The sequence below is a fragment of the Malaya genurostris genome, chromosome 1, assembly GCF_030247185.1.
Source record: "Malaya genurostris strain Urasoe2022 chromosome 1, Malgen_1.1, whole genome shotgun sequence".
In the NCBI taxonomy this organism is placed as follows: domain Eukaryota; kingdom Metazoa; phylum Arthropoda; class Insecta; order Diptera; family Culicidae; genus Malaya; species Malaya genurostris.
In genome coordinates, this window is record NC_080570.1 from 33,990,291 (window position 1) to 35,143,723 (window position 1,153,433).

At 37.4% G+C, this 1,153,433-nt stretch overlaps 22 protein-coding genes and 3 long non-coding RNA genes across 40 annotated transcripts; 17 read left to right on the plus strand and 8 right to left on the minus strand.

Moving 5' to 3' along the window:
- The first annotated feature begins 11,562 nt into the window (after positions 1-11,562).
- On the plus strand, positions 11,563-527,547 carry LOC131436376 (leucine-rich repeat-containing protein 24). 2 transcript variants are annotated; one of them, XM_058605075.1, is made up of 6 exons: positions 11,563-11,998; positions 12,069-13,507; positions 300,130-300,275; positions 400,580-400,718; positions 510,750-512,477; positions 520,104-527,547. In XM_058605075.1, the coding sequence occupies exons 5-6, from the start codon at positions 510,962-510,964 to the stop codon at positions 521,195-521,197; spliced, it is 2,610 nt and encodes an 869-aa protein (XP_058461058.1). In that variant the 5' UTR covers positions 11,563-11,998; positions 12,069-13,507; positions 300,130-300,275; positions 400,580-400,718; positions 510,750-510,961; the 3' UTR covers positions 521,198-527,547. The 2 variants fall into 2 exon arrangements, with proteins under 2 accessions (XP_058461058.1, XP_058461067.1); XM_058605084.1 differs by lacking the exon at positions 300,130-300,275 and having other exon boundaries at positions 11,563-13,507.
- Positions 527,548-527,654: 107 nt separating this feature from the next.
- Positions 527,655-528,262, minus strand: LOC131436388 (uncharacterized). The gene is made up of 3 exons (XR_009230618.1): positions 528,032-528,262; positions 527,852-527,959; positions 527,655-527,736 (listed from the first exon to the last, which is right to left on the minus strand). It is a non-coding gene; the product is annotated as an uncharacterized LOC131436388 (long non-coding RNA).
- A 48,834-nt stretch (positions 528,263-577,096) lies between these two features.
- LOC131433906 (uncharacterized) lies at positions 577,097-578,561 on the plus strand. Its single transcript, XM_058600547.1, has 2 exons — positions 577,097-578,325; positions 578,379-578,561. Exon 1 carries the CDS (start codon positions 577,197-577,199, stop codon positions 578,280-578,282), a length of 1,086 nt encoding a protein of 361 aa, XP_058456530.1. The 5' UTR covers positions 577,097-577,196; the 3' UTR covers positions 578,283-578,325; positions 578,379-578,561.
- Positions 578,562-657,687: 79,126 nt separating this feature from the next.
- LOC131436394 (zinc finger protein 624-like) lies at positions 657,688-659,972 on the minus strand. Its single transcript, XM_058605101.1, has 3 exons — positions 658,335-659,972; positions 658,207-658,268; positions 657,688-658,141 (listed from the first exon to the last, which is right to left on the minus strand). The coding sequence occupies exons 1-3, from the start codon at positions 659,837-659,839 to the stop codon at positions 658,050-658,052; spliced, it is 1,659 nt and encodes a 552-aa protein (XP_058461084.1). The 5' UTR covers positions 659,840-659,972; the 3' UTR covers positions 657,688-658,049.
- A 1,938-nt stretch (positions 659,973-661,910) lies between these two features.
- On the plus strand, positions 661,911-664,473 carry LOC131436401 (eukaryotic translation initiation factor 3 subunit D). Its single transcript, XM_058605114.1, has 4 exons — positions 661,911-662,127; positions 662,214-662,333; positions 662,414-662,561; positions 662,628-664,473. The coding sequence occupies exons 1-4, from the start codon at positions 662,049-662,051 to the stop codon at positions 664,255-664,257; spliced, it is 1,977 nt and encodes a 658-aa protein (XP_058461097.1). The 5' UTR covers positions 661,911-662,048; the 3' UTR covers positions 664,258-664,473.
- A 7,034-nt stretch (positions 664,474-671,507) lies between these two features.
- On the minus strand, positions 671,508-674,735 carry LOC131436411 (isoleucine--tRNA ligase, mitochondrial). Its single transcript, XM_058605126.1, has 4 exons — positions 674,466-674,735; positions 672,374-674,413; positions 672,073-672,310; positions 671,508-672,013 (listed from the first exon to the last, which is right to left on the minus strand). Exons 1-4 carry the CDS (start codon positions 674,643-674,645, stop codon positions 671,577-671,579), a joined length of 2,895 nt encoding a protein of 964 aa, XP_058461109.1. The 5' UTR covers positions 674,646-674,735; the 3' UTR covers positions 671,508-671,576.
- Positions 674,736-677,835: 3,100 nt separating this feature from the next.
- Positions 677,836-693,673, plus strand: LOC131436419 (hamartin). 2 transcript variants are annotated; one of them, XM_058605147.1, is made up of 7 exons: positions 677,836-678,101; positions 678,151-678,647; positions 682,199-683,524; positions 690,911-692,551; positions 692,621-692,778; positions 692,847-692,958; positions 693,021-693,673. In XM_058605147.1, exons 2-7 carry the CDS (start codon positions 678,554-678,556, stop codon positions 693,329-693,331), a joined length of 3,642 nt encoding a protein of 1,213 aa, XP_058461130.1. In that variant the 5' UTR covers positions 677,836-678,101; positions 678,151-678,553; the 3' UTR covers positions 693,332-693,673. The 2 variants fall into 2 exon arrangements, with proteins under 2 accessions (XP_058461130.1, XP_058461121.1); XM_058605138.1 differs by having other exon boundaries at positions 677,836-678,647.
- Positions 693,674-737,298: 43,625 nt separating this feature from the next.
- On the plus strand, positions 737,299-757,133 carry LOC131436433 (anosmin-1). Of its 3 annotated transcripts, none has more exons than XM_058605157.1 (7): positions 737,299-738,173; positions 748,647-748,817; positions 748,950-749,514; positions 749,580-749,794; positions 749,857-750,047; positions 756,391-756,589; positions 756,660-757,133. In XM_058605157.1, the coding sequence occupies exons 2-7, from the start codon at positions 748,647-748,649 to the stop codon at positions 756,957-756,959; spliced, it is 1,641 nt and encodes a 546-aa protein (XP_058461140.1). In that variant the 5' UTR covers positions 737,299-738,173; the 3' UTR covers positions 756,960-757,133. The 3 variants fall into 3 exon arrangements, with proteins under 3 accessions (XP_058461140.1, XP_058461155.1, XP_058461146.1); XM_058605172.1 differs by having other exon boundaries at positions 756,663-757,133; XM_058605163.1 differs by having other exon boundaries at positions 737,299-737,560.
- A 46-nt stretch (positions 757,134-757,179) lies between these two features.
- LOC131436453 (WD40 repeat-containing protein SMU1) lies at positions 757,180-759,050 on the minus strand. The gene is made up of 2 exons (XM_058605183.1): positions 758,846-759,050; positions 757,180-758,794 (listed from the first exon to the last, which is right to left on the minus strand). The coding sequence occupies exons 1-2, from the start codon at positions 758,869-758,871 to the stop codon at positions 757,291-757,293; spliced, it is 1,530 nt and encodes a 509-aa protein (XP_058461166.1). The 5' UTR covers positions 758,872-759,050; the 3' UTR covers positions 757,180-757,290.
- An 11,837-nt stretch (positions 759,051-770,887) lies between these two features.
- LOC131436463 (ribonuclease P protein subunit p20) lies at positions 770,888-771,727 on the plus strand. Its single transcript, XM_058605193.1, has 3 exons — positions 770,888-771,297; positions 771,362-771,530; positions 771,589-771,727. The coding sequence occupies exons 1-3, from the start codon at positions 771,049-771,051 to the stop codon at positions 771,705-771,707; spliced, it is 537 nt and encodes a 178-aa protein (XP_058461176.1). The 5' UTR covers positions 770,888-771,048; the 3' UTR covers positions 771,708-771,727.
- A 162-nt stretch (positions 771,728-771,889) lies between these two features.
- LOC131436472 (transmembrane protein 203) lies at positions 771,890-772,628 on the plus strand. Its single transcript, XM_058605204.1, has one exon. It carries the CDS (start codon positions 771,891-771,893, stop codon positions 772,344-772,346), a length of 456 nt encoding a protein of 151 aa, XP_058461187.1. The 5' UTR covers position 771,890; the 3' UTR covers positions 772,347-772,628.
- A 13,341-nt stretch (positions 772,629-785,969) lies between these two features.
- Positions 785,970-787,112, plus strand: LOC131433976 (uncharacterized). The gene is made up of 3 exons (XR_009230307.1): positions 785,970-786,147; positions 786,210-786,507; positions 786,566-787,112. It is a non-coding gene; the product is annotated as an uncharacterized LOC131433976 (long non-coding RNA).
- A 13,461-nt stretch (positions 787,113-800,573) lies between these two features.
- Positions 800,574-837,723, plus strand: LOC131436485 (transmembrane protein 235). The gene is made up of 6 exons (XM_058605214.1): positions 800,574-801,270; positions 824,860-824,989; positions 836,239-836,389; positions 836,448-836,646; positions 836,704-836,869; positions 836,935-837,723. Exons 1-6 carry the CDS (start codon positions 801,145-801,147, stop codon positions 837,039-837,041), a joined length of 879 nt encoding a protein of 292 aa, XP_058461197.1. The 5' UTR covers positions 800,574-801,144; the 3' UTR covers positions 837,042-837,723.
- A 2,708-nt stretch (positions 837,724-840,431) lies between these two features.
- LOC131436493 (carbonic anhydrase 13-like) lies at positions 840,432-849,222 on the minus strand. 2 transcript variants are annotated; one of them, XM_058605234.1, is made up of 3 exons: positions 848,878-849,222; positions 848,730-848,814; positions 840,432-841,545 (listed from the first exon to the last, which is right to left on the minus strand). In XM_058605234.1, exons 2-3 carry the CDS (start codon positions 848,794-848,796, stop codon positions 840,620-840,622), a joined length of 993 nt encoding a protein of 330 aa, XP_058461217.1. In that variant the 5' UTR covers positions 848,797-848,814; positions 848,878-849,222; the 3' UTR covers positions 840,432-840,619. The 2 variants fall into 2 exon arrangements, with proteins under 2 accessions (XP_058461217.1, XP_058461209.1); XM_058605226.1 differs by having other exon boundaries at positions 848,730-849,222.
- Positions 849,223-853,343: 4,121 nt separating this feature from the next.
- LOC131434027 (carbonic anhydrase 2-like) lies at positions 853,344-854,484 on the minus strand. Its single transcript, XM_058600671.1, has 3 exons — positions 854,391-854,484; positions 854,128-854,322; positions 853,344-854,070 (listed from the first exon to the last, which is right to left on the minus strand). The coding sequence occupies exons 1-3, from the start codon at positions 854,452-854,454 to the stop codon at positions 853,463-853,465; spliced, it is 867 nt and encodes a 288-aa protein (XP_058456654.1). The 5' UTR covers positions 854,455-854,484; the 3' UTR covers positions 853,344-853,462.
- Positions 854,485-861,882: 7,398 nt separating this feature from the next.
- Positions 861,883-871,805, minus strand: LOC131434074 (carbonic anhydrase 7-like). 2 transcript variants are annotated; one of them, XM_058600746.1, is made up of 3 exons: positions 871,467-871,805; positions 866,765-866,845; positions 861,883-863,225 (listed from the first exon to the last, which is right to left on the minus strand). In XM_058600746.1, the coding sequence occupies exons 2-3, from the start codon at positions 866,841-866,843 to the stop codon at positions 862,174-862,176; spliced, it is 1,131 nt and encodes a 376-aa protein (XP_058456729.1). In that variant the 5' UTR covers positions 866,844-866,845; positions 871,467-871,805; the 3' UTR covers positions 861,883-862,173. The 2 variants fall into 2 exon arrangements, with proteins under 2 accessions (XP_058456729.1, XP_058456788.1); XM_058600805.1 differs by lacking the exon at positions 871,467-871,805 and adding an exon at positions 866,928-867,004.
- Positions 871,806-886,248: 14,443 nt separating this feature from the next.
- On the plus strand, positions 886,249-896,282 carry LOC131436504 (ADP,ATP carrier protein 2). Its single transcript, XM_058605249.1, has 5 exons — positions 886,249-886,410; positions 894,803-895,254; positions 895,323-895,450; positions 895,509-895,615; positions 895,692-896,282. The coding sequence occupies exons 2-5, from the start codon at positions 894,830-894,832 to the stop codon at positions 895,932-895,934; spliced, it is 903 nt and encodes a 300-aa protein (XP_058461232.1). The 5' UTR covers positions 886,249-886,410; positions 894,803-894,829; the 3' UTR covers positions 895,935-896,282.
- LOC131436513 (vesicle transport protein GOT1B) lies at positions 895,858-901,264 on the minus strand. The gene is made up of 5 exons (XM_058605259.1): positions 900,899-901,264; positions 900,747-900,838; positions 900,432-900,692; positions 900,326-900,364; positions 895,858-896,455 (listed from the first exon to the last, which is right to left on the minus strand). The coding sequence occupies exons 1-5, from the start codon at positions 900,921-900,923 to the stop codon at positions 896,444-896,446; spliced, it is 429 nt and encodes a 142-aa protein (XP_058461242.1). The 5' UTR covers positions 900,924-901,264; the 3' UTR covers positions 895,858-896,443.
- A 3,233-nt stretch (positions 901,265-904,497) lies between these two features.
- Positions 904,498-905,742, plus strand: LOC131436519 (zinc finger protein 830). The gene is made up of 2 exons (XM_058605272.1): positions 904,498-904,727; positions 904,808-905,742. Exons 1-2 carry the CDS (start codon positions 904,519-904,521, stop codon positions 905,688-905,690), a joined length of 1,092 nt encoding a protein of 363 aa, XP_058461255.1. The 5' UTR covers positions 904,498-904,518; the 3' UTR covers positions 905,691-905,742.
- Positions 905,743-924,631: 18,889 nt separating this feature from the next.
- Positions 924,632-925,711, plus strand: LOC131436586 (uncharacterized). The gene is made up of 3 exons (XR_009230649.1): positions 924,632-924,806; positions 925,412-925,487; positions 925,550-925,711. It is a non-coding gene; the product is annotated as an uncharacterized LOC131436586 (long non-coding RNA).
- Positions 925,712-927,243: 1,532 nt separating this feature from the next.
- On the plus strand, positions 927,244-932,651 carry LOC131425627 (ATP-binding cassette sub-family C member 4-like). Its single transcript, XM_058587670.1, has 6 exons — positions 927,244-927,273; positions 927,424-928,008; positions 928,064-928,289; positions 928,342-930,239; positions 930,302-931,401; positions 931,463-932,651. Exons 1-6 carry the CDS (start codon positions 927,244-927,246, stop codon positions 931,740-931,742), a joined length of 4,119 nt encoding a protein of 1,372 aa, XP_058443653.1. The 3' UTR covers positions 931,743-932,651.
- A 4,690-nt stretch (positions 932,652-937,341) lies between these two features.
- Positions 937,342-949,358, plus strand: LOC131436541 (probable multidrug resistance-associated protein lethal(2)03659). Of its 7 annotated transcripts, none has more exons than XM_058605349.1 (6): positions 937,342-937,519; positions 944,791-945,360; positions 945,504-945,729; positions 945,796-947,690; positions 947,754-948,853; positions 948,907-949,358. In XM_058605349.1, exons 2-6 carry the CDS (start codon positions 944,839-944,841, stop codon positions 949,175-949,177), a joined length of 4,014 nt encoding a protein of 1,337 aa, XP_058461332.1. In that variant the 5' UTR covers positions 937,342-937,519; positions 944,791-944,838; the 3' UTR covers positions 949,178-949,358. The 7 variants fall into 7 exon arrangements, with proteins under 7 accessions (XP_058461332.1, XP_058461313.1, XP_058461296.1 ...); XM_058605330.1 differs by lacking the exon at positions 937,342-937,519 and adding an exon at positions 943,429-943,554; XM_058605313.1 differs by lacking the exon at positions 937,342-937,519 and adding an exon at positions 943,452-943,603.
- Positions 949,359-969,917: 20,559 nt separating this feature from the next.
- On the plus strand, positions 969,918-1,007,864 carry LOC131436530 (probable multidrug resistance-associated protein lethal(2)03659). 2 transcript variants are annotated; one of them, XM_058605283.1, is made up of 13 exons: positions 969,918-970,372; positions 977,969-978,429; positions 978,498-978,705; positions 983,900-984,122; positions 992,173-992,868; positions 992,928-993,403; positions 993,702-993,932; positions 998,494-998,975; positions 999,441-999,798; positions 999,879-1,000,029; positions 1,000,159-1,000,389; positions 1,006,585-1,007,302; positions 1,007,361-1,007,864. In XM_058605283.1, exons 2-13 carry the CDS (start codon positions 978,098-978,100, stop codon positions 1,007,632-1,007,634), a joined length of 4,380 nt encoding a protein of 1,459 aa, XP_058461266.1. In that variant the 5' UTR covers positions 969,918-970,372; positions 977,969-978,097; the 3' UTR covers positions 1,007,635-1,007,864. The 2 variants fall into 2 exon arrangements, with proteins under 2 accessions (XP_058461266.1, XP_058461274.1); XM_058605291.1 differs by lacking the exon at positions 969,918-970,372 and adding an exon at positions 970,413-971,004.
- A 4,326-nt stretch (positions 1,007,865-1,012,190) lies between these two features.
- LOC131436573 (probable multidrug resistance-associated protein lethal(2)03659) lies at positions 1,012,191-1,029,382 on the plus strand. 3 transcript variants are annotated; one of them, XM_058605367.1, is made up of 10 exons: positions 1,012,191-1,012,935; positions 1,019,332-1,019,569; positions 1,020,135-1,021,735; positions 1,021,792-1,022,089; positions 1,022,145-1,022,295; positions 1,022,362-1,022,592; positions 1,027,071-1,027,363; positions 1,027,485-1,027,754; positions 1,027,881-1,028,053; positions 1,028,112-1,029,382. In XM_058605367.1, the coding sequence occupies exons 2-10, from the start codon at positions 1,019,435-1,019,437 to the stop codon at positions 1,028,350-1,028,352; spliced, it is 3,393 nt and encodes a 1,130-aa protein (XP_058461350.1). In that variant the 5' UTR covers positions 1,012,191-1,012,935; positions 1,019,332-1,019,434; the 3' UTR covers positions 1,028,353-1,029,382. The 3 variants fall into 3 exon arrangements, with proteins under 3 accessions (XP_058461350.1, XP_058461370.1, XP_058461360.1); XM_058605387.1 differs by lacking the exons at positions 1,027,881-1,028,053; positions 1,028,112-1,029,382 and having other exon boundaries at positions 1,012,191-1,012,552; positions 1,012,630-1,012,935; positions 1,027,429-1,027,672; XM_058605377.1 differs by lacking the exon at positions 1,012,191-1,012,935 and having other exon boundaries at positions 1,019,010-1,019,569.
- A 113,885-nt stretch (positions 1,029,383-1,143,267) lies between these two features.
- Positions 1,143,268-1,149,206, plus strand: LOC131425632 (uncharacterized). Its single transcript, XM_058587682.1, has 2 exons — positions 1,143,268-1,143,341; positions 1,143,402-1,149,206. The coding sequence occupies exon 2, from the start codon at positions 1,143,507-1,143,509 to the stop codon at positions 1,149,204-1,149,206; it is 5,700 nt and encodes a 1,899-aa protein (XP_058443665.1). The 5' UTR covers positions 1,143,268-1,143,341; positions 1,143,402-1,143,506.
- The last annotated feature ends 4,227 nt before the right edge of the window (positions 1,149,207-1,153,433 follow it).

Below are 1,153,433 nucleotides of genomic sequence, written 5' to 3' on the forward strand. Positions count from 1 at the left end.
GATGGTTCGTACCGAGAGGCATTATTTAAAATCGTTGTTACGGCTTACTTTGGTAAACGAACGTAACGACATATGGTGCGTTCTGGTAGTTTTGCGACGTACTTTCACGACGTGAAGTCCGTTTTGGAAAATCTGCGCACAAATTTTTTGTTCCATACAAATGTGACCAAGTTGCAACCGGTCAACCCGGTTTACTAAGCGTATGCCTCTCATGCTGCGGCCTTCCAGCATGTTACCCATGTACGAACTGGCACATATCCCGCACGGATAGGCATTGCGCCTACGTTCGTAACTTATCACCTATCCCGCGTACTACGCTCACGTCAATTGCATTCGACAGAGCGGGGACGGCACTACCATATGTGAAACAGCTGGGTTTTGGAAAAAAAATGCGGGTGTTGACTGAACTAAATCGGTTGTTGGAATAACTAAAAAAGTGTTGGGCTTAGCTAAGAAAAAAAAATCGGATAGGTTGTTGGAAAAGCTAACTGAAAATATGTAGGTTGTTGGAAATGCTAACTACGGTTTGGAGGGACAGGTACGAACAGAGAGGCGAATAGCTATATGAGCGCTGGTGAAGTGGTGCACTACCGTGGCCCACTGCCAGATAGGTGGGAGCTCGGGTAAAATATTATCTCCCGGGCAACAATGAGATACCACCGTTGCTTCCGGCACTTGTCGGAGGCGTAGGAGGGAGAGTCTGTCAGGTTTCGTATCGTATTCCGAACGAATCCGGTTCAGACAAGGTTATAGTGATATAGTGCGAATTCAATATTGATCAAAGAAGTATTTATCAAGTGTGTGTGTTTAGATAGAGGAGCGTATTTAGAGTTAAACCATTAACGACTAAATTTTGTGTGGTGTTTATACGATGGCACCTACAACAAGAGCAGACCGCAATAAGCTGCAGCGGTCACTGACGGACATTGCGTCGTCATTGGTAGTAAGACAGGGCGATAAAGCTATCTGCAACATCGATCCCGCGTCAGGATGTCCATACGTCCAGAGTAGATTTGCCCCTGGCAACTTCATCCGTCACTTTCGTACCGTACATACGGAACGTGCATGTGCAAACAATCTCCTTACAATTGCCTATCCAATGGAGAAGAAGGAAAGAGTAATTCCTAAGCGTTTGATAGCTATTGACCGGCAGTTACTAATTGCGTCAGCAGTTAAGCTGACGACCTTCCATCATCTTCCTATTTCCTGCTTCGAGTGGGAAGGCTTCAAAGACTTACTGAAACCGATTACAACGACTCTTGGGTGCACTTTGAACCGTGTCACAATGAAATGTCATCTCTCGAAGACTGCCTGTCGTCTAAAAGAAATGTTGATAGATGAGATGAAAGGCAAGCTCGTCTGCTTGAAAATAGATTCTGCTGCCCGACACAATCGCCATATCTTAGGCATCAATGTACAGTATGCCCTAGACGAGCAGGTGGTCATTCGTACCCTTGGTATGATCGAAATCAAAGAAAGTCAAACAGCGGTGTTCTTGAAATCAAAAGTTATGGATACTTTGGCCGACTATGGGCTATCTCTTGAGAACATATTTTCCGTGACATGCGACAATGGGGCTAATATGGTGGCAACGGTTAGAAAATTAAACAATGATACGTACGTAATGCCTACAGAGCAGCAGGCTGATGGTACGAACATAGATGAGCTGGATGAGTCGGATGTGATAGAGGATGATAAACAGTGTGAACGAAACGTTACTGCTGAACTGGCCAATGAACTGTCCGAAAGGATTACTCTTGTGAGATGTGCCGTGCATACCTTACAGCTTGCAATACTGGATGTTGTTGATAAATCCGATGAGTCTATCCGAGCCATCACTGCTGTTGCTAGAAAATGTAAGCTGGTGAAGTACCGGTCAGAGTTTGAAAGCTACGATGCTTCATACCCACCCGTCTGGAGTAGGACACGATGGGGTGGTATATTCAAAATGATGGAATCGTTCGTACACCAAAAAAGGTTTTTTAACCAGTTGGCCGATAATTTTCCCGAACTAGACCTTTCCAATCAATGGTCGTTCATTGAGCATTACTATGATACGTTTAAGCCGTTGTACATCTGCACAAAGCAAATGCAAGAGAAGCACGTGTCGTTATCTGACTTCTATATGGCATGGCTGATGGCAACGAGTGAGGTACAGAAAGTTCGCGAAAACTCTTTCAGTCCCCATTTACTTCGGTCGTTGAACAATAGATTGAACATTTTGCGCCAATTGAAGGCGGTTCAGATGGCATTATACCTGGATCCAAGGTTCAACTATCGAGGTTCTAAAATATTCACGGCTGAGGAAAAAGATAAAATTCAGCAATACATAGTCGATACATGGGAACGTATCTGCCAACTGGGTAAAACACCGGCTAGTACAAGTAGAGAATCGTCAGAGTCTACCGATGATTTTGATCAGTATCTTACGCAAATGTTTGGTGAATCCGTGAATCTTGGTTGCGAGACCGGGTTTCTTCAACAAGTTAAGTCTTTGGACCTAGAGCCACGCCAAAAACATAACTACAACGTGTGGGACCATTGGTTGCGCCGTAAGACTACGCACCCAGAGATATATGCAGTAGCAATGGTTGTACTATCCACACCATCGAACCAAGTCTCTGTTGAACGGTCTTTCAGTGCCCTTGCCTTGGTTCTCTCTAATCAACGCACTGGCCTTGGGAAAGATACGTTGGAAAACATTTTACTTATTAAATTAAACAAAGACTTATTCTCCAGGGCGCTGGGAACTGCGTATGATTGGAAGGGCCCAATCGACCCGGTTGACGATGATTCTCAGGAATGAATATGATACCGTTGATGCTCAACTGAATGTCGAATGAGACAAATATTGTCGTCTATCACTGGCTCATCGCCGGGTGATAGGGGGATAACTTTTGTTTACATTTTCATGAAATCAATTTCCAATGATACTGAAAGGGTTCGGCAGTCATGATACTTGTTATGATTCAATTAGCGACAATCGTCGTTGGGTGGACGATGATATATGTGTTGTCTCAATGTAAGCTCGAGTCACCATTGTGATAACGAATTTTTTCAGCACTGGATATTACAACATTTTGTGGATATTTTTACAAAGTGGGCCAAAATAAAATCAATCCTAAAGTGGGCCAAAATACCTCTGTTACCCTACACGGGAAATGAAAACTACCTATTATTTGACTTCTTTTTACTTAATTTTGAGTTCTTTGGAATCTTTTCTTTCATTTGCTCCTTCCATTGCTGTCAAAATACAAAGAGTAACTGAGAGTATGAGTCGAAACGACTCAACTGTGAGTACACTATAACTTAACATTGAGTAGATATAACTAATCTTTAAGTATTTTTTGCACGTAACTTACGGAAACTACCTAGAGCCACTTTATCTAAAACTAGATTACTGAACGGAACCCCAAAATTTGGTGGAATGTACTAAAAATTAGGTTGTTTTGCATTCCCGTGTAGAAAAAATAGAACGGCACCATATGCCAGTTTTGAATTTGACAGAACTCTAAGACAAGACCTGACATCTGGGGGGGCTGCTTTTGTTCCAAAATGGACCAGTTTCTGATTGGTTGATTTTGATGTTGCCACCTGCACATTGTGAAAAGAAAAAACTTTTGCAGGGTGTACGCGAGCAATGATGCCAAGTATAAAGAAAATCAGAAAACAAATGTATTAAAATGTATAATTTTTGCTCACCAATGAAAATGAAAATTTTCGGAAAATGTTTCACTTTTTTTCAATCTCATTGGTAATAAATGTTTATAGTGGCAAGACTGTGTAATTAAAATAGGCATCAAGCCGTTTTTCTTTTTAGTGAATTAAAGTGTAACCAAAAAAGATTTGTTAAATTAGTGTAAACTCGAAAGTGTGTTTAGTTTTACGAGAAGAATGAACTGTTGTGTTCCACACTGTGGTCGCATTAAGCATTTCTATCCAAACCTGACTCTTTCCGGTTTCCAAAAGATCCGGTAATACGCCAACAATGGATTCGATTTCTCAACATGAGATATTTCGTGTTTTGTCATCAAAGATCAATTAATTGTTTTTAAGCATTAATATATAATAAAGAAATGCATTCACCAAAACATGTTTTATGTTTATTTCTAATCAAAAACCTAAAGTCTAAAAATTTAAATGTAATATTTTTTTCCTAGCATAGTTATTAAAAAAAATCTGTAAATATGGCTACACTGTAAGCCCTATAAAAGTACCATTGCTCACATCACGACCACTTCGTCGAAATTTTAGTAAAATCTCACGTGAACTGACCAAACGCAATGAAAAAGCGTATGTATTATTACACCAAGAAATAGATTAAAAGTTGAACACTTTGTAAAGTTTTTAAGACAAGCTTAAGTTAATTCTGCAATTCGCTTGAAAACTTTAATGAAAAAAATAAGAGTTGACTTGGCTGGAATATGATCTCATTAAGGTCTTCAGTCGATTTTTGTGGAATTTGAAGTTTGAATGCTAGATTTATGAAGTAGCGCTGAAAACTGTATCTAATAAAATGAAAAATATTATCTGTTGGCTGATTAACTATACTGCTACCATCATCTAGACTACTCTATCATCGAGTTCCTCCAGTTCAAAGATCAGTCTATAAACAAAACATCAACTAGCGAACGATCATCCACAGTGAATCATCATCCTCCACTTCGAAGCATGCAACGACGCCGTAAAATGATAACAACGACACTTCAAAACACAAATATACAGTTTAGTCTAACTTCCAGCACTCGGGCTAGATTGCACTGCAGCGTTATGTCTCATGCGGTCCAGCCCAATGTCATTCGGCATCGGAATGAACCCGACCATATTCGGGTTCATCCAAATGGAACGACGAACAACAAGCGCCCTGTCTGCATCGGAGAAAATCGACTGCAGCAACAAGTTTTAGCTTTCGGTAGTTCATCTGTTCATCCAACTCGTCACAGGGCAAAAGTTCGGTAGTGAAAAACTTTCAATTCATTTTCAACTTGATATTTTATGCAGCAAAACAGAACCCACTGCGCTATAAATTCATCCCGAACTCGTAACGAACGAAGAATAACGTTTGAGTGTGAGTTACTGACATTGCAGAGAGCTCACTCTCTCGAAACCCGTAATCGTAACAAAACACCGGTTGGGCTCTCACGGATAAATCATTCAACCACGAACTGTGCTGCACTTTTGCGGCACATGTGACAAATGAGTAACTGAGTATAAGTAAGTTGCCCGAATGCTACGGCAATTTGCAACGTGATATCTGATTCCGATCGAGGTCGTCCTTCTCGTTGGCAGTGAACTAATCATCGTAACTTTGTGTTTTTGTTACAGCTTAACTAGTACACTCGTTACTCGGAGAAATATGCAAATGTTGATTTCTAAATGGTTCTAAAAGGAGTTATCAATGTTTTAATAACAACGTTTGTTGTAGTTTATATAATCGATTAGTGGCATAATTTTAATTAGATTTAGTTTACTTTCTCTTTTGATCATTACTGCAATTTCTTGAAAGTTTTCAATATAAATCGAAAGCTTGTGGTTTTATTTTGAAAGTTTTGCGAAGAGCAAGGCGTGAAATATAAAATCAATCCGGTTAATGGTGAAAGAAAAAGTAAACAAAGAGAAACTGTCATTTGTAGTTAGGCCCTTTTGTCGTGGAACTATCGATATGTCGTTTTTTTTTATTGAAAATACTCGTGGAGTGTTTTTCTCGATTGGGGCACTTTTCGTGCAGTCGAGCATTATGATCAAACTCTTGAAAAAAAAAAACACTGTAGTTCAGTTTGAACATAAAAAAAGAAAATCTTTTTGATTAAACAATAAAATTTTCATGCTTGATTGTATTGATTGTCAAGTTCATGATTTACCAAAATTGGTGATTTACTTATATTTTCAGTTTAACGCATGAAAGTGTAAATAAATATACAAACCTGTTTTAATCCACCTAGTGGTGTGATGATGCCTTTCTCATATCAAAAACACACTATCATATATGATACTGTGGTATTCTTCAAACTAGAATTCTTCGATTTTCGAAATATTAACCAGAATAGGTTTAGTTGATCGTTTACTGATAATGACTACCAATTGGAGTAATTTTTTTGCCGATTTAAATTTTTTTTTCACGTTTTCTGTTTTACCCGCGTGAAGGTATAAAATGTTTAACACTCTTTACTCTATAATTCCGGAACCAGATTTCGGATCCGGATGAAATTCTGGAATTCCGTACAAGACCACATGACCTGAACCTAAGTTTGTGAAAATTAGTCAAACCACTGAGAAAAGTAAGTGAGATCCATTTTTAAAAAATATGACAACTATTACCTGTACCTTCGGAATCGGAAACTGGGAAACAGGATAGCCGAAATTAGTTTTTTTGACCGTCTTCTGATAATGACTATCGAATGAGTAGTTTTGGGCTTGCTTTGGAATTTATTTTTCGATTTTTGCTTCGCCCCTCTAGGTGATGGTATAAAAATTTGTACAAACTTTACCCTATAATTCCGGAACCGGAAGTTGGATCCAAATGACATTCAGAAGTTTTGTGTGGGACAATAAGACTATTCATTTGAATCAAAGTTAGTTGAAATCGGTCACGCCATCTCTGAGAAAAGCGAGTAAGTAAATTTAAATTGGAATTTCTACACTAATCACCTTCTAATTCCGGAACCGGAAGTCGGATACAAATGAAATTCGGAAATTTTGTGAAGTACCATGAGACCATTCATTTGAATTTGTAAAAATCGTTCACACCATCTCAGAGAAAAAATAGTACACATATTTTGATTCTTTTGCACATTTTACCCCATAACTCCGAAACCGGATGTCAGATCCAAACAAAATTGAGGAATTTTGTATAGGACCATAACAGCTTTCATTTGAATGTAAGTTTGTATAAATCGGCTTAGCCATCTTTGCGAAAAGTTGGTGCATTTACTTTTACAAATTTTTGCACATTTTACCCGGATTCACAATACCGGATCCGAAAGTCTGACCCGAATAATATTCAGGAATTATGTATTTTTTTCAATAATGTATATCCCATAAACGGTGGGTTTCACCGTTTTGGTATCTTCTGCAATGTTTTAGGTAAGGACTATGTAAAAATATTTAGTTCCATTTGAAAATTTCTTTTGTTATTTTCATTTTAGAAATAACACTTAAAATTTAAATATCTATGAACATGTAATTTTGATTTGGTCATTTTTGGGTCACAAATGACAGGTGCATTATAGAAACTTTAATTAAACAGAAAGAAGACCTTGATTTGTACGTGTGCTACGTGTGTGTCAATGTTGCGAATGCGTCACAAACCATTCTGGTAGCATAAATTGAGTTTGATGAGAAGCTTAAAATAATAACGTATCAACTATTATTAAACTACAAGAAATCACAAAGCACTCACCAGCGATAAATCGACAAATCACAGCAATCATTTTCCGAGAAGCGATATCACCATGGTACCCAATGTTTACATCAAAACTAGAAGTTAATCGAAATGAACGCTGGATTGCATTTAGTCACTTCTGCTTAAAAATACACTGTGCCGAGTCAGTGTTGCTCGGTTGTTCAAAACTATTATCGTTGTTATTTCAAAAGTTCATACTCTCAAATTCGATTGTTTCGAAATCAAGAAAACTTTCAACTGTAAATTTTTACACTTATTTTCAATTTTTTTCTGGTTGAAATTTTAAAGGGTTACACCTCTGTAGAAAAAAAGAGAAGGACTTTTTTGGGGAATTATTTTGGGATCCAAAAAATGGACTAATCCGAATTTTGTATAAAGCACTTTTTTTTATGCATATTTAAGTACAAAAAACGATCAGTTTGAAGAGTTGACAAACAAAATGGCGGCTTGGCGGCATTTCCGCGAAAGTGCTGCATTTTGACGGCCGGAAATTCAGCTCCCGCAATTTTCGATCTAGAACAAAAAACAAAATAATTTCTAATTTCATATTACAGTGTGCATAGAGGTACGTAGGGTTGCATAGAGGTTAATTGATTTTCTGTAAAATGGTAGCCCTTTGAAAATAAAACCGCATTTCTTGCATCACAAAATTGTTCATAAATATATTCACAATTTTCAAAAACCCCTACGTACCTCTGTTAAGATAACTATCGAGAATATTCTGTAAAATTTTTGAATCGATTGGTCAGACAGATTTATTTGACTTCTGTTTCCGGTCAGCTCAAAAAACGTGATACTGAACACAAAAGGCGCTCGGAGTATAATAGTCGGAGTCTCGCGGTAAAACTCAAAATAAGGACGTCTAGAAATTTTTCCCGGTTTTCATCTTTTGGAATATTAGTTTCAAGATCATACATGACCTTTTGCAATGAAAAAAAAATCCGATTTTTTGAAAATTCTACAGTGGTGTAACCCCTTAAAATCAAAGTTGGACGTTTTCATTGGTACAATAATATTTTTTTGCGTGTCAATTTCTCAAAAGTAGGGCTACAGTAAAAATGCCAAACTTATGATGTAAATTGTTTCTTCTGATCATAAAGAATGCATATGCAAAATTGGAGCAAAATAACCTTCGATTTCGTACACAAATTTCGCAGGATTCGGTAATTTTTTACTGAAATTTCAACAGCTGAACGTTCGGTAATCAGTAATTCGGTAATTCAACTGATTACTGACCGTTTGGTAATAAAAATTTTGTTGAACTGTCAAATAACTACCGTACAGTTCTGTAAATCAAATGGAAACATCTAACGATTGGTTTGAAGATTATTTTGTTTTAGTTTTTTGATAAAATTCTGAATTTGAATGAATTTTCGAATTTAAAACAAAACAACACAAATTTTCTACTTACGATTGTGTTTGCCGGATTTGAATAGTTTGAAAAGAAACGCTAAGGTTTTATTACCACGAAAAAAGCAAAAAAAAAACAAATTAAAAAAAGATTAGGAAAAAATACGACCTAATGTCCCGGTTGATCGGAATTATGAGCACCTTCCAGAATACCGCACAAACCGTCGGGCCCATCGATGGTTATCCTCGAACGATATGTGTTGGAAGCAAGTGGACATACACGCTTAAAAATAGTTACTCAAAAATGAGTAAGATCTCACTCATCTACAGAAAAAAATGGAACAACTCTAATTTAGAGTAACTCCGAGGTTACTCAAATTTGAGTTCTTCCACTGGAAACGATATTTGGGTAAAATCTACTCATTTACTGAGTAATACTTTGTTTGTACATGTACCAAAAATAGAGTAACTATCACTCAAATTTTGAGTGAAATTTTATTTCACATATACCAAATATGCCAAAAAATTGCTCCTTTTCTGAGTGTATTGTATTAAAATATTGAGTAATTGAACTCAATACTATATCAAGTGGTGGTCGCTTGAAATAGTGTGTCAATCGCAAATTAACATACATGTCAGTTATGCTCAGGCACCAATCATACACTTATTCCTCATAAATGACATTTGAACATATTCGGTTCCATTCTAAAGCACAACACGGAGTTTATCATTCCGGTTTTTTCAGACACAACACCGTTTGTGTTGAGCGACTCACCCTCGAAATACGCGATCTCACTAACAAAATATACAACCTGTTGCTACAAATGGTTATTACAACTTTTAGACTGATCTTGCGAATAGTAACAAAAAAACGAGTTATTGCGTTAAACTCAAATTTAGAGTAAGAGTTACTCATTATTATTTATGGTAACTACTCAATTTTTGACGTTTCCATGTATCATTTGAAAATGAGTAACTAGTACTCAAATTCTGAGTAACTTTTTCTATGCGTGTAGTGATATAAAGTTACTTTCTGCCTATAAGTAAAACAAATAGCTTTGAGGAATTCTAATGTTTTGAAAACATGAGCACCGGTAGCTCCATCCATTCGACGAACTCCTCAAGATTTTTTTTTCGTTTGGTTAATAAAAATACACGTATTGAAAGATTTAATAGCTGTTTGACAGCTAGGTTTCACGACAATCAGTATTTACAGATCAGATTTAGTACTGTAATACACACTTAATTTCCATTACCGAACTCAGCAATATTTTTCCGACCTTTACACTGCTGAACGTCCCGCAATCAGCTCAGTTTATTCGAGCTGTCATTTTTATCCATACTGATCAGTAATTCGTGATGAGGATTCGGTAAATATTATACTGTTTGGCCAGCACGGGAAGATGCTTAAACAACCGATTTGCTCAGTAATTTCTACAGTTCAGTACAATTTGACATAAATTTTGAATTTAATTCAGATTAACGTTTGAAATTTCAGAAACCCAAAAACCAAATAATTGAACTTCGAATGCATTTTACTATTTAATTGAAAATATATGTTATTTTTATATGAATTAAGTTTGTAAACATCACCCAGTTGTAGCTAGCGTTCCGATTCCAAATATTGTATTTATTATGAACAAACGAATCATTTAATCTGCAGTGCTTGAGGAGCATCGCCTGTCGATGATGCAAGAGCCGGATATTTAGAGCCTGTGCTTATTTTCTAGCATATTTTCATAGAACGAAGAATGGCGCCTGCGGGAAAAGCACCATAATTATAAACACTTTAATCATCATTGTGCTCAACTTATACCTACAATCCATAATTAATTCGAAGATAATCGCATAACTAGACTAACTCTAGACATTGAATTTTGTTGAAAAATGACTCCATTTTACTCAGATTGATCAAATTCAACTAAAATCAATATGGTGTGCTGACAATTGGATTCGTTAATATGTACCGAACGATCCGTTAAAAACTGATAAACTGCTGATCGTTCAGTACTATTTCTTTCAAATCTACCGAATTATTTCAAAGTGTAAACTGTTAGGTAGAAAATTACCCAGTTTTCGATCTAAGCATTTTAGCCGGCCGACTTTCGGTAAAAAGCTCAGTGGAACAGGTCAACTTACGTAAGTATAGCGGATAAATCGATAATTACGATTAAAGTGATGAATTTTTCCGTAAAAACATTACCGAACTGAAAATTCGAAAATAAGTGTGTAGGAAGAAAATTTTACCATACGGACAGTATGATTTTTACCGCACTCAGTGAATCTTCAGATTTACTGTGTGAATTGCAATATTATTGACAGAATTCTGTACTGAAAACATGCCGAAAGCTGATTTACGGTCAGAAATTCATGTACCGAAACATCGGTTATTTCTAATGATTACCGTAAGTTTTCGTAAAAGAAATTACTAAATGTGTGTATGGAATTGCCTCAGTGTTTTCAAGTGATCACTGCATTGTAATTAACTGGAATAAAATAGGCCACTTATGCGATCAGTTCAACATGTCTCTCATCTCTCCATTGAAGTGCAACCCGCAGCACCGAGCGAGCGAGTGTGGAGTGATCGAAAAATCCATCATCGGACCGAATGCGAACTGATGCAGAGCAACAACAAAACGCGGTGCTGGCTGACTTTTGTTGACATTCGGTCACCCACAAGTTGCGCGCATGTATCAGCCAACAAACAGGAGAACACAGCTCACGAGATAGAGCGAAAGAGAGAGAGAGAGAGGGAACAGAGTAACGGCGTTACGTGAGTACTCCGCATTACGTGTGCACCATCGCTGGAACGAAATTCCAGTTTCATTCGGGACGTCGGGTGATTCAGACTCGAATACGATAGGACGGCGAAGTACGGTGACGGAAGTTTAGTTTACATTCGTTTCTCTTTCTTCTGGTTCGATTCAGTCACGCAACATTACATTCACATCAGTGAAGTGAAGTGCAGTGCATTTCCGTAGATTGTGTACAATTGGCTTGAGAATAGCGAGAAATAAAAAAAAACAGTGTCTGATCATGCGGGACTCTTCGGGTGTTGTTGTTTTTTCGACACACGCCGAACCGGCCTAAATTTGCGCAAAATTTTGTGCTGGAATTACCGTTTTTTTGCCGTTCTCTCGCGCACTCATACGCTTCTCCACTAGCGAACGAACGAGTGCAAGCTAAGCAAAGTGTGTAGTGATCGATGGTGGTGTTGGTGGTATCGAGCCAGTCACAAGAAGATATGTAAGCAGCAAACCGAGCCTGGAATGAGAATATAGGCATGAAATAAAAGTTGTTTTTTTTTCTACAAAAGTACACTTCTGGCTGGATGGAAAGAAGCGGTGGCAATCAGATCGCACACAGAAGGAAAAGTTTGGATACTGTTTTGCGCTCCGTGATGCAAACATAAATATTAAAGTTTTATATTCAGAGAGAGAGAGAGAAAGAAAGGGGAGGAATATTCCATCAAACCCGGAACAAAGTAGGCTTGGGATGTTCTATCGGTAAACAAGTGCTGCTGATGAGTGATGTGACCGCGCGAGCCTCAAACCGAAGGTGTTCTGAATAAGCGAAAAATTTTCCCACAGTGTGTTGTGTTGGCTGACAGATTGAGGTTAACTAGTGAAGGTAGGCGGAGAATCGCCTCGCGATATTTGAAGCTGCTCTCCAGAAGATCGATTCCGACCGACCGACCGACCGTGTTGTGCCCCGCCGTTGTGGTGTGTGTTCGGAACGAAATTACCAGTCGTCGTGTCGTGTGTTTCGGGACCGGTTTTCTTAGCGATCGTGTAAAACCTCGTAATGTGATACGTTTTAGCAGTGCACGCCGAAGAAAATATAGTAAACAGAAAACGGGAATCCAACGGGTTAAAAGTCGATAATCATCATCATCGACGTTGTCATCGTCATCAGTGGTGGTGTTTTTTTTTGTTTTGCTTCTCTTTTTCAAACAACATTCTAACGTACGGAACGGCGGCGGTGCTGACCCGAAAAGCTGACCTAGCCGGTTGGCACTAGCGCTAAGGCCAGCAGCAACAGCAGCAGCAAGCTATGCGCCAGTAAAAGCGCATTACCTACATCGAAAGCAAAAAAAAAAATAAAGCAAAATTACACGGTTGACTTACCTTATCGTGGCCTGGGCCGTCGTATTTGGCGTGTTGCGGAACGAACTTCTGGGCATTTTTTTTCTAGCCGAACGACGTTCAGTTAGAAGGAGTTAGTTTCCGTGCATTTCACCGGCATGAAATTACACGGTTCCGAGTTGGTGCGGTTATTACGATACTGAAGTGAAGGCACGCGCTAGGATTGCCGCTAGGGGCCGGGAATAAGTGTGTGCACGCGTGTGTTTTGAGTGTTGTGGGGGTGGTGTTTCTAAAAGCGCGATCCACGAAGAAGTTTAGAAAAATAATCCGAATCGAATGAAAATCCATCGCTGATGAAATAATCAAGTGAGTGTGCTTGCTCAGCAATCAAGTGAACGGTGAAGAATTGATGTGCGCGAAGAAAGTTTTGAAGCAGCTAATTGAATGAGCGTGAAAAGCTAATAGAAACAAGTTGGCTGATTGGCAGCATTCCGGAATCGGTAAATCAAATAGCACACAATCCAAGAACAACGAACGCTGTGTTGTGACGGAGTAAACAAACACAGGCTGTCGGGTGCTTCTCGGTAAACAAGACAGTATTCTTGAGGCACGGATCAGCGTAAGCAGTGGGTCTCCGGTAGATTTTACCATCGGCAACGGAATCAATCAGGTCGGTAACCTTTCCCTTGATTAGCCTGCGGGGGAGACACAGTGGTGATAAATTGTCGTTCTCATCTGTTAAGAGATAATTAATTTTTTTTTTTTCTACGCAGAATTCGATTGATGAGTTTGGCTCTGAGTCGCAATTGGGCAAGGTGACGAGTACCAATCACGTGACTCAGAGAATATTGATAGTATGACCTGATTGGAAAGATAAGAAATGTGTTACTTCAATTGGATTCTACAAAAAGCGTTTTTCATAGAAATATCAGGGAAGGATTGGTGACTGTTAGGTTGAAAATTGTAGAAATTGAACTTGAAAAGAAAAAAATTATTTGTTTATTTGTTAGAACAGGGAAAAGCCTTCTTTAGATGAATTGACTAGCTTTTGCAACATTAAACCGAACGCTAAGTAACCCCAGTCCAATTAAATTGCATTGAATTTCGTATCTGGGAAGGCTAACAGGGTTCCTCCAAGGTAATCGTCGAAGGACAAACCGAACAAATTTATGCTGCACTAATTCGGTTCGTTGCACCCCGTTATAAAGAGGTGACTATTGCTATGGAGCGGAATAAGGCAAAAAATAATGCTTTCAAACGTTGGATATCATGGAACGATTTTGTCATACGGAAGAAGAAGCTAAGTTGCTTGAATGCCTTAGAAACAATGTACGCATTATGATAATTGCAGGTAAATTTTCTGTCGAGTAAAACAAATTTTCAAAAACAGCTTGAAATCATCAGCGTACGAGAGCTTTGAGCAATTCAATGAGATATTTATGTCGTTAATGTAGATCAGGAACAGAAGATGTCCAAGATAATTTCCTTGTGGTACCCCAGATGTAATGACGAAAGATTCAGAAGTAGTGGTACCAATTTTCGATTTTTCGTATCCAACAAGATATGATTTTATCCAGTTAATAAGGAATCCATCAAAACTGAGACGCTTCAATTTCGCTAAAGCAACGATATGATTAATTTTATCAAATGCAGCAGATAAATCGGTCAAATAGCATCAATTTGATATCCTTTTTCTATTTCTCGGATGATCAGAGACAAATAACAAACAAAACTCGTGTTGATCAGCAGATATAATGTGAGATGTGGTACCATATAAAGCTCAACAATGAGCTCAGAAAGCTCAGAGACTGCACCTCATGACGCAATACCACGATAGTTTGAAATAATATGTTTATTATCCTTTTTATGCAAAGCCAATGGGGAAGCGATTTTGGCTGCACAGAAAGGCCGTCAGGGTCAGGGTTCGAGGAGCATTTGAGACACTCACAAACTTTGACGATTTCATCAATCGAAGCAGCAGCTGGATAGCCAACTACATTGGTGGCAGCATCCTCGATGGAGTTCCTGTCAAAATAATCGTTACTAGCACTACTGAAGTATTCACGAAAAGGGCTACAAATATCATCGTTCGAATTGGCTTCAGTAACACTATTAGCCATGGAATTTGGCAACCCACATTCCTTCCTAGTATGAATTGTTTCGAAAAAGAAAAAAGGTTTTTGGCATAACTATTGTACTGGAAATAACAGAGAAACAAACTGAAAGAAAACTGATGTCTGTTTTACAAGAAAAAGAAGCTGAGACTAGTTCGAAAGCAATGAAAATAATTGTTTCATTTATTTCTTACAACCAAATACACTGAAAAATCATTATTTTAGAGGCGTACTTTCAACTTCAGCTGGTGAACATACTAATCTGCAAGCTTTTTTTTCGCAATGAACCGAGTATCGATAAATTAGTAAGACCAATCCAAGGAGGTTACGATGCTGTTTTCCTCTTTGAAGGTGCGACAAAGGCGGTTTTGATGCTTTGTGTGATTGCTCTTTTGAATTACCCACACCGTTATCAGGAAGATGATATTCAAAATATTATCTCTGCTGATTTCATGATGAGCATGAACTTAGCGAGGCACCTCTCGCCGATGATAACATAAACAGGTGAATAATTTGTTGCTAATTTGCTGCTAATTAGTTACGGTAATTTTCAATTTGTTGCCCATTTTTTTTTTTGCGAGTACTTCGCTAAGTTCATATGAAGTTAGCGAAGTACTCAAAAACATTTAAAGAAAATTGAGCAACAAATTCAAAGTTACCGTAACTAATTAGCAACAAATTATTTACTAGGCTTCGATTTGTTTTGAAGCATATTTGGAAGGGAGGCTTCGCTAACTTCATATGAACTTAGCGAAGTACTCAAAAAATTTTTAAAAAAATTGAGCAACAAATTCAAAGTTACCGTAACTAATTAGCAACAAATTATTCACCTATTTGCGTTATCATCGGTGAGGGGTGCCTCGCTAAGTTCATGCTCATCCTGGTTTTGGAGATGGATCTTAGAACTGAGATCTGGATCAGTATTCTAGATTTCCGAAGCAGAATTTTGAAACTGAATTCGGGGAATGAATTCTGAACTTGATTTTGGATCCGAATTCTGGCCGTAGATTCTCGAATTGAATTCTGGACCGTGTTTCTGGAGATGGATTCTGGAATTGAGATCTGGATCTGAATTCTAGATATCCGAGCCGGAATCTTGATACTGAATTTTGGAAATGAATTCTGAACCTGAATCCTAGACCTGGATTCTGAAACTGAGCTCTGGACCTATATTTTGGAATTGGATTCTAGACCTGCATTCGGAAACTGAATTGGAGCTGAGTTTTAGATTTTAGCTCTGCTACTGAATTTTGAAACTAAACTTTGGAACTGGATTCTAAATCTGAGCTCTTGATCTGGAGCCAAGTTCAAGGGTTTATTTCTGTGCCTGAATTTGTTAACAGAATTTCAAATCTGGGTTCTGAATCCGGATACTGAAACTGAATTTTGTACCTGGATTCCGGAACTGAGATACTTTGATGCTGGATTCTGGATAGGAATGCTGAACCTGAATGCTGGCTCAGGAATCTGATTTTTGATTCTGGTTTTAGATTCTGGAACCAAATTTTGTATCTTGACTTAAATTCTGGGTCTGATTTCTGTGCCTGGATTCTGAAACTGAATTCGGGAAATAAATTCTGAACCTGAATCCTAGACCTGGATTTTGAAACTGAACTCTGGATCTATATTTTGTAATATAGGACCTGGATTCTGGAACTGAAATGGTAGCTGAATTTTGAACTTGAGCTCTGCAAACTTGAACCAAACTTTGGAACTGGATTCTAAATCTGCTATCTTAACCTGGAACTGAGTTCAGGAATTTAATTCTGTGTCTGAATTTGATAACATATTTTCAAATCTAGATCTTGGATCGGGATTCTGCATCCGGGTATTGAAACTTTATTTTGTACTTGTGTTCCAGAACTGAGGTGTGGATCTGTGTTCTAGATTTTCGAGCCGGGATTTTTATACTGGATTCTGGATAGGAATGCTGAACCTGAATGCTGGTTCAGGAATCTGATTTTTGATTCTGGTTTTAGATTCTGGAACTAAATTATGTATCTTGACTTGAATTCGGAGCTTGATTTCTGTGCCTGAATGCTGAAACTGAAATCGGGAAATGAATTCTGAACTTGAATACTAAAACTTGATTTTGGATCTGAATTCTGGCCCCAGATTCCCGAATTGGATTCTGGAGATGGATTCTGGAACTGAGATCTGGATCTGAATTCTAGATTTCCGAGCAGGAATCTTGATACTGAATTTTGGAAATGAATTCTGAAGCTGAATCCTAGACCTGGATTCTGAAACTGAGCTCTGGACCTATATTTTGGAATTGGATTCTAGACCTGGATTCAGGAGATGGATTCTGGAACTGAAAATAGAGCTGAATTTTAAACTTGAGCTTTGCAACTGAAATTTTAAATTTTTTTTTGAATAATTATTTGGGATCGATTTTGAGGTTCTTCAAAGAACCGAATTGAAATTCTGTCATGTAGAAAATTATTCAAGAGCATTTCTATTGAATGCGATGGTCCTGATACTGAACATTGATTACAATAATTGTCACAGCACTTGACAACACAAGTAAGCCATAATCGCTACGGAAATGATTTGAACACGTTTTTCTTTGAACCAGAATAACCAGTTGAGGAGGATAACAATACTAACACATGGATCAATAAGTCCCGAGACTAAAGCAGAGATGGCGCTCGTAGTAAACCAGTAACCACGTCTTTCTAGAGTACTAACCTTTGCTTGAAACGGGTAAAAATTTTAAGTCGATCCGACCAGAAACAGCTGAGTTATCGAGGTTGGAGTAAAGTCGTTTTGTAGTTTGTTTAAAAAAGGGAAAACCGAGTTTCGTGTTTTGATAAAACATTGTTTTTTAATGGGTAAAAACACCGTGCAAGCGAAACAATGGATTGAAAAATGTTATCCGGACTCTTGTCCATCAAAAGCAACGATTTGTCGGTGGTTCGCCGGGTTTAAACGTGGTCGTACCGACACAAATGACGCGGAACGCTCGGGTAGACCTGTGGAAGCCGTTACACCGGAAAATGTGAGTGAAGTGACAAAAATTATAATGAAAGATCGTAAAAAGAAGTGACACAGATAGCATATGGAAGTGTATTTACTATCCTTCATGAAAAATTGAGCATGAAAAGAGTTTTTTCCAAGTGGGTGCCGCGATTGCTTTCGATGGAACAAAATGCACCCTGCCACAAGTCGATGAAAACAATGGCGAAATTGAACGAATTGGGCTTTGATCTGCTTCCCCACCCCCCATACTCGCCAGATTTAGCACCCAGTGACTACTGGCTCTTTGCTGATCTTAAAAAAATGTTCCAGGGAAAAAGATTTGGCTCAAATGAGGAGGTCATCGCTGAAACTGAAGCTTATTTTGAAGCGAAAGATAATTTTTTTATAAACATGGTATTGAAAAATTGGAAAAACGTTGGAACCATTGTATCACCCTAAAAGGTGATTATGTTGATGAATAAAAAAAAATTTTGCAAAAAAAATGTTGTTTCCATTGTTAGTCTCGGGACTTATTGATCCATGTGTTAAGTAGTGTATCGAAAATAAGCTATCCACATACATTTGTGTTGTACGCATGTATTTGTGATGGTTTTTTTTATGCTCAGATCACAGCATGCTGTGCGTTTGGCTGTCAGCTTTCGTTTGTTTACTTGTTTGTGCGGTTGAAATTCTGCGATTTTAAAATGTCGCGTATTGAAAAGGAAGTGAAAATTATGGTTCTGGACACATGGCTAAGTGAGAAGGGTATTACTATGCGAAAATTGACGAAGCGGCTTGGAATTCATCATGCCTGTGTTGAAACCATCATTAATAAGTTTGGGGAACACTATTCTTTGGATGAGCTACCAGGAAGAGGTAGAAAATCCGATTCTTTCAACCCTTAACTGGACCAGAAAGTGGTATCTCTAATCACGAAGAACAAATCAATGTCAATACGTGATTTGGCCAAAAAAGCAGGAACGAGTGTCGGAATGATCCAGCGTATCAAGAGGCGAAATCACCTGAAGACCCAAGAAGAAGCAGAAAATCTCGAAACAAAGTGTAGAACAGAAGAAGCGAGCAGCAACAAGGGCCCAGAAATTGTATTCACGTCTTTTGCAGTGTCCGGCTGCATGCGTTTTGATGGACGGTGAGACTTATGTAAAGGAGGACTCCAAAACCCTTCCAGGTCCACAATACTTTACTGTCGTCGTTGGGGAGGATGTGAGCGATGCGTACAGGTCGATTCAAGTGGAGAAATTCGGTCGAAAGGTACTGGTATGGCAAGCAATATGTTCTTGTGGTTTGAAGTCCACCATGTTTACACTACCGGAACTATAAATGCAGGAATCTATCGATCTGATTGTCTCCAGAAGAGATTGCTGCCTTGATATAAGAAGCATAGTACACCTCCACTGTTTTGGTCGGATTTAGCTTCGGCTCACTATGCCAAAACCACTCTCAATTGGATTGCGGAAAAGGGTACAAATTTCGTGGAGAAAAATATAAATCCACCAAATTGCCCTCAGCTTCGACCCTTCGAACGGTACTGGGCAATCGTGAAGAGGGTCTTCAAGAAGACTGGTAGGGCAGCTGGGAATATACAGGAGTTCAAAAAAATTGCGCTCAAGCGTCCAAAAAAAGCGATGCAACACTTGTCCGGAACTTGATGAAGTGCGTTCGATCAAAAGTTCGAAAATTCGTGAAGGAATAACTTAAATTTCATCCGGTTTCCATTATGCTCAAGTTTAACCTCGTAAATGATGAATTTTTAGTTATCATTCCTGCATAAGAAGAAATGATTGAACTTTAATGACGGTCGTTCGGTTTCCATTCGTCCAGTTGAGCAGTTGAATTGATATGACTCTCATTAACTCCGAAAGTTTGAGGAAGTTTATTCTTGTGCTATTTATGATTAACTAGAACTGCTGAAAATACATAAGACGCTAAAACGTTTTCACGCCAGAAAACGGGTCTATCAATGTGAGTAGTTGTAAATGTTGTTTGCGATATACGGAATCCGACCAAAATCTTTAACTTTTTTGCACAGGAAATTTTGAAACGGCATTCCTTTATCAGAGCAAAACACTTTCGTGTCAAATTCATCAGACTAATATTTACCACCATAAGCACACAAAATCTACCTTCATCGGATTTCAATTCTCACTCCACAAACCGAAACGAAAGCCGACGTCGTCCTGAGTGACAATCAGATTCCGATTTGTGGCAGTCGATGAAGATGTTGTGACTGTTCTTACTACTACTGGACTCGGCCCCAGAGCGATAACCGGCTCCTTCGTACACGTGCCCCGTGTCAGTCTGCGTTCCAACCGAGAGTTCTGTTATTATTGTTTCTGATAGAAGGATGAAGGGTGCAGGCATCTCAGCTCCAAACACTAACACATCCAAACCGATTGATTGACGACTCGGTGCTCGGTGGGCAGGCAGACCGGCTGTGGATGATGTGAAACGTTTCCCCTCTTACTTTTCTCCCGTTTTGCTTCTGGTTTACCGGATCGATGCCGGGGTCAGAACATGGCAGAAGGGAAGATCTTAGTAGTAGATTAGTCCACAGGAAAACAAGTCAGTCTACGGTCTTCGGCAGAAGTCGACTTCGGTTTCGGATTTACACACTGCTGTGGTTAGCAAATATCAGCTTAAATTACAGCAACTTTTGCCTGTTTGTTCAACAGCAATTAAAGGAAACAAAGTCTCGGTGTCTCTCAGCGTTGAAGATAACTACTACTCAACAACACGTCGAGTGTACTTTCCGCACGTAGGTTCCGTAAAAGGGAACACAAACTCGGTGTGAGCGTGTTTGCTTTGTCATATGCCATCTATCGACGACGGAAAGTGACAGAATGGGGAAGCTCTTGCAGCTCGGGATGACGTCAAACTGTGTGTGTGTTGACCTATGTGAGTAGGATTTGTTATTCGATCTAGCTTCCACCCATCAGAAGCTAGCCTCGACATTGACTCCTGTTGGAGCTTTATGGTTGAATAATTGTGAGTTGTATGTTTTTTTTTTGTTTGTGTGCAAAGCCGCACCTTTGCGAAGGCTCGTATCGGATTTTCCTACTTGCGGTACGAAATTCTACTCCTGAGGCGGAATTCCATCCCGAATAGGTGCAATACCTGAATGCAGGCGGTTGATTTCTGACCGAGTGAGTTTTGCAATGAATGCACATAGCACAAATCACAATCGTTTCCCGTGTTTTAGCGATTTTTTTTTCTTGTTTGGGAATGTGAATGCGGTTGACCACGGAGTTTGGCTTTTGTGTTCGCGCAAAGATCGGACTCGGACCGCAAAGGTTATTCTCGCAGGTTGCAGACTACCGCAATGCAGTTCACGTCACGAACCTCTACCGAGTCGTCGTCGTCCGCATTTTCGAACACGCAGGATGAAACAATCAGTGAAATAATCGAATTTTTGGTTCTGTTTTTTCTCCGATCGACATCACGTCGAACACTCACCAGAGTTGTTCTTGTCTGGTCTGGTTTGTTCCAAACCGTAGTAGCTTCAAAATGAAACCGATTGTTTTGCTTGCTAATTGGCAGTGAACTTGGTTTTCTCTGAGTGTAGCAGCTTGGGATGATTCTGCATAGCAATGAGAGTTTGCGGTGAAATTCAATTCCGATGACATTGAATTTGAAGTTTCGTTAAACTCCTACGATACCTGAATTGTTTTGACCGTTGAGAGGTTATTCTGCTTGGGATGAATGTGGCTTTATTTTAGGGATCTCAGTGCAGATTTCAATCAAAACTCATCATTATTTCAATCACAAGTCATTCGTAGATCATTTTAACGGAAATGGACATTTTTCAAACAATCTTCCATCAGTTAATATACTGCCTATCCACCCCCACTTTCGATTTACGTCTATGAAGAGATGTGAAAGCAACACAATTGGCTTTGCTTCATTTTATTCTTCCTGCTTTACTATCTTCTTCGTGCTTCCCATATCAAGATGTAATTTATTTTTGTTCCAGTCGATCGCATTCGGTACGGTCGATCGTGTCACTCTCTACTTCGCTCGCCCAGTCTGAATATAGGTTAAAAATTATGACCCTAGCTGGGTGACTCTTCCATTCAATTCTCGGTGAAATTTGGCATCTAGCTTGGGTTGGTTTTATACTAGAAAACTGAGCTGATTTTGAAAAGACGAACGGTCACTTCAATTACTAAAATTTAGTCGTTTTTCAAACAGCTACTTATTCAGAAAGCTATTCTGTTCAGTGATAAAAGTTTTACTACGATTTATTAACGTTTGATAAATACGCCATAAATTTTCTGATTTCGGTAGTAACATGTGATTAGGGCATATCGCACGATAGGCCCTTGCGAATGTTACAAAATATAATGCTCCTTGCTCGGCTCTACAACTTTCATTTACACAATAATCGATATAATCGCGTAGATAGAAGCCCAATCTACGAAACTGTGCGCAATATGCTTGAATTTCATGTGCAAAACTTGAGTAATGAGCATTATCTTTCGTAACTTTCAAAAGGGCATATTGCACGATATGCCCTAATCACATGATAGTACCGATTTGGCAAGCAACTTGCAGCTGCGGACACAAACTCAAATGTTCTTTACAAATAAACCAGTGAAACCTTACATGGTATAGTGTTTCAAAAACAGTAACAGATCGGCTGAAAAGTTCGTATCGTTTCTATGAGAGGGCGCCACTAGAATTAAATCCATACCATTTTCAGTTAGTACCAACCTTCAAAAGATACGTGTATAAATTTGACAGCTGTCTGATTATTAGTTTGTGAGATATTGCATTTTGAGTGAAGCTACTTTTGTTATTGTAAAAAAAATGGAAAAAAAAGGTATTTCGTGTGTTTATGAAACACTACTTTTTGATTAAAAAAAGTGCCGCCGATACCACAAAATGGCTTGATGAGTGTTATCCAGACTCTGCACCGGGCGAAGCAACAATTCGTAAGTGGTTTGCAAAATTTCGTACTGGTCATATGAGCACCGAAGACGATGAACGCAGTGGACGTCCAAAAGAGGCTGTTACCGATGAAAACGTGAAAAAAATCCACAAAATGATTTTCAATGACCGTAAAGTGAAGTTGATCGAGATAGCTGACACCCTAAAGATATCAAAGGAACGTGTTGGACATATTATTCACGAATATTTGGATATGAGAAAGCTTTGTGCAAAATGGGTGCCGCGTGAGCTCACAATCGATCAAAAACAACAACGAATTGATGATTCTGAGCAGTGTTTGGAGCTGTTATATCGAATTAGAACCGATTTTTTTCGTCGATATATAACAATGGACGAAACATGGCTCCATCACTTCACTCCGGAGTCCAATCGACAGTCAGCTGAGTGGACTGCACGCGATGAACCGAACCCAAAGCGTGGAAAGACTCAACAATCGGCCGGTAAGGTTATGGCGTTTGTATTTTGGGATTCGCATGGTATAATTTTCATCGACTACCTTGAAAAGGGAAAAACCATCAGCAGTGACTATTAAAGCGTTATAAGAGCGTTTGAAGGACGAAATTAAAAAAAAAAAACGGCCTCATTTGAAGAAGAAAAAAGTTTTGTTTCATCAAGTCAATGCACCGTGTCACAAGTCGATGAAAACCATGCTGAAATTGAACGAATTGGGCTTCGAATTGCTCCCTCATCCACCGTATTCTCCAGATTTGGCCCCCAGTGACTTTTTCCTGTTCTCAGACCTCAAGAGAATGCTCGCTGGTAAAAAATTTAGAAGCAATGAAGAGGTAATCGCTGAAACTGAGGCCTATTTTGAGGCAAAGGACAAATCGTACTACAAAAATGGTATCGAAAAGTTGGAAGATCGCTATAATCGCTGTATCGTCTCTGATGGCAATTATGTTGAATAATAAAAACGAATTTTGGCAAAAAATGTGTGTTTCTATTAAACGATATGAACTTTTCAGCCGAACTGTTATTCTACCATTCATCGAAGCATAAACATGGGCTAAGCGAAGCTCCTACCGCCGATGATAACGCAAATAGGTGAATGATTGGTTGCTGATCAGTTGCTCATTGGTTACAATAATTTAGAATTCGTTCTTAACTTTTTTAATAATGTGTTGAGTGCTTCGCTAAGTTATTTACATGAAGTTAACGAAGCACCCCTCCTAAGTAATTTTGACAGCAAATCGAAACCCAGTTTGAAATTTGTTGCTAATTAGTTATTAATTAGTTACGGTAATTTTGAACTTGTGGCTCAATTTTGTTTTATTTTTTTGAGTACTTCGCTAAGTTATCTATATGAAATTAACGAAGCACCCCTCCTAAGTAAGCTTGAAAGCAAATCGAAACCCAGTTTGAAATTTGTTGCTAGTTGGTTACTAATTAGTTACGGTAATCTTGAACTTGTTGCTCAATTTTGTTCGAGTACTTTGCTAAGTTATTTACATGAAGTTAACGAAGCACCCCTCCTAAGTAAGTTTGAAATCGAAATCCAGTGGATAATTTGTTGCTTATTAGTTACTAATTAGTTACGGTAATTTTGAATTTTTTTTACTCATTTAGTGAAGTACCAAATTTAGAAGCACTCAATAAAAAAAATTGAATAACAAATTCAAAATCACTGTAACTAATCTATATATTTCTCTTCTATCCCGCCTTTCAAGGAAGCTGCTCTGTAATGCTGTAATATTGTGTCATCAACTAGTTATATAGTTAGTGGTTTAGCTTTAACTGTTAGTTTTAATTGTTAGTTTTAAACGCAAATGTATCTGTTGGATCATTGTAATCTGTTGATACAAAAGATGAGGAGGTTTTATGCCTGCTGGAGAGAGAAATTGCTATATTTCATCTCCATCGGGCTTTTCCCTGCTCCCCAAAATAAACAAATAAACAAACAAATATATATATATATATATATATATATATATATATATATATATATATATATATATATATATATATATATATATATATATATATATATAAAAATGGATGTAAGTTTGTATGTTTGTAACGCGATAACATCGGAACTACTGAACGGATTGCCACCAAACTTGGCACAGGTACTTCTTGTATTTCAGAGATGGTTTAGGGAGTATATTTATATGGGAGAGAGCGTAGCAAGTGTCATAATCAAGGAGGGGTCATGAAAAAATTCATATAACTTGACAAGAATCAATACGTTTTGAAGACCGTAGAACCATTTTGCATACCTTAGATATGACTATATGGGGGTGGATGTAGCAAGTGCCTTTAAAAAGGGGGGTGTAATGTTTAAAACGGCATAATTCCGAAACTACTGAACGGATTGCCACCAAACTTGGCTCAGATACTTCTTGTTCTTCTGAGATGGTCATAAGCGTATTTCTATGGGGGGAGGGAGCGTAGTAAGTGTTCTTAACAAGGAGAGCTCATGAAAAAATTTGTCTAATTTGACGAGAATCGATACTTTTTTAAGACCATAGAAACATTTTGCATATATTAGATATGATTATATGGGGGGTGGATGTAGCCAGTGCCTTTAAAAAGGGGGGTGTAATTTTTGCAATGGCATAACTCCGGAATTGCTGAACGGATTGCTATCAAACTTGGCACATGTACTTATTGCTCTTCAGATATGGTTATAAGAATATTTACATGGGGAAAGGGAGCGTAGCAAGTGTCCTTAACAAAGGTGATCATTAAAAATATTATCTAATTTGACGAGAATCTGTACTTTTTGAAGACACTTTTTGCACAACTTAGAAAAGATTATAAGGATATTCTGTTAGGAGAGGGTGTAGTAAGTGCCTCTAAAAAATGAGTGCAATGTTTGTAACGGCATAACTCCGAAACTATTGCACGAATTGCTATAAAATTTGGTACAGTTTTTTCTTGCTCTTCAGAAATAGTCATAAAGGTATTTTCATAGGTGAAGAATCGTAGCAAGTATCATTAACAAGAGGGGCCAAGAAAAAAAATTCATAAAATTTGACAAGAATCGATAATTTTTGAAGATCATGCAAACATTTCCCATACCTTAGAAATGATAGATATGGGGAGTGAATGTAGCAAGTGCGTTAAAAGAGGGGGGTGTAACGGCATAACTCCGACACTACTGAACGGATTGCTATCACACTTGGCATAGCTGCTTTTTGGTCTTCAGAGATAGTTGTAAGGGTATTTTTATGGGGGAGAGAGCGTAGCAACTATCCTTAACAGGGGTCATGGAAAAATTTATTTAATTTGACGACAATCGATACTTTTTGGAGACCATAGATACTTTTTGTGCAACTTAGGGTATTCGGGTAAGCTGGATGTAGTACGTCTCCTAAAAAGAAGATATAATGTTTGTAACGGCACAACTCCGGAACTACTGAACGGATTGCTATCAAATTTGGCACAGATACTTCTTGCTCTTTAGAAATTATCATTAGGACATTTTCAGGGGGGAAAGTGTGTAGGAAGTGTCGTTAACATGGGGGGAGAGGGTCAATATCGAAATTTGAAGAGAATCGACATTTAGACTAGAAGGAGGGGTTTTTGAAAATAGATTTTAATCTCCCATTTTTTATAAAACAAGTGAGTGGCAAGAATTACAAGGTCGTCTTTTTCTTTTAATAGTTTCAAAAGATCTGGTTTCATTTTGCCGGGGAATTCAAAGAACTAAGGGAAAATATTCTTTATCTGTCTATGAATGCGAGTGTATTTAAGTTTCAGCATAACTACGAAACAACTGAACGAATCCCCACCAAGTTTGGCACGTGTACCAAAGGTGGGAATCGATATTTTTTTGAAAAGCGCAGATACACTACTCAGGGTAATCATGGAGGAGATCTGTAGTAAGTTCACTGACAAAAAGGAAGTTAAATCAAAATAGATTATAAGGTTATTTTGAGGGTGAGCGAGAGTAGCGAGTGCCCCGAACATGGAAGGTGTAAGGGAAAATTAATCGGGTTTTACGAAAAATTGGTTCTTCTTTACGAGTGCAGTATATTTCTAGCCTCTGAGAGAGGTTCACAAAAATATTCACAAGAGGAATCTCCGATGAACGACCAAAATGGTTAAAACCTTGGTAAAATAAATTATATAAAAACGTCATTCTATAGTACGAATGTTAAACAACCTTTCGTTATAAAATAATCATTATCAGATGGAAAATTTTGAACAATTCTTGATGTCATAAATTTTTTTATAAAGAGTAGGGAGTAGCAAGTGATTATATCCATGGAAGCCAAAGGTATTGTAGATCGATTGTGACGAGGAAGTACGGAAGTACGTTACAAGCACATATAGATATGAAACTCGGAGGTTAATAAGAAGGTATTAATAGAGAGAAAGGTGTTTTAAATGTTCCTAACAAATGGGTTCAAATAAAAAACTGACCCAATTTGTCGAGAATACCATGAAAATTATGATTATTGTGAGATCTGAGATGGAACACTGATCATTCGCAATCTGAACATGAACGGAATATTGTTCAATCGGGTTTCCGTCTAAGTTATGTTTCACTACAATCAGTGTATTTCACTAAGCAGGACAACTTCGAGATTTTTTTTCGGCCTTCCCTTCACAAATCATTTCCGAGCAACGCCGGGTAATTCAGCTAGTTAGCAATAAATTATTCACCTGTTTGCATTATCATCGGCAAGAGGTTCGGAGCTAACTTCATGTTCATCATCGAAGCACAGAAAGACCCTATGAATCTGCTTGGCTGATTTGGCTTGCTGCCACTGAAGTCGCTTTACATTTTTGTTGTATCCGAAAACATGCAGTAATTTTCAATAGGACCAAAAGACCTTCCATTTCACCCTAAGATTGGGAATAACGGTTTTGAGTTCAGTTTAGAGTTTGTTTTACGGTTCTTGTTTCGCCGGTTTAAATGACGGTGTACAATATTTAAGACATTTTACTCTATAACTCCGAAGCCAAAAGTCGGATGCACTGAGTCCAATGGTATATGACACTTTTGACATTTTTGCTAGTCGGTTTTTCAAGTGATTGCATAACCTTTTAAATATGAGAAAGACAAAACCATGTTCTACTGCACTTTTTTATTTTATCGAAACAATTCTGATTCCAGTCGTTCTGTTTTATTCGATCTAACTTTTTCGTAAAAATATTGAGTTATCATTCTCACGAAATAGGACTCTCGGGTAGATTTTTGTTATCTAACCGAATCAATTTGAATTCATGTAAGAAAATATCTTAATTAAAAAAGCACGGATGCGTCATGTCAGAGACATAACTGAAGGACGCGAATACGAATAAAGGCGAGATGCTTCCTTCCAAATAATTGTTCGTATTAGTTGATTATGTGAACTATGCAACTTTTACTGCTTCGCTTCCAGAACTGTAACGGTGTATGTATAAATCTATACTTAACTATGACTTATTGATGACAAACATATTCTACCACAAAAATAACGATGAGGAAAACTTCTTTGGCAATATTTTATTGATTCTAAAAATGACCATTTTGTGACATTTATTCGATGTTAAATTAAATGAATGGTGGTAAAAAGTACTCAATAGCTGTAACTTTTTGTCACCATTCATTTATCAACACCAGAACGTGAATTGTGGACATTCGGGAACTGAAAATGAATTATAAAACTAAATTTGGAGCCTGGATCTGGCTATCAAATCAATAATTCAGTTCGTAAACTTTCTTCTAAAGTTCTGGAACTGAACGCATTTTCAGAGTCCAGGCTCTGAATTTAATTCTAGAACTTAAATCTGAACTTGAGTGTCGAACATGAGCATGAACTTAGCGAGGCACCTCTCGCCGATGATAACGCAAATATGTAAATAATTTGTTGCTCAATTTTTTGTTAATTTTTTTTGAATACTTCGTTAAGTTCATATGAAGTTAGCGAAGCCACCTTTTCAAATATGCTTCAAAACATATCGAAACCCAGTGAATAATTTATTGCTAAGACCGAGGACCGAGTGTCATATGTCATTCGACTCAGTTCATCAAGTACGCAAAATATCTGTGAGTGTATGTAACGTCGTTATGCACTCACTTTTCTCAGAGATTGCTGAAACGATTTTCACAAACTTAGATTCCAATGAAAGGTCTTGTGGTTCCTTGGCTTGGCTGGGAAACAGTATCAATTCCGTTCAGTGCACCGATCAAATATTCGGTGAAAGCGAATTTTTTGGAGCGATTCTCTAAGCGGGAATCGCGAAGTCGCTGAATTGGAGTGCTACAAAAATGCTCCAATTTAACACACATGAAATCATGAACATGAACTTAGCGAGGCACCTCTCACCGATGATAACGCAAATAGGTGAATAATTTGTTGCTTATTTGTTGCTAATTAGTTACGGTAATTGTCAATTTGTTGCTCTTTTTTTTTTTATTTTTGCGAGTACTTCGCTAAGTTCATATGAAGTTAGCGAAGCCTTCCTTCCAAATATGCTTCAAAACAAATCGACGCCTAGTGAATAGTTTGTTGCTAATTAGTTACAGTAATTTTGAATTTGTTGCTCAATTGTTTTAAATTTTTTTTGAGTACTTCGCTAAGTTCATGTGAAGTTAGCAAAGCCCCCTTCCAATATGCCTCAAAACAAATCGTAGCCCAGTGAATAATTTGTTGCTAATTAGTCACGATAATTTCGAATTTGTTGCTCAATTTATTTTTCATTTTTTGAGTACTTCGCTAAGTTCATAAAAGGTTAGCGAAGCCCCCTTCAAATATGATCGAAGCCCAGTGAATAATTTGTTGCTAATCAGTTACGAATTTGTTGCTCAATTATTTTATTTATTTTTTTGAGTGATTCGCTAAGTTCATAAGAAGTTAGCGAAGCCACACTTTCAAATATGCTTCAAAACAGATCAAGCCCAGGGAATAATTTGTTATTAATTTGTTGCTAATTAGTTACAGTATTTTTGAATTTGTTGATCAATTAGTTTTTTTAGTTTCTGAGTACTTCGCTAAGTTCATATGAAGTTAGCGAAGTCCCTCTTTCAAATATGCTTCAAAACAGATCGAAGCTCAGTGAATAATTTGTTGCTTATTAGTTATGGTAATTTTTAATTTGTTGCTCAAATTTTGTTTTTATTTTCTTGAGTACGTCGCTAGCTTCATATCAACTAGCGAAGTTCTCAAACAAATAAAAACTAAATTGAGCAATAAATTCGAAATTATCGTAACTAATTGGCAACAAATTAGCAACAAATTATTCACTGGGCTTCGATCTGTTTTAAAGCATATTTGAAAGTGTGGCTTCGCTAACTTCATATGAACTTAGCGAAGTACTCGAAAAAATAAAAAAATAATTGAGCAAGAAATTCGGAATTATTGAAACTAATAAGCAACAAATTATTTACTGGGTTTCGATCTGTTTTGTAGCATATTTGAAAGGGGGCCTGTTTTGTAGCATATTGAACTTCATATGAACTTAGCGAAGTACTCAAAAAAATTAAAAATAAATTGTGTAACAAATTCAAAATTATCGTAACTAATTAGCAACAAATAAGCAACAAATTATTCACCTATTTTCGTTATCATCGGCGAGAGGTGCCTCGCTATGTTCATGCTCATAAGGTGCTGTCGTCGCTATACGAGGTCTGTTCAAAAAGTTCCCGGATTTTTTTAATTGCGCGCGTCTGGAGAGTCCGGTGGTCAAAATTTTTTTTTTATTGTGTTGGTACATATGTCCCTAATGTATGGTGAAATTTTCAGCTGTATTCATTGTTTACATTCTGTCTTGTAGCGGCTGGTGTAGACGTGTTTTTTTTAGCTCGGCGATTTTTGTCTTGGTGACGTTGGGTGCTTCCACGTGGACGATTGTGCTTTTGTTTCGACATCATAACCGTACACCCATGTTTCATCACCAGTTATGACCCTTTCAAGTAAATTTGGATCGTCGTTGACGTCGTTTAACAGCTCCTGAGCGATGGTAATGCGTTTGTTTTTTTGATCAAAATTCAGCAGTTTTGGAACGAATTTTGCTGCCACTCGTTTCATGCCCAAAACATTTGAAAAAATATGATGGCATGATCCAACTGATATGCCAACTTCATCAGCAACTTCTCTAATAGTGATTCGGCGATCATCCATAATCATTTTTTCCACTTTTCCCACATTTTCATCGATTATTGACGTGCTGAGTCGACCGGAGCGTTCGTCGTCTTCAACGTCTTCGCGGCCATCTTGGAAACGCTTATACCACTCGTAAACACTTGTTTTTTTCATAGCAGACTCATCGTAGGCTCTCTGTAACATTTCGCACACTTGGTTACACTTTATTTCATTTTCCACGCAAAATTTAATACAAATTCTTCAATTCTTCCATTGTTTAAACTAACAAAAATCGCCGAGCTAAAAAAAACACGTCTACACCAGCCGCTACAAGACAGAATGTAAACAATGAATACAGCTGAAAATTTCACCATACATTAGGGACATATGTACCAACACAATAAAAAAAAATTTTTTTGACCACCGGACTCTCCAGACGCGCGCAATTAAAAAATTCCGGGAACTTTTTGAACAGACCTCGTAGTTGTATTGAGAAACGGTTTTTTCGCAGCGAAATCATGGTTTGATTTTGCATCGTACTGGAAGTGGAATTTCCAGCCATCACGAGTCATTATTATACATTAGCTGGATAATAATGTTTTTAATAGAACTTACAATTTGGTATAAAAATAAAAACAGAACACAGTGCACATGTACGGAGCTCTATTTTTACTATAAATACACTGTGCGAGTCAACTAATCAGCGTAAAATTTTCCAGTAATTATGTAATTTTGCAATTTCGTAATCGAGATAATCACTACATGGAAATCCATTCCGAAAAGTCACAGCACAAATTTTAGACGGTCTCCGAAATGAAGATGCTCCGAGCGTTCGCGTTGTTTCATTCCACCTAATTGCATTTGTCAACCTTCATTTTCCTCCGGTACTCAGCGCCGATCCGGATTCGTCCTAATTAACAAAAAAAAAAGCAAATTGAAAAATGTACTTTCATCCCGTCAATGTTAATCAGACCGCGCCTAACCTGACGATCGATTTTGGGCTCTAATGGACTGTCGGAACCTAGCAAATAATGCAAACAATGCAACACTGGAAAACCCTGGAAACCCTTTTTTCTTTCTCCACTCCCTCTCCTTCGAGAAAGATTCCTTTCTGCGCTGCCAACAAACCAGTTGGTTATTGTATGGAATGTGAGCTACGATGGGCTTGATTTAAAAAAAAAGTGCCAAACCAAATTACAGTAGGATTATAATATTCACGATAGAAAATAAAAACTAGGAATAGAATAGCAGCATTTCCTCCGACTCGACTAGTTCATCCCCCTTCGGTCGGAAGAAGCGAGTGAAAGAGATAGAGAGGGGGAAAAAATCTTTCTGTAAGATCGCTTGAATTAGCTCTGCGATAAGCACACTAATTCGTCCTTTCAGGGTTTTATTCTCCTATCTCCTTGATAACAAAAAGTAAGCATGAAAGAAAGAAAGTAGGAAAGAAAGCAAGAGTTCCGGTGGCGCGTTTTTTTTTTCTTACTCAGCGTGTCTCCGTTGCTCTTTGCATGGTTCCGTTTATCGGTGCGGTAGGATCTTGGCTGATTGCAGTCTGTGTGTGTGTAATTTATGTGTACACTTTTGCTCTTTGGTTGTTGCGGTGATTATCGCTGTTACATACTTGCAGGGGCAACAACAAGAAAAAACGCTTGCTCGGTTCGGCATCTTTTTTTTTTGTTTGTTGCAAGTGAGATTTAAGGTGGTAGAGATTTGATTTTTAAATAGTAAATAAATTTTACGTACAACTAGAAGCAGTAGAAAAAAATTGTGCCGCAAAAAACGTCACATTTTTTCACCGTTCGCGGATTCTGTCGAACACCGTTGCTAACCTCTAGAGAGAGAAAGAGAGAGAGAAAACAAAAACGTTGATTACGATCGGCTGAATTACAGTTCCTCGGGACAGTACAAAAACAAAACCAGACGCCTGAGGGAGGATACTTTACTGCTCGTACCAAGGATCCACTCCACGCTCTTTTGTTTGTTGCGCCTCATTTTCTATTGACCAAATGAAGAAAAAAAAAAAGAAATGTATTTATGTTTATGACTTTTCCCAGGGCTTTCCCACACTCACACACATAAAAATAAAGCATCCCGGTCGGAAGTCCGTTTTTCGTTGCCACCACCGGAACACCAACCGGGGCCAGTGAAAAGAAATGGAAATGACGCAATTTTTGCCTTTCCTCCGGTCGGTCGATTTCTAGGTTGCAGGGATGCAGTTGTTGGACTGCAAAAAAACCCTTCCTTCCTTTCCCAAAAAAAAAAACGAAAGAAAGTACCGCAATAAAACACACATGTTTTCCGAAAAAAAAAGACAACAATCCGTGTCAATAAGATGCGAGTTTTGACATCCCATTGGATGGATGCTGTATGAATCCAAATTATTCTCTACCGACCTACCAACCAACGTCAGATGGCGCCACCCTTTTTCAGGCAAACATCTGCTGGCTATCTGTTCGACAGCGGAATCTTTGCCAACTTCAGCAGGTGTGATGCGCTGACATACGGGTCTATTTGACCTAAGAGTTGTGGTCCCGCCCCCTCCCGGTGGTTCCAGCCGTCGAGCCAGAAGTGAAATAAATTGCACAAAAAAAAGTGATTACATGCTGCCTGCACCGAGTTGAGGAGTTGGCAAATGAATCGTGTTTTTTTTCTGTTCTTCTTCTACCGATGTAGTTTTGATCGGAGCCTTGCAACATTTCCGGTTGGTAGCCGAAGCGCCAGCTGCCGTTATCCCTTAATGGGCTCCTGGCTTGATTTACGACCGGGACCCGAGTGAGGTTCAAGGTCAGGATGCAGCATTGAGAGTGTATAGAGAGTAGTTTTCCGTCACAGAAAACTGACGGACGTTGGATGCGGAAATGGAAGGCGTCTGTCATTTTTTTACTTCACCTTTTATGCATGTTTTTTTTTCTGGCTGTAACGCACTAGCATGGCTTGTGGGTATCATCAAATCAAGATAAATAGTCGAAATAAAAATAAATTCCTTCGATTCAGCTTTGATTGCCTTTAGGCTTCAAGTAGGAATCCATTTGGTTCAGTTTGCAGGTGAGCTTTACAGAAAATATTGGGAATTTAAACACAGATGAATTCGTTTTATCTAGACAACTATTGGTCGACCAATTTTAACACATGGGTGACAATCCAGTCAAAGCCATCTCCAAAGAATGGTTCTAATGATGCTGCGTGGATCGTTCTTGAAAAATTCTATTGCTGCTCTAGAAGCACTTCAAAGCACTTAACTAAAAAACATGTAAAGGCTATAGCAGGATAAGCATGTAAAATCTGCCCCCAAAGGGAATTCATATTGTTATATCACATTTGAAAGGACATAGACTGGGAACAATTTTCTTAAAGTTTCAACTCTTTAACTGCCATATTGACGGAGCTAGGGTGGTTCTATTGATTTTTATTTTATTTGATTTTTAATGAAATCGCTTATCCGAGAAATTTGAAAAATATCAGGTATATTCAAGACATTATGGGTAATTAATTTACAGGTTTACAATTTTTTTCAAAATTTTTGAAGATGTATTTCTTCCATTGAAAAATACTTGAAAATTTTGAAACATATTTTATCCCTCTTCCAATTTTTGCACCACCCCAGATTTTTTAGTGATAAATAACAAATTTTTGGACATGTTAAAGTGGTATGTTTTCATATGTTTAAAAAATGTGGACGACCACAATATTTGATTTTTTCTAAAAAAAAATAAATAACAGTCGACCATGCGTCCCCATCAAGTTCTGTTAGAAGGAAACGCATGGTGCTTTGTTCTAGTAGTTTATGCAACTTAAGCGCAGGACTTAGGAATCAAAGTAACGAAAAGGAGGAAATGAGTTTCAACCTTTGCATAACACATACACGATCATACTTCGGGTACAACCTAGAATGCTACAAAGTAAGAACTTACTGGTATGTGGTGCATATATGAATGGTAGTAATATATGAAGGGAGCGGGTCATATTGCCGAAAACCATTTCGCCGAAAGTCGGCCGCCGACCCGCCGTCGGAAGCGGCGGCCTCTTGCATACAAACCTGTAACCGCCTCGTTTGCCCGGTCTACTCAAAGCTAGGTTTCTTTGTTTTAGTTAGGTCCGAACGAGCGATAGCGAGGTCGGACAGCACATGAACTAAAACGATGTGGCGTAGCCGCATTAGTATTTTTTCATTTTCACTCAATAAACGGAAAATACCACCTACATTTGCCTGGTAGATACACCTATGCAATTGCTTTGATGCTTACTAGCTAATAGTCAACAAGTTTTCTACTTTCTGAGGTTCATGAATCAATCTTTATTCAAGAGTACAACAATCAATCATTGTTCAAGAAGTACAATGGTAAGTTAACAAAACGGGCGTTAACGCTATCATCTTTCGTTTGTCTATAATTTAAATCAATTTTAATTACGATTTCAAGACGATTTCAGGATTCGGCGAAATGACCCTTTCGGCGAAATGTCATTCGGCGAAATAACCCTTTCGGCGAAATGACTTTAGGCGAAATGACTTTAGGCGAAATGACTTTCGGCCAAACGGCTTTCGGCGAAATGGCATTCGGCGAAGTGACCCATTCGGCGAAATGTCATTCGGCGAAATAACCCTTTCGGCGAAATGGCTTTCGACGAAATGGCTATCGGCGAAATGACCCTGATCCATATATGAACATCGCGAGTATAACACATATGAAATTCGGTCACGGTAGTCAAGAACTAGAGCGGGTGATAGTTTTCCACATGTTGCTGATGTATGTAATAAAAGAATAATGAAAGAAAGAATGAAAATATCATCACAGTGTCAAAACCCGATCAACAGAGCATAACAGGATTCTATCAAAATTAAATGTGATCTTAATATTTATATATTATTATGTTATAAATATGATTCCAAATCAGAAGCAAACATTCAGATTTTATTAAGATTATAGCAAGTCCAGATATTATATTAAGGGCCGTTATATTTCAGGTAAAACTATACTAGAAAATTGAAAAAAAAAAGAGTTCAAACACTTTTGTCGATCATGTTTTTGACTTTCAACCCGAAAAATGGTATGCTTCAATAAAGAGCAGTAACAAACATTTTTCCAATTTCACATACCTGAAGATGCTTTGAAAACAAAAATTTGATTTTGAAATGAGCAACAAATTCAAAATTACCGTAACTAATTAACAACAAATTAGCAACAAATTATTCACTGGGCTTTGATTTGTTTTGAAGCATATTTGTTGTTTAATTTTTTAAAAAATTTTTTGAGTACTTCGCTAACTTCATATGAACTTAGCGAAGTACTCAAAAAAATTTAAAAAGGGTGACTCACTAAGTTTATGCTCATAACGGGTTATATACCTTTCTCTTGGTCGAAAACACTAAAATTTTGTGTTGCATAATATCAAAGAATATACTCTCTAAAATGTAATTGGGTAATTTGATCTCTAGTTGTATCCAATTTCCTTAACAAAGTGCGAATAATAGGGTATAATCGGGTGCGTTTCTAGAATATTTGTGTGATGGTTTTGTGATACTTTCGACAACTCTAGAAAAACTGTAAAGAAAACGCAACTCTCTTCAATTGCAGGAAATCTTTTTCTTCGAACAAAAATGGCTTCCGAACGAGGGATGCATCCGAGGTGGTAACCTTAAATACATTCAATTGAAATAAATTATTTGCATGCACAGAAGAATCATACACATTCCGGTCGCGAAACTCCCGAGCAGACAGAGAAGATCATTAATTCAATCACTTGTCTTGTACCATAACAAAAAGATTAAACTCATGCGCCCACTTGGTGGGCTCCCGGTTCTATCATCCTGGCTATGACAATTCCGCTTCATCCGTTTCGATTCACCCGCAGAAAAAGACCCGGCCGAACTATCGTGACAGTCGACAACCGCCGCGGCGCACTCGACAGAGCAGAGCAGAGCTAGTTGTTTTTTTTTTTGCAGTAGCAGCAGCATCAGCATCGCAACTCGAAATCGAAAACAAAACGCAAAGAAATATAGCACCGAGGACACATCCTGTCTTCTGACTGGTGTCCGCTGGCAATGCCAAAGACGATGATCATGTTGATGATGGCCGGTCCACGATGAGAAACAAGCAAAAGAAGCCTTTCGCTAAAAGCCGCGAACCAATTTAGACAGTTAAGTGTTGACAGCGGTGGTGGAGTGGAGGAGGCAAGACGGCACCCGGGACGGTGAGGGGAACGCATAGCATAGCTATGTAAGTACAAAAATAACCAGTTTCCAGGTCTTCGAGTTTTTCCTCTAAAGGGCCGGGAACAGGCCGCGAACATAAACAAACCGTGCAAGTTTCAAGAAGATAGGAAGGACGGACGGACGGAACGCCGCCGGTGCTGGTGTCGGTATTGAAGTGGTGTAAGTGCAGTGTGTGTGTGATATATTCGATGCAGCAGTGCGTTGTTGGATTGGTGGGATGTCAATTCAGAGAGACCGTAATGAAAGGAGATCTTTTATAGAGGCATGAATGATGATCCCTTGATGGAGGAGGCGGAGGAGGAGGAGGAAGAGGAGAGAAAATAAAGCGGGGAAGAATTGCTGCACGGTTCGGTCTGACAATGGCAAATCTAGATGACGAGTTTTTTTTTGTTGAAACTGAGCTGCTTCAGTGTGGCTGCTAGAAAGCAGAGAAACAGTAGAACACATACGTTTTAAAATGAGAAAAAAATTCTTCAAAAATCCGATGTCGTGCAAAATTTTAAAATAAGTAAGTGAAAACGTAAATATGACAATAAGACATCTGAACAGACTCAATACGGATCGGATGCTTCAGGAATGCTTGAGAATTTTTACGTTTTTCATTCATCACTGCATTAGCAGTTCGAATTGAACTTACCACTGCCACCAAGCAGTTCCACTTGAACCGCAAATTCTCAGGTTTCAAAATTCGCCGTTCGGATCGATTCTGCCATCGCCGAGAAAATCAAGCATAGAAAACAGAGTCGAATGGTATAAATCAATAGGAGTTTTTCCAGAGAAAGGCAAAATCGCATAAAGTAAGTTTCAGTCACGAGGGAAACAGCTCGAACCAAATTAAAATCGAACAAAATAAATACGTTGTAATTGATAAAATTGTGCAAAAAAAAAAATAATAATCCGTGCTTTTTTTTAGAAACCGAACAAAAAACTTCGGAAATTTGAAATTATTTTTTTTTTGCACAGGTTTCATAAAATAACACGGAATTTTTTTCAACACAATCTTTATTCACTGTTATGTGAAGCTACCTATATGTACCCTGAAGTATACACCGCATAAAAAAATGCATTGAAAAAAACCGCCGAACCTTGAGAATTCGCATTAAAAAAAAACAAAGTTTGGGGGAAAAAATCAAATTCATAAATAACAATTTTTTAGTATTTTTTGTGTTTGACGTCAAATGTTTAAAACGGGAACGGGTCGTCTCGCCGAATTCCATTTCGCCAAATGGGTCATTTCACCGAAAATCGTTTCGCCGAAGAGGTCATTTCGTCGAAAGGATTATTTCGCTAAAAGGGTAATTTCGGCGAAATAACCCTTTCGGCGAAATGGCTTTCAGCGAAATGGCTTTCGACGAAATGACCCTAATCCGTTTAAAACATACATGAAACGTCGAGATCCGGTGTTATCACAAAAAAAGTCCCAGAGAGTCGACTTTCAATTTTTGTTCGTGATAACACCAGTTTTTAAACGATTGGTACATTTCTGAAACATTCGGCAACAAACAAAATTTTCGATCTTGGAAACCTCAAACTAGTAGAATAAAACCATAAAAATTGAAAAATTTCGACATCGAAAATATTCAGGAAAGGAAAACTTTAGAACAATTGAAAAAGAACATAATAGGACAATTGAAACATTAGGGAGCTCGAGTAATAGAACAGGAAAATGAAACAAAACAAAAAAAAAGGAAAACACTGATAAGCAATATTGTAAACAAATAACAATTAGAAATACAAAACTGGCAGTGAATAAAATACTCAGGGAATCTTTAATTTGAACAAACAACGAATAAGAAAATGTAATTATAAATAATAAAGAAAATTGAAAATTGGCTAAAAATAAAGGAAACTCCAACCAATGGTTAAAGGGAATCAAACTACTGACAATATCTTTAGAAAAATCGAGACATTGAAATCTGTTAATATTAAATCAGAAAATTTACAACAATAACATAAACATTGAAAAATTTCAAGATAAAATAATTTCAAGAGAGCTCGAATAATAGAATAGGAAAATACGAATAAGCAATATTAAAAGGAAATAACAATTTGAAAAAAGGAAGAGAATAAAAAAATAAGATAACTTCAATTTGAAAGAATAACAAATAAGAAAATTTAATTATAAATAATAAAGAAAATTGGATAAAAATAAAGAAAACTCCAGCCAACGGTTAAAAGATAGCAAACTACTGACAATAACCTTCGAAAAATCGAAACATTGGAATCTGTTAATATTAAATCAGAAAATTTGGAAATCAGAATCAGACCGAGAAACACAGGTGAATAAAATAGTTGTAAAATCCGAATCGGATATATCACGAAAGTGTTACATAGTAGAACAAAAACATGAGAATATCTGAAAAATTGCTGAATCAATAACTTCCACGATAGGAAAAATTTGAGCCAAAAAAAAAGAACACTAGTACAATGGAAAAATGAGTGAGCTCGAATAAAAACAAAGAAAACAAAAAGCAAATACTAATAAAGAATATTGTGAATAATAGAAAATACTAATAAGGAATATTGTGTTAAATAGTAGAACAGCAACGTGAGAATAATTAAAAAATTGCAGAATCAAAAACTATCAAGATAGGAAAAAAATTAAAACAAAAAAAACAAAGAATAATAATAGCACATTGGCACGATCAGGGTGCTCGAATAATGGATAAGAAAATAAAGCAAAAAAGGAAAGAAAATAGTAATAAGGAATATTGTAAAATAATAATTAGAAATACAAAACAAAATTTACAGAGAGTAAAATAATCAGAATATCTTTAATTTGAACGAACAACCAATTTGAATATGTAATTATAAATAATAACGAAAATTGAAAATTGAGTAAAAATAAAGAAAACTCAAAAGGTGGCAAAGTACTGACAATATCTTTAAAAAATCGAGCCATTGAAATCTGTTAATAATAAATCAGAAAATTTACAACAAAAACATAAAAGTTGAAAAATTTCAAGATAAAATAATTTCATGATAGGAAAACTTTAAAACAATTGCAAAAGAACATAATAGCAGAATGGAAAGATCAGAGAGCTCGAATAATGGAATAGGAAAATACTAATAAACAATATTGTAAACAAATAAGAATTAGAAATATAAAAATTGCAGAGAATAAAATACTCAGGGAATCTTTAATTTGAACGAAGAACGAATAAGAAAATGTAATTACAAATAATAAAGAAAATTGAAAATTGGGTAAAAATAAAGGAAACTCCAGCCAATGGTTAAAAGGAATCAAACTACTGACAATATCTTAAAAAAATTGAGACATTGAAATCTGTTAATATTAAATCAGAAAATTTACAACAAAAATATAAAAATTGAAATATTTCAAGATAAAATATTTTCAAGAGAGCTCGAATAATAGAATAGGAAAATACGAATAAGCAATATTAAAAGGAAATAACAATTTGAAAAAAAGGAAGAGAACAAAAAAAATTAGAATAGCTTTAATTTGAAAGAACAACAAATAAGAAAATTTAATTATAAATAATACAGAAAATTGAAAATTGGATAAGAATAAAGAGAACTCCTCCAGCCAACGGTTAAAAGATAGCAAACTACTGACAATATCCTTCAAAAGATCGAAACATTGGAATCTGTTAATATTAAATCGGGAAAATTTGGAAATCAGAATCAGACCGAGAAACACAGATTAATAAAATAATTGTAAAATTCGAATTGGATATATCATGGAAGAGTTGAGTAATAGAACAAAAACATCGAAATTGAAACATTTCAAAATAGTGAAACTTGAAAACGAAAGAACATAATAGCAGAATGGAAAGATCAGAAAGCTCGAATAATAAAACGGGAAAATAAAGTAAAACATAAAAGGAAAACATTAATTAGCAATATTGTGAAAAAATAACAATTAGAAATACAAAAATGGTATAGAATAAAGTAGTTAGGATATCTTGAATTGAAAAGAACAACAGATATGAATAAAACAAAATTAAAAATTGAATAAATTTTAAAAAAAACTCCACCCAATGGTGAAAAGAAAACAAACTTACTGTCATTTTCCTCGTGAAATGCGAACATTGAAATCTATTGATACAACATATGTATAAATAGAAAAATACAGAACAGAAAAGTTGAAATTCGGAACGTCTGAAAATCAACAATTATACTTAAGTAAAAGTGCATTGAATAGTGAAAAAAAGGAAAACAAATCGGAAAATCATGAACAAAACAAGCCTTTAGTGAAAAACCTAATGGTTAAAAGTTGAAATAAATTCATAAACAATAGATTGAGCAAAACAAGTTAAAAGTTTAGAAGCACATCAAATAGTTTACTGAACCATTGGAGAAATGTAAAATTATAGGATCGAAAACATACTGGACTCATTTAAGGGTTAGTTTATATTTCTGCTGAAGACAAATAACCGTTTTCAATTTTCCTCACGTTTCGTCTTCGACTCATCAGTGCATAGCAGTTCATGGTGTTCTGTTAGGTCACCTAGCAGTTCAGCATTATCCGCTAAGCAGAATGTAATGTTAATGACACTGACGAGTCACAGACGAAACGTAGAAAAAAATAAAACAAACAATAAAATAAACCCTAAATGAATTTGTAAATGTTTAGATTTTATAGTTTTACAATTTTCCAATTGTTGCTAATTATTCTACCCGATGAATTTTTAAAAATTGTTGTTTTTTTTCATGATTTTTATATATTTTCAAAAGTCTAAATTTTGATTTTCAAACATTCCAATTGTCAACTTTTCTGTTCGGTTTTTTTTTTAAATTATTTCCATTTAATGGGAAATAAAACAACAACAAATAATTTGATGAAAATTGTGAAAATTAATGCTATAGGTGATAGACTACTGAAAAAAACGGTAAAACTAAGGATAACATAGAAAATAGATAATCAGAATAGTTGAAAAATTAGTTAGTATATCAGAAAAATTGAAAAATTAAGAGAAGTCGTTGACAGTAAAAAAGTTACATAACAGCGAAACCCAACAATTAAAAAAAATGTTTAGCCAAAATCAAATGGAAAAAATGAAATATTACGAAATGGAAAGTGCAAAAACTAATTACGAAAATTCTTGAACATCTAATTTAGAAGAGGATAAGAATTTCAGTAAAATGATGAACAAAGAAATTGGTCAAACATCCTCACTTCAAATAACGGTATCAACTCTACAATTCGAAAAACCGGAACTCGGATCCGAATAAAATTCCACAATAACCTGTAGGATCGTCCAACTATTTGCCTTTCTGTATAGAAAGGTATCAGAATTGCTCTAAACCCCGACATTTGATTGGAGCCTCGGGAATCCCCAGGAGTTATTTACAATTCGACTCAGCTCGACGAGATCGGGAAATGTCTGTGTGTGAATGTTTTTTCCGCTTTCCTCCGCTCACTTTTCTTGAAGATGGCTGAACCGATTTCAAGTCTTTGGCTCGTTTAAAGGCTATTATTGAAATATGAATCAAGTTCTAACAGCAATCAGTGATCATTTTTGGTTCCGTAGATATAATGGTATAAATGACGTAACCGACCATTTTTTTTCCCTCCGCTCAATTTTCTCGAAGATGGCTAACCGATCCTAATAAACTTAGGCTCTTTTAAAAGCTACTTTTGGGTTGCAAATCAAGTGCTAGGAACAATTTGCTGTCATTTTTAGTTTCGAGAAATATAACGACATAACTGACGTAACCGACAAAACGCGTTTATATTTTCTCGCTCAAATTCCTCGGAGATGGCTGAGCCGATTTTAACAAGCTTAGGATCGATTGAAAGCTACTCTTGAGTTGTGAATCAAATTCGGAGATCAATTGGCGATCACTTCCGGTTTCAGAGATAAAATGATATAAATTACGTAACCGACAAAACGTATTTTTTTCTCCCCGCTGAATTCTCTCGAGATAGCTAAATCGATTTTTACGAGCTTAGGCCCGCTTCATAGCCAATTTTGAGATGTGAATCAAGTTCGAATTTGAAATGGCTGTTGCATCCGGTTCCTGCAATATAATGATATAAGTGGCGTAACCGACAAAACGCATTTATTTTCTCCGAGATGGCTTAACCGATTCTAACAAACTTAGGCTCGTTTGAAAACTGCTACCTGGGTGCTGGAAAGGTACTATCAAGTTCGAAGGTCTATTGGCTGTCGCTTTCGGTTTAAGAGGTGTAATGGTATAAGTGACGTAACCGACAAAACGCAATTTGTCCCTTGGTTCGATTTTCCCGAAGACAGCTGAACCGTTTTTCACCAGCTTTAGCTACTATTGGGTTGGAAATCAAGTTCGAAGATCGATTAGCTGTCAGTTACGGTTCCGGGGGCATAATCGTTTAAGTGACATAACCGACAAAAAGCGTGGTTTTGCCTTTCTCTATATAAAGGTAATAGATTATATAATAGTAATAGCGAGATTGCTTGAAACCCCGACTTTTGATCAAAGCTCCGGAAATCTCCAAAAGTTATTTACAACTCAGTTCAACGAGATCGGAAAATGTCTGTGTCTAAATGTTTGTACCACTTCTAGTAAATTTTTCTCTCGGTTCACTTTTCTTGGAGATGGCTGAACCGAGTTCAAGTCTTAGGCTCGTTTAAAAGCTGTTATTGAAATGTGAGTCAAGTTCTAAAAGCAATCACTGGTCATTTTCAGATCCGTAGATATAATGGTAAAAATGACGTAACCGACAAATCATACGTTTTTCTCTCCGCTCAAACGATTCTAATAAACTTAGGTTATTTTGAAAGCTACTTTTGAGTTGTAAATCAAGTTCTAAGGGCAATTTGTTGTCACTTTTAGTTTCGATAAATATAAAGGCATAAGTGACGTAACCGATAAAACGCATTTATTTTTTATCGTTCAATTTCCTCAGAGATGGCTGAGCCGATCTTAGCAAGCTTAGTCTCGATTAAAGGCTACTTTTCCGGTTCCAGAGATATAATGGCATAAGTGACGTAACCGACAAAACGTAATTTGGCTAAATCGATTTTCACAAGCGTAGGCTCACTTGAAAGCTAATCTCGAGATCTAAATCAAGTTCGAAGTTGAAATGGCTGTCACTTCCGGTTCCAGAGATATGATGGCATAAGTGACGCAAATCGCATTTATTTTTTCCGCTCATTTTTCTCCGAGTTGGCTAAACCGACTATAACAAACTAAAGCTCGTTTGAAAGCTGCTATTGGAAGCTTGAAAACTATTCTCAAGTTTTGAATCAAGTTCCAAAGTTTTCGCTTTCGGTTTGACAGGTGTAATGCTATAAGTGACTTAACCGACAAATCGAAATTTGTCCCGTGGTTCAATTTCTCCGAAATGGTTCAACCGAGTTCAACAATCCTGGGTTCGTTTGGAGGCTTCTATTGCATCATTGATCAAGTGCGAAGATCAAATAGCAGAAACTTTCGGTGCCGAAGGCATAATGGTATAAATGACGTAACCGAAACCGTATAAATGACGTAACCAAACCGTTTTTGTCTATCCACAGATTTTTTTTCCAGAAAGTAACCAATGCTCAAGTTCAAAAGAGTTAGTAGTGATTCTTTTGGTTTCGAGAATGTTGTAGCCCGCTTATTTTTTAACTAACCAAATCTATTCAAAACTCTTTTGTTCCAGCCCAAATTTGCGGCAGAAATAGACCTAATGAAAAAATTATGATTTAATGAGACTATTTGCATGTTTTGTTTTATTTGGAGTTGGTTTGGCCATCTTTGAGAATGTTGACCGAAGTTAGTTTTTTTTTCATAAATATTTAACTATCAGTTTCTGTATTTCTGGGAACTGGTAAAACGATTGGTTTTGAATCTAGTTTCGACGATTTTTCTGTGTTTTGCACTGTAACATTTTGTATATGAAATCGCACAACAGCGAATGAACCCAGAAAGCCTTTCACCAACTTAGATATGTTTGTGAAATTGAAGTCAGTTCTATTTTAAAGTTTTTCAACACTTCATTTGGTGCTGTCGGAAGCGGAAATCGCCAATAATATAAAAAAAGAACTCTGAAAGGGTGGTCATTAAATTGAAACTTCAGTTGTCTTTATACGTTCCACCGATGAGAGCACCACACTTGGCTAAATTGTCCGCATTTTTAAAACCTGAAATGGAGTCATCTGGCATAGAATCAAAGTTCCAATTTCGATTTTATCTATGTAGATTGCCAAGTATCCGCCTAAAAAAGGCTTGCCGTACATGCTAACTATGCTTTGAAAAGGCGATTCTCTATTTAGCACGAAGCATCGATTTACCGAATGGTATTGATGGTTCGCTTACAGACGATAGTGTTTAGTTTTTCTCCCTGATGGAATTTCCGTTACAGCATTTTTTTTACGACGGGCGAATCGAACATGCGGGGAGTTCTGTAGCACTACCTTGTCGAATGGACGCCCAATTACCCAGAGCATGGAAACAAGATACGTGTCTCAAGTTCAGCTTGAAATATTTTCCAAAACATTGCCATCGACTCCCGGGGTACTGCCGCTCCCAGCACAACAACAAAAAAAAGACTAAACACGTTACGAACGACGGTTGCTAATTAAGGAGTAGTCACGCGCGGACGCACAAAGAACCGTATCACCAGTTCCGTCAAAGCCACGGCCAAGTATGGAGATTTCGCCCAAGATGAAGCACGGTTCTAAGCTGAAGTCGAAACCATAAAGCCGTTCCGGAAATTATGTTCTCATAAATTAATATTTTTTTCTCGGCCATGATTTCATCTTCGTTTGCATATGTTTTAGAAGCACTGGCGGCCATGGCATATGCCTACTCAAAACGGCACTTGCTGCGAAAAAGCTTGGACCCTGATCGTGGTCGGAGCGGTCACAGAACGGAATCCGATAAATAAACCAACAAAAGCAAACCCCGCGGGATCTTACCTAAGTGGAATACCACAACCACCACCACCACCACCAAATCCATGTTGAAAATATGTGTTCCATCGTTTGTGTTCAACATGATTGGGAGGCTTTTCCCCTGCCCCAACCGCAACAAAACAAAAAAAGGAGAGACAAACTAAGGAAAAGAAACAACGATGGAAGAGAGTAAGCGCGGGAAACACGATCATTAACTTGTTTGGTGCGCTGATGCTGCTGCTGCTGGCCTGGTTGTGGTCCCTCGCTGGACCAATCTGACAAGCAGCCGCCAAACTGTGTGGAGTGGAGTGGAGCGAAGTCTTCCCGCGTCGTCTCGCCAAAATTCCCAACTGATTTGGTTTACCACGGTTTGCTTCGATGGCTTCACTCTTATTCAAGCTCGGACTCTTCCTTCGCGTGTCCGCCCGTGTTTTTGCCGAGGAATTCCATTTCGGGATAGAGAGCAGCTTTAATTCTACTTTATGGACCATTCGTCCGTAGTTCGCGTTCAGCCAAAGCCAGAACGAGCAACCGCCAACCATAACTGGGCAGTGAGTTTATGGTTTTTTTTTCTACGGAATCACGCTAGGCATCCGATAATCGATTTGTGTGCCAAACTGAAGAGCTAAACCGTTCCCGTCGTGGCTGCCGCCGTCAGTCGGTGCGATTAGCAAAAAGGTACCCACAGGTAATTCCTACGAAATTCGAGTTCCTTTTAAACCGGGACCAGTGCACGGACGACGGTTTCGAGCACAGAAAAAAACCGCGCGGTTTTTGTGGTGCCTCTCGTCGGATTACGCACTTTGTCGTCCAAAAGTCTCTAAGACTGACGATAATTTACGTGAATTTTTTAGTCGACCAAGCATGGGAGTAGTTGACCAGCAGAACAGGGGAAGTTGCCGTCGATTTTACGGTACTCGAACGGAATTGTTGCCGGTTTTGATTTATTAATGATTCCATTTTAAACATACAATATTGAGTTAATGCTTCCGAATCGAGTTAAATGTGGCAAATCCATCAAAAAATGACCGAGATACAAGCGCTTCAAATTAGTTCCGAAAAAAATCCATCGTCGATAATTCTAGATTAGCCTGCTAGTTAACCCGGAGAACCCAAATCAATAGCTAATTGGTATTCAATATACTCAAGCGAACAAGATGTGCAGCAGACGGAAAACGGCATTCACATACCGGGAAAACAGCACCACACACATACGGCAACAGCAACTATCCAGTGAGCGAATGGATGTAACTGTCAGTTTTGCCATCTAACTCGCTAGTCAAACTACCGGTACCTCGATCACAGCCAGGCACTGACTGAGAAAAACGAATGTGTGGGACATATATTCATAAATTCCGTTTTTTGATTGGTAGTTCGTACGGTCGAGAGGATGACATCATTATGGCAAGCTGTAATTGGCTCGTGAAAACATAGGTCAATTTAAAGCGATTTTTCAACGGTATACTATTGAAGTACTTAAAGGACGTTGATTGACATGTTTAAATCCAACAACAAATCACTCAGTTTTAAGCGTTGACAATTATGACAGAAAAAGGTTACGCGGCTACTTTTGCATTTTTTTTAATTAGCACTCGGCCCCGTATAGTGAAGAATAATTGCATTTTCGAAGTAATGTAATTCTTTTAAGCGGTACGCAACCCCCCCACATTGGAAAAGACTTTATGTGCTGCTTTCACTTCTTTCTAAAAACCTTAAATATAATTAAGAATTATTCATGTACATGTAATAATTGTAGATATAGCAAACAAATAAACAATTCATGGAAATATAAAAAATGGTGTTATAATTAAATATCCAAGTATCTCAAGAACAGCTACTTTTAGAAGAAAGGATATCATGAACAAATATATTGACTTTAACCTGTAGAATGATATTCTACTATTTAAATGATTATCTTTCAACGAGAACTTGAAATTTCGAATATATCTGTAAATTGTTTTAGCTGTAACTTTTTCGTTTTTCGAAAGGCACGGATGGGATAGCCATCAATCCGTAGCTTTCAAATAAAAATTATCAAAAAAAAAATCGAAACCCTGAATTTTTTTTATTTAATTTTTTTTGTTCATTTTGAAATTATTGAGAAAAAATATCAATTTTTTTTCAGTGTATATTTTTTTTTTGAGTGCCCTATTGATTCCCTACAACTTCTTCTTGGACGCCATTTTTGTACGATGAACGGTTTCCAAATTACAACGAGAAGAGCTAACTGTTTTAGCTGTAACTTCTTAATTTTTCTAAAGGCACGGATGGGATAACCATCAATCAGTAGGTTTTAATAGCAGCTTTAGAATAAAAATTATCAAGAAAAAACTTAAAACCCGTGTTTTTTTTATTTAACATTTTCGGATTACTTTGTAATTATTGAGAAAAAAAAATCAAAAATTTTTTTCAGTGCATATTTTTTTTAGAGTGCCCAATCGATTCCATACAACTTCTTCCTGAACGCCATTTTTGTACAATTAATGGTTTCCGAGTTACAACGATTTGAAAAAGGCAATTTTTGTGAAATGCAAAAAACATACGCCCTTTTTAAATATCAGTCGTGAGACGGGCTGACCTCTCCATCGGTTCAAAACTTATGGTTTGCCATACTGAAGCCATGTGCAAAGTTTCATCCAAATCGGTGAAGGTCGAGTCTGATGATCTGCTAAGCATTTCTGGAATTGCTCTACTTACTCGCGATATAAGGGCACGCATGAAAGATATTAAAAAGGCGGGTGAGTAATGTCACAGACATAACTGGAGGTAGTGGATGCGAATAATAATGACCGTTCGAATTAGTTGATTGTGCGAATTTCGCAATTTTTACTTCTTCGCTTCCAGAATTGTAACGGTGTATTTATACTAGAGATTGACTTATTGATGCTGATTATTTCATTTCGGATTTGCATATTTCAGTGAAAGAAACTAGCAAAATACTGTACAGGATAGATTTTCGGCATTCAGAAAGGCAAAATTGTGGAATTCTATACGAAATTAAACACTGTTCGGAGCATTTCCCTCGAACGCAAAGCAGTCAAATGCTGGCTTTATTCGCACTCGTTTGGAGCAAATTTTGCACTGCGAAAAGTGCAGAAAACTAATCAAATTCTAGAATTCCAGATTTGCACGACACTGATTGTTTTTTTTTTCATTTTTCAAAGAAGCAATCTTCATAGTTATTCAGATAGCATTTGTAGCTATTAGAAGGGCTAATTTTGCATAATGTTCCCCATCGTTGTCCACTTTTCGTTGTATTTTTCTCCAATGCAAACGACTAGCAGTAGGATGACGTAATCGATCATCTTTGAAGGGAAATTGACTTTGCGAACGTCCCGCAATAGATTCAATACTGAACTGAATTCTTGATACAGGAACTGGATCTGAGATCTGGATCTGAACCAACCGGAACGATGCACTTTCTTTAATTCTTGCACAGTCAACTGCGATCTGCAACTACTAACATATCAAGTGTTACTTTTTTATACCTACGTCATAAGTTTTCTTCGATACCGGTTTATACCAAACATTTCAGTTAACTTTAATTTTGAATTATTCTGGATTATGTCACACAACTAAAAATGTTATCATAAATTGATGATCATATTTCCGATGGCTTGTTGCCAACATTATGTTGATACGTTAGATACAACAGGAGATATTCATGATCAAAAACTCATCACTCTCTCAGAGGGTAAATTTTGAAAAGGTGTCTCATAGTAAAGTGAGTCGTATTCACGACTAAATAGGTCTACAGAACCATGATTACCTTCTAAGATTTATCTAATCGCATCACAAAATAGTTGAAACGGTAGAATTGTTCCATTGATCGAAAAAGGCTTTTAGGTCCAATACTTTTGTGAAAACCGATTTTTTTTTACTTTAAACATTAATTGTTTTGTTTGCTAGTATCTTATCCAAGCCGAATATATATATATATATATATATATATATATATATATATATATATATATATATATATATATATATATATATATATATATTTTTATATATATATATATATATATATATATATATATATATATATATATATATATATATATATATATATATATATATATATATATATATATATATATATATATATATATATATATATCACAAAACTGATTCGCAATTGAGCGACCTTGTCAATATCAATCGCCTGCTCGCCTGTTCGTGACGATTCATTTAACTTTCGCATTTCCTCAACCGAATCCCTAAGCGTGACGTGACTCACGATTGGCAGTCTCCTTTGAAATGAAATCCCATTTTTACAATTGCCAATGAATAAAATTAATACCAAATCGACGTTTGGTCGTTCGGTCGTATTTCTAATGGCTTCGGTACATGCGATAGGTGCTATCGGGGAAAGAATTCATTCCGACAAACATATTCCATGTTTCCCCTGGCAGGCAGTGTAAACCGCAGTGAAACGCTTATCGGGTTTCACAATTTTACTCGAATCGTCAAACAGCAAAATGCGATAAACCGATTGGGCACTGATACTTGCATAAACGCTTTATGTAAGCGATAGCAAACACCTCTGCCAGCGGTTAGTTAGTTATGATGACCGATGCGAAAACATCATTTCCATCATCAGAATGTGGATTTAATTCCGAGCATGAAACATGAGACCCAGTCTAAAGCTAAACAATAATTACCGTTTTCGCAATGTATTTATGCCATTCCCCTCCCTATGTGACATCGGTCGGTCGGTTGGCCCGAACTGTGTATGAATAACTGAACGCAAAACTCAATGCTACCAGCAGCGTAAAGTGAAGCCCCATCGGATGAATCAGCAGTTTCCGAGAAGTACCCATGAATAAAACTTATTTATGGCAACATGAAAGTGCTGCTCACTCATAAAAATAAAACCACACTCACGCGGCATCGCATCGCACCGCACCTCACAGCTCCTGTCATGTCATGGCATGTAGAAAAAAAAACGGCCTACTGTGACCGGACCGGTTGACGACGTACGGCGTCACGCAGAACTAGAAAGAAAAACCTTAGATTCTACGACCTCCGCCATCCTGCAGGCAATTCGTCGTCCCGCCGTCATCATGACTTTTCCACGATAAGCCTTCGACATAACCCGGGCAAAGAGAGAAAGAGCAAGGATTTCGTCACGGTCACGTAGTCACGATAGTTCACTGGCCCTCACCTCCTTCGTACCCCCATCCAACCGCACCATCGTCGACTTCAGACTAAAGTAAAATCTATCGGAACGGACCGACGGACGACGACGACGACGGATTGCGATTTATTGCCTTTTGAATAAGCGCTCTGTGATTTACATAGACTTGGTTGGATCTTGTTTGGTTCACATAATCTGCTTTTCCCGGTTCACGTTTCTGTCGAAGATTGAGCTATGCTTTGCTGTTCTGTTCGTGTTGCTTCCCACCCACATGTGCCCGGGTACTACCAAAAGTATTATTAAAGTTCTTAAGTAGCCACATTTCATCCGGTCTGACCAAGCAAACTCTCACGAAAACTTTTCTCCAGTTTTCAATCTTCTCTTTTGATAGTTTTCAATCTGTGTTTTTCTCTTCTTTCCAAGTTACTCTCTTTTATAGTTTTTCAATCACTATTACTGCCTATTATTAATTTACCATTTTCTTATGCTCATAATAGCTACTCTTTCTTATCTTTCATTACGTTTCGTCTTGTTTTTCATATACTTTTTCCTCTAGTTTTCGATTCGATTATTTTATTTTATTTTGAATGTGTTTTTCAAATTTTCAATCTGCATACTTATTTTACTCGCTCTATTTCATTTTTTTTTTCATTATTCCAATCTTCGTTATTGTTAGTTTTCAATCTTATTTCCAAGTTACTCTGTTTTATAGTTTTTCAATCACCATTATTACTTATTATTAATTTGCCATGTTCTTATGCTCATAATATCTATTTTTTTATCCATCTTTACGTTTCCTCTTGTTTTTCACATATTTTTAGCCTCCAGTTTTCGATTCGATTATTTTATGTAATTTTCAATGTGCTTACTTATTTTACTCGCCCTACTTTACTTTTTCCAGTATTCCAACCTTCCCTTTTGATAGTTTACAATCTGTTTGTGTTTCACTTATTTTCAAGTTACTCTGTTTTATAGTTTTTCAATCACTATTATTACCTATTATTATTTGCCATTTTCTTATGCTCATAATATCTATTTTTCTCATCTTTCTTTACGGTTCCTTATGTTTTTCATATACTTTTTCCTCTAGTTTTCCATTCGATTATTTTATTCAATTTTCAATGTGCTTTTCAAATTTTCAATCTGCTTACTTATTTTACTCGCCCTACTTTACTCTTTTCAGTATCCCAATCTTCCCTTTCGATAGTTTTCAATCTATTTGTGTTTCTCTTTTTTCCAAGTTACTCTGTTTTATAGTTTTTCAATCACTATTATAACCGATTATTAATTTGCCATATTCTTATGCTCAAAATTGCTATATTTTCTTATATTTCTTTACGTTCCGTCTTGTTTTTCAAATATTTTTAGCATCTAGTTTTCCATTCGATTATTTATTTTATTTTCAATGTGCTTCTCAAATTTTCAATCTGCTTACTTATTTTACTCGTTTTACTTTACTGTTTTCAGTATTCAAATCTTCCCTTTTGATAGTTTTCAATTTGTTTTTTTTTTCTCTTGTCTCCTAATTACTCTGTTTTTTATTAGTTTTCAAATCACTATTTTTATTTGTTAATAATTTGCCATTTTCTTATGCTCAAATTTGCTATTTTTTCTTATCTTTCTTAACGTTTCGTCTTGTTTTTCATATACTTTTTCCTCTAGTTTTCGATTCGATTATTTTATTTTATTTTATTTTCAATATGCTTTTCAAATGTTCAATCTGCTTACTTATTTTACTCGCTCTACTTTACTTTTTCCAGTATTCCTATCTTCTCTTTTGTTAGTTTTCAATCTACTCTTGTCTTTTGTTTTCAATTTACTCGAACCACTTGTTTGAAAATTACTACTTTATAGTTTACCTTTTCCTTTTGTTTTCAATATGCTATTTACTTTTGTTTTCCATTCACTTTTTTGTCTAGTTTTCAATTCGCTTTTTTCCGGTTTTCGGTTTGCTCTTTTCTCCCGTTTTCAGTTCACGAGTTCTGAATTAATTCTTTTATATAACTTATTTCTAGTTTTCAAACGACTCGTTTCTCTTTAGTTTTCGATCTTTTTTCCAATCGAGTTTCGAATTTGCAATTCATTCTTTCCGCCGTGTCGCGTGAACTAACCCAGTTTTGATAAATCTTTTTTTTTTAGGGTTTGGATGGTCAAGCAATTGGAGCCCTAAATCATACGATAAAAACAATTTTTGCGCTTTGTCTGAAGCCTAATTGTCAGCCAATGCGCAGCTATGTTTGTCATTCAATAAAACAAAATGACTTCGACGTTTTTGCGTACAAACTTTACGTGGCCGATTAAGCCATGTTTTTATTCAAATTTCGATTTTATTCATCCAACATCACCATTTTTCTCCTCAGTCTCAAAAACACGCTTCAGTCTCAGCTGTTGATCAATTCGTTCGTTGCAAATCTCTTTCCAGCATGCAATTTGTTTTAAATCTGAGAACAGAAAATATTTTCTGGGGACTAAGCCTGACAAATATGGTGGATGCGGTAGCAATTCGAATTTCAATTCACGAAAAATTTTTGCTGAAACGATAAGTCGTTTTATGTTCAGCTGTGGATAAAGGAGTATGAAATTTCTTAGAACCGAACCGGACCCTTACACGATTGAAATTAAATAGCCTCTACCCGTACTCGATCCGAACCAGAGAATAATTTTTCTACCACACCTAACTCGTACCCGATGAGAAAAAAAAATCTTTACCCGTACCCGTCCCGAACACGACAATTTTTAAACCCCTTACCCGTTTGAAAATGAGAAAATCGTCAACCATACCCAGTGTTGGACAAAAGTCTAAATTACGAAAATCGCGAGTGAATTTCAGACAAAAGAAAGAATCATCAATCAGAAAACTCACCGAAGAAAAGTTCACCGCTGATTTTTTTCAACCGCGATTCTCACTGAAACCGATTGTACCATTTTTCTTTTAAATTGATGCCTGTTTCACTTCTAGAATTTTAGACCACTATTTTCATGGCTAGTTGTTCAGTAGAAAGTAGATTTAATCGGCTTTCCTAAATCTCGTCTTCGACTCATCAGTAACAGTAACAGTTCATATTGAACTTCTAAAGTCACCTAACGGTTGAGCAGCCCCCACGTTGACGTGAGGTTTTGTCTCCCGACTGTTGACTCTCAGCTCTCGATGTTGGACTTTTGTTTCTTGATCTCCTGGCTTTTGATTATTGTCTCCTGATTCTGAAAATTGGATTCTGGACTATTGACTACTTATTCTGGACTACGGATTCTATTATCTCCATTCCAGATCTTTACTTTTGACTCTTGAGTCCTGAGCCGTTCTCTTGATCATTGAGTGTTGAGTTTTAGCTCTTCCTTCTTGTATTTTTTTGGCTCATGACGGATGACTCCTGACTTAATTCGCTGATCTACAAAAACTAAACCTTTCTGAAAACGTTCAGTATAATCAATAAAAGTAGCAAGTGTTGTAATTAATAATAGTTGTGATGATATTAAAAACTTTAATAAAAAATAAACACAAAGCATGTTATGCAGCTGATTAAAAAAAAAACCAAATTGAATATCATATACAGAAGTAACAGGAGCGCAGGCGATCATAGGTGTCATTTCAACGCAGTTCCTATTGTGCTTTAGAGACATGCAAAATATTGCGCTCCTGTTACTTCTTTAAATCAAATACCGGCTCTCGAATCTCGTCATTTCATTTTGTCCCCAGACTTTGTACTCTGGACACTGAACTTTTGACTCCTGACTGTCGACGCTGGACCGTCGAATGCTGACTCTTGATTCTTGCTTTTTGACTCCGTATTGTGGGCTCTAAATTCTTGACTCCGGATCGTCTGATTCAATACTTCTTATTTGTAACCCTTAAATTCATACTCTCTGATGTTTCCTTTTGACTCGTAATATCAAACTTATGATACTTTACTCTTGGCTCTTGTGAAAAGTTCACTAGCGAACATTCTCCTGGATGATATTTTGAAAAACAAATTTCTTTTTCGCACATTGAACATATCTGATATAATTCTCTCCCAGAAACCTGGGAAATGAATTTTCATAACCGTTATATCTCAACCCTTAGCAAATTACATGATGAATAAATTCGCCGATCAACAAAAACTAAACCTTTCTGAAAATGTTTACAAAGCATGTTATGCAGCTGATTAAAAATTTTTACCCAATCTAGCTTGAATATCATCCACAAAAGTGACAGGAGCGCAGGCTATCATACGTGTCGTTTAAACGCTGCGCCTGCTGTGTGTTAGAGACATGCAAAATTTTGCGCTTCTGTTACATTTATAAATCAAATTCATGCTAAATAGCGGGTTGGGTAGGGTTTTATCTAAATAGTGCAGATTAATCAACCTGCTGGAATTATCATTGTTGAACGGTATATTTCACCTAAATTTTGAAATTAGGTAAAATTGTGTCTTAAAAATTCATGAAACGTGGAGATCTGGTGTTATCTAAAAAAAACAAAAAAACAAATTTTAAAAAAATCGATGACAGATGACTGAAACATTATTTTTTCGAGATACCACCAGTTCTCGACGATTCATGCATTTCCGAGATAAGAGGCACAACTTCGAAAAGTTGCATAAAACAAAATCGCAATACTTTGAAAATTCGCGTTAAAAAAATCGCATAAAAAATTACTTGAGTGTATTTAGTCATTGATCAAGCTTGACAATTAAATCGCTGCCCCTTTTGATTCCGTAGGCATGCTGGTATAAGTGACATAAACGACAAAATGCACCCTTCTTTTCAACAACACCGTTGAGATGGCTCAACGGAACTAGACTCATATAGAAGCTACTATGGTTCATTGATCACGAAAGGTTATGGTGAACATTTCCGGCTCGAAAGGAAAAATCTTATAAATGACGTAATCGACAAAGAAGACTTTATTTTGAAGGCACAAAATTTTCTCAGAAATGCCTGAATGCCGATTTTGAAACAAATCTTCGACGCTTCTAATACTAGGGTTATTTGATAGGTTCGGAAGGCTCATGTGTACGACAGTCGGTTCCGGAGATATAGCCGTATAAATTTGTTTTATATTTACGCTAAGTTTTCTCAGAAAATGACAAGTGAATAGGTTCAAATGTATTATTTGTTCATTCAGTATTATTACCAAATATGTGGTGTAAGCGTTTTTCTTTTCTATTTCTCTCTAAGAATAGCTACGCAACTACGTGGAAAACCGACTTTTAAACCGAGGGCCGGAGCGCCCAGTTTCATATACCCAGTCGATACAGTTTTCATAAACTTGAAATGTGGTTCCATACAAAGTTCCTGAATCTTATTCGATCCCGACATCCGGTTCCAGAGCTAGAGGGTGATATGTGCAAAATAAAATGAAACCGGTATTCATTTTTCTTTAAGATGGTTGAACCGATTTGCACAAACTTAGATTCAAATTATAGGTCTCAAGATTGCATACAAAGTTCCCGACTGCCGGCTTCGGAAATACAGGGTGATCAGTTTGAAAATTTTGATTTCAAACGTGTTTTTCCATAAATGACAATGTAAAGAGGTGAAATTTCCTTGAAATCTGTTCAAACAAATTCTCTGGTTTGTAGATCTTGTTAGCGGATAACCAAATAATTTCACTTCAGTTGTACCGATCCCGAGTTTCCGGAGTTCCGGAAGTATCGGAACTAGTGTTGAAAATTCTAAAAAGGAACTAACTAAAGTTTCTCTGAGATGTTTAGATCGATTTTCACAAACTTAGCTTCAAATGAAAGGAATCACTGTACTTTGAATATATAATAAATTCCGACAATTTGAATAAGTCCAAATACAACATCCGGTTCCGGTATTATAAGTTGATACACGATAAAAAATGGGCACACCGTCATTCAAAGTGCAAAATCAAAATACATAGATGATAATGTCTTCGAAGTAAAAAGTGTGTACAGTGCATAACGAATTGTCATCGCCGTTTCAGTGACAGTTGTTCTTGTTTTCGTATTATTCACGCTCGAAAATGTTTGTTCATGTGCCCAATTCTCGCCATTTGCGGGAAGATGTACTTTTCTGTTACAATTCGAAAAAAATGCAGCTGAAGCGCATCGAATGCTCTCAGAAATTTACGGTGATGCTGCTCTGAGTAAAAGAACGTGTCGGGAGTGGTTTCAACGTTTTAAAAATGGTGATTTCGATAACGAAGACAAACATGGTGGTGGAAGGGAAAAAACCTTCAAAGAAGAACAACTAGAAGCATTTCTTGATGAAGATTCGTGCCAAACCCAAGAAGAGTTTGGCGAATCGTTGCGAGTGAGTCAGCAAGCCATTTCAAAACGTCTCAAGGCCCAGGGCATGATTCAGAAAGAAGGAAACTGGGTGCCGTACGAGTTGAAACCGAGGGACATCGAGCGCCGTCTATTTGTATGTGAGCAACTGCTTCAAAGACAAAATCGTATGGGGTTTTTACATCGAATCGTAACCGGTGATGAAATGTGGGTTCGATACGATAATCCTGAACGCAGAAAATCATAGGGAAAGCCCGGGCATGCTACTTCGTCGAAGGCAAAACCGAATATTCACGGCGCCAGGGTTATGATTTGTATTTGGTGAGATCAGCTCGGTGTGATTTACTTCGCGCTTCTAAAACCGGGTGAAACCATCACAGGAGATTGCTACCGAATGCAACTGATGCGCCTTAGTCGCGCGCTAAAAGAAAAACGGCCACAATATCAAGAGCGACATGACAAAGTCATCCTACCACACGAGAATGCTGGGCTTCACGTGGCAAAAGTGGTCAAAAAGTACCTGGAAAAGCTGAAATGGGAAGTCTTGCCCCACCCGCCGTATTCCCCAGATGTCGCCCCTTCTAACTTCCAACTATTTCGTTCGATGGCACACGACCTGGCAGATCAACATTTTCCATCCTTCGAAGAGTTGGAAAAATGGATTGCTTCATGGATAGCGTCAAAAGAGGACTCCTTTTTTCGAGCCGGGATCCGAAACTTGCCGGAAAGATGGGAGAAAGTTGTCGTTAGCGACGGACAATACTTTAAATAATTCATCAGTAAGCACTTATTCGCAATAAAGCTTTAAATTTTGGAGAAAAAAAAAACGGCGGAAGCAAAGTTGTACACCTGATAAAAACTGATCCAAATTCGTCTTGGTAGTCTTTGTTGGCCAATTGAACCAACTTTGACTGTAATCGGTTTCCAGTTTCCGGTTTTCGGGTGTACCGGAATCAGTGGTCTAACATTTCCAAACGATTTTGAAAGATGGCTGAACCGATTTTCATAAACTTATATTCAAACAAAAGGTGTTGTGGTCCCATATAAAACTACTGAATTTTATTTAGATCCGACTTACGGTTCCGAAATTACAAGAGGATATGTGCAAATCTATGTGAAAATGTGCACTCAATTTTTTCGGAAATTTCTTAAGCGAAGTTTACTAACTAAGATGCAATTAAAAGGTCTTGAAAATCTTAAAAATGTCTCCGAGAAGTTGTTCCAGATCAAACTTTCTGTTCCGGTATTACAGCGCGATAAGTGAAAAATTTTCAATTGCATGGGGATTTTTACAAAAGTGATGACGAAACGAAGTGCAAATTTATATCAAATTTACTGGTAAATTCATCCAGTTGGCAGATCTTGTTTGTTAGTGGATAAATAAAAGTACTTTGGGACTACTAGTCGCCGGTTTCCGCTTCCAAACGCATCGGTAATAGTGAAAAAAAAACTCCAAAAACGTTACTCACTTCGATTTCTCAGTAACGGTTAAACCGATTTTCACAAATCATGACTCAAATAAAAGCTCTCAATGTCTTAAAAAATACTGTGCAATTCCATCCATACAGATCCGACTTTCGGTTCCGAAATTGTGAAGCAATGAGTATCAAATGCTGGTACGGAAGAAGGAAACACCACCGCCTAGCACACAGCGTGCTTTGTTCAATTTTGCATAGAGTGAAGGGTTGTCACATTTAAATCTATATTAACTTGACATAACTGTTTACAAACTGAAAAGGTGATGGTAGTTTATACCAACGAAAGTTTTTGATTATATTAAAGTTTGAAAAATTTTTTGAGTTAAATCTAAATTTTTCTTTTATTACCACTATCAATTAGCTTTCTAGAGTTCAGCTCCGCTCCATTTCTCCAGTTCTATTTTCTAATAGGTGAACCATTCCCGACCGGTTAATTATGGATCGTCTATCGCAGTGCCAAGATCAAACGTTCCAAGTGGGGGACGATTTCCCCGAGTTCCGTTGAAGATTTATGCAATTAAGAAAAGGATTACTGTGTTCAGGGGAGGCGGCGAGTACATGGAAATTCCATTTAGGAAAATGTCTGCGTGATTAGGTCACTGATTTGCCCACGCCAACGCAGTTTCAAAAGCAATGACGACTGCGACGGTTACGACGTCTCTACCCTCCCCCCACCCTCCCAGGAAACTTGTTCCGGAAAATGAATGCACCATAATTAATCACTGAAGGGAACTGCTGCAACTACTTCACACTCGGCAAGCAGTCTACTGAAACCAGTCGCCAGGTTAAGCTTCTGCTCTCTGCACGTAATCAAGCTCTTCTTACACTCGGTCGGTCGGTCGGTCGATGCATGTGTCAACTCAAGTCAAGTGACGTTCCGCTTTTCAACGGTAATTATACCGAAGCGAACCGCGAGTCTCGAAGATGACGAAGGTGTTGATTATGGCACCTAGCAGAGAATCGCTGCGCCTAATTGCTGTGATTAGTAAGTTGAAATGTAGTAGCGTCTTTGAAACTTCAAGAGCACTTTCCGAGTAGTCATTCCTTAGGCGTCCGACGCACCGAAGTCGAACACACATCATGGACTGGAACAAACTTCTTCGGCCTATGCTCGGTGTTTTTTTTATTCATGGCCGTAAGAATGCCGCAAATTGATCCTTTCACAATCGTTTTGGGGTTTATATGTAAATAAAATCAGCTTCTGAAGTGCTCTGCCAATCGGCCGCATATCAAGATCCGACCTCGAACTCCCTCCCAACCCCCAAAACAACGAAACGCACTAAACCAAAGTGATAACAGTTTTTTCCGTCAGTAGTCGGAATATCGTTCTTTATCATCTTCCATTTCCTCCTCGAACGACACAAGGAAGTAGGTCTTTCTTATTTTTATTTCCCCGTTTTTCCGATAACAAAAACAAAATCAAACGTCACCCCGCAGCCCCGCTCCTGGGAAGCGAACCGTGGGCGGATCAGGAATTTATGAACCGACGAGGGTCATTTGGATCGATAGCCCTTTTAGAGCAATAAGGGACGGGATTCTCGGTTCGGTAATCGAGGAAATTTCAGCTTTTATGTTCCAATAACAAAAGGTTATCGCCATCAATCCGAGGGGTCCTACAATTTCTGTTTACGGTTGTTTTTTTTTTGTTCAAATGCAGTCGAAAATCGTATGAGGAAGCGTATTTCAAATTTAGCAGTAAGGGTTCAAATTATTTCAATCGAAAAAGAACTTGTTTCTGCTACCATAATTCATCATTTAATTGATTGATTTTTCGGTCCCGAAAAGAACAGAAAAATTGAATCATGCTCAAAGCATTATCTTCGAATGCGAATTCCTTTTTCTTTTGAATGCGAATCCGTTGATTTAATTGATTTTTGATTCGTAACGATTCCCACACTTCAATAAATAGATCGATCTACTGGCCCTGAAAAGGACAGATTTATTAAATACTACGTTTCTCTGTTCCCTCGAATGCAACGGTTCAGTCAGTCAAATAGTTCTGATCCATCTTATGCAATAAAAAGAGGCGATTGAACTACGCCAATGGTTTAACTTTCATATGCATCCAGTGGAAGAGTGAGATTGATATGGGTCTCACCTACCGAATTAAAAAAATCCATCCAATTGTTACAAAACCACCCAAAGCTTCATAGTGACCAATTGAGTTCGTCTCGATATAATGCTTCACTGCTCTTAAAAGGCTGCTTTCAAAAAACTGCTCTTAAAAAGCTGCTTTAAAAAAAAACTGCTCTGAAAAAAATGCTCCCAGAAAAATTTCTCTAAAAACCGCTTTCACAAAACTGCTCTTGAATTCCTCTCAAAAATCTGCTCTCAAAAAATTCCTCTCAAATAACTGCTCTTGAAAAAAAACCCTCTCAAAAAACTGCTCTCAAATTCCTCTCACCTTTAAAAAAAACCTGCTCTCAAATTCCTCTCAAAAAACTTAATTCATTGAAATGTTGAAATTAATAAAAAGAAGGCTTGATTGCATGAGCAAAATGATCATGAATTTCATGAACAATAGCTCATCTCCCATGAAAATTTTCATGATATCAATCATTTTTGTCATGAAGTTTTATGAGAAGACATGTTTCATGATTTCGTGATTTTCTAATCATGACACGGAAGAGGCAATGGATTTTTCTCCGTTTATGAACTTTCCGATGAATTAACAACCATTTCACAATAGAACGGTTATTGCGTGCAGTTTTTGGGAAGTGGTTTTTTGAGAGCAGTTTTTTTTGGATGCAGCTCTTAAACAGCTTTTAAGAGCAGTTCTTCAAAAGGAATTTTTTGAGAGCAGTTTTTTAAGAGGAAGAGGAGCAGTTTTTTTCAAGTAGGTTTTTGAGAGTAGTTTTTTAGGCCGAATTTTTTTAGAGCAGTTTTTATACGAGTAAATATTTGAGAGCAGTTTTTTTTAGACGTATTTGAGAGCAGTTTTGTAAGAGTGGTTTTTAGAGGCATTTTTCGAGAACATTTTTTTTTCAGAGCAGTGTTTTGAGAGGAAGTTTTCGAGCAGTTTTTTGAGAGCAATTTTTAAGAGCAGTTTTTTGAGAGCAGTTTCTTATGAGCAGTTATTTAAGAGAAATTTTTTGAGAGTAGGTTTTTGTGAGCAGTTTTTTGAAAGGAATTTGAGAGCTATTTTTTTAGAGGAATTTTAGAGAGCATTTTTTTAGAAGGAATTTTTTGGGAGCAGTTTTTAAAGTAGTTTTCTAAGAGCAGTTTTTGGAGAGAAATTTTTTGAGAGCAGATTTTTAAAGAACAGTTTTTAAGATCAGTTTGGTGAGAGCGGTTTGTAGGGGTAGTTTTAGAGAGCATTTTTTCAGAAGAGTTTTTTGTCAGGAATATTTTGAGTAGTTTTTTTTAGAGCAGTTGTTTAAGAGCAGTTTTCTGAGAGGAATTTTTTGAGAGCAGTCTTTTGAGAGGAGTTTGAGAGCAATTTTTCAAGACCGGTTTGAGAGAGCGGTTTTTCAGAGAAATTTTAGAGTGCAGTTTTTTTGGAGAAAGTTTTTGGAAAACAATTTTTTAAAGTAGTTTTTTAAGAGCAGTTTTTTCAGAGACAATTTTTGAGAACAGATTTTCTAAGAACAGTTTTTGAGAGGAATTTGAAAGCAGTTTTTGAGAGGAATTCGAGAGCAGTTTTTTTAGTAGGTTTTTGAGAGCAGTTTTTAGGAGCAGTTTTTCGAGAAAAGTTATTTGAGAGAACAGTTTTTTAGGAGGAATTTTTTGGAAAACAGTTTTTAAAGTAGTTTTCTGAGAGCAGTTTTTTTCAAAGAAATTTTTTGAAAGCAGGTTTCTAAGAACAGTTTTTGAGAGGAATTTGAGCAGTTTTGTGAGAGTGGGTTTTAAGAGGAAGTTTAGAAAACAGTTTTTTCAGAGCAGTTTTTGGAGATGACTTTTTTTAGCAGTTTTTCAAGAGTAGTTTTTTATTTAGGCAGTTCAAAAGTTTTTTGAGAAGAATTTTTCGAGAGCATAGTTTTTTTAGAGGAATTTGAGAGCAATTTTTTAAAAGTAGTTTTGTGAGAGCATTTTTTCAGAGGAATTTGAGGGAGCAGTTTTTAAAGTAGTTTTTAAGGGCAGCGTTTTGTAGAGGTAGGTTTTGAGAGCATTTTTTTCAGAACAGTTTTTTGTCAGGAATTTTTTGAGCAGTTTTTTTTAGAGCAGTTGTTTTACGAGCAGTTTTCTGAGTCTTTTGAGGGGAATTTGAGAGCAATTTTTGAAGTGCAGTTTTGTGAGAGTGGTTTTTCAGAGGATTTTAGAGAGCAGTTTTTTTGGAAGACTGTTTTTGGAAAGTAGTTTTTTGAGAGCAGTTTCTTTCAGAGAAATTTTTTGAGAGCAGATTTTATAAGAACAGTTTTTGAGAGGAATTTAAGAGCAGTTTTGTGAGAGTGGGTTTTAAGAGGAAGTTTAGAAAACAGTTTTTTCAGAGCAGTTTTTGTAGCTGAATTTTTTGAGCAGTTTTTCAAGAGTAGTTTTTTATTTAGGCAGTTAAAAAGTTTTTTGAGATGAATTTTTTGAGAGCATATTTTTAAGAGCTGTTTTTTGAGAGCAGATTTGTGATCGGATTTTTTTTAAAGTAGTTTTTTTTGTAAGCAGGTTTTTGAGAGCAGTTTTTTAAGAGCAGTTTTTAAGAGTAGTGTTTTAAGAGCAGTTTTTGAGAGGAATTTTAGAAAAGTTTTTTGGAAGTAGATTTTTTTTAGAGGAATTTGAGGGCAATTTTTTATAAGCATTTTTAAGAGAGCGGTTTTTCAGAGAAATTTTAGAGAGCAGTTTTTTAGGAGAAAGTTTTTGAGAGCATTTTCTTACGAGCAGTTTTTTGAGAGTAATTTTTTGAGCAATTTTTTGAAAGTAGTTTTTGGAGAGCAGTTTTCTAAGAGCAGTTTTTTGAGAGGACTTTTTTGAGAGGAACTTGAGAGCAATTTTTCTAAAAGCAGTATTGTGAAAGCATTTTTTCAGAGGAGTTTAACAGAGCAGTTTTTTGGGAGCAGTTTTTAAAGTAGTTTTTTGGGGGAAGTTTTTTGAGCGCAGTTTTTTGAGAGAAATTTGTTGAGAGCAGATTTTTAAACAACAGTTTTTTAAGAGCAGTTTTGTGAGAGTGAGTTTTAAGAGGAATTTTTGAGCGCCGTTTTTTCGAGAGTAACTTTTTGAGAGCAGATTTACATAGAACAGTTTTTTAAGAGCAGTTTTGTGAGAGCGATATTTTAGAGATATTTTTTGAGAACATTTTTATCAGAGCAGTTTTTTGAAAAGATTTTTTCGAGAGCATATTTTCAAGAGTAGTTTTTTGAGAGCGGTTTTTCAGAGGAGTTTGAGAGAGCAGTTTTTTGGGAGGAGGTTTTTGGGAGCAGTTTTTAAAGTAGTTTTTAAGTGATGTTTTTTGAGCGCAGTTTTTTGAGCGAAATTTGTTGAGAGCAGATTTTTAAAGAACAGTTTTTAAGAGCAGTTTTGTGAGAATGAGTTTCAAGAGGAATTTTTGAGCGCAGTTTTTTGAGAGAAATTTGTTGAGAGTAGATTTTTAAAGAACCGTTTTTAAGAGCAGTTTTGTGAGAGCGGTATTTTAGAGGAATTTTTTGAGAACATTTTTTTCAAAGCAGTTCTTTGAGAGGAATTTTTTGAGCAGTTTTTTGAGAGTAGTTTTTTAAGCAGTTTTAAAGATTTTTGAGACGATTTTTTTGAGACCATTTTTTTAAGAGCAGTTTTGTGAGAGCGGTTTTTCAAAGGAATTTTTCGGGAGCTTTTTTTCAGAGCAGTTTCTTGAGAGTAGTTTTTTAAGCAGTTAAAAAGTTTTTGAAAAGATTTTTGCGAGAGCATATTTTTAAGAGTAGTATTTTAGACGAATTTCAGAGCAGTTATTTGAGAGTAGTTTTTTTTAAAGCAGTTTTTCAAGAGCAGCTGTTTGGGAGCAGTTTTTTAAGAGCAGTTTTGTGAGAGCGATTTTTCAGAGGAGTTTGAGAGAGCAGTTTTTTGGGAGCAGTTTTTAAAGTAGTTTCTAAGGGCATTTTTTTGAGCGCAGATTTTTGAGAGCAGATTTTTAAATTCTCAAACAGTTTTTTAAGAGCAGTTTTGTGAGAGTGAGTTTTAAGAGGAAGCACCGTTTTTTCGAGAGAAACTTTTTGAGAGCAGATTTTTGAAAAAACAGTTTTTCAAAAGCAGTTTGTGAGAGCGGTATTTTAGAGGTTTTTTTTTTGAGAGTATTTTGGAAAAGTTGAGAGCGTTTTGTAATCTGATTTTTTTTAAAGTAGTTTTTTGTAAGTAGGTTTTCGAGAACAGTTTTTTGGGAGGAGTTTTTTGGGCGCAGTTTTTAGAGTAGTTTTTAAGGGCAGTCTTTTGAGCGCAGTTTTTTGAGAGAAATTCGTTGAGAGCAGATTTTTAAAGAACAGTTTTTCAAGAGCAGTTTTGTAAGAGCGGTATTTTAGAGGAATTGTTTGAGAACATATTTTTCAGAGCAGTTTTTTGAGAGGAATTTTTTGAGATTATTTTTTTAAACAGTTAAAAAAGTTGTTTGAGAAGAGCAGAGCAGTTTTTAAGGAAAAGTTGAGAGCGTTTTGTGATCGGTTTTTGTTAAAGTAGTTTTTTGTAAATAGGTTTTTGAGAGCAGTTTTTTGAGAGCTGATTTGGAAAAGCAGTTTTGTGAGAGCGGTTTTTTAGAGGAATTATTCGAAGGCACTTTTTTTCGGAGTAGTTATTTCAGGGGAATTTTTTGAACAGTTTTTTTGAGAGTAGTTTTTTAAGAGCAGTTTAAAAGTATTTTGAGAAGATTTTTTTGAGAGCAGATTTTTAAGAGCAGTTTTGTGAGTAGTTTTTTGAGATGAATTTTAAAAACAGTTTTTTCGAAGTAGGTTTTTGAGAGCAGTTTTTTAATATCAGTTTTTTGAGAGTAATTTCCAAGAGCAGTTTTGTGAAAGCGATGTTTTAGAGGAATTTTTGAAAGCATTTTTTCAGAGCAGTTTTTTTTAGAGGAATGGTTTTGGGCAGTTTTTTAGAGTAGTTTTTCGAAAGCAGTTTTTCAAGAGCAGTTTTCCTGCGGCAGTAACGGAATATTACATCCATAACTATGTAAATTCAAATTTTGTGCTTGTTTCGCTATGATATTCAGTTCGATAAGCTGTAAACAATTGATATTTACATGCATTTATAAGTAGACACAGACATTTCCTTTAAGTGCATGTATTGAGGCGTAAATTAACATGATTTTTTCGATCCACTCGAAACAGGTTGTCAAGATTGCAAAATGTGTGTGTGTGTGTGTGTGTGTGTGTGTGTGTGTGTGTGTGTGTGTGTGTGTGTGTGTGTGTGTGTGTGTGTGTGTACCAAAAATATGCACTTGATTTTCTCGAAGATGGCTGAACCGATTTTTCACAAACTTAGTTTCAAATGAAAGGTCTTACTTTTGCAAAATATCTTTAGGCAAGGTTGAAAAATAGTCTGCGGACTTCAAGTTTTCTATTGAGAATGATGTACGGAGTTGGTTTAGTGAGCAAAAAAAAAGACCGCGTCGATTGCAAAAGTCTGTAAATTTAGACAAATGTCGGCGAAAAACGTGACTTTTAAAAGTCTGTAACTAAAACATGTCTACTGCTTATTTCAGAAATCTGCAATTTAACAGACAAATCGGCAGACCTGATATCTTATTATTATTAATATTGGTTTATTTATACCCGCCTGGTTTTAACCAGCCTGACATCTTTGCGTGGAACGTTGTCGAATTTTCAGATCCAATGTGAATGTGAGTTTCTCCCTTTGCAAAAACAGCTGACCTGGCTAAGGTTTATGTTCATAACAATGCATTGAAAACATATCAATTTTCTTCAAATTTTGTTAGCTTGTCTGATCACGAATGAGCAGCAAAAACAAAACACAAACCGACCGGAGCAGCTGCATGCGGTAACCGAATATCAAGGTAAACCGGGATAGGAAAAAAAGGGATCCGACGCACACTTTCCCGCGTCCACTGTCCTTTCTATTTTTCACGTTCTCGTTCACCGTTTTCGATACTGAATAGAGACCCGAAAACCTGATGCTTGTAATTGAGTGCTGTCAGCTTGCCGCTGCTTGGCACACCACATCGATGCTGCAGATTAATAGACACCGTGAGGAAATGGAAAATTTATGAACCGGCAAGCGGAGCCCAATCGCGAGCGGGAGTGCGGTGAACATCTGTCACAGTAACGTACAAAAAAATTCCACAGGCTGCTGACTGCACAGCCCATCGAAATGTGGAACAGAGCCAGCCATGTCTCATTGAAAGGTACGTGTCCCATACTCGAAATCAGTGCCGAGTGAGAGAGAGAGAGAGAGAGAGAGAGAGAGAGAGAGAGAGAGAGAGAGAGAGAGAGAGAGAGAGAGAGAGGAAAAAACGGATCGGGCTTCCGACCGATTTTCCTGTCAAGATTTGTTTGATAGTCTCGTATCACACAGACGGTCCGAAATGAATACGGATGGCGAACATTTCGTAAGCTAAATAAGCCACGTCAGGCTGGCATGGCTTTCGCATGGGCACTCCGGAGGATATATAATAAAAAATTAAACAAATCACCCAATTGGATGAAAGCGATAGCTGACAGGAAAATCGATAGCAAATATAACTCGTCGTTTCGCTTCACCGAGTGTCCCAATTTGTTGAGGTATTTTTTTTGTCTGTGTTGTTTCTCTTCCTCGTGATGGTTGTAGCACCCACATTTGTCCTTCGTTTAGTGCCATCGTGATATTCGTAGGCGGTTCCTGTTGGTTTGCCGATTGACAGCGTGAGTGCTTCAACAGGTATTTGCCCCGATGGGACTTCAGAGACCATGCTCACACCCCGACCGTCCCACAGTGAATCAACATTCGATGGAAATGGGTTGGAAAAACGGATAATAAATGAGTTCTGCCACCAGAGAGAATCGGTGCGCCGGCGGAGGAGGCTATTCAAAACACCCGAAATAAAGAAAACTGTCATTTAACGGTATTATGTTGGTACACGAAAACTCGCTTGCTTGGATCGATTGAGAGCAACGTTCTGTCGGCTGTAGACCATTTATTTGGCTTCAGGATATACTTATATATTTCGACTATGCAAACAAGTTGATTCCAGAACTGAAATAGAAAAGCTTTTTTGATAGGTTATGAAAATGTTTGTGTTTATTTTGGAAATCTTGGCATTCGACAGAATCCTTAATTTAACGAACATCCGATGCAAAGGCAGAGTTTCAACCCTTCCTTGATTTCGATTGTTTAAAACCCTCCCCCCGCTTCCCACAACTTTGAAAACAGGTAAACTTTCGTGTGAACTGTTGTGAACCATACTCTCTCGAGGAACCTGTGCGTGACAGGATGACGCACTCTCGCCGGCAAAAAACAGTGTCAACAGCAGTGTATTCCCGTTTGCCTATCCCCACCCCGGTACGGGGTGTCCTTTGTTAGTTGGATGTTTGTGTACACTGCAAGGATGCATCCACCTAGAACCCGTCAATTTCTTCGGCTACGTTAAACAAATGATCCGTTTCCTACTGCTTCTAGGCTGCACAACTCAACTCAACTCGACTCGACTGCACTGTAACCTTTTTGTAATGCCGGGAGGAGTCCTGCCGGATTGCGCTTTCCGATGCTGCCCCTTGCTTGGACCGTACAACCGCAGGCCATGTCACCGAGTAACCGTCAAGTGTGCGGTACGCTGTCCGTACTACCTTCACTGTGACAGACCTCAAGTGGGCGACTTTATTGGATTTCATATTTCCTGGCTGGGGAAAAGGAACGAACCGCCCTCAGCAGGCGGCTGCTCGTTTGTTCCGTTGTTGGAAATAATAGCGTGGGCACGGCGGGAGGCACTCATTAAATTTGCAGCAGAATATTCTGGCAGTGCCGGGTTATTGAGTGTGTAAGTTCCAATGACATTAAAGTGGATACAGCCACTGCCAGAATGCGGGTCGCTGGAATGCGCTGAACGGGTTGAAGAGATCGTAGATCGTTTAGTCAACCGGGAAGCAAGTGCTTGAAGCTAATTCGATACAAGCGGAAAGAAGGTTGGTTGGTTGGTTCATCCTTGCGAGCCCCTGATTACACGTTTAAACTGTCTTTCCCCATTACATCGTAATGATTTATGTTTAATGGATGGATACTCCCAAACTTCGTTCTCATAACCATGGTGGAGCGCTCTTCAAATAATTAGAATTTATACTCTTGAAACAATAGTTAATAATACTTCCATTCTCTTTTCTCATTTCAGGTAATTGTAACTTTCGTTCGGATACCGAAGCCTGGAGGTTTGAAGATACATTCAAATTATGTCTACTTAGAAGTGAGTATTCTAGAAAAATAGGAAAATACGGAATAGGAAATAGAATAATTGAGAAATTAAAAGCCGCACAAACAATATTAAATCAATAATCTCTAAAACAACAAATACGGGGTTTGACAATTAAATAATGAAACTGATTCCGTAAAAAAACCGTTTGGGTAACTAACCAGATTCAATCGAACCTTAGACTGGAAATGAAAAGCTACCTGAATTCGTTTTACGCAACAAAATTACCTTGAATATGAGACCCATCAACTCTAGTGCCATGAATAACAACATTCAAGCGGGTGTTTCGTTGTCGAAGCGATATTTTTTTCGAGGGAGAATATTATGCTCATTTTTTATGCTCCTTCTACTCGGCGACTGTCGCGGAAGCAGGGTAACAAGTGATTGAACTATTGATTTATTTTCAAATCAACCAGGAACAAAAATCCCAAAAACGGACGCTTACCACTCTGAAAAATCAATATCAATCTATGCCTGCATAGATTCTATTTTGCATTATAAACGACTTGATGGTACAGCGAGCCTAACATAATATCGTCATTGTCAGGCTTCGACCATGGTACAACAAATTGTCACATGTACGCTGTTTAAATTGTGACAATTTGCGTGCAAGCACAGCTGTTCAATGAACGATACCCTCAGATGAATTGGCATGCTGTCATTGATTGTGATGGAAACTATAAAACCAATTATGAACAATGTCCTATCAACAAAAATTTTAAATTTTTACCTAATAAAATTCAATTTTAAATCATTTAATGTACCTAAGATTTGGAAAAACCGTTCGGTTGCCACTACTTGCTTTTCTAAAACACCAATTTTTTCTAATGTATCTGTTAGTCATTAGACAATAGGTGCATCCGTTATGTCATCCCATTTTTGAAATGCAGCATGTTTACGACTTCAATGCGTTGATGAGCAAATAAAATAAATAATAGCTGTAAAAACGGACGAGATATCGATCTATTTTTTTTCTTAACAGGATTCTAAATATTCGTGGAGTAATCAGAAAAATAATTAGAAAGTACGAGTTCTACATAATAAACTCTCCGCTAGTTTTAAGCCAGTTTTATTTTCAATAGCTCAACTAATTTATCTTCTTTGAGAAATCTTTCTACGATTGATCTGATTCTAGCAGATCATGGTAACATTCGTAATGAATTGATTTTGATTCAGATCATTTACCAATAACATTCAGGGTTTTAAATTAAGCAATGATTAGTTCAATTAGTTATATATTCTACCACCATAGAACTAATCGGCTAGGATACAGATCTCATATCGAAAACAATGTGAACCATGAAATTGATTTGGGAAAATATCGATACAGCCATACATTATTCAAATCAGTGGCGTCTCGTGGGAATATCTACGGGTTGTGCACTGATTATATCAGAAGTAACAATTCGTAGTTAGTGAAAACTAAAGATAGAGGAATTGATATTCGCATGTTTTTTTTTCAATACAATTAAATTAAATCCGCGAGCAAATATGTCAATAATGTCTTCAATTCGAAATCGCTTCGACGTTGCAACTGAGACAACCAGGAACAGCAATTTGAAGACTGATTTATTTTAGAAATCTGTGTCATTTTTAAAATAAGTGCTTCTTGTTAAAAAAAAACTCAGTTTCATCTGTGAACCTTGCATCTCTGGAGACAGCAATTAGTTTTCAACTGACATAAGCATAACCTACTGAAACCTCTCCTGAAAGTGTGCATACAAGTTCTGACTAAGCAAAATGTTCCCAAAGTTAGTTCCCAAAATTTGAACTAAGTTTACTCTACATCAACAACCAATAAACTCAACATTTTTGTGATCCTACTATGGAACAGTTGAGGACCTTCAAATGAAAATTAAACATAGATCAATTCATATTCTAAATCGTACTTAGATATCATACCGGTTCTCAGAAATCAGTTTCAGCTCTCAAAGAAGGAACTCAAACACTCCCTGAAAAACGGTGGATAAGATTAAAATCGTCAACTCTTCCAATTTTGTGAGTCCCATTGACATCTCACAGAAATATGAGCATAACACGAGTGTTGTTTCAAGATGACATTACTGAGACAAATTATGCTGAAACGAGGGCAACCAGTAGCAAACTTAACAATATGAAGGCTCCTAGGAATGTTTAATAATTTTAGTAAAAAAAATTCCCTATGTTACCTTGCGACTTAGCCAACAATTTTGTAAGTGTGTTGAATACTTAACAGTTCGGCTGAAAAGTTCGTATCGTTTAATAGAAACACACATTTTTTTGCCAAAACTCGTATTTATTATTCAACATAATTGCCATCAGAGGCGATACAGCGATTATAGCGATCTTCCAACTTTTCGATACCATTTTTGTAGTACGATTTGTCCTTTGCCACAAAATAGGCCTCAGTTTCAGCGATTACCTCGTCATTGCTTCTAATTTTTTACCAGCGAGCATTCTCTTGAGGTCTGAGAACAGGAAAAAGTCACTGGGGGCCAAATCTGGAGAATACGGTGGATGAGGGAGCAATTCGAAGCCCAATTCGTTCAATTTCAGCATGGTTTTCATCGACTTGTGACACGGTGCATTGTCTTGATGAAACAAAACTTTTTTCTTCTTCAAATGAGGCCGTTTTTTGAAATTTCGTACTTCAAACGCTCTAATAACGCTATATAATAATCACTGCTGATGGTTTTTCCCTTTTCAAGGTAGTCGATGAAAATTATACCATGCGAATCCCAAAATACAGACGCCATAACCTTACCGGCCGATTGTTGAGTCTTTCCACGCTTTAGGTTCGGTTCATCGCGTGCAGTCCACTCAGCTGACTGTCGATTGGACTCCGGAGTGAAGTGATGGAGCCATGTTTCGTCCATTGTTATATATCGACGAAAATATCGGTTTTATTTCGATATAACAGCTCCAAACACTGCTCAGAATCATCGATTCATTGTTGTTTTTGATCGATTGTGAGCTCACGCGGCACCCAGTTTGCACAAAGCTTTCTCATATCCAAATATTCGTGAATAATATGTCCAACACGTTCCTTTGATATCTTTAGGGTGTCAGCTATCTCGATCAACTTCACTTTACGGTCATTGAAAATCATTTTGTGGATTTTTTTCACGTTTTCATCGGTAACAGCCTCTTTTGGACGTCCACTGCGTTCATCGTCTTCGGTGCTCATATGACCAGTACGAAATTTTGCAAACCACTTACGAATTGTTGCTTCGCCCGGTGCAGAGTCTGGATAACACTCATCAAGCCATTTTTTGGTATCGGCGGCACTTTTTTCATCAAAAAGTAGTGTTTCATCAACACACGAAATTCCTTTTTTTCCATTTTTCACAATAACAAAAGTAGCTTCACTCAAAATGCAATATCTCACAAACTAATAATCAGACAGCTGTCAATTTTATACACGTATCTTTTGAAGGTTGGTAGTAACTGAAAATGGTATGGATTTAATTCTAGTGGCGCCCTCTCATAGAAACGATACGAACTTTTCAGCCGATCTGTTATTCCAAAATTTAATAAAAATCTAACAGAAGCATCACAATTATCCTTATTTTTTCAAAATGAGCTTCCATTGTGCTGTTATTGTAGCAACTCAAAAAAATTAAGGGTGTGTAATGTCAGAGACATAACTGGATGTCGTGAGTACGAATAAAACTGACACGATTCTTTATGCTGACACGATCTTTATGCTTTATGCTGACACGATCTTTATGCTTTCGAATTAGAATTTATGCTTTCGAATTAGAATTGATAGTTGATCGATTGTGTGAATTGTAAAACTTTCCCCCTTTTCACTATTAGAATTTTAAACGATTTTTGACGTCGATTATCTCATTTCGGATTTGCATATTTCATTGAAAAAAAACTATCAAGATACTGTACAGGATACATTTCTGCCTTTTCGAAGGATCAAATTGTGGAATTCACCACGATATTTAGCACAGTTCGGAACATTTTCCTCGAACGATTTTCGCACAGCGAAAAATGCAGAAGCAAATTAAATTATTTTGGATTTTCACTAAACTGATGATTTTTACCTTCGATTTACATAGAAGTAATCTTAATAGTTCTTTAGGTAACATTTAGAGCCATTAGAACGGCTGATTTTATATAATGTTAACTTTTCGTTTCTCGTTTTCTTTCGCTCCAATGCAAACGACCAGCAGCTCTGTTGTCTGATGCAATCGTTCTTGCTTGAATTGAAACTAGCTTTGCGTACAAACCGACACAGCCACTCGCAGTGCCAAATGATGCGAAACTGGTTTAATGCGTCTTTTCGCCTTGACGACCGGAAAGCAAATGAGAACTACGACCTGAGCTTTTGAGGTGTTTAACCACGCAGAAGGTGCGCTCGCCGATGCCGCTGTTTGAATGCGTCTTCTCTCCCTTCCATGCAACGCACGAGAAGAATTGATCGATTTTCGGCCACGGTTCCTCTTTTATAACGTTCAGTTGAAGATATGTGCTTGACTACCTTAAAACCGTCGTCCTTGTGCGAAAAATCCAAGCGAAAGCAAAGAGTTTTCCGCATTGTTTTTTTTTTAATTTTCAGAAAACTTAATTTTTTAGTTGTTTATGGTTATCTCACACTGCTCAAAATATTATCCTAAATTCCTGATCATATTTTTGATGCAATAGTGAAAGAATTGTGTTGCTGCTATTAATCCATATGGCTAATTTTGAAAAGGCGCCCCATAGTAAAATAAGTCGTATTCACGACAAAAAACTGTCCGACTTTTTACCGGTTTTCCCGATTTTCCCGGTCACTCGGAAACTCTAGTCTCTAGTGTCGTTTGCATTTTTCATTATCATTATCGACTGGCAATAGCAGAAAATAGCAAAGCTTTTCTTTTCCCGACGTCTGTATGACGGTGGAACTCAATCAATTGGAGGATGAGTGGTTCTAAGAAGTGATTGATTTTCAGTTCTATTATCTCTACTGAAGCTGTACGGAGCGGTACGCTTTCGAAACTCCGGTTTGAATGTATGAGAGGAAAGAAATTCGTTGAATAGATTTTTATTGGATTTTCCTGTCGGCTTAATCAATTGTTGAACAAAAACCTTGTACTCGAAAAAAAAATGTTTGTTTGGCAAGCAATTTGTGGCTTCGCGAAAGGAAATTTGATTGTACTTCCCTAAACGATTTATAATCGTTTGAAATTCTATTCAAGATGCGGACCAACGACAAGCCTATGTAGAACAGAGCTTCAAGCTGAAAACAAAAACAAAGCCATAATTCGCCTACCTAAATTTCACAATAAGAATCCAGCAATGGCCGGCGACGAATGGGCCGCTGTCAACGAAACAAATGGAATCGGTTAACCACCGACCGAAATAGAAACTACTTTGTCAAGCTCATTACTGCGAAATTTCAACCATTTCAACCCCACCCGCATCCGGGAGCCAGGGACCGAACCGAACCGAACCGAACCGGAACCACTGAAATCGGGTCATATTTTCCAGTTGTATTTGTTGTACGATATTTCCACCGCCGCCGGTTTCAAGTTGTGTCGGCGGCCCATTATCGAATGTAAACCGCAAAACTTCCAACGTGTTTCGGTAGTTGTGAAAATTAGAGATTAATTTTGAAATGACCCCGCTGGGAGCCGTTTTCGTCAGGACATCGGAGGCGCCACAATACAACGACCGGTCATTGAAGCATTCGCAGTGAGTTTCCGACTAATGGACGGAGGAGAAGGAGAAGGAGGCGCTCGGCTGCTAGGCAGGAAGTCAGTCAATTTTGTCATTGTGCCGATGGACCATCTCTACTCATAGCAGTCCTCAATCGAATCCCCGGTTCTGTTCCGATTGCGTGCCTAGGTGCAATAGGCAGGCAGGCAGACAGGCTCGGTACGATACGAAAAAACGAGAGTCATTGGAATAAAACTTTCATAAAAATAATTGAATTATTGACAAATGTGCGTACGCGCCGCTAGTTTCCCGCTCGTCAAAAAACAACGGTTTAGTTGATGGCTGCTACTGGCGCCACGAAAAAAATAGCTCCTATAATGTCAAAAGTTATTAATTTTTATGACTGACATGGTGCGATGGGACATTGTTGATTCGATTATCGCAGTGCTACGTTATTCAGGCGGAGTCTCGGGAAACGCGGACGGATGCGGAGGCAGGGGGGCCGTTTGCCGAATTTACGGCTTGCGTCACTCCCGGAGTCTACCCGGTCTGTCAGTCGGTCAGAACCGATGGAATACCGATGTGGGTTGCTATTCATAATTGATGCATTGATTTTTTTTCTATCGCTCTCTCTCTCTCTCTCTCCCTCTTCCTCTCTCGGTTGGTAGATCATTTCCGGCAGCAGATTTCCATTGGCGATTGTGGCATTCGGATTCATGGAGTGAACTTGGAAAAGTTGATTTTTTTGTTTCCGCCATGGGAACTGCGGTTCGGTGTAGGATTAAAGTTTGTTTGGTTTTCTGTCGGTTCCAATTTATAGAAGCGATTGAGTGGAAGCCTCTGCGATCGATCGATAGGCTTGTAAATCTAATTTGTTTTTGATCTTTCTATTTGTTTGTTCAATTAGAGTGGAATTGTTTTCGGAAGAAAGGTAATTCAACAAGCTGGAATGTCACGCCGTTCTTCTGATCATGGAATGAATCCTCTAATTTTTTAGTTATGGCAAACTCTGTTAATAAAAGAATCTGTAGATTGAAAAAATCAAGTTTTTCTCATCTTAGATAAAGTTTATTGAAGCGTGAACTTCGCATACTATTAAACCATTTTTTAGCGTTATTCTTGAAAAAAAACAGTTTAAACACATGCACATATAAAACCGCGTGTTATATCAGTTATCATATAATTGTTATCATTTATCATATAATTGAAATTGGTTATAAATAGCATAAATATGTTTCTAATCAGATGTGCTTTTTCCAACTCTGTTTGTTCATTTATGCATTAGTCCGATAGACTTGGTTTAATAAATAAATAAATCATTTCGTCACAAATTTCTATCGTTTCATCTTTTTCTCGCGATTATTCTTCTATGTTTGCATTTTCTCACGCATTCAAGTATTTCGTTGTCGTCTTATTTTTTTCTTGTTGTTCCATTCTGCTTTATCTCGTCTTCATCTACCGTATTGTTGCTGTACTTGCATGCGTTTTTACTATTTCTCGTTTCTGGTTTCTTTGTTTATTTTTGTAATTACTTTCTTCCTACTTCACTTGTGATTTTTTTTACTTTTCTACTCTCTTTCGTCTTTATTTTCTTTCGGTATTGCTTCTTCTGTTAATGTCTTTCGTGTTCAATTTTTTGTATCTTCCTTTTATTTCGTCTTAACATTTGATTGTCTTTCTTCTCTTTACCCTTTACTTTCTTTCCTTTCATTTTCATTCGTACCAGCAGTTGTTTTTTTTTTACTCTACTCTTTTGTCTTCACTTTCTTTCGTCATCACTTTTTTTCGTTCTCATTCTCATTCGTTTTTACTTTTTTTCGTGTGTACTTCTTTACCACTTAACTTTCGTTCATCTTGCCTTTCTTCAACGGAACTATTTTTCTTTTTTACTAGTGTACTTATAACGTTTTTTTTTTTTGGTTTTTACGTCCGTTTGTCTTCACTTTCTTACGTGTTTCCTTTTTTCCGATATTTACAATCATCGATCTTTACTTTCTTTCATCTTCGTTTAATTCGTCTTTATTTCCACTAGTCCTTGTATTTTTTGTCAATGCATTCTTTCGTCTTCGCTGTATTTTTTTATTGTCTTTATTCGTCTTTACCTTCTTCAGTCTTTATTTTTTTGTTTCATCTTTACTTTCCTTTTAGTTTTTTGTCTTTCTCTATAGAAAGGTATTAGAATTGCTGGAAAAACCGAGTTTCGAACGGAGCCTCGAAAACCCATAGTGTTATATACCATTCGACTCAATTCGTCGAGATCGGAAAATGTCTGTGTGTGTGTATGTGTGTGCACTTTTAGAAGATATTTGAACGCGCTCAATTTTCTCAGAGATGGCTGAACCGATTTGAACAAAATTTAGCTCGTTTGAAAGCTACTGTCGGGCCATTGATCAAGTTCGAAGATCAAATGGTTGTGACTTTTGGTTCCAAATATATGATGGTATAAGTGACGTAACCGACAAAACACGTTGATTTTGCCGCTCTTATATATATAAGGGTGCCAAAATTTTGGGATCACCTCTATTTTCGTTAAATTCTAGTGCTCAAAAGTTTAAGCACCTCGAAAAAAGCCTTCATGCAAAATTTGACGTAAATCGGACATGCTTAAGGGGTGCTGCCCGGTGGTAAAGGTTTGACAATTTTCGATCTTGAAAAAGCACCATAGGGGGGAGTACATGAAATGTCCAAAATCGAAATTTTTTTTTGATGCCGAAACCCTTAAAACTATATGAAACATCGAAATTTAGTGTCAACTCAAAAAAAAAATTTTTTTTTGAAAAAATCAACTTTCTGGGACTTAATATTTTTTCCAAGTCCCAAAAAGTCGACTTTTTCAAAAAATTTTTTTTTCGAGATGACACTAAATCTCGACGTTTCATGCAATTCTGAGTCTTTTGATATCATAAATTGTTTTCCGATTTCGAAAATTTCATGTACTCCCCCCTATGGTGATTTTTCAAGATATATGAAAATTCCACTAAGTGGATTAAGAAGGGTTTTGCCTTTCTCTATAGAAAGGTATTAGAATTGCTGGAAAAACCGACTTTCGAACGGAGCCTCGGAGACCCATAGTGTTATATACCATTCGACTCAGTTCGTCGAGATCGGAAAATGTCTGTGTGTGTGTGTGTGTGTGTGTGTGTGTGTATGTGTGTGTGTGTGTATGTGTGTGTGTGTGTATGTGTGTGCACTTTTCGAAGATATTTGAACGCGCTCAATTTTCTCAGAGATGGCTCAACCGAATTTAACAAACTTGGGCTCGTTTGAAAGCTACTATCGGGGCATTGATCAAGTTCGAAGATAAAATGGCTGTGACTTTTGGTTCCGGAGATATGATTGTATAAGTGACGTAACCGACAAAAAGCGTTGTATTTGAACGCGCTCAATTTTCTCAGAGATGGCTGAACCGATTTGAACAAACTTGGACTCGTTTGAAAGCTACTGGCGGGCCATTGATCAAGTTCGAAGATCAAATGGCTGTGACTTTTGGTTCCGGAGATATGATTGTATAAGTGACGTAACCGACAAAAAGCGTTGTATTTGAACGCGCTCAATTTTCTCAGAGATGGCTGATCCGATTTTAACAAACTTGGACTCGTTTGAAAGCTACTGGCGGGCCATTGATCAAGTTCGAAGATCAAATGGCTGTGACTTTTGGTTCCGGAGATATGATTGTATAAGTGACGTAACCGACAAAAATCGTGCTATTTGAACGCGCTCAATTTTCTCAGAGATGGCTGAACCGATTTTAACAAACTTGGGCTCGTTTGAAAGCTACTGTCGGACCATTGATCAAGTTCGAAGATCAAATGGCTGTGACTTTTGGTTCCGGAGATATGATTGTATAAGTGACGTAACCGACAAAAAGCGTTGTATTTGAACGCGCTCAATTTTCTCAGAGATGGCTGATCCGATTTTAACAAACTTGGACTCGTTTGAAAGCTACTGGCGGGCCATTGATCAAGTTCGAAGATCAAATGGCTGTGACTTTTGGTTCCAGAAATATGATTGTATAAGTGACGTAACCGACAAAACACGTTGATTTTTACCGCTCTTGTATATATAAGGGTGCCAAAATTTTGGGATCAACTCTATTTTCGTAAAGTTCTAGTGCTCAAAAGTTCAAGCACCTCGAAAAAAGCCTTCATGCAAAATTTGACCTAAATTGGACATGCTTAAGGGGTGCTGCCCGGTGGTAAAGGTTTGACAATTATCGATCTTGAAAAAGCACCATAGGGGGGAGTACATGAAATTTCCAAAATAAAAAATTTTTTTTGATGCCAAAACTCTTAAAACTGCATAAAACATCGAAATTTAGTGTTATCCCGAAAAAATTTTTTTTTGAAAAAATCAACTTTCTGGGACTTAGAAAAATTTTCATATTTTTTCTAAGTCCCAAAAAGTCGACTTTTTCAAAAAAAATTTTTTTCGAGATGACACTAAATCTCGACGTTTCATGCAATTCTAAGCCTTTTGGCATCAAAAATTTTTTTTCGATTTCGAAAATTTCATGTACTCCCCCCTATGGTGATTTTTCAAGATATATGAAAATTCCACTAAGTGGACTAAGAAGGGTTTTGCCTTTCTCTATAGAAAGGTATTAGAATTGCTGGAAAAACCGACTTTCGAACGGAGCCTCGGAGACCCATAGTGTTATATACCATTCGACTCAGCTCGACGAGATCGGAAAATGTCTGTGTGTGTGTGTGTGTGTGTGTGTGTATGTGTGTGTGTGTGTGTGTATGTGTGTGTGTGTGTATGTGTGTGCACTTTTCGAAGATATTTGAACGCGCTCAATTTTCTCAGAGATGGCTCAACCGATTTTAACAAACTTGGGCTCGTTTGAAAGCTACTATCGGGGCATTGATCAAGTTCGAAGATAAAATGGCTGTGACTTTTGGTTCCGGAGATATGATTGTATAAGTGACGTAACCGACAAAAAGCGTTGTATTTGAACGCGCTCAATTTTCTCAGAGATGGCTGATCCGATTTTAACAAACTTGGACTCGTTTGAAAGCTACTGGCGGGCCATTGATCAAGTTCGAAGATCAAATGGCGGTGACTTTTGGTTTCGGAGATATGATTGTATAAGTGACGTAACTGACAAAAATCGTGCTATTTGAACGCGCTCAATTTTCTCAGAGATGGCTGAACCGATTTTAACAAACTTGGGCTCGTTTGAAAGCTACTGTCGGACCATTGATCAAGTTCGAAGATCAAATGGCTGTGACTTTTGGTTCCGGAGATATGATTGTATAAGTGACGTAACCGACAAAAAGCGTTGTATTTGAACGCGCTCAATTTTCTCAGAGATGGCTGATCCGATTTTAACAAACTTGGACTCGTTTGAAAGCTACTGGCGGGCCATTGATCAAGTTCGAAGATCAAATGGCGGTGACTTTTGGTTTCGGAGATATGATTGTATAAGTGACGTAACTGACAAAAATCGTGCTATTTGAACGCGCTCAATTTTCTCAGAGATGGCTGAACCGATTTTAACAAACTTGGGCTCGTTTGAAAGCTACTGTCGGACCATTGATCAAGTTCGAAGATCAAATGGCTGTGACTTTTGGTTCCGGAGATATGATTGTATAAGTGACGTAACCGACAAAAAGCGTTGTATTTGAACGCGCTCAATTTTCTCAGAGATGGCTGATCCGATTTTAACAAACTTGGACTCGTTTGAAAGCTACTGGCGGGCCATTGATCAAGTTCGAAGATCAAATGGCTGTGACTTTTGGTTCCGGAGATATGATTGTATAAGTGACGTAACCGACAAAAAGCGTTGTATTTGAACGCGCTCAATTTTCTCAGAGATGGCTGATCCGATTTTAACAAACTTGGACTCGTTTGAAAGCTACTGGCGGGCCATTGATCAAGTTCGAAGATCAAATGGCGGTGACTTTTGGTTTCGGAGATATGATTGTATAAGTGACGTAACTGACAAAAATCGTGCTATTTGAACGCGCTCAATTTTCTCAGAGATGGCTGAACCGATTTTAACAAACTTGGGCTCGTTTGAAAGCTACTGTCGGACCATTGATCAAGTTCGAAGATCAAATGGCTGTGACTTTTGGTTCCGGAGATATGATTGTATAAGTGACGTAACCGACAAAAAGCGTTGTATTTGAACGCGCTCAATTTTCTCAGAGATGGCTGATCCGATTTTAACAAACTTGGACTCGTTTGAAAGCTACTGGCGGGCCATTGATCAAGTTCGAAGATCAAATGGCTGTGACTTTTGGTTCCAGAAATATGATTGTATAAGTGACGTAACCGACAAAACACGTTGATTTTTACCGCTCTTGTATATATAAGGGTGCCAAAATTTTGGGATCAACTCTATTTTCGTAAAGTTTTAGTGCTCAAAAGTTCAAGCACCTCGAAAAAAGCCTTCATGCAAAATTTGACCTAAATTGGACATGCTTAAGGGGTGCTGCCCGGTGGTAAAGGTTTGACAATTATCGATCTTGAAAAAGCACCATAGGGGGGAGTACATGAAATTTCCAAAATAAAAAATTTTTTTTGATGCCAAAACTCTTAAAACTGCATAAAACATCGAAATTTAGTGTTATCCCGAAAAAATTTTTTTTTGAAAAAATCAACTTTCTGGGACTTAGAAAAATTTTCATATTTTTTCTAAGTCCCAAAAAGTCGACTTTTTCAAAAAAAATTTTTTTCGAGATGACACTAAATCTCGACGTTTCATGCAATTCTAAGCCTTTTGGCATCAAAAATTTTTTTTCGATTTCGAAAATTTCATGTACTCCCCCCTATGGTGATTTTTCAAGATATATGAAAATTTCACTAAGTGGACTAAGAAGGCTTTTTGCCTTTCTCTATAGAAAGGTATTAAAATTGCTGGAAAAACCGACTTTCGAACGGAGCCTCGGAGACCCATAGTGTTATATACCATTCGACTCAGTTCGTCGAGATCGGAAAATGTCTGTGTGTGTGTGTGTATGTGTGTGCACTTTTCGAAGATATTTGAACGCGCTCAATTTTCTCAGAGATGGCTGAACCGATTTGAACAAACTTGGGCTCGTTTGAAAGCTACTGTCGGGCCATTGATCAAGTTCGAAGATCAAATGGCTGTGATTTTTGGTTCCGGAGATATGATTCTATAAGTGTTGTAACCGACAAAAAGCGTTGTATTTGAACGCGCTCAATTTTCTCAGAGATGGCTGAACCGATTTGAACAAACTTGGGCTCGTTTGAAAGCTACTGTCGGGCCATTGATCAAGTTCGAAGATCAAATGGCTGTGATTTTTGGTTCCGGAGATATGATTCTATAAGTGACGTAACCGACAAAAAGCGTTGTATTTGAACGCGCTCAATTTTCTCAGAGATGGCTGATCCGATTTTTACAAACTTGGGCTCGTTTGAAAGCTACTGTCGTGCCATTGATCAAGTTCGAAGATCAAATGGTTGTGACTTTTGGTTCCAGAAATATGATTGTATAAGTGACGTAACCGACAAAACACGTTGATTTTTACCGCTCTTGTATATATAAGGGTGCCAAAATTTTGGGATCAACTCTATTTTCGTAAAGTTCTAGTGCTCAAAAGTTCAAGCACCTCGAAAAAAGCCTTCATGCAAAATTTGACCTAAATTGGACATGCTTAAGGGGTGCTGCCCGGTGGTAAAGGTTTGACAATTATCGATCTTGAAAAAGCACCATAGGGGGGAGTACATGAAATTTCCAAAATAAAAATTTTTTTTTGATGCCAAAACTCTTAAAACTGCATAAAACATCGAAATTAGGACTGAGGAAAGTAAAACAAAAAATATCACAGACGACAGAAAGTCAAGAAAAATGAAGTGAGAACGAACAAGAAAAATGTAGAGCGAAAAGAATGTAACGATGAGTGACTGTGAGTACGAAAGAAATTAAAGATGAAAACACAGGCACAGGCGAAAATTCGTTGAATTATAAATTTATAAATAAACAGAAAAGAAAGCAAAGACAAAAGACAGTAAAGGCTAGAAGAAGAAAAGACAAAGGAAAGTACAGACAATAGACAGCTGAACAAAAAAAAAAGAATGTAAAGAACGTAATGACTGATGACGGTGAAAATGAACGAATGCATAAACAAAAAGTGAGGACTAGTGAAAAAACAAGATGAATTGAACAGGGGCGAAAGAAAGTAAAACGAAAAAATTCAAACACTAAAACATCAGGAACAAAGAAAGTAAAGACAATAAGAACTGAGGACAAATGAAAGTAAAGATTATAAACTGTAGTGTGAAAAAAATAACGACGAGTGACTGTAAATACGAAAAAATATATGGACAAAGTACAGAGCAAAAATGGCACAGACGGAAAACGGCGAATACGAACGATTATTAAATAAGAAAACTCTTCTTAATCCACCTAGTGGTGTGATAATGCATTTCTCTTCTTTAATAACTGTCTCATGAAAATATGTTTCATACTTTTATTAAATAATTTTGGATACTAATTTTGACACCAATTGATTCAGATTGATTCGAGTAGTTCACAAAAGCATGCTTCAGTGTTTATGTCACACAGTCAGCATCATTTTTCCAAACTAGTGCTTGACATTTGCGTTGCCTATTTGTATGAGAACAGTGATGCTAATCTAAAATAAAAAAAGCCTTCTTAGTCCACTTAGTGAAATTTTCATATATCTTGAAAAATCACCATAGGGGGGAGTACATGAAATTTTCGAAATCGAAAAAAAATTTTTGATGCCAAAAGGCTTAGAATTGCATGAAACGTCGAGATTTAGTGTCATCTCGAAAAAAAATTTTTTTGAAAAAGTCGACTTTTTGGGACTTAGAAAAAATATGTCCCAGAAAGTTGATTTTTTCAAAAAAAAATTTTTTCGGGATAACACTAAATTTCGATGTTTTATGCAGTTTTAAGAGTTTTGGCATCAAAAAAAATTTTTTATTTTGGAAATTTCATGTACTCCCCCCTATGGTGCTTTTTCAAGATCGATAATTGTCAAACCTTTACCACCGGGCAGCACCCCTTAAGCATGTCCAATTTAGGTCAAATTTTGCATGAAGGCTTTTTTCGAGGTGCTTGAACTTTTGAGCACTAGAACTTTACGAAAATAGAGTTGATCCCAAAATTTTGGCACCCTTATATATACAAGAGCGGTAAAAATCAACGTGTTTTGTCGGTTACGTCACTTATACAATCATATTTCTGGAACCAAAAGTCACAGCCATTTGATCTTCGAACTTGATCAATGGCCCGCCAGTAGCTTTCAAACGAGTCCAAGTTTGTTAAAATCGGATCAGCCATCTCTGAGAAAATTGAGCGCGTTCAAATACAACGCTTTTTGTCGGTTACGTCACTTATACAATCATATCTCCGGAACCAAAAGTCACAGCCATTTGATCTTCGAACTTGATCAATGGTCCGACAGTAGCTTTCAAACGAGCCCAAGTTTGTTAAAATCGGTTCAGCCATCTCTGAGAAAATTGAGCGCGTTCAAATAGCACGATTTTTGTCGGTTACGTCACTTATACAATCATATCTCCGGAACCAAAAGTCACAGCCATTTGATCTTCGAACTTGATCAATGGCCCGCCAGTAGCTTTCAAACGAGTCCAAGTTTGTTAAAATCGGATCAGCCATCTCTGAGAAAATTGAGCGCGTTCAAATACAACGCTTTTTGTCGGTTACGTCACTTATACAATCATATCTCCGGAACCAAAAGTCACAGCCATTTGATCTTCGAACTTGATCAATGGCCCGCCAGTAGCTTTCAAACGAGTCCAAGTTTGTTCAAATCGGTTCAGCCATCTCTGAGAAAATTGAGCGCGTTCAAATACAACGCTTTTTGTCGGTTACGTCACTTATACAATCATATCTCCGGAACCAAAAGTCACAGCCATTTTATCTTCGAACTTGATCAATGCCCCGATAGTAGCTTTCAAACGAGCCCAAGTTTGTTAAAATCGGTTGAGCCATCTCTGAGAAAATTGAGCGCGTTCAAATATCTTCGAAAAGTGCACACACATACACACACACACACATACACACACACACACATACACACACACACACACACACACACATACACACACACACACACACACACACACAGACATTTTCCGATCTCGTCGAGCTGAGTCGAATGGTATATAACACTATGGGTCTCCGAGGCTCCGTTCGAAAGTCGGTTTTTCCAGCAATTCTAATACCTTTCTATAGAGAAAGGCAAAACCCTTCTTAGTCCACTTAGTGGAATTTTCATATATCTTGAAAAATCACCATAGGGGGGAGTACATGAAATTTTCGAAATCGAAAAAAAATTTTTGATGCCAAAAGGCTTAGAATTGCATGAAACGTCGAGATTTAGTGTCATCTCGAAAAAAAATTTTTTTGAAAAAGTCGACTTTTTGGGACTTAGAAAAAATATGAAAATTTTTCTAAGTCCCAGAAAGTTGATTTTTTCAAAAAAAAATTTTTTCGGGATAACACTAAATTTCGGGTTTTTTAGATTAGCATCACTGATTACAAATAGGCAACGCAAATGTCAAGCACTAGTTTGGAAAAATGATGCTGACTGTGTGACATAAACACTGAAGCATGCTTTTGTGAACTACTCGAATCAATCTGAATCAATTGGTGTCAAAATTAGTTTCCGAAATTATTTAATAAAAGTATGAAATATATTTTCATGAGACAGTTATTAAAGAAGAGAAATGCATTATCACACCACTAGGTGGATTAAGAAGAGTTTTCTTATTTAATAATCGTTCGTATTCGCCGTTTTCCGTCTGTGCCATTTTTGCTCTGTACTTTGTCCATATATTTTTTCGTATTTACAGTCACTCGTCGTTATTTTTTTCACACTACAGTTTATAATCTTTACTTTCATTTGTCCTCAGTTCTTATTGTCTTTACTTTCTTTGTTCCTGATGTTTTAGTGTTTGAATTTTTTCGTTTTACTTTCTTTCGCCCCTGTTCAATTCATCTTGTTTTTTCACTAGTCCTCACTTTTTGTTTATGCATTCGTTCATTTTCACCGTCATCAGTCATTACGTTCTTTACATTCTTTTTTTTTTGTTCAGCTGTCTATTGTCTGTACTTTCCTTTGTCTTTTCTTCTTCTAGCCTTTACTGTCTTTTGTCTTTGCTTTCTTTTCTGTTTATTTATAAATTTATAATTCAACGAATTTTCGCCTGTGCCTGTGTTTTCATCTTTAATTTCTTTCGTACTCACAGTCACTCATCGTTACATTCTTTTCGCTCTACATTTTTCTTGTTCGTTCTCACTTCATTTTTCTTGACTTTCTGTCGTCTGTGATATTTTTTGTTTTACTTTCCTCAGTCCTAATTTTCATTTTTAATCTTCAATTTTTTTCGTTTTAACTCTCAATAATTTTTCTTTCTATCGTGGTCTCTTTTAGCCGTCTCCATTTCCTTTCGTGTTTACATTGTTTTGTCTTTACTTTGATCGTTTTTATTTTCCCTTGTCTTTAATCTTATTCATCCTATCTTTCGACCGTGTTTACTTTCATTCATAATCACATTTTGTACAAATTCTATCTTCTTCAGCTTTAAGTCTCTTTCATATCAAACTTCTTTTATCTTGACGATTTCCGTAATTACCATGAATTTTCGTGTTCACTTTTTACTTTTATTATTAATGTCATTTATGTATACCCGGCTCTAATCTTTTCGGTCGTTCGCCGGATGCCTCTCGGAACTACAATCAGTTATCGTTACTTTCTTTCCTTTCTTCATTATTCATATTCGTCTATACCATCATTTGTCCTCACTTTCTGTTGCCTCAATTTTCATTCGTCTTTACCATAATTTTCTTTCGTTAGTATTTACTTTCTTTCATTATCTCTTCCTTTCCGTGCCTATTCTTTATTTTCTTCTGTTTTCACTTTCCTTTGACTTTGTTCTTATTTTTTTATATCTTCTTTTCTGTCTTTTTATTTACTTTCGGTCGTCATCACTATCACTAACACAAAACGTTTCTCTGGAACTCTGGAACGGAGTTTCTATTCTCGATTCTGGATGTAAATTTTTTGAGCAACTTTCTTGACTAGATTTTTAAACTGAGTTTAGTTCATTGATTGATGTTCGGAATTTGAATCCGGAGCTCTGACATGAGAATTTCGGTACAAAATTAGGGATATTAATTCTAAATCTGAAGTCTGGAACTAATTGCTAGATATGAACTCTGAGCCTATGTTCTGACTTCCGAGTTCCTAAGGAAGTCTAAGGAAGAATTTTATTCCTAAATACAGTTTCATAATTTAATTCCTGAATCTGAAGAATTCAAGTTAAGAATTCAGACCTGCGAAACCTGGATTCTGGAACTAGACTTTGTTACATTACCCACCCTCCATATACACTGGAATCTGGTCATCGAACAACACTTTAGAATAATGAATCTGAACCTGGATTGTGGACTGAGATTCTTTATCCGAATATGGATGAACTTGAAGCAGAATTCTGTACTTGAATTCGGAATATGGATCTGGATTCTAGACCTGGACCGAGATTGCTCTGGACCAGAATTCTGTTTCCGAACTTTTGACAAAGTTTCTGAAACTAAATTTTGAACCGAGACTGTAGACGTGCGTCTTGGCCAGTATTTTGTCCTTGGACTGTGTATTTCTGCATCTTAATACTGAATCTCGACATGGATTTTGAACCAGAATTCTGACAGGAAAATTCTTAACCTGAAACAAAAATCAGCACTTGGATTCTGAGCATGGATTGGGATTCTAAACCTGAACCTAGTTTCTTAACTTGAACTACTGACGTAGATTTTGAGTCTAAATTCTGAACCTAAATTTTAAACAAGATTTTGTACTCTAATATTTTGATATGCACCAGAATCGTGAACCTGTAATTTGATCCCGATTTTGTACTCTGAACCTGAACCTGGAATCAGGAACAGAACTCTGAGCTTGGATTCTAGGTCCAAATTTTGTAGCATGATTAAGGACTTTAATACTGGATCTGAGTTCTGTACCTGCATTCTGGATGAAGATTCTGACCTTGGATCTGAACGTTGCCTACAAGGTACTCTCCTGAATCCTTTGCCGTCGTCTATCACCAATAGCTAAGGGATTCGTAGGGCCGTACCAAGCATATCACATATTAGGTTCACATATTCGCGATAAGACAAGTACTCCAGAAGTGTCGTCCATCACCCCATCCGCGCACATCCCACCAATCGATCGAGAACAGCTATGGCAGTATCTGGGACGCTCTCGAGTCCCTTCGAATCTCGAAGAGGGCTACGGCAAGGCGATGAACTCTTGTATCTTGTTCAATATTGCATTGGAAGGTGTGATTCGAAGAGCAAGGATCGACACGAGTAGCACGATCTTCCCAAAAGTCCGTACAACGTTTTGGCTTCGCTGACGATATTAATATTGTGACACGTAACCTTGAGAAGATGGCGAAAACCTACATCGGACTGAAAGCTGAAGCTAGGCGTATCGGACTGGCCATAAATGCATCAAAAACAAAATACATGAGAGGAAGAGGCTCTAGAGAAGAAACACTACGCCTCCCGGCACGAATATTGATAGACGGTGACGATATCGAGGTGGTTGACGAGTTCGTGTACTTGCACCGATAATGACACCAGCAGAGAAATTCAGAGACGTATTTTGGCAGGAAATCGTGCGTACTTTGGACTCAGAAAAACCTTCGGATCGAGAAAAGTGCGCCACCGCACGAAATTGACCATCTACAAAACGCTCATTAGACCGGTTGTTCTCTATGGCCACGAGACCTGGACTATGTTGGCAGAGGACCAACGCGCCCTTAGTGTTTTCGAAAGAAAGGTGCTGAGGACCATCTATGGCAGAGTGCAGATGGAAGACCTGCTAGGAGAACCACCCATCGTACGGATATCTAAAATCGAACGTCTACGATGGGCTGGGCATGTCATAAGGATGTCGGACGACAGCCCAGTGAAAATGGTTCTTGAAACTAATCCGACTGGGACAAGGAGAAAAGGAGCGTAGCGAGAAAGGTGGATCGATCAAGTCGATGGTGATCTCAGAAGCATCCGTGCCTTGAGTGGCTAGCGACGAGCAGCCATGGACCGAGTTATGTGGAGACGTATGCTTGATACAGCAAAGGACACCCCAGGACTATAGCTGTTAGGTAAAGTAAAGTTAGGTCTTGGTTTCAGAAGCTGGACCTGGATGGAGTAACTTAATCTAGCATCTGAATATGAATGTGAGATCTGAGTGCAGAATCTGAATTCTGAACCTTAAATCGGGACTTCAATTATGGGCCAGAATTCTTAGTCTTCTTAGGACCTCAACTCTTGACCTAAGGATATCAATACTTAACTTGGACCCAGATTCTGGACCAAAATTTTTGATAGAGTTTTTACCTGAACCTGGATTCTGGAAAATAATTCTCTACCTGTACTTGGACTTCGGTTCTTGGCCAGAATACTGATCCTGGATTTGGATGCAGGACAGGAACTCCTGACAGAGTTTTGGAACCAGAAACTAAACCTTAACTCTTCACCTGAATGCTGGACCTAGTTTCAGAGCATGGACCTGGATTCCTGAGCGGAGATCGGAATCCGAATTCTGTGCCTGAATTTTTGACCTGGGCTCTAGACTTGAGCTTCTGACAGGAATTAGTAGATTTCCGTTACCTGAATTCTGAACATGGACCTGGACTTGTTTTGGACATGAATTCTTATGAATCTGAATCTGAATTTCTGAAGAAATTTTGAATCTGATCCGGGAAGCAGGATTCTGGACCTTAGTTCTGCATTTGAACAAGATTTCGGATTCGAATTCCGGAAATTTAACAGAGTTCCAAGACACAGCCCTGAATCATGAAAAGGGACTGGGATTCCAATTCTGAATTCTGAACCTGGAACTGAATTTTCTTTCCGTAATTTGGATGAATTGAAGTTGGTAAAAAGACATTTCAACGCTTTTCACTCATTCTTATTTGACCGATTTTTGTTCGCAACACCACTTAAGCATTCATCTTCTCACTTTCGTTGTATTACTCACAAATCTCACAAGAATTCAATGATTTACTAATCACATCGTTCTTACAACTAATAGATTGGCTTGATTCTAGATTGTATTTCGCAATGATATATTGAAAAGTTTTCCACATCTACTCAGGGCCTGTCTCAGAAATAGAGATGGGCAATTCGCTCCTGAGCTGTTCCAGTGAATCGAATCATTGAAGTGAGCTGACTGCTCACAGCTCTTTTCAAAAGAACCGCAGCTCACCAGCTCACTCATTTGCTACCCAGTTCACTGCACTATGACGAAGGGAACACGCTACGAGCTGATCGGATCTTCGGCTCTTTAAGAGATTCAATTTAGTCGACATCAATTAAAGATAAGTTAATTCGCATTGCATTCATTGCATCATTGCAAATCAATGATTCAATTTCGATCATGCATATGAAAGAAAACCGGTGCATAAGAAAAACGGCGCACAAAATGAACCTTAAGTTTAAACTAAAAGAGCTGATGAGCTGATACATCGAATCGATTCACTTTGGTGAGCTGATCGGTTCGGAGCTGTTCACCAAAATGAGCTGTTTTGCACACCTCTACTAAGAAAGGGCTCTAGGGACCACTTTGGGAACCACTGTACTTGAGGCTCTCATTAGCGCAGTTCGTGATTGTGAACAGAGATGCCAGATCTGCAGATTTGTCTGTAAATTTGCAGATTTCGTACATAGTGCTGCAGACATTTTTTTGCTGTGCAGACCTTTGAAAATCGTGTTTTTCGCAGACTTTCGTCAAAATTTAAAGACTTTTGAAATTGTCGTGACCTTTTTTTTGTTTGGTTCGCCAAATCAGTTTAGCGTATCCAATTTTATAGAGAAAATGGCTGCCAGCAAGACATACTTGATTTTTTTTTCGGATATACAGACTTTTCCAACCCTGTCTGAAGATATTTGAAATTTTTACCTGACATCTCTGATTGTGAACCAGTTAATAGAACGCAACCAGTTGGCAAGACTAAAAACTGAAACTTCACAGTCTGATTACCGCCGAACCTCCGTCAGACTGGCATTGTGTGCCACAGTTTCGTGAATGGCGTCACGGAAAATGAAGAAATAAAGTGCCAAAATCGCCGATTTCTGCCAGCCGTTGTCGTTGTCGTCGTCGTCGTCGTTTTCCCCGGGATCGATCGAATCAATCTGATTTCGCCGAAGCAGCAACCGGTAGCGGCGGGTGGAAAAACCCATCATTTCCTTGGCTCTTTCTGGCTCGAGACTTTCAATACCCGCTGAGCTCATTGAATTGTAAAATCACTTCCCTATTGTTCGAAATGATGGCAGTCGAGAACGGATAAGCGGCTCTGCTGATCCAATGATGGAGGCCGCTAAGCAATTTGGATCAGGGTTTAAATTTTCAGGATTTTTTTTTACGAAGCGCTTCTGACACTTGTAGCTTGTAGCCGATTTCGATGCTGAAGAGGAAACAAGCATCATTTCTGTTCAGCACTAATGAGATTGATTTTAATCAGTAATCTTATTCATCGTTGATTCTTTTTTGTCTTAAAAGAGCAACTAGCAATACTAGTTCGAACTACGGCATGAATCGATTAGATCCGAACGAACTGCGCTCAGTTCGTTAGTCGAAACGTTGGACGTCGAAACGTAGTAGGCTTTGGTTAGGCGTTAAAAAGCCTTCCCCTGGAAGATAGACAAAAACAATCAAAACAAACAATACACCGACTGGTAACGAATGCCAATAATTGCTAAATTGCTATATTTTATTAAATATCATCACTTCCTCCTACCCCCTACCATCCCTCGGCCATGACTTTCTACCGTCGGCTTCGCTCGCTAACTCAATCATCGATCGATCGCTCACTTGCTATTCCACTCTCGAACGAGGCGCCATACTGCGAGTGTGGAGAATAATTGATATTCCGAATCGATAGGAGCAGCAAAGCGAAAAAATAACACTTTGCTGGTGAGAAAAAAACTAAGAAGAAAATAAGAGTCTACGCAGCAAACAAACAAATCTCGCCGCGGCGTTAAAAGCACTATCCGAAAGTCGTACACTTGTTTTCTCCGAAACATTACGATTCAGTATTCAAACGCGGGCCTGCAATTTGCTGTCGGCCGAACAGAGCCAGCAAAGTACCACGTGCCAAAATGAATGAAATGAGAGAGAGACTTGAAAAAAAAAGAAAACAAAATGCAATCAACTTGCTAATTGCATTGCACAGTACTTTGCTCTCTGGTGCTGGAAGGAAAAAAAACTCATTCCCCTTTCCCCTTTGCCAATACGTCATTTTTGACAACTTGTACAACTGTACTGAACCCCGTACAGAAATTTATATCAAATGTCGATACGGTGATGAGTGAAATATGATTTTGTATTGTTTTCTCGGGAAAATAAATGCCACCGTTTGCGCATTGCAAAAACAGTTCAAATTAGTGTGTGTCTTGCTTGCAAAATGGTCAAAGCCGTTCGGTCCGTTCGATGAATTGTGAATTCAAAACATCCATCAATGTTTTCAACTTTCAACGTTCGTTCGTTCTCTTTTTTTTTTGTTCTGCCACGTATCAGTCGAATCAGAACTTCGCACGGATGCTTCTGTTGTATGATGTGCACACACAACACACACACAGAGATACGTTGATTTATTACCTCATCTGACCAGCGAAACAAGATGCTATACCGAGCGGGTGAGTTACTGCCCTGCCGACGTGATTGCGATGAGTGCCGGCACAGGAATGCAAATTTCGGGGATTTTTTCATCTGTCAATTCACGAATTGATTTTTTAAATTGTACGGAATATGTTGAATAATTCATCGCATTTTCAAATAATTTTTGCTAAAAAAATTGCTTCTGTTCACGGGTTAGTCTAATTTTGTGCTAAGCGCAGGCGCGTATACAAGGGGGGATTTTAGGGGTTCAAGTTTAGTCACTAAACTTTAGTTCCTATCTAGAATAATTTGACCGGACACGTGGTTAAAACGGACAGCTTTAACACTCCAAATACCAAGGCCGAAAAAAAGTTGGAACGGTAACTTTGAGCTGTCATAGCTCAGCTGTTTTTCAACGGATCTCAATAAATTTTACACCCTCGAATTTTGTACATTTCGTAGATTATTTTAAGTATATCATTACTGACAATCGGTTACGAAAAATCAATGAAAATGTGATTTTTCCCGTTCCAGGTTTTTTTTCAGGCGCAAAAAATGCCCTATCTGCTATCTAGTTTTGTTTCCTTTGGCATCAACGTCGCGACTGAATATTGAGAGCTCCAACTTTATCGAGTCATAACTTTGTTGTTAGTCAACCGATATTCGAAATTTGTTCACCATTGGAATGGTACTAGTTTCAGAAATAAAATGCACTAAAACATACGTAAAATAGTTTTTTTTTATTTAAAAGATATTTTTTATTCAGGCCTATATGCGTACAAGCTTTACGTGGCCGATTGAGCCGATATTTTAAATAGTTTTTTTTTGAGTTGGATCTCGTTGTCACCCTTTTTCTAGGGGGAGAGGAGCTTCCATTTCCCTCCTGCGAGGATTGAGGGGAACTTCGTTCGTGGTTCGTCTCGTCATCCATTGCCACATCGATGGTATTGTTGTTGGTTTCATTGCTAGTTGCTGGAGATGAGCCTTGTTGTACATTGTTTGCAGTTGCTGGTTGGTTAGATGGTAAGCTGTTAATTGCAGCTGGTGTACTTTGTTCTATAGGGGGTACGTTGGATGGTTTCGTTGAAGTGGATGCTTCACTGTTGTTGGTGACTGTCACAGGTGTACTGGGGTTGTTTGGGATTTGTGTGAAGGAAGCACCGTTGTCCTTTGGTGTAGTTGTCTCCTTGTCCAGTTTATCACATGGCTTACCGTAGTGAACAGCTTTTTGACAATACTGACATGTGGCCATCTGATTGTCATAGGTAACAAGTGATTTGCACGGAATTCTTGTATCTTGACCGAAAATCACATAAGAAGGTATAGGCTTCTTCAAGTGTATGCGTAATACACGTACGCCATTTAGAATACCGGGGAAAAAATTCTTCCACTTTTCTTTTTCGATAGAGAGAATCTCTCCGTATTGGGACATAGTTTTGCGAATATAATAATCGGTGACGCTCGAGTGAAGATCATGCACACGCACTTCTATAGCACTATCTTCCATATATACTGGAATGTTGTACCTAATGTTCTCGTGTTCCACATAGTGCACATTGTTATTGTCTTTTGCGAATTGAATTGCATCCAACTCTTTATAAAACTGGATGTAAACAACATTATTTGTCTTATTGCATTGAAGTAAATGCACACCTTTCATGTCCAGCTGCATTTGCTCCTTAAGCAAACCTTCAAGTTCTCGTATCGAAGGTCGAATTATGCACTGCCTAAAGTCAACAACAATTGTATTCTTTCGTGTCGGCGGTAGCTTTTGTTCGTTTGGTTCACTCATTTTCGAGGTCTATTGTTCACTACACAATACTGTACTTGGTTTCTTCTGTTTCCAACGTAAGCGGTTTTGTTTTATCGACTGAGTTGTCTACCTAAAGTTATAGAGAAAACTGTAAACATAAGACCACAAAAAAGATGGGATTTTTTACAATGGTCATAAATATCTCTGAATTCAAAGCGATGACCTATATGTTTTTACACATCATTAGATTGCTAATAAAACCAGTTACAAATAGGGCTAAACTAGCAGTTTTTTTTATATTCAAAAACATCTAAAAATAAATGACAAACACTAAAAAATTTCAAATTCTAGTTATTTTTACAAAATGCTTAAACATTAATGCGGTACACTTTTTATACACTTTATTATTGTTATTAATACTAACGATTATTTATAACAAATTAAACTCAATGTTCTTAAGGAGAATCTGAAAAACAAACGGCATGAATACAGAAATTTTCAAAACTTTTTCCTCTCTCAAATGAAAAGGTTATGCAATCACTGTGAAAACCGACTTTTGAACCGAGACCCGAGAGGGCCGAGTGTCATATTCCATTCGACTCAGTTCCTCGAGTACACAAAACGTCTGTATGTGTGTGTGTGTAGGTATGTATGTATGTAACATTTTTTGTACTCACTTTCTCAGAGATGGCTGAACCGATTTTCAAAAACTTAGATTCAAATGGAAGGTCTTGTAACCCCGTATAAAGTTCCTGAATTTTATTCGAATCCGACTTCCGGTTCCGGAATTACAGGATGATATGTGCAAAAAAATGAAATTAAGTGCACTAACTTTTCTCAGAGATAGCTGAACCGATTCTCACAAACTTAGATTCAAATGAAAGGTATGAAAAGTCTCGTGGTCCTATATTGAATTCCTGAATTTCAGCCGATACCAATTTCGGACAACCGGTTGCGGAATTACAGGGTGAAGATTATTAATGTATTTATACCGTCACTAAAAGCGCTAAGTAAAACACGTTAACTAATTTCTAAACTTACCTCAAAACTAGTCCGATCGATAGTCATTGTCAGTAGACGGCCAAACAAATTGATGTCGGCTTTTCTGATTGCTCAATTTTCATGATGGATAGTAAATACACTTCCATATGATATCTGTGTCATCTCAGCAATCTCACGGAGCTTCACTTTACGATCTTTCATTATAATTTTGGTCACTTCACTCACATTTTCCGGTGTAACGGTTTCCACAGGTCTACCCGAGCGTTCCGCGTCATTTGTGTCGGTACGACCACGTTTAAACTCGGCGAACCACCGACAAATCGTTGCTTTTGATGGACAAGAGTCCGGATAACATTTTTCAATCCATTGTTTGCTTGCACGGTGTTTTTACCCATTAAAAAACAATGTTTTATCAAAACACGAAAATCGGGGTTTTTCCATTTTTTAAACAAACTACAAAACGACTTTACTCCAACCTCGATAACTCAGCTGTTTCTGGTCGGATCGACTTAAAATTTTGACCTGTTTCAAGCAAAGGTTAGTGCTCTAGAAAAACGGGGTTGCTGGTTTACTACGAGCGCCATCTCTGCTTTAGTCTCGGGACTTATTGATCCATGTGTTAATTGTTTGCACTCGAGGGAAATACAACGAAAAATGGACAACGTTGGGGAACATTATGCAACATCAGCCCATCTAGTGGCTCTAAATGTTATCAGAAGAACTATAACGATACCTTCTATGCAAATTGCAGATGAAAATCATCAGTTTAGTCACTAAACTTTAGTTCATATCTAGAATAATTTGATTATCTTCGTGCACTTTTCGCATCGCGAAATTCGCTCCATGCGAGTGCGAATAAAACCAGCATTTGACTGCTCCCAACAGTGCTTAATATCGTAGAGAATTCCATCGTAGAGATTCGAACAAAAGTCAAAAGCAGTCTATTTTTATAGACGTTTACCCTTTTATTTGAGTCTAAGTTGAAAATCGATTCAGTTGTTTTTGAGAAAAAAAGAGAACCCCTGTTGTGAGTTTTCGACTACTGTTTCCGTTAAATTGAAATAGTTTAAACCCAAATTTAGACAATTTTTTACGTTTTTTGAATTATCGCTCTATATGACAGGTTGAAATTTTATACACACTACCCTGTGTTTCTGGAACCGAAAGATAAGATAAAATTCTACATTAACTTATGGAAACATAATACTTTTAATTTAAATCCGTGCTGGCGAAGATCGGTCGGCCCGTTTCGAAGAAATCGGAGTGATTTTCGGTTTGGGGCACACGAGCACTTTTCTGGTACTTCCGCAGCTAGGAACGATGATCCAGTATACCTCAATTCAACGTATTTGTTCATCAAACATCCAGACCTGTCCCGTTGAAGAGTTATTCGGTTACTATAAGGTATCGGATTCGATCTTTTTAGTGTCACGTATGAAACTTTCATAGTTATCAGTCTGTAAGTCCGGAACCGGAAGTCGTATCCGGATGAAATTCGGTTGGATTATGTAGAGTTGTAAGCCCGTTCATTTGAACCTAAGCTTGTGAAAATTAGAGATAAACGGTATCTGAGAAAAATCGTACTTTTTTTTCAAATTTGTTGCACTTTCTACTCCGTAACTCTAGAACCAGAAGTCGAATCCGGAGTAAATTCAATAGCAGGCTATGGGGATATATGAATCCAGGTTGAAGCGAATCAGTTGAGCGCTGTTTGCGAAAATCGAGTGCAAATTTTCTTCATTTTGTGCACCTTTTACCTCGTTACACCCGAATCGGAAGTTCGATACGGTAAAATTCAATGGGTAGTTTTGGCACCAGAGACCTGTCATTTGGATCTAAGTTTGTGAAAGTCGATGAACTTAGTCGACTGGTAGTATGAAAATCGGCCCCTCGGGTCTCGGTTCAAAAGTTGGTTTTCGTAGTGATTTCATAGCTTTTCTACATGAGAAAGGCAAAAATATCAAGCAATTCAATATTGCTTTTTATGCCGTAAATATCATAAAATCATTGGAGACGTACTTGAGTATTCATTACATCAGATTATTAACACTGTCTTTAACTAGGGATCTATCAACCGGAATATCTACGATGCGTAGGAGATGCGCATGATTTTGTCCAAGTTGGCTAATTCGGATCTTAGCAAGTTGTACTTTATTTCGATGAAATTACTCAAAGAAAATCCTTTTTAAAATATTTGTTTTGTTTGCAATTTATATCATTATAAAATCAGTACTAAACACTAAAATTTTCTTGTATATTTTTTGTAAACAAGTAACTCAAAAAATTCCGGTTAAAATTTCAATATTGGAATTTCACTGTGGTTGTTTCGTTTGTCACTTGAGGCTTGACTACTAGCGCAAGAACAAATAGAATCATTCTGTAGCAATCTTATCTTCGGCATTTTCAATTTTAAATTAGTGGCATTTATGCTAACATTTCATCAGCTAAAGTAAAGTAACCATTCATCGATGAACAGTTTTAAGTATTAGTGAAGAGGCACTTGTAGTCAAAATTTTTTTTTATCCTGGCAGTTCGTATTTTTGTAACATAGAGAGGAATTAATACAGTTAAAAGTTGTCTTTAATTTGTGAGTTATCTAGTAGTTCGCATCTGGTATTTGCAACATTTGATTTGATAAACTCTTTAAAGGTAAATACTAATAACTCTGTCTAAGTTCAAGATCATTTTTCCCCGTATAAAATTTCTGACGGGCGAGGGATGCATCCGATGCGATAAACCTATACAAAAGGTTCCACTTTCCCCTAAAACACTGTTAAATTTGATCTGGATCCAATTTCCGGTCCCGAAATTCCAAGTGAAATCCTCCAATAGAAGCTCTTACAGTCCAATAAGTTGTTGAATTTTATATGGATTCGACTTCTGGCTCCGGAATTGCAGAGTGAACTGTGTAGAAAAATTTCAAACCATTGTTTAGATTGACGATTCTTCTCTATTTTTGACTCAAAACTGTTTTAAACTCAATCAGGTAGATTAAAACAGGTTTTCACCCTATCGTATTGTATTTTTTATGATAGGCCAAAAAGATTTTTTTTTCGGAAAACCTTCGTCCGTATTTCAAATCGCACTTCACACTACATTTTGATCAAAAGATTATGATTCCAAAAACATGTTGCACTAAAAGTTATTGTTTCCGATTTTGTATTCATTTTAGCTTTTCCTCCCTTTTTACATGAATTGATATATTCGATAAATTTTCGAACTCTGTAAATAGAATAATTAACTCTCACAAAAAATTATGTAAAGCTTCCGTTCCATTTGGAAATCAGATGCCACAATTTAGTAACCGACAGATTATCCATTGTTGCTAAGAACGGCTTTAACCCACTCAGACAAACCAAAGCGCATCTACCACGCAACGGTAAATAAATCCTTAGTCGGTTGAACACACTGCATTCGAATTAGGTTTTTTAGTTTTTAACAGAAATGTATGACATTTCGAGAGATTTCTGCTTGAAACTTTCTTTTTTTTTTAAACAACCTCTTCCGGTACCAGAAAAACTTATGGCAACACTGTTCGCAACATGAAACGGTGCGAGTGCGGCAAAACACTGTACTGCCCGCAGTCGGGTAATTTCTTTCTTCCAAGAGAAAAATAATAACAAAACCATTTCTTCATATGTGAGTTTTGTGACCAATGATAGCGTCATTTGTTGGTCCAATAGGTTTTGTTTTTCGTCGTTCCACGGAAAAAAACAATGCCATCGTTATAAATCATCAAGGGTTCATATTTATGTTCTGTATTTCTGCATTCAACGATGAACAACCTTCCAGAAGGGAAGAGAGAGAGAGCGAGTAACTTAATTTCACGAAAAAAATGCTATTACGTGACCCAGTATAAGGTAGTATATGTGGGTCAATTACTTCCAGTGTCTTATGGAATCATTCAAAATTTCATATGGAAAAACATTTTCCTGAAGTATCGTTGTATGCTCGGAGTACGTTCTTAATTTTTCTCATAGAACATTCCTTATTTTTCTCAGAGTGATTTTAAATTAAAACAAGAAATACCGTATTGAAGTGATTTCAAAATCGTTTCGAAATTTGTTCGGAATGGTTTTTAAAATTGTCTTTAATTTGTTCTAAAAAAAATTTAAAAATTGCGTTGACCTTCTCTCTAAATGGGATTGAAATAATTCCGAAATTTCTAGTGCCAATATTATCCATTTTGAGAAATTGAACCTTTAATTTGTCGCTAAATTGTCTCTAACCTCTAACTTTACTCTTTACTCTTTACTTTACTCTTGTTTCAAAATTGTTACAAAGACGGTCAAAAGATGTTTCATATGATGATAATATACAAGTAGTAGATTTTCCAAGATTGGAACTCTACAGCTAACGAAATATTGGTACTACGCTTTCGATGATCACTTTGATGATCCTTTATAAAACGAATTTCAAGCAGTGAGCCATGACAAGAATAATTCACGAAAATAGTCGAAAATCTGATTTGCAAGCCATGTGCAGTCGCAACAAACGCAGTGAATCATTCGTAACCAAAGTCAGAGCATTAACGGCAGCTTACAAAACGTTTTCGAGATACCATTATGAAATTTGTTTATTTTTTTGGCTTGATTTGGTTACATGCCACTATTCCAAAACCGTGCACAAGTTCGAGAACTTCGACCAATTCGACAATCAACGGGAAGTGTCGCAATCATTATCGTTTTATCTTTTACAGAATCCATTCAATTGTGGAGCGGCTCAATGCAGTGTCTGGCCTAGGCTGAAAAATTCTAGAGTAAGATCGGTTATTTCAATTTAATGGAATAGTTGAAAAGATAAAATGAGAAATGGGAAATGATGTGATACCTAAACACAAAAATCACTACTTTCTTCAAAAATGTTGAAATCAATTACATCGCAATCCATTGATTGTAGGGTTAGACCTCATTAAAATACTGTAGTCGCCGCTCTCCACTAATGAGATGAGCATGCGAACTTTTATGCCGTCCGATAGTTGCCTCTTTCAAAACCATTTCCCGTTTTATGTTGAAGTCAACTGAGAAAATTACGTACGCCATAAAACTTTTTCTTTTTTTCCCAAAACCAATGAAAACGCATAAAGTCAATCATCTAAAACACAGAAAAGCCAATCCGCATCAAGTTTATGAGTACCCCGTAGTGGAAAGTATACTTTTAAATCCCCTCACCCCTCTCCTCGTACCCCCCGTCGCTCCACTTATACGCTATAGTTTTCACTCGATTCTTTCGATCGCCACGGATTTGGCCGTCGTCCTCGTCGTCATCATCTTTGACGCTGCCCGGGTGCAAAACTGCTTTCGCATACACACTCGACCGACCAACAGAGAGGGCCCATATCCGGTCCCGGGGAGAGAGTCCTGCCGTTCGGCACCACCCTAAGAATGATGAGTCACGAAATGTTCATTACGAAAAGTGCTTTCTGCCATTCAACACGTCATTCGAAACTTTGTGCCTGCTGAATGATGGCTCAATGCGCGGGTGTGGGTGTGTGTGTGTGCGTGTATGTTAATATGTAAAAGTCAGATGAAAAAGTTCTCCATTCCGCTGCGATCTGATTTTGCATCATGGATCTTGTTCCAAACTTTTTGGAACATTTTACAGTAAGGCGGTGCCGTTGTGTGTGTCGACCACATATGGACCCCGTAAAGAAAGAATGACGACACACCATCATCAGTTCCGAATGTGGTATCGTCTCGTCTTCGTCTCTTTGGCCCCTCAAGTCGTTGCTGCTGCGGGCTTTTGGTTGGCAAGCAAATTGAGCTATCCAACACGAAAGGAGCAACTTTTCCGATTACAGCCCCGGGTGCTTGATTACACGTGTGGAAATTTGCCCCCGCACGCAGCAAACGTTCCAAGTTGGCAGAAGAGAATACATGCGTGAGTGAATGGAGCGGATGTTAGCAAAAAAAGAGAACTGCAGAAGTTGCCGAGTGCAGCATGCTGTGCTATGCCACAGAAATGGAAAAGTTTCCATTTATAGGACCATTACTGCCACTATCCAAACTGCTTTGCAACTTCCCAGTGGAAGCTGATGCTTCCATTTAAATTGCGGTCGGTACTGATGAGAATCTCCCGGATGACCAATTACTGCACCTCCGGCGGATAGGATTATCGGTTTAACGGATATGGGATCCAGCAGGACTTGACTGACCTACTCAAACATCATACCCAACCGGGTTCCGATACATGAGCTCAGATTATATCGAAATATGTGTCAGAAAATAGCTTCACTGCAGATTGGTACTGTGTCAATCCCGTAGATTTGTGCTAAACTTGAAATCCCTTAACCCGGTTTTCATTCCTAACAAATGCTAATTTTGAATTATTTTGGATTCCAACAAATGACATTTTTCTATCTTATTAAATACACTTCAGCTATCCCACGGTATGCCGATCTACTGGACCTATTCGAAGGGAAAATCAGAAAGACTACTCTTTACTCTACTCTTTACTCTTTACTCTTTACTTCTTACTCTTTACTCTTTACTCTTTATTCTTTATTCTTTACTCTTTATTCTTTACTCTTTACTCTTTACTCTTTACTCTTTACTCTTTACTCTTTACTCTTTACTCTTTACTCTTTACTCTTTACTCTTTACTCTTTACTCTTTACTCTTTACTCTTTACTCTTTACTCTTTACTCTTTACTCTTTACTCTTTACTCTTTACTCTTTACTCTTTACTCTTTACTCTTTACTCTTTACTCTTTACTCTTTACTCTTTACTCTTTACTCTTTACTCTTTACTCTTTACTCTTTACTCTTTACTCTTTACTCTTTACTCTTTACTCTTTACTCTTTACTCTTTACTCTTTACTCTTTACTCTTTACTCTTTACTCTTTACTCTTTACTCTTTACTCTTTACTCTTTACTCTTTACTCTTTACTCTTTACTCTTTACTCTTTACTCTTTACTCTTTACTCTTTACTCTTTACTCTTTACTTTTTACTCTTTACTTTTTACTCTTTACTCTTTACTCTTTACTCTTTACTCTTTACTCTTTACTCTTTACTCTTTACTCTTTACTCTTTACTCTTTACTCTTTACTCTTTACTCTTTACTCTTTACTCTTTACTCTTTACTCTTTACTCTTTACTCTTTACTCTTTACTCTTTACTCTTTACTCTTTACTCTTTATTCTTTACTCTTTACTCTTTCTCGTTATTCGTTACGCTTTACTCTTTACTCTTTACTTCTTACTCTTGACTCTACTCTCTACTCTTTACTCTTTACTCTTTACTCTTTACTCTTTACTCTTTACTCTTTACTCTTTACTCTTTACTCTTTACTCTTTACTCTTTACTCTTTACTCTTTACTCTTTACTCTTTACTCTTTACTCTTTACTCTTTACTCTTTACTCTTTACTCTTTACTCTTTACTCTTTACTCTTTACTCTTTACTCTTTACTCTTTACTCTTTACTCTTTATTCTTTACTCTACTTTTTACTCTTCACTCTTTACTCTTTACTCCCTACTCTTTACTCTTTACTCCTTAATCTTTACTCTTTACTCTTTACCCTTTACCCTTTACCCTTTACTCTTTACTCTTTACTCTTTACTCTTTACTCTTTACTCTTTACTCTTTACTCTTTACTCTTTACTCTTTACTCTTCACTCTTTACTCTTTACTCTTTACTCTTTACTCTTTACTCTTTACTCTTTACTTTTTACTCTTTACTTTTTACTCTTTACTTTTTACTCATTACTCTTTACTCTTTCGTTTTTACTCTTTACTCTTTACTCCTTACTCTTTACTTTTTACTCATTACTCTTCACTCTTTCGTCTTTACTCTTTACTCCTTACTCTTTACTCTTCAATCCTTTTTCTTTACTTTTTACTCTTTACTCTACTCTTTACTCTTTACTCTTTACTCTTTACTCTTTGGACTCCATTTTTGTACAAGTTACTATTTTCTGTATATCAATGATTTTAAGATAGTGAAGGCAAAAATGGATTTGGTTTTAGGTTTAGAGTTAGTTTTTGATTCACTTTTCTCTCTGGCGTGCAAATTCCACTTTTTTTCAAGTATTGGTTTATTATTTCCACTTGTTTGCAATTTACTATCTTCCTTTGTATTTTATTTTTTCTCTACTCTTCAATATGCTCTATTGCTGGCTCTCGATTTACTCTTTTTCCACTTTTCTGATTTTAGTTCTCTTTTTCCCTAGTATTGCATTTATTTTTTTATTTATTTTCAATCTTCGTCTTTTATAGTTTCTAATCTGCTCGTTTCTCTAGTTTTAAGTCTTCCTTTTTATAGTCTTCAGTAGATTGAAGTAGTAGAATTTGCTATTTCCTCTTGCTTCTAATTTACTATTTTCTATTGGTTTTAATTTACTTTTCTCTAATTTTCAATTCGCTTTCTGGCCTTCAATTTGCTCTTTTCACTATTCCTACTCTAACTTTTTCTCATGCTTTTATTTGATTATTTAATCTAATCTTCTTGTTTCCATTATACTCTTTTCTCTAGTTTTTCAATTTTCTCTTTTTATAGTTTTTAATCTACTTTTTTTTTGGTTAAAATTTACTTTGTTCTCTAGTTTTCGAATCATTCATCTGTCTGCTGTGCAACTTACTATTTGATTATTTATTTAAGTTTTCTTTTTTCTGTAGTTTTAGATTAGTCCTTTTCCTGGTTTTACTCCTTTTCCAGTTTTCATCTACCTTACGCTCGAGTATACATTTTGTTCTTTTATATATTTTCGATCTACTTGTTACTCCTGTCTTTAATCTTCTCTTTTTATATATTTCCATGCTCTCTTTTCTTTTGTTTACAACTCTAGTTTACGACTAACTTTTCTCCCTGGTGTGCAAATTTCCATTTTTTTTCAAATATTAGTTGGCCATTTGCTTTTATTTCCAATATATTATTTACTCTTGTTTTCCGTTAAGTGTTTACTCTAATTTTTAATCTGCTCTTTTCTCGATTTACTCTTTCCACTTTCCAGTTTTTAATTTTCTTTTTATCTAGTTTTCAATTTATTCTAATTTCTTGTCTACTCGTATCTATAGCTTACGTTTAGTTTCAATTTACTCATTTCTTCAGTTTTCAATCTTTTCTTTTGATAGATCTGCTTTTTCCTCTTGTTTCCAAGTTATTCTGTTTTCTAGTTGTTGAATCACTTTTACTAACTATTATTACTTTGCCATTTCCTCTTGCTTCTAATTTACTATTTTGTCTTTTATTCCATTCACTTTTTTCCCTAGTATTCGATTCTTTTTTTTCTGGCCTTCGATTTGCTCTTTTCACTTTTTTAGAGTTTTCAAATAATAGTTTTATTTAGTTTTCAATGTGCTCTTACAAATTTTTAACCTACTCTTTTCTCTAGTTTCCAATCTTCTCTTTTTATAACATTCAATCTACTCTTTTCTTTGTTTCCAAAATACTATGTTCTCTAGTTTTTCTCAAGTTATTAATTAGCCATTCCCTCTTGCTTCTAATTCATTGTATACTCCAGATTTCCATTTTCTTTTTCTAGCTTAACTCTTTTTATCTAGTTTTCAGCTTTCTTTTGCACGAATTATTATTATTTTATTTATTTTCGATCTACTCGTTCCTTTAGTTTTCCAAGTTTCTCATTTTATAGTTTCCAATCTACTGTTATCTTTTGTTCCCAATTTACTCTGTTCTGCAATTTGATAAGTTTCCTAGCATAATAATTTGCTTTCCTCTTGTTTCCGATATGCTATTTTTTCTGTTTTTCATTTTCGTTTTCTTTTAGTTTTCAATTCGCTTTTTTCTGGCTTTCAATTTAGTTTTTTCTCTGCTTTTTAGTTCACTACTCGAGATTTCAATTTATTTATTTTCCAGCTTCTTCTTTTTTTAGTTTTTCATATCTACTCGTTTTCTATTTTTTAAGTTTTTTCCCGTTTTTAATGTACTATTTTCTTTTGTTTCCAATTCTCTGTTCTCTTGCTGAGAATCACTTCTCCGGTGTGCAACAATTTATCATTTTCTCAAGTTAATGATTTGCCATTACCTCTTGTTTGCTATTTACCATTTCTTTTGTGTTCATTGACTTTTTTCTTTAGTTTTTAACAAGCTTTTTTCGGGTTTTCGGTTTAATCTTTTCTTTAATTTTGAGTTCACTTTTTCTTGAGTTTTCAGTTTATTCTTCTTTTTCAAGCTATTCTTTTCTCCAGAGTTCAATCTTCTTTTCAATCTGAATTTTTCTCTTGTTTCCATATTTCTCTGTTTGCTAGTTTTTCAATCACTATTATTACCTATTATTAATTTGCCATTTTCTTATGCTCATAATAGATATTTTTCTTACTATTCTTCATGTTTCGTCTTGTTTTCCATTTACTTATTGCTCTAGTTTTCGATTCGACTTGCTCTTTTCACTACTTTTAGCTCTCTGTTTTTAAGTGTTCAATTGAGTGTTTTGTTTAATTTTCAATGTGCTTTTCAAATTTTCCATCTTACTTATTTTAATCTCTCTACTTTACTTTTACAGTATTCCAATCTTCTCTTTTTATAGTTTACAGTCTACTCTTATCTTTCGTTCCCAATTTATTATGCTCTTTAGTTTTCGAATCACTTGTTTCTCTGGTTTGAAATTTACTAGTTTCTAAAACTTATTAGTTTGCCATTTCCTAGTGTTTCTAATATGCTATTTATTCTTATTTGCCATTTTATTTTTCTTCTAGTTTTCAATTCGCTTTTTTCTGACTTTCGATTTTCTCTTTTCTCTACTTTTGAGTTCTCTTCTCGAGTTTTCAATTTATTTTTTTATTCATTTTCTAGTTTCTTCTTTTTCTATCGACTCGTTCCTCTTTCTCAATTTTATAATCTATAATTTTCTCAAGGTAATAATTTGCCTCTTGTTTGCAATTTACCATTTTCTTGTTTTCCATTTACTTTATTCCTTTAGGTTTTTAACAAGCTCTTTTTCTGGCTTTCGATTTAATCTTTTCTCTAGGTTTCTAGTTCACTTTTAACTCGAATTTTCAGTTTATTCATATTCATTTTCTCTATAGTTTTCAGTCTTCTCTTTTCTCCAGTTTTCAATCTTCTCTTTTAATAGTTTCTAGTCTACACTTTTCTTCTGTTTTCAAGCTACTCTGTTTCCTAGTTATTATATAACTTGTTTCTCTGATGTGCAATCTGCTCTGAACTTCTTCATTTGTTTGTTATTTATTTTTAATTTCCTGTTGTTTCCAATTTACTGTTTACTATTGTTTTCCATTTACTTTCTCGTCTTTTTCTCTTTTTCTGGTTCTTAGCTCACGAGTTTTGAATTGATTCTTTAATTTTACTTTTTGTTAGTTTTCAATCGACTCATGTCTCTAGTTTTCGATTTTCTTTTCCCTCTTATTCCGAATTTGCAATGTATTCTTTCTAGTGCTAAACTCGGTAGTTCAGTTTGAACCGCTAAGCAGACGTAAAGTTTCTGCCACTTACAGGAATGACCGAACCTGCATAGACCATAAATAGTCCAAAAACCGTTTTCGTTCGGCACGTCAGAAAAGACATTGCACTCCGCTGCAAAACAAAAAGTGTTCTGTAAGTAGCAGAAATTTTACGTCTGCTTAGCGGCACTAGTTTAGTTTAGCACTAGGCAGTTCAATTCGAACTGCTCTGCACTGATGAGTCAAATACGAAACGTAAAAAATAATAAAAATGATATTTCTTCGCGTTTCGCCTTCGGCTCGTCAGTGCTTAAAGCAGTTCAAATCGAACTGCCATCTCGTGCCTAGCAGTTCAACTTAAACCGCTAAGCAGACGCAAAGTTTGCACTACTTATGCAACCCTCAAACAATATTGCACAAGTGCTATATTATTTCAGACGTCTCAGGCGTAAGCGAGTGACGGCTTTTTACTGGCCGTCGCAGAATGTGAACATTTAGGGGTTTTGTTGGTTTGTGCAAAAAGCACATATTTTAAAATAAAAAAATTGCAATTTTACTTGACGTAGAGAAACTTCCATTTTCATTCAGCATTGAGAATTGAGGAGCACTTTGTTCGTAGCTCGTTTTATAGTTTTTTTTCATCAAATTTACATGTAATCAGCTGATTTTCGTAGGTTACCAGCAATTTTCAAGGATGTTTCCGTCCTAATCAGAAATCACTTAATACGGAATTGCCTTATATAATCGCATACGTAACTGCGTACTGAGACATTTTTTTTCGAACGTAATGATCACGGACGCACTTTGCAGCGCTTGAAATCAATACAAATTGATATTGTGGTCGCGAAAGTCAAGTTTCAAGCTTTTTGTAGATCTTATTTGCTCATTTTGAATGCCCAATTGTTCACCGCACTGTACTGACTTTGTTTCTATCGTCTCTACCGTTGCGAACACCAACTGATTCATCATCTTACGTCTTTTGTTTGTTACGGAAATCTGGGTTTTTAGTTCGCAGCTGCAAATATCTTGCCAGGTCATTAGAACGTTTCGTCGCCCTCGTGGATGTCTCTTTCGTATTTCGAAAAAACCTCATCGTACTGCTTTCGGGAAGGTAATTTGCACTCGGCTACCAAGTACCGCTGTTTGAATTTATATGTGTCATTTATTCATTAGGTAGATATGTGTTTCTGTGGCTCAGTTGATTAACTGGAGTGCATTGCGATCTAATGTTTCTCGGTTCAAGTCGCGCTGTTGCTATCCATCTTTTGTGTTTTTATCTTATTCGTTTTCAAGCCATGTAATTTTCAAATCACACAGTTAAGCCATGTCAAATCACAAGAATTTTCCGAACTGTTTTGTAATGGTTTTCAGTAGGTTTTTGTGAATTATACAGCTTCAATGCAAGATTTATGATCTAACAAGTGTTTACTAAAACTAAATATAATACTTGGGATAAACTTACAAAAATATAAAATAATATGTGTTCGTTTTCATGGTATTTGTTAAAAACATTGGCAGTTAAAAACATATTTTCTACGCTCACTACGGTTCTGCTAGAGTGTATACTTTATGTTTCGTCTTCGACTAGTAAGTGCATAACAGTTTATTTCGAAGTATCAAAAATGCCTTTGTCAAAGCCATTCTGTCCATCGGCACTGATCTATCTCGTAGAACTTAAATCAAAACGTCACTACATTTGACCGGTCCTCATTAAATCCGAGCTCGTCTGATAAGCAAAATCTTAAACTTGCCACGTTTAGCGAATCAAAGCCGGCAAACGTGTCAGAATTGTCTTGCAATCCCACGCACTCGAAGTTGCTCCTGGTGACGCTCCCAGCCAGTCAGTCGTACTCTATCATCATCGAACTGAGCCTGATTGGAAAAGTTTAGTTCTGCTTGAGCAAATCCACCCGACCCGTTCACCGGAAAACTTTCCTTCCACTCTGTTCAAGAACAGGAAAATGGCGCGGCGGTGGCTCAATTCGATGTCAGAAGGTAATTATTGCTATGCGACATTTATTTATCAATACCGTCGCTAAACGTCAAAACTCGCTACCGTCGTTGTCGAAGAAAAGAATCACGGCGTGTTCGTCGTTGTCGTCGTCTTCTTCGTTCGAAGCCGCGAATATCAGCGTAACAAACGATGCCATGCGGTAATTTGAGATAATTTAACCGACGTTCCAGGGTGTGTGTGTGTGTGTCGCGACATCTCCGCCAATATCCCGGCTGTCGTCGCCAACATCGTCATCATCATAATCATCATCATCAACATCACGGTTGTCAAAGTGTTTGTTGTTGCTTGGGTTGTAATCGTCGCTGCCGTCGTCGTCGTCGTCGATATCATTCGAGGCGCATAATGGCTGCCATTCGTTGGCCGTGTTCATTGATGACATGCAGTCACTATTCGCGCTACTGTGGAATGATTAAACGACATTAACTTCGGGGGAATGGGTGGACCGGGGATTTCCAGGGGTGACGGCAAGATTGGCGGCGTATGAAACTGAAAACCCACCCGAAGGTTTGGTGTTTCATTCCGCTTTCATGTCGAACGACGCAGAGGCCGCCATTGTTGCGCCCCCCGTCCGCCATTTGCATTGTGCGGGCTGCTGCTGTCAAGTCGGCTATTAAAATATGATATTGGCCGAGGAGGCCCTTGCTGGAATGTGATACGAATAAGCAGAACAACAACAAGAAACGAACCGGTGGTCGGAGAGGGTGAAGAACGACGAGGGTGTTTAATTAGTCGCATTGGTGTCGGTGCACGGCCACTTCATCAGCCGTTGTCTGTTAATAATTGTTTATTAGTAGCGAAATTTAATTCTTCAGTTTGCGCCTTTTAACTGTTTCAACGGTGTGCCTTCGTTCCTCATGAAAATTTATATGCTGAAATTAATCGGATTTTTAACGCCGAACGCTTCGAACAAGCGTCGGTTTTCGGAATGGTCAATTGCTGAATAGCAATGATGTTGTTAATGTTAATGTTGATTAAAGGGAAAATTACCCACAATCTTCTGCTGCATCGTCAGGTCATTCACTGCAACCTTTGACCAATGAACTTGACCGGGACGATGTGGACGCAGTATTTCCGCTGCATTCGAATACAGTGTGAAGTACTACAAACAACCAAATTCCTGCTTGGAAAAGCATCCCCGAACATTCAACTTTTACTGGTAATGTTTCCCAACCAGACACGCTTCCCTCGAACCAAATATATGTCCTATCATTTTGCAGTATCAAAGCTCCAAATGTCTTAGAATTGTATGAAACGTCGATATTTAGTGTCATCTCAAAAAATAAAATCTCTAAAAAAAATCGACTCGGACTGACGGCTCAATACAGTGTCTGAACAAGGCTTCATTCGTTCAGACGTTCATTCCATGTATTAAAATCATTTGTAAGAACGAGATCAGTTATCTCTGGTCAACTACATGGAATGAAAAGTCCCGGGTCTATCACAAGTAAAGACGTGAATAGTTTCGAATCGTGTGTATTTTTGTTGAGAACAAAAAGCAAAGCCTTGGTATTACATTCCTGTAGTGGAATTCGACCTTCTGTTTCAATAGACTTCGCAGCCGATTCAGAGTGTACAGAGAACCAGTGCATGGCTAGTGCTACGATTCTACTGACACTACGGATCCTTCCAGGTCGGGGCTCAAACATACGACAACTGGTTTGTAAGACCAGTACCCGGGCCAGCCAGAACAAGCAGCCTCTAATTGGTCTAATACAAAATTTTATGACAATCTCACCCCTATAATAACCGCTGATCCAACTATGGGAAAAGACGAGTCTTGTGTCCTGATAAAACAGCAACGGTGAAATTGGATGGTTTGCGGTCCAGCGGATTGGTCCACCATCCCCCGTACTCTCCAGACCTGGCCCCCAGCGACTATTATCTATTTCCAAACCTGAAAAGGTTTCGCCAGGAAAAGAAAAGGTTCCGTCGAACGCTTAGCTCATTGCAGAAACAGAAGCATATTATGGAAGCCTTGACAAATCGATTTAGAAAACCATTTTAATTGTGGAGCGGCTCAATACAGTGCACAGTGGGAAAAAAATCTATGAAAACCCGCAAAAAAATCTGAAACTCATGAACTAATTGAGATAGGTCAACAAACTAAAGCGTTTCTTATGTAACAATGTCCAAGGAATTCACTGGAATGGTTTACAATGGCCGCACGAATCGCAATCCTCCTCGTTTTACCCCAAATGTACAGAAGTTTTGGGTTTTCCCAGAACATTCGTTCTGTAACATGAAAAGAAGTCAAGTGCGGTATTCTGGAATAGCCTACTTTCATGTAAAAAAGTTTGAAGAATCGATTAGAAGAACCCACACTGGCCGCACGAAACGTTTTGGTAGCTATTATACCCCAATTCCTCCATTTCATGAGATTCTTACTGTGAATCGTCCTTAACTCTTGGTGAAACTTTTTGCAAGTTCACTAAATCTAGCTTACCGTATGTAAAAAAGTCTGTAAAATCGAATGCCAGAACTTATACTAGCCACACGAAACGTTTTTTTATCCCATTTCCTCCATTTCATGGTATTTTATTATAAATCGGTCTTAAATCATGGTAAAACTTATTGGAAATTTACTAAATCTAGCTTATCTTATGTAAAAACCTATTTTAATCCACCTAGTGGTGTAATGATGCCTTTCTCATATTACTCATTACACCATAAATATAACCGTGAAATTCGCAAAAACAACTGTTTATTGAGTAGAAATATGATAATTTGTTCGGATCTAATCTCGCAAACTCTATAAATCCTGTTTAACCTGTAGTTCAGGAACCGAAAGTTGTATCCACAATTATTATTATTATTATTATTATTATTATTATTGACATCACTACACAACGTGTACGAAATAGAATAAAGCACGCCTTTTTCGTTTTGTGTTTTCTTCTTCTTTCGGTGTTGTACATATTGTCACTCTATATGGCGATTTGAAAATTTTGACACTCATCGCCCTGTAACTGCGGAACGGAAGTCGGATCCGGATGAAATTTCACAGTAGGTTTAAAGACAGTATGAACTTTAATTCAAATCAAGATTTGTGAAAATCGGTTCAAGCATCGCTGTGAAATCGAAGTGAATTTAGGTTTAGGAGTTTTTATTCTCCACTTTCGGTGCTCTCGGAACAGGAAAAGACGGAACCAGTAGTGCCGAATTATGTTTGAATGCCCACAAACTAACAAGCTCTGCAAACTAGAAGAATTCATCAGACAGTTTTATGGGATTTGTACCTGTTTTTAACCATCGTTCGTGGAAAAATACTAATAAAATTGGTAATTTTCCACTTATCACGCTTTAGTTGCGGAACCGGAAGTCGGATCCAGATAAAATCTTCCACAAATTTTTAGGATATTATAAGACCTTTCTTTTGAATCTTAGTTTGCGAAAATCGGTTGAGTTATTCCAGAGATAATTGAGTTTAAACTTTTTCTCAAATTTTCACATATTACCATATAACTCCGGAATCGAAAGTCACATTCAAATAAAATTCAATAGCAAGCTATGGGACTATAATACCTTTTATTTAAATCTTAGTTTGTAAAAATCGGTTCAGCCATCTCTGAAAAAAGTGAGTGCATATTTTTTTCACTTTTTTGGTACATATCATCCTATATCTCCGGAACCGGAAGTTGGATCGGAATGAAATTCAATAGCAGGTTATGGGACTATAAGACCTTTCGTTTGAATCTTTGTTTGTGAAAATCGGTTTAGCCATCTTTGAGAAAAGTGAGTGCATATTTTTGTTACATACACACACACACACACACACAGACATTTGCTCAGTTCGTCGAGCTGAGTCGAATGGTATATGACATTCGGCCCTCCGGGCCTCGGATAAAAAGTCGATTTTCACAGTGATTGCATAGCCTTTCTATATGAGAAAGGCAAAAAGTCTGTAGAATCGAACGCCAGAACTTATACTGACCGCACGAAACGTTTTGATGACTATTTTACCCCATTTCCTCCATTTTATGGTATTTTATTGTACATCGGTCATAAATCATGGTAAAACTGATTGGAAGTATACAAAATCTAGCTTATCTTATGTAAAAAAGTTGGTATAATTGAATACCAGAACTTATACTGACCACACGAAACGTGTTGATGACTATTTTACCCCATTTCCTTCATTTTATGGTATTTTATTGTAAATCGGTCTTAAATCATGCTAAAACTTATTGGAAATTTACTAAATCTAGCTTATTTTATGTAAAAAAGTCTGTAGAAGCGAATGCCAAAACTTATATTGGCCGCACGAAACGTTTTGGTGGCTATTTTACCCCAATCCCTTCAATATGTGAAATTCTCATCTAAATCATCCTTAACTCTTAAGCGAACCACGTTGAAAGCATACGAAAACTATATTATTTTAAGTAAAAAGATCTGTAGAATCGAATGCAATTATTGGCATTTGATTCTACAGACTTTTTTACATAAAATAAGCTAGATTTAGCCAACTTGCAAGAAGTTTTACCAAGATTTAAGGACGATTTACAATAAAATACCATAAAATGAAGGAAATGGGGTAAAATAGCCATCAAAACGTTTCGTGTGGCCAGTATAAGTTTTGGCATTCGATTCTACAGACTTTTTTACATAAAATCAAGCTATTTCAGTTGACCGCACTCGATTTCTTTTCAAGTTACAGAACGAATACTACAGAAAACCCTAAAACTGCTGGGTAATTGGGGTAAAACAAGCAGGATGGCGATTCATGCGGCCATTAAAAACCATTCCATTGAATTTCTAGGATTTTTTTTACCTAAGAAACACTTTTGTTTGTTGCCCTTTTCCATGGTTCCCGATTTCTTTCCGGGTTTCCTGGGATTTTGTCGTGAATACGACTTACCTTACTATGGAGCGCCTTTTCAAAATTAGCCATATGGAAGAATGGGCAGAACTTAATCGTGAATATCTCGACTTGTATTAATGGCAGCAACATAATTCTTTCACTATTTCATCAAAAGTATGATCAGGAATGTAGGATAATATTTTGAACAGTGTGAAATAACCACAAACAACTCAAGAATTAAGTTTTCTGAAAATTTTAAAACAACGCGGAAAACTCTTTACTTTTGCTTGGGGGTTTCGCGCAAGGACGACGATTTTGAGGTAGTCAGGCACATATCTTCAACTGAACGTTATAAAAGGGGAACCGTGGTCGAAAATGGATCATTTCTTCTGCATGGTTAAAAACCTCAAACGCTCAGGTCGTAGTTCTCATTTGCTTTCCGGTCGTTTGCAAGGCGAGAAGATGCATTAAACCAGTTTCGAGTCATTTGGCACTGCGAGTGGCTGTGTCGGTTTGTACGCAAAGCTAGTTTCAATTCAAGCAAGAACGATCGCATCAGTTGCTGGTCGTTTGCATTGGAGAGAAAGAAAACAAGAAACGAAAAGTGGGCACCATTATATAAAAGCAGCCGTTCTAATGGCTCTAAATGTTATCTAAAGAACTATTAAAATTATTTCTTTGCAAATCGATGGTAAAAATCATCAGTTTAGAGAAAATCCAAAATAATTTGATTTGTTTCGTGCACTTTTCGCTGTGCGAAAATCGTTCGAGGAAAATGTTCCGAACTGTGCTGAATATCGTAGAGAATTCCACAATTTGATCCTTCTAAAAGGCAGAAATGTATCCTGTACAGCATCTTGATAGTTTTTTTTCAATGAAATACGCAAATTCGAAATGAGATAATCGACGTCAAAAATCGTTTAGAATTTTAGTAGTGAAAAGGAGGAAAGTTTCGCAATTCACACTGTGCAGTGTCTGACCAAGGCTGAAAGGTTTTTAAAGACATTAGTAAAAACGAAATCAGTTATTTCTGTTCGATGGAATAGCCTCAAAAACATAAAAAGGGGAAATGAAAGGTACTTTGAGTGTTGACCTCATCAAAATGCTCTCGACTGGTGAGAAGCTCACGGCAGGTACGAGGTGTTCGATTCGAGATGACGGGCTTCAATTTCCATTTGCTTCCAATTATAAACTTACACAGAACGAATCCGTAGAATCCGTGTTAAACGGGTGAAAATTTTTTTTATGGCGAAACTTTCTTACCGAACGTGCCGTAAATTTGCGAAACTTTAAAATCGTTCCATTCAATCCCGGCACAGGAAAACTACGTTTTATTTTCATTCCTGACCTACCTCCAATTTGTGTGTTTTTTTTTTTGCTCCTCGATTTTTCCCACCTCCGATTACTGAAAAGCCTATGCCGGATATGTTACTCCTCTCTTTCTCAGTTTCTCCAGCCAACGACGACAAAGTTTCGACAAAATACCTATGAACTTACGTTGGGCCTGGAACAATTCATAATTCTCCGCTGCTGTAGGAGGTCGCTACGCCTCCGCTCTATTCCAGCAACAATGTGTGTGTGTGTGTGCTAGTGTAAACAATCTGAAAACTGAATTGGGAGAGACCACTATTGGCAGACGGCCCAAAGAAGGAACGAAGAAACCCTGCAGTTCTCTTCTCCCGACGACAAAAGTGAAAACTTTTCCCCCGAACTTCTTGAATATGCGATGTGTCGATGCATGCTACCTTTGTCCTTCTGTTCTTGCTGGTGCTTTCACCAATTTGTTCCCTCGGGTGCTGTGCTACAGAAATGCTAGAGTTTTTTTTAGTTTCGTTTCTGCCACCATCAGCTTTTCTGGCCCCGATGAACTCGGTGTGCTTGCCAAAGTTTCCACCCTGGTCGGGTGGAAATAAGTGCCAACCTGCTGCCTGGCGAAAAAGTTTGATACCGGTATCAGGGGAAATTTTGTGTCGTGTCAAAGAGTTACGGTAGAAGCTATAAAACTGTGTGTATTCAGGGTGAAACGGAACCTGTGGAGTTTAAGGTTGTTGCGCGGCAGCTGGCTGCCGGGTGTCCCATGGTCGACTATCCACACTCCCCGGTTCCAATAGTTTCGGAATGCTTCAAGATGGTGGTAGTACAGGTTCCCAAGATGCTAGTGTCCTGTGTCTCAGCAGGACAGTATGCTAGTGAATATTAAAAGTGATGATTCTCTAACGGTGGTTGTACTTTCCGGAGAGCTTTACAGTAATTAGCAGTTAGTCCGTTACCGGAGCAACCATCAAAATAAATTATTGCCTCAAAACCTAATTAGTCTAATCCTTCCTTCGGCCGACGGAGGAAACTTGATTGCTGCTTCCGAACGAACGAACATCCGCGAGCTTCCGAAGGAAACTCAAACTGCCAAGTTCAACAAATGCCGGCAGCGTCAAGTCAGTCAATCCTGGCTCCACTCGTCGTCAGTGTTAAAATCAAATTTTCACTATCACCGGAGGTTTCCTCCAAACGCCCCGTCAAATATTAGCACTGAGAAGGAAAGCTCGCTCAGGCGACGGTTGTTGTTCTTCGCTTTTCCACTCCGGACAAGTTTTCCACTGTTGATGACCTGTCCGTTTCTCACACACACACAAGATTGATGCAGTTGCTGTTGACTTTCGGCGGTTGCCGGGCAAAACTCGGGCTCGTTTTGTCGGAAGGTGCTCCTGTATGTATGCTACCTACACACGAGACGGTGCTCTGATTGGTTTCATTTTGAGGAGCTGCAGCGGGATATTGCGAAGGTGAACTTGACAGAATGGCTGTCAATTATGATGAACTTTTGATAAGCCAATAGAGTGGCGCCGGAGATAATTTCTCGCTTGGCAGGTGATTGCCTGAGATTGAACATATTGAAGTGGTGGAAAGTTGAAGAACAGTTTGTCGGATAATTGGGAAGCTATTTAGAACAGGACAGGTATTATAATGATACCAGCCAGAGAAGAGATATCCAAACTGTGTGAAACATTTTAAATTTAAATTTATTTAAATTTGTCTTCGATTAAAATAAAATTATCGCACAGACTATTACTATACAACTACTATCATTAACCTAACATAAATATTTTAATTTTAAATGCTTTTTTGTTCAGTGTAAAATCAAATAAATGATAAACACTATTGAAGCGATGACCACAAACATCCATAGGATTGTTTTGACCGTACTGTGTGCGATGGACTGATCGTCGAAGGAAGTCTGTTCTCCGCAATGATCTTCCAGGAATATTTAAATGCAATCTCTCCAAAAGCGCTGGGCAGTCGATGTTATTTGAAAGCAAGTCGAAGACAAACAGTCGCTGAAGGAAAATTCGTCTGTTTTGTAGTGTAGGTAGATTAATCAGAGCGCAACGTGTGGACGTTGTGGTAGGGTGCCCAGATTATTACTCCGTATTCCAAAATACTGCGTACTAAAGCGACGTAAACTGTCTTTAGGCAATACACATCATCAAAGTCTCTGGTGTTGCGTTTGATAAGTCTCAAAACTGCGTAAGCCTTTGCCGTAACTAGAGATAACTGTTCGGTGAAACGAAGCTTACGATCAAGGACGATGCCCAAATCTTTGACAGCAGAAACGTGTTGAACTGGAACAGCCATCATAGAGTATTCAAATACGATCGGAGATTGCGATCGTGAGAAAGTAATTGCACTGCATTTTTTTATGTTTATACTCATACCGTTTCTGTCACACCAGTCAATAACTTTGTCAACGTCCATTTGTAAGGCACAGCACTCCACAAAGCTAGTAATGATGCGATACACTTTGATATCGTCTGAATACATTACTTTAGGCGACGATAATTCTCTACATAGGTCATTCACGAACAATACGAAGAGTAGTGGACCTAGATGGCTTCCTTGGGGAACACCTGATATAATGTTGAAAGGATCAGAAAGAATAGATCCTACACGAACTGAGGCTATGCGATTTGTGAGATACGAAAAAATCCAATCGGTCAGCCAGTCGGGGAAACCATCACGCCTTAATTTGTCTATTGCGAGCAGATGGGATACACAATCGAAAGCTTTAGAGAAATCAACGTAATCAACTTGTTGTCGTTTTTCGAGTTTGTCAATCAGTATAGAAACGTAGCTCATCATATTAGTCGTTGTTGATCGTTTTCTGACCAAGCCATGCTGATCAGTGTTGATAATGTGCTTTACTGCGGGATAGAGATACTCCAACAGCATACGTTCGAAAACTTTTGGTAAGCAACTCAGAATGGAAATGCCTCTGTAGTTATCGACGTCATGAACGTTACCAGTTTTATGAATCTGAATGATTAAAGCTTCTTTCCACTTCGCCGGAAAATACCTCTCAGCTAAGAAACGATTGAAAAGCAGTGAAGCCGGCAAAGCTAAGGCAGAAGAGCATTCTTTTATAAATGAAGGTGGCAATCCATCCGATCCTGGTCCTTTTGATCCATTGATACGTTGCAGATCAATATGCACTTCACTTGCCGTGAACACAATCGCTGGTAAGTTCAGATTATACATCGGTAACAGATCGGCTGAAAAGTTCGTATCGTTTCTACGAGAGGGCGCCACTAGAATTAAATCCATACCATTTTCAGTTAGTACCAAACTTCAAGAGATACGTGTATAAATTTGACAGCTGTCTGATTATTAGTTTGTGAGATATTGCATTTTGAGTGAAGCTACTATTGTTATTGTGAAAAAATGGAAAAAAAAGGAATTTCGTGTGTTGATGAAACACTACTTTTTGATGAAAAAAAGTGCCGCCGATACCAAAAAATGGCTTGATGAGTGTTATCCAGACTCTGCACCGGGCGAAGCAACAATTCGTAAGTGGTTTGCAAAATTTCGTACTAGTCATATGAGCACCGAAGACGATGAACGCAGTGGACGTCCAAAAGAGGCTGTTACCGATGAAAACGTGAAAAAAATCCTCAAAATGATTTTCCATGACCGTTAAGTGAAGTTGATCGAGATAACTGACACATTAAAGATATCAAAGGAACGTGTTAGACATATTATTCACGAATTTTGTGCAAAATGGGAGCTCACAATCGATCAAAAACAACAACGAATTGATGATTCTGAGCAGTGTTTGGAGCTGTTATATCGAAATAAAACCGATTTTTTTCGTCGATATATAACAATGGACGAAACATGGCTCCATCACTTCACTCCGGAGTCCAATCGACAGTCAGCTGAGTGGACTGCACGCGATGAACCGAACCCAAAGCGTGGAAAGACTCAACAATCGGCAGGTAAGGTTATGGCGTCTGTATTTTGGGATTCGCATGGTATAATTTTCATCGACTACCTTGAAAAGGGAAAAACCATCAACAGTGACTATTATATAGCGTTATTAGAGCGTTTGAAGGACGAAATTTCAAAAAAACGGCCTCATTTGAAGAAGAAAAATGTTTTGTTTCATCAAGACAATGCACCGTGTCACAAGTCGATGAAAACCATGCTGAAATTGAACGAATTGGGCTTCGAATTGCTCCCTCATCCACCGTATTCTCCAGATTTGGCCCCCAGTGACTTTTTCCTGTTCTCAGACCACAAGAGAATGCTCGCTGGTAGAAAATTTAGAAGCAATGAAGAGGTAATCGCTGAAACTGAGGCCTATTTTGGGGCAAAGGACAAATCGTACTACAAAAATGGTATCGAAAAGTTGGAAGATCGCTATAATCGCTGTATCGCCTCTGATGGCAATTATGTTGAATAATAAAAACGAATTCTGGCAAAAAAATGTGTGTTTCTATTAAACGATACGAACTTTTCAGCCGAACTGTTAGGATTTATCACAAAAAGAAATTAAGATCGACTTTTTCTTCAAAAAAAAATTTTTTTTCTCGAGACGTTTTGTCCATTTCGTAGTCATTAGGTATTGAAAAAACTCGATTTTAGGAATTTCAAAATGTCGATTCAATTTTTTTTCGAGGTAACACTTGAATATGACGTATATCTCTATAATCTTTGCCTTAGTTTTCCGGTTATTTTTAATGCGAATTTTCAAATTTTTCTTTTTTAGCATTTGTCTATGTGATACGTATCTCTCGCATATGAAAAAGGGGTCAGAATTACTTCGCCGAAATTTGAAAAATTGGTTTGAATTGACGTATGTTTTTCAATTAGCCAATCACAGCGGGTCAAATTGATGTCATCCTCTTGATTTTTCGTGCACGGCCGACGGTTTCGATCGTTGGGCTACACCTACAATTCTTTATAGTAGCTTCTTCTTCGTTTGCCATAAGGGATATGCGTCAGACTTAAAAAAATACTGCATCATTCTGCGTAGTATGAAATTTGGCACAATGAAAAATCTTTAAATATATCCCTTTTTAACATTTCAGTCTTCAGCAGAGACGATAGATCTGCAGATTTGTCTGTAAATCTGCAGATTTCGTATATAGTGATGCATACATTGTTTGTTGCAGAATTGTTTTGCAAACTTTTGAAAATCAAGTTTTTCGCAGACTTGAAATTGCCGCGACTGTTTTTTTTTTGTTTTGCTCGCCAAGTCAGTTTAGCGTATCATACTTTAATAAGGGAATTGCTGCCAGCAAGACATACTTGCTGATTGCAGACATTTTTTTTTCGGATTTACTGATTTTTGCAACCCTGTCTGAAGATATTTGAAATTTTTACTTGGCATCTCGGGTCTCTGGTTCTTCTGGTGGTTGCCTGTAAAGGAAACACGTAGCTTGTGTAGTGAGTGGATGACAGAACTGTGTTTTATTCATTCGTTCGCTTGATAGTTTCGTTTGGGTGTGTGTGTGTATTTTCCCGTTTGCTACACACCGAGTTCGCTTGAGTATATTGAATACCGATCAGCTGTCGGTTCTACGGGCTAGCCACTAGCAGGCCAATTCATAACTATCGGCGATAGTTTTTCCGTAAACACCAATCTGTTGTGGACTTCACGTTCGACCATTATTCAACAGCAATCTCTATTTACTAACGAGAGCGAAAGCTTGGAAAAAAATTTTGCTGTCAATATTATTATAAATACTTCTTGAACGCACTTGACGATGATATATTAGTAGCTAAAGGTTCTAATTTCCTAAAATTAGCTTTAGAATTGATTATAAAAATGCATTTTTAATGTCATCATGATCGGTCGTGTCTCGCACACAACCCTGTATTTCTTTAATTGATTTATGATCCACAGAACGGAATATTCCCAAGAAGGTTTGTTGACTTTTTTTGTGACTATTATTTTATGAAAATAATGGAAACGACTGGCATCTTTTATCATTGAACCTTACATGAACGATCTCGACGAACGACTGAAGCATGATGGTGGCCATTCACAGCCTGCTTGGAATATGCGTTTTCTAATAATCACTCGCCTGACTCCCAAAACAAAATAATTAAACAAAACTTGAACGCGTCTAGCATAATGAGATTACAGCTCAGCTCATATCCAGAAGCTTGATTTAATGTTAAGAAGCGAGAAAAAAAATCAATACCGACACGTGCTCGCCCCGGCCTCCGAAGGTGGTGTCTGATTGAGCGCACTTCAGAGGAATTCCCGTGGGCTCCTCCTCCCAACCCGTGCCTCCCTCGCAGAAGATTCTCAGCAGACAAATTTCCCTTACTGCCATATTGTGACAGTCGGAAAAATTTGTACGTTTCTTGGAATAACAATAAATCAACTGCCACCCCCCACCCCTTTCCGTATGCTGGGTTTGTCTCGGTTTGTCCCTCGCGGACTCCGTCGGGCCACCCAAAAAAAATGAAAGCCAATCCCCTGCGTGCGTCCGTACGCAGTTGCCATCAAATTCATTACCGTTTATGTGTCTATTTTTCCTGGAGGTTCGTCCTTGGAAGGTCGGCCGAATCGGGAGATAAGAAAAATACCACTAAATTGGCGTCGCCAGACCAAACCAGCCAGACCACAAAGCGGCTCCGAAAGTCGACCGGAATATTTTAATAATAAATTCAAATTTAGATTACTCAGGTAGCTCTGCTTTGCCACCTTCGGAAGGAAGATGGGCTCATTATTCTTGGGTGTGCCCCCCCACCAAAATGAGGTTTTAATTAAATTTCGACACTCTACGGTTCACACTCTCTAGACCTCTCTAGATGGTGTGAGAGCTGTGAACATCCACAAGCAAGCAGTCTACTTTTCTTAGGCTCAAATTTCACACCTGGGTAGTCGAGGAAAAATTAGGGCAAATATTTATTAGTTTACTTTCGACCCTCGCCAACTTTCCCCTCTCCCCTACGGCCAGCTGCCAAAGAGTAGAGTAGATCCCTGTTTTTTGCTGCTGCGTCCTTTGAACGTTGTTGCCTCATTTTGTTTATCACAAGAATCGACACCGGCGGGCGCTGCCTTTGCTTTTGCCTTTGCCTTCCAGAGTGGCAGTGGCGCTCGTTTCTACCCACATCTGAGAAACCCCAACAGAAACCGGGTGGGAACCGAACTGACCGAGCATTTTAGAGCAGTCCTTTCGTACTCACTTCCACACTTCCAGTACGCACCTTTTTCCTTTTGCGATGAAACCGTGTTGGTGATGTGCCACGGTAGGTTAGGATATCTTTCTGGCGAAAATGGTTTGGTCAAGAGGACATCTGCCCACTTCGGGACCCATCGGAAGCGTGAACACTGTCAGGTTCGCAGTGCACCGGACTGCCGGCTGCCAAAATACGATAGCGCAAAAAGGATCCTGGAATGTTACTCCGAACATACCGGGAAGCTTGGTTGGTTGCTTTGATGTCCTCGAATGGGTGTATTTCAAGATTTTCCGATGTGGTTTAGTCATTTTGCATTTGTTATGGGATGGGTAATTTTCTCACTCACAGCAACGGCAGTAACGTTGTCATGTTTTGTCGGTTCCTGTTACGGTGCAGCTTACATGGAATGTCATGATCTTGAATGAAACGAATTTTGCACCCCAGAAGATCAAAATGGGCGGTGACTTGTTGCGCGAGGTTGGTTCCAAACAGAACAGCAATCGCCATGATGGGGAATCGATCTCTAGAATTTTCAGACGCAAAATGAAATGAACATCGCCAAAAATCGATTCAAGTTTTAATCGATACTACTTGCGTGACATACGATTTTCAGAGTGCAATCTGCCAGAATTACACTATTATAAAAATTACAAAAAGTTATAAAATTCGATAGAAATTTTAAAAATTATGAAACTATTATACAAATTATGCGAATTTTAGAAATTACGATACTTAAAATCGTACACATTATAAAAATTCATAAAATTATGAGAATGTTTGAAATTGAAAATCAATAAAACTCGGAAAGTATGAAAACTTGGAACATTAATTTTAAAAATTCAAGGTATTCCCAGAGCTACTAGAACTATAGAATTGTAAAACTTATTCAAATTTTAGCAATACAAAATAATTAAAAAATATGGAAATTATACTAGTTAATAATATAAAAGAAAAAACAAAAATTCTGCAAAAAAATTTTGAGTTAAAATAATTATCAAAATTTTAAACTTTGGGAAATTATACAAACTATGAAAAATAAAAAATAAATTGCTAAATCCAGGAAATTTGTAAAAATTATTAATATCCAAAATCAGCGGAATTTAATAAATCAACAAAAAAAATCATGAAAATTTGAAAACTGATATTAAAAGTTATAAATATTTAAAAAATTATTTTAAAAATTTGAGAAATCCCAAGACCTAGTCAACCTATGGAATTAAGAAACTTATTCAAATTTCGAAAATTTTAAAACAGAAATTTTAAATTAAAAAAATATAAAAATCGTTAAATCATAAGAAAATTTAAAAAAAATTAAATGTTCATAACTAGGAACGGGTATAGCGTGAAGGGTAAGTCGGTTGGAACCTCTATAATCTAAACAAAAATGTTCAAATTATGAAAATTTTGAAAAAAAATCGAAAGCTAGAAAAATTGTTAACCTTGTGAGAATCACAGCAATTATTGAAGCTTTGAAAAATTTAAGAATTATTATATATATAAAAATTATAAAAGATTATAAAAATTGTAAAAAAAAAATCAATCTATTAATCAGAAAAAATAGTTAAGAAATATGGTAATTATACAAGCTGTAAAATATCACAAAAAGTGTAAAAAAAAATCAAAAAATAATGAAAATCCTGCAAAATAATTAAGGTTTTGAAAAATTTCAAAACTATCGAAATTTTTGAAATTAAAAAATTATGGAAATTATAAAAATTAAAAAAAAAATTCAAATATGATAAAGTTTAGGAAGTTGTGTAAAAAAATCAAAATTTGGAAACATGAAAACGAAAGTATAAATATAAAAATTGTAAAATATTATATGAAAACATATGAATGTAATGCATTACAAAAATTAAAAAATAATTGTCAAATGAAAATTGTAAAAATCATAAAACTAATAGCAATTATGGGAATTTTGAAAATCACGATTCTAAAAATTACTAAACATTAGTAATTTTGTAAAAGCTTTAAACTTATGCATTGGAAAAATTTTCAAAATTGATGAAAATTTTACAAGATGTAGAAATTAAAAAACTTATAATGGTCAAGAAAATTCAAAAATTGTCAAGCTTAACAAGTAAATAATTTGAAAATCACAAATAATTAAAGAAATTATAAAACTGATTTGAATTTGGATAAAGTCTAGAAGTTTCAAAGTTCTTAACTATGTGATTTTGAAACTCTTAAATATGAAAAATACAAAAACATATGGATAATTATAAGAAATATTAAAATTATAAAAATTGCTTGACTTAAAAATAGTTTAAATAACAATAATTTACAGTTCACAAAAAAAGTTGTTTAAAAATTATTCACAAGACTGAAGAAGCCAAATTTATGTCAAATTCTCAAAAAAAAAGCCTAAATAAATGAAACAGCGAAAACCAATCCAGAAAATAAATGAGCTAGCAAAAATAACACATTCAGTTGAAATAACTGTCATGAAAAATAATTTAAAACTGAACGTGACATGCAAATGGTAAGAAAGGCCAGACAAATTGCAAAAAAAAGAAAAACAATTAAGTAAAAATTAAGTTGCAAAAGAGATGAACTAATGAAAACAAAAACGAGCAAAATAAGCAAGAACTACAAAAATACTGAAATAAGGAGAAAAAAATTTCAAGAAAAAGAAAAGGATTGAAAAAATAGGAAGTCTTCCCAATTAATTCAAAATTTTCATTATACAACTTTCTTGTCCCACGTTCTTTTCGCAATGAATTTTTGTTATTTTGTCCGTTTTCATAATATTTCCGCTACTCACAATTTTCGAAATTTTTGCAAATTGTTTTTCTTCTATGTTTCATATTCTTTTATACTCTACCGGCAAAATATAAAACTTTTCATATTTTCTCCTTTCGTAAAATTTTTATTTATTGATTTAATTTTTTTCTCTTTTTATCTAATGTTGCAATTTAATAATTTTTATTTCTCGTAACTATTTTTGATTTCTAGGGTATTATGTTTCTAATTGTTTTTTAATGTATATCTTCTATATTTTTTAGATGTTTTCAAAATTTGTATTCTAATTTTTTTTATTATTTGCATAGTTTTGGCGATAATTTATATAATGTTAATCAGTTTTGTTATCTGTATGAATTTTATTTTCAATATTTATAACATTTATTAATTGTGAAAATTATCAAACTTGTAAGAAATCAAATAAAAATGTTGAAATTGCTTAGAAGAGCAATTAAAATATTAATTGAGTACTTGAAGGAAAGCTAACAATAGGTAATTATATTAGGAATAAAATATTATAAATTTTAAAAAAAATATAAAGAAGCTGTTATATAAATTATTAAAATTATAAAAAAAATTATAACGTTAAAAAAATTAATTACTATGACATGAAAAATAACAAAAATTATAAATATGACAAAAATTTTAAAAAAATCGTAAAATTTATGGAAAGCTAAAAATAAAAATATGAATAACAAAAAATTCGAACATGAAAATCACAAAAGTTGAGAATAATGAACAATTTCAAAAATTATTAAAATCATGAAAGCAATAGAAATGGTGCAAACTGTGGAAGCTATTCAAATCATGGGAATTATTGAGAATTGATAAAAATTACATAGATATAAAAAATTGTAAAAGTTATAAAAATTGGAAATATTAAACCGTAGGAATTTTGAAAATGTTAAACAATTAAAAAATAGCTAAAATTTCGAAATCGTTAGAAACATCGTTCTCTGGAAACTATTTGTCGAAGAAATACTTATATTTTAAAGACTTTCCATATCGTTGAAAACGGTAGTCGCCATTTTGAATTCTGAAACGACCTCAACATTATTTTGCTGCATTTACTCATTTACTGTATTTGTATAGTAAAATTTTCAAAATTTTTTAAAAATTTGTTAAATTATAAAGTCTTTGAAGTCATTATTGAAGGTTTACAAAAAATGTTGAAATTTCAAAAATTATTGAAATTTTGTTATGCAATTTTCAAAACCATAAACATTGTAGAAGTTGTAGAACTAAAAAATACAAAAATTCCGGTATTCTGTAAAGAAATAGGAATTATGAAGATTATAAAAATTAGAAAATGTTAAAAAATAACGGAAATTATAAAAAAATGAAAATTGTAAAAGTGATAAAAGGCATACAAATTGTGAAAATAAAAAATAATCGTGAATTGTGCAAATTGTAAACTCTATAAAAAACTTTAAATCTACAAAAATTATAAAAATTACAGAAGAATAAAAAATAAACAGAAAATTTTTAAATTATGAAAATTACAATAATAATGAATATTGAAAATTTATAAAAATAATGAAAATTAAAATTTTGGAAACTTTTGATCACTAAAATTCCAAAAACTGTGAAAATTACAAAAGTTTACGAAATTATGGAGATAATGAAGATAATAGAAGTTGTGAAAACTAAGCAAATTATGAGAATTACAAAATAAACAAAACTCAATCAAGTTATCAATATGAAATTTTTTTCAATCAATTGAAAAATGACCGACAATCGAGAAAAACATCGTTTTCCTGAAATTTTTCGTCAAATTAGTTTAAAAACATCGATAGTTTTATAGTAGTCGCCATCTTAAATTCTGAAAAGTCCTCAAACATTGTTTTCCTGCATTTACTCATCAAATCCGTCCTGAAAATATCGATGTGATTAGGTTTGACCATATTAAAAACATAGAACTTTTTTTATGAAGAAAATAAAAAAAACATTTTTGATTCGATTTACTAACCACCGCTGTATTTCGTAGTCTGAATAAGCTTTGCTAACTGAAATTCAAAATTTTATGCGAAATGGCTTCTAGGCCATCACTTTTTGTTTGGAAAATATGTATATTTTTTTAAATCACGTTTCTGATCTACGTTTCGAAGGTGTATTTCTTCATCTTCAGGGCAACTATCAATTTACATGCGTAAATTAGTTCGAATTTGATTGAAGTTTCGAAAATTTCTGGATGTACTTTTGCTTCTAATCATTTTGCTGAGAATTCTCTGCTATTTTGTGCTGTTTATTTTTTTATTTGGTTCCAAATATATGCAAGTCTTTTGTTATAACCAAGTATGTTTTCTGTTTAGGAGTATTTCTTTTTTTTTGCCCTTTAAACGGTTCGATTGAGAAATCTGATTTTGCTAGCTATTTAAATCCTTATTCCCAAGCCTCGTTTCTCGCGAAAGCAACTGAAGAAAATTGAAATGAAAATCAACCGTTCCCCGATGACTGGCAGCGCGAATAAAAATGTTTTCCTTTGTCCAGTAGAATTATCTGTTGATTGTTTTGTCGGAATTCGATTTTTCCAAAAAAATGTGTCAATAAAATTAGTACAATTCTATTATTTTCGGCAACGTGAGAGCGGGGAAAATTTTTCTTTCTAAGCCGTCCAAACTGTAATTGAGTCAGTTTCAAATCATCCAAATAATTAGATTCGGCACCAAATCAATCCGACATTTCCGGCCGGTGACGAGATGCTCTGCTTGGTTCAGTGCGTCTGACAGTGGAAGGAAAGAACAACAAAACGAAAACAGAAATTCAATTTGTCATTCACAGCACGTTTCCGAGGGAAAAAGGGAGGGAAGAGGAGCATCACGACCAAGGGTCAAGGTCATCCTTGGACAGTTCGGAAGTGACCTCCTCGAGAATCGTGGATGAAGTTTCAACTTTTATATCACAAAAAACCGCAAACTGAAATCTTTTTCGTCGGCCAGCAACGATGAAAATTTGTGCCACACTTGGCGTCTCAACCAACGCTAAAGTTTTTCCGTTCTTTCTACAGCACAATTAATAATTTTCTAGTCATTCAGTAGAATGAGAAAGAGAGAAAAAACGTGAGCAAAAGTCTGATCAGACCACGAGAAAGTAATAACGGGAAGAAAATAACCAAAATGTAATAACCGTGTTTGCTGTTGTCGTGTCTCACCGTTTGACGTCAGTGTCCCGTCGCCGCGTACCACACGATGTACGAATGTTGGGTGGCGAGATTTTTTTTTATTCATGTGTATGAGTGCTGTCGCTAAATTTTTATCCGTCGGATTACGTCCAAAACATCTTTTCGCAAAAACAACTGTTCATTGTATAGAAATAGGAATATTTGTTCGAACTTAACTCTAACAAACTCTACAAATCCTGTTTACCCCGTAGTTCCGGAACCGGAACTAGTATCCACAACAAATTTGGGTATTCCGTATGAAAACGGTAGGACTTTTCCTTTGAACCTATATAAGTTTATGAAAATCGTTTGTGGCCATCTTGAAGAAAAGTTAGTGAGACCCTGATCACTATTCCCAATTCGTCCGAAACCGGATTCAGATGACCGGAATAGCCGAAGTTGGTTCGTTTGCCAGCAACAAATATGACCTCTAAATTGGAGCAGTTTTGAACCTAGTTAAACCTAGACTTACTATCTCATGCTCTATTTCGAATGAACCAATTGAACGAAATTTATCAAACGAAAGCCAACCTGCATTTCTGTTACTTCTGCATATGTGAGTCAAGCTAAACAGCATGAATCAGTAGCGTGAAACATGTAGTAGGATTATTATTATTATTATTTTTACTATTATTATTATTTTTGAAAAATTATAAATCGACCGTACAGATATTTTGCAATAATTATGGTTTTGGCTGTAGCGGTCTGTAAAACAAGAACGGCTCCCTTGAAAAACACCATAACCAGTGGTCGAAACGTCGGGCAGTATATAACAGCCGTTCTTGTTTAACAGACCGCTAAAGTCGAAACCATAGTTGCTGCAAAATTAATCATATTACTATTATTATTGTTATTATTGACATCACTATACCACCGGTACGGTATTACTGCACTACCGGCTGTGAAATTGCATATTTTTTCAAATAAACTTCAATTCATTGACAATCTTTTAGTTTTTGTATACATCATTTATTTTACCCCGGCTTCACATTCTTTTATTCTTTCGGTCGCACTTATCATAAAATAGCTAAAATTTTCATCAACCGCAGCACCGTCTTTGACCACTATCACACACTAGTAGCAGGCATCCGTAACCGTTTCGTTTTGTTTTATAGAATGTACGAAATAGAACAAAGCACGCATCGTTCGTTTTGTGTTTTTTTTTTCTTACACCGTAGCACCACGTACCGGTGCACAGTGGGAAAAAATCTATGAAAACCCGCAAAGAATTCTGTAACTCATGAACTAATTGAGATAGGTCAACAAACTAAAGCGTTTCTTATGCAACAATGTCCAAGGAGTCAATGGAATGGTTTACAATGGCCGCACGAATCGCAATCCTCCTCGTTTTACCCCAAATGTACAGCAGTTTTGGGGTTTCCCAGAACATTCGCTCTGTAACTTGAAAAGAAGTCGAGTGCGGTATTCTGGAATAGCCTACTTTCAGGTAAAAAAAAGTCTGGAGAAAAACCCACACTGGCCGCACGAAACGTTTTGGTGGCTATTTTATCCCAATTCCTCCATTTCTTGAGCTCCTTACTGTAAATCGTACTTAAATCTTGGTAAAAATTCTTGCAAGTTTACTAAATCCAGCTTATCTTATGTAAAAAAGTCTGGAGAATCGAATGGAAGAACCTACACTGGCCGCACGGAACGTTTTAATGCCTATTTTACCCCATTTCCTCCATTTTATGGTATTTTATTGTAAATCGGTCTTAAATCATGGTAAAACTTATTGGAAGTTTACTAAATCTAACTTATGTTATGTAAAAAAGTGTAAAATCGAATGCCAGAGCTTATACTGGCCGCACGAAATGTTTTGATGACTATTTTACCCCATTTCCTCCATTTTATGGTATTTTATTGTAAAACGTCCTTAAATCTTGGTAAAACTTCTTGCAAATTTACTAAATCTAGCTTATCTTATGTATAAAAGTCTGTAGAACCGAATGTCAGAACTTATACTGGCCGCACGAAACGTTTTGATGATTATTTTACCCCATTTCCTTCATTTTATGGTATTCTATTGTAAATCGCCTCTAAATCTTGGTAAAACTTCTTGCAAGTTGGCTAAATCTAGCATATCTTTTGTAAAAAAGTCTGTAGAATCGAGTGCCAGAACTTATACTGCCAAAACTTATACTTTCCTCCATTTTATGGTATTTTATTGTAAAACGTCCTTAAATCTTGGTAAAACTTCTTGCAAGTTTACTAAATCTAGCTTATCTAATGTAAAAAAGTCTGTAGAATCGAATGCCAGAATTCATACTGGCCGCACGAAACGTTTTGGTGGCTATTTTACCCTAATTCCTTCAATATGTGAAATTCTCATCTAAATCATCCTTAAATCTTAAGCGAACAACGTTGAAAGCATACGAAAACTATATTATTCTACGTAAAAAGGTCTGTAAAATCGAATGACATTCTTGGCATTTGATTCTACAGACTTTTTTTACATAAGATAAGCTAGATTTAGTAAACTTCCAATAAGTTTTACCATGATTTAAGACCGATGTTACAAAACAAATACTACAGAAAAACCTAAAACTGCTGGGCATTTGGGGTAAAACGAGCAGGATGGCGATTCGTGCTGCCAATAAAAACTATTCCATTGAAATCTTGGATTTATTTTACATAAGGAACATTCTTGTTTTTTGCCTTTTTCTATAGTTCCCGATTTCTTTTCGTGTTTCCTGTTTTTTTTCCACTGTGCGGTGGTTGTTACATATTGTCATTCTATATGGCGATTTGGAAGCTCTGACACTCATCGCTCTGTAACTACGGAACCGGAGGTCGGATCCGGATGAAATTTCACAGTAGCTTTAACGATAATATGAACTAATATGGGATTTGTACCTCTGTTTTTGACCATTGTTCGTGAAAAAATACTAATGAAATTGGCAATCTTCCACTTATCACGTTTTAGTTCTGTAACCGGAAGTGGGATCCGGATAAAATGTGTTACAAATTTTTAGGAAACTATAAGACCTTTCATTTGAATCTTAGATTGTGAAAATCGGTTGAGCCATTTCAGAGAAAATTGAGTGCACACTTTTGCTCTAATTTTTACATATTACCATGTAACTCCGGAACCGGGAGACGAATTCAAGTAAATTTCAATAGCAGGCTATGGAACCATAAGATCTTTCATTTGAATCTTATGTCGTTTTCGTTTTTAAATTGCACTACACAGGTGTAGCGAAAGCTGCACTGAAACCGTTCGTTTTTACCAATTGCACTACACCAGTGCTACACTTTTTCTGCACCGATACCACTAGTGTAGCACTCATCAAAAGTTTGGTGTAGCTCTGTGCAATGGAATCGTTTATTGTAGTCAATGGTTACTGTTTATGTTTTCATCATTTTTGTTCGTTTATTCATGCCATGGTGTAGCACTCCACCGGTGTAGTGCAGTTTAAAAACGAAAACGACATTAGTTTGTGAAAATCGGTTCAGCCATCTCTGAGAAAAGTGAGTGCATATTTTTGTTACATACACACACAGACATTTGCTCAGTTCATCGAACTGAATCGAATGGTATAAAGCTTGCTTCATTTAGAATTGGAACAAACTTTTGCTCATATTGTGGCGCTCCTGGTGGACGGATTTGGAAGCTCTTGGCGCCCACGTGTCGGGAATTTTGTCAGCTTCACGTATGATTTTTGACATTCCGAAAATCGACTGTACTTTGTAAACAATCAACATGGAAGCCGAAAGAAGGAAAAAAAATGTGCACAGTTATTTGGAAAATCCATTGTGGTCTGCATCTAGGCTAGCTAAACAGCTGAAATTGCCCAGAAATACCGTATGGCGCATTATCAAACGGTATAAGAAAAAATTGACGACGATTCGGAAGCCTCAAGCCGATCGTCGGAGTCGAACTGACGACCGGTAATTGCGTGGTAAGATTTTGAAGACGATTAAGAGGAATCCTAATCTGTCGGACCGTGATTTGGCCAGAAAATTCGGTGCTGCCCATAGTACCGTGAGGAGAACTCGACTCCGGGAAGGAATCAAGTCGTATCGAGCTAGCAAACAGCCAAATCGGACCATGAAACAGAATAGTGTGGTCAAAATTCGTGCTCGGAAACTATATGACCAGGTGCTGACCAAGTTCAACGGGTGTCTTCTGATGGACGATGAAACCTGTGTCAAGGCTGGCTTCGGTCAAATCCCAGGTCAAAAATTTTACTTGGCAACGGCTCGGGGGGATGTTCCAGCCAAATTTAAATTTGTTTTTGCCGACAAATTTGCAAGAAAATTTATGATTTGGCCGGGCATTTGCAGCTGCGGCAAAAAAACGAAAGTTTTCGTTACAAATAAGACAATGACATCGGAACTATACCAAAAAGAGTGTCTCCAAAAACGAATTTTGCCGTTCATTCGATCCCACGACCATCCTGTAATGTTTTGGCCAGATTTGGCAAGCTGTCATTACAGCAAAGCCGTTTAAGAATGGTATGCAGAGAAAGTGGTCCAGTTTGTTCCGAAAAACCTTAACCCACTCAACTGCCCCCAGTTCCGCCCTATTGAGAAATACTGGGCAATCATGAAGAGGAGACTCAAGGCAAAGGGAAACGTTGTCAAAGACATCAATCAGATGACGACCTGGTGGAATAAGATAGCTAAAACGATGGACGAAGAAGGTGTGCGCCGCCTAATGAGCCGTGTTACAGGAAAAATTCGAGAATTCCTTCAAAACCGTGACGAATAATTTTATCCGTATTTTTTCTTAAAAGTATGAAGAAAACGCTACATTTGTATAAAAAAGATCTTGAATACAATAATAAATAACTGAAATACAGGCAATTGTCTTTGTTCCAATTCTATTTGAAGCAAGCTTTATGGCATTCGGCCCTCCGGGGCTCGGTTATAAAAGTGGCGGTTTTCATAGTGATTGCATAGCCTTTTTATATGAGAAAGGCAAAAAGGGGTTTATCACGCCACCTATACAGTTTTTCATCGTGGTCGCGTACATCCGAACGAATATCACTCACCATGCGTCTGCATCACCCCGAAGGTGGACAGCGGCCAAAGCGGCAGTCACACGGCAAGTGGTAATTTTGAAAGCTGTCATTTAACTGCTCGCACCCGAATTGTCGGGTGGGCGCGCACCATAGTAACCGTAGTTCCTGTCGCAGCATGCGGGAAACTGTCCTTGCACGGTCTGTCCGGGGTTCAATTAATCGTCCGTGACAGATGGCGTTTCAATCGTTCGCTTCCGGCGTCCAGTTTCGGTTCGATCCGAAGCAGGATCGATACTGTGATGTATTGATTGTGGGACCTACGTTCGGAAAGGGACGGCGACGACGAGGGCGAGTTACCAACACAAAAAAAAACCGACACAAAAGGTCGTGTGACTGAAAACCGATTTCGTTCGACTGTTGACGAATGTCGGTCCGACGCCGGTTCGTCGACAATTGGCAAATTGCTCATAGTTGTGCTTGACAAATAACCATTCGAATCGTAATCGCAAATTTAAATATTGGGGTGCGGGTTTTGAAGGGTATTCGAATAAAAGAAACCTTGAAGCAGTTGTTTTAGATGAAGTTTTCTGTTTTCCTAGCTTTTATCGTAATCACAAAAGACGGATTGTCAATGGAAACATTTAACATAAAAATATTTTCTGTCTCTTTTCATTGCAGGTTTGTACCGAACATTATCCAGGACCCGGACAAAAAAAAACCCAAGAACCATTGACGGCAGGAGCATTATTGTCATGTCTTGTGTCCTCCAGCACAAAGCCGGTATCAAAATTTAATCACAAAAGACGGAGCTAAATTATCAAACCTTTTTAAACATTGATACACGTTCTTTTTCTCTTTTGCCTCTTCTTCGGGTTTCAGAAGTGTAGTCAATTTCCTGGTGGAAAAAACGCAAACAGTAGTAGGCAGTGGAAGAATCCCGTTTTTTTCAACGTTTGTTTGTTTGTTTGAAAACAGATGAAGGGAAGGTAAAACGCGGAAACCTCTAGCCAATGGTTTTTGGCCGAAGCCCTTGGCTGTTTAGTTCCGCTTTTGTTACTGTCGAAAATTACCACAGATGACGGGAACTAATTTGCGGGATGTCAATCCACCAAGCGCCTTTTCATCGATAGACCCTGGGAAAGTCATTCCCAGTTTGCCAGGTGGTAAATTAAATACAGCCCCTCGTCGTGACGAGACAATCGCAGTATCTCCTGAAATCACTCGTTAATAGTGTTTGTTTTCAAAATCAATAGTTTTTCAGTGAATAAATGCATCATCGAACCCGATATTATCCCGTCCGTTGCATTCAAAACGATCACTGGAAGCAAGTAATGCAACGGGGGGCAACTCAATCGGTTCTAGTTCCTAGTTCAAATATAAACACTCAATCCCCCCTCTCAGGAGGACCCCAGTTGTGGTTGTTGAGCTAGGTTAGGTGCGCTAAACAGCCAGCCGTTCGTCAGTTGTGGCACGCTTGTTTGCAAAATAATATTGAACTTCACCAAACATGTTCCGCGTTTGACTGACTGCATCACAGTAGGCCACTGCACTGATACGATGATCCCGTTTCATGGATGATAAAGCGGAAATCGATCCACCGATGCACGGTTATTGGAAAAGCTGTTTTCGTTTACCGCCCCCTTCCGAATAACTCCACGAATTTCGTTTGATCTCAAAAACTCCTGGAATTTTAACTCGAGTCAGCGAATCTCACTCGCCTCTAATGAGTTTCTGCAATAACCGTACACCGAACGCCGTATTGACGCGCGTTTTGTGACATGAATGCGAATTACTTTTTTTTTGTATTTGTGCTATGAAATTTGACCACTAACAAAATACTTAAATTATCCTTAGGGTCATTTGCCTCTTCGGGCTAGAAAAACTTTCCGACCCTATATGCGGGGACGGGAATCGAACCCAGGCGGGTTGCGTGAAAGACATCGACTTACCCATCACTCTATACCATTTACGAAACATTTCACTCGATATTATCGTGAGATGGGAAGCGTGAAGTTAAGTTGAAGAAGCTAGAAAGCGTTGCATACGATAATGTTCTTAAGTTAAGGGTTACAAATCATATTAGTTATTTTGTCGAAATTATGAACGTTAAAAACCGTTATAAGGGTAAGATTCTTGCGGTAATGTGTTACTTTTAAGGAAGTTATTGGTGTTACGAAGTGTCAATATTTTGTAAGTTATAGATGCTACGAAGCGTTTCATACGTTATTTTTTTGTAAGTTACAGGCATTACGAAACGTTATATGCGTTACTTGGTAGTAAGTTTTGAACGTTGTTTTTTTTTTGTAAGTTATAGGCGTTACGAAGCGTTACATGCATTAATTTTTTTGTAAGTTATAGGCGTTACGGAGCGTTTTTTTTATTCAATAATATAATATATTTTTAGGCACACTGCTTAAGCTCTGAGATGTTACGGAGCATTATATGCTTTACTTTCTTGTAAGTTATAGGCGTTATATGCGTTACTTTTTTGTGAGTCATAGGCGTTATGAAGCGGTACATGCGTTAATTTTTAGTTATTTATAAATGTTACTTGCGTTACTTTTTCTGTAAGTTGTTGACTACGAAGCGTTACATGCGTTACTTTTTTGTAAGTTATAGGCGTTACATTTTTGTAAGCTATAGGCGTTACGAAGTGTTACATGCGTTATGTTTTTGTGAGTCATAGGCGTTACGGAGCGTTTTTTTTTATTCAATAATATAATATATTCTTAGGCACACTGCTTAAGCTCTAAGATGTTACGGAGCATTTTATGCTTTACTTTGTTGTAAGTTATAGCCGTTACATGCGTTACTTTTCTGTGAGTCATAGGCGTTATGAAGTGGTACATGCGTTACTTTTAAGTTATTTATAAATGTTACTTGCGTTACTTTTTTTGTAAGTTGTTGACTACGAAGCGTTACATGCGTTACTTGTTTGTAAGTTATAGGCGTTACATTTTTGTAAGCTATAGGCGTTTCGAAGCGTTACATGCGTTATGGTTTTGAGAGTCATAGGCGTTACGGAGCATTTTTTTTATTCAATAATATATATTTTTAGGCACATTGCTTAAGCTCTAAGATGTTACGGAGCATTATACAGGGTGGCAAGTGACCGGGAAAATCGGGAAAACCGGGAAAAAGTCGGGAATTTGGTTTCACCGGGCAAAACCAGGAGAAAGTCGGGAATTTTAGTGCAAATTCGGGAAATTATGATGCTGAAAATCGTTACTAAGACTCGGACTAGTCAATGTCCGAGTCTTAGTAACGATTTTCAGCATCATAATTTTTCTAATACAACCAATGGAAAGTTGAAGGCAATTTTGTGTTAGAACTAGAAGTTCAGTACAAGTTTTGAAACATCTTACTGTCCCACACAGGTTCAATGGTGCACAATCCATTGAAAATGGGGCCTACACCTCATGTCTCAACGGTTTTTGTATGCAATTTTAAATCAAAAAGAGCTTTCTTAGTTGTCATCAATAACAACACAATGAATACTCATACTGAAAAATAAGGATAATTTGGATGCTTCTGCTGGATTTCTATTAAATTTCGACAAATATTAGAAAAGGTTCCAAGTTTCTCTTTGTTTATATTCTCTTTCAATTATTACGGCTTATTCCTGTGTTCTCCAACATTTTTTTAACAGCAGATCGAAAGTTGATAGTTTCAGTCGTTATTCTCTGCGAAGTGTAAGATAGAAGGATTGCCGATAGGACCGTAATAATCGAAAGAAAGAGGAACTGTCAACTGCAGTTAGGACCTTTTTACTGTTTGTCTTCAAATTTCAGAATAAGTATGCATAATGGTAAAAGTAGCATCAGGTAACATGCTTAATATTTTTTTAAGAATTCTTAGGAGCCGTGTTTTTGGTTGTCAGCTAATGATTCCCCTAATTTCACCAAAATTAGTCTGAGTAATGTCAAATTGTGAGAATACTTTATCCACCGTTTGCAAGGAGTATTTGAATTCCTTCTTTGACAGCTGAAATTAGTTTTTCAGAGTTCATAAGAGCCTGTTCAGTGAATCTATGTTAATTTTTTTTCGAAGATTATCAGCTATGATGAGGATATTGATGTGGACGAAGGAGCAGTCGAAGATTGTCGATGATAGGAGAATCATCATTATATCATCTCAGTCACTAGAGAAATAGATTATTGTTTTTCCAAAGTGACAAGCGTACATTTTAAGAATTCTAGAAGGATTTTGTTCTCTAGCCAAAACCCAACTCTGAAAGAATATCGTATATGTTGTTAGCAATGGCGTCTCGTCCTCATGTGCACCTCGTGCACTGCACAACTGGTCGAATAGGCTCTGTGAGAACTTCTATGCACACATTCAGGTGAGGCTTCAGTGGCTTATGCTTATGGCAGTTGAAAACAAATTGCTGTCTCTGTTGCAACGTCGAAACGGTTCTGATATCATACCATAGGGGCAGTGCACAACCCGTAAATTTGGTCACGAGACACCACTGGTTGTTAGAAGGAATCGGGTTTGCGGGAGGAGTGTTGTTCTTTAGTTCATTCATTTTTAATTTTGAACTTAATACTTTTTCCAGACTATACCAGGCTAAAAAAGTATTGGAATACACTAGAGATGGTCAGTCCGCGAACGGTCCAAAAACCTAGTTCTCCTCGAAGATTGAGTGAACTGAAGTTCTTTATTGAAGAATGATAGCTCTCTATTCTTCTCAATGGAAATGAAAGTAATCGAGTTCTTTGAGTATGTATACAAATAAGTTGCGTCTTTCGGAACGTTTGCTGGTTTGAACAATGATCGTTGAACACATGCAAAAAGCACTCACTATTATTGAATCTTTTTACTACAAAATATAAAAAAACGGGAAATTTTAGTCTCGCGCACCGGGAAAACCGGGAGAAACCCGGGAAATTTAAATCGCTAATTCACTTACCACCCTGATTATATGCTTTACTTTGTTGTAAGTTATAGGCGTTATATGCGTTACTTTTTTGTGAGTCATAGGCGTTATGAAGCGGTACATGCGTTACTTTTTAGTTATTTATTTATGTCACTTGCGTTACTTTTTTTGTAAGTTGTTGACAACTAAGCGTTACATGCGTTACTTTTTTGTAAGTTATACGCGTTACATTTTTGTAAGCTATAGGCGTTACGAAGCGTTACATGCGTTATGTTTTTGTGAGTCCTAGGCTTTACGGAGCATTTTTTTTATTCAATAATATAATATATTTTTAGGCACACTGCTTAAGCTCTAAGATGTTACGGAGCATTATATGCTTTACTTTTTCGTAAGTTATAGGCGTTAAATGCGTTACTTTTTTGTGCGTCATAGGCGTTATGAAGCGGTACATGCGTTATTGTTGCCAAAAAAAATTATTTCCATTTGGATAAGATGATGCCACTCTGCTTACACACACACACACTATCAAGCTTTGAGGGCATTTCGTAAAGTGAGCTGGAAAAGCGCCTACTTCGATTGCCGGCAACCGAACACAAGCAGCTGGCATCAGGACTATTTCCAATTTCGTTGAGTACACACAGACCCGAACGAAGTATACAATACAGGGCGTCGGCGTCATTCGGAGCAGCGATGTCACAATCGATCTTCGAGCCGTTACCTGGAGTGTTATGACATTGATGGATGGTCACGAAGAACCCCCCCCCTTTTTGGCTCACAGGTGAAAGTAAAATTTTAAATTTGTATCAAATGAAAAATGGCTTCGCTTTGAACAACATGCCGGCAAAATAGCAGATAGTAATCGATCTTCCTTCTCCGTCGTCAATTTCTACAAATCAATCTTAACGTGCTTCCGGAACGTGTTGTGATTGAAACAGATGGGGGAAGGATGTCAACCGGATGGACTAATCTCGTTTGTAAATGTATTAAATGGATTATTTCAATCTCGCAATTCAAACACTGATTCCATGTGGGATGCCTCGCAAATGGCATTAGCGACCAAATATAGCTATATTAGCTTGAATTTGTTTGGTAATCATATTTAATTAGGTGTTCACCAGATCAACAGTGTGCTAATCCCATCATTTCGCCATTTTAAATATTTCATTGAATGCAATATTCTCTAATCGACATATTTCTCGATGCAAATAGTAGAATGCTGTAAGTATGGACTCAATATTGGTACAATCCCGTAATAGAACCGAAGCAAATACGACAACAACGGAAAACAAACAAAACAAAAAAACGTACGGATTTAATTCAATTTTAATCGCAATCAGTCAACCGCAAACCCGATAAATTCGGCCAACTGTTCGATTGGTGGATTTCCACAGTTCATATTGACGAAAACATGGCATTGGCACATGCCATGGAGAACCGACCGGACACAGACAAGCAAACATTGTTAACGGTATCCAATTTGTTTCCGACTCAAAGCCACGATCCAACGATTTAAAACAAATTAAAGCTTATTAATTGACAATCAATTTTAAATTTGGCCTCGGCAAAGCCAAAGCGAGGACCAACAACAACAACAACAACAACAACAACGGATACAACACAAACAAAAGCAGGATCGCAACGGAATCGGCGGGAATCTATGCTCGGGAAATTGGACCGATTGGAGACCGATGTGTTGGACGGGTGGGACTTACTGTTAATCAATCAGCTCTCTCCGCACAGGACAAATGCGTCCAACGGGATTTTTGTTTGGACAGGACTTTCCCGAAAGCATCCTGCGATGGGATGGGATGGGATGGAAGGGGACTTTGATCCCGTAAGCAGTTGATTTAAAAATTGCAAAAACAACCGCATCGTCATCAGCATCATCGGTTGACGAAATGGAAAAAAAAGAAAATAAATAAATCCCACAAAAACCGAACAAAGCCGCACAGGAAGCGGACCGATGAAGATCTGCTCAGCGTCAAACAAGACAGCTGGGTTCTGACAGTCGTCAAACAGTCGTCGAGGGGAAGGGGGAATGGTAAATGTTTAATAGGATGGATTGTAGCCGGACTCATCAATAATTGGTTTTTGCTGGTGATTTGTTATGAGTGGAATCGGGGAGAGCTCCAGGTGTTGGGTTTTTAGATAAAACATTATGTAACTGATGGTGTAGAATTAAATTTTCCGAAATCCGGGTCCTGATCGAATCCCATCAATCGTTTTAAGAAAAATGGTCCAACTGTTTTCTAATAACTTGAAAGCAAAGAAAAATCGGTATAGTAAATTTGACTGCGGAACTTGGCTTTCTAACCGAACAATACTTCAGTCTTAATATTTGCTCTGTTTCATCAAGCGGCTGAGTCTTTGAAAGCCAACCTCGCATTTCGGATTCAATTCTGCCACCGAAACTAACTTTAGGTAAACCGGACAACAACAATAAATTTAGATAGAAGTGAAGAGAAAACTGTTTTTTAATCCACCTAGTGATGAAATGATGCCTTAGAGGATTTTTTTTCAAACTTGAATAAAATTAAAAACCTTCTTCGGGTACAAACTACCAAAACCTTTACAATTTGTAAACAGTTATGTCAAGTTAATATAGATTTAAATGTGACAACCCTTCACGCTATACAAAATTGATCCAAGCACGCTGTTTGCTAGGCGGTGGCGTTTTCTTTTGCCGTACCAGCATTTGATACTCATTGCCCTATAATTGCGGAACCTTAAGTCGGATCTAGATGAAATTTCACAGTATCTTTGAAAACACTGAGAGCTTTAATTTGAATCATGATTTCTGAAAAACCGGTTTAACCGTTGCTGAGAAATCGAAGTGAGTTCCGTTTTTGAAATTTTTCTCCACTGTTACCGGTTCATTCGACAACCTTGGACTAGTCATTTCGTTCGGGACGTCAGCTTTGATATTACACTTAGGTGTTTTGCAAACCGAACCGTCAGGTCGGAGGTAGCAGTGCAACATAAACTGCTACGCACTGATGAGTCTAAGACGAAACGTAAAATCAAGGGAGTGCGAAAGTAGATTCGAAAATCAACTAACTAATAAGATCCGCCAACTAGATTAATTTACCAGTAAGTTTTATAAAAATTTGTTTCTCGTTTCGCCAACACTGTTGAAAAACTACTAACAAAATTGAAAATTTTTTACCTGTCGTGCTGGATCAACTTTTCGGCGACTTTTCAAATAATTTTCAGACCTTTCTTTGCATCTTAGTTTGTAAAGAAATTTACCAGAAAATTGCGTGCGCATTTTCTCATATATTTGTACCTACTGCCTTGTACTTCCGGAACCAGAAGTCGGATCCAAATGAAATTCAAGAACATTGTATGGGACCATAAGACCTTTCATTTGAATCTGAGTTTGTGTAATCAGTTCAGCCATCTCTGAGAAAGTTGAGTGACATTATTTGTCACATACACACAGACATTTTGTGATCTCGACGAACTGAGTCGAATGATGTATGAAACTCGGCCCTCCGGGTCTCGGTTGAACAGTCAGTTTTCACAGTTATTTCCTCTATGTGAGAAATCCCCTCCCCGCATAAAAATGCTCTTAGGTTTATCTGAAGTGTAAGTAATATCTGTACTTTGCTAGAAGTATCGTTTTTGGACAATTCTACCAACTTCACATTAAACTTCTCTTTTTAGAGACACTCATTATATCCAACCGCACAAATACTCTTAAGGGCTGAGGCCAGTAGGTCGCGTAAAAAATGACTCTCGATGTGGCCGGCAAAATGACTCTCGATGTGGCCGGGTTGCCAAGAAAGTTTTGATATTTTCGGTTACAAGTTTGACTACATCACCCAAAATCCAAGAAAGCTACCGCTTGTTTGGCAGCCTTTTTGAGACGTTCACAAAAATAACTTTCCCTTCACTTTTCTCGCGATAACATATATGTTTTTATGCACTAATCGCAACTAAATTAAATTAACTAGACATTGTCGGGATGGATTTTTGATCCATGCTTTTGAAGGCCAGATATTCAATGAACAAGTTGAAAGTTGCCATTTTCAGCTATGCAATTCTTCCTTCAGAAGGCTTTCCCGACCGCTAAAGTCAATGAATCATTCTGAAATTTTCACAGAATAATCTAAACTGATTTCTAAGAGAAGCCCTAAAACACACTGGCCTCAGCCCTTAAGTCATTTGGCAAGCAATAGTTTGTGATACCCAATAAACCACGTGGCTCGAAATGACATGGATCAAGTATGCATGTGAAATCTCCACACAAAACTACTTGTTGCGCGTCAAACGACTTTTTCAATGATCTAGTATTCTTTTCTTTGACGGTCAAGCACTTATGTAGGAGTCTAATTAAGATTATTTTCCATGGTTTTGTTCGACAACTTGACTTGTTTTAGGAATCAACAAAAAAAAACTTAATTGACTGCTACAGTGAAAAAAATCGATTTTAGAAATTTTAAGAAGATTTGCAGGAAAAAAAACATTACAAATGATTATGTTCCCTATCTACAGGCAAAAAACAAAACCCGAGTTTCGTTGAACTCTGAGTTAATTATGACTTTCGTTGGTTTAGTTTTCGATAAAATTACACTGAAAAATAAATCAGTTTGGAGAGTTAGGGAACAGAATCACCAAACCAATTTCACCCAAATCAAAAAAAAAATGTTTTGTTTTTGCAAACTGACGTTAAATTTTTAAAAAGCGATTTATTTTCAGTGCAGACGACGGATTAGGATTTTTTTTAATGTTTTTTATTCAAAATCGTGATTAATTTTATGAAAACGATTTGGAAGAACAAAGAGTTTACTTTGCTTCACAATGTCCCAATATATTTCTATTTGGCGAACGATCTTTTAAGGGTTTCAACAAGAATTTTTAAATCAATCGGAAAGCAACAGAGCTTTTCTTCAGCTTTGCTAGTGATTACTCTGATTTCATCATAATTTGTCGCACTAATGTCATCTTGAGACAGCACTTGTGTTTTGTTCATATTTGTGTGATATATTGATTTCAACAGGGCTCACAAAATTGAAAAAGTTATCGACTTAGACTTTTTTTAATAACTATTTATTGGAATATGAGTTAAAATTAAATTATTAAAATTTAAATTGGGTGTTCAGCCACAAGTGGTGACTTTCTAGCCCTATTATATACCGGATTTGGTTATTACCATGAGGACATCATTTGCCTCCGTAATTCTGAGATTTTTGTGTATGGAAAATCCTAAACCTACTTGTATTATATAATGGGGAAAAGGAACTTATATACTAACTTACTAACTAATACAGAGAGCGAATCGATTCAATTGAAGATTTTCATCGATTTTTGTCGGAATTTGCTTATAATATTATGTGACATTACATCTAATGGTTCTATATTTGTGAGTCTGTGTAACTCATTTGTACTAAACCAGGGAGGACGCTTCAAAATCATTTTCAGAATTTTATTCTGAATCCTTTGAAGCGTTTTCTTCCTGGTGGAACAACAACTTGATCAAATTGGTACTGCATAAAGCATGGCTGGTCTGAAAATTTGTTTATAAATTAACAATTTGTTTTTAAGACAAAGCTTAGAATTTCTGTTTATAAGAGGATATAAACATTTAATATATTTATTACACTTTGCCTGGATTCCTTCAATGTGATCCTTGAAAGTGAGTTTTTTGTCATACATTAAACCTAAGTATTTAGCTTGATCAGACCATGTAAATTCCAAGCCATTCAATTTGAGAATGTGATTATTGTTTGGTTTAAGAAAAGAAGCTATTGGCTTGTGAGCAATGTAGGTAGATCATTTTATTTTCAGTTATATCGCCTAAATCAACTTCATTTATAGATGCGAATGGCATTGAAGGAATATTTGTAGGTAGGTTGCCATTCGAAGAAGTTGATATGGCCGATCTACCTATTAATAAATTGTTTTCGTTAGAAAATGAACTGCAAGGCGGTCCTGTGTTTTGATTATTTACATTAGAAGAATTAAGTGGTAGATTTCTACCTGTTATACTAGCATAACTGACACTAGAAGAAGATGATGACGAGGTCGATCTACCTGTCAATAAATTGTTTTCGTTAGAAGAGGAATTGGCAGGCGTACCTGTTTTTTGTTTTAAATTCGAAGAAATCAGTGCCTTAGAAGAATTAGGCGTGGTATTTGTAACGGTTTTTTTAATTTTCAGGTATGTTCTGTAAATTTAAGGTCGTTGATTTGACTTGTTGTCTAAGCGAACGAGCGTTTAAATTTTTTTCCCTGACAGGACATTTCAAATAATTGGATTTATGATTTCCATCGCAATTTGAACATGAGAATTTATCAGTGGTTTCATTCATTGGACAAACGTCTTTCGAATGCGATTTACCGCAATTCAAACACCGTATATCCATACGACAATATTTGGTTCCATGGCCGAAGCCTTGGCAACGACGACATTGCGTTAAGTTTGCAATACGATTATGCCGTTTATAATGTTCCCAATGAATTTTAATGTGGGAAATGAAACGTACTTTTTCTAAAGTTTTCAAATTGTTTACATCACTTCGATTGAAGTGTATTAGGTAAAGTTCATGGGAAATTCCAGAGCGTGGTTTAGAAGTACCATTGGCTCTTTTTTCATAAGTATTACTTGAAAAGGGGCAAAACCAAGCACTTCTTTTAGTTCATTTTTAATTTCATCAGTACTTTGATCATTTGATAAGCCTTTCAAGACAGCCTTGAAGGGTCTGTCTGATTTTATATCATATGGATAAAATTTATATAGTTTCTCGGCTCGACATTCTCCTCTTCGTCCGATTTGAAATGAGACTTTTACTTCCGGGAGAAAAGTAGAAAGCTCAGTCGGAAATCATCACCGTCACTGTTGGCATAGATTCATGTTTCTTCCCAGAACGACAAGCGTCCATTTTGGGAATTTTTGAAGAATTTTCTTCTATGTCACTACAATCAGATTCAGGAAGAATCTCGTAAATATTGTTAGACGGCATAGGATCAACGGAAGGGAAATCCGTCCGTTGTCTTTTATTTTTACATTCAGATTCTATAAGATCGTGAATGTTATTAGAAAAATGTTGAATAACGGATTGTGATTTATTCCGTATTGAATTATTTTTAGCCTTAGGCTTGTTGCCTTTCCGGTTGGACGCAGGCATTTTTGAAATGAATGGAATTTTGAATTTTGAATAATAGTTCTTTAAATAGCTAGCCTTAAAAAAGGCTGATTAATTTCTTAGTCACTCTAATATCACTCTTTGTATAGCCTTGAGAAAGGCTGACTAATTGTTAGTTTTTAAAAAGACTGTTAGTGATTCAGGTAGCCTAGAAAAAGACTGAAGCCTTGAATCAATGAAACTCTAGGTAGCCTGAAAAAATTTCCAGGAGCCAAGAGCTATACGCGTGCGGTGCGAACGACTGTTCAACACCGACTGATAACCAGTATCCTGTTTCTACTATTCGCATTGCTGCAAACAACACGAGATGATACATCAATACTGAACAAATGAAACAAAAATAAAACACTGGGCTTAAATTTTTCAACTTGAATCACACGATTGATTTGTAAATTTTTACAGATTTCAGATAAAACTGATAACATAAATCGGATAACACCAACAATGATATGCAGATGGCGCATCGATCGGTTGATGTCGTTTAATTTTGGGTGGTAAATTCACAGTATCCGTCGCTTGAACGTTTTTTAATTTCCCGAATCAGCAATATTAAATGAATAACACTTCTAACACTTTTCACTAATCAACACACACACTTGCCACAGCTGCACTATCACTCAAAATAACTTGTTCGATCAATTACTTTACCATAAGTTGATTGATACCAGGATTGATAGTTGACAATCCCAGCAAACCAACGCCGTGACCTTTGAATCTCTTTAGATCGATGTTCATTGTCGGATAATCATTCTGCTTTTTTGACAATGGAGGATGTAGGTTTCATGAACAATAACCAACCGACATCGAAAATCCAACCGAATCAACATCAGCACAACCAAACATGCTCCCGAAGTGCGCTCGCGTTCGTCTTTTAAGTTCTGAATGTATTCGCGTCGCTAGAACAGCAGTATCGCACAATTTTCGAACTATTTTTTTTCGGCGCTATTGCTTCTTAGAGCCGCAGCAAATAGAAGTCTTTTTTCATCAAAACGCCATAAGTACCGGACGAAACCGGATCGGAAATTTCCCGGTAAATTCCAACACTTCTGATAAATTCCTTTCACGTTCAACAAAATCAATGTTCTGCATGTGTGTTGGAAAAATTCCGATCCAACCCCAGTGCCATTCTCGCTTCCGATGAGTTCCGGGAATCGCCGGAATGTACATAAAGTAAGCATTTCCAGACGACGCAATACAAACAGATTCGTTCTTCCACCGAAAAAACCGCCCATTTATCATAGACCGTAGAGCAACGAGTTTTTTTGTTGTCTTTCGATTCTTCTTCCTTCCATTCCCCCGATCAGCCCTGCATTGATAACCCCCGATGTGGTGGGCCGAGTTCAATAAACCGATAATGCATACGAACCGACCGTAGAACCGTAGAGCCACAGAACACCGAACAATCCGAACACAAACCGCCTGCAAACAAAGCTCGGGAAGGTTCGATATTTGAGCAGCGATAATGCAAGGCATTCATGCATACTCCTCCTCCTCCTCCTCCTATCTAGCATATACTGCACTTAGATGCGCAGCTCGTCGGACAAACACAGTCCATTTCTAGCACGTAAAACGAAAAACCATACCAATGGCCAAAGTGCGCGTCGAGCTAGGTAAGCCGAAGACCGGTTCTAAAGCTTGAACCTAATCAACAAAGATAAATTATACCGTGCACCGGGACTGGCCGGCATTGTTGGACACTTCCTTTCGGCGACCCCTCCCCTCACCTCTCTTGGTAAACCGGTCGGAAGGACGGACGGTACAAGACAAATTTATGGACTGCATTTTTACCTTTCGAACCTCACCTCGAAATGCAGCTGCTGCTGGATTCGAGTTCGCCGGAACACAGATACTGACCCAGTTTTGCTGCGACTGGCCGCTTCCTTTGTTGGAAGAGTGAAGTGTGTGTGTGTGGGTGTGTGTAGTGAACTGCTCCTAGTGTTCTCTTATCAACACTCTCATGAACAACAACAACACCGATCGGGACTTGTTTGCTTAACTCGGAAGGACTCTGGCTACTCGCATGTACGCAGGAAAAATTACATCCCAACATGATTCTGGTGCCGGTTGTTGTGTTTGCTCTAATCTTGAAATGTGATTCCTTCTACGAGGATAATCCTCCTCTCGCGGTGATTGTTACTCATAGAGTGAACAATAAAAACTCCTCCCCGTGGATGGAAAGAATATTGAAAAACCGAATGCACAAAGTTTTGTGAAATGTTCGAAAATTAAATCCTTCATTAGGAGTTTCCCGAAGTCGATACCCCGGGTTGAAAACTGCAAGCGGGGGGGGGGAAGAGAGGAGGGCACTTGAATAGCTGCTCACGGTTCGTTTGATTTCAACGGATCAATGGTTTGATTCTCGAAGGGACGATTCCGTTTCGTTCGTTCGTTCGTACGCGATTTCTTCCCTGTCCCCGTCCCTTTTGGATTCGAACATACATAAGAGGATTTGGGTGCCCACAATGAAAGCTGAGAAAGTCAACATCTGCATATGCTGGCATCGAGCCCTAACCGAGGCTTTAAATTTTCCGTATTTCTGTCGGAAATTTCATCTATAATTTACCGTTCGAAAATGAATTGACTGGCATTCGATTTCGTCTTCGACTCATCAGTGCGCTAGTAGTTTATATTGAACTGCTTACGAGACTTAGCACCGCTGATGTTAAAGTTGAAGCTATTTGCAAAACACTTTTTGCTATTGAACCGATTCCATCTTCGGTATAAAACTAAACGAGGACGTTTCGTAGAGCAAAAAATCTGTTTTAATCCATCCAGTGGTGTGATTATGCTTTTCTCATATTACTCATATTTCGATTCTTCAAAAAAAAAACTGTTCATCGATCACATCAGTTCTCCGAACATTTTGCTAACGTTGCCGACAGTTGATTTGGTCACATTCCACAGTTTCGCCCACCATGCGTCTGAAGAGTAGATCGGATTTTAGCGAAGCGCGAGCAAAATTTTGAGGCAGAGCCAATATCTACATCAAACAGTAGGTGAACAACTTCAAAATAAGAAAATTGAAAAAAAAAGTACATCGAGTTGAAGGTGACTCATTTCCAATCGTAACACCCTTGTACACGAATAAATACTCAAGTGTTCCGCAGTATATGAAAAAAAAATCGCTTACAAACTCAGATCAAATTCAGTATTAGTTCCATGCGAACATTCCCATCACTATCAATCTAAAAGTGCAGTAAAATTTCCAAATGGAACACTGGGTAGCTTGCAGATATTTCACAATTCCCACAAGGAACTTTTAGTAGTTTTAAGTTTGTTGAAGAACAGCAGCAGTTTGGAAGAAAGAAAGTGAAAGCGGAGTGAAAGAACAGAACAAGTCCTATCATGAAAATTTTAGTATGTACACGTTCCCGGAGACACTTAAAAACTTGCACGTACAGAACAAGTTTCATGAAAAATTTGAATTTGAAATTTGAAGCTCGTGAAAATTTTGGCAACTTGAAAAAACAATACAAGTTTTAAATGGCATTCTTAGCAACAGTTTTAAATGGCATTCTTAACAACTTAGTTTCAAATGGCATTCTTAGCAACTTTCTAGTACAGAACAAGTTTCACGTAAACTTTAGTAATTTGAAGCTCCTCGTGGCATTTTTTGGCAACTTGAAAGTATAGAACAAATTTCACAAAAACTTTAATAACTTCAAGCTCCTCGTGGCATTTTTTGGCAACTTGGAAGTATAGAACAAGTTTTCCAAATACTGTAGCAACTGTAGGCTTCTCGTGGCATTTTTAGCAACTTGAAAGTGTAGAACAAATTTCAAGGAAACTTTAGTAACTTGAAGCTCCCGGTGGTTTTTTTTTTTGACAAATTGAAAGTATAGAACAAGTTCTACAAAAACTTTAGCAACTTGAATCCTCATGGCATTTTTTGGCTACTTGCAAGTATAGAACAAGTTTCACGGAAACTGTATCAACTTGAAGCTTCTCGTGCCGTTTTTTGGCAACTTGAAAGTATAGAACAAGTTTCACAAATACTGTAGCAACTTTAAGCTCTTCTTGGCATTTTTTGGAAACTTGAAAGTATAGTACAAGTTTCACAGAAACTTTAGTAGCTTGAAGCTCCTCGTGGCATTATTTGGCAACTTGAAAGTATAGAACAAGTTTCATAAAAACTGTAGTAACTTGAAGCTCATTGTGACATTTTTAGCAACTTGAAAGTATAGAACAAGTTTCACAAAAACTTTAGCAACTTGAAGCTTCTCGTGGCATTTTTGGCAACTTGAAAGAATGATACATGTTTTAAATGACATTCTTAGCAACTTGAAAGTGTAGAACAAATTTCACAAAAACTTTAGTAACTTGAAGCTTCTCGTGGCATTTTTGGTAACTTGAAAGTATAGAATAAGTTTCATAAAAACTTTAGTAACTTGAAGCTCCTCGTGACATTTTTTGGCAACTTGGAAGTATAGAACAAGTTTCCCAAATACTGTAGCAATTGTAGGTTTCTCCTGGCATTTTTAGCAACTTGAAATTATGGAACAAATTTCACGGAAACTTGAAGCTCCCGGTGGTATTTTTGACATATTCAAAGTATAGAACAAGTTTTACAAAAACTTTAGCAACTTGAATCCTCATGGCATTTTTTGGCTACTTGCAAGTATAGAACAAGTTTCACGGAAACTGTATCAACTTGAAGCTTCTCGTGCCATTTTTTGGCAACTTGAAAGTATAGAACAGCTTTCACAAAAACTTTAGTAGCTTGAAGCTCCTCGTGACATTTTTTGGCAATTTGAAGGTGTAGAACAAGTTTTACAAAAACTTTAGTAACTTGAAGCTCATTGTGACATTTTTAGCAACTTGAAAATACAATACAAGTTTTAAATGCCATTCTTAGGCACTTGAAAGTAAAGAACAAGTTCCACAAAAACTTTAGTAATTTGTGGCATTTTTGGGAACTTGAAAGAATGATACAAGTTTTAAATGACATTCTTAGCAACTTGCAAGTATAGAACAAATTTCACATAAAATTTCGTAACTTCAAGCTCCTTGTGACATTTTTGGCAACTTGGAAGTGTAGAACAAATTTTACATAAACTTTAATAGCTTAAAGTTCCTCGTGGCATTTTTGGTAACTTTAAAGTATAGAATAAGTTTCATAAAAACTTTAGTAACTTCAAGCTCCTTGTGACATTTTTGGCAACTTGGAAGTATAGAACAACTTTCACAAAAACTTTAGTAACTTGAAGCTTCCTCGTGGCATTTTTGGTAACTTGAAAGTATAGAATAAGTTTCATAAAAACTTTAGTAACTTGAAGCTCCTCGTGACATTTTTTGGCAACTTGAAGGTATAGAACAAGTTTTACAAAAACTTTAGTAACTTGAAGCTCATTGTAACATTTTTAGCAACTTGAAAGTATAGAACAAGTTTCACAAAAACTTTAGCAACTTGAAGCTTCTCGTGGCATTTTTGGCAACTTGAAAGAATGATACATGTTTTAAATGACATTCTTAGCAACTTGAAAGTGTAGAACAAATTTCACATAAACTTTAGTAACTTGAAGCTCCTTGTGGCATTTTTGGTAACTTGAAAGTATAGAATAAATTTCATAAAAACTTTAGTAACTTGAAGCTTCTCGTGACATTTTTTGGCAATTTGAAGGTATAGAACAAGTTTTACAAAAGCTTTAGTAACTTGAAGCTCATTGTGTCATTTTTAGCAACTTGAAAGTGTAGAACAAATTTCACAAAAAAAGTAGCAATTTTCTTAACATTTTTTGGCAATTTGAAGGTATAGAACAAGTTTTACAAAAGCTTTAGTAACTTGAAGCTTCTCGTGGCATTTTTGGCAACTTGAAAGAATGATACAAGTTTTCAATGACATTCTTAGCAACTTGAAAGTATAGAACAAGTTTCACCAAAAATTTAGTAATTTGATGCTCATCGTGGCATTTTCGGCAACTTCAAATTACATAACAAATTTCACGTAAACTTTAGTAACTTGAAGCTCCTCGTGATTTTTTTTGGCAACTTGAAAGTGCGATACAATTTTCAAATGACATTCTTAGCAACTTGAAAGTACAGAACAAGTTTAACGTAAACCTTAGAAATTTGAAGCTCCTCGTGAAAAAATTTTACACCTGAAGGTACGATACGAGTTTCAAATGACACTTTTATCAACTTTATAGTACAGAAGAATTTTCACGTAAACTTTATAAACTTGAAACTCCCCGTGAAAATTTTGGCAACTTGAAAGTACGATACAAGTTTTAAATGTCATTCTCAGCAACTTGAAAGTACAGAACAATTTTCACGAAAACTTTAGTAACTTGAAGCTCTTCGTGGTATTTTTGGTAACTTGAAAGTATAGAATAAGCTTCACGTAAACTTTAGTAACTTGAAGACCCTCGTGCAGTTTTTGACAACTTGAAAGTACAAAACAATTTTCCTGAAAACTTTAGTAACTTGAAGCTCCTCGTGGCATTTTTGGCAACTTGAAAGTGTAGAACAAGTTTCACAGTTGGTGAATTTTTTTCAGATTTGAATGAAACTTTCTGGACATGTACACTTAGTCTTAAAATGTCATATTGCATGCTTTGTTTTTCCAAAATTGATCTAGACTCTCTTTTGAGAGGGGCTAAACTTGTGTAATCATTTTTATTCAAATAGTTGGCGAAAAATGACAAAACCTGCAAAAAAGTAGCGTAATACTGATTTTCACAAAAACAGTCAAATTTTCCTCAAAAAATACTGAAAAACTTTCATGTCGAGTCCTACACTGAAAAAAAAAATTACTTTGCAGATTTAAAATCAATTCACAAAAATAAAATTTTACCGTGTTTTTTTATTTTTATTTTTAACTTAACTGAAATTTTTGTTTTTAACTAAACTGAAAGTCATTACGTCCGAAATTTCAATGAATCTCCATTCGCGATGAGAATTCACAGAAAAATATTTGCCCGATATCTGCAAAAAGTATTTGTAATGGACAAAAAAAGTTTCAGTTGGAAACACTTTTTTCCTAAAACTGCCCGCCCTACAATACATGGACTTTCGGAAGGGAACATTATAACCTACCTTAGAACAAAGTTTAATAGATACGAAAATGGTGTTTTGTTTTTTTTTTTGTTTGAGTGTAGGATTCGAATAGACGAATTTCGCGCAAAATTTATTCTTTCACAAAACAGCCACTTTTCTCACTTTATTTTTGCAAAATTGATCTATCCTATCTTTTGAAAAAAAAATTAGATGTTATTATTTTCAATTTTTCGCAATTTATTAGAGTAGAAAAACGACAAATTCTACAAAAAATGGTTGTGCTGGTGATGTTCTCAAAATAAGTGTAATTTTCGAATGAAAATACTGAAAAAAATACTAATCAAATTTTGCACTGAAAAAACCGATCTTAAAAATTTGAAGTCAAGTTTCACAAAAAAAACTTTACTGAAATGAAATTTTGTCCCATTTTGTACATTGTAAGATGGGCGTTTTTAAGAGAAAAAAGTTTTCCTAACAAAAACTTTCTCTGATACTTGCAAATTGCAAATATCGAGCAACTAGCAACAGGGTATTCAGTGGAATTTTCTTAAAATTTGAGACTTATTAGAATCTTGGGTGATAATGACTTTCAGTTTAGTTTAGCTTAGTTTATCAGTTTAAACAAGAAGTAGTTTTTGTTTGAAACCCGTTTTTTTCTTCGAATGTGCCGATCTTGCTAAGAATGAACGGTTGGTAATGAAGGTAATCACTAATCTCGGGACAAAATTTTATCAAAATCAAAAATGGGTTTCTTTGTAAGTCGATTTTAAGAAAAAAGTGTTTTAACTAAAACAATACTCGCATGCAAAAAAACAATACATTTTCCATAAACATGTCATTTTTTTAAATAAAATTTTTGTTCACGATATAACGCCACCGAACCCAGCGTGCATTTCTTCACACAGCCAACATAAGAAACAGCAGCGCACAAGCAATATAGAAAATGATGAAAAGATTATGAAATTTACTGGAGCCTTTTCAAATTTTTGTTATTCTGACTGAAGTTTCATAATTTTGAGTTGCCTTTTAAGATTATTTGTGAAATTTTGCTTTAAACACTATTTTCCATTTCTAAAATCATTCCCGTGAAACAAAACAGTAGCCGTTTAGACATGTCAAAAACCAATTACGGCTCGTCAAAGCAAAGTTTCAAAATTCTCAGAATATTTAGTTGTGATAAATTTAATTGCGAAAACTTAAGTGTAGATGTACTAATGTCCACAAACTTCCAATGAGTTACTCGTGAGACCCGAATCATTTAACAAATCGTTAGAAACTCATCATTTTGCAGCCATCTTGTTTCGTTTTTTTTTGCAGACTGGAAAATTACGTAACACAAACATGACTGTCGCGTGCATCACGAGGGAAGCACATTGAAACTGCACATTAATTTTGCATGCGAGTAAGAGTGTGATGAGATCGAACCCTTCAGTTCATCGCAATATGTTCCACACACTGCGAGCGAGCGGGTCTGCTTTCGGTGGCATTTACTCTCGTGAAACCAGTATCTCTCTAATCTAGGGTTCTCATTTAGCAACGCTTTGGACGCTCGATCACAGCAGGCTTTGTTGTTCGAGAAGCTACACTCACTTACACGAAATTGAATATTCGTTGCACTCTTTTCAGTGGAGGACACTTTTGTTTGCTAGTTTGCACTATTGTTGCGGTCGCTAATCTACACACAAAGAAGGCAGTGCTACCAATTTTTGCGGAACGCTGTAAAATTGTGCGGCTAGTTTCTGAACTTTCTTTTAATTGCTTTGTTCTTAGGTGCTATACGGAAAAAAATTAGATGATATTGAATTATTTCGGTTGTTCGTTGTTTCAGTGTAAAGTGTTCTATAGGTGTTGTCATTTGTTCGTGTTTTTTTTTCTAGCTGCTCCATTTCAACTGACTAATGACGGAACATCACGTTTAGAGTGGTTTGCCGGTGAAAAAAAAAATAATTATGAGCAATGCTTCTGTCAGCCGTCTACCGGTGGATTGACTCGCATTACACCGACGTTGATATTTTGCACTCTAAATATGATTTGTTTCTCACTGATAACAACACTGTTTCATGTACGCGTATGTGTGACTTATGGCAGTGATATATGATTTTTTTTCTCGGTGTTTTGTTGTCAGCCGTAAAGCAAGATACAATTTTGAAATTGACGGAAGCAAGCGGGGCAATTTCAAAGGGCTCAGTGAACGCAGCCCTTAGCAAATCCGCTTGAAGAATACACGAATACCGAAAGTAAATCGTCACAAGTAAGAGATTAAAACATTGCTTCTAATAGGATCTCGGCACGCAATTCTGAGATATCACATGTGTAAAACTACTTGTACTTGCGTCACAGGGAGGATTGTCTTGTCGCCATGTTCAAAGGAAAACCCGTCAGCACTGAAACACGTGCTCGGTGAATGTGAAATTTCCACGAAACCAAGCAACTATTGCGGCTCCATTACGGGTTTCCTGCACGGAAATAAACCGGCGAAAGGACTCCGAGTAGAGCAGCAGCACCACAATTTCATTCTCGTAAAAGTGAATCACTGGGTAATTATGAGCAGTTTCGAAACGCCAACCGATTATCGACATTTTACCTGGCTTTCAAAATCGCAGTTGGCGCGACACAAAAAAAAATCATGAAAAACTGAAAGCTTAGCAACCTCCTTTTTTCCTCCCTAGGCAGGACATCAATTTGGACTTCGGACTCGTGTCATAAATAGCCTACTTCAGAGCAACAACAACAACAAAAAAAAAACAATCCTGGCAGGCAAAAGTAATAACCGCTCAAATTCGTGGCTCTAAGGTAATAACCGTTCCCACCCTCGCGCAGCTCCCTCCTACAAGTGCCGGATAAGTGATCCATCAGAATCAAGGTCGAGCCTGTGGGAACGCGAACGCAAGCACGAGCAATGGAAATGGAACGAAAGTCAGGTCCATCGGAATTAAAACCACCACCACCACCACCGCTAGCAAGGGGTCGTTCGAAATCGCGAAACAACATCATTTGCATAATGTTTACGCCGTTTCCCAAAAGTCTTACGATTACGTAATGCAATCAAAAGGGGCGAAGATGGCGAAGGGTGACGGCGAAAGGGAACTGTTCTTGTCTTTGGCAAATCGAATTTGCGTCCGTGTCCGTGGAAGGAGGTTTCGAGGAGCGTCAAATTGTTCGTTTATCGTTCGTACGGATCTCTTGGCTCGTGTCAACTTCCATTACGGCGCAAATACCCGGGAACCCTCACGCACAAACACACTCACATATGCACATGTTTGCTTCGATACATTGAAATGAAAAAAAAAATAAAACATTTTATTTGATGAAAACACAGTTTTCGGGCCCAATTTGACAGCACAGGCATATCGTTTAATAGAAAACCGGAAGGACATGGTTTGGGAGTGGGTTTCCGAGAAAGAAATTGGCAAAAGGGGGCTGGGGACGGATCTGTCTATTCGAATCTCGTCCCGCGCTCGGTTTGCCAAACGGCGGCTGAAGGGACTGCCAAAATTCCCACTCAGGCCGGGCAAAAACAAGATTAGACGGGAAGTTTGTGTGAGCAAAAACATCATTGAATTTGACAGTGTCAGGATTGTTTACATCCGGGGCTTTTTTTTCTTCCTTTTCCATTGTTCATTCACGGCGACTAGGGCGTCGCACTCGTCGGAAGTTGAATTACTGTTATAGTTGAGCCTAAAATTGGTATTATTTTTTTGTTTGGTGAAACTAGGGAGAAAAGAGAAGGGGGGCCGCCTATTTCGATCAATTCTGTTCTTTGATTGCCATCGTTCCATCCCCGAAGGCAGGCGGACTAATGGACGTCAAAATTTTGATGTTTCATCAACTGTTTGTTGATTGCTTTGTGGTGCCAATTAGTGATGCTAATTATCCGGCTTATCATCTCCGGTTCACTGACGTTGGTCTTCGGTGGACGAACGGAAAGTTGGTACTCGGAAAAATGGATCTGTGCTAAATGTCATGTCGAGAGCGGCAGTACTTTTTCGTTTGTGTTCAAGATATTCGATTGAAAATTGTGGTTTAGGAATTCTTACGTTAGGTATGAAGTGGAATACAAAATAATTTGATCATAACTAAATACAGATCTTCCAGAATAATTCCCTATGATCTGCTGATTACATTACCTAACAAACCAACAAAGAAAAATTAAGATTTTTCCAAATCGCCTATTTCCGTGCAAAGCAAAACAAGCAGCAGAAAGCATGACTGATTAGCAGTAAATTAACCTGAACACAAAAAGTAATATCGTAAACAGAACTTAATGATAGAACAAAAAAAAAAGAATCCGATAGCACTAATTAGCTCTCTTTTGTAGATCAAAGAAAATGGGGAAATCAGTTGAAATGAATAAAATTACATTTTCCCTACGAGCGTCCATTCGATTGAAGCTTTTTATTTTGCTTGAATTACTTCATCATATAAAAAAAATACTTACCCGTTCACACACACACACACACACACACACATGCACTCGAACGCATAATAAAACAAGCTGAAGAAAATAAAAAAAACGACTGGAAATACGGTTTTCATGAAAAGCTCGCACGGAGCGTATTGAAATAGAATATATTAATTCTTCACAGAGAACGGACGGCTAAATTTGATTAAAGTTGAGAATCATTACGCCAATTGTTTTATCTTTTCAAGTAGCAATCGTTTCCGAATAACTATCGTATTGAAGTCAATCTATCGAACAGAAACAGCAGATCTCACTCTAACTGATGGTTCTCGTCTTTTAGATTCAGAAAAGTTAGCTCACACGTGTTTGTAACGAACGTAGAATTCAATATTTAATTTTATACCAGTTCATGTTACTGTTTGTGAAACATATCCAAAAACCTGAATAGATTTATGTTTCGAATCGCTTTTTTTTTCATTCGAGAAGTTTCCATTTAACAAGCTTTGAAACATATCGACCTTCGCATAATGTTCGATAAGTTGCATAGTTGTTACAGAAAACGTACTCAAAAGCAACAAACTTGTTGCACATCGTACAAAACAAACATTTTACAGGTAAATAATTGTTTGGATGCAGTTTTTGCCATGACTGAGTGGAAACATATATTGGAGAAGCCAAATGAATGAAAAACTTACAGAAAAGATGATTTTTTGAAAAAAAAGATAGGCTCAAAGAAAGGACTCGAACAATTTCGCCACCCTAAGCCTTGTGATAGACACAGCTCTGAAACACGGCTAGAGGCATGATAAAGTGTACATAGAACATGCTCTACATCCTGGCCGTCTCCCGGCTGGTACCATACATCCAAACATCTTCTCTGTTCATCAAACACTAGTCTTCTCGCTCTATATCCATTTTCCGCTCAAGCACTGAGTAGAATAGTGCATTTATAATCGCTTGTCACCTTCTCTTCTGGGGCCAGTCGCTGGCTGGATATCGTCAGCGACAGATCCTATTAACCATGTTCGATGTACGTTCTATCATGCCTAGCCGTGTTTTAGAGCTGTGTCTTTCACAAGGTTCAAGGTGGCGAAATGGTAGCGCGTATGCACGGAAAGCATAAGAACGCAGGTTCGAGTCCTGTCTCTGAGCGTAGCTTTTTTAAAAAAAATCATCTTTTCTGTAAGTTTTTCATTCAGTTGGCTTCTCCAATATATGTTTCCACTCAGTCATTGCAAAAACTGAACTTAGTTATGGCGACTTTGCGTTAAGCCAACTAAAAAATAATAAATTGTTTGGATTGTTTGAACAGTAAGTAAAATCATGACGAGTACTGTGAAAATGCGTACAAAAAATTTCGAAAAACGCTTGATTAGATGAACAATCAACTGGATTCTTCACTTGGATCTGTATTCTAAAATTAGATTCTGAACCAAAATTTTGAACATGAACTCTAGATCTAACTTCTGGACCTAGAATCTGGATTTGAATTCCGAAATTGTATTCTGGACATTGGTTCTGAACCAGGACTCTGATCGTGAACCCTGAAACTGGATTTGAGTTCTAAAGTTCAATAGTGGCCCTGAAATCTTAGTCTGGATCTGTGTTCTGTACTTGAATTCGGAGCCTAGACCTAGAATCTGAACCTAAATCAAGGACCGGGAAACTGGACAAGTATTCTGGACCTGGAATCTAAAACTAAAGACTGAACTTGGATTCTAATCTTGAACTTTGAATCTAAATTCCGAACCTGAATTCTGTACCTGGTTTCGGGAAATGGATTCTAAACTTAGATTCTGAACTTGAACTTGGCTTCTTGAACTGGTTTCTGAACCTGGAATCTGAACCTAGGTTCCGATCCCGAGTTTTGAACTAGATTTAACCTCTGAAATCCGGACCTGCATTCTGGATTTGAATTCTAGAGTTGGTTTCTAAACCAGGATTTCATGTCCAGATTCTGAACCTGGATTCTGCACTTGAATTCTAACCCTGAATTTTGAACATCGACTACTGAATCTGGATTCTTGATTTGGTCCAGGATTCTCAATCTAAATTCTGGACTTGAAGTCTGAATTAGGAGTGTGACATGAAATCTTGACCTGGATTCTGGACTCAGGACCTGAATTCTGAACGTGGATTCTGAATCAATGACCTGGAAACTGTACCTGAATTCTGTACCTGCTTTCTGGAGCTAAATTCTGAACTTGAACTTGGCTTCTTGAACTGGTTTCTGAACCTGGAATCTGAACCTAGGTTCTGATCCCGAGTGTTGAACTAGATTGTACCTCTGAAATCTGGACCTGCATTCTGGATTTGAATTCTAGAGCTGGTTTCTAAACCAGGATTTCATGTCCAGGTTCTGAACCAGGTTTCTGCACTTGAATTCTAACCCCGTGTTCTGAACATCGACTACTGAATCTGGATTCTTGATCTGGTCCATGATTCTCAATTTGAATTGTGAACTTGAAGTCTGGACATGGTTCCTGGATCTGCACTCTAGACCTGAATTCTGAACTTAAACTTGAATTTTGAACTTGAATTCTTGACCTGGATTTTGAATCTGGATTCTGAACTTGAACATTAGACCAATAATCTCGAACTAAATTCTGCACTTGAATTTTGGATCTGAATCTGGATTCTGGACTTGGATTTTGTGCTTGGATTCATACTTGGATTCTGGGTCCAAAACGAAATTTTGAACTTGAATTCATGACCTGCATTTCTAACCCGGATATCTGGGCCTGAATTTTAAGCGTAGACCTAGATTCTGGACTTAAACCTGAATCCTGAAACAGTCTTTAAATCGGAATGTTTTACCAGGATTCTGGACGAGGATTTTGGACCTAAATTCTGAGCCCAGAATCTGAATTTGGTCCTGATTTCTGAGTTAAATTCTAGATCTGAAATCCGGACCTTAATATGAAATTTGAATTCTGGAGTTACATTCTGGACTTGGATGCTGAGTCTAAACCAGGGGTTCCCAAAGTGGTCGATATAGACCCCTTGGGGAATTCCGAACCTGGATCTTGTATCTGTTTTCATCAGCTGGATTCCAAACCTAGCTTCTGGATTTTAACCTGGCTAAAGAAACTGTTTTCTAGACCGGAATGATGTACCTGGATTCTGCACGTGGATTCTGGATCTGTATTCGGAGCCTGGAATCTGGTCCTAAAGTCTGGACTAGCTTCCGGATCTGGAATTCGGATCCGAATTCTGGATTTGAACTCTGGAGCTGGATTCTGAACCAGGATTTTCAGTCTAGATTCCGGACTTAAATTTACACTCTGGATTCAGAACATTGATTCTGAATCTGGTCCAAGATTCTGAACTTTCTGAACAGAGCCTGGAATCAGAATCCTAATTTTGGACCTGAACTCTTAACCAGGATTCTGGAGCTGTATTCCAAACTTAAATTGTGGAACTGTGTTTAGATCGTAATGCTGTACCTGGATTCAGAATCTGGATTCTGAACCAAGATTCTGAGTCTGAAATCTGAATTCTAAGTTAAATATTGGAATCCGGACTTGAATATTGGATTTGAACTCTGGAGCTGGATTCTGAACCAGGATTTCAAGCATAGATTCTAAACCTGGATTCTGGACTTGAATTTTAACTCTGGATTCAGAACATCTATTCTGAATCCGGATTCAGAATCTGGGTTCTGGATCTGGTCCAGGATTCTGAACCTGAATTCTACTCTCGAAGTCTGGACCTGGATCGTAGATCTGTATTCTAAATCTGAGTTCTGGGTCAAAATAGGAATTTCAAACTTGCTAGACCTGGATTCGAGATCAGGATTCTGGAGCTGGATTCTGAACCTATATTTCGAATTTGAACCTGGATTCTGAAACTGTTTAAATCGGAATGCTGTACCTGGACTCCTGGAGCCTGAAATCTAAACCCGGAATCTGATTTGTTTCCTGGAACTGGATTCTGAACCAGGATCCCATGTTTAGATTCTAAACCAGAATTATGAACATCGATTCTGACTCTGAGTACTGAATCTGGATTCTGGATCTGGTCCAAGATTCTGAACTCGATGTCAGGAGTTGGATTCTAGATCTGCTCTCTAGACTTGAATGCTGAACTTGATTTATGGATCGAAATCGGAATTTTGAACTTGGATTCTTGTTCTGAGCTCTGAATCTGGATTCTGAATTTGGATTCTGAAACTTAATTTTTGACTAGGATGCTGGACCTGGATTCGAGACCAAGATTCTGGAGCTGGATTCTAAATCTAACCTCTGGACTTGAACCTGGATTCTAGAATTTTTTTCTGGATCAGCACCTGGATTCTGCATGGAGATTCTGAACCTGAATTTTGAACCTGAATGTTAAGCCTAAAATCTGAATGTGGTGCTGAATTCGGAGTTAAATCTGAAATCAGAACCCCATTTTTGAATTTGAGTTCTGGAGCTGGATTCTGAACCAGGATTTCAAGTGTAGATTCCGGATCTGAATTCTGAACTTGAACTCAGAACTGGAATTTTGAACTTGTTTTCTTGATCTGAATTGACCTGATTGATTCAGAATTCTTAATCAGGGTGCTGAACCTGGATTCAAGACCGGAGTTCTGGAGTTGGATTAGATTTTGGACTTGAACCTGTATTCTGGAACTGTTTCTAGATCGGAATGCTCTGCCTGGATTCTGCACGTAGATTCTGAACATGTATTCTGAACCGAGATTCTAAGTCTGGAATCTGAATCTGGCGCTGAATGCTGAGTTAAATTCTTAAGCTAATTTTTGAATTCTGGATCTGGATCCTGAATTCAGAATTCTGGTCTTGGATTTTGGGTCAGAACCAGAATTTTGAATATGAATTCTTGACCAACGTTCTGAACCTGGATACCGAATGTGGATTCTGATCCTGAATTCTTGAACAGGACTCTGGAGCTGGATTCCAAGCCTATGTTCTGGACATTAGCCTGGCACAAAAAACCGTTTCCTAGACCGGTACCCCGTACCTGGGTTCTGCACGTGGATTATGAACCTGGGTTCGAAACCTGAAGTCTGAACCCGAAATGTGGTCCTGGGATCTGAATTTCTGGAACTGGATTCTGAAATTGAATTTTATCATTGGATTTTGAACATCGATTCTGAACCTGCATACTGAACCAGGGTTCAGGATATAATTCTTGATCAGGATAATGGACATGAGTTCTGGACTCTGGACTTGAATCTGGTCCAGAATTTTGAGCTTGAACTCTGGATCTAGGTCGCAATTTTGAACTTAAATTCTTGACCTGAATTTTATACCTAAATTCGAGAGCTGGATTCAGAACCGAGATACTGGGTTTGGATCTCGATTCAGGCCTTGAATTCTGAACTGATATTCTCGATCTGGAATCTTAAACTGGATTCAAACCGCGAATCCTGGACTAGATTCAGGATCTGAAATCCAGACCTTGATTCTAGAATTGATTGGCAAACATTTTTTCGCTTTGAAGAGTTATAATTTTTTTTTTTGATACTGCATTCAGATACAGCACTATGAAAAGTTACTTCAAACAATACTGCATTGTGAGTTTTTGAAGAATGTCGAGTTGAGCAAAGGTGCTTCCGAAATTGACATTACTCTAACGTGGTTCGATATTCATTATGCAGTAAATGTTATTAAAGTTTTGTGGAAAACAGCAAATGCATGACGGTGTCGACCGAGAGTGTGCCTGAACAAAAAAAGTTGTATGTTTTGAACTAGATATGCTATACGCATTATTTGAAAAGGTAATTTGTAGATTTCTAGATCAATATTGGATCTCATGCTGTGAAGCTTTTAGCTGTGTTTTTTACAACGATTTTTCATTATTTCCTACCAACGTGTCTTACATTTGAGTGGGACATCTGTGCTCTGTGATTCGGCATGGATATTGAATCAACAAATTCCCCTCGCTGGTAGTTGGGATGAAATTAATTTCCATCAAATGAAGCCACATTTCCCTCCGAAAGTAAGCACACAACACCGAGTCCAATGTGCTCGTATTTCTGCATTAATATTAACGTAATGAAATGATGTTTCTGCGTATTTTACTTGTCGATTATCAGTCCAATAACGGCAAACTTAGGCTGAAAATAGGCTGTAGTCAGTTTTCCGTTTACATTTACTTGGATCGTAATCACTTCCTTTTTTTCTATCATTCTTTCTTGGAACGCTGCCTTAGAGCCATTGCTGTATCAAATTGTTATCTAGGGCGAATGATTTGATAAGCAAACCCGTGAGCCGCAGCGAATTCGTGTTCGCAGATTTCTAAGAAATGATATTCTTGCTGCTCCTTATCTACTTTTTATTTATTCTTCAAACTTGACGAAGGCAGCACTTTCCACTTCAGTTTGCATGTACAAATAACAATAATTGTACTGCTCGCACGTTCGGAACAGATTCTGACAGTCAACAGTCGGAGCCCGGCAGAAGAATTGCGGGCAGCTGTCAAAAAGCAGCAGCTGACAGATATGGGCTGACATTATTTTGACATGTTTTTCACCTGATTTTTACCGCATAAATTTCATCGAATCAGTCTGCGAATGAAGCTATGTTACAAGTGTAGACGAAGACAAGGCTGTTTGGTAGCCGGTAGAAACACGTTTATTAAAATAGTCCAAAGACTATGGACAATCAATTCTCAGTTGATGCCGATAAAATTTGGACACCCCAAAATACGTATATTCTGGAAATACTTCATCATCCGACACTACAAGCTTTCAAATCGAAGTTGGTATCAAAAGAAGAGAAAGTGGGAGTAGCAATTGTGTGCGGTTGCAATGAAAATCTGGTTATGTGAGTAAAAAAACTTTTTGAATAGCTTGGTTTTCCTGCAAGCACTGGCCATAACGTTCTTTAATCTTTCGATGCTCGTTTGACAACGGCCAGTAAGGCTGGGAGCGGAACAAAAACGATTCTTAGAAACCATCAGAGAAGGACATAGAGGTGAAATAAATCTTGCAGAAGAGACCGGATTTTTCGGAACGTGCTGTGGCTAGAAAAATGAAAATGTCTCCAACTTTCATACATACTTCCAACCACCGGTATGGTCTGAAGTATCATCTGTGTATCAAGGCGATCATCTGTGATAAACAGAATCTGACGGCTGAAATCCGGGCTTGCAAGTTGTATCAGGAATATTTGCAAAGTTCTTTAAAAAGCTTCCCGGAATGTCTTCTCATACTGTCATGAAACAGAACGGCGCAGAGGACCACTTAAGGAAGAAGAAAAAAGGCCAATCTTCCCGGAAATAAATTTGGTTTGGCAAGCAATATGTTGCTGTGGTAGAGCAAACCAAAGGTTCATCACTACCGGAACGATAAACAAGGATATATACCGCGAAGAATGCTTAAATAAGCGATTGTTACCATTCCTATTCAGCCGTGGCACTCCCTCGCTATTCCGGCTTGATTTAGCATCTTGCCACTACGCCAATGATGTTTTGGAATGGTATAAAGCGAATGGAGTCCATGTAAGTCCGTAAGAGGTGAATCCTCCTAACTTTCTGGAGTGGCGACCCATCGAGTGGTATTGAGCTCTCATGAAGAGAGAACTCTCTCAATATAACCAGCAAAGAAGCCAAAGAACCATTTGTTTATATCAAGTTTCAATTTCAATGCACCCCATTCATTCTGGAAATCTACTATCTGGACGAAACTAATCTTATAATTCTCAGAGTCGATTTTGTTGAAAAAAAATGCTAATTCAAGATGACACAAGATCTCGACGTATCAAATAATTCTGTGGCATTCGGCATCAGAAAAAAATTGTTTACATTTAAGAAATCTCAAGTTTCAAGTCCCAGAAAGTTGATTTTTTCAGATTTTTTTTTTGTCGAGATGACACTAAATCTCGACATTTCATTCTACGACTTTTGGTATCGAAAAAAAAATTCGATTTTGGAAATTTTATGTACTGATTTTTCAAGATCGAAAATTTTCAAACTTTGACCACCGTTCGGCTCCCCATTTGCTCAAATTTTGCAAAGAAATTTTTTTTAGATGCTTAAACATTTGAGCACTACCGCTTAACGACATTAGAATCAGAAATTAAAATATTGGCTCATGTTAGTCAATTTTTTATAGTCATGGTTCATAGTTCTAGTGTAATAGTAATCAATAATGATTTTTGAATTAAGATATATTTCGAGTGTGAAATGTTCAAAAAACCCCTCACGAATCAATAAAAAAAACGTGTTGCAATCCCACTGCGCTCAATCACTGAAAATATTCCTGTGTGCTTTGTGCGACGATACGCGGTTAAAATTTTTCGCCCTTTTTTTCGACTAAAGTTCACCTTCATTTTGAAAAGCATTTTTTTCTCGGTGTAGTATTCGCATTTACAGTATTTTCGTTTGACACGTTGACTGATTTTATGATGTTATCACTAGTACAACACTTTTTCTTAGGATTTGACATTTTTCGACTTAAAAAAAAATGCTAAAAATTCGTTTTGATACATCTAGCGGTTCGATAATACTCTTCTCTGGCCAGTCTCAGTAAAACCCCCGGCCATTAGTATTCTGAGCTTATCAAACAAATCAATAATACACTGAGGTCTTTTTTCACGCGGTTTTTTATGCAGTTTTACTTACGCGGGTTTTTTATGTGGATTTCCGAAGTTGCGCGGATTTTTTACGAGAATTTCCCCGATTTCTTGTTTTGTCTTAGAAATGCATGAAATGTCGATATCTGGCGTTAAGTCGACTTGCTGACACTTGGAAAATTTTCGATTTTGAGTCTTGCATTTCTAAGACATTTGACATTTAAAAAAACTGGATTTCTGAAATGTCAAATTTTGTTTAAGACCCAAAGCCGTTTTTATTTTCAAATCAAAATTTTGTTGAGATTACACCAAATTTATGCATTTCTAAGACATTCGGTATAAAAACAAAATTTCGCGGTTTTTTTCGCGGATTTCTGAGATAACGTGGTGTTTTTATGCGGATCTCCGAAGTTGCGCGGATTTCTGAACCTACGCGATTTGTTTTGCGTTGTACGTATCTCTCGTGTAAAAAAAACGCTGAGTAGCTTTCAATCGCATGTAAGACTTTCGAAATCGACTTAAGAATCTTAGCGAAATTTTGGCGCTTTGAAAAACACCGTGATTTGTCGGTTACGTCACTTATGAGACTACATCTCCCTAGTCGGAGATGTTCGCCGTAATCCTTCCAAATTTGATACATTGCAGCTTTTAAATATGTCTAAGTTGAATGAAATTCGTTAAGTCATCTTCAAGAAAATTAGGCTGATGGAAAAAGTACGGATAGTCGGTTACGTCACTTATACCATCATATTACTAGAGTCAGAAGTGACAACCATGTTATAGATCAGCTTGGACTCCATAGTGACTTTCAAACGGTCTTAATTTTGTTAAAATCGGTTTAGCCATTTCCAAACGGATTGAGCGGAAAAGATAAAAATAATTCTTGATCCAATTAGTGGTGTGTTAATGCCTTTCTCTTGTCATTGGCTTAGTCTCATTGAAACATGTTTTTGCCCTTATATTAGGATAATTTCTGACACGAATTTGAATTTAGTTTTGATTCAAATTCATTCAAATTGATTCGGGTAGTTCACAAAACCACATGGTTCGGCGCTTACGTCACTTATTCGGCAACATTCCTTAAAACAGATGCATCCAAAGCAAATTCTTGGCATTACATTCCTTTTGTGGAATGTGGCCTTTCTGTTTCAACAGACTTCACAGTCGATCTGATTTGATCTGATTTAAGTGTCGAAAGAATCTAAAATTATTTTAAATGGTTTCATGAGTTTTGTCGTTTAAGTCACTTATGCCATCATAACACCGGAACCGTAAGTGACAGCCATCTGAACTTCATACCTGTTTAATGAACCAATAGTAGCTTCCTAACATGTTTCCTGAGCTTTTGTTAAGGCCATCGTCCAAGCACCGTGCGCGCGAGTGGCTTTTGGAAATTTTCGATGGAAATTTGAAACTATTTGCCAAAACCTGAAACATACAGACCTTGGAAAAACTTTTATCTATCTGCAGGGAAAACATGACTAAAAAATTCGGAGGATTTTCCGAGTGTTTTCAAAAATAGCTCTAAAAATGAGTGTTTTTTGTGATCTTTCACAATTATTGCACACATTCAAACCGAAGCGGATTTTCTTCAGTTTATTGCAAAATTGATTTCATTCTGTGGAAAACCTAGAAAACTTTACAAAATTAACATTTTCTGTTTATAAATTGAATAACCATCGTTGTAAAATGATATGTATTTTATTTAGTAGTTCCAAATCGTCAAAATATAACGAAATCAGTATATGAAATTCGTTGATTTTCCAGGAAAAGCATAAAAAGCTTTTCCAAACATGTGTCTGAATGTAATTCTTGCAGCCAGGAAAAGGTTTATTCGAAATAATAATTTTTTTCATCGCATTATTCTTCCAAATAATTGTGAAAGATTACAAAAACACTCATTTTCCAGAGCTATTTTCGATAACACTTGGAAAATCCTAAGAATTTTTCAGCCAGTTTTGCCCTACAGATAGATAAACGTCTTCCAAAGGTCTGTATGTGTTTGGTTCTGGCAAATTTTTCAAATTTTCCATCGAAAATTTGGACGATGGATAAAATAAAACCGGGGAAAAAAAGAGCAAAAAATTTAGCGTTTTGTCGTTTACGTCACTTATACCATTATATATTGATAGCTATTTAAGGCCATCGTCCAAGTAAAGACTGTCCCCGAAAATATGGACGCACTTTGATTTCACTGTAAATAATTCACAAGTGTTAGACATTCAAATTTTATTCGATATCCTGATAATATTAGACTACAACAACAGAATATTATTCTCAACATTTGCTACTTAGCCATTGTGGATTAGCTGGCGCACCTTCTTGCGAACGTTTCTCATTAAATTCCGTACAGACTTCTTGGCGACAAGTTTTGACACTTTTTTCCAATCTTTTTCGAACTGTTGAATGATTTCGGCTGCCGAGACATGCTTCCTAAGATGTGTCTTCGTTAATGCCCAAAATTCCTCAATTGGTCGAAGTTGTGGGCAATATGGTGGATTCATGTATTTTGGGACGAAAGTGACACTTTTGGTAGTATACCATTCTACCGTTGATTTCGAGTAGTGGCAAGAAGCAAGATCTGGCCAAAATACAACAAGATCCTTGTGGCTTCGAATCATGGGTAGAAGTCGTTTTTGTAAACATTCCTTGATGTATATTTCGCTGTTCATTGAAGCAGTGGTGATGAAGGGTTTCGAAATCTTACCGCAGCTACAAATTGCTTGCCAGACCATAGCTTTCTTACCAAATTTTTCGACTTCAATCGATGTTTCGGACTGGTTGCCCATCTTGCACCGTATAATATTGTGGTCCCGGCAAGGATTTGTAATCGAGTTTCACGTAGATTTCGTCGTCCATGATTATGCAGTTCAAATTTCCAGCAAGAATCGTATTGTACAGCTTTCGAACCCTCGGCCTGATCGATGCTTCTTGTTTCGGACTACGTTTTGAATGTTTCTGCTTTTTATAGGTTCGAAGATTCAAACGTTCTTTAGCACGAAGAACATTTGACTTCGAAGTCCCCCTTTTTTTAGTCACATCCCGAACCGAAACCTCCTTCTTTTGCTCGAACGCCTTCAGTATTCGTTTATCCAACTGAGGGTTAGCAGGTCCTTTTTTTGGCCCGTTTTCGGTTTATCCTCAAAGGTTTTTTATCTTCACCGAACTTTCTGATTGCATTTTGCACGGCTTTTTCACTTACTCCTTCCAGTTTTTGCTATCTTTCTCAGTGACAGTCCGCGTTCTGTGCACCATTTGTACACAATTTTTCGACGTTGTTCTGCTGAAAGTCCAGGGCATTTCGAAACAAACTAATGAAAACGAATAAACAACTGCACAAGTGGTTAGAGAAGAGTGTAAACAGCAGGAGGCCGCCACGAAAATTTAGAGATCCTGAACCATTGCGAAATGGCAACGGTTTTTGGTTGCGTCCATACTTTCTGGGACAGTCTTTACCATGCGCGCGGGTTGTTTTGGAAATTTTCGATAGAAAAACCAAAAACATACAGACCTTTGAAAAGCTTTTATCTATCTGCAGGGCAAAAATGGTTGAAAAATTCGGAGTATTTTCCGAGTCTTATCAAAAATAGCACTGAAAAAATTAGCTTTTATTGTGATCTTTCACAATTATCTGGAAAAATAATGCGATGACATAATTTTTTTTTTTTTTCAAATAAACCTTATGATGGCTACAAAGGTTACATTCGGACACATTTTTGGAAAACCTTTTCACGCTTTTCATAGCAAATCCATGAATTTCTAAAATTTCGGTTATAATAAATTCGTTGATTTTCCATGAAAAGCGTGAAAAGGGTTTCCAAAAATGTGTCCGAATGTAATCTTTGTAGCCATCATAAGGTTTTTTTTTCGAAAAAACAATTTCATACCATCGAATTATTTTTCTAGATAATTGTGAAAGATCACAAAAAAAGCTCATTTTTTCAGTGCTATTTTTGATAAGACTCGGAAAATACTCCGAATTTTTCAACCACTTTTGTCCTGCAAATAGATAAAAGCTTTTCGAAGGAACCACTCGCGCGCATGGTAGTTGGACGATGGCCTTACTTCGAACTTGAACGATGACCCAACAGTAGCTTCCAGTCGAGCCTTAGTTAGTTGAAATCGGTTAAGCCATTTCTGAGAAAATTAAGAGGTACCAAATAAGTTAATTTTGCCGTTTACGTCACTTATACCGTTATATATCCGCAACAAAAAAAGATAGCCTTGAGATCGTTGAACTTGAGCAATGGCCTAGAAGTAGCTTTCAAACAAGCGTAAGCTTGTTGAATTTTGGTCAGTCGTTTCCGATAAAACTTACCGGTAAAAAAGTGCCTTTTGTCGGTTACGTCACTTATACCACAAAATCTGTATTTACGAATTATTTATCCAGAATAAGAAATGATAGCCCTTTGATCTTCAAACTAGACCAATTCATATAGCAAAATATGATCTTCTCGGACGAAACTGTTGTAGATTTAATGCGATGACATAATTTTTTTTTTTTTTCAAATAAACCTTATGATGGCTACAAAGGTTACATTCGGACACATTTTTGGAAAACCTTTTCACGCTTTTCATAGCAAATCCATGAATTTCTAAAATTTCGGTTATAATAAATTCGTTGATTTTCCATGAAAAGCGTGAAAAGGGTTTCCAAAAATGTGTCCGAATGTAATCTTTGTAGCCATCATAAGGTTTTTTTTTCGAAAAAACAATTTCATACCATCGAATTATTTTTCTAGATAATTGTGAAAGATCACAAAAAAAGCTCATTTTTTCAGTGCTATTTTTGATAAGACTCGGAAAATACTCCGAATTTTTCAACCACTTTTGTCCTGCAAATAGATAAAAGCTTTTCGAAGGAACCACTCGCGCGCATGGTAGTTGGACGATGGCCTTACTTCGAACTTGAACGATGACCCAACAGTAGCTTCCAGTCGAGCCTTAGTTAGTTGAAATCGGTTAAGCCATTTCTGAGAAAATTAAGAGGTACCAAATAAGTTAATTTTGCCGTTTACGTCACTTATACCGTTATATATCCGCAACAAAAAAAGATAGCCTTGAGATCGTTGAACTTGAGCAATGGCCTAGAAGTAGCTTTCAAACAAGCGTAAGCTTGTTGAATTTTGGTCAGTCGTTTCCGATAAAACTTACCGGTAAAAAAGTGCCTTTTGTCGGTTACGTCACTTATACCACAAAATCTGTATTTACGAATTATTTATCCAGAATAAGAAATGATAGCCCTTTGATCTTCAAACTAGACCAATTCATATAGCAAAATATGATCTTCTCGGACGAAACTGTTGTAGATTTAATAGTCGCTACTGACAACCAAGCAACACTAAAAAAATAAAGTCACACATTACTCACGTTGTTAGCAAATGTGACATTAGTTTCGAAAATTGCCCATTAAAACTCATAAAATTCCAGTCTCTGTCCGGAGCATGTTGTCGTTGAAATAAAATCTCACAATTAAACACGCAGTTAAACCGTTGAATTGGAAACCGACAGATAAAGAAATAACTTCCCCCTGCCTCTGCCGCCACCCAGTCTTCGACACTTCGCTAGTCCCGGCCTCTTCGTCTTCTGTTTTGTTCACTCAAACAGCTCAATGGCGGACGACTGCGACACCGAAGCCAACATCACAACACATATCAAAACCGCAACCCGGTTCGGTTCGATATTGAATTCCGGCTGTCGCACTACTGTCGCGCTCCGCATTACCCCGCACAGCCCCTCGTGATCGTGTCGAACCACACGCCATGCATCATGTTGACAATCGTCTGTCGGTATTTTTAGAATAAATACATACGGTACATGTTTTCAGTTTCAATTTCAACCACCATCGAACGCAAGCAAGAAGGCAATGAAAACCCCGGACCCTCGAGGCACAAGCCTACCGGAGTTGGTAAATGGGTCCATTTTCCCCGGGCCGTGCTCCGATAAGATTACGCAGCATAGCGCCCGCGTCTTTCATCGCCCAGTAATTGAAGTCAAGCAATTAGTGGGAAGTTTTTCAGCAGGCAAGCGTTGCTTGTAAAGTGTAGACATTCGGAATTAACATTCCTGTTTGGGTGCGTGACACGCCGGAATCCGGTTCAATGGACTTGTTTGAATACTCATGTGACATACGAGGCAGAGACGGGAACTACGGGAAAATGGTCCTCCCAGTTTTCCCAGCTTCGTCGAGCTTCGTCGTCATCGAGGCAAACATTCCGAATATGGAGATTACTTCTTACTGGGAGCAAGCTCATTTACAAACAAAAACATTCCCCTTCTGTCACGTGTTAATGATCTGTCGGATCGAACAGTAGAAGTAGAAAATAGAGTGCAATCTGGCACATGCAATCAACGGGTGACACTGCATTGTGTGTTCCGGTTCAGTGAAGATGAAGAAGCAGCTGACGATTGTTGGGGGCGTAGCCAGCCGGGAGTTGATTCTTTTTCACGCTCAATTTTGACACTGCTATCGAGTTAGACACTACTAACCATCGATTGTATAACATTCAGTAGCAAAAGATTTCCATTTAAGAAAACATTAAGCACTAGAACTTGTTTAGCATGATTGAAATCCAAAACTAAAATCGGTTCTTTTGAGGATCAAAAAATCGATCTCCAAGAAAAAAATATGATATTCTCTCCCCATAAAGTGCTATCGTCATTATTATTTCAATTAACACCGTGTGCCAAACTTGTTCAGTTTGGTATACAATTTAATCATGAATCGACTTGCTTGGTTAAGAGATTTTTTTGGTCGTTTTCGCTTGATGCTAAACCTAATCCAGTTTCCATACCATTTGCTGGCAAACCGTTTGTTTGAAGCCAGTTTCGAACCTAGCTTCAACGTTTTTTATCCCTGGTTTTCATAGCCCCAACTAGTGGTGTAATGATGCTTGTCGCATATTACTTATATTTTCAAAAATATCTCTAGAAGATTCTGTCAAGATTTTTTTTTCAATCTTGAATAAAATAAGCTTTCATTGGGTAAGAACCAACATGACTTTTTCAATTTTTTTTGAATTTAAAATGTATTTTTATTCAGGCCTATTCGCGTACAAGCTTTACGTGGCCGAATTAGCCGATTTTTTAAATAATACATTTTTTGAAGTGGATCTCGTTGTCACTCTTTTGCTAGTAGGAGAGGAACTTCCATTTCCCTCCTGCGAGGGTTGAGGGGCACTTTGTTCGTGACTCATCCGTCATCCATTGCCGCATCGGTGGTTTTGTTGTTGATTTCCGTCTTCTTTTCGTTTTCCTTGATGTTCGCAGTCTTGAGCTCGTTGCTAGTTGCTGTAGATGCGCCTTGTTGTACATTGATTGCAGTTGCTGGTTGGTTTGACGGTGAAACAGAAGTACTGCGCTCACTAGTTTCCATTGTTGAACGGTTGACCTTGTCTTTGGTTGAAGATGTCCTTTTCGCAGTTTCGGTGCAAGGTTTACCGTAGTGTGCAGGTTGTTCACAAAACTGGCATCTAACCAGCTGATTTTCATAGGTAATCAGCGTTTTACACGGTTGTGTCCCACCTTGACCACAAATGATGTAAGATGGAATTGCCTTACGTAGATGCATACGTACCACTCGCACGCCATTCCGGATACCGGGGAAAAAATTCCGTCATACTTCCCTTTCGATGGAAAGTATTTCACCGTACCGCGACATATTCTCCCGAACGTACTGATCGGTGACCTGCGGGGGGAGGTCATGCACGCGTACTTCTATGGCATTGTCCATCATGTGCACAGGGATTTTGTATGTAATGTTATCACACTCAACACTGTGCACCTCGTTGTTAACCGAAGCGAATGCAATTGCATTGCTTTCACGTTTAAACATAATGTGCACACAGTTAGACGCTTTGTTGAATTGAATCTCACTTACTTTATTAGCGTCTAGATGCATTCGTTCTTTAAGTAAGATTTCAATTTCATTTGCTGCTGGTCTAACTTTGCAACGCTTGAAATCTATACAAATTGAATTTGGTCTTGTAGGCCAAGATTCCGGCTTTGTTAGATCGTATTTGACCATTCCGTACACTCTATTGTTCACTGCACTGTATTGTCTTTGTTTCTGTTGTTTCGACCGTAAATGATTTGCGACCGTAAATGATTTTCGACTGCGTCGTGTGAGATGCGAGCACGAACTGAGACTTTTTCAATTTGTAAACAGTTACGTCAAGTTAATAAGAATTTTTCTTTATTTTCCATCGTCACACTAAATGATTAAACACATTTTACCCCGTAGATCTGGAACCGGAAGTCGGACCCGGATGAAATTAAACAGCAACCTATGAGACCTTTTATTTGAGCCTAAGTTTATGGAAATCGATCAAATCATCTCTGAGCAAATTGAGTGAGTCTCGTTTTAGAGTTTTTGACCACTATTTCCGGTACTTCCGGAACCGGAAGTTTTGAGCCAAATTTATAAGAATTTTACCCTCTTTTGCATCGTCGCTCTGAATGACGGTGTACAATTTTAAACACACTTTACCCTATGAAAGTATGATGGAATTCAATAGTAATCTATGGAATTCAAAGTTTTTGTATTTTATGAGTGACGCTATTTGACTTACACACATACATGCACACTTAGCCTTCCGCGCCAATTTTCAATAGTCAATTGTTCAAGTGATTGTATAAACTTTCTGTATGAGAAAGGCAATAAGTGTACTTTCATAGAAAAGCATCGTTATCATGATTTTGTGATAATATTAAAAAATAGGTTCAAATTGAAGAAAAGATTTACTAATTTACATATATTTCACCTGAAAAATGTCGATTTAAATATGGCAACCCTGCACGCTATACGAAATTGAACAAAGCACGCTGCGAACGGAGCAAAGCTGCACGTACCGACGCGTACCAGTTTTGCAGCGTCATTTTGAATGACGGTTTGAATGTTTTGACAACCATCGCCCTATAGTTTCGGAACCGGAAGTCGGATCAGGATGAATTTGCACAAAATATTTGAAGACAATAATAGCTTTAATTTGAATAATAATTCGTGAAAATCGGCTTCACCTTTGGTGAGAAATCGAAGTGAGTTCCGTTGTTGGAGATTTTCTTCACTAATATCGGTGCTTTCGGAAGCGGAAACCGGGGACTAGTAGTTCCAAAGTAGTTTTATATAACAGTTCGGCTGAAAAGTTCGTATCGTTTAATAGAAACACACATTTTTTTTGCCAAAATTCGTTTTTATTATTCAACATAATTGCCATCAGAGGCGATACAGCGATTATAGCGATCTTCCAACTTTTCGATACCATTTTTGTAGTTCGATTTGTCCTTTGCCTCAAAATAGGCCTCAGTTTCAGCGATTACCTCTTCATTGCTTCTAAATTTTTTACCAGCGAGCATTCTCTTGAGGTTTGAGAACAGGGAAAAGTCACTGGGGGCCAAATCTGGAGAATACGGTGGATGAGGGAGCAATTCGAAGCCCAATTCGTTCAATTTCAGCATAGTTTTCATCGACTTGTGACACGGTGCATTGTCTTGATGAAACAAAACTTTTTTCTTCTTCAAATGAGGCCGTTTTTTGAAATTTCGTCTTTCAATCGCTCTAATAACGCTATATAATAGTCACTGTTGATGGTTTTTCCCTTTTCAAGGTAGTCGATGAAAATTATACCATGCGAATCCCAAAATTCAGACGCCATAACCTTACCGGCCGATTGTTGAGTCTTTCCACGCTTTGGGTTCGGTTCATCGCGTGCAGTCCACTCAGCTGACTGTCGATTGGACTCCGGAGTGAAGTGATGGAGCCATGTTTCGTCCATTGTTATATATCGACGAAAAAAATCGGTTTTATTTCGATATAACAGCTCCAAACACTGCTCAGAATCATCAATTCGTTGTTGTTTTTGATCGATTGTGAGCTCACGCGGCACCCATTTTGCACAAAGCTTTCTCATATTCAAATATTCGTGAATAATATGTCCAACACGTTCCTTTGATATCTTTAGGGTGTTAGCTATCTCGATCAACTTCACTTTACGGTCATTGAAAATCATTTTGTAGATTTTTTTTCACGTTTTCATTGGTAACAGCCTCTTTTGGACTGCGTTCATCGTCTTCGGTGCTCATATGACCAGTACGAAATTTTGCAAACCACTTACGAATTGTTGCTTCGGCCGGTGCAGAGTCTGGATAACACTCATCAAGCCATTTTTTGGTATCGGCGGCACTTTTTTTTCATCAAAAAGTAGTGTTTCATCAACACACGAAATTCCTTTTTTTTCCATTTTTTTCACAATAAGAAAAGTAGCTTCACTCAAAATGCAATATCTCACAAACTAATAATCAGACAGCTGTCAAATTTATACACGTATCATTTGAAGGTTGGTACTAACTGAAAATGGTATGGATTTAATTCTAGTGGCACCCTCCCAAAGAAACGATACGAACTTTTCAACCGATCTGTTATTCACCAACTTACAAGATCTGCCAACTAGATGAATTTAACTGTAAGTTTTATAGGAATATGCACCTCGTTTCACCATCGCTTGTGAAAAAATACTAATAAAATTGAAAACTTTTGCTAATCGCACCTTAATTCTGGAACCGGAAGTCGGATCTGGAACTGTTTTTCAGAGACTTTTTGGAAAATTTCAAGACCTTTTATTTGCTCCTTAGTTTGTGAAAATCGGTTAAGAAATTTCATTTTTTAATGAATTTGCCTATATTTCCTAGTAACTCTGGAACCGGAAGTCGGATCCAAATGAAACTCAGGAAAATTGTATGAGAGTCATAAGACCTTTCATTCGAGTTTGATATAATTTAACAACTAACCGATTCGGAAACATTCAACTTAAATATGTACGGTAACGTCGTGTCAGTATTTCAATAGCATACTATTGAAAAAAAAATGGTTTGAATCGACCTATGTTTTCACGAACCAATCACAGTGGACCAGAATGATGTCATCCTCTTGATTTTTCGTGCACGGCTGACGGTTCTGATCATTGCTCTTACATCTAGAATTTCATAGAGTCGTCGCCATGCTTTAAAAAATACCGCATCATTACGCGTAGTATGAAATTTGGCACAAAGAGGAATCAATAAATATATACCGTTATACCATTTCAGTCTTCAGTCGCCGCTGGTTGCCTGTAAAGGAAACACGTAGCTTGTGTAGTGAGTGGATGACAGAACTGAGTTATATCCATTCGCTCGCTTGGTGGTTGCATTGGGTGTGTGTCTGCTACACAACGAGTTCGCTTGAGTATGTATTTGATTTCCTTCTTTGACAGCTGAAATTAGTTTTTCACAGTTCGTAAGAGCCTGTTCAGTGAATCTATGTTTAATTTTTTTCGAAGATTATCAGCTATGATGAGAATATTGATATCGACGAAGGAGCAATCGAAGATTGTCGATGATAGGAGAATCAAATTTATATCGTCTCAGTCACTAGAGGCATAGATTGTTATTTTCATAAAGTGACAAGCGTACATTTTAAGAATTCAAGAAGGATTTTGTTCTCTCGCCAAAACCCAACTCTGAAAGAATATCGTATATGTGGTTAGCAGTGGCACAACTGGTCGAATAGGCTCTGTGAGAACTGAGAACATTCAGGAGAGGCGTCAGTGGCTTATGCTTATGGCAGTTGAAAACAAATTGCTGTCTCAGTTGCAACGTCGAAACGATCATGCCGTATAAGCAGTGCACAAGCCGTAAATTTTGTCACGAGACGCCACTGGTTGTTAGAAGGAATCGGGTTTGCGGGAGGAGTATTGTTCTTTAGATAATTCATTTTTAATTTTTAACTTTATACTTTTTCCAGACTATACCAGGCTAAAAAAGTATTGGAATACACTAGAGATGGTCAGTCCGCGAATGGTCCAAAAGAACTAGTTCTCCTCGTAGATTGAGGGAACTGTAGTTCTTTATTGAAGAATAATAGCTCTATATTCTTCTCAATGGAAATGGAAATAATCGAGTTTTTTGAGTATGTATACAAATAAGTTGCGTCTTTCGGAACGTTTGCTGGTTTGAAGAACGATTGTTGAACACATGCAAAAAGCACTTACTATTATTGAATCTGTTAACTACAAAATATAATTTGTTGCTCTCATATTATTTTCGAAGAAACATACAAAATTTCAGACTGATCATTTTCATCACCATTGGCCAGATATGTTTCTTGTTTTAATCCTATTGTTACATCGAAGTTACTGGCGAAATAAAAGACAAAATAAAAATGGAATACATTGGGCTGGATGGTACTGTTAGTTCAGAAGATGAACGTTGGGACAAACTGTGGATGAGATTTTTAATCGTAGTTCCAAGGAGATACCCGAAAAATACTTATTTCTCAACTCTCGATGTTTTTTTGGACATGGGGTTTCAACTTAAAGCTTGAATGAGAGAAATATTTTAAAAAACCTGAACATTGGCCCTGTTAAAAAAAACCGGGAATTTTTAGTCCCGCGCACCGGGAAAAAACCGGGAAATTGAAATCGCTAATTCACTTGCCACCCTGATTGTTTCGCTTGCACGGTGTTTTTACCCATTAAAAAACAATGTTTTATCAAAACACGAAACTCGGTTTTTTCCATTTTTTTAACAAACTACAAAACGACTTTACTCCAAACTCGATAACTTAGCTGTTTCTGGTCGGATCGACTTAAAATTTTGACTCGTTTCAAGCACAGGTTAGTACTCTAGAAAGACGTGGTTACTGGTTTACTACGAGTGTCATCTCTGCTTTAATCTCGGGACTTATTGATCCATGTGTTAGTAGAAAATTTTATCATAAATTGCTGACCATTCGACAATGAGGAGAAAAAATGATGTTGCTGTGTGCTTAAATACAACAAGAGATATTCGCGATTGAGTTCTACCCATTCCTGTACAGGGTAAATTTTGCAAAGGCGCCCCATAGTATAATAAGTCGGGATTTAATTTAAAATAGTTACAATGATTTGAAGTTTGTAAGAAATGTCGGGAAAAAATGCACTGTAAGTGGAAGACTTTCGTAATGTATCTCATAAATCAACTCAGTGCTTTGTATTGAAGCAGTTTTTTTCCCCAGTGACTGTACTCCATTCCAAACATCTATGTAAAAGTTCCATAAACTGCATACCTCATCGCTCTCCGGGTGACACCTCTCATTCAAACCCACTTCCCCCCCCTCCCTCCCCAAATGCTTCTCGAAGGTAGTTGAGTAAACATTGAACGGGCCACGGACTGACGTACTTCAGGCTGGCCCATCTAAATGGCAAACAGCGACAACGACGATGACGGGTGATTCTTATCTTGATTATGCACATAGCTGATAACGCCAACGACAACGACGGAGGACGAGGACAACCGACGAAACGACCAGGTTTCGCGCGCTGTGGCACTCCCGCCGCCATCTGTTCGCTGCTGCTCCGTTCGAAGGAAATGAATCCAATATTCCCATTTCCTACCCAATATGTTTGCATTCATTATCACTTCAAAAGTGCCTGACATGGCCTGACACTCTCTCTGTCTCCCTCTCCCTCTCTTTCTCTGCTGGAGTGGCTGACGGCATCGTATATAAAATAAACAACCAGCACCCCGTCACCGTTTCCTTCCCCGATCGTTGAAAAGGCGCGAAAAGCGCCAGGTTGAAATTTATTCAACCTTTGGCCACGGCGAAGCGCATAGGCAGAGAAAATGCGGGGTGGAATTTTCTGCTACCACCCGACGTGAACGCCTGTGAATGTTTGCTCTTGTGTTTGGAACACAACACCCCGGAAAGTACTGCTAATCAGAAACCCTTTCGAAGTCACCGGTCAACCTCTCGTTGTTCTTCGAGTCGTTAGATTATTTATTGCTGTCAGTCAAACACATTTACGAGAATCCTAATTGCAATCAGCTCCAACTGTTGTCAGTGTTGGGTTCTAGTCAAGTCTAACATTAATCGCAGAGCTGCGAGACGACGAATCCCATTTCAGTTTGGAATTCCGCCGGGACAGCGGATTGACATGCATTCTGACGATATTCCATCATTCGTTTTTTCGATCGAGATCGTCCGTCCGACTGACTTTGAAGGAGCAAACCAAGCAGAACTTAATCTCATTTTAGGCACAGTGAATGCCGAGGGTTCGACGATCTTCCTCTTCTTAAAACGCCAGCAACGAACGTAAGACCGTTTTCCGACGAATTTGCGTGGTTCATGACCAGAGTCACCACCGAACAGCTCGAGTTAGTAGGATTACCGGAATTGGCATTTGTCATTCATCCGATGACGACGACGACGACGACAACGACTTTTCTCGTCTCTGTCCCGGTTTTTTCTCTCTCTCCCTCTCGGTCTCTACTATGTTGTTAATCCCAGCAGTAACTCACTGTAGTGTGAAGTGCAGCAGCGTCTGCGTCTCATCCCATTTCCGATTCCTTCATGCGATTTGCAACAAATCCTGAAGTGGGTTTTTCAACTCCGTGTTATTCAAACATGTTCTTTCCTCGGTTCAACCCACTCTCGCTGTGTCACCAGCGTCGGGTTTCGTCTTTGTCAACATTCTCGTTGTGCTGGCATCAGTTTAACAATGTGACGACAGAGCTGGAAACTACTTTTCGATGGGAATATATATCAAGCAGAGAGTGCATGCACCGTTCAGGAGTGTAGCAAGGAACTGCTAGGTTTCCGATTGGAGTCAAGTAGATCGTAGAGATTTGATTGGTATTATTATTATTATGTATAATTTATAACGAAGCAATCAAAATTCTTTACCACCAATGATAGTTAATTCCGCAAATGAAAAAAACAATAATTTATCAAGCAAGCAATCTGTAAGTGTAGTGAATCTTTTGGACAATATTTCAAATTTTCTGTTCACTACTTGGAATTTATTGCAATAATAAATATTTTCACCTAGCCGAAAGTGTTTGCGTCGCTATTTCCCAAGAAAGAGAGCAATAATTGTCTCCGATTGACGTTTCGGCTCTGACTCATCAGTGCATAGCAGTTGAAATTGAACCTCTTGGGTATAGCCAACCTAGTGAATCAATTCGGAGCACTGGCGCTAACAAAGAATGTCTGCGAAAGCAGTTGCTATCATTTATCAGAAGCGACGGTCTGTTTTGGTCTGATTTAGCCTCTTGTCACTATGCGAAATCTGTCCTAGAATGGAATGAGATACAAGCGTTCAACAACGTTCTAAATTTTAATGTTTTAAAAGTCTCGGATCGCATTATCGTCAATGTGTTGGTTGATTAGCACGTTTTAAAAGAAAAATATCGCGTAAAATATTCCGAATGCTTTTTTTTCAGTCAATTTTTGAATACCTATAAAATCGTTTTCCAACCACTTCTTTTTTTGACATCGTTTTTATACAAATAACAGTTTTCAAGTTGCAAAAATTTCAAGCAATAAATATATCGCAAAAAAAAAACATTCCGAATGCATTCATTCATAGTTATATTGTTTCGATCAATTGGTCTCAACATCCGATCAAAACAAATGGTTTGCCATACTAAAAATGTGGGCAAAGTGTTTCGTCCAAGTCAAAGAAAGTCGATCCCTATTTTGCCATCCTTTTTGCTGCTGATTTCTGGAATTGCTCCTAATTTAGCACTAATAATGACGAAGCCTACTTTGAGTATAATTAATGCCTAGGGTTTTTTTTTTCTTCGACGAAAATATCCAACATAGTAAGCTTCGATTTCCAGCTCCTGTCGTTAGTCTACTGAACCATTATCTACAGTCATCGAGTATTTTTTGTTCTACTCATATCTTATCAACATGCCACAACCGAACAACGGATGTGCTCGGAATCGAAAAGTTCGGAAACTCAATATTAAAACACATTCATAACAAGCACCAATCGATCAATTCATCAATTTCTGTTATCAGCTCGGAGCTCCAAAAGCGTACCAAAAGACCATCGAAACTTCTCTACGGGTTTTCGATTAGGTTCCAGGACTCTTGAAAAACTAATCAACCATCAATCATTAAATTATTCTACAAGTTGTAACACAATAGCCATCTGTGAAAATTTCTCTAGTTTTACATGGCTTCTGGCTTACAGTCAGAAGGATGATCTTCTGCTCCGCCCTGTGGGGGGACCCAATGTACATACCGGTCATTTTCCGCCGACTCACCTCCCGCTTCTGTGGACTGCCGTTCGGTTGATTTCTTGATTCGATTGTTTTGTATGGCACCAGTTCGACCGGTCGACAACGTCGGAAAGCAGCAGAGAGAATCTTATCCGGAAAGCTAGCAAATAGTTGGATGATCCTCAAAACACTCGCCCCCTCCCCTCTCAACCCTCCCACAACCCAGTAGATTAAATTCTCATTCCTTCATTATATTTGCACGTGCCTCATTACTGCCTATCATTCGGGCGCCGATTCTTGATTTTGCCTGTCAGCACAAACCGACGACCGACGGCGACGACGACGGGACGACGGAGAGCAGGAAGGACTCCGGTGAAACGAGTGAAATAAATCCCGGCGACGACGGGTAGCAAAATAGAATTCCACCAGCCCGAGCCTGGCGGCAAACAGTAAATTAAGAGGACGACGATGGCAAACGGCACGGCACTCGTTCCGGCCTTCCGGAGTACCGGATAAAATTTATCGCTTCGACAAAGGTACAAATGTACGGAAAGGAGGTCAACTTCTGTGTGTTTGTGTGTGTGTGTGTGTGGAATAAAAACCATCAACTTTCGGACCAGATTTTCACCAGCCAGTGTTTGGGTGCTGCTCTCAATCACCATCACTGACAGAGACCGATGCGCCGGAGGATGTCTATCTGGGTCAAATAATTACTCATTTAGGGGTTAACCTTATTTTGTGCTAGGGCACATAACCAATTTCACTATCTTTACGTTTCGTCTTAGACTCGTCAGTGCAGAGCAGTTCAAATTGAACTGCTTACTGCGAACTTAAACAGTTCAATTTGAACCGCTAAGCAGACGTAAAGTTATTGCTATTTGCAACACACTTGTAATAAGCACCGAAGTGCTAAGTCTTTCCTGACGTGCCGAACGAAAACAAGTTTCGACTAATACTGGCCGATTCAGATGGTCATTTAGGGGTTAACCTTATTTTGTGCTAGGGCACATAACCAATTTCACTATCTTTACGTTTCGTCTTAGACTCGTCAGTGCAGAGCAGTTCAAATTGAACTGCTTACTGCGAACTTAAACAGTTCAATTTGAACCGCTAAGCAGACGTAAAGTTATTGCTATTTGCAACACACTTGTAATAAGCACCGAAGTGCTAAGTCTTTCCTGACGTGCCGAACGAAAACAAGTTTCGACTAATACTGGCCGATTCAGATGGTCATTTAGGGGTTAACCTTATTTTGTGCTAGGGCACATAACCAATTTCACTATCTTTACGTTTCGTCTTAGACTCGTCAGTGCAGAGCAGTTCAAATTGAACTGCTTACTGCGAACTTAAACAGTTCAATTTGAACCGCTAAGCAGACGTAAAGTTATTGCTATTTGCAACACACTTGTAATAAGCACCGAAGTGCTAAGTCTTTCCTGACGTGCCGAACGAAAACAAGTTTCGACTAATACTGGCCGATTCAGAATTAATATAATCGAAATAAGGTTAACCCCTAAATGACCATCTGAATCGGCCAGTATTAGTCGAAACTTGTTTTCGTTCGGCACGTCAGGAAAGACTTAGCACTTCGGTGCTTATTACAAGTGTGTTGCAAATAGCAATAACTTTACGTCTGCTTAGCGGTTCAAATTGAACTGTTTAAGTTCGCAGTAAGCAGTTCAATTTGAACTGCTCTGCACTGACGAGTCTAAGACGAAACGTAAAGATAGTGAAATAATTACTGTTGCCACCAGGTTTTTGGCTGGATTTGTTGGTGTTGTCGTTATTTTGGTGGTTGCTATTAGAGGACTTTCCGTTCCGGTTTCCCCCCCTCCCCCCCCCCCCCCCCCCCCCAGGGGATACTGCGATGGGCCTGTGGTCGATGGAGTGGCTCAGATATTTAGATGATATCACCCAAAGGCAAGTAGGGGGGGGACAACATTGGAGAAGGCTCTTTGCGTTGAAGTTGAAGTAACATCAGTTCGAAGCTGAATTTGAATCATTTTGTTTAATAAATCGAATATCATTCAGGAATGACTAAGATAGATTTGAATTTATTCGTAAAACAGATACCAACGTGAGAATGATTACTCAGGAAGGTGAATTAAAATGGAACTGTTATCATTTGCCTTTTTAGTCGCGGTACAATTTTTACAGTTCCTTCCGACTGTAATGATTTGAGTAGGCAAAAATAATTTTCGTAATTTTTAAACAGACGAAAATTAGCCTCAGCCCCGATCGCAGGACTTACCGTAGTTAGTATCTTTTTTGGCAACATTGACACGAAGCCAGCTGATGAGCGTAGGTGACAAATGTTTCCTATGGAATTGTTGTAGCCCAATGAAAAGTCACATTAGAAGGTAGTGTATTCTTCAAGCGCATGACATACGCGTCTTTTTTTTTATGGAAAGAATCTCTTTGTACTGCAACATGGTTCTTCGAATGAACTCGTCGATAGTAGGTGATTGAAGATCATGTACACGTACGTTTATGACTTGATCCGTCAAGTACAGCTGAACTTAATGTTTTCACGCTCCGCGCAATGCATGTTGCTGTTGTCTGTAGTAAAATTCACTTGTTTAAAACTTCTTATAGAACTGAATGTAGATAATGCTATTTCGTTTCGTTCGTTGGGTTCACTCCTTTCAAAATCGTCCTCTTGATTGTATTGAGTGCGGTATTGAAGTAAACTGAAGGACCACTTGATTGGTTCCATTCATTGTAAGTATGGAACTTTTATTAGCTGTGCAATTGACAGATTGTCAAATTCATCCAAAACTTCACTCCATCAAAAGTTAAAGATTAAGTTCATATGAAGTTAACGAAGTACCCCTGCTAAATCAGCTTGAAAACAAATCGAATCCCAGTGGATAATTTGTTTGCTAATGAGTTGCTAGTTAGTTACGGTAGTTTTGTTCAGCCACAAGTAGTGACTTTTCAGCCCTGTTATATATATATGATTTGGTTATTACCATGAGGACATCATTTGCTTACGCAATTCTGAGATTTTTGTTTAGGGAAAATTCTAAACCTACTTGTATTGTGTAATGGGGAAAAGGAACTTATATACTAACTTACTAACTAATACAGAGAGCGAATCGATTCAATTGAAGATTGCATCGATTTTTGACATTACATCTAATGGTTCTATATTTGTGAGTCTATGTAACTCATTTGTACTAAACCAGGGAGGACGCTTCAAAATCATTCTCAGAATTTTATTCTGAATCCTTTGAAGCGTTTTCTTCCTGGTGGAACAACAACTTGACTAAATTGGTACTGCATAAAGCATGGCTGGTCTGAAAATTTGATTATAAATTAACAATTTGTTTTTTAGACAAAGCTTAGAATTTCTGTTTATAAGAGGATATAAACATTTAATATATTTATTACACTTTGCCTGGATTCCTTCAATGTGATCCTTGAAAGTGAGTTTTTTGTCATACGTTAAACCTAAGTATTTAGCTTGATCAGACCATGTCAATTCCAAGCCATTCAATTTGAGAATGTGATTATTGTTTGGTTTAAGAAAAGAAGCTCTTGGCTTATGAGGAAAGATAATTAATTGCGTTTTTGCAGCATTTGGTTTAATTTTCCATTTTGACAGATAATCACTGAGAATATTTAAACTTCTTTGTAGGCGACTGCAGATCACTCTTAGATTTCTACCTGTGGCTAACAGACTTGTGTCGTCACAGAATAACGATTTCTGACAACCAACGGGTAGATTTGGAAGATCAGAAGTGAAAATATTATACAAGATTGGAGCTACGCTCGAACCCTGCGGAACACCGGCTCGCACGGGTAGCAATTCAGATTTACAATTCTGATAGCTAACCTGAAGAGTACGATCAGTTAAATAATTTTGAATCATTTTGATCAAATAAATAGGAAACTGGAAATCAGACATTTTTGCTATTATACCTTTGTGTCAAACACTGTCGAATGCTTTTTCTATGTCTAGAAGAGCAACTCCAGTGGATATCCCAGAAGATTTATTTGCTTTTATCATGTTCGTTACTCTTACAAGTTGATGAGTAGTTGAATGTTCATGACGAAATCCAAACTACTCTGGTAAAAAAAATTGAATTCTCATTTATATGAGACATCATTCTCAACAAGATAATTTTTTCAAAAAGTTACTTGCTGATAGAAGAAAGTAAACTAATTGGTCGATAACTTGATGTTTCTGCTGGGTTTTCATCAGGTTTGAGGATAGGAATTACTTTAGCGTTTTTCCATCTTTTTGGGAAGTAAGCAAAAACAAAAAAAAAAACACTTGTTGAAAATTTTAACCAAGAGTCAGAAGGAAACATCGGGAAGATTTTTAATAAGAATATTGAAAATTCCATCATTACCAGGAGCCTTCATGTTTTTAGGTTTCCTAATAATTGACTTAATTTCATCAAAATTCGTCTCAATAATGTCATCTTGTGATAACACTTGGGTTGAAATATTCTCATATTTCAGTGAGACTTCATTTTCAATAGGACTCACAACGTTCAAATTAAAATTGTGGACACTCTCGAACTGCTGAGCAAGTTTTAGAGCTTTGTAAGAAGTATTTGATTTCCTTCCTTGAGAGCAGGAATTGGTTTCTGAGGTTTTTTAAGAACCTTAGAAAGTTTCCAGAAAGGTTTAGAATATGGTTTAATTTGTTCAACTTCATTACCGAAATTTTCATTTCGGAAAAGAGTAAATCTATGTTTAATTCTTTTTGTAAATCCTTAACTATGTTTTTCATAGCAGGATCACGAGAACGTTGATATTGTCGTCGACGAACATTCTTCAACCGAATGAGCAGTTGAAGATTGTCATCGATGATAGGAGAGTTTAATTTAGTTTGAGCTTCGGGAACTGAAAGATTTCTAGCTTCGATAATGTAATGATTCAAATTGTCAATTGCTGTGTCGATGTCCGCAGAATTTTCTAAAATAGTTTCATGATCCACATGATTTTCAATGTGAGATCTGTAATCCAACCAATTAGCTCTATGATAGTTGAATATAGAATTAATTGGATTAATTATAGCTTCGTTGGAAAGTCTGAATGTTACAGGAAGATGATCTGAGTCAAAGTCAGCATGTGTAATCGGTTCACTACAAATGTGACTTTGATCCGTTAGAACCAGATCAATTGAAGACGTGTTTTTGACGGAAGAGAAACAAGTAGGATTACTGGGATGAAGAACTGTGAAGTAACCAGCTGAGAGTTGATTATGTGATATTTTACCATTACTGTTATTTTGCCTACAATTCCACTGGACATGCTTAGCATTTAAGTCCCCTATTACGAAAAATTTCGATCGATATCTTGTAAGGTTTTGCAAATCGCCTTTAAAAAAAATTAATTGTTCGCTGGTGCATTGGAATGGCAAATATGCTCCAGCGATGAAATAAATTCCATGAATGGTTTCAACTTCGATTCCCAAGCTTTCAATAACTTTAGTATTGAAAGAAGGTAAAATTCGATGTTTAATTTGCCTTTGGACAAAAATGGCAACTCCACCACCCATTCCAGTAAACCTGTCAAATCGATGAACCACATAATGTGGATTACTTTTCAATTTGACATTTGGTTTAAGAAAAGTTTCTGTCACAATGGCAATATGGATTTTGTGAACTTTGAGAAAATCATAAAATTCATCTTCACTCGATTTCAAAGATCGAGCGTTCCAATTTAAAATATTGAAATAATTATTTAACATCACTGTTAAATTTTAAATTCATTATAATATTATTTGCAAATTTCCATCCGCTTTGAAATGCTTCAAAAAGTGATGAAGTCGAATTCATTCGGATGAACATTTGAAAAAGTTTATCTTGTAGGTAGATCATTTTATTTTCAGTTATATCGCCTAAATCAACTTCATTTAAAGAAGCGAATGGCATTGAAGGAATATTTGTAGGTAGACTGCCATTAGAAGAAGATGATTTGGCCGATCTACCTATTAATAAATTGTTTTCGTTAGAAGATGAACTGCAAGGCGGTCCTGTGTTTTGATTATTTACATTAGAAGAATTAAGTGGTAGATTTCTACCTGTTATACTAGCATAAATGACATTAGAAGAAGATGATGACGAGGTCGATCTACCTGTCAATAAATTGTTTTCGTTAGAAGACGAATTGGCAGGCGTACCTGTTTTTTGTTTTGAATTCGAAGAAATAAGTGCTTTAGAAGAATTAGGCGTGGCATTTGTAACGGTTTTTTGATTTTCAGGTATGTTCTGTAAATTTAAGGTCGTTGATTTGACTTGTTGTCTAAGCGAACGAGCGTTTAAAATTTTTTCCCTGACAGGACATTTCAAATAATTGGATTTATGATTTCCATCGCAATTTGAACATGAAAATTTAGCAGTGGTTTCATTCATTGGACAAACGTCTTTCGAATGCGATTTACCGCATTTCAAACACCGTATATCCATATGACAATTTTTGGTTCCATGGCCGAAGCCTTGGCAAAGACAACATTGCGTTAAGTTTGCAATACGATTATGCCGTTTATGATGTTCCCAATGAATTTTAATGTGGGAAATGAAACGTATTTTTCCTAAAGTTTTCAAATTGTTTACGTCATTTCGATTGAAGTGTATTAGGTAAAGTTCATGGGAAATTCCAGAGCGTGGTTTAGAAGTACCATTCGCTCATTTTTTCATAAGTATTACTTGGGAAGGGGCAAAATCAAGCAATTCTTCTAGATCATTTTTAATTTCATCGGTACTTTGATCATTTGATAAGCCTTTCAAGACAGCCTTGAAGGGTCTGTCTGATTTTATATCATATGAATAAAATTTATGAAGTTTCACGGACAAATATCGAATAAGAAGTTCGTAATCTTCCAATCCATCAACCAAGACTCGACATTCTCCTCTTCGTCCGATTTGAAATGAGACTTTTACTTCCGGGAGAAAAGTAGAAAGATCAGTACGAAATGCTTTGAAGTCGGAAATCATCACCGTCACTGGTGGCATAGATTGCTGTTTCTTCACAGAACGACAAGCGTCCATTTTGGGAATTTTTGAAGAATTTTCTTCTATGTCGCTACAATCGGATTCAGGAAGAATCTCGTAAATATTGTTTGACGGCATAGAATCAACGGAAAGGAAATCCGTCCGTTGTCTTTTATTTTTATATTCAGATTCTATAAGATCGTGAATGTTATTAGAAAAATGTTGAATAACGGATTGTGATTTATTCCGTATTGAATTATTTTTAGCCTTAGGCTTGTTGCCTTTCTGGTTGGACGCAGGCATTTTTGAAATGAATGGAATTTTGAACTTTGAATAATAGTTCTTTAAATAGCTAGCCTTAAAAAAGGCTGATTAATTTCTTAGTCACTCTAATATCACTCTTTGTATAGCCTTGAGAAAGGCTGACTAATTGTTAGTCTTTAAAAAGACTGTTAGTGATTCAGGTAGCCTTGAAAAAGACTGAAGCCTTGAATCAATGAAACTCTAGGTAGCCAGAAAAAAATTCCAGGAGCCAAGAGCTATACGCGTGCGGTGCGAACGACTGTTCAACACCGACTGATTCATATAAACCTAACGAAGTACAACAAAAAAAAAGAGCAACGAATTCAAAATTACCGTAACTAATTAGCAACTAATAAGCAACAAATGTCATGTTCACCTGAATTGTGGATTTGGATTAAGAACCTGATTTGTTGAAAAACGTTTGTAATACAAATCAATGAATTTGTAATTGTAGCTTACGTTCGTAGTTTTGAGGGAGGAATTATTACACCATCCGACAGCACAACAACCTATCAAAAGATGATATAATTGGAACAATAACACAGAAAAACTTCTACTTCCCAGTATGCATGGAAAAACGTAGAGGCTTCTTCGAGCTTCCGTAGCCAGTGAGCTAACAACTGCCTTCTCCAACTGACTAGCCGGTGCTGGTCAGGATCAATGCAGTATTTACAATATGAAACAGTTTTGCAACTTTTTGTTGTCGATCAATAGCGGACTAGCAGCAGCACATCCTTTGCTTATGATTGTTATCGCCCCCCAGTCGGAACCTAGCTCTAGCTCGACCTATCGGCAACTGCTTGTAATAGTTGGAAACTACAAAATACCTCCGGAATAGAATTTTTATTTGCAGCATAGCAATCATATATTTAGAAATATGCCATGAAGACGGGTTCGCATACCGCATTCAAGACTTTGTCGTACACAAAAAGGGTGACCATCCGTTGACTGTACTTTTTTCAATGTGATCCGGAGCAATGGTTGGCTACCCTGATCGATGATGCAAATATGCTTTCCCCTTCGGGAGAGCATGCATCCTAGCATCCAACTAACTCGTTGACCGACTCCTCCGAAGACTGTTGCCGGGACGACGACGACGATGACGACACGAGGAAGTCGTTTGGTGCGCTGATGCCGGCATACGGGGCCTGCCAGGGATGTAAGCCCGGCGGACGGATACACGGACTGCATCGTTTTATCGCGTCCGGGACCCTGCCTCCCTTGCCGGGTTCTTCCACGAGTAGATTATGCAGTTGCACGTGACGCGTACGGTAAATCCCCCCCCCCCCCCCCTTCTATCTCTGGCAAGGTTTGATTTTCAATTTTGAATCAACATTTGCTCGGCAGAGACTGCATCTTCTTGGCCGGCCAGATGCACCGGAAAGTCGGAAAACGGAGTCACAGCACAGCACAGTCAGTCAGTCAGTCAGGTTGGTTCCTACGCGCGCCACTCCACCAGCGAGCGGGTATATCGATGTCAGTTCGTGAAGGAATAGGGAAGGGAAGGAATTTGAGGAACGAGGGGCGCACTGATGGTGTTGCCGTTGTATAACAAACATCGCTTATGCGGTGTTCGAGAGTGCCACTAAACGAGAACGGGCCAATAATGGTCATCAGCAGGATAAATTTTCCTCCGAGCACCGGAAACTAACAACCGATGTGCGATGTTAGGTGGAACTTGGGCAGTGCTCAGTGTGCGATCTAATGAAGCACTTGTTTAGTGTAACGGCAAACCGGAACGGGGAGGAGAGGCGGCCCAATGGGACCTGTAAAGGGATTGTATGTATGTTTAAAGTTGTCAAGAAATTCCTGTTTCTGTTCCGAGGCTGAAGCGGCAGCAGCAGCAGCAGTAACCGAGCAATGGTTTTGAAATTTTACATTCCGCTAAATGCTAGAATTTTGCTGAGACGGTCGGCGGTGCTCCGTGTGATGGTTTTACCAACACCAGCAGAATTTTTGGACGGATGAGGATTGAGAATTTTCTACTGAATGCTTCCCCCTTGGGGCAGTGCAGTGAAGTGCAGTGAAAACGGTATCCCTTTCCGAGAATGAAGGGCATGCAAAAGATACTCTCTCACTGCTACTAGTCGGTAGTCGTAGATGTCTTGTTATTTATTCACCAGTCAGTCCGATCACTGGTGAATTTGACGTGACGAGCTCTCCGAGCTTCTTCTGCTTGCTGGTTGCTACTGCGGTCCAACATTTTCGGTCAGCCTCGAATAGATTTTCCGCCCCTCTAGAACGAACTGGACACAGTTTTGCGTCTGGGAGGGGGGAATCGAGCCCAAGTTACAACTTAGAACGCTTCAATGTTTGCTAGTGCTAGGATGAATTAATTTCCTGTCAGAAGACTTAATCAAATATAACTTTTCACTTCGTAGATGTTTGCTTTGTGTTGGAAATTATGCAAACCGTCGGAAAATGGATTGGAAAAGGGATTCTTGATAATTAAAACTTCCTCTTCTTCTTCTACTACCGGAAGCCGTTTTTGGAGTTACGACACTAGTTTTGTCTGTGACTGACAGCCTGCTAACAATGACAGATCTGTGATCGGTTTTCGACCATCAAAAACAAAAACAAAAAACTTTACAAGCAAGTTACACATTTTCTTTGCTTAACAAGCCTAAAAAATACCAAGCCTAAAAAAGTTACGCGAAGCACCAAGCCTCAAAAAAAGTTGGAACAGTAACTTGGAGCTACCAATTTTACACCCTCGAATTTTGTGAGGTGTGTAGATTATTTTAAGCAGTGTTGGTGATTGCCGAAAATTTGACAGAAGCTGCTATATTGCTATCTATATTGTATACAACATTTTCAATCCGGTAGAAGATGCTACAAGAACTCGAGTCTCTCAATGCATGAACCGCGAGAGAATTTTTCTACATTCCTTCGCTCCACTTCATACTCTGAGTATTTCTCGGCCCTTAAAAAAAATACAGTCTGATAATGATCGTTGCTGTGTGGAATTTCCCAAGAGAGAATCGCAAGTTGACAATTATCGCAGAAAATCGAGTCGATGATTCAACTTGATGATTCTCACACTAGGTTGCAATATTTCAAAACCCTTGTGAGGAGCATTCACATACATTTTCATAGACACAACTTATACAAAGGTTATATGCACATAGTTAGAATAAGCGGCAATAGTAAAATGATTCTATCGCAATTATCAACTGCCTGTATAGAATCGGATCGCGAAACGAGAATAAGCGACCGTTTGTTGCTTCAGAGAAGATCCCCACAGCAGCGTGCTTCGATTCTCAGAAATGTCATCGAGAGAAATTCGCTCTCGCACTGGTGTCGATTCTATGTTAAATGAGCCATGCCGGGTTTTTGTTGTTAACAGTTCGGCTGAAAAGTTCGTATCGTTTAATAGAAACACACATTTTTTTGCCAAAATTCGTTTTTATTATTCAACATAATTGCCATCAGAGGCGATACAGCGATTATAGCGGTCTTCCAACTTTTCGATACCATTTTTGTAGTACGATTTGTCCTTTTCCTCAAAATAGGCCTCAGTTTCAGCGATTACCTCTTCATTGCTTCTAAATTTTCTACCAGCGAGCATTCTCTTGAGATCTGAGAACAGGAAAAAGTCACTGGGGGCTAAATCTGGAGAATACGGTGGATGAGGGAGCAATTCGAAGCCCAATTCGTTCAATTTCAGCATGGTTTTCATCGACTTGTGACACGGTGCATTGTCTTGATGAAACAAAACTTTTTTCTTCTTCAAATGAGGCCGTTTTTTTGAAATTTCGTCTTTCAATCGCTCTAATAACGCTATATAATAGTCAGTGTTGATGGTTTTTCCCTTTTCAAGGTAGTCGATGAAAATTATACCATGCGAATCCCAAAATACAGACGCCATAACCTTACCGGCCGATTGTTGAGTCTTTCCACGCTTTGGGTTAGGTTCATCGCGTGCAGTCCACTCAGCTGACTGTCGATTGGACTCCGGAGTGAAGTGATGGAGCCATGTTTCGTCCATTGTTATATATCGACGAAAAAAATCGGTTTTATTTCGATATAACAGCTCTAAACACTGCTCAGAATCATCAATTCGTTGTTGTTTTTGATCGATTGTGAGCTCACGCGGCACCCATTTTGCACAAAGCTTTCTCATATCCAAATATTCGTGAACAATTTGTCCAACACGTTCCTTTGATATCTTTAAGGTGTCAGCTATCTCGATCAACTTCACTTTACGGTCATTGAAAATCATTTTGTTGGTTTTTTTAACGTTTTCATCGGTAACAGTCTCTTTTGTACGTCCACTGCGTTCATCGTCTTCGGTGCTCATATGACCAGTACGAAATTTTGCAAACCACTTACGAATTGTTGCTTCGGCCGGTGCAGAGTCTGGATAACACTCATCAAGCCATTTTTTGGTATCGGCGGCACTTTTTTTCATCAAAAAGTAGTGTTTCATCAACACACGAAATTCCTTTTTTCCCTTTTTTTACACAATAACAAAAGTAGCTTCACTCAAAATGCAATATCTCACAAACTAATAATCAGACAGCTGTCAAATTTATACGCGTATCTTTTGAAGGTTGGTACTAACTGAAAATGGTATGGATTTAATTCTAGTGGCGCCCTCTCATAGAAACGATACGAACTTTTCAGCCGATCTGTTATACTGAAGGCGTTCGAGCAAAAGAAGGAGGTTTCAGTTTGGGATGTCGCCAAAAAAGGGGGCACTTCGAAGTCAAATGTTCTTCGTGCTAAAGAACGTTTGAATCTTCGAACCTATAAGAAGCAGAAACAACCAAAACGTAGTCCGAAACAAGAAGCATCGATCAGGCCGAGGGTTCGAAAGCTGTACAATACGATTCTTGTTGGAAATTTGAACTGCATAATCATGGACGACGAAACCTACGTGAAACTCGATTACAAATCCTCGTCGGGACCACAATTTTATACGGTGCGAGAAGAGCAAGAGTTAAACCAGTCCGAGAGGTCGATTGAAGTCGAAAATTTGGTAAGAAAGCTATGGTCTGGTAAGCAATTTGTAGCTGCGGTAAGATTTCGAAACCCTTCATCACGACTGCTTCAATGAACAGCAAAATATAGATCAAGGAATGTTTACAAAAACGCCTTCTACCCATGATTCGAAGCCACAAGGATCCTGTTGTATTCTGGCCAGATCTTGCTTCTTGCCACTACTCGAAATCAACGGTAGAATGGTATACTGTCAATTCCGTAATGTCACTTTCGTCCCAAAAGACATGAATCCACCAAATTGCCCACAACTTCGACCAATTGAGGAATTTTGGGCATTAACGAAGGTACATCTTAGGAAACATGTCTCGGCAGCCAAAACCATTCAACAGTTCGAAAAAGATCGGAAAAAAGTGTCAAAGCCTGTCGCCAAGAAGTCTGTACGGAAATTAATGAGGAACGTTCGCAAAAAGGTGCGCCAGCTAGTCTATAATGGCTGAGTAGCAAATTATTAATATTACTTGTGAATTATTTACAGCGAAATCAAAGTGCGTCCATACTTTCTGGGACAGTGTTTACAGCTGTAACGATCCGGAAATTGTCGTTAAACCCATCGCTACACCTGTCTGTTCTAGGAACAATTTAGTGAGAATCATTTTCGTCCGAAAAAATCCTTACCAGCAAGAAAATTCTCGCCTTGACCGGTCTACTCACGAAGCCACTCACTGCTTGCTAGGATCAAAAGCAACAAACCTAAGGACTGATAGAAGAACCCAGCTTTGGAATATGCTTGAAGAAGTGTTATATTTCAGTGTTTTTTTTTCACAGGTTAAAATACACCAAACGGCAAACCATCATTCCCCAGGTCACTCTCTTGTTGAATTGTAAATTCTTTTTTGAAAATGCATCGCGTTGGACTTGATTCCATTCCGGTCAGAGACTACCATTCCAAACCCGAACAGCATCTGTGTCTATGGCCTTGTAGGTGTGTGTGTGTGTGTGTGTTGCAGCAGCGAAACGAAAGTTCCGGAAGCGAATTTTCTCCCGTTAGTCCGTTTATTTATGGTGCCGAATGTGAAAAATTATATTTTTATCTGCAAAATTATTGAATCTCGTTCCTCCGGACCAGCACATTTGCATTCAGCTTACAGCACGCGGAACTCCAGTGTTCCGGTTCCGCCTGGCCGTCCGGAGCGAAGAAAACGAATTGTTTAATTTTATTGAAAGCACGTTGGTAGTCACGTTTTTTTTTATACTTTCGCTCCCACCGAGAGCATCGATTTGGGGACGACTTCCGGAGGGAACACCGTACATCCCCCCGATTACATCGCGTTTTTCGTTCGCCCGGATCTGCCGGATATAAACACATGGTTTTATGACGACGTTCTACACAGCGAAACCACTAACGGCTGCCCGAACCACACCCGTTAGCGCTAATCCTGACAATATGTTGCGAACCCGGGATCGACCGGATCATGACCGTCGAAAGTGTTGTCGCGGCACTCGGTCCTGTGCCGAGTTGCGAATGTGCTCTCTAATGCTACTCCTCAGGATCATCACCCCCACCCCCACACAGGTTGGCTGGCCGCCGGAAGATGATGATGATGATGGTGGGCGATGGTTTCGGCACGATGTTTTATGTGCCTTCCAGTGCCTCCTGACGGCCGGCGGGCGCGGCGGTTACTGGGTAGGTATCCACGACCAAAACGGCAAACGTATCAACCGAACCATATTGTAGAGCGTGTATAAGGCGGAAGATCCGGTTCGTGAGAGGATTTACATATGGGGACACCCCACAGCAATAGTCGGATCATAAAACAACAAAACGACTCCGGCAAGGCACGGCAAGAAGCAGGAGCAGGAGAACAAGGCGGTACCGAAAGGAACGACCTTTCGCGGCTGTTATAAAAAATAGAATAGAAACATCGTTTCGCGCGCTGTTTCGATGGCCAACAGCTGCCTGATGAAGCCGCGGGACGGTGCGGTGCGGTGCGGTGATGGGCATACCAGGAATGCACCATAATTCTAATTGTGACACTGGAAAAAGTGTTGCAAATGGTGCAAATAAACAAAGGAACATTTGCTGGCACGGAATTGAGCCATCAGCCAGGATGACTACTGGTTCGGGGCTTGGTTGGACACAAAAAAAAACCGGGAGGGGAGGTCAATAACGCGTGGTTTTCGCGGATCGTAACTCTTTCTCGCCAGTGGTAAGGATGTGTAATTTAGTGACAATGTTTCATTTGCTTGATGTAATCGAATAAATTTCTACGCACGCTACACGAGCCAACGAGTTGTTCGGAACGCTGCAATGACTCCGGGTTCTATGTTTAATAGTGATGTCAAATGGTACCACATTCGGTCTGGTCGCCGAGAATTCAAGGCATTTGACATATTAGTTTCTGTTTTGGAAACACGGTTACCAAAGATATACGGATTTTTCAGTATTCTACTGATTTTCAAGTACATTGGTAAAATTTACTGAATTTCATACGGATTTTTCTAAAAATACCGATTTCATACAGATTTTTAAGGAAGTCTGTTTTTCCATGCTATGATGATAGAGAAACGTGATTAATCGATTGGACAATCGGACCGATTCCGGCCGACAAATTTCACGGGGTAATTCATTGAAAACATACGCAAGTTGAACTCAGTAGAACGAATTAACTTTTGAACTTCCATAATGCACCCAAAGTTTGTAGTACATGTCATAATTTTGAACGATAATAACTAAGTCATTTGTCGAGGGATTGATATAATTTAACAACCAATCGACACGGAAACATTTAAACATGAATGGCAAAGTCGTTTCAGTACTTAAATAGCGTACTATTGAAAAGTTGGTTTGAATTGACCTATGTTTTCATGTGCCAATCACAGCATGCCATAATGATGTCATCCTTTAATAAATTTAGTCGCTGGCTGCCTGCGTACGAATCACGTAGCTTGTCTAGTGAGTGGATTACCAAACAGAGTTACATCCATTCGCTCACTGAATAGTCACTTTTACGCGGTGTATGGATGCCATTTCACGTCAGCTGCATAGCGTATTCGCGTGAGTATATTGAATACCGATCAGCTGTTGACTATTCAGTCACTAGCATGCCAATTTAGAACTATCGGCGTAAGATTTTTCGTACCTAATTTAAAGCGCTTGCATCTCGGTGATTTGTTGATGGATTTGCCACATTTAACTTGATTTAACTTGATTACTTGAATATTGTAACTTAAAAATTAATTGATTCCTGGTTCCTGCGTATACGGGAAATTCAAATTGCGAGCGAAACGGTGGCTTGCAAATGGAATCAGTTCAAATATCTGTTATAAAGATAATCATAGATACTTCCTTTTCATCAATATATGCAATTGATAATGTATTAGTAACTGAAAGTTCTAACTTCCTGATATTAGCTTTAGTTCGATATCGTTTAGTAGAAAAATCATGTCTAATTTGATATATATCTAGAAAATCAACCAGTAGAAAAATGCAAAATTATAAAAAGGTCTAGGCGTAATTTTAGACTCAAAACTTACTCTCGTGGAGCATTATAATACAATTGTCAATAAAGCAACTAGTATGGTAGGCTTCATTAAACGTTTCAGTCATTATTTTCAGGACACACAATTTTGAAATACTGCAGTATAGTATGGACCATGTACTTCCGTATACGAAGAACGCATCGAATCTGTCCAAAAACAATTTTTACTGTATGCGTTTCGTAAACTAAGCTGGACTACATTCCCTCTTCCAATAATAAGGGGCGTTGTATGCTCATAAGCTTACAAACTCGAAGATTGCCGCAAAGCTACAATGCTTTATTTTCTCAACGATATTGTTTCTCAACAAGTACTGAATCATTGCTTTCACAACTAATATTTCACGGTAAGTTTAAGAGGTAAAAGGTTTTTACCCCCTAATTTATGCTAGGTGCACATAACCAATTTCATTTGATTTTACGTTTCGTCTTAGACTCATCAGTGCGTAGCAGTTTATGTTGAACTGCTACCTCCGACCTGACGGTTCAACATAAACCGCTAGGCAGACGGCTCAACATAAACCGCTAAGCAGAGGTTTCGTTCGGGACGTCAGTTTTGATATTACACTTAGTTGTAATATCAAAAAAGTGTTTTGCAAGTAGCATTAACTTTACGTCTGCCTAGCGGTTTATGTTGAACCGTCAGGTCGGAGGTAGCAGTTCAACATAAACTGCTACGCACTGATGAGTCTAAGACGAAACGTAAAATAAAATTAAATAATATTTTACGCTCCTAGCCGCCATCTTAGGAGTCGTCAAATATTCTCGGAAAAAATGTAAGACAAATTATGCTGAAAAAAATCCCGGTAATGAAATGATGCCCTTTAACAACGAAAACTGCCAAAAAATCGATCAAATTATATCAAGAAGATAAAAGAGAAATTGAGACAAAAATCGTAGAAATAATGAATAGTAGATAAGAAACCTTTGTTACTTCTTGTACTGTAGTCTACATTTGTTTGACGAATAAATAAATAAATAAATTTGGAAAAACGCCTTAACTGGGCGGAGAAGTTCGAAAAAATAATCTTACATAATGTTCCACAACTATTTGCCTATTTGCCAAACTAAATTCTGTTAATGGGAGAGTTTGAAAAATGCATTTTAATGTCATCATGATCGGTTGTGTAGCGTACACAAAACTGTAATTTTTTCGTATTAAATCATAAATAAACTTACATAAATTGCGCAATAATTGTTACAAAAAAGATATAATCGATGTAAAATAAGTTCTACGGATTTATACAGATTTTTTCTCCTCCGCCAACACCCCGACACTAGATGGAATACTGAAATTTAGTGCGCACAATCTGGCATCGCTGTTTGGAAAGCGTTCTCCGACAGGCGTAGAACATCTTCACCATCTCCAGTATCATTACACTACGAAACGTTGGTGGTGAAGCTGATTTCTTTCGGCATTTTCATCCACTGTTTGCTCAAATCTTAGCTCATTAACAACTAAGTGTCGTAGTAATTCAGTCTAACACCTCACAGCCTCACATAGTGGCAGCAAGCTAAAATCACCAAATAAAAAAAAACAACATATTTCCTCCATTCCAAACAACCATGTGACGAAGGACAGAAGGCGTTTCTGTTAGCATAGTTCATACTGGTAGATTCGTCCATCGGTGATGAACAGCTGACTTATCTTGCCGCACCAACAGATAGCCTGGCAAACCAAAAATTTTTTGGTAAATTTATTCACTTTATTACTACTACATTACCACAATAGTTTGAAAGAATTAGTAAAATCGCCCGAAAAAAATTAATAATGTTTTTTTCTGTTCAATGAAAAAAAAAAGCTGAAAACATGAAATTTTTCATAAAATTTTTTATAAAGTCATGCCATTCTTTAACAAATAAACAAATTTGAATGAAATGTTCATAGATCGTAGATACTACAATGAACTTGTACTTATTGTATAAAAGTTACAAATTTTTTTCCATTTTTTTCTATTCAAAATTTGAAAATAATTTATTTAATAATTTATGTTCTAGACCTTCTACCATTCAAAAAAAAATATATCATAACACAACAGAATCTAAATCCGTTGAGAAAATTGACGCAACTTCGGCAGTCATATTTTTCATCACAAGTTTCGAATCACAAATTGCTGGCCCACGAATTTCTCGACGGATTTAGATTCTACGCTATTCTATTGCATTTTGATTTTTTTCGATTTTTAGAATGTCCAGAACATTGAAAAAAATCAGTTATTCTCAAAAACTGAATATTCAAAAATGAAAATCATTATCTACGATCTGTGGAAGCTCCATTTAAATAAATTTTGTTCATTTATGAAAGAATGGCATGACTTAACAAAAAATTAGAAGAAAAATTTCATTTCACTATCAGGAATCAGAAATCAGAACTAATTGGCTCAAGTGGCACGTTCTCCTAGTTATTTGGAGATTTGTGCCTTGCTGTAGCTTCCCATCAACTTCCTGATGGGAAGGGAAAGGGTAAAACGAACATGGAAGGAAATTGGGAAGTGGGTGCGGTGGGAAAACAGCACAAAACATAAAGAAATAAATCGTACCGCATCCCCGAAAGGATGCTGAACTATCTGCAGGTGCCAAAATGCACGGTTGATAAAACCTCCAACCCCCGAGAGGATTTAGAGATTTTACAAAAGCGACACCATTCTGCATTCCCCGAAGAATGCAGAACGATTTCTTCCCGAATATGCACTTGAATTAATTTAACACTTTAGAACAAAAATACCTTATTTTCATTCAAATTTTAAAAAATATCTCCTCCGCCTTTTTTTTTATAAACATGCTCGAAAATATTTTGTGTCAAATACAAGAAACGTATTTTTTTCGTTTGCTTCAATGTTAGATATAGAAGTTTAAAAATAACCTGTTTTTGAACTAGTTTTGCTCATAACTTCGGTTCAGAAAATGCTACCTGAATACGCCAGTCATTAAAAAATTGGTTTTAACAAACTCTAAAAGATGTTCAAAGATACCTATAAGAAAAGAGAAAAATATAAATGCTATAGCCAAAAATCTGATTTTGTGAGGAACACCCTAAGTTGCTCTTTAAAAATAGCTGTAACACTAAAACCTTTGGAGATACCACAATGGTGTCCTCAGCAAAGCTGCTCGATATAAGTTTATCTACAATTTTGCCGAAGAATGCAGTCGACAGTGCTTCTGTGTTGCTCTAATAAAAAGTGTTTTTTCAGTGATTTTAGAAAGTTCTAGTGAAATAAGTATTTTAATTATTGATTTTCAGTGATGGTGAAGTCGTGCTGAATAAAGGTTTGGTTGAGGGTCCGACTGGCGTGGTTGGAAGGATATATTTTACCACACAGGAATGACTGCCGCCATACAAGGGAGTATTTTTTCTGATGATATATTTCTAAAGGGCTGCGGGATGTATCCCTAAAGGGCTGTCATGCCAGATCTTTCTCAAACAGCGCTGCCAGTAATATCAATTTGTCTTTGTGCTATTTCCAGTAGTTTTTTTGTGGAATTATTTTTTATTTGTAGCTAATATTTTCCACTTGTTATAGCTTAGATTATAACGACATTTATTCTGCCGTGTGTTGTCCAATCATGCATATTCCGGACAGCAAGCACGTAGTCGTGATGGACGCAAACGTGTTGATACTCGAAGGGGAATCGAATTTACTGACTTAGGCAAGCAAGAAGATAATTTTTCGGTAAAAGATACAAAGTCTACCGAAACAGTTAGAAAATTTAAAAATCAAAAATTCATAAAAAAATTCACAAAACAATTTCTACAGATTGAATCTTTCATATGAGTTGTAATTCAAATTGCGTTGAATATTTTAATCCTCCCTTTCATTCCTGAAACATTGGCCGATTCTTCAAATTCATCACAGGTAAAAAGTAGGAAGATGCATTTCTTTCTGGACAGGCCAGTTTTCAGGCTCTGTCCTAGGGATTCATAACCTAACATAAAGCACGTGAATTAGGTTCGAACAATAGGTAATATTTAGCGTTTGAAATATTCGTTTGAGAAAGCAGACTCGACGTGGTTCAGGATCGCGTTTGGAATGGGCGCTCGTCTAAATGTGCGATGTCTACATGTTACACTTATTTCTAAAAAAATCGCGAAAGGTAGATGCATAAACGAGTGACTGCATACTCGACAGCCGTCTGTCCGGAGTTTTGTCAATTTCGAAGATTGACTGTTTCGTGCATTATATTGCCAGCACAAAGTAACACTTAAAATGATAACACTTTAAAACATTCTTGGTAGCCGGCTACCCAGAGCAATAAACACATGATAACATTATTAAAACATTTACTAATAAAGTATCCTCTCCTGTGATGCATGTGGGAATGCAGTGGATTCCTCGGTTCCTAGTAGCAACATGCATCGAACTAACAATCCTTCCCCTCCCAAGTAGATCTGCATTCGGACGTGGCCGGCGTCGGTATTGATCAGCATGCATGCATCAATATAGTTTGCACAGTGTGAAACAATGTGTTATTCCCAAACATGTTGCTTCAAAAAATCATTTTGCAATCTCAATTGGTCCAGATCAATAACGGAGTAGCAACACACGGGCGGTCTCTAATGCTAATGCTAATGCTAATGCTAATTTTGCCGAAGAATGCAGTCCTCTATCTCAATACATCCGGAAAATAAGTTTTGGATTACCTTAATAATAAGAGCCACCCTAATACCATGTACATCGACATATGGCTTATCTTCACTGATCATTTGTTTTGAAGACATCATAGCTCTAATGTATAAGGTTAAGCCACAAATGGTTTTGTCCCCCCTAAATTGTGGATCCGGACCATTGTGCAATGCAATTTAACTCGGAAATTTTAAAATTTCCTATATTTTACCTATTTTTTTTTTGGATTCTACGGCAAACCTAAAACAAGCAAACCTAAATTTTAGTAGTTATCAATTGCGTTTGGGTTGTGCATAAAAATTGTTTAGATCGTTTGTCCAGTACAAAAATATAACTATTTTTAGAGTTTTAGGTTATTTACTAACATTTTTAAAATTTTCAGTGAAATCCAAGTTTCAATTTTTTTTTGTAAATTTTGTTCATAATAAATTTCTTATTTAAATATTAAAAACAATTATGTCATAAATTTTAAAAGTTTTGATTTGATTTTGTTTGGCAAAATTTTCCCAATAATAGAAATTCTCTGTATTTGTACCAAATTTTTTGAGATTCTGTGAACGGATATATAATTTTGATCATCAATACATTGTTTCTGGTAATGATTCCAATGTTTTGAATCAAAACAATGTACATGTCATCGCTTATTTTTTTGAGTTATACACAAACATGCGAAAAAAAAATGTAAAATTCATATGTATTTATAAATTCATAGATTTTTTGAGTTTTTTTTTTGATAGTGTAAGAATGGTAGTAGGGCGAAAATTGTAGCTGGTATCACTAGCAATCGAATGATGTGTAAAAATATATATGTCATCGCTTTGAATTTCGAGATATTTACGATCATTATAAAAAGTCTCACCTTTTCTTAGGTCATCTATCTACAGTTTTCATTATAACTTTGGGTAGACAACCCTATTTTTCGTTTTGCACTTTATTTCTGGAAGTAGTACCTCTCCAATGGTGAACAAATTTTGATGATCGGTTGGCTAACAACAAAGTTATGACTCGGTAAAGTTGAAGTTCTCAATATCCGATTCGCGATGTAGGTGCCGCATGAATGCAGATAGGGCACATTTTGAGCTTGAAAAAAAAACTTGAAACGAGAAAAATTAGATTTTCATTAGTTTTTCCTAAACGATCGTCAATAATAATATACTTAAAATCAAGGATGGCTTTTATCGTATCAAAGAACGTTCACTGACAACTCTTCAACGATTGAATCAGTGCCATCAAAGAGAGTTGGAAATCATCGTAACAGATCGGCTGAAAAGTTCGTATCGTTTCTATGAGAGGGCACCACTAGAATTAAATTCGTACCATTTTCAGTTAGTACCAACCTTCAAAAGATACGTGTATAAATTTGACAGCTGTCTGATTATTAGTTTGTGAGATATTGCATTTTGAGTGAAGCTACTTTTGTTATTGTAAAAAAAATGGAAAAAAGGAATTTCGTGTGTTGATGAAACAGTACTTTTTGATGAAAAAAAGTGCCGCCGATTCCAAAAAATGGCTTGATGAGTGTTATCCAGACTCTGCACCGGGCGAAGCAACAATTCGTAAGTGGTTTGCAAAATTTCGTACTGGTCATATGAGCACCGAAGACAATGAACGCAGTAAACGTCCAAAAGAGGCTGTTACCGATGAAAACGTGAAAAAAATCCACAAAATGATTTTCAATGACCGTAAAGTGAAGTTGATCGAGATAGCTGACACCCTAAAGATACCAAAGGAACGTGTTGGACATATTATTCACGAATATTTTGATATGAGAAAGCTTTGTGCAAAATGGGTCCCGCGTGAGCTCACAATCGATCAAAAACAACAACGAATTGATGATTCTGAGCAGTGTTTGGAGCTGTTATATCGAAATAAAACCGATTTTTTTCGTCGATATATAACAATGGACGAAACATGGTTCCATCACTTCACTCCGGAGTCCAATCGACAGTCAGCTGAGTGGACTGCACGCGATGAACCGAACCCAAAGCGTGGAAAGACTCAACAATCGGCCGGTAAGGTTATGGCGTCTGTATTTTGGGATTCGCATGGTATAATTTTCATCGACTACCTTGAAAAGGGAAAAACCATCAACAGTGACTATTATATAGCGTTATTAGAGCGTTTGAAGGACGAAATTTCAAAAAAACGGCCCCATTTGAAGAAGAAAAATGTTTTGTTTCATCAAGACAATGCACCGTGTTACAAGTCGATGAAAACCATGCTGAAATTGAACGAATTGGGCTTCGAATTGCTCCCTCATCCACCGTATTCTCCAGATTTAGCCCCCAGTGACTTTTTCCTGTTCTCAGACCTCAAGAGAATGCTCGCTGGTAGAAAATTTAGAAGCAATGAAGAGGTAATCGCTGAAACTGAGGCCTTTTTTGAGGAAAAGGACAAATCGTACTACAAAAATGGTATCTAAAAGTTGGAAGATCGCTATAGTCGCTGTATCGCCTCTGATGGCAATTATGTTGAATAATAAAAACGAATTTTGGCAAAAAAATGTGTGTTTCTATAAAACGATACGAACTTTTCAGCCGAACTGTTAGTATGCAACCATCGTGGAATTGCTGCTTTGTGCGCTATATCGAAGCTGTTTGAAATTATAGTTCTGGATTTTATAACAAATAGTTGCTCTAACTACATATCTGGGACCCAGCATGGGTTCACGCCAAAGCGTTCAACTTTCCCAAAATTAGTAACTTACACTTTCTTCATCGTACGTTCTATACAATCACGACTAAAAGTAGATTCTATCTAGACTGATTTCTCCGCTGCTCGAAGCTAAGTAGACTGGGATTTACCGGGTCTGAATTTACTTCACTCATATCTTACTGGTCGTGAAACGATAGTAAAAATAGGTGACTGTACAACCTCACCATTTGCTGTTAGCTCTGGATTTCCTCGAGGAAGTCACCTTGGACCGTTTATAATTTTATTGTATCTCAACGATCTAAATTTTTCGATCAAGCGTGTTTGCCGCCGATTTGAAAATGTCTTATATAATCAAATCTGCAGCTGACTCAGAGTTCCTACATGAACAGTTGGATAATTTAACCAATTGGTGCCATCTCTGTCGGTCGCAAAAAGTTGGTATTCAAGTTCGACTACAATATTTCACAAACTGTTCTCGGACGCGCATCATCGGCTAAGGACCTGGGTGTTCTTCTGGATTCTAAGGTACATTTTAAGTAACACATAATGTTTACTATCTCCGAAGCCTCTAAGCCATTAGGATTTATTTTCCACGTTACTAAATTTTATTACATTTTTTTCTTGGAATTCTCTATGTTCGAAATAGTTATGGATATAACGAGCCTATTGCTAGCATGTGCCGCAAATTTAACAAATGTTTAAATTCTATCGACTTTCACTGATCACGTAATGTTATCAAGAAATCGTACCTCATGTTATTGTTTCATTAGATTTAGTTACTATAGAAGTACTAGATTTAAGAAAATGTATCATTTGGATGATTGTAATCTGTTGATGCAAAAGATGAGGATGTTTTTTGCCTGCTGGAGAGCCAGGTTGACAGAAACTAACTCCAGTGGACTTTACCCTGCTCCAAATAAAAGAATAAAAGATGAGGAGGAAGAGAAAGTAAAATTCGACAAAAGGAGTGTTTCAGAAAACAAAAGCCTCAAAGGAGGCGATAAATAATTGAAACTGAAATTAAAAAAAGTAAATCAGATCATACTGATGAAGGTGGTCTACCTTAAATTTTTTTTATACCGAAAAGAAAAAGCTTCTATACTTTATGTTTCGTCTTCGACTCGTCTGTACATCGACAAGGACATCGAGACTAAGGACTTCGAAAAAGATGGAGAATAAAAACTCATTAACAGACTTGTTTATTGTGTTTATATAACAAATTCATGCTGATTTTTAAATTATATTTGAGTGGATTTCCAAGTTCTGCGGAAAGTATCTCCTGCATAAAAATAGCGCGTTTTAGTTTTCGACTTTGCGCGTTTTGATTTTGAAATCTTTCATAACAACCCTGTATTACTCAAAATAACTGTTTCGAGTTTACTATTAGTTGTTTGAAACACATTGAAACTAGACTTTTTTGTGAGCAACATTCATCGATTATGAATCTGAATCTGCAATGAAAAGGAAGCTGACTTTTATTCAGTCGTTTAAAATCCGTATTGTTTCTTTGTGCTGCCGATTGAATAAATGTACAAAGCTTGGCGAAACATTGATAAATGTCACATTTGCAGTTTATTATTGTTCTGTTTTTATTTCAACGGTGAATGCCGAGAGACTGGGTTTAGCATTTAACTGTTCTATTTTCCCGCCCGCCTCCCCCCCATATCATTACGACACACAGTCTTTAACACAGTTTTCTCAAACAGTGCAAGGCAAAGATGGCAGCTATTTGTAAATAGGATCAAAAAGAAGATGTTGCTTTTCACCAGGAACGGAGAGAAAAAAAAACCGACCTCATTAACGCATTTCACGACAGTTGACTTTTTTCTTTCTCTTCGAAATGGAATTCATTCGGAAGCTGGCTGACGGCAGCCCCGTGAAGAATGATACCATTGCAAAATAGACATTCGCACTCAGTAGGTCACCAACGGGGCCAGCCAAGGATAGCCGGAACACACTGTAAACTTGTTCATTCACTTCCTAATTGGATGCTGAACAAAGGCTCTTCAACACTCATGAATGGACTCGACGATGGTGTGAAGTTTTTTTCTTTCGCCTGCTGCTTAACGATATAAAAACAACGACGGCAGAGAAAGGATTCTTTCTCAAATCGTTTCATTCAAGCAGTGGTGTGCACTATTTGAACGCATAATTGTGAAGCCGAGCTGCTGAAACGTCGTTGTCTAAACGACTCGGTACTTTCGAATGTCATAGTTTATGTTCGATTTAATTAGATTCGTTGAATTTGCTGACATACTAAATAATTTTCTTTTTTTTCGTCTTTCTTTGCAGGTTAGTATGTCCTCGTTTTCTATGACCGCAAAAATACCGGGAATTCGAGAAGAAGCACTGCTGATTCCATGTTAATGATTCGGAGCAGTTGTCTGCGTCGGTATGTGACAATGGATGAAACATGGAAACATGGATCAAAACGATCGTCATCTGAGTGGACAATTGGCTGGACTTTCTCGAGAAAGGAAACGCCATTAACAGTGAATATTATTCGACCAAGTGCACTCAATTTTTGCGCAACGACAATTGATTAACTGACGCCACAACCGTAAGAAACCGCTCCGATCTGTTTCCGTCAACCTTCCCGAGCGTTTCGTCTTCGCAGGTTTGGCTGGCAATTCATCAGAACGTGGCAAACCATTGCACATACAAACAACCGTACATAACACATCCATACATGCATAATTAGTCAGACTCAGTCAGCAGTTTGTCGGCGGTGATTTCACTTCGACCTGACGAAAGTTGTGACGAGGGGCAAAGCAGGCAGCAAACAACAAAAAAGATGGAACGCCTGGCGTCAGGCCAAACGCAGCACACATACCGCTGACTCGTTATTTACGAGTGTTTAACGTGTTTTCGCGTTGCATCGACTGACGACCGTAGGCCGTCCCGTCGGTTTCGTTTTTTTTCTGGAGCGGTCCGTCCGCTCCGTCCGTCCGTTCGTTTCACTTCCTGGGGCTCGACGAAATCCTTTAAGGCTCTCGTGCTGCCTCCGACGGTGATGATTATGCATTCACCGAGCGTACTCACCGTGAAACAATAATAAAATGTAATGAGCTTGCTTTTAGCCGACCCGAACCGACTCCGGCCACAGGTTTCTCGAATTTCCAAAGATCAGAGGTGGGACCGCGGGAAGGTCGGTCGGTCGGTCGGCTTTTGCTTTCGTAAATACATTCATGTATGCAGTTTCAGTTGTACGGTGAGTGAAAGGTGGTGCGACCGATTGTGGTCCGTAAATTTTCCAGCGCTTTGGATGTTGGTCCACCAAATACCTGCCGACCGTAGGTTCGTTCTTCGGGGCCGTGATATTTACTTGGAAACAAATCTACGGGGCTAAGCGTAACGCCGCTTCCACACGGTCCCTTTCCAGAGGGCCTCACTGAACTATTTTGTGTTGTTGTTTTATGTTCTTTTCCATGGTACCGGTTGCAAAAAGCACTCATTAAAATTCAACCAATGTAAACAGGATAAGTTCGTATACCGTGACTCTTTGGAAGGAATGTGTTTTGCCATTTTTTTTTTGATGTTTTTGTGCTACCAACCAAGCCGAACGAAATGTAGGTTAACTATTCCGCCGGTGCTGGCAGTCTCTGCAGTGCACCTTAAGGTTGCTTCATATTTAGGTCTTGGCAAAGAAAACCTCTTACAGAAAAAAGGGCCACTACTTTTCTATTACGGGTTATTATCTTCATAAGAGCGAGAATTTTCTCGAGGCTCTTCAGCGGACGTCTGCCTTCCGTTTAGCACCATCACAATCAGGCAATTAGGTTCGGTCCGTGCTGAATCTGGAAGTTGAGTTCACTAGGGAATTTAGTTTTGACCGAGTTCTCCGATATCAAATCATCTTCACTCCGAGGTAAAATCCAATCAAATAATTTCAATTCAGTTCATGTGAATTCAATCGATACCGACGTTAATTGAATAGAAATGTGCTCTTTAAATACTGCGTCATTACACATGCACCGTCAATAAGGCGGGACTAACAAGAGTTAACAGATTGCCCGGACGTTTTTAATGGCACAATGGCATTCTAATAAAATATATGAAATAGTTCTTAAAAATTCACTTTTCTCAAACTGTTAGAAACAATGAAGAAAACTCAACACGCTTACTTGCCTTTTCTTGAACGCGCGACGACGGTTTTGAGGAGTCACGTCAGCACATATCTTTCCTTTCAGGTGGCGCTCTCATTCGCTTTTCGGACGTCGCACAGTGGTTCGAATCAATTAAAACGTGGACATAAATCAGTAGCTGCCAAACCGTTCTTTGAATGCATACAGTTGCTTTTAAGAAATTTTTTACAACCACGCTGAAACCATAAATGGTTAAGAAACGGAGGCCGTCACGCATCTGCTATTTCTGTAACTCACTTTTGCAGTGAGCGTAGAGATGGGCAATTCGCTCATGAGTTATTCCAGTGAATCGAATCTTTAAGGTGAGCTGATAGCTCACAGCTCTTTTTAAAAGAACCGCAGCTCACCAATTCACCGCACTGGTAAGCAGGGATGCCAGGTTCACAGATTAATCTGTGTTTCACAGATTAATCTGTGTTTCACAGATTAATCTGTGTTTCACAGATTAATCTGTGTTTCACAGATTTTCATCCTTTTGCACGGATTTCAAACATGGCACAGATTTTCACAGATTTCTGAAAATGGTCAAAGATTTACACAGATTCTGAAATCGATCACAGATTTTTGGAATTGATCACAGTTTAGCAGCAAAAATTACAGAGCGGTAGGAAATATGGAGACCTTTTTTTGCTTACCAAAATGATTCCGATCAGTTATTATGGAAACGGGGAAATGTGCACAGGAGATTTTGAGGAGCTATATTTGGAGTAATTTTTCGAGTGGTTTTGCGAGCAGTTTTTTCGAGTCGTTTCAAGCGGTTCTTTCGACCATTTTTTCGAGCAGTTTTTCGAAAAGATTTTTTCGAGCAGTTTATCTCAACCTATTTTTCGAGTGGATTTTCGAGAAATGTTCCAAGCAGTTTTTTTGCTGTTTTTCTAGTAGTTTTTCGAGAAGTGACATCCATTATTTTTTTCGAGGAGTTTTTTTGAACTGTTCTTCTACCACCTCTTTAAGTTGTGGTTTTGAAATGGGTTTCGAATTGTTTTTTTGAGCAAGTTATTTTGAGATTTTTTTTCGAATCGTCTCTTGAGCATTTTAAGGAGTTTCTTCAGCAGTTTTCAAGCCGGATTTTAAGGAGATATTTCGATAAGTTTCTCGAGCATTCTTTTTCAAGCAGCTTTCGAGTAGTTTTGCCATAAATTTAATAAGCAGTTTTTTGTGTTTTCGAGCAATTTTTTTCGATCATGTTTTCCCAAAAGTGATTTGGAGCTGTTTTTCCGTGCTCTTATTCGAGCAGTTGTTTGAAACGTTTTTTTTTTCGAGCTGCTTTTACCGTATTTTTTTCGAGTTGATTTTGACCTGTTTATCAAGTAGTATTTGGAGTAGTTTTTCGAAAGATTTTGCGAGCAGCTGTTTCCGAGTCATTCCTCGAACAGTTTTTCGAGATTGTCCAAGCAGCTTTCAGAGAAATTTCTTCCTGAATTTTTTTCGAGAAGTTTTTTAAGCTGTTTTTTTTGTAGTTTCTCGAACAGTTTTTCAAGCAATTTCTTGAGCAGAATCATAAGAAGATATTTCGAGCTTTTTTTTTAACAGTTTAAGAGCAATCTTGTGAAAAATTTTGCTGAGAAGTTTTTTCGTGTTTTGGAGCAGTATTTTGAGTTGTTTTTTTCGTGCATTTATTCGAACACTTTTTTCGAGTTGCTTTTTCAGTTTCTTTTTACGAGCTGATTTCGACCTGTTTATCAAGCAGTATTTGAAGTATTTTTACTCAAATAGTTTTTCGAGACTGTCCAAGCAGCTTTTAGATCATTTTCTTCCAGATTTTGTTTCGAGGAACTTTTGATGCAGTTTTTTGAGTAGTTTCTCGAACAGATTCCTGAACTGTTTTTTTCGACCAGTTCTTCGAGTTGTATTTTTGAACTAGGCTTCGATTAGTTTTTTTAACAGTTTCTTGAACAAGTTATTTTGAGCAGTTTTTCGGGCAATTTTTTCGAGTCGTGTCTTGAACCGTTTTCAAGCAATTTTTTGAGCAGTTTTGAAGATGAATTTTAAGGAGATATTTCAAGACGTTTTTCGAGAATTTGTTTGACAATTTTTCAAATAATTTATTGAGCAAGTGTTTTCGAGCAGTTTTTTCGCGTTGTTTGAGTAGTTTATTTGAACTATTTATTAGAGCTGCTTTTCCAGTATTTCTTTCGATTCGTTTATCAGTTCTTATTCAGCATATTTTGCGAGCTGTTTATTTTAACCGTTTTTTCGAGCTGCTTTCTTAGTGGTTTTTTTATTTCGAGTGATTTCGACCTGTTACTGCTTGATAACAGTATTTGGAGTAGTTTTTTGAGAGGTTTTGCGAGCAGTTTTTTTTTTGAGTCGTTCCTCGAACTGTTTTCGAGCTTGTCGATTTTTTTTGCGGACTAGAGTTCCTTCCTGGACTTTTTTTCGAGCAGTTTTTAATCTGTTTTTCGAAGACTTCTTCTAGTATTTTCGAGTAGATTTTCAAGTAGGACTTTTTTCGAGCAGTTTTTAATCTGTTTTTCGAAGACTTCTTCGAGTACTATTTTCGAGCAGATTTTCAAGTAGTTTTCTGAGTTTTTCGAGAAGATACTTATTGCATTTTTTCATAGTAGTTCTTTTAACTGTTTTTAGAAGAGTTCCTCGAATTATATTCTCGAATAGATTTTCTACCAGTTTTCTAAGTATATTTTTCGAGCAGTTTGTTGAGCTTTTTTTGAACAGTTTTCCGAGAAGATGTTGTTGAATGTTTTTTCTAGTAGGTTTTAAGTTGTTTCTCGAGCAGAATTTTTGATCAGGTTCAGGTAGATATTCAAGGAATTTTTTGAGCAGTTTTTGTGCTGTTTTTCAATAAGCTATAAGAGTCGTTTCTGGAACAGTCTTTCGAACAGTTTTTCGAGTTTTCGGAGTTTTTCGAGACTCTCCAAACAGCTTTTAGTAAAGTTTGTTCCAGAATTTTTTTCGAGCAGTTTTCGAGCGCTTCAAGCAGTTTCTCGAACCGTTTTCTGAGTTGTTTTTTCAATCAGTTTTTCAAGTAGCTTTTCAAGAATTGGATTTCATTATTCTTTTTTATCTATATTTACTGTCTTCGATTGGAGTTTTTTCCAGCCGTTCTTCAAGGTATTTTTTGAACTGGGTTTCGAGTAGTTTTTCTAGCAAGTTTTATGGGCAAGTTATTTTGAGATGTTTGGAGTAGTTTTTCGAGAAGTTTGGCGAACAGTTCTTTCGTGTCGTTCCTCGAACAGTTTTCTGAGCTGTTTTTCAAGCAGTTTTTCCAAGTAGCTTCTCGAGAAGTGGTTTTCAGTATTTTTTCGATGAGTTTTTTAACCGTTTTCGACCAGTTCTTCAAGTAGTATTTTTGAACTGGTTTTCAAGTAGTGTTTTCAGCAGTTTCTTGAGCAAATTATTTTGAGAAGCTTCTAAGTTGTTTCTCGACCAGTTCTTCGAGTAGAATTTTCGATCAGATATTCGAGTAGATATTCAAGCAATTTTCTGAACAGTTTTTGAGCTGTTTTTCAATAAGCTATAAGAATCGTTTCTGGATCAGCTTTTCGAGTTTTCGGAGTTTTTCGAGACTGTCCAAACAGCTTTTAGTAAAGTTTTTTCCAGAATTTTGTTCGAGCAGTTTTCGAGCGCTTTAAGCAGTTTCTCGAACATTTTTCTGAGTTGCATCAGAAAAATCAAGCAGTTTTTCAAGTAGCTTTCCAAGAATTGGCTTTCATTATTCTTTTTTATCTATATTTACTGTCTTCGATTGGAGTTTTTTTCAGCCGTTCTTCAAGGTACTTTTTGAACTGGATTTCGAGTAGTTTTTCTAGCAAGTTTTTTGGGAAAGTTATTTGGAGAAGTTTTTCGAGCAATTTGGAGTAGTATTTCGAGAGGTTTTGCGAACAGTGCTTTCGTGTCGTTCCTCGAACAGTTCTTCGAGCTCGTCGAATTTTTCGAGACTGTCCGAGCAGGTTTTAGAGAAGTTTCTTCCAAAATTTTTATCGAGCAGTTTTCGACAAACTTTTTAAACAATTTTTGAGTAATTTTCTCGAACAGTTTTTCAAGTAGCTTTTCGGGAAGTGGTTCTCAGTATTTTTTCGATGAGTTTTTTAACCGTTTTCTACCAGTTCTTCAACTAGTATTTTTGAGCTGGTTTTCGAGTAATGTTTTGAGCAGTTTTCCTAGCAGTCTCTTGAGCAAATTATTTTGAGAAGCTTTTTAGTTGTTTCTCGACCAGTTCTTTGAGTAGAATTTTCGATATTCGATATTCGAGTAGTTATTCAAGCAATTTTCTGAACAGTTTTTGAGCTGTTTTTCAATAAGCTTTGCATTTTTTTCAATCTGATTTTCGACCGAGTAATATTTTCGACTTGTTCCATTCTGTTTATCATTACGGTTCGGTACAGTTTTCACCATAAACGCCTTAAAGTATGCACGAAAGTGGAAGACATTTTTATTTTTCTAAATTGCCAGAACTGCCAACACTGGTCTCGTTTGGGCTGGCAAAACTCGTCACTGTAATAGATCTCGCTGGTAACTCATGGTCAAATATTCCTACAAAAAAAAAGTCCACCGTCGAATGCTCACAAAAAATACCCTCCATTATCGGGCAAAACACAGCTTAAATGGATTAACTCTATTCATGAAAAAACAAAAAAAGAAAAAAAACTTCCCACTACGTTATGTGCTAATTTACCGACCTGAAAGGGGATCGAAAACCGTTTACCAATTTCCGGATATATATTTTTATCTCCCTGAAACATCTTCTATAGCCTACCTCCCCCCACCCCACCCCCCCTCAACACTTTGGTGGCGTATAATTATAATTCTTTTATTATCCATAAAACTCGGAACCTCCACGTGGAGCTTCCTGTAGCAATATGGCGCACGATAATTCACCCTCCAGTGTGATTAATCAAATTGCTATCAATTACCAGCGACCATAGCTAATTATCATGGCGTATCTTAGTTGACGGTATCGCCACACGCCCACCGAAAACGCCACCATGTTTGTCTTTTATATGTCCAAGATTGCGAAACGGTAAGGTGGTGACATTGCGTAGAACAGAGGCCAATGAGAATTGAATGTTGTCTTGAAGGTTTGTCCGTATTCACCCCAAAACCTTTATATCATGGGATCCCAACCAAGTGTTGGAGTGTAGGCGTGTGAGTGTGTGTGTGTCACAACAACGCAATTGTTTGACTCTGAACTGAGCAGTCTAAATATTCAACTAATTCAAGCGTCAGCGGCTCCACCTCCTTTCCAAGTAACAATAATAACAATGCTAATTAATTATCATCGCCGCCGATGCGTGAACGCGTGCGGCAACATTTAGGACGTTTTGTTACGAACGCATCACAGCAGGCGTTCATTTTCCGCCTCAGAAACTCACGTGACTGACAGACAGACGTGGGGCAGGGGGTGTGTGGGAAGGTTGGTAAGCGAAGTGTCTTCAAACTTCAAACTGTCCAAAATCCGTGTGCCACTCGGAAAAGCATTCATTCGGCCGGATCCCGGATCCAAGTCAGTCAAGTCCCCGTAATCTGTTTGCTGTTCGTCAGCCAGCCACAAAACGCCGGAAGATTAATTCACTGCGTGAGATTAATTCACTGCGTGAGTGTTTTGTGTACAAATAAACAGAACCCTCCGCCGGTCGTCGGCCGGAATGGTTGACGGAAAATCTGTGCAGGAACAACACAGTTCACCTCCGCAAGCAAACCGTGCGTGAGTTGATTTATGGAAACTCGAGCTAAGCTTCGCCGGTGGTGACCAGGAGCGACGGTTGCCCGGTGCCGTCCGAGTTCGGGTTGGATACGTGGATGTTTTTACAGGACTCCTCCTCCGGGTTCCGTTCGGTTGGTTGGCCTGGAAAATTTACTCTCGCAATTAGTTTTCGAAAACCCGTGGGTTCCCGGGATCATCACCCAACGCAGGGAAGAGGTTTTAGGTTGGAAATTTGGAGTTTTGGAGTGTGCAAGTTGCGCCTGATTGCTATTGTTGTTTTTCCCGTTAGTAGCAAAATGAGAGGGAGTAAATAGAATTTCATTCAATTAAGAAATCGATAAAATGCTTTCCGCTATTTATTTTTCATAACAAATCAAACGAAACTAACATTAAATTGTGTCAAAAGCTAGGAGAAAATTCTGCGGTGAATCCGTAATTTGCAGATAACGCAATTTGAAATGTTTGTCCGCAGTATGAGTTCACTAAGTTTGCGGTCGAATCACGGTTGGTGAAAACACTAACGCGTATCTTTCATTCGTTATTGTTTGAACTGTATCTCACCGTCCCACCGGTTAGTTTCGTCCTCTTTTTTTTTGCATCATTCACCGGTAGTACTCGTGATTTACCGTAAAACCGCTGTTTTTTTTTGACCGCTTGCGCAAGAAATTGCCCGAAAGCGATCTGTGGAAACGTAATATATTTCCTGAAAAAAAAAAAAATTGTGGAATCTGCTGGAAGCTGACTATCGCACTTTTCGCTACACATTTTAAACACCAGGAACATCGTTATTTGAAAGTGTTGGAACCAAATCTGAAAAATATCACGTATTTTCATTGAGAAAGAATGCAATCCTTGGCCCCATTTTCCTTTTTTTTTTTAATATCACATTCGTAAATGATCGCATGCAAAACAATCGAAGTGAGGCGAAGCATTTTCGTCTCTTACTTCAACAAAAGAGAGTATCAATGTCAACGTCACTCCTTCCCCTACGACAAGTCGAAATCAAACTAACGTCTACGGGAAAATTCAGTCGAATTTCAGTTCTCATCATTACTTAAATACAATGAAAACGTGTAAAGTCCGACTATAAAGAGTGTCTAAAATATGATAAATCTAAATTATTACATCTGCACTTTGGAAACCAAAACCACTATGGATACAACAATATACGGTTTTCTCTGATATGCGAAAATGGTTAAAACAGGATAAACGAAAGAAAGAACACAATTTTTAAACTACTGTTCTGTTCTATGAATTCTATAAATTCTATAAATTCTATAAATTCTATAAATTCTATAAATTCTATAAATTCTATAAATTCTATAAATTCTATAAATTCTATAAATTCTATAAATTCTATAAATTCTATAAATTCTATAAATTCTATAAATTCTATAAATTCTATAAATTCTATAAATTCTATAAATTCTATAAATTCTATAAATTCTATAAATTCTATAAATTCTATAAATTCTATAAATTCTATAAATTCTATAAATTCTATAAATTCTATAAATTCTACAAATTCTATAAATTCTATGAATTCTATAAATTCTATAAATTCTATAAATTCTATAAATTCTATAAATTCTGTAAATTCTGTAAATTCTATAAATTCTATAAATTCTATAAATTCTATAAATTCTATAAATTCTATAAATTCTATAAATTCTATAAATTCTATAAATTCTAAAAATTCTATAAATTCTATAAATTCTATAAATTCTATAAATTCTATAAATTCTATAAATTCTATAAATTCTATAAATTCTATAAATTCTATAAATTCTATAAATTCTTTAAATTCTATAAATTCTATAAATTCTATAAATTCTATAAATTCTATAAATTCTATAAATTCTATAAATTCTATAAATTCTATAAATTCTATAAATTCTATAAATTCTATAAATTCTATAAATTCTATAAATTCTATAAATTCTATAAATTCTATAAATTCTATAAATTCTATAAATTCTATAAACTCTATAAATTCTATAAATTCTATAAATTCTATAAATTCTATAAATTCTATAAATTCTATAAATTCTATAAATTCTATAAATTCTATAAATTCTATAAATTCTATAAATTCTATAAATTCTATAAATTCTATAAATTCTATAAATTCTATAAATTCTATAAATTCTATAAATTCTATAAATTCTATAAATTCTATAAATTCTATAAATTCTATAAATTCTATAAATTCTATAAATTCTATAAATTCTATAAATTCTATAAATTCTATGAATTCTATAAATTCTATAAATTCTATAAATTCTATAAATTCTATAAATTCTATAAATTCTATAAATTCTATAAATTCTATAAATTCTATAAATTCTATAAATTCTATAAATTCTATAAATTCTATAAATTCTATAAATTCTATAAATTCTATAAATTCTATAAATTCTATAAATTCTATAAATTCTATAAATTCTATAAATTCTATAAATTCTATAAATTCTATAAATTCTATAAATTCTATAAATTCTATAAATTCTATAAATTCTATAAATTCTATAAATTCTATAAATTCTATAAATTCTATAAATTCTATAAATTCTATAAATTCTATAAATTCTATAAATTCTATAAATTCTATAAATTCTATAAATTCTATAAATTCTATAAATTCTATAAATTCTATAAATTCTATAAATTCTATAAATTCTATAAATTCTATAAATTCTATAAATTCTATAAATTAATAGATTCTATAAATTCTATAAATTCTATAAATTCTATAAATTCTATAAATTCTATAAATTCTATAAATTCTATAAATTCTATAAATTCTATAAATTCTATAAATTCTATAAATTCTATAAATTCTATAAATTCTATAAATTCTATAAATTCTATAAATTCTATATATTCTATAAATTCTATAAATTCTATAAATTCTATAAATTCTATAAATTCTATAAATTCTATAAATTCTATAAATTCTATAAATTCTATAAATTCTTTAAATTCTATAAATTCTATAAATTCTATAAATTCTATAAATTCTATAAATTCTATAAATTCTATAAATTCTATAAATTCTATAAATTCTATAAATTCTATAAATTCTATAAATTCTATAAATTCTATAAATTCTATAAATTCTATAAATTCTATAAATTCTATAAATTCTATAAATTCTATAAATTCTATAAATTCTATAAATTCTATAAATTCTATAAATTCTATAAATTCTATAAATTCTATAAATTCTATAAATTCTATAAATTCTATAAATTCTATAAATTCTATAAATTCTATAAATTCTACAAATTCTATAAATTCTATGAATTCTATAAATTCTATAAATTCTATAAATTCTATAAATTCTATAAATTCTATAAATTCTATAAATTCTATAAATTCTATAAATTCTATAAATTCTATAAATTCTATAAATTCTATAAATTCTATAAATTCTATAAATTCTATAAATTCTATAAATTCTATAAATTCTATAAATTCTATAAATTCTATAAATTCTATAAATTCTATAAATTCTATAAATTCTATAAATTCTATAAATTCTATAAATTCTATAAATTCTATAAATTCTATAAATTCTATAAATTCTATAAATTCTATAAATTCTATAAATTCTATAAATTCTATAAATTCTATAAATTCTATAAATTCTATAAATTCTATAAATTCTATAAATTCTATAAATTCTATAAATTCTATAAATTCTATAAATTCTATAAATTCTATAAATTCTATAAATTCTATAAATTCTATAAATTCTATAAATTCTATAAATTCTATAAATTCTATAAATTCTATAAATTCTATAAATTCTATAAATTCTATAAATTCTATAAATTCTATAAATTCTATAAATTCTATAAATTCTATAAATTCTATAAATTCTATAAATTCTATAAATTCTATAAATTCTATAAATTCTATAAATTCTATAAATTCTATAAATTCTATAAATTCTATAAATTCTATAAATTCTATAAATTCTATAAATTCTATAAATTCTATAAATTCTATAAATTCTATAAATTCTATAAATTCTATAAATTCTATAAATTCTATAAATTCTATAAATTCTATAAATTCTATAAATTCTATAAATTCTATAAATTCTATAAATTCTATAAATTCTATAAATTCTATAAATTCTTTAAATTCTATAAATTCTATAAATTCTATAAATTCTATAAATTCTATAAATTCTATAAATTCTATAAATTCTATAAATTCTATAAATTCTATAAATTCTATAAATTCTATAAATTCTATAAATTCTATAAATTCTATAAATTCTATAAATTCTATAAATTCTATAAATTCTATAAATTCTATAAATTCTATAAATTCTATAAATTCTATAAATTCTATAAATTCTATAAATTCTATAAATTCTATAAATTCTATAAATTCTATAAACTCTATAAATTCTATAAATTCTATAAATTCTATAAATTCTATAAATTCTATAAATTCTATAAATTTTATAAATTCTATAAATTCTATAAATTCTATAAATTCTATAAATTCTATAAATTCTATAAATTCTATAAATTCTATAAATTCTATAAATTCTATAAATTCTATAAATTCTATAAATTCTATAAATTGTATAAATTGTATAAATTGTATAAATTGTATAAATTGTATAAATTGTATAAATTGTATAAATTGTATAAATTCTATAAATTCTATAAATTCTATAAATTCTATAATTCTTAAATTCTCTAAATTCTCTAAATTCTCTAAATTCTCTAAATTCTCTAAATTCTCTAAATTCTCTAAATTCTCTAAATTCTCTAAATTCTCTAAATTCTCTAAATTCTCTAAATTCTCTAAATTCTCTAAATTCTCTAAATTCTCTAAATTCTCTAAATTCTCTAAATTCTCTAAATTCTCTAAATTCTCTAAATTCTCTAAATTCTCTAAATTCTCTAAATTCTCTAAATTCTCTAAATTCTCTAAATTCTCTAAATTCTCTAAATTCTCTAAATTCTCTAAATTCTCTAAATTCTCTAAATTCTCTAAATTCTCTAAATTCTCTAAATTCTCTAAATTCTCTAAATTCTCTAAATTCTCTAAATTCTCTAAATTCTCTAAATTCTCTAAATTCTCTAATTCTCTAAATTCTCTAAATTCTCTAAATTCTCTAAATTCTCTAAATTCTCTAAATTCTCTAAATTCTCTAAATCTCTAAATTCTCTAAATTCTCTAAATTCTCTAAATTCTCTAAATTCTCTAAATTCCTTAAATCCTCTAAATTCTATAAATTCTATAAATTCTATAAATTCTATAAATTCTATAAATTCTATAAATTCTATAAATTCTATAAATTCTATAAATTCTATAAATTCTATAAATTCTATAAATTCTATAAATTCTATAAATTCTATAAATTCTATAAATTCTATAAATTCTATAAATTCTATAAATTCTATAAATTCTATAAATTCTATAAATTCTATAAATTCTATAAATTCTATAAATTCTATAAATTCTATAAATTCTATAAATTCTATAAATTCTATAAATTCTATAAATTCTATAAATTCTATAAATTCTATAAATTCTATAAATTCTATAAATTCTATAAATTCTATAAATTCTATAAATTCAATAAATTCAATAAATTCAATAAATTCAATAAATTCTATAAATTCTATAAATTCTATAAATTCTATAAATTCTATAAATTCTATAAATTCTATAAATTCTATAAATTCTATAAATTCTATAAATTCTATAAATTCTATAAATTCTATAAATTCTATAAATTCTATAAATTCTATAAATTCTATAAATTCTATAAATTCTATAAATTCAATAAATTCTATAAATTCTATAAATTCAATAAATTCTATAAATTCTATAAATTCTATAAATTCTATAAATTCTATAAATTCTATAAATTCTATAAATTCTATAAATTCTATAAATTCTATAAATTCTATAAATTCTATAAATTCTATAAATTCTATAAATTCTATAAATTCTATAAATTCTATAAATTCTATAAATTCTATAAATTCTATAAATTCCATAAATTCTAAAAATTCTATAAATTCTATAAATTCTATAAATTCTATAAATTCTATAAATTCTATAAATTCTATAAATTCTATAAATTCTATAAATTCTATAAATTCTATAAATTCTATAAATTCTATAAATTCTATAAATTCTATAAATTCTATAAATTCTATAAATTCTATAAATTCTATAAATTCTATAAATTCTATAAATTCTATAAATTCTATAAATTCTATAAATTCTATAAATTCTATAAATTCTATAAATTCTATAAATTCTATAAATTCTATAAATTCTATAAATTCTATAAATTCTCTAAATTCTCTAAATTCTCTAAATTCTCTAAATTCTCTAAATTCTCTAAATTCTCTAAATTCTCTAAATTCTATAAATTCTATAAATTCTATAAATTCTATAAATTCTATAAATTCTATAAATTCTATAAATTCTATAAATTCTATAAATTCTATAAATTCTATAAATTCTATAAATTCTATAAATTCTATAAATTCTATAAATTCTATAAATTCTATAAATTCTATAAATTCTATAAATTCTATAAATTCTATAAATTCTATAAATTCTATAAATTCTATAAATTCTATAAATTCTATAAATTCTATAAATTCTATAAATTCTATAAATTCTATAAATTCTATAAATTCTATAAATTCTATAAATTCTATAAATTCTATAAATTCTATAAATTCTATAAATTCTATAAATTCTATAAATTCTATAAATTCTATAAATTCTATAAATTCTATAAATTCTATAAATTCTATAAATTCTATAAATTCTATAAATTCTATAAATTCTATAAATTCTATAAATTCTATAAATTCTATAAATTCTATAAATTCTATAAATTCTATAAATTCTATAAATTCTATAAATTCTATAAATTCTATAAATTCTATAAATTCTATAAATTCTATAAATTCTATAAATTCTATAAATTCTATAAATTCTATAAATTCTATAAATTCTATAAATTCTATAAATTCTATAAATTCTATAAATTCTATAAATTCTATAAATTCTATAAATTCTATAAATTCTATAAATTCTATAAATTCTATAAATTCTATAAATTCTATAAATTCTATAAATTCTATAAATTCTATAAATTCTATAAATTCTATAAATTCTATAAATTCTATAAATTCTATAAATTCTATAAATTCTATAAATTCTATAAATTCTATAAATTCTATAAAATCTATAAATTCTATAAGTTCTATGAATTCTATAAATTCAATCAATTCTATAAGTTCTATAAATTCTATAAATTCTGCAAATTCTGTAAATTCCTGTTTCCTTTAAACTTGGCTTAAAATCGTTTCTAAATTCAAAAGGTTATGCTAGAGAAAAGTGTTTGAATAATGCCTGAGTAATATTTATGAAAACATGAGTTATATGAGAAGGGGGCATCATTACATCGCTAGGTGGATTAAAATAGATTTTTTGTCACTAAAACAGATATCAGTTCTTCTCGCTTCAAACGAGCTCTGTAAACTAAATTTGAGACGAAATCTGTGAACTAAATTGAGACTTCAAAACTTCAAAATTGAGACATGGAATAGAGTGGTGGTGAACATCAGATTACGGCACTAGCGAATGTATGTCTCCCCCATCTTGTCAAAATTTTGAGCAGAAATATTCACGTCGTTAGCCAAGTTGAATATCTGATGCTTTGCCAATTTCCGATGTTTCTGCAAAAAATTTACTATTTTCTTAGTTTTCAAAATCAAATTCTTCAACCATTTAGAGCTGTAGTGGAACATACAAAAATGGTCACCAAAGATTTATTTTTTGTTGGATATTTTAAAAACTCTCAGCGAATAAATAAACTCATATTAGCTATGTTTTTGTAAAGTTGGTTTATTCAACCTTCTCTCCTAAAGTAAATGCTCGCACCTTGGACTCAAGACTATCCTTCAAGCTCTGTGCAACACTTTCACCATCAGTTTTAATCACTTCCATCCACTCTTTCTCCAAAACCTGCTCGTTTTCGAAGATCTTTCGTAGTTGCAGAAGCTTTCCAGAATTTTCCTACTGGGCGACTAGTTCTGGCGAGTTTAGCGGATTTGTCTCGATCGGTACAAAAACAACATCGTTTGGCTTCGTACCATCATCGGCTTTGCGCAATGGCACGATGCCAGATTCCGCCAAAACAACTAAGAGTGTTACCTTCGTGGGACCGGCGGAAGAACAATTTGGCCGTTGATGGTTCCGTTAGTAATGTACGCCTGGTGGAATTTACCGTAGCCACAAATCGCCTGCCACATCAAGTGTTTTTTGGCAAATTATTCTACCTTAATCTACTGCGAAAACGATATTTGCCCATTTAATGGGTCTTCCCAGTTTTGTCAGAAATTAGTTTTATAATTCACATAAATAAATACTTTATTGTACACCAGACCAAAAAATTTTCAGTACTTTTCATCCGATTTCAAGGTTCCGTCTAATAACCTTATGTTAAGAAAGGCAACAACTCTGATATTGCAAACTACCGCAGAATAGCCTCACTATGTGCTGTCTTAAAGTTATTCGAAATAATCGTTCTCGACTTCATAACTCATAAGTGCAACGACTACATATCAGAAAATCGACATAAATTAATTTGATAGAATAAACTATCAAATTACAATAGCGGCAGTACTCGGCAGGCTTGGTTTAGATGGCATTTTACTGGTTGTGAAATTAGCTCTGGAGTACCTCAAGGAAGTCATTTAGGGCCGTTTATATTTTTACTCTATCTCAATGATCTGAGCTTCCTAGTGAAATGTGTTCTCTGAATGTTCTGTCATGGAAAATTATCCTGCGGGCGCTCATTAATTAGACAATTTAGCTACAATGTTTTGGAAAATGTTTTTAAATGCCAATCATTCGTGAAGGACTAAGGTGTTATTTTTGATGACAAAATTGATTTCCAAAATCACTTCGACTACGTAATTTCGAAGGCGTCCAAGCTCTTAGACTTTATATTTCGGATTACCTTACTATGATTTTCATCTTTTTCGAATTGCAATAAAACGATGTAGTAATGTTTTAAGTTGATAATCTGTTGGTATAAAAGATGAGGAGGTTTTATGCCTGTTGAAGAAAGAGATTAGATACTTTCAGCTCCAATAGGCTTTTCCCTGCTCGTAATAAATTAAAAAATAAATAAATTAGCTAAAGTGCCTCCAAGTAGCTTCGATTTGGCCTATGAAATCTACTCAATAGTACACAGCTTGAAAAAAAATTGCGATTTTTCATCTTATAAATGGCGCGTCGTATTTCACACAAATTTATATTCAAGAACATGTAAAATTGCGTAATACGAAAATTACTTGGCTTGAAATCGAATAAAGTAAAAAAAGCAAAAGATCAATGGCAACAGCGCGACTTGAACCGAGAAACATAAGATCCGAGATATCTCTCAATATTATGCACTTGGATAATGGATACTTTTCAGCTTCGGTGCACACCAAAACCGTCACTGTCCCCAGTCCGTTTAGCCGCGGTGTGCCTCGCGTTTGGGAGCTTCGGTTTGTTTGCTTCGGGGCAAAGTGCGTTCATGCGTTTGGTTTGCTGCCGCACCAACCCGCAACGCAACAAATAAAAACCCCTAACCTATGCCATTCGTGAAAATGAGCATCCTTCTGTCCGGGTTTTTTTCCCCTTCCGTACAGGTCGGTTAGCAGCATCCTTTCGACTTCTCACACGTAAAAGTTCATATAAATTTTGCTAATGAGAACCGACAGATTACCGCGGGGTTCGGACTGACCTTAAAAGCTTGTGGACTGTATGAAACTCTCACCGAGCATGCTGTGATTCAAAAGCTTAACAAAATCTTAAATGTTTCACCTCGCCAAACAACATAACCCGGGAGTGTAGAGTGGAGTTTAATTCCCGTTTGGTTGGTTGGTTGGTTGGTTGGTGTGAAGGACGTTTGCAACTCAAACAAAGTGTGTGTGTGTGTGTCAGGTAGGCATCCGACAATGGAAACTTTAAACTGAGACGAAATTTCTGACGAAAAAGGTGGACGAATCGTTTCTCGAAACTGATCTTCAGAGATTTAAACTTCAATTTTTTCTCTATCATGCAATATACTGATTCAATCACGATTATCATGCAGACTAACTACTAGGTGTCATCACTTAATCTATCGCAAGCTTGTGCTAATGCATTGGTAATAGTTCGTTTGACCACATTCAATAATTTCACCCACTTGAGACATGCGAGTAGTTCGAATTTTTGCAAGGCGCGAGCAAAGTTTATGACACTGCTATTAAACATGTCTGTTTAGATGAGAGGTGCACAGTTTTCTTCAAACCTGAATTTCTTTATTAGCTTCTAATATGAAGTCAACAAATTTTCTTAAGAATTCCGTTCTAAGGATTAAGTTAATTTGTCTTTATTTTTAAATAATTTTTCAATTAAGATATTCAAAAAACTCAACGATTTGGCTAAATGACATTCGAAAGTTTTGGGCAGGATTTTCTCCTGCACACAAATTCCATCCCGGTGGTAACTCTGCTGAACTGAAGGCTTGCTAGTGCTCCCAGATGCTCATCGAACCTGGTGGTTGTGGTGGTGGTGGTGGTGGAAAAACTGCGAATATACCAAAACTTTTCAGCTTAACTTTCCGTTCCGGGACTTACCGCTGTCTTTACAACCTAATGCCGGCACCGGGAGGAAAAAGTTCTTCGTACCTCTTCCTGTCTGTCCGCGCAGATTCCACAGGGAAACACAGTGGACAGTGAGTAAGAAAAATAGTTGGATGACATTTCTGTTCTGTTCTGTTCGGTGCAACCCCCAGTTCTGTCTGTGGTGGATCGAACATTAGATTGATCGAAGTAAATAAATTTCCTTTTTTTTTTCGTTTGAAACGCCAACAGTGCGATGTGTTTTCTAAAGATACAGTATCTATTTTGGTACAGTGAAAAAAAAACAAAACAATTCCAGGTTTCGGAACTGCACCCGCAGCCAAGTTTCTTTTTTCTTTTTTGCACTGAGCAAAAAAAGCAGTTGTCTTCGCTGGTAACTGAATCGAGCCAACTTTAGAACTAAAACCACAAAACAGCTGGTATTCTTCTACAGTAGTATGTTTCTTTTTTTTCACCGATGCCTAGCTAGTTAGCAAATAAAACTCTTAGTTGGCTCAATGATGTCTCGAGAGAGAGAGAAAGAGATAGAGAAAGACAGAAAGCGACGTTGGAGCGAAGGTAATAAAGTTGTAAAGTTTTTCAATTTTGAAATATGCACTGTGTAGCAAAGTATAATAATGCCCCCTGTCTGTTGGAAGATGAACTAGTTCTGTTGTTTCCAACCGCTGCTTGGGATGGGGAGGGGGAGGGGGGAAGCAATTCTGCGCAAAAGTTCTGGGTATTCGTGGGAAGCTGGTAGCTCGAGGCATCCGTTTTCCGAATCAACAAATTGGCTAGTGCAGCGGAGCTCGTTGCGCTAATTATTACCTTTTTCAAACCACAATATTTTCAACAACTTTTCTGTTCAGGATTTCAGAAGCCAAGTCGTAGTCGTTTTGCCATTGTTCCGCAGGATTTTGTTTTTGGTAACCCAGTTCCGAAGGAACTTGGAACCACCGGTTGATTGAAGCGAGCGACTTAAGTTGAGAGACGAGTGATTTCAAATGTACTAAAATCAAATTAGTGTGTTATTTTTATGTGTCATAAAAAAGCAGGCTGAAATTTCGTAATGTATTTGTAATATCCGTCGTACAAATGGTTGACCAATGGCTCATGAAACTGAAAATTGAAGATACAGGTGGCTTTCCGAAATACAGTTAACTCTTCTGATACAATCTATGGGCTGACCGCATCAATTTTTCTGTGAACTTGTTTTATAGAAGCGATACACTTTATTTCAAAAAGACATTCAAACAATAATCCTATTAACATCAGCATTCTACGTTACTAGAACTCTTTAACAGGGAAACAGTGAACTTTGAACTTTGAACTTTGAACTTTGAATTTAGACCTTAGAGCTTAGAGTTTAGAACTTAGAACTTAGAACTTAGAACATAGAACATAGAACTTAGAACTTAGAACTTAGAACTTAGAACTTAGAACTTAGAACTTAGAACTTAGAACTTAGAACTTAGAACTTAGAACTTAGAACTTAGAACTTAGAACTTAGAACTTAGAACTTAGAACTTAGAACTTAGAACTTAGAACTTAGAACTTAGAACTTAGAACTTAGAACTTAGAACTTAGAACTTAGAACTTAGAACTTAGAACTTAGAACTTAGAACTTAGAACTTAGAACTTAGAACTTAGAACTTAGAACTTAGAACTTAGAACTTAGAACTTAGAACTTAGAACTTAGAACTTAGAACTTAGAACTTAGAACTTAGAACTTAGAACTTAGAACTTAGAACTTAGAACTTAGAACTTAGAACTTAGAACTTAGAACTTAGAACTTAGAACTTAGAACTTAGAACTTAGAACTTAGAACTTAGAACTTAGAATTTAGAACTTGGAACTTAGAACTTAGAACTTAGAACTTAGAACTTAGAACTTGGAACTTGGAACTTGGAACTTGGAACTTGGAACTTGGAACTTGGAACTTGGAACTTAGAACTTTGAACTTTGAACATAGAGCATAGAGCATGGAACATGGAACAGGGAAATTAGAATATAGAAAAGAGAAGATGGAAATTACAATACAATTGTTCCAATGACGCCCCTTTTATACCGCGATGTTTCCTTAGTCTCAAGAAACGATTCAGTTCAGCAATGACCTTATCATTCGATATAAACTTCCAGGTTCTAAGTTTCAGGGTGATCTGTGCGAAATATTGCACAAAATAAGAAAAGGATAATTGGGAAAAAAAAGTAGCAAGCAAGCGGTTTGTAACGAAAAAATTTAATAAGAAAAACTATTGCTGGAAAACAGTCATGTTACGGAAAAATAAATACGGACTAAAGAAAAAGATAACAACGAAAGAGAAAATAAAGATGAAGGTAATGATGATAAAAATATAAATATGTAGTTACATCATTTAGGATAAACGTTATAGAAAGTAAAGTAACGAAGAAAAGAGAAATGAGGATAACAATAAATAAGAAATAAACTTAAACCTTAAAAAGGAGAAATTTGCAAAACACAGAAAGTAAATTGAGATCTGATATGAGCAAAGGTAATAAGGAAAAAAAGTAACAAGTGTAAAGTCTGAATCAAAAAAGAGCTAACGAAGTGTGCCTTACTAGAAGTATAGTTAAACAAAATAAAAAGATTAATGTAATAAGTAAAAAATTAATACGGAAAAAGGTGATTGTATAAAAAGGTCGTTGAAATGAATTTAACAGAAAAAACGTTATTGGGTAAAATGCTACAAACGGAAGTAACATACTTGAAAGGTTGCAAATAGAAATGTAATTTAGAAAATGGTAATAATAAGTTAAAAAATAATTGAGTTAAAAAGTTACAAAAAAGAGAGAATAATTAGTAAAATGGTAAACAGGATGAGGTTTTTTTGGTAACAATAAAATAAGTAACTATTGGAAAATGAACTATAAAAGTAACATTTCTTAACAATGTTATGATGAAAATGGAGAAAAAGTATTTCACAAAAAAAAATGAAAAGGAACGAAAACGTTGGAGGAGAAATACTTGAAGAATCTCAGTTCCATTGTTCTCAAATGGCACGTTTCCCTTGACGATAATAATTAATAAATAGATAATTAGGATAGAGAATAGAAAAGCAGAAGGGTAACAGATAAAAAAGCATCACGGAAATAGGCCATAATGTGAAACATGACACTGTAAAAGGCAATAAGAAAAAAAAACACTTCATAAGGAAAGTGGTTACAGGATCAGAAGTATTAGGGTAGAAATTTATTTGAAAAAAAAAGAAATTTTATTGAAAAGCGTATAAAAGCAATCAGCAAAACAATTATTTAAAAACAGTCACAATAGTGCAATAGTACGAACAAAATACTAAAGAAAAAGTTAAGACAAGAAGTAATAAGGAAAATTGTATAGGAAAAGAGAGAAATTTGAAATACGACAGAATGAACGAGAGAAATGAGAAAAGAAAAAAGTGGAAGAATTTGTATCATTCAGGTAAATGTAATCATAGAAACGATTTAAATTTGATAGATGAGAATGTATTGTGCCTGTTGGAGAAGAAACATGAAAAATATCAGCTCTAGTGGTTTTCTTTCCTTTCTTCTAAAAAAAAAGGTTTGATAGACGATTGGATGAAGGAAATTAGAAGTGACGACGAAAAGCAAATTAGGAAAATAAAGAATCATGTGAAACATGACAGTGCAAATGGAAAAAAATTGTAAAAATTAGTAAGGCAAAAGGAAAAAAATCGTAAGAAAAAAAGTAACGACGATATTAAAAGTTAGGTAAAAGTTTATTTGAAAAATAGGAAAGATTCAATAGCTTATAAAAGCAATCAGGAAACAGTAACTGGAAAAAAGAGTAGCGATGAAGGTTTAGAGAAATCTTTATACGGAAAAACGTGTAATAATTAAGGTAAATTTACAACAAGATAAGAACGTGAAAAGTTGTACGATAAAAAATAAAATAAATAAATAATAGGAAAACTTGACAAACGACAGTTCATTGAAAAAAAACAAAAGAAAGTAGATATCGGGCAAAAAGGTTTTCGAAATGACATACCAGATGGGAAATTTTTGAGGATAAAGATTAATCAAAAATGTTGTAAGTAAACAGAAAAATAATTGATAAAGGAAAAATAATTTATGATAAGAAAAGTGTTATAGAAAAACAGTATTAGGACAAAAGTTGTAGAAAGTAAAGTAACGATAATAATGAGAGCAATAACAATTTGAACAATAAAATGTAAAAAAGAGATAAATGCGAAATTTACGAAGAAAAACAGGCAATTAATTGAAAACGATTTGGACAAAGGTAATAAGGAAAACGGTAACAAGTATAAAAGTTTGCTCTCGGAATTAAAAATAGCGAACGAAGTGTGCCTTATTAGAAGCATAGTGGAACAAAATAAAAGGGTAAAAGTATTAAAATAAAAAATAATACAGAAAAGGGTGATTTAAAAAAAAGGTTATTCGAATGAATTTAAAAGAAAAAATGTTATATGGAAAAATGCTACAGATGGAAGTAACATACTTGATACGTTGCAAGTAGAAATTGTAATGATAAGAGAAAAAGTAATGGAAGTGACAAAAAAGACAGGATATTAAGTACAAAAATGAAATGGTAAACAGGATGAGGTTTAAGATAACAAGAAAATAAGTAATTATGAGAAAATGAACTATAAAAGTAACATTTAGTAACAATGTTATGATGAAAATGAAAAAAAAGTATTTCATAAAAAACGAGAAGCTGTAATGTGCAAAAATTAAAAAAGGGTAAAAATGAAATAGATGAACAGATAATTAGACTAAATTTGATTAGAAAAAGGTATTAAAAAGGGTAATATTGGTAGGAAAAAACATTGGAAAGTAGCAGGAAATAGATGATAATAAGGAAAACGGTGAAATAGAAAAGAAAATGAAGAGAATAGGTAACGGGGCAAGAGATTATAATGAAACGGGTAATTTGAAGGTTTTTGAAAAAAGTAGTGTCGGAAAAAGTCTTATTTTAATCTAATAATCAAGAAAGAATAGAAAAGACAATTGGAACGATTGTAGTAATAAAGGGAAAATTTACTATGAAGAAAAAATGATTTAAATAAGGAAAAAAGCATTAGATAAGAAAAGAAAGCAAAAAAACGGAGTAGATAAATAGATAATTAGACAAATGTGATTAGAAAAGAGTATTGAAAAAAGACAAAAGTGGTAAACAGGAAAAAGGTAAATCACCATTGTTTTTCGTCGTCTTAGTTAAAAGTATAGCTTAAGGTGATACAGAAAAAATAACTATCGAAAGATGATGGGCAAAGAAAGAGGCAACAGATAAACATAAACTGACAGGAAAAAATATGGGAAAGTAACAGAAAACAGGTGGTATTAAAGAAATTGGTAAAAAGAAAGTAATGGAAAAAGGCAAGAGATTACAAGGAAACGGGCAATAGAAAGAACATTTTTGAAAAAGTAGCAGCGAAAAAGTATTATTTCAACTCATAATAAGGATAATTGGAACGATTGTAATAGGAAAAAAGTTGTATGGAGATATACAACAGAAGAAAGTAACATATTGAAAAGGTAACAAGTAAAAATGTAATGTAATACTGAGTGAAAAGATATTTGAATAAAAAAGTGGCAAAGAAGAGAGGATTTCAAATGCAAAAGTAAAATGAAGAACAAAATGACGTTAAAGATAACAGGGAAATAAGTAATAAAAATAAAATGAACTACGAAGAAAAAACAGTTATTAACAAGATAATTGGAAAACTAAGAAAAGAAGCATTAGATAAAAATAAGAAAGCAAAAATTTAGCGGGTAAAACAATTATGAAGCTGTAAGCTTGGTCGCTAAGGTTGCTATTAAATTTTACCCGGATCGGACTTCCGGTTCGGGAGTAACTGATGCAAATATGCAATAAAAATGAAGAAAAAGTGCACTCGATTTTCTCAGAGACCGCTCAATCGATTTTCTTCAACAAAGATTCAAATTAAAGGTCTTATAGTTCCATAGGTTGCTATTGAATTTCATATGGATCCGACTTCTGGTTCGGAAGTTACGGGGTAAAATGTGCAAAATGAACTAAAAACGTTTCCCCGATTTTTTAAAAGACCGCTTATCCAATTTTCACAATCTTAGGTTCAAATGGTCATACAATCCCATATAATCCTACCTAATCCTATTCATCCGGATATGTATTCCGGTTCAGGAATTACAAACTGATAGGTACAAAAATTTCATTTTCAGGAGCGTGTTTTCTTACATGACACGGAAAAATTCCATCCAATACATTCAAATAGCCGTATATTTCTTGAATCGGACAGATTTGGTTAGTTGATGGACAAATACATTGATTTTGGGTATACCGCATCTTCGTTGCAGATTCCGGAAGTATAAAAAAAGTTTTTTTTAAAGCGGATGAATCGATTTTTACAAACTCAGATTCAAATTAAAGGTTGTAGTTCCATACCAAATTCTTGAATATTATTTGGATCCGATATCCGGTTCCGAAGATATGGGGCGAAATGTGCAAAAAAATTGTTGAAAGAAGTGCACCAACTTTTCCCAGAGATTGCTGAACCGATTTTCACTAGCCTAAATATCCTATATAACACATGGATCAATAAGTCCTGAGACTAAAGCAGAGATGGCGCTCGTACCATTGTATCACCCTAAAAGGTGATTATGTTGATGAATAAAAAAAAGTTTTGCAGAAAAATGTTGTTTCCATTGTTAGTCTCGGGACTTATTGATCCATGTGTTAAAATTCCTCCGGTTCTGAAGCTATAGGGTAAATGTGCAAAAAATGTACATAAGCGTACTAATTTTTCTCAAAAAGCCATCCGAGAAAAATTTAAAAAAACATGATTTTTAAAAACTAAAATTCAAATGAATCGTCTTATGATACGAAACTTCTGAATTTCATCCGGATCCGACCTGCAGTTTCGGAATTATAGGGTAAAGTGTGTTAAAAATTTTATACCATCACTTAAAGGGTCGAAACAAAAAACGTAATAAAAATTCTTAATCGACATCAAAACTGGTTCAATCGGTAGTCATTATTAGTAGATGGCCAAACAAAGCGGTTATTCCTTCAAGAATCGAAGAAAATTATTTTGAAGAATACCACAGTATTATATAAGGAGTGTATCGAAAATAAGCTATCCACAAATTTTTCTTTCAAATTATGATAAAAATCGATATTTTATTCAAACTAAAAATAAATCCATCAGTGTACGAGGTTAAACTTGAGCATAATGAAAACCGGATGAAATTTAAGTTATTCCTTCACGAATTTTCGAACTTTTGATCGAACGCTCTCCATCCGGACAAGTGTTGCATCGCATTTTTTGGACGCTTAAGCCCAAACTCCTGCATGTTCCCAGCTGCCTTACCAGTCTACGTGAAGACCATCTTGACGATTGCCCAGTAACGTTCGAAGGGTCGAAGCTGAGGACAATTAGGTGGATTGATATTTTTCTCAACATAATTTACACCCTTTTCTGCAAGCCAATTGAGAGTGGTTTTGGCATAGTGAACCGACGCAAAATCCGGCCAAAACAGTGGTGGTGTGCTATGCTTCTAATATAATGGCAGCAATCTCTTCTGGAGACTCTCAGATCGATAGATTTCTGCCTTTTGTAGTTCCAGTAGTGTAAAAAATGGTTGACTTCAAACCACAGGAACAAATTGCTTGCCATACCAGTACCCTTCAACCAACGACGACAGTAAAGTATTGTGGACCTGGAAGGGTTTTTGAGTCCTCCTTTACATAAGTCTCATCGTCCATTAAAACGCATGCAGCCGGACACTGCAAAAGACGCGAATACAATTTCCGGGCCCTTGTTGCTGCTCGCTTCTTCTGTTCTACACTTTGTTTCGAGATTTTCTGCTTCTGTTAGGTCTTCAGGTGATTTGGCCTCTTGATACGCTGGAACATTCCGACAATCGTTCCTGCTATTTTGGCCAAATCACGTATTGACATTGTTTTCTGCCTCCGTCTGGTAGCTCATCCAAAGAATAGTGTTCCTCAAACTTATTAATGATGGTTTTAACACAGGCATGATGAATTCCAAACCGCTTTGCCAATTGTAATACCCTTCTCACTTAGCCATGTGTTCAGAACCTAAATTTTCACTTCTTTTTCAATACGCGACATTTTGAAAACGCAGTATTTCAACCGCACAAACAAGTAAACAAACGTAAGCTGACAGCCAAACGCACAGCATGCTGTGATCTAAGCATAGAAAAACCATCACAAATACCTGCGTACAACATAAATGTTTGTGGATAGCTTATTTTCGATACACTCCTTATGATAGAATGATTGATATGAGAAAAGCACCAATACACCACTAGGTGGATAAAAACAGGGTTTTTTTTCTTATATTTTGTTCAGAAACAAATGCTTCCACTTTAAATGGCCCTAACCGTTTTACGAAAAAAACACCAACAGTACCAAAATTGGAGTAGGAGAAATGATAGTGAAGGAAAACTTGGCAGGAAAAAAAAGCTAAGGATAGAAATAAGAAAAATGATACAAGAAAAAAAAATAAAAAAGAGAAAATGGTATACGAAAGAGGCAACAGTTGGAAAAAAATAGAGGGAACGAAAAAAATAAAAAAAATAGAGGGAAGGGAAAAATAATGAGGAAAAAAATTAGAGGAAAGGATAATAAGGGCAATGGTAAAAGAAATGAGAAAAAAATATGTAGAATGTTAAACAAAGAAAAAGGTTTAATAAAATAAGTTACTAGATAAAAAGTCAAAAGAACAAAATACAAATGAAGAAAGGTAATGAACTTTAAATGCTATATTGACAAACCCGGTCCAAACTAAGAAATTATTTAAACCAGCACAAACGAAAACAAGCGGATCGGCTGACAGAATAAAACAAAAAAAAAAGAAAATCAAAACAAAAGACGACGTCCGCTCGCTTGGCTTCACTGTTTGGAACGGATGCTGCTGACTTTTTATGACGACGCACTGACGACTTCGATTCCAGTTTCCGTACTTTAAAGGGTACGTACTTTTCCCGTTCTCTCGAAGGAAGGAACACGTCGCAAACCAAATGGGAATGGGTGTTAGAAACTGATGAACGAATGAGTTGAAAAGGGCGGGTGAGGAAAAGCATGCACATGGAAGGAAGAAACGGGGCAATAGAGAAGATTTATAGTCCCTAATGTGTTCCATATGGGCGAAGTCCGCGGGCGGTAGCAAGCAGAAATTTCCCTCCGCCAAGTCCATAAATTGCTCGTCTGGTTGATGGAAATGTGCTTTCGATTTGGATTTTGGTCTCGCCCCCCGTAATTTTTTTTTTTGTTTTGTTTGAATTCTGCGCTTCAGTGAAATGAAATATGAGCGGTTTGTTTGCCCGTGGGTTGAAAGAAAAAAAAACGTTCCCCCCCATGAGTCGGGTTCGTACGGTTCGTAGCTGTGATTAGTGTCAAAATGTTTCATATATTTGATTCTGGTTGTTGGATTTTCCCGGGAAACCAATCCGGCTGCTGCTGCTTCAGCCTGGACATAATCTCATAAATTTAGTAGCAACAATCGTGTTGTTGCAATGTTTGGGGCCAGTTCGAGCGGGTGGGGGAATGAATGAAATTGAAATTGAAACCAAAAAAAAAAACGAAAAATGATTCCGCGAAACCGATGGTGGGATGCAGGACCACCCCCTTCGGGTCCGATGGAACGTCAATCACACACACACACACACACTGCGGAATTGAACCACTTCATAAATCTCACCAACCACGCGGCATGACGTCTCTCAGCAAAGTGCCCCGGCAAGTCAATTGACGAATGCCAGAACGACTCAACCGCAGCAGCAGCAGCAGCAGCAGCCGAAAAGTCGGACCTAGTTTTATCCAAACAAGACAGCGCCTAACACGGCCAGGTTTATTTAGCTTCCAAATGGAGCGTTGTTTGCTTTCCATTTCTATTTCTCAAAGTCAGTATTTGTTGTTTGGAAGAGGAGAACTGGGGAAAAAAAACGAAACGAAACGAAATGATTTTTTTTTTCGTTTCAATCATCGTCGTCGATAAAGATGACGGTTTAATATCTGCCCCCCACCACCTCCCGGAATGGGGCTGACGATGGGATATAGCGGGAAAACCATTTTCCCATAACTGGAGGGTGACGAAGGAAATTATTCCCCGATACAAACAATATATCAGTTTATTATAAAGTGTTCCGATAACGAGCGGCGGACGAATAAGGAAAATAAATTGTTCCGTTTGTTACTTTTTTGATGAAGTTTCGTTTCGTCTTTTTCATCCTTGAGACGGCAGTACAGGGCTATCTACTTTCCGTAACAACACTCAATTGTTTTCATTCCTTTCACAGTGAAGAAATCCAATTTATCTCACTTGGAAATGATGTATATTTAATACTGACTGGGTGGACCTGGCGGACGAGTTTTCCCACGGTACACTTTTGGTACGGGAGTTTCGAATTGGACTTGTTTTTCCTACTTTATCGGCTTTGGTGACTGTGGGTTTTTGTTTTGTTTTGGACAATCATATCTAAATCTCCCAGTGGCGCTCGGTTGATTTACGAATCTGATCTAAGCTATAATTTTGAAGCAATATTTATGACGAATCTTGATAACCGTTTCACTATTCCTCTGGTAGTCGGTAGCTATAAATCTTCTGGTACCAAAAAAAAAACAGAAATAGTAGCAAACTAGATTTCGAAGGGTTATGACCAATTATTTTGTTTTTCGTTACTCAAGACTTTTGATTTTCGTTCAGACGGCGATACAACAAACGAATAAAGAAATCATCGAACGACCGAAAACTCACCGAAATGATGTTTTTTGAAAGAAAAAATGTACGGAGATAAGACTCGAACCTACTTTCGTTGCGTTTCCCAGTTTCACCACCCTGGGAAACCGCGTTGTCGTCGGTGAATGTCTCTTGTATCTTGCCCTTTGAAAAAAAAAGATTTGTCAAATACTCCAAAACAGGCTACCGTTTCTGCAATGAGCTCAACATTCGACGAAAATTAATCTGGAGAAACCTTTTCAGGTTTGAAATAGGCAATAGTCGCTGAGGGTCAGGTCTGGAGAGTACGGAGGATGGGATCCATACTGCAAATCATTCAATTTCACCGTTGCTGTTTTATCAATACACGAAATTCGTCTTTTTCCATAGCTTGATGGAAACTAGAACTCGTCTGACCCGATCAGCTGTTATTCAAGCACTAGTCATGAAATTAGAGGCTTGTTCTCAACAAAAATATGCACGGTTCGAAACTGTCTACGTCTTTTCTGTGAGAGGCCGGGGACTTTTCATTCCACGTAGTAAAATTATTTAAAACTTCCAGAATTCCGACCTAAAATCCTGTTCCAGAACATAGGCGAAGAGATAAAGTCTACAACTCACAGGACCCGAATACTGTTTCAGAGTACAGGTTCAGAATTTTGATACAAAATCCAGGTTCAAAATACAAGAATTCAAGTACAGAATCCAGGTTCAGAATTCAGTACCTGAATTCAAATGCCCAATTAAAGATCATTTTTCAGATTTATTATTCAGGCCTAGAATCCAGGTCAGGTGGGAGAATTTAGATGCACAATCCAGTCTCAAATTTCAGCCTCAGAAATAAGATGCTGAATTCAGATTCACACGTCATGTCCGGACCTCGGGTTATGAAACTCGATCTGGAATGTAGATACAGAATCCAGGTTCGGATTTCAGGCCCAGAATTCCGGTTTAAAACTCCTGTGCAGAATCCGGCTCTGGACTAAATCCAGGTTCAACATTCAAGACCAGAATCCAGGTCTAGCATCTGGTTTGCAGAATCCAGATACAGAATTAAGGACAAAAATCAAGACCAGCATCCTACTCCAGAATTCAGATCTTGAACCAAACTATGAGTCCGCGATCAGGATTCTGTTTCAGGACTCAAGAATTCATGACCAGAACTCTGATCTAGAATCCAGCTACATAATTCAGGTCTTGAATCGCATTTTGAAACCTGTTTCAGATCTAGATCCAAGTGCTGAATCCAAGTCCCGAATAATTCACATACAGAATCCAAGTACAAACATGAGAATCCAAGTCCAGATTCAGATCCAGAGTCCAAGTTCAAAGTTTAGAACTTGGTTCTAGATTCCAGATAAGAAATGCAGATCCAGGTTCAGAATTCAAATCTTGAATTCAGTGGCAAAATCTAGTTCCAGACTTCAGATGCAGAATCCGATTCCGGGATCAGAATTCAAGACCAAAATACGGGACTTGAATCCAGCTTCAAAATTCTGGTTCTGAATGCTGGTTTAAAATACCGATCTAGTATTCAGGTCCAGAATCCAGGCTTAAAATCCAAGTCCATAATCTGATCCTAGAATTCTCGGTCCAGAACTCAGTTTCAGAATTCAGGACCAGAATCTAGGGTTAAAAATACAAATCCTAAACTCAAATTCAAAAATGAAGTTTCAGACTTGCTCCTGTATTTTGGTCCAGAATCCAGGTTTCGAATCGAAGTCTTAATCCAGGCTCTGAATTCAGGTCCAGCATCCAGATTTATGAATCAGGTCCAGAGTTCAATTGCAGAATCCAGAATCTGAATTCTGGTCCAAATACTATGTATGGATGGATGTAGAATCTAGCCTTTAAATTTAGGAACAGAATTCAGTACCAGAATCTGGGTCTCGAATTGAAGACTCAATCCAGGCTCTGGATTCCGGTCTAGAATCCAGATCTTAGAATCCTGGCTTAGAATTCAATTGCACAATTCAATCTTTGAAATCAGAACCCAGGTTCAGAATTCTGATGCAGAGTCTTAGTCCCGAATCTACGTCCAGATACAGATTCAGAATCCAAGTCCAGAATGATTCAGATCCTGAATTCCAGGACCAGATTTTCGTCCAGAATTCAAGTCCGAAGTAGAATTCAGATCTGAAATCCACGTCCAGAGTTCAGAAAGTGGTTCTTAAACTCAGTTTCTAAGTCCAAGTTCCATTTACAGACCCAGAAAGCAGAACCCTAATCCATTCATGGATCTTAGCAAGAGTCTGGACTCACTATATTACTAGGCCAGTTGCTGATCTTGATCCAGATGCATGTCTTGGCTTTGATTGACTTTTAAGCATTACTAGAAATTGATGCCATTTCATGTCCGAGAAACCATCTCAAACGTATGATAGCTACCCTCGGTGACCGGCCCCGACCTCCATCGGTCACCGGGAAGTATAAAGTAGCGATGGCAAAGCTTCTGGTATTTCTCTGACTCGGGTTTGCCGAGGTTGACGGTTCAATGCATAGGGCGCGGGTCTTACAAACTAGTGGTCGTATGTTCGAGTCCCGATCTGGAAGAATTCATAGTGCCAGTAGGCAGAGATGGCATTTCACCAGAGAGATACACGCTAGAGTCAGATTTTTGCCACACCGAGGATGAAAAAAACGAAGCGCCGCACAAAGCGGAAAGCGCACTTCTTCTCAGTGTCGAATAGACAGCATTTGAGTGTGTGCTTGTGGTTAAAGCAGCTGGCGCGAGTGAAACACATTCTCTTCGCATGAATCGCTCACACGCGCTCTCGTCTAAATACACCCAAGTGACCACTGGCGCGTGATGTTGAGCGAACACTTCTGTGAACTTCAATTAATAGAGAGTAGATCTGGCCTTGCTATGAAAAATTTGCAAGGAAAACCGAAAATTTTACGATAAATTGTTTTATTTTGCTGATTTTGCGTGTCCACGCTTCATCTACGCAAACCATACAGCAGAGTGCTCACCGGCGTGTACACCTCTGTGAAAGTATCTGCATACACCTCAGAGAATTTATTAGCTAATGCTCTAGCACTTTGGTGCGATTCAGTGGAAGAGGTAAAAGGAAATAAACAAAAGCACTCATGATGCGTGTACACTTTACACAACAGTGGTGTATAAATGTGAAAGAGAAGAGCTCTCGTTGAAGTTGTCAGTGCGAGGGGAGAAATTTTGCTTGCTCTTCGTCACACAGAGGAGATAGACATCTCTGCCAGTAGGATCGTAGTACTAGCTATGCAATGATCCTGTATGCTATAAATCGGCCGCGAAGTCTGTTAAAACAGAAAAACCAAATTCCACCAAAGGAATGCAGTGCCAAGACTGTGACTTGGGTACAGAAAAAGATATATTTTTCGGGTTCGGGTCGAGTACGGGTGCCAATTATTTTCATTTTCAACGGGTACGGGTCGGGTTTTATTTGGCTGTCGGGTACGGGTCGAGTTCGAGGTTGGGAAGAAAATCTTATCTCGAATTCGAGTCGGGTACGGGTAAAAATGTACATTGCTACTATGTCTGTTTCGCGTTTTAGAGTGACTAAAACAAGATCAGAGTGGCGAAATGGTAGCGCGTATGCACGGAATGCATAAGAACGCAGGTTCGAGTCCTGTCTCTGAGCGTATCTTTTTCCAAAAATTCATCTTTTCTGTTAGTTTTTCTTTCACTTGGCTTCTCCAATATATATTTCCGCTCAGTCATTGCAAAAACTGAAAAATTTCTAATTTTCGGTCGGATACGGGCCGGGTTTGAAAAAATGCTTACTCGACCATTTCTAGTATAAAGAATAGGCAAAAAAGTGAATGTTTATGCTTGACCTACTTAACGGAAGGATGACGACTCATCAGCCTTTTCCAAAGGTGTTGCGAAGTTTTGATGTGATCCGTTTTCGATGCAACTTTTATTTTTTGCACCGTTTATGGAATATTTTCGCAAATATTTCGAATCGCCATTTTGAAATGAAAATTACACTTGATGTAAACTCAAGCGTGCTGTATTTTATTGGGTAATGACAGAATATTACATCTATTGTCATGCAAAATTAAATTTTGTGTCTGTTTTGATGTCAAATTCAGCTAAATGAGCTGTAAAACTATGACATGATTAATATTTACATGCTTTCGTTTGTAACACATGGATCAATAAGTCCCGAGACTAAAGCAGAGATGGCGCTCGTAGTAAACCAGTAACCACGTTATTCTAGAGTACTAACCTTTGCTTGAAACGGGTCAAAATTTTAAGTCGATCCGACTAGAAACAGCTGAGTTATCGAGGTTGGAGTAAAGTCGTTTTGTTTTGTTTAAAAAATGGAAAAAACCGAGATTCGTGTTTTGATAAATCAATTGTTTTTTTAATGGGTAAAAACACCGTGCAAGCGAAACAATGGATTGAAAAATGTTATCCGGACTCTTGTCCATCAAAAGCAACGATTTGTCGGTGGTTCGCCGAGTTTAAACGTGGTCGTACCGACACAAATGACGCGTAACGCTCGGGTAGACCTGTGGAAGCCGTTACACCGGAAAATGTGAGTGAAGTAACAAAAATTATAATGAAAGATCATAAAGTGAAGCTCCGTGAGATTGCTGAGATGACACAGATATCATATGGAAGTGTATTTACTATCCTTCATGAAAAATTGAGCATGAAAAAGGTTTTTTTCCAAGTGGGTGCCGCGATTGCTGCAATGCACCCTGCCACAAGTCAATAAAAACAATGACGAAATTGAACGAATTGGGCTTTGATCTGCTTCCCCACCCCTATACTCGCCAGATTTAGCCCCCAGTGACTACTGGCTCTTTGCTGATCTTAAAACAATGCTCCAGGGAGAAAGATTTGGCTCAAATGAGGAGGTCATCGCTGAAACTGAAGCTTATTTTGAAGCGAAAGATCAATTTTTTATGAACATGGTATTGAAAAATTGGAAAAACGTTGGAACCATTGTATCACCCTAAAAGGTGATTATGTTGATGAATAAAAAAAAAATTTGCAAAAGAAAATGTTGTTTCCATTGTTAGTCTCGGGACTTATTGATCCATGTGTTAAATTTATGTGAATTGAGATGTTCCCTTAAGGTGCATCAATCAAGACGTAAATTTACACGTTTTCTTCGCACTGTGTACACACTTCGAAAAAGCCCTGTGATTTTACATCTTTTTGGATGCACATGAATGGAGCGTCCCTGAACAATTCAATATTGTGACTCAAATTCCATGACATGAAATTCATTGAAATGAAAAAAAAATAAAAATAGCGACCGCCGTAACTTGAACCGACAATCATTATGTCACAAAGTATGTCTGTTAACCGACTAAGTCACAGAAGCACACCTCTGCTTGGCTGGTAAAAGGTGAAAATCAGTAAAATTCATGCTAATCTAATATTAAGTTATCACATATGAAATTTTACGCCATTTGACAAATTAGGTCTCTATAAATTACACCGTATGAGGGATTAAGTCACCTGTAAAAGTCAAATTTTGTTGTGACTTTTTCTTAAATTCGAAGGAAAACTCAATATTTGGTTCCGTAAGGAGCAGGAACAAGTAACATCCTACAGTAATGTATTTGATTTAGGTTTTGTACATCAATTTGTCTCCTAAATTATCACTGTCATAATAAAAGGATGAATTAAGTCTGTATATTTTATTTATATCTATCGAGCATAACAGTTCAGGGAAAGGAGCGGTTTCGAGGAAGTTGATACCCAGCCGACACCCTAATTATTACACACCCAGCCATAAGCCGTTCGTTCATTCGGCTGCCAGTTCCACCCACAACCATATACCGGCAACAATTTTCCCTCTCACGAAGCTTGTGAGCGAGTTACTGCCGGTTGGATCTCGCATAATTTTCAGCCGAATGTGAAACCCATCAACCAGAAGGACGAGGGGCGCACCGGCATATGCCAGAACCGGTCGGTATATCAAGACAGGGCCGAGCCCGTCTTTTACGGTCATATACAGTGTAACCCCATAAAATTGTTTGACATGCCGCGTCTCGTAACATACTGACATACGCACAAAATTGCCCTCTGTCGGAGTAGAATTTCAGTTAGTCAGTTATTCATTCGGACCCCTTTGAACTTTGCGTTTTATGACTGGAATCCGATTACCGCATTCTCTTCTCTGACAGGAACGGTTTCGGAAATCCCATGCAAATTTCCCACATAAATCAATCATTTAGCCGAGAACGTGAATTTTTCGATTATTTTTATTTATTTTTTGTTTGTTCTATGAAGCAAGAAAATTGCAGATCGGATGTCAAACGGATCAACGGAAATTTTTCTTCACGACTTCACTAGACGTAATCAAAGACAGCCATGCTTCCGTGACATTACCGAAAATCTTTTTTTTCAAGTCAAGACGCGCTCCGCCGATTGGATTCCGTGAAGCATCCGTACACTATCTGCAGCAACATAAATAGGTCATAAACTATATTCCATGGAATTTAAGTCTGTGGTGCGGAACAATGACGACGACGACGACGACGACGAAGAGGAGGGGATCTTCTCTTCGCGAGACATCTTCGTGGAACGAACGGGAAACAGAGAGAAACAGAGATATTCTCGATTCCCCGACTCCAGACTACGAGGGTGTAGCGATTCGGAATTCAATTTCAATAACTTTCATCTTTTTTTTCTTGCCTACCCCTGGCCTGCTGATTGCACCCTGCTGATGCGGATGTTGGATGGGGGGGTGGGGGGAAATGGTGTAGCTCAGGACAGTACACCGCTAGGTTCTTCAAAGAAGTCAGTTCAGTTCAATTTGCGAACTGACACACAATAGGCTAGTCTACTACGACGGGCACCGCTCTTTGATACACACTTCAAAAATGTTACATCTTTATAGATGCACATAAAAGGAGCGTCGCGATTCACTTACATTCACAATACAAAGCATTTAAAGATAAGTCATATCATTAACTTCACAGTTGTTTTAGCTGAAACTCACATCGATACAGACGCAAAATTTATGTTTACATGTTAGTAGATGTAATTTTGTGTCATCACCGAAGAAATTACGCCATACTTGAATTTACGTCAAGCGTAAATTTCATTTTTTCTAAGAGTGTATGTTTTGATCGAAGAGGCAAATGCAAGGAACGAACAATAGACAATGTGGCTGGAAGGAACGGGGGTTTGGGCGGAACGAACGGCGGAAGTTGATTAAAAGTTATAAATTGATTCTATTCAGGAATTTTTTTTTACTTATGCATCATCCTTCACGTTGGTAGCCAATGAAATGTCATTCGAAGTAGTACGAAGTTTACAGTGCATAGAGCGGAGCTATTTTGATCGAACATCAAAGAACGAGCTTCGAATATGCGTTTCGACTCTACAGTGTTTAGTAGTTAAACTGTTTTAGTAGCTTAGTAAGCTTGCTAGTTTATCATTCAATCGGAAGTCGGTAATTTCGCCGGAAGCTAAGGTCGCTTTAACGAGTCGAAAATTGAAAGTTTTTCGCTGTAGTGTCGGCTCACGTGAAAGTGCCCCCAAATCATGTACCGTGTGTTCAAATTGGCATAGCTTCATAGTGGGCCTTTGAAGGATTTTCACACCTGGATTCCATTGCCACCATGTTTTTCAATTATTTCCATGATAGCGTTAACGTTAACTCCAATTGTACACGCAACCGGAAAACTACCCAATTTTTAGTGCTTTTCCCCTAACTTCCGGGTTTCGTTGAATTTCAATTTTTTTTCAAAATTTCAAATTTCAAACCAATTTTTAGGTAAAGTGGCTTTAAGCAGTTTTCATGAGACAATTGCAAAACTGTTCTAGAAGGTTAGTTTAACTTTTCTTAATTTCAATGTAACACGACTCAACTTCAGCTTGAATGCAGCAAAAAAGTGCTTATTAAATGAAACTTCCGTTGTTGAGAAGCTCTACTTTTTATGTTTTGACTACAATGGAATAATTCAATACAACTTAAGCTGAACTGAATCAATCAAAAAGTTTTAAAATAACAGGTACATCTTATTTTCTTCTGGAGAAAATGACACAATGTCGTCACAAAAGAATGTATTCAACTAATATTGATCATTTAGTCGTGCTAGGCATTCCGTGTCAAATCATTAAAAAAATTAAAGAATGAATAAAAATTCGTAAGAAAGATGTTTTCATAAAAAAACATTCGTAACATGGTCACCAGCGGGCAAAATATCGCTTGCAGTTACTTTAGAAACTCCTCGAAGGAATCTGTTTTAAAACCAACTAAAAAAAAACAAACAATCTGCTCGATTGACGACTGTCAAGCGATTAAACGCCAACGAGAAAAATATGGCTGGTAGCAATTTACAAAACTGCTCCCAAAACAGTTCGAAAAACGCACTCGAGAAGCTCAAAATATACTTGAAAAAAAAAACTGTTCGAACAAACTGCTTGAAAAATTACCTGAAAATTTGCTCGAAATCAAAACTGCTTGAGATGCTCTCTAAGGAACTACCCGAACAAAACTGTTTTCAAAACTTCTCGAATATTTGCTCGAGCGGACTACTGAAAAAAATTGCTAGAAAACTGACCGAGCAAGAAACTTCAAAACTTTCTGTTCCGCTGTTCGATAAACTGTTCGAGAAACTGCCCGAAAAACTGCGCGAAAAACCTACTGGAAAATCTGTGCCTGGGAGACTGCATTAAAACAACACGATAAACTGCCGAAGGAGACTGCATTAAAACAACTTAAAAATGCACTCAAGAATCTACTTGAAATGTACTCGAAAAAACTACTCGAAAAACTGCTTGGAAAATTACTCGAAAACTGACTCGAAAGAACTATTGAAAACACTTCTAGTGAACTGACCGAAAAACTGTTCGATAAAATGATTTAAAAACTTTCTGATTAGCAACTCGATCGACTGGCCAAAAATAACTGCTCGAAAAACCTGTTTGAAAATTTACCCAGGAAACTGCTTCAAACACAGCCCCATAAATTGCCTGACAATCCACTCAAACTGCTTCATAAACTGTATGAAAGCTGTACGATAATCTGTTAGATAAACTGCTTTAAGAACTGCCCGATCATAAAACCGATCTGCTCGATTGACTGCTGCCAGACTGGCTGTCAAACGGCAGACAGCGGGCAAAATATGGCTGACATTAATTTGAAAAATTGATCCAAAACAGCAATGAAAACACCCTCGAAAAACTTTTCGAAATGCACTCGAAAAAACAGCTCGAACAAACTACTTGAAAAATTACTCGAAAATTTGCTCGAAAGAACTGATTAAAAGCTATTAGAAAACTGACCGAAAAACTGTCCGATAAAGTGATTTAAAAACTCTGATTAGCTGCCTGATTAACTGTTCGAAAAATTGCCCAAAATAGCTACTCGGAAAACCTGTTTGAAAATCTAACCAGAAGTTTGCATTAAATACTGCCCGATGATTCTCTCCAGAAACTACTCCAAAAACAACCTAATAAACTAACTTAAAGGCTGTATGATAAACTGCAACTCGATTGTACTCGATCAAACTGCTTGAACAATTACCTGAAAATTTGCTCGAAAAAAAAACCCTCTCGAAATGTACTCTAAAAAACTACCCTACAAAACTGCTCGATCAAACAGCTTTAAAACTACTCGAAAATTTGCTCGGAAGAACTGTTTAAAAAAAGTTAGTTAACTGACTGAAAAGAGGCTTAAAAACTTTTTGATAAGCTACCCGATTAACTGTTCGAAAAATTACCCAAAATTAACTGCTCGAGAAACCTGTTTGAAAATCTACCTGCTTTATAAACAATCCGATAAATTGATGATCCACTAGCGAAACTACTTTCTAAACGGCCTTTTAAACTAACTTATAAGCCGCCCGATAGCTGTTAAATAGACTGTTTCAAAAACTGCTCCATTGACTGCAGCCAGAAGGCTGTCAAGTGCAGCCAACGGATAAAATATCGTTGGCAGTAATTTGAAAAACTGCTCCCAAACGAATCAGCACAAAAAGCGCACTCGAAAGACTGTTCAAGATGAACTCGAAATAACTACTCGAACAACTTGCTTAAAAAATTACTTGAAAATTCGATCGAAAAAAAATTTCTTGAATTGTACTCTAAAAAATTACCCGAAAAAACTACTCGAACGAACTGCTTGCAAAACTACTCGAAAGAACTGCTGGAAAAATTGCTGGAAAACTGATCGAAAAAAACCTTGAAAACTCTCTGACCCGTTGCTCGATAAACTGTTCGAAAAACTGCCCGAAAAACTACGCGCGAAAAACCAGTTGGAAAATTGGCACAGGAGACTGCATTAAGACAGCCCTGCCAAATAAACTAACATAGAAACCGTCCGATAAGTTGTTAGATGAACTGCTGCTAGACTGGCTGTCAAACGGCTGCCACAGGGGTAAAGGATGGCTGGCAGTCATTTGAAAAACTACTCCCAAAAACAGCACAAAATAATGCACTCGAAAAACTTTTCGAAATGTGCTCGAAAAATCTGCTGGAAAAAATTGCTCGAACAAACTGCTTCAAAAATTACTCGAAAATTTGCTCGAATGAACTACTTGAAAGTTACTAGAAAACTGACCGAAAAACTGATAAACTGTTCGAAAAATTGCCCAAAAATAACTGCTCGAAAAACCTGTTGGAAAATCTACCTAGGAAATGCTTTGAAAACAGTCCGATAAACTGCTCAATAAACCAGGCTAGAAACTACTGCCAAAACTGCTTAATAAACTACATTAAAAGCTGTTAGATAAATTGCCCAATAATCTACTCAATCGGCTGCTGCCAGACAGCTGGCAGACGGCTGTCAAACAGTCAAACGACAGCCAACGGGCAAAATATGGCAGGCAGTAATTTGAAAAACTGCTCCCAAAAACAAAACGGCACAAAAACCGCGCTCGAAAAACTTTTCTAATTGTACTTCAAAAAACTACTCGAACAAACTACTTGAAAAATTCCTCGAAAATTTACTTATAGGACCGTGAAACTACCTGCTTTAAAAACTTTCTGATGAACTGCCGAAAAACTGCTCGAAAATCCTGTTGAAAAATCTGCCCAGCAGACTACATTAAAACAACCGGATGAACTGCCTGATAATCCATTCTAAAATACTATCTTTTAACTGTCCGATAAACTGAAAGATAAACTACTTCAAGAGCTGTCCAAGAGAAAATCAAAAAATCTGCTTGATTAACTGCTGCCAGACGTCTGTCAAACGGCAGCCAACGGATAAAACATGGCTGGTAGTAATTTGAATTTTTTCCGATTATTATTAGTGTAACTGCTTTAACAATTACACGGTAAAAAATCCGATAATCTGCTCGATATGAACTGCTGACAGACGGCTGTCAACGGGAAAAATTGGGCTGGCAGTCATTTGAAAATCTGCTCCCAAAAAACAGCAACTCGAACAAACTGCTTGAAAAATTACTCGAAAATCGGCTCGAAAGAACTATTGAAAACACGTCTAATGAACTGACGGAATAACTGTCCGATAAAGTGATTTAAAAACTTTCTGATAAGCAGCTCGATTAACTGCTCAAAAATAACTGTTCGAAAAACTTGTTTGAAAAGTTACCCAGGAAACTACTTCCAGCACAGCCCTATAAACTGCCTGACAAATCACTCAAAAAATTGCTTTCAAAACTGCTTCATAAATCGATGCTCGATTGACTGCTGCCAGACTGGCTGTCAAACGGTTGCCAACGAGCAAAATGTGACCGGCAGTCATTTAATAAACTGCTCCCAACAAACAGCACAAAAAACGTGCTCGAAAAACTTTTCGAAATGTACTCGAAAAGATTGACAAACTACTCGAACAAATTACTCGAAAATTTGCTCAAAAGAACTACTTAAAAACTACTAGAAAACAGACCGAAAAACTGTCCGATAAAGTGATTTAAAAACTCTGATAAGCTGCCTGATTAACTGTTCGAACAATTTCCCAAATATAACTGCTCGAAAAACCTGTTAGAAAATCTACTTTAAAAACTGTCCGATAAACCACGCGAGAAACTGGCTGGCAGTTATTTGAAAAATTGTTCCCAAAATACAGCAATAAAAAGCAACCTCGAAAAACTTCGAAATTTACTCGAAAATCTTCTCGAAAATAACTGCTCGTACTGCTTGAAAAATTACTCGAAAATTTGATCGAAAGAACTATTGGAAACACTTCTAGGAAACTGACCGAGAAACTGTCCGATAAAGTTCTTTGAAAACATTCTGATAAGCTGCACGATTGACTGCTCGAAAATTCTGCCTAGGAGACTGCTTTAAAAACAGCCCGATAATCTGCTCGATAAATCATGCGAGAAACTGCTTTCAGAACTGCTTAATAAATTACATCAAAACTGCTTTAATAACTACCCGGTAATCTGCTAGATTGACTGCTGCCAGACAGCTGGCAGACGGCTGTCAAACAGTCCAACGACTGCCAACGGGCAAAATATGGCTGGCAGTAATTTGAAAAACTGCTCCACAAAAACAGCAATAAAAAATACACTCGAAAAACTTTTCGAACTGTACTCGAAAAAAATGCCCGAAAAAAACTGCTCGAACAAACTGCTTGAAAAATTATTCGAAAATTTGTTCGAAAAAACTTCTTGAAAACTGACCGCAGAACTAACTGCCTGATGAAGTTATTTGGAAACTTTCTTATAAGCTGCCCGATAAACTGTTCGAAAAAGTGCCCAAAACTAACTGCTCGATAAACCTGTTTGAAAATTTGCCTAGGAGACTGCTTTAAAAACAGTCAGATAAACTACTCGATTGACTGCTGTCAGACAGCTGTCAAACAACAGCCAACGAGAAAAATATGGCTGGTAGTAATTTGAAAAACTGCTCCGCAAAAACAGCACTGAATATACACTCGAAAATCTCTTCGAAATGTACTCGAAAAAACTGCCCGAAAAAAACTGCTCGAACAAACTGCTTGAAAATTTGTTCGAAAAAACTTCTTGGAAACTGACCGCAGAACTAACTGCCTGATAAAGTTCTTTGAAAACTTTCTTATAAGCTACCCGATAAACTGTTCGAAAAAGTGCCCAAAAACAACTGCTCGAAAAACCTGTTTGAAAATTTGCCTAGGAGACTGCTTTAAAAACAGTCAGATAAACTACTCGATTGACTGCTGCCAGACAGCTGTCAAACAACAGCCAACGGGAAAAATATGGCTGGCAGTAATTTGAAAAACTGCTCTCAAAAAGCAGCACAAAAAACGAGCTCGAAAAACTCTTCGAAATGGACTCAGACAAAAATGTGAAGATCTGCTGAAAATTTGCTGGAAAGAACTGCTAGAAAACTGACCAAAAAAACTGCCCGATAAAAAACTTTGAAGACTTTCTGGCAAGCAATTAGCAAATTAACTGTTGAAAAAACTACCAAAAAAAAACAGCTCGAAAATTTTTTTTTAATTTTTTTTTTGAAACCGTGTTTTCAAAGCAGCCCGATAATCCACGCGTGAAACTTCTTCCAAAACTGCTTAATAAACCACAATAAAAGCTGTCCGATAATTTGTTAGATAAACTGCTTTAATAACAGCCCGATAATCTGGTCGATTGACTGCTGCCAGACTGGCTGTCACACGGCAGCCAGCGGGTAAATTATAACTGGCAGTAATTTGTAAAACTCGAAACTAAACGAAACGAAACTAAACCAAAATCAGCACAAAAACGCGTTTGCAAAAGTGTTCGAAATAAACTCGAAAAAGCTGCATGAAAAACTACTCGAAAAATTGTTCGAAAGGCCTACTAAAATAAACTACTAACCGAAAGACTGCCAGATAAAGTGATTTAAAATTTTTTGATGAGCTACCCAATAAACTGTTCGGAAAAATGACCGAGAAAATTGCTACTAAACTACTTTGAAGACGGCCCGATAATCTGCTCGATTGACTGCTGCCAACGGAAAAAATGTGACTGGCATTTATTTAAAAAAGTGCTCACAAAAACAACACGAAAAACACACTTGAAAAACTTTTAGAAATGTACTCGAAAAAACTGCCACAAAAAAAATGCTCGAACAAACTGCTTGAAAAAGTACTCGAAAATATGCTTGGAAGAACTATTAAAAACACTAGCTGGCAGTCATTTAAACACAATTCCACAAAACAGCACAAAAAACGCGCTCGAAAAACTTTTTGAAAAAACTCGAATAAACTGCTAGAAAAATTACTCGGAAATTTGCTCGACAGAACATTTGAAAAAACTCCTAAGAAAATTGACCGAAAAACTGTCCGATAAAGTGATTTTGTAACTTTCTGATAAGCTGCTCGAATAACTGTTCGAAAAACTGCAAAAAAACTGCTCGAAAAACTTGTTTAAACAAACGATCAACTGCCCGATAATCTACTGTCAAAATTACCTCATAAACTAATTTAGAAGATGTAACAGATTGTCCTACATGAACTGTTTTAAAAGCTGCTTTTAGATTGACTGCTGCCAGACGGCTATAAAACGGCTGTCAACGAACAAGACATGGCTGGCTAACCTGTTCCCAAAACAGCTCCAGAAACGCGCTCGGAAAACTACTGGAAATATACTCGAAAAAACTGTTCGGAAAAAATGCTCGAATGGACAGCTCGAACAAAACTACTCAAAAGCTACTAGAAAACTGATCGAGAAACTGGCCGATAAAGTGATTTAAAAACTCTGATAAACAGCCCGAAACTGTTCGAAAAATTGCCCAAAAATAACTGCTCGAAAAACCTGTTGGAAAATCTGCTGCCAGACTGGCTGTCACACGGCAGCCAGCGGGCAAAATATGACTGGCAGTAATTTGTAAAACTGTTCCTGAAAAACAGCACAAAAACGCGTTTGCAAAAGTGCTCGAAATGGACTCGAAAAAACTGCTTGGAAAACTGCCAGATAAAGTGATTTAAATTTTTTTGATGAGCTGCCCAATGAACTGTTCGGAAAAAAGACCGAAAAAATTGCTGTTGGAAAATCTGCCTAAGAAACTGCATTAAAAGCTGTCCGATAAGCTGTTAGATAACTACTTTAAAAACTCGATTGACTGCTGCCAGACTGGCTGTCAACGGGGAAAATGGGGCTGGCAATAATTTGAAAAAGTGCTCCCAAAAAACAACCAAAACCGCACACGAGAAACTTTTCGAAATGTACTCTAAAAACTGCAACAAAAAATCTGCTCAAACAAACTGCTTGAAAAAGTACTTGAAAATATGCTTGGCAGAACTATTTAAAAAACACATCTAGGAAACTGATCGTAAAACTACCCGCTTTATAAACTTTCTTCCCGATACAAATCCGATAATCTGCTCAATTGACTGCTGCCAGACGGCTACCAATAAGCAAAATGTGGCTGGAAGTCATTCGAAAAACTGTTCCACAAAAAACAGTACAGAAAACGCGCTAGAAAAAAAATGTACTCGAAATGTACTCGAAAAAATTGCTCGAACAAACTGATTGAAAAACCACTCGAAAATTTGCTCGAAAGAATTATTTAAATTTTTTTTTTTTTGGAAACTGTCCGTAAACTGCCAGCTTTAAAAACTTTTTGATGAACTGCCCGAAAAACCTGTTGGAAAATCTGCCCAGTAGACTCCATTAAACAGTCCGATAAACTGCTCTGTAATCCGAAAACTGTCTAATAAACTATCTTGATAACTGTCCGATAAACTGCTTTAAGAACTGACCGATAAAAAAATCTGATAATCTGCTCGATTGACTGTTGCCAGAAAATATATGACTTTGACTGGCTGTCAAACGGCTGCCAACAGGAAAAATATGGCTGGTAGCAATTTGACAAACTACTCCCAAAACAGCTAAAAATAAGTGCACGAAATGTACTCGAAAAAACTACCCGAAAAAATTGCTCGAACAAACTTTTTAAAAAATCATTCAACAATTTTCTTTAGGGAACTACTAAAAAGCTACTAGAAAACTAACCGAAAAACTGTCTGATGAACTACCGAAACACTGCTCGAAAAATCTTTAATCAGCTTTACACACAGTCCAATAAACTGCCCGATAATTCTCTCGCGAAACTACTTTCAAAACTGTCTCATAAACTACATTAAAAGTAGTCTGATAATCTGTTAGATAAACTACTTTAAGAACTGCCCGATAATTTGCTGGATTGATTGCTGCCAGAAGGCTGTGAAACGGCAGCCAACGGGCAAAATAGAGATCTGTGTCCTGAACCTGGATGTGGTTTGCGGACATGGATTCTGGATTTGAATTTTTATTTTGAATACTGGTGCAAGGTTTAGGAACTGGATTCTTAATCGAGATTCTGAACATCAATACCGTCGTACAAGGCATGAAGTAGGCCAGCACTCGTCATGCTGGAAAATGACTTTTCCCTCCAGTGCTCGGCTCAAACGCATCAATTGCGTTCGGTATCAATTCCTTAAAATTTAAATTCCTCATTGAAAGTTATTTTTGGAGACAACCCAATGGCAAAAGTAAATTTAAAGTTATTTTCGAATACCACTCAAAGGCAGATTCACGACGAGTCGAAGACGAAATGTAAAAATATTAAATCCGATTATGTGCCCTAATGCTAACCCTGAAAATGATACTTTCAAACAGTTAGTTATAATTCGACTTGAGTTCGTAATATTTCATCGGCTCAGTGTCGCTCAAAATCTAATCTCAGAGGTCCCAAAGAAAACTGGTGAGTCTTAACATCTCTAGCGTTTATGAACGGCATTCCACTTTGGCACTTTGGTACAATACAACCATTTTGAACTCAACACCTGGCGATAACTGGTCATATGGTTCAAATGACGGTTGACCTTTCTTCTTCCTACACCATCAATTATATCAGTCTAAATATTATATATACGATATACGAGATGTGTCCTAAGCTCCAGTTGCATGCGCCTACATGCATTTCACGTGGAAGAGTCATGTCAGTTTTTTTGTTCAGATTCGCAAAGATCGGGTTCCTCATTTGGAAATATAATTCTGAAAACAAAGCTTACTAATGCGGGAATCGAACTGTAAAAAACGTACGATCAAGAATATCTTGAACAGTGAAGCACGTTCCTATTTTTATTTAGCAAATACTACACGTCATCCCAGTGAAAATAAAAACGCTCATATTTTGTCCATAATTTCAACCCACTTTTCATCCCAACCAACGAAAAGCAATATTCCACGTCCGACAATAAACGAGTCAAGCTGCAGCAAAGCGCACTCATTTTCTAGTAATTGCCGCACTTCCACTCCCCGCTTGCCCTTCACCATCGTCTCAATGTGGGTATGAAACTTCACGAAGAAAGACCCGAGAATAGCCGTAAAAGCGTACGCGCAGCGATAAATTTCGTTATCATAAGTATAACGATCATTATCTCTTGTTATCGCTCCATTCGCTCTCGCAAACGGAAGCGTCGAGCGTCGAAGAAACAACCAACCGGGCAACGTGATTTATGATCTGTACCTCCTTGCTCCTTGCCTCGCAGACCGGGGTTTTCCGTGGCAGATGGCAGAATCGAAATGGTCGTCTTTCAATGGATTTATGAGCGACTGTCTCGACACTGAACGGATTCCATAACTGCAAACCACAACGGTGCTGCTGAGGTTAATAGTGCTTTGAACAATCAAATTTTCTCAATAGTTTTATTTCCTATTCCAATGCATCAAGCATCGACCGGTTCACTGCGCCCCACCGGACTGTATGATTGTGAAGTCCCGATAGAGAGAAGAAATTAATGGGCACTCAATTTATATTCTTCCATTGGGTCAAAGTAAATAACGCTCTCGACTTGACTTGGAGAATGTAAAAAAAATATACTTTATTAGGGCAGTTTACCGGGCAGTCGTTCTTTGCATTTTCCCATTGATCGGATTTCATTCTTCTAGCAGCAATTTCAATCAATCTATGCGCTCTCCTACTTTCTCCGGTGAAGTACCGTGAGCTCCGCTACCGACACAATAAACAAAGACCGACCAAGGCATTGGGTCCATCGTCGGGAAAGGTGGCCGGATGTTTCTGCCTGGGGCTCTGATAATCCTTCTTCCTCGTTACAACCGGGCATCGTTTATCGGTCGAACCGCAACCCACGGCTTATTACCGTGGCTTACATAAATATTACTTGGTCAGTCGGTCGGTCGGTTGGTTGGTTGGTCGAGCGGGTAATCTAGGCAGGTGGTCCCGGACCGTAAAAAAAAAGACGGAGGTATTCAACCAACCGACAGCGGAAAGAAGTGCCGAGAGATCGAACCAACCGGAGGCGATTGATTAGTGCTATTCCGAAAGAGCGGGGGAGGTTGGTGGGATATGAAATTGATCAATAAATAATTACTGAGGAAGAATTTCGTAGTATTTTTAGGGGCAGATACAGCGTGGCAACCGGAAATCCTAGTTGTTTTACCAGTTTATTCGGTAGCTGTTTTGCGAGACTGAAATTTGGAAAAATCTTCAAAAAGGAAGCTCTTTAATCTGTGAAACACATCTCTGCTTTCTTCTATACAGGGGTGCAAATTAGAGATTCAAAAAAGTATACTTCATAACATACATAAAATGGTCAGAAAGGCCAAAGTGTGGAACTCTCTACGATATTGAACACTGTTCGCAAATTTTTTCTCGAATGCGATGCAACCAAATGCTAGTTTTATTTGTGCTCGTTTGGTGCTAATTTCGCACAGCGAAAAGTACACACAGCTCGTTAAATTATTCTAGATTTGCCATAATCTGATGATTTTTACCGTTGATTAACGGAGAAGTAATCTTAATAGTACTTTAGATAACATTTAAAGTCACTAGAACGGCAGATTTAGTGTAGTGTTCCCCCTCGTTGTCCACTTTTCGTTTTCTTTTTCTTTCTCCAACGCAAACGACCAGCAGTAGGATGACGCAATCGCTTTTGTTTGTAGCGAAACTTACACTGCATATTGGAGAAAATACACAAACAGGAAAAAATAATATTAAGAAATCAAATCTAGGGTAATGTCGTCATACTTTCGCGTAGTAAGATTTTTAAAATGAACCTGAGCATAGTAAAGAAAGACGTAGCCCTACGTCAAAAATAATGAAATATTTCATTTTCAATTAAGTGACCATGAAACTTTAATCAGTCGTGAGCAGTGTCTTGTTAGGTCCCCTATCAATAAAAGACGCCGTACTGGCTAACGGCTTTCCCTAACGGACACGATGGCTTCGCACAGCGAGTCTAGAAATAGATGCAAAATTGTTATTAATGCTTCAGTCTCACATAAAACACGCTAGAGTAAGAGTCGTGTATGTCTGATTGAAGTGCGTGTTCAGATATGCTGCGTAAATGGACGACTGCCGTAATTTTATTTGCACAAAAGAAAAACTTTGACCCAAATATGATGTAAAGTGGCTGAATATCGAAAATCCGAGCCCAAATTGGGCTATAATTTATCCGATGCGAGCCAACAGGAAATTTGAGTTAACAAAGTCCATGTTTTCGGTTCGTGTTTTGGATGTTCATGTATGTTCATTAGGGTTAGTTGAGATTAGAATTACATGAAGATTTTATGTTATTTCGAAAAAAAAAATTTTTCTGATTAAAACATGTAGATATTTTTGATATCGACATTTTTTAATGTCTTGGAATTACATGAGTTTTTTTTCGATATAGCACCAGATCTTCATGTTTCTAAAACATTTGGCATTTCGATTTCAGAGTCTCAGAGTCGAGATTTTTTTCCGAGGTAGCACAAAATCTTGACGTTTCATGTGATTCTAAGACATTTGATACTAAACCAAATTTCGATTTAGAAAATGTCTGAATTGATTATTCTTATTTTTTCATTTTTAATTTTTCATTTTTCATTTTTCATTTTTCATTTTTCATTTTTCATTTTTCATTTTTCATTTTTCATTTTTCATTTTTCATTTTTCATTTTTCATTTTTCATTTTTCATTTTTCATTTTTCATTTTTCATTTTTCATTTTTCATTTTTCATTTTTCATTCTTCATTCTTCATTCTTCATTCTTCATTCTTCATTCTTCATTCTTCATTCTTCATTCTTCATTCTTCATTCTTCATTCTTCATTCTTCATTCTTCATTCTTCATTCTTCATTCTTCATTCTTCATTCTTCATTCTTCATTCTTCATTCTTCATTCTTCATTCTTCATTCTTCATTCTTCATTCTTCATTCTTCATTCTTCATTCTTCATTCTTCATTCTTCATTCTTCATTCTTCATTCTTCATTCTTCATTCTTCATTCTTCATTCTTCATTCTTCATTCTTCATTCTTCATTCTTCATTCTTCATTCTTCATTCTTCATTCTTCATTCTTCATTCTTCATTCTTCATTCTTCATTCTTCATTCTTCATTCTTCATTCTTCATTCTTCATTCTTCATTCTTCATTCTTCATTCTTCATTCTTCATTCTTCATTCTTCATTCTTCATTCTTCATTCTTCATTCTTCATTCTTCATTCTTCATTCTTCATTCTTCATTCTTCATTCTTCATTCTTCATTCTTCATTCTTCATTCTTCATTCTTCATTCTTCATTCTTCATTCTTCATTCTTCATTCTTCATTCTTCATTCTTCATTCTTCATTCTTCATTCTTCATTCTTCATTCTTCATTCTTCATTCATTTCCATTTTTCGTTTTTCTTTTTTCATTTTTCATTTTTCATTTTTCATTTTTCATTTTTCATTTTTCATTTTTCATTTTTCATTTTTCATTTTTCATTTTTCATTTTTCATTTTTCATTTTTCATTTTTAATTGAAATATTGAAATATGTATATACATCGATTTAATTAGATAGGACAGCACAGATTAAACTTGGAGTAGATAATGCTAGAGATACAACCGCGAGATTGACGTAGGACTGCATTCGAGATTTGTATAGATATTAATTGATTTGATACCGTTTGACCGTTTATGATATTGTAGTGCTTTCAAAAGATTGCATTTGTAATTGTGTATTTTTCCTGGAACTATTTTGAGATTTTCATAATCGAAAAAAAAATTGTTAATGCCAAAAGTTTTAGTGTCATCTAAAAGAAAATTTTTTAAATCGACTTTCTGTAACTGTATCTGCAAATTTTTCTAGTCACAGAGTCGAATATTAGAAAAAATATATTTTCGAAAAATCTAGACATTTTGAAATTCGAAAAAATATTTTTTTATCGCAAATTTGTTGAAGCCAAATGTCTTAGAATTTAAAAAACGTCAAAATTTTGTACTACTTCGAAACAATGTTTTTTTTAATCTCGATACTGGGAAAAATTTGAGATTTCCGATATCGAGTTTTTTTTAAGTCTCATAATTGCATGAAACTTTTTTGAGATACCACCAAATCTCCACGTTTCGTACAATTCTAAGATATTTGGCATCAAACAAAAATCGATACCGGGAATCTCAAAATTTTTCTGGTCCAAGAGTCGAATATTCTCAAAATAAAAAACATCGAAAAAATTTATGATTTTGAAAATCGAATAAATATTTTTTGATGCTTCTCTCTGGTACCTAGAAAAATTTTTTAGATTTCCGATATTATTACGAATTACAAAAAACGTGAAGGTTTTGTGTGATCTCGAAAAAAATTTTTTATCTAGATTCTGTGAAAGAATCGAAGAATCAAAGAATCAAAGAATCAAAGAATCAAAGAATCAAAGAATCAAAGAATCAAAGAATCAAAGAATCAAAGAATCAAAGAATCAAAGAATCAAAGAATCAAAGAATCAAAGAATCAAAGAATCAAAGAATCAAAGAATCAAAGAATCAAAGAATCAAAGAATCAAAGAATCAAAGAATCAAAGAATCAAAGAATCAAAGAATCAAAGAATCAAAGAATCAAAGAATCAAAGAATCAAAGAATCAAAGAATCAAAGAATCAAAGAATCAAAGAATCAAAGAATCAAAGAATCAAAGAATCAAAGAATCAAAGAATCAAAGAATCAAAGAATCAAAGAATCAAAGAATCAAAGAATCAAAGAATCAAAGAATCAAAGAATCAAAGAATCAAAGAATCAAAGAATCAAAGAATCAAAGAATCAAAGAATCAAAGAATCAAAGAATCAAAGAATCAAAGAATCAAAGAATCAAAGAATCAAAGAATCAAAGAATCAAAGAATCAAAGAATCAAAGAATCAAAGAATCAAAGAATCAAAGAATCAAAGAATCAAAGAATCAAAGAATCCAAGAATTTAAGAATCAAAGAATCAAAGAATCAAAAAATCAAAGAATCAATAAAATCAAAGATTCAAAGAATCAAAGAATCAAAGAATCAAAGAGTCCCAGAATTTTAATACAAGTCCAAGGGTCGCTAAATTAGAGAGTGCATCTCTTTACTTCAATCCGTCTGATTTCTCAAATGTATCGGATTTTAGACCATCTGTCTTTACGTTTTGTCATTTCTGAAACTCTTGTTGGTAATGAGACAGTGTCTTGTAGGCTATATTGAAATGTGTTTTGCCTACAATCAAGGCAGTCGTCACTATCTTTGAAGATAGTCAATCTGATTGCATTTCCGATCATGTCGTAGATTGCGCTTGCAGTGTCGAATCTCAAACTTTAGGTTCCCGATGTCGAGTCCCAGTTCTGAAAAAACCACACCAGAGGTTCATTTCAATTTTGTAATAAACCTGTTCCAGTCTCTAGACCCTAATCTCAAATCTTAAGCTCCAAATCCTTGATGTCATGCACCCCAAATCCTCGGTCCACGAAACCGTCGCCGGCATTCAGTCAGTCCCGCGTCCGAACCGTCAATGCCGCAGAACAAAATTGGTAACCCAAATTCAATTAGGCAAGTCAGCCTAAATTTAAACCCCTTTCGGTAACAATCAACCTAAACCATCCAGCCGGAATTTCCAAGCAATCACCGCTGATCCGTGACGGTTTCAACCGGTCGGAGAACCTCGGACAGAAAAACCCCGATGTTTAATTCAATAGTTTTTCGCTTTCCCGGGTAGAATCTCGCACCACACACCCCCAATGCGAAACCGTTTGGCACAGATTCGATTTCGATTCGCTTCAAATCCGTGCCATCCTCCTTTCTTTCGTCCTTTCATTTTCTCATTTCCTCACCGTGTGTGTGTGTGTGTGTGGAGTGGTTCCCATGTTTCCAGGACGAGAAATCCTTGCCACACAGCACCGCACCGGTGGCCAGCGGTAAAAAGCACAATAAGCGGTTATTCTTCTGTCATAAAAGATTCGGTTCGATTTCTTTCTCAGCTCGCAAAGGTTTTACTTGCCGCCATTGACGTAAGGACACCGGCACCGGTTGAAGGATGCTTCACCCGGTCCGTGTTCTCGAGGACTCTCATTTGGTGGCCGGTTTGGGATCGCCAAAACCCGTGGAAGCGATACGATGAAAAGTGCGCGGTCAACCGGATGCAAGATTTATGACTGTGGTTTGCCAAACGGAGCAGCAATCCCAGCAATCTGGGTGGGCGGCTGATGAAAGAGGGAAAACCTGTTTGTACGTGCAGAAGGGCGGAAAACCGCAATCCCTTTTATCTGTTTGCTGTTATTTTTTTCCGGGAGTTTTTTTTTATTTTTGTTTCAGTTGCCATTCGTGACGAGGACTCGTACTTCGTGGAGACCTGGTGAAGGATGTCTCTCGTGGACGTGAGAACGGTCACATATGTTTGCGAAGGTACGACAGGCGGATCTCGGAGCACTGTCCACTTCCGGGGTTCAGTTTTGCTTGAGTGCGTTGGTTTGCCACTGGAAACCAATTTTCGGACTACTCCTCGGAGTAGGGATCGAACGGAACGGAGGGAGAAAAAAAACTATCCACAAACGGAAACCGACGATGATCATGATGATGATGATGATGATGCAGAGTGCTCCGGATTGGTCATATAAAATAGCGATGATCCTAAAATCAAGAGACCCGACCCGATTCCGAGGTTCCGTTATTTTTACGAACGCGTAACGTTCGTTCTTTTGTTGGTTTTGTTTCGCCACTTGAATGATTATAGTTTTATGACATATTTCCATTTATATTGGGTAATATTTACGTTACACGTTTTATTTTGTCGTCCTGGCCTAGCCGAACTCGCTCGGTGCTCGGTTTTCAGGAGGAATTTGTATCCGATAAAAATATTTATGATTAATGAAGAGGATTTTTTGTTCGCCCGTTCCGTTACTAGTCCTTCACCTTCACCTGGGGAATGTTGAGGCAGGCAGGCAGGCAGGCAGACGGAATCCTGTTGGTGAGTGGTTTAATACCGGCAGGCATAGTCTTCTTTGAAAGGGATTCGGCGTTGAAACAAATTCAATATAATGAAAAATTTATTACCATCAGAATGAATCACCGTTTTATGGCTATTTATGGAGAAAATTTTTGCTACAGCATCGAGTTTTCCGATTTTTCCAAATCAGCGCTTTGCGGCTGTTTATTTTTTTGGGTTTCTGATTTATAGCTAGTTTTCTGGATATCATAAAACTTTCATAGGTTCAATTTAGCTCCGGTACAGACTGAAAGTATTATGAGGTTGTTATTTGAGATGTTTCAAGTAGATGATTTAGTTCAATGTTTCAAAACATATACGAAGAATAAATTGTTTCAAGTATCATCATCAACTGATTTAGCTACTTTTGTCAATGATTTTCGAAATTTAGCCATAGTTATAGCTTGTTGTTTATACTGTTTGTTTCCCTGTGTTTCGAGCCCAAAACCGCTCGATAGGCCACAACATGGACTCCATTCGCTTTATACCATTACAAAGCATATTTGATGCAGTGACAGGAAGCCAATTCATGCCAAAATATCGAGAGAGCGTCATGGCTGCGTAGGAATGGTGACAAATGCTTCTTCAGGCATTTTTCACGCGTATATTTCCTTGTTTACCACTCCGGCAGTGATGAAACATTAGCTTATTCGACCACAGTTGCATATTGCCTTCCAAACCAAATATTTTTTCGAAAAACTTCGCCTTTCTCTTCACCCTGAAATGCTCCTCTACACCGTTCCGTTGTATGGCAGTATAAAAAGACTATTGACTAATATTTGCTTCACCTTCCTGTCCTTCTGGTAGTTCCTGAGATTCGGTTTTCCAGCCTTCGTAGCCACTGTCAAACGTATATCGAAAGATTTAGGAACGTTATGGCCAGTCCATGCAGGAAAACCAAACTTTCAGGCGCGATTTCTTATTAACAAACTCGGAGATTTTCATAGCGATCACACACAATTGCTTTTCGCACGACGCCATCTTTGATCTAGAAGCCTGTAGTATCACCAAAAATTGAATTTTCACAATCAACAGGCATACGTGCATCATTCTAATCGAATGCACGGTGTTACAAGTTGATCTTTATTTCTGCCGCACCCACCATATTCGCCAGACTCAGTCCCTTGTGATTATTTTCTGCCCTACGATTAAAAAAACTATAAGGAACAGCCCCTTCCAAACTGATGACATGAAACAAAGCACCATCAGACATTTTAAACAGATCATGATCGATGCTCGGTATGAAATAGTTCGTTTCAACAGATTGCTTGAGTCAATTTTTATTCCAGTGATTTATCTACATTAAATATGCATTGGAAAACTACTGTAACACGGTATCAGAATCGTTCAGCTGAAGCGTAAACAACAGCAACATTTTTGTGCTACGAAAATTTCGAATGTCGAATCGAGGAAAGCTAGTTTGCGTGGAGTTTTTCTAAATTATTTCAATTTCGAAGAAAACAGCCACCGAGAGTCATCATATTTTGGTGAAAAGGGGCCAATGAGCATGGTCTAACGAGAGCAAACGTTCAAAAGTGATCATCTTGACAAAGACGAAGAACGAGTCGGAGCACCACCAAAGTTCGAAGATGAAGAATTGAAGGATTGACGTATCTGTCGTAAAGATTTCTTAACAAAACGATCCGACGTAAGAATTTTTTACGCAGCAATTGACAATTATAAAAAATTGAAAAACCAACTTGTAAATATTTCTTACGTAAAATGTCTGGCACTAAATTTTCTGACGTGAAACTTCTGACGTAAATGTTTCGGACAAAGAAAATTTGGACGTGAAAGTTTCGAACGTAAAATTTTCTATAGTAATAAAAAATTCAAATCTGATTCCTTAACTCATTGACTCTTGGATTCTTTGAATGTCTGTCCTACAAATTTCTGATGCGATACTTGAAACGTAAAAATTTCGAACGAAGAAATTTTCTATCGTAAAATTATCGCAAAAATTTTCTAAAAAATGTTTTTTTTAAACCTTGATACCGTAACTCTTTGACTCTTGGATTCTTCGATTGCCTGACCAAAACATTTCTGACGTCAAAATTTCGGACTCGTGCGCAAAAATTTTCTATCGTAAACAAACATTTTTTTTAAGTCTGATGGCTCAACTCATCGACTCTTGTTTGTGAAAATAGCTGACCTAAACGTTTCTAACGTGAAACTTGTAACGTAATAATTTCGAACGTAAAAGTCTCCGACCGTAAAATAAAACAAAGAATTTTTTTTTCTGGACTCTTTGAATGTCTGACCAAAATATTTCTGACCTCAGAATTTCGGACTGGGGCGCAAAAATTTGCTGTCGTAAAATAAAACAAAAAATGTTTTTTTAATCTGATTCCTTAACTCATTGACTCTTGGATTTTTTGAATAACTGACCGAAAAATTTCTAACGTGAAACTTGTAACGTAAAAATTTCGAATGCGAGTGTCGGACGCAAAAATTTTTTATCGTGAAACAAAACAAAAAATGTTGGGTTCATTGAATGTCTGACCTATAAATTTCTGAGTTAAACTTGTAACGTAAAAATTTCAAACGAAGAAAATTTGGACATAAAAGTCTCGGACGCAAAAATTTTCTATCGTTAAATGAAATTAAAAATAAAAAACTTTTTTTGATCCGATTTCTTAACCCATTGTCTCTTGGATTCTTTGAATGTCTGACCTAAAAATTTTCTGACGTAGGAATTATGAACGAAAAAAATTTTGAAGTAAAAGCTTCGGACGCGTAAATTTTCTATCGTAAAATAAAACAAAACATGTTTTTTTGATCTGATTTCTTATCTCGTCGACTCTTGGATTCTTTGAATAGCTGACCTAAATATTTCTAACGTGAAACTTGTAACGTAAAAATTTCGGACGAAGAAAATTTGGACATAAAAATTTTCTATCGTAAAACAAAACAAAAAATGTTTTGACATTTCCCCTATATACAATTCGACTCAATTCGTCGAGTTTTACCAACACTGAAAAGGGCGAAAAACCTAAAAAAAGTTTTCTAAATTGACCTTAAATATTCTCCAATTGATAGTATTTAACAGTAGACGGCCAAACAAACCGATTTTGGTTATTTTTTTAAGAATTGAAAATATATATGATAGTATGATTGATATGAGAAAGGCATCGTTACACCACTAGGTGGATTAAAACAGGTTTTTTTAATCTTTTTTCTTAACTCGTTGACTCTTGGGTTCTTTGAATATCTGACCTAAAAATTTCTGGTGCAAAAATTTCGGACGAAGGAATGTTTGACGTAAAAATCTCGGACGCAAAAATTGTCTATCTTAAATTGAAATAAAAAAAATCTTTGATCTGATTTCATAACTCTTTGACTGTTGGGTTCGTTGATTGTCTGACCAAATATTTCTGACGTGAAACTTCTGATGGCAAAATTTCGGACTCGGGAGCAAAAATATAAAATAACTGACCTAAAAATTTCTAACGTGAAACTTCTAACGTAAAAATTTCCGACGAATCAAATTTGGACGTGAAAGTCTCGGACGCAAAGTTTTTCTATCGTGTAATAAAACAAAATATGTTTTTTTAATCTGATTCTTTAACTCATTGACTCTTGCGTTCTTTGAATGTCTGACCTAAACATTTCTGACGTGAAACTTCTGACGTCAAAATTTCGAGCTCGGGCGCAAAAATTTTCTATCGTAAATTAAAACATTTTTTTAATCTGATGTCTAAACTTATTGTGTCTTGGATTCTTTGAATAGCTGACCTAACAATTTCTAACGTGAATCTTGTAACGTAAAAATTTCGAACGAAGAAAATTCGGACGTGAAAGTCTCGGACGTGAAAATTTTCTAACGTACAATAAAACAAAAAATGTTTTTTTTAAATCTGTTTTCTTAACTCATTGACTCTTGGATTCTTTGAATGTCAGACCTAAAAATTTCTGACGTGAAACTTGTAACGTAAAAAATTCGGACGAATAAAATCTTGACGTAAAAGTCTCTGACGCAAAAATTTTCTATCGTAAAATGAAACAAAAATTTTTTTTTTGATATCTGATTCCTTAATTCATTGACTCTTCTAATCTTTGAATGTCTGACTAAAACATTTATGACGTGAAACTTATGACTTCAAAATTTCGGACTCGAGCGCAAAAATTTGCTATCGAAAAAAAAATAATTTTTTTTAGTCTGCTGTCTTAACCCATTGACTCTTGGATTTTTTAAATGTCTGACCTAAAACTTTCTGACGAGGAACTTGTAACTCGGACTCGGGAGTAAAAATATGAAATAACTGACCTAAAAATTTCTAACGTGAAACTTCTAACGTAAAAATTTCGGACGAATCAAATTTGGACGTGAAAGTCTCGGACGCAAAGTTTTTCTATCGTTTAATAAAACAAAATGTGTTTTTTTTAATCTGATTCTTTAACTCATTGACCTAAACATTTCTGACGTGATACTTCTGACGTCAAAATTTCGAACTCGAGCGCAAAAATTTTCTATCGTAAATAAAAACATTTCTTTTAATTTGATGTCTAAACTTATTGTGTCTTGGATTCTTTGAATAGCTGACCTAACAATTTCTAACGTGAATCTTGTAACGTAAAAATTTCGGACTCGAGCGCAAAAATTTGCTATTGTAAAAAAAACAATTTTTTTTAGTATGTTGTCTTAACCCATTGACTCTTGGATTTTTTGAATGTCTGACCTAAAACTTTCTGACGTGAAACTTGTAACGTAAAAATTTCTGACGAACAAAAATTGAGCCTTTTTTATCCTAAAAAAATTTCTATCCCAAAATAGAACAAAAAACTGTTTTTTTAATCTGATTCCTTAACTCATTGACTCTTGGATTCTTTGAATGTCAGACCTAACAATTTCTGACGTGAAACTTGTAACGTAAAAATTTCGGACCAATAAAATCTTGATGTAAAAGTTTCTGACGCAAAAATGTTCTATCGTAAAATGAAACTAAAATATTATTTTTTTCAAATCTGATTCCTCACCTCATTGACTCTTATATTCTTTGAATGTCTGATCTAAAATGTTGTGATGTAAAAATTTTGGACGAAGCAAATTTGGACGTAAAAGTCTAGGACGCAACAATTTTCTATCGTAAAATAAAACAAATATTTTTTTTATCTGAGGTCTCAACCTATATTGACTCTTGGATTATTTGAATGCCTGACCCAAAAATTTCTGACGTGAAACCTTTGACTTAAAAATTTCGAACAAAGAAAATTTTGACGTAAAAGTCTTGGACGTAAAAGTCTTTTGTATCGTAAAAAAATCGCACAAAATTTTTTTTTGAAAATCTGATTTTTAACTAATTGACTCTTGCATTATTTGAATCTTTGATTTTTTTTACTCTTGGATTCTTTAAACACTTTTACTCTCACGCCCTATGGATTGTTTGATGCGTGGAGTATAGAATTCTTGGACACCAGGACTTCTTGATTGTTCCTTTATCTGATTCTTCGATTTTTGGGTTTTAGCACATTAGATTATTGGACTCCCAGATTATTATAATCAACACTTTCAAACACTTCAACTACTCTTATATTCTTCTACTTCTGCTGACCTTCTGCTTGAACTTTTGAACACTTTGACTCTCGAACTCGTTGACCACCGAAAATGGATGGAGATTCCATGAGTCTAAAAATTCAAGATTTCAAGAGCTTAGCACTGCGGTTTCTGAACTCTAAAGCACTTGAATATTTGGAATATTCGTCTTTTAGACTCTTGGTTTATCTGACTCTTGAATTTTTGGACTCTTGGGATCTTGAACTCATTGATTCTTGATCTTCTTCAATCGTAGGTTATTGGTGACTTGGACACCTGGAATCGTGGGTTCTTGAATTTCTGTTGAATTCTTCTACTGGACTGAACTGGCCGCTTGGATCATTAGACTTTTGGACTCTTTGATCTAAGACTTCAGGATCCTTGAACACTATAACTTTTGGGCTCTTAAGCTCTTGGGTTCTTGGACGCCTTGATTCATCTGCTCTTAGGTCCTTAAACTCATAGAAACGTGTACTCTTGGAATCAACAGCTCCTCGATCCATGCACTTTTAGGTTCTTGATTTCCTTGTTTTATGAGCTTTTAAATTTTTGGACTCTTCGATTCACAGCTTTGTGAACTTGTAGATTATGATACATTTTGGTTCGAGAACTTAAGAATTTATTGGATGTCTAGATTCTTGATTCTTGGATATTTTAGATATTGTGTAATCTTAGATTCCTCGAGATTCCTAACTTTCCGTCTTTGGAAGCGGAAAATTATTCAAATATTCCTCGGAACTCGGCTCTGATTTGGACGAACCGACTTCGAAGCGACACTGGATTTTCCAAATACCTCAATTAACTTAACAACAACGCTAGCTTTTCGAAAGTGCTCAAGCTGGGCTCTATCTTTCCCTCTGGAGCCCGGAGGGAACGACTAATTCGTTTAGTACCCGCAACATATTTATCCGACCGGCAGCAAAAGATAAAAGCCTCCGCAGCACGTGCCCATGAAAACTAATGAGCAAAGCATCTCCTCACTTGAGGAAAAAGAAAAAAAATTGAAGCCCCTGCTGCACACGCTGAGTGGAAACTCGGAGTGAAATCATCCCTCCTCCCCCCACCCCCCACAACCATCGTCTTCACTTCACTTAGTTGGAGCCACTTAATTTTCAGACACTTCCTTCCTCATTTCCCAGTGGCAACTACGTGAGTTTTTTTTCCATTCACCACCCCCCACCGCCACCAGCACCACCCACCCGAAATTCAACTCAGCGATGTTGCGATTTAAGATATTATTTTGCTAGTTATTTTTTGTCACGAAACACTTCGCTGGCTGACTCCAACGGCTTCCAAAGAGTGGGAACTGTATTTTTTTTCTCATCCTCAAAACACGTTCTCCACGTCCAAACCGGCAAAATTAGCCCCGGCGCAAAGTATTTGTGACGGTTTGATTGTTATCTTAAGTAAACCCAGCTGGAGTCCTAGAACTCGAAAGTAAGATAGAAAAAGTCCCTCTGAATATAGTGATTGCCATTGCTGTAATTACCATTTTTTTTTTCGGCGGTGTAGAAAAGTGACCTAAAGTCGGCACTTGAACTCGCCGGCTTCTAGGTGGATTGGTTTTTCCTTTCTAGGCGGTTTTTTTTTTATTCTTTCATCCGTTTTGATCGCATGGCTGCAACTGGACCGCGTCCGGAACCCGCTGCCGGTCTCGATGGAATCTAAATTAACAAAACTTTGAACCTTTTAATTTTTTTTTCTTCGCCGTGATTTCTGGCCGACAGAAATCTTCCCGGCGCTTGTTCCGGAAAGTCACGCAAAGCTGACTCCTGCCTGTAGTGGCTAGCAGCTAGCAGTTAGTGACAGAGCGAAACCACGGTCCCGCGACCAAGTCAAGTCACACACCTACGTGAGATCGGAAATCGGTCCCGCAGGCTGAATGATGGTGGTGAATTCGTGAAATATTGCAACCCGGCGTCGTGATCGTGGTGTGGAACAGATGTTTGTGAAGTTTTTTTTTTATTTTTGGCTTTCTTTTCCAGTTATTAGGATCTCAACTGGGGTGAAGATGGATTTCAGTGCTCGTTAGCCCGGAACAGGCAGGCGGTCCGGAAACGTGGCTATTCAAAATTGAGCTATTTTGCTGGTGAATTCAAAGTCGAATCGGCTAGACAGGATTTCTCGGACTGGAGCTAGCTTGAAATGCCACTTGGTTTCGGTTAGATGAAGAAGTTGAATAGTTTTTCCATTTGACTGGGTCCAATTTTCATTGGTTAAAATATGTCTGAGAGTTTTTACGGCGGTTAGTTCGTGATCTTCGATGAAACTTTGACTTGAAATTGACTTGAATTTTAAGATTTTGGAACGAAAAGCAAGTATTCTATTTTTGTCAACTATATATTCTTATGCAATATAATATTATATATTCCAAACTTGCTCAAACTATCGCTTAAAACTAGCATCGACTGACAGTTTTAATCAGTTCCATCGTTCAAACTCACGCACACTCAGACTCCTAGAATCCAGAAGTTCACGTGACAGAAATTCAAAAGTTCAAGTGCTCAAAAATCCGATAGATTCTGGTCCAAGAATCTGAATGTTGAACAGTCTGAATTTAATAATCAAGGTTTCTCGTAGTCAAGGGTTCGAGAGTTTAAGGAACCAAGAGTCCAAGAGTTCAGCAGTGAAAGAGACTAAGAATCCGAGAGATCAAGTGTTTAACAGTTCAAGAATTTAGATGAAAAGTTTAAGATTAAAAGTTTTTAAGATTTCAAGAGCTCAAGAATTCAATAATTCAGAAATAGAAGAATTCAAGATTTCGGGAGTTCAAGAGTTCAAAAGACCAAGAGCTTGAGACTTCAAGAGTTCAATCATTTAAAAGCCCAGAAGTTTAAAAATTCAAGAGTTCAAAAGCCAATGACTTCAAGAGACACTTGGGTTCAAAAATTCAAAAGTTCAGGAGATCAAGAGCTCAAGAATTCAAGAGTTTGAGGGACCAAGAGTGCAAGAGTTCAATAATTCAAGAGCTCAACAGCTCATCAGTTCAAAAGTTTATAAGACAAGACAAGAGTCCAAGGCTTCAAGGGTTCAGGAGTTCAAGCGTTTCAGAGTTCGAGAATTCATGAGTTCAGAAGTTCGAGAGTTGAAGAATTCAAGAGTTCCAAAATTTAAAAATTTTTGAGTTCAACAGTTCAAGAGTTGAAAAAGTCAAAAGTTTAAGAATTCAAGAAAATAAAAAGCTCAAGAGTTAATAAGACCAAGAGTCCAAGGCTTCAAGAGATCAGGAGTTGAAGAGTTTTAGAGTTCAAGAATTCAAGAGGTCAGTAAGCCAAATGTTCAAAAGTTTAAGAATTCAAAAATTCAAGACTTCGAGAGTTCAAGAGTTCGAAAGCTATGGAGTTCAGGAGCTTGAGAATTCAAAAATCTAAGAGACCACGAGCTCAAGAGCTCAAAAATTCAATTGTTCAAGAATTCAAGAGTTCAAAAGCCAATGACTTCAAGAGACACTTGGGTTCAAAAATTCAAAAGTTCAGGAGATCAAGAGCTCAAGAATTCAAGAGTTTGAGGGACCAAGAGTGCAAGAGTTCAATAATTCAAGAGCTCAACAGCTCATCAGTTCAAAAGTTTATAAGACAAGACAAGAGTCCAAGGCTTCAAGGGTTCAGGAGTTCAAGCGTTTCGGAGTTCGAGAATTCAAGAGTTGAGAAGTTCAAGAGTTGAAGAATTCAATAGTTCAAGAATTTAAAAATTTTTGAGTTCAACAGTTCAAGAGTTGAAAAAATCAAAAGTTTAAGAATTCAAGAAAATAAAAAGCTCAAGAGTTAATAAGACCAAGAGTCCAAGGCTTTAAGAGATCAGGAGTTGAAGAGTTTTAGAGTTCAAGAATTCAAGTGTTCAGGAAGTCAAAAGATCAAAAGAGTTTAAGAATTCAATAGTTCAAAATCAAAATGACGAAATCAAAAGTTAAAATGTTCAAGAGTTTTAAAGTCCAACACAAATCAAGAACTTAAGAGCTCAAGAGTTCATAAGACCAAGAGTCCAAGGCTTCAAGAGTTCAAAAGATTCATAGTTAAAGAAGCTCAAGTGTTTGAGAAAGCAAGATTTAACAGTTCAATAGTTCGAGAGTTCAACAGTTCAAGAGTTGAAGAATTCAATAGTTCAAAAGTTCAAAACTTCAAGAAAGTTCAAAGGATCAAGAGTTCAAGAGTTTATAAGACCAAATGCTCAAGGATTCAAGAGTTCAAGAATTCAAAACCTTAGGAGTTCAAGAATTCAAGAGTTTAAGAGACCAAGTGTCCAAGAGCTCAAAAGATCAAGAATTCAAGAGTTCAAGAGTTCAACAGCACAAGAGTTCAAGAGTTTATAAGACCAAAAGTTCAAGACTTCAAGGGTTCAGGAGTTCAAGAGACTCAGAGTTAAAGAAGCTCAAGAGCTCAAGAGTTTGAGAAACCAAAATTTAAGAAGAATTCAAGACTTCAAAAGTTCAAAACTTTTGAACTAATTCTCGAATTTACGAGACCAAGAGTCCAAGAGCTCAAAGGATCAAGAGTTCAAGAGTCCAATAATTCAAGAATTCAAGAGTTCAAGAGCACAATAGTTCAAGAGTTTATAAGACCAAATGTTCAAGGCTTCAAAAGTTCAAGAATTCAAAAGCTCAGGAGTTCAAGAATTCAAGAGTTTAAGAGACCAAGTGTTCAAGAGCTCGAAATCAAGAATTCAAGAGTTCAAAAGTTCAAGATTTTAACAGAACAAGAGTTCAAGAGTTTATAAGACCAAAAGTTTAGGGCTGCAAGGGTTCAGGAGTTCATGAGTTTAAGAGCACAAGAGTTCAAAACCAAGAGTCCAAGAGCTCAAAAGATCAAGAATTCAAGAGTTCAAGAGTTCAAAAGTTCAAGATTTCAACAGAACAAGAGTTCAAGAGTTTATAAGACCAAAAGTTTAGGGCTGCAAGGGTTCAGGAGTTCATGGGTTTAAGAGCACAAGGGTTCAAGACCAAGAGCCCAAGAGCTCAAAAGATCAAGCATTCAATTCAATAGTTCAAAAGTTCAGGAATTCAAGAGTTTAAGAATTCAAAAGTTTAGAAGCTCAGGAGTTTAAGAATTCAAGAGTCCAAGAATTCGAGAGCTCAAGAGTTCATAAGCTCAAGAGCTCGAGAATTTTAAGACCAAGGGTCCAATGCTTCAAGAGATCAGGAGTTCAAGAGTTTTAGAGTTCAAGAATTCGAAAGTTCAGGAGCTCAAGAGTTTATGAAACCAATATTTTAAGAGTTGAAGAGCTCAATAGTTCAAGAATTGAAGAACTCCAGAGTTCAAAAGTTTAAGAGTTCAATAGTGCAAGACTTCAACAATTCAAAATTTAGGAATTCAAGAGTTTAAGAGACTCTGAGTTTAAGAATTCAAGAGTTTAAGAGTTGAAGTATTCAAGAGCTCAAGAGTTCAAAGATTCGTTAGACCAAGAGTCCATGGCTTGAAGAGTTCAAGAGTTTCAGAGTTTAAAAATTCAAGAGTTCAGCAGTTCGAGAGCACAATAGTTCAAGAGTTGAAGAATTCAAGAGATTAAAAGCTCAAGAGTTGAAGAGTCCTAGAGACCAAGAGTTTAAGAGACCAAGAGTTCAAGACTTCAATAGTTAAAAAATTCAAGAGTTTAAGAGTTCAAGTATTCAAGAGTTCAAGAGCTCAAAAGTTCAAGAATTTGTAAGACCAAGAGTTTAAGACCAAGAGTTTAAGAATTCAAACGTTCAGGAGTTCAGGAGCTTAAGAATTCAAGAGCTTAAGCATTTAAGAATTCAAGAGCTCAACAGCTCAAGAGTTCGAGAATTTTTAAGACCAATGCTTCAAGACATCAAGAGCTCGAGACTTCAAGAGCTCAAGAATTCGAAAGTTCAGGAGTTTAAGAATTCAAGAGTTTACGAGACCAAGAGTCCAAGAGCTCAAACGATCAAGAATTCAAGAGTCCAATAATTCAAGAATTCAAGAGTTTATAAAACCAAAAGTTCAAGGGTTCAGGAGTTCAAGAGTTTAAGAGATCAAGAGTTTAAGACTTCAAGAGTTTAGGAATTCAGGAGTTTTAGAATTCAAGAGTTCATGGAATAAAAGCTCAAGAGTTCGAGAAATTGTAAGACCAAGAGTCCAATGTTTCGAAAGATCAGAAGTTCAAGAGTTTCAGATGTCAATGTTTCAAAAGATCAGGAGTTCGAGAGTTTAAGAAGTTTAACAGTTGAAGAGCTCAATAGTTCAAGAATTGAAGAACTCCAGAGTTCAAAAGTTTAAGAGTTCAATAGTGCAAGATTTCAACAATTCAAAATTTAGGAATTCAAGAGTTTAAGAGACTCTGAGTTTAAGAATTCAAGAGTTTAAGAGTTGAAGTATTCAAGAGCTCAAGAGTTCAAAGATTCGTAAGACCAAGAGTCCATGGCTTGAAGAGTTCAAGAGTTTCAGAGTTTAAAAATTCAAGAGTTCAGCAGTTCGAGAGCACAATAGTTCAAGAGTTGAAGAATTCAAGAGATTAAAAGTTCAAGAGTTGAAGAGTCCTAGAGACCAAGAGTTTAAGAGACCAAGAGTTCAAGACTTCAAGAGTTTAAGAATTCAAACGTTCAGGAGTTCAGGAGCTTAAGAATTCAAGAGTTCAAGAGCTCAACAGCTCAAGAGTTCGAGAATTTTTAAGACTAATAGTCCAATGCTTCAAGAGATCAAGAGCTCGAGACTTCAAGAGCTCAAGAATTCGAAGGTTCAGGGTTTAAGAAATCAAGAGTTTACGAGACCAAGAGTCCAAGAGCTCAAACGATCAAGAATTCAAGAGTCCAAGAATTCAAGAGTTTATAAAATCAAAAGTTCAAGGGTTCAGGAGTTCAAGAGTTTAAGAGATCAAGAGTTTCAGACTTCAAGAGTTTAAGAATTCAGAAGTTTTAGAATTCAAGAGTTCATGGAATAAAAGCTCAAGAGTTCGAGAAATTGTAAGACCAAGAGTCCAATGCTTCAAAAGATCAGAAGTTCAAGAGTTTCAGATGTCAATGTTTCAAAAGATCAGGAGTTCGAGAGTTTAAGAAGTTTAACAGTTGAAGAGCTCAATAGTTCAAGAGTTGAAGAATTCGAGAGCTCCAACGTTCAATAGTTTAGGAGTTTAAGAATTCAAGAGTTCAAAAGTTTATGAATTCAATAGTGCAAGACTTCAAGAGTTGAAGAGACCAAGAGTTCAAGAATTCAATAGTTAAAAAATTCAAGAGTTCAAGTATTCAAGAGTTCAAGAGCTCAAGAGCTCAAGAGTTCAAGAATTTGTAAGACCAGGAGTCTATGACTTCAAGAGTTCAAATATTCAAGAGTTCAGAACTTCAAGAGCACAATAGTTCAAGAGTTGAAGAATTCAAAAGTTCAAAAGCTTAAGAGTTGAAGAGTCCTAGAGACGAATATTCCAAGAATTTAAGAGTTCAAGAGTCCCTTGAGTTACACTAGTCCTAGAGTACAGAGAGTCTAATGTCGTTTACGCTTGTGCAAACTGAAACTGGACCTGGGTAGTTTCATCAAACAAACACTTTTCACGAAGCTGAGTTGGGTTTGCACTTAGCAACGGGGGTGTGAGTAAACCCGATTTCAGAACCAGGTTCGAAACGGATTCGATTTTCAGTTCAATGACGTTGAAAATAGGTTCGAAAACGGTTGGACCGCAGTTCGGGTGAAAATTGGGCAAGGTTTGGTTAATATCAATTAGAAAAGGTGGAATAACTCCGTAAAAGAGTAATTCCATATTTACTCAAATATAGAATCTTAACTTTCAAATTGAGGCTAACAATTACTCATCATTTTTTGGTAATAACAAATCAATTTTTGACGATACACGGTTGAAATAAAGTACCCATTTATGAGTTCCAAAATACCCCCTTTTCGACTTCAATCCGTCGGTACTTTTGGACTGTAAAACTGGTAACTGACAACAAATAAATGGGTCATATAAAACCCATATGTGATTGAAAAACACTTGAATGATTTTAGAAAGCGTGCACACAAACGTCCAGTTCGAGTTAATGTTGATTTAATTTAGGTTTCGATTGATTGATTGCTTGTTTCAGTAGTTTCTCTGATATTGTCAAGCCAAATGTCCTAGACATAATGCACCTCGTGGAATGTCCTCAAAGTGGTACATAAATTGTGTAAACTTTGCGTTTGGATTGAACTCCTAGATGGCAATGGCTGCTCAATTTAAACTGCTTGAATTATTGACGAACTGAGGGCGAAACGGGAAGAAAATGTTGTTGTAAAACATTTTATCACATTTTGCGCCGATGTGGACTGATTAAGGCGGATGGTTATCTAATGTCGTTGAAGGCATGAAAATCATGTTTCTTTTCTAAATCTGTTGAAAAATGGGCAAATTTTAACCCAGTTTTGATACGTTCCCTCTATAAAACTGAATAATCCACCCAATTTATGGCACATATTTGCTTTACCCATGATCGAAGAGAGGATATTGAGACATGTGAAGCCAACATGTCAAAATAAACGCGACGCGTTAACAGTGCGTCGCATAGCAACGCTTCGCCTCAGAAGCCTTGTTCAAAGTCCCAGTGAATTCAGTCGGGTCACACCGGCCCGATCGCAACGCAGCGATCGAGCCGTCATCAGACAATTCTGTTTCCATGTTTTGTTATCTTCTTCACTCGTCCATTGTAACCGTAATCGAACTCACTGAAAGTTGATGAAATCGTTTAGAATTATTTCGAAAGTCTTCATTGCTATTGGAATAGAACCTTCATTATTGTATTATTTCCAGCTCCCTGCAGCGTTTAGTTCACGTTACATAGAAAACTGGTCGCAATGCGGAACGACCAACAAAAAAATGGTACAACCCATAATGCAGTAAGAACCGAAATAATGACTGCAAATATCAGTTTTCCCATCCGAAATAAACACGAGGATTTTTGCCGCCCCTAATGATGACAGTTTTCTGCCGTGCACCGTCATTTACCATAGGTTCTTCAATGAAGCTTAACTCGGTTAGAGTCTCCTTCGGGAATGCTCAAGCACATGCCCCTTAGGAATCAAGGTAGCCCAGAACTCTGCACTATTCAGAGTTCCGCAACAAAAAAAAAAAGTTTATTCAATTCCTACACGGCACGCAAACAACCTGACTATTTTTTTTTCAGCACGTTACAGAGCTTGCCTATACGCGAATTCGGCTAGCAACCTCTTGCACTGGAAATGAATTTCCACCATTTGGTTCTGTGCCGTTCGAGTGAATGTACTGTGTGCGTGTGTCATTTACCGGCAGAGATGCCAGATTTGCTGATTATTTTGAAAATCTGCAGATGTTCATATTTTTAAAATTGACTCGGTCGTTTTCTTTTGTGTTTTGATCGCTAATTTTGTAGGCATTTAAAAATTTGCCCCGGCAACACTGTTTGCCGGAGGAACCGTATTCTGCTGTGAGTATGATGGCGGGCGATGCAGATTCGAAGCCTGATGCTGTCAGTTACCGTACGATGTTTGAAGAACCAATTAAATTTGAATGATGCGATGGGACACGGGAGCAAAGTTTACTTGTGAAGATCAGCGTGTGTGTGTTTTTTTTCGACTTTGGTGAAAGGAATTCTTCCGTTCTCATGGTTTTGTACGGAATCGTAACTTTGCATGCATTGTGAAGAATTCTGCCGAACAATGATACCGGAATGTCGAGATTGAATACTTTCCTGAAGGAAGTTTCTTTTTTGTAATTGTAAATTGATGGGGATAGGGTTGCCATCTCGAATAGGCGTGGGCCTGCAGTCTCGGGTCTGGAAGATGCTGCCAGGTAATGGGACTTACAAACCATAAACAAAAATAACTTGTGAAATTTCGCGTCAAAGACACGAGAGAAAATTACAGGTTGCATTTTTCCTATTTTTCGTTCATTTTACCCTGCCGATCCGGAGTCGGAGGTCGTTACTAAATAAAATTCAATAGTAGGCTATGAGAATGTGAAATCTTTCATTTGAGTCTTAGTATGCGAATGGAACTCTCTGACGTTTTATATGGAGCAAGTCATCCGAAAATCGACTCTGCGAATTTGGAAAAAATAAAAGATATTCACCTTTCAATGCACATTTGGTCCCATTATTCCGAAACCGACAATCGGATCCGGATAAAATTTCATGTCTGGCTATGGAACTTTGGGATCTTTCATTTGAACTTTACTTATTTAAAATTAATTCAGCGGTTTTTGATAACGAGAAATTCATGTACGTTTTTTAAAATTGTTATACAATCGGAAATTGAGGGCGAAACCGGAAATTGAGAGCAGACAAAATATTATATCCGGCTTTGGGATTATAGGAAATTTTTATCTATAGCTACAGATTTTGAAATCTGTTTGCACGATGCAGGGGAAAATCGAGTTTACTTATTTTGATTTTGTTGCACATTTTACCCGCTTTACTCCGAAATCGGAAGTCAGATCCGCATAAAATTTCACCACAGTTTATTTCATTTGAATTTTATTATACTAAAATTGTCCTAGCGTTTTCCGTGAAATCAAGTACACTTTTTCCTTATTTTACACATTTTACCTTGTTACTCCGGAACGGAAGGTATAATTCGAATAAAATTTCTCAGTTGGCTATGTGATTACATTTCAATCCAAGTTTGTTACAATTGATTCAGCGGTGTCCGATAAAATTAAGTGCAGTTTTTATGTTTCTTTTGCACACTTTTTCCACTTTTTTTATACATTTCACTTTGCTTCTCTGGAACCGAATATCAGATCCGGACATAATTCACAAGCAGGCTATGGTACTCTGAGACGTTTTATATGAAGCCTAGGCTTGTGATGATCGGTTCACCGGTTTTGGAGAAAATTAGGTGCTCTTTTTGAATTCACATTTTTCCCAATTATTCCGGAACCGTTGGATACGGGTAAAATTTCTGAACCGGAACTATGAGACCTTTCATTTGAACTTAAATTTATGAAACATGGCGAGAAGCTGGTGTGCACTATTTTAAAATTTTATGGCACATTTTACACCGTTACTTCGGAACCGGAAACCGAGTCTTTAACACATTTATTAGCTGGCTATGGGAAGATAAAAAATATTATTTGTAACTGCGTATGTTGAAATCTGTTTCAGTGTTGCATGAGAAAATCGAGTCCTTTTATATTAATTTTTTTCTTTTGCAAACTCAGATCTGCATACAATTTCACAGCAGGTTTTGTGATGATAATACCATTCATTTGAATTTTAGTTTGCGAAAATTGTTCCATCGGTTTCCGAGAGAATCGAGTGCACAATTTCCCTTATTGCCTTTCTTTAAAGATAGTTATAGTTACTTCCGGTTCCAGTGGTATAAGTTATTTTTATTATTATTTTTATTATTATCATTTTCATTGTTGTTTTTGTATTATTATGAGTATTATTGTTATTGTAATTATTATTATTTCTTTATTCTTGATAAATTATCAGCTTGAGATATTAACAGGTTTCTCCGATATAGTCAAAAAAGCAATGCAATGGGGCAAAAGGAAACGTAACGTAACATCGACAAAGATAGAAACAATTAGAATAGATTAGATTGGATAGTGTAAGTAGACCAAACATATCTACATTGATTAGGGAACTTCAAAGTAATAATCGAAAGTACCGCTTCAGACATAAAAAAAACTATATAGGAAAGCAGGGCCAAGACCGAAGCGGATACAATGCGAAATTTTGCAAAGTTTCATCGACGAGGACATTTAAGACACAGAAGCAGCTGGTAGGATGACAAAATACCAATACGATACAGACGCACGACTCAATGATAGACTGGTTACAAGGTGAAGCACACACTTCCTACCCAAGTTACAAATTCTCTGGCGAACTTGCAATAGAAGATATTCGTATCTTTCGTTGCAAATTGATAGCCGTAAAGCAATCTGTCGCTTGGGTTACATGCTGGAGGATTTCCTCCTTCGTTACTAGTGTTCATTTGGGCACCATAGCCCTAGTTCGTCCGGTATGGAAAGGGCGGATCGTTGTAACCACCCCCCTCGGCCAGAGTAGCCCATAAAGAAAAAACAAATAACTTGACATAACTGTTTACAAATTTCAAAATTGAAAAAAAAATTCACGGAGTCTTCTAGTGATATTTGTTGGAAATATAAGTAATATGAGAAAGGCATCATTATACCACTAGGTGGATGAAAAAAGGTTTTTCCTTATTTTTCGCACATTACCTTATTACTCCGGAACGGGAGATCGAATCCGGGACCATAAAAACTTAATCTTTTAATTTAAGTTTGAAGAAATTGGATTAGCCAGTACATCATCGATTGAATGGAAAATTGGCAAATCAGGCCACTCAAACAAAACAATGCGCATCTCACGCATCATTGACAATCCTGTGATTCCGGTCGCTATTAATTTACACACATTCCAACAAAGCGCAAATAACATGGTATAATCCGTACTGAAGTTTGTCCATGGTATCACATATAAAATATTTATTTCTCTTCAATTGTAGGATTTTTGCCGCAAATAAAATTTGCTTCCGGACGAGAGACTTTCAATAATGTAAAGATATCCGACGACGTGTTCCCACGATAAAAAAAAAGTATAAGAAGGTTATCAGCTCATGACTTATAAGTGGCCTTTTTTGTGTGCAATTACCGGGGACGAAAACCTTGACGAACCGTTACAAATAGCTTTGCCGGTGAAAAGCTGGCAAAAAATAGAACAAACAACCACAACGTTTATTTTCGGTGACATTGATGGGTGTGGGTGCCGCTAGCAGACGACGATTCCTGGAAAGGTCGGCCTGCACCTGTCAAGGTCGAGTATTTACCGATATGTATTAAAATCTCATCAACAACCGCCATTCTGGTCGCAGTATGCCATGCCAGAACGGTAAAACTTCACTCGACACACACACACCCATACCAAACACAGACTGACAGACTGTGTTTGTGTTTCGTATGAGCATAACCCATTAAAAGCACCATTATTTCGTGTGCAGCTCGCAAAAAGATCGAGACCATGTCAACGTCTGGGATTCGTCCCTCAGCAGACATAAAATGGCATTTTATCACCAAGACCAAAGTGACTGAGGGGACGCTACTCGAGATGAGCTGTTCCCAACAATCATTGAACTGTAAAGTGGGAAAAACCCACACACACATTGCACAGCCAACCAGCCCGCCCGCCATCATGGTGTCGGTCGATGAAGTATCTATTTTCACTTTGATATGATTTTCCTTGGTACATGAATCTCGGTTCTCTGTCACCTCCTTCTGCTCCTGTTCCTTCAACCTGCCTGAGGTTGATATTTTTACGACAACCTTCCGGTTCTCAACCAGAAGTATCAACTTCAACTGAGCGCGCGCGTGTGTGTGTTTGTGTAATGTGATTGAAATATGGTGCCCTTTCTTTTTTGTTTTGGTTTTGGTTGCTGCTTGTCCTCGTTGGGGTCAGACTTGTTCGAAGTGTAGTTCTTTTAAGGGCTATAAAAGTTGATCCTGATGGGAGTTCAATTGTACCGGCGTGTCTGCACAGATGGTTGAACCATGTGTGTGTGGGATCGATCGTAAAACAGGAACGACATCGGTGTTCCAAGTGGGTCATAAATTTGACAGAAAATTCGAATGAAAATATCACAATATCAAAAGCAGATAAAAAAAACGAATGACATTCCAGACCTTAAATCTCAAATCGAATTATACTCCAAATTATCCAACGAAGCGAACGGAATCGTACGACGATTTGCTCGATTCTAATTTATCCAATTATTCCTTTCGTTCGATTCAATCATACGCAACACGAAACACACACACCCGGACCCGGACCCGGAATATCGGTCGCATTTCGTTCGAAGCTCCATTAGTAGATCGGATAAATCTCTCTTCGGTTTTTTTTGTTCTTCTACGTGTGTCGTAATTTCATTTAATTCCATTTATCCCATTTTCTTCTTTTTTTTCTATGACATTTTCAGTCCTGATAAATCCTAATGTGTACCTCCTTTCGTTCGATTGAAATAAGTCTGGTAGCAAAAAAAAAACAGGAAAAGACATTCAAACGATTGCGTCTACTTAGCCGCCTGGGAGCAGCACTCCCCACATGCATCCCAACTCGGACCCGAACTCGGTGACACTCTCCGGTCAGTTGTTCGCCGGCCGCTGGTAGGCTGGTGGTTCGCAAATGAACCGAAACACCCGTCCTGTCGTCCCCTGGGGATGAACAGAGAACAATAGCAAAGAAACAACGGTCGACAGAATCGATTAAATGAGAGTTGGGTGTGGGGTTTTTTTTTCTCCAGAAAGGTGGAACGGACATCAGACATCCGAGTTAGCAATTAGTGTTACTGCATATGGAATGGAAGGAAAATTGTTTGTTTTTTTTTTTGTTCTGGTGGTACGATTTTATCCACATGCAGCGTTGACGGACGATAGCGAATGTTGCTTGCTAAATAAGAAAAAAAAACCGCTCGATAAATAGTATAATTGCCGTAAATAATCATTACACGTTAGAAAATAGGTACTCAGTTTGAGTACTATTTAACTCATTTTCGAATGATATATGAAACGTTTGGTTATGAGTAACTTCAACTCTCAATTTAAGTATTTTTTTAGTTCGAATAAAAAAAATTGAGTAACTCTATTTCTGTACTTTCCTACTTCTTCTGAGCAGGATCTTACGAATTTTTGAGTATATTTTTCTAAGCGTGTAAAGAAGGAGACGGACATAGCGTGATAGGTACGACCATCACCTTTCACGCAGTCTACCTGGGTTAGATTCCCAACCACGCACATACGGTCAGAAAGTTTTTCTGACCCGAGAGGCGAATGACCTTGAAGTTAAAACCTCAATATTCGAAACAAAAAAAAAAGAATCTTCGTAGTACACTCATAAATTTTGTTGCTGAATCACGGTGAAAAATTGCCAAAATTTACACCGCCAAATAGACGGTAATTGTGTCGACAAAATATTCATTTTTCAGAAAAATCCTAAATTTGGTAACCAGAGCTGCCAGATAAAAGTTTCAAATATCTTCAGACCGGGTTGCAGAAGTCTGTAAATTCGAAAAAATATTCTTCAGTCCAAAAAATATCTTAAGGCTGAAAATTCGACAAAATATTTATTTCTTTTTTGATTTACACCCAAACCTCCGCTTACGAAAACTTTCTTCGCGTTGCCTTTTTCTACGTAACTCTTTTTACGAAAAAAATTCGAGGGGTTTGCACTAAAATGAAAATCATTTCCGACTCATTTCTATTCCATGGAAATTACTACAATATAGTTATTTTCGGAACAGGTTTGAGGTGGTTCTGAATTCCAAAATGGCAACTTTCGGTTCATTGATATCTCTTGAAACCCTCTTACAATATTTCTCAAAATATATCCAATAATACATATACAAAAGGAAAACTTGTTTTACGTTGAAAATTCCAAATAACCTAAACTTTTTTTACGTCATAATTTGATTCACGAACCCCCGATTATCACGTAAATGGAGGTTTGGGTGTATTATTTTTGCCTGTAGATTTTGACGAAAAACTCGCTTTTTAAAAGTCTGTGATTTTTAAAAGTCTGTCAACAAAAAATATCTGAGCACTTAATAAGAAATCTGCAAATTTACAGACAAATCTGCAGACCTGCCATCTCTGTTGACCTTCGTAAAAAAGACACTATTGCAAAAAGTATAAATATGTGTTGGGACAATATTCGTATTCTGTATTTTTTAAACAGGATTTGACGAATAGTTGCAGGAAAATAACATTCAAACTTGATTCAGATTCCAAGATGGCGACTTCATCGGTTCATCGGTAAATCTTGAACACTCTTACAAAATTAGTATTTTTGGAACGGATCTTCTCATCACAGGGCAGGAATTTTGGGCCTCTCTAATATATGTTGGTCCGGCGTACATATTTCTCGATTCAATCAAAGTGAAGTCCTATTTTTGTTTGTTTTTTTTTTCAAAATTTTTTTTTTGAAATTAAACCAGATGTGGACGTTTCAAGCGAGATATTTCGCATAAAAAATTTTTTTTTCTTCATGCGGTCTTTTTCAAGAAGTGTCAAAGAACCGAATGTCGCCATCTTGGATTTCAAGATGAAAAGAAAATGTACTTCATTTTAATTACAACCAAAAATATGAGCACCTGGTCAAAACATACCGAGATGACCAAAGTACCTAAGTTACCTTATTGGTTGTAAAAAAAACCCTTAATGCAGGAATTTAATAAAAAAAAGTTGAACCGGAAGTCGTCATCTTGGGTTATAAAACGAGCTAAAACTTCGTGTTTTTTTTTGTTGGCATCCAATCATCAAATCCGTTCCGGAAATATTCATTTTTTTAAAGATTTTTCATGAAATGTCAATGAACCGGAATTTCAAAACGAGCTCAAACTTCGTTTTTTATAGCATTCACTCATCAAATCCGTTTCGGAAATACTCACTTTTTAAAATTTTTCAAGAAATGTCAATAAACCGGAAGTCGCCATCTTGGATTTCAAAACGAACAACTTCGTTTTTTGGCATTCACTCATCAAATTCTTTCCGGAAGTACTCATTTTTTAATGATTTCTAGGTAATATCAATACACCGGAAGTTGCCATCTTGGATTTCAAAACTAGCTCAAACTTCATTTTTTTTGGCATTCACTCATCAAATCCGTTTTAGTACTTATGTTTTAAGATTTTTAAGCAATATCAATAAACCCGAAGTCGCCATGTTGGATTCTTCAAAAACCTCGAACATCATTTTATGCCATTCATTTTGTAAGATTTTTCTAAAGTTGTCAAAGATCCGGAAGTCGACATCTTGGATTCTTGAACATCCTCGAGCATTGTTTTACGACATCTACTCATCCAATCCGTTTCGGAAATACACATTTTTTAAAGATTTTTAAGTAATATCAATGAACCGGAAGTCGCCATCTTGGATTTCAAAACGAACTCAAACTTCTTTTGTTTTTTGGCATTCACTCATCAAATCCGTTTCAGAAAAATTCATTTTGTAAAAATTTTCAAGAATTTTCAATGAACCGGAAGTCGCCATCTTGGATTCTTGAACAACCTCGAACATTGTTTTACGACATCAACCCATCAAATCCACTCCGGAAGTACTCATTTTTAAAGATTTTAGTAATATCAATAAAGTCGGAAGTCAAACATCGGTTTTCTGGCATTCCCGCATCAAATCCGTTCCGCAAATATTCATTTTTTAAGATTTTTCAAAAAATTCAATGAACCGGAAGTCGCCATCTTGGATTTAAAAACGAACTCAAACTTCGGTTTGTTGGCATTCCCGCATCAAATCCGTTCCGAAAATATTCATTTTCTAAGATTTTTCAAAAAATTTCAATGAACCGAAAGTCGCCATCTTGGATTTCAAATTTAACTCAAACTTGGTGTGTTGAAATCCACTCATCAAATCCGTTCCGGAAATCTCACTTGGTAACGATTTATTAACTTTTAGTTTGACGTAATTGACGCCAACCATTTGGTAAGATTATTAAGTACTATCAATAAACCGGAAGTCGTCATCTTGGATTTCAAAACGAGCTCAAACATTCATTTTTTTTTTTGACTTTCACTAATCATATCCGTTCCGGAAATACTCATTTTTTAGGATTTTTCAAGTAATGTCAATAAACCGGAATTCGCCATTTTTGATTTTTAGGCGAACTCAAACATTGTTTTACGATGTCTACTCATCAAATCCGTTCTTAAAATACTCATACTTTAGTGGTTTTCGAAGAATATTAAAAAACAGGAGGTCGCCATCTAGGATTTTAGAACGACCATAAAGATTGGTCAGATTCAGATTTTGGTTAAATTTAATTACGTTATTTGAAATAAAATATTCAATTACCCATAAGCTTTTATCACTACGTAACTTTGAATATCATATCTAAATACCTTGAAAACTACTCTGGGAATGTTTATTTTCAACAATTTTCTTGACGAATTTCATGTAATATAATACTCGGAGTTGGCAACACTTTCTCAAATTACGAAAGTGCTCTGTCACAAAGTGCCACTTTGGCTACTTTGTTTTTCCCAAAATTGATCTAGACTGTGTTTTGAAAAGGGCGAATTGTTTTTGTTATATATTTTTCAAATGGTTATTATAGTGATACAAAATACGTTATGCTAGTGATTTTCACAAAATTAGTCAAACAAAAGTACTGAAAAATTTGCTAAACGAGTTCTACACTGAAAAAAAATTGATTTCAATAATTTTAAATCCAAAATTCCAAAATTTTGAATTTTGATGAAGTTTTGTCCCAAAATAGGTGATTATGTTCCCTACCAACCAACTAATTTTTACATTGCACGATGGACTACTATTCAGCGTGCAGAGTATTATTCGTATGATTTGTGTGAATGCGATTACGGTACTTCATATCATCTGATATGTAACTGTGCCGCATTGACGCAACTACGTATCCGGGTTTTTGGTTCTCCATACTAGGTTGAGTCTGTGTATGCGGAGCTAAAATTAAAGGATATTCTATCGTTTCTCACCCAATGTGGTAAGGAGCTATTAATAAAGATGAAAGTTTTTCTAAGGTCTGTGTATTTTAGGTTTTGACAAATTTTCCAAATTTTCCATCAAAAATTTCATGAAACCACCCACGCATGGTACTTGGACGATGGCCTTAAGTGATGTTTCGATTTCGGATCACTACAAAGCAACTGTTGCTGGGCTTTACAATTTATTTTCGCAACATCTCAAAACTGTATTGTATTATTTAAAATCTCAAAAATGTATTTGTATTGTTTACAAAGACATTAATTGTTTCCTTTTTTTCCTTTTTTCCAGGTTAGTTGCAGCAGGACGCTTTCTGGATTTTTGTGATATGAATTTTTAACCCTTATTCATAAAGGTTTGAATAAATTTCAATCATCTATTGCATCATCTGTCTTCTATTGCATTCTTGTCATTCAGTACCACAAAGTCTTCGAAGAAAAAACTTTGCTAAGTTCAGGTTCCGACCAAAAAAATTTATAACTAAACAGATAAATTCTCAAATCATTTTTGATTCGGCAACAAAAGTCGAAACCCTGTTTCCTTTCGCGTACGTCAGTAAAGACATTGCACTTCGGTGCAAAAACTTTACGTCTGTTCAGTGGTTTTTGTTAGATTGCTAAGTTAGGTGACGCAAACAGTACAACATAAACTGTCTTGCACGGACGAGTCGAAGACGAAACTTGATTTTTCAAATGCTGAATAGCAATGATCGGATGCTAGTTTCACCGGTTTTTAAATAGTGATCGTTTTCACCTGTTTACAATCATATGGAGCAATATTTTGCACATGAAACATGTTGAATAATTTTAAAAAGCATCCTTGAATTTAATTTGATCTTGGTTAGGAGAAATTGAAAAATTCTTCATACAAGAACGCAAGAATGCAAGAACACAAGAATACAAGAATACAAGAATACAAGAATACAAGAATACAAGAATACAAGAATACAAGAATACAAGAATACAAGAATACAAGAATACAAGAATACAAGAATACAAGAATACAAGAATACAAGAATACAAGAATACAAGAATACAAGAATACAAGAATACAAGAATACAAGAATACAAGAATACAAGAATACAAGAATACAAGAATACAAGAATACAAGAATACAAGAATACAAGAATACAAGAATACAAGAATACAAGAATACAAGAATACAAGAATACAAGAATACAAGAATACAAGAATACAAGAATACAAGAATACAAGAATACAAGAATACAAGAATACAAGAATACAAGAATACAAGAATACAAGAATACAAGAATACAAGAATACAAGAATACAAGAATACAAGAATACAAGAATACAAGAATACAAGAATACAAGAATACAAGAATACAAGAATACAAGAATACAAGAATACAAGAATACAAGAATACAAGAATACAAGAATACAAGAATACAAGAATACAAGAATACAAGAATACAAGAATACAAGAATACAAGAATACAAGAATACAAGAATACAAGAATACAAGAATACAAGAATACAAGAATACAAGAATACAAGAATACAAGAATACAAGAATACAAGAATACAAGAATACAAGAATACAAGAATACAAGAATACAAGAATACAAGAATACAAGAATACAAGAATACAAGAATACAAGAATACAAGAATACAAGAATACAAGAATACAAGAATACAAGAATACAAGAATACAAGAATACAAGAATACAAGAATACAAGAATACAAGAATACAAGAATACAAGAATACAAGAATACAAGAATACAAGAATACAAGAATACAAGAATACAAGAATACAAGAATACAAGAATACAAGAATACAAGAATACAAGAATACAAGAATACAAGAATACAAGAATACAAGAATACAAGAATACAAGAATACAAGAATACAAGAATACAAGAATACAAGAATACAAGAATACAAGAATACAAGAATACAAGAATACAAGAATACAAGAATACAAGAATACAAGAATACAAGAATACAAGAATACAAGAATACAAGAATACAAGAATACAAGAATACAAGAATACAAGAATACAAGAATACAAGAATACAAGAATACAAGAATACAAGAATACAAGAATACAAGAATACAAGAATACAAGAATACAAGAATACAAGAATACAAGAATACAAGAATACAAGAATACAAGAATACAAGAATACAAGAATACAAGAATACAAGAATACAAGAATACAAGAATACAAGAATACAAGAATACAAGAATACAAGAATACAAGAATACAAGAATACAAGAATACAAGAATACAAGAATACAAGAATACAAGAATACAAGAATACAAGAATACAAGAATACAAGAATACAAGAATACAAGAATACAAGAATACAAGAATACAAGAATACAAGAATACAAGAATACAAGAATACAAGAATACAAGAATACAAGAATACAAGAATACAAGAATACAAGAATACAAGAATACAAGAATACAAGAATACAAGAATACAAGAATACAAGAATGCAAGAATGCAAGAATACAAGAATACAAGAATACAAGAATACAAGAATACAAGAATGCAAGAATACAAGAATACAAGAATACAAGAATACAAGAATACAAGAATACAAGAATACAAGAATACAAGAATACAAGAATACAAGAATACAAGAATACAAGAATACAAGAATACTAGAATACAAGAATACAAGAATACAAGAATACAAGAATACAAGAATACAAGAATACAAGAATACAAGAATACTAGAATACAAGAATACAAGAATACAAGAATACAAGAATACAAGAATACAAGAATACAAGAATACAAGAATACAAGAATACAAGAATACAAGAATACAAGAATACAAGAATACAAGAATACAAGAATACAAGAATACAAGAATACAAGAATACAAGAATACAAGAATACAAGAATACAAGAATACAAGAATACAAGAATACAAGAATACAAGAATACAAGAATACAAGAATACAAGAATACAAGAATACAAGAATACAAGAATACAAGAATACAAGAATACAAGAATACAAGAATACAAGAATACAAGAATACAAGAATACAAGAATACAAGAATACAAGAATACAAGAATACAAGAATACAAGAATACAAGAATACAAGAATACAAGAATACAAGAATACAATCTTAAATCGGTATTTTAAATATGGCGATTCGTCAACTAATTCGAATTGCTTTTTTTTATTTGTTAATTCGTCTGACGAGACTTTTAGTATTGCTAGTAATAACTTCCAAGTAGTAACTTCCAAACAAAGTCTTAAAATTACTCAATTCGGGCTGTAGTTTCCAATCGATGATGTTCTATGGGTCGAATGGCATTATGAACTTATGGTGAGGCATGAGATAGGAACTTGACAGCGTTTGTATATGACCTCTCTGACAACTGACAGTACGGGATGTTTATATTTATTTCCACTTTATTACATTATATCAACAGTTAAATTCACAGAAGAGTGAACAAAAAACTGAAACCTGTCGTGTTACCAGATCAATAAAAAAAACTTACAAAAACTAATGCAAACAGTGGCAGATCAACTTTCATTTGAATATCCACATCGCATGTTGCAAGTTGAAGCCAATAACGACTCAACAACTCCGACACTGTTGATTGTTATCCGAAGCGGTGGAGAAAAAGAAAAATGAAACCGTAGCAGTAAAAACACTCATTTTTCCATATCCGTCTGTCATTGCAGATGGAATAATAGTTTTTACCGGTGTAACCCCGCCCAACCGCTCCTCATGACCACAAGATTCCTCTGTCAGCAAACCGATAATCACCACCCCTCCCCGCCCCCCATAGAAAGCTAGCAATTTTCCGAACCCTTCTATGGGGGAAGCACTCGGGTCGTCCTTTGCCAGTTATAATATTAACCACATCATCATACCTGTCCTGGCAATCGTCAGCAAGAAAAAAAAACATAACCGTAGCACGGAATAAGGAAAACTTTTCGTGCCGAGCTCTAATTCCACAGCGACCAATATTTACATTTTTATTCAATTCTCACTTGAACACCAAGCTGGGTGTGTGCGTTTTTTTTTTCTCTTCTTCTTCTTCTTCTTCGTCTACTTTCAAACCCGTTCTCGGGCTCCAGTCCAGTAATCAGGTAATAGAAGCAGAATAAAATTAGAGCATCCATAGCGCTTTACCACGACTTCCGATTGGTATGGATGAAGTCTAATTTGCATGCGATGCGGTGGCCTTGGGAAGGTGTTCGAAGGTCTGCGGAAATTGTGGTCTGTGCAGTGGCTAATATCGCTGGGCGAACCGGGAACAGCTGAATAAGCATGGCACTATTTGGTGATTCAGCGGGAAACATATGTCGTCTTGTGTGTTTGGTGCGGTTACCAACGAATATGGCCGGGTTCCGAACCACGACAATTCCCGTCAAGGTTGTTTCGTCCAGGTAGACCGATTGCTAGCTTGTTAAATTACTGCCACTCTGACATTAAGACGAATTTACCTACCAACTTTGTCACAATCGACCAAGCATTCGGGGATATTTTCTAGAAAATTAATATCGCTTTTGGTGTTCCCTCGCCATTTCAAAACCACGGTTGGCCATCACTCCACAGTTAGAACGATTCCGAATAACCCGTAATCCGAAACCAATTACTCCGCACTTAGTTTTGCCGACGTTCGCAGGTACTAGTTTCTGCTATTAATTTCACAATTTGGACGTCGACTTACTGTTAGTTAGCACATAACTTCGAGCCACTGGCTAAGTATAATAGCCGCACACTTCTTCTGGGTTCTAACGGCGGAGCTCCACCAAATTACGCCAGTCACGCAAGAAGTCAATCTTACCCCCGGGGTGAAGAAAGGAGGGTGGCTTAATCGTCAGGAAAGAGAAAAAATACACACACACACACACAGCAAATCCGGTAGCCAGTAATCAACCGACACAAATCTTTGCTGATGCTTCGTCACAATCCTGATGATTGAGGGTACAGTTTCTTTCCGTTTCAAAGGTCGCAGCACCACTACCAGCTAAATTCGGCAAACTAACTAACAACGTAATATTAATCTGCTAGGAGATTTTAGGTGCTAAAAAGGATTACCCTTAAGGCTTAGGGAAACGAAGGGACGTGTTGCTGCTTTAGGGTCGATTTCAGTTTCGTTTTGTTGCGACAAAAAAGAAAAACAAAAATTCATTAGCCCTACTTCGTCAGAAGATGTTGAGTACTTTCTGGTTAAAGACAATTAGTACGAATCAAAATTCATTTGCATCAAAATCTACTGCAAAGTTTTAATTATCGATTCATAGTTCGAACGGTAGTTAAAAAAGATTTGAAAGCAATCGAATGCTCATTCCTACCTCAACACGAAACACGTGCCATGAAAAATAAATACACAAGTTTGAACAAACTTTACGATTGAAATGAACTGCTTATATATGACTGGTATCCAGCTTGGAGTACTTGAACATTTTAAACTCATTGATTAATAGAAAAATTTGATTTTGCTCTTGCTCTAAAATGTGGTTTAGTTTGTTTACCTTTTATTCTCTCGGCATTCGGTTACCGAGAGAACAAAATATTTATTTATTTATTTATTTCGTCAAGCAAATGTAGACTACATATAAATTGTTTACAATGTTCACTTACATACTACGCATTATTTCTACGACAAAGCTGAGATTTGATTTGATTTTTTGACATAGTAAGGTCAAGATGTTCGCAGTATTGATCGTAATGGCGCATTATTCGATTGACTGGACTGTATTTTGCAAAATTTGTTCTAGCTTGTTTTTCTAAAAATAATTTCCTGGAACGTAGTTGACGGCTAGGTATATAAAAATTTAATTGCGATAATAATGGAGCTGATTGAATGCGTTGAGAAATAATGTCGCTGATAAAATAAAGCATTGCAAAGTCGCGGCGTTCTTTAAGTGTTTGAATATTGATGAGCATGCAGCGTGCTTCATATGATGGTAGAGGAAATGCTGTCCAGTTTAATTTACGAAGTGCATATAAAAGAAATTGTTTTTGAATAGATTCGATGCGTTCTTCGTGAATAATATTGTATGGATTCCATACTAGGCTGCAATATTCCAAAATAGGTCTGACATATGTAGTGTATAATAATTTAATTGTGTATGGGTCCTGAAAGTTATGACTGAAGCGTTTAATAAAGCCCAGCATGCTATTAGCTTTATTGATTATGGTATTGTAGTGTTCCACAAAAATGAGCTTGGAGTCTAAGATTATGCCTAAATCTCTTACAATTTTACATTTTTCTACAAGTTGATTTCCTAGATGTATTTTTATAGGTATAGTTTCATTTTTCCTACTGAAAGTTATTGAGTTACATTTTTTTACATTGAGTTGGAGTAGACTTTTGCAGCACCAAATGTGGAATAGATTGATTTCGTTCTGGAATATTACAGCGTCGTTAATATTTTTAATTTCCATGAAGAGTTTCATGTCGTCTGCATATATAAGCACTTTCAGATTTTTGAGTATGAAGGAAATGTCGTTTATATGTAAAATGAAAAGGAGAGGCCCTAAGTGAGAACCCTGAGGTACGCCAGAAGTTACATTAATTGGTTCAGACAGAATGTTTTGGAAGCGGACTACCTGAACACGATTCGTTAAGTATGATTTGAGCCATTCCAGAAGAGTATGTTTTATGCCATATTTTTGTAGTTTGTATACGGTCGAAGGCTTTGCTAAAGTCAGTGTAAAGAGTTTCTACGTAGTTTCCGGCGTCCATTGCATTCAGAGTGAATGTCATAAATTCTAAGAGATTTGTTGTAGTTGAGCGGCCTTTGAAAAAGCCATGTTGTTTGTTTGTTATTACATTTTTAAGTTGATGAAAAAGTTTTTCGTTTACAATTTTTTTAAAATAATTTTGGAATGCATGAGATAATGGCTATTCCACGGTAGTTCCGAAAGTTAGATTTTGCACCAGCTTTAAATATTGGTACAAGGAAGGAAGATTTCCATGCTTTAGGAAAAGTACATTTATTAAGTGATAAGTTAAAAAGTAGTTGTAGTGGTTGTGTAAGTTCTTCAGCAAGATTTTTTTAAAATATTGGTGGTATACTGTCAGGTCCAGGCCCTTTTGAGGCGTCTAAGTTTTTCAGTGCTGTCGAAATGTCATGTTCTGATAGATAGTTTATGTTACAGAGATGGAGTTGGAAAATGCAGGTATGAAAGAGAAGTATTCACGGTCACGGTCAGTTTCTGAATAAGATGTATATACTTCTTGGAAAAAATTTGCAAAGCGATTGCAGATTTCTGTACTATTTTTCCCTACATGTTCGTCGAGGTGCATTTGAGATGGAAAATTGTTGCTTTTTAGTTTGGTTTTTGTGTAGTTGAAAAAGTTCTTAGGACAAGTCTTTATTTCGTTTTCAATTTTGCGGTTGTATTCTTCGTGTGCTGTGTTAATGACTATTTTGAGTTGATTGCATAGATTTAAGTAATTTTGAAGATGAGCGTCACTTTTTTCTTGTTTGTAAGTTTTGTGTGCTTTTTGTTTCCTATTTTTCAAATGTTTTAGTTGTGAATTGAATCATACAGGTAATTTGCTGTTATGATTTTTTCTTCTTCTTTTCATGGGCAAAGTTTCAGCTAATATTTTGTTCATAATGTGATATAATTTGTTTACTTCGACGTCGACATTTCCTTCTGTACTCAGTATGTTCCGCCAATTTATTATACTTAGTCTACACTTGACTTCTTCAAAGTCAATTTCAAAGTCAATTTTATTAATAGGATAATTAATAAAAATTATTCTAAACCAATATATGCAAAAATAATTGTATTCTTGTATTCTTGTATTCTTGTATTCTTGTATTCTTGTATTCTTGTATTCTTGTATTCTTGTATTCTTGTATTCTTGTATTCTTGTATTCTTGTATTCTTGTATTCTTGTATTCTTGTATTCTTGTATTCTTGTATTCTTGTATTCTTGTATTCTTGTATTCTTGTATTCTTGTATTCTTGTATTCTTGTATTCTTGTATTCTTGTATTCTTGTATTCTTGTATTCTTGTATTCTTGTATTCTTGTATTCTTGTATTCTTGTATTCTTGTATTCTTGTATTCTTGTATTCTTGTATTGTTGTGTTCTTGTATTCTTGTATTCTTGTATTCTTGTATTCTTGTATTCTTGTATTCTTGTATTCTTGTATTCTTATATTCTTGTATTCTTGTATTCTTGTATTCTTGTATTCTTGTATTCTTGTATTCTTGTATTCTTGTATTCTTGTATTCTTGTATTCTTGTATTCTTGTATTCTTGTATTCTTGTATTCTTGTATTCTTGTATTCTTGTATTCTTGTATTCTTGTATTCTTGTATTCTTGTATTCTTGTATTCTTGTATTCTTGTATTCTTGTATTCTTGTATTCTTGTATTCTTGTATTCTTGTATTCTTGTATTCTTGTATTCTTGTATTCTTGTATTCTTGTATTCTTGTATTTTTGTATTCTTGTATTCTTGTATTCTTGTATTCTTGTATTCTTGTATTCTTGTATTCTTGTATTCTTGTATTCTTGTATTCTTGTATTCTTGTATTCTTGTATTCTTGTATTCTTGTATTCTTGTATTCTTGTATTCTTGTATTCTTGTATTCTTGTATTCTTGTATTCTTGTACTCTTGTATTCTTGTATTCTTGTATTCTTGTATTCTTGTATTCTTGTATTCTTGTATTCTTGTATTCTTGTATTCTTGTATTCTTGTATTCTTGTATTCTTGTATTCTTGTATTCTTGTATTCTTTTATTCTTGTATTCTTGTATTCTTGTATTCTTGTATTCTTGTATTCTTGTATTTTTGTATTCTTGTATTCTTGTATTCTTGTATTCTTGTATTCTTGTATTCTTGTATTCTTGTATTCTTGTATTCTTGTATTCTTGTATTCTTGTATTCTTGTATTCTTGTATTCTTGTATTCTTGTATTCTTGTATTCTTGTATTCTTGTATTCTTGTATTCTTGTATTCTTGTATTCTTGTATTCTTGTATTCTTGTATTCTTGTATTCTTGTATTCTTGTATTCTTGTATTCTTGTATTCTTGTATTCTTGTATTCTTGTATTCTTGTATTCTTGTATTCTTGTATTCTTGTATTCTTGTATTCTTGTATTCTTGTATTCTTGTATTCTTGTATTCTTGTATTCTTGTATTCTTGTATTCTTGTATTCTTGTATTCTTGTATTCTTGTATTCTTGTATTCTTGTATTCTTGTATTCTTGTATTCTTGTATTCTTGTATTCTTTCGGCATGTCTCCTCAGTGGTTAATGTTGAACCGTTCGTTTGCATTAGTAGTTCAAGATAAGCTGCTAATGCACTGATGAATCGAAGACGAAACGCAAAATTAACGCATTTATATAGTCGTCATTCCGTTATTGGAATTGATTTGAATAAAAGATAATGAATGTTTGCCATCGATTGGAGCTTATTTTATGCTTCCCGACGGTTTGCAGTTGATTGCAAATACTTCCGAAAGCGTATAGCACTTCACACACAACAGGCAACTCCGTTGATACGAATACGGTTCACAGGGTGCCTGTGCCTTGCTGCGACATGCGGTATTGTATGGCAGTGTTGAAAAAAATCCAATTATCAATCTGTACACGGACGACAAAGCTATCGGTGTTGAAAAGCCCGAATCGTACATCGAAACGAGCCTGTGTTTCAGTAATTTTTCGGATACCGATCACAGGGTTTATTCGTACGAAAGTTATAACAAAAAAAAAACCCCGAACCGGAAAGGCACAAATGTTTGATGGGGAAAATATACTCCGATAGCAACATTCATAACATAAATCACACGAGAGCATGCAAAAAAAAGCATGAACCGGTGCCGATTCGTATCTTTGTCGATGAATGCAAAATACAGAATTTATTGAATATGTGCCTGCATGTATGCAATCAAGCAGATCAGATTTCGAAAGTGATGTTGGCTTGGCGCTGTGCATTTGCCGTATCCATCCATTGTCGAACAATATCGAAGTACAAGCCGGGTGTCGCTTGGAAAACTGAATATGACTCCGTGCAGTGGCCACTAGACGGAAGGGGTTGTGTTCGGGACGACGACGAGCTCGAACAGTTAGTAATGAACATTCGAATCGATTCGGAGCCGAAGAGAGCAGAGGAGACATTACCATCAGCAGACTCATTTTCTTAGTTCCCACCCGGCCTCGGCAGAATAGACAGCGATAGTCCTGTGTCAACAACGAAATCACAAATCCGGAAAATACTGAAACAACAATATTCCTACACTCACGAAATCATCGTCTAAAAGAAACGAGGTTCTTACTTTTTTTTTGTTTCTGCGGAAAAACATATGTGAAACATGTTGGGCAAATGAAGAAGGAAAACATGCTACGACTGTATCGCTCCCAGTTGGGTGGTTGAGGGAAAAACCCAAAAAACGACGATATTGAAAACGATTCGGCAAATATTGATATCAGTATGGTAAGGTTTCTTTTTTTTTGGGGGGGAGACGCCTTTCTGTATTTCAACATGGAAGAAGGGTAGATAAATTTCTTCAAGATTTCCTTGCCAAAGCCTTTGCTGGATACAATTGAGTTAGTGGCTGATTGAACTGAGCCGGAGTAGACGAACAGAAGAATAGCAAACGTTTAGAGAAGTGAGCGATTTTTTTTCCAACGTTGGAAAATATCCAACCTGTTGGAACCCCACCTTCGATTCGGTTGAGGCAACTGGAAAACAGACAAGTTCTCCGAATCATCCGATCGATGCGCGACTAGCGGGAAGTAATCCAGAGTAAATTATTCAACGTCGTAGGGAATGCTACTAATTAGCTAATTACTCTTAATCTTCACATCCACTTGGGTACGAACCAACCAATTAGGACATCGAAGCCGCTGCACAGTGGGGAAAAATGGACCAAAAACGCGACGATTTTTTTGGAGGCATGATACAGCTGACCACAAAGCACTTTTTTGGTGTAAAATGGTCAGTAAAATCGATTCCAAAAGACAGTAAAAATCAGTAAAATCGATTTCGAAAGAAAGTTTAACCAGAAATACGACTTATGAAATAAATTGGGGTAAAACGGTATAGCAAGATTCGTGCGGTCATTTAATTAATTTGTAATCCTATTTTTAGGGCTTTTTTCGTAATATCAATTGATTTTCATCAACCGCAATCAGCCTGCTTTCGGTATGCGAAAGAAAGTTTAACCAGAAATACGACTTATGAAATAAATTGGGGTAAAACGGTATAGCAAGATTCGTGCGGTCATTGAATTCATTTGTAATCCTATTTTCAGGTCTTTCTTCGTAATATCAATCGATTTTCATCAACCGCAATCAGCCTGCTTTCGGTATGCGAAAGAAAGTTTAACCAGAAATACGACTTATGAAATAAATTGGGGTAAAACGGGTTAAACTGGCTAGTACTGTCTTTCCTTTGTGTTGAATTGGATAACAGATGTTTTGCACGTAATATGAACCAATATTGGTAGGTCATATTGGATCTGCTTCGGGATTTTAAATCTGAATTCAACATAAAATTATATTAGTGGGAAAATTGGGGTAAAACGATGTAGCACGTAGCATGCGATCATGAACATCATCTGTGAATTATTATTTGAGGTTATATGCGAAACATAGAACTGTCTTGTTGAACCAAAATTGGTCCAAACACCGATCAGTAAAACATTTTTTTCTGTAAATTCATGGAAAAAGATGACTGGGGGTAAAACAGAATACAGTTGTTTGCGGTCAATCTTATTAAAAACAATCCATTTATCTAACTTATGAGCATGTCAGGAATACCTTCCGATTGGTTGAATTGAATTTTTTCCTGAGTTTCACAGTTAGTTTTCAAAGTAAAGTCAGAAAAAAGAGGAATTGGAGCAAAACGGGCATGATAGTGAATTTTGCGGATCTTCTAACTATCATAAATCGATTCTACAGAAAAATTTGCATAAGAAATACTCATTTTGAAAATATTTGCTTATGTTTTTATGAAATTATTAAGTAAAGTCGCGTTTTTGATCGTTTTTTCCTCACTGTGCGCTGTCTTGCTTTGATAGTGGGCAGTAGATTGACAATCGTGAAGGGGAATCCACGGTGGCTCAAACGATTATTTTCGGAAGCTCCGGCTGTGACTAATGCAGTTCGGATTGATGACGCATGAACTGGTGTGGTTTCTGAATTAGTTGTTGCTTCACTCACTTTCGCAAAAGATGACTGAAATGACTGTAAAAGATCGATTACCATTGAAATTGAAGTTTTGTCAAAGAAACACATGCATCTTGGTATATAGAAAGTTTTAGAGATACAACTGAATGAAACTAATGGTATGCTATACATACAATGATTTTAAAAGCCCGAAGCATTAAAGATGATTAAAAATGAACACAAAAAAAAATTAATTCGAGCATTTTTGAAACTTTCAGGGAAAAAATAAACACTTACTTGGACCTAATTCTACCCATCTACACTTAAACCATCTTTCTTAAAGGGTGTACGGTTTGAAATCCGTACATTTTCTGGGAGAAAACAACAACAATGTTGACATTATTCAATTAAATATTTTCTTAATTTATTCTATACAGTGAGATCTGTTTTTACGTGGGAAATACATACCCACACAAAAATGTGTAACTTCATGTAAATCCGCGTAAAAAACCGTAAAACTAACGAATTTTTTTTTCTGATGCAAAATGTCTCGCGGAAATGCATGAAACGTCGAGATCTGGTGTAACCTAAAAAAAACCTTTTTTAATCCACCTAGTGGTGTAATGATGCCTTTCTCATATTATCTATATTTTCGAAAACATCACTAGAAGGTTCTGTTAAGATTTATTTTTCAAACTTGAATAAAATTAAAAACTTTCTCTGGTATAAACTACCATCACCTTTTCAATTTGTAAACGGTTATGTCAAGTTAATATAGATTCAAGTGTGGAAACCTTGCATGTTATACAAAATTGAACTAAGCACACTGTGTGCTAGGCGGTGGCGTTTTCTTCTTCCGTACCAGCACGCGTGACCGATTGTGCATCATTTTGTATGGCGGTTTGAGAGATTCGATTTTCATTGCCCTACAATTTCGGAACCGGAAGTCGGATTTGTTTGAAATTGCACAGTATCTTTTAAGACACTGAGAGCTTTAATTTGTATCATGATTTGTAAAAATCGGTTTAACCGTTGCTGAGACATCGAAGCGAGTTTCGGTTTTGGAGCTTTTCTTTACAATGTTCGATGCTTCCGGAAGCGCAAACCGGGGATTAGTAGTCCCAAAGTAGGTTTATATATCCACTAACTAACAAGCTCTGTCAACAAGATGAATTTACCAGTAAATTTCATATAAATTTGCATTTCGTTTCGTCATCGCTTGTGAAAAAATACTAATGAAATTGAAAATTTTCACTAATCGTTCTGTAATACCGGAACCGAAAGTCGGATCTGAATAAACTTTCCATGGACTTTTTAATGAATTTCAGGACCTTTCATTTGCATCTTGGTTTGTAAAAATCGGTTAGGAAATTCCCGAGAAAATTGAGTGCGCATTTTCTCATGGATTTGCACATATTGCCTTGTAATTCCGGAACCGGAAGTCGGATAAAGACAAAATTCAATATCGATCCATGGGACCATACGGCCTTTCATTTGAATCTATATTTTTTCATTTTTTAGGGGCATGTCATCTTGTATTTTTTTTTTTTTTTGAAAAATCGACTTGAAAAATTTTGAGTTTTCCAAAATTGAAATTTTTTTTTCGATGCCAAATATCTTAAAAAATGCATGAAACCTATGGATCGCATACAGATCTGGTATAATCTTAGACAAAGTTTTTGACAAAAAAAACGACTTTTGGCTTCTTTCAATTCGGAAATCCGCGTAGAAAAAAACGCAAAACTTAAGAATTTTTTGTTCATGCCAAATGTCTTAGACTTTGGGACTTGGGGAGTTTGAGATGAACGAAATTGAAAAAAAATATTTCTGTTGCAAAATGTCTTAGAAATGCATAAAACGTCGAGATCTGGTGTAATCTCAAAAACAATTATAAAAAAACTAGTGTGGGACTTGAGATGACCGAAATCGAATTTTTTTTTGCTGATACCAAATGTCTTAGAAATGCATGAGATCTGGTGTAATGTTAATATTTTCCAGGTGTCAGAGTTGACTTGAAAATTTGTTTTGGGATAACACCAGTTCTCGAAGTTTCTTGCGTTTCAAAGACAAAACAAGAAAACCGAAAAACTGAAAATTCACTTAAAAAACCGTTTAACTTCAGAAATTCGCGTATGGAGAGTTCAGATTTTTCTTCGTGTAGTGGCATGATGCAAGATCCAACCAGAACATCCGTGGGAACATCGTGAGCCTTCAGCAGAGGAAGAAACCGCTTATGGAGACGCGCTTCCAAATACACCTGCCCATTCATGGTGTTGGCGAGAACGAACGGCATACTCCGCTTCTTGCAGGTACACATCGCTTGCCAAACTAAAAGTCTTTTTGGCGAACTTCGACATCTTCTGTTCCCAGAGGCTTTAGGGAATATCACACTTATTCTAAGCTGTCCCATACAGGTTTCCGAAAATCTGATTGAAGTCAGCCTCTCGCATGTTTCTCATCATCCATTCTGCAGTAGCTTGATTCTGTTGACTTCTTGTCGTACAACTTCCGAGCACGGCTTTTTGTGATCGTATCCTGTGGACTTCTGCAACTTAAACGTACATAGCCCAGCTTGAATTTTGGAATTCCGTTCAAAAATCGTTTTGAGAAATGGGTACGACCACTTTTGTGGATTGAATTGAAATAATTGGCTTTTTTGGTCATTTGTTGCTTTTGAAATATTTATTTTACGTTAACGGCCAACGTTTCGAAGGTATATTCCTTCATCTTCAGGGTTACTATAAATTTACGTACATAAATTAGTTGTTATTGTGAAAAAAATGGAAAAAAAGGAATTTCGTGTGTTGATGAAACACTACTTTTTGATGAAAAAAAGTGCCGCCGATACCAAAAAATGGCTTGATGAGTGTTATCCAGACTCTGCACCGGGCGAAGCAACAATTCGTAAGTGGTTTGCAAAATTTCGTACTGGTCATATGAGCACCGAAGACGATGAACGCAGTGGACGTCCAAAAGAGGCTGTTACCGATGAAAACGTGAAAAAATCCACAAAATGATTTTCAATGACCGTAAAGTGAAGTTGATCGAGATAGCTGACACCCTAAAGATATCAAAGGAACGTGTTGGACATATTATTCACGAATATTTGGATATGAGAAAGCTTTGTGCAAAATGGGTGTCGCGTGAGCTCACAATCGATCAAAAACAACAACGAATTGATGATTCTGAGCAGTGTTTGGAGCTGTTATATCGAAATAAAACCGATTTTTTTCGTCGATATATAACAATGGACGAAACATGGCTCCATCACTTCACTCCGGAGTCCAATCGACAGTCAGCTGAGTGGACTGCACGCGATGAACCGAACCCAAAGCGTGGAAAGACTCAATAATCGGCCGGTAAGGTTATGGCGTCTGTATTTTGGGATTCGCATGGTATAATTTCCATCGACTACTTTGAAAAGGGAAAAACCATCAACAGTGACTATTATATAGCGTTATTAGAGCGTTTGAAGGACGAAATTTCAAAAAAACGGCCTCATTTGAAGAAGAAAAAAGTTTTGTTTCATCAAGACAATGCACCGTGTCACAAGTCGATGAAAACCATGCTGAAATTGAACGAATTGGGCTTCGAATTGCTCCCTCATCCACCGTATTCTCCAGATTTGGCCCCCAGTGACTTTTTCCTGTTCTCAGACCTCAAGAGAATGCTCGCTGGTAAAAAATATAGAAGCAATGAAATGGTAATCGCTGAAACTGAGGCCTATTTTGAGGCAAAGGACAAATCGTACTACAAAAATGGTATCGAAAAGTTGGAAGATCGCTATAATCGCTGTATCGCCTCTGATGGCAATTATGTTGAACAATAAAAACGAATTTTGGCTCAAACTTCTCGAAAATAATCAGCAAATTTCGATAAACTTAGGCTTATTTAGAATGTCTTCGACGTGTTTGAAAACTACTTTTAGGCTATTTGATAAGCTCACAATGGGGCCTTTCCACACATAACTGTCCCCTATGTCCGGGATGTCCTGTTGACTATTTAAGAGAAAGACATTATCACACCACTAGGTTTTCAGTTGCAAAGAATTTTTATTACAACCTACGTGCAAAAGACTGATTCAGTTTCAGTTGAGATTCTCTGCAAACAGAGAGAAGGATTGCTACGATTACTATAACAATCGAAAGTGAAAGTAAACAAAGAGAATCTGTCATTTCCGTCTGGGTCGTTATAAAAAATTTTCTTTCCATAAAATTAAGAAGCATTTCTTCTTGAAAAAAAAATAAGTGGTCTGGTTCTATTTTAGGTTAGTTTCGTGTCTCAAGCTCTATGTGTTTTTTTTACAGAATGCATCAAGAAAGTGAAATTTTGCAATGAAAATGCCACGTAGAATTTATTTTAATATGTTCTATTAAAAAAAATCTCGGCACGTTTGAATTTAGAAACAAAATTTGATCCGTCCTTGAGAAATTTTCACTGCTCGTTTCTCAAAATTTGATAAAACTTACTTACAATCGTCATCAACCAAAATCGGACCGGATTTTTTTTTTCCGGAATACCATTTACTCCAATCCAAAACATAAATAACAGAAAAATCCCACTTGAAAGCCTCTGCTCCTTATTGTGCCTGGCAAGATTGCAAAAATATTATTCTGTTATCCTGCCGAGCCGTCGGCTCAGTTTTTTTTTCCATTCATCATCGCGCAAATATTGAGTGAAAATGTACCAACCACATACGGCGTCTCGGCACTCCCTGTGGAAGTTGATGGGACGGACGGATGGACGGATACCATCGTCCTGTTAGTCACATCAACCGGCACCGTTACGCATCCGCACCTATTTGGCACAGTGTAGAGAAAGAGAGCGGAAGAGACCAGCCAACTGTCAGTCATCTGTGCAGTGGGTGATGATTTCTGCCATTAGAAAGAGGATCCCCACGGGATAATCCGGAATTAATGAATCTTTTTCTACAATATTTCACTCACCAGCAGTCCGGAATCGAAATCAACCGTATGTGTGTAGAATCCCATTCCGGCACTGTAAATTTGCCTATGACACGTGGAGTGTCCTTTTCCTTCCTGCCACCACCATCAGTAGTAGTAGCAGTAGTCGGTTGGCATTCGTCGGTCGTGCGTAGCAATTGATGAATTTGCAAATTCTCACACAATCGGCTTGAAATTGGTTTTCCAATATATTTCGAATCCCTCCCTCATCCACTTCTTCTTGTGCGCGCAAAACGAAATATAAATCTCGCTTGTGTGTGTTTGCTTACCAATTGAAAATTCTAATAATGTTTCCTCGTATTTCCAATCTTCGCAGATTTTCCCTGGGCGACCCAACATCCAGAAACCTACGACAAACGAAACTGAGTCTGAAACACAATGACGACGTGAAAGTTGTATTCTGGTTCGAGAATATGTTTGGGATATGTGATAAAGCTGCCACGGATCCGGAATTTTAATGAGGTGAGCTATTTTTTTTCCCTTCCCCCGGACTCGATACTTACCAATAAGCCGAGTCGAGTGAGTCCTTGAAACGTTGCTCGACTTAACTGCTCCCTAACTGTTGCTAGAAGTCGGCTTGGGTCTTGCGTCCGAAGAGGACCGACTAAAGTGGCACAGTGTGGGAGGTTAGGTTCACTTGCATCCTAAGGAGCTGGAGCTGAATTCTACGGTTAAAGACTGGAGGAGGGTTCCGAAAAAAATATATTTGGTTCGGCCGGATCCGGGACAGGTTGATTCAAGTGGTGCTTGGGAATGATCTTGAAAAAATTTCTAACCTTGAATCACGTCTGGTACGAAGAATTTGAAATGCCCTTCGATGGGAAATAGGCAGTTTTCCGATTTGGTAAACGATTCAATCGGCTCCGGCTTTCAGAGTGAAATTCAAGTCTCTTGTCAAAATCGTAGATAACCTACTTATCTTTCTAACAAAGAGATAAGTACAATGGAGGTACTGAAACGGTTAAAACTCGTTCGGGTGAAAAAAAAATCAAAAAACAGTACATGCTTTATTGTTATACTTCGTGATTGAGCACGAGAAAATTCGAACACATCGGAAAAGCTTTTAGCACATTAGGCACATTAGGAGTATAAATATTCACAGTAGGCATTTGACGACGATGAAGTAATGGATGATAGGACGAGCCACGAACAAAGTGCCCCTCAACACTTGCCGGATGAAAATGGAAGCTCCTCTTCTTCAAAAAAATGACTGACAAAAAGATCCAATAACAAAATTGGTTTAAAAAAAGAACAATCGACCACGTGAAGCTTGTATGCAAATAGGCCTGATTAAAATCCAGGCCCATGGTTTCGACCCTGGAACTGGATCTTGCCTCACCTCATCTTGACTGACTTAAGTCCGAGATCGTAGAACTGGATTTTGAACTTGGTCATAAATTTTGAATTCAGATCTGAACACTGGACCTGAATTCTTGACCTCGATTCTGCACCTGAAGATTAGACTAGAGGTTTTGGTAATTTTTTCCCGAAACCCGACCTGAATCCGCTTTCGGAAACAAATTTGATACCAGAACCCGAAAAAAGAACCTGATAGGATCGGGTTTCAAAAAACAAAAATTCTGGTTCGAGTAAAAATTTTTATTTTGATCGGGTACGAGTCGGGCTTGGATGAAAAATCATTCCCGGGTCCGGGTCGAATGTAGATAAAGGTTTTTTTTTACTTTCGATCGGGTACGAATCGGGTTCGAGCTTAACAAATTGCTTACTAGACCATCTGTATTGAAGAGAGCTGCAATTTTTGAACCTAAATTTTGAACCTGGCCCTAAATTCAGATCTGAATTCTGAACCCGTTTCCGGAACCTGGAATCTGGAATTTTATACCCAAACTTTGATTCTGGACCTGAAATTTGGGACTTAGATACATGACCTGACATTTTTTGTCCTAAATTTTAAATCTGAACCTAAATTTGAACCTGAATTCTACAGCTGCATTCTGCACCTGGATATATTCAGGACCTAAACCTGGATTCTGGAATTGAGTTCTGGTCCGAATTCCAATTTTGAATACTAGACCTGGTCTAAGATTTCAGACCTGGAAGTTTTGATCGAAATTCTAGACCTAGAAATCAAATTCTCGAACTGGATTAGAACTGAAAATCTGGGCTCAGTTTTCGGACCTAGACTTAAATTCTACACCTGGATTCTGAATTCTAGACCTGAACTAGATTCTGGACGGGAATTCTGAACCCGATTTCTGGATTCTGGAGTTTTGTACTTAAACTCGGATTCTGGATCGGAAATTCAGGACTTCGATTATAGATCTGAGTTTTGAATCTGGACCTAAATTCGAACCTGAGTTCTACAACTGAATTCTGGACCTGGATGTATTCTGGACCTGAACCTGGTCTAGGTGTCCAGACCTGGAATATTTTTGATCGCAATTCTAGGTCTAGAAATTAAAGACTCGAACTGGATTAGAACTTGAAATCTGGGCTCGGATTTCGGACCTGGACTTAAATTCTAGATCTGGATTCTGAATTCTAGACCTGAACTAGATTCTGGACGGGAATTCTGAATCCGATTTCTGTATCTGGATTCTGGAGTTTTGTACTTAGACTTTGGATGCTGGTGCTGAAATTCGGGACTTAGATTCTAGACCTGAAATTTTAGATCTGGGTTTTGAATCTGGACCTAAATTCGAACCTGAATCCTACAACTTAATTCTGGACCTAGATATTATAGACTCGAACTGGATTTCAACTGGAAATCTGGGCTCGGATTTTAGACCTGGACTCGGGACCTAAAATCTGGACCAAAATCCTAGACCTGAACCGGATTCTGAATGTGAATTACCAGACCTGGACCTAGATTCTGGGCTTGGATTCTAGACCTGAACTTGATCTGAAGTTTGGGACCTGAATTCGGAGTCAAGATTTCGGACCTATTTTGGATTCTCTGAGTTCTGAACCCGGATTCTTCATCTGGATTCTGTATCTGAACTCTAGACTTGAAACTGGATTCGGGAACCCTGGATGTGGAATTCGGAACCTGAAATTATGAACCTGGATTCTATTTCTGCAATTTTTTGACCGAAACTCTGAATCTGGATTTTAAACTTGGGCATGATTTCTGGATCTGAATTTTGAGCCAAGATTCTGAGCCTGGATTCTGAACCTAGATTCTGGACCTGGCATGTGAAGCTAGATCAGTGCTCTGGAACTAAATTTGAAACCTTGGACATGGATTCTGCACCTGAATTTTAGACTAACCATTAGAACATGAGTTCTGGATCTGGTCCTCGATTTTGAACTTAAACCGGTGTGATGGAACTGGATTCTGCACCTGGCTCTAGATTCTGAGCCAAAAACTTGCATTTTGGACATGGAGTTGGATTCTCCACCTGAAATTTTGGACCCGAATTCTGAATTGGAGTTCTGGATCTAAATTCTGATTCTGAACTGTAGACTTGATCCTGGATTCTGGATCCGAATGCTGAACCTGGATTCTAAACCTGCACTTGGATACTACGCCTGAAATGTTGGACCTGAATTCTAGATCTAAATTCTGATTCTGAACTCTAAACTTGGACCAGTATTCTGGATCTGAATTCTGCACCTGAATTCTGGACCTGCACTTGGATACTACACCTGAAATTTTGAACTTGAATCGGGGTTCTGGACCTGAATTCTGATTCTGATTGTGAGCTCCGGATTTGGATCTGGATTCTGGATCTAAATGATGAACCTGGACTCTAGACGTATAGTTGGATTCTGCACCTGAAATTTTGGACCTGAATTATTAATCGTTATGGACCTGAATTCAAGATCTAAATTCTGATTCTTAACTCTAGACTTGGACTAGGATTCTGGATCTAAGTTCGTGGCCTGAATCTGGATTCAAGATCTTAATTTTGGACCTAGACTCTGAGAAACGGACTTGTGGGCCTGAATTCTAGCTCTGAATAGGACCTGAGTTGTATACCTGGACTTGAATATTGGACCTGAGATTTGGGCTCGGATGCAGAACCTGGACTTGGGTTATAGACCAGAAAATTTGAAACTGAATTCTGCATTTGAATCCTAGAACTGGACCAGGACCTGGCCCCGAATTCTGGATATAGATTCTGGACCTGAACTTGAATTCTGGACGTGAAATTTATTCTAAACCTAAGCAGGTCTTGGATGCAGATCCTGAAATCTGGGCTCTGGTTCCATACCTGATCCTGAATTCTGAATCTGAATTTCGTACATGAATTCTGGAACAGAACCCGGATTCTTCTTCTAGATCCTGGACCTGGATTCTGTATCTGAATGCTAGACTTGAACATGGATTCAGGAACCCTGGATGTGGAATTCGGAACCTGAAATTATGGACCTGAACTTGGACATGATTTCTGGATCTGAATTTTGAGTCTGGATTCTGAACCTAGATTCTGGACTTGGTTCATGAAGCTAGATCAGTGCTCTGGAATTGAATTCAAAACCTGGATTCGGCACTTGAATCTTAGAATAAGCATCAGAATCTGAGTTCTAGATCTTGACCTCGATTTTTGACTTAAACCGGTGTGATGGAACTGGATTCTGAGCCAAAAACCTGCATTTTGGACCTGGACTTGGATTCTATACCTGAAATTTTGACCCAAATTCTGAATTGGGGTTCTGGACCTGAGTTCTGGATCTAAATTCTGATTCTGAACTCTAGATTTGGACCTGAATTCTGGATCTGAATGCTGAACCTGGATTCCAAACCTGCACTTGGATTCTACATAAGAAATTTTGTAGCTGAATTCTGAATCGGGGTTCTGGACCTGAATTCTGGTTCTAAACTCTGATTCTGAACTCTATGCTTGGACCTGGATCCTGGACCTGAATTATTCGTCAAAAGTACGATTCACACGTTATATCAGGTGACCCTTATAGGCAAGGAATGGCTAATGAAAAGGAGCTGTTTGTAACACTTGTTAAAACACTAAGCACGCCTCACGAAACGTTTTTACTTCCGAAACGTGTATTCTTTTCAATAATGAAAGCATTAAACAAATCAAAACCACAGGCGAAGTCCCGTTAACGTTGACGGAAATTGACTGATCGTCTGAATCGCACTTAAAACTAATTTCAAAATGGCAAACATGCATTTGTGGTTGTAAGTGAGCTGTCAGTATAGTCAAAGAGCAGTGTGACAGTTTTTCTCCATATAATTTCTTTTCAATTAATTACTCAGTTGTTCGTATGTTTCATGTAGAGTGTAGACCCGACACCGTTGGGAGCAGAGATGCCAGATCTACCGATTTGTCTATAAACAAGCTGCAAAGATTTATTGTAGCAGGCCTTTTTAAGTCAGTTTTGTCGTAAAATTCTTATACCGACATTTCACAATTTCTGTCCCGTTTCTTAGTCATAAGGACAATTCTATGGCGAGTACTGCGATTTAATTGATATCACGAATCGCTTCAGATTGATAGGTTCAGGCATATGGCAACTGGCTTGAAAGACCACAGAAACAACAACACGCTTGAAGAGTCTCGGAATTTGACAAGTAACAAATTACGGAACACCCGAATAAGCCGGATAAACTTGATTTGAACAATTAGTCGAAAACAACACGGATTTTGCTGATGAAAAACTAGGCAAATTTTTTTGGGATTCGTTGTGCGTTGTTCTGAATTTGTTCCGAGAAAGATTGAATTGGCAAAGCAGAAAAATCGAAACAGTAATTTGTACCGGACGGGACGGGAAATGTTTCTTTGCTGGACCATCGTCATCATCATCATTCGCTACCCCGGATTCCCCAAACGGAGTTCACGTTCAGCGAAACTGGATTCTTTTTAATCAAGACAAAAGGTCGAAATTCAATTTCCATGGACAAGAGGAAAACTGAACCTTTCGTACAAATATTATCTAACGAGTAAAGCAAAGAAGGGAGGAAAACAATTCGAACACGTAATTTGCCAAGCACAATTTCCCCCCACTTACCAAAAAAAGAATCCTGTCGGGAAACTGGTTCTACTCCCACCAGTCCTTTGGTCGTTTGCTTCCGTCCGATTCGGAACTCATCCAGTGCAGGCATTGCATCGTATGCACGGCAGACAAGGAGTGGGTTTTGTTTGGCACAGTTTTCCGCTGATATTGAATTTTTCACTCAGCACTCAAAACAATCACAATGACTTTCCGAGTGAGGCAGCAGCACATCAGAAGAAAAGCTGGAACCGATTGCTCGACCACGTTCAGTGGCAACAGCAGAGATCAACCGACGAGACCATAGTGACGTTCGGAAGGAACGCGTCCGTTCCGGTTTTCCAATCCGCCAAACTCGTCACCATCATCGATTCTTCGGTTCGTGGCACGGTCATAAACCTTGGTAGAATGAGGGGCGTCAGAGAGAGAGAGAGAGAGAGAGAGAGAGAGAGAGAGAGAGAGTGAGAGAGAGAAAAAAGCCCAGAAGTGAAAGAGTTCATCCATCCGTCTGCAACGCCCCGATAAAACCGTATAAAATCGTGACGAGCAGGCGTCACGAACACCAACCAACCGGTCTGTGCTGTCTGCTGAAACGGTTTTTTTTTTTGTTTTTTGGTTGCACCCGGCATCCGGATTGTTTGGAACCGTCCTGGTGGAAAACCGCCGGAGGACGATACGCGCTGCAAATTGAATCGTGTCGATGGTCGATTATGTGGCAGTTCGCGTGGGTCACATTCAGTCGCCCCCGGTCTGTTCTAGAAGAACAGTCGAGTTCATGTAGAGCAAATAAAAAAAACGAACCAGCTTTTGCACACAGAAGGCCAACAAAAAAAAAGGATATAAAAAAATACTTGTCGGACTGTCAAAAAGCCGCCGGGTTGTCGTAGTCGTCGAGAATGGGATCATGCGGCAGGTTTCAAGCCGGGTGAAAAAATGACGAATGCAACCCGGGTTCTGAATGCACAATGATGGACTTTTCGCTCGTAAAACTAATCTCATGCTGCTGTCATGAATAACGAATTTAATATGCGGAGCCCGTTTTATTGGGGTTTGTGTGACATCGGTTAAGCGCAGGCCGAGAGAGTGAAAAAAAATCAACAATCAACAACAACCAGACAGCAACAAAAAAATGACGAAAGCTTGGAAAGTGTACATGTTTAACGAAGGCCGGTTGGTTTGTGTTCGGTGACGTGGGTTTGATCGCTCCGGAAAAGTGCGGTACTAGACTATTTGATGGATTATAGTGTCAACCGTTCCGAAACGTTTCGGGATGTAATTCAAGTTGCCAATCAATCTTTTCAACCGTTTTTGAGTATGATAAATGAAAGCAATCTAGAAGGATTGTTTGTTGTGATTTGTTTGGCAATTTGTTTTTGTTTTTTCAAACAAAAACGATTCAAACCGTTTCCAGTGTTATACGAGAGATGGCACCACCAGCACCAGTTCTTCCCTATGTCGAACACAATTTGCTAGAAACACCGTCCCTATCCATTATTGTCTAGAAAAACTCGAAAAAAAGAACTAAAAACTAGATAAAATGATTAAATCGATAGTCCGAAAATGAGCTCGTTGAAAACTAAAGAAAAACAGTGAATGAGAAACAAGAGAAATGGTAAATTGCAAACAAGAGGTAATCACAAATTAATAACATGAGAAAAGTGACTCTTCATTCTAGATCTTATTATCTGTTCCACAACAATCGTTATAAACGATTGAATAAATCGCTCCACTATGCCTTCCAATGTCGCATCCAGAAGAATCTTAAATCCCACCCTAAAAGGTTTTGGAATCACGTTAATGAACAAAGAAAGGAATCAGGGTTACCTAATCATATGTCGCTCGTCACTCTGCAAGCATCGACCCCGCGTGATATCTGTGATCTTTTTGGCAAACACTTCAGCAGCGTTTTCTGTGAAGAAAATCTGGCTAGTAATAACATCTTCGAAGCTGCCAACAATGTTCCTTTACGTCCCCCGTTGGTCCCCATCCCATTATTACCATAGATATGGTGAAAGCTTCCTTAACCAAACTGAAAAGATCATCAAGCGCTGGACCTGATGGAATACCCTCCATTATTCTTAAGAATTGCTCGGAAAGTCTACAGGTTCCTTTGATGATATTCGCCCTTATTCTGAATAACGTCGTATCGTTTTTTCCCTCGTATTTCATTTGTATTCCCCATAACGCTAGCAAAATCAAAGGTAGCTATGATTCGATCGAACCACATTCGATCGAAAAATCAATACGTCGTTATTCAGAATAAGGGCGATTATTCAATATTTCCTTCCGCTCAGAAATTTTTCCTAATTCATGGAAGAAATCGTTCATCTTTCCTGTATTAAAAAATGTGATAAAAGCAATATATCAAATTACCGCGGAATTGCTGCATTATGTGCTGTATCTAAGCTTTTTGAAATAATCGTTTTGGACTTCATTACCCACAACTGCTCCAGCTACATATCTTCAACTCAACACGGTTTTATGCCAAAACGATCCACATCTACAAACCTGGTATGTTATACATCCTACATAATTCAGTCGCTACAGGCGCGACAGCAGGTTGACGCCATATATACAGACTTCTCCGCTGCTTTTGATAAAATAAATCACCAAATAGCTATTGCTAAACTTGACAGACTTGGATTCAATGGATCATTTTTGAATTGGTTGCATTCGTACCTGATTGGTCGTAGTATGATAACTAAAATCGGAGACTGTACAGCTGAACCTTTTCGAGCTAACTCGGGTGTACCTCAAGGCAGTCATCTTGGACCCTTTTTATTCTTACTTTATCTGATCGATTTGAACCATTCGATACAATGCTTGAAATTAACTTTCGCCGACGATTTTAAATTGTTCCATCTTATTAAAGATCACGAAGATGTCAGATTCCTAAAAAAAACAGTTGGATATTTTCTCCAACTGGTGCGACCTCAATAGAATGGTATTAAACCCATCTAAATGTTCCGTGATCTCTTTTACTCGCAAACGCACAACCGTAGTATTTAACTATACTATTTCCGGAACTATCCTCAAGCGAGAATCGACTGTAAAGGACCTGGGAGTCCTTTTGGATTTTAAACTTAGTTTCAAACATCACGTCGAGTATATTATCTCTAAGGCTTCCAAGACACTTGGTTTTATTTTTCGAGTCACAAAGAACTTTAAAAGCATATATTGCTTAAAAGCACTATATTGCGCACTGGTTCGTTCTAACCTAGAATACGCTTCTATCGTCTGGGCCCCCTATTATCAACTGGACATCAATCGCATCGAAGCTATTCAGCGTAAATTTCTTCGCTTTGCTCTTCGTAGTCTTCCTTGGAGAGATCCCAACAACCTTCCAAGCTATCAGGAACGCTGTAAACTGATCGATCTACACCTGTTATCTGTTCGTCGAGATCTCTCCAGGGCACTATTCGTGGCAGATCTGTTGCAATCTCAAATTGATTGCCCCGAATTGTTAGGCAAACTAAATCTAAATATTCATTCTCGAAATCTTCGATCTCATCAGTTCCTGAGAATTCAAACCGCTCGCACTAATTATGGCTATAATGAACCTTTCTCCAGTATGTGTCGTCTATTCAATCGATGTGCTCATGTATTTGATTTTACCCTGTCTCGCAATAGCATAAAACAATTTTTTTAAACACAATCTCAAACAGTCCTTCCAACTCCAATACTTAAATTCTAGATTTAGCTTTAGGGTGATTTAGTATCTAATCCTCAAGTTTAGTTTAGTGCTCCCTTAGCAAGTCTGCTTCCATTCTCTATCGATTATGCAACCAAGAATAATATTCACCATTAGGTTTGTTTCTAACATCCGCTCGACTCTCTCAATCCCCCGGCTGTCCACCATCTTCTTTGAAACTAACTAGATCTCTATGATGTTACCAATACTTTTTGCATCCCCCCTTCGTCATCTTTTCACCATCTTTTGAGACAATTAACTTGATCTTTTGCCGCTTTCAACTTCTTTCAAAACGCCCCCCCCCCCCCCCCTTTCCGCCCCTTCGAACCCCTTCGTAATTCCATTTACTACAATATTTACTTCTCTCTTTTTCTCTTTTTCACTCTTCGCGGACCCTCACGGACATCAGGATGCGGCTTTCAACGTCACCGTCCAGTCACTCTTGACCCTCGCCGGGAGTAAATTTACTTTAAGCCCTTAGTATTAAGCAGTATATCTGTTGGATCTTTGTTATCTGTTGATATAAAAAGATGAGGAGGTTTTATGTCTGCTGGAGAGAGAGATTGTAAATTTCAGCTCCAGCGGGCTTTTCCCTGTTCCCAAATAAATAAATAAATAAATAGAATTCGATTTATCTGCGAAATCAAATGAAAAGCACAAATTGCACACCGAAGGAAAGAGTAACTCGAAGCAAAAGAACAGAGAATTTAACACAAGAGAAGAAAATAGTAGATTGAAAAATTTTAAAACTAGAGAAACGAGTAGATTGATTTTTCTTTATCAATTTTTTTATATCTACTCGTTTCTCTAGCGTAAAAAACGGTTCGAAACTACAGGGTCCGGCACTCGAAGTGTAACCAATTAAAAAGGCCATAAATTCAGTTTGGAAAATTACTTTTACTTAATTCAAAGTACAAAATGTGTAAAAATAATACAAAATTCAGAATCAATTCACTTTTGCTCGATATGACCACCTTTTGCCTTGACTTGATGACTTGAGAGAGCGAAGGAGTTGCTTCGTTTTGCCGAAAGCGGTCAATTTCCGAACATTGTATTTTCTGACGAGAAAATTTTTCCAATTGGGCAATTCGTAAACTCTCAAAACGATAGGGTTTACTTGACCGACCGTTCATACGAGAATTTGAGTCATCGATTGGCCACCAGGAGGCAGCACCCGCAACAGATAATGATTTGGGCCGCTGTAACCGCAGATGGGCGCTCTCCAATCGTTTTCATCGAGCCTGGCGTCAAGGTAAATGCGACATATTATCGGGAAAGTATTCTGGAGGTTGCTTTGAAGCCGTGGGCAGACAAACATTTCGGTGGCAGACCATGGACGTTTCAGCAGGACTCGGCACCGTCTCACAATGCTCGAGTGAACCAAGAATGGCTGAAAAACAACGTTCCGAACTTCATCACGTCCACACAATGGCTCTCGAATTCACCAGATGCGAATCCAATGGATTATTCTCTTTGGGCCATTTTGGAGAGCAAAGTCCGAACTAAAAGATACACCAGTTTCGAGGCGCTGAAAAAAGTTATTGTCCGCGAGTGGGCCAAAATACACCTGCAAGTCACATTCGGGCAGCTTGCGATTCGTTTTTTGACCGTCTCAAGGCCATAGTCAAGGCAAAAGGTGGTCATATCGAGCAAAAGTGAATTGATTCTGAATTTTGTATTATTTTTACACATTTTGTACTTTGAATTGAGTAAAAGTAATTTTCCAAACTGAATTTATGGCCTTTTTAATTGGTTACACTTCGAGTGCCGGACCCTGTATTCACTTTTTTTTCTCTGTGAGAGTCCCGTGACTTTTCATTCGTTGTTATACACTCAAAATAATAATCATGTTATAGTTACGTGAAAAGTTATGTGAATATTTTCCACCCTGCTTTTCACGTAGGTTTTAATAGGCTCGCAAAATTACGTCTTTCATAGGTAAAATGTAATGTACTGCTCATATCACATTTATCTATCAGTTCATATCAAATTTAGATACCAAATAATCACTATTTTATACATTGGTTGAAGTCAAAAAGGAGATTTCGGATTTTTATACAAATCTAAAGAATGAAAAATGACATGCAAAACAAAACATTTATTTTAGAAAATCAGCATAGAATTTTAAATAAAAAATAAAAAGCAACTAATAACGTCGTGGGATCTCGAATCGACAAGCCTCAAGAAATCGTTATGTTTTCACTGCCATCCAACCGAAGCCGAAGTCGAGATCCGAGAACTCCCACAATACTTCCGATGCAGGTTGAGGTCCCATTACATGGGTCCAGTGTCTCTAGCTTCATACCGATTTTGAACTCGTTTTTCGGTGGACCAACGGCCTGTTTGAAGCATTCGGCAGAAGCGGGCACACTTCCGGACTCACGCAGGTACTCGATCCAGTCGAACACATGGAAACTTTCATACTGGAATAAACCGATCGTTGTAGTAAAAAATTGTAATTAAATAACATTTCTCGCAAATATTTACACTACTCACACTTTGAGGGCCACTGTTCGCCATTTTCAAAATCGAGTTTTTCACACTGGAAATTCACGTAGATTGTTTGACGTTTGGTCAATTCACGTAAACCTTATGTGATGACTATATTCATTTTAGGGAATGTTCGTATAACATTCATTTTCGTCTCGTAAAATATTCAATTTGACATTTGAAACCGGTTTACGTGATTTTTCAAGTGAATCGAACGTGAATTTTTATTTGAGTGTACGTAAAGCCAAAACAGTTTGTCTGACCTGAGAGATAGAAGTATGCCCGTATGGTTAAAATATCTGTTTGCTAAAAACTATCCCAATCGAAATATTGCCATATTGCATATTTCGCCCTATCACAAAGGTTTAGTATACTGAAAATATACTTTTTTTTATTTGAGAACAAGCCTCTAGACGAGTACTAGTTTTCATCAAGCTATGGAAAAAGACGCATTCATTCGTAAAAGTAACGGTTCAAATTGAATGTACGGTACGGATTGGTCTACCATCCACCGTATTCTCCAGACCTGGCCCCCAGCGACTATTATCTATTTCCAAACCTGGCAAGGTTTGTCTAGGGAAAGAAATTTTCGTCAAATGCTGAGGTGATTGCAGAAACGGATGCCTATTTGGAAGGTCTTGACAAATCTTTTTTTTTTTCAAAAAGCATCAAAATCTTGGATAACCGATGGGTCACGTGTATCGCTCTAGATGGAAATTATACTGAAGAATAAACTAGTTTCCACGGTAAAAATCGACCTTCTCTTTGTTAGGTCCGGGACTTCTCATTCCATGTAGTAAAGGGTTGGAAATTGAACACAGGTACTAGGGCGTCGAGGGTTCACCGATCACTCTTTGTCCGTTCTCTGAAGTAATGATTTCACAATGAATCAGTACAACTATTCTCTGAAAATGAATCAAATTGCCAAGTCTCCGAATGAATTTTTAATCTACCAATTATTTGAAAGAAAAGTACACCGAACTGAACATGTGTCATCGAAACAAGAACCGCAACGTCGAAGCCGACCGGCAGGATTGCCACAGTTGATTGATAGTTCTTAACGGCAATTAATTTACGGTGATAGTGAAAACAGTTAAATTTAGAATCTCGATCCCGGATGTCAAATCAGCATATTTCGGTACCAACCGCACCGGGTTCCGTCCATCAACGTCGACGTCGTGCAACCGCAATTGTAACTGTTGAACTGACAGCTAGCAGATGGACTTCCCTATGTTGAGAATCTCGGTTTTCCGCCCAAGATGGAACGAAGAAGATACACCGGCTGGACATCCAATTCCCATTAGTGACCTCAACCCAGCTCCCAATCCTGTTGAAGGAAATCAGTTACATTTAAATATAATCTAAATTCAAATTTGAACCATGTTTTCTCGTCCGGTTCCTTCACACTTTTCCCTTACGTCAGGTACAAGAGGACGATGTTTGGACTGATGTTGTTGAGTTTACCTATTTTTTTCCTAACCCTTTTAGATCGAGTCACCATGTCCTTCAAGCTTCAGCGTCAAGCAGGAAGTTAACCATCTGGTTTGCAAATAAATTTTGCAGAATAGGCTAATTTTCCTCAGACAGGACCGACAGGTACCAGACACCACCAAGACAGATCGAAACAGAGTCGGTTCATCAACTGGCCGTAAGGTCTGGGAAGGGTTTTGCAGGTTGTCCCAGCTTTACAACATTTACAACCTTCGGACCGAATGCCAGGCAAGTTGCCATTTGCATCGGATAACACGACACAACTTGCGTGCGGTGCGGGTCATTGCTGCCACGTTCGGAACAGAAAAAGACCACTTTCTTGGTACAACAACTGGAGCACGCTGTCAACACGTTGACAAGAATGAGGTTAGGGAGGGAGGGGGGCAGCCTTGACATTTCCTCTGTTTTGTCACCGTCGGAACCGGTGGAGGTCCGTCCAAGGAAGAAAAAAAACGTTTTAAGGCGCAGATGAGTAACGGAGTGCGGAGTTGCTTGATTTGCCAGGGTTGTAATTTTTGAAAAGTCGTTTTTTTTCCTTACCAGGACAACGGTCAACGGTTGAAAGCAAATAAACTGAAATTCTTAACGGGGTAAAAATTAGAAACAAAGAATTTTTAAAACAAAAAAAAATCAGGGTTGGGATCACCGCGGACTCAGCCCTGCTAACTGCTGTAATAAGAAACCTGTAAACGACACAGTAGAAAAAAAAATATTTATTAAGCCAGACCATTCAGCCAAACTGCGGACTGACGCCTAGCAAAAGGTCAATCGAAGTTTGTTGCTGCCAGTTGTCAGTTGTCGTCGTCCAGAGAACGAATAAGAACACAAATGGTCCCTCGCCGCTGTCAGTTTTACAAGATTTATTTCTCCATTGAAGAAGCTTGCTTCTATTGCATCGCGGCAGCCTGGATGGAGTCAGCCCGGGAGCCCGGAGAGGTGGCCCCACAATAGCGCAGGATATTTATTTACCGCTTCTCGCTGTTGTTCCGGGGGTGGAATCGTTTATTTTTCATTTTGCACCATCTTTTGTTGTCGTTTTACCGGAATCGCTTTGGCGGGGAGGATCCGAGGAGGTGGATCGGTTTATGGGATTGGAGCCCGGGTGGTGGTGGTGGTGGGAAGACGGCGCTCAATCAACTGAATAAATCACACCAAACCGAGCGAGAGTCCCGCGTCAATCCCTCGGTCATTTTTCCCGCCAGTTGCCTACCGCTAACCCCCCCCCCCCCTCCTCCCTTCCCCAGGGGTGACGGGTCGGCGTAAATTATTCAAATAGGACGACAGCGACGACAAATAAACATCATTTTCGGGTGATGTTTTGCACCGACCGGGGCCTGTTAAAAAGCTAAGTGGTGGAGGCTTTTCTCGGGATTTTACAGCAGCAACTTGGGAAGCAAAAGTGTTCCGATAGGTTTTTTTTCCTCGACCGTAAACATGCCGGCTAAAATTGATATCTCTTTTCGGAAGCCAATGAATGGCTCCTATCCGGGCTCGCCGAAGCTACGACGTCTCGAAGACGACGATGAAGATAACGGTTTTGCCGTTTGATTGATATTTTCTCTCAAGGATGCCAGTATTGACTAATGGAAGCGAATCGGAAACCTTCTCCGGTCCGGCCGGAAACTAGTCAAGCGTGGTTTGATATCTGTAAATTGGAACTATTTTTAAGCTTTTCCTATATCTGTTTTTTTCACACAATGATGGAGCGGCATTGTTGAAAGCAATCCTTTATTTTTAGTCAGGGTTTCCGTGTGCGAATCCCAATCTCAATGGTTTTGTGTTGTATTTATAAAAATAGATCAACTGAATTTCGATGAGCATCGGAGTGCGAGTCCATGTTCGAGTTCATCCCGAGCACCGCACACGAACGAACACAGTACGTACATTGGTTCGAGTTTCCGTGCACGCACATCGTGTACGTACACCGGGCACATGCTAGGAACGGTTGAATCAGTGATAGAGGAAAGACAGAACAAAGAAAAAACAAAACAAGTTCGGTAGTAGTCTGAGTGAGAGAAGGGTGAGTGTAAACGGAGCGAACTAAAACTGTAGATATCAGTGTAGTCGTTTATTTAAATTTATTTAGCAAAGAAAGAAATTCAACAATACCGTTTCAAATTTGTTTAATATTAGTTCAACGTCGGTACTGTGTTCTGCGATTTTTTGGATCTTATACTAGAACGATCCATAGTTTGATTAATGCTGCACAACCCCCAATAAATCGTTCATCACGAAACCTGCCGAGAGTTAATATTGTACAGCTCAGAAGATACTGGAAGGTTTTACATTTTTTTAAGTGATCATTAAAGACTTTGAATGTAATAAGTGCTTGACGTTCGTAATTTATTGGATAACTCATACAAAATACATTCAAACGGTAGCAAGTGAAGTAAATGTTGATCTTAAAACGACATTTTTCATGTTCTCACTTGAAAACTCATTTGTATTGGGAGTATACAATAATTCGGTACCTTTTTGTTCGAGGTTAAGAATTCATTTCGAATTTCCGAATTCCATCTCGAAACAATGTCTCGTCTTTCGAGTCCAAGTTGAAAGCCACTTTTTCGATTTCTGCGAAAGAAGCAAACCGATAACCCGTCGGTAAATTGAGTTGCATCCGTCGGAAGAACAACCAGTAATCATACGGAGCAATGTCAGGAGAACACGGTGGATGCGGCCAGATGTCCCACGTGAACTTATGCGTCGTGAGGCCGAGCGTTGTCATGCAGGAAAATACCTTTTTAATGCCTTTGCTGGTACTTCGGCCTTTTCTTCTCTTTAATGCACGACTCATACGCACGTTATAGTATCGCCCGGTTGTAGTAGCTCGTGACCTTTGAACCATGAAGGTTCGGCTTTGGTGTTGATGTTGAGGTCAATGGCAACAATTGACCGGACATTGCGTAGTATTTTTTCTTCTCGCTTATAAGAAAGACGTCATTGCACCGCTAGGTGGATTAAAATATGTTTCTAGTGTTTAAAATTATTTAAATTTGATTCGAAAATTAAAATCAATTTTCATCATCAGTGAAAACACCATGTAAAAGAAAAACCATTTTATGAATCTCTCTCGCTTTCAACTAATGCGGCACCCAACTTTTAACCTTTTAGGTAAATCGGAGCAACTTTTGAGCACAGACAAATGGCTTCTTCTATCATACTCAATGATACAGGAAAAATTCTCCTAGCTTCAGTTATAGAAACTCTTACAACAAAGCCTCCAATTTCGAAGCAATGATGGCCTTCAAAAGCGTTCCTTATCCTGCACGAAGCCAGTTTCAATAAGTCAGTTTAGTGGTATATTTCGCTAAAGAATTTTCTAGATTTTGATTCACTATTATTAACTGCTATCAATTTGCTATTTCCTCTTGCTTCTAATTAACTGTTTTCTCTTGTCTCCCATTTACTTTCTTCTCTAATTTTCAGTTCGCTTTTTTCTGGCTTTAGATTTGTTCTTTTCACTAGTTTTAAACTCACTTTGTCTCAAGTTTTCAATTGATTATTTTAATTTATTTTCAACCTACCCGTTTCTGCAGTTTTCAAACTCCGGTTGTCAATATTCTCAATTTTATTACTTTCAACCTACTTTCTTCTCTCTTGGCTTCAATTTGCGCTATTCTCTAGTTTTCGAATCACTCTTCTTCCTGGTGTCAGAATTTTCATTTTTTTTCAAGTATAAGTTGTTTCCAAGATATTATTTTCCCTTGTTTTCCATTTATTTTTTTTCTTCAAAATTTTTTTCAATTCGCTCTTCTCAGGATTTCTCGATTTATTATTTTTCCACATTCTAGTTTTTATTCCTCTTTTTATCGAGTTTTAAATTTATGCGTTTATATATTTTCAATCTATATCTTTTCTAGTTTCTAATCTACTCGATTCTATAATTTTCAATATACTCTTTTCTCCAATTGTCAATCTTCTCTTTTAATACATGCCAATCTACTCTTTTCTTTTTCTTTATACATTTCGATCTACTCTTACCATATCACCTTACTTCTAATTTACTGTTTTCTCTTGTTTCCCATTTACTTTTTTCACTAATTTTCAGTTCGCTTTTTTCTGGCTTTCGATTTGTTCTTTTCACTAGTTTTGAACTCACTTTGTCTCAAGTTTTCAATTGATTATTTTATTTTATTTTCAACCTACTCGTTTCTCTAGTTTTCAAACTCCGGTTGTCAATATTCTCAATTTTATGACTTTCAACCTACTTTCTTCTCTCTTGGCTCCAATTTGCTCTATTCTCTAGTTTTCGAATCACTCTTCTTCCTGGTGTGAGAATTTTCATTTTGTCAAGTATAAGTTGTTTCCAAGATATTATTTTCCCTTGTTTTCCATTTATTTTTTTTTTGTCTAGTTTTCAATTTTACCCGTTTTCCACTTTCCACTTTGTATTATTTTATTTATTTTTAATCTGTATCTTTTTCTAGTTTCTTATCTACTCGTTTCTCTAATGGCATTTTCGTTTTTAATTTGCACTACACCGGTGCAGTGCTACACTGAGGCATGCATAAACGAACAAAAATGACGAAAACATAAACAGTAACCATTGACTACAATAAACGATACCATTGCACAGAGCTACACCAAACTTTTGATGAGTGCTACACCAGTGGTATCGGTGCAGAAAAAGTGTAGCACTGGTGTAGTGCAATTGGTAAAAACGAACGGTTTAGGTGCAGCTTTCGCTACACCGGTGTAGTGCAATTTAAAAACGAAAACGACATAATTTTCAATATACTAGTTTTTCCAAATTAAAATCTTCTTTTTTTATAGTTTTAAATTTATTCTTTTCGTTTGTTTCCAAATTACTCTGTTCTCTAGTTTTCAAATCACTTTTCTCTCAGGTGTGAAAATTTTAATTTGTTTTTTGCCATTTCCTCTTGTTTCCAAGATAATAATTTCTCTTGTTTTTCATTTACTTTTTTTCTTTAAATTTTTTTTCAATTCGCTCTTCTCCGGATTTCTCGATTTATTATTTTTCCACATTCTAGCTTTTAATTTTCAATCTTCTCTTTTGATACATACCAGTCTACTCTTTTCTTTTTCTTTATACATTTCGATCTACTCTTACCATATCATCTTACTTCTAATTTACTGTTTTCTCTTGTTTCCCATTAATTTTTTCACTAATTTTCAATTCTCTTTTTTCTGGCTTTCGATTTGCTCTTTTCACTAGTTTTAAGCTCACTTTGTCTCAAGTTTTCAATAGATTATATTATTTAGTTTTCAATCTACTCGTTTTCCTAGTTTGCAATCTACTCTTTACTTCAGTTTTTCAATCGTCTCTTTTTATAACCTTCAATCTACTTTTTTCGCTCCGGCGAACGACCTTAACTAGGTTAAAGCCGGGTATAAATAAACGATACAAATTAAAATTACTTTTTTCTCTCTTGGCTCTCCAATCTTCTCTGTTTTCTAATTTTCGAATCACTTTTCTTCCTGGTGTGAAAATTTCCAGTTTTGTTTTCAAGTATAAGTTTGCCATTTTCTCAAGTATAAGTTTGCCATTTTCTCAAGTATAAGTTTGCCATTTTCTCTTGTTTTCTCTTGTTTTCCATTTACTGTTTTCTCTAGTTTTCAATCTTACCTGTTTCCCACTTTCCAGTCTTTAAATCTCTTTTTAACGTATTTTCAATTTATTCTTTTTTTTTGTTTTTAATCTGTATCTTTTTTCCAGTTTCTAGTCTACTCGTTTCTCCAATTTTCAATGTAATATCTTCTTCAATTTAAAATCTTCTCTTTTTATAGTTTTCAGTCTACTCTTTTCTTTTGTTTCCAATTTACTCTGTTCTCAGAGTTAATTGGAAACAAAAAACATTAATTCAGTTCTAGAAATCAGATATTTAATTATACTCCAGAGTCCAGAACCGGAATCAGATTCGGAGTTCTGTACCAGAGTTCCGGTCCAGAAGTCAGCTCCATAGTCCTAGAATTCTGAACCTGGATTCTTGTCTAGGACTACGAAGCTGACTTCTGGTTCTTTCACTCTGCAGTATAATTGCAAGTTTGGATTTTGAGGCTCAGATATCATGGTCCCGGATTTCGTTCAACAATTCAGTTTCTGAACCCAGTTCCTGAATGTAGGCTTAAAATTTTGGTTCAGAATTCAGCTCTAGAAATAAGTCTTTGATTTGATAGGTCCATAATTCAGTTCTGGAATCCAGATCAAGAATTTAGTGGTAGAATACAGCTCCAAATTTCAATTTTAAAATCTCATTCGGTCCAGATTTAAAGTTCGGAACCCAGTTTTAGATCCTAATGGATCTGATCCCGGAACTGTATTTTCTTTATAACTATAATAAGAACAGAATAATTGAGTGGCTTGAGAAAAGGCGATGAGTTTTTTTTCGGGAACTCCTGTACATAAAGAGTTGGGTTTTCCGAGAACTTCTCTACATAAATTTCCTAGTTGATGGTCCCGGTCGCGAAGCAAATGTCTCTCTTCGAACCACAGCAACAGATGGCCTGCCACATGGGATATTTCTTTGCGAACCTTGGACAGCTTAAGGGGAGATTTTTTGCTCCCGTATTTTGTGAGTAGAGTAAAAAATAACTATTGGTTTCATAATTTTGAAGTCTCATCTACGTAACTAGAAAAATTCGTTTAAATTTACGTCTTCGGAGGCTGATATATTCTAGCGTCAAAAAAGATTAATTTTTTTAGTTGATCTAACATCTAGTTTAGGTACTGGAACTTGTAATTTCACACGTTTGCTTGAAAGAAGGGGTAAGTTTGACACTGGGGTAAGTTTGAGTTTACTGGAAATATTTAATATTTGATATGATGGATTGCTTGGACAGTTCATTGTTCGTCAGTTCGCTACTTAAGCGTAGTAAGTAGCGTGAATTTCCCGACCAAAATTTTCACCTAAGCGACCGTAGCGCCTCTGTGAGATTGTGAGATTATGCACTAACACAAAATATCGATTTTAACAGTGGAACACGTGTTTTCTTACTGATGATATACAAAGAAATGGCAGGTTAACAAAAAAAAAGTGTAACGCAATGAATAAAAAAAGAACCCGAATTGAATCATCAAAGTATTGAAGAATAGGCAAGCGATTTCTTATTTCGGACAATTAATAATGGTGAACCCAATGCCAAAGATTCTAGTGGAGACCTCGGAAAAGAGTTGGTTCAACTAGAAACCCATGTTTTTGTCGTCGTTGTTCAAGTTTTCAATGCGCTCTAGATATTGGTTGGCGAATTTAGGCCCACTGATATTACTAAACCAATCACCTTAGATTTTAATTTTAATCCAAGACGAGTCCGTAGACAAAAGTTTGTTCCGCCAGGAGAAGAGTTTTTGCTCGTAGTAGTCCATGACGGACAACTCTGGCTGTCAAAAAACGTTTTTCAACAATCTCACCAATTGAACGTGCGAGTAGTTCGTATTTTGACGATGCGCGAGCAAAATTCTGAGCCTTTGTTCTTTTTGCTTCGATGCCATTTTCACAACTGAAGAGTAGATTTCGGCGGATTTCCTACTCAAATAATGCAGGGTTTTCTCCACCACAAGCCTGCAGACGCCGAGGAAAAAATTTGCAACAAAGTGGACACCACTATATCCTAAGTCAGTTTATCTCTCGTCAAACCTAAATAATGTCTGCTCTCAGGATTAACGTATTTCAGTTTACAATAAAGCTTATCCTAGTCTTTCAAGTGTCGGTAAATCAAGCACTAATTTTCTACACCACCCCCATCATCATCATCATCATCATCATAATTTCAGTAGTGAAAACAAACTTTAGCCGAAACTGAATCGCATCACAAACAGCCGCGAAATTTGCCGACGGCGCTAGTTTCTGGTCGTTTGGTATCTTTCCGCTCCTACCTGCTGCTTCCCCTTCCCGGTTGCGACTTTGGAAAACCAAAACCACGCACACACACACACACTCACTCACACTTACACTATAAATCCCGATTTAGCTCTAATGAAATTGCCCGCCTCAAACGGTAATGGTGTTTTTCCGGGGCACTGGCTTTGGACACGGTCTGTTCCGTGGAACAGCGATCTCAACTGTGAACTTCCGTAGCTCGTTAGTCAGAAGGAGGAAGGAGGGTCCGGCGGGTGAGGATGGGAGGTTTTTCGCACAGGCAAAATTCCAAGATTTATGGGTAATTACTGCAAGTTTTAATGTGTCTAAGAGGGGGGAACCGTTATTTTTCTTCGGATTTTTTTTCTTCTTCCTGGAGTCGTCCAGCAAGATCCTTCTGGATCATAAACGATGCGACGCACGCTCAGCAGACCGCATGATTTAGTGATTCTGGTACAACCCGACCCCAGCAATATCCTTCGTCCCGTTCGATGACCGTAGTTGGCTTGTTGCACACTGTGACACCTTCAACCGGGAAAAAAGGTAGACAGGAGTCATATTTAGCGTTTTTAATTAATGGTCCGGAGTCATTATCAGCAGTTTCACGGGTCCTAATCGTGACGGAAAAAAGTACTTGTTGCCGGAGTTGGAATTTTGTTATTTCATTTGGTAGATTTATTATGTTGTGAAAATTTCTGCGTTCCCTAGTGTAGAAGTTTATTTACTTTTAAATAAATTTACTGTAGATATACGAGCTTTAAACGACCACCTTTATAAGTGAATAACCTCAAAATTACTAAGAATCTTCTCTAACAGGTAACTCACTCCACCATAGCAATGCGTATTACCCACGCATACCTAGTTTATGCGCTTTTTGAACAAAAAAAAAACAGATAACGAGCACATTTCCATATTCCTACCAGATTAGACAGCCTATATCGAACTCCTGATGAAGAATAATCCCTTCACAGTCCCCGGGCGGTTAACTTTTACCACGAAGGCCTCACTGTTATAATACTGTCACTTACTCACTGTGGGTTTGCCTAGTTTCATGCCACCAGCGCCTTAATCCCTCGCTTGGTTCGGTTCGGTTCGGTTGCCGGTTTTCCGCTTCCCCTAATGGTCGGGGCAGCATATTTCAACCTATAAATGTGCTATTTTTTCCCGGAAATCATTCAAGGCAAATGGTCCTAAATGGTTGAGGCGACTAAAGTTTGAAAAGAAAAGCAGAAAAATTCCACCCAGCCGAAGCGGATAAAAGCGACGCGCTATCTATATTGGATTAGCCACCCACAGCCGCACTAACCAGTCCAAGGATGGCAAGGATGGGGAAGAGTTAGGGAAAAAAAAAGTTTTACCTTTCGTCAGACTGCCTTCCGTTTTTTTTCTTGTTTCACCACACAGTAGTTGTGGTAGATGCAACCCACATACTGTACTGATATCGATGGGGAAGGCGAAATGAGCTAAATTGAGTCATGTCAATATGCTTGTGTTGGACGACGGCAAAGTGAAAGGGGCAACAAATTGTCCGACACATGTCCTGCGCTGGAAAGTTTTTTTTTTTAATTATGGATATTAGGCAATGTTCGCGTGTCGTTGTTTCAAGCACCGGTTAGTGGGGGTTTGAATCGATTCGATAAACAAAATTAATTATTTGAACCCAATAAAATTGCAGTTGACCGCTTAGTTGACTACAGTAAAGGTGGTAGAGTTAATTATTATTCCAATTATTTTACTGTTTATCTTGATTCTTTCACCGTTTGTGTGAATTCGAATTTGAAAATTATAACACCATATTACCATATTGTTATGCTTCGTCTTCGAATCATCAGTGCATTGGCAGTTTGTATTTAATCACCTCGCGGTTCTACATGAGCCGTTAAGCAGCATGTAAAGTTAATGCTAAAGACTGTCCCAGAAAGTATGAACGCAACCAAAAAACCGCTGCCATTTCGAAATGGTTCAGAATCTGTCATTTTTTATGCCTTTGTCCTGTTGTTTACACTCTTCTCTAATCACTTGTGCAGTTGTTTATTCGTTTTCATTAGTTTGTTTCGAAATGCGTGGACTTTCAGCAGAACAACGTCGAAAAATTGTGTACAAATGGTGAACAGAATGCGGACTGTCACTGAGAAATATAGCAAAAATGGAAGGAGTAAGTGAAAAAGCCGTGCGAAATGCAATCAGGAAGTTTGGTGAGGATAACACCTTTGAGGATAAATCGAAAACGGGTCGAAAAAAAAGATCCTGCTAACCCTCTAGTTGGATAAACGTATACTGAAGGCGTTCGAGCAAAAGAAGAAGGGTTTCAGTTCGAGATGTGGCCAAAAAAGTGGACACTTCGAAGTCAAATGTTCTTCGTGCTAAAGAACGTTTGAATCTTCGAACCTATAAGAAGCAGAAACAACCAAAACGTAGTCCGAAACAAGAAACATCGATCAGGCCGAGGGTTCGAAAGCTGTACAATACGATTCTTGCTGGAAATTTGAACTGCATAATCATGGACGACGAAACCTGCGTGAAACTAGATTACAAATCCTTGCCGGGACCACAATATTATACGGTGCGAGAAGGGCAAGTGTTAAACCAGTCCGAGACATCGATTGAAGTCGAAAAATTTGGTAAGAAAGCTATGGTCTGGCACGCAATTTGTAGCTGCGGTAAGATTTCGAAACCCTTCATCACCACTGCTTCAATGAACAGCGGAATATACATCAAGGAATGTTTACAAAAACGACTTCTACCCATGATTCGAAGCCACAAGGATCCTGTTGTATTCTGGCAAGATCTTGCTTCTTGCCACTACTCGAAATCAACGGTAGAATGGTATACTACCAAAAATGTCACTTTAGTCTCAAAAGACATGAATCCACCAAATTGCCCACAACTTCGACCAATTGAGGAATTTTGGGCATTAACGAAGGCACATCTTAGGAAACATGTCTCGGCAGCCGAAACCATTCAACAGTTCGAAAAAGATTGGAAAAAAGTGTCAAAACTTGTCGCCAAGAAGTTTGTACGGAATTTAATGAGGAACGTTCGCAAGAAGGTGTGCCAGCTAGTTTACAATGGCTAAGTAGCAAATGTTGAGAATAATATTCTGTTGTTGTAGTCTAATATTATCAGTATATCGAATAAAAATTTGACTATCTAACACTTGTGAATTATTTACAGCAAAATCAAAGTGCGTCCATACATTCTGGGACAGTCTTTATTTGCAAAGCTCCTATGATTATTTTTTCTGACCTGCCCAACGAAAAAAGTATGTGATGACATCTGTGGTCTGATTGGCAGTTTATGCCGAACTACGAAACGGTATCAGCAGTACAACATGAACTGTCTATGCGCTGTGGAGTCGAAGACGAATTGTAAAAATATAAAATTGATGAGTGCATTTTGTGCAAAATACACTGGGGTCTCTTTTTACGCGGTTTTTTTTATTGCGGTTTCTTTTTATGCGGCTTTTTTACGCGGATTTCCAAAGTTACGCGGTTTTTTTACGCAGATTTCCAAAGTTACGCGGTTTTTTACGCGAATTTCCGAAGTTATGCGGTTTTTTTTACGCGGATTTCAGAAGTTACGCGGTTTTTTTTTACGCAGATTTCCAAAGTTACGCGTTTTTTTACGCAGATTTCCAAAGTTACGCGGTTTTTTTTACGCAGATTTCCAAAGTTACGCGGTTTTTTACGCAGATTTCCAAAGTTACGCGTTTTTTAGGCGAATTTCCGAAGTTACGCGGTTTTTTTAAGCGGATTTCCAAAGGTGAGCGTTTTTTTTTACGCGGATTTCCGAAGTTACGCGGTTTTTTTTACGCGGATTTCCGAAGTTACGCGGTTTTTTTTTACGCGGATTTCCGAAGTTACGCGGCTTTTTTTACGCGGATTTTCAAAGTTACGCGGTTTTTTACGCGGATTTCCGAAGTTATGCGGTTTTTTTACGCGGATTTCCGAAGTTACGCGGTTTTTTTACGCGGATTTCCGAAGTTACGCGGTTTTTTTTACGTAGATTTCCATAGTTACGCGGTTTTTTACGCGGATTTCCGAAGTTACGCGGCTTTTTTTACGCAGATTTCCGAAGTTACGCGGTTTTCTACGCGGATTTCCGAAGTTACGCGGATTTTCGAAGTTACGCGGTTTTTTTTACGCAGATTTCCAAAGTTACGCGTTTTTTTACGCGGATTTCCGAAGTTACGCGGTTTTTTTACGTTGATTTCCATAGTTACGCGGTTTTTTACGCAGATTTCCAAAGTTACGCGGATTTTCGAAGTTACGCGGTTTTTTTACGCGGATTTCCGAAGTTACGCGGTGTTTTTACGTAGATTTCCATAGTTACGCGGTTTTTTACGCGGATTTCCGAAGTTACGCGGTTTTTTTACGCGGATTTCCGAAGTTACGCGGATTTTCGAAGTTACGCGGTTTTTTACGCAGATTTCCAAAGTTACGCGTTTTTTACGCAGTTTTCCAAAGTTACGCGGATTTCCGAAGTTACGCGGTTTTTTTACGCGGATTTCCGAAGTTACGCGGTTTTTTTTTACGCGGATTTCCGAAGTTACGCGGCTTTTTTTACGCGGATTTCCGAAGTTACGCGTTTTTTTACGAAGATTTTCAAAGTTACGCGGTTTTTTACGCGGATTTCCGAAGTTACGCGTTTTTTACGCCGATTTCCGAAGTTACGCGGATTTCCGAAGTTACGCGGTTTTTTTTACGTAGATTTCCATAGTTACGCGGTTTTTTACGCGGATTTCCGAAGTAACGCGGCTTTTTTTACGCGGATTTCCGAAGTTACGCGTTTTTTTTTATTCGGATTTCCGAAGTTACGCGGCTTTTTTACGCAGATTTCCAAAGTTACGCGGTTTTTTACGAAGGTTTCCAAAGTTACGCGGATTTCCGAAGTTACGCGGTATTTTTTACGCAAATTTCCAAAGTTACTCGGTTTTTTACGCGGATTTCCGAAGTTACGCGGTTTTTTTTACTCGGATTTCCGAAGTTACGCGGTATTTTTTACGCAGATTTCCAAAGTTACGCGGTTTTTTACGAAGGTTTCCAAAGTTACGCGGATTTCCGAAATTACGCGGTATTTTTTCGGCATCAAAAAAAATTCTTGATTTTTTTTCTGTTCCAAATTATTACACCAGATCTGGACGTTTCATGCATTTCTAAGATATTTGGTATCAAATTTTTTTCTCTTTAGTTTGGAGTTTTTAACGCGGATTTTCCGAAGTTACGCGGTTTTTTTTAACGCGGATTTCCGAAGTTACGCGGATTTCCGAACTTACACGGTTTGTTTTGCGCGGTTTTTTTACGCGGCACGTATCCCCCGTGTAAAAAGAGACCTCAGTGTAGTCAAATTCGAGGTACCAAAAAACCCCAAATGTTGTTCTAGTTCTAGATGCACAATTACTAACACTTTTAATAGTTGAACCAGAAAAAATTTTATAAAAACCATCTCTGAGAAAACCTGTTCTACTTTAGACTTAAGCCAAATTTAAAAATTTTTACCTTGAGTGACGTTTTGAAAATTCGAACACTTAACATCGTGTAGTCCTGGAACCGGTGGTCGGATCCCGAAAAATATCGGAAGCTTCGTATGGGACCATTTCTTTTCCATACCTTTCATTCGAATTAAATTTATGAAAAGTGGGTTAGGGCCGGGTAGGGTTTAACCCTTTTGAAAATTCATTTTTGTATTTTTTTTATAGTAAAACTATTCAAGAATATTTTGTCAAATTTTCAAGCCTATCGGAACAAAATCTTCGATTGATTGGTTTTCGTGAAAAATCGTAGTTTGGACTAGAAACAACCTCCAATAATGTTTTCGCAACTCTGAAATTGAAACTCGGAAACTGAAACTCGGGTACTGAAACTCTTAAACTCAAACTCTGCGACTAAATTTCTTAAACTAAAACTCTGAAACTGAAACTTTGGAACTGAAACTCTGAAACTAAAGCTAGATTTTTAACATTCATCACTCTATGGTGCCGGAACTATGTCGAATTCGCATTGTTCAGATGCCTAAGCCCGACTCCTCTGGTAGAAGGTAAAAGTTAAGTTACTAAAAGATTTCTGCTTGCTTAAATGACCCTCTGTCACGTCTCTCCTTTTCCGTTCTATATATTCACATCCTAGCTCTCTCTTGAGTACTATCATTCTATAATTTTTATTTTCTGTTTCTACAAAAATGGTCTCTGGTTAGGTGAATATCGCATAAAAAGAAAAAAGAAATATTGACTTAGTCGTCAAAAAGAAAGAGTTAAGTAGAACGACAACTGATTTGTGTCTAACTTTACCACTTAGGATTCGTTCATGTGGCTTTGTACGATGTTTTTTCCTCAAGAGTTAATCTATATTTTTTTGGTGAAACGCTCCTTCTCGGGAATAAGCTTTTGGCGAAACGACTTTCGGTGAAATGACTAGCTGCTAATACTTAGTGTTCAGTTATTGTCACTAGACGTGATTCGGCGAACTGCCCTGAAAAGGCATATATTTTAGCTTATCTTTTTCATAACTATCTGTTCTGCCGAACAAAATGACAACCACACTCACACATAGAAAACAGTAACCACCAGGTAGGAAGACATTTTCGAATTTCTATCGATATGTGATCGTTGAAGAGGTGGATGGATCGGACTCGTAAGTACACAAAATACCGGAGTTCGATTACTTACCAAACGTGGGTGTACAGTTTCTAGTACAAAACAACTTTACATAATTCAGTTCCATTCGCCCTCATATAATGGTATTGATACAAAAGAGGCTACCGGAACCAAGACTGGGACTGGGACGGAACACGGATACGGACGAGGGAATCTCTGCGGCAGAGGTGAAATATGGGTTTTTAATGACTGGTACTACATCGTGAGGAAAGTACATCGTGTTTTCAAAAACTTAAGCTCAAATGCAAAAGCAGTCCATAGAAAATTCTTGAATTTCATTTGGATCCAACTTTTGGTTCCGGAGTTACAGAATGCTAAGAACGTAGGTTTCATTTTCAAGAGTGTTTTTCATAAGTGACCATGCAAAAAAAGGGTTTCTTCAGAAGTAGTTGCCAATCCTAATTTAATTTTATGTTGTTTTCAATATCTAATCTATCATTTACTTTAAATAATGTTAATTCACAATCCTCACAATTTCTCGCACGCTATCGAGTCATTGATGAATGTGTTAGTCCCATCGCGAACCGAACAACTTTATCGAAAGTAAAGCAGCGAATTATAAATTATCCTCCCATTTATAACATGACGCCTCCACCCCCGAGGCAGAACAACATAATTTCATTGTACTCGAAGGAAACTTCGCAACGTAGCAATTTTGACACCCCCACAAAACAATAAACTTTTTCTTATCTTCGATGTACCGACCGGTTCATTCCTCATTCCTCGGCTCTGATCCCGACGCAGTTCACCTTTCCGCACCTAAACCATTGAAAATTAAAACTCGATGTAGTACCTGTCATTAAAAACCCATATTTCACTCTTTGCCACAGAGATTCCCTCGTCCGTGTTCCGTCCCAGTGAAAGTTCTTGGTTCCGGTAGTCTTTTTTGTATCAATACCATTATATAAGGGCGAATGGAACTGAAGTATGTGAATTTGTTACGTACTAGAATCTGTACGCCCACGTTTGATAAGTAATCTACCTCCGGTATTTTGTGTACCTGAGAGTTCGATCCACCCACCTCTTCAACGATCACATGTCGTATCCATAGATATATTCGAAAATTGTGATTACTTTTTTCTATGTGTGAGTGTGGTTGTTCCTTTTTTCTGCAGAACAAATAGTTATAAAAAAGATAAGCTAAAACAACTGCCTTTTCAGGGCAGTTCGCCGAATCACGTCTAGTTACAACAACAGAACACTAAGTATTAGCAGCTAGTCATTTCACCGAAAGTCGTTTCGCCAAAAGCTTATTCCCGAGATGGAGCGTTTCACCAAAAAATTGTTTATTAACTCTTGAGGAAAAAACATCGTACAAAGTCTCATAAACGAATCCTAAGTGGTAAAGTTGAACACAAATCTGTTTTCGGTCTACTTAACGTTCTACAAATCTACCCGGTGTACTCAAAGCTTCGGTGAAATGGCTCTTTCGACGAAATGGCTCTTTCGATGAGATGGTTCTTTCGGCGAAACGGGTTTCGACAAAACGGCTTCTGGAGAAATGACGTTAAATTTCATATTATTTATACCATGTCTTCTGATTCAGCTCCCGTATCTGTTTTTGTTTTTTTTTTATCGAAAGGCTATCAATCACTGTAAAGATCAACTTTTCAACTGAGAGCCATGTGTTTTGTATCATTCGACTCCGTTCGTCAAGATCGCTAAATATCTGAGTGTGAAACACAAATGTGCACTCAATTTTCCTATAGGATACTGTTAAATTTTATCTGGATCAGACTTCCGGTTCCGGAATTACAGGGTGATTAGTGCAAAAAAAAATAATTTCAAGAGTGAAACTCTGAGCAACCATGTAAAGAAGAGTGAGCTCCAATCAATGTTTTCTAGTTTGTCAACTAACGAGTTCTCACTTCAGCTATAGCAATCTCCGGTTTCCGTTTCCGGAAGGTCCGGTAAAAGTAACTAGAAATTTAAAAAAATATAACATCAGCCAGAAAATGCCGAATGGTTGTGCGGGAGGTGGTTGAAAATGTCCGGATTCGACTTCCAGTTCCGGCAGTATAGAGTGATGAGTGTTAAAAATCCTGTGTTACAATTCAATGTTTCAGTTTCAAAGTATCAGTTTCAGTGTTCCAGTTTTAGAGTTTCAAAGTTTTAGTTTCACTTTCAGAGTTTCAGTGTCAGAGTTTCAGTTTAAGAGTTTCAGTTTCAGTTTTAGAATTTACGTTTAAGAGTTTCAGTTTCAGAGTATCAGTTTCAGTTTCAAAGTTTCAGTTTCTAAATTTCAGTTTCAGAGTTTCGGTTTAAGAGCTTCAGCTTTAGAGTTTCAAAGTTTCAGATTCACTTTCAGAGTTTCAGTTTCAAAATTTTAGTTTAAGAGTTTCATTTTCAGAATTTCAGTTTCAGATTTTCAGTTTCAGAATTTCAATTTCAGAGTTTCAGTTTAAGAGTTTCAGTTTCAGAGTTTCAGTGTCAGAGTTTCAGGTTCACAGTTTCAGTTTCAGAGTTTAAGTTTCAGAGCTTCAGTTTTAGAGTTTCAAAGTTTCAGTTTCACTTTCAGAGTTTCGGTTTCAAAATTTTAGTTTCAGAGTTTCATTTTCAGAATTTCAGTTTCAGATTTTCAGCTTCACAATTTCAGTTTCAGAATTTCAGTTTCAGAGTTTTAGTTTAAGAGTTTCAGTTTCAGAGTTTCAGTTTCACAGTTTCAGTTTCAGAGTTTAAGTTTAAGAGTTTCAGTTTCAGAATTTACGTTTTAGAGTTTCAGTTTAAGAGTTTCACTTCCAGAGTTTCAGTTTCAGTTTCAAAGTTTCAGTTTCTAAGTTTCAGTTTCAGAGTTTCGGTTTCAGCTTCAAAGTTCCAGCTTACGTGTTTCAGTTTCAGAGTTTCAGTTTCAGAGCTTCAGTTTTAGGGTTTCAAAGTTTCAGATTCACTTTCAGAGTTTCAGTTTCAAAAAATTTTAGTTGCAGAGTTTCATTTTCAGAATTTCAGTTTCAGATTTTCAGTTTCAGAGTTTCAGCTTCACAATTTCAGTTTCAGAGTTTCAGTTTCAGTTTCAGAGTTTCAGTTTCAGTTTCAGAGTTTCAGGTTCAGAGTTTCAGTTTCAGAGTTTCAGTTTTAGAGTTTCAGTTTCACAGTTTCAGTTTCAGAGTTTCAGTTTAAGAGTTTCAGGTTCAGAGTTTCAGTTTCAGAGTTTCAGTTTCAGAGTTTCAGTTTCAGAATTTACGTTTTAGAGTTTCAGTTTCAGAGTTTCAGATTAAGAGTTTCAGTTCCAGAGTTTCAGTTTCAAAGTTTCAGTTTCTAAATTTCATTTTCAGAGTTTCGGTTTCAGCTTCAAAGTTCCAGTTTACGCGTTTCAGTTTCAGAGTTTCAGTTTCACAATTTCAGTTTCAGAATTTCAGTTTCAGAGTTTTAGTTTCACAGTTTCAGTTTAAGAGGTTCAGTTTCAGTTTCAGAATTTACGTTTTAGAGTTTCAGTTTCAGAGTCTCAGTTTAAGAGTTTCAGTTCCAGAGTTTCAGTTTCAGTTTCAAAGTTTCAGTTTCTAAGTTTCAGTTTCAGAGTTTCGGTTTCAGCTTCAAAGTTCCAGTTTACGCGTTTCAGTTTCAGAGTCTCAGTTTCAGAGCTTCAGTTTTAGAGTTTCAAAGTTTCAGATTCACTTTCAGAGTTTCATTTTCAAAAAATTTTAGTTGCAGAGTTTCATTTTCAGAATTTCAGTTTCAGAGTTTCAGTTTCACAGTTTTAGTTTCAGAGCTTCAGTTTTAGAGTTTCAAAGTTTTAGTTTCACTTTCAGAGTTTCGGTTTCAAAATTTTAGATTCAGAGTTTCATTTTCATAATTTCAGTTTCAGATTTTCAGTTTCAGAGTTTTAGCTTCACAATTTCAGTTTCAGAGTTTCAGTTTAAGAGTTTCAGTTTAAGAGTTTCAGTTCCAGAGTTTCAGTTTCAGAGTTTCAGTTTCAGAGTTTCAGTTTCAGAGTTTCTTTTTACGTTTTAGAGTTTCAGATTAAGAGTTTCAGTTCCAGAGTTTCAGTTTCAGTTTCTAAATTTCAGTTTCAGAGTTTCGGTTTCAGCTTCAAAGTTCCAGTTTACGCGTTTCAGTTTCAGAGTTTCAACTTCACAATTTCAGTTTCACAATTTCAGTTTCAGAATTTCAGTTTCAGAGTTTCAGTTTAAGAGTTTCAGTTTCAGAGTTAAAGTTGCAGAGTTTCAATTTCCGAGTTTCAGTTTCAATTTCAGAATTTCAGTTTTAGATTTTCAGTTTCAAAGTTTAAGTTTAAGAGTTTCAGAGTTTCAGTTTTCGAGTTTCAGTTTCAAAGTTTTGGCTTCAGAATTTCAGTATCAGAGTTTTAGTTTTACTTTCAGAAACGCGAATAATTTGATATAACGCGATGTTTTAGTTAATTTACGCACCCCCGACTCTGCACTTAAATCGTGATTTCAGGGTTTTGGCTACAAGCCGTTTTTGTGGTTTGAGTACATAACCGATGTCACGTTTCGACGAAACGTAAAAAAGTAGCCATACCTGCCGGACTGAAGAATTATACGGCTATTTGAATATATTTGGTTCGATTTTTACGTATCACGCTACTGCAAAATAAATTTTTATACTTATCAGCCTGTAATTCCGCAACCAGAAATTGTATCCAGATAAAATTTGGTAGGGTTATATGGAATCGTAAGACTTTTCATTTGAACCTAAGCTTGTGGAAATTGGTTTAGTGGTCTCTGGGAAAATCGAGTGTACTTCTTTATCTCATTTTGCACATCTTTTCCCCATAACTCCGGAACCGGAAGTCGGATCCATATGAAATCCAATAGCAGGCTATGGGACTATGATGGTCTTTAATTTGAATCTGAGTTGAAGAATTTTTCTTTACTTTCTACTCCGTTATTCCTGAGTGCTTCATAAATATTAAGCTTAACTTAAATACAAAATACAAATATAATCGAATCCAGATCAAAGTTTCATTATTTGAACGAGTTACGCGCGAATTTTTTATTCCAATTCGGCCACAAATTCTTTCTCGACCACGAATGCAAAACCGCCTCGAGAAATTTGGTTCGTTTTCACGAAGGAATATTTTACACTTCGTTTTTCTTCAATGGTTTAGAGCACCGGAAGAAGAAGGGGGAAGCACAACCTTCAACGGAAATATTTTTCGTGAAACGACGGGAGAGGTGCGGGCTGGTGGTCGCACAGTGAATGTGACCCTGCGAACCGAAACCGACTCGATAAAGCACCGAACCGACCCTGTGTCCATTCCAACAACCGAAACAGGCACCGTTGCACAATCGGACCAGAAAGGGACGACTTCGGCAAACAGAAATTCAAAAAGGTGAAAACCTATTCATGCCGGACGCTCTATGGGAAAACTACTTCGGAATTCCGTTAGATCGACCGAGCAAGGACGAGTGTGTCGGTAATAATTGAAAAGCTGTAAATGGCCGTTTGCTCATCCCGCCGGTTCGTTTTACCTCTTCCCTTCCCCACCACAATTGGAAAAGGATAGGCGGGTTCGGGTAGTGTTTGTAGGCCATGAAACGATTGTACATACTCACTACGATTTCGTTCCAGTCGAAAGGAAAGCTTTCATACGGTTGAATAGAGCGAACAGAGGATATCTTTTCCGCATCAGCTTTTGATGCTACATAGTTTCAAACTGTTGTTCGTGCACACACACACTGCTATTTACCTTTACTGTTGGATGTAAACCGTTCTCTGGTTTGTTGTTGTTAATCAATCTCAGTAATTCATGCCAATGCATCAGGTTCTGAAAGTGCTTTCGATCGATTCATTTACTCACAACTGCCAAACATAGTGCATTATTTTAATGGGAAAATATTGTTTTTTTTCTTTTACTCTCGTTTTCAGGTGAGCTTCGCATTCTGGCACCCGTCGATTCGGACTAACATCGTTTGAACTTTCGGTTCCGCATTATGATCTCGGTCTTGGATTCATGGTAACAGTTTATCACATGATTTCTATTATTTCACAACTGTGCCGTTTTTTTTTCTGAATGACGTACGGAGTCAAATGGCATTCCTGTAACTGTTTACCCATTGGGTAAGTTCAATTGAAATTTGGAGTGAAAGCAGTTCGATGTGTAATGTTTATATCGTGCGAGTGAAGATAGAAGCTTCATGTAAGGCCATCGCACAGCGATTTCGGTCTTCAATCGTTTCTTCAATGAACGCTAATACTGGCCTTTGTTCTGATTTGAGGTAGTCCTCCAAAAGTATACTATGCCGATCACAGAAAATCGATCGGCTTCGAAACACTCGTGCTAACTCCAGTCTATCTTTCGGATAATCATTCTGTTCTTTGGCGTATAATTACGGATTCAGCCAAACATGTACTTGAAGTGCGCTTGCGTTCCTCTTTTTAGCCCTAAATAAGTATGTGCGTATCCAGCGGTAGAATGTCTTCCGCATCTGTAACATAGAATCTTGCTCGCGTACTTTCTCTTTCCGGTCGTACAGAACAATTTTATGTATTATTATTATTATTATTGTCATTTATTTTACCTCGGTTTCATCCTCCATATTATGTGGTTTTGACTCTGTTCCAGTGGAGTTTTGACCATCACGTTACTCGCGAAATCTCTATCTCACGGTGTATACTCTATCTTCCGATTTCTGGAGGGGCCAGGTACGTGGCTGTCGATAAGATTTAAAATATTGAAACCGTTGAATCATGTGAAATAAAATTTTCAATTTTCTGAATTCTCTCATATCAAGAAAAGTACTAACGATTACTTCATGGATAGAATAGAACAATTTTCCTCATTTTCCTTCGAAATGAGTTTTTCATTCGATAAGATATGTCATCGTGCTTGTCGTTGTAGGACAATCATTTCATAATTTTGACATTTCCAGTAGATTTTGCAAATCAGTGACTCTTCAATATGTTAAATTGGAATGCCATAGCTCTTGCGACGCTTTTGAACACATATAACGAAAAGTAACACATATAACGCTTCGTAACACACAAACCTTACAAAAGAGTAACGCACGTAAAGTCTCCTAACGTTTATACCTTTTAAAAATCCTACATATGTAACGATTTGTAACGCCTTTAATTTACCAAAGAGTAATGCTTCGTAACGCCCAAAGAGTAATGCTTCGTAACGCCCAAAAAGTAACACTTCGTAACGATCCGTAACGACTATAACTTACAAAAAAGTAACGCTTCGTAATGCCTATGACTCACAAAAAGTAACACATATAACGCTTCTTTACGCCTATAACTTACTAAAAAGTAACGCATGTAACGCTTCGTAACGCCTATAACTTATTGAAAAGTAACGAGTGTATCGCTTCGTAACGCTTATAACTTACTAAAATGTAACGCATGTAACGCTTCGTAACGCCAATAACTTTAAAAAAAAGTAGCGCATGTAACGCTTCGTAACGCCTATAACTTACAAAACAGTAACGTTTATAATTCTTCGCAACACCAATAATTTATTAAAAACTAACGCATGTCACGTTTCGTAACGCTTGTAACTTACAAAAAAGTAACGCATGTGACACTTCGTAACGCCTAAAACTCACTGAAAAATAACGATTGTAACGCTTCGTAACCCCTATAATTTACAAAAAAAAGAAGCGCATGTAACGTTTCGAAACGTCGATAACTTACGAAAAAGTAACACATATAACGCTTCGTAACGCCTATAACTTACAAAACAGTAACGCTTGTAACACTTCGTAACGCCAATGACTCACAAAAAAGTTACACATGTAACGTTTCGTTACGCCTATAACTTACTAATAAGTAAAGTATGTAACGCTTCCTAACGCCTATAACCTTCTGAAAAGTAACGCGTGCAACGCTTCGCAACGCCTGAAACTTACAAGAAAGTAACGCATGTAACGCTTCGTAACGCCTGTAATTCACAAAAAAAGTAACGCATGTAACAATTCGTAACGCCCAAAACTTACAAAAAAGTAACACATGTAACGCTTCGTAACGCCTGTGACTCACAAAACAGTAACGCTTCGTGACGCCTAAAACTTACAAAAAGTAGCACATGTAACGCTTCGTAACGTCTATAACTTGCGAAAAGGTCACGTTCGTAACGCTTTGTAATGCCTATAACATTTAAAACTGTTACGCATGTAACACTTCGTAACGCCTGCAACTTATAGAACAGTAAAGTTTATAACGCATCATAACACCAATAACTTATTTAAAAAGTAACGCATGTAACACTTCGTAACGCCTATAACTTACAAAATAAGTTATGCTTGTTACGCTTCGTAACCCCTATAATTTACAAAAAAAATGTAGCGCATGTAACGCTTCGTAACGTCTATAACTTACGAAAAAGTAACGCACGTAACGCTTCATAACGCCTTGAAATTTAAAAAAAAGTGATACATTTAACACTTCGTAACGTCTATAGCTTACTGAAAAGTAACGCATGTAACGCTTCGTGGCGCCTATCAATTACAAAACAACAACGCATGTAACGCTTCGTAACGTCTATAACTTGCGAAAAAGGAACGTTCGTAACGCTTTGTAATGCCTATAACTTTTAAGAATGTTACGCATGTAACACATCGTAAAGCCTAAAAAACCAGGGGTGGAAATAAGCAAATTTTTGATTCACAGTAAATACAGTAAAACAGTATAAAAAATTGATAAGATAAATTTTGGTTTTACTTAGAATTTTAAAAGGTCTTCAATTTAATTTCCCACAATTTAAAACATAATCGTAATTTTAGTTTTGTTACCCAATTTTTTTATTCACGGTGTTTTGATTCACAATTGGAAATCTTGATTCACATTTTCATGCGCAAAATGGGTTTATTTCCACCTCTACTATAAACTACAAAACAGTAACGTTTGTAACGCTTCATAACACCAATAACTTATTAAAAAGTAACGCATGTAACACTTTGTAACGCCTATAACTTTCAAAAAAAGTAACGCTTGTAACGCTTAGTAACCCCTATAATTAACAAAAAAAAATGTAGTGCATGTAACGCTTCGTAACGTCTATAACCTACGAAAAAGTAACGCCTATAGCTTACTGAAAAGTAATGCATGTAACGCTTCGTGGCGCCTATAACTTACAAAACAGTAACACATGTAACGCTCCGTAACACCTATGACTATAGTTCATGTAACACTTCGTAACAGCTATAACTTACAAAAAAGTAACGCATGTAACGCTTCGTAACGCCCGAAACTTACAAAAGAATAACGCATGTAACGCTTCATAACGTCTATAACTTAAGTAAAAGTAACACATGGAACGCTTCGTAACGCCTATAACTTACAAAAGGGTGACGTATGTAACGCTTCGTAACACGTAAAACTTCCTTAAAAATAACGCATCGTACCTTGTTTACCGCAAAAATTCAGCCCTTATAACGGTTTTTACCATTCATAATTTCGACAAAATAACTCTTATGATTTGTAACCCTTAATTTATGAAAATTATCGTATGAAACGCTTTCTAGCTTCTTTTTAACTTAACGTAACGCTTCTCATTCCTCACGATAACATCGAGTGAAACGAGCTTCGTCAAATGGAGCAATTTTCCACATCGGGGACGCGGTATAATCGATGCCTTTCACGCAAACCGCCTGGATTCGATTCTTAACCCCACGCATAGGGTCAGAAAGTTTTCCTAGCCCGAAGAGGCGAATGACCTTAAGGTTCAAACCTCTATAATCGGAACAAACAAAAAAAAAAGTACCTCCATAGTACCTTTACTCAGGCGTTGACTCAGATAAGCCTCGGAAGACTTCGTTCCGTATATACAGCTTCAAAAACTAAACTACTATTTTATGTCTTTTATGCACTATTATTATTGTCATTTATGTTCCATTTGTTTATTTGTTTATTTGGGAAGCAGGGAAGAGCCCAATGGAGATGAAATATAGCAATCTCTCTCTCCCTCCAGCAGGCATAAAACCTCCTCATCTTTTGTATCAACAGATTACAATGATCCAACGGATACATTTACGTTTAAAACTAAGCAATTAAAGCTAAATCACTAACCCTGTAACTAGTTGATGTCACAGTATTACAGCATTACAAAGCAGCTTCCTTGAGAAAAGTGGATATAAAGATGGAAGAAGAAGGTTATGTTACCCCGGTTTCACCGGAAACGGTTGTGGCATTGTTGCAAGATTTTCGCTGGAATTTTGACACAGTGAAAGCGACGAATCGCTCGGATTTTAGCGGGAGAATGAAATCGTTGTTTCAGAAAAATTTTCTAGTTTTTCAAGCTATCTGTAACTGCGGACTGGTTGGTCAGCTTTTTATTGCTTTTGGTACAATAAATTAATAAAATTATCGAACGGAATAGACGTTCTTCTACAGGGTGCAAACAGCAACAGAACGGCTATTATCACATTGCCCTAAGCCAACGGAAGGACACAAGGTCCTCAAACATCAATCCATGCTTAATTATTAAAGGCAAATACACACCGTGGCATATTGATGACACCATCTACAAACCCTTTCGACTTACTAACTTAACGAACCGGGCGCTGAACGAACACGACTGGTTCTGCTGCGGCTGGTTCGGCTGCCCGGGTGGTCTAAAAGGGCAGTGCAAAAGGGAAAAGCGAAAGGAGGCCCACCACGACATACCACGGTACCGTACCGTGTAGTCAGTCGTATGTCGCAATCTAGCAAACGAATGACAAATGAATTTTTAAACGCGAAAGTGCAGTGTGCTCTTTCGTTTGCACTCTACACGCTTCACCGGGCGCACCGGGCGGTCACTGCACAGAGCGGTCTACGACGGTCTAAGCTTTGGTCCCGGCCAATTTGGCGTTCAATATAAAAGCAATTTCCTTCGGAAAAGCTATGCCACTATGGCTGGCAAAATTATTGTTGATCACACTCGCGGCACAGTTGATTAGATATTGATCCGGTGGGGCAGCAGGAGGAGGAGGAGGAGGGTCTGCAGTCGTCACCTCGAGTTCCGCTAGTTCGGTTCTGAACCTCTCGGTACAAATTGGAGTCACATGTGATTGTATCGGGCCAAGTTATTACGGTAATAAACATCGCATTGGAGTGCGAAATTGGCTGGTTATACTCAGTTTTATGAGAGCAATCAGAGAGAGAAAAAAAAATCACTCCTGCAAACAAGCTAAATTTCGCAATCGGCTTCGATTCGCTTGGGCGGCCAGACTAACCAGGTTTATTGCATCGACCAACTACAAAATAGCGACACCACCGGGCCAAACCGACGTGTTTGTATTTAATCAAAATTTTAACCCTAAACGGACGGATCCCACACTATCGGTAGGGATTTGAACCTAAATCTAAATTCCATACTCTCTTTTTTTTTGTCTCTCCCCGGCACGGGATCTGATCCAATTTAACGGCTATTTTCGCTGTACTGGTCGGCATCGTCCGGATCAGGGCAAAGCCATCCAAGCGGATCCTTTTAACGGGACGAAAATTTGTTCCAATTATTGGCGATTTTCAACTAGCGCAACCAAGCGAAGCGTGGTCTGTTATCTACGGGACGGAGGAGGAGGAGGAAAAGTGGGAGGGAGAATGGTTTTAAAACTATCGAAAGCTACGTGCTAAAAGAAGTGCACTTCGGCGACCGATGATTTCTGCGGTCCGTTGGCTCCGATACGGATCCTGGCTGTGGAAATAAAGGAAAGGATTTCGGTTTATAGTTTATTTCTCGGCCCAAGGATGCTGTGAGAAAGATAATAGTTCACTCCGGTTGGCTCCGATTTTGTTTTTTTGTTCTTGCCGAGATGATGATGAAGCTTCTACTTTTCGGGAATTAAGCGATGTCCTGGTTATTCTGTCCCATCGGTTGATTGATGGAAGCATTAGCCTAACATTACGATTGCATGCAGCTGTTATATTGAAAAACGAAACCCCTTTCCGAGCTTCTTCCTGAAGTATTTATTATGTTCACTGCCCAATTAGAAACGTCATCGAGGCATCGAAGGAGCCGGGAGAAAACGCAAAACAGAAGATTTAATAGAAGCCTATTAACAGGGTTGTCACGAAATATTTCAAAATCAAAACGCGCAAAATCCACGCGAAGTCGGAAACTAAAACGCGCGAAATCCGCGCAAAGTTGAAAGCTAAAAGGCGCAATATTCGAGCGAAGCATTACACCACTATTTTTAAAGCAGGTGCTACCTTCCGCAGAACTTGAAAATCCACTTACATAACAGATAGGCTGAAAAGTTCGTATCGTTTCTATGAGAGGGCGCCACTAGAATTAAATCCGTACCATTTTCAGTTAGTACCAATTTTCAAAAGATACGTGTATAAATTTGACAGCTGTCTGATTATTAGTTTGTGAGATATTGCATTTTGAGTGAAGCTACTTTTGTTATTGTGAAAAAAATGGAAAAAAGGAATTTCGTGTGTTGATGAAACACTACTTTTTGATGAAAAAAAAAGTCCCGCCGATACCAAAAAATGGCTTGATGAGTGTTATCCAGACTCTGCACCGGGCGAAGCAACAATTCGTAAGTGGTTTGCAAAATTTCGTACTGGTCATATGAGCACCGAAGACGATGAACGCAGTGGACGTCCAAAAGAGGCTGTTACCGATGAAAACGTGAAAAAAACCACAAAATGATTTTCAATGACCGTAAAGTGAAGTTGATCGTGATAGCTGACACCCTAAAGATATCAAAGGAACGTGTTGGACATATTATTCACGAATATTTGGATATGAGATAGCTTTGTACAAAATGGGTGTCGCGTGAGCTCACAATCGATCAAAAACAACAACGAATTGATGATTCTAAGCAGTGTTTGGAGCTGTTATATCGAAATAAAACCGATTTTTTTCGTCGATATATAACAATGGACGAAACATGGCTCCATCACTTCACTCCGGAGTCCAATCGACAGTCAGCTGAGTGAACTGCACGCGATGAACCGAACCCAAAGCGTGGAAAGACTCAACAATCGGCCGGTAAGGTTATGGCGTCTGTATTTTGGGATTCGCATGGTATAATTTTCATCGACTACCTTGAAAAGGGAAAAACCATCAACAGTGACTATTATATAGCGTTATTAGAGCGTTTGAAGGACGAAATTTAAAAAAACGGCCTCATTTTAAGAATAAAAAAGTTTTGTTTTATCAAGACAATGCACCGTGTCACAAGTCGATGAAAACCATGCTGAAATTGATCGAATTGGGCTTCGAATTGCTCCCTTATCCACCGTATTCTCCAGATTTGGCCCCAAGTGACTTTTTCCTGTTCTCAGACCTCAAGAGAATGCTCGCTGGTAAAAAATTTAGAAGCAATGAAGAGGTAATCGCTGAAACTGAGGGCTATTTTGAGGCAAAGGACAAATCGTACTACAAAAATGGTATCGAAAAGTTGGAAGATCGCTATAATCGCTGTATCGCCTCTGATGGCAATTATGTTGAATAATAAAAACGAATTTTGGAAAAAAATGTGTGTTTCTATTAAACGATACAAACTTTTCAACCGAACTGTTATAAGTAAAAATCAGCATAATTTTGTCATATAAACACAACAAATAAGTCCGCATACAATACGTCACTTTGAGATGACGTGAAAACAATTTCATTTTTATTTTCCACCTTTTTCGATGTCCTTATTTAGTTTATATTTTCAGATGCACACAAATAGTCACAGTAAAAAAAATGCTTACAATTGTGATTTTGAAACAAGTTAAACTTTTTAATTCTTTTTAGTTTCAATTATTTATCGCCTCCTGTTCAGCTTTGCTCTCCAGCAGGCATAAAACCTCCTCATCTTTTGCATCAACAGATTACAATCATCCAAATTATACATTCCCTTAGAACTAGTGCTTCTATGGTAACTAAATCTAATGGGACACTAAAATGAGGAACGATTTTGAGCCGCTTCAATGCGTTGGATATCCTTCTGGTAATAAGGTGACCAGATAACAGCAGCATATTTAAGAGTTGAGCGAACTAAAGTGAAATACGGAGCTTTTAAGCATGTACTTCAGAGAATATTTTAGTAACGCGAAAAAAAAATCCGAATAGCGTGGAGGCTTTGGTGATAGTAAACTCTATGCGCTCCTTAAAATTTAACTTGGAATCAGTTTGTGAAATATTATAGTCGAACTTGAATACAGACTTTTTGCGACAAAAAGATATAACGGAGCATTTAGTGGCATTTAGTTTGTTTCCATTTTGTTGATGTTACACCAATTAGTTGAATTATCCAACTGTTCTTGTAGAAGCTCTGAGTAAGCTGCAGATGTGATTGTATGAAATTATTCAAAATCAAGAACGAACGATAGTTTCATACACTTGATCGAAAAATTTTGATCGTTGACATACAATAAAATTATAAACGGTCCAAGGTGACTTCCTTGAGGAACTCCAGAGGTAACAGCAAATGATGAGCCTTATATTTTCACTATCATTTCATGACTAGTTGGATATGATCGAAGCCAATTGAAAAATGATCCGTGAAATCCCAGTCTACTTAACTTGGAGATCGTTATGTGATGAATGATTTTGTCGAACGCAGCAGCGAAATCGGGGTACATAGAATTTACTTGTAGTCATACTTGTGAAGAAGGTATGATGAAAGAAGTGTAGATTACTTAATTTGTGGAAGTTGAACGATTTGGCTTGAATCCATGCTGAGTCTCAGACATGTAGTCAGATCAATTATGTGTTATAAAATCCAGAACCATAATTTCAAAATTTTGTCCTCTGAAGAAAACATTTTCTAGAACCGCCTTCTCGTATAGTTGGATTTTATCAAGGTGAAAATTCCCCACTTCGGCCAGCTCGACCAATTCCTGAAACGTTCGCTCATCCTAAATTTTTTTTGGGTTTCTTAAAACTCACAAGCTTCAAAAATTTATAAAGAACTTTTTTTCTTCGAACAAATGATTCACAAATGTGAAATGTTGTTTCTTGAAATTCGCGCGAAACCTGCGCCATCGCATCAAAATCTGAGCAGAAACCGCGCTAAATCCGCAAAAACCGCGACCGTAACAACTCTGCCATTAGAGCAAAAAAACTCGAAAGTTGAACCGACAGGTTATGGACGATAAACTCTCGTCTTTAATTTCAGGGTTTTTTTAAACTGATCCTTCTAAGATGTCCCCTGAACAAACTGAGTACAAAAGTCGGATAAGTGCAATTCAATTAGGAAAACTCGGATAAATATTTACGAATGCCGAAAACCGGATAAAAAAAATTGTACTCAAAATCCGGGATCAGTATTTGCTAGGCAAAAGCCGTTTGCAAACTGTTTTTTTTTTTCATGAACCGAGCAAAATCGAACTAATACAAACCTTGTTTTTATCCACCTAGTGGTGTAATTATGTCTTTCTCATATCAAACATAACACATGGATCAATAAGTCCCGAGACTAAAGCAGAGATATCACGGCTGCTCGGCCATCCATGGAAGTTGACCATCAATGTTAACTTCCCTCTCTGAGCAGCCTAGATAGCCGTGTAGTGTCGGTAGCGGTTTCCCAACTGCTAAGAATAACGCTACGGTCCACCTGTACCGGTGGTATAAGTCCACCAAACAGGTAAGCCGTGTGGCATCCGGCGGAATTATTTTTTACCAAGAATTGATCCACTGGTTTCCTATTCCATGTCGTAAAAGGCCACAAAAATAGGAACTCCTAAGTCAAGGTGTATTTCCGTGCCGATGGCTGAATGGCTGCAGGAGGTTAAACATTGCAGTCGTGAACGGAATATCTTGGGTTTTTCCCTTACTGGATACACGCAATGCTTAGCAATCAACTTCTTTGATCATCGCTTCGGCGGGCCAGAGATTAGAAAGCTGAGTGTCTGTGGGTGTCCTCAAGGTGGTGTACTATCCCCACTTTTATGGAACCTAGTCGCTGATAGTTTGTTAAGGAAACTTAATAACCTTGGATTTCCGACTTATGGTTTTGCCGACGATTATCATATATTGATGACCGGTATAAGCATTAACACTCTCTTTGATTTAATGCAGCAAGCCCTGCGATCTGTTGAACAATGGTGTTGTCAGGTTTGGATTATCTGTAAATCCGGGCAAAACATCAATGGTGCTTTTCACTCATCGTAGGATAATTACAGGAGCTCGTCCGTTGCAGTTCTTTGCTTCAGGGGTCACTGTGGTCGATCAAGTTAAATACGTCGGGGTTATTCTTGACTCAAAACTGAATTGGTCTGCTCACATTGATTTCAGGATTAAAAGAGCTTGCATGGCTTTCGGCCAATGCAGACGAGCTTTTGGAAAATCATGGGGACTCAAACCCAGATATATTCATTGGATCTACACAACTATCGTTAGACCAATTTTAGCATATGGATGTCTTGTATGGTGGCAGAAAGGAGAAGTCGCGACAGTTCAGTCAAAGCTAAATCATCTCCAAAGGATGGTCCTAATGGCGATGACAGGAGCATTCACGACAACTCCTACTGCTGCTCTAGAGGCGCTACTGTGCATTAAACCACTATATGTGTTCCTAAAACAAGAAGCATTATCTTGTGCATACCGTCTTAGGGTTACAGGGCTTTGGAACAGTAACCCATTAGAATATGCTACCAGTCACACTCGCTTGTGGTCTCAAATGGTTCCGTGGGATGAGTATTTACTCGCTCCTAGTGACCTAACTCTCACATGCAGTTTTCCTTTTAAAACATTCAAAGTGAGCTATCCTCTTCGTTAGGAATGATTGTCTGGTTGTCTGGAACGACAACTTGATGAACACATAGTTTGTTTTACGGACGGTTCTCTGTTGAATGGTCGTGCTGGTGCTGGTATCTACTGTCGTGAAATAGGCTGGAGCAGTCTCATTCACTTGGTAGATACTGTACTGTGTTCCAAGCAGAAATCTACGCAATTCTGTGTGGAGTACAATCGGCACTTCAGCAGAGGATCTGTGGTAAACGTATTTATTTTTGTTCCGACAGTCAGGCAGCCTTAAAAGCACTCAGTTCGAATGACTCACGGTCGAATCTAGTGATCGCATGTCGAACTCAAATTGAAGACCTCAGCATTTCAAATGCTGTTTACTTCATATGGGTACCCGGCCATTCTGGTATTACTGGAAATGAATGGGCTGATGAGTTGGCTAGAGCTGGTGCAACGAATGATTTCGTTGGTCCTGAACCAGCTTTACCACTTTCAACTAGTTGGATAAAGCACAAGATACGTTCTTGGGCTGCATCCAAACATGCCAGCTACTGGCGCAGCTTGCAAACTTGCGCTCAGACAAAAGCATTTCTACCAGATTTAAATCTGAAAATGTCAAAGTGTCTACTGCATTTCTCCAAGTATCATTGAAGTATTCTGGTCAGAGCTCTGACTGGACATTGCAAACTCAATTATCACATGGCTACTATTCAACGTGCTGAGTATTATTCGTGTGATTTGTGTGAATGCGATTATGGTACTTCATATCATCTGATATGTAACTGTCCCGCATTGACGCAGCTACGTAGCCGGGTTTTTGGTTCTCCATACATGGTTGAGTCTGTGTATGCGGAGCTAAAATTGAAGGATATTCTCTCGTTTCTCACCCAATGTGGTAAGGAGCTATAGTCAGAAGGGTTCATCGTTCTTCCTGGAGTGAATGAATCCCTTCTGTATTCACCTTAAATAGGGTTTGGCAGATTGTTTGGCATCCTCTGGGGGGTACCGCATTTACTTCTGCTCGTACATACTGCGAGTCGTTCTGCATTCTTCCGGGAGTGCAGAATGGTGTCGCTTTTGTAAGATCTCTAAATCCTCTCGGGGGTTGGAGGTTTTATTAACAGCAGACTGTTCGGGACCTCGTAGAGGTTCAGAATTTCCTTCTGCTTCCACTAAATGTGATCCTCAGCAGATTGTTCAGCATCCCTTAGGGGTGCAGAATTTACTTCTGCTTTTATGTGTTTTTGTGTCGTCAATTTTTCCCATCCTCCTAGTTCAACCCTTACCATTTCCTTTCAATCCTTCCCTCTTATATATCGGGAAAATGATGCTAAAAACAAATTGATGGCAAGGCACAAATCTCCAAATATCAAGGGGAACGTGCCATTTGAGCCAATTTGTTCTGATTCCTGATTCCTGAAGTGCAATTCAATTAGGAAAACTCGGATAAATATTTACGAATGCCGAAAACCGGATAAAAAAAATTGTACTCAAAATCCGGGATCAGCATTTGCTAGGCAAAAGCCGTTTGCAAACTGTTTTTTTTTCATGAACCGAGCAAAATCGAACTAATACAAACCTTGTTTTTATCCACCTAGTGGTGTAATTATGTCTTTCTCATATCAAACATAACACATGGATCAATAAGTCCCGAGACTAAAGCAGAGATGGCGCTCGTAGTAAACCTTTGCTTGAAACGGGTCAAAATTTTAAGTCGATCCGACCAGAAACAGCTGAGTTATCGAGGTTGGAGTAAAGTCGTTTTGTAGTTTGTTTAAAAAATGGAAACAAAACGAATTTCGTGTTTTGATAAAACATTGTTTTTTAATGGGTAAAAACACCGTACAAGCAAAATAATGGAATGAAAAATGTTTTCCGGACTCTTGTCCATCAAAAGCAACGATTTGTCGGTGGTTCGCCGAGTTTAAACGTGGTCGTACCGACACAAATGACGCGGAACGCTCGGGTAGACCTGTGGAAACCGTTACACCGGAAAATGTGAGTGAAGTGACAAAAATTATAATGAAAGATCGTATAGTGAAGCTCCGTGAGATTGCTGAGATGACACAGATATCATATGGAAGTGTATTTACTATCCTTCATGAAAAATTGAGCATGAAAAAGGTATTTTTCCAAGTGGGTGCCGCGATTGCTTTCGATGGAACAAAAACAAGTCGATGAAAACAATGACGAAATTGAACGAATTGGGCTTTGATCGGCTTCCCCACCCCCCATACTCGCCAGATTTAGCCCCCAGTGACTACTGGCTCTTTGCTGATCTTAAAAAAAATGCTCCAGGGAAAAAGATTTGGCTCAAATGAGGAGGTCGTCGCTGAAACTGAAGCTTATTTTGAAGCGAAAGATAATTTTTTTCATAAACATGGTATTGATAAATTGGAATAACGTTGGAAACATTGTATCTCCCTAAAAGGTGATTATGTTGATGAATAAAAAAAAATTTGCAAAAAAAATGTTGTTTCCATTGTTAGTCTCGGGACTTATTGATCCATGTGTTACACTCCTTTTCATTGAATATAAGAGCACCCTCGATTTCAACTTTTCGCATGGTTTGCATGGGATCACCCAAAATGAGCGATGGCAATCGATGAAGAATGACACAAATACAAAAAAAAACAAGACACTCGTATACCAGCGTGAAATGATTATTAAATAATTTGTGTTTCAAATCCTAAGGCATGTTGGTCAATTGATGTCTTGTCGAAACATTTATTTTTCGTTCGAAATTTTTGTTACACCATACTTGACGAAAAACATTTGCAGTCGTTTTGCCCTGAAGATGAAGGAACACTGAGATCTCGTTTTACGCGGGGGATACGTACAGCGCGAGAAAAAAAACCCCGTAATTTCGGAAATCCGCGTAGAAAAAAACGTGTAACTGCGGAAATTCGCGTAAAAAACGCGGAACCAAAGAAATTTTTTCTGGTGTCCAATATGTTGGAAATGCGTGAAACGTCCAGATCTGGTGTAATTTCGAGAGAAAAAAAATTATTTGTGAATGATTCTGAGCAGTGTTTGGCCATGTTTAAACGTAACAAACTGGAATTTTTGCGTCGATATGTGACAATGGATGAAACATGGACCCATCACTTCACTCCGGTATCAAAACGATCGTCATCTGAGGGGACAGCAACTGGTAAACTTCGTCCAAAGCACGCCCCAAAAGCACAACAATCGGCTGGAAAGGTTCTGGCCTCGGTATTTTGGGACGTGCGTAGTGTAAAATTTATCGACTTTCTTGAGAAAGGAAATACCATTAACAGTGAATATTAAAGACTGTCCCAGAAAGTATGGACGCACTTCGATTTCGCTGTAAATAATTCACAAGTGTTGGATATTCAAATTTTATTCGATATACTGATAAAATTAGACTACAACAACAGAATATTATTCTCAACATTTGCTACTTAGCCATTGTGGACTAGCTGGCGCACCTTTTTGCGAACGTTCCTCATTAAATTCCGTACAGACTTCTTGACACTTTTTTCCAATCTTTTTCGAACTGTTGAATGGTTTCGGCTGCCGAGACATGTTTCCTAAGATGTGCCTTCATTAATGCCCAAAATTGCTCAGTTGGTCGAAGTTGTGGGCAATTTGGTGGATTCATGTATTTTGGGACGAAAGTGACATTTTTGGTAGTATACCATTCTACCGTTGATTTCGAGTAGTGGCAAGAAGCAAGATCTTGCCAGAATACAACAGGATCCTTGTGGTTTCGAATCATGGGTAGAAGTCGTTTTTGTAAACATTCCTTGATGTATATTTCGATGTTCATTGAAGAAGTGGTGATGAAGGGTTTCGAAATCTTACCGCAGCTACAAATTGCTTGCCAGACCATAGCTTTCTTACCAAATTTTTCGATTTAAATCGATGTCTCGGACTGGTTTAACACTTGCCCTTCTCGCACCGTATAATATTGTGGTCCCGGCAAGGATTTGTAATCGAGTTTCACGTAGGTTTCGTCGTCCATGATTATGCAGCTCAAATTTCTAGCAAGAATCGTATTGTACAGCTTCCGAACCCTCGGCCTGATCGATGCTTCTTGTTTCGGACTACGTTTTGGTTGTTTCTGCTTCTTATAGGTTCGAAGATTCAAACGTTCTTTAGCACGAAGAACATTTGACTACGAAGTGCCCACTTTTTTGGCCACATCCCGAATTGAAACCTCTTTCTTTAGCTCGAACGCCTTCAGTATACGTTTATCCAACTGAGTGTTAGCAGGACCTTTTTTTCGGCCCGTTTTCAGTTTATCCTCAAAGGTGTTATCCTCGCCGAACTCTCTGATTGAATTTCGCTCGGCTTTTTCACTTACTTCCTCCATTTCTGCTATCTTTTTCAGTGACAGTCCGCGTTCTGTGCACCATTTGTACACAATTTTTCGACGTTGTTCTGCTGAAAGTCTACGCATTTCGAAACAAACTCACGAAAACGAATAAACAACTGCACAAGTGGTTAGAGAAGAGTGTAAACAACAGGACGCAGCCATAAAAATTAACAGATTCTGAACCATTGCGAAATGGCAGCGGTTTTTGGTTGCGTGCATACTGGCACAGTATAGCGTTATTGGAGCGTTTGAAGACTGAAATTGCAAAAAAAAGACCGCATATGGTTCATCAAGACAACGCACCGTGTCACAAGTCAATCCAAACAATGGCCAAACTACATGAATTGAACTTCGCTCACATCCGCCGTATTCGCCAAATTTGGCTCCCAGTGACTACTGGCTGTTCACGGACCTGAAAAAAATGCTCGCCAGTAAGAAATTTCTCTCGAATGAAGAGGTTATCGCTGAAATTGGGGCCTATTTTGAGGCAAAAGATAATTCGTTCTACAAAAGTGGCATTGAAATGTGAGAATGGTGCTGGAATGATTGCGTTGCTCTTAATGAATAAAATTAATTTCGAACCAAAAATAAAACGTGTTCTCTTTGTTAGGCCCGGGACTTTTTAGCCAATTTGAAACGTTGGCCAAAAACAAAAAAAAAAGTAAATGTTTTGACGAGTAACCAATTGACCAATATTGATTGGTCGCATCCGCATCAAATTATTTTTGTAGTAAAATAAAACTTAGTTATAATGGAAAAATGAACAAAAAAAAATATCGAAAATATTGACCATTGCACAGGAGTTCGAAATGGGAAATTAGCGAGGCAAAAATATGTTTCCTCTTTAAATATAATTTTTTTTGTGGTTGGTATACCATGAAAGCATTTGACGTCAAAGCCGGCCGTATTCGCTAGATTTGGCCCCTTCCGACTACCATTGTTTTCATCGATGGGCCACAAACCGAAACGGAAAACTAGCGAGACAAAAATATTTTCGCTATGAAAAATTAATTTTTTGTAGTTGATGTCTTCACAAAAGTTGTTTGTACTCAACTGGTGCATCTTTTGAAGTAAAAATTCATTAGGGTGGTCCATGTTTGGATTTGAATAGGAATTCTGACTTTCTTAATAGAATTAAAAAATTATTGCACTGCACATTCTATTTTGAGTAACTTTGCAGAAGAAACCATTTTTCTACTTCTTCTATTGATCGATTTGATTTTTTCGGAGTCAAAGTAGGGTGGCTCTCAAAACATCACCTTTTTTGCTTTTGCTTTTTTAACATTTCTCGAAAAAAATGTTGTATGAGAAACTTAAAGGGCTCATTTGAAACCATCGTTTTGCTGAAGGTCGTAAGTTGCTACGTTTCGGCGTTTAAGAGTTGTATGACTTTTTCGATTTTTTGGAAGGCAGTTTGATAGATTTCTGGATTTCTCTTCAAACTTTTCTTATTTTATGACGTTTTAGAAACCGTATGAGATTAGTCTTTATCGATCTGGCATCTGTTAAATATTTATATTAGAAGGTTGACAAGGTTTTGTCGAAAAAATAAGCATAACTTTTAAATTAGAGCTTATAATGAAAAACTTATTTGAGCAAATTGTGTGCAATAATTAGCTTGACAAATCTTCGGAAGACGAATTTCTCGTAAATCTGTTCACAAAAAAAGTTAAAGCTAAAAAATGTGATTTTTGAGAGCCACCCTACTTTTACTCCGAAAATTTTTTGTAACTCGATCAAATGAAGAGGTAGGAAGAAGGTTTCTTCAGTAAAGTTGCTCAAAATAAAATTTCCTATAAGAAGCGTGAAGCGCAAAAATTTTTAAATTCAATTAAGAAAGTTTAAATTCCGATTTAAATTTCAACATGGACCACCATAATCATTTTTTACTTCAAAAGATGTGCCAGTTGAATACAAACAACTTTTGTGAAGCAAACAATTACGAAAAAAATAACATATAACAGCTAAAATATTTTTGTCTCTCTTATTTCCCGTTTCGGATCACTGTGCATTCCTCTGGATTCATCTTTTGAAGCAAACCAATCAGATACCGATCGTTTTTCGACATTTTCGTGCGTCGCCCCATCGATGGAAACAAATGGTAGTTGGAAGGGGTCAAGTCTGGTGAATACGGCCGGTAGGGTAACAACTTCCCGTCAAGTGCTTTGATTGTACACTGAGGTCTCTTTTTACGCGGGAGATACGCACCACATAGCAAAACCGAGTAACTTCGGGAATCCGCGTTAAAAAACCGTAAAATGTAAAAAATATTTTTTGTTGATGTCGAATGTCTTGAAAATGCATGAAACGTCCAGATCTGTTATTATCTCGAAAAAAAAATCGGCTTAGGCACTTAGGGATTCGAGATCTGGTGTAATTCCAGAAATTTTTTTTTAATATCGCTTTTGGGAGTTAGAGATTTTTTTATGCCGAATGTCTTCGAAATTTTCGGGATAACACCAGATTTCGACGTTTCATGGATTTCTAAGACAACACAAGAAAACCGCGTTACTTCGGCAATCCGGTTAAACATCTAGAGGATCTTTCTGACAATTTCTGGATTCGCCTTTTAAACCAAACCAATCAGACACCGATCATTTTTCGACTTTTTCATGCATCGGTTCATCGATGGAAAGAAATGGTAGTCGGAAGGGGTCTAGTCTGGTGAATACGGCGGGTGGGGTAGCAACTCCCAGTCCAGTGCTTTGATTGTATCCTGTGTGTGTGTGTATGTGTGTGTGTGTGTGTGTGTGTGCGGATGCACACCTTTTCTTAGTATTCTGGGTCGGTTTTCGTTCAATTGATGGTTCTAATTGACTATTTGGCAATGTTTAGGGTTTGAGCATGCATTTATGACTAACGTAATAATGACAGACAGATATCAGTATTTGGGATGCTGTTGGCATCCATGCTCAGTATATCAGTTTAGAAGTCTGTTTGTAAAAAAAATGACTGTGTTGTATCTTTTATAGTAGTACCTCTTCGTTTCCAATGAAATTTTGCACTTTCTTCTTGATTCATCCCATCAAACGCTGTACACCTCTGAGGTCAACTTCCTTGGCACATTTGTTCTGCATTTTGGTCATCCGAGTCGCGTCCCGAGCCGTTTTCCCACTTTTCTCAAGCTTCATTGCCTAACATCTCTTGATGGGATCTATGTTTTTATCGATGAAATCTACGTTGTTATCGCGGTATCACAGGATGACTTGCCGGCAGTAGTAGCAACTTACCAAATCTCGCCAAAACTTCACGGGACCTTTATGGGCTTTAATGAAAGATTGACCGCGGCTTTTGAGGCATTCTTCTTTGTACAGTTTCAAGTCCATCGTCATTTTCATCACGAAAACTTTGGTCTTTGCTTCGTAGCTGCATATCACTTGCTAAATCATCAGTTTTTTTGGCAAGTTTGTTCATAAAAGCAAACTTAAACTTCGCAGGAATATCTGTCATGTAGAATTTTTAGCCAGGAAGCTGTCCAAAATCCATTTTAACGTAGATTTCATCGCCGATATACAGGCATCCTTGGTACTTCGTCAAAATCTGCTGGTACAATTTCCGAACTCGAGTTTTGGTGACCAAACTTTGCTTTATTTGGTTTCCATATATTGGTAGCAATTTGAAGCGCTAATGATATTTATTGCCTTGGTCATGATTTAGTAAAGAAACTGGAATTGGTTTTAATATATTTCTAAACTTTCCGCTGGGTCTAATTTCCATGGGTTAGAAATTTGTCTTACAATTTGTATGTCATTTGTAGACAGTTCATGATCATCGATTCAAACATTTTTCTAAGTAGAATTTAAGATAATTTTAATTTTTCTTTTCAAAAACGGATTATTTGTCGTCTGCAGCAATTAGTATTAACAGTTTCACCAGGTTTCTGGAAACTTTTGAGACACAAAGAATTACATTCTTGCCGAATCGATCTGGTTTTTCTGCTGATGTGAATTGTTGTCCCGGATTGATCCATAATTTTTTCTGTTTAGGACTCTGGAAAATACTGATTTTCTTTCGGGGTTTTGAAGCCAAACTGTTTTGTGTCGATTTTCCGTCTGTCTTTCATTCAATACATGTGGTACCCATTTTCCCACACTTTTGAACTTTTTCCATGGCTTTGCAACGGCCAGAAATTGTTTGTTGTGCAAATTCGCTGCTGACTAGAAGTGTCATCCTCATCCAATATTCCTTGCAATTCAACGTCTTCAAACTATTTTGATGGTCTTCCACATTCTCCACATTCTCTAGCACAAAGACAACTTTTGGCTTTCAAGAAGGCTGGACGGGGTATTGCAAAATAAATTGACCATAGTAAATGTGCGGTCCGGATTTTCTAAAAAAACCGGCAAAGTGTGGTCAAAAACATAGTACAGGCCGTAGAAAGAAACTGTCAGATAGAGTTTCTTGTCAAATGGACAATAAAGTATCAAATTCTACCCTCACAAATTCTTATTGAACTTAAGTTGGACGCTTCAATTCCGACGGGTTTGAGAACATTGAACCGTTCGCCGAACATAATACAACACACTCGTTGTTTACTACCTCACCACAAGAACTTCTCGACTCGAATTTATCTTAGTATTGTAAAAAAGGTGAGACCACGATCTTTAATACTAAGAAAAAAGGCGGGTGGGTAATGTCAGAGACATAACTGGATTGACGAGGATTCGAAAGAAATATTTAAACCCAATTGAGAACATTTAGGGTTCCACAATTTTCAACACTGCAAGAATCAAAAAGTGCTACTCGTCAGTCTTGTGAATAAATAAAACTGGCAACTATGCCAAAACATATTTTCAGACGGTTTACCGTTCCGGTGGAATCACGGATCATTAGATATTTCCTGTTGAAATTTTTTTTCATATATCCGAACTTTGAAAAACTGCAAGTGATCTTCTCATGTTTAAAAACCAATTTTCCATAGAAAATAGCAATCCAAACTTGTTTTCATGTTCATTAAGAAAAAAAATATAAATAAATATTACTAAGAAAAATGTCAAAAAACGTCTCTTTGGATTTTGAATAAGAACAGAATAGCTTTTTTTTGGGCATCAACTAACACAACCATTTCAATTTGCAACCAGTTTTGAACCAAATTCAGAAGAACTTTTGCGCTTTTTGCATCGTCGACGGGTTGAGATTCAAAACACACTTCATCCAGTAGCTCCGGAACCAGAAGTCGGATCCGAAAAAAATCTTGGGCACCCTGTGGGACCACAAGACCTGTCATTCGGGCCTAAGTTTGTGTGAAAATCGGTCCACGACCTGTTTCAATCCACCTGACCTTTATCACATTACTCATATTTTAAAGCCTTTTTTTAAAAAAACTTTAAATTGATTGTTGAATGTTGTTCGGCCATTTTGACTAACCAAATTTAGAAGAATTTTTTCCTTTTCGTTCAGCGTCGCTCTAAATGGTGGTTGGAAATTTTGAACACACTTCACCCTGCAGAACCGGAACCGGATGTAGGATCGAGATGAAATTCAACAGCAGTATAAAGAGCCATAAGACCTTCCATTCTAATATAAGTTTGATAACATTGAGTGTTTATTTTTTAAATTTTCAGCGCTTTTCATCCTGTAACTCTGGAACCGAAAGTCGGATCCGGCTAAAATTACAAAATGGTTCTATGGAAAAATATGGCCTTTCATATGTACCTAAGTTTGTGAAAATCGGTTCAGCCGTCTCAAAAAAAATCAGTTGCATATTTTTTGCACTTACATTAATCAGGTCGAGTTAACTTAGTTCTGAAACATTAAATAGAAGAAAATGCATTTATTGGACATTTGAGTAGCGTTTACTCGCGAAAACCATTACAGTAACTGCCAATCAAAGCTTGACTTCGTTCCAAATGCAATAAACCTCTGCTAAACTTTTTGCATTCGAAAGTTAAAATTCTACCGAGTCAACCACGGAATTCGGCGGCGACATTAAACATCTCACTCGAATCGACGTTTTCGTACACGAACAAAACACGGTTCCTGCATTATAATCAATTTTCGTGAAGTCACAAAGATCCGAAAAAGCACTTCGTAGCCACTCTGCCACTGCCATTTTGTCAATAGTTATCCGACCTGGGCTGTAAGGAAAAATAGTTGCTCTGACTGACTGACTGAATGACTCGCTTCGGTTTTAAATTTTTAAACAAGTTTGTCCCAATCAAAGCCTTTATCTGTAGTTCGATTTGCTAATTTGATTCGTCTTCCCCAAATGGCACTCGGTGCACCGAAGACAAGTGGAAGACGATTGGAACAAGCGGCAATTTCTAGCGCAGCTGACAGTAGTTTCCGTTTGCTGTCAATGGTGTTGCACTGAAGAAAAAAAACGATTATAATTCAATGACGTTTTGACAAAATTAATTATCGACATATTCAATGGTTTTTAACTTTTTCAACTTCACATTCATGCACACAATAGTAAAATTCGCATTTTATCGATTTGTCAATTTTTTTCCGTGCATGATTTGTGTGTGAAACAACTTGAAGCAGTTTTCACGAAAATGGCCGTTTCAGCTCCAGTTTTAGGCCAGTTAGAATCCTTATTTATTTAGTAAATCTTGATGATGATGTAATGAAAATTTATAAACAGGACACCCTTAGAACCCGGTCTTTGCTATTTTCAACATGGCTTATGTGACTGATCCACATGAAATACCTCGGGCATGCATGCAACTGGTCATCTCGATACATCTCTTATATCTGCGCTCGTCACTTGAGGTATTTAGGTTGTTACAGTTAAATAGTCGTTCGGAATACCTACCGCACAGTCTTGTCTTGTCTTAAACAAGTTATAGATAAGTGTTAATCAAACCGTAGACAAATTTTCAACAAGTCCTGAACAAATCATAGACAAGTCTCAAACAAGTCTTAGAAGAGTCTTAGACAGGTTTTAGATAGGTCTTACACAGGTCTTGGATCAATCTTAGACAAGTCTTAAACAAGCCTTAGATAAGTCTTAAACAAGTCTTAGACAAGTTTCAAACAGATCTTATACAACTCTTAAGCAAGTTTTAGACAAGTTTCAAACAAATCTTATACAACTTTTAAACAAGTTTCAAACAAGCCTCAAACAAGTTTCAGACAAGTCTTAAACAAATCTTAAATAAGTCTTAGACGAATCTTAGACAAGTTTTTGACAAGTCTTAGACAAGTTTTAGACATATCTTAAGCAAGTCTTCGATAAGTCTTAAACAAGTCTTAGAAAAGTTTCAAACAACTCTTAAACAAGTTCTAGAAAAGTTTCAGACAAGTCTCAGACAAGTTTTAGACAAGTCGTAGAGTATTAAACAATTCTTAGACAAGTCTTGGACATGTCTCTTGTGTTTTATGTTCGTGTCAAGAAATCTTAGATAGGTTTTAGACAAGTCTTAGATAAGTCTTAGACAAACCTTAGACAAGTCTTTAGACAAGTTTTAGACAAGTTTTAGACAAGTTTCAAACAAATCTTATACAACTCTTAAACAAGTTTTAAACAAGCCTCAGACAAGTTACAGGCAAGTCTTAAACAAATCCTAAATAAGTCTTAGACATATCTTAGACAAGTTTTTGACAAGTCTTAGACAAGTTTTAGACCATTTTTAGACATATCTCAAGCAAGTCTTCGATAAGTCTTAAACAAGTCTTAGATAAGTTTCAAACAACTCTTAAACAAGTTCTAGAAAGGTTTCAGACAAGTTTCAGACAAATCTTAGACAAGTCATAGAGTCCTAAACAAATCCTTAACAAGAGCCTGAGATAAATCTTAGACAAATTTTGGATATTTTTCAGACAAGTTTTAGACAAGTCGTAGAGTATTAAACAATTCTTAGACAAGTCTTGGACATGTCTCTTGTGTTTTATGTTCGTGTCAAGAAATCTTAGATAGGTTTTAGACAAGTCTTAGATAAGTCTTAGACAAACCTTAGTCTTTAGACAAGTTTTAGACAAGTTTCAAACAAATCTTATACAACTCTTAAATAAGTTTTAAACAATCCTCAGACAAGTTTCAGGCAAGTCTTGAACAAATCTTAAATAAATCTTAGACAAATCTTAGACAAGTTTTTGACAAGTCTTAGCCAAGTTTTAGACATATCTTAAGCAAGTCTTCGATAAGTCTTAAACAGGTCTTAGATAAGTTTCAAACAATTCTTAAACAAGTTCTAGAAAAGTTTCAGACAAGCTTCAGACAAATCTTAGACAAGTCATAGAGTCCTAAACAAATCCTTAACAAGATCCTGAGATAAATCTTAGACAAATTTTAGACAAGTTTCAGACAAGTCTTAGAGTATTAAACAACTCTTAGACAAGTCTTGGGCACATCTCTCATGTTTCATGTTCGTGTCAAGAAATCTTAGGTTTTAGACAAGTCTTTAGACAAGTCTTAGACAAGTTTCAAACAAATCTTAGACAACTTTTGAACAAGTTTTAAACAAGTTTTAGAAAAGTTTCAGACAAGTCATAGAGTCCTAAACAATTCTTATACAAGTCTGAGACAAGTCGTAGACAAGTATTAAACAAATCTTAGACAAATCTTGGACATATTTTTCACCTGAAAAAATATTTGGCAACCCTGCACGTTATACGAAATTGAATAAATCGCGGTGCAAGCGGAGCAAAACCGCACGTACCGACGCGTACCAGTTTTGCATCGTCATTTTGAATGACGATTTGAATGTTTTGACCCTATAATTTCGGCACCGGAAATCGGATCTGGATGAAATTGCACAGTATCTTCTAAGACAATGAGAACTTTAATTTGAATCATGATTCGTGAAAATCGGTTCAACCGTTGCTCAGAAATTCAAGTGAGTTCCGTTTTTTTTTTTTAAGCTTTCGCGCGTTCGGAAACGGAAATCGGGGACTAGATTTATATATTCACTAACTAACAAGATCACACAAGATGAATTTAGCAGTAAGTTTTATAAAAATGTGCATCTCGTTTCGCAATCGCTTGTGGAAAAATACTTTTTTATATCATTTATTTTACCCCGGCTTTAACCTTTTTGGTCGTTCACTGGGTAGAAGTAGGGAAAATACTCATGAAATTGAAAATTTTCACTAATCGCACTGTTATACCGAAACCAGAAGTCGGATCTGGATCAGTTTTTCGGGTAAAGAATTTCAAGGTATTTTATTTGCTTCTTAGTTTGTGAAAATCGATTAAAAACTTATTTTTTTTATAAATTTGTACATATTTCTTTGTAATTCCGAAACCGGAAGTCGAATCGGATTGAAATTCAGGAAAATTGTATACGGCCAAAAGAACTTTTATTTGAATCTAAGTTTTTGAAAATCGGTTTAGCCAGTACTGAAAAAAATTGAGTGACATTATTTGTCACATACATACATACATACACACACACACACACACAATTATTGATTTCGACGAACTAAGTCGAATGGTATATGACAGTCGGCTCTTCGGGCCTCAGTTCGAAAGTCGGCTCTCCGGGCCTCGGTTCAAAAGTTGGTTTTCACAGCGATTACATAGCCTGAGAAAGGCAAAAACCGCTTCGACGTTGCAACTGAGACAGCAATTCGTTTTCAACTGCCATAAGCATAAGCCACTGAAGCGTCTCTAGTATAATTTTATGACAATTATTATTTATGAACATATCGATAGAAGATGTGAATCTGTCCTCGGCATTTCAGAATTAAAGCAGTGTGACTTATTCAATATAAAGTTAAATAAAAAAAAAGGTGAATCATAAGAACATTGTATTATTAACAGTCACTTGATGATCGAGTAAAACTGAAACCAGGATTTACTAAATACAAACTTGAAAAGTAAAAATACAATACAAATAATACAATACAACACAATTTTTCAAGATAGTTTTTAATCATCAAATATCAATGCAGTGGTAAAAATTACGCTCCCTCTCTAACGCACTCATTCTGAATTCTGCCTGCCAGGGGCTAATTAACGACGACCATGATCAAACCAAAAATTAGTTCATTCCAACAAAACAATCCTTTGTTTCACACCCGGCACCAAGTCCGAACGGTGGTATTCTGCCCCCGTCACCATCGTCACATCGTAATCGGATGGTGACCCCGTTGTTCCACAGACAAATCATCCGCCTTGCACCAAGTGACGCCCTTCACATCGCGGGGTTTGTGTTTTTTGTTCCTGTAATCAGGTGACAATCGTCTGCTTTATGCACTACTGCGAGTGTTCATTTTCTCGTGCAAACGACATGCCACACTGGTACCGCATTCCACACTGTGGAACTGCAAATGGTTATTACACAAAATTCATTATCCTCATCCCTGATCCTCTTACCCACCCCCCTCCCGCCCCTCCGGGATCGAAACGAAAGCATCGACAGAATTTAATTGCATTTTTATCTCGATCGATCCGTTTAAGGTGGTAGCACTGTGTCAGTATGTTTGTTTACACGCGATCCGAATCCAGATTAAATGGAGTTTGTATTCGATATTGCCCGGGTGTACCGATTTTTTGCTGGCTGGCTGGCTGGCCATCAACCGGCACACTTTACCATATGTTCGAACGTTCGGAAACGTCGATTAATAATAATCCGCTTCGAGTCGGAATTGGTGTCATGAATAGCGAAGTGGATTCTCAATTGAATCGATTATACGATTCTCATTATGCCACCGATTGGAAATAATATTCATATGCTATACAAGATTTGTTTCAATGATACAATAAAACACTGCCATTGACACTGGAGCTGAGTTGATTACTGGTCATTGAAAGAGTTCTGAAATATGTTGGTTACCTCTGGAGGTTGTTGGAATGTGCCAATTGTTGTAGGAGAAAAATATATTACGTCTAAACAGATCTGTGATAACTAGAACCCTGTTCCTATGTCGATTAAGCGTCTAATTAAACACATTCCTTCATACGTCGTCCTGAGTCAAACCTGTTCGGGCCTTTCCAAAACACTGGTACCGTACGAAAAATGATCGAATAACATGCCGACTCCGCTTTTTTGAGTGTTGTTCTGTTTGTTCGGTTAGGCCTTCTGAGTAGTTTTTTTTTGTCAACATCCTCCAAATGCAATCAAAGCCGTGACCTTTTGTGGAAAAAATCACTCATAGTTTCACAGGCGCTTTCATTAGACTAGACAAGACTAGACTGGGCTTGACTAGACTAAATTGGACTAGACAAGAATTTAATTTAGTCTAGACTAGACTAGACCAATCTTGGCAAGACAAAACAAGAATAGACAATACTAGGCTTGTCTAAAACTTGTGTAAGACTTGTCTGAACTTTGTCGAAGACTTGTCAAAGACCTGTCTAAAACCTGTGTAAGACCTATCTAAAACCTATCTAATACTCTTCTAAGACTTGTCTAAGACTTATTTAAAACTTGTATAAGGCTAAACAAGTCTTGTCTAAGACTTGTCTATGGTTTGTCTGAAATTTGTCTGAAACTTGTCTGAGATTTGTCTAAGATTTGCATAAAACCTGTCTAGGACTCAAGACCTGTCCAATACCTCCAATGTCTAAGACTTGTGCAAGATTAGTCTAAGACTTGTTTGAGACTTGTCTAAGGCTTGTTTAAGACTTGTCTGAGACTTGTCTAAGACTTGTCTGAAACTTGTCTAAGGTTTGTCTAAGACTTGTCTGACACTTGTTTAAGATTTGTTTAGGACCCCAAGACTTGTCTGAAACTTGTTTCAGATTTGTTTGAGACTTGTCTAAAATTTGCCTAAAACTTGTTCAAAACTTGTCTAAAATTGATCTAAGACCTATGAAAGATCTATCTAAAACCTGCGTAAGACTCTTCTAAGACTTATACAAGACTTGTATAAGGCTAAGCAAGTCTTGTTTAAGAGTTGTCTAAGATTACTCTGAAATTTGTCTAAGATTTGTTTAAGCCTTGTCTGAGACTTGTCTAAGATTTGTCTGCGACTTGTCTAATACTTTTCTTAGATTTGTCTAAGACTTGTGTATGGTTTGTCTGGAATTTGTTTGAAACTTGTCTAAGATTTGTCTGAGACTTGTCTAAGACTTGTTTGAGACTTGTCTAAGGTTTGTCTAAGACTTGTCTCATATTTGTTTAGGACCCCAAGATTTGTTTGAAACTTGTCTAAAACGTGTTGAAGATTTGTTTGAAACTTGTTTAAGACTTGTCTAAGACCTGTTAAAGACTTGTCAAAGACTTGTCAAAGGCTTGTCTAATACTTGTCTAAGACTTATTTAATACTTATCTTAGACTAAACAAGTCTTTTTTAAGACTTTATGACTTGTCTGAAACTTGTTTAAAACTTGTTCAAGAGTTGTCTAAGACATGTTTAAGTCTTATCTAAGACTTGTTAAAGGCTTGTCTAAGACTTGTTTGAGACTTGTCTAAGACTTATTCAATACTTGTTCAAGACTTACCTAAGACTTGTTTGAGACTTGTCTAAACTTGTCTAAAATGTACCTACAACTTGTCCAAAACTTGTCTAAGACTCTTCTCAGACTTGTCCAAGACTTGTTTAAGACTTGTCCAAGACTTGTAGAAGACTTATTTTATCCTTGTTCAAGACTTTCTTAAGACTTGTTTGAGACTTGTCTAAAATTTGTCTAAAATTTACCTAAAACTTGTCCAAAACTTGTCTAAGACTCTTCTCAGACTTGTCCAAGACTTGATTAAGACTTGTCTAAGACTTGTAGAAGACTTATTTTATCCTTGTTCAAGACTTTCTTAAGACTTGTTTGAGACTTGTCTAAAATTTGTCTAAAATTTACCTAAAACTTGTCCAAAACTTGTCCAAAACTTGTCTAAGACTCTTCTCAGACTTGTCCAAGACTTGTTTAAGACTTGTCTAAGACTTGTAGAAGACTTATTTTATCCTTGTTCAAGACTTTCTTAAGACTTGTTTGAGACTTGTCTAAAATTTGTCTAAAATTTACCTAAAACTTGTCCAAAACTTGTCTAAGCCTCTTCTCAGACTTGTCCAAGACTTGTCCAAGACTTGTTTAAGACTTGTCTAAGACTTGTAGAAGACTTATTTTATCCTTGTTCAAGACTTTCTTAAGACTTGTTTGAGACTTGTCTAAAATGAGTCTAAAATTTACCTAAAACTTGTCCAAAACTTGTATAAAACTTGTCTAAGCTCGATCTAAGACCTGTGTAAGATCTATCTAAAACCTGTCTAAGACTAATCTAAGACTTATTTAAGACTTGTTTTAGACTAAACAAGTCTTGTTTAAGACTTTATGACTTGTCTGAAACTTGTTTAAAACTTGTTTAAGAGTTTTCTAAGATTTGTTTGAACTTGTCTAAGACTTGTTTAAGACTTATCGATGACTTGCTTATGATTTGTCTAAAACTTGTCATTAATAAGTTTGGGGATCACTATTCTTTGGATGAGCTACCAGGAAGAGGAAGAAACCCCGTTTTTTCTAACCCGAAACTGGACCAGTAAGTGGTATCTCTAATCATGAAGAACATATCAATGTCAATACGTGATTTGGCCAAAAAAGCAGGAACTAGTGTCGGAATGATCCAGCGTATCAAGAGGCGCAATCACCCGAAGACCTACAAAAGCAGAAAATCTCGAAACAAAGTGTAGAACAGAAGAAGCGAGTAGGAACAAGGGCCCGGAAATTGTATTCGCGTCATTTGCAGTGTCCGGATGCATGCTTTTCGATGGACGATGAGACTTATGTGAAGAAGGACTCAAAAACCCTTCCAGGTCCACAATACTTTACTCTCGTCATTGGGGAGGATGTGAGCGATGCGGACAGGCCGATTAAAGTGGAGAAATTCGGTCGAAAGGTACTGGTATGGCAAGCAATATGTTCCTGTGGTTTGAAGTCAACCCTTTTTTACACTACCGGAACTATAAATGCAGAAATCTATCGATCTGAGTGTCTTCCGTAGAGATTGCTGCCTTTATATAAGAAGCATAGTACACTTCCACTGTTTTGGCCGGATTTAGCGTCGGCTCACTATGCCAAAACCACTCGTAATGGCTTGGGGAAAAGGGTATAAATTTCGTTGGAAAAAATATCAATCCACCAAATTGCCCTCAGCTTCGACCCATCGAACGGTACTGGGCAATCGTGAAGAGGGTCTTCAAGAAGACTGGTAAGGCAGCTGGGAATATGCAGGAGTTGAAAACAATTTGGGCTCAAGCGTCCAAAAAAATGCGATGCAACAACTTGATGAAGAACGTTCGATCAAAAGTTCGAAAATTCGTGAAGGAATAACTTAAATTTCATCCGGTTTTCATTATGCTCAAGTTTAGCCTCGTACAATAAAGGATCAATTTTTAGTTTGAATAAAATGTCGTTTTTTATCATAATTTGAAAGAAAATTTGTGGACAGCTTATTTTCGATACACTCCTTATTTCAAGTTTGGTTGCAAGTCAGTACATCACTTTTATTCCAAGTGTGAAAGCTGGCTATTGGTAGAACTCATGGCAGAGAAAGGAGACTAACAGGAAAAAATGAAATTGAGAATGATAAGATAAGGAAGTTTCAAGTAAGGAAGTACGTAAAGGGTACGTAAAGAATTTATTGATTGAGGCGACAACACGGTACTTCTTCACGCATTCCCGATAACCTTCGCCACAAGCACAATGATTATGAGATGTGCATCTAACGTGTAGTGATTGGAAATGATTCTGGACATCACACGAATGAAGTCCTACTCACATCCAGCCCCTTGAACCTTTGTCGATATTTCAGGATTAATTCTGCTTGACATTTTCGAAACGATGAAAAGTGATATTAAAAAATAACGCACATTTTTAAATCCTATTTTAAAATGAGTAATTTTTTTTCAAAGACTGCTCAGTCAAAAGACGATCACAAAACACCATGCGTACGCATGAAAACTTGCACTGGATGAGACACCAGGTCGTCGCTGGAAAGATTCTCGCTTAAATATGCAAAGTACATATTACTCTGGCAATTTCCCCTCGCTAATACGATTAGCATCCTGATAGGAAACCCATCAGTCGCATATAAACAACCATGCCAGGGAGTATCGAACCAAATTAATCTCAGAACCCTTTTCTTCCAGCCCGCCCAGTGGGATCATTCAGGCACTAAATCAGCACTTTCCTTCCACCCTTCAACTCACCGCAGGAAACCATCAGTCAAGGTGAATCGGTTGTTGTTGGAAGGTTGGCTTTTCTGCTCTCAATTTCCGTGCATTGCACCGGAAAATCAAAAGCTTCATGCATCGCCGGCAACGACGACGACGACGACGACGACGCTGGAGCGGCACAAATTTGTGGGTGACGTCAGTCATCCACACAAAAACCGCATGCTCCAGCCGGTTTCTATCGCGGAATGATGATAATGATAGCACCCGCGGCCGTACCAGACTCAAGATCCTTCGTTCTCTGTCCCCGGCTAGGTAACAACCACTTTCGGGACACTGCCCACCACCATTCAGTGAACGAGCGAACGAACGTTGGGGGATAAAGTTAGCATTTTCCTAGAAAAAAAAATAAAATAAAAGCCACACACCAACGATGAAATTAGAAAATCGATAAGAAACGGGAGGGGGGAAAAAGGCAACCGAAGTGTGTGATTCGTGCGGAGCAAATTTTCCGGATCCTTGCTGCTACGCTGGTAAACCAAAATCGGCCGCAACATCGCGGCTAGGAAGAAGCGGCTGTTGGCGACCATGTTCTATCCTCTGGAATCATAAACGCCACGCAAAAACTTCGCCGACGGAGAGCCGTTTGAAAATTAGAAACTTTGCCAAACGCGGATTAGGTTAAAATATTCAAAGAGCGGAAAGTTAGCTTCCAAAGGCAGTGGCTTGGAATTTGGTTCGGAAGTTCGTAGCAGCAATTGAATCATTGAAGAACTTCCGCCATTTTTTTTCGGTTGAAAACGTGTCGCGCCCCTTCAACGCGCACAATTTGAGACCCAACCCAGAAAAAACGTGCTCCGACACTCCGACACACTTTTCAATGGAGAAATCGTTTACTGGCTGGGAAAAGGAAGCAAATGGAAATAAACTCCGAAACAAGTGACACTCTCAGTCCATTTCGCACTTTTATAGAATCCACTCACCAGCAGTAAAATTAGCCATTCTTTTTCATGTCCCATGAGAATCCCCCCCCCCCTTCATCGTCCGGAACCGGTTCGAAGGTCTGTGTTCGGAGGAACGAATTTTATTACCAAGCTAAACACCAATACACCTGCTCAGATAACAAGCAAAGCTCTCTGTTCGTAGGAACCGGACTGCTGGCCAGACCTGGAAATGATATTCAATGTCAGAAGGAACATCAGTAAAAGGTCTGTCTAATCTGGACATAGCATTTTCTTTGTAGTTTTGTGGGATTGGCGGAGTAGAGCTTTTTTCGCACAGGGAAACGTTCCACGATAACCAAAAATTTTAGATATCTATTTTTGTATCCTTTCGTAAAAAGATTCATAAACCCATTAACAGATTTCCATGATTGATGAACTGATAGTTATAATTATAATGGCTATTTATAATTTTCTTTTTTACCACCGAGGACTACTGCCAAGCTCTATCCAAGGAAAAAAACTAAAAAAAAACAATACCCAATCTATCAACAGTGAGCTCCGCAATTATCAGACCGTAAACATTCTTAAATGCTTGAAAATAGCTGGCGTTCTAGCGATTATTCCACTTGGTAGCTATAAATTTATCACGAATCCAGTCTGCCTACTGGTGAGGGGCAGTTCCTTCCACACACGGCACGAACTACCAGGTCCAATAAACAATTCATCGCCGGTTGCCCGTTGCGGTTGTTGAGCACGGCTCATAGAGCACAACACTCAGTCGTAAACAAATCCGAACTTTCATTCCTTATTTATGAATTAAGTGGAGAATGATGTAATGTGGAACGTAAGTGCGCACACGGAATGTAAAACAAAAAAAAATCAATATAGTTTCCGTGCTAACATATCACGACAAAAAAAAAACGTCACAATTTAATTACATTTATTAAAAACTATTACATGTTCCACCCCTCGTGGAAGTTTACCCCCAAAATGCCGACTCGGCCGGGTTGTTTGATGTAAATATGCGGTTTAAATGGAATGGATTGGTGCGTTCTAGATTACAATTTGCTCGGTAGTATTATTATAATAATTAGCTTTTATGGCCAACCAGAAAACGTTGAATCGATTCAGCTTAGTTAGTTTAATTAGTTGTCAGACTCACGCCACTCTGGAAAAGAGGTTATTAGAAAAAAAGACCAAGACCAAGACCAAGACCAAGACCAAGACCAAGACCAAGACCAAGACCAAGACCAAGACCAAGACCAAGACCAAGACCAAGACCAAGACCAAGACCAAGACCAAGACCAAGACCAAGACCAAGACCAAGACCACAACCAAGATCAAGGCCATGACCAAGACCAACACCAAGCCAACGACCACAATCAATGCCTGGACCCAGACCACAACCAAGATCAAGGCCATGACCAAGACCAAGACCAAGACCAAGACCAAGACCAAGACCAAGACCAAGACCAAGACCAAGACCAAGACCAAGACCAAGACCAAGACCAAGACCAAGACCAAGACCAAGACCAAGACCAAGACCAAGACCAAGACCACAACAAGATCAAGGCCATGACCAAGACCAACACCAAGCCAACGACCACAATCAATGCCTGGACCCAGACCACAACCAAGATCAAGGCCATGACCAAGACCAAGACCAAGACCAAGACCAAGACCAAGACCAAGACCAAGACCAAGACCAAGACCAAGACCAAGACCAAGACCAAGACCAAGACCAAGACCACAACAAGATCAAGGCCATGACCAAGACCAACACCAAGCCAACGACCACAATCAATGCCTGGACCCAGACCACAACCAAGATCAAGGCCATGACCAAGACCAAGACCAAGACCAAGACCAAGACCAAGACCAAGACCAAGACCAAGACCAAGACCAAGACCAAGACCAAGACCAAGACCAAGACCAAGACCAAGACCAAGACCAAGACCAAGACCAAGACCAAGACCAAGACCAAGACCAAGACCAAGACCAAGACCAAGACCAAGACCAAGACCAAGACCAAGACCAAGACCAAGACCAAGACCAAGACCAAGACCAAGACCAAGACCAAGACCAAGACCAAGACCAAGACCAAGACCAAGACCAAGACCAAGACCAAGACCAAGACCAAGACCAAGACCAAGACCAAGACCAAGACCAAGACCAAAATCAAGACCAAGACCAAGACCAAGACCAAGACCAAGACCAAGACCAAGACCAAGACCAAGACCAAGACCAAGACCAAGACCAAAACCAAGACCAAGACCAAGACCAAGACCAAGACCAAGACCAAGACCAAGACCAAGACCAAGACCAAGACCAAGACCAAAATCAAGACCAAGACCAAGACCAAGACCAAAACCAAGACCAGGACCAAGGCCAAGACCTAGACGAAGACCAAGACCAAGACCAAGACCAAGACCAAGACCAAGACCAAGACCAAAATCAAGACCAAGACCAAGACCAAGACCAAGACCAAAACCAAGACCAGGACCAAGGCCAAGACCTAGACGAAGACCAAGATCGAGATCAAGATTAATCTAGATTAATAACAAGATCTAGACAAATGCCATGACCAATACCTAGACGACCACGACCAAGGCTAGTACCAAGACCAAGAACAAGACAAAGAACCAAAACCAAGAACAAGACCTAGATCAAGACCAAGACCAAGACCAAATTAAAGGCCCAGACCAAGACCAATATTAAAACCAAAACCCATATCAAAACCAAGACCAAAATCAAAACCAAAACCCATATCAAAACCAAGAACAAGACCAAGACCAAGGCCAAATTAAAGGCCAAGACCAAGAACAAGATCAAGACCAATATCAAAACCAAAACCCAAAAACAAGACACTCAGTTTCAGTTTTGTTTCAATTCAGTATTAGTTTAGTTTCAACACAAATTCACGTTCTTTAGATGTAATTTAATTTCAGTTAGATTTCTGTTCAGTAGCAATAAGATTTTGGTTAGGTTCCGACTCAGTTTCAGTTTAGCATCGGTTTTTTTTATTTCAGCACAGCTGAACTGTTACAGTTACAGTTGAGTTCCAATTTAGTATCAGCTTAATGACAGTTCTGTTTCACGTCTTTTTATTTAGTTCAGTACATCCTGGACTCAGATGCTATTTAGTTGCAGTTAGGTTTCAAATCACTTACAATTCAGTATTGAAGTGTCAGTTAAGTTCTTGTACAGTTTCATTACAAAGTTTCGGTTTCAAGGTAGATAGGTAGGTTTCATTTAGGTTTCAAGCTGCCCGGCGAACGATCATAATAAAGTTAAAGTCGGATCAAAGTAACCGATATAATGTTTAATTTAGTTTCAATTTAGTTCTAATTCATTTGAGCTCAGTTTTTATCCCGTTTCCTAAACAGTTTCTGTTTTGGTTCATTCTGCTTACTGATTTCATTCTGCTTACTGATTCCATTTCAGCTTAGTTTTTAATGGGTGATTTTTTGCTGGTATCTTTTTGGCAACACTGTTTTTGACAGACAGTTTTACGTCAGTTAGCTTTCAAATATCACTTACGATTCAGTTTCAAATTTGTTTCAGCTCAGTTTCAGTTAAGTTCCTGTACAGTTGCAATACAACTACGGCTTCCTACGATTGAAATTGGTTTCAGTTTAGTTATAGTGGAGTTTCTGTAGGTAGATTTAATTTAGGTTTCAAGCTACAGTTTAGCCGTTTTCTGAACAGTAGCTGTTTTTGTTCATTCTGCTTACTGATTCAATTCCATTTCAGCTTAGTTGTAAAGGGTGATTTTTTGCTGGCACTTTTTTGGCAACACTGTTTCTGACAGATCTCGCGTGAATCGAGTCTTGTGTCATTGTTAAACTTGTTCGGTTTGGTCCATAATTCAATCATGAATCGACTTACAACGTCTAACATTTGATGAATGGGCAAAGTTGGATGAAGATCCACTTTTTCATCGGAAAATTGTGTTCAGCGACGAAGCTCATTTCTGGTTGAATGGATTCCGAAAAAGTCACTGTTTGATTTGATCATACGGTCGTACTTCTTCAAAGGCGAAACGTTACCGCGAATGGTGAGCGGTATTGTGTGATGATTGATGGTTTTTCTGCCCAAAATGGAAGAAATTGGGCGTGCCTGACAAGTGGTTTCAACAAGACCACATCCAAAGCGGTGCCACATCCAAAGCGGCACGCGAAACAATGACCAAACTGAGAGTTGCCTTCGGTGAACAGTTTATCTCACGTTTCGGTCCGCCTAGATCGTTTTGGTCTATTTCTTGTGAGGTCATGTTAAGACTCATGTCTACATGGATAAACCAGTAACGACTGACGCACTGGAAGCCAATATTGAAGCATTTACATGGTGGAGAAAGTGTGCCAAAATTGGACATTGCGCATGGGCCATTTAAAATGGAGCCGCTGCCATCATTGGCATGAAACAATCTTCTAGCATAAAGTTAAATTAAACTCAATTTTTTCTGTTTTTTTTTTGAAAATCGAAATAAAAAAAATCATCCTTTAGTTCAGTAGTTTCAAATATGTTACAGCTAAGTCCCATTTCAGTATTATTTTTTTTTTCAATTCATTTTCACCTCAGTACAACCTGTATTCAGACGTTATTTAGTTTTAATTAGGTTTCAAATCTCTTACGATTCAGTTGCAAATTAGTTTCAGCAAAGTTTCAGTATAGTTGCCACACAATTTCACTGAGGTTTAGACTTAAAGTTCAGTATCAGTTTTGCTTCAGCATAGTTGAAATTCAGTAACGGTTACGTTGCAGTTCAGTGCCTTTTTTGTATCAGTTCAGTTTCAGCTTATTTTCAGTTCGGCACAACATTCGAACTTTTAGCTCAGTTTCCGTAAAGTTTCTATTCAGTTGCAATAAATTTTCAGAGAGATTTCTATTTAGTCTCAGTTCAGTATCATTTCAGTTTTGTTTCGATTCAGTATTAATTTAGTTGCAGCACAAATTCATGTTATTTTATGTTACTTAGTTTCAGTTAAATTTTAAACTAGTTTCAGTTGAGTCTCTGCATAGTTGCAATACAGTTTCTGTTATGTTTTGATGTATTTTCAAATCAGTACAGACTGGACTCAGACGTTATTTAGTTTTATTTAGGTTTCAAATCCCTTACGACTCTTTTGCCAATTAGTTTCAGATTAGTTTTAGATCAGTTCCAGCTAAGTTTCTGTACAAATACCACACAATTTCAGTGAGGTTTATACTTAAAGTTCAGCACCAGCTTTGTTTCAGCATAGCTGAAATTCACTTACGGTAACGTTTCAGCTTAGTGCCTGTTTTGTGTCAGTTCAGTTTAAGCTTATTTTCAGTTCGGTACCACAGTCGATTTCAAATTACTAACGATTCAGTATCCAATTAATTTTAGCTCAGTTTCAGTTAAGTTTCTATTCAGTTGCAATATATTTTCAGTGAGATTTCTAGTTAGTCTTAGTTCAGTATCATTTCAGTTTCAAGTTTGTTTTAGTTTAGGTACACTTCAGTTTCTGTTTTGTTGCGATTCAGTATTAATTTAGTTGCAGTACAAATTCATGTTATTTTTATGTTACTTAGTTTCAGTTCAATTTTAAACTAGTTTCCGTTGAGTTTCTGCATAGTTGCAATACAGTTGCAGTAATGTTTTGATGTATTCTCAGATCAGTACAACCTGGATTCAGACGTTATTTAGTTTCGTTTAGGTTTCAAATCCCTTAAGATTCAGTTGGAAATTAATTACAGATTAGTTTCAGTTAAGTTTCTGTACAGCTGCCACACACTTTCAGTGAGGTTTAGACTTAAAGTATAACATCAATTTTGCTTCAGGATAGCTGAAATTCAGTTACGGTTTATTTTCAGTTCGGTACCACATTCGGACGTTTAGTTTAGTTTCAGTTATGTTTCCATTCAGTTGCACTACATTTTTAGTGAGATTTCGATTTAGTTTCAGTTCAGTATCATTTTAGTTTCAAGTTTGTTTCAACTTAGTTGTACTTCAGTTTCAGTTTTGTTTCGATTCAGTAATAATTTAGTTGCAGCACAAATTCATGTTATTTTTATGTTGCTTAGTTTCAGTTAGATTTCAGACTAGTTACAGATAAGTTTCGGCATAGTTGCAATACAGTTTCAGTAATGTTTTAATGTAGTTTCAGATCAGTACCGGTTCAAGTTCGATTTCAGTGAAGCTGCAACTCACCTTTTGGTTTAGTTTCAACTTAGATACAATGGAGTTACAATCCGATTTGAACCCTATTTCAATTCAGTCCGAGCTGACTCGCAGTTCAATTTCTGTTTCATGATTTTTCAACCTTTTTTTCTTCGTACCCTTGCGTGTATGTCTGTCTCTGCGGAGCACCAACGATGATTGGCAAATATAAACGGATACTCTCACGCCACTGTACCTATAATGGAAATTTATATCGGCCATGAAAATGCCATCAATCCTCACTGTTATTACCTGTTCAATTGAGTAGGGTAGGGTGTTTACAAGCAGTGAAGAAAACGAGAGGTTGAAAACTCGACGAACATTTTTTTTCCGTGAAAGGATAGTGTATAAAATATTTCCGACTAGTTTCAAACAGCATTGGTTTCAAAAAAAAAAACGAAAAAAGTTTAGTTTGAAAAACTCTCGAACTGACGGTGCCATTTCACGCTAACATCTCTCTATCAAGATTTGATGAGTTCCAAGTGGACACTCGATGCCTGGAAAGTGCAAATCAATCCCACAGTGCAAATACAGGAACACCACCACCAAGCAGTCGTCTGTCGTTTCCCTGCTCTCCGCTTCCCCTTTCGTTCCATGCCGCAAGTTAAGCGATTTGTAACTATGTTTTCCTTCACAAAGACTCGAAGCTCGAATCGTTTGTCGACTCCACGCCTCTTTCCGGTTGCTTCCCCCAAACATCACGTTTCGCCATGTGCGGCAAGACTTTCATTCGCTTCTTTTTCTTCCTCTTCCCGGGCATCATCATTGAGTATGAGCCACCGAGCATGGATTTTTCATGTGAAATGGCAGTTATATTTCATATTATTACAATTTCCATTTGCTATTTTTCCTTTTCAGGTAGTTTTTTTCCTCCACGGTATGTACCCAGTGCCACGTTCTCCAGCGAGCAGAGCTACATTTATTTTCCATCAAGCTCCGGGACATAGTGCGAGATGGTTCCTTCCCTCCATTTTCCGCCCGACGACAAGGAGAAGTTTCATTTCCCTTCCATGAGTGAAACTGGTTTTTTTTTCGTTCGTTTTTTTTTTTTTGGTTGCTTGCGCTTCGGTTGCCGCAGTCGTTCCTGGTACTGTTTCTCTCAAGCGATTGCCCAAAGTTGGTTGCTTCCCAAAAAAAAAACCGGTGCACCGGAGGTCTTGAGACAGTTCAAGCCAAAGCGCTATTGTTTTGGGGATTTTACTTCATCGGAGTGGCTTCAGTTGCCAGAGCCCCGGTACCTACCTGCCAAAGGTGGTGAGCCGTCGGGGAAATCATTTACTGGCAGCACTGGTTTCGGATTACCACCGGATGAGATGATAGTTTCATTTTCTAGTATTCTTTTTTTTTGTGTTGCTTTTGCTTCCTCATCCAGCTCTGAACATGGAAAATTGAAGTGAGAATTTCGTAGCGCCAGCGATTGCCACCCCTGCCTGCACTGGAATGATGGGGCTCAGCCCACGCCACCGTTCCCCTGTCGAACCTATTTCCGCAGCACGCGAAGTAAAAATAATCTCTTTTCGGAAAAGTACCACTCTTGGGGAAAGTGAAATTTAACACAAAAAGCACCCGGGAAGGATATAATGAACACTGTTCCGAGTGTGCACATTCTTACCGATCCGATCCGCGCTCCTCCTCGCGGCGGTAATTTCGCCTTCCGTCGTCCTCCCTCCCCGATCTCCGGGGACTAATGCTAAAATGAAAAATAATGTTCGAAAATTAATGAACGAACCACCGCACTTTCATCCGCCTATTTTGCAACTGCCACGGGCTGGAAAATGCCATGAAATCCAATTAATGTTGCTTCCAGCGGTTGTCTGTTTCTTTTGCGGTTCTGCGCTAGTTATGATGTCATTCGTAAAATCTTGAAATTAGTGCTCTAACGAGCTTATTCCGTTTTCTGTAAAGTCAGACAAGCCAGTCAGACATTCGGTGTCGGGTTTTCTAAAGAGCACTACCGCAGGCGGCTGCTGCCGCTGCTGCTGGTGCCGGAGTCGAAAACTAATCTCCCACTTCCGGGAATCATACAACAACAACAACAACTACAACTATCGGACTGACGAAAAGCAGCCAACAAAAGGATCGCATCCTTCGTATTTACCATTTTCCTATCGGATTAGTTTCCCGAAAGAGGATTTCTCAATACCAGGCAAAATATCAGCCTGACTGCAGCCTCCTCCTGCGGTGACGAACATTCGATGGTTGGTTTTCTCACACCACTTTCTCCACTATCTGGTTTGGGGCATTATTTGTAGTTCAGTTTTGCCGAGCAGGGTTGCCAAATTTATATCTGTATTTTTTTTTAGAAGAAAAGTCTGTAAATCTGTATATAAAAATGAAAGGAAATTTGAACACAACGTAGAAAAACGTGCTTAATCAACCTAGCAGTGAGATGACACCTTTTTTTTATCAAACCGCATGTGTTTTTGCATGAATATTGTTCGGTGTTTTAGTTCTCATTCCATTATTTTTATGACCGTCGTTCTAAGCGGCAATTTGAGATTTTAATCACTCATTGCTCTATAATGGCGAAACTGCAAATCGGATCGAATTTGAATCTAAAAGTGTGACAATCGGTTTACGGTACAATGAGTTTACGATTATTTAAGGTACTTCCAGAGCCGGTATTCAGGAACCAGTATAACCCAAACCGATTCGCATGGCCATATGACGAATAAATTGCAATAGTTTTGAGTCCAACTTTAAAGCTTTGTCATCTTCTATATCCGTTTGAATTTTAAAAATTAATCATTTTGTAATTGTGGAGCAAGGAAAAGCCCTGTGGAGCTAGTTTAGTTAAAACTTTCTCTCCAACAGGCATAAAACCTCCTCATCTTTTGAATCAACAGATTAGAATTATCCAAATAATACATAATACATAAAAACTAAAACCTAGAAATTATACAATGATGAGAGAAAACTAATACTAAATATAGTATTCTAGTTACTAGAACCTATCGAGACAGATAACTGAGAAACAGCTTTTTTAGAGCATTACGAGAATTATGAAGGTCAAATACATTGGAGCAATTATTAAAGGTTCGTAATAACCGTAGTTAGTTCTAGATAAGAGTATTCTAAGAAATGGTTGGAAACGAAGAGTACGGCGATGACTATCTAAGTGTAACAATTGTAGAAGATCTGAACAGTCTATACAAAATCAGTGACAAAAATGACCTTACAGACGTCACGTCCAACAGAGAGCAAATCTAGGTCAATCAGCTTGCAATGATCTTCGTAGCTCGGAAGGTCCACGAAAGACGACGAAGTTCAAAACGGACGAATTTGCGTTGGATTGATTCAAGACGTTGAATGTCTCGGAGGTAGAGGTAGGTGCATACTCTAGAGTTGAGCGTATCAAGCTACAGTAAATAATTTTGTCTTTGTCGATTTGGCTTTTTTGAGAAAACGATTGGGCTTTGAGAAACGATTCGATACTGGAACCAGAATTCGAAAATCGGTGCAGTTGAAGTCAGATAAATTCACCTGAGTAGCTGTATAGTTTACATTTGTTTCAAAATGTTTGAATATCAATGTAGACATCTTTGAGGAATCGTAGTGCGAATTAAATTTTCAGGGGCCTTCCGAAACGAAAACTGAATGCAACCAAAAATAAAATAAGTTTATTTGGTTATTGACTATTCAAGTCTGCTAACACGATAAACCTTATTAATTTATGTGAAATAAACATTTTTATACTAATCACCCTGTATCTCCGAAACCGGAAGTTGGATCTGACTGAAAAACAAGATGTTTTTTTTAGAATCTTAAAACTTTTCATTTGAATCTTAGATCGGTTCAGCCATCTACGAGACAAATGAGTTACACAGTTTTAATTTCGTTTCACATATCATCCTGTAGTTCCGGAATCAGAAGTCGTATCCAAACATAATTCAGGAACCTTGTTTGGGGGCAAACGACTTTTCATTAGAATCTGAATTTCATCTCCGAAAAAAATTGAATGAAATTATTTGTCACACACGCATTTGCTGATCCCGACGAACTGATTCGAATGGTATATGCCTGTTTTGTTCTTCCAGCATTCATTGCTGTAAGTAGTTTAAATCAATATAATTATGGAATTGCTTTCAACTCGAATATTCTGCCATCATCTGGTATTTATGGAATTATATTGGCATATTCGAACGATTATGTTGCAAAAACGAACCGTGCTAAAATCGGTCCGAGGTAAAATATCATGCTGTACACAGTCTGTTGGGTACTTAGAAACAAATGTATGTGACAGTATTAAAAATCGTGTTTTATGTTGCTCGCAAGCATTTCTTTGCCAGACAGCGCTCAAAACTTCTACTGCTGGAATAGGGAGAAAAGTTGCTTACACAAAAATTTCGATATCTCCGTTAAAAATGGACGGATTTTAACAATCTATGGCTTGTTGGATAGGTATTACCGTGCGGAATCTAAGTCCGAAAACGTATTCTGTTTTCAAGGTCAATCATGACAGATACTGTTAAAAAACTGAAAATTTTTTCATTAAGCTTCGTATAACTCAAAAAGTAAACATCCGATCTCAAAACCATTCAATAGTGTTTTGGGTGACGGGGAGACCTTTCATTGGCGACTATTTTGATCAAAATCGGTCCAGCCATCTCTGAGATCTCGACCTCTTAGTTGACAACACACATACAGACACACATACACACACACACACACGGCCATTTGCTCAGTTCGTCGAGCTGAATCGATTGGTATATGACATTCGGCTCTCCGTGCCTCGGAAAATTTTTCTAAAGTTTGAGCGAATTCTATACCTATTTTTTATATTTATAAAAAAAGGTAAAAACTTATTAGAACCCGAATTTAAAGAAACCAAAAGTTAGTTCTGCGTAAGCTTCTTAGGGCATACAAAAAAAATCCGTTGAACACTTTCGATCCTGTTAATTCAGTTCTGATGATATGGTAGTGCCCAAATCACAACCGAAAACTCCAAATGCGAGCGAACATCAAACCCTCTGACAATTTTAAACATAAAACTGAGTTCCCTTTTGGCTTTTTCTACTATTGGAGACTGATGGTAATTTAAATAAAACGAATATTTTAAAATCAACAACTTCCAGTAAAGATGGATGTGACATCATTGAAGAATAAAGCGAACAAAATGGGTCCTAGATTACCACCTTGGGGTACGCCGGAACAATTACAGAATTCGTCTGAAAGTGAGTCGCCAGTTATATGATTCGAGCCCACAACAAAATCTTGATGAGAATCCGAGCCTTACCAATTTTTCTCAATACAATTTCATGGTTAATTCGATCAAGCATATAACTATCTATAAAGTAACGCATGCAAAGCTTCGCTTCACTTCTCGAATTGGTTTGAATATCGTTTTTGCGTTGACGATTAGAATTCATTATTCGCGAAGCATTCTTCATCTAGTATATTCATCAAACCTCGGTGGGTAGGATAACTGCGGATTGAGTTTTGACGATTATGACTGCATGAATATTCGTTTCTCATTCATTTGCGAATATCAACTGTAAAGAATAGGCCTTCATGCGATTGCGAAGCAGCATCGGCTTCGTTAGCACTTGAATGTACGAACAAGCCCGAATATAAGAGCGATTATCGAACAAAGACGAAGAAAAGCGAGCGATGATCATTGACGTTCGTTGCATTTTTGTTATTCAAGCGTTGCATTTTTGTTATTCACGCTTTGTAACACTTTCGACTTACAAAAAAGTAACACATGTAACACTTCGTAACACCTGAAATTTACAAAAAAAAAAGTAACGCATGTAACACTTCGTAACACCTTAAATTGAAAGATAGCTTTTTTGGTCATTTGTCGCTTCTAAATTTTTTATTTCACGTTAACGGCCAACGTATCGAAGGTTTATTCCTTCATCTTCAGCAACAAGGGCCCGGAAATTGTGTTCGCGTCTTTTGCAGTGTCCGGATGCATGTGTTTTGATGGACGATGAGACTTAGGTAAAGGAGGACTCAAAAACCCTTCCAGGTCCACAATACTTTACTCTCGTCATTGGGGAGGATGTGAGCGATGCGGACAGGCCTGATTCAAGTGAAGAAATTCGGTCGAAAGGTACTGGTATGGCAAGCAATATGTTCCTGTGGTTTGAAGTCAACGATTTTTTACACTATCGGAACTATAAATGCAGAAATCTATCGATCTGAGTGTCTCCAGAAGAGACTGCTGCCTTTATATAAGAAGCATAGTACACCTCCACTGTTTTGGCCGGATTTAGCGTCGGCTCACTATGCCAAAACCACTGTCAATTGGCTTGCGGAAAAGGGTATAAATTACGTTGGGAAAAATATCAATCCACCAAATTGCCCTCAGCTTCGACCCATCGAACGTTACTGGGCAATCGTGAAGAGGGTCTTCAAGAAGACTGGTAAGGCAGCTGGGAACATGCAGGAGTTCAAAACAAATTTGGGCTCAAGCGTCCAAAAAACGCGATGCAACACTTGTCCGGAACTTGATGAAGAGAGTTCGATCAAAAGTTCAAAAATTCGTGAAGAAATAACTTAAATTTCATCCAGTTTTCATTATGCTCTAGTTTAACCTCGTACAATAGAGGATCAATTTTTAGTTTGAATAAAATATCGTTTTTTATCATAATTTAAAAGAAAAATGTGTGGATAGCTTATTTTCGATACACTCCTTAATGATGAGTTTAACACTGACTTGATGAATTCCAAACCGCTTCGCCAATTTTCGCATAGTAATTCCCATCTCACTCCAGAACCTTAATTTTCACTTCCTTTTTAATACGCGACATTTTGAAAACGCAGAGTTTCAACCGCACAAACAAGTAAACAAACGAAAGCTGACAGTCAAACGCACAGCACGCTGTGATCTGAGCATAAAAAACCACCACAAGTACATGTGACAACTCAAATGTAAAATAGTGTGGATAGCTTATTTTCGATACACTCCTTATCTTTACCCAACGCTTTTCTTTTACGCTTGATGGAATGTTGTCCGTATATAGTTGTAGACATCGTTTGCGATTTGAGGCCACTCAGACTTTTTCATGAATTTGAGATGGACATTAGGACGAGTTAGTTTCTCGTTTCGTTCTGACGAAAAAGTTTCCGCAAGTTTTGTCAAACTTTTCCCCGAATTTGTCAAGTTTTATCAATATCGTAAAATGTTCCAAATTGTCCATGCTTATTTTTGTTTATGATCATCGTTATCTGTGTATGAAAATGGAACTACCGAACTGTGTTCGGTACACAACATGGTCATGGACCAATCGAATGAATCTTTTTTTTTTGTTTTGTTCTGTTGTCTGCCCAGTTCCGAGGCAGGACGTGCTTAGCGTGGCCAATAATGAAATATATAAAATTTTACGATAATTAGTTTTGCAATTACGAAGCCGAAAATTCAGGCCAATGCTTTTCCCTCGGGGACCCTGTGTTAATATTCGGCAGACAGCCTGGACCTGGCCTGGCCTGGTCTGGCCAGCATACTGTAATTTTAGCGTTATGGCGAGCTGCTGTTGTCGGTGTCGGGAGGGAAATGATCCTGGAAAGTTACAGAACAACAATTTTATCGTTGGATAATGTTCGGTTATTTCTCAAGCAATGCAATTCTGATTCAAGTGCACTTTGCTTCGTTTCGAACCGATAAACGAGTGCAATATGCTACGGGACGAAAAAAAAAACAAGAAAGTGTGTCAGGACGAGTGTTTCGCTATTTGCCGCAAAGAAAAGTGCAGCTGATGTCAATTAACTTTCATGGTCGATAAAAATTGCCAGTATTCTGCTGAAATATGCTCCACTTTTAAACGCGTTCCATTAATAGTAATTCTCTCGTACACAAACGAGATGATTTCCTTTGGATCAACTCGGTCGGTCGGTCGGTCGGTGTCGGAAGGACCTGCAGCCTTCGAACAGCTATAAAGGAAATTGAGCTTGTCCCCCCCCTCTTCCAGTTCATTGCCACTACAGTCCAGCCGTGTCCCAGAGAGCCCCCTCGATCGAAACTGATTGAGCCGTCTTTGTGTTCGTAAAGTGAATTGTTATCACGGAGCGTGCCATTCCTGAAATATGGCCAATTTCTCTCGTTGCGTTTGCTACTCACTCTCATATTGGCACTGGTACCGGTTGGTTAGCAGGATCTAGGGGGGGTCTCCGTAACAGATGGAGGATGAGATTTTATCGCTCGGATTCGCTTCTACCGGATATGCTAACAAATGCTTCATTTTCTTCTCGATTTACTCGGTGGTTCGGATGAATTGGGTTGCGGTTTTCGAGATGAAATTGTGAACGGATTTTTAATTATCTCATGGCTAGTTTCATCCCATCAAACCGGGGAAAATCAGAAAACGGGACCCGTTACGCGTTTCACAACTTCGTAATCAACAGGCGGACCATACGACCCGGTGACACTTTTAATTAAGCAATGTCCACAATCGCGGGCGCGAGCGCGGCAGGCAATCAATCCGGCTCCGGATTCATTTTCCGAACCGGGCTCGTAAAGTTCGAAGTGACGGCAGTCGTAAACTTTTTATCCGTTTCGGGAGCTTATGCAGTATGTACCGCTAGTAGTCGGCTGCCAGTCACAAGCTTCTCACGTATTCCGTCGATGGGGGTCTATTCGATGGGATAGTTTGGCGCAGGAGTTTCCTCTTAATGATGGAACTTTGGATGTTTAGCACCGGAGTCATTAACTTGGGACAGGCTTTTTGTCGATCCGCTGGACGTTATTGATTACTGTAGGCTGTTGGGTAGAGCGGAGAAAGTGATGGAAATATTTGGTAGTATATTTTGCTCATTTTTTTGATCCGAAACGGTTTGGGACTGGGGAAGTTTTCCACTTTCAATTTTCAAATTTCTTGCCAAAAAAGCTATAAATGTTGCATACTGAAAAACTAAATACTATCAAGTGCCCTATGTTGATTTTCAGTTTAATTAATTGTTTAATTTATAAAGGGCTGACAGTATCTAATTATCCTTCTCCGAACAGTACCAGTCTAGAGGACTCACAGTGCCACCCTGTGAGTTTACATCTTATTAGATGCACATAAATGGTCGCGTCGCAGTTCACGGAAATTTAATATTGTATTCTAAATTTCATGACATGACATTCATTGAAATAAAAAAAAATTACTACTTGCGACCGCCGCGCGACTTGAACCGAAAACCATTGGAATACAAAGTACGCCCGTTAATCGACTGAACCACAGAAGCCACACATCTGTTTGGCCGGTAATAGGTGCATTTAAATTCATACAGTCACACTTACTATCAGAGCGCAAGAGTCAGTCGAAACCTGTAAATTTCATGCAAATCTAACATTTTGTCATTACAAATGCAATTTTCCGTCATCTGACTAATAAAGTCTTCATGAATTGCAAATTTCAAACACCGTATGAGGGATTAAGTCATCTGTAAAATTCAATTTTTTTTTCGACAAAAACGTGATCTGATTCTAGCACTAATTGTTCATGGCCTACTTTGATAAAAAAAATGTGATCAACTTTTTTTTCTGAAAAGATAAAAAAATAGTTTATTTTACAAAGTTCTAGAGCTGTTAAAAATAATTTACTTTGTCGCAAACACCAAAAGTCTAGCTTGCACCGTTTCGGATATACAAAGCGTTTTTTTTTTATGGCAACCCCCTTAAGCCCGTTTTGTTTTTCAATCTTAACTTGTTTCGAATTATTTTTTGTTGCTTACACAGATAAATATTATGAAATTTACAAGTGACATAATTCTACAAACGATACAGTTCATAATTAATTAACTTTTCAAATGATTTACAGGCCCCGAATGTAATTTACACTTGACTACCAAGTGCCGCTGTGTAGATTTATACGTATCAATTATTCACTTTTGTGGTTCAATCGATTAACTGACGTGATCGGGTGTTTCTCGGTTCAAGTCTCGTTGTTGCTATCGATCTGGTGTTTTTTATTTCATTCGATTTCAAGCCTTGTAATTTTCAAATCACCCAATTTTACATGTTAATGAATATAAATTTGTGCGAAAAACGACGCTCCCTTAATTTGCATCTTATAAAATATAAAATTATAAGATTTTTTTGAACTATGTACATTTTGCCTTTTTTCCATAAGATAAAACCTTGCATCTTGCAACCCGATAAATGTTTTGTTTTAGATCTTTTCAAAGTAAGTTTTAATTATTGAATTTTAGAAATCCCTTTAAAACCTGTTTTTAAACCTAACATATTTCGAGTTATTTTTTCATGCATACTTTGTTTGGAAAAATTGTAGAAAATATGAATTCCAATATGTTTGTCAACTTAATCCAGCTGATTTTTACAATACCTATAGGAAAAGATATTTCTAATACTAGAAAAAAAACTAAGTGGAACTCGATGGACCTTATTTTAGACCTTTTCAAAGTTAGTTTTCATTATTGAAAATTCGGAAAATTTTAAAAACTTTAAAACACATAAAAATCGGAAAAATTTCAAGAATCATTATATTATGAAATATTGTAAAAGTACATAACTTCATTGAATTTTTTCACTCTTTTTGAACTTTCGATAACTTTCCGGATTTTCAATAATTAAAACTAACTTTGAAAAGGCCTAAAAAAATTTCCATCCAGTTCCACGTAGATTTTTTCTTTTCTAATATTTATCATTGTCAAAAAGTAAACAAGTCAAGTTTAAGTCACGTGTTCAAGCATGAGCTTGTTCATGCGTGTTCACGCGCGTCCCGACTGAATAATATCGATCGATTAGTCGAGTAATCGATTAGTAACCCTGATAGTCGAGTAAATTTTATTCGATTAGTTCATAACTAATACTCGATTATTAAGCTAATCGAGTAGTTTAAAACATTCAATAACAATAATCGAATGATAAATCGAGTAATCGATTAATAATAATAATTAGTTTGAAAATTACACTTGATTAATTAATAATAGAGTAATTAAAATAAAGCGAATATATCTCGTAAAAGACATTTTCAAATAATTCATATCTTCAAACAAAACACTTGAAATGTTCATTTCTTCAACATGAAATAGAAAAAAAAACTTTCGTAGGAAATGTTTTGTTTTTTTTTTTGTAATTCGGTACTACCCCCTTAAAAATAGTTGAGGTGCTACTTTCCAAAGAAGTGTTATATAATCTTGTGAAACTTCTTCGAAGACACGTAAGTTCTTGAAAATCAATAAAAATCAGTACAGACTTTTGACCGTCTTTCTACAGTTTCGGACCACTGTGGAACGTTCGGAATCCGGCAGCATTCCATATTGTAAAAGGCCAAAATCGTTTTCTAGAACTTCGTTCAACAAAGTATTTTTATAAATTTTGAAAAAAAAAGTTTGCCTTATCTTTTTCGTCAGCCTATTAAGTAATAATGCTATCGACTGCTTCAAATATTTGTAGGCTTTATTTTTGAATAATTTGACACAATAAAATTTAATCGATCCCTTGAAAAAGATGCAATTAGGACCGAAACGTTGGAAGAAACGAAAATATAGGAGTTCTTCGTTATATAAAACTGACAAGCCAATACATAAGTTACAAACTTTTAAGAATAGTCTACTCCGGAAAAATGAGCTCAATTCATATGCGTTTTCTATCGCGTATTCTCATGTGATTGCTAGTTCGTAAGCGGAGCTTTCATTAAAAGTGTTCTGCTTAGTTGGTTGTGGTTTTCTTAATTTCCAACGTTTCTTTTCCTTTTACTTAAATATTTTAATTCGAATTTTCTAATGCATATTCTAAGCCGCCTGGATTATGGTGATGTGTGTGTGTGGGTGTGTTTGTGTTTAAGACGTTTTAATGTGTTTTGTTTATATATGTAGTAGTTTGAGTCCAAGAATCGAGGAGGTGGTAACTCAATCGAATTCCAATGACCAGCCATTTCGTATACGGAGTAAATCGTATTCAATCGACGAGCCCCGCCAAAATGCAATGTTTGCATCAAATGGATTCAAACTTTACAGTTGTGTAAGAATGAGTAACATTGTTATCCAAACCTTCAGTCTGATGAACCAGCCAATCACACCCTGCGAGCATAGTATGATATTGTACACATCTGAATAAGAATCAGAACAAATTGGCTCAAATGGCACGTTCCTCTTGGTATTTGAAACACTAATGATAAAGAAAAGAATGATTCTTTATACCCAAACAGTTACTCTTACTCATAAGACGTATTTTGCTTTATACGTCGAATGCTTTAAGGATGAGACGAAAAATGCTAATCTATGAATATTGCAAAGAATGTTATAGACACTTTTTTTTTAAACGAAAAGTTAACCAGAAGACTGGATAAACGGACGTCAATCACAAACCACATTACAAGGTTTAATAGACTTAAGAAATAGCACAAACCACATTACAAGGTTTAATAGACTTAAGAAATAGCACGTCAAACCAAAATACTTAACCTATTTGAATGATTTTCAATTCACTAAATTTCTGTTTGAGCTGTTAGTAGAATGTTCTCACTAATAGTACTGTTGTTGTACCGTTGAATTCCACTATGTTATATCACGTCATTACACTCTCAATTTTTAATTGTTTTCGCGTTTCAAATAAGTGATTACATACAAACCGATTTGCACCCTCTCATTCTGATACAAACGCAAAAGGTGATAGCAACCAGTCGAAACTGTTCTACTGACCAAATGTCATCATAGACACAGGAGGAGGCATGAGATAGGAACTTGTGAGCACTTAGTTATCTCAACGTTTGACGATCTGTTCTGAACCGTCTGGATGGTTGTGAGCCAAATTTATACACGTCCTTTGGCTCTTTTTGGAAGATTCCTCAGCAATAAAATTGTTCCTCAAAAATCTTCTGACTGAATATGCTGTTTTAACGTTTTGTTTAGTGTTTGTATGACCAACTAGGAATCTGTTCGGGAGAACTATGTGAATTTTATAGTCTGAGTAGATCTCGCCTTCTTCGAATAGTCAAGTCTAAATTTTTCTTTTGGTTGTCTTTGACATTTTTAAGGCGAATTTCGCGCCAAATCGTATTCGCAATTGGCAACACTATGTCAGATTTGAATGAGCCTTTCTCGCCATGTAGACACTGTCACAAAAAGCCACTTTGCATACTTTGTTTTTTTTTAAATATCTAGACTGTCTTTTGAAAAAGGCCAAACTATTAATTTTTTTTTCAAATAATTATTCTCGGAAAATAATAAATCCAATAAAATGGTTGATGGTTTCTACAAGGACAGTGAAATTTTCGAATTGAAATGCTAAAAAATAAAATCCTTTTTGAGTCCTACGCAGAAAAAAATTATTTAAAAAAAATTAAAATCTTTTTCCAAAGAAAACCATTTTGGATTTTGATAAACTTTTGTCCCAAGATAGGTTCTCTATTAACCGTTCATGCATTGTAAGATGGGCACATTGAAGGAAAACATATACAGGGTCCGGCACTCGAAGTGTAACCAATTAAAAAGGCCATAAATTCAGTTTGGAAAATTACTTTTACTTACTTCAAAGTACAAATGTGTAAAAATAATACAAAATTCAGAATCAATTCACTTTTGCTCGATATGACCACCTTTTGCCTTGACTATGGCCTTGAGACGGTCAAAAAACGAATCGCAAGCTGCCCGAATGTGACTTGCAGGTGTATTTTGGCCCACTCGCGGACAATAACTTTTTTCAGCGCCTCGAAACTGGTGTATCTTTTAGTTCGGACTTTGCTCTCCAAAATGGCCCAGAGAGAATAATCCATTGGATTCGCATCTGGTGAATTCGAGAGCCATTGTGTGGACGTGATGAAGTTTGGAACGTTGTTTTTCAGCCATTCTTGGTTCACTCGAGCTTTGTGAGACGGTGCCGAGTCCTGCTGAAACGTCCAAGGTCTGCCACCGAAATGTTTGTCTGCCCACGGCTTCAAAGCAACCTCCAGAATACTTTCCCGATGATATGTCGCTTTTACCTTGACACCAGGCTCGAAGGTCTGAAGTTGGTTACACTTCGAGTGCCGGACCCTGTAACTATTTTAAAAAACAGGTTAAAAAAATGTTGCTCGTTTCAAAAGACAAACTAGGTTAATTTTGGGGAACAAAGTTTGGCGAGGAAGTTTCATTCAAATCTGAGAAAGTGCTGCCAGCATTCGCTCAAGTTGGCGGGAAATTTGTCTTAGTTGAAATAGCTGCCCAGTCTATGCGCTTACTGTGATAGCCAGATATGAGTTAGGAGAGCAGGACTAGACAAGTTCACAATTTGTCTTGGAACTGTTAAGATGAGAGTAACTATACTCTCTAAAGTTTCATTATAAGGCAAACCAAAGTTTACTAAACTAGAGTGAGAGTTTGTCGTAAGTTTGTAACAGTCGTATCATTTCATTTTGTCTTATTTTATCTTTATCATTGCACTTCAGTTTACGACTAATTGGCCGTCAGTAAAAATAACTGCATATTTCTCTCTCGGTAACCGGTTGCCTAGAGATTAAGGAAAAAAACTATATAGCTAGAAATACGCCGAATTTTGGCAATTATTAATCAAACATTTGACATTATTCAAACATTTTTTAATTTTTTTGATAAAAAAAGGTCATTGAAATACTAGAATATAATTCGACAGAGACAAAGAAATAGATTTGCTTCTGGTGATCTTTCTCCTAGATGTAACCGTTCTCGAGACAATAAGATCTGTAATTCTAAGAACTCGATTTTTAATTAATTTCGGAGTAAAATTGGTCTCTTCAATTGTGCACAACAAATGGTTTGCTATACTGAAAAACGGTGAGCAAAGTTTCATCCGAATCAGAGTATGCGAAGTCTGACGACTATCTTCTCATTTCTGAAATTGTTTAGTAGTAAAAACCTCTTGCATGCTTGTGAGCATTAGTCTACGTTCGACTATGGAGAGTGTCACTTCGCGTGGGTGAAGATCGCCATTATTGAACTGGTGCTGGTCGTTCACGGAAGATTCCATCAACTGTGTCAAGCAACGAAGAAATTCCTAATTAGAAAACCATGTAACCAATGATCTCATGAAATCATGAAAACTATTCATGATTTTACGATAAAAATCATCCAAATCATAAGCAATAACTCTTCTCCCTTGAAAATTATTCATAGTCGATATGAGCGCTATTTGTGGAAACATATGTTGGAGAAGCCAAGTGAATGAAAAACTTTACAGAAAAGATGATTTTTTGAAAAAATGATACGCTCAGAGACAGGACTCGAACTTGCGTTCTTACGCATTCCGTGCATACGCGCTACCACTTCGCCACCCTGAACCTTGTGATAGACACAGCTCTAACAGATCGGCTGAAAAGTTCGCATCGTTTCTATGAGAGGGCGCCACTAGAATTAAATCCATACCATTTTCAGTTAGTACCAACCTTCAAAAGATACGTGTATAAATTTGACAGCTGTCTGATTATTAGTTTGTGAGATATTGCATTTTGAGTGAAGCTACTTTTGTTATTGTGAAAAAAATGGAAAAAAAGGAATTTCGTGTGTTGATGAAACACTACTTTTTGATGAAAAAAAGTGCCGCCGATACCAAAAAAATGACTTGATGAGTGTTATCCAGACTCTGCACCGGGCGAAGCAACAATTCGTAAGTGGTTTGCAAAATTTTCGTACTGGTCATATGAGCACCGAAGATGATGAACGCAGTGGACGTCCAAAAGAGGCTGTTACCGATGAAAACGTGAAAAAAATCCACAAAATGATTTTCAATGACCGTAAAGTGAAGTTGATCGAGATAGCTGACACCCTAAAGATACCAAAGGAACGTGTTGGACATATTGTTCACGAATATTTGGATATGAGAAAACTTTGTGCAAAATGGGTGCCGCGTGAGCTCACAATCGATCAAAAACAACAACGAATTGATGATTCTGAGCAGTGTTTGGAGCTGTTATATCGAAATAAAACCGATTTTTTCGTCGATATATAACAATGGACGAAACATGGCTCCATCACTTCACTCCGGAGTCCAATCGACAGTCAGCTGAGTGGACTGCACGCGATGAACCGAACCCAAAGCGTGGAAAGACTCAACAATCGGCCGGTATGGTTATGGCGTTCGTATTTTGGGATTCGCATGGTATAATTTTCATCGACTACCTTGAAAAGGAAAAAACCATCAACAGTGACTATTATATAGCGTTATTAGAGCGTTTGAAGGACGAAATGTCAAAAAACGGCCTCATTTGAAGAAGAAAAAAGTTTTGTTTCATCCAGACAATGCACCGTGTCACAAGTCGATGAAAACCATGCTGAAATTGAACGAATTGGGCTTCGAAATGCTCCCTCATCCACCGTATTCTCCAGATTTGGCCCTCAGTGACTTTTTCCTGTTCTTAGACCTCAAGAGAATGCTCGCTGGTAAAACATTTAGAAGCAATGAAGAGGTAATCGCTGAAACTGAGGCCTATTTTGAGGCAAAGGACAAATCGTACTACAAAAATGGTATCGAAAAGTTGGAAGATCGCTATAATCGCTGTATCGCCTCTGATGGCAATTATGTTGAATAATAAAAACGAATTTTGGCAAAAAAAATGTGTGTTTCTATTAAACGATACGAACTTTTCAGCCGAACTGTTAAAGCACGGTTAGGTCTGAAAGAACCGTTACCCGACCGGTATCATTCATCCAAACATCTTCTCTGTTCATCAAACACTAATCTTCTCGCTCTATACCTATTTTCTGCTCAAGCACTGAGTAGGAGAGTGTATTTATAATCGCTTGTCACCTTCTCTACTGGTGCCAGTCGTTGGCTCAATATCGTCAGCTATCGAAAATAGTCGCTGGGAGGCTAAATATGACAAAATGGCTCTTTCGGCGAAACTGTGCTCAACGAAATGAACTTTTCGGTGGAATGGCTCTTTCCAACGCAATTACCCTGACTCTCAGGACAAGAAATGGATCACAAAGAGCATTTGATTTAAATGAAAATTGGGCCCTTTCGAAAAAGAACATTCTCTACGAAAATTGCATCAGTATTGGATTCAATCCGTTCTGTGAGCAATTATCATTGCTATAACAAACAGTCCTTTTCGGATCTCCTCAGGTTCAAACAACCCTTTTTCAGGACTCATTCAGCAAATTCAAAGCAGAAACTTGAGTAGAACAAAGAATTTTTATGTTGCCTTAACGCAGTCCTACGTCAATGTAGCAGTTTTGTGTCTGACATTACCTACACTCAAAAAAATAATCACATCATAATTACGTGAAAAGTTATGTGAATATTTTCCATCCTACTTTTCACGTGATATTTAATGGAATCACATTTAGTTGTAGTTTAATGTTTGAATAATCAGATCTACTGACAGTATGAGGACAATCATTTTTGAAATTTGATTTTTGCACTTAGTGAATTCGCTTAAATCGTATGTGACTATTATGCTCACATAACATTGTTTTTCGTCACGTGCAATATTGGTTTTGACGTTTTAAATCATATTACAGAAATTTTCATGTTGTTCGAACGTAAATATTTATTTGAGTGGACTTCTGGTTTGTTTTTTTTTTTTTGACGTAGGACTACGTCTTCGTTTTCCATATAAGGAAAACAAACCCGTAATAATAGTCGTTAGGTTTCGAAAATCAACAGAACCACCAAAGATTGCTTCCAGCGTCAAACAAATGAGAAAATCATACAATAGCTCTGATGAAAACACTTGATAACTTTTTTATGTAAAATCTAATGGGATTTTGACTAAACTATCAATGCCAATTGGTTCATGGGAATTTATTTACCATAAGTAAATCAAAAGACCACCACCACCAGGGAAGTACTGATTTTTGCTGAACGCTTCAATGATTTGCGAACACAAATCTGTTCCCGGTCACTGGCAGGAGCAGAGAAGTTTTCGGAGCTTTTCATGCAAATCACAGGCAAAAGACAACGCCTCAATCAATGGGCGACAAACTCACTCGTACCATCAGTTCGTACCCTCATTCCTCGACGGTTTCGGAGGCCGCACTGGCCCACATCACAAAGCAATTAGCCTGGTATAATGTACAACGGGTCGTCCCGCATCCGCAGGCCGCCCACTTTGCCGCTGGACGGACCAGAGTTTCGCATTCCTACCGAGAGCTTTTAATTATCAAACTTTTCTAACCGGTGCCCGGGTTTGTGTAGATAGCCTAACTCGAGACCATTCTTTCGCCCGGCACCCAAGCCCAAGCCAAACCTAGGCGGAAGTGTTGGGACACGGGGTAGGTGGGCTCGAATAAAAGATGTAGTTTCGCTTGCCCCAGGTTCGGTTGACCGGGAAAATACCGAAGCAGATTCATTCGACGCAAAACTCGCTCCGGAATAATTACATTATTTGGAAGCGTAAAAACATTTGCTGTACTTCGACAAACCGCAAACAGTTCTTGTTCGGGACAGTGGCAGTACTGGTGCTTTGTTTTTTTTTGGTTTATCGAGCTTTTGCGGTTGGGAAGTTGTGGCTAACTGGCCCGGGTCGAAATTTGAATAGCACATCCGGCCATAAATCGAATGACAGTCCTTGATTAGAAGTTTAGTTCGGTATGCTGCGATCGTGGGAATGCTTTCTAAGAAGGCAAGGAGCGAGACAAAAATGGAAATCTGATCTACAGACTTAGAAAAATTTACATCCTAATAGATGCACATTAAAGAATCGCGATTCACTTACATTCACAATTCGAAGCATGTTAAGATAAGTCATATCATTAACTTCACAGTTGATTTAGCTGAAGCTTACATCGATACAGACGCAAAATTTATTTTTACATGTTAGTGGATGTAATATTAACTCATCACTGGAGAAATTACGGCATGTTTGACTTACGTCTAGCATAAATTTCATTTTTTCTAAGAGTGTAGTAGACTGACGATAGCTCATCTCATCTGCACATATACTTGTGAGCTTAGAGAAGGTGTGAGTTACATATATAGGTGGTGATTTTTTTTTCTGGTAGAATTGAACATTTCTAGCCATAACAGCGTATTATAAACTACAAGGAGCAGTCCTTTGGGGTTGTTGACGTAGGACCCTATATTTTCGGTAGCGGATGCCGGATCCTTGTTACCTAACTATGTTTCAGAACATAGATAACTAGTGGTAATAACTTTTCAACAAGTCACAAATTGGAAGAATCCGTCGACTGTTACCTGAGATATCAATATTTTTGAGTAAGTGACTTTTCCGCCATATTGAAACAGTAGTGATTTTCAAAGAAGCATGATGGAAAAATTTGGATGCAGTATTAGATACCTGAATCGTACATAAATTTGTACACATGCGCAGTGTATAAGTTTGAACATCGAGTTTTAAGCTCGTACGCAAACCTGAGTACTAACATCACGTTCACACTCTTCTCGTTCTTCGCTCTTTGCAAAACTATTTTGACTAAAACTCAGAACATATTATTCGAGTGAAATAAGAAACATAAAAAAGTAACGTAAGTCAGTTTCAATTCACGTAGTTGTGTAATGATGTCTTTCTTGTATTACTTATTTTCTCATATGAAGTACTATGGGATTCATCCAAATCCCTTTCCTTAATTCTTTAGACAAAAAAGTTTTGTTGCGCTCAAAATAAATTTTAATTGTGTGAAAATCAACACAAAAGTTTTTTGTGACTTTTTTTTTATAGTATCATAAATGGAAAAGCATCAATCGAAAAGGTAAGTGGATTGAACATTTATGAGGTGAAATCGATCTATTTCGTGATTTAATACCGGATGCTATCAATGTTTTTGCAACCAATGTTTTTTTTTCGTAATTTTCAAAATGTCTACCGATTTCGGTTACCGACACCCTATTTTTTTTTGACCAACCGATGAAAAATTGGCAATGACATGCAGAGATGCCAAATTTGCACATTTGTCTGTAAATTATCAAATTTCGTAGTCAACCTGCAAACCATTTTCGTCTTTTGAAACTTCGATTGTTGGCCGACATTCGTCAGAATTTACAGAGTATTGAAAATTGGCGCAATCTTTTTATTTTTGCTAGCTAAACTTATTGTTTAGCTGGCATCTTTGGTGATATGCAGCACGTGGATAATATGACGGCTTCAACACCTGCGTCATATAATTAAAAACTTTGGTTCTTTGGTTCTGTTCGCAATGACGACTCCAAACAAATCATCAAAGTCTCCACCTACAGCTTCGACACTAACATCCTCCCAATTCTCACGATCCCCGTCCCTGTCCACCATCTTCATTGGAACTAATAAGATTTTTTTTTGTCACTAACCTTTTCGTTCCCCCTTCCCTGTTTCTTCACCATCTCGATGGCAACTAATTAGATCTCTTTCGTTTTCAGACATTTTGTTCCCACAATCCCTTTTTACCACGATTTCCACTAATATTTACTTCTCTTTCATTCTCTTCGGCAATATCATCATCACCGCTCCAGTCGATGACCGCTCCAGTCGATGACCACCATGCGGACCACCCGCCGGACCTTCGTAGCCTGGAGGTGTTTCCCGCGGACCCACACGGACCGAAGGATACGGCCAACATGGATATTCACCAACACCATATGGAAGACCCTCATGCAATATTCAATTCACCGGCCACTGCCGATCGCCAGCTGAAAGCTCTCGAAAATCCGCTACCGCGATACTACATTACATTATGATACTATTCTAGTTCTAAGTTAGTCGTAATTAAGATTAGTAAATACCCTTGGCATCTTAGAGCTTAAGCAGTGTGCATTAAAATTATGTTATAATATTGAATAAAAAAAAACATCAAAGTCAAAGAAAAAGAACTATAATGCACTGATTAATACCATTGAACGTTGCTTAGTGAATAAGAAGCCAATAAATTCGGCTGCAGTAACGTATTCAATACCGCGAAGCCGGTGGAAGACCGGCTAAATCAACACCATAGGCGCCACCATCCAGATTATCGGCCAGGAGAGCCGAGGAACACGGACGAAGTGCGCTCACCACCATCTCTGCACCAATTGAACTCAGTTGAACTTAATAACTTTTAAACATCATTCATGCTCCTTATTGTCTATCAGTTACTCTATTCTCTTGACAGATTGTTGCCGATTCTATATACTAATTATGAAGGGCTAAGGCTGTTTTGGAGGGCAGATCTTTTTTCTTTAATCTGATTTTCTCAGAAACGGCGACGAATATAAAAAAAACCCACTGACAATCTCTTAGAAAGTTAGTTTCGATTATTCTGTGAAAATTTCAGGATGATTCATTGACTTTAGCGGTCGGGAAAATATTTTTTCTGAAGAAAGAATTGCATAACTGAAAACGGCAGCTTTCAACTTGTTAATTGAATATCTTGCCTTCAAAAGCATGTATTAAAAATCTATCCTGACAATGCCTAGATAACTTAATTTAGATGCGATTAGTGCATGAAAACATATATGTTGTCGCGATAAAAATGAAGTGAATGTTATTTTTGTGAAGGTAAGTCGATTTCTATGGCGGCGTCATTGTTTTCTGATCCAGTTCTCCGGTAACGCAACGATACATGAGAGAGAGAGAGAGAGAGAGAGAGTAATAAAAACGGCTCACTAAGGCTGCCAAACAAGCGGTAGCTTTATTGGATTTTATGTGATGTAGTCAAACTTGTAACCGAAAATATCAAAACTCTTTTGGCCACCCGGCCACATCGAGAGTCATTTTGCACATTTGCGAGAGAGCATGGAGAGAAATGTAATACGCAGAGCGAGGCACGTGGTTATACGTGACCTACTGGCCTCAGCCCTTAAGGCCTGTGGACAGTACCGTAAAGTGGTAGGTTTTTTGCTATTTTCCCGTTTTAAATTAAATTTTCTTGGAAACGGTGCAGAATATAGAAAAACCCACCTGACAATGTCTTCGAAATTTAGTTGAGAATATTCTGTGAAATTTTCAGAATGATACATTGAGTTTAGCGGTCGTGTTGTATTTTTTTCTGATTGAAGAACTGCTGCAAATTGGAACGCTCGGAAATGCATACCTCTACTTGTTCATCGAATATCTCGGCTTTGAAGGCTTGTATCATAAATCTACCGTGACAAAGTCTAGATAATTTTGTTTAGATGCGATGAGTACATAAAAACATGTCTGTTATCGCGATAAAAATAAAGTCTTGTATTTTTCTGTGAAACAAAGTCAGTTTCAATGCATCCACCATTTTTTTTCGCTTTGGCTTCCTGATAGCATTCTGAAAAAGGAGAGAGAAATAAAATTGGCTCGACAAGGCTGCCAAACACACAGACATTCAATCTTTGTGAAAGTTGAATATTTTTTCATTGTTCATTGGAATCCATGTAATGTCCAACCCATACGATAGATTAATGTGATAAAACTTCTCATCAAAATAATAAAATGTATGCTGGCAACCCGGTACAGTTTGCTCATATACGAGAGAGTACAAGAGAAATACGATGCACAAAAGGGAATTGAGCGAGCCACGTGGTCGATTCGAAACTCAACACGTGGCCCTCTGTCCTCAGACCTTAAGGGGTGTCAATATCTCAGGGTTATCCCTGATTTCGTTAAGCGGTAGTGCTCAAAAGCTTAAGCACTTCAGTCCCCATAAAATAATTGAGCTGAATCGGGTATGAGTAAGTAGTGCCGCCCGATGGTCAAAAGTGTACATGAAATTTTGGGAATCGAACATTTTGTTTTTTCGATGCCTAAAGTCTTGGAATTGAATGAAACGTTGAGATTTAGTGTCATCTCGAAAAAAAAATTTTTTAATAGGCTTTTTGGAACTTATTCTAAAATCTTCAACAAAAAATGTTAACGTCAAATACTTTAAAATTATCTGAAACGTCGAAATATAGTGACATTTCTCAAAAAACTCGACTCGACGGGAGTTGAAAATTTTTTGAAATTTCCGAAATCGAAATTATTTTTTGGTTGTCGGATGTCCTAGCATTGCATGAAATTTTCATGAGATATCATTAGATCGCCTCCACGTTTAATGCAATTCTAAGACTTCAGACTAAGGAGTGTATCGATAAGTAGTTAGCAACATTCAAACAGTTATTACTCTGAAATGGCTTAATTTTTTGCAGCGTGTTTTGCGGTGACATGTTTGTTTACATGTCAATAACAGCTACGCAATCGATTGGTTTCGGTACGATTTATCGTTTCAATGATGAGTCGAATTGATCCGGAAACGCGAAGGAAAATTCTGCTCACTTGGTGCTCAGAAAGTGGTGTCACGTGCAACGAAATTGCAAAACGGGTAAAAGTGCACCACACCAGTGTCAAAAATACTATCGAGAAGTTCGGTAAGACCCTTTCCATGAAGGGTTTGCCCCGATCCGGTAGAAAAACGGGTCCCAGCCAGCCCGGCCGGGACTTAAAAGTGGTTGAGTAACATACATCAGGAAAAACCTATCGGCGTCGACGCGGGATTTGACCAAGCAGTTCAACACCAGCATCGGGATGATTCAACGGATCAAAGTTCGGAACTCCCTGAAAACGTACAAAAAACAGAAGGTACCGTCCCTGGTACAGCAAGTTTAGGCCAAAACAAGAGCAGTTTTCCGGATTCTACAGAATAAAGACGGATGCATCCTGATCGACGATGAAACCTACGCCAAGGAAAACTCTCGAGCGCTGTCCGGACCGCAATATTATACGAAATCGTTGTACCAGGACCTGGACGACGCTGACACCGCGGTGGCGATGGAAAAGTTTGGGCAGAAGATGTTGATCTGGCAGGCAATTTGTACCTGTGGTTTGCGGTCGTCGATTTTCTTCACGAAGGGCACAATTAACGCCAAGGTGTACGAGGAAGAATGCTTGAAGAAGAGAATGCTGCCACTGTACATAAAGCATAAGGCTCCTCCTCTATTCTGGCCGGATTTGGCTTCAGCCCACTACGCCAACTCCGTTCTACAGTGGTTGTCAAAAAATAATGCACAATTCTTGGAAAAGGACATCAACCCACCGAACTGCCCGGATCTTCGGCCAATTGGAAGGTATTGGGCAATTGTCAAGCGGCACTTTCGGAAGGAAGGTACAGTGTCCCAAAACATGCAGGAGTTCAAAAAAAACTGGACAGCTGCCACCAAGAAAGTCACAAAAGTAACTGTGCAGAATTTAATGAAGAATGTCAAGTCCAAAGTGCGAGCGTTTCACAGAGACTAGGATTTTCTTCAATATAATCAGTGAAATGCATAAAAATGTAATTTTTCTACAATATATCGAAAACTGATGTCAAAATATGTTTTTTTTCGCTTTTTTATTCAATAATCAATGTTTCTAACTACTTTTTCGATACACTCCTTAAGAGTCTCAGAGACGAAACTTTTCAAACAAAAAAAATGTTTTTCGACATTTGGCTGATGAAACTTCCCTTTTCGACAGGTGTATTCAGGCGCTTCGATGAGTCCAATAAAGATAGATAATTTACTATGGATTGAACTAGATTTTTTCTTATTCACACGAAACGACCGAATATAGCTCTGCGCCTAATTCGTATTACTGTTTTAGAATTAGTTGATTTTAACAACAACATTTCCAAAATAACGATAAAATTAGTTAAAATTGAGAATTTACTTTCCTAAAAAAACTCTTATTTTTAGAGAATGTGTTTAGTTGGCGAATATCCTGGACACAAACTAGCACTATTTCAATCCAACACGAAATTGTCATTGACAACTAATTTTGTTGTTAAAATCAGAAAGTTTGTTTCTATTTATCTATCACCATCATTACTGAAGGGCAGCACAAAGAAAACAAAAATGAAATGGGTTTTATTAACAAGTTTATTAGCCAAAAACTCATGCGAAGTGTCAAAGCAAAACAATCCATTAAAAAGCTAAAAAGGACAGTCTTGTTGAAACTGCTTGCAAATTGATTAGATGTTTTTCGCATGTGTTACGATATATCCATATATAAATTTCTAAACCGATATGTAAAAATGACATAAACTGTCAGTGGAAAGTGTATTTATTAGGAATTTGTGCACATTTGAAGCAATTGTGGGTGATACTGTTTTTTAGTGAAGTGAGTTTCGAATGTTGCACTCTAATTGTACATGTCAAATGATGTTTTTTGTATCTTCTAACATTCCGGGCTACACCGGTCAATTAGCTAAGAATTGACAGCACGTTTAATTGTTGAATTCAACTAAAAAAATAGCCTTTTCAACAAATATTCTATTATAATTAAGGGAATTAGAATTTAAAAATCTAAATTGGCAAAAGTAAGATTTTTTTAGTTGTCTCAAAAAATAACTAACTAAAATCAGAAAATCAACTAATTTTTTTTTCCAAAATGCTGATTTCGGTCTTTCCGTGCAATAAAAAAAACGTTTAAACACCAAAAAACTCGTTCTAACATTAACTACGTAATAATTGATATGCAAAAACATGTACTCAATGTAAAATAAGTTATACGGATTCATACTTTTTTCCTCTAACACTACCGCGATTTTTTTATAAATTGAATGAAAAACTTACAGAAAAGCTGACTGGCACCAGTAGAGAAGGTGACAAGCGATTATAAATACATTCTCCTACTCAGCGCTAGAGCGAGAAGACTAGTGTTTGATGAACAGAGAAGATGTTTGGATGAATGATACCGGTCGGGTGACGGCCAGGGCTGACATTATGCATCTCGAATCGAGTTGCTCGAAACGATTATTTTTGAAGTCGATTCGACTGAACTGAGGCATTACGTATCGCTTTCGACCTCGTGATCGAGATCCTTACAATGTGGTACTAGATTTCGACTGACGCTGCTCGAACTGTCATAACCAGAGATGCCATTTATACAGATTTTTACATGCGCATACAGATTTAATACAGAGTACAGATTGCTTACAGATTTCTTAAATTTAATACAGATTTATACAGATTTCACCAAAAGTATTAAGGAAAAAATTAAACTATCTATTAGTATTTGAGCTATCTATTAGTATTTGATTGCAATGACGAGATAAACGTTTAGGAATCAACGTACAAATCACTTTTTAAAACATATATTTTTTGTGCAGATATTGAATGAAGAACACTGAAATCCATTTATATTAAAATTTGTAACTAAATGAACTTAAAAGTTAGACAAGTCTTGGCATCATGAAACATTATTGCCAGACTGACAGTTGTATTACCTGACTCGACGTTGCATATTGGGTTTTGGAAATCCATCTCAACTTATGAAGTGAACATTTTCAAATTAGACAAGTATATGGCACCATAATTTAAATGTTGTTGATAGGAAAAAACTATAAAATTTCGTCGATGAATATAATATAAGATATGAAATTTAATCTACCACTCTATAACCATAATCTATTGGAATAACACCTTTTAACATAATTGTATTGTAGAAATTTCATTTTATTAGCGAATACAGATAAATACAGATATTTTATACGAATCAATACAGATTTTCTATGAAAATATCTGGCATCTCTGGTCATAACATACATAGGTAAACAAACCCATACACATTGCAACCATGAAAAAAATTAAACTGAATTATTGTTCGAGTACAAGGGGCAAATCACTCAAACTCTAGACAATCTCATACTAATAAACTACAGTCATTCCAAAATAATCTTCTCTAATCTCAATTAATCCCAACTAGTCTAGATAAGTTTGGGTAATTTAAAACTAATCCAACCTAGTTTTGCCTAATCTTGTTTGAAGTGTGTCTGTCATTCGAGCTCCCACGCAGAGATGCCATTTATACAGATTTATCTGTATTATACAGATTTTTACATGCGCATGTAGTTTTAATACAGAGTACAGATTTTATACAGATTTCTCAAATTCAATACAGATTTATACAGACACCACAAAAAGTAAGAAAGAAATAATTAAACTTTTCCATCTGAGCGTGTTTGATTGCCCATATGATCTGATGTTCGAGGAAGTCATGGCGTTATGAAACTTTATTGTCAGACTGAAAAGTTGTATGACCTGACTTGACGTTGTGTATTGGACGTTTGAATTACATGTTTGAATTTCAAGTCTTCATTTTCAAACGAAAAAAGTATATGGATTTACAATTCAATTGCGGTTAGTAACAAAAACAATTAAATTTCGTCGTTGAATGTTCCTGTCAGTGCGGCAAGGACTTACGATATAAAGAAATGATCATTGCATCTGCCATTCTATAACAATAATCTAATGGAATAACATCTTTAAACATCATTTTATTTCCGAAATTTCCTTTCATTGGTGAATACAGATAAATACAGATTTTTTATACGAAGCAATACAGATTTTCTATGAAAATATCTGGCATCTCTGTTCCCACGTTTACAGCTTCTTATGTCAAAATAATGCTTTTCCAGATCTCGACTAAACTTTTCTAATCCCATTCTAATCCAGCGAGATCCCTGCTTAACTTTTTTACTCCCGGTAAAACTTGTTTGAGTTCAGACAAAGTTTAGAGTGATTTGCCCCTTGTTCGAGTATTTTCGATTACATTTATTCAGTTCAAGTACTGAAAAGAAGCAAACTGTTTGTAATACTGCGGTTTTAAGTTGCCGCACGAAATTAACATGAACACATTTCTGAAATTTAAATCAAGAAGCAGATTCGTTTCCACTCCATTTGAAAACGTAAAGAATTTTTTCAAGCGTGTTCTTGTACACAATTTATCGATGAACTTTTGAAATTATAATGAAAAAAACAGTTCGACTTGTACATAATATGCCAAACACAGAAAATATATATAACGATATACAAAACAATGCATTAAAATAAAGAATATCAATACTAATATGTTTATGAAAATCTAAGATGTTATCGATAACTACCTAAATAAAAAAGAAACGTATTCGAAAACTCATAGTCGATAGTAATAAGGCTTTCGACCATTTCTTATCGAGTTCAGTCGTTTACGAGCTCGATCGTTTTGGTTCCATAATGCCAAAACTTCTCGATAATCTAATACTTCTTCGAGTGAAGTCGAACGAAGCTCGATGATCGACTTCGAATCGCGAACCATAATACGAAACGTGGTCGATTCGATAAAATTTCAGTCGAATCGAGATACATAATGCCACCCCAGGATGTAGACCATGTTCGATGTATGCTTTACCATGCCTAGTCGTGTGTTAGAGCGGTGTCTATCACAAGGCTTAGGGTGGCGAAATGGTAGCGCGTATCCACGGAATTCATAAGAACGCAGGTTCGAGTCCTGTCTCTGAACGTTTCGTTTTTTTCCAAAAAATCATCTTTTCTGTTAGTTTTCCATTCATTTGACTTCTCCAATATATGTTTCCACTCAGTCATTGCAAAAAAAAACTGAAACCGAATTGACTTTCGTGGTGTTGATCACGAATATCTAGTTTCTGAAAGTCAGAATATAACGATTCAGCATGAAATTTATCTCGGAAGTTTCAAATGTATACCCAAGAATACCGATGCCGTGTACAAAATGATGCATGTCGCACCGGGGAATTGCTGTTTTCCCATCGTTTGGCTAATTGGCTTGACTGTTCGATGTATGCCAACATTGCTCTAACATTGCCACCGCCCTCCTCCAGTGAAGCGAAATAGTGGAAGCTAGAATGGAAGCCATTCGGTACGTGCCAATTCATATATACTGCAGAATTACCTTGTCCGGCAAAAGAAAGAACAACCCCCGAATTCCGTTTCAGCCAACAAACAACAACAACAAGTGCCCAAGAATACGGTCTCAACTAGGAAATCGAGGATCCTCGTCGAAATGACGCAGAACCATCCGTTTCCAATGATAATATATCATGTTCCGTAATAAATCGTACGACAAGCTGCTGACCGGCCGCTCCCCCCGTGCTGCACACCGTAAGCCAGCCCCGGTACGATAGCTTCTGGGACAATGACGACAAGCTGCCCATTCCCGGGGGGGAGAACAACAAGCTAATAATACATCTCCATCCCATTAGAACGGGGGCTCCACGCGCGATGGCCGTGTGACGTCTGCCACACGCCGTCCGTCGGTTCAGGAACAGGGAGAGAAAAAAAAACAGATCGTTTGGCAATCTTCCGGGAATCACTTCTGGACCAGCAAGAAAACGAGCTGCCAATCATAAATTTCAGCACGTAAAACACACTCACATTTACTCGAGTACACGCATACACACTTCATCACGCCTGAATGAATTCCGTGACACACGGTTCGCCGCATCGGAATCCATCCGTAAATTGTTCATATTCACGTGGTGGTGGTGGTGGTGGGATTCACATGTCCCAAAAATAAAAGCTCCCATACTCGTTCTCGAGTAGAGCAGAACAGAGCAGAGCAGAGCAGAGAGAGAGAGAGAAAGCTTGAGCACTTGTCCGGTGTTTTGAAACGTGACGTGACTGGCACGGACAGGCAGAACAATATCGAAACCGGTTGTTTGACGGTAATCCTTTAAGCTCGGAACATGGTCCGGGCGCCCTAGTCGGTATCGGCCAACCCCCATTACAAATGGAACTGACATCCGTGGCATTACGGCACATCACATCCGCATCCACACACCGGTGGTGGCATTATCGGTCCTGTCCGTCGCACTGCAGTTAATAATTCCTTAGACGTACGATTTATTAGAACATACGAACGAGCGAACGGCAGCAGGTGTAAATAATTACTCCGGTCTCCTCCTGGTGGTGGTGATCGTAATTCCATTTTGGGATTCACCCGGCACCGATTCATCGCCGGTAGTGTACTGAGCATCGGGGGCCAATTCGATTGCTCCACCGGGAAATCGATTCCTCCTAATGACCACTTTATTCCCTTTAATGACCAATAGTTTTGCCCGTGAGGATAACTTTCGATAGCGCTCTGCCTTGACTAATGGTTTCTTTTATCTCTCTCTCTTTCACACACTTTTCATTTCAGAACCCAGTAAAGCCGATTACCGCAGCATTTTCACAGTCAATTAGATAGAGTACGCAACACTCACGCACACACACATCTACAAAACGCAAAACGTTCCGAAGCAATCGCAACCGATGACTGCTGGCTTCGATTATTAATGGTAAGTGAAATGTTCGATACTGAAATATAATCAGAACGGGAAAGGGAACGGGGAGGGGTTTCCTCTCCGCGGATGGGACACGGTTCAGTGCGTCAATGCCCTTTGCACGGCTGACTCGTCTCTCGTTGGATCACGGCGGACGATTACGGACGAGTTTCCTAACAGTCGAACTGTGCGGCGGAACGAACCGGTGGTAGAAATTGTGGTTGATTTGCTGAACCGGGAATTGTTGATTAACTTTCGGAACAGTTAGATCGAATACGGACGTACTTTGAGGCACGTTGTTATTAATAGTCATCAAAAGTTTGGGTTATTAAACATTGTTTCGTTCGTGTTTCGTGTGTTGAGCCTAATTGTATTAAGTCAGCTTTCGGGTCTCGTTCCAAATAAACTTGGAGCTTTCGAGTCAATCCATTTACTGAAGCCCATCAGCTGTCGGAACATATAGAAAATCCGAAGGTGCAACATTTGGGTTGTATAGCGGGCGAGGAAGCTAAGGATGGTAATCATAGTTTTTGTATTTCATCACCGGTAAGTTCAACTCACTTGAGTTACTGGTCGATTTCAAAAGCACCACTACGCTTACGCCAAATATTTTAATCCGCGGAGAGATGATTTTGTGTGTGTTAATACTTTCCAGTTGTAGATGTAGAAGAGCTTGTAGAGTGCACTACGGTGTTACGGAACTGTCTGCTGTATCGTTTCCCAGATCTACGAACTGGCTTAAGCGTCACCTCTTACGAGGACCACTTGTCACGTTCAAAGGTTGCCCGACTAGAAACTCCGCCTCAGAGCGGGTCAGATTACAATAATCTTGGGGAAACGAAACAGAAGACGCAAACGTCAAAGGTCACCTAACGAATTCGCGAATAGACAACCGATTTTCCCGACCAACTCCCAGATTCCTCACTGGCAGAATCCCTAAAAACAACCAAATAATAGCCAGCGAAAAAACCAGAGTGGGGACTGTTTTCCCGAGCAGTCCAACCCAGAGTACTAAAACACAAAACTATAACGAGACGACCGCGAACCAGAGACCCTTTAAAGAGACAAAACTACAGGAACATCACTTCAAATGACAATACAAAATCTTAAGAAACGTGAATCACTATCGAACATTTATTCGACCAACAAACACAAAACGGTTTCTATTTAAATTCGAACATTTATTCGAATTTCCTAACCACTAAAACTATATTCGAACATTAATTCGACACACTACATTTATTATCCTAACTTACTCCTAATTACATTTCCTATATACAAAAAAAATACATTTTATTTCCCGGTTCAGGGCCCTAGCAAGTGCGGGTGGAGATTCTGGACTGTACTATAATTTCGGAGCTTTTATATCACCCTGCGCAGGGATTTAGGCGTTTACTCACTCTTATCAGTCGACCAGCCTTCTCTCTGGTACCTGCTACGTCGTATTGCTGCGCACGGTACTAATTCCGCGCAGATGTGTGCCGCTGTCGATATTTGCGCTTCCTAGCGCAGGTTCTCCGGGTGAGGTCCTCGGGTTGAAGGGTAACTGCTGGTAGTGTTGGACCTCAAAACAGCATACCAGCAACAAAAAACGGAGCAGAGTCCGGCACGCGGCGAATTTTCGATGGCCGCAGATGACACGTGGAATCACTGTTTCCTTCGTTTTGATGGCAACTAACCATACGGTCACGAGAAGATGGATCAGACGTGGTGGCAGGAAAACGGATGAACTTTGCTGGCGGTGCGGTTGTAGCTTCACCAAGCGCAAAATCTGAAATTAAAAGCCGCCGTACGGCTGATCGACATTGTAAGCTATTGTCTACACGCCGTACGTTAACCTTTTTATTACCTTTTGATGGTCTTCGCACTTGCACGCAAAGTCTCCGCACTTGCAACTATCTCCTAACTGCGCTAATACCTATTTAAAGTAAACTCTGTAACTTTGCCTGCTTTAAAAAAAGTCTCATGTTGTAAGACTAACCTGTTTCGAACACGAACTACACAAATTTAACCACTCTGATCTCTTCCACTGATCAAATTGAAATGATTGATCAGAGAAACTGTTAATCCTCAGATACGAGATTTTGGATTTAAGAAACCGGAAATCGCACTACTCGGAATCGAACCGAATTCTCGTTTTCCCTTTAGTAGTCCACATCTAACCGTCTCATATCCCCAAATCAACGAACTTCGGGTCAATATTTGAATATCAAGAACATGAAAAGTAAGTCGTATCGTCGCTTCGCGAGTCCAAAGGTCACGATACAGCAAAGAGAGACAGAATTGGAGAGAATAGGCAATCGGCATCTACGCAAGCGGCGCATTCTAAATAGCCGCCCAATGTTCATTCTTCCAACTTTAGGTAGGGAAAGAAAGCTTAATCGATAAGCTAGGCAACCATATCGAAGTGACGGAAACAAACTTTTTTATTGAAACCACGTGATTGCTACAAGCTCATAAAAAACCTGACCCTAATCCACCTAGTGATTACCATATTGCCTTTCTCTTGTCATATAAATCATGATTTTCTCATAGTATATCGAAATTCGTTGAGCTATCTGCGATAAAATCATCGATCTTTGAATGTTTTCTTGTTCTCAGTCGTTCTTTAGAAGGAGAACATATACGTGCTGGATTAATCAGACCGTTTTTAGTCTGTTTACTGGTTAAAACTTATGTGATGCAATATTTCTTACCATTTAGATCAATCGTCCAGGTCGCACCTTTGTAGAGGTAAAGGGTGAATGTTTTTGTTGGTATCTTTTTGGCAACACTGTTTTTGACAGTTCACGCGTGAATCGTGTCTTGTTCAGTTTACTCACTAATTTTTCTCGGAGATGGCTAGACCGATTTTCACAAACTTAGATTCAAATGAAAGGTCTTGTGGTCCCATACAAAATTCCTGAATATTATTTGGATCCGACTTCCGGTTCCGGAGTTATGGGGTAAAATGTGCAAAAAAAAAGAAAATATGTGTTCAAGCTTTTCTCATAAGGAGTGTATCGAAAAGTAGTTAGCAACATGGTTTATGGAATAAAAAAGCGAAAAAAAAACATATTTTGACATCCGTTTTCGATATATTGTAGAAAAATTACATTTTTATGCATTTCACTGATTATATTGAAGGAAATCCTAGTTTCTGTGAAACGCTCGCACTTTGAATTTGACATTCTTCATTAAATTCTGCACAGTTGCTTTTGTGACTTTCCTGATGGCAGCTGTCCAGTTTTTTTGTTAACTCCTGCATGTTTTGCGACACTGTACCTTCCTTCCGAATGTGCCGCTTGACAATTGCCCAATACCTTCCAATTGGCCGAAGATCCGGGCAGTTCGGTGGGTTGATGTCCTTTTTCACGAATTGTACATTATTTTTTGACAACCATTGTAGAACGGAGTTGGCGTAGTGGGCTGAAGACAAATCCGGTCAGAAGAGAGGAGGAATCTTATGCTTTATGTACAGTGGCAGCATTCTCTTCTTCAAACATTCTTCCTCGTACACCTTGGCGTTAATTGTGCTCTTCGTGAAGAAAATCGACGACCGCAAACCATAGGTACAAATTGCTTGCCAGACCAACACCTTCTGCCCAAACTTTTCCATCGCCAATGTGGTGTCAGCGTCGTCCAGGTCCCGGTACACCGATTTCGTATAATATTACGGTCCGGGCAGCGCTCGAGAATCTTCCTTGGCGTTGGTTTCATCGTCGATCAGGATACATCCGTTTTTATTCTGTAGAATCCGGAAAACTGCTCTTGTTTTGGCCTGAACTTGCTGTACCAGGGACTTTTTCGGCACCTTCTGTTTCTTGAACGTTTTCAGGGAGTTCCGAACTTTGATCCGTTGAATCATTCCGATGCTGGTGTTGAACTGCTTGGCCAAATCCCGCATCGACGCCGATGGGTTTTTCCTGATGTACTCAACCACTTTTAAGTCCCGGCCGGGCTGGCTGGGACCCGTTTTCCTACCGGATCGGGGCAAACCCTTCATGGAAAGGGTTTTACCGAACTTCTCGATAATATTTTTGACACTAGTGTGGTGCACTTTCCCCCGTTTTTCAATTTTCGTTGCACGTGACACCACTTTCTGAGCACCAAGTGTGCAGAATTTTCTTTCGCGTTTCCGGATCAATTCGACTCATCATTGACACGATCAACCGTACCGAAACCAATCGATTGCGCAGCTGTTATTGACATGTAAACAAACATGTCACCGCTAAACACGCTGCAAAAAATTAAGCCATTTCAGAGTAATAACTGTTTGAATGTTGTTAACTACTTATCGATACACACCTTAGATGGCGAGACCGATTTTCACAAATGAAAAGGTCCTGTGGTCCCATAAGTAATTCCTGAATTTCATCCGGATCCGACTTCAGGATCCGGAAATATAGGATAAACTGTATTAAAAATTTGATACCATCACTGAAAAGGGCGAAAAACCCTTAAAAAGTTTTCTAAATCGACCTCAAATCTTCTCGAATTGATAGTTTTTATCAGTAGACGGTCAAACAAACCAATTTCGGTTATTCTTTAAAGAATCGAAGAAAGTTATTTTGAAGAATACCAAAGTATTATATATGATAGTATGATTGATATGAGAAAGGCATCATTACACCACTGAGTAGATTCAAACAGGTTTTTATCGTAAAATTGTGTTCATCGACGAGGCTCATTTCTGGTTGAATAGATACGGCAGCAAGCAAAATTGCCGCATCTGAAATGAAGACCAACCAGAAATATTGCAAGAGTTACCAATGCATCCCAAAAAAAGTCACTGTTTGGTGTGGATTATAAGCAAGTGGCATCATCGGGCCGAACTTCTTTAAAAACGACGATGTGCGGAACGTTGCCGTGTGATGATTGACTTTTTTTTGTTTTGCTCAATATGGAAGAATTGGGCATGCCTGACAAGTGAATTCAACAAGGCGGTGCCACATCCCAAACGGCACGCCAAAAAATGACCAAATTCAAAGCCGCCTTCAGTGAACTCAGTTTATCTCATGTTTTAAGCCCATGTTGTCATGTTCAAGCACATTGCTACAAGGATAAACAAGAAACGATTGACGCACTGGAAGCCAATATTAAAACATTTATTCGTGGAATACCGGTCGATAAGTTGGAGAGTGTGTGTGCCAAAAATGGACCTTGTACAAGGGCCATCTAAAGCGAAACATGAATCAATTTTCAAACATTAAATTATATTGATCGTTCTATCGATTCCAATAAAGATTTCTTCAATTTTTCCTAATTGTTTGTTTTTTTTTAATCTAATCCTATACCTCTTAAAAAATTCCACCTCCCAAAATCACCCTTTATTAGGCGGGACCATCATCGTCCTCATCATCATCATAAAATTGTGCTGGGTGGAAAAAAGTACATTTTGTCGGTTACGCTACTTATACCATGATATCTTCGGAACCGGAATGGACTGCCGTTTTTTTTTAATTTTCAAACTTTTTCATTGAATCAAATACTAGTCCAAGTCTATTGAAATCGGTTTAGCGGTAAGAAAATCTCTAAGAAAATTTAGCGGTAAGGAAAATCTTTGAAAAATGCTCCCACATACATACTAGAGATGGTCGGGTAAGCCATTGTTTCAAACCCGAACCCGATCCGTACCCGATCGAAAATCAAAATCTTTACTCGTACCCGAATTGAACCCGAAAAAAGTCTCGAAACCCGAGACCCTGCCAAATTTTCTTGCCCGTACCTGTTGAAAACGAAAAAATCGGCACCCGTATCCGACCCAAACATATCTTTTTTCCAACCTGACCAGTACCAACCAGTCGGGTTCGGGTCAGGTTTCGGCTACAAATCGATCTTGTCGAATGGTAGATAACATTATGGAAAGAGCAATCAATTGATGGCTCTTTGAGAAGATCAAATGCACATTATTTCATTTGTTTTTAAACAAATTTTACCCCGTAGTTTCGAAACCGAACGTTCCACACTATTTATTTGAATCCTAGCTCGTTTTGTCTTCGTTCGCTAGCAGTTCGAATCAAGCTGCCATTGTAACTTAGCAGTTCAACCTACACAGTAGAGATGATCGGGTTTCGGGTAAAAAACCTACCCGAACCTACAGAAAAAGATATGTTTGTCGGGTTCGGGTCGGGTACGGGCGCCGATTTTTTCTTTAATTCTCCACGACTACGGGTCGAATTCGGGTTAATAAATTCGGTCGGGTTTCGTTTTTTTCGGGTTCTGGTCGGATATGGGTAAAGTTCTTTATTTTTTTATTGGTTACGGGACGAGTTAAAAAGAAAATTTATTCTCGGGTTCGGGACAGGCACGGTAAAAGTTTCTTATTTTTAATCGGGTTCGGGTCGTGTTCGGTTTTGAAAACATACTACAGGAGTAGCAATTCAAGTTAATGAAAATAAATTCTACTAGAAACTCAGTCTATATTGATTGCCACAGGCGTTTTGGAAAACAAAAATTTTCATGGAAAAAACGGCGATCACCAGAAATTAGATATGAAATAGAGCAGTTTGTCAGTTGTATATCCGGAACAGGAAGTGCTCTATTTGCACTTGATATAATATTACTTTCATATAATTGCTGTTAAGAAGGCCAAAATGGGTTCTGAGGACCCGGCGCCTTCCAGCAAGAACATTCGGCCATATATTAAAGAATTTCGCTGTACCAGCTTAAACCCGCCTGATGGTTTGTTTGTTAAAAAGGTGCCTCTTCCTCATTTCAGACCTTCAGGGAAAAACACAAAGCTTCCGCCACGTGACTCAGGTTGGCAATCCACTCCATCATCCAGTTATTCACTTGTACTCCCTGCCCCTCCCCGTTGTCGATATACTTGAGCATAATACAATATAATATAATATAATATAATATAATATAATATAAAATAAATTTATATAAAAAATATAATATAATACAGTACAATATAATATATCACATCCTAATGCAATACAAAACAATATAATATGATATAATTGATTAAACATAACACAATATATCATAATATAATATAACATAATATAATATAATATACTACCATAAATATTGCACTTTAGGATGAGCTTCAAACTACAAGCCATTTCGCACCCTCTCATTCTGCTACTAACGCAGAAGGCGATAGCACCCAGTCGACGCTGTTCTATTGACCAAATGTCATCATAGACGCTTGGGGAGGCATGAGATAGGAACTTGTGAGGACTTAGTTATCTCACCATTTCACGACCTTATTGAGAAAAAGCCTCTAGATGGCCCAATACCAAATTTCATGACAATCTATCCACTAGTGTTTGAATAACAGCTAACCGTGTCAGACGAGTTCTATGGAACCTATGGAAAAAGACGCACCAGTGCATTCATGCATTAAAGTAACGGTGAATTTGAATGGTTTGCGGTACGGATTGGTCTATCATCCCCCGTACTCTCCAGACCTGGCCCCCAGCGATTATTATCTCCAAACCTGAAAAGGTTTTTTCATGAAAAGAATTTTTTGTCGAACGCTGAGGTCATTGCAGAAACGGAAGCTTATTGTGAAGGACTTGACAAACCTTTTTTTTCTTCAAAGAGCATCAAAATATTGGAGGACCTTTTCAAAATGTCCCCTCTAAGAGAGTGATAAGTTTGTGAGCGTGAATATCTCTTGTTGTATCTAACGTATCAACATATTTTTTGCTACATGCCATCGGAAACATCTTCATCAATTTATGATTACATTATCACTTGTATGACATAATCACAAATAATTCAAAATTAAAATTTTCTGAAATTTTTGGTATAAACAAGTATCAAAGAAGAAATATTATGACGTCTTCGTCGTACACGGGTAGGTATAAAACGTTAACACTCGATATATTTGCGTCATCCTGCTGCTGGTCATTTGCATTGGAACAAAATACAACGATAAGTGGACAACGATGGGGAACATTACGCAAAATCAGTCCTTTTTATGGATCAAAATGTTATCTAAAAAACTATTAGAATTACTTATCTGTTGAAATACCTACTCAAATCAGAAGTGAACATAATCATTTTAGTGAAGGTTTACAGTTTAATAGATTTTAATTTAAAAAATTTCGCATTTTTTCTTGGCTTTTTTTTAATTAGATTTTGTGTATTCATTTGAATGCGTTTCGATGACTTCAGAGTGTGCAAGTGGTGTCAGATATTTTAATGTTTATTATATTTGCATTAAATTAAATTTTATTTTTTTTTCGTAATTCTAGTGAAAAAGGGGAAAGCTTGCTCAATTCACACAATCGATTTACTAACTGATTTTCGGAAGTGTACCAATTTTATTCGTATTCACGTCATCCAGTTATGTCTCTGACATTACCCACCCGTCTTTTTTCATTTGCACTCAGTTAACGAAAAATACCGCAAACATTTGCCTGCTAGATACACCAAAACAAATGCTTTGATGCTTAGTAGCTAATAAAGTTAACAAGTTGGCTTAGGATTTTCCTCTCTGAGGATCATGAAAAAAAAATGAAGATTTTCAGAAGTACGATTGTAAGCCAGCTTATCATCTGTCATTTGTCTTTATCTTGAATCAATTCCAATTACGATATATATCCAAAGCCGGTAGTCCATTTGAGCATGATTTCTGACCACACCCACTACACAATTCCTTTCCGTGTTCTGGTTATCCCTACCTTCCCGTCAGGGAAATAATTAGAAACCATGGAAAGGGAAACATTCCTAAAAAAAACAGGGAGACGTGTCTCTTGAGCCAATTTTTTGTGATTCATGATTCCTTTAGGTTAACTATTAAAATTGTAAATCTGAATGTTTACCTTTGATCTCCCAATTTTACCCCCAAATCTACGATACGGATCTTTTGACCACAGGTATAAATTTTGATGTTGTCAACAAGCCTAAATGTTTCCTTTAAAAAAAAAGTGGAGTTTTTTCGGATGGTGAAAAAAATGCCAATCCAGATAATTACTTTTGATTAACTTCCAATGGAAGGTTATTACAATTACTAGCGCATCGGTATTTAGTCGCTACAGTCGCACAGCTGGTGCTCCCCCTCTTCCAACGATCGCTACGAGTAGTGGGCCGATACCAAATCCCCCCAGAACACCGCGTCTTCACCCTTATGGTATTTCTTTATGAACCACGCAACTCCCGGCAGGCAATTCGTACTCTAAATTTTCCTCTTCACGGCCAGTTCGGAATGGAAGAAGAGCAACGTTGACGTCCCTTTCTCGCTGACTGATTGTCAACCATACCAGAACCTTCTTGGGCAACTTGGTATGTGAAATGAGCTTCTCCTCGAACTTACTTTCTTCCGCTTCTTGATATGTGAAGTTCATGTTCGGCAGGTACTGTTTTCACTCGGTCTTTCTTTTCAGCTTCCTTCGAAGCTTCTTGTCGCTTTGGCCGACCGGAACCGGGTATTCTTTCGATGCTCTGATTGTGATCTAATAGTACCAAGATGTTGTAGATGTCGGTACGGGTCGCACGATATCCGTTTTTGACGCGGCGGGAAGGCGCTCTTTGAAGGCGCACACTTCTGAACGAAGTTGCTTCACAGCTTTTGCCCTCACGGTTGGAGTTCGACTGATAGAGCTGTCATACTTTTTTTCTGCTGACTTATGAGTTACTATGATTGCTGCTGCATGGGTTTGCTACCCATGCAGCATCAATCGGTAATTTGTGTCCATTTTCCTAAATGCAAACTTTTAAATTAAATATGTTTTATGATAAAATACCGTCAAATATCGATGCAATCTTGTACTGAATCATACCAATAGTTAGATGTTTCGTAAGTTTCCCTCTTCCCGACCACAAAGCAAGAACGTTTACAATTTTTTTCTGCATCAAAAATCACAGAACTGGGAAAACGAATAATGTCCTATTGGTAATAACCGAATAAAAAAAAAAGTTATCACTTGGGACTGAAATCTTAGCAGTTAAGCATAAATCTTATTATTCAAAAACTAAACTACATACAAAACTATAAACCTAGACAGATGCGAATGGCTGCAGCAGAATGTGTAATCATACTAATTTTTCTTGTCAACTTTGTCAAATGCTCCCACAGCTTCAAGGAAAGTTTCCGCAAACGTGTAATTTCATCCCGGTGAAAAGTGTTGGTCGATTCAACAAACGAAATTCTCTTGGAAATGGTTTCAGCCCTCCCCCTCCCCAGCAATTGCAAGCTTCTCCACATCGAAATACCGAAAACATTCCGACCGCGGATCCCGAAACCAAAACCACCCCGCTGGGAACCGTGCAAGCTGACAAACATTAACCCCGTTCTAGTGTAACTTTAATCTTGGCGACCATCATCCGTAGTTTGCCGGGTGCGAGTTTTGCATCCAGTGCCAACGGGGCACTGTGTTATGGCAGCCGAGCCACGTGACACCCAGTCCGCGGCCCCGTCCAAATAGCCCGGAGCCCGCGGCAGCCGGTACTCGTTATGTTTTCATGAATAATAATAGCAATAATTTTTTCCGCCCATCCACCTTTTGCGAGCCTCTCCGGCCTCCGAACTGGGTGATCCCAGCCGACAATGGTTTCGAAAAAGGAGCGAACCGAGGGAAACGACATTGCCGTGCCAAGGTGCCACCAGCGTCACGTCGTTTTGGTCCTTGTGAAACACTCTCTCTCTCTCTCTCCCGTCCTCGCCACCTTCCCCAAACGCTGGACAAACGCGGCACGTTATGAAGTCGGGAGAAGGCTCTCTATACTCTACTCTACTCTACTCTACCAGAGTCTCTTATCGTTTCGCGAAAGGCATCAGATGGCTCCTCAGAGTGCACAGATTCCTGCCTTTATCTTCTTCTCAATAATGCCCGCTGCTCGAATCAGACGACGACGACGACGGGGGTGGGGGAAATGGACTAACTTCTATTACGTGAAGCACAATCTTTTTCTGCATATGATTATACTCCCACTTACTAACAGTTTCATCTTTTGGCCAGGAGTGACACTGCGTCTGCGGAACCGAACGACGATGGCGATGGCGATGGCGAGGGAGGAGGCTCAAACAGCCACCTCGATGTTAAATTAGATTCGTTTCTGAATTTCGATTCGGGAAGGACCTGCAAGTTTCCAGCTCGTTGCATCACTGTTTCACCGGGTGACGGCAAGTAGTCACCTGAGCCTGGATGGAGTATGATGAAGGTTAGGGTGATGTTTTATCTGTCAGCGAAGTGGTGCCACTTGACTTTAATGAAACACATTCGACAATATCTGAAACATGAATTAATTTTGATTCAAGTATCATTTCAAATTTGCTGTAGAGCTCATGTGAAATGTTCCGTGCGAGAAAATAGCATACCGGTTCAAAGGACAGCATAGAATGTTTGCCTCGGCACGATATCAGGCCTGCCTCCGGATAGCTTTTGCCTGGGTAAGAACCTCAACGGAACGTGGGACCAGTTATGCGTGGAGGTCGGAGTCACGCTGTTGATGTGAAACCGAAACCACATTCCGTGTGCGCATTCAGCATGAGTTATTCCCTCACACAGAGAGAGTGAGTCAATTTCAGATAAAAGAATTTGTTGGCTGTGAAAAGTTTTCGAGTATGCCGACAACTTTCCAGCACGTGAAAGCACTTTTAAGGATACCGAACCAAGTGCCCGAAAAGGAACTTTGTTTAGCCGGCACGTGAGGGTGCTTTTTATTCAAGCCTCAATGCGTCCGAAATTTTTTTTTTTTCAGAATGAAAATATTCATTAGACTTCAGTTGTTTTTTTCTCTGCCTCTTTTGACGTTATTTGTTTGTTGCCTACACGGAAAAGCCAGCGATCGCAAAACAACTAAAATATTAGTTGTTTTTCTGATTTTGATTGGTTAAAATTTGGTACAACTAATCGAATGTTGTTTTAACTAATCTGTCATTTTTGATTTATCGTGCTGGCAGCATAGCAACGACACCCAACAAGTATGAAACGTTTCAGTTGAGCAATGCCAAACACCCTGAGCGAACAATGAAACGTTTCAATGAGATGGCACTCGTGCAATTGAGCAAAGACACAATCCCAGCAAAGTTACTTGTATGCATGAAAGCAACAAAATGTCTCATATGTTTCAACCAATTATTCTGTTATTTGAACTTAAAACGCCAATTGCAAAAAAATATTTTTTACTGTTAGCCTCTTCGGGGCAGCTAATCGTTCACTGCTTGAACAACGAAATTTTACCTAATTAACTGCTTATATCTTTATTACTAAACTCACAAAGGATATGGAAATGAACCAAAAGATTACAATTCTCAAAAGGGAACTCCCCAGAAAAATGGTCACAGGGAATAAGGAATTTTTTCCTTCACTTGCAGAATGGCTCATTGGTAAAACTAATGCTACAGATACATTTTCAAGAAAATACAAATAGTACCACTTCACTTTAGCAGCAAATTTTTAAGCGTTAAGCGGTTTTAATAACATTGACATGAACTGTCCTAGAACACATTACTCTCAGATGAAATTAAAACATTTATACTGTAGGAATATCTATTTAACACATGGAAAACTTGTTTTACAATTAACTGATATATTCTTCTGCATACTTTCACTTACATAAAACGACCACTATGTAACTAACATAAATGACGTTCATTTACCATTGAAAAATTTCAATATGAAACGCTTCTGGTGAAACGAAGAGGTTTTTTGTTCTGCGTTTTGCTGTCTTCGTTCTCCGCCAAGTGACAGCATTTGTATACAACAATTTCGGTTACCTGAATGGTTATGTCAAAATCAACAGATATGTTAGTTAAATCAACAACATTTTAGTTGAAACAACCAGGGCGTGAAACAACAATTGCAATATTGTAATTTTGTGATCTGCGGGTTCTCCGTGTATATTTACCATTCCTATCAAATGAGTTAAAATAATAAGCTGACGTAAGCTCCTCTGCTTGGTTATTATATGAAGTCTTGGAGCTAAAGTGGTTGTGTTGTGTTGTTTTTTTTTTTCATAAATACGTTTATTTCTTAAGCCAGTTTACATAAGTTTTTCTTCGCCGTAGCATCACTTTTACATAAAATTCTTACCTAATTTAATTCTAACATAGTCACAACGATTTGAATTTATTAAAACATATTCCTCTTATTACTTAAATATCATCTTAGGTAACTCGTCATTAATTATGAAATCTACTGGGAATTATTTGAACCAAACGATTAACTCCCCGGCCTGAAATGGTACCCTGCTTCCAACGGCTTTATGTTCGCTGACCCAATGAATTCTTCTTTTCACACCGGTATCGTCCATCTGCTTGACCGTTACAGTCTTAACCTATTGCGTCAAGTGAATCACGTCGAAAATGAGCACAACAGAATTCTCGATCTTTGCTTTTCAAGTGAATCCGATTTTGCACCCAGAATTCCCGAAGCAGCAATTCCTATAGTGAAATCCGTTAGATATCATCCTCCCCTGCACATTGTACTTGAATCAAATCAAACGTTGGATAACTGTAAAGTTTCTCAAACCGTCAGATACAATTTTAAAAGAGCCGACTACAACAGTATTGTTGCATTTCTTTCAAACGTGGACTGGAATGAAATTCTTGACAATGCACAGTGGTCCAGGAAGCAAAATTAGCAGGAAACAATTGTTTACGCTTTTATTATTGGGCTTAGAGATTTGAAGTCTTCGGCACGTTAGTTGCAATTAATAAACTGCGTTTTTCGGCCATAGTGGTTTTAGGGTGGTCCTAAAGCAAACAATGAATTAAAAAATTATTTCAAAATCTGGATGAGATAGAACAATGCATCCTTCCACAATAATTTAGAATAATCAATTTAAGGCAACTTTGTCGAAGATATTGGTTGTGTATCTATAACCGTTTTTACATTAGAACGGTTAACATATCCTAAGTTAGGGTGCTTCTTAAAAAAAACAGTTTTTATTCAATAACATTTTCATTTGAATTTTCTCAATAAAGTAATGTTCTAAGAAATTCAAGAGCCTAAAAAGGCGCAACTTTTGGTGGAAAAAGATTTTTTTTATACTACCTGGTTCAATAGTTATGATAGATTTTAACAAAAAATACACCTTTTTTAAATAACGGTTTCCAAAAATGGCGCAACCCGAAAAAAAAATTTTCGATTGCATGTGATAGCTTATACATTTTTATATAATATGAGAAAAATTTGGAAAACAGTTATTTTTCTATCTCATTTAAATCAAAATTCCGTGCAAGTATTTTTGTATTTTATCATATAACATCTAGCTTAGTGATATACTAAGGAGTGTTAGAAAAAGGATATTTCATGACAAATATTTACAATCTATTCTTTGGACATTTGTCGTACGTATAATAAGATGTAACTTTTAAACTTTTTATCTTTCTCATAAAGAAAAGTTTTACAATCACTGTGCAAACTGATTTTTGAACAGAGGTCCATAGAGCCGAATATCATATACCAATGCAAAAGTGTTTGTGTTTGTAACACTCAGTTTCAATGGGGATCTCAGAGAAATCCCTTAAATTTCATTTCGTTTATATGCAATTACATGGTGAAAAGCGACAACGAATCAATTTCCAAGTGTTTCTTATAAGTGGCCATGGAAAGGAAGGGGATTTTCCAAAACTACTTAGTAAAATTAACCGTTATTTAAAAAAGGCGTATTTTTTTGTTAAAATCTATCATAACTATTGAACCAGGTAGTATAAAAAAAATCTTTTTCCACCAAAAGTTGCGCCTTTTTAGGCTCTTGAATTTCTTAGAACATTACTTTATTGAGAAAATTCAAATGAAAATGTTATTGAATAAAAACTGTTTTTTTAAGAAGCACCCTAACTTAGGATATGTTAACCGTTCTAATGTAAAAACGGTTATAGATACACAACCAATATCTTCGACAAAGTTGCCTTAAATTGATTATTCTAAATTATTGTGGAAGGATGCATTGTTCTATCTCATCCAGATTTTGAAATAATTTTTTAATTCATAGTTTGCTTTAGGACCACCCTAAAACCACTATGGCCGAAAAACGCAGTTTATTAATTGCAACTAACGTGCCGAAGACTTCAACTTTCTAAGCCCAATAATAAAAGCGTAAACAATTGTTTCCTGCTAATTTTGCTTCCTGGACCACTGTGCAATGATGATATAAATTTTGCAGCGCAAACCTTTTCCAACGTTCTGATTTATGCAATTGACCAATATGTGCCAAAGCAAATCAGCCAGCTTTCCAGACAAGCACCGTGGCAATCCGCTCAGTTACGAAAATTAAAAAGTTTGAAAAGAAGGAAATATTCCAAGAAAGGTGGTTTTTTGCTCAGGCAAAACTATTTGGAAATAAATAAAGTTTATAAAAAAACAGCCAAACGATGTTATGCCAACTATTTGCGAAGTGTGCAGAGGAAATTAAAATTTAACCCTAAGTCGTTCTGGAAGCACGTTAATGAGAAAAGGAAAGAGCCAGATCTTCCTTCGTCTATGTACTACAACGATCAACCGACTTCTAGCTTGCAAGAAATCTGCGACATGTTTATGAAGAAATTCTCTGGGGTTTTTTCTAGAGATATTTTATCAACGGATCAAAACTCCCAGGCAGCACGGAACGTTCCTGTTTTGAGTCAATCGTTGAATTTCATCAAATTCTCCTGGACCCGATGGCATTCCCGCTGTCGTCTTGAAGAAATGTTCCAGCGGTATTGCAACACCCTTATGTCAACTGTTTCAACAGTCACTCACGACTGGAGTATTTTCTGTTGTTTGGAAATCTTCTTATATGTTCCCAGTGCACAAAAAAGGAGACAGGAAGAATATCGACAACTATCGCGGCATTACCTTACTTAGTGCAATTCCTAAGCTGTTCGAACTGGTTGTTCTGGAACATATTTTCAATCACTGTAAGCAGTATATCGTAGAAACTCAGCACGGATTCATGCCGAAACGCTCAACTGCTACTAATCTATTAAGCTTTACGACGTTTATAACAGATGCTATGTCAAACGGTTTTCAAACAGATGTTTTATATACGGACCTCTCCGCTGCTTTTGACAAAATAAATCACGCTATTACTATCGCCAAACTGGACCGACTGGGTTTCGGTTCCTGTATTCTTCAGTGGACTGAATCGTACCTCTGCAATCGACGGTTGGCGGTTAAGATCGGTGATGATCTATCTAATGATTTTTTTGCTTTTTCTGGCATTCCACAAGGCAGTCATCTCGGACCACTGATTTTCCTCCTGTACTTCAATGACGTGAACTTTTTACTGAGTGTCCCACGATTATCATTTGCCGACGACCTTAAGTTATTCAAAATTATTAAGACAACTGAGAATGCCATTTCCCTAGAAACTAGAAATTTTTTCGGAGTGGTGCGAGATTAATCGAATGACATTAAATATCAGTAAATGCTCGATCATCACGTTCACACGGAAAAGAACACCTATACGTTTCGACTATTGTCTCCGAGGATCTACGATAGATAGAGTCACATGTGCCAAGGACCTTGGGGTTTTTCTTGACGAACAACTGAACTACAAGCAACATATCTCGTACATTGTTGCAAAAGCTTCACGTTGCCTGGGATTTGTAATGAGAACTGCTAAGCACTTCACAGATATCTACTGTTTGAAGTCTCTCTACTGCTCGCTTGTACGTTCAACGCTCGAATATTGTTCGGCGGTATGGAACCCGCTTTACCATAATGGGAATATCAGAATCGAATCAATACAGCGCAGATTTGTTCGTTTCGCTCTTCGCCAGTTACCATGGAATAATCCTCATCAGTTGCCGAGTTATGAAAGCCGCGGACTGCTTATCGGACTCGATACACTGAAGGTGCGACGTGATCTGTCCCGTGCATTGCTAATCGCCGACGTTTTGTTGAACAATGTCGATTGTTCAGCACTTCTTTGTCAAATAAACATAAATGTTCGCGCACGAGCTCTTCGCAACAACAACCTCCTCAGAATGCCTTTACGCCGCACTAATTATGGAATCAATGGCGCCATCATTGGATTGCAACGTTCTTTCAATGCTGTTTCGACGGGTTTCGATTTCCATGTCCCGCGCAGTCGAATTAAAACTAGTTTTTTAAATATACTTAGAAATAATCATTAGGACCATATTTTGTCTGTTGATTATGTATATTAGTAAATAAATAAATAAATAAATTCTATAAATTATAAAATAAGCTGTTATTTTCAGACATTTTGTTGATAATTTCATAAACTGTTTCGAGTTGGTTTGTATCATTTGATAATTTCTATTCTAATTTAGCTATTGGTTGAACTCATGGACGCAGCCGGCATCAGAACTAAGCCTTAAAAGGGGCCTTTATTAAATTGAAACTCCAATTTTCTTTATGAAATGATAAATAAGTTTCATGTACGGAAGATCACGACAAGCAAGAATGTCTCGAACTGGGACATTGGATAGTCTACCTTGGGTACGCAAAGAATTTATTAGTTGAGATCTGACATCACGATACTCCACGCATGTCCAAACGACATGATCAATGTCGCGGTAACCTTCGCCACAAGCACAATGATTAGTCTCGGAAAGTCCAATTCGAAGGAGATGTGCATCTAACGTGTAGTGATTGGACATGAGTCTGGACATCACACGAATGAAATCCCTACTCACATCCAGTCCCCTGAACCATGCCTTTGTCGATATTTTCGGAATAATTGAGTGCATCCACCGACCCAGATCATCTCTATCCCAAGAAGCTTGCCAGCTGGCAAGTGTTCTTTGGCGGGACGAGCTATAGAATTCGTTGAAAGCAATCGGTATCTCATAAATTTCACCCTCAATAGCACCACGTTTGGCTAAAATATCGGCTCTTCCATTGCCAGGAATGACGCAATGAGCCGGGACCCAGAATAATATAGTGATTAGATAATTATTGTTCAATATGTCGTTCAGGCACTGTTTTATTTTGCCCAGGAAAAACGGTTTAGTCTTGCCAGTCATGTTTGAGCGAATGGCTTCAATTGCACTCAGACTATCTGTGAAGAGGAAATAATGGTTTGGAGATAATGTGACGATTACACTCAAACTATAATGAACTGCTGCTAACTCTGCTATATAAACAGATGCAGGTTCTTGAAGCCTAAATGAGGCCGAAACATTATTGTTGAACATACCAAACCCTGTCGCTTCTTCAATTCGCGATCCGTCCTTGTAAAACATTTTCTCAGAGTCAATATGCCTGAACTTACTTGAAAATATTTTTGGGATTTCCTTGTGTGTTGTGTTGTGTTGTGTTGTGATCATGTTTCGGCAATTCATAGGAGAACACGATCTAATTGCGTAGGCAACCTGTTAAGTACCGTTCAATAAACAATTAACTTTCATCCAATAATTCAGTATTTTTTTCAAATTTACAAACAGTAAAGAATCAAATTCGATCTTCGTGTATCAATAAATTAACAACGAATCGATGACTGTGTATGGTTGTAAATGCAGCTTGAGATATGAAGCCACACAGCAACCAAAATGCATCTGTCGATGTAAAAAGACAAATTTGTTCGTACAAAACTTGTTTGAACTACTAAAAGATTTGAATATCGTGATATGGTTCGAAGGCTGGCAGAAAAAATCCTATAAAGGGCGTCTTTTTAGTTTTGCGGTCCTGAGACCTCAGTGTATTCCATGAGAAACTGATATACGATCTCTCAGAATTTCGTAATACAGTCTTTTTTATGCGAATTTACATACCGCATAAAAAAAACCGCATAAAAAAAAACCGCATAACTCTGAAAATTCGCATAAAAAAAGTCGCGTAAAAAAACCGCAAAAAAAAACCTCAGTGTATGTGGAAGAATCGTTTTTATCAAAAAACCTTAGACGCGTCTTTTTTTTATTTTGTAATTAGGGTGACCATTACACCATGTTAGGGTGGATCCAAATGTGGATTTGGATTTTTTTTCGATTTTCTTCAAAACAGGACATGTTTTAAAATCGTAACTTATGAACCACTCAACCGGCTGAAATATGTTAATATTGTGAAGTTTAATTATTTTCGTGTGAAAAAGACAGTTCCATGATTTTTAACGATTTTCATGGTTGGTTTCATGGTTCCCGAAAAACCTACGAAAATAGCTTTCAAAATTGTTCGCAAAACGAGCTTAAACTACTCGAAAAGTAACTTCGAAAAAACTGCTCAAAAAGCATGCTAGATAAAACTGTTCGAATAACTGCTAAAAAAACACGTTAAAAAAGCTTGAAAAGACGATTCGATAAGCTGCTTGCGAAATACTGCTAAAAATGTCGAATATCGCTACTCGGCAAACATCCCGAAAAATACGCCAAAATCTGCTTGTAAAACCTACTAAAAACAGCTCTAAAACTGCTCGAAAGATTTGCTTCAAAACTGTTTGCGAGAAACTGCTCAAAGAGAATACTCGAAAACTTACTCGTAAATTCTACTAATAAAGATTAAATAACTGCTCCATAAACAAGCGCAAAACTGCTTGAAAAAAGTACTCGATAAGCCACTTGCAAAACACTGCTAAAAATATGCTTAAAAACACTACTCTGAAAATAGTTTTAAAAAAACGCGAAAAACTACTCGTTGATTCTGCTAAAAATAGCTTTAAAACTGCTCGAAAAGTATGCTAAAGAACTGCTTAAAAATAACTACTCGATAAGCTGCTTGATACAATTAATCTGCTCAAAACAACTACTCGGAACACTGCTCGTAAAACCTACTAATAAAAAGCTCTAAAACTGCTCGAAAAATAAACTAAAAAAATACTCAATAAAACTACTAAAAACGCTCAAAAACTACTCGAAAAATAAACTAAAAATTTACTCGATAAGCAGCTTGCAAAAAGTTGTTCGAATAGTATTTTTGAAAAGAAAACTGCTCGAATAACCGCTAACAAAGTTTTAAAAATTTTTAAAACTTCCAGCTAAAACTGCTTGTAAAACCCACTAAAAACCAAAAAAAGGATAAAAAAAACTGCTCGAAAACTTTGGGAACAAATGCTTGATAAAATTTATTCAATAAACTGCTCGAAAAACAAACTTCTCAAAATATATGCTGAGAAAAACTGCTCGAATAAAAGTTTTTCAGGTTTACTGAAAGCTCTGAATCCTGCTTAAAAGATATGCTCAAAAATTCTACCAAAACAGCTTTAAACACTGTTCTGAAAACAAACTAGAAAACTACTGGAAAAAAATTACTCGATAAGTTGCTTGAAAAAACAGTCTGTTGAAAAAACTGCCCAGAAAACAGCTTGAAAAACACGTGATAATAAATGTGCCTACATTTGTTTATGATGATTATAACATGAACACATTTCTTACCTATTTTAGATTTGTAAATCCGGCTATTCAAAATAAGCCTCGATTAGTTGTGTTTTTTTTGATACATTTTTTTGTAATTTTCTATACATTTTGTTATTACAGATGCAACAACATGTTTGAAAATACTTTTACAATTTCACAGAATGGTTCTGCTTTCAGAATGATATGAATTTAATTTTCTTGCTTAAAACTATGATCTGATATGATATTTTCTCTTTCGATTTTCTTATAATCTAATTCTGAGAAATATTCCGTGCTACGAATTCGCCACCCTAAGCCTTGTGATAGACACAGCTCTAACACACGACTAGAAATGGTAAAGCGTACATCGAACATGGTCTACCTCGTAGCCGGCCTAGGTTCGAGTCCTGTCTCTGAGTGTATCTTTTTTTCCAAAAAAAAATCTTTTCTGTAAGTTTTTCATTCATTTGGCTTCTCCAATATATGTTTCCACTCAGTCATTGCAAAAACTGAACTTAGTTATGGCGAATTTATGTCAAACCAACTAAAAAATTAATAAATCGTGTTGTTGCCTAATTTATTTTTTCCACGTTTGTTTGGCCTTGAAGGGTCTTGAAGTTAAGCTTTCTAAGTGACGTTTTTTTTCTAACCCACAAATCACACCACGTGCACTTCCATTTCATCGTTTATTGAACTCTGGCTGGACAGCATATAATTATATCTTTAACTTTGTTTGGTACTCGGAGTGTATCATTGTTTCTAGCTATAACTTAGTAGGCAATAACTTTTAATAACAGGTTTTTATTAAGCTTGTTTCTTTTCTCATGTGTAGGCACTAGTAGGTAGTAGTAACATAAACAATAGCGTCACGCTAACCGTTGAATAATGGGTTTAGTGAAATTATAAGCTGGCTGCACAACAAGGAAAATATTTGAAGTATGTCAAAACTGTCTGTTAGTCTGTTTCCTGCACTTTCGTTGTGTGTTAATTTTTGATGTTGAACTTATTATTATTATATGTCTTTTATTTAGCCTTCACTTTACCTTGTATTTGTCGTTCGCCGGGCTTGAGATATCGTGCTTTATAAGAAAACACAGAGTTTTTTTTATTTCCAGTGAGTCGAAGCTATTCGTTTTCACGTCAATCCGGTTAACTCAAGATCCATGTTCCGAATATTACTTATATAATTCTGCCTTAAGTTCAGAATCCATATTCGGATTAAACATCTCTTTCAAGAATCAAGGTTCAGATTCAGTATTCTGATCCAGAAACCTTGTTCGATAGTTAAATATTGCAATCCAGTGTTCAGAACCAGAATCCAGATTTCTAGATATCGCTTAGTTATTACTGGATGAGAAGACTTGGAAGTTTCTCTAACAATCATAGAACCAAATACTAACGAAATGTAATAAACACCGGCATGCAGTCATCTTTATCACCAAAACAAACTTATTTTTTGTCGTAACTTCCCCGGTGGAAAGTCGTCGCTTGAGAGTCGCAATTAAACTGTTTGACCTCAAATAAACTGTTTGATTTAAAAAGTTTTCGTTTTTGTCTCCCTTACAAGAAATAAAACCAGAACTTGGCTTGACTTGAAAGTTACTTATGAGCGAGCTCTAAAAAAATCATTGTGTTGTTCACATACGCCGCAAGAAGGTCTGAAATTATGACTGATAAAATGAATGCGGTCATAAGCTTTCAGAAATAGTTATAAATCCGCCCGCAACCTTCTTCAATCCGGGAAAATCGCTCTGCCAAATGAACTACTGTGGATGTTATGATACGCAGAACGCAGAAGACTTCCGGCTAGCAAAGAACTTGGTATTTGATCGGACAAATTGGGAAGCAAATTATCATTTCTATCTACTTTATATTTAAATCTCAAGCTAACTGCAAAAATGTTGATTGTCGCCGAATTTCAATATTTTTTTTCTACTTTGGGGGCAGTAGAACAAATATTTTATTTTTTACGCCACTGTAGGAAAAAAAAGAGAAGGACGTTTTGGGGAATTATTTTGGGATCCAAAAAATGGAGTAATCCGAATTTTGTACAAAGCACTGTATATTTAAGTACAAAAAATCTCCACAGAGGTACGTAGGGGTTCTGTAAAATGGCAGCCCTTTGAAAAAAAAACCGCATTTTTTCATCACAAAATTGATAACTATCGAGAATATTCTGTAAATTTTTTGAATCGATTGGTCTTGAGATTTACTTGACTTGTGTTTTCGGCCGTCAAAATGCAGCACTTTCGCGGAAATGCTGCCAAGCCGCCATTTTGTTTTTCAATTTTTAAAACTGATAATTTTGTTGTACTTAAATATACATATTAAAAAGTGCTTAATGCGAAATTCGAATTACTCCATTTTTTGGATCCCAAAATAATTCCCCAAAAAAGTTCTTCTCTTTTTTTTTTCTACAGTGGTGTAACCCCTTAAAAAGGGTATTCGACACAAAAAGTTTTTTTTTTTTGTTTCGATTATTGAGGTTTTAACCTTCAGGTCATTCATCTCTTCGGGTCAGGAAAACGTTTTGGCCCTATGTCAGGTTACGTGAAAGACATCGACTTACCCATCACGCAACGATTTTTTTGAAGGCATGATACAGCTGACCACAAAGCACTTTTTTGTTGTAAAATGGTCAGTAAAATCGACTCCACGTAAGCACCGCATACGACGTTGTCATGTTCATTTTACCCCAAGTTCCCTTTTGATACTGTATCGTATTCAAGCTTACCTATATAACCTAAAACCGAAGTACTTGCAGAAGAGCGAATAGAGTGTTTCCGATGTAAAAAAGTCTGATAAATCGATTGCATATAGTTTTAATGACAGCAGCAAACTCGTTGTACCGTTTTACCCCATTTCTTTTCTAGCTATAATATTCAGTTGATCCAATCCAAAAGCAAATCCAATACGGTCTATCAATATTGGTTCATAATACGTGCAAAACATCTGTGATCCAATTAAACTTAATGGGAATGACAGTACTAACCTGTTTAACCCGTTTTACCCCAATTTATATCAAAAGTCGAATTTCTGGTTAAACTTTCTTTCACATACCGAAAGCAGACTGACTGCGGTTGATTAAAATCGATTGATATTACGAAGAAAGACCTAAAAATAAGATTACAACTGGATTCAAAGACCGCACGAATTTTGTTATACCGTTTTACCCCAAATGATTTCATAAGTCTTAAACAGAAATAGGATCGAATATTTTCAGGTCTTTCTTCGTAATATCAATCGATTTTCATCAACCGCAATCAGCCTCTGATTGAAACACGAAATACGAAATGAAGTTCACCCAGAGATATAACGTATGACATAAATAGGGGTAAAGAGGGTTAAACGGGCTGGTACTGTCATTCTATTATATGTACTTGGATCACTGAAGTTTTCTACTTATCACGGATCATTATTGATAGGCCAAATTGGATCTGCTTCGGGATTGTACACCCAAACCTCCGTTTACGAACACTTTTTATACGTTACCTCTTTTTACGTACCTCTTTTTACGAACCAAATCCAAAATAACGTAATCTTTTTTTACGAACCAAATCCCAAATAACGTAAACTTTTTTTACGAACCTACTTCGCAAAAAGAGGTTTTGTCGTTCATCGAAAGCGAGTTCCGACTCCATGGAAACTACTACAATATAGGTATTTTTGGAATGGGTTTAAAGAGTAGATTCCGGAAAATGATGTTTGAGGTATTTTGGAAATCCAAGATGGCGACTTCCGGTTGATTGATATTCCTCGAAAACCCTTGCAATATGAGTATTTTCGGAACGGAATTGATGAGTAGATGTCGGAAAATGATGTTTGAAGTGATTCTGAAATCCAAGATGGTGACTTCCGGTTTGTTGATTTTTCTTGAAAACCCATACAATATAGGTATTTTCGGAACGGAATTAATGAGTAGATGTCAGAAAACGATGTTTGAGGTAGTTTTGAAATTCAAGATGGCGACTTCCGGTTTGTTGATATTCCTAGAAAACCCTTACAGTATGGGTATTTTCGGAACGGAATTGATGAGTAGATGTCAGAAAACGATGTTTGAGGTAGTTTTGAAATTCAAGATGGCGACTTCCGGTTTGCTGATATTCCTTGAAAACCCTTGCAATATGGGTATTTTCGGAACGGGATTGATGAGTAGATATCAGAAAAAAATGTTTAAGATGATTCTTAAATCCAACATGGCGACTTCCGGTTTTTTTTATATTCCTTGAAAACCCTTACAATATGGATATTTTCGGAACGGTATAGTATTTTAAAGGAATACCAAGTTAAAGGTAAATGGCAAAAACTTTCAAAAGATACTAATAAACCGGGAGTCACTGTTTTGCATTTCAAAACCACCTCAAATATAATTTTCCCACGTCTACTTTTAAATCTCTTTCCGAAAATATCCATATTGTAAGGGGTTTCAAGGAATATCAACAAATCGGAAGTTACCATCTTGGATTTAAGAACCAACTCAAACATCGTTTTATGACAACTACTCATAAATCCCGTTCCGAAAATACCCATATTGTAAGGGGTTTCAAGGAATATCAAGAAACCGGAAGTCACCATATTAGATGTCAGAACCACTTCAAACATCGTTTTCTGCTATCTACTCATCAATCCCGTTCCGAAAATATCCATATTGTAAGGGTTTTCAAGAAATATCAAGAAACCGGAAGTCGCCATCTTGGATTTCAGAACCACCTCAAACATTATTTTCTGACATATATTCATCAATCTCGTTCCGAAAATATCCATATTGTAAGGGTTTTCAAGAAATATCAACAAACCGGAAGTCGCCATCTTGGATTTCAGAACCACTTCAAACATCGTTTTCCGACATCTACTCATTAATCCCGTTCCGAAAATACCCATATTGTATGGGTTTTCAAGAAATATCAAGAAACCGGAAGTCGCCATCTTGGATTTCAGAACCATTTCAAACATTATTTTCTGACATATATTCATCAATCCCGTTCCGAAAATATCCATATTGTGAGGGTTTTCAAGAAATATCAACAAACCGGAAGTCGCCATCTTGGATTTCAGAACCACTTCAAACATCGTTTTCCGACATTTACTCATTAATCCCGTTCCGAAAATTCCCATATTGTATGGGTTTTCAAGAAATATCAACAAACCGGAAGTCGCCATCTTGGATTTCAGAACCACTTCAAACATCGTTTTCCGACATCTACTCATTAATCCCGTTCCGAAAATACCCATATTGTATGGGTTTTCAAGAAATATCAAGAAACCGGAAGTCGCCATCTTGGATTTCAGAACCATTTCAAACATTATTTTCTGACATATATTCATCAATCCCGTTCCGAAAATATCCATATTGTGAGGGTTTTCAAGAAATATCAACAAACCGGAAGTCGCCATCTTGGATTTCAGAACCACTTCAAACATCGTTTTCCGACATTTACTCATTAATCCCGTTCCGAAAATTCCCATATTGTATGGGTTTTCAAGAAATATCAAGAAACCGGAAGTCGCCATCTTGGATTTCAGAACCATCTCAAACATTATTTTCTGACATCTATTCATCAATCCCGTTCCGAAGATACCCATATTGTTAGGGGTTTTAGGCAATCTCAATAAACCGGAAGCCACCATCTTGGATTTTGAAACGAGCCCAAACATCATTTTCTTGCACTTACTCTTCACATCCGTTCCGAAAATAAACATATGATGCGCGGTTTCCTCAATAATCACACAAAACTTTTTTTACGAAGTAAATTCCAAATAACGTAAACTTTTTTTACGAACTACCTCTTTTTACGAACCCCCGTTTAGTTCGTAAATGGAGGTTTCGGTGTAAATCTGAATTCAACATAAAATTATGTTAGAGGGAAAATTGGGGTAAAACGATGTAACACGAAGCATGCGATCATGGAAACTATCTGTTAACTATATTTTGAGGTTATATGCGAAACATCGAACTGCCTTGTTTAACCATAATTGGTCCAAACACCAATCAGTAGAAATTTTTTTTTCTGTAAATTCATAGAAGAAGATGATTTGGGGTAAAAACAGAATACAGTTATTTGCGGTCGAACTTATGAACATGTCGATTTATTAGTCATTTTTTCAGAGTTTCACAGTTTGTCTTCGAAGTAAAGTCAGAAACAAAGAGGAATTGGATCAAAACGGGCAGGATCTTCTAACTATTACCAATCGATTCTACGGTAATTTTTGCATAAGAAATACCAACTTTGAAAATATTTGCTTAGGTTTTCATGAAATTATTGAATAAAGTCGCGTTTTGGATCGTTTTCTCCCCCACTGTGCCCTGGTCTATGTGATTCTAGCAAAACAAATAATGCAAACTACATTTCGGATAGAAAACTCCTTGAAAGTCAACGGACTTCCGCAGATCAAGTATTTCACAAGCCAGTCATTTTTGCACAGTCTAGACGTGCTTTATAATGCTTTCCCTTCCCGAGTAATTATTGTCATAGCTCTTTTAGAATTCAGCTTTTGATATTTTATCGTGCGGAAACTCTGCAACGGAAGCTCATAAAACAGCCCGATTTCTAACCTCGTTTACTCTGAAGACAAAATTTTCGAGGTGACGACGGGGCAAAACGGGCGCAAAAAAAACTAAACACCAGAACCTTTCAGTGCAGTGCCAGAAGCAGAATAAATGCGTTCAATTTACATTATCATAATGGCAGCCGGTGAGATACAATCGCAAGCAGGAGCACGAAGTACGGAGTACGGGGAGCAGCCTGGGATTAACATATATGTTAAGCAGCTGCCGAGACTTTGGTCTTCTCGGTACGAGAGATTCGTCGGTCGGCTTGCCCTGGAGCAGTTGAAAGGCGAATGTGTAAAGAGACCAGGGCACAAAAGGTTTTCTCCGGCAAAATTGGTTTTATTATAAATGCGCTTCGGTCCGTACGGCAATGGAAAGTTACTGCCATTGGTAGGTCGGTAGATACGAAAAGTACCGCTACAAGAACTGGTATGAAGAAGTATTACCGGATGTATTGAATTTCTGCTGTTGGATAGTTTTCCGGTGGAAATTCTGGGATCCTCCCGATTTACTGTCTTGCCTTGGTCTCTCCTTGCCCATCTTGAGGAGTGTAGTTCAAAACGGTTTATGCCTAGGCTCGGTGTCTTGAATACTGGAAGGAACGTCTCGAACGGAGTCAGTTTCGTTTGATTAATTAACGAAATGAAATCCACACAAAAACCAACACACACACACGCACGGGTATTCATTATTGTTTATAATCATCTGAAGCATGTTCAGTCTAGCAGCTCGCACTACACATTGTAACCGCAGAGCCTTCGAGTCAGCCTTTGAACGTGTCGCTTCCAGTCGCCGGGAAATAACGATGGAAGTGAATGGAATCCGAGGCGGGTGGCTCCCGAAAATAATCACATCATGTGTTTGTAGCAATACGGCATCCTTCCGGCTAACCCAGTTCTCCGAGAACGGAACGGAATGGAACGGAACTTCCCCCTCCCCCCACAGCAATGCTTATGTGCTGCTTATGTTCGGGCACGCGTCAAACGCCGTAAAATTTAAACATTCATTGCAGTAGCGGGAACCAATTTAAACCAGTTTGCATAATGAATGATGGCATGATTTGGCAAATGCTCTAGCTAGGGGCACAAAACAGCCGTGACAGCTGGAAGGAGCACTGTGGAGAACTGGAGGTTTCGGGGGTGGTGGTGACCGGTTATCTGCTTATAGTGCACGAGAACTACGACAGTTGTTGCGAACCGGTTGGGGGGTGGGTCGGCGAATTGTTTCTGTTGGATCGTTATTGCAGCATATTGCAGCACATCATCTCAGTTCGGTGCTGATGACGGATACCCCTCGAACAGTTGTTGATGGAAGGTTGTTTATTTTTTCACTGGGAATTTATTCAAAACTAACAGGCAAAATCAAAAGGAAAACGGAAACTTTTCCTGTCATCAGAAAACAGACGATTTTCGCATTTCTTTTGTGCATTTAGTGTTCCTCGAGATTGTAGATTAAACTTAGTTTGTTTGTTGGGAAACACTTGGCATTGAGACTAGAGTTATTAACATTATAAAATTTATTAACTAAAAAAACATTTTATTTTTTTTTTTTGAAGCTATATTCGCGTATTTGTCGTTGGTTTCTTTTGAGTATATTTTTGTTCAACCAAACGAAAGACGTTCTAACTCAAAATAGCGATTTTCAGGCAAAACAAATTTTCCCAATTTTTCTACTTCCGAACTCGCTGCCGTTCGTTCGGATTTAAATTAGTAAAAAAAACCTAGCTCTAAGTTAACCGAACAGAAGAGCGAACAAACCTAGACAGATGTGATTTAGATTTTTTTTTAAGATTGTTGAGATTTTTGAAATTTTTAAACTTAAGATTTTCATATTTTCAAGGTTATAAGATGATCTGAGACAGAGATGAACACGGATGCTACTGACAGAAAAGTTCTTGTCGTGAAAACAACTTACTTTCAGATACATATATTTTATTCTCGTTGGTTCCGCCTCATTGAATATGAACGTGTTATGACACAAACATTTAAAGGTTATGAAAATGTTAAAAACGCTAGAATTTTAAGATTGTTAAGAGTGGTAAATATTTTTTAGATTTTTAAATGTTTTAAGGTTTTTGAAATTCCTAAACTTCGGGAAGAATTGCAAGAATTTGAAGTGTGTTAAGGGTTTTGAAATTTTAAATTTAATTATTTTCAAAATTTGTATGATATGAAACTGAGATTTTAAAAGGTTTAAGATATTGATAATTTTTAAGATTTTAGGCATTTCTAAGACTTGGAGTGAGGAGATTTGGAAGGTTATGAAGATGTCAGATTTTTAAGATTGTTAAGTCTGGTAAGATTTTCTAGATTTCTAAATTGTTTAGAATTTTTAAAATTTTTAACACTGTTGAGAATTCCAAAATTTTGAAGATTGTTAAGAATTTTTAATTTGAGGGTTTTTCAATTTTTCAAGATTTTTAAGATCTTAAGTTTAATTCTCGACATGGAAACATCTTACTTCAATATGGGTATATTTTGTTCTCGTTGGTTCCGCCTCACTTGATGTAAACGTGCTATAACGCAAATATTTAAAGGTTATGAAGATGTTGAAGATGCTAGAATTTTAAGATTGTTAAGGCCATCGTCCAAGTACCATGCGCGCGGGTGGTTTTAGGAAATTTTCGATGGAAATTTCGAAAAATTTGCCAAAACCAGAAACATACAGACCTTTGAAATACATTTATCTATCTACAGGGTGAAAATGGCTGGAAAATTCGGAGGATTTTCCGAGTCTTATCAAAATAGCTCTGAAAAATGAGTGTTTTTGTGATCTTTCACAATTATCTGGAAAAATAAAGCAATGACATAAACTTTTTTTTTTCAAATAAACTTTATTATGGATACACAGATTACATTCGGACACATTTTTGGAAAACCTTTTCACGCTTTTCATAGAAAATCCACGAATTTCAAAAATTTCCACGAAATCGGTTATATGAAATTCGTTGATTTTCCATGAAAAGCGTGAAAAAGTTTTCCAAAAATGTGTCCGAATGTGATCCTTGTTGCCAGCATGAGGTTTTTTATGAAAAAAAAATTTCATTCCATCGAATTATTTTTTCAAATAATTGTGAAAAATTACAAAAAAGCTCATTTTTTCAGCGCTATTTTTGATAAGACTCGTAAAATCCTCCGAATTTTCCAGTCATTTTCACCCTGTAGATAGATAAAAGTATTTCAAAGGTCTGTATGTTTTTGGTTATGTCAAATTTTTCGAAATTTCCATCGCAAATTTCCTAAAACCACCCGCGCGCATGGTACTTGGACGATGGCCTTAAGACGGATAAATTTTTTTAGATTTTTAAATGATTTAAGATTTTTAAAATTTCTAAGATTATTGAGAATTGCCAGAATTTGAGGTTTGTTTAGATTTTTGAGATTTCTAGTTTTAATATTTTTAAAATTTTTAGGATATGAAACTGAGATTTTTAAAATGTTCAAGATTTTGATAATTTTTAAAATTTCAGGCATTTCTAAAACTTGCAGATTTTGAAGGTTATGAAAATATTAGATTTTTAAGATTGTTAAGTCTGGTAAGATTTTCTAGATTTCTAAATAGTTTAAGATTTTTAAAATTTTTAAGAGTGTTGAGAATTCCAAGATTTTAAAAATCGTTAAGATTTTTCAAGATTTTTATGTTATTGAGCTAAGTTCTCGACGTGAGAACATCTTACTTTAATATGGGTATATTTTGTTCTCGTTGGTTCCGCCTCATTCGATGTAAATGTGTTATGACGCAAATATTTAAAGGTTTTGAAGATGTTTATTTATTTAAAAGATATTTTATTCAGGCCTATTCGCGTACAAGCTTTACGTGGCCGATTGAGCCGATTTTTTAAATAATTTTTTTTTGATTTGGATCTCGTTGTCACCCTTTTTCTAGGGGGAAAGGAGCTTCCATTTTCCTCCTGCGAGGATTGAGGGGCAGTTTGTTCGCGGTTCGTCTCGTCATTCATTGCCGCATCGGTGGTATTGTTGTTGTTTTCGTTGCTAGTTGCTGTAGATGCGTCTTGTTGTACATTGTTTGCAGTTGCTGGTTGGTTGGATGGTAAGTTGTTAACTGCAGCTGGTGTACTTTGTTCTATAGGGGATACGTTGGATGGTTTCGTTGAAGGGGATACTTCCCTGTTGTTGGTGACTGTCACAGGTGTACTGGGGTTGCTTGGGGTTGGTGTGAAGGAAGCACCGTTGTCCTTTGGTGTAGTTGTCTCCTTGTCCAGTTTATCACATGGTTTACCGTAGTGAACAACTTTTTGGCAATATGGACATGTGGCCATCTGATTGTCATAGGTAACAAGTTATTTGCACGGGATTCTTGCATCCTGGCCGAATGTCACATAAGAAGGTATAGGCCTCCTCAAGCACATGCGTAACAAACGTACGCCATTTAGAATACCGGGGAAAAAATTCTTCCACTTTTCTTTTTCGATAGAGAGAATCTCTCCGTATTGGGACATAGTTGCGCGAATATAAGGATCGATGACGCTCGAGGGAAGATCATGCACATGCACTTCTATAGCACTATCATCCATATATACTGGAATGTTGTACTTAATGTTTTAGCGCTCCACATAGTGCACATTATTATTGTCTTTTGCGAATTGAATTGCATCCAACTCTTCGTAAAACTGAATGTAATTTGTATTATTGGTCTTATTGCATTGAAATAAATGCACACGTTTAATGTCAAGATGCATTTGCTCCTTAAGCAAACCTTCAAGTTCTCGTATCAAAGGTCGAATTTTGCACTGTCTGAAGTCAACAATAATTGTATTCTTTCGTACCGGCTGTAGCTTTTGTTCGTTTGGTTCACTCATTTCGAGGTCGTTCTATTGTTTGCGGTTTTGTTTTATCGACTGACTTGGATGAGATGTGAAAGCGAACTGTTATGAAGATGTTGAAGATGGCAGATTTTTAAAATTTTTAAGGCTGATAAGATTTTTTAGACTTTATAAGATTGCTGTGAGTTCCAAGATTCTTGAAATTTATTTATTTATTTGGATTGTTAAGTGTTAATTGCTAAGATGTTATTGTTATGATAATTTTCAAATTTCAGATTTTAATATTTCGACCGTCCCACGACAAAAGGGCCTAACTGCAAATTACCGTTTCTCTTTGTTTACTTTTTCTTTCACGATTTACTGAACCGATTTTATATTTGACGCTTTACTCTTCGCAAAACTTTCAAGGTAAAAACAACAAGCTTTCGATTTATGTTGGAAACTTTAGTGAAACTGCAATAATGGCTCCGTAATAATCAGAAGAGAAAGTAAACAAAGATAGGCTCTCATTTGCAGTTCGGCCCTTTTGTCGTGGGACTATCGATTTTCAAGATTTTTAAAATGTGAGACTGAGATTTTCAAAATGTTTGAGATTTTGATGATTTTTAAGATCTTAGGTATTTCCAAGACTTAGAGATTTTAAATTTTCGGGCATTTCAGGATGTAAACAGTTTTTGAGATTTTTAAAATTTCTAGCATTTTTGAGTTTTTCAAGCTTTTTCAGATTTCTTAGATTAATATAATTATTAAGAGATTTTGATGATTTTGAAGGGGCATAGCTTTTTCAAGATTTCTAAGGTTATGAAGATTTTCGAAATAGTGTTTTCTTGTTTTCGAGATACTTAAAATTTTTATGATTTTTAAGATATTAAAGATTTTGGAGATTCGGAAGACTGTTCCAGATTATGAAAATATTGCAGATTTGAGAGATTCTCACGTTTTTCGAGGTTTCCAGGTTGTAAGAGTTGTATATTTTATGATCTAAGATTTCAAAAGCCGAAACTTAACAAAGAGATAAAAAATATAACAAAAGATGTAAAATAATTTTTAGGACTACGAATATGTTCAAAATTTTCAAGATTTTCAGGATTTTCAAAATTTAAGATTATTAAGAATTTTAACATTTCTAGTATATTCAAGATTTTGAAGATGTTTTAGAATATCATTTTAAGAGGTTTTTAAGATTTTAAAAATTCCTAAGATTTTGAAGATTAAAAGTCTCAGAAATCTTCAAAATTAGATTATGAAGATTGTAAATATTTTAGATTTTTGAATTTTTAAGATTTCCGAAATTGAGATGTTGATGATTTTATTTTTTTTTATTTTGCAATTTTATAACATTTTTAAGGTTTTATTGATTTTCTGGATTTTTTTTTCAATTTTTAATATATTTGTAATTCTTGAGATTTTTAAGAATTTAATGATTTTGGAGGTTTAGAAGTCTGTTTAGGATTATGAAAATGTAGGAGATTTTCTAGGCTTTAAGGTAATAAGAGTTATAGTTTTTTGTGCTGTTTAAGATTTTAAAAGATGTTGAAAAAAATTTAGGATTTTCTAAATGTTTAAGTTTTTAAGGGTTTTAAGATTTCTAGGATTTTCAACACATAAAAGAAATTTCAGAAATTTTCAATTATTTGATTTTTCCAGATTTAAAATATTTTTAAAACAATATCTATTATTTTTAGATATGAAAGATTTTGGAGATTTAGAAGACTGTTCGAGATTATGAAAATGTTGGAGATTTGGGAGATTCTTAAATTTATCGAGGCTTCCAGGTTATTTGAGTTACATATTTTAAGATTTTCAGGATTTTAACATTTCTAGTATTTTAAAGATACTTAAGAATATTATTTTAAGAGGTTTTTATGATTTTGAAAGTTGTTTGGAGATTGAAAAACTCAGAAATCTTCAAAATTATTGTAAATTTCAAGGATTTTATAAATTCTAAATTTTTTTTTAAATTTTCGAAATTAAAATTTTAATTATTTTTAAGATTTATACATTTTAAAGATTTTTGCAAATTTCCAGGATCAAGAATCACAAACATATTAAAAATCTCAAAAAATTAAATAAAATTTTCGGAGATTTTTAATATGTTTGTGATTCTTGAGATTTTTTAGATATAATTGGTTTTGAAAATTTTAGAGATTTTTTAGGTTTTCAGGATTCATTGGAATGAGTTTTATACCTATTTTTTAGACAAAACGAAAAAAAACGGATAACTTTAAAAATTCTCGTAAAAAGAACCGCGTAATTTCCTAAAATCCTCGCAAGAAAAATCCACTTAAAAACGCGTTTTTAGGTAATTTGAGTTATAGTTTTTGGTGATTTTTAGGATTTTAAAAGATGCTAAAAATTTTCAGAATTTTTAATATGTTTAAAATTTTAAGGGGTTAAGGATTTCTAGGATTTTCAAGATTTAAAAGATTTTCACGAATTTTTAGATGTTTGATTTTTAAAATTTACTGGATTACCTGATTCAAAAGATTTTAAAAATAATGTGTAGTTTTTTCAAAAAGCATAAAATTTTTAAGATTCTAGAAGGTTTTTAAACTTATGATTTTTAAGACTACAACATTTTTCAAATGTAATATTTTCAAGATTTTAAAATTTTTGTGATTTTAAAATTTTTAAGAATTGGATTTTGAAGATTTTCAATGTTTTAGAAAAGAAATTAGGATTTATAAGATGTATTTTTTTGAGATTTTAAAAATATCTGTGATGTTGAGATTTTTAAGATATAGATTTAGAAGATTTTGAGATTTGGAAATATGGTAAAAAGTTCAAGATTATGAGAATTATCGAGATTTCCCATATTTTCGGGGTTGTTATGATAGGTTTTTTGAGTTATAGTTTTTATGTGATTTTCAAGATTATAAGAATTGATAATGTTAAAAGATTTTCAGGATTTTTAAAATGTTTAAGTCGTTTCACATAATCTTCGTCAGTATTAAGTTACTATGCACAGTGTGCAGTTCAGTTGCATAACAACACTTGGTATGAACATGTGAAAAGAGCATATAGTATTAAAAGCCCTTTGAAAGTTACAAAAAAAAACATAATACTTATTACTCGAGCTTTAAGCATTGAATTGAAGCATGTTGCACATAATTTCGTATTAAAAATTCAGGCCCAGAGCCCAAGTCCAGTCCAAGGCCAAGTCAAGTTACAGAATCCAGGTTAAGATCCAAAATTCATTTGCAGGATCCCGGCTCAGAATACAGGTCCTGAACTCAAATTCAGAATCCTAATCCGAAATCCAGTACTAAATCCAAATCAAGGTCCAGAATGTAATTCCAAAATTCAGATTCTGTCCAGAATATAAGTGCAGGTCATGGCACAGAATTCAGTTCCAGATCCAGAGTCTGTTTCCAGAAACTAGCTTAAAAATTCCCAGTTTACAACCCAGGTTAATCGAGGTCCAGAGTACAAAATTATAATCCAGATCCAGAATCCTAGTCCAGCTTCAGAGTTCTGAATCCAAATCAAGTTCAGAATCCAGTTCCAATATCCATGAACTATACCCAGATTCAGATTCCTAGTTGCGGTCCAAAATCTAAGTTCAGTTCAAGATCCAGAATCTAGGTCCAGAGCTTAGGTTCACAGTTTAGTACTATGTTATAGCCCGGGTCCAGCTCGAAAATCCTGAGTCCAGCTCCAGAATCAAGATCTAATATTTAATTCGGAATCCACTTCTAAGACCACATTCAGAACTCAGGTCCAGAATCCACGTACAAGTTCAAAATTCAAGCTCAGGTCCAGAGTCCAAGTACCGAAATCAAGTCCAAACTTCAGTTCCAGAGAAAGTTCATAATCAAAATCCAGTTCCATGATCAAGATACAAAATGCAGAATTCAGCCCAGATCTAGTTCCGGTAGGTTCAGTTCCAAACTCAGATCTTGTATAGAGTCGAAGGCCAGGTCATGGCACAGAATCCAGGTTCATTCCAGGATTCATTGGGATGAATTTTATACCTATTTTTTTTTTTGACAAAACGAAAAAAACGGATAACCGCGGTTCTTTTCACGAGAATTTTTAATCTCGTGAAAAGAACCGCGTGATTTCCTGAAATTCTCGTGAGACAAATCCACGTGAAAAACGCGTAAAAAAAATCTCAGTGAATTTTTTCAGATAAATTTTGAAAGATTACATCCCCTTCGTCGCATTCCACACATGATTGCGACAATAGCTGTCTGAAAAAACGGTGCAGTATCTACCCGACCAGTGCGATTGTTTCGAGACCATTTCACGATGGTAGATACCACCCACCAATGCCATCAGCGAACCGTCAGGGGTAATTACAGACTACATGCTCTAATTGTAAGAGTGAAGCATCTAAAATCAGAATCACAATATTATAAATTTAAGATACTTTGGAATATAAATGCCACATTTGGTTACCCTCCAAACGACAATCTGTTTTAGGTCAATCAATCCGCTCTCTGTTGTCACTACCCGTCACCAACTCTAATTGCTTTGTGTCGCTCGTTTTTCTCGATACAACCACCACCATCATTATCAACGAATGACCACCGGAGGACTGCCCGGACCGCAATTGATTGAACGCAGAGCAACCTCCGGAAAGGATTACTCAGCGCTCGAACGGCCATCACCGGCCCATCGACTCGGCAGAACAGAAAAAAACGGGAAAGTCACATGTGTGCCCCATCAGCACGATTAAAACATTTCTGCTAGAGTGCGAGTCCCATCTGCCGATTGGCCCCGGCACACTCGGAATTGTCGATGCACTCACCTATAATTGAAGCTTTATGACAATTGGAAGGCTGGCTCGTGTCCTCAGTCGTAGTCCAATTGGTATCGGTAGCACACACACTTCCGGCCATCGGTTCAGGATCATAATGGATGGATGGATGGATGAATGGATGGACGGAACTCTACCGGAGAGACCTACCTACGGGGATGGAGAAAACGGTACTATTTCGACATCCAAAGCAGCACTTGTCACCGGTGTTGGGACTCCGTGTAAACGGTCCGGGATTAGCCGGGAGCGACGGTAGTAATGGAAACCACTACTGACTGGCCAGGGGACAGTTCAACTGCAGTGTGATTGGTTTTCGGGATCGAGTTGACTTTCTGTCGCCGGCTCAACCCGGAGAACAATGAATGAATTGATGTGGAATTTAAATTGATAAATTAACGGCCAATTAGAGTGACCTCAATTGTCTTTAGTTCCATGCACTGCTGCAGTTTTGCACTCGGTTGGACTGGACACTGCTGTGGTGGCACTATGCACGATGCATTCAATTCATATTAGATGTGGAATGAAATTTAGGAGTAGATCGTTTCGTTTCGGTACTTTTTTTTGAGACGGAGAATAAAACGAGAGGCAACTTTTCACGGAAGACTTTTCCGTAGTACTTTTCCACGCCACGAACCATTTCAATAAATCTTCCGGGTTCTTTTCTACTATTTCTACGCTTGGCTTATAACCAGAAACAATTATAATCCCATAAGCTCCCGAAACAAGAACAATCGCCTTTCTAATTTATATTTGAAATTGTTTTTAAATTTTGCGCGCAGGTTAGCCGAACTTCAACAACCGAACTCTCCGGTCTGTGCATTTATCCCCAATCCGAGTGGAAAATAAAACAAAATAGGAGAGAGAGAAAAAAATACACACAAACATACAAAGCGTGAAAGGATTTCGCAGCAGCCGTCGAGAATGAATTATGAGCCATCCTTTGGGAAACGGTAGCTTCTCTAGCATGCGTATTTTAGCTAGCATCAAGCTTGTTTCGTTGTTAGTCCCCGGGTTGAAAAGTGGGAATTTATGATCAAATTTTCTTAAGCGAATGGATTGTGGAACAACAGCAAAAAAAATCGGACAACATCAATACGAAGCGTTGTTTCCGATTTCCACCAGAAAAAAAAGCAGTGTCCTGCACCGAAGAAAGGCTTCTGTTTCGGTTTCTTTTCGTCATTCCAGCATCCGGAACGGGGTTTCCTTTCTTTGTTCGGTTTCGTTCGTCCTTTGGAGCAAGGCGAATGTTCGATGAGGGTAGACACTACTAACGAGTTCCCTGGAGGCAAATTATCGTTCGGACCACCCCCACATCACTACCAGTTCAGGATGGTGAAGTTCGATGGAAACAGATAAGCCATTCTTTCCAATTTCGCACCGACCGCACAAGCAACGCTAAGGCTTCAACTGGCGTTAATTCCAGTTATTTCGTGAAGAAGCTTTGCTAAAGCTTTGGTGAACTCACATTTTACCGATAAAAGAAAAATAAAACATGTTTTACTTATTTTTCACAAGAACACCTAGTAATTTGAGTGCATGATAAATATTGACACTGACTAAAACCAGTCCATTGAGATCTAAACAACCAACTTAGGTTAACCCAAAGTTTTCGAAAAGTTATCGTTCACTTCCGGAACTTCTGGGAACGGAAACCGGGAGTTTATCGCTGTTTCTGCCGAATAGAATGTGGGTGGGTGATGTCAGAGACACAACTGGATGACTTCCATACCAATAAATGTGCATTTATCTCTAATGTGAAAGAGAAGTTCGATCTGAATCCTAATCCTGCAACTGGAACCTTAGTATTAGTAATATAGTATGGTCAGATCCAGACCCAATTCCAGTCCAGATCCTGGACCGATAGTAAGATATGCCCTAGATCTACGTCAAGATCCAAGAGCAGATCAGGTCCAAGATCAGAATATGTATCAGAACTAGTCATATGTTAAGTCCTGACCTTGGTAATATGGTAAGTCCAGGTTCGGGTCCTGATTCATGGATTGGTTGAGAACTTGGATTTGATCTTTGGATCTGGATTATCAATCAGAATTCTGAACACGAATTCTAAACCTGATTTATGGACCTTGATTTTCAAGCTCCGGATCTAAATTTTGGACCTGGATTCTGGAGCTGAATTCTGAAGCTGGATTCTAAAGCAGGATTCTGGACCTGGATTTTAGACCCGGATTCAGTACCTATCATCAGGACCTGACTTGACCGGATCTTGATAAAATCTTGAAAATGCAAGAAATTGAATAAATATCAAAAATTATTTACATCTTGAAAAACCTGAATATTTTAGAACTCTAAGTCTTGGAAATGCCTAAGATCTAAAAAATCTCAGTTTCATATCCTCAATATTAAAGTCTTTAATTTAAAAATCATCATAATAATAACATCCTAACAAGAGGGACGGGTATAGCGTGATGGGTAAGTCGATGCCTATCACGCAGCCCACCTCGGTTCGATCCCCAACCCCGCACATAGCGTCAGAAAGCTTTTCTGGCCCGAAGAGGTGAATGACCTTAAGGTTAAAACCTCTATAATTGAAGCACAAAAAAAAATCATCCTAACAATTTTAAAAATCTTGGAACTCTCAAGAATCTTAAAAAATCTCAAAAAAACAATTTTCAAAATTTTGGAATTCTCAACAATCTTAAAAATTTTAAAAATTCTAAACAATTTAGAAATCTAGAAAATCTGACCAGACTACACAATCTTAAAAATCTGACATCTTCATAACCTTCCAAATCTTCACACTCCAAGTCTTAGAAATGCCTAAAATCTTAAAAATTATCAAAATCTTAAACATTTTAAAAATCTCAGTTTCATATCATAAAAATTTTGAAAATAATAAAATTAAAAATCTCAAAACCCTCCACAAACTTCAAATTCTTGCAATTCTCTCTAATTTTAGGAATTTTAAAAACCTTAAAACATTTAAAAATCTAAAACAATTTTACCAGTCTTCGTAATTTTAAAATTCTAGCATTTTGAACATCTTCATAACCTTTAAATATTTGTGTCATAACACGTTTACATTCAATGAGGCGGACCCAACGAGAACAAAATATATGCAGCTGTCTGAAAGTAAGTTCTTTTCATAACTAGAACTTTTCTGCTAGTAGCATCCGTGTTTATCTCAGTCTCAGATCATGAAAATCTTGGAAATAATTAAATCTTACATTTAAAAATCTCAACAATCTCAACGATCTTCAAAAGCTTGGACCTGTCAACAATCCTAAAAATTTTAAAAATCTATAACAATTTAGAAATCTAGAAAATCTTCTCAGTCTTAACAATATTAAACATCTAACACCTTCATCCAAATTCCAAGTCTTAGAAATGCCTAAAATATTTAAAATCATCAAAATCCTAAACATTTTAAAGATCTCAACCTCAGATCTTAAAAATTTTAAAAATATTAAGATCTTTAATTTGAAAATCTCAAACATCTTAACTAGCAATCTTCAAATTTTTGGAATTCTAAAATATCTTAAAAATTTAAAAAATCCAAAAAATTTTTTAAAATCTAAGAAATTTTACCAGTCCTAACAATTTTAAAAATCTAACATTTTAAACATCTTCATACCCTTTGAACTAGAGATGGGCAAAACAGTTCATTTAAAAGAACCGTTCAGTGATGCAGAGTTCTGTTGAAAGAACTAGTTCTCCAGAGCCGTTCGTTCGTTATATTCATAGTTGGTTTGTTTGTTCAAAGCCTAAACAAGAACTAACTTTTGTAAGCTTAAGCGAGGAAAAAAAGGTCCCTTTGAAGTAGAACTGAGGTTTCGTGATGAAACTTTCTTATTAGTACCGTTTTTGAAAAAAGGTTGAGCGAGCTCAAAAAACAAAAAAAGATCCCTTGACTTTGAACTGATGAACTACCGTTCTCGGAAAAAGAACTATGGCTCGTTCATTCTTTCAAAAGAACTAGTTTTTTTTAACCGTTCGCAAACGAATTGTCCATCTCTACTTTGAACATTAGCGTCATAACACGTTTACAGTCAATAAGGCGGAACCAACGAGAATAAAATATATGCATCTGAAAGTAAGTTGTTTTTGGGTCAAGAACTTTTCTGTCAGTAACATCCGTGTTCATGTCAGTCTTAGACCATAAAAATCTTGAAAAGATTAAAATCTTAAACTTCAAAGTCTCAAAAATTTTGAAAGACTCAAAAACAAAAATTTTCAAAATCTCGGAATTCCCAACAATCTTAAAAATTTTGAAAATTTTATAATCCTTTAAATATTTGCGTCATAACACGTTTACATTAAATGAGAAAAATGGAACCAATGAGAACAAAATATATCGATATTAAAGTGAGATGTTTTCACGTGAAGAACTTTTCTGCTAGTAGCATCCATCTTCTGGTTTCATGAGCATCCTAGTCCATCAATTGATCCTATCCGATAACAAATTGAAACAATCGATCCGAGAAGAGCACTCGTTTAAGGATGATTCCAACGGCCCTTCCGCAGTCTGAACTTGAACTACACTTTCCGGATTTTTCCCACTCGAAAACCGTAAAGAACTAAATTAGATACCCGGCCAAATTTTCGCCCACACAAAAATTAAATTAGACACAAACAGTGGCTCCGCGTTTCGAAAGTTCCTCCCGGAGAATATTGGCAGCAAACAATCGGGGCCAAATTAGTAGCTTTGCAGAAACTTTTTCACACCGGTTTCAAAACTTTCCCCATTCTGACAGGTTGGGGAAAGGTGAAAAGCGGAAGCACTTTTCCAGGTTTGAATTTTAACACTCTGCACCATCCAGCGTTCATTCAGGTCGGGTGGAGAGGGTGGCGGCCATTACACATATGAGACCGCCTGACGTAGATTTGCTCGCTTCGTCCGCTTCGATAACATCATCATTATTATTCGAGGAACTTTTCCCACCGTCCCAGGCCAACCCAGCCCAGCTCAGCTCAGCCCTCCCCGGTTCGGTTCGGATTGTTGAAGCCTGAGAGTTTGGAAGCAGGTTCGTATTCGAAGCGGGCCACCAGACTAAAGTTATTAAAAGTTTAATTGAAAACACATTTCTCTTCTTCACAAATGTGCTCGGCTCTTGGGCAGATTTGGGAGTGGTGGTGGCAAGTGCTTAAATTTTCACCCTGCCATTATTTCGGGTCTGTTCACCTGTCACACCTGCCAGCAGATACGCACGCAACACATGCGGTGGTGTCACTCCGAGCCCAGAATCCGATGGAAGAAAGCTGTCGAAGATTGAGGCTCTCCGGAGGATTTTTAAGGTTTATTTGATTACAGCATTACCGCAAGCAAGCGTCGCTGGGATCGATCTCGTTTTCTGCTTCATTGGCTAGAGCTAGGCGGGCGGAAAATGGCGGAGAATGGTAATTGAGAATCAATTGCTTTCAAAACAATCGTTTGATGGCGGGAAACGATACTCCCCCAGACGACGGTAGGGAAAGATTCATTTTGTCAAGTGAAATACAATTTGGGGCTCCGTTGGTAGCAATTTCCGAGATCTGGTAATCCTCCTCCTGCTTCCTTCGGAAAGCACAAGTTCGGAAATGGTTGTGGTTACAAGTTCCAACCATTAAAATCAGATCCGATAACGATACCATGCGAAAGAAGAAGAACAATATCGAAATCACGGAAGTAAAAGCAGAAACCGTACGTGATCAATAAGTTCTAATTGCTCCAAGTTTACTGCATTTGGCACGTTTTCTCCATCTTTGCGAGTATTATTTAGAAACTGAAATTGGATTTGCACTGTTTCCGAATGGAGATTCCAGTTGTGATTGACTTCCTTGGGAATGGAACACACATGGAACAGGAAAGCTGTGTTTAATTACAACTAAACCAACCGTCTGGAGGTAGTCTGAATAACAAACAATACACATTTCACCATATCTCCAATTATTTTTAAAAGAAAATTGCTTTACAAGCAAAGATAGCATGAGGGGAGGGGGGAGAGGGGGTTGAGTTCCTGATACAGAAATTAACAGAGAAACAATGCGCTCTCTCTGTGCCTAATTGGAAAATGTTTCTATCTCCGCCATCCACAACCCATCAGTCCGCCTATAATTCGTGTACAGAAACTCGGATCCGGATGAATGATGTTCGGCCTTCCGTGAACAACTAACTGATTGGCTCGGTTTTCGAACTGGATCCAAATCCGATTGTGCCGGGAATACCCGTTTGCTGCAGTGCCGCCGTTGTAATTTCTGTTCCTTTGATCTGCAACAACAGGAGGAGGAAGTTCGGAGTTTGATTGCGGTAAAATTACTGTGTGACGAAACCCAACCAAAACAGAGGTGGGGTAGTTGTGGACCGGAAGCGACGGGACTGCTGTGATGTGTTTTTTTTTTTTTTGGTCTTTCTTGTCGTTCGTTGCATCACACAGCGATCCAATTTGCAGTAGAGCTAAAATATTAACTTTTATATGCTTCCCTTGAAGGATGGAATCGGCAACGACAGAATGTGCTACTTCGGGTGACGATGATGATGATGATGATGATAAAGATGAAATTATTTGTTCGTCCTGTTCAAAAGGAAAATGTCCATTTCATAACACTATTCTCCAAAGTGCACATGACGGGTCACGTTTCAAGACAAGAAACTCGACCACCATTTTTTTCTTCTTCTCATCTTTTATTTCGTTCGTGATTCTTTCAATTTTTACTGTGGAACAGGCGACAAATGAACAAATGACTTCCATCCAATTGGAAGAACGGTCGGAATTGTCACCAGGGAATTCTCTTACGTGACGGTTGGAAAGTGGTCACGTTATAGGGAAGTTTTTCCGAAGCACCGATCGCAAGGCTTTCCAATTTAGGGAAGTGAGTACTTTTCCAAACCAACTGCATTAGAAAGAAGGCGGTCTTTCGGAAAAAAACGGCAAAAAATAAAAATAGTGACAACCAGCAGTGGTCGGGGGGCTACAATACCAAAAGTAGAATAAAAACTGGAACGCGCAAAAATTGTTCAACTTCAAATCGATGGAATGGAATTTGGAGGTTGAGTGTATATACAATGGTTGCTATAAAAAGTTTTCACCATTTGTGTTTAAAATGACGTCCAAGCGAGAGTCAAGCGAGCGTGTCAAAATTTTGCTCGCGCACCAAGAAAATTCGACATTCTCGCACGCCAAGTTCACAAAATTGCTGGAGCAACGTTTTAAATTGCTGGATCAAGATTTTAAACAAAACACGTTGGCGAAGCAGCGATCCCGAAAGTTGTATACGAATTTGCTACCAAAGTTCGACTGTGTCTCGAAAAAATACCTCGTCTGGCAGGCCATAACTATGCACGTGTGGTATAAAAAGCGACATTCTAGCCACAACGGAAACCATCAACCAAGAGATCTACGTCCAGGAGTGCCTGAAAAAGCGTCTGCTACTACTCCTGAAGAAAAACAATAGACCTATGTTGTTCTGGTCGGATTTGGCGAGCTGCCACTATGGGAAAAAGGCAATCGAGTGGTACGAAGAGAACAACGTGGATGTGGTACCCAAAGACCACAACCATCCCAACAGCACAGAACTCCGTCCTATCGAACGGTATTGGTCAAACGGATTCTCTAAAAAATTTATAAATCCATGGAAAACGAACATATTTTCCTTTAAATATTTAAATCGAACTACCAAAAGAAAAATAAGACTATTTTTTATTATGAATTGTGACTGAAAAAACTACAAGGATCAGCTCCATGGGGTTGTTCGAGCCATTGATGTGGAACAAGGCAGCCAAAATTTGTAATGACCTACAATCAAACAGTTCAATCAATCGTTACACTTTTGAATCCGTAATTGCACGAGAGTCTGCTTAGATTGATCTTGATTAGGAACCAAAACCGAACATCATTTGTTTTATAGCCGACGAAATTACACCAATATCCCAAATGTATGCTATTATATCTTTGTACATACTTGCGATACGATTTTGATATTTAAACTTCTCTTCGCCAAGCTTGTGTTCAAGTTTTGTATGCAAGCAGTTTTTTTATAGCGTTAAGTTTCTCTACCATTCTGCGATTTCGGTTGAAGTGATAAAGCGATTTTCTGATTATCAATCGAGTTCATCTTATAAAAATTAGAAATTCATCTTAAGCACTCCAAATTTACCATGGGGTAGTTGTCAATTTCTCAGGCGAAACGACATAACATGGAATTTCATCCGAGCTTGCATGACACAATATCACAGCATACCAATTAAAGCTTCAAATCGTTTTATAGCACTTTTTGTCTTGCTGTCTAGCAACAACCAACCTCTAGCATGCTACGCGTAGGACTGAAACGTTAGCTATAATTTTGCTTCTATTTATAGATTCGCGTGCTTCCAACAGCTTCACTTTTCATCGATTGACCAATCAGGGCGATGCTTTCCCAATCGATATATCGCTTACTCCTTCAAAACCGTCGTCTATGGTAGGGAAATCCCATATTCCGGAGATTTTTAGCAGACAAAATAGGACACTGCTCGTCAAATTTCAAAATCAAAATTTCAATCATTTGTAATTGAAAATACGTGGCTTAATACATTCAAATCGAATCTTAAAAATATTTCCAATCTAATAGTGAAAAAATACTGATAATTGATACAAAAAAAATACTGAGCTGTAAGTGTTTAAAACCTGACCACATTTCTACGTGTATTTTCTCTTGAGTTTTTGATTTGCACCCCTATATAGAAAATAAAGATGTGTTCCACATCAAAACCTGTTTTAATCCACCTAGTGGTGTAATGATGCCTTTCTCATATCTACACATTCTCATATATAAATGTGTGGTGATCTTCAAAAATAATTTTCTTTGGTTCTTGAAAAACAAAAAGGTTTGTCCATAAACCAGTATAACCTATGGAGTGAAAAAGTACTCAGGTCGGTTAGGCCATCTCTGAGGAAACGAAAAGAGGTACTTCCGAAACCGGAGTACCGATTTTCATTTATTTTTGCACATATCACCCTGTAACTCCGAAACCGTAAGTCGAATCCAAATGAAATTCAGGAAAATTGTATGAAGCCATAAGACCTTTCATTTGGATCTAAGTTTGTGAAAATCGGTTTAGTCATCTCTGAGAAAATTGAAAATAGAAATTATTTGTCACATACATACATACATGCACACACAGACATTTTGTGATCTCGACAAACTGAGTCGAATGGTATATGACACTCGGCCCTCCGAGCCTCGGTTGTAAAGTCGGTTTTTTACAGCGATTGCATAGCCTTTTCTATATGAGAAAGATAAAAAGATTTTAAATGCTGAAGCTATAATCGTGTATTTGCCGTAGGTGCTTCTGAGCACATTTGTATTCAACCAAACGACGGATGTTCGAACTCAAAATAGCGGAAACCTCCAACAATTCTTCTAGTTCTAAATCGGTAATCAGAAAGCTTATCAGTCAGCAATTAGCAATGATGAGCTGAATTCTTGCCATCCGGACTCGCTGTCGTTCATTCGGATTTAAGTTAGTAAAAAAAAACTAGCTTCAAGTTAACCGAACAGAACGAACAAAACTAGACAGATGTGATTTCGAACCTTTTTTTTTGCACTAACTTTTCTCGGAGATGGCTGAACCGATTTTCACAAACTTAGATTCAAATGAAAGGTCTTGTGGCCCCATACAAAATTCTTGAATATTGTTTGGATCCGACTTTCGGTTCCGGAGTTATGGGGTAAATGTGCAAAAAAATGAAAATATGTGTTCTAACTTTTCTCATAGAGGGCGCGACCGATTTTCACAAACTCAGGTTCAAATGAAAGGTCCTGTGGTCCCATACGTAATTCCTGAATTTCTTCCGGATCCGACTTTCGGATCCGGAAATATAGGGTAAAGTGTGTTAAAAATTTTATACCATCACTGAAAAGGGCGAAAAACCGTAAAAAGTTTTCTAAATCGATCTCGAATCTTCTCCAATTGATAGTTTTTATCGGTAGACGGTCGAACATACCGATCATACTATCATAAATAATACCACAGTATTATATATGATAGTATGATCGATATGAGAAAGACATCATCACACCACTAGGTGGATTAAAACAGGTTTTTATACATGAAACGTTGAGATTTGGTGTTTTTTGTTTTTGGAAAAAACGACTTTGGGAGACCACGTAACTTCGGAAATCCGCGTTGAAATAAAACGTGCTTAATCCACCTAGCAGTGAGATGATACAATGTTTTTTTATCAATGTGTTTTCCGCGTAAATATTCTTCGTTGTGTTTAGTTTTCATGAAATTATTTTAATGACCGTCGAAAATAATAAGTGTTCTAACTTTTCTCAAAGACGGTTGAACCGATTCTCACACACATAGATTCAAAAGAAAGGTATAATTATCTCATACTAGGTTTCTGAATTTTATTGCGATCCGACTTCCGGTTACAGAATTACATGACGATTCGTGTGAAAATTTCTATTTCAAATTACTTCCCCAATTTTCTCAGAGATGGCGTGACCGATGTTAGCAAACAACTTTAAATGAAAGGTCTCATGGTCCCATACAAAACTTCCAAATATCAACCGACTTCCGGTTCCGAAGTGTTAAAGTGTGTTATGAAGCGATATGAAAAACGTATACAAACCGATTCCGATTATCCTGATTCCTGGTTCCCGATTCCAGAAGCACCGGAAATAGTGGTCATATATTCCAAAATGGATCTCACTAACTTTTCTCAGGGATGGATTGACCGATTTTTACAAGCTTAGGTTCAAATGAAAGGTTTTCTGGTTCCATATTGAATTCCTGAAAATTTTATTCGGATCCGACATTTGGTTGCGGAATTACAGATTGTTAAAATATGTATACCGTCACTAAAAGCGGTGAGTAAAACACGTACAATAATTTCTAGGCTTCCCTTGAAACTGTTCCAATGGATAGTCATTGTCAGCAGACGATCAAACAAATTAATTCCGACTTTCCTGGTTCCCGGCTTTCGATTAACGACCGAAGATTGTGACGAAAATGGATACCAGTCATTTTGCTCGAACCGACTTCGATTATACCCGTTCCTGAATTCCGGTTTCGATAGTACCTGCAGTTGTGGAACTCACTTCGCTTACTAAAAGATGGTCTTAGAGATTTGAGAACTGTTTCACTCTGTAGGTTATACTAGTTGATGGACAGTTCAAATTGAACGGGAGCAGGTCGCCGAATGTCATTTCACCGAAAGTCATTTCGCCGAATGCCATTTCGTCGAATGTCGTTTTGCCGGATGGGTCATTTCACCGAAAGTCGTTTCGCCGAAAAGGTAATTTCACCGAAAGGTCCTTTCACCGAAAGGTCATTTCGCCGAAAGGTCATTTCGCCGAAAGGTCATTTCGCCGAAAGGTCATTTCGATACTCAAAGTTAGGTTTCTTGGCTTCAGTTAGGTCCGAACGAGCGGTAGCGAGGTCTGATAGCATACGAACAAAAAACGATGTGGTGAAGCCGCATTAGATATTTTTTCCCTTTCACTTAGTTATCGGCAAATAAATTCAACAATTTTGTGGGGAATTCCATCGTGAGGATCATGAATAAGCCTGCAAAAATTATTCAAATCTTTCTGGATTATTTCAGAAGTACAATTGTAGGTCAACAAAACGGGAGTAAACGTAATCATTTTTGATTTGTTTTTTTTTAAAGCAATTTCAATCACGATTTAAAGACTAATGAAGAATTCGGAGAAACGGTTTTCTTCGAAATGACCCTGATCTAAATTGAACTGCTAGTGTTCCATAACAGCTCAACTTGTACCGTTAGGCTGGAAATCGAAGGAGTTTGGATAACTGAAAGCTTTTGTTTCAATTGGAATCCTGTTTCTAAAATTATAAGTAAGTTATTCTGGACAGACAAATCTAAGGTTCTCGATAATCGGTTTGTTCAAGTGCGAATGATTGCATCTGAATTTTGAATATTATGAATGAAGTCATTGATCTCTGTTTGCTTCTACAGTTCAAAATTTAATTCTGAAAGCAAGCTAAAATGTCATTCCTATTTCCAGCATTCAAATGTAATTCCGCAAACGAACCAAAATCTAAACCAAATCAATTCCAACCAGGCGAAGCGGAGGCTTCCCGTCTCTTCTCGCCAGTCGCCATAAACGAGAAATTCGTCACGCTCCGCCGCCGTTCGAAGCCGAAAAGTCTGTGCCGGGCGCCAAATTGGATTTAGTGACACTTCGTTGAAAAGTGTGAATTATAGTCATCCTACCATCCTACCACCGCCGGCACGTATTATTTAATCAACTTCGGAGGGAACTTCTTTGTAACCCGAATTCTATTGCGCGCCACATCAGAGTGGAATTGTCTCGTTAGCGCGGTGTGTCAAACTGATAACATAACCAAAAACCAGTAACTACAACGCCGAAACGATCCATCCATCCGGATGGATCTCCGACTGTCATACTATTAGTAGTAGCTCTTGTTGGACTATTTGCTCGGCTTTCGCAGACTACCGCAGACTTCAAACAATTCCAGAATCTCCGTAATCCATCCACAGTCCGTATGACAATGTGACGTGCATAATCTAATTAAATCATGTTTATTCAACATCCTCGCTCCGGAGGTTTGTCTCTCCCCATTATGGTCCGCCGACATCCCTAAACTGGTACAGCGACATTCCGGAGGAACTTACTATCACAAACGCCTGAAAGCTGGCCGCCAGTACCGCCCGCCTACACAGTTGGACAGAATCGCGTGCGCCTTTAAATGCACCTTCGTGTTGATACATGTGTGTGTGTGTAAAAGAGATAGAGAGAGTGAATACAAGAGGCAGTACGTACGTGTGAAAGAAATATTTTTCAAGCAAACATTTATTTTAGCCGTGATTTTCCGACTGTTATATTTTTTTCTGCTATGATTGTGAGGATTCACTTTAAAAGTGGCAATTCTCCTGTCTTCTCACAACCCACTGTTCACCGGAACCGTCTTCATCGTGGAAGTAACATGGACCACTGCGGTGGCTGCTGCTGCTGCTGTTTCTACCAAGGGTTGTGGAACATTTTGTGGATCTTTTATGGGTGGTACGTGTCAAGTGTACCACTAAATTGGTTATAGTGGAAATGTTTGGTCGGAGTTTCCCGGATGCTATTTTTTCGGGTGCAAAACTTCTGCCGGTCGATGTGCTGTGCTGTGCTGTAAATTGGCTGTGAAAAATGTAACGAGCCGACAGTGGGAGACAAATTGCGAATTTGTTCCTGTTATATAATTTAGAAAACTCGTACGGCTGTGACCTGAGTCTGCTTCTCCTCCTCCTCCTCCTCCTCCCCATCGTAAAACTAACTGGGTATTAAGCAGCACTTTCGGTTTGGCTGTCATATTTGGAATGAAAAGCGAGCGACGCAATCAGCAGTTGATAGTTTTACTGTTAATGGAACTCATTTCTTCTGTTAGTTTGTAACTTGGTAATATTTATGATGCCTTTCCCCGTTTGTGTCGCTACGCCAAAATATGTGCATAAAACATTTGCACTTCTCGAAAATTGACGGAAAAACCAAGATGCGTAAAATGCTTTTTTTAATTTTCATTCAAATCTTCTCTGGCTCAACATTGCGAGCAAAAGAGAGACAAACAAAATCTAACGGTGCTCTGTGCATTCAAATTCCGCTCATTTTCGAAAACTACAAAAGCAGAAGATGTCTCGAATGTCTGAAAATGAGATAATTTGTTATAAGAATGCAATAAGTTAAGCTGCGTAGTGGCGGCCGTACAAAGCAAAGCATGATGGGATGTTCTGTTCAATTATGTTGCTTTCTGGGTTATATTTCACATTCAGTGTAACAAGTAATAGAACAGAACAGCTGCGCTAGAAAGGGGTTTTCAAAACCTTTTTCTCATAATTTTACGACAAAATGATTTCATATCTATTTCCATTTAGCTTCTGAGCAATGTTTTGTACGGTATTTATTACAATGCTAATAACAGAGATAGTAAGTAAATACTTGTTAGTTTGATCATCTGACTACCGATAACCGATAGGAGAGTTTACGTATCACATTCTATATTCAAAGTAAATAAATAAACAAATTTTTCTCGGCAGCCGGCTACCCAGATATAACTAATCATTTTTCGTGTTAATGGTGGAAATGATAAACAATTATGGCGCGTGTTGAAGTCCGTCGCTGCATGAATTTATATGTACCAATTATCCGTCGAGCAGATGTGCGCATCTGTGGCTCGGCCGAATAATGAGTGTACTTTGTGATCTAATGTTTCTCGATTCTCGTCGCACTGTTGCTACCATTTTTTTTGTGTTCTATTTCAATGATGTCGGGCAGCATCAAATCGCCAGTTCGCCGAAGGTAATTTTCTCCGAAGACAATTTCGTCGTAGATAATTTTTCCGAAGACAAATTTTAAGCACTGATAAGCCGAAGGCGAAACGCGAAGAGAATCGTAACGAAAAATGTACTTTTTGTACAAAACAAAAACCACTAGATGTTCAAATTCTGCGGCGGTCAGGAGTCGGTCGTCCTTCGTGTTCGCCCGAGACATCAGATAGGATATGGCTCCAAGTGTAATATTCATAAAAAGGTCACATTAAATTTTTGAGCTTTGCGTCTGCTTAGCGGTTCGAATTGTCGGAGATGACGGTTCAATTTGAACTGCTTTAAACACTGATGAACTGAAGGCGAAATGCACAGAAATCTAAACCTAATAAATTTTTCGCCGCAGACAATTTGGCCGAACACAATTTCGCCGAAGGCCATATTAACGAAGGCAATTTAGGCGAAAGCAGTGTCAGCGAAGCAATTTTTGGTGAAACAATTTCGCCGAAAACAATTTCTCCTAAGACAATTTTGCCGAAGATTTTTACACCGAAGACTAGGTCGACGAAAACCGAATGCCATTTAGCCGAATGGCATTTTATCAAAGGCCAGTGTACTGAAATTTTCAAGATTGACAAGGCATTGACTTTTGTGTTATCTACATTTCCAAAGTGTTTTTAAAAAATATATTTAAAAAACATATTAAATAAAACCTAATTAATTTTTCGCCACATACAATTTTGCAGAGGGCCATTTTGACAAAGGCAAATTAGGCGAAGGTATTTTCGGTGAAAGCATTTTCGACGAAAGCAATATACGCGAAGGTAATTTTGGCGAGACAATTTCGTCGAAGGTAATTTTTTCCGAAGACAGTTTCGCCAAAGTCGAAAATTTCGCCGATAATAATCTTGCCGAAGACAATTTCGTCGAAAACCAATTTCTCCGAAAACAATTTCTTCGAAGACAATTTCCCCGCCGAAGACAATTTCTCCGAAAGACAATTTTGCCAAAAGCTGTTTAATCGATGGTAATTTGCCGGATGCCATTTCACTGTAGACCATTTTTCCGAATTCCATTTTACCGAAGGCCACTGTGTTGAAATTGTCAAACTCAGTGTTTTAATTTTTTATTTAAAAGGCATTAACTTTTGTGTTATCCATATTTCCATAACTTTAAAATGATATTTAAGAAACATTGGAGAAAACATAATTAATTTTTCACCACTAACAATTTCGCCGAGGAAAATTTCGCCGCAGGCCATTTCGCCGAAGACAATATCGACGAAGACCATTTCATCGAAGACATTTTCGACAAAGACAATCTCGCCGAAAACAATTTTGCGGAAGATAATTTCTTCTAAGACAAATTTTACCGAAACAATTTCGCAGAAAACAATTTCTCCGAAGACAATTTTGCATTTTGCCCAAAGCTATTTCATCGAAGATAATTTGCCGAAGAAAATTTCGCTCAAAATATTTCATCAAAGGTAATTTACCGTATGCCATTTCACCAAAGGCCGTTTTTTCGAATGCCTTTTTGCCGAAGGTCAATGTACTGAAGTTGTCAAGATCAGTGTTTTAATTTTTATTTAAAAAAGCATTAACTTTTTTGTTATCCACATTTCCATAGCGTTAGAATCATATTTGAAAAATCGTATTGAAAAAAAAATATTAGAAATAAATCTAAATAATTTTTCCCCGAAGATAATTTTGCCAAAGACGATTTCGTCGAAAGCCATTTTGGCGAAGACAATTTCAGTGAAACAATTTCGCCGAAGGTAAATTTCTCTGAAGACAATTTCTCTGAAGATAATTTTGACGAAGACAATTTCGCCGAAGATAATTTCTTCAAAGACAAATATTGAAGAAGACAATTTCTCTCAAGACTTTTCACCGAAAACAATTTTGCCGTAGACAATTTTGCCATAGATAATTCCGTCGAGGACAAATTTTTCTGAAACAATTTCGCCGAAGACAATTTCTCTAAAGACAGTTTCTCAGAAATTGTCGACTCTCCGCCGAAGACAATTTTTCCTAAGACAATTTTTCCTAAGACAATTTACTCGACGATAATTTCGCTGAAAACTATTTCATCGAAGGCCGTTCTGCCGAATGCCATTTTACCGAAGGCCAATGTACTGAAATTGTCAAGATCAGTGTTTTAATTTTTATTTAAAAGGCATTAACTTTTATATTATCCACGTTTCCATAACGTTAAAAAAATTTCCGCCGATAATTTTACCGAAGACAGTTTCGCTGGAAACCATTTTAACAAAGGCAATTTTGGTGGAACAATTTCACCGAATGTACATTTCTCTGAAGACAAATTCGCCGAAGACAATTTCTCCAAAGACAATTTCGCCGAAGACAGTTTCTACAGAGATAATTTCGCCGAAGGAAATTTCTTCAAAGACAATTTCTATTTGAAAGGCATTAACTTTTCTATTATCCACATTTTCGTAATGTCAAAATTATATTTATAAAATATTAGAAAAAAATCTAATTAATTTTTCCCCGAAGGTAATTTTGCCGCTGACAATTTCGCCGAAGGCTATTCTGACGAAAACAATTTCGCCTAAGACAATTTCGCCGAACACAATTTCTTCGAAAACAATTTCCCCGAAAACAATTTCGCTGGAATTAGTTTCGCCGAAAACAATTTACTCGACGACAATTTTGCCGAAAGCTTTTTACCGAATGCCATTTTACCGAAAGCGAGTGTTCTGATACTGTCAGCATGATTGTTTAAATTTTTATTTAAAAAGTATTTATTTTTTGTGCTATCTACATTTTCATTACGTTAAAATTATGTAAAGGAAACCCAATAGTGGATGACTTTTTCCTTAAATGCAAAGAAAAAACCGAGTTCTGATAAAATTAATAAGGCGAACGACACACGGTCACCATCTCTACGTATTTCGTTTGCATGTAAAATTAAGCACAAATGGATGTCATCTACATGGATCTGAAAGCTGCATTTAAGGGCTGAGTCCAGTAGGTCGCGCAAAATCACGTGGCTCGCTGTACGTATTACATTTCTCTCCATGCTCTCTCTCGCAAATGTGCAAAATGACTCTCGATGTGGCCGGGTTGCCAAGAAAGTTTTGATATTTTCGGTTACAAGTTTGACTACATCACATAAAATCCAAGAAAGCTACCGCTTGTTTGGCAGCCTTTTTGAGCCGATTTTATTTCACTCTCATGTTTCACCAGGGAACAAAAATGGCGCCGACATAGAAATCGACTTACCTCCACATAACTTACACTTCATTTTCATCGCGACAACATACATGTTTTTATGCACTAATCGCATCTCAATTAAATTATCTAGACATTGTCAGGATAGATTATTGATCCATGGTTTTGAAGGCGAGATATTCAATGAACAAGTTGAAAGTTGCCGTTTTTAGCTATGCAATTCTTCCTTCAGAAAAAAGACTTTCCCGACCGCTAAAGTCAAACAATCATTCTGAAATTTTCACAGAATAATCTAAACTAATTTGTCAGTTGGGTTTTTTGATATTCGTCACCGTTTCTGAGAAAATCAGATTTGGAGCGTGAAAATAGCCCTTCAAAACGCCCTAAAACACACTGGCCCTTAACCAAATCGTTCAAAAAGTACTTCTTTGTAAATTATCTCGTCTTGGTTGCTCTGTACAGCATGTGTTTTGGTTTAGCTCGTGCCTTTCTAGAACAGTTTTACGAGTGAAGCTTGATAGTAGCGCATCAGCGCAAATCGCGAACGATTCAGGAGTTCCACAAGGCAGTAACATGGAACCCTTTGCTTTTCACATTATTTTTAACGATGTTTCGGAGACTTGAAATTGTACTTTGTGGTTCAAACTGTCGAGGATTGTCGACGTCTCCAACATCATCCTCAGCTTGTTTGAGGACCAAAAAATTCTTTTAGTGATAGTGATCAAAACTATCGTAACAGAGCTCTTTTTACGTTCTCAGACACTTAGGTTCAAGTGAAAGGTAGTATTTTATTCGGATCAAACTTACACGGTGCAGTGTGTCAAAAGCTTCATACTGCCATTTTGAGGGACAAAATACAATGGGTTCCTAATTGGTTGCATTGACAGTAGATGGGATTCGTCGTGTGCTATCCAGATTTACGTAAACAATAAAAATAATAAACGATATTCGGTTTTATTTTCCCACTGAAATACGTTCGTATTTAAAAACCCATAAATCATTATTTGAACCGCATTCTTTCCGATTGTATTCATTTTGTTATTGACATAAAATAATGAAAAAAAACACACTCCATAAATTAAATCAGTCCCATCGAAACGAGTCGCTTTCTCGATCTCTTTCTGAGCTTTTGACTTGGTTCGTTTTTCTGTACAAACAAACCGTAAATCTCATTATAATTGCTCATTAGCCGTTCCATACGCCGTACCACGGGAGCCGGTTTCACCCCAAGACGACAGTGTACCGATTGTAAACCATGTTAAACAAATTTTAGAATTTATGACAATTTTAATCATCCGGATTACGAAAGGGGCCCCGACTTGCGCTGCCTCTTTGATCGGGACAAAACTCACAGCACACATTCACATTCACAATCATCCCGATATCGGATTGCCCGTCTCCCATCCCCTAGGTTTTGTTTTGCGTAACGAACTCTTGGGTTACTTGGACGTGTGTGTGCGTGTATGAGAAGAATCATAAAAGGCAAATATCAAACAACGCTCCTTTTTCACAATCAAGCCAATCAACTAACCGCAACGCATTGCTCGTTTGTCACCGCACTCAGCATGCTTTCATTCATTGTTATTCCATCGGGACTGACACGCTTCTTTCTTCAAATCATATTTACCCTTGTAATTTACGGCAATTCTGAGCCTCTTAATGATGGGATGGAAACCATAAAATTTTAATCATACAACCGATAGAATCTCTCAAAAGTATTGCAGCACTTTGCTCACAATTCGCTAACAACACTCACGTCTCTGTTCGATTCAGAAAGCTCGAGAAAGCCATTTATTCCACTCATCAATAACGCTTTCCCATCTGTCTATTGGTCTAATGTAGTAAGAATTCAGCCGCCCCTTCGTTCGTCAGTTTGCAGAGCATCCACTTTTCCCATCCACATCGTGCCAGGCTCTTTTCGTCTACGTTGCCCCTCCACTCCACTCCTCGACAAGGGAATTGGTTCAACAGCACAAAAACGGAAGCGCTACTCCACGGGGAGTGAATCTTCGCCGGCGTACGTTGCGATGCAAAAAAAAAAAACTACGAGTAGGGCATCCAATCTTTCAAAATACTCATCCTGTGACGAAGTGGTATCCCGTTTTCTGTTGCCACCTGAGACGGAATCGGTCTTCTCCGGCAGACGATTGCACAAGAAGCGCAACGAACGGCAACAGAAGCAAAATTCTCCTGTTCTGCCGGAAAACAAACATATCACAGTTTCTCCTCCTCCTCCCTCGAACACAATCTGTGTACATTTTGGTTGTGTTTTGCCCAACATAGTTGTTTCCTGCAAAAGACTTCCGCACTGATAAGCAATGCCGGGCCCTGCCGCTGAAAGACTGTGCTGTGAAAACACGGATTCGATGCCTGGGGTGGTCGGAAAATTATTCGTACGGAAAAGTTCGAAGTCGTAAAAATAATACTGAATACTGGAATGAACAACAGCTGGAATGATTAGAATATTCCGAACCGGAACATCCCAATAAAAGGTTGCACTTTCACGTGAGTTCAAGACTTTAGTTTACATGTTTTGATTGGCTCGATTTTCGGTCAAATGTGAACCGTTTTGTATAAAATTCGTATCATTGCAAGAAAAGATAATAATTGTTTGGTGCCAAATTTAGACTATATGGTGGATGCAACAAAACTTCCCGACCAAACTCTCCAGACCTCCCCTTCTGAGCAGTCACTATAGACGAGTGCGGTCTGGCGTAGATCCTGATGAAATATGACCCTTTTAATCAAACGTTAGTTTTAAATCTTCCAGTTGTTGAATTAACGCCGGTTTTTGGGGGGTTTGTTTTTTTTCAGTGGAAATTACTCTATTGTCTGAAAGTTGTTTTGAAAGTGTAAAGCGACGTCTCTACTCAGTATTGTTTGGCAAATCATCATGAATACGTTAACTCCCGAACAACGCTTCCTAATCGTGAAAATTTATTATCAAAATCAGTCGTTCTAATAAAACTGTGTATGGTGCAAAATTTTCTTGAGTGATGAGGCTTTTTTGATAGAATGGAAACGTCAACAAGCAAAATTGCCGTAAGGAGTGTATCGAAAATAAGCTATCTACATACATTTGTGTTGTACGCATGTATTTGTGATGGTTTTTTATGCTCAGATCACAGCATGCTGTGCGTTTGGCTGTCAGTTTTCTTTTGTTTACTTGTTTGTGCGGTTGAAGTTCTACGTTTTCAAAATGTATTGAAAAGGAAAAGAAAATTAAGATTCTGGACACATGGCTAAGTGAGAAGGGTATTACTATGCGAAAACTTGCGGAGCGGGTTGGGATTCATCATGCCAGTGTTAAAACCATCTTGATTAAGTTTGGGGAACACTATTCTTTGGATGAGCTACCAGGAAGAGGCAGAAAATCCAGTTCTTCCAACCCGAAACTGGACCAGAAAGTGGTATCTCTAATCATGAAGAACAAATCAATATCGATACGTGATTTGGCCAAAAAAGCAGGAACGAGTGTCGGAATGATCCAGCGTATCATAAGGCGAAATCAGCTGAAGACCTACAAGAAGCAGAAAATCTCGAAACAAAGTGTAGAACAGAAGAAGCGAGCAGCAACAAGGGCCCGGAAATTGCATTTGCGTCTTTTGCAGTGTCCGGATGCATGCGTTTCGTTGGACGATGAGACTTGTGTGAAGGAGGACTCAAAAGCCCTTCCAGGTTCACAATACTTTACTGTCGTCGTTGGGGAGGATGTGATCGATGCGGACAGGTCGATTCAAGTGGGAAAGTACTGGTATGGCAAGCAATATGTTCCTGTGGTTTGAAGTCAACCGTTTTTTACACTTCCGGGAACTATAAATGCAGAAATCTATCGATCTGAGAGTCTCCAGAAGAGATTGCTGCCTTTATTTAAGAAGCATAGCACACCTCCACTGTTTTGGTCGGATTTAGCGTCGACTCACTATGCCAAAACCACTCTCAATTGGCTTGCGGAAAAGGGTATAAATTTCGTTGAGAAAAATATCAATCCATCAAATTGCCCTCAGCTTCGACCCATTGAACGTTACTCGTGAAGAGTGTCTTCAAGAAGACTGGTTAGGCAGCTGGAAACATGCAGGAACTCAGAAAAATTTGGACTCAAGCGTCCAAAAAATGCGATGCAACACTTGTCCGGAACTTGATGAAGAGCGTTCGATCAAAAGTTCGAAAATTCGTGGAGGAATAACCTCGTTTAACTTCGTACAGTAAAGGATCAATTTTGAGTTCGAATAAAATATCGTTTTTTATCATATTTTGAAAGAAAAATTTGTGGATAGCTGATTTTCTTTACATTTCTTATTCGGAGCAAAGATAATCCACACGCCGTTCATAAATTACCGAAGCATCCCGTACGTAAATGTACTGTTTGGTGCGGTGTATGGGCTGGTGGAATCATCGGTCCTTATTTCAAAATGAGGAAGAACGGCTCGTTACCGTGAATAGATTTCGATACAGAACCATGGCCAATGCACGTGGTTTCAACAGGATGGTGCCACTTGTCATACTGCGGCCGAAACTATCGACTTATTTAAAAAAAATTCCACTATAACATTATTTCGAGAAATGGACCGGTGAATTGGCCTTCGCGTTTGTGTGATTTGACGCCAAACGATTATTTTTTTGTTGGAATACGTAAAGTCATTGGTTTATGTGGATGAATCAAAAACTATCGATGCTTTGGAAATCCATATTCAACGTGTCATTGATGAAATACGCCCTCAAATGCTTGAATAAGTGGTCAAAAATTGGAACTCCAGAATGACTTTTGTGAAAAATAGTCGTGGCGGCCATGGTCCCGAAATCATATTTTAATATTTAATACCAAGAAATTTACTACCAAATTTAAAAAAATTCGGCCATTTCATTATTTGGCACCCCTTTAGTACTTGGCCATAAGCAAGCAACTCATAAAAAAATAAAAGTCGCACACACAAAAGTAAATATTGTCCTGGAAGCTACCGACATAGCGCATCCCTTTAAACATGTCGATGCTGGTGTCTGAAAAATGTGAGATTCTTCTCCATCGGCAGTTAAAGGGAAGGATCGCTGGCCACGAAAAACAGTATCTAACAGACAGAATATTCATGGAAAGTATATCTTACTGTGCTTGGTAGGATCAGCTGAACCTTAGAGTTGCCTCAATCGAGGGAAACCATTACTGGTGACGTAAGCAGACGACAATCGATGCCTTTGAAAAGAGTGTTGCAGTGTCCGCAGTATAGAGATCGTCACAACAAAGTAATTTTGCCTTTTGACAATGCAAGACCCCGACGTTTCAGAAGTCGTAAAAACTTGAACGAAAATGCTGAAATGGAAAATGTTGCCCCATCCGCCACATTCACCAAACATTGCTCCATCCGATTACCATTTGTTCCGATCCATCGTGCATGGCTTATCAGAGATTACGAAATTATTAAAATCGAATCGATAGAAAGAGAGTTTTTTCAACGCGATGTCCGAGCTTTATCAGAAACACGACAAAAGTGGTGGATAACGATGGACAATATTGATGGAATAACGGCACTGTAATGGAACTCTCATAATAAATAACGATTAAATCCAACGCCTGACACAAATACTCTACGATTTCTTCATTGCCCAACTATTCTTCTTGAATTACTGGTATAGACAAAAAGATACAAAACACGAATGCAAATTTGCTGGAATCGAACCCCTGTTGTTAATGTCTCAAACCTAAAATGCGACTAATTGCCCGATGCCAGACTTACGAAAAAAACGTAATCCATTTGTTCAAATAAAACTAATACATTGCCAATACGTGTAAAGATTCCTTACCAGGTTACGTACTTGTCGTCTAGCAATCTAAATTGAACTTTTACGTAGCACTGACTGCTCAATTTGAACTGCCCTAGCACTGACTAGTCGAAGATGAATTGTAAAAAAAAGACGGTAGGGTAATGTCAGAGACATAACTGGATGACATGAATACGAATGAAACTGACATACTAGTTGATTGATTGTGTGAATTTTTATAAACTTCCAATACTTTACTTGCATCATTGTAACGGTACAACTATAAGACGGAACACACGAGTGCAAAAAAGTGTGCAAGTTTGAGTAGAAGGCAAGACCGATTTAAAAAAAATGCAATTTTCAAATTCAAACTCGATTCTAAAAAGTCTGTAAAAAAGTTTGTAACAAAAAATATTTGCGTCACTCTATAAGCAATCTGAAGATTTGTAGACAAATCTGCTAGCGAATAAACCATATCGAAAGCCCACACAGCGCTCAATCACTGAAAATATTCCGTATTTCTATGGATCGGTTTTGCACGATACGCTTTGTGCGATGATTCGTACAATTCATGCGGTTGAAACTTTGTGCGCCGTATTTTGGTACTGAATTTCACCTTAATGCTCGTTCATACCAAACATTTTAGAAAACTTCAATTTTAAGGTATTTGTAATTTTCTCATACGACTGAAAATTTTACCATAAATGACTGAACATGTTTCCGATGATATGGAGAAAAAAAATATGTTGTTGCGTTAAATACAACTAGAAATATATACAGTTATCTAACGCGATTATTTATGCGATTTTTATGCGGGTTTTTGTGCGAATTTTTAAATGCGGTTTTCTTATTTCGTCTTTGAAATGCATGAAACATCGAGATCTAGTGTTTTCTCGGACCAAAATGAAAATTGAAGCCGACTCTGTGACTTATTTTTTCTTTTCAAATTAATTTAACATCTAGATCTAGACGTGTCATTTCTGAATCATTTTGTATCAAAAAAATGTTCGATTTTGGAAATCTCAAAAGTCTGAATGTCTATACTAGAAAAAAATAACACCAGATCTCAATGTTTCAAGAATTGTCGAAGACCTTAGTTTTGCGTTTTTTTTTTTCAATGTGATTTTCCTGAAGTTCTGCGGATTTCCTATGTAATTTTTCAAAGTTCTACGGTTTTTTATGCGAATTCTCGAAGTAATTCGGTTTTCTTTTATGCGGTACGTATAAAGAAAAACTTGTGTGTACTTAATAATTTTTTCCTATGTTTCACCTTCCACTCGTCAATGCATAACAGTTTATTTCGAACTATCATGCCACCTAGTAGTTTAACATAAACCGCTAAGGATGAATTTTTACGACATCCGGTAACCAACTGAAATATGTTTTCGTTAGTTTAGTATTAGATGCGATTTTTTCAAGCTCTGCGGTTTTTTTATGATTTTTTTTAAAGTTCTAGTGACAAAACAGTTCAACATAAACTGTTGTGCACTCACAAGCTAAATTCGAAACGTAAAGAAGATTTGTTCTGTTCCTTATTGGATTGCTAAATTTTTGTTTGCGTTTCGTCTTCGTCTCATCGTACGCTTGCAGTTCAATCTAGAGATGGACGGGTACCCAACTCGAATCGGAACCCATCGGGTTCGGGTACAGAAAAAAATTGTTTGTCGGGTTCGGGTCGGGTACGGGTAACGATTTTTCCATTTTCAACGGGTTCGGGTCGGGTACGGTAAGACTTTTATTTTTTTAGCAAGAACGGGTCGGGTTCAGGTTTGGAAGAAAATTTAATTCGGGTTTGGAAGAAATTGCGAGTTCAAGAAATTGCCCACCCGACCATCTCTAGTTCCATCTAAACAGACTACTAAGCAGACGTGAAGTCGAATTATACTTGAGTATCATAAATTTCCAACTACACCTAAGTGCAATGTCTCACTATAAAGTGAGAATTTCCACTTAAGACAGGTGTCGTGTACGTTTTATCTCGGAGAAGTAAAAAAAATACAATTTACAAAAATCAATTACAAAATCAATACAATTCAAATTCACCTAGTAAAATAAATATAATTGATGTAAGGGGTCGTATACCCTCTGGATCGAGTATATAAGCCTATAAGGCTATGTTTCTGACGTGAATGTAAAACGTTTACTATAGGGCGCCTTTGTAAAATTTATCATATGTGTAAGTGATCAGTTTTCGAACGTGAGTATCTCTTGTTTTATTTGATGTATCAACATTTTTTTTCTTTACGTTACCGGAGATATGATCAGCAATTTGTGATAGAAATTTCAGTAGTATGAGACAACAACAAATAACTCGAAATTGAAGTTTTCTAAAATGTTTGAATTATCATATGTGGTCATATGTTATCAGGTAAAAATTTGATGCTTCATTCCTTCTGGCCTGCGTGATTTACTCGTTCGGTTCAGACCAGAATCCATGTCAAAAATCCAATTATAGAGCTTAGTTCTGAAATTCAATTTTTTCATTTCCAGAATTCAAATCTAAAATTGATTTTTCTTCAGAACTCAATTTCAGAATTGAGTTCCAAAGTTCCGAAACTGAAACCGAATTTCGGAACTTGCTTCTAAACCGGGATTTCGGAATCGAAATCTGGAACTGCTGATCAGAATTTTGATTCTTGACCTGGACTCAGGACGTAATTTTGGTAATGATTTCTGTACTTGGATCTGAATTTTGAACTGAAATTGAGGTTCAGACCAGAATGTCCGGAATTCAAATTTAGAATTCTGTCTCAGCAACTTAGTTCTGAACCTCAGACCGAAATCCAGGTTCAAAATTCAGACTCAAAATTCAGTTGCATTTTCAGAATTCAACTCTACAGTTCTAGAAATGTAGCTGAATTCAGGAACTAGATTCAGAAGTTTTTAGAATCAAATTCCAGATCGGTGTTCTAGAAGCAAACTTCGGAGCAAAGGCGAATTTCTGGACAGCACTATTGCTACCAAATAAACTGCTTCTTTAGAGTAGAAACTACACATTTTTCATGATTTGCCATCCAAATCAATCATTTACACTTCATTAATTAATTTTTCTACTTTGTCTTTTGCAGGTATGTTACAGTCTTTCAATCATCGATCTGTTAGAAAATACGAATATTTATCAGCGGTAAGCGACCAAAAATAGTTATTCTTTGCTTTTGAGTGTGTTCAAGTCACCTTTCATTCGCTCTTTCGTTTGTTGTCAGAAAACAAAGAACAAAACCAACCAACCATCCAACAGCGGGGTTTCAGTGCGGGAAGTTAAAATTAGGTAATCCAAATACAACCTCGAGTTGAACAACTAAACACAACCAAGAAGTAAAAATAACTTGCGGTTGAGTGCATTTTTTATGTCAGGGCATACGGATACAACATCGACCTCTTTTAACTAATAGGTTGTGTTTTTTATGACGACAATAATCCACCTGTCAACGGACTGCAAACTTAGCAGGCTCTTTTTTTATCGATCCACATGTTTTCTGCGTCAACTTTCGTTTGTCTTTCAAAATATTTTGACTACAAAGAATGGTAATCGATCACCTCTGTTGGGTTGAATGTATTTGTAATTAGGTAATTTTTGAACGGCGTGTATACAAAACGACTCGGTGAATCCCACTCATACGCGGCTGACAGATGTCCCCCAGACAACGGGCCATGTCTGCCAGAATTCCGAAAGAAGTCTGGCAACATTGACAACAAACGGTTCGGGCAGAGAATTGCGCCTAGCGTCTATTAATGGATCAGTTTCTGTTGGATTTTTGCCACACAAGACAGGCAGAATCGTTTAGAATCCAATGATAATCTCTCAATATAACTCACCATCATTATAACTTCATTTCAATTTGCTGGTCTCAAGACTAATTTTTAATTGTGTATGTACATGTAGAATTGACGAATATTAAAAAAACAGTCGAACAGAAAAAAGAAGGAAGAGCGAATTTACAAGACGTAACGTAAGTTTAATAGCTACCAAAATCTTGCCTGGCTTCTTTCGGCTGCCAGAATTTCTCACAAACGATATTTTGTACTACACTGAAGTCTTTTTTTTACGCGTGGGATCCGCTTAAAAAACGCGTGATTTCGGAAATCTACATAAAAACTTTGCAAATTCGCGTAACTTTGCAAATCAGCTTAAAAAACGCGTAAATCCGCGTAAAAGAAACTGCATAACTTTGGAAATCCCCGTAAAAACTGCGTAGGTCCGGAAATCCGCCTAGAAAAAAACACGTAATTTCGAAGATTAACGTATAAAAAAAGCGTAGCTTCGGAAATCCGCGTGAAAAAATACATAACTTTGGAGATCCGCGTAAGTTGGGAAATCAGCGCAGAAGAAACCGCGTAACATCGGAGATCGGCGTGAAAAAAAAACTACATAACTTCTAAAATCCGTGTAACTTCGGAAAACCGCCCATAATACAGCGTAGGCTCGATAATCAGTATTGAAAATAAACGTTCGAAAAGTTCGAAAATCCGCGTAGAATTAAGCTCTCAACTCCGGAAATCCGAGAAATAAAACTTCTCAATCTCGGAAGTCCGCATGGAAAATTACGTAACTTCGGAAATCCGAAAAAACTGCGAAACTGTGGAAATATGCGTAGAAAAAAAAACATCCCCATAAGAAAATCATCGTAAAAAACCGCGTAGGACCGGAAACCAGCGTATAAAAAATACGTAACTCCTGAAATCAGCGTAGAAAAAAAAACACGTAATTTCAGAAAATCGCATATGAAAAACCGCGTAATTTCGGAGATCGGCGTAATAAAAAAAACTACATAACTTCGAAAATCCGTGTAATTTCGGAAATCCGCCTAAAATACAGCGTTGGCTCGAAAATCAATGTAGAAAATAAACTCGTAAGTTCGGGAATCCGCGAAATAAAACTTCTTAACCTCGAAAATCCGCATGGAAAATCACGTAACTTCGGCAATTCGAAGAAAACTAGAAAAAAAACAAATAACTTCGAAAATCCGCGTAACTTTTTTAATCCGCGTAAAAAACCGCATGCAGATTGCATAGGAAATCAGTTTAGAAAATCCGTCAAAAAACGGCGTTACTTGGGAAATCTTCGTAAAATCCCGCGTAGGACCGGAGATCAACGTATAAAAAATACGTAATCCCAGAAATCAGCGTAGAAAAAGACAGGTAATTTCGGAAAATCGCATATGAAAAATTGCCTAACTTTGGAAAACAGCGTAAGTTTGGAAATCAGCATAAAATACAGCGTAGGCTCGAAAATCAGAGAAGAAAATAAATGCGTAACTTCGAAAATCTGCTTAAGAAATACCGCATAACTTCCGAAATCCGCATAAAATCCGCGTAACTTCGAAAATCTGCATAAAAAAATTCATTAATTTTTTCCCCCTAAAAAACTTTGGAAATTCGCGTAAAAAGATCCCATAAAAGAAATCGTAAAAAGCCGCGTAGAAAAAAACCGCGTCAATTTTAAAGCGCATCAACATTATCAGGTCCGATTGCGTGCTATTCCAGTGACTTCACCTGTGATTGCACTTTGGCTAAATTTGACATTTCCAATGTGTCTTGTTAGAGCAAAAGACTGAAGAAGTATAGCGATGCTTCATAGCTAAATTCTATCTAAACGGTCGCTCATTTACTTTCTCTTTCGATTATTACGGACTATTTATTGTTTTTTCAAAAATACAAATCGAAAGCTTGCTGTTTTGACCTGAAAATTATGCGTCAAAAAAATAAAATTTATCCGATATTTCATGAAAGAAAAAGTGAACCTAGAGAAACTTTCATTTGCAGTTAGGCCCTTTTGTTGTGGCACGATAGAATTGTTCAATGAATACAATAGGACCAATATCGTGCTCCGTCGGATCGATGATCGTACCGAAATGTGTTACACTTTAGAGCAAAGTTGTACCGATCGAGCCGATGTGGCCCGACAAAATTCACTGAGGTAGTTTGGATATTTGATAATCTGGCAGCTCCAGAGATGCCATTTATACAGATTTATCTGTATTATACAGATTTTTACATACTCATACAGATTTAATACAGAGTACAGATTTTATACAGATTTCCTCAATTTAATACCGATTTATACAGATCTCACAAAAAGTAAGAAAGAAAAAAATTGAGCTTTTCTGTCTGAGCTATCTTTTAGTATTTAATTCCAGTGACGAGATAAAAGTCTATCAATCAACGGCCAAATCTCAAATTAATATGGAAATCTCTTGTGAAATCCATTTATATTATAATTTGAAACCAATTTGAACTGATATTCAAGGAAGTAATGGCATCGTGAAACTGTACTGTCAAACTGAGAGTTGTACACTCTCATTGAATATAACTCAAAATTGAGTGACACATCACTCAAATTCATAAAAAGTGCACGTACTCTAAACTTGAGTTACCACCTATCTACTCATTTTTGCGTTAAGGGACGAAATTGTCAAAACTTGAGTTATTTTTAATAAGAAAAAAATATTTTATTCAAAATTTGAGTAAGTTCAACTCAAAATTTGAGTTCCTTGCTCTCAAAATGAAGAAATTTTTCTTCGGTAATTTTCATATATAAAGTTATTCTTCTTTCTTTTGAATGCGCAAAATAGTGATTCAAAACCCTTTTTATTTTGAACGGTTTGGAATCAAAATTTAATTATTTTGATATCCTTATGTTGCGCTTTTCACTAAGCATAATTGAAACCACAAAACATCTATGATTGACGTTGATTCATGTTTTCAAAACCGGATCTAGAAACGGCAATGGAAAACGTCGTATTCTTGCATTCTTTATTCCGATAAGAATATTCCGAGAATGAAAACGCAATGAACTGCAATAAGTATTTTTTTCATTCTAATGTTTAAAAACTCAACGCTTACTTTAATGTATGAATAAATGCAAGAGTACTCATGGCAACGAGTTTATTGTACTCAAATTCATACTAAAATTTTGACATATTGTTCTAGTTCATGAATTTGAGTAATCGCAACTCAAACCATGAGTTATGTTCAAAGAGCGTGTAGCGTGTGACGTTGCATATTGGGCGTTGAAATTTCATGTCAAATTATAAAGTCAACATTTTCAAACTAGATTAATATATGGAATTACAATTCAATTGTAGTGAATAAAAAAAACTATGACAATATTCTTGTGAGTGCGGCAATGACTGATTGAATCTACCATCCTACAACCACAATCTATTGAAACAACATCTTTTAGCATCATTTTGTTTTAAGAATTTCATTTTATTGTGAATACAGATTAATACAGATTTTTTATACAAAGCAATACAGATTTTCTATGAAAATATCTGGCATCTCTGGACAGCTCTGATCTACATACACTCTCGAACCAAAAGCAAGAAAATGCGACTAACTAATCCACTTAACCCAGAATAAACACGCAAAACCAATGGTACCAATAAAAATGTTATAATCATTGTGATGCATTTTCCACCAAGTTTTAAGTGAAAAGCTCCAAAGCTCGAAAGGGCTGCTTCAAAATAAAAATTCTTTTCATTTTCAACATTTCATCGACTTTAGCATCTGTATTCATGAAGCGAAACGGGGAAACCCTACCACTGTGAGGTGAAGTATATCCTTCGCAAATACAACGATGCATTCACTTTGAGCCCCGCTTCGTACCCACTGTGTGTGTGTGTGTTTTACCGCTAGGATTTCAGTACCGGTGCTTACCAACCGGTAGCTTACGGAGTGATATGCTCCTCCTTTATGACTGGTGTAAATATTTAATTCGACTTTACCTATGTTCTTCGCATTCACTCGTAGTCGAATTTAGTTCAGAGTAGTTTTTTCGGGTACTTGCAAACACTTGTAGAGAGGGAGCCACATTAGGCTCCGTATGTTCAAATGAATGCAAGCTTGTTCATGTAAACACCATTCTATGTATGACAATTGAGTCCACGTGACCGTGCTGTGCTTTCCGTCGGACATTTTGGAGGATAGCAATTCCGCTACGGGTGCACTCCTTCAAAAAGCAACAGTCAAGTGCACTAGGAATAAACAAGCTACCGTCGTGCCTGGCCCGGCAAAATGGCGGGCTGCAATATATTTTCCAGGTTTCTATTAGATAGGGGACACGACAGACACTGTGTTATCGCGAAAAGTCTACACCAGCCGGTGTCGCTCGGTAGCCGACTTTCTCGGTAGCTCAACAGCGAAATAATTAAAAGTAACATACCAAACAGGTAGCGCCACTGTAAACAGGTACTAAATTACATATACTGCGACACCGGATAAGATCTACCATTAATGACTGGAGCTTCGGTCGGTTCCCCCCCCCCTCCGGTGTGAGGTCGCGCCGGATGTGCCGGTGTTTATTTTCATACTGAGCATCGTCCATCCGCAGACTTTGCTGGGCCATAAATAATTCGGTAAACAGGATTTTCCTCATTTTCTTGATTATGAACCGTGGAATGTGTCAGGGCAGCTTCTAGGGAACTGCCGGTAACTTTCCCCCACCAATTTTCGTTTGCAAAATTTTGGTCCCGGGTTAATGTCACTTATCCTCGCACATTTAATTATGTTGTATTCAATAGTGAGCTCTGGCAAATCTATTTTAAAGTTTTTGTCATACACCGACATTGACACTTGTTGAACCGTTACCGCATCTAACATAGTAGGCGATTGCAATTTTCATGCGTTTTCCTGTACTTGTGCGAATCATAAAAAGTTCCTCCAGTCGGTCAACAATCAAAGCCCCGAACGAAATCAATTTCATCGCAGCTCGGGCTTTCCGTTTTCAATTTTCCACCGAAACAAAAAGAAAGTCATTTGCCGTACGGATCGTGAGATCGTGAAACGCTAAAATCCAATTCTGATTTATGTGCGCTTTCCAATTTACTCCGAAGTCACGATTCACAGAGTATCCATTCTGTTCCGTGAAGAAGGCCCAAATTATGTTGAGGGCGATGCAACAGGAGGAGGAGGAACCCGTGTGATGCCGCCACATGCCGTGTTCTACAATAATAGATGAACTTCCTACACTAATGGGAAGGGCGAATGAACGCGAATGGGGACCGTGTTTGCCGAGAAATTGAATTTCCATCCAAAAGTTGTTTTCCTTCCGTTGTCCGCGTCCGTCCGTCTCCGTGGGAGAGTTTTCCTTTCGGCGTGGCGTCACCGTCTTGGTGTTTACAGTGTAGCAATAATACTCAAACGAGCAGGCAGACACAGACGCTTGTTGCTTTTTCCAGCAATGCTTCTGTTGACTTTGCAGAAGAAGCGGACAAACAATCGGCTGGTAGGCGCAGTAGTAGGCTGTGCTGCTGTAATGCCTGGAGACGGCCAGCAGGCGGATAATGTACCTCGGACGTGCTTATTTGCATTCCATTTCGGGACGCCGAAGAAACAAATACCCCCAATAAGACGAAACAAATATTGGAGTTGATTAACATGCATTTGATTTGCATAAGTACTGTTATGTTTGTAACAAGCGCTCGATTCCAAATTTTAGCATTCCTGGTGGGAGGTGACTGCGAGTAGTAGCCAAATACCGCAACGTGTTAGGAATTCGAACCCTTACAGTCAGTCGGTTGAAAAAAGGATTTGGGTTGGGAAAACCCGTGGACAAAATCAGTTCCGTTGCCCGTAAAAAGCACATTATTCACTAACAAATGAAATTGGAATTTCGGCACCCCAATTTGAGACCAAATCCCGTAAACAACGTGACCGTTGGTTGCTGTCATATATACGTACGGATCGAGCAGCAAGCCGTGCCATAAATAATCCACAAAAGATAAATACCGGAAAATCGCAAGACCACACAGAAACTAGGCACCGGAAGGAACCGAATGGGAAGACCGAAAACAAAGACATAATTTATGTGGCCTACCGATTGCTTCCATTAGCGAAATTAGGATCAGCGACCCGAATACGGCGGGTGTAGCCAATGAGGGGAGCACGCGACGACAGCTTTGCTGAATAAAAAAAAAGTTTCTGGAGAAATTGCACTCCCGATTCGTTTTACTTCCTGGTTGGTTTACTCAAAATACGAGCAAAACTAATCAATATGTGTTTTTCGTGTTTTCCGGAAGTTAGGTTGTCGATATTTTTTTTAAACAACATCATAGCTAGCTGGCGAAACTTTCTGACTTTATGTAGGTGGCTGCCAAACCAAACAGATTTAGACCTTCCTGTTTCCAAATTTTAAAAGAAACTAAAACTCAATTCAAACTTTGGGCAAACAGCGGCTAATCGAGTACGCCTTGCCAAATTTGTAGCGTACACCGTCAATTTGCATTCGACAGGAAACTGTCATTTTTGTATCACTTCTCATCCTAAACAAAATTGCAACACTAGCGCAACAAATTTGGAAATATCTTCGAACTCAAAATGTTCAAATGACGAGGTTACGAGCCGAAAACGGCTCAGGATATACTCAAAATACTCGAGACTTATCGAATAACCAGCGAAGCAAAAAAAAATCCCACATGTTTGAAAATTTACAAACAAATCAGCAGTTTTGGCACCTCTGTCCTACACGCTAGAAAATAGTTACTCCGAGTCTAACAACTATACAACCATGGAACAACGTGAGACATAAGCTGAATTTCGCGTAGCTTGTCGTGTCTGAAACTCTTATTTACTTGTGAAATATTTGTATCACTATGAAAAATTATGCATTCGTTTCGTGTTTTCTGAAATTGTAGGGAAAAACAGAGAAATTATTTGAAATTCGAAGATTATGTTGGTGAGACTTTGGGATTTAATTTTGCACTTTTCTATTCAGTTAATATTTGCCATATTCTATTCAGTAACTATTTGCCATAGAATTCTCTGCATCCATGTTAAAGGTGAAAAAAATTACAACCCTAAACCCATCCAGTTCAAGGGTACCTAAAAAACGCCTTATAGTAAATAATGAAGTTACATCATCAACACTTTCAAATTGCGTAAATTTTAACAAAATTAAAATTAAAGCAAAAGAAAGTCACGATGCTAATTCTGTTGCAAAATGACAAAATTAGAAGTTTTTAACACTTAAAATATATTTTCAATCAAATCATAATAATGCTCTTGTGAAATGCAACAAATCGTTTTGACAAAACCAGAAAACTAACATTTTTGTAACGCTTGAGAACAATGAAATCTGTCAAGTTATTACCCGGTTGGAGCCTAAGACAAGACCTGATAACTGGGGAGGGGCTGCTTTTGTTCCAAATTATATTGTCGCTGCAGCACTAATCTGCAATTCGCTGGACAGCTGGCGACGTTGCCGAGCGACGTCAGTTGAACTGCCATTTCCTATACATCAACTGATAGAATCATGTTACTTTACATATTTTGTTGTCTTGTTCATGAACCACGTGATTCAACATAAATGAATACATTATCTTGCCTCCTTTATCGAAGCACATAACGATGGAATATTACTTTCTGTATGCGCCTAAAGTTGATAATGTATGTTTAGGAATCAATGGGTTTGACACTGAACGTTTACAAGGGAGTGAATTTTCGTACAATTATGAATGATTAATATATCGCATGGCAGTCTACATACCATTGGGGCACAGTGAACTTCGCTGGAGCAACATAATCAGGCGAGAGAGACGTCGCTTCCGATTTTTATCTGCATGCACAATATATCACAATGGATCAGTTTCTGATTGGCAGATTTTGATGTTACTAACCGCACATTGTAAAAAATTTCGCAGAGTACGCGAGCAATGATACCAAGTATAGATGAAATCAGAAAACAAATTTAATAAAATGTATAATTTTAGCTCATTTTCATAGAATGTTTCACTGTTTTTTCAACCTCATCTTTAAGAAATATTTATATTGGCAGCACTGTGTATTTAAAATCACTATCAAGCCGTTTCTCTTTTTAGTGAAACAAAGTGTAACCAAAAAAGATCTGTTGAATTAGTGTCACATGGTTTTACGAATGTTCCATCGATAAAAGTGCCATATAGCGATGAATACGTTGAGGTGGAAAAAGTTGACAACAATTTATTACTCTCTCATATGCCCGGAACTTGTGTGAATATTGAATCTTCCTTTGAAAACCTAATTTACAATTCAAACACTCTTCGTTAAAGCGATTTGTAGCTTTTCGTTTGAAGACAGGAGAGGATAAAAAACAATGCGAAAAATTCAACAGCAGAAGTATGCTCAACTAATTGTTTTTAAATTTCTCATTCCGTTTCGTCTTAGACTATTTCTGTGCAGAGCAGTTCAACTTAAACTGATTAGTGCAAACTTAAACAGTTCAACTTGAACCACTAAGCAGACGTAAATTTAATGCTATTTGCAAAACACCTGAAGTTCCATATCTTTGCTGACGTGCCGAACGAAAACGTTATTTTCAACTAATACTGGCCGATTCAGGTATTAGGTTAATTTTGAGTTTTTAAACGTTAATAATTAATAAACAAAAATTCGTTCATCAAAATATTTTTCACGTTTATTTCAAATCAAATACCGGTTCTAAAAATTCTCAGTATAAAAAGTTATTAAAAATCTTTAAGTATGGCAACACTGTAGCCGTTACGTACACGGAAAATAAAAACTGCCTATTATTTGACTTCTTTCTACCTAATTTTGAGATATTCTGAATATTTTCTTTCATTGGAAGACTATTATTGTCAAAATAAAAAGAGCAAAACCACTCAATAGCGAGAGTTTCGTCCAATAAGCTAAAATTGAGTAAACCGTATCAACCTGAAATTAAGTCAATACGACTCAACTGTAGAGTAAATACTTTAAGTCATCTTTAAGTATTTATTTTTGCACGTGCCTTATGCAAACTAGCTAGAGACACTTTACCTAAAATTAAGTTATTGAATGGAACCCCCGAATTAGGTGGAATGTACTCAAAATTAGGTTGTTTTGCAGTTCCGTGTTAACAGGCAGGTGACATTTATTTAACAGGGCGTAGATGACGAGAAAGGTTATTCGGAAGGAAGAATAAGAAACCAGTTGTCAGGTCTTGTCTTAGGTTACAGTCAACATTTCATGACATTCGGTTCATTAGAGTGATATTGTGCTCTTATTGACGCTACTTTAGGAAAATTAGCAAGCAATGGAGTGAAAAGAATTTTGTGTATTTGGTAAAACACCGTGTTAAAATGAAAAACCTGTTTCAATCCAGCTCGTAGTGTGATGAAGCCTTTCTCATTAATATTTCATTAGACATCGATGCAAGTGTCAATGGAGTTTTTGACAATCTATTTCCAGAGCCGGAACTTGGAGACCATCACAGTCGTAAAAAGTTTTAGAGGCCATCAAACAGACCTCTGAGTTTAAATGGTTATATCATTTACTTCGAAAATTTCGTACTTATTTGTGTCGTAGATTTTATGAGGATTAGGCATTTTAACCAACATGTAACGTTCAGCAAAAACTTTACTTCATTCAAATGTTGATTATTCGTCCAGACCAGGGGTTCCCAAAGTGGTCGATATAGACCCCGATATAGGCAAGAAATTAAATTTTCAAATGAATTTGCTGAGGGGGGTCTGAGACCTAAGTTAATTTTAGTAAAGGGGTCCATGATTCAAAATAGTTTGGGAAGCCCTGGTCTAGATTTTGTTTGAATTAAAAATGGTTGACTCACCTCTTATGCACTTTTTCGATTGTGATATAAGTGAAATGTGTAGTAATGCTTCGTGATTGGATTTTATTTTTTTTATTATTATCAATAAAATCACACTGTGCGCTGTATGCTTCGTTCGCAAAGGCGGTGGTGTTTTCTTCTTCCGCACCAGCACGTACCGCTTTTGCATCGTCATTTTGTGTGACGGATTGAAAGTTTTGACACTCATCGTCCTATATTTTTGGAAGCGAAAGCTGGATCTGGATGAAATTGCACTGTATCTTTTGGAACAATGAGAGCTTTAATTTGGATCAAGATTTGCTGAGAAATCGAAGTGAGTTCCGTTTCCGAAGTTTTTCTTAACTATTACCGGTGCTTTCGGAACCGGAAACCGGGGACTAGTAGTTCCAAAGTAGGTTTATATATCCACCAACTAACGAGATTTGCCAACTAGAAAAATTTAATAGTAAGTTTTGAAAAAATTGCACCTTGTTTTGCCATCACTTGTGAAAAAATACTCATGAAATTGAACATTTTTTCACTTATCGCATTGTAATACGGGAACCGGAAGTCGGATCCAGATCGACTTTTTATAGAATTTCTAGATATTTAATTTACATCTTAGTTTGTGAAAATCGGATAAGAAATTTCAGAGAAATTTGGATTGTGCATTTTCTCATAAATTTGCACCTTGTAATTTCTGAATCGGAAGTCTGATACAAATATAATTCAGGAACTTTATACCTTTCACTTGAATCTTAGTTCGTGAGAATCGTTTCAGCCGTTTCTAAGGAAAGCTAGTGAATCTATTTCAATTGTATTTGCACATATCACGCTGTAATTTCGGAACCGGGAGTCGGATTCAAATAAAATTTAGGAAATTTGTATGGCATTACAAGACCTTTCATTTAAACACACAAGTTCATGAAAATCGGTTACCATCTCCTAGAGAAGTGAGTTATATGTAACATGCAAACAGACATTTGGCGTAATTGATGAACTGAGTCGGTTTTTACAGTTATTGCATAACCTTTCTATATAAGAAAGGCAAAAAAATTGAAATACAATTAAACCATTATTGACAGGTATTCTAAATCTATACCATATTTTTAATACTCTCAAGTCTTTTTAAGCACCTTTTTTATGCGAATTTTCAAAGCTATGCTGTTTCAGATATTAAAAAGTACGGGTGTGTAATGTCAGAGACATAACTGGATGTCGTGAATACGAATAAAACTGACACTATTTCTTTATACTTTCGAATTCGAATTGATAGTTGATAGTGAATTGTGAAACTTTCCCACTACTCATTACTAGAATTTTAAACGATGCACCTAGACTACAGATTAGTTAAACTAAACATTCTGAGACACCATTAAATATTATGAAGTAACCAGTAGTAAAATAACGATAGCTCTGAATAGAACCTTTTATGAAAGCATTCGTGATGGAGAGTGACGATTTGAGTTCGAACTCCGATGGATTCATTTTTGCTCTTTAGACTTAACAGCTCTGCTGTATAACGCGCAATCGCTCTGCAGTGCCACATGATGCCAAACTGAATCAATTTTTCTTAAGAGGTTTCTTTTTACGTGATTTCGTTTGTAGATTTTTCACAAATGGGCGGTTCCAACGGTCCACACATATAGGCACTTATAGAATTTTGACGTCGATTATCTCATTTCGGATTTGCATACTTCATTGAAAGAAACTGTTAAGATACTTTACAGGATTCATTTCTGTTTTTTTAAGGACCAAATTGTGAAATTCTCTACGATATTTAGCACAGTTCGAAACTTTTTTCTCGAATGATTTTCGCACAACGAAAAGTGCACGGAGCAAGTCGAATTATTTTGGATTTTTGGATTTTCACTAAGCTGATGATTTTTACCTTCGATTTGGAAGGAAGTAATCTTGATAGTTCTTTAGACAACATTTAGAGCCATAAGAACTGCTGATTTTATATAATGTTGTCTACTTTTCGTTTTCTTTCTCTCCAATGCAAACGACCAGCAGCTCTGCTGTACGACGTGCAATCACTTTTGTTTGAATCGAAACTAGCTTTGCGAACAAACCGCTCGCAGTGCTAAATGATGCCAAACTGGTTTAATGCGTCTTCTTGCCTTGACGACCGGAAGCAAATGGGAAACGGGGAAAAAAGTATAGTTTTCTTTGTCATACTAGTGACTAACTTTTGGCTGATGAAACTGGAATTGAAAAATTCATACTGAAATGAAAGCAGATTTGCCTTTCCATTCCTGAACTAGACAAATGCAACTTCCTCACATACTCTTTAACTGAGACAGCCGTACACGCTTAGAAAAAGTTACTCAGAGTTTGAGTACTAGTTACTCATTTTCAATTGATACATGGAAACGTCAAAAATTGAGTAGTTATCATCAATGATATTGAGTAACTCCTACTCTAAATTTGAGTTTAACGCAATAACTCGTTTTTTTGTTACTATTCGCAAGATCAGTCTAAAAGTTGTAATAACCATTTGTAGCAACAGGTTGTATATTTTGTTAGTGAGATCGCGTATTTCGAGGGTGAGTCGTTCAACACAAACGATGTTGTGTCTGCAAAAACCGGAATGATAAACTCCGTGTTGTGCTTTAGAATGGAAACGAATATGCTCAAATGTCATTTATGAGCAATAAGTGTATGATTGGTGCCTGAGCATAACTGACATGCATGTTAATTTGCGAATGACGCACTATTCCAAGCGGCCACCACTTGATATAGTATTGAGTTCAATTACTTAATATTTTAATACAATACACTCAGAAAAGCCGCAATTTTTTTGCGAATTTGGTATATGTGAAATAAAATTTCACTCAAAATTTGAGTGATAGTTACTCTATTTTTGGTACATGTACAAATAAAGTAAATTACTCAGTAAATGAGTAGATTTTACCCAAATATCGTTTCCAGTGTAAGAACTCAAATTTGAGAAACTTCGGAGTTACTCTAAATTAGAGTTGTTCCACTTTTTCTGTAACTATTTTTAAGCGTGTATCCATCAGGACTTTGTCCAAAGAAGATTCTAAGGCAGGCATGGCTGCCAAACGGACCCAATGGGAAGAGTTTCTGGTAAAATATCTGATATTGGACTCGGAATTCATTGACTTCCAAATAGTTTCTGAAGATGCGATAACTTGCATGAAAGAATAATGACAAGTTTGCGATTACTTGGATTGAGATTTCTGAAAAAAAAACTAACTACCTCAAAGAATTTAGTTTTAATTTATTAAATTGAAATATAAAACAATAATTTAGTGTTCATTTTAAAATATTTATCATTCCTCTTCTTCGGTTGATTTCCGGATATGAAAAACTTCAAGCTTTGCTCCAAAGAATCTAGTTTTTTAAAACTTCTTTAATATTTCTCTACTTTTAGGAAACAAAGAATGAATATTCTTCAGTAAAGTTGGTAGGCACACCCGCCTTTTTTCAAACAACAACAAACACGCCTATGAGCTATCTTCGAATTTCATACCATACCAGAACATCGGAAGGCACGGGAAAATGTCCGATCGTAATTCAAATGACAAACGAAATACGACCCAATGGAAACGTAAGAAAATTTCTACCGAAACAGCGAATCCCGTCGGCCGTGGCCTACTACGTGTGGTGATGCCGCACGGTTTTTCCCCGCCATGACCACAATCTGTTTATGCTTTATGAGGTTTGCCCGCAATGGAAGCATTTTTCGCTTTGATACGATTTACGTGCTGCCTATTATTGCAATTTGTTTTATCGGATTTGTCCTCAAACCCACGAAGATATTTTTGGTTGGTGGAAAAAAAATTCTTTTATTTTTTGTTCGTCAATATGAACTGCGGTGGACGCCAGAACTGTGTACGGTGGTAGGATGATGCCGTAACGTCTTCGATGTGTGTCGTCCTGTTTCTGTTCCGGATTCCTTCTCACGTACCGAGAATTCTTCATATCCCATCATCAAGCGCCGTCGTGGTGCTTCTCCGGAAACAAATAACTCGTATAATAATTGGGAAATCCGTTCACCAGAAAGTGGATTCAGAAACCTTCGAACTACTGCTGGGCTGCAGAGCTGACCAAGTTTAAATCTTCGCAACAAGAAGTCGTAACGACGAAGAAAATAGAGACTATGCTAGACGATGGTATCATTAGAAGTAACAGCGATCATAAATTGTAACAAGCATCCCTCTGGGGAACAGTACATCGGTTAACTCTGGCCATCGTCGGGACAAATTTTCTGAGCAATCATCGACGAGTGTTACGTTCGTGTTCTTGGACCAACGGGTTCCCGAGGCCGGGAGGCTACACGGGTGTCCGGATAACGAGCGTTTATATCTCAGAAGTCAACCGGCGTCATTTATTTCCATTTCTGCTATCCTCGAGCTAGAGCTGGTTAGCGGTATGCCAGTATGCTGTCACATTTTTCCTTTTTTTTCCATAAATACGTTTATTTCTTAAGGCAGTTTACATATGTTTTTCTTCGCCGTAGCATCACTTTTACATAATATTCTTATCCTAATTTAATTCTAACATAGTCACAACGTTTTGAATTTATTAAAACATATTCTCTTATAGCTTAAATATCATCTTAGGTAACTCGTCATTAATTATGAAATCTACTCGGAAATATTATTTGAACCAAACGATTAACTTCTATAAATTATAAAATAAGCTGTTATTTTCAGACATTTTGTTGATAATTTCATAAACTGTTTCGAGTTTGTTTGTATCATTACATAATTTTTATTCTAATTTAGCTATTGGTTGAACTCATGGACGCAGCTGGGATCAGAACTAAGTCTTAAAAGGGGCCTTTATTAAATTGAAACTCCAATTTTCTTTATGAAATGATAAATAAGTTTCATGTATGAAAGGTCACGACAAGCAAGAATGTCTCGAACTGGGATATTGGATAGTTTACCTTGGGTACGCAAAGAATTTATTAGTTGAGATCTGACATCACGATACTCCACGCATGTCCAAACGACATGATCAATATCCCGATAACCTTCTCCGCAAGCACAATGATTAGTCTCGGAGAGCCCAATTCGAAGGAGATGTGCATCTAACGTGTAGTGATTGGACATGAGTCTGGACATCACACGAATGAAATCCCTACTCACATCCAGTCCCCTGAACCATGCCTTTGTCGATATTTTCGGAATAATTGAGTGCATCCACCGACCCAGATCATCTCTATCCCAAGATGCTTGCCAGCTGGCAAGTGTTCTTTGGCGAGACGAACTATAGAATTCGTTGAAAGCAATCGGTCGCTCATAAATTTCACCCTCAATAGCACCACGTTTGGCTAAATTATCGGCTCTTTCATTGCCTGGAATGGAGCAATGAGCCGGGACCCAGACTATAGTGATTAGATAATTATTATTCAATATGTCGTTCAGACACTGTTTTATTTTACCCAAGAAAAACGGTTCATTTTTGCCAGCAGCGATTGAGCGAATGGCTTCAATTGCACTCAGACTATCTGTGAAGAGGAAATAATGGTTTGGAGATAATGTGACGATTACACTCAAACTATAATGAACTGCTGCTAGCTCTGCTATATAAACAGATGCAGGTTCTTGAAGCCTAAATGAGGACGAAACATTATTGTTGAACATACCAAACCCTGTCGCTTCTTCAATTCGCGATCCGTCCGTGTTAAACATTTTCTCGGAGTCAATATGCCTGAACTTACTTGAAAATATTTTTGGGATTTCCGTCGAGCGTAGATGATCCGGGATTCCACGCACTTCACGCTGCATGGATGTATCGAAAAATAAAGTTGAGTCAGGGGCACTTAGGATGCTGACACTGATAGGAATATATCTTGAAGGGTTGATTTCCTGTGACATATGGTTAAAATATACTGTCATAAATTTTGTTTGAGATTGAAGCTCGACTAGTCGTTCGAAATTATTAATTACCATGGGATTCAGCACCTCACATCTTATTAGCAGGCGTGATGAAAGCTCCCAAAATCGATCTTTTAATGGAAGAACTCCCGCCAGAACTTCAAGACTCATTGTATGTGTCGAGTGCATGCAGCCTAAGGCAATTCGCAAACAACGGTACTGAATTCGCTCAAGTTTGATAATATGAGAGTTTGCAGCGGAACGAAAACAAACGCATCCATATTCCATCACTGAAAGTATCGTTGTCTGATACAATTTTATTAGATCTTCCGGATGAGCACCCCACCAAGATCCAGTTATTGTTCGAAGAAAATTTACTCTTTGTTGGCATTTTGTTATCAGAAACCTAATGTGTCCTCCCCACGTGCATTTGGAATCGAACCACACCCCGAGGTATTTAAAAGTTAAAACCTGTTGGATCATTCTTCCCATCATATGGAGCTGAAGCTGCGCGGGATCATGCTTTCTTGAAAAGACGACTAACTCTGTTTTCTCCGCAGAGAATTCGATACCAAGATGAACAGCCCAAACGGACAAGTTATCTAAGGTATCTTGCAATGGTTTATGCAGATTAATAGCTTTGGGCCCAGTAACTGAAACCACGCCATCATCTGCCAATTGCCTTAGTGTACATGGGGTTACTAGACAGCTGTCAATGTCATTCACGTAAAAATTATAGAGGAGCGGACTGAGGCATGAGCCTTGCGGGAGACCCATGTAGCTAATTCTGAATGTTGCCAAATCGCCATATGAAAAATAAATGCACTTCTCTGACAAAAGGTTGTGCAAATAATTATTTATAACCGCTGGAAGTCCATGTTGGTGGAGCTTGTCTGAAAGAACATCAATGGAAACTGAATCAAATGCTCCTCTAATGTCTAAAAATACAGATGCCATTTGTTGCTTTTGAGCGAAGGCAATTTGGATGTCAGACGAAAGTAATTCAAGGCAATCATTCGTCCCTTTATTTCTACGGAAGCCAAACTGAGTATCTGACAACAAACCGTTCGTCTCGACCCAAGTGTCGAGACGTCGTAGAATAATTTTTTCGAACAATTTTCTGATGCAGGACAACATCGCAATGGGTCTATATGAGTTGTGATTGGAAGCTGGTTTCCCCGGCTTTTGAATGGCGATAACTTTCACTTGTCTCCAGTCAGGCGGAACAATATTTTGTTTAAGAAACTTGTTGAACAATTCCAACAAACGTCTTTTTGCGAGGTCGGGCAGATTCTTCACCAAGTTGAATTTAATTCTGTCCAACCCAGGGGCGTTATTGTTACTAGACAAGAGTGCTATAGAAAATTCCATCATTGAAAATGGGTTATTAATAAATCCATTATTTGGAGGAGATTCCCGTATAATGCTTTGCGTAGGAACAGAATCTGGGCAAACTTTCCTAGCAAAGTCAAATATCCATCGGTTCGAGTATTCATCACTCTCATTGCCCACGTTACGATTCCTCATTCGTCTGGCCGTGTTCCAAAGAGTGCTCATTGAGGTATCTCTTGACAAACCTTCGACAAAATGTCTCCAATAGCTACATTTTTTGGCTCGAAGTATGCTCTTGTACTTGGTTTCTAAAACCATAAGTTTTTCAAAATTCTGAGGAGTTCCTCCTCCCCGTTTTAGAAACGTCTTGCAAGCATTTTGTTTTGCGAGTTTAGCCTCTGAGCACTCTTTGTCCCACCAGGGATGGCCTTCTGTTAGTCGTTGGCCCAGGAAAGCGTTTAGTTTGGGATTGTTCTGCTGCCTCCAGAATCGAACAAATGAGGAAGTCATATTCTCAAGTGGAGGGAGCTCTTCCTTTGAATTCAAAATACTAGAGATTCTACTTTGGTATTTAATCCAGTCGATATTTTTTGTCAAATCATATGGAATACTAGCTGAATTAGCAATACATTTGTTACAGCTAATTGAGATGATGATTGGTAAATGATCGCTACCGTGTAAATCTGGCAATATTTTCCAGGTGCAATCTAGTCGAATTGATGTTGAGCAAAGAGATAGATCTAATGCACTTGGGCGTGCAGGAGGTCTTGGGATCCGTGTCATGCTACCCATATTTAATACCGTCATAAAATTGTCACAAATGTTTTGTATTAAAGATGATCTGCTATCATTGTAAACGGAGCCCCACATCACTCCGTGCGAATTTAAATCCCCCAGAATCAATCGTGGAGCAGGAAGGGCTTCAACCATTTCATTAAGCTGTCGTTGTCCAACTTGTGCTTTTGGAGGAATATAAACCGAAGCTATGCAAATATCTTTGCCTTTAATGTTTATTTGGCAAGCAACAACTTCTATACTAGAAGTTGAAGGGATGTTTAATCTATAAAAGGAACAGCATTTCTTAATTCCCAAAAGCACTCCACCATACGGAGAGTCTCTATCGAGACGTATAATGTTAAAATCATTAAAATTTAAAGCTATGTTTGAAGTAAGCCATGTTTCGCATAAAGCAAATACATCACATTTTTGACTATGCAATAAAATTTTAAATGAATCAAGTTTTGGCATGATGCTTCGACAATTCCACTGCAGGACAGTGATTGTATCATTTGCGGCGGGTGATAAATTATCCATCAAAAGATACAAAACCTGAGACAATTGGCCATTGAGCTGATAACTGCTTCAAAAAATTTCTAGCTATTGGAAGGAATGCCATTATGAGGGTCTTTAAGGGTTCCGATATATTGAATGCTGAGAAAATCCATTCAACAATTTCCGAAAACTTCAGTAATCCTGTTGGTGGCTGTGAAATGGAGCCCACAGGATTATTACCTTTTTCTGTGCTAGATCCTGGATTGGTTTGTGAATTTGACAAACCAGGAGGCACAGTCTTTGGTTTTGACTTTTTTTGTTTAACACGGGGATCTTTTTTTGAAGATGAAACTTTAGGTGTCTCTTTTGGTAATTTGGAAGAAGACTTCTTTCTCTTAACTGACCCTTGGGTAGTGATAAACGAATTACCTTCACTATTTTCGTCAGAGTCAGAGTCCTCTGTTTCCTCTAGATTTGAAAACTCGTTTTCGGTTTCCAAAGGGGGGACATCAATGACCGTTTTAAGCATTTCTGCATATGTGCGCTTAGACCGTGCTTTTAAAGAAAGCTTAATTTTGTCTTTGTGCACTTTAAATGCAGTGCATACTGAAATATCCTCATGAGGACTTTCCCCACAATAAATACATTTTTCAATTTCCTTGTTGCAATCATTATCTTTATGAGGTCCTTCACACTTAATACATTTTGGTTTATTGCTACAGTAAGTAGCTGTGTGTCCGAATTTTTTGCAGTTCGTACAATTCATTACATTTGGAACAAAAAGCCGAACAGGGAGGCGAATTTTATCGACATAGACATGGGACGGCAACGCAGATCCGGCAAATGTCACTCGAAACGAGTCTGATGGGCGATAAACTTTTTTTCCCTCTTCATAAACTACTGAGTACAGTTGTTTGCACTCCAGTATTTTCACACCCTCAAGCATAGAGTTCTTGAAACGACCAACACCATGCTTGAGTAAATCATCTACCGAAAGACTCGCTTCGGTAACAACACCGTCAATTTCGACATCTTTGGAGGGTATGTAAACTTTATACTCTTTAATGAAATGTTCCGAAGAGACAATATCATTCGCGTGTTTCAAATTATTTACCACAACACGAATTTTATCGTTATTTACTTTTATGATCTCTTTGATTGAAGAGTATCGTGATGTCAAACCTTTAGAAATTTGGTAAATGTTTAATGGCTTTGATATACGTCTAAAAAAGACTATCCAAGGCCCAGAAGAGCTCTCCTGATATTTTTTCGTTCGTGGGGGTATCGGATTCATGCTAGGATTTACGTCCATGGATTCATCCATCACATTAAAATTTTTAATCAAACTTTAAAATAAAAAATGAAACCAACACTACACAGTACTCAATCAAAAGGAAAAGAAAAAACTTCTACCTTGAAATTGTTGTCTATCTCCGTTGCACTGCCGTGTAGATCCTCGTTGCTCTAGATGTTCTTGTTGGATGTATCTGGACGTTGATACAATGCTGAAGCTCACTGTAGCGATAGAATATGATGTGATGCTACTGCTACCTGACATCCAGCACCACTCGATCTCCGATTTACTTTTGTCTTCGCCAGCTGCAACCAGCGCAGGTCACCGGTGTATACCTGCGTGTTGTATGGCAGTGGAAAGACCGAGTTGTCTTGTCTCCTTCTTCCTTGTGCTCCGCACCGATATGCTTCTGCACCGGTGTGCTTTTGCACTCTCCTGCTTCTGTGTGCCTTTGCACTCTTCTTCTTCAATGTGCCTTTGCACTCTCCTGCTCAGCACTTGTGGCTGTATATTGTGGCCTGGGTAGAGCTTGGGAAACGCCCTTTGTTGTTTCCTTCACCAGCTTGGCCCAGCACTAGGGCTCTCTTATGCAGCACGATTTTACGTTTTAACGGCTGCTGCCAACAGGTCTCTACCTGTAGTTCAACCGTTGTCGTATTTAACGCGTGTAAACTAACCAGCGTTATTAAACTGTACGCTTCTATACACAACCTTCTCGGTTGAACGGCTATTACTGAATGACATTTTTCCTTGTTCTGATGCTTGTTTGGATGCCAGTCGTCTTACGTTTAATCTGCCTCTTTCCGGTGGCACTTGTGAAAGTAGCCTCCTTTCATCCCGCCGGAACATTCACAGATAGGTAGGTCGTCAGTTTGCGCGAAATGTGCGATAAGAATAAGACACCGACAGACACACATTTGAATGCTTCAAGCCCTCCCGAGGACCGGAAGTTTTCTGCGAAGACGCGATGACATGGACGGTAATGAAATATATCTCATTAGAGAGGGACAGAGCAAATTATATTTGTCTTGCGAAAATCTTTCTGATAGCCAATTACGTCCGTCTGTGTTCCGGAACCTCCGGCAGTGCCGTTGAGATCGCTTAAATATTTCAACATTCAACATAAACTTTTCAAACCGATGCCTAAGATTATGGAAACTATTAGAGCAGAGTTTATGCACAGTCACACCTTTCGGAAACCACTTTAGTTCACACATCGAAACTATGAACAGGTGAAACTGTGGAAGTGTGGATTTTGCATGAATAATTGATCGGCGACCTTGGAAAAGTTTTGTCGTCGTCGCTCTTCGCGAAAAGACCCTGGCATTGAACTACGTACATTCTGGTGGTGTACTTTATGAAGCTATGCGTAATTAATCAGAGCATTACAGCTCTTGTTGGTTGGTTCTAGTGGTTGCATTGAATATGTAAGTAACATCAGAGAACTTGCGGTCTCACAGTAGCGCGAACAAGCTGGTCTAAGCTTAAAATTTGCATACTTGTACATTCAATTATTCTGACTGAAATTAGAAAAACCTCAATCACTCAAAAAATTGAGTAGGGGATCTAAAAGTTTGTGTGATGTCGAGTAAATGTCGTTAGATATTAAATAAAACCTATATCATTTCAAACTGAGTGGTATGTCGACCAACAAAACATCCTTTTCTGTTGTACGCGCTCCAATTCAAAATCTACGGATTTGACCTCCGGGAAAAATAGCATCACTGCCGTTTGTACGAGTCAAACACATCGTTCGTTAGCGCGCGCACGAAATAATCGGTTTCCTGACTTTCATGATTTGTGTCGGGCATTTTAGTCCAATCGAATATCAAATCGAAGGAATGATCAAACAAATCAACAAAAGACACACACGATGCATTGATCATTTTTCGCTGGCGGCATTTTGAAATCATAGTCATTGCACGCTCGTTCAATGTTACTCTAAAAAGAATACAATTTCACTCACTTTCGTTGAAATTGTCAAATTCTGAGTAACATTTACTCATTGTTACAAATGGAAAAATTAGCACGAGTGAGTAAACATCATTCGAATCGAATAAGGGATTCTAATAAGGAATTCTTTGCTTTAAACAAATACTGACTTACTTCTATCCAACGAATGAAGGAAGCCGCTACCTGTTCATCGGTCATTGGAAAGGATCCGTCTGCCTTCCTCCGTTCCCCCTCCAACAAAGGGAAAAGTTCCGCCGCCGACAAAAGGAAAACTTCAGTGAACGTATATTTTTACACAACGGTTTCAAAGCTCTGTGAGTAAAACTTGTTGATAATTTAGAAACTGAGTCGAAATTACTCATTCTTCTAAATCAATATTACTCACTTTTTGACATTTGAACTAAATAAGCAAAAGTGAGTACAAATTAATCACTTGAGAGTAACATTGAATGAGCGTGTGGAGCTCGCAAAGCACGGCCACAAATTTGGTGCAGAAAGTTGAAATTGGATTCTATGTAGTCGCAAATATCAGGTTGATTTTGTTTTTTTTCGTTCGTTCGAATTTGTCGACTATCAAAGCAACCTCACTTATTGTGCTTGAAGCAAATGAAAAATCAGGAAAGACGTCTCTCGCGCCGTCTGAGAAGCGAAGCTCACAGTACGCTAATGTTATGTAGACTTGAATGTGATATTTCAATCTCACTAAATAACGATAATTGGTACATTCTAAACTCTAGCCTAACTCAGCCTAATAAACTTTTTAAACACTTTTTTTGTGAGGTTCTTTTACGCGGATTTCCGAAGTTACGAGTTTTTTCCCCGCGTAAAAAAGACCTGTTTTATTTTTTTTTTGAATAATGAATGTCTCTTGTTCTACTCAACGTAACCTTATTTTGTTCCGTGTAATACACACGCAGAGGAAAAAAATGTAAATATAACTAAATTGCTGCTTGAAACTACTAAACATGATAATCAATCTTACTCAGTGTGTTAGTTTGTTTCAAACGGCATTTTGAAAAAAAAGCAACAAATATTTCACTTGTGCGTTCCTGTCAATTTCTTGTCAAACAATTTCACAGTGAATTCAATTGAAAAAATTGGTTATGAATCAACGAACTTCAAATAAAGTTAAGTATTCTTGCGCTTTAAAATCACAAACATTCCAGTTGAACTATATCACCTAAAATTTAGCTATTTCAACTAACGCTATTGTTTGTTGAAATCATAAATTTTTGTTTGTTTTTGAGAATAAATAGATTTCTTTCAAACTAATTTACAAGGTTATATTTTATACTACTTTTATTTCGTTTTAAATTGGTTAAAAAATTTCTAAAAAAAACTATTATCTTGAATTTTGAAATTTTTTGAGACATTTGATCGTTTCTTCATTCCCGTTGCTACACGAACGAGTTATTCACGTACCGCAGTCAAGCTCTGTTTTTTTTATTTTCATAGCATCCGAACGATTCGGTGCTCCATCAGTCCGGTCAAAATAGAGAACCTGTATTAAACCTTTTTTGTAAAGAAAATGTATTATATAATGTTATGCAAATTTATAAAATATACTGAATTATCAATACATACACTTGAATTGTTGAAACCCCCTTAAAAAATGAAAAAAGCAGATCAAATTTTACTTATGAAACACGTACAAACTTTTTCTGCGGGAGACAAAAATGCTGTGGTTTAAAAATTGTTCTGGTTCTGAAATAAAACTAACATGGTTCATATAAACACTAAACTTAGTTGTATCATTACACAAATAATATCGTAGATAAATTGAACCAAGTTTTTTCTTGATATAAAGGTATACCAGGATTGAGTCAACGAGGACATTGCCGATAACATTTACTCAACTTTGGTTGACCTGTAAAAAATAGTCAGTTTATTTCAACAATAAACTCAGCCGGAACAAATATATTTTTAGTTTAGTTAAACTAAAATTTTTATTCAAATCAAACAGAGATCACTGTTTTTGTTGAAGGGAGCAATTGGCTTGTAACAATCATATTCCAGCTTAAAATGAATATAAATCAAATTTAAAAATCTACTAACTGTTTTGTTATTTTAAACATGCTCAATTTCTTTGCGTGCAGTAATACAGGTTTTCGCAAAGGAACCTGGCATATTTTATTCTCCGTTTACACTTGACCCAAACAAGGGTGGGACAAACCGAACACGGCATCGCGAAAAGTAGAAGAATGAAGGTTATATTTTATAAATCTAGTAATTTTCCATCATGGAGCATTTCAGTTTCGCTTACCGCGTTTTTATTTATAACTCGTTAAAAAACATTTTAAATTTATCAAGAGGCTTCTCCACAACCGACAATATTTGCTTGTTTACTTCGCCGTCTTCTTGGAAGTAGGCATCGCGCGGGAATCTTCACAAGAGCGGATCGAACTCGTTCACCATTCTCTGGTGTCCGTACAATCCGGAGGTGACCCGAAGGTTTAATTTCGCTCACAAAACCTGTTTTTACAGAATTGTTCACCCGCAGCTTCACAGTAGTACGCAAAGGTACCGGCATTTTCGACAATAAAACACGAGGTTCCACAAAAAGCACAATTTTCAAAAAATGTAGAACAATATTGTCTTGCGAAAATCTTTCTGATAGCCAATTACGTCCGTCTGTGTTCCGGAACCTCCGGCAGTGCCGTTGAGATCGCTTAAATATTTCAACATTCAACATAAACTTTTCAAACCGATGCCTAAGATTATGGAAACTATTAGAGCAGAGTTTATGCACAGTCACACCTTTCGGAAACCACTTTAGTTCAAACATCGAAACTATGAACAGGTGAAACTGTGGAAGTGTGGATTTTGCATGAATAATTGATCGGCGACCTTGGAAAAGTTTTGTCGTCGTCGCTCTTCGCGAAAAGACCCTGGCATTGAACTACGTACATTCTGGTGGTGTACTTTATGAAGCTATGCGTAATTAATCAGAGCATTACAGCTCTTGTTGGTTGGTTCTAGTGGTTGCATTGAATATGTAAGTAACATCAGAGAACTTGCGGTCTCACAGTAGCGCGAACAAGCTGGTCTAAGCTTAAAATTTGCATACTTGTACATTCAATTATTCTGACTGAAATTAGAAAAACCTCAATCACTCAAAAAATTGAGTAGGGGATCTAAAAGTTTGTGTGATGTCGAGTAAATGTCGTTAGATATTAAATAAAACCTATATCATTTCAAACTGAGTGGTATGTCGACCAACAAAACATCCTTTTCTGTTGTACGCGCTCCAATTCAAAATCTACGGATTTGACCTCCGGGAAAAATAGCATCACTGCCGTTTGTACGAGTCAAACACATCGTTCGTTAGCGCGCGCACGAAATAATCGGTTTCCTGACTTTCATGATTTGTGTCGGGCATTTTAGTCCAATCGAATATCAAATCGAAGGAATGATCAAACAAATCAACAAAAGACACACACGATGCATTGATCATTTTTCGCTGGCGGCATTTTGAAATCATAGTCATTGCACGCTCGTTCAATGTTACTCTAAAAAGAATACAATTTCACTCACTTTCGTTGAAATTGTCAAATTCTGAGTAACATTTACTCATTGTTACAAATGGAAAAATTAGCACGAGTGAGTAAACATCATTCGAATCGAATAAGGGATTCTAATAAGGAATTCTTTGCTTTAAACAAATACTGACTTACTTCTATCCAACGAATGAAGGAAGCCGCTACCTGTTCATCGGTCATTGGAAAGGATCCGTCTGCCTTCCTCCGTTCCCCCTCCAACAAAGGGAAAAGTTCCGCCGCCGACAAAAGGAAAACTTCAGTGAACGTATATTTTTACACAACGGTTTCAAAGCTCTGTGAGTAAAACTTGTTGATAATTTAGAAACTGAGTCGAAATTACTCATTCTTCTAAATCAATATTACTCACTTTTTGACATTTGAACTAAATAAGCAAAAGTGAGTACAAATTAATCACTTGAGAGTAACATTGAATGAGCGTGTGGAGCTCGCAAAGCACGGCCACAAATTTGGTGCAGAAAGTTGAAATTGGATTCTATGTAGTCGCAAATATCAGGTTGATTTTGTTTTTTTTCGTTCGTTCGAATTTGTCGACTATCAAAGCAACCTCACTTATTGTGCTTGAAGCAAATGAAAAATCAGGAAAGACGTCTCTCGCGCCGTCTGAGAAGCGAAGCTCACAGTACGCTAATGTTATGTAGACTTGAATGTGATATTTCAATCTCACTAAATAACGATAATTGGTACATTCTAAACTCTAGCCTAACTCAGCCTAATAAACTTTTTAAACACTTTTTTTGTGAGGTTCTTTTACGCGGATTTCCGAAGTTACGAGGTTTTTCCCCGCGTAAAAAAGACCTCAGTTTTATTTTTTTTTTGAATAATGAATGTCTCTTGTTCTACTCAACGTAACCTTATTTTGTTCCGTGTAATACACACGCAGAGGAAAAAAATGTAAATATAACTAAATTGCTGCTTGAAACTACTAAACATGATAATCAATCTTACTCAGTGTGTTAGTTTGTTTCAAACGGCATTTTGAAAAAAAAAAACAACAAATATTTCACTTGTGCGTTCCTGTCAATTTCTTGTCAAACAATTTCACAGTGAATTCAATTGAAAAAATTGGTTATGAATCAACGAACTTCAAATAAAGTTAAGTATTCTTGCGCTTTAAAATCACAAACATTCCAGTTGAACTATATCACCTAAAATTTAGCTATTTCAACTAACGCTATTGTTTGTTGAAATCATAAATTTTTGTTTGTTTTTGAGAATAAATAGATTTCTTTCAAACTAATTTACAAGGTTATATTTTATACTACTTTTATTTCGTTTTAAATTGGTTAAAAAATTTCTAAAAAAAACTATTATCTTGAATTTTGAAATTTTTTGAGACATTTGATCGTTTCTTCATTCCCGTTGCTACACGAACGAGTTATTCACGTACCGCAGTCAAGCTCTGTTTTTTTTATTTTCATAGCATCCGAACGATTCGGTGCTCCATCAGTCCGGTCAAAATAGAGAACCTGTATTAAACCTTTTTTGTAAAGAAAATGTATTATATAATGTTATGCAAATTTATAAAATATACTGAATTATCAATACATACACTTGAATTGTTGAAACCCCCTTAAAAAATGAAAAAAGCAGATCAAATTTTACTTATGAAACACGTACAAACTTTTTCTGCGGGAGACAAAAATGCTGTGGTTTAAAAATTGTTCTGGTTCTGAAATAAAACTAACATGGTTCATATAAACACTAAACTTAGTTGTATCATTACACAAATAATATCGTAGATAAATTGAACCAAGTTTTTTCTTGATATAAAGGTATACCAGGATTGAGTCAACGAGGACATTGCCGATAACATTTACTCAACTTTGGTTGACCTGTAAAAAATAGTCAGTTTATTTCAACAATAAACTCAGCCGGAACAAATATATTTTTGGTTTAGTTAAACTAAAATTTTTATTCAAATCAAACAGAGATCACTGTTTTTGTTGAAGGGAGCAATTGGCTTGTAACAATCATATTCCAGCTTAAAATGAATATAAATCAAATTTAAAAATCTACTAACTGTTTTGTTATTTTAAACATGCTCAATTTCTTTGCGTGCAGTAATACAGGTTTTCGCAAAGGAACCTGGCATATTTTATTCTCCGTTTACACTTGACCCAAACAAGGGTGGGACAAACCGAACACGGCATCGCGAAAAGTAGAAGAATGAAGGTTATATTTTATAAATCTAGTAATTTTCCATCATGGAGCATTTCAGTTTCGCTTACCGCGTTTTTATTTATAACTCGTTAAAAAACATTTTAAATTTATCAAGAGGCTTCTCCACAACCGACAATATTTGCTTGTTTACTTCGCCGTCTTCTTGGAAGTAGGCATCGCGCGGGAATCTTCACAAGAGCGGATCGAACTCGTTCACCATTCTCTGGTGTCCGTACAATCCGGAGGTGACCCGAAGGTTTAATTTCGCTCACAAAACCTGTTTTTACAGAATTGTTCACCCGCAGCTTCACAGTAGTACGCAAAGGTACCGGCATTTTCGACAATAAAACACGAGGTTCCACAAAAAGCACAATTTTCAAAAAATGTAGAACAATATTTTTTCTTTTATAAATCGTTAGAAAATATTCTTAGAAATGATATCGAATCAGTTCCGAATAAAAACTTTGATCGGTTTTTTCTAGTATTCGAAACCTATTGCACGTATCAACATGAACCAAACGGCATTTTGCTCGTTAGATGTCTCTCTCTGGTCAAAATTACAACCAAAAATATTCATTGTTTTTTAAAAAGATGGAAATTTCTCATTCTAATTCCGACCGTAGCCATTTCGATACAGGATGTGAAACTGTTCTGCTTTTTGTTTCCCGATGATTAGTTTCCAAGAAATAATGACACTCACCAACGAATAGAACGAGTTTGAGCAGCTGTTTTGAGATCCGCCATATTGAAAAAAAAAAAAAAAAAAAAAAAAAGGGGGACGGGTATAGCGTGATGGGTAAGTCAATGCCTTTCACGCAGCCCGCCTGGGTTCGATTCCCAACCCCGCACATAGGGCCAGAAAGTTTTTCTGGCCCCGAAGAGGTGAATGACATTAATGTTAAAGCCTCTATAATTGAAACAAAAAATATTGAAAAAAAATCATGAAGTTCAAGATAACTTTTTTCTGTAAAAAGTCTAACTTTGAAATATTTTTCAAACAACAGGTGGAATTAAAAGAAAACAGTTTTAATTCACCTGATTCCTTTCTCATATTTCTCATAACATCATAAATATTACTGTGGAATTCGCCAAAACAATTCTTTCCGCCACGTACCGGTGTTGTACATATTGTCATTCTATGTGGCGATTTGAAAACTTTGACACTAATCGCCCTGTAACTGCGGAACCGGAGGTCGAATCCAGATGAACAGTAGCTTTAATGATAATATGAGCTTCAATTCAAATCAAGATTTGTTAAACTCGGTTCGAACATCACAGAAAAATCGAAGTGAATACTATTTTTTTCTTCACCACTTTCGGTGCTTCCGGAACAGGAAAAGGGAGGACCAGTAGTGCCGAATTAAGTTTTTATACCCACAAACCAACAAGCTCTGCAAACTAGAAGAATTTATCAGATAGTTTTGAGATTTGTACCTGTTTTTGACCATCGTTCGTGAAAAACATACTAATGAAATTGGCAATTTTCCACTTATCACGCTTTAGTTCTGGAACCGGAAGTTGGATCCGGATAAGATGTTCTATAAATTTTTAGGAAACTATTAGACCTTTCATTTGAATCTTAGTTTGTGAAAATCGGTTGAGCCGTTTCAAAGAAAATTGAGTGCGCGCCTTTTCTCCAATTTTCACATATTACCATGTACCTCAGGAACCTGAAGTCGGATCTAAATGAAATTCGATAGAAGGCTATGAGACCATACGACTTTTCGTTTGAATTTAAGCTTGTGAAAATCGGTTCAGCTATTTCTGAAAAAAGTGAGGGCATATTTTTCCATTGTTTTGGGGCATACCATCCTATATCTCCGGAACCGAAGTCGGATCGGGATGAAATTCAATAGCAGGATATGGGACCATAAGACTTTTCATTTGAATCTTAGTTCTTTGAAAATCGGTTCTGCCATCTCTGAGAAAGGTAAGTGCATATTTTTGTTACACACACAGATATTTACTCAGTTCGTCGAGCTGAGTCGTATGGTATATGGCATACGGCCCTCCAGACCTCGGTTGAAAAGTCGGTTTTCACATTTCTTTGTGGAACTACAACTGCTTTTTCAAAAACGAGTTATAAATAAAAACGCGTTGAGCGACACTCCAGTGCTCCATAGTGGAAAACTACTAGACAAAACTAAACCTTCATTCTTTTACTTTCCGATGCCGTGTTAGGTCGCTGTGACCCCGGAGAACAAATTGTGTCAGGTTCTTTGGCGCAACCCTGTATTGAGACTGTGAGCCATCTTGTGAATTATTTTTACATTTAGTTAAAATTACCTGATGAGCAGTTTTTTCTTGTTGCCCAAAATAACCCTGCTCGAGAGCATGGTTATTTTTGACAATTTGATAGCAAATTTTCGAAATTTTGAAGAATCATTTTCTTTGAAAAAAATGCTAATTTTATATCTTTAGTAAACATTACTTCTGTGTAATTTCAGGTAGGTAAAATAACTCTATGAAAAGTGCAACTTTCCATCTGTCAAACTTTGAAACTTTGAAATTTAACAACTCGATAAAAAAATAACTATCAAAATCAGAGTTGGCAGGTAATTTTTTCAAAAATCTGCCTCTGACTAAAAAAATTATCTGGATACGTCTGGGTCTATATACTATATACAGGAAATTTTGACCGGGCTTCATTTTCAGTCAGCAAAAAAAGGTCTCACCACCTATCGTAAAGAGGACAAAACCCGTAAATAATCTGGTAAAATTTGAAAAGTCTGGCAAAAGATCTGGTTAGTTAGAGTGTCTGGCGGAGCGAAAAAAATCTGACATGTGCCAGATAAATCTGGCAATCTGGCAACGCTGATCAAAATGTCAAGTTTGGACCGAATATTAAAATAATTCGTTGGATGATTCACAGTCTAAGCCCACCAAATCAGGTTCAGTTTGACGCACAGTTTTTCGTCAATCTGAGTCGTAACAGAATGGTACCCCTTGAAATCGTTCGAAATTTGTGATTCCTACACTCGAATAAATAATCAAATTTTACTTACGTGAAAAGTTATGTGAATGTTTTTCACCATACTTCTCACGTAAAAGTTTTCACCATACTTTTCACGTTTTGACATTTCAGATTCTACACGCTTAAAAATAGTTACTCAAAAATGAGTAAGATCCCACTCATCTACAGAAAAAGTGGAACAACTCTTATTTAGAGTAACTCCTTAGTTACTCAAATTTGAGTTCTTCCACTGGAAACGATGTTCGGGTAAATTCTACTCATTTACTGAGTAATGCTTTATTTGTACATGTGCCAAAAATAGAGTAATTTGCACTCAATTCCACATATGCCAAATTTGCGTCAAAATTTCTCCTTTTCTGATTCCAATTAAGTAATTGACATGCAATACTTAAAATAACCATACTGTGTTTATTTATTATTCCGTTTACAATTGATTTCTAACTTAAAAACATCATATCAAGTGGCGGTCGCTTGGAGTAGTGTGTCAATCGCACATTAACATACATGTTAGTAATGCTCAGGCATCAATCAGACACTTTTTCTCATAAATGACATTTAAGCATAAGCGTTTCTATTCTGAAACACAACATCTGCGACGATTGCACAATCAAGAGCACAGTTTATCATTCTGGTTGTGTTAAGCGACTCACCCTTGAAATATGCGATCTCTCTAATAAAATATAGCCCATGTTGCTACAAATAGTTATTACAACTTTTAGACTGCTCTTGCGAATAATAACATAAAAACGAGCTGTTGCGTTAAACTCAAATTTAAAGTAAGAGTTACTCATTATCATTGATGGTAACTACTCTATTTTTGACGTTTCCATGTATCATTTGAAAATGAGCAACTAGTACTCAAACTATGAGTAACTTTTTATAAGCGTGTAGTGCATGCCAAACGCCAACTATTAAACGAAGTTGAAGGAAATCGAAAATATTATTTTTGATGCGCATGAAACTGCGCGATTTGGTGTCATCTCGAAAAAAAATTCTTTGGAAAAATCAACTTTCTGGGGCTCGGCTTAATTTTGAGATTTCCTAAATCGAAAACAAAAAATTTATGCCAAATGTCTTAGAACTGTGAAGATCTGGTGTTATCTAGAAAAAATTTCATGCAATGCTAAGACATTCGACAACTAAAAATTTCGATTTCGGAAATCTCAAAATTCCCAGTTCCAGAATCGAATTTTTCAAGAAAAAAATCTAGATGGGACTAGTTTTCGACATTTCAGACATTTCTAAGTCTCAGAGTCGATATTTTTCAAAAAAAATTCTTGAAGATAACAAAATCTCGCCGTTTCATGTAGGGTAAGGGCTCCCTATTTCATCTCATTTGTAAGGACGTCGCCTTCAAACCCCGATTTAGCCACTAAAATCACTGTAACTACTTCATATTACTGCTTCATTCGACTTGCTCCACGTAGAAAATTGATTCACATTTCTTGAAAATTCAACTAATATTTATAAAACAGCTAAAAACACTAATGATGTTTTCACTACTCTGCTCCTAATTTCATCTCGATGGATTTTTATCCATCCTATCGTTGATCTTTTATTCATCCTATAAATTAGCAATGGCGACAGCAATCAAAACAAAATATTCCACTATTACACTCTCACCCGCATTCGCATGGCTGCCAGATGGCTGACTAAACGCTGCCAGCTGGAAAAATATGGCTTGCAGACATTCTGGTGACCGACTGCCTTACCGCTGCCAGATATACAACTCAAACGATACAACCGTACCCACCAGGATTTTTCCACATTATATTTGTAAAAAATTTACTCGGTGAATTATCTAATTAATGGGGCAATGACTTACGGAGATCTAAAGAACTATCTTTTAACATCATTTTATTAGTGAAAACAGATAGAACAGATATAGATATTCTATGCAAAGTAATACATATTTGCTATGAAAATATCTGGCATCTCTGTGCACAGCCGATGAAACACACACACACTTCACAGCGTTATGTTGGCGTATAGCGGAATGAAACCAGTGCTACTAGATTTGCCACAATGGTTATTTCAATAGTATTTAACACGCTCTTTCTGGTAATATTCGAAGCCGAAACAGTTTTATTGAAATATTAATATCAATAATATAATTAAACTAATGTCACGGATACCAGAAACATACTTTTTGATGATAATTTGAAGAAGATAAACAATTTTTGTTTTGTAACATTATGAAATAACTTGGCAACTTTGCGAAACCAAATGAGATGAAAACAAAGCGCAATCGAGTGAACTAAGTGAAAAACTTTCATCTCATATTTTTGAAGACTTTTATTGCTTGTCGGGTGAATTTTGAAGTTTTTAATCGTTAACTAAACAAGTGGCAAGTGAACATAATTATTTATGAAGTCATCCAGCATTCAATGGTAGTGTAATTGTGCGAAATAGTGATCATGTTTTGAGAGGAATCGATTAGTAGATACTCAGAAACATGACGAACTGTAAATCTTGAGACGAAAATGTGTCCTAAATTGAAAAGTGAGTTTATTTTATATGAAAAAAAACGATCACCGAAGAATTTCAAACCATTTCTTTCAATAGGAAAGTGTGACAATAGCTTTTCAAATCATTTTAAAACATTTCACAGTTTGCTTCCGGTAGGTTGTAAAATATTATTCATGTTCAAAGTTATGAGGTGAAGGGATGAGATGGAAATAGGAGCTCAGATGAAATAGGGAGCCGTTGCCCTAATTCTAAGACATTTGGCATTAAAAAAAATGCAATTCTGGAACTGAAAACTAGTATTTATAGCAAAATTTTTCAAAGAATCTGAGAAGGCAACTCAAAACATACAATCGAAATTTGTAATTTTTCCAGTTAATTTCCTAAACCTTTTATCATTTTCTATATTGTTTGCGCGCTGCTCTTTCGTATGGTAATGGTGTGAGAATTGCACAGAAGGCTCGAGGTGTTATATCGTGAGCAAGAATACATATAAAAATATAATACGCACTTATGCATTGGGTTTTGTTTTGAAATAACAGCAAGTTAAATACAATAAAATTTATATTATAAAAAATTGTCCATTGTATAAGGTATCTTACTTTTATAATGCTAGTAGTTTTCAAGATTTTCAAGATTGGCTACTGAAATGAAATGAAGTACAAGCCAAGCATTATGGTTCATTTAGAACATTGAAACATATAACATTCATGTGATCTGATGTCAGAATCACTATTCAAAAATGTATTCGTTTATGGAAAATGTATTCATTTGGTATATTTTCGTTGGCTAATGAATGTCCAGTAATTTTTTTTTCAACCGTTTTTTAATCGTTCATAAAATTCGAAAATACTTGAATGGATTCTTGTTTTCAATCCTTCTTTAGAAGGAGAATCTCTGTTTGCTACTGAACTCACACATATACGTTGTTAGCATGTTAGTCAATACATATACATATAAACTCTTGTTCTCAACTCTAAATACTGATGGTTCATTCAATAATCAATCAAGATTGAATTATGATATATTCAAATTGTACAATATTCAAAAATCCAGTATGAATCAAAAAGAGTCTGTTTTACATGCCAACAAATCGTGTTGTAAGCCCACTGCGCTCAATCACTGAAAATATTCCTATCTTCTAAGCGTCGGTTTTGCCCGTTATGCTTTGTGCGACGATTCGTTCAACTCAAGCGTGCATTTTTTGAGACTACATTGCACCTTGAGTAGCTAATTAGTAAGTCATAGTCTGGTTTTGTGAAACCAAGGATTCTGTTTCTGAAGGTCGTAAAATTTGCCTGTACTTAAATATACCGAACACAACGCAAAACATTGGAACCTAACGTGTCCGGTGTAATCTGAAATCCTTCGGACAGTTACCATTTTTACCATCCCTCGCACTGACTGCCACGTGGCCCGACAGAAATCACTGGAGACACTCAAAGATGTCTCGCTCGAGGCCATGAGCTGCCCAGTCCATGAACACCTTTTTTTTTTTTGTTCGGCCGCAAGCTATGCGACGACTGAATCATCGCAGAATCCGGTAACAACAAACCCCCGTTATTAGAAACATCATGAGAATCATTATCATCCAAAAAGGTTCATTTTTACGATAATGGTTTGCATCAATTTCTTCATTCTGTTTTTTGTTTTCCTTCCGTTCCGATTGTTTGTTCCGAAGGAAAATTGCTGTCGAAGAAATTCTGCTGGGTGTTCTTCGACGGAAACGAGAAACGAACGACCGACGATTCCCGGGCTCAGTAGGCTTTGAAATCAAACAAACATCAAATTTCGATTTTAGTTCGCATAGAAAATGCGCCCCGACGACGTTGAATTCAGTTCCTCATTTCGTCATATTTGAAATAACGATAATGACTTCGACTATACTGGGTGAAATTTGCATTCGTATGTATTTACATTAATTTCTTGTCAATTTTGATATTCTACTGCCGAAAAAAGCTTTCCATTGCGTCACATAGATGGGGCGAATGATTGAGTGCTTCGACAGAATTCGTTACAAGCAAGCATGTTGTACCTGCATAGGCGTTCCAAAAAAAACCAATTTCGAAGCTCGTGTAGCACCACAACCCTAATGTTGTTGGAATGTTGCTGAGAATCATCGCATCATCGCTTACCTGCCTGCCATAATACTCCTTCTGGAAGACGAAATTGCGAAACTGACAGATGTTTGCGTTCATGTTGGGCTGCTGTGTCTGTTCGAAGTTCTTCAACGATTCGGGTGGAAAACTGATTAAATCTCTGTCTCTCGCTCCCGGGGAAGAAAAAGAAGAGAACCGTTTGAGCACCTTGCTTTCAGCACGGGCAATCAGACATCAGACAGACCTGTGCCTGGCTAACGAAAGCCACCTAACGAATGCCGATGTTGTCATGTTGATGATGATGACATTCTAGAATTCGTTCTCGTTTGCCATCGATCTGACGGGAAGACGCAGAATAACCACCTTCGTTCCGAAACAATAAACACGATAAATTGACTCATTTTACACTGATAAAAAGATGTGTTTTCCCAACAAGCAAAGATGGTGAGGAGGGCGAGGGAGAGACGAGCGGCGGTGTGCGTTCTTCTTCTCCAGTGCTTATCTGAAATGTACCCGCAGGACGATACGAGAAGCAGTAGCGTCACCAAATAACGTCGTTTCAACCGAAAGCTTTTATCTTTGGGCGAATATACGTTTGGTTATGGCTGTTGGATTGTATCAAATTCATACTACTTCTGGGAACATTCATTTCGCATTCGAACGAGTAATGAGTTTGTGTGTGTGACTGGAAATATTGTGATGTTTGATATCTTTTGGTGCAGTGGAAGAGAATTGTTTTTGTTTTTCGATATGATATGCAGAATTCCGAAGTTTATACGGCATATATCCGGAGCGATGAAAGAGACACTATCTAAAATTGAAATTACCTGTAGAGAGCTTTTTGGTTTCGAAGTAGTTGAAAAAATCGTTAACGTTGTCCTTTCGACCACTATTCTGGCAACCCACCGTCGAAAGGCATTGCTTGCTTAGTTTTTACCTTTTTTATAAATATAAAAAATAGGTATAGAATTCGCTCAAACTTTGCAAAAATTTTCCGAGGCCCGGAGGGCCGAGTGTCATATACCAATCGATTCAGCTCGACGAACTGAGTAAATGTCCGTGTGTGTTGTCGAGATCTCAGAGATGGCTGGACCGATTCTGATCAAAATGTCGCAAATGAAAGCTCTTCCCGTCAACCTGAACGCTATTGAATGGTTTTGAGATCGGATGTTTACTTTTTGAGTTATACGAATTTTTAATTCAAAATTTTCAGTATTCTGCCAATATCTGTGACAATTAATCGTGAAAACAAAATTTTCAACGAAGATATCGATATTTTTGTGTAAGCGACTTTTCCTCTTATTCCAGTAGTAGGAATTTTAAGCACTATATGATAATGCAATGCTTGGGAGCAACGTGAAACACGATTTTTATACTGTTACATACGATTGTTTCTAAGTACCACTAAGGCTGTGTACAACATCCTTTTTCATGACATTTTGCCTCGGACCGATTTTAGCACGGTTCGTTTTTGGCAACATAATCGTTCGAATACGACATATGTAACTCAGATGATGGCCAACATAGCAGCATTTTCGTGTTAAAAACAATTGCATAATTTTATTGATTTAAACTACTGACAGTAATGAATGCTGGAAGAACATAACACCCATTATTATACCATTCGGTTCAGTTCAATCGATTGTCACACGTTTAGATTCAAATTCGATCCGATTTGCAGCTTCGATATTACAGGATATTGAGTGATTAAAATCACAAATTGCCGCTTAAAACGACGGCCATTAAAATAATGTCATGAGAACTAAAACACCGAAGAACATTCATGCAAAAAACTCATGCGGATTGATAAATGCACATTCAGATTCTCTACCATTTTTTCTCTCGGCATTCTTGCTACATGTCCAGCTCACTGATGACTGGTAAACGTTACAATGTCAGCATGTTTGTTTACTTCAGAGTATTGAGTGCAGGACTTTTCTATTGCAAATGGCGAGTACTCGAACATTTACCTACTTCGAAGACCATGGCTAATAGCCGTAGGTAGTATTAACGGAACAGTAAACTACGAGATTTCAGCTGGTTACGAAGTCTATAGAAAACCTTGTAAACAGCAGCCGCAATGTCACTAATGTTCCAAGATAGATGAACTCTGTAATACCCTCGTATCATACCTCACCAACGTTTTTAAGGTTAGGATTTCAGTGCGAACGACATAGCACGTACTGTGGTCAACCCAAACAAATGCCGCGATTCGTAAGGATTGTAGAGCGAATGACGGAGAGTTGTTACACATTAGTGCCCAAGCCAATTCTCGTCTCGTCTACTCGGCATGGGAAAGATTTAGAAGGTGAGAAAATGAGTTCCTCATGAGCTGAATGACAGACAGTGAAAACCACATGTCAGTACTGCTCAGACACCAATCAGATAGTTGTTCCTCATAAATGACACACTTGAGTATATTTGTTTCCATTCTGAAGCACAGTACGGATCCCTTCTGGACAGAATAACTGCGTCAATGGCACAACCAAGAGGACAGTCTAAAAATTGTGGTTTTTGCAGACACAACACCGTTTGTGTTAAGCGATCTCACTAACAAAAATAGAACCTGTTGCTACAAATGGTTATTACAATTTTTAGACTGATCTTGCGAATAGTAACATAAAAACGAGTTTTTGCGTTAAACTCAAATTTATAGTAAGAGTTACTCATTATTATTGATGGTAACTACTCAATTTTTGACGTTTCCATGTATCATTTGAAAATGAGTAACTAGTACTCAAACTCTGAGTAACTTTTTCTAAGCGTGTATCGAGCATATTTGATTTCCTAGTGAAAAAAGTGTTTATTTTTAGCAGTGTCTTTTCCCAGTAAGAATTTCAACACGTGATTGATAAATGTCACACGACGGAAGTTCTATAATTTACCATTGTATTACCTATTCTGAAAACAGTAATAAAAGGACATTTCATCAAATGATCGGTAGGTAATTAATTGTACATTTGAAATTGATTGCACAGTACTTCTTTGGAGTCCAATGGTATTAGCAAAACACAAAACGACAAAAAACATCTCCACATATTCCAAGGTTTCCATTATACAATTTTCTTCGTATGCATGAACAGAAAAAAAATCGGCGAAAATACAATTTACAATTTCACCAAACTTATCATCTCCCGGAAAATCCCTCCTCCGAACCGACGATGACGAGCGGAAACGATGCGGGTTGTATTATTTCAGTACACCCGTTTTTCGATCTGCTTGCACAGAGCTGCCAGTAAATCCCACAGGATTTGGCTTCCTTGCCAATCCAATTTCTAAGCTGGCTTACGGTTCCATTTCTTGTCAACGATAAATAACTCGTATGATGACGATGATGACGACGACGACGACGACGACGACGATCCAGTGACGACAGACCGTGATGTAGCAGAAACGGATGGTCTGTCACAGGTGTGGATGTGTGATCGGAATTTATTTTTCGGAAGTAACAAAATTATGTGCAATCGTGAATAACTGCTGGAAACAGTCCTCTGCGTCTATTTTCATTTAATTTGAAACACTTGAATGTCACCAAAATAGTCAATAGAAGCGAAAATGATACCATGGTGACAGATTGGAGCAGCAGCACAGTGATAATATTGTTCTCGGTTTCGGTTGAAACGAGAAATATTATTTCCGAAGCACATTTCATTGCTAATCAAACCTGGATTTTACTTGGAATTGTTTTCGATATTGATGTAACTGCGATGTTGATTTCTAGTTAAAATAATTAAACAATTTATTTAACAACATTTGGATACTTATATTTTCACCCGTTATTTTTTATTTAACGTGTGGTTTGAATCAAATCTGCCTTAATTTTTCAATAGAGACTCAGAAAGTCCAAGATAACTGGTGTCATTTCATACAAAAAGCTTAATAAGCATCTCATTTACCTTGTCTCAAGATTCGTATGCTCATCCATGACAAAATTGGCGAGAAAATGACTCAACTCTACCTACACCATTTTGACAGCTGCCGGAATCCAGCCAGACTTCTGCCGTCTACCGGAATTCATCCCAAGAGGGGAGTGTCAATGAACCGGAAGTCGGATCCGGATGAAATTCAGGAATTCCGTATGGGACCACGAGACCTTTCATTTGAGTCCTAGTTTGTCAAAATCGGTTCAGCCATCTCCGAGAAAACCTAGTGAGATTATTTGACACATACACACATACATACACACACACACACACACACACACACACACACACACACACACACACACACACACACACACACACACACACACACACACACACACACACACACACACACACACACACACACACACACACACACACACACACACACACACACACACACACACACACACACACACACACACAGATACATTGCTCAGCTCGATGAACTGAGTCGAATGGTATATGACACTTGGCCCTCCGGGCCAATTTTCACTAGTCGGTTTTTCAAGTGATTGCATAACCTTTCTATATGAGAAAGGCAAAACATAAACAAATGACGTTTCGGGAGTTGCTTTTATGAAAATATTTAGAGTTGGTTCTGTTTGCGAGAATATTGGCAGTGAAATGCGGTGTTTTGTTCCGGAATGTTTCAATCGTTTTCATCACCTGCATTTGAAATGCCAACCACAGCACAATCACTCCATTATTCATAATAACTGTAATAGATACCACAGTGCGATCCGCCAAATCCTTCCTCCAACGAAATGAACAGAATCGGATGTGTGTAAAATTTTCTATATTTCGACGTTACCTTGCAAGCCCTTGAAGAATAAATGTCCAGATTTTCGATTAGTGCCAAAGATTCGCCAGGCTGCGCGACAACTGGAGTAACTTAGAAGTGAAATCCCGATCTGAAATGATCGTTTGTTTATGTTTACATGCTTGAATCCCGGCGCGCCATGCTTAATTTCGTGAGAAAATTACCAACACAACCAAAACTGTCTTATCACGCCACCAGTGTATTTTACGTCGTGCCTGTGTACCCCCAAATTTGATTGCGTTGTTGATTAAACGATGATGTTTTCTAATGAAGCTGTCAAAAATACATAGAACGTTTATCCATCAGTGAATTTTCCAAGAATTCTGTCGTAATAGGGGAAAAAAGTTTTTTTTTCGAAATGGAATTACAACTTATTTATTTCAATATCGCGCTTCCCCGCACACGGACACCTCTAGTTGTGAAACACAATTTTAGATCGCCTATACCGCTCATGCATTTCCGTGGCTCTCACACTCACTCTCTCGAACCGCTTCTCCACATTGACGTTTATTGAAAAAGAGCCAATAGCGGTCCTTACACGAGCATTAAAAATGTCATTTTAAATGATGACTAGTAATGATGTATTTCAAATTTGTTAGAAATCTCGTCATTAGTGCACCATTACACGTTCATTAAAATGATATTATTTTTTAGTAATGACATTTTCAATGACTCGTGTAAGGGCCGCTAATGAGCCGTTCAATTGAACCGGCTCTTACGAAAGAGCGTTCGGTTCAGACCCGCTTATTGAAATGAGCCGTATTGCCCATCACTAATTAATGAATCGCTCAACTTTGCACTGAAACAAAATGGCTTTTTTGATGTTTTACTAATTCTCGGTTGATTTTTCATTGGGGCTTATAAGCAAGTGACAGTTTCTCTTTAATCACTCTCTCTTTCGATTATTGTGACGTGATTACAAAAATTTTCTTGGGTTTCACAATTCTGTTTGAAAGTCGAAAGTTTCGGGTATCATTTCATGCAAAGAGTTGAGTGATAAACGTGGAAACCGCTGGGTAATAATTAGAAGAGAAAGTAAACAAAGAGAAACTGTCACTTGCTTATACGCCCTTTTGAAAAATTAACCGAGAATTGGGTTGTCTGAAAAATGTTTGTCGAGATTTTGTAGAATCGATATTTTCGATTTACTGAGTCCGATCAAATGATCGATTACTGTTAACCATACGGTAATTCATAAAACCGTGTGTCGGTATAGAATTTTCAATTGCCGAGAATGCCGAAACAATCATCCGAATGTTTCGGAAAACGGATATTTTTGCCGAAATTTCAGTTAAATGTTATATGGCCGTGCTCTTGCGGTATCGTTTTTTGCCGAGATCAACTATTACTATTAAATATGTCCTAAATTCTATTACTGAAACGTAATTTGCACAGCCGAGTGCTCGATATTCGTCTCGGTAAAACGTAGAATTACTGAGAATCTCACCAATCCTAAAGTTGTTAACTGTCAATTATTACCGAATTTTGCTATTAGCTCGGTACAAGCGATCAGGATTGATCAGGATACATAGATTTCCACTTTAAGGATCAAGAGTAAACCATAATAATAAAAAAGTTAGCAACACTGCTTCAATGGATTTGTATTAGATCGCGCTACACAAAATAAACAAAACTAAATATTTTCTGTTTCAAAAGCAGTTTTCCGGAAAAATAAATAGTTTTACGACAACATTCCATATCCATTGCCTTTCGCATGTTGAATTAAAGGTTCCTTTTTTCGGGTTTACTTATAGAATCTTTATGTCGTAATAATTGCTGCAAGAGGAAATCCATATAGGAATGTGTTTGTTGCTAATCAAATGTGTTAGTGGATGTAAGCTGAATCAGAAAATATTTTTTCTCAAGCAGTTTTAAGGAAAGCGGAAGAGTTTTAGACTAAGGTTTTCGCTTTTTCTTGAATTGCAATTTTAAGCAGAATGATCCGATTGGTTTATTTTTCAACCATATGGAAGATTTATTAATTAAAATCAGGAAAAGAAGCGCCGGAATCTGTTTTTACGCACACATTGTTGACATTACTCATATTTCCGGTACTTCCGGAACAGGGAGCTGGGAACCGGCATAGCTGAAATCGGTTAGGGCAGCAACTGCACAGCGAAAAACAATGAAAATTACTGGTGACATAATTCCGCATATCACTCAAATCGTAAGAACGTAATTTTTAAAATGACTGAAGTGTACAAGAATGATTTTCATATATGTCGAACATACACTACTTCTAAAGCAGACGTGTAAATCTACATACTTCAGCATTTAAAAATATGTGTTAGATTTACTATAAAAATTCTACATCAACTTACAAAAACATAATAGTTTTCATTTAAGTCTGAATCTGTGACGATCGGTCTTACCGATTCGGAGAAATTAGAGTGATTTTACAGAAACTTCCGGAACCAGAAACGATGATCCGGTATACTCAAAACCAACGTAACCATACCGTCCTCATTGAAGAATTCGATAGTCCCACGACAAAAGGGCCTAACTGCACATGAGAGCCTCTCTTTATTTACTTTCTTTTTTTAATACAACGGAGCCATTACTGCAATTTCTTCAACGTTTCTAATATAATTCGAAAGCTTATGGTTTTAACTTGAAAGTTTCGCGAAGAGCAAGGCGTCAGATATGTCATCAATTCGGTAAATCGTGGAAGAAAAAGTAAACAAAGAGCAATTTGCAGTTAGACCTTTTTGTCGTGGGACTATCGAATTGTCAGGTTATTTGAATATATTTGGTTTGTTTTTTTCCGTGCCGTGTATAAAAACACGCTCCTGAAAATGAAACTTTTATAACTATCAGCCTGTAATTTCGGAGCTGAAGGTCGTATCCAGCTAAGGCAAGACTTGACAACTGGCTTCTTATTGTTCCTTCCGAATCATCCTTCTCGTCATTTTAGTCCTGTGGGATAAATAACAACGTATCGCCTACAGTGTAGCCATATTTACAGATTTTTCAATAACTTTATGCTGAGAAAAAAATATTTATTTAATTTACTCGGTTTTTGATTTGCAATAGACATGAAAAATGTTTTGGTGAATGCATTTTTTATTATATATTACACTTGAAAACAATTAATTGAGCTTTGATGACAAAGCACGAGATATCTCATGTTGAACGCAAAACCGAATCGATTGTTGACGTATTACCGGATCTCTTGGAAACCGGAAAAAGTTAAGTTTGGATAGAAATGCTTAGTGCGACCACAGTGTGGAACACAACAGTTCATTCTTCTCGTCAAACTAAACACACTTTCGAGTTTACACTATTTTAACAATTTTTTTTTGGTCACATTTTAATTCACTAAACAGAGAAACAGCTTGAGGCTGATTTTAATTACACAGTGCTGCCACTATAAACATTTATGTTACAAATGAAATTGAAAAAAGTGAGACATTCTCTGAAAATTTTCATTTTCATTGGTGAGCTAAAATTATACATTTTAATAAACTTGAGTACTAACATAAACATAAATTGATAAAGTTCATTGTTCTTCGCAAAAAGTCATCGGACTTCGGAGTTTATTGGTGTGAATAAATTTAATTCAATGTTTATGCTGCTTGACTAATATTTAGTCACATCGTAATCAAGCAGTGACAGGAGAAATGAAGATAACATCAATCGCATCGGCAATCAATGAGCGTCCTGGTGAGTGTAATATCAAGAGAAATTAAGTTATGACGGATTGGCTCTCAGACACTCAATATATGATGACTGGTAGAGCCTGGTTGGCAGCACTCCAGTGACATAAGCTTTCCAATCTTCGATGTGCAAAGTTGCTAGTTGATAGTGACATTTACCAGCTCTGGTTGTAATTCATTATTCTTTTTAAAAGCAAATATTATAAACTTTAAAATGAATTTTGGATGTACCAACAACATCTTGACTGAATTTTAACGATGATCATATTCTTCACTGGAACTAAGAAGTATTATAATGATTTTCCATGTTTCGAATTGAGCAGAGATGCCAGGTAAAAAATTAAAAATTTTCAGACAGGGTTGTAAATGTCTGTACATCCGAAAAAAAATCTGCAGTCAGCAAGTATGTCTTTCTGGTAGGCAGTTCTCTATAAAGTATGATACGTTAAACTGATTTCAAAAGTCTGTAAATTTTGATGAAAGTCTGCGAAAACCTCGATTTCCAGAAGTCTGCACAACAAAAAATGTCTGCAGCATTATGTACGAAATCTGCAGATTTACAGACAAATCTGCTGATCTGGCTTCTCTGGAATTGAGCGCTTGCGACCAACCCATACACAACCTGACAGAAATGAGTCTGTTTCATATGTGTTCCACTGAATTCAGGACGGCGCTAGTGTACCTAAACAATACGGGTGCCAAAATAAAAACACGAAACAAAGAGATTACAAAAGAAACCAGTACTTCATTACGTTATTTACGGTCACTGTGCATGCGTCCAGCAATATATTTAAAAGGAGCGTAATTTTCATATTGTGACTCACGTAAGAACTCCTGAATGAAATCAAAATATTGCGAATTCTTCTAACAGCACTGCATAGCAACAAGCTTATCTAGAACACACGTCATAAATCTCCAAACATGCGTATTTAGTAATCTTTCTATCTTTTAATTGACTCTGCCCAACGTCTTCTCTTTGGTCTAAAAAGATAACTATTGATAGTAATTGATAGGGTAAGAAATTAAGTGTTTTTTTTAAATGTGGTGTGTGACTAAAGAGTACCTAACGTATTTAGTCGTATCAATGAAAACGCAAAGAATTAGTAGCATTTGTAGAAGTATTTGGTATCATTGGATGATCTTCTAACGACTCGGATAAAAAAGATTTAATCTTGATTTGCAAATTACTAGTATTGTTCTTCAAGATTCAGTAGAACACCTTACTTCACGTTCATTGTTCATTGAAATGTGATGAACTACTTTTAAATCTTAGCAGCTTAACCATAGTAACTAATTATCATAATTATTTGATAAATGTCAAGAAAGGCTAGCAAAATTTATTTTACTTATTTAAATATAGAAATTTAGACCGCAGATTATCGAAAAACAGATACGTTATTTCCAAATGTTATTCTATTTACGACGCCATTGTGGAACCAGCAGCGTTGCCAGGTTGCCAGATTTGTCTGGCAAATGCCAGATTTTCCTCGTTTCGCCAGACACTCAAACTAACCAGATCTTTTGCCAGATTTTCCAATTTTTTCCAGACTTTTCATGTTTTCCTAGAATTGTCAGATCCTACTCTAGATCTTTACGGTTTTGGCCTCTATACGATAGGTGGGGAGACCTTTTTTTTTCTCACTGAAAATGAAGCTCGGCAAAAATTTCCTCATATATAGTAGACCCAGACAAATCCAGATAAATTTTTGAGTTTTGGCAGATTTTTGAAAAAATAACCTGGCAACTCTGGGAACCAGAGAACCAAAACTTTTACCAGAGATGCCATTTATACAGATTTATCTGTATTATACAGATTTTTGCATGCTCATACAGATTTAATTCAGAATACAGATTTCCTCAATTTAATACAGATTTATACAGATCTCACAAACCGGAAGAAGCTATCTTTTAGTATTTGATTCCAGTGTCGAGATAAAAGTCTATCAATAAACGGACAAATCACAAATTAATATGGAAATCTGCTGTGAAATCCATTTATTTTATAATTTGAACCCAATTTGAACTGATATTCAAGAAAGTGATGGCATCATGAAACTTCACTGTCAAACTTAGAGTTGTATGACCTAACTTGAAATGGGTGTTGAAATTCCATGTCAAATTATGAAGTTAACAATTTCAAACTAGATAAATATATGGGATTACAATTCAATTGTGGATAAAAAAATTTAAAAAAATCTATGAAATTTCGTCGTTGAATATTCTTGTGAGCTCGGCAATGATCGATTGAATCTACCATCCTACAACCACAATCTATTGGAATAACATCTTTTGGCATCATTTTGTTGTAAGAATTTCATTTTATTAGTAAATACAGATTTTTTATACAAAGCAATACAGATTTTCTATCAAAATATCTTGCATCTCTGACTTTTACTTATATTCTCGATGTATGAGAGCTGTCAAGTTGTCCACGGGTTGCTTACGACAAACGGAGGAAAATATTTTTGTTAAAAACATCGATTTATAAGGCTTATCAAAACATATTTTTTAATAATGACGCCTTAAAACGCCATAACTACCATAGAAATTATCAAGCCTTTTTTCCTTCGGTGTATCCCATATTCATTTCACTTAGGGTTGTCAAATTTTTCCTTTTCTTCAATAATCGAATAAAATTTCAAAGTAATCGAATAAGTTTGTTCGACTATTTACCAAATCGTTTAATTTTTAATCGATTCATTGTTTATAAATCGATCGATTATCCGACATTCCAAAACTTCTCTGTTTCTATGCAAGTGCATTGTAAAAGCAACGCTTCCAACATTTTCTGACTCCTGAATCCGTGAAGCAGAAAATATATTGAACAAAGTTCCAGCTTTCAAATCAGTATTGTGCATGCAGATAAAAATCGGAAGCGACGTCTCTCTCGCCTGATTATGTTGCTCCAGCGAAGTTCACTGTGCCCCAATGGTATGTAGACTGCCATGCGATATATTAATCATTCATAATTGTACGAAAATGCACTCCCTTGTAACGTTCAGTGTCAAACCCATTGATTCCCAAACATACATTATCATCTTTAAGCGCATACAGAAAGTAATATTCCATCGTTATGTGTTTCGATAGTGGAGGCAAGACAATGTATTCATTTATGTTAAAGCACGTGGTTCATAAACAAGACAACAAAATATGTATAAAGTAACATGATTGTATCAGTTGATGTATAGGAAATGGCAGTTCAACTGACGTCGCTCTGCAACGTCGCTGCGCTGGACTGTCTAGCGAATTTCAGATTAGTGCTGCAGCGACAATATAAGTTTGAATACAATATTTCGGTCCGTTTTGGCGATCTCCATGCGAATTGCACAAAATAGTGAAACAATGTCAATGACATGAATCGTTCGACACGAGACCTGTATAGAACTAAATTTGACCGACCGACTTGAAAACACATTTGTTGAATTTCGTACCGGGGTTAAATCATAACCATTCGATCACCCCTTGAAAGTTTTGGTGGTGTTGATCAGGTAAACAAACTAATGTCAAATACAGCTGTTGAATTGAAGTTTATGTTTGCCTACCTGTTGAATTGCTTCGGACGCATTCTGTTTGAAATATTGGGTATTGTTTTTCTCTCATTCTTAACAATTTACTGCAAAAAAAAACATTTTCTATTGGCAGCCCTTCGCAAATACTTTACCGCTTATCGTTAAACCAACAGAATTAATATCACATCCAATTTCATTCGTGTTTCTTCTCCTTTCCATTCCCAGATAAGTAATCCCGTTTGGACGCCATCCAGCAAGCAAACAAACAGCGTGATAACAAACGCTCGAGTGGCAGCAATTTTGAATAGAGTTCACTGCAGTAGCTAAACGCCATCGGGACCGACGACCACCACAACAGAATCACAATTCCGGTAATACATCTTCATCCTGGAGCGCTTCCGGAGTCACCGCCAACATCGTCGTAGTCAACAGAAACGATGGATCCCCAGTGGCACAGGAGAAAACGTCGAATGGCGGTAGTGCGGCCACTTTGGACACTGGTGCTGCTCGGAGGGCTACTAGTGGCTAATATCTCCTGCGAAAATAGCGAGAAAGATTTCACTCAACAGTGCAGCAAATGCAAATGTGGCTGGAAAAGCGGGAAGCGGTATGCCGACTGTAGCAATCAGAGTCTGACCTTTATACCGGACGACCTTAGCTCAGAACTGCAGGTACTTGATCTGTCCAACAGTCGTATCGGCGAAATCCGAGGCCACGAGCTGATGCGAGCCCATCAGCAGAATCTGCACAAACTTTACATTAAGAACAGTACAATCGAAAGTTTACATCGGGATGCATTCCGAAATCTAACCATCCTGATCGAACTGGACCTTTCGATAAATCAGCTCAAACGTCTGGATCCCGGTTTATTCGACGATTTGAAAAAGCTTCGTGTCATCATGTTGAACCACAATCTGATCGAGCGAATAGAGAACAATCTGTTTCAGAACTTGAAATATTTGACAAAGATTGAACTGCGAAATAATCTTATCTATCGCATTGCGCTGCACAGTTTCATCAATGTTCCGGCACTGTCCTTGATTGAGTTGGACTTCAATCAGTTGAAAATACTCCGGAAAGAAACGTTTCTAAATTTGGACAAACTCACGAGCCTATCGTTAACCAACAACCCGTGGAACTGCAGCTGCGCTCTGCGAAATTTCAGTGAATTTGTGGCAGCCCGTAGTCTGTACCGATCGCCAACAACGTGTGCCGAGCCACCATTCCTGGCCGGCAAGGAGTGGAACGAAATTCATCTGGATGAATTTGCCTGTCGGCCGCAGATAATCGAAAATCGCATAATCTATCCGGTTGAGGGAGAAAACGCTACCTTCGTTTGTAAAGTAACTGGTCTCCCGCTGCCAAAGGTGGACTGGTTGTTCCACAAGCGACCGTTCCCGAAAAATGATAAACGACTGAATGTCGCCTATGCCGTGAGGACTAATGGGAAGGATACGAGCGAAATACTGGTATCCGAACTGACAATCGTTGGTCTGAAACCGTCCGATCGAGGATCGTACGTGTGCAAAGCCACGAACACCGGTGGAACCGATGAAAGTGAACAGTTTTTCGATCTTAAAAAGGAACCGGCAAAGCAAACACCAAGCCGTACGAACGACATCCTGTGGATCGTGCTGTTTGTGGTGCTCGCCATTCTGGTCATTCTGATTCTGACGATCGTGGTGCTGTGCTGCGTTTGTCGTAAGGCACGCAAGTTCAAGAAAAATTCTTCCATTAGCGAAAACGGACTGGTCAATTCGAAACTGGACAAATCGACCGATGGATCGGTGCTGGACGGTGGTTCGGTAATCATGGAAATGCAGAAAAGTCTCCTGACGGAAGTGAATCCAGTGGAGAAACCACCACGCCGGGCGGACATCGAAGCGAACGACAAGGCGGACTACGACGAGGGCCACGAGGTCAAGAAGACACTGCTGGAGGAGACCGGTTTCGGTGAGTATTGTAATCGAATTCTTTTGGATCTTTTTCCTAGATCTAATATCTATTATACATCGTTTTGCACCAACAATTCTGTGATTTTTGTTGTACAGTAATTCTAGAAATGTGTAGTAAGTTATCAGACTGCACATATTCCGATAAACATGAAACTTTGCACACGTCTCCAATATGACTAATCTTCAATATTTTTCTCGAATGGACTGTGCCTTTTAAAAAGTTCTGGGAAATCGATAGAGCACTCGTTGAAAAGTATACACTGGAGTCTTTTGTTACGCGGGTTTTTTTCCGCGGATTTCCGAAGTTATGCGGTTTTCTTGTTTTGTGCTAGAAATGCACGAAGAGTCAAGATCTGGTTTTATCATGAAATTTTGTTAAGCCACCTTTGACACTATTTTTACTGGACTGGACTTTTAATGTAAAACACATTTTTGTTTTCTGTATACGGGTGCAAACTAGAAACTCAAGAAAAATACACGTAGAAATGTGGTCTGGTTTTGAACAATTACAGCTCAGTCAATTTTGTATCAATGATTAATATTATGTCACCATTTGATTGGAAATATTTCTACGTATTGATTTGAATATACATAGCCATGTATTTTTAATCGTATATCATTGAAATGTTGATGAATAGCTAGCAGTGTCCTATTTTGTCTGCAAAAAATCGCCGGCATACCGGATTTCCCTGCCATAGTCGACGGTTTTGAAGGAGTAAGCGATACATCAAAGGGAAAGCATCGCTCTAATTGGTCAATCGAATCAAAAGCGAAGCTGTTGGAAGAGAATCTATAAATAGAAGCAAATTTATAGCTAACGTTTCAGTCCTACGCGCAGTATGCTAGATTGCTAGAGGTAGGTTGTTGCTAGACAGCAAGACAAAAAGTACCATAAAACGATTTGAAGCTTTAACTGGTATGCTCTGATCTTGTGTCATGCAAGATCGGATGAAATTCCATGTTATGTCGTTTCGCCTGAGAAAATGACAACTACCCCAGGGTAAATTTTGAGTGCATAAGAGTAATTTCTAATTTATATAAGATGAACTCGATTGATGATGAGATAAAGTTTATCGCTTCAACCAAAATCGCAGAAGGATAGTTAATGGTAGAGAAACGCTATAAAAATAACTGCTTGCATACAAAACTTGAACACAAGTTTGGCGAAGAGAAGCTTAAATATCGATATCCGTATCGCAAGCATGTACAAACATATAATTGCATACATTTGGGCTATTGATGTAATTTCGTCGGCTACAAAACAAATACAAATCACGACTATTAGGTTGTACGCAACGCTGTTTTATTTCATATGGACTGATCTACTTTAGATCTACATCTGAAACATGTCAATCACGACGCTGAGATTTAGTTCTATTTTTCGAGTACAAATTTAAAACAGATTTAATACTGCTCGACGAAATTGTTTTAAATTAATGAATATTTGAAACACGAATAGAACACTGTTTTAATTTTTTTTGTGTGAGCGTCTGTTACAAAATCTGAGAGACGAGATGTCAAAGCGTCGAGTAACATTTCAGAAATTATAAATATAAGCGTTAAATGTTCTGCACTGAATAATACAGTTTCATTTAGAAGCACTCCAGCTCACTATGATCTGTAAAAATATGCATATCGTTTTCGAAATCATTAATTTAGTTTGTTTGTTTCTGAATTGAAACAGTGAAGTGAATAGACACAACATCAATACATTTACAGAAATATATAGAACAGAATTTAAATCTTTCCGTTGAGATCGTCAAGCTCGAGTTTTATTTTTGACAGTTTTAAATTATACAACAGTATGTCATTTTAGAACAGATATCCATCACCGCGTTGCGAATAGCCTTCGAGTCTATATTCTGGGTTCGCGTGTTCGGAGTTGGTTCCTGATAAAGATCAATCTAAACAGACTCTCGTGCATTTGAGGATTCAAAAATGCGACGGTTAATTGAAAATATCGATCATTAGAAATTATGGTTGCCTTGTTCCACATCAATGGCTCGAACAACCCCAGGGGCTGATCCTTGTAGTTTTTTCAAATAAATTTTTGTCGAGATAGTACCAGATCTCGATGTTTCATAAATTTTTGATTTTTGAAGACTTAGAAGACTTTTACGATCGGTGATTTAAGGTAGTTTCCTAAATAAGTATTCTACGTTACTTTTGGGGTCCTGGAACGGACCGTTAGTGGCTTTGGAGTCCTGATAAAAAAAACTATTTGGTTACGGTTGATTACGTTTGTATTCCAGGAAGTAGAGCGCCATTCCAAGTCATTTGTAAGTTTGAGTTTTGACCTAGTAGAAATCATTAAATAAATATAATCGTAACACAATTTGTACAATCGCTCTTATATTTCAATGTTTCATACATCTCAATATTTGAGTGAAAGAAATCATCAAAATGCTGTACGGGACACTATCCGTCTTTCAAGAGGGTCAAATAATGGAATTCTCTACGATATTAAACACTGTTCGAAACATTTTTCTTGAGTGCATTGCAGCCAAATGCCAGCTTTATTTGCGCCTGTTTGGTGCGAATTTCGCACTGCAAAAAGTTCAAATTTGCACTGAGCTGATAATTTTCACTTTCTATTTGCAAAGAAGCTATCTTAATAATTCTTTAGATAACCTTTAGAGCCATTAGAATGGTTGTTTTTGTGTTCATCGTTGTTTCGTTTTCTTTTTGCTCCAATGGGAACGACCAGCAGCTGGATGACGCAATCGCTCTTGTTTGAAACGAATCTCACACTGCGAATACAACCAACAGCAGATATGCTCACAGAAGAACCAGTTGTTGTTTTTCTGTGTTCAGGCTTGAGGAACGGAACCTCATATTCGCCATTGGCTGAAGCACCAGTTGAATGATGCCGCCGGGTGTAGTTCCATTGTCTTGACGTTGATGGAGGCCTGCTCACTCGATGTGTCTATGATGTTTCGTGTTTGGATAAATTTTTCTACTATTTAAACAATGTTTACTTAATAAACGTCTTACACCTTCTTTCATTAGTTTCGTGAAAGAATTAGAGAAAATATTCAAACAGGAATAGTTATTAATGTCGTTTTAGTTTGAGAAAACTGAAACTGACCCAGGCTAGTTTCATCAAACAAACACTTTTCACGAAATTGTGTTGATTTCGCACTTAGCAACGGGGGTTTGAGCAAACCTGATATAACAACCAGCTTCGAAACTGACTCGATTTTCAGTTCAACAACGTTCAAACTAGGTTCGAAACTAGCTTCAAATAAACAGTTTGACAGCGAAAACGACATAAGAACCCAAATCTGTAGTTATTTCGTTACACTTTCGTGTTGTTAAATTTTGAAAATGCATCCAGATGAACCTAGTAAAAAAAATTTAGTCCTACGTCAAAGAAAATTCATAGTTTTGCGGTGTTTTACGTGGACTTCAGTGTACACTGAAAGAAAAAGATGAATACTTTTTCAAGAATGCAAAAATTTTATCAAAACATCAAATTAAAGTTAAGATGAGAAAGGCTTTTTCTACGTCTAATTGTCCAAACCTGTCGCAGTTCGCTTTAATCGCACCGACAACATCGCACCCTATCAAACCCTGCCGCACCATGCCGATTCGCTCAAGCGGTGCACTTTGCATACAGCGCGCGTACACACAAAATCAAATATTTCGAAAACCCTATTTGAGCACAACATTTTTTTTTGTTGATTATTAAAACCAATAATATATGCAACATTTTAACATTTAACAGAAACAAAAATTGCGTGAAGAAGGTACTCTAATATTGATTTCTTTGGAAAATTAAGTAAAATGTTTAGTAAAATCGAACAATTTTGAATCTTTTCCTAATTTTATGACAAAAGTAGTTGTTCATTCATTTGCAAAGTTTCGTGTAATTCGAAAAAGAACTTGAGTTTCAGGAAGCATTACAATGAAAAGGTATATAAATATTTATGTAACTAAGAATAGTATACAAAATTCGAATATTGACTAAATTATTCACGAACATGTTCGTAGATACTAATACTACAAAACCATAACACATATTGAAAAATCGGTCACCTCGTGAAAAACACTTCAGAAATTTTTACTCAGCTGAAATAATTTTTAGGTATTATGTAAACCTTTTTAGGTAATTCGCTGGGATGACAAATAGTTATTTAAATACTAGAATATGATTCCACAGATAAAAAGCAATAAATTTAGACCAAGCGACGTTCCTCCTAGGAGCAGCCGTTTTCGAGATATTTAGACACGTAATTCAAAGAACTCTGCGAACTACATGTTACTTGTTGAAACGGCGTCATTCATTAAAAATCTGAGTAGTTTGTTTTTTTTCAGATAATTTTATCGTATCTTGAAAAAACGTTCGACTTTTTATTCCAGTGTATACTTGTTTGAAAGTGCCCAATCGACTTTGTACAACTTCTTTTTCGACACCATTTTCGTACACTTAACGGATTTTTCTAAGAGAAAGAACACTATGAGTTTGTTTATTGATTTTTACTTATGTTAATTGAATTGAAAATAGTCAATGTATTGGTTTTAATGACAGATTTAAATTAAAAGCATCGAGAAAGGGAAATTCGGGTGCGATCGATTTTTAAAAAGAGGAAATGTATTACTGCACAAATAAGTCTCTCCATCAGTGCAAAATATATGGTTCGTCATATTGAAAAGAGATTGCAAAGTTCCTTCCGAATTGGAGCAAGTAGACTCTGATTTTGTATGTAAAATTGTAAAGCTTGCTTCAGATAGAATTGTAGCAAAGACAATTGACTGTAGTTCAGTTAGTTATTATTGAATTCAAGATCTTTTTTTATACTAATGTAGCGTTTTCTTCATACTTTTAAGAAAAAATACGGATAAAATTATTCCTCACGGTTTCGAAGGAATTCTCGAATTTTTCCTGTAACACGGCTCATTAAGCGGTGCACACCATCTTCGTCCATCGTTTTAGCTATCCCATTCCACCAGGTCATCATCTGATTGATGTCTTTGACAACCTTTCCCTTTGCCTTGAGTCTCCTCTTCATAATTGACCAGTATTTCTCAATAGGGCGGAACTGGGGGCAGTTGGGTGGGTTGAGGTTTTTCGGAACAAACGGGACTCCTTTTTCTGCATACCATTCTTGAACGACTTTGCTGTAATGACAGCTTGCTCTGGCCAAAACATTACGGGATGATCGTGGGATCGAATGAACGGCAAAATTCGTTTTATGGAGACACTCTTTTTGGTATAGTTCCGATGTCATTGTTTTATTTGTAACGAAAACTTCCGTTTTTTTGCCACAGCTGCAAATGCCCTGCCAAATCATAAATTTTCTTGCAAATTTGTCGGCAAAAACAAATTTAAATTTGGCTTGAACATTCCCCCGATCCGTTGCCAAGTAAAATGTTTGACCTGGGATTTGCCCGAAGTCAGCTTTGACATAGGTTTCATCGTTCATCAGAAGACACCCGTCGAACTTGGTCAGCACCTGGTCATATAGTTTCCGAGCACGAGCTTTGACCACACACACTTAAAATTTCTTGCTGAATCTCGGCAAAAATATGCCGAGATTTGCACAGCCGAGTGCTCGGTAATCGTCACGGCAAAATGTATAATTACTGAGAATCTCGGCAATCCAAAATTTGTCAACTGTCAATTATTGCCGAACTTGTCAGCAGAAATTTTGCGTTAGTTCGGCAAAAGTTATCAGGAAGGAATCATGAAATGCCGAGTCATCAGTAATCGAAAAAAGGAAAGATATTTTTTTTTATTTTTGTATGAAATTACTATCACAAAAGCAAATGTTGGTGAAAGGAATATTTTATTGATGGTCATTTCAATTCAGCAAACCAAAAAAGCGCAAACACCAAACGAAAACATCACGGCTAGAACCAATTGTTTCTAGTGCTCCTCACGTCTTTACCTGTAAATAAGCGGATATAAATATATATATATGCAAATTGGATAGTTTTCGATTTTACTTATCTTTTAACAAAATATACAAATCTTTTTCCTTCATCCAATTTAGATGTTTTCAAGTTCCACGAGCAATGGCGACGTGATGCTTGGAAAATCGAAAGAAAACATTAGATGACAAATGTCTCACCGAGTTTCAGTAAAAGCTAAGTCGCTGTTCGAAATCTCGGCAAACGGTTTTGCTGATCTCGGTATATTTGTTGTTTACTGACACGTTCAGTATAATATTTTGCCAAACTTCAGCAAAAGAACTCGCTTTACCGAGATATCAGCATAGAACTTTAACGATTTCCGGAAAAGAGCATGTTAATTACTGAATAGTCAGTAAAATAAGTGTTGCCGATATAATTCGGCATTTCATTATGCCGAGCTCGAGAATCGGTTTTAAGTGTGCACTATTCTGTTTTATGGTCCGATTTGGCTGTTTGCTAGCTCTAGACGACTTGATTCCTTCCCGGAGTCGAGTTCTCCTCACGGTACTATGGGCAGCACCGAATTTTCTGACCAAATCACAGTCCGACAGATTAGGATTCCTCTTAATCGTCTTCAAAATCTTATCACGCAGTTTCCGGTTGAGGCTTCCAAATCGTCGTCAATATTTCATTATACCGTTCGATAACGCGCCATGCGGTATTTCTGGGCAATTTCAGCTGTTCAGCTAGCCTAGATGCAGATCACAATGGATTTTCCAAATAACTGTGCACAATTTTTTCCCTTCTTTCGGCTTCCATGTTGATTGTTTACAAAGTACAGTTGATTTGCGGAATGTCAAAAATCATACGTGAAGCTGACAAAATTCCCGACACGAGGGCGCCAAGAACTTCCAAATCCGTCCACCAGAAGCGCCACAATATGAGCAAAAGTTTGTTCCAATTCTAAATGAAGCAAGCTTTATTGTCATATGATGGTTTCCGATATTATGTTAGAATCCGTCCGGCTCCGGAATATGCCAGGAAATATGTCTAAGCTGCCTAAGGATACGCCTAGGATCCTTTTTTCCTATTTTATTTCTGACACCCCACGTCTATTGTTGGACAATAAATAATAGATTTACAGATTTTTATTCTGAAAAATATAGATTTAAATGTGGTAACCCTCTATTGAACAAAGCAAACTATGTGCGTTGTTCTCAAAGGCGGTGGTGTTTTCTTTTTCCGTACCAGTACGTACCAATCCGTACCAGTTTTGCATCGTAATATTGTATGACGGTTTGAAAGTTTTGACACTCATCGTCATATAATTACGGAACCGGAGATTGGATATGGATGAAATTACACAGTATCTTCTAAGACAAGTAGTTTTGTAGTTTTGTTTTGATTACGACTTGCTTTACTATGGGGAGCCTTTTTAAAATTTACCCTGTACAAGAATGGATCAGATCTCCTGATACCTCTAGTGTTGTACTTTACTAATTTTTTACTAATTTTACGTTTCGTCTTTAACTCATCAGTGCATAGCAGTTCATCTTGAATAGCCATGCCACCCACGAATGTTCAACATAAACCGTTAGGCAGACGTAACGTCACACTACTAAGTGGTGTAGCAGTTCAACATGAACTGCTATGCACTGATGAGTCGAAGAAGAAACGTAAAAATACAAATAATTTATACCAATTATATTGTGAGTCCATTTTCCCAATACTAAATCGTGTTCTTTCTTTCCCGTGGCTTTTTTTCCAGCTGCCCAGGATGAGGAAACAGTTTCGGTGGCCCTGTCCGACACGACACCACGATCACGCGCCACATACGTCGATGATGGCGGTTACGGTACGGCCAATTTGCCTCCGGATCTGCTGGCCTTCCCAAATACGCGCTTTCCACAATCACCGTCGATCCAGAGCTCACTGTCGAACATTCACGACGGACGGATATACGGTAAATCACCGCTTTCGAGTCCCATCTATCAGCACAGTCCCGCAATGTTGGGTGCCACGGCAAGTGGACAGGTTCCGGTCGGATTCCGAACGCTACAGCACCCGAAAACGGGTCGAACGATAGCCATCGCAGCACAGCGATCGAATTCTCCCTTCACGCCGGCGCCTCTGATTTATCCCCAGGTCGTGATGAAGCAGGGTTACGTGACCATTCCACGGAAACCACGTACCCCCAGTTGGACACCGTCAATCAATTCCACGGCAACCACGGTGGAATTGCTCCCACCGACAAGTCCGACCTCGATCGGAGAGCTACCGGCTGCAACGGAACCAGTTTACGACAATCTCGGACTCCGAACGACCGCCTGCGGTAATTCAACGCTCAAACTGAACAAAACTTTGAGGGCTGCCGGCGGACAGCACGGCAGCGGAAACAGTACGTACAGTATGAAAAATCGACCACTTCCAGCAACGCCCGGTGGACAGACGGCATCGGCGATGGGAGGAACTCACCCGATTAGCACCAGTATGCACAACAGTTCCTCCGGTAGCAACTACGAATCGATCCCGGAAATGGCAGGAGGACAATCAGCAGCCGGAGGAGGAGGAGGCCGCGAGTCGATCTATGGCAGATCTACGGTCGCCGGCAACAACACAAATGGCACCAACGGCAGCAGCAGTAGTAGTAGTAGTAGGAGTAAGGTACCTCCGCGACCACCACCGAAGCCTAAAAAGAAACCCAGCTCAGCGGGAATAAACGGAGGTGTAAGTGCTGGTGCTGGTGGTGGTGGTGGCGCAATCGGGATCAGTGCCGGATCCAGCGGTAGCGGTGGATTGGTCAGTACGAGTAGTACCAGTCCACTGTTCGATGACGAAGGTGAGGATGGAACCGAGGTTTAGAAAACGGTTTCTGCTAGCTCTGAGCCGGGTGGGCGGGAGATATGTAATCATAATGACGACGAATATAACCGGTCTAAGTAGGACCTGGGGGGAAGAACCGGTAGTGTGAGTAGCTTTTGAAAGGAAATTCTTATATATTAATATATATATTCGACATAGTATATTCGATGAAATAGGTAATAGTTATTTTTTCTACTCTATTTGAAAGTGAATTGTGATTGCAAGTGATGAGTACAGGAGCGAGAGAGAGATGAGAGTGAAATGAAGCTCTGAGCTAAGGCTGTATATTCTTGAAGGCGAACAGGCGATTTATGAACTCGAGAAATAGCATTATTATTAACTATGATAGTTATTATGTTTTTATAAGAAAATAACAAAAAAAAAAACTAAAACACAAAAAAGTGGCTGAGAGAGAAGAAGAACAGAAGGAAAGATCAAAAGTTTGACCTAGACTAATGTTAGTTACTGTAAGTTAGCTAATAACTGAAACGAAAGTGGTAAAGTGATCGAAATAATAGCTATTTATTATTAACCGGAAGGGCAACTGTGAGGATGGCAAGCCGAAGGATAGCGATTCCATTTTAAAACCAATTTCTTACAATGAATTACATTCGCCGACAGAAATTTTAGTTCGGATTGTTAATCTACTAATTAGCTTTGTTTTTTTTTTCGTCCCGCACTAGTTGACGACAATCAGCCTAAAACCTTCATTGAATTATTGCCTCACTTTGCCGGTTGACCGCCGTCGTCGTCCCTCCCTCAGTGGCAACAACTTTTCCTACTAGGAAGCAGATAATAACACGAAAAATGGTTTCTTTCTGTTGAAAAACAAAGCCTAAAATTAATTAAGAAAAAGATTCACTTTGAATCACCCCGAATTAAAAACTGGCCCAGCCACCACCAGGACCACCGCCACACAGCTCCGATATTGCGGCAGTGCATTACCATGTTAGATTGCTGTAAAAGTACCGCACGGACCGCTGCTGCTGCTGCTGCCACTGTGGTGGCTGCTCAATTTCTGGAAACTTTTCCATTGTCTGCTCGGTAGGCGTGATGGCGTGAAATCTTTTCCATTCCTTTCCCCCTCCACATCAAAGAACCATCGCCACTCGGAGAGGGGGGGGGCTGAACTGTCATCCAATTCCGGCTAAGAGTGTTTCACCGTCATCCCTTTCCAGCCCCAGAGAACCGGTGCTATAGTTTTCCATTAGCAGCTTTGTTTGGGCTGACATTTTTTTTTCTTCTCCTTTCGCCCGGTTCTTTTCCTCCTGCATGTCGTGTCGTGCCGGATAGAACTTTTTGGCTAATTATGCCGTTTTTCTATGCAGATCAACATTTTCATCTGCGATCATTAATATTCTTGTTCAATGTTGACGGCGGGCGTTTAAAATAAATTGCTTCGCACGAAGTTTGGATGGTGGCCAACGCTCGGCGGGACCATCGACCGTCGCCATCCTTTGTTCGGTTTCTGACATTCAGAGTTTGGTAGACAAATTTCAATTTGAATTATGCATCACAACAAAAACGAACTTAATATAGTCCTACCGTGGAGATAACAGCGAGTTTTGAGGGTTAGATTCCGTAATCAAAATTTCCATTTTTAACAAAAAAAATCTAAATTGGCCCTTCCCGCAAGTGTTCGTTTTAGTGCTGTGAGAACCCGCACTTCGCGAGAAAAAACGAATTTTCATTAAAAAAAAAAACGATCGCAGTAGGCGTGCTGCCGTCAAAATTGGTCGAAAATTTACTTTTGCTTATTTTGTACGAAAATGTAATTCTTTCTAATTGTGGTAATTCTATGCTAAGTAGAAGTGAATTTTTGTTTCCTGTATAAAGAAACGTGATTCGACGGAAACATTATCGACATCCCGATTCTGTATTTTGTTCGAATCGGAAAATTTAGATCGAATGGGTCATTTTGCATTCTGTATCTCGATCGAGTTCGAAGTTTCCATACGAAAGTATATTTTTTACATTCGATCCTAAGCTGAGATGCCATTTATACAGATTTTTACATGCGCATACAGATTTAATTTAGAGCACAGATTTTATACAGATTTACTCAATTTAATACAGATTTATACAGATCTCACAAAAAGTAAGAAAGAAAAATTTTTACTTTTCTGTCTGAGCTATCTTTTAATTTTTGATTCCAGTGACGATATAAAAGTCTATCAATCAACGGACAAATCACAAATTAATATGAAAATCTGTGAAATCCAATGACTGAGTGGAAACATATATTGGAGAAGCCAAATGAATGAAAAACTAACAGAAAAGATGATTTTTTGGAAAAAGATACGCTCAGAGACAGTACTTTATTCAAGGAAGTAATGGCATCATGAAACTTTGCTGTAAAACTGAGAGTTGTATGAACCGACTTGACGTTGGCGTTGAAATTCAATGTCAAATTATAAAGTCACCAATTTCAAACTAGATAAATATATGGAATTACAATTCAATTGTGGATAAAAAAAACTATGAAACTTCGCCGTTGAATATTCTTGTGAGCCCGGCAATGACTGATTGAATCTACCATCCTACAACCACAATCTATTGGAATAACATCTTTTAGCATCATTTTGTTGTTGTGTTGAATTTCATTTTATTAGTGAATACAGATTAATACAGATTTTTTTTACAAAGAATACAGATTTTCTATGAAAATATCTGGCATCTCTGATCCTAAGCCAAAACCTGACAACTGGCTTCTTATGTACGATTCAGACGATCCGGCTTCTTCCGTCACCGTCACCGGAACGTCAGCCTCCGTCAAAATTAGTCAAATGAGTTTTCCCTTTGCGCATTCACACGATCCAGCAGAGATCCGGAACGTCAACGTCCGTCAACGGCAAGCTCCGTCAACATTTCTCCGAAAGAATATTTGACGGACTGTGATTATCGCACACATGCACGATTCATATGATTACGGTATTGAGCTGACGTTTGTTATGTATGTATTCGGTGTCAAGATCCCACTCTTAAACGAAATATACCACATATAAGTAATTAAACTTATCAGTAGATTTGCAAAGTACGTTACGTAGTTGAGTGGAACTGATTGTATGGTTTTTTCCTCTTTCTAGTTAATTTTGAAAGTTATTTATTCGATTAAAAGGTAGGAAAACAACAGATCGATTGGGTTCAAAAGCTCTCAGATTTTGTATTAGTGGAATAAAATTGTGCGAAACTAAGTTCTTCAAATTCAACGTGTTAGAAAATGACATGACGGACACGGATAGGAAACCGGATCGTGTGAATCAGAATGACGGTGACGGACGTTGACGTTCCGGTGACGGTGACGGAAGAAGCCGGACCGTCTGAATCGTACTTTATTCTTCCTTTCGAATCATCCTTCTCGTCATTTTCGCCCTGGGGAATAAATACCAACGTATCGGCTACAGTGTAGCCATATTTACAGATTTTTTAATAATTTTATGCTAAAAAAAAATTATTTAATTTTTATACTCGGTTTTTGATTTGCAATAAACATGAAAAACTCAAAATCGATTCCATTGTTGACGTATTACCGGATCTTTTGGAAACCGGAAAAAGTCAAGTTTGGATAGAAATGCTTAGTGCGACCACAGTGTGAAACACAACAGTTCATTTTTCTCGTAAAACTAAAAACACTTTCGAGTTTACACTAATTTAACAATTTTTTTTGCTTACAGTTTAATTCACTAGAAAGAGAAACGGCTGCTGATTTTAATTACACAGTGATGCCACTATAAACATTTATTACTCGATCATCTGCTTTATTCGATCGATATTACGACATCCCTATCTGTATGTTTGTTTGTTTGTGGTGGAACATCGCAGTTCACGAAAATTTACATTCGTGAACTGTGTGCGAATTAGAAACTACATGGTTTGAAGTTAATGAAATAAAAAAAAATCAAACAAAAATCGGCAGTGACTGCGACTTGAACCGAAAATCACTAGAACAAAAAGTACGTTCGTTAATCGACTGAGCTGCAGAAGCACATATTTGCTGGGCAGGAAAACGGTGCCAATTACAGCCGGAACCAGTAAATCCATTCAAATGCGACATAAAATTCGTCAATTGCTTCTGATTGAAAAACATTGACTAGTTGACTCCGTAGTTTATGCATTTTTTTCCCAAAGCACATAAATGATTTCTCTAATGAATGGAACGTCTATCGGTAAAAACAGCCAACATCCGGAGAAAAAAGTTCCACAATAGGCAACGAAAAATTAGCGTACCACTCTCAGCTTTTCCCAGATGACTACGGTCAATCAAACCGAAAGGACGGTCGGCTTCGCTATCCTTCCGCTTGCCGTTCAGCTTGCCAGTTAAGCATTTTCCGCCGTTGGCTCCGAACCGTTGGTGTTGTTGTTGGAGGCAGGCAGGCGTGTACAGACAGCAGGAGATATAATTAGATCACCAGTAATCAAAACGAAGAAAGTAAGAACAGTAAAACAAACAAGAGTGCCAATCGACTGAGTGAAACAAGTTTAAAGTTGCAAAACTTGTGTAGGTGTGTGTACAATTTGAAACAGCAAAACACGAACAAATTGTAAGAAGAGAACGGGGCTACACTCAGGCAAAAAATATATGGAATTTCATAGTGATTTCGTATGATTTTTAGCCACAAGAATATCGTAAGCGAATCATAAGACCGCCTTATGAAATCCCAAAAATAGGAATTCCAATAAAACGCCTTATGAAATTCATACGAAATTTTTAGGAACATTGTGCGAAATTTCTATGACAAACATAACTTCTCTCATATATTGTGAAGTTCATAAGTTGTTCGTATGAAAACTATAATAGTGATAGATGAGATGTTTATTGCAGAGGTATATTTTTCATATTTATCTTATGAAATTATGATTTTGGTGATTTTTGATGCATCATAAGATTTGCCTTATGACTTTCACTACTCAATTTGCTTGAGTGTAGGATTGAACTAGTGTAAATAGTATTCAACAAAAAAAAAATAGTAATAATTATAATAATAACGATAGTACGGATAAAATGAAAATTTAAGAACAAGTTGGTTAGGTAAATTTTTTTATATACAACTTGAGAAATAGAAGAAAAAAGTAAACAACGGCAAACGGATTATAAAAATCGCAAACACGTACTACAGTTTTTGTTTGGCTCAGACCAAAAAGAAACGGAAAGCAAAAGCTAAGGGTCGAAATTCTCATTAGTATTCAGGGTACACATACAGAAACACACAGACACACATCCTCAAATGTGTTTTGTCCGGACCACATCCAGCCACACCCACAAACCGGGTGCGAGTTTTTTCTGCGTAAAATTTTTTTTCCCATGTTTATTTTTTTCCGTCATCAACTTTGCTAATGAAAACCTTGGCTGTCAACATTTACATACACACTCACACGAACACAAATAAACAGAACAATAAAAGTTGGTTTCGAATGTAATACAAAATGTAAACTACCAACCCGATAGTAGTTTCCGCGGTTCTGAATATTTACTGCTCCACTCGGGATCTCGCTCGCAACGTGGTTTCGCAATGTGCGGGATTCGGGATCAAAGAGGAAATCTTCGGGGAAAAAAGCTGGTGGCGCGCTGGTTGTCGTCGTTCGGGCGTCTGTGTGTGTGTGTGTTTATGTATGTATGTGCTCTGGTGGATTAACCAACGGGGGGTGCTACATATTTAATTTTCTGTCTCTCTCTCTCGCTCGCTTGCTGAACTGAGTGATACCCACACAAAGTAAAGCACAGAACCAATCCGGGGCAGAAATATACAAAATCAAAAGCATACTACAAACAAAACCGAGAGCAAGGATTAGTGAGTTATTTCATTCAACATTCAGTTTCCCTATGTATGCCTTACTTAGTTTAAGCGTTTTATTTTTCTACAGGAAAACAAAAATGTATATTGAATCCGTAAGTTAAATTCTAAGAAGAAGGGAAAACATCGCCGGACCTGTTCCGTTGTTTGCTTTCATACATCATAAAATCACACACAAATATAAATATTAAACCATAGTCGCAGAAATCGATTGTAGTAAGAACCGAAATGCTAGCTATATGGAAGAGAAGTGGACCGACTGGGAGGTCCAGCAGCACGGACCGCCACGATTAAGATCAAGTGTACTTGTAGTCTCATAAGCCGGATGATCAGCGATTTATAAAATCGATGAAAACTCGTTCGTTTAGTTTTTTCTGTGCTTCTTTTCCGGTTAATTTTTAAGTTTACTCTTCTCTCCATTCAAACGACAAAACCTAACACGTAAAATATGTATCGAAAAGAATTATACAGACAGACGTGACAGAGGCAAGCGTAAATCTGTAACACGGAAGTTCGGTGAATAAAGTAATAAAAATCAAACGAAAACTGAGAAAAAAAGGTCTTGCTTTCATTATGATGACGGACTGGGAGGAGCCTAGAACCTGTGGCAAGTGTTTGATATTCAACTTCACATCACTTATGGAGATGCTCGGTGATTCACTTCGCTTCAACCCGAGCTCAAATGAAGGAGACGCACCATTGCTTTCGATGCAAACTGGTATTCTACTTGTGTTTTCTTTTGTGGATCTGGAAAAAATGACATTTTCGTCTTTAGACTATCAATAATTGTGGAATTGTTCTGTTTTTAAAGATCCATTTAATAAAATTTATTTAATTTTCTCAACTTTGTTCATATACCTACCGTGTTGTGACAGGAAGATTTCCTCAATTAGAGAAGGGTCGGGTGATGTTCATCGCAGTGCAGGGACAACTTATATTCATGTCGCATTTCACGATTCGACGATTTACTCTGGAAATAGTTTGATTTCGTAGGTACATATTGCACTGAATACACCGGTAAATATTATTCAAATAACTTTACCTATTGGTAGCGGATTACTCGTTGACGGTCAAAGTTTTTGAATTTCAATGGGGAACTTTTGTGAGCAGGCACATCAGCTAGTGAATCCCGTATGTAGTCACTATCGAATCGAACCGATTTACTTTTGTTGCTGATTTCTCGAATTAGCACAACTTTTCTCACTTTAGACGGACGATACGTTTTTATTTAAAAGAATTGAAATATTATTTGAATTGATTATTTACCCTTCGTTTCCTTGACAATGATATTTTATGGAACAGGGTTGCGGAAATTTTTTGGCGTTTTTCTTTGAACAAAATATAACACTAGTGGCGTTCATTTCACTTGAAAAATCACGTAGAATGGTTTCAAATGTCAAATTGAATATTTTACGTGACGAAAATGAATGTTATACGAACATCCCCTAAAATGAATATAGTCATCACATAAGGTTTACGTGAATTGACCAAACGTCAAACAATCTACGTGAATTTCCAGTGTGAAAAACTCGATTTTGAAAATGGCAAGCAGTGGCCCTCGAAGTGTAAGTAGTGTAAATATTTGCGAGAAAAGTTATTTAATTACAATTTTTTACTCAATCGACCGGACCATTCCAGTATGAAAGTTTCCATGTGCTCAACTGGACCGAGTGCCTGCGTGAGTCCGGAAGTTTACCCGCTCCTGCCGAATGCTTCAAACAGGCCATCGGTATGAAGCTAGAGACACTGGAACCATGTAATGCGACTTCAACCTGCATCGGTAGTGTTGCGGGAGTTCTTGGATCTCGACTTCGGCTTCGGTTGGATGGTAGTGACAACATGAACGATTTCTGGAGGCTTGTCGATTTGAGATACCACGACGTTATTAGTTGCTTTTTAAGCCATTGGAATTACATGCCAATTTTCTGAAATAAATGTTTAATATTTCATGGCATTTTTCATTTCATAGATTTATATCAAAATCTGGAATCTCCCTGTCGATTTCAACCAATATATAAAATAGTAATTTTCTGGTATCTAAATTTGATATGAACTGATAGATAAATGTGATATGAGCAGTACATTACATTTTACCTATGAAACACGTAACTTTCACTGGATTATGCATTAAACAGCTTTTAAATGCCAGTCCATTAAAACCTACGTGAAAAGTAGGGTGGAAAATATTCACATAACTTTTCACGTAACTATAATATGATTATTATTTTGAGTGCTGATATGCGAGCCGCGGTTGAGTTTGTTTACGGTTCGCACTCTAACCTCAATATTTTCGAATTCCGTATATTCCATAGCTGAATAACTATGGTGAAACATTTGAAAAAAAAGCTGCGAAACAAAAAGTAACACAGTTTCCGAGTTCATGTTTAATGATGAATTTCCCGCTAAAAATTTTCACATCAGCCCATGATGCCCAGCAGCTACCCACACTCATCAACACTTGGATTAAAGACTATCCGCATTAGGCCAATCCGACCGACCCGAGCTCTCCGGCATTGACTTTTTCTCTGCTTCGTCTATAGCTGAGCTGTATGTGCATCTCAGCCATAGCCGAAACAGAAAAAAGGTAGACGCCGGAGAGCTCGGATCGGCCTAATGCGGACAGCCTTTTAGACTACCCTGAGGTCCTTACGAGTTTTTTACGTGGATTCCGAGGTCACGCGGTTATTTACGTGATATTTTAAGTCAATTTTCCGACATTTTCGATTTTTTTCAAACAAATATTTTTTGAGGTTACACTAGATATCGACGTTTCATGCCTTTCTAAGACTGTGAACCATTTCGTGGTTAATTTTAACTTTTGGGTAAAATCTGGCACTTGAGTGGTTATTTTGTGTCGAGTAGTAAAATTAGACTTAAGCTGCGGCCCATTTCAAAATTTGACGGACGGAAAGTTATTCGGGTTTATTTTCCACTGGAAATAATTTCAGCTAAAGAATTGATATTAGAATTTTCATTGCGAGATTTTTTTCAGTGTCGAAAAATAACTATCAATCTGTCAAAAATACCCGCATAGCGTTTCGGCTACCTGGGCAGCCATGGCCACCAGACGGCTACCAAAATTGATTCAGTGACGGTAGTCAAATCCAATTTGACAAAACAAAGTCGCCAGTATCTAAGTTAGCCGAGCGTTTTCATCTTCTCACCTTCGCTGAAAATGTCAAAGATTTCAATGTGGAAAAATCCTGGTGGATACGGTTGTATCGTTTGAGCTGTATATCTGGCAGCGGTGAGGCAGTCGGTCACCAGAATGTCTGCCAGCCATATTTTTCCAGCTGGCAGCGTTTAGTCAGCCATCTGGCAGCCATGCGTATGCGGGTAACCATGCTCTCGAGCAGGGTTATTTTTGACAACATCAAACTAACCGCTCGAGTGTCAGATTTTAACCAAAAGTTGAAATTAACCGCGAAATGGTTCACAGCCTAAAGCATTCTGCATTGAACAAAAATATTTCTTCAGCTCAGTGATTTTTACGCGAATTTCCTTAGTTACGCGGATGTTTTTGTGCGGTAAAAAAAGACCTCAGTGAATAATAGTTTCCCTTCTCTGTTAGAAAATAACGATATGGAAATCTTGATTGATTAATTTTAACAATACATAAATCAGAAAATTATTGGACAGTTTATCGACTACCTCAAGGAGCAGTTTATGGGACAATAGCGGCCCTTACACGATCATTAAAAGTGTCATTACTAAAAAGGAATGGCACTTTTAATGATCGTGTAAGGTCTACGAGTTCAGTAATGATGGAATTGTGGATTTTCCATCATTACCAACATTATTTCTTCTTATTTTTTTTGTGGAAGTGATGAATATCTTTAGAACTATACGCGAAAAAATGACAAAGTGTAGATTTAAATTGTTAATATTTCATTAACCTTAACGTTTCAATGGCAAATCAAATTTATTTTCAGCTAAACGAAAATAAAAATATTGCTATTGCTGGAGTAGTTACAAATACTCATCATTAATAATGAACGTGTAATGCTAAAAAGTAATGATGTACAGTAATGCAGTAATGACGAGCGTTTGAGCAGAAGTGTCATTACTTAGTAATGACACTTTTAATGATCGTGTAAGGGCCACTAATGTTTTTGAGTAGTCCTTCAGCACACTCAAAATAATAATCATGTTATAGTTACGTGGAAAGTTATGTGAATATTTTCCACCCTACTTTTCACGTAGGTTTTAATGGACTGACATTTAAAAGTTGTTTAATGCATAATCCAGTAAAAGTTACGTGTTTTATAGGTAAAATGTAATGTACTGATCATATCACATTTACCTATCAGTTCATATCAAATTTAGATACCAGAGAATTATTATTTTATATATTGGTTGAAGTCAAAAGGGAGATTTCAGATTCTTATATAAATCTAGGAAATAAAAATTAAAACATTTATTTCTGAAAATTAGCATAGAATTTTAATGGCTGAAAATAAAAATCAACTAATAACGTGGGATCTCGAATCGGCAAGCCTTCAGAAATCGTGTTGTCACTGCCATCCAACCGAAGCCGAGGTCGAGATACGAAAATTCCCACAACACTACCGATGCAGGTTGAAGTCGCAATACATGGTTCCAGTGTCTCTAGCTTCGTACCGATTTTGAACTCGTTTTTCGGTGTACCAACGACATGTTTGAAGCATTCGGAAGGAGCGGCAAACTTCCGAACTCACGCAGGCACTCGGTCCAGTTAAACACATGGAAACTTTCATACTGGAATGGTCCGGTCGATGTAGTAAAAAATTGTAATTAAATAACCTTTCTCGTAAATATTTACACTACTTACAATTTGAGAGCCACTGTTCGCCATTATCAAAATCGAATTTTTCACACTGGAAATTCACGTAGATTGTTTGACGTTTGGTCAATTCACGTAAACCTTATGTGATGACTATATTCATTTTAGGGGATGTTCGTATAACATTAATTTTCGTCACGTAAAATATTCGATTTGACATTTGAAACCAATTTACGTGATTTTTCGAGTTAATCGAACGTGAATTTTTATTTGAGTGCAGTTTTACGAGAAGTTTTTTTCTATATCATATTTTAGGCTGTGGAACATCTCGCAAATTATTCAAACTTTTTCTTGAATTTTTACAGTCGAGCAGCAGTCTAATATTTTATTTCTTGTGCAAAATAAACTCAAATAACTTTCCATCCATCAAATTATGACTACTTGATCAAAACTAACTGCTCGATTGTCAAATTTTAACCAAAAGTTAAAATAATTCGCAAAGTGGTTCACGGCCTTAGAAATATTCGATTTTTTAAAAATAATATTTTTTGAGATTACATTAGATCTCGACGCTTCATACATTTCTAAGACATTCGACGTACAGTTTAGACCTCCCTCCCTTCGTTTGATGAAATTAACGATATGGATTTTTTTTTCGAAGATTTTTTATATATGAATTTAGCAATTGCATTGAACAAATTAAAATTAACAATACATAAATTAGAAAATTATTGGACAGTTTATCGAGTATTTGACCGAGCAGTTTTTTTGCAGTTTTACAATTTAGCAATTTGATCGAGCAGTTTTTTTTCGAGTGGTCCTATCAGTATTTTCGAGTAGTTTTTTGGGAAGTTTTTTAACAGTTTTCCGAGTAGCTCTTGAGTAGTTTTTCGAGCAGTTTTTTCAAGTAGCTCAAGCAGTTTTTTTTTGCTGTTTTTATAAGCGATTTTTCAAGTCTGTTTTCAAGCAGAATTTCCGAAAATTTTTTTTAAAGCTGTGTTACTTTGAAATAGCCTTTTAACGGGTTTTAGAGAAGTTCCTGAACAGATTTTCGATTATTTTTCTAGTAGTTCTTAAGCAGTTTTTTAGATAGCCTTTTAACAATACCTCTTGAGCATTTTTTAATAGTTGTGAGTAGTTTTTTGAGTAATTTTTAATTAATTTTAGCAGTTTCGGTGTTGATTTATTTGCGGTTTTTCTGAATATTTTGAACAGCTTTTGACCTCTTTTTAAAACATTTTTAAAATAATTTTGAACAGCTTTTGACCACTTTTTGAAACAATCGAGCATTTTTTTCTGACAATATTTGAACAGTTTTTTAAGCTGTTTTTGAACAATTTTCGTTTTTAACAGTAATCGTAGTTTTCAAAATAGTTTATCGGTCATTTTTTGTGAAGTGTTTTCAAGCAGTATTGGTGCCGATTGAGTATTGAGTATATTGGAGTTGGTATCTCGAGTAATTTTTCGTGCAGTTTTTCAAATCAGTTTTGGTGTTGATTTTTCAGCAGTTTTTCCAACCAGATCAGAACCATTTTTTTTGCGAGCCATTTTTAACAAAACAATTTATCTGGTAAATATTCAAATAGTTTCTCTAGCAGTCTTTGAGCTGATTTTCGAGTATTTTTGAAACTGTTATTGATCAGGTTAAGTGTTTTTTTCGTGCCGTTTTTGAGATAAGTTTTTCGGGAGTTTTTTAGAGATTTTTGTTCCGCATTTTTTACCGGTTTTTCGAGCTGATTTTCGAACAGTTTATCGAGACTGTGGACCACCTTGCGAATTATTTTCTCTTTTAGTTGAAATTCGACCCCTCTCTTTTAGTTAAAAATTTGAACCCTGCTCAGGCTGTGAACCATTTCGCGGTTAGTTTTTACTTTTGGTTGAAATCTGACACTTGAGCGGTTATTTTGATGTTGTCAAAAAAGACCCTGCTCGAGAGCATGGTTATTTTTGACAGATCGGTATAATTTTTTTGACAGTTCGGTTGACAGTTTTCCGACACTGAAAAAAATATAATTTTTGATTTTCAGTGAAAATATCATCTGTGTAATTTCTTTTCATACTTTCAGTCAAAGGAAATGACCCAATAAAATGTTTCAAAACATTATCTAACGAAGTAAGTTTTTTTTTCGAATTTCTTCTTACGTTCTCTGTATTGCAACTATTATTCCACATGATAGAAATTTGTTTTCAGTGCAAAATAAACCCAATAAAACTATACATCTATTCGATAAACAATAACTGCTCGACTGTCAAATTTTACGAAAAAGCCAAAGTAAATCGTGAGATCGACGACACGACCTGCCACTCGTCTATCAAAACTGTATCGTAAATTTAACTACCCCTCAGTAACTGGAAATGTCAAATCGAAAACGCTAGTGAATTTTTTTAAACTGGCAGCACAAGTTTATATATTTATTGATTTTGAATAACAGTCACCATAACCTTGGTTACTGCATATCGAAGGCAAGATGAATGTAAACAAAATAAATTTCAGATCGGTTATTATATTACGGAACATTTTAATGGATTTACCTGACTCGAGCGGAATATAAAAATTGAGGAGTATGAGTTATGTCTTTTATAAAGCCACACTGATAAAAATCTACACGTTATACAGAAGTGTTTTACACTTAATTTTGCCGCATATGACTCGACACTTAAATTCCAAGTGCAAATCACTTCAAATTAAATTTAAATGAAATCATATTGAAATCTATAGTTATAAAACTTGAATTTTATCAACGAAACTGTAGATATATTTCAAATGTATTAAACCTCATATTCAATTGACCAGTCACTTACAAATTAAAAGTTGGACAAATACCTATAAAAATACTTTCGTTTGAACAGATTCCACACTTAGTTCTCATGTTAATGACATTTTTATATTGAATGAATGAGATTTTGTCATTGAAATGTCATCAGGTGAATAATAAGCTAATAATAATTTAATAAATATGTTCTATTCTATGAGATACATATTTCGTACATTTAATGTGAATATATTATTTTTCGTTTGCGTCGTGCTTATCATATACACGAATTGAATGATGTTGTTTGGCCACATTTCCTTTATCTGAAAAATACCAACAAACACATTTTATGAGTCATACAAAAAAATCAAAAAACTGCATTAGCAAGCAAGTTTATTTTCCTTTGCGTTCTAATGCGATCACAAATATTTATCATTTGTTTCTAAGTAATAACCGATTTTCGATAATTCCACGTTTCATTTCATTTACAAAGAGTTGAGAGGTGATCGTGGAAAATGTTTCGTAATAACTACTAAAATAAGTAAACGGAAGAAACAATCACTTGCTGATACTGCTTTAAAAAATTCCGGGAATTTATTAGAATATACATACGCTTCACAATCTCTAAAAATTTATAGTTGAAATCCAGATCAATTCGGTAGCAATCAGATCACGAATATTCATGCAGCCATTTTATTCAAAACATTTTATACATATGCTTGACACTTAATATTACCGCAATTGTCAGAGAATATAAAGATTATTGAGAATACACATATACATCAAAAGGGTGACACTTTAAACTGGCATGTTTTGATATTGGTTTATGGCATAAAGTTACACACTTTAGTCTTATGTTCAAAGCGTTCGATAACAAGATGTCCACACTTAAGAATCAAACGTGATGACTCTCGCACTTGCTATATGACGATTCACTTTATATTTATGTGCTAAGCTTTTAAAGTACAAATGGGTCGTACTTAATATGTCAGTGCGACTAAAACATGAAATTTATTTAGAGAAACACTTTTTAAAAAAGTGCGGATTTTTAGCAGTGCAAGTTCAAAATTCAGGTCTTGACTTGGAACCGTTGTGTGAGAAGGAAGACATGGAAATGACCGACAACGAGCTGAGCGAAGCTAGTGCTCTGCGGTACCTGCATAACGTACGGTAAAATGATTTCTTCGTGGAATTCCACTAGTAATCCTCGAATAGTGGCCAACAAAGTGAAATACTGTTTCCACTGCTGCGCAATCAACCGACACAAAACAATTTTGACACCGGCATATTACACCGAATCCTACTGCCCAGAAAAGCTAGCAGTTGAAGTTTACGGATGAATCGCTGGAAGCAGATCATTGTCCTCGTTCGTTGGTTTCATCCATAGTTTCGATTAAATTCCGAAAATCGAGTCCATTTAAATGCATTTCTGCTTAATTTGGACAAAGTTTAACACTAATAGAACTATTCCACCGCTTTCAAAACATGTTTATTTGTTTTAGGGTTCCTTGGAAACTAGTCCATAGCAACCTAAACAGTGTTGCTCGAGAAGATTATTTTTATCATTTACAGGGGGTCGCTAGATTTGTGGTAACTGACGGTGAATCGTTAGCGAACAGTTTTAATGCTGATTTTTCTTCGGAGTGCCTGGTCGTGTCGTCGGTGAGATGGTCCTCGGCCTTACTCGAATATTAGACCACGTTTTCGTGCAGTTTGTATTTCAAAGCAGCTTTTCGATCAATTTTTTCGAGTAGTTTTTTGTAGCAATTTTTTCGAACAGTTTTTTGGAGTTGGTTCTTCAAGCAGCATTTTCGAGCAGATTTTCAAGTAAATGTTTTTCGTTTCCACTTCACAGTTGGCCGTTCTGGAGAAGGTGACGATGATGAAGATGTTCGATTCGTTAAACAATCTGTTGGTTTTGCAAGTCATCTGTAGCATAAATTACGCCGGGAATCATCAAAGAGCAAATTTAGTAAGAATAGTGAATCTGCAAGCACAAATTACACGCTACGAGGGCCCATGGAGGCGAGACGCTATTTCGGTGCACTTGACACTCTGTTAGAATTAGTCTGGGACCCTCTCAGCAGGCCGTTCTATTTTGTTGGTCTTTGAGCTTGCATTAGTGTCAAGAGAAAGATGTGTGCAGTCGGTTATGGAAGTCCGAGATTCAACATTTATTTCCTGAAATTCACTACTGTCTCGTGAATAAATTGTCACATCTACTGTGAAGTGCAACTTTCTCAATCAAAAGTGAAAGCCTGAATGAAAAACGGTCTTTTCAAAATGAATTAATTAGAGTTATTGTTTTATATTCTATTCATTACCAAATGAAACAGAGCAAGAAACTGCTTCCAGCATCCGTTTCTGATGTTTCCGTTGTTCCGGAATTTTTTTTTCTACCTTCTACTTCTTTCCATCGGGTGCTCTTGTCTACATAGAATCATGTGCTCATTTCGCAATTTCCGTTATGAACGGGAAAAGTGGCAAAGTTTTTGTTATTCTTTCTCCGGCGAACGAACCCACAAGTGCTTTCTGAAAAGTACCTGAGAGTAGTATAAAATTGCATTTTTTATCCAATATCTCTTACCACCACGAATGGGAAGGAAACTAAATTTCCCCTGTGGGAAAAAAGCTCCACTCACCATTAAACGATCATTGAAACTGCACCTGTCGGATCGTCGTCGGCACTGCCTGGAGGGAAGAAACCTGCTAGGAACTTCCTCTGCTGAAACCGAACCGACTGTTAAGCATCATCGTCCTCCACATTCTCAGTGCACTTCCTTGGCATGAAGAGTTCATCTATATTCAATTAATTACAACCAGGACGTCGCACTTGGCAATGCTGCGAACTTCAACGTTATGGCATACTTTGAGTATCGCTTCGTTGTCGACTTCGTATGAGAAAGCTAATTAAACTGGTATCCATGAGTGCATGGTTATGACTTGGTATCGCCGTTTAATAACAAAATACTGCCAGATGGATATTAGGGAGTTCTACTCCAACCAACAAATTTCGTGTTTCTCAAAGTTCCACTGCACTGCTATTACTACGGTAGTGGTACAAATCATTCCAAGTCCTGGTGACGTGCTGAAAAAGGAAGGTCACTGCTCCCTCCACCAGTGCATCCACGAGTCGCTCCATTTCACCTAACGCACAACTTCCGACCAGAGCCATTCAATTTCGAGTCAGCCAAGAAAGTGCACTTATTACTTATATATATGTGCAACTCTCTGCACTTCAACCCTCTGAGACCTCCGAGCAACTGCGTTCGTGTTCAGTGGCGTAAAATGACCAGCGACCGCAATAAACGCACAGACTAACAGACATGACAGTATGAGTAAATTCTTATAAAAATATTTTTTCGTGATACTCTAGTTCCACCTATATTGTACTGCGCGAACTTTTTACCATCGGTACACCCCTTGTGTCACGTAAAAGTTTTTTTACTAGTTGGTTTCCCCTCGTTTGTCAACACCGATCAGCTGCTTGCAGGGATGCCTGATTTCATCAAAATATTTGATAATGAATCGTTACAATACATGATTGGATTACGTTGATAATATATTTAACTTTTTTAGCGATGTTAGAAGGTAAACAATTATTTTTCTCAACGTTGTTCATCTAGACTATTTTTGATGGTGTTGGTAATTTTCACCCGAAATTAATTGGCGGCAGACCAGAAGCAAGCAAATATTGCAACAAAACGGGCTCGATTTTGTATTGCGTTGGATGATGAGAAGTAGGCACAATTCTGTATATACCCGCATACGCATGGCTGCCAGATGGCTGACTAAACGCTACCAGCTGGAAAAATATGGCTGGCAGACATTCTGGTGACCGACTGCCTCACCGCTGCCAGATATACAACTCAAACGATACAACCGTATCCACCAGGATTTTTCCACATTGAAATCTTTGACATTTTCAGCGAAGGTGAGAAGATGAAAACGCTCGGCTAACTTGGATACAGGCGACTTTGTTTTGTCAAATTGGATTTGACAACCGTCACTGAATCAATTTTGGTAGCCTTCTGGTGGCCATGGCTGCCCAGGTAGCCAAAACGCTATGCGGGTAGTTTTGGCAATATGTATTCAATCTGTATCCTGCATGAAATTCGCATGGATGTATACAAATCAATACATTACAGGTAATTCTGTATGAATGGCAACTCGGTTGGTAAATGAAAAAAATAAACACAATCTAGATGACAGACAGGATGTTTTTGATAGGGTAACGTGGCGCCATCATGACATATGCGAGTACTGTCCCATCTAAAGGAATATTCGAAATGACCGTTTATATGGTTAAAGAATCTAATTTAAGTGTCCTGTCTGTTAGTCTGTGATAAACGTAGCTTCCTAAGTAAACATGCCGGAAATAATCATGAATCAGCATTCTACCAGGTTCCAACAGTCGTTGTTTGGGGGATTGTGAAGCACTTTTACAAGAGTCTGTCTGTAAATGAAGAGAGAGAGAGAGAGAGAGAGAGAGAGAGCGAAAAAAAAATACCCGTGGAGCTCTGATCCCATACCAGGAAATCTCAAACGACGGCTAGCTCCCATATAATGAAAATAGTAAATAAATTTACTGCACCCACAAAGGCATTAATTTCCTCCGCTTTTCTGGTTCTGTGCCGGTGGACAGAGCATCCGGTCATTGTGATGACGGAAGACAACCGTCCAGTCAGCAGTCACTGGAAGTATGTATTTCTTTGGACTTTAGTCCTGCCGGGCTGTGTCAGTCTCGCACCGGAATGTGCACCGTTAAACGTGGTAACTTTATGGTTGATAAGGTAGATTTCAAGTTAACATATTGCTCGCGGTAGTTTGATATCTGTACGCCAAATGCGGGTGGGTAATGTCAACGACGTAACTGAAGGACGTGAGTACTATGAAACTGACTTGCTTCCAAATATAGAGAGTAAAGATATAGCTGTTATTGCTTCGCTTCCAGAATCGTAACGTTGCATCTATACTAAAGTACGAGATACTGACGACAAACATATTCTATTATACAATTAAATAACCAAGAACAAAACTTTTTTTTTAAAATTTGGATATTTAGTAGAGTTAAACTTTGTGTAATCCTTTGGGAATGTTTTAGTGATTCTAAAAAGAACCGATTTGCAGAATTTGATATTTTTTGGCCCACTTTGTAAAAATATCCACCAAATGTTGTAATATCTTTGAAAACCCCTTCCGCAATATGCAATTTAATGTGATTAGCTTCAAACTGATGAAACATGGGTTACTCAACATCGATAAAATCTCAACATCGATGGAGAGCCAAAATATATGAAGTGGCCAAAATATTTCTGTTACCCTACTTGATATGTTAGTGAGCTTAGAACTTGAAATATATTCAGAAAAACACATTTAAAAAAAGTGTCTATTTTTAGCAGTGTGTATGTAGATATGCAGTGAAACCAGTTTATCAAAGTGGCTTGAACGATTGAGTTTAAAACAATATTTTTTAGCAATAATTTATTTTCCAACGAATGTTAGGCCATACTTTTTGGATGAAATATCAGTTTTAATCTATTTTTCATCAATGTTATGGAAAATTGCTTACATTTTATTTTTATGTAAATTTTAATTTCCTTATAAAAAATAGTTAGCTACACTGTTTCAATGCATCTATTTTACGACCACCTTCCATATCCATTGCATTTTGTGTGTTAAATTGAAAGTTCTTATTTTGCGGGATTGCTAATAAAAGGTGCGTAAATCTTCATTTCGCAATAATTCCTGCAAGAGAAAGTCCGTATAGAAATGTGTTCGTTGCTAATCAAATGTGTTAGTGGAAGAAAGCTGAAACTGAAATAATTTTTTTCAAGCAACTTTCAGTGAACCGGAAGAGTTTAATACTAAGATTTTCGCTTCTCTTGAATTGCAATTCTAAGCAGAACCCACTTGTACGTGGCGGGCTGATTCCCCCCCAGACGGCTGGGTATGTCTGCCAGCCATTTCTGCCGGAATTCTGCCAGAATTCCGTCAAAAGTCTGGCAACAATGCAACAACCGTTTCCGGCAGAGAATTTCACCTAACGGTTATTAACGGTTCTTTTCTGTCGGATTCTTGTCATATAAGATTGGCAGAACCGTTTTGAATCGGTTCTACATTTTAAGCGTCTTGGTTTTATTTTTTCAATAAAAAGTACATATGAAAGGCAACAAGTGATTGTCCTTCATGTATACTTATCATGGGAAATGTTATTGCCAATAACATTGCATTCTCACTACCAAACATACCCATATTTCAATCTCATTTACCTCGTCTCAAGATTCGTTTTTTGTACGTACATGCGGGATTGACGAATATCAAATGAAGTCGAATAAAAAAAAGAAAAAAGAGAGGAGGGAAATAAACAAGACACGTACGGCGAGATAATGACGCAATTTCGTCTGGACAATTTTGACAGCAGCCGGAATTCAGCCAGCCTTCTGACGGTTGCCAAAATTCCTCACAAGCGGGGAAAGAGCTGAATGGTTAATTTTCCAGCCATATGGAAGATTTTTGATTAAAATCAGGAAAAAGTGCAGGAATTTGTTTTCACGCACAAACTGTTGACATTACTCACACGCTTGCAAAGTGTCTTGCTCCTTAAGTACGATTCAGACAAAAGGTGCCAGATATTTTCATAGAAAATTTGTATGACTTTGGGAAAAAACTGTATTAATCTGTATTCACTAATAAAATGAAATTTCTACGACAAAATGATGTGAAAAGATGTGTTTCCAATAGATTGTGGTTGTACAATCAATTAAGATTCATTCATTCATATTATATTAATCTTTTTTTTTGTTATGCTTAATAATTGCATTGCAGTTTCATATATTTTCTAGTTGAAAATGTTGACTTCACAATTTGACATGGAATTCCAACGCCCAAAATGCAACGTCAAGTCAGGTCATACAACTCTCAAATTTTTGGAAAAATGACCTGGCAACGCTGCTAGGTGTACTAGTAGGGAGTTTGATACTTTGTAGCAAAACAGCCGATTAACATGCCTACAGAACACATTAAAATGTGTTACTCAACTTAGTCGCATAACTAATCGGTCGATTTTGAAGCAAGGATGCTAGGTCATTTTTTCAAAAATCTGTGATCTAGTTAAAAACCTGTCTGTGCAAAATCTGTGCACGTATCTCGTACCATAATAGCTGAGGAGAATCATTTTGATGAGCGAAAAAAAGTGCTTTTTTGTGCTAAACTGTGATTGAAATATTTCTGTGAAAATCTGTGATCGATTGCAGAATCTGTGAAACCTGTTACCATTTTACGAAATCTGTGCAGAAAGTTGAAAATCGGTTAAACACAGATTAATCTGTGAACCTGGCATCCCTGTATTCAAGAGCCCGATTTCGTCGTCCAACTGGTCCTTTTAAGGACATTTTCAGTAGTGTTCTAGTTCTAGACGCATAATTTATGTCAGTTACAAAATCTGAATTTTATAACAAGAAAAACTGGCAGCTCGTATTTCAAATATACAAAAAATAGAGCGGCATCGTAGACCAGTTTTACATTTCGATAGTCCCACGACAAAAGGGCCTAACTGCAAATGTGAGCCTCTCTTTGTTTACTTTGTCTTTTGATTATTACGGAGCCATTATTGCAAATTCTTTAAAGTTTCAAATATAAATCGAAAGCTTGTACCCGTAAAAAAATAAACCATTGATTTTACAGCATGAACAATTGATTCACAGTTAGATCTATGGGTTACAATACATTTTATTGTATCTTGACAAGATTTTTTCATTTCCAACGATTCAATATATTGTTTCTTCGATTTTACAATTGAATTTATTGTACACATGGTGTTTCAAACAATATGCAAACTATACATTTGATTGTTTTCCAAGAAAACATGTATGAGAAAATTTTATGATTTGAATTGTTACGATACTTAACAACCTATACATTCTATTGTAAAAACCATGTTCACAATTGATTGAATAGTGTATAACAATACATTAAAATATTTTTCAATGGTCAAAGCTAAATTGTGAAAGGTTTTGTAACAGCAAATCGTATTGTTCTTCTACAATATTTTTTATTCGGGTAGTTTTACCTTGAAAGTTGTGCGAAGAGTAAAGTGTCAAATATAAAATCAGTTCGGTAAATCGTGAAAGTAAAAGTAAACAAAGAGAAACTGTCATTTGCAGTTAGGCCCTTTTGTCGTGGGACGGTCGATTTGACAGAAGAACTGGTCGAATAAAAAAAACTAGAACGGTTTGTTGGGGATACATTTGTTCCAGTTTCTGCTCTATTATAGATCTTCCATATAGAACTTCTAGCTGCTGAATTTGCTCTAAGAACTGTCCAATTTTCTACACCCTCATTGAAAACATAACTCAAAATTGAGTGAAACACCACTCAAATCCATAAAAAGTGCACGTACTCTAGGCTTGAGTTACCATCTATCAACTCATTTTTGAGTTAAGGGACGAAGCTGTCAAAATTTTTAGTGTTTTTTACTCAAAATAAATATATAAAATATTGAGTGATTCAAACCCATTTTCTTTTGACCGGTTTGGAGTCAAAATTGAATGATTTTGGTATCCTTATGTTTTTTTTATATTAAATAATATAATATATTTTTAGGCACACCGCTTAATCTCTAAGATGCTTTCAGCTGGCGATCGGCAGTGGTCGGTAAATTGAATATTGCATGCGTCTTCCAGATGGCGTTGTTAAATATCTATGGCCGCTTCCTTCGGTTCGTGTGGGTCCGCGGGAAACACCCCCAGGCTACGAAGGCCCGGCGGGTGGCCCGCATGCTGGTCATCGACTGGAACGGTCTTCCGTGGGCGGTGATGGTGATGTTACGGAAGAGAATGAAAAAAAAGTAAATATTGTGGAAAGCAAGGTAAAAAGGGGGTATGGTAACATAATGACTACAGAGATCCAATTAGTTGCCATGGAGATGGTGAAGAGACGGAGAAAGGGGGAACGAAAAAGTTTTTGACAAAAAAAAAAGATCTTGTTAGTTCCAATGAAGATGGTCGACAGGGACGTATCCTTATGTTAGATGTCTCACTTAGTATAACTAAAACCACAAAATTTTTCTTGACAACTATGATTTATGATTTATGATTTCAAAAACCGGATCTAGAAACGGCAATGAAAAACGACTTATTCTTGCATTCCTAAATTTGATTAGAATATTCCGATAACTGAAACGCACTGAACAGCAAAAAACATCAAATGTTGAACACTTAACGCTTACTCTAATGTATGAATAAATGCGAGAGAACTAATGGCCTGAGTAAATATTACTCAAATCCATACTCAAATTTTGACATATTGTTCCTGTTTATGAATTTGAGCAATCGGAGCTCAAACCATGAGTTATGTCCAAAAAGCGTGTATATTGTTGCTTCTTATTCTTTCTTCCGAGTCATCCTTCTCGTCATCTCGGCCCTATTGAATAAATACCAACCGCCTGCTTACGTATCGGCTACAGTGTTGCTATATTTAAAGATTTTTAAAAACTTTTCATGTTTGGAAAAAAATATTATTTTAATTTATACTTTTAGGCTAGGTCTTTGATTTGAAAAATTCGTGAAATTTTTTTTTAATGAATGCATTTTTGTTTATCAATTATTAAAGTTTATAAACAGCAATGAAACAACCGTTTCTGGCAGAGAATTTTGCTTAGCGGTTATGAACGGTTCTGTTTCTGCCGGATTTTTTTTCCTTATAAAACTGGCAGAACCGTTATGAAATCGGTACTAACTTTACGCCAAATAACGGTAATTGCACTAGAAATATTGCGCAGAGAAGGCACCGTGCTGTAAATGAACGATGACCGTAGCATGTGTACAGTCGCATGCCAGCAATTACATAGGACTGTGCGAATCGTCTACCGAACCGACGACTATCGCGAACGTTTGCATTCCGTCCGGAGGCAAACGTCTTGTCCTCGGGAACTGCAGTGCCCGTAGTCCTAGCCCAGCAAACGAGCTTTGCAAGTAAATTATGACTAGGGCAAAATCGGCTAAAAAGCACTCTGGATGCAACGTAATCATTTTCCTCCAAGGTTTAGGGTTATCGGCACTAATTGAGAAACTAGAACATCCGAGCAAAAAAAAAAATTACATCTGAATAGTGGTGCAGCATTTTATTCCTTTTAGCTTCACCCCCGCCAACCAGTTGGAATAGAATTGGAGGCTCGACATCGTGAGGTGAATAAATATTTTTCTCTTTCCGGAATGGATGACGTGAAACTTAATTTATGATGCTGGCCGTTATTTTTTTTCCTTTTTATTTATCCGGTCCGAAAGTGACAGTTGATTGAATAGTTGACCAAAACTCTCACATTGCACCTTCCGGTCGAGTAATCGCGAAGTTATATTTCGAACGATTCACTCGTAGACGTTGAAAATACGTTTTTCAAAAATTTTACTTTTTGCATGATGAACCCTTATCATTGAACTGCTTTGCTCTGTTGAGTTGAAGAAGAGCTGAGCCAATTTGTTACTTGCAACCATCAGGAAAGCATCACTTTGGTCGTCTCTGTAGGTTGCGGCTCCTACTGTGCTTACCAACAAAATAATTCACTTCATTCAACGGAAAAGCAGTAAGAGCTAATAATTCAATCCCGCTGGCATCAAAATGCTTCCGAAAGTAACGATGATTAATTTTATTACTTTCCGGAAACCGTTCTATCCTTTTTTCTCCACTTGCTACGGAGAATAAATAATCAAAACAGCACTTTTCCTCAGACTATCACGGTGCGGATGTGATGATTCTTCCGGTTATATACTTTGATGATCGAAAACTTGTATTCTCTAATCTGGGTCTCGATTCTCGAATAATGAATACTTGTAATCAGACCCGCTTGTTTGGAACGCCGACAGTCGTCACACATCTGGCAATATCTCACCAGCTGTCAAAATTTCATCGACATATTTCGTGTCATTCTTTTGACCGAAATTCGGCAAAGCATTTGTCATCTGATGTTATTCTTCGATTTTGCATCGCATCACGTTGCACTTTCTCGAGAGACTGGGAAATATACAAATTGAAAGGAAAATGTTTCGACATTTCGTGAAAGGACGGAAAAGATTAAATGACCTGTTCAGTAAGTGAAACTAGAAACTAAGTATCTACATTTTCAGTCGGTGTTGAACAGTCGTTCGCACCGCACGCGTATAGCTCTTGGCTCCTGGAATTTTTTTTCTGGCTACCTAGAGTTTCATTGATTCAAGGCTTCAGTCTTTTTCAAGGCTACCTGAATCACTAACTAAGTGATACAAAGAGTGATATTAGAGTGACTAAGTGATACAAAGAGTGATATTAGAGTGACTAAGAAATTAATCAGCCTTTTTTAAGGCTAGCTAGGAGTCTAATCGAAGACTAATTTAGCCTAGTTAATTTAATTTAAAATTTCAAAAATGCCTGCGTCCAACCGGAAAGGCAACAAGCCTAAGGCTAAAAATAATTCAATACGGAATAAATCACAATCCGTTATTCAACATTTTTCTAATAACATTCACGATCTTATAGAATCTGAATGTAAAAATAAAAGACAACGGACGGATTTCCCTTCCGTTGATCCTATGCCGTCTAACAATATTTACGAGATTCTTCCTGAATCCGATTGTAGCGACATAGAAGAAAATTCTTCAAAAATTCCCAAAATGGACGCTTGTCGTTCTGGGAAGAAACATCAATCTATGCCACCAGTGACGGTGATGATTTCCGACTTCAAAGCATTCCGTACTGAGCTTTCTACTTTTCTCCCGGAAGTAAAAGTCTCATTTCAAATCGGACGAAGAGGAGAATGTCGAGTCTTGGTGGATGGATTGGAAGATTACGAACGTCTTATTCGATATTTGTCCGAAAAACTTCATAAATTTTATTCATATGATATAAAATCAGACAGACCCTTCAAGGCTGTCTTGAAAGGATTATCAAATGATCAAAGTATTGATGAAATTAAAAATGAACTAAAAGAATTGCTTGGTTTTGCCCCTTCCCAAGTAATACTTATGAAAAAAAGAGCGAATGGTACTTCTAAACCACGCTCTGGAATTTCCCATGAACTTTACCTAATACACTTCAATCGAAGTGATGTAAACAATTTGAAAACTTTAGAAAAAGTACGTTTCATTTCCCGCATTAAAATTCATTGGGAACATTATAAACGGCATAATCGTATTGCTAACTTAACGCAATGTCGTCGTTGCCAAGGCTTCGGTCATGGAACCAAAAATTGTCATATGGATACGGTGTTTGAATTGTGGTAAATCGCATTCGAAAGACGTTTGTCCAATGAATGAAACCACTGATAAATTTTCATGTTCAAATTGCAATGGAAATCATAAATCCAATTATTTGAAATGTCCTGTCAGGGAAAAAATTTTAAACGCTCGTTCGCTTAGACAACAAGTCAAATCAACGACCTTAAATTTACAGAATATACCTGAAAATTCTTCTAAGGCACCTGCCAATTCGTCTTCTAACGAAAACAATTTATTGACAGGTAGATCGACCTCGTCATCATCTTCTTCTAATGTCAGTTATGCTGGTATATTAGGTAGAAATCTATCTCCTATTTCTTCTAATGTAAATAATCAAAACACAGGACCGCCTTGCAGTTCTTCTTCTAACGAAAACAATTTATTAATAGGTAGACCGGCCAAATCATCTTCTTCTAATGGCAGTCCACCTACAAATATTCCTTCAATGCCATTCGCTTCTTTAAATGAAGTCGATTTAGGCGATATAACTGAAAATAAAATGATCTACCTACAAGATCAACTTTTTCAAATGATCATCCAAATGAATTCGACTTCATCACTTTTTGAAGCATTTCAAATCGGATGGAAATTTGCAAATAATATTATAATGAATTTAAAATTTAACAGTGATGTTAAATAATTATTTGAATATTTTAAATTGGAATGCTCGATCTTTGAAATCGAGTGAAGATGAATTTTATAATTTTCTCAAAGTTCACAAAATTCATATTGCCATTGTGACAGAAACTTTTCTTAAACCAAATGTAAAATTGAAAAGTAATCCACATTATGTGGTTCATCGATTTGACAGGTTTACTGGAATTGGTGGTGGAGTTGCCATTTTTGTCCAACGGCAAATTAAACATCGAATTTTACCTTCTTTCAATACTAAAGTTATTGAAAGCTTGGGAATCGAAGTTGAAATTCTTTAAAGGCGATTTGCAAAAACTCCGAACCGAAATTTTTCGTAATAGGGGACTTAAATGCAAAGCATGTCCAGTGGAATTGTAGGCAAAATAACAGTAATGGTAAAATACTTCATAATCAACTCTCAGCTGGTTACTTTACAGTTCTTCATCCCAGTAATCCTACTTGTTTCTCTTCCGTGAAAAACCCGTCTACAATTGATCTGGTTCTAACAGATCAAAGTCACATTTGTAGTGAACCGATTACTCATGCTGATTTTGACTCAGATCATCTTCCTGTAACATTCAGACTTTCCAACGAAGCTATAATTAATCCAATTAGTTCTATTTTCAACTATCATAGAGCTAATTGGTTGGATTACAGATCTCACATTGAAAATCATGTGGATCATGAAACTATTTTAGAAAATTCTGCGGACATCGACACAGCAATTGATAATTTGAATCATTATATTATCGAAGCTAGAAATCTTTCAGTTCCCAAAGCTCAAACTAAATTAAATTCTCCTATCATCGATGACAATCTTCAACTGCTCATTCGGTTGAAGAATGTTCGTCGACGACAATATCAACGTTCTCGTGATCCTGCTATGAAAAACATAGTTAAGGATTTACAAAAAGAAATTAAACATAGATTTACTCTTTTGCGAAATGAAAATTTCGCTAAAGAAGTTGAACAAATTAAACCTTATTCTAAACCTTTCTGGAAACTTTCTAAGGTTCTTAAGAAACCTCAGAAACCAATTCCTGCTCTCAAGGAAGGAAATCAAATACTTCTTACAAATGGTGAAAAAGCTCAAAAGCTAGCTCAGCAGTTCGAGAGTGTCCACAATTTTAATTTAAACGTTGTGAGTCCTATTGAAAATGAAGTCTCACTGAAGTATGATCATATTTCAGCCCAAGTGTTATCACACGATGACATTATTGAGACGAATTTTGATGAAATTAAATCAATTATTAGGAAACTCAAAAACATGAAGGCTCCTGGTAATGATGGAATTTTTAATATTCTTATTAAAAATCTTCCCGATGTTGCCTTGAGACTCCTGGTTAAAATTTTCAACAAGTGTTTTTCATTAGCTTACTTCCCAAAAAGATGGAAAAACGCTAAAGTAATTCCTATCTTAAAACCTGATAAAAACCCAGCAGAAACATCAAGTTATCGCCCAATTAGCTTACTTTCTTCTATCAGTAAACTTTTTGAAAAAATTATCTTGTTAAGAATGATGACTCATATAAATGAGAATTCAATTTTTTTACCAGAGCAGTTTGGATTTCGTTATGAACATTCAACTACTCATCAACTTGTCAGAGTAACGAACATGATAAAAGCAAATAAATCTTCTGGGTTATCCACTGGAGTTGCTCTTCTAGACATAGAAAAAGCATTCGACAGTGTTTGGCACAAAGGTTTAATAGCAAAAATGTCTGATTTCCAGTTTCCTATTTATTTGATCAAAATGATTCAAAATTATTTAACTGATCGTACTCTTCAGGTTAGCTATCAGAATTGTAAATCTGAATTGCTACCCGTACGAGCCGGTGTTCCGCAGGGTTCGAGTGTAGCTCCAATCTTGTATAATATTTTCACTTCTGATCTTCCAAATCTACCCGTTGGTTGTCAGAAATCGCTATTCTGTGACGACACAAGTCTGTTAGCCACAGGTAGAAATCTAAGAGTGATCTGCAGTCGCCTACAAAGAAGTTTAAATATTTTCAGTGATTATCTGTCAAAATGGAAAATTAAACCAAATGCAGCAAAAACGCAATTAATTATCTTTCCTCACAAGCCAAGAGCTTCTTTTCTAAAACCAAACAATAATCACATTCTCAAATTGAATGGCTTGGAATTGACATGGTCTGATCAAGCTAAATACTTAGGTTTAACGTATGACAAAAAACTCACTTTCAAGGATCACATTGAAGGAATCCAGGCAAAGTGTAATAAATATATTAAATGTTTATATCCTCTTATAAACAGAAATTCTAAGCTCTGTCTAAAAAACAAATTGTTAATTTATAAACAAATTTTCAGACCAGCCATGCTTTATGCGGTACCAATTTGGTCAAGCTGTTGTTCCACCAGGAAGAAAACGCTTCAAAGGATTCAGAATAAAATTCTGAAAATGATTCTGAAGCGTCCTCCCTGGTTTAGTACAAATGAGTTACACAGACTCACAAATATAGAACCATTAGATGTAATGTCACATAATATTATAAGCAAATTCCGACAAAAATCGATGCAATCTTCAATTGAATCGATTCGCTCTCTGTATTAGTTAGTAAGTTAGTATATAAGTTCCTTTTCCCCATTACACAATACAAGTAGGTTTAGAATTTTCCCTACACAAAAATCTCAGAATTGCGGAAGCAAATGATGTCTTCATGGTAATAACCAAATCATATATATATATATATATATATATATATATATATATATATATATATATATATATATATATATATATATATATATATATATATATATATATATATATATATATATATATATATATATATATATATATATATATATATATATATATATATATATATATATATATATATATATATATATATATATATATATATATATATATATATATATATATATATACATAACAGGGCTGAAAAGTCACCACTTGTGGCTGAACACCCAATTTAAATCTTAATAATTTAATTTTAACTCATATTCCAATAAATAGTTATTTTAAAAAAAAAATTAAAAAAAAAAAAAAAGTATCTACATTTTAATCACATTATTTTAAGTATTCATTCACAGACTTACAGGTATTGGGAAGCCCTAGAAAAAAATATTTTTAACTCTGATTTTTTTTTGAAATTGTTCATTACTCAATACCGACGTTCGGCGAAATTTACAAAAAAATCCTCAACGTTCTAATCTGTGAAGTATTACTGTTTTGAAAAATTTGATTGGTGATCTGTGGAAGGAAGGAGCTATTTTTTAACCAAAGCATGTTTTATTTCAACCAATTAATTTGTTTACACGTGATGAATGACGGTTTACATTTACTATTATATAAATATTAAATATGATGATCGTGTATCTTTCGGTTGTCATCGTTAGGGCATATTCAGTAGTGTTCTAGTTCTAGATGCATATCAGTTACAAAATTTAAATCTGGATTTTATAACAAGAAAAACTGGCCGCCCCATCAGTGTTTTGTTCGTGTTTCATATATACAAAAAGTAGAACGGCATCGCAGACCAGTTTTTAATTTGACAGAAGAACTGGTCGGATAAATAAAACTAGAAAGGCTTGCTGGAGATACGTTTGTTCAGTTTCTGCTTTATTATAGATCTTCCATATAGAACTTCTAGCTGCTGAATTTGCTCTTAGGGCACATTCAGGAGTGTTCTAGTTCTAGATGCATAATTTATGTCAGCTTTAAAATTTAAATCTAGAAATTATAACAAAATAAACTGGCAGCCCCAACAGCGTTTTGTCTGTGTTTCAAATATAGAAAAAATAGAACGGCAATGTATACCAGTTTTAAATTTGACAATAGAACTGGTCGAATAAATAAAACTAAAACGGATTGCTGGGGATACGTTTGTTTCAGTTTCATTTACATTATAGACCACCCATATGAATCTTGCAGCTGCTGAATTTGCTCTTAGCGTTAAAATTTCAGAAGCAGAGATGCCAGATCTGCAGATTTAAGTGCTGCAGACTTTTTATTGTTGTGCAGACTTTTGAAAATCGAGTTGTTTTGCAGACTTTCGACAAAACTTACAGACTTTTGAATTTTTCGCAACCCTTTTTTTTGCTCGCCAAGTCAGTTTTGTGTGTCATTTTTTGTCAGAGAAATTGCTGCCAGCAGCGTTGCCAGGTTGCCAGATTTGTCTGGCAAATATCAGATTTGTCTGGCAAATGCCAGATTTTTTCTCGTTTCGCCAGACACTCAAACTAACCAGATCTTTTGCCAGATTTTCTAAATTTTCCCACACACTTAAAAAATGTTACATCTTTATAGATGCACATAAAACTAGCGTCGCGATTTTCTTACATTCACAATACAAAGCATTTAAAGATAAGTCATATCATTAACTTCACAGTTGTTTTAGCTGAAACTCACATCGATACAGACGCAAAATTTATGTTTACATGTTAGTAGATGTAATATGGTGTCATCACCGAAGAAATTACGGCATACTTGAATTTACGTCAAGTGTAAATTTCATTTTTTCTAAGAGTGCAGATTTTCCAAATTTTCTTAGATATTGTCAGATTTCGCTAGATCTTTACGGTTTTTGGCCTCATTACGATAAATGGGGAGACCCTTTTTTATTTTTTTGCTCTCTGAAAGTGAAGCCCGGCAAAAATTTTCTTGTATATAGTAGATCCAGACAAATCCAAATAAATTTTTGAGTTTTGACAGGTTTTTGGAAATATAACCTGGCAACTCTGGCTGCCAGTAAGACATACTTGCTGAGTGCAGATTTTTACGGATTTACAGACTTTTGCAACCCTATCTGAAGATATTTGAAATATTTACCTGGCATCTCTGTTCAGAAGAATATGTCACGCGTTTTTTTTATAACGGCCAATAAGCACCCTGTCAACTTCCACTTTCGAAAGAAATTGCAAGCGAGCTATGAAAGATAGAGTATTAAATTTCACACCAGACGAAAGAGAAAACTTTTCTCTGCCGTTTACTATTATGACTTACTCTCAGCGAGTGCCGAGTCATTCGAAATTACTCTTCAAAGTGAATGTTGATGGATGGCTTATTGGCCGTTATACAAAAAAAACGCGTGATGTTAATATTTTTAAAAAGAAGTGCTGAAATGAAAAGCTGCAAAAGGCTTTTTGAATATATTCATCTAAAGAGAACTAACCGTCAGAAAACAACGTAATCTTTATTATAGCAATCAAATTGTACCACAATCTTTACTCTATAAAAATCAAAATTTTCATATCTTTACTTCTGAAAATGATGTTATTTGACAGATCTGCACATCAAATTTTTGTGGTATTTATTTTTGCGGTTACGATATGTAAAAACTTGTCAAAAGACTACTTAATATCGGTAAATTCTATGTAATAAAGGGTGATTTTTTCAAGCATACACGCTTAAAATTTCTTGCTGAATCTCGGCAAAAATATGCCGAGATTTGCACAGCCGAGTGCTCGGTAATCTTCACGGCAAAATGTGTAATTACTGAGAATCTCGGCAATCCAAAATTTGTCAACTGTCAATTATTGCCGAACTTGTCAGCAGAAATTTTTTCTGTTAGCTCGGCAAAAGTTATCAGGAAGGAATCATGAAATTCCGAGTCATCAGTAATCGAAAAAAGGAAAGATATTTTTTTATTTTTGTATGAAATTACTATCACAAAAGCTAATGTTGGTGAAAGGAATATTTTATTGATGGTCATTTCAATTCAGCAAACCAAAAAAGCGCAAACACCAAACGAAAACATCACGGCTAGAGACAATTGTTTCTAGTGCTCCTCACGCCTTTACCTGTAAATAAGCGGATATAAATATATATGCAAATTAGATAGTTTTCGATTTTACTTATCATTTAACAAAATTTACAAATCTTTTTCCTTCATCCAATTTAGATGTTTTCAAGTTCCACGAGCAATGGCGACGTGATGCTTGGAAAATCGAAAGAAAACATTAGATGACAAGTGTCTCACCGAGTTTCAGTAAAAGCTAAGTCGCTGTTCGAAATCTCGGTTTTGCTGATCTCGGTGTATTTGTTGTTTACTGACACGTTCAGTATAATATTTTGCCAAACTTCAGCAAAAGAACTCGTTTTACCGAGATATCAGCAAAGAACTTCAACGATTTTCGGAAAAGAGCATGTTAATTACTGAATAGTCAGTAAAATTAAGTGTTGCCGATATAATTCGGCATTTCATTATGCTGAGCTCGAGAATCGATTTTAAGTGTGTAGGATTTGATTTTCAGCAATATCACAAAAGATTTGAGAAAATTGATGAAATCTTTATTGGAATCGGTAGAACGATCAATATAATTTAATGTTAAAAGATGACTCCATGCAAATGTTGGCTGCTTCTGGCACTGGTCTTCACTCAAGATGCGACAATTTTGCTTGTTGACGTATCCATTCAACCAGCAATGAGCTTCGTCGCTGAACATTATTTTTCGATAAAAAAGTGGATCTTCATCCAACTTACCAGCTTCCATTAATGGTTAAATTATAGAGCAAACAAGTTTGACAATGGCACAAGATACGATTCACGCGTGATCTGTCAAAACAGTGTTGCCAAAAAGAGACCAGCAAACAATCACACTTTATTTACGGAACATTTACTGGTACGGTCAGTAAACTTTGAAATTTTCAACTTCAGTCAAAGTTTTACCAATCGTTGGTGAGAGTTTTATTTTGAATCTAAGTGTCAGCGATCACTTAGAAAATCGAGTGTTTATTCCGTTACTTCTGGACGAGAATTTTGATTCGGATCAAATTCAATAGCACCCACGTGTATGCGGCGGGCAGATTTCCCCCCAGACGGCTATGTCTGCCAGCCATTTTTGCCGAAATTCTGCCAGAATTCCGGCAAAAGTCTGGCAACAATGCAAAAACCGTTTCCGGCAGAGAATTTCGCCTAGCGGTTATAATCGGTTCTTTTCTGTCGGATTCTTGCCATACAAGATTGGCAGAACCGTTTTGAATCGATTCTACATTTTCAGCGTCTTGGTTTTATTTTTTCAATAAAAGATACATATGAAAGGTTCTTCATATGTACTAATCATGGAAAATGTTATTGCCAATAACATTGCTTTCTCACTACCGAACATACCCATATTTCAATCTCATTTACCTCGTCTCAAGATTCGTTTTTTTGTACGTACATGCGGGATTGACGAATATCAAATGAAGTTGAATAAAAAAATAAGAAAAAAAATCAAGAGGAGGGAAATAAACAGGACACGTACGGCGAGATAATGACGAAATTTCGTTTGGACAATTTTGACAAAAGCGGAATGCAGCCAGCCTTCCGACGGTTGCCAGAATTTCTCACACGCGGGCAGGTCTCATTTGAACATAACTTGGTGAAAATCGGTCGAGTCATCTCCGATAAAATCGAGAGGCTGTTAGTGCTACGTATTTTCTGATCTAGAATAGTATATGGTACTCGACCCTCAAAAGTCGATTTTCACAGTGAGGTAAAAATGATCAAAAACATCTAAACTAGTTTTTAGAGATCGTTTCTGGCAGTTTTACGATTCACTTAAACATATCATCTCCGCTCATTACATAGAAATCATTCCAAGATCCGAAATAAAGAGTTTCTGCTTGGAGCCTTGGTAACTTGGCAGTCAAACCGAATCGCGGAATAAGGCATCGCTGGCGGCAGCCAAAGCCCGAAGGAAACCGGGCACGCAAACGAACCAGTTGGCGCCAAGGAAAAATGGATAATGTCATGGCAGGATGGTGAAAATAGGATGGATTATACGCTTCTTTTAGTTGACGGCAAGCGTCAATCGCAACGAAAGTACCCGGGGATGACGGGACCAACTCAGTCTTCTTTCTTCTCGGTTACACAAAATCCAATCCACCCGGGCAAGCACGGCTGCGACTGACCGTTCTGGTTGCCAGCCAGTGTCGACTACTAAATCTACTTATCTGAGTTCACTTGGAATGGAAGGAGGAAAGAGCCCGCGGACGGACAGAACGAAATTAATTAGTTTTGAAAGGGGCGAAAATCCCAATTATTATTGCTTTGTGACGCAAGTGACGGAGGGATTTTTTCGCCTTTACAGCAGTGGCAAACTTTAGGTACGGGTTGGGTCTAAGCAGATTACTTACCGTCGACCGTGGATCGGGGATTCGTCTAACGGATTCACGGGGAATAAGATTTATCCCCATAGAAAGCATTAACTCATCAGTTGGGAGAAAAAGTGATGTCGTAATTATGATCCTGATGAAAGTGAGACATTGCTTACCGCAGTGATTCTGCCAGACAACAAGCAAAATGATTTTGGATACCGGGATTCTTAATTTGTGGTTGCTTCTAAGAATGATTTGTAATTAAGTGAATGTTAATCAAATTAGCAAACCGAGAAAAGGGATAAAACGTAGCAAACAATGGTGCCAATCTGTTCGGCAAAATTTATACACAAATAATTTCGCCCGAATAAAAAAACTTATCAAAAAACATGTTTTAACAAAGTCGTTTGCTACCCATCAGCATTAACCCAATCGAAAAGTTGGAATGAACACCAATTAAGCAAACGAGCGACTGTAATTGTGGAAATAAATATCCATTTTCTTCCATCGGGAAGCGGTTCCGGTCCACTAGCAACCAAAGTTTGATCGTAGATCATCAATATGTATTAGTCAATTCATTCTGAGCCAGCCGTTCTTCTCAATGCTTGGCATATTTCGCATTTATGCCCCTCCCGTTTTCTGTGCCGAAATGCTTTTCTCGCTCAAATCACCAATTCATTAAACCACAAATCTTCGTTAGTGAGACATAACTTCTTTTCTTTTTTTTTGGTTCAGGTCACAAACAAGCTTTGTCACAGCGAATGATAGATCCGTCAGATAGCTGTAACTGGTGTCAGACTAGACGGCGCGACTTGTATCAATCGAAGCCATAAAGTGTACTTGATGGATAAAACTTTTCGGTTTTTCGCCATTCATGTACTTCAACATGGACCGCACACTTGAGCTTTCACTGATGCTTCCGATGGGGCGGAGTGCTCCTTGAAACAGCGGAATTCATTCCTCACCCAGGACAAGTGAAGGCGTAGATTCTGTCGTGGGGGGAGATGGCGCCACTAATATCTTATTCCGACTCCGCCACGACTCGTTGTATTTTGTCGATGGAACATTTCAATGATGAGACTTTAAATGTTAACCCAAAACAATCGCATTATTATTACGGGATTTGGGTAACATTATACAATTTCTGAAAATAGAAAATAACAATTTTCAATTAAATGTATGTTTCTTTTTTTTTTTTCCATAAATACGTTTATTTCTTAAGGCAGTTTACATAAGTTTTTCTTCGCCGTAGCATCACTTTTACATAATATTCTTATCCTAATTTAATTCTAACATAGTCACAACGTTTTGAATTTATTAAAACATATTCTCTTATAGCTTAAATATCATCTTAGGTAACTCGTCATTAATTATGAAATCAACTCGGAAATATTATTTGAACCAAACGATTAACTTCTATAAATTATAAAATAAGCTGTTATTTTCAGACATTTTGTTGATAATTTCATAAACTGTTTCGAGTTTGTTTGTATCATTACATAATTTTTATTCTAATTTAGCTATTGGTTGAACTCATGGACGCAGCTGGGATCAGAACTAAGTCTTAAAAGGGGCCTTTATTAAATTGAAACTCCAATTTTCTTTATGAAATGATAAATAAGTTTCATGTATGAAAGGTCACGACAAGCAAGAATGTCTCGAACTGGGATATTGGATAGTCTACCTTGGGTACGCAAAGAATTTATTAGTTGAGATCTGACATCACGATACTCCACGCATGTCCAAACGACATGATCAATATCTCGATAACCTTCGCCACAAGCACAATGATTAGTCTCGGAGAGCCCAATTCGAAGGAGATGTGCATCTAACGTGTAGTGATTGGACATGAGTCTGGACATCACACGAATGAAATCCCTACTCACATCCAGTCCCCTGAACCATGCCTTTGTCGATATTTTCGGAATAATTGAGTGCATCCACCGACCCAGATCATCTCTATCCCAAGATGCTTGCCAGCTGGCAAGTGTTCTTTGGCGAGACGAACTATAGAATTCGTTGAAAGCAATCGGTCGCTCATAAATTTCACCCTCAATAGCACCACGTTTGGCTAAATTATCGGCTCTTTCATTGCCTGGAATGGAGCAATGAGCCGGGACCCAGACTATAGTGATTAGATAATTATTATTCAATATGTCGTTCAGACACTGTTTTATTTTACCCAAGAAAAACGGTTCATTTTTGCCAGCAGCGATTGAGCGAATGGCTTCAATTGCACTCAGACTATCTGTGAAGAGGAAATAATGGTTTGGAGATAATGTGACGATTACACTCAAACTATAATGAACTGCTGCTAGCTCTGCTATATAAACAGATGCAGGTTCTTGAAGCCTAAATGAGGCCGAAACATTATTGTTGAACATACCAAACCCTGTCGCTTCTTCAATTCGCGATCCGTCCGTATAAAACATTTTCTCAGAGTCAATATGCCTGAACTTACTTGAAAATATTTTTGGGATTTCCGTCGAGCGTAGATGATCCGGGATTCCACGCACTTCACGCTGCATGGATGTATCGAAAAATAAAGTTGAGTCAGGGGTACTTAGGATGCTGACACGGATAGGAATATATCTTGAAGGGTTGATTTCCTGTGACATATGGTTAAAATATACTGTCATAAATTTTGTTTGAGATCGAAGCTCGACTAGTCGTTCGAAATTATTAATTACCATGGGATTCAGCACCTCACATCTTATTAGCAGGCGTGATGAAAGCTCCCAAAATCGATCTTTTAATGGAAGAACTCCCGCCAGAACTTCAAGACTCATTGTATGTGTCGAATGCATGCAGCCTAAGGCAATTCGCAAACAACGGTACTGAATTCGCTCAAGTTTGATAATATGAGAGTTTGCAGCGGAACGAAAGCAAACGCATCCATATTCCATCACTGAAAGTATCGTTGTTTGATACAATTTTATTAGATCTTGCGGATGAGAACCCCACCAAGATCCTGTTATTGTTCGAAGAAAACTTACTCTTTGTTGGCATTTCGTTATCAGATACCTAATGTGTCCTCCCCACGTGCATTTGGAATCGAACCACACCCCGAGGTATTTAAAAGTTAAAACCTGTTGGATCATTCTTCCCATCATATGGAGCTGAAGCTGCGCGGGATCATGCTTTCTTGAAAAGACGACTAACTCTGTTTTCTCCGCAGAGAATTCGATACCAAGATGAACAGCCCAAACGGACAAGTTATCTAAGGTATCTTGCAATGGTTTATGCAGATCAATAGCTTTGGGCCCAGTAACTGAAACCACGCCATCATCTGCCAATTGTCTTAGTGTACATGGGGTTACTAGACAGCTGTCAATGTCATTCACGTAAAAATTATAGAGGAGCGGACTGAGGCATGAGCCTTGCGGGAGACCCATGTAGCTAATTCTGAATGTTGCCAAATCGCCATGTGAAAAATACATGCACTTCTCTGACAAAAGGTTGTGCAAATAATTATTTATAACCGCTGGAAGTCCATGTTGGTGGAGCTTGTCTGAAAGAACATCAATGGAAACTGAATCAAATGCTCCTTTAATGTCTAAAAATACAGATGCCATTTGTTGCTTTTGAGCGAAGGCAATTTGGATGTCAGACGAAAGTAATGCAAGGCAATCATTCGTCCCTTTATTTCTACGGAAGCCAAACTGAGTATCTGACAACAAACCGTTCGTCTCGACCCAAGTGTCGAGACGTCGTAGAATAATTTTTTCGAACAATTTTCTGATGCAGGACAACATCGCAATGGGTCTATATGAGTTGTGATTGGAAGCTGGTTTCCCCGGCTTTTGAATGGCGATAACTTTCACTTGTCTCCAGTCAGGTGGAACAATATTTTGCTCAAGAAACTTGTTGAACAATTCCAACAAACGTCTTTTTGCGAGGTTGGGCAGATTCTTCACCAAGTTGAATTTAATTCTGTCCAACCCTGGAGCGTTATTGTTACAAGACAAGAGTGCTATAGAAAATTCCATCATTGAAAATGGGTTATTAATAAAACCATTATTTGGAGGAGATTTCCGTATAATGCTCTGCGTAGGAACAGAATCTGGGCAAACTTTCCTAGCAAAGTCAAATATCCATCGGTTCGAGTATTCATCACTCTCATTGCCCACGGTACGATTCCTCATTCGTCTGGCCGTGTTCCAAAGAGTGCTCATTGAGGTATCTCTTGACAAACCTTCGACAAAATGTCTCCAATAGCTACATTTTTTGGCTCGAAGTATGCTCTTGTACTTGGTTTCTAAAACCATCAGTTTTTCAAAATTCTGAGGAGTTCCTCCTCCCCGTTTTAGAAACGTCTTGCAAGCATTTTGTTTTGCGAGTTTAGCCTCTGAGCACTCTTTGTCCCACCAGGGGTTGGGAGGCCTTCTGTTAGTCGTTGGCCCAGGAAAGCGTTTAGTTTGGGATTGTTCTGCTGCCTCCAGAATCGAACAAATGAGGAAGTCATATTCTTCAAGTGGAGGGAGCTCTTCCATTGAATTCAAAATACTAGAGATACTACTTTGGTATTTAATCCAGTCGATATTTTTTGTCAAATCATATGGAATACTAGCGGAAGTAGCAATGCAATTGCTACTGCTAATTGAGATGATGATTGGTAAATGATCGCTACCGTGTAAATCAGGCAGTATTTTCCAGGTGCAATCTAGTCGAATTGATGTTGAGCAAAGAGATAGATCTAATGCACTTGGGCGTGCCGGAGGTCTTGGGATCCGTGTCATGCTACCCATATTTAATACCGTCATGCTAAAATTGTCACAAATGTTTTGTATTAAAGATGATCTGCTATCATTGTAAACGGAACCCCACATAATACCGTGCGAATTTAAATCCCCCAGAATCAATCGTGGTGCAGGAAGGGCTTCAACCATTTCATTAATCTGTCGCTGTCAAACTTGTGCTTTTGGAGGAATATAAACCGAAGCTATGCAAATATCTTTGCCTTTAATGTTTATTTGGCAAGCAACAACTTCTATACTAGAAGTTGAAGGGATGTTTAATCTATAAAAAGAACAGCATTTCTTAATTCCCAAAAGCACTCCACCATACGGAGAGTCTCTATCGAGACGTATAATGTTAAAATCATTAAAATTTAAAGCTATGTTTGAAGTAAGCCATGTTTCGCATAAAGCAAATACATCACATTTTTGACTATGCAATAAAATTTTAAATGAATCAAGTTTTGGCATGATGCTTCGACAATTCCACTGCAGGACAGTGATTGTATCATTTGCGACGGGTGATAAATTATCCATCAAAAGATACAAAACCTGAGACAATTGGCCATTGAGCTGATAACTGCTTCAAAAAGGTTCTAGCTATTGGAAGGAATGCCATTATGAGGGTCTTTATGGGTTCAGATATATTGAATGCTGAGAAAATCCATTCAACAATTTCCGAAAACTTCAGTAATCCTGTTGGTGGCTGTGAAATGGAGCCCACTGGATTATTATCTTTTTCTGTACTAGATCCTGGATTGGTTTGTGAATTTGACAAACCAGGAGGCACAGTCTTTGGTTTTGACTTTTTTTGTTTAACACGGGGATCTTTTTTTGAAGATGAAATTTTAGGTGTCTTTTTTGGTAATTTGGAGGAAGACTTCTTTCTCTTAACTGACCCTTGGGTAGTGATAAACGAATTACCTTCACTATTTTCGTCAGAGTCAGAGTCCTCTGGTTCCTCTAGATTTGAAAACCCGTTTTCGGTTTCCAAAGGGGGGACATCAATGACCGTTTTAAGCATTTCTGCATATGTGCGCTTAGACCGTGCTTTTAAAGAAAGCTTAATTTTGTCTTTGTGCACTTTAAATGCAGTGCATACTGAAATATCATCATGAGGACTATTCCCACAATAAATACATTTTTCAATTTCCTTGTTGCAATCATTATCTTTATGAGGCCCTTCACACTTAATACATTTTGGTTTATTACTACAGTAAGTAGCTGTGTGGCCGAATTTTTTGCAGTTCGTACAATTCATTACATTTGGAACAAAAAGCCGAACAGGGAGGCGAATTTTATCGACATAGACATGGGACGGCAACGCAGACCCGGCAAATGTCACTCGAAACGAGTCTGATGGGCGATAAACTTTTTTTCCCTCTTCATAAACTACTGAGTACAGTTGTTTGCACTCCAGTATTTTCACACCCTCAAGCATAGAGTTCTTGAAACGACCAACACCATGCTTGAGTAAATCATCTACCGAAAGACTCGCTTCGGTAACAACACCGTCAATTTCGACATCTTTGGAGGGTATGTAAACTTTATACTCTTTATTGAAATGTTCCGAAGAGACAATATCATTCGCGTGTTTCAAATTATTTACCACAACACGAATTTTATCGTTATTTACTTTTATGATCTCTTTGATTGAAGAGAATCGTGATGTCAAACCTTTAGAAATTTGGTAAATGTTTAATGGCTTTGATATACGTCTAAAAAAGACTATCCAAGGCCCAGAAGAGCTCTCCTGATATTTTTTCGTTCGTGGGGGTATCGGATTCATGCTAGGATTTACGTCCATGGATTCATCCATTACATTAAAATTTTTAACTAAACTTTAAAATAAAATTTGAAACCAACACTACACAGTACTCAATCAAAAGGAAAAGAAAAAACTTCTACCTTGAAATTGTTGTCTATCTCCGTTGCACTGCCGTGTAGATCCTCGTTGCTCTAGATGTTCTTGTTGGTTGCTGATTGTTGGATGTGATGCTACTGCTACCTGACATCCAGCACCACTCGAATTCCGATTTGCTTTCGTCTTCGCCAGCTGTAACCAGCGCAGGTCACCGGTGTATACCTGCGTGTTGTATGGCAGTGGAAAGACCGAGTTGTCTTGTCTCCTTCTTCCTAGTGCTCCGCACCGATATGCTTCTGCACCGAAGTGCCTTCGCACCGGTGTGCCTTTGCACTCTCCTGCTTCTGTGTGCCTTTGCACTCTTCTTCTTCAATGTGCCTTTGCACTCTTCTGCTCAGCACTTGTGGCTGTATATTGTGGCCTGGGTAGAGCTTGGGAAACGCCCTTTGTTGTTTCCTTCACCAGCTTGGCCCAGCACTAGGGCTCTCTTATGCAGCACGATTTTACGTTTTAACGGCTGCTGCCAACAGGTCTCTACCTGTAGTTCAACCGTTGTCGTATTTAACGCGTGTAAACCAACCAGCGTTATTAAACTGTACGCTTCTATACACAACCTTCTCGGTTGAACGGCTATTACTGAATGAAACTTTTGAACTGAAATGTATGTTTCGTCTTCAACTGGTCAGACAGTTCAAATTTTCTTCCATGTACGATCAAATTCAATGTCCGCCTGGCGACTCAAGAAGAACTACTATCACAGACTAACAGACAGGACACTCAAATTAGATTCTTCAATCATTTTAACGGTCATTTCGAATATTCCTTTATTTGGGACAGTACTCACATGTGTCATGATGGCGCCACGTTACCCTATCAAAAACATCATGTCTGTCATCTAGACTGTGTTTATTTCTTTCATTTACCAACAGAGTTGCCATTCATACAGAATTACCTATAATGTATTGATTTGTATACGTCCATGCGAATTTCATGCAGGATACAGATTTAATACATATTGCCAAAACTATATACATAATTGTGTCTACTTCTCATCCTCCAACGCAAGACAAAATCGAACCCGTTTTGTTACAATATTCACTTGCTTCTGGTCTGCCGCCACTTAATTTCGGGTGATAACTACCAACACAATAAAAATAGTCTAGATGAACAACGTTGAGTCAAATAAATGGTTACCTTCCAACATCGCGAAAAAGTTAAATATATTATCAACGTCATCCAATAATTTATTGTGATGATTCATTTTCAAATATTTTGATGAAATCAGGCATCCCTGCAAGCAGCTGATCGGTGTTGACAAACGAGGGGAAACCAACTAGTAAAAAAACTTTTACATAACACAAGGGGTGTACAAATAGTAAATAGTTCGCGCAGTACAATATAGGTGGAGCTAGTGCATAACGAAAAAATTTTTTTATAAGAATTTACTCATACTGTCATGTCTGTTAGTCTGTGCTACTATTTTGTACAACTTGATCCACTACCCATTCACTAGTCGGTAGTGAAATGTAAATCGTATTGTAATGTGTAATCCTCAGAGCGTCATTTAACATTACCTACAACAATTCACATCTTCGAATTGATTCGTATGGATTCAACGTTCAACTCAAACTGTCCAAACCCGAGAATCAAAATGACCCGCTTGTGAGGAATTCTGGCAACCGTCAGAAGGCTGGTTGCATTCCGGCTGCTGTCAAAATTGTCCAGGCGAAATTGCGTCATTATCTCGCCGTACGTGTCTTGTTTATTTCCCTTCTCTTTTTTTATTCGACTTCATTTGATATTCGTCAATCCCGCATGTACGTACAAAAAAACTAATCTTGAGACGAGGTAAATGAGATTGAAATATGGGTATGTTTGGTAGTTATAAAGCAATGTTATTGGCAATAACATTTTCCATGATTAGTATATATGAAGGGCAATAACTGATTGCCTTCATATGTATCTTTTATTGAAAAAAGTTAGTTAAGACGCTTAAAATGTAGAACCGATTCAAAACGGTTCTGCCTATCTTGTATGGCAAGAATCCGATAGAAAAGAACCGTTAAAAACCGCTAGGCGAAATTCTCTGCCGGAAACGGTTGTTGCATTGTTGCCAGACTTTTGCCGGAACTCTGGCAGAATTCCGGCAAAAATGGCTGGCAGACAATAGCCAGCCGTCTGGGGGGAAATCTGCCCGCCGCGTACAAGTGGGGATCAGAAATGGGAATATTTTAAGGTTGGTTCTTGCAAAGAAAAGTCTAATATCAATTCTTTGGCTAAAATTATTTCCTGTGCAAAATAAACCCAAATAACTTTCCGTCCGTCAAATTTTGAATGGGCCGCAGTTTTAGTTAAATTCAACTACTCGACACAAAATAGCCACTCAAGTGTTAGATTGGAACCAAAAGTTAAAATTAATCGCGAAATGGTTCACAGCATAAGAAAATTTTGGCCGGCCTTCATTTTCAGTGAACAAAAAAAACGGTCTCACCAACTACCCAAGTAGCAAATGTAACTTATTGAACTTTCAAGATGTTTTACAATTGATTTAGAAATGTTATTTATGTTTGATATGTTCAGAAGGATTTTTAAATATTTTAAAATTGGTTGTGCAACTTATCACTGTTAAGATTCACAATACTACCGAAAAAATCACTGTAGAACAACTTTAAGTACATCTAAAACAATTGTGCAGTAAATCACCAACTTGTTTCTGTTTCACTAAAGTTCTGCAAAAAAAAATCACATCGTCATGTGAAACGGGAGTAACTAGAACAATTGTGCAACTTATCAAAAACTTTCCGGCTGTCATAATTGTAGCGGACACAATATACGTCGAAATTGCTTTAAATCTCTTGTGGAAGAAAAATTAGTGAAATGATTGATACTCTCCGCATGACAAGAAATGCTAAGCCGAATTGATAACCTTGCTGTAAAAAATATATTTCTGCAGAGTCCGCATTGTTTTGGCTGCCTCTTGAATTTTTAGCTCAGTGTGTGCAGTTTTCTTCAGTTTTAGAAAAAAACAATGATATAAAATTCAAAACAAAGTTGTGCTAGATTTATCTGTTTGAATTGAACGCAAAATTTGCAGACATGACATTATTATCATAAAAGTTGCAGGAATACAGCATTACATACGCAATGAAAACAAAAATCAATCAGATAAATTGTATTCGGTTTTCATCTCGCGAAAAAAATAAGCAGACCTGACATCACTTTTCAAAGATATTGAACTAGGACAGGACCTGACAATTGTTAATCCACATTCAGTAATAGCCGTTCAACCGAGAAGGTTGTGTATAGAAGCGTACAGTTTAATAACGCTGGTTAGTTTACACGCGTTAAATACGACAACGGTTGAACTACAGGTAGAAACCTGTTGGCAGCAGCCGTTAAAACGTAAAATCGTGCTGCATAAGAGAGCCCTAGTGCTGGGTCAAGCTGGTGAAGGAAACAACAAAGGGCGTTTCCCAAGCTCTACCCAGGCCACAATATACAGTCACAAGTGCTGAGCAGGAGAGTGCAAAGGCACATCGAAGAGGAAGAGTGCAAAGGCACACAGAAGCAGGAGAGTGCAAAAGCACACCGGTGCAGAAGCATATCGGTGCGGAGCACAAGGAAGAAGGAGACAAGACAACTCGGTCTTTCCACTGCCATACAACACGCAGGTATACACCGGTGACCTGCGCTGGTTGCAGCTGGCGAAGACAAAAGTAAATCGGAAATCGAGTGGTGCTGGATGTCAGGTAGCAGTAGCATCACATCCAACAATCAGCATCCAACAAGAACATCTAGAGCAACGAGGATCTACACGGCAGTGCAACGGAGATAGACAACAATTTCAAGGTAGAAGTTTTTTCTTTTCCTTTTGATTGAGTACTGTGTAGTGTTGGTTTCATTTGTTATTTTAAAGTTTGATTAAAAAAATTTTAATGTGATGGATGAATCCATGGACGTAACTCCTAGCATGAATCCTATACCGCCACGAACGAAAAAATATCAGGAGAGCTCTTCTGGGCCTTGGATAGTCTTTTTTAGACGTATATCAAAGCCATTAAACATTTACCAAATTTCTAAAGGTTTGACATCACGATACTCTTCAATCAAAGAGATCATAAAAGTAAATAACGATAAAATTCGTGTTGTGGTAAATAATTTGAAACACGCGAATGATATTGTCTCTTCGGAACATTTCATTAAAGAGTATAAAGTTTACATACCCTCCAAAGATGTCGAAATTGACGGTGTTGTTACCGAAGCGAGTCTTTCGGTAGATGATTTACTCAAGCATGGTGTTGGTCGTTTCAAGAACTCTATGCTTGAGGGTGTGAAAATACTGGAGTGCAAACAACTGTACTCAGTAGTTTATGAAGAGGGAAAAAAAGTTTATCGCCCATCAGACTCGTTTCGAGTGACATTTGCCGGATCTGCGTTGCCGTCCCATGTCTATGTCGATAAAATTCGCCTCCCTGGTCGGCTTTTTGTTCCAAATGTAATGAATTGTACGAACTGCAAAAAATTCGGACACACAGCTACTTACTGTAGCAATAAACCAAAATGTATTAAGTGTGAAGGACCTCATAAAGATAATGATTGCAACAAGGAAATTGAAAAATGTATTTATTGTGGGGAAAGTCCTCATGAGGATATTTCAGTATGCACTGCATTTAAAGTGCACAAAGACAAAATTAAGCTTTCTTTAAAAGCACGGTCTAAGCGCACATATGCAGAAATGCTTAAAACGGTCATTGATGTCCCCCCTTTGGAAACCGAAAACGGGTTTTCAAATCTAGAGGAAACAGAGGACTCTGACTCTGACGAAAATAGTGAAGGTAATTCGTTTATCACTACCCAAGGGTCAGTTAAGAGAAAGAAGTCTTCTTCCAAATTACCAAAAAAGACACCTAAAGTTTCATCTTCAAAAAAAGATCCCCGTGTTAAACAAAAAAAGTCAAAACCAAAGACTGTGCCTCCTGGTTTGTCAAATTCACAAACCAATCCAGGATCTAGCACAGAAAAAGGTAATAATCCTGTGGGCTCCATTTCACAGCCACCAACAGGATTACTGAAGTTTTCGGAAATTGTTGAATGGATTTTCTCAGCATTCAATATATCTGAACCCTTAAAGACCCTCATAATGGCATTCCTTCCAATAGCTAGAAATTTTTTGAAGCAGTTATCAGCTCAATGGCCAATTGTCTCAGGTTTTGTATCTTTTGATGGATAATTTATCACCCGCCGCAAATGATACAATCACTGTCCTGCAGTGGAATTGTCGAAGCATCATGCCAAAACTTGATTCATTTAAAATTTTATTGCATAGTCAAAAATGTGATGTATTTGCTTTATGCGAAACATGGCTTACTTCAAACATAGCTTTAAATTTTAATGATTTTAACATTATACGTCTCGATAGAGACTCTCCGTATGGTGGAGTGCTTTTAGGAATTAAGAAATGTTATTCCTTTTATAGATTAAACATTCCTTCGACTTCTAGTATAGAAGTTGTTGCTTGTCAAATAAACATGAAAGGAAAGGACATTTGCATTGCTTCGGTATATATTCCTCCAAGAGCTCAAGTTGGACAACGACAGCTTAATGAAATTGTCGAAGCCCTTCCTGCTCCACGTTTGATTTTAGGAGATTTCAATTCGCACGGAATGATGTGGGGTTCCGTTTACAATGATAGCAGATCATCTCTAATATATAATATTTGCGACAATTTTAGCATGACGGTACTAAATATGGGTAGCATGACACGGATCCCAAGACCTCCGGCACGTCCAAGTGCATTAGATTTATCTCTTTGTTCGACTTCAATTCGACTAGATTGCACCTGGAAAGTATTTCCTGATTTACATGGTAGCGATCATTTACCAATCATCATCTCAATTAGCAGTAACAAAGGCATTGCTAATTCAGTTAATATTCCATATGATTTGACAAAAAATATTGACTGGATTAAATACCAAAGTAATATTTCAAGTGTCTTAACTTCAATGGAAGAGCTCCCCCCACTTGAAGAATATGACTTCCTCGTTTGTTCGATTCTGGAGGCCGCAGAACAAGCCCAAACCAAACGATTTCTTGGTCCATCGTCTAACAGAAGGCCTCCAAACCCTTGGTGGGACAAAGAGTGTTCAGATGCTAAGCACGCGAAACAAAATGCTTTCAAGACGTTTTTAAAACGAGGAGGAGGAACTCCTCAGAATTTTGAAAATTTCTTGACTTTAGAAACCAAGTACAAGAGCATACTTCGGGCCAAGAAATGTAGCTATTGGAGACATTTTGTCGAAGGTTTGTCAAGAGAAACCTCAATGAGCACTCTTTGGAATACGGCCAGACGAATGAGGAATCGTAACGTGGGCAATGAGAGTGACGAATACTCGAACCGATGGATATTTGACTTTGCTCGGAAAGTTTGCCCAGATTCTGTTCCTACGCACAGCATTATACGGGAATCTCCTCCAAATAATGGTTTTATTAATAACCCATTTTCAATGATAGAATTTTCTATAGCACTCTTGTCTTGTAACAATAACGCCCCTGGGTTGGACAGAATTAAATTCAACTTGGTGAAGAATCTGCCCGACCTCGCAAAAAGACGTTTGTTGGAATTGTTCAACAAGTTTCTTGAGCAAAATATTGTTCCGCCTGACTGGAGACAAGTGAAAGTTATCGCCATTCAAAAGCCGGGGAAACCAGCTTCCAATCACAACTCATACAGGCCCATTGCGATGTTGTCCTGCATCAGAAAATTGTTCGAAAAAATTATTCTACGACGTCTCGACACTTGGGTCGAGACGAACGGTTTGTTGTCAGATACTCAGTTTGGATTCCGTAGAAATAAAGGGACGAATGATTGCCTTGCATTACTTTCGTCTGACATCCAAATTGCCTTCGCTCAAAAGCAACAAATGGCATCTGTATTTTTAGACATTAAAGGAGCATTTGATTCAGTTTCCATTGATGTTCTTTCAGACAAGCTCCACCAACATGGACTTCCAGCGGTTATAAATAATTATTTGCACAACCTTTTGTCAGAGAAGTGCATGTATTTTTCACATGGCGATTTGGCAACATTCAGAATTAGCTACATGGGTCTCCCGCAAGGCTCATGCCTCAGTCCGCTCCTCTATAATTTTTACGTGAATGACATTGACAGCTGTCTAGTAACCCCATGTACACTAAGGCAATTGGCAGATGATGGCGTGGTTTCAGTTACTGGGCCCAAAGCTATTGATCTGCATAAACCATTGCAAGATACCTTAGATAACTTGTCCGTTTGGGCTGTTCATCTTGGTATCGAATTCTCTGCGGAGAAAACAGAGTTAGTCGTCTTCTCAAGAAAGCATGATCCCGCGCAGCTTCAGCTCCATATGATGGGAAGAATGATCCAACAGGTTTTAACTTTTAAATACCTCGGGGTGTGGTTCGATTCCAAATGCACGTGGGGAGGACACATTAGGTATCTGATAACGAAATGCCAACAAAGAGTAAATTTTCTTCGAACAATAACAGGATCTTGGTGGGGTTCTCATCCGCAAGATCTAATAAAATTGTATCAAACAACGATACTTTCAGTGATGGAATATGGATGCGTTTGTTTTCGTTCCGCTGCAAACTCTCATTTTATCAAACTTGAGCGAATTCAGTACCGTTGTTTGCGAATTGCCTTAGGCTGCATGCACTCGACACATACAATGAGTCTTGAAGTTCTGGCGGGAGTTCTTCCATTAAAAGATCGATTTTGGGAGCTTTCATCACGCCTGCTAATAAGATGTGAGGTGCTGAATCCCATGGTAATTAATAATTTCGAACGACTAGTCGAGCTTCGATCTCAAACAAAATTTATGACAGTATATTTTAACCATATGTCACAGGAAATCAACCCTTCAAGACATATTCCTATCCGTGTCAGCATCCTATGTGCCCCTGACTCAACTTTATTTTTCGATACATCCATGCAGCGTGAAGTGCGTGGAATCCCGGATCATCTACGCTCGACGGAAATCCCAAAAATATTTTTAAGTAAGTTCAGGCATATTGACTCTGAGAAAATGTTTTACACGGACGGATCGCGAATTGAAGAAGCGACAGGGTTTGGTATGTTCAACAATAATGTTTCGGCCTCATTTAGGCTTCAAGAACCTGCATCTGTTTATATAGCAGAGCTAGCAGCAGTTCATTATAGTTTGAGTGTAATCGTCACATTATCTCCAAACCATTATTTCCTCTTCACAGATAGTCTGAGTGCAATTGAAGCCATTCGCTCAATCGCTGCTGGCAAAAATGAACCGTTTTTCTGGGGTAAAATAAAACAGTGTCTGAACGACATATTGAATAATAATTATCTAATCACTATAGTCTGGGTCCCGGCTCATTGCTCCATTCCAGGCAATGAAAGAGCCGATAATTTAGCCAAACGTGGTGCTATTGAGGGTGAAATTTATGAGCGACCGATTGCTTTCAACGAATTCTATAGTTCGTCTCGCCAAAGAACACTTGCCAGCTGGCAAGCATCTTGGGATAGAGATGATCTGGGTCGGTGGATGCACTCAATTATTCCGAAAATATCGACAAAGGCATGGTTCAGGGGACTGGATGTGAGTAGGGATTTCATTCGTGTGATGTCCAGACTCATGTCCAATCACTACACGTTAGATGCACATCTCCTTCGAATTGGGCTCTCCGAGACTAATCATTGCGCTTGCGGAGAAGGTTATCGGGATATTGATCATGTCGTTTGGACATGCGTGGAGTATCGTGATGTCAGATCTCAACTAATAAATTCTTTGCGTACCCAAGGTAAACTATCCAATATCCCAGTTCGAGACATTCTTGCTTGTCGTGACCTTTCATACATGAAACTTATTTATCATTTCATAAAGAAAATTGGAGTTTCAATTTAATAAAGGCCCCTTTTAAGACTTAGTTCTGATCCCAGCTGCGTCCATGAGTTCAACCAATAGCTAAATTAGAATAAAAATTATGTAATTGTTGACAAAACCACTGGGCAACCATCTGACAGCAGTGATGTGAATTCCGGTTGCGCACCGATAACAAGAAGAAGAACTGTCATTAAACATTGAGATAGTGAAGAGAGATCGTATCCACGTTTTTCGCTGATTTAAAGTATAGTTTTAGTTAAATATTTCTTATCCTTATAAGGATTTATTTAATTATAGGTATAATTCGGTTATTGTATCGTTGAATTGAAGTTTCGGATTATAAGAGGGTTGAAGCACTTATAGTAAGTAGGTTAAATATGAATCTTTGTTTAACATAACCGAATCGAATTACATTACAGTTTTGAAGCTGTGCAGTCAACTGCTATCAGAAGGTGATTTTCCTCTTCCGAAACTAACCGTTCCAACAAACTTCAAAATATAAGTCCATTAATAGAACCGTTTGTCAGTATGGATAAAAAAAATTGTAGAAAATGCGATCTACCAGATGCCGCCGATAATATGGTGGGGTGCGATACCTGTGATGGATGGGTTCACTTCAAGTGCGCTGGCGTTACTGAGTCGATTGCTGATCCAGAAAGAAGTTGGCAATGCGATGATTGCAAAGGTACGCTGGATTCTATCAGCAGAATCTCCGTTGTTAGTTCTCATGCGAGTAAACAATCGTCTCGGGCAGAGCTAAGCCTCCAAATGCTAGAGGAACAACGTTTATTGAAATTGCAAATGCTGGCGGAGGAAGACGCAGCTCGAAAGAAACAAGATGCCGAGGAGGAAGAGATTCGACAAAAACAACTAGCCGAAGAAGAAGAGCGCCGAAGGAAACAGCAAATTGATGACGCAAATCGAAGGAAGCAACGAGTAGATGAAGAGGAAGCTATGCGAAAAAAACGGCTTGCAGTAGAAGAATTATTTCTTAGTAAGAAATACGAGTTAGCTATCGCTGATATAGATGAGGAAGAGGAGGGAGTTAGTCGTCGAAGTAAGTTGAGTAGTAAAACAAGTAGAGATAAGGTACAGAAGTGGCTTTGTAAAACCGTGCGCAGTGAAACACGTCAGTCAAATCAAGACCCGTTGTACAGCATCGATCAGAGTGCCCAACAGTCTAGTGGACCACCAGTAGTTTTACCGGGTAAACAGTCAGTTATACAAAACCCATCAGTTTCCACTCCCGGCCATCATACTCCCCTGTCATCTTCCTCTCCCTATCATACCGATTTGATTTATAGAACTACAACTATAACCACGATGAGCACGATACCGTCGACGGTGATTCCAAAACTTCCGGTTCCTAGTATCTCATCGTGCTTACCGCAGAGCATTCCGGCCGAAAATGCTTGTATGCAAACCAATGTCTGCTCGCTTGTATCAGTTTCGAAACATGCGACATCGAGTCCGCTATACAGTGTGTTATACAGTACAGCAAATTCAGTTCCTACACCCTTATTTAGAGAAGTAAAATTAAATAATCCTGCCCCACATGTGTCATCGTCGGAACAAGCATGCATACCCGTTCCAGTTGTTTCCTCCAGTGATCGCTGGGATATGCTCCCGTGGAGTTCAAGATCCATTCTCAATCCAACTGATTCTCTCTCGAGAAGACTGGATGTTAACGTTTCCACAACACAGGGCCAGATCTTACAAACGAACTCGTCAACAGGAAACGTTGGGCCGTCACCGGAACAAATTGCAGCACACCAAAGGATGCCTCGTGAGCTACCCGTGTTTTCAGATGGATTCACAGATGCTTTCGGCCGAACAGTCTGGCCAGTCACAACAGTTGGGCTATCTGACCCGGCGCATAGTATCCCATCGTACGTTCAGTGGCAAATTCCAGCCTCACATGTTGGTATGCCAACAAGTGTCCCCCCGTATACATCAGTTATACAACACATAACATCGAATCCATTGTATGGGATATACAGTATTGCAAATTCTGCTCCACGTATGTCATCGTCGGAACAAATATGCGTACCAGTACCAGTTATTTCCTCGAGTGATAGAGAGGGAATTCGTCAGTGGCCGTCTAGTTCCACATACAATCCAATTAATTCTTTCTCAAGAAGTTCGATTAACGTTTCAACAGCACATGGCCAAAACTCAACGACACTACCAGAATATGGATTGCAAACAAACTCGTTAACTGTGGGTGTCGGGCCGTCACCGGCGCAAATGGCAGCACGTCAAGTTATGCCCCGTGAGCTACCCGTGTTTTCAGGCGATCCGCAAGATTGGCCCTTATTTCTGAGCTCATTTAACAATACTACGATTGCATGTGGATTCACAGACGCCGAAAATTTGGCCAGGCTTCAGCGATGCCTAAAAGGTCCCGCCTTGGAATCAGTAAAAAGTCGTCTCTTGATGCCGCAATCAGTGCCACACGTGATAGATACACTTCGTAAGTTGTATGGCCGGCCAGAGGTACTCGTGCACACATTGCTTCACAGATTACGGACTGTACCATCTCCCAAAGTTGACAACCTTCCGTCTATTATATCCTTCGGACTCGCGGTCCAAAATCTGGTTGACCATATGAGTATTGCCAATCTGCATGACCATCTTGGAAACCCTATGCTGTTATACGAGTTAGTCGAAAAATTGCCGTCACAAATTAAAATGGAGTGGGCTTGCTTCAAAGCATCATACTCAGTGGCCAACCTGTCAACGTTCAGTATTTTTATGGGTAGATTAGTTAACATCGCATCAGATGTAACTCTTCCTAGCCAACTCGCACACGAACTATCACGTACAGCATTGAAATCTAAAACAGGAAGCTTACATGTACATTCGGTGGAACCCAATAACCTCGGACATAGGGGTTTAGATGAAACACACGGAGTATCTTTTGATCAAAAACTCTGTTCGTTTGCATCAGAATGTTGCGACAAAGCTAGTCACGATTCCCCACTACGCTCCAATCAACAGGGCGACAGACGTTGTGTTTATTGTAGTGATCCGAGTCACATAATTATCGATTGTCTTCAATTTAGAGGGCTGGATATTGAAGGTCGATGGAAAGCAGTCCGGCAGAAAGGTTTATGTAGGAGTTGTTTAATACCACACCGCAAGTGGCCTTGTCGATCAGGAAAAGAATGTGGGGTTGACGGCTGTCGAATTCGGCATCATACACTCTTGCACTCTCAGGGCGTACAAACGATAAATGCTAGGGAAATTGCTCAAGGGTTAGCCTCAAACAATGTGGCGCATCAGAACCACCATTGCACAACGCCATACTCATTATTTCGTTATCTCCCGGTTACAATCCAAGGACATGGTAAACAAGTTGAAGCCTTTGCCTTTCTAGACGATGGCTCAACCTCGACTTTATTAGAAGCAGATATAGCGTCTGAATTAGGTGTATCAGGACCGGTTGATAGCCTATGGCTCAGTTGGACAGACAATGTGACGCGTGAAGAGAAAGATTCTCAGCGTGTTTCGATTGTAATCTCTGGACAAGGACAGAAGGAACAATTCAGACTGAATGATGTTCGAACAGTTAAAAAACTAAAGTTACCAACTCAAACCTTTCAATACGACGTACTACAGGAAACATATCCCCACTTAAAAGGCTTACCTGTTCGTAGTTATACAAACGTATCTCCGAGGATAATCATAGGGATAGAACACGTGCGTTTACTAACTGCATTGAAGGTACGTGAAGGAAATGATAATGATCCTGTGGCGGTAAAGACACGCTTAGGTTGGTGTGTTTTTGGAAGACAATCGAAAGACGGTAGCCCTATCGAACAATTACATGCTCACTCCGAAATCGGAAACCTGGAACTACACGACCTAATGAGAAAGTTTTTCCTCACCGAAGAGGCCAATGCTACGGTCAAACCAATCACAGAACACGACAAGCGGGCACAATACATACTGAAAACCAGTACTCGCAGAGTAGGAAAAGCATTCGAAACGGGGTTACTGTGGAAAACCGACTACGTTGCATTCCCCGATAGCTATCCAATGGCAGTGCACCGATTGAAATCGTTAGAAAAACGCTTATCCAAGGATCCGCGTCTTAAAGATCTGGTGAAAGCAAAGATTGCCGAATATGAAGCAAAGGGATACGCCCATCGAATCTCAGATGAAGAGCTACGATTGACGAACAAGAACCGCGTTTGGTACCTTCCACTAGGGATAGTCACAACACAAAGAAAACCAGGAAAGTTAAGACTGATTTGGGACGCGGCCGCATCGGTGAATGGAATTTCATTCAATGATATGCTACTTAAAGGTCCAGACATGATAACGTCTCTTCCTTCTATATTGATGTGCTTTCGACAACGAAATGTTGCCTTAGTTGCTGATATACGAGAGATGTTTCATCAAATTCGGATTTGCGATCAAGATAAACAGTCTCAGAGATTCTTGTGGAGAGATCATCCAGATCAAACCCCCCAAACTTTCATTATGGATGTAGCGACCTTTGGTGCAACATGCTCTCCCTGTTCTGCACAATTCGTGAAGAATAAAAACGCGCTAGAATTCGAAACACAATTTCCAAGAGCTGTTCATGCTATTATAGATAACCACTATGTAGATGACTTCCTGGATAGTGTAGACACCGTTGATGAAGCAGTACGTTTGTGTCATGAAATCAAATATATCCACGCACAAGCCGGGTTTGAAATTCGAAACTTTATTTCGAACTCCGCTGAAGTTTTACGACGTTTAGACGAAAAGAAGAATGTTACGAATGTCTCTCTGAATCTTGATCCGTCGGATAAGGAACGGGTTCTCGGAATGGAATGGAAACCCACGGCAGACGTTTTTACCTTTGATACTGCAATAAGAGAAGACATCAAGACATTATTAGAAAGCACATCTGTACCAACAAAACGTCAAGTATTGAAAACGATAATGTCTTTGTTCGACCCTCTTGGTCTAGTGGCCCATTTTATCGTACATGGTAAGGCGTTAATGCAGAAAATCTGGCGATCGGGCACAGATTGGGATCAGGAGATAGCCGAAACACTTCGAGAGGATTGGCGCCGTTGGAGCCGACTCTTAACACACCTAGGTGAGGTACGAGTTCCCCGTTGCCTTTTCAGCAACATCTCTTCCAGCAACATTAAGGATCTGCAGATCCACGTATTTGTCGACGCGAGTGAAATAGCCTACGCATGTGTCGCCTATCTCCGATATATTCATGAAGGCGACCCACGGTGTGTACTAGTTGGCGCTAAAACAAAGGTGGCTCCATTAAAACCTTTGTCTATCCCAAAGCTGGAGCTGCAAGCGGCTTTACTTGGAAGTCGTTTATTGAATAATGTTTGCACCTCGTTGAATTTGTCGATCAAGAAAAGAGTCTTGTGGGCTGATTCTTCCACCGTACTGGCATGGATAAAATCTTCAAGTCATCGTTATCACCAGTTTGTAGCATTTCGTGTTGGAGAAATTCTGACCTTAACCAACACTGACGAATGGAGATATGTTCCATCGAAACAAAATGCAGCAGATGATGCCACTAAATGGGGCACAGGGCCTGAGTTCGAACCACAAAGTCGTTGGTTTGTTGGACCAGATTTTCTTTACCAAATGGAGCACTACTGGCCAACCCAACCCACGAGACAATTTACTACAGAGGAGGAACTTCGTGCTGTATTTATACATCGAGAAACGACGCAGTTATCGTTGATAAACATAGAGCGATTCTCGAAATGGAACCGATTGCTACGAACAACAGCATATGTACTGAGAGCGGTCAAAAGATTCCAGAAGAAAGCATATACAGGTCGTCTAACTAGCGAGGAACTTCGTCTGGCAGAAAATCAACTATTTAAGCAAGTTCAAAGACAGTCGTACCCAGATGAATATATAATTCTATCGGAAAATCCTTTAAGATCCAAAAAACGAACAATTCCTGCGTCGAGTGTGATATATAAGGACTCCCCCTTTATCGACGATAATGGTATAATGAGAATGTTCAGTCGCATTGGAGCGGCACCTCACGCCTCGTTTGACACAAAATATCCAATTATCCTACCGAGGACACATCCGCTGACTCTCCTTCTCGCAGAGAGTTACCATATTCGTTTTTTGCACGGTAACAATGAAACAGTTTTCAATGAGATGCGACAACGTTTTCGTATTTCACGTTTACGTGGAATTATCAAAGATGTATCAAAACACTGTCAATATTGTCGTATTTATAAAACAGTGCCACGTTCCCCAATGATGGGTCCTTTGCCAGAAGTCAGGTTAACACCGTTTATCAGACCTTTTTCGCACACCGGGGTGGATTATTTTGGTCCGATCTTGGTGAAACAAGGCCGAAGTCTAGCGAAACGATGGATAGCATTATTTACCTGCCTCACAGTGAGGGCCGTCCACCTAGAAATCGTACACTCACTGTCAACTGAATCTTGTGTGATGGCGATAAGAAGATTTGTGGCACGCAGGGGCGCACCGGCCACTTTGTATTCAGATAACGGCACTAACTTCACCGGTGCAGCTCGTGTGTTGGCAAAACAAATACGCGGGATAAATGAAGAATGTGCTGACATATTCACGAACGCGAATACTTCATGGAAGTTCAACCCACCTATGGCGCCTCATATGGGAGGGCCATGGGAGAGAATGGTCAGGTCGATCAAAACGGCCATGACGTCGATCGCAGATCATCCTCACCATCCCAGTGATGAAGTTCTCGAAACAATAGCCCTAGAAGCTGAAGCAATAGTGAATTCTCGACCTCTTACTTATCTACCAATTGATTCCTGTGAACAAGAAGCCTTGACACCGAACCACTTCATTCTGTATGGTTCGCATGGAATTACACAACCGCCAAAGCAACTTTCAGTAAGCGGTTCCGTATTAAGAGACAGCTGGAAACTTTCCCAACATCTGATTGACCAGTTCTGGAAAAGGTGGATTCGTGAATATTTGCCAACCTTAACCAGGCGCACCAAATGGTTTCAGCCGAGCAAGCCTTTGAAACCTGGGGATATAGTGGTCGTCGTAGAGCAACAAAAACGAAACGGTTGGTTGAGAGGACGAATCATCGACGTATTTCATGGAAGGGATGGACAGGTTCGAAGGGCGGTTGTTCAAACGTCTCACGGACAGTTAACAAGACCTGCAGTCAAACTGGCTCTGCTAGATGTTGGTGGAGATCAAAATCAGTCGAATGCGTTGCCGCCACCGGAAATACACGGGCGGGGGATTGTTGACAAAACCACTGGGCAACCATCTGACAGCAGTGATGTGAATTCCGGTTGCGCACCGATAACAAGAAGAAGAACTGTCATTAAACATTGAGATAGTGAAGAGAGATCGTATCCACGTTTTTCGCTGATTTAAAGTATAGTTTTAGTTAAATATTTCTTATCCTTATAAGGATTTATTTAATTATAGGTATAATTCGGTTATTGTATCGTTGAATTGAAGTTTCGGATTATAAGAGGGTTGAAGCACTTATAGTAAGTAGGTTAAATATGAATCTTTGTTTAACATAACCGAATCGAATTACATTACAGTTTTGAAGCTGTGCAGTCAACTGCTATCAGAAGGTGATTTTCCTCTTCCGAAACTAACCGTTCCAACAGTAATGATACAAACAAACTCGAAACAGTTTATGAAATTATCAACAAAATGTCTGAAAATAACAGCTTATTTTATAATTTATAGAAGTTAATCGTTTGGTTCAAATAATATTTCCGAGTAGATTTCATAATTAATGACGAGTTACCTAAGATGATATTTAAGCTATAAGAGAATATGTTTTAATAAATTCAAAACGTTGTGACTATGTTAGAATTAATTTAGGATATGAATGTTATGTAAAAGTGATGCTACGGCGAAGAAAAACTTATGTAAACTGCCTTAAGAAATAAACGTATTTATGGGAAAAAAAAAAAATTGTTAATCCACTTTTAGGACCAATTTCGGACCAGCTCGTGATTGGTTGAAATTGACATAAGCAAGTACAAGTTGTTGAAATCAATATTACTACAGGGTGGTAGAAAAAGTGTTGTCAGAATCTTCGGTAGTGTAGATTGATATTGGATATTTTATTTTTCGGGTCATCTTTTCAAAATTATTAATTTCAATAGGATTTAAGTTCAATTTGTTTTTAAGTCCTGTCAATGCGGGAAGTATACGAGTACATTTAACAATCACTGGATAATACAAAGAGAAAGCCTGAAATCACGAAGTGTGATATGGACGAGAATATTGATTATGTTGGTTGAGAATAGCACAGAATCTTTGGATACTTCTGTATGTTATTATTTTTCTCAAATAGAATATGTCGAATACTTTAGTTAACAAAGCTGCAAAAAGTAATTACCCAAAATTGAGTGTTTTAGAAAAAATTTATTAAGCTGTTTCAACTAAACGTTTTCTTCAAAACAAACATCTGATCAAAATGAATCCAGAGCTATATTTTTGACCGATATAACATTTGTCTAAGTGTTTTCAAATGATAAATAATTGCATGTTATAAGGGGAGAAAGTTTTCAGAATGAATAATTATCTCTACTGGCAACAGTGATCTCGAGGCATTTATTATTTACAGAAGGGAGCAACCGGAATAAGAAGAGAAATATTTTTCTGGAAAAAGAAGCCAGTTGTCTGGTCCTGTCCTAGATATTGAACGAAAAGTTAATGTCATCATAGTTACTCCCATACACGACGTAAAATACACTGGTGGCGTTATAAGACAGTTTTGGTTGTGTTGGTAATTTCTCACGAAATCAAGTATGGCGCGCCGGGATTCAAGCATGTAAACATAAAGGAACGACCATTCCAGATCGGGATTTAACTTCTAAGTTACTCCCGTTGTCCGCAGCCTGGCGAATCTTTGGCACTAATTGAAAATCTGGACATTTTTTCTTCAAGGGCTCGCAAGGTAACGTCGAAATATAGAAAATTTTACACACATTCGATTCTGTTCATTTCGTTGGAGGAAGGATTTGGCGGATCGCACTGTGGTATCTATTACAGTTATTATGGATAATGGAGTGATTGTGCTGTGGGTGGCATTTCAAATGCAGGTGATGAAAACGATCGAAACATCACGGAACAAAACACCGCATTTTACTGTCAATATTTTCGCAAACAGAATCAACTCTGAATATTTTAATAAAAGCAACTCCCGGAACGTCATTTGTTTATGTTTTTTCTTCTTCGCGTCTCTCTGTTATTCCAAAATAAAATGACAACCGCACTAACACATAGAAAAACGTGATCACCAGGTATTTTACATCGTCACTCCCATAGTTATATATTACAGCTTGTGCAACTTGTTTTTGCAACTCCAGCACACGGACTCACCAAAATAATACCTACAGTGCGTATCACAAAAGTCGGGTCCTCTAAGATGAATGACTATACTGTATTGTTGTTTAATTCAACTAGAAGATTGAAACTGATAAAAAAAACAAAACGTGGAGCATTTCTTTTCGAAATATTAATGTTATGTTAATGTTTCCTGTTATTTAGATAATATATGTCATTACGTTGGGTGAACCATTTTCTATTCAACTCACTGTTACCATCGATGCCATATTGGAACATATTAAAGCAAAATTCATTTCGAGATTTTTCTGGTTTAATTACACATTAGTTTGATCAAAATCGTCTGAAAATTTTAGGAATGTTTGAATACACGTATTTAAAACACCATTCCGATGATTCTCATTCAAAGTAATAGACAGTTATTTTCCCAGTAATTTTTGCACAATCATTAAAAACGCGTTTATTCAAAGGCGCTTGAAAATTTCGGCCGTACGAATACATGTTTCACCATAAAAATGCAGTTCGTTGTCGATTTTTCATTTTCGAAAACACAAAAGATTAATTCTACAATATGTAGCATTATCATTTTTCATGTGCCGATTATTTCACAAGATCCATGTTTGTGTTGAGAGCAGTTGTATTGAAAATCAAATGTGAAACTTATTTATTGGAAATTATGGTTGTTATGTTTTTGTAAATGTCAGTACGTAGTAGATTGCACGAGTTTCACAATTGTTTTTTACGCTGATTTTATTACTGCCTTTTTGATGGGATCGACGCATGAATTTTTGTATCAGTTGCACAATCGTTGTGAATAAATGTTCGTAATAACGGATGAACTTGAAAGTATGTTGCACAACACAGAAAAATTGCGCTTTTTCCATAACACAACAGTTACTAGAATAGTGATATAAACTAACTTGATAAATTGCACAATCAGTGGAAATATACAGGACAGCAACTTAACATGCTACTTGGGTACCGTCTAGAGGCCAAAAGCGTAAAGATCTGGTGAGATCTGACAAAATCTGATAAATTTATAAACCCTTGCAAAAGATCTGGTTTGTTATGTCGTTTTCGCCTGAAAAAACTGCAACTGATCCAGGGTAGTTTCATCAAACAACCCCTTTTCACGAAACTGTGTTGATTTCGCACTTAGCAACGGGGGTTTGAGCAAACCTGATATAAAAACCAGGTTCGAAACTGACTCGATTTTCAGTTCAACAACGTTGAAACTAGGTTCAAAACTGGCTTCAACCAAACGGCTTGACAGCAGTTAGAGTGGAAACTGGGTTAGGTTTGACATCAACGAGAAAAATCTGGCATTTGCCAGATAAATCTGAAATAATGGCAACGCTGGTTGCGGTTCAATTATTATTTGAAACAAAACAACAAGCGTCGAATCGCTACATTCGTCGTCGTCAAATAAAAAATAGAATTACTAACATGCAACACGGATTTTTCAAAGGACGTCCCACTACTACTAATTTACCTGAATTCGTCCATTATACCCTGACCGCTATGGGCAAGGGAAATTACATTGAAGCTCTTTATTCAGATTTCAGCAAAGCATTCGATCGTGTTGACATACCCATGCTTATGTTCAAATTACAGAAATTGGGAATCTTACCAGGTCTTCTTAAATGGTTGGAATCTTATCTAACAAATCGTCAACAAATTGTAAAATTTCAGGGTAGAAAGTCGAGCCCCATTCTCGTCAGTTCCGGGGTCCCCCAGGGATCTCATTTAGGTCCTCTTTTATTTATCTTGTTTGTTAACGACATTTTCTTTGTATTAAAACAAAAATAAAAAATCTAATATACGCAGACGATATAAAACTATTTTTAGAAATAGAGAAAAGTGAGGATGCCAAGGTTTATCAAGAAGAAATTCTTGCTTTTTATACATGGTGTAACAAAAGTCTTCTTCAACTAAATGTGAAAAAATGCAGTAGAATAACATTCAGTAAAAAACGAAATACACCTGACTTGATACCTACTCTTGGAAGTCAACCAGTTCAAAAATGCGAAAGAATTAGGGGACTTAGGAATAATACTAGATTCTAAAATGACTTTTGTTGACCATTATAATACAATCATAAACAGAACCAATAACATGCTAGGATTCATAAAACGATTTTGTTACTGTTTTCACGATCTGTATACAGTTAAAACATTATACATTACCTATGTTCGGTCAGTACTAGAATACTGTAGCTTAGTTTGGTCACCTTACTTAATCACATGCGGGAAGATCGAATTGAATCGGTTCAAAAACAATTTTTGTTATTTGCACTTCGTAAATTAGGATAGACAAGACTTCCTCTTCCGTCCTATAAAGCCCGCTGTATGCTGATCAGTATTCAAACATTGAAAGAACGCAGAGAATTTTCCATGGTCTCATTTGTAAATGACATTCCAGTCAATTCCTGTCCAAACGAAATTTTTACATACCATCTCGGCCTTTAAAAAATCGAAATATTTTTATTACAAACCACCAGCGAACAAACTATGCAAAAAATTGGCCAATAAACCAATTGATGACATTCAGAAGCTGTCGATTTCACTATGTCAAAAAACAAACTAAAACAATATTTTAGTTCTATTCGGTAAGCTAATTATTATTATTTAACTCATACTGAATTATACATTATTTAGTGATCTATTTAGAACAGTTTACTAATTTAGGACGATTATTGTAATTATCCTTATGGTCTACTTTTGATTGACGACAAATAAATGAACAAATAAAAATTGTAATTGAATCGTGGATATCTCTCTTTGTACTTAACCCAACAACATAATTTTTTCGCCATGCTATTGTCTTTCAAACGCAAAACTCTTATCTACTCCGCGCCTTCTATGTTTCACTTTATGGACCAAGAAAACGATGATGTTAGCAAATTATCACATAGAGCAATATAGGAATCGAGTATTAAATGCGGAAATAGTTACTAACATAGTATTTTTTTCTTGAACAAACCTACGGAATGGGTAAACTTTTGCATTCATTCAACCTTTGCATTAAAAATAAACCTTTAATTTCTTCAATACTAAACTATACTTAAATAAAGCTTGCTTCAGATATAATTGGAACAAAGACAATTGCCTGTATTTCAGTTATTTATTATTGAATTCAAGATCCTTTTTTTATACAAATGTAGCGTTTTATTCATACTTTTAAGAAAAAATACGGATAACATTATTCGTCACGGTTCCGAAGGAATTCTCGAATTTTTCCTGTAACACGGCTCGTTAGGCGGCGCACAACTTCTTCATCCATCGTTTTAGCTATCTTATTCCACCAGGCCGTCATCTGATTGAGGTCTTTGACAACCTTTCCCTTTGCTTCGAGTCTTCTCTTCATGATTGCCCAGTACAAACTGGACCCCTTTCTCTGCATACCATTCTTGAACGACTTTGCTGTAATGACAGCTTGCCAAATCTGGCCATAACATTACGGGATGGTCGTGAGATCGAATGAACGGCAAAATTCGTTTTAGGAGACACTCTTTTTGGTATAGATCCGATGTCATTATCTAATTTGTAACGAAAACTTTCGTTTTTTTGCCACAGCTGTAAATTTCCTTCCAAATCATAAATTTTCTTGCAAATTTGTCGGCAAAAACAAATTTAAATTTGGCTGGAACATCCCCCCGTTGCCAAGTGAAGTCAGCCTTGACATAGGCTTCATCGTCCATCTGTTTTATGGTCCGATTTGGCTGTTTGCTAGCTCGATACGACTTGATTCCTTCCCGGAGTCGAGTTCTCCTCACGGTACTTGGGCAGCACCGAATTTTCTGGCCAAATCACGGTCCGACAGATTAGGATTCCTCTTAATCGTCTTCAAAATCTTATCACGCAGTTTCCGGTCGACAGTTCCGCTTCGACGATTGGCTTGAGGCTTTCGAATCGTCGTCAATTTTTTCTTATACCGTTTGATAACGCGCCATACGGTATTTCTGGGCAATTTCAGCTGTTTAGCTAGCCTAGATGCAGACCACAATGGATGTACTAAAAAACTGTGCACAATTTTTCCCTTTTTTCGGCTTCCATGTTGATTGTTTACAAAGTACAGTCGATTTGCGGAATGTCAAAAATCATACGTGAAGCTGTCAAAATTTCCGACACGTGGGCGCCAAGAACTTCCAAATCCGTCCACCAGGAGCGCCACAATATGAGCAAAAGTTTGTTCCAGTTCTAAATGAAGCAAGCTTTATGATGCTAAGTGAGGTTAAGTCATCAATTTTCGTAATCGAAATTAAAGGTTTAAACAACTACTTGGGTGGAATAAACGGCCAGACCAACTGTTTCAGAGCAGTGCCAACAAGTAGAGTCAATATTATCAATCTTTAGATCATTCTGAAAGCAAAAAACTTTGATTTATTCTTAAGCGGAACATTTAAAATATTGGTTGAAATTCCAATTGATAGAAATCAATGTTTGTTTTCCCTAATTACAACAGAATACACTTTGATTATTCGAATTTCAACTACAAAGAAACAAAAATTCACTGGAGAATAAATATTTTGACAACATTCATCGTTTGTACAACAGCACAATCTGCATGTCGTTAGAAGTCCAATTTTAAATCGCAATTTATGATAAAATTTTCAGTAGTTCGAAATAACCGCAAATAATTGAAAATTATACTTTTCTAAAATGTTTGTTATCAACGAATATTAAAGAGAGAAAAACTCATGATGCCTTATTGTCTTTCTCGTGCCCAGACGACGGTTTTGATGCAGTTTCATCCATTCTAGCATGTGCAGCGGACTTTCAATGTCAGATAATTAATTATTAAAGAACTTTTTTATCTCTTCTTTTCATTGAAATTATTGTTATTCAAACCGTTGTATACTTCTGCAAACGAACAATGTTTACTCCCTTTTGCCCTGTCTTATTAATTTGTGTGCGGGTGTGTTAATAAATGTGTCGTGAATTCGTCGTACTTTAGTTTAGGTGCACCGTTACAATTCCGGAAGTAAAGAAATGAAACCATGCAACAGTTCACACAAAATATCAACTTAGGAGAACGATTTTAGATATTCAGAAACGTTAGTTTCATTCGTATTCACGTCATCCAGTTATGTCTCTGATATTACCCACCCACTTTTTTGATGTATTGTATGGAACATTGTATTCTTGAGTTTATCGTTGGTCTAGACCAGGGGTTCCAAAACTATTCCAAACCCAAGGGGTCTATATTGACCACTTTGGGAACCCATGGTCTAGACACACTTTATTCGTAACACATTTGCAGTACCTGATGGATGGCTAGCGAATTCTCTCTTATTGTCGATATAGGATCTCAACGCTTTAAATCTATCATAACTGACATTGATCGAAGAAGTAACGTCGTTATTAAGAAGCAAACAGTCCAACTAACTCTGCAATCCAACAGCTTTATTGTTTAAGATATATCTCCACATGTTTGCATACATTTTCTTACAAAAAAAATGAAATACGATACTCGAAAGTCGATTATGAACATGTTTATTATCTTTTCACAACCCATCTCATCTTACCTTTTTATGAACGATGGGATGCTAAGTTTGCTTCTTCAGACCCAATTTCCCACGAAACAGTTAAATATTTGATTTGCTCATTCTCAAGTATGACACTGACGATTCCGTATAATGCTTTCGGGTGAAAGATTATAAAACTTCACCTCCAACAACCGGTTTGGCACTCATCCTTAACCTTTAATATTCATTTTACCGACATAAACTCCAACGAAATTCAGGTGAAAATGTGGAAAATCGAAAAGTTTCACGGAACCGACTGAACACGATTCACGCATTCGAAAATGGACCGAAATCTTCGTTGAACCTTTTTCAAAGATGGCCGATTCTGCACTATTTTCCCCATGCACCTTAAGCTGCCTCGCAAAACGAACCGCCTGCCCGGCAAACTTTTCCGCACTTTATTACGTAGCTTTATCTGCAGGTACAGTTTCCAGTTACTAATAAGAAAATTGCGAAAATTTAAATAAAAGTTTCACGGTGCCGACTCAAACAAACAGGGGCCAAGCAGTCCTCGGTGCCTTCGCAAAGGGGATTATTCGTTTCCATTTTCGTCCATTGCTTCGGAGCAATCTGCATGGCGAGGCAGATACGCAACATGATTTCCTCATCAACTGTGCTATGGTTTTAAATTACTACTCGGTGCGCCATTTCCCCATTGCCATCCGATCGATTCTATTTAAAGGCTAACTTTTTCATTTTTTTTTCCTCCTTGCAATCCGCTAAAGATTTAAGCCGAACAGGAAAAACGATTTCGACCCTTTCTAGCAACCAGGAAATTTTTCCGTCTCTCATCACAACGAATGACACCGGCGGCGATGGGGAGGGGGGAAATTGTGATCCCAAGGAAACATAAAACCTTCTTTTTTGTGCTCCTTCGTACATACCCACTTTGTCAAGATCCTTGAGAGAAATTGAATTGGAACAAGTGTGGAATGCTATTTCGAGGCAATGATGGATGCAATGTGCTTAGGATTATTTCAGTCTGGTACTTTCTACTATATTGTTATCGATGTAAGCTACATGGACCCACTAGCAATGTTGTTGCATTGCGGTTTGCGTATCTGTGTGTGTGTGTGTTTGTATTCACTAAGAGCTTGCCCTGGACACAGTTCTCCCCAAAATTTCAAGCCTTCTTTAAAAAAAATATTAGCAATCAACCATGCGTTATCACTGAAGCTCTATTAGAAGGAAACGCATGATGCTTAGTTCTAGTAGTTTATGCAAACCCTAGGACAAGATGAGACAACTGGTTTCCGACAACTCTCGATGAACATTGGAAATGGTCCCAGGTGCAAAAGACAGTTTCTCTTTCATTACTTTCTCGGCATATTCTAGTAATTTTCAATTATTTCTACAGTGCGTATCGATAATTGATTGTTTAAGTTATTATTCTTTGTCAAGTAATAGATGGAAGAATTGCCGATGAGACCGTAATACTCGAGAAAGAAATCGAACAAAGAGAAACTGTCATTTGCACTTGAGACTTTTTCTAGTGTTCGTCTTCAATTGAAGACAAACACGAGAAAATGTCCTAAGTGCAAATGTGAGTTTCTCTTTGTTTACTTTCTCTTTCACTATCGGCAATCCCTCTCTTTCTTCTCTCCCTATCGGCAATCCCTCTCTCTAACTCTTTACCTGGAATAACATAAAAGACGTCACACTTTTTTTGACGATTTTTTACTCCCCCTCCCCTCTTTGTCACAAATTGTCACAGAAGCAAAGACCCCTCACCCCCCCTATGTCACATGTCACGAATTCAAAATAAACAAAATTCATCTCAATACATTCTCAATATGTATGACAAACCATACAAATATGAGGGAAAAATCGATTTATTACATGCTGTCATTAGATTACAAAATATCCCTAAAACTACAAAATCATCGGAATTCTATTATTAATATCAATTATATAAATTAACAAAAGTATTTGGTTGGAATTGATGAAACATTTAAATCATATGTTTTATTCCTCCTAAGGGTACACAGATTTATTATTGTTTTAGGTAAAGAATAATATTTCCTTAGTGTAGCATACAGGGCTGAGAAAATAAAGACCAAAACCTCATCAAAACGAGATCACTGACGGAGAATCTTTTCATTATCAGTTGACCAGTGAATTTTAAATCACATCGATCAATATCGGTACTGATCTTCCGTCACACAATGGGTAGTGATTTTGAGCTAAAGCGATTCTTGATTTAAGTAAGTTCAATCATTGGATGATTCGATATGCTTTGATGTTGGTGGAGGAAGATCACATATGATCAAGATAAGACATGACATGATCTACGTCTAAAATCGTTGATCTCCCGCCCTTTTTCAAATGGAGTACAATTGAATAAACTGCGTCAGAATCAGATAAGAGAAATTCTTATGATATACTATTATCAATGCTAGAAAATCAAATTACTGAAAAAATTGTCAGTGCATAACTTAAGTTAAACCGTTTGAAGGCATCTTTTTCTTGTTTACTCATATTTGGCAAAATTTATTAATTTCGCTAATTTACTCGCTCCTCCGTGCACTTTTGCTGATCACAACAGAAATGATTTCCTGCATCACTCATTTCCGAATTTACAAGAAGAAGCTTTTACATCAACAAATACACGTTTTCCTATAGAATGTAAACGTTTATTGTGGAGATTTTTTCAGGAAATAGGGCAAAGCAGTAATATAATTAGGTATTTCAAAAATGCGCTCATTGAAAATATTGGATGTCACATCCCAAAAACCTGCTCCCCTCCCCCCTGTCACAAAAGGTCACGTTTTATGAAACACCCCCCTCCCCCTTGCGGCGTGACGTCTTTTATGGACAGCCCCCTATCTGTACCTTAGAAATTATTGGAAAATTGCAGAAATATGCCGTAATAATTGAATTTTTTATGTTCATCGAGAACTGACTGTGTGCTCTTAGGGTCGTTGTCAGCCATTTGTCAGAATTATTTTATTGCATCATTCAAATAATTATACCCGTCATTCGTTCGTCATTGCAGAATGATTCGTTCTATTTTTTCAAATACAAAATCATAGAAACTTTTTTACATTTTAGGAGTTTTTTTCAAATTTGGCGAGGGTTCTACCATGAATGTGAAATCGATTATTTTGATTTTGAATTAATTTTACCACTTTTTTAAATCATGATCAGAGATGCCAGGTAAAAATTTCAAATATCTGCAGACAGGGTCTGTAAATCTGAAAAAAAATCTGCAGTCAGCAAGTATGTTTTGCTGGCAGCAATTTCTGTAGGAAGTATGACACGCAAAACTGACTTGGCGAGCAAAAAAAAAAAAAAGATCGCGGAAATTTCAAAAGTCTGCAAAATGTCTGCAGCACTATACCCCAAATCTGCAGATTTACAGACAAATCTGCAGGCATATCTGATCATGATCCCAATGTTCCAGATTCATCTGGTATTTCTCATTCCGTTATACACGTTCGTTCAATGTTACTCTAAAGTGAGTACAATTTCACTCACTTTCTTTAAAAGATGAACTACTCTATGGTAAGTGAAGCTTGTTTACTCACTTTTGAGCAAATATGGTATTTGTCAAATTCTGAGTAACATTTACTCAGTGCTACAAATGGTAAAATTTGCTCAAGTGAGTAAATATGACTCAATATCATTCGAATTGAATAAGGGATTCGAATAAGGAATTCTTTGCTTTAAACAAATACTGACTTACTTCTATCCATCGAATGAAGGAAGCCGCTACCTGTTCATCGGTCATTGGAAAGGATCCGTCTGCCTTCCTACGTTTTCCACATACTGGCATTATGCTATATGCAGTGTTGGTGATTGCCAAAAATTTAACAGAAGCTGCTATATTGCTATATATATTGTATACAACATTTTCAATCCGGTAGAAGATGCTACAAGAACTCGAGTCTCTCAATGCATGAACCGTGAGAGAATGTTGCTACATTTCTTCGCTCCACTCCATACTCTGAGTATTTAACGCCCTTAAGAAAAATTACAGTCTGATAATGATCGTTGCTGTGTGGAAGTTCCCAAGAGAGAATCGCAAGTTGACAATTATCGCAGAAAATCGAATCGATGATTCAACTTGATGATTCTCGTACTTAGTTGCAATATTTCAAAACCCTTGTGTGGAGCATTCACAGACATTTTCATTGACACAACTTATACAAAGATTATATGCACATAGTTAGAATAAGCGGCAATAGTAAAATGATTCTATCGCAATTATCCACTGTCCATACAGAATCGGATCGCGAAACGAGAATAAGTGACCGTTTGATGCTTCAGAGAGAATCCCCACAGCAGCGTGCTAACCGTTGATTCTCAGCAATGTCATCGAGAGAAATTCGCTCTCGCACTGGTGTCTATTCTATGTTATTCTAGCCATGCCGGGTTTTTGTTGTTGCGATGATATCCGTCTCTCTTTGATGGCACTGATTGAATCGTGTGAAGAGTTGCGAGCGATCGTTCTTTGATACGATAGAAGCCATCCTTGGCTATATGACTGAACACTTTCTTATCGTCTTCAACCTGCGCGAGTTGCAGCATTTTGATAATGTGCCCTTATAATCTGGTTCCGCTTCCGACAAAGGGAAAAGTTCCGCCTTCGACAAAGGGAAAAGTTCAGTGAACGTAAATTTTTACACGTTTTCAAACCTCTGTGAGTAAAACTTGTTGTCGATTTAGAAACCGAGTCAAAGCAACTCATTCTTCTAAATCAATATTACTCACTTTTTGACATTTGACTAAATAAGCAAAAGTGAGTACAAATTACTCACTTGATAGTAACATTGAATGAGCGTGTACACTCTGACAAACCTTTTGACAGATTTTATAGATTTCACCAAATTTTCAAATTTTCTTCCGATGAAATGTCACATTTCTCAGGTTAATTTGAATAAACTCGAAAAAATGGTTCGTCAAATAAGTTAGAAAATAACGAAAATAAATTTCTTTTAAAGACAATGCGCTACAGCATAATTTGAAAGTTTCGCTTAATTTGCGTTAATGTGAAGGTTTCTAGTTGCTATTCATGAAACCTTAATATACTAACGAGACGAAGACGAGGTTTAAAGAAGCAAATGGAACCTATTTTTGTTAATATTGATGATGCCAGGTTTTGCCAGACTTTTTCTTCCGAAAGGACCAGATTTCATTTTTTAACCCTTGGCATTCCTAACTCCAACACTGCGAATACGATACACTCAAAATAATAATCATGTTATAATTACGTGAAAAGTTATGTGAATATTTTCCACCCTACTTTTCACGTAGGTTTTAACAGACTGGCATTTAAAAGCTGTTTAGTGCATAATCCAGTAAAAGTTACGTGTTGCATAGGTAAAATGTAATGTACTGCTCATATCACATTTATCTATCAGTTCATATCAATTTTAGATACCAAAGAATCACTATTTTATATATTGGTTGAAGTCAAAAGGGAGATTTCAGATTTTTATATAAATCTAAAAAATGAAAAATGCCATGAAAAATAAAACATTTATTCTAGAAAATCAGCATAGAATTTTAAATAAAAATAAAAAGCAACTAATAACGTCGTGGGATCTCGAATCGACAAGCCTCCAGAAATCGTTTTGTTGTCACTGCCATCTAACCGAAGCCGAAGTCGAGATCCGAGAACTCCCACAACACTACCGATGCAGGTTGAGGTCCCATTACATGGGTCCAGTGTTTCAAGCTTCATACCGATTTTGAACTCGTTTTTCGGTGGACCAACGGCCTGTTTGAAGTATTCGTCAGGAGCTTACTAAACTAAAACTGGACGATTGGCAAACCATGTACAATTTCTTTTGATTTTCAAAATACCATTCTCTCGCTTCCAACCCGAATAAAAATATTGTAGAAAAACAATACGATTTATTGTCACAAAACTTTCCACAATTGTGCTTTGACCATTGGAAAATATTTCAATGTATTGTTATACATTATTCAATTAATTGTGAACATGGATCTTTTTATAATATAATGTAAAGGTTGTTAAGTATCGCAACAATTCAAATCATAAAATTTTCTCATACATCTTTTCCTGGAAACCGATCAAATGTACAGTTTACATATTGTTTAAAGCACCACGTGTACAATAAATTCAATTATGAATCGTTGAAACAATATATTGAATCGTTGGAAACGAAAAAAAATATCAAGATACAATAAAATGTATTGTAACCCATAGATCTTATTGTGAATCAATGGTTTATGCTGTCAAATCAATGGTTTTTTTACGGGAAGGCCGTGAATCATCTCGCGAATTATTTTAACGTTTAGTTGAAATTTGACAGTTGAGCAGTTATTTTTTGTCTAGTAGTTGAATTGAACAAAAACTGAGGCCCATTTTAAAGTTCGACAGATGGTAAGTTATCTGGGTTTATTTGGTACTGGAAAAAATATATCAAGTGGTATAATAATTGCAGAGAACATGAAAAGAACTCCTCTGAGCGAAACTTACGTTGCTCGACAGTGTATTGTAGCCACAGACTAACAGACATGACAGTATGAGTAAATTCTTATAAAAAATAATTTTTCGTGATGCACTAGCTCCACCTATATTGTACTGCGCGAACTATTTACTATCTGTACACCCCTTGTGTTATGTAAAAGTTTTTTTACTAGTTGGTTTCCCCTCGTTTGTCAACACCGATCAGCTGCTTGCAGGGATGCCTGATTTCATCAAAATATTTGAAAATAAATCGTCACAATAAATTATTGGATTACGTTGATAATATATTTAACTTTTTCGCGATGTTGGAAGGTAACCATTTATTTGACTCAACGTTGTTCATCTAGACTATTTTTTATTGTGTCGGTAGTTTTCACCGGAAATTAAGTGGCGGCAGACCAGAAGCAAGTAAATATTGTAACAAAACGGGTTCGATTTTGTCTTGCGTTGGAGGATGAGAAATAGGCACAATTATGTATATAGTTTTGGCCATATGTATTAAATCTGTATCCTGCATGAAATTCGCATGGACGTATACAAATCAATATATTACAGGTAATTCTGTATGAATGGCAACTCTGTTGGTGAATGAAAAAAATAAACACAGTCTAGATGACAGACAGGATGTTTTTGATAGGGTAACGTGGCGCCATCATGACACATGTGAGTACTGTCCCAAATAAAGGAATATTCGAAAAGACCGTTCAAATGATTGAAGAATCTAATTTGAGTGTCCTGTCTGTTAGTCTGTGTTGTAGCTTTCTATTTTTTGACTGAAATATAAAAAAGAGGTTATACGTAAGTCATTTTTACTAAAGATCTGATGTTAGAATTTTTTTTCAAGATTTTTTCAGTGTCCGAAAATAACTATCGAACTGTCAAAAATAACCACGCTTCCGATCAAGGTTATGTTTCACAACGACAAAATAACTACTCTACTGTAAAATTTTAGCTAACATTTAAACTAATTCGCCCATGAAGCATTTTCAAAATTTTAGCCACTTATGGGTATTATTCTACCCATTTGTTTCGTTGACCAACAATATGAATGTGGGGGGATTTCACTGAGTTTTACATGTCAAAAAGTACACCACTTTTGACAGCTCGTATTGAAATCGAAAATGAGTATTTTATTTTATCCGTGTAAATTGATTTTCGAGCACAGATGCCAGATATTTTCATTAAAAATCTGTATTACCATAAATTTAAAAAATCTGAATTTACCTGTATTCACTAAGTATTTACTAATATATCGAAATTGTGACAACGAAATAATTGTTTTTTGTTGTTCTCATATAAAAAAAAACTATACATTTGTTGTGAAAACCGACTTATAGTCTCATAGCTTTCTATTACACTCTCAATTTCCTCAAAAATTAACCGAATTTTATAATCTAAGAGACAAATAAAAGGTCAAATAATTCTTTATAAAGTTCTAGGATTCTATCCGGATCCGGAATTACAGCGCGATAAGTGAGAACTTGTCAATTTCATGAGCATACCATTTCCACGATGGCAAAAAGATGTGCAAATTTGTGTAAAACTGACTGGACAACTCTTCAAGTTACAATTCAAACGTTGACGAAAAATTAGGCCAACGATTGAATAACAACTATGAAGGTTTTATTGTGCATTTGGTGGGACTGGAATTAGATAATTTATTTTTAATTTCTTTCCATGTAACCAAAACATTGAAATCGAATCTCTTCCGTTAACAATAGCTAGCGATTGACCAGACACGTCCAAAATTGACTAACATTATAAATCAGGACAACGCCGGGCCGCATTGGTCTGTAATCAGTCGTCCGAAAATTGGAATAGAGATAATAGAGTTTCGAGTATTTGAACGTGAAACCGGTCCATCTTGCCAATATAGTGCATTGCAAATTGCCATAAGAGATAACTCAATTACCATCCTTTCTTGCGATTTGCAACTTTTGATCAATTACTCTCGTGTTTTGTTTTGCATTTTAAACATGCAATGTGGCATCGATATTGAAGGTTCTATAATTTCACTTGCTGGAATAGAAGTATCAAAAACAATCGAAAGAAAAACCAATACAAAGCGCCAAAATTAGTTTGCCTTTCATTTCAAAGTCAGTCATTCGAATCATAATTCGAGTTCAACAAAGTTTGTCCAATTGTGAAAGAAAATGATAAAAAGTTTCTATTGAATGACTGTTAATTTCAATTTGGCCAATTGGTCTCGCACACTCTTCGAAAACACTTCAGCGGTGAGGAAATTTCGGAGATCCAGAAAAAAACAACACTGAACCAAAACCATAGAATTAATTGTTGAAACGTTCAGTTGAAACAAAAAGATTTTTTTTTCTTTTGTTTATTCGGTCCATTTTCAACCGGTATGTATTCGCTTCGAACCGCCACCCATGCCCATTCGTCCGCTGTCGGATTTCAGAGTCCTAATAAGTTTTCCAGAACAAATCGGCAGCCGGCATTGCCTTCCTAAAAGAAACGTAAAAGCTCTCGGTACTACATACTTTGCCGAATGGGAAAAGTTGTGCATTGGCTTCTTTCCCTTGCCGTCGGTTTTCCATGTATGGTATCGTGCTGCACGTTCTCTGCCCTATTCTGACTTTTTTGATTGAACAATAACCGGTATCGAATGCTGGCGTTTAAAAGTTCAGTGCGCCAAAGTTTTCGTTAGTTACCGAAGCCAGGGGATCATTCGGTTGGAGAGCGGCGGTTATCATTGGAAAGCTAGAAATGATGTTCAAGTTTCGTGTATTTTTTTCTGGAAAAGTATAAACCGTCTATTGAATGATAATTCGATATCATCATTTGCTGTCTAAAGCACATCTAAATTGATTGTAAGGTAGAAAAAAAAATTAAATTCACATACATTTATTGTTGAGATCGAAATTATAAAAAAGTACTGGTGCTTCTCTTTCTATTCTTCAGGACACCAATCGGTAGCAATCAAGAGAAGTCCTACGTCAATACTGAATTCAAAAAATGGAAATGTATTCTGGAACTGCGATCGGAACCTGAATTTCGGAATTGAATTCTAAAACTGAAATTGAATTCTTGAACTGAATCCTGGGCCTGAGACGTTGCACTGAATACTAAATCTGTATTTTATAATTGAATTATTGCAAACCGAATCGAGCTGCACAGTATGAAAGTGTACTGAATCAAAAGTGTGATCATAACTTAGACTGTTCTGCAGCGATGCCAAATAGTTGTAGTGCCATTTCCGTAGATTGACATTTTCCTCAGAAACTCCAGAGATGCAAATCGAGAAACCACCCTTTTCTAGTCGACAGGTAAACAGTTTTCGTAGTTTTCCGTATGAAAATACCGCTTTCCGTAGATATTATTCCAGTTTCCGTAGATTTTATCGAAAAAATATTCCATTTTCCGTAGATTTTATCAATTCAACATTTTAACAGTTCAACTTAAACCGCTAAGGAAACATAAAGTTGATGCTATTTGCAAAACACTTATTAATGGGCACCGAAGTTTAAGTTTGCACTAAGCAGTTCGTTTTGAACTGCTCTGCACTGACGAGTCTAAGACGAAACGTGGAAAAAGGCAAAATGGTTATGTGGTTAACCTCTAAATGACAATCATATGGTTCTGTTTTAGTTTTATATTGCTTCTTTTATCCTCATTGTAGGCATACCAAGTGCCAACAAATAAAATCTGGTCCTTTCGGGAGAAAAATCCTGTCAAAATCTGGCATCATTTATGTTAACAAAAATAAGATCTATTTGCTTCTTAACATCTCGTCCTTAGTAAAACAAGATCTCGTGGCAGAAGATCTGGTTTGTTAGAGTGTATGTTGAAATGAGAAAAATCTGGAGTATGTCAGATAAATGTGGAGCATTGGCAGCTCTGCCTCGTTGTCAAAATCGTAAACAGGGTTACCAGTTATGCAGATATTCAAGGAAACTCCATAGAAATTTCTATTTTTTTTTTCGATGATTTTCTCAACTTTTTTTTCGGTAACCAGATTTGTGCAAAAAGAAACTGTGTCAAAAGTCAAAGCAATCTGCAATACAGAACTAAATTCTTGACCTAGGTTGAGGAACTGGTTTCTAAACCTCAAATTGACAATCCAATCACAATCCAAAATTCTGAAAATTTCAGAATTCTGATTTCAAATTCTGAAGACCTCTCCAGACTTCTGGAGCAGCATTTAGAACCTAAAATTTTGAATCTGAAACCTAAATCCAGGTTGTGATCAAAATGTGTTTCTGAATCCAGTTCAAAAATTAGAAAATCGCGTTAAATCGAATTGAAATAAAAAATATATGTTTCCACAATCTGTTTAGATGATTTTAGTTTTCTTCTTCAGTGCAATTAACTTTACTTTTGAAACAAGTGAAATTACAGTTTATTTTGCACAGTGTGTACTTTCTTCTCATGGCCTCAGCAATCGCCTAAAATATTGCCGGAAACAATGTTTCTGAGGTAATACCACGCGTTTTTTTAGAACGGCCAATAAGCACCCTGTCAACTTCCACTTTCGAAAGAAATTGCAAGCGAGCTATGAAAGATAGAGTAATAAATTTCACACCAGACGAAAGAGAAAACTTTTCTCTGCCGTTTACTTACTCTCAGCGAGTGCCGAGTCATTCGAAATTACTCTTCAAAGTGAATGTTGATGGATGGCTTATTGGCCGTTCTAAAAAAAAGGCGTGATATGAGAGTTTTCAATGATTTTTTGCTTCGAACTCCCTAAAAGGTTAGAGTCAAAATTGGAAACCGGTGATACAAATTTGTTGGTTATAAAAAATGTTTACACCAAATTTGAGCTAAATCAAACAATTCATTACCGAAATTGGTTCCACGTTTGTGCTAAATGTTCGAAAATTTCCAAAAATGTAACAGCCCAAGTTCTATCTTTATTAGGTTTTGCACGATGACGACATAAATGATGCCGATGAATAAAATTCATCTTTGACAGCTGCCGTGTGTTTTTTTTTTGCAACTGCAAATTAAAAGTTGAAAAATGACGAAAAAGTGCCTGTTAAAAACGTGTTCCACAGTGAACAGAACTTAAAAGATAGCCCTGTATGCGTTTCCAGCGTCAAGGAGCGATATTTGTATAAAATTTTTGTTTAGTGTGAGGCGACTTGCAAGTTTTAAGTTCAAACGATGAACCTCTAATGAACTTTTAAACAGTAAAAAATACACGGCGGCTGTCAAAAAAAGTTCATTCTGTTCATTTTCGTGAGGTTATGTTAAGTTCATGCAAAACCTAATACGGATAAGAAATAGACTTTCATTATTTGTTCATTAAATCGCACCGCGGTGTTTAAAATGCAAAAATGTTTTCCATGGCAATAATAGACTACGTAATGAAATTTCATAACACTGCATCAAAAATTGAAGAAAAAAAATGAGAAAATTAATTCCGATAATTGAAAGCTAGTGTCACTGTCGCATCACCGGCTCATTAAAATGCACTACCCGTTATTATCTTCTGGCATTCAATGTCCATCGCTCGGTAGAATCGGAATTTTTCCTGTGAACCCGCCACTAGCGAATACAACGGGTGAATAGGATCGGTTAATGGTTAACATTATCTACAGGGTTGCGGTAATCCACATAAAACACTGTCAGAGATGTCAATTAAAAAAACATGTTTTTCAAAATGAAAAAAAAAATGTTTACCATCTGTGATGCACATAATAATCCGAGATATTATTTTCTAAATTATGCAAATATGTGTAACAAAAGGATTGAAAAACCTGTCGTTTTGCGTAAAAATCTTAGATTATGGTAGCTCTGGACACAGTTCAAAGAGATGTAACAAATAAAATGACTGACAGCAACGTAAAATCTCACTAATCAGCACTTTAAAATTTATCTAAATGCATAAACCAAACGTTATATTCATTGTTAAAATATGTCATTTTTTATGTTCGTATATGTCTGGCTCAGGGATAAAAAAAGGTTCTGACCACCCCATTATCTTTCACTAAACCACAGTGAGGCGATTCGCTTTGCATTGTCACTGCCGTCGGCTAGGACTGCTTGGATGGTTGGACTGACAAAAAATAAATTGCCACAGAATAATGCGCAGCCATAGTTGAAATATGCAACAACAGATGAATTATGCAGCTCATCTTTGCCCGCTCGTGTGATAATGCTTCTTACCACGGCTATATAGAAAAATATAAACATTTGCTACCGACTGATTTTGCGGAATCAAATCAGAAGGGAAGTTTAATCGCACTCGTTCATAAATAATTACTTTGGTATGCCAATTATGGAACCTATATTGGAGCGTTGCATAACCTACTAAACTACATAACATTTGCACTATTTTGGAGATAATTAGCACTCGTCCTATATTGCTGTTTCTTTTTAAACATGTCCCCATTTTGCTATGGACTATCTATCCAGTAAAAAAAAATCTGCGTATATTCGATGGGAGATTTTTTTTAATTATAGGTAAATGTATGGCACATATTTTAACCAAAGATATTTAACACTAAGTTTATTTTGGATTACTTACATTGATTATCATCAATTCGCAATCACTACCGGACAAGATTTTCTAGACTATTCATGAAGGGAAGTTTAATCGCACTCGTTCATAAATAATTACTTTGGTATGCCAATTATGGAACCTATATTGGAGCGTTGCATAACCTACATTGATGCCAACAATGGCAATGGCGTCTTCAAATATTACTGGGATCTCAGACGATGTAGAACCGACGACACGACCTGCCACTCGTCTATCAAAACTGTATCATAAATTTAACTACCCCCCAGTAACTCGTAATGTCAAAACGAGTTTGCTTAAATTTTTTGAGTAACTGGCAACATATGCCAAAAACTATTGATTTTGAATAACGGTTACTATAGTCATGGTTATCATTGATTGAAGGCATGGTTGGGAATGTAAACAAATCTAATTTCCATACCAAGCAAAGTTTTGGTTTGAATTCAATTGAAGTGAGAACAGCAAGTTACGCTCAATGTTCGGTACTAATGCTAGCGCAAATAAAGCGATAACTTTATTCCTGGTTCTCAACGAAACGTTTCACTACTAAACTACATAACATTTGCACTATTTTGGAGATAATTAGCACTCGTCCTATATTGCTGTTTCTTTTTAAACATGTCCCCATTTTGCTATGAACTATCTATCCAGTAAAAAAAAATTGCGAAAATTCGATGGGAGAGACACAAGCAGACACTACCAGACAAGATTTTCTAGACTATTCATGTGTGATCGAATTATCAGCGATTTTTTGGAATTGATGTTTTATTTGAATTCTTTGTGGTTTTGTTAGCGCAAAAGTCAGGCGACTTACGCCATTTCATTACATTTCAGCTAGAGGAATGCTGATTAAGGTTGGCTTTTGAATTGGTTTCCAGTAAATTTCAACTGTTTAGGATGGAATTTTAACTACTTTTTAAACTATTTTCGCCATGTTAACAAAAAATGATGTTGCCAATGATTTGTTCGGGAAATGTGAGAGCTGGATATCTTGTTAATATGATGTCTTTGGTTTTGTGGCAATGGGTCAATTGAAGAATCTAGCCAACTCTTCTGCGATCGCTGCGCTGCTTAAGTGGCGAGCTTTGAACTAAGCAATCAAAGCTGTACATTGAACCAGACATTAGCTTGGAGCGAAATCAATTTTCAGATTTGCTGCTATTTTGGCGCGCACGAATTTGACATTTCTCTACTCTGTAGGAGATTCGATGCGGACTTACCTGAAGGCGCTATGTTCGCAAAAAAGGATGTTACCAATGATTTGTTCGGAAAATGTGAGAGCTGGTTATCTTGTTCATATGATGCCTTTGATTGAACATAACTCAACATTGAGTGATTCGCTACTCAATTTGTGGTCTAACCTATCTACATATTTTTGAGTTGAGGGACGAAGCTGTCAAATTTGGAATATTTTTTCTTAAAATAAGGAAAAATATTTTTTTTTAATTTGAGTGAGTTTAACTCAAAATTTGAATTCCTTGCACTCAAATAAAATGAAATTCTTCTTCGTTTATGTTTATATACATAGAATTCCTAGTTAAAGTCATTCTTCTCTCTTTTAAATGGGAAGTGCAAGAAAGTGATTCAAAACCGTTTCATTTTGACCGGTTTGGAGTCAGAATTGAACGATTTTGATACCCTCATGTTAGACTTTTCACTAAGCATAATTGAAACCACAAAATTTCTATTGAAAACATCGATGATTGATGATTCATGGTTTCGAAAAACCGCATCTAGAAACGGCAATAAAAAAAACGATGTATTTTTTCAATCCTGAATTCGATTAGAATATTCCGAGAATGAAAACGCACTAAACTGCCAGAAGTATTTTTTTATTCAAATTTTTGAAAACTGAATGTTTACTATGATGTATGAATAAATGCGAGAGAACCCATGGCTTGAGTAAATTTTACTTCACTCTATACTCGAATTTTGACATATTGCTTCAATTTATGAATTTAAATTAAGGCAAAGACATCATATTAACAAGATATACAGCTCTCACATTTTCCGAACAAATCATTGGCAACATCCTGTTTTGCGAGCATGTCGCCACCAGGCGAGTCCGCATCGAATCTCATACATAGAAGCAGGGGAGAGAAATGTCAAATTCGTGCGCGCCAAAACTGCAGCACTGCGCACTCATACAATTCTCGGTTGATTTTCCAGAAGGTCGTAACAGCAAGTGACAGTTTCTCTTTGTTCAATCTCTCTTTCGATTATTGTGATGTGATCTAAAAAGATTTTCTTGGATTTCACAGTTCTGTTTGGAAGTCGAACGTTTCGAGCATCATTCTATGCAAAGAGTTAAGTGATAAACGTGTAAACCGCTTGGTAATCAATAGAAGAGAAAGTAAACAAAGAGAAACTGTCACTTGCGGTTACGGCCTTCTGGAAAATCAACCGAGAATTGACATGATATGTTGAATGTGATGCCGTGCGATGGCGTTGCTGTACTGAAGATTGATTTCGCTCCCAGCTGACAGGGTCTGATTAAGGGCTGAGGCCAGTGTGTTTTAGGGCGTTTTAAAGGGCTATTTTCACGCTTCAAATCTGATTTTCTCAGAAACGGTGACGAGTATCAAGAAACCCAACTGACAATCTCTTAGAAAATTAGTTTAGATTGTTCTGTGAAAACTTCCGAATGATTGTTTGACTTTGGCGGTCGGGAAAGTCTTTTTTCTGAAGGAAGAATTGCATAGCTGAAAACAGCAACTTTCAACTTGTTCATTGAATATCTCGCCATCAAAAGCATGGATCAAAAATCTATCCTGACAATGTTTAGATGCGATCAGTGCCTAAAACCATATATATTGTCGCGATAAAAGTTAAGGGAAAATAATTTTTGTAAAGGTAAGTCGATTTCTATGGCGGCGCCATTTTAGTGGGAATCCGATGGCAACACTGGAGTAGAAAATGCTGGGCCTCTGGATTGCTCCGCCAGCATGTGATGTTTCAGCACGTTTTCGGAAAATTCTAGTCAAATTATTGGTTTAGTGTGGAGTAGTATTGAACAGTCATGTAGCTGTGGTGAGTGAAATCACACTTAAAACTTAATTTTGATCTCGGCGAAAAAAAAATGCTGGAAACGAAATAAACTCTATCTATTTTTGAGTTAAGAGACGATGTTGTCAAAATTTGATAATTTTTTACTCAAAATAAGAAAAAAATTATTTCGTTCAAAATTTGAGTGAGTTCAACTCAAAATTTGAGTTCCTCGCACCCAAAATAAAGAATATTTTCTTCGTTAATGTTCGTATACAAAGTTATTCTTCCTTCTTTTGAATGCGCAAAAAGTTGATTTAAACCCGTTTCCTTTCAAACGGTTTGGAGTCAAATTGAATTATTTTGATATCCTTATGTTATTCATGGTTTCAAAACCGGATCTAGAAACGGCAATTGAAAACGAAGTATTCTTGCATTCTTAAATTCGAGAAGAATATTCCGAGAATGAAAACGCACTGAACTTCAAGACGTATTTTTTCACTCAAATGGTTAAAAGCGTAACGCTTACTCTATTGTATGAATAAATGCAAGAGAACTCATGGCAATGAGTTTATTTTATTCAAATCCATACTCAAATTTTGACATATTGTTCCAGTTTATGAATTTGAGTAATCGCAACTCAAATCATGGGTTATGTTCAAAGAGCGTGTACACCTTGTACACCGATGAAGTGCAGTTTAAAAACGAAAACGTCATAAGATTTGGCGTCAGAAGCATTCCAAGCCAATAGACTCAATCAGGTATCATGCGCTTGCTTGGATTTGTTTTCGGTGGAAACACGTTCAAGTTTTTCACATTTTTGAAGCACAAGCTACCACGCGTCTCCATCGAATCGAACTCAATGGGGTGCTTGGGGAAACTTCATCCGAACATGAAAAAATCACTTGATCGTTAATTCAACTAAAATCTCACCTTCTAATGGACAATACTTCAATCTAATATTTGACAGACAGTTTTCCTTTTCGCTCAGGTCGGTTGAGACCGACCGACTCGGCACCCGACCGCGATGATGTTCTGCGCTATAAAGATCACAGCAAACAAACAAAAAAACTTTTCCAAAGATTCGGACGTGCAGTTGGAAATCAGTTTGGAATTACTTCTGACGGTTTGTTTTCTCCGCGTTTGCAATCCAGTCCGCTGCAATCTGTTTGTGTTTTCTTTCTACAAGAATTTCTTCGGGATTTCTTACTGAGGCAAGCGTGTGATGGTAGGAAAGCTCGGTTCGCCTCGTAATATGCATAGTTTGATAAGAATCGCCCCGGGCAAAGCGAACATTTGAGCGTTTGACTTCCATTCAACCGTTCTATCCCGTTGTACACTCGTTGTTCGTGCCGAAGTACACTCGTGTCTCGTTGTTACGCTGGCCATGGCCAGGATCAGGTGAAGGAAAAAAACATATTCAAAACTGTAAATTCAATGTATTTCCGACGCCACACAGAGAAGGATTATCTGGATAAAAATCGAACCACGTAAAACAAAGGATTGAGTGTGCCACATTTGCTTTGTGGTGTGGAAAGTAGCGCGCCGGGAAAAGTGTAAAACTTTTCTGATTTCATACTTAGCTGTAAGAATTTATCGTATTTATGGCTGATGGAAAATAGCAGCGCCGTTCCGTCGAGAAACATTTCAACCAAAGTAAACAAATTTTAGATTCTGGAATTGTGATTATTCGCCAGTGGGTTCTGGCTCGGTTGATCGCTCCGCTTTCTGGTTGCTGTTTATGCTCCGGTCTGGCGAATTTTTACTGCCTGTGATGTTGTTCGACGATTGACAATCTTATTTGTGAATCGTACTTTTGACTCGAGCTTGAGGTTGCTGTCCTTAGAATTGTGATGGTTGTGGAATTCGGTAACAACACATCAACGTAGATGTTCTCGGTAGTTACTGCTAGTAAAACAATGAACAAGTGCTACAACGCAATTAGAAAATTGGTTTCGATTTCATTTGGCAACTTTTTTAAATTAACCTACGCCAAACTGACTGAAACAATTGGCGCCATGTTTCACAATTATTATTATTTTTTGTTTGATTTTCTTTATTAACTTTTCTGCAATCAAATTGACGCCGATGGCTAGCGAAAAGTTCACATTTTGATTCGTCTGCCGATGAAACTGATTTTTAATTTCCAATCGTTCAGTAAACATAAGCGAATTTCAGTCGTTTTTTGTTTTGCTTATTTGCTGGCCGTTGAATTCATACTTTATTCTTTCATTTGGTCTTTGATTTTGGCGAGTGAAAGACTTAATTGGTTTCAACATGAATGTAGATTTCCATCGATCAGTGATTTCATATATTCTTTTGCCGATATATTTTTTCGAATCTTGTTCTAAGACTTTCCGATATTTGTTTTTGCAAGTAATTTTCTAGTTTGGCAAGCGATTTTCATCTGTGGACAAGCCTGTTATGTTTCAGTTCCAAACAGTTCTATTAAATCAAAGGTCTATGGGGAATGGGAGTCTAAAAACGCATTCAACAAGCCCAGTAAAGTCGATAGAAGATACTTACGTGGCAACTGGGTTGATTTCCAATTGTTCTCAATACCGACTGTTCGGGAAATATTGTTTCACTGTTAGGTGGAAGTTGAGACTGGAAAAGTAACATGGGATTCTCATTAGATGAAGCGATGATGGAATGAAATGAGTACTGAAATTAACGAACTGAGTTTTCGAAAAATAACGCGAGCGAGAAGTAAATAGTGTCTCTTCAACGAAAACAAAACGGTGAAATGTAGTGAACTTAATTTCCCGGAAGTGCAATAAAAAATCTTGATTTGAAGTGCAATAAAAAATCTTGAATTGATCTAGTATTTGACTTTTCTCCGAAGCTGAGTTGTGGACCTGGAACTGAGTTTTGTATCTGGACTCTAGAACTAAATCTGGATTCAGGGCCTGAATCTATAACTCAGTTCTGAACCTGGAACTAAATACTGGCTGTAACGTATCGACGTAAAACAGATTCATTACGCCATTAAATATGACCAAACACTCTAGTGAAGCAGTTTTTTAACGTAAATGCGTATTATTTTAAAATTGAGCGCCTTTTCAAAATTTACCCTCTAAGAGAGTGATATCGCTTGTTGTATTTAACGTATCAAAATAATTTTTACTACATGCTATCGAAAATATGATCATCAGTTTATGATAATATTTTCAGTTGTACAACATAATCACAACCAAAATAAAGCGAGTGCATTATTTAGGTTTGTTCAGGCCCAGCGCCCAGTGAAAGTATCAAGAATTCAGTCAAGTATTGAATCAATCCGCTTCAGTTGTTGCGGAACGTTCGCAGTGAGAGTTTCACTTCAAATAAAAGCGATGGCGTCATCCAACTGCTGGTTGTATGTATTTTGTCAAAATACAACGGAAAGTGAACAATGATGGGAAACATTCTACAAATTAAACCCTTCTAAGGACTCTTAATTATTACTAATTATTATTAGAACTATTAGAATTACTTATCTGTTGAAATATTCAAAAAGTGAAAATAATCAGTTTAGTGAAGGTTTACAGTTTGATTTTTTCTTATTTGAAAATTTTCGCATACTTGTTTTGGCTTTTTGGCATTCGCATATAAAAAGGCCACTGTAAAAATCGATTTTTTAAATATCATAAACCATTCGAGTCAGCTTGACGAACTGAGCAAATGTCTGTATGTGTGTGTATGTATGTTTGCATCAGGTGTACAACTTTGCTTCCGCCGTTTTTTTTTCAAAATTAAAAGCTTTATTGCGAAAAAGTGCTTACAGATGTATTATTCAAAGTATTGTCCCCCCGATCTCCCATCTTTCCGGCAATTTTCGGATCCGGGCTCGAAAAAAGGAATCCTCTTTAGACGCTATCCATGAAGCAATCCATTTTTCCAACTCTTCGAAGGATTGAAAATGTTGATATGCCAGGCCGTGTGCAATAGGTAGAAGTCAGAAGGGGCGACATCTGGGGAATACGGCGGGTAGGCAAGACTTTTGACCACTTTTGCGACGTGAGGCCGAGCATTGTCGTGTTGGAGGATGACTTTGTCATGTCGCTCTTGATATTGTGGCCGCTTTTCTTTTAGCGCATCAGTTGCGTTCGGTAGCGATCTCCTGTGATGGTTTCACTCGGTTTTAAGAGCTCGTAGTGAATCACACCGAGCTGATCCCATCTTAACCCTGGCGCCGTGAATATTCGGTTTTGCCCCTTCGACAAAGTAGCATACCCGGGCTTTCCCCATAATTTTCTGCGTTTAGGATTATCGTATCGAACCCACTTTTCATCACCGGTTACGATTTGATGTAAAAAAAAACCCTTACGATTTTGTCTTTGAAGCAGTTGCTCACCTACAAATAGACGGCACTCGATGTCGGTTTCAACTCGTACAGCACCCAGTTTTCTTCTTTCTGAATCATACCCAGGGCCTTGAGACGTTTTGAAATGGCTTGCCGACTCACTCCCAATGATTCGGCAAGCTCTTTCTGGGTTTGGCACGAATCTTCATCAAGCAATGCTTCTAGTTGTACATCTTTGAAGGTTTTTCCTCTTCCACCACCATGTTTGTTTTCGACATCGAAATAAAGATTTTCAAAACGTTGAATCCACTCCCGACACGTTCTTTTACTCAGAGCAGCATCACCGTAAGTTTTGAGAGCATTCGATGCGCTTCAGCTGCATTTTTTTTCGAATTGTAACAGAAAAGTAAAACTTCCCGCAAATGGCGAGAATTGGGCACATAAACAGACATTTTCGAGCGTGAATAATACGAAAACAAGAACAACTGTCACTGAAACGGCGATGACAATTCGTTAGGCACTGTACACACTCACTTTAAAGGCATTATCATTTATGTATTCTGACCAGCCTCAGCCGGTACAGCCACCTATCGGGAAACGGCGGAAGCAAAGTTGTGCACCTGATATGTAACAAAAATGTGCACTTGATTTTCGCAAACTTAGATTCAAATGAAAGGTCTATTGGTCCCATAGGTTGCTATTGAATTTTACCTCGAATTGAAGTTCTGGTTCGGGAACAACGGGGTCAAATGTGCAAAAAAACTGAAGAAAAGGGACTCGATTTTCTCACAGGCCGCAAAACCGATTTTCTTCAATTTTGATTCAAATTAAAGGCCTTATAGTCCCATAGCTTGCTATTGAACTTCATCTGGATCCAACGTCTGGTTCCGGAGTTACGGGGTGAAATATGCAAATTGAACTAAAAAAGTGCACTCGATTTTCTCAGAGATCGCTCATCCAATTTTCACAAGCTTAGGTTCAAATGAAAGAACCTAAATTTTCATATAATGATTTATGATCAAATACGTTGACTTTGAGTATACCGGATCATCGTTCCTGTTCCGGCTAAACCGATCTTCGCAAACTCAGATTCAAATGAAAAACATTATGTTTCCATTAGTAAATGTAGCATTTTTATCCAAATCCGGCTTCCGGTTCCGTAAATGCAGGGTAGTGTATATGAAATTGCAATCTGTCAACTAGAAACTAGAAACAACTGGATCGTTTTTCAGATAAATAGACTCAAATAAAATAGTCAATGTATATAAAAATAGACTGCTCTTGACCTTTGTTCGGATGTCTCTTTCGGTTCTAGAACAACAAGGTGAGATAACAATGTGTGATAAAAACAAAAACGAGAGTTCCTATTAACTTGGGTTAAAACGGGTAAAATTGAAATGGTTATGCTAACTAATAAATTTGCTCGTTGAAACTAATCTTTTTGTATCTCCTCTTCTTCGCTCTTCATCGTGCTTCTACCATCTTTTCGAACACTAATTAGATCTAAGGAATGCATCGAAATTAAGCTTATCCACAAATTTTTCTTTCAAATTATGATAAAAACGATATTTTATTCAAACTAAAAATTGATCCTTTATTGTACGATGTTAAACTTGAGCATAATGAAAACCGGATGAAATTTGAGTTATTCATTTTTGAATTTTCGAACTTTTGATCGAACGCTATCCATCAAGTTCCGGACAATTGTTGAATCGCAAATTGTGTTCAAATTTTTTTGAACTCCTGCATGTTCCCAGCCCCCTTATCAGTCTTCTTGAAGACCCTCTTCACGATTGCCCAGTAACGTTCGATGGGTCGAAGCTGAGGGCAATTTGGTGGATTGATATTTTTCTCAACTAAATTTATACTAAAACTAAATCACTCACATCCTCCACAACGACGACAGTAAAGTATTGTAGACCTGGAAGGGTTTTTGAGTCCTTCTTTACATAAGCCTCATCGTCCATCAAAAAGCATGCATCCGGACACTACAAAAGACGCGAATACAATTTCCGGGATCTTGTTGCTGCTCGGTTCTTCTGTTCTACACTTTGTTTTGAGATTTTCTGCTTCTTGTAGGTCTTCAGGTGATTTCGCCTCTTGATACGCTGAATCATTCCGACACTCGTTCCTGCTCTTTTGGCCAAATCACGTATTGGCATTGATTTGTTCTTTATGATTAGAGATACCACTTTCTGGTGGTCCAATTTCGGGTTGGAAGAATCGGATTTTCTGTCTCTTCCTGGTAGCTCATCCAAAGAATAGTGTTCCCCAAACTTTTTAATGATGGTTGTAACACTGGCATGATGAATTCCAAACCGCTTCGCCAATTTTCGCATAGTAATACCCTTCTCACTTAGCCATGTGTCCAGAACCTTAATTTTCACTTGCTTTTCAATACGCGACATTTTGAGAACGCAGAGTTTCAATCGCACAAACAAGTAAACAAACCAAAGCTGACAGCCAAACGCACAGCATGCTGTGATCTGAGCATAAATAATCATCACAAATACATGCGTACTACACAAATGTATGTGGATAGAGTTTTTTCTCAGTCTTCCACCATCTTTTTCGACCACTAATTAAATCTACATGCCAGATCTAACCCCGTTTCGTTCGCCAACTCAGCACTCCCTCCTAACTAATTTACTTCTAGTTACTATAAAGCTAGTTAGCTAGGGTTAGTTTTAATTGATAGTAATCAGTACATACATATATCTGTTGGATTGTTGTAATCTGTTGATATGAACGATGAGAAGGTTTTATGCCTGCTGGAGTGAGATATTGGGATATTTCAGCTTCATCGGGCTTTTTGGAGCAGAAAAAAAAATAATGTATGCCCTAAACAACATTTTTGTTCCTATTTAGTATTCAAAGAAATTTTTTTAAGAGTCCCTTAGTGATTATAATGAAAACATTAGTTATATGAGAAAGGGAGTATAGCACCACTAGGTGAATTGGAACTGATTTTTTTACAGGATGTACCCCATCAATTCGTTTTTCTCTAGCCCATTTTTAACGCATTTCCGGATCTAGGATTTGAAGTCTTCATATTCTATAATATGCTCGTTATTCTTTTCAGAACATTCTACACGAATTCATGCAAATTAGTGAAAAATAATTGATTTCATGTCTTTAAATTTGCTGGAAGATTTGAATATATGATAGATAGCTAGTGCACACGTGTTTTATTACGGCTGTTAAGATTTATTCCGTTGATTATTTGAGAATACTACACAAAACTCAATTCAAACTTAAAGTTAACTCAGCCGGAAACTAGCCAATCTTTTCCAAATCATTAGCCGCCCGATTTTTTTTCTTCTTCTTCCAGATGGTGAGAACATGACTTTCATACTTCCCGTTCCACTTCCGCTTCAGCTTTCATCCACACGCCACTTTGTCGTTTATCATTTTATCGGTGAATTGTCGTTTGATTTACAACTTCCACCGAAATTGCTACGTTTCGTTCGCTCCCGTTACATCACGGTCCTTCGAAAATCACACGAACCACCAGGTAATCGAATCAAATAAACCTGACGTGATCGTTGTGGCTGGCTGTGTTCCAGTTCCAGTTCCAGTCCCAGTATGTATTCAATACACCACACGAAACACATGCCGTTCGAATCAGAATTTCAAGCAAATACAACTGGTTCGTCTCCGAATGTGCCTCGAATGTGGTGCCAGAATCAACCTTGCCACCTTGGAAACAGCTGCCATCATTTTCGTTTCGCTTTCCAATCTGGCCAACAGCACACTCTCGTACCGTTCGTTCGTTCGTCAGCCCATGCTCCGATGCTCATCAGCTATACTTAATGTCGTTTACGTTGCTACTAACTGCTCCTGCTGTCGACCTTTGGTACCTTTTGTACCAATTTCCATCGTCGGAAGATACTACGCTGGCATTTACCGGTTTTCTTTGAGCCCGTTTTCCAGCAGCAACCCGCAAGTGCTCCCGGAATGGTTTTTTGATTTCGGTACGGCCCTTTTCATTCCACCGTACGACCGACTTGTGGTGGTTGGTTCAATATTTCCAGATTGTGCTCGGGTGACATTTCGATAAGTGGCTCTGGAGCACGCGCTAAAAGCACGAAACTGTGAGCGTGGAACTCGTCCGTGGTGAATGACTAGTCAGGTGTAGTAACATTTATACTGGAACTATCATCACCGGTTACAATCACTGCCCGTGCAGAACGAATGAATCGCATTGACCGATTAAATCTTCTGATCGCTTCAAGCAATTCGAAATGGGATGGTTGTTATCTGTGACATTTGAAGAAAAAAAAACGGTTCCAGTAATCAGTGAATCCTTTCAAAGAGACAGTCGACGACTGTCGTGGTGTGGAAGCTTCCGAAAAACTTGAACGGAACTTTCTCTGCATGGGGCCCCTCTACATTTGTCCGTCCACCATCCGGAAAACGAGAATTCGTCGGTTCGTCTTTTCCTTTGAAATGCTGCCAAGACTGCTGCGCTTTCTCGAAACCGAAAAACTGAAAAGGTCGTTCGTAATATGAGTTATTTGGTTAATCGTCTGGGTTTTTGCCAAATCAGCCCGAAGATTGTGAAAATAAAATTTAACCCTACTCAAATTGTATCAAAATTGATATCACTTTCAAATGGCGGCTGGTCTCGTCGGAATGAAGCAATAAAAAATTAAATCTCTGAGTTTATGGGCCCAAAGACAAATCATTAATGGTTCATCAAACGACGGAGAGCAACAAAAAAAAACCAAAAGTTTCCATGTATCTTTTTCTATAGCTCAGTTGTACGTACCATAATGGAAAAGTTCTATCGTCGTCGTCGAAGATTTCATTTCTTTTCCCTTTTATTGGGAGCTTTGTTTCGAGAGTTTGTTTTAATGATGGGCTGGTCGATGCCTTGGAAAACACGAACGAAAATCCTCTTACGGTGTATCATTAAAAGGAAAAAAGCGGAAAGATACAAAACTGTATAATGGAATTGAACCCCAGTAGAAAAGCAGAAACCGACCCAGCTCTCAACCAGCTGTCATCGATTCCAGCCATGATAAACTTGACCTCTTCGTTGACCTTTTGCTGTTGCATTAGATTTCGTGCTGAAGAATTTCAAACAAACACGCTCGACAGTGGCTTTATATCACACCGAACCGGAAGCAGCACCACCGATGGAACGGTAGACGGTAGGTCTATCCTTTGCACGGCACTTCATTCCTCAATGGGACTGGCAGCCGTCTCGATGAGTTGCTCTATTCAGCTCTTCATAGTCTTTATGCTTATATCGAAGAACGCACCGTGATCAGAGCTCTTTGTGTGCTACTAAAAGACTAAAATACATATAAAAAGGTGCAGACAAACAGTGAAACGATGACTTGCATGGTTGTAGGATGAGTGCTTAGGTTGACACTTTGAATATATTGTTATTGTTATATTGTTTTTTTTTTCAAGTGTACTGTCTTGAATTTCAAAATCATGGGCAAAGTATTGTGGTTTTCAGCGGGGCATTGTGTACGACGGAATCGCCGCAGAATAACGAAATAATGAGCGTCAGATTTACAGGTGCCAGGTTGCAGATTTGCATGTAAATTTGCCGATTTCTTTTGTAAGGCAACTATGAAATTTTGCAGGTTTTTGAAACTTTTATATACAATGGCCAAATTTACATACTTTTAAAATTGCGTTGGGCTTCTTGTTTGTATTTTATCGAAATTCTTATAAAATTTAACACTTGCTTTTGAAGGATTTCTAGTATGCAGACTTGAAAATTTTACCTGGCATCTCTGAAAAGTGTTCGTGAGCCAGTTACCACAAATATAGCGACCCCTTGATGAGGATAAACATAATCTTCTTGAGCAACACTGTTTAAGTTGCTACAAACTAGTTACCAAGGAGCCCCATAATAAATAAACAAACCACCGCCCTGCTATGGAAGCTGGTTCCTGAAACCGACGCATTTTGTTTTGGTGGCGTTGTTGTCAACAATATTTTAAGCTACGTTCATACCATACAATCAAACCACACTGGTGTCAAAAGTTAATTTCTTCAAACCCAATATAAATATAACTCTTGTCTAGTATTCTCTGCAAAACAAGTAATTTGACCTATTTTTGAATAAGAAAAAAAGTGGTTTGTTATAGTTTGATTATATTCCATCGAAATCATTTCCTTATGTTGGTGCAACCGCATGAAGAAAGATGTGAACACTGCTTAAACACAGCATTTGACAGCGAACTAGAACCAAAAGAACCAAAATTTCGGCTTCAAGCCAATTGTATGCAGATGACAATCGCACCACCGGGGTGAAACAAACCAGTCAAGAATGTTTTGAAATAGTTTTTGCCTTTCTCATATAGAAAGGTTATGCAATCACTGTGAAAACCGACTTTTGAACCGAGGCCCGGAGAGCCGAGTATCATATACCATTCGACTCAGTTCGTCGAGTACGCAAAATGTCTGTGTGTGTATATGTGTGGATATGTGCGTATGTGTGTATGTAACGTTTTTTTGCAGTAACTTTTCTCGGAGATGGCTGAACCGATTTTCACAAACTTAGATTCAAATGAAAGTTCATGTGGTGCTATACAAAATTCCTGAATATTATTTGGATCCGACTTCCGGTTCCGGAATTATGGGGTAAAATGTGCAAAAAATTGTGAAAATAAGTGCACTACCTTTCTCAGAGATGGCTGAACCGATTTTCACAAACTTAGATTCAAATGAAAGTTCATGTGGTGCTATACAAAATTCCTGAATATTATTTGGATCCGACTTCCGGTTCCGGAATTATGGGGTAAAATGTGCAAAAAATTGTAAAAATAAGTGCACTACCTTTCTAAGAGATGGCTGAACCGATTTTCACAAACTTAGATTCAAATGAAAGTTCATGTGGTGCTATACAAAATTCCTGAATATTATTTGGATCCGACTTCCGGTTCCGGAATTATGGGGTAAAATGTGCAAAAAATTGTGAAAATAAGTACACTACCTTTCTCAGAGATGGCTGAACCGATTTTCACAAACTTAGATTCAAATGAAAGGTCTTGAGGTCCCATAAAAAATTCCTGAATATTTTTTGGATCCAACTTCCGGTTCGGGAGTTATGGGGTAAAATGTGCAAAAAAAGAAAATATGTGTTCTAACTTTTCTCATAGATGGCGCGACCGATTTTCACAAACTTAGGTTCACAATACGCTAGGTACGAGGAATAAATTAATAATAATTAAATATAATTAATAAATAATTTGTCATGAATAAAAGAATTATCCTGCACCAGAGTCCACGTTCGATAGTTGATCATGAACGAATTTTAATATTAAAAGATACATTCATCTATCAAGTTAATGTTACGACGTTCTTTTTGTATTCGCACCGACCGGAACAATATCCAAATCTGACACTAATGTCGTTTTCGCTTGATGCCAAACCTAACCCAGTTTCCACTCTAACTGCTGTCAAACCGTTTGTTTGAAGTCAATTTTGAACCTAGTTTCAACGTTGTTGAACTGAAAATCGAGTCAGTTTCGAACCTGGTTTACTCAAAGTTTTACTCAAATCCCCGTTGCTAAGAGCGAAATCAACACAGTTTCGTGAAAAGTGTTTGTTTGATTACTCAGCTTGGTCATTCATATTTCGATACTAAATCATCAGATTGATAATAAGATTCATTATGACGGATTCAATGACTTTTGCAGTTTGCTAACATTTTGAAAATCATTTACATTTACAGACAATCGTCATAGATCTGATTTGAAGCCTGATTACGTTGAAATATTTAACATGTATCAACGGATATTGAAACGTTATATGAAACCGACAACTTTGCCTCGAAATAAGGATCTTCCACCCGTGGCAGCTTATTTTGTTTACATTCCTCAAGTCTTCAATATGCAGTAACCAAGGTTTTGGTAACTGTTATTCAAAATCAACAATTCATCAACTTGTGTTGCCAGTTTGAATAGTTACTGAGGGGTAGTTAAATTTGCGATACAGTTTTAATAACCGAGTGGCAGGTCGTGTCGTCGGTTCCACAGTCCCACGACAAAAGGGCCTAACTGCAAATGATAGTTTCTCTTTGTTTACTTTTTCTTTCACAATTCGACGTGAACATTTCAAAAAAGCCTTAAAACAATTGACAGATTCTCTTTGTTTACTTTCTCTTTCGATTATATCTGCGTTATTACGCAATTGTTCGTTACATGTATGATACTATTACAAAGCTGAAGATGTTTTCTTTCATTCTATGTACAAATTTGGTAAGTGAACGTGAAAATTTAGGTGTTATTACCAGAAGAGAAAGTAAACAAAGAGAATCTCTCATTGGTTTATGTGCCCTTATGAAATGTTCACGTCGAATTTACCGGATTGATTTTATATTTGACGCCTTACTTTTCGCAAAACTTTGAAGTTGAGACTACAAGCTTTTTACTTCCAAGGAGTTGCAGTAATGGCTCCGTAATAATCAAAAGAGAAAGTAAACAAAGAGAGGCTCTTTTGTCGTGGGACCAAAGATAAATAATAAAGACATGTATGTGCTTATAAATATTTTTGAAAAATGTGGTTCGTTCCCGGTACCTTCTGAAATGACCGCACTCACCGCTTGGTGGAGCGCGAGATTAATTGCATTTTTATCATTTCAACCAAAGTGTGCCATAAAATCTCAATATATACAAATGAGCTACCGAATCGAAAGGGTTCTCACGGTTTGACATTTGCATTATGAATGTATGAACGGAACTCAGCAGTGCAGTCAATTTATAACCAATGGTGCCAGTTTCACGGAGGACCGTAGATGTGCGCCAGAAAAAGATCGTGACTGTCATGTCTGGAAATTCGTTTGTGGTGGGACTGTCGAGTTGTTTTAACCCCTTCGCTGTCTATTGTGCCAAAGACATCATATTAACAAGATATCCATTCCCAAAGCTCAAACTAAATTAAATTCTCCTATCGTCGATGACAATCTTCAACTGCTCATTCGGTTGACGAAAGTTCGTCGACGCTAAATTTCGCTAAAGAAGATGAACAAATTAAACCATATTCTAAACTTTTCTGGAAACTTTCTAAGGTTCTTAAGAAATCTCAGAAACCAATTCCTGCTCTCAAGGAAGGAAATCAAATACTTCTTACAAATGGCGAAAAAGCTCAGCAGATCGAGAGTGTCCACAATTTTAATTTGAACGTTGTGAGTCCTATTGAAAATGAAGTCTCACTTAAATATGATCATATTTCAAGCCAAGTGTTATTGATATTATTGAGACGAATTTTGATGAAATTAAGTCAATTATTAGGAAACTATTTGCTTACTATTTGCCCGGGTTGGTGGTTCAATGCATAGGGCGCTGGTCTTACAAGCCAGTTGTCGTATGTCCGAGCCCCGACCTGGAAGGATTCGTAGTGTCAGTAGGATCCATAGTACTAGCCATGCAATGATTCTGTACACTAAGAATCGGCTGCGAAGTCTGTTGAAACAGAAAGGCCAAATTCCACAAAAGGAATGTGTAATGCCAGGACTTTGCTTATTAGGAAACTTAAAAACATGAAGGCTCCTGGTAATGATGGAATTTTCAATATTCTTATTAAAAATGTTGGTTATAATTTTCAGCAAGTGTTTTTCATTAGCTTACTTCCCAAAAAACTGGAAAAACGCTAAAGTAATTCCTATCCTCAAACCTGATGAAAACCCAGCAGAAACATCAAGTTATCCACCAATTAGTTTACTTGCTTCTATCAGTAAACTTTTTGAAAAAAATATCTTGTTGAGAATGATGTCTCGTATAAATGAGAATTCAATTTTTTTACCAGAGCAGTTTGGATTTCATCATGAACATTCAACTACTCATCAACTTGTCAGAGTAACTAACATGATAAAATCAAATAAATCTTCTGGGTTATGCACTGGAGTTGCTCTTTTAGACATAGAAAAAGCATTCGACAGTGTTTGGCACAAAGGTTTAATAGCAAAAATGTCTGATTTCCAGTTTCCTATTTATTTGATCAAAATGATTCAAAATTATTTAATTGATCGTACTCTTCAGGTTAGCTATCAGAATTGTAAATCTGAATTGCTACCCGTACGAGCCGGTGTTCCGCAGGGTTCGAGCGTAGCTCCAATCTTGTATAATATTTTCACTTCTGATCTTTCAAATCTACCCGTTGGTTGTCAGAAATCGCTATTCTGTGACGACACAAGTCTAAATATTTTCAGTGACTATCTGTCAAATGCAGCAAAAACGCAATTTATTATCTTTCCTCATAAGCCAAGATCTTCTTTTCTTAAACCAAACAATAATCACATTCTCAAATTGAATGGCTTGGAATTGACATGGTCTGATCAAGCTAAATACTTAGGTTTAACGTATGACAAAAAACTCACTTTCAAGGATCACATTGAAGGAATCCAGGCAAAGTGTAATAAATATATTAAATCCTCTTATAAACAGAAATTCTAAGCTCTGTCTAAAAAACAAGTTGTTAATTTATAAACAAATTTTCAGACCAGCCATGCTTTATGCAGTACCAATACGGTCAAGTTGTTGTTCCACCAGGAAGAAAACGCTTCAAAGGATTCAGAATAAAATTCTGAGAATGATTTTGAAGCGTCCTCTCTGGTTTAGTACAAATAAGTTACACAGACTCACAAATATAGAACCATTAGATGTAATGTCACTTAATATTATAAGCAAATTCCGACAAAAATCGATGCACTCTTCAATTGAATCGATTCGCTCTCTGTATTAGTTAGTATGTTAGTATATAAGTTCCTTTTCCTCATTACACAATACAAGTAGGTTTAGAATTTTCCCTACACAAAAATCTCAGAATTGCGGAAGCAAATGATGTCCTCATGGTAATAACCAAATCATATATATAATAGGGCTGAAAAGTCACCACTTGTGGCTGAACACCCAATTTAAATGTTAATAATTTAATTTTAACTCATATTCCAATAAATAGTTATTTAAAAAAAACACAAAATATCCAGCTCTCTCTTTTCCCGAACAAATCATGGGCGCCCTCAGGCGAGTTCACATCGAATCTCGTACATAGAAGTACGGGAGAGGAATGACAAATTCGTGCACGCCAAAATGGCTATATTTGTGGTAACCGCTTACGTGGTAATCGCTCACGAACCTTTTTTATTCCAATTTTTCTTCGGAGTGCCTGGTCGTGTCGTCGGTCTGGATGCGCGTGTGAGCTAGTTACATTTGATCAAAGCTAAACTGTCAAAGTGAATGTGATGCGAAAACAGTACATCGCATTGAATCACTTCGCGTTCTGCGCTCACTCTGACATCAACCTAAGAAAGTACCATAGTTTAAAATTCCTATAAGCGGCCCTTACACGATCATTAAAAGGGTCATTACTAAAAAGTAATGACACTTTTAATGATCGTGTAAGGTCTGCGAGTTCAGTAATGACGCGAGGAATGATGGAATTCCTCCAACATATCGGCTGGTATTTCACGAATAAATGCATCAATATTGGCTTCCAGTGTGTCAATCGTTGCTACCGTCAATACCGAAAAAATCGGTACCACTCACAATTCACAATAACGTTCCGCCCATCGTTGCCTTTGAAGAAGTATGGACCGATGATGACACCGGCCTTTAATTCTCACCAAACAGTGACTTTTTTCGGATGCGTTGGTAGGTCTTGCCATACTTCTGGCTAGTCTTCACTTCAGATGCGGCAGTTTTGCTTGTTTACGTATCTATTCAACCAGAAATGAGCTTCGTCGCTGAACACAATTTTTCTATAAAAGAAGGGATCTTCCTCCAACTTTGCCAATGCTCATTCACCAAATGATTCATGATTGAATTATATGCCAAACTGAATAAGTTTGACAATGACACAAGACACGATTGTCGCGTGAACTGTCAAAAATAGTGTTGCCAAAAATATACTAGCAAAAAAAAATAATAGTGGACATAAAAAGTGGTTCACGTTTTATTTTGTTTTTGTGCTAGGACCCAATGTAAATTCTTGGAGGTGTTCCTTAGTAATATAGACGATTATTAGTAATGGCATTATTTCATCGATAGCGGGATCAATTATTATCGTGCGCTTCAGAAACGTATTTTATCGTAACATTTTTCACTTTTCGCCTTCGACACGTTAGTGAATAGCATTTCAAATTTATACATATTTTAAAGTCTCTCTTATGCGTTTCCGGTCATCAAGTGGTAACAAGTTTATAACAAAAAGCTGTTTTCGTTGCAAGCGCTAATAAAATTCTGGACTCGTTAGTAGTTAAAATCTAAAAATTTTGTAACAATGATCAAAAAGAGAAATAGTTCAGATAATATATGTTGATCGGGAAGTGACATAACCTGAAAACCAATTTGAAAGTTTTCATTCTGTTTAATATTGGAGCACTTTTAAGATTCTCCACTTCCCTCAAGTGCAGTGAGTCGAGAGGATTGATTGATGTCCCTGTGACAAAACCGGCAGATCGAAGATTGGCGCGGCGTTATTCAAGCATACTTTTCACTCCGTTCTGTAGCTTGTTTCCGGTCGGTACATTTCTTCGATTGCCATCACGGGGACGATTAATCGTCTCTTTCCATATGCCACTGGAATAAATTTCAACGCTCTGTAAACATCGTGTTCCGGGGCTCGGTCCTCTGGAAGGAAAAGGATGAGTGCGTTTTCCTCGTTTCCACTGCCAGCGGAAGTATGTCAGGGTCGCTTTTTCGTGGAAACTTTTACTCCGCAGAAACCTATTTGCTAGTTGATTATATTTGCTTGAATGAATTTTGTCGAACATACAGAAATGGCCTTTACTTGGTGTGTTGTACAGTATATAACCTTGGGATTGGATGTAGTAAAAGCCTTTTTTTTTGCTGGTATAGCTTGTCAGCGTGACTAGACATTTAGAGTACCGAATCAAGCAAGATAAGTTTATTGTTTGGTACGAGCTGTAAGAGCGACGTAGCATTTATTTTTTCGACGTCGAAAATGGAGCGTAAAATGGAGGTCAGCTGTAATGTCGTAGCAGCAATTCTGACCGTATATCAAACACACCGCTCAAACGGAAGTCGTTATGCCAACACCGTTTGTAATGAAATTATGGCTGGCGCAAAATTGGCGGTGTGTTTTACGTTAATGCAACGAAGTAGGCATGGTAAAATCGATAGTGATTACACAAGGGACGTGTAAGTGAGTTAAATGTCAGCTGAATCATGCATACCGTTTTTGTTTTATTTTTGCTGATGAAAGTACTGGAAAACAGAACCCTGGAGACCACCAACAGGTATGTTTTTTTTGGACCACACAGTAGAAGCATTTCACTAACAGTATTTCAAATCTACAGATATATGATCAAAATGAACAACGTTTGACAGCCATCAGTGGGCATGTTTCTGTTCAACGTTTGCTTACTTTTCCATGTCATTTCAGGATAAACAATCAGCCGACAGCCTGATTCGTCGGAAGTTAATATAACTTAATAAACCACACCGAGATGACGATGTGGATAAAGCTGTCAATAGAGAATCGAACCATCCTAAAGATGACACGACGAAATTGTAAGCGACCGTCGATGGTTTAGTAAAGGTGACCACAATATACATTCTTGAGTGTGTTGATATTTTCCCACAAATGTAAACATTGTTCCGGGAACCTCAGCACGTGAATCTAACCAGATATCACGAAATACAATGTATGATTGGCACACACAGAAGAAAAAAAACGTATTCACCAAATTATGTAACATCTTGCAACTGACTACATCCGATAGCGATAACGCTGAGGGGGATGGCCAGCGTCAGCATGTCCGATTGGGTTCCAAGGGTATAATTAATCTTGGCAGCATCTTGTCAGGCCACCGGTAGTGACGTCTGTTTATGTGGCAGTGGCTATTTTGCCCAGGTCAGTTTAGGGAGATAAATACGAACGAGATTAGCTGTCAGTTTACTGCTATTTCACGGTCAGTGATTTTTTTTCCGGATCTGTATTAAATTTACGGTACTGCAACGCCAGATACGTGATCAGTTATCGTGGTTTTGGTATGTTTGAATGATGAATATAAATGGGTTCTCGGCAGCTATGAATATACTATGAATTTCAAAAATGGTTTGTATCCTAAAAAAGCACATTTTATGTCAGATTCCCAGAAATATCATTTCAAATAAAATTGTTGAATTCAGATGGCATAGAGCAGAAATTTAATTTTGCAAAACAATAATTAATCTTCCAAAGGACCAGGAAAAAAAATTTATTGAGTTTTATGACCAATTATGCATTGTTCGTTTGTTTGTTCATTTCCTTTTATTGAAAAAGCTTTCAGCCGGTGGCTGCCCCGTCACTCTGATGGCTTCGGATTCCATTCGAAAACAACGAACAATTTGCTGGAGCGAACTTGTGATCTGCAATATACGTAAAATAAAATCAACAAAAACGTTAAATATGTATGAAATAAATGGCTCATAATTTTCCGTTATGCCGAAGAGCAAACTTGCAACTCTTTTTTTTTTTCATGGAAAAACAATTTTTGCGCAAGGAACTGATAGTGAATTGAGTAATATTTCCTTTTTTTCGGTTGTACCATTACTGAAATTGAACCGGAAGCAACGGTAGCGTAACGAAACATTCGGAAAAGAGGGGTTCATGTGTATTTATTTTCAAATTCATTTCTGATTACACCCTTGGTCATGCATAGCAGAATAAAACTTCTGGAAACTTAACGAGCTCCCAAAATGAATAATCGGTGTTGGTCATGCCGATTCGCGGAAAAATCCAGAACCTGTGCAGTCACAGCTGCCAACGGTTTTTAATTTTAAAAGCAACATAAAGCCCGCCGTTTTTGTGACTTTCGTATCCTGTTTCAACGGCGGAACAGACGCAGAAAGAGCTGTGGGGATGCGAGTAGAAAGCATCCGGAAGTCGAAATAATAACTATATGTATTTACTCTCCAGGATCCGGAACAAATGAGCTACCTGGTTTCGAAAAAGGCCAGTGTATGCCCAAATTGAGTAATGTTCAAGGACAAGCTAACGAAAATCGTACTTGATCGAATATAGTGTAGTCAAGTATACTATATATCAATATGGATCACTCTTGCGATTCACGAGGGACATCACAGTAAAGTGCGGTGGCAAAAAAGGTTACTAATACACTACAAATGTAATTGATTGCACATATGAAAGTTTTCCAAATCTGTACACTGAACCAAACAACTCCAACTACGGTTTAGAATCGAAATCTTATTCTAACACGTATGAGAACATTTTGTTTTTATAAGAATCCCTATTCATATAAATATGTGTGATATGTGCACGCAGAACTAAAGAAATTAATCTTAATGTTAGTTCCAGAATTTTACCAACATTTCCGAGTTACGTACTACAATTTCTTGATTTGAAAAAATACGGTTACGGTGATAGAAATATACAATATCAGGTTGTTTAATAAATAAATAAATGCTTCAAAACAATACAATTTAGTGTATGGATGAACCGTATAATTCGCCTCAACGAGAGCTATCAATTGAAGTAAAAGTAATAAGTATAAACTGTGCTTTTGCTTACTGTATTGCACTTATCACACATTTTTTCAGTGCTAAGCAAACTTTCTATTTGTCGAATTTTGGAGGGTTCGTCTGTTGAATGAAATTCAATTACTTTTTAGAAAATATATCGAAATTTCAAATTTTGACTAAAGGCTGAATGAACTGATTGGTTTATTTTTCAACCATATGGAAGATTTATTGATTGATCAGGAAAAGAAGCACAGGAATTTGTTTTTACGCACACATGGTTGACATTACTCATAGGCTTGCAAAGTGTGATGGTTCTTAAACACCTGATTTCGGTTAGCAGTGCCTTCTCGAGAGCGGCTGGCAGTGCGCTTGAGGTTCTTTCATTGATTTGTTAACTATATTTCTTTGTAAATGTCAAAATATCGAGAAAAAAATTGTGTCGCGATCATTGAGATGGCTTATAGTTTGTGATCGCACTTGAACTTGTTTACAAACAAACTGTCAACGCAAAGAAAATCTTTATGTAAACGCATGCTTTGACCCTGCTTGTGAGAAATTCTGGTAACCGTCAGAAGGCTGGCTGCATTCCGGCTGCTGTCAAAATTGTCCAGGCGAAATTGCGTCATTATCTCGCCGTACGTGTCTTGTTTATTTCCCTCCTCTTTCTCTTTTCTTTTTTTTTTATTTGACTTCATTTGATATTCGTCAATCCCGCATGTACATACAAAACACGAATCTTATGAATTTGATTGAAATATGGGTATGTTTGGTAGTGAGAAGCAATGTTATTGGCAATAATATTTTCCATGATTAGTATATATGAACGGCAATAACTTATTGCCTTTCATATGTACTTTTTATTGAAAAAATAAAACCAAGACGCTTAAAATGTAGAACCGATTCTTGTATGGCAATAACCGCTAGGCGAAATTCTCTGCCGGAAACGGTTGTTGCATTGTTGCCAGACTTTTGCGGGAATTCTGGCACAATTCCGTCAAAAATGGCTGGCAGACATAGCCAGCCATCTGGGGGGAATCTGCCCTTCGCGTACAAGTGGGATGTGTCTCGATGCACACAGGGATACACTCTTACCAGGCACTACCTAATTTTGGGTAAAAACCTATCCAAAATTAACTAAAGTGCATCTCCAAAATTTTAGATAACGAATGATGACTTCAAAATTTGGGTAAATGTAAGTTTGTCCAAAGTGTTATGCCATAACGAAGCACGGTACCCACTTTTACCGATCAACTCAAAGTTTGAGTAGATAATGACCTAATTTTGCGTAGCTTATAGAAGATCTCGAGAATAAGTGGTTTTCCCTAAAAAAAATCGGTAGCAATGATTTTCAGTGTAAGTCACTAGTGAGAATATTCACAGGGAGCTGCATAAAAAAATTGAAGCGTAATCCAGACAGGATCCGATCCAGCCACGTTCCGGATTCGAACGGGCTGGTGTGAAATGCACTTTAACTGATTTGCTCAAACTGACGCACCACTCAACTACACTGTGTACGATCGGCGAAGATTTTACCTTTTGTGTGACCTCTCATCGCAAGTAACATGAACAACTTTGACATTCATTTTTATATCATCTAAGAATCCTTCCAGGTCGGGGCTCGAACATTCGACAACTGGTTCATCTAAGAGCACTAAAGACTGTCCCAGAAAGTATGAACGCAACCAAAAAAACCGCTGCCATTTCGCAATGGTTCAGAATCTGTCAATTTTTATGGCTGCGTCCTGTTGTTTACACTCTTCTCTAACCACTTGTGCAGTTGTTTATTCGTTTTCATTAGTTTGTTTCGAAATGCGTGGACTTTCAGCAGAAGAACGTCGAAAAATTGTGTACAAATGGTGCACAGAACGCGGACTGTCACTGAGAAAAATAGCAAAAATGGAAGGAATAAGTGAAAAACCCGTACGGAATGCAAACAGGAAGTTCGGTGAGGATAACACCTTTGAGAATAAACTGAAAACGGGTCGAAAAAAGGTCCTGCTAACCCTCAGTTGGATAAACGTATACTGAAGGCGTACGATCAAAAGAAGGAGGTTTCAGTTCGGGATTGTGCACTGCATAATCATGGACGACGAAACCTACGTGAAACTAGATTACAAATCCTTGCCGGGACCACAATTCTATACGGTACGAGAAGGGCAAGTGTTAAACCAGTCCGAGACATCGATTGAAGTCGAAAAATTTGGTAAGAAAGCTATGGTCTGGCAAGCTATTTGTAGCTGCGGTAAGATTTCGAAACCCTTCATAACCACTGCTTCAATGAACAGCGAAATATACATCAAGGAATGTTTACAAAAACGACTTCTACCCATGATTCGAAGTCACAAGGATCCTGTTGTCTTCTGCCCAGATCTTGCTTCTTGCCACTACTCGAAATCAACAGTAACAGAATGGTATACTACCAAAAATGTCACTTTCGTCAAAAAAGAAATGAATCCATCAAAATGCCCACAACTTCGACCAATTGAGAAATTTTTGGCATTAACGAAGGCACATCTTAGAAAACATGTCTTGGCAGCCGACACCATTCAACAGTTCGAAAATGATTGAAAAAAAGTGTCAAAACTTGTCGCCAAGAGCTTTGTACGGAATTTAATGAGGAACGTTCGCAAGAAGGTGCGCCAGCTAGTCTACAATGGCTAAGTAGCAATAATGTTCTGTTGTTGTAGTCTAATATTATCAGTATATCGAATAAAATTTGAATATCTAACATTTGTGAATTATTTACAGCGAAATCAAAGTGCGTCCATACTTTCTGGGACAGTCTTTAGAGACATATTATATGGCGAAAGCATGATTATAATAAATAGCTTCGATTTTAAAATCGAATTTTAATGTTAACATTAACAACTAGATCCTCACTGAAACGAATACCTTCCTTTCATCGTTCGATGCTTGATTTCAACTTTTGAACTAGCTTCTTATGATTTAATTAATTCTTGTTTTTTTCTCTGTTCTTCTGTTCCATTCTCACACCGAATGAAGAACATTGAAATAATTATCCTGAAATGTTTCATTATATTTTTTTCTCAGTCGGGTTCCCACAGTTCACAGTCAGCTCTTCGCATGCTTCGTTACATGTTACATGCACCGATTTCTGCCTCTCGAAGGGGGTTGGTATTTTGTTTCCTGATGAGGCCATAAAGTTTCGCCAATGAATTTTCAACTTTCTGCCGTGTGTGCCGAAAAGTGCACTCTTTCGGTGGTGGTAAGCAATTTTCGCTGAAATAATTTATCTGGCTGGCTCTTACGTGGTTTTCGCATTGATGTTGGTTGTTGACACAGATAAAAATTAGGTTCAATGTTTCGTAAAAGATCGTTGTTTGTTTTTAACAATATAGAATACTTTACGAAAACATAACATATTATGTGAGATTTATTATGATTATTAATGTTGTTTGATTTCAACCCGAAACTGACTAATATTACCGATGAAAGGGTTCTTTTAATACTCGCGTCAACACACTTCCAAGTAAATAAGGTGGGGCAAACGAGAGAAAAAAAAATCTATAAATCGTTCGCAATAAACGATAAATTTTAACAGTGCGAATTTCCATCCCCGGCTTAGAATCACTGAAACGTTACTCGAAAATTAACACCTTCCCCCCCAGTGAACCGACATTTTTTCGCACCCGTCCCGACGCTCCGTTGGCTACGTCGACGCCCCGACGACGTGCTGGCATTTCCAGCTGGCCCCTGCTGGAACTTAAAAATGCCAGATCATCATAGTTGTGTAAATCCCGCACAGCTTCTGTGTGCACACAGCAAAGCAGTCAGTGTACCGACCATGCCTGACATGACTGGGCTTGAACTTCGTATTTGTGTAACGTTCTCTGTCAAGTGACCACTTTGCAGGAACCGGGCAATAAATGCGCGAAATCAGCTAGTTTTTTTTTTGTTTTTGTTCAACGCATCCCGCGTTTCTCGGAGCCACAGTAGCAATCCAGCGTATTTATCGTGATGCTGGATGTAATGTTTACTGCTGGCCAAAATGTTTGCCATTCTCGCTATAGCACTCAAAACGCGGAGCATCCTAGTCCAAAGAGTCATATGATGATGATGAAGGCACTATGTACATAATTAGTTCGAGTGGCCAAGTCGATTGAGATAATAGGTAGAGTCAATTTTCCTAAACCGTTCTATCGGCACTGACCGTGGCTTTGAAAACCCTTTTCAGACTGTTTGTAGCTGGTTCGAAAAAAAATGCATCCAGCTCTCACTTAACGCTTCGCACTACCCTTCGGGTGCATTGATCTTGATCCACTAATGTAAAGTACTAGCTTCACACTGAACAATGCTAGAACTGTTAATATTTGTAAATGAAAATTAAATTGCATAGGGACTCGGAAAACGAATACACAAAAAAACGCGCTTAAAAATGCTAGCTGAAGCGAGTTATTGCGGCCAGCATCCGTCCAACTGCTGAAAAATTGCACGAACTGGCGGCGAACTTTGCCAGTGAGAGGACAAACCAGCAGACTATCTGGCCGGATAGAATCTTTCATTTTAATATATTTAAATAATGGGATATATTTTATTTATGAAAACGATATACTGGTATAAAATTGTCCGAAGCACCGACGGTACAGTTGAAAATTGTGAAAATGGAACCTTCACAAAATTGTTTACGATGGACAGTGGCGAAAGAATCCAGTGAAAAAAATGCTATTTCAGAAGGAACGAGGTGTGAGGGTCAGATGAAATATGGATTTAATACTTGCGATATATTTTTGTCGCCTGAAATGCAACTTTCAGTCCGTTGCAAGTGTCATATTGTATCGTGCATCAAAGCTGGAATGAGTTGTTTTGTATTTTGAATATCGTTAGCGTTTGGTATTTTCTACTTTCATCGAAAAATGTTTTATCCTAATTATTATTGTTTGAAAACCCTACGAGAAATAGATTGAAAAATCGGCAACCTTTCCCGCTTCCCAAAATTGTTCTGCCGTTTATCTACTCTGAAAATGTGGTGAAATCAAGGTCTTACGACCATGGGATAAAATGGAACCAAGAATAAATTGTTGGTTTTCGTTCTAAAGTGGACAGAACCGAAGTAAAAATTAGAACAATTTCACCGACACTACCCCATTCCTGCCCAGTCGGAACAGTCTGAAAGTTGTTTTGGACAGTGTGAAGTGACGTCCCTACTCAGTATTGTTTGGCAAATCATCGTGAATAGGTTAACTCCAGAGCAACGCTTCCAAATCGTGGACATTTTTTTTTCAAAACAAGTATTTAGTTAAAACTGGTTCTAGAACACTTCCTGAATTTTATGGTGCACAAAATTGTCCATCTGAGACCACCATAAAGAGCATAATTACCAAATTTCGGTATACATTCACTGTTTTGGATGTCAAGCCATCGACAAGAATGAGAAGAGTGCGTACAGAAGAAAATATTGCTGTCGTTCAGGACAGTGTCGAAGAAAAAGTCAATTTCATTTAACAATGAGGAATAACCATGAATTATAATCAGTGAATTTTTGTTGCCAAATCTTTAAGATATGGATGTGGACGAAATGTGGTTTCAACAGGATGGTGCCACTTGTCATACTGCGACCGGAACAATCGCCTTATTGAAAGAACATTTCAACGATAACCATATTTCGAGAAATGGGCCGGTCAATTGACCTCCGCATTCATGTGATTTGACGCCACTCGATTATTTTTTGTGGGGATACGTAAAGTTATTGGTCTATGTGGATAAACCAGCATCGATTGATGCTTTGGAAACCAAAACTCAACGATTCTTTGCTGAAATACACCCACAAATGCTTGCAAAAGCGCCCGGAGAATGGACCTTCAGAATGACCGTTGTGGAAAATAGTGCCAAGAAGTTAGCTACCATATAAAAAAAATTGGGTTATTTTATAATTTAGCATTTGTTTTTATGCACCATACATCTAGAGAAAATCTACGACTCGGGGATTATTTTGGTACTGAAAGTGAACCGAAATGAATCGAATACAGGGCGTTATTATAATTCCTGAATGTTTTTGAACCAATTATCGCAAGACAAACATAGGAAATGATCAGACAATTTTTCCATTAAAAAATGAATTCACTTTCGTTTCTAGGAAACATCTTCGTCTCATGTTTCACAGTTCGTCATGCTACTGAATAAGGTAACGGCTCCCTATTTCATCTGAGCTCCTATTTCCATCTCATCCCTTCACCGCATTACTTTGAACATGAGTAATATCTTACAACGTATCTGAACCAAACTGTAGAATGTTTTAAAATGATTATTCAAGCTATTGTCACACTTTCTCATTGGAAGAAATGGTTTTAAATTCTTCGGTGATTGTTTTTTTAATTTAAAACAAACTCACTTTTCAATTTAGGAAACATTTTCGTCTTAAGATTTACGGTTCGTCATGTTTCTGAATATCTACTAATCGATTCGTCTCAAAACATGATCACTATTTCGCACAATTACACTACTCTCGAATGCTGAATGACTTCATAATTATGTCGTTTTCGCTTGATACCAAACCTAACCCAGTTTCCACCCTAACTGCTGTCAAACCGTTTGTTTGAAGCTAGTTTCGAACCTAGTTTTAACGTTGTTGAACTGAAAATCGAGTCAGTTTCGAACCTGGTTGTTATATCAGGTTTGCTCAAACCGCCGTTGCTAAGCGCGAAAACAACACAGTTTCGTGAAAAGTGTTTGTTTGAAGAAACTACCCTGGGTCAGTTTCAGTGTTCTCAAGCGAAAACGACATTAGTAATGTTCACTTGCCACTGGTTTAATTTACGATAAAAAAACTTCAAAAATTACCCGACAAGCAATAAAAGTCTTCAAGAATGTGAGATGAAAGTTTTTCACTTAGTTAATTTGATTGCTCTTTGTTTTCATCCCATTTGGTATCGCAAAGTTGCCAAGTTTTATCATAATATTACAACAAAAAATTGTTTTCCTTCTTCAAATTATCATCAAGTATATTTTGGTATCCGTGACATTAGTTTAATTATTTTGTTGATATTTATATTTCAATGAAACTGTTTCGGCTTCGAATATTACCAGAAAGAGCGTGTTTTAACTATTTTATTTTATACTAATGAAATAACTATTGTGGCAAATCTAGTAGCACTGGTTTCTTTCCGCTATACGTCACCATTACACTGTTAAGTGTGTGTGTTTCATCGACTGTGCACATAGATGCCAGATATTTTAATAGAAAATATGTATCTGCTCTATCTGTTTTCACTAATAAAATGAATCAGTTCAAATTGGTTTAAAATTTCAATATAAATGTTTATCAGTGTTCATCATCAAATATTTGCACAATTTTGTCGCCATTGCTAATTTATGGGACTAATAAAGGACCAACGATAGGATGAATATACAACCTTTGAGATGAAATTAGGAGCATAGTAGTGAACATATCAGAAGTGTTACCCGGTGAGAAATAAAAATCTTCAAAAATGTGATATGAAAATTTGCACTCAACTCACTTGATTGCGTCTTGCATACTCACAATGTTTCGGCTAGAATATTAATAGAAAGTGCGTGTTAAATACTAATGAAAAAATCATTATGCAAATCTGGTAGCACTGGTTTCATTTCAATATATAAGCTGTTTTTTAAAGAAGAGCGAATCTAACATTAATTGCTAATGGAGAAAAACATCGATGAATGTTTCGACTCTAGTTTTAATTCTTATTAAGAAATTATCGTATACTCTCAGATAAATTTTTGATAAATCGGTGAGTTGTTCGTTTATCTTTAACCATTTAATTATGCAATTTTTTCGCTGTTCCTCTATATCCACTGAATAAATCAATATAAACAGAGTTTCGTTCTCTTCCGATTTGTTTACTTCTATGCTCACTGTGTGAATTATGAAGTTACGCCCTCGGGCATTTTTCGTGAAATTGGCTGGTTTTCGCGACAAAGACAAATCTACGAGTAATTATATCGCCTTATTAATTATTTCCAGTAGTAGAAAGTTCGGAAACCATCTAAACTAACGAAAGTAAACAGTTTCACTCTTCTTTTCTGGCAATTGAATTAAAGTACCACCCTGTTTGTTGACGTGGAACAAGGAGGGCGAAACCAACGTAAACAAATGTAATGACAGTTTGTCCCTTTATAGTTCTTTAGTATTACAAAGATTGAAATATTTTAAGAATCATTATTTTTAGGCAAAATTATATAATTTTGAAGCAATTATTCTTAAGCGAGAGTAACTCGATTTATTTGCTTCTGTAAGATTTGCCTATCTTTGGAAAACAGCTGATATGTCAATATAACGCTGTTAAATGTGTGTGTTTCATCGGCTGTGCATCTGATTTTTTTTCAATTTTTGAAAGATTAACCTTACTGTATAATTTTGAATATAAAACGAAAAGAATTGATTCCAAACTGATTCTAAAAATATCGTTGTTCTCTCACGGTTGAAACTAGGCCTCTTTAAGAAGAATTCTGACATACTTTCAATCTGAGAGTGTAATAGTGCAATATTTTGTTTTGATTGCTATCGCTAATTAATATGATGAATACAGGAACAACGATAGGATGAATGAAAATCCATTAAGATAAACTGAAGAACAGAGTAGTGAACATATCAGAAGTGTTTTAGCTGTTTTTGCCTTTCTCATATAGAAAGGTTATTCGATCACTGTGAAAACCGACGTTTCAACCGAGGCCCGGAAGGCCGAGTGTCATATACCATTTGACTCAGTTCGTCGAGTACGCAAAATATCTGTATGTGTGTGTGTGTGTATATGTATGTATTTAACATTTTTTTACACACTTTTCTTGGAGATGGTTGAACCGACTTTTATTTTTGGAACCCCAGATTTTTTTCGATTCCGACTTTCGGTTCCGGAATTATAGGGTGAAATGTGCAAAAATATGAAAATAAGAGTCTTTTTTTTCTCAGAGACGGCTTCAAATGAAAGGTACAATTGTCCTATACAAAATTCCTGAATTTTGTTTCGATCCTACTTCCGGTTCCGGAGTTACAGTGCGATTGGTGAAAAAATCCTATTTCAAATTATTTCCACACTTCTCTCAGAGATGGCGTGACCGATAAAGTGTGTTAAAAATTGAATACCGTCACTTGAAGTGGCAAAACGAAACACGTGTGAAAATTTCTTTCCTTGTTCTGGGGTTTTCGATGAATGACCATAGACTTAAAAATGGATCCGTCTCTTTTCTCGAACCAACTTTGATTATACCGGTTCCCAGATTCCGGCTTCGGAAGTACCTCTTTTCGTTTCCTCAGAGATAGTCTAACCGACCTGTGTTTTGTTTCACTCTGTAGTTTATACTGGTTTATGGACAAACCTTTTTGTTTTTTTTTAGGAATCAAAGAATCACATTTATATATGAGAATATGTGAGATAAGAGAAAGGCATCATTACACCTCTAGGTGGATGAAAATATCGTTTAATTATTAGTTCAATTTTCATGGAATGTGAATCAGTTCTCAATGTAGAGCAAAACGAATTAAGTAGAAGTATGAAATAGTTATGGTGATGTTATTGACTAAATCAGGTTAGTTTTTCAGGTTATGAAATGAAACAGGGAGCCGTTACCTCAATACATAACAAAATAACTGAAAGAATGAAAAAAAAAACAATGGAAGCTGTCAGAAGTATTTGCAATCCTCTATGCATTGAACAATTTAAAAGTATTTATAACGCACACGGGACTCCAGTCTTAACCTCATTTTCCTAATTTCGTATATTGCACAGACCACGAACTATAGCGAGATCGCGAAACATCCGAAATTAGCTGCGAGACACAGAGCACAACAGTTGATGTTTCATGATTAGTTGTATTCCTTGTTTTCAACATTTTCCCGCTTGAATTCTCCACGTCAGCTGATGCCCAGCATCTACCCCAACACATTCACACTTGGATTAGACACATGGTCATTTTGTACCGGAAAACACACAACGAAATTCGTGGAACCGTTATCTGCATACGGTAACCAGTGTAACTACTTCTCTGATATGACCGGTGCAAATGAGACAGGGCAGGACGATGCAACTTTCACGATCCAGATTGACACAACAAAGCGCGAATTAAAATTAATTGAACAAGTTCGCTGTTTTCCATGTTTGTTTGGCACGTCGTCGACGTCATTCGGCTCAATGGGAAGCTTTCAAAATGTTGACTGCAGTAGGCGCGTTTTGTGTCGGCTGAACTGAATTTGTTTCGTAGTGTGCGGGGGGTACGCTCATTTGCTACGATTTGTCGGTGGAAGCGGGCTTGTTTTCCCATTTTGTGTTCCAGGAAACGTTACGATCAACACTCCCTACAACTGCAAGGGTATGTATCTAATATTAATGGTATTCAAAAACTATTTCCTTCGTATACCAAGTAGTTGTAGAGTGACTACTGCTGCTTCATTTGTTAGCATAGTATAATATCCCTTGACAACGGAGCCTTGTGTTGATGGCAATGTGCATTTTATTATGGCCATCTGGATGTAAGGGTTATGTAAATAATTTTAATATGCTTGCTAGCATGCTTGCGTGTCCGGTCAAGGCGGACGACGGCAACAATGACAACGACAATGAGAACACGACGACCATAGCGAAGCCCTACTTCTGTCACTTTATGACCTAAACATGAGCTTAAACTAAAAGCTGACGGCTTGTCATCGTCAGACCGTACCGACAGTAGTAGCCGTTACTGCTGCTCTTGGTTGATAGTTCCGAGCGATTTACAACGGCACCACGGTGGACACCCAATTTGTTATTGGTAGTATGCAAAATCATTTGTTTTTTTTTTTGTTCACCCGGTACTTACATCTGACGAAAGATTGTTTAGGAATCATACCTTAATACCGAACCCAATTGGTTGTAAATTTCGTCAAGAGCTCGAGGGATTCATTGACATTGGTCAGTATAATTCTTTTTGGATCATCGTAATTTGTAATTGACAATCTGGCGCTGAAATAATTTCACCTGACGCGCCATCTAAGTTTCATTATTTGAACCTTTCTTAGGATGACGATTGAATGCTACACAGGTTGCTATATAATTTTAACCCATATAATTTTAATTATTTGGTTGAATTTCAAGATCCGTTACAAGAACTGTTCATTTGTTCATTTAGGGTTTTTGAAAAACTTATTGTTACTGATGTGGTTGGACAACGTTGGCTATAACAGTGCTGTGCAATATGTGTTTTAATTAGAAATTAGGAGACACATCCGGCCGAATCTTTCTCGAGAAAGATTCGACTACTTTTGATGAAATTAGGGCTGCTAGACTTCCACGTGGTTTATATCTTCTGCTCACAAAATTTCCCAATGATTTTATGACGTGGAATGTCGCTAGAAGGTTCTTCACTCAGTTCTTATCATTTCCATATCTATCCATTGTATTATCGCTGTTCATGTCCGATCACTGTTTACAGCTTAACGTGATGTTTCTATAATTCAGCAATCATGCATATCAATTCCCTATTCCAAATAGCCTAGAGGTGTCGTCAGCACCAGTTTTCAACTGTCTCAGAATGGAACTAGGCAGACAGGCTAGGCTAGTTTCATAACTACATTAGATTGAATGATTAAAGTAAGATAAACTACTAGACAGGATGAGTGTCTAGCTATTATGAAATATTATATTATTATTTGCAGGAAGTTGGAGGCATATGGAAATAAATTATTGAATCTTTTGGTCAATAATTTCATGTAAAATCAAACTCATCGTTTTTGTTTTATATACCGTAAAAGTTAGTCTACTTGTTTACCAGGTTCATTCGAAGATATTTTATATCATCGTACGAAACACTCATTTCCGATTGGCTTCAGTACTAAACTATAACACATGGATCAATAAGTCCCGAGACTTAAGCAGAGATGGCGCTCGTAGTAAACCAGTAACCACGTCTTTCTAGAGTAATAACCTTTGCTTGAAACGGGTCAAAATTTTAAGTCGATCCGACCAGAAACAGCTGAGTTAACGAGGTTGGAGTAAAGTCGTTTTGTAGTTTGTTTAAAAAATAGAAAAAACCATCCATCAAAAGCAACGATTTGTCGGTGGTTCGCCGAGTTTAAACGTGGTCGTACCGACACAAATGACGCGGAACGCTCGGGTAGACCTGTGGAAGCCGTTACACCGGAAAATGTGAGTGAAGTGACAAAAATTATAATGAAAGATAGTAAAGTGAAGCTCCGTGAGATTGCTGAGATGACACAGATATCATATGAAAGTGTAATTACTATCCTTCATGAAAAATTGAGCATGAAAAAGGTTTTTTTCCAAGTGGGTGCCGCGATTGCTTTCGATAGAACAAAATGCACCCTGCCACAAGTCGATGAAAACAATGGCGAAATTGAACGAATTGGGCTTTGATCTGCTTCCCCACACCCCATACTCGCCAGATTTAGCCCACAGGGACTACTGGCCCTTTGCTGATCTTAAAAAAATGCTCCAGGGAAAAAGATTTGGCTCAAATGAGGCGGTCATCGCTGAAACTGAAGCTTATTTTGAAGCGAAAGATAATTTTTTTATAAACATGGTATTGAAAAATTGGAAAAACGTTGTAATCATTGTATCACCCTAAAAGGTGATTATTGATCCATGTGTTATTTAGATATCAATGCCAAGTGAGGTTATGACATCAATTTTTGTAATCGAAATTAAAGGTTTAAACAACTACTGGGTGGAATGAACGGCCAGACCAATTATTTCAACGCGGTGTCAACAAGTATAGTCAATATTATCAATCTGTAGGTTATTTTGAAAGCAAAAAGATTTATTCTCAAGCGGAATATTAAAAATATTGGTTGAAATTCTAATTGATTAAAATCAATGTTTTTTCACTTATTGCAACAGAATATTCTTTGATTATTCGATTTTCAACTACCAATAAATAAAAACTCACTAGAGAATAAACATTGGCTGATTGTTTAATATGTGTTCTTCGATTTTTGTTTTAGCTTGTTTGTAAACAGTATCGCTGAACTGTCAAGGATGGATGCTTGTTCATTCGTTACGTCACGATAAAAAAATCTAATTATCAATTCAGTCCAGCCCATCATTTTGTTTGAACAGTGTTTGTTTATGTGTTTAGAGTTAAAGTAGATTGCATAATGAATGTGAAAAATCAAGATTATTTGGAGATGAATATATGGGAGAAAGAAACAAACATCATTTTCATGAAACGTCTCTGGAATTGAACGCCTTAGTTTACATTTTTCAGAAAAATGTTTTACTTTTTGTCCATTCAAATGCTCTTCAAATGTGATAATGGCAAATGAATTGTTTTACTAATATTTCGGCGTGTGTGTGCATCGCGTTCGTACCTACACGGAAAGACCGAAATCAGCATTTTGGCGAAAAAATAAGTTGATTTTCTGATTTTAGTTAGTTATTTTTTGAGACAACTAAAAAAATCTTACTTTTGCTAATTTAGATTTTTTAATTCTAATTCCCTCAATAATAATAAAATATTTGTTGAAATGGCTATTTTTTTTAGTTGAATTCACCAATTAAACGTGCTGTCATTTCTTAGCTAAGGCACGCTTCATATCCATTCAACTAATTTTTTAGTTGAATTAGAGAAATAAAACGCTGTTTTCAACAAACTGAAATGGTTGAATTGGTTTCTGCCATTTGCAGCTATATGGCGCTCTGTCACCGAAAAAACGTTAACACCGTAATGACTACTAGCCACTAGATGGCACCCTACTACCGAAAAAAATTTCGTCGCGGTTGTCTTTTCTATATTGGCAGGTATAAATACGATGTTGTATTGGAGAAAAAGACATAAGCGAAACATAAACTTCTTTTTGAAAATATGTCTTCCAAATCGCTGTTTTCTTCATTCGACTTTGCGAAATCGACTCTCTCACTGAAAACTTTGAGCACTCGGGAAACAAAATCCGAATTTAAGTAGAACACCGGACGGCGTAGCCCGGAAGGTTAGAAGATACAAAAAACATCATTTGACATATAGAATTAGAGTGCAACATTCGAAACTCACTTCACTGTTCCGCGTAAAAACATTATTACGCACAATTGCTTCAAATGCGCACAAATTCACAAATTTTCATATCGGTTTAGAAACTTATATATGGATATATCGTAACACATGCGAAAAACATCAAAACAATTTGCAAGCAGTTGCAATAACACTGTTCTTTTTAGCTTTTTAATGGATTGTTTTGCTTTGACACGTCTCATGAGTTTTTGGCTAATAAACTTTTTAATAAAATCAATTTCAGCAATGATGGTGATAGATAAATAGAAACAAATTTTAGTTGTCAATGAGAATTTCGTGTTGGATTGAAATATTGCTGGTTTTGTCCAGGATATTCGCACACTAAACTCATTCTCTACAAATAAGAGTTTTTTTTAGCAAAGTAAATTCTCAATTTTAACTAATTTTATAGTTATTTTGGAAATTTTGTTGTTAAAATCAACTAATTCAAAAACAGTAATACGAATTAGGTGCTAATTTCAGTCGTTCCGTGTTGCAGTGGAGTGCAATGTCTTATCTGACGTGCCGAACGAAAACGTGTCCGATGCAGGTTTGGTCATTTAGGGGTTAGCCAAATTTTGTGCTAGGGCACATAACCGTTCTTATTATTTTTACGTTTCGTCTTTGAGTCATCAGTGCAGAGCAGTTCGAATTGAACTGCTTAGTGCTTAGATTTTTTTATATTTTCGTAGGCACATGCATGTCTTTATTATTTATCTTTGGTATTACTGAGCATTCCCCAACGAACAGTACTTTCCAGTCATTTGTTCAGAATGGAATTGAAGGGCTGTCTTCGTTGGCGTAGTTTGAAAGTAGCGAGCAATACACTGCTCGTTCCATCAATCAGCTTGAGTCGAACATCTTGTTGCAAACAACTACAAACTAACTGCAAATGTTTCCAAACTTTATTGTTTCTCGACTGCTTACCTGATTTCTTGCTTCTTTCTTTAATTTGAAACGTATTTCACGCCGCGTTGGAAATTTCCTGAGCGACTTTGACAAATTATGGAGGCCTTCGAGCTGAGCTCGTATCTGCATTCCGTACGATCGCACCGTGCTCCGGATTCATCAATCCAGCAGATGATGCTGCACCGCTAACTTTCAACTTGAACCGAGTTTATGTACAATTTCGCTACCAAAAAGTGGGCCCCCCAAGTTTATCAATATTCTGAAATAGGCGATTTGTGGATAATATTTGGAAATGTTCAATGTTAACAAAGTAACAAAACCGATCAACAGAAAACACCACAAAAAAGTCTATTAAAAGTCCAAACTCTTTCTTCCAGCAAGCAGCATATGATCTATCAGCTGTGCAATTTAACTCGTGTAGGAAGAAACGACCTGGAATATAAGAGTCAGATATAATCTGAAACTTGTTTTATGAGTAAAATTTAAATTAAACTCAGACATTTTTTTTGTTATATCATGCTGATTTGTGGCGTGTTATCGTTTAGTCATGAAAACGAAAAACGGAACGAAAAAATGAGCTATTGGCTATGGCATGAATTTTTTTCTTTTTTTTTGCCCCAGACGGGTTGGGCGACTCAGTGTCCGCAGAAGAATATAATACTCGCGAGAAGCGCGCGAAAAAAAGTTTATCTACTTGATCCAACTTTATCGTTCCGGTTTCGTTTGAATTGAAGTTGAGCCAAACCGGGGAGGAATGGGGTGAAAAAATTGAGAGCGATTTCACATGGTTTTTGAAGCATTCGTTGGGCACCAGTTGGGAACACAACCAACTTTCCTCTGACAGCTTTATGCTTGTAATAAAGCATCCGTTGTTTCCGTGCTTTTTGCTACTGCCCCTGGAAAGGCCAAGATTGGAAAATTCACGTAAGGGGTTGAAAGTTTTTAAATTGTTGTGTACTACTTTTTTTCTGCCTTTCCTCGCTATCCTTGACTGTTTATCGAGGCTAGTGCACAAAGTTTAGAAAGCTTTTTTTTTCACCAACCCCCGGACCTGGCCATCGTCCGACCGTCAGTACAAAATTTCGCTAGTTGTCGGGTGGCCAAGTCAACGACGGTAGTGCTACTACTACTACTACTGAATATTGAGCATGAATATCAAGAAAAGTAACTTCCTCCAAAACTTTCATCCTTCAGCCATTTTCCGGCCAATCCGAACCATGGCCTTTGACCCCCCTCCGATGTGAGCGAACTAAAAACAATGCTAAAGCTAAAGTATAAATACACTTGACTGTAGCCTACGAAGTTATCTCGCATTTTGCAATGTCGAGGATACAATGCGGCTGTTCGAAAAAAAAACAGAACCCGTTACATGGGAAAGTAAATTCGAACGGACAAACAAAAAACAAAAAAAAAATCTTCCTCCGAGGACTGTTGATAAATGGTTAGACGAAGAATTGGACCAGGCGCATCATTTCGTTTTTAGGTGAGAAATGTTCCATCTGCAATGCAGAATTTTCTTGCGAGAAGTAAGACATCTGGAAATGTACCAAAAAGAAGAAAAAAAAAACAAGTTCAAAATGCTCGAATTGCAATTCCGTTGAGTCATGTTGAAAATTGAGCTACGCCTTCATTACCGGTTTTTATTTGGAGCGGGCGCATGGTATCTTGCTGCACGAATCGAATCTGGTAATCGGATATTGGCGTGATCTTCTCACACGACAAACGGAAACCGCGCTAAATCAGTATCATCACAAATCACAGATATACAGGCTCACATATGAACTGTGTGTAAAATTTGCTCAATCAGCGTGGCGAACACTTGCAGATGTCACCACGATCGACACGAGGTGCAACCACGATTTGGGTGCCGCTTTCACTTCACGCTAGATTTTTGTATTGCTGTTGGTTAAAATGGTAAGTTTATTTTTGTGTGATTTATGCGACATGGAAATAAATTTGTCTCTAACACTTAGGGAAATCGTGTGATAAGTGTTAAAATTGCTATAGTTGGAGGATTTTTGTTATCGTTCCGGAACGTAGTGGAACGTTTTGAAAAAAAAACGCGGCGAATAGTCGAGTAGGTGGCAGTAGTGTTTCCAACGTATAACAAATTTGTTCGAGTCTGTATATCTGTGGTGTCATGCTTGTTATCGTTAGCGAATGTAGCGAAAAACCGATATGGATCGGCCCTGGGTCACATACCGGGTCCATTGGCAAACCAATTCAATTCATGGCACATTTTGCCATAAACATCCATCGTAGTGGCGGTGTTGATAGTTGTCCGTTGGGTCCAACAAAATTCTGCCACGGCCCTTCCTGGGAATGCGAATCCAGAGCTCGCACCGACATTCATTCGGCCAGAATATGCCATCATAAATTGAATGTGCGAAAGGACAAAAAATCCCAAGGTACAAACATAAATAATATTAAATTATACTCTCTTCATCGTTGGTATTATTTTGCCGGCACTCGTCGCTGACCCCGTGAACTGCGCACAAAACGCGAGGGTGCGACTTCGGCGGTGAGGTTTTTCGGACACGGCGAGGACCCAGGTGTTTCCGTTGACTGTGTTGCAGATGGGAACCGGTTTAAATGAATGTACGTAGTAGCATTGCTGGGACCGTTGAATAATTTTCGCCATAAACCGGTTGTTTATTATTAGTGGCTCATGGTTCACGGTTTATTTACTGGACACCGAAAAACCGAAGATTGTCCGTTTTTTTCACGAGGCTGACTAACAACTAGAATGCTTTGGGAAGTATTTGTCTGACAGCTGCACCGGAACGAGAAACGTTGGGTTTGGCGCTTTTTGAAACCTTTGGCAGATAGCTTTTTTCAGTCGATGTTAGAAGACATAAAAAACCTCTTCGTACAAACAAATCATTTTTCGTTTTGACATATCGAACAGTTTTTAAAGCGCGCTGATAGTGAAGACAAATCGATGCGAATCGAAGCAGGCGCGTACAACGTTGGACGCAAAAAAGTTTCGTTCTTGTCAAAGTTTCATAAAAAACTATTTTAATCCTCCTTTCTCATATTACTCATTACATCATAAATATAACCGTGAAATTCGCAAAAACAACTGTTTATTGAATAGAAATAGGATAATTTGTTCGGATCTAATCTCACAAACTCTATAAAACCTGTTTACCCTGTAGTTCCGGAACCGAAAGTAGTATCCACAACACATTAAGGAATTCCGTATGAAACTGTAAGACTTTTCTTTTGAACCAATAAGTTTGTGAAAATCGATTTAGCCATCTCCAAAAAAAGTGAGTGGGATTTTTTTTGCAGTTTTTAATCACTATTTCCAATTCTTCCGAAACCGGATTCAGATGAACAGAATAGCCGAAGTTGGTTCGTTTGCTACCAACAAATATGACCTACAAATTGGAACAGTTTTGAACGTAGTTAAACCTATACTTACTATCTCATGCTCTATTTCGATTAAACCAATTAAACGAAATTAAACAAACGAAACGAACCTGCGTTTCAGTTACTTCTGCATATGTAAGTCAAGCTAAACAGCATGAATCAGCAGCATAAAACATAAAGTAGGATTATTATTATTATTATTATTATTATTATTATTATTATTATTATTATTATTATTATTATTATTATTATTATTATTATTATTATTATTATTATTATTATTATTATTATTATTATTATTATTATTATTATTATTATTATTATTATTATTATTATTATTATTATTATTATTATTATTATTATTATTATTATTATTATTATTATTACTTGTATGAAATAGAACAAAGCACGCCTTGTTCGTTTTGTGTTTTCTTTCGGTGTTGTACATATTGTCACTCTATATGTCGATTTGAAAACTTTGACACTCATCGTCCTGTAAGTGCGAAACCGGATGTCGGATCCGGATGAAATTTCACAGTAGCTTTAAAGACAGTATGAACTATAATTTAATTCAAGATTTGTGAAAATCGGTTCAAGCATCGCAGAGAAATCGAAATGAATTTAGTTTTAGGAGTTTTTCTTCTCCACTTTCGGTCCTCTCGGAACAGGAAAAGATGGGACCAGAAGTGCCGAATTAAGTTTTCATGCCCACAAACTAACAAGCTCTGCAAACTAGAAGAATTTATCAGACAGTTTCTGACAAGTTGATGAGTAATTGAATGTTCATGACGAAATCCAAACTGTTCTGGTAAAAAAATTGAATTCTTTTTTATATGAGACATCATTCTCAATAAGATAATTTTTCCAAAAAGTTTACTGATAGAAGAAAGTAAGCTAATTGGTCGATAACTTGATGTTTCTGCTGGGTTTTTATCAGGTTTGAGGATAGGAATTACTTTAGCGTTTTTCCATCTTTTTGGGAAGTAAGCTAATGAAAAACACTTGTTGAAAATTTTAATCAGGAGTTTCAAGCCAACATCGGAAAGATTTTTAATAAGAATATTAAAAATTCCATCATTACCAGGAGCCTTCATGTTTTTGAGTTTCCTAATAATTGATTTAATTTCGTCAAAATTCGTCTCAATAATTTCATCGTGTGATAACACTTGGGTTGAAATATGATCATATTTCAGTGAGACTTCATTTTCAATAGAACTCACAACGTTCAAATTAAAATTGTGTACACTCTCGAACTGCTGAGCTAGCTTTTGAGCTTTTTCGCCATTTGTAAGAAGTATTTGATTTCCTTCCTTGAGAGCAGGAATTGGTTTCTGAGGTTTCTTAAGAACCTTAGAAAGTTTCCAGAAAGGTTTAGAATATGGTTTAATTTGTTCAACTTCTTTAGCGAAATTTTCATTTCGCAAAAGAGTAAATCTATGTTTAATTTCTTTTTGTAAATCCTTAACTATGTTTTTCTTAGCAGGATCACGAGAACGTTGATATTGTCGTCGACGAACATTCTTCAACCGAATGAACAGTTGAAGATTTTCATCGATGATAGGAGAATTTAATTTAGTAAGTAATGGGAACTGAAAGATTTCTTGCTTCGATAATATAAATATTCAAATTATCAATTGCTGTGTCGATGTCCGCAGAATTTTCTAAAATAGTTTCATGATCCACATGATTTTTAATGTGAGATCTGTAATCCAACCAATTAGCTCTATGATAGTTGAATATAGAACTAATTGGATTAATTATAGCTTCGTTGGAAAGTCTGAATGTTACAGGAAGATGATCTGAGTCAAAGTCAGCATGTGTAATCGGTTCACTATAAATGTGACTTTGATCTGTTAGAACCAGATCAATTGTAGACGGGTTTTTCACGGAAGAGAAACAAGTCAGATTACTGGGATGAAGAACTGTGAAGTAACCAGCTGAAAGGTGATTATGAAGTATTTTACCATTACTGTTATTTTGCCTACAATTCCACTGGACATGCTTTGCATTTAAGTCCCCTATTACGAAAAATTTCGGTTCGGAGTTTTTGCAAATCGCCTTTAAAGAATTTCAACTTCGATTCCCAAGCTTTCAATAACTTTAGTATTGAAAGAAGGTAAAATTCGATATTTAATTTACCGTTGGACAAAAATGGCAACTCCACCACACATTCCAGTAAACCTGTCAAATCGATGAACCACATAATGTGGATTACTTTTCAATTTGACATTTGGTTTAAGAAAAGTTTCTGTCACAATGGCAATATGGATTTTGTGAACTTTGAGAAAATTATAAAATTCATCTTCACTCGATTTCAAAGATCGAGCATTCCAATTTAAAATATTCAAATAATTATTTAACATCACTGTTAATTTTTAAATTCATTATAATATTATTTGCAAATTGCCATCCGATTTGAAATGCTTCAAAAAGTGATGAAGTCGAATTCATTTGGATGATCATTTGAAAAAGTTGATCTTGTAGATAGATCATTTTATTTTCAGTTATATCGCCTAAATCGACTTCATTTAAAGAAGCGAATGGCTTTGAAGGAATATTTGTAGGTAGACTGCCAATAGAAGAAGATGATTTGGCCGGTCTACCTATTAATAAATTGTTTTCGTTAGAATTATTTACATTAGAAGAAATAGGTGGTAGATTTCTGCCTAATATACCAGCATAACTGACATTAGAAGAAGATGATGACGAGGTCGATCTACCTGTCAATAAATTGTTTTCGTTAGGAGACGAATTGGCAAGCGTACCTCTTTTTGTTTAAAATTCGAAGAAATCAGTGCCTTAGAAGAATTAGGCGTGGCATTTGTAACGGTTTTTTGATTTTCAGGTATGTTCTGTAAATTTAGGGTCGTTTATTTGACTTGTTGTCTAAGCGAACGAGCGTTTAAATTTTTTTTCCCTGACAGGACATTTCAAATAATTGGATTTATGATTTCCATCGCAATTTGAACATGAAAATTTACCAGTGGTTTCATTCATTGGACAAACGTCTTTCGAATGCGATTTACCACAATTCAAACACCGTATATCCATATGACAATTTTTGGTTCCATGGCCGAAGCCTTGGCAACGACGACATTGCGTTAAGTTTGCAATACGATAATGCCGTTTATAATGTTCCCAATGAATTTTAATGTGGGAAATGAAACGTACTTTTTCTAAAGTTTTCAAATTGTTTACATCACTTCGATTGAAGTGTATTAGGTAAAGTTCATGGGAAATTCCAGAGCGTGGTTAAGAAGTACTATAAGCTCTTTTTTCATAAGTATTACTTGGGAAGGGGCAAAACCAAGCAATTCTTTTAGTTCATTTTCAATTTCATCAGTACTTTGATCATTTGATAAGCCTTTCAAGACAGCTTTGAAGGGTCTGTCTGATTTTATATCATATGAATAAAATTTATGAAGTTTCTCGGACAAATATCGAATAAGACGTTCGTAATCTTCCAATCCATCAACCAAGACTCGACATTCTCCTCTTCGTCCGATTTGAAATGAGACTTTCACTTCCGGGAGAAAAGTGGAAAGCTCAGTACGGAATGCTTTGAAGGCGGAAATCATCACCGTCACTGGTGGCATAGATTGATGTTTCTTCCCAGAACGACAAGCGTCCATTTTGGGAATTTTTGAAGAATTTTCTTCTATGTCGCTACAATCGGATTCAGGAAGAATCTCGTAAATATTGTTAGACGGCATAGAATCAGCGGAAGGGAATTCCGTCCGTTGTCTTTTATTTTTACATTCAGATTCTATAAGATCGTGAATGTTATTAGAAAAATGTTGAATAACGGATTGTGATTTATTCCGTATTGAATTATTTTTAGCCTTAGGCTTGTTGCCTTTCCGGTTGGATGCAGGCATTTTTGAAATGAATGAAATTTTAAATTAAATTATCTAGGCTAAATTAGTCTTCGATTAGACTCCTAGTTTAGAAAAGTCCTGATAAAGACTGATTAGTTCGAAGAATAGTTCTTTGAATAGCTAGCCTTAAAAAAGGCTGATTAATTTCTTAGTCACTCTAATATCACTCTTTGTATCACTTAGTCACTCTAATATCACTCTTTGTATAGCCTTGAGAAATGCTGACTAATTGTTAGTCTTTAAAAAGACTGTTAGTGATTCAGGTAGCCTTGAAAAAGACTGAAGCCTTGAATCAATGAAACTCTAGGTAACCAGAAAAAACTACAAGGATCAGCCCCATGGGGTTGTTCGAGCCGTTGATGTGGAACAAGGCAACCAAAATTTCTAATGATCTACAATCAAAAACTTCAATCAATCCGAACCAACACCGAACATCATTTGTCTTGATTTGCATTTGTTTTATGACCGACGAAATTACACCATTATCCCAAATATATGCAATTATATCTGTACATACTTGCGATTTCGATAATTAAGCTTCTCTTCGCCAAGCTTGTGTTCAAGTTTTTTATGCAAGCAGTTTTTTTAGCGTTAAGTTTCTCTACCATTCTGCGATTTCGGTTGAAGCGATAAACTATTTCTCATTATCAATTGAGTTCATCTAATATAAATTAGAAATTAATCTTAAGCACTCATAATTTATCCAGAGGTAGTTGTCAATTTCTCATGGGGAAACGACATAACATGGAATTCCGAGCTTGCATGACACAAGATCAGAGCATACCAATTTAGGGCTGAGGCCAGTGTGTTTTAGGGCGTTTTAAAGGGCTATTTTTACGCATAAAAACTTCTTTTCTCAGAAACGGTGAAGAATATAAAAAAAAAACCAACAGACAATCTCTTAGAAATTTAGTTTAGATTATTCTGTGAAAATTGTAGAATCATTGTTTGACTTTAGCGGTCAGGAAAGTCTTTTTTCTGAAGGAAGAGTTGCATAGCTGAAAACGGAAACTTTCAACTTGTTCATTGAAAATCTCGCCTTCAAAAGCATGGATCAAAAATCTATCCTGACAATGTCTAGATAATTTAGTTTAGATGCGATTAGTGCATAAAAACATATATGTTGTCGTGATGAAAATTAAGTGAAAGTTATTTTTGTGGAGGTAAGTCGATTTCTATGTCGGCGCCATTTTAGTTCCCTGGTAACGAAACGAAACATGAGAGAGAAATAAAATCGGCTCATCAAGGCTGCCAAACAAGCGGTAGCTTTATTGGATTTTATGTGATGTAGTCACACTTGTAACCGAAAATATCAAAACTGTCTTGGCCACCCGGCCACATCGAGAGTCATTTTACACATTTACGAGAGAGCATGAAGAGAAATGTAATACGCACAGCGAGCGACACGGCTTTACGCTAATAACTGGCATCAGCCCTTAAAGCTTCAAATCGTCTTGTGGCACGTTTTTGTTTTGCTGTCTAGGAACAACCTACCTCTAGCATGCTAGGAATAGGACTGAAACGTTAGCTTTAATTTCGCTTCTATTTATAGATTCGCGTGCTTGCAACAGCTTCGCTTTTGCATCGATTGGCCAATCAGAGCGATGCTCTCTCTCTGATACATCGCTTACTCCTTCAAAACCGTCGACTATGGCAGGGAAATCCGGTATGCTGGAGATTTTTTGCAGACAAAATAGGACACTGCTAGCTATTAATCAACATTTCAATGATATACAATTCAAAATACATGGCTATGAACATTCAAATCAATACGTAGAAATATTTCCTATCAAATGATGAAATAATATTAATAATTGATACAAAACAGACTGAGCTGTAAGTGTTTAAAACCTGACCACATTTCTACGTGTAGTTTGTGATTTGCACCCCTAATAAAGATGTGTTCCACATCAAAATTTCCAGGAGCCAAGAGCTATACGCGTGCGGTGCGAACGACTGTTCAACACCGACTGAAACAATCAATCGTGCTTATTTGCAGTACGAACTCTACCCAAAATAAATATTCTGCTAGAGAGACCAATTTTGGTCGTTTGCTGCGCCTATGGTCTCTGCCAAGAAACGCGATGCTCTTTCGCGGTATTGAACTTCTTGTTTAAATAGCGATGCGAAATGTCTTCGACTTGTAATTGATTGCCATTTCGACCTTCCCACAATGGTCAACAGCTCAACCGCTCTGACGTTTGGCTAGAGGCTTTTTGTTGGCCATAAATATTTTCTTGTTTGTTTTGAGTACACACCACGCAAAATTCGAAGCAAAATTTGGTACTTTTTCAAGCTTAGCCGCGGGTCAGGCTTGACATGATGAATTTCAGCTAAACACGATTCATTCTGCGAAACGAAGTAAACACCAGTAGTGCTACTGCAAACAACCGATGTTTCCTTGGAAGAAGTGTAGGAGTTCATCATAGGAAAGCATCGAAAATTACTATCCTTCACAACTTGATGAAGGAGTTCATATACAATCCCAATTTTTAAACAAATTTACTTTGCATTTTAATCCACGATCTGCCGACTTACGTACCGAATTTCGTACACAACGTGCCAACACATCCATAATAAAAGCTAGCAAACAGCTCGCTCGACTACTTTGCTCATAGTCCCAAAAGTAAATCACAACAGAATCCTTGGGTAACTAGATTAGGGAACAATGTACACTCGTGGCTCTTCATCTTCCAGGCGGCTGTCGTGCGTTTTCATCACGATAGGAACCTCGCTCGAGAGCTGTGCCTCGGTATGATGAAAATCCAAATAGTTTCACTTACCTTTCCCATCCACGACATGTGTGACTGTGTACAGCTGTGAGGCAGTACAATGGCTTATCCACTTGACTGTCTGTTAAGTGTTACATTACATTGGTCCAAGAGCTCGTGCTGCTACGCGGTGCTGTTGCTGTCGTCCGTGCATTTTCGGGTGACACAAACGGAAAGATAAGCCGCGCGTTTCCTTCTCGTCCCGGGCGATGTTGCTCTTGTGAAAGAAGACATAAAAACTTTGCTATAGAGAACCACTATAACTTTTCTTTGCTACCTCCTATCGACAGTGTCTTTGTGCTTTTTTTTTGTTTCCTCTATTTCTCAACGCTTGCTGGGGTTCGACGAACAATTCGCCCGCCTGCGGGGATGGCCTGATATCAAAGGCGGATTAGAGATGTTTAACGAAAATCCAAACAAAATTGCCGCCGTCACCGCCGCCGCTGCTGCTGCTGCTGCCAATTCCACTTGTATGTCCCGCACATTCTCAGGACGCGTTCGACGGTGGATTTGGCAAGAGGGGAAAATATCTTCTTTCCTAGATAACAAAACGATGGCGCCATCCGGACAATTAAGAAGCGAACGTTGTCTATATAGTCGGGGAGCACAACGTGATGCCCAAAATATGATTATATCCTGTACGAATGATGAATTATCACTGCGGTGCGCTTTGTGAGAGAAACACTTTATTCTCTGTGATTCTTTTTGTAATTTGATCAGCCCGGTGGCAAGGATAGGGCGCTCCAGCAAGTGCTATCGTAGCCAACATCTGGGGCATTTGGTGGGCAATCAAAGCGCTCAGAGTATGGTAAACAAACATTCGAGCATTTCAAATCAAGTAAAATCTTAATTGCCGTATCGTAGTGATGATATTCTGATCGATAATTTGCGGGGAAGTGCGGTAAAGGGTACTGAATAAACAAATAGTTTGTAATATCCAATTTTTTGTTAGCCATACACTCAGGCAAAAAATATATGGAATTTCATAATGATTTCGTATGATTTTTAGCCACAAGAATATCGTAAGCGAATCATAAGATCGCCTTATGAAATCCCGAAAACAGGAATTCCAATAAAACGCCTTATGAAATTTATACGAAATTTTTAGGAACATTGTGCGAAAATTCTATGATAAACATAACTTCTCTCATATATTGTGAAGTTCATAAGTTGTTCGTATGAAAACTATAATAGTGATAGATAAGATGTACATTGCAGAGGTATATTTTTCATATTTATCTTATGAAATTTCGATTTTGGTGATTTTTGATGCATCATAAGATTTGCCTTATGATTTTCACTACTCAATTTGCCTGAGTGTACTTCTTCATTGTTTTGGTTTTTGCAGAATGATGCTGGCCACAGTTTCATGACGTCATAGCAGGGGGCTGAATTTGATACAATGCTCTAGGACAGTTTCAACCCTGCACTGAAAAGATCATCCCTGTACATTAGTATTTTTCTTTGATTTTCCCCTTCCGACTATCGGTCTGGCCCGCTAGCCCGGAGCACATCCCGCTCATAATGCTTGTCCAGTTCCGTCCATTTTCGTGTGCGACAGCCATTGCCACATATATCGGACCAAACTCTGAAAGCTTTGCTCGCATTTTTATCGACATGGATTACAATTCCCTTGGTTGTTTCCAATTTGCTCGTTCACATCATTGATGTCATTTTCACAACCATGGCTAACTTCGATATGGGAGATATTTTCGGAGTAAAATATTCATTTCAACCAACAATGTGATACATATTTTATATCCGACACTCGGCAGCTGTTGGCTGTAAACCGTCGGCCATCATTTTGATATGGATACGATAATGAATATGTGCGTGTTTAATTTGATACCGGAGTCATTGAATCCATGAAGATAATTGATGGGCTTACAGAATATAGCTTTCACTGAATTGATTACTATAATCCATCTCAATTTATTTTGTTCTGTGCATGTATCACGAGTTCCTCAAAGAAGCGATATGCAATCACTGTTATTTGATCAGTTTCTCAACGACGTTTCAGAGTTCGCGTCACCAACCGTTACACTATAATAAGTCACTGGATTGATTACTACTGCCTTCGACCTTTTCGTACCAATCTGTTCCGGACAAGAAGGTGGGTCATTTCAAAAGGGGCTACATTTTGCGGCTCTTGCCACGAATGATTCATTGCCATAAATGACGGCTGGGAAAACCTCCTAAATACGATTACAGCCCAGATCACCAGGCCGAGAATAATTCATTTGAATAATTGTTCCAAGCAACCAAGTGGTCCGGGGAAGATGGGGGTTTCCGAGAAAACCGGAATGCGAAACACATGCGGCAATGCCAACCCAGCTCATATAAAGGACAAGCAAGTATGGGAACTGTTTGCTCCTAAATCGAAGTGTAGCATATTTACATTCCAAATGATAATTCATTCAAGTTGATTTACAATTGTCTTTATGGGTAAACTTTCCCGTACGAGCCTAACATTTTAATATACATTGCACAATTAGTTATCACTTAATCGGAACAGCTTTGAGGCATCGTTTGCTATTTAAAGTTCATATCCCACCCGACAGTTTTCTCACTTTAATGTAGCGAAAATTGTCGCCTGTTAAAGTATAAATAATGCAGCGCAAGCCAGATTCAATTGTAGCCTCGTAAATCAATCAATTCGGAAATGGTCCACGTTCGCAAATCGAACCGGAATCAATCGGTGAAATATATGCTCCCCCGATGGGAAGGAAACTGACCGCAGTTCAGATAGCAAACGCAGCATTTCTTCCGTCGTTGACGGACTGAAAGATAAGGCAGTAGTTGCGTGAGTTGGTTGGGTGGAACATAAATCTCTACTTCCTCCTAGGGGCTGCCTGTCCGCCAGGGGTGTGCTTCTTGTTGAGAATGTAAGCCACCTCTCGCTCCTTCAGCTACCGATGGTTCACCCAAAGTGCGCCAGATAAACACTCTGAAACGAGCAGTGAGTGGTGATATAATTTACCGCACGACTACCAATAAATTAAATTCTAGAAAGTTTGAAACTTCTAGAATCACCGAACGAGCCACCAGAGGTTCAGATAATGAGACTGTTTTGACCGAGAGACTATCAATACCAGTTTGCGTATTCAGCACTCTCTTGCATTTCCGGTGAAATGTTGATACATTTCAGATCGAGATTTCATCAAAATCCCAAAAAACAATCATCTTTTTATTTTAATATTTTTACAAACATAACAGTTTTGTACTAAATTATACAATTAAAACAGTTTTTGGTTACTCAAGAATCCTGCAAAGATTAAATACTCCAACATTTATTTTATAAAACCAACTCGCCTGTTTTCATTGAAAAAATACGGGCGAGTAATGTTACAAACATAACTGGATGATGCGAGTACAAATAAAACTTCAACTGTGGAGTTATTTTTGGTTGTTTCATGCTGCTGAAAATTTTATCATAAATTGCTGGACACATTTCCGATGGTAGGGGGAAGGAATTATGTTGCTGTCTTAAATACAACAAGAAAAAATCACAATTAATTTGGACCCATTTTTGTACAGTGTAAATTTTTAAAAAGGCTTCCCATAGTAAAGTAAGTAATTAGTAAAGCCATACAAAGTTGTAAAGTCGTTACGTCTGCTTAGCGGTTCAATTTGAGCTACTAGACGAAAATGGCAGTTCAATTTGAACTCCTTTAAGCACTTACCCACATTATCAGATCCGCATGGATTCCGAATCAATTTCGAATCGGCGAGAAATTTTCTATGGAATGGAATTCCGAATCAATTCCAACTCCAGTGCGATTCCGAATGAATTTCGCCTACAATCGATTCATTCGGAAATCATTCGGAATTGAGTAAGAAAATGCGGACTGAATTGCCAATTCGTCTTCTTCTTCTTCTATCCCGATTTTGCACGATTTCGTGCCGATTTTCAGTTTATTTTTAAACGAGAACATTATATAACTGTTTACAAATTTAATTCTTCATGTTTGTCGGATATACAGAACTAGTGAATAACCAGTTCTTCTTAGAATCCCAACATAAACTGTTGAAATTCGCTGTAAATTAACAAAACGGCCTACCTTAGTCAGCATCATCCATTCCTCTAGCTGGAGTGTAGTGAAATGGCTTAAGTCGCCTAAATTTTACACTAACACATTCATAAAATGAGCGAATATTCAATGACATTTATAATATCACTGTCAATTAGGTTTTTTATCGTGACGACACAAATGAACCAGTATTCATCCTTGACAGTTCAGCGGTACTGTTTACAAACAAGCTTAAACAAAAATCGAAGAGCACATCTAAAACAATCATCTTTACACTTTGCAACTAGTTACTTTTATTTAATAAATATCAAAAACGAACCGTATTAAATCGTGAACAAATGTTTTAAAACTTTATTTAGGCGATACGGATCGTAAATGGTCTGATCCAATTTGTCAATAAACAAACAAAAGAAATTTCTGTTTACAAACAGTACTGCTGGACTGTCAAAAAGTGTTCATCCGATTGAGGTTAGCAGTGACGGTAAAAAACCTAATAGCGGCCCTTACACGATCATTAAAAGTGTCATTACTAAAAAGTAATGACACTTTTGATGATCGTGTAAGGTCTGCGAGTTCAGTAATGACACGAGTAATGATGGAATTCCGGATTTTCCATCATTACCAAAATTATTTCTTCTTATTATTTTTTGTGGAAGTGCTGAATATCGTCAGTTGTATTAGATGAAAAAAATTGACAACCATGAAGTAAACATTCTCTTCAGAACTATATGTGAAAAAAAATTCTGGAAATGACAAAGTGTAGATTTAAATTATTAATGTTTCATTAACCTTAACGTTTAAATAAAATATTTTCAGCTAAACTAAGATAAAGAATAATGCTAATATTCTTTAATTCCTGAGGGAAAGTTATTCTGGTTACAAGCCCCGTGCTGGAGTAGTTACAAATACTCATCATTAATAATGAACGTGTAATGCTAAAAAGTAATGATGTACAGTAATGCAGTAATGACGAGCATTTGAGCAGAAGTGTCATTACTTAGTAATAACACTTTTAATGATCGTGTAAGGGCCGCTAATCAGGTTGATCGAGCAGCTAATTCAGGCGAAAATTCTCGCACTGAACCGATCGAACACTGAAAAAATCATGCAGTCGAGTAAGAATTCATTGCTCAATCCGTCATTTCGATAATGTGGGTATGAGCTGAAGGCGAAACGGGAAGAAAAAATCAAGCATAGATATTGACACAATAAAAGCAACAGTACTTTTGTTGATACGCAATAAATAGGTGATTTATTTCCACAATAAAATCAGCTAGAACAATTATTTTTATCGTTTTTCAAGACCAAAATTTTTATTCACATTGAACAGATATTTTAAATAAGCTCCATTTCTCTGCGTGTAGTGAAAACAATTGGTGGAAAAGCGGCCCGTACACGAGTTTTTTAAAATGGCATTACTAAAAAATAATATCATTTTAATGAACGTGTAATGGTGCAGTAATGACGAGATTTCTATCAAATTTGAAATACATCATTACTTAGTCATCATTAAAAACGACATAAATAATGCTCATGTACCCGCTGGTGAGAAATTCTGGCAACCGTCAGAAGGCTGGCTGCATTTCGGCTGCTGTCAAAATTGTCCAGGCGAAATTGCGTCATTATCTCGCCGTACGTGTTTTGTTTTTTCCCTCCTCTTTCTTTTTTCTTTTTTTTTTATTCGACTTCATTTGATCAATCCCGCATGTACGTACAAAAAACGATTCTTGAGACGAGGTAAATGAGATTGAAATATGGGTATATTTGGTAGTGTGAAAGCAATGTTATTGGCAAAAACATTTTTCATGATTAGTTTATATGAAGGGCAATAACTTATTGCCTTTCATATGTATCTTTTATTGACAAAATAAAACCAAGACCCTTAAAATGTAGAACCGATTCAAAACGGTTCTGCCAATCTTGTATGGCAAGAATCCGACAGAAACAGAACCGTTAATAACCGCTAGGCGAAATTCTGTGCCGGATACGGTTGTTGCATTGTTGCCAGACTTTTGTCGGAATTCTGGCAGAATTCCGGCAAAAATGTCAGGCAGACATAGCCAGCCGTTTGTGGGAAAATATGCCCGCCGCGTACAAGTGGGAAGTAACAATTCCAATGCCTTACACTGCTAAAAATCGACACTTCTGTAAAATGTGTTTCTCTCAATTAATTTCAGGTTTCCAAACGCATCAAAAATTAAGTTCTCTCCATTTGTGCTTCAAAAGTATAGCACATTGATATAAAGTGTGTAGTCATAAGACTTAGGCAAATGTGATCTTAATGTTAAATGTTGACCTGTTTATATAGATTGTTTTGCATATAAGAAGAAAGTGTGTAACTTTATGACATAGACCAATGTCAAAACATGCCATTTTGAGGTTTATAAGCAATTTATCTCACATTCTCGTTGTAAGTGTCAAGCTATTTGAGTGTTGGACTTTTATGAATGGAATGTTGGACTCTTCGTATGAAAAGGTTTTATCACAACAAAACAGATTTTTACAAAAATGACGATAAACCACAAAATTTTTGTTTTCAATTATGAAGACATTCGCAAAAACCGAATTTATTTCACAAAAAAAAAATTTTTGTAATTGTTATAAAATAAGTTCAAATTTATTGTTTATTTTATATATATTATCTACGATTTGGTCATTCAAATATGATTATCTGTTAAAGAATGTCATAACCTTATAAAAAGTTTGACAAAAAGTTCAGTATGATTTCCACATGAATTTTCGAATGGCAGAATCGAGCAGAGGATTAGGAATTCATTGCTCATTCCGTCCTTTCGATAATGTGGAAAATTTTTAAAATCACGTGAAATCGGCAAAATCTAGCAAAAGATCTGATACGTTAGAGTATCTGTCGAAATGAGAAAAATCTGGCATATGCAAGATAAATTTTTGTTGGAAATTTTGCGTTATCTTGATATAGAAGGAAAATTTGTTGTTATTCTACATGAAGTAAAAGCACAGACTAACAGACAGGACACTCAAATTAGATTCTTCAATCATTTTAACTGTCATTTCGAATATTCCTTTATTTGGGACAGTACTCACATGTGTCATGATGGCGCCACGTTACCCTATCAAAAAATCCTGTCTGTCATCTAGACTGTTTTTATTTTTTTCATTTACCAACAGAGTTGCCATTTATACAGAATTACCTGTAATGTATTGATATGTATTTGCATTTGTATGCGAATTTCATGCAGGATACAGATTTAATACATATTGCCAAAACTATATACAAAATTGTGCCTACCTCTCATCCTTCAACGCAATACAAAATCGAACCCGTTTAGTGGCAATATTTACTTGCTTCTGATCTGCCGCCACTTAATTTCGGGTGAAAATTACCAACACAATAAAAAATAGTCTAGATAAACAATGTTGAGAAAAATAAATGGTTACCTTCCAACATCGCTAAAAAGTTTAATATATTATTAACGTAATATAATAATTTACTGTGACGATTCATTTCCAAATATTATGATGAAATCAGGCATCCCTGCAAGCAGCTGATCGGTGTTGACAAACGAGGGGGAACCAACTAGTAAATTAACTTTTACATAACACAAGGGGTGTACCGATAGTAAATAGTTCGCGCAGTATAATATAGGTGGAACTAGTGCATCACGAAAAATTATTTTTTATAAGAATTTACTCATACTGTCATGTCTGTTAGTCTGTGGTAGAAGTATTCTACAAGTATGTAGTGTTTATTAAAAAAATAAGTCCCGTTGAACGATTAATAGGACCAACGAAAGACCTCCGTTGAACGTTTTTTTTAAGAGTGAGAGAGTGGAAGGACCAACTTTGCCAGGTATACAGATTTTTGACCTCTATAAGGTATTGCACAATGACAACACAAATGAACTATCAATCAGTTCATCTTTGACAGCTACCGGTGGTTTGTTTTCACTGGAATGATATAACAAGGAACAGAATGGAATTGGACGGAATGAACATGAAAAAAAAACATCGAACATATATCTGGGACGCTCTCGAGCAGAGATGCCATTTATACAGATTTATCTGTATTATACAGATTTTTACATGCGCATACAGATTTAATACAGAGTACAAATTTCTTACAGATTTCTTAAATTTAATACAGATTTATACAGATTTCACCAAAAGTATTAAGGAAAAAATTAAACTATCTATTAGTATTTGAACTATCTATTAGTATTTGATTGCAATGACGAGATAAACGAACGTACAAATCACTTTTTAAAATATATATATTTTGTGCAGATATTTAATGAAGAACACTGAAATCCATTTATATTAAAATTTGTAACTAAATTGAACTTAAAAGTTAGACAAGTCTTGGCATCATGAAACATTATTGCCAGACTGACAGTTGCATTACCTGACTCGACGTTGCGTATTGGGTTTTGGAAATCCATCTCAACTTATGAAGTGAACATTTTCAAATTAAACAAGTTTATGGCACCATAATTCAATTGTTGTTGATAGGAAAAATTTAGTCTACCACTCTATAACCATAATCTATTGGAGTAACATCTTTTAGCATATTTGTATTGTAGAAATTTCATTTTATTAGCGAATACAGATAAATACAGATATTTTATACGAATCAATACAGATTTTCTATGAAAATATCTGGCATCTCTGCTCTCGAGTCCTAGTGCTCTCGAGATATGCACTTCCAAAATACCGATAATTCACATATCATACAGATATACACGGATTTTAGATCGTAGCACCTAGCAATAGACTGAGAAAAGGTTGCCGTGGAATCTTTTTTTTTTGTCACCTTAATGAGCCTTGGTGACATTTTCCTGGCTCTTACAAAGAAGAGATTTTGATACCGATAATGGTACAGATAAATTTTTGCGCCGAATCAAATCACCACAATCTGTACGGCCAGCATGCTGAAACTTGTTTTGGTCGAGACGTCAGTTTAGACGTTACACTTCTTGTGTCATTAAAAAAGTGTCTTGCAAATAGCATTAACTTTACGTCTGCTCAGCGGATTATGTTGATCCGGGGGTTTGCGTCAGCAGTTCAATAAAATCTGCTGACGCATTGATGAGTCGAAGACGAAACGTAAACATATGAAAATGTTTTTGCGCCCCTAGCATAAATTTGAGGTTTCCCCTTCAAATCGTCGAAAACAGATTTTTTGAAAAATGACCCGGCATCGCTGGTACGATTTTTCCGTACAGTACGACCAGAGATGCCAGTTCTGCAGATTTGTCTGTCCTTTTTTTTTTGCTCGCCAAGTCAGTTTTGCGTGTCATATTTAATAGAGAAATTGCTGCCAGCAAGACATAGTTGCTGACTGCAGACTTTTTTTTTCAGATTTACAGACCCTGTCTGCAGATATTTGAAATTTTTACCTGGCATCTTTGAGTACGACATTGCTATTGTGACACGTAACCTCGAGAGGATGATGGAACATTTGTCGAACTGAAAACCGAAGCTAGGCGCATACGATTGTTAATAGACGGTAACGATATCGACAGCCTCACGACAAAAGGGCCTAACTGCAAATTACAGTTTCTCTTTGTTTACTTTTTCTTTCACGATTTACCGGATTGATTTTATATTTTATATAAGCTTTAGATTTGTATTGAAAACTTTCACCAAGTGGCAGTAATGGCTCCGTAATAATCCAAAGAGAAAGTAATCAAAGAAAAGCTCTCATTTGCAGTTAGGCCTTTTTTGTCGTGGGACTGTCGATATCTAGGGTGTTGACGAGTTCGTGTATTTGGGCTTTTTTTATGAAAGAAAGGTACTGTGGACCATCTATGGCGGAGTGCAGATAGAAGACGGAACGTGGAGACGGCGTATGAATCACGAATTGCAACAGCTGCTAGGAGAACCACCCATTGTACGGACAGCTAAAAACGGACGTCTACGATAGATTGGGCATGTCAAAAGAATGTCTGACGACAGCCCAGTGAAAATGATTCTTGAATCTGAACCGACTGGTACAAGAGGAGCGCAGCGAGTAAGGTGGATCGATCCAGCTGCTAGGTAAGGTAAATAAGCATTAGAATCACAAGCCCATTTGATATTTTTTCCAATGTTCAATTAGTTTTGGAGATTTACATACTCCCTTTTCGACAGTCACGTACTCAGAGGGGGGGCCCGAGGGGCCCTGGCCCCTCCCGAAATCAAAAACATAATTATTTAGAATGTCTCAGACATGTGTTACAGAAATAACAAGACAGTAAACGTAATGAAATGTAATACAATATCAGTTCCAGTGGAAAAATTAAAAGTGTATGTTAAAAAACGCCGTAAAAGGCACACCGAGAATTAGATACATAAGCAATCTTTAGTAATGGGCCCCTCCCGAAATGAAATCCTGGGTACGGGCCTGCTTTTCGAAGCTAACGTTACACTCCATGTTCACGCATTCGTCAAATCCCAAAGATAATACAAAATCTACTTGATTCTCTGATCAGAAAATTCAGATTTTCGGGCTGACCCAGGGAAGTTTCATCGAACAAATACTTTTCACGAAACTGTGTTGGGTTCGCACTTAGCAACGGGGGTTTGAGCAAACCTTATATAAAAACCAGGTTCGAAACTGACTCGATTTTCAGTTCAACATCGTTGAAACTAGGTTCGAAACTAGCTTCAAACAAACGGTTTAGGGTGGAAACTGGATTAGGTTTGCCATCCAGCGGAAACGATATAAGCTTCTCTTCGCCAAGCTTGCGTTTAAGTTTTTTAAGCAAGTAGTTATTTTTATAGCGATTTCGGTTGAAGCGATAAACTTTTTCTCATTATCAATCAAGTTCATCTTATATGAATTAGAAATTAATTTTAAGCTCTCAAAATTTACCCTAGGTAGTTGTCAATTTCTCAGGCGAAACGACATAACATGGAATTTCATCCGAGCCTGCATGACAAGATGAAAGCATACCAATTAAAGCTTCAAATCGTTTTATGGCACTTTTTTTCTTGCTGTCTAGCAACAGCCTAGCTCTAGCATGCTACACGTAGGACTAAAATGTTAGCTATAATTTCGCTTCTATTTATAGATTCGCGTGCTTCCTACAGCTTTGCTTTTGCATCGATTGACCAATCAGAGCGATGATTTCCCTTTAATATATCGCTTACTCCTTCAAAACCGTCGTCCATGGCAAGGAAATCCGATATGCCGGAGATTTTTAGCAGACAAAATAGGACACTGCTCGCTACTAATCAAAATTTCAATCATTTATAATTGGAAATACGTGGCTTGATACATTCAAATCGAATCTTAGAAATAATATTAATAATTGATACAAAATATACTGAGCTGTAAGTGTTTAAAACCTGACCACATTCCCACGTGTATTTTTTCCCGAGTTTCTGATTCGCACCCCTATATAGAAATTAAAGATGTGTTCCACATCAAAAACAAAACTTTGGAACTTGAGAGCATTTTTAATACACAAAGAAAATAAAAGTATAAACTATTATCTAGTGTTCGTGTAGAGCTGATAAAAATTAAATTTCTATAGTAAGCATATAGTGAGAGATATACAGTCGCTAAGAGTATTGTGAGTTCAGACTCAACTTGTATTTAAACAACTAGAGTTCAACTTCAAAAACTTCAATCTAAGTATTTATTGAAATTATTGTATTGAAGCTCTTTCAAACTTGTACTTTTTTGAAATGAATAACATTTAATCGAGGCTTGAGCCAGGTCCGATTTTATTTGGGTCGATGAGTGCCCTCGTGGTCCGCTCGCAATCGTTTCGTGATGAAAGTTTTATCGCAGTAAGAACATTTGTAAGGTTTTATTCCTGCAAGAATGAGAATGCGCTTTATTCTTCGACCCTTCCCGACGTAAACCTAAAACCAAACTCACCTGTATGACTCATCTCATGGCGACTTCGGTTGCTATGATCGGCGAATGACTTTTCACAAAACCTGTAATCTCAAGATAAAATAAAAATTATCGGTGTCTTTTAACTAACCAATCCCAAAACCAACAACCTGCAAGGATATGGCCTCAACCCAGTATGGCTTCTTTTATGCATTTCCAGTTTATACTTCACGCGGAAGGCTCTCGGACAAAGGTCACATAGGTAGGGTAGCTGATCCATATGCAGAAGTTCGTGATTTTGCATGGTAGCTTTTCGCTGGAATGCCGCTCCACATGTAGAACAAACGAACATCTTATTGTTCGTGTGAATAACCGAGTGAGCTTTGAGCAGGCTACGGTTTGCGAATTTCTTGTCACATAGATCACACTGGAACGGTTTTTCGTTTGTGTGCTTTTGCTCGTGGGCTGCTAGCGCGACACTACCTCGTACTTCGAAGCCACAAATCGAACACTGTCGGGGTGGCTGCTTATATTTCCGCCGCTGATGCATCCGGAGGGCATTCCGGTTGTCGAAACGTTTATAGCATACAGCACATTCGTACGGTTTCTGCCGTTTATCCGGCAATGATGCATCGTACTTGTTAACCAGATGAGCCGCATGAGCATGTGCTATCAATTGTTCATCACTAGGAAACGAAAGACCACACCCCTGAGCGCAGCAAATATGACCCCTGCGATAGTACGGTAGCAATGGAATTCGAGTTAATACGGATGATTTCAGAATTTCTCTCTGGGGATGATTATGAGCATGCTGTCGACGTCGTTTGACGTCTACGAAACGGACATAGCATCGAACACATTCAAATATTGTTGTTGCCTTGCTGTGCTTTCGATGCAATGCAAGGGCTTGTCGGGTTTTGTACCGCCGAAAGCAAATTTCGCAAACATTAGATTTAGTCATGTTAGCCTTGGTGTCGTGTGTCTTGCAGTGCTTTATAAATTCATCCTCAGTATAAAATATGTGAAAGCAAGCGCAACAGAGGAAATCTCCTTCGCTTCTCGACAAGACTTTAAAAGTTTTTTGTTCCACTTCATCCAATTCGTCGGATTCACCTACATCTTCGCTAGTGTCAGTTTTAATAGAAATCTCCGCTTGCGACGGTTCTGCATGCTTCTCGTCGTCTTCAAAGCCAAAAAAATCCTTCTCAGATTTGGGTGACTTTACCAACTCAATTTCCAGTGCGCTATCAATCCGTTCCACTTCCCAGACCGTATCTTCCAACAGATACTCTTCCTCTACTACCGTCTCTATTTGCAACTCTTCCAACTTATCTTCGGCTTGCACTTCAAACGTTTCAAAATCAATCGAATCTTCAATTTTAATTTCATTCTTGAAAATCTGCCTCAACATCCGATCAGTTTTGCGAACCATTTTAATGAATTCCACAAAACGCTTCAGTTCATTCGTGCAGTTGACACATATATGCTCCGGCAGTCCGTCATTTTCCATCACCTGGACAGCGGTCAATTCTGCAACCACGCTCGCAATCGATGCATCATCCTCCAAGCAAGCGGCCAACGGTGTCAACGTAACCGATTCACTGTCACCGGCCATGCATGTACGACACATGATCGTTGAATGGAGCACATTCACTTCTTCAGCCGATGTCGTCATAATCGTTTGTGATAGAATTAGTCCACCAATTTAAGCCGATGTAATTAATTGTGTTACACAAAAACTGCAAACAAATTACACTTTCCGTTGATTTTTTTTAATTGAAGCAAAAGCGACTCCTCAGGAATGTGACAATATTTTTGATGGGCCATTAGTGTTGCCAAATGATTTTACCAGCAGTCGAGAGCAGAGTTGCCAGGTTATTTTTTCAAAAATCTGTCAAAACTTATCTGGATTTGTCTGGGTCTACTATATACAAGGAAATTTTTGCCGGGTTTCATCTTCAGTGAGCAAAAAATAAAAAAAAGGTCTCCCCACTTAAGGCCGAAACCGTAAAGATCTAGCGAAATCTTACAAAACTAGGAAAATTTGAAACATCTGGGAAAATTTGGAGAATCTGGCAAAAGATCTGGTTAGTTTTGGTGTCTGGCGAAGCGATACAAATCTGGCATTTGCGGACAAATCTGCAACCTGGCAACGCTGGTCGGGAGACAAAGCTCTCTGGTGTACACCGATAAAAATTGCACGGTCGATTCATATGTGCACACCACTTCAATTTAATATACTAACATTTCAAATTCTAAACTCATTAACATTTCAAGTACGCTTCATTTGTGCTTCAAAATTTTAATGCATAAAAATAAAGTGTGTCGCCATATGTCTCAATCAAATATCATCACATTTTAATCTTAAGTGCAGACATGTTGATATCGAATCTTTCGAAAGTGTGTAACTTTATGACATAGATCAATGTCATACGCTTCAGTATATATTTCATGAATTTCTTGTGTTATACAAGCAGTGATGGATCAAAACACGCGTTTTTTTAGAACGGCTAATAAGCCACCTGTCAACTTCCACTTTCGAAAGAAATTGCAAGCGAGCTATGAAAGATAGAGTATTAAATTTAACACCAGACGAAAGAGAAAACTTTTCTCTGTCGTTTACTCTTATGACTTACTCTCAGCAAGTGCCGAGTCATTCGAAATTACTCTTCAAATTGAATGTCGATGGATGGCTTATTAGCCGTTCTAAAAAAACGCGTGAAATGCTTTGCACATGATGCTAGCGTGCAAATTATTTTCAGTGTACACAGAATTAGAGAAAATACACTCTTACCAGCCGCTACCTAATTTTGGGTCAAGACCTACCCAAAATCAACTAAGGGCATCTCACCAATTTTAGGTAACGAGTGATGATCTCAAAATTTAGGAAAATTCTACGTTGCATTTCGAGAGCAATTTCACAGTAAATGCAATTTGAAAATTTTATCCTAAATGAACTAACTTTAGATCAAGTTAATAATTGCAGCGCTTTAAATTTACAATCATTTTTGTTGAAATAAATCAACTTGAATTTAGTTATTTCAACTAACGCTTTTGTTTGTTATAATCATACATTCTACTAAACATGATATGCAAAACTTCTCTCAATATACCAGTACATATTTTCATTTCATTTAATTGGTCTTAAGTTTCGTTTTCATTTTTGTATGAGAATGCAGGATTTACGAATATCGAATAAAGTCGAACAGGAAAAAAGAAGGTAGAGTGATCGTGCAAAACGTGACGTGGCGAGAGAATGACACAATTTCGCCTGCAAAATTTAGACATCTGCCGGAATCTTGCAAGGCTTCTGTCCGCTGCCAGAATTTCTCACAAGCTGATTCGAGCAGGGTTATTTTCGACAATGACAAAATAGCTGCTCGACTGTCACATAGATGGTCCACAGCATTAAGTAGTTCTAATAAAAGCGAACGAATTTGCACACAATAATTGTAAAATTAACACGAAATTTAACTTGCAAAATGAACTAATGTGAACATGTGATTTTCCTATGATGTACAATAATGATCCAATGATTACTACGCATATATTTTTTAATCCGAGTGATTTTTCACGTAGCAATAAAATGTTGAAGTTATTATATATTTTAATCAATAACAATCGTAAAATCAACTGAAACATTGGTAGTTTTTGTTAAGACTGCATGAAACATTTCATTGCAGAGAAAACTGTCAACGGGATCGCAGCCAACCAGACAAAACCAAAATAATCAAGCAGAAGTTTTGACAAACCGCTGTCAGTTCGGTCATTTCGTCAACTTAGCCACGTTCGGCAATTTTTCCCGTGTTAGCGAGATAGCAAAAAATTGAAATTTCGTATTTAATTCAGTTCTATCAGCATCGAAACGGTCCACCGTAGACAAGATGAGTGAGACCATCACTTGTACGCCGGAGTCGGCGATTTTTGAAGCTCCACAGCTTCAATTTAACGAGGATGGCTGGGGTGAGTGCATGACTTCGCTGGATCGACATCAGCTGAATAGTGTAAAATATGTTAACTATTACCGGTGGTATGTTACTGTATTATAGGTCCCTGCGAGCTTCCGGACGCCTTTAAGGATATTCCGTATCAACCGTTTAGTAAAAGTGATCGTTTGGGCAAGATTTCCGACTGGACTGGCACGGCTCAAACGGACAAAAAATATCCAAGTATGTAATATATTAACCTCAAAATAACATTGGGTGCAGGCATTCGAACTTAAAAACTAATGGCGATTTGTTTATTGCAGATAAGTATAATTCGCAATTCGGTGGTGGCAGCCAGTATGCGTATTATCATGAGGAAGATGAAACAACATTCCACCTGGTGGATAGTGCTCGAATCCAGAAACCGCCCCATCAACGCGGTCGTTTCCGTGGCAATCTAAGAAATCAACGGTTAGTAAAAATTGAAATTCGATAATTTCTTCCTGAACGCGAAATTGATAAAAAAAAAACTTTCAGCGGTCGTGGTCGTGGTGGACGCGGTGGCGTACAAGCCGGTGGAATGACGGCACTTTCGAAGAATGCTAACAAGGGCCGTGATCAGAGACGGGGAACTACTCGCAAATGGGGCAATCGTGGCCCTCCGCCGAAAATTCGTGACGCTTCGGTTACCGTTCGTCCGGATTGGGTGACAATCGAAGAGATGGACTTCCCCCGATTGTCGAAGCTTTCGCTACCGAACGTAAAGGAAGGTGAAGACATCAGCACTTGTGGCACTCTGGAGTATTACGATAAGGTTTATGATCGTGTAAATGTGAAAAATGAGCGACCATTGCAACGTGTGGATAGAATTTTCCACACTGTTACGACCACCGACGATCCGATCATCCGGCAGTTATCGAAAACGCACGGAAATGTTTATGCTACTGATGCCATTTTGGCCACTATTATGTGCTGCACTCGTTCGTATTACTCGTGGGACACAGTTATCGAAAAAATTGGAGAAAAACTGTTTATGGATAAACGCGATAATACCGAGTTTGATCTGTTGACTGTAAACGAGACGGCTATCGAGCCTCCACAGGAAGATGGCAATTCGCTAAACTCTCCGAGAAATTTAGCCATTGAAGCAACATTCATCAACCATAATTTCAGTCAGCAGGTGTTGAAGAGTGGCGCCAAGGAGGCCAAGTTTAAATTTGACGATCCGAATCCCTTCATCGGAGACGATGAAGATGGCGAAGTGGCAAGTGTTGCTTATCGCTACCGAAAATGGGATTTAAATAACGGAATCGAGCTGGTTGCTCGCTGTGAACATGATGCAGTTTTACAAACTCCACAGGGGGACACTCAGTTCCTCACGATAAAGGCTCTGAATGAGTGGGATTCGAAGCTTGCCAACGGTGTCGAGTGGCGACAAAAATTGGACACCCAACGTGGTGCTGTGCTGGCAAATGAATTGCGCAACAATTCCTGTAAGCTTGCTAAGTGGACCATACAGGCAATGTTGGCTGGATCCGATCAAATCAAGTTCGGATACGTTTCTCGTGCTCACGTGCGGGATTCTTCGCGACATGTCATCCTTGGCACGCAACAGTTTAAACCGCAGGAATTCGCTAATCAAATCAATCTTAGCATGGACAATGCCTGGGGTATTCTGCGTTGTATAATCGACATTTGCATGAAACAGAAAGATGGAAAGTATTTGATAATGAAGGATCCCAACAAACCGATGATTCGTCTGTATGATATCCCGGATAACACGTTCGAAACGGACGGCGAAGAAGAGGAAGGCGATGACGGGGAGGCATTCCAGCCATACTCCTATGGTACAACACCCAAGGTTCCGGCAGTGCCTGTTCCGGTTAGTACAACTGCTTCCGTTGCTGGTGCAGTTACTCCTGTCACAGCCGCCGCCGTGGCTGCTACTCCACCTCCCGCTGTGACAGAAACTACTCCCGCCACAGCCACAATTGCTGCTGTTGTTGCCGCTGGGGCTACTGCTTCTCCTACTTCTCAACCCGAAAAAACTACTTCACCTACAGCAACACCTGCTACTGCTGCTGCTGCCGTTGCAGCTGCCGTTCCTCCTGCGACTGATGTTACAACTTCTACGACCACGGCTAGTGCCACTACACCAACTAAGTAGAAAGTTAAACTCGATTAACGATTACCAGCCACACCGTAAATCAGTGTGTACTAGGTTTTGCTGTATTCTACATAAATCGCTTATACTATATTTGCTAACATCATTTAAAATTTAAACAAGAGGACGATCACAGTTTGTACTAATTAGGAAGAAGTAAAATTGGTCAATGAAAACAATAAAGTTTTACCGGCGAGTTTGGTTGCTGGGAAAACACCATCTTACTGTTTTTTTTTTATTCATTGTGGCAGTTTTTGTTTTATATAAAACTACCTTAGCTGAACTCGTCTGGTGTGTAGGAAAAATTTTCATTTTGTTCGTGTTGTCCGATTTACGTTGGTTTCGATTGAATGAGGCTTCTTAGCAGTTTCCTTGCAAAGCCAATCTTAAGACGCAACTAAAACTGGGCTCATTTAACGTATTCTCAATTCCATACGACGTATTTTTTTTCAAATGAAATTGAAATTCATTTTCGGAAGTAACAGACCCGGTATTCCCTTTCCACAATCTTAAAACTGATAAAGCACGTGCAACATCACGTCGACCTTGTAGTAACCGAGTCGAGACCGATTAGTAACTTGCAAATTTCGCAGCACGGTAGTTGGAGATGATTATTTCACAGTAAACGACGAAGAACGGAGCGAACGAGTCTACATTGTATCGATTGTATTTATCTATTTATTTATTTCGTTAAGTAAATGTATTCGATTGACTGGACTATTTTTTGGATAATTTGTTCTATTGTGTCTTTCTAAAAATAATTTCCATGTTCGTAATTGACGGCCAGGTACATAAAAATTTAATTGAGATAGTAGTGAAGATGATTGTAAGCGTTGAGAAATGTCGTTACTAAAATGACGCATTGAAAGATTACGACGTTCTTTAAGTGTTTGTATATTGATGAGCATGCAGCGTGCTTCATATGATGGTAGAGGAAATGCTATCCAGTTTATTTCACGAAGTACATATAAAAGATATTGTTTTTGGATCGATTCTCGATGTGGCCGGGTGGCCAAGAAAGTTTTGATATTTTTGGCTAAAGCTTGCTTCATCCTTTAAAAAATCCTATTCAAAAAATCCTTTGTGGCCTGCACCTAGGCTAACAGATCGGCTGAAAAGTTCGTATCGTTTCTATGAGAGGGCGCCACTAGAATTAAATCCATACCATTTTCAGCTAGATAGATTTCAAAAGATACATGTATAAATTTGACAGCTGTCTGATTATTAGTTTGTGAGATATAGCATTTTGAGTGAAGCTACTTTTGTTATTGTGAAAAAAATGGAAAAAAAGGAATTTCGTGTGTTGATGAAACATTACTTTTTGATGAAAAAAAGTGCCGCCGATACCAAAAAATGGCTTGATGAGTGTTATCCAGACTCTGCACCGGGCGAAGCAACAATTTGTAAGTGGTTTGCAAAATTTCGTACTGGTCATATGAGCACCGAAGACGATGAACGCAGTGGACGTCCAAAAGAGGCTGTTACCGATGAAAACGTGAAAAAAATCCACAAAATGATTTTCAATGACCGTAAAGTGAAGTTGATCGAGATAGCTGACACCCTAAAGATATCAAAGGAACGTGTTGGACATATTATTCACGAATATTTGGATATGAGAAAGCTTTGTGCAAAATGGGTGCCGCGTGAGCTCACAATCGATCAAAAACAACAACGAAAACCCATGCTGAAATTGAACGAATTGGGCTTCGAATTGCTCCCTCATCCACCGTATTCTCCAGATTTGGCCCCCAGTGACTTTTTCCTGCTCTCAGACCTCAAGAGAATGCTCGCTGGTAAAAAATTTAGAAGCAATGAAGAGGTAATCGCTGAATCTGAGGCCTATTTTGAGGCAAAGGACAAATCGTACTACAAAAATGGTATCAAAAAGTTGGAAGATCGCTATAATCGCTGTATCGCCTCTGATGGCAATTATGTTGAATAATAAAAACGGATTTTGGCAAAAAATGTGTGTTTCTATTAAACGATACGAACTTTTCAGCCGAACTGTTATCTAAACAGCTGTAATTGCCCAGAAATACCGTATGACGTGTTATCAAACGATATAAGGAAACATTAACGACGATTCGGAAGCCTCAAGCCAATCGTCGGAGTGGAGCTGTCGACCGGAAACTGCGTGGTAAGATTTTGAAGACGATTAAGAGGAATCCTAATCTGTCGGACCGTGATTTGGTCAGAAAATTTGGTGCTGCCCATAGTACCGTGAGGAGAACTCGACTCCGGAAAGGAATCAAGTCGTATCGAGCTAGCAAACAGCCAAATCGGACCATAAAACATAATAGTGTGGTCAAAGCTCGTGCTCGGAAACTATATGACCAGGTGCTGACCAAGTTCTGATGGACGATGAAACCTATGTCAAGGCTGACTTCGGGCAAATCCCAGGTCAAAAATTTTACTTGGCAACGACTCGGGGGGATGTTCCAGCCAAATTTAAGTTTGTTTTTGCCGACAAATTTGCAAGAAAAATTATGATTTGGCAGGGCATTTGCAGCTGTGGCAAAAAAAATGAAAGTTTTCGTTACAAATAAGACAATGACATCGGAACTCTACCAAAAAGAGTATCTCCAAAAACGAATTTTGCCATTCATTCGATCCCACGACCATTCCGTAATGTTTTGGCCAGATTTGGCAGGCTGTCATTATAGCAAAGTCGTTCAAGAATGGTATGCAGAGGAAGGGGTCCAGTTTGTTCCGAAAAACCTTAACCCACCCAACTGCCCCCAGTTTTGTCCTATTGAGAAATACTGGGCAATCATGAAGAGGAGACTCAAGGCAAAGGGAAAGGTTGTCAAAGACGTCAATCAGATGACGACCTGGTGGTATAAGATAGTTAAAATGATGGACGAAGTGTGTGACGCCTAATGAGCCGTGTTACAGGAAAAAATCGAGAATTCCTTCGAAACCGTGACGAATAATTTTATCCGTATTTTTTTTAAGTATGAAAAAACGCTACATTTGTATAAAAAAAGATCTTGAATTCAATAATAAATAACTGAAATACAGGCAATTGTCTTTGTTCCAATTCTATCTGAAGCAAGCTTCACAAGTTTGACTACATTACACAAAATCCAAGAAAGCTACCGCTTGTTTGGCAGCCTTTTTGAGCCGATTTTAATTCTCTCTCTCCTGTTTCGTTACGTCACCAGGGAACTAAAAAAGCGCCGCCATAGAAATCGACTTACCTTCACAAAAATAACATTCTTTTCATTTTTATCGCGACAACATATAAACTAATTTTCTAAAAGATTGTCAGTTGGGTTTTTTGATATTCGTCACCGTTCCTGAGAAAATCAGACTTGAAGCGTGAAAATAGTCCTCTAACACATCCTAAAACACACTGGCCTCAGCCTTTGAGTTACATCTTTGTACATTGAGCTTGAGTAGACTTTTACTGCACCAAACGTGGAATAGATTGATTTCGTTGTGGAATATTGCGGCGTCGTTGATGCAGTATTGTATGAAAAGAAGAGGTCCTAGATGAGAGCCCTGAGATACGCTAGATGTTGCATGTTATGAAAGAATGTTATGAAAGCGAACTACTTGTACACAGTAGTACATTATGTTCTATGCCATATTTCTGCAGTTTGTATAACAGTAATGGTATGTCGATACGGTCGAAAGCTTTACTGAAGTCGGTGTAGTTGGAATTCATGGCATTCAGAGTGAAAGTGATAAATTCTAGATTTGTTGTAGTTGAGCGACCTTCAGAAAATCCATGCTAACTGTTCGTCATTACATTTTTCAGTTTTTTAGAAAAGTTTTTAGTGAAAATTGAAATGTTGTAGAAAAGGTTATGAAAGTTCTTCTGCAAGATTTTTTAAGAATATAGATGGTATTCCATCAGGTCCATGCCCTTTAGAAGCGTGTAGGTTTTTCAGTGCGGCCAAAATGTCATGTTCGGACAGACAGTTTACAGAGATGTGTTTTGAAAATGAAGGTAGAAACGAAAAGTGTTCATAGTCACGATCAGATTACGAATAAGATAGTTCATGAAAAAAATAGCAAATTGGTTGCAGATTTCGATGTTGTTCTTTCCTACTTACCCATTGAAATGCAATGGAGATGGAAGATTGTTGCTTTTTAATTTCGTTTCGTGAAAAAGTCCCTAGGACATGATTTTATTCGTCTTCAATTTTGCAGTTAAATTGTTCATGTGCTTCGTTATTGGAAATGTTAAGTTGATTGCAAAGATCTAAGTGACTTTGGAGCTTAGCCTCAGTTTTTTCTTATTTGTAAATTTTATATGCTTTCTGTTTTCTATTTTTCAGGTGTTTGAGTTGTGGATTGTGTAATGACTGTTGTGATATTTTCTTATTGTTTACATTGTTATGATAGGAAAGGAGTATATCAAAAATAAGCTATCCACATACATTTGTGCTGTACGCATGTATTTGGGATGGTTTTTTATGCTCAGATCACAGCATGCTGTGCGTTTGGCTGTCAGTCTTCGTTTGTTTACTTGTTTGTGCGGTTGAAATTCTGCGTTTTCAAAAATGTCGCGTATTGAAAAGGAAGAGAAAATTAAGGTTCTGGACACATGGCTAAGTGAGAAGGGTATTACTATGCGAAACGGTTTGGAATTCATCATGCCAGTGTTAAAACCATCATTAATAAGTTTGAGGAACACTATTCTTTGGATGTGCTACCAGGAAGAGACAGAAAACCCGGTTCTTCCAACCCGAAACTGGACCAAAAAGTAGTATCTCTAATCATGAAGAACAAATCAATGTCAATACGTGATTTGGCCAAAAAAGCAGGAACGAGTGTCGGAATGATCCAGCGTATCAAGAGGCGAAATCACCTGAAGACTTACAAGAAGCAAAATCTCGAAACAAAGTGTAGAACAGAAGAAGCCAGCAGCAACAAGGGCCAGGAAATTGTATTCGCGTCTTTTGCAGTGTCCGGATGCGTGCGTTTTGATGGACGATGAGACTTATGTAAAGGAGGACTCAAAAACCCTTCCAGGTCCACAACACTTTACTGTCGTCGTTGGGGAGGATGTGAGCGATGCGTACAGGTCGATTCGAATGGAAAAATTCGGTCTTTAGATACTGGTATGGCAAGCAATATGTTCCTGTGGTTTTAGGTCAGCCATTTTTTACACGACCGGAACTATAAATGCAGAAATCTATCAATCTGAGTGTCTCCAGAATGTTCACTGTCACTGTCACCTACTATGATTCCAATTCACCCTTAAACTTGTTCCTCACGGTTCAACCACAGACTAACAGACAGGACACTCAAATTAGATTCTTCAATCATTTTAACGGTCATTTTGAATATTCCTTTATTTGGGACAGTACTCACATGTGTCATGATGGCGCCACGTTACCCTATCAAAAACATCCTGTCTGTCATCTAGACTGTGTTTATTTTTTTCATTTACCAACAGAGTTGCCATTCATACAGAATAACCTGTAATGTTTTGATTTGTATACGTCCATGCGAATTTCATGCAGGATACAGATTTAATACATATTGCCAAAACTATATACATAATTTTGCCTACTTCTCATCCTCCAACGCAATACAAAATTGAACCCGCTTTGTTACAATATTTACTTGCTTCTGGTCTGCCGCCACTTAATTTCGGGTGAAAACTACCAACACAATAAAAAATAGTCTAGATGAACAACGTTGAGTCAAATAAATGGTTACCTTCCAACATCGCGAAAAAGTTAAATATATTATCAACATAATCCAATAATTTATTGACGATTTATTTTCAAATATTTTGATGAAATCAGGCATCCCTGCAAGCAGCTGATCGGTGTTGACAAACGAGGGGAAACCAACTAGTAAAAAAAACTTTTTCATAACACAAGGGGTGTACAGATAGTAAATAGTTCGCGCAGTACAATATAGGTGGAACTAGTGCATCACGAAAAATTATTTTTATGAGAAATTACTCATACTGTCATGTCTGTTAGTCTGTGGTTCAACTCCCAACGGAAGAGACTCGATAAAGTCCAACAGCTGTTAAAAGGTAAATACTCCAGCAGGAAAATCAACCGGCCGAATCCTTAAGCATTCAATAGCAGGAAAAGGTAAGATCACCGACAGGTGTTTCCAAAGACTGAACTGCACGACTTAGTGATCAAACGAAATAGATCTAATTTTAATTCGTACACTGAACTAAAAAAAACATATCAAAATAATTATGTTGTACACAACACAGAAGAGATTGCTGCATTTACATAAGAAGCATAGTACACCTCCACTGTTTTGGCCGGATTTAGCGTCGGCTCACTATGCCAAAACCACTCTCAATTGGCTTGCGGAAAAGGGTATAAATTGCGTTGAGAAAAACATCAATCCACCAAATAACCGTTACTGGGCAATCGTGAAGAGGGTCTTCAAGAAGACTGGTAAGTCAGCTGGGAACATACAGGAGTTCAAAAAAAAATGGGCTCAAGCGTCCAAAAAATGCGATGCAACAATCGATGAAGAGCCAATTGTCCAATTTTCGAACATTCGCCCTTATTCTGAATAATTTGTATTCCTAATGACGCTAGCATTTGTATTCCTAATGACGCTACTATTCAGAATAAGGGTGATTACTCGATCGTCTTGCGTATGTATTACTTCTGTTCGGTTTAGAATCGTTCTAATTTGAATAATATAAAAAGAAAAGGAACGTGTAAGTAGTGTTGACAGCTTTAATGGCTAGTGTTCGAAATTTCAAGTGTTCCCGAACGAGAGTCGATCGAATCATACAAGTCGAACGGAATAAAGAATGCAAAATTCGAACTCGAACGAAAGTTTAGATTCGTTCGTATCACAAATCTGCCGAATTGCAGAATCGGGATGAGTATTTCACAATTATTTGCCTATTTTTCAAGTTTAAGTCTGCTGATGAGAGTTTAGAAATTGCATTTTTAATGTCATCATGATCGGTCGTGTCTCGTATGATGATGATTTTTTTTCACCAACTGAAAATACTGCCGGGAAAGAGATGCATCGAAGGTGGTAAGCGTACCTCCGGAGCGCTTCACGTAATTCCATTTCCGTTCTATAGCGAAAGTCAATACAGGTCCACCACCGATGGAATCTGCAGCGGCAGACTGTGTCGTCATACAGCCGCCCTCCCTGCATCATCTATGGAGTACCGCAGTCAGTGAATCAGTTGACAAAACGGCCGTAGGAAAAATTATCTGTTCGCTAGCCTCCATCAACAGAAAATACCCGGCTGAGATTTGTTAGTGTTCAGGAAGAAAAACCACAAAACAAAAAAGTTTTCTGATATAAACATTTTATTTTGCTTAACATAACTGTCGACAAGCTACGCTTGTATTTAACTGTGTTTAACACTTTTCTTGCATTGACTTATGTTTCAGTACAGTCAAACATCGTGAACAGATGAGACCACGATCTGCACATAGAGTGAACCGTCTGCATCGGGGGCACAGCTGACTGTTTTCGATTTTCTCGATGTTTACTTTTAACTCATCATTAGGCGACTCACGCAAACATACTGATCCAATTTGAAGTATTTCAGTAAGCTCCGAATCGCTGCACGATTGATTCAGTTCAGGCTGAAGTTGTTGCAGAAGCCGTAGGGATTGTTTTGGTGAAAAAACATCCACCTTCAGAAGCCAACTGTTGATATCCATGTTTGGCTGCTGGAAAATGTGACGTTTCAAGTCTAAAGCTTGTTCTACGACGCTTGCGACGTCAGAGTGATTACCCAATTGAAATACGGGTTTCAATTGGTGACATGATTTGAAAAACGGTTCCCTGTCTGATACGGGAGAACGAATTAGCTTTTTATTCAAATGGTTAAAAACCGATCGAATTTACCTGAATGATATCTCCAGCTCTCTTCGACCAGGAAAGGTGCGATCGGCCACAGCACTTTACACAAAATACTGAACGTTTGAGCGAGTATGGTTTGAATGATGTGATACTGGTTGTCCGAACCACAGTAAAGACGGTCCTTGATCAAATGCAGGTAGAAACCGGATAGCGTTGAAACGCTAAACGTTAGTATGACGGCTGAGGCCTTATTGAATTGATATGTTCCGTACAGTGCAGAAACCTATGTCAAAAACAAATAAAATCTGATAGAAATAATATTAGTTACGGACTTCCGTTTACTAACCGTATCATGCAATTTCTGCAACTGTTCTAGGTAATACCGATCTACGTGGTTCAAGTGGCTTTCGTTGATCTTGGTCTGTGTCCCTTTGGGTATGACGCCCAATAAATATCGAATGATACCACGAATTTTCTGAACATTCTCAGCCGATGCAGCCAGCAGTTTGTGGCTCACGGGAATTGAAGTATTTTGAATGGCGTGAGCCGCCACCCACCACCGGAGGGCATCGCATCCATACTGTTCCACGATGTCATTGGGTGAGATAATATTGCCAAGCGATTTGGACATTTTTTGGCCGTTTTCATCAACTGCAAATCCATGCACAAAAACGGCTCGGTACGGACTCTTTCCCCTAGCAGCTACGCTCATCAAAAGGGAAGATTGGAACCATCCTGTGAACTGATCCAGTCCTTCCAAGTACAGATCGGCAATACGATCTTTACCCAACACGCTAAGCCACGAGATACCTGAATCGAACCAAATATCCAGTATGTCACTGCCCCGGACTAGGTCATTTGCCGACACATTCAATTCTGCGAGCACGGACTCCGGAACTAGTTCTTCGATGGTTGAAGTCCACCAGAAATCAATATTACCCGTTTGTGTCAATTTATCAACAAGATTCCTAATGATTCCGGAGTGTACAATCGGCTTCATTGATCTTCGATCATAAACCACTGGAATCGGTACGCCCCATGCCCGTTGTCGGGATATGCACCAATAGGCTCGTTTCTGCAGCTGTCCACGAAGCACCTTTTTGCTAACATCCGCTGAAGTGTGAGGGAATATCTGCACTTCTTCGACGGCCTTCAACGCCTGTTCTTTCAGCCGATCGGTGTTAATGAACCATTGATCGCTTGCCCTCAAAAGGACCGGTTCTTTGGTACGCCAGTCGATTGGGTAGGAGTGCACTATGCTGCCACAAGCTAGGGTTTGATTTTTCAAATGTTCTAAAATCAACCGATTGCCGTCTGTGAGAGCAAATTTTCCTTTTAAAAATTCCGGGCTACTGTGATTGTAGCACCCTAACTCGTCGATGAGTGATTTCACTGGGATCTTGTGTGCGAGAAAAACTAGAAAATCGTCCGGTCCATGGGCGGGAGCGGTGTGTACCAGACCGGTACCCTTTTCAGCTTTCACGTGCTCCGCCGGAAGAAAAGGCAAACATTCCCCATTGATTGGATGCTCGTAAATTGCAGATTTCAAACTCGATCCAGGAACTTCGACCACTGTTTTCAAATTATTAATTCCAATTTGTTCCGAAACGTCTGAAATCAACTCAGAACCGATCAGTAATAATTCCTTCCTGCCTTCGGCTGCCACTAAACTATATGCTAAATTCGAGTTAAAACATATTGCTTGATTTGCCGGCAGCGTCCAAGGCGTAGTTGTCCAAATAACAGCTGCAACTGTTGCACCCGAATCCAGAAGCCTTTGAATTTCCAAACAGCCTTCTATCTGTTTGATATTAAGCATCAAGTATAGCGAAGGACTCACGTGAGCCTCATCGTATTCCAGTTCTGCCTCGGCCAGTGCAGATTTGGACGATGGAGACCAAAACACTGGCTTCATATCCCGGTAAATAAGTCCTTTTTCGAACAGTTCCGCAAACAACTCGAGCTGAGTCTGAATATAGCTCGGATCAAAAGTCCGATACCAGGATCGCTCTTCCGACCAATCAGCCGTCACACCCCATTTTTCAAATTCAGCTTTCTGTTTGCCGATTGTTTCCAGAGCGAATTTTCTAGCCAAGGAACGTACTTTTAACGGGTCAAGCAGCTTCACATTATCTTTCTTCTTGCTTTGGTAGGCATCTAGTGCTTTCAGTTCTATCGGTAAACCATGGCAGTCCCATCCGGGTACGTAATGCACTCTGATGCCGGATGCAATCTTGTGTTTCAAAATAAAATCTTTTATGATTTTATTGATAGCATGGCCCATATGGAGGTCCCCGTTCGCGTAAGGTGGACCATCGTGTAGTGTGAATTCCTGTTCGGATGATAAATTTTCGCGCTGCCAGCAGTACAGCTCCCTGAAGCTGGTCTACAACGATTCACATTTTATATAGAAACCTGATAGCTAATGAAATCAATACCTTTCGTAGCCGTTCCTGCACACCGAAACGTTTTTCAACGGTCAACCGGGTTGGGAATTTCGTCTTCGGCAAATTGATTGTGTGAGTGTACTTAACTTCATCTTTTGGAATAACTTTAGTAGACAGACAACGAACTGTCTGAACAAGTTTGTGAGGCAGCTTAGCACGAAGTAGTAGCATTCTACCCCAAAATTAACAATTTGTAGAATCTTATTTCATATATTTTTCGAATATTGTGAAAACAAAGTATACTGCCGATTACATTTTTGTTATTTTCATAGCATTTTTTTACTCGGGTTGCCAAAAGTCAATTGTTTCTACGAACACACGTTAAATTCTTGTTACTCAGTTACCAAAACATAAAATGAGTCTAATCCAAATCTGAGTAATTTTTGAATCACTCGTTTTTTTCTGTGGAAACAATCGTTTTTTTTGAGTAGTTAAATTTAACAAAAATTCAATTCAAACTTTGACGGATGGGAAGGTAATAGGGTTTATTTTGCACTGAAATACATTTATGATACGAAATATAACAAACTTAGTTTTTCTTGTCTACGAATAAAGGTGTTAAACATAACTCTTCCGTATAGTTTTTTTTAAATACTTGATTCTAGCCAAAACAAAAATACGCAATATGCAACTATCATTTCATATGATTCCTCAACGAGCACTGAATTTTTCAGGATTCCTATACGAATATGTTGAAAAATGGCTTTTTGGCCGATCTCCCGCGAGACGTTCTTTTCTATTTGTAATCTGTCACTTTATTTTCTCTAAGGTCGTTTGAAAAGTTCACCAAAAGATCCAAGACTCTTCCATTCTCTTAAGTGGAAAATATTAGTAATTTTAGAACCAGAGATCAACGGAGACATTTGAAAGAAACGTGAAATAATACAAATGTCTTATGTTTTCTCACTGAATTAAAACAAATCGAAAAAGTCACTCTCCTATACGCTCGTTCAACTTTACTCTTAAGGGGTGAGGGCAGTACGCTAAAGACGTGGGGTTTTGTGCTGTTTTCTCGTTTCAAAGTAAATTTTCTTGGAAACGGTGATGAATATCGAAAAACCCACCTGACCCATGTGCAGAATGATTCCTTGAGGTTACCGCTGGTGTTATATTTTTTTCTGACTATAGAACTGTTGAACATTTCAACGCTTGGAATAACATACATCTACTTGATCATCGAATATCTCGACTTTGAAAGCTTATATCTTAAATCCACCGTGACAAATTCTAGATAATTTAGTTTAGAAACGATTAGTACATAAAAACATATATGTTGTCGCGATAAAAAAAGTCTTATATTTTTCTGTGAAACACAGTCAGTTTTAATGTGTCCGCCATTTTATTCACTTAAGTTTCCTGGTGGTGTCCGGGAAAAGAAGAAAAATCAAATCTACTCAACAAGGTTCCTAAAGACATAGACACAAAGGGTTGTCGCGATAAAAAAAGTCTTATATTTTTCTGTGAAACACAGTCAGTTTTAATGTGTCCGCCATTTTATTCACATAAGTTTTCTGGTGGTGTCCGGGAAAGAAAAATCAAATCTACTCAACAAGGTTCCTAAAGACATAGACACAAAGGAAATCTAGGAAGTCATGGAGGAAGATTCAAAATCTATACGCGACCCACTGTCCCCAGGCCTTAAGTGAGCTATTTGTACTCACTTTTGCTTATTTAGTTCAAATGTCAAAAAGTTAGTAATATTGATTTCGAAAACTGAGTAACTTCTACTCCGTTTCTAAATTGACAACAAATTTTACTCCCCGTGCTATGAAAACGTTGTGCGGAAAACTTTATCGTAGAAGCAATTACAGGTTGTCGACAAATATTTGAAGATTTTCTTGTAAGTGTCGAACCGGGTTTTCTCACCGTGGTTAAGAGGAAAGATTCTGTTCCGTCAAAGGAAAATTTAAAGTGATTCGACGAAAATTGAAAATTATTTTTGATTATGTTTAAATATCATTCGGGATAAGGATCATGTTGTGTCTATTGATTGATTGTTAATAAATAAATAGATTTAAGCAATTTTGCTCGAATATCAAAAATGCAACGATCGCCAATGATCATCGATCGCTTCCCTTCGTCTTTGTTCGATAATCGCTCTTGCAGTTGTTATTCGCATTGAACTTACCACCGTATGCATTCGCGGAACGAATATTCATGCAGTGATCATCGTCAAAATCTAATTCGCGATTATCGTTCGTGCTGTCTTTGAAACAAGCAAATTAAGACGTTTCCCCAGTAATAGTACCATAGTCTTATGTGTGTGTGATGAACCATATCCCAGAACTCCCCCATTGCTGCTACCTCACAAGATATGGTGAATTTATAAGATGAAGAATGCTTCGCGAAGAATGGAAACCAACGATCATCGCAGTGATGCTATTCAAACCAATTCGAAGAGTAAAATAATGAACGAATGACACACGGATGTATAAAACGAACATGCGCGCAACCAGAAGAATATATCAGTAGATTCGGGTTCTCTACGATTATTGCTTATTCATTTTCACCCTTCTCTACTTCGTGCAGTGAAATGTTACTCAGGATTTGACAAATATCAGCTTTTCTCTAAAGTGAGTAAATCTAACTTTATTCACTGTATAATAGTTCCCCTTTTTTCGATTTTAAAACAGACCATTGAACCGAGTGCCATTTTTTTTCGTTCAACTAATCTGGTAGATAGAGGACCTATGTTTAGCCCTTTTCAATATGAGGAGTATGAGCCCCGTTGGACTAGTTTTACTGGAGAATTTTGGAAGTTTTTATCCATTTTGGAGAATTTTGGAAGTTTTATCATAACAACAATTTTTCTTTCCATGTGAAGATAACATCGAATTTCCGCACTATTTTTATAGGAACCAAAAACAAACCGTTCAAGCAAACTGAACTATTATTTCGTGCAGCATGCCGTTCAACAAACGCTCAACGACTAACAAAATATAATCACTTGCTGAGTGGTTGGATCACTAGAAAGTACTAACTATTCGGTAATTTACTGCTGACGTGTAGATTTTACTCGGCTATCCAAAAGAGCTAACATCACGAACGCAATGTAGCTGATTTGACAGCATTAGCCCGTGATAATGCAATGATGCCAGATGTAATTGTATGCGATAAATTTTCCGTGCATTGTACACATAAATGCAATACTAAACTGATAGAGTTTTCTGGAACTATTTAATAATGGAAACGATAGATTGCTTATTGTCCATTGTTAGTCAATTAACATAAATTAGACACAGGTTGCTATCTACGTGTATATATTTCCTCATTGTTAAGTAATAATAATAACCGGTATCACTGTAGAAAACTGCAACGAAGAGGAACTATCAGCAGTGCAAAACAGCCGCACTGCCAGTCTTCGATCCGATCACACACAGTACGGAAGGGTGAGTCGTAGATTCGCTTTGGCAGAGGTTCTGGTTGATGTTGGTTGGCAGGGAAGTGGTGAAGAAAGGAAAAAGTGATTTTATTTTTTCCTACGCGGCCATCAATGTCCGCAAGTTGTGTATTGTGCAAGGGCTTTCGTGCGTCAAAAAAGGGCTGGAATTTTGTTTCCATCATCTGTCGATTGGAAACGACGGGAAAGGAACATCCGGTGAAACAGCGTCACAAAGGGTTGGAAAAGTAAGCCTTTTCGATACGAGCTAGAAGTGGTGGTGCTGAGGTGTAGAAGTTGTTTTCTTTATTCGCTCTGTGGAGCAATTTTTTCAACGATAGATTTCAACGTAGTCCCATCAATTCACCGCAAACTTTGCTGACGGGAAAATCAGCATGTTTCGTTTTGGAAGTGCGGTGGGGATCAGTGACATGTTCGTGAAATCGATGTGAGCTATCGACAAAGTGTCAGCAGACGACGGAGGAAATCAGCAGGAGAAGCAGCAGAATTGAGGAAAAGTATGATAATACGAATCGAGCAAGGAAGAGCGAAACGCCGAAGACGAAGACAATTCTACGCAACAGAAAACCGAGCGGTCTTTGCGGATACACAGGAAGAGCTTCCAGCCGATACTTCGGAGAAAAGTTCGATACAGCACTAGGAAAAAAACAGTTCGTAGCGAAAGCAAAGCAGAGGCAAGATGGATGTAGCAAAACTGTTCTCCGATCTGGAATCGAACAACCTGCCTTTGGCGGAGGAGTCGAAGAAGCGATTCTCGGAGCTATTCGCGGCCTGTAAGTATAAATTTGGTTTTTGGATAGGAATAGGTATTTGGGATTAGAAAAACTTATCACAAAAAAAAAAAGAAAATGAAGTTATGTCAAGATAAAATGTAAATGGGACTTCAAAATATTCAATTGAAATAAATTTGCCTACGCTAAGTTTTGGTTTAGCGCACAAAAAAAAAAGATCGATTTTCGTCCTTTTATACTCGTCCAGTGGAACATCTGGACTGATACTACATCAAAACCGTTGTCCGAGTGCGAAAAAGGAAAGTGTTATAAGTTTTCCTCGTTGTTTCCATAAGTTTGAGAAATTTAATTTCTTTCTCACACTGGTGAAAATTTAATCATAAATTGCTGATTGGAGAAAGAATTATGTTGTTGCGTTTAGTACAACTCGAGATATTCAGGATCAAGTTCTACCCATTCTTCCTTAGGGCGAACTTCAAAAAACCCATCGATAAAATATCATTACCGCTGTGTACCTTTAGAACGCTGTCAGAGTGAGATTGAGTGAGCCGAGCTGGATGCTAATATGAGAAAACCCCATTGATTTGCTGTAAGTACATTTCTCGTTTGTCACATATTAGCACTCATCTCGATTCGGCTTCTCGTGCTTACTTTGTCTCTGGTTTTACACAACATGAGATAATGGTTTAAAAGTCCAGATTTCAACCAACCAGTCATTTAAAATAAAATTTGCTGAAGACACTTTCTATAATCCTATATAAACATTCCAATAATTATTGCAAATGGTAGACTCAGAAACACTTTACTAGTAAAAAGTTGCGATTCAACACTTAAGCAAAATGGTCTTCGAGAATCATAAGAACGAATTGTGACTTTCAGACAAAATGATTTTGAATGTATTCCATAAGGTCTTATGATATGAAGGAGAAATTCTTCAAGACTTTTACTCTAGATATTCATAGGATAGTAATATAATTCAGAAAAAATTTGAATGAATTGCATTGGTCACGTTATATGATGATCATTTTATAAATATCAAATTTTGTTCTGTAATTTGATTCAGAACTTGTTTTATTTATATATTTAAAAAACCAACTGTAAGAAAATTCAACCTATGTTTATACTGAAAACCACAACACATATTTGCGATTCTGACGATACGATGATACATTATTGATGCATGACGGTTCTCCGAAAAGTGAATTTTAACAGTTGGTTCCAAATTCAATTATTATTTTTGGAATGTTTATTTATTCGATGAAAGCAGGTTGGATCGCATCGAAATTGTGTGTATTAACACGCATCTCATATATATCATACAAAAAATTTCAAGTACACTAAGGTCTTTTTTTATGCGACTTTTTTATGCGAATTTTCAGAGTTATGCGGTTTTTTATGCGAATTTTACAGAGTTATGCGGTTTCCTTTCTGCGATTTTTTATGCGAAGTTTCAGAGTTATGCGGTTTTTTTTATGCGGTACGTAAACTCACATAAAAAAGATTTCAGAGTATCTGTTGTCACTGTGTTAGTGTCTTTTCCGTGCACTTGAGTTACTGCACAGATTGAAGAAGAGATAATTACTCAGTTCAGCTATGAGATTTGTTTGTCTCCATTCCTCAATCTTTAGTATTCACTTACAACAAACTGTTACATCTGCTATCATACCACATATGCAGTGTACAACTAGTCAATTTTGTCACGAGACGAAACTGGTCTTTTATTTACACTGATGCATTATTTTTATTTCATTTAACCGACTGAGGTAAAGTACAATCCTTCCCATTAATTGTGGAATATAATTTCATTCAAATGGCTGCCTCGGCTGGCCTTGCAGTACGCCATACGGTCAATCCAGTTTTTTAGAACATTTTCGATTGTATGCAGCTTTATTTCAGTTATGGCTGCACGAATGTTGTCCTCTGGCTTGTCCACATAACACTTATCTTTGACAGCCCCCCTAAAGATAATAGTCTTACGGCGTCAAATCACAGCTCCGAGGCGGCCAAACGACATCCGAATTTCGACTGATAATTCGATCTTCGAAGACTGTGCGCAGAAGATCGATTGCAGCGTTGGCTGTGTGGCACGGAGCGCCGTCTTGTTGGAACCAAATGGTGTCCAAGTCTTCCTCTTCAGGTAACGGGAAGAACCAATCGCTAATCATGGCGCGGTAGCGTTCGCCATGCACCGTGGCGGCGGCTTCTGCTTCATTTTCGAAGAAAAATTGCCCAATGATGCCGCCAGACCAAAATCCGCACCAAATCGTCACTCTCTGAGGAGGCATCGGCTTCTTCATGATAACGTGCGGGTTTTCCGTCCCCCAGATGCGACAATTCTGCTTATTAACATACCCGCCGAGATGAAAATGTGCCTCATCCGAGAAGATGGTTTTTTGGCAAAAATCGGCGTCTTCTTCGAGCTGATCGCAAGCCCAGTTGGCGAAGCGATAACGCGTATACACAACCATTTTAAATTAAAAAGTCCTGTACATCTTAAAGGAATTGATATCTACTTGATCCATAAGTCCTAGTTTTATGAAACTTTCAATTGGTGGTTCCTCACTGAATGAAAACTTTTGACTGTGAACCGAAGTCGTCGAGGAGTCGTATTTCGATAGTACATTTAAAATCACTGACCACTCAATCTTTAGTTTATCTTTGATTTCATCTCGGTCCAAGCACCGATTCGCACAGTAACTGCACTTCTTAGTAAAATGCATTTCGGTTTTCGAAATCAATTCAACAGTTCATTATTTCATGCACCATTCGATTAACAAACTAGTACCAAGTTTTGACAGGAAAACAGCTGTGTGAGGAAAAAAAATTGTTTTGCTCACCAGCATCGTGAATATGAGCAGGAACGCGTGCAGGTGAGAAAGCGAGATGCATAGATAGTTGTTTGTTCAGTTTCCAAGATATGATCGGCCGCTGTGCTGTCGTGAGGCATGCTCAAATGTCACGGGTGGGATCCGCGGGACTGGGAGTTCAGAACACAAAGTAGCAGTATTTGATAGATGCGGGACGTATCTGGCTGGCGTTCGCGCGGAAATGTCCAAACATTTTTTTTTCTGCACAAGACGACAGCGCGGCAATTGCTGCTTCTATTTGACAGTTTCTTTGTTTTTCTGCCTGTCAGTACTTCCTAGGGTGATCCTTTTTGTTTTCTGTCATAAGATGGCAAAAGAACGGAGCGTAACGGAAAAGGTGGAACGGGACGGGTGCTTTGAAAAACAGAAAAACAATTCATGGTAAACTGGGTAACCGAACTTTAGTCTCTCTGCTAGCTGACGAAACAAATGAGTAATTCTAAAAATAAGACATAAGACTTATTGAAAACAACAACAACCGACCCGTTTCGGCTCTCGCAGAATTAAGAAAAACCACTGCCGATCCCACTCTCCCCTCTCACCAGGATGATGGCGAATTCGCGTGCGAATATGAGTGCGGTTTTTTTAATTTTCCACCGGCATCCAGGGCGATAGAGGGCGGGGGGATGTCGCGTGTAATATGAATGATGAAGATTGCAATTATCAGTAACATGGCAGGACCATTGATACTAAGATTTGTTTTTGTTTGTTTGTTATTTTTTTCAGCACGAGAGTCCTGGTTACCACATAGCATGATGGAGTACTTCGGCCAGACATCGTCTGTTCGCATAGTCGAGCTTCTGGTCAAGGTGCAGAATCCGCATGACAAATATATCTTGGACAAACTGGCTGACTGGATAAAAAGTGGTTCGAACAAAATGCTCGCATTGGATTTGTTTGCGCACATCATTCAGAAGCGACCGTCCTGGCTGTGTAATGTCGGTACCCATCAGCTGTTCAAGGAAATGCTCAAACTATCCAAGGAGGAGAAGGAAATCATTCCGCTGATCGCCGCGGTTCTGAGCATCATCAATCTACTGCCCGTCATACCTTTGGTGATGGGAGAGTACGTTCAGGATTTGTTTCAGATATTCAACTACCTTGCCACGTTCGACAGAAACACTTCCGTAAACCTTCCGGAGGATCAACTGATCTATCTACAGTTCGGTTTGTATGAACTCTTCAACAGGCTGTATGGAATGTATCCGTGTAATTTTATCACGTTTCTGAAACGGTCGTATTGTGGAGATAATCAAGCTATTTTTCAACACACAATCAAACCATTACTGGAAACAGTGAAAATCCATCCACGATTGATTTCCTCGGATCAGAAAAGTGAACTGAGTAAAGTTCGTTGGAAGAACATGGAACCGCACGACGTGGTTAACGAATGCGCTCGAATGTCTCTAGATTACCTTGACAAACCACAGGAACATCAGCTAGCCGTAAGCAATGAGTGTCCGTGCTATGCGACGCCCATCAAACCGGTTGAATTTAGTGCCGTCACAGCCACGATTGACTTTCAGTGGAAGACAAGTGTAAACTACTTCAATACGATTTCCACTGACCAGAAACTGAGCACCATTGCAGCGCAGAATTCTTTCTGGTCTCCGAGCAATATGATGCAACCGACGCCACCACCCGGAACATCAACGGTTCCGCACACTCCAAATCCAACGCCCAGCTACGCAATCCCTACGATATCGAGTCCTCTGCTACCGGCGGCAGACGGTGCTTCCCCTCCGGAAGCAGCCGTCGAAGCTACACCGGAAACTACACCGATGAAGGATATCGTGAAGCACCCCAGACCCTTCCCGGTCAACTCGTCGACGGTTCGTGCCATGTCCTGGAACACTAGCCAACCGTCGTCGCCAGTCAAGAAAGAAGCCGGCCATTTCAGCTACGAGAAAAATGTTATCACATCGCAAAAGTTACTGCGTATGGTTAACGACCGGAACCATTCGGTCCTGCAGTTGTCCAACACTACAACCGCGACCTCCACCAGCAACAGTGTGCCTTCGAGTCCGCTACCGATTGATCAACCGACGTTTGGTGAGTTGACGATATTTTTTGATGGGCAAATGTGAGATCCATTTGACAAATTGATTGAAGGTTCAAACAGAATGATGATCACATTATTTGAAGAATCTGATCTATGATTCCGTAGGGAAATTCGGCATTGCTGCAAGTCTGGCAGTATTCTGTTTGAATCTTCACCATTTCGGGAAATTCCAGAAATTTCTCGGCGGAATAGGTGACAAATTCGTGATCGACTTCCTCCAATTTGGATGAAACCAATTCAATTCAGGACTGGTTTTTGTTCTCTCTTCAAATCGTTGTAATTCGAAAACTGTCGAATGAATAAAAATGACGTCAAAGACGAAGTTGTGGGAAATCGATTGAGTACTCTGAAAAAAAAGAATAAACATTAGAAAAAGAGTTGTATGCTTTCTCGAAAATTTGAAAATAATCAAAAAATAGATTTTGTTCCAAATAATACATTTATAAGTTACCTGCAGCCGAATTCAGGTGACAGAAGAAATCCCAATTTTCCTAAAGAAAAGAAAATCTTTCTCTTCACAAAATTCACTTTTTTTTTCATTCAATTTAACGACGATGCTCCTGTCACGAAAGTTCTAATAACTAGAAGAAAATAGCAGAGATTTCGCCTATTTGCTTTATTTGGAATACCCGCCAAGTTCAAGAAGATATATTTTGACACTTGAAAAAGAAAAGGAAAATATTTTTCTCTTCAACATTTTTGCGAAAGACATTTCTCCTCTTTTATAGATAAAATTCAGTTAAACTATTCAAAATTTATTACGTAGGAGCAATGGTATTTGCATGAGAAAAAGTTGTACTGCCGGCAAGAAAAAATTAAGCTACTTCACCATCGTCGATTTTTTAAGAATACACACAGCAATCCGTTTGAGATACTGGATGGTAACTTTTAGGAGCTATTCCGAGTGACTAAATATTTGGCAGAGGAGTTTATTAACTTGTTAGATGAACACCGTAATGCGGTTCCTCTAAAATATGAAAATCCTATAACAAAACCGTACAATTTACAAGTTCTTACAACGTTGAGATTCGTCCCGGGTTGGCGGTACAGGGCATGAGGCGCTGGTCTTACAAGCTAGTTGTTGTATGTTCGAGTCCCAACCTGGAAGGATTCTTAGAGTCAATAGGATCGTAGTACTGGCCATACAATGACTCTGTACGCTAAGGATCGGCTGCGAAGTCTGTTGAAACAGAAAGGCCACATTTCATAAAAAGAATGTAATGCCAGGACTTTTCTCAACGTTGAGATACTTTGACTCAGGTAATATTGTAGAACAATCAACTGTAGTGGTCACAAGAAAAATATAGTAAATTTCCAAGCCATTTCTGAACATCTACACACAGGGGACGGGTTTAGCGTGATGGGTAAGTCGATGCCCTTTCACGCAGCCCACTTGGGTTCGATTCCCATCCCCGCACATAGGGTCAGACAATTTTTCTGGCCCGAAGAGGCGAATGACCTTAAGGTTAAAACCTCTATAATCGAAACAAAAAAAAAAACATCTACACGTCATGGGAAAAATGTAGAAGATGGAAAAATGGGTTCCTCATTAGTTTAATAATGGACAATTGAAAAAAATTAAAATTTTGTTTTCTCGACAAGAAACAAAGTGACGGGAGATGAAAAATGGATTTATTTAAAGAAATATTAACCCTCAATTGCATTGAGTCCGAAATATGGGACACACATTTCAAAAATTCTACACAGGGTTGTAATGCATATTGATGTTCCATATTTGTTCCATATTTGGGACGTGTTCTCAACTCACAAAAAAAAATCCATAGAATTCCCTTCATATCGAGAGAAGTTAGTGGCATCTACCTGACACAAAACAAGAATTTCGTACAAAGCTGATTTCTGCTATTTTCAAAAAAATCCTGGAGCGCTTTATACTTATGAAATAACTTGAAAATTTTTTTTGTTGTTTTGTAACTTACCATACTAATAATTACAAAAAAACTTGATTGTCGTGATTTTCAGATAATTTAATGCACAATATCCTATACATGGGAATGGACTGTAGGGGTAGTTTGGTTGGTTTTTTTTTTGTAATATTCTTCCCGTGTTCCAACAAGTGTGACCACTTAAATCATCGAAAAAAAATTTTTCGGCTGTTTACTACGTACAACGAGCTTCTCAAACTATACGATAGTGTAAAAACTAATCACTACCGACAGCAAATGATGTAATTGAATCTAACATCTAGCATCGAAAGACGACTAGAAAGTTCACGTAGGCACGAAAAAGTCGTTTTGCAGCATGACAACGCCTTTGCACTAGAGATGGGAAATTTGTTCGCGAACGGTTCAAAAGAACTAGTTCTTGTGAAAGAATGAATGAGCAAATGTTTTTATTTTTTCGAGAACGGTAGTTCCCAGTTCAAAGTCGTGGGACCTTTTATTTTTGCTTAACCTTTATCGAGAACGGTAGTTTCTATGTTTTTATTTAATTGAGCTCCATCCCGAAACCGAAACGTCAGTTCCAATTCGTAGGACCTTTTTGATTTTTTTTTGCTCGCTTAATCTAACAAAACCAAGTTTTCGTTTTCTCTTTGCACAAACAATCCAACTATAAAAATAACAAACGAACGGCTCTGGAGAACTAGTTCTTTCAATAGAACTCTGCATACTGTTTTGCTCATCTCTACTCTGCATACACAGCGAAAGCGATCAAAAATAGCATTCCTGAACTCTAACCCGTCATACTTCCCTTTCGACTATGATTTGTTTTCATCGATGTCTCACGCATTTGCTGGATTTGAAGGTATGGAAAAATGGCTTTCCGATTGGATCACTTCTAAAGATAAAGAGTTCCTTCGAAGTTGGATTCGTGACTTGGTTTCAAGAACAAAAAAAAAAAGCTTAGCTTTCCAAGACAACTCTGAATAAAGTATCTTAAATCTATACCTCTACAATCAACATGTATTTCCATTCAAAAAAATCCCGTATCATTGAATATCATCGATTTGAACAACGCATCAATTAAAAAATAGATCAAAATGGACTCGAAATCACGGCAAAGTGATTATGCAGCCCTACAACGGTCCTTCACATTCCGTCAAAGTGGTTTAAGAAACAATTTCTAAGTTTGGGTGGAAACTTTTACTGCACCCGCTTTATTCACCAGCCCTGGCCCCTTCTGATTGTCACCTCTTTTTATCGATTGGACACGCACTAGCTGATCAACACTTCCAAACTCTCAAGGATGTGGAAACATGGCTCGATAAATGGATGTCAAAGAAAAGTGAAGTTTTATTTTGGGATCGTATTCATCAATCGCCCAACAGATGAACAAAATGTGTTTGAAGGCAAGGGTACTTTGAATGAAAACCTGTTTTGATTCTCTTAGTGGTGTGGTGATGCCATATTATAACTGATATTCTCATAAACATTTTCGTTGTATTGTTTAAAAATACAATAAAGAAACTAGAAAGTTTGTTCGGGCTTTAAACTAGCATAACCTACAAACTGAATCAGCTTTGAGTAAATTTTAAAAGATTTTTTCCTGTTTTTACGTCGTCACTCTGAATGACGGTTAGCAAATTTTTAACAAATTTTATCCTGTAATCCTGCATGTCGGATCCGGATGAAATTCAATAGCAATTCAATATTTAAACATTTACGTTCGTAAAAATCGATTATACCCACTTTGGTAAATTGAAGTACAGTTTTTGATCGTTACCGGGAACTGGTAAAGTCGAAATCGAATGTTTTGGCCTTTCACTAAGAAGACATTATTCACAGCTCTTGTTCAAACTCCATTCGACAGAGTCGAAAATCGCTTACGGTCGAGACGACAAAGAACAAAGACATGATCATGTAGCGAACAATAGTGTATTCAAAATAGTCTGAACGATCTACAAAAGTCTGATACTTGGACTTCGCGACCAAATTCAATTGTTGTTGAACTGAAAATCGAGTCAGTTTCGAACCTGGTTTTATTTCAGGTTTGCTCAAACCCCTCCTTGCTAAGTGCGAAATCAACACTGTTTCGTGTAAAGTGTTTGATGAAACTACCGTGGGTCAGTTTCAGTTTTCTCAAGCGAAAACGACATTAGTTTCATCGTTGTTTACGATCAAATCAAAATTTCCACAAAACAATAAAAAGGGTCCCCTTCTGCTCGTACTGTTCCTCGTCTTGATGTTTGGTTATAGCTGCAAATTGATCTACGCCGACGAGATTTGCAACTGTATTTGGATCGTATCCATCTTCAAAACCTGCAGTTTAAAAAATAAACCGAAACCCAATCAAACCCAGAATGTGGAATCGGCGAACCTATGTAAAAAACTGGAACCGGGGATCGTCAGCTGCTCAGCAAGGTGTTGAGATAAGTCTATGCCAACCCCGGTCTTTCGAACCTAGATGGCACCAGAAAGTACAACGTCAGCTTTGAAACGGAGCAGAACATCCTTGCCGGTGAAAGATTTTACATCGCAACTGGACGTGGGAATGTTCCAGAAATGATTAAAGTTCGTGTTTGCCGAAAAGCGCGCGAAGATGACCATGATTTGGCAAGAGATTTGCAGTTGGAGTCGATGGCATCCCTTGTTTACATGTAATAGTGTTGGACAAAAATTTATTTTGCCGTTCATCCGCAAACATACAGGCCAAGTCATCTTTTGGTCCAATTTGGTCAGCTCATACTACTTTTAGGTGGTTCTGCAATGAAACAAAATAACTCAGACGGCACGTTCTTCACATAATTCGGAGATTTGTGTCTGTACGGGCGCTGGTGGGCTCCATCAAGACGAAAGTTAGAGATATCGTTCGAACTGGAGAAATGTTAATGTCGACCAATTTAATTTCTAAGTTTAAATAAATGTACTGTGAAGCAACTATGAGTGAACTTTTCAAACATATTGAATCACGAATTACAGGTCCGTTTTGTGAGTTCCAATTTACTTTCTGTTAGCTTTTAAGTGTCTCAATCCGCGATATATTTTAACGTGATCTCACATTCATTAAGACTTCTGCAGTCAAAAAGTCAATTTATCTGATAATGTCGCAAGCATCATTGGAAGATGTAGCGGAAGAAAATAGCAACAAGAGAGATAGCCGGTTCGATGGCGATGAGATCGTTTCATTATTTGTACATCTGTATATATAAAAATGCAGAGATCATTCTTTGTAATCGCATCACGTAAGAACGGATGGACGGATTTACATGATTCTTTTTTGTTTGATCAGTATTTACTCCCACCGGGTTCGTACATCAAAAAAATTAGAAAAACTTGCCGGAAAAGTGGGAAAAATCCATAAAGTGGTTTTGTATGGACAATGGAATTTTTCACTGAAAAAGTCGTCAATGATTGCTAGATCATCGATAGGAGTTTGGCGCATAACGAGTTGCATAAGTGTTTGGCCGTGGAAGAAAGGAATACTAGATCGTTGAAAGAATCTTTTGGCGCGCAACGAGTAGTTTTGGGTGGAGATTTCACATGCATGCTTGATTTGTGTGATGCGTCATTTTGAGCCACGTGCTTTGTTTGATATCAAACAACAATGATGATTTGATATTATTGCTTACTAATGTAGTTTTTGCTTGGTAAAACTAAAACAGACTCTGGGTAGTTTCATCAACTAAACACTTTTCATGAAACTAAGTTGGGTTCGTAATTAAAAACGGGGTTGTGTGCAAACCCGATATTAAAATCATAATCGAAACTGACTTAATTTTAGTTCAATTACGTTGAAACGTTGACAGTAGTTAGCGTGAAAACTGGGTTAGGTTAGGCATCAAGCGAAAACGACATAAATGACTGGCAGAATCCAAATGACTGTTCTAGAAATACCGCTGTAGGCAGAAGAAAAAGTTCTGATATCGTTCACCAGTTGATGGATTGTGTGTAATGGAGTCAAATGAATAATATTGGTCATTGTGAATCAATGAAAAGATTGTGCTGTAGAAACGCTCAGGTCAAACTAAGAGAATTTTCTTGGATTTTGCTTTCGAATGATTTAGATTACACGAAGCGCACATAATAAGTGGCAATTAGATATCAATATTCAAGATAGATTGAGACTATTTCATATTCTACATTGTATACAAAATCGTCATTCTGGTAGATGATACCACAAGAACCTCGCAATGCATGAACCGTGAGAGAATTTTTCTACATCTTTTCGCTCCACCTCATACTCTGAGTATTTCACGACCCTTACCAAAATAGATCCAGTTTTGCAATGATCGGCGCTGTGTAGGATTTACCAAGAGAGAATCGCAAGCTGACAATTATCGCAGAAAATCGAATCGATGATTCGACTTGATGATTCTCAGACTAGGTTCCAATATTTCAAAACCCTTGTGTAGAGCATTCACATACATTTTCATAGCCACCACTTATACAAAGGTTATATGCACATAGCTAGAATAAGCGGCAAAAGTAAAATGATTCTATCGCAATTATCCACTGCCCGTATAGAATCGGATCGCAAAACGAGAATGAGTGACCGTTTGTTACTTCAGAGAGAATCCCCACAGCAGCGTACTAACCCGTGATGCTCAGAAGGGTCATCGAAAGAAATTCGCTCTCCCACTGGTGTCTTTTCCATGTTAAATGAACCATGCCGATTTTTTGTTTGTTCATTTGCTCTATTTTTACTTAACAGAAGTATTTTCACATTAATTTTTGGTGATGTTTCTTTTTTTGTTTAAAGCGAATGTGTGTCGAATTCCGTTAAATGTAGGTTAAGTAATCAGAAAATTTTTGGAGAGAAACGTTAACCACTTAGTCGTTTGACAAATAAGCTATCCTAATATATATAACTGCGAACAAATTAGGCTAAACGAAGTTCGACGGGTCAGCTAGTATTTTATAATTTTCCCAGGGAAAACAAAGAGTTAGCATTGATATTTGAGCTATTAAAATTCGCTACATTCGTTTATATAAACGCTATTATATATTTATACTCAATGTTTGAATATATAATGGTTGGCAGAAATATCTGAACTCATCGCTTACCTAGAACGAACCCTAGACATATACCTGTCCACACGAAAAACTCCGCGATACCTAAGAAAGAGACTGATGAGTCGTTGTCCTTCCGTAAAGTAAGTGCAGTATAAACATTTTCTCTTTTCTTCGTTTTTTTTTTAATTTTATTTTAATTTTTTGACTAATTTTCTTTTTCTTCAAAATGCATTAAACTTTTATTGCATTGTATGACATTTTTAGAGTGTCTAATCGACTTCGCTTTGGACACCATTTTTGTTACAACGCCCTTGCCTAAAATCAGTCTTGAGTGTAATAGGTTACTCTATCCGTGCAAAACAAATCGGATCATTTGAAGTCTGATAATTTGCTACTCATTTCTGGAATTGCTCTACTTTTTTTTTGATGATCATTCAACTATAAACATTCTATTTTTCTCCGTAGAAATCAACCGGGTAGCGCAACTGGTGTCGAACTTGAAGCTCACTCCGGGCGGTACCTCGGTGGCGCTCGTGGGATCACGTTACGAGCTGCCGTTGCCTGCCGGCCAATCTGACTGTACTCAGGAGGACCAGGAAGTGATCGACATCAACAGTCACCTACTGCAGGAACAGATGCCGTTGCAATTGTCAAGCCAACCCCCGTCATCCCAGCATCAGCTACTGTCCCATTCGCTTCCGGTACATCCGATGAAGGAAGTATTCGACGTGGAGGATTTTGAACAGGAAGAAGGTTCGCCCTGTTCGGCCGGTGGGCTCCATTTCAAGAACTCTCAGTCGATGATTAACTTTACCCGGAAGCGGTACCGGATACACAGTCAGTGTGTGGTTGATTCGGATCCTAGCTATAGCACGGGAACGTCACCCGCAGACACCAGTAGCTATATGATGAAGAACGGTACTGGGATCAGCGTGACTCGGAGCAGTGCAGGTGAATCACGGAAAAAACATCAGCGTCGTCATTCGCTACCAGATCTGAAAAAGTACAGCTTGAAAGTGGATCCGAAGACGCTGACTGGAGACAGGCAGGATTTGACACTCGTGGAGGCCAATGGGGACAGTAGCAGTGGAAGCAGCCCGTCGGAAGAGGAAGCCATTTCGGCTGCGACACACTTCAACAAAAAACAAGAGAAGAAGAATATTCGAAGAAATCAAGCTCTGTTTCAAGAGATTCGAAAGAACTTGACGAGTGCGCTGAGTGGTGGTTACCGCGGTTGTCAGATAGGTGCCCCAACCTCTTCCCAACAGTTTGTGAGCAGCGGAACTCAAACGATTGAAAACTATCCGCAGCCATACGAGCAAATTGTGTACGGAATTTTGCAGGAAGAAATGAAGTTTAAGTCGGACATCGCTATGAAAAGGTTACAGGACAAGAGTGAAAATGAGAACAAGCCTGATCCCAACCTAATGCTTGACAAGTACATTGAACGGTGCGTGAAAAGAAGAATGGCGAACGGAGATCCTAGACGTATGGAAGAACTGTACAAAGATCATATCACCCTACTGTGCTTGCAGTTGCAGTACGAGAAACATCGACGAGAGATTCACGCCGAGCGTAACCGAAGATTGTTGGGAAAAAGTAGAGTGATACGTGGGTTGGAACAGGAAAACGAAACACTGAAGGATCAGGTTTCACAACTGACCAAAGAGATTAGCTCGCTGAACACGGAATTGGCGGCACTGAGGAGGAAAACGAATTCAGACTGGATCAAAAGTTCGACCGAGGTAATCGAACTGAAAAAACGGCACACTGCCGAGATACAGAAGAATCAGGATCTACAGAAAAAGATTAAGGAGCTTGAGGTATCGCTGGCGGCAGAAACACGAGCTCGTAAAGAGCAAACAGTGGCCATTGAGCAGACACGTGGCGAGTTGTTTGATTTACGAAACGAAATGCAACAGGCCTTATTCAAGGCGGACTTGGGCCAGCAGTACAGAGATGAGCTAACCAGACTGCAGTGTGAACTCATTTTGATGGGCGAAATTCAGTTAAAATGTAAGGAATATCTGGCAAAGCTGGACAATCTGAAGGCGAGGGATGCCGAGAACGCCATGATTCAGGAGACCTATGGAAATGAAGTCAAGGGTAAATACATACATGACGTTCCGAGTTATTTAATTTGTCACGAGTGATTTAACTTTAACTCGTCCACAGATCTGAAGTTCAGCCTGGAGATGAAATCGGCTCAGCTGGACTCGTCGAAGGAGCGTCTGGCAGAACTTGAGCAGCTGCTGACGAAGCGAGACGAAACGGTCACCCTGCAGAAGCGCATGCTGAAAACGGTCAAAGAAGAGCATAAGGAGCAATTCAATGTAAGTTTCCATGTTGCTGTTCGTTTTTGGCATTCGCAAATGAACGAAATGTTCTCTTTTTGTGAAAGGCTCTCGAGCGCAAATATCACGCACAAAAAGCGATTGTGGTCAAAATGGAGGAAGCAATTTTGGAGCTCCGTGTGAATGCGGCCGCTCGGTCTCCCGACTCTGACCGGACTGGTAAGTGAAACTGTTCGATGATCGCTTCCGTCCAAATATAATAACCGAAATTTGTTCGACAGATGCTGTGGGCTCACTGGATCACACTTCTCCGCTATCAATTTCACTTGCTTCGAGCGAAGGCCTGTCGGAAATTAAAAACTTAGCTCTGGTAGTGCAATCTGGCACGGGTGGTGTTGGTGTTGGGAATCAAAACAACATGGAACTGGATTCCAGCCTGCCGACACCGACTGGTGTTCTTTCTCATCTATCAATGGACAATAATAGCGCTTCAGCTGGGCTGGTGATTGCCGGCCGACCTTCTCCTCTGGTCCCTGGAAACCAATCAGACGACGCCGGTACTGCCATTCCGGGGCCAAGCCAACGACTCTGAACGGTGTTGCTGCTTTCTTTGTTTTTCCCGTATTTCTATGTTTCGCTTATTCTCTTGCTCATGGAATATTCTTTCCATTGTTATCGCGGGGGAAAATTCTTTCCTTCTTTCGCACTTTCTCAGTACTCCGCAGATTTCGTTCCGAAAGCGCACTCCACCTTCTTCCATTCACTCTTACTGAAACCAATCGTTGAACACAATTTTCTATCGTTTGTTAGGCTGTTAATTGATTATTGCGTTCAAAACATTGCAAAGGAATAGATACGTTGAGAGCAAATATTTGGTACCTATGTATGAAGATTTACTAAGAAAAGAAGAAAATAATATGTTAAAGAATTCTAACGTTGTTTTTCGTGTTATACAATAATCTATCACAAATTCCTTGACCATTTCTTACCCAAAATAAATGAATTAAGGTGCACAGTTATGGACCACGAGATGCATATTGAAGCCGATACCAAACAAATGTCACGATAAGGGTTTGCTTATTGCGATACCAGAACCTGACTGGAAGGACGATTTGGCAGCGAAAGCAGACTATTAGATGGCAACAGGAGTATATTTCAAAAATTTGCCAACTAACTTTAACTTGCTTGTGATCCATGTAAGTCATATACATACTTCAACAAATTTCATTTAGGACCGTATTGAAATGTACCACGTATCTATAGATTAAATCCTCTTTTAGAATTGCAACAGTAATTTCTGTTTTACCTGCATCAAAAGTTTATTTTTGCTGTACTGAAGGGTGTACGGAATCAAATCGCATCACGTTCAAATAGTTGAAACTTTTTACACACTGGGTGTTTCCAATGAATATTTTGAGTAAAACTAGTTCAATGTATAATGTTTACATTATGTATTTTGCGCACGCACCTTGAAAATCCGGATCTCTCTCATAGTGTCATCGGCAGGAAGCTGGGAATTTATGATATCTCGTATTTTGAATCGGTACAACGAACGTTTAACGGTTAATCGGAAGAAAAAAAAATAGAGGGTTGTATTTAAGACACGACCGAGCATAATAACATTAAAAATGAAACGTTTCTAGGGTCTTCATAATAAATACAAAAATGAAGATGATAATGATGATGATACACTAAACTTCACTACACTTCAAAGTTACTTGAATGCTCAATTTTAGATATAAAAAACCTAAAGATTTAAACCTGAACAAATGAAACTATTTTATTTTATGATGATAATTTTTAGAGAAACGTACATACTTATTAATTTGATTTGATTTATATCGTTTATTTACCCCCAGTTTTAACCTAATAATGGTCGTTCACTGGGTGGACTTATTATTTTTATAAACAGTAATGATGTAATTTTATTAATCCTTCAAAATCGTCGATAATCTTCGGAAAGTGTCGGTAAATAATATGGCAACAATACGAGGAAGAAAACATGTGAAACAGTCCGCATAAAATATTTAGTTACTTACATTGATTTTCGCTTTGGCATATTAGGAATATACGGAATGGATACGCAACAAAATTCCGAAATTTTGATCATATTGTAACTTGATGTTATTAACACATGAATGAACATTGTCATAGTTACAACGCGTGTAGCCATCAGACGCTTATTATTTTGAATCAAATAATATTTAAACTGAAACAGGCGGTTAACCAAATTCTACAAGGGTTCCTATTCAAACGATACATGTAAATTTGCAGGTAAACTTACCTTGAGTTTATCTTTGATACTATATGATATTGCATCTAATTGTACTGTATATGTGAGCCTGTGGAACTCATTTATACTACTAAACCGAGGAGACTGCTTTTAGATAAGTTTCAGAATTTAATTTTTAATCTTTTGAAGCGTTCCTGGTGGGACAACAACTTGTTCAGTCACATTGTCACGTTTTGTTCGTATGGGAATGGAGATTCAAGTATGCAAACCGATCCGTTGACAAATTAAAACATTTTTACAATATTGAAGCTTTGGAATCATTTAAATTGGGAAAATCCATTAACAAATGATCGAGGAACAAGCGCTGCAAATTAGATCCGAAAAATCTATCGCCGATAATTCTAAATTGGCCTAATAGTTACCAGAGAACCAAAATAAAATACTCAATTCAAACCAATTTTTCAATGGGATGCTATTGAAATATTCAAATGTCGTTATCTCATAATAGGCATTTTTAATGGTAAAATCGACCAAAAATTTGCTAAATACATGGGATATTTCAAAAGAATCGGTAACCACGCTGATTCGGTTCTTCAATAGCTAGATGATATATAAGATACTCAAGCGAACACGGTGTTGCGCAGACAACAGGAAATTTCACCAACAAATAATGCAAAAGCGACAATCCAGCAAGTGAAAGCATATACAATCCAGTCATCAGCTCACTTGACGAGCTACTTCTTTCATTCACAGTCAAACATCAACTAGTCAAAGAAATATTGTGCAGCCTATATTTATAGATTTCTCTTCATACTACGCAGAACGATGCTGTGTTTTTTATGCATGACGCAAAGCCTCCTATGCCGAACAAGAAGTTGACGTCATTTTGTACAACAGGGATTGGTGGATGAAAACATAGGTCGATTCCAACCATTTTTTCAATAGTATGCTATTGAAATACTGAAACGACGTCGTCATACATGTTTAAGTTAAAAGTTTCCGAATCGATTGGTTTTTAAATTATAACAATCCATCAACAAATGACCGAGTTATTAACGTTCAACACTATGACACAAAAAGGTTACGCGACTATTTTTGAAACTTTTAATTGACACCCGGCCCCATATAGTGAAGAGTAGGGCATTTTTAATGCCAAAAAAATGCCATAATTGATTTAATCTAATTAAAGAAAAACAGCACAAGCAGGTAGTTCAAGCTTTCAAGAGGAATCCAAACAGTTCAGTAAAAGATACGGGGCGAAAAAACTGCATTTGAGTAGTACTTTCGTGAAACAAGTGAAAAAGTGTGAGCACTTACAAAGTTCGAAAGGCACCGAACTGCCATGAACGGCAAAATACTGTGGAAAAATCACGTGCCACAGAAGCTTTACACACAGATGTTAACAAAAGCGCATTATCTCATTATGGATGAAGAGACTTACCGGTTGCTTCCGGGGCTCCTGTTTTTCATAATTTTGATGTCCCAGAAGAGGTTAAAAAACAGAAGATGACAAAGTTTGCATCGAAATACAAGATTTGGAAATCAATTTGCTCACGTGAAAAGCGGAGCACTCCATTCGTGACAACCGGTACGAACAATAGGCGCGTATACCTAAATGAACGCTTCGAAAAGCATCTAGTTTCACTTTGAAGGTCACACAATGGCCCTACGCTCCCCGGATTTAGCCTCATGTCATTACTCGAAAGATGTTTTGGAGTGGTGCAAGGCTAATGAGGTAAACTTCGTGCTTCAATCTACCGAAAGGTCCTCATGAAACAGGCGCTTCGGAAGTAAAATCGGAGGAAGATATGAAGAAAAATTTTCACGCTAAAAAAAGTTGAGGCAAACGTTGTACAAGACCTGATGAGTAGTGTTACGTGGAAGGTTCGTATGGAGTATGGTATTGAAATTGAATAAAGTGAACATGGAAAAAGTTGAATAATCCTTTTCCTGATAGTTTGAATAAGGTTCGTTGGCTGAGTGAATTTTGCCGAATATTTTTTTGTGATGCAATTTGAGTCCGTACAATCTTTTTCTGATGAATGAAAATCCTTCTGAACTACAAGTGTCGGTTTACACGATATTCAATAAGTTTGAATACAAATTTGCATCACATTCTGTATTGTTATTGGTACTAGCCTTACCGGTAAAAAAAGACTTCGATCTGATTAAGAAAACAACAATCTTTTTCATGAAATTCGAATCTATTCATTCATGAAGAGCTATACAACTTACGGCGTTCCAACATTCCCACACAACTTTTGTCGTGATTACGACTGACTTTACTATGGGGCACCTTTTCACAATTTTGCCTTACCAAGAATGGGTAGAACTGAATCGCGGATATCTCTTGTTGTATTTAACGCAGCAACATAATTATTTCTCCATATCATCGGAAATATGGCCAACAATTTATGATAAAATTTCCAGTAGTATGAGTTAACCACAAATAACTTAAAATTGAGGTTTTCTTGAATGTTTGGTATGAACAAGCACTCAGGTGAAATTCAGTGCCAAAATATGGCGCACAGAATTCCAATCGCTTGCATTGAACGAGTGATCGTGCAAAGCGTATCGTGCAAAACTGATACATAAAAATACGGAATATTTTCAGTGGTGATATGCAACAATTAAATTAAATAATTGATATGCAACAGTGGCATAAAGTCATCATTAACAGCCGTTCGCGTTCGGAGCTCGCAGAAATATTCGACAGTTAAGAGCCAGTCATGAGTCTGTTAGCGAATACTAAATATATGAAGGCGAACATTAGAAAAGATCCCAAGTGCAAATGACAGTTTCTTTTTGTTTATTTTCTCTTTCGAGTATTACGGTCCAATCAGCATTCCTTCCATCTTCACTTCACAAATGATAATAGCAAAAACCATCAACTTTTGATATGTACTGTAGAATTACTGGAATTTTCCGCAATAATTGAAAGAGAAAGTAAACTAAGAGAAACCGTCATTTGCACCTGGGGTCTTTTCTAATATTCATCACTTTCCAGCCCCTTAAAGATAGTTTGCTTGCTATGAATTATGTTGTATTAATGGCCATTGACTGTCGGCTAGGGGATATCCTTCTCATTCATTTGACTTTTGCTGTCATACTCAAAGGATGTTCCTAGAATTCATCGTCAATTGAATGATCGTACCTAGTCATTTCTCGGTTGATTTTTCAGAAGGCCGTAAGAGCAAGTGACAGTTTCTCTTTATTTACTTTCTCTTTCGATTATTGTGATGTTATTATAAAGATTTTCGTGGGTTTCACAATTCTGTTTGAAAGTCGAAAGTTTCGGGTCTCATTTTATGCAAAGAGTTGAGTGAAAAACGTGGAAACCGCTTGGTAATTATTAGAAGAGAAAGTAAACAAAGAGAAACTGTCACTTGCTTTTACGCCCTAATGAAAAATTAACCGAGATTTCAAGTTGTGTTTGCTCAGTTTCAAGTGTCAAGTAGTCCCGCCTATGCATGGCTGCCAGATGGCTGACTAAACGCTGCCAGCAGGAAAAATATGGCTGGCAGACATTCTGGTGATCGACAGCCTCACCGCTGTCAGATATACAACTCAAACGATACAACCGTATCCACCAGGATTTTTCCACATTGAAATCTTTGACATTTTCAGCGAAAGTGAGAAGATGAAAACGCTCGGTTAACTTAGATACAGGCGACTTTGTTTTGTCAAATTGGATTTGACAACCGTCACTGAATCAATTTTGGTAGCCGTCTGGTGGCCATGGCTGCCCAGGTAGCCAAAACGCTATGCGGGGTCTACCACTACTGTTTCATTGTCTTCGCTATTTTTAGTGAACAAGCTCGAATGAATAGACATGAGCGATAACCAAAATTCTTTGCGGCCCGAATTTTAAATACAGAGTGACGGTTCTCATTTGAATTTTCAATTATCACCAGTAAGCTTAAATCGATAATTTTCGACTGTTTGAAACATAATGAGATGTGTTTCACAGTATTAAAAATGAAAACAGAAAGAGGAAACAATTAATTTATGCTTATTCTGTGGTTGATATTTTAGCAACAATGCCTGATTTACCTTTCATCCATTATCTTAAACCAATTCGAATGTTCACATGAATTTCATTTGAAGGCCGCTCTCTCAAACAATTGAGAGAGATATTTTGTTATTTCAAGAGATCAACTGACGGTGGTCCAACGGAGCTTAGAGAGAAACGAATGAAGAACCGAAGGCTGCCCGTTAGGTACGTCAGCGAAGCATGTGCGTGTAAGAAATGTGAAGTTTACGGCAGTAGAGGGATCGTCAATCTGTGCCACACGGATAAAAATCTATTCCCGGAACCATGATTAAAAATCATGAAATCATGAATCATGTCTATCATGAATAATAAGTAACGATTTCTTTCATGAAAATTTTCATGAAAATCTTTCATGAAAATTTTCACGATATCAATCATTTTGCTCATGAAATTTTATAAGAAGACATGGTTCATGATTTCATGATTAAAAAATCATGGTACCGGTACCTAATTTTTGCACGAACATGACATAATCTCACAAAATGAACAAAATGAACTTTTTTTGACAGTCGACGTGTACTTGTTTACAGTTTAAAAGTTCATCAGAGGTTCATCGTTTGAATGTAAAAATTGCAAGTCGCCTCACATTAAACGGATTCATACATATATCGCTCCTTGATGCTGGAAACACATGCAGGGCAATCTTTTTAGTTCTTTTCACTGTGCAATACGTTTTTAACAGGCACTTTTTCGTCATTTTTCAACTTTTAATTTGCAGCCGCAAAACAAAACAAGCACACGGCAACTGTCAAAAATGAATTTGATTCATCGACAGTTCATTTGTGTCGTCATCGGGTAAAACCTAATACCAGCACACTGTACTATTTGTGTATATGTGGAATAGAATTGCTTCCACTAGCGGTTTGTTTGTGTGATTATTTTTGGCTGGCAAGGCGTCCTCTTTGTGAGCGGTGGAGTTAGGTTTTGCACGATGACGACACAAATGAACTGTCGATGAATCAAATTAATTTTTGACAGTTGCCGTGCACTTTGTATAAACTGGTTGTACACGAGGAACCAAACCCCCAAATGAAAAAAAAAATTGGTTTTCAAAGTTTGGGTGAACTTAATTCAAAATTTGAGTTCCTTGCACTCAAAATAATGAAATTCTTCTTCGGGTATGTTTATATACAAAGTAATTTTTTTTTTCGTTAGAATGGGAAGCACAAGATAGCGATTCAAAGCCGTTTCCTTTTGACCGGTTTGGAGTCACAATTGAACGATTTTGATACATTTATGTTGGACTTCTCACTGAAAACCCCAAAATTTCTTTTGAAAACATCTATGATTGACGATTCATGGTTTCAAAAACCGGATCTAGAAATGGAAATGAAAAACGACGTATTCTTGCATTCCTGAATTCGATAAAAATATTCCGAGAATGAAAACGCACTGAACTGCAAGAAGTAAAATACTTTCACTCAAATGTTTGAACGCTCAACGCTTACTCTAATACAGGGTGATTTTTTAAGAGCTTGAGAACTTTTTTAAACAATAAAACGCATAAAATTTGCAAAATCTCATCGGTTCTTTATTTTAAACGTTAGATTGGTACATGACATTTACTTTTTGAAGATAATTTCATTTAAATGTTGACCGCGGCTGCGTCTTAGGTGGTCCATTCGGAAAATCCGCTTTTTTATCGACAAATTTTGTTCAGCGATGAGGCTCATTTCTGGTTGAATGGCTACGTAAATAAGCAAAATTGCCGCATTTGGAGTGAAGAGCAACCAGAAGCCGTTCAAGAACTGCCCATGCATCCCGAAAAATGCACTGTTTGGTGTGGTTTGTACGCTGGTGGAATCATTGGACCGTATTTTTTCAAAGATGCTGTTGGACGCAACGTTACAGTGAATGGCGATCGCTATCGTTCGTTGCTAACAAACTTTTTGTTGCCAAAAATGGAAGAACTGAACTTGGTTGACATGTGGTTTCAACAAGATGGCGCTACATGCCACACAGCTCGCGATTCTATGGCCATTTTGAGGGAAAACTTCGGAGAACAATTCATCTCAAGAAATGGACCGGTAAGTTGGCCACCAAGATCATGCGATTTGACGCCTTTAGACTATTTTTTGTGGGGCTACGTCAAGTCTAAAGTCTACAGAAATAAGCCAGTAACTATTCCAGCTTTGGAAGACAACATTTCCGAAGAAATTCGGGCTATTCCGGCCGAAATGCTCGAAAAAGTTGCCCAAAATTGGACTTTCCGAATGGACCACCTAAGACGCAGCCGCGGTCAACATTTAAATGAAATTATCTTCAAAAAGTAAATGTCATGTACCAATCTAACGTTTAAAATAAAGAACCGATGAGATTTTGCAAATTTTATGCGTTTTATTGTTTAAAAAAGTTCTCAAGCTCTTAAAAAATCACCCTTTATATGATTAATAAATGCGACAGAACTCCTGAGGCCTGAGTAAATTTTACTCAAATCCATCTCAAAACCATGAGTTATGTTCAAAGAGCGTGTATGGTACAAAATATCTGCTTACTACGATTTGTTTATTTTTTCCAGACTGTGCGTCTTCAATTCATCTCTTTATAAAACCAACTCTTGCAATGAAAATAAATTAAATCTGGTTTCTAAAATCTAGAATGTAAAGGTGAATTCTTTCTATATAGGGGCTACTTTTACTATATAGTAATATGACCGCTTTATTCCGTGTCAGTTAAGTAAACCTTCAATCTATTAAATTATTGTTACTTCTAATATCCAATTTTCCATCGACGACTAGATGATATAAAACCATCTACGAATAACTAAGTGCGCTTAAAATTATGACAGAACTATCGAGTTTAAGATTTTCTAAATGATACCCGAATGAAAAAAAGTACAATCATCTCACGTGTCGTGGTCATGATAGTTGCATCGGGTCAAATAAATCAATATCGAAGAAAAACACGAAATCGTTTTGTGGTTATGTGGTTCAAAATGTGGTCCAAGCATAGTAACTATGCTAATTTTCGGTGTATTGTTTCGGGTGGCTCACATGCATTCCATACACAATGGTGATATTGTCAATTGAATCAGAATTCCCACATCAAACCAGTTTATTGCTTCCGACGATCGTCGTGTTCTGTAACGTTCCCATCGAATTCCACCGGTCACAGCGAAAGATGACACAAATTTGGCCAAAAATCGAATTCTTCGCCGACAACTGACCCCGCTTATTAGCTATGCATGCCATGCAACAAATACGGTAGCAGCATCCGAAACGAAGACCGCCTCCTACCGCAATAACATGTGTAACATGTGCATACGAAATTCCCCGCGCCACCCCCGCCTGTGTTCCCCGCGGTGCTTTCGAGACGGAGTACCATTCTGCGCGATTTGTCACCGGACATTCCGGACATTCTTCGGCTTGGCTTGGCTAATGAACTCTGGCGGAGATTCGAAATCGGGAAAAAATGGAAACGAGCGGAAACCTAAAAGTGCCGACCAATTTCCACTCCGGTTTGAATGAAGAAGCTGGAAGACTGCGTCGTAGTCCGGTGTCTCTCTGTCAAATCGCTACAAAATCTATGATGAATTCCAGTTCGATATTTGTATGTTTTTAAGAAACTTATTTCAAATTACTTATGTTGAAATAGCTTGGAATATGAAAAATAACATCAAATTGAAAGTTTACTTCACATGAGTCTATTGTGTGTACTTTTTTTAGTGTACTTTTACATTTGAAGTAAATTTGAAGTCAATTTGGTACACGCGACGAAACAGTGAGTCGTAATTCAGTAGTAATGTTAAAACACAATCGCTATTAATGAAGGATGCTCTAGTGTTATTGTTATTCTTTGTTTAATAAGCATCTAGGAAAAACATGAAATAACCGAACATTACAAGCGTTTTCGAGGGCGGCCTAAGAATCAACAACAGAAGAAACAACATAGTAGCTTAAATTGCTATTCAAAAAGAAGAAACGAATGAAAAATACCCATATTCAGCTGTAGATAGACGTATAATTGCTATGATGAGCCTTATCGCTGCAAGCGATCGTTTCTTTTGCACTAACTATGGACTGCTTTTATGACACTTGACGTGTAGCCATACAGCGACTACTTGGATTGTGTGGTAAGCAGACTCGACGATATCAGAACAAATAGTTACATTGGGAATCGAAAGAAACATCAATACCACAGAGAAGAGACCTTTGAATCAAATTTTTTTATGAACAAAAAAACATGGATACAAGAAGTCATTTCAATAAATGCTTCAAAATTGTGTTACATACATTTTTACTAGCGTCAGTTTCGGTTAAAATAATGACACACGAATCTACGACTTGATACGAACATATTATGACAACCGTTTTGAGAGACCAGTGACATGTGCTCTGAACCATCGACTCAAGTTAATATGAAAGATATTCAATTCAAGAATAGATTTTGATCTCAATGTGAATCGTATACTTTGAAATCAGATTGCAAGGGTTTTAACCTGTTCATTTTCCTCAACCTCTTCCACCAAATAAATATATATTTAACAAGATTTTTAGCTACTTATAAAGATTGACTATGGCAAATCTTGTCACTCCTTAGAAACTCTTCTTTGTTTTGAGTCTGAATGGACTTAAAAATAAACTTGTAACCACCGATTCGGACCGTTCTCGTAACACTGAAGTTGGCGAGTGTTTTGTTGTTTTGAGTTCGAAACGTAGCCATAAAATTCTAAAATGACTCCATTTCGATCAGTGCCGCGTTTGATGCATATTTTATGCTCTGGGGGGTCGTAAACTGCATTCGGAGCAGGGACTTTAATGAATTTGTTCCGAGCGTAAGCAAAATTCCAACGAGCCTGAGATCGTTGGACGAGTTAATAAATACAAACAGAAAAGTAAAAAAAAAAATGCATCCTCACCGTAACTGGTTATGCATAATTTTTAGGACAACTTTTACGGCTGAAAGAACGGCGCACTAACTAACGATCATTCATTAAGTACATGCATGTCGCACGTTTCTATTACGACTAATTTGATGCGATTATAAATACTATAATTTTCTTCAGGTGTAATTAAATTAAAGTCGTTTCTATGGAGGTTGATTCTTGTAGAAAACACAACCTCCAACTGAATGCGTACGATCTATCCAGTTTTAACTCACCATAAATGACGGCGAACATAATCGTGCTCGTAACATGTCAATTCAGATTTTTGCCTCCCATCATGACAGTCAATTTATCTTGTTAGCGACACTCAAGTGGGACCCTATGTTGACAGACTTTTTAAACGTTAAACAATCTATTGAGTCCAATAACATGCCAACGACAATTGGTCAGACCCAATGGTCTATGATCAAGTTTATGTGTTTAATTTCATACTACGTTCTACAATTTTTAATATACCTAAAATCTCACGCAGTAAAAATTCTTCGTGGTGACAGTCTGAATCATAACTGAATTAGTTGTACTTATTGTTGATCTTGTACCAACAACACATATTGTTTATGTGAAATTGTAGCAACTGTATCAGCTGTTTTTCTAAGGACGGCGAAACTAACATTGACAGCGAATGGAGAAAAAACATTGTCAAATAGTTATATGAAAATCAATTTTCATCAAAAATACACATTTGCATCCAAAAGTGACGCTAATGGTCTGTCATTATGACTGATGTGAAAACAATCATCATCCAAGTAAGCGCTTGTCACGTTGAACCAACGGTTGATCTTTTTTTTTCGTAACGGCAATTTTACGAATATTGTTTGACAAATGTGGCAGCATTTTAATGGGTTGTAAAAGATGGCCATTCATTCCATTTGAATACCTATATAGAGTGGATTGTTCATTTGAAGAGAACCATTTTCATAGTTCAGAATTGTCGTCAACCATTTTCAAGCAGTGAAGATGACTAGCAAATTTTCCTTTCTATGTTTCCTAAATGCAGTGGCTATTTTAAATTCTGTACCGTCGACAGAAGCCACATTTGTGGGTGTTCTCTGACAAACCATGGTGACATTATAATGGAAACTTTTAAAATTTTCAGGATGTGCTATTTGGATTATTGGACTTATTTTTCGGAGACAACACTGAGGAGGTAATGGACACGATCATAAATACCAAACCGAATGCCACCGTTACGGTGATATGCAAAATGGCTTGCAACCTACATGTGATGTGTGTCAATTGCACGAAAATCAACGGCGAAACTACGACTACTTCAGCGCCATTTACGACACTGTCAGTGTCACCAACACATGCTTCCGCAACGGTGACATCTTCAATAACTTCGGCAACTACACCGAGTTCGAATGGAAATAAAACTTCGGGTTGAGCTAAAACTGAAACATAATTAGCTGTTAAGGGACAGTTACAGTGCTCGGAACCAATTGGCTTAAGTGTCACGTTCCCTTGGTTATTTGGAGATTTGATCCTGTTTATTTGCTAAATATTGCGTTTTTAGATTACTAAAATATAATAAAACAAAAAACAAATTATGTTGTACCGTAGAATACGTTGAATATATGAACGATTGAATGTGAAAGTCGAATGAGTGCTACACACTAAATTATTATAGTCGTGTATCGTAGAAATTTCGCAAAAGTTTACCGAGCGGGAATGCCAGCAAATGCCGGTAAAAACGGTTAGCTGACGTTTCAGCATTTCACACTTGTTAAAATTTCAATGAAAAATCTAGTAAATAATTATCTTCAGTGAATCAGTGCAGACATTAGTGACAGCGAATTTTCGAACTTGTGCGACATTTTTCAATGCGATTTTTCACAAAAAAAAACATGAGGGTACCGAACTAGTAAATTATCTGTTCCTTCTAGAATTCCTGCGTAAACTGGTGAAATTTGTTCGAAATTAACAACGGCCTACACAGTTAAAATCAATTGTCGAGCTTGGAATAATAAAATGTAACGCATCGGTAACGCATAATTTTTCTGATTGCTCAGTAATCAATATTAGGTTTTCCGAAATTCGATTAGTAGATTCACTGATTTTTCCGCAAAGTGCATATTTTTTGCCGAGGTTTGACGAAAACTTTTGCTGAACTCATCAGTGATTAACAATTATCTCGAAATCAGATAATGCGTTTTGCCGAAATTTCGAGATATGTGTAAGCTTTTGCCGAAATTCGGCTAAACAACAGTCATTTACTATATACACACTTAAATTTTATTGCTAAATCGGTGCGAAATAATTGCCGAGATTTGCACAGCCGAGGGCTCGGTAACCTTCTCGGCAAAATGTATAATTACTGAGAATTTCGGCAATCCTGAAATGTCAATTATTGTCGAACTTGTCAGCAGAAATTTTGCTGTTAGTTCGTCAAAAGCGATTGGGATCGAATCATGGATTAACGAGTCATTAGTAATCGAGTGTAGAAAGGATTTTGCTTTATTATTGCACGAAAAACTTATCACGAAAGCCAAGTTTGGGGAATGAGTGTATTTTATTAATATCACATAAAAAGATTTGTTTCTAGTGCTCGCCCTACCTGGAAATAAACAAATATTCAAAAGTATAAATAAAAAGAACATTTTGATTCCACTTAGCTTTTCACGTATTACTGAAATCGCTTTCATTCGCCAAATTCGTAAATTTGTTTCAGTTCCATGAGAAATGGCGACGTCCGGTGCTGTACAAAATCTATAGGTAACATTAGATAACAAGTGTCGCACCGAATTTCGGTAATAGTTAACACACTGTCCTAAATCTCGGCAAACGGATTTGCTGATTTCGGTATATTTTTTGTTTACGGACAGGTTCAGAAACATACTATGCTAAACCTCGGCAATAAAATGCGCTTTACCGAATTATCAGAACTTTACAATACCGAATTTTGGCAATGAGCATGTGAATTACTGAGCAATCAGTAGAATTTCGTATTGTTGATCTAATTCGGCATTTTACCGAGATTCAGCGAAAAAAAAACTAAGTGTGTACCAGCCAGCATAGTCCATTCCTCTAGCTGAAGTGTAGTGAAATAGCGTAAGTCTTTTACACTAACACAATCGTAAAGTGAGCGAAAATTCAATGACATTTAGGCTGTGGACCATCTCACGAATTATTTTAACTTTTAGTTTTAAATTTGACACTCGACCAGTTATTTTGTCATTGTCAAAATTAACCCTGCTCAAACGCATGGTTATTTTTGAAAATTCGATAGTTATTTTTCGACACTGAAAAAAATATTATGAAAAAATTCTAATTGCAGACCTTTAGTAAAAACTTCTTCTGTATGATTCTGTTCTTTTTATACTTTCAGTCTAAGAAATAACTCAAATAAAAAATTCCAATGCATTGTCAAACGAAGTAAGTTTATTTGGAAGATCTTCTTACGTTCGCTGTATTCCAATTAGATGATATTGATATCATTTTATTTTCAGTGCAAAATAAACCTAAAAAACTTTCCTTCAGTCAAACTATGAAATGAGCCGAAATATTAGTTAAATTTAACTACTCAACCGAAAATAACTGCTCGACTGTCAAATTTTATCTAAAAGTTAGAGCTGTAAATAGGATTGATCGAGCAGTCAGGAACGAGCAGTCTAGTTCCCGCTTCTTTTGCAGACACTGCTGGTCGTCTGCTGGAAATTTGCTAGCCCCGTAGAAGCGGGAACCGGTGGGTTGGAGTTTGAATATCCTGAGATCGCTATAGAACTACTTGATGTACTCGCACAATCCTTTGATCTTGCAAGTCTGTTTGTATCTGTGATTCATCCTCCAATAGACTGATATACTCGTTTCGCTGTGGGATCTTCTTCGGACGCGTGCATAGATCGATGTGATCCTGTTGTGCCCAAGGGCTGTGATCATTATTCATTTATGCAAATATACCATCAACTCATCACCACTTCGATGTGACCGCTGTTGTGCGAACACTCGAGCAAGTCCCCTACGATGTTAAAAAGTTGCATTAATTCAATAAATTAAATTAATGAGCTTCAATTTCAAGACATATATGATAACTTAATTATGCGTGCGATTTTGTATAATATAGCCTCCACCCCCTCACTGGCGATGTAACATACGCTCCTCCCCCTTATTGCCCATCTAGACCGGTTCGTGAGCTGATCATGAGCGTAACTAAACCTGTGCCTATTTTAAGCGGCAAAATATTGATTTCAAGTTGTGGTCTAGTCAACGCGGTCGAGTCGAGTCCGTCTCTAGCAATATGCGTCGAGAAGTCGAGCAATTAAATATTTTGTATTGCTGCGGTTGACGGTTACATGTCGTAAGCTTCCGTCAATGTGATAGCTGTTTACGATCGAAATACCGGTGGTTGTGACAGATTGGCGGCTAGTCTAAACATTTTAACCAAACTATTTGACATGCTTGCACTGCTCGAAAATGACCATCTCAACAAGTTGAACGGAAATAGATCGTCAAATGTCAAATTGTTTTTTTTACGATGCATACAAGTCGCTCGTCTTTAAAAGGACTTGGAAAATCTATTTAACTCAGTAAGCCACGAGCCATGTAACTATGAGAACGCTATATCGGCCGCTACTAATTGTTACAGCTTTTCTAATACTTTCCAAGTTACCACCCGCAGAAGCCACAATTGATCTGAAGTTTGCGTTCAAAGTGAGTAGCAATTTTCTTGACAATAATGAATAATATACCATATAAACATAATTAAGAAACCCCATATGAAAATCTTATCTACTTACAGATCGCATGGGATATTCTATCGCACTGGATGGGTGAGCTGAGCATTGGAAACACAAATAAACCATTTTCAAAACATGCAGAGAAAACTTCGCCAATGTTTGATTCTGGTCAAGAAACTCCCTCTGCTTAAAGGCCATTATTCTGAAAATGAAGTTCCAGCAGAGCAAAAGACTTTTGTGTTCAATTGTATAAATATTCAAATAACTTATTTATCATAACCCTAATCCATTTATTGTTTTACTCTACATACAAACTCGATAGGTCCACGACAAAAGGGTCTAACTACAAATAACAGTTTCTTCTTGTTTACTCTTTCTTTCACGATTTACCGGATTTATTTTGTATACTTGACACCTCAAGAAATTGCCGTAATGGCTCCGTAATAATCAAAAGAGAAAAAGAGAGGCGCTCATTTGCAGTTAGGCCCTTTTGTCGTGTGGCTATCAAACTGTCAAATAAAAGTTTGTTGGTTATATAATTAAAACCAAATCAAAGACATCATATTAACATAATATCCAGCTTTCACATTTCCCGAACAAATCATTGGCAACATACTGTTTTGCGAACATGGCGCCCTCGGGTGAGTCCGTATCGAATATCGTACATAGAAGTAGGGGAGAGAAATGTCAAATTCGTGCGCGCCAAAATAGCAGCACTGCGCATCCATACAATTGACATGATATGTTGAATGTAATGCCATGCGATGGCGTTGCTGAACTGAAGACTGATTTTGCTCTAAGCTGACAGGATCTGACCAAATGTAAATTGCTCGATTCAACCGAACGATAATAAATCGTGCTGCATACATTCTGCTAAAGTGCAATGCATAAGTTGATTAGAAATATGTCTAATATAGATTGCATGATTCTTGGTTCTCGAATTACACGAAAAAATGCATATATGTCTTCAATAATTGGCACGATACGGCTCGACAAAATTCACTGGGTTATTTCGATATATTAAAGCTAGCATTAACCATACAACTGCTGAGATCAGCCACACCAACACATTCGCACGTGGATTGAACTATACCAACGCTTTGTCTTGCTTAAGGAGTGTATCGAAAATAAGCTATCCACAATTTTTTCTTTCAAATTATGTTGAAAAACGATATTTTATTCAAACTAAAAGTTGATCCTTTATTGTACGAGGTTAAACTTAAACATAATGAAAACCGGATGAAATTTAAGTTATTCCATCACGAATTTTCGAACTTTTGATCGAACGCTCTTCATCTAGTTCCGGACAAGTGTTGCATCGCATCTTTTGGACGCTTGAGCCCAAATTTTTTTGAACTCCTGCATGTTTCCAGCTGCCTTACCAGTCTTCTTGAAGACCCTCTTCACGATTGCCCAGTAACGATGGGTCGAAGCTGAGGGCAATTTGGTGGATTGATATTTTTCTCAACGAAATTTATACCCTTTTCCGCAAGCCAATTGAGAGTGGTTTTGGCATAGTAAGCCGATGCTAAAACCGTCCAAAACAGTGGAAGTGTACTATGCTTCTTATATGAAGGCAGCAATCTCTACGGGAGACACTCAGATCGATAGATTTCTGCGTTTATAGTACCGGTAGTGTAAGAAATGGTTGACTTCAAACCACAAAAACATATTGCTTACTATACCAGTACCTTTCGACCTAATTTCCTCACTTAAATCGACCTGTCCGCATCGTTCACATTCTCCCCAACGACGACAATAAAGTATTGTGGACCTGGAAGGGTTTTTAAGTCCTCCTTTACATAAGTCTCATCGTCCATCAAAACGCATGAATCCGGATACTGCAAAAGATGCGAATACAATTTCCGGGCCCTTGTTGCTGCTCGCTTCTTCTGTTCTAAACTTTGTTTCGAGATTTACTGCTTCTTGTTGGTCTTCAGGTGATTTCGCCTCTTGATACGCTGGATCATTCTGACACTCGTTCCCGCATTTTGGAAAAATCACGTATTTACATTGATTTGTTCTTCATGATTAGAGATACCTCTTTCTGGTCCAGTTTCGGGTTGAAAGAATCGGGTTTTCTGTCTCTTCCTGGTAGCTCATCCAAAGAGTAGTGTTCCCCAAACTTATTAATGATGGTTTTAACACTGGCATGATGAATTCTAAACCGCTTCGCCTATTTTCGCATACTAATACCCTTCTTACTTAGCCATGTGTCCAATTTAATTTTTACTTCCTTTTCAATACGCGAAATTTTGAAAACGCAGAATTTCAACCGCACAAACAAGTAAACAAACGAAGACTGACAGCCAAACGCACAGCATGCTGTGATCTGAGCATAAAAAACCATCACAAATACATGCGTACAACACAAATGTATGTGGATAGCTTATTTTCGATACACTCCTTATTTATATTGATGATAAGAGGTGCTAAGACTTCTGATCAAAATCATCCTGCACTCAATAATCGAGGTAATTCAGCACTTCGAATGCGAAAAATCAGCAGTACTTTAACAAAAATCATTACCTCTCATGCAAGGCGAACAGCGAAGAGCAAAGTCTTGGCATTACATTCCTTTCGAGGAATTTGGCCTTTCTGTTTCAACAGACTTCGCAGCCGATTCTAAGCGTACAGAATCATTGCATGGCTAGTACTATGGACCCTACTGACACTAAGAATTCGAACGGCGAAGAGGCTCAGTTTAAATAGTTACGTCCATGCAGTGCGTGTTTAGTATACAGAGAAAATTATATATTGTTCGTTATTAATTAAATTTTCATGTTTTATCTACTCGAATCGAAGCGATCTGATCAATTTTTACACGGTTTTATTTTCCGTATTTTGAATTCCCACTCCTATATAGAAAACAAAGACGTAGTCCTACGTCAAAATATGCGATACCAGTACAGTGAAAAGTAGTACAGAAGTCTACACAAGCTCACATTCTTTTAAATTTGGACCTTCCAATACAATATTTTCAGGAATGGGCATCCCCCTCGGAGAGTAAATTTTTGTTGGAAGAGGAATCAAATACAAATAATAATACCCCTAAGTCTCATACAAACGAACCGCCAATGTTTGGTTCACAGCCTGAACAAGTAAGCCTAGCAAATTACTCCCTTTCATTGCGATAGTTTGAAAATGTGGAAGAAGATCGTTTCTGGCAACGCTTTATGCAAGTTGCTACGGTGCAAAACAAACTTGCTTGTTTATGTTCATCGTTGCTGTATTAAACTGCAACAATCAGTCTGAATATCACCGGCACTAGCACAAAAGATGAAAAATGAACACAAACACCCACGAATCTACAAATATCAATACAGCTAGTAGTATATTAATGGTGGCTTAATCATTCTAGATTATTGTTTAACTTACATTTCGCTTGTGATCTTGATTATCAGATAAAAACTGTTTGTTTATTTATTTTTCACTATAATAAACAGTAACTATGGTGAACTTGTTCTTACCCTTCAGTGTTGCTAGTTTTATAGAAAACTCGTTAAAGTATATTGTCACTCTGACAGTGTATCATGACAGTGTACCGCACGATGCAAAATGTGTCCTTGAAAATTTGTCGAAGTATTCCGTATTATAATTTGTGTTTGGAGGAATCTTCTCAATCTCTCGCACTGTAAAGTTAAATAAATTGTTTTCTTCTGGAAATTTTTATTTTACTCGTTAAGAGCTTCGCAAGATTGCTTTCGAATAACGATCGCAGTAGGCATGCGCGTCGGACGTAAACCGTAAATTTCACTTCCGTCAAAATTGTTCACTTATTAGTTTTTTCATTTAAGTAGGAAAAATTATGAATTTAGTCTTATTTATTGTGATTCTGTGTTACGTAGAAGTTAATTTTAGTTTATTTCTAATAGTATTTTCACCATTGTCGACCTTCTGTGTGTTGAATTGTTGATTACATTGAACCTTGAATAGACAACTAAAACGTTATTGTCATATTTTCAGAATGAGTAGTAATGTTTGGCTGTGCATCTGCAATTCTCATCCAGTACAAACGAAACCAGGTGCGCATTCCTCGCAACTACGCTGATAACGTGCTAATGAAGAATTTAACGCCTTTCAGGATGATAATTATACTCATGAAAGCATCTATTCCACGCAATGCAACATAACAACGATATCAGTAAAACCCGTTTTATTTTTTTTGGTTCGCGGAGGCATCGTCATCTCGGGAAAATCAGTAGCAGAAAGAGTCAACATAGACGGAACATTACGGTGAGACGCCATATCCACTTGTCCTCAGTTTCCCATAAGCACTAAACAAGTTGATCGATTCAACGCAACGGGTAAAGTGGAATAACGATACTTACTCAATAATGTTTTCACTTGGAAACGATTGCATCGATAAGTTCCGATGATTCATTGCATAGATTTACCAAACTGGGTCTATGAATGTTTTTTTTTTCTTTTATCTCCAGTTTCACAACCCTCGCAATACCCAGTAGCAGTCCGATGTTTGATTGTGACAAGCTGTTGGCTCTATCGAAGACAGGTTGACTGTTATCGCCTCTAGCATGATCGACTTAGTTGCGAATTGTCAAGCCGGCGTTGGAAGAGAATCTAATCTTTCAATACCGAACCGATGGAATCTGTTCGGTCTGTTTTGGGTGGTCGTAGCAAGTTTCTACCATAGAAACGGTGATGATCATCAGGAACATTTATTTACTGTTCCCATATAAGTGTTCGGGAACACAACTGGTTTGCTGATGCAATTTTTTTTCAAATTCAAATTTTAATATGCCCAACGCGATGAGCATATTTTCCTCGGGCACACCGGAGTTACAGAGATAAAACGCAGTTTTCTCCTGTCTCACAGCTGGAGGCGATGGAAAGCGATTTGAAGCCGGTTCGTGCTAACATGCCACTAATCAGTGATCAAGTGTGGTCCTTTGCGAAGCTGTTGAAGCTGATGCTAATGTACGGAAATCATCGACAACCAGACGATGCTGTTGGTAGGTTTGTTCATTAGAGGTTCTTTCTTTTTCTCAACAAAACGTCGTGCATTCAAATGTTGCGTGTGTTTCAAAATCGGTCGAAATCAAATATATCTTCCAGAACTGGTTTGACTTGAAAGGGACTGATTTTAATAAAATGTACTTCGTTTATTGTACTTTCATAATGACAGATTGGTTTCATCAATATAATTCTTCTCGAATGCATTATTTTTTCCTTGCTATAAATTTCGCGTAAACTTCTGATATGATAATTTTCTAAAATCTGATAAGCACATTCCTGTCAACTTTCGTCTTTCTTACACACTTAGATTTTCTTATGCCAAATCTTTGCCGAAATTTGAACAACCGAGTACTCGGTTTTAATCTCGTTAAACTAAAATACAACCTGAATTTTCGGTATTTTCAAAACGACAGGAAATTTGCATATGCCGTGATTTTCGTCGATTTTAGAAATGAGCGAAATTATTAGTATTCACGATGATAGATGTTGCCGAGGTGTTCAGTTATTTTTTAAACTCCTGTTTTAAATGTAAAACAAACATTCGGGTGTCAAAAATTTTGTATTCAATGGAGCGAGGTCAGTTACATATTAGAATGAATATCGTTGTGGAGTACTCAAAAAAAATTTTTGACTTCGCCCGAGAAAAGGTATTACATTTATTTACGTAGTCGTCTGGCGTAGTCCAAAACGAAGATCACATAAATTTCTCAGAGATAAATTGACGTTTGAGTACAGATAATAGTACGAAAAAAAGCCGAATCAGGTGAACGAGGGTGATGTCCAAAACCGAAACCAAAACCGTTGGTTTCAACCATGGTAGCGGTGCTCATAAGCTTCATTTAAGGCCCGTTCACAACGATTTCGGTCTTCAGTCGCTTCATTATTGCACGCCAATACTGGCTTTTTCTTTAATTTAAGGTAGTCATTCAAAAGTATACTATGTCGATTCCAGAAAACCGACATTTTGATCTTACCGTCCCATTAAGGCGCCCTTCGAAGCACTCGTGCTGATTTCAGTCTATTGTCGGGTAATCATTCTGTTCTCTGGCGTATAATAATGGATCTAGCCAAACATGTGCCCGAAGTGTGCTTGCGTTCGTTTTTCTAGCCCCCAAAAAAATATGTGCGGGATCCAGCGGCAGGATATCTTTCTCATCTGTAGAATCTTGCTCGAGCACTTTCTCTTTACGGTCGTCCAGTACAATTTTATGTATTATTATTATTTATTACGAAAAGTAACGCATGTAACGCTTCGTAACGCCTACGGCTAAAAAAACGCTTGTAACACTTCTTAATGCCATTTATTACAAAAGTAACACATGTAACGCCTTTAACTAACTATAAAGGAACGCATGTAACACATTGTAACGCCTATTACTTACAAAAAAGTAACGCCTGTAACGCTTCGTAATGTCAATAACACACAAAAAATAAAGCATGTATCGCTCCGTAACGCCTATAACTCACAAAAAAGTAACGCATATAACGCTTCATAACGCCTATAACTTTCGGAAAATTAACGCATTTAACGCTTTGTAACGCTTATAACTTCAAAAAGGAACGCATATAACGCTTCGTCACGCCTATGAAACACAAAAGAGTAACGCATATTACGCTTCGTATCGTCTATGACTCACAAAAAGTAACACTTCGTAACGCCTATAACTCACAAAAAAGTAACGCATGTGACGCTTCATAACGCCTATAACTTACAAACAAGTAACACATATAACGCTTCGTAACGCCTATAACTTACTAAAAAGTAACATATGTAACGTTTCGTAACGCCTATAACTTATTAAAAAGTAACGAGTGTATCGCTTCGTAACGGATATAACTTACTAATAAGTAACGCATGTAACACTTCGTAACGTCTATAACTCACGAAAAAGTAACGTACGCAAAGCTTTGTAACGCCAATAACTCACAAAAAATAACGCATGTAACGCTCCGTAACGCCTATAACTTACAAAAAAGTAACGCATATAACGCTTCATAACGCCTATAACTTTCGAAAAATTAACGCATTTAACTCTTTGTAACGCCTATAACTTACAAAAAAGTAACGCATATAACGCTTCGTCCCGCCTATGAAACACAAAAGAGTAACGCATATAACGCTTCGTATCGTCTATGATTCACAAAAAGTAACACTTCGTAACGCCTATAACTCACAAAAAAGTAACGCATGTGACGCTTCATAACGCCTATAACTTACAAACAAGTAACACATATAGCGCTTCGTAACGCCTATAACTTTCGAAAAATTAACGCATGTAACGTTCTGTAACGTCTAGAACTGATAAAAAAATAACGCATGTAACGCTTCATAACGGCTTCAATTTACAAAAAACATAACACTTCGTAACGTCTATAACATAAAAAAAGTAACGCATGTAACGCATCGTAACGCCTATAACTTACAAAAGAGAGACGTATATGTATAACATTTCATAACACCTATAATTACCTTAAATGTAACGCATCGTAACTCGTTTACCGCAATAATCTAACCCTTGAAACGGCTTTAAACATTTTTTTTGGTTTCGATTATAGAGGTTTAACCTTAAGGTCATTCACCTCTTCGGGCCAGAAAAGCTCTCTGACCCTGTTTTCGGGGTTGGGAATCGAACCCAGGTGGCATGCGTGAAAGGCATCGTCCTGCCCATCACGCTATGCCTGTTCCCGGTTTTAAACATTCATAATTTCCACAGAATAACCCATATGATTTGTTACCTTCAATTTAAGAAAATTATCGTATGCAACGCTTTCTAGCTTCTTGACCTTAACGCAACGCTTCCCAGCTCACGATAATATCGAGTAAAACGTTTCGTCAAATGCAACATTTTTCCATGTTTGGTACGGGTATAGCGTGATGGGTAAGTCGAAGCCTTTCACGCAACACGCCTGGGGTTCGATTCCCAACCCCGCACATAAGGTCAGAACTGAACCTTAAGGTTAAAACATTTTAAGGTTAACATTTTGAATTGCCGAGAAGTCGGTAATTATCAAATGAAATTTGCGGAAATTTCACTTAAATATTATTTACCGAAATCAAAATTAAGTTTCAAGAGTGTAATTTTTCTTCAAACTGTTTTTTTTAAGAGAATACGATTTGTGACCGATTTCCAACCGAACCGCGATCCAACTTAAATTCAACTCTTTCAGACGAACTTTGCTCGGAGATAAAGCTAAAACGATATTCCTTTTGTCGTGTTATGTATTCGTCCCACACTAGCCCAGGCAAGTGGCGGCGCCTACTGACACGTCACTGCTGTCAAACATTCGCTGACAAGAAATGCATTTTGCGGTTTCGATTTCTGGAACCTGCAACGTTACCTTTGTCGGTTGTCACTTTGACGGTCACTTCTGCTGTGGTTTAGGTGTCGAAAGGAATCCCGTTACCGATCAATGCCCAACCGACGCGAATCGTCGTGAGTGCACAAGAGTCCACTGCCAAAAACCCAACTCCGTCTTCGGCGAAACTAAAAAAAGTTCAAATAATATGCATCTCGCGTCTTCTTTATTGCTCTCTCTGTGTGTGTTTTCTTCCAGTTTGAAAGAGGTTGCTACAGCATTGCTGAAACCTAATAAACTTGGTCGCGACCGACAGCAACGCGTGAGGAACACGAACCACAAAAAATGTGTGGAAAAAAGTTTAAATTTATTAGTAATAATTTGATAAATGAGTCAATATCATGCTCGTTACCACACGGGTCTCGTTCGTCTGCCAAAAGGGTTTATCAGTTTTTTTTGTCCACGGTTGACGGTGCGATGACCAGATTGCATTGCATCACCTTTCCAACAGCATCGAAGACGCGATTTCGTTGGTTAACCCGTGCGTATTTTATTACACTTGTTCCTTTTACAAACCGCGTGCCGCCTGAATACTGAATAGGGTTGCCAGATCTTAGAAAACTTGCTCCCCCAGACGACTGCCTCATGGGTTACTGCGTTCTATGAAGCTGATTTTTTTTCGATGTGTCACTTGTTATGCATTTGTCACAGGAAACGGAAAAAAAACATTTGTTCATAAAATGTCCATTAGTGATAATGCAAACTGAATAGGTTGTTCGAATTTTCGCATTCCGTGCATCGTTCTAATGAGATATAAGAAATGTAAATAATCTTTAATACGAAACAAGTATTGTGATTGACGACAAGAGACCAGAAAGGAAGCCACAAACAAGAAATGAGAAATCTGCATCAATTCATTCGCCGACGGTTGTGGGTTCGAATAAACATGAGAAAAATATCACATTCCCTTTTCCTTTTTGCCGACCAGCAGCAGCAGTCTCTCACTCTTTTCTTCTTTTCTGCAGAAGCATAAGAACGGAAAAAAGTGGCGAAACTGATTTTCCGAGTGAGTGTTTGCAACTAGAGGTACTAAACTGATCCGTACGTTACCATGACAACTTGAAATGTTATCATTGTATTTCCAATCCAATAAAGCAAGGTCTTGGCATTGCATTTCTTTAGTGGAACTTGGCCTTTCTGTTTCAGCAGACTTTGCAGTCGATTCATAGCGTACAGAATCATTGCATAACTAGTACAACGATCCTTCAAGGTCGGGGCTCGAACACACCACAACTGGTCAGCACCCAGCTGAACCGCCAATCTGGGTTTAATCACTAATCCAAAGTTGAAAAAAAATTGTTATCATAGCGATTAACAAACGTACGCTCAAAAACTTATTGTCCGCTCTCGGCAGTCGACTGCCCTAAGCTTAAATATAAAAAAAGAATCTTTTTGTTCCCCAATTGTTAACAAACAATATTTATCCTTCTATTTGAGTTGAAATGCAATTGAATCAAAAATAGAATTTCTCAAACAAACTCAAATTAAATCATCAGTAGAAAGCTAATTGTTAATAAATCTGCAAAAGATGATCTTTGAATACGATCAATTGTTTTATCGGAAATGATTGGAACGTTATCTGCGAGTTGCACAAAAATCATACCCATCACCGGAACCGACGCCATCTGGTGGCATGATGGAACAGGCGATCACACGATTACTGACGCTTCTGTGTGCGTCTCCGTTGTCTACCGTTTCGGGTACCGAACCAATACGGACAAAAGTTCCGCCACACGGCACGGCATGATAGTAGCGATCCGAATCGGAATCACTCGGGAGACCTTGAACCGTTTTCAAATTGGTACTCAGGTGGTCATTCACTTCGGATCGAGCCACAATGAGTCTGGATTTTGCTCCCGAATCGAATGGATGAAATTGTGATGAGCAAGCGATTTGGGACAAGACAACAAACGGGGAAAAAAATCAAAATTTCTCTAAAACTGATATTAATATTTATGATATAACTTCTAATAATTATTCAAAATTGCCTCCTTCTGAAAATAGTACTTCAAAATTGGAACACCTCGTACGAGTAAAAGGGTAAAGCATCTGGTTCTGGAAAAAAATTCACCGGAATGGTTTGATGTGGGTCTGTAATACATCTACAGTGAATAGCCGAGGAAAATAATCGTCTATCGAACTCACACATATTGCCTGAGGATCTAATATTAAATATCATCTTCAAGGCTGTGCATGTTGCAAACAGCATAAATCAGGTCATTTCGGTTAATAGTCATTCAATTCGCAGCATTTAGTACCAATTTATAACGTTTGCTCGGTACTTGATTCTCGTTGCACTTTGAAATCTTTCTTTATTTTGTTTCAAAACAGTTGAATATTCGCATACCCTAATCATATTTCTTCCTCTTTCATCTAATCCATCGTTATGCCTTAGCTTCAAATTAGAAAACAAAAAGGTATCAGAAGGTCTGAATAACATGGAATTAGGTTAGGCCTGTGCACACATGCAGTACTGCATGCGCTATAAAAAAATCAGAAAACAAGTTTGTTATGAAAAAACTTTAATATACCGATTAAACTGATTTTATCCAAGATTTTAAAAATTGATATATAGTTGTAGGTTGTTGTTTATATTGAGAGAGAGTTCTTTCTTCACGAGATCCCAGCACCGATCGAAAGGTCGCAACTCCGGGCAGTTAGGTGGATTCGCCTCTTCCGGTGCAACATGGACTTCATTCGTTTTATACCGTTCTAAAACATCTTTGGTATAGTGACAGGATACCAAATCAGGCCAGGATAGCGAGAAAACGTCATATTTCCTTGTTTACCGTTCCGGTAGCGATTAAACTTTGGTTTGCTCGACCACAGCTGCATATGGCCTGCCAAACTAATTTTTTTTTCCATCGTCTTCGAATGCTCCTCTACGCCGTTCTATTGCATGACAGTATAAAAAGAAGCTTCCGGGAAGCTACTTATAAACTTCCAGCACATTATCACGCAGGAAAACTTTAGCCGTCACATTCTGTTTATCATTACGATTCGGTATAGTTCTCATCTTGAACTACTTCATACTCTGCTTGGAAGTATGCAAGAAAGTAGGAGATATTTTTATTTTTCTAGCTACAGTTCACGTACCGATAGATCCGGTCTGTTCTGTATCTGTTCCGCTCTCAGCCGTGCGGACTGTTGTCAAACGTGTATCAAAAGATTTAAGAACGTTATGGATTTTCGATCTAAAAGCTTGTAGTATGACTACAAATTGATTTTACACAACAAGCTGACGTACGTTCATCAGTCTGCGAAATATTCCACGCGTTGATGAAGTATTTCCTGAAATACCGGTATTCAGAGCTGTACGATGAGAAGTTTTTCGTCGGTAAATCGGATATTCTATTGATTTCCTTTCACGACCTCATTCAGCAGTGCCTTCGTTTTGTTTCCCGTTCTTATATTGCCTTACCAAAAGGTCTTGAACTTCCAGGATCTTGTACAAGAGCTTTGCCTGAAGTTTATCTTTCAAATCTTCCGATGGAGACTTCGATCCGATACATTAAAAACCTCCGCCAATTTAGTTCTAAGGTGCCTCCAGACGATCTTTCGTATGCAGGTGTCCCACAGTTAATCGACATTCCTCATCCCAAACCATTTTGTGTACTTTCGGTATCTAGATATTTTTGAACTGTATGGTATACAATACTTCCGTTCGCTCTTAAATCGAATTTCATCCTTCTGATGTTTTCCAGTTTTAAGAAAAGGCAATCTCAGCACAACGTTTCTGTTCGACATCCGTTTTTCCAGATTACAGATTGTCAGTGGATGTATATGTAAACTGTACGACGAGGGGTCGTCGAATACTGTTTCGTATGCAAAGTAATAATAACAGTTGAAGTAGGTAATGTAGCAGTTAATTTAACGCATCCTGTAAACATTGCAAATGGGAGAGAGCAGTAGGCCTTGCCAAAGTCGGATGTCAAATATTTTCGTGCCAAGTTTTTTTTTATTGAAAACTAGTTTTTCTATTCATTGAAAAACATCTTGCACGGTTTATTCCAATGCGTGTCTCTCAATTCGAGAAGAATACGTTATTTTCTTTTGGGAGATTTTACTACAAGGAAGACTCTCGGAGCTCGAACGGACTTCACTATGAGCATAAAAGTCAAGTATACTAATCGATTTAGTATTATTCTTTTTCAATGTTACCCTCTACATAATTTGTGCGATGGCTTCCCTGTTAATACTTCACTACCTGCTGATAGATTTCGAACCGTTTTGATGACTGTTAATAGTCATGTTGAACTGAACTGGATTCTCTCAAGTAATTTTTATGTGCATAAATTCGGAAACTCGCATTAAATGAAGCCGCATAACTCAGAGAATTAGGAAAGAATTGTTGTTGCTCGCCAGATTCGAAAAATTTGCGAAAAATCGACTCTCTGAGACTTGGAAAGCTTTGAGATTTCCGAAGTCGAGTGTTTTTTTTTCATGTAGGCTTTTTTAGAGGTGCCTCAGGCGTCGGAGTCTGTTGTTGTCGCGATTCTGGAACTTGGAAAATTCAATAATTTCAAGCAGACTAGAAATAATTAATCATATAATCAGACTAGTGCGACAGGAATAAAAAAGGTTTCCTAGTTTTTTTCATATATATTTTTTTTTATATTTATTTTTTCGATTCGATTCTAGTGTTTTACAGAATGATATTTGTTGAATTGATGGACGGCGGATTCTCTTTACTTAATTTCTCTCCTGTTGATAGCTCTCCAATTTTTACGACCACTTCATTACTATTTGTATGGAATGACAGCCACGTTGTTCATCCAATCGTTGTTGAATATGTTCATACAATATCAATAATAACAACATTATTTACTCGAAACCGGAGCTTTCAGTTGATTCATCTATCTTGTAATTTTGATCGAGCTACTTGTGAACCATGATTTTGTAATGGCTTGATATAATTTATAGAATATAGAAACTGGCCGAAATATCGCAAAATGTGTTAGCTTTTGCCGAAATTCGGCAAGACAACTAATCATTAACGTTTTATATTTTTGCTTGTCACTGCGCAGATATTTTCTGACGAAATATTTCGAAGACAATTTTCAGAATTGGTCCAAAAGGAAGGCGTAAGATCCCACGATCTATCCTGTGAGTATAATAACTACAAATGATTGTTCATTATTTATAGAAAGCCCTTTCCAGATCCTGTTTAAACTACCGGAAAATCATTATAGGATGTGTCGAAGAACTTCAACGAATTATCAACCAATATATTCGACAACAGTCGGAATTGTATATTTTACAAATGTACGTCCCCGAAACATAAACAATGTAATGTTTTCTTTGCACATTTTTTACGCAAATAAAATGAAATCTTAATCCCCAATTGAATGTTGACAATTAAAGAATGCTTTGTTTACTTTTAATTGCTGAAGGCTCGGCCGAGATTAATACCAAGTACTCGGACGTGCAAAAATCTCGGCAATTATTTTTCTGAGATTCAGCGAAAACAAAATAAGTGTGTAAGTCCTTAAAATTTAGTCTAAGACATCATATTAACACGATATCTAGCTCTCACATTTCACGAACAAATCATTGGCAACTTTTTTCTAGCGAGCTTGGCGCACTCAGGCGAGTCCGCATCGAATCTTGTACATACAAGTACGTGAGAGAAATGTCAAATTCGTGCGCACACATACAATTGACATGATGGCGTTGCTGAATTGAAGATTGATTTCGCTCCAAACTGACAGGGTCTGATTCAATTTAGTTTTGGGAAAATCGGTCGACCTTTCCTGAAAAATCAACGTAAGTTCAGTTTTAGAGTTTTGATCGCTGTGTCATTTAGAGAACCTGAAAACTTAGAGATTTTTCTGACTAGATTTAACAAATTAGTCTATCTTTACATCTTTATTCATAAAAACTCAATCTGGAAATTTTTGCATCTTCAAGTTCGAAAGGTACATGAAAAAACGGTTGAAAAAATGAAACAGATTTTGTAAAACAGAACAACCAGTTGGTAAACTTTGAAAAAATCTAAAAATCGAAAGATGGAAAATAGAAATCCCTGCAATTTCCGCCTACTACGACATGGAAGCAAGAGCATAGGGTATCTCTTCTTGATTAAGTTTTTTGTCGTCGGATTCCATATGGCATCTAGGCTGGTCTTGGTTGGAGAATCATTGCAATCTTCTAGCTCGTTACATAGCATTTCTATACGATTAAAACAAAAAGATCATGTAGTGGTAGTGTATATGGTGCGACCTGAATCTTCTCCTCCCATAAATATTGGGGCATCGTCAAGGGGACCCGTAAGAAGACGAGAAAGGCAGTTGTCAGTGAAATGCGTCAGCTCAACGTGAATTGGTGTTCTGCGCCTGTGACTTAGTAGGCTGTGCAAAACTTGATGGAGGGAGTCAGGAAGCTTGATTGACATTTTCTCCTTCATTGTCATATAGCGGGATGAACTTAGGCATACGTCAAATTGGATCATACGATGACGGATGGAAAACAAAATGTTTTGGACTGAAATACCCCTCGAATTAATCGATTCGAGCTTGTACCAGAGCACAAGTTTGACGGGATGAGCTTCATTACTCCATTAATTATGCTTAAACACATTTTCTTTTATTTCACAATCAAATTTAATTGCTGATCTGGATTTTAACTACTTTTAAACCCACTATTTTTTGTACGAACTTTCATTTTATGTGACGATTTAATATGACTGTATCTAACATGGAATTCTTATTTTTTATAGCGCATACGTAGAACGCAACTTGTATTTTTTCGGTATTGTTATCCTGGAGATCCGCGCACTTTTTGTGTGATAGGCCAATAATGATACACAGTCGGCAGAGAACAACAAGGAAAATAAACGACCAACAAAAGCGAGAATATAAACTCGAAACTAAAAACGATCAACATTAAATTTGAGGAAGAAGCCGAATGCAAGAGGAAAATTAAACAGAAATCTTGGACGATACCAATCAGTAGCATCTGAGAAATGCCTCCTCCGTGAATGTCAGAGCGGGATGCAAAAACGAGGTGAATAGCCCGATCTTAGAGTAGATATAAGATGCGCGTTTGACCGGTCGATCCTACAGACTCACGAAACCTGCGAATAAGTCATTATAAATTCTAAAATGCAGTTTCAATGCTTGCCCGCATCCATTCCATGCTCGCTTAGGATTCGAACTTTTTTTTGCCTATAGAAGCTTCGCGCTCAAACTCATTGTTTGTGCTTAGTTTTTTTTCGTAGTGCAATGACGGAAGGAAAAATCCTTTATAACCAGGATGTGCAATATTTTGTAAATAAGCGGTAAACAATTTCAGTGGTTACCGTTGTCAGATTAAGACATTCAATTGATAAATTATTATCACACTGAGCATCCGAAGATTTTAGAAATTCTGTCATCGATAGTTTCGTCACCTGATTCACGTTGCTCGATCCGAACTGCTATGATCCGACTGCAGCGACATGTTGGATGTTGACATTGACATATTGCTAAACATGCGGAATGAGATGCCGTCGTCTGTCAACAGGAATGCAAGCCACCGTGCGAAGTGATGTTATACGTACCGTAAGACGGACATAAAAGGACGATAAACTGGAATTTCTTTCTCGTCAACGTCCTTCGTCGATCAATTGTTGATTCATTTTATACTTGGTTCGAAACAGTCCATGCATTGGGTTTACTTTCGTGTCAACACACTGAATGTATATTATAGATTTAGGTATTTTTCGAACTGAAATTTCAAATGCTTCGGTAAAAAGAAGGGTCAAAGCAGTATAGCAGTATAGTGTATTTGGCGTAATTCACCATTATTTATAGGCGATATTTATTTTGTTAAAAAAAACAAATTTAAATATGAAAATGTTCACACCTCTATGTGGACATCATGACCAATTAGTTTTGACATTTCACTTCTGGGTGCACGCTAATCGCAAACTATTAAACATGACTGAACTAATAGCCTTTCTCGTCACGAGATGGTGTTACTGTGATGTCTTTTTCGATTTGTATTGAATTCGTTAAAGTGATCCCTATTCATATATAATATGTTTGGTATTGTGCAGGTATGTAGTGTTAGTTTAAAAAAATAAGTGAAAAAAACTTCAGAAATAAGTGAAAAAAACTTCAGAAACATACACACATACAGATATTTTGCGTACTTGACGAACTGAGTCGAATGGTATATGACACTCGGCCCTCTTGGCCATGGTTCAAAAATCAGTTTTCACAGTGATTGCATAACCTTTCTAAATATATGGGAATGGCAAAACATGCCCCCGAAAATTCATACCTATCAGTCTGTAATTCCGCTACCGGTAGTCGTATCGGGATGAAATTTGGTATTAAGATATGTGATTATAAGACCTTTCAATTGAACCTACGCTTGTGAAAATTGGGTGAACGGTCTCTGAAGAAATCGATTGCACGTTTTTAGTTCATTTACACAGTTTACCCCGAAACTCCCGAACCGAAAGTCGGATCCAGATGAAGTTCAATAGCAACCTATGGGACTATAAGGCCTTTAATATTCTTAGTTGAAGAAAATCGGTTGAACGGTCTCTGATCAAATCCAGTGCACTTTCCCTTCATTTTTTTAAACATTTTTCCCCATTGCTCCCGAACCGGAAGTCTGATCCGGGTAAATCTCAATAGCAACCTTTGAGACCAAGAGACCTTTCATTTGAATCTAAATTTGTGAAAATCGGTCCAACTATCTCCGAAGAAAACGAAGAAAACCGAGAGTACATTTTTGTTACATACACACATACACACACACGCACAGACATTTGCTTAGTTCGTCGAGCTGAGTCGAATGGTATATGACATACGGCCCTCCGAGCCACGGTTGAAAAGTCGGTTTTAACAGTGATTGCATAGCCTTTCTATACGAAATAGGCAAAAAAGGATTATTTTTGATTGAGGTGCAAATTACCTTAGTCATCCGCTAGAGGCCAACGATTAACATTGGATGAAGCACATCACGTGATAATTCATCTTCCATGTGCAAAATAAATAATTGAGATACACATATACAGCTTCGAATAAAAGTTTGGCCTTGATCAACTATGATGATTGCTGATAGCGAATTATTTTGATTCAATCTAGCTTGATTTGTTTCTTGTCCGCACTGAAGCATTCTTTCGAAGAGATAAAGATTTTTGTTTGGTATAGCAGAGATTCAGTAAAATAGTTTACAGAATTCGATAGTATGCTATACTACCGATTAGTTAGGTAAGGAAGCTTATTCACTACGAGGGACCTTTTGTTTAACGAATCACCGGTAGCTTTCGATGATTAATCATTAAAAACTAGAAAAAGAATAAGAGATGGCAAGCAATTTGCTCACGCAGGAAAAAACAGTAATGTTTCTATTGAATGACATCTCGGTATAGTTTCCGGGGCACAAACTCTCAATAAAAAATAAATCAACTGGTTCAGTGTTGTGTTCAGCCGTGGGTGTGCAAGTAATTTCTCAAAAATGCCTCCAAGCTTTCTTCCTTCAATGCAAAACACTCTCATCGACGATTAAACGACGCCAACATGCAATTTTGTGTACTAGAAAACAGTTTGTTGAGTGTAAAACACAACATGGAAATGAATTGCACCGTTCCTGGAAGAACGATATTCTTCCAGCATTGTAGCAATGCAGAAAGCTATTTTCGAATGAATTGGAAAGATAACAAAGAGGTAATAATAATTGCATTCTTTTCCCCCCATGGTCTAAAACAAATCACGCAAAATCAAGCCAAACGATGCAAATCATTACCATTCCATGCCACGGCCAAGGTAATGAAAAGCGAGTGTGCTTTTCGCTGGAATTTTGATGGCAAATGAAAAGGCGGCAAACTGCCGCCACTCCCACCCCAACCTAACTGTGCACCGTGTGTCTGGGGTAGGTGTAAACACGCGGCACATGACAACGGAATGAGTACCTGCAACGAACGGAGTTGACAACTAACAAATTCACAATGAATACCATGGCATACTTGATCTCGTCGGTCTTTGCAATTGTGATCAACTTCCGAGCTATTGCATTGTCTATCGCACTAAAAATTGACAGTTGACCGATGTTTGATTTTCACAAAAGCATCTCTCGTTTTTGGCACCGTCTAGCCCCACTATTGGACGGTATCCAATTTAAGGAAAAATCCTGAAAGGTAGGTTCCTCAAGTCACACCGATTTGTAACGTATCACAACATCACATCGGCCGCCGTCGCCTTGAGAGCCATTATTTAATTTTAATGAAGTGATAAATTTGAGCAGATAACCTGGTAATTGGCATGCGTGCGTTCACTCCACGTCTTGACTGGTGCCACCAAATTCCACCCATTTTCTTGGCGCGATGTGTTGGCATCGTTTTTTTTTTGGTGTATCAGCGGAATGCCCTCATCAAGAATCTTTTGTTGGCTTGGAGGGCTCGGGATGCTCGTTACGTGAAAAGCTGAGATACGACTTCAGTGATGATCAGTTACGTAACGAATGCCATGCAGTCCCCTATTCTAATTGAAGCTAGACAGCTTGGTGTCACCCACGTCGTTAGAGTGTGTATAAACAAATTCTGCAAACCATCTGTGTTTACTTTCGTTCTGCACTGTTTGCAGATATTCGAAGATTATCTTGTCACTTTCAACCAACGTACGTCTGGTTCGAGATTAGATGAAGCGTGAAACTGTCACTTGGTACAGAACGGAACAATTCATGATATTGTACTGAATTTTTGCTCAAATCACTTTGGTTTTGTACTGAATTTGTTTAACACCATTATACTTGTTTCTGCTGAGCTCATTCTCTGAGTACACTGCATTTACAGTGTAAAGAAAATTAAAAGTAACCAAAAATGACGTGTAAGCATGGCAGTATCTTTATTGCGTCTATCACCAAGCAGATAAAGTATTGAAATTATCGTCAGAACCGCAGTAACCCAATACTATCTCTTGGTATCATAGATTAAGAATTGACGCAAAATGATTTCGTCATTTTCCATGCCTAAGCCACGCAATTCCTGCAAGCAATCCGAATTATGACATAAATTTGATACTCGAGCTAAGGTCAATTGCCGAGTTTATTACTGTTGATAGTAGTAACGAAACATCGTATTGAATTTTTGTAATAAAACATTAGTAGGTGTTTTCGAATTCGAATCGAATATATCTCACAGTAGATACTGTTATGAGTAATAAAAAAATTCCCTTAAAATTAAAAATATTTTCTTAGTCTGATTGGTCTGGTTGTGTCACAATCGCAATGGTACGCATATCGGCTTCCAATGACAATGGTTGTGAGTCAGCCATTCGTCACCGTATTTCTCAACTTTTATGGGGTTATCAATTGATGAAATGATAAATGGTTCTTAGGCTTTAAAAAAGAGTTGACCAGCTCAAATGTCAAAACTGAAAAGTAATCAAGCAAAACAAAAATCAAAATAATACACTTAAATTCCACCCACCAAACAGCAGATTGATTCCAAATATTTAGCATTTAGTATTCAATCAGCTTGACACTTACATTCGAATTGTCATACAAGTGTATACACGCTCTTTGAACATAACTCATCGTTTGAGTTGCGACTACTCAAATTCATAAACTGGAACAATATGTCAAAATTTGAGTATGGATTTGAGTAAAATAAACTCGTTGTCATGAGTTTTCTCGAATTTATTCATATATTAGAGTAAGCGTTGAGTTTTTAAACATTTTAGTGAATAAAATACTTCTTGCAGTTCAGTGCGTTTTCATTCTCAGAATAGGATGCAAGAATACGTCGTTTTCCATTGCCGTTTCTAGATCCGGTTTTAAAAACATGAATCAACGTCAATCATAGATGTTTTGTGGTTTCAATTATGCTTAGTGAAAAGCGCAACATAAAGATATCAAAACAATTCAATTTTTAGTCCAAAAAGTTCAAAAGGAAACTGTTTTGAATCACTATTTTGCGCATTCAAGAGTAAGAAGAATAACTTTGTATATGAAAATTAACGAAGAAAAATCTCTTCATTTTGAGAGCAAGGAACTCAAATTTTGAGTTGAACTTTTTGAACAAAATATTTTTTTCCTATTTTGAGTAAAAATTACTCAAGTTTTGACAATTTCGCCCCTTAACGCAAAAATGAGTAGATAAGTGGTAACTCAAGTTTAGAGTACGTGCACTTTTTATGAATTTGAGTGATGTGTCACTCAATTTTGAGTTATGTTCAATGAGAGTGTATGAACTGATGGAAAAGCTTAGATTTCAACAGGTTTATACCTAATTCTCTTGTAGGAATAGGAATTTTTCATCGAAATGTAATTTTTTTGATATTGGATTCTTAATAATGTGCTAAATATAGTTTATTATAATATATTAAAAAACATATTTTTATATAACTTCCAGATTAAAATGTCTTTTCGTTGTTACCGACTTTGAAAGAATTGGACAGTTTTGTTTAGCAACCCATAATTCCGTAAGCTGAAAACACAAACATTTTATGAATCATGCAAATAAAAATAGAACAATTTTCGATAGACGCAAATGACGCTTTCTTTTTTGTTTATTTTCTCCTTCAAGTTCAAGTATCAATTGATAGTTTATGTTTTCATGCTTATTTTCATACATGGTGAAAGAGCTGAAAATAAACAAAAATAATCTGTCACTTGCTGGTACGGTGTTTCGAAACCCAAATTCATGGAACAAATTGAAGACATTGCAACGTCCATTATAACTGCTATGCAGTGTTAGTGATTGCCGAAAATTTGACAGAAGCTGCTATATTGCTATCTATATTGTATACAACATTTTCAATCCGGTAGAAGATGCTACAAGAACTCAAGTCTCTCAATGCATGAACCGTGAGAGAATTTTTCTACATTCCTTCGCTCCACTTCATACTCTGAGTATTTCACGCCCTTAAAAAAAATTACAGTCTGATAATGATCGTTGCTGTGTGGAATTTCCCAAGAGAGAATCGCAAGTTGACAATTATCGCAGAAAATCGAATCGATGAATCAACTTGATGATTCTCATACTATGTTGCAATATTTCAAAACCCTTGTGTGGAGCATTCACAGACATTTTCATAGACACAACTTATACAAAGGTTATGTGCACATAGTTAGAATAAGCGGCAATTGTAAAATGATTCCATCGCAATTCTCAACTGACTGTATAGAATCGGATCGTGAAACGAGAATAAGCGACCGTTTGTTGCTTCAGAGAGGATCCCCACAGCAGCGTGCTAACCTTTGATTCTCAGAAGTGTCATCGAGAGAAATTCGCTCTCGCGCTGGTGTCTATGCTTTGTTAAATAAGCCATGCCAGGTTTTTGTTGTTGCGATGATTTCCGTTTCTCTTTGATGGCACTGATTCAACAAGCTTCCTTGGAAACTCTGTTCTGAGGTTCATGAATCAATCTTTATTCAAGAAGTGTAATTGTAGGTCAACAAAACGAACGTTAACGTATTATCATTCATTTGTGTTTATTTTAAATCAATTCCAATTATAATCGTCCTTATTCTTAATAACGTCGTATCGTTTTTTCGCTCGTATTTCATTTGTATTCCCCATAACGCTAGCAAAATCAAAGGTAGCTATGATTCGATCGAACCACATTCGATCGAAAAATCAATACGTCGTTATTCAGAATAAGGGCGAATATTAAGACAATTTCAGAAATCCGCGAAATGACCCATTCGGCGAAATGTAATTCGGCTAAATGACCCTTTCGACGAAACGGCTTTCGGCGAAATGTCATTCGCCGAAATGACCCTGATCCTTCTTTGTTGCATCACAACGAATACGGTAACCGATATGAAATCATTATTTAACTTTGTCTTGTAGTGTGTCATGTTTTCATTGTCACATTTTGTTACGGTGACCAGTTGACGACCAAAAACTGTCAATGCGAACACGTCGTAAAAGTTAGATTACCGAAAAGTTACGTCGGAACTCATTGTAACTTAGTATGATGAGATGTGAGATGTGAATTGTGTAACATTGTTTTGACCTCATTGTCACCATTATAATACGACTTGTTTCGTTGTGTCTATCATGCGATCATTGTGCAGCATAGGATTTATTTTCTTTTTTATAGATAAGTTACAGGTGCTACTTGGGAAAGTCACCGGTAGTTTAATGAATATACTTACTGTTTAGACTTTCTAAGATTTGTGATAGAAAACCAGATTCAATCAATATCTCGAAGGTCTTGTAGTCATTTTGGTAAAAACCTTTTTATTATATGCTTTACAATTAGTATTGCCGCAATTGTCAGGGAATATAAGGATTATTAAAAAAATATATATACATCAATACAGCAACACTTCAAACTGACATGTTGTGACATTGATCTCTGTCATAAAGTTACGCGCATTAGTCTCATGTTTGAAGCATTCTACATTAACAGGTCTGCACTTAAGATTAAAATGTGATGACAATTAATTGAGATAAACGAAGCACTTATTTAGTGCCAAATTACTATGTTATAATTCAAGAGTATGGCATACACGAACAAATAATATCATTTTCAATTATTATTAGATAGTGATATTCCAAATATGTACTGATATTTCATCATTACAGCTGTCACACGATAATTGAACATGACAGTACATTACTAATCTTCTTCTACGGTCTCCAACTCAGTTAGAAGAAGCGTGAGTAGTGTTCTGGCAACACTGTTCAAGAAACGTAAAAAAATATAAATATGTTCACGTTAGCGTTAAATATTTTATTGTAAGGGCATGTTCAGGAGTGTTCTAGTTCTAGATGCATAATTTATGTCAGTTTTAAAACTTAAATCTAGAATTTATAACAAAATAAACTGCCAGCCCCAACAGCGTTCTATCTGTGTTTCAAAACGTTTGTTTCAGTTTCAATTATATTATAGAACACCCCATATGAATCTTGCAGCTGCTGAATTTGCTCTAAGTGTAAATTGGAGTTCAGAAATCAGTATATTAAGATCCATGATTGTGAAATACATTCTGTTATATGATAGGTCGATTTCATTCCTCTACAACAACACCAGTATGAATTCAGTATGATTTCTAAATGGACTGCGAATCAGATGCTAAAACCGATTCCGAACCGATCCGTGTCGGGATCGGAACCACCGCGCCTTTACTGGACAGCAGAAATTAAACTGTTACGGTGGGCTGGGAATGTCAATATCTCTCAACATCTTAAATCTGATCAAGGCATGGCTCCCTCACATCTCCAGGCTGGCTTAGCTGGCATAGCATTTCCTCTGGTCTGAAAAATTTCAGGAATCGATTTATGCATATGAGTATATTTATTATTGCATAGTTTATTGCATGGCTTATTGCACTCTCCTTCTTGTGGAAATAAATTAATGAATCGGCTGTGAATCCAATACTGATTTTAATAGTTGTTCTAGAATTGTCGTGCTTCCATTAGATTATTAGGTCCGGAGTATTTTGCCATATTAGTCATTGACAGAACATTTGCTATCACAATATTTACTCAAATGTGTGGAGTTTAAGACACTTTATGTGAGTTTCAGAGTCAGAATATGTAGCAAAACAGCTGAGAATAGAAACAACATCGGAATAATATCACTCGTCTATGTGTTTTCTGTCACTTTGCATACTTTGGCTAGTTAGCTAAAGTGAGTATCTGACGAAGCTTGCAGCGGTCGAGTAAACAATTCAATATTTTTTCGAATCAAATATTTGAGAATCTCGCCCAAAATAGCACCGGTATGAAGCCTACGCGAGAATACAGGGCAGGGAACAATGGGGACGAAAAAAACGGGCTTCGATTGGGTGGGCGGTCGGCCAGCTTGCCATCAGATCAGGTCACAGACCACTGCTCTACTGCTATTAGCCGGAGGTCTCGTTCCGTCTGTCGATGTAGGCAAATATCGGACATGAAATGTTTATTCTGTGCGATATTCAATCTTAAAGCGAGAATGGCAAGAATGACGATGCGGCATTTAGTGAAATATAGGTTATCGATTGTCCCTTGAAAAGATCATTCGGGTAAGTAGTTTACATTAACAGAGAATAAACGCATGGCAAGAAATGCATCGGTTATTAGTGCTGGGTATTAGTACTAAACTACCGAAGTGTGGGTGGGAAAATAATAATCTCTAATGAAACTCTGTGTGGTGGAACATAAATATCAATATACCCACGCACTTGGTTTTGTGAATATTGAGATATACGTACATACGTACCAATTGCAGTAAAAGTTCACGTTACAGTTTAAAGTTGCCTAGGGTTACCGTTTCTCTTGATTCCCATGAAAAAAACAAACCCGAATAAATTGCTTACCTCTAGTAGGGCGGTCACCTGACTTAACAATGCCACCCACTATGGTGACATTCGGTTTTATACAGCTATTACCTACGCCTAAGCACAGGTCTTTGAGGTGATATATTCCTACACACTGAATTTTATTTGGCTAGCGAAAATCTTAATTAAATCGGAACAAATCGGTATTCAATTTTAAGTGTGCATGAGATCTGGCGAAGTTCAAGTCCACCTATGCTTGGAAATGCACGTGATTCATTTCAAATGACATTACGACGCATCGTCTTTCCCTTTTTCCACGTGTGATGCAAATGCAATTCAAGGGTTTTGTTGTTTGTTTATCAATTTATTGTTGTTTTTTTTATGACGGCAAGCTGCGGTAACTGCCAGCACGTTGGCGGTTACTTTTCCGAGAATATCAGCCATAAACCATAGAGGTTTATATAGTAGGCGACTTGACCGTGTACAATATATTGTGGTTTGGAACAGCTGTTTACTGACCGTTCTTGGATATCAGTTCCATATGGAAAATCGGCATGTCTAGAAAAAGACGATCAAATTGTTATTTCAATATTTTTTTATTTATTATACTACCTAATTCTAAATTATGGTATAAATACATGAAATATCGGTAATAAACCTTTGCTATTGCAAAATTGCAACAAATGAAATTCTTGTAATTTGCACTGCATGGAACTGACTCTTTATTCTTTACTCTTTATTCTTTATTCTATACTCTTTACTCTTTACTCTTTACTCTTTACTCTTTACTCTTTACTCTTTACTCTTTACTCTTTACTCTTTACTCTTTACTCTTTACTCTTTACTCTTTACTCTTTACTCTTTACTCTTTACTCTTTACTCTTTACTCTTTACTCTTTACTCTTTACTCTTTACTCTTTACTCTCTTTACTCTTTACTCTTTACTCTTTACTCTTTACTCTCTTTACTCTTTACTCTTTACTCTTTACTCTTTACTCTTTACTCTTTACTCTTTACTCTTTACTCTTTACTCTCTTTACTCTTTACTCTTTACTCTTTACTCTTTACTCTTTACTCTTTACTCTTTACTCTTTACTCTTTACTCTTTACTCTTTACTCTTTACTCTTTACTCTTTACTCTTTACTCTTTACTCTTTACTCTTTACTCTTTACTCTTTACTCTTTACTCTTTACTCTTTACTCTTTACTCTTTACTCTTTACTCTTTACTCTTTACTCTTTACTCTTTACTCTTTACTCTTTACTCTTTACTCTTTACTCTTTACTCTTTACTCTTTACTCTTTACTCTTCACTCTTTACTCTTTACTCTTTACTCTTTACTCTTTACTCTTTACTCTTTACTCTTTACTCTTTACTCTTTACTCTTTACTCTTTACTCTTTACTCTTTACTCTTTACTCTTTACTCTTTACTCTTTACTCTTTACTCTTTACTCTTTACTCTTTACTCTTTACTCTTTACTCTTTACTCTTTACTCTTTACTTTTTACTCTTTACTCTTTACTCTTTACTCTTTACTCTTTACTCTTTACTCTTTACTCTTTACTCTTTACTCTTTACTCTTTACTCTTTACTCTTTACTCTTTACTCTTTACTCTTTACTCTTTACTCTTTACTCTTTACTCTTTACTCTTTACTCTTTACTCTTTACTCTTTACTCTTTACTCTTTACTCTTTACTCTTTACTCTTTACTCTTTACTCTTTACTCTATACTCTTTACTCTTTACTCTTTACTCTTTACTCTTTACTCTTTACTCTTTACTCTTTACTCTTTACTCTTTACTCTTTACTCTTTACTCTTTACACTTTACTCTTTACTCTTTACTCTTTACTCTTTACTCTTTACTCTTTACTCTTTACTCTTTACTCTTTACTCTTTACTCTTTACTCTTTACTCTTTACTCTTTACTCTTTACTCTTTACTCTTTACTCTTTACTCTTTACTCTTTACTCTTTACTCTTTACTCTTTACTCTTTACTCTTTACTCTTTACTCTTTACTCTTTACTCTTTACTCTTTACTCTTTACTCTTTACTCTTTACTCTTTACTCTTTACTCTTTACTCTTTACTCTTTACTCTTTACTCTTTACTCTTTACTCTTTACTCTTTACTCTTTACTCTTTACTCTTTACTCTTTACTCTTTACTCTTTACTCTTTACTCTTTACGAGAAGCCAAGAAGACAAGAAGACAAGAAGACAAGAAGACAAGAAGACAAGAAGACAAGAAGACAAGAAGACAAGAAGACAAGAAGACAAGAAGACAAGAAGACAAGAAGACAAGAAGACAAGAAGACAAGAAGACAAGAAGACAAGAAGACAAGAAGACAAGAAGACAAGAAGACAAGAAGACAAGAAGACAAGAAGACAAGAAGACAAGAAGACAAGAAGACAAGAAGACAAGAAGACAAGAAGACAAGAAGACAAGAAGACAAGAAGACAAGAAGACAAGAAGACAAGAAGACAAGAAGACAAGAAGACAAGAAGACAAGAAGACAAGAAGACAAGAAGACAAGAAGACAAGAAGACAAGAAGACAAGAAGACAAGAAGACAAGACAAGAAGACAAGAAGACAAGAAGACAAGAAGACAAGAAGACAAGAAGACAAGAAGACAAGAAGACAAGAAGACAAGAAGACAAGAAGACAAGAAGACAAGAAGACAAGAAGACAAGAAGACAAGAAGACAAGAAGACAAGAAGACAAGAAGACAAGATGACAAGAAGACAAGAAGACAAGAAGACAAGAAGACAAGAAGACAAGAAGACAAGAAGACAAGAAGACAAGAAGACAAGAAGACAAGAAGACAAGAAGACAAGAAGACAAGAAGACAAGAAGACAAGAAGACAAGAAGACAAGAAGACAAGAAGACAAGAAGACAAGAAGACAAGAAGACAAGAAGACAAGAAGACAAGAAGACAAGAAGACAAGAAGACAAGAAGACAAGAAGACAAGAAGACAAGAAGACAAGAAGACAAGAAGACAAGAAGACAAGAAGACAAGAAGTCAAAGTCAACAAGACAAGATTCTTTGATTCTTTGATTCTTCGACTCTTTGACTCTTTGACTCTTTGACTCTTTGACTCTTTGACTCTTTGACTCTTTGACTCTTTGACTCTTTGACTCTTTGACTCTTTGACTCTTTGACTCTTTGACTCTTTGACTCTTTGACTCTTTGACTCTTTGACTCTTTGACTCTTTGACTCTTTGCTGACTCTTTGACTTTTGACCAAAAGGGTTTGTGCGAGAGTTACCTCAAAACTGTTATATTATTTCATGATAAACTGATAAACGATTGTTTTAAAGTGTGTGAAAATGAATAACGGGGTCATAGAGTTCAATTTAATTATTTATTACGTAATTTTATGTAGTTAAATTATGGAACTAACAGCTTCTTTCGGTAGTTCCTGGTTCGGTAGCACTGAAAATAACTTAGCTGAAAATTTTACGTGCACAAACGTCATCACAAACGTTACGGTCGCATTGACGATATAAATAATAGACTAAACTTATCGCCCGACGAATTTCTGCCGCAATAATGCGTCTGAGGGATTAGTAGATAACCAAAAATGTACTAAGCATTGATGACTCAAAGAGAGACAGAGTTTTGTTTATATTCGTCATCGAATTGAACTGCAGCGTATTTTATAAGCTATAAGGGTAATTATAAAATAACGACGATCTATGAGGAAATTAGTTCATGGAAAGCGAACCCCAAAACAGGGACCACATGTATTTAACATTTTCGGTCAACAAGCGCCAAAACTTGCTGCTTCCTGTAGTGGTGCAATCGCCGAAAAGAGAGAAAATACCCGATTGGCGCTCGCTGTCTTCCAAGGGATTCAAATCATTCATAACGGGAGAGACCTGCTTGCTGACCACCAATCAAGGCAATTTGTTCGTTTCATCCTTTTGCATCGTTCATCGGTTTTCGTTCTGTGAATTTCCATTGACTTGCGATTGATTGTGCCTCGAAGCAAGATGTCCTCGAATAAGCGAAAGAGAGTGAGCGAGACCGAACGAAAGTTTCTCTCTCTCTCTCCGATATTGGAGCTTTCCAGGAGAAAATATGCACTGGCAGCATGTTATCCTTCCTGCGTTCGGAGCGCAGCGAGACAAGGTTAGCTGTCTGTTTTCTGTGGCGATGGTCACTCGATTCATTCCGTCGTTGGCTCTGGTGGCGCGCGGTTGCACTTTGCTCGACATCGTACGCGATTCGCTCTCCGCGTTCCGTGTGAGGTGTGAGGCAAAAAATAGTAGTAGGCCGCTGCAGTTTGTTTTTATGCAACCTGCCGGCTAATTAGTGCGCTCGTTGCGAGTGAAGTGCAGAGAGCAGCGAACAGCAGTTGCAGTGCAAGTTCCGATCGCGACGGACGTGATTCTTTCTCCTGCTTCGTCAGCTGTGTCCCGGTTTTCAACAGTAAGTGTCGATGCGGTGAGGAGCTACTACGAACCTTGGTTTCGAGCGAGGACTTCGGGAAAGTCGGTGGCACCTCAACATTTTCGAAAGTGATCCGCTCCACTCCGGGGTCCCTAAGAGAGTGTGATGATGGTGCCGGTGGACCTGATTCGATCTGCTACTGCTGCTGCTGCTACGGGCGCTTCGGGAGGACAACGACATCGACAGCCAGAAGGACGCTGCATCAGTGGCAGCACGGAAATGCAATTAACGAAGAATTTGGTGCAAATAAAGTGAAAACGTGTGTCGTTTGGTTGATTTATGAGATTTGCATTTTGTGTAGAGGACCGCGCCGCAGTTTGAAAAGATTTCGTATTTTACTTCTTTTTTTTATAACACTGAAATTTGAAACGATAAAACGAAAGAAGCCTACCGAGCTGACTAAACGCGAGCGTGTGCCGATTCCGGAGAATATTGACTGGCGCATTGCGAAGGGATATTTGCCACTAAGAGCAGTGAGTTTCGTCCTAAATGTGCAGATTGGTGGTTTGTAAGACAATCATGTGAAGAAATATTTTGCTGCTGTTGACTCGTGCCATAATACGCAAACGTTGAACGTGAGCAAAGATTGAAGGTATATTTATTTAAAAAAAAACTTGTAGAGCTGGACTCGGCAGCCAATTGCTTGGAGTAATTATTTTCGACATGAACTTAATACATAGCATTAAGTTGCTATTGCATATATTATCAATAAATTATAGGTGATGCCAATTGGTATTCGGAGTTCTTAGTGGTTAACAGTTTGTTCGCTAATAAGCTACTACCTGTTTTGAAATCCTTGCATTCTTATATCCAATTTTCGATTCCATGTTGCTGCATTGTAAATTTACAGTTGCGGGGTTAGCTCTTCTGATTCAAAACTACATTACATGTCAATTGTTACAATCCTATTACACTAAGAATACTTTCAGGTCGGGATTCGCCAATCCGGAGTAAAATCCGTTGGATACATTTATACTAAATTCAATTCAAAAAAAGGTTGAGATGAAAGATTGACATTAATTAGTCGCAGAAAAGTTTTTTTTTAAATTAGATTCGGCATGTTCTATGACATAAGATTGTTCAAGTCGTACGAAACCAATGCAATGTGGTTGTGAAACATTTAATAGTTGATGGCGTAAATCCGATCCTGAATGAAAATATTTTATCTTCAATGACAAAAAACGTCAATAAGTCGATTTAGCAAGGACAAACAAATTAAATAATTAGAAATTCACCCGGCCATACACATTGTACATGTACGGTTTGAAGCGGCACAGAGAATTTCAACAAATTGGAGAGTGAATAAAAGTGGCGGTCCTACTCTCCGGGTACTGCTTTCGTATGGTCGATCTGGACCCGACCAGGAAGGATTCTTAGTGTCAGAAGGTTCGTAGCACTAGCCATGCAATGATCCTAATATTCAGCTATGAAGTCTGTTGAAACCGAAAGGTCAAATTCCACAAAAGGAACGTGATGCCAAGGCTTTGGCTTCATGAACCAATTTTTTTAAGTCTGTCTCACGTTGGGTAGTGATAAAAAAGCAATATTTGTCTATTCTCCTTCATGTGAAAGACACACACGGAACACTTCGCGATCGTGAAACAACCAAAATATTAGTTGCTTTTCTGAATTTGATTGGTTAAAATTTGGTACAACTAATCGAGCGTTGTTTTTCTCTAGACTGTCATTTTATATTTTTCGATCAACAGAAACGATGGTTGAAATAACAAAGTTTTTTGAAAAAAAAAAGATGCTGTCAGTTAGTCAAGACACACACCTTTCAATTTCAATAAAGATTTTAGTTGCAACAACCAACCTTGTTTTTGATTTAACAGTTATGGGAGTTGAAAAACAAATCGGTCTTAGTTGTTTTAGTTATTACGATTAGTTAGTTAAACTTAAGCAAAATTATTGATTTTGAATGACAATAAAATATTCCTTATTGATATACGTTATGATTTTTTAAATGAAAATTCGGTATGTTAAGATATATAAAAAATATGTAATATTTAATATAAATAATATACTGTCTTTTAGGCGTGCTGGTGTCAACGAAACTTTCTAATTGTGACCACTATATTACTTACGAACAAAAAGTCGAACCGAATGCACTGATTTTTATTTTTTGAGCCATTGCAACTTACAGTTTCAACAGATTATATGAATGAATATTAAACATTTTCAATTTAATCACTTTGTTGATACAATTTTTGTACATGACTATGAAGATAACATGATGCTCATTCATTAACATGCATTTCACGATGGAGAATCAAGTTGATTTTAAGACCAAAATTCAAACGCATGCAATTCACTGGGTTCTAGTTTTGGTTAAACAAGTTTTGTTAATTGCAATATCTCTAACGGCTATCAATTCTGTGCATAGCACTACTTTATATCAATCGTTTATTCTTGTAACACCAGAGCAGTGAAGATGTAGATAATTTATCATCATATTAATATTCTGACAACTAGTGTTATGATAAACATTGATTTACTATCATTCAAAAGTTACTCTTCACAAGCTTTACAAACGTATAAGCGAATTTCGTTTGCATGAAAATGTTGAAGAAACGCGTTTGAATTTCAACTAAAGTTATGGTTGATTTTTTATTGCGATTTTTGTTTTTCTTTGTGCTGTTTTTGACATTAGACAGCATTAAAAACAACATATTCTATTACTACTTGAATATGTGCAAATCAAATAGCAAATTGATTGAATCAACTAATTATTAGTTACAACAACAACGGCAAAAATAAAAAATTGCAAGATCGTAATTTTTTATTGAAGGGTTTTCCGTGAAGTTACACATACAGTACAGTCCAGTTAATAAAACCGAAAAAAGCGGGTGGGTAATGTCACAGACATAACTGGAGGACGTGAATACGATCAATCATTACGGTCAATTTCGCAATTTTTACGGCTTCTCTTCCAGAATTGTAACAGTGCATTTAAACTAAAAGCTGACTTATTGGCGACAAAGGTTTTCTATCATACAGTTAAATAATGCGGAACAAAAGAGAGTAAAAAACAGCAACATATACAATGTTGATGTCGATTATTTCATTTCGGATTTGCATATTTCAGTGAAAGTAACTATCAAAATGCTGTACGAGATTCATTTCTGGCACTCAGAAGGGTCAAATTGTGGCATTCTCCACGATATTAAACACTATCCGGAACATTTTTCTCGAGCGCGAAGCAGTCAAGTGCTGGCTTTATTAGCACTCGTTTGATGCGAATTTTGTGCTGTAAAAAGTGCACAAAGCAAATCAAATTATTCTAGATTTACACCAAATTGACAATTTTTATTTTCGATTTGCAATGAAGCAATCTTTATAGTTCTTTAGATAATCGCCCTTATTCTGAATAACGTCGTATCGTTTTTTCCCTCGTATTTCATTTGTATTCTCCATAACGCTAGCAAAATCAAAGGTAGCTATGATTCGATTGAACCACATTCGATCGAAAAATCAATACGTCGTTATTCAGAATAAGGGCTAATATTTGGAGCCATTAGAAGGGCTGATTTTTTTTATTAAGTTCCCCATTTTGACACCAAACATTTCAGGAAACTTAAATTTTGAATTTGTTTATATTATGTCATACAACTGAAAATGTAACCATAAAGTGATGACCATCAGTTCAGTAAATGTTCTACTTGGTTAACGATCGCTAGAGCGTACTGAACATCTTTTTGTCGTAATTATACTGACTGATTCATCATTTATTACCGACGTTCGGTAAAATTTACCAATAATCATTAAATTTGTGAACGTCGTGAACAGTAAAGTATTAACATTTTTCGGTAAGTTTTACTATTAACCCGTAAAACTAAGAGAGCACAAAAATTTTAATAAAATCATGCAATATTTCCATCCAGCAAGTTTATTTATTTATTATCACTAGATTAAGTACGTACTGCCAATAATGATGTATACTGATGTAAGAATCCCGATTCATATAATCGATCATTGGTATTGTAAATTAGGTGATCACCAGCCATTCTATTAGAGCTGTAAAAAGGGTGATTTCTTGCTGGTATCTTTTTGGCAACACACCGATCACACGTAAATCGTGTCTAGTGTCATTGTCAAACTTGTTCAGTTTGGTCTATAATTTCATCATAAATGTCGTTTGGTCTATAATATTATCATAAATGGGCGCTGACAAAGTTGAAGGAAGATCCACTTTTTTATCGAAAAATTGTGTTCAGCGACGAAGTTCATTTTTTATTGAATAGATTCGCCAACGAGCATAGTTGCCGCATTTGGAGTGAAGACCAGCCAGAAGCCAGCATCCCAGTAAAGTCACTGTTTGGTGTGGATTATGATCCGGTGGCATTATTCGTGAAATACCGGCCGATATGTTGGAGAGAGTGGTTTAACCGTTGCTGAGAAATCGAAGTGAGTTCCGTTTTATGAGATTTTCTACAATATTATCGGTGCTTTCGGAAGCGGAAACCGGGGACTGGTAGTCCCAAAGTAGTTTTTTATATATTCACTAACAAGATTTGACAATTAGTTGAATTTAAAAGTAAGTTTTATAAAAATGTGCACCTCGTTTTACCATCGCTTGTGAAAAAATACTCATGAAATTGAAAATTTTTACTAATCGTACTGTAAAACTGGAACCGGAAGTCGGATCTGGATCAACTTTTCGAGGACTTTTTAAAGAATTTTAAGACTTTATTTGCTTTTTTTTATTTTCACAACCTAGAAAATCGGTTAAGAAATTTACGAGAAAATTGATTGCGATTTTTTTTCATAAATTTGCACATATTTCCTTGTAATTCCGGAATCGTAATGAATCGAAATAAAATTCAATAGCGATATACGGGATCATAAAACTTTTCATTTGAACCTAAGTTTGTAAAAATCGGTGAAACCATCGCTGAGAAACGCGTGTGTCTATTTTATGTAATTACGGAAACGGAAGTCGGATCGAAATGAAACTCAGGAACTTTGTATGGGACCTTAAGACCTTTGCATCGCACAAAAAAATGCACTTTCGGGGCAATTCGCGGGCAACTTTTTTGCACCCGTTTTCTTTTTCGAGCAGCAAGCGTTGCAAACCAAACTTTACAAAACCGTTTCATTGATCGGCTGTCAGGGAAAAAACACTGGAACCGAGCGAATGGAATCAATGAAAAACGACATAAGTTTGTTTTTGTCCGATTCATGCAAAAATATGTTTTTAAATGATTTTCGCATGATCCAAATCCGCGAACCGCGTTCGGGTTTTTGCTGTCACTCTTTTTATATGGTTTTTGCACTAAACAAAATACTCAAACGGGTTTTTCAAACCAAATTGCATATATCCGATTTTGGCATTCAGTCGTTCAATCGAAAACTTTTAAATTTCTACTAGACTACCAACAGCTTCTATCGGCATCCGGTATCTCATCAAACATTTGTCGCATATTTTTCAAAACAAAACTTAAAGCGCATACGTCATCGCGTCATCGTTTACAGAATGCCACCGTCGCGCCGTAGCCGAAGCCTACTCTTTACGCCAGGTTCATCAGGCACAGTTTACTTTACGTTTATTATTTTTTTTCTCCATTGCTTACACTCAATAAATATATGGCCTACTACAATAAGCGATTGTCGTCTGCCCGGTGGTGGTTCCGCCAGTTCGGTGTTGGTTGTTGCGTATTTTTTGCAGGGTAAAAACAAATAAATCATGAAAGAAAAAGAAAATAAACGTCGCTGGCGGTCAAGTATTCACGACGATATCATTGCGCTGGAAAACCCTGACCCAGGGCACAAAACTTCGAGTTATTAGTTTTGTGTACTCAATTGCAGTGATATTCTGCAGTGCATTACGAAAATGGAAAGTTATTTCTTGAGGGTACAAATGTATTTTGCTTAATATAACATTTCATTTTTGTTTGTTTTTTTTTAAAGATTTTTCATTAGCCCACTTCTCTGAAACATGGGAAAGCGTATTTAATATCACTTCTCAAAATGAAGGAGACACCAACATAGGCCCGGGCTGGCGGTTCAATGCATTGGGCGCTGGTCTTACAAGCTAGTTGTCGTATGTTCGAACCCCAACTTGGAAGGATTCCTAATGTCAATAGAATCGTAGTACTAGCCATGTAATGATTTTTTACGCTGAGAATAGGCTGCGAAGTCTGTTGAAACAGAAGACTAAAACCAGCATAAGAAACCTGCGGTGAACTAATTTGAATTTGAAAAACATTGGTAAAGTAATTTTCGAATGACGTTGGACACGGACTTTCAAAACCTGCCTTCGAGGAAAACGCGTTTAAAGTTCATTCTCTCTCTCTCTCTCTCTCTCTCTCTCTCTCTGTGTGTGTGTCTTTGTGTATGTGTGTGTGTGTGTGTGTGTGTGAGAGAGAGAGAGAGAGAGAGAGAGAGAGAGAGAGAGAGAGAGAGAGAGAGAGAGAGAGAGAGAGAGAGAGAGAGAGAGAGTGTTTGTGTTTGTGTGTGACAAATATTTTCGCTAACTTTTCTCGGAGGTGGCTACGATTTTCACAAACCTTAGATTCAAATGAAAGGTCTCGTGGCCCCATACAAAGTTCCTAAATTGTATATGAAAAGTAAGTACTTTTTACTTATCTTTTTTCAAAAATGTTTGATTTTCTTCATCCTATTTATATGTTTTCTTGCTTCACGAGCAATGGCAACGTGAAGCTTTGCAAAATCGACAAGAGGCATTTAGAAGGCAAGTGTTTCAACGAGTTTCAACAAAAGCTACACAGCAAAAAAAGAATTGTAACAATCTCAACGCGATTGTTAATTGATGTGAAAAAAATTTAGACGTACTGAACATCAAATGCAATAATTTTCTGTTTCCGAGAAATATTTCCAATTGATCACACGTTATTACATCGAAACAACGTATTGAGTAGACTACATCAGCTTTACTGATCACTTAGACAATTCTGATATGAAATTATGCATCTTTATGCATTTTTGATTTCAACATATTTGTGATATTACATCAAAATTGTTGCACACTGCTGATGTGCAGCGATTACAATATAATATCACAACAATCTCGGTGTCGTTGTTAAAGGTTGTAATATTACACGAAAAACTGCATAATTACATATCAGTATCATATACAGTGTTCAGTTAAGGTGATGTAATGTACTCAATACGTTGTTTCGATGTAATAAAGTGTGATTTTTCTGCAATATCTCTTGAAAAAAGAAATCTATTGCATTTGATGTTCAGAACGTCTAATTTTTACTAACATCAATGTGATTATCACATCGCAATTGTTACAATTCTTTTTTTTGCTGCGTAACACACTGTTCAAAATATCGGCAAACGGATTTGCTGATTTCGATATATTTCTGTATAAAATGTTCAAAACGACGAATGCAACAATGAGAGATTCTCTTTGTTTGATTTCTCTTTCGATTATTACTTAGAAATCCTTCTCTCCAATTATTTACCGATAATAATAACTAAAGCGTTCACTCAAGCAACCAGAAGTTCCACAATTACTTAAAACATCCACTTTCTTGCTGCTTAAAAGTACACGCGGAACTTTTGGCAACTTGAAAGTATAGATCAAGTACAGCGTGAACTTCCTAGCTGCTTCCTACTTAAAAAATTGTCTGCTTAGAACGCTATTGATGAACTTAGAAAGCTGCTTAAGCCGAATCAGTTCCTTTTATCAGAACTCTTGGTTAGTGGGGTATCTTTTAATCTGCACTGAAGAAATTACAGAGAAAAGCAGGAATATTTCGCAATAATCGAAAATGACAGTACACAAAGCGCATCTCTCATTGTTACATTCGTCGTTTTGAACCTTTTATACAGACCTGTTGTTTGCTGACAAGTTCAGCATAACATCAAAGATAAACTCAAGATTACAATGTCCCATGCAGTTCATCAAGAAATGTTGGATCAGTAATCGTGAACCAGTGAACTTAGTAATAGTGTAATTTTGTTGACCATTCGTTAATAAGCGTCGATAAACATTTTTAATGACATTTTAAATGACGGTAAAATTCCATAGCAACGATACAAGTTCGGAAGGAAGTAAACATATCGCACACAATATTTTGTTACTTCCATTTACTTTAATGGCTCTTAAGATAATTATACAGATATTTAGTAATAATTCTAATTGATTCTTGCTTTACTGTTTCAATATCCACTCGATATGCAGCAAAATACCGGGATTTCTTTCTTCATATTGCAACTTAATTTTACATAAACGAACATTGTCATAGTTACGACGCATGTAGTGACTCGACGCTTGTTGTTATGTCTCTAATAATAATTAAGCTGCAACTGACGGTGAATCGATTTCACTGAGGGGTCCAATTTGATTGGTATATGTCGGCCCTCTGTCACGACGCCATCTTGATGAAATCAAAATCGGAACTTCAAAATCAGTTGATTGCAACGTAAACAAACAATCAAGTAATGCAATTGTTTTACGGTTTACCTCGTTTAGAGCACGAAAATTAGTGAATTTTGGGTCGACTTTCTCACAATAACTTGTCGGTTTAGCTAAAATACAGCAGACAGTGTTTTGGGACATCAAGAGTAGGTAATTGTCACAATTTGAGATTCGCGATGAGTATTAAAACATCGCAGTGTTTGGGGCTCAAAACCAGGGCTTGCAAATTGAAGCAACGAATATGAACGAAAGAATTTCACCATCTGTGCTATTCACACACATTCGTATGTCAGGTAGAATTCACAGCGCAACCCAAGCCAGGAGAGCTGCTTCGTTCGTTCATTAGTTCATGAATATGCCCGCTTGCTGAGACCTATGCTTCATGAGGTTAGCATTTGATGAATGGTTCTAATATTGTAGATGCCTATGAGGAAACTAGTTTCATAACTTTTAGTTCCGATGAATATTAACTTAAAGAACATTGCTTTTAGTGTTTCTCGGATATATACACAGTGTAAACTGCCAAGAAACAAATTGATCGTTTTGAAAATGGGCTCAAATGCAAAACTTCTGCTATAAAATGTTTAAAGTATGTTTGAAATGTGATCAAATTTGGTCTTGGAATGCGAACATTATGTTAAAAATGATTTCTGTAAACCTACTTTTTAAAAATAAACCGTAAACACTGCATATATGACTTTGCTTCGCGTCTTGTAGCACACCGTGAGGCAAGGTCTTCTTTCTCGTATAATACTAACGAGAGCGAACCCTTCATTTCATTACATTGTCATGGATTGCTTAGTTCATGTGTTAACTGAGACTGAGAGCACATACAGTTTACTTGGCAAGGGGAATTGGTCTGCTCAGTAGCATATACTCTCACGCATCCAGTTTCTCTCTAATATAGGTCTCTCATTCAGCTATGTCAAGCAAAGTGTTCACAGCAGATATTTTTTGTTGCTTCGTTCGTTTGAGGATTCACAATACAAGCCCTGCTCAAAACGCGAGGGGTTCAACTAAGCATCTGACACCGGTATGTGAGCACCAGCCATTTGAAAGTATACCGATTACGTTGAACCCCTCGCGTTTTGAGCCCCAAACACTGCGATGTTTTAATACTCATCGCGAATCTCAAATTGTGACAATTACCTACTCTTGATGTCCCAAAACACTGTCTGCTGTATTTTAGCTAAACCGACAAGTTATTGTGAGGAAGTCGACCCAAAATTCACTAATTTTCGTGCTCTAAACGAGGTAAACCGTAAAACAATTGCATTACTTGATTGTTTGTTTACGTTGCAATCAACTGATTTTGAAGTTCCGATTTTGATTTCATCAAGATGGCGTCGTGACAGAGGGCCGGGTTCAACGTAATCGGTATACTTTCAAATGGCTGGTGCTCACATACCGGTGTCAGATGCCTGGTATATGAAAAACCAAAGACCATTCCATCTTGAGTTTATCTTTGATAATATTATGTCAAACTTCGGCAAAACGCACTTTACCGAGAATATTATTTAACGAATTTCGGAAAAGAACATGTGAATTACTGAACCATCAGTAAAATGTCGTGTTGTTCGTTTTTAAGGGTGAAGAATATATTTCTCGCTAATTTTCGTTTATAGTCCAATGAACTTCCTTTTCATTGCACGAAAAGTCTTGGAAAAATTTTTTTCTCACAAAATACTTGAATTTTCACAGCACTAACACGAGTTAACTTTTGCGCCACTCGTTGAGAGGTTCTCCGGAAGTGGACAAAAATGGACGAGAGTGAATAATGAAACAAACAAAAAAAACGACGGAAGATTGTTACTAGAAATATTTTTGCCATCATTTTTTTTTCTTTCAAAAGTGTTTTTGAACTCTTCATTGAAGGTGAAATGAAACACCATCGGTAACAGATTATCGAACTTATTCCAGACAGCTTTTCAGCTGACAAGACCAATATTTTGGCGTTCAATTTTTTTCCATCGATTCTACAGGTGCCAACGGCAGACAGTGATCGGATGCCATGCCGTGGGAGTCATTAGCGGCCCTTACACGATCATTAAAAGTGTCATTGCGGGGCATTGCGGTGTAAAATATTGTACTACTCAATGAGAAATTTGACATATGTATTCGTTGTCTCTGCGGCAGGGGCATTTTTCTGCACTCGGTCGCTACCGTATTTTCCCGAATAGGCTCATTTGTACAAGTCAGCGCATATTTTCCACACGAAAGGTAAAAGATTGATGGGAACCGGTACCTTGATACGCGATACAATGTTGTAGATGCTTTTTCGACGCTGTGGGCTTGTGCATGGTTTCAAATTACGCCGGTGGGCCCAACGGTGTGTTTCGTTCATTCCAATTACCTTCCGAGTATGGGTTGATTTATAGCTTCTTTAATGAACACCATAAATGTACCTGACAATCAACACGGGTAAGCGGATTAATCCTTATTACACACTACTAATCATTACGTTTACTCCTTGACCTCATTAAAGGGTTCGGGTCATTATCTGCTTAAGAGTATCCGGTTTACCCGTAAATTGAAAAGGGGTTCGGGACATTTGTTCTCCTGTCCGTGCCCGTGACATGACATGAAAACCATTCTGTAATCAGCTGGGCCATACTAGCAAAATTCTGTCAGCAGATTATTCGAGCATTAATTACCCTATCCTTTCTGTTTCAGATGTTGTACACGCTCGGTGTAGTGAAATTGATCCTAATCCAACACCTGATCGGTGCATCACTCACGTTGAACGCCGGCACTGGAACGATTGCGATCAACCGGAGACACACAGACAACCTGCTAATCGCGCGGTGTCGTTCCAAATGTACGAACACATTCGACAAAATGATGGTACTTCCCTACTACTCATTAGATGCCTTTTTTTTTGCCAAATTTTGGCACCTCTTTATTTACCTTCGTCTCAAACAAATCGTAGCAAGCCATTTGTAACACACATTTTTCTTTCGATTATTCCGTGCACAGTGTGAAAGTTCCTGTATTCGTAATTTTCTGGAAAACTCGTCGTACAAAAAGTACGGTGACTGCCCGAAGGATCCTTTGAATAAACTGGAGTCGATCTGTCTCATCAACACCTGCCAGAATACCGATTACCACTGTCCGGGGGTGGAGAAATGTTGCTCCCATTCGTGCGGCATGAGCTGCCAGAGTCCGGTGGGACTGGAGAAGGTTCGTGGCTTACCGCCGGTTCCCTTCCACGTGACACTCCGGGAGGCTGGCCGGAGCTTCCGAATAGCTGAGATCCAGTGGGAAATTCCACTGGAGGAAGAACTGTCCAGTGCCATTTACTTCGTGGTCGAATCTCGGCATCACATCGGAATCAGTTTCGCCGAACGGAAGATGGAAAACGATTGGCAGTACCACACGCCCACGATCATCTACGAGGTCGGTCGACCGGGTAGTCTGAAGCGTTACGTTGGCGAAATGAAACTGAAACCGGGCCGCTGGTATCAGGTGCGAGTTGCCGCGGTGAACGAACTCGGTTCCAAAGGGTACTCGGTTGTATCGAAGGAGTTTCAGCTGAGTAAAAGTTCGTAAGCGGCAGTCTATGTTCGTTTCTAAGACTAAACCTTTTTCGATCTGCTAATTTTTTAGGACCGAATGCGCCACAACCACCCAAGAATCTCACGTTGGGACCGTTAGTGTTGAACGCTAATGGGACGTACAACAGAAAAATTACCTGGTCTCTGCCACGGTCTGATCTCCCGGTGGAAAAGTACAAAATTAGTTGGAGTCTGTATCTGAATGAGAGCAGCGGTGCACGGATGGGGAATTCGTCACTGTTCAAGGAGACGGCCACTGTCTCGGCGGTAAGGTTCTTCGCGATCCGTGGCGTTAAATACTCATTAGTAGAGGAATTTTATTCACACAGCCTACCCGCCATTACGAGATTAAAGGACTGCAGCCGAATATGTATTATTATCTGCAGATACATGCAATCAGCGTGTACGGAAAACGGCGACTGAAGTCACTGGCCAACAGTGAATTTATGTACATCTCTGCAGATGCAGGTGGAGCTGTGAAGTTGCCCAGTATGCACAATATGCAAATGGATGATGCAAGGTAATTATCCTAGTCTGTAATACCGTTTGCAAATTGTTCCTATAAACGTGATATGTGGAGTGGCACTCATACCAGTTTGAGAGCTGCCTTTCAAATTAGAATAAAAACAAGCTACGCACATGGCACCCATGAGCATTCTGTTATCACCAGCTTGTTGTTGTTCACACTTTCTAACTTTTAACCATTGTCCTACAATGGTGATATCACAGACAAGTCGACTGAATACTCGAAATTCACTCATGGCCGTAGTTCTCTAGTGCGGCGCTTAGCCTTCCGAAACAAACAGAAGGTCTAGTTATCAACGTTTTGAATGGGTTTAAACAAACACTATAGACTGTCAATTTATCTCACAAATCGGTGTCGCATTTAGTGATTCATACATCGTCTCAACGTTTCGAATTTCACCTTTAACTTCTCCGTAGATGGATCACAATATCTTCAATCCAAAAGGCTTCCTTGCTAACATTTTCCAGGTTTTGGCCAACTTCGCACGGCAACCAAAGCGTTTTGATATGGGATTTTTTCCATTTCAAAGTCTAACCAGAATGAATACAGAAATTTCAAAAGCTAAACTTGGTCAACCGACACCAGACCCCTAACTTTCTTTAGTTATGAAAACGATTTTTGTTATGCAACTCTGTTTGAATTTACTGTTTCTGACGTGGGACTACATATTTGTTTTTTTAACATATGAAGAGATGCGAATTTAAAATACGAAAAATAACGATACCGTACAAATATTGGACAGATTTTGAACATCTACAGCTTCACCAATTTCAAATAGTTTGTCGATATCATTAATCCTACTGCTAGTAGGTGTATTTCCCTAGCAGAGGTGACAGTTTCGTATATATAAGTTCACGGTTTTCATAGGAATTCCGCTCTTTAATGTGTGTATTCGCATTTTAACAAAATCCTCTCACAAAACAAGAATCAGTATCGGACCGACTAACACTCTATGCGGTTCGATGATGCCGTTGCTGGCGTACATCAGCAAGGGGTTGCTTCGTACCAGATACATTTTAATCGAAATTCTACTGTTTTTCTGCTGTATTTTTATGTTTTACCGTAGCATTTATTGACATTAAATAAATTTCAATATATAAAAAGGAGGAAATATAAATGACTATCATGTTTCATTTTTAGACCTCTCGAAAACTAAAACGCGCGAGGTTTTGAAACTACAACGCGTGATATCCGAGCGAAGCGTTTATACCCTTGAATATAATTGAAAAATCTGCATAAATTTGTCATATAAACACAAGCAATAAGTCTTCATACAACACGTCACTTTGAGAAACCTTATTCTTCATATTTTTCGATGTCCTTAGTTACTCCCCAATGTTCGGAAAATGTAACAGTGAAAATAAAATTGCTTACAATTTTCCGATATCGAAAAAAAGATTAGCAGATTTCAACGAACCATGCCCGGAAAGCTTTGCCTTCTCGGTAAGAAGAATTTCATGGTAGGCCCCATCAGGATTTATTATTTTTACGTTTCGTCTTTGACTCCCTCCCGTGGTTGATGGGCTTGACGGTATTGCAAATATCATCAGATACGATTAATTATTGTAACAATTTAATATAAATATGTGTTATAACTTTTAGTTTAATTATTGAGTTTACTTAGTGAGGCATGAAACGATTTGAATAAGATGTTGATTGCAATACGCTCCAACATCCGGGGTTGGAGAGGCCGGTAGGGCTTAACTGAACTCTTTTTTATGTTTCATTTTCATACTACCGGCCCTTATTACCGGTGTGAAGTGGAAATTAAGCGAAATGAACGTACCCCAGTCAGATTTCACATGATAACGGAATAGTTGAATGGTGAATTAAGTTCATCTTTGACGTTTATTCTGTGAGGTTTGTTGTGCTCGTGTGGGATCGGATGGATGAGGTGATATGTGAGTGAAGTATAAGTGAAGTGGAATGCAAGAAAAGTAATAAAGGCCACCGTTTCAGCTCAGGACTAACGATCGACCAATAAAAGAGATAGAAAATGGGTGACGGCACCCCCATTCATCTCAAATCCATTAGTCATTTCATATATGAAAACCATTGGTTAGAGCGAGATCTGTTGTCTGTTCGATAGATTGACTTCGAGAGTGAGATGAGGTTAGGAGTATTTCGCGTCGCTATAACAGCGATATCGTACATTTTCTGAACTACTTTTATGCGGTATTGCTTATCAGAGATGAAGCAAAGATTTTGTATTTGATTTCATCGCAATTCATTTATTGAAAGTCGAGTAATCGGTAGAATAATATGGTGACTCTATTAATGAAATGACTATTGGCACAATGAATTTAGTTAAAATCTATTAGAATAGAAATAGTAAATCAATGTTACAATATTTGCTTGTGAAATACATATTTGTATATATGTATATAAATGTACACATGTGTGTTTATGTATGTATATATGTGTGTACGTCAGTATGCCTTGGTGCCTGTATATATTTATACATGTATGTATGTATGCGTTGTATCAAACCGTATATGGTGATACCTTTCGATTGTGAGTGAATAAGATGTTGATTGCATTACGCTCCAACATCCGGCCGGTAGGGCTTAACTGAGCTCTTTTTATGTTTTATTTTCATACTACCGGTCCCTATTACTAGTGTGAAGTGGAAGTTAAGTGGAGTGAACGTATCCCAATTGGGTTTCACACGATGACAACAGGTGAACGGTGAATCGAGTCCATATTTGACGTTTATTGGTGGTTTGTGTACAATGGATTACTGTGGAATGAGATAGAATATTGTAGAATAGGACGAAATAATAATGACTTAACCAATGGACAAACCACTGATAGCTGTCAAACGATGTTCATCCAGTTTGTGTTGTGAGGATGTATCGTTTGGGACCTGATGGGTGGGATGATGTTTGAGTGAAGTGTAAGAGTAACTACATGCAAGAATGGTAATAAAGGCCACTGTTTCAGCTCAGGATTAGCGATCGACCATTAGAAGAGATAGAAATTGGGTAATGGCACCCCCATTTATCTCAAATCCATTAGTCATTTCATATAAGAGAACCATTAGTTATAGTGAGATCTGTTATCTCTGTTTGATTGATTAATTTCAGAAGTAACATGAATTTTGGAGCATTTTGCTTCGCTAAAACAGCAGTATTGAACCACTTCCGAACTACTGCTATGCGTTATTGCTTCTTAGAGACAAGGCAAAGACTTTGTATTTATCACAATTCATTTATTAAAAGTCGAGTGATCGCTAAAATAACATGGTGACTCTACTAATGAGATGACTATTGGCACACAGATCGGCTGAAAAGTTCGTATCGTTTCTATGAGAGGGCGCCACTAGAATTAAATCCATACCATTTTCAGTTAGTACCTACCTTCAAAAGATACGTGTATAAATTTGACAGCTGTCTGATTATTAGTTTGTGAGATATTGCATTTTGAGTGAAGCTACTTTTGTAATTGTGAAAAAATGGAAAAAAAGGAATTTCGTGTGTTGATGAAACACTACTTTTTGATGAAAAAAAGTGCTGCCGATACCAAAAAATAGCTTGATGAGTGTTATCCAGACTCTGCACCGGGCGAAGCAACAATTCGTAAGTGGTTTGCAAAATTTCGTACTGGTCATATGAGCACCGAAGACGATGAACGCAGTGGACGTCCAAAAGAGGCTGTTACCGATGAAAACGTGAAAAAAAACCACAAAATGATTTTCAATGACCGTAAAGTGAATTTGATCGAGATAGCTGACACCCTAAAGATATCAAAGGAACGTGTTGGACATATTATTCACGAATATTTGGATATGAGAAAGCTTTGTGCAAAATGGGTGCCACGTGAGCTCACAATCGATCAAAAACAACAACAAATTGATGATTCTGAGCAGTTTTTGAAGCTGTTATATCAAAATAAAACCGATTTTTTCCGTCGATATATAACAATGGACGAAACATGGCTCCATCACTTCACTCCGGAGTCCAATCGACAGTCAGCTGAGTGGACTGCACGCGATGAACCGAACCCAAAGCGTGGAAAGACTCAACAATCGGCCGGTAACCATCAACAGTGACAATTTTATAGCGTTATTAGAGCGTTTAAAAGACGAAATTTCAAAAAAACGGCATCATTTGAAGAAGAAAAAAGTTTTGTTTCATCAGGACAATGCACCGTGTCACAAGTCGATAAAAACCATACTGAAATTGAGCGAATTGGGCTTTGAATTGCTCCCTCATCCACCGTATTCTCCAGATTCGCCCCCCAGTGACTTTTCACTGTTCTCAGACCTCAAGAGAATGCTCGCTGGTAAAAAATTTAGAAGCAATGAAGAGATAATCGCTGAAACTGAGGCCTATTTTGAGGCAAAGGACAAATCGTACTACAAAAATGGTATCGAAAAGTTGGAAGATCGCTATAATCGCTGTATCGCCTCTGATGGCAATTATGTTGAATAATAAAAACGAATTTTGGCAAAAAAATGTGTGTTTCTATTAAACGATACGAACTTTTCAGCCGAACTGTTAGTTTTAGTTAGGATCTATCAGAGTAGAAATAGTAACTCAATGTTGTAATGCTTGCGTGTGGAATACATGTGGGTAGGTATGCATGTGTGTATGTGTGTGACTGTGTGTGTATGTATGTGTTTTTGTGTGTATATACAATATAAATTTTACCGTGCCTTTGAGTGCGTTGTACCAAATTGGTATTTCGATTGTGGGTCAGTGTACACCAGATGCTCAAAAGTGCCTGAGCGGATGGTAACACTGTCAAGGATCAACTGAAGACAACTAAATGTGAACATGCTGTAGCAATACTTATGGGACCCAAGTGTCAATATAATTTAAATAAAAATGCATGTTCTCAGTTTTTTCCGTCAAACCATCATGACCGGCCATACAAAGATGTCATTAAAAAAACACTAATCCTTTTTTGTCTCTCTTTTTTTTCGGAAATGGATGACTGAGCATGAACAAGAAATCCGGAATAAAGAATAAGATACTCAAGAAAAGCAAGAACAAATGTGATAGATGTGGAACTGAAAATTGGAAAATAATTTAATTAACATTCTTAGGAAATCTTAGATACAAAGGAAATCTTAGATACAAAATGGTAAGAATAAAAACACCACTGCATACAATTAACTTTTACATCTCAGGGAATAAAATAACATCAGCAAAAGTACGGAATGGAAATAAAATAGAAGGACAACAAAAAACACTTACGAAACACAATTGAATAGAACACTGGAATTAAGGTAAAACAGAATATAAACTATGACCAAAGGTAAGAAAACCAACATGAATAAATAATAGAAACTGTTGGGTAATAATATAATTTTCTCATATTGAAAGAGGCGTTTATATGGCGCGCATGCGCTAGTTCGGCCTGATACAAATTAACGGGGAGGGCAATACGTTTTGGACAGGGCTGTAAAAAGCTGATTGGAACCCTTTCTCCACCAAAATGTAATATAAGGAAACTATAAGGAATAAACCAATGAGATATTCTCTTTGTTTTAAGGCCCTTTTGAAATGTTCACGTCGAATTGTTGTGTAGTTCTACGTCAACAATTCGAACAACCCTGTAAGGCTATTTGTATTTTTTTTTAAATAATTGAGGTTTCTATGCCCGGTGAAAAATGAACGGCGGCCCTTCTGAAAAATGGGTGACCAACACGTTTCCTGATGAAAACAAAACAATATGTAAAAGCGATTCACATGCAGCATCAAGCGACTATCACCTGCATGGAACGATTACGGAACAACAACATTAATTGTAAGCAATTCATATGAAAGGACACTACGTCAAGTTCACGGGACATTTTGACGTCGGATACGTGAGCAATATTCGGCTAAAAATAATAATAAAAATAATCTGGACGTCGACGGAAGTTGATTGATCGTCTGCATCGTGTTTAATGCATGCGTTTCCTGATGAAAACAAACCAATCTCATTTGCATTTGTGGTTGTAAGTGAGCTGTCAGAGAGCCTAATTCTGTTTTAGTACAGATTGGGTATTTGCAAATAAATTGAATTCACGTGAATCCGGTTTATGTCTGCGACATTATCACCCGCTTTTTTTTTTCAATTTAAATCGATACGTAGAAATGATTTCCACCAGTAACTGAAGTAATAATACTTTTCGAAACAAAGTTAACTGTGCCGTTAGTGTTCAAAACCTGCAATCGATTTTGCTAAGTAGAGAGAGCATCATACTGCTTCAATCCATCTAACATCATAAATGCATCGAATACCGCATTGTCTCTTCTGACGTTCGAATAAGATCCATCGAAAGTTATACAATCGTAAAATCATTTTTTTTAATTACGTTACCGTCTAATTTAATACATGATTGCAGCTATCACCGTCGGACCAAGTCTGGCCTCCCCACGCAGGGTTTGAATTACAAGTTCGTAGCACGCAAAACGGGCCTGGCGGTACGGCTCACCTGGCCGGAGAAGAGCCTCGCTGGACGCTACCGGTTACACTTATGCCGAGGGAATCGTGACTGTCTCACAAAGTCTATGGGCTCCAGCTCGCACGAAGTCGTAGTCAAGGTACTATCTACTATCTATATTTTCGTTCAATGAAATGAAAATAATACAATGTCACCGCGTATCTTTCTAGCAGAAAACCTCCTACGAGTTCTCCCGTCTAGACTACGACACCAAATATACGGTTGGCCTCAGCCACAACAACCGCAGACGTGTCGCTGCGTTGACCGAAAAGAAGAATCGCGGTCAGCACCAAACAGGATCTCATTCCGGAGCCGGCGTTTCGACAGGAGGATACGATAACGTAAGGACCTTTGTCACACCGAAGTGTAACCACTTTCGGAAGACACATTCGGCGCTGCAGCTTGCGTGTCCATGTGAATTTGCAGTCCCGCCATTACTTGCCCACTTGAATTCTACTTATATTGATTAGATATTGGGCTTCTTATTGTGTTTGTTTGTTGTCAGTTTAATTAGCTTATTTTGTTATTTTTTACGCTGAGCTGCTGCCATTTTTTTGCAATATAGGAAAGAATTTAGCTGATCAATCAACATACAAATGTGAATATACAATAAAGATAGTGTGCATTTATGTAGTAACAGAGAAGCGTGTCGTTTGAGAAACCAATAGAAGTAAAAAGAAATTGCAAATCTTTCGATAACGAAGCGAACGCATTTTTTTCACTCACACAGTCCGTATATTATCAAATAGCATTCCTACAAGCAATAGTTTGTATTAGAAGTCCTAGTCTAGCTTAACCAATCTAAGGTTTCCACATTTTCAGCAACCCATCTTCGCTGTACGTAGCCAACAGGTTTTGATGCGGATGGTGTGTCAATCCGATCACGTCCTTCTCGTGAACGTTCAGTGTCCTTTCCAGTTTACCGGATGTAACGGAGAAACAGTACAGCACCAAATCCTCGCCGGCACAGTAGATGTACTCTCCCCGCGGAGAAATAGTGGCGCAGATGAACGAACCTCCTTCTCGTTTACCGGACGAGAATGAGCGCACAATTTGACCCTGCATGTTCATTATGACGACGGTGTTGGAACGATTACAGACTACGAAATGTTCTGGGTTTTTCGGAAGCATTAGAACCGAGTTGACGGCCAAATCGCTGCCCAATGCTTTAAACGTAGAAACACATTCGGTCGTTTTGAGTGACCAAATTTTGACCGAACCATCGGATGATGCGCTCAGTACGTTGTGTCCATCCGGTGAAAATACCGCTTCGTTTACGAAGGAAGAGTGACCACGGAATTCTTTCAACATTTTACCGGATTTCAGTCCGTAAAGGCGAATCAAGTGGTCGAACGAAGCCGTCAGAATTTGACTATTGTCACGTGAAAACTGTAAGCAAGTCACACCTTTGGTGTGCGCTTTTTCGAACCGTCGCAGACACTGACCGGTGATCAACTTCCAGACCTTGATTTGACCATCTTGCGACCCGGTAGCGAGCATTTCCGAATCCCTTGAGAAGGACATCGCCAGCACCGCTTGCTCCATCATCATGAAATTATCCTGAGCCTGATATTTTAAATCTTTACGAATTTTACCGGTCGTAAAATTCCATACCTCTATAAAACCATCGACACTTCCGGTGATTAAATACTGACCGTCCGGAGAAAACAGGGCACACTCGACGTGGCTTTTTTGACCGAATTTAATTTGACGTGCAAGTTGGGTAGGGTACATTTCATCTTCCTGATCCCTTATGGCCGCTTTACCGCGGAACAAATCGATTGTGGTTCCGGGTGGAAGTAACCCTTGATGTTGTTGCCATTTGAGCGCTTGTCCCAACAGGGCAAGCAATCTGGACGATGGAACCACGGACACTTCACCCGCCAATGCAGTAGCAATTGCAGCTCTTCGCTTTTCCTTACTGCCACCTTCCGGATAAGCTTCCCGTGGGTCAAAATAGGCTCGTTGCAGCATGTTTTCCAAATGAATGTACCTTTCCGCTTCTTGCTGTTTTAGCATTATCATTGGATCCGTTTGTCGCAAAAGTGACCGTGCCGCTCCCAGTTCTCTCAGTTCAATCAGTTCCAACACCACTTGTTCGTAAAGATCGATCAACTTTTTGTCCGGTAGCTTCAGCGATTGGATTGCTTTTAGTACCGTATCCCAATGTCCATTGTGAATATCGGATACGAACCCTTCCACGCTGTCGACCGTGTTCAACGAAACACCGGTCTCCTCTTGCAATGTCTGTAATGTTTTGTGTAGATTCGATTCTTTGAGATACTGCTGGATCAGACGGATGACGCTAAAAACAGGTTCGACAATTTATGTTGAATATGGATTTTATACGACTTACTCAGCGGATTCGATTTCTATTGACATTTTGCCGGATACCAAATATCTAAATCAATATATTAGTTGCTGTAATGTCAGTACAACTTTAAGCACCAAACTCAGTTAAAACTATAATTCCAGCAATATTTTTATTCATATAGCAGGACGAAATTGAATTATAAACAAAATTGACACTCCGAATGCTGAAACAAGTCCGAGGTAAATGAAGTAACACAAACAGCACAAACATTAATCTGTGAGTGACCCGGCACCCATTCTGCACACGCTCACCAAAAACAAGTAACATCAGTTGATTTTGAAATATTTCAAAATTTATACCAACGACGTTATACCAAATACAAATTATAATACGGAATACTTTGACAAGTTTTCAAGGACACATTTTGCATCGTGCGGTACACTATCATGATACACTGTCATAGTGACAATGTACTTTAACGAGTTTTCTATAAAACTAGCTCCTTCCACATTTTCAAACTATCGCAATGAAAGGGAGTAATTTACTAGGCTTACTTGTTCAGGCTGTGAACCAAACATTGGCGGTTCGTTTTTATGGGACTTAGGGGTATTGTTATTTGTATTTGGTTATACCACAAACCAATTTCCAGACATGACGGTAACAATCTTTTTTTGGCGCACATCTACGGTCCTCCGTGGAACTGGCACCACTGGTGATAAATTGGTTGAACTGCTGATTTCCCATCATACATCCATAATGCAAATGTCAAACCGTGAGAACCCTTTCGATTCGGTAGCTCATTTGTATATATTGAGATTTTATGGCACACTTTGGTTGAAATGATAATAATGCAATTGACCTCGCGCTCCACCAAGCGGTGAGTGCGGTCATTTCAGAAGGTACCGGGAAGGAACCACATTTTTTAAAAATATTTATAAGCACGTACATGTCTTTATTATTTATCTTTGGTTGTACCACAATCGAATTTCCAGACATGACAGTCACGATCTTTTTTTGGCGCACATTTACGGTCCTTCATGAAACTGGCAACAATGGTGATAAACTGGTTGCACTGTTGAGCTCCCATCATCACATTTATAACACAAATGTCAAACCGTGAGAACCTTTCGATTCGTTAGCTCATTTGTATATATTGAGATTTTATGGTACACTTATGTCGTTTTTGCTTGAGAAAACTGAAACTGACCCAGGGTAGTTTCATCAAACAAACGCTTTTCACGAAACTGTGTTGTTTACGCGCTTAGCAACGGCGGTTTGAGCAAACCTGATATAACAACCAGGTTCGAAACTGACTCGATTTTCAGTTCAACAACGTTAAAACTAGGTTCGAAACTAGCTTCAAACAAACGGTTTGGCAGCAGTTAGGGTGGAAACTGGGTTAGGTTTGGTATCAAGCGAAAACGACATTAATATTTTGTTTGTTTTGATGTAATCAGCCACCATGATCTCTCGTGTATTTAAATTAATAGCGAAAGGACAGTTTACAGCAGGTATGAATTATAGCAGTTAAATGGGGGTTACATTGTATACTTTTCGCGTTGGAAGTAAAGTCAGCTCGGAAAGCTCGGAGTTCCTCGGAAGTGCTAACACAGTAGATTTCCGACGTTCCATTATGTACTACGAAAAAGTCAGAGTAGATTGCATAAATGTTTAAAAATAAAAATCTGCGGTTGACGAGTATATGGAAGAAATGAGCATGATGACCTGGCTTTGAATGTCCATTTTTCGTGCTTTTCCTTTTTTTTCGTTTTGCGATTCGTTTTGATTATCTTGTTGGTTATTTTTAACAATTGGCTTTTTATATTATGGTATCGAAATGAGCGACAATGTTGACATTTGATTCTGCCCTACTCATGGCACACTTTAATCGAAATTATACCAATGCAATTAATCTCGCGCTCCACCAAGCGGTGAGTGCGGTCATTTTAGAAAGTACCGGATACGAACCAGATTTTTTAAAAATTATTGTAGGCACATATATGTCTTTATTATTTATCTTTGGTTATACCATGTTCACATTAGCGCTGATATCGCTTGATATACCGAGATGATATGCATATCACGTCGAAGTTTTCACATATGAACTAGATGATATCGTTTGACAATCAAGTTGTCATCTCTCATTCGTAACCGAATGTTCGAAGTGAGCACACGCGTTTTTTAACAATCGACATCGGTAAGACGAAGGTGCCTATCACAGCAGAGGCTGTAGTATAGGCATTAAATAAAAGTGATAAAAAGTAGCATCCCCGCAAGTGAGTTCTGTCTGTGCACCGGTTTTGTATCGGTATCGACAGTAGACGCTATTGTGCTATCCTCGGGCAGCAGTTATTGCTATTGTTTGCTACCCGCATCGCAGCAGCTAAATCCTGAGTCAAGGTCACGCTGAAGCACAACGAAGGAGTGAAGGAGCAACTCACCTAACAGCTTACCGTGACATACTGTTAAGTATTTTCTCAAACTTTTTCTTTCAACTTTTACTATCCATATATTTTCTTTTCATTTTATTTCTTTCTTTCTAATTTCAAGTGCGGGAGACTTCTTTACTCCCGCACTTTAAATATGAATATTGATGACAGTGGGGGTGTCTCGGAGGAGGGCGAAGCTGAACGAATGAACGAAGAACATTTAGAGGCTGAGTTTGCTTCCGAGATGCCATCTACCCCTCCGATACCATCTCCCCCTCCGATACCATCTCCCCCTCCGATACCATCTCCCTCTCCGATGCCATCTCCCTCTCCGATGCCTCCATTTCCCTCTAAGATATTGCCTGCTCGCCAAAAAGTTTACCAAGACGATGGCTCGGGGGGTCCGTGGGTGGTATACTTCCGGCCCAAATTAAAGTCTCTCAGAGTTTTAAATATTGCTCGGGACCTGGAAAAACATTACTCGGCAATAAAAACAATAGATAAGGTTTCGCCAAACAAGTTACGCGTTGTTGTGTCCGACCTGAAGCAAGCAAACGAGATTGCTACCAGCGAGTTGTTCACGAAGGAGTACCGCGTGTACGTCCCGTCTCATGTGGTGGAGATCGACGGTGTGGTCCGTGACGAAAGTCTGACAATCGAAGATCTGATGAAGGACGGAGTAGGCCGTTTCAAAAACCCCGACCTTCAACCAGTGAAAATTTTGGAGTGCAAGCAAATCGATAGATGGTAAATTTTACCAATCGGACTCATTTCGCGTGACTTTTGCCGGATCTGCACTTCCAAATTATTTGGTAGTGAGTGGAGTTCGTCTACCTGTTCGGCTGTATGTACCGCGGGTAATGCATTGTACAAGCTGCAAACAGCTAGGTCATACGGCAACCTATTGTTGCAACAAACTGCGATGCGGCAAATGCGGAGAGGCCCATGAGGACGATCTCTGCAGAAGAGCAGTGGAAAAGTGTTGCTACTGCGGGGAGAATCCTGATGATCTTTCGGTGTGCCCTACGTACATACAGCGTGCGGAGAAATTGAAGCGATCCGTGAAAGAACGTTCCAAACGTTCTTATGCGGAAATCTTAAAAAGAACCACTCCATCGACCCCTGAGAACCCGTTTGCAATCTTGCCAGTTGAAGAGGATAACTCTGACGACCCAGGCGAAGGACCTTCCTACACACAGGTTGAAGGAAGCAGGAAAAGACAAAATCTGGCTTCTCCCAAGCTTCCTCGTAAAGGCCTCAGACTGTCCTCTTCGTCACAAAAGAACCAAACGGAAACAAAAAGTGCTGACTCAAAACCGAAGCAAACACCTCCTGGGTTCAAAAAACTTAGGGATGATAAGGAGTACCCAGCACTTCCTGGGGCATCAAAAAACCCGAATGACCCCAAAGCACAACCAGAAAATCCAACAAACGCTGGATTATTGAAATTTTCTGATATCGTGGACTGGATATTAACAGCCTTCAATATTACTGATCCTCTGAAAAGCTTCCTAACTGCTCTACTGCCAACAGTAAGGACATTTTTAAAACAGTTGACTGAACAATGGCCCCTCCTTGCAGCGATCGTATCTTTTGATGGATAATTTACCACTGAGAATCGAAGATATGATCATTGTGCTTCAGTGGAATTGCAGAAGTATCATCCCAAAACTTGATTCTTTCAAACACTTAATACATACTCATAATTGCGATGTATTCTCCTTGAGTGAAACTTGGCTTACTTCTAACATCAACCTCGACTTCCATAATTTTAACATAATCCGCCTGGACCGAGAAGACTCTTATGGAGGGGTACTTTTAGGGATTAAAAAGTGCTATTCATTTTATCGTATTCACCTCCCCTCGACACCGGGAATTGAAGTTGTTGCTTGCCAAATTAATATTAAAGGCAAAGATCTATGTATAGCTTCTATCTACATTCCTCCCAGAGTCTCGATAGGGCATCGTCGGCTTGCAGACATCATAGAACTTCTTCCTTCACCGCGGCTGGTTTTAGGGGACTTTAACTCACATGGTACAGGATGGGGCTGCTTATATGATGATAATCGTTCTTCGTTAATCCAAGATCTGTGTGACAACTTCAATTTGACAATTCTAAACACGGGAGAAATGACACGGAACCCTAGACCGCCAGCACAACCAAGTGCGCTGGATTTATCCCTTTGCTCGACTTCGCTACAGTTAGATTGCAAGTGGAAGGTAATCTGTGATCCTCACGGTAGCGATCACTTGCCGATCATAGTTTCTATCACCAACCGTGGAAGACCATCGGAAACAATCAATGTTTCGTACGATTTCACACGAAACATTGATTGGAAACGTTACGCGAGCTCGATATCTGAGAAACTAGAAACATCACAGGAGCTTCCTCCGGAGGAAGAGTATACATTTTTGGCTGGCTTGATTCTTGACACCGCAATTCAAGCTCAGACGAAACGACTACCTAGCGCGCAAACTAGTAACTCCCAACCCATGGTGGGACAAAGAGTGCTCAGAGCTGAAAACGAAAAAAGCTTCAGCCTTCATCTCGTTTAGAAGGAACGGAACTCCAGATAATTATCGGAAATACGCGGCGTTAGAATTTCAAATGAAAAGTCTGATTAAAGCTAAGAAAAGCGGGTACTGGCGAAGGTTTGTTGACGGATTAACGAGAGAAACAGCAATGAGCACTCTTTGGAATACGGCCCGTCGCATGCGCAATCGAAATCACGCGAACGAAAGCGAGGAATATTCTAACCGCTGGATATTTGATTTCGCTAAGAAAGTATGTCCTGATTCTGTTCCGGAACAGAAGATATCCCGCGTCGCGACATTGAATACAAACGAAACACCGTTTTCGATGGTAGAGTTCTCACTTGCGCTCTTGTCGTGTAACAATAGAGCCCCGGGGTTAGACAGAATTAAATTCAACTTGTTGAAAAATCTGCCCGACTCTGCCAAAAGGCGCTTGTTGAATTTATTCAACAAGTTCCTCGAGGGTAATATTGTCCCACACGAATGGAGAGAAGTGAGAGTTATTACTATTCAAAAACCTGGAAAACCAGCCTCCGATCACAATTCGTATCGGCCGATTGCTATGCTTTCCTGTATTCGGAAATTGTTGGAGAAAATGATTCTCTTCCGTCTAGACAATTGGGTCGAAACAAATGGATTGCTTTCAGGTACACAATTTGGGTTCCGCAGGGGCAAAGGAACGAACGATTGTCTAGCGTTGCTCTCAACAGAAATTCAAATGGCATTTGCTCGTAAAGAACAAATGGCATCAGTTTTCTTCGACATCAAGGGGGCATTCGATTCAGTTTCCATTAACGTTCTATCTGAGAAGTTGCATCAGCATGGTCTTTCACCAGTTTTGAACAACTTTTTATATAATCTATTGTCCGAGAAACACATGCATTTTGAGCATGGTGATTTGACGACAAAGCGATTCAGTTACATGGGTCTTCCTCAGGGCTCATGCTTAAGCCCCCTTTTATACAACTTTTACGTAAATAACATTGATGAATGTATCAACACATCTTGCACGCTAAGACAACTTGCCGACGACAGCGTTGTGTCTATTATAGGACCCAAAGCTGCCGATCTCCAAGGACCATTGCAAGATACCCTCGATAACTTGTCGACATGGGCTTTTCAAATGGGTATCGAGTTCTCTACGGAGAAAACTGAGCTGGTTGTATTTTCAAGGAAGCGAGAACCTGCGCAATTACAGCTTCAACTAGGGGGTGAAACCATAGCTCAGGTTTTCACATTTAAATATCTCGGGGTCTGGTTCGATTCCAAAGGTACCTGGGGATGTCACATTAGGTATTTGAAACGAAAATGCCTACAGAGAATCAATTTCCTTCGTACAATAACCGGAACTTGGTGGGGCTCTCACCCAGGAGACCTGATCAGGTTGTACAAAACGACGATATTGTCAGTAATGGAATATGGATGTTTCTGTTTCCGCTCCGCTACGAATATTCATTTCATTAAACTGGAAAGAATTCAGTATCGTTGTTTACGTATTGCCTTGGGTTGCATGCAATCAACCCATACGATGAGTCTTGAAGTGCTGGCGGGCGTCTTACCGTTGAAAAACAGGTTCTGGGATCTCTCATATCGACTGCTAATCCGATGCGACATTTTGAATCCGATGGTGATAGAAAACTTTGAAAAGCTCGTCGAGCTTAATTCACAAACCCGTTTTATGTCCTTGTATTTTGACTACATGGCTCAGAATATAAAACCTTCTTCGTTTGTTCCCAATCGTGTTCATTTTGTGGATACTTCTAATTCTACTGTGTTTTTCGACACATCCATGAAAGAAGAAATTCGTGGAATCCCGGATCCTGTACGCCCTCAAGAGATCCCAAAAATTTTTAATAATAAATTTAAAGAAGTCGACTGTAATAAAATGTTTTACACTGACGGATCATATCTAGGCGGGTCCACTGGCTTCGGTATATTCAATGTAAATTTCACCGCTTCCTATAAACTCAGTGATCCAGCTTCAGTTTACGTCGCAGAACTAGCTGCAATTCAGTATACCCTTGAGATCATTGACATTCTGCCCACAGATCACTACTTCATTGTATCGGACAGTCTCAGTTCCATTGAGGCTCTCCGTTCAGTGAAGCCTGGAAAGCACTCACCGTATTTCCTGGGGAAAGTACGGGAACAATTGAGTGCTTTATCTGCAAAATCATACCAGATTACCTTGGTTTGGGTCCCCTCACATTGTTCCATACGGGGCAATGAGAGGGCGGACTCGTTAGCCAAGGTGGGCGCACTAGAAGGTGATATCTATGAAAGACCAATCTGCTTCAATGAATTTTTCAGTTGCTGTCGTCAGAAAACTCTAGCTAGCTGGCAGAATACATGGAATAGTGGAACTCTGGGACGATGGTTACACTCAATAATCCCACAGGTATCGACGAAAGCTTGGTTCCGGGGGTTAGACGTGAGCCGAGACTTTATTCGTGTAATGTCAAGGCTCATGTCTAATCATTATATGTTCAGCGCGCATCTCCGTCGTGTGGGGCTCGCCGAGAGTGGTGTCTGCGTTTGCGGTGAGGGTTATCATGACATCGAACATGTTGTTTGGACATGTGTCGAGTATTGTGATGCCAGGTCCCAACTCATAGGTTCCCTTCGGGCCCGAGGTATACCACCCTTCGTACCAGTCCGCGACGTCTTGGCAACTCGAAATCTTCCTTATATGACTCTCATCTATAACTTCTTGAAAACTATCAATGCTCAAATTTAGTGCTCTCCCTATCTCTTTCTCGTCTACAGCTCTACCGCACTCTTCTTTACGTTGCTGGAAGTATGGCCTGTGTAAACGATGCTTCGGAGCATGCACCTGCCTTGAACTGACTGAGTTGCTGGAAGCTACCCAAAAACGTCACATCAACGTCAGAACACACCAACGAAGCATCCCAATCCAGAATAATCTCTTCATTGCTACAAGCTGAAAAACATGAAGATTCATCGAACGCAAAATGTGTCTAAAAGATGTATGCCACAAACCAATGATGTATTCAAATTTCAATTCAATACTGTGTAGGTCCCACCCTCCCTATGTCCCCTTACTAACTGGGGAGTATGCCGCCCCGTAATACGGCATCCCTTTCTCTCTCCCTAACAACAAGACAATCGGCCACGTTAAGCTAAAGCAAATGAGCCTAATAAAAATTTTATTTGAAAAAAAAAAAAAAAAAAAAAGTTGTCATCTTGAATGCATTCATTAGATAAAATGTCAATAATATTACCTTTCTCTTTTGAAATGCAATCAATAATTGAAGTCTTGCATTTAATGGTTTAATGGAACGCCAGTATCCGTTGAAAAATTCGAAATCATAATGATTGTTTATTGTCACTGTCAAAGTGACGTTCATAAATGAGTACGTTCAATGCCATTATCCGTGTTGCTAGTTGCGAATTTTTTACAACTCGACATGATATCGTACATGATGATACGCGTTGACATCAAATTATATGAGATATCAAGTGATATAGCACATAATATCATCGGATATCAAGTATATCGGTATATCACTTGCTATCAGCGCTAATGTGAACATACTATTACGCGTAGGGGAAAAAAGTTATCTTAAACTGGTGCATCGATAACGATCACCTTTTCGTTCTTTCGTTTAAAATATTGTTGATGTAACTAAATTTGGGGTTCACGAAACGACTTATTTTATTGAAAAAGTGACAAAAGAAAATATGGTTTAATATAGCGAATATTATTGCTTGAATCGACAAAACTAGATATTTGATTTTTTAGCAGTGGATTAGTTTGTTTCAATTCATATTTGGATAAAACTAACAATTATTTTACTTCCGCGTTCCTGTCAATTTCTTGACAAACTATTTCATAGTAAATTCAACTTGCAAAATCAGTTTAAAGTGAGCGAAGTTTAGATAAAGGTTATCCTTGTGGTACTTTGAATTTATAAACTTGGCACTTAAAATAAATGACAAAATATCAAGTTAAAATTATTAGTATTTCAAACTTCGCTTTTGTTTGTTAAAATTATTCGTTTTGATTTTTTTTTCAAAGTAAAATTCTTTCGAAATAATTTTAAGGCTTGTACATTTTTCTTTGATTTATATATTTGTATGCAATTTCGATCACTCACATTTATAATACACAACCACAATCAAGCCCTGTTATATTACTTTTTATAGTTTCCAATAGTTCGGTGTCCTTTAAGCACAGACTAACAGACAGGACACTCAAATTAGATTTTTCAATCATTTTAACGGTCATTTCGAATATTCCTTTATTTGGGACAGTACTCACATGTGTCATGATGGCGCCACGTTACCCTATCAAAAACATCCTGTCTGTCATCTAGATTGTGTTTATTTTTTTCATTTTCCAACAGAGTTGCCATTCATACAGAATTACCTGTTATGTATTGATTTGTATGCGTCCATGCGAATTTCATGCAGGATACAGATTTAATACATATTGCCAAAACTATATACATAATTGTGCCTATTTCTCATCCTCCAACGCAAGACAAAATCGAACCCGTTTTGTTACAATATTTACTTGCTTCTGGTCTGCCGCCACTTAATTTCTGGTGAAAACTACAAACACAATAAAAAATAGTCTAGATGAACAACGTTGAGTCAAATAAATGGTTACCTTCCAACATCGCGAAAAAGTTAAATATTTTATCAACGTAATCCTATAATTTATTGTGACGATTCATTTTCAAATATTTTGATGAAATCAGGCATCCCTGCAAGCAGCTGATCGGTGTTGACAAACGAGGGGAAACCAACTAGTAAAAAAACTTTTACATAACACAAGGGGTGTACAGATAGTAAATAGTTCGCGCAGTACAATATAGGTGGAGCGAGTGCATCACGAAAAATTATTTTTTATAAGAATTTACTCATACTGTCATGTCTGTTAGTCTGTGCTTTAAGTGCAATCGGGAAAGAGATAACCTGCATCAAATATTTGTTGTGAAGAAAACGTGTTATAAAATGTTATGCAGTTTCCAGCATTAATAATTATAAATACTATCAATAGCCCCAAGAAAAAGAAATGTGCAGATACAATTTCACTATTGAAACGCGTACAAACCTCTCTGTTCATTCACGGTTGAAAAAACAACTCTGGTTTCCAGGAAATAAAATCGATACAGTTCATCTGAACAATAAACTTTATAATACCACAGATAAAACGAATAAAATTTTTCATAACATAAAGGTAAAGCAGGATTGAATCAACCTATAACATCAAATTAACAAAAAAATGTTCCGGTAAATTACAGTGTTGGAATAAATTTACTATTTATTACATGCTAACAAAAGTTGAGTTAATTTTATCGGCAATGTCATTGTTAATTCAATACTGCTATACCTTTATTTAAAAAAATGGTTTAATTCATTTATGATCTTATTTGTATAACGATCTTATTTGTATTTGTATCTTATAAATCGAAGCAATTTTACCAAGTGGATAATTTGAACGCTAGTTAAGTTAAGTTAAGTTAAATTATCTGCAATATTACATAAAACGTTTTCTTTACAAAAAATAACGATGTAGGATCTCTAACTTGACCGAACTGAATGAGCACTGAATCGTTGGAAACTACAAAAATTAAAATACTTGATTGTGACAAGTGAATATTTTTTCCGTTTTAGTTTTACTTATTCGAACAGTTCTTCTGTCAAATTTGAAACTGGCATACGCTGCCGTTCTATTTTTTTCTATATTTGAAACACGATTTGTTATAAGGGCATATTCAGTAGTGTTCTAGTTCTAGATGCAAAATTTATGCCAGTTACAAAATTTAAATCTGAATTTTATAACAAGAAAAACTGGCAGCCCCAGCAGTGTTTTACTCGTGTTTCAAATATACAAAAAATAGAACGGCATCGTAGACCAGTTTTAAATTTGACAGAAGAACTGGTCGAATAAATAAAACTAGATCGGCTTGCTGGGGATACGTTTGTTCCAGTTGCTGCGCTATTATAGATCTTCCATATTGAAGAATCCAACCAACTCTTTTGCGATCGCTACGCTGCCCGAGTGGCGAGCTTTGAACTAAGCGATGGTGATAATTTTCAGATTTTGCTTGAAGATTCGAACAAAATGCACTGTTTTTATTTTAAAAAATTGAAAAATTCTTCAAAAATTTTTCTAAATACATGGGATATGTCAAAACAATCACCATAACGCTATCTCGTGGTGACCACGCTGATTGGATTGTTCAATAGAACTTCTAGCTGCTGAATTTGCTCTAATATTCAGATTTGAATTTAAAAAATGACAAATTATGCATCTAGAAGAGAGATGCCAGATATTTTCATAGAAAATCTGTATTGATTCGTATAAAATATCTGTATTTATCTGTGTTCGCTAATAAAATGAAATTTCTACAATACAATTATGTTAAAAGGTGTTATTCCAATAGATTATGGTTATAGAGTGGTAGATTAAATTTCATATCTTATATTATATTCATCGACGAAATTTTATAGTTATTTCCTATCAACAACAATTGAATTATGGTGTCATATACTTGTCTAATTTAAAAATGTTGGCATAAGTTGAGATGGATTTCCAAAACTTAATATGCAACGTCAAGTCAGGTAATACAACTGTCAGTCTGGCAATAATGTTTCATGATGCCAAGACTTGTCTAACTTTTAAGTTCAATTTAGTTACAAATTTTAATATAAATGGATTTCAGTGTTCTTCATTAAATATCTGCATAAAAAATATATATTTTAAAAAGTGATTTGTACGTTGATTCCTAAACGTTTATCTCGTCATTGCAATCAAATACTAATAGATAACTCAAGTACTAATATATAGTTTAATTTTTTCCTTAATACCTTTGGTGAAATGTGTATAAATCTGTAATAAATTTAAGAAATCTGTACTCTGTATTAAATCTGTATGCGCATGTAAAAATCTGTATAATACAGATAAATCTGTATAAATGGCATCTCTGATCTAAACTAGTTTCACAGATTTCACGATATATCTTTCTGTTGTGAATAGTTCCCCCTCGTGTTGACTAGCGAAAACAATGAAGTTTCGAGTGCTTGACAATACTGAGAGCCACGTTATCCCTCGAATACCGAATGCCAAATTTTGACAACCTACTATCACACTTCCAGTGTGATGATTGTGCATTGTTAGTAAACATTCGACAGCTGAATGATTTTGTTCACGTTTTACGTATTTACCATTCCCTTTGCTTCGTAATTTCATTATTAAAACCTACACCGATATTCCCTCTAGATGGGATTTTGTTTGCGAGGGTTCATAGAATGTCCAAAGAAATAATTGCGGGCGAGGAAAATGCCGACCTGAAAGCCACTTCCAGTAGCGAGCGAACCAATAAAAAATTCAACAGTAACAAAAGAACTTCCACCGGAAAAGCGGATCGAAACGGAAACTCCACGGAAACAGCAGCCGGACGAAAATTTAGTGATCGTCACATTATCAAAAAACGGGCTCTACCAAAATACTACACGCGGGAGAACGACATTTACGTGACCTATAAATCGGATTTCACGGTAGTTTTTTTTCTTCTCTTTTCTGCTTTTAGGGGAACCGAACTAATGTATATTAAAATTCTAGTTTCAGTTCAAGAAGTGTCTGGAGATATTGAATTCCCATATCGGTGAAGTATTTCTTCATTGCACGGGAAGAGCAATCAATCGGGGAATCAATCTTGCGTTAAAAATTAAGGAAGAGTATTCTGACGCTTTTGACTACGAAGTGAATACTTCCACGATCACGGTTACTGGTAATAGGATGGAACCGGTAAGATACATAAAGCACAACTGATATATTTCGAATTTCAGATGACCTTCATCCATTGAAAGACGACGATGATTTTAGTGAACAGCGTCGCATGAATTCCTGCTTACATATTCGACTGTACCGAACTGTTAAGTCGAAGGCATTAAATTCGACTGTTTAAAAGCGAACGGCTCTCTGCACAATCAATACATACTTACATTTAACTTTTCATATTTAGACCCGAGTTTGCTGCGTTCCGACGCAGCAGTCTATCACAATAGCTAACCATCAGCTGGATTTAGTAGCCTTCCTTCCGAGCAGTCCCACCACCACCATTGCAAAAATAGCCCCCTCACGCAGAAAGATGTCCGACGAGGTCGAGATCAAAACCTACTTCAAGCTGGTAGACGTGGTCAAGTGGGTCGGCATCACGCAGTTCGAGGTTCTGGTCAATTTGCTCGCTTTCATGGTATTCAGTATCATTCTGACGAGCAAGGCTACCAGCGGATCACTGACCGGACCCATCAGTACCAGCGAATGGTTGGTCATGTTTTCGCCGCTGTTCTGCGGTGACTTTTGCAACGCCTACTTCTGCGTAATCGTCGGCATTCGGATGTATCTCAACAACAAACACCGACAGGCGATGCATCGACTGTCCTGGAGTGTTCACTTTCTACTGTTGACAGCCGGTTTCAAGTATCTGGTGTGCATGAAACTGTCCGGCCAAAGCGGTCTCGAGTATAGTGAGGTATTTTCACCGATATTTGTCCTGCTGCAACTGATTGCGGTCAAAGCGTGCCAGTTCAAGCAACAATCGTGATAAGAAGGATACATTGAAGGTGGCTTTATTTGACTATGTGAATTCCTTTCCATCAGTCGACGCCACTATCTTGCCGGTATTACGCGGAGATGGTTGTCTATGAAACAACTGCAACTGAAACAGGTCAAATGCGCTTTGCAGCTTTTACATCTTTCGATTGTAGATAATCAAAACCTGGTGCCACAAAGTTTTCGGAAAGGTAGGCAGGAGTTTGAAAAAAAAAATGAAATAAAAATCACTTTCTGCAGTTGGCTATGTGACAGGTTATGATGAAATTGAAAACATTTTTTTTCGATTGCCATGGATGGAAACGAAAGAAAGCCCTCCGATTTGCATACCGTCAGTTTCGCATGAATTTCTGTGGTGTTGCGCCAATTATAGCATTCTTCTCACCCCCAACCTACTACCAAATTCGAATGGTTGTTTCACATTGGAATGCCATGAAACTGATGATCCATTTTCGACACAGCGAGCCTCAAACCCCATTTGAATAATCTACTCACATTCGCATAATTTCACTAGCGACAAAGAGGAAGAAGGAGTTACATCGCGATCATTAAAGAAAAAAAAAACTGACGATCGATGGAAATGCGCCGGTTTGTAAGCGCACTTTTATTGATCTAACGGAACAAATTACTCACATTCAATCATTTTTATCTATAAGAAGCAAATTTTCTGAGTATAAGAAGCGGTACATACCGGACCATTCATGAGTTGCAAGAAATTCATTCCAGAACCTGACGTCGATTTCTGATTCACCCGTTATTTTTCTTGTGGTTTCGGGATGGCGTATTTCACTGCGAACGAGGCGATCGCATTTTTGCAGTCGTCTATGGGAGGATACAGGAAGGAAGTGAATGCGCGGAAAGACCTTTCGATCGAAAGTGAAATTAAATGAAATAATTGGACGGTGTATGTGTGTAGTACCCCAAACATGGTTAACAAGCTGACCGAAAACGCCTAGCGGCTCACGACGGTGTCCGGTATGGTATGAATGGTGATTTTTATTTTTTATTTTCGTATCTACGTCTACTGGCAAAACTGGTTACTGGCTGACTGTCTCTATGTTTGAATGATACAACACAAACGTGGAACAAGAGGTGCAACTTATTGTCGTAACGCTGATGGACCCGCAAAACAACAAATGTGCGATTGACCCCGGGTGCTTTTTTTTTGGTGAACGGATGAATTTCGTACGGACAATCGACTGCGAGAAATTGTTTCCGAGTTATGCAAAATATTTGCTTGAACGTATTTCATAATCGGTGTTAGAAACGACTATCTTGTCGATGGGATCAAATTTTAAAAAATCAAGTGGATAGCATAAGATGATTTTATTTTGGTTGCTGCACAACTTTTGCTTGTTGTGGTAGTTTTGCCAAGTGAGGATCGAGAGAAGTCGGTATCACTAGGCATACAGTAATGAGAACTTAACTTCCTTTTTGAAATGCTTGTGGAATTCGAAAAATTAAACTCGATTTCATCAAATGGGCGAAATGCAAAACCTTTAAATACTTTTCTCCAAATGGAAGGATTACTGACAGGAAGTGAATTTACAAAAGAGATCGACATTGTTTCATACGATCCCGTTCAATGGTTTTCGAACGGTTAGGAATGAATTCTTCATCGAATCCGAGTGGGTGAAAAATTTTCGTGCGAAACTCCATGAGGAATTCAGTATGAAATCCAAATCGATGCGGACTCCAGTGCAACAATTGTCGTTTTATTCTTTCTTTGACGACAAATGTAACAATATTCCCGATCGATTCCGACCCAGTACTTACCCAACTAACCAAAAGTTCGGATAAAAGGGACTGATTTGGCCTAAGCAGCTCTTAAAGTTAATCAGTAGCATTCTATGCAGCCCATTTTTTGAAAATTCGCGCGACGCAGCGGAACGAACTTCTAAGCTGCTTCTAGAATACATTGTTCAGCTTCTATGCAGCGAAAAAGTTCCCGCGGAACTTGTTCTGTACTTCGAACTGTCAAAAATTGCCACGTATTTCCTTAAGCAGCTAGAAAGTTCACTCGGAACTTGATCTGCACTTTCAAGTTCTCAAAAGTTCCGCGTGTACTTTTAAGTAATTGTGGAACTTCTGGTTGCTTGGGTATTCCTTATCTACGTAGAGAGAAGGACTTAAATGTAACTACATTTCCGGTCCTCGTTTCAGTCGCAAACTTTTCAGTTTCCTCAATTGAGAAGTATGCAAATAGTGAGTATATTACAACAGCGGCCCATACACGAGTCATTAAAAAATTCCGTTACTAAAAAATAATATCATTTTATTGTACGTGTATGGTGCAGTAATGATGAGTTTTCTATCAAATTTAAAATACAAATTTGAAAGTCATCATTAAAAATGACAAAAATAATTCTCGTGTAAGGGCCGCTAACGATAGCTTTCCTCGTAAAAGAATTTCGGAGGAAAATATAAAAACTGTCACTAATTTTATTTCAATCACTCGCACAAACGTCTTATTCTACGAAAGTAAGACTGGATCAGGGTAATTTTGCCGAACGCCATTTCGCCAAAAGCCATTTCGCCGAAAGGGTTATTTCGCTGAAAGGACCTTTTCGTTGAAGGTTCATTTCGCCGAATCCTGGAATCGTCTTAATTTCGTAATCGGAATTGATATAAAATAAAAACAAATGAAAGATCATAGCGTTAACGCCCGTTTTGTCGACCTCTACTAGAATTTTTCTTGATTTTTGTACTCTTGAATAAAGATTGATTCATGAACCTCAGAACGGAGTTCCCAAGAAAACTTGTTGACTGTTAGCTACTACACTGATACACATTTGCACGATCGATTCATATGTAAACACCACTTCAATTTAATATGCTTTTTCATATCAATACAAAACCAAAGCGATTTGTTTCAAGATTTAATTTGAGAATTCACTAAGATGCAAGATTAGATTATTTTTCACTCGGCTTTGATGTGTTTTTCACTTTGGATGTGATGTTTTGTGCTATGGAATCGAACTACATGTGTTAAACACTCTAGTGGAAATGAGTACAGCACAAATGTATGTGCAAAACACTTGATTCGGTCAACCGCATTTCAATTGAAATCTATATGGAAAACAATGTGACATTCATATGAAGTTCATATAGAATCAAGAGGTAACGTTATATCTTATCGTTTTGATGTGCATTTAAATGTAGCATGCTTTCCACTAAATATCAACAATTTTTACACTCATTTTATAAATAAAGCGCATATTTTCATGAATTTCATGGGTTCTTCATGTAGTGATAATTCAAATGCTTCGCACATGATTCTAGAGTGCAAATTATTTTCAGTGTAAGCATCATGCAATTGCATAACACATGGATCAATAAATCCCGAGACTAAAGCAGAGATGGCGCTCGTAGTAAACCAGTAACCACTTCTTTCTAGAGTACTAACCTTTGCTTGAAACGGGTCAAAAGTTTAAGTCGATTCGACCAGAAACAGCTGAGTTATCGAGGTTGGAGTAAAGTCGTTTTGTAGTTTGTTTAAAAAATGGTAAAACCCTAGTTTCGTGTTTTGATAAAACATTGTTTTTTAATGGGTAAAAACACCGTGCAAGCGAAACAATGGATTGAAAAATGTTATCCGGACTCTTGTCCATCAAAAGCAACGATTTGTCGGTGGTTCGCCGAGTTTAGACGTGGTCGTACCGACACAAATGACGCGGATCGCTCGAGTAGACCTGTGGAAGCCGTTACACCGGAAAATGTGAGTGAAGTGACAAAAATTATAATGAAAGATCGTAAAGTCAAGCTCCGTGAGATTGCTGAGATGACACAGATATCATATGGAAGTGTATTTACTATCTTTCATGAAAGCTTGAGCATGAAAAAGGTTTTTTCCAAGTGGGTGCCGCGATTGCTTTCGATGGAACAAAATGCACCCTGCCACAAGTCGATGAAAACAATGGCGAAATTGAACGAATTGGGCTTTGATCTGCTTCCCCACCCCCCCTACTCGCCAGATTTAGCCCCCAGTGACTACTGGCTCTTTGCTGATCTTAAAAAAATGCTCCAGGGAAAAAGATTTGGCTCAAATGAGGAGGTCATCGCTGAAACTGAAGCTTATTTTAAAGCGAACGATAATTTTTTTTATAAACATGGTATTAAAAAATTGGAAAAAAGTTGGAACCATTGTATCACCCTAAAAGGAAATGCAAAAAAAATGTTGTTTCCATTGTTAGTCTCGGGACTTATTGATCCATGTGTTAGGTGTATCTACTAGGCAAATGTATGTGGTATTTTCCGTTTACTAAGTGAAAATGGAATAAATATACAATGCGGCTTCGCTCGGACCGCTCGTTCGAACCTAACTAAAGCAAAGAAGCTTAGCTTTGAGTAGACCGGGCAAACGAGGCGGTTACAGATTTGTATGCAAGAGGCCGCTGCTTCCGACGGCGAAACGACTTTCGGGAAATGGCATTCGGCAAAACGGCTTTCGGTGAAATGACCCGCTCCCGTATGACTAAGGACTATATGATTTTATTTCACTTATTTCAGTTCGCCTCCTGTGATTTATTCATTTGTTTCTATATGGAAACATGTTCACATGACAACGAAACAGCTTCGGTTGCCAGTAATGGTTGTGTAAAATTCGCACTGATGGTAGTGTTTTCGACAATTCTCTTACTTTTCCTGCTGTTGTATTCCGACGTTGTACGACTTTTCTGATCAAACCACTTTATGCTCAGTTTTTGCAATGACTGAGTGGAAACGGAGGAAATTTGGCATCACTGGGAGTGCGATGCGGTGTCCTGGTGCTGCTCTCAAAAAAGTATAATTTCAATGTGTTGCTTGATACGTGTATTTAAAAAATTGGTTGAAATAGTTATTTTGAGTGACAGTGCAAGTGTTGCAAGTGTGTGTTTAGTAGTGAGAGTGCTATTTATTGAATAATATTAATCCGTGAATCTAAAGATGCTCAAGCGGCGGAAACTGAGGATTTACCGCCCCAAAATTCAACGATCAACCTGTTAACCGGTCGAAGCGCCGTCTGTATGTAATTGTGTTGTCGGATTTCTATGGAATGTGTGAAAGTTTACAAGTCGATCGTGTCATTCAGACTGAAGGTCTAGGGTTGGTCTGCAGCGGACCCATTCGCGAGTGTTCTTATTTTATTCTTTCAGTGGTCGTGCTTCATCTCGCGTTACTGACAGCAGAGCGAGCAGGAGAAAAGGGATACTGGTGAGATCATTCCTTGGAGATATTTTATATTGTTCTTACTTATTATATTTGTCCTGAGTATCGAAAATCGGGTTTTTTTGAGATCATATTGTTTACCAAAACATATCCGGATCTCTTTCCCTCCCTACTAACTTACTATGATGCTCGTGGAGATACAGTGGTACCTGCGGTCTCTAGAAACAACGAGTATCGGACTAACATTCCTTCCTTTCCCTCAGTAGCACAGCCTTTAGTCGTAGCCAGCGTCGTTATTGATCATTTAATAAAAAGTTAGGAGTGAGTGGGTATGTACAGTGAAAATGATTTGCTTCTCCCAAGCTTCATTTTCTCGGTTCATTGTACATTTCCACTCATTCGGTCAATCACGAAGTGCAACTACGGGCGATCTACTTCAGCTCAGCTCAGGTTTTGCAATGACTGAGTGGAAACATATATTGGAGAAGCCAAATGAATGAGAAACTCACAGAAAAGATGATAGTTTTGAAAAAGATACGCTCAGAGACTGGACTCGAACCTGAATTTCTCAATCATTTGGCTTCTTCAATATATGTTTCCACTCAGTCATTGCAAAAAATAAACTTAGTTATGGCGACTTGACGTCAAATCAACTAAAAATATTAAATCGCACTTTATGCTATTTTCAACAAATATTTGTTGATTGTAAATTCCTGCAAATTTGGAAAAAGTCTTATATGTTTACAGTTTTTGAAGACAGCGATCGGTGAAATGTTAAAAACATTTCGGTAATTTTTGACAGTTCGAAGTACAGAAAAAGCTCTGCTTGAATTTCTTCGCTTTCTCGCATAGAAGTTGAACAATGTATTCTGGAAGCAGCTTAGAAGCTCGTACGGTTGCGTCGCGCGAACTTTCAAGTGTGAATAACAGTGGTATTTCTGGCTTATCCATGCGATCTCTCCGGAGAAGGAATATCCCAAGTAGCAATCCGCAAACTAGTTCTGATACGACAAAGTCCAAACTATGTTGCAACAAGAGCACGAATATGTGTTTTATGTTATACTGGTTAAAACATGGTGACAGCAATGTTTCATCATAACATAACTAGTTACGAAATAGTTATTTAGGTTTCCAATCATAACATCTTTGTGTCATATTGAATTAAATATAATTTATAAGCTATCGTCAGGGCTGGCAATAATCAACTCAGTACTTCATCATCACCGAGTTCAGCTCACCTGCAAATCGGTTTCAAAAGCATCACTAAACGAGTTGAGTAACTGGGTAACCATTCGTATAGAGAAAACATCGTCTCAACATCGTAGTGTCAAGCAATCAGCAGATGAGCGCTGACTGCTCATCAAATATTAGAACCCACTGAGAGACGATTTGTGAGTTGTGATTTGATGTGTTTGTACATCAACACATTGAATCAGATTCTTATGAAACTGTCTCGCTTGTATTCCCCACCCACCAGAGTTGCCATGGGCGGCCAATGTTCGAATCGATGCCATTTCAATCCATTTCTCAAGACATGTTCTCGCATGCTGGAGAACGCATTCGTTTCAGTAGCCAGTTGTGTTTAGCTCGAAACATGAAATTCAATCGTTTATGGTATACATCACACTACGGTTCGACATTTTTTTCGCACATTAACGCTTGTGTTCGTTTTGAGTACCAGCAAAAACAAAACCGAAAATCTGGGTTGTGTTGGCAGCTCTGTGGTTTAAGAATACACTCACCGGTGTAGCTCGGTACAGTGATGCCAAACTCAGTACTCACCTTTTAAAACTAGGAATGAGAGTTAAATGCTATGAAATCAAAACTGAGAACCATCAATACCATCATAATTTGATGTCAGCGGTGCTCTGTATAGGTGAGTGTGTTTGTTTAAATCAGCGATGATTTTCATCTTTACCATCATTTTTCGGATTGCATCGTAAATCATGTGGTGAGCTGATGAATAGAAAAAATCAAATCTTATGAGCGAGTTTTTGCCACCCTTGGCTATCGTTACTCAATCCAAACATATCTTTAATCACAACAATGCTTCTAGCCACTAGTTGAAAATAAGTTTATTTGACTTCAATAGTAGCAACCCGTAACTAGTTTTGATACCACTTAATCCAACTGTGTTGCAACAAGAGCACGAACATGTTTTTTATGTTATACTGGTTCAAATAAGGTGACAGCAGTATTTCTTTATAACGTAAACATTGAACTAACTATCATTTGTAAGGTATCGTTACTTGATTCTAACATATCTTTAATCACAGCTATGCATTTAGCTACTAGTTGAAAAAAGGTTTATTTTCCGTTGCGAAACCATTATAAATCCGTTAACGTATACGTGAATCGTTACTGTGAATTGATATAGCAATAACTTAGATGTTATAAGATTATAACATATAATTTCTGCATTGATTCAGACAGTTATCGGTAGGTTTTCCCAACGTTATGATAACGAAAATGCAAACAAAACAACCTTTTTTGGCTTGAATATGCCGAACACAATATGGAGTCTCAAGAAGTGTATGAAACGTAAATAAAACCAGGATATTACTTTTTTCAAAACTAGTTCTCATGATATATGAATTTAAAATAATAAAAAATCACTCTACTTGGAATAATTTTGTGCATTCTGAACATAGGGTTATTATGTTGTTTATTTTTTATATCTTTATAAACAGATTTTGATTGAAGGCGCATGAAAAACAGTTGAAATATTGAATTCCTCTCGACAGTTTTTGGATCGTTGTGAAATTTGTACCTTGTATCAAGTTTGTGATTTAAAGTACTCTACTGCTTTTTTATTGATGATAGAAAAGTATTCTGGATTCATTCAATGTTTATAATGTCAATGGTGACTAAGTTTCAACTAGTTTACTTGAAAACAAGTTATTTTCAAGTTATGAAAAGATAAGTTATTTCAGTACAGCATTACAACGTAACGACAACTTATTTTTAGCCGACTTAACAACTAGTAGAAACTGCGCTTTTTGAGTCATGCAAGTGGTTAGATGTTAGTAACAATCACTCAAATATCTGGTTGCAAACTAGTCACAAACAAGCTAGCGTAACAAAAATTGTTACTTGGGATTCAACTTATTTTTACTCACTAAACCAACGATGTGGGTGTCAATTCTTATTTTGCTCCCGGCGCCAAATACCCTCGATACGCCACTGGTGAATATATACTTACAGAATGGGCTGCTTTGAATGCTTCATGAACTTCGTAAGCTGCTAAAGCCAAATAAGTCCCTTTTATCCAAACCTTTGGCACTCAGGTAAGGCACTACCCATTAAATTGGGATTATCCGATCCCCATTTTTGTCGTGAATACGACTTACTTTACTATGGGGCGCCTTTTCAAAATTAGCCATATGGAAGAATGGGCAGAACTTAATCGTGAATATCTCGACTTGTATTAATGGTAGCAACATAATTCTTTCACCATTTCATCAAAAATATGATCAGGAATTCAGGATAATATTTTGATCAGTGTGCGATAACCACAAACTACTCAAAAATTAAGTTTTCTTAAAATTTGAAAACAACGCGGAAAATTCTTTACTTTCGCTTGGGTTTTTCGCGCAAGGACGACGATTTTGAGGTAGTCAGGCACATATCTTCAACTGAATGCGTATAAAAGGGGAACCGTGGTCGAAAATCGATCATTTCTTTTCGTGCGTTCGATGGAAGCAGACGTCGTGGGAGTGGAATCATCAACCAGCAGCGACGGAGAATGCACCTTCTGCGTGGTTACAACCTCAAACGCTCAGGTCGCATCTCTCATTCGCTTGCTGGCCATCAAGACGAGAACCAGCAGCGACTGAAACTGGATTCTGAGTCTGTTATTGGATCTAAATTTAGGTCTTGAACTCAGGGTCCAGTTCTCTATTCCAGACTTCTATTCGGTTCTTCTTAAAACCATAATAATACTCCTAAAGAATTATGCAGAATTTACTTTACTGTACCTCTATACAACCCATTTTTGTCGTGAATACGACTTACTTTACTATGGGGTGCCTTTTCAAAATTTACCCTCTGAGAGAGTGATAAGAATCAGAACGCGTTCTAAGGAAGAGAACAAAATATCTGCTGCTGTATAACAAATCGTCCGGGAAAAATGTTCCGAAAAGAGGTGAATATCGCAGTGAGTTCCTCAATTTGGTCCTTGTGAATGCTAGAAACGAGTCCCTTCAGCATGTTGATAGTTTCTTTCAATAAAATATGCAAATCCGAAATGAAATAATCGACATTAAAATTCTGTATGCGGCTATTTTTATAGCCGTTAGGACCGCCCATTAGTGAAAAAGCTACAAACGAAATCAGGTAGAAACAAGCCTCTCAACAAAACTTGAATCAGTTTGGATTGTATCGCCACTGCGAGCAGATGTGTTTTGTGTCGTCTGCACGCTTTCGACAAGAGCGATTACGTCACAGCTGCCAGTCATTAGCATTGGGAAAAAACAACGATGGAGAGCATTGCACAGTATCAGCCGTTCTAATGGCTCTAAAAGTTTTCTAAAGAACTATTAGGATTTGTTGTTCGCAAATCGTAGGGAAATATCCTCAGTTTACGGCAAATCAAGAACAGTTTGCTTAGATTTGTGCACTTTTCGCTGTGTGAAATTCACAGTAATCGAGATCAAGTGAAGCCTTTTTTTGCGAAAAATGTTCCAGAGTTTAATGTCGTAGAGAATTACGCAATTTGACTCTTCTGAATGCTGGAAACGAATCCCTACAGCATATTGATAGTTTCTTTCAATAAATTATGCAAATCCGAAATGAAATAATCAACATTAAAATTCTGAATGCGGCTATTTTTATAGCCGTTAGGACCGCCCATTAGTGAAAAAGCTACAAACGAAATCAGGTAGAAACAAGCCTCTCAACAAAACTTGAATCAGTTCGGATTGTATCGCCACTGCGAGCAGATGTGTTTTGTGTCGTCTGCACTCTTTTGACAAGAGCGATTACGTCACAGCTGTCAGTCATTAGCATTGGGAAAAAAACAACGATGGAGAGAATTGCACAGTATCAGCCGTTCTAATGGCTCTAAAAGTTTTCTAAAGAACTATTAGGATTTGTTGTTCGCAAATCGTAGGGAAATATCCTCAGTTTACGGCAAATCTAGAACAGTTTGCTTAGATTTGTGCACTTTTCGCTGTGTGAAACTCACAGTAATCGAGATCAAGTGAAGCCTTCTTTGTTTATGCGAAAAATGTTCCAGAGTTTAATGTCGTAGAGAATTACGCAATTTGACTTTTCTGAATGCTAGAAACGAGTCCCTTCAGCATATTGATAGTTTCTTTCAATAAATTATGCAAATCCGAAATGAAATAATCAACATTAAAATTCTGAATGCGGCTATTTTTATAGCCGTTAGGACCGCCCATTAGTGAAAAAGCTACAAACGAAATCAGGTAGAAACAAGCCTCTCAACAAAACTTGAATCAGTTCGGATTGTATCGCCACTGCGAGCAGATGTGTTTTGTGTCGTCTGCACTCTTTTGACAAGAGCGATTACGTCACAGCTGTCAGTCATTAGCATTGGGAAAAAAACAACGATGGAGAGCATTGCACAATATCAGCCGTTCTAATGGCTCTAAAAGTTTTCTAAAGAACTATTAGGATTTGTTGTTCGCAAATCGTAGGGAAATATCCTCAGTTTACGGCAAATCAAGAACAGTTTGCTTAGATTTGTGCACTTTTCGCTGTGTGAAATTCACAGTAATCGAGATCAAGTGAAGCCTTTTTTTGCGAAAAATGTTCCAGAGTTTAATGTCGTAGAGAATTACGCAATTTGACTCTTCTGAATGCTGGAAACGAATCCCTACAGCATATTGATAGTTTCTTTCAATAAATTATGCAAATCCGAAATGAAATAATCAACATTAAAATTCTGAATGCGGCTATTTTTATAGCCGTTAGGACCGCCCATTAGTGAAAAAGCTACAAACGAAATCAGGTAGAAACAAGACTCTCAACAAAACTTGAATCAGTTTGGATTGTATCGCCACTGCGAGTAGATGTGTTTTGTGTCGTCTGCACGCTTTCGACAAGAGCGATTACGTCACAGCTGCCAGTCATTAGCATTGGGAAAAAAACAACGATGGAGAGAATTGCACAGTATCAGCCGTTCTAATGGCTCTAAAAGTTTTCTAAAGAACTATTAGGATTTGTTGTTCGCAAATCGTAGGGAAATATCCTCAGTTTACGGCAAATCAAGAACAGTTTGCTTAGATTTGTGCACTTTTCGCTGTGTGAAACTCACAGTAATCGAGATCAAGTGAAGCCTTCTTTGTTTATGCGAAAAATGTTCCAGAGTTTAATGTCGTAGAGAATTACGCAATTTGACTTTTCTGAATGCTAGAAACGAGTCCCTTCAGCATATTGATAGTTTCTTTCAATAAATTATGCAAATCCGAAATGAAATAATCAACATTAAAATTCTGAATGCGGCTATTTTTATAGCCGTTAGGACCGCCCATTAGTGAAAAAGCTACAAACGAAATCAGGTAGAAACAAGCCTCTCAACAAAACTTGAATCAGTTTGGATTGTATCGCCACTGCGAGCAGATGTGTTTTGTGTCGTCTGCACGCTTTCGACAAGAGCGATTACGTCACAGCTGCCAGTCATTAGCATTGGGAAAAACAACGATGGAGAGCATTGCACAGTATCAGCCGTTCTAATGGCTCTAAAAGTTTTCTAAAGAACTATTAGGATTTGTTGTTCGCAAATCGTAGGGAAATATCCTCAGTTTACGGCAAATCAAGAACAGTTTGCTTAGATTTGTGCACTTTTCGCTGTGTGAAACTCACAGTAATCGAGATCAAGTGAAGCCTTCTTTGTTTATGCGAAAAATGTTCCAGAGTTTAATGTCGTAGAGAATTACGCAATTTGACTTTTCTGAATGCTAGAAACGAGTCCCTTCAGCATATTGATAGTTTCTTTCAATAAATTATGCAAATCCGAAATGAAATAATCAACATTAAAATTCTGAATGCGGCTATTTTTATAGCCGTTAGGACCGCCCATTAGTGAAAAAGCTACAAACGAAATCAGGTAGAAACAAGACTCTCATCAAAACTTGAATCAGTTTGGATTGTATCGCCACTGCGAGCAGATGTGTTTTGTGTCGTCTGCACGCTTTCGACAAGAGCGATTACGTCACAGCTGCCAGTCATTAGCATTGGGAAAAAAACAACGATGGAGAGCATTGCACAATATCAGCCGTTCTAATGGCTCTAAAAGTTTTCTAAAGAACTATTAGGATTTGTTGTTCGCAAATCGTAGGGAAATATCCTCAGTTTACGGCAAATCAAGAACAGTTTGCTTAGATTTGTGTACTTTTCGCTGTGTGAAACTCACAGTAATCGAGATCAAGTGAAGCTTTCTTTGTTTTTGCGAAAAATGTGAAAAAGGGGAATGCGTGCATAATTCATACAATTGATAATAGGAAGTGTTAAGGAACATGTCAGTTGTTTTCGTATTCACGACATCCAGTTATGTCTCTGACATTACCCACCCGCCTTTTTATTACTATTTTTTATATACATATAACACATGGGCTGAAAAGTCCCGAGTCAAACAAGGAGAACACAAATTTTTTGGTTCAAAATTAACTTTATTCATGAACGTAATCTCCACCAAGAGCAACGCAATCATTTCAGCGCCGCTCTAACATTGCGATACTACTTTGGTAGAACGAATTATCTTTTGCCTTAAAATAGGCCTCAATTTTAGCGATAAACACTTAATTCGTGCGAAATGTCTTTCCGGCGAGCATTTTTTCAGGTCTGCCAGTAGTCGCTGGGAGCCAAATCTGACGAGTACGGTGGATGTGGAAGCAATTCGAAGTTCAATTCATGTAGTTTTGCCAGTGTTTTGATTGGCTGGTAACACGGTGAGTTGTGTTGATAAAACAAAAATTCGTTTCTTTGCAAGTTCAGCCTTCAAATGCTTCAATAACGCTATATAATAATCACTGTTAATGGCATTTCCTTTCTCAAGATAGTATATAACCTTTCCAGCCGATTGTTGTGCTTTCGGGCGCTTTGGACGAGGTTCCATAGTCCCTGTACACTCAAATGACGATCGTTTTGATTCTGGAGTGAAATGATGAATCCATGTTTCATCCATTGTCACATGTAGACGCAAAAATTCCGGTTTGCTACGTTTAAACATGGCCAAATACTGCTCAGAATCATCAACACGTTCTCATTTTTGGTCAACAGTGAGCAAACGCGGCACCCTCTTTGAACACCGCTTTCTCATAGTCAAATCGACGACACGACCAGACACTCCGAAGAAAAATTGAGATAAAAAGTGTCTGTGAGGGATTTACCGCCAGTTACCACGAATATAGCGGCCCCTTGAAAATGATAAAAATATTCTTCTTGCGCAACACTGTTTAAGTTGCTACGAACTAGTTACCAAGGAGGCCCCATAATAAATAAACAAACCATAATGTCGAATAAAACCACAACAGTTTTTTCTAGTGATTTCAAACTTTTGCAGTACCGAATATATATCATTTATTCATTGTATTGAATTGTGTTATTTGTAAAATTATCCTGAGTGTAAACTAGATCTTGCTGGATTACTCTTCGGGGGACGCTTCAACAAGGCAGAATTGGTATTGGAAGATTAAAAAGTCTTAATGTTACTTCGGGGTTTTATTATGATGGATCGTTTCAGGACACCAAATATAACACCTAGACTAATCGTCATGATAATAAGTATCAGGACATAGTGAAAATTACCGATGCAGTAAGCTCAATGCATCTTCAAGCTCTCGTGAGGCTATTTGCAAAAATCATATCTTCGAAAATCTTGTACCCGGTAAAACATGTTGGGAAGAAATAAGGCTCTTTGAGGATCAAAATTTGGCTGGCTGTGCGAATGCGGTTCGATCAATAGCTGTGATTTCGAATGACACGCACTTTATGATTTTTGAAGGGGCTTGGCGTCTGAAGATTTTGATTTGGAAATGATGGTTTGATCTAACGTTTCCAGAAGCTTAGTGTTTTATTTTTATTTATTCGCAATTACAGGATTATCCTGCACCAGTGCCAGGTTCAACAATTGATCATGCAGGATAGAGATGGGCAAAACATTTCATTTCAAAGAGGCGTTAAGTGATGCAGAGTTCTATTAAAAGAACTAGTTATGTTTGCTTGTTGAATAACTAACCTGAGGTTTCGCAATAAACTGTTTTCTACCGTTCTCGAAAAAGACGGGGCGATAAAAAAATATAAGGTCCACAACTATAAACTGAAGAACTATCGTTCTAGAAAAAAGAACTGTTGGTCATTAATACTTTCAAAAGAACTATTTCTTTTGAACCGATCGCGAACGAATCGCTTATCTCTAATGCAGGGTAACGGAGATATTTTAGCCACTAATATATTTTGGTCCAGCGTACATATTTCTGAAAATAATCAAAATGAAGTACATCGTGACCCAAAATTTTAAAGATGTTTCCATTCGTAAACATGTTAGCTATGAATATGTACTCCATTTTGATTACAACCAAAAATATGAGCGCCAGTCCAAAATATATTAGAGTAATCAAAATATTTCCATTAGCCTATTTCTTAGTTTAGGAAGTCTTTTACCGCTACCGCGAAAGATAAAGATTATATAACTGTAATAAAATTAAATTAAAAAAAACTGGCCCCATGAATTTTTTCGCGACCATGAACCATTTAAAATTTGTTTCGTATGATTGTTTTGTTTGATTAGAATCTATGTATTAGATCAGAGTTTTCACTTGAATATACCGCAAAGTACAATTCAGTATCTGTTAAAAAAACACCCAGAAACAGGTCAGGGTAGGTTCGATTGTGAAATCTGGTATGGTATCAATAGATCTAATAAATTATGCACAACGAAGATCAATCCTATGAATATTTCCTAATACGTTCCGTTGTCGACTCTGATTTCTTCCTTATACGAATAACTCATATCAGACTTCTTTAAAATATACAACAGTGTGGCTTCGAATACCAGTGCAAAGAAACCGTAGAAACCCCAAAAGAATGGTTTCTCTTTAAAAATGGTAGAGCTTCTCCGTAGCGGAACAACCTTCGCAGTTAAAAATAGGTATATTTAAATCCTCTCTTTCGACTGTTGTGAAAATATTAAGGTAAATAAATGTAACTAAGGCAACAATAGCTGTTATTCCAAAAACCACATTTTTCAGGCTGAGTTGCCAGTTTCAAACATTTTTCAAGCGTTTTCATTTTGACATTACGAGTTACTGAGGGGTAGTTAAATTTGTGATACAGTTTTGAATAGCGAGTGGCAGGTCGTGTCGTCGGTCAAATGCTCATGCAATATAAAGTCAACACGTTCTTTTGATATCTTTACGATGTCAGCTAACTCAGGCAGCATCACCTTTCGATCATTCAAAAGGATTTTGTGGTTTTATGGTTTTCTGGTGTTACCGCCACTTTTGGACGTCCACTGCGTTCTGCAAACAAACATTTTATTGTTGCTTCTGACATTTTTCAGAAGCCATCTAAGTGTTAGGCCCGAGACTTTTCAGCCTCAATTGATCTATTCCAAAATTTAGATACCTCGTTGTAATACTATGTGTTACTATGTGAACTGTTTAGAGAGAACATCGATCCAACTACTTTGAAAATTTGCAAAACGATTGCTCTAGTCTTTTATTAAGGTTTAAGTCCAAACTGGTTATTATTAAGTGGATCAATAATACGAGTCATCTTCATAGCTTATTTACCTACATCAAACAAATCGAAACACGCACCTGTTCAAAATTACCATAAACTAATGTTCACATTATATTCCTTAAGTAAAGTCAAAGAAGCTGCATTCAATCAGTGGATCAGTGCGCCACCGTGCAGGAATGTCGCACGAGTCGAGTCCAATAATAAAGACCACTTTCCAGCTCCTTCCAAGAAGTTAGTATAGGCACCGACCGCGATCAAGTCGACAAGCAAATGGAGAAATTTCACATTTTGTGTGGTTTTACTTTGTATAGACACACAGGCAGCGACAATCGGCTCGGGAAAGGCCAAACTTGCTCAAACACAAACGCTGATAAAAGTTGCCAAGCCGGCTCTCGGACATCTTCTAACCGCTGCCGCCGTTGCTACCTAATCAAAGATGGTGCTTATGTTGGACAACTTTTTCTAGTCACTATTGTGGTTTATTTAGGTTCATGGTAAAAAGCTGCTCCCGGAGCCAGCGATCGGATGTCACTTTGGTGCTAATGACCCCATCCTTCGCCTGTGAAGACAACGTTCAATATTGCTTTCAATGGAGATTTCATCTTCAATGTGTCGTTTCGGATCTTGTACTTTAACGTCACCGTTTTAACTTCGAATGCTAATTGATCAAGGCCACCTTGGATGTTGTTGGGCTGTCGACATTTGAAATTCAAATACAACCAGGATGCTAATGACGGGTGCAAATACATATGTGGCACACTTATTCAAAAAAAAATGCCACACACTGCGTTTAATGAATGAGCAATTCAATAAACTCTATTGTTATGGATTGAATACCAGCGCCGTCGAAATACCCTTAAAACAATATAGTGGAGGTGGTAGAAACAGCATGCAGCTCCCATTGGTGTGGGCACAAGCTAAATAGAAATGTAATTGACAACTGGGAGAGTACCGTGTTTATATTGATTTCGTTAGAGTGATTGGCTTGCTTTGGCCTTACAAACAAAATTAATCGATAAATTTATAAAAAAAATCTATCCTGTGCCTCGAGTTGATCTGTCAAACAGACACAGTAAGATATCACGACAACTGAAATATGACTGAGAAAGAGGAAAAACAGCACATTTTTTACGTGAAACCTGAGAAAGTGTTCATTGGATACCTACTTAAATATCGCGAAATTTAGACGTAATTAAGGTATTTTAGACACTCTCATATATTTTAGCCCTGAGCTCATATTTTTGGTTGTAATCAAAATGAAGTGCATACCAAATATGTTAAAGAATGAAATAATCTTTTTAAAATTCTGAGCCACGTACTTCATTTTGATTACACCCAGAAATATGTACGCCGGACCAAAATATATTAGAGTGACCAAAATACCTCCGTTACCCTAGGTTGCGAGCAAATGAAAATATGTAAAAATATCCTGGTTCGCTACGAAATTTGAATTTTAAATGTACTCGGCAAAATTTCGCTACATCTGCTTTTAAATGTGACTCTAATCGCGAATTTCACTAATAACCACAACTTATTACAGTATCGATAACATGCGGAATGCCACAGAAAGTTTGACATGATAAAGGGAAAGTTTAAATGGTTTAGTGTGACCTTGAATATTAAATTTTTTTTTGTTTCCTGTTTCCGTTTTAATTCCTAAATTTCGGAGAAAATATGGCAAAGATTTGCACCGCCGAATGCTCGGCGATCGTTTCGGGAAAATATATAACTACTGAGTATCTCGGCAGCTCGAAATTTGGTAACTGTCTATTGTTGTTGAAATTGTCAGCTAAATTTAACGATTGCTGGAATTAATAATCTTGAATAGCCGGGTTATCAGTTATGCGTATAACTTTATTGTTATATAATAATTGTATGCTACATTAACCGAATGATGTACATTTACCGAACTCAGTACTATTTTACCGACTTTTCCACCTAACGTTCAATGAAACTGAGTTCTACTCGAGTTGTCATGTAAATATTGCACCGGCTTGTAATCATACCTTTAATGGATTGCCGAATGAATTTGCACAGTTTCGTTCATTAGAATAATGAGTAAAAGTAAAACACAGCTAATTGAGAACTGATGTGGCGTATTACGAGCTTTTAACAGTTCTATTCGGTTGATGTTTTGCCGAAATGTGAGCCTTATTGTGATTAAATGCTGATCGTTCAGCGCGATTTTTTTTCCAATTTACCGAATAATGTCAAAGTGAAGAATGTTCGGTAGATAATAACTGAACTTTCGGTAAAAGTATTTTTAAGTACCACTACCGCTGACGGGCCACCATTTATATATGTCTCCCTTCCTCTGATTTTGAAATTAATAGTCTTACTTTACTGTGGGGCGCCTTTTCAAAATTCGCACTGTGAAAGAATGGGTAGAACTCAATCGTTAATATCTCGAGTTGTACTAAACGCAATAACATAATTCATTCTTCATACTATCAGAAATATGATTAGCAATTTATGATTCAATTTTCAACAGTGTGAGATAACTAAAGGGTGATTTTTTAAGAGCTTGAGAACTTTTTTAAACAATAAAACGCATAAAATTTGCAAAATCTCATCGGTTCTTTATTTTAAACGTTAGATTGGTACATGACATTTACTTTTTGAAGATAATTTCATTTAAATGTTGACCGCGGCTGCGTCTTAGGTGGTCCATTCGGAAAATCCGCTTTTTTATCGACAAATTTTGTTCAGCGATGAGGCTCATTTCTGGTTGAATGGCTACGTAAATAAGCAAAATTGCCGCATTTGGAGTGAAGAGCAACCAGAAGCCGTTCAAGAACTGCCCATGCATCCCGAAAAATGCACTGTTTGGTGTGGTTTGTACGCTGGTGGAATCATTGGACCGTATTTTTTCAAAGATGCTGTTGGACGCAACGTTACAGTGAATGGCGATCGCTATCGTTCGATGCTAACAAACTTTTTGTTGCCAAAAATGGAAGAACTGAACTTGGTTGACATGTGGTTTCAACAAGATGGCGCTACATGCCACACAGCTCGCGATTCTATGGCCATTTTGAGGGAAAACTTCGGAGAACAATTCATCTCAAGAAATGGACCGGTAAGTTGGCCACCAAGATCATGCGATTTGACGCCTTTAGACTATTTTTTGTGGGGCTACGTCAAGTCTAAAGTCTACAGAAATAAGCCAGTAACTATTCCAGCTTTGGAAGACAACATTTCCGAAGAAATTCGGGCTATTCCGGCCGAAATGCTCGAAAAAGTTGCCCAAAATTGGACTTTCCGAATGGACCACCTAAGACGCAGCCGCGGTCAACATTTAAATGAAATTATCTTCAAAAAGTAAATGTCATGTACCAATCTAACGTTTAAAATAAAGAACCGATGAGATTTTGCAAATTTTATGCGTTTTATTGTTTAAAAAAGTTCTCAAGCTCTTAAAAAATCACCCTTTATAAACAACTCAAACATTTAGTTTTCTTAAACATTCAGAAACAATGAGAAAAAATTGGACGACGGCTATGAGATAGTCTCAGTTCCGATGTTCAACTGAACGAGTATTTATGGTAAACCATGGTCGAAAATCGATCATTTCTTTTTGTGCGCCTTAGACGGAACTATGGAAGTTATGGTGAGAACCTTCAACGAGCAGCAGCAGCGAGGTGTAAAGCCTCATTTGGATTGGATTCTGGAACTGAATTCTAAAATAGAATTCTGTAACTAAATTCAGAACCTGAGTTCTGGTCCACTTGAGTTCTGAATACAGATTTCAGTTTCAGAATTTAGTTCCTGAATACAGGTTCAAGATTTTAGATTGGAACCAGATTTTTAGAACTGAACTTGTCAGTAACCTTTACTGAATGTTCGGCAAAAGTAACGAAGTAAAATTTATGAATCACTTAGCCTTCAGACGCACAATTGTAAAATATGCAATTCAGACTGTTGTCGAATATGTTGGTTGACATGTCGTTGAAGTTCTTCGACATATCCTTTGATTGCTTCCCGACGGTGGAAGTTATTTTACTTACTGGAGACATCGTAGATTCTCACATCTTCCTTTGGACTAATTCCGGAAATTTCTCCAGAAAAAAATTCATCAAAGAATAACGGCGCAATGTCAAGCGAAAAAATGAGACGTAAATGATAGTTGTCTTGCCGAATTTCGGTAAAAACCAACACATATTTCGAAATTTCGGTAAACGTTTTTGCTGATTCCGGGATAATTATAAAAATTTTCCAAATCTCGGTAACCGAAAAATCAGTAAATATACTGAACGAATCTCGGAAAACATAATATTGATTACTGAGCAATCAGCAAAACTGTGCGTTGCCGATCTGTCTCGGCATTTTATTTTACCGAGCTAGAGAATTGGATTTAAGTGTGTACACACTTCAAACCGATTCTCGAGCTCGGCATAATGAAATGTCGAATTAGATCGGCAACACGAAATTTTACTGGTTGTTCAGTAATTCATATGCTCATTGCCGAAACTTAAGTTCTGATATCTTGGTAAAGTGCATTCTATTGCCGAAGTTAAGTAAAATATGTTGCTGAACTTGTCCGAAAACAGCAAAATATACCGCAATCAGCAAATCCGTTTGCCGAGATTTCGAACAGTGTGTTAGCTTTTACTGAAATTCGCCGAGACACTTGTCATCTGATGTCACCTATCGATTTCAAATAGCACCTAGCTGAAACTGATAGCCGAAAAATGTATACGCGTTGCGCGAAAGAATAAGATTTTTTTACTTTGCGTTGTATGTTTCCAGGTAGGATGAGCACTAGAAACAATCGTTTTTATCTGTGATATTTTTTTTCGGGATTTGCATTCTTCATTTTGAATTAAATTAAGCATTAATAACCAAACTTGGCTTCTGTGACAAGTGTTTCATGCAATAATAAAACAATATCCTTCCTACGCTCGGTTACTGATGACTCGGTGGCAATCCAAGGATTTTGCCGATCGACCGTAAACAAAAACAAAATTGTCATTTCAACCAACAGCAAAACAAAAATCTAGCGTGAAGTGAATGTTGCACCTTAAATTGTGGTTCATGTGAAGTCGATCGTGGTGACATCTGCAAGTGTTCGCCATGCAGATTGAGCAAATTTTACCCATTGCTTATATGTGAGCCTGTATATCTTTTTTCTGTGGTGTAGTTTAGAGATAGGCAAAACAATTTGTGTTAAAAAACCGTTCAGAAATTTATAGTTCTACTGAAAGAGCCAGTTCTTTTGTTCTTTTGAAATTTCATATAATTCTGCGAAAAAAAGTGTGGGCTAATTGTTAATTTCATTTTGTTGGAAGTAAGAATTAATAAATAGAGAGTACATTGAATAAATAATAAGTCCCCTGATGGTATTCTGAATAAAACTCTGAAGAAGCCCATGTTGTCTCCAGTACTTGTACTAATAATCATTTACGAACGCATGCAAATTCTATTATATTCCGAATGTTACAAATGTTTTATCAATCGTACACTTCCACTTCTTTTGATAACAATAGAAAACTATCATACTTTTATAATGAACTCCTGTTCACTCATTATTCTAGAAAAAATAGCCTAACCAATTTAGATTTTTCATCGTGACGTCACAAATGAACAAGCATTCATCCTTGACAGTTCAGCGGTACTGTTTACAAACAAACTTAAACAAAAATCGAACAGCACGTCTTAAACAATCATCTTTACACTTTGTAACTAGTCACATTTAGTTATTAGATCTAAAGAAAACCATATCAAATCATGAACAAATGTTTTAAAACTTAACTTAGGCGATATGGATCGTAAATAGTCTCATAAAATTTGTCAACAGACAAGCAACAAAATCTCTGTTTACAAACAGTACTGCTGAACTGTCAAAATGTGTTCATCCGATTGAGGTTAGCTGTGACGGTAAAAAAACCCTATTTTCGATAGTTTGATAACAGATAAACCAGTCTTCGACTTGTTTTCAATAAAACTATTACTTTGATGTGTTATAATAATTTTTCTAATTTCAGAGTTTGATTGCGATAGTATCTCTGTTCAATACATGATTGCTATATGCTGCAACAGTAAATCTTAACCGGGGTATTTTGTACCTATTCATCAGACCCAACTTCCATTATAGCATTTCACCCACTTCAACATTTCACTGTCAGGTGATTGACTGATTTTCATCATCAAAGCAGTCCAAACTGCTTACAGTGCAAGGTATGCAAGTGTGAGTGTGTATCGTTTATGTAAAATTGTTACCACATCACCCGAACCAACCGAAAGACATCACCAAATCGTCAAATTGCCACAACTTCGTGATATGCGATGGGGCGTTACATCACGAATATCCAAAGTAGCCGGTCAAGAGTTATCCATCATCATTATCATCATCGTCATCATCATCATCATTGTAGGATCGATTTTGGCGATCATTTGGATCAACTGCTCAAATGATGAATGAAGAAAGGAGAACTGACATACCTTTTGATTTGCTATTAAAGTTTATTTTCATATTTTCCCCTTGATTCGTTTCATTCAACCTCTGTGTTGATGAGAAAGGTTCCACATCTTTTGTTGCGATGTGTATTCGGGTAAAGGGCATTTTTCTACCGAGTTCATTGCTGGGATGGGTTATTACAGGTTGGTGTACCATGGCCTTTTTTTAAGACGGTCATCATGCCAATCAAATTTGTATCCAAAAACTGGTACGTAGTTTTTTTACTTTGGAACCGAAATTAGAAATGAGCAATTCCTGGATCAATGAGCTTGGTGAAGACGAATATTGATTCAACTAAAACGATCATTATATATTGAAGCTAATAGATCTTGCTATTCGGTGTGAAACAGTGAAAATTAAAATTTGTGAAAAAGTTAATGCAAAAACAGACGAGCCCCGTAACTTTTGGGCTAAAAACTTTTTTTGTTTGAAAATTTGACAATTAGCGCTTACTTTCTATGAAACTATTCACAATATACATTTTTGATGGAAATACCCTGAATCAGTTTTGTACTTTTATGGACACCAGTGTGTAATGAAGTCGGAGAAGATCGCACTCGGGAAAAATTTCGAACAATAATGTTGGTATAGACTTTCGAACTTTCTTATTTTTATTTTCCCAACCTTATCAATTATAATGTCGAACACGAACCTGAAATAAAGTTTCACAGATAAAAATATAAAACAGAGAAGTCATATAATATACGAAAATTGACAAAATGTCTTGCTCTAAGAACGCTAGAATTTTTTTACTAAATTAACAGTTGTTTACGAGTGCCTTCGGAATCATTATTTCTTCAACTAAAATTTCCTGCTCCTGTTCCACTTGTACGCTGCGGGCAGATCAATAAATGTTATTAAGTCTGGAAATTCCATTCGCTATATGAAAATCTTATGAAAACAACTTTAAGAAGAGTTCATGTTTCATATGATTATCTTTTATATTTGAAATGCTATTGATGCATCATGTAGCTTTCATCGGAAATTCCATTAGTGCAAATATATTAGAATATCTTATAATGTGAAAATGAGAATTTAGCTCAGTGTAGCATATAAGATCATTAGGTTTTTTACCGTCACTGCCAGCCCTCTTAGAAAAAAACGTTCAACGGTGGTCCTTCATTGGTCCAATACGTTGGAACATTGGGAGGCTAACACGGGGCCTTCGTTTGCAGATTTTTAAACAGACCGTTGTACCGAATGCCATATTTTTAGTTCCCCGGCAGACAGAGGTTCATTGTTGATCCATTTTTAATATGAGGAGTTGGAGCCCCGTTGAACTAGTTTTACTGCAAAATTTCTGAAGTTTTTTCCACTTATTTTTTTAAAACTAACACTACATAGCTGCACAATACTTCTACTTCATGTAGAATAACAACAAATTTTCTTTCTATGTAAAGATAACACTTAATTTCCACACTATTTTTGCAAGAGGAAAAAACAACAAACCGTTCCAGCAAACTGAACGAATATTTAGTGCAATATGCCGTTCAACAAGCGCTCAAAAAACTAGAACGACCTGCTGAGAGTAAGTCATACCCGCTTGAGAGGAATTCTGGCAACCGTCAGAAGACTGGCTGCCTTCCGGCTGCTATCAAAATTGTCCAGGCGAAATTGCGTCATTATCTCGCCGTATGTGTCTTGTTTATTTCTCTCTTCCTTCTTTTTTCCTTTTTTTTTATTCGACTTCATTTGATATTCGACAATTCCGCATGTACATACAAAAAACAAATCTTGAGACGAGGTAACTGAGATTGAAATATGTATGTTTGGTAGTGAGAAAGTAATGTTAATATTTTCCATAATTAGTATATATGAAAAGCAATAACTTATTGCCTTTCATATGTACTTTTTATTGAAAAAATAAATCCAAGACGCAAATAATGTAAAACCGATTCAAACCGGTTCTGCCAATCTTGTATGGCAAAAATCCGACAGAAACTGAACCGTTAATAACCGCTAAGCGAAATTCTCTGCCAGAAACGGTTGTTGAATTGTTGCCAGACTTTTGCCGGAATTCTGGCAGAATTCCGGCAAAAATGTCTGGCAAACATAGCCAGCCATCTGGGGGTAAATCTGCACCGCCGCGTGCAAGTGGGTAATAGTAAACGGCAGAAAAAAGTTTTCTCGTCTGAAATTTCCTTCGAAAGTGGAAGTTGACAGGTGACTTATTGGCCGTTATCAAAAGAAAAAACGCATGATATTTTCTGTTTTTACACTCGTTTTATGAGTTAAATGTATATTTTCATGAATCAGCTGTTTTTCAAGAAAGGGCGAATCTTACAAAAGCAAACTAATTCAGTTTCTCTATCCTACTAATAAATGCTTTAAAATCCTACAATTTTGCCTAACAATTCGGATTCCACCAAAAATCTCAATCTTAGTAACACAACGACCTCTTTTATAGTGACGAATCTGTCATTTCATTTGTTTACGTAAGTTCTGCCCACCGTGGTCCATGTCAACAAACAGGTAATACAACAAACGAATTTCCAGACATGATAGTCACGATCTTCTTTTGGCACACATCTACGGTCCTCCGTGAAACTGGCACCAATGGTGATAAATTGGTTGCACTGCTGAGTTCCCATCATCACCAGAGATGCCTGGTCTGCAGATTTGTCTGTAAATCTGCAGATTTGGGGCATAGTGCTGCAGACATTTTTTTTTGTTGTGCAGACTTTTGCAGACTTTTGAAATTCTCGCAGACTTTCGTCTGTATTTACAGACTTTTGAAAAAAAAATTTTTTTTGCTCGCCAAGTCAGTTTTGCGTGTCATACTTTATAGAGAAATTGCTGCCAGCAAGACATACTTGCTGACTGCAGATATTTTTTTCAGATTTACAGACCCTGTCTGCAGATATTTGAAATTTTTACCTGGCATCTCTGATCATCACATTCATAATGCAAATGTCAAACCGTGAGAACCTTTGCGATTCGTTCGCTCATTTATTAGGTTTTTTATCGTGACGACACAAATGAACAAGTATTCATCCTTGACAGTTCAGCGGTACTGTTTACAAACAAGTCTAAACAAAAATCGAAGAGCACATCTAAAACAATCATCTTTACACTTTGCAATTAGTCACTTTTATATAATAAATATCAAAAACGAACCGTATTCAATCGTAAAGAAATGTTTTAAAACTTTATTTAGACGATACGGACCGTAAATGGTCTGATCCAATTTGTCAATAAACAAATAAAAGAAATTCCTATTTACAAACAGTACTGCTGGACTGTCAAAATGTGTTCATCCGATTGAGGTTAGTAGTGACGGTAAAAAACCTAATATATTTTGAGATTTCATGGCACACTTTGGTTGAAATGATAACAAAGAAATTTATCTCGCGCTACACCAAGCGGTAAGTGCGGTCATTTTCGAAAGTACCGGGAACGAACCAGTTTTTTTTTTAAATATTTGTAAGCACATACATGTCTTTATTATTTATCTTTGCTGATACTTCAATTGCTAGAAAGTCAGAGCGAAACTATTTATATTCGTTATTTTAGATGGTTTCTGAACTTTTTACTACTGGAAACAGTTAAAAAGACGATAAAATTACCCGCAGATTTGTCTTAGTCGCAGAAATCAGCAAATTGCACGAAAAATACGCGAGGAGCGCAACTTCAAAATTCACACAGGGAGCATAAAAGAAAATAAATCGAATTAGGGCGAAACTCTTTTTATGTTGATTTAGTCAGTGGATTTAGAGGAAAAGTGGGAAAAAATGCATACCTTTCAAAGATAAACCAACAGATTTATAAAAAATTGATCTGGGAATATACGATAATTTCTAAATAGAAATTGAAACCAAAGTCGAAACATTCATCGATGTTTTTCACCATTTGCTGTCAATGTTCGATTCGCCTTTCTTTGAAAAACAGCTAAATTATTTTATTAAAGTGTTGATACTAAAGCTGTTGAAGTCTTTTAAATATATAATTAATTTTTTGCACAGTAATCAATTCGTACGATATTGTCTATGAATATCGAAATTTTCACATTTTCACCTCCGAAAATGATGTTATTTGGTGAATCTTTATTTCTACTGAAAGTATAGTGAATACTAACTTCAAACTACTAAAATTATTTTCAATGCCATTTGAGCCAATTTGTTCTGATTCCAGTAAATGTTTCGTAAAAAGTGCCAACTGATCAACTAATCGCAACAATAATTAGCGAACAAATTCTCCATTTATTCCAATCACGGAATGAGCGAAAATATTACACAACTGACAGCAAACCGATTATCGGTTGCTAGGAGACACCCAGAACCGTAAATTCGCGGTCATATACGCAAATGCGGCCAGTGATGACAACTTTGCCTCATTGGTGTCGCGGCGGTCATCGTTTGGGGAATGAACAGTTAGCTGTTGATTGCCTGGGCACAAATGCAGAACAGAGAAGCATTCCACATTCATATGTCACAAATGTGACTCGCATTCGAAACGGGCTTGTTCGATAAGTGCAGTTTAGTTGTAGATTACTGAGTGAAAGAAATTGTAGATTTGTACTGTTTAGTTAATAGCCTGTTTACCTTTTTTACGCTGTGGTTTGTTCGCCGGCATAGGACAAAACGTGTTGCTTTAATTAGGTCCAAATTCGGGCGAATGTAGTTGGTGCTACACCGGTGAAGTGTAGCGTAACAAATGAATACGCCATAAGTCGATCAATCGAACTGGCTCCAAATTTGACGACTTTGCCATCGAAGCAACCTGAATTCCTTCGTTACGCATGTTTACTGCTCGGCCTTTCACTGCAGAAAGAAAGGGTGAGAAACGCGAAGTTACCACTCCTCCTCCTGGCGAGAAGTATCGCAGTGCAGTGCCAAAAGTTCAAAAATTTGTTTCTCTCCTGCACCGATCGCGTTGTGCAACGTGTATGCCCAACATCGTTCGTTTCGGTTCCTCGTTGGGATTCACACCACCTTTCTCCGTCATCGTTGAGGTAGCTCCAGCTTAGCCAATCGCCCTACCTACATATGATCGGCACGAAAGTGTTAAGATTCAGGTTATGACAGAGCCGCTACATTGACTGACGAAGCCAAGTGGACATAATGGGAAAATGGAGGAGCAACGGTGCCGTTTTCAGGTACTCACAGAGTCTGCACGCCTCGTTCGCGATCACAGCATGCTTTGATAAAATCACTGTTGCCCTCTCTACGGTCGTTTGCTTTCCGTGGGCAGTTTGGGATGTCTGTGGAACTTGGGAGATTCATTCGTTTGAAGACTGTTTGGTGTTTGCCGAGTATAGAACGGTCCACTCACAAGGGGGGAAACCAAGGGGCCAGGCCTACGCGGAATACCGCATTTTTTCTGGATGCTTTGAACGAATCGCTACTGGAATGGTTAGTTAGTTCGTTTCAGTGGTGAAAATATTTTTTTCCCTTGAATAAAGATTTTATTCAAGCTGATTGACGTTCAGAATATGGTAGAATTCATGTTTGAAAAAGGGCATTTTGATAATGAATTTCGTGAAGAAAAATAAAACCAATACTTTTGACGGTTGTCATTTTATTTCACATTGCCAACACGAGTAACATTTTCGTTTTCTTCATTTCGAACAATTTCTGTATCAGTCGGTACCTGTTTTGCTAGCACCCAACATAGCCAGGCACTGCAAGTGTTTGGGTTGAATTTTTAATGAGGACCAGCAAGGAGACAACAACAACAACTGAATGGAGTTCAAAACAACTGTAAAAAGAAATATTGGCACTAACACACCAACATCGTCTGACTGGTGAGTTTCTGTTGCGCTGGCTGGCACCAACAACGAAGATCGGTGGTGAGTTTTTCGATTTTCTTAGCGGCTGTCTTGAAATGTGCGTGATGTGACTACAACGCTGTTCACTGTATTGGTGATCTTAGATCCATTGATCCAGAGGGGGTTCAGTTTGATCCCGTACCGAGTGGTGTTTAGTTGAGTTTGATTCGTTGAAGATGTCGGTTTGAGGTTCGTGACGAGTGCGCACAGAAATTGAAAATAAAAACAGATCGAGAGGGAGAAAAAGAAGATCGTACCGACAGGGAGATTCGAGCGGGTGTGCTAACGCGAAACTGAGGAAGTAAACGAAATTACGGTGTGTTCCGAATACGGCCCCCGTTGATTTGCTCTGGTGGTGTGATCATACGCTCAGTTCAAATTCTTCGAGTTTGATTACTTGAACGTTGATGCCACTTTAAGGGAATGGTAACAAGTTCAACAAAGTATTAGAGAGAATTTGAAGTGGGATCCTGTGCTACCAGGGCGTGTGACTGTGTGGTGTGCTGAAGATTCAAGTCCGGTTCACAGGCCTGCTGAGGAATTCGCGATCAATGATCACCAGTGAGTGTGGTAGAATAACCTAGTGAACGAAGCCAGCTTTCCAGTGTTTTGGAAGATCTGCGTCCACCGCGAGCTGGCAGGCAAGCACTGTGCGTGTGTAGTTGTAGAGAAAGTACCCTAGAAAACCCGAAGTAAGCAACCCTCTGAGTCAAGATGCCCTGCAGTGCAGTAACGTTGTCTCTCGCGACGATATCCGCCATCATTGCCGTTGCCCTGCTGGCAATCGCCTTCTCCACAGATAATTGGCTGAGCTACGAAGTGAAGCGGAATAACATACAGGTACGTCTCAGACACTTCTCTCCGTTTGCTCACCTGAAGGGATACACGGATCTCGTCTCGAGTCTCAGTACCGAGCAAAACAAAGTGGTGGTATGTCGCGAGAGTGTACGCATGTGGTCGTACATGTAGGCTACTCCAGCTGGGCAGCCACGGCACGGGGATCGGTGTTGATCAGCTACGCTGGAAGCAAAGTGAAAAGCATGTGAAATCGATCAAAAGTTACTCATCCGGGGAGGCTGTTTTCTCGTGACTCGAGTCTAGACCAGCCAATCCGTGCTTAGGTCCGCTAAACGTTGTTATTAGGAATTATCGAACGGGTGCCAGGGTAGCTCTGCTATCGCCTAAACTAGACCAATCGAAATGGCAATCGAGACCACCGTGAAATCACTTGAGGGGATGTTGTTCAATTAGGACTGATCAATTGATCAATTGATCCTTTCCGAACATTAATTTGACTAAGTCATGTGACTATAATTAATTTATTCTACAGGTATCAACATACCTCCAAGAAGCATTTCGAATTCATCACAAGAAATGCCTCGTGCGTGTGCATAATTGTAAACAACGATTTTTCACTGAATTTCAATATATTTCAGAACTTTGTTTTTTTTTTGTTCTGGATTTCAAAATGCCATAGTCTTTATCAACACAATTCTCTTGAACAATCGGTGTCATACAATTTTTTGGAACGCTAAAGCGAAACTGTGGATGATCTAAGCTAAAACCTGTTTCAATCCATCTAGTGCTGTAATGATACCTTCTTCGTAGTGTTCGTCTTCCCATTATTACTATAGGTTTCATCGAATTAGTTTTCTTTGATTCCTAAATAGAACCAAAAAGTATTTTTGAGTACCAACATAAATGCAAAGCATTGGTATAACATTTCTTTTGTGGAATTCGACCTTCTGTTTCAACAGACTTCTCATCCAATTTAGAGCGCACAGTTCCATTGTATGCATGTTGGTACGATCCGTCTGACACTCAGAATTCTTCCAGGTTGGGGCTCGAACCTACGGCAACTGGCTCCTAAGACCAGCGCCCCATGCATTGAACTGCCAACCCGGGTTAGAACCAACTTACAAAACCTGTCAATAGAAGTAATTTAGGAATTAGTATTGAAGAATTTTCAGGTTTTTGAATAAGACCAAGAGACCTTTCAAGTTTGTGAAAATCGGCTTTCATTTAAATGATTTTGACCACTACTTCCGGCAATTTAAAATTTGGGTAAAGCTAGTTCAATGATGGAGTCTAAAAACGGCGACGACGTAACATGAATTTCGCACAAGTGCCTTGAAAATCCAGATCTCTCTCAGCGTTTCATCGGCAGGAAGTTGAGAATTACACAATTTACGATATCTCGCATTTTAAATCGGTACAACGACCGTTTAACTGATGGATGTGACAAATACACTGCATATGATTAACACTTTCGCACGAAAGTAGGCGTAGGACTACACGTACAAAGTTGCATCACAATGATATGCAAAATACGGTGGGAGAAACACGTTCCGGAATCCCTGTTTTTCGCAGCCCATCAGAAATAACCGGTAAGGTTAGAAAGTAAAAGACGTCAATGTTTTCAGGAGAAAAAAAATCATTTATTTGCTCATGTGAAAAGCGGAGCATTCCATTTGTAAAATCCAGCACGATCAAAACGCAGGAATGCCTTCGAAAGCGTCTAAGGTCACACAATGGTCAAACACTTTTTTGGCTGGATTTGGTCTCGTGCCATTACTCGAAAGATGTCCCGAATGCACCGGAGCTAGGGCCAATTGAAAAGTCTCTCTCATACAGGAAGGCTGTACAATCACTCAAAAATGTTTGACTAGTCAAAATTGGCCTGGACGGTGTTTTGTGTGTGTGTGTGACTCACATACAGAGATGCCAGATCTGCAGATTTCATATATAGTGCTGTAGACATTTTTTGTTGTGCAGACTTTTGCAAACCTTTGAAAATCGAGTTTTTCGCAGACGCAAATTTACAGACTTTCGAAATTGCAGCGACCTTTTTTTTGTTCGCCAAGTCTGTTTTGCGTATCATACTTTAAAAAGAAAATGCTCCAGCAAGTCATACTTGCTGACTGTAGATATTTTGTTTAGATTTGCAGACTTTTGCAATCCTGTCTGCAGATATTTGAAATTTTTACCTGGCATCTCTGCTCACATAGTAAGCAATAATTGTCGTTTTCCAGATCACAGCAATCTATGCCTTTACAGCCATTAGAATCATCACTTTGAAATTTTCACATTTAGGGTAACGGCTCCCTATTTGATCTGAGCTCTTATTTCCATCTCATCCCTTGATCTTATTACTTTGAACATGAATAACATCTTACTACGTTTCCTGAACCAAACTGTGAAATGTTTTAAAATGATTATTTAAGTTATTGTCACACTTGGAAGAAATTGGAACTCACTATTCAATTTAGGACACATTTTGGTCTCAAGATTTACAGTTCGTCATGTTTCTGAATATCTATTAATCGATTCGTCTCAAAACATGATCATTATTTCACACAATTACACTTCAATTGAATGCTGGTTGACTTCATAATTAGTAATGCTCACTTGCCACTTGTTTAATTAACGATTAAAAACTTCCAAAATTACCCGACAAGCAATAAAATTCTCCAAAAATATGAGATGAAAGTTTTTCACTTAGTTCACATGATTGCGCCTTGTTTTCGTCTAATTTGGTTTCGCAAAGTTGCCAAGTTTTCTCATAATCTAACAAAAAAATTGTTTTTCTTCTTCAAATTATCATCAACAAGTATGTTTTTGGTATCCGTGACATTAGTTTAATTATATTGTTGATATTAATATATCTATAAATCTGTTTCGGCTTCGAATATTACGAGCGTGTTGAATACTAATAAAATAATCATTGTGGCAAATCTAGTAGCACTGGTTTTTTTCCGATATATGTCATCATAAGGCTATTAAGTGTGTGTGTTTCATTGGATATTTTCATAGAAAAATGTATTGCTTTGTATAAAAAGTCTGTATCTGCTCTATCTGTTTTCACTAATAAAAAGAAATGAAAAAATAAAATGATGTTAAAAGATAGTTCTTTATATCTCCGTAAGTCATTGCCGCACTCATTAGAATATTCTACGAGGAGAGAATCACTGCAATCAAATACTAATAGATATTCAGAGAGGAATAGTCTAACTTTTTACTTCTTACTTTTTATGAACCTATACAAATCTGTATTAAATTTAGGAAATCTGTATAAAATCTGTACTCTGATTTAAATCAGTATGCGAACGCGAAAATCCATACAATACAGATAAATCTGTATAAATGGCATCTATGGCTCTGCGTTTTGGTTTTAGAAGGTCTAATGCCTAATTAGTAACAAGTTTACCAAATTAATTGCACAGTGAAATTTTAAATTTAAAACGAAAGGTAACGAAAGCGACCCAAAATTTTTTTACCGTCGAAATGATTCAAAACTGGTTCTAAAAATATCGTGTGTTGTTTTATAGTTGGCATTAGGCTCTATTGAAGAAGAATTCTGACATTTTGAACCCGAGAGTGTAATAGTGCGATGTTTTTTTTTATTGCTGTCGCCATTGCGATAAGAACAGTAGTGTAGTATAACAGTGAACATAACAGTAGTGTTTTTAGCTGATTTTTTAAATAACATTTTAATTTCCAAGGAATGTGAATCAATTCTCAATGTGGAGGTAGGCGAATTAAGCAGCAATATGAAAAAAAATCATAGTGATTTTAGCATTAGCATTAGCATTAGCATTAGAGACCGCCCGTGTGTTGCTACTCCGTTATTGATCTGGACCAATTGAGATTGCAAAATGATTTTTTGAAGTAACATGTTTGGGAATAACACATTGTTTCACACTGTGCAAACTGTATTGAACCATGCATGCTGATCAATACCGACGCCGGCCACGTCCGAATGCAGATCTACTTGGGAGGGAAAGGATTGTTAGTTCGATGCATGTTGCTACTAAGAACCGAGGAATCCTCTGCATTCCCACATGCATCACAGGAAAGTATACTTTGTTAGTAAATGTTTTAATAATGTTATCATGTGTTTATTGCTCTGGGTAGCCGGCTACCAAGAATGTTTTTAAGTATTATCGTTTCATGTGTTACTTTGTGCTGGCAATATAATGCACGAAACAGTCAATCTCCGAAATTGACAAAACTCCGGACAGCCGGCTGTCGAGTATGCAGTCACTCGTTTATGCATCTACCTTTCGCGTTTTTTTTTAGTCATGCAAAAAAACACATGCGGATTGATAAAAAAAAGGTATCATCTCACTGCTAGGTGGATTAAGCACGTTTTTATAAATGAAACTACGTGATACAAAATAAACGAGCGAATAGGATTTAGACAAAAAAGTTGATTCATTGCATTGAAATATTCTAAACAGTTATTATAAAATCATTTTAAATCACCAAACAAAGGTCAACAGATTTCACGCGCGTCTTGATTCTTTATTATTTCCGCTTTATTATTTTAATTATTTATTGAAATTATTAATTGGTTATATTAGTTGATCTGGGCAGCCGGCTACCGAGAAAAATATTAATTTACTGTTTGAAATATTAATATCAAGTGTTTTTTACTGTGTATTCAATATACCGATATATGTTATCTCTGTTATTAACTTTGTAATATAAACGAATTTGCGCAATGGTTTATTTTTATCATTCATTTTATAATCCTGAAAGACAATCAATAACACGGAAGAAGAAATCATTCCTAATGAAACTTTTCTCCGAAGCTAGACGGAAATTGATAGATTGAATAGAGATGATTTAGTAAAATAGAGTAATCAGAAGTAACACATTGAAAATATCTGATAACTGAAAGGAAAAAGAAACTCCTGCAATTGTCGCATTTTACGACATGGAAGCAGGAACCCAGTGGATCTATTCTTGGTTCATTTTTTTCCGCCGGATTCCACACGGCATCTAAGCTGGTACAGTCCGGAGAGAGCTAATAGGTACTATCAATCTCCTAGTGGACCCCAGCCCCTATGAAAAAAAAATCATAGTGATTTTAGTGGCTAAACCAGGTTTTTAAGGTAACGAAAAAGGGAGCCCTTACCTCCTTAATTTGAATGTTAATTGAAACGATTTTTTCCACAGTTGATTGCCATTTGATTTCCTTTCGAGTACTACTAAAAATGGGCGGATAATTTTGCATTGTTAGAAACTCCTCGTTCCTCGTGAAAATTCTGCCAGGAAATGCTTCAATGCAACAACCAACCGTCCAACTAATGAAACGTCAAATGCAATCAACGGTTTCCGATGACATGTGGTAAAAAAAACGACTATAATACATTCTAATTGGCAATAAAAAGCCGAGCGAAAAAAACTGTCAAGGTCTTCATTAGGAAGGAAGTGACTAGATTGTTTCAAAATCGAATATCGAAACACGTTTCTGAATCAATTTCAAGATTGGGTGGCAGATTCAACATTTGAACATTTCGGTAAAGGAAGTATTAAACTGGGGGACGGGTATAGTGTGATGGGTAAGTCGATGCCTTTCACGCAGCCCACCTAGGTTCGATTCTCAATCCCGCGCACATAGGGTCAGAAAACTTTTCTGATCCGAAGAGGCGAATGACCACAATGTCAAATCCTCTATAATGGAAACAAAAAAGTACTAAGCTAATTATGACGGAGGCTGACGCTCTGGTGATGGAAGAAGACGGACCGTCTGAATCGTGCATTAACCTTGTAGTCCGCAGCTACAAATTGCTTGAAAAAAACTGTGTACCGATCCACTTCAAAAGCGACTATTGTAAGCATCACAGCCTAATCCAAAAATTCTTTGATCTTCAATCGTCTGCCATAAAATGGGCGCCTTGATTTTATCGTGCACATAACGCTTTCGTACACAAAGCTGCACACATAACTGATCCCTGACTCTATCTGATGGGATCGGCTCATCATCACATCTCACACCAACACTCTCAGGAAGATTATTTTTCCTCTGCTCCACACGACACGAGTATCGGCATTGCATTAGTAAGTGAAGCCGAAAAGCGCCCATTGAGAAGCAAGCCTCTCGTAGGGGTCTGAAGTACATAATTCGTTTATATCTTTTTTTTTTGTTTCATTTTCGAAGCAGAAAAAAATCAGCTTAGCGGATCTTACCTCTGTTGCCAGACTCTGCGGGGATGAACAGTGTGGTGATGATATTTTCTGCGCCAGACGCGTGATGCTGATTGCCGCGTCGTCGAACCGAACTTTTCTGGCGATGGAGGCTCTGTTTTTTTTGTAAACGTCAACAAAGAATCAAGGTTCGTCGCTGTTGGTGCATTGAAGTCTTTTCATTTTTGTTTTTGTTGTTTTGAGACTATCGTCACACCGCGGTCGGAAGCCCAAAATCATTGCTTCGTGACATTAGAGTAGAAATGAGCAATAATTTACTTTTTTACAAATTTATTTTCAAACAAAAAGTTCATTTATGTACCAATAAACCAATAATCACGTGTTCAAACTCACAAAAAAAATATCGATTGAAATTTTTCGTTAAATTTACCTTGATCATCAATGGAGACATTGCAATAAACAAATATTTTCCTTCTGGACGATCGAATAAAGTCACCAAACCTGATTAGTATGATCGAATTAGGCGGAACCGTTCTCACGTTTTGCAATGACATCGCGTCAACACACGGCGATGCCGTCAATGAGCTCCGTAAACAACATGACGTAATACCTTGAAACAACGGCGATATCATATTCTATTATTAGTTCACTGTAATGAAATTCCTCGATTTGTTCTGAGATACTGGAAGAGTGTATGCAGGAGTTTGCAAGCTAGTTGTCATAATTAACGTCTTCTTATATCTGTACGAAACGGACAGCTGTCAGCTTTAGTTTGTTTGGTCCAGTGACTGAGAGTATATAACGATGTTACAAGAGCTCGTCTAGCATCGTAGATCTCTGGAAACGATTTTTACTCGATCAGCCAAACATTCTCGAGTGGTTCAAGTACACCAAGTTTGAAGACTCCAATGCATGCCAAGTTGTCCTTGTTTAAAAATTTATCCACCAATTGTCAGTGCATTCCATTCCAATATGTAGGCACAAACCGAACGAAACCGTGCATAACTTGCACAGTTGGACAACAGTAGAAGCTAAGAACCATGGAACACGCAGAAAAAAAACGGCTACACCCAAGCAAGCGTTGGCTGAGAAAGGCATTTTGAAATAAACCAGAACCCAGGTTCGCTTGATTGCCCGGTTGGAATATTTCCGAAAAGAATTTGTCAGTCTACACAGCCTACTGCGATTAAGTCTGCACAGCCAGAGCCAGAGCCAAACAAACACAGGGTGTCCCGATATCAGGTCTTTCTTGCAGAGTCCGTTACCATTGTCGCTCGTGTGCTTGTGTCCGTTGGTGTGGGTTGTTTGGTTCATACAACACATATGCGTCGATTGGGTTCCTACATGTGGGAATGCAGATACGAAACGAAACTGGGAACATGTGTGTCTCTCTAAGCTCAAACCGTACAGGTTGTACGAGTCTTCGAAGGGGCAGAAAGGACGGAGCCGGTCTAGAAAAGGTAGAGTGGAAAAACCAGATCTGGAATGCAAATTCCGTCACTTGAATGTATTTATCTTTTGTTTGCTTGGGTCCCTCCGGGGAACATTCTTACGGCATCGTAGCTGCTAATTCAATTCAACAACATAAAACAATCTTCACAAGGATTTTTAGTGTTTTGTTGTTTCACTAGCTTACACAGTTTGTTTTCATTGAATTTATTTCGTTGTTTGTTATTTTAATCGGCTTTTTCATGGCCTGAGAAACAAGCTTCAAAGGCGACTATAATTATACAATTTTCAATATAGCAGAATTAACAAGTTGAACAACACTACAAAATTTTTGGGTTCACAAATTTTGACATAGCACCTTATCGTAATCGTCTTATCGTCAGGATTAAGATAACTGAAGGGATAATTCTACCGGAAGCGATAAATGTTTCCAAATCGATGTAACTGAAAAGCTTTTCAATATTTTTATTCTAGGGTTTTCTACAGAGATTCGCTTTTAGTGTTAAAAATAAATATTATGAAAATACAAAATGTAACCCAATTTGTAATCGTGAGACTTCTTCCTATCGCGTCATCTAGCAAAAAAAAATCTCTTCAATTTATATCTGACGTTAGGAAAAATAATATTTTTGGTCCTGTTTTTGTTCGAAAAAACATTAGAATAACAGAAATATTTTGGCCACTTCATATATTTTTTCCACCTAACAAACTTTATGGATTTAATCGATTTTAAGTAAGCCGTTTTGCATCAATTTGAAGCTAATACCATTAAATTACCTATTGCGGAAGGGTTTTTAAAAGATATTACAACATTTGGATATTTTTACAAAGTGGGCCAAAATAAAATCAATCCTACAGCGGGCCAAAATATCTCTGTTGCCATAGGTGATAAAATGACTGTCAAATTCTTACATAAGGTCATACATTTTCTCAGTAGCCTTGTAAATTTCAAAGTCATTAGTTTTCAAGACTAGTGTTTTTTCGTGAATCGGTGGACACGAAAAAAAAAATTTTGATAAAAACGAGTTTATAAAGAAACATGGTGCTTACAAATGATGCAATTAATCAGCAATTACACGAGCATACATTGTCCCCTTTTTGTTCTCATAAAACTCATTGTCTACATAAAAATATTAATTAAAAAGCCGAGTGGGTAATGTCGGAGACATAACTGGATGACGTGAATACGAATAAAACTGACACGCTTCTGCCGCTGAATATTGACGAAAATGGTTACAGCTATCGACCTATAAGCCACAGTCGCTATTGAATAGATTCATATATATTATATATCAACCACTCTTGAGGTTCACGAGGTACATCATAGTAACATTGCGGTGACTGAAAAGGGTTACTAATACACTACAATTTTTTATACACAATCAATTTTTTTATACATCAATCGCTTTTTCAATCAGTACACTGCATCAAACTACTCCAGATGTATAAAACATTTCTCCATACGCACTATGCGAAAACAGGCTGTAAATATGGCTTAAAATATAATCTTTTACTAGTTCTAGAGAGAATGAATTTGGTACTAACATGTTATTAGGGCATACCGTGCGACAGATTCGTTTAAAAGTTATGACAAATAATGCTCATTACTGAGGTTTTAAACATGGAATTTAAGCATATTGTGCTTAGTTTCTTTGATACTTTGAAATAGACATCAATTGAATCAAAACTTTGATTGAAAACCATCCTCGATGTAAAAGAAAATTCGAAAGCTTAGATTTTTCAATAAATTTTACAACATATTTTAATTTGCGCTTTGTTTTCTTTTAGAGTAAATTGAAACGTATAGACTTGAGGAGTATTTTTATATTCAATTTCCTGCATGAAAATAGATGTAAGTATTTTTATCTGTGTACGAGGATATATCGAATATTGTATAAATGAAGGTTGTAGAGCATGGGCAATGAGCAATATATTTTGTAACATTCGCAAGGGCCTATCGTACGATATGCCCTGATCACATATTGGTATCCAATTGTTTTAACAAAAATCCCTTTTGATATAAGTGTATGTGAAATTTATTTTCAATTCATATAAAATGTTAACGCCTTTAAAAATGCTCATTTCAATATTACAATTTCTTGATTTTAGAAATCAATTAATTTCTATTCAGGTTCATGATGATGAAAATTTCCGGTTCCAGTGGTATAAATACACAATATCAGGTCGTTTAATTTTCAGAACCACTTCTGCACAGAACTTTGAATGGTTTGTTATGTTGATTGTGTATTGAAAAAAAAAACACCTAAAATATAGAATAGTTTCCACCTCTAAGTGGGCATCATGCTCACACGCTTAGAAAAAGATACTCAGAGTTTGAGTACTAGTTACTCATTTTCAAATGATACATGGAAACGTCAAAAATTGAGTAGTTATCATCAATGATATTGAGTAACTTCTACTCTAAATGTGAGTTTAACGCAAGAACTAGTTTTTTTGTCACTATTCGCAAGATCAGTCTAAAAGTTGTAATAACCATTTGTAGCAACAGGTTGTATTTTTTGTTAGTGAGATCGCGTGTTTCGAGGGTGAGTCGCTTAACACAAACGGTGTTGTGTCTGCAAAAATCGGATTGATAAACTCCGTGTTTTGCTTTAGAATGGAAACGAATATGCTCAAATGTCATTTATGAGGAATAAGTGTATGATTGGTGCCTGAGCATAACTGATATGTATGTTAATTTGCGATTGACACACAACTCTAAGCGACCACCACTTGATATAGTATTGAGTTCAATTACTTAATATTTTAATACAATACACTCAGAAAAGGAGCATTTTTTTTGCAAATTTGGTAAATGTGAAATAAAATTTCACTCCATATTTGAGTGATAGTTACTCTATTTTTGGTACACGTACAAATTAAGTATTACTCAGTAAATGAGTAGATTTTACCCAAATATCGTTTAGAGTGGAAGAACTCAAATTTGAGTAACTTTGGAGTTACTCTAAATTAGAGTTGTTCCACTTTTTCTGTAGATGAGTGAGATCTTACTCATTTTTGAGTAACTATTTTTAAGCGTGCAGGCAGTTTTGACATTTCAGATTTTGGTGCATGCTAAATGCAAACTAATCAACAATATTGAATTAGTAACCTTTTCCGTCACGAGATTGTGTAATTGTGATGTCTTTTTCGATTTGTATTGGATAATAATTATAATTATAATATATTTGATAGATTCGAGTGCGTTTTTCTAGAAACAGTTTCCAGTCACTTGGCGTGGATGGCGGCTGTTAGTTACGCAATAATCATGAAGATCAGCTATCTAAAGGAAATAACACAAGAGATAATTGAAGTTCGACCATGTTATTTCTATTATACAAAATAGAAAAAATAATATTGACACGTTAGATACAACAAGATATATTTATGATCAAAAACTCATCACTCCCAGAAGATATGATATGACATTTTAGTAATGATGATATGACATTTTAGTAATGACACTGTTAATGATCGTGTAAGGGCCGCTCATGGCAATGAAATATTGAAATCTCTGTTACGCACACCGAGGCAGTGTATATATTTTTAGGATAAATCACTCATTGTCGAGCTCTTCTATAAGCTACCCAAAATTAGGTCGTTATCTACTTTGACTTGATCGTAAAAAATGGGTAGCGCGCTTTGTTATGGCATAAAACTTCGGGAAAACTTACATTTATCTAAATGTTGAGGTCATCACTCTTTACCCAAAATTGAGGAGATACCCTTTAGTTGATTTTGGGTAGGTTTTGACCAAAATTAGGTATCGGCTGGTAAGAGCGTACGGATGTTGCCCCATTTGTACGCGACGGGCAGATTCCGCACCAGACAGCTGGCTATGTCTGCCAGCCATTTTTGCCGGAGTTCTGTCAGAATTCTGGCAAAAGACTGGCAACAATGCAACAACCGTTTCAGGCAGAGAATTTCGCCTAGCGGTTCTGTTTCTGTCGGATTCTTGCCATACAAGATTGGCAGAACCGTTTTGAATCGGTTCTAAATTTTTAGCGTCTTGGTTTTATGTTTTCAATAAAAAGCACAAATGAAAGACAATCAGTTATTGCCCTTCATATATACTAATTATATAAAATGTTATTGCCAATAACATTGCTTTCTCACTACCAAACGTACCCATATCACAGACTAACAGACATGACAGTATGAGTAAATTCTTATAAAAATAACTTTTCGTGATGCACTAGTGCCACCTATATTGTACTGCGCGAACTATTTACTATCTGTACGCCCCTTGTGTTATGTAAAAGTTTTTTTACTAGTTGGTTTCCCCTCGTTTGTCAACACCGATCAGCTGCTTGCAGGGATGCCTGATTTTAGCAAAATATTTCAAAATGAATCGTCACAATAAATTATTGGATTACGTTGATAATATGTTTAACTTTTTCGCGATGTTTTAAGGTAACCATTTATTTGTTCATCTAGACTATTTTTTATTGTAGTTTTCACCCGAAATTAAGTGGCGGCAGACCAGAAGCAAGTAAATATTGTAACAAAACGGGTTCGATTTTGTATTGCGTTGGAGAATGAGAAGTAGGCACAATTATGTATATAGTTTTGGCAATATATATTAAATCTGTATCCTGCATGAAATTCGCATGGACGTATACAAATCAATACATTACAGGTAATTCTGTATGAATGGCAACCCTGTTGGTAAATGAAAAAAATAAACTCAGTCTAGATGACAGACAGGATGTTTTTGATAGGGTAACGTGGCGCCATCATGACACATGTGAGTACTGTCCCAAATAAAGGAATATTCGAAATGACCGTTGAAAAGATTGAAGAATCTAATTTGAGTGTCCTGTCTGTTAGTCTGTGCCCATATTTCAATCTCATTTACCTCGTCTCAAGATTCGTTTTTTGTATAGACATGCGGGATTTACGAATATCGAATGAAGTCGAATAAAAAAAAGGAAGAGAGAAATAAACAAGACATGTGCGGCGAGGTAATGACGTAATTTCGCCTGGACAATGTTGACAGCTGCCGGAACGCAGCCAGCCTTCTGACGGTTGCCAGAATTCCTCACAAGCGGGTGCGGGTTTTTTACACTGAGGAAAAAACGCATTTAAAAATTTTATAATTATATATCGATTTTATACGTTCAGTGCAACCAGTTTATCAAAATGACTTGCAGAATTGAATTTAAAATTGTTTTATCAATATATTTTTACCGAATGTCATATACCATTCAATTCAACTCAACGAACTGAGCAAATGTCCGTGTGTGTATGTGTGTGTGTGTCTGTATGTGTGTTGTCAACTAAGAGGTCGAGATCTCAGAGAAGGCTGGACCGATCTTGATCAAACTAGTCGCAAATGAAAGGTCTCCCCGTCACCCAGAACGCTATTGAATGGTTTTGGGATAGAATGTTTACTTTTTGAGTTATACAAAGTTTTATGTCAAAATTTTCAGTTTTTTGACAGTATCTGTCACAATTGACCTTGAAAACAGAATATGTTTTCAGACTTAGATTCCGCACGGTAATACCTATCACACAAGCCATAGATTGTCAAAATCCGTCCATTTTTAACGGAGATATCGACATTTTTTGTGTAAGTTTCCCCCTATTCCAGCAGTAGAAGTTTTGAGCGTTGTATGGCAAAGAAATGCTTGGGAGCAACGTAAAAAACGGTTTTTATACTGTTACATACAATTGTTCATTTAGGGGTTAGCCAAATTTTGTGCTAGGGCACATAACCGTTTTCATTATTTTTACGTTTCGTCTTTGACTCATCAGTGCAGAGCAGTTCAAATTGAACTGCTTAGTGCTAAACTCGGCTAATCCCTAAATGACCATACCTGCATCGGCCAGAAATAGTCGAAAACACGTTTTCGTTCGGCACGTCAGAAAAGACATTGCACTTCGTTGCAAAACAAAAAGTGTTCTGTAAGTAGCAGAAACTTTACGTCTGCTTAGCGGTTCAAATTGAACTGCCGAGTTTAGCACTAAGCAGTTCAATTTGAACTGCTCTGCACTGATGAGTCAAAGACGAAACGTAAAAATAATACAATTGTTTCTAAGTACCAAAAATACTGTGTACAGCATCCTTTTTCATGACATTTTGCCTCGGACCGATTTTAGCACGGTTCGTTTTTGGCAACATAATCGTTCGAGTATGACATATGTAAACCAGATGATGGCAGAATATTCAAGTTGAAGGCAATTCCATAATTATATTGTTTTGAGCTACTTACAGCAATAAATGCTGGAATAACATAATACTCATTTACCTTTCGAATCAGTTCGTCGAGATCAGCAAATGCGTGTGTGACAAATAATTTCACTCAATTTTTTACCATTTTTTTCGAAGATGACTCAACCGTTTTCTACAAAATCAGATTCACATGAAAAGTCGTATGCTCCCAAACAAGGTTCCTGAATTTTGTTTGGCTCCAATCTCTGGATCCGGAACTACAGGATGATATGTGAAACGAAATTAAAATTATGTAACCCATTTTTCTCGTAGATAGCTGAACCGAGCTAAGATTGAAATAAAATCTAAGAATCATCTAAGTTTCAAATGAAAAGTTTTAAGATTCTATAAAACATCTTGCTTTTCAGTCAGATTCAACTTGCGGTTTCGGGAATACAGGGTGATTTTTATAAAAATGTCTATTTCACATAAATTAGTCAGGTTTATCGGGTTTGCAGATTTGGCTAGTCGATAACCAAATAAACTTATTTCAGTTTTCGATTCAAATGGCATCCAAAAATATAATTCGCACTACGATTAAAGATGTCTACATTGATTTTCAAACATTTTGAAACAAATGTAAACTATACAGCTACTCAGGTGAATTTATATGACTTCGGCCATACCGATTTTTGAATTGTGGTCCCAGTATCGAATCGTTTCTCAAAGCTTAATCGTTTTCTGAAAAAAAGCCAAATCGAATTTCAGAAACAAGAATTCAAATTAAAATAAAGAAACTAGTCCCATACAAAATAAATCATTTTATCCAATCCTGACTTTCGATTCTGGAATTACAGGGTGATGAATTTTTTAAATTCAAACCGATATAGAAGATGACAATCCCGAAAAGCTTTAAAGTTGGACTCAAAACTATTGCAATTTATTCGTCATATGGCCATATGAATTCGGTTTGGGTTATGCTGGTTCCTGAATACCGGCCCTGGAAGTACCTTAGTTTCGACATTGCAGAGTTAAGAGTCATTCAAATCTCAAATTGTCGCTTAAAACGACGGTAATTAAAATAATGTCATGAAAACTGAAACACCGTAGAATATTCATGCATAAAACACATGCGGATTGATAAAAAAAGGTATCATCTCACTGCTAGGTGGATTAGGCACGTTTTTTAAACAAACGTGACAAGGTTGAAATATCAATTTTGCTCATTTTTTCGCGTATGTTTGATGGAAAATTGCCGACATTTTATAGTTGTTAGGTTTAAACATTGAACATCACAAAACAAACACTTAATGTTTTCCATGAAAAATCAGTTTTTCGGAAAACTAAATAAGTTTTAGATAAATTTACTTATCCATAACCTTTCGCTTATTAAAATAATGGTTCCTATTTTGTTAAACTACTAATTGAAGGTACGTAAATCTATATTTTGCAATATATTCTGCGAGGGAAAACCCATAGAGAAATGTGTTTGTTGTCAATCGAAGGAAGGAACCTTAAACTGAAATGTTTTTCACAAGTAGGTTGAGAAATCCTAAAGGGAAAAACAGGGAAATTTTAAAATGAAATACCATAGTGAAAAACAGTTATTTACGAAATCCTTCAACATATAAACAAATCTAGATCCAATCGAACAACCGTCTGTTTTCATTACATTATGTAAAAAAAGTCAACAAAATCCCACTTATCATTGCCCAGTGAGATAATAGAAAGAAGATTAGGTTGGTGAGAGAAGGCTTTAAATGTGATTGCGTGGAGAATTAAATAACAGGGATAAGACTAAAGTTTGTACCCGACCGACCATCCACAGTCTGAACAAGCACGAATAAATGTGGCCTTATAAGTTGTGATTTATCACATCCATAGTAGTAAAACTGACAGAAAAGATATCCTCGGAATCAGAGAAGATCGTAAATTTTAAGCCATCTCTGAGAAACTTCTAGCATCTGTTGCTTCATAGAACACATTCATTGAACCTGAATTACCTTATTTTAATTGCTAAAAATCTTAAGGTTAGGAGGTTCGTTAATCAATTCAGGTCGTATATTTTTTGTATAAGAGTTCTGGAACTAATAGATTGGAATTGGATCCATAATAGCAGCGAAAATTTATGGAAAAATTTCGCATCCACCTAATGCACCAGATTCAGCTCTCAGCAACTTTTTTCGGTTCTCAAATTTAACAAAGAAGCTCGCTGGAAAGGGATTTGCTCCGAATCGTGAGGTCAACACTGAGACTGAAGGGTTTTAAGGGATTAAGAAATAATCGTGATATAAAATTGGTGGAGAAATGTTGAAACGATTTTCCTATGTAATTCCGCTCTTCGAACAGAATACATTGATGAAGAAAATCTAAATCTAAAAAGGTCACGGTGTAAATATTACATTTTTTGAAGCGTTGGAGATAGCTGTTTTTGGTTCATCCACAGTATGGTCGTGATTTCACCTCTTGTTATTCATTTTAAATGAAGCGATAGTCATTCCTAGTGTTCCACATCTACAATGTGCTGCCCAAACCATAGAATATTCTTCCACCTTTCTTAAACCATCTAAATTGAACTATTTCTCGTCAGTAGCTGTAACTTATATTTAAAATCAAGTTTTTAGTGACAACTTACCATGCTTCACTGTCGATTGAAGTTAGTTTTAGAAAAGTTCAACTGAACTTTTTTGCGAAATGGTGTGATATTCAGCCCATGACTCTTTTATGTATGGATTTTTAAATATCTCGTCTTAGTTTCTTCTGGTTATCAGTAATGTGATGCACTCAATACTTTATTACTTACAGTAATTTCCACTGCTCTTCACAATTATGGCTGTCAAACCCGGTTTATCCTGCAAATGTTGTGAGGTTATGTCAAGTAAGCTTTTGCAAGAGACAGTTTGACTCGAACCTGTTTGAAAAAAAAAACATACGATGAATATATCATAAAGTCGACTGACAACCAAACAAAAGAGAGCGAATAAACACACTCGCTAGATTCCCCTAAAATAGTTCGTTCAACACTAACTGGCGTGGAGTAATGGGACAACCTTCGCGGACAATTAATGCACTTACCGAAATCACTTCACCGCCATTTCCGCTGGCGATGACCTTTCCGACACCATTTCTAACCTTGCTTTTAGCACATTACAATTGTTCCCGTAGCCACTAACTTTAATTTGAACGAGCAACGCATCGCAATCTGGCACATAATTATCACATCTTTCAGTGTTTCTCCGTAAAAAAAAAAACAAAAGAGGCAAGGCTAAGCCTAGATGACAGCAGCGAAAATCTCGTTGAAAGAGTACCGAAACGAAATCGAGATCTTGAGTACGGTGGTCGCGCTAATCGCCACCTGTCGTTGTCATAAATGAGTGTACATTTTTGTTTTCAGTTTTTGCCTTATGTGAGCGCAGTGTGTAATGCACCGAATTCGCACATAACCTTTAATGACACCTTCAAAATGGTTTCTGCTACCGCAGGAAAGGGCATGGACAGAAATCGAAAGTCGTAATTTATTACTTTCCTGCGTGAGTTTTTGTTTTGTGGAAAGTAATTTTAAAGAGATGTACATCGGAACAATAGAATTTCTTGTTAATTTATTGAAATCATTAACTTTTTTTCTATCTGCTTCAAAAGTTACTGGGAATTAGGCAGGGTGGATTGTGCCGAACGAACCGGGTAGAATGGTGGCAGTTCATGCGATGAGAAAAACAATTTGGCGGCTAATGAATATTACTTCTTAAGTCGGGATAAAGCAATGTTGATACTTCGTCATCTGAACGAAAGGCCGACGACTCATTAGACTAATCCATAGGCGTTGGGAAGACGGTCGAGATTTGACGGTGCATAAGAACAAGGATTTACTCAACACTAGCGGACCTTCATTTTCCAGTTTCCTTTTTCCAATTTTCAATTACACATTCGATAGTAACAAATAAAGTACCAACAGAAATAAGTCATAAGGTACACAAATTAGCACAATCATAAAGTTTCAATATTTTCGCATTTTTTTAAGCCGCACCCTGTAATCAAAGGAAACCATGAGGATAAGCATAACTTCCGCTACATATTCTAATAGCTTTAGAAATGGCAAATGGAAGTATTTAGAAACTGTTGCGAGAAATATGTTTGCTGGTAAGATTTTGAATTTTTAATTTAATAATTGATTGACTTTATTCCAACGGTTTGAACGCACTTAAACGATAATCGTACCAATGCAATTAGCTCGTTTCATTACCGTTGCATTCTGCTCACGAAACCAGCAACCAGCGAGCTGTCAATGGTCTATACCTTTAAAATGTGTCCTAGCTAATTGTCTGTGTATTTGGAAAGCTTTCGCATTAATAGTAAAAGCAATACGTATACGCTAATGGGACTGGTAAACACGGCACATACAGATGGAAGGGAAGATGCCGTCACGACAATTTGCTTACCTCACCAATGTGAAATGCCCCTTAGGGCAGCTTTCTCCGGTGCGGTTTCTTTCATTAACTAATCGAAATCGCGTCAACCTTCGTTCGTCACACCCAGGCCCGTACCCAGGATTTCGTTTCGGGAGGGGCCCAAAGATAAAAAAAAATGTTACTGAAGATTGCTTATGTAACTAATTCTCAGTGTGCCTTTTACGGGTGTTTTTAACAGACACTTTAAACTTTTCCACTAGAGCTGTTATTGTATTACATTATTGTCTAAGACCTTCTAAATAATTATATACCTGTTTTTTGATTTCGGGAGGGGCCCGGGCCCCTTGGGCCCCCCCTCTGGGTACGTGACTGGTCACACCCTAAGCCAGCGTAAGTGTGTTGTAACACAAAATTTCGTTTTGCAAAAAAAAATCTTCGTAATTCCTCATCACATAAACCACTAGTTATATCCACACCAGGTAACGTATGTTAAGCTTATGTAATGGTTTTGACTCAAAAAGTAAAAGTAAACGGATAGATTTCTTTTGAATGCTGTAAATATTCAGGGGATAGAAATTTACAATTTTTTTTATTACACATATTTTATAGAATTTAAAACAGAGTCTTCAGTTTTGAAAAATATATCATTGAGACATTAAACTTAGGCTGTGTTGCCAGTGAACTTTACTTTATAGTCCAATGGACTTCGTCATCGGAGTTATGACCAGCAATTTGTGATAGAATTTTCAGTAGTCCGAAATAGCCACAAATAACTCGAAATTCAAATTTCCTTAAAATGTTTGATAAGTAAAGAAGATAAAGTTAAGTTCAGACCAGAATCCAATTCTAGAGTCCCGTTCTAAAATTCAGTTTCAGAATCCAGATCCAGGTGCAGATTTTTCCAAAATTCAGATCTTAAATTTAGTTCCTCGTCCAGAATCCAAGGCTAAAATCGCGTTCCAGAACTCTGGAACAAAAGTCGAATCTCAGAACTTGAATCTAAGCCTGGTATTTGAAAATTGAAATCTGGAATTGAGATCAGGATCTTGACTCTAGATCTGGACTTTGGAACTAAATTTCGAAAGTAAATGCTGGACTTGAATCTGAATTTTGAAACTGAATTTTGGAACAAAAATTGAGGTTCACACCAAAATTCAGATCATAAATTCCTGTTCGGAATTCACTTCAAGCGGAAACTCAGGACCAGAATTCAGATTCAATATTCATTTGTTTTTCAAGAAATCAGTTTTAAAATGCATTCCAGAATCCAGTTTCAGATTGTCAAGTAATGTACCCTCTCAGCAGGCCATTCTATTTTGTTGGTCTTTGAGTGCTTGTTGAACGACATATTGCACGAAATATTCGATCAATTGGCTGGAACGGTTAGTTGTTGTTTTTTCTCTTGCAAAAATAGTGTGAAAATTAAGTGATACCTTTGCATAGAAAGAAAATTTGTTGTTATTCTACGTGAAGTAGAAGTATTGTGCAGGTATGTAGTGTTAGTTTGAAAAAAAATAAGTGGAAAAAACTTCAGAAATTCTGCAGTAAAACTAGTTCAACGGGGTTCCAACTCCTCATGTTAAAAAAGGCTCAACAATGGACCTCTGTATGCCGGGTTTGTATGCCGGGTTTGTTGTTTCAAAATCGGCAAACGAAGGTCCCGTGTTGGCCTCCCGTTGAACGATTGATTGGACTTTCATTGGACCAATGATCCAACGTATTGGACCAATGAAGGACCACCGTTGAACGTTTTTTTCTAAAAGGGCAGAATCAACCGAGATATGATTGTGTTGTCGTTTATAGACATCAGAAGCGATGTCAGATTTACGGAAATTTCTGTAGATCTACGGATTCGGATAAGGATTTACGAAAACAAAAACTGGAGTATTCTCACTGATATCTACGGAAAACGATATTTTAATATGGAAAACTACGGAAACTGTGTGCCTGGCGTCCAGAAAAAGGTTGTTTCCTGGTTTGTGCCGAAGGGTTTTTCGAGGAAAACGTTAACCTACAGAAATGGCACAACAACTATCTGGTTTTGCTGGACGTCAGAATTCTGTCAGCAGTTATTAGGTTTTTTACCGTCATTGCTAACCTCAATCGGATGAACACATTTTGACAGTTCAGCAGTACTGTTTGTAAACGGAGATTTTTTTGTTTGTCTATTCACAAATCGGATGAGAGCATTTACGGTCCGTACCGTCTAAATAGAGTTTCAAAACATTTGTTCACGATTGAATACTGTTTGTTTTTGAGATTTATTAAATAAAAGTGACTAGTTACACGGTGTAAAGATGATTATTTGAAATGTGTTCTTCGATTTTTGTTTAAGCTTGTTTGTAAACAGTACCGCTGAGCTGTCATGGATGAATGCACGTCACGATAAAAAATCTAATATTAGGTTTTGCACGAACATGACATAACCTCACAAAAATGAACAAAATGAACTTTTTTTGACAGTCGACGTGTACTTGTTTACAGTTTAAAAGTTCATCAGAAGTTCATCGTTCGAATGTAAAAGTCGCCTCACATTCAACAGATTCATAAATATATCGCTCCTTGATGCTGGAAACACATACAGGACAATCTTTTTAGTTATATTCACTGTGGAATAGGTTTTTAATTGGCACTTTTTCGTCATTGTTTCAATTTTTAACTTGCAGTCGCAAAACAAAACAAGTACACGGCAACTGTCAAAGATGAACTTGATTCATCGGCAGTTCATCTGTGTCGTCATCGTGCAAAACCTAATTAGCTTTTACACGATGACGACACAAATCCAAGACAAGACCTGACAACTGGCTTCTTGTTCTTCCTTCCGAATCATCCTTCTTGTCATTTTCGCCCTGTGGAATAAATACCAACGTATCGGCTACAGTGTAGCCATATTCACAGATTTTTTAAAAACTATGCTAGAAAAAAAATATTTATTTGTAGACTCGGTTTTTGATTTGAAATAAACATGAAAAATGTTTTGGTGAATGCATTTCTTTATTATATATTAATGCTTGAACACAATTAATTGAGTTTGATGACAAAACACGAAATTACCGGATCTTTTGGGAACCGGAAAAAGTCGGGTTTGGATAGAAATGGTTAGTGCGACCACAGTGTGGAACACAACAGTTCGTTCTTCTCGTAAAAGTAAACACACTTTCGAGTTTACACTAATTTAACAAATCTTTTTTGGTTACACTTTAACTCACTAGAAGAAAAATGGCTTGATGCTTATTTTAATTACACAGTGCTGCCACTATAAACATATATTATCAATGAGATTGAAAAAAAGTGAAACATTCTCCGAAAATTTCCATTTTCATTGGTGAGCTAAAATTATACATTTTAATAAACTTGTTTTCTGATTATCTTTATACCTGGCATCATTGCTCGCGTACCCTGCAAAAGTTTTTTCTTTTCACAATGTACAGGTAGCAACATCAAAATCAGTCAATCAGAAACTGGTCCATTTTGGAACAAAAGCAGCCCCCCCAGATGTCAGGTCTTGTCTTAGACACAAATAAGCTGCCGATGAATCAAATTCATCTTTGACAGCTGCCGTGTGTTTGTTTTGTTTTGCAACTGCAAAATGACAGAAATGTGCATGTTAAAAACGTGCTCCACAGTGAAAAGAACTAAAAAGGTTGCCATGTATGCGTTTCGCAGCATCACGGAGCGATGTTTGTATAAATCTGTTTAGCTTTGTTAAATAAAAGTGACTAGTTGTGAAGTGTAAAGGTGGCTGTTTGAGATGTGTTCCTCGATTTTGATTAAGCTTATTTGTAAATAGTACCGCTGAACTGTCAAGGATGAATTCTTGTTTATTTGTGACATCACGATAAAAAATCTAATAAAACAAGCTTTGAACTAAATTTTACTATATTTACAAAAAAATGATTATCCTAAAACGTGTCCAATGAAATTCATTTGAACATTTTTGAGAATTTCACAAGATATCCTAGTATCTGAATATCTAGAGTAGAAGTCTTGAATAACTATATATCTATATCATAACATTCATAATCAAACGAAATACTCGCTCAGTTTGTTGGAGGGGATTGTTGTTTTTTTCTTGTAAAAGATAGGTGTTTTCTTCATTTAGAAAGAAAACGTGTTGTTATTCTACGTGAAGTAGAAGTATTCTACAGGTGTGCAGTGTTAAAAATAAAACAGGCTATTTTTAAATAAACACTGTATGTGTGTGGTTGCACCACCTAGTGGTGGGATGCTGCCTTTCTCAGATTATTCATTTTCTCCTATATATGACAGCCGAAATTCCCCGAAGTAGTACAATTTAAAAAACGTTTAGAAAAGAGATTTGAAAATTTCTATTGCATATTACTTATACATTAACATACTACATTTGAGTTTAAGATAGTGAAAATCGATTCAATCACATGTGAGAAAGTGAAGTGAGCTCTATGTTAACACATTTGATTACTATTGACGGTACTTCCGGAACCGAAAGCCGGATATCGGCATGGTGCCATTCGGTTCATTCAACCGTACACTAATAAGATCTACATTTTTTAAAGATTCTCTACGACTGTTCCGGTAGTCGAACTTGGATAAAATTCAGTAAACCTATTATGGGACTATTTAGTTACAAACTCTCATGGTTTGCAAACTAGAGATATTCACTAACCAATATGTGGCCAGGTGTAGCTTATAAAAAAATTCTTGAAATTGATATTTTTTCAGGGGTTTGATCCGAATGAAAATTGAAATATTCTTATGGCGCCCTAAGACCTTTCAGTAGAATCTAAATTTGTGAAAATCGGTTTAGCCATCTCCGAGAAAAGTGAGTGACAATATTTTCACTTTTTTAGTGCTTATCATTCTGTAATTCTGGAACCGGGAGTCGAATCCGAATGATATTCAGAAACTTTGTATGGGACCATAAGACCTTTCAGTAGAATCAAAGTTAGTGAAAACTGGTTCAGCCATCTCCGAGGAAAATGAGTGACAATATTTGTAACAAACAAGCACACACACACACACCAGTTCGTCGAGCTGATTCGAATGGTATATGACATTCGTCTCTCCGGGCCTCGGTTCAAGAGTCGGTTTTCACTGTGATTATATAGCCTTTTTATATGAGAAAGGCAAAAACGGAACTCTTCTAGAAAATTGAACCAAACTCAGACACGAATTCAAGTTTTCATATGTCATATCAAGCGTCATTTGAAGTTCACCAAATTAGCCTGGTTGTCGAAGCAAATAACAGAAAGTTCGTGCAGTGGCCAGGGTCCCAGTTTGACGAATTTTCTCTCTGCGGGACTCTTAACTATAACAGGGACTCTAGGTTCTGCCTGTTACCAATTTGGAATTTACACAAGTTTTTCGTAGCGTGTACGCTTTGGTGAAATAAAGAATGAAGATTCTATCCGTTAAGCGTATGCTAGTTGATTCTAGTGCTAGTAGATTCGAAAAAACAACATTACTGCCTTTGTAAAACGTGATTTGTTTTCTTCTCTTCACTTTCAGACATTTATAGCCAAGCATCCGGACGCGTCATCGCTCACAGATGCACTCAACAACAGGCTTATCTACTACACCCGGACACGTGGGCTCTTCCGGTACTGTTACCCGAAAGAGAAACCTCCAGCGTCAGCTGGTAAGTACCTAGCGCTTATCGATAGTCGGTACTCGAAAACTACCGACGCGAAGTTTTCGTTAGTTTCGATGTGAATTTCGCAGGAAAGAACAATGCGACTGACTATCGGCGAGAAACGGCAAGTCGGATAATTATCGAAGCGAAGCAAATCCCGTTCTGTGTACGGTGCAATCCGGCGCGATGGTGGTTTAGAAAACAGATAACTGATAATTCACTCACTACGAGTTCCGTCATTGATGGCACTAATCCAATAGGCCATGAAATTAATCGCGATTGACCTTATTTTGATCCAATACACAGATGTATTTCCAAATCGTATTGGTAGCTCCGATGCGGATGCCAGCAATATATGGCTTCCGCTGTGAGGTGAATTTTCCGCAACTACTGTCAAAATGAACTCACCACAAATTTCATAACAGACAGTAATGCATGCAACTTGCTTCATAGATGTGGTTGCGGTGCGCTGGGAGGAATCTCGGTCAGATTCCAATTGCCTCAAACCGATTCCAATCATCCAAATAGGTGTAAATTTAAAACCCGTCGTCGTATGTACGCGGTTAGGCTCGACTTGCAAATATCTTTGCAGTCGTTTTCCCTTTCGCGTGCATCGTGTGGTGAGGCAATTAAATACCGCTACCGACTCGGTGAGGATATTTATGAGTCAGTTTGGGAAATCAAACCGTTTACCGACAACGCAGTTGCGTCCAGACGCGTCTAGGTCCGTTCGTCCGTTTGTTTCAGATTTTACCGGCATCTCGGTATGTTTAAGCGGCGTTAGCATTTTTTTTTTCGTCTACTGTGAATGAACTTGAAGCGGAGAAATTTCACATAAAACGACGCATCGTTGAATGAGGACTGCACTTATCGGAGGCTCATGCATGGCAGCGATGATAGCTTTTCGAATTCAATGCATATTCACGGTCTGACTACCACATCTTAGGGTCTGATGAATTTTTGACGTTTTGTAGCAAAACTCACCACTGTTCGTGCATTGGCAGGAGAATGCCGAAGATTTTCATTGCACTGCAACTAAAAGTGGTTGCTAATTGATTACGTTGAACCGCGCGAATGCCATTGGGAAATTTTTAATTGGTTCACAGCGTGCGTTCAATTTGTTGAAATTCACCACAACCGTAAACATTTCATTACACAGTTGAATTACCAGCGTATCACGATACCATGAAATTAGTCCCAGCTAATAGTCGATCCGTCCGCTCTAATGGTAAACTAAATGGATTTTATGGCGTCGGAAATAAAATCATTCTTCGATCTCACAGGAGTCAGGAAGCAGATGAATAAAATTCTCAGAAGCTGCCTACAGAAGGGTCGTAAATTTGCTTTTGTGTATGCTGTGTGTGTATGCCTTTTACAGTACTCAACAAACGAAAGAAGGTGTATGAGAAAACAGTTTTAACAGAATTGTGTTGGTTGAGCAAACTAATGTTTGACGTTCTCACAGGTTCTCAAAATCATGTGTGTTGGTTGCATGCAGGTGGTACAAAAACGGAAACATGAAACATAAATCAAACAAAACGAAAGGTAAAGTGTATCGGCAGTTTCGTAATATTTCATCCCAATTCATTTTTTACTCACCACTACCCAGAGCCTACTGAACCCTTCAGGTTGGTTATGTTATACGTGTCAGTAGCCGAGGAGAAAGTGGGCATGAAAATTTTGACTGACCAAAAAATAGCCGAATCTTATAATATACATGACAAGTTTGCCTGAAAACGGACGATAAAATTGCGTCAATTATGAAAGAGGTCTTTCCTTACCGGGGCGCGAAACTTCATTTAGCGGGGAAACGTGATTGATTGATGCATTGCTTTTGTTTTGTTTTTACACAGTATCGCACTTTTCAAAGTGCTCAGAACCGGATTCGCATTTGCGTGTTGTTTATAATTAAATGGCTGTAATGTCTGCGTTAACGTTTTCACAAATGCATACATCACTTCCTTCCTATTCAAATGATATTATGCGTGTTGTTCCGATAAATATTTGACAATAATTGGTTTACGTAACAGAAAATTTGGCAAAATGCTTTCAGCTCAAACGAAAGCAATCGAAACTCGTTATTTACTATCGGCAAAGTTGGTCTGAAAGTCATTTGTCATTTACGTGAATGTTCGAGGCTTACAAATATTAACTTCTTACCCTGCGTTGAAGTTGAAAGTGAAAACTTTTCCTATGTTTAAATCGAGACGAAAGGGTTTTACTTTCTCCATTGGCACGTGAAACTGAATGATATTGGCATTGTCATTCAAAGAAATATATTTTTTCAAATCTCAGAAACTGAAAAACAGAATTGAGTTGATAATCTACCCTTTTTTTCAATGTTAATATTTAAAAAAAACTGTACATACGAAAATTGAATTAGATGTCATCACACCTAGGAAAATTCGCGTCCGGGGCAAAACATGCTTAGTAGGCTTAGCAATCAAATAAGCTCATATTTCGTTTTCCGCGTGTCCCACGCAGAGTGGTATAGTCAAATAATAATACACCACTGCGCAAATAGTGGATTGGATCATCGGAGTGGTGGGAAACCATAAGATGGGTACTGAATGGGAGAGATGTACCGATAGCACTTTGTTGCGGAATTGAACACTGCATTGTGTTTATCTCTCGACACGTGCAACGCTATTTGCCGGTAGACAATGTTCCGAAATATAAAATTCTTGAAACAGAGCTCTGTTTATGGACTACAACTATCGAATGCCAGTTGAAGTGCGGCACTACTATTACTTAACTCTAATCGTTCCGTTTCATATTATGGTCAAAACAAAACTTCATTGGAATCGGTTTTTAGTCATTTTAGTGATAATTCAGCTTCTATTTATTACCGTTATGCAATTGAACTAATCGAGGTGACAAATAATCTCCTTGGAGCTAAAACTAAATGTTCCTATTTTTCAAAGTTTCGCTCTAGGTCAACACGCTTATTTCCGCGATTTTTCATTTTTTTTATCCCACCCGAAAAACAATTTTCCGTGACATTTGTCGAGTCGATGATCTCTACTCGCGAACTGATTTTTTTTATTGATTTTTTTTTTTTTATTCAAGAATATAATGTTTAAGGCACACTGCTTAAGCTCTAAGATGCCAAGGGCTTTTACTAATTTAAAATTTACGACTAACTTAAAACTAGGGTTGTATCATTAAGTAATGTCATATTTGGGTCGCAGTGGTTGACTTTGGCAGATCCAGCCTTCATGTGGTGATCGGCCGGTGAATTGAATATTTCATGAGAGTCTTCCATATGGCGTTGGTGAATATTCATGTTGGTTTTTTTATTGATGATGTTCTGCGTTTTGAAGACAGATGATAATCCGAGAGAGCTAAATCGGACAAGTGTGAAGGACGGGGAAGCAATTGGGACCCTTAATTGATGATTTTGTTCATGTTTACTCTAGAGTTGCTGAGCATTGTCGACGAATTTTCAATTTTCAATCGCTCTAACAAAGCAACATAATACTCATTATGGATGGTTTTTCCTTCCTCGAAAAGTATGCCATGATAATCTAAGAAAACACGCGCCGAGCTAGTGATCCTATAACCAGACATCCGCAAAGATATTGTTATGATTTCATTTGTACTGTCAAAACGGTTCCAATCTGCATGTTTACAATTGCTTTGTTGCTCGTTGGTCACCATCAGTGGGGAGTAAAGACTGTCCCAGAAAGTATGGACGCACTTTGATTTCGTTATAAATAATTCACAAGTGTTAGATATTCAAATTTTATTCGATATACTGATAATATTATACTACAACAACAAAATATTATTCTCAACATTTGCTACTTAGCCATTGTAGACTAGCTGGCGCACCTTCTTGCAAGCGTTCCTCATTAAATTTCGTACAGACTTCTTGGCGACAAGTTTTGACACTTTTTTCCAATCTTTTTCGAACTGTTGAATAATTTCGGCTGCCGAGACAAGTTTCCTTAGATGTGCCTTCGTTAATGCCCAAAATTCCTCAATTGGTCGAAGTTGTGGGCAATTTGATGGATTCATGTCTTTTGGGACGAAAGTGACATTTTTGGTAGTATACCATTCTACCGTTGATTTCGAGTAGTGGCAAGAAGCAAGATCTTGCCAGAAGACAACCGGATGTTTGTGGCTTCGAATCATGGGTAGAAGTCGTTTTTGTAAATATTCCTTGATGTATATTTTGCTGTTCATTGAAGCAGTGGTGATGAAGGGTTTCGAAATCTTACCGCAACTACAAATTAGAGCTGTGCGCCGATCAAAATTGTCAACATCGGCGGCTTAAACGTCTTTTTGACCAGCGGCGGCGGCGAATCGGCGTGACGCTATTTCCTGAAAACATCGGCGGCGGAGGCGGCGCGATTCGGCGTAATCAATTATAAACATATTAAAAATTTTAATATTGATTCACACAGGACAATTTCTCTATCTTATTGTTTTTTCGACCTACAATCAAAGATCCTAATGTTTATGTGATCCATTAAAGCCAACGTAGTGAATAGAGATGGTAAATGGTTTCGAATGCATCGAATTAGAAGAGAAATTGAGATGAGTATAAGTGCAATTATTTGGAGATGGTTGACTATTGATTAAATAAATATATCATTCATATACAAAGGTTTTTTTTTATTATGAGCAAGAAATATGAAGTTTTGTTCGGAACTATTTTTCAAATCGCTTTTTACATAGTTGATAATTATCATGTATGAAAATCGTTTGATCAACTCAAAAAATAAGTATATCTTTTTCATACGTATGTAATTAACATAAAATCGATTTGGCGCTCAAATTCATTCAGATATAAAAAATAATATCAAATTAACAAATTCAAATTTTAATTACTTCACATTTGTAACAATTTCTTATAAAAACGGGTAAATTCATTTGAAAAGTCATAGTAGAAGTAGAAGAAAATGTTTTTACTTTGAGTTGGTAACGTTGATCTTAATTTATTGTGCGAAAGCTAACGTTTATTTAGAATGGAGCATGAAACTTTGTTCAATACCATTTTTCAAATGCCCGGAAATAACAATTAAAGTATCCAAAATAAATGGCACTCGATCGCTAAACATTCTAGTACCCGAGAAATCAACACTACACTGGTTTCAAAAAAAAAATGTTAATCCGAAAAAACCTAACATTATTTATTTTTTTCTGAAGAACCCTCCTTTTCTTGGTTCCATTTTTCATTTTCAGATGTCGTGACCGATAATGTTGCGATAATGTGCCAATAGCTCAAAACCTTTTAAATAAAGACAGAAATAGACTTTGAATCAAATGACATTGGCTTCGGTTGACAACGGTAGTACTGATTTTCAGTATAAGTAGGAGGAAAGTGACTGTACTGTAATTTTCAATGAATTTTCATGAAAACTGTAAACAATTTTCCACATTAATAAAATCATTTTTTCGGCTGATGTAATATTGTCGGCGGCACGATTAAAATGGGATAACCGCCGCGCTGATCATCTTTTTCTTAAATTGGCGGCGTGTCGAAATTATCGGCGGCGGCGCACAGCTCTACTACAAATTGCTTTCCAGACCATAGTTTTCTTACCAAATTTTTCGACTTCAATCGATGTCTCGGACTGGTTTAACACTTGCCCTTCTCGCACTGTATAATATTGTGGTCCCGACAAGGATTTGTAATCGATTTTCACGTAGGTTTCGTCGTCCATGATTATGCAGTTCAAATTTCCAGCAAGAATCGTATTGTACAGCTTTCAAACCCTCGGCCTGATCGATGCTTCTTGTTTCGGACTACGTTTTGGTTGTTTCTGCTTCTTATAGGTTCGAAGATTCAAACGTTCTTTAGCACGAAGAACATTTGACTTCAAAGTGCCGACTTTTTTGGCCACATTCCGAACTGAAACCTCATTCTTTTGCTCGAACGCCTTCAGTTAGTATACGTTTATCCAACTGACGGTTAGCAGGACCTTTTTTCGACCCGTTTTCGGTTTATCCTCAAAGGTGTTATCCTCACCGAACTTCCTGATTGCATTTCGCACGGCTTTTTCATTTACTCCTTCCATTTCTGCTGTCTTTCTCAGTGACAGTCTGCTTTTTGTGTACCATTTGTTCTGCTGAAAGTCTACGCATTTCGAAACAAACTAATGAAAACAAATAAACAACTGCACAAGTAGTTAGAGAAGAGTGTAAACAACAGGACGCAGTCATAAAATTTGACAGATTCTGAACCATTGCGAAATGGCAGCGGTTTTTGGTTGCGTCCAAACTTTCTGGAATTTATTGATGGCAAATAATGATTAAAAGATATTTGAAAGAACCGTGAAAGAATATGCAAATGCTTTATGTTTTTTTTTGTCACTGAATTTAAGTAAAACAGAGAGATACACTTCATATTTTGCTAAACACGATACCTTCCGGAGAGTTGGATGCATTATTATTTTGAGAGATTTGAATACAAAATTTAGCAGTATTTCGTGTTTTACTTTTAGTGAGATTTGTGGCTTATTTTTCTAAATGAGTAACAGTCAATGCGTTACTTTGTAGTAAGTTTCTAACGTTACGAAAATGTTCTACGTTTTGCCTTTCTCTATAGAAAGGTATTAGAATTGCTGGAAAAACCGACTTTCGAACGGAGCCTCGGAGACTCATAGTGTTATATACCATTCGACTCAGTTCGACGAGATCGGAAAATGTCTGTGTGTGTATGTGTGTGTGTGTGCGTATGTGTGTATATGTGTGTGTGTGCACTTTTCGAAGATATTTGAACGCGCTCAATGTTCTCAGAGATGGCTGAACCGATTTTAACAAACTTGGGCTCGTTTGAAAGCTACTATCGGGCCATTGATCAAGTTCGAAGATCAAATGGTTGTGACTTTTTCCAGATATATGATGGTATAAGTGACCGACAAAACCGCTCTTAACACATGGATCAATAAGTCCCGAGACTAAAGCAGAGATGGCGCTCGTAGTAAACCAGTAACCACGTCTTATTAGAGTACTAAACTTTGCTTGAAACGGGTCAAAATTTTAAGTCGATCCGACCAGAAACAGCTGAGTTATCGAGGTTGGAGTAAAGTCGTTTTGTAGTTTGTTTAAAAAATGGAACAAACCGAGTTTCGTGTTTTGATAAAACATTGTTTTTTAATGGGTAAAAACACCGTGCAAGCGGAACAATGGGTTGAAAAATGTAATCCGGACTCTTGTCCATCAAAAGCAACGAGTCGGTGGTTCGCCGAGTTTAAACGTGGTCGTACCGACACAAATGACGCGGAACGCTCGGGTAGACCTGTGGAAGCCGTTACACCGGAAAATGTGAGTGAAGTGACAAAAATTATAATGAAAGATCGTCAAGTCAAGCTCCGTGAGATTGCTGAGATGACACAGATATCATATGGAAGTGTATTTACTATCCTTCATGAAAAATTGAGCATGAAAAAGGTTTTTTCCAAGTAGGTGCCGCGATTGCTTTCGATGGAACAAAAACAGCAACGAGTCACCCTGCCACAAGTCGATGAAAACAATGGCGAAATTGAACGAATTGGGCTTTGATCTGCTTCCCCATCCCCCATACTCGCCAGATTTAGCCCCCAGTGACTACTGGCTCTTAAAAAAATGCTCCAGGGAAAAAGATTTGGCTCAAATGAGGAGGTCATCGCTGAAACTGAAGCTTATTTTGAAGCGAAAGATAAATTTTTTTATAAACATTTCAAATTTAATCCACATATAATACAGAAAAAATATTCACTCATGCACTTGTTTTAAATATGCAAATATAAAAGCCCGGATATATATCTTTCATGTTTTGTATAGCCTTCTCACCAGGAAACGCAACTGAACTGCATCCCATTAACAATAGTTTGGTGCTACTTTTTAGATTTACGATTGACAGTGTCCCAATATATTTTGACAAACGACAACCGATGATTTGCCAACATTCTTCGATATCTTTGCGAGCGAATATTATGAATTTTCGCGAAACACAAGCAAAATTCTTACAACTATCACATCAGAAAAAAAAAACAAATCTCAAAATCCAACAGTAAGCATGATTCTTGTTGAGGTTGACTCTGCGTGTATTCAACGAATTTGTGCTCTGATTTCAATCAAGTCGCTCTGCAGATCAATTTAATTAAGAAAACAATGATTAGGATTAAGAGCTTCGGTTGCAAACTTTTGAAGCTTAAACACCTACAGATGATGATCTGTAGGAATTCTGTGCTTATTTAGAAGTCACACTTTGTCATCTATCACACAAAAAGTAAATCCGAAACCATAATTATTTCAACAAGTTACTTTTGGGTGAGAGTTGAGCACGATCAATATTTTCGGTAAATGTGCGTTTCAAACAAGATTCTTGACGAAGTCCTATGATCGACTGAGCCACATAAATACCTGAGCATGTGTTTATCTTTTTATGTATTTTTGAGCATTCGTCATAATTTGTTGGTTAAGTTAACACCATGCAATTTAATATTTTTTGATGTGCGGTAGTTATTCTAAATGATAAGCGGAGATAGTTGGTAATAAAAATCTGCACCTATCAATCGGTACAACTACGATGCCAAAGTTATTCAATTTTTGAACCGAGAAATTCGCAAGTGAGGTAATTTGCAAATTTATATTGCTGACAGTTAGCTGTTTTTTTTCGAATATTATATAAGCTTGGAAATAGTTACGAAAACTAATCGGTTGTATGAAACTGCAATTTTTTTTATCTCTATCATATATGACAGCTTTTAGAAAAACAATTAAATCTTTCCTTCATTCACCGGCTGGGCAATGATAAGCGAGATTTTGTTGTGTCTCTATTGGCGGCTGTTTTACTTACCCCTTTTACTTTTTTACCTGGGGGGCAGTAGGATGAATAATGTATCCCGTATGGGCATTCGACCAGAAAAAGCTTGGCAACCACTGATTAATAGCAGTAGTGGAGCAAACTGTTTTTGCATTTTTCAACAATGGCTGTTTTCCTAAGATTGTGAGCAGCTACTTAACTAGCTGATTTTTCAATGACGGAGACCTTTTCAAATGCAAGTAAACCATTTCGAAGCAACTAAAAATTGAAAACGGAAAACACTTCAATCATTCATAGGAATTTACCACTTTTTTAAATCTTCTGACGATTTTGGAACTCTGGACTGAACAAATTTCGTTCAAAAACGAATCCTGGCAATTTCTGGGCAAGAAAAGAAGCATATTTGTTTAAGAGCGTTCTGCATCGTTCGATACTATTAGTGTTCGGATGGCCCCAAGTTTTTTTATGAGGCAACTTTACCCACTGTTACTCAAATAGCTTTTAATCAAAGCCTTAACATGTGACCGAGCGTTGTCATGATGAAACATAACAGATCGGCTGAAAAGTTCGTATCGTTTCTATGAGAGGGCGCCACTAGAATTAAATCCATACCATTTTCAGTTAGTACCAACCTTCAAAAGATACGTGTATAAATTTGACAGCTGTCTGATTATTAGTTTGTGAGATATTGCATTTTGAGTGAAGCTACTTTTGTTATTGTGAAAAAAATGGAAAAAAAGGAATTTCGTGTGTTGATGAAAAAAAGTGCCGCCGATACCCAAAAATGGCTTTATGAGTGTTATCCAGACTCTGCACCGGGCGAAGCAACAATTCGTAAGTGGTTTGCAAAATTTCGTACTGGTCATATGAGCACCGAAGACGATGAACGCAGTGGACGTTCAAAAGAGGCTGTTACCGATGAAAACGTGAAAAAAATCCACAAAATGATTTTCAATGACGGTAAAGTGAAGTTGATCGATATAGCTGACACCATAAAGATATCAAAGGAACGTGTAGGACATATTATTCACGAATATTTGGATACGAGAAAGCTTTGTGCAAAATGGGTGCCGCGTGAGCTCACAATCGATCAAAAACAACCATGCTGAAATTGAACGAATTGGGCTTTTAATTGCTCCCTCATCCACCGTATTCTCCAGATTTGGCCCCCAGTGACTTTTTTCTGTTCTCAGACCTCAAGAGAATGCTCGCTGAAACTGAGGCCTATTTTGAGGCAAAGGACAAATCGTACTACAAAAATGGTATCGAAAAGTTGGAAGATCGCTAAAATCGCTGTATTGCCTCTGATGGCAATTATGTTGAATAATAAAAAAGAAATTTTGGCAAAAAATTGTGTGTTTCTATTAAACGATACGAACTTTTCAGCCGAACTGTTACCTATTTTCTTCAATGCAAGCTTTCAATATTTGCCTTGATGTTACTCGAGAAAACATACGTCACTGATAAAGATGCTGAAATTTAATTCTATACTGTTGTTCATTCGTTTCCAAGCTTCCAATATGACACAAAAGATCTAGCGTTCTTGACCGAAGTCTACTAATGGTGCCATCTCTGGTAAAACGCTGGAAACTTACCTTCACTTATTTACAATAAGCTCAATCGGTACGATGAAAAATAGATTATCAGTCGCCATAAAACCATTCTCATACAACAATTCCACTACCAAAAAGCAAACCATGTTCCAGTCAGTTGAACTTTCTCACTCGTATCTTCAGTATTTCACAAACATATGTTGACTGTTTCAATCTGCGAAGGATGTGTCGTACAAATCTGTGTTTGAAGGTCGGTGTTATCGCACCCAGTAGGTGTCTCAGAGCCGTCTGAGGGCACCAACGTCGACCAGAAAATATATTTGAAATAGTATATTGACCAATACGTCAATCAAGTCACCGGTTGCTGTGGAGCAGAAAAATTACGTAACACTCACCCGTTGGCTGCACTATGCGGCATCAAAGTAAACTGCAGTTCTGCTCGGCCGAACACGCGGTTCGAATCGAAGAGTTTAGAGCATCTCCACGTGCTGTCAGCTTTGTTTGGGTGACGATCGTCTCCCGGTGAACGGTTCCTTACTGTCTTGCCTTACTTGGATGCCAGAAAACTTGATTCTTCCGGCATCGGTGCCACAGAGAAATGGGATTAGATAAGAATGGTGAGGGCAACGATTATAGTAACGCCGCTTGCTGTATACTGTTGAAGCGGTATTCGTCCAATCGGATTCATTTTTCGCACCACCACCAAATTGGACGAAACGAATGAATGGAAACAACGCGGTTTTTCGTTGGCCACCATTATATTTCTTGGTATGTAGGGCGTAACGGATTTTATGTTGTAAATATTTTCGGCATTCGATCGGCATGAGTAATGTCCTATTGGCTAAAAACAGTTTTATATTGATTACTTAGAAAATTTGAAAAGGTTTTGAATTTGACCATGTTCGCATAACTAACGAAACCCTGCCCTCTTTTCTTGCTTCCAGTTCAAATCTACCTCTCGCCGGTGGAAACGCACTGTTCCAACATCGACTACTTCCCGCTGACCGAAGAAGACAAAACCTCCACGGCATTCAACGAAGACATCATGGCCCGTCTGCATCTGGCTCGTTCCGTCATTGCTGCTTTCATTCTCAGGTGGGTACTATTTACTGCAGGAGGATCGATCACACCCTAAACGGTATCGTCATTCCAGTTTCATTGCCATCTTTTGCGCCTTCTGGACTGGCCTGTCCGGCTGTTGGAAACGTTCGGCCGGTGCCATTACGGCGACTGCAATCCTGATGCTGACTGCTTGCCTACTAGCCGCCGGTGCGATGGGACTCTGGCATACCGTCGAGTTCTTCGAGAAGGAAAAGGTCGTCGGCGATGACTACTATCAGAGCTGGACAACGGTAGGACAAGCTGGAATTAAATGAATAAATAAACAAGTAAATTTCGTATCACTTCAGGTTCTTCGAGACAACACTCGCATTTCGTACGATTGGTCTTACATTGTTGCTTGGGCCGGCGTTGCATCCAGCTTGCTAGCATCGATCCTCCTTTCGGGAGCTGCCGTTTGCCTGCGAGGTGAACGCGAAAAGGAAGAACAGCTCAACCTCCAGTATCTGATGCCAGGTTGGTACCTAGAATACTTTCGAATGTACCACAACCGCCTTAACCAAAAGTGTATCCCTTTTCAGTGTATCCCCAGAAACAGCCTCCTTACCCCTATGGTGGTTTTCCTCAACCTCAGCTCTACCCGCAGCCATATTATCACGGATCACAGTACGGACCGTACAACTACTAGACGCAAACGGATGAGTGATGTTTCTGCAACCTCTGACCTCCCTGATATGCTGTTCTTGTTCATAACGAGTAAAGATTTACAGACAAAACTCAGTGAGATCACTCGAAAGATCCCGATAACGATGTGAGATAGTCTTATCGCTTAACACAATCTTTAAACAGGCTCCTTTAGAGTCAATGAACTCCGAACAAGTCTCCTCAATATCTCCAACAAACAGTGCTCGCGCTTTGATTTTCCGCACATTTCTTTGAAATGAGCAGATGAGTTATTGTGGGATAGCGAAAGTACGAAACTTTTACTCAACCGTTTCTTTTTGTTTTTCATATACCACCTACCTGGATATCGTCTTCCTTTTCCGTAAATTACTATTACAATTTCACAAAACAAAAAACATGAATGTTTGTTCAAGTGTCATTCTATTGATCGAGACTATTCTATTTGATTTTAATTTTAACACTGTCTATGTTTAAGTTTAGACATTTATATTTTAAAATTGACGCAAATCAACGCAACTAGACTGTAAGGTAAGCTGATTGATTTTTTTTGTGAAAAAATGATGATAACGACAGGCAAGAAAGTAAATGCGTAATGCTCGTTTGTATTATGTATAGGAAGTAATTTAATGATATGCTTTAAGAAAGAGAACGTCAAGAGAAATATATTTTAGTTATAAACCGATAAATTTCTAAGTGTTTCATTGCAAGCTGTTGGATATTAATTTAAAATATTAGAATGCACAATTGATTGATACCCAACATGGTCTGATGCTTCAACTTACGTTCCCTAAAACACCGCTGCAAGTAGATTCTGCAAGATTCTACAAGAGCAATCACCTTATAACAATTTCTAGGTTAGGTAAGCTGTATTTTTATTTAATTAGCTTCAAATACAATCGTTGGTCAATCAGTCCCCGATTTGTTACACAGATGGCGTCACTAAATAAAATTTAATTACATTTTTTTTATTAGTTTGTTACTTGTCGTGCATTCTCATTGATATTACTTTTGGAAAGTACAGAAACACTACTTTTAATGAAAAAATACTGTGCAAGCAAAGAAATGGTTTTAAAAGGTTATTTGAGGTTATTTTCTGGAAATTGTCTCAAAAATTCAGTCAATCTTTAAAGATAATCGGAAACTGAAATGAATGCAGATAGCAGAACTTCATAAAGGTATTGAAAGCAAGCAGGCCCGTGCGCAGGTATCATTCAAGGGGGGGAGGAGGGGGGTTTCAAGGGGGGTGAGGATTGAAGGGAGGGAGAAGGTGCAAAAATTTGAAACACATCTTTATTTTCTATATAGGGGTGCAAATCAGAAACTCAAGGAAAAATACACGTAGAAATGTGGTCAGGTTTTAAACACTTACAGCTCAGTATATTTTGTATCAATTATTAATATTATTTCATCATTTGATTGGAAATATTTCTAAGATTCGATTTGAATGTATCAAGCCACGTATTTTCAATTATAAATGATTGAAAATTTGATTAGTAGCGAGCAGTGTCCTATTTTGTCTGCTAAAAACCTCCGGCATATCGGATTTCCTTGCCAAAGACGACGATTTTGAAGGAGTAAGCGATATATCAAAGGGAAAGCATCGCTCTGATTGGTCAATCGATGCAAAAGCAAAGCTGCTGGAAGCACACGAATCTATAAATAGAAGCAAAATTATAGCTAAAGTTTCAGTCCTACGTGTAGCATGCTAGAGGTAGGTTATGGCTAGAAAGCAAGACAAAAAGTGCCATAAAACGATTTGAAGCTTTAATTGGTATGCTCTGATCTTGTGTCTTGCAAGCTCGGATGAAATTCCATGTTATGTCGTTTCACCTGAGAAATTGACAATTGCTCAGGGTAAATTTCGAGTGCTTAAGATTAATTACTAATTTATATAAGAGGAACTCGATCGATAATGAGAAAACGTTTATCGCTTCAACCGAAATCGCAGAATAGTAGAGAAACTTAACGCTATAAAAATAACTGCTTGCATACAAAACTTGAAAACAAGCTTGGCGAAGAGAAGCTTAAATATCAAAATCGTATTGCAAGTATGTACAAAGATATAATTGCATACATTAGGGATGTTGGTCTAATTTCGTTGGCTATAAAACAAATTCAAATCAAGACAAACAATGTTCGGTGTTGGTTCCTAATCAAGATCAATCTAAGCAGACTCTCGTGAAATTGCGGATTCAAAAGCGTGACTATTGATTGAACTGTTTGATTGTAGATCATTAGAAAATTTTGGTTGCCTTGTTCCACATCAATGGCTCGAACAACCTCATGGGGCTGGTCCTTGTAGTTTTATATAAAAAGTACTCTATTGTTCATGGAACTTACTGTTGAAAAATTTTCCAGGGGGGGAGGAGGTTAAAACCACCAAACCTCCAACCCCTCCCAAATGTTAGTTCTTATTCGCTATTCCCGAAATATAAGTAAGCCCTCATGGATTAATAAAATCGAAATTTGAGAAAAAAACAGTGTTGTTTTCTTGTCAGATCAGGGACAGTTTGACCGACGTGAAAATCACTTAGCCAGTGGACCATCTCGCGAATTATTTTAACTTTTAGTTAAAATTTGACAGTCAACCAGTTATTTCGTCGTTGTCAAAAATGACCCTGCTCGAAATCATGATTGTTTTTGACAACTCGATAGTTATTTTCGGACACCGAAAACAATTTTGTGAAAAAATACTTCTTTCAGATTTTTATTAGAAATTACTTCTGTGTGATTTCATTTTATCATTTCAGTTTCAGAAAGTACCCCAATAAAAATTCCAATATATTGTCAAACGAAGTAAGTTTATCTCGAAGTTCTTCTTCAGTGATGTCCGAGCTCAGCAGACGAGGTGCTCTATACCTGCTGTGTGTGCCTATCGAGTTCGTGTGCTGTGCTTTTTCAAAGAGCGGACACTGTGTGCTTGAAAATTATATTATATTATTGAATAATAAAAAAAAGAACGCACACTCAAGTCAGCACATGAGCCAGCACACCAGTTGAATCGCGAGCTGGTTCTACAAAGCACACGACTCTCGATCTAGTATCAACACGGCACACGAGCGTGTGCTTCAGACTTCGTGTGCGTGTTTTTGAAAAAGCTGTCAGCTTGGTCAGTCGAAATCAATCTTCAGTTCAGCAACGCCATCGCACGGCATCATATTCAACGTATCATGTCAATTGTATGGGTGCGCAGTGCTGCTATTTTGGCGCGCACGTTTTTGACATTTCTCTCCACTACTTTTATGTACTAGATTCAATGCGGACTCACCTGAGGGCGCCATGTTCGCAAAAAAAGATGTTTACAATGATTTGTTCGGGAACTGTGAGAGCTGGATATCTTGTTAATATGATGTCTTTAGGATCATAACAAAATTAAATTCAGTAGTACAACGAGTAAAGTATACTTATTTATTAATTATCAATAATTCACTTTTGGTACACTGGTTTGCTCGCATTAGGTCTATATTACAGTACTAATTATTACTAACCTATCACTCTATTCCTCAACAAAATAATCTCTGTTCATTCTATGGCATCGATTCGAGCAAGCTTAGTAATAAAGGCCAGGTTGCCGATTTGGTTTTAGTACAAAAACACCCTTCTGAAATTGAGCGCCTGGTTGGGTCTCGAGTTCAATACCCATTCACCACCTCTACCTTTAAGTTGTCGCATTTTCTTCAACTCGCTCTTCGTCATCATCATCCGCTGAGTTACCACAATCCACTGGACCGTTTCCGAGCAGGGAGGAGTTGTAAGGCTTCCCTCGTATGAGAAGTATGGCCACGTGGTAGTTTGTGTCACATCGCTTAACGAAAATAATCCATAATTCGGAATGCTGTATTCGTGATCTTCTTCGATAACTTTACTCAGATAGCGAGTCCATTTGTTCAGGGTGTCGATACGGTCCTTCTTTAGCACGTCGTACAGCAGTGCTATCACTGCTATTCCATCTGCTTGGTTTTGTGCGGATTCGTAGGATTCGTATAAACTATTGTAAAACACCAGATGAAGTTCGGACGTCGATCGTTGCCCTTCCAGTGAGTGTTCCGATCCTAGATGATAGTGGAACTGGTAGAACATGTAGTCAACTTTCAACGGTCCTCCACGAAGTCGAGGATGATCTGCCTTGCGATAGTCGAAAAAGTAGGCAGCAGAACCACCTTCGTTCACCAGTGTTATTCGAGTGGGTCGACTTTGCAGACCCCACAGCTCAAGTGGTCGCTTCTTCCGAACAAACAAAGATCTGTTTACTGCCAAACTCACCGGACTCTGGTACAGACCATTGCAGCTGGGACTAAGTGCACCCCAGTTCGATGGACCGAACTCGTCCTCTTCCAGATATGAAAACGTGTAATTCGATGCTGGACGGTTCCACGTTTTGGGTTCGACTATTTGTTCTAGTTTCGAAGGTTCTTTGGTGACAACATTGTAGTAGTTGTAATCCTGCTGGTGGGATTGATCATCATAGTGGGAGACGTAATAGTAGGAACCAAAATTACGGGTTGCGGCTGAAAATGAAACAGACGGTAGTCGCTATAGTGAAATTGGTAAGATCATATTCTCGTTAATATCTTGTGTCAGAAACAAGTTCACAATGATGTAACAGAGAGGTGGAAGCTTTAATCAAATGTGAGTTTGCACATGTTTGAAAACATTTTATTTGACGTAGGAACAACTTCACGCAAACAGCTGATAAATGAATGATGCTCCCATTGTGGCCTAACCGTTAAAGTCCTATCAGCCAATATCAGAATTCCTTGAAGAACGTCGAATCGTCATTCATTATAACTGAGTTCGTGAGAGACATTAGATTTTGTATTTTCGCCCGAAGAGTTTCACACTTAAATTGTCACCGAATTCACGGTTATTTTTCCATCAGTGCTAGATTTGATGATGCGATATTTATTTCCTAGCAATTAGTAGAATTTAGCTTGATAACTGCGATATTTTGGCCACTCTACTATATTTTGATCCGGCGTACATATTTGTGGATGTAATCAAAATTACGTTCATCGTGTCTCAGAATTTAAAAGATTATTCCATTTTTTAACATATAAGGTAAGAATGTGTAATTCATTTTGATTACAACCACAATACCCTATCAGTATACATATAGTATATTTGAACTTTTTGTTTCGATTAGTAATATACTATCATTCTAAATTTTGTGCCATTCGCATCTCGTCCCCACTCGGTGAGGGTATAAAACATTCTGTCGCAAAATTACATGTTTGTAATAGGTACACACGTAATTGCTATGTACACGATCACCAATCGGTGATCGTTGTCCATGCGAAAGAGGGAAAGATAGATTTCACACTGACACATATTGTGCAGGCATTGAACTGAAGGTTCGATGTCACGTTGAATTAACGTTAGAGGTTGGAATGACACGTGAGATGCACGTGTCAAAATTATACCTAATTATAATCATCAGACCAGATTGAAATTATACGAGGTCTGTTCAAAAAGTTCCCGGAATTTTTTAATTGCGCGCGTCTGGAGAGTCCGGTGGTCAAATTTTTTTTTATTGTGTTGGTACATATGTCCCTAATGTATGGTGAAATTTTCAGCTGTATTCATTGTTTACATTCTGTCTTGTAGCGGCTGGTGTAGACGTGTATTTTTGAGCTCGGCGATTTTTGTTAGTTTAAACAATGGAAGAATTGAAGAATTTGTATTAAATTTTGCGTGAAAAATGAAATAAAGTGTAACCAAGTGTGCGAAATGTTACAGAGAGCCTACGGTGAGTCTGCTATGAAAAAAAAAACAAGTGTTTACGAGTGGTATAAGCGTTTCCAAGATGGCCGCGAAGACGTTGAAGACGACGAACGCTCCGGTCGACCCAGCACGTCAATAATCGTTGAAAATGTGGGAAAAGTGGAAAAAATGATTATGGATGATCGCCGAATCACTATTAGAGAAGTTGCTGATGAAGTTGGCATATCAGTTGGCTCATGCCATCATATTTTTTCAAATGTTTTGGGCATGAAACGAGTGGCAGCAAAATTCGTTCCAAAACTGCTGAATTTTGATCAAAAAAACAAACGCATTACCATCGTTCAGGAGCTGTTAAACCTCCTTATTCACCAGATATCGCTCCGTGTGATTTTTTCCTGTTTTCAAAGTTGAAGAGACCCATGAAAGGACAGCGTTTTTCATCGATTGAAGAGATAAAGGCAGAATTGCTGAGAGTGCTACAGAGCATTACAAAAAGTGACTATCAGGGGTGTTTCGAAGACTGGAAAAAACGCTGGCATAAGTGCATTATATCTAGGGGGGATTACTTTGAAGGGGACCATATAGATGTAGACGAATAAATAAATATTTTTTTAGAAAAATGAGAATTCCGGGTACTTTTTGAACAGACCTCGTACATTCGCAACCTTATTCAATCCAGGGAAATCGTTCTGACAATTGACCTACTGTAGATGTGATGAAACAACTTAGAAGACTCCCCGCACGGAGAACCTTTCGATCATAAAATTGCGATATCGCAGTTTTTGATTTTTGCGATAGTTGATTTAACTAATTTCTTTTTGATTCAACCAATATGGTTTTTGATTTGCATATATTCAAGTAGTTGAAAAATATGTTGTTTTGAATGCTGTCAAATGCCGGAGACAGTTGAAAGAAAAACAATAATCGCAATGCAAAATCAACAACTTTTTTAGTTGAAATCTGTTCGCGTCGCTTCAAAATGTCAATGAAAACAACATCGATTCCATAAGAAGTGTTTATCTAACAGCGGTGTTGTGATGAAGTTAACCTTGTTTAAGATAAAAAAGATTTGGTGACAAATTAGAAAATGTTAATGAATGATCATCGCGTAATCTTTCAGGTATGCTCAAAAATTTTATGCTTCAAATTCGATCATTGATTCACTTCCAGCAGACTGTTTTACTTCCAGCTGTTTGATACTGATGATGATGTTCATGCATTAGCAATAAAACGCTTTTTGACATGAATTTAATTTATAAAAGTAACAGGAGCGAAGGGTTTCAAACACACAGAACGCGCTGCGTTTGAATGGCGCGTTTTAATTGCCGTAGCAAAATTCCAATTCCCAGCGGTTGATGCAAGCGGTTGAAGCTCATATAAATTGACTAAAATTATCAGTGCATAACTTTATTTCAATCGTTTGAAGGCATCATCTTTCAAAACTCATTTTAGGTAAATTTATTAATTTCGCTAATGTACTCGCCCCTTCGGGCACTTTTGATGATTAGAAACGTTTTTCTACATCAATCATTTCCGATCAAATCAGAAGTATTTTTTTTAGAATTTAGATCTTCACTGATCTCGAGTTGACATGATCATGATCATACAAAAAACAAAATCATTTAGAGATCAGATCAGTTCTGATTTCGTAATGATAATTTATTCCTTGGTAAAGATCACTTAAAATCAGCAGTGATCGGTGGTTTTCACAGTTCTAATGATATTACATGTCAATATAAAATACTGTTTCCTATTTTAACAACGATATTTATTTCATGAATCTCAACATACCGAACTTATTTCAAATAGATCATAACGTATATCAGTAAGTATATTTTGATTATTTTCGCAAATCAATAACATTGTTCGAGTTGATTCAACTATTTGCAATGTCTAAAACAAATAAGAAAAATGTATGTATGATCGTTTAAAATGAAACATTTATATAACTATTTCCAAACAGAGCTCATGCATTCGAATAGAGATAGAGATTTTGAGAGTTACGTGATGGTCGAAACTCCACTGCCTATAAAGAACACAGCGGCAGTTCCTACGAATCAGAACAGAGTCAAAACCAAATAAAATGCACGATCAAACCGGGGTAAAATAAGTGACAATAAAAATATAACATAAAATACATAAAATATTACTTTGGGTTTTCAAGCTATAATCAAACCCAGGCGGGTTGCGTGAAAGACATCGTCTTGCCCATCACGCTATAACCCGTCCCCAATGTGGAAAAAATGTTCCATATGACCAGAGTTGCCAGGTTATTTATTCAAAAATCTGTCAATACTGAAAAATTTATCTGGATTTGTCTGAGTCTAGTATGTACAAGGAAATTTTTGCCGGGCTTCATCTTCAGTGAGCAAAAAAAGGTTTCCCCACCTACCGTATAGAGGCTAAAACCGTAAAGATCTAGCGAGGTTTGACAAAATCTGGTAAAATTAGGAAAATCTGGCAAAAGATCTGGTTAGTTTGAGTGTCTGGCGAAGCGAGAAAAATCTGGCATTTGCCAGACACATCTGGCAACCTGGCAACGCTGCATATGACGAAGCGTTTTACTCGATATTATCGTGAGATGGGAAGCGTTACGTTAAGTTGAAGAAACTAGAAAGTATTGCATACGATAATTTTCTTAACATGAGAGTTACAAATCATATGAGTTATTTCGTGGAAATTATGAATGTTAAAATCGTTATACGGGTTACATTCTTGCGGTAACCGAGTGACATAACGCATCGTTTTGAGCGTTACATGCGTTACTTTTTAGTAAGTTAAAAGCATTACGAAGCTTAACATGCGTTACTTTTAAATCAATTATAAACGTTACGAAGTGCTCCGTGCGTTATTTCTTTTGTAAGTCATAGGCGTTACGAAGTGTTACATGCGTTACTTCCTTGTAAGTTATAGATGCTACGAGACGTTACATTTTTGTAAGTTATAGGCGTTACGAAGCGTTACTTTTTTGTGCTATAAGTGTTACATTTTAGTAAATTATAAGCAATACGAAGCGTTACATGCGCTACTTTTTTGTAAGTTATAGGCGTTATAAAGCGTTAAATGTGTTACTTGTTTGTGAGTCATAGGCATTATGATGCGTTATGATGCGTTACATGTGTTACGTTTTGGTAAGTTATATGCGTTACTTTTTTTGTTAGTTATAGGCGTTATAAAGCGTTACATGTGTTACTCTTTTGTGAGTTAAAAACGTTACAAGCGTTACTTGTTTGTAACTTACATGTGTTACTTTTATGTGAGCTATAGTCGTTACGAATCGTTACATGCGTTGTTTTTATGAGTTATAAACGAAGCGTCACTCGTTTGTAAGTTACAAGCGTAACGATGCGTTACTTTTTGGTAAGTTTCATACGTTACGAAACGTGACTCTGTTAAAGTTTTGGCTGTTACGAAGCGTTTAATGTGTTATTCTTTGTGAGTTGTATGCGAATACTATTTTGTGAACTACAAGCGCTACGAAGTTTTTTGCAAGTTATAGGCGTTACAAATCGTTACATGCGTAACTTTTTTGTAAGTTTTGAGTGCTACGAAGTATTATCTTTGTAACTTTTTGTGAGTAATAGGTGTTAGGAGCGTTACAAGAGTTTTGACATCCCAATATTAACATATTGAAGAGTCATTTATTCGTAAAATCTACTGGAGATATCAAAATTATGAAAAGGGGGTGTTTCTCGCGGACCCATTGAAACGTATAATCGTCATCTGGAAGACACTAGTATTATATCTAATCCACCGACCATTGCCGATCGCCAGCTGCTGGCTGAAGTCGGTTATTAAAATTAGGAAATGCCCTTGGCATCTTAGAGCTTAAGCAGTGTGCCTCTAAATATGTTACTATTGAATAAAAAAAAATTATGAAATAATTAGAAATGATCCTACAACAACATAGACTATAGTGATCAAAACTAGTATCTCATCGAAACGAAAACTTGTATCTAATTTTGAAGGAAAATGATCATAAATGAGTCATTAGTTCCTTTCTTGATATGAGAGTATTCAGTAATATGAAATGTTATTTCACATGTTTCAATGGTTTCAATATTTTAAATGTTACCTCCCGAAATTAGATACATAAACGTAAAATAAGTTTGGTAAATATTATGGGGCTGTCGATCCTGTAGATTACACCTTGAGATAGAGATTTTGAAAGTTACGTGATGGTCAAAAATCCACTGCCGATAAAATGATGTAGCGGCAGGACCTCCGAAGCAGAACATAGTCAAAACCACATAAAATGGAGGATGAAATCGGGGTAAAAAAATGACAATAATATTAATAAATAAAATTGTACTGGACGACCGGAAAGATTAAGTGCGCGAGCAAGATTCTGCAGGTGAGAAAGTTATCGTGCCGCTGGATCCTGCACATGCTCATATAGGATTATAAAGACGAACGCAAGTGCACTTCGAGTACATGTTTGGCTGAATCCATTATTATACGCCAGATAACAGAATGATTACCCGACAATAGACTGAAGTCAGCACGAGTGTTTCGAAGCGGCACGAGTACATTAATGAAGCGATTGAAGCCCGAAATCGCTCTGAAATGGCCTTAAATGAAGCATATGAGCACCGCTACCATAGTCAAAATCTAAGGGTTTAGGCTTCAATTACTTGGGCATCACCCACGTTCATCTGATTTTGTTTCCTCGTACTATTATCTGTGTTGAAACGTCATTTTATCTCTGAGAAATTTAAGTGAGTTTCCTTTCGCAATTTCAGACCACTACTTCCGGAACTTGAATCCAAAACCAGTATAGCCAAAGTAAATTTGTATGACCATCTACTAATATAACCTATAAATTTAGAAGATGTTCTACGTTCACCACGAATCGGGTGTGCTACTCTATGTAGTGAATTGTCGTCATTTAAAGCAGGAATGTAAATTTCTCCTTTAACTGTGATTTTTAAAAATCCTTTGTTTCATTCTCTGGAATTTGATTCGGAACCTATCTGAGTCGGTATCGGTTGTTGCATCTGATTCGGAATACATTTGAAAATCATACTGAATACCGAATCAAATCCCAGACGAGTTAACTGGGAACTATTGTTAAAAACTAAAGAGCAAAATTTTCCCAATGAATTTGGTCGAGTTGCATCGGACTGATCTGATCCGATTGATTGAGTTCAATATCGATCCGATCATAGCGCAGCCTTCAAGCCGGGAACCTGGAAATACATCGACATTATCGGACCGATGTCGACCCGATAGCGAGCTGTAGAGCATCGGACAGTCGTCCTGCTTCTTGTTTTTCTATCTTCTTCACTCTTTTAATCTTACGCTATGTAAATGTCAAACTTAGTCGAAATACAATCGGGAGTTTGGGATACGACTCGTCAGATGTCAGATTCAGAGATGCCAGATCGGCAGATTTGTCTGTAAACCAGCAGATTTCGTATGTAGTGCTGCAGACTTTTGAATTTTTCGCAGACTTTCGTCAAAATTTACAGACTTCTGAAATTGCCGTGACGTTTTTTTTTTTGCTCGTCAAGTCAGTTTAGCGTGTCATTCTGTATAGAGAAATTGCTGCCTGCAGACATTATTTTGGATTTACTTACTTTTGCAGCCCTGTCTGAAGAAATTTGAAGTTTTTGGTCAGATTCGACCGAAATCAATCAAAAAAAGTGTTACTTATGGTTTGTCATTAAAATGTGAAAGCTGAATATCTCGGTAATTAGTGATGTCTTTGGTTTGTTGATAAGAACTACACTGTTAATAATTGAATAAGGTAAACTTTTCTGATGATCAACCACACTTTCTAAGCAAAACACAGTTAGCTTCAAGTCAAACGTAATCTATAGGAAATCTGTCCCACTGTTTCGTCATAGAAGGATCCAATATGTTGCACGCTGGGATTTAGACCTCCACAAAAAGTTCGTACAATTATCTCCTGACAATAGCAAATATGGAAATTGAATCACAATTCACGGTTAAGCAAATATCTACTCACAGTCACTGATCGCCGTTGGTGTAATAGCTCCCAGTATGGTCAGCAAGCAGGCTGTTATTTTCCTCATTTCGAAGGTAATGCACTCCTAATTAAGCAACAATAACAGGTAATTTGCACTTTTTTTTCTATCATAATTGCTCTTTTCTACCTCTTGCACTGATAAAACAGTAAAACCTGCTTCCGCCGCGTGATTATTGCACCCAGTGCAGCAGTTCCTCTGACCGTCCAACGAAGCTAAGCCCACACAGTGTGATTAATTTCTTTTCTATCTGAGTCGGTTCGGCTTGGTAAGTCACACCTTCTCACATTTGAGCCATTTCTTTTACAAACGCCGCGCACAAACTTGATCTTGAAAACCGGGCCACTTGAAATGCCTGTCTGGCAAGGCACACCCTAAACTCTCAACGGGACTAAGCCGGTATTAGGCCCTTCCGATGACGACGAATCTGGTTCGGATTATGCGCGGGAATTGAGCTGCTGACACCGGCGTGACTCCGCGAACACTGGGCAGGTTAGGGTCAGTTCCGAGGGCTTTTATATTTGCATTGTAGAAACTTTTTGTGCCATATGTTACAAAGGTGTTCTGGATAGCGGATTGGGTTTCACTCTGAACGAAACCCGGATCCTTTTCCTTGTGCTTAAGATACGGGAACGGTTCGAACATGAAAGCTACCGCATGTTTTCAATTGCTATGTGTCATAATGGATACGATTCCTGAGTATACACGATTTTTCTGAGATATGAGAATTGCCGTAACATGAATTTTTATTAGTTCAGTATTCTTCTCATCCTTTAGGGAAATTTGAAATTTTCACAAGTGATTTTCAGACAAAAAATCATCGATCAGAAAACTCACCGCAGAAGAGTTTAGTACTGATTTTTTGTAAAAGAATTCTGACTGATGTCACATGGCAAAATATCAGTTAGTGAACATTCTCCTCGATGATATTTAAGTTATCATTGTTTAATTTAAACAGTTTGCATATTGAATATATCTGATATGATTTTCGAACAGAAGATTATTGGGAAATGAATTTTCATAGCCGTTGTATCTCAACCCTTATGCAGAATAGGTGATGAAGAAAAACTGAAAATGTAGTGGCGATCATTAATAAAAGCAGCAAGTGCAGTGATGAATAATAGGTATAATGATAATAAAATAAATAAATAACTGCAAAACATGTTACGCAGCAAATAAAAACATATTAGCCAAATTAGCTTGAATAACGGACGTAGAAGTAACAGGAGCGCTATGCTAATTTAAACGCTGCGCCTACTGTGTGTATAGGGCATGCTGCGCTCCTGTTTCTTCTATAAATTCATGCTAAATAGTGTTTTACTGCATTTAATCTGAATAGTGCAGTGTCGTCGCTATAATCACTATTTGGAATGTGGAAAAATATACTGTTGTTTATATTTACTACTCTACATGTATAGAAGAAATAATTATTTCATTATTTCTCAGCTGCGAATTTATTCAGCAGAGATTTTTTTATCGATGGAAATGTAATGATTAAATGATGCACTAAACTAAAACTGTATTCAAGTGAACAATTAGAAACTTAATCTAGTTTAAGTGCTCAGATATTTTGCGTATGATAAAGTTTGCTTCAGATAGAATCGGAACAAAGACAATTGCCCGAATTTCAGTTATTTATTATTGAATTCAAGATCTTTTTTATACAAATGTAGCGTTTTCTTCATACTTTCAAGAAAAAATACGGATAAAATTATTCGTCACGGTTTTGAAGGAATTCTCGAATTTTTCCTGTAACACGGCTCATTGGGCGTCGCACACCTGCTTCGTCCATCGTTTTAGCTATCTTATTTCTTCAGGTCGTCATCTGATTGATGTCTTTGACAAGCTTTCCCTTTGCCTTGAGTCTCCTCTTCATGATTGCCCAGTATTTTTCAATAGGGCGGAACTGGGGGCATTTGGGTGAGTTTAAGGTTTTTCGGAACAAACTGGAGCCCTTTCTCTGCATACCATTCTTGAACGACTTTGCTGTAATGATAGCTTGCCAAATCTGGCCAAAGCATTACTGGATGGTTGTGGGATCGAATGAACGGCAAAATTCGTTTTTGGAGACACTCTTTTTGTTATAGTTCCGATGTCATTGTCTTATTTGCAACGAGAGCTTTCGTTTTTTGCCACAGCTGCAAATGTCCTGTCAAATCATAAATTTTCTTGCAAATTTGTCAGCAAAAACAAATTTCAATTTGGCTGGAACATCCCCCCGAGCCGTTGCAAAGTAAAATTTTTGACCTGGGATTTGCCTGAAGTCAGCCTTGACATAGGTTTCATCGTCCATCAGAAGACACCCGTCGAACTTGGTAAGCACCTGATCATATAGTTTCCGAGCACGAATTTTGACCACACTATTCTGTTTTATGGTCCGATTTGGCTGTTTGCTAGCTCGATACAACTTGATTCCTTCCCGGAGTCGAGTTCTCTTCACGGTACTATGGGCAGCACCGAATTTTCTGGCCAAATCACGGTGCGACGGATTAGGATTCCTCTTAATCGTCTTCAAAATCTTACTACGCAGTTTCCGCTCGACAGTTCCACCAAAGATAAATAATGAGACACGATGCTGCCGAAGAAAAACTGAAATCATTTCGATTAATTGTAGAGTTCTTCCGGTACCTTTTAAAATGACTGCACTTACCACTTGGGGGCGCGCAAGAATAAATGCATTGACATAATTTCGATTGGGAGTATGCCGTGAGTGAAATTGAACAAATGTTATCGTTTTCGCCGGCCCTCTGTCACGACGCCATCTTGATGAGATTAAAATCGGAACTTCAAAATCAGCTGATTGCAATGTAAACAAACAAACAGTAATGCATTTGTTTTACGCGTTTACCTTGTTTAGTGCACGAAAATTAGTGGATTTTGGGTCAACTCTCTCTCAATAACTTGTCGGTTTACCTAAAATACAGCAGAGAGTGTTTTGGGACATCAAGTGGAGATAATTTTCACAATTTGAGAGTCGCGATGAGTATCAAAACATCGCAGTGTTTGGGGCTCAACGTAATCGGTATACTTTCAAATTGGTTGTGGTTGTCGCTAATGGTAACAAGTTGTTTGTTTTGAAAGATGGAGAAACTTTGCGTGCTGAAAAACTGTCGAAGAAAATCTCCGACTACGAAAGCAGCATTTTCGATTTATTGTTTAGATTAATTCATTCGGTTTAGCTTCATTTAAATGTATTCAGAGGTTATTGTAGTTTTTTTTCGATTATCGACATTCTCCGCAGAATACTTTTGTGAATATGGCTGCACTTGAATTAATTGTTTGCACTTTGTATGGAAAGCTTAAGCTTGCGAAAAAACTAAGATTCAGTATAGAATGATGAAAAATGAATTTAAATCAGTTTCCGTTTATCAAAATTCGCCGTATAGTATATTCTTTACTGTTGCCACTCTCACATCGTACAATGATCAAAAACCCATTTATTAAACCAAACGAAGCAGGAAAATTTGTTACTATCATGCAGATTAACACAATCATCCATCATCCATCCATTGAACAGCATAAATACTAACACTTTTATCATCACCAGATGTTTGCTGACGTTATACATGTAATTTGAAATAGTGTTCAAATAGTTTGACAGGTGAATTTTAAATATAGGAACTCAGCAGCGCTGTCAGTTTAACGTCATTGTTCCCAGTTTTACGGAGGACCGTGATGTGCATCAAAAAAAGATCACCAGTGTCTAGTCTATATATTTGTTTATGGTTACATCCTACATCATCGAAATGACGGAATGCGCAATGAATTCTTACTCGACTGCATGATTTTTCAGTTCTCGATCGGTTCAGTGCTAGAATTTTCGCCTGAATTGGCTGCTCGATCAACCCGATTGGCAGTGTCATTGAATATTCGCTCATTTTATGAATGTGTAAAATATAGGCGACTTAAGCCATTTCACTACACTCCAGCTAGAGGAATGGATGATGCTGACTAAGGTAGGCCGCTTTGTTAATTTCCAGCGAATTTCAACAGTTTATGTTGGGATTCTAAGAAGAACTGGTTATTTACTAGTTCTGTATATCCGAAAAAACATGAAGATTTAAATTTGTACATTCAGTTATATAATATTTTCGTTGAAAATTAAACTGAAAACCAGCACGAAAACGTGCAAAATCGGGAAAGAAAAAGACGAATTGACAATTCAGTTCGCATCTTCTCACTCAATTCCGACAGATTTCCGAATCAACCGGTTGTAGGCGAAATTCATTCGGAATCGGTTGTTGCACTGGAATTGGAACTGATTCGGAATTCCTCATGATTTCCACATGGAATTCCAGACGAAAATTTCTCGATGATTCGGAATCGATTCGGATCTGATCATGTGGGATAAAGCTATAACGTTTGCTAGAAATGGGAGTTGAATTGGGTGAATAAGATGGATGGGGAAGAGCCGTTGATTTTCGCCATGGCGGTGTAAGAACAACATTATTCTTTGCTTCATATGATGCAATTAGAGTCCGAGTAACCTCTATTCGTTCATTATTACTAAATAAAAAAGAATGGAAAAATTTTGAAATGCAAATCGATCGTTGATTATATTATCGAATCGAAATAATTTATTATGGAATTTATTATTATATTGTGAGGGAATGATAATCATGTGGTATTCAAATTTCGTCTAAACAGCTGTCGATTAAATAGATTCATAGATTGTCTATCATCGCACACACAGAACACCAAATTGGTTTGAAAATTACTTTCCTCTCGTTCGAAAGTCCGACGGATAGAAATAAACCGTTCTGCCGTTGATGGGCTGCAATTCTCGATAGTTATCGACCAGCGGGTTGCCATTCCCATCTCGCAGCGAACGGAAGTAATCCAGTTGTTCTTCGGAAATCGGCAGAGGCTTTCGTTGGACCAGCCAGGTAACGGTTTCAAAACACGGAGGCGTAGTCAAACTACCATGGTAAGAGTAGTATGGCCGTCTCCTAGCTCCGATCAGGCCCTTGATGTTGAAAACGGTAGGATCAGGCAGTGTATAGCTAGTTCCCGCCGTTCGGACCTCACTGAGTGCCGGAATCCACCCATAGTTTACATCAGTGTTAGTACTGTTGAAGAATATTCCCAGCACTGCCAAACCATTCGTCTGATTTCGAGCTCCCATGAACGATCCGTACATGGTGTTGTAGAAGACCAGATGCATTTCCATGGCGTAGCGACGGCCGTCAACCACGTGTTCTGCTCCCCGGTCAGAATCTTCTCCCCAGTGAAAATGGAGGCTGTCAAATTGAAATGTACCACGCAAAGGACCGCCTCTGGCTGTAATCACTTGGCCGTTGGGATATTCGAACGTATAAACGGCTAAAAATGACATGTGAGAGATTCATGCTTCATGAAGTTTCGTTTACTACAACCAACCTAAGTATCCATTGTTAGTTACAACAACCTGACTTGGGTTCTCTTGGTATCCCAACAGCTCCAGTGGTCGTCTCTCAACACCCAGTACTGTTGCGTACGTGTCCAGGGCGATCGGACTTTGGGCTCGTCCTGGACACTGTTCTCTCATTTCATTCCATTCAAAGTCTCCAGAACCAAAATTTTCAGCACCGTCAACTAAAAGTATGAACATTTTTTAACTGCGAATTGGAAAAAAAAACAAACAAAACAAAATGATGGCTTACGATCGCCATAGTCGCACTGTACCACAGCCAAACAATACAACAATAGAACCAGATGAGCCTTCATAACGATTGCAACTGTTTAAAACTGCACTTGCTAACTGTGCCGCTGTCTTTGCAGAAGTCCGGTTTATATTCCTTTCTACCATTTTTCTAGTCAACGACTAACAATAATAATAAAAAAAAGTTTGCATAGAAAGAGATAGACAGAAAAATCCACGATAAGTTTCAATTAATTTTTCACTGGAAAAGCTGATAGTGCAATTCTCCGCCCCTTTTTCGACACAAGCGCCGGTACATTTGCGATACACACGTTGGAAAACTAAGTCAAAGTGTGCTGTCACTCACGAAAGTTTAATGTGCGAGTGTTTTATTGCGGTTTCTTTGAGTTGTGAAAATAGATAATTTATCAATTAGTAAACAAATGACGGCAAGTGTACGGTAATAACTTATGCTGAAGCTATCAACGACGAAAAATTAACCAATTATTAATTTTATGTTTTGTTCTGGTAAGGTAGCCAGAGCAAAATAATCACATGTCTTCCTTGAAAAAAAGTGGCACATCCCTTTGCTTCCAAAGCATTTTAACCGTTGTTTGAGCAAATGGAGTATATGAAAGGCGGGTGGGTAATGTCCGAGACACAACCGGATTGACGTGAATACGAACACCGTTGGCTCACTGAAACCAGACCCTGTCAGCTTTGAGCGATCTCAATCTTCAGTTCAGCAACGCCATCGCACGGCGTCTCATTCAACATGTCATGTCAATTGTATGGGTGCGCAGTGCTGCTATTTTGGCGCGTGCGAATTTGACATTTCTCTCCCCTACTTCTATGTACGTGATTCGATGCGGACTCGCCTGAGGGCGCCATGGTCGCAAAAAAGGATGTTGCCAAAGATTTGTTCGGGAAATGTGAGAGCTGGATATCTTGTTAATATGATGTCTTTGCTGAAACTCAAACTGTGCACGATATCAACTATGGCAAATGACAAATATAGGATGAAGTTGGGCCTTATAAAAGATATAGAATAATAATCTTACCTAATATGAGACCCTGTCAGCTTGAAGGGCATCACATTCAACATATCATGTCAATTGTATGGGTGCGCAGTGCTGCTATTTTGGCGTGCACGAATTTTACATTTCTCTCCCCTGCTTCTATATACGAGACTTGATGCGGACTCGCCTGAGGGCGCCATGCTCGCAAAAAAAGGATGTTGCCAATGATTTGTCCGGGAAATGTGAGAGCTGGATATCTTGTTAATATGATGTCTTTTCCAATATCAAATCTCGGTTGATTTTCCAGAAGGCCGTAACAGCAAGTGACAGTTTCTCTTTGTTTACTTTCTCTTCTATTAATTACCAAGCGGTTTACACGTTTATCACTTAACTCTTTGCATAGAATGATGCTCGAAACGTTCGACTTCCTAACAGAACTGTGAAATCCAAGAAAATCTTTTTAGATCACATCACAATAATCGAAAGAGAGAGTGAACAAAGAGAAACTGTCACTTGCTGTTACGGCCTTCTGGAAAATCAACCGAGAAATGTGATTACACACCTCGAAAGTACAAGACATAATAGAGATAGTTCTTCACAATAACGCATGCGCAATCCAATATAAAAAAAATTTTAGCTAGAGCTGCCCGGAAAGACCGAAATCAGCATTTTAGCGAAAAAATTAGTTGATTTTCTGATTTTAGTTAATTTTTTTTTTGACTATTAAAGTACAACATTCGAAACTCATTTCACTGTTCCGCGTAAAAACAATATTACGCACAATCGTCTCAAATTTTGAATAAATACACTTTCCACTAAGAGTTTACGACATTTTAACATATCGCTTTAGAAATTTAAAACCGTATCGTAACACATTTAAATAAAATATATCGTAACACATGCGAAAAACATCAAAACAATTTACAAGCTGTTTCAACAAGACTATCCTTTTTAGCTTTTCAAAGGATTATTTCGCTTTGACATTTCTCTTAAGTTTTTGGCTAATAAACTTGTTAATAAGGCCAATTTAATTTTTGTTTTCTTTGTGCTGTCTGATGGTGACAGAAAGATAAAGTCAAATTTTCTTGTTTCAATCACAAAATCAGTTGCCAATGAGAATTCCGTGTTGGATTGAAATTTTGCTGGTTTGTATCCAAAATATTCGCCAATTAAATACATTATTTAAAAACAAGATATTTTTATAGCAAAGAAAATTCTGAATTTCAACTAATTTAATAGTTATTTTGAATTTTTTTTTGTGAAAATCAACTAATTCAAAACAATAATACGAATTAGACGCAGAGCTAATTTCGGTCATTCCGGTTTTACAAATCAGTGTAAATATTCTGTGATGAATATTGTCTAGAAATTAGAATCGTGACATTTTCCAGTCATATAATTTCTTTTATGTTTCATCGCAATCGGTCGTGTCTTGTACACTACTTTCTGATTGTTTACATACTCTAATATGGTGAGGATGGTCGCTTGGTGCATTTTACCATCAATCAGCACCTAATAAGGACTGTCCCAGAAAGTATGAACGCAACCAAAAACCGCTGCCATTTCGCAATGGTTCAGAATCTGTCAATTTTTATGGCTGCGTCCTGTTGTTTACACTCTTCTCTAACCACTTGTGCAGCTGTTTATTCGTTTACATTAGTTTGTTTCGTGGACTTTCAGCAGAACAACGTCGAAAAATTGTGTACAAATGGTGCACAGAACGCGGACTGTCACTGAGAAAGATAGCAAAAATGGAAGAAGTAAGTGAAAAAGCCAAAGCCAGAAGGATACTGTTGTCTTCTGGCCAGATCTTACTTCTTGCCACTACTCGAAATCAACGGTTGAATGGTATACTGCCAAAAATGCCACTTTCGTCCCAAAAGACATGAATCCACCAAATTGCCCACAACTTCGACCAATTGAGGAATTTTGGGCATTAACGAAGGCACATCTTAGGAAACATGTCTCGGCAGCCGAAACCATTCAACAGTTCGAAAAGGATTGGAAAAAAGTGTCAAAACTTGTCACCAAGAAGTCTGTACGGAATTTACTGAGGAACGTTCGCAAGAAGGTGAATTTTGGGAACTTTCAATACTTTACTTGCGTAATTGTAACGATACACTTAAAAGGTGGAACACATGATTACGGGATTTTGTAGGGAACAAGACCGATAAATTCAAAATGCAATGTTCGAATTGCAATGTTTTTATTGTGTGGCTCTAGATCACATCCTATACCGTTTTAGTTTTTGAACCTACACGTGGGCGACTTTGACTCCGAGTAAAACGAACACGTGGAACGCACCCTAAACAACAACTCATAAAAAAGGAACAATAAACAAACTCGCATGAATGGCGTGGTGCGACCCGAGAAAATTTTCAAAGCGAAACTACGCGATTGGAGTCCGATCTAGAGCGATCCCAGGTTGCTAAAACAGACATCTTAAGGTGACCGTGGACAGAAGCCAAGGAAAATAAATGTAAAAGGATTGGTGAAACAATACTTTTTCATATAGTAATAGTATTTGTGAGTAGAGAGGAATGAAATAATAATATTTGTGTGCTGAAAGGAATACAGTTGCAAGAACAAAATGTAAACATTGAAACTATTCAAATCACCTAGCAGAACGGAGTGGACTTATCTCATCTTCATGCTCATTCTGGAGTTAACAAATTGCAATCATGAGAATATAATGATTGTGCCAACGAAGATTGTTTACTATTTGCCTTTGTTTGGTTCTTGGCATTTTTCTTACATTACAAAGTAAAAAGGAAGCTGTAACATTGATGGATTAAGTATAGTAACACCACAGGCTTTTTGTATTAATTATAATTTTTGAATATGAAGCTCACATATTCAAAAAATACAAACTAACAAATTCTACATTTTCCATTTTGTCGACAACATCATCGTTTTCAGATAGGGAAGCAACCTCACCCAGAGAACAGTCAAGTGATGATAAATCGGCTATTTGCTCTAAAAAGATTTATCATGCAAATTTGAAGATATAATTTCAAATATTGACGAAAATATTTTAGAACTTTACCTATTGATACCAAATTATTGGATCCAGTACAGTTTCTAAATTCTGTGGTATTGTTTTGAGCTGGCAGTTCTTCCATTGTTTGAACTGATTAGTCCCGCACATACTCACTACCCAAAACACACTCTATTAACGTATTCCATCTATTTTTCTATTGATTTTCGCGAATGAGCGCTGCTTTCTTTTTCTTAGATGAACGAGGCATATTGAAAAGATTGCAATACTTGAACTGTTTGTTTATTTTTTGCATTACATAGCGACGCTAAATAAGACAACAGGGTTGCGGATAACTAGGAGGGGAAGCAATGTTTGAAATGGAAATAAGGGAAATTTTAAACTTTTTTTTAAATATTGAAATTTTAGATAGTGACGTACAAAAGTAATTTTGATCCGTAATTTTAACTATATCAATGTGCGACTGATTGAAAATATTGTTATTTTTAGTGCATTGCAAAGCTTTTTTCTCTAATTATGTATGGCATTACTGCCAATATAAAAGGGTGGTATTACCAATACTAAAGCAGGCCGACAAACTTTTCATCGTGGATTTTTGGAAAATTTTCAAAACCAGAACTGTGAGTTATTCAATGGTTTTATAATAAAATGTTTAGACCAGAGGATAAGTTAACCGGTGAAGAACAACTCAAAAGAGTTTCATAAAGCTTACTTATGTCACAGAGCTATAATCAGCAGTTGAAATCTTGAGGTGAGTGAAAAATATTAACATTCTAAGAAGAAACCTTCTAATAACGGTCCGAAAAGGTTTTGCACAAATCATTCTTCAGAGTTGATAGTTTATCATAATTTGCAATTCTACGCAATACATTTACCCCTACGCGTAGAAAAAATGTGTTTCATGGTTTGTTTACATCAAGAGCAGGGTAGAATAGAGGCAGGTGAAGTGGGAGGGTACGCGGTTTCTTGGTTGCAATTTGTGGCTCGCTTCCATGGTCACCTTAAAAGTTTTTTGGGCGACTATGGGTCAGCTCTCGGGCTGCTCTGATCAATAAATGAAAACGGTATTAGTTACTACGTTTCGCCTCATTCCGTGACCATTAGCAACCAGTGCATCTCCATCACAGCAAACGTTTGCGACATTTGACATCATTCATTATCATTATTAGACACAGTCGAGATACGAACGTCTTCGTGTTGGACTGGACATATTGGAGATTTCAGGAACTCAGAAATCACACAAATATGATATTATTTTCAATAACTTATTTGTCAAACCCGTCTCGGAATCCATCTTTACGATTTTACGCCGTCATCTTTGATTTCACGAATTCTACAGCTATACATTATTGATATTTACTCGTCAGGTGTGGCCGAAAAGCATTTGTAATTCTATATAGAAAAGACCTTGTTTAAATACTATTCAGTTCTTTCACAAAATGATACATAGTTTGAATCTAGGACAGGACCAGACAACTGGCTTCTTTTTCCAGAAAAATATTTCTCTTTTTATTCCGGTTGCTCCCTGCTGTAAATAATAAATGCCTCGCGATCATTGTTGCCAGTAGAGATAATTATTCATTCTGAAAACTTTCTCCCCTTATAACATGCAATTATTTATCATTTGAAAACACTTAGACAAATGTTATATCGGTCAAAAATATAGCTCTGGATTCTTTTTGATCATATGTTTGTTTTGAAGAAAACGTTTAGTTGAAACAGCTTAATAATTTTTTTCCAAAACACTCAATTTTGGGTAATTAATTCTTGCAGCTTTATTAACTAAAGTATTCAACATATTCTATTTGAGAAAAATAATAACATACAGAAGTATCCAAAGATTCGGTGCTATTCTCAACCGACATAATCAATATTCTCGTCCATATCACACTTCGTGATTTCAGGCTTTCTCTGCGTATCATCCAGTGATTGTTAAATGTACTCGTATACTTTCCGCATTGACAGGATTTAAAAACAAATTGAACTTAAACCCTATTGAAATTAATAATTTTGAAAAGATGACCCGAAAAATAAAATATCCAATATCAAGCTACATTGTTACCGACGATACTGACAACACTTTTTCTACCACCCTGCAGTAATATTGATTTCAACAACTTGTACTTGCTTATGTCAATTTCAACCAATCACGAGCTGGTCCGAAATTGGTCCTAAAAGAGGATTAACAATTGTCAGGTCCTGTCCTAGGTTTGAATCAACTAGGTGAAGTATTGTCATCATGCCAAAGGTTTGAATCTGTAACAAAGAATGAACAATTTCGTAATAGACGAGCAAATCAATCATAAGAACATTTTGGTTCTGAGTTGAATGAATAAATTGGCCGTCTTAAACAACTTGCATAAATGTCTCCTAAAAAAATTGAAAATACTCATGCTTTATAACTTACATTTACTAGCGAATAAAAAATTTAGCCTGCAAAAAAGTATTGTACTGTTGAATTTCACAAAATCAGTCAGGTTTTCCAATGAGAATACTGAAAAATTTCAATATCGAGTCCTACACTTGCCTTTAAAAATTTGAAATCCATTCACAATAAAAATTTTTTTTTATAAAATTGTCGACAATAGCTATTTAAAAGAGATTAGTTAAAAATGTTTAGCCCTTTTCAAAAGACAATCTGGATAAAGGTTGGAAAAACAAAGTATGCAAATTGATTTTTTGACACAAAGTCTAATTGTCCAAAAAGTTTCATTGAATTCAGAGAGGGTGCTGCAAACATTTGTTCGAGGTGGCACGAAATTCGTTTTATTTATAGAGAAGAGTTTTCAAAACATAATTATTATTTATGAGGTTCCCGCCTATACGTATACGCGCCTGCCTAATGGTAATGAAAAAGACTAATGTTTGGCAAAATATAGGCTATTCTTTGAGCGATTTTTACAGATAATGCAAACAAAACAAGTCAGAGTTTGTAAATCGTAACTAATTGGGAGTTCTCAATGTACGATTCAGACGGTCCGTCTTTTTCTGTCACCATCACCGGAACGTCAGCGTCCGTCAAAATTAGTTTAATACTTTCTTCACCGGAACGTTTACACGTTCCGGCCGTCAGGACGTTTCGTGACGGTGACGTTATGTGTGAATGTCTTTATAAGAATGCATGTAATTAATTTTGACGGTGACGGTGACGGAGGTTGATTGTGACGGACCGTCTGAATCGTACTTAATGCTTTGATAATTTTAATAAAAACAGAAAAATAAAAAATAAATTTAGAAACGTGTTTTTACTCACAAATATTATACTGATTGCAGTAAAATTCATTCCTTACTTTCCAAGACCGTAGTTAATTCTAAATATGATGAATTCTATAGTTCGATGGTATCTTAGACAGGGTTTGTCACCGCAAAGTTTTCATTGTCAATAAAAGAATTCAAACGAATTTCCAGATTGTATTTGATCAGTCTTTCAACTTATATCGAGTAACGTAAAACAAACATGATATGTTATTCTGAAATAAGTAATTATTGCAAGAATTTGTTTTATTCACGATCATAATTCTGAGGAAAGTCTAAATTATAATTGAATAATAAATCATATTACTTTTTGGTTTATAGCATACTTTGGATAAGTTACGCATAATTTATGAACAAATAAAATAAAATGACTACTCTCTTACCTAACCTAAACTACACCGCACTCACAATCAACAAATACTTTGTTTGAGACCATCGGAAAATACAAATCACATATGAATTGTAATCTTTATCACTGAATGTTGGACATAACAAAATGCAAACATTGAAAACATCCATCGGAAGGTTCCGCGTCAATAGAGAAACACTCGACGGTTGTACAGTTTTTGTACCGGCCTAAAATTGTTAACCATAAATCCCTGGTGGGACTTCAGCCGACGGAACTGTTTCATTTCTTTGGGCGTGATGAGCAACGTTGGTTTTCTGGCCACAATCCAGGTGACTGTTTCCAGACAAGGCGGCGTAGTTAGGCTGCCCTCGTACGAAAAATACGGCCACTCGACATCGCCTATTAAATCGTACAGTGGGAACGTATCGATGAATTGAATGTTGTACTCCGTATCCGGAACGGTAATTTCCTTCAGGAAACGAGTCCACGTATTCAACGGTTCGTCGTATTCATCGTAGATTTCGTAGAACAGTGCAACCACAGCTAATCCGTCCACTTCGTTACGAGCGTCTTCAAATGAGGTGTACATGGCATTATAGAACAGAAGATGTAACTCCATCGGATAGCGCTGCGAGTCTACGACGTGTTCCGAACCCACCGTCCTATTCGATCCCCAGTGAAAATGGAACTGTTCAAAATAATATTTGGTCTTCAGCGGACCGCCACGAAGATATGGACGATCACCCGCATTCCAGGCGTAGGTAAACTTTGCCGAATGGCCGTCATTCTGCAAACGAATCGCTTGCGGGAGATTTGTCTGACCGATCAACTGCAGCGGACGCTTATTCCTGACAACCAGTGCACTGCTTGTGTTCAGGTTGATCGGACTTTGGTAGCGCCCTCCACACTGCGGTGCAATTCGATACCAATTCAGTGGTCCACTGTTTTCATTATCTACATAGGAAAATTCGGCACCAGCTTTGACCACCGACTGTACCCGACCTACTCCGGACGTACTTCGTTCATCTGGTGAATAATCGAAATAAAAGTCAGGATTGGAATTGTGATCTATTCGGCGCCGATCTCTTGACGGATATAACTGCAAGTCACGAACGGTCGAAGTTCGGTAGAATGTACGATCCAGCGGTTTGTCATCATCCCGGAACGAAACAGACCTACGTTGTATACGTAGCGGCCGGAAAAAGACTTCTGCACCATTGCGATTGACGTTCAACCCTGAAAGTAGATAAAGAATGGTTTCAAAATGGATCCGTAATATAAAAGTTTTAAGAATCACTGTTCTGAATTTCTTCTCACTTTGACGCACAATTTTTTTCCAGTTTTGTTTGTCGTTAAGGTGAACTACATGTATAACCGTGATACCATTGGAAAAGGTATTCAAAACTTTTCAAAATGGCATATCGGTTTCCAGTATAACCTTATGTCGTTTTCGTTTTTAAATTGCACTACACTGGTGTAGCGAAGGCTGCACTGAAACCGTTCGTTTTTACCAATTGCACTACACCAGTGCTACACTTTTTCTGCACCGATGCTACTGGTGTACTGCCCATACTTGCATATCAGTCCCATATAGAAAATCGGCATGTCGATATGGGACATCTGCATATGGGACAGATATGAGTTGATATTTTTTTCACATTTTACTGAACAAACCCTAAACTTTTTTTGCAATTTCTGAGAGTATATTGAGGATAGTTTGCATTCTTCAAGCTAACTTAAAATTTGCGAAAATCGATATGGGACTGATATGCGAGTATGGGCAGTGTAGCACTCATCAAAAGTTTGGTGTAGCTCTTTGCAATGGAATCGTTTATTGTAGTCAATGGTTACTGTTTATGTTTTCGTCATTTTTGTTCGTTTATTCATGCCTCAGTGTAGCACTGCACCGGTGTAGTGCAAATTAAAAACGAAAACGCCATTACTTTTATATCTATTAATCGTGATTGTTCTCGAAAACATTCATTGGGGAAGGTTGGCGAGTTTTAATTTCAGCTTAGAGCAAAGTGCACATGGATATTCGTGGAATGTTATGCTTTTTTGGACGGAATTGGATATTATGCTTATATTGGTGATTATAACGAAATATATACATGAGAAACAAGTGATGGGAATAAATAACCATTATTGACAAATAGAAATAAGAGAAAAGAATCATTAAAAGCCGGAAATTGCCGATAGAAAAGATGATTCCAATGTTCTATGAATCAAATGCCATCAAAACTTTTAGCATTTAGAGTTCCTGGCAGGATTGATTCAACCCCGAACAAAACTCCGTCCATCAGTATAGAACCTGCTGCAGATGTAGGCCATCCTGAAAATGTCAGAAAATGTCGAGTATGAGAACTGATTTGGAGGAGCGTCAAGACCGCAAATCGCTAATGGATCCAACATTTTGTCGTGAATACGACTTACTTTACTATGGGGTGCCTTTTCAAAATGTACCCTCTGAGAGAGTGATAAGTTTTTGATCGTGAACATAATTTTTGCTACATGCCATCGGAAATATGATCACAATTTTATGATAAAATATTCAGTTGTGTGACATAATCTCAAATAATTCAAAATTAAACTTTTCTGAAATGTTTGGTATCAACGAGTATCAAAGAGGATAATTCATAAGACGCGTTTGCCTTTCTCGTATTTTGAAAGCTCATAGCTCAGTGATCTGTGAAAGGATTTATATAATCTAACTACCAATAGAATCGAAATTTTTCAACTTGAACGTGTATAGCAACAGCATTGAAGTATTTCAATAGTACACTATTGAAAAACCTGTCTCATTTAATCCATGTCAACACCAGCCAATCTGAACGCGTTCTGAGGAAGAGAACAAAATATCTGCTGCTGTACAACAAATCGTTCGAGAAAATGTTCCGAACAGTGTTAAATATCGTAGTGAGTTCCACAATGTGGTCCTTCTGAAAAGCTGGAATGAATCCCGTACAGCATCCGGATAGTTTCTATCAATGGAATGCAAATCCGAAATGAAATATCGAAATTAAAATTCTTTATGCTGCTATTTTTATAGCCGTTAGGAGCGCCCATTAGTGAAAAAGCTACAAACGAAGGCTTGTTTTTAGCCTCTCAACAAAAATTGGATCAGTTTGGATTCTATCGCCACTGCGAGCAGATGTATTTTATGTCGTTCGCAAAGCTAGTTTCGCCTCCGACAAGAGCGATTACGTCACAGCTGCCAGTCATTTGCATTGGTGAAAAAGCAACGCTGGAGAGCATTCCACAAAATCAGCCGTTCTAATGGCTCTAAAAGTTCTCTAAAGAACTATTAGGATTTCTTCTTCGCAAATCGAAAATAAAAATCCTCAGTTTAGTGCAAATCTAGAACAGTTTGATTAGATTTGTACACTTTTCGCTGTGTGAAATTCACAGTAATCGAGATCAAGTGAAGCCTTCTTTGTTTTTGCGATTTCTATTCAGGAATGAAAATAATCACACATGTGCTCGAAAGGTGTATCTTCATGACAGAGCAAACCGTTTATCAAAAAGTCTAACCAGAAAGAGTACAGAAATTCCGAAAGCGAAACTCGGCCAACTAGCCCCCGTCTCCCCTATATCGTTTTTTAAATGAAAAGTAAAAACCTAGGACAGGACCAGACAACTGGGATGCATTTTCTAATTTTTGTTGACTGATAAGCCCCTCGACCAATGTTGCCAGAATTATAATTTTTTAATGCAATGCCAATTACACGCAGATAAATGGAACATAGTTAAAACAACAAAACTGTTAGTTTCAGTTTAGTTAGTTAGATTTATGATGATTTCTAACTAGAATAGGATTACTTTTAACTAATTTCATCATTCAACATAAACTATGTTCCCTGTTTGATTTGAATCAAAATTTCGGTCTAGTCGAATAAAACAAATATTTGTTAGGGCTGATTTATTATTGGAATAAACTAACTATTTATTACATGTCAACCAAAGTTCACATATAACATTATTTTTGAACATTGCATAACATTTTATAACACATATTTTTTACGATAAAATATTTGTTGCAGAGATCTTGACCAGACTGATGAAGCGCCAAAGCTTGATTGTGGCATGTGCCTAATTCGAAAATGAAAATTTTAAAACGAATATAAACCGAAACTTTTATTTCGAGCTTCCAAAATTACCTTGCAAATTAGTTTGAAAGAAATCATTTCATTGTTAAAAACAAACAAAAATGTATGATTCTATCAAACAAAAGTGTTTGTTGTAAAAACTAAATTTAAGTTCATTTGTTTCAACTAAAAAGTTGTAAATTTGAAGCGCCACAAAATCATGTTTAACTAGAGTTCGTTCATTTAAATCAAATTTTTCAAATTGAATTTACTGTGAAATTGTTTGTCATGAAATCATTTATCAAAACATTGATCGAAACAAACTAATCCACTGAGAAAAATGGCTTAATATTTTGTTTTATAGTTTGAAGCAGTGATATTTGCTATATTGAACCCGATTTTGATTTGTCACTATTCCAACAAAGAAAATCGATGTGTGAAACCCAATTTTAGTTATTTTTGTATTTTTTCCTCTGTGTGTATAGCTAATATGAAAGTTGAAATTTGTAGAATTTGACTTGAGGATTCTTGGAACTGTTTCGGTTACCAAACACTTCGCAGTTCATATTCACTTCGTTTACTTTTCTTCACCTTCCAGTTTACGAGTCTATAGTTTTATAGGTGACGAACATCTAACTAATTTCTGAGCACTAGTTCTGCGATAAATTAGTAAATTTGTTCTAAACTTACTCTGACACGAAACCCACGGTACAAACATTAGGCAGTTGAACAGGATCCACTGGTAGTGTCGTTTAATAGTCAGCTTCATCTCTGAAAATACAAAAGCACACACGCAATAGTAAACATTCGGTTACTTGAATTTATCACAAAAAAACATAAACAATAAACACACAGAATGCTAGTCCAAACGCGCGCAAAATTCACCGAGTCCTAGTAGGCGTTCAAATTGCTTTGCCGAACGTCAATAACTACCATAACAGAACCAACGTCAGAACGCAACTGTGTCTTCCTTCCTGAACCGCCGAACGTCTACTGATGAATAAGCATGGAAACCTTCTAACGTTCAGCAAGAAGCCGGTCGGTCCAACTTAGCACTGGTGCACTGCGTGGAGGTCGTTAGTTGCTCGAATGACCGAATAAATGATTGGTACTGAAACTAGATCATACTACGAGCAGGGTCCTTTCAACCGTGTGATTACCCGGATTCAGCCGGCATTTCCAACGTCAAAGTTCTGTTTCTTATTGATTGGAAGTGAGTAGTTGAAAATTCCCTAGACTGATTGTGTCTAGTTGAAGGGTCGGTTTTAGCATCAATGGCTGAGTAACACTTGCCACACAATTGTTTTTTTAGGTAAAGAGATTGTGGAATAGGTGGTCGGAACAGACGATTTAACTTTCCTTCCTCTTTTGAGATGGACAATCCACTTACTAAATCAGTTTACGGTGAAAGCTCAACACAATTCTTAGCTCAAGTGTTTGTTAATCAAATAGCTAAACGTGTTCAACAAAGCTAACCTGTTGTTACAGATTTTACAAACAAAAGGTCATCAACCATGGTAACGCTGTATAGGAGGAATTCATGAGTGGCAAGCAAAGATCCCTAGGCTATGCGTCGATATCCGGCACCGTCACGTTCTGATTGCCATGGAAGGGTGTACGTGGCTGCATCCATTTAACGGTTGATTGGGAAAGAGCACCGACGTTGGCATTTTGTTAACAACCCAGTAACGTTGATTAACATTATGTTCAGATATTTGAAGGCAAATCGTACAAGTCAGTAACGGCATATCAAAGTCAAGTTCATGGCTGTCTTGGATGTATCCATAAGTTACACAGTCAACACTGATTTACTATTTTCTTGGTAAATTTTAACTGATAGGGTAATGTCTTCTGAATTTCCTTATTTTGACGCTGGGAAACTAATGTTTGTATGTTTTGTTTAGTAAACGCACTCTAGTTGAATGCACAACTGCGGTCACGGTCGAATGCGAAATAACAAGTTCTGCTGGTGCTTGGGGAGGTTTCTAGCTATGAACAGCACAGTTCGGCAAATCGCTTTCATTCACGGGTTTCGTACGGTTTTGCGACCTGCACTGACGTAGCCTTTTCACACTTGTACAGGAACAGGCATTTGTCAAGAATCGTATTGCAACTGTCAGGGTCGATACCACAGTCACAGGTGGAAAAACAAGAAATAAACCACTTTTGTACTACTGCCGTACTCGCACCAGCTAGCTCCGTGTTGTTAGAATGTAGGGTTCCGCTGTGCAAAATGGAATTGTTTGGCCCTAATTTCGCACGTGCCGCGACGTACACATACCGGTATCTCAAACACAATTCTGATGCGTTTTTAATGTTTTAATGAGCATATGTCTTACGGGGCAGTGAGTGTCTCGTTGGATGGTACACCATTTATCGACTTGTTTCCATTTATAATTAATGAAAATAATAAATAATTTGAAACAGACACATTCAACCACAGGCAATTTTTTCCTCCGACGAATTTGACAGACAGAAATCAATCATTGAGCCAATTTATATGTAAGGCGTCGGAGCCCCGTTGTACTGGTTTTACTGGAAAATTTCCTTTTCATGTGGAGAAAACTGAAGTAAAAAACAATAACAAACCGTTCCTGCAAGTGAACGTTCAATAAACGCTCAACGTGCAAAAAAATTATAACCGTTATCGCAGTGAAATTTTTTCGTATCATTATTTCACTTGTGAGGAATTCTGGCAACCGGCAGAATCCTGGCAGCTTTCCGGCTGCTGTTAAAATTGCCCAGTCGAAATGGCGTCCACTCTCATTGAATTGAGTGACACACCACTCAAATTCATAAAAAGTTAATGTATTCTAGGCTCGAGTTACCACATATCTACTCATTTTTGAGTTTAGGGACGAAGCTGTAAAAATTTGAGTATTTTTACTCCAAATTAGAAAAAAATATTTTTTTCGAAATTTGAGTGAGTTTAACTTACAATTTGTGTTCCTTGAACTCAAAATAAAGAAATTTTCCTTCGTTACTGTTTATATACAGGAATTTCTAGTTAAAGTCATTCTTCTTTCTTTTAAATGGGAAGCATAATTGAAACCACAAAATTTCTGTTGAAAACAACTATGGTTGATAATTCGTGGTTTCAAAAACCGGAAACTAAACTAGAAAGGCTATGAAAAACAATGTATTCATGCATTCCTAAATTCGATTAGAATATTCCGATAATGAAAACGCACTGAACTGCAAGAAGTATTTTTTTCACTCAAATGCTAGAAAACCTAACACTTACTCTAATGTACGAGGCGAAATTCTCGTATGTAGGCAAAATTCTCTGCCGAAAGCGGCTAGTGCATTGCTGCCAGACTCTAGTCGGAATTCTGAAATTTCATGGGGTCGGAAAGTTAGACTGGATACTTTCTTCTACTCATCGGGTGGAAAACGCCTGGCAACCCTGTCAATATATCATCTGTCAATTCTGTTATAAAACAACTTCGTTTTATTTGAAAAATAATAAAATCAGCACATTCCATACTCTAGGTTTTTTCATCCCCTAGTAACCTCTTTTAACGCTAAAATGTACTGCAATCCCAAGAAAAATAATTATGATACCTTAAGGTTCGTTCATATTAAGGCAAACATGCTAAATTTCAGCGAGGTACCGTCAATTGATTTGTTTGGGTGTTTGGCATGCGAAAAAATTTTTTTTTGGTTTCTCATAAAACATTACACTGAGGTCTTTTTACAGGGCTATTTATGCGGTTTCTTTTTACGCGGCTTTTTTTTTGCGTGGATCTCCGAAGTCACGCGGTTTTTTACGCGGATTTCCCAAGTTACACGGTTTTCTTGTTTTGTTTTAGAAATGCATGACACGTCAAAATTTGGTGTTATCCCGATTTTTTTAAAGTCAATTCTTTGACATTCTGAGGCATTCGGCATTAAAAAAAAATCCGATCCCAAAGTCGAATTCCCCCAAAAAATATTTTTAAGATTACATCCGATCTGGACCGATTTTCCAAGACGTTTGGTATCAAACAAAATTTCTTCCATTTTGTGGTATTTTTCTACGCGGATTTCCGAAGTTACGCGGTCTAAAATCGAAGTACACGGTACGTATCCCCCGCATAACAGGAGACTCCAGTGTATTTGAACTTTGTTCAGAGTTTTCATTGCGACCTCAATGCAAATAACAGATTCTCTTTACTCTTTCAATTAGCACGTAGTATTTTTCTATAATTTGTTCAGTGCAAATTTAAAAATGATTGTTTAAGTTATTCTCTGCAAAAACAAAGAAGGATTGCTAAGAGTTTCGAAATAATCGAAAGAGACAGTAAACAAAAAGAATCCGTCAGCATCCGTCCGGATCTCGGTAAAACTTTGCGAAGATTTGAACAACCATGCCCTCGGCAAACTTAAAAACAACTGAAATTCTCGGTTTTTTTCATTTTATAGATAATTTGCATTTACCGAGATTTTCGGTTTCAGGAAGACTATAAATTACCGAGATCTTCGTCGACTTCAGAAAACATTACCGAATTTGTCGGTGTTATTGCAGAGATTTTAAATTTAAAAACCAAGCAAAGAGACCTTAAATCTTAAAATTGGACAGAACCATTTGAACGGCTAATAGCAAAAATCGAATAAGAGCAATTTAATTTGGAAAAGCCGTTTAAGTATTTTTGAGTGAAAGAATCGTTTAAGAACAGTTTGCAGTGTAAGAATCGTTTAAAAACATTTTTTTGGCAAATGCACTCATGCAAAAAATACGTTTATTGAACGATACCTGCATTGTAAAATTCGTGTCCGGTTTCTGTTCTCAATGTTTTTATCTGTTTTTTTTTTCATTCAAATATACATAAACGGGTTTTTCAAACTATGTTGCACTTATCCAAATTTGAATGATTCTATCCAATTCTAAGATTTAAAGTTTCTTTGATTCTTGCACCAAAGACTTCTGTGCTGAAAAATTCCAGTCCAATGCACTCAAAATTACTTAAACGTGGTTTTCAAAGTAAGTTACACCTATTCGATTTTCTGTTTTCTGCAGTTCATTTGTAATGTTTGTTTTCAAAAGAAAATGATTGACGTTAGTTAACTAATATTGTATATTTCGAATGTTTGTTCCAAAATTTGATTTGGCATACAGATTGCAACTAAATTTGACTCGGTGATGTTTGCATGAAAAGATACCTGAAACCTTTGACTTTCACTTAGTACAGGAAAATTGATGAAATCTTCATAGTCACGTGCCAATAAACGGAAGAGAACGTAAACAAAGAGAAACTGTCACTTGCTTATATGGCATTGAAAAAAAATTTCCGAGAAATGAAAGTCAAACTTGCAATTCCATCCATGTAGGCGCTGTCATTAATTACTAATTTTTAACGGTGACCCGTGATCGGAACTAACTAGGGTTCATCAAACTACTAGTTTCACTTACCTGAAAATCAATTTAGGAACTTCCCTCGAAGGCACAGGTATCTGTTCTTCTATTTACAAACACGAAAACCGGTGATTGCACCCGGCAAAAACCGTCCGTACGATCGGGCGTCTTTCGATCGAAAAATGATAATTAGAAATAAACCGGCAGTTCTACCGAGAAACGATTGTTTGCTATTGAAGGAGAGCGGTGGACCCAGCGCACTTAAATAGTGTACATTTGGTTACTGGAACTGAATACGTCATACGGTCGGCTTCATCACTAGAGTCATTCATTCATAAAAGTTGGGAATTATTTGCTTTTCCCTTTCCCGCCGTTTTCAACCATCGTGTGTGCGGTTAACCCGTGACGGTTGAATTATTCCTACTTTATTGGGTTTGAATCTTCTTTTGTTTGTCCCGTTGAAGAAAGGCTATGAAATCGATTAAAAATGTCGAAACTATTAGTTCCGTGTACCAGGTGTCAGATATTTGCATACACTTAGGGAAATGTGATATATTCATGGATTCTTCATTGACTTTTGGCGGGGTTGCCAAATGGAATTGCTATATGAAGAATATGATTACAATCAGTAACTATTCATATCCGTGGTAAGCGAAATTCTCAAACAGCCCGGTTGGTGGATTGATATATTTTGTTTTATTATTGAAACTGACTCTTCACGATGTGATGAATACTTTCACCTACTCTAAGCTGCTACAAGTTGTAGTCTACAGATAGTACTTATTGATTGATGGGTAGTAAAACTTTTAAAGTGGGCATACCCAGCGCGATTTATTCGCGCAACCCACAGTGATAAGCGACAAATGTAGGGGCACTTCGGCAAGAACAGTCTCTCTAGAATGCTGGTCTCCTAGAAATTACACAGCGGAGGAAGGAAACGGGGGTTTTGTCGGCGACTCAGCAGCTCCATGGTACACAATTAGACTTTGGTTGATTGCAGGTTTAATGCTATGGTTCTGGATTATCGTTATAGTTTTATCTTTCTTTGAAGTGAGCAAACAGTGTTCGATTTCCGTGTTTCGATGTGATTCTGTAAAGCGCAAATTAAATACATAGACATTGTACCGTAAATAAATATAGCTCTTGTACTATATTCAATAGACAAATATCTTTTTCTTGATATCTACTGAGCATCACGTTAGTCATTCTGGTTACATGTCCAGCCCCCAGAAGTCTTTTTTACAAGGTGAAAAGCACAACTCTTTGAATTGAACAATTGAGCATTAAATTTTTGGTAGGTATTTTCCATGAAGCTTAAATACATCTACTATGTTTCAGAACAATCGAACCTCACGTTTGATTGCTGCTGTAGTGAATTGATAATATTTTGAATTTTGTTTTTGGAAATCCAACATATTGAACACACCAGCAGTTGACAGCTTTAATCAATTGAATTATTAACAATATCGGAAACAATAGAGTTGATTATGGGAACTTTAATTCAGTCTTGCACTGAAGTCAAAGTTAGTGTTTCAGTTGAAGCAACGTTCAACTCAAGAACATTCATCTACACACTAAGATTTAATTCCTTTGTTCGGTAATATTTTTGACGAGAAATTTCGGTAATCTATAGAAATGACCGATATTTCGGTACATGAGTTTTCTTTTACAATAATTATGCAAATTTTTACCGGACGATCAGTCTTACGTAAATTTTCATTACAGAATTTTGTAAATAGATATGCAATTCATACGGTAAATCTGAATAGTTGCCGAGTACGGTAAAAACCATACTGTCCGTATGGTGTATTATCTTCCAATAACCGAACTTCTGCGAAAACTGCTGATTGTCATGAAACTAACTGTCAAACAGTTTTTAGTAAGTGTCTTTTCATTAACCAAACAAAACAATCTTGAAGAGTTCATCGAATGGATTGAGGTACAGGTGCAAAAGTTTTTAAAACATTTGATTAGTGGTTCAAATTTGTTTACTTATAGGCAGAAAATAATTTTGTATCACTTGTCCACTTGCTGCCTACACAAATTCGAGGGTAATTTCTGGTGGAGTCGACGGATTGTGCAGTGTTTTGGAAGGCGCTCATAATTCCAGTCAGCCGGAACATTTGACCTTTTTTTGTGGAATAAAACCATAGCCACAACAGGTTGGAATTTCTTTCATTCGTTTTTGTGAATTTGTGTTGTTTTTTGAAATCCGAAAATCCAGAATTTTAACCAAAGGAAAACAAACAATAAATTACCGAACAATCAGTTAGATCCAATTGGTTTACAGTGTACGGTAGTTGTTTGACAGCTCAGCAATTATCGAACGATCGGTAATCAATTTAATTACCGAACTGATTACCGAAGGTTCAGTTGTTGAAAATTCGGTAAAAAATCACCGAATTCTGCGAAATTTTCTAAGTGTGTACATTGTTTCAACCCAGTTGAGATCTCTGCTTACGCAGGGGATACATACCGCGAAAAAAACTGCATAACTTCGGAAATCTGCGTAAAAACCGCAAAACTAAAGAAATTTATTTTTTGATGCCAAATATCTCCGCAATGCATGAAACGGTGTAATCTCAAAGATCTGGTGTAATCTCAAATAAAACTTTGGAACTAAAAAAAAATTTAGATTTCCGAAATCGAAATTTTTTTTTGATGCCGAATGTTTTAGAAATGCATAAAACTCTAAGATATGGTGCACTTAAAAAAATTGAAAGAAATCGAAATTTTCGGGATAACACCATATCTCGACGTTTCTACGACAAAACTTAAAAAAGCCGCGTTAAAACATACCGCATAAATCAACCGCGTAACAAAAGACCTCAGTGTATTAATTAGATTGATGTGTGTCTTCGCTTACCTGGCAGCATTGAATGTTTAACTAAATTGTTAGCTGTTTTGACCACCAGTTCTGTTGATTTGAAAACAAAAATGGAAGTTTCGAGAAAAACAACAATCAATTAGTTTTATTAAATGGTAGCAATGGTGAAACGCGTATTCACAGAATGCATAAAAATGCAGGTTCGAGTCCTGCATCTGGGCGTATTTTTTCCCAACAAATCATCTCTTCTTTGAGTTTTTCATTCATTTGACTTTTTCAATCTATGTTTCCACTCAGTCGTTGCAAAACTGATCTTAGTTTTGACGACTTCACGTCAAACCAAAGTAATAAATGTTTAATGTTTTAGATTTTTCTTTTTGAAGATTTACATACTCAGTGAAGGAAGTTCTTTGGCAGTATTTCGATGGTTCTAAAAAGAATACACCAGAGACTTACTTCTGGACAATCAGGAACTGTAAATAAATTAAAGAGCTAAATTCGGTACTTAAAGCTGGCTCCGAATTCAGTTGCGAAATCGAGATTCGGAATACAGATCAAGAAGTCAGTTCATGAATTTAGTTCTAGAATTCTCGAACTGAACTCATTTTCTGAATCCGGTCTAAAACTGATTTTTTTTTAATCATTAAGGAACTGAATCAAGTTGAAAAAACTAGTTCCGAATTCAATTTTGGCCTTGAGGTCCTCAATTTGGAAAATGAATTCAGGAATTCTGATCTGGTTCGGAGTTCAGATTTAAAAATTAGTTTCAGTATCCAGATGTTAAATCCACGTCATGAGTTTTGTTCCAGAATTTGAATGTTGATTTCCTGAATCAGAATTCTGGATTCCGAGTTCCGAAAATAATAAATGGCACTAAATTCAGTTCTAAAGCCAGTCCAAAGCAAATAGGTCCAAAAATATAGTTGCATAATCCAGAACTAGGATTCAGTTCCTGTTTTAAATTCATGATGACATCCAGTTCCGTCTAACGAACTACTTTTAATACTCGTCCAGATTATTATGAGTTAATTGTATCACACTGTTGAAAATTTAACTAGAGATTGCTGGTCATATTTTTGATGGCATGGCGAATGAATTATGTTGTTACGTTTTGTGCAACTCAAGATAATAACGATTAAATTCTTCCCATTCTTTCACAGGGCAAATTTTGAAAAGACCCCCTACAGTAAAGTGAAACGTATCCACGTCAAAATTCGTGATAAACGACCACAAAAGTTAATGTAGAAATATTTAAATCAATTTTCAATTGCAACTAGATACTTAATTCAATTCAATTGCAATTCAATATGCAATATTGAACTGGAATCGCTAGACCGATCTCGGCACTTATCACTCAATCAATCTGAATAACAGTGATATTACTTATGTTCAGCATTGCCAGTTTGTCAGATTTATCTGGCAAATGCCAGATTTTTCTCGCTGAGAAAGACACTCTAACTAACCACATCTTTTGCCAGATTTTACGAATTTTACAAGATTTTAAAAATTTTCCCAAATTTCGTTAGATTTTCTCGCGTTTGGCTTCAAGACGATAGATGGTGCAACCTTTTTGTTGTTTATTTTAGTCAATGAAAATGAAGCCCGGTCAAAAGTTTCTTGTATATAGTAGACCCAGACAAATACAGACAGAGACAGATTTTTGGAAAAATGACCTGGCAACGCTGCTTATGCTATTGAATTTTCGCTCACTCCAAGAATGTGTTAGCGTTAGAGATGCCAGGTAAAAATTTCAAATATCTCCAGACAGGGTTGCAAAAGTCTGTATATCCGAAAAAAAATCTGCAGTCAGCAAGTATTTCTTGCTGGCAACAATTTCCCTATAAAGTAGGATACGCTTAACTGACCTGGCTAACAAAAATTAAAAAAAAAATGTCGCGACAATTTCAAAAGTCTGGAAATTTTGACGAAGTGTACACAAAAGTCTACAAAAGTGTACACAACAACAATTGTCTGCAGCACTATGTACGAAATCTGCAGTTCTGGCATCTCTGGTTAGCGTGAAAGTCAGACGACTTACGCCATTTTATTACACTTGAACTAGGAGAATATTGTCGATGCTGACTAAGGTAAGTATTTTTGTTGGTATCCAGCAAATTACAACATTTTTCGCTAGAATCATTTACTATTTCTATATATACGAAAACCTTGAGGATTTAAACTTTTATTTTGAATTCAACTTAAAATCAGCATGAAAACGTGCAAAATCAGAAAAGAATAAGAAGAAAACAATGAACAATTTTTTCACTGAATTCCGATAGATTTCTGTACCAATTTCATTCGGAATCGCACATGGAATTCCAATGAAATTTTTTCGCCTCATCGCATTTGATGCAAAGATAAACTCAAGATAAAGTGGTCTGCGATTTCTTATGTATCATTTGAATAGGACCCCTCGATGAGCTCGGCTCACTGTCAGTTTCAGTCTTTTGAAGCCAAACAGCAAGCGTCTGATTGTTAGATGCGTCGTAGCTATGACAATGATTGTTTATGTTTGAAACAGTATCAAGTTATAGTATGAACGATATGGAGCAATTATGCTTCATATCCAGTGATTCTTAAAATAAGAAAATAGAAACTATTTGCTTAGTGCAAATTCAGCAGCTAGAAGTTCTATATGGAAGATCTATAATAGAACAGAAACTGGAACAAACATATCCCCAGCAAGCCGTTCTAGTTTTATTTATTCGATCAGTTCTTCTGTCAAATTTAAAACTGGTCTACGATGCCGTTCTATTTTTTGTATATTTCGGTAGTCCGGCGACAAAAGGGCCTAACTGCAAATGAGAGCCTCTCTTTGTTTACTTTCTCTTCTGATTATTACGGAACCATTATTGCAAATTCTCTAAAGTTTCCAATATAAATCCTAAAAGCAAATTCAGCAGCTAGAAGTTCTATATGGAAGATCTATAATAGAACAGAAACTGGAACAAACGCATCCCTAGCAAGCCGTTCTAGCTTTATTTATACGACCAGTTCTTCTGTCAAATTTAAAACTGGTCTACGAAGCCGTTCTATTTTTTTGTACATTTGAAACACTAGTAAAACACTGCTGGGGCTCCCAGTTTTTCTTGTTATAAAATCTAGATTTAAATTTTGTAACTGACATAAATTATGCATCTAGAACTAGAACACTACTGAATATGCCCTAAGATTGTAGTTTTACCTTGAAAGTTTTGCGAAGAGTAAAGCACAGACTAACAGACATGACAGTATGAGTAAATTCTTATAAAAATATTTTTTCGTGATGCACTAGTTCCACCTATATTGTACTGCGCGAACTATTTACTATCGGTACACCCCTTGTGTTATGTAAAAGTTTGTTTACTAGTTGGTTTTCCCTCGTTTGTTAACACCGATCAGCTGCTTGCAGGGATGCCTGATTTCATCATAATATTTGAAAATGAATCGCCGCAATAAATTATTGGATTACGTTGATAATATATTTAACTTTTTCTCGATGTTGAAAGGTAACCATTTATTTGACTCAACGTTGTTCATCTAGACTATTTTTTATGGGGTTGGTAATTTTTACCTGAAATAAAGTGGCGGCAGACCAGAAGCAAGTAAATATTGTAACAAAACGGGTTCGATTTTGTATTGCGTTGGAGGATGAGAAGTAGGTACAATTCTGTATGTAGTTTTGGCAATATGTATTAAATCTGTATCCTGCATGAAATTCGCATTGACGTATACAAATCAATACAATACAGGTAATTCTGTATGAATGGCAACTCTGTTGGTAAATGAAAAAACAAACACAGTCTACACACTTATTTTCGGATTTTCAGTTCGGTAATGTTTTTGCGGAAAAATTCATCACTTTGATCTAAATAACCGAATTGTTCGCTATTCTTATAATAATTGACGTATTCGGCATAATTTTTTCCCGAAATTCGGTTGTCTAAAATACATGTACCGACAACTTGGTAATTATGTACCGAACAGTTTGCATTTTGAAATAATTCGGTAAATTTGACAGAAATAATACGGAACGATCAGCAGTTTATCAACTTTTAACGAATCGTTCGGTAAAAATTGCCGAATTTAATTGTTATACGTAAACATCTAGTACGCCATTTTGTATTTTAGTAAAATTTTAGCAAAATGAGTAAATTGGAGTTAATTTTGAACAAAGTTCAATATCTGGATGCTTCGTTATTCGTACTGTTCAGTAAGTAATATAATTCTTTCTACAACATATCATCTTAACAATAACTATAAAAGCTAAAGTGTTTAACTATAAAAGCCACATTGCAGATAAACTGTTTGGAATCGAAACGCTTACAACAACTGGGGAATGCTTTCGACGAAGTTTGGATTTTATTTTATAGAAAAATATTCATAAATAAAATAAATAACAAAATGCATTTGAATTTCAATTGTTTTGGTGTGTGTTTTCCGAGATTCCACACATTAGAGTAAATATCCAATATTGATTTCATACTGTACTGAACTGTACGAATAACTGAACTAATTGGTTGTTTTTGAGAATACGTTCGGTTATCTTTCCGTGCAGACTAAACAGTATAATATTACCGAATCCTCATCACAAATTACTGATCAGTATAGTGAAAACTGACAGCTCGAACAAACTTCAGTTTTACGGAACGTTCGTCAATAAATAAATTACTGAACTGATTGCGGTACGTTCAGCTGAGTAAAAGTCGGTAAAATATTACTGAGTTCGGTAAAGGAAATTAAGTGTGTAGATGACAGACAGGATGTTTTTGATAGGGTAACGTGGCGCCATCATGACATATGCGAGTACTGTCCAAACTAAAGGAATATTCGAAATAACTGTTAAAATGATTGAAGTATCTAATTTGAGTGTCCTGTCTGTTAGTCTGTGAGTAAAACGTCGAATATGAAAATCGGTTCGATAAATCGTGAAAGAAAAAGTACACAAAGAGAAACGGTCATTTGCAGTTAGGCCCTTTTGTCGTGGGACGGTCGATTTGAAACACGAGTAAAACACTGCTGGGGCTGCCAGTTTTTCTTGTTATAAAATCCAGATTTAAATTTTGTAACTGGCATAAATTATGCATCTAGAACTAAAACACTACTAAATATGCCCTTATAATTTATTTAGTTTGTTATTACCTCAACCCACGAAGCATTCAATTGCCATTGAAGCTAGAAATCATTATGTACACAGTTCAAAAAATTCTTGTGATTTTACATCTTATCAGATGCATATAAAAGGAGCGTCATATTTCACACAAATTTATATTCAAGAACATGTAAAATTGTGTGATTTGAACATTACATGGCTTTAAAACGAAAGGAATAAAAATCGAAAATTCGACATCAACACAGTATTTCGATGGTTCTAAAAAGAATACACCAGAGACTTACTTCTGGACAATCAGGAACTGTAAATAAATTAAAGAGCTAAATTCGGTACTTAAAGCTGGCTCCGAATTCAGTTGCGAAATCGAGATTCGGAATACAGATCAAGAAGTCAGTTCATGAATTTAGTTCTAGAATTCTCGAACTGAACTCATTTTCTGAATCCGGTCTAAAACTGATTTTTTTTTAATCATTAAGGAACTGAATCAAGTTGAAAAAACTAGTTCCGAATTCAATTTTGGCCTTGAGGTCCTCAATTTGGAAAATGAATTCAGGAATTCTGATCTGGTTCGGAGTTCAGATTTAAAAATTAGTTTCAGTATCCAGATGTTAAATCCACGTCATGAGTTTTGTTCCAGAATTTGAATGTTGATTTCCTGAATCAGAATTCTGGATTCCGAGTTCCGAAAATAATAAATGGCACTAAATTCAGTTCTAAAGCCAGTCCAAAGCAAATAGGTCCAAAAATATAGTTGCATAATCCAGAACTAGGATTCAGTTCCTGTTTTAAATTCATGATGACATCCAGTTCCGTCTAACGAACTACTTTTAATACTCGTCCAGATTATTATGAGTTAATTGTATCACACTGTTGAAAATTTAACTAGAGATTGCTGGTCATATTTTTGATGGCATGGCGAATGAATTATGTTGTTACGTTTTGTGCAACTCAAGATAATAACGATTAAATTCTTCCCATTCTTTCACAGGGCAAATTTTGAAAAGACCCCCTACAGTAAAGTGAAACGTATCCACGTCAAAATTCGTGATAAACGACCACAAAAGTTAATGTAGAAATATTTAAATCAATTTTCAATTGCAACTAGATACTTAATTCAATTCAATTGCAATTCAATATGCAATATTGAACTGGAATCGCTAGACCGATCTCGGCACTTATCACTCAATCAATCTGAATAACAGTGATATTACTTATGTTCAGCATTGCCAGTTTGTCAGATTTATCTGGCAAATGCCAGATTTTTCTCGCTGAGAAAGACACTCTAACTAACCACATCTTTTGCCAGATTTTACGAATTTTACAAGATTTTAAAAATTTTCCCAAATTTCGTTAGATTTTCTCGCGTTTGGCTTCAAGACGATAGATGGTGCAACCTTTTTGTTGTTTATTTTAGTCAATGAAAATGAAGCCCGGTCAAAAGTTTCTTGTATATAGTAGACCCAGACAAATACAGACAGAGACAGATTTTTGGAAAAATGACCTGGCAACGCTGCTTATGCTATTGAATTTTCGCTCACTCCAAGAATGTGTTAGCGTTAGAGATGCCAGGTAAAAATTTCAAATATCTCCAGACAGGGTTGCAAAAGTCTGTATATCCGAAAAAAAATCTGCAGTCAGCAAGTATTTCTTGCTGGCAACAATTTCCCTATAAAGTAGGATACGCTTAACTGACCTGGCTAACAAAAATTAAAAAAAAAATGTCGCGACAATTTCAAAAGTCTGGAAATTTTGACGAAGTGTACACAAAAGTCTACAAAAGTGTACACAACAACAATTGTCTGCAGCACTATGTACGAAATCTGCAGTTCTGGCATCTCTGGTTAGCGTGAAAGTCAGACGACTTACGCCATTTTATTACACTTGAACTAGGAGAATATTGTCGATGCTGACTAAGGTAAGTATTTTTGTTGGTATCCAGCAAATTACAACATTTTTCGCTAGAATCATTTACTATTTCTATATATACGAAAACCTTGAGGATTTAAACTTTTATTTTGAATTCAACTTAAAATCAGCATGAAAACGTGCAAAATCAGAAAAGAATAAGAAGAAAACAATGAACAATTTTTTCACTGAATTCCGATAGATTTCTGTACCAATTTCATTCGGAATCGCACATGGAATTCCAATGAAATTTTTTCGCCTCATCGCATTTGATGCAAAGATAAACTCAAGATAAAGTGGTCTGCGATTTCTTATGTATCATTTGAATAGGACCCCTCGATGAGCTCGGCTCACTGTCAGTTTCAGTCTTTTGAAGCCAAACAGCAAGCGTCTGATTGTTAGATGCGTCGTAGCTATGACAATGATTGTTTATGTTTGAAACAGTATCAAGTTATAGTATGAACGATATGGAGCAATTATGCTTCATATCCAGTGATTCTTAAAATAAGAAAATAGAAACTATTTGCTTAGTGCAAATTCAGCAGCTAGAAGTTCTATATGGAAGATCTATAATAGAACAGAAACTGGAACAAACATATCCCCAGCAAGCCGTTCTAGTTTTATTTATTCGATCAGTTCTTCTGTCAAATTTAAAACTGGTCTACGATGCCGTTCTATTTTTTGTATATTTCGGTAGTCCGGCGACAAAAGGGCCTAACTGCAAATGAGAGCCTCTCTTTGTTTACTTTCTCTTCTGATTATTACGGAACCATTATTGCAAATTCTCTAAAGTTTCCAATATAAATCCTAAAAGCAAATTCAGCAGCTAGAAGTTCTATATGGAAGATCTATAATAGAACAGAAACTGGAACAAACGCATCCCTAGCAAGCCGTTCTAGCTTTATTTATACGACCAGTTCTTCTGTCAAATTTAAAACTGGTCTACGAAGCCGTTCTATTTTTTTGTACATTTGAAACACTAGTAAAACACTGCTGGGGCTCCCAGTTTTTCTTGTTATAAAATCTAGATTTAAATTTTGTAACTGACATAAATTATGCATCTAGAACTAGAACACTACTGAATATGCCCTAAGATTGTAGTTTTACCTTGAAAGTTTTGCGAAGAGTAAAGCACAGACTAACAGACATGACAGTATGAGTAAATTCTTATAAAAATATTTTTTCGTGATGCACTAGTTCCACCTATATTGTACTGCGCGAACTATTTACTATCGGTACACCCCTTGTGTTATGTAAAAGTTTGTTTACTAGTTGGTTTTCCCTCGTTTGTTAACACCGATCAGCTGCTTGCAGGGATGCCTGATTTCATCATAATATTTGAAAATGAATCGCCGCAATAAATTATTGGATTACGTTGATAATATATTTAACTTTTTCTCGATGTTGAAAGGTAACCATTTATTTGACTCAACGTTGTTCATCTAGACTATTTTTTATGGGGTTGGTAATTTTTACCTGAAATAAAGTGGCGGCAGACCAGAAGCAAGTAAATATTGTAACAAAACGGGTTCGATTTTGTATTGCGTTGGAGGATGAGAAGTAGGTACAATTCTGTATGTAGTTTTGGCAATATGTATTAAATCTGTATCCTGCATGAAATTCGCATTGACGTATACAAATCAATACAATACAGGTAATTCTGTATGAATGGCAACTCTGTTGGTAAATGAAAAAACAAACACAGTCTACACACTTATTTTCGGATTTTCAGTTCGGTAATGTTTTTGCGGAAAAATTCATCACTTTGATCTAAATAACCGAATTGTTCGCTATTCTTATAATAATTGACGTATTCGGCATAATTTTTTCCCGAAATTCGGTTGTCTAAAATACATGTACCGAAAACTTGGTAATTATGTACCGAACAGTTTGCATTTTGAAATAATTCGGTAAATTTGACAGAAATAATACGGAACGATCAGCAGTTTATCAACTTTTAACGAATCGTTCGGTAAAAATTGCCGAATTTAATTGTTATACGTAAACATCTAGTACGCCATTTTGTATTTTAGTAAAATTTTAGCAAAATGAGTAAATTGGAGTTAATTTTGAACAAAGTTCAATATCTGGATGCTTCGTTATTCGTACTGTTCAGTAAGTAATATAATTCTTTCTACAACATATCATCTTAACAATAACTATAAAAGCTAAAGTGTTTAACTATAAAAGCCACATTGCAGATAAACTGTTTGGAATCGAAACGCTTACAACAACTGGGGAATGCTTTCGACGAAGTTTGGATTTTATTTTATAGAAAAATATTCATAAATAAAATAAATAACAAAATGCATTTGAATTTCAATTGTTTTGGTGTGTGTTTTCCGAGATTCCACACATTAGAGTAAATATCCAATATTGATTTCATACTGTACTGAACTGTACGAATAACTGAACTAATTGGTTGTTTTTGAGAATACGTTCGGTTATCTTTCCGTGCAGACTAAACAGTATAATATTACCGAATCCTCATCACAAATTACTGATCAGTATAGTGAAAACTGACAGCTCGAACAAACTTCAGTTTTACGGAACGTTCGTCAATAAATAAATTACTGAACTGATTGCGGTACGTTCAGCTGAGTAAAAGTCGGTAAAATATTACTGAGTTCGGTAAAGGAAATTAAGTGTGTAGATGACAGACAGGATGTTTTTGATAGGGTAACGTGGCGCCATCATGACATATGCGAGTACTGTCCAAACTAAAGGAATATTCGAAATAACTGTTAAAATGATTGAAGTATCTAATTTGAGTGTCCTGTCTGTTAGTCTGTGAGTAAAACGTCGAATATGAAAATCGGTTCGATAAATCGTGAAAGAAAAAGTACACAAAGAGAAACGGTCATTTGCAGTTAGGCCCTTTTGTCGTGGGACGGTCGATTTGAAACACGAGTAAAACACTGCTGGGGCTGCCAGTTTTTCTTGTTATAAAATCCAGATTTAAATTTTGTAACTGGCATAAATTATGCATCTAGAACTAAAACACTACTAAATATGCCCTTATAATTTATTTAGTTTGTTATTACCTCAACCCACGAAGCATTCAATTGCCATTGAAGCTAGAAATCATTATGTACACAGTTCAAAAAATTCTTGTGATTTTACATCTTATCAGATGCATATAAAAGGAGCGTCATATTTCACACAAATTTATATTCAAGAACATGTAAAATTGTGTGATTTGAACATTACATGGCTTTAAAACGAAAGGAATAAAAATCGAAAATTCGACATCAACACGCGACTTGAACCGAAAAACATTAGATCACAAAGCACATCAATTAGTCAATTGAGCCACAGAAGCACATTTCTGCTTGGCTGGTAAATCGTGCATATAAATTCATACAGTCTCACTTGCTAGCCGAGTGCGAATTACACTCGGAGCCGGTAAATTTCTGCACGAATGGAATAATGTGTCATTTGAGAAGTTCAGTAGTTATGAGCTGTATCGTTTGAAGCATTATGTCACCTATAAAATTAATAATTTCTTTCTGTGTACTGAATTTTAATGTTTGCTTCCTTCCTAACTTGTATTGTTTGCATAGCATTTTGCCGGAACTAGCCGACGTTTATTAAGGAAAGGTCAATAAAATTACATTATTACTGACCCAACATTTTTCAATGGATCGTATGCAACATTGTAATCTTGAGTTTATCTTTGGATCCGGGTGTCCCGTGTGGAGTACCGGAAGTCAGTGTAGTCTAGATCCACCGTCGGGGACTTGACCGAGTAATTTCATGACGTAGCTCCAGTCTTCAGTCGTCGGGGCATCAGCGAACCGGAAGACCTGCTTCAACCAGAACCACCGTACCGACTTCAACATCCAACTGACCGATCCCAGGAAGCGAAGTTTGGAATTAATCGAAAAAGTGCATGAGCACGAATTTCTCTGAAGTATTGAGTATCTCCTGGCTCCGGGAAGGGAGCGAGGCAAGCAGTTGAAGGTGTTTTGGTGGGTGAGGCATACTACCGGAGCACAAAGGAAAAGAAATTGTGCAAGGTAGGATCGGTAAGAAAATGACAAATTTCAGTGACACGTGCTGACATCTACTTAGGTTTCAGCCTGCTGCCGGAGTTCCTTGAAGAAATTTTACAAATTCTAAAAACATTATTCATATAATTTATCGTACATTATGAATACCCGTGCACATCCAGTATACCTGTAATGTGCAACAGCGAAGACTGGCTTCGAACTGATCAAATTGCGATCCTCAAAATCATTGCAACGGCCGTTGGCAACTTCCCACAACAGCGACTAGCGGCTTGCTTCCCATTATAGCAGAAAATACAGAAGGCAAACCGAATCTATATTTATTCGACCGCGATCGCGAATGCATCGATCGTTGGCAATGCACTTTCCGGGTAGACACGCCGACCCGGACCCATGTTATATCCGTTCGCGTGTGGTATGTTCTTGTGATGCATATATACACGACTAGTTGGTTCAAGGCCCATGGCGTATGTCAAGTTCTACACATGGCACTAGTCGAAAATAGCAGCCGGTAACGGTGCAGGAACGAGTTTTCCAGGTTAATGTCAAATGTGCGTGGTGAATTGAATGATAGTGAGTTTAGCATATATTTCACCTAGAATAGGTAGAATCAGAAATGAAATGAAAATCGGAAATCAATTTGAGTATCGTTCCAAAACAAAACTCTTCCGTAGGAACTTGCCACTTTAAACTACAACACCGTCCTCACGGGTAACCCTGACACAAACTAACCGGGAGAACTACAGCTGATCTCACCATGGTTGACCGCGAAAAGTCATATGATTCCGTCGACGGTAGACGACGCACGAGATGCACTTTTCGCTGTGCGATCCTACACGACATCCCAACGGGAGGGTTGATCGTGATCGTGAAAGTCTTCGGTATCCTCTCACAGCTTCGGCGCACTACAGGGAAGGATGATTGATCGTGGGAAAACGAGGCGAAGGTCGTGAGAAAACTGTGCCAACCCTGCCGACTAAACTAAACTAAACTACCCCGTCGATGCATCTTAAAGCACTGGTTACTTACAGTGTCGCGATCCTCGAGTAAAGATCGAACCAACGCTGCCTTCACAGAACAACAGGCGGGATAATCTGCCTAATCGAGATATCAACTAGTGTGTGACAACACGACGCAACATCTTAGCTGATAAGCCGTTTCAATTAGGTAAGCCGCGTGCTAATTGCAGTGTGTCGTGCGTAGAATAGGTATATCTGTTAAGAATAGAGGGAAAATACTGCACTCACCAGCGGAGTGCATTCACTGCAGTTACGTAAGAAGTGAAAAACAGTCTTGGAAATGCAACAATTACGCAAAATAATCCATGATAATTCACGGAACAAAATCAACTAAAATAAGATGAAAAATGGTGTTTTACTACTGGCGATCACCTATAAATCCTAGAAATAATGAAAGAAGTTCCGTCTAAATCTGCTGAGCGACAACAGACACAATGGAAAATATTTTCATAGCGCCTTACTTGCATAACAATCAGTCGCAGATTAACGGTTGCATAATTTGTTGATCTCGAATCCCAATTATCACAAGGATCGTGAGGTAATTCGGAACATGCGGAAGCGGTTACAAGTTAAGACAATCCTACTTCTTATCTAATCGAATTCTGTTCCACGAGTAAAACAATAGGACAATAGAAAGTTGTGCAGCTCAGTACCAATCGATCGTTTGGACTCTTGTGATGAATTTCAACGACGACGTGATATAAATTGACCACTTTACAAAATTCAAATACTGAAAAGTGATAAAAACAAGGTGAAATTTTATCCCGCGCTATTGTGAAATTTGATCGAGTACTTTGTAGAACTTGTAAGGTGAAGTAAATTGCTGTCGAAACAGATGCTGAATGAACGTTTTTTTTTTAACATTCACCTAGATATTTTCAAATATTGTACAGCCCGAGGAATCTCAATTAATCTTCGAAGCAAGAATTGGAACTTTTTATGCAATCGTTTTATTCTACAATATCCAAGCATGCATTGATGCAATTGGCCGTTTAAATCAGTTTTCTAGTTGCCATAAACTGGAAATGCAGTTGCTTCACGAGGAAGATTTAATGATTCTGAATTTTCAACAGCTGAACGTTTGGTAATCAGTTCGGCAATTGAATTGAATTCGCTAATAAAAATTTTATTGAACTGTCAAACAACTACTTAGCCGTTTTGTAAACCAAATGGAATAATCTAAAGAATAGTTCGGCATTTTTTTCGTTTTTGTTTTTTTTTATTGAAATTCTGGATTTAAGTAAACTTTCGGATTTCACAAAACAACACAAATTTTCAACTTGCTATTGAGTTTTTCGGATTTTGGATTATTTTCACGGAAACGAGCGAAGAATTATAATTTCATTGGCAATATAGATCTCCGAAAAAAAGAAAAAAAAAATCAGTTGCAGCCGGTAAAAGTTGAGAAAAAATGTGACGTCATGTCATAGAAATTATCCCCGAACGATTTGTGTTGACAAATAGCTTTGAGTAATACTAATGTTTTTAAAAACTAAGCACATTAACCTCAATTCATTCGACGTAACCCTCAAGATTTTTTTTTTCGTTTGGTAAATTAAAAAACACTTTCTGAAAATTTTAATAACTGTTTGACAGCTAGTTTTCACGAAAATCAGTTTTTACCGAAGCTCGGTAATTGGAAGTTAATGTTGGCATAATGTTTACCGCACAGTTCGTTGCATATCTATTTACAGAATTCTGTAAACATTCATGTATCGAAACATCGTTTATTTCTAATGATTGCCATCAGTTTTCGTCAAGAAAATTACCGAACATAAACTTAAACTAATTTCCTTCTTTCAGTTTCCATTTTTCACAACTTTTATTTCTTTTTCGTTTGAAGAAACTTGGAACTGATCTCGGGTAGTTTCTTCAAACGAATAATTTTAGCGAAACTGAGATGGGTCCGCCCTTCAGCAACGGGAGTGAATTAGGTTTAAAACTGATTTAAATTATCAGATAAATAGAAATCTTCATAGATCTACAGATTCCGATATTTTCTACGGATCCGCAGAAAAAATCTGCGAAAATCTACGGAAATTTGAACTATTCTACTTCTCTACAGTTTTAATTCATCTAGTGCCTAAAGATGCCTTTCTCATATAATACATGTTTTCATAAATATTACTAAGGGATTCTTGATAGAAAAAACTTTTCTTTGAATCTTGAACAAGAACAAAAAAGTTTCCAATTTATAAACAGTTTTGAGTCATGTATATAGGAATTCTTCGTTCTGTTTTCATTTTCGCTCAACATGGCGGTTTAAAATTTTAACCACATATCACACTGTTGTTCCGAAACCGGAAGTCGGATAAGAACAAAAGTCAATAGCAATCAATGAGACCGTAAAACCATTTTAGTTTAAAGTTGTAAAAATCTTCTCAGCCGTCTCTGAGAAAATAAAGAGTTCCGTTCTTGAGTTTTCGACCACTGTTTTCGGTACTTCCGGAACCGGGAACAGGGAACCGGTATAGCTGAAATCGATTCATTTGGCTAGATACTAACATAACCTACAAATTGAAACAGTTTTGAGCCAAGTTTAGAAGATTTTTTTTGCATTATCGCTCGAAATGACGGAATGAAATTTCCTACACACTCAACCCTGTATTTCCGCATCCAGATCCGGACACTTTTTCCGTTACTTTCGAAACCGGGAACGAAGTTCCGGTATTACAAAAATCAAAGTATTTGCTCATCAATTAACCAAACCTGTTCAATTGAAGAATTATATGGCTAGTTGAAAGAATTTTTCTCAATTTTTCAGAGTCATGTATAAAAACATGCTCTTTTATCATTTTTAATACTTATTGGCCCGCAATTCCGGAGCCGGAAGTCGTATCCGGATGGAAATCGATAGGGTTCTGCGGGATTATTGAATCCAAGCTTGATTGAGCGCTAGTTGAGAAAATTCCCGATGAAATTCAATAGTGAGCCCAGGGACTAAAGGGCTTTTTATCTAAGTCCGAATTGATGGAAATCGGTTATGCGATCTCTGCGAAAATCGAGTGCACTTTTTTTTTCCTTTACTGTCCACGATAGATTCTGAAATAACAGTGCTATTTAATAGTACACTGAGGTCTTTTTTTATGCGAATTTACGTACCGCATAAAAAAAAACCGCATAAAAAAACCGCATAACTCTGAAAATTCGCATTAAAAAAAACCGCATAACTCTGAAACTTCGCATAAAAAAAAACCGCATAACTCTGAAAATTCGCATAAAAAAAGTCGCGTAAAAAAAACCGCATAAAAAAAGACCGCATAAAAAAAGACCTCAGTGTATCTTACTTCAACTAGCGAATATCCAACTATAGAAATGTACACTCTCATTGAACATAACTCAAAATTGAGTTACATACCACTCAAATTCATAAAAAGGGCACGTACTCTAAACTTGAGTAACCACTTGTATACTGTCATAATTTGAATATTTTTACTCAAAATAAGAAAGAAATATTTTTTTCAAAATTTGAGATAGTTCAACTCAAAATTTGAATTCCTTGCACGCAAAATGAAGACATGTACAAACTCATTCTTCTTTCTTTTAAATGGGGAGCCCAAAAAAGTGATTCAAAACCGTTTCCTTTTGACCGGTGCTCTGATTGATTTTTTGTAGCTATTTCGGTGATTTTATATTCAGTTTGTTGGAAGAAATTCTGACAGTCAGCAGAAACCTGACAGGATTCTGGCCGCTGTCATAAAACGCAAGCTGAATTGCCGCTTTTTATCCACAGACTAACAGACATGACAGTATGAGTAATTTCTTATAAAAATAATTTTTCGTGATGCACTAGTTCCACCTATATTGTACTGCGCGAACTATTTACTATCTGTACACCCCTTGTGTTATGAAAAAGTTTTTTTTACTAGTTGGTTTCCCCTCGTTTGTCAACACCGATCAGCTGCTTGCAGGGATGCCTGATTTCATCAAAATATTTGAAAATAAATCGTCAATAAATTATTGGATTATGTTGATAATATATTTAACTTTTTCGCGACGTTGGAAGGTAACCATTTATTTGACTCAACGTTGTTCATCTAGACTATTTTTTATTGTGTTGGTAGTTTTCACCCGAAATTAAGTGGCGGCAGACCAGAAGCAAGTAAATATTGTAACAAAGCGAGTTCAATTTTGTATTGCGTTGGAGGATGAGAAGTAGGCAAAATTATGTATATAGTTTTGGCAATATGTATTAAATCTGTATCCTGCATGAAATTCGCATGGACGTATACAAATCAAAACATTACAGGTTATTCTGTATGAATGGCAACTCTGTTGGTAAATGAAAAAAATAAACACAGTCTAGATGACAGACAGGATGTTTTTGATAGGGTAACGTGGCGCCATCATGACACATGTGAGTACTGTCCCAAATAAAGGAATATTCAAAATGACCGTTAAAATGATTGAAGAATCTAATTTGAGTGTCCTGTCTGTTAGTCTGTGTTTTATTTTTCTATATAGAAAGGTAATAGAACTGATAGAAGAAAGACTTTTGAAGGTTTATACCTTATGATCACAAAAAACCGGAATTTTATTAAAAAACGCAAAATTTCAATTTTTAACAATTTTTTTTATTATCGCCTTCAAAGTATTCTCCTCCTGCGGCAATACATGCATGCCAACGCTTGATCCAATTTTCCATACAAGTTTTATAGGCCGCCGAAGGTATGGCATTTAGTTCACGCAGCGAATTCGCTTTTATGGTCTCTATGGTCTCAAAACGCGTTCCCCGCAATGGCAATTTGAGTCTGGAGAAAAGGAAAAAGTCACACGGGGCCATATCTGGAGAGTACGGTGCTTGGTTGATGATATTGGTTGAGTTTTTGGCCAAAAACTGCGACACAACCACGACGACGCTGTTTTTGAATGAAATTCAGCTTTTTTGGCCGACAAGCGACGCGTTTCAAACCCAAAACATCAGTTAAAACGTGTTCGGCTGATCCATAAGAGATGCCCAACAACACAGCAATCTCTCTAATCGGTACAGAACGATTTTGCAACACGATTTGTTTCGCCGATTCAATGTTTTCTACAGTAACAGATGTTGTTGGGCGGCCAGGGATCTCATCATGATCCAAGCTTGTACGACCACCTTTGAAGCGTTTATACCACTCATATGCCTGTGTTTTTCCTAGACACGATTCACCAAAGGCCTTTTCTAACATTTTCAACGTTTCGGATCACTTGAATCCATTTGCAACACAAAATTTGATGCACGCACGTTGTTTTAAATTTTCATCCATTATAAAAATCGCCACACGAAAATTTTTCAACTTCTTTGTATAGACGCCAAACAAAAACTAATCGTACGATATGCGTCAAAATTTGACAGAATGAGTATAAAAGTGTTGCCAACGTTGAGAGAATAAAAGTTTACCGATTGGACGAGCGCGGGAATTTTAAAATGAAAATTCCGGTTCATTTTTGATCATAATATACCATTTGATTTTGCTCGGCGAGATTGGAAAATGCCTGAGTCTGTGAATGTGTGTGCAATTTTTCAACGAATTTTTCACCGCTCAATTTTCTCGGTGATGGCTAAACCGGTTTCAACAAGCTTAGGTTCGTTTAAATGCCACTATTCAACCATTGATTAAGTTCGAAGATTAAATGGCTGTCACTTCCGGTCCTGAAGATATAATGGTATAAGTGACGTAATCGACAAAACGCGTTGTTTTTAACGTTCAATTTTCTCAGAGATGTCTTACCGATTTAAACACGCCTAGGTTCGTTTGAAAGTTACTGTTGGATAATTGATCAAGTTCAAAGATCATATGGCTGACATCCCGGTTCCGGAGATATAACAATATAAGTGACGTAACCGACTAACCGCACATTTTGCATCGGTAACATAAATTTTCTTGAAGATAACTCAACGAATTTCAATAAACTTAGTCTTATTTGAAAACTTACAATGTTGATCAAATTTGAAAGAGTTAAGGCGAACATTTTTGGTTCGAGAAATGTAATAACATATGTAACATTTCTCGGAGATGAATCGATTTCATAAGACTCAGACTCGCTTGAAAGTTGCAATTAGCAACACCTAACAAACTTTAAGGATTTAATCGATGTTAAGTAACTCATGTTTCATCAATTTGAAGCTAATCACATTGAATTACCTATTGTGGAAGGGGCTTTCAAAGACATTACAACATTTGGTGGATATTTTTACAAAGTGGGCTCAACTAAAATCAATCCCAAAGTGGGCCGAAATACCTCTGTTACCCTAAATGTGGTTCAATGCTTAGAGCGCTGGTCTTACAAGCCAGCTGTCGTATGTTCGACCTAGAGGGATTTACTAGAGGTCGGGCGAATGTTCTATGTCATTTTGGCATGGACAGCCGTTATTGAATCGATCCTGCACTCTAACCAGCCACTACCTAAACTAAAGTGCTTTTTTAGGTAATTAGCGTACTACATAAACCAGACTAACGAGTGGCAACCTCAATATTTAGTGACGTTTTTCATTGAAAAACACTGGTGCCGTAGATTGCTCTGGTTTTGCACTCTCGAGCAGAATTGGCAATGAAACACCGTTAGAATGTTGCATTTCTGCTAGAAAGTGCAAAATCAGAGCAATCCACGCCACAAGTGTTTTTCAATGACAAACGACATAGGTAAATGGAATATTGCTCAAAGTGTTGTCATGGCAATTTTGGCAATGCTCGCTACCTATTTTCTACGATCAAACCAAAGTTTGAGTAGATAACGGACTTAAAATGAGTAATCGATTATTTACCTAAAATTTGGGTGGCACCCAGATTTTTTTTCCTACCTAATTTTGGAATCCTCATAGAAAGCTCGACAATGTTTTTCAATGTAGCAGCCGTCTGGTACCCATGGCTGCCAAGGTAACGAAAACGCCATGCTGGCCCTGATTTGAAGGGGGAAATCTGGAAGCTTCGTACCAGCGTATTTCTGCAAAAGACTGGCTCAGTAGTACACGCAGAAAAATTCTGGTGTTTTAAAACAACACACGGTTAATTGTCTGTCAAACGAAGAAAACAGTTTTTCTTTCAAACCAAACAATCATCGGTTGAATCAAACCAGAATTGTTATAGTGAATATATCAACGAAAAAGTCATTAAAATTATTCGGAATTTATTTCATTTTGAGATATTTTTATGCGTGTATGCAAATGAACAAAACCAATGGAAATTCATTTGAATATGAAAATATATCACTCGGAATTTTTTCTACCTCTCTGTTCTTGGAAAATATTTAAGCTATTTTGGATGATATATTCGTTTTTCTAGACACGATCAATTCGAACAATAATTACCGTGGTAACCTTTTAGAAAATTTAAATATATGATAAGAACTTTGATATGATATTTGATTATGATTTACAAATGAATTCCAACCCAGGTGCAACAACCGATGGTACCATCTGATTCGGAATCCATATGGAAATCATAGCAATTCCGGAACCAAAACTCGGACAGTTTATCTGGTAAACGGCTCATTTGACAGGCTGAGAACTTATTTCTTTATTAGACACAATGACGCTAAAATGAAATGTAGAGGCGCTGCCTATTCAAAGATGAATACTTTCAGCAAGAGCTGTCAAATCGGTGGAAATATTTTCAATTACTTCACCGTTTACCGATGTCTGATAAAAACGGCTAAATCCCTCATAGTAGAGATGGAAGAAAACTGTTTTCACTCTGAGGTGGTAATAATGATCTTAATTTATTGTGCGAAAACTAACGTTTGTTCAGAATGGAGCAATCGCCCTTATTCTGAATAACGACGTATTGATTTTTCGATCGAATCATAGCTACCTTTGATTTTGCTAGTGTTATGGGGAATACAAATGAAATACGAGGGAAAAAACGATACGACGTTATTCAGAATAAGGGCGAATGCTCCATTCTGAACAAACGTTAGTTTTCGCACAATAAATTAAGATAATTATTACCACCTCAGAGTGAAAACAGTTTTCTTCCATCTCTACTATGAGGGATTTACCCGTTTTTATCAATACCGTTTTTCAAATGGCCGGGAATGACAAATAGAGTATCCAAAATAAATGGTATTCGATGGCTAAACATTATACTACTCGAGAAATCAACACTACACTGGCTTCTGATTGAAAAAATGTTGGTCCGAGAAACCCTAACATTACCCAATTCCACACATTTCTGAAGATTTTCCATTATAATCGTAGTTTACACAAAAAAAATAGTAGTAATCATTTCGAAGTCGATTTTCTTCTACTACGAGTCTCCTTTTATTTTTGATATCTGCAAATCACTACTGCCGATATGAAAACTTCCGGAAGAACCTTCCTGTTCTTGGTTCCATTTTTCATTGGCAGATGTCGCTTCCGATAATTCAATTTTGCGACATTGTGCTATTGATTTTGAACAGTTCCTGCGATAGCTTTTCCGCGGTATTCATTTCACAGCTGTATTCGCAAAGTCTCATGGGTAAATTTACTCGTTTCAACATGTAAAGGAAGCAGTAAAAATTTCAATAATCAGTAGAAAACCTGTACAAAATCATACGCTAACATTCAGCTTAAATTTCAGGACCTCATCTAACCAACCGCAGTCAACATGCCAGGACTAGCAGATCCCGTTGCGTTCATTAAGGATTTCGCCGCCGGTGGTATTTCGGCGGCCATCTCCAAGACTGCTGTGGCCCCCATTGAACGTGTCAAACTGTTGCTGCAGGTCCAGCATATCTCGAAGCAGATCGCCGAAGCCGACCGGTACAAGGGCATGGTCGATTGCTTCGTGCGTATTCCCCGTGAGCAGGGTATCGGTGCGTACTGGCGTGGTAACATGGCCAACGTTATCCGGTACTTCCCGACGCAAGCCCTGAACTTCGCCTTCAAGGATAAGTACAAGCAGGTCTTCCTGGGTGGTGTCGACAAGAACACCCAGTTCGTCCGTTACTTCATCGGTAACCTGGCCTCCGGTGGTATGGCTGGTGCCACCTCGCTGTGCTTCGTATATCCACTCGATTTCGCTCGTACCCGGTAAGTTCTGATTCCGGTTCCGGATTCCATGAGTTATCTAACAATCAATGTACGCTTCTTTCCTACAGTCTAGCCGCTGATGTCGGCAAGGCTGGCGGCGAACGTGAGTTCAAGGGTCTTGGTGATTGCCTTGGAAAGATCTTCAAATCTGACGGTATTGTTGGTCTATACCGAGGCTTCGGTGTATCTGTTCAAGGTAGGAAAATTGAAACTTAAGGTTGCCAGATTACTTTAATGTACTTTAATGTCAACAGGTATCATTATTTACCGCGCCGCCTACTTCGGTTTCTATGACACCGCTCGTGGTATGCTGCCTAACCCGAAGACCACTCCATGGTACGTCAGCTGGGCCATCGCACAGGTAATTATTTTGCAGCCAACTGAAAAATCTTCTTGGAAACCATCGTTAATCTTTCCATTAATTACTTACCCGCCAGGTTGTCACGACTGTAGCCGGTATTGTGTCGTATCCATTCGATACCGTCCGTCGTCGCATGATGATGCAGTCTGGCCGTGCTAAGTCCGAGATTATCTACAAGAGCACACTGCACTGCTGGGCCACCATCGCCAGACAGGAAGGCAGCGGTGCCTTCTTCAAGGGTGCCTTCTCCAACGTACTCCGTGGTACCGGTGGTGCTTTCGTACTGGTACTGTACGACGAAATCAAAAAGGTCCTGTAAATCCCGAACACGAACACGGGATGCGCAGTACACCTTGCTTTTAATGCGTTTTTTGTTTCTTTCCATAACTGCCCTCCCTTGCACTGCTCCTTCCTTTCTTGGTCCGTTTTTTTTTTTACAGTTATAATTATTCTATCTCTCTCTAACCGTTCGACCGGTTTGTTAAGTGACAAATCAAATTAGCAGTTGTGTTCGGAAAAACACGTGTCATATGTATTTGTAGACAGTCAGTGACTACCAAAGTGATGCAGCAGATAACAGAATGTACGAAACGTAATACCTTAAGTCCGAAAAGCCCGAGAGAGCTTTCGAAACTGAGATAAATAAATCGAAAAATGAAACATGAAATCGCCTTTACTTGCTCATACAGTTGTTTTTTTTTCTTTATTCATAATCGTAAGTACATATGTCCGCTGAATGAGTCCAAATCTATCTACCACACTCTAACGGAATTACATCTGGCAATTCATGCTTGCACTGGAATGGAATGAGCGTTTGTGATTTTGTCATTAGTATGCATCCTGAAACGGACAAAATAAATCATATTTTAGCTAGATTCTTTACGTAAAGCATTCAAAATCTATGTGTAACAATAACCGTATTAGCAACTAATTTTAGAAGTGAAAAAAAAAATTAAAACGGATTTTATGATCAAACAAAGTTATTGTATTATCTGGACAATTATTGGTGTCGAATTGAATAACTCTGGTAAAACAATGCGTATCTCCCCCACACAAACACAGTTGGAATTCTCCATCTTCTACACTAAAAAAAAATCAGATGAGAAATCTCGTGAATATGATTATTAAGTGAACATCCCACGAAATGAATAGAATCATCACATACAATTTACGTGAATTGACCAAACATCAAACAATCTACGTGAATTTACAGTGTAGAAAATTGAACATTTAAAATGGCGAGCAACGTGAGTATAATTTTTCTAAAAAATCTTTGCTTTCAACATTCTTTTATATCACCCATTCAAAGGCTATAAAGCAAAAATGATTGTGTTTCCATTTGCCAAACGATGTGATTGAGATGACAACACAGAAAAAAAAGGTGAGAAGTAGAATGGACAATGTCCACATAACTTTTCACGTAACTATGATGTGATACGTTTTTTTAAGTGCACGTCATGCGACAGATCGGCAGGGTTTTTTTTACTTCGCCTACTTTGACACAAATTAAAAAAATAATTGTTTCAAACTAAAATATTTAGTTTTTTACCGTCACTGCTAACCTCAATCAGATGAACACATTTTGACAGTTCAGTGGTACTGTTTGTAAACAGTTTTTTTGTGTGTCTGTTGAATTAATTAAAATAAAATTTCAAAACATTTGTTAACGATTCGATACGGTTCGTTTCAGAGATTTAATAAATAAAAGTGACTAGTTGTGAAGTTTAGAGATGATTGTTTGAGATGTGCTTTTCGATTTTTTTAAGCTTGTTTGTAAACAGTACCGCTGAACTATCAAGGATGAAGGATTGTTCCGTTGTGACGTCCCGATAAAAAATCTAATCACAGAATCAAACAAAATGTGGTTGTTCCAAACAAATGTGTGTTGTTTAAAGAACAAACATTGGTTAAATCCAACCAGAATTGTTATTGTCACTATATCAACAAAAAAAATCGTGGCAATTATCGTGTACTAGAGGACTCTTGAACGATTCGTAATGAAAAATATCAGATTAGATTTAAATAAAACTATTTTAAATCAATTTTAATATAAGATTTTGTATGACAAACACCATTTTTCATGGTTTGCCGACATGCAGACAGGCAGCATACAATTGTCCATGTGAAAAAAAAATTATTGCTCCATATTCACACCACAAATTTCTTCTAACGATTGCCCTTGAGTTTTATGGATGGTAACAGCAAAAGTCGAACGGATGAAAAATTGACGTTTGAATTCAAATGGCATATCATTGGAATGCGTGTAATGGAAACTTCTTGGCCTTAAAATTTTCTAGTCAAAATAGTCAAGTATTATTTTTTTCTGTAGAAATTTCTGAGCTTGTGTTGTGCACTTATGTTCTTGTACATTCTGTTCCTGTACTTCCTGCACTTGTTACTGTACTTTCTGCACTTGTTCCTGTAATATCTAATTTTTGTATTTGTTTCTGTACTTTCTGCACTTATATTTTTAGTATATGCGCATATTTTTGTATTATTTGCACTTGTTTCTGTACTTTCTGAACTTTTTCCTGCACTTCTGCACTTTTATTTGTACTATCTGTGCTTATTTCTGTATTATTTGCACAGGTTTCTGTACTCTGTACTTGTTTCTGTACTTTTTGCACTTGTTCCTGTACTTTCAGTACTTGTTCCCGTACTATCTGCATCTGCTCACATACTTTCTGCACTTGTTCTTACACTATCTATACTCTTTGTACTTTATCATGTACTTTCTGCACTTGTTCTAGTACATTCTGCATTTGTTCCTGTACTGTCTGTATTAGTTCCTGCACTTGTTTCTGTGATTTTTGTAATTGTTCCTATACTTTCTGAGCTTTCTCGTGTACTTTCTACACTTGCTCCTGTACTTTCGGCAATTGTTCCTGTACTATCTGTACTTTTTGTGCTAGTTCCTGTACATTATGCACTTGTTTCTTTACTATCTGTCCTCGTTTCTGTATAATTTCTTTGCTATCTGTATTTATTACTGTACTTTCTGAATCTGTTGCTAAACTTTCTATTCTTGTTTTTGTAATTTTTGTACCTGCTTCTGCACTTTCTATTCTTATGTACTTTCTGCACTTGTTCCTGTACCTTGTGCACTTCTTCCTCTACTTTATGCTCTTGTTCCTGTACTATCTGTGCTTGTTTCTGTGCCTTTTGTGTTTGTTCCTGCACTTTCTGTACTTGTTCCTGTTTCTTCACTTGTTGCTGTGCTCTGTGCATTTGTTCCTGCATTTTCTGCACTTGTTTCTTTGCTATCCGTCTTATGTATTATTTAAACTTGTTCCTGTACTTTCTGAATTTGTTCCTGCACTTTCTGTTCTTGTTTCTTTGCCCTCTGCACTTGGTCCTGTATTTGTTCCCGTACTTCTGCACTTTTTCCTGTTCTTTCTTCTCTTGTTTCTGTACTTGTTCCTGTACTATTTGTACTTGTTCCTCTTATTTCTGTGCTTGTTCCTGTACTTTCTGCACACTTTTCTTTACTATTCGTACTTATTTCTGTACTTGCAGCTGTAATTTCTGTACATTCTGTACCTGTACTTGTTTCTGTACTCTATGTGTCCCGGTTCCTAAACTTTCTGCATTTTCTGTACCCATTGCTGTACTTTTCACACCTGTTCCTATACTTTCTATACATATTTCTGTTCTTGTATTTTCCGCACTTGTTCTTGTCATAAAATGACAACAGTATTGACGAAAACGAGCAAAAAAAAGCGACCCAGAAAATACTACACACTAATGTCGTTTTCGCTTGATGCCAAACCTAACCCAGTTTCCACCCTGGCTGCTGTCAAACTATTTGTTTTAACTGAAAATCAAATCAGTTTCAAACCTGGTTTTTTTCAGTTTTGTTCAAACCCCCGTTGCAAAGTGCGAACCCAACACAAAAAAAAGTGAAAAGTGTTCGTTTGATAAAATTACCCTGGGTCAGTTTCAGTTTTCTCAACCGAAAAAGACATAGCTAACCAAACAAATTCAAATCTTCGCATAAACGTCACCTTTCAAAGAAAAAAGGAAAATATTTGAAAATCGGTTCAAGCATACCAAAGAACACTCGTCACATACACTTTTGCCAACTCGTTTTTTATATATAGAAGATACCTAGCTAACAAAGGAAGAGATATCGAAATAATTGTTCATCTCGTGGAGTTGGAAATTCGGCGGATAACTTCCTGTCCAATAACTACAGATGAAAAAACTCAATCCGCCAAACAAAAACCGACATGAACAACGAAAATATGCGGAATGAAAAACAGGAAGTTCTTTCTAACCAATAAAACAATTTAGCGAAACAATTTTCACAATCAGTACAAATTTTAATCATAAGTATGAATCGTAATTCAAGAACATTCATACAATAAATATTTTTCTAATCTTTATTTAGTTCATGCGGGATTGTTTCATTCCAGCTCCGGGTGAAATGTTTGTACAAAAAAAAAAAGGAAATCCATAACAAATAAATAGATATGAGAGGAACTGACGTTATCAGATGTATAATTTCCCCAAACAATTACAGAGGGAGCTAAGCAGTTCCGTTTTGGTAAGTTCAATTCAAATTCGAGGACAGCAAAATCGACACGTTGAATGAAATGCAACTTGCGATTGATTTGTTAGACGTTCCTTTAACGTCAGACGATTTGAATTTCGTTCGTTACCTATACAAGAATAGTCTTACGATCCTATCATCCTTAAAAGCTATCATACCGTTGTTCGGTTCGAGTCTCCTGCCAGCCGGTCAACAACCTAAAACCATGAACGGTAGTGTTTTATAAAACTCAAATTATTCTATCTACTCGATTTTTGTCTTTACCTTGCTGACTCCCGGCATGTTCAGGAATCGGCCCAACACCGGAACCCTTCGCAAAAAATTGATGGCAACCGGGAAGAATCCGCTGAACAGTAATATAAAGCCGTAGGTTTCTATCAGCATGCCGATCAACGGATAGCCGAGCAGGACAATCATAATGCCACCGAAAAAGGCGATCGATGCCTTAACTTTATGTCTCTGGAAAAAGAACCGGAAGGTTCGCTCCAGTCCAATCACGCACGCCAGTCCACAGATGAAGAGAATCTGGAATGGGTTGATGAGAGAAACGTAGAACTAATGGGACTAAGAAAAACCTACATTTCCGATAGCTAACAGCCCTTTGTCAAACAGTAGCAATACACCCAGAAATAGGAAGGCCACTCCGAAACCGGCCAACCCAACACCGATCTCTGTAAATAAAATTTTAGTTTCGTACATGTCACAAGCAGAGAATTTAACGCCGTACTCACTTTGTGTGTCACTTATTTCGAACATTTTCTATTACAAATTTAAATACTATTCCTACAAAAATACGGGATTTCAGCTGCTGACGAATTTATTGTTAACAAATGTTCCTCCACGTCATTAGTGTTTGTTGATGTTTGCTGGCAGCGCCGAAATATGCATTCGTGATTAAAGCCACAAGTTGATCGCGACTTTCGGGAACTTCAACATTCTAGATAACAATAACTATTCTCGACCACAAACACTATTTATTGAAATGCAATTCTTAATGCCTTCTGCAGAAAAAAATCAACTTTTATTTCACAAATCGTCTTTCACGCACTTTATGTATGGTAATCAGAAATGACAATCAGATGAGATATCCGACCGAATACCAATACACCATAGGAGTATATAGTCACTTAGCCGTGTGTAGACTGGCTGTACAATTATATCTAGATCATCTTTTCCAAACACATTTTTATGACAACGGCCAATTCGTGATCTAACGTTGTGTTTGATTGATAGGGGGTGTACGTGTGCGACGATGACGTCCATTCAACTCGTCAGGAATTTGATTCGGAATTCATTAAGAAATCAAACTCCATTCGGAGTCAATTGGGAGGTAACAAATTATCTGTCGTTTTTTTAACGGCCTATTGCACAAGAATAAGTATCATTTTCTTGGTTATTTTACTGTTAACATCCTGCTATTTTTGAGTCTTTGCTGGTATGCCGGTTTGAATTTAACATTAATCACCATCACCATCGCATGAATAAATTACGCGGAATTGTACACTCAGATAAAAAAATAGCGACATTCATTATTTTGCAATATGTTTTTAGTCACAAGGAATCGGTAAGCTTTTTATTGAGTTGTCTTAAGAATTTACCAATTATATATTTAAAGCACAGACTAACAGACAGGACACTCAAATTAGATTCTTCTATCATTTTAACGGTCATTTCGAATATTCCTTCAGTTGGGACAGTACTCGCATATGTCATGATGGCACCACGTTATCCTATCAAAAACATCCTGTCTGTCATCTAGACTGTGTTTATTTTTTCATTTACCAACAGAGTGGGCTTTCATACAGAACTACATGTAGTGTATTGATTTGTATACGTCCATGCGAATTTCATGCAGGATACAGATTTAATACACATTTCCAAAACTATATAGAATTGTGCCTACTTCTCATCCTTCAACGCAATACAAAATCGAACCCGTTTTGTTACATTATTTACTTGCATCTGGTCTGCCGCCACTTTATTTCGCAGCTGATCGGTGTTGACAAACGAGGGGGAACCAACTAGTGAAAAAACTTTTACATAACACAAGGGGTGTACCGATAGTAAATAGTTCGCGCAGTACAATATAGGAGGAACTAGTGCATCACGAAAAATTATTTTAATAAGAATTTACTCATACTGTCATGTCTGTTAGACTGTGTTTAAAGAGCGCCATACCATTCTCATTGTGCAGCCTTATGAAATGTTATGATGAAACTAATGATTTTCAATCATTTAATCTTAAAAACTTTATTATTTCTTATTTCGATTTTAAACAAAATTGTAGAATATTATGTATTAAAATGCGTTAAAAGATAATCGGGCGCAAATGCAACAAAACAACAAAACTAAGTCTTGGCATCACGTTCCTTTAGTGGAACTTGGCCTATCGCTATCAAAATCGATCGGAAATATTATTAGGAATTTGTGATTAAATTTTTAACAGCGTCAGATAACCATCAATAACTGAAAAACAAAGTTTTCATAAACTTTTGTTAATAATGAGCAAAATTTGTCACACTTGCTTGCCATTTTCGCACCCGGACGACGGTTTTGACGTAGTAAATCACATATATGTTCCGATTATCTACTGAACGAGTTGGAAAGATAAAGTTTGATTGAAAATCGTTCATTTCTTCTAGTGCTTCAGACGGAACTGGATGTCGAGGTGAGGTTCTCCCACCAACATTAGTAAGAACAAAGCAAGTATAAAGAGTGAAACGCTCAGATCGTGCTTTCATTCGGACTTCGGTCGCCAGAAAAAGCAGTCGGCAATGAAATCGCAGACGTTTTGCGTGGTACAAAACCTGAAACGCACAGGTCTCAGAGCCAGTTTCCCCTTAAAGAAGATCGATTGCATCATCCTGTTGCTGATCGTTTGCATTGGAGAAAAATACAACGAAAAATTGACAACAATGGTTCCAAATGTCATTTAAAGAACTATAAAGGTTGCTTTTTTTGTAAATCGATAATTCAAACCATCAGTGTAGTGCAAATTTGGGATAATTTGCTTAACTTTGTGTAATTTCCGCAGGTCGAAATTCGCAACAGTGTTTAATATCGTTTATATCTAAAAAGTGTTAAATATCTTAGAGAATTACATAATTTGGCCCTTCTGAATGCCAGAATATAATCCCGTGCAGCCTTGCACTAAAAATTTTCAATTCTAAAACGAAAAATTATCAAGATGCTTTTCTCACAGACTAACAGACATGACAGTATGAGTAAATTCTTATAAAAATAATTTTTCGTGATGCACTAGTTCCACCTGTATTGTACTGCGCGAACTATTTACTATCTGCACACCCCTTGTGTTATGTAAAAGTTTTTTTTACTAGTTGGTTTCCCCTCGTTTGTCAACACCGATCAGCTGCTTGCAGGGATGCCTGATTTCATTAAAATATTTGAAAATGAATTGTCACAATAAATTATTGGATTACGTTGATAATATATTTAACTTTTTCGCGATGTTTGAAGGTAACCATTTATTTGACTCTACGTTGTTCATCTAGACTATTTTTTATTGTGTTGGTAGTTTTCACCCGAAATTAAGTGGCGCAGACCAGAAGCAAGTAAATATTGTAACAAAACGGGTTTGATTTTGTATTGCGTTGGAGAATGAGAAGTAGGCACAATTATGTATATAGTTTTGGCAATATGTATTAAATCTGTATCCTGCATGAAATTTGCATGGATGTATACAAATCAATATATTACAGGTAGTTCTGTATGAATGGCAACTCTGTTGGTAAATGAAAAAAATAAACACAGTCTAGATGACAGACAGGATGTTTTTGATAGGGTAACGTGGCGCCATCATGACACATGTGAGTACTGTCCCAAATAAAGGAATATTTGAAATGACCGTTGAAATTATTGAAGAATCTAATTTGAGTGTCCTGTCTGTTAGTCTGTGCTTTTCTTCCGGGTTTTATGAACAAATAACTGCATATCTTTTTGCACCCATCAAAACTCGTTCATTTCAGAGTGTGAGAATATTGTCATACACATAATCAAAATTAGTTTATTTGGTCATCGTGGTATGCCGGTTTCAATTAATCACCAAATTCTAGCTTAAAACAAGTGAATGTTGTTTGAATCTTCGATATCTCGAATTACAGCAACTTTTTTTCGTTTGATGGGCAACTAAACGTCTTGTTGTTTAAAACAGGATTTTTCTGTGTGTACCATTGCACTCATTATCATCGCACAAGCTTGCCATCTATGAGTCAAACACAACTTTAGATCGCGAATCGTACAGGTTAGTTCAGTGTACCACACTATGGGGCGCTGCAATCGTTTTTTTATGGGGAAGTTCTCGAAATTCCGGCTAATTGTCATTTTCAAATAAATGTTATTAAAAACATTTCAAGTTACGATTTTGGTTTTGTTGCTAGAAAAAGTTAAAAGGAAACATTTCAGGAAAATGTCGGCTGCATTTCGATTAGCAAAGAAAAAGTATACGCAGCAAGATTTGCGGCGAATTATGAATGAAACTAGAGCAGGATCTGGGAAACAGACTGAAGCATCCACGAGGAAAATTGATTCTCCACTGGCAAAATATCCTTTTGAAAGCAATTTTTCTCTTTAATTAATAGGTAATATTTAAAAAACATTTTTCTTAACTGTAAAACCTACACATATAACGAAGCTGGTCAACTCACCTGCGCTTTGTGCCGATCTGTTGTCCGTTCGGAGGCAGTATGGAAGGTTCACATCAATTCGAAACAACACAAAGAAAATATCGAGGAAGCTAAAAAACTGAAAGAAAAATCGGCCCAATCGGCAGCTGCTGATTCTGCAAAAGCACAGCCAAACCCGCAATCTGTTCCGAAAACACTTACATCTGGACCATCTCCGATTGCGACCTCCTTTAAGCGTCCATCTTCGCCTTCTTCCAACTCAAATGCTAGTAGTAATAAGAAACAGAAAGGAATTCTCAAAAATTCGAATCAGGATTTGAAGCATTCGGACAAGAACGACCTTCCGGAGGATTTTTTTGATTCGGGTGCGACAATACAAAAAGATCTTGTCAACATTCGACTTCCGAGCAGTAGTAGGTTAAACGAGGATAAGAATGTGGCCGAGGCAGTTCCAGAGGAATGCCCACCGGAAGAAGAAAAAATCCCCGAAGGTTTCTTTGACGATCCGAAAGCAGACGCCAAAGCGCGAAACATTGAGTACAGGGATCCCAACGATGAAGAGTGGGACCGCTTTCAGAAAGAAATCAAGGAAGCAACTACCGAATCGATGGCCATCATCAGTGAGGAACAGGAAGAGTCTACGGTCGAGCGACAAATCAGTGAAATCGATGAACAGATTCGTAACTGGTCACGGGTGTTGAGTTTGGAGAAGAAAAAGGATGAAGTAAGGTGCAAAACGGCTACGGCACTGGAAGCCGGCGAACGGATGCTCAAGGTGAAAAAGGAAAAGCAAGACCACGAAAGCGAAGATGAGGATGATGATGAGGCCGGGGATTTCGACGAGTTTCCTGATTGGCGAGCGAAGAAGTCCTTCAAGTGATTGTTGTTTTTAAGCGCTTGGGAGGTGTTATATAAGGTATATGTTTAATAAATTAACAGAGATTATTTCAAATATCACAAGACCCTTCTATGGCTAAAGTCATAGAAAATCATTATTCTAATTAGTGAATGTTTTCGTACTGTAATTGAATACATTTTCAACTTTTCTTGATGTGCTACGTTTGGTTGCCATTTTAGACTATGAAACGTGGAATTTCTTTCGGGAATTGGATGTCTTATCGATGTGGTTTATTGAACGATGATGAACTTCTGGGTGATAAAAAATGATTTTATTCTGCCTATGCTTTTTTATCCTTTCCTATAACTAAACAAGTCAGTTTTTGGACATTCTTTTTTATATAGGGGTGCCGGCTTATTGACACTATCGAAAACGACGGTTTTGAAACATTATTTGGAACTCATAGCAAAAGCAAGACTGTCGAAGCACGCGAATATATGAATAAAATCAAATATATTGCTAATGCTTCTACATTCTCCCATGAGACAGGGTAGAGAAAAGTTGCTGTCAAGCGTCATGGAAGCGATACAAAACCAATGTTGTAGCATAAGAATTTGACGGTTCGTTTGGTATTTCCCTGAGAAGTATTCGCCAGTTACTAAGCTCGTTTTCGCTTGATGCCAATTTCCACCCTTACCGCTGTCACACCGTTTGTTTGAAGCTAGTTTCGAACATAGTTTCAACGTTGTTGAACTGAAATTCGACTTAATTTCGAACCTGGTTTTTATATCAGGTTTGCTCAAACCCCCGTTGCCAAGTGCGAACAAATATTTCTTGAATGCTTAGAATTAGTTCCCTATCAGTGGCGTACCGAAGAAAATTGGGCGCCCGGGGCAAAATAAGAGATTTGCCACCTCAACCGTTGGGTTAGTGAGCAAAACAAAAGGCTGAACTGCATATCTAGATAGATGACTTGGGCGAGCAAAATAATAAAAGGACCCAAAAGTTGGTCTGCCGTCCCCCTAAAAACGTTGCGCCACGAGCGAGTGCCCCCTTAGTACTAAGTGTGGCAGGCGATCTGTGGGTGCGGTAATTCCAGCAAACTGTACATAACGACTCCCGAAGCGCATTCTTATCTATATATTCTCACGAAGGTGATACTCTGTTTTGATAGGATCTGGCATAGTGCCATTACGCGAAAACGTAAATGGAGTGATACGATTTTGTTTCTGTACCGAAGGGGACATATTTTCCAAATTCGCCAGAACTTCGCCAAATAAAACTCTGGGGAAATTTCCTGACAATAGAGTGTTGCACAAGATTTTATGGGTAGCGTTCCATCCAAGGAAGTCTTTAGCCTAAGAAAGCAGGTAGAGAGAACAATTTCAGCGATGAAAACGGGCAAATCATTTCAGAAGTGGAGGAAAAAATATTGGCTCTTAAATGGTAGTGAATTAATTGAGCGAAAACTAGTTTCGTTTTGTATAACACATGCGCTGAAAAGTTGCGAGCCTCACACATATATGGCGCTAGTTTTTTTTAGTGAATACTAACCTTCAGAAGACTGCTGTTGAAGTTTCATGATATTCAATTCATTAGTTTGTGAGTTATTGTGCTAATGGTGACGCTACTGCGAGTAGTGATTACTACTACTTTTTTAGTGTAAACTACGATTAAACATGGAAAATCTTGAAAAATTGTATTAAACCAAGTGTAATACTCAATTCCAAATAAACGTTGATTTTCGCACAATGAACTAAGATCAACGTTACCACCTCAAAGTAAAAACTTTTTCTTCAACTTCTACTATGAATTATCAAATGAATTTGCCCGTTTTTATAAGAAATCGTTGAAAAGGTGGACTGATTCAAAATGTTCCTACCGATTTGACAGCTTTTGCCGAAAGGATCATCTCTAAACAAGCAGCGCCTCTACATTTCAGTTTTGCGACATTACAACGTAAACTAAAGTCGGATCCCAAAAAATTCTGGAGCTATGTCAACGAGCAAAGGAAAGAATCTGAGCTACCTTCGTCAATGCGTTACGGAGAATTCACAGGTTCAAGTCCGCAGGAGATTTGTCAGCTATTTTCTCAGAAGTTTGCTAGTGTTTTTTCTGATGAAAAATTGTTACCGCATCAAGTATCCCTTGCGGTGCAAAATGTGCCATTTTTTATCAGTCCTTAAATGCGATCAATTTGGATGAAAACACTGTTCTGTTGGCAATCCGTAAAACAAAGGCTAGCACCTCTTTAGGGCCAGATGGTATACCGGCGATTGTTCTGCGAAAATGCTCTGCTAGTTTAGCAGCACCTCTTACGTCTTTGTTCCTCAAATCGCTAACTGCCGGAATATTTCCCGATCTGTGGAAGTCCTCTTTTATGTTTTCAGTTCATAAAAAAAGAAATAAAAAACTAGTTGACAACTACCGTGGGATTGCATTTCTCAGCGCCATTCCAAAGCTTTTTGAAAAGATCGTTCTTGAGCCAATTTTCAACCATTGTAAGCAGTATATTGTACACACTCAGCATGGATTTATGCCAAAACGTTCTACTGCTACAAATCTGCTTTCGCTTACGAATTATGTTACAAATTCTATGTCCGTTGGTTATCAAACAGACGTCATTTACACGGATCTGTCGGCAGCCGTTGTTAAAATAAATCACGCTATCGCCTTTGCTAAACTAGACAAACTCGGTTTTGGCTCGAACGTACTTCGCTGGATTAATTCATACCTAAGCGATCGACGTCTTGCCGTAAGAATCGGTGACTGTGTATCTGATGAGTTTTGCGCTTCCTCCGGAATTCCACAAGGCAGTCATCTAGGACCATTGATATTCTTGCTGTACTTTAACGATGTGAATTTTGTCTGGAAGGTCCGCGGCTTTCATTTGCTGATGATCTAAAAATGTATAACATAATCCGGAAAATAGATGATGCTGTATTCCTGCAACGCCAACTGTTAATGTTTGCTGACTGGTGTGCGATCAATCAAATGATTCTAAATCCCCAGAAATGTTCGATCATAACATTCACACGAATGAAAAATCCAGTTCGATTTGAATACTGCATTGGTGACACTCCAATTGAAAGGACGACATGTGTGAAAAATCTTGGCATCTTCCTCGATGAGCAACTGACGTTTAAGCAACATGTTAGCTACATAGTTGCAAAAGCTTCCCGATGCTTGGGATTTGTAATACGGATAACCAAAAATTTCAATGCTATTTACTGCCTGAAAACTGTTTACTGTTCGCTGGTACGCTCTATTCTTGAATATTGCTCAGTGGTATGGAATCCTTACTACCTCAACGGTGTCAATCGGATCGAATCGATACAACGCAGATTTATTCGCTTTGCACTGCGCCGGTTGCCTTGGAATAATCCACAACAGCTGAAAGTCGAGCGATGTTAATTGGAATTGACACACTGCATGTTCGACGTGATTTATCACGAGCAATGACAATATCTGATATTTTAACTGATAGGATCGATTACCCCGCACTTCTTAGCGAAATTAACCTCAACGTTCGATCACGTGTTGTTCGTAACAGTTTGTTCATTCGCTTACCATTTTGTCGCACTAATTATGGAATTAACGGTGCTATTACAGGAATACAGCGGTTCTTCAACAGAGTTTCATCAGGATTTGATTTCCATCTGCCACGCCGTGCCATACGATCTAATTTTTTATATATACTAAGAAATAATCATTTGGACTAAATTATGTCTGTAGATTCAAATAAATAAATAATTGAATAATTAAATAATTGAATATGCCAATACCGTTGAAGCAAAGCAATGGCAGTTGGTTCAAAACTGACTCTAAAAGCAGATACATAGTTGTCGGATCCTGTCCTGGATTAAATGCTAACCGACGACCTAATCTAACACAATTTTACACACTTCTGGAGATTTCAAATCAATTCTTACCATCCGATCTGATTTTCAATTCAGATATACAGTAGTATTATTCAATAGACAAAAAAAAACGTTACAAATCAATGCTGCTGGTATGAGGAATTCTAAAGGATTGTCCTTTTCTGACACTGACACTCGAGTGGTTACCCTCTTAGAAAAAAATCGCTCAACGGTGGTCCATCGTTGGTCCAATACGTTGGATCGTTGCTCCAATGAAAGTCCAACACGGGACCTTCGTTTGCCGATTTCGAAACAGGCCGTTGAACTGAATGCAATTTTTTTTGTTCACCAAACCCGGCAGACAGAGGTTCATCGTTGAGCCATTTTTAATATGAGGAGTTGGAGCCCCATTAGACTAGTTTTACTGGAGAATTTCCTCTAGTTGGGACAGTAACGGCCTGCTGAGAGGGTACTTTGATGGTGTCAAAAATAACCCTGCTCGAAAGCATGGTTATTTTTGACAGATCGATGGTTATTTTCCGACACTGAAAAAAATCTTGCAAAGAAAATTCTAATATCAATTCTTTAGTTGAAATTATTTCCAGTGGAAAATAAACCCAAATAACTTTCCATCCGTCAAACTTTCAAATGGGCCAGAGTTTTGGTTGAATTTAACTACTCGACGCAAAATAATCGCTCAAGTGTCAGATTTCAACCAAAAGTTAAAATTAACCGTGAAATGGTTCACATCCTTAATCTTATTTTTCATACGCAAAAGTCGCTAGCGGTAATTAAGTTTTGCAACTATACGTCAGTTGCAATTTTATGGTTCAAACTAACAATCAAAACTCCGAAAATGATTTATGAATCATTTACACTGTTGCCCAGCTGCCTCGCAGCTGCCAGACATACACCTCAAATGAAACAACCGTTCCTACCAAGATTTCGCCGTCTGCCATACTGCTGGCAGTCTTGATAGCGACTAAACTGCCAAATAACGATCACAGACTGTCATATTATAGCATTATTCCGCGATCATTGCTTATTCGTGAGTCCTGCTCAAGAAATTCAGTTGGTTAAAGGGGACACATTTCGGCATAAAGCATTCCGCAGAGCAGCTCACAGCGTTTTTTGTTTTGTTTTTGTTAGTTTATGTAAAGTAAATATGTTTTTAATAAAAGTTTTAAGTTCTGTAAAGTGATACATCTTAGCTAGTATATATTATTTATTTTTTGTTCAACCCATATTTGAGTGAATATGGGTTTCGGATTTAATGTGTGTTTTTTTTTTGTCTGTTTGTTTGCTACAATGTTCATTTTCTTCTACGATATTAATAAAGTAGACTTTTATGCTTACTTTTTCATGTTTAGCTCATCGGCGTGTGTGTCAGTGAAAGTAAATTCTTTTCATGCTTCGTTTTGTTTGTTTATAGAAAAATTCTAGAATTTCTGTGTAGCGTTGTTTTTGTATTTTTTCTTCATTTTATTTTTTTTTCGTTCGTTATAAATAGAAGATAGAACAAGAATAGTCTCAAGAGTTCAAATTCTTTTTTTTTTGTTTCGTGTTTTTTAATAATCATAGAAAATAGTTCGATAGCGCATTTGGAGTTTTCTAATATTCTTTGTAGTAAATAAAAGCTTTTCGCGCACATTTCACCTTTACATTCGTCGCTTGTCATATCCTAATCTATAGCTTCTGGTTCCATTTAAACATGTGTGAGTTTTTCTTTTGTGTGTAGGTGTAGGTGTGTTTGTGAGAGCTATTGGAACAATCTAAAAATGAATATGTTTCTCCACTGTTCAGTGAGAGTATGTCTGCACTCGCTAATAATGCTATTGTATCTCAAGTCACGTTAAATATTTGTTATATATTTTTTTGTTTTCGGTTTTTGTGTTTGCTTGTTGTCTGGAGCAAAACGTGCCAATTTTGAAATTCTTCCCCAAATTTCAAAATTTTAACGTTTTCAACTCGTCATTTTCATTTTCTTTCTGTGCTTAGTTCGTAGCTTACGACTAGATGAATTATATAATTATTGTAATTAGAACTTATTCTAATTTCAAGCTATTTTGTTTGAATCGCTAGGCGAATCGAATTGTGGCGTCTTTTATTTGTTTCCTTTTTTTTTGTTTGTTCATTTTCTGACTTACCGGCTAGAGATTTGATTATTTTACTCCTCTAACGCTATGGTTCGAATTGAAATAATAAAAGGGTTTCAAATTGGATAAGGATGGATCAACATTGAAAAGGTCGTAACTATTCCTAGATGTGTTTCGCTGCTGCGAAAGTGAAACTTAATTATTGGCTGAAATTATTCAAGCATTGTCCTAGCATTTCTAATTATGTCATCTACTGTCACGTTATAGTTTCTCTCAAAGTTTGTTTCTTACTATCAATGTATGTTTTTTTTTTATTAAACTATGTACCATCAATTAAAGCATTTTTGTTTTGGTCGATTATTTCTAAAAGGAAGGGGAACCAAGATGCACCACAAACAGGGAAAGCAATCCTGAAATGAAGCTGATTTTGAAAGGGGGAGGGGGTGGTTTCCGAATCAACGACGTTCCAAACGTCATTGGGATCGATGAGCTCTAGGCTAAGGCGGCTAGTTTCTGTCATTGCTATTACGAGTTGTTTGCGGATTGTGTGAGTGTGAGTCAGTGGCAATGTGCGCGGAATACGGACACAGCAAAGTGCGAAATATTTCTTCCAAAATCTTCCCCTATTTTGGGAGAAACATTCCAGAGATGGCGCTCCGTATTTTTTGTTACACTACACTTCGCCACCACTTCGGCATGGAATGAAGTGAGTTTTATTTTTCTTTCTTCTTTGAATGATAGATAAATTTATCTTTATAATATCACATGCGCTCCACATCGCAAATAGAATAGTCGTGTTTAAAATTTGTTGCTTAGTTCATGGTAACCGAAGCTCAATTTTACTCAGCGTTTGAAGGAATATATTTTATTTTATTTTATTATGTATAGGTTTTCATATTCATTTATCAAAATATAATCTTAATTAGAGGTGTTTGAACCTTGAAGCACTAGTGCTAAATGTGTTATTCTGTTATTTTGCTGTATGTTCACGTTTTATTGTGACACTAGGTGTAAAGCAGTCATTGTTCTGTTTAATATACTCGTTACTTTTCAGTTTTACAACTTTTCATATAATTTGTTATGACCTATAATCTTACCATTCAAACGCGCTGTATGATTAGAAGTAAAAATGTGGTTCTGCTATTAGTTTTTGCTAATCATTATTTTTCTACCTTCGGGCCCCGTTCACTTGGGCATGGCCGTTCCATTTTGATTTCTCTCATCTAAGTAAATCTCTAGCTCAGTGGTTGTTTAGCAAATTATTCGAAACTGCTGCGGCAGACACTACTTCAGAATTGCTCTAATTCAGAATTCTATATTATAGTTTATTTCTGGTTCCGGTTTTATTTTTTCAACCCTTTCCCTACTTCTTAACTCGTCATTTCACTGATCAAGGTTTATTTTTTGTTTTTTTCTATGGAATGTCCATTTATTTATTTATTCATTTATTTATTATTCTTGTTTTGCATACGATGATGGATTGTCATTTCGATTTGCGCGTGTTCCAAGTTATAGATCAAGCTTAAAAATACGTAAATATTCACTGCTGCATAAAATCAGTCAGCGCATTCTAATCATGTTCTTGCTACTGGAAAGAAACCAATCTAATTTTCTACTAAACTGTGGCCGATGAAAATATACTAGCCCTACTGATTATATATTGAATAAAATGTTTTATGACGTAAACGGCGCTAATTTATTTATTTTTTCTCTCTCTCTGGATAACTAACAGCTAATGTGTGTTTATTACTCAGCTTAACTAGCCAAAATATACAGTGATAAAAAAATGAGAAACCGAAGACGAAAAAAAAACTAAAAGCAAATCTAATAACTTTCGTAATCATTTTCTGACATGTAAAAATTATGCAATTATTTTCCACTCATGTGTTCCACTACTACTGCTCTACGGTCCTATTCTGGTACTACAACTACTAGGACTATGTTTCAAAACTGGATTATTTGACCACTACAATTTCTTCTTTCATTTGATGCTACGATATGACGATGATTCTTCGCATCCTACGGTAGGGGTCTAGTACCACTTTGTTTACCGTAATTTAATTTTATCATTTTATCAGTTTATCGACTAGTTCACACTACGGAAGATGCCAGGGATAGTTTTCTCTAGAAATAGCGCTTATTTTTCTGAACTTTGCTTATATTGATGTGGTTCCTTCGGAGTTTTTCCTTTTTTGTTGTAGTTGTTCGTCCTTCTAATTAGTAAGCAACGTGGTAAGAATGTTTTAAGATTAGAATTTCTCACTTCGTCAAGGATCACTTGATTGGTGCGCTAAGTGTAGTAGTAGATGACCGGTTGTCTATCGGTAAGAAATATCTTTTTATTTCGAAATCGGTTTTCACTGTGTTTTCCGTTCAGGATTTTTCTTTTAAGTATTAAATGGTCCCTAAGGAGTCGCGACAAAATTGATGCAGTCGTAATTGATCGGTGATCGGTGATCCGGGCATACTTTAGGATCGAATCTCGGAAATCTCCACGGTGACGCTTTCGTTGTGGTGGTTCGTTCCGTTGTCCTTGGCGTGTTGGCTCCGGTTCGAGCGCATGGAGGCATTGCTACTTCCACGCGATCCACGACGAGAGCCTGCTGTGATACCATAGAAAAGAAAGAAGACAAACGGGAGGAAAGAAGAGCACAGATAAGTTGTAATGTGAGCAAAATTTTACCAATGTTTCACCTAGTGTTGCCACAGATTTACAGATTTTACAGTTCCTGAACTTAACCGATTGCATATTCGAGAGGGATAGAGAGTACAGTCTAAAGAAAGAATAATTGGACGGATCTTAAAGCAAGTCTAGAAACCAGGTCCAGGTTCAAAATGCAGGTTCAGATTTAAAGTCCAACATTATTCCAAGTCCAGAATCCAGGTTCCGAGTCTAGCATCAGAATTCAGGTCCAAAGTTCAATTTAGGTGCATAAACCTATCCAGTTTCAGGTCGTCAAAAGGTTAGATAACTAAGTGCTTACAAGTTCCTATCTCATGTCTTCCCGTGTGTCTGATGCCATTTGATCAAATAACAACATATAAAACAAAATACGTCTTATGAACAAGAGTAACTGTTCGGGTGGAAATGATAATACTGTTCTTATTACTAGTGTTTTATGCAGGAGCGTATATAGAAAAAATATTCAGTATATAATAACACGTTCCAAGGGTGTAATTGGCTGATTCGGAAGACTAAAAGATTTCGATACGGTAAGAATTGAAACATTGAATGCAAACTCAAGTATTGGTATGATTGTAAAATGCTCATTATTCATTCAAAACTGATGAACATAAACTAAATACGCGTCGATTACTTGCCAACTGCAAGTGATCAAAAGTCTTTCTGTAATGTTTCAATCCATTTGATGCGAATATTTCACTTAGGCGGGGCTGGTCGACGATGTGTCCTCGAGACATGATTTGCTCTGTATACGAAATTCGATTGAGTGGGGCTTGGGATAAGCTAATCACATACACATAACTCTAGTCAATTTCAGAATGCAAGTCTAGGTTCAAAATCCAGAATCTCGGTATAGAATTCAGGATCTGAATCCAGGTCTGGAATTTATGTCCATGTCCATGTACACTCCGCCTTGGTATTGCTTACGGAATACCGAACCTAATTTATGAAAAATGTGTATTTTTTATAAACCAGCGATTTTTCTTCGATTTTGTTTTCGGAAAATCTCGAAAACAGCTGTTCGCATCGTCTTGATGTCAAAATATAATTCATTCAAAATTTCACGAGGATTACAAAAATAATAAATTTGACGATGGAGAACCCAGACGAATTTATAAAAGGGCGTATTCTCATGAAGTATCAAGTTTCTCGATTTAGGTCCACATATATCTAGAGACCCTTTTTCATTGAACGAAGCTTAGAGAATAATATTTCTTTGCTCAGATACATTTATTCCTATAAGAACATCGTTTTTCGAAAATTGTTAAAAAGTTTTTCCTCGGGAAACGTTTTTACTTATCATCTTTCCCACTTTCTAAAACATTCATTAGTTTCCTTGTAACTTGACGTATTTTGTGATTTGAAATTTCAAAAAATCGAACGGTAAAATAAGTACGAATTTGAAACATAAATTTTATTTTTGATTTCACGAAAAGATGTTTTTTTCAGTGTATATTTTCTTTAGAAAGCTCAATTGATTACCTACAACTTCTTCTTAGACATATTTTGTGTAGAAGATATAGACTTGTAGTTAAAATTGTTTAAAATAATGTAAGTACGCCCTTTTCAAAAATTGGTCTTGAGTGAAAAAGTCTCTAAGCCTGTGAAAAATACTTCATTTGCTATACTGATCAAACATGTAAAGTCTCATGCATATCCAAGGGGATCGTGCCAACAGTCAGCCGATTCCGCATGGAATTGTTCAAAACAAGAAAACCGGGTAACTTTGAAAATTCGCGTAAAAAAACAGTGTAACTTTGGAAATCTGGGCAAAAAAAAACGCATAAAAAACGTGTAAAAAAGACATCACAAGCTCGTATAAATTTGAAAATTCCCATAAAAAAAGTTGCAGAAATAACCGTTTAAAAAATCGTATAAAAAGAAACTTGAGTATAAAGAAGTCAGGGCCAGAATGCAAGTTTAGAATTCAAGTGAAGAATCCAGATCCAAAATAAAGATGCAGAGTCCACGTTGTCAGAATACAGGTCAATAATTCAAGTTCAGACTCGTGGTTCAAAATCCGGGTATAGAAATCAGATTCTAAATCCGGGTATAGAGTTTAAGTCAAAAAACCTTGTTAGGAACAAGAACCAGGTTTAAAATTCAGATTTGGAATCCAAGTCTAGAACACAGATTCCGCATCAATGTGCAGAACTCAGTTTCAGAATCCACGTTCAAAATTCAATTTGAATTCTTAGATCACAGTCTAGGTCCAAAAATTTAGGTGGAGAATTCGGGTTCAGAATTTAATTTTGTAGCTCTGGTCTAGGATTCAGGCTCAAGATTCAAGTTAAAAATTCAGGTCTTGAATTTACGCCCAGATTCCTGGTTTAGAAGTTATGTCCATAATCCTGGCATAGAATTCAAGTACAGAATCTATCTCTAAAATTATGGTCTCGAATCCAGACCCTGAAACCTGGTCTAACAGATCGGCTGAAAAGTTCGTATCGTTTCTATGAGAGGGCGCCACTAAAATACCGCCGTCGATACCAAAAAATGGCTTGATGAGTGTTATCCAGACAACACACAATTCGTAAGTGGTTTGCAAAATTTCCTACTGGTCATATGAGCACCGAAGACGATGAACGCAGTGGACGTCCAAAAGAGGCTGTTACCGATGAAAACGTGAAAAAAATTCACAAAATGATTTTCAATGACCGTAAAGTGAAGTTGATCGAGATAGCTGACACCCTAAAGATATCAAAGAAACGTTTTGGACATATTATTCACGAATATTTGGATATGAGAAAGCTTTGTGCAAAATGGGTGCCGCATGAGCTCACAATCGATCAAAAACAACAACAAATTGATGATTCTGAGCAGTGTTTGGAGCTGTTATATCGAAATAAAACCGATTTTTTTCGTCGATATATAACAATGGACGAAACATGGCTCCATCACTTCACTCCGGAGTCCAATCGACAGTCAGCTGAGTGGACTGCACGCGATGAACCGAACCCAAAGCGTGGAAAGACTCAACAATCGGCCGGTAAGGTTATGGCGTCTGTATTTTGGGATTCGCATGGTATAAATTTCATCGACTACTTTGAAAAGGGAAAAACCAGAGCGTTTGAAGGACGAAATTTCAAAAAAACGGGCTCATTTGAAGAAGAAAAAAGTTTTGTTTCATCAAGACAATGCACCGTGTCACAAGTCGATGAAAATCATGCTGAAATTGAACGAATTGGGCTTCGAATTGCTCCCTCATCCACCGTATTCTCCAGATTTGGCCCCCAGTGACTTTTTCCTGTTCTCAGACCTCAAGAGAATGCTCGCTGGTGAAAAATTTAGAAGCAATGAAGAGGTAATCGCTGAAACTGAGGCCTATTTTGAGGCAAAGGACAAATCGTACTACAAAAATGGTATCGAAAAGTTGTAAGATCGCTATAATCGCTGTATCGCCTCTGATGGCAATTATGTTGAATAATAAAAACGAATTTTGGCAAAAAAATGTGTGTTCCTATTAATCGATACGAACTTTTCAGCCGAACTGTTAGGATTAAGACCCAAATTCGAATTTCATGTCCTGAATGCAAGTAATGTTCATTACTCTCGTACGGGTTTCGAATTCTGTTCCACAATCCAGATCCTGAATCCTGGAACAGAATTTAGATAAAGAATCCAGGTCAAGAATTCAGTTTCAGAATCTCGGTCTAGAACTCAGGTCCAGACTTCAGCAACAGAATTCAAGTTCAGAACCCTGGTGTAGAATTTAGATTTAGGATCCTGGCCTAGAATTCAATTACAGATTTCAAATTTAGTTCGAGAGTTCATCTTCAAAATTCAGATTTATATCCCAGGGCCAGAAGCCACACCCTTGATCCTTGTTTAGAATCATGATCTACAATTTAGTTCCAGAAGGCAAGTTCAATTTCAGTTTCAAATCAGATTCAATTACAGTTTTAAAATTAAAGTCCAGAATCCCGGTTAGCAATTCAAGTTCTGGATACAGGCCCAGAATTAGGTTTCAGGTTCAGGATCAAAGTTTACAATTCAGGTCCAGAATGCAGGTCCAAAATATAATTTGACGTTCTGAAATCAATTCAAGGTCCATAATTCAGGTCTAGAATCCAGGTCTAATGTCAAAAACTCATAACTTCATAATTCAGGACCAGAACTCACGCCCTGAATCCTTGTCTAGATTCAGGATCTACAATTTTGGTCCAGAATGCAGGTTCAGGATTCAATTCCAGGTTCAGAATCTAGGTCCATAATTCAGGTCCAAGATCCAAAAATCAGGTCCAGAATCCAGGTTTTGAATTTAAATCCTAAAATCCAAGTTCTGAATCCAGGTGTAGAATCAGTTTCAGTTTAGGTCCAGAATTCCGGTTGAAAATTCAAATCCGGGATACAAGTCCAGAATTAGTTCTGAATTCAGGTTCAGGATCAAAGTCAACAACTCAGGACCAGAATGCATGTTCAAAATTTAATTTGACGCTCTGAAATCAATTCCATGTCCAGCATCCAAGTCTAATGTCAAATACTCAGATTAGAAATGTTGGGACAAAATCCGCACCCTTAATTCTTGTTAAGAATCGGGAACTACAGTTTTGATCCAGAACGGGAACTACAGGTTCAGCATTCAATTCCAGGTTCAGAATTTAGGTCCAGAATTTAGATCCAAAATCCAAAAATCAGATTCAGAATACAGGTGTAGAATTCAAGTCCAGAATCGAATCCAGACTCTGAATTCAGGTCTAGAACCAAAATCTACAACTCAGGTCCAGAATTCAATTACAGGATCCAGGTTAAAAAATCTATGTTCAGATTCATAATTCAGGTTCAAAATCGTGGTCTAGAGCTCAGGGCTCAAAAGCGGGTTTAGAATCCAAGTTCAGAAATCAGGCCTAGAATTACGATCCATAATCTAGGTTTAAAATTCATGTACTGAATCCAGATGCCGGATTCAGACTCAGGCTCAAAATTTTAGATCCAGATTTGAAATCTAGGTTCAGAATTCAGATCCAGAATTCAGCTTCATAACACATGGGCTAAAAAAGTCCTGGGCCTAACAAAGAGGACGCGATTTTTTTTGGTTCATAATTAACTTTATTCATCAACGTACCCGCTCAGCAAGCGGTTCTATTTTGTTGGTCGTTGAGCGCTTGTTGAACAACATTCTGCACGAAATATTCGTTCAGTTTGCTGGAAGGGTTTTTGTTTTTTTTTTCTCTTGCAAAAATAGTGCGAAAATTAAGTGTTACCTTCATATAGAAAGAAAATTTGTTGTTATTCTACGTGAAGTAGAAGTATTGTGCAGGTATGTAGTGGAACAATTTCAGAAATTCTCCAGTAAAACTAGTCCCACGGGGCTCCAACTCCTCATATTAAAAATGGCTCAACAAGGGACCTCAGTCTGCCGGGTTTGTTAAATGAAAAAAAATGACATTCGGTTAAACGCTCTGTTTCAAAATCGGCAAACGAAGGTCCCGTGTTGGCCTCCCGTTGAACGATTGATTGGACTTTCATTGGAGCAACGATCCAACGTATTGGACCAACGAAGGACCGTTTTTTTTCTAAGAGGGTAATCTCCATCAAGAGCAACGCAATCATTCCCGCGCCACTCTAACATTTCAATGCCACTTTTGTAGAACGATTTATCTTTTGCCTCAGTTTCAGCGATAACCTCTTCATTCGAGCGAAATTTCTTACCGGCGAGCGTTTTTTCATGTCTGTGAACAGCCAGTAGTCGCTGGGAGCCAAATCTGGCGAGTACGGTGGATGTGGGAACAATTCGAAGTTCAATTCATGTACTGATCAGAATTATCAACACGTTGTCGTTTTTGGTCAATATTGCATAGCTTGAACGGTATTTTTCCCCACCAAGAAGCAGTGTAAAATTAAAAGACGAAATTGTTTTTGATCCATTGCTCTGAAAATAACAGAAGTTGAGTCATACTCAGCACAATTACTCACAAATTAATGAATATAATATCATGACATTTAAACAGTTGTCTTTTGAAGGTTAGTATGAACTGAGAAAAGGCGACAGCAAATAAAACTAACTCACCATATTATCAGTTCAGGTAGAGATCCTGAACCAGGTTCAAGACCAAATCTATCACGTTCCGTGTTCTCATCCAGCTCTAGGTTTTGGATCTAAGCTTGGACTTTGAAGTCTCTAAACTTTTAGCCCCAGACGGACCATTTCTGAGGTGTTAAAGCTTTTGTGTGCAACCGCTTTTGAATAATTTATATGACTATTTTGTTAGCTCCCTAACGTATATCAACACAGAAAAAAATATGAATTTTACAGGTGACATAATTCTACAAACGATACAATTCATAACTACTTAACTTATCAAATGACGCCAAATTCCATTTGTATAGATTTATGTAGCAATTATTCATTAAGTAGTTAAGTGCTTCTGAACCAGTCGATTAACTGACGTTCTTTGTGATCTGTTTCTCGGTTCAAGTCGCTCTGTTGCTATCGATCTTTTGTTTTTCTAGTTCTTTCGATTTCAAGCCATATATTTGTCAAATCATACAATTTTACATGTTACTGAATATAAATTTGTGTGAAATGCGACGCTCCATTTATGTGCATCTTACGAGATGTAAAATCACAAGATTTTTTCGAATTGTGAAGTCAACTATATATTCTAGATAATTTCAAGTCGTCATTTTAAAATACAGTCTGCGAAAAAAAAACATGTTTTAGGTTATAAAATAAGGAAACAGTTCTGTTAAACAAAGATCAGGAAATTGTAAGTGCATCGAGTAGTAGTTCAAACTAAAACAGGATTAAGATTTAAGAAGCATAGGTGGCAACACTGGTTTCAACTGTACGAAAAAACACATCGCTACTGTAGACGGTAAAGGTGTAACTGATCCTGGTAGAAGCATAACGGAAACATCTACTGGAAACAACTCACCAGGATTAGACGCTAGCTGAGTCTTATTCTAGTACTACACTACACGATAGCGGATTCAGTACGATACGAAGAAAGGTAGTATTGGATAGATTTAATAGAAGGAAACCGATAGTTCAGAAGGAATAATAACGAGGCAAACATGTTTTTTTTGTTGTTACTCAATGAAAGTGCTCTATACTGGCCTCATTGTTCATCCTTTGTTCTTCGACTGGCCGGTATCTCGACAGCCACCGTGTGTGTCGTGCTCAGATTCTCCCCGTTGGGTAGTTTATTTCCTAAAGAACGCGTTGGTAGGCACACAAAATCATCGTTAGTAAATCTGATCAAAAGGGATCCAAGTAAAATGTCAACCAATACCACACAGCTACTATAATCAAGACTACATGAATAGCTGGGTAACCGATAACTGGTACTGTTACGTCATCATTTCGGACTCAAGATTCAGCTAGCGTTGCAATGTGAGACGTGAGTAATGCAACCACTAGTCGATTTTGTAGCTGCAGTGCTCCTAAACTCACACCACCTGTGAAAAACTGTTATAATTCGCAAAACACTGATTGTGCTTGATAACGGATACACTCCTATAAATAATATAGGTAGCAAGTAACAGTACGCAGTTAGTTCTATGAAAGAAGATACTAATTTAGACAGGAAATCCAACGTAACAACACACGCCACAAAAATATCAACGACGACGACGGCAACGAAGTGGAAAAAAGTCAGTTTCCCGTATACAGACCTAGCTTACCTATCGATGCATTGGGTGAATGGGGACGTAGCGAGGCCATGCTCGGTTGTCGCGACGGCATCCGAACGGACATTCGGGAGCCACGACGTTCCTGACCGTGGAGCAGCTTGTTTTCCCGCAGTAGCGATACGTTCATGAGCCGGGGATTCGGAGTGTTGAAGATGGTACGGTTCTCACGCCAACGGGCTCTGTAAGAAAAAGAATAAACAAACAAAAACAAAAACTTGCATTAGTGATAAGGACAAAAAAATGCTGGCAAGGCAAGGCTGTTGCACTCGCCATTATTAGCAGTAATTAATGAAACGAAATTATTTATATCAACCTGATGTTGATAACTGGCAACGAAAACGTTCGATGCATTCAAACACATAAAAGTAATCAATAATCGTAGTAGTCTTCGGAAAGCCATTAGTTTATCGGCCGCTTAACGACACATCGACACACAGATAGCGCTACACCCTCATTGAACATAACTCAAAATTGAGTGTCACACCAGAGTTGAACGATTTCTATACCCTTGTGTTGGACTTCTCACTTAGCAAAATTTAAACCACAACATTTCTATTGGTAACATCTATGATTGATGATTCATGGATCTTCAAAGTGCAATGAAAAACGATCTATTCTTGTATTCTTAATAGATTCGATAAGAATATTCCGAGAATGAAAACGCACCGAACTGCAAGAAGTACTTTACCCACTCAAATGTTTGAAAACTCAACGCTTACTCTGATGTATGATTAAATGCGAGAGAATCCATGGCTTTTGCCTAAATCCATTCTCATATTTTGACATATTGGGCTGTATGAATAATGTACGATTCAGACGGTCCGCCTTCTTCCGGCACCGTCACCGGAACGTCAGCTTCCGTCAAAATTAGTTTAATACTTTCTTTACCGGAACGTTCACACGCTCCGTCCATCAAGACGTTCCGTGACGGTGACGTTACGTGTGAATGTCTCCATAAGAATGCATGTAATTAATGTTGACGGTGACCATGACGGATATTGACTATGACGGAAGGTGACGGACAGTCTGAAACGGACTTAAAACGTAGCAAGCTTGAATTTCGGTAGTAAACGCTACATGTGGATCACGTTCCTTCAAAAGCAGACACTTTACAACACAACAATTTTCGAACATGTAGTGTTTACTACAATTTTTCATTAGGTAGCTCTAGAGGTTGCTACTCGTGTGTGCTGATAAAGTGAAGTAGAAAAATTAAATAAAGTGGCATTTTTGCAGCATTAAGTACTTTTCTTGCTTTGTGCATACTTATTCCAGCTTTTTCGGCTCCGAGTCGATACGGCATACAATAAATGCTCAAATTCTAAGGTAGCATTAACTACATGTTCGAACTTGGTTTTTCATTCATACCAAACCGCGTTATACTCTGTGGATTTTTCAGAAAATGTTACAAACAACAGACTGTACTACATTTTACTCATACAGCCCATTGTTTCAGTTTATGAATTTGAGCAATCGCAGCTCAAACCAAGAGTTATGCTCAAAGAGCGTGTATGGTTAAGTAATGTACTCGAATTTTCGAATGATGCTGGGGTGCTGAATTTAAATAATTTTTCGTTGAAATGGTAGCTTTCGAAGAACATTTTAATGTGATGGGCGGCATCTAAAAGTACCATTTGATCAGAATAAAAAACTAGTCCATGTAAAGGGTGTTTTTTTCAAAAGCTTACTGATTTAAAATTTGAACAGAACAAATTTCAAATTATGGGGACGGGTATAGCGTGATGGGATAGTCGATGTCTATCACGCAGCCCACCTGGGTTCGATTCCCAACCCCGCACATACGGCCAGAAAGATTTTCTGGTCCGAAGAGGCGAATGACCTTAAAATGTTAGAACCTCTATAATTGAAACAAAAAAAAATTCAAATTATGAAATGGCCAAATTTGTTATTTTATTCGGTAGATAATTTCTTGGGATTTAATATTTTAATATGATTTCGGGAATATAGCCGGCACGACTATTTTTCACAAAGGTCACTTTGGAGGTCCAATTTCCGACCATTTTTTCAAGCATTTGAATGTTTTCGTTGAAATGTTCTTCAAATAAGTCGGTTGTTCCGGCCGCAGTATGACAAGTGGCACCATCCTGTTGAAAACACACTTCGTTCACATCCATATCTTGAAGATTTAGCAATAAAAATTCATTGACCATGGTTCTGTATCGATTTCCATGGACGGTAACGAGTCGTCATTTTTCCTTCCTCATTTTTTAAGATATAAAAACCGATGATTCCACCAGCCCATAGACTGCGCCAAACAGTACATTTATCAGGATCCTTGTCTTAGTATCGAAAAAATGAATCTAGACCGAAAATTGTTAATTACGTTCTTTATGGTGGTCTCAGACGGACTATTGTGTGCAGCATAAAATTCACGAAGTGATATATAAACAGTTTCTGAACTATAAACAGAACACTGATTTTGAAAATTCCACAATTTGGAAGCGTTGTTTTGGAGTTAACCTATTCGAGGAGATTTGCCAAACAATACCGAGTAGGGACGTCACTTCAAACTGTCAAAACATCTTTCAGACAATCCCTATTGAAAAAAACAGAACTCCTGAGAAACACCCACTATAATCCAAACCATATTCTTGAACGTTTGTCGATATCTACTGTAGTTAGTTCATGGTATTTGTTTATGCCGGAACCTAAAAAAAATGATTGTTTCTTAACCAAAGTTTTGTCCATTCCAATAATCATTTATTTTTTCTTTTTAGATAAAATCTACTTATTTAATATGAAGATTATAATTTTCGACACTGCAAAAAATTACGTTAAAGACGTCATACATCTCCGGAATATCGAACTTTGACTCGGCAACGGAATACACTTGCGCAGGAGGTAGACGGAACACGGAATTGACGTAAGTTTCGTCATCCATCACGACGCAACACGATTCGGTTAAAGTTCCTGTTATAATAAGAGTCGCGCGAAGAGAAAAAAATTTGGGGCCCGGCCACTGCACGATCTTTTCGGCAATCAGGCCAATTTGATGAACTTCAACGAACTTTTGATTTCAAATGCTGGTGTTTAACGGTAAATTTGGTTCCTTTTGGCTTCCTCTTCGCGCGGCTCCTATTTCAACAGGGACACTAGATTTAATGAGTAATTTCGTGTTAAGTTTCGCAATAACGTTTCGAATTTCATTCCGGTTCGATGCACCTTGCAAACATGTAACCCAACATTGGCCACGTTCAGTGTTTTAGTTTTTAGAAATTTTACATATACGGTTTTGTTTTGACTGTGTTTGACTAATAGGTTCTAGGAATTGATCTTTCAAGTTATTTGCAAACCCTACACTTTTGAAACCAATTCTCGAGCTCGGTATAGTAAAATGCCGAGACAGATACAATTATTCCGAAATCAGCAAATGCGTTTGCCGAGATTTTGTAACATGTATTAGTTTTTGCCGAAATTCGGCTAGACAACTGTCATTTACGTTTTACATTTTCGCTTGGCACTACGCAGATATTTTGTGACGAAATATTCTGAAGAAATTTTGCGGTGATCATTAGACAAAATGGAATTGGTCCAGAAGGAAAACGTAAGATTCTGCGATCTATTCACTAAGTTTGAAAACTACAAATTATTATTGCTTGTTTATAGATTACACCTTCCAGATCCTGTTTTCACATTCAGGAAGTCATTATATGATATGCCGAAGAACTTTAACGACTTCTCAACTATCAAATTCGACTATCATCGTTTGGGGCGAATTGCATATTTAATAATTGTTCGAACTCGAAACAAGTAATGTAATGTGTGTGTTTATACGAAAATAAAATGAAATGTTGACAATATTGAATAATTGGATATATATATATATATATATATATATATATATATATATATATATATATATATATATATATATATATATATATATATATATATATATATATATATATATATATATATATATATATATATATATATATATAATTAAAAAAACGAAATCTTTGTTTACTTTCAATTCCTGAAGGCTGAGTAATTCATAAATTCCTCTTCGTTGCTAAAGTAAACTAGTAAACTTTTTGCTGACGATTTCGATAATAACTGACGTTCGTCAAATTTGAGATTACGGACACTGTCAGCAATTTTATCTTTTACCGAGTACTCGGTGGTGCAAATCTGGGCAATTATTTTGCCGGGGTTCAGCGAAAAAAAGTGTGTAGATAGCGTCATATTTCGTCGTTTTTTTTTTTTTGTCAAACGGGTTTCGAAAATTTATGTTTTAAGTCGCTATCAAACCTTTGATGCTGACTTCCACTTTATTGAGATTGTTGACAAAATGTGCTATATTTTCAAATCTAAGATGGCTATTGGCGATTAAAATAAATGTTCTGCGCAATTCATAAACGTCAAAAATCTTACAAATATGGATATTTATTGTAAAAGGATTGACTCACCAATGTCACCCTTAACCATAAATTTAGATAGATTGTGTAGTGGAAATATCCAATGTAATCGAGATTGGTAGTGTCTAATATAGATTTTTTCAATAATTTAATAATATAATCCTGCAAATGAATTACAGCCATAAATACCTAAATTGCAGGAGTTTCTTTGATCCTAAATTCAATTACTCGAATTCTTTAACGTTTCAAATTCGGTTGTTCTTTTTTACTAAACTGTCCCTTTGCAGAGAACTCCTTCTTGTCCAGAAAAATTGAGAAAATGGAGAAATTTTAATTTCAGCAGTTGTAGATCTCGTTTCACACATAAATCTTATTACAGTGTAAACAACTCCATCCATTTTCATCTCAATCAATTTTTTTCAATCAATTTTCAATAAAAGCGAAAATTTCGCCGTAGCCTACTATTTTTCCAAACATCACCCTATTCAGTGTAAGAATGAAAACAACGAACAGTGTTGTCGACATTCGAAAAAAAAAAACGAAACGCAACTCGAAGCGTATATCTTCGACGACGCAACGCTACTACGGTTGAAGTATAATCATCAACAAAGAATTTCGACCGCTGAGAGTGCTGCAGTGCCGCTAAGCTGCATTGCTTTAATTTATTTATGTATTCGTTCCAACATAAAGTGCAATGTAGAAACTATGAGAGCGAAGCATAAATGGCAGCATAAAAACGCTTGTCGTTCGCTCCTGAAAACATTCGTTTTTTTTGCTCTCACACAGCTTTCTCTTCTCAATGCTTCGTGAGAGAAAGAGAGAATGGAGTATTTATGTCGCATTGTACCACATACTTCTCGCGCCACAACACAATCATTTCACAGCTATGTAGGCAAGATAAGATATTTTTTTGTGTGCGAGTAGGAGTTCTTTGGTTAACCCATGCTGTTCGGTTGGATCGAGAAAACCGCTGTAAGTTTCCTTGTCTGTTCCAGTGTTATTCCACAATGTTGCGAAATCACTTCGATTGAACATGTATATTTCACAACTGCTGCAATCTACTCAATTTTCCTAGCAATTCAAACGTATTTATTCGCTTCCACAATTCGGTCGTTCATTTAGTGTAAATTCCGCTTTGCCCAGGCTGGTTATTCGGAACCGATATTAAAGAATTATTTAAAGTTTGTGAACCGGGACAACGCATTCAGCAAGAACAAAACAGGAAACCCGATCCGACATGCATCCTTCGTGTCGCGATGGGCCTTCTGGTGGTTGAAGGATATTTTTAGGGCCGGCCTTCGGCATGAGATTACAGAGGATCAGTTGTACGCCGCATTGCCTGAACTCAGAGGTGCCAGATTGTCGGAGAAATTCGAACGGCTGTGGACCGAAGAGCTCGAGAGGAAGCAACCTCTATTGATACGAGCTTTCTATAGAGCTTATGGAAATGCCATCCTGTTTTGGGGATTACTATTTTCAGTGTTCGAATCGGTTAGCCGAGTTACTCAACCGCTGTTCCTCGGTACGTTTCTTTCGTACTTCGCGACCAGTGAAACAACCTTCAACGAACGTGAAGCGTTTTACTATGCTGTCGGAATGATAATCTGCTCGTTGCTTCCCGTAGTTACGTTTCATCACTACTTCATGTTTGTTGCCGTGGTCAGTATGAAACTCCGTATCGGAAGTTCATGTTTAATCTACCAGAAGGTAAGTGTCGCGCACATAATTCGTGCCATTCGGCAACTGACACAATGTTTTGCAGTCAATGAAACTAACGAATTCAGCAAAGGGTACCGGAGGTGTAAGTGGAGTAATCATCAATCTGATGTCCAACGATGTTGACAGATTTGAAATGGCACTTTACTTGATTCACGATCTTTGGAAAGGTCCAGCGCTTTGTTTAATTTTAGGTTATCTGATATACCTCGAAATAGGCTATCCAGGCCTACTGGGATTGGCATTTCTGTTAAGTTTCATTCCATTACAAAGTAGGTTTTTTTTCTCATTTGAACTATCACTAGTAATCGTTCTTGGTTTTAGCTTGGATCAGTAGAAAAGCGTCCGCATATAGGATGAAGGCGGCCAAAAGAACCGACAGCCGGGTAAGCTTGATGAACGAAATCATTCACGGTATTCAAGTTATCAAGATGTACACCTGGGAGAGCCGGTTTGCGAAGATGGTGAAACAGGTGCGCCGCAAAGAAATCAACGCCATTCGCGGTGGCACCTACATACGGGCCACTCTAACCTCGTTCTTCGTAATCTCTCGAGTGTCGATCTTTCTCAGCCTGCTGTCCTACACGTACACGGGAAATCTGATCACCGCTCGGAAGGTGTTCATTACATCTAGCTTTTTCAGCATTTTGAACGAATCGATGGTCCATTTCTGGCCGTTGGCAATTACGTTCTGTGCAGAAGCATACATTTCGGTGAAAAGAGTGCAAGAGTTCTTACTGACAACGGAGGGAAAGCCGCGAACCAAAGCGATAGCAAGTGCCACGGAGAAAGGTGGTGGTGCTTCGATCGAAAACGAAGAAAAGAAGGTTGTGAAGAGTAACGGAACAGTGGACAATAGCGGAGAGAACGAACGGCTTCTGATGGCCAGAAGAGTAGTGAATTTAAATAGCGAGAAGAAAGGAATTGTGATGGAAGATGTCACTGCGAGCTGGTTCATGAGCGAAGAGGAATCGAACGTGGGAATAACTTCTGTCACAACAACGATAGAAGAAGGTCGGCTTTGTGTGGTGATTGGTTCTGTGGGATCGGGAAAGACTACCTTTCTGCAGGTTTTGCTAGGAGAACTGGAGGTTGACGAAGGATTGGTCCAGATCAATGGATCGGTGAGTTATGCGGCACAAGAACCGTGGCTATTCGAGGACAGCATTCGGAACAATATTCTCTTCGTCGAAGAATATGACGAACAGAGGTACCTAACGGTGATCAAGATCTGCGCTTTGGAGCGGGACTTCGAGCTGTTTCCGCATGGAGATCAAACGATCGTCGGAGAACGAGGTATCAGCCTCAGTGGAGGACAGAAGGCTAGAGTCAATTTGGCACGTGCCGTCTACAAGCGAAGCGATATCTATCTACTCGATGATCCACTGTCAGCGGTCGACACCCACGTCGGCAAGCACATTTACGAGATGTGTATCCGAGATTTCCTCTCGAATAAGGTTTGCGTTCTGGTGACGCATCAATTGCAGTATTTAAAAGATGTTCAGCACGTTTTGCTAATGGAAGCCGGATGTGTCAAAACACAGGGAACATTTAGGGAGCTTAAGAGAACCAGACTCGATTCGATAACGTCTTTGAGTTCGGAGGACTCTTCGCCAGAAGATCAGTTCGAACAAGACTTCAAAGAGTCGACTGTTGATTGTGAAAAGAAGTTTCTAGACGAAACAAAGCAACAGGAAACAGTTAAAGAATCTCTAGAAAAGGGCAAAGTGAAGCTGTCGGTGTACAAAACCTACATGACATCGCTCGATAATTACTTGTGGATAGTTCTAGTCGTTTTGCTTTTAATTTTAGCACAGCTAGCCCTAAGTGCAGTTGACTATTTCATAGCCGAATGGGTTAACTGGGAAGAATCGCTCGTCGCGAAAACTTTCGAATTGAAAGAAAATCAAACGACTGACACTCAGCTGGAGAACATAACACTAGCATCGAATGATCACGACGAAAAGAGATATCAATTTATAGTGACTTACGCTGTTTTAATTGGTGCTTTTGTTTATTTGATCGTACAGCGTACCTTCTCATTCTCCAGCACTTGTTTACGTATCTCAATGACACTTCACGATCGAATGTTTCAGGGATTAACTCGAGCTACAATGCATTTTTTCAACACTAACCCTTCCGGCAGAATCTTGAATCGTTTTTCGAATGATATTGGAGCGATCGATACTGAACTACCGTTTTCTCTGTTTGAGTGCATTACGGTGAGTGTGACTCAATTGAAATTCTATTACCTTCTCACGTGATTTATTCTACTACCCCACAGATTATACTGGAAGTGATCTCCGTGGTGTCATTGGCATCGATTGTTAATTACTGGCTCCTACTGCCCACCGTGATCATGGCCTTCCTTATGCATTACATCCGGAAGATATACTTGCACAGTTCGCGAGTTATAAAACGCATCGAATCAGTCAATCGGTCACCCATCTTTGCTCAGACGAATGCGACCATTCAAGGTCTGACGACGATTCGTGCCTTTCAAGCACAGCGGACACTGACCGAAGAATTCAACGAGCAAATCGATATCAATACATCAGCTCACTACATCACTGAGGCAGCTTCGAGAGCTTTTGCGCTCTGGTTGGATTTTGTGTGTGTGATCTACATAGCAGTGGTAATGCTGAGTTTCGTCATTTGGGGTCGAGACATGCTCGGGGGAAGTGTTGGACTAGCAATATCGCAGACACTAAATTTGATAGGAATGTGTCGGTGGGGAATCCAGGAAACGGCGGACCTCGAAAATCATATGGTTTCGGTGGAGAGAGTGTCCGAGTATACCAATCTGGAACCGGAACCTCCGCTGGAGTCGGAACCAAAGTACAGACCTCAGAGAAACTGGCCCGAACACGGTATGGTAGAGTTCTCCAATGTGGATCTGAGTTATTCGGATGATGGAGAAAAGGTTTTGAAAGATTTAAACTTCACCATTTGGCCGAATGAAAAGATTGGAATTGTTGGCCGGACAGGAGCGGGCAAGTCCTCTCTCATCCAGGCATTGTTCCGACTAGCACCCTACGAAGGAGTGATCGAAATCGATGGTTTGGACACGAAGACACTTGGACTGAAAGATCTGAGGAGCAAAATTTCGATCATTCCGCAGGATCCGATTCTGTTTTCCGGGACGCTTCGGAGTAATTTAGATCCGTTCGAGGAGAAAAATGACGAGGAACTATGGGACGTGTTGGATCAGGTGGAGTTGAAGGAAGCGATTTCTTCTTTCGCCGGAGGATTGCAATGCAAAGTGTCCGACGGGGGTAGTAACTTTAGCATGGGACAACGACAGCTGGTTTGTCTGGCGAGGGCCATGCTTAGGAAGAACAAAATTTTAGTATTGGATGAAGCTACTGCCAACGTTGATCCAAAGTAGGTGTTTCTCGATTCTGTTATGCTTTCTTTGAAATACCTTGCTTCTACTTTTGTTTAGGACGGATAAACTCATTCAAACCACGATTCGCACTGAATTCGCTGAGTGTACAGTACTAACAATTGCCCATCGGCTGCACACGGTCATGGACAGCGATCGAGTTCTGGTGATGGATGCCGGCCGAGTCGTAGAATTCGGACATCCACACGATTTGATAAACGAAGCAGCGACTGGTTATCTGCGGCAATTGGTGGAAAATACTGGACCTACTACGGCCGCCACTTTGATGCAAATCGCCGAAGAGAATCTCAAAGGAAAAAATCACCCGAAATTAAAATGAAACCTTTGAAATTAAAAATCTTTGAGTGTTCATTCATTCGATGACACTCAACAGTGAGAAGATAGTTGACTGGATTCGGTGGCAATTTTGGTGGCCAAGTGTGCCAGGTAATAATGCGGGATTTTGGCAAGAGACGTCTCTGCACACAGGGATTAGTTCAACGTCAACAATATTGTGCCATTTTTCGCAGCATCATTCCGTTTCAAAGAAAACCATTACTAAATTTGCTTTGAAAATTTCGTTCTTATCTTTGTCGTAAATTTTTTCATTATTAGACATTTCGACCAACATATAATAAGTTCAACGAAAAAACTATTGTTTGAATTAAAACTGGTTTATTCACCTCTCATGCACTATTTAGATTGAGTCAATTAAACGAAAATGAGATCAAACGAAAACCTGTGCTCCTGTTATTGCTGTATAAAAAATTCAAGTTAAATGGGTAGTAATACTTTTTGAGCAGCATAATGAAACATGATTTGTGATTAGATTTTTATTTTAGTTATTATTATCAATATATCAACCGGCTGTGATAGTCGATGAACTCGGTTGTGTTCTGAAAATGTTGTAAGTTTTTATTCTCCCGTACACGCTATACGGAATCGAACAAAGTACGCTATGTGCTTTGTTCGTTGGTGTTTTCTTCTTCCGTACCAGCACGTACCGATGCGTAATGCTAGTAGTACCAAAGTAGGTTTGTATATTCGCCAACTAACAAGATCTGCCAACTAGATGAATTTACCCTTGAATTTGATTAGAATTTGCATCAGTTGTGAAAAAAAAATCATGAAATAGAAAATTTTTCACTTATCGCGCTAATCCCAATTCGTAAAATTGCTTGTCGTGACCTTCCTTACATGAAACTACTTTATCATTTCATAAAGACCATTGGAGTTTCAATTTAATAATGTAACCTTTTGAGACTTAGTTCTGACTCCAATTGCCTCCATTATTTCCTCCAATAGATAAAATTTGTGATGAAATGATGTGCTGATGCAAACAAACTCGAAATAGTATGAAATTATCAATACAAACTCGAAATAGTATGAAATTATCAATAAAATGTATAAAAATAACAGCTTATTTTATAATGTAATATTTTTGAGAATATTCAATAATAAATGACAAAATACCTAATATGATATTTAAAAATAAGAGGAATATGTTTTATTAAATTCCAATCGTTTTGACTATATTAGAATTAACTTGTGTAAACTGCCTTAAGAAATAAACGGACTTATGGAAAAAAACTTATCGCGCTAATAAATATACCGGAACCAGGAATCGGATCTGGTTCGACTTTCTGGGGACTATTTAAAGAATTTCAATACCCTTGATTTGCACCTTAGTTCGTAAAAATCGGTTAAGAAATTTCCGAGGAAAATTCAGTTCGCTTTTACTCATAAATTGGCACATATTACCTTATATTTCCGGAACCGGAAGTCGGATAAACATAGCCTTTCTATATTAGAAAGGAATAAACAAATGGAGAAGAGGTTAAACGTTAGTTGCCAAACCAATTCTGATCGCCTTCAAGTCATAGAAAAGATTCAAAAGTTAGTAAAATGGTTGCCTCATGAGCTGAATAATGGACAAAGGGCTCACTGCAGCGAACTGTGACGAAAGATGAGAAGTGGATTAATTTTGAGAATTTCAAAACGCAGAAAATCGTAAATTGACTCTGACCAACCATCGACATCAGCTGCAAAATTTAATCGCTTCGGAGAGAAAACAATGATGGTCATTTGCTGGGATCAAAAATATTTCTTGTATTACGAGCTTCTCAAACAAAGAGAAACTGTAAATCGCTACCAATAGAAAATGATGAAATGAAATGATGAAATCAGATTGCTGCAGACGACATGACAAAGTACCGTACACATGCGGCGAAAGCGCTCAAAAAATTATTTCGGAACTCAGCTAGAAACTTCTGTCCCACACACCATTCTTTCCAAACTTGGCTCCTTCTGACTATCATTCGTTTTTGTCTTCGAAAAGAAATTCGTGAGTTAATGGAAAGATAGAAAAAATGCATAGCCTTCGAAGGCGGCAATTTTGAATAAAGTATCTTATTATTTACAATCGACATGTGTTTCCATTCAAACACTCCCGCATTAATATGCCTGGTTCTGATTCCGATGACAAGCTTCCTCGTCTTCTGGATGTATCGATCTTAGTGTGATTCGCCAGAAAATCTCCAATTTCACGAGCGTCGCTTTGTCCGAATAGGTCAAACTTACTCTCGTCAGCAGATAAATCTCATTTTCAGGAGTTTATTGAGATAGCATCCTTTTTGTCGTGAATACGACTTACTTTACAATGGAGCGTCTTTTTAAAATTTACCCCGTACAAGAATGGGTGGAACTTAATCTTGAATATCTCTTGTTGTATTTAAGGCAGCAACATGATTTCTTCTCCATATTATCGGAAATTTGTTCTGCAATCTATTATCAAATTACAAAAATAAATCAAAGTTGACGTTTTCTATAATGCTTTGTATGAACGAGCATCAAGGTGAAATTCAGTGCCAAAATTAGACGCGCAAAATTCGAAATACAATAATGGAACGAATCATCACACAAAGCGTATCGTGCAAAACCGACACATAGAAATTAGAGATGGTCGGGTTTCGGGCATTTACATTCGATTTTTTTTCGTTTTCAACGGGTCATGTTCGGATTAAAAAATTTGGTCGTTTTTTTCGGGTTCAGGGCGGGTACGGGTAAAGCTAGCATAACATATTTGTGCATGTTGTTTAAGACGGTTAATTTAGTCATTCAATTAATAAACAAAATGCTCAGATAACTGCCTATAGCAAAATTGTTATAGATCAAAATTTTGGGCATGAGCTGTGTACTGCTCATTCGGTTCATAAGCGAGAGATGTGAAAGCTGACTGATACTTGTTGTGATCGACTGATCGTTTACACATTTATGTAATTCCTTAAATACTCTTTAATATTCAGAAACATGGTACTTCCCTTTGGATAATACGAGTAGTAAACGTTTAATTATTGATAACACTAACTACAACTTCATGAGTTGACAAATCCGATCAGTTATTATGAGTCTCATGAAATCCTTGTTTTATATTTATTTTGAATTTCTAGTTTCCAAATTCAAACAGCTAAATCCGAGCAGATTCTAGAAATTCAGATTGTAAGTAAAATGTTTGGTGAGATTCGGCATAAATGAATTTCTAATGTTTGTTTACCTTTTTATAATACATAGATATAGATTTCGCTCGAACTAAAGAAATATTTCCCTAAGTGTGGAAAAGCATATCCGTTTTATTCGTATTCACGTCATCTAGCTATGTCTCTGACTTTACCCATCCGTCTTTCTTTGCAAATTTCAGCTACTCCACTTCGGTTCCGTTTGCTAATAAGAGGTCACTTGAATGCCAAACAGCTCTACAATCCATTGTTGTTGAGCTGTTGACGATAGAACGTACTTCTATCAACACTTAGATTTAAAGATTTGGCAATCTCTTTAGATGACAATTTCGGATTTTTCTTAGCCAATCGATCACTCCGGACAGTCTGATATCTATATAATATTTTGTCGAACGATGACTTCCTTACCCGGAAAAGTTTGGCATTATTCCCCTGCTTCATACTCTATTTGTGTAACTGTTACAAGTGAAACTGAGTATTTTTATTGCTGGACTTTTTAAACTTTTTGAGTACACACGAAGCCAATTTTGTATTGGTGTTCACCAGCGCTGTGGCTAAAACTGTCAAAGATTGCAGTGCTGCCAAAATGTTGAAAGTAGCTTTCATAATGTCATTGAAATGATCGATCACCTTAAGGAGCAAGACTCTTTGAAAGCGTATAAGTAATGTCAACAATGTGTGCATGAAAACAAATTCCGGCGCTTCTTTTCCTGATTTTACTCAATAAATCTTCCATATGGTTGAAAAAATAAATCATACTGCTTAAAATTGCAATTCAAGAAAAGCGAAAATCTTAGTCTAAAACTCTTCCGTATTCCTTAAAACTACTCGAGAAAAATATTATTTCAGTTTCAGCTTACTACCACCAACACGTTTGATTAGCAACACACACATTCCTATATGGATTTCCTCTTGCAGAAATTATTGCGATATAAAGATTTACGTACCTTTTATAAGTAAACCCGCAAAATAGGACCCTTTAATTTAACACGCGAAAGGCAATGTATATGGAATGATGACGTAAAACTATTTATTTTCCCGGAAAACTGCTTTTGTAATCGAAAATATTTAGTTCTGTCTATTTTGTGTAGCGCGATCTAATGCAAATGCGTTGAAGCAGTGTTGCTAACTTTTTTATTAGGGAATTAAAATCGACATTCATAAAATGTAAGCAATTTTCCGGCAAACGTTTGTGAAAAATGTATCAAAACTGATATTTCATCCAAGATGCCAGACTTAACATTCATTGGAGAATAAATTATTGTTTAAAAAGATTGTTTGAAACTCAATCGTGCAAGCCACTTTGATAAACTCGTTGCACTGCATATATGAATACTTAGATCTATGGCATACGTACCAAATAAAATGTACGTAATACATAAATTACCAACACAAGTTAACTTGGCTTACTCTTGATCCTTAAAAATTACAGTAATTTATTTACGTCTCAGTGTGCTAAACATTCAATAAAAACAGTGTTATATGCTTTATGTGCACTCTAAAAAAATTTGAATTTTACAGGTGACTTAATCCCTCATACGATGTAATTCATAAAGACCTAATTTGTTAAATGACGGAAAATTTTATTTGTAATTACTTAATGTTAGATGAGCTTGAATTTTACTGGTTTCGACTGTAACTTGCGTTCTACTAGCAGGTGCGACTGTATGAATTTAAATGCACCTTTTACCGACCAAGCAGATGCATGCTTCTGTGGCTCAGTCGATTATCAGACGAACTTGCGATCCAATGATTCTCGGTTCAAGTCGCGGCAGGTTGCTACAAAATTCTTTTTTTTATTTCAATGAATTTCATGTCATGGAATTTTAGACACAATATTAAATGTTCTTCCACGTAAATTTGCGTGAATTGCGACGCTCCATTTATGTGCATCTAATAAGATATAAAATTTTTTAAGTGTGTGCCACATGTATCAAACAAAATAAGAATAATATATTGCGTTTTCAGACCAAGTGCAGTACAAGTCGTGAAGTGAGGTTAAGAGTAGCTTACTTGAGCTCGGTGCCATTATCGAAAATTGTAAAATGCAAATCCAATCGCCGGTTGTCGGTTGATGAGCTGTCATCGACAAACGCCAACGAAGCTATGGAACAGAAACTAGAGCGCGAAAAGGCTCATTTTTCGGCGGTGACGCAAAATCTCAAAACAAGGCGTGGAATAGTTCAGTTTAAACTGGTTCCTCCGAAAACATTCATGTATATATCTTATCAGCAGAACCACCGGATGGCTGTCAAAGTTGAACGCGCAACAAGAACAAGGTATGTGGTAAGAATTGATCCCTGTTGTTTGCCGTTTTGCCAGGGTCCAGTTTGCATCGGTCCACGGTCGCGATCGGACAAATTTGTGACGGTCATTGCGAAATCGTTGTTATTTCAACGAGTGGTGAAATCTTTCCGAAACACGTTTCGCGGATCCACACTGCCACGAGATAATTTATTACCATACGGAGATTAGATATTAACAATTGGGGTTTGGCAGATAGCAGTCGAAAATTTGGCTGTATATGATTCCACGACAACGGCAGGATCAATTCTTATCAGTAACAGGTTGTGAGTGAACCGTTTTCGGACAGTTTGGATCGGTGAGTTGGAAAACAGAACAGCGGGTTCAATTATACGGAATTATTATCCACTGTAAGAAAAATATACGGACGAAAAACCAAAAAAAAAAATTCGAATATCTTTACCGGGCGAACGATAGAAAAAAAACATAGATCGATGGTTGGGTATGATTTGTGCATGATAGTTCCCTATATAAGCATTGATCCTGAGCTGTTCCAGTGAATCGAATCATGAAAGTGAGTTGCTGCTGAAAAAGTTTCGTGTTTGCTACTCAATTCACATGCTAAAATCTGGACGGCTTGTAAAGAGCGAATTCCAAAACGAAGAAAACCCTCGTCAAAACTTTCGTCCGCTCTTCAATACTTGCACCTATCCTTCTTTATAAGATTTTATGAGACATTGTCAATTATTGAAAGAACAGTTGTTAAGAGAAGTGGTTGATAGGATGAAATCATAGAAGTGAAAATTTTGCAAAAACAAAACTCTGCCGACACGGGACTCGAGCCCTTAGCTTTTCCGAGATTTGAGAAATTTTCAATCACACATTTGTGCGAATTCGGTAGTTTTTGAAAGTACTATCTGAAAATTGATCGAACCTTTTTAAATCCAAATCAAGCTAAATAAGAACGTCATTTTTTTGCGAATCTGTGATTCAACTTCATCGCATCTTCGTGAATATTAAATAAGAATGGCACAGAGTACAAACAATGAAACCAACCCTTTTATTTAAGTGCCGGATGTGCACCGTATGTATGTAATTTTTGAGTTTTTTTCTTTTTTTGAAACTACTATATTGCCAACGAACAGCACGGTTTCATGTCAAACCCGTTCTGCTCACCTTTATTACATCAAATGGTTTACAAATGGTTTTCAAACCGATGCCGTTTACATGAATCTCTCAGCCGCCTTCGATGTAGGCAACTATGACATCGCACTGGCTAAGCAATATGAACAATTCCACCGCAAATGACAGTTTTTTTTTCTAATTTTATTTTAGTATTTTTTTACTTGGCTCAAATTTTGCCAAAGCGCCAATTCATGGCCAAACGAAACGATTTGCATCATCACTGTGCCCTTTTTACTCTAGCCTTACTTTTGAGAAGGGACTAAGCAAAAATCCCTTGAAAATTTTCATTATGTTTCAGAAACGGTGAGTCCAATCGATTTGGTGCCTTCTGCAATGTTTTAGGTAATCATAAGAACTATGTAAAGAAATTAGTACAGTTGAAATAAACTTTTCCGCATGATTATTATTTTAGAAAGAACACTAAAAATTCAAATATCTCAAAAAAAAGTATTTTGATTTTTTATATGTTGTAGCTGAAGTCCGAAGTAAAATACTGTCAAATTTCTAGAAAGGAGAAATAATATTTGAAAAAGTCACATATTATCAAAATAATGTAAATTTTTGAAAATTATGACAAACTTTTTTTTATATTTTTAAACAAATGTTTATGAAAAAAAGTTAAATTTCCAAAAAAAAATGATGTTAATTAAAATTTCGCTATATGCTACGGTTCTCGAGATACAGCGGTTTGAAAAAAAAATCGGTATAGTTTTTGTAACGATTTTTGGATTGTTAAATTTATTTAAAAAATTTGTAACGATTTTCGAATTGTTAAATTTATTTAAAAAAAAACTTTTTTTCCCGAAAGAATTTTATTTTAAGTTCATAAAAATCAAGTACAAATTTTTTTTCAACAGTGCTGAATTTAGTCCTTATAATTATCTAAAACATTGCAGAAGACACCAAATCAATCGGACCCACCGTTTCTGAAATATATGTTATTGCTAATTTTCAAGAGATTTTTGCTTAGTATCTTCTCAAAAGTAAGACTAGAGTAAAAATTACAAACTTCTGATGCAAATGGTCTCTTTTGATCATGAAGAATGCATATGCCAAATTTGAGCAAAATAAAAAAAAATAAAAAATCGGCCTTCGATTTCGTATAGAATTGCTCATATAAATTAGGCATGCATGAATCACTACTTCTCTGGTTCCGCTCGTATCTTGTTGGCAGATATCAAAAAGTATACAGAACAGTTTATTTTAACCGTTTCGTGCTTCGCCTGGCGTTTCCCAAGGAAGTCACCTTGGCACAGTTATTTTGCTCTTTTATTTCAATGATATTATTATCAATCTAAAGCGACCACGTTTTTCATTCGCTGACGACATGAAGATTTTCAGCCAGGTATGGAATCAAGCCAATGCTCAACTTCTTCAGAAACAACTGGAAAAGTACTTTTTCTTTGCGTTTCGTCTTACACTCGTCAGTGCATAACAGTTTTTGTTAAACATCAAAATTCAAAATTAAAACGATTGTTTATTGTCACTCTCGAAGTTATATTCATTAATGAGTGCTGAGTGAGTGAGTGAGAAAATTGCGCGGTAATATCTTTGAAAAGTGCACACACACAACCATTTTCCGATCTCGTTGAGCTGAGTCGAATGGTATGGGTCTACGAAGCTCTGTTTTTTTTCTACCAATTCTAATACTTTTCTACAGAGAAAGGTAAAAATTGATATTGCATGGCTAGTAAACGGAAAATTTCTTAAAATATATAAAATATATTGGCAAAAAGATATGTTCTCGCACGAGATTCGAGCCTGCGTTCACTTAGGGTCGTAACGCACCCTTCTAGCAAATGAGAGAACGCATGTTCGAATCGTTCTCGAGGACATTTTCTTTACTAATATATTGAGAATTTTTCCAAGAAGTTCTTCGTTTTACAGCCAAATGGTTCTCAGGATTCATTTTTCAGTGCGTCAGCAGTTTATGTTGAATTGTTAACGCCACATAAGTGTTCAACATATACCTCTGAACTGACGTAAGGTTAATGCTATTTGCATATACAATTATTGCACCGAAGTACTATGGCTTTACTAACGTGCCGAAAGAATCAAAACTATATGATGGCAGGATTGATTTGAAGCAGAAAATGTGGGTGGCTAAAGACAGAGACACAACCGAACCGATGTGAACACCATAAGACTTAGTAATTGTCCAACTAGTATGAACGACTTACTGATCAAAGATTTTCGTGTAGTGTGACTGTTCCTGTTGGCTAACATACACATCCTTTTTTCGATTTTTACGATTTTAACTTTCGGGTCAGAAAAAACTTTCTGATCCTGTGCAAGGTTGGGAATCGATCCCAGGTACGCTGCGTTCAAGGTATCGACTTACCCATCACACTGTGATGGGTCCCTGTGATACATCTTTAATTGTCCGTTTACCCGCTACCGATCAGCCGCCTTCTTTTCTCTTTCCAGTTCTGATTCCGCTCCACATACTATTACGAAATGAGCAACTGAATCGTACTTCACCAGTCGTGAAATACAAATGAACTTTTGGTGTGAACGAGTCCTAACTATTTTTTAATTGGTTGCTATGGCATCTGTCAAATATTGCATCATATTTTTTTGAGTTGAAAATGTCGAATTTTGTACCAGGAAGTGATGGTTTGTGGAAAGCATTATTTTTTTTTGTTTTCATTTGAAGAAAGATCGAATGCTTGTTGAGACATATGGTGATCGTGCTTTATCAGAAGTAACCCGCAAAAATGGTTTAGACGACTCAGAAATAAAGATTTTGAGGCGAGAAATTAAAAACGAGGTAGACCATTAAAAAAGTTTGAAAACACCAAATTGCAAGTAATATTGGTAACTTCTGGTAAAAAACGAATGAGAGCGATATTGAATATTTTACAACAAACCATTACTGATCGTTGGAAAGCTTTGAGAAAAGCCCAAAACTCGGGAAAATTGGCGCCTACAAAAATTGAATGATAAAGAGATTGAAAATCGAGAAAACACCTGTGAAATTGTGCTTCGACGACACGGAACAAAATCAGTTCTGAATCGAATGGTTACTGGCAATGAACAATAGATTTATTTAAGAAACCCTAAACGGATAAAATCACGGTTTAAACCGAAACCTGATCGAGAAGTCAAATTCTCTGTGTTTGGTGGGTTCAGAAAAGTGTGGTGGTGAAACTCTTAATATTCATCGCTACAGCCAGTTAATGATTAATTTGAACCATCTAAAAACGACCAGAATGAATGGCCAGAAGACACGGAAAACGTAATTTTGGTACAGCACAATGTACATGGACACAGAGCAAAACCGGTTCAGGATTTGAACAAAGCATTTGGCTGGGAGGTGCAATCTCACCCGCCATATTCACCAGACTTGGTCCTTTCCAACTACCATTTGTTATCAGCGATGGACCACACATTGACTGAGCAGAATTTCGATTCATATGAAGAAATCGAAAATCGAGTGTATGAAAGACGAACCATCATCATTGATATGGTAACCATCAATTTCCAGAAAAAGGGGCAAGAAAGTAATAGTCGATACCTTGGACAATTTTTTTTTATTTTCCCCTTCCAAAATTAGTGTTTCATTTAACCAAAAAAAAACGTGCTCAATCCACCTAGCAGTAAGATGATACCTTCTTTTATCAATCCACAATCAGTTTGAAATATCAATGAAATTGTTTTGTATTTGAAAATTCTGCCATCTTTTTAATACATATGTCATGTTCGAACGATTATGTTGCCAAAAACGTACCGAGATAAAAACGAAACGTCATAAAAAAGGGAGCTTTTCATTGTCTGTTGAGCGCTAAGGAAAAAAAAGCATAAAACAGTATTGAAAATCGTGTTTCACTTTACTCCGAAACATCGCTTTATCATCAAGCGCGTAAAACTCCTACTACTGGAATGAGGCGTAGAGTCGCTTACAAAAAAATATCAATATCTCCGTTAAAATGGGCAACAATGTATGGCTTGTTGGTTAGCTATTACCGTGCGAAATTTAAATCTAAAAACATATTCTGTTTTCAAGATGAATTGTGAAAGATATTGTCAAAAAAAATGAAAATTTTTACATAAAACTTTGTATAATCCAAAAAATAAAAATCCGATCTCAAAACCATTCAATAGCGTTCAGGGTGACTGCACAGAAAGAAATAATGAAATTTACACGAGATGTAAATCAATAGTAACATGGAATAGACATGGGTTGAATCGAAATTTTGTTTGAAAACCTTCATCGATGCAAAACTAAATTGAATTGCATTGAATTTTCAATGAATATAACTGTATCTTTCACTAAATTTCTGTTTGAGCTGTTAGTAGATAAAAATAAAACTTATAAAACCGATAGATAAAAATAAAACTTATAAAACTTATAAAACAATAAAAATAAAACTTATAAAACCGATACACTGAAGAAGGATGCAAATAGCATTCCGAAATACGTATCTGTATTATAACGTTTGATACACTTTCGGAAAAATAGTGACTGTGAAAATAGTGACTTTGTGAGAGTGTAATGACGTGATATAACATAGTGGAATTCAACGGTACAACAACAGTACTATTAGTGTATCTTTCAATTAACGCTTATTTTGCGATTAAATTGTATTGAAACGTACAAAATTGTAAAGTAATTTTATGTTTAATTACCTGCTCCAAATATGTGCATGAAAATAGATGTAAATTCACAAAATATTTTTATCTGTGTGGGAGACCTTTCATTTCCGACTAGTTTGATCAAAATCGTTCCAGTCATCTCTGAGATCTCGACCTCTTTGTTGACAACACACATACCGACACACACACGGACATTTGCTCAGTTCGTCGAGCTGAATCGATTGGTATATAACACACGGCCCTCCGTGCCTCGGAATTTTTTTCCAAAGTTTGAGCGGATTCTACATTTATTTTTTTTTTATATTTATAAAGCACGGTAAAAACGCTCGCTTCATACCAGTATTCCAGATAAAAGGAATCGAAAAAACAAAATCTAATTTTTTTTTCTGAAGTATCCGAGATCGAAACCTTAATTTCAACATCACCCTAACGATCGTGTGAATGAAAACAGTTTGCACAAGACGTGTTGCCAACAAAACTGCTGCCCGTTAGTCGGTTGGTTGTTGTCATCGTCGGCAGACCGCTCCCGTTGTGTGGTTGTTGGTAAAACCGGTGAATTCCAGATTGGTGAATAGAAACTATAGCGGAAATCACGTCACCGGAACGGAAAAGGTTGTGCTTCTTGGTTTTCAGTAGTTTTGTTAGCACACAATCGATTCTAGTGAGTGCCGGTTTAGTACTTAGTCAATTGAATTTCTTTACCGAACAAATCAACAGATTTCCTTTATTTGAAGAGTGAGTTCTGTTGGAAAAAGCAAAACGATGAGCAAGTTTGGATGCAGTTTGTGTGTGAGATTCAATTTTTCCCCAAAACAAAGAACTCACCCTCGAAAAGCAGCGAAAATAAAAAAAAACGTTCCATCGAATTAACGTGAAAAAGCCGGCCCAAACCAGCACAAGGCGAAAATTCGGCGACAGGAGCGTAGACGCAGCATAACAAATGCTCTCTGCCCTGACCCTGAAAAAAAAAGTTCAATGTTCTCTCAGAACCCGGTCGGTCGGTCGGACGGTCGCTCTCCGCATTCGCTCGTGAAAATGAGAGACCAGTCTTTATGTTTTATTTGCTCTTGTTCGCATGCTTCGATGTCGGTCGCTATGCTACTGCTGCACATTGTTGTGGGGTGGCGTCGCTCTCGCCGCGACACGACACGACCAGTCAGTCATAGTGAAGTCATCGTTCGTCGAGGCAAGACGGAGCACAGATTTTTAACGCCTGCTCGTTCGTCCGTCCGTCCGTTCGTTCGTCCGCTCGGTTGACCCATATTCTGATGGGTTAAGGGATAGACAGCTGTTTTCTTTTCTGTAGGACTGTGTAAGTGCAATAACATTTCAAGTATCAACAAATCGGCATGGCAGTCTCGGGATGGTTTGCTTTTTTGTGCGCTGGCATAATGACAAGCTGTGAACGTGTCTTACAGTTGTGGTAGGGCAAATTAAGGTTCAGGCATTCTGGGAATCACGATACGCGTCGTTTCGGTAGTGACAGTGGTTTGTTTTTTTTTCGCGAATTACCGAGTCGAATCGAAAGAAACGTGATTAAAACGGGGTGATGCCCAGTCACGATTCCACAATGTTGCGAAATCATAAACCGGTTAGCTCCAGTATTAATAATGGATGATCATTGTGATTGATTGAATGTTCTTTTTTTGTTGCGGATCCCCGGATAAAGCACTTTTTTCTTCGCAGTCTACTCGTTGACAATATGTTTAGTGAAGGATAATTAATTCTATTGTTGTTCCGTACCGCACCGTACACAACATTAAGTGGGGTTACACCCATCTTATTATCGGGGTCTTTCAAGCGTAACAAGCATTTGCAATGATATATCTCTACTACTGTTTTGCACAGGTCGTTCACCAACACCAACAGCACGGAAACCTGTGCCTCTAGGGAACAATGAACCGGGACAAAGAGTTCAACAAGAACAAACAGGAAAACCCGATCCGGCATGCCTCGTTTCTGTCACGGCGGACCTTCTGGTGGTTGAAGGACATTTTCCGCGCCGGTTTGCGGAATGAAATTACGGAAGATCTCCTGTATGCCACACTACCCGAACACCGTAGCAGTCAACTATCGGTCAAGTTCGAGCGACTGTGGGCCGAAGAACTGCAACGGAAACGGCCAAGCCTGATGCGAACCTTCTTCCGAGCCTACGGGGCGGCTACATTGTTCTGGGGATTACTCTACTCGGCATTCGAAACGGCTAACCGTGTGGCTCAACCGCTACTGCTCGGTTCGTTGGTTTCATATTTTTCACCCGGCCAAACCGCAATCAGTGAACGCGAGGCTTACTACTATGCAGCCGGAGTGATTTTCTGCTCACTGGTTCCTGTACTTACATTCCATCCGTTTATTTTGTTTATATTCGAAACGGGCATGAAACTTCGTATCGGTAGTTCCTGTTTGATCTATAACAAGGTGAGTACCCCCTATCAAAACAACTAACTGATATCGCGTGCCACTTGTTAGATAACTGAAACGGTCAATATTGGATTCTGTTAAGTGGCTCATAAGACGCCACTGTTTGCTCTATTCATCAACTAACATTTGCCATTTTCCAGTCCATGAAACTGACGAAATCGGCCACCGGAATCGAAGGTCTCAGCGGTAAAATCATCAATCTCCTGTCCAACGACGTTGGCAGATATGACGTTGCCCTTGCCTTCGTTCACGATCTCTGGAAAGGTCCAGCCGAGTGTTTACTTTTGGGATACTTCATCTATCTGGAGATAGGTTATTCCGGTATTCTCGGAATGGCATTTCTTCTGAGTTTTATTCCCCTGCAAGGTAAGTTCGTAGAACCTCCAATTTAAACTTACACGGCACTAACATTACTATCATTCCTCGGTGTAGCTTGGATTGGCAAAAAGACGGCCACCTACAGAATGAAGGCAGCCAAGCGCACCGACAGTCGGGTGCGTTTCATGAATGAAATTATTCAGGGTATTCAGGTTATCAAGATGTACACGTGGGAAAGTTCGTTTGCGAAGATGGTGAAACAGGTGCGCCGCAAAGAAATCAACGCCATTCGCGGTGGCACCTACATACGGGCCACTCTAACCTCATTCTTCGTGATCTCTCGAGTGTCGATCTTTCTCAGCCTGCTATCCTACACGTACACGGGAAATCTGATCACCGCTCGGAAGGTGTTCATTACATCTAGCTTTTTCAGCATTTTGAACGAATCGATGGTCCATTTCTGGCCGCTGGCAATAACGTTCTGTGCAGAGGGATACATTTCGGTGAAAAGAGTGCAAGAGTTCTTATTGACAACGGAGGGGAAGCCGCGAACCAAAGCGATAGCAAGTGCCACGGAGAAAGGTGGTGGTGCTTTGAATGAAAACGAGGAAAAGAAGGTTGTGAAGAGTAACGGAACAGTGGACAATAGCGGAGAGAACGAACGGCTTTTGGTGGCCAGAAGAGTAGTGAATTTGAATAGCGAGAAGAAAGGAATTGTGATGGAAGACGTCACTGCGAGATGGTTCATGAGCGAGGAGGAATCGAACGTGGGAATAACTTCGGTCACAACTACGATAGAAGAAGGTCGGCTTTGTGTGGTGATTGGTTCTGTGGGATCGGGAAAGACTACCTTTCTGCAGGTTTTGCTAGGAGAACTGGAGGTTGACGAAGGATTGGTCCAGATCAATGGATCGGTGAGTTATGCGGCACAGGAACCGTGGCTGTTCGAGGACAGCATTCGGAACAATATTCTCTTCGTCGAAGAATATGACGAACAGAGGTACCTAACGGTGATCAAGATCTGCGCTTTGGAGCGGGACTTCGAGCTGTTTCCGCATGGAGATCAAACGATCGTCGGAGAACGAGGTATCAGCCTCAGTGGAGGACAGAAGGCTAGAGTCAATTTGGCACGTGCCGTCTACAAGCGAAGCGATATATATCTACTCGATGATCCACTGTCAGCGGTCGACACCCACGTCGGCAAGCACATTTACGAGATGTGTATCCGAGATTTCCTCTCGGATAAGGTTTGCGTTCTGGTGACGCATCAATTGCAGTATTTAAAGGATGTTCAGCACGTTTTGCTAATGGAAGCCGGATGTGTCGAAACACAGGGAACATTTAGGGAGCTTAAGAGAACCAGACTCGATTCGATAACGTCTTTGAGTTCGGAGGACTCTTCTTCCGAAAACCAGTCCGAACAAGACTTCAAAAAGTTGACGTCTCACTGTGAAAAGTCGGCTTTGGACGAAACAAAGCAAGAGGAAGTCAGAGAATCTCAGGGGGAGGGCAAAGTGGAGCTGTCAGTGTACAAGACTTACATCACTGCAATCGACAGCTACTGTTGGATAATGTTTATCGTATTGCTTATAGTTCTAGCACAAATTGCTTTAAGCAGCGTTGACTATTTCGTAGCTGAGTGGGTCAACTGGGAGGAATCGCTAGGAGCGCAAAACGGCACACTTATGGAAGATCAAACCAATGAAAACACTTCGCTAGATACGAATTCATCGATGACGAATTACACCGAAGAAAGACAGCAATACATACTGACCTACTCTATCCTGATTGGAATTTTCGTCTATCTGCTCGTGCAGCGTACCTTCTCGTTCTACCATGCGTGTTTACGAATCTCAATCAATCTGCACGATCGAATGTTCCGTGGATTAACGCGAGCAACCATGCATTTCTTCAACACCAATCCATCGGGGCGAATTTTGAATCGGTTCTCGAAGGACATAGGGGCAATCGACACCGCCCTGCCTATGTCCTTGTTCGAGTGTAGCTTGGTAGGTATACTACATTTTTGCAGTCTCTCAAATTCATATCTAATCGATTCCTCACCCCATCAGTTCATGCTGGAAATGCTAGCCGTGGTAACGCTGGTTTCGATTGTCAATCAGTGGTTCCTGGTGCCTACAATCGTCATTGCCATCGTCATGTACTACATCCGGAGGATTTATCTCACCAGTTCACGAACCGTAAAACGTATCGAATCGGTCAATCGATCACCACTTTTCGCTCAGACGAATGCCACAATTCAGGGTCTGTCAACGATTCGTGCCTTCCACGCGCAGGATGTATTGATTAAGGAATTCAACGAACAAATAGACATCAATACTTCTGCGTGGTATATTTTCATCACCACAACGAGGGCATTTGCTCTCTGGTTGGATTTTGTGTGTGTGGTTTACATTGCGGTCGTCACGTTGAGTCTGGTTAAGTGGGGTCAACACACTCTCGGTGGAAGCGTTGGTTTGGCCATAACCCAGACCATCAGTTTGGTGGGAATGTGCCAGTGGGGCATGCGACAATCGGCCGAGCTCGAGAATCAAATGGTTTCGGTGGAGAGAGTGACCGAGTATACGAATCTGAAACCGGAACCTCCGCTGGAGTCGGAACACAAGTACAGACCGCAGAGAAACTGGCCCGAAGACGGTATGATAAAGTTCTCGAATGTGGATCTGAGCTATTCGGATGATGGAGAAAAGGTTTTGAAAGATTTAAACTTCACCATTTGGCCGAATGAAAAGATTGGAATTGTTGGCCGGACAGGAGCGGGCAAGTCCTCCCTCATCCAGGCTCTGTTTCGATTAGCACCCTACGAAGGAGTGATCGAAATCGATGGTTTGGACACGAAGACCCTTGGACTGAAAGATCTGAGGAGCAAAATTTCGATCATTCCGCAGGATCCGATTCTGTTTTCCGGGACTCTTCGGAGTAATTTAGATCCGTTCGAGGAGAAAAATGACGAACAACTATGGGACGTGTTGGATCAGGTGGAGTTGAAAGAAGCGATCTCTTCTTTCGCCGGAGGATTGGAATGCAAAATGTCCGACGGGGGTAGTAACTTCAGCATGGGACAACGACAGCTGGTTTGTTTGGCGAGGGCCATGCTTAGGAAGAACAAAATATTAGTATTGGATGAAGCCACAGCCAACGTGGACCCGGAGTAAGTTTTTTTTTGTCATTTTATCACTGTTTCCTTACAAATGCCATTCTTAGGACGGATAAACTCATTCAAACCACAATCCGGACGAAGTTCGCTGAGTGCACAGTATTAACAATCGCTCATCGGCTACACACGGTCATGGATAGCGACCGGGTTCTGGTGATGGATGCCGGTCGAGTAGTGGAATTCGGACATCCCCACAAGCTGATGAACGGAGGAACCGGATATCTTCGACGATTGGTGGAACAAACAGGAGTGGCAACGGCCGCCGCACTGATGCGGATTGCCGACGAAAATCATAAAATAAAAACATTAAATAAGTAGTTATCCAAATTACTCAAACACCACTTACATACAGGAACTGCCTCAATAAGCTAGAACATTTAAGGGACAAAAGTGCTTAAAAACTTTTTAAAGAAAATTAGACGATAGTTTTTTTTACATCTTAGTACACAATTGCTAGAAAACAAAAAGATACACGATTAGAACAAAAGAAAAAAAAAACAACTTGACATTTGTTTCGCAGTGCCGTAGAAAGTGAAATCACCAGGCCATTCTTTTTAATTTTTTTTATTTTGGAATCCGCCCCCCTCAACCGTTTCGTAAATGACTATAATCATTTGAAATGGGATCAGCTCCTTGATTGGCATGCAACAAATGAACTGTGGTTGGCTTGGTATTATTATTTTTCTTTCTTTCCTTTTTTTTCGTGGCGATCGACGCGTAATTTATTTGTTAGCACAGCTCGTGCTTCAAAAACGGCTTCGTGTGTAATTGTGACCGTTTTCAATGAATGAGTGGAAGCCGAAGCAACTCGCAAAGCAGACAAACAAGACACTTTTCGATTCCCTTGCTTTGTGGATTCGCTATGGATTTTCGAGTGATTTAACGTTCAGTCGCCCCCCCATCTACGCATCATAAAAAGTTCACGATTTATTTTTAGACTTCTCAGGCACGGGTAACGTTCGGCACTGTTCGGCGGAATTCTTCCTTGACCCTTTCGAAACCGAAAGGCGGGAGTTTATCGCAACCGTTCTTTGAAAAGACTGTTGTTGCAAGTAGTCATAAAAAGGTTGTTCCAAAAACCGTAATAAACAATTTGGCGAGTAAAATAAAATAAATAAAAAAAAGTCCCCGGTCGACAGACAGATGGCGTCACTGATTAAACATCCCTCTAGCGTTCCATAGAGATATCTTCCAGATGTCATTTCCCCAAAATCTCTAACCTACGGTTCATAAACATGTTAGTTATGGTACTTTCAGAGATGTTACTTTTAAAATGAAAGCAATGAAATACACGAGTTCCAAAGACTTCGAAAACTCTCCCAGGACGTTCTCAACATCCAAAAAGTTCTACAATTTGTAAATGCTTCCAAATGCCCCGGGCCGGATGGCATTCCACCGTTGTTCATAAAAAATATGCTGCAGCTCTCACTACACTTATGGAAATTGTATACAATAGCTCTCTTGAATGCTAATGTTTTCTTAATGTATGGAAATTGGTTTCTATCACGCCAATACACAAGTCCGACCACATTCACAATGATTAGAATTATCGTTCAGTATCAATTTTGAAAATGGTGCATCAAAATTGCATTTTCATGAGAAACCGCTCGACTAATACTAATCTCATGACGTTTGATTCCGGGCTAGGAAGTAGTATGAAATAACGTTTGCTAATTGAATTGAAGCTTTCGACAAAGTCCCTCGCAGGCTAGCCGTGGAGAAAATGAGCCACGTGGGACTTCCGATTTTGATTCTATCTAATAGAATGATCGGCATCTGTTAAATTAGACGGATATCATTCTAGTCCTTCTACTTTTCCCTCTGGAGTTCCTAAGGGAAACCATCTAGGTCCATTGATATAGGTTCTATTCGTAAACGACATCTGTAACACGATTGGATCTGGTAAAGTACTTTATGTTGATGACTTCTGAAACTGACAACTTGAAAACTAACTCGAGAACCGTTCCTTCTTACAAGACATTGTTGCTGTAGTTCGTTGGTGTGATCAAAATGGAATGGAAGTTGATACTTCATGGAATGAACAATTCCGGGCGAATGTGCATAGTTTCGAACCGTGTCTATTTTTGATAAAAACAAGCCTTTAGATGGCCCAATATTAAAATTCATGACAATCTATCCACTAGTGTTGGAACAACAGCTGATCGTGTCAGACGAGTTCTAGTTTTCATCAAGCTATGGAAAAAGATGAATTTCGAATCCTGATAAAACAGCAACGGTGAAATGGTACGGATTGGTCCACCATCCCCGGTATTCTCCAGATCTGGCCCCCAGCGACTATTAGCCATTTCCAAACCAGAAAAGATTTCTCCTGGAAAAGACATTTTCGACGAATGCTGAGCTCATTGCAGAAACGGAAGCCTATTTTGAGAGCCTTGACAAATCTTTTTTTTTGCGAAGGGCATCAAAATGTTGGACGACCGATGGGACCCGGGACTTCTCATTCCATGTAGCAATGTGTTGCAGATTATTCAACGAGGGCTCCTACATTTTTAACTTTAATTTAATTAGACTAGTTTTCAAAACTGCAATTCAGGATAATTTAACGTAATTATTATTTTCAGGATAATTTAATGTAATTATTATTTTGATTAAGTGAAACATCATAAATCTGTGCGGCATCAAGTCGAAGATGAAACAAAAAATAAATAAATATTTATTTATTTAATTATTTAATTATTTAATTGGTTGGTTGCTGTTGAGCAATTTTATTTGAATTCGGTGGTCAATTTTGAAACCGCTGTAACTCGGAAACGGTAGAATGAAGAAAAATTTCAATTGGCGCATATTCTGTTGAGAATTCATCGTACTTTCATTAAATTTGGTCGAATATTGTTATTTTAACAATTTTCAAAACTGTACGTGTTTTGATATAAAAAAAATCATTTTTGGGCATTATTTCTCCATCTTGACCTAGAGTGCAATGAATTTTTTCAATTATTACCTACATAACCCCCGAATTTATGCAAGGTGCACATACCCTTTTTCAAACTTTGTTTTACATTTCGTCTTTGATTCATCAGTGCGTAGCAGTTTATGTTAAATGTGCATCTAGCATAAATTTGGGGGTAAAAAACTAAGCTGTGTTTTTCTTGAAATTATCAAAATCTGTACGACTAGCTAGCCGAAACTTCGTTTCGTCCGAGACAAGCATTAACTTTACGTCTGCCTAGCGGTTTATGTTGAGCTGCCAGGTCGCGCTAGCAGTTCAACATAAACTGCTACGCACTGATGAGTCAAAGACGAAACATAAAACGAAGATGAACGATTTTTGTTTTTGACGCTCACTATTTTACAAAAACATGAAATGTCCAGTTCTATTGTGATCCCGAAGCAATTTTTTTCTAAAAAATCGACTTTGGGACTTTGAAATTTCCGAAATCGAATTTGAGACAAAAATGAATGAATCGTTCTAATATGAGTAATCTAAATTTGGGACTTTGGGACTGAGATTTCCGAAATCGAAAAATTTTTTTATGCTAAATGTCTTACAAATGCATGACACGTCGAGATCTAGTGTAATCTAAAAAAAATCTTTTTTTTAATCGAAAAGTTGTCAGAGTATTGACTTAAAATATATTTCGGGATTAAACTCGACGTTCCATGAATTTCTAAGACAAAACAAGCTAACCGGATAGCTTTGAAAATTCGTGTAAAAAAAACCCGCGTAACTTCGGAAATCCACGTAAAAAAACTCACGCAAAAAAACACTAAAAAATCACGTAAAAAAGACCTCAGTGTAATACTGGAGTTTCTAATTTATTATCACATACCAAACGTAAAACATGATAATCTAAAAGACATTTGAATACTATTGGGAATAACTATTCAACAATATCTTCAAAACTGCCATTTTAAATTCCAGTCGCATGATCGGTTTTTCTAATTATTTAGATTGTTCCGGTGTTTAACACGCAGAGTAGTTGAATCAGCGACGCGATTTCCACGGATAGGTTCAGGTCCCATCTCTGCGGTCACTTTTTGGCAAAAAAAATTATTTCAGTCAATCTGTTTTTATACTTTTTGACATTGTCAATGAAAATTTGATTCCGATAAAAGATCTTTTTATTTTCAACTTTTGCGATCAACTCGATGATGGTTAATTACGCCCAATAGATAAGGGGACATGGAGCGCCCCGACATGAATGATTGTTAATCATTTCTAAGTCAACATTTACTACAAAGCAAATAATTTGTCGATTTATCAGTTTTTAGTTTGACGTAAAGCCGCCATGACTAAGTTCAGTTTTTGCAATGACTGAGCGGAAATATATATTGGAGAAGCCATGTGAAAGAAAACTAACAGAAAAGATGAATTTTTGGAAAAAGATACGCTCAGAGACAGGGCTCGAACCTGCGTTCTTATGCATTCCGTGCATACGCGCTACCATTTCGCCACTCTGATCTTGTTTTAGCCACTCTAAAACTCGAAACAGACATAGTAGCAACGTACATCGAACATGGTCTACATCCTGGCCGTCACCCGACCGATACCTTACATCCAAACATCTTCTCTGTCCATCAAACACTAGACTGGCACCATTAAGAAGGTGACAAGCGATTATAAATACACTCTCCTACTCAATGCTTGATCGGAGAAATAGGTATAAAGCGAGAGGACTATTATTATTTTTACTGATCTTAGCTCCAAAAAAATATCTGGCAAAGTACTTTAAAAGTTGTTAAATTAAATACATATGACTGAAAACTAATTCAGTTCAAAACCAAAATAGTCTACCTCTTTGGAACCATAATAGTTCTTCGCGGAGCCCTACGTTTAAAATTAATTTTGGGCGCTGGAAAAAGGGTCACCTCTATTTTTTTGCAAAGCAGAAGTGCTCAAAAGTTCAAACACCACAAAAAAGTTCCTATACAAATTTTGAGCTAAATCGGGAGTGGGTAAGTTTGAAGTTTGAAAATTTTCGACCTTGAAAAAACATCATGTACATGAAATTTGCAAAATCTAAACATTTTTTTGTCGCCGAATATCTTAGAATTGTCATCTCGTCAACAAAGTTTTTTTTCTGAATCGACTTTGAGACTGCAAAATTTTCTAAAGCAAATGGGGCTCTCAGAGTCAATTTTTATTCAAAAAAATTGTTTTCGAGATGATACCAGATCTCCACATTTCATGCAATTCTAATACATTAGGCATCATAAAAAAATTTCGATTTCGGAATTGGTTGAACTTTTTTGAGGTGCTTAAACTTGTGAGCATTGGCGTCTCGTCACAAGATTCACGCGTTGTGCACTGCTTATGTTGTATATCCGTTGTAACAGTAAGTGAAAACTGAAGACTGAGGAAAGGATGGTTTTTTTTTTAATAAACTTAGTTCGTATCATGATACAAAAAAAGAATTCGGCCCTCTGCACGTCGAGCAAATTTGTCAATTACTTCATCAATAAAACCGCTTCGAAGGTGCAACTGAGACAGCAATTTGTTTTCAACTGCCATAAGCATGAGCCACTGAAGGCACTCCTGAAGGTATGCATAAAAGCTCTGACAGAGCCAAACGAGACAGAGAACAACAAATCTCAGAACTGAGCTGAGTAATTCCATATCTTCTTAAATCTGTGCACATGAAGCACGAAAAAGACACTATCACAGCGACAAGAATTACTTCCAATATTAAGTTGGATGTATATGAGATGTGCGTAAATACACGCAATTTCGGCACGGCAATGCGATATGAAAAAATCGTTTGGCTGTCATTGACCAGCAAGCGCAAGTAGCTTAGGATGAATTTGTGCATATTATATCGGTACCATCCACCCTGTTCCATCGAATTGAGAATATAAAAAATAATTGAATGCGACTGGGGATGCAATTGAATCCTTCAATTTAACCGGTTGTGCAGTGCACGAGGTGCACTCGACTGAAAATGACACACAAGTTTGAGAAAACGTTAATGCCAATGGAAATGATTCGCAGCCCTGAAAAAACTAGCAGCTCACGATCTGGCGCTTGATCAACATCGTAGGTTCCCTCGATGCTGTATTTCAAAAGGATTTAATGAATTTCCAGATTTACTTTTCCTCTGTTGTTCCTATGCTGAGATCCTCTGGTTTAATTTAAAAGTAAACTTAGATAGACATTTAAAAATTTAGTTATCAATTGTATATTGGTGAACTGCAGAGAGTAAAATAAATAGTAAAAAGTGAATAACTAGTGATTTATAGTTTGAACAATTCAAGTATCTGACCCAGATCGAAGCCGACACAATTAACTGCACACGGTCGGGACAGACTAAGATTTTTTTTTAGCGAACAGTAGAACCATTTCGAACCAAAGGTACCGGCAAGTCACTGACCCGATCGGCACTGAGGCAATCGGTATCGACTTCAAACGGTATAAAATTCGATTTCGGTACAAAAAAAATACAATTTATCTTATGAAACATGTGTTTCAATTTGGACAAGGTGCATGAGATTCAAGTGAACGAAAGTAATAGTGCAATTTATATTAAATTTTCATCTGAGTACCAGGTAGTTTAATTTGCAATTGACAATCCATCGAAAAATAAGGAAATCAATTTCTTCTGCATTTTTTTTCTCTTGCTGCACGCGTTCCAAATCCTTCATATTTTAAAACTGAGAAAAAATAAAAACAATGATTTTGAGAGCATAGCCGCCGCTAATTTCCGGGCGCCCGGATCGCAAGGGTCAACCGGAATAATTTATTACCCTGGCGCATGCGGAAGTTTACCGGCTTCTTGCCCACAGTTTGAAGGCGACACGCGAAATCAAACTTGACGCCACCGGGCGCCATCGATTCGAAACGGTTTCGGAAGCAGTCAAAATAGAGCTTGTTGATGTTTCTTCTAAGCTCCGAGCTAACTACAGCCCGTTTGTCTATGTATTTACCGTGATACATCAACATCGTACTGTGTAGCTTCACACGGTGGATCGCAACGATGGTGTCGACCTTGACTGAATGGTGGCGACTTGCTTTTGGGTGTGGGAAAAAAATATTCATATTTAGTAGGTCGATACGAAGTTGGACAACGTTGAAACTAAGCTGACGGCTGAGCCCAGGGTAGTCGTCATCGTCTTTGCGCGATTGTATGGAATACTGCGTTCTGTTGTGACCGTTGGATTCCAGATTTTATCAGCCGGATATCAACCGGCGGCTTCAACACAATTCCACATTTCAGGTTCATACGTAATTGGCGTCGATGACTGAATTTGACACAGTGCGATAAAGATTTTATCGATTGGAATAATTTGGACCGGTCGGATTACTGTAGGTGGGAATGCGGACCTAAGATGGCCATTGCAATGTGTGGGTGTGTCTGTTGACTGTTTGTTCTTTATAGAACTTTTGGTGCTTCTTAATAGTTCTGTATGTATAATAACATTGCATTGATGCTAAACCAAGATTAACGAGAGTGATATTGATATCCTAAGACACTGAAGAGTTGGATCGTTGGAACGTTGGATCAATGTAGGTTCAATATGAAACTTGCATCTAACCAATATCGACAGATCGACGACAATGAATTAAATTTAAATGGTTGAGATTTAAGTTGAGTGTTCAGTCACAAGTGGTGACTTTTCAGCCCGTATATACATGATTTGAATATTGCCGTTAGGACATCTTTTTCGTTAAAATTTCTATGATTTTTTGCAGGAAAAGTTTTAATGTATAACACTAATATAATTGCATCGATTCTTGTCGGAGCTTGCTTATAATATTTAAAAAGATGCCGATGTTTTCATGGGTTTACCTTCACCCGCACTGACGAGACTACCCATGCAGCATAAATCATAGTAACCTATGAGTCAGCAGACAAAATTTGACAGCTCTACCAGTTGAACTCTAACCGTGATGGCATAAACAGTGAAGCAACTTCGTTCAGAAGTGTGCGCGTTCGAAGAACGGCACCCCGTCATGTCGAAAACGGACATCGTGCGGCACTCCGTGGACGGCATACACCCGTTCGGCATCTACAACATCTACAACATCAAATAAAAAGTGTTTTACAATTAGCTTCACGTCTCCTTAGTGGTTCAAGTTTAACTGTTTAAGTTTGCACTAAGCAACCCAAGAAGCCCACGTTATTACACTTCAATGATAGTAACTTATATGAAACAAATCCATGGAACAAGTTGACGACATTGCAATATGCATTATAACTGCTATGTGACCTGAAAAGGGCAAGAGGCGGAGCTTGTGCGACTTACCGAGGGTTGCCAAATAAGTTCTCAGTAACGCATATTTGCTTTAATTCAGCGTGCACATCAGTCACAAAAACAGAAAAAAGTATGTTTGTGTCTAGTTACAATTTGTTGATTTTTTTTCCATTCAACATTTACGACCGAAGATTGGTATCCGATGATCTAAACTGAAAAATTTGATTAAAGCTTGTTTGAATCGAAAATAACTACTTAAAATCTATGTGCAACTCAATATTTATATTCATGATGTTAGTTGATCATTGCACTTATTGGAAAACGTGCGCGCCATCGATATTTTGAGTTTTGAAACATCGACAAAAACAATGGAAAAATCACCATGTCAGAAGACGCACATTTCACATTTCAGGAACAGCCTCTATACAACTAAAAAGTTACAGTTTGGTGTGGTGGTTGTGCGGCTATGGTGATTGGTTCCTAGTTTTTCCTAGTTAGTTCGAACCATGATAAATGATTTTGTGATGCCCATTGTTCGTAAAAATGACTTGAATGGCCAGCATGGTTTCAACAGGACGGTCCAACATGCCATACATCTCCACTAACAAACGATTTGTTACGACCATTGTTCCCCGGGACGAGTCAGATCGAAAAATGGTGTATTTGACTGGCTCCCGAGGTCACCCGATTTGACACCACCAGACCAAGAACTATAACTCAACTCAAAGACAACATACGACGTGAAATCGCCGCCATATCGACTGATACATTGGCCAAAATGATGGAAAATGACGAAACAGAGCACATTTTGCATTCAGGACCAAACGTTTCACAAAACAGCTGTAACATATTTACATAAAATTAAAAAAAAATATATTCTAAATGATAATAAATAAAAATGTTTTTTTTTGCCTTTCTCATATAGAAACGTTATGCACTGTGAAAACCAACATTTGACGTAAAATATATGTGTGTATGTAATGTTTTTTTGCATTAACTTTTCTCGGAGAAAAAAAATCAAATGAAAACTCTTTAGGTCCCATACTAAATTCCTGAATTTTGATTGAATCTGACTTACGGTTCCGGAGTTATGGGGTAAAATGTGCAATAAAAATGAGATACTATTATTATTATTATATCGTTTATTTATACCCGGTTTTAACTTAGTTCACCGGGTAAAAAAAATGAGATATGTGTGATAACTTTCCTCAGAGACGGCGCAACTGAGTACCACATACTTAGATTCAAATGAATGGTCTTATAGTTTTCCGGTTCCGGAATTATAGGGTAATTAGTTAATTTTAAACCAGTCGGTGTTGAACAGTCGTTCGCACCGCACGCGTATAGCTCTTGGCTCCTGGAATTTTTTTCTGGCTACCTAGAGTTTCATTGATTCAAGGCTTCAGTCTTTTTCAAGGCTACCTGAATCACTAACCAAGTGACTAAGTGATATTAGAGTGACTAAGTGATACAAAGAGTGATATTAGAGTGACTAAGAAATTAATCAGCCTTTTTTAAGGCTAGCTAGGAGTCTAATCGAAGACTAATTTAGCCTAGTTAATTTAATTTAAAATTTCATTAATTTCAAAAATGCCTGCGTCCAACCGGAAAGGCAACAAGCCTAAGGCTAAAAATAATTCAATACGGAATAAATCACAATCCGTTATTCAACATTTTTCTAATAACATTCACGATCTTATAGAATCTGAATGTAAAAATAAAAGACAACGGACGGATTTCCCTTCCATTGATCCTATGCCGTCTAACAATATTTACGAGATTCTTCCTGAATCCGATTGTAGCGACATAGAAGAAAATTCTTCAAACATTCCCAAAATGGACGCTTGTCGTTCTGGGAAGAAACATCAATCTATGCCACCAGTGACGGTGATGATTTCCGACTTCAAAGCATTCCGTACTGAGCTTTCTACTTTTCTCCCGGAAGTAAAAGTCTCATTTCAAATCGGACGAAGAGGAGAATGTCGAGTCTTGGTGGATGGATTGGAAGATTACGAACGTCTTATTCGATATTTGTCCGAGAAACTTCATAAATTTTATTCATATGATATAAAATCAGACAGACCCTTCAAGGCTGTCTTGAAAGGATTATCAAATGATCAAAGTATTGATGAAATTAAAAATGAACTAAAAGAATTGCTTGGTTTTGCCCCTTCCCAAGTAATACTTATGAAAAAAAGAGCGAATGGTACTCCTAAACCACGCTCTGGAATTTCCCATGAACTTTACCTAATACACTTCAATCGAAGTGATGTAAACAATTTGAAAACTTTAGAAAAAGTACGTTTCATTTCCCACATTAAAATTCATTGGGAACATTATAAACGGCATAATCGTATTGCAAACTTAACGCAATGTCGTCGTTGCCAAGGCTTCGGTCATGGAACCAAAAATTGTCATATGGATATACGGTGTTTGAATTGTGGTAAATCGCATTCGAAAGACGTTTGTCCAATGAATGAAACCACTGATAAATTTTCATGTTCAAATTGCAATGGAAATCATAAATCCAATTATTTGAAATGTCCTGTCAGGGAAAAAATTTTAAACGCTCGTTCGCTTCGACAACAAGTCAAATCAACGACCTTAAATTTACAGAACATACCTGAAAAAACAGGTACGCCTGTCAATTCATCTTCTAACGAAAACAATTTACTGACAGGTAGATCGACCTCGTCATCATCTTCTTCTAATATCAGTTATGCTGGTATATTAGGTAGAAATCTATCACCTATTTCTTCTAATGTAAATAATCAAAACACAGGACCGCCTTGCAGTTCTTCTTCTAACGAAAACAATTTATTAATAGGTAGACCGGCCAAATCATCTTCTTCTAATGGCAGTCTACCTACAAATATTCCTTCAATGCCATTCGCTTCTTTAAATGAAGTCGATTTAGGCGATATAACTGAAAATAAAATGATCTACCTACAAGATCAACTTTTTCAAATGATCATCCAAATGAATTCGACTTCATCACTTTTTGAAGCATTTCAAATCGGATGGAAATTTGCAAATAATATTATAATGAATTTAAAATTTAACAGTGATGTTAAATAATTATTTGAATATTTTAAATTGGAATGCTCGATCTTTGAAATCGAGTGAAGATGAATTTTATAATTTTCTCAAAGTTCACAAAATTCATATTGCCATTGTGACAGAAACTTTTCTTAAACCAAATGTCAAATTGAAAAGTAATCCACATTATGTGGTTCATCGATTTGACAGGTTTACTGGAATGGGTGGTGGAGTTGCCATTTTTGTCCAACGGCAAATTAAACATCGAATTTTACCTTCTTTCAATACTAAAGTTATTGAAAGCTTGGGAATCGAAGTTGAAACCATTCATGGAATTTATTTCATCGCTGGAGCATATTTGCCATTCCAATGCACCGGCGAACAATTGAATTTCTTTAAAGGCGATTTGCAAAAACTTACAAGATATCGACCGAAATTTTTCGTAATAGGGGACTTAAATGCTAAGCATGTCCAGTGGAATTGTAGGCAAAATAACAGTAATGGTAAAATACTTCATAATCAACTCTCAGCTGGTTACTTCACAGTTCTTCATCCCAGTAATCCTACTTGTTTCTCTTCCGTGAAAAACCCGTCTACAATTGATCTGGTTCTAACAGATCAAAGTCACATTTGTAGTGAACCGATTACTCATGCTGACTTTGACTCAGATCATCTTCCAGTAACATTCAGACTTTCCAACGAAGCTATAATTAATCCAATTAGTTCTATTTTCAACTATCATAGAGCTAATTGGTTGGATTACAGATCTTACATTGAAAATCATGTGGATCATGAAACTATTTTAGAAAATTCTGCGGACATTGACACAGCAATTGATAATTTGAATCATTATATTATCGAAGCTAGAAATCTTTCAGTTCCCAAAGCTCAAACTAAATTAAATTCTCCTATCATCGATGACAATCTTCAACTGCTCATTCGGTTGAAGAATGTTCGTCGACGACAATATCAACGTTCTCGTGATCCTGCTATGAAAAACATAGTTAAGGATTTACAAAAAGAAATTAAACATAGATTTACTCTTTTGCGAAATGAAAATTTCGCTAAAGAAGTTGAACAAATTAAACCATATTCTAAACCTTTCTGGAAACTTTCTAAGGTTCTTAAGAAACCTCAGAAACCAATTCCTGCTCTCAAGGAAGGAAATCAAATACTTCTTACAAATGGTGAAAAAGCTCAAAAACTTGCTCAGCAGTTCGAGAGTGTCCACAATTTTAATTTAAACGTTGTGAGTCCTATTGAAAATGAAGTCTCACTGAAATATGATCATATTTCAACCCAAGTGTTATCACACGATGACATTATTGAGACGAATTTTGATGAAATTAAATCAATTATTAGAAAACTCAAAAACATGAAGGCTCCTGGTAATGATGGAATTTTTAATATTCTTATTAAAAATCTTCCCGATGTTGCCTTGAGACTCCTGGTTAAAATTTTCAACAAGTGTTTTTCATTAGCTTACTTCCCAGAAAGATGGAAAAACGCTAAAGTAATTCCTATCCTAAAACCTGATAAAAACCCAGCAGAAACATCAAGTTATCGCCCAATTAGCTTACTTTCTTCTATCAGTAAACTTTTTGAAAAAATTATCTTGTTGAGAATGATGACTCATATAAATGAGAATTCAATTTTTTTACCAGAGCAGTTTGGATTTCGTCATGAACATTCAACTTCTCATCAACTTGTCAGAGTAACGAACATGATAAAATCAAATAAATCTTCTGGGTTATCCACTGGAGTTGCTCTTCTAGACATAGAAAAAGCATTCGACAGTGTTTGGCACAAAGGTTTAATAGCAAAAATGTCTGATTTCCAGTTTCCTATTTATTTGATCAAAATGATTCAAAATTATTTAACTGATCGTACTCTTCAGGTTAGCTATCAGAATTGTAAATCTGAATTGCTACCCGTACGAGCCGGTGTTCCGCAGGGTTCGAGTGTAGCTCCAATCTTGTATAATATTTTCACTTCTGATCTTCCAAATCTACCCGTTGGTTGTCAGAAATCGCTATTCTGTGACGACACAAGTCTGTTAGCCACAGGTAGAAATCTAAGAGTGATCTGCAGTCGCCTACAAAGAAGTTTAAATATTTTCAGTGATTATCTGTCAAAATGGAAAATTAAACCAAATGCAGCAAAAACGCAATTAATTATCTTTCCTCACAAGCCAAGAGCTTCTTTCCTTAAACCAAACAATAGTCACATTCTCAAATTGAATGGCTTGGAATTGACATGGTCTGATCAAGCTAAATACTTAGGTTTAACGTATGACAAAAATCTCACTTTCAAGGATCACATTGAAGGAATCCAGGCAAAGTGTAATAAATATATTAAATGTTTATATCCTCTTATAAACAGAAATTCTAAGCTCTGTCTAAAAAACAAATTGTTAATTTATAAACAAATTTTCAGACCAGCCATGCTTTATGCGGTACCAATTTGGTCAAGCTGTTGTTCCACCAGGAAGAAAACGCTTCAAAGGATTCAGAATAAAATTCTGAAAATGATTCTGAAGCGTCCTCCCTGGTTTAGTACAAATGAGTTACACAGACTCACAAATATAGAACCATTAGATGTAATGTCACATAATATTATAAGCAAATTCCGACAAAAATCGATGCAATCTTCAATTGAATCGATTCGCTCTCTGTATTAGTTAGTAAGTTAGTATATAAGTTCCTTTTCCCCATTACACAATACAAGTAGGTTTAGAATTTTCCCTACACAAAAATCTCAGAATTGCGGAAGCAAATGATGTCTTCATGGTAATAACCAAATCATATATATATAACAGGGCTGAAAAGTCACCACTTGTGGCTGAACACCCAATTTAAATCTTAATAATTTAATTTTAACTCATATTCCAATAAATAGTTATTTAAAAAAAAAAAAAAAAAAGTTAATTTTAAATTATTTTTCTCAGAGATTATTTTGAAGAATGCCACAGTATTGTATATGATAGTATGATTGATATGAGAAAGGTATCATTACACCACTAGGTGGATTAAAACAGGTTTTGAAGTTGCTTTCACAAGCATAAACACGAATGATTTTTGATTAATTATTGCTTCATTGGAAATTCTGAATGATACAGGAATGTGATTTTGATCTGTTGAAACCAAATCAACTGAACAGGGGTTTCTCGCGGAAGAGAAACCCGTTGGACTATTGGGAGAAAAAAATGGTAATAACCTGCAGAGAGTTGATTAGGAAGTATTTTCCCATTCCGGTTATTTTACCCATAATTCCACATGCTTTGCAACAATGGTTTCTATTTTCGACTATTTCGAGCTTTCGATAACGATAGTATTGAAAGAAGGTAAAATTCGACGTTTGTCGTCCAACACCCTTTTCAGTAAACCTATAAAATCGAAGAACCACATAATGAGGATTGGTTTTCAATTTTACATTTGGTTAAAAAAATGTTTCTGTCACTATAGTCATATGAATTTGGTAAACTTTTAAGAAGTTATAAAATTATTTATTCAACATCGTTACTAAATTTTAAATTCATAATGATATTATTGGCAAATCGCTACTCAACTTGAACCTTGTTACCTTTTTTTATAAATATAAAAAATAAGTATAGAAATCGCTCAAACATTTGAATAATTTTCCGAGACCCGGAGGGACGAGTTTCATATACCAATCGATTCAGCTCGACGAACTGAGCGAATGTCCCTGTGAGTATGTGTGTTTTTAGACTTCCGCACGGTAATAGCCATCCTACAAGCCATAGATTGTTAAACACAATCAATTTTAATGGAGATGTCGATATTTTTGGGTAAGCAACTTTTCCCCCTATTTCAGTGCACAGTGATCCCAATTACTCCAAAACGCGTTTTATGTTTGCGATTCTGAGGTTGATTTTAGAGGTTAACTGCCTTCAGAAGAATTTTCGATTGGAATTGTCCCCTTCTCTTGATATAATTAAGTTTGTCAGTAATCCACCTAGAAGTGAGGTTAAAGTTATAATATTGCATCATAGAGAATTCATTTCTTCGGAGAACTTCTATACCTTATTATTACAAGAAAACATGCCGAACTTTGTAAAATGAAAAATGTAGTTTTATTTTTTACCTTTTTATAAATATAAAAATTAGGTTCAGAGTTCGCTCAAATTTTTGAAAACGAGCTGAGCAAATTTCTAAACCGATTTTGACCAAACTAGTTACAAAGGAAAGGTCTTTCAGGAAGTATCCAGGCCAGTACCCAGGGTTTCGCTTCGGAAAGGGCCCAGATCAAAAAAAATTCCCAATTTCTGGTTCCGGAAGTAGCGGTCGAAGACTCCAAAATGAAACTCACATTGATTTCTTGATAGTTTGGAACAGATAAGCGCAAGGAGATCGTGATAGTTCGAGGAAGCCAAATTGGGCGAATAATGTGGATGGGGAAGCAATTGGAACCCCAAATGTTTGATGATGGCGTTGTTCTTATGTACAGGCACACTGTTTATTTTTTCGTTATTCAATCGCTTCAAACAATGCACGCATATTGATTCACTGTCGATGGTTTATTTTCCTTTTTCAAGGCAGTTCATGAAAAGTATGACATGACAGTCCCAGTTAACCGACACCGACGTCATGAACCCATTGAGCCTCCCTAGGCTGCCTCGGAACACTCATTCCGGGTCTAGTTCATTGTCGGATAATCATTTCATTTCTTGGCGTGTAACAATCGATCCAGGTTTCGTCAACAGTTACCAAAAAGTCCAACGGGATTTTCAGCAGCATAGTCTAACACGTTTCCGAAATGCGCTCGCGTTCGTTTTTTCAGTTCTGAGTATGTATCCGCGGCATCCAGCGGATATCGTTTTCATCTGCAGAATTTCACTCAAACTATGGTAAGTGCGCTATGTACTAACCCTTGTTGCATCTATTGGCTCGCGCATCTTCTACTATTTCCAGTCATCCAGCACGATCTCGTGTAGTTTTGCCATTGTCATTTGTAAGCACTTCGAAGAACCTGCCGCTAAGGGCTAGTTTCGGTAATGGAGTCTCGACCGCCACGAAAATCTCGAAAACACAATTTCACGGTGCAATGGAAAGGAGCACTAGGCTCATGATATCATATCATAGCTTTTGTTTGGCTTCCTCCGCCGTTTTGCTATCCAAAGATTTTTTTTTGAAGCCGAAATCTTTAACCAAAAAGTTTTCTAGGTATAAGAAATAAGTGTGTGAATAGTAACAGTTCGGCTGAAAAGTTCGTATCGTTTAATAAAGGGTGATTTTTTAAGAGCTTGAGAACTTTTTTAAACAATAAAACGCATAAAATTTGCAAAATCTCATCGGTTCTTTATTTTAAACGTTAGATTGGTACATGACATTTACTTTTTGAAGATAATTTCATTTAAATGTTGACCGCGGCTGCGTCTTAGGTGGTCCATTCGGAAAATCCGCTTTTTTATCGACAAATTTTGTTCAGCGATGAGGCTCATTTCTGGTTGAATGGCTACGTAAATAAGCAAAATTGCCGCATTTGGAGTGAAGAGCAACCAGAAGCCGTTCAAGAACTGCCCATGCATCCCGAAAAATGCACTGTTTGGTGTGGTTTGTACGCTGGTGGAATCATTGGACCGTATTTTTTCAAAGATGCTGTTGGACGCAACGTTACAGTGAATGGCGATCGCTATCGTTCGATGCTAACAAACTTTTTGTTGCCAAAAATGGAAGAACTGAACTTGGTTGACATGTGGTTTCAACAAGATGGCGCTACATGCCACACAGCTCGCGATTCTATGGCCATTTTGAGGGAAAACTTCGGAGAACAATTCATCTCAAGAAATGGACCGGTAAGTTGGCCACCAAGATCATGCGATTTGACGCCTTTAGACTATTTTTTGTGGGGCTACGTCAAGTCTAAAGTCTACAGAAATAAGCCAGTAACTATTCCAGCTTTGGAAGACAACATTTCCGAAGAAATTCGGGCTATTCCGGCCGAAATGCTCGAAAAAGTTGCCCAAAATTGGACTTTCCGAATGGACCACCTAAGACGCAGCCGCGGTCAACATTTAAATGAAATTATCTTCAAAAAGTAAATGTCATGTACCAATCTAACGTTTAAAATAAAGAACCGATGAGATTTTGCAAATTTTATGCGTTTTATTGTTTAAAAAAGTTCTCAAGCTCTTAAAAAATCACCCTTTAGAAACACAAATTTTTTTGCCAAAATTCGTTTTTATTATTCAACATAATTGCCATTAGAGCCGATACAGCGATTATAGCGATCTTCCAACTTTTCGATACAATTTTTGTAGTACGATTTGTCCTTTGCCTCAAAATAGGCCTCAGTTTCAGCGATTACCTCTTCATTGCTTCAAAATTTTTTACCAGCGAGCATTCTCTTGAGGTCTGAGAACAGAAAAAAGTCACTGGGGGCCAAATCTGGAGAATACGGTGTATGAGGAAGCAATTCGAAGCCCAATTCGTTCAATTTCAGCATGGTTTTCATCGACTTGTGACACGGTGCATTGTCTTGATGAAACAAAACTTTTTTCTTCTTCAAATGAGGCCGTTTTTTTGAAAGTTTTTTTGTCCTTCAAACGCTCTAATAACGCTATATAATAGTCACTGTTGATGGTTTTTCCCTTTTCAAGGTAGTCGATGAAAATTATACCATGCGAATCCCAAAATACAGACGCCATAACCTTACCGGCCGATTGTTGAGTCTTTCCACGCTTTGGGTTCGGTTCATCGCGTGTAGTCCACTCAGCTGACTGTCGATTGGACTCCGGAGTGAAGTGATGGAGCCATGTTTCGTCCATTGATATATATCGACGGAAAAATCGGTTTTATTTCGATATAACAGCTCCAAACACTGCTCAGAATCATCAATTCGTTGTTGTTTTTGATCGATTGTGAGCTCACGCGGCACTCATTTTGCACAAAGCTTTCTCAAATCCAAATATTCGTGAATAATATATCCAACACGTTCCTTTGATATCTTCAGGGTGTCAGCTATCTTGATCAACTTAACTTTACGGTCATTGAAAATCATTTTGTGGATTTTTTCACGTTTTCATCGGTAACAGCCTCTTTTGGACGTCCACTGCGTTCATCGTCTTCGGTGCGCATATGACCAGTACGAAATTTTGCAAACCACTTACGAATTGTTGCTTCGCCCGGTGCAGAGTCTGGATAACACTCATCTAGCCATTTTTTGGAGGACGATGAAATGACGTTTGGAATCAAAATTAGAAACAATCATTTCTAAATGATTGTAAGATTGAATAGCATGGTATTTTGGTTCGACTTGTTTTAGCACGGTTGCTTTTTGGCAACATAATTGTTAATTGTTCAGCTGTGGCGTGTTAAACCTTATATTGGAATTTTTGCATTATCACTTTATCATTATGCACTTTTCGAATCTCAATTTTCTCAGACATGGCTGAACCGATTTTAACTAACTTAAGCTCGTTTGAAAGCTACTGTCGGGCCATTGATCAAGTTCAAAGATTAAATGGCTGTGACTTTTGGTTCCGGAGATATGATAGTATAAGTGACTTAACCGACAAAACGCGTTGTATTTTTACGCGATCAATTTTCCCAGAGATGGCTAAGCCGATTTTAACAAACTTAGGCTCGTTTGAAAGATACTATTGAGCATTTGATCGAGTTCGAAGATCAAATGACTGCGACTTCTGGTTCCGGAGATATGATAGTATAAGTGACGTAACCGACAAAACACGTTGATTTTTACCGCTCTTATATATAAGGGTGCCAAAATCTTGAGATCACCTCTACTTTCGTAAAGCTCTAGTGCTCAAAAGTTTAAGCACCTCGAAAAAAACCGTCATGCAAACTAAACTGAGCTAAATCGGACATGCGTAAGGGGTGCGGCAAGGCGGAAAAGTTTTGAAAATTTTCAATCTTGAAAAAGCACCATAGGGGGAAGTACATGAAATTTCCAAAATCGGAAAATTTGGTGATGCCAAAAGTCTCAAAACTGCATAAAACGTCGAGATTTAGTGTCATCTCAAAAAAAATTTTTGGACAAATAAAACCCCCACACCCCCCCTATGGTGATTTTTCAATATTTATGAAAATTCCACTAAGTGGACTAAGAAGGGTTTTTTAGATTAGCATCACTCTTCTCATATAAATACGCAACGTAAATGCCAAGCGGCGCTTGATTGGAAAAACGATACCGAGTATGTGACATAAACACTGAAGCATGCTTTTGTGAACCACTCGAATCAATCTGAATTAATTGGTGTCAAGAATGAGCCAAAATTAGAGTCAGAATTTTTTTCATAAAATGATAAAAAATTAATGAGACTGTTTGAAGAAAGAGAAAGGCATTATCACACCACTAGGAGGATTAAGAAGGTTTTTTGCCTTTCTCATATAGAAAGGTTATGCAATCACTGTGAAAACCGACTTGCACTCACTTTTCTCAGAGATAGCTGAACCGATTTTCACAAACTTAGATTCAAATGAAAGGTCTTGAGGTCCCATAAAAAATTCCTGAATATTATTTGGATCCGACTTCCTGTTCGGGAGTTATGGGGTAAAATGTGCAAAAATAATGAAAATATGTTTTCTAACTTTTTTCATAGATGGCGCGACCGATTTTCACAAACTTAGGTTCAAATGAAAGGTCCTGTGGTCCCAATTGAATGTGAATCAATTGGTTTCAAAATTAGTATCCGAAATTATTTAATAATAGTATGAAATATATTTTCATTGGACTGTTATGAAAGAGGAGAAAGACATTATCACACCACTAGGTGGATTAGGAAGGGTTTTTTACCTTAAAGTCATTCGCCTCTTCGAGCCAAAAAACTATCTAATCCTATGTACGGGGGTTGGGAGTCGAACCCAGGCGGGTTGCGTGGAAGATATCGACTTACCCTTCACACTATACCCAAAGTGATAACCCTTACATATGATGTAGAAAATATGTGGATCGATAAAAAAAAGGTATCATCTCACTGCTAAGTGGATTAAAACAGGTTTTTGTTATTGATTTCTGGAATTGCTCATGTTGCGAAACCAAGGTACGAGTTCCACTGCGGCTACCAAGAATCCGTGTAGGCCGAAAAATAAATTGCGTTAGCCGTCGAAGCGGTGTTTATCGTGAATACAAATTATTTGTCGTTAATTTCTGTTTGCATGGTTTGATAACCTTCGTCGTCGGCTTCGTCGGATCTCTATTTCCCTTTACATGGTGATTAGACCAAACAAAGCTATCGCAAGCTACCGAAATACCAAGATAACGAGATACCTCTAAATATTGTTTGGCTGGCCGTTAATTAATCCGAGCCGAGCTTACCTACTATAAAATTTATTGCAGGTAAATTGGATTAATGTTAATTAAAAATATGCGAACGCGTTTCTTCTTCTTCTTTCTCCAATGATTACGTTAGGTACTTCACTAGTCTACAGTAAAAACATGCGTCTGCATCACAGTAAGGGGGAAAATGTCACATGATTCTTCGGTCAGTCCAATTCACGTCACTCGGCATCGACACGTCGATATTCTATACGCCCGAGGCCAAATGGGACAGACTGCCCCAGTTGAACTTTCCGTGCGGTAGCCAATGTTTCAAGCATCCTTTCTTTCTTGCTATAGCTTGGAATGGTCTCCCATCGGTTGAGGGTCTCCAAGCAGAAAAAAAAGTAACTGCAATGCGACATCCGTTTTCCTTCCCCTTTCAGGGATCCTTTCAATGGCGATGGCAGTAGTTTTTATTTGCTCGCAAAATAAGTGCTAGTGGCATGTTCACATCAAAGGATATGGAAGGTTACGGGGGTTCTCAGTGTTGAAAATTTTAAACTCGAGCCAAAATCATGGGATGCCAAAAAGACGAAAAATCATGTCATGCCTTATTGTCATTCGAGAAAATTATTAACACGTAGTCTATGAAACAAAGCCATAAAATCAACCGCATTTTGGCGGACAATATTATATTTACTCTCTCACATCTAGTCGTCATCGTCATCACCGGAGAGTGTCGAAACACTAAAGTGACCAGCGACTGTAATTCGCAACCGGTGAATCCGAGTGTAAGAGAGAACACATCGAGATAGCGATCTTAGAGAGGATGATTGGTTTGGTGCTCTTTTGTGTCAGAAGCCGGGTAGTAGCAGTGAAGTAGACCCGCCAAGCCGGACCGTGAGTTAGTTGCCATTAATAAGCGGTACCGAATTCGCGCATTTCTCGCCATACGCCAGTTTTTGCACGCTATTTGTGACGGTTTCGTGGGGCCGCGAAAACGAATTTCGTGACGAAACAAAAAAAAACAAGCAAGAAAAGAAAAGAGTGAAACAAAAACCTTATCAGATCTGGCACGGATGAGTATGTAGTGTTGAAATCTTATTATTATTTGCAAAACAAATTACAAACAAACTGGTATCTGCGTGTTCCAACAGTTTCGTAAGCTGGGTGGCAGCAATTGAGCGTGAAAGTGTCTTGTTTCGACCGACGAAAAAGAAGAAAAAAAAACGAATGAATTCTCCTAATTATTTTGTTGTGACATAACAAATTGGATCACAAGGCATTTCAATTAGATCCAATTGATTTGCTACGATTGGATAAATCAACAACGCATGGTCCGAACCGCAGTCAGGCCCGCATCATGGCAGTACCAACATGGAAACGTCGATCGGTGCCCGTCGCCAGCTGGTTGTCTCACCACAGCACTCGGCGCACATTTAATTCTATTTTCTTTTCGATCACTTCGTTATCAACTACGCCGATATTATCAAAAAGAAAGGAATTCAGAGATGATCAATGGTTTCTTGATAGATGTTGAAAGAACAAAACGGCGAAGGGAACGGAATGTGTGCTGCTTTAAGCTGAATGAACTTTAAAATAATTGTGACGTGCGAAAATAGAACTTTTTTTTGTAAAATGATTTTCTGTGTTGAGCTTAGAAATTCATCATGTTATCAAGAAAAAGTAGTTGAATAGAGTTGCTGATATGTTTGGTGAGCTGTTCATTTTTTTTAAAGATATTTTTATTCAGGCGTACAAGCTTTACGTGGCCGATTGAGTCGAATTTTAAAATAATTTTTTTTATGAGTTGGATCTCGTTGTCACCCTTTTTCTAGGGGAGAGGAGCTTCCATTACCCTCCTGCGAGGATTGAGGGGCACTTCGTTCGTGGATCGTCTCGTCATCCATTGCCACATCGGTGGTATTGCTGTTGGTTTCCGTCTTCTTTTCGTTTTCCTCATTGTTCGCAGTCTTGAGTTCGTCCCGAGTAAATTCTAACATCAAAATGAGAACAAATTGAAATCTGATTATGATAGAAACATCAGATGGACATCCTAATATGATATCGACTCATCAAATTTTGAATCAATATCACATTGTGTAATCATTTTACTGTTTAAAGGCAAAAGTTTTGTGAAACTCAAAAAATGAAAATATTAAAATCACCAACTTAGTGAATCCAATGAAATTGAGCAAATTTCAAATGGCAGCACAAAAATACAAAGTTAAGTTTCAATGGAAAAATTATTCCTTGTTGCCTTTTACAAAAATGCTTTGACATCCTGCCGCGATCCTGCAGTTGACCGCAACCATAACCGCGAAGAATTGATTTTATTAAACATTTTTTCCATCTTTACCCAAACAATGCTCTTTCTTTTTAACCACGAGAAATTGGTGTTTGTCTGAAGCAGGTCAATCTGAATAGTGGCTTTGGCATTCCCAATTTAAGAATTTGACATGAGAAATATATTTGACGTAATCGATTTCCTTCTAGATACGTTAAGTATCCGATCCTGTAACAATTTTTGCGTTCAGTTTTAAAAAAATGTTTCGATATTTGTAATCATACGACGTCGTACGAGTTCATTCCAAATTTTTTAGACGATTATTTTCAGTGCATCCAGAAATCGGAGACCTGGATGGCAAAAAATAATCTACTCGCCAAACCCGTTCTGAAAATACCCATAACTTCATATCCAACAGTGTGGAAAAAATCATTGTTTACGAAGTTCGAACATCGAACATTGAACGTCTCGGATTTCAGAACCTAGAGCTAGTTCTTAATAATACTTTAGTGGCTTAGAGGAGCCACCAAGAAAATTTTAATTTGTATATTCCTAAGTAGTCCACAAACTGTGTCGAAGACACTTTTCAAAACAATTTACATTCCTATGTTATAAATGCTTAGAACTTCATATACTCACTAACGCTAGATACTATGAGAAGTATTTTATCAATCATCTAATAGATCTTGGAACTTTAATACACTTCTTCAAAGTTACCATCTAACTAAATCTTCATCATTTTGAGTCACAGGACTAATTCTGCATCAAATGATCGTAAATTATAAGTCTACACAAAAACTAAAAATTTACTGAAAAGATTATGGTTCTATCTGCGGTCAGAAGCGAGATAATCGTTCATTGTGCCAATTAGTCGAAAAAACAAATGATCTGGGATACCTTATTGCCAGATTCCTAATTCACGTTCCCTGTGTTGTAGAAGACTTCACTGTAAAACGTTCGGTCTTCATAGCCTCTAAATTCGTATTTCAAAGTGATTACATGTGCGAGTTGTTTGAGATCAAGTAGATAACTCAATTTAATGTTATAATGCTCGAATGCTACAGCTTTGGATATGAGAAGGACAAAGAGAACATTTTTGCACAGTGCTCAAATAGTCACACTGCTATTCACGGTGGATGCGGAATGAGAGCGACGCAACGAGTGTGCATTGACAGAAACTACCTGCATACAACTTTGAGAAACAACACTGCTTGTCATATAACCGAACATTTTCCATCTGCTCATAACTAACACTTACAGTCCATAGCAATCGCAAAAAGTTCGCATTCCAAATCACCTAAGTTCGAAACCGGATTCTCTCCGCGGTGGTAGTGTGGAAATTGCATGAAATATTTTTTCTTGCTTGCACTTGCGAGTTATATCGCCTAAATGTATACTATCCCGGACCTTTTTTGGCTGTTCTATTTTTAGATTATGCTCGTGACGTGTCATTTCGAGAAAATCTACATCATATTAAGTTTTCAATGTGCTTTCACTGAGAGCAAAACTAGTTTCCAGTTTGATGTCACACAGCATTTTTTTTTTGCTTTCAATTTTGATCTTTTAACCGTTAAAACGACCAAAACGATGGCAAATTAAGTAATCGATGTATACGAACAGCACAACATCAAATCGAGTTTTCTTTTTAATCTCACACTCTACTCGGGTTGCTAGTTGCTGGAGATGCACTTTGTTGTACATTGGTTGCAATTGCTGGTTGGTTGGATGGTAAGCTGTTAACTGCAGCTGGTGTACTTTGTTCTATAGGGGTTACGTTGGATGGTTTCGTTGAATGGGATACTTTACTGTTGTTGGTGACTGTCACAGATATACTGGGGTTGCTTGGGGTTGGTGTGAAGGAAGCACCGTTGTCCTTTGATGTGGTTGTCTCCTTGTCCAGTTTATCACATGGCTTACCGTAGTGAACAGCTTTTTGGCAATATTGACATGTGGCCATTTGATTGTCATACGTAACAAATGATTTGCACGGAATTCTTGTATTTGGACCGAAAATCATATAAGAAGGTATAGGCCTCTTCAAGTGTATGAGTAATGAACGTACGCCATTTAAAATACCGGGAAAAAAATTCTTCCACCTTTCTTTTTCGATAGAAAGGATCTCTCCGTATTGGGACATAGTTTTGCGAACATATGAATCGGTGACGCTTGAGGGAAGATCATGCACACGCACTTCTATAGCACCATCTTCCATCTATACTGGAATGTTGTACTTAATGTTCTCGTGCTCCACATAGTGCACAATGTTATTGTCTTTTGTGAATTGAATTGCATCCAACTCTTTATAAAACTGGATGTAAACAACATTATTCGTCTTATTACATTGAAGTAAATGCACACGTTTAATGTCAAGATGCATTTGCTCCTTAAGCAAACCTTCAAGTTCTCGTATCGAAGGTCGAATTTTGCACTGCCTGAAATCAACAACAATTGCATTCTTTCGTGTCGGCGGTAGCTTTTGTTCGTTTGGTTAACTCATTTCGAGGTCGTTCTATTGTTCACTACACAGTACTGTACTTGGTTTCTTCTGTCCCGAACGTAAGCGGTTTTGTTATATCGACTGAGATGTGAAAGCGAACTGGGTAAAAACAGGTGATCTATGATAAATAGAAATGAGATTTACTAAAAAGAAAACTGTGTTTTGCCTTTTTCATGTACCATTCGTCGAAATCAGAAAAGAGATCAGAGTCTGCGTGTACGAGGTCTGTTCAAAAAGTTCCCGGAATTTTTTAATTGCGCGCGTCAGGAGAGTCCGGTGGTCAAAAATTTTTTTTTTATTGTGTTGGTACATATGTCCCTAATGTATGGTGAAATTTTCAGCTGTATTCATTGTTTACATTCTGTCTTGTAGCGGCTGGTGTAGACGTGTTTTTTTGAGCTCGACGATTTTTGCTAGTTTAAACAATGGAAGAATTGAAGAGTCAAAGAATTTGTATTAAATTTTGCGTGAAAAATGAAATAAAGTGTAACCAAGTGTGCGAAATGTTACGGAGAGCCTACGGTGAGTCTGCTATGAAAAAAACAAGTGTTCACGAGTGGTATAAGCGTTTCCAAGATGGCCACGAAGACGTTGAAGACGACGAACGCTCCGGTCGACCCAGCACGTCAATAATCGATGAAAATGTGGGAAAAGTGGAAAAAAATGATTATGGATGATCGCCGAATCACTATTAGAGAAGTTGCTGATGAAGTTGGCATATCAGTTGGCTCATGCCATCATATTTTTTTAAATGTTTTGGGCATGAAACGAGTGGCAGCAAAATTCGTTCCAAAACTGCTGAATTTTAATCAAAAAAACAAACGCATTACCATCGCTCAGGAGCTGTTAAACGACGTCAACGACGATCCAAATTTACTCGAAAGGGTCATAACTGGTGATGAAACATGGGTGTACGGTTATGATGTCGAAACAAAAGCACAATCGTCCACGTGGAAGAGATAAAGGCAGAATCGCTGAGAGTGCTACAGAGCATTACAAAAAGTGACTATCAGGGGTGTTTCGAAGACTGGAAAAAAACGCTGGCATAAGTGTATTATATCTAGGGGGGATTACTTTGAAGGGGACCATATAGATGTAGACGAATAAATAAATATTTTTTTAGAAAAATGAGAATTCCGGGTACTTTTTGAACAGACCTCGTATGTAACAAAAATATGCACTCGATTTTCTCGGAGATGGCTGAACTGATTTTCACAAATTTCGGTCTCGTGGTTGTCATTGAACACAAACACACACACACAACACAAAAGTCCGATGCTTCTCTACCATTTTTTTATCTTCATTGTAGAATGATTTATCTTTTGCCACAAAATAAGCAATGACTTCCTCCTTGGGCTAGAATCTCTTCACTGGAAGCATTATATTGAGGCCTGCAGGTAGTAGTCACTAAGGACCATATCTGGTAAATATGGTGGGTGCGGCGCATTGTCTTAGTATATCAGCACTTTTCTCCCCTTCATTTGGAGTCGTCGTTTTCAAGGTATTTTATAAACAAATTTCCATGAGCATCTTAAAATCCTGAGACCAAAACCTTTTATTGGCGTTTTTGGTCGCTTTGGATGGTTCTCATCGAATGCAGCCAGCTTGTCTGACGACCGCTTTGACTCCAAAGTGTAGTGATGGATCCAGGTTTCGTCCATTGTGACATATCGACGCAAAAAAATCCAGTTTATTTCAGCGAAACAGCTCCCAACAGCACGGCACCCACTTTGACAATAGCTTCCCAATGGAGAAATGTTTATGCATGATAGTGTACACAGTGCCGTATGATATATCAGCTATCACGTGCAATTTTGGTCTACGGTCTTCATACACTATCTTTTGTCTGACCGGAGTGTTCGGTATATTCAGTGTTTGTTTTCGACCACGATTGAATCCGTTATACCAGTTTTTTATAGTCGCATAGGATGGTGCTACACTGCCAAAAGTCGAACTAAGTCGATTGAAGCACTCTTGTCTTGATAATCCAAGACGAAAATTGTAATAAATCTTTCCACAAAAATGTTCACGATTCAATTCCATTGTTTTACTGAGGAAAAAATCTTACCTCACTGTAAACCTAACAAATAGCGCTCAAATGACAGAATGTCCTGAAGATGGTATTGGTTAAAAATGTCAAATTTTCTTGATAAAAACGTCAAATCCACCGGGCAACACTTAGTATTACCAAGGCTAAGTACATAAGTAACAACCTTTCAGTTGGCTCTCATGCCCCGATGCAATCGCAGCGTATGATGGAAAAAATATAAAAATTAACAGTGCTAAAGGCCATAAATGGTAGTGTTATAATCCGTAATTACGATCAAACCATTTTCAGTGACTTCAATTTGATTCTATAAAATTGATTTTCAATCAGAATAAGTGTCGTCACTAATACCAAATCGTTCAATTTCATGGGTGTCACGACTCGGTGCGGAACGCTAGAGTTGTACGGAAGTGCACATAAGCAAGTGGCTGATTTACTTTGTACGCCGTTCGTAAAACGAGTGGCAATCGATTTTTTCGGAACTGTACTCGTGGAAATAATTACCAACTGAAAGTTGGAGAAATGGTAACTATCGGTTCTCTTCTTAATCTAAAGCATTTTACAAAAAACTACTGAGATTTTACATGAAATGGATGATTTATTAGAAGAACAATGTATCAAAATAAATGTGTATTTTTAAAGTAATCTGCTTCTTGTCGACAGCAGACCTACGTCAATCTCGCGGTTATGTCTCGGAAAATTACCTATAACAAGTTTTTTAACTTCCAAAAAGTGTCCGGCTTAACCCGGTTTCCCTTACGAACAGAAGATCGAATATGTAAATTGAGTTAGTCGATAGAATTAGTTAATGAAAATGAATCAAATTGTTAGTTGATATCTTGGTGATTTATCTGAACTATTCTAGCGTTCAAAACTCTTAATTCGCATATATTAAGATAATCCTATTTCGAAATGCGAATTGCTCTACCAACGTATTTCTGTCGTTCATAAATGCATGATCCGATCCAGTCCAAAAAGCGTTATATAATTGAAAAGCTTTCATCAACTTCGAGTTATGATAATCTATGCTTCTGCAGTACGCCCAAATTCAATGACGTATTCTACTATCAGTTCAAAGACCATTTTCAATGCCGATGGTGGCAGCTGGGTTCCGAGTTGCTGTCCATCGAAGCGTGCCATAAATTCCATCCAGAAACCCGCAACAAAGTTAGTGTTTGTGTGTATCAATAATTCAGTTTACTGTAATTGTGTGTTTGTGTAGTACCGTCCCGATAGGGCGCACCTAGCACTGCGCATCCCGCCGTTTGTTTACTACACCGCTGTTGCTGCTGCTGTTTCTTCCTTCTTCCTACCACCGCAAAAAATCTCTGGAAGTCGCTACTATCGCATTCGTAGTTGACTTTCAATAATTTTGTTTTGTTTTCATTTCGGTTAATCGTTTCGACGCAGTCAGCAGGATGAAGATCTCCGTAATAGGTTTCCGTATATAACGGCAGAGATTAAATAGAAGATTCACGGTTTCGGTTTTTTGTGAAGTTTGACATTGAATTGTGCTTCGTGATTGGTTCCGATTTTCCTCCATTCAACGATACGAAAGACAATCGAATTTTGTTTCTGAAGAACTTTAATTAATAAGAAAGTACTGAAGTGTTCTGAAAATGTGTAATCCACTTTCTTAAAAATGTTTTTTTTTCTGTTTCGTCTTCAATTCGCCAGTCTTCGGCAGTCTAATTGAAAGTGCAAGTGCGGCATAACAGTTTCATTTTTCATGACATACTATTTACATGAGCCCCCTATCTCCGACACACGCTGCCTGCAAGCTGAACACGATCCCCTACCGATTGGCAAGTTGTTCTCTTCCTAAACACGCCTTCTCGTTTTGCACAGATAATAAATTGCATAAAACGCCGCAACAGCTGGAAGTTTGCCAGGAAACGTAAGGGGAGATGATCCTAACTCACAGTGAACAATCCCATCAATCTCATCTCGCCAGGCTCAGCAGTCCCTAGTGCAGTAATGAATCCGACTCAGTACTCCAAGGATCCCAGCATCCACGAGCTCCGCCGGCCGGTGAATCCGGTGAGCAAAGCTAATCCAGTGGCACGGTTCACGTTCTGGTGGTTGCGGGAGGTGTTCCAAACCGGACTCAAACGTCCCATCGAGCAATCGGATATCTACGAAACTTTATCGTCGCATCAAAGCGAACAACTGTCGTACCAATTCGACCGGGAATGGAGGCGAGAGCTGAAAAAGCGAAAGGCTAGCTTTCTACGGGTGATCTGGGGCATCTACGGCTGGACGATGATTTCACGAGGGTTGCTCTACACAACGGTGGACTCGTTTTCCAGGTGAGAACATTCGGTTTCCATGCCAGACAAAGAAAAAAATCCTCCTGTTTTTTTTTTGTATTTTGCAGAGTTTTTCAGCCACTGTGCCTCGGTGGGCTGGTGTCTTATTTTGCGCCCAACCAAACCATTATCAGTCGTACGGAGGCGTATTACTATGCGGCCGGAATCGTAATCTGCTCACTGGTACCGGTGCTTATTTTTCATCATTTTATTTTATACATCTACCAGATTGGGATGAAAATACGCATTGCGTGCTGTTCGATGCTGTACAAAAAGGTAAACAACCACATGTGGGAATTATCTTTGGCAATTTTGTTTCCTTCGATATTTGATCAACCATAAATAGTCATCAAATAGAACCCTGAGTATGAACCCTTTTCAAAATTGTTTTCTAAAATAAAAAAAAAAACAAATGGATTCGGGACCGACTTACGTGAACTGGCACTTCAAGGTTTTCGTTATTTTATCTATATCAAAACGATTAGAGAAAATCATAAAAGACTTTCAATGAATGAGCATAGTTGTGAATGTCGTTTGCGTTTTATAAATTTTCTAAATTTTATAAATTTTATAAATTTTATAAATTTTATAAATTTTATAAATTTTATAAATTTTATAAATTTTATAAATTTTATAAATTTTATAAATTTTATAAATTTTATAAATTTTATAAATTTTATAAATTTTATAAATTTTATAAATTTTATAAATTTTATAAATTTTATAAATTTTATAAATTTTATAAATTTTATAAATTTTATAAATTTTATAAATTTTATAAATTTTATAAATTTTATAAATTTTATAAATTTTATAAATTTTATAAATTTTATAAATTTTATAAATTTTATAAATTTTATAAATTTTATAAATTTTATAAATTTTATAAATTTTATAAATTTTATAAATTTTATAAATTTTATAAATTTTATAAATTTTATAAATTTTATAAATTTTATAAATTTTATAAATTTTATAAATTTTATAAATTTTATAAATTTTATAAATTTTATAAATTTAATAAACTTTATAAATTTTATAAATTTTATAAATTTTATAAATTTTATAAATTTCATAAATTTTATAAATTTTATAAATTTTATAAATTTTATAAATTTTATAAATTTTATAAATTTTATAAATTTTATAAATTTTATAAATTTTGTAAATTTTATAAATTTTGTAAATTTTATAAATTTTATTAATTTTATAAATTTTATAAATTTTATAAATTTTATACATTTTATAAATTTTATAAATTTTATAAATTTTCTAAATTTTATAAATTTTATAAATTTTATAAATTTTATAAATTTTATAAATTTTATAAATTTTATAAATTTTATAAATTTTATAAATTTTATAAATTTTATAAATTTTATAAATTTTATAAATTTTATAAATTTTATAAATTTTATAAATTTTATAAATTTTATAAATTTTATAAATTTTATAAATTTTATAAATTTTATAAATTTTATAAATTTTATAAATTTTATAAATTTTATAAATTTTATAAATTTTATAAATTTTATAAATTTTATAAATTTTATAAATTTTATAAATTTTATAAATTTTATAAATTTTATAAATTTTATAAATTTTGTAAATTTTATAAATTTTATAAATTTTATAAATTTTATAAATTTTATAAAATTTTAAAAATTTTATAAATTTTATAAATTTTATAAATTTTATAAATTTTATAAATTTTATAAATTTTATAAATTTTATAAATTTTATAAATTTTATAAATTTTATAAATTTTATTATTTAAAAAAAATTTCACATCAAATTCGATAAATTAACACAGTACTGAGGATTTTATAAATACTATAAAATTAGATAGATTTCATTAACTTTACATCCATTTAAAAATTTCTTGAATTCCGTGAAAAGATCTGGAATGTTCTAAAAAATTCTTATTATATTATTTAAAATATAAATGAAAGACTCGGCAAAATTATAAAGATTTCGAAAAAAATTAAAATTAAGACAAAATCATAAAAACAAATTGGCTTCAATTGTTCAGAAAAATTTTAAAAAATTCAAAAATTTCGTGAATTATAAAAACCTTGAAAATTTGCTACATTCTGAGAAATCTGAAAAGTTCTGCAAGTTCTAGGAAAATCTGTAAAGATCTAATAGATCCTAAAACAAAAAATAAATGAAAAAATCTATAAAATTACTAAATTGTCGAAAAAAATAATATTCAGACAAAATCATAAAAACAAATTTTGAATACACTGAAATCTTTTTTTATGCGAGTTTAGCACCGCATAAAAAAACATAAAAACCGCATAACTCTGAAACTTCGCATAACAAAAATTGCATAACTCTGAAAATTCGTAAAAAAAAGTCGCACAAAAAAACCACATAAAAAAGACCTTAGTGTAGTTTTTGAAATCCAGCCAAGTTGAGAAAATCTGCAGAAATTCAAAAATTAAAAAAAATAATACAAATTAGAAAAATTCTATATATTTGTAAAAATTCTGATCTATTTAGAAAATTATTGAACACTTTCGAAAAATCCTATTAAATTTTAAAAAAATTTCTAAAACTTGCAAAAATTCTTAACAATTTTGAAAAACAGTTAGTATTTCAGAAGTTTGTTTTGTTAACTTCACAGAATTCTGCAAAACTCTGGAAAACGCAGAGAATTTCAAAATATGAAATTATGGAAATTCAGCAGAATTTAAACAAAATTTGAAATTTTCGGAAAAATTTCGAGAGATTATGTCACATTTCGAAAATTTTAGAAAACATTCTAAATATAAAACATGTTCAGAAAAATCCTGAAAAGATTTGAAAAAAATTTGAGAGTCTAGGAATATTTTTTAATATTCTGAAAAAAATTTGAAAAAAAATTGGAGAGTCTAGGAATATTTTTTAATATTCTGAAAAAAAAACAAGAAAAAGTTTAAATAATTTGAAAAAAAAAATTAAAACAATCCAAAGAAAATCGGATTTTGAATATTTGTAAAAATTCTTAAAAATTGTGCGAATCAAATTCTAAAAATTTGTAAAAAATCTGAAATATTGAGAAAATTTTTGAACAATTTCGAAAAATTCCATTAAATTTTAAAAATATTTCTCAAACTTGTAAAAGAAATATTCTAAAAAGTTCTTAGCAATTCTGAAAAAAGTCTCGGTATTAGCAAAATATTTTTGATTAATTTGGCAGAATTCTGCACAACTCTGGAAAACAGAGAAACTCAGATTTACTCATGTTCATACTATGGAAATTTATTTTAATTTTCAGAAAAATTTAGAGAATATCAGAAAAAACATAAAAAAGTTAAGAAATTTTCAGAAAAATCGGAAAAAATCAGAATTTTAAAATTCAATTCTTTCAAATATTAAAATGTTCTTAAGCGATGAAAAAAGTGAATGATAATGTATAATTTTGAAAATTTCTTAACAATTCCGAAGAATTCTAATTATTTTCGGAAAAATTCTGTTATTTTGAAAAATTTAGAAATATTCAATAAACATTTAGAAACATTTCAAGAAATGTAGAGCGATCGAAAATTTTAGAAACATTCTAAATATCAAACATGTGCAGAAAAATTCTGAAAAGATTTGAAAAAAATTGGAAAGTTTTGGAATATTTTATAAAATTCTGAAAAATTTAGAGCATATTAGAAAAACTTTTAAAAATCAAGAAATTTTCAGAATTATCAGAAAAATTCAGAATTTCAAAATTCAGTTCTTTAAAGCTTTGAAAAAAGTTAATAATCATGTAAAATTTTGCAATTTCCTAACAATTCCGAAAAATCCTATGTAATTTCGGCAAAATTTTGTTATTTTGAAAAATTCAAAAAAAAAATCAAAAAATGTAGAACATTTCAGAAATTTCTAAAAAATTCTGAAAATATAAGAAAAAGTGAAAATATTTTGAAAACAATGAGAATTTCTGAAAAGTTTTGTCAATTTTTTTAAATCCAGTTCTGAGATATCTGGAAAGATTCAGAAAAAGTCAGAAAAATTAAAATAAGACAGAAAAGATTAGAGAAACTTTAAAACATCATCAAAATTTCAGTAATTCTGGAAAGTTTTTTTATAAGTTTTATAAATTTTCCTAAATTCTAGTTTTATACATTTTCTTAAATGAAAATTTCTCAACAATAATTCTGTTACTTTCGATATATTCCTGAAAACAGAAAAACCATGAGAAATCTAAAAACTAAAATTATGAAAATTCTGCCAAATTTTGAAAAAAAAATTATTCACAATATTTCTCAAAAATCAGAAATATATCGAAAAAAATTCAAGAACACTAAAAAAAATTCCAAAGTTTTGTAAAATAAAAAAAAATGAATCTAAATTTTTAATATATTCAGAAAACGTTGCAAAATTTTAATATTCTAATACATATTTTATATTCTTTCAATAATTGAAAATTCCTGAAAAATTGTAAGACATGATGAAAAAATTTGTAAAATTTCTAAGAGTTCCTAGCAACTTTACAACTCCTAATATATCATAAAAATTATTGGAAATTTTGAACAAATTCTGCAATCTGTATGTTCAACTCAATATATACAGCACATTTAATTAAAAAAAATCTAAAACTTTTGAAAAAGTCCGAAAAAATCCGAAAAATGAAAAAAATTGGTAAAATTGGAATATTTTTTGATAATTCTTGAAAGTTCGTATTAATTTTGAAAAAATCAGCAAAATGTCAAAAGAATTCAGGAATATCCAGGAGACGGGCATAGCGTGATAAGTAATTCGATACCTTTCACGCTTCCCACTTGGGTTCGATTCCCAACATGGCAGAGCACTTCTATGGCTTCAGAAGGCTTGAACACATAATTTCAATCTTTTTTCTGGAAAATATTATTCAGCAAATTAAATATCCGACCATCTTTTCCGTTCAATTTCCTATTGAATATTGAAAGCAAATGAAAAATTCCTGGTGAGGTTCACATCGTTCAGGGTAAGCATTCAAATACGTCTTGACTAATTGTTTTTAATTAGATCACCAGAACCGAATAGAAAAATGTTGGTATTTATTGCATATTTGTTTTTGTCTCATACGCTAATGTCTGAATAGTATTTGAATCAGTAAATCAGCAAAAATGAAATCAAATTGTTTGTTTCCCCATATAATTTGAAAATTATAGTCATGAGTTGAGCGAACATTTTACTTGATGAACTGTAGACACAAGTGGCGAATTATATTGCGGTTTTCAGTTTGCAGCAGAATATCCTAATTTGCCAATATGAAATGAAAATTATAGCTGATGAAAAATTACAGTCCCTACTTTTAGGTGCAAAAGTTTCGATTGCAAACATTGCAAATAGCCGTTTGCATGAATAAAATATCAATTGCCCAGAACAACATCCTAGTCGAGAATACAAAATCGGACGCGGTGTCGATGTTTGCGACGAAAACCACACGGTACTGTTTTAATGAATAAGTTAGCTGATTGCATCCGTTTTCTTCCGTTTACCTTTCCTGCAGGCTCTCCGGATCACGAAGGCAGCCAGAACGGACGGTCTGACGGGACAGGTGATCAATTTGATGTCCAACGATGTCGCTAAATTCGATACGGCTACCAGCTTCGTGCATGACACTTGGAAGGGACCAATCGAACTGGTGGTGTTCGGATATCTGATCTACCGGCAGATCGGCGTGGCGGGATTGATTGGAATTGTGTTTTTGCTGAGTTTCATTCCACTGCAGGGTGAGTAGAAGAGATGAGAGCCAAACGAAAAAAATAAAAAACAAAAGAGTAGAATGACATCAAATTGGTTCGACAATTATAGCCACTTTTCAACCCGCTTTACACTTTTTCGAACCGTGCAAAACCATCCCTAGTGGCACGTTCTCAGGGGGTTGAAGGGTGCCAATTTTGTGGTATTAACACCCCTTTTTGGAGTGCTTTTGGTTGCTTGTTCGTCAATAATTCAAGAGGCTTGTCTTTGTTTTATTCCTCAACAACGTTTAGACGGCACGTTTCTTTAATGTTTGAAAACAAATGGCGGTACAGCACAACGGTTGCACAATAAAACCGGGAAATTAATGGTCGGTCGAGTCCGTTGTTTTGAGATCCTTTTTCATTTGAATTTTTGTTTTTATCTGCTACGATAGAGTGCAGCAGTACCATGCTCGTAAGGAAACTTGATTTGTCAGAGGATATTGACACGGTACTGATATTAGAGATACACTCACATGAATGGGTTAGTGCAAGGATCGGATGCATTTCTCTTGGAAAAATCCTTCGCATAAAAAACAATGACTGAGATTTTTCAGTATATGGGTAATTTTCAAAATTCCTGTTTGAATTTCACTAAGCTAAAGAATCTAGCTTCGGGTGAACCGGGCAAAACGAACAAATCTAGACAGTTGCTACCGACAGCGGGTAACACTTCCAGTCTACGGCCGTCTCACCCTAAACCATTTATAATAACATAAACTAAGCCTCCAAATTCTCAAAGAATTTTTACTTAGGCCTTTTTCAAAAGTAGCGCAAGAGTTAAAAAGGAAAACTGATGATGTAGAGTCAAATAAAAAACCGTTTTTAATCCACCTAGTGGTGTTGTGATACCTTTCTCATATTACTCATATTTCCAAAAATATTACAAGAAGATTCTGCGAAGAATTTCTTTTTAAATCTTGAATAAAATAAGAAACTTTCTTTGGGTATGAACTAACCTAACAGATCGGCTGAAAAATTCGTATCGTTTCTATGAGAGGGCGCCACTAGAATTAAATCCATACCATTTTCAGTTAGTACCAACCTTCAAAACATACGTGCATAAATTTGACAGCTGTCTGATTATTAGTTTGTGAGATATTGCATTTTGAGTGAAGCTACTTTTGTTATTGTGAAAAAAAATGGAAAAAAAGGAATTTCGTGTGTTGATGAAACACTACTTTTTGATGAAAAAAAGTGCCGCCGATACCAAAAAATGGCTTGATGAGTGTTATCCAGACTCTGCACCGGGCGAAGCAACAATTCGTAAGTGGTTTGCAAAATTGAGTACTGGTCATATGAGCACCGAAGACGATGAACGCAGTGGACGTCCAAAAGAGGCTGTTACCGATGAAAACGTGAAAAAAATCCACAAAATGATTTTCAATTACCGTAAAGTGAAGTTGATCGAGATAGCTGACACCCTAAAGATATCAAAGGAACGTGTTGGACATATTATTCACGAATATTTGGATATGAGAAAGCTTTGTGCAAAATGGGTGCCGCGTGAGCTCACAATCGATCAAAAACAACAACGAATTGATGATTCTGAGCAGTGTTTGGAGCTGTTATATCGAAATAAAACCGATTTTTTCCGTCGATATATAACAATGGACGAAACATGGCTCCATCACTTCACTCCGGAGTCCAATCGACAGTCAGCTGAGTGGACTGCACGCGATGAACCGAACCCAAAGCGTGGAAAGATTCAACAATCGGCCGGTAAGGTTATGGCGTCTGTATTTTGGGATTTGCATGGTATAATTTTCATCGACTACCTTGAAAGTGGAAAAACCATCAATAGTGACTATTATATAGCGTTATTAGAGCGTTTGAAGTACGAAATTTAAAAAAACGGCCTCATTTGAAGAAGAAAAAAGTTTTGTTTTATCAAGACAATGCACCGTGTCACAAGTCGAAAAAACCATGCTCAAATTGAACGAATTGGGCTTCGAATTGCTCCCTCAAACACCGTTTTCTCCAGATTTAGCCCCCAGTGACTTTTTCCTGTTCTCAGACCTCAAGAGAATGCTCGCTGGTAAAAAATTTAGAAGCAATGAAGAGGTAATCGCTGAAACTGAGGCCTATTTTGAGGCAAAGGACAAATCGTACTACAAAAATGGTATCGAAAAGTTGGAAGATCGCTATAATAGCTGTATCGCCTCTGATGGCAATTATGTTGAATAATAAAATCGAATTTTGGCAAAATAATGTGTGTTTCTATTAAACGATACGAACTTTTCAGCCGAACTGTTAACCATTACAATTTGTGAACAGTTATGTCAAGTTAATAAGAATAAATTTACACACTTTACCCTATGAATCTAGAACCGGAAGTCGGACCAAGATTAAACTAAACAGCAACCTTTTAGACTATAGGAACTTTCATTTGAGCCTGTTTGTGGAAATCGATCAAATCATCTCTGAGAAAATTGAGTGAGTTTCGTTTTAGAGTTTTTGACCACTATTTTCGGTACTTCTGGAACCTGGAGCTTGGAATCAGTAAAGTCAAAGTCGGTTCGTTTAGTAAGTTACTAATATAGCCTACAAATTGAATCAGTTTTAAGCCAAATCTAGGAGAATTTTACCCCTTTTTGCATCGTCGCTCTAAATGACGGTGTGCAATTTTAAACACACTTTACCCTATGAAAGCATGATGAAATTCGATAGCAACCTATGGGACTATGAGATTTTTTATTTTGTGAGTGACATTATTTGACAGATACTCAAACACATACATTGCTCAGCTCGATGAACTGTATCGAATGATTTAGAACACTAAGCTCTCTGAGCCAATTTTCACTAGTCAATTTTTCAAGTGATTGCATAAACTTTCCATATGAGAAAGGCAATAAGTGTACTTTTATAGAAAAGCATTGTTACCATGATTTTGTAATAACACTAACAAGTAGATATAAATTTAATAAAAGATTTACAAATTTATATAATTTACAATTTTTCACCTGAAAAATATAGATTTGAATGTGGCAATCATGCACGCTTTAAGAAATTGAACAACAAAACATGCTGCGAATGGATCAAAGCCGATTGTGTTTTCTTCTTCTTTAGTACCAGCACGTATCGACGTGTACCGGTTTTGCATCGTCATTTTAAATGATGATTTAAATGTTTTGACACTCATCGTCATATAATTTCGGAACCGGCAGTCGGATCAGGATGAAATTGCACATTTATATTTAAAAACAATAAGAGTTTTAATTTGAATCATGATTCATTAAATTCGTTTTAGCCGTTGCTGAGAAATCGAAGTGAGTTCCGTTTTTGGAGCATTTCTTCACTATTATCGGTGCTTTCGGAAGCGATAACTGGGGACTAGTAGTCCCAAAGTAGTTTTATATATTCACTAACTAACAAGATCTGCCAATTGGATGAATTTAACAATAAGTTTTATAAAAATGCGCACCTCGTTTCGCCACCGCTTGTGAAAAAAATACTCATGAAATTGAAAATTTTCGCTAATCGAACTGTAATACCGGAACCGGAAGTCGGATCTGAATGAACTTTTCGGGGACTTGTTAAAGAATTTTAATACCTTTTATTTGCATCTTAGTTTGTGAAAATCGGTTAAGAAATTTCCGATAAAATTGAGAGCGCATTTTTTCATAAATTTGACCAAATTTCCCTGTAATTTCGGAACCAGAAGTCGAATCCAAATGAAATTCCAGAAAATTGTATAAGGCTATAAGACGTTTTATTTGAATCTAAGTTTGTGAAAATCGGTTTAGCCATCTCTGAGTAAATTAAGTGACATTGGCCTTGGTTATAAAATCGGTTTTCACAACGATTGCATAGCCTTTCTATATGAGAAAGGCAAAAATTATTTGTTCTTTTTTTCTAGTTTGCAGCTGGTTATTTGAATTGTGGTCAAGCTAATGAAAATGTCTGTTGACAGCAATGCCATGGCCTACTAGTTCGGAATAATGCTATTAAATTGTATCAAATATACTATATACCAATATGGGTCACTCTTTCGATTCACGAGGGACATCACAGTAAAGTGCGGTGGCAAAAAAGGTTACTAATAAGCTACAAATGTTTATTGCACATATGACAATTTTCCCAATCAGTACACTGAACCAAACAGCCCCAAATATATGGAATATTTCACGATATACACTGCACGAAAAAATAAGCTGTAAATATGGTTTAGAATTGCAATCTGATCCTAACTCGGAAGAGAACACATTGTTATAGAAAAATTCCTTTTTATATAAATGTGTGTGAAATTTGAACGCAGAACTAAACAAATTAATATTAACGCTTATTTCAGAATTTTACCAACATTTCCGAATTTAGTATTACATATTTCCTGTGATAATGATAACGTTTCCAGTGATATAAATACACAATATCAGGTTGTTTGATAAATAAATAAATACTTCAAAACAAAACAATTTAGTATATAAACAAACCGTAACTTGTAATTCGCCTCAACGAGAGCTATGAATTGAAGTAAAAGTAATAAGTAATAAGAACAAGTTATTTCTTATGCTTGCTGTATTGCACTTGTCATACTATTCATAAACATTTTTTTTTTTTCAGTACTAAACAAACTTTCTATTTGTCGATTTTGGAATGGTTCGGCTGTTAAGTGAAATTCAACTACTTTTTAGAAAATAAATATCAAAATTTCAATGTATGACTAAAAGTTTAAACTATTCGCAAAACAGTTCACAGCAAGGCGCAGATCGCTCAGTATATGCACTTTTAAATCATAGACATTTTATAAAAATGACAATTTTCTTTTAAATTTTACCTTTCCCTGAGAAAAAAGTTAATGTGCAGGTAATTTAAATGCAATGTCATGAACGCAATGAGAAAAATATCGCAACCAAAATAACTTGTAATACACCGTTCATTTCATTTTAATATTGTTGATATATTCTACACATCAGAAGTGATCTGCCAAAGATCGACCTCACAGGTTTCGTGAAGATAAGCGTTTCAGCACTATTCCTAACATTCATGAGCAAAGTTGAATACTACTTTATAACTCTAGAAAGTGAAGTCGATGGTTCTAAAAAAGCGTGATTCTACATTATCTATAGGCGATATTCACTTTCGTCAGAAAAAAACACACACTAAAATATAGAAAAGTTTACACCTCTATGTGGGCATCATGCTCAATTATTTTTGACATTTCACTTTTGCGTGCACGCTAAACGCAAACTGTTGAACATGACTGTACTGTTAGCCTTTTTCGTCACGATATGATGATTGTCTTTTTCGATTTGTATTGAATTCGTTAAAGTGATCCACATTGATATATAATATATTTGGTTGTATCTTATACTCCCAATCATTCAAATTCAATCGAAACAGTCATTTAGGAAATAAATATATTGAATTTGTTTAGGCGAAACAACTATTTTCGACTGTAGTTTTCTTGTTTATCATTCCCCGACAAAAAGATGTACGGGACACTCATAGGGCTCATTTGAAACCATCGTTTTGCTGATGATTGTAAGATTTTGGCGTTTAAGAGTTATTCGACTTTTTCGATTTTTTGTAAGGTAATTTGAACACTAATTGAAATGTGTTAAAAAAATAATACCCTCCCAGATTTCTCTTCAAACTTTCCTTGTTTTATGACCTTTTAGAAACCGTAGGAGATTAGTTTTTATCAATCTGGCATCTGCTGAATATTTATATTAGAAGGTTGACTAGTTTTTGACGAAAAATCAATCGTAACTTTTGAATGGTAGCTTATATTGAAAACCTTAGTTGAGCAATAATTAGCTCGATAAATCTTCGGGAGACGATTTCCTCGTAAAACTGTGATTTTTTTTAGAGTCACCCTACTTTTACTCCGGAAAATTCATGTAACTCGATCAAATGCAAATGTAGAAAAATAGATTCTTTAGCAAAATAACGTTTTCTACAACTTTGCTGTGAAGAGCAATAATTTTTAAATTCTATCAAGAAAGTTAGAATCCGGATTTAAATCCAAACATGCACCACCCTAATGATCTTTTACATCAACTAATCAAATACATAAAATAATATTAAGTAGCGAAAATATTTTTGTCTCGTTTTGGACCACTGCACTATGGTTTGAAACGGGAAATTAGTGTGACAAAAATCTTTTCACTATTAAATATTAGTTTTTTGTAGTTGGTATCTTCACAAAAGTTGTTTGTTATCAAATGGCGCTCTATTTAATATAAAATATTACTAGGGTGGTCCTTATTTAGATTGAAATCTGTAATCTAACTTTCTTAATTGAACTCAAAAACGATTTTATTGTACAATATAGTTGTAGGAAATTATATTTTGAGTAACTTTGCTGAGAAAAGCACCTCTCTAGCTTTTCATTTGACCGAGTTACATCCATTGTCCCGGGTAAGAGTAGGGTGGCTCCCGAAAAATCGATTTTTTTGTTCTAACGTTTTTGTGAAACATGCTATGGAAAAGTTGTCTTCAGAAGAGTTGTTGAAATAAATATTGCGCATAATTTTGCTGAGTAAAGCTTTTTCATGTGAGCTACCAGTAAAAAGTTATGATTGTTTTTTCATCAAAAACTAGTCAACCTTCAAATATCAAAATTCATTAGATGCCAATACATACCAAACCGTAATCAACTGTTGTCTTATGTTTTATTTTGAATGTTAACGATACGATCATTACGATAATGGAATCAAAATCAATTGAATCAGTTATTTTGGTAATAAATTAATTAAAATTGTTCAGAAAAAAATCTATTTTCGGCTGTAGTTTTTGTGTGTCTCATTTCTCGAATGGACAATGTATGGAACACTTGTAGGACTAACTTGATACTATTATTTTGCTAAAGGAAGTATGTTAATACCTTAAGGCGTTTTAGATTTATGCAATGTTTTTGAGTTTTTTCAAGGTATTTTTAAGACTAATTTAAATGAGTTAAAAGAAAAACACCCTCCCAATTTTCTCTTAAATGTTTACTTATATCATGAACTTTCAGTAGCCGCATAGGATACATTTTTATCGATCTGGCATCTAATGAATTTTGATATTTGAAGGTTGACTAGTTTTTGATTAAAAAACAATCATAACTTTTTACTGGTAGCTCATATGAGAAAGCTTCACTCAGCAAAATTATGCGCAATATTTATTTCAACAACTCTTCTGAAGACAACTTTTCCATAGAACGTTTCACAAAAACGTTAGAACAAAAAAATCGATTTTTCGGGAGCCACCCTACTCTTACCCGGGACAATTGATGTAACTCGGTCAAATGAAAAGCTAGAGAGGTGCTTTTTTCAGCGAAGTTACTCAAAATAAAATTTCCTACAACTTTATTGTACAATAAAATCATTTTTGAGCTCAATTAAGAAAGTTAGATTTCAATCTAAATAAGGACCACCCTGGTAATATTTTATATCAAAAGGAGCGCCATTTGATAACAAACAACTTTTGTGAAGACACCAACTACAAAAAACTAATATTTAATAGTGAAAATATTTTTGTCACGCTAATTTCCCGTTTCAAACCATAGTACACTGTGCATTGACAGTTACTAGTCCAAAAGATATGGTGAAATAAAATTCAATTTCGAAGAATAAGAAGAAAACAATAAATGAAAGCCGATTCAACAATAATCAACTTCCATGATAAACTCTTCACGTTTGAATATAGGGTGCCTCGAGGCAAACGAGAAGTTACTTGACTAACTGAGATTCACAATTTTTCGCATAAATTTTTGGCCGATCTAGAAAAAACCGTGCGTCGGATGATTCGAGGGCCACGGAGCCCGTGCGCGCCCTGCTGTGAAAACAATAAATGGCGTGACGGTGCGAAAGTTCGCCTATTTAATTCACTGGGGACAAATTGGATGCCAATAAAATAGTAGAATTTACGAGCTTATTGGCTTCTGATGAATTTTGTTCGTGTTCGCTTTTGGCGGACAGAAATGTGACACAAACTAATGCTAATGCAAATTTTTCGTTCACACCATTCGATTCACAGCACGAAAACAGCTGACTATTTAGTGAAGACAATGCATTTTGATTTTTTTGTTTTTTTTTTTCGTTCATTCCAGCGTGGGTCGGCAAAAAGGCTGCCTCGTACCGGTTGAAAACGGCAATTCGCACGGATCGACGGGTGCGGTTCATGAATGAAATTATCCAGGGAATCCAGGTGATTAAAATGTACGCGTGGGAGCACAGCTTCAGCCGCATGGTGGACGCAATTCGCCGCAAGGAGATCACCGGTATCCGGGGTACGCTTTTCATACGTGCCGGTCTGCTGTCGTTTAATCTCGTATCGAGGTTGTCCATTTTTCTGAGCCTGGTCGGCTATTGCTACTCGGGCAATGTGTTCACCGCCAGGCAGGTATTTATCGTGACGTCATATTTCAATCTGCTGTACAGCTCGATGCTACACTTTTGGCCTCTCTCGCTAACTTCCGTGGCCGAGGGGTTGATTTCGATTAAGCGGATTGAAGAGTTTTTGCTACTACCGGAACGGAAGATGCTACCGGTGCCGGCAGGGCGGGTGGCAGCTAATGGCCATTCGGGAACGGAGGAAAGCGAAATCAAACTGATTGAAAGTGCGAAAATGGCCAACGGCGATGGTGCGATAATTTTGGACAGTTTGACGACGACGGCAGCGGCGGAACCGGGAAAGATTTCCAGTAAGCGGTTTGTGAATAAGAAGGGTTACGCTAGACGGGGTATTTTCCTGCAGGATGGAACGGCCAGTTGGGGTAAGGAGCCGAACGAGGAACGAGGTAAAGGTGAGTTTTGATTTCCCCCTTATTCCAGGGTAATGATGTTTTGTGAAGATTTCGTTTAGTTGTAGGGATTCAGGAGGTGAACCTGTCGGTTGAGAAGTCACAGTTGTGTGCCATTGTTGGCCCGGTTGGAAGTGGCAAATCTACTCTGCTTCAGGTAATTCTGGGCGAACTGGAGTTGGACGAGGGACGATTGGAAATCAGTGGAGACATCAGCTATGCCCCGCAGGAACCTTGGTTGTTCGAAGGTTCGGTGAAGAATAACATTGTTTTCACTGAAGATTATCACGAGAAACGTTACCGTGAAGTGGTGAAAGTTTGCGCACTGGAAAAGGACTTCGAGCTCCTGCCTCACGGCGAAGAGACGATTGTGGGCGAACGAGGAATCAGTCTGAGTGGAGGTCAACGTGCTCGGATCAGTTTGGCGCGGTCAATTTATAGGAAAGCTGACATCTATCTGCTAGATGACCCGTTGTCCGCCGTGGACACTCACGTAGGGAAGCATATTTTTGAAGAATGCATAAAAAGTTACCTGAATGTGAGTACTCGCAATTCACCCGGCTGGTACGAGGTGATTTTAATTAAATAATGAAAACATGAAGTGTACGGAAAATTGCATCATATCTAACGTTGGAAAACTTCATCCCATCACAGGCACTAACTTTAACGGCAAACCCTTCCCTTAAAGAAGCCGCAGGCTAACTTCCATTCAATTTAGTGGTTGTTCCGAGAACATTTCGCTTCGCACGTCATTTACTATTGTGTTCGTGTTTTTATTCTTCCTCTCTCTATCTCTATCTCTCTCTCTTTCTTCACGGTCTGTCATCGGATTGCAGGATAAGGTTTGCGTGCTGGTGACCCACCAGCTCCAGTACCTGAAGAACGTCGAGCATATCGTACTAATGAATATGGGCACGGTGGAGGCCCAGGGAACGTACCGTAGCCTGGAGGCAGCCAACACGTTTCCCATGCTGGCCGCCCGGGAACAGGAGCAGCTGGCACAGCAGGACAGACAGATAGCGGATCTGGTAGATCCCGAGGGAGAACGGGAACGGCAGCAGCGAAAGGTAAGCGGATGATTGCTATGCGGTGATTTGCCTTCATCCAGGGGTGAAGGAACCCATTTCGAGCTTAGCCCATAACAAATTGAAATTGATTTTGCATGTTCCAACTGATCAGCATTCAAATTGAATGTGGAATAATACACATATTTGCTGTTACTTACGACAGTTTTTATGTAGATCCAATAATAGTAGAAAAGAGTACACTTACCTGAAAAAAGAAAAAGAGAACGAATTAGTAATGAAACAAACATACAAACAATTTTCGTTATCTTACTAGATTGCTAAACTCATATAATGATGCTTCAATTGATTCACGCAGAAAATTTTGATTTTTTCAAACAACAAAACGATTAGTTGCCCATCAAGCCCAAAAACTAGTTGTTCCACATGCTTGTTTTAAACTAGAATAAAAAACTTCAAAAAACATTGGTTGAACCAAACCAGAATTCTTTTTGTCACAAAAAAACAAAAAATTCGTTAGAAAATTAAAAAAAATATTCGTGAAATTGACATTTTTACACTAAGCACCCTACCTCCGGAACCAGAGGTTCGATCCAAATAAAAACTGGAATAAGCTTATGGTATCGAAAGACCTTTCATTTGAATCTAAGTTTGCGAAAATCGGTTCAGCCATTTTCGAGAAAAGTGAGTGACATTCTTTTCACATTTTTGGTACATAACACCCTGTAATTCCGGAACCGAAAGTCGGATCCAAATGAAATTCAGGAGCCTTGTATAGAACCATCAGACATTTCATTTAAATTTAAGTTTGTGAAAATCGGTTTAGCCATCTCCGAGAAAAATGAGTGACAATATTTGTGACACACACAAAAATTTTTCTCAGTTCGTCGATCTGAGTCGAATGGTATATGCAATTCGGCACTCCGGGTCTCGGTTCAAAAGTCAGTTTTCATAGATATTGTATAGCCTTTCTATACGAGAAAGGCAAAAAAGGCGAATGTATTTTTGTTTCAAAAATTGTGGTAACTTGGAAACTGTAAATTATACAAAAGAAATCGATTAGGCACTGTTAAAAAATATACACTGTAGACACTGTAGAAAAAAAAACATTTAATTAGAAAACCAATTGCAAAACTAAAATTAAACTGAAACGTCTCTTTACTATTGTCTTTCCCTATAGTAAGGTAATAGAATTACTGAAAAACCAACTTTCGAACGGACCCTCGAAGACCCATAGTGTTATATTCCATTTGACTCAGCACGACGGGATTTAAAAATGTCTGTCCGTGACTGGAAATTTTTTTTAAAGATTTTTTTACTGTTTTTTTTTCTCTGAGATGGCAGATCTGATAGAAACTAGCTTAGGATCGTTTGAATGCTACTATTGGTCTAACGATCAAGTTCAAAGATGGCCGTCGCTTTTGGTTCCGAAGATATAATGGCATAAGTGACGTAAGCGACAAAATGCGTTGTTTTATTACCGCATAATTTTCTCAGAGATGATATAGCCGATTTTAACACGCTTAGATACTTTTGAAAGCTTCAAAAAATTGTTGATCAAGTTCGAGGATCAAATGGCTGTCGCTTCTGGTTCCGTAGATATAATGGTATAAGTAACGTAAGTGACAAAAGGCATTGTTTTATTACCGCTCAATTTTCTCAGAGATAGTTTAGCCGATTTTATCACACACATGCTAGGTAAAAAGCTACAAATAAGTTAAAGATCAAGTTTGGGGATCAAATGGCTGTCACTTCTGGTTCCGAAGATATAATGGTATAAGTGACGTAAGTGACCAAAGGCGTTGTTTTATTAACGCTCAATTTTCCCAGGGATGGTTTAGCCGATTTCATCATGCTTAGGCTCGATGGAAAGCTACAAATTAATTATGGATCAAATTCGCAGATCAAATGGCTATCACTTCTGGTTCCGTAGATATACTGGTATAAATGACGTAACCGACAAAACGCGTTTTACCTTTCTCTATAGAAAGTTGAAAGAGTTGTTATTTTGATCGGAGCTTCTGGAATCCCTAGTGCTATATACCATTCGACTTAGCTCGACGAGATCGGAAAATGTCTGTACGTGGGATTTTATTTCCGCACAATTTTCTCAAATATGACTTAACCAATTTTAACAAAATTAGGCTCGTTTGAAAGCTACTATTGGGTATTGAATCAAGATCGAATATCAAGTGGCTGTCAAATTTCGGTTCCGGAGACATATTGGTATAAGTGACGTTACCGACAAAACACGTTTTTTCCTATCCGCACTTTTTTTCAAAATGTAATCAATGATCAAGTTCAAATGTATTATTGCTGATACTTTTGGTTCCAAAAATGTTGTAGAATGCAAGCAGTGCGTCTCGCTTTTCTGAACTAACCGAAACAATCTAAATGAATTTGTGTTAAAGCAAAAAAAGACTGTTTGAATGACAAGAGACAGGCATTATCACACTACTAGATGGATTAGGAAGAGGTTTTTTTTAAATTTCATTGTTACTCCAAACCCGGAAAATCGCATCTGAACAATATTTAATAGCCGATAAAGAAGATCTTTCATGTAACATAGCAAGATTAGCTGAAATCTGTTGAACGATCGATGAGAAAATCGAGTGAACTTATTTTCTTGCATTTTTTTCACAATGGGGTTAATTACTCCGGAACCGAAAGTCGGATTCAGATAAAATTAAAGAGTTATCTATGAGGCAATAAAATCTTGCATATGAAATGAAGCTCATGGAAACCATTTATATTTACTTCGACAACATTCTCGAAACCAAAAGTATCAGCAATGAAACATTTGAACTTGATCGTTGGTTACATTCTGAAAGCAAAGCCTTGGTATTACATTTTTGTAGTGGAATTTTACCTTCTGTTCCAACAGACTTCCGCCCGGGTTGGTGGCTCATTGCATAGGGCGCTGGTCTTACAAGCCAGTTGTCGTATGTTCGAGCCTCGACCTGGAAGGATTCTTAGTGTCAGTAGGATCCATAGTACTAGCCATGCAATGATTCTGTACACTAAGAATCGGCTGCGAAGTCTGTTGATGAAACAGAAAGGCCAAATTCCACAAAAGGAATGTAATGCCAGGACTTTGCTTCCAACAGACTTCACAGCCGATTCAGAGTGTACAGAACCATTGCATGTCTGGTGCTACAATCCTATTGACACTACGAATGCTATTAAATTTTATCTGAATCCGATTATCGGTTCCGAAGTAACGAGGTAAAAAAATTAGATAAGTTCACTCGAAAATCGCTTAAACAATTTTCTCATCCATTTTGCAATAACCGAGTGAAAACATGTGTACAATGATGCAGCCGGAATGAAAGATAAACTCACAGAAAAGGCGATTTTTTGGAAATATATTCACTCAGAGGCAGGACTCGAACCTGCGTTCGCCACCCTGAGCTGTGGTAGACACAGTTCCACAACAGCACCGAGTTGGTGAGCGTACATCCGACAACGATCTCAATCCTAGCCGCCTCACGACCGGTACCGTATATCCAAACATCTTCTCTGTTGATCAGACAACGAACACTGGTCTTCTCGCTGTATATATGTATATTTCCAGGTATCTTTTTCCAAAAAATATTCTTTTCTATGAATTTCTCATTCATTTGGTTTCTTCAATATACGCTTCCACTCAGTCATTGCAAAACTGAATTTCGTTATGGTGACTTTACGTCAAACCAGCTAAAAATTAATAAATCGATAATTTGCTCATACTACGATTCAAATGAAAAGTTTTATGGTCCCACAGACTGCCAATGATTTTTTTCCCTCAGATCCGACTTCCGGTACCAGAACTATAGGGTGAAGAGTGTAAAAAATTTCAATTGTTCAATGTTCAAACATTAGTAAGCACTAGTATTGTAACAAAGAACTGTTCCCTCGAGCCACAGAAGAAAATTGTCAAAATAAATGAATTCCGAGTAATTGTAACGAATATTATTGTTGATATAGTGACAATAACAATTCTGATTTGAATTAACCAATGTTTATTATTCAATCAACCAACATTTTCTAGTTTAAGACAAATACATTTTGTTTGAATTTTCGATATCTCGGTTTGAATCAACTATTTTGTTGGTTTGTGGGCAATTAATCGCATTGGTGTTTTCAAATAAGCCACGATTTTTCTGCGTGTGATAATATCATGAACAAAAACGGAGATTTTTGAATGAGTTATTCCAGATGGCGCCACTAGAGCACCACACCACAAAACTTAATCACCATAAACATCTAGCGTTGTCGCGTTAGACTAATAGTAAATGAAATTGAAGTTATGTTAAAAGCAAATATAGCTCGATTTAAAACGAAGTGATTTACATTAAATTGAACTCAGCTAACAGTTTAATATGCACACAATTCCCTACTGAGCACAAAAGAGATGAATGTGCTGATGATTTAATATTTTCGCCTCGTAGAATTTGAAATGATTTATTCGGTGAATTGACGAGCTAACGATTCTAACCTTTTGACACAACAAAAGTTCGACTCAACGACCTAAAATTCGCTACTTTGTTACCCCGTGCAGTAAAATTCCACCCAAGCCATCAGATTTAATTTATTTTCTTCACTTTCAACCCTTACCCGGCAGCCCCTAATCCGAATGTCCGCAACCGTGCCGCGTTTCAACGTGGACAAAGGCTATCAGCAGTGCGTGGCCTCAACGCCAATAATTCCGCCGGCCTATCGAATGGCCCACTCCAACCAATCCCTGTACCACCCGTCGCCGTTCTCGTCGTGCAGTTTGGTTTTCGATGGATTCGATGACGACCACGAAAGTGCGGCTCGGGGTCACCGCCGGAAGGCAAATCTGCGCCCGAGTGCGTTCACCAGTGGTTCCGAGAATGCAAACAATCAACGGCAGGACCCAGCGGACAAAGTGGCAAAGGAAACGGCCCGTGGAGGAGGGGCAGAAGCGAGTAAAGAATCTCAAATAACCGGCACCGTCGGGTTTTCCGTTTACCAGAGCTACTTTTCCGCGGTCGGAAGTGTGACGCTGATTGGACTGGTGGCGACGCTTTTCCTGCTGGCCCAGGGTACCATGAGTGGTATCGATTACTTCGTTTCGCAGTGGTGAGTATATGAGCATGGCATGGCGGTAGGCGATAGTGCCGAGATTGGAACAGTGGATCCGGGAAATTGATGTACGATGATAGCGCAAAAAGGATTACTTTATCATGAATGCAATGATTATTGGGATGGGGTAGGGAAAATACGTTGTAGGTCGAATTAGGTGCGTAGGACTAGCGAGAAAAGCGAACAATTTTTTAGTTTCGGATAGAACACCGGACCCACAAAAGGATTGATTATTCATGATGCTTTTACCGAATCCAATTGATATTTGATGCATAAAACACAACGCATTCATTGAAATGTTAATCCATTCCATTCTGACACAGAACCATTCGCAAACGTGACTAAACTATCCAATCTCGGATTGAAGCATCTTCCTCCGCAGGCAAATATTCTACAAGTGCCCTACAACAATACGGAGCCAAGAACAAAAAATCCAACAGTCCATTATATTATTTTTTCCAGGGTCAACCAAGAGGAGTACCTCAGTCGAAACGTCTCCGGCAGTAGTTCGAATTTCACCGAGACACCTTCCAAACTGGAGGGAACCATTTTCGCAGCACTCACCCGGGAGCAATACCTGATGATCTATTCCGGTGCGATGGCCATTATGCTGTGCCTTTCGCTGAACCGGTCATTCTCATTTTTCTACATTTGCCTGCGGGCATCGATTCGATTGCATGACCGACTGTTCCGGGGAATCACGCGAGCCACCATGTACTTTTTCAACACGAACCCTTCCGGCCGAATTCTGAATCGCTTCTCACGGGACATCGGTTGCATCGACATTTTTCTACCGTCGGCCATGATGGACTGCATTTTGGTAGGTATTATTGCAATTAAATTGTATCCAAAAATGAAAACAAAAAAAAAACGCATCGAATTTCGCTTTATCTTGCACAGTTCTTTGTGGAATTCGCTGCCATTATCAGTCTGGTTGCCGTGGTCAACTCTTGGCTGCTGTTGCCAACGGCCGTAATGGGCGTAATGTTCTACGGGCTTCGTCACATCTACACCAACTCGGCTCGCAGTATCAAACGGGTGGAAGCGCTAAGTAAGTTATCTCTATTAGCAATTTCCATTTCTATCCACGATACTAATCTCGACTATATTTCGGTCTTTGTTATGTTGTTGTTGTTATTTTGTCTATTCTTCTTTCTTTGGCCTATGTGTCACCTGGCAGCACGCAGTCCAATTTTCTCGCACGCAAATGCCTCCTTCCAGGGCTTGACAACGATCCGGGCATTCGGGGCGGAGAAAATTTTGGCATACGAGTTCGATAAACATCAGGACCTGAACACATCGGCGTGGTATCTGTTTCTGGCGACGACCCGAGCCTTCGCCCTCTGGCTGGAGTTGGTGTGTGTGCTGTACATTGCCACCGTCACGTTCAGTTTCCTAATGATGGAAAACAGTAAGTATCAGAAGTGGTCTCCCCCCATTGTGATTCGACCGCATATTCTGTGGTCAACTGATTTGAAATAAGCTAGGTACATCCAACTGTTCAATCAAGTTTTCCAATTCTTGGCGATTCGGTTGATAGCGAAGATTTAGCTTCTTTGATTGACAGAAATCTCAATTTTGATCATATACATCATAAAAAATACCCATACGAAAATGTTTATATAATTACTTTAATTTTTTTGGATAAAGTCGTTTGTTGAAAATTAGCCATTGTAGCAAATGTTGAGAATTGTGGTCCCGGCAAGGATTTGTAATCGAGTTTCACGTAGGTTTCGTCGTCCATGATTATGCAGTTCAAACGTCCAGCAAGAATCGTATTGTATAGCTTTCGAACCCTCGGCCTGATCGATGCTTCTTGTTTCGGACTACGTTTTGGTTGTTTCTGCTTCTTATAGGTTCGAAGATTCAAACGTTCTTTAGCACGAAGAACATTTGACTTCCAACTGTTTTGGCCACATCCCGAACTGCAACTTCCTTCTTTTGCTCGAACGCCTTCATTATACGTTTATCTAACTGAGGGTTAGCAGGACCTTTTTTTCGACCCGTTTTCGGTTTACACTCAAAGGTGTTATCCTCACCGAACTTCCTGAGTGCATTTCGCACGGCTTTTTCTTTTACTCCTTTCATTTTTGCTATCTTTGTCAGTGACAGTCCGCGTTCTGTGCACCATTTGTACACAATTTTTCGACGTTGTTGTGCTGAAAGTCCACGCATTTCGAAACAAACTAATGAAAACGAATAAACAATTGCACAAGTGGTTAGAGAAGAGTGTCAACAACAGGACGCAGCTATAAAAATTGACAGATTCTGAACCATTGCGAAATGGCAGCGGTTTTTGGTTGCGTCCATACTTTCCGAGACAGTCTTTAATTTGCTTCCCAATCCTAACGCGGTAGCAATTAATTGTTAATTCAAGACACTATCGTTCAAACATTGGGTAAGAGAAAACAACAACAAAACCCAACACTTCATTGCTCAACCGGAGAAATAAAGAGAGATCGACTGGTAGAGGGATGAAGATTTTGAGTACGAAATTGGATCACAGGGGATCAACTTAAATGTGAACTTTATCGACCGTGCACAGTCAGATCAAATACCAAGTTCTTTTCTAGCGGGAAGTCATAGTCTGAGCTGTGTATCATAACATCCACAGTAGTTCAGTTGGCAGAGCGATTTCCCCGGATTGGAGAAGATTGTGGGCGGATTTAAAACTGTCTCTGGAAGCTGATGACGCCAGTTTTTGGATTTCATTATTTTCATTTTATCAGTCATAATTTCAGACCGTCTTTTCGTTGGGTAATGGAGAAAAGTTCTGCATTAGGTGTGTATTTTTGTAGCATATTTGGAAAACACTGTGTATTTTTTCAGGTGCTCACCCAAAAGTAGCTTTTCGAGTCATTTCTGAGGTTTTGGTTTTACTTGTGTGAGAAACAAAAACGAAAACATTTTAAATCAAACAGTTTATTTGCGACCCTAAAGCAACGACTTTCTACAGGGAAAATAACGACAAAATATAAGTTGTGGTGATAACGATGTGCCCGACTGTGTTTATTACATTTGTTAGTGTTTGGTTCTGTGATTGTTAGAAAAATTACAGTAATCTAAAGATCTGGATTCTGGTCCTGAACACTGGATTAGAATATTGAACTATCGAACAAGAAGAAGCTTCAGAAGTTTAGAATTTCTGAAAATAAAAACTTTGAACCTATTTTGCATTTGAACTGTGAGCCTGAATTGGATTCTGGACCTGAGTTCTCTGAGATTCCTCAACTCTAAACTTGAACCTAAATTATTGACAGAGATTCTTAACCTAGACCAGAATTCTGAACCAGGACCCTGGAGTTAGATATCCGACTAGGTTTCTGGATCTGAATACTCAATCTGGACATGATTTTTGAACCAGAGTTCTGACAGAGTTTCTTAGCCTGAGGCAGAAATCTACACTTGAATACTGAGCATGGTTTTGGATTCTAGACCTGAACCTGATTTCTTAGCTTGATCTCTCGATGAAGGTTTCAGGTCTAAATCTGGAGTAGGATTCAGGATTCCAAACAAGATTTTCACTCAACAAATTTGACAGAGATACTGGGAATGCACCAGAATCGTGAACCTGGAACTAGATCCTGATTTTGGATTCAGAAACATAACTCAGAACTTGGATTCTAGGCCAAAATTTTGAAGCATGATCAAGGACCTGGTTTCTGGATCTGAGTTCTGACCTTGGATCCTGATTCTGTATCCGAAACTGAAACAGAATTCTTTACTTGGATTCTGAATCTGGATCTGGACTCTGCACATGGATTTTAAGCCAAGATCTGGACCTGAATTGAGTAATTTGACCTAACCTTTGAACATGAATTTGTGATCAGAACCTGAATTCTGGAATTTAATTTTCAACCTGGACTTGGACATTGGTTCTAGGCCAGAATTCTGTCAGCCCCTGACAGAGATTTTGTACTTGAAACTAGATCCTGAACCTTGACTCTTCACCTCAATTTTGGACTTGAATTCTTGACCTAGTTTCTTAACATGGACCTGGCTTCTTGAGCGAAAGTCAGGATCCCAATTTCAGGCCTGCATTTTTGACGTACGTTATAGACCTGAACTCCTGACAGGAATACATAGGTTTCTGTGGGTTTTCGACATAAGTTCTGACCCTAGGCCTAGATTCTGGGTATGAAATCCTAACAGAACTTTTAGATCTGTACCTAAATTCTGAACCGGAAAGCAGGATTCTGGGTCTGAATTCTGAACATGAATCTGAATTCTGGAGCTGACTTCAGGATTCTGACCAAGATTTTGGACTCGAACTCTGAAAATTATTCTGACCATCTGGATTCTGAACGTAGACCAGATTTTTTCTGTACACTAAGGTCTCTTTTTACACGTTTTTTTCCGCACGGTTTTTTTATACACGGGAGTATTGACTGTCGTTCCATAAAATGATTAATCAGTCTTCAGATCTTGAATCCTTGTCGTGAATTGCATACCGATTTATTAATTTTTTAGTTTGACGTAAAGCCGCCATGACTAAGTTTAGTTTTTGCAATGACTGAGCGGAAATATATATTGGAGAAGCCAAGTGAAAGAAAAACTAACAGAAAAGATGAATTTTTGGAAAAAGATACGCTCAGAGACAGGACTCGAATAAGAACGCAGGTTCGAGTCCTGTCTCTGAGCGTATCTTTTTCCAAAAATTCATCTTTTCTGTTAGTTTTTCTTTCACTTGGCTTCTCCAATATATATTTCCGCTCAGTCATTGCAAAAAGTGAATTGCATGACAACGTCTCTTCCGCTCAGTTGTGGTGTATGATGTCAGCATCGTCATTGATATCATCGAGAATTTCGTAGCGTTAAAGAACTAGTCGAATTTACTAATCTCTTCAACTCTTCATCATATCGAGCAGTACAGTATTTTATACCCATTTAACTGATATAGCTCTAATAGCATTATGATTTTAACACATTGTAATACCTTTTCTAATTGTATCCATATTCATCTCTATAAATTCTTCCCCTTGGATTCAGACGCTGCGTGCATAGATCTTCATCCAATACCCATGTCTTCCCACTCAGTTTAGTTGAGAATGACTGTTAAGATCGTTAGTGTTTATTACACATCGCAACTTCGGAATTGAAAAGAACTTATTCTCAAGTTTTTTTTTGTAGTGGAAGTATTTATGGGTTCTAATTGTACGTATTATCGTTCTTTTGAAAACTGAATGCAATATACAGAAGGCATAAGCCATTTAGAATAATTTGCTTATCGTACGATGCGTTTCCTGAGTGTTCTAATTTTAATTTGTCATCCAATGTGTTTAATCAAGTATGACTGGACCCTTCTCGTAACCTCAGGCTGTTATTTAGATTTCCGTTAATAACATAGCAGATATAGTCGAAAGAGAAAGTAAACAATGAGAATCTGTCAATTGTTTTTAGGCCCTTTTGAAATGTTGACGTCGAATTATCAAAAGTTACATTTTCTCCAAAACAAAACAATCAAATAATCAAATCTACGGTTTTTGGAATTATTACATCAAATTTTCCACGTGTTTTTTTTGCACGGTTTCAGCCATTAACACGGTTTTCTTTTACACGGATTGTTTTAACACGGTAAAAAGAGACCTTAGTGTATTTGGTAAGAATTGAATTTGGAATATAGACTGTTAACAATTTTGAGTTTACTACCCACAGAAGATGAGCTAATCCCCACTAGTGTGGGCTGTAGAGACCAGTTTGGGAATCACTGATCCAGACTGTCATTTAAAAAAAGCTTTTTAACAATTTTTATACAAATTTTGACGATATATGACAAAGCGTATAAAAAAGTATTATACAATCATTTTTCACAAAATCAGTCAAATTTTTCAATACCAATACACAAAAACTTCCATTCAAAATCTTACACAGGAAAAAAATTGTCTTTAGAAATCTAGAATCAATTTACAAAAAAAAAACATTTATTCTTTGATAAAAAAAATTACAATGTCTTTTTATCGAAAACCAAACTAAACTGAAAGTAATTATCAGCCAACAATTTAATTAATCTCAATTTGAGAAGAAATTTCACTGCATACTGGTTGCCCGAAGTTTACAAAAATTATCAGCAATAGACAGGAAAACAGTTTTAGTTAAAAACACTTTTTTTTCCTAAAACTGCCTTGCAACGCATAGACGGTTGAAAGGGAACATAACAACCTACCTTGGGACAAAGTTTCATTAAATTCGAAAGTGGTGTTCTTTTTTTGTAAATTGACTTTAAATTTTGAAACCCGATTTTTTTACTCAGTGTAGTATTTGAATACACGAGTTTCGCGCAAAATCGTATTCGGAGTTTGCAGCGTATAGAGTTCAGCACAAAAAAGCCACTTTGTTCACATTATTTCTCCAAAAATGATCTAGACTATCTTTCGGAAAGGACTAGACGTTTTTATAATTTTTTTGCAATAATTTATTAATCGATTAGGATTTTTTCAGTACCTTGATTGAAAATTTTTACTGATCACTAATCACAATTTTGGAAAAATAAAGTGACTTTTTGACACAAAGTCTACACTATATTTGTTCGAGTTGGCGCAAAATTCGTCATAGTTTTCATAACATAATTATTTTTTTAAGTTTCCGGAGGGGTTTGAACCCCTTAAATAATCTTTCTCCGCTCCTTCTTGGCTTCTACACGCCTAATATTCATTGAATTAAGAGAGATTTTGAAAATCAATATCAACCAAATCGGAATACGCTCTATGAGTATTTTGGAACGGGTATAATGAATGGGTGTCGAATATCGAAACTGGAAGTTATTCTGAGATCCAAGATGGCGACTCCAAGGCGAAATCCAAGATGGAGGCTTTAAGATTCGAAATCCATGCAATATGTTTTTTATTCATTGTGAAATTCAAGATAGCTACTTTCAGTCTTTGTAGGACCCAAGCGCATAATTGGTTTTGCATGGACTTCTAAGAATTTAGACGAACCGAAAGGTGCCATTTTAGAATTGGAAATGTTGCGTTCAGTTCGTGTTTACACTATTCTAGATTACACCAGATCTCGACTTTTCATGCATTTCTAAAAAATTCTGTATCAAAAAAAACTTCGATTTCGGAAAAAAGACCTCAGTGTATAGAATACCCAGAGCATATGGGATTTCGACTGATTGGGGCTGTAAACGATTATCTCGCTTCTGTCAACAGATAGCAAACTAGTTGTAGTTACTTAGACCCAAAAGTTGGCGTCATTTGAAAAATGACGGGAAATAAATCGCAACAGGCAAAATGTAATTTGCACACGGGTTCCACGTGCCGCTGTATGGATTATATGTATCAATTGTTCATGAAGCAGATGTGGGCTTCTGTGGTTTAGTCGGTTAACTGACGTGCTTTGTGATCTGACGGATGTTGGTTCAAATCGCGCTGTTGCTATCGATCTTTTGATTTTTGTTTCATTCGATTTCAAACCATGTAATTCTCAAATCCCACAATTTTGCATGTTTTTAAATATAAATTTGTGTGAAATACTACGCTTCGTTTATGTGCATCTTATAAGATGTTAAATATGTTTTTTAAATTACTTTGATTTGCAGTTTTTGCCAAGAATCGTTATATGCAACTCATTCAAATTTAATATTTCCATCTTTTTCCCCTCCTAGCAATGAGCGGCAACGTCGGTCTCGCCATCACCCAGGTGTTCAATCTGATCTTCATGTGCCAGTGGGGCATGCGTCAGACGGCCGAACTGGAGAACCAGATGACCTCGGTCGAACGGGTCGTCGAATATGCCGAGGTCCCATCGGAACCTCCCCTGGAAACGGTGGATCCGCTGAGAAAACCGGCGGAGAATTGGCCCGCCAAAGGGGCGATCAATTTCGAATACTTTTCTCTCCGCTATTCACCGGACAGTGATCCGGTGCTGAAAGATCTGAACCTAGCGATCGAACCGAAGGAAAAAATTGGTATTGTAGGAAGAACGGGAGCCGGTAAGTCGTCAATCATCCAGGCTTTGTTCCGGTTGGCCGTCAACGAGGGACTGGTCAAGGTGGATGGTGTCGATATCGGTGTACTGGGGCTGCATGATCTACGGAAGAAGATTTCTATCATACCACAAGATCCGGTACTGTTCTCGGGACGAGTTCGCGAGAATTTGGACCCTTTCGGGCAGCATAGCGATGAGGAAATGTGGCGGGCACTGGAACAGGTAGAATTACGCGACTCGGTTCAACGGATGGAAGGAGGACTGGATGGGAAAATGTCGGATGGAGGCTCTAACTTCAGCATGGGTCAACGTCAACTAGTCTGCTTGGCAAGAGCCATTCTTCGGAACAACAAAATCTTGATTCTGGATGAAGCTACCGCCAATGTTGATCCGGAGTGAGTTGACAGATGATTTTTTTTTTTGGTAAACTAAATTCTCTTTTTCCCTAAACAGAACCGACAAACTGATTCAGCAAACTATTCGGGTTCAGTTTGGAGACTGCACCGTACTGACGATCGCTCATCGGTTGCACACGGTCATGGATAGCGATCGAGTGCTGGTGATGGATGCCGGCCGGGCTGTGGAGTTCGGTCATCCTCACGAACTCCTGCGACAGTCCAACGGGTTTCTACGGAAGCTGGTTAATCAAACGGGAGAAGCGACGGCAGCTCAACTGACAACCGTGGCGGAGAACAACTTCCGGAAACGCTGTACCGCTGACAGCTAGAACCCCGGTTCCGATATCATCATTGATAGCACAACAACATAATACCAAAGAATGCTGACAGGGAACTCAATGCTTGATTTGTACTTTTCTCGTGTACTTAGGCGATAAGGTTCTTAGCTAGATGAAATTAAATATGACGTACAAAATTGATAGATTCCAATTATTCCACTTTTTGATTGCATGTACAATTCGATACGAAAATGGCAATAAAATCATCTTTTACGCGATTAGCCAAGGTTGTTTCAATGAAGAACCGGTTTTGCCGGCCGGCGTTTCTTGGTGATATTGGAATTGGCACGTACTACGACTATTGATATTGTGATAACGATAACACATCAGTTGCCAGATTATTTGGATCCAGAATCTTATTCAGAGTATAATCTATATTTTCTCATTCTTTTTTTTACCCAACTAAATGTCACCCGATAATTTCTAATGATCCGAAAATGTAAGACTTTCTGTTTCGGAAATATCTCACAAAGCTGTGTCAATAGCGAGATGGACCGTAAGCGGTCTCAGCTGTCAAAAAGACATAGCAAAGGAAAAAAAAGCTGTGTTAATATTAATAATTGAAACTGGCTGCACTGGTCGCAACACACCAGCGACCACGCAAACACGGTTGATAACCTGGGTAATTCAGTAGCAGAACGTTTACAGAAGAAAGCTGAACGGACAAAATTTTAATGATTTGTGTGAAAGAAGACTAATCCAAGTGAACATAACTGAGGAGTATTGAAAGTGTTTCGAAAAGGTTTGAACTGGCATGTTTCCGGTTTTGCATGAATATTTGCTTAATTTGAGTGTAATTGGTGGTTTAAAGAGTGATTCGATTCAAAACTAATACAAATCCTAAACTTTCAAAGAATTAGTAATAAGTTAGGATTTATAACTATGATAATGTGTCAAAATAAGCTATGATATGCTAAGTGTAAGTAGTTTTCTTTACGTTTCCTTTTCGATTCACCGAAGCAGTTCAAAAAGAACCGCTAGGGCTACTCAGCGATTCATCTTTAATGATTGTTCGATAGAATTACTTATTTTTCAAAAAAAATTGCTTCATAATTCGACGTAAATTCCCTACAAAATTGTTTGTCTTGCATTTTAAAAAGTTTACAAAACAACAACAAAATTAAGTTCGAACTTTTATTGTTTTCTTTTCGTTTTTCTAGTCAGTTTTCTTTGTGTTGTTATTTTCGTATACTTTTGACGAGTTTGATTTTTCTGTATTTTTTTTAACTATTTCGTTTTCTTTTGGCCTTTTTGGACTACTGTATCGTTTTAACAACCTTGCCATTCGTGTTTCTTCTTATTTGCCTCTCTTGTTTTTTTTCTGTAGTTTATTCATATTCCTTATATGGCATAATTTTTGCAATTTTGTAGATTTTGTAATTTTTGTCATTTACTGTTTTCGCATTATTCACCTCTTCAGATTTTTACTGACTCTTTCGTCGTTTTCGTATTATTTATTTTCGTCCTTTTTGCCTTTCCTGTTGGACATTTATGTCTTTCATGTCATTTTCGGTATTCGGTTGTCCATTTGTCATTTGGTTTTAACATTTTTTTAGTTGTTCCCAGTTTAATTTATATTTTTTTTTCTTTTAGCTTTTCAACAATTTAATTAGCTATTTCGTTTCTTGTCTTTTCTGTTTTTTTGTCTCTTTAGACTTTTTTATGAACGTTTATTTATACTCTTTAGACTACCGATTTGGACTTTTTTGTGTTTTTTTTTCGATATTGTATATTTCGCCTTCTTGGATGTTCGCTTAAGCCTTTTCAAATTTCTTATTTCTTTAGTATTTCATGTATCATGTCTTTCCTGTTTTCGTCTATTTGTATGTTGCGTAATTTCTTTGTAAGCTGCGTAATTTTTGTCAATTTTTGTCAATTTTGTAAATTTTGACAATTTTGCCATATTTTTTAATTTCATTTTTGAAAATTTTTAGTAAGCAGTCACTTTGAACATTTTAGTCATTTAAATCATTTAGTATTTCAGTAATTTAGAATTTTAGTAATTTAGGTATTTCAAGTAATTTAAATAATTTAGGTAATTTAAGTAATTTAAAATTTAAGTAGTTTAAGTAATTTAAGTAATTTAAGTAATTTAAGTAATTTAAGTAATTTAAGTAATTTAAGTAATTTAAGTAATTTAAGTAATTTAAGTAATTTAAGTAATTTAAGTAATTTAAGTAATTTAAGTAATTTAAGTAATTTAAGTAATTTAAGTAATTTAAGTAATTTAAGTAATTTAAGTAATTTAAGTAATTTAAGTAATTTAAGTAATTTAAGTAATTTAAGTAATTTAAGTAATTTAAGTAATTTAAGTAATTTAAGTAATTTAAGTAATTTAAGTAATTTAAGTAATTTAGGTAATTTAAGTAATTTAAGTTATTTAAGTAATTTAAGTAATTTAAGTAATTTAAGTAATTTAAGTAATTTAAGTAATTTAAGAAATTTAAGTAATTTAAGTAGTTTAAGTTATTTAAATAATTTAAATAATTTAGGTAATTTAGGTAATTTAAGTAATTTAAGTAATTTAAGTAATTTAAGTAATTTAAGTAATTTAAGTAATTTAAGTAATTTAAGTAATTTAAGTAATTTAAGTAATTTAAGTAATTTAAGTAATTTAAGTAATTTAAGTAATTTAAGTAATTTAAGTAATTTAAGTAATTTAAGTAATTTAAGTAATTTAAGTAATTTAAGTAATTTAAGTAATTTAAGTAATTTAAGTAATTTAAGTAATTTAAGTAATTTAAGTAATTTAAGTAATTTAAGTAATTTAAGTAATTTAAGTAATTTAAGTAATTTAAGTAATTTAAGTAATTTAAGTAATTTAGGTAATTTAAGTAATTTAAGAAATTAATGTAATTTAAGAAATTTAAGTAATTTAAGTAATTTAAGTAATTGAAGTAAATTAAGTAATTTAAGTAATTTAAGAATTTTATGTAATTTAAGTAATTGAAGTAATTGAAACGAATTTAGGTAATTTTAGTAAGTTTAGTAATTTTAGTATTTTTGTAATTTCAGTAATTTTTTAAATCTGTCAATTTTTATCGTTCAGTAATTTCAGTCATATTAGTCCATTGTGTATTTTTTTATTCTTGTTACTGTAGTTATTTAAATTATTTGTTTGATTCAAGATATTTTCGATATTTTTGGTTATTTAGGGCGATTTTATCAACTTTGTTCATTTTGTCCTTTTATTATTCTTTCTTCAATTTTACTCATTTTTAATTAGTAATTTTAGTTTTTTTAGTCATTCTAGTAGTTTTAGTAATTTTTGTAACTTCTGTCATTAAAATATTATAGTAATTTTAGTCATTTAAGCCATTTAAGTCATTTACATCATTTAAGTCATTTTGTTAATGTAGTCATTTAGTAATTTTAATCATTTTTGCCATTTAACCATTTTATTCATTTTGGTTATATCATTCTTTTCTTTTTCATTTTAGTATTTTTGTCGTTTTGCCTTTTTCATCCTTTACCTTCTAGCCTTTTGTGCCTACTTTTGTAATTTTTATCGCTTTCGTTATTTTTCTCAATTTTCAGTCTATCTTCTAGTGTTTATCGTTTAGTCTCAAGTTTCTACCTTGCCTTATCTATCTTCTAGGCTGTAGTTGTTCAGCTTCCATATTGTAATTTCCATTTTTTCCTTCCAGCTTCTATTTACGATCTCGTTTTTTTCATCTTATATGTTCTATTTTCTATCTTCAACCTTCTATGCTCTAACTTCTTTATTCTGTATTCTGTCTTGTTTTACCAGTATTCTGTCCTCTGTTACATGTACTCTTACTTCTGTTACCTTTATTGTCTGCATTTTTTTCTGTCTTCTACCTTTCATTGATTATTTTTCGTTTTCTTCCTTCTTAATTCACCTTGTCTTCATTTTTTCGACTTTTCATACTTGTATTCTCTATTCCGCCTCCTTCTTTCTGTTATTTGTAATCTGTTCTGTCTTCTATCTTTTCTTTGTAGTTTTTTTTGTTTTCTGTAATTTGTCTTCTACATTCCATCTTCTGTCATCTGTGATACGACCCCATTCTTCTGTCTTTGGTTTCTGTATTCTATCTTCCACCTTCTGCATTTAGGGTTTTATATTCTGTATTCTTTGTTCGTCCTACCTACAATCCTTTTAAATCCGTGTTTCGTCTTCTGTATTTCGCTTTTCGTCTTTCACCTTCCAGTTTCAATAATCTGTTTTCGCCTGCCTTCCAAGTTTCTACGCCCATCTTCCGTGTTTCATCGTTTGTATCCTGGCTTCGATTTCAATCTTTTGTTTTCTTTTTTGTCTTCTATTTTTTTATTCTTCGCTTCTATTTTTTGCTCTAACATTGTATTCTCATGTCCACTGTTTTCCGTTTGTTGTCATCTATGTTATCAATTCATCATCTCATCCTTGCGTTATTGTACTTTCCAGTTTATATACATACACCTTTCTACGATCAACTTGTTAGAGTTGGTAGCCGTATCTCATCTACTATCATCGTTGTTTTTTCCTGTTTTTAGTTTTCTTACATTTTTAGCCGCTCTCTTCTAAAATAGGAACATGCATCCATCATACTCGCTTCCACTTAGCTTTATCCATTTATTAGCATTATAAAAGAAAAAAAACCATCATCGATTAGATAACTGCCATTTTTTCTTATCAAAAACAACACTTGGTTTCATTGCGATGGTTATCCGCAAACCGGCACATGGCAGAAAAAGATTAACTCATTTCACGCTTTCGAGCTTGAGCCATCCAACCAGTCTTCTGTGGTGCTGCTTGCCGCTACTACTAAATAGAACAAATCTGTGAACTACATCCTAGCTCGTACCGTCGACGTACTTACTGCTGAACAAAGATGGATCTCAACAAAACGACCTCCCGCCCGCTGCATCCGTACGCCAAAGCCCATCTCTGCAGCAAATATTTTTTCTGGTAAGTGTTGTACTTCCGCTGCATTTTTCTTCTTGTTTTTTTTTTTTTTTATTTTGCCATTTTCCACTTCGATGCAGGTGGCTGCTCGGTCTATTGAAAACTGGGCTGAAAAGACAGATTTCTGCTGGGGATATCTACGAGACGTTGCCTGCTCATCGAAGTGATCAAATAGGAAATCGTTTTACGGAATGCTGGCGGAAGCAGCAGGAGCAGCAGAAGATGCAGGAGATGGAGTCCCCTCGGAAAAGCCGTCCACCAGAGCCGTCGGTTTTGTCACCACAGCAGCGAAAGCCTTGGAGACTGCTCAAGGTAGTGCTGAAAATTTATGGTACCAGCGTCTTGTTATTTGGAGGAATCTAAAGCTGCCTGGAATCGGCATGCAGGTGAGAGAAAAACGGCGGCATTTTGTTAGTGCCGGGAAACGGGCGACGTTATTAATTCAAAGTTTGGAATGGTTCAATTCCATTCAAAGCAAGATTCGCTCTAAATTTCATACAAAGCGGGCAACAACAGAAATGTCAAACCAACCGGGACTAACAAAACAAATATTTGAGAGCCTTTGAAGCAATCACACGCTTTGACGAACTTGAATGGAGAAACCGTTTAAAGAAAAAAAAAACACACTGAGAAGAAAAAATAAGCAAAACAAGCCGCGGCACTTCGTAGCTTCTTATGTGCACTGTTTGTGTCGTTTTACCTGCCACCACACACACTGACACTTTCTTCGGTTGGTGTTTTCGTGTCACAACTTGTGCAGTTCCACTTTGAAAGACACTCGAAAGGAACGTACAACATATCTGTCTATAGCTAGGTTAGGTTAGGAAAGGCATGGCCAACCTCGTTGGTAAGGTGTTTTCCACATTTAATCACAAGGTGTTTCCACCTGATACTATCGACCCACAACCACCGTTGGTTGAAGTGCGGAAGGGTGTCAAGTTGCTTCAGCAAGGGCGTTGTTTGATTTTCATTGGCATCTTCCGGCATGACTGTTCTATTATTCTGAACGATGCCACCGGTTTTTTTTTTTCGTTCTGGTGAAACAAAGATAGTTTCCATACCGGCATGAAGTGTTTTATACCTTTTTTTTTTCTTCGTGGTGTGATCTTCCGTAAATAACCGCTCGGTTTCTTATACACTGTGCAAAATGTTTTGATTTTTTTTTATATTCATATCCGTTCGTGACAAACTGTCATAAATTGTCACTTTAATAATGAAGGCAATGGAATAAATGGCCACTAAATGTCACATCACATCGGCTAAGCCCTCTATATTTGAACAAGCCGTGCAATAGCTACAATTGGCATATTGTCGCAAAGCTGATTTACCGGTAGCGACACCTGCCAATGAAAAATGGAACCAAGAAAAGGAGGATTCTTTCGGAAATTTTCATATCGGCAGAAGTGATTTGCAACATTTTTATCGTTTATTCAAGAGTATAAATAGATATCAGCAATAAAAGTACACTCGGAGTAGAAGAAAATCGATTTCAAAGTGATTACTACTACTTTTTTTTATTGTAAACTACGATTAAACATGAAAAATCTTCCGAAATGTGTGAAATTGGGTAAGGTTAGGTTTTTTCGGATCAACATTTTTTTAAACAGAAACCAGTGTAATATTGATTTCTCGAGTACTAGAATGTATAGCGGTCGAGTACTATTTATTTTGGATACTTTATTTGTTATTTCCAGGCATTTTTAAAAAGGTATCAAACCAAGTTTAATGCTCTATTCTGAATAAACGGTAGATTTCGCACAATGAACTAAGATCAACATTACCACCTCAGAGTAAAAACTTTTTCTTCAACTTCTACTATGATTTTTCAAATGAATTTGCCCGTTTGCATAAGAAATCGTTGAAAAGGCGGAGTAATTAGAAATTTTCCTACCGATTTGACAGCTCTTGCTGAAAGTATCATCTATAAACATGCAGCGCCTCTACATTTCAGTTTTGCGACAATATGCCAATTGTTTTTTGTTAAGGGGCTGGGGTCCACTAGGAGATTGATAGTACCTATTAGCTCTCTCCGGACTGTACCAGCCTAGATGCCGTGTGGAATCCGGCGGAAAAAAATGAACCAAGAATAGATCCACTGGGTTCCTGCTTCCATGTCGTAAAAGGCGACAATTGCAGGAGTTTCTTTTTCCTTTCAGTTATCAGATATTTTCAATGTTTTACTTCTGATTACTCTATTTTACTAAATCATCTCTCTATTCAACCTATCAATTTCCGTCTAGCTTCGTAGAAAAGTTTTATTAGGAATGATTTCTTCTTCCATGTTATTGATTGTCTTTCAGGATTATAAAATGAATGATAAAAATCAACCATTGCGCAAATCCGTTTATATTACAAAGTTAATAACAGAGATGACATGTATCGGTATATTGAATACATAGTAAAAAACACTTGATATTAATATTTCAAACAATAAATTAATATTTTTCTCGGTAGCCGGCTGCCCAGATCAACTAATATAACCAATTAATAATGAAAATAAATAATAAATAATTAAAATAATAAAGCGGAAATAATAAAGAATCAAGACGCGTGTGAAATCTGTTGACCTTTGTTTGGTGATTTAAAATGATTTTATAATAACTGTTTAGAATATTTCAATGCAATGAATCAACTTTTTTGTCTAAATCCTATTCGCTCGTTTATTTTGTATCACGTAGTTTCATTTATAAAAACGTGCCTAATCCACCTAGCAGTGAGATGATACCTTTTTTTATCAATCCGAATGTGTTTTTTTGCATGACTAAAAAAAACGCGAAAGGTAGATGCATAAACGAGTGACTGCATACTCGACAGCCGGCTGTCCGGAGTTTTGTCAATTTCGGAGATTGACTGTTTCGTGCATTATATTGCCAGCACAAAGTAACACATAAAACCATAATACTTTAAAACATTCTTGGTAGCCGGCTACCCAGAGCAATAAACACATGATAACATTATTAAAACATTTACTAACAAAGTATCCTCTCCTGTGATGCATGTGGGAATGCAGAGGATTCCTCGGTTCTTAGTAGCAACATGCATCGAACTAACAATCCTTTCCCTCCCAAGTAGATCTGCATTCGGACGTGGCCGGCGTCGGTATTGATCAGCATGCATGGTTCAATACAGTTTGCACAGTGTGAAACAATGTGTTATTCCCAAACATGTTACTTCAAAAAATCATTTTGCAATCTCAATTGGTCCAGATCAATAACGGAGTAGCAACACACGGGCGGTCTCTAATGCTAATGCTAATGCTAATATGCCAATTGTTTTTTGTTAATTTGACATGCCGTCCACTCAGTTGAGCCTCAGTAGGCGGTGAGTGCGAAACTGTTGATTTTTTCGCAGCAAGATAAATTTTCTAATTCCAGAATTTTTCGATTGTAGAATATATTCCCAGGAGCAAATCATATTCAATGAGTGGTTTTAGCTAAATGGGATGCGCTTAATCGAATGCTTTTTTTTATGATAAAATAATTTTTGTTTGTGTTATGACCTCGCGAAATCGATTTATCAAGGGGAACGTGCCATTTGAGCCAATTTGTTCTGTTCTCATATCACACGGATCAGGGTCATTTCGCCGAAAGGGTTATTTCACAAAAAGAGTTATTTCGCCGAAAGGGTCATTTCGCAGAATTCTTCAATAGTTTTCATATCGTGATTGGAATTGATTCAAAATAAAGACAATTGAAAAATGATAATGTTTACACCCGTTTTGTTGAACTACAATCGTACTTCTGAAATAATCCAAGAAGGCTTGAATAATTTTTAAATTTTATTTTAATTTGACTTTATCGCCACATCGTTTTACTCGTGTGCTGTCCGACCTCGCAATCGCTCGCTAGGACCTAACTAAGGTAAAGAAACCTAGCTGTGAATAGACCGGGCAAACGAGGCGGTTACAGGTTTGTATACAAGAGACCGCCGCTTCCGACGGCGGGTCGGCGGCTAACTCAGCTGGCGTCGGCTCGGTGGTTTTGTGCAATCGCATAACTCTGAAACTTCGCATAAAAAAAACGCATAATTTTGAAAATTCGCATAAAAAAAAGTCGCGTAAGAAAACCGCATAAAAAAAGACCTCAGTGTACTTAAGGGCAGTACTCGAAGAAAAAATGTATCCGAGAGAAAATATCACCTAAAATTCATTTTAAATTTGATATTTTTCAAACTCTCAGAGAATGAATAAACACATATTAGTAACTTTTTTGTGAAGTTAGTTTATTCAACCGCCTCCTAGGGTAAATGTCTGTACCTTAGATCCATCAGTAGGGTAACAAAGGTATTTTGGCCACTTAATATATTTTGGCCCACTTTAGGGATTTAACCGATGTTAAATAACCCATGTTGCATCAATTTGAAGCTAATCACATTAAATTACCTATAGCGAAAGGGTTTTTCAAATATATTACAACATTTGGTGGATATTTTTACAAAGTGGGTCAAAATAAAATAAATCATCAAGTGGGCCAAAATACCTCTGTTAATCGAATCTTGGGTAATCGCCAAGAATTCTTCCATTGAACGTAGTCGAGTTTTGCGCATTTTCCACTTCGACATTAAAACAACATGGTTGGCTTCATTCCACATCCGGCCAAAACAGAGTGCCGCCTTCGTGGGATCGTAAAAAATTCTTCTTAACATATTTCGTTACATTTTGATGATGCTGTCGGTCGTTATGCACGGGTTGTTGAATTTGCCGCACCCACATAACGCTTGCCACACCATGCTCTTTTTTTGGAAAATTATTCGACTTCTTCTTCCGATGTATCTCCGGAACATCCGGGCAGGATTTTCCGACGAAAAACTCCAGGCCGTGAATCGTCTGGATCTCTTCGAACAATTTTATCACGCGGGACACGGTCGAATTGTCGATTCCAAACTGTTTAGCAAGTGGCATGATTTGCCTCACCTCATAAAAAATGGCGATCGGTTTAGCGAGCAAAAAAAAGTTCCTAGACTTCACCACCGAAAAACGAGAAAAAAAACCTTTTTTAATCCACCTAGTGGTATAATGATGCCTTTCTCATATCAATCATACTATCATATATAATACTGTGGTATTCTTTAAAATAATTTTCTTCGATTCTTGAAAGAATAACCGGAATCGCTTTGTTTGGCCGTCTACTGATAATGAATATCGATTGAAATAGTTTTGAGTTTGATTTAGACATTTTTTATGTGTTTTTTTTTCGCCTCTTCAAGTGACAGTATAAAATTTTTAACTAACTTTATCCAATAATCTCGAAACCGGCATCGGATCCAAAAGAAATTCAGACGTTTTGTATAGAACCATAAGTTCATTTATTTAAATCTAAGTTTGTAAAAATTGGTCATCTCTGAGATATTTTATTGCTTTTGCACATTTTACCCCATAACTCCGGAACCGGAAGTCAGATCACAATACCTTTCATTTGAATCCAAGGAAATTGGTTTAGCCTGGGGCACATATTTTAACAATTTTTTGCACATTTTACTCCATATTCCCGGAACCGGAGATCGGATCCAAATAACATTCAGTATCTTTCTAAAGGACCATAAAACCTTTCATTTGAATATAAGTTTGTGAATATCGGCTCAGCCATCTCCGAGAAAAGTTACTGCAACGTTGCGTACTCGACGAACTGAGTCGAATGGTATATGAAACTCGGCCTCGGTTTCGTTTTTTTCGTTTTTAACAGTGATTGCACAACTTTTTTATATGAGAAAGACAAAAAGGTCCCACTGTAGATTGTTTAGCCGCCTTCACCCTCCGCCACTGTTTTTAACGATCCACCTGCATCCACTAGCTTTGGAAGCCATCTTGATACTCTAAACTAATTTTCCCCAAAATTTAATCAATTTTTACCCATGCAATAAAAAGTTTGCATGAGAAATTATGTGGCTATTTTTCTTGTACAGTCTTTAATACTGCAGTATTCTTAAAAATATTCCTTTAATTTTCGAAACAAAAAGTTTAGACATCAACTAGCATAACCTACAAACTGAAACATTTGGATATATCACTCTGGTATTTCTTCAAATGTCGAATTTCGGTACAAAAGATAAACAGTGAAACAGTTCACAGATCTGGCCGTAACTGAGAAAACGAAGTAAATTCCACTATTTCAGATAATTTTGGAATCGGAATCCGGTAAAGCCGAAGCACAGTCCACTTCGAGAAACGGAGGTCCAAATTTTATTTTCAGTGTACACGTCCAGACAACTGGTCCTGGTACTGGTACTTAAACCGAAAGTTTTTTTCCGAAATCTGTTTCATTCTACAAATTGCATTTGTTATCGTCGTTCAGTTTTGAATTTAAGTAACATGAACACTAGATGACGATTCTGTAATTCGATAGTCTGAAAACTGTCTCACTGTTTTCGGTGGAATGATAGGTTGTTGTTAAATAACGTTAAACCGTATATTCGCAATAGTTCAATTTTTATATTTTGACGCAATAATTTATCAGTACGGTATTAAAACTAAAAGGGGTTTGAATTTTTAAATATTTGCTTCATCAGACTTTATTTGATGATTCACATGCTTTCCGTGATAATTTTTGTTGCGACCGGTTGCTCAACAAATATTACAAATCGTTACCGCTTCCTCCATGAAATAGCGCAATTGAATGTCAATTCGTATGCTGTTTCAATAAAATTATTCAAATCCAGTAAGCAGCAATGAACATTCACCAAATGTCATATCATTTGACATCAATTTGGTCACTCTCCTGGAATACAGGAGCCCATTTAAACATTCAACCCTAACCACAAATTTTACATTCGTTCCGTACCGACAGAATCATCCAACCGTTTTTGCTGGGCCAATTGATTCTGTACTTCGACCAGCCCCAATCACCACCGAGAACGACACCTGGTGGCACCCGGACGATAACACCGACCATGGCCTACTTGTACGCAACCGGAATCGTACTCAGTGTGCTGCTCCCGTCCGCCATCTTCCACGTGTACCAGCTGTTTCTGTTGCAGGTCGGAATGAAAATTCGCATCGGATGCTGTTCGCTCATTTATCGAAAGGTAATTTTCTGGTGCTAGGGAAAGTACGTACTTCCGTTTGTGAATAGGCAATGAGCCAACATGTCTCGTTGTTTGGCAGCACCAATGCCGCCATGATGACACCGATTGGCGAAGTGTCAAAATCAATTCGGCCGAAAGTCGGTTTGTTTGTTTCGCACCTTTTTTATTTTGCATCTAGCAGTATTTGCTAAGGTGAAGTATCAACAAACTCACCATATGTTTGCATGACAAGCTGGTCTTTCAATCGTTCTTGTCAAAACAAACTATCCAACTTTATCATCTATCCAACTTGAAATCATCATTTGCATCCACTAAAATCTTTAAACTTTATGATTAATAAAATGGCCATATTATTGACAGAGAACCAAGACCGAAATCAACACGGACAACAGATTTCATTTCTCAGTAACTCTTTTCAAGCATGTGACACCTGAAGTTTGACATAGACCGGTAGTGCCATCTTATGTAAACTATTGGAAATTCACCTGTGCCTCGCAAGCTTCAATTGATATCGCAAAAACTGTGTTCATGGAATTCCCCAACAGTCAACCTATCTTCTTCACAGATCTTCCAGATGTCAACCACCCTGTCGGCGGACGGCCTGAGCGGGCGCATCATCAATCTGATGTCCAACGACGTCAGTCGGTTCGACTACGCTGTGATTTTCTTCCACGACCTCTGGAAGGGTCCCGTTGAGTTGGTGATCGTGTCGGTTCTTGTCTACCGACTGATCGGTCCTGTTGGGCTCATCGGAATCGCTCTGCTGCTACTGTTCATCCCCGGACAGGGTTGGTTGGGAAAAAGTGCAGCCGGCTACCGGTTGCAGACTGCCCTCGCTACCGACGAACGGTTCAAGTTTATGACCGAGGTAATTCAGGGTATGCAGGTCATCAAAATGTACGTGTGGGAGAAGCCGTTCGAAGCGATCGTGCGGCAACTGCGGCATAAAGAACTGAGAGCTCTTCGTGGAAGTGCATACGTGAAATCAGCTCTATTTGCACTACGAATTATACCGAAGATTTCGATATTTCTGTGTTTGGTCGTTTACGTGTACACTGGCAATGGTTTGACAGCTCAGCGAGTTTACATGTTAATATCATTTTTTAGCGTAATTCATCATTCGATGGTGGAGTTTTGGCCACTAGCTGTTACTTCGTGTGCCGAAGCTTGGGTTTCATTGAAGCGAATACAGGAGTTTTTGGTAGAGGAAGAAGGACAACTGCCTAACATCAGTTCTGAGGATACCATGAAGCATTCCTTGGGTAAACTAGAATTTCGAAACGTCGCTGCCAAATGGTCGGAATCTACTTTCGAGCTGCGATCGCTAAACTGGATTATCGACGAGGGTCAAACTTGGGCGGTAATCGGTGAAGTTGGTTCCGGAAAATCGTCTCTTCTTAATCTGATTATGAAGGAGTTGTCTGTCTTGGAAGGATCGCTAACGGTCAACGGAACGATCAGTTACTGTTCACAGAAACCGTGGATGTTCGAAGGAACGGTACGTGACAACATTGTTTTCATAGAACCATTCGACGAAGATCGATACGCAGAAGTTGTCCGAGTTTGTGCTTTGACGAGAGATTTCCAGCTGTGGCCAAGTGGTGATCGGACCGTAGTTGGCGAACGAGGTGTTAGTCTGAGTGGTGGACAGAAAGCCAGAGTCAACTTAGCCCGGGCCATTTATCGCAAGGCGAACATTTATCTACTGGATGACCCCTTGTCGGCGGTAGACGCACACGTGGGCAAGCTAATCTACGAAGAGTGCGTTGGAAGATTTCTGGAGAAAGAAATCTGCGTGTTGGTTACTCATCAGTTGCAGTTTTTGAAGGGATTGAATAATATTCTGATTATGAGAGGAGGTACCATTGCGGCTACTGGATCGTATGAACAACTCCAGAAGCATTTCACTGATTTGGGATTCGGTGAAGTTATCAAAGAAGATCAAAATGTTACAAACGAACAACTGCTGATTGACGATAGTTGCTTTCAGGAATCGCCACAGCAGAAAACAATTGAGGAAATTCAGATGGATGGCAATGTTGGATTCAAAGTGTACACAGACTTTCTTAAATCGGTGAAGAGTACAGTATTCGTAGTTTTCGTAGGACTGCTTCTACTGGCTTGGCAAATATCGTCCACGGCAACCGATTATTTCGTGTTTATCTGGTAGGTCAAACGCAATAATTACTTAATAACGTACTCAAAAAGTTCCATAATTCTAGGGTTACCTGGGAAGAGAACTATTCGCAAATGGCAACAACTTGGACAACTGAACATCACGTTTTCATCTACGCAGGTCTAATCGTTCTAACTCTTCTGCTGTCCGTTAACTCCCTAGCCTTCTTCGAAATGTGTATACGGTCATCGCTGCATCTACATTCGGCTTTATACCGTGGCATCACCCGAACCACAATGTACTTCTTCAACACCAACTCATCCGGTCGTGTCATGAACCGTTTTTCGAAAGACATCGGCCTTATTGACTCCAGTCTTCCGGTTGTGCTAATCGACAGTCTGTACGTAAGTGTTCCGCGATTAAACTTTCTTCGACGAGGTCCTAAAGCTTGCCCTCTAGTTTTTTCTAGAGTTAGCCGGAATCATCGCAATCGTATCGCTGGCCAACTGCTGGCTACTGATACCGACGGCCGTCATGGGTCTCATATTCTACGTGCTACGATTCGTGTTCCTGAAAACGGCGCGCAACGTCAAACGGGTGGAGGCCATCAGTGAGTTGTACTTCGGAGTTAGGTTGTGACATCAACTGTGAGAACTGTTTACCGTTTTACTTCCAGCTCGCAGCCCGGTATTTACCCACACAAACGCTACGGTCGAAGGATTGAGTACCGTTCGGGCTTTCGGAGCCGAGCGTCAATTGCTGGCGGCATTCGATGCCAAGCAAGATTTGAACACTTCGGCTTCGTTCTTATTCGGTGCCGTCACGAGAGGATTCGCCTTCTGGCTGGATCTGGTCTGCTGTCTGTATATTGGCGTTGTTGTGTTCAGCTTTCTGGTGTTGGGAACAGGTTAGTTAGAATATTTGAACACCCCTCGTTTTAATATATCTAGTTGGGTGATGATGCCTTTCGCATAATCGCTAATATGAAAAATTGAGACAAATTCATTTTCATATTTTTCAACAATTATTGCCGGTATCGGAAAAGCCAAGTATATTTGTTTGGTCATGCAATTGGCCTTTTGCACATTTTACCCTGTAAATCCGGAACCGGAAGTCGGATCTGGATGTAATCCAATATCAAACTATGGAACACTCAGACCTTTCATTTGAATCTAAGTATGTGAAATTTTTCCAGTAATATTCAAGAAATCAAGTGCATTTTTTCCATTGTCTTGCAAATTTCACTCCGTTACTCCGGAACTGAAGGTCGGATTGGGATAATATTTCATAGTAGACTATGTGATCATAAAACTTTACACGTGCAGAATTCTGATTCTACAAATAAGCAAAATAAGTCATGATTTCAGTATAAGAGTATACTTCCGTATTATGATTACACACACAAGAAAATCGAATTTTACAAGTGACTTAAAACCTCATACGATGCAATTCAAAAAGACCTAATCTGTCAAATGTCAGAAAATTCCACTTGTAATGGCTTAATGTTAGATGAAACTGAATTTTACTGGTTCCGACTGTACTTTCCTTTCGCCTAGAAAGTGCATGAATTTATATGCATCACTTACCAGCCAAACAGATGTGTGCATCTGTGGCTCAGTCGATTAACGGACGTACTCCAACGATTCTCGGTTCAAGTCTCGGTGATCGCTGTCAGTTTTTTTTGTTTCAATGAATTTCATGTCACATAATATTCCAATCACACACAATCTTACCTATTCTTGCTAGTGAGTTTGCATGAACTGCGACGCTCCATTTATGTGCATCAATCACAAGGTTTTTTTGAAGTGTGTACACCATGATCAAAAGTTCTCGAATTATGAACTATTTGATCTCTTTTGACTGAAAAACGTGATGCACCTTACACTGGTGAGTATAACTTTGAAGGTATTGATATGATCATGGTTTTTCTTGCAGTATAACTTCAGGTGTTATGTCTTAAAATAAAACTGAGTGTAAATATCGGATAAGTGCAACATAGTTTTAAAATCCCGTTTAAGTAACAATGAATGCAAAATTCGGATGAGAAGATTGAATGCGAAAATTGTTCAAAATCAAATGTTTTGCAAGAACCGGACAAAAACATATGAATTGCCGATCAATGCGGCGTTATATAGCGACTGTCATTGACATGCTGCGTTTTGACAGTCATGATTGGTTTCATGATTCCTAAATCATGACAGCTTTAACAGATTTATTTCCGTGTACATTTTAATTAAAGTTTGCCAAAAATCGCTTCAGCGGTGTTCAACAAATTCATGTGAATTTTTGCACATTTTATCCCGTCAATCCGGAACCGGAAGTCGGATCTGGATGAAATCCAACAGCAGACTATGGAATCATTGGACCTTTCATTTGAATCTTAGTATGTGAAATTTGTTCCAGTGATTTCCGAATTAATCGAGTGCACTTTCTTTCAAAATTTCGCACATTTTAACACAATACTTCAGAACCGAAAGTCGGATCCGAATAAAATTTCATATTAGGCTATGTAAACACTTTACTCCGAAACCGGAAGTCAGATTCGAATACAATTTACACATTAGCAGGCTATGGGATTATGATGTCTTTTATATGAATCTAATGTCGTTTTCGCTTGATGCAAAACCTAACCCAGTTTCCACCCTTACTGCTAGTTTCGAACCTAGTTTTAACGTTGTTGAACTGAAAATCGAGCATGTTTCGAACCAGATTTTTATATCAGGTTTGCTCAAACCCCCGTTGCTAAGAGCGAACGCAACAGAGTTTCGTGAAAAGTGTTTGTTTTATGAAACTATCCTGGGTCGGTTTCAGTTTTTCTCAAGCGAAAACCGGAAGTCGGATCCAGATGAATTTTCGTTACGGTCTATAAGACCATGAGATCATTTATTTGAATTATTGTTCATGAAAAATAGTCCAGCGGTCTCTGAAATCGAGAAATTCGTGAACACTTTCATTACATATTTTACCATGTTACTCCGAAACATAGAACCGAAATTGGACAACATTTAATAGCTAACTATAGAACTATAAGAACTTTAATCAAAAGCACGTTTGTTGAAATCTGTTAATCAGTCTATGAGAAAATCGAATGACTCTGCTAATCAGTCTATGAGAAAATCGGGACTGAAAGTTTCATCTGGACGAAAATTTCATAGCCTGCTATTGGACTAAAAAAAGATTCATTTGAATCTTAGCATGCGAAAATTTTTCCAGCGGTTTCCGAGAAAATCGAGTGCACTTTTTTCTTTGATTTCTGTTCATTTCAACCCGGTCAATCCGAATACGATAATCGATCACGATTTTTTACCCCGGCCCATTAAGTTGTAGGAGAAAGTGGGGAATTCCAAACAACACTTGGATTTTTTTTCAAAATTTTAAGCATTATAATAATACATTCAATATTTTTATTTTGAAAAACCGTCGGAATTTCGAGCCACTTTAAAAATTTAGACCATCTGAGTAAACATTCATGTAAAACGTTCGTTTATAACTTCGCAATGAAAAAAAAATGCAGGTGAGCAATGTCGGAGACATAACCGAATGACGTGAATATGAATACAAAGGATTGTTTACATTCAAAAATTCCTTTTTGGAATCGAGTTCTGGACTCGCACTTCGGATTCTTGAGCTTATTTTTGGTACTAATTTCTGGAACTGAATTCAAGGCTTGAACCTGGATTCTGGAAGTCAATTTTGGTACTGAGAGTTTTGTGTCTGGATTGTGTACCTGAAAACTGAAATTGTGTTTTAATGCAGCATCCAGGATCTTAATTCTAGGATAGAATATGAACCAGGATTCTTGAGCTCTGGCACTGATTTTTGGAGTGGGATTTTGGGCCTGGATTCTGAACCAGAAAATAGAACCTGGATCAGATTTCTAAAATTGGATTCTGAAATTAGATTCTGGATGTAGATTCCGTAGCTGAATTTTGGACCTGCAACAATGTTCTGGAACTGGATTGTAATTTCGGTTATGAATTCGAAAACTGAATTCTGGAACCGAGATATAAAATCGAATTCTGGACCTGCATTGCGGAATCGAGTACTGTATCCGGATTCTGGAACTGAAATATGACCCTGTATTCTGGATCATATTTCAGTACTTGATTCTGGAATTGAGTTCAGGACCGGGATTCTGAATCAGAATTATGCAACCAAAATCTGGACCTGGATTCCGGAACTTGAAAAAATCTAGCCTAGTCCTAAATTCTGGAACTGGATTTAGAAACTGCAGAAATTAGATGTCTTTCACTGCCTCCAAACCGTCGTCGCGGGTACGAGAAAGCCAAACAAGTTTTCTTCTTTGATACTCGTTGATTCTTAAAATTTCAGAAATCTTTAATTTTGAATTATTTGTGGCTATGTCATACAATCGAAAAATTACACCATAAATTGATGATCATATTTCCAATGAAATGCAGGAAGAATTTGGTTTATACGTTAAATACAACAAAAGATATTTACGTTCAAAAACTGATCACTCTACCAGAGGGTAAATTTTAAGAAGGCGCCCCATAGTAAAGTAAGACGTATCCACGTCAAAATCATAACATTGGATGCTGTTTTTTCGTAGTCTGTGGTTCGATATGTACCATGGTTTGAAATTCCTCAATTTCCCCAACTTCAGTATAGGAGCGTTGTTATAATGCTTGAAACGAAGAAGTGAAAGCATGGACAATTCACACTATCAATCAACTAAAGATAACTATTTTTAATTCTCTGTAGTAGCAGTTTTATTCATAGTCACGCCATCTAGTCTGACATTATCCACCCGCCATTTTTTTGGCATCCCAAACGACGCAATTCTTTTCTGTGTGATTTTCGGTCAGAACACAATGCATCGACGTAAATCGCTAGTGACCAACGACAATCAGCTGACCACATATCAATATGGCCAGAACAGTACCACCAGAGACGAATCAATGGACGAAGACGTGACCAGTACACCAATAGCTCCAAACTATGAGAGATTATCTCAGCTCTAAGAGAAAAAATAACAACGACATACAAGAGAAAACAAATAATGCTTAAATGGAAATATTTCTCCACTCCTTCGACGAACGACCTCACGGTCAAAAAGGAATGAATCATTGCCAAAGATTTGAATTGATTTTAATATAAATCATAGGTTATAGTCATGATTTCAAATCATGTTTGAACGATTTGTTCCAAGATTTTTCAATTTCGATTGCAGCAACGGATTTTTTTCGTACTGCTGCTCTTTGAGCAAACCGAAATTCTAATTCAGTTTATAATCCGAATGATGTTTGCAATTCTGAAATCTACAGGAATTGTGCATCATTTCTGAAAAAAGTCTCAAATATGTCAGTAGTAAAGTGAAATTTTAAAAACTAAATTGTCGAAAACTTTCTCCGTCTCATCTAGCAATCATCAGCGGAAATGTCGGCCTGGTCATAACTCAGGTGCTGAATTTGATCGGAATGTGCAATTGGGGTCTTCGGCAGACGGCCGAGCTCGAAAATCAGATGACATCGGTGGAACGAGTGTTGGAGTACGCCCGACTGGAACCGGAAAAGGATCTTACGGAGGAAAGCCTACGAACGCTTGCCGAAGATTGGCCCAAAGAGGGAGGAATTACGTTTCATAACGTATACCTGCGATACGCTCCAAATGCTGAGCCCGTCCTGAAGGAACTTAGCTTCGAGATAAAACCGAAGGTTTGTAGATTTTACAATCAATAATGTCCGATCTCGTGAAAACATTTCACCGGATCAATTTTTAGTGTTCACAAAACGCAACACTTGTCTCGGCTTTTGTCAATTTTAACTTTCGCACCAGGAACGTGTGGGCATCGTTGGCCGCACCGGAGCAGGTAAGTCATCAATAATTCAGGCTCTCTTTCGCCTGGTGCCAATCGAGGGAGATGCAGCATCGAAGGGTCGCATCGAACTAGACCACGTCAGTACCGGATCCGTACCGTTGGGTCGGCTTCGGGCAGCGATTTCCATTATTCCCCAAGAGCCAGTGATATTCTCCGGCAGTTTGCGTAATAATTTAGACCCATTCGGTGAGCTGGAGGACGGCCGAATTTGGAAGGCTCTAGAACAAGTAGGTACATACAGTATTAATGAGTTTACGAAAATAGAAATTCGGTGCACAGAGAGTTTGGCAAAATATGTGCTCTACACTCAACCAACCCTTCGCCATTGTTTATTAATTTTTATCTGGTCGCAGGTCGAGCTAAAGCACGTAGTTGCCAACTATGCTGGCGGATTGAACACCAAAATGGTCGAGGGAGGAGTGAACTTCAGCGTCGGCCAACGGCAGCTAATTTGTCTCGCGAGAGCCATTCTTCGAGACAGCCGAATTTTAATTATGGATGAAGCGACGGCCAGCGTAGATCCTGAGTAAGGGTTCCGTTTGTTTGTATTTAGTCTAGAAACAAAAAAATAAAAACCATTTTAGAACCGACCGGCTGATTCAGCACACTTTACGGCAACAGTTCCGGGACTGCACTATTCTTACCATTGCTCACCGGCTGCACACCGTAATGGACAACGACCGGATTCTGGTGATGGATGCAGGCCGTCTGGTGGAACTCGATAGCCCGGCGAATCTACTGCGTCAACCGAATGGATTCTTTCGACGACTTTTCGATGAAACCGGCATGGATGCCAAAGGGTATCTAGGGTCGCATGATGAATAAAAATTTGATGTTTTCTCATCTACTCTAAAAGTTGGAAAAGTCCATCCTACTCATGACTTCTCCCAGAAAAAAGTTATGATAGTTTCCAAATTATCGACAAACTGTCCTCCCGTATGCACAAATAATCAAGTTTAAGTTCATCTCTGTGTTCGTGAAAATAGTTCGGATTCAGTCTAAATATTAAAATAAATGAGTCAGTTATAGCAGAGGCATAACCGGGCTGACGTTGACTTGATTAGTTGACATTTGATAAAACATTTCTACAACGAATTTTGAGAACCTTCTTCATGAATTTTCAATTCCTGAGAATGACATATTACAAGCTCGTTTCTATCCAACTAGTGCTGAAATGACACTTTTTTCATATTACTCATTGATCAAATCCTCGCCAGGATATTCCAGCGAAGCGACGGCAGTAATTTGTCGGTTTACTCTCAGGAATCAGAACTAATTGGCTCAAGTGGCACGTTTCCCTAGTTATTATGAGATTTGTACTTCTGATTTGGGTTCCGCAAACAACCACAGCGATCATCAAGGCAGCCAAAAGATCAGAAGACAGTGGGGAGCGAATAGCCACGAACAAACAGTTGCAATGATAACACTCACTAGTGGAATGACTTTGGCGGACTTTTGTCAATAAAAAACTACGCTATTTTTACGTTCGAGTAACTTTATTCACCGGCTATTGCAAGAGTACTTCACTATTGCATTTCAATGCACTTCGGACTTTGTGGCAGACAAAAAGCGATCGATTTTAATGCAGGTTTATTCAAAGCTGAGTGGTAGTCTATAAATCCGGAGAAAATGTCTACGGGCTTCATTTCTCTATAAAGTATGAAACATAGTTTGGCGAGAAAAAAAAAAACGTGAAGGCCATTTCAAAAGTCTGCGAAAAACTCGATTCTCAAAAGTATGCAACAGAGAATGTCATAAGAAATCTAGACATCTCTGGGTATGATGATGGCGAACAGAGCCAGAAATGCCAGATTTTTTCATAGGAAATCTGTATTACCCTGTATAAAAAATCTGTATTATCTGTATTCACTAATAGAATTAAATATCACCAATAAAATGATGTTAAAAGATGTTAGTCCTACACATTATGGCTGTATAATGGTAGAATCAATGAGTAATAATTCTTTCCATCTGTCCGTTGGAACAGAAAGGTCAAATTCCACAAAAGAAATATAATGCCAAGATTTTGCTTCTCGTCACTGTATTCGAATACTTATCGATTGCTCATAAGAAAAAGCTTTTTTTTGTTTCTTGGGAAATCCGCTTTAAATTTAGAAAATCTGTACCAAATCTGTATTCTGTATGCGTATGTAAAAATGTATGGCATCTCTGGCAAGAACACAAAATGAGCAACTGAGTTGCCAGAAGGGCCAAAGAAACTGACATAATTCTATGAACGGTAGCACCAACTATCTGCAGAACTAGTGTGACGCAACACTCATATTTTCTTTCATATTACCATGGGGATTCTTTATACAACTTTTCATTGAATATTCAATGAAAACAAAAAAAATTGTTTGAACATTTACTAACATAACTTTTTCATTTTTAATCAGAACCGGAAGTCGGACGCGGATAAAATTCAACAGCAATCCAACAGACGGTAAAACCTTTCATTTGAGTCTAATTTCGGGAAAATCGGTTGAGGCATCTCTGAGAAAATGAAGTGAGTTTGGTTGTAAATTACGATACATCTGGAACCACTATTTCCGGTATTTTCGGAACCGGGAACTGCACTGCTAAAAATCAACACATTTTTTAAAAGAGTTTCTCTACATAGGTTTTATGTATGTAGGTGCGCTAAGAAATCGATTTCACTTCATTTGTTTTTAAAGGTTTAACGCATAAATATAAAGTGTGCGAATGTCATCACCCATGAATCTATTAACATTTAAATAGCAAGTGTCAAGTCAATTGAATATAAAATGTTATACAATTTAAATATATCTACTGTTTGATTGATAAAATTTAAGTGTATTATTACGCTTAAGGTTTTGAATGGATTCCATTTACATAAGATTTGAAGTGATTAACATTTGCAATTTGAATGTGCGAGCCATATGCGACGAAATTAAATGTAAAACACAACAGTCTAACCTGTCAATTTTTATCAGTGTGGGAATCGATCCGATATCAAACTTTTTGTTCATCAGCTGACAAGATTCAAGATTAGATTTGATTCGTTTTCACATCGCCATATACATAATTTTGCTCTTCGAATCGATTTATAAGAGAAAACCTCAAATTTGTTTGAAACGTTTATGAGAATCATTCAATGCTATCCAGAAGTTGTGACTCAAAATTGTTTCGATAATACATGTTAAAATATTTGATTCGATCAGAATTGCTCAAATTATTTCAGTTTGTATGTCCTAATTTCAGACCAAATCGACCTGATTTCCATCTAAAGCTAATTTGCACCTGAGACATAATAGTCATTTTCAACCTCGCGAAAAATTGAGAAAAGCTTCTGAATTACAGAAACACGCTGGGTAGCAAAAAATAGAGACACTTGTTACAAAATCAATAACTAGTGAACAGTTATAGTCGTTTCCTGACTATTCGAAACTCTAGATACAAAACATCGTTTCAACGCCATACATTTCATATGGAAGGAATAAAAAAAATCTCCCAGCATCTCAACCTAAAAATAGTTCTGGAGAGTATATTTCTCATTCAACAATTTACAAAATTTGAACTAAAGGAGTCTTAAGTTTCTCGGAAAATTTAATAGCATTAAAATTTCAAATGAATAAAAAATGTTTTTGGTTTCTGCCACCTTGGCATCACTGTGCTGCTAGTCGTTCGAATTTACGCAATGCACGAGCAAAATTATGACGTGTTGGTCGTTTTTCGATTATCACGCCACCATCCAAACATTCGACCAAGAGAGCCAAGACGAAGTCACAAGTTCATGCTACAACATAAACGAGTAAATAGGATTTAGACAAAATAGTTGATTCATTCAGAGAAAGAAATTATGAATTTTACAAGTGACATACTTCTACAAATGATACAATTCAAAACTACTTAACTTTTTAAATGACGCAGTATTCCAATCGTACAGAAATTTACTGGCTCCGAGTGTAAGTTGCACTCGGCTAGCAAGTGAGACTGTATGAATTTATATGCACGATTTACCAGCCAAACAGATATGTGCTTCTGTGGCTCAGTCGACTATCTGGTGTGCTTTGTGATCTAATGTTTTTCGGTTCAAGTCGCGTTGTTGATTTTTATTGCATTCGTTTTATTGCCAGGTAATTTTCAAATTACACAATTTTACATTTTCTTTTACATGTTCCATTTACGTGCATCTGACATAATGTAAATTCACAAGAATTTTTCGAATTGTGTTTAGTGACATATTCTATAAATTATATCAATTCAACGGATTTCACGTGCGTCTTGATTGTTTATTATTTTCACTTTATTATTTACCGCGAAAAATTGTTAATTTGTTATATTAGTTGATCTAGGCAGCCGGCTACCGAGATCTATGTTATCTCTGCGAAAACGAATTTAGTCATTTAGGTATGAGTAGCTCGAGGGTACCGGTTTATGCTAAAGTGCACATGACTGCATTAACAAATTATGTTGGGCTGCTAATGCCACTTTACGGATCAATCTTATCCGCAAAGCAGACGTGAAGTCATTGCTATATACAATGCACTTTTTTGCATCGAAGTGCAATGGCTGTTCTGACGTCTCAGGCGAAAACGAATTTACGACTTTATTATCGTAATATTTGATTTTCATCATTCAATTTATAATCGTGAAAGAGAAACAAGAACATGGAAGAAGAAAAAATACCAAATAAAACTTCTTTTCCGAAGTTAGCCGGAAATCGTTAAGTTGAATGAAGGGATAATTTAATAAGAAAGAGTAATCAGATGTGAAAAGTTGAAAAATGTTGATAACTGAAGGGAAAAAGACATTCCTGCAATTGTCGCCTTTTACGACATGGAAACAGGAACCCAGTGGATCTATTCTTGGTTAAGTTTTTTTTTCGCCAGATTCCACACGGCATCTAGGCTGGTACTGTCCGGAGAAAGATAATAGGTACTAGCGAGCTCCTAGTGGACTTCAGCTGATTCTATTTTCTTTTGGCTTGTTAACCCGATTAAGACACTTGACATTACATTGAATTTTTCCCTCATTCAAATCCATGGGTTACCCAATAATTGTTTGGGACTATATAAAATGCTATTATTTTTATATAACCGTAGAAGTTTTTGAACAAATCATATTCGCTATTTTACTCGTTGTGAAACAAACGGTTAGAAGTACTCACTTGCTGAAAAGACGAAGCACCACGCAGATGATGATGAACATGACTGCCATAGCCACCAGCACACCGATCATGGCCGGATCGATGTACTTTACCGGTTCGATGGGTTTGTTCATCGTTGCTGTGGAAAAGCGGATAAAGGGAAGGAATAAAATTAGTAGGGATAATTGATTTCTATGCGGCAACTAATTGTAAAAGCGACTTCTGGTGCACGACTGACAGTTTAAAAAACAACTGCGATAATTGAGTAGATTCGATTGGGATTGGGGTATTGCGGTTGCCAACCTCAAGGAATTTAATAGAATTAATTTCAATATCGTTTTCAAACCTAACAGCCTACATCCGGTTGTCTCAAGAGCATTAAATTAGAGGTTATCAACGGCAGTAATAAAATCAACGGTTATTTGTTCCCAATTAACCCAATTACCGCACCGGGCCCGTATCTTGCAGTAATGAATTCGGGCCAAATTCAATTAATTTAAACAAAACTCCTTGGCAGTACACCAGTAACGGAACGAACGAACGAAGGGATGCCTGCTTACCTCGACACTCGACGGAGCCGTCCGGTTTGAAAATGGGATTCATCTCGAAACGGCAGATGCAGCGTCCATCGCGGCACTCGGTCTGCTCGGTCATCTGCTCGCATTGTTCGGTAAAGAAGCAGCTTTCGTTCACTTGGGCCTCTGAAAGTATTCGTTAGAAATAAAACAAAAACAATTATCTTTTAGAGTAGAAAATCTCCATGAAATCAACGAAACTGAAAAAGTGACAATCCTCGATTTACATCCCAGTAAAACTATATTCGCCTACTTGGACCGTTTTCTTTCGTTTCCAGTTTCATTCGTCCGTCTGCCTGTGCACCGAATTAGTGACACTCGACCTGTGTCGTTTTGATTGGTTCCGGAAGTTGTTTCCAATTTTCCGTACTGTCAGGTTAAACTCAACCAAACATTGTCACTGTTAAAACCATTTCTATTCGATGAGGTTAACCACAAAGGAAATACATTTGTTCGTCTGTAATGCAATTTTCTTTCGTTTTTTTTTTGTTGTGACTGAATGGTAGGTAGAGGTATATGAATTTGCAAAACCAGCAGGAATCGATATTCGTGTTGGGATGGCGTGCCGATCATAGTAGGCCGGTCGAGCGGCAGAAATGCGGTATTTTCCTTCCACACGTTAAGCTTGAATTAGTCTAATCTTGTGGTTTGCACTCACACGCACAGTGTACAGACCATGCGAAGCTGATAGAGCTCAAGTCTCTCTAGATTTCCATAAACAATGAAATTAATTACAGTCCCGGAGACCGACAAACATGGTTGCTCCCATTTCTGTTCCCGTTCCTTACAACCAAATTCCATTAGAAAGTCGAAAACTTTTCGAAAATGTGATCTCAAACTTGCTGATAACAGTATTAGAAACAAATCAAAAACCGCGGATGGAGACAGGAGAAGTTGGCAGAAGAATCAAATTTAATCTGTCCTTATGCCAGCAAAATTTCAAAGTTCATAGTTGAATGCTGTCAAACATGCGGCTCAAGCTTCATCGTGAAGGCTTCGGCGGGTAAAGTTTATTTGATTACAGAGGATTGCTGATGGTTTGACGGCTGTTCAAATCAGCAGAGTTCCGAAATTTAGGAACGTCATTCTCTTTCGTTCACTTCGGTTTACGACGAGTTACGGACGTGAGGCGAGCGAAACATTTTGCAACTACTTGAGGAGAGCCTTTTGACGGCTTGCCGAGTTCTGTTCCGTACACCTTCACTAATTGAGGAAAAAATTATTCTACTCGCCCTAATGATGTGCCGTTAGCCAAATTGGCATCCAAGTAAAAGTGGTCTGCTGTCAATTAAAGATAGCGAATCTAATTACGGATTTTGGCATGGATCTTGGATGGATTGAAGAGCATTGAAAGGCAAGTCAGAGTTTTCACAATGCACAAAGATCATTATACTAACGCTTGGTAATCCTCGAGAAAAGGAATGCAGTTATGCTTTTAAGAAGAAGATTCGTTTGACATAACAAAAAACTTTGTTTTTCTTGTTTTCGAATTGGAACTCTGACTCTATATTGAACATAACCAAAAACCGTTTCACGTTACATACAGCCAATCTGTGTGCTTTCCCTCGTTGGTGAAGCCATTTCATCGAAAAATGCAATCAATCAAGCGTGTGTCATAAAGTTTATAAAAATGGTTTAGATTTTCCGAAAACATGAATTAGTCTTACACAACTCAACTTGAGTGCTTTCATTTTTCCAGGATCATATTCCTCGGTGGGAAGGTATCTGTTCATATTTTGTGCTTTTACTATTCGTGATGAGCAAGGCAAAATGAACCGATTTCAAAACATTCCTTTGGAAAAGAATATTTAAGTTGAAACTATCTATGAAAATCCTGATACATAATTACATTTTTTTTCAGGAGCAAAACAGATTTAAAATAATCAAATAATAATTTTTTCGAACATTGCTAATATCCTACGGAACAAACAGTTCGGTAGTTGCTATTCGGGTAATAAAGGGACATGCAATGCCCCTGTTTTGTCTTTACTGGCGTGCTTACTCATGGCCAACTTCAATGATGATAACGCTCAAGCGGTTAGGCACAAATTTGATATTAATAAATGTCGTTTTTCATTGATTCTACTCGCTCGGTGCCAGTGTTTTGCCCTAACAGTTGATCAATAAAACGGTTTTGTAAAGTTTGGTTTGCACGCTTGCTGCTCTGAAAAGAAAACGGCTGCAAAATAGTTGCCCGCGAATTGCCCCGAAAAAGCATTTTTTTCGTGCAGTACAAATCAATGAAACACAGTGTACCTGTTTTGATTGCCCGACTGCACGAAAAGTGCACGAGTGTTCTCAATGAAAAACGACAAAAGTTTCTAGACATACAATGCGCAAGGGACTTATTCAAATCATAGTTACGAAGCTCTGTTTACTGTTTGCTGAAACAAAAATTAAGCTAATGAAACAGTCAATGATTAAGTAATTTTAATTTGGTTTGACGTAAAGTCGCCATAACTAATTGCAGTTTTTTCAATGACTGAGTGGAAACATATATTGGAGAAGCCAAACTCATAGAAAACATGATTTTTTGGAAAAAAAAAAGATACGTCTTGTGGTAGAGCTATGTCTACCACAGCTCAGTATGGTGAAAATAGTAACACGTATGCACGGATTGCATAAGAACGCAGGTTCGTGTCCTGTCTTTGAGCGTTTTTTTTCTCGAAAAAAATGAAAAATCTTCTGATTTGTGTAGCTTTTCCAGTATAAGTTTCCTTTCAGTCATTGCCAAAACTGAAAACAGTCGATGTTTTTCGCTTCCAGACAGGAATCCAAAAAAGGTCCTATTCGTACGGAATAGATATAGAAGCTTAGTTTACCTCCGAAGGACTGTGTATTTTCATTTAGAAACTGATTACGTTAACCATTGCTACTGGTTTTGCAGCAAAAAAGTATGATTGCAAGACTTACCGTTATGATTGGTTGGTCAATACTACTAACGTTTTTGTAGTTTATTTCCGTAAGTTACCAACGATTCGCACGCTGATTTGAGTGCTGACCGAAGACCATAAACAACGAAACAGACACTTTTCTAAGCGCATACGCTACACAACTTACTAATGCTTAGGTTGCTGTCAGAGTGAAAGTATCACGCGAAGCATCGAGGCGCGCGTGCGAGCTAGTTGCCCCTGAATGCGATGCGAAAACAGTACATCGCATTGAATCGCTTTGCTTCGGTCCGCGTTCCGCGCTAACTCTGACATCAACCTTAGAATCAGTAATGAGGGATCCAAAAAGCCCCAATGCCTACACAGATAACAATATTTTGTGAAGTTACATCAATTTTCATGCACATATTTGGAACAGGTGGTAGTTGAATGGAAAATTACTTTATAGTACTAAACGTTTTTTTAACATACAGTCTTGTTCATTGAAATATTCATGCATTTCAATATAATTTTACATGATGGTTTTAAATCAGATTTTCGATTCAACTGATGTCTATTTTATATAGTACTTTTGATGTACATGTCGTGTAAATTTAATTATCCTTTTGCCTTTCTCTAAAGAAAGGATATAGGAGATATAATAGTATAAGCGACGTGAACAACAAAAATTCATTAACACTCAATTTTCTCGAATGTGTATGCTTCGATTTCAACAATTCCAGGCTTGTTGAAGACTGATATTGTGTTGTGGATCAAGTTCGAAGATCATATGGCAAACACTTCAAGTTTCGGAGATGTAATCGCACAAGTGACGTAACCGCCAAGTAAGTTTTTTTTTCAATCCGCACAATTATTACAGTTCAAATGTATTGTTGCTAATAGTTTTGGGTTGAGGAATGTTGCTGAATATGGGACGTAAGCCTTGAACCATATTTATTGTGAAGTACCCAAATCAATCTGAATGATTGTTAATGACAAAGTAAGAACGAAATTCAAGTTACAGTTTTTGTTATTGAAAATAAAGTTCATATGTTTAATCGCATTAGCAAGGCTATTTTCGGTCTTTCTATTAAGACATTTGTACAATGCAAAAATCAAGCAATCGATCGCGGCATTATTACAACTAGATATTTTGTTACTTGTAGTTTTCTATCGACTTTACTGCAGTCTGTAGGACTGTTGAGTCTTCAATTGCAAACACAGGCCTAATAATGAAAAGCCAATATTTTTTTAATTGGTAGATAATTTCTTTGCATTTAACATTTTAATATGATTTCGGGCATATGCCCGCCACGACTATTTTTCTCAAAGGTCATTCTGGAGGTCATGGGTTACGATCATATTTTTCAAGAATTTTACGCTAAGGTCAATTCACCGGTCCATTTTTCGGAATTATGTTATCATTGAAATGTTTTTTCAATAAGTCGTTTGTTACGGCCGCAGTATGACAAGTGGCACCATCCTGTTGAAAACACATTTCGTCCACATCCATATCCTGAAGATTTAGGAACAAAAATTTATTGATCATTGATTGATCCACCAGCCCATAGACCGCACCAAACACTATATTTATCGGAATGCATCGGTAATTCTTCAACGGCGTGTGGATTATCTTTGCTCCAAATACGGCAATTTTGCTTGTTGACATATCCATTTAATCAAAGCTGCGTCTCATCCCTGAAGAGCAGGGCTTGCATATTGAAGCAACGAATATGAACGAAAGGGTTTCACTATCTGTGCTATTCACACACATTCGTATGTCAGGTAGAATTCACAGCGCAACCCAAGCCAGGAGAGCTGCTTCGTTCGTTCATTAGTTCATGAATATGCCCGCTTGCTGAGACCTATGCTTCATGAGGTTAGCATTTGATGAATGGTTCTCATATTGTAGATGCCTATGGGGAAACTAGTTTCATAACTTTTAGTTCCGATGAATATTAATTCAAAGAACATTGCTTTTAGTGTTTCTAGGATATGTACACAGTGTAAACTGCCAAGAAACAAATGGATCGTTTTGAAATGGGCTCAAATGCAAAATTTCTGCTATAAAATGTTCAAAGTCTGTTTGAAATGTGATCAAATTTGGTCTTGGAATGCGAACATTATGTTAAAAATGATTTCTGTAAACCTACTTTTTAAAAATAAACCGTAAACATTGCCTATATGACGTTGCTTCGCGTCTTGTAGCACACCGTGAGGCATGGTCTTCTTTCTCGTACAATACTAACGAGAGTGAGCCCTTCATTTCATTACATTGTCATGGATTGCTTAGTTCATGTGTTAACTGAGAATGAGAGCACAGACAATTTACTTGGCAAGGGGAATTGGTCTGCTCAGTAGCATATACTCTCACGCATCCAGTTTCTCTCTAATATAGGTCTCTCATTCAGCTATGTCAAGCAAAGTGTTCACAGCAGATATTTTTTGTTGCTTCGTTCGTTTGAGGATTCACAATACAAGCCCTGCTGAAGAGAATTTGGCGCCATAAACAGTTTTAATTGAACACTGATTTTGAAAATAAATTTTGCACGATTTAGAAGCGCTGTTCTGGAGTTAACCTATTCATGATAATTTGCCAAACAATACTGAGTAGAGACGTCACATTACACTGTCAAAACAACTTTCAGACATTAGAGTAAACCCTATTGAAGAAACAAACCTCCTAAAAACACCTTTTGTATATGTATATAAAGCAAATATACGACATCGTTTTGATGCTTATTTTAAACTTGGGAGATCTCTTCAATTTCGGATTTTGCCATTCTCTATAGACAGTAGAGATGTTCGGGTAAGAAATTTCTTGAACCCGAACCCGATCTGTACCCGATCGAAATGAAAAAAAGATTACCCGTACCCGACCCGAACCCGAGAATAAATTTTCTTCCAAACACGAACCCGACCCGTACCCGATTAAATATAAAAATCATTACCCGTACCTGACCCGAACCCGAAAAAACTTTGGTAGTCGGGCTGAAATACCCGAAACTCAACCAAATTATTTACCTGTACCCGACCAGTACCCGTTGAAAATGAAAAAAATAATCACCCGTACCAGACCTGAACCCGACAAACCATTGCTTTTCAATACTCGAACCCGTTCTATACCCGTTCGGGTTCGGGTCGGGTTTCGGGTATTTTTACCCGAATCATCCCTAATAGACAGGTAATGGAATTACTGGAGAAACCGACTTTTGATCGGAGCTCCGGAGACCATATACCATTCGACTCAGCTCGACGAGATCTAGACAAGTTGTTAGTGTGTATGTGTGTGAACCTATCAAAAACTTTTTTTTGGTTAATTTTCGCGAAGATTGCTTAACCGATTTCAACAAGCTTAGGTTCGTTTGAAAGCTACTATTGTGTTGTGGATCAAATTCACAAATCAAATGGCTGACACTCCCGGTTTCGAAGATATGATCATAGGAGTGCGGTAACTGTCAAATTGCACTTTTTTCTATACGCTCAATATTCTCGGGTATGATTCAAGCGATTTCTACACGCTTACTTCTATTCGGAGATGACTCAACCGATTTCAGTTTCAGTTTTTTTGTTTTGTCTTAGAAATGTATGAAATGTCGAGATCTAATATTGTCCCGAATTTTTTTTTAAGACAACACTTTCGATTTGTTTCAAAAAAAAATTTTTTAGCGTAGTTACGTCCGAACGAGCGGTAGCGAGGTCGGACAGCACACGAATGAAATCGACGTGACGAAGCCGCATTATATATTTTTTGCTATTATACCACATACATCTGCTTAGTAGATACACCTATGCATTTGCTTTGATGCTTAGTGGCTAGTAGTCAACAAGTTTCCTTGGGAACTCATTCTGAGGTTCATGAATCAATTTTTATTCAAGAAGTACCAATGTAGGTCAACAAAACGGTCCAACATATTATCATTCTTGACTATTTAAAATCAATTCCAATTATAATATTGAGGCAATTGCAGGAATCGGCGAAATGACTCTTTCGGCGAAACGGCTTTCGACGAAAGGACCCTGATCCAATCAGACTTCAGGTTTCGGGTTCACACGTGGATAAGTAAAAAATTATTTCGATCTTCTTTATTCGGCTCCGGAAATACTGGAACAAAGTGATCAAAAGTCGTAGGGAAATTCACAACGTATTCGCATATGAACGTACATACAATTGTACCACTAAGTGGATTGAAACTTGTTTTTGAAATGAAAAAAACTGGCTTCGAAAAAAATCGTATCGTCAATTTGGTGGAATAACAACGTTTTGATTTGCTTTCCAACAACGACCGATCGATGCAGATGTTTATTGCTTGTGAAAATAGAGATAACAATCGAAAAACAAAGATCAGAAATGGCTAATTGTGAAGGAATTGTTTTTAACAGATGGGTTAGAAACGATTCCTGGATTGTGAAAAATGGAAATACGTCAAAATCACTATGCATGCTCGAAGCATTGCACGTGGATTCAACGATGTAGTTCTGTTGAAAGCAACACAGACGACACTCGATTACTGGTCAAATTCATATGTTCTATTTTTGTTATTAACTTTATTCATAAGAAAAGAAAGCTCATAGAGTTTTTTCGAAGAAAGATGTATGTAAATCACAAAAAAATAAGAGAAGCACACCAGAAAATATGAATGAACAAAAACCATCATCCAGTCCCAACATAGTAACGCGGACTCTAGCTCCACACGGATTACATGCTGCCAGTAACAAATCCGCAATGCGGACAGATGGCTAAATGCACTTCCTGCGAGGCAGCGCCATCACCAGCACGCAAATTCAAGCCTACCGACATCGCTACCGGCGGGATGTGGGATGTGTGTGTGTGTAAAATATATGTGTTCCATCCACCGTATCCCGTTACGAAGTCCTTCACGGTTATAGCGGTGCGCATACAACTACCGCGCGCGGGAATTCCATCGTTACCAGCACGAAAACATGACTTCGTCTCTTCCCTCCCACATACCAACGGGAACATGATGTTCTCCCCCATTTTGGGGAGATATCATGCCAGCCAATTGAGCACCCGGAATGGCATGTACATACTATTTGCGGTACTGTTATTATTGCTGTTTGATCAGGCGGTCTTCCCCTCCCGAACTGACAGTAATACAGATGGTACACATTCCGCGGAGACGGCTAGAGCGTTGTTGTTTGCTAGAGGGACTTGTCTTGCTCGTTCACGAAACCTACTTCTTCAATATTTACCACGAACGGAACACGCACATCTGGCACCGAAAGTTGGCCCATTTTGAATCTGATGAGTCTATTCCACTCGCAAAATAGAACAAATTCAAGGTGTCTTTCATTGATTTTTTTTTTTATTTGCAGAACTCACCTTGGATTCATTGAATGCTATCAAAAGTTTCCGAATGATTCTTAGATATCGGAACAACCAAAATTTCAAGCCATATTTCATAAATTATTTTGCTTATTTCGTTTATGTCACCAAAACATCTATAGTCGATTGTGTCTAGCCTTGTTGAAGACTACTCAAACATTGTTTTCTAACAACATATCAGGACGAGTGTGATTTCTCTGCCCTCGTGACTGCCTCACACGGTTGTCAATCTTGATGTCAATATTATCTACCAACCAAGTAGATTGAATTACCATCGTCACCGGCATTCCCACTGGAACGAAAACTCCGTGTAGCGTTAATCCCTGCCGATTACATCTAAGCGACACATCGGATGAACGTGCGCCCCCGTCGATCGACAACAACGATAACAGCATTAAAGTGATAAATGGATTGTTATAAGGAATTTATAGCAGCTCGGCATCAAGTCCGCACGCCTCCACGATGTAGTAGAACAGGTGGTGACATTTTTCTGTTTTATTTTCTCGACAGAACGTACGATGTCAATTTCGTAGATTTTACCTAGGCGGGGAAACTGTAGAATGCGTAGAACAGTTTAGTACTTTATGAACAAAACGTTCTTCTGTACTACTTTGAAAGCTTGTTAAATTAGGCTACGTAGCCCACTTGAACACTGAAATCGAGTCTTCATATTTTGAAAAAAAAATCTATTGCTACTATTTGAAAAGTTGTTATTATGTACTAAATAATAAACGCAACTTCCAGCTTTGTTTTAAATCGATCAAAATCAATGACATTGTTTTTCCCAATCAAACAATTTTGTTAGTTATTAGTCATAAAACCTCACAGTAATAAAGTCAAAATCATGTGTTTCATCATTTATTCAAACTACACCCGAACCTCTGTTTCTGTAGTCTATCCCAAATAACGTAAATCTTTTTCTACGAGCTAGTTCTAAATGACTCAAATTTTTCTTACGAACCTACTTCATAAAAATAGGGTTTTGCATAGCATGAAAATTTGTGCTATCACAAAATTCGCATTCTGTATTTTTGAATAGCAATTGCCGCAAACATTGTTTGAACTCGATTTAGAATTCAACATGTCGACTTCCGGTTGGACAATATTGTTTGCGAACCCTCATAATATCAGCATTATTGTTTCCCAGCATTAAATTATCAAATCCGCATAATAGAGGAGTTTTCAAGTAGTATCAATAAACCGGAAGTCGCCATCTTGAATGTCGGAATGAGCTCAAACATTGTTTTCCGGCATCTACTCATCAAATCTGTCTCGAAAATACGCATATTAGAAGGGTTTTCAAGAAATATCAATAAACCGGAATTTCAGAGCGAGCTCAAACATCGTTTTCCGGCATCTACTCTTCAAATTCACCCCAAAAATACGCATGATAGAGGAATTTTAAAGAAGTATCAATAAACCGGAAGTCGCCATCTTGAATTTTGGAACGAGCTCAAACATTGTTTTCCGGCATCTACTCTTCAAATTCACCCCAAAAATACGCATGATAGAGGAGTTTTCAAGAAATTAGTGCATAAAAACATATATGTTGTCGCGATAAAAATGAAGTGAATGCTATTTATGTGAAGGTAAGTCGATTTCTATGGCGGCGCCATTTTTTCTGCTCCAGTTTTCTGGTAACGTAACGAAACATGAGAGAGAAACAAATTTGGCTCAGCAAGGCTGCTAAACAAGTGGTAGCTTTATTGGATTTAATGTGATGTAGTCAAACTTGTAATCGAAAATATCAATACTTTTTTGGCCACCCGGCCACATCGAGAGTCAATTTGCACATTTGCGAGAGAGCATGAAGAGAAATGTAATAGGCAGAGAGAGCTACGTGGCAATACGCAACCTACTTTCCTCAGCCCTTAAGGTCAAACTCACTACATAAACAAGCCATGCAAAGTTCCAACCGCATTGAACGAATCATTGCATAAAGCGTGTCGCGCCAAACCGACTCATAGAAATACGAAACATTTTCAGTGGTTGAGTGCATTGGGATTACGACATGATTTGTTCGCTAGTAAAACAAACACTAACTATGTATGATTACAAACCATGAGTATTTTAAAATGACGAATATGAGGGAAACACAATTATGCATGTTGTTTAAGACGGTCAATTTAATCATTCAATTTATAACCGAAATCTCGCCCATTGTAAAATTATTAATACTTTGTTACTACTCAAAACATGATGACAATACTTCAATAAGTTTATTCCAACTATGTATCATTTAAAAAACAACTGAATAATACTCAAAAAAGAACTTTTTTATATGGAATTAGAACTGGATTGCAAGATATTCACTAACAATAGCTAGTTTTTGAAATGCATATCATATCAGTAATATTTAACCATGTCTCGTGAGTTTTTGAAAGCATTATAGATACTTTTGCATCTTACTACTGCAGAATTTATATTTTAGTTAGTAAGTTATTGAAACTAATGTCATACTAATTCCCAACTTAGATGAAGAAATCCTAGATGGCAACAAACGATTTGTTGTGGATTTTTCAATTTATGAATGAATTTGAACATTGCATTTAAGATTTAATCGGTCTTATCCCCTATACAACACCGTAAATGTTTACTCTCGTGTGTTCTTCCTTAGATTTGCACTGTTACAAATGTGCAAGTGACGCATTGAAAGTTTGTAAAATTCTCACAATCAATCAACTAGTACGTGCGATTATCAATACTTGGATGTGTAGAAAAGGCGTGCCAGTTTTATTCGTATTCACGTCATCCAGTTATGTGAAAATTTATGGCACAAATTAGGGTTGATCATTTCTAACAAAAATTCATTTAGATTGATTCGGTTGATTCACGAAAGTGGGCAAAAGTATCAGCAATACTACATTTGAACTTTATCATTGGTAACTTTCTAAAGAAGAATTTTTGGGATAGATAAAACGCGATATGACGATTTCGTCACTTATACGATTGTTGTATTACCAGAAGTGACAGTAAATTCATCTTCGATCTTGATTTACAACACAAAAGTACCTTTCAAGTTCAAATTCTCAGCTTGTAGAAATCGGTTTGGAACTCTCCGATAAAATTCAGCGGAGAGAGAAAATATGTGTTTTGTCGGTTACGTCACTTTTACCATTATAAAGGGTGACCTTTTATAAGGGTCAAGAATTGATTTTGAATAAATACAAAACATATAAGAAAATTGATGAAATCGCTATTGGAATCAATAGAACGATCAATATAATTTAATGTTTGAAGATGATTTCATGCAAATGTTGGTAGTTCTCGCAATACTTCTGACTGGTCTTCACCCCAGATGCGGCAATTTTGCTTGTTGACGTTTCCATTCAACCAGAAATGAGCTTCGTCGATGAACACAATTTTTCGATACAAAAGTGGACCGAAAAGATGCAAGAAAAAAAATCACCTTTTATCTTCGGATCTGGAAATGATAGCGAGTTCCGTTCAAAAGTCGGATTTCCAGCATTTTTTTACCTTTCTATAGAGAAAAGCAAAAAGAGAGAATTTAAAACCTACTGGAAAAATTTTCAATAGACTTCAAATGGTTTTAAGGAATTCCAGAAAAGCTTAAGCAATTCTTTCAATAATTCAATGGTAGATAATTTTAAGCTTACGGTTGATAACTTCGAAAAAAAACCTAATAGTTACATGTACTTTCTTGAACAACTTTGTATCAGCAAACTTCCAAACACTCCAGAAGACTTCAGAAGAACTTTGGAGAAGGGGGACGGAGATAGCGTGATGGGTTAGTCGATGCCTTTCACGCTGCCCACCTGGGATCGATTCCCAAACTCGTACATAGGGTCAGAAAGCTTTTTTGACCCGAAGAGGCGAATGACCTTAAAACCTCTATTTAAGAAAAAAAAACTTTGGAGACAAAGTCAATGCCTTCCACGCTGCTTTCACGCCTGGGTTCAATTTCAAATCCCTCACACAGGGTCAGGCCTCAAGGTAAAAACCTCTACAAAACTTATCGAAACAAAAACAAACTTTGGAGACATCGGTTTTTTTGTAGGCATTTACCTAGATATCGAACTATCTCGGATGGTGACGGAAAATCTTTGCAGAACTAGCGTCATATTATTGACGTCAACAAAATCACGAATCTCAGTTTGGCGAATATCGTTATTCATCGCTCAACAAAAAAAAGTGGGTGCGTAATGTCAGAGATATAACTGGAGGATGTGAATACGAATAGAAATGACATGCTTCTTTCATACTTCCGAATATGACTTGTGGATGTTTACTTGTTTACTCAATCGGACTGCCTACTATGATGTGTTTAATCACATCCCAGGAGAGTTAGGGCATATTCAGCAGTGTTCTTGTTCTAGATGCATAATTTATGTCAGTTTTAAAATTTAAATCTGGATTTTATAACAAGAATAGCTGGCATCCCCAGCAGTGTTTTACTCGTTTTTTCAAATATAGAAAAAAAAATAGAACGGCATCGTATGCTAGTTTTAAATTTTACAGAAGAACTGTTCGAATAAATGAAACTAGAACGGCTAGCTGAGGATACGTTTGTTCCAGTTTCTGTGCTCTATTATAAATCTTCCATATGAAATTTCTAACTGCCGAATTTGCTCTTAAATTAGTAGAACAGTTCCATGGATTGAAGAAGGTTAGTAAGTTCGAGAACTAGCATCATCATACAGCGTTTTTTCAATCTGTCTATTGTTGGGTACCAATTGATAGTTAATGTTAATTATACAAAATGGCAACCCTTAAAAACTCTCAAACAATTGTAATTTCGCCAGATAGTGCAGAATATCGGAAGTGCTCACCCTACACTGTTAAATCACGGCATGCCAGTCAGTATTGCCGAGTCCCATATTGTTTGTCAGCATTACCTTCGATCGTTTCCGAAGCCGGAAGGTAGAATTTCATTCGTAGGGTGTGATAGGATATGAGGATATGGAAAAAAAAGCCTGCGAGCTTGTCACCTACATCCATATGCATGAAGGCAGGAAACTGGATATTGTTTGAATTTTCTGCTCGACATGTCCCACTCGAGAATTCCTAAGCTATAACTATAAGTGAATTGTTTACGAACAAAACGGCGACAGACTCTATCGCCATTCAATCGGAACACATCGAGCTGTTTGGAGTCCTGGAATGTGAAACGACTGATAATTCCCCGTAGTGGAAAAGATACAAAGGGAACCTTTTGTTCAAATTGTTTTTTTATTTTGTGAGGGATTGCTACCAGAACAGCAAACAATAAAAATTATTCCAGTTTGAAATTGTCATATCATTCGAATCAGTTTATGGTGATCGGTAAATGTCTTTGTCTGTGTATTTGAAAAAAAGCTAATAATATCGAATGATTTGAATTGATAATTCTTCATGTTCTTCCAGATCCGACTTTCGGTTCCGGAGCTACCAGGAAAAATGAGCAAAAACTGCTGAAAATAGATGCCTACATTTCTACACGTTGGCTACACTGATTTTCACAAACTAAAAACTTAAAATTCTAATGAAAGGTCTTCGACTCCACAAATTTTTTTTTTTTCGTTTTATCTGAATCTGCCATTCGGTTCCGCTAATACTCTGAGTTTACTTATATAAAAGAAGATGTACAGATGAACTAATCTCGCAGAAAAAAAAACAGTTTCATTCCTCTAGTTCATAAGTCTTGATGGTTGAATACCGCACAAACTAAATTCGGATATACCGGTGTTCGGATTCTTGTACCGGAAATACCGAAAATAAATAATAATTTTCCTGGTCTGATTTTCAGGTAGTTTTACGTGAAGTTATTTCGAGCAGTTTTTCAATGAATTTAGGAGCTGGTTTTCGAGCTGTTTTTTTTTCGAACAACACATATGAGCAGATTTTAGAGTAATTTGTTCAAGCAAATTGTTAATAAGCCTTTTCGAGCAGTTTTTCTGCAAGTTTTCTGACAAGCATTTTTTTTAGTAGTTTTACGAGAAGTTTTTTAGAGCTTTGTTTTCGAGTATTTTATGAGAAGCTTTTTCTTTTAGTAATTCTTTTCGAGCAGTTTTTCCTAATAATGTTTTGAAGTTTTTTTTCGAGAAGTCGGTTTTCTAGCACTTTTCTGAGTAGTTCTCTCAATCAGTTCTTTCAAGCACTGTTTACAGCAGTTTTTGTTTTAACATATCTTTCAAACATTGTTTAGAGCAGATTTTCAACAAATATTTTCAAGCAGATTGTTGACAAGCATTTTCGAGCAGTTTTTAACATATATTTTGAGTAGTTTTTTCAAGCAGTTTTTCGATAAACTTTTTTAGGCTGTGAGCCATTTTGCGGTTAATTTTAACTCTGGTTGAAATCTGACCCTCGAACGGTTATTATCCTAGTAACTTTTCCGAGCAGGTTTTTCGAACACTTTTTCATAACCATTGCATAAGAAAACTGCTCTAAGAAACTGTTTTTAAAGATAGCTTATGCAATGGTTATGGAAAAACTGGCAATTTTTTTTAACTATAGTTATTTGAAAAAGGTTTTAAAGAGCAGTTTTTCATGCAATTATTTAGAAGTTATTTTTAACCAATTTATCGAGCAGTTTCCCAAGCGGTATTTTGTATTATTTTTTGAAGCAGTTAGTAGTGTCTCAAACGGTGTTTTCTAGCAGTAGGGTAGATTTTAAGGCAATTTTTTCGAGCAGTTCTCCAGAAAGTTTTACGCTGTTTTTAGAACAATTTTAAAAGGATTTTTCAGCAGTTCTGCCAAGCAGTTTATGAGCAGTTTTTTTCGAGTATTGATTCGAACATTTTTTAGCAGATTTTATGAGTAGTTTTTCGAGCAGTGTTTCCAAGCAGTTCCACAGCAAATTTTACACAGTTTTCAAAACAATTTAAAGAGGAGTTTTCAGCAGTTCTGCCAAGCAGTTTTTAGCCAGTTTTTCGACCATATTTTTTGAACAGGCATTTTTTGTTTCAAGCAGGTCGAATGCGACCTACCAAAATTAATCTATATTACGTGAAAGACTCAATGAAACCCTAACATGATGTTCGATAAGCGTAAATAATTGACGAAAATTATAATATTTGCGCTTGTTTTTCACTGCTGGTGCCACTCATGAGTATTGCATTTCAGATGAGATTATATCATGTTCACGTGAGGGTCGACGGTCATTGTGAATTCACAATCACAACATGTAATCAACACCCCTCTCTCTCCTTCCACAAAATAGCAGCTACAGCACGGTGTCCTCGATGTCACTTCCGTCCCGTTTCGGTGATACCAAATCTCAGTGGCCGACCAATCAGTGGTGTATTAATTACAAATCGATTGACTCGAACGTGCCACAAATATTTACCCAGTGACAACGATCTGAATTGTTTATCAACCCGTGTGGTAAACGTTTGTAACGGAGTCTATTTAGGTTATGTCCACCGGAGGAGACCGGACCGGAGGAAAACATCCACTGTCGAGATTACTAATTGAAGGAATCGCTAATGGGTTGCGAAAGCAAAGATTTTGTGGACACGAAGGGTAGTGATGTGAAAATGGCATATTAATTGGGATATCGGTTAGTGGAACAAATCGAAAAAAAATTTTTTTTTCTGTCGGATATTCGTTTTCGCTCAGTTTTCCCTAGCCAATTGAAGACTTTTTGGGGCTCATTGTCAGTCTGTAATCAATTTCAGAAATCTATGAAAATCTGTGTCATTTTTTAAATCTGGACAGAAAATTGAAAATCTGTTAAGCTGGCATCTCTGGTTTCGCGTACGATTCTTCCGACTAACAAAACCGATTGGGAGATTCAGCTTGTTAGCCCGCACACGCTATTAAAGGATTGCTCATATTGCTAAGGATTGCTAAGAATATCGTGTGTTGTCTCACAATTGGCATTAGGCCCTTTTTAGAAGAGTTCCGACATTTTGATTCAGAGAGCAGAGCTGTCATCTTTTTTTTTTTTTTTAAAATCTGTATTTGGCGGCAAAATCAATCTGTTCAATATCTATTTCGAAACCTCTATTTAGTGAGGACTGGTTTTGCGATCAAAAAAAAGGTCGCTTCACCTGTTGAACCCTATGGAACCAAACACAAAAACTGAAAATCGGTATTCATCTTTTTGAAAATTGAGTTATCGATATTTTAAGCGAGCATATCTGTATTCCTATTTCGAATACAAACATCGGTATAATTGGCAGCGCTGCCTGAGAGTGTAATAGTGCAATATTTTGTTTTGATTACTACCACAATTGCTAATCAATAGGATGAATAAAGAGCCAACGATATGATAGGAATTACAATCCATTGAGATGAAATGCATGTCAGAAGTGCTTTTAGCTGTTTTTTTTAATATTAGTTTTCTTTCCAAGAAATGTGAATCGATTCTGAATGTGTAGCAAGGCGAATTAAGCAGAAATATGAAGTAACCATAATGATTTCAGTGGCTATATTAAGTTTTTGAGGGAACGTACATACAAATGAGATGAAATAGGGAGTCGTTGCACTATTAAGTAAATTATACCAAAAACTTGAAAAAAGCAATGATTTTCGAATAGTTTCAGCGACATAATTTTGTTAATCCCAAAATTAGTTTTTCGCAAAATCACATTCATGGAAACGATGATGACGCATGGTAGTTCACGAGTATTTTTCGTTGAAATTGATTTAATTTTCTCCAAAACCGTGTAGATTGTCATTTGTACATGTGAATCACCAAACCGCGTCAAACCAGAAATAATCAAAACAAACTAAAACGATGACAGCACTGCTTCCTGTTTGCTAGCTGTTGCGTTGGTTGATTCTATTCCATAGCCTACTTCTCCATGGCGAACGACGTCTTCTGCTCGGATTACGGGTTTCTAACAAATCGCCCATGACTGTCATTAACCTCGTTGTGGATAGCAGTTGAGTAGCATTCGTTTTGCATGTGAGCTTTGTTCCAGAGAAGATACCTGTTCGGAACGACATTTCGCTCCTACCTGATATAAGGTTTATAGAAATACTATTGCACTAATGTCTTTTTATGCGGTTTTTATATGTGACTTTTTCATGCGAATTTCCAGTGTTATGCGGTTTTGTTAATGCAAATTTTCAGAATTATGCGGTACGTAAACTCGCATAAAAAAAGACTTCAGTGTATCAGATTTGTTTTGAGTAAATATTGTTTGGCTAAATGATGGTCTTCCGATCGAATTAAGTACAGAAATTTAATTTACTACCATTCATTAAAACACATAAAATTATGATGAGATACGGAATCAAAAAAAACATATATACTTATTTAATCGTTCGTTTGCTATTCACCTTTAGTCGGAGCCCGTGCCAGCGCGACGAAACGCAATGAAAAATAACACACATCCAAGGTTCAGACTTCAGGCGTGAGGAATAATTTCCTCGATTCTGGGGAACCCAAGGTACGGTTGGCGTCGAAGAAGAAATTAATGATAAGCCGGAAGCGGAAACAGTGTCGTTGCCCAAACGAGGTAAGTTTCCTTCGTATAATGATGAAATATTAAGTGGCTCGCATAAAATCAGGACACATGGAACCGCTCGGATTTGGCTCGGGACTGGCTAGCTGGGGTAAGCAACTTTCGTGAGCATAATAATTATTCAACATATCCAAACACACGCATGTATCTTGATGTTATCTTGACGACCTGATTCGAATGGTACCGGAGTCTCGTTTGACAACCCGATTTTCAGTCGCACAGTCCCAGTCAAAAGACACTTATTCAAAACGATAATTTCTTCGAATCATGCGTATTTTTATAGAAAGTACTAGCTGACCCGTCGAACTTCGTCTCGTCAGAAGAATTGTCAAAAGACTCAACGTTTCTCTCCATTATTTTTCTGATTACTTAACCTACAATCAACGGAATTCGACTCACACTCGCTTTAGCTCCAAAAGAAGAAACATCACCAAAGATTAATGTGAAAATATGAAATACTTCTGTTAAGCGAAAATTGAACAAATGCACAGATTTCTATTCTGAACAGTCCGTTTTATGGAATTACTCAAATGGACAGAACAAACTTTGAAGCAGTTTCTTATACACAAAAAAAATCTATTTTTATGTTCGGTAATAATTTTTGCGGCAACGATCTGTAAAATATTATTTTTACTGAAAGATACGTAAAATTTATCCAACTCCTATGTAAAAGTTACGGTTATTTATTATTTACTGACACGGTCTGTGAACTCTGAAATATCATTTCTCTTGACGAACTCAGTGAAATATGTACCAATATTCGAAAAATTATTATTCGAATTTTTCATTTAGCCTTTTACAACTTTTTATTTCAGCACTCTAAAAATATGAAGGGTGATCCCATATTCTACTGAACTGCATCAGAGAGATATCTGATCATTTTATTTGAATAAATTATTTATGGAGAGCAAATGTAATTCAATTTATTCATCACACGCAAATAAATTAATTAATCGGATGGAAATATATTTGAAAACTAAATTGCTCCTTCCTTTCCCAGATCTCTAATACAATTTACCAAAAAACAGTAATACTTTACGGGTCAAGACGATTACATATTTTTAGAATTGATTTGTAAATTTCGCCGAACGTCGGTATTGAATGATGAAGAAGTCATTAGAATTATGACAGATCGAAGTTCAGTGGAACTGTACCAATCATTCAGCAAATAAAACTTTTACTGAACGGATTACCGAATATTCAACTGTTTGAAAATCAGTAAAACTGTACCGACATCCGTAAAAATAATTCGGTGTGTATAGTTTTTAAGCAGTGAGAAATTTTTCTCAGAATCTGTTCTGTACGTTCAAGTTATCAAAAAGTACCATGCAAACTTTAGAGCTCCAATAAAGTAGATATTTTCAGGTACTGTGGAACTTTTGATTGCTTGGAGACGACGCTTAAATTGTAATTTGATATTGATCTTACCAGTTTGAACATTCTTCACAGAATATGCAACATGAAATAACAGTCTCAATTTATAATGGTAATCATTGAACATTGATATCTAATAACCACTTATTGTGTGCGCTTAGTCTAATCTAAATCATTAGAAAGAAGAATGCAAGGAAAATCTCTTAGTTTGACCTTAGCGCTTCTACAGCACAATCTTTTCATTGATTCATTAAAAAATTTCTGATTTGTGATTCTTGCTTCCGCAATGACCAATACTATTCATCTCACTCCATTGAACACAATTCATCGACGTAATGACGAATCACATCACATCAAGTATGCATGTGAAATCTTCACACAAAACAACTCGTAGCGCGCCAAACGATTTTTTCAACGATCTAGTATTCTTTTCTTCGACGGCCAAACACTCGTTGGAACTCTTTGTGCTCTAAACACCTATCGATGATCTAGCAATCATTGACGACTTTTTCAGTGGAAAATTCCATTGTCCATACAAAATAACTTTATTGGTTTTTCCCACTTTTCCGGTAAGTTTTCCTAATTTTTTTGATGTACGAACCCGGTGGGGGTAAAAACTGATCAAACAAAAAAAAAGCATCTCAATCCGTCCATCCGTTCTTACGTGATGCGATTACAAAGAATGATCTCTGCATTTTTATATATATAGATAATACTATGTTCACACTATGAGTTAAAACAAGTTTTAACTCTGATTTCATGTTTTAAGTGAAATAACATGTTTTACTTTTACGTTATTTCATATTCAGAAACGTCACATTAAAACATGTTTTCCCGAAATAACATGATATAATTGTCAGTAAAGCACAACCCTGCTAGCATTTTCCTTCACTTTTCGACTATGTCAATTGACAAGCTGTTCAACAACAGCAGTTTCCCATCAAAGTAGCCATGGAATCATAATAAAATAAAACTGAAAACTGGTACCAACGTTGCCAGGTATACCGATTTCTCGGTATTTATACAGGTTTTTGCCGTCTATACCGCAATACAGATATGTACTCACAAAATACCGATAACTCACGAATCATACAGATAAGTTCCGATTTTGGTTTTTAGCTTGAATAGACATGAGAAAAGGTTGTCGTGGGACCTTTTTGTTTTGCTCACCTCTAGGTGACATTTTCTACTACTTATGTAGAAGAGACTCCGATACCGATATAGATTTTTGCGCCGAATACAGATTTTTGGAAAAACGACCTGGCAACGCAGACTGGTACAACCACTTTTGTTTTTAAATTAAAAGACGACTTTTTTGGTCATTTGCTACTCAAAAATATTCGAAACGTTGGCAATAAGCGTGAAACGATAATATCCTTCATAGCTAGGAGAAGTACCTGGCTTATTTCTTAATTTTCGGATATTGTCAAAATACTTTTTCTTTCCTACCTGCGACGTAGGCATTTTTGCAGTTTGTTTATAAACAAACTCAATACCAAGTAATATGTAATGAGTATAACATAATCTTAGTGTGAATAGTGCGGTTTTGACTTTATATTACTATCGTTAAAACATGTTATTTTCTGCAGGTATGAACATAGTATAACTTTAAAAAACAATCGCGAAGGTGTCACTAAAAAAGATTATCTATTCGAGATAACTAACAAAAAAAAACGAATAAAATATACTGCAGTTTATTATTTAAGTTTCAGGTACTTCAAAGTTTGAATAAACCTCAGTTCCATTATTCAATCAACCTGACCTAATAAATATGACTTGCAAAAAACCGTTTCTCAAATCTTTAACAAGTTTTTGAGATATGAGCTAAACGCTAACGCTGATATCAAGTGATATTCGGATATATTTGATATCCTATGATATTACGTGCCACATTCTTTGATATTCCATACAATTTGATGTCAACGCATATCACCAATCCTGCCTGATATCCGGGATATCATAAATGATATCATGTCGAATTGTCAAAGACTGGCAACGCGGATAGTGGCATTAGACGCACTCATTTATGAATGTCATTCTGAGAGTGACAATAAACAAACATTATAATTTTGAATTTTTCAACGAATACCGGCGTTCGGAGACCATGTGAATGCCAAACTACAATTATTGATTGAATTTCAAGAGAGAGAGAGAAATATAGAAAGGTAATATTATCGATTTTTTTAATGAGAACATTCAATATGTCAATCGTACTGTCAAAACGATATCATTTCATATGTGAACACGTCTAATCAAATCAGAATTCTGATTTAGAATTTCAACCACAGAATTCATTACCAAAATGTAGGATATGAATTTTCGATCTGGATTGTGAAACTAAATGTTGGATCTGAGCTCCGAATCTGAATCTTAGAATTGACTTTTAACCAAGAAATTAATTCCTGAATTCAGTTTCAGAATTCATATCCAGGATTCATAACCTGCAGGCAAGAACTAAATTCAGTTCCTTCATTACGGTTTGGAATTCTAGTTTAGAAGACAGTTCTAGAAATAAATTTGAAATCTGGATTCTGAAAATGAACTCAATTCCGTAATTCTAGAACTAAATTTAAGACCCGATTTCTTGATCTGGATTACGTTCGCTCTATGGTCAGGAATCAGGAATCAGAACTAATTGACTCAAGTGGCACGTTTCCCTAGTTTCAACCATTCCACTACCATTCTGCAATTCCAGTTAGTATTAGCAATAGAGACCGCCCACACCGTTATTAATCAAAACCAATCAAGCTTGAAAAATATTTTCCTGAAACAGCTTACTTGGGAATAGCACTTAGTTTGACATTGTGTAAACAAACTGATCAATACCGACGCCGGCCACAAATCTACTTAGGAAGGAATGATTGTTAGTTCAATCACAGAAAACAGTCATCCAAGTAGAAATTTCAATTTGTGTAAGAAATTTAGAAAGCAATCACCAAAAGTAGCAATTCTTCTGTAGAGGCGCTTTGAACAGCCCAGCAATCCCTTATGGGGTCTAGCATTCAAGCTTTCATACAATGGCAATTCATGCGTGCAAAGTCGTACGCAACGGTGATTTTTAACGAATTTTTACTTGTATACTTTACACATCTTTTTTGAAAACGTTTGTACTAGCATGGATGTCTGTTCTCTGTGGTTCAATGCATGTTGCTATTAGAAACCGAAAAATTCTCTGCATTTTTACATACATCACAGGAAGGGATTGTTTTTTAAAGTAAATTTTCAAATATTATTATCATGTGTTTATTGCTCTGGATAGCCGGCTACCGAGAATATGTTGCCATTTTATTGTATTTTGTATTCATATGTGCTTCCTACTAAAATACGAAATTACTTCTGAAACTCGTAAAACTCCGGACAGCCGGCTGTCAGGAGTTTCGACATCAATTCATACATTTAATTCATCGTGTTCTGTTTTTTGTCAATTGACAGCTTTAATACTCGCAAGATATCACTTGATTATCATCAATCGAACAACAACGCCTTACGCGATAAAAATCGATAAAGTCGATATTTACTCCCTTACCAAAATAATAAAATACCAAATGGATCCTCCTCGCAGTCTAAATTGTATTTACATACGTCCTAGTTAAACAGAGTCGCAAGAAATATCTGCACTGTTATAAACTTCACACGTGCGTCTTAAACTTAGCGTTTAACCCGAAGAGAAATAGATCCATTGATTAAACGTTCCCCGTTCCGAGATGACACACTACTGAAAAAAACCTTTTCTAATCCATCTAGTGGTGTAATGATGCCTTTCTCATATTACTTATATTTTCGAAAAATATCACTAGAAGATTCTGTGAAGAATTTTTTTTTTAATCTTGAATAAAATAAGAAACTTTCTTTGGGTATAAACTAACATAACCTTTTCAATTTGTAAACAATTTTGTCAAGTTAATAAGAATAAATAATTAAACACACTTTACCCCATGAATCTGGAACCGGAAGTCGGACCAGGATGAAACTAAACAGCAACCTATGATGCTATAGGAACTTTAGCCTGTTTGTGGAAAAATTGAGTAAGCCTCGTTTTAGAGTTTTTGACCACTATTTCCTGTACTTCAGGAACCGGTAACTTGGAACCAGTATAGTCGAAGTCGGTTCGTTTAGTGTGTAACTAATATACCCTACAAATTAAATTAGTTTTAAGCCAAATCTAGAAGAATCTTATCCTTTTTTGCATCGTCGCTCTAAATGACGGTGTGCAATTTTAAACACACTTTACCCTATGAAAGCATGATAAAATTCAATAGCAACCTATGGGACTAAGAGATTTTTTATTTTATGAGTGACATTATGTGTCACATACTTACACACATACACACACAGGCACGTGTATTGCTCAGCTCGATGAACTGTGTCGAATTATATAGAACACTTAGCCCTCTGGGCCAATTTTCACAAGACAATTTTTCAAGTGATTGTATAAACTTTGTATATGGGAGAGGCAATAAATATACTTTTCTAGAAAAGCATCGTTATCATGATTTTGCAATAAAACAAACAAGTAGGTACAAACTGAATAAAAGATTCACAAACGAAAATCAAAGCCGCACGTACCGACGCGTACCAGTTTTGCATCGTCATTTTGGATGACGATTTAAATGTTTTGACACTCATCGCCCTATAATCTCGGAACCAGATCTGCCAACTAGATGAATTCAGCAGTTTTATAAAAATGTGCACCTCGTTTCGCCATCGCTTCTGAAAAAATACTCATAAAATTGAAAATGTTTACTAATCGCGCTGTAATACCTGAACCGGAAGTGGGAACTGGTTCAACTCTTCGGGGTATTTTGAAAGAGTTTCAATACCTTTTATTTGCTTTTTAGTTTGTGAAGATCGGCTCAGAAATTTCCGAGAAAATTGAGTGCGCATTGTTTGATAAATTTACACATTACACACACGGACGAGTTTGCTGCAGACCAATTTTAAATTTTCTGCAAGAATCACAGGATTAACTTGTAAATCATCACACATTTCATATAAACTTTCTATTAAATCTAGTTCAGATTTTACTGTATTGGCACAACGATCATATTCTATTTTCGTTATGTTTAAATCTGAAAACACCGACAATGATATACAGATGGCGCTTCGATCAGTTAACATGGATTAATCTTGGGCGGTAAATTCTCAGTTTCCATCGATTAAACATTTTTAGTTCTCACTAATCAACACACACTTTCCACAGCTGAAAACAGTCACTCAAAATAACTGTTTCGACCAATTATTTTACTTTAAGTTGTTTGATACACATTGAAATCAGATTACTCCCAGTGATGCCAACACTCCTCCTAAAATTGAATATCGGTTTTTATCCGTATGAAAATTTAATTATCGGTATTTTATGATCACAAAGCGTTGCGCTAGAGTATTTGAATTCACATCATTAGGAATAATTTGCCTGCCTTCGATTTGCTTCAAGAATTCTTCCTCCAGAGTTGAATGATGATGGACCATTGAAACGCAACCAACGCAGCTCCTCTGCCAGTCAGGTCAAGTCGTTTGCTTTGATTTCTATTTGCAGAAAGCATTGTCGAGCGAGACGTGATACTGTACTATCGAAGCTGAATGGCACTTGAGCAGATCATTTGGTAGATGCGAACTTCTTCCGTCTTTCGATGGACCCTGATAGCTTGGTTGCTCTGAGCCATTGGAAAAAAAACTCTTAAATTCGATTGGACTGTGAATTCTCCTGTGTGTTCTGGCGAATGTGTGCTTCTTTCGAAGCATATATGCCATCAGTTCCAGCATCCGATATTTGCATGGTAGATGATTTCCATTTAATATTTTCACATAACCTGAAACTAGTCTCGAGTTTCCCTCAGTCGAGCTTCTCTCAGGAGGCTAGAGTTCCATTAGGTTCTTTTGAGCATCTGTCATCTCAAGTAAGTTTTCAACTTTATTCTAAATTTATTTCACATTTACATTTGGGGATCTATTTAGGAACTGAAGTGTGATAGCAAGTGCTGTCCTAGTCGGGCCCATATTGACATTAAAGCTGTCCTGTAGTTCCTAATCCAATTAACTCCACTTCATACATTTGATTTGAGAATAAAACAATCATATTTCACTCTTCAGGTGGCTCGTTAAAAGCTACAGCCCCCTGGTATGGTATGGTATAGTACCAAAACTGACATATTACCCGAACATAATATCGTTCCCAGGTAAAAACTAGAACAGCTAATGCATATTTAGTAACCAACTGCTGGGAGCATTCCAGGTGGGACCGGCACACACACTTAAAGCGAAGATTAAAGTGAAAATTTCCACCGTGCACCGTGGTGGAGTCAGAGCTTCAATTATCCTCCGGACGCGTGGAGCAAGGTTCGGGTCAAGTGTGTGTTCGGACGCATGTATGGATGGGACTCGGGGACTCGGAAACAGGCAAGTTTTTGTCGTCTCAGTTGGTCGAAATCACTGACGATTACTCTTCGATGAATAGTTGCTCAACAGAGTGCACGACGGCAACGGAGAAGAACGACGGGCAGTCGCCAAGATATGCTGAAAACTTTACCACCAAAAGACATTTACGAAGTTTTTTTTTTTTGCTAAATTCCGGAGGGTGTGGATGGTAGTGCAGCCAGTTGGTGACATAGTTCGTGCAGTGTTTCCTCTGAACTCGAATGAAGTATGCTTCACGGGACAAGGGAAAAGAATAAGTTTATTCCAGTGTTAACAAAGGATCATGCTGAGAGTACTGAAGTGCTTGGCAAAGTAGTCTCGAAAGGAATTTGATGTTGATATTGTAATTAACTGTCCCTCAGCATGGGGACGGTTCCTGCTGATAATTTACACAAGTGGAAAACAGAACTAACTGCATATATTTAACACAATTTGCTCGTTTATTTGCACCTTGCCTGTGTCCACTCGACGTTGGCTACATTCTACTATTCAATTATCGGTTTTATTTTTTATTTCTTTGTAAACTCGATCTTCTAAATATATATTCTAATAGCGACACGATTTATTGAAGCGGTGTTAGTATTTTACACCGAGATTTTTTTTTACGCCGGAAAAAAATCGCGCTAAAAAAACTTAGAAATGCAATAAACGTTCAGATCTTGTGTAATCCCCAAAAAACTCGTTACCTATAGAAAGGTAAGAGAATTGCTGGAAATACCATCAACCTTTCACCTTTCAACGAATGGCTGTTATTTTGCCGGTTCCGGAGATAATTCTATAAGTGACGTAGACGACAAAACTCGTTGTTTTTCTGTTTACACTAAATTTTCTCAAAGATGACCAAACCGATTTCAACAAACTCAGGCTCGTTTGCAAGATACTTTTGGGCCATAGATCAACTTCGAAAATCAAATGGCTGTGACTTCTAGTTTCAGAGATAAAATGATATAAAAGACGCAACCGACAATACACGTTGTTTTCTTTCGAGTGCCATTTTCTCATGACCTAACATAACAAACCTAATTTCACATTTGATTTTCAATACAACTGCTCTTAACACAAACATGGAGCTGGTAAAATAATCTGCACATGAAAAATGATAATGCTACATATTATAGAAATGATGTTTTTAAATGAAAAAACCAACAACGATCTGCATTTTTATGGTGAAACATGTATGCATACGCCCGAAATTTTCAAGCGCCTTTAAATTAACGTGTTTTGATGATTGTACACCAGTCTCTGAAAAAATAACAGTCTATTATTTCTAATGAGAATCATCAGAATGGTAATATTTCGGAAAGAAATGCTCTACTTTTTTCTATCAGTTCAAATTTTCTAGTTGAATTAAACAGCAATACAGTATAGTCATTCATCTTAGCGGCACGACTTTACTGATACGCACTGTAGGTATTATTTTGGTAAGCCCATGTGCTGGAGTTGTAAAAACAAGTTGCCCAAGCGGTAATATATAACTATGATGAGCTTAACTTTTCGCTCAATGTCATTAAAAAGTGATGTCAGGTCTGCTCATTTTTTTCGCGACATGAAAACCGAATACAAATGATCTGATTGATTTTTGTTTTCATTGCGTATATTTAAATTTTTAATCTAAATTCATCAATTCAACGTGCTGTCATTTCTTAGCTAAGACACACTCCATTTTCATTCAACTAATACTAATTTTAACAAATATGAATGGTTGAATTCAACGGTAGGTGCATCCACAGTCTATATATAAGATTTGATTGCCAATGAACGTGGGTGTATGTATGTGTGTATGTAACAAAAATTTGCACTCGATTTTCTCGAAGACAGCTGGACCGATTTTCACAAACTTAGATTCAAATGAAAGATTTCTTGGTCACATAGTCCGCTGTTGAATTTTATTCGTATCGAACTGCAGAAATTTCAATTGAAACTATAAAATTTCTCATTTGAATCTAATTGTGTGAAATTCGATCTGGCCAACTCTTAGTATATATGCATTTTTTTTTTGCACAATTGTACTTCCGAAAGTCAGATGGAGCGAAAGGTATTTTGATTTGAATCTACGATTGTGAACATTCAGTTCAGTCATCTCCGAGAAAATTGATTGCACATTTTTGTCACATAAACACCTACATAAATAAACACGCACTCGGTCCCTAAAATTAACTCATTGAATGATGATGTTCAAAGGGCGGACTCAGAAGGGTAAGTAAGACAATCGCCTTTCACGCAACCTGTTTCATTATTTTATTCCTAGTTTTCTCGATTTGCTTTAAGGTTCAAATTTCTGCAAATTAAAGTACTAAAACTTTTTCCCATCTATTCCTTTCGTATCTACGATGACGATTGGTGAAATAATTGCATGGAATCTTTGAGCTGAATTGTCGCGAAGAACACCACAACTGAAGCTCTGGGGCGCTACTTGACAAGGCAGTAGAGTTCTTGTTCCGGCCGTGATACCCCATTCAGAACATATAATGTAAGTTTATGTCGGTGGTGTCGATGGTAGCCGGGACTAGCTGCTGCCGCCAGCACACCGAGGAATGTCAATTTTTCATAACGTACATATAATGAAAGCACCATCTCTTATGGTCGATTTTCCGTGAGGATGGTGGAAGTGGTTGACAAAGAAAACATATCAACACTTACCTTTCCCGCACTTGTCGATGTGGTTCGTTGCTGGTAAATCGGGAGTACACTGACATGTGCGCGACTGCGGATCACAGGTGGATCCGGCGAAGCCACACTCAGTGGTGCTCTCGCATTTATCACCAAACTTCAGCTGGCCACGCTCGGAGGGATCTGTAATAAAATGGAATAAAAAAAAAACGATGTTAGAAAAAATGCTAGTTTAGAATAATCTTCGTGTGGTCAACCATGGATGGAACTGAACTGTAAATGCTGTGCCGCAAAAAACGGGCTTCCCTTTATGGCATTTAATTCTTTCATAATCTTTTTCACACAAAAACATTCACTCGATGCACAATAATGCTTTTTGAGAGGTTTGCATGAATTGATAACTAACAGAGTTTGTTGATTGCAAAATTCATGGCCTTCTCGATAGTGAATGTATAAATGACTGTCACTTTGTATCAGAAATGCCAGATAAAAAATTCTAATATTTTCAGGCAGTCTGTAAATCCGAAAAAATGTCTGCGGGTTTTCATTTGTCTATTCAGCGCATGACACAGAAAACTGGCTTGACGAGTCATCAAATTTTGACGAAAGTCTGCGAAAAAATCGATTAACCAAAAATTTGGAACAAAAAATGTCTGCAGCAACTGAACTTGTATGCAACTCAATTCCAACATAACTAACCAAAATGTTTTCGTTTAAGATAGAGAATTTTGGCAAAAACTCAAATCATTCGGGCCGAAATGTTGGCAGTTCCGTAAGCTTTATATTGGATTTAGCTGGCCGTTGGCACGTTTGGAACGATTCTGACACTGGGTTTGAGTATTTTGAAATTTTAATACCTTATTTTTCTACACCAGTTCAGTTCAGCATTCGCACTCCACTGCATAGTGCAAGTAAATTGCTGTGATTCACGCATCGCAACGAACCGGGACACAACAATTTCTCATGAATAATTGAAATCATGATGCTAGTGATTCACTGCTGTATTGTTTTGATCAGACTTTCGTATGCATGCAGACGCTTCAATACAACAATACAACTTGACATGCAAATAAATGTGCATATTCATAACTACCGACTTCAAGACAATTGGTCTCGACACTCTGCCGATGCTATTTCCATGTGGAGCCTCTACACGTTCCGAAAGAGGACACCACCCTCCGACGTCTGACGAATCCGGATAACCTCCGAATGAGGTAAGTGTGTAGCCTGCATTGCATCTGACGGGACGAGAACTGTCGCTCTTTTCCGATTCGAGTACAGTGATGAGTTCGTAGGAAATTTCAATTTCCAGTATCGCAGTAAAATTTTTATTACCATACTTTGATTCAGTTTCGAGTAGCGGTCATTCCCGCATACGATAAATAGGATCCATAAAAATTCTAATCTGAAAAACGATGTTATTCCATTTTTACGGCATAAAGGAATTTTTTTTCCTTGCTTGCTTGACATTACGTCTGGTTTAAGTAGTGCCATCTGTGAGTGGAAAGCTGCTAACAAGTCTATTGAAGAATGCAGTCTGCTCTTCTGCGATCGTTGCACTGCTCATGTTTACCATTAATTGCTAGCTGAAGAAGCAGAGAAACAACATCGATTTGAACCGGGAAGCTAAACTAGTGAAATTCTCGGATTCCTTTTATTTTATTCAGATCATAAAAACACTACGAATTGTTTCAAAATTTATGTTGTTCTCACTCCTTTCATTTTACTAATATATTAAAAGTCGTCGGAATTACAATAAACGGCCCTTTCCAGGGCCATCAAAATTTTCACTGAGCATTTTACCTCAAACTAAAATATTTCAATGATCAATTCTCCGTCAGTTCGAATGTGTCTGAATTCGGATTTTTAGACCTCAGCTTTGAACCTGGACATCGAACATCCGGAACCTGAGCTTCGGAACTAAATTCTGTGGCAAGATCCTGGAACTGAGCTCAAAGTCATACTTCTGGATCTGAAATATGAAAGTGGAACTGAAATAAGAACTTGATTGCTCGAACAGAGTTCTGGAACTGAATTTTGTTAATGAATTCTTCAACTGGATCTGAATTCTGGAAATGATTTCGATGCCTGAATTGTTGATCTGGAGTTCTGAAGCTGAATTCTATATTATGTAACTATATTTTGGATCTTGATCTTTGTCCTGAAATATGGACCGAGTCTCGGCAACATAATTCTGAGTCTGAATTCTGGAAATGATTTCGGTGCCTGAATTCTTCAACTCAACTATGGACCTGGATTCTGCAACTGTACTGGATCTCGGACCAAAGTACTCGATCTAAATTTTGGAACTTAGTTCGGGAACCAAATTCCTGAACTGCATTCTAGACCTGGATTCTGTAACTGTTTTCCAGATCTGAAGTCTGGACCGGAATTCAACAAAAGAACACTGGACCTGAATTCTGGACATGATTTCGCCTGAGGATTCTGTAACTGGATTCTGTAACTGTGCTATGGACCTGAACTCAGGACCGGAATTCGACAATGGAACTCTGGACCTGAATTCTGGAAATTATTTGGGAGCCTGAATTCTGAAACTCAACTTTTAACCAGGATTCTGTAACTGAACTCTGGAGAGGAATAGTGGATTTGTATATTTGATCTGAATTCTAGAACTGGATTCTGTAAACATATTCTGGGCCTCGAGTTTTGTTCCGAACTCTGGACCGGCGTTCGACACAGGAGTTCGGACCTGGATTCTGGAAATTATTCGGGTGCTGGAGTTCTGAAACTAAGCCCTGGATCAAATGCTGAAACTGTGCTCTTGAGATGGATTCTGGACCTAAAATCTTGATTTGAATTCTGGAGCTGAATTCTAGATTCTGTAACTATATTCTGGGCCTTGATTCTTGGCACGGGTCTCGGAAAAATAAGTCTGAAACTGAATTCTGCAAATGATTTAAGAGCCCGAATTCTGAAACACAACTCTAAATTTGAAACTGTGCTCTGAAGATGGATTTTGGCCCTGAGTTCTTGTTCTAAATTCTAGAATTGAGCTCGAAACCGAATCCAGGAACTGTACTTTGGGTCTGGATTCTGTAACTGTGCTTTGGACCTAGATTCTGGAAACTCTCTTCTGAAATTCAACTCTGAGTCAGGATTCGTTAACTACACTCTAGAGATGGAATCTGGACCTGAATTCTGAATTTAACTGAAGAACTATGGACCCGAGTTCGGAAAATCATTTCGTGGAAAGAATTCTGAAATTCAACTCCAAAGTAGGATTCTGTAATTGTACTCTGGAAATGTATTCCTGTATTCTTGATCTGATTTCTGAAACTGAGCTTGAGAACTGAGTTCAGGAACCTAGTTTTAGACCTGGATTCTGTAACTGTACTGTGAACCTCGATTCTGAAATCCGGACCGGGACTCAGCCAAATAAGTCTGGAACTGTATTCTGTAAATGATTTCAGGGTTCGAATTCTGAAACTCAACTCTGAATCGGGATGCTGTAACTGTGCTCTGGAGATGGATTCTGGACCTAATTATTGTTCTAAATTTTAGAACTGAGCTCGAAAACTGATTTCAAGAACTGATCTTTAGGCTTGGATTTTGTAACTGTGCTTTGGACCTGGATTTTGGAAATGATTTCGGATACTCTTCTGAAATTCAACTCTAAGTCAGGATTCGGTAACTGCAAATCTGGACCTGAATTCTGGAAATCATTTCGTGGCCTGAATTTGAAGCAGGATTCTGTAACTGTACTCTGGAAATGGATTCTGGACCTGAATTCTTAAGCTGAAACTAAGCTCGAGAACTGATTTCAGGAACCAAATTTTAGATCTGGATTCTGTAACTGTACTGTGGACCTCAATTCTGAACCAGAAATCTGGACCGGGACTCAGCAAAATAAGTCTGGAATTGCATTCTTCAAATGATTTCATGGTCCGAATTCTGAAACTCAACTTTGAATCGGGATACTGTAACTATGCTCTGGAGATGGATTCTGGACCTGAATTATTGCTTTTAATACTAGAACTGAGCTCAAGAGCTGAGTTCAGGAACCGAATTTTGGACCTGGATTCCGTAACTTTACTGTGGACCTCGAATCTTGCCCTGACTTTGGATCTGGATTCTAGAAAGGATTCCGGTGCCTGAATTCCGAAACTTAACTTTTGGCCAAAAATCCGTAACTGTGCTCTGAGGATGGATGGATTCAATAATTATCTAAATTCTGGACCTGTGCTCGGGAGTTAAATCAAAAGCTGTATTTTGAACCTTGATTCGAGACTTAAATACTGGACCGGAATCCGACCAAATAACTCTGGATTCTGCGACTGTGCTATCAAAAGTGATTCTTGACCTGAATTCCAGACCTGTATCCTGAAACTGAGTACAGGATCTGGATTCTTGTGCTGAGTTCTGAATTTAGATTTTGAAACTGAATTCTGGAATCAAATTCGGGAGCTGAATTCTGGAACTCAATTTTGTAAGCTCTCTAGAAATTACGGAGCTGAGTTCTGGATTTTGATTCTGCAAACAAACACTCTAGCCGGATGCTGTAACCGGATTCTGAGCCAGGATTCTGAACCTGAAATCTGTTATTCTGGGCGTGTCATGAGTTTTTTTTCTCTTGGAAAAAAAACTTTCAATTTATGATATTTGATGTATTATCTTCAAACACCAAATGAATGCTTCTGGTAATCAAAAAAAAATACCTTCCGATTCATTTAACGCTCACGATTTCTTTCGTAAGGAATAAAATTTTGCACGTGAAGCTACAAACCAATCAAATGGGAAAATTTTCTCTACAAAGAGGCACAGTCAGAAATGAGCTCTGATGGAGTTAAAATCGTTTCACAATTTCAAACACTGATTGTTCAGACATCAGTGAATTGAACCAGCTCATTGAAATTTAGTAAATATTATTTGCTAAACGTCTAAAACTAGGTATAATCTCCTTAATGCCTAGTGAAGTAAAAATTCGAAAACAGGTAGTAAAGTAGAATCATCGAAGAATTCATTATACTTTCAATCCAACCGCAGGAGGAAACCAACTCCATGCGTTTGATGCAGATGACCAGCTTGTAAACACATAACGACCACTTATCCATTTCAAGCAACGGTTTAGAAGTGAAGTGACGGATTAGTTTCGTTGTTATTTTGTTTTTTACTGCGTAAATCATGAAAATTCATCCTACGAAAATTACTCGTACAGAAATATGCATTTTCGAATATTTGATAATTTCTTTGAATGATATATATCGATCGATCTTCAGTCCCAACCATCTGAATCATATTTAATGACGTTTTGTTTCAGAACAAATCAATTTATTCCCTATCAACAGCTGCAACTAGACTTCATTCAGAACTGAATACTTGAAATCCATTTCCCAGTATAAATCCAATTCCTTTTTCGTTTTTGAAAGCATAAGTTCCGATTGCGCGTGATGCAATTCAAACCAGACGGGCAAATATTGACGATTCTCTTTCGAAAATAATGCACAATCAAGCCGGGAAACTTTCTGTTCGATTTATTTTCTCAGCAAAGCAAACCAGTAAAACCCAGCAGCAAACTTCGAGCTGGATTTCAACGTAATTTCTACAATTGCAATTAAAAGTAGCTTTTCCCGGAATGTTTGCTTGTGCACAGCTAGAGAACAGCTGGCGGCATCTGTCGCAATTGAGCAGTTTAAGTGTTTCAAAAATAAAATTCAATAACCATGTTTTACGTATTAAAAAACGCGATGTTTTTTTTTTGTATTGGAAACATCAGATTCTTGTCTTCATGAAATATGCAGCTCATACTCGGATAATTATCACGTGCTTGATTTTCCACACAAAAAGCCTCGCATATCGCGAGGCATAATTATAATTTTTTTGCTACCAGTTTATGTTAATTACCTTCTTTCATACAATTATTTTTTGTACGTGCGATTCATCAGAAAAGAGGTTTTTTTATGGTAATCAGCATTCGCAGAAAATAAGGCACTGAACTGAGGTATTTCTTTTTTTGTTTGTTTGTTCGGCTTGAAGCGTGTTTTGACACCCAGAATTACACAAACCGCTAAACTAATGGTTCAGCTATCGTTAAAAATAATTACTTTAATGTTGACCCCAAATGATTTATCATCATCGCACGCACTTCGATAAATCGATTCCACTATCACCGACTATACCGCATGCTAAAATTCAGCGAAAATAAAGAGAAAATCGATCGCCAAAAAAAAAAGCACACGTCATAATGATTTTCAGAATTGTTGAAGAATAGCTTCCGGATGAAAAGAGCGGAAAAATATGATTTATCAACTCGTTTTTCTTCCGGCACATTCACAAAGGAGGAACAAAGAACCGGATGATGTTCGTTTTTCCTAGTTTAGATTCCGCTGAGTACGGAGAACCAAGGAAAAACCGGCTGCTCCACACCTTGCCTGGGGATGCACTTACCCCCGAAGGAACTGAAACGAGCGATTTATGAAATTTTAGAAATCAATTTTATGCAACAACGGTGGGTTGGCTGCGTGAAGCGAACAACTTGAACGAGCACTAGAAATTTATTACTTTACATTTATTATTGTTAAATCTGCCAGGCTACTCAACGAAGCAGTTTGATAAATGTCGACGGTACCCCGTTGGAAGCTACTGAAGTTCTGGGATGGATGTTTTCGAAGTACAAAAATAATGTTAAACTATTCTAATTAGTATCTCTGACGGAACACAAGTAAACAAGCGAAAAAAGTTTGAACTTTTCTTCTCAGCTTTTACTCGTGGAAACAGCTTTATACTCGGGATGTGATTTTCCCGGCGGATTGTTTCAACAAACTTTTATAAGCGTGTTTATTTCTGTTCAGAATCCACAACAGACATTATTATTTTGAGGAGCATAAACGATAAATACATCTGTTATGTGTGATGGATGTCTTTTGTTTCGGCAAATTAAGGAGTGTATCTAAAATAAGCTATCCTCATACAATTGTGATCACAGATCACAGCATGCTTTGCGTTTGGCTGTCAGCTTTCGTTTGTTTACTTGTTTGTGCGGTTGAAATTCTGCGTTTTCCAAATGTCGCGTATTGAAAAGGAAGTGAAAATTAAGGTTCTGGACACATGGCTAAGTTAGAAGGGCATTACTATGCGAAAATTGGCGTATTAAAACCATCATTAATAAGTTTGGAGAACACTATTCTTTGGATGAGCTGTCGAATGTCGGAATGATCCAGCGTATCAAGAGTCGAAATCACCTGAAGACCTACAAGAAGCAGAAAATCTCGAAACAAAGTGTAGAACAGAAGAAACGAGCAGCAACATGGGCCCGGAAATTGTATTCGCGTCTTTTGCAGTGTCCGGATGCATGCGTTTTGATGGACGATGAGACCTAAGTAAAAGAGGACTCAAAAACCCTTCCAGGTCCACAATATTTTACGGTCGTCGTTGGGGACAGGTCCATTCAAGTGGAGAAATTCGATCAAAAGGTACTGGTATGGCAAGCAATATGTTCCTGTGGTTTGAAGTCAACTATTTTTCACACTACCCGAACTATAAATGCAGAAATCTATCGATCTGAGTATCTCCAGAAGAGATTGCTGCCTTTATATAAGAAGCATAGTACACCTCCACTGTTTTGGCCGGATTTAGCGTCGGCTCACTATGCCAAAACCACTCTCAATTGGCTTGCGGAAAAGGGTATAAATTTCATTGAGAAAAATATCAATCCACCAAATTACCCTTAGCTTCGACCCATCCAACGTTACTGGGACAATTGCCCAAGGGTCTTCAAGAAGACTGGTAAGGCCAGGGGGCTTCAAATTGAAGCTTTTTGGTGTGGGGGCGTGTGGCGGGCAAAAAAAAAGGCAGTTGGGAACATACAGGAGTTCAAAAAAAAATTTGGCTCAAGCGTCCAAAAAATGTGATGCAACACTTGTCCGGAACTTGATGAAGAGCGTTCGATCAAAAGTTCGAGAATATGTGAAAGGAATAACTTTAATTTCATCTGGTTTTCATTATGCTCAAGTTTAACCTCGTACAATAAAGGATCAATTTTTAGTTTGAATAAAATATCGTTGTTTATCATAATTTGAACAAAAATGTGGATAGCTTATTTTCGATACACTCCTTAATTGGTTTCTGTGTACTTGAGACACTTGCACAGTGTTTACTGATGAAGTCCCGAACGTAAAGAAATTTACAACATACTGGTCGTTTTCTAGCGTCATCTAGGGCATTGGTTCCAAGGAACCGGTTTGTACTGGATGATGATACAATCACTCTTGTTTGAAGCAAAACTCACACAGCAAGCGCACAGCAGAACTGATCAATACTGAACTGCGGATTGATTCAATACTAAAAGACATAGTTGGTGAAAAGTTTTTCTTCTACATTTCCTGCCGAACGGATGGTCACAAAAATAGCAACATACAGAATTTTAACGTTTACGATTTCATTTCAAATTTTCATATTTCTACAAATCAAACTACCATAATGCTGTACCAAATTCATTTTAGGCTTTCAGAAGGACCGAGTTGTAGAATTCCTAACGATATTAATTTTTTCGAATGAATGTTGGTCGTATGGTGCGACACCTTGTTTCATTCGTTTAATGAAAGAATTGAAGAAAATACTCTGACGGGGAAAAAGGGATTAGAGACTATAGAAAAGAAAGACGTAGTCTAACGTCAAAAGAAATCAGTGTTTGTGCGGTCCAAAATGTCACTAAACAAACTTCGAAAAACGAATAGTCAAAGTGGAAATCAGAGATTGAACAAAACCCTCTTTTAATCCACCTAGTGGTGTAATAGTGCCTTTCTCATATTACTTCAATTTTCAAAAACATCATTAGAAGATTCTGTTAAGATTTTTTTATTTCAAACTTGAATAAAATCAAAAACTTTCTCTGGATTCAAACTACCATAACTTTTTCAATTTTTAAACGGTTAGGTCAAGTTAAAATAGATTTGAATGTGGCAACCCCGGACACTATACATAATTGAACAATGCACGCTGTGTGCTAGGCGGTGGTGTTTTATTCTTTTTCCGTACCAGCATATACCGATTTTGCATAATTTTGTATGACAGTTTGCAAGTGGATGAAATTGCACAGTATCTTTTAAGACAACGAGAGCTTTAATTTGAATCCTGATTTGTGAAAATCGGTTTAACCGTTGCTGAGAAATCAAAGGGAGCTCCGGTTTTGAAGCTTTTTTTCACTATTACCGGTGCGTTCGGAAGCGGAAACCGGGGACTAGTAGTCTCAAAGTAGATTTATATGTCCACTAAGTAACAAGGTCTGCCAACTGGATGAATTTACCAGTGAATTTTATAAATTTTTTTTAGAATTTCAATTCTTTTCATTTGCATCTTAGTTTGTAAAAATCGTTTAAGAAATTTTCGTTAATATTGAATGCACATTTTCTCATAGATTTCCATATAGGTATTCCCTGGTAATTCTGGAACCGGAAGTTGGATCGAGATAAAATTCAATAGCGATCTATGGAACCATAAGAACTAATAATTAAAACTGAGTTTTTGAAAAGTGGTTCAGCCATCACTGAGAAAATCGAGTGACATTATTTGTCACAGACACACATACATACATACACAGACATTTGCTCAGTTCGTCGAGCTGAGTCGAATGGTATATGAAATTCGGCCCTCCGATTTTCACAGTAATTGTATTGTATAGTAAATGTTCTATTTAAGGAAAGACAAAAAATTGGAACATCAATTCAACGTGCTAAGAAGCGAAATTTCTAGAAAACACAGTCGAAACACAGTCAAATCCAAGCGGATATAGTGAAAACTCAGTCTTGGAAATTATACGTAAATCTTATGAGCAAAAATGGTATCATGAACGACAAAACGGACGTCGAATTGGACTACCAGACACTTTTGAAGGCACAATTTCACACTACTTAGCGATTTGTCAATGAGTTATGGAAACATTCAACCCTTTTTCACGAACACGACCACCGAAACGTACCGGAAGGAATGCCCTTAGAACCGAATTTTGCCAGTTATGCGAAAGGATAAAGGGTCCCCCAATATTTTGGCGTGATTTTGCTTCCTGCCACTATGCCGACCCATTGAACAATTTAAGGCACTGATAAAAATAGTAGATCACATCAACAAACTCAGAAAAAGACTAGATGAACCTGAGTAAAAGATGGTTCAAAATCTCATAGCAAACATCAGGAAAATGATGATGAATTTAAAAAAAATTAAATGTCCTCCATATTTTGGAGCTTATTTGATGGTCAATGAACAATTTGTAGGGCCCAGTATTGAACTTGGGATGTGTAAATATTTTCTACACTATCATGGATTAATTCAAAGAACAATTTCTCTTGTACGCAATTCATTGACAATCTTTGACGCAAAACTAATTTTACCTAAGACGCCATCTATGTTTCATTATTTGAACCTTTCTTGGTACGAAAATTGAATTTCACGCAGCCACATGGGGAATTTAAATAATTTCAATTATGTTGTGAAATTTTAGGATCTGTTACAAAAATTTTCATTTAAAAATTAAAGTTATTTTCCTTTGTTTCGTGAAATCATTTTTAATTATAAAGGGTGATTTTTTAAGAGCTTGAGAACTTTTTTAAACAATAAAACGCATAAAATTTGCAAAATCTCATCGGTTCTTTATTTTGAACGTTAGATTGGTACATGACATTTACTTTTTGAAGATAATTTCATCTGCCACAACGTCGAATTTTCAGTGAATGGGCCCTAGAAAAGTTGGCAGAAAATCCGCTTTTTTATCGACAAATTTTGTTCAGCGATGAGGCTCATTTCTGGTTGAATGGCTACGTAAATAAGCAAAATTGCCGCATTTGGAGTGAAGAGCAACCAGAAGCCGTTCAAGAACTGCCCATGCATCCCGAAAAATGCACTGTTTGGTGTGGTTTGTACGCTGGTGGAATCATTGGACCGTATTTTTTCAAAGATGCTGTTGGACGCAACGTTACAGTGAATGGCGATCGCTATCGTTCGATGCTAACAAACTTTTTGTTGCCAAAAATGGAAGAACTGAACTTGGTTGACATGTGGTTTCAACAAGATGGCGCTACATGCCACACAGCTCGCGATTCTATGGCCATTTTGAGGGAAAACTTCGGAGAACAATTCATCTCAAGAAATGGACCGGTAAGTTGGCCACCAAGATCATGCGATTTGACGCCTTTAGACTATTTTTTGTGGGGCTACGTCAAGTCTAAAGTCTACAGAAATAAGCCAGTAACTATTCCAGCTTTGGAAGACAACATTTCCGAAGAAATTCGGGCTATTCCGGCCGAAATGCTCGAAAAAGTTGCCCAAAATTGGACTTTCCGAATGGACCACCTAAGACGCAGCCGCGGTCAACATTTAAATGAAATTATCTTCAAAAAGTAAATGTCATGTACCAATCTAACGTTTAAAATAAAGAACCGATGAGATTTTGCAAATTTTATGCGTTTTATTGTTTAAAAAAGTTCTCAAGCTCTTAAAAAATCACCCTTTATAAATTGATTTGTTGGCCAATATCCAAATATCCGGAATTTGATTCGGTTCGGGTGAGGTTATTTTGAACGCTAGAGGAATAAACCATAAGGAGCTAAAAACTAGTTGATACTTTCAGCAAGAGCTGTCAAATCGATAGGAAAAATTTTAATTACTTCGCCATTTTAACGATTTCCCACAAAAACAGGAAAAATAATTTGAAAAATCATAGTAGAAATTGAAGAAAAAGTTTTTACCCTGAGGTGGTAATGTTGATCTTAATTCATTGTGCGAAAACCAACGTTTATTTAGAATTGAGTATTACATTTGGTTCAATACAATTTTTCCAATGCCCGGAAATAATAAAAAAAAGCATCCAAAATAAATGGTACTCGACTATACATTCTAGTTCTCGAGAAATCAACACTCCGCTGGTTTCTGTTTGAAAAATGTTGGTCCGAATAAACTTAACCTTACTCAATTTCACACATTTCTGAAGATTTTGCATGTTTAATCGTTGTAGTAATCACTTAGAAATCAATTTTCTTCTACTCCGAGTTTACTTTTATTGCTGATATCTATTTTTACTATTGAATAAACGAAAAAATCGTTGCAAATCACTACTGCCGATATGGAAATTTCCTTTTACTTGGTTCCATTTCGCATTGACAGATGTCGCTACCGGTAATTCAGTTTCGCGGCAATGTGCCAATAGCGCATATACGATTGGCTTTCAAACGCAAAACTCAAAACAACTCAGGGCCTTCTACGTTTCACTTTATGAACCAAGAAATCCAAGAACCATTGCCGATAATTTAACAGAGTCTGCTCGATATTTTTCTATATTGTATACAATCCGGTAGAAAATGCTACAAAAACTCGAGTCTCTCGATGCATGAACCGTAAGAGAATTTGTCTACATTTCTACGCTCCACTTCAAACTTTGAGTACTTCACGGCCCTTAAAAAAATTACAGTCATAATAATCGGTGCTGTGTGGAATTTACCAAGAGAGAATCGCAAGTTGAGAATTATCGCAGAAAATCGAATCGATGATTCGACTTGATGATTCTCATACTAGGTTGCAATATTTCAAAACCCTTGTGTGGAGTATTCACATACATTTTCATAGACACTACTTAAACAAAGGTTATAAGCACATAGTTAAAACAAGCGGCAATAGTAAAATGATTCTATCGTAATGATCAACTGCCCGTATAGAATCGGATCGCGAAACGAGAATATGCGACCGTTTGTTGCTTCACAATCCCCACAACAGCGTGCTAACTCGTGATGCTCAGACGGGTCATCGAGAGAAATTCGCTCTCGCACTGGTATCCATTGAACCATGCCGGTTTTTTGTTGCTGCGACGATATCCGTCTCTCTTTAATGGCACCGATTGAATCGTGTTAAGAGTTGCTAGAGAACGTTCTTTGGTACAATAAAAGCCATCCTTGGTTGTTAGCAAATTTCACATGGAGTAATTTAGAAATCGAGTCTCAATTGCGGAAATAATTACAAACAATACAATGTTTCCATAAACAATCTTTCGGAATGGGTAAAACCTTCACATTCGTACAACTTTTGCGTGAACCTTCAACTTCTTTAATACTGAACTATATTTAGATATTGATGCAAAGCGAGGTTATGTAACCAATTTTCGTTATCGAAATTAAAGGTTTAAACAACTACCTACTGTGTAAAATAAATGATCAGACCTATTATTTCAGTACTAAGGCAACTATATCAATCTGTAGGCCATTCCGAATGCGTTAAAAAAGACCTCGGTTCATTTTCAAGCGAAAAATTAAAAAAATTGATTTAAATTTTAGTTAAAATAAACCAATTCCCCTACCCTTATTCTATTATTTTTCGATCATTCGAATTTCAACCGCAAATAAATGAAAATTCACTAGAGAATAAACATTCCTATGTATTTTGACAGCTTCATTCGAAAACATCATCGTTCGTGTAAACTGCAGCGCTATCTACTGGTCGAACTGTTGTTAGACGACCAATTACATTAGCTCATCCATTAAATAACATTTCATCAATGATCAATATTACATTTTCTCCCATGTTGAAATCTAAACAAAGAAGTTTCATTTTTTCAAATCGAATCTAAAAAACCTGTGTAGAGAAAACGAATGAAAATTCGTTCACCATAGTGGCAGCTTGCCAAATCTCATCAAAAGATCACAAGTCCATAGATTCCTTTTTTTCCGAAAACCTGTATTTTCGTGGATTTTTGGTACTACACGATTTAAGCTGGGGTAAAATAAACGGAATAGTAATAAAAGGTGGATTCAGTTCATTTTCGTGACTTTGCGATTTTTGAACCTTACCACGTCGAGTTTTCAAAGTGGATGTTGAAAAATCATTTTCGATTGGTGGTTTCCTACCTTGTTTGAAACTAAATGAAGCCTGACGAAATTTTCAACATTTCAAACCACAACTAGGAGCGTGTCCAGACATCAAACGACACATACTTTATAAGTAATGTTCAGTAAATGAATTTCCTTCTTGGCGTTCATCATAGTTCGAGGTTCTGACCCTAGTGATAGCGCATCTGTCCGTCGTGAAAAACAATTGTTTTCCCATACAAAACAAAAAACAAAGATAACGAACAAAGGGAACTGAAAAGGGACACGCCACAAAAACGCATGCTTCCGGGGAACATGTGATACGTATTTCCAGTTTTTTTACAGCTACTGCTCGATGAGATGATAACATAAATTTTTCAGCAGTCTCAATGGGGGGATGAAAATCAGGTCATAGTGCCGAGAACACATCCCTTGTAAATATTGTATCAGCGTATTTCGGCGGTGGAGATGGCGCGTTCCGATGGCAAGTGACGACCCCATCGATTACATAGCTATTGGTATGGGGGAACCAGCAGAGTCATGTAAATTGTATGCCAAACAATGGTTTTTCGTCCACACACTTATGTATAAATCATAGTCCTTTGTGCCGTTGGAGCCATCTTAAAGAATTTTGGGTGCAGAGTGAAAATCTCGAGGGCGAATAAAAACTACGAATCGGAAGAAAATTCATTCGAAATATTTACCTAAGCACAAATCAATAAAATAAGTACTTGACAAACTCTCAAACGACATCCCGTTTCCAACAACGCGCATAGACAGGTTGTCTTTCGTCCGTAGTAGTGCAAATAAATATTTTCTTTGAAACGATCGAAAGCTCATTAACTATTTATTAGGTAAAACGATACAATGAACCGTACCTTCGAAGCACCTTTTCTTTTCTTTATTGTTCGGTATCAAACGACGACGAATTTTTACTGGGATTAACTCGATCCTTCGGTTCTTCGGTTTTCACTTTGGGTGCCGCCGCCGACGCGAGTAACCCTCATCAAATATTCAGACCAATCCAAAATATGGGGGTTTGATCCCACAGACAACGTTGGCGATTCCGGTAGACGTGGTCTTGATATGAAATTTTCGGTTTGATCCTTATGTTGATGGCAAAGGATCCAATATCTGAGCCGACAGGAATTTTCCTAATATCTGCTATGGGGTTTATAAATCGTTCAGTCGTTCAGTGTCTCTATTTTTTAATCTATTTATTTTTTTCATTTAGGAGCAAAAGAAAATCACACCGGAGCTAAAATTCATTATTCTTCTTCTCCAACAGGCATAAAACCTTCTCATGTTTTGTATTAACAGATTACATATGTCAATCCTGATCAGATTTGACTCTCTAAAATATATCAAATTTAGATATTATTATTAACACAAAACGTATCTGAATTTTATAAGCAACAATCACTATGATTAGTTAGAAAAATATGAAGATTTTATATCACACATTTGTATCGATTGTATCTGATTAAATCTAAGATTATTTTTAGGTTAAATATTGTTGTTCCATCGCAATTGGTTTCAGTGGCGGTCGAATTTTCTTATAGTTAAACATTTTGAGCATGTTCTCAAGACTATTGAAACAAAACTCTGGAAGTTATGGGACTTTATTCTTGCTTATCATAGCGAAAAGGCAAGAGACTTGAAATTGACTTGACTCAGTTCTTTGAAAAGTCCTCGAAAAGTGGATCCATATCCGACTTTCGGTTCCGGTATTACAGCGCGATAAGTGAAATTTTTTCAATTTCATGAGTAATAGTTGCACTATTTATGTACCATTTAATTCCACTATTTCACTGTCACGTTATTACACTTTCACAAAGGCACTATACTTCAATGAAGCATAGCAAACGTTACAATACTGGCGTTTTTAAAAATATAAGTAATATGAGGAAGGCATCATTGCATCACTTTTTACCTTTTTTTATAAATATAAAAAATAGGTGTAGAATTCGCTCAAACTTTAGAAAAATTTTCCGAGGCCCGGAGGGCCGAATGTCATATACCAATCGATTCAGCTGTGTGTGTGTGTGTTGTCAACTAAGAGGTCAAGATCTCAGAGATGGCTGAACCGATTTTGATCAAACTAGTCGCAAATTAATGGTCTCCCCATCACCCAGAACGCTATAGAATGGTTTTGAGATCGGATGTTTACTTTTGTCGTGAATACGACCTACTTTACTATGGGGTGCCTTTTCAAAATTAGCCATATGGAAGAATGGGCAGAACTTAATCGTGAATATCTCGACTTGTAATAACGGCAGCAACATAATTCTTTCACCATTTCATCAGAAATATGATCAGGAACTTAGGATAATATTTTTATTATTGTGAGATAACCACAAACAACTCAAATATTAAGTTTTCTAAAACTTTGAAAACAACGCGGAAAACTCTTTACATTTGCTTGGCTTTTTCGCGCAAGGACGACGATTTTGGGGTAGTCAGGCACATATCTTCATCTGAATGCGTATAAAAGGGGAACCGTGGTCGCAAATCGATCATTTCTTCTTGTGGGTTGAATGGAATTAGACGTCGTGGGAATGATTTAATCAACCAGCAGTGACGGAGAGTGCACCTTCCAACTGAATTCTGAGTCTGTTCTAAGTTCTGAATTTAGTTCTTGAGCTCAGGTCCAGGTCCTAATTTAAGAATTCTTCAAATCGGGTCTTTTTAGAACCATAATAATACTCTCAAAGAATTATGCGAAATTTTACTTCACTGTACTCTATACGGCCCATTTTTAAACCAGTTGCAGTTTGTAGAACTTCCTGGTGATTTGCCATTTAAAATGCATAGCACCGACTCAGAAGCCTGTTATCGTGTTGATTATGGTGAGATCGAGAAATCTCCAAGCGAAATACAAAGCTTGTTACTGCAAGCGGAAGAACCTGTAGACTACAACAGAACACATAATCAGTATGCTTCTGTCAATGGTATCCATAGGAATATAAACTCAACTCGTCACTCTCCATCACGAACGCCTTCATAAATAATTCTTTTCAGAACCACCAATATTTTATCATAAAGAACTATACTGGTTATTTCGTAATATTTGTGTGTCAGAATGTTTAATGTAACTAATCTGTACTGTAGTTTAGGTGTATCGTTTCAAATTCTAGTAGTGTAAAAGGGCAAAACTTGCACAATCCACACAATCGATCAACTAATTGATATTCGGAAGTATAAAAAAGAGTGTCCGTTTTATTCGTATTCGCGACATCCAGTTATGTCTCTGACATTACACACCTGTACTTTTTTTTGAGTTATACGAAGTTTTATGTCAAAAGTTTCATTTTCCGCACGCTAATACATATCCCAAGCCATAGATTGTTAAAATCCGTCCATTTTTAACGGAGATATCGAAATTTTTGTGTAAGCGACTCTTTCCCCTATTCCTGCAGTAGAAGTTTTGAGCACTATCTGGCAAAGAAATGCTTGGGAGCAACGTAAAACACGATTTTTTATACTGTCACATACATTTATTTCTAAATACTCAAAAGACTGTGTACAGCATGATATTTTGCCTCGGACCGATTTTAGCACGGTTCGTTTTTGGCAACATAATCGTTCGAATATGACATAAATAAACTAGATGATGGCGGCATTTTCGAGTTGATAACAATTCCATAATTATATTGATTTAAACTACTTACAGCTATAAATGCTGGAAGAACATAACACCCATATACCATTCGAATCAGTTCGTCGAGATCAGCAAATGCGTGTGTGACAAATAATTTCACTCAATTTTCTCGGAGATGACTCAACCGTTTTCTACAAACTTAGAAGTCGTATGCTCCCAAACAACTCATTTTTCTCGAAAATGGCTGAACCGATCTAAGATTCAAAAGAAATCTAAGAATCATCTAAGATTCAAATAAAAAGTTTTAAGATTCTATAAAACATCTTATTTTTCAGTCAGATCCAACTTCCGGTTTCGGAGATGCAAGGTGATTAGTATAAAAATGTCTATTTCACATAAATTGATCAGGCTTATCGGGTTAGCAGATTTGGATAGTCGATAACCAAATAAGCTTATTTCAGTTTTAGTGGTATTCAGTTTTCGTTTCGGAAGGCACCCAAAAATTGAATTCGCTCTACGATTCCTTAAAGATGTCTACATTGATTTTCAAACATTTTGAAACAAATGTAAACTATACAGCTACTCCGGTGAATTTGTCTGACTTTGGCTACACCGAATTTCGAATTCCGGTTCCAGTATCGAATCGTTTCTCAAAGCTCAATCGTTTTCTAAAAAAAAGCCAGAAACAAAAGTTCAAATTAAAACAAATCCTGTTTTATCCAATTCTCACTTCCGATTCTGGAATTGTAGGATGATGAATTTTTAAAATTCAAAGCGATATAGAAGATGACAATCCCGAAAAAGCTTTAAAGTTGATCTCAAAACTATTGCAATTTATTCGTCATATGGTCATACGAATCGGTTTGGGTTATGCTGGTTCCTGAATACCGGCTCTGGAAGTACCTTAAATTACCCTAAACTCTAAAGTGGAAATTACTTCGACATATCATGGAATGTTTAATCGATTGTTACACTTTTAGATTCAAATTCGATCCGATTTGCAGTTTCGACATTACAGAGTAATGAGTGATTAAAATCTCAAATTGCCACTTAAAACGAGGGACATTAGAATAATGTCATGAAAACTGAAACACCGAAGAATATTCATGCAAAAAAACACATGCGGATTGATAAAAAAAAGGTATCATTTCACTGCTAGGTGGATTAAGCACGTTTTTATCTATTAGACCCTAAATCCGAGTTGGTTTCAAGGGTTTCAAGAAAAAACCGAACAAAGTTTTTATTGGCGACTAATCGTGCCTGGGCCCGCTTTTTTCTACCACTTCTCCGTCGCGTGCCCCCTCAAAACTATAAAAGTAATAATTAAAATGATTAGAACTGGAATTTCTTCATAATAATTGAATCAAATTTTGATACAATTTAAATAAAATTATCAGTTGAAAAATTCTATATCTTAATTATGTCTTTTTCGATATAAATGTACAAATAAAATTTTCAAAAATTTTCTGATATGGTTCTCTGATCTATCATTGTGTCGAAATAGTTTCACAGTAATTGCATGCAAAGTCTTGGCATCACATTCCTTTTGTGGAATTGTGCCCTTCCCAGCCGATTCTTAGTGTACAGAATCATTGCATGGCTAGTACTATGGATCCTACGGACACTAAGAATCCTTCCAGGTCGGGGCTCGAACATACCGACAACTGGCTTGTAAGACCAGCGTTCTATGCATTGGACCGCCAACCCGGGACTAATTGCATGTAACGAAGTTATAATAATTTATTTGATTTTTTCGAAGTTTCATCTTCGACTTGTTAGTGCATAACAGTTTAAGTTCAACTGTTATGCCACCCAGCAGCTCAAAATAAACCGCTACACGGACGTAGTGTCTGTTAATTGCAGAATAATTTTCAGTATTCATTTTTTTTCAATTTAATAATTTGGTAAATTTCTAATTTTGATAGAAGAATTAACAATTTCTGATTGTTAATTTTTCCAGTAATTGATATTTCTTGTGATATCGGTTCTTATTATTATAACATATTTTGAGGTCTGAGGCCAGTGTGTTTAAGAGGGCTATTTTCACGCTTCAAATCTGATTTTCTCAGAAACGGTGACGAATGTCAAAAAACCCAACTGACAATCTCTTAGAAAATTAGTTTAGATTATTCTGTGAAATGTTCAAAGTCGGGAACATTTTTTTTCAACTGAAAACGACAACTTTCAACTTGCTCATTGAATATCTTGCCTTCAAAGGCATGCAAAAATCTATCCTGACAATGTCTAGATAATTTAATATTGATGCGATTAGTGCATAAAAACATACATGTTGTCGCGATAAAAATAAAGTGAATGTTATTTTTGTGAAGGTAAGTCGATTTCTATGGCGGCGCCATTTATTCTGCTCAATTTTTTTCTGGTAACGTAACGAAACATGAGAGCGAAACAAAATTGGCTCAGCAAGGCTGCCAAACAAGCGGTAGCTTCATGGGATTTTATGTGATGTAGTCAAACTTGTAACCGAAAATATCGAAACTTTCTTGGCCACCCGGCCCATTGAGAGTCATTTTGCACATGTGCGAGAGAGCATGGAGAGAAATATAGTGCGCAGAGCGAGACACGTGGTCGATTCAAAACTTATACGCGAACTGCTGGCCTCAGCCTTTACTGTTTTGTACATAATTCTCAAAGCATCTTCAAAGTGTCGAAAGACCTTTGAACCACTTTAACATTCGTGGAAACCACCAAATCTTTTACACATCGTTGAAATTTAATTAAACGGTCCTTCTTAGGACCAAAATTGGGCTATTTTCTTCCATTAGAATAAACAGTACTTATACTTAGTAGTGTGATGTGGGGTGCTGAAAGGCTATAGCTGGGTAAGCATGGGGATCCATCAACCTCCAAAGAGAATCCATATAGTTATGCCACATTTGAAAGTGCTTGGACTGGAGACAATTTTCCCAAAATTTCAAACCTTCAATAGTCATATTAGCCGTTCCAACGAAAAATCAGGGATGATCCTTAAAACCTGTCGAAAAGGTTTACAATTTTGTTCTAAATTACAATAATAAAAAAAATAAAATAAATAAAATTAATTGAAATACTTAAGATATTGAAACGTATTTTCCCAAACTATCTCTCGTGGTAACAATCTGGATTTTCAGTAATAACTATATAATTTTTTTACGATTCAAAGCTTCCGTTTCATATTTTCCAAATATTTGGGTTTAAAACCAACCATGCGTCTGCATTATTGTTCTATTAGAAGGAAACGCATGGTGCATTACTACTAGAATTAAGCACCATGCTTCCTTCTAATATAGCTTCAATAGATAGGGGAGAGGTGGAGATTAGCGCACCTAAGTTTGTTTTTAAGTATCACAAATAAAATACTACTTTTTTTCGAGATTGGATTCGCATCTACGGAAGCTTCACTCCTTGTTTTACAATAATCTCAAATGAACGATTTTAATTATTGTTTTGAGCATAGAAGCCAAAAAATGCGCTTTGGTACATAATGATGCGTCTGATAACAAAGAGAACACGCTTTTTTTTATTCGAAATTAACCTTATTCATCAACGTAAGTTCCATCAAGAGCAACGCAATCATTCCAACATTTCAATACAATTTTAGTGGAAAGATTTATCTTTTGCCTCGAAACAGGCCTCAGTTTCAGCGATAACCTCTTTATTTGTGCGAAATTTCTTACCGGCGAGTATTTTTTTTCAGGTCTGCCAACAGCCAGTACTTGCTGGGAGCCAAATCTGACGAGTACGGTGGATGTGGAAGCAATTCGAACTTCAATTAATGTAGTTTGTTTTGATCGACTTGTGACACGGTGCGTTGCCTTGATGAAACAAATTTTTCTGTGCAATTTTAGCCTTCAAACGCCCCAAAGCGCTATATAATATTCACTGTTAATGATATTTCCTTTTTCAAAATAGTCGCTAAATATTACACTACGCACATCCCAAAATTCCGAGGCCATAACCTTTCCAGCCGATTGTTGTGCTTTCGAGCGTTTTGGACGAGGTTCACCAGTTGCTGTCCACTATCATAGCGAAAAGGCAAGAGACTCGAAAATTGACTTGACTCAGTTCTTTAAAAAGTCCTCGAAAAGTGGATCCATATCCGACTTTCGGTTCCGGTATTACAGCGCGATAAGTGAAATTTTTTCAATTTCATGAGTAATAGTTGCACTATTTATGTACCATTTAATTCCACTATTTCACTGTCACGTTATTACACTTTCACAAAGGCACTATACTTCAATGAAGCATAACAAACGTTACAATACAGATACGCGTATTTCGGAATGTTATTTACATCCTTCTTCAGTGTATCGGTTTTATAGGTTTGTACTTTCATGAGAATTTTGTCAAAAGTCATGGCGAAACGAGGCGCACATTTTTATAAAATTTACTGGTAAATTCATCAGTTGGATTTTCATATACCATGATTCTCTCAGTGTCTCAAGAGATACTGTGCAACTTCATAACATAACTGTTCACAAATTGAAAAGGTGGTGGTAGTTTATGCCAAAGAAAGTTTTTGATTTTATTCAAGTTTGAAAAAAAATCTTGACAGAATCTTTTAGTGACGTTTTTAAAAATATAAGTAATATGAGGAAGGCATCATTGCATCACTTTTTACCTTTTTTTATAAATATAAAAAATAGGTGTAGAATTCGCTCAAACTTTAGAAAAATTTTCCGAGGCCCGGAGGGCCGAATGTCATATACCAATCGATTCAGCTGTGTGTGTGTGTGTTGTCAACTAAGAGGTCAAGATCTCAGAGATGGCTGAACCGATTTTGATCAAACTAGTCGCAAATTAATGGTCTCCCCATCACCCAGAACGCTATAGAATGGTTTAGAGATCGGATGTTTACTTTTGTCGTGAATACGACCTACTTTACTATGGGGTGCCTTTTCAAAATTAGCCATATGGAAGAATGGGCAGAACTTAATCGTGAATATATCGACTTGTAATAACGGCAGCAACATAATTCTTTCACCATCTCATCAGAAATATGATCAGGAACTTAGGATAATATTTTTATTATTGTGAGATAACCACAAACAACTCAAATATTAAGTTTTCTAAAACTTTGAAAACAACGCGGAAAACTCTTTACATTTGCTTGGCTTTTTCGCGCAAGGACGACGATTTTGGGGTAGTCAGGCACATATCTTCATCTGAATGCGTATAAAAGGGGAACCGTGGTCGCAAATCGATCATTTCTTCTTGTGGGTTGAATGGAATTAGACGTCGTGGGAATGATTTAATCAACCAGCAGTGACGGAGAGTGCACCTTCCAACTGAATTCTGAGTCTGTTCTAAGTTCTGAATTTAGTTCTTGAGCTCAGGTCCAGGTCCTAATTTAAGAATTCTTCAAATCGGGTCTTTTTAGAACCATAATAATACTCTCAAAGAATTATGCGAAATTTTACTTCACTGTACTCTATACGGCCCATTTTTAAACCAGTTGCAGTTTGTAGAACTTCCTGGTGATTTGCCATTTAAAATGCATAGCACCGACTCAGAAGCCTGTTATCGTGTTGATTATGGTGAGATCGAGAAATCTCCAAGCGAAATACAAAGCTTGTTACTGCAAGCGGAAGAACCTGTAGACTACAACAGAACACATAATCAGTATGCTTCTGTCAATGGTATCCATAGGAATATAAACTCAACTCGTCACTCTCCATCACGAACGCCTTCATAAATAATTCTTTTCAGAACCACCAATATTTTATCATAAAGAACTATACTGGTTATTTCGTAATATTTGTGTGTCAGAATGTTTAATGTAACTAATCTGTACTGTAGTTTAGGTGTATCGTTTCAAATTCTAGTAGTGTAAAAGGGCAAAACTTGCACAATCCACATAATCGATCAACTACTTGATATTTGGAAGTATAAAAAAGAGTGTCCGTTTTATTCGTATTCGCGACATCCAGTTATGTCTCTGACATTACACACCTGTACTTTTTTTTGAGTTATACGAAGTTTTATGTCAAAATTTTCATTTTCCGCACGGTAATACCTATCCAACAAGCCATAGATTGTTAAAATCCGTCCATTTTTAACGGAGATATCGAAATTTTTGTGTAAGCGACTTTTTCCCCTATTCCTGCAGTAGAAGTTTTGAGCACTATCTGGCAAAGAAATGCTTGGGAGCAACGTAAAACACGATTTTTTATACTGTCACATACATTTATTTCTAAATACTCAAAAGACTGTGTACAACATGATATTTTGCCTCGGACCGATTTTAGCACGGTTCGTTTTTGGCAACATAATCGTTCGAATATGCCATATGTAAACCAGATGATGGCAGAATTTTCGAGATGAAAGCAATTCCATAATTATATTGATTTAAACTACTTACAGCAATAAATGCTGGAAGAACATAACAGCCATATACCATTCGAATCAGTTCGTCGAGATCAGCTGATGCGTGTGTGACAAATAATTTCACTCAATTTTTTTCGGAGATGACTCAACCGTTTTCTACAAACTCAGAAGTCGTATGCTCCCAAACAAGGGTTCCTGCATTATGATTGGATCCGACTTCTGGATCCGGAACTACAGGATGATATGTGAAACGAAATTGAAACTGTGTAAATCATTTTGCTCGTAGATGGCTGAACCGATCTAGAGGATTCAAAAGAAATCTAAGAATCATCTAAGATTCAAATGAAAAGTTTTAAGATTCTATAAAACATCTCATTTTTCAGTCAGATCCAACTTCCGGTTTCGGAGATACAGGGTGATTAGTATAAAAATGTCTATTTCACATAAATTGATCAGGTTTATCGGGTTAGCAGATTTGGATGGTCGATAACCAAATAAACTTATTTCAGTTTTAGTGGTATTCAGTTTTCGTTTCGGAAGGCACCCAAAAATTTAATTCGCTCTACGATTCCTTAAAGATGTCTACATTGATTTTCAAACATTTTGAAACAAATGTAAACTATACAGCTACTTAGGTGAATTTGTCTGACTTTGGCTACACCGAATTTCGAATTCCGGTTCCAGTATCGAATCGTTTCTCAAAGCTCAATCGTTTTCTCAAAAAAAAAGCCAGAAACAAAAGTTCAAATTAAAATAAATCCAATTTTATCCAATTCTGACTTCCGATTCTGGAATTGTGGGATGATGAATTTTTAAAATTCAAAGCAATATAGAAGATGACAATCCCGAAAAAGCTTTAAAGTTGAACTCAAAACTATTGCAATTTATTCGTCATATAGTCATACGAATCGGTTTGGGTTATGCTGGTTCCTGAATACCGGCTCTGGAAGTACCTTAAATTACCCTAAACTCTAAAGTGGAAATTACCTCGACATATCATGGAATGTTTATTCGATTGAAACACGAAGAATATTCATGCAAAAAACACATGCGGATTGATGAAAAAAGGTATCATCTCACTGCTAGGTGGATTAAGCACGTTTTTATCTATTAGACCCTAATTCCGAGTTGGTTTCAAGGGTTTCAAGAAAAAGCCGAACAAAGTTTTTATTGGCGACTAATCGTGCCTGGGCCCGCTTTTTTCTACCACTTCTCCGTCGCGTGCCCCCTCAAAACTATAAATGTAATAATTAAAATGATTAGAACTGAAATTTCTTCATAATAATTCAATCAAATTTTGATACAATTTAAATAAAATTATCTATCAGTTGAAAAATTCTATATCTTAATTATGTCTTTTTCGATATAAATATAGAACTATAATTTCCAAAAATTTTCTGATATGGTTCTCTGATCTATCATTGTGTCGAAATAGTTTCACAGTAATTGCATGTAAAGCAAAGTCTTGGCATCACATTCCTTTTGTGGAATTGTGCCCTTCCCAGCCGATTCTTAGTGTACAGAATCATTGCATGGCTAGTACTATGGATCCTACGGACACTAAGAATCCTTCCAGGTCGGGGCTCGAACATACCGACAACTTGCTTGTAAGACCTGCGTTCTATGCATTGAATCGCCAACCCGGGACTAATTGCATGTAACGAAGTTAAAATAATTTATTTGATTTTTTCGAAGTTTCATCTTCGACTTGTTAGTGCATAACAGTTTAAGTTCAATTGTTATACCACCCAGCAGCTCAAAATAAACCGCTACACGGACGTAGTGTCTGTTAATTGCAGAATAATTTTCAGTATTCATTTTTTTTTCAATTTAATAATTTGGTAAATTTCTAATTTTGATAGAAGAATTAACAATTTCTGATTGTTAATTTTTCCAGTAATTGATATTTTTTGTGATATCGGTTCTTATTATTATAACATATTTTGAGGTCTGAGGCCAGTGTGTTTAAGAGGGCTATTTTCACGCTTCAAATTTGATTTTCTCAGAAACGGTGACGGATGTCAAAAAACTCAACTGACAATCTCTTAGAAAATTAGTTTAGATTATTCTGTGAAATGTTCAAAGTCGGGAAAATTTTTTTTCAACTGAAAACGACAACTTTCAACTTGCTCATTGAATATCTTGCCTTCAAAGGCATGCAAAACTCTATCCTGACAATGTCTAGATAATTTAATTTTGATGCGATTAATGCATAAAAACTTATATGTTGTCGCGATAAAAATAAAATGAATGTTATTTTTGTGTAGGTAAGTCGATTTCTATGGCGGCGCCATTTATTCTGCTCCATTTTTTTTCTGGTAACGTAACGAAACATGAGAGCGAAACAAAATTGGCTCAGCAAGGCTGCCAAACAAGCGGTAGCTTCATGGGATTTTATGTGATGTAGTCAAACTTGTAACCGAAAATATCGAAACTTTCTTGGCCACCCGGCCCATTGAGAGTCATTTTGCACATGTGCGAGAGAGCATGGAGAGAAATATAATGCGCAGAGCGAGACACGTGGTCGATTCAAAACTTATACGCGAACTGCTGGCCTCAGCCCTTACTGTTTTGTACATAATTCTCAAAGCATCTTCAAAGTGTCGAAAGACCTTTGAACCACTTTAACATTCGAGGAAACTACCAAATCTTTTACACATCGTTGAAATTTAATTAAACGGTCCTTCTTAGGACCAAAATAGGGCTATTTTATAAACAGTACTTATACTTAGTAGTGTGATGTGAGGTGCTGAAAGACTATAGCTGGGTAAGCATGGGGATCCATAAACCTCCAAAGAGAATCCATATAGTTATGCAACATTTGAAAGTGCTTGGACTGGAGACAATTTTCCCAAAATTTCAAACCTTCAACAGTCATATTAGCCGTTCCAACGAAAAAACAGGGATGATCCTTAAAACCTGTCGAAAAGGTTTACAATTTTGTTCTAAATTACAATAATTAAAAAAAACATAAAATTAAATAAAATTAATTGAAATACTTAAGATATTGAAACGTATTTTCCCAAACTATCTCTCGTGGTAACAATCTGGATTTTCAGTAATAACTATATAATTTTTTTACGATCCAAAACTTCCGTTTCATATTTTCCAAAAATGTGAGATAACAATATTTGGGTTTAAAACCAACCATGCGTCTGCATTATTGTTCTATTAGAAGGAAACGCTTGGTGCATAACTACTAGAATTAAGCACCATGCTTCCTTCTAATATAGCTTCAATAGATAAGGGAGAGGTGGAGATTAGCGCACCTATGTTTTTTTTAAGTATCACAAATAAAATAATAATAAGGACCACTATTTTTTTCGAGATGGATTCGCATCTACGGAAGCTTCACTCCTTGTTTTACAATAATCTCAAATAAACGATTTTGATTATTGTTTTGAGCATAGAAGCCAAAAAATGCGCGTTGGTACATAATAATGCGTCTGATAACAAAGAGAACACGATTTATTTGATTCAAAATTAACCTTATTCATCAACGTAAGTTCCATCAAAAGCAACGCATTCATTCCAACATTTCAATACAATTTTAGTTTCAGCGATAACCTCTTTATTTGTGCGAAATTTCTTACCGGCGAGCATTTTATTTTCAGGTCTGCCAACAGCCAGTACTCGCTGGGAGCCAAATCTGGTGAATACGGTGGATGTGGGAGCAATTCGAACTTCAATAAATGTAGTTTGTGTTGGTCGTCTTGTGACACGGTGCGTTGCCTTGATGAAACAAATTTTTTTCTTTGTTATATGCGGTCGTTTCTGTGCAATTTTAGCCTTCAAACGCCCCAAAGCGCTATATACTATTCACTGTTAATGATATTTCCTTTTTCAAAATAGTCGCTAAATATTACACTACGCACATCCCAAAATACCGAGGCCATAACCTTTCCAGCCGATTGTTGTGCTTTCGAGCGTTTTGGACGAGGTTCACCAGTTGCTGTCCACTGACGATCGTTTTGATTCTGGAGTGATGTGATGAACCCATGTTTCATCCATTGTCACATATCGACGCAAAAAATCCGGTTTATTACGTTTAAACATGGCCAATTTTTTTATGTTACCGCCTCATTAGGACGTCCACTGCGTTTTCCATCATCGGTGTCTCTACGACCTCGTTTGAAGTCAACAAACCTAAGTTTTACTGTTGATTTTGATGGAGAGGAGGCTCCATAACGGTATTTTTTTCCCATCAATAAGCAGTGTAAAATTAAAACACGAAATTGTTTTCGATCCATTGTTCTGAAAATAACAAAAGTAGTGTCACTCTTAGCACAATTACTCACAAACTAAAGAATAGAATATTATGAAATTTTAACATTTTTAAAGGTTAGTATTAACTGAAAAAAAAGTGACCGCTATAAAACTAGCGCCATATATTTGTGAGGCTCGGGACTTTTCAGCCCATATGTATACTCCTGATTTGATGCCAATGCTTGCAAAATTCTACAGTTTCGAAGAAGTTCAACAATTCGGCCCTTTTCAGAGCCATGAAATCAATTCAAAAGAGCTTTTTACTTTATTTACTTAAAGAAACCAACAACAACTTTTATCTAACAACGCTTCCAACAAAAGTTTTCCTTGCCCAGATCAGCTTAACAATGATAGTAACGTCAAACGGCATGTCATGTTTTATCGACCAGTAGTGCCGCATCGTTAGTAGCACAAACAAGCAAATCATTTTTTCCTCATGTACACATGTTTTTGATTATTCATTACTGTTGGGCTCCGAAGTCACCACGGAACGGAAAGCAATTCTTTGGCTGGTTCATAGGTCTAGTAGCTTGGTAGCTTAAATGTAACAAAATTTTTGGACCTGGAAAATTGAAAATGGCAGCTAGTTTTGGTGGAAAAGATAAGAGGCAACTTTTTTGTTGAATTAAGATTTGTACATATTTTCCAAAAGCAAGTAACGACCGATCTGTTCTTACCGTGTACACATGACATGGCCCAGAGTAGCCAACGGAGCCACAATGAATCGTTGAAACCATTCCAGCTGGCGGCGTCAGTGCGTCGAGAGTTGCATCGAGCGGATTGAAGGCATAGCGCAAGGCGAGCAAAACAATGCGAAACTTATGTGTCAGCATGGGGCAATAAAATTTAATTGCTTTTTTTGTAATTGATGTGTCGCGACCGTTCTACGGATTGGAGAAGTGTCGAGACGTACTGGTGATGGTGGAAAATGAACCGATGGTGTTAGTGTACTCCATTTGTACGGAGAGGACAATGATCTAATCACGCATTGATGCGTTTTCCGTATGCCAATCATTTTAATAATATTCAATAAATATATATTCAAGATTACGCCAGGATACGATCGAACAATGAATCGAATGGCACTAGCGCTGTATATGAGAAAATAATTTATATTTTTGTTATGACTTCGTAAAATCTAAACGAAGTGATGGTGCGAAAATTACCACTTTTTGTTGGGGTAAAAATGTTCACTAGACACGGTCTGAGTCGAAAATTTACTGTTGGTTTTTACACAAACTTGCTGAACTTTGAATGACCGAAAAGTGCAGTTGCGTGAGTTTGCTCACATCGTAAAGATATAAAAAGAACGTGTTGGCTTTATATTGCAAGAACATTTGACTATGAGAAAGCTCTGTTCAAAGTGGGTGCCGCGTTTGCTCACTGTTGACCAAAAACGAGAACGTGTGGATGATTCTGAGCAGTGTTTGACCATGTTTAAACATAACAAACAGGAGTTTTTGCGTCGATATGCGACAATGGATGAAACATGGATTCATCACTTCACTCCGGAATCAAAACGATCGTCATCTGAGTGGACACCAACCGGGGAATCTCGTTCAAAAGCACAACAATCGGCTGGAAAGATTATGGCCTCGGTAAAGGAAATGCCATTAACAGTGAATGTTATATAGCGTTATTCGAGCGGTTGAAGGCTGAAATTGCAAAGAAACGACCGCATATGGCAGAAAAATATTGTTTCATCAAGACAACGCACCAAAAAATTGACAAAACTACATGATTGAACTTCGAATTGCTCCCACATCCACCTTATTCACCAGATTTGGCTCCCAACGAGTAATGAAGAGGTTATCACTGAAACTGGGGCCTATTATGAGGCAAAAGATAAATCGTTCTACAAAAGTGGTACTGAAATGTTAGAGCGGCGCTGCTTGCGTTGCTTTTGATGCAGATTACGTTGAAAAGTAAAGTTAATTTTGAACCAAAAAAATCGTGTTCTCTTTGTTAGACCCGGGACTTTTCAGTCCATGTGTTAGTTCTTCTGTGAGCATATATGCTGTTGGACGTTTGTAGTGTGAGTTTCGCTTCAAACAAGAGCGTATGTGTCATCCTGCTGCTGGCCGTTTCCATTGGAGAAAAAGATAACAAAAAGTGGGCAACGGTGGGGAATATTATACAAAATCAGTCATTCTAATTGCTCTAAATGTTATCTAAAAAACTATTGAGATTACATCTTTGTAAATCGGACGTAAAAATCATCAGTTTAATTCAAATCTATAAAAATTTGATTAGCTTTGTGCACTTTTCGCACAAAACGAGTGTCAATTATGCTAGCTTTTGGCTACATCTCGTTCGAGTTGATGCTTCATTCATTCTTGCATACGTAGTTTACTCGTTCAATCCAGATCAGAATCCCATTCTAGAGTTTAGTTCTGAAATTCAATTTCAGAATTCAATAGCTGATATTTTTTTCATTCCCAGAATCCAGATCTAAAATTTGGTTCCTCGCCCAGAATCCAAGGCCAGAATCAAGTACCATAATTCTGGAACTGAAACCGAATGTCAGAACTAGATTCTATCCCGGGATTTTGGAACCGAATTCTGGATCTGAAATAAGGATTGATTCGAGACCTGAACTTTGGATCTGAATTTTGAAAGCGAATTCTGGAACTGAAATAGTGGTTCGGATCAGAATTCAGTTCAGAAATTCCTTGCCGGATTTCAGGTTTAGAATATAGTTTCAGAACTCTAAACCAGAGATTCTGGATTTTCCGATCGAAATCCAGGAACAGAACTAAGATCCAAAATTAAGTTGTATTGCATTAATTGAGTTCTACACTGCATTCCAGAGTCCAGGTTCGGAGTTCTAGACTAGAATGCAAGTCTAGAATTTGGTCACTAATTTATCACTTGAGCGTTTAGTTGAATAATTTCACTGGAATAACATTTTAACACCATTCAATTCTACTATGTATAGTAGAATTGAATGGTGTTAAAATATTATTCGGCTAGAATTAGGAAACAAAGTTCAGTTCTACAATACTAGAAAAGTAACCAAACTTAGGAACTAGATTCGGTAGATCTTTGAACTAAATTCTGGATCTGCTGAGCTGAATTCTGGAACCGAATTTGAAAACGAAATCCTGGATCGGAATTCTGTAACTAAAATTCAGCTGCGGATTAGAATCCAGGTCCACAGTTCAGTGTTAAGTAATGTATCGAAAATAAGCTATCCACATACATTTGTAATGTACGCATGTATTTGTGATGGTTTTTTATGTTCAGATCACAGCATGCTATGCGTTTGGCTGTCAGCTTTCGTTTGTCTACTTGTTTGTGCGGTTGAAATTCTTCGTTTTCAAAATGTCCCGTATTGAAAAGGAAGTGAAAATTAAGGTTCTGGACACATGGCTAAGTGAGAAGGGTATTACTATGCGAAAATTGGCGAAGCGGTTTGGAATTCATCATGCCCGTATTAAAACCATCATTAATAAGTTTGGAGAACACTATTCTTTGGATGACCTACCAGGAAGAGGCAGAAAACCCGGTTCTTCCAAACTCGAAACTGGACCAGAAAGTGGTATCTCTAATCATGAAGAACAAATCAATGTCAATACGTGATTTGGCCAGAAAGCAGTAACGAGTGTCGGAATGATACAGCGTATAAAGAGACGAAATCACCTGAAGACCTACAAGAAGCAGAAAATTTTGAAACAAAGTGTAGAACAGAAGAAGCAGCAACAAGGGCTCGGAAATTGTATTCGCGTCTTTTGCAGTGTCCGGATGCATGTGTTTTGATGGACGATGAGACTTATGTAAAGAATGACTCAAAAACCCTTCCAGGTCCCTGCAAAAGTTGCCATGACAGCATTTTGGGCAAACTCACATTTACCTAAATATTGAGGTCATCACTCGGTACCTAAAAATGCGGAGATGCACCTCAGTTGATTTTGGATAGGTTTTGATCCAAAATTAGGTAGCAGCTGATAAGAGTGTAGTGAAATTTTGTTGGCAACGCCATCTATGTTTCAGTCCCGAGACTGTTAAAAAACGATTGAATCTGAATCGAACTTCAATCGTTTGAAGTGCAGCAATTCAGAACTTTTGCCATTCTTCAGAAAACAGCAAAAACTCGATTGAACTAAACATAACAAAGCGCCATAACAGCAACGTTTGTATTCGGTATCTATAAAGTTTCGAGCCAAAAAGCTTCGCATTTTAATCCGAGCTCGTTGACAGAAGGTATAATGTTAAAAAAAATAGGTTGAACATCGGCAAACGGTTAAAACCATAAAACCTCACTTAAGCTTTTCAGCTCTACCAACAGAACAGCCTATTGAGTCTTCTGTTTCATGTTTTAATTACCCTATATGCAGCGATGGTGTTGAAATTCACCCAACATTGGCCTTTATTATGCACGGATAAGCCACCGCGAATTCGGGTCACCACCGGTTGGTTGGCTCTACTGGAAGCCAAACTATCAACCGCTCGGAAAATAGGAAAAGTTGAAAAACTCCCACACGCTACAAAAACAAACGGCATTACCGAAAATCGTTGCATATTGTTCGGAAAATCCATTCAATATGACAAACGATCGAAAACTAATGAGCACGGAACCATCGTTTGGCGTCGTTTCAACATGCCACTCACTCATCGGGGTTTTTCGCCGGTCTCGTTGTCGTTCTAAATTAATGATGACATGGTGACACGAGCTGGTTGATCCCAGAGTAATGAGACCTAATTTTTGAACCGTGTATGATTCTCTTCCTGTTTGAACGAAGTTCCATTTTTTTTTCTATCTCTCGTCGTTTTGACGCAACAGATGTTCATTAGCAACACGATTTTAACGAATCACTTACCAAAAGACTCCAGGGCAGCAGTTTCCCCGGCAGTTTCTTGACCCGCTCCGGCAGTGCCAGTCAGCTCCTCCGCCCAGACTCCGAAGCCCAGGAGGCCTCCGGCAAAGTCACCGGTGCGGCGCAGTCTTGTCAAATCACCACACAGGATCATCAACAGCACGAGCGACAATAGGAAATGAAAGTTGAACATAAAACCGGACACTGTTCTCGTCGGTGTCATGGTGCTAGCGGAGACGTTGGGTACCCGTGTAATCCCTAGCTTCTTAGTCTTGATATTGGTCAGGGACTTTTTGGTCGCCCCAGGGTGGTGGTGGTGGTGCCCCTGATGCTGCTGCTGCCGGTGGCTTCTGATGACCTGTTCCACTCGGTTCGGTATCATTCGATTGCTATTGAAACTGACTGATGCTGATGTCATCTTGTTGCCACCACCTCCGTCGTCGTCGTCGTCTTCGTCTAGCCGTTTACTAGCACACTTGGGCGATTTGCTTACTGCAGGGTGGTGGGGCCTTATAGGCCCACTACTACTCATAGCTTGCTCTCCAGCTCCTCATCCATAGCGGCTGCCGACCGCCGTACGGTACGGACCGGGTGCCAATTGTCAAGGTCGTAGGATTTATTTCCAGTTACGATTGCTGGGGGAATGTCCTAGCTCCAGAGGCGATCTGAAAGAAAACAAGAAAAAAAACAACCGTTAACTATTTCTCTTTTGAAGGAGCAAACGTCATCTACCGTACCACCTACCAACAAAACCGAACTTGGGTAAACATTTCCATCACTTGTTTTTGTAAACAAACTTTGAGAAAAAAGATTAGCAGGGTGATGAATAAGTGATAACATTGTCGGCAAGTTTATCTTTCTATGAGACAGCAAACAAATGTCAAGTTCAAATCCTGGCACAGAAAGTGCACCGCAGAAAAAAAATACACTTCCATTCATCGCCAGGAATATCTTAGTTGGCGTGGTGGCCAGAGTCCAGAGAAACCAAGCAAAACTGACACAAAACCGATCATCACTTTCTACAAAACTTTACCAGTGCCTTCTTTGTTGTTCCACTCGCACTCATTTAAAAGTTCTGCTCCAGGTTCAGTCTGTATTTATTTCGCGAAGTCCAACAGCATCTGAATATTCGTGAATGACAGCGGGCCACAGGTGTTGCCACCGAATGAATAAGACCGTACTCATCTGTTAGGGGTTTCGTTTGATTTTTGTTAGACATACTCGAAAGATTCGAAAAAAAACCACCCGAAAATGATCCAAGATGTGGTCTAAGATGAACACCAACGGGATGTACAGCTCTCAGGAAGCAGGAACACAGGACAGGAAAACGTGGGTCCCCATTTAGGTTGTTTACTTTTCATGAATACCAAATAAAGCTACTTTATGAGTTTCAGCGAACCAGAGAACATATCAGCTGGGAAAAAAAGACTTCGGCAGTTTATCTACATGAAGAAAAAGTAACATTCTTTTATAGTTTCTTCCAACGACCCAAGACTTCTTCATCAAACCACTAAAAGTCACAACCACTCTCACTCCGCGTATAATCCCATTCCTCAGCGACGCACCACCATCAAATGCGTTTCCCTTTCTATTTGTTCGTGGTGAAACGGAAAAGTTGCAAAAAATTTAATCAAGATTCTTACGGTTGAACGTTCACTGCCCGAAGCGGGAGCGCGAGCAGAAGAAAATACAACCCACAAGGTTGCGATGAATTACTGCCAAGGAACTCGGTGCTCCCCGCGGATCGTTTTCCCTTACGATATTCATTTCGTTTTTCGCGCTCTCTGACTGCTATCGATTTGATAACTGCAGTACAGCTACGAAATTGGTTGAACGAGATTGGTTAGGAAAGGTAATAATTAAAGATTTGGGATCATTATTAATGAATATCGTTTTAAATATGCGATATCATAATGAAACTTTCCGCAGAGTATTGAAAGAGAGTTTTAAAATCTGATGAAACCATCTATGCCACAGATTTTTTGACAGATGGTTTGTGATACTTTTAGATACCTCAGTTCAATAGTAATGAAATTGAGCAGCCTCTGACACCAGAGGCGCCTCTGGCAAGAATTTAGTGCGTAACTGTTCCTATCACGGAACCGCAAAACAACCTAATTTTAAGGAGTGTATCGAAAATAAGCTATCCACAAATTTTGCTTTCAAATTATGATAAAAAACGATATTTTATTCAAACTAAAATTTGATCCGTTATTGTACGAGGTTAAACTTTAGGCATAATGAAAACCGGATGAAATTTAGGTTATTCTTTCACGTATTTTTCAACTTCATCAAGTTCCGGACGTTCGATGGGTAGAAGCTGAGGCAATTTGGTGGATTGATATTCTTTTCAACAAAATTTATACCCTTTTTCCGCAAGCCAATTGAGAGTGGTTTTGGCATAAGTGAGCCGACGCTAAATCCGGCCAAAGCAATGGAGGTGTACTGTGCTTCTTATATAAAGGCAGCAATTGGCTCTTCTGGGGACACTCAGATCGATACATTTCTGCATTTATAGTTCCGATAGTGTGAAAAATGGTTGACTTCAAACCACAGAAACAGACTGCTTGCCATGCCAGAACCTTTCGACCGAATTTCTCCACTTGAATCGACCCATCCGCATCGCTCACATCCTCCCCAACGACGACAGTGAATTATTGTGGACCTGGAAGGGTTTTTGAGTCCTCCTTTACATAAGTCTCATTGCCCATCAAAACACATGCATCCGGACACTGTGAAAGACGCGAATACAATTTCCGGGCCCTTGTTGCTGCTCGCTTCTTCTGTTCTACACTTTGTTTCGAGATTTTCTGCTTCTTGTAGGTCTTCAGGTGATTTCGCCTCTTGATACGCCGGATCATTCTGACACTTGTTCCTGCTTTTTTGGTAAAATCACTTATTGACATTAATTTGTTCTTCATGATTAGTGACACCACTTTCTTGTCCAGTTTTGGGTTGGAAGAACCGGGTTTTCTGCCTCTTCCTGGTGATCCAAAGAATAGTGCTCCCCAAACTTATTAATGACGGTTTTAACACTGGCATGACGAATTCCAAACCGCTTCGCCAATTTTCGCATAGTAATACGTCGTCGGTAATACCCTTCTCACTTAGCCATGTGTCCAGAACCTTAATTTACACTTCCTTTTCAATACGCGACATTTTGAAAACGCAGAATTTCAACCGCACAAACAAGTAAACAAACGAAAGCTGACAGCCAAATGCACAGCATGCTGTGATCTGAACATAAAAAGCCATCACAAATACATGCGCACAACACAAATGTTCTGTAAAATAAGTTTCCAAAATTTGTAAAGAACTTTTTTTTCCTCGAACAAATGATTCACAAATCTGAAATAATGTTTCTTGAAATTCGCACGAAATCCGCGCCATCGCATCAAAATCTGAGCAGAAACCGCGTGAAATCCGCGAAAATCGCGAAATCCGCGCGACCGTAACAACTCTGTGAGTGAGTCTTCGGCCACTATATCCGGTACTTTCGAAACCGTGAGCTGGGAACCGGTATAGCCGAAATCGATTCGTTTTGTCAGCAACAGTTTTGAACCAAAGTTGGAAGAATTTTTACGTTTTTTTTTCATTATCATTCCATATGACAGGTTGCAATTTCATACACACTATCCTGTATTTCCGGAACCGGAATCCAGATCTGGATAAAGTCTGTCATCAAATTATGGAAATATAATACTTTTCTTTTTAATCTGAGTTTGTGAAGGTCGGTCTGGCCGTTTCTGAGAAATTGGATGTATACCCAAAATCAACGTAACTGGTCATCAACTAACTATACCTGCCTTATTGAACAGCTATCTCCGAGAAAACCGAGTGCACATTTTTGTTACATACACACATGCATACATAGACACACACACACTGACATTTTGCGTACTCGACGAACTGAGTCGAAAGGCATATGGCACTCGGCCCTTCACTTTCACAGTGATTGCATAGCCTTTCCATATGAGAAAGGCAAAAAATACTCCCACTTCTTACTAGAAGCACTGTTAGTGTCTCCGTACAGTGCGAAATCTAGGTTTACTTGATTTATGATAGTAGCAAATACAAACAATAATACCCGGGATCATTAATTTAGCCTGTCCCAATTTATTGCTTCTTAGTGACCGTAAAAATTCGTTGACAAAGAAAATTTCTGGCAACGCTACAAAATCGCAGCATGCTTGTGACCTTGAGAAAAAAAACAAATTTGTTTATTTTATATCAAGGTTTTCTGATTTTACGGGTGATTAACAAAGATTGCGATGCGACAAGATAGCGACAAAAAGCCGCAAAGACAGAGAAACTGTCATTCGCATCGATTCAACCACTTCGAGACCACAAACCAGAAAAATATTTTTTTTTAATTGTCCGTAAAATAACTATACAATGATACTTTGTATTCATCAAGGTTTTGTCTTCAAAACCTCGTGCTTCACTCGAAACATTATCAATATTACCCATAAAATAAGTTACTAAAAATTGTAAATCGTCTACTGTAAAAATTCAGTCGTCTTTGACAAATACATACTTGTTGCTGCTTTTATTTAACAAACAAATAATTCTTATTGCTATAGAATATTACCTTTTGAATCGGCAATTGCCTTTAATACATCAGAAGATTTATTTATCTATTCGCTCTAATTCTTGATAAAAAAAAATGTTGCAAATTTCAGTACAACAACCCACATTATCGAAATGACGGAGTGCGTAATGAATTCTTACTCGACTGCATGATTTTTCAGTGCTCGATCGGTTCAGTGCTAGAATTTTCGCCTGAGTTGGCAGCTCGATCAACCTGATTGACAGTGACATTATAAATGTCATTGAATATTCGCTCATTTTATGAATGTATTAGTGTGAAATTTAAGCGACTTAAGCCATTTCACTACACTCCAGCTAGAGGAATGGATGATGCTGACTAAGGTAGGCCGTTTTGTTAATTTCCAGCGAATTTCAATAGTTTATATTGGGATTCTAAGAAGAACTGGTTATTTACTAGTTCTGTATATCCGAAAAACATGAAGTTTTAAATTTGTATATTCAGTTATATAATGTTTTCGTTTAAAAATAACCTGAAAATCAGCACGAAAACGTGCAAAATCAGGAAAGAAGAAGAAGAAGACGAATTGACAATTCAGTCCGCATCTTCTCACTCAATTCCGAATGATTTCCGAATCAACCGGTTGTAGGCGAACCGGTTCATTCGGAATCGGTTGTTGCACTGGAGTTGGAATTGATTCGGAATTCATTATGATTTCCACATGAAATTCCGAATGAAAATTTCTCGCCGATTCGGAATTGATTCGGAATCCATTCAGATCTGATAATGTGGGAAGCAGCGAAGTGGTAAAAACAACCCTCTCAGCAGGCCGTTCAATTTTGTTGGTTTTTGAGCGCTTGTTGAACGACATATTGCACGAAATATTCGTTCAATTTGCTGGAACGGTTTGTTGTTTTTTCTCTTTAAAAAATAGTGTGAAAATTAAGTGTTACCTTTACATAGAAAGAAAATTTGTTGTTATTCTACGTGATGTAGAAGTATTGTGCAGATATGTATTGTTAGTTTTCAAAGATAAGTGGAAAAAACTTCAGAAAATCTCCAGTAAAACTAGTCCAACGGGGCTTCAACTCCTCATGTTAAAAATGGCTCAACAATGGACCTCTGTCTGCCGGGTTTGTTGAACGAAAAAAATGGCATTCGGTTCAACGGTCTGTTTCAAAATCGGCAAACGAAGGTTCCGTGTTGGCCTCCCGTTGAACGATTGATTGGACTTTCATTGGAACAATGATCCAACGTATTGGACCAATGAAGGACCACCGTTGAACGTTTTTTTCTAAGTGGGAACTGTCCAACTCCTGGATAGAGAGGCCAGGTAAAATTTTTACGTTTGCATACTAGAAATCCTCCAAGTGTCCAATTTTATAAGTATGACGAGAAAAACTAAACAACGCAAATTGAAAAGTCTGTAAATTGGACGACTGTACATAAAAGTCTCAAAAACCTGTAAAAAGTCTGCAAAATTGCGCAGTCTGCTTACAAAAGAAATCGCAAATTTACATTCAAATCTGCAACCTGGCACCTGTGATTCTGACGCTATTCTGCGGTGATTCCATTGCCTTCTATGCCACACTGAAAACCACAATATTATTCATGTCTATGAAATGCGATCCTAGTGACTTGATGCACTGTTAAGTTGAATTTGATGAGTGAATTAGAAGTAAGTAGGAAGAAGTATTCACATATTCACTTTTCTTTTCTGAAATAGTTTTTATGTTAGTCCACGAAAATTCAGCAGAGCATTCCGTATTATATTTTGCGTTTGATAGTAACTTAAGTTCGTTCGTCTCAGTCACAAAATTGTAATTTAGCGTGCGACAAAAATTGAAAACGAAATAAAGCCGTGAGAAGGTTGCTTCGATTGATAATATCAGCATTTTTCTAAAGAAGGGAGAAACTCACATTGACAGCAAATGGAGAATTGTTTTCTTACAATTCCTGTACAGTAAATTACAATTCCTGTAATTCGTAAAGTTTTTATTCCCCAGTGCATGTAAATTTAAGTGAATCGTGACGCTCTTTTTTGTATCCAGTAAAACCGAAACTTTTGAAAAAAAAAGCCTTAGCGAATCAAAGAAAGTTTTAAATATAGCAAAGTGTCAAACACAACAATGAAAAATGGCACTCAACATTTGGAAGCCAGTTACAGCAACTAGTCGAAAATTTATGGAGGCGCCCTGAATGAAAAAAGTAGGACACAATTCAGCGAAGTGAAATCCCAATCCCCACCACTTTAATCAATGCCTGGCGAGAGAGAAAAAATGAGGAAAACCCACCATCCAGAAACCGGTAATGGAGCAAACTTCCAAATTACGACCCTTTTTCCGTTTATTCATTTCCTGGTGCCATGCAATATTTATCTGCGGTTTAATGGTTTCCTCGAACGGAAGGATCATTTCTTAAGTAAAACGATCTTTTTTGGGGTTTTTCGTTTGAATGCGTAATTGGTAGGAAACACGGTCCTAAATTAGCAACCCTGCCGCGTATGACTGGAACCGAAGAGTGAGAGGCCCTTCTTTCGAAATCTCACTCACAGTGAAATAATTTCTCACTTGGTAGGAGGAAATTATGGTTCCGGAATGTAACAAGCTACGCGTAAAACAAATATTGGGGTTGAAAACAGAGGGATATGCCGGATTACCGGAAAAAAATGGTCGCCAATCATGCATGCTTTAAGAATAAGTTAGCTTTTCATACATTTAACACGACTTGTTGATTCACTGGAAGGATTAGACAGCTTTTCTCGAATGATAAAGAATTTTTCTAAATTTCTAACAAACTCGTACCGAGAAACTTTACACGATGTTGTTTACCAAATCTCGCTGCATCGTGATAAACGATAAACGAGCAAGTTTATTTCATTGTAAAGTCTAAATTCTATATTTTGGAAGATGTTCGAGAGAAAAAATCATAAAAATTTACGAAAACAGTTCCTGATCTGGCAGGCGGTTCATGGATGTGGTGAAATAAGCAACCAACCGTGCGGTTAACACTAAGGGCTCTTACTGATAAGCACACCATTTATGCGAATTTTTAAGCTTTCATTCAAAATAATAACTACAAATGTATTTTTCGTATTTTTTTCGTGGAAAAACTTTTGAGAAATCAGTCGGTGAAGAAGTATTTTCGAGGACAAGTTTCAGAAATCATGATTTGTGGTGCACTATTTCTCAGCGCAGAATTATTAAAAGTCAAGAAATCAAAGCAACATAGTTGTAGTAGATATTTTTTTTCTGGACTTCTACGTTTTTATTTGATATTTTGACGTGAATACGTCTTACTTTACTATGGGGCACCTTTTCAAAATTCACCCTGTGGAAGAATGGGTAGAACTTAATCGTGAATGTCTCGAGTTGTACTAAACAAAACAACATAGTTCTCTCTTCGTTCAATCAGAAATATGATCAGCAATTTATGATAAAATTGTCAACTGTGTGAGATAATTATGAATAACTTAAAAACTGCGAATTTTAGAACTCAATTAAGAACTTGGGCTCTAGTCCACCTGAATTCTGAACCAAATTTCAGGTTCAGAATTCAGTTTTAGAGTTCAGTTGCAAAATTGAGTTTACAATACAGGTTCAAAATTTATAACTAAGACTCTGGAACTGAATTCTAATTCTGGATACAGGAACTAGTTTTTTTGAACTGGTTTGTTGATTAGTATTTGGAACTGAGTTTAGTTCCTTAATTTATGGTCGGAATTAGAATTTTGGAACGGATTTCAAACCCAGAATTCAATACCTGAGTTCAGTTTCAGAAATTAATTGTTGAATCCAGTTTTCATTTCTAGAATTCTAGTTCAGATTTTAGAAGAAATGAAATGCGGAACCTGAATTCAGAAAATGAGTTCCAAAATTCTAGAACCTAACTTTTGAATTGAATTATTGGTTTCGAGTTTAGCTCTTGAATTTCAGAATTTTGTTTCTGGTGTAAATGAATAATTTCAAAAAGTACTCAACAGTTGTAAGCATACGATAAATTCCACAAATCAGATCTTTTTAGAATGGGTAAAATATTCCCAAAGAACTGCCCGAAGTTCTCCTCCTGTGAATATGTAAATTCACAAAAAAAACGCCAACTATAACATTGTTTGTTGTATTGTTTATTACTCTCATTTTTTCCAAGTCAGTTAATTGTGAAAGCAAAGCAGTAAAAGTTGCATAGTTCACACAATCGATCAATTGATACGAATGATTATCGATATTCGGAAGTGTGAAAGAAACTTGTCAGTTTTATTCATATTCACGTCATCAAGTTATATCTGTGACATTACCCGCAAAGGATCAACTCTATTTTTGACCGAATCTAGCATTCTGCCACTACGCTCGAAAAGCGTTGGAGTAGTACCAAATACAAATTATAATACCCCTAAGTCCCATACAAACGAACCGCCAATGTTTGGTTCACAGCCTGAACAAGTAAGCCTAGCAAATTACTCCCTTTCATTGCGATAGTTTGAAAATGTGGAAGGAGATCGTTTCTGGCAACGTTTTATGCTAGTTGCTACGGTGCAAAACAAACTTGTTCATAACACATATATCGCGATAATCGATTTAATTTTAAAGAGTAAATATGACGGCGTCATTTTTTTCGAATTTTAGACGTTACTTAAAATATTTCTGATTACATGGAGCAAAATTTACGATGTTAAATCTAACAGACTTAAGACTTTAATGGAGAGTTACAAAATCTCTAGAAGAGCGAAAGAATTTTCATTTACATTCGTATTCATAATTAAAGATAACTTACTACAGTGTCTTTTCACTATCGACCAACAATTCAACGAAGAACTGTTTTGAGCTCTAACCCTGAACCTTCAGATATAAATAATTTTTACTTTTTACTGTTAGAGCAAATTCAGCAGCTGCAAGATTCATATGGGTGGTCTATAATGTAAATGAAACTGAAACAAACGTATCCCCAGCAATCCGATTTAGTTTTATTTATTCGACCAGTTCTACTGTCTAATTTAAAACTGGTATACATTGCCGTTCTATTTTTTCTATATTTGAAACACAGATAAAACGCTGTTGGGGCTGCCAATTTATTTTGTTATAATTTCTAGATTTAAATTTTAAAACTGACATAAATTATGCATCTAGAACTAGAACACTCCTGAATATGCCCTTAGAATAATAAGTTTTGCAAATTTTACCTTAACTTTTAAGTTTTAATTCAACGTAATTAGGTTAAGTTTTAACTCTACTAGTTTTAGTTTCAAATCCAATGAATATAGATATTTAAGTTTCAACTATATGTCAATCAAATTTTTTAATAAGTTTGTCCGTCTAGAAAGCGTACATTTTTACTTTTTCCTTTTTTTTCTCGTCTTTCGTCAACATCCTTTGACACTTCGACAGCCGAGCCCCCTGTCAGTCGATGGGTGTGGACGGCGTTTCTCCTGGTGTTTTTACGCAGGGGTGGACTCGAGCCATTGATCGACGTTGCGTTCTTAACAACTATACTTGTGAAAGTTGTTGAATACCAGCTGCCCATGTTTTTTCTTTTTTTTTTTTTTTTTTTTGTTTCAATTATAGAGGTTTTAACATTAATGTCATTCGCCTCTTCGGGCCAGAAAAACTTTCTGACCCTATGTGCGGGGTTGGGAATCGAACCCAGGCGGGCTGCGTGAAAGGCATCGACTTACCCATCACGCTATACCCGTCCCCTAGCTGCCCATGTTTGAACGTTTCAATCATAGGCTACTACAATTTCGCCGTTACGAACGAAAATTTGCGTTTTCAACAAACCGCATACTACCCTAATTTAGATGGTTTAAGATTTGCAGTGCAAATGAAGTATAGCAAAAGAGCATAAAAACTTCGTTGTTACCAGTTTCGAATACTAGCCAAATCGATCGAACACGGGCCTTCGCTTTATGAAGCCGAAAACAAATTTGAAACATCAAACATCAATGTTTGCCTTATGGTAATGGTTCTGACTTTACTTCCCAATAGTTTTCCGACAAGTTTCGACAAACAGAAAAGTTTGCTGTGGAACAATGGTTCCAATTATCCGCGTTTCTTTCCAAAAAACAGCTACAAGTTCCGTCTGCCTGGTGCCAGCACCAGGATAACTGTAAAATGTTCTAAAAATAAATTGAAGTGAGCCTCACACCTCACGCGAATTGACAAGTGGAAAATAGCAATTTTCCGCAAATAAAATCACGATTTTCCGGAAATCAATACGGTTTGATGGCTTTACCGAAAAGCGAAGCAATCCATTCCGACACGATTTCATGGCTTCCCGTTGCCATATTTCTTGCTTGCAAAATGACCAGTTGCATTTCCAGGCTACTCTGATTCTTTTTCCGATTGTCAAATAAAACTTTCGCCTAGCTATATATCATAAACTATCGGAAATTAGTTGCTTCCCCTTCGATAGTGACAATTCGGGTGGAAAATGGAACGCCCATACTTTTCGCTGCAGCAAGGATTGCATTATTTATGTGTATTACGCTCAATATAAAATACATGTTGGTCCACGTTCAAACTAGCTTAGAACAAACTGATAAGCCCCAATTCATTAGCGGAATCTTTTGATCAAGCAAACATCGACCCACAGCAAGTCAGTTTTTTCCGCTTTTAGAATTGGAAACGAATGAAAAGTCAGAACAGCCACCACGCCACGAATGAATTCAAAATGCCCCGGAGATATGGGTCATGAAGATACTCTCCAGCAGTGGAGTCCATTTGACGCCGAAAAGTGTGCACTGCATTCGTTGGAAAGTTCGATGTCGCATGGCCTACTATTTCCAACTTTCACAACTGAAGCGCAGTGACGGTGACTGCAGATTTTTTCGCCTATTTCAAAATTTGGCAGTTGCCTCTGCATAAAACTATTGCTCCTAATTTTCCGATTATTTTTTCTTTAAGCTGACAAAAAAACGCAAATTCCTAAACAAACCGTTTTGAATTTTTAATTGTGTATGTGTTTGTTTGCATTTCAATATATTTCTCTTATCGGCAATGCACTGCCAAATTATTCTGCAATGCGTACTTTGTACAAGCACAAGAGTTTCATTCTGTCAAAAGGATTCGTTAAGCCTACACTGAAAAAAAAATCGTAAGAATTACTAGAAAAATCACGTGAAAGGATTTCAAACGTCAAACTGAATATTTCACGTAAAAAAATACAATTTACGCGAATTGACCAATCGTTCCAAGATGAAAAAATCGATCTCAACAATGGCGAGTAGTGAATCCTTGAAGTGTAAATAGTTTGGATATTTTCTAGAAAAGCTAAAAAAACTAAAATTTTCAACTTTGCAGATTTTGTCACTAACAAACCCACTCGCACGATCTTATCGACGGTAATTGAATTTTATCAGCATTTGGCATCTGGTACAAGGAGAAGCGTGCTACAGTTTGATGATCTTATCATAAATTTTCATATGTAAATTTTTATTTTTCTGACAGAATCCTATTTATTTATAAGAAAAATTGAGAAAATTTCTGTTACTCCGATGTGTGATTTGTTTTGACGCGAATCATAGAAGGTTACATAACGTAAGATAAATGTTACCGCAATATTATGTTATCTATGAAACATTTTAAATAGCTTCTCAAGTTCAGTCCACTAAAAACTACGTGAGAAGTAGAGTGGAAAATATTGACATAACATTTTACGTAACTATAATGTGATTATTTTTTTGAGTGTAGAATTTTCACTACTGCTAAGATTGCTTCGGTAGCATCGGAAGGATGGGGAATTGGGAAAGGAAAGATTGTTTTACGTGTTTTTTTTTGTTCCTCTCTTTATGCTACTTTATTTATGGCACATGGTTTGCGTTAATCTTGCACATATCGAAGTCCTCCTTTTGTGAACGTGAACTTTCCAAAGTAGGCCATATGTACTTAGTGCTCCGACAGGTTCTGGCACGTGATCCGTTTCGGGGAAAGCTTTTTTCGGCTCTGACGAGGAAAAATTGGAATTGCAAAACCGGTACGTGCCAATTTTGTTCGGCAACAAAAAAAGGAATCGCGCCGCCTTTAGGCCGGTGGGGAAAAACTGTTATTTATTTTACAGGCGGAGTACAAACGCAGCAGAAGTGTCATACGAAAGCGAACATGGATTTTCGTTTATTTTTTTTTATAATTGACACATGCGAAGAACAGCTTGCATTGCTCAACGATGTACGCTTACGCACAGTTAACCGTGTTTGGTACAGAAATGAGAATGCATTTTAAATTTGAATCACAAATATCAACTGTTCAACTCACTGCTGCTCCGATGTTATCAAAGCAATCAACAACAAATTTGATGAACGACGAGAAAAAAGATAATATTCTGCCTGAATTCCTGGTAATATAATGATAAATAACCGCAGATTTTCAGTACAAAAAACTATCTCTTTTGGCAACAGTGGTCGGGAGACTTGCTTATACGCCCTATTGAAAAATTAACCGAGAATTTATAATCAGCCCACTTAGAAAAAAACGTTCAACGGTGGTCCTTCATTGGTCCAATACGTTGGATCATTGGTCCAATGAAAGTCCAATCAATCGTTCAACGGGAGGCCAACACGGGACCTTCGTTTGCCGATTTTGAAACAGACCGTTGAACCGAATGCCATTTTTTTCGTTCAACAAATCCGGCAGACAGAGGTCCATTGTTGAGCCATTTTTAACATGAGGAGTTGGAGCCCCGTTGGACTAGTTTTACTGCAGAATTTCTGAAGTTTTATCCACTTATTTGTTCAAACTAACAATACATACCTGCACAATACTTCTACTTCACGTAGAAAAACAACAAATTTTCTTTCTATGGAAAGGTAACACTTAATTTTCACACTATTTTTGCAAGAGAAAAAACAACAACAAACCGTTCCAGCAAATTGAACGAATATTTCGTGCAATATATCGTTCAACAAGCGCTCAAAAATCAACAAAGTTGAACGGCCTGCTGAGAGGGAGGGAGCAACTGGAATAAGAGAATTTTTTTTTTTCTGGAAAAAGAAGCCAATTGTCAGGTTCTGTCCTATACACTAGTAAGCTTTTTTTATCTCTTCCAATCAAAATACCCACATTGTCATCTTATAATTCGATTGGCAAATTGCCGCGAACTTCCTTTGCGACACTTGCTAATGAAAAAAGGAACAAAGAAAAAGAGGATTGTTCCGAAAATTTTCATGTCGGCAGCTGATTTGCTACTGTTTTTTTTTCGTTTATTCAATAGTACAAATAGATAACGGCAAAATAAGTAAACTCGGAGGGGAAGAAAATCGATTTCAAAGTGATTGCCACCTCAGAGTAAAGACTTTTCCTTCTACTTCTACTATGATTTTTCAAATGAATGTTCCCCTTTTTTATCGTTAAAATTTGAACTAGTTTAAATTTTTCCTACCGATTTGACAGCCCTTGCTGAAAGCATCATCTCTAATCGAGCAGCGCCTCTGCATTTCAGATCGACGTCAATGTTGTTGTTGTTGAGGAGATATATTTACTTGATTCAAGTATTTCTTCTTACGTAGAGTCCACAGGTTTAATGCGAAACTACGAATTTGCAAAACATGTCCTACAAAAGAATGACACAATGGGCTATTTTGACAACTGCCGGATCTCAGCCAAGGTTCTGTTGGATGCCAGAATATCTCACAAGCGGACTGGAAAAGCGAAAGAACCACGTGGCAAAACCCGCACTGAAACTTGGTTACCGTGGCAGCCCTTGGGGCTGCCAGGACCGATTCAGTGACGGCTGTCAATGCTAAGATGACAAAAAATATTCACCGATCATCTAGTAACCGGCGCATTTTTACTGACTGTTCCAACTGCACATGTTTACGAGAGAAGCGCAGTATATTTTTTAACGAAAACAGGTTCAACCAATTCGATAAAATAAATGCTGAAATGTTTGGTCGATGTCAATACAACAGTAAAAAGTGTTTAGATGAACAGTAGGTCTTTTATATTGCTATCCGAAATTATTTCTTTGTACAAAAAAAATAACAATGAAAAACAACAACTGGGACGCACATTTTCACATGCGGTTCCGGTCATTTTGACTGCCAGCAGGCGGCTGGCAGCCATGTATCCCTCAGAACGGATGTGACGAAATCCAATTGATTGTATCCAGCAATGCCAATCCTACGGATTTATCCGTAAATCTACGGATTTCCGTCTTTTCTACGAATGAATCACATGAAATCTACGAATTTTGCGTTATTTTTTTAGAAATCTCCAAATTTTGCATTGTTTGACTTGATAACAATGACTATTGTTACATCAACTCTACATATTTTTCTGCATGTCCAACTAGAAAAAGCAATCATGCATCTACTCGTAATTTTTGGAAGCTCCTAGCTGTTAATGCTATGTAAACGCAGAGTATAAGTACACTTGAAACCAAATCTACGGATTTGACCTCAGGGAAAAGTTTGAGGCAGCGCCCTCTTAGAAAAAAAAAACGCTCAACGGTGGTCCATCGTTGGTCCAATACGTTGGACGTTGCTCCAATGAAAGTCCAATCAAACGTTCAACGGGAGGCCAACACGGGACCTTCGTTTGCCGATTTTGAAACAGCCCGTTGAACCGAATGCAATTTTTTTCGTTCAACAAATCCGGCAGACAGAGGTCCATTGTTGAGCCATTTTTAATATTCGCAAGAGAAAACTATTTTTGCAAGAGAGTTCCACCAAACTGAACGAATATTTCGTGCAGTATTTCGTTCAACAAGTGCTCAACGACCAACAACAAAATAGAACGGCCTGCTGAGAGGGCGGTGATGCAGCTGGACACCAGAAGAAGCCATATTTTATCTGCTGGAAACCGTCTGGCAGCGAAGCCAATGCGGGAACGAAAGACTTTTAGCCTAAGTTTGTGGAAATCGGCTTAGGCATCCGTTTTAGAGTTTTTGACTGATAGCTTCGGAATCGCAAACTGACAATTGATATATCGGAAATGGTCATTTACTAACAAAACATGCACACTCTAAGAATCATATGACTGGCTTAAAGGACTTTATTCGTTTTTACGTTCCCATGTGTACAAAAATACTCTTGAAGTATAATTTTTTCACTTGAGAATCTGTAATTCCGGAACCGGAAGTCGTATCCATATTAATATTCAATAGTGTTCTATAGCATCGTAAAACCTTTCATTTGAATCTAAGTTTGTCGCAATTTTTCACATATCACCTTGTAATTCCAGAGCCGGGAGTCGGATCCGGATGAACCGCTCCCATTTGAATTCACGCAAAAAGTGAACAAAAAATACCCTACTAGGTGTTCAATTTATTCCAGAAAACACGTCGTAACTCCACCGGAACTGATGGAGTGAGCATTGACTCTGCATACCATATTTCACACAGGAGATAGCTTATAATGGCTCTCAACAGGACCGGCATCCGGTACGGACCGTAGTGTATCTGTCTGCGGAATAACTTTCCAACCACACAAGCGAATGGCTGTTTTCAAAAATCCATCCTGGCAGTGGCTCCCGGTTTGTGTGCATTAAACAGCCAGGTAAATCTATTTACTACGGGCCAGCCCACATAAATCTTGGCCGGATGCAGCAGCATCGCTTGTTTACAAGAAAACCGCAGAACTAACCGTGCATTTCCTTCCAGCCATTTCGTGTGTCGGTTTGTTCCGTCACAGAAAGCGCCTATATCCCGATGTTCCGCTCGGTGCGGATTTCCTTTGAGCAGAGAAATATATATGGGCATATATTAACTTTTTAGTTCAACCGTGGTCTTCTAGGAGGAATGAATTTTTGTCTTCTCGTGGAAAGGGTGAAAATAACTGTTTTGCTCTGCAATATGCACGGCCTGCTTAGCTTTTCTATTTAGAATAAGTGACTCGAATCGTACACTCAGAAAATAATTACGTGATTTTCATGTAGTTTTTAACGGATGCTCACGTAATGATTACGTGACGCGAACGTACCTTTTGAACATTGGAAATTCACATAATATTTACATGAAAATGATACATTAGATTCAAGGATCGAAGGGTTTTAATTGACGATTGACTACATTTAAGATTATACATGACATTTGTGTCATCATAACGCAAAAGCACCTAAGGAAAATAAAACAACTTTCGGAAGTTCCCCCTCTGCCATTTTCAACCATTTTCTAATCGCGCGCTTGGCACGGGTCGTAAAATTCCTTGATTAACTTTTCACATTCATTCAAATATTAATTATTGCGATGGGACTCCTGGAACGAAATGGTTTCCGTACAACTTCTTGCGTGTTATAAAATGGGAATTGGAACGTTGAAAACTGTATGTCAAACGCGTCCGGGAAAGCGAAGATTGGCGGAGTTGGGCTGCCCTGCCGTCAGTTGATGGGTGTAAAATTAATTTTTGCTATGAAATATAGCTCCCCAAGGTGTCAGGTGTGGAGGACACGCTTGGATTAGGTCGCTGGAATTCCATTACTATCGGAAGAGTTCACCTAGGACGCAAGCGACACCGATAGAACCTTTATTTCACAAGACAGAAGAAGAATTTACAGAAGCTTTTAATATAATTTTGTCTGGTCCCGAAAGGTTGATGGAAAGAGGATTGTGTTAGGGTATCGTTTTTACACCGTTAGAAAGTACACACGACAAATTGTAGATTAGTCTAGAAAAATTTTTTTAAGGTGTAATGTTTATATGTGAAAAAATTTCATCTAAATCTGTCAAGTGGTTATCGAGACGGCTTTCAAACAAGAAGTGCTTAACCAAAAATATGGGCGTGGTCGTTGGAAATCCTGGCCACTTGTTGGCATTTCGTTATCGGATAGCTATAGCACAAACGAATTTCCAGACATGGCAGTCACGATCTTTTTTTGGCGCACATCTACGGTCCTCCGTGAAACTGGCACCAATGGTGATAAATTGGTTGCACTGCTGAGTTCCCATCATCACATTCATAAAGCGACCCTTACACGAGACAATATTATTGTCAATACAAGGTGTATTTACAATACTTTTGATCGTGTAATGGAAACTTCATTGGATTGACGAAAATATTGTAAAAAAAATAAAAACTGCTCATCAATCCAACAATACTTTCTCTCCAGAGAGAAACTGTTAAATATGTGCAATAATCTCTTCTCTCTATATTTTAATATTCATTTGCAATATTTGAAGCTCCAAACGCTTGATTTTCTCGAAAAATGCGGACTCCAGTTACCAAGTCAATTGGATTGACGGTATTGACAATACTTTGGATTGACAATAATATTGTCACGTGTAAGGGCTGCTTAATGCAAATGTCAAACCGTGAGAACCCTTTCGATTCGTTAGCTCATTTGTACACGCAGAGAAAAATATTGTAAAAATAACTAAATTTTGGTTTCACACAACGAATTATTTTGTTGAAATAGTGAGAAAAGAAAATCTGGATTGAAATTGCAAAAATTGTTGTTTGAAGCTACAAAATAAAATATTTGATTTTGCTCAGTGCATTAGTTTGTTTCAAGAATTATTTTGTTAAAAATAACGAATATTTTACTTGCGCATTCCTGTCAATTTCTTGACATAAAATTTCATGGTAAATTTAACTTTCAAAATAAGTTTAAAATGAACTAGCTTTAGATAAAGATAATAAAATTAGTTCTTTGAATTTATAAACTTGGCAGTTGAAATGAACGATAAGATTCAAACCTAAAATAATTAGTATTTCAACAAACGCTTTTGTTTGTTAAAATTATACATTTTTGTTTGTTATTATTCTTAAATAGAGATTTCATTCAAAATAATTTTCTAGGCAATTTTTTAAACTAATTTTATTTCGATTTTTATCAATTTTCAACTTGTTAATTGCTTTCAATAGCTGTTGGGCCCTTTTGTCGTATGACGATAAAATTTTTCACATGTAACAATTAATGATTCGGTGCTCCATTAATCTGGTCAAGATAGAATTCCTGCATCAAATATTTTCTGTAAAAAAAACGTGTTATGTAAAGTAATGCAAGTTTAGTAATATTTTGAATTATCCATACATACACTTCAACTGGTGAAAGACCCCGAGGAAACGAAAGAAACACTTAAATTTTATTTCTAGAACACGTGCAAACTTTTTTGATCATCGAAGGGAGCAAAATTGATTGACTTATAAGAAACAAAACTGATACGTTTAATGCAAACAATAAACTTAGTTGCCATTACACAAATAAGATCATAGATAAAATGAACCAATTTTTTTCTTGATATAAATGTAAAACTCTATTGAATCAACAAATACGTTGCCAATAACTTCAACTTAACTTTCGTTTACATGTAATAAATGGCTGATTTATTTCAACGATAAAATCTGCTGGAACAAACCAGTTTTTCGATAGCCAGGATGAGAATTTGTCTTCAAATCAAATAGATATAATTGTTAATGTAGAAGGGAGAAATTGGTTCAAATCAATCATATTCTAGCTTGAAATCAACAGAAATCATATTTTAAAATCTACTGACTGTTTTGTTATTTAAAACAAGCTCAATTTCTCTGCGTGTATATATTGAGATATTATGGCACACTTTGGTCGAAATGATAATAATGCAATTAATCTCGCGCTCCACCAAGCGGTGAGTGCGGTCATTTGAGAAAGTACCGGGAACGAACCAGATTTATTTAAATATTTGTTAGCACATACATGTCTTTATTATTTATCTTTGGCTATAGTGTCCTCCCCAGGTGTGTTTGGAATCGAGTCAAACCCCGAGGTTTTCGAAAAATCAAAACATTCGTCCTACCTTCTGAACATGAAACTGAATGGGTTCATGCTTTCTTCAGAAGGAGACAAACTCTATTTACTCAGTGGCACCAAGCTTAGCAGCTCTTACGAACACATTGTCCAATGTATTTTGCAATTGCTTTTCTAGCAAAAGGACAACTTTGCGTTGTTTAGTTGACAACTGTCAGATAACTTGCTGATTTCTGTCTACAACGCCTTCTCAGCCTAGTGCAAGGAACTCCACGGATTGGTAAACTAAATTTAGTTTGGAGTAGACATAACTCACCTCTCAGTATATTTTTGCATGTGCATTTTACCAAAAATTAAGTTATTAAGCGGAGCTCTCAAAAAGGACCAGAAATATTCAAAATTTGGTAGCTTTCCGGTTCAGTGTAGTTGAATAACAGTTCTTTCTTAAAATTCTTTCAACTGGAGTGTAAAAATATGACGTAAGCAAAAAGCAAAAATATAACAATTTACATTTCGCTATTCAAAAACTAACAAAACTCTAGATTCTACAAAATCAAAACGAAAAGAATACAAACGAATCGAACAAAACACAACAAAACCCAACATAAAAATTCAACAAATAATTCTACAAATTCTACAAATCCTGAAATATAAATTAAACAAATTCGTTCAAAATTTAAAAAACAGCGAAAACCTACAAAATCATTAGAAATTCAACAAAACCGGTATAGCCGTTTAGTAAGTACAGCTAATTAAATCAGTTTTGAGTCTAATCTAGAAGAGTTTTCCGCTTTTTTGCCCTATGAAAGCATGATGGAATTCAGTAGCAACCTGTGGAATTATGAAATTATTTATTTGAGCCTAAATTTGTTAAAATCAGTCAAGCTATTTCTGAGAAAAACGAGTGACATTATATGACACATACTCTTACACATACATACAGACATTGTTCAGCTCGTGGAACTGTGTTGAATGATATACGACCGGGCCAAGTTTCACTAGTCAGTTTTTCATGTGGTTAAATAAACTTCCTATACAGAGCTAATAAAAGTCATTTTCATTGACTCAAAATAGACGAAAATGACGAGAAATTATTGTCACTGTCAGCTTCGCTTGCAAACTATGAAAACAAAATCCATCTCCAGTCAATTGCATAAGCGGAACAGTAATTTCAAAATTGTGTTCTTTCTTTCATTTGCCCTTCCAGTCATTTGCGGTTGTCAGTGAAAATCCCATAGTCCCCCCCGTGTCGGTATCCAATCGAAGCTTTGAGAATCGAAAATGACAGAAAAAAAGTTCACAATGACTTTTACCTGTTGGTGCTCGAATTTGTAGTAGTCTTGGTTTCCAAAGGGGTTCTGGGATGTAATTACTTCTATTTATCATATTCTAGACACTCTTAACAGCCAAGCGTCGCAGATTTTCAATACATCGATTAAAGAATGAGAATTGAAATTCTACGGATGCTCCCTGCAGACGTTAGTTTGGTTTCGTCTTGTCATAGAGGAAAGAGTAACGTTGGCAATTATACTCTCTCAATTTTTCGATGAGAAACGAAAATGCTTCGTCTCTCTTCGTTTGTTCTGGTGACGGTCATTTACGAATGAGACCGTAAAACATTGAAAATGAGACTGTTGAAATGGTTTCTTTCATTGAGAATGCGTGACAACTTTAAGCTCTGTTCCTATATGAGAAAGGCAATAAGTATACTTTTATAGAATAGAATCATGATTTTGTGATAATACAAATAAGTGGGTACAATGGGTGAATAAAAGAGAATTTCAAGGATGGTAAACACTACAAATGGTTCAATCTGCTAATGACGGTTTATCCACATTTCTATTTTTCTTGCAATCATTTAAGTTTAACTCTTTATATTTTCTAAAAATTTTCTGTTAGGATAGGAACATGGCGGTCTTGGCCATAATGTACTATAGGAAAAAGAAATAATTGTCTATTACATTACAATAAACGCTATTTCTAAACAAAAATAAGCTGTCATTTTCAGATTCGATTTAATGACTTTTTTCTTTCGTTGCGCTTCAATTTCTTGTCGTTTTCATATACAGATTTTAAATACAGAATTTCGATCACCCGACACAGGTTTACAGATTTTTTTTCATGAATTATATAGTTTAGAATGTGGCAACCCTGCACGCTATACGAAATTGAACAAAATACGTGCTAGCCGGTGATGTTTTCCTCTTCCATACCAGCACAAACCGATGCGTACCGGTTTCGCATTGTCATTTTGTATGACGGTTTGAAAGTTTTGCCACTTATATAATTTCGGAACCGGAATTCGGATCTGGATAAAATTGCGCAGTATCTTTTGAGACAATGGGAGCTTTAATTTGAATCAAGATTTGTGAAAATCGGTTTAACCGTTGCTGAGATATCAAAGTGATTTCCGTTTTTGGAGATTTTCTTCACTATTATCAGTGCTTTCGGAAGCGGAAACCAGAGACTAGTAGTCCCAAAGTAGATTTAAATATTCACTAACTAACAAGATCTGCTAACGAAATGTATTTAGCAGTATATTTAATGAAAATGTGCACCTCGTTTCGCCATCACACTGAGAAAATACTCATGAAATTGAAAATTTTCACCCATCACACTGTAATACCGGAATCGGAAGTCGGATCTGGATCAACTTTTCGGGGACTTTTCAAAGATTTTCAGGATCTTTTATTTTCATCTTGGTTTGTGCAAATCGGTTGAGAAATTTCCGAGAAAATTGAGCGCGAAGTTTTTTTTATAGTTATACATATACACACATAAACACAGACATTTTGTGATCTCGACGATCTGAGTCGAATGATATATGACACTCGGCCCACTGGGCATCCGTTCAAAAGTCGGTTTTCACAGTTATTGTATAGCCTTTCTATCTAAGAAAGACAAAAGGATTCTTGAGACGAGGTAAATGAAATTAAAATATGGGAATGTTTGGTAGTGAGAAAACAATGTTATTGGCAATAACATTTTCCATAACTCCCTTCTATATACGTATATTATTATTATGTACTTTTTATTGAAAAAAAGAAAATCAAGTCGTTAAAAATGTAGAAAATTTCAAACGATTCAAAACGGTTCTGCCAGTCTTGAATGGCAAAAAAAAAATCCGGTAGAAACAGAACCAGTTTGGCGAAATTCTCTGCTGGAAACGATTGTTGCATTGTTGCCAGACTCTTGCCGGAGCTCTGGTAGCAATGTTACCGCATTCATTGTAAAGACAGACCGGCTAGAATTACAATTGGCCGGGTCCACCAGGATTTTTTTTTTGAAAAGAATAAAGAGGCCACGTACCAAGACGATCAATTAATTGCTTATTGAAGCGTGCAGTCGTTGTGTTCGTCTCGCTTCATTGTTTTTTTTTTTTATTCAAGAATATAATGTTTAAGGCACACTGCTTAAGCTCTAAGATGCCAAGGGCTTTTACTAATTTTAATTTACGACTAACTTAAAACTAGGGTTGTATCATTGAGTAATGTCATATTTGGGTCGCAATGGTTGACTTTGGCAGATCCAGCCTTCAGCTGGTGATCGGCCGTGGCCGGTGAATTGAATATTTCATGAGAGTCTTCCATATGGCGTTGGTGAATGTTCATGTTGGCCGCATTCTTCGGTCCGTGTGGGTCCGCGGGAAACACCACCAGGTTACGAATACCCGGCGGGTGGCCCGCATGCTGTTGGTAAGTTTCCGTGGGCGATGATGGTGTTGTTACAGAAAAAAATGAGAAAAAAAAATAGCGAAGTAAATATTGCGGAAAACGGAGTAAAAAGGGGATATGGGAATGAATTGACTAAAACGACAGAGATCTAATTAGTTGACATCGAGATGGTGAAGAGACGGGGAGGGGGGAAGCGAAAAGGTTAGTGACAGCACAAAGATCTTGTTAGTTCCGATGAAGATGGTGGACAGATGAGGAATCGGGATAATCGGCGGAAGTTAGTGTCGAACCTGCAGGTGAAGATTATTCTTAGCCACAGTTGAAACAACGTCGATAAATAGGAGGAACTTTCTAAGCCAGATGTAACAGATTACACTTGTATATAAATGTGTTTGAGAAACTCGTATATCAGAAGCATATATGAGCTATCCCGACTCGCCAACACATCCCGAACCGGAACTTCAGGCGGTCTACCTCGGGCCCTGAGGGATTCCAGTAGCTTCGACCTGGCGTCGCGATACTCTACGCACGACCACACGACATGCTCGATGTCCTGATAACCGTCGCCACAGGTGCAGAGCCCGTTCTCCACGATCCCGATACGCCGGAGATGTGCGTTGAATGTATAGTGATTTGACATGAGCCGAGACATAACGCGAATGAAATCACGACTCACGTTCATCCCCTTGAACCACGGTTTCGTTGATACCTTAGGAATAATGGAGTGTAGCCATCGTCCCACTTCGTCATTCGTCCATGAAGTTTGCCAACTTTCGAGAGTTTTCTGACGAGAAATACTGAAAAATTCATTGAAGCAGATTGGTCTTTCATAAATATCACCTTCTAATGCGCCCACCTTAGCCAATGAGTCTGCCTTTTCATTTCCCGGAATGGAACAATGCGAAGGGACCCAGACTAACGATATTGAATAAGACCGTTCAGATAAAGTTCTCAAGTGTTCCCGTATTTTCCCCAGAAAATAAGGGGGGTACTTTCCTGGCTTCATTGCCCGGAGAGCTTCTATTGAGCTTAGACTGTCCGTGACAATGAAGTAATGGTCTTTGGGCGAGGTTTCAATGATCTCGAGGGTGTACTGAATAGCAGCTAATTCTGCGACGTAAACTGAAGCCGGATCACTGAGTTTGTACGAAGCGGTGATGTTTTGATTGAAGATACCGAAGCCTGTGGACTCGTTGATGTTTGATCCGTCAGTGTAAAACACCTTTTCACAGTTGACTGTTCTAAATTTATTATAAAAAATATTTGGGGCCACTTGAGGGCGCACGTGATCCGGAATTCCACGAATCTCTTCTCTCATGGAAGTATCGAAAAACACAGTAGAATCAGAAGTATCCAAGAAATGAGCACGGTTGGAAACAAACGAAGAAGGATTAATATTCTGAGCCATGTAATCAAAATACAAGGACATAAAACGGGTTTGAGAATTGAGCTCAACTAACCTTTCGAGATTTTCAATCACCAGAGGATTCAAAATGTCGCATCGAATGAGTAAACGATATGAGAGATCCCAGAACCGGTTTTTCAATGGAAGAACGCCCGCCAGCACTTCGAGGCTCATCGTATGAGTCGATTGCATGCAACCCAAGGCAATACGCAAACAACGATACTGAATTCTTTCCAGCTTGATGAAATGAGTGTTCGCCGCGGATCGGAAGCAAAAGCATCCGTATTCCATCACGGACAATATCGTTGTTTGGTACAGCCTGATCAGGTCTCCTGGATGGGCACCCCACCACGATCCGGTTATTGTACGAAGAAAGTTGATTCTTTGTTGGCATTTTCGTTTCATATACCTAATGTGACATCCCCATGTGCCTTTGGAGTCGAACCAGACCCCGAGATATTTAAATGTGAAGACCTGAGCTATGTTTTCACCCCCTAGTTGAAGCTGTAGTTGTGCTGGTTCTCGCTTCCTTGAAAATACAACCAGCTCAGTTTTCTCCGTAGAGAACTCGATACCCATTTGAAGAGCCCATGTGGATAAGTTGGCAAGAGTATCTTGTAACGGCCCTTGCAGATCGCCAGCTTTGGGTCCTATAATAGACACAACGCTGTCATCGGCAAGTTGTCTTAGCGTGCAAGATGTGTTGATACATTTATCGATGTCGTTTACGTAAAAATTGTATAAAAGGGGGCTTAAGCATGAGCCCTGAGGAAGACCCATGTAACTGAATCGTATTGTCGACAAATCACCATGCGCGAAATACATATGTTTCTCAGACAATAGATTATGTAAAAAGTTGTTCAAAACTGGCGAAAGACCATGCTGATGCAGCTTCTCAGATAGGATGTTTATGGAAACTGAGTCAAAAGCCCCCTTGATGTCTAGGAAAACTGACGCCATTTGTTCCTTACGAGCAAATGCCATTTGAATTTCGGTTGAGAGCAACGCCAAACAATCGTTCGTTCCTTTGCCTCTGCGGAAACCAAATTGTGTATCTGAAAGTAAGCCATTAGTTTCGACCCAATTGTCTAGACGGAAGAGAATCATTTTTTCGAACAATTTCCGGATACAGGAAAGCATAGCAATCGGCCGATACGAATTGTGATCGGTGGCTGATTTTCCTGGTTTTTGAATGGCGATCACTTTCACTTGTCTCCAGTCATGTGGAACAATGTTGCCCTCAAGGAACTTATTGAATAAACTCAACAAGCGCCTTTTGGCGGGGTCAGGCAGATTTTTCAACAAGTTGAATTTTATTCTGTCTAATCCCGGGGCTTTATTGTTACATGACAAGAGTGCAAGTGAGAGCTCTACCATCGAAAACGGTGTTTCGTTTGTGTTTGGTGTCGCGGCGCGGGTGATCTTCTGTTCCGGTACAGAGTCTGGGCATACTTTTTTAGCGAAATCGAATATCCAGCGGTTGGAATACTCCTCGCTTTCATTCGTGGTGTTATGATTGCGCATTCGTCGGGCTGTGTTCCAAAGAGTGCTCATAGATGTTTCTTTCGTTAAGCCGTCTATAAACCGACGCCAGTAACCGCGTTTCTTGGCTCTAATCAAGTTCTTAGTTTTAACGTCTAACGCCGCGTAATTCCGGTAATTATCAGGTGTTCCATTTTTTCTGAATATTTTATACGCGGAGGCTCTCTCCGCGTTTAAATTTGTGCACTCTTTGTCCCACCACGGGTTGGGAGGACGGCGCCGGGTACACGTTTCGTCTGAGCTTGAGTCGCGGTGTCGAGAATCAAGCCAGCCAAAACGTGTACTCTTCCTCCGGAGGAAGTTGTTGAGTTCTTTCAAGTTTCTCAGATATCGAGGTCGCATAGCTATTCCAATCAATATTTCGTGTGAGGTCGTACGAAACATTGATTGTCTTCGATGGTTTTGAGCCGCTGGTGATTGATATTACGATCGGTAGGTGATCGCTAACGTGGGGATCAGGAATTACCTCCCACGTGCAATCCAACCGTAGCGATGTCGAGCAAAGGGATAAATCCAGCGCACTTGGTCTTGCTGGTGGTGCAGGAATCCGTGTCATTTCTCCCGTATTCAATATTGTCATATTGAAGTTATCGCAGATATCATGGATCATAGCTGATCTGTTATCATCGTGAAGACAGCCCCATCCCGTACCGTGTGAGTTAAAGTCTCCCAAAACCAACGTCGGTGCGGGAAGGAGCTCAATGATATCACTGAGTCGCCGATGCCCAACCGAGGCTCTTGGGGGAATGTAGATGGAAGCAATACAAAGGTCCTTACCTTTGATTGTAACATGACATGCGACAACTTCAATACCTGGTATCGAGGGGAGGTTAATTCGATAAAAAGAATAGCACTTTTTGATCCCTAAAAGTACTCCTCCGTAGGGATCATCTCGATCCAGGCGAATAATGTTAAAATCGTGGGAGTTTAAGGGTATTTCAGAAGTTAACCAAGTTTCGCACAATGCAAATGCGTCACATTTCAGATTATTTACTAGAAATTTAAATGAATCTATTTTTGGGATAATACTTCTACAATTCCACTGTAAAACAGTGATTAGATCCGTGACCTCGGTGGATGATTTAGCCATCGAAAGATACAATCGCTGAAAGAAGAGGCCAATTTGCAGTCAACTGCTTCAAATATGTTTTTACTGTAGGCATGAAAGCAATTAAAATGCTTCTAAGAGGGTCTGAAATATTGAAAGTTGTAAAAATCCAGTCCACAACATCAGAAAACTTGATAAGTCCAGCACCTAGTTGGTTCTCTGGTGGATTTTTAGGGACGCTTGGGGATTTTGTAGTCCCTGGAAGTGGTGGGAATTCCATCTCGGAATTGAGTTTTCCGAGACCAGGAGCTTTTTGCTTCGGTGATTTTTCCCGATTCCCGTTAGCTGTAACTTTTCGAAGCCCTTCGGAAGACACCTTCGAACCCTTACTAGGTAGCTTATGAGAAGATTTATTCATTCTTTTCCTACAGCTATGAGGGACCGCTGAAGATGGACCTTCCAAAGGGTCGTCAGAATCGCTCTCGTCAGTCGACAAGCAGGCATATGGATTCGTTGTCTGTTTAGGAGGGGTGGCACTTTTAAGCATCTCTGCGAAGGAACGCTTGGAGTGCTCCTTTAGGGAACGCTTCATTCGATCACCTCGCAGTTTGTAAGCGGGACAATCAGAGAGGTCATGTGAACCCTCCTTACAGTAGAGACACTTTTCAGCATCCTTACCGCAAGAGCCGTCCGCATGAGCTTCCCCACAGTTAGCACAACGTGGCTTATTGCTGCAATGGGTAGCTGTATGCCCCAGTTGTTTGCAATTGGTACAATTCATTATCCGGGGTACAAATAAACGAACAGGCAAACGAACCCGGTCCAAGAGGATGTAGTTGGGCAAAGCAGTGCCGGCGAAGGTCACACGATAAGAGTCTGATTGGGGATAAGACTTTGTTCCATCCCCTGCGATCGATACTGAATGCAATCGCTTGCAATCCAGTATCTTGACATTCTTAAGTGAGGGGTCTTTAAAACAACCCGCCCCGTACTTAAGAATATCCTCGCAAGTCAAACTCGCATCGGTGACCACACCGTCGATTTCTACTTCGCGAGCGGGCACGTAGACGCGGTACTCCTGCGTAAAGGGATCCTTTTGAACAAGCTCATTAGCCTGTTTAGAGCTGGTAAACAGGACCCTGAGCTTGTCTGGCCGTATTCTATCAATACTTTTTATAGTATTATATCGCGAAAACAGGTCTCGCGATATTTTTAAAATATTTAAATTTTTTTCTCTTGATTTGGTCCGGAAATAGACCGCGTAAGGCCCGGCCGGTAGTGCGAGCCCATCAGGATAGCTCTTTATGCGGGACATTTTACAGACAAGGGAAGTCTCCATTTGAACATCGGGAGCGGGGGGGCCAGGACTTAAATTAGACATGTCGCGGAACTACTTCCGCGCAGAAACAAGTAATTCGGGGGGAAATATAATGGTCAAAAACGAATAATCGAAGTAACGGTACTTAACTTAAGATCCAACGGGGGACACCAAGCTGGTCTTCGTCGGTCGGCGTATCGCCGCTTTGATGATGTGCAAAAAACCTCCGAGAGGAAAAAGCACACTTATTTATAATCCTCACACAATGGCCGCTTGTTTATAATCCGCACACTTGGCCTTGATCGCCGAAACAATAACCGGCTAACGGTACCGTTTCGATCCACCGCTCACAATAAGGCACTGTTCTATTATATAATGCGAAAAAAACCTCTCAGAGGAAAAAGCACTATTGTCTATCACACAATATCGTTTCGATCGTCCGACCACTTTATCACACACACACACAACTGGTTTTCAATGCTTTCGCAGTAAATCCAAATCACGTCCGTTCGCTCGGAAGGTTGAAACGGCAATGGCGCTTCATTGTTATCGCGTGTAATACAGAAGAACATGGTGAAGAATCTTCTGTTCCAATGCGATCTTGTTACAATCAATGCAATGCCAAGTCGACTTAATGGCGTCAGCTGCCAGCAGTTATTCTTCTGGAAGATTTACTTTCCATTTATGTTCCAGAATTTGTAGGAAATGTTCGACTAGAGTTTCCCCTTTCCAATATGGTTGCGTGTACTGAAATGCATTCTGGTTGGCATTCGATACCGACATTTCTGACTGCATCTATAATCCCTCCTCTTGCCTGTTGTTTACAGCCAAAAAACATTCAATGGGATAAGGTTTTCCAACATATTTGTAACGAAGCTATGTGGGTAATTTTGCGAAACCCACTTCACACGGGCACAAATCTCCAAATATCAAGGGGAACGTGCCATTTGAGCCAATTTGTTCTGATTCCTGATTCTGATTCACACGGGTAACGCTATTGGCAATTAAAATATAAACAAATTATCAATTGTCAATTTAGCTTGCAATCGTAATTAATGATGAAGCAGCTGAAAATGTGAACCAGATTCCAGGATTTAAATTTCATGGAGTCACACAGTTTTCACGATCAATAATGCAAAATTATTCCTGTCATTCAACTCGCATACGATGTATAAAAAAAACGATTACATTGCGGAAATCTCGTTTGAATGCAATAAAACGGAAGGTTTTTACATCCGAAGCCGTTTGTCATCATCATCATAAAAATGTGCAGTTGCAGTACAATAATGGTTTTTTTTTGCAGTGGTGGCGCCTTGCAGACGAATACGGGAAGAATGGAGTCCGAGCTCTCTAATGAAACTATCATCATTGCCAGCCAGTGGAAAAAGGTTTCATGCCCGAATCATTTTGATTAACTCTAGTAGGTTGATTGTAAGTTCTTTTCTCGTATTAACCTGTACCGAGTTGTGTTGTGATACCCGAAAACATATGAGACAGGAGACGTACAATGAAAAAGATGCAGAACTTGCTCGAAGAGCGGCCAACCAAAAATTCACATTAAAAACAAATTTTTGTTTTTCAGTAATCTACATGAAAGTAAATATGTATTTAGGAAAAAGAGAGAACGAGTAGTTGCTATAGCTGCTGTGATCCGTTGTTTTTGCCTGAAGCTACTGCACCCAACGGACCAAGATCGTATCGTACGGCCGTTTTTTCGTCGCATCCAGCAATTTATCATGTGGCATTTTGCCTTTTACACTGCAAGCGAACTTCAACCGAAATGGTCACGACAATGTATTATGTCCCGTTACATGTGATTATGTGCCCCCTGCTTCTGCGAAACGAGATTTCTTAGTACGGACAGACAAAGTTTTACAACGTTAAAGATGTAATCTGCAGTGGTAGAGCAAAAATAATTTATAATTTAATAGGAGATTGTATTAAAAATTGGGTCAACTTAAACTTGACATTGAACTCGAAGCAAGATGAGTCACAGGTATCGAAGTACGCATCAAAGTTTTCTCGCGTATCGTGAAACCCCGAACTACTCGCAGGCCAAGTCGACGAACCTGTTATCAACATACTAAAAATGTAAGAAGAACTTTTGTTGACATTCATGTAACCATTCTGCAAGAATGCTTATAGTAGGCTTAATGCATAACTTAAACGGCATTTATGAGCGTCAAAAATGATTCATTTTTACAGTTAATCTTACACCTGATATATTTTTAAGTGATAAACATTTAAGTTTCTACGCTTTCCTGCTTGAAAGGTTGGGTATATTTGACACATCTTTCGATCATTGTTGTTATGTTCAGGAATTTTTTAAATTACGTTTTTATAAATTGTGACAGTTTCTCATTAATCACTCTCTCATTCGATTATTGTGATGCACTCAAAATAATAATCATGTTATAGTTACGTGAAAAGTTATGTGAATATTTTCCACCCTACTTTTCACGTAGGTTTTAATTGACTGGCATTTAAAAACTGTTTAATGCATAATCCAGTAAAAGCTACGTGTTTCATAGGTAAAATATAATGTACTGCTCATATCACATTCACCTATTAGTTCATATAAAATTTAGATACAAGAGAATTACTACTTTATATACTGGTTGAAGTCAAAAGGGAGATTTCAGATTTTTATATAAATCTAGGAAATGAAAAATGCCATGAAAAATAAAATCTTTATTTCAGAAAATTAGCATAAAATTTTAACGGTTGAAAATAAAAAGCAACTAATAACGTCTCGGGATCTCGAATCGACCAGCCTCCAGAAATCGTTTTGTTGTCACTGCCATCCAACCGAAGCTGAAGTCGAGATCCGAGAACTAACACAACACTACCGATGCAGGTTGAGTTCGCGTTACATGGGTCCAGTATCTCTAGCTTCATACCGATTCTGAACTCGTTTTTCGGTGGACCAAAGGCCAGTTTGAAGTATTCGACAGGAGCGGGCACACTTCCGGACTTACGCAGGCACTCGGTCAAGTCGAACACATGGAAACTTTCATACTGGAATGGTCCGGTCGATGTAGTAAAAAATTGTAATTAAATAACATTTCTCGCAAATATTTACACTACTCACACTTTGAGGGGCACGGTTCGCCATTTTCAAAATCCAGTTTTTGACACTGGAAATTCACGTAGATTGTTTGACGTTTGGTCAATTCACGTAAATCTTATGTGATGACTCTATTCATTTTAGGGGATGTTCGTGTAACATTCAATTTCGTCACGTAAACCATTCAATTTGACATTTGAAACCAATTTACGTGATTTTTCAAGTGAATCGAACGTGAATTTTTATTTGAGTGTGTGATTTAAAAGGTTTTCTTTGATTTCACTACTCTGTTTGAAAGTCGAAAGTTTCAGGTATCATTTTAAGCAAAGAGTTGAGCGATAAACGTGGAAACCGTTTGGTAATTAATAGAAGAGAAAGTCATTCGTGCCGTGACTATCGGATCGATCGGACGTAAATTCGGCTTTCTCCAATCGCGTGGTGAATTGTTTTATTCCGTTATCAAGGTCATTCCGTATTCTATTGTTTGCATCAGTGATAATTCGAATTAATCCGTTCTCAAGGCCGACTGTGAGCTTGTGTGAAGCAGCACTGCGTGCGGTACCGTTAGCCAGCGCCAGCGCTGGGCGCCGCGTATATATCGTTGTACATTAGAAACAGTGATAAATATATATAGTGATAAAAAGAGAAACGTTTCATTGGACAGTGTAGTGAGAGACAAAAAAAGTGCTTTTTCCTGAAAGAGGTTTTTTGCACTCTACTGGAAGGAATATTTACCCATTGCCTCGGACTGGGTATTGGCAGCCGTTCACCGTTTTGGAGCTTAAGCTAAGTAAAACTTTATTTTCTCTGTTGTTTAATACCACTTCAATTGCACCCCGAATCTGACCGCACGGACACAAGTCCGTGACATGACAGGCGATATCAAATTGCCTGACCTTCCCCTTGATGATCAGATGGATGCTTCAGATGGCAATAAATCGCGCATTAGAAGCTATCCCGATGGGCTTGCACTCTCGGCCGGACCGTATGCGGTTTACATCCGGACCAAAGCGAATGGTAAAAAATTGAACCTTCTAAAACTTTCTAATGACCTGTCCTCGCGATACAATACTGTACAAAAAATTGAAAAAGTACGCCCGGACAAGCTTAGGGTCTTGTTAGCCAGTGCAAAACAGGCTAATGAGATCGTTCAAAGTGAGAATTTCACGCGGGAGTATCGCGTATACGTACCAGCTCGCGAAGTCGAGATAGACGGCGTGATCACCGATCCGAGTCTGACTTGCGAGGACGTTCTTAAGCATGGGGCAGGCGGATTTAAAAACCCCCTACTCAAGAACGTTAAGATACTGGACTGCAAGCAATTGCGTTCAGTATCGACCGCTGAGGATGGGACTAAGTCCTATATCCCATCAGACTCGTATCGGGTGACTTTCGCTGGCTCGGCTTTGCCTAATTACGTCCTCCTGGACCGAGTTCGTTTACCTGTTCGTCTTTATGTACCGCGGGTCATGAACTGCACCAATTGCAAACAATTGGGACATACAGCATCCCATTGTTGCAATAAATCCCGGTGTATAAAGTGTGGAGGGAGTCATGCGGATAACTCCTGCAGTGGAGACAATGAAAAGTGTCTCTACTGTAAGGAGGGGCCGCATGACCTCTCTGATTGTCCCGTGTATAAATTGCGTAAGGATAAAATGAAGCGTTCACTCAAGCAACATTCCAAACGCTCATTTGCGGAAATGTTGAAATGTGCTACGCCACCTACCGAAAATCCTTACGCTTACTTGTCAACTGACGAGAGCGAATATGATGACCCCCTCGAAGGTACATCTTCGGCTGTCCCTCATAGCTCATCAATTAGAAAGAGAAGAAATAAATCCTCTCAAAAGCTCCCTAGTAAGGGTTCGAAGATGTCCTCTGATGGGTCTCGAAAAATTACAACAACTGGTAGTGATGGCAAAAAACCAGAGAAAAAAGCTCCAGGCCTTGGAAAATTAAATTCCGAGCAAGAATTTCCATCACTTCCTGGGACTTCAAAACCCCCGAAAGTCCCTAAAGATCAGTCAGAGAATTTACCAAATACTGGGTTTGTTAAATTCTCTGATATTGTGGACTGGATCATGTCTACTTTCAATATTTCTGAACCTCTTAAAAGCCTGATAATGGCTTTTATTCCTACAGTTAAAACATTCTTGAAGCAGTTGACTGCAAAATGGCCCCTTCTTTCAGCGATCGTATCCTTCGATGGCTAAGTCACCCACCGAGGTCACGGATACAATCACTGTTATACAGTGGAATTGTAGAAGTATCATCCCAAAAATAGATCCTTTCAAATTTCTAGTAAATAATCTGAAATGTGACGCATTTGCATTGTGCGAAACTTCGCTAACTTCTGAAATACCCTTAAACTTCCACGATTTTAACATTATTCGTCTGGATCGAGATGATCCCTATGGAGGAGTACTTTTAGGGATCAAAAAGTGCTATTCTTTCTATCGCATTAAGCTCCCCTCGATACCAGGTATTGAAGTTGTCGCATGTCATGTTACAATCAAAGGTAAGGACCTTTGCATTGCTTCCATCTACATTCCCCCAAGAGCCTCGGTTGGGCATCGGTGGCTCAGTGATATCGTAGAGCTCCTTCCTGCACCGACGTTGGTTTTAGGAGACTTTAACTCACACGGTACGGGATGGGGCTGTCTTCACGATGATAACAGATCAACTATGATCCATGATATCTGCGACAACTTCAATATGACAATCTTGAATACGGGAGAAATGACACGAATTCCTGCACCACCAGCAAGACCAAGTGCGCTAGACTTATCCCTTTGCTCGACATCGCTACGGTTGGATTGCACGTGGAAGGTAATCCCTGATCCCCACGGTAGCGATCATCTGCCTATCGTAATTTCAATCGCCACCGGATTAAGACCATCGGAGACAATCAATGTTTCGTATGACCTCACACGAAATATTGATTGGAAATGCTACACAAATTCGATATCTGAGAAACTAGAAACAACACAAGAACTTCCTCCGGAGGAAGAGTACACGTTTTTGGCTGGCTTGATTCTCGACACCGCGATTCAAGCTCAGACGAAACGTGTACCCGGCGCGAAAACTAACATCCGTCCTCCCAACCCGTGGTGGGACAAAGAGTGCTCGGAATTAAACGCGGAGAGAACTTCATCATTTATCGAGTTTAGGAAAAACGGAACACCTGATAATTTTAGAAACTACGCGGCATTAGACGCTAAGATGAAAAGCTTGATTAAAGCGAAGAAAAGCGGTTATTGGCGTCGATTCGTAGACGGATTATCGAGAGAAACATCAATGAGTACTCTTTGGAACACAGCCCGACGAATGCGCAACAAAAACACCACGAACGAAAGCGAGGAATATTCTAACCGCTGGATATTCGATTTCGCTAAAAAAGTATGTCCTGACTCTGCTCCGGAACAGACGATCATGCGCGTCGCCTCATCTAACAGAAACGAAACACCTTTTTCGATGGTCGAGTTCTCACTTGCGCTTTTATCGTGTAACAATAAAGCTCCGGGGTTAGACAAAATCAAATTCAACTTGTTGAAAAATTTGCCTGACTCTGCCAAAAGGCGCTTATTGAATTTATTCAATAGGCTTCTTGAGGATAATATTGTCCCACATGACTGGAGACAAGTAAGAGTTATCGCCATTCAAAAACCAGGGAAACCAGCCTCCGATCACAATTCGTATCGGCCGATTGCTATGCTTTCCTGTATCCGGAAATTGTTCGAAAAAATGATTCTGTTTCGTCTAGACAATTGGGTCGAGACTAATGGCTTACTTTCAGATACACAATTCGGCTTCCGCAGGGGCAAAGGAACGAACGATTGTCTTGCGTTGCTCTCAACCGAAATTCAAATGGCATTTGCTCGTAAAGAACAAATGGCGTCAGTTTTCCTAGACATCAAGGGGGCTTTTGATTCAGTTTCCATAAACATCCTATCTGAGAAGCTGCATCAGCAAGGTCTTTCACCAATTTTGAATAACTTTTTGTATAATCTGTTGTCCGAGAAATACATGTATTTCGCGCATGGTGATTTGTCGACAATACGATTCAGTTACATGGGTCTTCCTCAGGGCTCATGCTTAAGCCCCCTTTTATACAACTTTTACGTAAACAACATTGATGAATGTATCAACACATCTTGCACGCTAAGACAACTTGCCGACGACAGCGTTGTGTCTATTATAGGACCCAAAGCTGCCGATCTCCAAGGACCATTGCAAGATACCCTCGACAACTTGTCGACATGGGCTCTTCAAATGGGTATCGAGTTCTCTACGGAGAAAACTGAGCTGGTTGTATTTTCAAGGAAGCGAGAACCAGCACAACTACAGCTTCAACTAGGGGGTGAAACCATAGCTCAGGTCTTCACATTTAAATATCTCGGGGTCTGGTTCGATTCCAAAGGCAACTGGGGATGTCACATTAGGTATCTGAAACAAAAATGCCAGCAGAGAATCAATTTTCTTCGCACAATAACCGGAACTTGGTGGGGTGCCCACCCAGGAGACCTGATCAGGCTTTACCAAACAACGATATTGTCCGTAATGGAATATGGATGCTTCTGCTTCCGATCCGCCGCGAACACCCATTCCATTAAACTGGAAAGAATTCAGCATCGTTGTTTGCGTATTGCCTTAGGTTGCATGCAGTCGACTCATACGATGAGTCTCGAAGTGCTCGCGGGCGTATTACCGTTGAAAAATCGATTCTGGGATCTCTCATATCGATTGCTTATCCGATGCGATATCTTGAATCCGATGGTGATTGAAAACTTCGAAAGGCTTGTCGAGCTCAATTCTCAGACCCGTTTTATGTCCTTGTATTTTGATTACATGGCTCAGAATATTAATCCTTCTTCGTTTGTTTCCAACCGTGCTCATTTCTTGGATACTTCTGATTCTACTGTGTTTTTCGACACATCCATGAGAGAAGAAATTCATGGAATTCCGGATCACGTGCGCCCTCAAGTGGCCCCAAATATTTTCTATAATAAATTTAGAACAGTCAACTGTGAAAAGGTGTTTTACACTGACGGATCAAACATCGACAGGTCCACAGGCTTCGGCATCTTCAATCAAAACATCACCGCTTCTTACAAACTCAGTGATCCGGCTTCAGTTTACGTCGCAGAATTAGCTGCTATTCAGTACACCCTCGAGATCATTGAAACCTTGCCCAAAGACCATTATTTCATTGTTACGGACAGTCTAAGCTCAATAGAAGCTCTCCGGGCAATGAAGCCAGGAAAGTATCCCCCATATTTCCTGGGGAAAATACGGGAACATTTGAGAACTTTATCTGAACGGTCTTATTTAATATCGTTAGTCTGGGTCCCTTCGCATTGTTCCATTCCGGGCAATGAAAAGGCAGACTCATTGGCTAAAGTGGGCGCATTGGAAGGTGATATTTATGAAAGACCAATCTGCTTCAATGAATTTTTCAGTATCTCTCGTCAGAAAACTCTCGAAAGTTGGCAAACTTCATGGAGCAATGGCGAACTGGGACGATGGCTACATTCCATTATCCCTAGGGTATCGACGAAACCTTGGTTCAGGGGGATGAACGTGAGTCGCGATTTCATTCGTGTTATGTCGCGGCTCATGTCAAATCACTACACCTTCAACGCACATCTCCGGCGTGTTGGGCTTGCGGAGAGCGGTCTCTGCACCTGTGGCGACGGTTATCAGGACATCGAGCATGTCGTGTGGTCGTGCGTAGAGTATCGTGACGCCAGGTCGAAGCTACTGGAATCCCTTAGGGCCCGAGGTAGACCGCCTGAGGTTCCGGTTCGGGATGTGTTGGCGAGTCGGGATAGTTCATATATGCTTCTCATATACCAGTACCTTAAACACATTGATATACAAGTGTAATGTGTTTATCCTCGTTCAGAAAGTATAAACTCCACCTACAGGTTCGACACTAACATCCGCCCGATTCTCTCGATCCCCGTCCCTGTCCACCATCTTCATTGGAACTAACAAGATCTTTTTTTTGTCACTAACTTTTTCGTTCCCCCTTCCCTGTCTCTTCACCATCTCGATGGCAACTAATTAGATCTCTATCGTTTTCAGACATTTTGTCCCCACATCCCCTGTTTTACCCCGTTTCCACAATATTTACTTTTTTTTTTCTTCATCTCTTCCGTAACATCACCATCATCGTCCAGGGAAGACCGCTCCAGTCGAAAACCAGCATGCGGGCCACCCGCCAGGCCTTCGTAGCCTGGGGGTGTTTCCCGCGGACCCACACGGACCGAAGGATGCGGCCAACATGGATATTTGCAAACGCCATATGGAAGACCCTCATGCAATATCCAATTCACCGGCATAACATAATGATACTATTCTAGTTTTAATATAGTCGTAATTAAGATTAGTAAATATCCTTGGCATCTTAGAGCTTAAGCAGTGTGCCTTAAAATTATATTATAATATTGAATAAAAAAAAAAAAGAAGAGAAAGTAAACAAAGAGAAACTGTCACTTTCTATACGCCCTAATGAAAAATCAACCGAGATTTCTCAACCACACTTTTTTTTCGACGGCTGCCTAGAAAGAACGATCGCAGTAGGCGTGCGCTTCGGGCGTGAAAAAGTTTCGCTCCCTTCTAAATATTTCGAAAATTACCTTATGCTTATGGGGAATGCATGAAATGAAGTCTTTATGATTGTTATTCTATGCTAAGATGCAGTGAATTGAGGCTCATTTTTCGTGAAGAGACATGTGACACGATGGAAAATTAACGAAATCTATGTTAGGTTCATATAAACTGGCTCATGAAGACATGACATTTAGTTGATACTAGATCGGAAGAAAATAGAAATCCGGAGCCTTCAAAAATGTCGGAAGGAGTGGCAAGCTGAACCCGAGCCTCTCCGTCCGAGATGTCAAGCTGGGAGCGTTGTCTAAGTACAACCGAACATCGAGCTAAAACTCATTCTAAATAACCGTTCCGAATTCACATTCGGATGAAATGCAAACGGACCACTTGACCACTGTTTTTTATACTTCCATTACCAGGAACTGGGGATAGGTATAGCAGAAGCCGGTTCGTTAGACCAGCTACTAAAATCAGCTACAAATTGAAGTAGATATGAACCAAAGTTAGAAGAACTTTCCTCTGGTTTGCAGCATTGCTACGAATGACGATTTGAAATTCTAAACACACTTCACCCTGTAATGCCTATGAGAATTTGAGCATAAATTTGTAAAAACTGGTTCACCCATTATTGTGAAAATGTCATTTACCCAATCAATTGAGTTTTCCAAGTTTAGTCGGAAACGAGTCGAATAATCCACATAAATAAGTACTTTAATTAAACCGTGAAGTAGTTTGTCTGTGTTCACTAATAAAAGAAAATATCTATAAGGAAAAGATGTACGGAATCTGCAGCGGATTTGGATTTGAAGTAAAACCCAACCGACGACACGACCTGCCACTCGCCTATAAAAACTGTATCGTAAATTTAAGTACCCCTCAGTAACTGGTAATGTCAAAAAGAAATTGTCTGGAAAACTATTGAAACTGGCAACAAAGGACGAAATCTGTTGATTTTCAATAATAGTTACCAGAACCTTGGTTACGTGTTGTTTATTTATAAAATATAATTTATCCTTGAAGAAATCGAACGCGATTTGTGCGAACCAGAAGAACAATGGTTAGTTGGTTATTACGAATGCCGAAATACTGATTAATTCGCCCAGTAAACCCAGTAAATAGCAAGAAGAATTTACAGCATGAAGAAAAATATAAAAAGGGTATTTGCGCAGGTACTAGCTTTGAATCATAATATTGCTAAGACACTACTCCTATTTTCCTTTCCGTTGTAGATCAAATACTTCGATTTGAACAGTTGGTCTAATCTTGTTCACCAAGAAAAATTTAAATGCTGGAAAGGAGTTTTCAAAGCAATTGGATAACATGACTGTGTAGAAGCGAACGGAGGAGATTTCACACGATGATTAAGGGCGTGGAATCACTCTCGTATAAAACAGTTCTAAGAATGCATTTATTTTTAGTTGTTTGAAAACCGAAACCGATTCTTCATGTAAATACAATATTTTATATGAAGGATTATATTTCTATCACTAGATTTGCATTCAACAGTGGGGTTAGGCTGAAAGAGTACATTTTATCACTATCGTAAAACAAAAAAAAAACATATCTTCACTTTACTAAGAATTATTCAGATAGTCGTAGTGTTCATTCCGTGATGGATAGCAATCGTATATAATCAGATGAAGATGAGCATCTAGCGTTCTACCGAACTAGTACAACAGCACTACTCCATGCTGGAGCGGGAGTGCCTACGTTTGCCAGCTCGTCCAAAGATATTTCAGGAATCAATCGAAACCGCCAGGAACGATTTTAAGACGGAGATCTAGGACGAGATCGTTTGACTCTGAAGCGACGGTACCTGTCAGTCTTCATTTTCTTGTTTAATTTTTGTATCCAACTCTTTATGCCGCTGTTTCCCGTTTATAGGAGATCCGTTTTCCCGCAGTAGTCCTAGATGTCAGAAGTTTTTGTCTTTGCACAATATTACAGTCCGTTGTGCGCGAGAATGTAAAAATCATTCCCGCATTAGTTGTACTGTATCATTCTGGATGCTAAGAGCTCTACCTTTCTAAATGACTCTTGATTCCTGAGTTTCTGCGGCTTCGGTTATTCGAGGATATAAAAGTTTACCGAATTCGCACAGGTAGCAATATGCATTTTAAGCTTAGCTCCAGCGCGTTTATGGGCACTATAGAACGCTTAGATGAAAAATTGTATGTCTGGGTACATCTTACGGTACGTGGACGATACAGGACATCCTGTCTGTTGATTGCCTGTACTTTGTGCGATTTCCTGCATGATCGATTCCAACGTAATAAGTGAGCAGGATTACTTAGCAGTTTTACGATATTGGTACGAAATGCGAAGCGGTTTGTTTTTGTTTATTTGAGTTGCAAGCAAGTTTCCTGGGTAACGAGTTCGTAGCAACCAAAAAAGCGTTGCTGGAATTAATTTTCCTATCATTAACAAGGGGTCTTTCATCATTGCAGTAACTGGAGTGGAATCACTTCTCGACACGACCTGCCACTCGTCTATCGAAACTGTATCGCAAATTTAAGTACCCCTCAGTAACTGGTAATGTCAAAACGAAATCACCTGAAAAATTATTAAAAAATGGCAACACAAGTTGATGAATTATTGATTTTAAATAACAATTAACGAAACCTTGGTTACCACTTATTGAAGACTTGAGGAATGTAAACAAAACTAACTGCCTCGAGTGGAAAATCCTTATTTCGCGTCAAGTTGCAAGTTCTGCAACATCATTAGGCGTCAGGGCAGTGGATCGATTAGTTCAGCTGGGGCTCGAATATATGAAAAAAATTTTGTAAGACCAGCGCAATCAGGTTGCTGTATGTGACCAAGATCTTTGGTATGGGGTACTTCTGTTCCGAAACTTTTTATCAGTCCAATTATCGAAATTAAGTATCGAAATATAAACGATAAAACTGAGTCGATCCGGTATATTCGTACTATTCTACGAGATGCATGAAATTCGAGTGCAGCAAATCAAAGATTCTCAAATATTTGAGCTTTATTTTTTAATCCATTCCAGAATCGCACTTCGTATACAGGTACGAATACACATATAAACCGAATTCATATTTGCTCTTTCTAACGACTTTTGAAAGTGAAACTATTTCAATTGTTTCACAAATCTTTGTATATTTGCACATCTGAGTTTGTTCCGCCTCGTTTCTGATCAGCGTACATGTTGTAAAACAATACGCTGTCAAATTTCAGATATTCGAGAAACTCCTCTACTTCTGCTCTGTTATTTGGAGACCTTCGCAAAACATGTGTAAAATTTTATGAACTTGAAAAGTGCGGGAATCAAGCTTATTGGTTATCAAAATTATTGGTTCTTAAGTGCACATTGTAAACCACCCATAAAAACAAGTTTGCTTCAAATAATTTGATAATTTATTCTCAAGTTGAAAATAGTCAGTAACTACGATTTCCCGTAAGGCGTCTGGAGCCGGTTGAAGTAGTCAAATGTCATTTCGGATACATTCAAACAATAAATTTTTTCGTTTGTTTCGTACAGACTGGCAAGAAATTCCTAGTTTAATGACAATATATGACAATATATTAAGCTATAGTGATGTTTCGGAAACTCGATTGTATATTCCTGAAAAGATATAAAATATAAGATGACGCATGTCTGTCATGTCAAATTTGGATATTGGGTACCCAGTTCCAGTCCCAGTTCGGTTGGTGCAGATCCAAAAAGTTAAACTTGTAGGTTGTGAGAGTTTCTGAATCTGTCACCAGTCACGTTGAACGTCCCCATAGGGACGAGTTCCCGGCCGATGGCTCGCGGCACCTTGTACAGCTACGTACATTCTCGATTTCTTAAGAATAATCTTTCGTTTTTAATAATTTGGCACTGATGGCACACAATTTAAAATAATATAACTGTTTCAAAACTTTCTCAAATGGTTTGTTTATTTATTATTGGGCTCCTTGGTAACAAGTTCGTAGCAACTTAAACAGTGTTGCCCAACAAAATTATTTTCATCATTACCAAGGGGTCGCTATATTTTTGGTAACTGGCGGTAAATTGCTCACGAACACTTTTTATTCAGATTTTCCTTCGGAGTGCCTGGTCGTGTCGTCGACCCAACCCAGTTTCGACTAGAGATTTTATTTTTATAAAAAATCTGTATCACCCTGAATGCACTGCAAAATATGTTGTTGTAATGTTATTCAAACATTTTATGGTTTTATAATAAGTGTTCAATATCCATATCTCACTCTACCACGACGAAATTAAATGTTTGCAATTTTTCATCAACAATCGGAATCAACAAAATAAAATTTTAATTTCATATTATTTCAATATGTTGAGGTGGTAAACAGCTGTGGGATCTCAGCGCTCAACTTCAAATACCAACACCATTTTATGATTTTCAGACCAATTTGTGATTCGTCCATTGATTACGAAACTTTTATCTCGTCACTGCTACCAAAGAGTGTTCAGACGAAAAAAAAAACAATTTATCCTTTCCAATTTATCCAATTTTGTATAAATCGGTATTGAGTTTGAGAAATCTGTACAAAATTTGTATTCTGTATAAAATTTGTATGCGCATGTAAAAATCTGTATAATACTGATAAATCTGTATAAATGGCATCTCTGGCTTCGAAACCCAACTGCTGTAAAATGTATGGATTTGACAGAAGTTAGTGTTAGAAGTGGGTTAGACATCGCTTATTTTCACAATGAACAAAAAGTTCTCTATTAACAAGATAAATGCTAGGAATATAGTCATTCGAATTTCCATTCCGATACTTGTTAGGTTTTCATTACGTTGGGTTGTAAAGACTTTGCTTGGGAAATGTTATTGGGAATTGATACCATTCCAGTTCAGATTGAATATCTTAACAGTATGCTCGTTCTCCAGCCCCTATCGCCAACGTTCACTACTTTGTGAACGATAGAAAGATAGAGCATAAGTTGATGCTTTGCCTACTTTACAGTAAGACGACGACCCATCAGACTTTTTCATAGGCATCGCGGATTTAAGCGTTTGCGTAGGTATGGGGCTTAGGTATTATTTAATAAGTTTTATAGTTGATCAACATAGAACTAAACGTTAAAATAAATATGGTATCTTAATAAACTTTATTCTACTTTGACAGTATTGCACACATTTTGAATAGCTGTCAATATTTTTCAAACGTCTCTAAGAAAGGATACAGAAGTACATTAAACTGAAACAAAAAAACTGTGAAATATTTTTAGCTTGGTTAATTTGTTTTTCTGAATAACCTTTTCTTATTAAATCGATGCTTACAGGAACATGCACTGAAAAGAGTTCATGAATCAGCCCAATATTAAACTACCTACGCTAGAACCCGACTGAAATCTGCATGACATCGCGTTTTTCCCCCCACCGCCGAATGCATTCCGTGCGAAACGCTCATCCAGTCCTAAATCGTTTCCAGAACAAAGAGCTTTATAAAGCATTTCCTTGTCCGGGTTATTCAAGGCTAAAATTGAAGTAACTACACCCGTTTGTCCAACGACATATTTCCGGTTGAAGAATCACCTCAAAACACGCCTCGGTTAGCAACTGGAAAATAACAAGCCACAAACATTGGTTTGACGTTTGAAAAACCAGTGTCAGACGGAAGTTGGTTGAAAACTTTCACGCCATGGGTAACCAAATTTGGCAACCGAAGGCAATATGAAGAGGTTCGGAGTTCGTTTCAACATTCCGGCTTGCAACTTGGCGGATGCATTGAATGTTCAACTTCCATTGCCATTTGATCGAGGCCAAGGATTAATTTGGTTTCAATCGATTACCCGATGCTTTGATAACAAGAAAAAAAAAGTTTTTTCGCATGAAACCAGAACTGAAATCCAAACCGCCTGCTTTTGGCATGTTGGCACATAAACAATTATTCAATACTACCAAACTTTCGAACATCAAACGTCGGCTTCTTTAAACCATCAAAGTTTTGCTGCTTTCGGGTAAATGCAAAAATCGATAAAATTATAACCTCCACACATCCTCCCGTGTTACCATTGCAACAGTCAGCACCTCATACACATATGTCAAACTTGCGGGAAACGCCAGTAACGCGATGAGGTCTACCACGGTTCGTGTAGTAAAATCGTTGCGTGAGTCAGTGAGTTTGCTTCTGTAGTCATAAATGCGGCTGAAGCCACCTGTCGGTTTGAGTTTCGTGACTTTCCGACCCCACATCAGCCCTAGTGGCCTAGCGCTGGGAAACTGCAAGGCTGTGGTTTTCGGTCCCCTGGGAAGTGGAGACAGGCTCAGTTCATGTATTTTATTATTGCACGGTCTCATCCACCCCGGATGGTAAAGTACTAATTAGATTCTATTCGGAGTACGTAACTCGGATGTGTGACATTTCTGCTGGATTGAAACCACCACTGAAATTTGTACCACATTCACTAATGAAACGTTGGATCTGCCGACATATGCTGGTAGCGTTCTGTCGGTACTACGTTACCCATGGCCTACTCGGATGTGTGACATTTCTGCTGGATTGAAACCACCACTGAAATTTGTACCACATTCACTAATGAAACGTTGGATCTGCCGACATATGCTGGTAGCGTTCTGTCGGTACTACGTTACCCATGGCCTACTGGAATAAAATCGTTGATGTATTAATACGGCTATTCCTTTCAAAAGCTCTAAACACTACACAAATCATAACTATTTTCACCCACATAAACCCTTTTTATAAGAAATCCTACCAAACTACCGAAAATGATTAAGCAAAACATCCTTGTCACTTCTGACCGTCATCTCGCGTGATGAAACTCAACCAACCGGAACTGGACATCCAAGTGGAAACATTTAATACATCAAATAGTTTTTCCTGCGGGCTGCCGTCTTAGAATGACAACGAAAAAGCGGCGACAGGGACGAATGAAAAGCTGTTTCAATCCGAAGCGAAAAGGATGCCCAAAGTTGACAGAAAAAGCTTAAACCCGGATGCGGACTGTATTGTTTTTGTGACATTTGAGATTTACTCCCGTCATGGTCATGTTCGTCATGGCCGGAGAAAGGGAAATGGAATCTTGGTGGCAATTTGTATTCGTAGTTTTCTCCTCTGGTTCGGAACGCCGATGCTGTTTGTTTATGCTAAGATTGATGGTGTTAAAGTTTGAGATTTTTTTTTCGATGTTTTTCTTCGAAAACGCTCAGAACTACATCGGATAATACCGGATTTGACCTATTTCGTCAGCATATGAAAGCGTCCCGGAAATTATTTTACATTATACTTCACAAGAAAAATTGATCCAATTATCTAAACTGAAAAGATCGACATTTTAAAATTTCTCAAAATATTAAGACTTTGAATCATTTCGCGAATGTTTTGAACTTTTAGTCAAAATGACCGTTTTTATGACTAATTTGTATCATGTAATTGAGTTTGTCTAAAACTACGATCCAACTCGAAATTAGAAGAGGAAATATTTTTAGGATAAATTTTTTTTCCGACCACTATACTTTCGAGCAGTTTATTTTTGACAACCATAAAAAAAAGATCCGCCACGTGTGAAACAAAATTAAATATTCACAGTCTTGAATTTTCATATACTTAATCACGTGAATTATGAAGTGATAAAAGATAAAATAATTTTTCAAGGCGAAGAACCAATTTTAATGAATGTATATTCATAATAAGCACTTCTTAGTCGGGAATGAATACTTTTTTTTCCTGTACATGCACTTAGGTCACAGACTAACAGACAGGACACTCAAATTTGATTCTTCAATCATTTTAACGGTCATTTCGAATATTCCATTATTTGGAACAGTACTCACATGTGTCAATATGGCGCCACGTTACCCTATCAAAAACATCATGTCTGTCATCTAGACTGTCTTTATTTTTTTCATTTACCAACAGATTTGCCATTCATACAGAATTACCTGTAATGTATTGATTTGTATACGTCCATGCGAATTTCATGCAGGATACAGATTTAATACATATTGCCAAAGATAAACTGAAGATTACAATGTTCCATACGTTTCATTGAAAAATGTTGGGTCAGTAATCGTGAACCAGTTGGTTCAGTAATAATGTAATTTTATTGACCCTCCGTTAACAAGCGTCGACTAGTTCCGACAAAATGCCATGGAAACAATACAAGTTAGAAAGGAAGCACACATATGTTTACATTCAGCATATAATGATTTCTTGCCACAACTGATGCTTCATGGGATGAGGCTATAACAAACTAAATAAATTCTAGACAATGGTTCTAAGTAGTTTTCACTTTCTTATTCTAAGAATCACTGATATAAAGCGAAATTTCTCAATATCGTTCATACTGTAACTTGATATTTTTCCAAACATAAACAATCATTGTCATAGTTACGACGCATCTAGTGATCAGACACTTGTTGTTTTGCTTCAAAATACTCAAATTGACAGTGAACCGAGCTCATCGAGGGGTCCTATTCAAATGATACCTAAGAAATCGCAGACTACTCTATCTTGAGTTTATCTTTGATATTGCCTAAACTATATACATAATTGCGCCTACTTCTCATCCTCCAACTCAATAAAAAATCGAACCCGTTTTGTTACAATATTTACTTGCTTCTGGTCTGCCGCCACTTAATTTCGGGTGAAAACTACCAACACAATAAAAAATAGTCTAGATGAACAAATTTGAGTCGAATAAATGGTTACCCTCCAACATCAAGAAAAAGTTAAATATATTATCAACGTAATCCAATAAATCATTGTGACGATTCATTTTCAAATATTTTGATGAAATCAGGCATCCCTGCAAGTGGCTGATCGGTGTTGACAAACGAGGGGAAACCAACTAGTAAAAAAACTTTTACATAACACAAGGGGTGTACAGATAGTAAATAGTTCGCGCAGTACAATATAGGTGGAACTAGTGCATCACGAAAAATAATTTTTATTAGAATTTACTCATACTGTCATGTCTGTTAGTCTGTGCTTAGGTTGTGAACCATTTCGCGGTTAATTTTAACTTTTGGTTGAAATCTGACTTTTGAGTGGTTATTTTGTGTCGAGTAGTTAAATTCAACTAAAACAGCGGCCCATTTAAACATTTGACGGACGGAAAGTTATTTGGGTTTATTTTCACTGGAAATAATTTCAACTAAAGAATCAATATTAGAATTTTCGTTGCAAGAATTTTTTCAGTGTCGGAAAATAGCCATCGATCTGTCAAAAATAACCATACTCTCGAGCAGGGTTATTTTTCACAACATCAAATTAACCGCTCGGGTGTCGGATTATAACCAAAAGTTAAAATTAACCGCGAAATGGTTCAGAACCTTAGTGACCCTAGAACCAGAGATCAGGGGAGGCATTGTAATGATTCCAATTGAACTGTCAAAAGTGGATCCCACCTGTTTCTATACAATTGCCTCGTTGCTCATTGTTCGCCATCAATGGGGAGTATTGGTAGCAAATAGTAAGTGTATGACATTTGAAAGAAACGTGAAAAATTTACAAATGTCTTGTGCGGTTTTCTCTCTGAATTTTAGCAAAACTGATAGATAGTATATCATTCTTTGCTACAAGTGTGATACTTTACAAGCAAATAACCTCGACCCAGCGATGTCAGATGGTAGCATTTTTGTAGATTGATGATTTCCTCGGAAACTCCAGTGGTGCAAAGCAGGGAAAGTCCTTTTTTTCTGGTAGCCAGGCAAATAGTTTCCGTAGTTAAAAATATCAATTTCCGTAGATATCCGTAGAAAATCTCCGAATCCGTAGGCCTACGGAGACAATGTTGCAAATATTCTTCGTGTAACTAATTCATTCATCTTCCTCGCTGTGATTATACTGCCTTCGAATATGCCAGTCTCGAACAACGTTGAACTATTCACTGCTCGAAAGAGAGAAGGGTGCGAAAGGAATAAGCAATAATCGTAGAGAACCCGAATATACTAATCCATTCTTCGCTGCTGGTATACATCGTGCATGTTCGTTTTATACATTCGTTTGTCATTCGTTCATTTATTTTATTCTTCGAATTGGTTCGAATAGCGTCACGGCGAAGATCGTTGGTTTCCATTCTTCGCGAAGCATTCTTCATCTAATAAATTCATCCTATCTCGTTGCGTAGCAGCAATGGGAGAATGCTGGAATATGGTTCATCACATACACATAAGACTATGGTAATAGTGCGGGGGGAAACATCTTAATTTGCATGTTTCAAAGACAGCACGAACGATCATCGCGAATTAGGTTTGGCGATGATCGCTGTATGAATATTCGTTCGATATTCGCGTTAAGTCATTCGGGGGTATGTCCAATGCGAATAACAACTGCAAGGAATAGATATTCGTGCGAGTAACGAAGCAGCGTCGGCTTCGTTCGCGCCCGAATATACGGACAAGTCCGAATACCAGAACGATTATCGAACAAAGGCGAAGGAAAGCGAGCGATGTTCATAGACATTCGTTGTATTTTTGATATTCGAGCAACATTGTACGGAGATTTCGATAGATCTGACACCCCTGCATCGATCAGTCAAAATCTAACTCGCCCGCAAATAAAAATTCACGCAAAGGCAGAATTTTTGCTATGTTTATCTATGTCTGCCAGAAGGTTTTGTCGGAATGCTGGTAGAATTTCGGCGAGAGTTTGGCAACAATGCAACAACCGTTTCCGGCAGAGGATTTCACCTAGCGGTTATTAATGGTTCGGTTTCTGCCATACAAGACTGGCAGAGCCGTTTTGAATCGGTTTTTCATTTTTAGCGCCTTTGGTTTTATTTTTTCCATCAGAAGTTTAAATAAAGGACAATAACCAAACATGATATGCAAAGCTTCATCCTTCAATGTTCCAGTATTTTCATTTCATTTGCCTATTTTCAAGATTCGTTTTCATTTTTGGATGTACATGCAGGATTGGCGAATATCAAATGAAATCGAACAGAAAAAAAGAAGGAAGAGCGTCCTTGCAAGACGTCACGTGACGAGAGAATGACGCAATTTCGCCTGCAAATTTTGACAGTTGGCGGAATCTTGCCAGGTTTCTGCAAGCTGCCAGAATTTCTCACAAGCGATATAGGGTCACTACTGGTATCAGAGATGCCACGGACACAGTGTAACGACGAGTCGTGAGTCCCCTCGTTCAAACATCTACGATGATTCGGTTAACCTCACTCGTTATCAGAAGAGTAGATAAAACAGACAGATAAATGTCAGAGAAGAAGGAGAGAGATGAATAATGATCTCACATGTGCGGCTAGTAGAGCCTGGAATTTGTATTTCTTAAAATTTAATATGTTACAGTGATCTACTGATAAAATTTCTTTAAACATCTATTCTAGTTCAATACGTAAGTTAGAACAGAGATAATTTTATACTGATTTATATAAGTACATTGAATTACAGTGAAATATCATCCAATATAACCTCTAAAAGTGGTAATTCGAAGCACAACGATATCTAATTTTGTTACCGAATTTGTAAGTTTCTCGATTGAATTTATTTGGAATACCATACATAAATAAAAATATATCCTTCAGCTTAAAGCTATACGTAACAGTTAAAGGTCGGCGTTTGCTATTTGGAAGCGGTATCACAACATTCTTTAAGAAATTCGTGGTGCTTGTATTACGAATCATAACGAGATGATCACTCAGGAGCCTGCGGAGTCAAATTGTGGCCTTTGCGAACTCACGGATGATTACGATGCAATGGTAGCATGTGACATGTGCCATTCCTGGTTCCACTTTAAATGCGCGAATGTAGATTCTAGCGTAGAGTCCCGTCCCTGGAACTGTATAAATTGTGTGAAAGTTGCTACTATTCAGGATGGCATAGAGCAAGTACAATTAAACCAAACAAAAGATGTTCCGGTTCTGAAGGTAACAAAAGCTACTACGGAGAATTCATCCAAGGTTGGATCGAAGCGCTCGAAACTCGAAAGTAAACAAAACAGCCGATACTGCTTGGAACAAAAACTCAAGCTCGTTCGGGAACAGCAGAAGTTACGACAAGAAGAGCTTGCATTGGAATACGAAACAAGAAAAAAGCAATTAGAAATCGATAATGAATTTCGCAAAAAACAGCTCCAGGTACAGCAACTTGTCCTTGAGCAGGAAAAAATAATTCTCGATGAGTTGTCAGTGCAGGGAAGCAGCCGTACCAGCGGTATTACGTCTGTAAATGGAACGAAAGACAAAGTTCAGAAATGGTTGGTGGAAACGGATAAGCAAAATCCAGCCCCCGAACAGCCTTCAATTTCCGCCATTCCCTTACCACCATTACCACCAAACAATTCGTCAATGAATCCGTCAATGGATCTGTCGATGAATCCGTCAATATATGACGACCCTCGTCATTTAGTGCCCTCATGCTCTGGGACCAATCTGTTGAACGTGAGCACACACACTCAGAAACCGATGGAATTTGAGCTTGGCCCAACAGCATGCCAACTTGCTGCTCGGCAGGTCATGGGGAAAGAGCTACCAACATTTTCGGGCAATCCGGAGGAATGGCCAATATGGATCTCCAATTATGAGCAGTCAACTGCAACCTGCGGATTTTCAGATAATGAGAATTTAATACGATTACAACGGTGTTTGAGAGGACAAGCACTGGAAAGTGTACGAGGTCATCTATTGTTACCAGAAAGTGTTTCACATGTCGTATCTACCCTACGTAGACGATATGGACGTCCCGAGCAATTAATTCGCTCAGTAATAGACAAGATTAGACAGCTACCACCACTCAGAGCGGATAATCTAGAAAAGTTAATTGAATTTGGCACTGCAGTGGAAAACCTTGTGCAGTATATTAAAGGAGCCAAGCAGTATGCTCACTTAACAAACCCCATATTACTACAAGAAATGCTAACGAAATTGCCCACCCAATTCAAACTCGAATGGTCTGTGTACAAAAGTAAGCTACAAGATGTTTCGTTAGCTAACTTCGGAGAGTTCATGTCTGCGCTCGTGAATATGGCATGTGAGGTAATAGATAGTGCCCCACTGGACACGCTAGAATCCAAGTCCAAGGCGAAGGAAAGGGGATTTATCCAATCACATGAAGAAGTAACACTTCAATCGGTCGGATCAGAAGTCGTGACACCAAAACCATCGAAAATGTGTGTAGCTTGTAAATGCTCAAGTCATCGAGTTGCCGATTGTGATATTTTCAAATCCTGGTCGTACGAAGAAAAAAATCGTGTCGTTCAACAACATTCGCTATGTAGAACCTGTTTAAACTATCACGGCAAATGGACCTGTAAATCCTGGAGAGGTTGTGAAGCACACGGTTGTCGTTTACGTCACCATACGCTACTACACCCACCACCTCCTATGGTCAGCCGAAATTTCACTACTAGACTCCGAGATTCCAATGCAAGTGAACCGATGTTTCGAATCTTGCCCGTTACTGTAATAACTCCCAACAAGCAACATGATATCTTCGCATTCATCGATGAAGGATACTCTCTGACTCTCATGGAAGGCACAGTTGCAGAACGTTTAGGTATTATCGGGCCAATAGAACCTCTTCACCTCCAATGGACAGGAAACGTCAAACGAAGTGCGTCGAACTCACAACGGATAAATGTTACTGTGGCGGGAAGCAATAAGAATGTACATTTCCAATTAACGAACGTTCGAACAGTAAAAAACCTTCGTTTACCTAAACAAACCTTAATATATAATGATTTAACACAGCAGTATCCCTATCTTAGCGGCCTTCCAGTCGAAAGTTACCAAAATGTCGAACCTAAGATGCTTATAGGTTTGCAAAACCTCCACCTAACAGTTCCTCTAAAAGTTAGGAAGTGTGGTAAAAAAGGACCTATAGCCACAAAGTGCCGACTTGGATGGAGCATTTATGGTGGCAGTCCTGATGTACAAGTATCACGTTTCGTATGCAATTTTCATTTCAACGGAATTAACGATTCAGAACGTGAGTTAAATGAAATTGTCCGCGAGTATTTAATGCTAGATGGAGCAGGTATCACTTCACCCTTTCCAAAACCGGAATCGGATGAAGATAAGCGTGCCAAAATGTTACTCAAGAAAACTACACAGCGTATTCATGGTGGGTTTGAAACTGGGTTACTCTGGCGAAGTGAAGATATTAAATTCCCAGATAGCTACCCCATGGCATACAGGCGTCTCAAATCTTTAGAAAAACGACTGCTCAAGGAACCAGAGCTCTACGAACGAGTACGTATACTCATACGCGAGTATCAAGAAAAGGGGTACGCGCGACTAATTACGAAAACGGAAGAGTGTACGTCCCCACTCAACCGAACATGGTACCTTCCATTGGGTGTTGTTACAAATGCTAAAAAACCTGGAAAACTTCGACTCATTTGGGATGCTGCTGCAAAGGTAGATGGAGTTTCTTTAAACTCAGCGTTACTGAAAGGACCAGACATGGTTACAGCACTACCCGCGGTACTTGTTCGATTCCGACAATATCCAATCGCCCTATGCGGCGATATCAGAGAAATGTTTCACCGTATAAAAATTATAGAAACTGATCAACATTCACAAAGATTTCTCTGGCGAGATAAAGCATCCGAGAGCCCTAAGATATTTGTCATGCAGGTGGCTACATTTGGGGCTACTTGTTCGCCTTGCTCGGCCCAATACATAAAAAATCGGAATGCGCAAGAATATATAGAAAAATACCCGCGAGCAGTTAAAGCCATCGTAGAAAACCATTATGTAGATGACTTCTTGGATAGTTTCGAGTCAATAGAGCAAGCTATCCAGGTGGGCAACGAAGTAAAGATGATACACAGAATGGGAGGATTTGTAATAGGGAATTTCTTGTCGAATTCAAAATCAGTGTTAAGCGGCATGGGCGAAGCCATGATGGATGACTCAAAGCATATGCATTTAGAGTCAGTGGATGGAGTCGAATCGGTGTTAGGAATGAAATGGATACCTGAGGAGGACTGCTTTACTTATTCGTTAGCAGTTCGTGATAACCTGCAAGAGTTATTGAATGACAGTCGCGTGCCAACTAAACGGGAAGTGCTCAGAATAGTCATGAGTTTATTTGGCCCATTGGGCCTCATTTCTTTCGTTTTAATACACGGTCGTATTTTGATGCAAAACATTTGGGCGTCCGGAGCCAAATGGGATGATTCAATAAACGACAGTCTTTTCCATCAATGGCGCTCATGGATTGATTTACTCCCGTGTTTGGAAACCCTTAGGATTCCCCGTTCTTACTTTTCATTTATACCCTACGACGGACAAAAAGAATTGCAGTTACATGTGTTTGTAGATGCAAGTGCTAGTGCTTACGCAGCGGTTGCTTATTTTCGCCTAGAAACTACGAACGGAATACAAGTGGCCCTGGTTGGGTCGAAAACTAAAGTGGCACCGCTAAAAATGATATCGATACCAAGGTTAGAACTGCTAGCCGCAGTCCTGGGATGCCGCTTGTTGAATAACATATGTTCCAATCATACTTTGTTAATTTCAAAACGTCATCTGTGGACTGATTCCAGTACGGTGATGGCATGGATACAATCGAAGCAGCGCAAATATAGTCAATTCGTGGCGTTTCGTGTTGGAGAGATACTGGCTACTACGAACATCGATGAATGGCGTTGGGTGCCCTCTAAAAACAACGTGGCAGACGAAGCCACGAAGTGGGGAAAAGGCCCTAACGTATCCGGAAACAATCGATGGTTCCGGGGTCCCGATTTTCTATGCCAACTGGAGGAGAGATGGTCACCCCCTTCTACATTCATAACCAATACAGAAGAGTTGGCGGCAGTGAACTATCACGAACAACAACATCAATTGATTGAGTTTGAACGATTTAGTCGTTGGGAACGACTTATACGTACACTGGCATACGTGCACCGGTTTGTAGAAAACATTAGAAATAAACAATCAGGTGAACCTCTAGAACTAGGCGCTGTACAACAGAAGGAACTGATATATGCGGAACAAAAACTTTGGATGCAGGCACAAGTTGAAAGTTTTCAAAATGAAATAGCGGTACTGTGGAAAACCAGAGGATCGCCTGATGCATTTCATCCCACGGTAGCGAAATCCAGCACGATTTTTAAACGTTGGCCATTCATAGACCAATACGGAACTTTACGAATGCGGGGGAGAATAGAAGCAGCAAGTTGGGCGACGTTTGATGCAAAATATCCGGTTATATTACCTCGAAAACACTATGTGACGTTTCTGATTGCAGACTGGTATCATCGACAATATCGCCATGCCAACCGGGAAACGGTAATAAATGAGATTAGACAACGTTTCGAGATTCCTAAATTGCGAGTCCTACTGGCTAAGGTGAAAAGACAATGTATGGTATGCAGAATTAGGGGAGCGATGCCTCAACCACCACCGTTAGGTCCGCTACCAGATGTGCGTTTAGAGACATTTGTTAGACCATTCACCTATGTTGGACTAGATTACTATGGACCTTTGCTGGTGAGAGTCAAGAGAAGTAACGTGAAACGCTGGGTTGCTCTTTTCACGTGTCTAACAATCCGTGCAATCCATTTAGAGGTGGTACATAGTCTTTCCACTGAATCATGCGTCATGGCAGTTCGGAGGTTCGTAGCCCGACGAGGTGCTCCAATAGAAATCTTCTCCGACAACGGCACTAATTTTAAAGGTGCGCATAGACAGTTGACGCAAGAAATTAAGATGCGAAACCAGACATTATCGTCAATATTCACCAACACAAACACACGTTGGAATTTCAATCCCCCGGCGGCCCCTCATATGGGAGGAATATGGGAGCGTTTGGTAAGGTCGGTCAAAGTTGCGATGGAGGGATTGCTCGACGCTAGAAGAAAACCTGATGACGAAAGTCTGGAAACGATTTTGCTGGAAACTGAGGCAATGATCAACACCCGACCGCTAACATATATCCCGTTAGAGTCGGCGGATCAGGAATCGTTAACCCCGAATCATTTCCTTCTGGGAAACTCAACGGGTGTTAAACAACCACCTACGAATCTAGTTGATTGCCGCAGTACACTGCGCAGTAGCTGGAAACTAGTTCAACATTTAGTTGATCAGATGTGGCGTAGATGGATCAAGGAGTACACCCCAGTGATCACTAGACGCAGCAAATGGTTCGAAGAGAGAAGAGATATCAAAAAGGGAGACTTGGTGTTAATAGTTAATGAAAACATAAGAAACCAATGGATCAGAGGAAGAGTTGAGCAAGTATTCTTTGGAAAAGATGGACGGGTACGACAGGCGATGGTACGGACCTCTTCCGGGTTGATGAGAAGAGCAGTTGTGAAGCTAGCAATGCTCGACGTCGTAAATCAAGGTGAACACGTGCATGATATGACCGATGTTCACGGGTAGGGGAATGTAACGACGAGTCGTGAGTCCCCTCGTTCAAACATCTACGATGATTCGGTTAACCTCACTCGTTATCAGAAGAGTAGATAAAACAGACAGATAAATGTCAGAGAAGAAGGAGAGAGATAAATAATGATCTCACATGTGCGGCTAGTAGAGCCTGGAATTTGTATTTCTTAAAATTTAATATGTTACAGTGATCTACTGATAAAATTTCTTTAAACATCTATTCTAGTTCAATACGTAAGTTAGAACAGAGATAATTTTATACTGATTTATATAAGTACATTGAATTACAGTGAAATATCATCCAATATAACCTCTAAAAGTGGTAATTCGAAGCACAACGATATCTAATTTTGTTACCGAGTTTGTAAGTTTCTCGATTGAATTTATTTGGAATACCATACATAAATAAAAATATATCCTTCAGCTTAAAGCTATACGTAACAGTTAAAGGTCGGCGTTTGCTATTTGGAAGCGGTATCACAACACACAGATTTCTTAAATTTAATACAAATTTATACAGATTTCACAAAAAGTAATGAAAAACAAACATTTCAGGCTTCTTTTAGTATTTGATTCCAGTGATGAGATAAAAGTTTAATCAACGGCAGATTTTTGTGCAGATATTTGATGATCAACACATTTATCAATACATTAATATTTTTATTTGAAACTAATTTTAACTGATATTCACAGAACCTTCTTGACAGACTGACCTGTTGTATGACCTGACTTGAGGTTGCATATTAGGCACTGGAATACTATGTTACCTTATGAAGTCAACATTGTAAAAATAGATAAGTATATAGAATTGAAATTCAATTCTTGTTGAACAAAAAATATACACAGTTTTTTTTATATCGTTTATTTATACCCGGCTTTAACCTAGTTGCGGTCGTCCGCCGGCGGATATACAAAGTTCATTTTTCAATTTAATCAGTATCTAACGAGGAAACCATATTTGAAAAAATACATGCGAAATGTAATAAAAGCCGCAAAAAAAGGTTACCGCAGAGACGGGACTCGAACCCCTAGCTAGCTCCTAACCGGGGCAATTGTTTTGCTAATTAAGCTACCCTGCTTGTGAACACACATGAGGAAATAGTCTGACATTGCTGCCTCGAACAGTCAAATGCAGTGTAGTTTAAATGGCAAAGCAATTTCCCCGGATAGAAGCTAGCTACGGGTTCGAGTCCCTTCCCTGCGGTAGCGTTTTCGCGGTTAGTTTCTGATCCGATTACAAAATTACAAAATAATCTGTGTTTCAAAGATTTTCAATATGCTGCACAAATTTTTAAAATGACACAGATTTTCGAAATCGATCACAGACCGCCAATAAACACCTCAAATTCTTCAAATTGGAACTGCTGAGACCTATTTTTCCCGAAAAAGATTCCGATCTGCAATGCTTTCATGGGACGTTGACACAGATTTTGCACAGACTGATGAATTGGATTTTTGAAAAAAAAATCTGGCATCCTTGGCGCAAAGAGTGAAGCCACCCAGTCAACTCGTCAGGAATTTGATTCGGAATTCTGTACGATTTCCAAATGGATTCCGAATCAGACGCAACAACCGACCGAAATTAGCAAATGCTTTTAGACCCTTTTTAAATGTTTACATCGAATTAACTTTTACTCATGAATCCCCAAAATTTGTCTGGTTTGAAACTCAATCCAATGAATACACCGAAATATTGACAATCAAAATTTTGGATTCTGGTGTTCAAATATATTTATCCGTTTAACGTTAGAAAAGTAACGTCGTCGGTTAATTTATCATTGTTTCTTGATGAAAAAATACTGTACAAGATCAGCGGTCGCATGAAAAGAGTTAAGGCTCAAAGCATGGGGCACTGGTCTTACAGTCAGTTGTCGTATGTTCAAGCCCCGACGTAGAAGGATTCTGTACGCTAAAAATCGGCTGCGCAGTCTGTCGAAACAGAATGTAATGCCAAGACTTTGCTTTGCTGAATTTAAACGTGGTCGTGCAGACACCGACGATGGTCGTACCAGTCATCCAATTGAGATAATTACCTCAGAAAAAAAAAACACAAATAAAACGTCCAGAAATTGGTTATATCTAAGCGAGAATTCGAATTGCGTGAGATAGCCAAAGATGCCAGGTAAAAATTTCAGATATCTTCAGGCAGGGTTGCAAAAGTCAGTAAATCCGAAAAAAATTCTATAGGTATAAGTTTTTCTATTTTTCTATACACAATTCTGTCAAAAATCTGTAAATTTCAACTAAAGTCTGCAAAAAACTCGATTTTCAAAAGTCTGTCGAAGAAAAAATCACTATTTCACCAAGACAATGTACTGCTTCACTAGACAATGCCAACGATGGTTAAATTGAACGAATTGCACTTCGAATTTCTACCTCATCCACCGTATAGCCCAGATCTGGCCCTCAATGACTACTGGCTACTCGTTGATCTTGATTTTTTTAAATAAACGGCAAATCCCTGTACAAGCACGGCATCGAGAAGTTAAACAAGCGTAGGAATGATTGTTTAGCTCATGAAGGAAATTACTATCGGTTTTTGGCAAACAAAATTGTGATTTTCTTAGTTTGGTCACACGACTATTGAGCGATGTGCTAGTTCGTAAAAAAATTCAAATGAAAAATTCTCCCTCAGTGTAATGCAACCAGAGATGATCAAAACTATTCTTTTTGAAGAACCGCAAAGCCGAAGCGAAAAAACAAGTTCTGTCATGCGTTCGTTCTTTTGAAATTTGGCATGTTCCTTCGAAAAATATATATGATGCCACAAATAATACTTTGTAACAACATTCATTAATAGTGAGTACTTATTTGCATGTATTTGCATCGATATTCAATCTCTTTGGTGTATCTTTTAAAGGTCGATGGTCCATGCAACTTCTACCATATTCCAAAGTCCTGAGATCGTTCCGAAATATACAGTTGATTTTTATACTCTCTCAAAAAATTCGATTACTTCCTTTTATATTGAAAAATAATTGAGAACTATCAATCTTTAATAAAGAACTCCAATCCACTTATTTCTCTAGAAAAACTAGTTCTTTTGAGCCAGTCTTCCATCTCTAGATGCAACATTGACAGGAAAGTCACATCCCAAATGTTGTTAATTAGAAAACAGTTCACTTAAAAAAAACACTCGTCAGCCTCCCGTCGAAAAAGTTGCTCATGTCTACGAGCCTAATATACATAAATCGATTAATCTCTTGAGGCGCCTCGCAGCCCGAAACTGCTTTCCTAATTACACGTGGACATTAAAAGTTCAAAACACAATTAACGTGCTAGAGCTAGTGTTGCCACATCCAACATCGCATGGCCGTTGAGACATTAACAAACACGGTTCGCTTTTTTTGGAAGCCTGATCCTGATCCCTGATCCAATATTTTCTACGAAAACTGTAATATCTATACAAAATAAAAATTCACCATCGTTAGAAGTCAACAAACATATTCCCGTGGCAACACTGGCTTTCAAACGTTGAATGTGTCATTACCACTCGAAATTGAGCCTGCTGTGCCGAAACGGTGTAAATATTTTTGTTCGAACATGCCGCAACACTCAAAACATAAAGAACGGAACGATGTATCGTAATTTGCCCTCCTGCTGGGCGTATTGCTTTCCACCTCTCCGATGATGTTTACTTACATCACACACGTATGTCCAGCTGGAATTGCAGGCAAGCAAACCGAGCCCAGCCCACTATTCTGCTGTTCCGAAGACAAACGAAATATTACAGAAGAACAAAGAAAGTTTCCCGTGTTTGACTTTTGCCTATACAAGCACATAATTTATTCGCACGAGCCAATTGAAAACAAAGTTAAGTTTCCTTGTACATACATCCAGGGGTGCTTACCTGGATTGTTCGGATCTTCGGGTGAGAGCTTGTTTTTTTTTTGTTTTGCAAATGACCAGTGCCCGATCAAAGAATCCAAATATCCGTCATCCAACCGCGTAGCTGCCGAAATCAGTAGTTCTACACACTAAAGACACGACCGAAAGTAGGTAAAAACCGAAATCACATCAAAATGCAACTATCAAAGCACTTTTTGCACTGGGGAACACTCACATACAGCACCGAAACGAGGCCAATGGGCCGTTGCACCGGCTGCAGCGCTCCTCCACTAACCCGGTCGATGTAACTCCGGCGACACTGGCTTTGTTTGCCTTGCAACAATTTCGTTTTTTTTCCTCCCGTTTGCTGGTGCGCTGCGGACAATCGGTTGG

What these genes read in the sequence shown, in the direction of transcription:
- LOC131436411 (XM_058605126.1), bottom strand. Translation starts at nt 674,645, where the DNA reads ATGCTACTACTTCGTGCTAAGCTGCCTCACAAACTTGTTCAGACAGTT. An exon ending in TGCAGGAACGGCTACGAAAG is followed by an intron (nt 674,414 to 674,465) that starts GTATTGATTTCA and finishes GAATCGTTGTAG; the next exon opens with ACCAGCTTCAGGGAGCTGTA. An exon ending in GAGCTGGAGATATCATTCAG is followed by an intron (nt 672,014 to 672,072) that starts GTAAATTCGATC and finishes CTCCCGTATCAG; the next exon opens with ACAGGGAACCGTTTTTCAAA.
- LOC131436419 (XM_058605138.1), top strand. Translation starts at nt 678,554, where the DNA reads ATGGATGTAGCAAAACTGTTCTCCGATCTGGAATCGAACAACCTGCCT. An exon ending in CTATGGAAATGAAGTCAAGG is followed by an intron (nt 692,552 to 692,620) that starts GTAAATACATAC and finishes ACTCGTCCACAG; the next exon opens with ATCTGAAGTTCAGCCTGGAG. An exon ending in AGCATAAGGAGCAATTCAAT is followed by an intron (nt 692,779 to 692,846) that starts GTAAGTTTCCAT and finishes TTTTTGTGAAAG; the next exon opens with GCTCTCGAGCGCAAATATCA.
- LOC131436504 (XM_058605249.1), top strand. Translation starts at nt 894,830, where the DNA reads ATGCCAGGACTAGCAGATCCCGTTGCGTTCATTAAGGATTTCGCCGCC. An exon ending in CTCGATTTCGCTCGTACCCG is followed by an intron (nt 895,255 to 895,322) that starts GTAAGTTCTGAT and finishes TCTTTCCTACAG; the next exon opens with TCTAGCCGCTGATGTCGGCA. An exon ending in CTTCGGTGTATCTGTTCAAG is followed by an intron (nt 895,451 to 895,508) that starts GTAGGAAAATTG and finishes TAATGTCAACAG; the next exon opens with GTATCATTATTTACCGCGCC.
- LOC131436573 (XM_058605367.1), top strand. Translation starts at nt 1,019,435, where the DNA reads ATGGCCTACTTGTACGCAACCGGAATCGTACTCAGTGTGCTGCTCCCG. An exon ending in GATTATTTCGTGTTTATCTG is followed by an intron (nt 1,021,736 to 1,021,791) that starts GTAGGTCAAACG and finishes CCATAATTCTAG; the next exon opens with GGTTACCTGGGAAGAGAACT. An exon ending in TTTGGAAGGCTCTAGAACAA is followed by an intron (nt 1,027,755 to 1,027,880) that starts GTAGGTACATAC and finishes ATCTGGTCGCAG; the next exon opens with GTCGAGCTAAAGCACGTAGT.
- LOC131436376 (XM_058605084.1), top strand. Translation starts at nt 510,962, where the DNA reads ATGGATCCCCAGTGGCACAGGAGAAAACGTCGAATGGCGGTAGTGCGG. An exon ending in GCTGGAGGAGACCGGTTTCG is followed by an intron (nt 512,478 to 520,103) that starts GTGAGTATTGTA and finishes CTTTTTTTCCAG; the next exon opens with CTGCCCAGGATGAGGAAACA.
- LOC131436519 (XM_058605272.1), top strand. Translation starts at nt 904,519, where the DNA reads ATGTTATTAAAAACATTTCAAGTTACGATTTTGGTTTTGTTGCTAGAA. An exon ending in ATTGATTCTCCACTGGCAAA is followed by an intron (nt 904,728 to 904,807) that starts ATATCCTTTTGA and finishes TAAAACCTACAC; the next exon opens with ATATAACGAAGCTGGTCAAC.
- LOC131436485 (XM_058605214.1), top strand. Translation starts at nt 801,145, where the DNA reads ATGCCCTGCAGTGCAGTAACGTTGTCTCTCGCGACGATATCCGCCATC. An exon ending in GAAACCTCCAGCGTCAGCTG is followed by an intron (nt 824,990 to 836,238) that starts GTAAGTACCTAG and finishes TCTTGCTTCCAG; the next exon opens with TTCAAATCTACCTCTCGCCG. An exon ending in CCTCCAGTATCTGATGCCAG is followed by an intron (nt 836,870 to 836,934) that starts GTTGGTACCTAG and finishes ATCCCTTTTCAG; the next exon opens with TGTATCCCCAGAAACAGCCT.
- LOC131436463 (XM_058605193.1), top strand. Translation starts at nt 771,049, where the DNA reads ATGTCCAAAGAAATAATTGCGGGCGAGGAAAATGCCGACCTGAAAGCC. An exon ending in CCTATAAATCGGATTTCACG is followed by an intron (nt 771,298 to 771,361) that starts GTAGTTTTTTTT and finishes TTAAAATTCTAG; the next exon opens with TTTCAGTTCAAGAAGTGTCT. An exon ending in TTCCACGATCACGGTTACTG is followed by an intron (nt 771,531 to 771,588) that starts GTAATAGGATGG and finishes TTCGAATTTCAG; the next exon opens with ATGACCTTCATCCATTGAAA.
- LOC131436541 (XM_058605349.1), top strand. Translation starts at nt 944,839, where the DNA reads ATGAACCGGGACAAAGAGTTCAACAAGAACAAACAGGAAAACCCGATC. An exon ending in CCTTGTTCGAGTGTAGCTTG is followed by an intron (nt 947,691 to 947,753) that starts GTAGGTATACTA and finishes TCACCCCATCAG; the next exon opens with TTCATGCTGGAAATGCTAGC. An exon ending in ACAGCCAACGTGGACCCGGA is followed by an intron (nt 948,854 to 948,906) that starts GTAAGTTTTTTT and finishes TGCCATTCTTAG; the next exon opens with GACGGATAAACTCATTCAAA.
- LOC131433906 (XM_058600547.1), top strand. Translation starts at nt 577,197, where the DNA reads ATGATGGGTCCTTTGCCAGAAGTCAGGTTAACACCGTTTATCAGACCT.
- LOC131436472 (XM_058605204.1), top strand. Translation starts at nt 771,891, where the DNA reads ATGTCCGACGAGGTCGAGATCAAAACCTACTTCAAGCTGGTAGACGTG.
- LOC131434027 (XM_058600671.1), bottom strand. Translation starts at nt 854,454, where the DNA reads ATGAAGGCTCATCTGGTTCTATTGTTGTATTGTTTGGCTGTGGTACAG. An exon ending in ACAGTGCGACTATGGCGATC is followed by an intron (nt 854,323 to 854,390) that starts GTAAGCCATCAT and finishes TCATACTTTTAG; the next exon opens with TTGACGGTGCTGAAAATTTT. An exon ending in AACTAACAATGGATACTTAG is followed by an intron (nt 854,071 to 854,127) that starts GTTGGTTGTAGT and finishes TGTCATTTTTAG; the next exon opens with CCGTTTATACGTTCGAATAT.
- LOC131436433 (XM_058605157.1), top strand. Translation starts at nt 748,647, where the DNA reads ATGTTGTACACGCTCGGTGTAGTGAAATTGATCCTAATCCAACACCTG. An exon ending in GGAGTTTCAGCTGAGTAAAA is followed by an intron (nt 749,515 to 749,579) that starts GTTCGTAAGCGG and finishes CTAATTTTTTAG; the next exon opens with GACCGAATGCGCCACAACCA. An exon ending in AGACGGCCACTGTCTCGGCG is followed by an intron (nt 749,795 to 749,856) that starts GTAAGGTTCTTC and finishes TTATTCACACAG; the next exon opens with CCTACCCGCCATTACGAGAT.
- LOC131436530 (XM_058605283.1), top strand. Translation starts at nt 978,098, where the DNA reads ATGAATCCGACTCAGTACTCCAAGGATCCCAGCATCCACGAGCTCCGC. An exon ending in GCATAAAAAGTTACCTGAAT is followed by an intron (nt 993,404 to 993,701) that starts GTGAGTACTCGC and finishes ATCGGATTGCAG; the next exon opens with GATAAGGTTTGCGTGCTGGT. An exon ending in CAAACGGGTGGAAGCGCTAA is followed by an intron (nt 1,000,030 to 1,000,158) that starts GTAAGTTATCTC and finishes GTCACCTGGCAG; the next exon opens with CACGCAGTCCAATTTTCTCG.
- LOC131436453 (XM_058605183.1), bottom strand. Translation starts at nt 758,871, where the DNA reads ATGTCAATAGAAATCGAATCCGCTGA. An exon ending in ATAGAAATCGAATCCGCTGA is followed by an intron (nt 758,795 to 758,845) that starts GTAAGTCGTATA and finishes ACCTGTTTTTAG; the next exon opens with CGTCATCCGTCTGATCCAGC.
- LOC131425632 (XM_058587682.1), top strand. Translation starts at nt 1,143,507, where the DNA reads ATGATCACTCAGGAGCCTGCGGAGTCAAATTGTGGCCTTTGCGAACTC.
- LOC131436401 (XM_058605114.1), top strand. Translation starts at nt 662,049, where the DNA reads ATGAGTGAGACCATCACTTGTACGCCGGAGTCGGCGATTTTTGAAGCT. An exon ending in ATTTAACGAGGATGGCTGGG is followed by an intron (nt 662,128 to 662,213) that starts GTGAGTGCATGA and finishes ACTGTATTATAG; the next exon opens with GTCCCTGCGAGCTTCCGGAC. An exon ending in AACGGACAAAAAATATCCAA is followed by an intron (nt 662,334 to 662,413) that starts GTATGTAATATA and finishes TGTTTATTGCAG; the next exon opens with ATAAGTATAATTCGCAATTC.
- LOC131436513 (XM_058605259.1), bottom strand. Translation starts at nt 900,923, where the DNA reads ATGTTCGAAATAAGTGACACACAAA. An exon ending in CGAAATAAGTGACACACAAA is followed by an intron (nt 900,839 to 900,898) that starts GTGAGTACGGCG and finishes TTTTATTTACAG; the next exon opens with AGATCGGTGTTGGGTTGGCC. An exon ending in GGCTGTTAGCTATCGGAAAT is followed by an intron (nt 900,693 to 900,746) that starts GTAGGTTTTTCT and finishes AACCCATTCCAG; the next exon opens with ATTCTCTTCATCTGTGGACT.
- LOC131425627 (XM_058587670.1), top strand. Translation starts at nt 927,244, where the DNA reads ATGCTGTTCGGTTGGATCGAGAAAACCGCT. An exon ending in CTCTGTTTGAGTGCATTACG is followed by an intron (nt 930,240 to 930,301) that starts GTGAGTGTGACT and finishes ACTACCCCACAG; the next exon opens with ATTATACTGGAAGTGATCTC. An exon ending in ACTGCCAACGTTGATCCAAA is followed by an intron (nt 931,402 to 931,462) that starts GTAGGTGTTTCT and finishes ACTTTTGTTTAG; the next exon opens with GACGGATAAACTCATTCAAA.
- LOC131436493 (XM_058605234.1), bottom strand. Translation starts at nt 848,796, where the DNA reads ATGAGGAAAATAACAGCCTGCTTGCTGACCATACTGGGAGCTATTACA. An exon ending in ACCAACGGCGATCAGTGACT is followed by an intron (nt 841,546 to 848,729) that starts GTGAGTAGATAT and finishes TTTCATTTTCAG; the next exon opens with CCGCAACCCGTAATTTTGGT.
- LOC131434074 (XM_058600746.1), bottom strand. Translation starts at nt 866,843, where the DNA reads ATGAAGCTGACTATTAAACGACACTACCAGTGGATCCTGTTCAACTGC. An exon ending in ACCGTGGGTTTCGTGTCAGA is followed by an intron (nt 863,226 to 866,764) that starts GTAAGTTTAGAA and finishes ATCTACTTTCAG; the next exon opens with GGTTGAACGTCAATCGCAAT.
- LOC131436394 (XM_058605101.1), bottom strand. Translation starts at nt 659,839, where the DNA reads ATGACGACATCGGCTGAAGAAGTGAATGTGCTCCATTCAACGATCATG. An exon ending in TTGAGGCCATATCCTTGCAG is followed by an intron (nt 658,269 to 658,334) that starts GTTGTTGGTTTT and finishes TTGAGATTACAG; the next exon opens with GTTTTGTGAAAAGTCATTCG. An exon ending in CCATGAGATGAGTCATACAG is followed by an intron (nt 658,142 to 658,206) that starts GTGAGTTTGGTT and finishes TCATTCTTGCAG; the next exon opens with GAATAAAACCTTACAAATGT.